The sequence below is a fragment of the Dendropsophus ebraccatus genome, chromosome 6, assembly GCF_027789765.1.
Source record: "Dendropsophus ebraccatus isolate aDenEbr1 chromosome 6, aDenEbr1.pat, whole genome shotgun sequence".
NCBI classification, from domain to species: Eukaryota; Metazoa; Chordata; class Amphibia; order Anura; family Hylidae; genus Dendropsophus; species Dendropsophus ebraccatus.
The window spans coordinates 96,976,468-98,124,669 of record NC_091459.1 but is presented as its reverse complement, the minus strand read 5'-3'; the positions used below and the strand labels follow the sequence as shown (position 1 = coordinate 98,124,669).

Genomic DNA, 1,148,202 nt, shown 5'->3' with positions numbered 1-1,148,202 from the left:
AAAAGAACAAATCAATACAGCTAATTCATAAAACACTGGTGTCCTGCTTTGGCACTGGCAGCAATAAAGCTAAAACAGCTGGCACCCACAATGCATCTGCTGTATGTCTGCCCTGGCCATAATGTCACTTTGTAAGGACAAAGGCTGCCATGGACAAGATGTCTCCAATAAATATAAGGCTTGAGTTATTCTTGTCCATCAAACGATGAACAATTCTGCTTACAACTACCATAGTGGTCGTCTCTTTCTCGAAATCCCAAGCAGCAAACTTGTTTAGTTATATAATGTGAATGGTGGATATATAACTGTGTACAGAGACACACTTGTGACTGGTGCTTCTTTGGAGCTGTAATGGCAGCCGTAGTGACTGTACAAAATACTGTTACCAGTCCATACATGCAACAGTCCCAGAACGGTAAGCTCATTCTTTGTCATAGTCAACATCAGAGTACACTATAAACTGTATATAGCAAATGTGAGTAATGTACCCATATGTGACTACACTTCATATTATTTATAAACCTGTGCATTGTAATCATTGATTGCTGGTGGCGGAAGAAGTTGGATGCACCAAGAAGTTGGATGCCAACCCATATGTGCTCGATGTTCCCTCAACTCTACTAATAAATACTGTATAAAATATCTTGCTGCATTTCCCACTCACATTTTCCCTTCTTTATAGTCTATCGGTCTCCTTAGCTCTAGCTATCAATACTTTCCTGTGTCTGTAACCACCAGTAGTTGGCTATTAGATGGTATCTGTTTGAGTCAGGAAATCTCCTCATACAGCATACAGCAAATGTATTTATAAATCCCAATCAGCCAATGGAAGCAAAAACATTGAAGTCTTTACATGGTGGTTGTTACTAAAGGAAATCTGTCACTAGGTTTATGTGTCCTTAACTGAGTGCAGCATAAACTAGTGACAGAAATGCTGAACAGATTGGTATAGTACTTACATCATTCTGTTCAGCCGTTCTTCTAATATGCAGGAGGATTGGATTGTTGTCACACCCCTAACCCTGCCCTCCAGCTGCTGATTGACAGGTGACTGCCTATACACAGCATGAATAGATAACTGCCAATCAGCAGCTGGTGGGTGGAGTGTTCTGGTTCTCATGAATATCCAGGACTACTGGGCTCACGCACATACTGGAGAGGACTACTTATTGTCCATGTTATTTAGGAGGGTATCTCTGGATCAGCTGTACAGAACAATGTAAGTGATACATCATTCTGTTTAGCTTCTCTGTCACTAGTTTATGCTACCCTCAGAAAGGACAGCATAAACCTACTGACAGAGTCTCTTTAAGTAGAATGCATCATAGCTATATGACTAAGGTATACATTTAAGAGTTCTAGGGTTGTGCCACAACATTTTGGAAGCAGCCCTGTCTTGTACAATCCTTTAAAGTAGTACTCCCATCACTTAAACTTTTTGGAAATGTAAAAGAATGCAATTTTGCAAATGCTTTGCATTAGCAAAATTGCTTTATTTTGAAGTTTGGTCCCTTTCTCTCCCTGTATTGTTGACAGCAGTTGCCTAGGTTCCCTGCCACCACTCTCATCCCTAAAAGTGGTGGCTGCTCTGTGATGCACTTAGGTGGTAAGTATGCTTTTACATTTCTATGTCTCCCTCTGACATACCACATGTCTCCGGGGTTTGGATTGTCCCTGGAGGCATGACTAATTTCAGATGTAGACACAGCAATGCTAAGCTCAATCAACTCAGCACCGCCACATCCAGTCCTCGCTCACCCCCCCCCCACACACACACACACACACACCTCGTTAATTCAGGAAGTGACAGCAAGACACGGTGGTGCTCAGTTGAAAAGAGGGAGAGAAGAAAACCCCTTAAAGTTATCATGGCAACTTTATTCTGCCTTTACGTAACTCTAAGTTTTAGCTGGTCATCCTAACCTGCTGAATATGTTAGGATTTGTTGATCATCTAATGTGTATGGGGGCCTACTGACACTCCCCAGCATGCCCAACATTTCTGTTCTTGAGGAGATAAACTGCCATAAGAGGTGTCTGGCAGCAGTAATATTCTCCCCTCATACCATTTAGAATACATGCACACTCAGCTGAGCTGAATGAGTATGTGGTGATTGGAAGAGACACTTGAAATGTAAAGTATGGCCGGCTCAAGTGTGGATAGGCCAACTTTATGTACATTTTATCTATATCTACACCATAACATTATATTCACAGCCCATTCCAAGAACTGAAATATCCCAAGTTACTTTGTTTGGCAGCAAAAAGACAAAAGGAGTCCAATGACTGCTTTATAACAGGTGGTAATGCAGAGAAAAGGATGACGGTTTACATGAATACTGCACTTTGCACTGAACTTTGATTTTATCGCTTATTTAATGGTTGGTTAGTTTTTGCAGTGATGATCCACGTTCTGGGGTTAACCTGAGATGACACGTCATTGGAGGATTACATGAATGTCTGATACTTGTGTTTATTTTTGATACTGGTAACAGATGGTCGTTGAATGATTCATTAGGATCTCTAATGTGCATAACTAATACATTTTACATTTCCTTCTTTCAAATGAAATAAAGGGGACGGGAGCTGCTTGACCTTTGAGAGAAGCGTGAGAGAGCCATGTGCCCCCTGCAGTATATTCCAGCGAATCTGAAACACAAAAACTGCCTTCTCAGTGGCTGCGGCAGAATAAAAGCATCTGACCTGGCTGTGTGCTGCATTGTCATTTACTGCCAGCTCCACTCCATTAAAGAAGAATGACTGTGTTTCATTATTTCTCTTTATCATTTTTTTCAGTTTAGCTTAACCTACAAATTGTGTGTGTGTTTGGGGAGGGGGGGGGGGGGCGGACGATAGATTTTCCATTCAGGCATCTTTATTCTTAAGGGTGCGTTCACACCTACAGGATCCGCAGCAGATCTGCAGCAGATCCGCAGCAGATTTGATGGTGCAGATTTGATGCTGTGTTCAGTTATTTAAATGAAATCTGCTGCGGATCCGCTGCAGATCCGCAGCAGAAAATCAGCTGCGGATCCAGTAAGTGTGAACGTACCCTAAGGATAATAACTATTATAATCCATTGCTTATTGAATAACCAGTACTCAATGATAATTATAGAGAGGAAATTTGATGCACATAGACCATGAAGGCTAGTCTATTCGGCTAACCCATGCCACTTGTACACCTCCCAAAGTGCCTACAGTGAGCATTAGAACTGGATCATGGGGCAATGGGCAATAAGGTGACTTCTTTTACATAATCAAGATTGCTAGGGAAGAGATGGTGCAATGTCCCAAAGAGAAACCTGTTGGTTCCGTATTTTTTTTAATTAATGCCTTGTTTTGCACTTTTATACTGTTCTTATGTTGGGTTCTCATTATTTTATGCTGTAATTATGTTTGGTTATAAGCCAAGGATTAAAAGATGTACCTACATGCCCACAAACATGACCTAGAAAACTTTCTAGAGAGGGCGGAGGAGCGCGTTCAAGCCTGGTCTCTACAAAGAGGAATAAGAAATAGGCAATGAAGCTAGAGACGCGAGGATTTGGTAAATTCAGTGCAAGCTCTCCTTCAGGGACCTGTGGGCCCTCATAACCTCTGACAGTGCTACATAGAGAATGAGGAGATGAATAAAAACATACCTGGGTCTTTTGGACAGAGCTAGTAATTTATTGCAATTCTTTTATATATATGACAATATTCCGCCATGTCATTGAGAAATACTTCGCACATAACAAGGATAATTCCAAAATGTAGAACACATAACATTCCTTTTAAAGCCTATATAGCTATGTGTTGTTCAAAGTGTTAAAACTTTGAGATATATGCTGCTGATTGACTACGGTGGCAAATGACTGGTGGCAACAAACCAGCTACCAACATTTCTCTACTCTGCTGTCAGGATGTGCCATTTTAGAATGTTACGGCATATTGCTAACCCCTGGAATCCATGTTGTTTCCAAGAATAAAGGTTTAAATAATATATATGAGGAACAGTACTGTAGTTCGTGGTTTATAGGTCACGTTAATGTTCTCCTTTTTGGGGTAATTTACATCTAGGTCATTGCTCCATTTAGCTAACTAAACAAACAACAAGGTGAGTATTCTATTTGCCATGTGACGTACTACAGAGGTACAACTGACCTCCTCTTATAATGTTACATCTGTACTAGAATTACACACTGACACTGGCTTCAAAAAGAGATTCATATTGCTCCAAGGTAGAACAGCAAGCTCCAATGTCTAATGATTTATTTATTCAGATAAATTCTACTAATTAAAGATGATAGCTGCCTATAGAAAACACCAAACAGGGAGAGACTGGCAACTGGTAGATGCCCCAAGAGGCAATTCCTTCCCAATAGGTAGACACCAGCAATAGGTATTTCCTCTCAATTAGGTATGTAGACACCAGTAGGTAGGTAATTCATCCCATTAGGTAGATGCTGCCGACTGGTAGAACATTTCCCTTCATTAGGAGGGTGCTTCTGAAACATTCATTAATCCCTCTGCCCCAATTAGGTAGAAGCTTCCAAGCAGTAGCAGATCATAATAGGTCCTTTTTTGGGGGAAGCCTGGGGCCCTGAGCTCCTGAGGGGCCCATGACCACCCAAAAAGACTTATACTTTCCATAGTGTACTATCTCCTGGCTAGAGTTCTGCCATGATTTGCAAAAAAAAATGCTGCAATTCCCATTATGCCTGGACAGCCAAAGCTTTAACTTTGACTGTCCAGGCATGATGGAAATTGTAGTTTTGCAACAGCTGGAGTGCTGACGGTTCCCCACCCCTGATGTGCTACCTTACACAGCTCCATGCAAATGGCCTGGCAATGTGCATGAACTGCTGAAAGCCAATACTGCAATTAGGTATTAACCTTTGGAAGTAGCTGTGATAATATACTTAATAGACTTCAAGGCCTGTTTAATAATTTACAATTTCTGCAAGTATATATGTTCATTGTAATCCAATCTAGGTCAGTCTTACTGACTTTTGCTCTTTACTAGAGAAGGGAGTGGTCCATATGCCTTATGTATTGACTGCCGCCGTGTGCCAGGTCTCTTTGGACACACATAGGTCAAAGGTCACACAGATACAAGGTTTAAAGATTTAAGACATCTAATCTTCTCTTGCCTTCTGTTCATTTCCTAGTATTGACAAGCACCAAGATAATAGGGCATTTTATAGAAAAGGGATATTAGGGTGATACATTGTCAAGGTTCATTCAGGTCCACGGCATAATATTCCTCCACTGTGGTTGTAAAAAGAACAGATTTAATTATACACATACTGTGGAAAACATTTGTCACAAAAATATTGCTGATTGTTCAATATATTGGTCATGCATACATTTTTAATCATTGGAACTGTATATGTCAGTGGCAACACAGGTAGACTAGAGATAGCTAACCTAGAGCTGGGGTAAGCCTATGGCATGACACACATGGTCCAAGCTTCAGTGTAAGGGCCCGTTCACAATGAGGAAAAGTGGCGGAATTTCAAGCGCAGCCCGCGCTGCGGAAATTTTGCCTGTCCCGTTGATTTCATAGGATTTATCGCGTGGCTCTACTTTCCGTTAAAAGAATTGTCAATTCCATGTCAATTCTTTGGGCAGAGTGTGGAGGCGCACAAGAAATCACATTGAATCAATGGGACAAGAGGAATTTCCGCAGCACAGGCTCTGCTAGAAATTCTGCCACTTTTGCTCAGTGTGAACGGGCCCCTATGGCTGTAACTATAAGGGGTCGGATTTGTAACCATGCCTTGATATCTGACATGGCCTAATGATTGCTGTGCCACATATTAGGACACCATCACTGCAAACAATAGTTGGCTGAGATTTTGCATTAGGGCCAAATAGGTTTACCTTATACTTTTTGTAGTTCTCAAAGAATCCTGATCTCGATTGGACTAGACAGACCAGATATGGATTTACAAAACCATAATGTGGTGATGGATGCACAGGTCACATAGCATGGAAAATTTTAGATGAACAAGCAAAACTAAACAATACAACATGCAGTATAAATCAGACAGATATTGGTCAGCAATGAGTGAATACTAACAAAATAAGGGCAGTCTTGCCAAACCAGTAACAGGCCAAGCAGAACAAGAGAAGACAAAAACTAGGGGGGAAAAAATCCTCTTCCAGTTGAGTAGGCCATCTTCTTTGGGTGACCTCAAATATTGGTGAAGAAAACCAACGCCAGTGTATAGCAATACCATCTTCAGTCCTATTTAGTGAAACAAGATTAAAAATGGAAGCAGGATAACACAACACCACACTACAGCACGTTTTACAACACTCTGGTGTGCAGGGGATGGCTGAGGGGAGCTGCTTTCTATGTGGGATTGTGTCTCATTACAAATCTTTATGCAAACGACTTGTGAGCTTTTGCCGGAGCCGGTCTGACGCTATACAAATGAGTTGGCAGAGAATCCTCATACCCTTGATCATTTAATCATTTCATTTAGTCACATAATGGCCCATCTCATGAGTCAGCAACAGGCAAATAATAATTTTGTACATTGTATAGAAGACAAATCCTAAAATGCAAATGAATACTATTGTATTATTGACCTCTGAGTCACAGAAATCACAGTATTATGATCAAACAATATTGAAAACTCCAAGTGCACTTTGCATCATAAATGATTTTTTGACACGTGACAGAAACAAAGCAGTAAGTGTTCAATTTCTCAACAGTGCCACCACATGGGAAATTTATCAGTACACTGTGTCCATTCAAATCAATAGGACAGGTCCTCCAGAAGGAGAGAGAGACTGTCTTTGTAACCAATCTTTACTATGATGAGGATCCTGAACATGGGACCCCATATTAGTACCCTCTAATATGATGTATGAAATTTAGGAAATTTCTAACCAGACACCCCTTTTATGGGTATTTTTGGGCTAATGTCTTGTTGGGTGATAAAGTACACTGTGATTAGAAGGGGGGGGGGGGGCAAACCAAAGCATGTGCCCCAAATCATGAGTGCGTGGTGGTGCTGGGACATCTTAAAGGAGATTATAAAATCCTGCAGCCGGCAGGGGAGAAATTGATTACAAGTACTAACTTACCTCACCCCATGCCCATGGAGGTGGCAGGTCTGGCAGCTGGACCCCCACCAGGCTCCGTAAACTCTGAAGTTGACACATTATGACCTAGCTGATGGACTGGCCGCTCAGCCAGTCAGTGCTGATCCAGTCACTGACTAGCTGATCGGCCACTCCATCAGGCCTTTTTCCCAGAGTCATGGCGTCATCACAACTCGGGGGAAAAAAGCCTTCCGGCGGGAGTCCCGTTGGTGGTCCCGCCGCTTACCGCAGGCACGAGAGAGGTAAGTTAGTACTTGTAATTCATTTCCCCCTGCCGGCTGCAGGATTTTATAATCCACCGGACTTCTCCTTTAAGCAACTTTAAAACAGATATTGCATTGTTGCAGGTATACAAGACCTCCACCAACTATACATTACAGGTATACAGCACCAACTATATACTACAGGTATACAAGACCCCCGAACTATACAGTACAGGTGTACAGGACCTTCACCAACTATACACTGCAGGTATACAGGACTTCCCAAACTATGCAGTAAAGTATACAGCCCCCCCTTCAACTATACACTACTGGTATACAGGACCTCCCTCAACTATACACTACAGGTATACAGCCCCCCCCAACTACACACTACAGGTATACAGGACCCCCCCCCAACTATACACTATAGGTATACAGCCCCCCACCGCCCAACTATGCACTACAGATATGCAGGATCCCTGAAAACTATACACTGTAGGTATACAGAACCCCTCCAACTATGCACTACAGGTATACACTAATTCCACTGAATAATTCAGATGAAACAATACCTTTAGATTGGCCTCCTGGGCACCTTAGAACAAATCTAATTAACACACTGACACTTTATACCCGAGCAGCGCCGGGTACATTTTCTAGTTAAATATAATACATAACATAGTGGAGGAGTGGCGACCCTCACACACTAGAGATTCTGCACTATCCATCATTTTAGCAGGTAGTGAATTAATTGAATGGAGGTTTTTTCACCCAGGAGCGAGGGAATATACCCATTTCTCACACACGCACCATTCTTGGTTAAGGATTGATTGTATGTTATTATCACAGCACCTTTTATCTCATGTGTGAAATGTTGACATAGGAGACCTTGTGATCTCTGATCACTCCCTGGTTATCCTAGACCTTTGTGATTCTTGGGTACAGGGCTCTGATATCTTGTGGTGGTTCCCCTCACAGCTGGCAATGGAAGACTTTTTGAAAATTTTCTTCGAGGCTGATGGTTGGAGTATAAAGCTACTAAAACTGGTCATATGGATAATCAGCAGCAGTTTTGGAGTGCCCCAAAGGCTGTGATGCAGTGTCACACCATCTCTTATATGTCTGTTCTTCATCTATTTTATCCTTAGGAACATAGAGTACTCAAACTCATCAAGCTCTTTACCAAGTATTCTATGCATACTAACCAAATCAATAGTTAGCTTCGTATCTTCCTGTTTAAAGGACCTTTTATCTGTAACACGGCCCACAGAGATGAATTTTATTATTAACAACCTCATGCAAACTCCAGCCTGTCCTACCTATATGCTAAGCTGGGAGGTAGAAGAGCTGACAGTCTGAGTAAGAATATGTTTAACAGATGGGCGAATATCTTTGGTTTAAAGTACTGGACAAAAAATTCAGCCTTAAAGGGTAACTCTGGGGAATGTAAAAATCTATGGTGGGCAGGGAGTGGGGGAACAGGATAAAGGAGCTATACTTACCCGTCCCTGTGCCCTCGTAGTCGCATCGCTATCAGCTGACTGACAGCTGCCGGTCTCCTGTTACTCCTGACTTCCAGCATCTTCGCGTTCTGGCAGGAAGTACCTGGTCAGCCAGCCAATGACTACAGCAGTGTCCCACCTCATTCACTGACGGGCTTAGCAGGCATTTCTGAGCCTAGTTGTGACATTGCAGGAACAAGAGCTGCAGGAGAGCGTCAGGGGTCCGTGAGCAGGGACATGGTGCTGCAGGGCACTGGGACTGATAAGCATAGCTTCTTTATCATATTTCCTCAAATCCCTGCCCAACAAATCAAGGCTCTTTATATTCAGCCTTAGGCTAAGTTCACACAACGTACATTTTATGACAAGAACAACCGCTGTTTTCAAATAAAACAATGGCCATTCTTTTCATAGTGAAATATGATGCATTAAAGTCAATGCAAAAAATTGCCGTCGTTCACATAATGTAGTCAACAAAAATTGACATGTCAATTATTTCTGACCATTGTACGTTGATTTCAATGCAGTTTTCAATGCAACAACAGCCGAAGTTTGACACTCAATACAACGGAAGTGTGAACATAGCCATAGATTGCTTTATCATTTCTGTTTAGTAGGTAACATATTCCAGCTATGGAAACAAAAGGCATAGAAATCCAGACAATTACAAGTAAAGGTTACTAAGACAGCTTACACTTCTATGTACGTTAGGAGATTATTTCAAGAGCTCTTCTCCGCAGGTCATTGATAAGAGACTACTTAATTATTGAGATGGCCACCAGTTATTCATCCCATTTAGTGAATAATTTAACTGCTTCCTTTCACTATCAGGTGTTCTGCTCTTTTTCTTTCATGTGCGTTACTTTAAGATACAGCTCATATTGTGTAGAGATGGAAACCCTGTTTGTTAGTGCATTGATGGGTTTTTTTTTTGTTTTTTTTTTTACTTTTTTGCTTAGAAAATCTTTTCCTTTTTTTCCATTTTAAATTTTATTGTGGTACTCATTTTACTGTGATGTCTGACTTTATCTAGGTAAGTTATATCTGCAGTACTCCAACAGATCAACTTATCTGGGCCTAGGGATCCAGGGCTGATCTAAATCCTGTTCATTAGAATGGAAGCATGTCCCAGTCCTGCACAAATACAATTCACCTATATTACAACGGAAAAAGTCTGGCAATCTAATAGGCTGATAGGATGATGAGCCTTCCTGAAAGGGGTACTCCGGGCAAATGTTAAAAACAGGAAGGACAAGGGGTGAAGTAACATAATAATTAATTATACTTACCAGTCTTCGTGCCCCCGCAGCCCAGTGCTACCACTCATGTTCCTCTGGTGGTCTCCTGTATCTACTGTGATGTCACAGCCCTGCTCAGAAATGCCCGTTCAGCCAGTCAGTGAGGAGTGGTGCTGTGGCTGTGGGGGCACTAGGACAGGTAAGTGTAACTTCATATTATTATTACACCAACCCCCGCTCTCACAGTTTGTTTGTATTTGGTTTTTTTAACGTTTGCCTGGATTACCACTTTAACTCAGGATATTCTCAGGCCCAGTGTACATGGACAGTGTAATTTTAAAATGAGAGAAAATGGAATGCTGTATTTTAATTATATTGTATGCACAAGCCAAAAAGACAGAAATGGCTGCACATCGCACCCATGGCTGACACGAAAGCTTATTCAGCTACGTTTAAAACCAACATCAGAAGTTAGTATATAATTTGGCCAAACCATATTGCCTCATGTACCACGTGCAGGTCTTCAGATACATGAGTCCCTAACCAAAAAACATCACTGAGCCGGTCAGAGACCACAATCCCCCCAAAACGTGCGCAAGCAGAGAAGGGGGGCCACCGAATGGCCCCGAAACCCCATTGTCACAGGACCAGACCCTAAAGGGCCCCCCCGAACCCCGCAGGCGCCACCGGCGGAAAAAGTGGACGCCAAGCAACACAAGTGTGAACAAGCTCTTACCTCTCTCCATTCCTCTGCAGGTAGAATGGGAGAATACTAGGAGATCCTCCCCTTATGTACACAGGTGCTTCCTGCTAATTTGGATCACATGGGTCTTACAAAGCACGAGTGCTAGCCACAATTATATTGTTATTTGTGCATTAAAGGGGTACTCTGGAAAAGAAAAATGTTTTCAAATAAATTGGTGCCACAAAATTGTACAGATTTGCAAATGACTTCTATTTAAAATTGAAGCCTTTCAGCACTTATAAGTGGCTGTATTCCCTGAGAAAGTCATGTAGTCTTTCCAGCCACACATAGTGCTCCCTGCTTCCACGTCTGTCTGTTTTAGGAACTGCCCAGAGCAATAGCAAATTGCCATAGTAAACCTCTCTCATCCTGGAAAGTTTTTGTCATGGACAGAGGTATCTTGTAAGTGGCCCCATAATGGGCTTATGTATCAGGATTGTCTGGTCATTCAATTTCTTTTGTTTTCCACTGTACTTTTTACTCATTGAACAATTTCTGTGTCCCCTGATGATCCCACAGTTTGATGGGGGAAATTTGTTGGGAATGACTGACCATGCATCAGGAATAATTGTGGTATAGTAATGGGATTTCTTTTCTTGGATTTCTAGGGTGTTCATATTTGTATACCAAAGGAATCTGAGACATTTACTCCACTGATGGCAGCTGTCTTATAATATGTCTTAACATGACTAGGTGTTCCTTTAAAACCTCATACTGAATGACTATGAACATCATACCTTTGTTTGCTTGAGTGGAGTCCTGATTTGAGACCATGCCTTTATGAGTGAGAGCAGTGACAGCCCTCTCAGCCAATCATTCACAGTGGTGATGTCCCATCTTAATCCAGACCATGGCTGTATTACCGGCTGCTGCTGCCGTAGGCACTTCCCATCTTCACTCACCAATTAGCATCATGATTTTCTAGTTTCTGAACATCATATTGATATCAGTCTAAGGCAATGTTCCCAGTGCACAAAACACTGGCCATTCTGTGACCCGGCCGGGTCACAGAACGGTTGGTGTTACTCGAGATCATCCGGGCCGGTACTTACTGCAGTACTGGTCAGATGAGCTTCATTTCTGTTGAATTGGGATGCAGGTGCATCCATGTGCGCCCGCATCCCAATTCATCAATGCACAAAATGGAGTGTCCGTCCGGACCTGATGGAGTGGTCAGACCATACCTCCATATTGTGACTGGATAACACCGCCATACCAGACCTGACCAATACCGCCATAACCCCCCCTCCGCCCCTTCTCGAAAAGACACCAGATTTAGGGCACTATTACACAAAGCGATTTTTCGACCATTAACGATTAATTATAAAAGATTTCTAACAAACGCTATTGCGAACGACCTGAAATCGTTTATCCAATTACACGAAACGATGAACGTTACTTATGATCGTTCTTGCGGTCATCTTGTCGTCGCTATTGCGTTCCTCGCTACTGCAAAAGACTGAATGACGTCTTATTCCATGCGAACGATCCACAATAAAAATAGGCACAAACTAATGAAATGACTAACGACTTCTCGACTTCTGACTAACGACTTCTCTCTCTGGTGCTGCCCCCCTGTAAGGTGCTGCCCAATGCACCGGACCACGGGTGCCTAGTGGTAAATGCGGCCCTGGTCAGGACACTGGTGGAGTTTGGTGAGGTAAGAATAACATGTTTGCTATGTTTTATATATGGGCAGTTTTTAAGTGCCGGAGTAGACCTTTGAAGTGTTCAGTATGAAGTAAATAATTAATCAATTTAAGATCTAACCAGAGGAACACTTTTTAATAGAAGTAAATTACAAATCTCTGGCACTTTCTGTTACCAGTTTGATTTAAAAGAAAAAAAAATTGGTGAACTACCCCTATAAGGTCCCCATACATCTTAGACTTAAGTCAACCATACCTGCTGCTTGTGGCGGATTTGGACGCCAGTATTAGGTGTATGGGGATTTAGTCGACCATACCTGCTGCTTGTGGCAGATTTGGACGCCAGTATAAGGTGTATGGGGATCTTTCAATCGGCCACCGACAGATGATGTCATAGGGTCGGGTGTGATGGAAAACCACTGTCCAACCACTTTGTTCTTGGAGAGAAAAGCTGCTCTATGGCTGCGGCCTACCCCTCTTTTCCCCATAGTGGACACAGGGTCAATCAGCTGTGCCAAATATTCTTTTGTACGGGGAGGAAGAGGCCGGTCAGGGAGATAACTGGTGGCTGAACAATCAATTGGTCGTCACTTATTGAAGGTGTATGGGAACCTTTAGGATATCCCAGCCATCCCTGAGTGAACGTTCCTTTTATCCACAGTCTAAAGACTTTTGACATGCCAGTCCTGAGCACGTTTGGTTATTGTTCAGCGCCTTATTCATTGTGTCTTCATGTCTTTCTCTCCAATTCATCTGTAAAGAAGCACTTGGGTTTTGAAGGCTTAACTGAGACATAATAGCAACGCTTGACTTTTGTTGCATTTTGATTCAGTAAATTGAAAAGCTGAAACCCTTGTATTATATTTACTTAAGAAAGCTCCATATAGGTAAGACTCTGTAGCTTAGAAAAAAAATTCACATTTCTATCGCAGCTACAAAGTAATCTGTGCAGCTATAACCTTCTTTATACTGTAGCATCACCTTGATGGTGGCAGACTATTCATTACAGAAAGGAGAGGCCCGGAAAGCAACTAAAATCTAAGAAACTTGAGCTGGGCGAGCACAGGTTTATCTGGGGTATCTTATGGTGTGTAAGTGAATTGTGATATGCCTATATTTCTCCATTGCGTGAGTATAATTAAAAGGATTTTCTTGGATCTAGAGCTTGGGTAACACAGTATTCTAAACCTATACTCTTTATGGCTAGTGTTTTCATCTTTCATGTTTTCAGGTTGTCGAGCTATAGACTGTATCCATGTTTTTCAGGACTCCTTAGGGTTGCATCCAACTTCTTCAGCCACTGGGTTCAAGGTTCACTCATCTCTAGTTTCTATCAGTTCTTCACAAGAGTTTGCCAAGTTCATGTGACCTTGCTTGCCGCGACATTCCTGCTTGCGGAAGAACTGGATGGCTATTTTGTGTTTGTTACTTGGCTCACCATCGTGTACTGGAAATTTCTTTGTAACAAAGGAATTTGTAATCTGCAATTAGTTGTTTTCTAATTATACTGTAGAAGTGTAAAAATAAGCATGTACAGGATAATGTATACTAGGTACTGTATGTGGCCAGAGACATCTGCCCAGTAATGTAGGTCTTGTAATCACATAACAGTAATAGAACTTTATAGTGTATATTCGAATACAGTTTTTTTTTTAAAATTTTAGATGTAATAAATGTCTTTTGTAGCAAATATTGATTAGCTATTCGCTGACATTAAGACCTGCTATAGAGATTAGGTAATAGGAGCTGAGCTGGCCAGGGCAGGGGTCAACATCCGCTCAGCAGAGCATGCAGGTCTGCTTACCAAGAAAACACTGATGGGGCATACTAAAACCAACATGCGGAATCTCTCTACTCCTGATTTTTTTTTTTTTGTGGGTGGGTAGGAAGCTCCCATACACATGAGATTGACAGCTGGTGCCACAGGCTTGTCAGCTATGTGTTTGCCCAGTTTTACAGCCAACAAGTAGAAGCAAATGTATGAGATGAACAGCTCCAAGTGTGACGTTTTGACCCGCCCCCCCTCCCCCGATTACACTGCGCCATTGGATGGGCCTCCAATGCTTCAGGCTGGGCCGGTGCCAGGGAATAGAGCAGCGCTGTGTGCGGGAATCGGGCCACGGTTCAAAAAAAGGACCGCAGCACCTGCATCCCCGAGCCGTCGCTGGCCTATTGATGTAAAAATCTTAAAGCAATGTACCTGCTGGTACATTTGCTTTAAACCAACAAGTATGGTAGGAAACAGGTAGAGCAATAACATATGAACATTATGTAGATGGTAAGATTCAACACCAACAGCGCTAACCACCAAGCCACTGAACTTCCCAGAATGTAACAGTGTAATATTAATACATAGGGGTTCTATTGGGTTCCTCAAAGGTACGAGACCTGTCAACTCATTGTCTACATGCCACAATTGCTACTGATTGCAGCACGTATAGGATTAAACTGCCAGGATCAGAGTGAGGTCTGCTCCCAGTAGTTGCAGGCAGATGTTAGCTGTAAGATAAAGCCAGCACCTGCCATATATTGCATGGGGTCAGCTACTGATCCTGCCCTGTATGCAATGACCAAAGAGCCAATGGTAAAAAGGCAAATTGACAGTCACTAAGGGGTTAAATACATTTTTTTTTTAATACCAGAATACCCCTTTAAGTGTAATTATAAACCAGCAGTATGTAGGTAGGCATATATCTAACAATCTCACCAGCTACATGAAAATCCAATTTGCATTCTCAGCAAGGAATATTCAATACCGGCCATCTGAAATCATTCCGTTTATTATTGACATTGTATTCTTAATTGCTAAGGCAGACTGAATTGTAGACAGCAAAGCACAGGACCTTTGCTGAGACTGCATTGGACTGAGACTGATTTGTTGGCTTCATCTTTCCACTATCAATACATTAAATTTATTAGATTATTTATACTGTTGTCTGTCTGTTTAGTGATATCCAGATATAGGAGTTTACTGTAAAGCATTTGTATTAGACATGGGTCAAAGCTGCATCGTGCATTGGATACATTTGTATTCATGTCATATAATTCTGAAGCAAATATACAGTTAGAATATTTTGTATTTAATTCACTTGCATAATGTACAGACACCAATGCTGGGCTTAGATTTACATTTTGTGATCCCGTAGGCCAAAACCCACAGTCATAGAAAAATGTAAATATAAATGCATTATCACAGGAGACAGTGATATACATAAATAATTATTTTATATCAGGACTGGTAGCTACATGGAAGATATATTACAAAATATAACCACATATAGTACATTACAACCAACTATACCCATAAAAAAAAAAATAATAAAAATCTTTAGTAAAGGTCTTTGTCTAAGCATTTTTGGCACAGTGCTTAACACCATAGATGTATATAGAAGTAAAGGAATCCTAAAGTAACAAATAAAGAGTACCTGTCATTTTAAATAGCTTTTGACATGTTGTAACATCCACACCCATTCAGACTTCTGCGCCATCCTCTGGCAGTAGGATACGGTGCAGGAGGTGTGTCTGGCTGTCATTTTGTGCTTTTTAGGTGTCTTGTTGTACACTGTCTAAACACAGCTCTATTCTCTCTGCTCTTGTAATTGATTCTCTACTACACCCATCTCTTCTCCTTCTCTCTGATCCTCAAACAGATAACACTGGTTTTGTTTCTCTTATTGACATCCTTCCCTACCACTCTCTCTTCTCCCGTACCTTCTGTGACTGCTGGAGTGTCAGGGTCCGATCCAATCGTGCCTGGGGCAGATTCCTGACATTGCATAAATAGTTCACTATCCCAGACCTTATTGCTTAATATTAGTCTGTGGTGAGTGTGCAGGTTTTTCCTCTGTATCTCACGTCTTATTTATTCTGACCTCTGCTATTGCTACTTGACTATTCTTGCAGTTCTGATTTTGTACTTCATTACCCGAATGGTTCTGACCCTTGGTTTATTTACTACCCATACTTGTTTGTCTTTTCTGCGTTTTGTGTAGTCAGCTTTTACATAGGAAGGGGACGTTGCAAAGTTGTTTGCTACCACTTAGGGTAGCTGAGGCAAGTTGGTAGGGACATCTTTGGGGTCTAGCATTAGGGCTTACTGTTCTTGTGTCCCCTTAACCTCCCAGGTTTCCAACAGCACCTGTTGGCATAACACATGTAATCAGCCCTGTCAAAAGTTGTTGATCGCAGCAGGTAGCCAGAAAGAGAGCACGTAGGTTGTGCCATTCACTCCCTGGCTGTATCCTCTGATCGGCTAATTCTGCAGTGAGTTACCATCTTTCTCAACAGAGTCGTGCCAATTCCGTTTAGACAAATCCATGAATGAATCCCAGAATTTCTACAGACACAATATGTTATTTTCGGAAAGGTCACAAGAGGAAAATAGAAAGAGGAGTTAAATATAAATGACCCTAGATTACGCCTTACCAAGACTATAAATAGCAGACTTGAAGACCCTGGATTGGGACCAGAATGTACTGAATTCTTGGCCTATGTTCTAACCACTAATATATATTCGTGACTTGTCAACTGATATACTTAGAAGCACTTTGCTCCGTGACTGTGCTATAGTGGTTTACAATTGATTATAGTGGTTGTATTGTCAATGACAGTGTCAGTAGTGGATTATAATAGGTCTGTTTCGGGTGGTAGCCCAGGGCTTCAAGCTCCTGCAGGGCCCATGGTGGCCCAGACTTATACTTTTTGTGGTGTATTCATTGTCTACAGTTCTGCAATGATTTGCAAAAGAAATGCTGCTTTTCATAACTGCTGAAGCCAGGAGACAGTTCAGTAACATTAGAGAACATACTGAAGGACGTAAGCATGTGACTAAGATGTCTCCACAGGTTCTGTACAGTCTGCACTATGGAGGAGGAAGACCATAGCTACAGCTATGTTGAAAAGGGACAGGAAGGACAATCATTGAAGAGGGTGGGGAAAGAGGGATACAGGGTAACCAGTTTGCGGTGGAGGTAGGGGCATACAGGGTGACCAGTCTGGGGTGGGGGTAGGAGGATACAGGGTGACCAGTCTGGGGTGAAGACAGGGGCATACAGAGTGACCAGTCTGGGGTGAGGGCAGGGGGATATAAAGTGGCCAGTCTCTGGTGAGAGTAGGGATACAAGAGAGCATGGTCATGGGAGCAGTGTATGTGTGAGGAAAGGGGGTATTTTAGTGTAGTTTGAGGTCTGAATTAATTATGGGTTCCAGTGTCTGTATTTAGGCGTCTGGTAGAGGTCTGGAATAATGTTGTAAATTGAATTGATAGGGAGGTAAAGTTGGGAGGTATGGTAAAGTTAGTCCGCCCTTTGACAGTGTTATACAACATTGTTGTGACAAAGGTTATCCAAATGCAAAGTCAGAAAATTGTAGTTCACTTTTCCATATCCATTTCCAAGAGAATAAAACCACTATTTTAAGGGGACATTTATTAAAGTCTGCGTCTGGCAAAAAGTGGAGCACATCTTTTACACACATATTACCCCTACCATCAGTATTAGTTAGGTCCCCATAAACTTTATACTTATCAGCCAAACTAGCGACTCACCATGCCAAACTTTCATGTGTATGGAGATAACAGGAGAGATAAATGTAGGCAGAGTGTTAAGAATGTGACTTTGCGCTTCTCGCTCCATGCCGGGTGGCCGAGGAAGCGCTGAATTTCTGTCTGTGTTTGCACTGAATGAATTGTGTCTGAACTGTGTTTTACTTTTCAGCCACACCTGCCTTGCCTGTCAGACTTCTGGCAGTGCAAGGGTTACTGCACTGCTAGGTCTGTTCAGCTGAGCTTGGTGCTGGGATCAGGGCTGCTCCAATCAGCTGCTGGACCTAAGCTCTGATCCTGGATAAAAAGAAGCCAGTTGCTCAGTTCCCTGCTGGCTATTAGTTGTTACTAGTCCCAGCTCCCCTGCTCCTTTCCCAGCGTTCCCTGTCCTAATACCTTGCTATTGCTCTGCCCGTGTTCTGACCTCTTGCTTGACATTTGACTATCCGCTCTCTTTCTGATTTTGTACTGCATTGTCCGTTTGGTTTTGACCCTGTTAGCTGACTATCGTCCATTGTGTTTTGTTTGTCTGTCTACGTTTTGTGTCTTCACCTACTCAGTGTAGGGACCAACTCCGTGGTTGTCCGCAGTGGCGTTCTCTGGCACCAAGCACCCCAAGCGATCGCTTGGGGCCCCCAACATCCAGGGGGGGCCCCACGCCCCGCTCTTGTGCTCAAGACCGCTGAACAGGGCCGCTGCCCATCTTGCTGCTGCCATCTGAACTGTAACTATGAGCACTCGTAATGAGCGCTCATAGTTACATGCAGCAGCACTGACAGGGCGGGAGACATTGGCCCCCTTCCTGTCAGTCACTCTTGTGGCCGCAGGAAGGGTTTTCCCTGCGGTCACAAGTGGCCGCTCTGTCCTTGTGGTGCCGGTACTCCAGTGACATCACTGGAGCATCGGCGCCAGACAAGGGGAGTGCGGCCTCTTGTGATTGCAGGGAAAACCCTTCCTGCGGCCACAAGAGTGAAGAGAAGAGGAGACCCAGGTGAGTATAAGTGTTTGTTTTATTGTGTACTATATGGGAGGGGGAGCACACAGGGGTCTGTTTAACTGGGGAGCGCACATCGGGGGTCTATATAAATGGGGGGAACACAGAGGGGGGATATATAACAGGGGGAGCACACAGGGGGGGCTATAGACTACTGGGGCTTCACAGAGGGGTCTATATACTACTGGGGGAAGCACACAGGGGGTCTATATACTACTTGAGGCAGCAGAATGGGGTCTATATACAACTTGGAGAGCATACAGGAGGTCTATATCCAAGTGGGGGAGCACACAGGGGGGCTATATACTACTGGGGGAGAACACAGGGGTCTGTATACTACTGGTGGGGCACACAGGGGGTCTATATACTACTGGGAGAACATACAGGGGGTCTATATACTACTTGTGAGGCACACAGGTGGTCTATATATAACTGGGGAGCACACAGGGGTCTGTATACTACTGGGGCAGCACACAAGGGGTCTATATAATACTGGTGGGGCACACAAAGGGTCTATATACTACTGGGGGAACCACACAGGGGGTTTATTTACTACTGGAGGAGCACACAGGGGTCTATATCCAAGTGGGGGAGCACACAGGAGGTCTATATCCAAGTGGGGGAGCACACAGGGAGGCTAAATACCCCTGAGGGAGCACACAGGGGGCCTATATACTTGTGGGGGAGCACACAGGGGGTATATACAACTGGGGGAAGCACACAGGGGGTCTATATACAACTGGGGCAGCACACAGGAGGTCTATATACTTCTGGGGGAGCACACGGGGGGCTATATATAACTGGGGGAACACAAAGGGGTCTATATACTACTGGGGGCAGGACACAAGGGGTATATACTACTGGGGGCAGGACACAAGGGGTATATACTATTGGGGGCAGCACACAAGGAGTATATATTACTGGCGGTAGCGCACAAGGGGTATATACTACTGGGGGCAACACACAGCGGTCTATTGTTTTGGAACGCGTGTCGAGGGGGGGCCCCAGACATAATTTTGCTTGGGGCCCCAGAAATGCCAAGACCGCCCCTGGTTGTCCGCGACCGTTTAGGGTCGTCCGTGGCAAGTAGGCAGGGAACATAGGTTGGGGCAAGTTTCAGGGTGCACTGTCTTGTCCGTGTCTCCCCAGCCTGACACAGAGAAATAGTTTAGCCGACAGTTATTAAAGGTGTATGGCCACAGAGATTACAGCCGACCAGACATTTCTAAAGCTGGACGAACAGGGCTCAGTTGATCAGTAGAATGACTTCAATCTCCATTAAATTAAATTTTCTTGATCAGACAACTATTATAATTTGAGAGAAGAAAACTATGCGCATGAAGCAAACTTTTCTTTACGTAATCAATACAAGTATTAAAGCAATGATGTTCAACGTGCAACTTTGTCAATCGCAGTAATGGCGTCCTAGCATAAAAGTCTCTTTTCAAAGCTTTCTAGGAAAGCAATGGATAGATAATCCGTCTTCATTACTGGTAATTGGTAGTTTTTCATAAATTGTTCATCAGTTGAAGCATGAAGCTCCCTTTATTCTGCGTCTGTCTGGGGATCATCTACTGTCTGGTCTTATAAATAATTTAGCTAAATGTCTCTTAATGTATCCATGCATTGTTATCTATCTGCAACAAATGCTGATTCTTAAGTGGAGGGTTCCCTCACAGTTATACATAGAGACCTGCAAGTCATTATATATACTATAGCTATAGTATATGGTACATGATAGTATTGAGATACTGGGAGACAATTAGATCCTTCTAGAATGTCACAGTAAGATCCTGAGATGTGCATCACTAATGCCTTTGTATGTTATTGTGATGCAAAAAAAAAAAAAATTCATATACTAAGATAAGGAGTACAAATTTTTCATGATCTACAGTCATAATAGGCATAACAATCAATATCCATAATAAAAACAAAACAGCACTGAAAGGCTATTTTCATCTAATATGAAAAAAATAAATAAAATCAAATAAAAAATGAAAATAGTTCTTTTAAAAAAATATATTATTTTTATTCTACAACCCTTTGCAGACCTATGTTCCACCATAGTAACATATAAGAAACCCTATATAAGTCTGATCCTACAGTAATATGTTCTTTCATGCTGGAAATTTCTCGCTGGGAAATCCGCTGCGATAGTAATTACCATTAAAACCTATGACACTCCATTTTCGCTGTGAATTTTTATAGGCTTGTATATCTACGATATCTTGCTGCTGTGATGTTAAAAAAAACAATAAAGCACACGCCTGTGCACACTGCCCCCAATACTCACCTGGGTCCCCCGCTCAGTGACATCCCACTCAGTCAATCACCGCTGCTATACAGTACATGTGAAGGTGCCCTTAAAGGAAATGTATCCTTAGAAAATTATCTATTGTTTAAAACATTTTAAAGAATTTTTGGCAATTTTCATTTTTCACATTCACAAGTACCGGATCCGCAGCGGATTTCTCGATGCGAATTCGCAGCGAGACCCGCTGCGGATCCCCGCCCAGTAAGCTCTATGGGCAGACAAACTCTCAGCAGGATGCACATCCCGCTGCGAGTTTGTCAGCCGCCTGCCCCGTTAACCCCCCCCCCCCCCACAGCCGGAGCCTATACTTCACCTGGTCCCCGCACCGGCTTGCTTCAGGGGCTCCCGGTGTCTTCACGTCGGGGCAGTGCACTGATTGACCGAGCGGGACGTGCTGAGAACCCCCGAAGCAAGCCGGAGCGGGCACCAGGTGCATAGGCTCCTGCGGCGGGGGGGTTAAAGAAGTGGGCTGCGGAAAAACTCGCAGCAGGATGTGCATCCTGCTGCTAGTTTGTCTGCCCATAGAGTTTACTGGGCAGGGATATGCAGCGGATCTTGCTGCGAATTCGCAGCAAGAAGTCAGCTGCGGATCCGGTACATGTGAACATACCCTAACTGTCTATTTTCAGTGTTGCAATTTTCAGTTTTGCATAATATTCACATGAGACTTTCTCTTCTGTCTGTTATGATAAGGAGGAGGCTGCTGTAAAGTGACTTGTACAGCATTACAGAGAAAGGTAATACTGGTAGATAAAAAAGAATAAGGAAAGTTCAGCTTCTTCTCCCCTGTAGAATGACCTCTGCACAGATCAGAGCAGGGGCGTAACTACCACTATAGCAGCCATAGCGGCTGCTATGGGGCCCGCCGCATCAGGGGGCCCCATGGCCTGCTCCTGCAATACACTGGGCCCCCGGAGCCGTCATCATTTGCAGCATCGGGTGGCCCTGCTGGTCTACTGGGTTTGGCAAATGTCTCTTTAACTGCAAGCACTCCTGACCAGAGCTAGCAGTTATGTAGTTATGACTTCACTTGACCGTTTAGTGGTCAGTCGGGGGGGGGGGGGGGGCAATCAAAAGTTTGCTATGGGGTCCAGCCATTTCTAGTTACGCCCCTGGATCAGAGGTAATAGAGCATGCTTATAAATGTGTACTATACAAAGGGTGTAGAGCTGTTTCTTGTGTATCATTAATGTTGTTATAACCTGATCAGATGAGATGGATGCCCCCATGATTATGTATTAAAAATAAAATTGCAATTGGCCTGGTATTATAGCTCAGTTTAAGTGAATATCTAGTGAATTTGTTTCCTAAAATGATGCATAATGGATTGAGATGAATTAGCTGTGGAAAGCCAAGGGTTTGGGAAATCCCTCGTATGGCTGCTAATGTTATTGATCTATCTATAAATGGCTGCCTTTATTACTGGAAGATCCATTGCAGGTTGCAGTAGCAGAGACATTATATGTCTTCTCACATGTTAAGAATAGAAATGATTATATTCAGCCTTGGAAATAAAATGTGGAAAAAGCAGCAAGGCTTCGATTTGATAAAATATTTAACTTTCATAGTTTCAGAATTTAACTCATCCTATAGAAAATTAGTTATTAAATTTCACCTACAGAACTAAGAATTCTCTGTTATTTGCCATTCACTAGAGATAGGTACATATACTTTATGGGGGGAATTTATGACAGGGTGTAAATAATCACCTGGTGTAAACTGCCCACAGCAACCAATCACAGCTCCTCTTATATTTTACCAGAGCTGAAGGCTGAGCTGTGATTGGTTGCTGTGGTCAGGTTACACCAGGTGTATATTTACACCCTTTAATAAATCTCCCCCTATGTGCCCTAAACAGGTGTTTTTAAAGTGAAACTTACATTAAGGGTTCAAACCCACTTGCCGGATCTGCAGCGAGTCTCCTCACTGCGTTTTTGCAGCGAGACTCACTGCAGATCCCGGCTCTATACTTTCAATAGCAGAGAAACTCGCAGCAGGGATGTACATCCCAATTTTGTCTGCAGCCCGTCCCATTAACCCCCCGGCCGCTGGAGATTAAACATTACCGGGTCCCCGCTCCTGCTTGCTTCGTGGCAGGAGCGGGGACCCGGTAATGTATAGCCTGGCCGCACGATCGTATCCTCAGCAGCACTGATCACCCCCCGCAGCCCCCGGCCGCACGATCCCCCACAGCCCCCGGCCGCACGATCCCCTGCAGCCCCCGGCCACACGACGGGCCCCCCCCAGCACTGATCGCTCCCCTGCATCTCCGATCGTGCAGCCGGGGCTGGGGGATATCATGCGGCCGGGGGCTGCGGGGGGCGATTAGTGCTGCTGAGCATACGATCGGGGCAGTAGGGGGGCGGCCAGGCTATACATTACCGGGTCCCCGCTCCTGCCCCGAAGCAAGCAGGAGCGGGGACCTGGTAATGTATAATGTCCGGCGGCTGGGCGGTAAATGGGGCGGGCTGCAGACAAAATCGCAGCAGGGATGTACATCCCTGCTGCGAGTTTCTCTGCTATTGAAAGTATAGAGCCGGGATCTGCAGTGAGTTTCGCTGCAGAAACGCAGCGAGGAGACTCGCTGCAGATCCGGCAAGTGGGTTTGAACCCTTAAATGATTTTTTATACAGACACTCAAACACAAAAAATGTTGAGACCCTGACCGATCAAAAAAAATGGGCATTCCGCTCCCCTGTTCTGTGTCCGTGTGAAGGGACGTGCCCCTTACATTATGTGGCTATCCTCACACATGACACAGAGCCAGGAGTGGACTGTGCTGATTGCAACTGATATATTTTTCCACCAATTGGTAGCAGTTTGAATACTCGGACACCAACCAATAACAACCTTTGTCATGTCTCTCTGACAGTGTCTCTTTAACCCCTTAAGGACCGGGACAATTTCCATTTTTGCGCTTTCGATTTTTCCTCCTTGTGCTTAAAAGGCCATAGCAGTTGCATTTTTTTCACCTAGAGACCCACATGAGCCCTTATTTTTTGCGCCACCAATTGTACTTTGCAATGGCAGGCTTAATTTTTGCATAAAGTACACTGCGAAACCAGAAAAAAAAAAAAATATGTGGTGAAATTGAAAAAAAACAAATTTTTTTAATTGGTGAGGTTTTGTGTTTACGCCATTTGTCCTAGGGTAAAACTGACTTGTTAAACATGTTCCTCAAGTTGTTACGATTGCAACGATGTGTAACTTGTGTAACTTTTATTTTATTTGATGGCTTTTAAAAAATTAAAACCTTTTTTAAAAAATAAATGTTCCTTAAAATTGCTTTATTACCATGCTTATAGCGCTTTTATCCTTTGGTCTATTGGGTAATTTTTTGCGCCATGATGTGTACTTTCTATCGGTACTTTGATTGCACATATGCGACTTTTTGATCGATTTTTATTGGATGCGACTAAAAATGTACAATTTTGCACTTTGGAATTTTTTTGCACTTACGCCATTTACCGTGCGAGATCAGGAATGAAATAAATTAATAGTTTGGGCAATTACACATGCGGCGATACCAAATATGTTTATTTTATTTATTTTTTTGTAAAATGGGGAAAGGGGGGGTGATTAAAACTTTTATTAGGGGAGGGGATTTTTTATTAATAATTTTTTTTTACACACATACTAGAAGTCCCCTGGCAGACTTCTAGTATAACTACTCTGATCCCTCATTGAGATCTATGCAGTATAGATATACTGCATAGATCAATGAGATCAGTGTTCTATTACTCTCGGCTGTCTATTTGACTGTTCTCCTAATATGCAGGAGAATGAGATTCATGCCACACACCTCCCCCCACCTGCTGATTGACAGGTGACTGCCTATACATTGAATAGATAGATAATTGCCAATCAGCATCTGGTGGGCGGAGTTTTCTGCTTCTAATGAATGTCCAGGACTACTGGGCTCATGCACATAATGGAGAGGACTACTTATTGCCCATGTTATTTAGGAGGGTATCTCTGAATCAGCTGCACAGAACAACGTAAGTGATACTTTTTTCTGTTCAGCTTCTCTGTCACTATTTTATGCTACCTTAGATAGGACAGCATAAATTTAAGTGAGTAAACCCATGTCTAGAAGTACTGACAAGAATGTCCACTAAAATGTGAAATATGGGAGAAAGCAACATACTAACCCATTTTGAGATTCTGGTGGAGAGAGCCTTTAAATAACTAGTCAAAATCTGAAAAGATACCTAACATGGACACCCAGTTCAAGAACACATGTTGCCTTTGGCTGGGTTTACACTGTGTACATTGGAGGTATACATAGACAACCTGTCAAAAAGGTATTAGACCTTTAAAGCATAAAGCAATACGAAAAAAATACTTCGCATTGTCCAGACGCTGCATGTAACGTAAATGATATTGTGTAAAGGTGAGCCGATTTTCCTCCAGCCCTCTCAATCTTTATTCATTCAAAACCAGGACATCTGTTTTATTCTTGAAAGATGATGGGATGCAGGTTTGGTCTATTAGCATATAAGCCATTTCATGCCCCCTCTGCTTCCTATTGGGTGCACTGATATTTGTACAGCTTCTACACTTATTATACACAAAGATCAGAGCAGAGACCACTGGAAAAATCCATTGCAGATTTGTAAGAGAATCTGTGGTAGAAATCCAGGTCAGAGCTTTGGATTTCTTCCATGGATTTGCACTGGCCATGTCACATTTTTTTAATCACTACTAATGCCGAATCCCAGAAAGTGCTTGAATCAGGGGCGTAACTACCACTGTAGCAGCCATAGCAGCTGCTATGGGGCCCATCGCATCAGGGGGCCCTGTGGCCTACTCCTGCAATACACTGGGCCCCCCCCTGAGCTGTCATCATTTGCAGCACATGAAGTTAAAACTACACTTGACGGCTTAGTGGTCAGTCGGGAAGGGGGGGCAATCAAAAATTTGCTGTGGGACCCAGCCATTTCTAGTTAGGCCCCTGCACCTTAAGGTTTGCTACAATGTATCAGAGTAGGCGAGCCATCAATGTTTGAACAGTGTGGATGTGACTATGTATACTGTACATTCTGTCTAGGCTTAGGCTACGAGCACACGGAGCAAAAGTGTCGGAATTCTGCCAGCCTCCCTTTCATAATGACAGTCTATGGGAGGCCACTTTTGCTCCGTGTGCACATAACCTTAGACTAAGCATCTGACCGACCAGACAGATTCCCAAATCTTCTTGGGTTCATAGTGGGTGAGCACCAAAACCGATGCTCAAGGTACTCACATATGTTGAGTGATTTGCTCTTGGTGTCCCCTAATAAGAATCTTTGTTCCTTCTTCCTTTTTAACCAGTTGTGTCTGCCATCTTGGGCTGTTGTGTTCTGCATCCTGGCAATTTACCCATGAGAGCATATCCCCCTGACAGTACATTTACATAATACTAATCCTGTGCAATAGATAAGGGGGCTGATCGCAACACATTGTGGCTGCAAACCATGGGTATATGTCAGAACATCATCAAAAAGGGATCTCACCATATACCGTTTCGTGTTGACATACAATTTCTTTGTGATACACAATAGTGCAGTCTATTACACTTTGAGCGGCACCCATCACCAAGTAAGGAGAATTTCACATAAAACAGATTGGACCCAACATAAGTTTAAATTTTTTTTATTGCAACATTGTAATGAAACATTACCGGCCTTTATTGCACTAAACATGGTCACAGTGACTCTCAGGTCAGGTCTGGTGGGGACCACAAAACTCGCCGCAGTCATTCACAGCCATCCAACATTATCCTGAATTAAGAGCCACTGAACCTAAAGATCCAGAGGAAGGCGAAACAACCCCCCGGAGAGTTATACCTCAGGGGAGGAAAAAATTCCTTCCTGACCCCACAAGTGGCGATCGGATATCTCCCTGGATTCATTTGGCCTGCTGCATGTTCCTGTATAGAGAGAAAGGGGGAGGGAAGGAGAGAAATACATTAAATCAAAATACACAATACATACCCTGCTCCCAAGAGCTTACACTCTTAGGCTATGTTGTGCAGCGGAACACAGCCTATTAAGCTATGGGATCCCGTCCGGAGCGTACACACATCGTATATGCTCCGGCCAGGATCCCATACGGGGCCGCAAAAAACTGACATGTCAGGTTTCTGCAGCGGGAATTCAGTGAGTTCCGGCCGCAGAAAGCCCTGTCAGTTCACACAGTGAAGCGAGCGGCTCCGGCAGCTTGCTTCACTGTGGGCTATGGTAAGCTCTGATGCGGGCGCGCTCTGATGCGGGCGCGCGCTGATGCGGGCGCGCGCTGATGCGCTCGCATCAGAGCTCTGTGGCCGGAAAGATCAACCGGCCGGTACTTGGGTACCGGCCGAGATGATCCGGCCAGAGACCGGCCGTTCCGTGACCCGTCCGGGGTCACGGAACGGCCGGTCTCATACGTTGTGTGAACAAAGCCTTAATATACAATACATGCCCTGCTCCTAAGAGCTTACACTCTAATATACAGTACATGCCCTGCACACTATGATATACTGTACAATACATGTCCTTCTCCTCAGAGCTTATTCTCTATGTACATCAGGTGCACCGCTCGTGGACGCGTAGAGTCTAACCAACCAGACACACTGCCATTAACCAGGAGGCGTACGCTCTATGGACAGCCAGACGCGGGGCTCCTGCGGCCACATTCCCACCAGGGCCCACACACCGCCAACATTCTCACCACACGCACTAGCTGCACCACCCGCCTGAGCGCGTACACTCAATGTACATGAGAAGCTCCAAAGAGCTTACACTCTAATACCCAACATATGTCCTGCTCCTCACACAGCTTCATGTCCGGACTCATCCTCTTCAATCTGTGAAGTAATAAAACAAGGTTCAGGTTTAGAGATTTCTATACTCTATAACAATTGTGATGTCATATGGTGTCTATGATGTCATAAGTATTATGATGTAATGTAGTATACTCTATCTAGCAGTGTTATAATAGGAATGTCCCTTGTTGCCCATAGCAACCAAAGCTCATTATTATTATTGGGAAGCTGAGCTGGGACTGGTTGCTATGGGCAACAAGAAGTATCTTACTATAAGACGACATAAGAAATGTTGTCAGTCACCCCCAGATCTAACAGGACCAGAAAGAGCTGATAAGAGAGAATTATAGCCGTTTTGCTATTAGATTTATGTTATACAATGCTAACAAAGCATAATGGTACAAACCACCCAACAATGGAGCCTGATGGATGTCATAGAGAGAGCGCAGCTGTGATCCCTATATATGAGCCAGAGAGGGAAGGAGCTGCAAGCATCAGCCTGTGTGTATTACATAGCCAGTCATCCCTAAGAGGCCCTGTAATACCACATGTGTCCTGAGGAGGCAGCAGCGCCCCCACCCCTATAACAACTGACTGATAGAGAAACCTTACTCAGAGGAGGGATAACTCCTGTAAGGCCAGGTTCACACATGGTGTAATCCCTGCACATATTGCTCAGATCCAGAAAGTTTTATTAAAGTTTTAGGGGGAGATTTATCAAAACTGTCTCAGTTGCCCCTAGCAACCAATCAGATTCCATTTTTCATCCCTCACAGACACTTTGGAAAATGAAAGGTGGAATCTGATTGGTTGCTAGGGGCAACTGAGTCAGTTTCACTTTACACCATGTTTGATAAATCTCCTCCTTAGTTTACATTTTTTGGCATAAATTCTAGTATCCCCCCTCCTGGCTACATGATGTGTGATGAGGTCTCAGCAGGGAAGAGGGAAGAGCTATATACCTGGACTCTACAAGCTGTCAGGCTCCAGTGACTCCAGGCTCAGGATTGCAGCTGTTTACATTCAGTGTTAGTGGTGATGTCATCTGCTCTGTGATGTCATCATAACTGCTGCTCTGTGTATTATCTTAGTGAAATGCAGAACATAGGGAGTGGGAGGGGCTTAGCAGAAGGAGGCGTGGTCTGACATGTTTTCTGTAATTAATACCAACAATGAAAGTACAGTTGCAGTGGGAATAAACATTGGGGGGTGATTTATGAAAACTTGTGCAGAGGAGCAGGGAAACAGTTGCCCATAGCAACCAGTCAGACTTTACTTTATTCTCAAAGGCCTTTTTAAAAAATGAAAGAAGCGATCTGATTGGTTGCTTTGGGCAACTGTTCCCCTGCTCCTCTGCACAGGTTCTCATAAATCTCCCCGACGGGGTATAATTCAGTTTCAGCCACAGAGGCAGTAATGTTATGAAGAGGTTTGTGCCTTTTAATACACTTACAGCATCTTATTATACCTGTGGATTACACAGAGCATTGTTAAGGTTAGATACAATTGTCTCCACTTCTTAGCTAAGGGCTAGGGCTAGATATGTACAATGTATCAGTATAGAGTCCAGGCTGTTGAGCTCACAGAGCATTGCCTACAGCAGTGCTCCTCAAACTGTAAGGCAGGTCACACCTCCTAGTTGTTGGTGAGGCACAGCATTCACAAAAGTGACTATAAGATGCACAGTCCTTTCCCTGGCTGCAACAATCTCTGGTTTGAGAACAGTATTGACTCATGTTGTTCCTATGTTGATGTTATCCAGAGTTTAGGAAACGAATGGCAGACTGAGCAATAGTTAGTACTTTTTTTAAATGGACTTCCACCACAGATGGTGAGACCCCAGCATCCTCTCGGTCAGTCTGGTCAGGCCTAGGCATCACTTTGCTCTGTTAGGCCCCGTTCCCACTGAGGAAAGGTAGCGGAACATGTTCATTCTTCAGCGCGGACAGGGCAGGAGCGCGCGCCTCCCATAGACTCCCATTATGAGCGGGAGGCTAACGGCATTCCGCAGCGGACAATTCCGTCGCGGAATTCCGCTACCTTTCCTCAGTGGGAACGGGGCCTTAGGTGAGGCTCCAGGAGAAACACTGGCCTAGATACAATTGTATCCTCTTCTCAGCTTCCAGCAGGACTTGATGTATACAATGAATGAGACTGAACCTGAATCACTGGCGGGAGGATACTTGGGCAGATGCCTAATAGATGCTATATACTGGGAGTAGGGTTAACTTACAGGGGGACAGGGGGGATTCCTTACAGTGGGATGCCTATTGCTTTGGGGAATACTACATACTGGGAGGGCACTAACTACCAGGGGAGTTTACCTATGGGGGATGCCTACTGGAGGTGGGGAGTCCAAACTATCAGGGAGATGCTTAAATGGGGAGTACTATATACTGGTGTGTGTGTGGGGGGGGAAGTTACCTACAGCTATCTAGCAGAGAGCTAGCTGGGGGGGGGGGATCTGGGGGATTTCTATAAATGGGGCCTACCTGTACATAAGAAATAACTGTTCTATATATGCACAGAGAGGCTTTACTACTATATGGGGGCAGAAAGAGGCCTAACTAGTACATGGAGAGACAGAGTGGCCTAACTACTATATAGAGAACACAGAAGGGTCTAACAACTATATGGAGACAAAGGGACCTAACCACTATATGAGGGCACAGAGGAGGCAATACAAATGTAGAGGATGATGATGTTGCATAAATGAGGTGCCTAAAATGTTTGTCAGACAGATATGGAAATAAGTAATGACAGGGAGAAGACCTCATGATGTAAAAGAAAAGAAAATGTGAGCGACTCCAATCAGAGAAGAATCTCCCTGAGACTCACTCAGAGAAGACGCCCCCATGAGCCAGAGAAAACATCCCCTATAAGTTACTGGATGTAATTGCATTGTATGAGGTGTTATTGGTCTCTATATAGTGGATTTTATTCAGTAGTGGTCATTAGTTAGTATGTGATAGTATTAGTAATTATCTTGCGGTAATATTGGTCTTTTTGTCTCTCTGTTGGTATTATTGGTCTTAGTATGCTGGATTTGGTCAGTAACAGTATGGTGGTAATAGTAGTAGTCATTGTGTGGTCATATCTGCTCCTTGTATACTGGTGTTATTGGTCAGTAACAGTATGGCAGTAACATGTATGGTCACAAAATTTGCTCTTTATATACTAGTTATTTGGTAGCTGAATGACTAATGTATATAATTATATGTTATTATGCATGAAAAAATTGGCTTATTTACGTAGGTAAGGGGCCTGTTAAATGGCCTGCAATTTGGGGGCGGGGGGTGGGGGGTGGGGGGAGAGCAATCAAAAGTTTGCTATGGGGCCCAGCCATTTTTAGCCATTTTTTGTCAGCAGATCTGTGTGAGGGCTCATTGTTTGCATTATGATCTGTATTTTATTGGTAACACTTCCATGTAGATCAGACTTTTTAATCTTTTTTTATTTTTTTATTTACTCTGACAACCATGCAGAATTAGGAATGCTATGATTAATTGATGAAGATTAGTTTTTTGTTTACACTTTTTATTTGGAAAATGGAAAAAGGGAAATTTATAGGCAATCATACGATTGCGTATATTGATAAATTCAATGCATATCCATTGCATTGATCTATTAAATGTGCTCTGCCTGTACAGACTGCCATATGCAGACTGTATTAGCCAAGCAGTTACAGCAGGCACCAAGGACTAGCAGAACAGCAGAAACAGGTAAATGACCAGCATCAGATTGATCTCTGATGTCAGTGATTACCAGCAGACATCAGCTCCACGGAGCCAGCCAGTACCGGATTTATCAAAAGCAAGGAGAATATCATAAAGAAAAATTATAAAAAAAATACATAATGCTTCTCAAATCTACCCTTAAGTTTAGCTGCAAAGACTGCATCAAATACTGCATCAAAACGGTATTTGTGAATCCAGCTTAATGGTTTATAGAACAGCATCAATTCATGTCATGAGGATTATAAACCTTCTGCTCTATTACAAAGCTCGGAGAGTCATCTTTACTGTATATTTGCATCTATTTCTATGACAAGTTAAAATAGGAGACTGTCTATGAACTATGGGGTTCTATTTTACTCGCTCAGCTTTGTCCTAGAATGGAAAAGGTGACTGCAACTCTACTTATATCCAAGCAATCTGTTCATTTCAGGCAAAGATGGAAGCTACAGAAGATACCTGCTGTGTTGTCCTTTCCTCAGCTGCATGTACATACAAATTACACGACATAAGACAGGATTAAAGTAGCCTAGAAAGGCAGGATTTTTCAGTTTTTTTGTTATATAATAATGTTTTAATTTGTATAGCACCAACTGATTCCGCAGCACTTTACATAATTTTTTCAATTATGGTCCCTGTCCCTATTAGGGCTCACAATCTAAACTTGCCTATCTGTATGTTTTGGGGGTAGGGGGAAACCCACATAAACACAGAGAGAATATACACACTCTTTGCAGATATTGGTGGGATTTGAATCCAGGACCCTAGTGCTGCAAGACTACAGTGCTAACCACTCAGCCATGTTGCTCGCTAAACACACCATTTCTCGCTAAAACACAGTTGGGCTATAGTCACACACAGTAAACACTCAGAGTAAGGGCCCTATTCCACCGGACGATTATCGTTTGCATAATCGTTAACGATTAACAATCTCAAACGACCGCTATTGCGAAATTTCCATGGAACGATAATCGTTACTTATGGTTGTAATTGCGATCGTTTTTTTCTTCGCTATTTCTTCGCTATTGCGTTCGTATCTATTGTGAACGACCAAACGATGTCTCATTCAATGCGAACGATTTGCAAACGAGCAACGATAAAAATAGGTCCAGGTCTTATAAAGCGATCAACGACTTCTCGTTCGGTCGTTAAACGTTAACTGCATTTCAACCGAACTATTATCGTTTAGATTCTAAAGATTTAACAATAATCTGAACGATAATCGTCCGGTGGAATAAAGCCCTAAAACTATTTTGAGTGAGGCCATATTCAGACGTGGTAAAACAGCAGCCGTTCTGTGTCACAGAACGACCACTGTCTGAGATGTTCAACCTGGCCGGTAGTGCAGTACTGGCCAGGTTAACATCACTTCTTTTTAATTGGAATACAGGCACATTCAGTGCCTGCACTCCAATTAGCCATAGCAGGCAATGTAAAGGGCGGCTGGAGTCTATTTCGTGCGGCTGCTGTTCAATGAATAGCGGCCGCACAAAACTGACATGTCAGTTTTAGGTGCAGCTGTATGGAATCCCGGCCGGAGTGTATACAGTGTGTATACACTCCAGCTGTTATTGCATAGGGGTTAATGCTATCAGCCGATGTGATTAAGCAATGGCAGTTGTAGCAAACTTGCAACAACGGCAGTTGTTTAACCAAAAAGTACATTATGTGAACGCGGCCCAAAAATAAAACAATTTGAGAACAGCTAAAAATAAACGGCCGTATTTTTCAAAAGCAGGTGATGCGATATTTTACCCAATTATGGCTGTTAATCTATGCTTTGTGTGCGTTGCCGTCCAATTTCCCATTTACTATTCATTCAGCATAGGAAACAAAACAGACTTGCTGCAATACAATATGTCTGTGTAGTGGTCGGCATTTCATCAGAACATTGCTTTCACAAACATAACAATTTTTCTTTAGAACTCTGTGACATCAAAGACCTATGGAGGCATCACATGACCTCATCGACCTTCTACCCCCATAGCCTGCCAAAAAGGATTGCAAAAACATTGCATTAATAGGAGCTCCTTCAATTATTATGGCATAGCTCAGTCCCATACAGCTACCCTCAGTATAAAATATGTAGAGGAAGCCAGACCTAAGCCCTATTATACCAAACCATTATCGGCCTTACTTGGATGATTACCGGCTATTCAGGCCTACAATCGTTTAGTGTAATGGCGTATATTGAAAGGCAACAATAGGTCGACATACACGGCAGCTGATTGTGGTCTTTCAATATGCTGAAAGATCACGATTACGTCAATGACGGTCTGCAGAGCATCACTCCATGTAATAGGATCGCCGCTGACTTCAATGGGTTTCCAGAACCATCTAAGGATCATTCAACATAATCAATAAAAAAAGTCTCTATAGTTATTAGTACAGACCAAAAAATATCCGGACAGTGACAACATTTTGATATAACAATAGGATCCAAAAAAATCTTCTTGAAAACAAGATCCATAGAAATATGTAGACCTCATGTTTGTCCCTCACATTTTGAGGCTTAGTAAAAGATCATAATGCTAAGCACCTGTTTACTGCATTGCTGAGCCAAGACTTTGTACAATTTGGCTGCCTATTGTATTCACTTATTTATTGGCATAGAAACACTCAGTTCACCTAATACCTGTAGTCACGAGGGGCTTTATATCAAGGTGCTAAGGTTTAAAAGAGTTACAAAGCAGAAAGTTACACTATGCGTATACAGGAGCAATACACAGAAGTAAATGTGAAGTGTTATGGTATGAGTGCATTGTTTAATGCATATATATATTGTAAAATACTATCAGGTAGAGTAAACACAAAATAAGGCTATGTTCCCACACAGGATTTTTGCTCAGTATTTTGATCAGTATTTGGCAACCAAAACCAGGAGTGGATAGAAAACACATAAAGGCTATGTTCACACACCGTTGAAACTTAGTGGATGGCCGCCATTTAATGGCAAATAATTGCCATTGTTTTAAAACCATGGCTGTTGTTTTGAAATGATGCCCATTTTTTTCATTAAATGACGTCCATTTTGAACATTGTGCGAACATAGCCTTTTTCTTTTTAATCCATTCCTGGTTTTGGTTGCAAAATACTGACCAAAATACTGAGCAAAAATACTGTGTGCGAACATAGCCTTTTTCTTTTTAATCCATTCCTGGTTTTGGTTGCAAAATACTGACCAAAATACTGAGCAAAAATACTGTGTGCGAACATAGCCTTTTTCTTTTTAATCCACTCCTGGTTTTGGTTGCAAAATACTGACCAAAATACTAAGCAAAAATACTGTGTGGGAACATAGCCTTGGACTATATTTTCAAACCCAAAAAGCTGATTTTTCTTGTGTAAAAACACAGATGAGAATTTCAGCCATTTTTTGCCATTCTTTGCAAAAACTGGTGTAAAAAAAAGAAAGTGTCAAAAAAATATTAACCCCTTAAGGACCGGGCCTAAAATGGCCTTAAGGACCGGAGCAAATTTTATGAATATGACCTGTGTCACTTTATTCATTAATAACTTCGGGATGCTTTTACCTATCCGGCTGATTCTGAGATTGTTTTCTCGTGACATATTGTACTTCACATTTCTTGTAAATTGGAGTCGATACTTATAACGAATCTTTATGAAAAAAAACAAAATAACGTGAAAAATTGTAAAAAAATGCATTTTTCCAACTTTAAACCTTTTCTGCTTATACAGAAAATGGTTATGCCACATAAATTATATATTAAATAGCATTAGCAACATGTCTACTTTATGTTGGCAGCATTTATTAAACTATATTTCATTTTTTTTAGACAATAGAAAGCGTAAAACATTAGCAGCAAATTTCCAAATTTTCAGTAAAATTTCAAAATCAGATATTTTTAGGGACCTGTTCAGGTTTAAAGTGTATTTGAGGGGCCTGTATGTTAGAAAGCCCCAAAAAGCACCCCATTTCAGAAACTGCACCCCCCAAACTCTGCAAAAGCAGATCCAGAAAGTTTTTTAACCCTTTAGGGGAGTCACAGAAATAAAAGCTAAGTGTGTAAGAAATTTGAAAATTTTAATTTTCTGTGCAGAGATTTTATTGTAATCCAATATTTTTCATAATTATAAACTTATTACCAGAGAAATGCACCCCAATATTTTTTGCCCCGTTTCTGCAGTTTATAGAAATACCCCATATGTGACCCTATTGCGCTATTTGACGCAACCACAAGCCTCAGATATAAGGGAGCGCCTAGTGCATTTCAATGGCTCCGTTATATTTGGTCATTTCTGACTGTACCACTTCAGGTTGGCAGAGGCTCTAGGGTGCCAAAACCTAAAAAACACCACTAAAGGGACACCATTCAGAAAACTACACCCCTCAAGGAATGTAACAAGGGGTGCGGTGAGCATCTGGACCCCACAGGTGCTTCACAGATTTTCCCAACAATATGGCGTGAAAAAAGACAAAAGTATTTTTTACACTAAAACGTTGTTCTAGACTTCAATTTTTCATTTTCACAAAGGGATAAAAGGAAAAAAAAAAACACAAAACATGTAGCGCAGTTTCTCCCGAGTACGGAAATACCCCACATATGGACATAAAGTGTCAAGCGGGCGCAGGACGAGCCTCCAAAGGGAAGGAGCGCCAATTGGCTTTTGGAAGCTGGATTTTACTGGAACGGATTTCAAGGGCCACGTCGCATTTACAGAGCCCTCGTGCTGCCAAAACACTGGAAACCCCCCACAAGTGACCCCATTCTGGAAACTACACCCCTCAAGGAATCTAACAAGGGGTGCAGTGAGCATATGGACCCCACTGGTGACGGGCACAAATGTGGAACAATGTGACGTGAAAGTGAAAAATTTCATTTTTTCACTTTCACGGCAAAAATGTGCCCGTCATCAAGGGGTCCATATCCTCATTGCACCCCTTGTTAGATTCCTTGAGGGGTGCAGTTTCCAGAATGGGGTCACTTGTGGGGGGTTTCCACTGTCTTGGCAGCACAAGGGCTCTATAAATGCGACATGGCGTTCATCATCCATTCTAGCCCAATCCAACCTCCAAAATCCAAATGGCGCTGCTTCCCTTCGGAGGCTTGCCCTGCGCCCACATGGCGCTTTATGTCCACATGTGGGGTATTTACGGACTCGGGGGAAATTGCTCTAAACATTTTGTGTGTTTTTTTCTCTTTTTACCCCTTGTGAAAATAATAAATTCAAGGCTAGACCAACATTATAGTGTAAAAAATGTAATATTTCATTTTCACGCCACATTGTTCCATATTTGTGCCCGTCACCAGTGGGGTCCATATGCTCACTACACCCCTTGTTACATTCCCTGAGGGGTGTAGTTTCCATAATGGGGTCACTTGTGGGGGGTTTCAACTGTCTTGGCAACACAGGGGCCTTTTAAATGCAACATGGCCCCTCGAAATTCATTCCAGCCAAATCCAGCCTCAAAAAACCAAATGGCGCTCCTTCCCTTTGGAGGCTTACCCTGCACCCACATGGTGCTTTATGTCCACATGTGGGGTATTTCCGTACTCAGGGGAAATTGCTCTACAAATTTTGTGTTTTTTTTATTTTTTAGCCCCTTGTGAAAATGAAAAAATCAAGACAAGATTAATGATTTAGAGTAAAAATTTAAAACAAATTACACCAAATGTTGGTCTAGCCTTGATTTTTTTCCATTTCCACAAGGGGTTAAAAAAGAAAATAAACACAAAGCGTGATTACGAAAATACCCCACATGTGGACATAATGTGCCATATGGGCACAGGGCAAGCCACCAAAGGGACAGAGCGCCATTTAGAGGCTGGAATGGAGGATGGAGGCCATGTCGCAATTACAAAGCTCCTGTGCTGCCAGGGCAGTAGAAACCCCCCACAAGTGACCCCATGGAGGAACAAAGGACCCCCCCATTCATCCTCACTGGCTGTTTCGGTGTCGGAGGCAATAATAGCGTATGCGTCCGACACCGAAAACACCCTGGGGGTCATCTTTATACGGGGATTGGTATATGGGGTATGTAGTGGTGTAGTGTAAAACTTTATTCCGTGTAGTGTAATGGTGTTTTTTACATGTTTTTTTAACATTAAGTATAAAAAAAAAACTACGCCAAGAAAGGAGTTGCTGATAAATGCCGCACTTATGGGCGGCACTTATAAGCAGACCGTGGCTGTAGGATATAGGAAAAAAACACTCTACGCCAAAAAGGAGGAGTTGCTGATCAGCGGCGCACTTACGTGCGATGCTGATCAGCACTCAGCGGCGATAGGGTGCGGAAAATAGAAAAAAAAAAATTGGGAAAAAAAAAAAAAAAATTGGGAAAAAAAAAAAAAAATCTTTCTTCAACCCTATAGCTACTGATATGTGTATTATATACACTTATCAGCCGCTAGGGGGCAGTAGAACGCCAATTCCGGAAAAAGCCGAAGTTTGACGACGCTGGAGCCGATGATTACCGATGGGGACCGCCGGAAAAAGACGAAGACGAAGACGATGACGCGTTCGGAACCCGGAAGTCGCGTTCGGAACCCGGAAGACGCGATCGGGACGCTGGATCCGGTGAGTATGGGTCAATACCTGCTCTGGACACCTCAGCTACCTAGCTGAGGTGTCCACAGCAGGTATTTAACCCTTTCACGGGGTAGTTATATCGCCGTGATCGGCCGGCCGCTCCTGGCCGGCCGGTCCCGGCGATCGGGACGTGGCACCGGGGCCACCGTTACTTTTAACAGTAATGGCGGTCGGTGTCGTCCTCGGACAGCACCGACCGCCATTGCTTTCCGGGCCATCGGGTCACCGGTGACCCGGAAAGCTGCAGATCGCCGCCGTATGCTGATCTGAATTGATCAGCCAATAGCGGCGATCGTCAGCACGGGAGGGGTTAATCACCCCCCGTGCCGACAAGCAGGGATGGCCTGCTATACATTATAGCAGGCCATCTTCCCCGATCGCTGCGTGTGTACACGCAGCGATCAGGGAAACCGCGGGCGTAAATGTACGCCCGTTTGCGTTAAGGCACGGGTTTTGGGGGCGTACACTTACGCCCGCGGTCGTTAAGGGGTTAAAAACATTTATTTTATTTTTTTTTTTTAACCATAAACATTAGAAAACATTTTTTTTATTCATTTTAGGGCCCCAAATTATGGGCTAACCATTTACTGAATGCAAATTACCAGGCGATTTTTTTCCTCAACTCATATTCAAAAAACATTTTTTGAGCTATTGTGTGTAAACATAAATTTACTGGTAAAAAAGCACAGTCAAACACCAGTTACCAGAAAGGGCATAATGTTTTCAGAGAACAGCTTTAGGTTTAGTGTAGAACAAGACAATGGGGACCCTTTACACAGGTTCAGAGCTCACATATGTTGCAGAAACTATTAACCAATACAATATGTTTATATTTTTGGTGGTGGATAGTGATGCGCAAACTTGCCGAACGCTCTTCATTTGACTACTTGTGCCTGGGGAGGTTGGATGAAGATCTATGGCTGACAGGAAAACATGGATACGGTTTGTGGCCGTATCCATGTTTTCCAGGACTCCTTAGGTCTACATTCAACTTATCCAGGCAGCGGGTGTCAAGTGCTGAGCGATCAAGTGTGCATTTAGGACACTAAAAATTTACCCCCAGATGGACAATAGAAGTGAGTGTCTGCTCATCAGTATTTTGTACCTGGTCTCTATACTGCTAAAAAAAAAGGGGGTTTTCTATCCTCCACTTCTATCAGTAAGCCTAGCAATGAGCAGTCTCAGTCTCAGTTTCAAATGGGAAAAAAATTGTGCTACAGAATACACAGTTAATGGGAAATGGATGTAAAAGAAGGAAAACTTTTTGATATGAAACCTTCCATGAGAACCACTGTTGACAAGACCTCAGAGAAGACTGTATTAGGCTAGGTTCACACTGCGTTTTCAGCATCCGTTTAACGCATCCGTTTTTTGCAAAAAACGCATGAAAAACGGATTGCAAAAAACGGATTCATTTGTGTGCATCCGTTTTTCCATTGACTTCCATTATAAAAAAAAACGGATCCCTTTTTTTTGGCGGACCAAAACGGACCAAAAAATGTTGCTTACCCTATTTTTCTGGACGTTAAAAAAAACGGATCCGTTAAACGGATGCTGAAAACGCAGTGTGAACCTAGCCTTAGCAGTAAAGTGAATTATTTGAAATCATGGATTCCAATGTCAATCTCAAAAATATATTCCAGACCATAATCAATCATCTTAAATTAATATCTAAATGTATATGTATGTGGGTTCATATTGTACACCACCTGTCCCATTTATACACATGAAGTAGACATTATGGTGCATCTAAATCTGGATGGGTTTCATGGGTTAAATGCTTGTCGACTTACATAAGATTGAAGTGTATCTAATAAAGACATTACCTAACTGGCATCCAGTCCATGTCTGCTTCTAAGGAAGGCCGCGGCTGATTCCTAGACTGTGCAGCTGTGAAGATGAAACGGCCAGGGATTGTCATGTCGGCAGTGATGGCTTCAAATCTCAAAGATTGCCAGTTAAGCCAGCTTACTGTACAGCAAAGAGCATTTGTATATGCAATTTATGGCAAAGCTCCTGATGTAAAGTCTTCCATATTACCATTACATTAAAATGTATGGACCAGTCAGCTGTACTATGTTTTTTCCCCCTAATTAAGTAAGAGTGGAATGTATATCAGGAAGTGACGGGATGTTCAAATAATCCTATATAAGACACCATAATCATTTTGTTAACCCCTTACCAACCCACAAATTTAGATGTAATTTCTTTTTATAACCTTTTCACTCTTCCATGACACATGAGGAGTCACATTAGGGCTTATTTTTGTGAAACAAGTTGTATTTTTTGCTGCTACAAAGCCAGTAAGAAAAATACCCGTTGGGAAAAGTGTAAAAACATAGTGCCATTGTGCCATTTTGTGGGTAAAATTTCTGTGTCCATCATACAGTAAAAATGACAGTACCTGTATTCCATAGTTTACTACGATTACAAGGATACTTAGGGGGACATTTATTAAGTCCGGCGTTTTTTACTCCGGACTTAAAAATGTCCTCGCATCTCCGGCGCTACGGAGATTTATGTAGAGGCAAATAATATATTCGCAAATCGTCTCTTTCCGCCGAACAAAAAAAGATACGCCACATTATACATGTCCCCCTTAGTGTGTTTATCTGTTTTAATATTTTTTTAACCTCTTTTTTCATATACTGTCACTTTTTTGCATACAGAGCTGTGTGAAGGCTCGCTTATTTTGTGCCATGATCTGTGTTTTTCATTGATGCCATTTTGGGACTTTTGATCACTTTTTATTCCATTTATTTCAGTGAGGTGATGTCACCAAAAATCTGTAATTTGGAATTCTTTATTGCTTACGTGGCCTTGCAGGATCAATAATGTTACATTTTAAGGCCACATTCAAACTATGTGATACACCGTCCGTTCCGTGACCCGGCGGTGTCACTGAACGGCTGGTGTAAGTAAAGTTTATCCGTTAGAGATGAGCGAACCTTGAGCATGCTCGAGTCCATCCGAACCCGACCTTTGGGCATTTGATTAGCGGTGGCTGCTGAACTTGGATAAAGCCCTAAGGCTATGTGGAAAACATGGATATAGTCATTGGCTGTATCCATGTTTTCCAGACAACCTTAGAGCTTTATCCAAGTTCAGCAGCCCCCGCTAATCAAATGCCGATCGTTCGGATGGACTCGAACCCGAACCCGGTTTGCTCATCTCTATTATCCATACCGGTACTGCAGCACCTGCCAGGATAAACTTAATTTCTATTGAATTGGGATGCGCACGCATCCATGTGCGCCCGCATCCCAATTTACCATTGCACACAATGGAAAGTGTGGCTGGAGAACAATGTAAATTTTCTATTAATCACAGCTATTGTTGCAAATCGCCAACAATGGTCGTGATTGATATAAAATTTACGCTGTGTGAATGTAGCCTAATAGTTCAACAATTATGCCATCAAACTATTTGGTTCTCAACCAGTATTTTCAAGCAAATTTTGTTTTGTTACCCAACCACTTGCTTGGTTCTTACCCAATTGTTTGGAACCCAGTCTTGCATAAACTTGTTTGGCCACACATCACAGATCACACACAGGGACACTGACAGCGTAGGTGCTGTCAGCCTCACTGTGTGGCTGCTAAGCCATGCACCTGCACTATAAAGAATTGGGTATCAGGGTCCCTGTGTACTCTTTTTTTTGTTAATGTTTACGGTACTGTATTTGATTCTGGTAGATGCTGGAACCAAGTGCATATATTTACTTAACTTCTTCTAGGGAAAACTTGTCAGTTCTCAAACTGGTGGGTACTTAACCAACCTTCCAGCCTTCCTTTCTTTTTTACTGTTCACTTTTTTTTTTTTTTTTTTTTTTTATGAATAAAATTGGTGTAATTAAAGTTTTTGTTAGGGAGATTTTTACATTAAAAACTAAAATTAAAAACTTTTTTTATTTGTTTTTACTTTTTTTAGTCCTCTTAGGGAATTTTTATAAATAAAAATTAGATTGCTTATACATATATATTGCATTGATCTATGCAACCGGCAATCTACTGGCCTGCTTATGGTCACAACAGTCATGGAAGCCTAGAGATGGCTACCATGTCAACTAGTCATGACAACCAGATTACATCATGGGGGTACCAATCAGGTCACTGAGCTATCAATGACTCACCTCAACATTATAAAAAAAACCTTTAAATGCTGCAATTGCTATAGATTGCAGCATCTAAATAATCAAGTCACCTTCAGATGGTTCTCTGATGTCGTTTACTACGGGTGGTTGTCAGCTGCATATTGCAGATGGCACCTGCTGTTCACAGACAGGCTACTGAGCCTTCACGATACTCCCTTAACAGACATAACTGCACATAATACATCGGGAAAGGGTTAAATAGCTGGTATGGCTTATATTCTTTTTCATTAAGGTTAATATAGTAAAATTAAAATATAGTAATATTATAATAGAAAAGATGCCGATCATTGCTAGGAACACTTACAACCAAACCACGTCTCAAGCCATGTTTTTCTAATCCAGTAAACATAATATGGCACATACGGTATGGTACTACTTATTATAACATAGGTTTTACTAATCTGGGTAAGTAGACTATGTTCCCACTAGGTAAAAATAAGGGCAAATAACAGCCATTGTTGCATGATCGTGATCATTAATAACAGCCATTGTTTTGCAACAACGGCTATTATTTGCCTTTATTTTTACCTAGTGGAAACATAGCCGCATAGTGATATTTAATGGAGCAGCTTATATTGACTAATTCTATTGATTTCTTAATAGAGAAACCCAGCAGATGCAAAACATGAAGCTGTGTGCTCATACTGCTTAGGCCTACGTCTCATTAGACTAGAACCCCTGTAGTGAAAAATATGAGAAACTAAAATCCCTCAGTTGCTCCCTTTGAACACTATAAGGTTTTAAGTCCCCACCTGACATATCTGTATTGACAAAATGGAGAGAGGATAGAGAAGCAGCACTCAAAGAACAGATGCAGAATGGGAAAGTACTCCCTGCACCAAAGAAATCTGTTTCTGCATCACAGACCTCCATATGATGAAAGGTGGTTGTTACTCATATTAAATGCAATTATTTTAAGAACCCATAAGTGAGATGATTTCATTAAGACAAGCCATCTGCATATTACTTAGAGTGAACCCTTTAATTAATTGCAATATAGAGGATACAGACGCATTTGCATAAGTGCAGCAGAGACAGGCAGTGTAATAAAGGACAGTGCAAGGTTGTGATGGTGTTTCATGATAGTGTGTCTATTATTGAGGACTTTGCTCCCTCCAGCTCACATTGACATTGATAATATGCCAACCACCAGTCACATTTAAGAAAAAAAAACATTTCTGAGTGTAAAGTTCATTTAACTATTTTTTTTCTCAAAGGTCAGCTATAATGAATAGGAATAGTGGAAGGGGTCTATGGCTACCAACACATAGGGAATGAAAACACTGTACACTGTTTAGTTCTCTGTAGAAGAAGGAATCATAGTAAGGACTGCTTGTAAAATTATTAGGGCAGGGATGAAAAAAATCAAAGATAATTTCATCTGGTATGTGAAGATGTCCATAGAAGTTAACATTAAGTATGTTAATATGTTTTCCCTGAGTCCTGTTGGCATCACAATAGATGGGGTGTCTCCGCCCCTGTGAGACCCCAGGACGAGAGGAAATTTTAATAAATCTTTGCTCCGCCCCCTCCCGGCTATAAGATGGCCCCCTGCCCCCATACCTCCAGTTCTATTACAAGAAAAAAATAACTATTACTAGGGGGGGAATTTGTGATGCCAACAGGACTCAGGGAAAACATATTAACATACTTAATGTTAACTTCCCTTACGTCCTGTTGGCCTCACAATAGATGGGGAGTTAGCGAGCAGTACCCCCATAGGGAGGGCCCTCAAACGCCACAGCATTAAGGACTGAACTGGCGAAAGCCGTCCTGTCAGCCAGGAGGGAGTGTAAGCGATAATCCTTTATAAAGGTTAATGGCGTGGTCCATGTGGCTGATAAGCAGATATCCTCTATGGGAACTGCACATCTCTCTGCCCATGTAGTAGACACGGCTCTCGTGGAATGGGCTGTTAGAAAATCCGGAAGCTGTAGGTCTGCTGAGGTATAACATGTCCGTATACAATCACAGATCCATCTTGATATGGACGGTTTCGATGCTCTTTTCCCCCTAAAGCGACCCTGAAAGAGAACCAACAAATTCTCGTCCTTCCTGAACATTTGTGTTCTTGTGAGATATATCCTTAAACATCGAACAACGTCTAAGGACGCCGAATTCTCCGAGGCATCTTCAGCCGTGGGAACGAAGCTCGGAATGACAATGGGTCGATTAAGGTTACTGAAGGAAGAAAACTTGGGTCTGAATCCCGGAAGATATCTTAAAATAGCTTTATCTGGCAACAATGTTATATATGGTTCGTTCGAACCTAGTGCCTGGAGTTCCCCGACTCTTTTTGCTGTGACCACCGCTAGTAAAAAGACGACTTTGAGGGTTAAAAATTTTAACTCAGCTTCTTCTAGGGGTTCAAACATTTGTACACACAGCTGTCTAAGAACTGCCGACAGATCCCAAGGAGAAGTAGGTCTAATGATAGGAGGTCTAAGTCTATCTATGGCTCTGGAGAAATCCTTGATTTCTTGAACTTGTGTCAGTTTCTTCTTCAACAGGACGGATAGGGCCGCGATCTGGACCCTAAGAGAACTTGGTCTTAAGCCTTTGTCGAAGCCATCCTGCAGGAACTCCAGGATCTGTGCTGTCGAGGGTGACCGTGAATCCATGCTTCTGGCTGCTGCCCAGGCTGAGAAAACTTTATGAATTCTTGTGTAAGACCTGTTTGTGGCCTCGCTCCTTGAGTGGGACAAGGTTCGAAGTACTCTTTGTGAGAGCTCTTCTCCTGTCAGTATGGGCCCATTAACCTCCACGCTGTGAGGTTGAATGCTTTCAGATTCTGGCAAGGCTGTGATCTCTGAGTTATGAGGTCCGGCCACAGCGGTAGTCTCCAATAATTCCCTCTGCTCATTGCCATGAGCACCGGAAACCAAGCTCTTTTTGGCCAGAATGGAATGATGGCTATCACTGAAGCTTGGTCCAGCCTGATTTTCATCAATACTCGCGGTATCATGGAAACAGGCGGAAACACATAGGCCAGTCTGAAAGTCCATGGTATTGTCATGGCATCTATCACCTCTGGGCTGTCTGTGACATAAAGGGAGCAGAACCTGCTCAATTTGGCGTTGTCCCGAGTTGCCATCAGGTCTATCAGTGGTAGACCCCACTTCTCCACAAGCATTTTGAAGAGGGTCTCGTTCAGAGACCATTCCCCCGGAATGATGAGTCCTCGGCTGAGGCGATCTGCTAGGACGTTTAGGTCTCCTTTGATGTGGGTCGCGGATAACCTGGTTATCCTCCCCTCTGCCCAGTTGAAGATCCTTGCCACTTCTCTCAGAAGGGATTGGGATCTGGTGCCTCCCTGTTTGTTGATATACCACACACATGCTATGTTGTCCGTCCGGACACGTACTGCCTTCCCGAGAAGAAGAGGAGCAAAATGACAAAGGGCCTGAGATATGGCCCTCAGTTCCCTCGTGTTGGAGGGGAGCTGTATCTCTTCTGGTGTCCACCTGTCTGAAACCTGGAGATCCTCTAGGTGTGCTCCCCAGCCTGTCCCTGAGGCATCTGTGGTGAGAAAAATCCATTTTGGTTCTTCCAATTCCTTCCCATCCTTGAGGTCTTTCCACCAAAGTAACGATCTCCTGCTGTTGGTTGAGAGGGTCATCCAGGTGTCCAGCGATAATAGGGACCTGTCCCAGGCTTGAAGCATCTCTGTCTGTAATGTGCGCATGTGCCATAATGCCCAATGGACTGCGTCTACCGTGGAGGATAGGAGCCCCAGAAATCTCATGATTGTCCTTATGGGGACTTGTCTGGGCCTGGACAGAAACAGACATCCTTGGTGAATTCTGAGTCTTCTTTGTGGTGAAAGAAAAAGGCGCATCTGAATGGAATCTACTACAAAGCCGAGGAAGATCTTGGAGGTTGCTGGTGGTCCGATTTGTCCAAGTTGACAATCCATCCCAGCTGTTGAAGGAAGAGGAGGACAGTACGAACATGTGTGTGTAGGAGGTTGGTGTTTTCTGCCATGATCAACCAGTCGTCCAGGTAGGGAATGACCCGGATTCCCTGTAATCTGAGCTCTGCCACTATCGAAGAGACCACCTTGGTGAAGACATACGGAGCGGTGCTGATTCCGAAAGGTAACACTCTGAACTGGAGATGGCGTAGAGTCCCTTCTATGGTAACTGCGATCCTCAAGTACTTCCTGTGAGGCTGCCAAATGGGGACATGAAAATAAGCGTCCTGCAAATCTAGGGACGCAAGAAAATGGTTCTTTTGTAAAACAAATTGAACAGACCGAATGGTGTCCATTCGAAAACGTTTCTTTATTATAAACCGATTCAGAAACCTTAAATCTATGATAAGCCTCCACTTTGCGGACGGCTTTGGTACAAGGAACACAGGAGAATATACCCCTCTTCCCTGGTCCTTGAGCGGCACTTCCTCCAATGCCCCTTTCGAAATTAAAGTCTGGATCTCTACCTGAAGTATTTTGTCTCTGGGAGCCTTGGGAGGTTTGGAGATTAGAAATCTCTCCGGAGGTAGAGGATCCATGGAAAGGGAGTAACCCTCCCGAACCAAATTCTTGACCCAGGGATCCTTGACTTTGGAGTCCCATGCGTCTGCAAAAAAACTTAGGCGACCCCCCACTGGTAGGCTGACATAGTCAGAAATCGGGCTTTTTAGCTGGGGTTTTGGGGGGTTGTCTATTACCTCTTCTAGATGAGTATGCTCCTCTTCCTCTAGTGGAGTATCGGTACTGGCGCATTCTTTGGGGGGTTCTCTCTCTACGAAAAGGCCTCCGAAAGGATCTCTGTTGCTGGGGCAACGATTTCCCTTTCTTATCTGAGAGATCTAGCATTAGCTTATCGAGTTCAGATCCAAAGAGACGTCCAGGTATATATTCTATACTACTTAAAAAGTTTTTGGAATAATTATCCCCATTCCAGGCCCTAAGCCACAGCGCTCTGCGGCTCGCAGTGGCAAGAGACATAGATCGAGCAGATAGGCGTACCTGTTGGCGAGCAGCATCACACAGGTAATCAACCCCCATATTGATATACCTGAAAGAGGAAAGAATATTTTCTCGCCTCACTCCTGATTCGACATCTTCTTGAAGAGTCATCAACCACTTCCTAAGTGCCACGCTGACCTCTGCTGCCGCTATGGAAACCGCAGCCTGTGCCGAGGCAGAAGAATATGTTCTCTTGAGTGACGTTTCCATACGGCGATCCATAGGATCCTTTAGGCTGTTGCCATCATCCGACGGAACAAGTGTTCTCTTGGAGAGCTTGGCTACCGCCACGTCAACCTTTGGAGGTGCTTTCCATTCCTTCACTTTATCTTCAGAGAGTGTATAAAGAGTCTTAAATCTCCGACTAAGAACCGGGGCTTTTTCCGGTTTCAGCCATTCGGCCTTCATTGAGTTCAGTAACTCCTCACTGACCTCAAAGGCTTTTTTGGACGTAGACGGCCTCTCCCCATCATCCGGATGATTCTGAATCTTCACGGCTCTAACAAGCCAAGGAAACTTCTCTACCGGAAAGTAACATCTGCCCGGGTCTGGTTCCTCATCCTCGGAAAGTGAGGACTCCACCTCATCAATAACAGTATATTCTGTTGGAGAAAAAAGCTAATAAGCTATAGGTTAATTAGTTTATCAAACCTCATGAGTAGACCTCTCACCGCGATGTCCAGCAGGGGAATATTGCATTGGCGACGGGCTCCTTCTTGCACGTTTTCTACTACGAGAAACAGATAATCTCTTTAAGCACTGTCATACGCCTGTATCTAAAGGCATCAAAGTTAACTTACTCTTGCAGTATCGTCTCCTTCAGGTCAGTAATGGACCTATTAATCCCAGATACTGAGTGATGTACATAGTCCTTTACCCAAATGACCACGTCTTGAACCGTGGGCTCCTCGTTATCAGGGTTTGAGAGGGTAGGTGCGCTCGGCGGTGGCTGACGACATAGTTGGCACTTAAGGTATTCCCATCCATCAGGTAAGGGGTTCTCTGTAATATATAACCTGATTGCAACTGCAGCAGAAAAGCTAAATAGAACAGTGTGGGAAAACTCACCACACTGGATGCATGTAAGGTGTTTCCTCTTAGAGGGATGTTTACCACCAGATCCTTCCCTGGAAGACATCTATAACCAGGAAAAAAATTTCACCTAACAATAAACTTCAGGAAACAGAGAAAATCGAATACCTACAATATAGGTAGTTGCCGCTAGTAACTCCTCTCTGTAGGGGTAACACGCAGTCAATGGTCTTCACTCTCATAAGGGAAGCCAGACCGCTACTTAGGCTGCTTTAAATGGCGTCCCGGCGCCAAAAAATAAGCCCCTCCCCCTTACCGGCCGAATCATTAGCCACCTAGGGGGAGGACTTGCTTCCAGCATACCTGAAGGGTTGGTCCCGAGAAGGAACAGCGATGCGGGCGATGACTAATGTCCAGACCGCTGCCCCACGTGGTGGAGGACCTCACTCGACGTCACAACCAGAGGACGCCGGCCACAACAAAATGGCGGCGCCCATCCGGAGACCGGAAGCCGGACGCGCCGGACCGGAAGTGCTATACCGCTTGATTCCGGATACCGGCGCGCTCAGCCTCCGATGCAATGACCAGGAGCAGCAAGCCCCCGGCCATTCCTCTCATCAGGTCCACAAGGACGAAAGAAAAAAACTGGAGGTATGGGGGCAGGGGGCCATCTTATAGCCGGGAGGGGGCGGAGCAAAGATTTATTAAAATTTCCTCTCGTCCTGGGGTCTCACAGGGGCGGAGACACCCCATCTATTTTGAGGCCAACAGGACGTAAGGGAAATTAAGAGTGCATTTACACAGACAGATTTATCTAACAGATTTTTGAAGCCAAAGCCAGGAATGGATCTGAAAAGAGGAGAAATCTCAGTCTTTCCTTTATGACCTGTTCTCTGTTTAGAGTCTGTTCCTGGCTTTGGCTTCAAAGATCAGTCAGATAAATCTCTCTGTGTAAACACACCATACGGCCGTTCCGTGACCCAGACGGTGTCAGAAAAGATTATCCCGGCCGTTACTGCAGTACCGGTCGAATGATGATCTATACCGCTGCTGAATTCGGATGCGGGCGCACCCGTGCGTGCCCGCATCAGGATTCCTTACTGCACACAATGGACCGTGCGTCCAGAGCCGCACGCTCCATTGTGTGAACTGACAGGGTTTTCTGCGACCGCTATTTACTGAATAGCAGCTGCAGAAAACTGACATGTCAGTTTCTTGCGCCGCCGCTAGGGATCTCGGCCGGAGTGTATACTATGTGTGAACATAGCCTAAGGCCGTCTCATTGTAGGGAATTTCTTTGAGGATCACCATCACTTTAAATATCTTTTGAAATGTCACAGACACAAAAATGGTCAGCACTCCAATACCACGGTTCACCCTAAGCAGGTGCACGCTTCTGTGGCTAAAATACAGATTGTACAGAGTCAGTGTAGAACCATCTCTCTGGGGTTCACCTTAACATGGTGATATGGTACACTCTATCTGATTAAATAGTTTGCTAAAAACCTCATTTTAAAAAAAATTTAGAGCAGTTTTTCGATTTCTAATATCCATATTGTGTATAAGACGGGGGGAGCACATACACTAAGTCCAAGAACCTGCAGTTGGCTGTTTGTGTATTTGTTGTTTATGTTGGTATGTTTATGTATTTTTCTGCTTATGTCCAAGACACATGTCAAATGTTTGACCGAATGGGGTCTGGATGATCAGACCCACACTGATCACTAAAATGAGCTGGACAGAAGCTAGAGTCCATCATGGGCAGCTCTAGTCTCATTCTAGTGATCTGTCATGATCTGATCTCCCAGATGCTGAGGCCTGTACCCTGGAAATGTATCACATGGTAGTCATTCAACTGAAGGGCCATCCACCTAATCAGGCCCGCTTCTGCCATGAGGGGGAATGAGCATTCCGCCTCAGGCGGCAGATTCTGCGGTCCTGCAGGGGGCGGCAAAATGTTCCCCCTGCTGTCATTTTAGTTAAGTTTCACTTAACTAAAATGACAGCAGCCCCGCAGCCGCTCACATGTCCCGCAGCAGCCGTCCAGCCGCCCACACTCACGGATGTCCCCCATGTCCCGCCGGGCTCCAGTGACGTCACCCAGCAGCTCTCATCTTCCTCCAGGCTGTGGTGAGTGCCAGGGGTCGGCAGAGGTCGCGTTCAGGCGTTCAGGGCGGCGATCGGGACGGCGGGGGGTGAGTGTGGTCAGCAGGGGGGGTGGCGGATGCCGGTGTTGGCGGCGGTATTCGGGTCGTTACGGACGTGCGCGGGGGGGGGGGGGGGGGGGCCAGGGGGGGGGCGGCCACCTGAGGTTTGCCTCAGGCGGCGGGAAAGCCAGAATCGGCCCTGCACCTAATACATGCATGGCTGGCCTTAGCTGTGCGCAACCATGGGGTGGGGGGACAACATTGGGATGAATGAGTGATAGAGCTATTCACTGATCCCTTCTCTCAGTGCTTCAGCAATTTGTATACTGGCATACTGGATTTGCCAACAACTAACCTGCTGTAATCTCTACAGTAGTAGTGTAGTGCTGCAACCAGCCAATACCCACAGTGCAAGATGACATCCACTGCAGGTTTTACCCAGCATGCAGCTATTCTTGCAGGTGTCGCCCACTGCTTTTAGACGTGATGTAATTATAGATGGTGCCCAGCAATTACTTAGGTGTCTGTAGTTTCTCATCTATAATCTAATTTATCTCAAATCTATCTCTATCTACCCTCCATTCTTCCGCTATCTGATGTAAGGGCAGTGCTCTTCGTGAGTCAGGGGTCTACCTTTTTCAGTGTCATGGCATTTTAAATAAAATTGTGGCCAATTGAAGCTTGATTACAATGTGTTGTGTCTTTATTTTGTGTTCTTTGGTTTCGTTCATTCTGCTTGGGAGTTGGGGGTCCATCTGCCCACCAAACAACACCTCCTTTGTTCCATCTTCAGCAGGGGACCAGCTAATATCTCTCTATGAACTCAACGTGAAGACTGAAAGTTCAGGGCAAGGATCAAGGCTTAGAGCCCATTTACTTTGCACAGTGCCCCGTGCAGAAGGGCACCATTAGAAAGCTGCTTTTCACTATTCACTAATATATGGGGGTCTCAAGACACATATTTTGGACATCTATATTCCCTAATTGGGTGTATCGACAGTGAATGTCACAATTAAACAGTCTCTTTGAGGCAGTGTTCGCACATTGCAGGTGCATCGCAGTACCATTGTGTTTTACAGTGATTTCGCAAAATTGCTGTAAACCATGCAGTTCAGAAAATCTCTGAGACAGTACCGCAATACATCTGCACCATGTGAACACAGCCCAGGGCTATACTGTCATGTAAGGCTGTAATCAGTGTAACGTCTGATATTTTTGTTAGGAGCCAGAAAGACGTTGACACTGCAACCTGTGGGGTCAAGGGAATGTTGTTTATTAAACAAATGGGGAAAAAAACATGGTCAATACCGAACAGGTTATGCAGCCATTGCACATATAGAATTGCCCTTGCTTTCTAGTGATTAAATTAGTATTATAACCACACGCACACATCTTTAGCTTGTTCTTGTTTGTGTTCATTTGTATATGCCAGGTGGCTGACTGTTACATAAGGTTTTCCTCAGTGGGAGCAAAAAGCTATTCTGCTATCTTTGCTTGTCTGAGTCACAAAGAAACAAAGAACTGAAACAAAGAGAAAGGCTTTTATTGGGAAGATACCAGAGGAAAAAAAAGCTAAAAAGCATGTATGACTTCAAAGGCTAAAGTCAGATGAAAAGTACACAATAAACTATGCAGCTTTCAATCACTGAAGTGGTGTACTCACCTTGTATGTCCCTGGGCATCTTCTATAGAGTCACAGCTTTTAACCTTACAATGTAAGGTTTGTTTACAACCACCTGCCAAACATGCATTTCGAATGATCATGGGCATTAAACTCACACCATAGCCAATGCACAATAAAGATTTAAAGCATTCACAGATTATTATTATTATTATTATTATTATTATTATTATTATTTTATTTTTGCCCATATAATGCACACTCACCATCACTTTTTATGCAGTGTCATCTGTTTCATCCCAGGTCTGCCAAATCCATACATTTCAGTGTAGCATCAAGGATATAAGACCGCTTATCTGCCATCATTTTGCCATTGAGATTTCAAACTGCATTCTCTTCCTTTCAAGTCTGCTATTAATTCAATAAGGCATCAAATGGGTAGCTACAACCAGTGCCATCTTTGCCTTCTGGGAGGACACTGTGATAACTCTAATCTCTATATTCTCCTCTACACTAAGAGACTGTAATTATACACTCAGGAAGGCCAAACTGTCATGAAATTTATTATAATGGTGTGACATGAGCTGTATAATCATTATCAGTAACTGAAGAAAATTTTCCCTATGTGAAGTTCTGCTGGCTGAGATGGTCACCCCATTGAGGGTGCAAAAACACATGTAATTTCAACGGGTCACCATTAGATCAAATGACCCTGTTGAAGGAAAGGATTCAAGGTATTTTTAAATAGAGAGGAACAAGAAAACAACATAGTAGCAGAATTTTATATATTTTGGCCACATTGTGTACTGACAGGGTTTTCTGCTGCCGCTATTCAATGAATAGCGGCCGCAGAAAACTGACATGTCAGTTGTTTGCGGCGCCACGAGGGATACCGGCTGGAGCGTATACTATGTGTGTACGCTCCGGACGGAATCCCATGGACGGCAAGGTAACGTATATTTTCGTAATAATTTGGTTTTACGAAAATATATGTTGTGTGAACATAGCCATACTGTGCTGAATAAATAATATATTACAAATATTAAAACATCTAAAACTACTTAGATTGTTGTGGTCATCTTCTGCACTCAAACAGTGCTCTGGTTACACTGTATTGTCCTGACCACTAGGAGTTAACAAAAAGGCTCTAGCAGTCTATGTAATACATCTATTAAAATACTACATTACACTAGGTGTCATGTCCCATGACCTACTTTTTGTACTGCTATTGTTGCGTATTTGCCTTTTTAAGTTTGCCCTTCCTGTCTTCCTATACTACTCACCTCTTCCTTCTATTAGCAGCCATCTTGCATTACACGTGCCTGTCTGTAACCTGGGAGTCAAAATACTAGGTCTCCAAGCAATGACCTCTTGGACCACTGCTGCCTGAGATGATTTTGTACGCGTGTCCATGTGGGCTGCTGTAAGTAGGCAATAGGTATTCTGATCTCTATAGACCCATATTTTGTTAATATTTCTTCCTTCTGTGGTCTACAGATACACAATGCACTGAAATATCGATATTACTCTTGATACAGTGCTAAAAATCAATACAATACCTGGTTTCGATTTGTATGGAAATAGCATGGCTTAACATACAATAAGCTTCAGACAACACCCCAAGATCACCACTCACCATATTTTGTGTGCTGCCCACCTGCACCTTAATGTCACCTTTTGTCCCGCCCCACTGACCGCTCACAGCTTCAATGTATTCAAATAGCCAACACAGAGTGATCGCCTGCACCAACTATTCACCTGTGTAGATGCTGCTGTAAAACTGACAGTGGCATTTAACCCCTCCTGAGTCTGCTCCATACACAGTGGGAGTTGTCTACTATGCCATGATGTAAGGCAATCTCTGGTTGGGGAGATGGAGTGGACTAATGTCATCCCTCTATCTCCGTTTTGGCGGCCATATTAGTGACCTGTGGATGCTGCATAAGAGGAGACAGAGACAAATACTTAATGATTCAGCCCTAACAAAGACTATGAAACAACAAATTAACCATTTCATGGACAGGGAAGACGTTATACGCCTGGAGGATACACACTCTACAAGAAATGCTTAGTGAAAATTCTGAAAGGAAATGCCCAGCACGGAGGACTGAATGAGTATCCTTTGAGCATATAAGCTGTCATCTTCTTTTTATAAATAGGAGGAAGATGTGAGAATAATTTTATATGAAAGAAGATGGTATGCTAAATGACCTCAAAGTCAAATACTGCTTAGGTTGCTTTACACAGTAAAAAGTTGACATGCCTTTTCTGTAGAACTTGTTGTCTAAAAAAAAGTATGTATTCAGCTAAAATGTAACCGCAATAACGATCGATAGGTGTTGTCTTGTAGCTGCACGCAAATCAAAGTTCCTTATTTGAAATAACTGGGCGCAACTTTGTTCTGTTCCAAAGAACTTTTTGTAACTGTAGCAATAAAACAAAAGGAAGTATACATATATATTTTTACTGTACTTCAGTTCAGACAACTCCAAGCACCATCTGTGTGGCTTGTCCCTTGTGCAAGAAATAAACCTTGACTCCAATGATTCTACACCTCAAGCTAATTTTCTAACAATTAGACCTTATTGGTGATGTGTATTAATTAATGTACAGCTTCTTGATGCAGTTAGGAATGACGTTGTACATGTTATTTATACTGTAGATGGATGAGGCCCTCTACCACAGGCTCAAGGATATATGTGTAACAGTCCTTAGATGTAGTAATAGGAGGTATCTCCCATCTTATGGACCATTGCTTTATCAGAAGGCAAATCACCATAAGGCTACGTTCACACAGAGCAAAAGGGGCGGATTACGCGAGGAAATATTTCCGCCTGAAATCAACTGACGCTGAATTCCGAGCAGAATATAAGCAGAATGTAAGCAGAATCCCTGCGTATTCCGCTAGGAAAGTGTTCAGCTCGTAATCAGCTCTTGACAAATTCAGCGCGGAATACTCGAGGAATCCGCGCTGAATCCGCATGCATTCAGTGCTGAAATTCAGCGAGTATTTGGCGAGTAAACTAGACTATACCAGAATATATACTAGAATCCTCCTCCCCCCTTTTTTCCCCATTTCCGCGCTGATTCAGGGAGTAATTTCCGCTTGTATTACGCTTGTATTCCGCACTGAATACGCGCGTATTCCGCACTGAAACAGAAAATCAGAGCCCCATTGATTTGTATAGGCTTCCGCTAGCGCAAGAATGAACATGTTCATTCTTCTGGCGGAAAGCGGATTATTTCAGTGCGGAAATTCCACCGTGTGAACTGCAGAGCAGAATTTCCATTCAACACAATGGAAATTAGCTCTGCACCTATTTTAACGGCTGAAATTTCAGCGCTGATTCAGCGCTGATTCAGCGCAGAAATTCAGCTGCTTTTGCTCTGTGTGAACGAGCCCTAAAGAATTGATCACTACATTTGGGATACTGGGAGCTTTCGATAACTTCTGCTTTCATACAAAATAGTTGACGGGACATGAAGCCTCCTATGAGCCTGAAGACACTTGCACCATGTATAATTGCCTTCCTATAAATAGATGTCTACATATACTATACATGTGCCATTTGTCCTCTACCCACATGCCTACTATTACTATGCTAAGACCAGATCTAAAGCACTGGATCTTAACGCATGCTGCATTAGGATGTCAGTTAACCGAATGCGCTTGGTCATATGATATGAGCCAAGAACCCCTGTAATTCTGGGGTTCCAAGTAAGTGGCTATGGGAGTTCGAATAGATCTTATGCCATTACTAGAAATCTCTAATAAAAAAATGAATGGAAATGAGATCTGATTGGAATTATTCTGGAAGCTATTTATATGATGGTTAGGAAAGAATTCTCCCACGTCAGGGTAAAGTGCAGCTGCTTCATTAGTACGCCTGTTTTCCTTGCTCTGGATCTACAGATCACTGGGATGTCTTTAGCTGATAAGCTTAGTAGCCTATATAAAACTGAAATGAAGTGTCAGCTCCTTTAATAAAATTGCATCTGGTTATACTAAAAATAGTCTTATTTTTGGGATAATTACCTGTATCTAGCAGCGGACATTCTGAAGCGTGTCCTCAACATATTGCAATTAAAATGCTTGAGATAGCCTGAGGCGGCAGCTGACTGAGAGAATCTCTGAGCCTTCCATACAGATTCTACGCTCATGTGTATGCAGGTAGAGAGAAAAAAAATCTACATTTGCTACTTGTCAGAAAAAGAATGTGCATGTTTAGGATTGTTAGGTATGTAAGCTTACATGCTGTGAAAATATAGGAATACGAAAGCCAAGCAACAAATGAATGGTAAGGTATGTAAAAAAAAGAGCTAAATATTTCGTATGATATTGTATTTCTACAGGAAAAGCAAAATACAACTAAAAATAGCAGAAAACACGCAAAAACTCAGCGTATAACACTCCTGCACATCTATGATGGACACATAGCAGGTATGTAAGTAACTACTAGATCCCCAAAACATCAAACTACATTTTGAGCCATCTCATCTGAAACTAAACTTAAAAGGTAACATGGGACCCCTGATCATTGGCAGTTATAGAAGTCGGGCACCCTCATTTATTTATCCCATGGACGCAATAAAAATGAAAAATAATATTCCTATAAATGGCGTTTTTTTTTAAGGGAATATGTTACTAAGCACCATAAACTAGTGACAGAAATGCTGAACAGATCGGTGTATTACTTACATCATATTGTTCAGCCGTTCTCCTAATATGCAGGAGAATAGAATTCTTGCCACACCCCTTCCCCCGCCCTTCAGCTGCTGATTGACAGGTGACTACCTATACACAGCATGGATAGAAAACTGTCAATCAGCAGCTGGTAGGTGGAGTTTTCTGCTTCTTATGAATGTCTAGGTATGCTGGGCTCATGCACATAATTGAGAGTACTACTTATTTTCCATGCTATTCAGGAAGATATCTCTGAATCAACTGCATAAAACAATGTAAGTGATACATCATTCTTTTCAGCTTCTTTGTCACTAGTTTATGCTACCCTTAGATAGGACAGCATAAACCTGCTGACAGAGTCTCTTTGCCCCCTTGCTGCAAAATGACGTTCCAAGAATGTCATGTAAAGCCGGTAGTTCCTGCAACATGAAGTTCTTGGAACATCATGATGTCCCTGCCTCCCCCTGCTGTCCCTAGCGGTGATCGGGCAGCAGGAGGAGTCTGTAAGCTGCCCCTACCCGGAGCCGCACTCCTCCCCCAGGGCAGTTAACCTTATAGGCGCCCCGATCCCTCCGTGCTCCCTCCGACTCCCCCTTACCCCCCGGAGCTGTGTAAGTGATTGCACCGCTCCGGGGGGGTAACCTTAGCAACCCAGACACTGCCCAATGCATCTGGGCTTTTATGGTTATAACGATCAGGCCCCTGCACCTGCTCATCTGAATGAGCTGTCAGCTGTAATGCACAGATAATGTGTTGTAATGTATTATAGATGTACCTGGAAAGTAAGTAAAAAACACACACACAAATACATCAATCAATAAATCAAATAAATAAATAAATATACACATTCCCCATCCCCCTTTATACATGATCCCCTATAAATAAAATACATAATGACCCTGTCTATTTTCTGTTACATTAATTATCCCGCCCAATTAACGCCGTAAAAAAATGAATGAAAAACTAACCAAAATCACAATTTTTTTTAAATCCCGCCCCCTAAAAAATATAGAAAAGGTGTACCTCTAAAAACGTCAGCTTATGCCGCAAAAAAAAGCTCTCACATAACTCCATTGGTGAAAAAAATAAAAACATTACTGCTCTTACTACATGCAAGACACAAACAGTTTTTATAGCATAAATGCCATTAACTATAACAAAAGCTTTATAAAATGGATATCGCTGTAATCATACCGACCTGACAAATAATGATAACATGTCATATGTGATGCATAGTAATGGGCGTACAAAAAAAATGATGAAAAACAGCGGCTAAATTGTGTTTTTTTATTCGTACCACCAAATAATCATACCACCAATTAAATAAAAAATGTCCAGGGTGTCACATGTCCCCCAGAATGGTACCGATGGAAATGACCGATTATTATACCGATGACGCGGTATAATGGCTAAAAAAAAAAAAAAAATTAAATAAAAAAGCCCCACAATTCACCAGGCCTCTGTCATGTCTGTGGCCTGTGGTCATGTAACGCACAGCGGCCACATATGGGGGATTTCAAGAATCATTGGAATAAGGGGAATAAACAGTGAGTGGTATTTCTTAGAAAGTATTTGCTGTATAAGAGGAAAAAATTTATTTAAATAGAATATCTGCCCCCCAAAAAATGAAAACTTTAAATTTCTCCTCCAACTTGCTTAAATTTCTGTGAAACACTTAAAGGGTTAATAAACTTATGAAATGTTACTTTGAATACTTTGAGGGGGTGCTGTTTTTACAGTGGAGGGATTTATGGGGGTAACTAACATATAAGCCCCACAAATCCACTTCAGAACTGAACTGGTCCCTAATAAAATCAGAATTTGAAATTTTCCTGAAAATTTGAAATATCATTGTAACATTTCTAAGCCCTCTAACATCCTAACAGGTAAAAGGACGTTCACCAAATGATGTCACCATAAAGTAGACATGTTGTAGATGTTGCAGTAATAATTAGTTCATGTAGCATGACTATCTTTCTTAGGAAAAGAGAATTTTGAAAATAAATTTATGAAATTTTTGCGCAAATGTAGTGTTGTTTACACAAAACTACTGAATGTATCAACAAAAGTATACAACAAACATAAAGAGGAATAAATCACGAAAAAACTATCTCAGAATAACCATGATAGTTAAAAGCATCGCAGAGTTATCATAAAGAGAGACAGGTCAGATTTGAAAAATAGGCCCCGGTCATTAAGGCCAAAACAGGCTAAAGAGGCAAGGGGTTAAGCTCACTTTGAATGTATGCTGCAGTATTAGTATTATGGGCTGTATATGATACTATATCGTTATCATACTTAATATAATGCAAGATCTTATTTGGGCAAGCTGTGGCCTTAGGCAATGTACTGTGTTGTGTTTCCTTTGCTAGGACATGGGTATATAGGCTATGGGGGAGATTTATGAAACATGATGTAAAGTGAAACTGGCCCAGTTGCCCCTAGCAACCAATCAGATTCCACCTTTCATTCCTCACAGACTCTTTTGAAAATGAAAGGTGGAATCTGATTGGTTGCTAGGGGCAACTGAGCCAGTTTCACTCTACACCATGTTTGATAAATCTCCCCCTATATGTCCAGGATTCTTAAATACCTATACAACAACGGAGGTACACAATATCTCCAAATCACATATGGGTACTTGGCCTGAGACTCCTTGCATTTCATGAACCGCTAATATTAATGTTATTCTTAACATCTTGCCAATTATTTATACACTTTTTTTCTTAAATAAAAATGTTATCTACTACAGCGATGGAAAAACATATGAAGTCGCTGTATCTGCATTGTATCAGATCCCTGTGAAATGTATACAACTCCCATGGCGCACTCTTAAAAGTTACAATGTCTCCATTCTAATTTAAATAAAGCTGAATTATTGATAAACTACAGGCTGGATCTTACATGCCTCAGGATGGTGAACATTCCCAAATAGACATCAGACAGAACAACGTTTTGTGACTCTTTAAAAAAAAAATATATATATATATTAATAATGAAAAAAAAAAAAACTTTTCACCTATTATAGAGACATGTCAAAAGTCTGGATGTGGAAGCCCCACCTATCACTAGGTGCTGAGTGCTCCTCTCCCTGTCTCTCCCCTCACTACAGGAGACCGATTCTATAGTAAGTCTAATGGAGCCCCTCTTATGCAGCAAGGAGGCAGAGGGGAGAGTAGCAACTAGCTGAGCGTCCCCCACCACCACCACCGCCACCACCTCCACCTTGTTCTAGGGATCTTAGGGGGGTCTCAGCAGCCAGTCCATCACTGATAAAATTGATGTCTCTATCACTTTTCAAGTTTCACTATCAAGTTTCAAGTTCTTAAACCAGTGTTTTACCGTCTGAATGATATAGGTTCATGAACCACACCGAATTATGTAATCCTGTAGTTTACTGGAAGTCTGCTGACCCTGGACAGATTGTTTCCTGAAACACATAAAGCATTCCTCCCAAGTGTCCTCTTTTGAAGGGACTGTCCCTACTTTAAGCCCTAGTCCCTCTGTCCCTCTTTGCCCCTTACATGTCCCTCAGTAACTAAATACATCAATCTGCAGCAGATCCTGGATGTGTGAATGCATCATTGCATCAAAAAGTATAGACATTTCTGTAAAATTTTCCCAGTGTGAACCACAAGTGCCCCTCTTTGACCATCCAAAAAGTTGGGAGGTATGCATAAAGCCATGTAATTTTCTGGTGGTCTGACTGCTGATCACTTAACACAGCTACAGTAAATTAAATGCATTGATGGGGCTGAAATGGAATGAAAAATCTTGAAAGGTTACCCAGGATTATCAAGTACTTGACAAAGACTCATTGCGAGTCGAAACGTCGTATTTTACTTGTGAGCTTAATAAAGACTTAAAGATTTCTCTCTACCAGATGCTGTTGGATTCATCTTACTTCTGGTTATACACCCACATACTGGGACAGTGGGCTCCCGCGCGCATCCTCCAACGTGCTTATACAAGGGACTGTCGTGTGCTGTTGGACTCCATAGTATACTGAACCCCTTTAAAGTGTCACTATCGTTATAACTTTTAAAATCTAAATCAACAGTAGATTTGATATAAAGCAAGTTTGCAGTATACATTCATTATTTATTTTTTTGTTGTTATCATGCTGTAAAACAAAGCTGAACTTACCAGAAATCCAGGTCCAGTCTCCTGAAGGCAGATTTTCTGACTTGTGCTGGTTGAAAAAATCAGACTAATCACAGGAATTCCGGCCAGTACAGAGGTTGTACGGCTCAATATGTCCATCAATCACATGACTGCCTTCTCTCTGTGAGCGCTCAGATGACCTGGGATACACAGGACTTCCTGTTTTCTGACTGTTTCCTGTTTTTTGAGAGAAAAAAACGAGTCAGAAAACAGGAAGTGCCGTGTTTTCCATGATAACAAAAAAAAATAAAAATAATGAATGTATATTGCCAACTTGCTTTATATCACATCTGCTGTTGATTTAGATTTTGAAAGTTATAACGACAGTGACACTTTAAGTATTATATGGATGTGAAGAAACTTTGTGGCTAGGATGCTTTCTTATTTTGGAATTTCTCCCTCACAAGAATGGTGATTCCTTTCCTTAACCCCTTAGCGACCCATGACGTATCTGATACGTCATGGTGCCGCTCGGGGTGTTCAGAGCGGGGTCCCGCCGGGACCGCGCTCTGAACGGCGCTGATCCCGGCTGACACGTGCAGCCGGGCAGTGCCTCTATTAGCCGGCGCGGGTCCCGTTGCCGCGCCGGCTAATTAAGCCTCTAAGTGCAGCTGTCAAACCTGACAGCTGCACTTAGAGGCACTGCGCCGCACGTCCCTGGTGTCTAGTGGGACGGATCTCCCCCCCGCGATGCGATGACGCTGATCCCGGCTCGGCAATAGATTGCTATGGCCTGCAGCAGGCCATAGTAATCTATGACCGATCTAATCGATCTTTGCTGTGTATATACACAGCATTGATCTCTATGAGAGATCAGCGCTGTTTATATACAAGTCCCTCAGGGAGGCTTCTAGTTACAGTAAAAAAAAAAGTAAAAAAGTGTTTTTATTAATAAAAAATCCCCTCCCCTAATAAAAGTCCAAATCACCCCCCTTTTCCCATTTTATAAATATAAATAAATAAATAAATAAATGAATAAACATATTTAGTATTGCCGCGCGCGTAATCGCCCGAACTATTAATTAATCACATTCCTGATCTTGCATAGTAAACGGCGTCAGCGCAAAAAAATTCCAAAGTGCAAAATTGCGCATTTTTGATCGCATCAAATCCAGAAAAAATGTAATAAAAAACGATCAAAAAGTCGTATATGCGCAATCAAGGTACCGATAGAAAGATCACATCATGGCGCAAAAACTGACACCTCACACAGCCCCATAGACCAAAGGATAAAAGCGCTATAAGCCTGGGAATGGAGCGATTTTAAGGAACGTATATTTGTTAACAATGGTTTGAATTTTTTACAGGCCATCAGATACAATATAAGTTATACATGTTATATATCATAGTAATCGTAACGACTTGAGGAACATGCATAACAAGTCAGTTTTACCATAGGATGGACGGCGTAAATGCAAAACTCCCCGAAATCAAAACAAATTCGTTTTTTTTTCAATTTGACAGCGCAAATGATTTTTTTCCGGTTTCACAGCATATGTTATGGAAAAATAATGCCTGTCATTGCAAAGTACAATTGGTTTCGCAAAAAATAAGCGCTCATATACGTCTCTAGGTGAAAAAATGCAAGCGCTATGGACTTTTAAACTTAAAATGGAATAAGCAAAAGCGCAAAAACGAAAATAGGCTTTGACCTTAAGGGGTTAAAGGATACCTGTCACCCCCCGTGCCGCTTCCTGATGCGGTCGGGTCACGGAGATTTCAGCTCCCGAAGCCCGGCGTGCGCGGTCACAGGAGACAGGTCACATTCATTCTCTATGAGCGTCGGACTCTGCTGTGTGCGCGCGCGCCAGGCTTCGGGAGCTGAAATCTCTGTGACCTGACCGCATCAGGAAGCGGGACCCGGGGCGACTAGGTGAGTATAGGGGGATCTAGCAGGGGTCAGGAGCCTGTCACCCCGGCACGGGGGGTGACAGGTCCTCTTTAAAGTAAAAATATTTAAGGTGAGTTAATAGTTGTGAAATGTCTGGCGCATATGAATAAGCCAGTAGACCACAGGAAGCTTTCTTATTTCAAGCTTTGCTGGATAGAATTGAGCCTAGATGCCCGAAGCAGAATTCATAACCCAGTCTAAAGCTTTCAAAGAGAGGTCAGCGCCTGCTATGTGGGTCATTTAATCAATACTTTTTGTCTGAAAGGAACAGCGTCTGCTTAACAATTTTATGATATTTTATATTTGCCTTAACACACTGTAATGCTATATCCAATACATATATGTATACTGAACCCTATCAAGTAATATGTAACAAAGAAAAGTAAATTGTTGAAAGTTATTGAATAATGATGTATATGAAATAAAGAATTTGCCCCAGGCGTGTGGCATCAACCAAAAGTTACTCTTTAGATCAAAGCAACGACTAACTGGGTCCATTTTGCAGAATACTGACCCTTCACACCTGGCAGCAACTACAATAGCCATTGTAATCAATCACCTTAGAAGAAAACATGGCACGCCAGGTAAGTATAGTGTCAAGAGCCGGCGGCAGCTTTAGCGCTCCTCACTTTGCACTTGATTCCTGACTGACAGGTTGTTCCTGCCAGTCAGATATGGTTCTGCAGGAGGGGCTGAAGTCCCTGCTCCAATCTCATTCTGGGGACGGGACTAACTATTACCCCCACCATATTCTAGTTGCCTGTTATAACCTTAATTTGGAGTGACTAAGCTAGCTATCTCTTGCTATTTACTTTGTCTGATACCTTGTTAGTAGACCTTGGCTCTCATTCTTCTGACGACCCCTTCTGACCACTGACTTTGTACTTCATAACCGATAGTTATTGACCTAGCTTGCTTACCTCTTTATTAGGCTACTTCACACAACATAATTTTCCAGTTAAGAAAGCTCGCTGATTGCAATGCGTCCGTTCTTTACTTCAGGCGTGGCATTACATTGAAGTGAATGGCTAATTGATTTGTGGGCACACCCGAAGGTGTCCGCAAATCAATAGTATAGGAAGAACCTTCCTGCAGCCGATACAGAGGTATCAGCTGCAGGAACGTCCTGAATGCAGCCCGACGGACGGCAGTTTAACAGTGTCCGTATGCAACAGAAGCTGTTAAACCAAGCGTGAGCATAGCCTTATTGTGTATTTTGTTTGTCTTGTCTGTATCTTGTGTTTGCACTAATTTCATAACAGTTGCAATATTCAGGTTGGGGCTGGCCTGTTAAGGAGTCAAATTCCCCAAAAGGCAGGGGCAGTTAGTGCGAGCAGTGTCAGGGCTACACCTAGTCTGTGTATTCTGTGTCTCTGACCAGTTCCTCACATTATAGCTCATACATAAAGCAATGGTCATGTTCGCCACTAGATGCCGCTATATTATGTATATGTCGATGGAAGCTGAACAGCTAAAGGATTTCAAAGGGTTATTATTGTGTGTTACCAGAATCTGTAGACCAGTAGGATTTCTGTTTTCTTCTTCCCTTTCATCTCCCTCCTTTCCTCTTCTGTTGCACTCTTTCACCCACTCATAGCGCACCTTACATGCTAGAGAGGAAGTTAGTCACATGGGTGGAGGAGGAGCAAGGGCTTTTCATTCTGGACACTGTGGAGGATGGCTCTCCACAGTGACCCTATCTGGGCCCTGGCCCTCTGCCGGATCCCCGTACCCCAAGGCCAGTTTTAGTCAGTACCCCGCATGGGAAGGACGCAAGACAGCACTTCCCTAAAAAATTTCTTACGAGTAACACTCCAAAGCACTATGCACTGTTAAAGCCTCTTAGGAGAAAACTAGCCAGAGACAACCTCAACCCACGCCGAGGACAAGAAGTCACAGTGCAGGACAGTATCCATAACAGAGCCAAAGAGCCAGGAACTGATCAAGGTGGAGAAAAGTTGCTGTAGCCTATGAACTCCATCTCGCAGCGCGGGTGTCAGCATGGGAACCCTCAGCATTCGGCTCATCCCAGGTAACAAGGTCTGGGGTCTGTGTCACCCATTAGGAAGGTTCAGCCGAGTCTAGTGGGCATAAGGTGGTGTGAAGACTGAAGTCAAAGGTCAATACACGGGCACAGGTCTTCTTCTTCTTCTTCTTACAAGTATTCTACCTCATCCTCCAACATCCCGGCAGAGCATAGTAGTACATAGGTAGAGACTCTCATGGCATCCTCCTCTGCTACTCTGTCTCTTGTATCTCTCAGTACAACTCAACCAACACGACTATCTCCTACACTGCACTTATCCTACAGATCTGGTTGTTCTATTGTCAAGTGTTTATTGGAACTTTGTCAGGTGTGTCTCAAAGACCTTATCTAAAGAAACCTTATATTCTTGATCCTGTATTACATGCTGCACATTTACAAGTAGTAAACTGACTCAACTTTATTCGCCACCACCGACACAGCACACACACCGCAACCTTGGGACATACCAATCTGGCCATCCGTGACATAACCCCAAGGGACCCAGTAGCAACCCGGCAGGACACTGTCCACAGGGGAAAAAGGTACAACCGGCCTTGTAATATAAAAGCAGGCGTGCCATTACACCTGTGTGCCCACCAGGCACTGGCATCACTTGACAACATCCCAAGGACTGGCTCTATCTCGGTGTGGTGTCATACTACAACACCTAGCAAGTGACCGGCTGTTCCTCTGACCAACATCACTGGGGGTACACCACGCAATCATATGACGTCATCACGTTTGCTGGAGGGTCTATCACCATGGCTAACAGACAGGAGCCAGAAGATAGAGGAGAACTGCTTCCTCCCTGGAATAGGTAAGTGTAACATGTTTTTTTTTTATGCTGGAGCACAACTGGGGGTCATTATTACTATAGGTTGGGGCTGTATACAGCAAGGGGCATTATTACTGTGGGTGGGTGGGGGCTGTATACAGCAGTGGATATTATTACTATGGGTGGGGGGCATTGATATTATATGGGGGGACAGTAGTAGGCATTATTACTATATGGGGGTCATAGAAAGGGATGTTATCATTACTATATGGGGATTCTACATATAGGGACAACCTACTCACTTTACTGCGCATGACACCAACTGAACACATATTAAAGCCTCCTAGACACATATGTAAGCCCTCCTTCTGGACATATCTGGAATCCTCCTCCTATCAGTAAATCCTCCTACTTCTGGAGACATCTGTAAGCCCTCCTCTTCCTGAACACATCTGTAAACCATCCTTCTCCTGAACATATCTGATAGCCCTCCTCCTCCTGATCACATCCTCATCCTTCTGGACAAATCTGTAAGCCGCCTTCTTTCTGGCCTTCTCCTACACACATCTGTATACCCAACTCTTCTTGGACACATATATGTAAGCCCTTTTCCTCCAGACACATCTATATATTTTCCACCCCTTGGACCCAGCTGTAAGCCTACACGCCTCACTATAAATCTCTTAGTAGTTCCCTGTGCAACACCAATGCACCACAGAAAAACACAAATTAATTGAATATGCATGCAGGATGTTTTTTTTTTTTTTAATTATGGTTTTTACAAATTTATTTTATATTGGGTTGTTTGGCCCTTTTAAATAAATTTGTTCACGGAATAAGCTCTTTAATAATACATACTGTGTATACAATGATAATCAAAAAAGAAAATACCAATCACAATCCTTTCCTCTTTGGTTAATTTTTTTGGCTTCTATCAAAGATAATCGGTGGATACTTGTTTATGTATCTATTATATTCATTTACTATAACTAGGAAGGCTAAATACCATAAAAAAGCATAATCCAGGCACAGCGTTTTATCTTACAAAGGGAACTAGTGGGCAATGTTATGCATGTCCTGCAACAATGTTTTGCCTGTGACTTCTAGCATTTATACATGCCCCCTTCCTCTCACATAGAATGAGGGAGAAACATACTGGTCCATTGTAAGTGAACACAATAGTGGGCATTGTATAGGCTTCTATGCTGTGCAGCAGTAAATAGCTGTCACTACAGATACATGGTTACATGTCTTATTATAACACTGTAACCAAGATCCTCCTGTGTACAAAAAAAAAAAAAAAAGACTTTGTGGAAATAATTTTCCAGGCAGACCATACGTTAAACAGATAGCTGTAATATGTATTATACAATCTCATGAGCTGCCTGTTGTAGGTAATCACCACTTGGGTTGTTCTCTGGAGAGCCTCTTGTTCCATTGCATATTGCTAAGTCGATTTCAAGTTAGGCCCTAGGGGAAGACGTCTGTGTGTGGAGAAAAAATGGAATCCTAAATTCAGTTTGCACAGCTCTGCTTCCATGGTAGATGATAGAATAGGAGAATATGGCAGGTTGGCGAATGCTTTCAATGCTAATAAGAAATGACAATGGCATTTTCTGATTTTGTCTTGTCTAGACTGCAATTCATTGTGTTACATGTTGCTAAGAGACCCCCGTTCTGTAAGGTACTTACTGCAAGTGCCACTCCAGCTGTGTTAATTCTATATCTCCCATTATGCTTTGGCGGCATTCAGTTATTTAGTCTAGACTACAGTATATGAATACCATGTTGCACAAAATACAGATTAGATGACACTATGAAAACAGGGAGCACTCATTTTGAAACGTCTAGTCACGAGGTCAGTCTCCAAGAAGGAAATAAAGTAATGTACTGGCAGAATGGTTGGTCCAGGGCCTACTGAGCAGTGCCTGCTAACAGGTGACAAAAATAAATACCTGCAGGGACAGGCTCATCTATTCCAATAGAATCATAGTTATAAAAGCAGCTGGGGCCAAGGCTACAGATTATCGGAACAGTCCCTGACAGGTTGTCACCTCCCCACCAGCCTTGACTGACTGAACTCCCTGTTTGGGTATAGTGAGAGATCAATAGTGAGAGATCTATCAATGAAGGCTGACCACCTCAATGACTTGGTGTCTCATTCCTGGTGATTGCTCTGAAACTCCAAAGTATTTTAGTTATTCACAGACCATTGGAATAAGCCAGTCTGTCATTGTTTCATGCTGCTAGTAGTTTAGACAATTAGTCTTAGTAATTAGCACCCACCTTAACAGGCCATACACATTAGACTTGTGTCATCTATCCAGGTAGGGTGGTAGTTCTGGCTTGTGAAAGAAGAGGTACGACAAGTTCAACTTCAAGTGGAAGCTGCAACGTCCCTTCCCTTGTACCTTGGTACAAGTCAAAACGTGACCAATTAAAGGCTGCATTCACACACGACTAATGCCAAATGTGGATCCCACAGGAGGCGGAACAATAAGTCCTTCGTTTATATTTCCCAATCCTTTTCAATCTACTCAAAGTTTTGGCTAAAAAACTCCACTGGCACCCCCCGCCCTCAAAAAAAAAAAAATGGCTGTGGGTGACAGCAGCATAAAGGAGGTTTTCACACTTTAGAACACTGTTGTCCTTACCTTTAAGTGATGGTGCACCAAGAAGCATAAAGTTCTCCTTTCTCAGGTGGTTATGGATGCTGCAGTCTTTCAACATAAAACTAACTTTTCAGGATAGGGGACAAGTGAGAGATTGCAGGGGGTCCAACCTTCTTACCCCTGGCGATATTGAATAGACCTGACAGAGCCCAGTACAGCACTCAGCTCTTTCTGGCAGCTCCATAGAGAATGAATAGAGCCGCGGGTCACATGTTGTACCAATGGCTCTATTCAAAACAGAGGAACAGGAAGTCGATATCACCGGGAGGTACAAAGGTCAGACCCAACACAATCTCTTACTGTAGATAGAGGACAAGTTAGTTCTATTTTGGAATACCCCTTTAACCAACATTAGGAAAGGATCCCATCCTAATTTTTTTTTTGGTTATAGCATATCCTCACCTTGCTGACACTTATAACTGCTTACCAAATTGAAATATCGTATTAACAGCAATGTTCTCTTTAAAACAGTGATGTCTGCAAAACTGCACCACAAACCTTAATATTGTCATCATTAAATGCAATGTTTTTTTCTGTTAAAAAAAAAACTTACTGTATATAACAAAAAAGCACAGTAAAACATTATAGAATGAGTAAGAGTGATGCATTCATGTATTCATAGTGTGAGGTTAGTATTATTACACTTAACAGTTTACATTGTGCTATGCTTTTAAATGTTTAAGAGATAATGTTACTTCATTATTAGAAAGTCAACCAGTTCTCATGAACTCATAGTATCTATGGGAAAAATAGAGAAAAAAAAATACCTTAAACTTTTTAGACTCAAGGCCATACAGCATGATGTAGCACAAAGACAACAATATGCAACAAGAGAAATACGAGCAGGTATTTGATATTGAAGCAATTATTTAAGCAAGCCATCTTGTATTCGGGATCATTTTATGAGCTGTCCACTGGGAATGGCACAATGACACATGGGAAATGTAACAGACCTTACAGACTTCGGAAATGTCACTTTTGGATGATGTTCTATACCAGGGGTCCCCAAAGTTTTCACACAGGGGGCCAGTTCACTGTCCCTAAGACCATCGGAGGGCCGGACTATAAAAAAAAAAATATAATCAAATCCCAGTGCAAAATGCCACAACGCCCCCCCCCCCCCAAAAGTAAAAACATCCCTCTCTTTTCACCCCTCATCCAGCCCCCACTCAACCCCTCACTCCCCCCTCAACCAGCGTCCCCTAACTCCCCCTTCACACCCTCAACCAGCCCCCTCACCCCATATACTAATAATGTATCCCTCACACTGGTGCAACGGACCGCAGATCCCGGAGCAGTGTCAGATGTTATCCCTGCCGCCAGCCTCCTCTGCGACGCACGGACCACCAACCCCCCCCCCGCCTGGGATGTAACCTGGAAATAATCTCTGAGGGATCCTCCGGCAGGGGCAGTGATGACGTCGCTGTACCTGCTGGGGGATCCCTTCGGCGGGGATGTCGGCAGCAGTGTGGATGCGGGGCAGGGGCTGGCATGATCCAGAAGGGGGAACTCTTTTATTGGTGGTCAGTGAGACCAGTCTTCTCACTGACCACCAATGAAAGAGTTGTCCCTTCCGGAAGTGCGGCGGGGGCCGGATAAAACGCCTCGGGGGGGGCCGCATGCGGCCCGGGGCCGTAGTTTGGGGACCCCTGTTCTATACCTTGGGATAGAGGAAATGATCGAAGACTTACTGGCCACCTGTGACTCTGTGTCATTAATTCTCTGAAAGGCAGGACTGTAGAATCAGGTGTGCACATTCACAGATCATAGTAACATGTTCCTCAGGGATCAAGAACGGGAAACATTATTGTCAGGGCTTCCTAAAGACTCAGCCACACATCAGCTTTTTCTGTCCATGAATTGGAATTCACTAACAGGAAAAAGACCCATTGGTTCATTGTGTTCATCCACACATCTGTTTTAAAAATTGATCTGTTTTTGGACATTGACCAGTTCCGAAAAAAATTAGGGCCTGCACTTATACGGTACATTTTTGTGAAACGGAAGCTCCAATAAAAGTTAATGGGTTCGTTTTTAAAGTGATACTGTCACCTTCCCCCTTACTCTTGCATCATTTCATCAGTCAAAAGTGTCAACTAGGAGGGGCTTTACAGTAGTTGGGCACCTTCACCCGTCTGGGGAGAGGGCCCAACTGTCATAAAGATCCGCCTAGTCGACATTGTCCACCAACGAAAAGTGATTTTAGAACAGAAAGAAGACTCAGACATGTTTTATACAGGTATACATAGAATGTGCAGCATCTAAGCTTGTGGATGGTGTGGAGAACCGCACATAGAGTAAGCAGGGGGGTGACCGTATGGACGACATATGGATGAACCATATGTCCATTTTTCACTGGCTCCACCCTGTGACCTTTTATTAAACTTTTGCAAAACTGATGCCACACTGGCAAATCACTGATCCTTGAGAAAAACTGATGTGTGAATGAGGCCTAAAGGCTATATTACACACAGTGATTTTGAGGAGAAAGCGAACACTGAATTGTCAACTCAGCGATCACTTACTCGTTGTTTCCCATTCGTTGCCTGTGCTATTAAATGCACAGACTGGGGGAGCCATTGTCCAGGTTGCCCATTGAAGTCAGTTGCCCATTGAAGTCAGTGGAGGATCGATGAAAGACAACAAGCCATCATTGTGCATATCGGCTAAACATTGTCTTCTAACATGTCCTTGTCCTATAGGCCGGAACAGCTGGTGTAATAGGACGTAATTGGTGTAATCATTTGGTGTAATAGGGCCTTTACTCTGCAGCCCTTCCACCTGTCACCTTCAATGGAAGCCAACATTGTCTGTGTAATACCTGTATTGTGAGGCCACCAGCTTTTTTTGGGCAATTTATGCAGATAAGGTTAATACTACATTACCTGTTGTTGTGTTGAAAACAGGTAAAAAAAATTAGCTGCATAAAGCTGAGCATAGCACAAAGCAGCAATATTTTAGTTTCTTTACTACTGACACATATCACTTCTGTTTTCACACATTATGGTAACAATTCTAAAAATTAGTACAATGTTTTTTCAACGATTTTGTGGCAAAAAAACAATGTTACTGTGATGTTACTGTGGTGTGTGAACACACGCTTGTAGTCCTAAAACAGGGAAGGGGATCCTACAGTCTTCCAGCTGTTGCTAAACTACAATCCCCAACATATCTAGACAGCCAAAGCCAACATTTTAGTAGTCCAAGAAAGATGGGAATTGTAGTTTGTTATACTGTGTAAATGTTCAAAAACATTAGCCATCAAGGGGTAAAGTAAAGTACCTATGACACGAAGCAATTATCGCCATAGTCAGACAATATTAGCCGCTACGTTTGCATGATGACGGCTGATCGCTGTCTGCACTTACTACTGCATCAAGGCTTCACTTCCTGGATAAAATGGTGATGTCACGACCCGACTCCTAGAGCTCTGCAGGCTGTGGCAGGGGGACACTGAGGGACACAGGGCACTGGAGGGACACTGAGCATCCCCCTGCCATCATCTTCTCCAGCAGCCACAGCCCGCACAGCTCTGGGAGTTGGGTTTTGACATCACCATGTTATCCAGTAAGTGAAGCCTTGATGCAGTAGTGCAGGGAAAAAAAGCAATTTATAAGCATTTCTCATAATAGCTGTATATTGGTGATTTGTATAACTTTTTAGGGGCAATACAATACTTTAATAAAGATTTTTGCTGGACTTCTCCTTCATCATTAGCTTACATATTGGAACAACCAAAAGTTCCTGCAGTCTGTGTTGTATTGAGCCCTACTAACTTGTCTGCTTGTTGCAATGTCTTGCTCTCCCATCTGCCTCCATGCATGACGCCCTCCTTCCAGGCCGCTTTTTCCATCCACGAGGGCATACCTTCTGTGTCAGTCACTGAAAGGGCCACTATCACCAAAAGTCACTGCCACCCTCTAATTTTTAACTGTCTTGGGTTTTATAATCTATTCCACATGCTCTTGGCATAGGGTTTATTTACCAAGATTTGTCCTCTGCTGCCTGTCCTAACCTCTGCCTGTCTGCATAGAGATTGATATCATCCTCTCCTGGCCTCTGCCTAGGTTTGCTGCCTTGCTACTGCAAAGTGTTGACCTCTATTCATCAGTGAGCCAGCTCTTGCTAACACATCTTACTCTGGGGGTTGCAAACTAAAGATTTGTTGTGATAAAGTAAAAATTTTGTTGCAGAAGTCAAGGGTGAAGATCTATTTGCAATCTTGAAAGTGAACTCTGTCTCTGTTTGTCTGGTGACATCCGGACATTAGAGTCCCCAGGGGAGTCAGTCCCCAGTGAGTCAGTTTACTGGGCCTATTCCACGGCCCGATGATCGGTGAGCGAGGGCTGCAGGGACATCGTTACCGATGTCCTTGCAGCCCTTGCAGCAGCAGTAATACATTACCTGTCCAGGCTTCTCCGCGCTGTCTTCATCCCAGGGTCCCGCGCGCTCTATCTTCTGAATGGCCGGTGAGCTGACAGGCCACACTCAGCCAATCACAGGTCGCGGCGGTCCCGGCCTGTGATTGGCTGAGCGCTCCGTCAGCTGACCGGCCATTCAGAAGATAGAGCGCGCGGGACTCGGGGATGAAGATAGCGCAGAGAAGCCTGGACAGGTAATGTATGCAGTTGCTGCTGCTGTCAAATCGTCGGTCGCCCGCCGAGCACCGCTATTCAACCGTAGCGATGCGCGGTGGGGGAACGATGATTTTAGGTCTGGCCCTAAATGAACGATCATCGGCTGATCGTTCTCTCTATTTCACCAAACGATATTCGGCCGAATCGGGCCAAATGGGGCCGTTCCCGCCGATTATCTTTACTGTGGAATAGGGCCCTTATCCTTCTTTATAATGGTTGGCATAGGTATAGGTGTTAAATATGTGATCGCTTCGGGGCCCAAATGACAAAATAGTATGTACGGCCAGTTGCATACGTACAGAAAATCGCAGCGGATTTCAAGATGCGAGTTCCACAGCAAAATCTGCTGTGTCCTGTCTTTATGTATGGGTTTACATACCCTCCGTTGAATTTACATACTCGCAGCTGCGTCCCCTTAACCCACTGCTGCCCGGTGAATACTTTACCCGTCCATGCTCCGGCCTGCTTCTGTGGCTCCCTGATGTCCCGCTCAGCCAATAAGTGCGCTGTCTCCCTGAGTGGGATGTCAGAGAGCCAGTACAAAATAACAGTAGACAGGACCGCAGCAGATTTTGCTACAAAACTTGGAGCGGGAAATCCGCTGTGATCTTGTACTTGTGAAACTGGCCTACATAAGTAATAGGGTGGTAATTAAAGGGAAACTATCCACAGGTTAGATGAATCTAATCTGCTGACATGCCACCATTGTGTCTACTGAGGATGATGACTTGTAATTACCCCTCCTGTAGGTTACATATTGATATATTCCATAGAGAAGGCATCCACCACAAAGCTGACAATCCATCTTGTAATACTGCTGAGAGCATCAGCACCAAGCATGTTCTTACATGTCCAACAAGAGAAAGAAGAACAAAAAATGTAACTGATGGAAGAAAAAAATGCAGCTTGACACTTACATCTGGAATGCAGCACTAAAAGCCTTGGGAAAAGATACATTTACTTTTAAGAGATTTTCCCAGTTATCTCAGAAAGCGATGGCATTTTGCAAGGATTCACCATTGTGGTAAGATCAGTGGGGTCTTATGTCTGAGACTCCCAGATATTGTGAGACGGAAGGGAACACCGCATTGGTGGGGAACTGTGTTTCTGTGACACCCCCCCCCCCCCTCCCCCCCAGTTTTACAAGCTTCCCGACTGTACAGGGGAATCATAGTGAAGGAAGCTGAGCATTACATTGGGACTGCATCCCCTTTATTCCCACGTTAACCATATCCTTTCATTTCCATCTTCCTTCCAACTCCAAGATCTCTCAGCAGCAAGCTTGCTTTACTGCCTGTCAGTAGAAAAACATCTTTTCAGCATGGTTATTCAGTGTCATCAGTGGGAGGATCCCCAGTTAATAGTTGCCTTGTCAGTAGCCTTGTATACACTTGGATTAAATCCATACAATTGCATATAGTGGCTCCCTGAAATCTTTCTCCACAAGCAGAGACTCTTTTGGTGTACCCCCTTACTTATTTCTATAGGTTCCTGCAATTATACCATGCACTACATCCACATTTCCCCACCCTTTACAACCTAATTTCTTCCTTTCTTCTAATAGGTATCTCAAGGCTCTGGAGGCCTAGTGTCTGCCTTATACTCCAATCCCATTATAGCCATAATGGCCAAAAATCTCCTACCTGCAAAGGAATAATGAAAAACTCTTATTCCAGACTGATGAAAGTTGTGAGCTCCTCCTGGAATCCTATAGATTTGTTTCCCCATCTGTTAATAAGACTCATTCAAATGTACATTACTCACCAAGCATATCTGACGCCAGCACGCCTCCACCATATAGGCCGTATACCGACCCCATCCTGTCCCAAATGTCGTTGTGCTCCAGCAGAGTTTTGGCACATGATGTGGATTTGCCCCTCCAAATCTAATTTCTAAAAGGTTGTATACCTTCCAACCTTGGTTGTCTCTATCCCCATTGGACCCTCTGGTTTGTTTATTTGGTCAACAAGGAGGAGGAGTGGGTGAGAAATTTTAGTTGTGACAAGGAAAGTGACTGCAATGAGATGGATTGGCCTTCACCCACCCTCTCTTGCTATGTGGAAACATAAAATGGATATAAATGGAAATAAATGGACCATTTTCAAAAAGTTGTTTATTTGCACAAAAAAAACAACAAAGGTGGCCGAGACCGCAGAAACACATTGGAAGCTTGACCCTTACCAGCCACCATACCCACGAAAGGAGTGACGTCACTTGAACTTTGTGGACTACATGCATGCAAATATTAATGATGCCTTTACACACATTTATCTGAGAGATTTTTGAAGCTAAAGCCAGGAATGGATTTGAGAAGAGGATAGATCCCAGTCTTTATGACCTGTTCTCTGTTTATAGTATGTTCCTGACTTTGGCTTCAAATATCTGTCAGATAAATTTCTAAATGTAAACGCACCACAAGGTGTATGACCATAGGACACGCTATTGTGCTGGCACTCAAGGGATCAGTGCACCGCAACTCATTGTATTGCTGTATACTATTATATGAGGTTTCATATATATATATATATATATATATATATACACAGTATATATATATATATATATATACATCCCACATAGAAATACGGAAATACGGGACTCCTATGGCTATATTACAGCGAGCAATATATCTGCAGCACAGCGCCATGTTATGTGATCTCTTGTTCCGGGAGATACATCACTACTTTCAGTAATAAAAGTTAATCAATAAAATCTAATAATATCTGCAAAAAAATGCCTTGACGGTAGGTGATCAATGGCATGTGCAGGATTACACCATTAATATTCTTATAGAAGCAACCGTATATTAGCCCTTTAAAGGCAAGTCCATATAGGCAATAAATTGTGCAGATCTCGGCATCAAAAACATGTGTTTTATGTAAAAAACAACCTTGTGGTTTAATTGGAGGTGGTGAACCGCATAAAAAGAAGTGACATTCCCTTCCCGGTGGTTCTGCTCTGAAGCTCCTATTTAAATCAATGGGAGCTTCAAGACAACCCCCCCCCCCTCCTCTGCCCACTGACTGCACCTCAGAGAAAGCTGCAGTGCTGCACAGGGGGGAGGATTATGCTCTGAAGACCAAAATTCTTCAACTGTAACCTTGTCGGAGATTATACATACCATACCTGTAACCTGATTTCAAAGTGACAGACTCATTTCTAGAAAATATTCCACCTAGGCCTTGAGGGATGACTATTACAACACTCCCCAGATTGTCTAAGCTTGCCTGCACTTACTATGATGGGAAATATGTAAGAGATATACAGTAGATAAAGGGACTCTGACTATTTGTATAACCTCTTGGCGTTGGGTCACTATAACCAGCTGACCTTTCTGTGCTAGGGCATAGTGTAGCTTTGCACCAGTGAGTATTGATCTGCTTTCTGCAATTCGTACACATTTGGAGGTCAGCAGAAATGTAATAGTAGCTGCTGTTCCTTCAGAATAAGAGCATGCACAGAGTCTCTGTGTATTATACTGTACAGGCACTGCAGTGGGGAGACAACTCTATCATTTATCTGCAGTTCCAGCAGAGGAAGCTTACGCATGGTCAGTACCAGCCCCGCACCCACACTGCCAGCTTACAGACTGACGTTACAGGGCACTGCCAAAATCCCTGGTAATAACCCCGTGTCCTAAAATGCCTTTTAATCTATTGGTTTTCTATTTCATCCCGGCCTGACACTGTCACTATCAGTATGCTGCACGCAACCACTGACAGGCGCACTGTGCATGCAACGTTTGCTCTAATTCTGTTCCTAGAATAAGGAACACACTACACAGGAAAAAGACAACATAGACGATGACTGATACATCTGACTTAGTAAGGTGAAGCCCTGGTCTGTACCAACTGGTACTAAAAGCTATTAAAACATATTAGGGTATGTTCACATGCAATTTTTTGTAGCCTTTTTTGTCTGCTGCTATTGTTTGTTATAAGGGCCAGATGTCACATTGAGTGAAGGGGATTTTTAGTAATCCTATTTACACTATCCCACTAATAGCTATAGGATTTCGGAGCCATAGTGCCTTGTTTAACAACTGTATCATGCTCCCTCAGTAATTTGTCCTACTGACTTCATTAGGAGAAACCATTAAAATGCATCATAGCTTTCAGTGCTGGAACAGTCCCTAGAGCTACTACTTCAATTAAACAACCCCCAATGTGGGTAACTATATTTTATGGGGTGGTGATGCTTTCTCCCCCAGAACCAGATAGTCTCTTTTATGTTTTGCCTTGGTACCAGCACTCCACCCAATTGACCCAGTTATTAAAGGGGTTATCCATTCTTTAGTTATGTTATGCTTTTATTGGGTTAGGATACGTAAGTTGTATCTACATAAGCGTTATTCCAAGCCCCCTTTGGGAGATGACAAATCTTTAATGCTTACTGTAAAGTGGTTACATCATCTGTATAGCGCAGAATATACAGTCATTACAACGTTCATGTGATGCCGCTCCTGTTAAGGCGTTTACAGTCTTTCTTTACATGTATGTATGTTCATTGTTAATATGCTATCAATAAAAAGATTTTGCGAAAATAAGGGGTTATCCTGGATTAGTTATCAGCGGACTGGCAGAGTGTTTGGATTTATCTGAACCTAAACGCTTGCCATTTGTCTTTCGATGCCTGGAGCAGTTGGATGCAGCCCAGTCCTGGAAAACGTGGATACAGCCTAAGGCAGTTCGCTCATCAATATCCAGAATAAGAAAGAAGCACAGCTACTTTTTTTGCAAAAACAGCACCACTCATACCCAGCTTATGTGTGGCTTTAGGCCTTATTCAAACGTTCAGTGTTTTTCATGGTCCGCATAAAGGTCCACTATTTTTGCTCCGTGATCCGTGTAATTTGGTCCATAATTGCATCCTTGTGCATCTGTATCCACATCCACATAAAATGTTGAACTGGTATTAAAAAAAAATTTGACTAATTCGCTTTGATTTGATTTGCTTTTTTTATGAACGTCACAATGTGACATTCGCAACGTCCGAATGTAATAGACTATTTTATTGGCTAATCTGTGCCTTGATCACATCTGAGTTATGACATATCCTTTTTTTCCCAGCACAGATTGTTTGAATAGACTCATAGGATTCAATTGCCCCTAAATTTGTCTGTGGACGCAGATCCGTGATCACGGACAATTTTACGGAAAGTGTGAATGCAGCCTTAAAGCTCAGCTCCATTCACTTCAATTGAATTGAGCTGAAAAAAAACCCACCCAAACTAAAGACAGGAGAGGTGCTGTTTCTGGAAGAAAGTGGCTGTGTTTTCCTAAGCCTGGACTTTCTAAGTATTTAACTAACAGGAATACTTATTTTTCTCTGCTGTCTGGAAGCACATAAAAGCATGAGCTTATGCCATTCTTTTCTCTTGGTTGCAGTGCTGTGTGGCGGTCATGTTGTGGTGTTGCTGTGCTTGTGTGTGGTTTGCTCAGTTGGTGGGCTTTATTTCGCAGCGTTGTGAACTACTGGGTTTCTCCCGTTGAGGACGCTGGTGTTACCGTGGTGGTGTTCAACACACTGCACTACACCTTTTAGGACAGGGACCCACTTCAATCAAGTGGTTTTATACAATTTGAACAAAGTAATACCAGTATATACAAAGTATACCAACAACATCCAGCTACATTTTATACATTTTTCTTGGAAGCAGTAGATGGATCTATAACATGTGAGTATGTGGCCATGTGTTTGTTTTTTTCTCTCCATTGCTGGCAAATCTGAAAGCCCTCGAAGCTACAGTATTCTGATGTTACCTCTGAGGGGAGCCTTTGACCAAGCCGCAGAAAACCCTGTTAGTTCACACAATGGAGCGTGCGGCTCCGGCCGTACGCTCCATTGTGTGCAGTGGGGAGTTCTGATGCGGGTGCGCACGGATGCGCCCGCATCAGAGCTCAGCGGCGCTAAAGATCATCCGGCCGGTACTGTAGGATCATCTTTTCTGAGACCTGCCGTTCCGTGACCACGTGACCATAGCCCAAATCTGCACACTGAACTAGCAGCACCTTATGAAGCCACGCCTTTTTCCATTCACCACGCCTGCACCAGCGGAGAGACAGGAGCTGTAGTGTATCGGCACTGTCAATCTACCTGTGCAAACAAGGCAGGCAGCAGCATCAATAGCTCATCATATCTGTGCCGCTATCGGGAAGCACAGTACAGGTGTGAGCAGTGTCGGACTGGCCCACCAGAGGAAGGGAGGATCCTCCGATGGGCCCCCAGCTTTATAACCTGCACAAACACTAACTGACATGTCATTTCTCACTGGTTCTTCATTGATGGGCCTCCAGGATCATTTCCTCTGGTGGGCCCCAGATACCCCAGTCCGACACTGGGTGTGTGAATATAGCAGGGCTCCGCAATGTAAACCAAGTCTTGCTTGTCAATCTCAGAGGGATGCGCCTAATAAAAGAGGCCCTTGACATTCTCCCGGGCTGAATAAATGTATATTACAGAAGTAAGAACATGCACACAGCTATGGCAGGTATGACATGAAGTGTTTTATTACCATCATAAGGTGCTGCCGGTTCAGAGTGTAGATTTAGGGTGACAAAATCGCTTTATACACAGCCTGCTGGACAATGCTTAAAGCAGTTTGAAATTAACCTAAGACATAAGTCATGCCACAACCTTGAATGCATACAGCATCCTCTTTAAGTGTACAGATTGTGTACAAGTGTCTCTCAGAGTGTGAATGGGATTTTGCAAATACACACTTATTCTACAATGTGGTGACGCTGCCAAAGGACACCTTCACACATCTGAAAAACAAGCAGACTTTTATGGTCATATTACTGATATAATATACAGAAATCCGAATAGACAGAAATATAAGAAAAATCTGTTGCCTGATGTTCTCCTGCACATGGAGGCCTTCAGACTCTCCCCGATGGCAGTGTCAGGGTAACGAAAGATTGGGCATGTTGTATTACAGCATGCCTAGTTATTCATTTCCCTGGGAGATTTCCTATTCCCCACTGAAATAAATATAATAGGCTGAGTTTCCCCATATGCATCCAGAATGACATGAAAAGCACCCCCCCCCCCCCAGCACTCCCTTAACAATCCAGGACCCTGGGTGTCACTTTACTGCATGGTACCTCAATTTGCAGAATACAGAAGAGCAGTACATAGACATTCTCTCAGCACATGCAAGGTGTTACATAAGAAGGCATATATAATAGGAGTTGTAGTACACTTTACATTTCCATGACTGCTGTCCTTAAACTCATAAGTCAGGCATTTATTTGCCCTGCAGTAATAGTCTCCCACTATTCTGCAGCTGCATTTTTAGCACGTTTCTGAAGCTTTCTGAAATCACCCGCTGGCCTTGAATCTTCTTGCTGTAAAAGCTGGGCAGGCAGGTTTGAACAAAAACTGGTCCTTCTACTCTTATCACCTTCTGGGGCTCCACCAAAGGAGTAGTTACTGATGGATCTGGCTGAGGGCCCTCAGCTGTAGGCTCTTCTTGCTGAGTAGTAGCCAGTTGCCCTCTTTGGTCCCTTTGAGCTCAACATTCCCTAACAAAATTTCGAAGCTGGTCTCCATTGTTATTGCTGGCCCTTCCCTGCATACCTGTAGCAAACTCTAGGGGGGACATTTATGAAGTCCTGGGTTTTTTTACTCCAGGCTTACAAATATCCCTGCAGCTACGGAGCTCAGAGGATTTATGTAGAGGAGCACTGCCTCTACATAGATGCTAGTTTTACAGCGCTTAATACATTCCAATACAATGGTTGTGACTAGCAGAACACCATAAGGGCCCTATGGTTACATTTTACATTTTAAACTGTGTATTACTGATTTTATTTCTAATATCTCTAATATTTGTGTTTGTGTGTGTTTGTAGTTATATTTGTATCTCTGTTTTTACACTGATGCATTGATCCATGCTATGTGATTTTTATTCTTATTAAATTGCATTTTATTTGGAATATCGAGTAGACTTTAGGTATATTGCCTGGACATCCAGGCTCCTCTCTCTCTCTCTCTCTTTTTTTTTTTTTTTTGGTAACTTAGGGTTGTCATTGCCTGTGATTTTAGTGAGCTGCTTCTATTCTTGTCATTTCATTAATTTTCACTTATCCATTTTCATTTTACATACCAATTTTTATCCATCTGCATACCCATCCTAGCTTTGAGGTCCAGGCTTCTTTCTTCTAATCCAAAATGAAACTAGGTCTTATATTGGGGGTAGGTCTTATTGGAAAAAGACAGTACTCCTTGCTGCCATGCCATGATACAGTGCTGGTGAAAGCTGGTACTGTGTTGGGAGAGGATTTACAGTACATCACTATAGATAGTATTTGGGTGGAGAAGGGTTATTGATGCACTGGTTTTGCACTGTGCTATGGGTGTAAAAATGGAAGAAGCATCAGCAGTGTAGAAAGAAATGGGTTACATTAAACCTAAGTGAACTGCTGCTTCTTATATGAGTAGGAAGCTTAGATTTAAAGGCACAGTGTGGATCCTCTGAAGGGCAGAGGCATGCCCAGACTACAGCTTTTGCTCTCTATCCTGCACATAACACAAATTAAGCCCGATCGTTACTTCCTGTGTTCCATCTTGGTTTGTTACTAGAGCTGGACGAAAATAAGGTCAAACCTTTAGTGATATTTTTCTGGGGCAAGAAGTCATTTATGAAAAACTAAATAAATTGCAAACATGTCATGAATCACATATGTTATCATATGGGGAGGTGGTTTGAAACAGCAGTTTCCGTTTAAGGGGAAACTAACAGCATGTTAGAAGAATCTAACCTGCTGTTACATCCCCATAGGGCAGGAGCGCTGAAGAAGGTAGTTTTTCTACCTCCATCCCAACATTTTCCTGCAATCCTCCATTTTAATAATTTAAGCAGTTTGGTGCCCTAGGGGCGGGACTACAGCCCTTAATGCAAGGATCAGCCCCCTGCCTGTCCTTCTTCATGAATATTCATTTGGCACAGCTCTGCCTCAATATTCATCAGAAGACAGCTGGTGGGCAGGAAGATAGGTGCACCAAGGGCTGTTATCCCGCCCTCAGGGCACCAAACGGCCTAATTAACATATTAATGCAGACTGCAGGAAAACTGCACTGAGGATGAAGGTAGTAAAAATACCTGGTTCTTCAGTGTTTCCTGACCTATAGGAACGTAACAGGAGTTTTGACTTTTCTAACCTTTGCTTAGTTTCCCTTTATATTGTACATGGGGTCCCATGAAGCAATTTCCCAGAGAGGCACTTCTTCTTTTTATAGCTGGTTGTTTGTTTAATCTTAAATGTGGTTTCTGAGTGTATATGTTAAAGGGGTATCTGAGAATGTTATCCCTATCACCAGGATTGGTGTGGGTTTGACCATTTGTTTTCACCGATCCCAAGAATGAGCGGAAATTGCGCTTGAGAATGAAGGGAGTGGCCTCCTCCCATGCCTAAAGGCCCTATTCTACCAACAGATCTGACGACAGATTATCTGCCAAAGATTAGAAGCCAAACCCAGGAGTGGATTTGAAAAGAAGAGAAAACCAGTCTTTCCTTTATGACCTGATCTCTAATTATAGTCTGTTCCTGGGTTTGGCTTCAAATCTTTGGCAGATAATCTGTTGTCAGATCTGTTGGTGAAATAGGGCCTTAAGTTATCATGGTTTTCACTGTAAACAGGTCCAGCTTTACTAAGAGGTGTGCGCTTCTTAGTAAATCTGGTTGGGCAAATGAGGGTGGGCTATACTTAGGACTGGCATACGAGTACCCCAGTGTTAATAAATGTCCCCCAATGTGTACAGCTAGGTCAGTAATACACATGCATAATCAGGGGCGTAACTAGAAATGGCTGGGCCCCATAGCAAACTTTTGATTGGGCCCCCCCTCCCCCCCCCCCCCGGCTGACCACTAAACGGTCAAGTGAAGTCATAACTACATAACTGCTAGCTCTGGTCAGGACTGCTTGCAGTTAAAGGGACATTTGCAAAACCCAGGAGACCAGCAGGGCCACCCGGTGCTGCAAATGATGACGGCTCAGGGGGCCCAGTGTATTGCAGGAGCAGGCCATGGGGCCCCCTGATGCGGCGGGCCCCATAGCAGCCGCTATGGCTGCTATAGTGGTAGTTACGCCCCTGTGCATAATACTGATGTGTCCATATTACGAAAACAAATTCTGTCCCAAGCACTGGTGAATGGACCAGACTGCATTGACTGCACCATAAAACTTTGACTGATTTAGCAGCATATTTATCTGAAGTGGTGTGCAAATACCCTCATAGTCATGTCCCAGCCCTGTGCATCCCATTGTTTGGAAGACAAGTGACAATGTGAAATATTAAAAAAGAAACACGACAATAAAAATTAAATGACTTATTATTTCAGGTCAGGTGCTTGCAAATTAGTTACACTACATGGTATATTTTATCATTATGCTCATGCATTGGAAAAGATGGCTTATTTCACCCTCTATGTGCTCAGTAGATTTAAAGTATGATGTAAATCCACCTTAACAAAACACATTTCCCATTTTGTTGCGTTGCTGGAAATAATGTACATATGAAATAAATAACAAGTTCACACAAATACATGGCAGGCACAGCCAAGCAGGTGACATCATGAGATAAAAAGAATGAACGCTGACCCCTGCACTGCAAAGGAGGCGGCGTAAGCAATACACTGGATCATCAAGCCCAGTCCTTTGGTGCTGAAAGTGTTAAGTGCATGTAGACTTCTGTGCAGATCTGTGCATCCCCTAGTGATACACAGCATTTGTCCAGCGCTGTAGTGGTTAAAAAGTTGGTTCACATTGTGCGTTAGCAGCTGGGCTGGGGAAGGATCATCTATTTATGAATGAGAACAAGAGGCCAGGCAGAAATGAGGACGTCTCTTGTTCCAGCCCATGCTGCTTCTTGAATCTGGCATCTTGTGTATGTAATGCACAGTACAGAGGGAGCAGAAGCAGGCTGGTAATGCAGCTGCCAAAGGGTTAACAATGAAAAGCTAATCCTACAGCAGATGACCCAAAAAAGATAAAGCCCATCGCACACGCATCGGGAAAGAAAAGCAAATCAATAAATAAATAAGTTACTGGTTTGCGTCCCATTATTTCATTGCAATATCCTAATAAAACGAATAATGCCCCTTAAGGATTGCACATAACAATGAAAGATGCATCCACTCTTCTGGAAAGACAGGCCTTCAGGACAGCACTTATTCAAGTCATTGTGGCTGACCGCAAGAGTGAGCGCAGGACAGCCTCAGCACACCAGGGACTATAACATAAAGGGGATACTTAGAGGGTTCCGAGAGATCAGCCATTCATTTAAAGGGAATAAACCTGGTAGGGTATAGGGGTCCCTGATTCAGACGCTATCTTAGGTGGTAACTATCTTTTCTTGGTTAAATCTCTTTTATTAGGGAGGACATGCACTCTATAGTCTGCAATATTCATGAGTCACTTCAGACCACCCACTCAACGCTGACTGATAGCTTTCGCCTATGCGTACTATTGACTGAAAGCGGCCAATCAATGGCAGGTGGGCGGTCTGGAGGGGCAGCACAAAAACCCAGTGACAGATTCCAGATTTCGCTGCGGTTTTGGTGAAGATTTTGCCTCATTCAATGGAGCTAATCCACAGGCTGGCCTAAGGCTGTGTTCACACTACATTTTTGCAATCCGTTTTTTTTTAATCTGCATGAGTGTGCATCCATTTTAAACCATTTTTTTCCATTGACTTCCATTATCCGTTTTTTTTTAGCGGACACAAAAATGAGGTCCGTTTTTTTTTTTTTATACTGGAAGTCAATGGAAAAAAAACAGATCAAAACGGATGCACACAGTAACATCCATTTTTTATGTGTTTTTTTTGCAAAAAAACGGAATGCAAAAATGCAGTGTGAACCCAGCCTAACCATGGTTTCCATGTGGAAGTCATATAAGTGACATTTTTCTGCAAATGTTGGACAAATCTGCAAAAAGACTGCAGAACATGGATTCCGACATGGAATCCACAACAGGGTCCACATGGGACCCATATTAATGTACCCTTAGTCAACAGAAAAGGTGCTGCAATGGTGTCACCTTCTCACTAATATAACTGTATAACCTATCATGGCTGGACCCCAAGAACCCAATAACTCATTTTATATACTAGAGCAGCGCTTCTCAAACTTTTTCTACTGGAGCCTCACCCAACAGACCAAGGCAATGCTTGGGCCTCACCAGACTGACCAAGAGGATGCCTGGGCCTCACCATCTGTGGTGAAAGTCCATTTAAAAGCTGAATTCAATGCTAGGGCTAGCTTACACTCATCTACCAAGCTCTAGATACTAATAAAGTAAGTACAAAATAAATTAATAAAATGGAGATTTTTGCAAATAGCAAAAGGACAGTTGAGATTATAGTTACTTTTGTGAAAACTAGCTCCCCAGCTGGGCCTCACCAACAACTAGGGGGCGCCTCACAGTTTGAGAAGCACTGTACTAGAGAATAGTGTTTGGCCAGCGCTACTCCATGACTTTCTGTAGCAGTACAAAGACTGATTTTAAAGAGGTTATCCAGCGCTACAAAAACATGGCCACTTTTCCCCCTACTGTTGTCTCCAGTTCAGGTGCAGTTTGCAATTAAGCTCCATTTACTTCAATGGAACTAATGGTGTGTTTACACAGACAGATTTATCTGACAGATCTTTGAAGCCAAAACCAGGAGCAGACTATAAACAGGGATCAGGTCATAAAGGAAAGACTGGGATCTATCCACTTTTCAAATCCATTCCTGGCTTTGGCTTCCAAAATCTGTCAGATAAATCTGTCTGTGTAAAGGTACCCTAAGTTTCAAAACCCCACCCAATCTGGAGACAACAGTAGGGGGAAAGTGGCCATGCTTTTTTAGCGCTCGATAACCCCTTTTAGGGTATAAACACACACACTGTATACGCAGCCTATTTACTGCTGCGATACGCAGCAAATACGCAACAAATACGCAGCAGATTAGATCTAAATAACTGAACACAGCATCAAATCTGCATCATCAAATCTGCTGCAGATCTGCTGCATATTTGCTGCGTATACGGTGTGTGTGTTTGTACCCTTAGGGTACAAACACACACACCGTATACACAGCGTATTTACTGCTGCGATACGCAGCAAATATGCAGCAGATACGCAGCAGATTAGATCTAAATAACTGAACACAGCATCAAATCTGCACCATCAAATCTGCTGCAGATCTGCTGCGTATCTGCTGCATATACGGTGTGTGTGTTTGTACCCTAAGGGTATAAACCCACACACCGTATAAGCAGCGTATTTACTGCTGCGATACGCAGCAAATACGCAGCAAACACGCAGCAAAAACGCAGCAGATTATATCTAAATAACTGAACACAGCATCAAATCTGTACCAACAAATCTGCTGCGTATTTGCTGCGTATTTGTTGCGTATCTGCTGTGTATACGGTGTGTGGGTTTGTACCCTAAAGGGTTTATCCAGTGTTAGAAAAACATGGCCACTTTCTTCCAGAGACAGCACCACTCTTGTCTTCAGTTTGGTTGGGGTTTTGCAACTCAGTTCCATTGAAGTGAATGGAACTTAACTGCAAACAACACCTGAATTGGACACAAGAGTCGTGTTGTCTCTGATAGAAAGTGGCCATGTTTTGGAGCTGCACTAGTAAGCAATACATTGAACAGTACACAATCTTGTGGACTACAGCTGTCACTCTATAGCTAATATCAATCTTGTAATACTATAAAAGATGGCAGTGTAGCCCAGGCTTTACTCAACATACCTCCTAGTCAAGTTACATCACAATATCCCCAATATTAGGATTATATTCTGCGGTAACCATAAAAATCACAGCATGAACAGTGCAAGTACCCCAGGGGTACCACATGTTTAGGTCCTAGCGTAGGGATGGGGAACCTTCGGCCCTCCAGCTGTTGCAAAACTACAATTCCTATCATGCCTGGACAGCCAAAGCTTTGGCTGTCCAGGCATGATGGGAATTGTAGTTTTGCAACAGCTGGAGAGGCGAAGGTTCCCCATGCCTGTCTTAGGGGATAGACGCTTTCAGGTAGAGAGTTGGTGTTTCCTGGCTCACAAATAGTTGTAATGTTAGCAGCATCAGACCACAGGAAGAATAACACCATATACTCCTATAATGCACCATGGCACATTATAGTAATATGTACATATACAGGAATGTTAGCAGCTCTTTGTGCCCCCAGTCCAGTACTCTATCAGTCACAATGAGAACACCTTGCTCAATAAATACAATCTGTAGGTAACTAGCAGCACTAGTCAGGTGTACCCCATGTACTGTGTGCAGGGCAGAGAAGAGTGAATGCATCTTCATGTGGATCAGTTTGACCATCTCTGCCTGGTTGCAACCATGACCGGTGGGCTCTGGAAATAAGAAGAGGGGGAGGGAGGGATGTGGTATATCTAAGCACAGACATGAAGATAACTAAGCCGGTCGGGAAACCAGTGACCAGCGCTACAATGTGTCCATCTGTTAGATAATGCTACATAGATCCTTAGGGATTATTCTCCTGCCTTGTCACTACAGTCATACAGTCAAGAATAAATCAGTAAAATCAGAATATTTTTTCCCATATGAAACCATTTCAATTGTAGCCAGAGAATTCTACATGTAAGTGGTTTATGAATAAAGAGAGGTTAGTCTGAAGGTGGGCCGCCTGTACTTTATAGCTTATATGCCCTAATATCCAGGGGCCACCTAAAGCTTATATGCCCTGGTGTTTGAGGACCTATAGCGTATAGGCCCTGGTGTTTGAGGGTCACCAATAACGTATATGCCCTGGTGTCTGAGGTCACCTATAGCTTGTATGCCCTGGTGTTTGAGGGTCACCAAATACGTATATGCCCTGGTGTTTGAGGGTCACCAATAACGTATATGCCCTGGTGTCTGAGGTCACCTATAGCTTATATGCCCTGGTGTTCGAGGACCACCTATAGCGTATATGCCCTGGTGTTCAAGGGTCACCTATAGCTTATGTGCCCTGGTGTTTGAGGGTTACCTATAGTGTATATGCCCTGGTGTTCGAGGGTCACCTATAGTATATATGCCCTGGTGTTTGAGGGTCACCTATAGCTTATGTGCCCTAGTGTTTGAGGTCCACCTATAGCATATATGCCCTGGTGTAGGGTCACCTATAGTTTATAAGCCCTGGTGTCCTGGGGCCACCTACATTGTATAGCTTATATTGTGCATGTATGGTGCGTTCTATACGCACCATGACGCTCTTTTTGGTAGATTACAGTAGAATCAAGCAAGATGATATTAATAAAATCAATCCCAATAGATTATACTCAGTCGCCTCCTTTAATGGTTGGGTGAGGCCTCCAGCATGGTTGCACCCAGGCAGCAGCGTCTAGCTCTCCTTAGTCCTGCTTGGTGCTGGACAGTCCCTTGAGATAGGTCCTTACTACCAGGCCCAGGCAGATGGTGAGCAGCACCAGGTACCCCACTGTCCCCTGGAAGCTGGGGGAGGTGTGAGGAGCCTGGAGGAAGTGCTCCAAGCCCTGCTCCACATAGTGCATCTGGTCATAGATACTGAGGAAGGTGAAGATGTGGAAGAGCTGGTGGCTGTGCCCAATGATGTCGAAGAGCCCCGGCTGGATCCTCTCCGGGATCTTACTGACATTGAAGAAGGCGGCCACCAGCAGCCAGAAGTACCTCCTGTAGAAGTGCACGAAGAGAGTGGGGTTCTTCCTGCCCAGGTCAAAGAGCATGCTCTCTATCATCACCGGGCACGCCATGCTGAGGGGCATGGCGAAGACAAAGGTGCGGATGGCGAACGGGTAGCTGCAGTCCTCGGAGCGGCTCTTGCAGCATGCCACCGTGCAGGTGACAGCCAGCAGGAAGGCGACGGGCAGCACCAGCTCGCTGTACAGCCCCATCAGCATGCCATAGTCCACCCAGTGGCAGCCCAGGCTCTGCAGGTACGGGGTCATCACCGCCGGGTCCAGCAGGCTCAGCCTGGGCAGCAGGTAGTACGAGTAAGCCAGGGTGCTGGCGAAGCCATAGTAGCTGATGGAGGCATAGTCCAGGAAGAAGAAGGCGGCACGCAGGCGCAGGGAGCGGCAGCTGAACACATGGGCAGTGCAGCTCATGGCAAATGTCAGCAGCACCCCCGAGGCATAGCACCAGAGGGGCAGCAGGGCAGGGTGGTGCCAGGGCAGCTCCAGCGACAGGAAGATCACCTGGTAGAAGCGGCTGGCGAACAGCACCAGCGGGATGAAGTGCGTCCAGAAGTTCAGGGTCTCATTGGTGGGCTGGAAGATGGAGGCCAGGCACTCCTGCGCGGTCAGATGCAGCCGCCGGTACCCGGACAGGATGAAGCACTCCACGAAGTCATCGGGCACCTCGTCCCAGCGCAGCAGAGACGACGTGTCCCGGGGGAAGGGCGGCGGGGGCGGCATGGTGCCCGGCTCCGGGTGGCCGCGGGGGTCAGTGCCCGGTGTGTGCTGAGGATGCGGAGCCATGGGCTGCAGTCACCGACGAGCCGCCGCCGCCAGCGCTGGACTCCCTCAGCATGAATGCGGCAGCTGAGCTGTAGTCATGCACAGTAGCCTGCACCAGTCACTGCAGCCCCGAGCAGCCTCTGTGCATTCCCCCATAGGGAGGATGGTGAGGTGTGAGGAGAGCAGACCCCCACCCCCACCCCCGCCGCCTGCACACTGCCTCTTCCTGACCTTGAAGTTTCTGATGACAGATACACGGGTGACACTGGACAAGTATGGGCGCGGGGGGTGGGGGCTGCTGCTGCTGGGCAAGTTACTACTGCAGATAACAGTGATGTGTGCCAGCCAGGGAGGGTCACCTGGAGAGAGGGGGGAGGGCATGACCCTAGTAGATGCTGGAGGTAGTGATGCTTGGACATTGTGCCAGGATCTCTCCATATGTTTTATCAACAAACAATGGAGCATATCCTCTAATGTATCTTATTTAGACCCTGTATAGGAACACAGCGGTTTCTATCAGATCAGATCTGTGACAGGAGCCAAAGCCACTATTACATAATGGAGGCACCAGAGTAGTAAGGCCATTCATAATAAATATACAACCTGCAGACACTATTGTAGCTATAGGGGGATGCCGTCTGCTAGGGGACCTTGTGAAAGAAGCAGCTGTCCTATATATCATAGAGCAGGGGGGCTACAGAGGTCATAGTGCCCACGCTTCCCTGCCAGGAGGGGGGAGAAAACATTTCCATAATACCAACACGAGGGCCACATATCACCACGCTATATGCAGGCTAATATTCCGCCAACTGGGAGTGGTTCCCATTAGATATGTAAAATAACTTTTATTGGCTCTTGCTGATAAATAGTAAACGTGTATAGACGGCTAAATTAAAACGCACTCCACTATTGTCCAAACGAAGAATCATAATAATCCCCAATTGGTTTAGTGTAGTACAGGTAGCTGCAGACCCTGACTCACTAGACATGGTACTAACTGTCTAAGGACAAAATAGGGGGTCATACTTGAAACAATGATCTCATAGCCCCTTTCACCGAGTCATGGGCGTCATCAGGTGTTCAGCATTAAATAGAGTCATTTGGGGCAGTATCAGGAGGTCCATGGTTTACTATGTAAAGCCTTGTTTATTTCTCATTTTAATTTATGCTAATGATTTCAGACTAATTTACATAACGATTAATCCCATGGTGATCTACTGTTTATGTTGGTAAGTGACATAGGAGAAGGTTTGGTAAGTAAGGTTTGTTTGGCTGTGACACAAAAGTGTGCAATAGGGTTGTTGTTCTGCGAGGTGTCTGTAACATGGAAAATAATTTAGCATTACTACATAAGTGGTCACTTGGAAAGAAGGAATTCTGTATCCAAATATCATATCAGCAGTTCTGTCTTAGCAAAGACTTCAGAAGAGAAGGATTTAGGGGTAGTGATTTCTGACAGCCTAAAATGAGTCACCAGTGCAGCCAAGCAGCAGGGAAAGCTAATTGTATGCTGGGGTGTATAGCTAGAGGTATAACCAGTAGGAAGAGGGAGATTGTGATCCCGCAGTATAGAGCTCTAGTGAGACCACATCTGGGATACTGTGTCCAGTTCTGGAGAGCTCACCTACAAAAAGATATTGATAAAACAGAACAGGTCCAAATACAAGCTACAAAAATGGTGGAGGTGTAAAACATCAGCAACTAAATCTGTATAGTCTGAAGGATAGAGATGTTATGATCAAAACTATTGAAAAAGTAGTGGGTGCTCAGAACCAGCTTTCATCAGATGTGGTAGGTAAATCTACAATAACTGAATGTTAACCTGCCTGGGATACACATATATCCATCCTAAGATAATAAGAAGGGAAATACTAGAAGGGCGGACTAGATGGAGCAGGTGGGCTCTTGCTGCTGACAATCTATGTTCCTATGGCTATACACTGAGGCTGGTCCTGTGAATGGAGGCCGCTACCTCACCAATCTCAGTCATCTGAATGATTATAAAGACGAAATCTAGCAGCAAAATCACAAGTAGATTTTCCATAGAGTGCACACTTGTTATGTCCCTCCGCTGGACTTGATTTATCACTGTTCACATGGATGCAGTTTGTTATCAGTCATTTCCCATTTAGAAGAGGCAGAGCGCAATGTTCTTTAATAGGATTGCTGACAGGAAATCCAGAAAAACCTCTTCTCCCATAATCAGTGGTTTATCTCACATATCTGCAGCTTTCATATCCTCCAGAAACATGCGCACACATATGTGAGAATGATATCAGGCGCTCTTTATACAAGCTGCATCTTTATCATCTGTGAATTTAACGCCTGGCTGAAGCTGCAAAACCATCGAATAATAAAATAGTGTGCAGGGTGCTGGTGTGTGATTTCCACCCAGGTCCTTCCTTCTGCTTGTTCTCATGTGACTTTCTGTGGCAGGGACCGCACTCTGTCATGTCCTTAGATGACATTTACATTCTGCATGATACATGTGGCACACTTACTCTACCTACATGAGACATCTGACATACTAAACATACCTGCCTTCCCTGTAACACACTGTGGCACATGGATGCCAAGATTTTGTGCCAGGAAAGCGCGCTAGTATATAGTAAAGTCAATGGAATCAGTGTTAGTTGCAGATCATGATTAACAAAGGTGGCAGCAATAACATTGCAGCTTCCATTTTTCTGTAATTTATTAAAAAATAATAATAATGGAAAGCTGTGATGTGATTGGTTGCTATGGACAATAAACAGAATTTTTGAATGTGTGTGTTTTTATTACATAGAAGCAGTGGGGCACAGATTGATACAAATACAAGTCTTCATGTCTTGTGCCACATTTATAATGTTGTTTAGACACTTTTTACACACTTTAGATGCAAATTTGACAAGTAGGGTGTGGCTTCAAGGGAAAAGGGTTTCGGCTTTAAAGGGAAACTATCAGCAGGTTTGACGAATCTGACCAGCTGATATCTCCCTATAGCACACAGGGCGCCGAGAATGAAGGTATGTCTCTTACATTCATCCTTGGTGTTGTTTCTGTGCAGGTTGTAAATTAATACTGCATCTGTGTTGAGTACTGGGGGCGGGGCTACCACCCCCAGAGCACCAATCTGCCCCCGCCCCTTTTAATGATTATCAGTGGAGTGGGCCACACCCAGTGCTGGATGCAGGATTAAACTACAAACTGCATGAAAACAGAGCTGAGGATGAAGGTAAGAGACTCATCTTCATCCTCAGCTCCCCATGAGCAATAGTGACATATCATCAGGTTAGATTTGTCTAAACTGCTTATAGTTCCCTTTAATGTGACTTGCATCACAGATTGCAATGCAACATTTTGGGGTAAAACTATATACAGTCTGCCAGTTTATAATTGGTCAATTATCCTCCTTACTGTCGTATAATCACTCATGGTATATATTACTCTTATATGAAGAAAAACATTACATTGTCAATTTAAGAAATAGAGCAGGTAGAGATAAAAAAAAAAACTGCACAGTTCCATACACCGCGACTATTGTCTCGCATGGTGAGCAAACAGCATTACAAAATGCTCTTGTGCTTTTCCTATTGACGTTAGATATGGGTTATAGTGTCCCCTGGTGGTCATGTCATTTTAATCTTCTCTAAAGTTGTGCACGCCATAGACTTTATCAATGTTTTCCTAGGGCTTCATCCAACTTCTTCAGCCACAGGTAATGAAATGCAGAGCGATTTGAGCATGCTCATCTCTATTCTTCCTGATGAGAGGTGGACCTGTTCCAGTGTGTCCGTTCTGGCTGCACAATAGCAGGAACATCACTGCCTTCTTGTGTATGAGGATTCATGCAGTGAGACTGGACTACTGAGCATGTGTGACCCCCAGTCACTGGACGAACATTAGGTGGCCATGCTGAGAGAATCATAAGAACACCAGGGGGAACCATAGCAAGTGTCTACTAGAAACACCCAAGCACAGGAACATTTATTAAAATTATTCTAATAGAAAGCAGCTTTTACCTGATGTAACAGAGAAGCACGACTGACAATTGTGGGACACCCCTACATCCATTTTATTAGACAATTTGTCCTTTTCTGCAGATTGTTGGCTCAGTGTGATTGATAACCAGCAGTTGTAACAATAATAGAGATGTCTCTTATCATCTGGTGAGTGGACTGTGTCAGTGTATAGTGATATCTCTAGGGCTGGGGTTACACAGAGCAATTATAGCTCCTATCTGACACCTGGAAAATTCATTCTCAGGACACTGGTATAAGGTCAGACATTTTCCTAGCAGGGCTAAAGAAAAGATTATTTTTCTTCTAATTTTTACTCCACTGTAGTCTCCAACCTGTGGCTCCCTAGCTGCTACAGAACAACAACTCCCATCCTATATACACCTCCTATCATCTACATATATGAGGCAGAACTCTGACCGCTCCAGTAAACATCCTGTGTTCCCCCTAACATAAATGTCCTCTGATGAGTTTATTAACGCCATGCTTATTCAGCAGCTGCATAGAACATTCTATTCTGTGACTTTTCCCTTGATCTCTTCCCAGGGATCCCTCGCATGGTGCCCGTCATTCACTACATGCTTCTATTACTGCGCCACTCTTCATCTAAGCTCTTTGCATTGGATTATATTTAATCACTCAAGGTCACATTTAGGACAGACTGGCGGACATTTTGATTATATCAGAGGACTAGGCTGATACAATGTAACCTTGTATGCACAAGTACGTGCATTTATCATGGCAAATGTCAGGGGTTGCAGCAGATGCATGCTGTTAACCCTTCTGCAGCCAGCCTGTTATAGTTGTGGGATTAGAACTAGTGTGACCTAAATGTCGGCATAATCTCAGAGCTGTGTAGACGATTGGTGCAGTGAGACTCCTGTATAAGACGTGACAGCAATGGGAAGTATATAAATCATCAGATATCTGTACCATATACTTGAGACTAGTTTGTAACATTTTATGCTATTTTGGCACCGACGACAGGAAATGCCTTTTGCAAGTGGCCTCATATGACATGTTCTAAATTTAAAACTGGTATATGAATCCTACAATCTAGTCCTATGGCACGTCACTTAGAAAGCACATAAACATTCTGATATCATATAACAAGAGGGTTGTCTCATCAAGCTAAACCCAATGCGTATGGGCATCATAGTAGGGGTTCTTAAATTTCCCATACTATCAATAACCATAGAGAAAAGTAGAGATAAGGAGACATTTAAAAATTTATTTCTAGAAGATTTGCTGCAATGTGGCTGTTGGGACAGCTGATTCGGTGCTACGCTTGCTGGGTCCGGTGCACAGTGCTTGGCCAAGGCAGTTAACTGGCAAAACATTACCGCTTACCTGCTTTTACCCCCCCCCAAAAACAACATTGTAGCTTAATGTAGAAGAGCACGAGTCCCTGTGCGTAAACAATTTGGAATAGCAGAGGTATGGTATCATCTTACAAATGATTATCTATAAAATGGGCCTTAACTTGACCCTTCAAAATTACAACTTTTAACTAGAAAGAACTACAATAAGGAATAATGATTAAGAATCTACTTGGACCTACTTTTTTTCCTAAGCAAGACGTTCAAGACATAGGGAGACATTTATCATTTGCACCTTTTTTTGCGAATATTTTTAGCACTGTGCACTGGCTTATATGTTTGCAGCCTAGTAAGGTATTTATGAACATTCACATGTTGGTTCATAAATCACCTGCCATAGCTTCCCTGGTGCTGTGCATTTTACTGCAGGTATTCATGAATTGACCCTGGTTAAAAAAGTTCCGCTACCCTGGGACTGGAGTACAGATGCGAACGAAAATGCGAAAATTTCAAAATTCTCACATGATAAATCCCGGCTGAGAATATTCTTACGGATAACCACGCCCACAAATGTCAAGAAGGCAAAAAACTGGAGTAAGCTGTCATATTCACACATACACCGAGCTACACTGTTTAGTAAATCTGACGAAGGGCTGTGCACATCACACTTACGCCAAAAAATACTAAGGAGCACAAGGTACACTGCTTGATACATGTCCCCCATAGGTTTTATCTGATTAAATAAATTACATCTCACAAATGAATTAAGTAAGCAACAATAAAGTGGTTTTGTGTTTTTGAACAGCTCTTAAGGTAAAACTGTCCACAGTGCCTTGCAGATTAAAAGAAAAGTAAAATGTCTATAGATCAGTGAAATGGCACCACCTAGTGGACAAATGACAATAAGTGGCAACTACACTACTAAATGTATGTTTCTCACTAGGTATGCCATGACTTTATGATAAGGAAGGAGTCACTTGGGCTCTCACTAATCCTGAGGGTGAAGGGGTTGCAATGCTGATGTACGAACATGCCGACATGTAGCGGTCACCTCATTAAAGTCACAGGTGAGTGGCTGGGAGTAATGCCATGCAGAAGTGATGGGAGTCCCAGAAGTCAGACCCTATTCTAGAAATATGCCATAAGTTATTACAATTTTATTGGAATTCCCTATTAATTGATTGATGGATAAATAAATAAAATTGTAGATAATATTCTGGTATGTAAATTTTTACTGATTGTTATATAATTGACAATCAAAATAAGACTGTTTTAAGGCAGCTATGCAGTTAATTTAGATGCAATGTCAAGGGAAATTAAATGCACATTACAGTGTTATATTCCCGCAATTGTTTTCATACAGCTCTTAGTGGTAGCCTGTAGCTTTAGCCTAACCTTTTCTTTCATTGGTAATATGGAGTGTTTCCTAAAGCCTGCACTATGTAATGACTTGCAGGGGTTCCTTGTGCCGCCATATGGTGCTGTCAGGTGTCACACTTGGGGAATATTCTCTTTTTAAATCCGTTCTTCTAAGGAATAGATTTGTACATACTTATGCCACAGAGTATGCCACATTGGTTTTCTGTACAGAGAATCTGACAGAATAAGCCTTTATATGCCATGATGTAAAACCATAGCTATGTGCATAACGCTTTAGAGGACAGCCTAATCTAGTCAATACAGCATACCCTATTTTCAAGACCTACACTAATCAGCCACAGTCTTACCATTTAAACCACTGTTAAGAACATTTAGTCATGTCATTCTAACCAAGAGGAGTGTGACCTGTTTCCTTTAAAGTTGATGTGTTGGGAAAAGGGAAAATGGGCAAGTTTAAGGATATGTGGCTATGACAAGAGCCAAGTTGTGATGGCTAGAGCGCTTTTTTTCTAGCGCACAGCAAGCCAATCAGGAAGGCAGCGCGGGTGCCAGGTGACATCATGCTACGGTGCCATGCAGGAGATGGTAACGAAACAAACCAGAAAGCAGCCAGGGGCACTTCGGCAGACAGACCGCACACTTAACGTAGAAATGTCTATTTCTAAGATAGATGTGCTCTCTGTCTGCCTGAGCGCTCCCCCAGCTGTCCAGGAATGATGCGCCCTTTACAACCGCACAGGTCGCACACCCTAAAGGCTGGCCCTGGTTAGTACCCACCAAATTCAAAGATGACCAACTGGTGAACCAGCAATAGGATCGTGGGCATCCAGGGGTTATTGGTATACATGGAAAGTAAAGGCTAGCCTGTCTGGTGGGGTCTAAGAGAAGAGCTGCTGTAGCAAAAATTGATGAAAAAGTTAGAACACAAGGGGAAGGGGGGATTTATCACTATTCGCCCCTGGTGTAGGCCATGAAAAGGGGCATATTCACCCCTTTTCCGTGGTGTACGCCTGCCGTATCCCCCACTGACATGATTTGGGAATGGGGGGGGGGGGGGCGGGGGTAAGACAAGGCGTGGCCTCCATCTGCGCCTAATTTATGAAGGTTTACATCTGTAAACCAGGCAAAGGGGGCAGGGCTTTATTTAAGACTGGAGTACTCCTACACCAGTCTTGATAAATGTCCCCCAAGGTGTCAGAACTCACAGCTTGCTATACATACTGGGAGTGGAAAGCATTTACAATGGGCTTGTGAGTAAAAGATCCCTACTATAGCTAATTACCACCAACATACAATGCACAGATAATACCACTGCAATAGCCATACAGTGCTTAATATTAATACTATACAGTACCCTAATAGTAACATTCACTGTCTAAATAACAGTACTGTACATTGACCAGATAACAGGGACCTAAAGGTCCTTTTGCACTGATACATCTTTGGTAGAGATGAGCGAACCTCGAGCATGCTCGAGTTGATCCGAACCCGAACTTTCGGCATTTGATCAGCGGTGGCTGCTGAAGTTGGATAAAGCCCTAAGGCTATGTGGAAATCATGGATATAGTCATTGGCTGTATCCATGTTTTTCAGACAACCTTAGAGCTTTATCCAAGTTCAGCAGCCCCAGCTAATCAAATGCTGAACGTTCGGGTTCGGATCGACTCGAACCCGAACCTGGTTCGCTCATCTCTAATCTTTGGCCATCCGTGGTCACAAATAAGCTATCAGCTAGATCAAAGCTCACTTGCAGTGCCTTCACATGGCACAATTAATCGAGCGGCCGGGCCACACGAACAATCCATGTAAAATTTGTGCAACCATTTAAAGGAGAAGTACGACGGATTACAAAAACCGGCAGAGACAGGGGGTAAATTGTTTACAAGTACCAACTTACCTCTTCCCGTGACTGTGGTGAGCAGCGGGACCGGCCGCAGGACCCCCACCAGAAGGCATTTTACCTGACGTCGTGACTCCGGGAGGGGTGGGGGAGGCCTGTCCCGGCTGATGGACTGGCTGGTTCGTGACTGGAGCGGCGTCCCAAATTTCTTGGTATCGGCTGCACATCTCATGTTTACATAGAGGGGTGTATGGCCAGTAAATGATTATTTTTATGGCCGCTCAAAAGATGCAATCACGCAATGATTAGGCGTTTTCCCACTCCTCGGCTGATCGTTGACATTTTTACGCCTATTATCGGCCTATTGCTTCTGAACTTGGTAGTAGAGTCCCCATGAGCCAGACCTGCTCTGAACCTGCTCTAGATGTTCTTCCCATAAGGTTTATGTAATCCATAAATAGCTAGTTATTATTGTTAACCATGCTGCAAAGACATCTGTATGACTCAAAGTCACAGCATTGTCATACACAAATGACAGAGCCCGAGTACTGCAGTATTTGTCACATTATACTTCAGAATGATTTAATGTTTGTGCAGTGTATTCACTGTAGTAAATCACACATCATTATTCTATAACTCTGTCCAAACCTTCTGGGGCATAAATATTATAAATTAGTGCTGCATTCATGCACTGACAAGCAAACCACTGCTCTTACATTGGCAGACATCTGGCACTATGGGCTCCATTATAAGTGAAATGTTATGAATATCAACCTTAAATCTGTTTTGGGGAAGCTCCAGCTCATTGCATAGCACAAGAGTTGTCATTAGCGCTGGCCTTCTGGGCATGGAGCTGTGAAAGAATTGCTGTAATTGTTTTGTTTGATCGTCCGCCAATGTCTGCTGCATTCTGTGCAATTAGCAAATAATTACAATTAAAGTATGTGAGCACCTTTAGATAGAAAGGCATTTGTGGACATGTCCTGTTTGCTCATTGCCTTATATTGAGATGAGTTCTTATATTTTTAAATAGTCCACTGTACTGGTCACTGTGCATTAGCGGTTCCCAACCGGGGTGCCGCAGCATTTTGATGGGCATGTTCCCTTTAAAAGGGTTCTACAGGATAGGGGACAAGTATGAGATTACGGGGGGGTCTGACCACCGTGCCCCCGGGGATCTCTAGATCGACGCCCCAGCTCCTTGAATGGAGCCATGGGTTGGTGCATGACCCACAGCTCCATTCATTCTGTATGGAGCCGTCGGAGAGAGCAATCTCATGCAGGGGTGTGTTACTTGTGTGTTATATACCATATTTACATGTCATTGGAGCTGAACACCACCACCCCTTCACTACAATATGTCTGCAGAAGCTGAGAGCTTGACTACTGGGGTTTGGATCCTTGTGGGAGTAGTGTAAACATTTTTAGTAAATATTTTTGTGTGTTGGGAGGCATAATCCAGGCAACCACAAGTAGCAGGCTTCAATTGTATCCGGGCAACCATAGGTACTAGGCCTCTATGGTATCCGGGCACTCACAGGTACTAGGCTTCACTTGTATCCAGGCAACCACAGGTATGGGCATCACTGGTATCCAGGCAACTACAGGTACTAGGTTTCACTTGTATCCAGGTAACCACAGGTGCTAACCATCACTGGTATCCAGGCAATCACAGGTACTAAGCATCACTGGTATCCAGGCGACCACAAGTTCTAAGCTTCACTGGTATCCAGGCCTTACTGGTATCCGGGCAATCACAGGTACTAGGCTTCACTTGTATCCAGGCAACCACAGGTACTAGGCCTCACTAGTATCCAGGCAACCACAGGTATGGGCATCACTGTTATCCTGGCAACTACAGGTACTAGGTTTACTTGTATCCAGGCAACCACAGGTGCTAACCATCACTGGTATCCAGGCAACCACAGGTACTAAGCATCACTGGTATCCAGGCGACCACAAGTTCTAAGTTTCACTCGTATCCAGGCAACAACAGGTACCTAAATGGTATCTTGGCAACCACAGTTACTAGAAATCAATAGTATTCAGGAAACCACAGGTACTAGACCTCACTGGTATCCAGGCAACCAAAGGTACTAGATATCACTAGTATCCAAGCAACTACACATGTTCTAGGCCTCAGTGGTATCCAACCAACTACAAAGGTACTAGATATCACTGGTATCCAGGCAGCCACAGATGCTAGGCCTAAATGGTATCCAGGCAACTACACAGGTACTTGGCATCACTGGTATCCAGGCAATCACACGTACAAGGCATCACTGGTATTCAGGCAACCATGGGTAATAGATACCACTGGTATCCAGGAAATCGCAGGTACTAAATATCACTGGTATCTAGGTAGCCATAGATGCTAGGCCTCAGTGGTAACTACGCCAGTACTAAGCTTCACTGGTATCCAGGCAACCACAAGTGCTAGGCCTTAGTGTTATTCAGGGAACCACAGGCACTTGGCTTCAATAGTATCGAGGTAACCACAGGCATTAGACATCTTTGGTTTCCAGGCAACTACAGGTACTAAGCGTCACTGGTATCTAGGCAGCCACAGGAACTCTGGCTTTATTGGTGTCCAGGAAACTACAGGTACTGAGCCTCAATGGTATCCAGGCAACCATAGGTACTAGGATTCACTTGTATCTAGGCAACTACAGGTACTAGGCATCACTGGTAACCAGGCAACTACAAGTATTTGGCTTCTCTTGTATCCAGGTAACCACAGGTACTAAGCATCATTGGTATCTTGGCAACCACAGGATATAAGCTTTACCGGTATCCAGGCAACCACATGTACTAGGCCTCACTGAAATCAGGGCAACCACAGATACTATGCAGCACAGGTATCTAGGCAACTACAGATACTAGACATCACTGTATCCAGGCAACCACAGGTACTAGGCTACTCTGGTATCCAGGCAACAGGTACTAGGCTATAATGGTATCCAGGCAACCACAGGTACTAGGCATCACTGACATCCAGGCAACCACAGGTACTAGGCTTCTCTGGTATCCAGGCAACCATGGGTGATAGGCCTCAATGGTATCCAGGCAACTACAGAGGTACTAGGCATCATTAGTATCAAGGCAACCACAGGTACTACATAACACTAGTATCCAGGCCACTACAGGTACTAAGCTTCACTGACATCCAGGCAAACCCAGGTGCTAGGCCTTACTGGTATCCAGGGAACCACAAGTGCTAGGCATGACTGGTATCTGGGCAACTACAGATACTAGACCTCACTGGTATCTAGGCAACCACACATAATAGGCTTCTCTGGTATCGAGGCAACCACAGGTACTAGACCTTAATGGTATCCAGGCAACTACACAGGCACTAGGGATCATTGGTATTCATGCAACCACAAGTACCAGGTGTCACTGGTGTCCTTGCAACCACATGTACTAAGTTTCTCTGGTATCCAGGCAACTACTGATACTAAGCTTCACCAGTATCGAGGCAACCATAGATAATGGACCTCAATGGCATACTTCTAAGCTTTTGGAGGGACATGCCCTACTTTTGAGCCAAGTCCCTCTGTCCCTCTTACATGTCCCTCTTTTTGACCTAGGAATTAGATTTGCATTAATAAACTTTCTATGATGTTTTAGAAAGTGTCTGATTTCTTACTGTATAATAGACCCAAACTTGCATATTATTCAAAAAAATTGTTATATTCAGATGAATCATGTGACATTATGGCCCCTTTCCCATGTCATACATGCAGTACATATGGCCCCATACACACATCTGTAGGTGTTATTGGGTTTTGGGGCCATAATCCGTGCCACAAAAAAATGATTAGGCCATTGTGCATCTGTGTCACCCACTTGACAGTGGGGGCCTGCAAATGCGGACAGTTACTGAAGACAATTCCTAATCCTGTCCGTGGTTGTGGGGCCACAACTACAGACGGGGTTACTGATGTGTGAATGAGACCTAAGGATACAGGATCCACTGCAGATTTGCAGATATCAATGTAATCTGGCTATTCTTGTGTTTTGAGACTCGCAACTAAAGCTCCACTGATCCTGGCATGGTGACTACAAGTACACACAGTGATCTGACATATTAACTTTTTAATAACTGGTTATCTTTTATTCCATAAGCTATAAGCATGCTGTGGTGCACTGCTGTGAGGCTTGACCGGTCACTTACCAGATGTACTGTGTGATGCCAGTGCCAGGTGGGCACCTGCTTTTATTTTAGAGTGGCGAGCTATACCCTTTCCCCTGTGGTCGGTGACCTGCCGGGCTGTGAGGGGGTCCCTTGGGTACTTATCACAGTGGTCTGGAGTGGAGTAGTGACCCACCCGGACTATCGGAAGCGCCACCCACAGAGATGACCCAAGGATGTGTTATCTATTGTGTAGGTGCTTGGGTATTAATCACTGAGTGTCGTTAGCATAAACTAGATTTGCATTTCCAGGGAAATACATAGTGCTTGAAAAGAGCGCCCCTTTACCAGTGACTTCCAGAGCGACCCTTTACCAGTGACTTCCTTTTAAGAGAAACTTTAATCCTGGGTGCCGTCTCTTTAAGAGCGACTTGGATCGCATCCCTTTAAGAGCAACTTGGCTCCCGTCCCTTTAAGAGCGACCTGGGTCCCTTCGCTCTTAAAGGGACCCAGGTCGCTCTTAAAGGGACCCAGGTTGCTCTTAAAGGGACCCAGGTCGCTCTTAAAGGGACCCAGGTCGCTCTTAAAGGGACATATTTCACTCTTAAAGGGACATATTTCACTCTTAAAGGGACATATTTCACTCTTAAAGGGACCCAGGTCGCTTTTAAAGGGACCCAGGTAGCTCTTAAAGGGACCCAGGTCGCTCTTAAAGGGACCAATTTCACTCTTAAAGGGACCCATTTCGCTCTTAAAGGGACCCATTTTGCTCTTAAAGGGACCCATTTTGCTCTTAAAGGGACCAATTTCACGCTTAAAGGGACCCATTTCGCTCTTAAAGGGACCCAGGTCGCTCTTAAAAGGACCCATTTTGCTCTTAAAGGGACATATTTCACTCTTAAAGGGACATATTTCACTCTTAAAGGGACATATTTCACTCTTAAAGGGACCCAGGTCGCTCTTAAAGGAACCCAGGTCGCTCTTAAAGGGACCAATTTCACTCTTAAAGGGACCCATTTCGCTCTTAAAGGGACCCATTTTGCTCTTAAAGGGACCAATTCCACGCTTAAAGGGACCCATTTCGCTCTTAAAGGGACCCAGGTCGCTCTTAAAAAGACCCATTTTGCTCTTAAAGGGACATATTTCGCTCTTAAAGGGACCCAGGTCGCTCTTAAAGGGACTCATTTTTTATGCTCTTAAAGGGGCCAAGGTTGCTCTTAAAGGGACCCAGGTCGCTCTTAAAGGGACCCAGGTCGCTCTAAAAGAGACCAATTTTGCTCTTAAAGGGACCCATTTTGCTCTTAAAGGGACCCATTTCGCTCTTAAAGGGAGCAAGGTCGCTCTTAAAGGGACCCAGGTCGCTCTTAAAGGGACCCAGGTCGCTCTTAAAGGGACCAATTTCACTCAAAGGGACCCATTTTGTTCTTAAAGGGACATATTTCGCTCTTAAAGGGACCCAGGTTGCTCTTAAAAGGGACCCATTTCGCTCTTAAAGGGACCCAGGTCGCTCTTAAAGGGACTCATTTTTATGCTCTTAAAGAGACCCAGGTCACTCTTAAAGGGACCAATTTCACTCTTAAAGGGACCAATTTCACGCTTAAAGGGACCCATTTCGCTCTTAAAGGGACCCAGGTCGCTTTTAAAGGGACCCAGGTCGCTTTTAAAGGGACCCAGATCGCTTTTAAAGGGACCCAGATCGCTCTTAAATGGACCCAGGTCGCTCCTAAAAGGACCCAGGTCACTCCTAAAGGGACCCAGGTCGCTCTTAAAGGGACCAATTTCACACTTAAAGGGACCCATTTTGTTCTTAAAGGCACCCAGGTCGCTCTTAAAAGTACCCATTTTGCTCTTAAAGGGACATATTTCGCTCTTAAAGGGACCCAGGTCGCTCTTAAAGGGACCCAGGTCACTCTTAAAGGGACCCAGGTCACTCTTAAAGGGACCCAGGTCACTCTTAAAGGGACCCAGGTCACTCTTAAAGGGACCAATTTCCCTCTTAAAGGGACCCATTTTGCTCTTAAAGGGACATATTTAGCTCTTAAAGGGACCCAGATCACTCTTAAAGGGACCCATTTTGCTCTTAAAGGGACATTTCGCTCTTAAAGGGACCCATTTTGCTCTTAAAGGGACATATTTCGCTCTTAAAGGGACCCAGGTGGCTCTTAAAAGGACCCATTTCACTCTTAAAGGGACCATTTCACTCTTAAAGGGACCCATTTCACTCTTAAAGGGACCCAGTTCACTCTTAACCCCTAGACGACCCTGGACGTAGGGCTACGTCATGGAAGTCTGTCCCCAGACGACCCATGACGTAACCTTATGTCCTGGGTGTTTTTTCCGCTATAAAGCGCGCTCCGGAGCGGAGCGTGCTTCATAGCAGGTGGGGGCCGGCTGCAATCAGCAGCCGGGACCTCACCGGTAATGACACGCTGCAGCGATCGCGCTGCCGCGTGTCATTAACCCCTTAAGCGACCGCGGCGTTTAAGTGTAAGTGACAGGGGGAGGCCCCTGTCACTTACCGATCGGGACCCCCGCAGTGTGACTGCGGGGGTCCCGATCGTTGAAACGGACTGCCGGAGGTCTCTTACCTGCCTCCGTGCGGTCCGATCGGCGATCTGCTACACTAGGCCGGCACAGGCAGGCTCAATGAGCAGATCGCCGATAACACTGATCAATGCTATGCCTATGGCATAGCATTCATCAGTGTAGAAATCTAAGTATTGTGTGTACAAGTCCCCCAAAGGGACTTCAAAAGTGTAAAAAAAAAAAAGTTCAAAACACTAACACACTACCCCAAAACCCCTCCCCCAATAAAAGTCTAAATCACCCCCCTTTCCCATTATATAAATAAAACATATAAAAATGAATAAATAGATAAACATATAATATACCGTAGTGTGCGTAATTGTCCGATCTATTAAAATATAACAAGCGTCATTGTGACCGGTAAACGGCGTACACGAAAAGAGGGAAAAAAGTGCGCGGATTACCGATTTTATGTTACATTATATATTTAAAAAAATCAATAAAAAGTGATCAAAACGTCCGATCTTCACAAATATGGTATTAATAAAAACTAGAGATCATGGCGGAAAAAATGACACCCCATACAGCCCCGTAGGGGAAAAAATAAAACCGTTATAAGCGTCACAATAGGCCCATTTTATGAATATTTAATTGCCAAAAAAAAGGATTTCATAAAAAAAAAATATATATAACATTAGAGAATCTGTGTAACCTGCATATGGTTGTGTTTGGACTGACCTATAGAGTTATAGTATCATGTCGCTGTTACCATATAGTGCATTACGTAGACACAGGAACCCCCCAAACATTACCATATTGCATTCTTTCTTACGATTTCACCTATTTATATCTTCATAAATAATATATTTGGAATTCCATCATACATGTTATGGTAAAATGAATGACGCCATTACACAGTACAACTATTCCTGTAAAAAACAAGCACTTACATGGCTTGTAGATAGAAAACTGAGAGTGCTAGAGCTCTTAGAAGGGGAGGAGGGAAAAACAAAAGCACTAAGATCAAAATTTGCGCGGTCCACTGGGTCATTTTGGGCCTGGTCCTCAAAGGGTTAAAGGGACCCAGGTCGCTCTTAAATGGACCCATTTTGCTCTTAAAAGGAACATATTTCGCTTTTAAAGGGACCCAGGTCCCTCTTAAAGGGACCTAGGTCGCTCTTACAGGGACCAATTTCGCTCTTAAAGGGACCCAGGTCGCTCTTAAAGGGACCCAGGTTTCTCTTAAAGGGACCAATTTCGCTCTTAAAGGGACCCACTTTGCTCTTAAAGGGACATATTTTGCTCTTAAAGGGACATATTTTGCTCTTAAAGGGACCCAGGTCGCTCTTAAAGGGACCCATTTCGCTCTTAAAGGGATCCAGGTCGCTCTTAAAGGGACCCATTTCGCTCTTAAAGGGACCCAGGTCGCTCTTAAAAGGACCCATTTCGCTCTTAAAGGGACCCAGGTCGCTCTTAAAGGGACCCAGATCGCTCTTTAAAGGGACCCAGGTTGCTATTAAAGGGACCCAGGTCGCTCTTAAAGGGACCCAGTTCACTCTTAAAGGGACCCAGATAGCTCTTAAAGGGACCCAGGTCGCTATTAAAGGGACCCAGGTCACTCTTAAAGGCACATATTTCACTCTTGAAGGGACATATTTCGCTCTTAAAAGGACCCAGGTCTCTCTTAACCCCTTAAGGACCGGGCCTAAAATGGCCTTAAGGACCGGAGCAAATTTTATGAATATGACCTGTGTCACTTTATTCATTAATAACTTCGGGATGCTTTTACCTATCCGGCTGATTCTGAGATTGTTTTCTCGTGACATATTGTACTTCACATTTCTTGTAAATTGGAGTCGATACTTATAACGAATCTTTATGAAAAAAAAACAAAATAACGTGAAAAATTGTAAAAAAATGCATTTTTCCAACTTTAAACCTTTTCTGCTTATACAGAAAATGGTTATGGCACATAAATTATATATTAAATAGCATTAGCAACATGTCTTCTTTATGTTGGCGGCATTTATTAAACTATATTTCATTTTTTTTAGACAATAGTAAGCGTAAAACATTAGCAGCAAATTTCCAAATTTTCAGTAAAATTTCAAAATCAGATATTTTTAGGGACCTGTTCAGGTTTAAAGTGTATTTGAGGGGCCTGTATGTTAGAAAGCCCCAAAAAGCACCCCATTTCAGAAACTGCACCCCCCAAACTGCAAAAGCAGATCCAGAAAGTTTTTTAACCCTTTAGGGGAGTCACAGAAATAAAAGCCAAGTGTGTAAGAAATTTGAAAATTTCAATTTTCTGTGCAGAGATTTTATTGTAATCCAATATTTTTCATAATTATAAACTTATTACCAGAGAAATGCACCCCAATATTTATTGCCCCGTTTCTGCAGTTTATAGAAATACCCCATATGTGACCCTATTGCGCTATTTGACGCAACCACAAGCCTCAGATATAAGGGAGCGCCTAGTGCATTTCAATGGCTCCGTTATATTTGGTCATTTTTGACTGTACCACTTCAGGTTGGCAGAGGCTCTGGGGTGCCAAAACCTAAAAAACACCACTAAAGGGACACCATTCAGAAAACTACACCCCTCAAGGAATGTAACTAGGGGTGCGGTGAGCATCTGGACCCCACAGGTGCTTCACAGATTTTCCCAACAATATGGCGTGAAAAAAGACAAAAGTATTTTTTACACTAAAACGTTGTTCTAGACTTCAATTTTTCATTTTCACAAAGGGATAAAAGGAAAAAAAAAACACAAAACATGTAGCGCAGTTTCTCCCGAGTACGGAAATACCCCACATGTGGACATAAAGTGCCAAGCGGGCGCACGACGAGCCTCCAAAGGGAAGGAGCGCCAATGGGCTTTTGGAAGCTGGATTTCACTGGAATGGATTTCAAGGGCCACGTCGCATTTACAGAGCCCTCGTGCTGCCAAAACACTGGAAACCCCCCACAAGTGACCCCATTCTGGAAACTACACCCCTCAAGGAATCTAACAAGGGGTGCAGTGAGCATATGGACCCCACTGGTGACGGGCACAAATGTGGAACAATAAGACGTGAAAGTGAAAATTTTCATTTTTTCACTTTCACGGCACAAATGTGCCCGTCATCAAGGGGTCCATATCCTCATTGCACCCCTTGTTAGATTCCTTAAGGTGTGTAGTTTCCAGAATGGGGTCACTTGTGTTGGGTTTCCACTGTCCTGGCAGCACAATGGCTCTGTAAATGCGACATGGCGTTCATCATCCATTCTAGCCAAATCCAACCTCCAAAATCCAAATGGCGCTCCTTCCCTTGAGAGGCTTGCCCTGCACCCACATGGCGCTTTATGTCCACATGTGGGGTATTTACGGACTCGGGGGAAATTGCTCTAAACATTTTGTGTGTTTTTTTCTCTTTTAACCCCTTGTGAAAATGATAAATTCAAGGCTAGACCAACATTATAGTGTAAAAAATGTAATATTTCATTTTCACGCCACATTGTTCCACATTTGTGCCCGTCACCAGTGGGGTCCATATGCTCACGACACCCCTTGTTACATTCCTTGAGGGGTGTAGTTTCCATAATGGGGTCACTTGTGGGGGGGTTCAACTGTCTTGGCAACACAGGGGCCTTTTAAATGCAACATGGCCCCTCGAAATTCATTCCAGCCAAATCCAGCCTCAAAAAACCAAATGGCGCTCCTTCCCTTTGGAGGCTTACCCTGCACCCACATGGCGCTTTATGTCCACATGTGGGGTATTTAGCCCCTTGTGAAAATGAAAAAATCAAGACAAGATTAATGATTTAGAGTAAAAATTTAAAACAAATTACACCAAATGTTGGTCTAGCCTTGATTTTTTTCCATTTCCACAAGCGGTTAAAAAAGAAAATAAACGCAAAGCGTGTAGGGTAATTTTCCCTGAGTACGAAAATACCCCACATGTTGACATAATGTGCCATATGGGCCCAGGGCAAGCCACCAAAGGGACAGAGCGCCATTTAGAGGCTGGAATGGAGGATGGAGGCCATGTCGCAATTACAAAGCTCCTGTGCGGCCAGGACAGTAGAAACCCCCCACAAGTGACCCCATTCTGGAAACTACACCCCATAAGGAATCTAACAAGGGGTGCAGTGAGCATATGGACCCCACTGGTAACAGGCACATAAGTAGAACATGTGCCGTGAAAATAAAAAATACAATTTTTTTCATTTTCACGTCCCAAATGTGGCCGTCACCAGGGGGCCATATCCCCGCTGCCCCCCTTGTTAGATTCCTTATGGGGTGTAGTTTCCAGAATGGGATCACTTGTCAGGGGTTTCTACTGTCCTGGCCGCACAGAGGCTTTGTAATTGCATCATAGCATCCTCTAATGGGAATGGCGGCCATACCTACTTAGCTGGGGAAAAGGGACAATTCTAATTTATTTGGGGGTATTAGGCCAATTATTAGTTTATAAGGTTGAAAATGACAGGTGTCCATCAAATTCAACCTGTGTTGATCCAGAGGAAGGCAAAAAACCCTCGTAAGGCAGACGACAGTAGCCTCATCACAGGGGAAAAATTCCTTCCTGACTCCATAATGGCGATCAGAATAATCCCTGGATCAACATGACCCCTGAAATAGGAATAAGGGACAGAATTTAGATAATGTAGAACCCCAGTGACGTGTGGTGCGCCTTGAAGCGATCCAGTATGCAGTGGCCGGGGTGATCAGGACAGGCGTCAGACTGGAAAATGGTGTCCTTCCTGATCCCCCTGTTACGCCACACTCTGCACTTCTTCTGGGGTCTCCTGTTTTCCAGTGTGGGGGACGTCACCTGGAAAATGTTGTCCTGGTGCGATACGGGGTCCTTCATATCCAGAAGCGCTGGGTCCGCTCCATGGCTGCTAAATATTAGGGCGCTATTACTACTTCTGATATGTTCGGATCGTGCCGCAAGCTACAGGGCAGCGAGGGACCGGAAGAGGGGGTGCTGGTATAAAAGTTATCCCCGTACAGGTGGTAACCTTTATCCAGCAGTGGGAAGATCAGTTCCCGAATGATCTCCCCACTAACTCCGAGGATGGGGGGGGCATCTGGGGGCTGGATTCGGGTGTCCCTTCCTTCATACACTCTAAGTGCACGTGCACACTGCGGAATGGCGAAGGATAACCCTTTGTGCATTCCGCAGCTGGCACCCACCGGCAGACTGATGCGGGCGCGCGTCTCCGTCCGTGTCATAGACTCCATTCTATGCACGGGCGGATTCCGCTCTCCGTCAAATGTGTTCATTCTTTGGATGGACGATGGAATCCGCCCATGCATAGATTGGAGTCTATGACACGGGTGGAGACACGCGCCCGCATTAGTCTGCCGGCGGGTGCCAGCTGCGGAATGCACAAAGGGTTATCCTTCGCCATTCCGCAGTGTGCACGTACCCTTAATCTGTAAGTGTACCCTGAGGTACTCTCACAGAGTTTGTAGAATTTCACGCCATACCGTGATCTCTTATTGGGACGGTACTGGCGGAAAAGACGTGTCTGGGGGGCAGCGTACGCTACGCTACCCCCAGATACGTCATTGGATGATGAGGATGAGGATGAATGGAGGAACGAAGGACCCCCCATTCATCCTCACTGGCTGTTTCGGTGTCGGAGGCAATAATAGCGTATGCGTCCGACACCGAAAACACCCTGGGGGCCATCTTTATACGGGGATTGGTATATGGGGTATGTAGTGGTTTAGTGTAAAACTTTATTCCGTGTAGTGTAATGGTGTTTTTTACATGTTTTTTTAACATTAAGTATAAAAAAAAAAACTACGCCAAGAAAGGAGTTGCTGATAAATGCCGCACTTATGTGCGGCACTTAAAAGCAGACCGTGGCTGTAGGAACGGCTTGTGCGGTGTCAGACAAATATGGGTATGTGCAATATGCTCTAAATGCTATAGTGGCCACTTGGCTTTCTTTGTTTACATGAGGAATGATATTGAGGCAATACTAGAACAGTATATAACTTTATGCACCTTATAGCTATATTCCCATATTGGAAAATTGTTGTGGGTATAATACCGCATTGCTGACACCTATCTTATATGTGTTTTTACTGGGGTCATATTTTTTAAAAACTTCATTTTATATTGGTAAAAATTGTTTATGTATTGGTACCTATTATATACAATAAAAATTCTTTATATTTTTTATGAATTAAGCCCATTGTGTTTTTCTATTTGTATACAATTTTATTTGTGGGTAATTTCTAATTGATAGAGTGACATCTAGTGGTGTAGGCAGGTACTACATCCCTTATTTTAAGATCATCTCTCACATCTATCACAAACCAGTGTGTGTAACTGTAGGATATAGGAAAAAAACACTCTACGCCAAAAAGGAGGAGTTGCTGATCAGCGGCGCACTTACGTGCGATGCTGATCAGCACTCAGCGGCGATAGGGTGCGGAAAATAGAAAAAAAAAAAATTTGGAAAAAAAAATAAAAAATCTTTCTTCAACCCTATAGCTACTGATATGTGTATTATATACACTTATCAGCCGCTAGGGGGCAGTAGAATGCCAATTCCGGAAAAAGCCGAAGTTTGACGACGCTGGAGCCGATGATTACCGATGGGGACCGCCGGAAAAAGACGAAGACGCCGACGAAGACGAGGACGCGTTCGGAACCCGGAAGACGCGATCGGGACGCTGGATCCTGTGAGTATGGGTGAATACCTGCTCTGGACACCTCAGCTACCTAGCTGAGGTGTCCACAGCAGGTATTTTACCCTTTCATGGGGTACTTATATCGCCGTGCCGGTCCCGGCGATCGGGACGTGGCACCGTGGCCACCGTTACTTTTAACAGTAATGGCGGTCGGTGTCGTCCTCAGATAGCACCGACCGCCATTGCTTTCCGGGCCATCGGGTCACCGATGACCCGGAAAGCTGCAGATCGCCGCCATATGCTGATCTGAATTGATCAGCCAATAGCGGCGATCGTCAGCACGGGAGGGGTTAATCACCCCCCGTGCCGACAAGCAGGGATGGCCTGCTATACATTATAGCAGGCCATCTTCCCCGATCGCTGCGTGTGTACACGCAGCGATGGGGGAAACCGCGGGCGTAAATGTACGCCTGTTTGCGTTAAGGCACGGGTTTTGGGGGCGTACACTTACGCCCGCGGTCGTTAAGGGGTTAAAGGGACCCATTTCACTCTTAAAGGGACCCAGATAGCTCTTAAAGGTACCCAGGTCGCTCTTAAAGGGATCCAGGTCACTCTTAAAGGCACATATTTCACTCTTGAAGGGACATATTTCGCTCTTAAAAGGACCCAGGTCGCTCATAATGGGACCCAGGTCGCTCTTAAAGGGACCCGAATCGGTCTTAAAGGGACCCAGGTAGCTCTAGCGACATGGGTCTCTTTAAGAGCGACATGGGTCCCATACCTTTTGGAGTGACTTGGGTCCCTTTAAGAGCAACTTGGGTCCCGTCCCTTTAAGAGCGACTTGGGTCCCTTCCCTTTAAGAGCGACTTGGGTCCCGCCCCTTTAAGAGCGACTTGGGTCCCTTTAAGAACGACTTGGGTCCCTTTAAAAGTGTCATGGCTCCCGTCCCTTTAAGAGCGACTTGGGTCCCTTTAAGAGCGATCTGGGTACTTATAATGGTAAAGATCATTTCTCGGTTACCATGACAATCTTACTCATGTCATTGAGACAAAATCGTTAAGGACCTTCCATGTATTACATCTTCTATTGGACAATAGTGGACATGTGACTGTGGATGTTGTGATACATGCCTGACAAGACCTTAGAATTCCTATTGGCTGCTATATTTCAGCTATTTGCATATGTGCTGTGATTGGCTGATAGCGATTAGAGTGTGGCCATTATTTGCAATGGGCCATTATTTTCTATGGGAAATTTGGAGTCTTTAAACGTAAATTTCTTCAAAACGACAAATCCGATTTAAGCGAAAAATAGATAGCACACCACACACCGCCGAGGGTTTCGAAACGCAGTTTGAACGGAGTGTGTGCGCAAAGCGGTTCGGGCTGTATTACGCGCAGAAAAATAGCTAGAAGAAATGGAAGAAGAAGAAGAAGAAGAATACGGATTACAATATAGTGCTTTTCAAGCACTATAATAAAGCTTCTTTACTATAGAAATACTTTGTACAAAAGCTGATAACAGACTGTAGACTTGATAAGACAGGAGCTGTACTGAGGACCTTTAGTGTAAAGGAGCTGTGAGTAGTTGAGAGGAATTTGTGCTGAGAGTCCAGAACAGTGGAGAGAAGTTTAGACTGCAGGTGCAGAGGAGAGGAGTGTGTTGTGAGAGTCCCAAGCCAAGTAGTAATGCGCTCTGCCGGAACTTTAGAAGAAGTAGTAGTAGAATACTGAAGACTTGAAAATAGATGTTTACTTGTGCCTGTGTTTTAACCTTTGTCGCTATACACCCTCTTGCCCACAAGTGTCGGGTGACCCTACCTCGAGGGTGACACAAGCCCCAGACCCTGTTACCTGGGTTGAGCAGAGTGGCCAAGATTTCCTAGTTACACCCGCAAGATAGAGTACATAGGCTTCTAGCAACTTTGCCCTATCCGGATCAGTTCCTCATTTTAGCAGGATACTGTCCTGCACCTTTAGACTTATTCTTGGCGTGGGTTGGGGTTTCTTTGACTTGTCCTCTCCCTTGAGTAGCTTAACACTGCATAGTGTGTGGAAGTGCTGCTTTCAAGAAGAAGGTGTCTAAGTCTCTCATGTGCGTCTGCTCTGCTCTACAACCAGACTAAGACTGCTGACTAGTTCTGGAGTAGGGACCTGGCAAAGCCAGGGCCCAGCTGGACTACGACAGGGACCAACTTGTTCTGCGTCCTCTCTACTCAACGATCAAACTAAGACTACTGACTAAAGTGGGTGTATGCTTCCTCTCCCCATGTGACAACCTCCTATAGGCGGTGTAATATCCCCAGTGAGTGTTTTGCGAAGGGTGCAACAATAAGCAACACCCGTGGTGGGTCACCGCAAGGCAACGTTTCAACTCCATCTTTCTCAAGCTATTCAATATGAACAACACTTTAGCTTTATACACAGAACAGAATAATAATTAAATACAATCAAGTGTACCACAGTGTACAAAAATACAAATAGAGTAATATTGTGATTGTATACCAATGCAAGTTTCTGTAATCACAGGACAATCCAATATAGATAGAACTATTCAGTGCAGAAAAGACAATATATTGAATATATTATGTGTGTTAGAAATGGAATTAGTAGGTGGAGCCTGACACCACTCACCACTGTCGGGAATCAACCAATAATAGTTGTGTCCATGGCAGCTATAGCTTGTTCTCAATACAACAGTGCACATGCGAGTCTACATAAACGCTAAACATGATAGGCCATGAAAAGTCCATCATTCCTAAGTGAAAAAAATTGCCAGAAAATAGTGGAATCTGTGGTGTATTGTTGTTGTTCACCTCACACAGGGCCGTTTCTAGATAATTTGAACTACAGGGCGGGTGATTGTTACTAGGGAGAAGTAGTCTGTGTATTATGGCATAGAGCAGTGTTATTCAACCCTTTTTGACTTTGGGCAAAAAAAAGTAATTCAGTGACTCACAGGTGACGTCTTCTTTGATCTGAGGTGTCACTTTCCTTTTCCTCTTCTTCTGGCCAGGACCACCATGATGATTTCTTGCAGCAACAATTAGTCTCTTCTGAACCTGCCAGACAAAAATTTTAGGCTCTGCACTTACAACTTTCACTTTTTTGTGTTATGTGCAGTAAACTTAGTAGGTATGTGGGTTGCCCCCTGTACGTAGCATCCCCTGCTGTGCCCCCATAAAGTAATAATGCTACCTTCTTTGCCTCCATATAATAAAAATGTCTCCTGCTGTTCCCTCATATAGTAATAATCCCCCTGTGCAGTGCCCTAATAATAATAATGCCCCCTTGTGCAGTGCCTCAATAGTAATAATCCCCCGTGCAGTGCCCCAGTAGTAATAATCCTCCCCTGTGATGTGCCCATAGTAATAATCCCCCCTGTGCTGTCCCCATAGTAATAATCCCCCCTGTGCTGTCCCCACAGTAATAATCCCCCCTGTGCTGTCCCCACAGTAATAATCCCCCCTGTGCTGTCCCCACAGTAATAACCCCCCCGTGCTCTGTCCCCATAGTAATAATCCCCCTGTGCTCTGTCCCCATAGTAATATTCCCCACCTGTGCTGTCCCCATAGTAATAACCCCTCCTGTACTGTCCCCATAGTAATAATCCCACCTGTGCTGTCCCCATAGTAATAATCCCCCTGTGCTGTCCCCAGACTAATAATCCCCCTGTGCTGCATATGGCATAGTAATAGTCCCCCTGTGCTTTTCCCATAGTAACAATCCCCCCTGTGCTGTGTCCACATCGTAATAATCCATGTGTGCTGTGCCCATAGTAATAATCCCCCATGTGCTCTTCCCATAGTAATAACCCCCCTTTGTTCTGCCTCATAGTAATAATCCCCATGCGCTCTCCCCATAGTAATAATCCCCCTTTGTTCTGCCTCATAGTAATAATCCCCCTGTGCTGTGCCCATAGTAGTAATCCCCCCTGTGCTCTCCCCATGGAAATAATCCCCCTGTGCTCTCCCCACTGTTATAATCCCCCTGTGCTCTCCCCATAGTAAAAATCCCCCCTTTGCTCTGCCCCATAGAAATAACCCCTCCTGTGCTGTCCCTGTAGTAATAATCCCCCTGTGCTCTGCCCCATAGAAATAACCCCTCCTGTGCTGTCCCTGTAGTAATAATCCCCCTGTGCTCTGCCCCCATAGTAACAATCCCCCCTCTGCTGTCCCCATAGTAATAACCCCTCCTGTGCTGTCATCATAGTAATAATACCACCCTGTGCTGTCCCTATAGTAATAATCCCCCCTGTGCTGTCCCCATAGTAATAATCCCCCTGTGCTGCCCCATAGTAATAATCCCCCTGTGCTGTCCCCATAGTAATAATCCCCCTGTGCTGTCCCCATAGTAACAATCCCCCCTGTGCTCTTTCCGCATCGTAATAATCCCCCCGTGTGCTCTGCCCCTTAGTAATAATCCCTGTGTGCTGTGCCCATAGTAATAATCCCCTATGTGCTCTCCCAATAGTAATAATCCCCCCCTTTGTTCTGCCTCATAGTAATAATCCCCCTGTGTGCTGTCCCCATAGTAATAATCCCCCCTGTGCTTTCCCCATAGTAATAATCTCCCCTGTGCTGTGCCCATAGTAGTAATCCCCCTGTCCTCTCCCCATAGTAACATAGTAAATAAGGTTGAAAGAAGACTAGAGTCCATCAGGTTCAACCTAGGGAAGCCCTACTGTGTTGATCCAGGGAAGGCAAAAACCCCCGCGAAGCAGACGACAACCTCCCCACCACAGGGAGAAAACTCCCCCCCGACTCCAATGGCAACCAGAATAATCCCTGGATCAACGTATCACCGGAAATCTAATGCCCATAACTTGTAATATTATATTGTTCAAGAAAAGCATCCAGGCCTCCCTTGAACTTATTTAATGAATCGGCCATGACAACATCATGTGGCAGAGAGTTTCACAGTCTTACCGCTCGTACAGTAAAGAACCCGCGTCGATGCTGATGATAAAATCTTCTTTCCTCTAGACGTAGAGGATGCCCCCTTTTCATGGTTACAGTCCTAGGAGTAAAATGATCACTATGAAGATCTCTGTACTGTCCATTCATATATTTGTACATTGTGATCAGATCGCCCCTAAGACGTCTTTTTTCTAGCGTAAATAACCCCAAGCTTGATAACCTGTCCTGGTACTGTAGCCCACCCATTCCTTTAATGACCTTTGTTGCCCTCCTCTGCACCCGCTCCAGTTCAGCTGTGTCCTTCTTATATACCGGTGCCCAAAACTGTACACAGTATTCCATATGTGGTCTGACCAGTGATTTATAAAGAGGCAAAACTATGTTATTATCTCTAGCATCTATACCTCTTTTGATGCATCCTATTATTTTATTAGCCTTGGCAGCTGCTGCCTGGCACTGATCACTAAAGTTGAGTTTACTGTCCACCAATACCCCCAGGTCCTTTTCAGAAGTAGTTTTACCCAGTGTTTTATTATTTAGCACATAACTGTACTTATTATTTCTATGGCCCAAGTGCATAACCTTACATTTATCCACATTAAACTTCATTTGCCATTTCACTGCCCAAGCCTCTTGCTTCTCCAAATCCCTCTGTAATATGATATTATCATCCTCTGTGCTGATTACTTTACCCAGTTTAGTATCATTTGCAAAAATGGAGATTCTATTCTGTAGACCCAACACTGACCCCTGTGGTACCCCACTAGTAACTAAAACCCAATCTGAATATGTTCCATCAATGACCACCCTCTGTTTTCTATGACACAACCAGTTACTTACCCATTTGCATACGTTTTCCCCGAGTCCCAGCATCCTCATTTTGTAGACCAACCTTTCATGCGGCACAGTATCAAATGCCTTTGAAAAGTCCAGATACACAACATCCACAGCCTCCCCCAGGTCCAGTCTATAACTTACCTCTTCATAGAAGCCGATCAGATTAGTCTGACAGGATCGATCCCTCATAAATCCATGCTGGTGCTGCGTCATAAGATCATTTTCATTAAGATACACCAGTATAGCATCTCTTACAAACCCCTCAAATACTTTACCTACTATAGATGTTAGACTTACGGGACTGTAGTTTCCAGGATCACTCTTTGACCCCTTCTTGAATATTAGTACCACATTAGCTATGCGCCAGTCCTGTGGAACAATCCCTGTCGTAATAGAATCTTTAAATATTAGGAATAACGGTCTGTCTAACACAGTATTTAATTCTTGCAAAACTCTAGGATGGATACCTTCTGGGCCCGATGACTTATGGATTTTAATGTTTTTAAGGCGTCTCTCCACTTCTTGTTGTGTTAGTCAGGTGAGATTTATGGGAGGATTTATATTATCCCTAGTCATGTCCTCTGTTATGGGATTCTCCTCTGTGAATACAGTAGAGAAAAATGTATTTAATAATAAAAATGTAGTAATAATCCCCCGTGCTGTCCCTATAGTAATAACCCCCCCTGTGCTCTCCCCATAGTAATAATCTCCCCTGTGCTCTGCCCCATAGAAATAATCCACCCCTGTGCTGTCCCCATAGTAATAATCCCCCTGTGCTCTGCCACCATAGTAACAATCCCCCTGTACTTTCCCATAGTAATAATTCCCCCCGTGCTCTGCCCCATAGTAATATTCCCCCCTGTAATGTCCCTATAGTAATATTCCCTGCTGTGCTCTGCCCCCCTCTCCCGTATTGCCAAACACACACAAACACCCCCACCCCACCCCAAAAAAAAACAAAAAATTATTTTCTTTCTCAATGCTTTTATTAAAGAAGTGCAGTAGAAATGTACAAACAGTAAGAGCGGCATACCGCTCCGTGATGAAGCAAGTCACAGCGGTGTAGATAACCAACAGATAAAACAACAATAAGAAAACCGGTAACATGTGGCTCTGGTTGCATACACCTATCCAGCAACTAAACATTTCTTGCAGTATACAACAGGTAAAGGAAAATCAAAAGAGGCATAAGGGGGAATCAGCAAAATGGAGGAGAGAAGAAGACAATAAAAAAAAAAAAAAAATTAAGAGGGGGCAGGGGAGTTCAGAAAAGGAAGGAACAATAAACAAAAAACATAAAGAAAAGGAAAAAAAAACCCAAAAATTATATTCACCTTAATACATACAGCGGGTCCCTGTCTCCTCTTCTCCTTCAGCCTGCAAGGAGCAGGCCGCTGCCAGCCCCCCATGCATGTTCTACTTCCAGCAGGTGCAGTGATATGACGTCACTACGCCTGCTGGAGGGAAAAGATGTGTGAGGGAGCGGAGGCGGCCTGACAGGTGAAGTGCGGTCACCCGGTCCGTCCGCCTCTAGAAACGGCCATGACCTCACATATATTCACGGAATGACTCCATTATATCATCTTCTTCATAAGTGCTTCTGGACAAAATAAAACTTTTTCTACATTTATGTATGGATACAGTAGGATTATGAAATCATACATAGATGAATAGCTGTTTCCATCTCATTTCCATGGCTTTTCATACTGTGAATCTATTAAGCAACCACTCATGTACAGAACAAAGGTTTTCAAAGTAAATCCAGTTCAAAGGCGGATTAATAAAGGCACTGGCTCCCAGCTCTCGCTAGAAGTACTCGCAAAGGAATTGACTAAGATGCTAGACATTATCATGAATAATTGACACTAAAGACCATAGTCAGCAGCTTGGAACAGTATTGTGTAAAAAAAAGGAGAATTTACAAAGTAGTTGACACTATTACAGAAATTTCTAGCAATGGCTTACCCTCCAGTCCACAGTCCATTGTCAAAATGAATTAAAGACAATTTAACCCCTTAAGGACCGGGCCAATTTTGTTTTTTGCGTTTTCGCTTTTTCCTCCTTGTGCTTATAGCACTTGCAATCTGTCACCTAGAAACCCACATGAGCACTTATTTTTTGCGCCACCAATTGTACTTCGCAATGACAGGCTGAATTTTTTCATAAAGTACACTGCAAAAACAGGAAAAAAATAAATGTGTGGTGAAATTGAAAAAAACCCAAAACGCGTTTTGTTTATTTGGGGGGTATTTGTTTTTACGCCATTCGCCCTGGGGTAAAACTGACTTGTTATATATGTTCCTCAAGTCGTTACGATCACAATGATATTTAACATGCATAACATTTATTTTATTTGATGGCTTCTAAAAAATTCAAACCATTGTTAACAAAAATATGTTCCTTAAAATCGCTCCATTCCCAGGCTTATATCGCTTTTATCATCTGGTCTATGGGGCTGTGTGAGGTGTCATTTTTTGCGCCATGATATGTTCTTTCTATCGGTACTTTGATTGAACATATGCGACTTTTTGATCGCTTTTTATTACAATTTTTCTGGATTTGATGTGAAAATGGGCAATTTTACACTTACGCCGTTTACCGTGCAAGATCAGGAATGTGATAAATTAATAGTTCGTGTGATTATGCACGTGGCAACACCAAACATGTTTATCTATTTATTTTTATTTATAACATGGGAAAAGGGGGGGGGGGTGATTCAAACTTTTATTTTTATTATTAATGACACTTTTTTTTTTTACACTTATACTAGAAGCCCCCCTGGGGGACTTCAAGTATAAGCACACTGATCTCTCATTACGATCTATGCTGTATAGATATACAGCATAGATCAGATAGGCACTTGATTGCTTGCAGCTGCTGCAGCCGGAAGCAACCGAATGGCGAGCCGGGATCAGCGCCATTACAGCGCAGACCCCGGACGGTAAAGGATGTGTGGATCCATTAGACACCAGGGAACGGCTCCGGAAGGTAATCTGATGCAGCTGTCAACTTTGACAGCTGCATCTGATTACCTGATTAGCGGGCACGGCGATCGGACCCTGTCCCGGGCTACATGCAACATTAGCGACATACATTAGCGGGCACGGTCCGATCGCGCGGCCCCGCTCTGAACTCCCTTACTGACCGCAGGGCGTAAATATAGGCACGAGGTTGTTAAGGGGTTAAAGATTATATTTTAAAAGAACCAATCTGATTTTAAAGGGGTAAACACATCAAATATGTAACATGAGCAATTTCCTGGTAGTGACATCCCATTCCCCTAACTGATGGGCTAGGGAGCCAGTCACTAATGGGCTTTATTCCGATGCATATGCCTTTTAACGGCGTATCTGTCGGAATGAACTGCCATCCCCCTGCCTGGGAAGAGCGGGGGATCAGTGTGACAGCTGACCCCCCATGAAACTACCCGGAGAGGAGGATTCTCCGCTCTGGGTAGCTTAACCCGTTGCATCTAACTGGTTCCGGTCGGCGCCGTAGGTATACTCATGTAATCGGAGGCCCCGCGGCGCCTTTCGGTCCCCTGATGGTCTCCATGGTAATCCCGGGGGCTTGTTGAAGGCCCCTGGGCTTACCGTGGAGATGTCATCATGCAGTACCCAGGCCTGTATTTAGAGTTCATACTGCCCTAGGCACTTTCCACGCTGAGGCGCCCCCCCCCCCCCCCCCCCGTTACTGTACATGCATGGTATATACCCTGGCACTTGGGTGCCGCTCCACTTGATGCCCGCTATTCTCATCAAACAGATGTGATGGAGGAAAGAAGGAGGCCGGGGACGTCTTAGTTTGGGGACCGGTTCTGTCCAGTGTTGGACTGGGGCACCTGGGGCCCACCAATATAGAACCAGTGAGACATGACATGCTGACCCGCTCCTTTCCTGAATTCATCTGTATCTGTGACAAATCTCAGAACACCCTCCATTTATACAGCTCTCAGGGTATGCTGGGAGTTGTAGTCTCTGATAGGACAACCCTGTAATAAATCACTGTGTGCAGAGGCTCCTGGTGGCTGCAATCTGTGTGTGACAACCATCAGCCCTGAAGGTCCAGCATTACATCTGTCTACAGCGGCAGTTATCAGAGGATTATACTACTTTACTACAACTCCCAGCATATCCTTAGGGCTGCAGACTGAAGTAAATGCTGGGAGTTGTAGTGCCTGCAGCTGTTGTAGTTTGGTCCTATACACTGGATGCTTTGTGGCATATAAGAATACATAGATCTGTGGGGGCTCAGTGCAGGGAATAGGGGATAGGGGGAGATGTTTTTGTTCTATCCCTATTAGTGATGTTCTGGGGTCACTTCCCTACACCCCCACAGATCTTTGTATTCTTATATGCCACAAAGCATCCAGTGTATGATGCACCTAGGACCCAACTACAGCAGCTGCAGGCACTACAACTCCCAGCATATCCTAAGGGGCTGAAGACTGTTCTGGGAGTTGTAGTGCCTGCAGCTGTTGTAGTTGGGTCCTGGAGGCATTGTGGGAGATCAGAATACATAGATGTGTGGGGGCTCAGTGTAGGGAAGTGACCCCAGAACATCAGTAATAGGGGATAGAACAAAAACATCTCCCCCTATTTCCTATTAGTGCTGTTCTGGGGTCACTTCCCTACACTGAGCCCCCATAGATCTCTGTATTCTGATCTCCCACAAAGCCTCCAGTGTATAATGCACCTAGGACCCAACTACAAGAGCTGCAGGCACTACAACTCCCAGCATGTAATGACAGTCTGCAGCACTCAGGATATGCTGGGCGTTGTAGTGCCTGCAGCTCTTGTAGCTGGGTCCTAGTTTAAAAGTTTGCGCTAGTGTACTGTAGTGAACACAGGGCTGTGTCAGTACACTACCGCAAACAATACACTGACCCATTGAGACCCCAATGGTATACAGGCTCTGCACACTATAGAAGTGATTACAGTGCAGTTACTAATGACTCACAGTTGATGTCTTCTCGAATTGCCATCGTTAACTTTTTTCTTTCTTCTCCATCTGGCGCAGCATCATGAAGACTTCTCCGACTACAACTCGTCTGCAGTGTGGGCAGCTGGGGGTGACAGGGGGCAGGAGGAGCAGCTGGGGGTGACTGGGGAAGGGAGGCAGCTGGGGGTGACTGGGGAAGGGAGGCAGCTGGGGGTGACTGTGGAAGGGAGGCAGCTGGGGGTGACTGTGGAAGGGAGGCAGCTGGGGGTGACTGGGGAAGGGAGGCAGCTGGGGTGGCAGGGGGAGCAGCTGGGGGTGACAGGGGGAGCAGCTGGGGGAGTGAGGGAGAGCAGCTGGGGGTAAGGGAGAGCAGCTGGGGGGCAGAGGAGCAGCAGGGAGGGGCAGCTAGGGTGGCAGGGGAGAAGCTGGGGTTCAGGGGGGGCTGGGGGTCAGGGGAGAAGCTGGGGTTCAGGGGGAGAGGCTGGGGGTCAGGGGGAGCAGTAGGGGGGCAGGGGAGAAGCTGGGATTCAGGGGGAGAGGCTGGGGGTCAGAGGGAGAGGCTGGGGGTCAGGGGGAGAGGCTGGGGGTCAGGGGGAGGGGCTGGGGGCAGGGGAAGAGGCTGGGGGGCAGGGGGAGACGCTGGGGGGCAGGGGAGATGCTGGGGGGCCGGGGAGAAGCTAAGGGGCAGGGGGAGAGGCCGGTGCCTACGGAGGGGGTTTTAAAAAAAAATAATAATAAAAAAAAAAAGTGTTCCCTGCGAGTGCCGCCCTGGGCACCGGACCACGGATGCCTAGTGGCAAATATGGCCCTGGCAGTACCAGAATAGCTGTATTTTATCAATCCGCTTTAGAAAATACATCATAAAAGAGATCAAAGTCATATATATGTAAAACTTGATATCAATAGAAACCACAGAGCTTCCCCCCAAAAAATAAGCCCAAAAACCAGCTCTGTCACGCAAAAGATAAGAACGCTATGGATCTTGCAATGTGGCAACAGTTTTTGTGGATTTTTGCTAGATAGTTTCTATTGCGCCAAAGTGGTAATAGTTAAAAAAAACCTATACGAATTTGGTATCGCCATAACCCTAGTGACCCAGAGAATACATTTATTATGTTATTAGTGACCGCCGATACAGATTTTTACAGTGGTCACTAATGGGCTCTATTCTGCTGCTATCAGCTTTTTACAGCAATGGCACAGAATAGTGCAGCGGCGCCAGTAAGGCCCGCAGCCCCCTCCTCTCTGCTACCGGAGGTAGCTGAGGGGTTGGGGCAGAGTGTGGGGTCAGTCCTGGCCAGTCCCCTCACCGGTGATCGCCATTATTAACAGTATAACGGGTAACGGTCATTGCCGGCGCAGCGTTAATCCACGGTGAGAGGAGATGAATACATGTCCCCCCCTTTCCCCAGAATTAACCCTATTAACCCGGTCACTGACCCTCCCCTCTCTGGGCGGTCATCGGCGGATCCAAGATGGCCGCCGCCATCAGTATGAACAGACTCTGTTCACAGTGATGGATTCCTAAAAATCATCAAAGCCCCATTCTCTCCACCACCGGAGGTGGCAGAGAGCATGGGGCAATGTTTGGGGCACACTTGGTGTGGTCCCGGTACAAGCGATCAGCGGTATATACTATATTCCACTGATCGCTTGTTCCAAATGCTGCCGACACTTTTTATCCCCTGTCACCAAAGTCATGTGCCCCGGATTACATGTAACCACTGTGACAATCTGGGGGTTACTCACTTGCTGGGATCGCCATCTCCTGGGCCTGAGACCGTTGGCACATCACAAATTGCAGTCCAGTCAGTGCTGTATGCTTTATACTGACCTCAGTCAACTTTATTTATCCGTTCAAATAACACAAGACATAGGCAACACTGCCAATAAAATAAAACCTGGGCTGTCTAGCCACTGACTACACATTGCAGCTTCCCTAGCTGACTTTCTGAGCCTACTGCTCCACTTGACCAGGTACACTGGTCTCACCCAGACTTCTTGTCTGCAGCTCCCACAGGCCTAGCGCTGCCTGTGTTCTCCCACCCTGGGAGCCATCACCTGGGAAGCTCTGGAGTCTCTAATAGAGCTCCACCAGGTGGTTTCAGAGCCTCATTAGCTCTAGGGCTGGAGTGGAGTATCTGGACCAGGAGCTCCACCTGAACTCCAATTCCCACTCCAGAGGCATAGAACTGCCTCTTACAGCCCCACCATGCCACACCACCCTGGATTACCCGTAACCACCCCAGATTACCTGTTACCACCACGGATTACCTGTAACCGCTCCAGTTTACCTGTAACCGCTCAGATTATCCATCACCACCCCAGATAGCCAGTAAATACCCCTAGACTGCCCATAACCACCCCAGATAGCCAGTAAATACCCCAGATTGCCCGTAACCACCTCAGATTTGCACGTAACCACCCCAGATAGCCCGTACCACCCCAGATTGCCCGTAACTACCCCAGATTGCCACAGACTGTCAGTAACTACCCCAGATTGCCCGTCACCTCCCCAGATTGCCTGTCACCACCCCAGATTTGCACGTAACCACCCCAGATAGCCCGTACCACCCCAGATTGCCCGTAACTACCCCAGATTGCCACAGACTGTCAGTAACCACCCCAGATTGCCCGTCACCTCCCCAGATTGCCCGTCACCACCCCAGATTGCCTGTCACCACCCCAGATAGCCAGTGAACACCTCCAGATTGCCCATCACCACCCCAGATAGCCAGTGAACACCCCAGATTGCCCATAACCACCCCAGATAGCCAGTAAACACCCTCAGATTGCCCGTAACCACCCCATATAGCCAGTAAACACCACAGATTGCCGTAACCACCCCAGATTTCCCAAAACCACACCAAATTGCCCGTAACCACCCCTGATTGGCACAGATTGCCCATAACCACACCAGATTGCTTGTTGGATAGCCAGTAAACACCTCAAGGATTGTCCATTACCACCCCGGATGGCCAGTAAACACCCCCAGATTACCTGTAACCACCCCAGATAGCCAGTTAACACCCACAGATTGCCCGTAACCAAAATGACACTCCTTCCCTTCTGAGCCCGGCTGTGTGCACATACAGTGGTTTATGCCCACATATAAGGTATCGTTGTACTCAAAAGAACCTGTGTTACACATCATTTTGCAGTGCATTTTCTCTCCTGTTCCTCGTGAAATTGAGAAATTTTAAACTAAACAAAGTCAGGATTATGACTTACCGATAATATGGTTTTCATGAGTCCATCATGACAGCACACCTGGAGATTGAACCCCTGGTCCTAATAGGAACAGGAAACACAGAGAGGTTAAATAGCAGCCCCTCCCATCAGCCCCTCAGTGTTTACCAATTACTTAGAACATAGCAACACTACATATAAGGGGGGGTAATAACGGGTGCTGTCATAATGGACTCATGAAAACCGTATTATCGGTAAGTCATAATCCTGACTTTTAACTTCGTCCAATCATGACAGCACACCTGGAGACATACCAGATAATACAAGTTTAGGCTATGTTCACACTGCGTATGAATCCGTCCGTAGTGCGAACCGCGAATATACGCACGTAGTTTTGAGGTTGATGCGTTTGCTTGAAAGTATACGATATACGCCTGCACAGTGCACACTACGTATGAGCTTACGACCGGATCGTATACGGTGCCGTGAAAAATTAACAAGACCATTGTTTGAGGACGGAAATGTTGAAACTCACGGCCGTGGATTTCCATGCGGTCCCGTACGGAGTACTTATTTCATCCAAAATGAACTTGATTTTTCGATCCAATAGGTTCTGTGTGGTTTACGGGGCTGGGCGAAGATTTCCAAGTAAATGACCTGCCTCAGATCGCTTCGAAACAAGCTAGGGAAGCATAACTGTACTGCGGGCGTATGTTCGCGGTTCGTACGCAACCGGCCGCATGTCTATTTTTCCCACGCCCGTAGTTTCAGACGCACATGTACGGCGGCGTAAGAACTGCGTACGGATTCGTACGCAGTGTGAACATAGCCCCCAGGGACCACCGCCTGCAGCATCTTTCGCCCGGAAAATAGATCTCGGGAGGATGCTACATCAAGCTTGTAGTGCCAGAAGAAAGTATGCGGAGTAGCCAAGGTGGCCGCCTTAGGGTCCTATTAGACTGAGCGATTTTTAACGATTAACGACTAACGATAAACGATCGCAAACGAGATTGTTTATCGTTAACCTGAAATCGTTCATCATATTACACAGAACGATAATCGTTAGTTACGATCATTACTATGATCGTTATAGCGATCGTTACCATGATCGTTTATTCCTTCTGATCCCAGAAAAACAATGAACAATGTGCAATTACACTAAACGATTAGTGAAAAAACGCGAAACTTGAGCGAATGACCGTAGAATTACAGCGAACGATTAACGATAATTTTAGGTTCAAATCTAAATGAACGTTCAACGACATACGAACGATTTTTCGATTGTTGTCTGCAATTAGACAGAATGATTATCATTTGAATTTGAACGATTTAACGATTTTTCGCACGATAATCATCCCGTGTAATAGGGCCCTTACAGCAGGGCCGTCTTAACAGCATTATGGGCCCCTGGGCAGAGGTGCGAATTGGGCCCCCCCCCCCCCCCGCGGCAGTTGCCATCAAACCCCCCCCATCTTTGCAACCCCGCCCCTAGCCAGTACAATAACTTACAATAAAAAATACAAATTATTGTTAACATAAACTTTAATTCACAACACAGTCTCTAAGCAGCACAGAAACAAAAAATAACCGTGCGTGCATGCCGCACCAAACCAGACCAGGTTGGCATCAAAGTATCCAAAAAACGCAATGGAAGTGCTTTCCAACAGCAATCTGCAGGGTTTATTTTCACACCAGTGCAACATTTTGGCAGAGCAGCCTATTTATTTATAGTTTCATTTAACAAACTAAATTTGCGAGATTTTTTGTCAGAGAATTCCTTTATAATTGGCTTAAAGTCAATTGTCTTCAGGATGTCATTTTCCATACACATGAGCGAAAGCCAATTCAAACGTTGCTGCCCCATTGTACTGCGGAGCTGATTTTTTATAAGTTTCAGCCTGGAAAATGAACGTTCTCCTGCACAGTTGGTCACCATCATGCACATGAACACTCTGAGTGCAATTTCAACATTGGGAAACACAGATGTTAAGTTTTCTGAAATTATTTTTCTGTACAATGCAGGAAGAGTATCACAAGTTTCATCAAGAGCAATGTATTGCTTGAGATGTCTACATTCATTTAAAAGGTCTTCGCCATCAAGATCTTCATGATATTTATTAGCAAGATCCTGAAATTTTTTGTTTAAGTCATCCGAAGCTATCGTTTTTAATTCACTGAAGAAAGAAAACAGATTTCCAATCACTGAATAAGCTTCTGCACGTTTTGTCAGTTCAGGAATTAGAGAGTCCATAACAGGAAGGAATGTTTCCACCTTAAACTTCTCACTTTTACTGAGAAGTACTTCTTCTTCTGATCCATCATATCTAGTAAGACGAACACTTCGTTTTCGGTCCCGTTTTTTTACCTCTCTGAAATCAGAATCTGGGCACCTACTTCTGGCTTTATCTTCATATTCTGTAAACTTTTCTCTAATTTCCTGAAGATAGCTTTTCAAAGACCTGAAGAAGATTTGTGGCGACAAGTATGTTTACATCCTCTGACTGCAAAACTTTACTTGTTTTGTCCACTCTTTCAAGAATGTCATTCCAAAGAATTGTGAGGAAGATGGTTTCAAGGTCCTCCATTTTCCCACTCAATCCTTCTGCCTCTCGTCTTGCATTCATTTCTTGTTGAGTGTCAGCAGATACAGAATCCAGTGCATCTTTAATTTTCTCAAAACCACCATATAAAGCATGAACAGCATTATAATGTGATGACCACCTTGTGTCTGACAAACGCTTGACCACAACATCTTTTCCTAAAGATGTTGAAAGAACGTTCCATCGATATGTAGAGGCAGAGAAGAAGGAATACAGATGCTGAACAAAGTCAAAGAATTTAACAGTCTGCATACAACACTCTGCTGCTTTTACTCCCACCAAGTTTAGACTGTGTCCTGCACAAGGGACATAGATAGCAAACTCATTCAGTTGATTTATCCTCGCTTGCAATCCAGTATAACGTCCAGACATATTTGAAGCGTTGTCATATGACTGACCACGGCAGTTTGATAGTGGAATTTTGTTGTGATTAAGGAAATCCACAACAGTGTCTGCTAGAGTCTTTGCTCCATGAGAAAATATGGGGATGAACTTAAGAAAACGTTCTACCGGCCCACATCCTCGAACATAGCGGATTGTAAATGTCAACTGATCTGTGTGTGAGATGTCAGGAGTAGAATCCACACTTATTGAAAAATACTTAGATTATTTTATTTCTTGAAGAATAACACACAGAACTTGTTGTCCCATTATATCAATAAATTCCTCACAAACATTTGCCGACAAATATGATGGGTTTCCCTTTCCTCGATTCCCATGCAGTTTGAGATGTTCTTCTAAAAAAGGGTCAAATTCACTCAACAGCTCTAGAATACCTAAATAGTTTCCATTTTTTGCAGAGCCAATTGTTTGATTTTCTCCACGAAATGCCAAACCTCTGTAAGCAAGAAAGCGAATCACAGAAACAACACGTGTCAACACTTTTTGCCAATACTCTTGCTGTGAGTGAATACTTTGAAGTAATAAAGTATCTACATTTCCACTTTCTCTATGCCGACTCAGATATGCTGTCATGCACTTGTGATGTTCTTCACTATTTTCATGTTGTACAATAACATTGCTGTGTTTCCAATCATTAAATCCTACTGTAGCAAAGGGAGATTCTGTCTTGGAAAACAGGCGACATACAAAACAGTATACATGGCCTTGGGATGGTGAATACAGTAGCCATTCACGTTTTATACTCTCGCCATTCCGCAGATCACGTTTAAACATGTTTTTTGATAAATATCTAGTCTGAGAATTCTCTCTTCCCTCTCCTTTATATACTCTGCGTGAGTTTGAAAGATTTACATCATGATTCTGACATGATGTTGGCCCGCTTCGAATCCAGTAATCTACAGTTTTGGGATTGTTAAGGTCCCATAACCCTGGATCTGTGTCCTGGATTTCAAGTTGTTTTGACACTTCACATTCGGATATTTCCTCTTGTGGAATGTCCTCAACAATGGTATCATCACATGTCCCTGCAACTTTGTCTGCTGAAACTGGATGGCTGGATACAGGAGGGGTTGTGGATATGGATGGCATGCAGGGAGCAGTACTAGCGACTGGGACTATACTTGGATTGAACCAAGAAGTTAATTTTGGAAGTTTGCTTGTTTTTTCTTTCTCCTCTGCAGCTTTTTTCCTTTTCTGTGCACCACTTAAAACACTACGCTTCATTTCTGTTATCTCTAAATAAATCAGAACAAAAGAAAAGGTAAGAATACTGATCACTAATGACAATATGAAAAGACAAACACAGCCACATGTCTTTAAGACTAATATCTAGGTTAGGGCTAGTTATGGGTCTTAGAGATGTGATGGTTCATCTTTTCATATTGTCAACTGATCAGTATTCCTAGAGTACTATTGTGGATCTCTGTACATATAGCATTTATTGCACTTATGTAGGGTATTTACTGTAGTTGGTGTTTTTCCCACTAGATGTCACTACTGTGTTTGTTGTAACTTATTTCTCTGCACGGCTGAAGGAGCTCAGGGGTTACCTATTTTGTGTCACATGTTGTCTGGTTGTCCACTGGAAGGTGCAGCTGCTTTTCCTTGACTCTTTCTCTCTACACACACACACACACACCTCCCCCACTACCCCTCTCACCCAGTACAGGGAGCTCTTACACCAAAGCTATGCTCTTAAACCAAGTCAACATTTTGAAAAACTGTGAGTTCTTAAACCAAAACGCTCTTAAACCAAGTTACTCTTAAATCAAGGTACCACTGTATACTGTTACTGACTAAATCCAGTGCACCAAGGACAATATTGCGAACAATACCTGTGTATAGGAAAGAAATATCACCTCACCGTGACCAGGACCATTCCCACCACATAAAACAAATATTATCACAACCTCTTCACCACCACCATTACTAAGTAACAGCCACTGTACAAATACCAGTATCATCCCCATACACTGACCCATTTAGAGGATAGACACCAATGGTACACAGGTTCTGCACACCATATAAGTGATTGCAGTGCAGTTAATAATGACTCACAGGTGACGTCTTCTCTGATGGCAGTCGCTCACTTTTCGCTTTCTTCTCCACGTGGCGATCTTTTCCCAGACACAACTCGTCACCACAGAATCTGCGAGACAAACATCTTAGGGTTCTCGCTCATACAGTATAGACATCCTTTGTGCTCCCATATAGTAGTTAAACCCCCTATGTGCATCCATATAGTAGATGGGCCCCCTCTATGTTTCCCCCTGGAAACTGGTGGAAAGCTCCCACTGTTAATATTACCCCCCCCCCCCCAATAAATGTTATCCCCCTGCAAGGTCCCCATCATTCATAGTAACCCCCCCCCAATAAATCTTAGCCCCCACCATTCATAGTACCCCCCCCCCCCCCATAAATCCATAAGTCTTATCCCTCTAGAAGGTCCCCACCATTCATAGTAACCTATTCACCCCCATAAATGTTATCCCCCTGGAAGGTCCCCGCCATTCATAGTAACCCATTCACCCCCATAAATGTTATCCCCCTGAAAAGCCATTACCATTCATAGTAAACCCCCCCCCATAAAGCTTATCCCCCTGGACAGCCCCCACCATTCATAGTAACCCCCCCCCCCCCATAAATCCGTAAATCTTATCCCCCTGGAAGGTCCCCACCATTCATAGTAACCCCCCCCCCCCATAAATCTTATCCCCCTGAAAAGCCCCCACCATTCATAGTAACCCCCCCCCCCATAAATCTTATCCCCCTGGAAAGCCCCCACCATTCATAGTAACCCCCCCCCCCATAAATCCATTGATCTTATGCCCCTGGAAGGTCCCCACCATTCATAGCCCCCCCCATAAATCTTATCCCCCTGGAAAGCCCCCACCATTCATAGTAACCCCCCCCCCCCCATAAATCCATTGATCTTATGCCCCTGGAAGGTCCCCACCATTCATAGCCCCCCCCCATAAATCTTATCCCCCTGGAAAGCCCCCACCATTCATAGTAACCCCCCCCCCCCATATATCCATTGATTTTATGCCCCTGGAAGGTCCCCACCATTCATAGCCCCCCTCCCCCATAAATACATAAATGTTAGCCCCATGGAAGGTCCCCACCATTCATACCCCCCCCCCCAATAAAGTCCCCCTGGAAGGTCCCCACTGTTAATAGAGCCCCCACCAATAAATGTTATTTAACCTGGGCTGGACAACACCCCCACCCCCATATACTCACCTAGTACTCTGCCAGGCAGCGGCTTTCCAATCCACACAGCTTCTCCTCTTCTCCCCGCTGCGAGCTTGTGACGTCACCAGCGCGCGGGAAGCCGGAAACAGCGTGCCAGACGTTGACAAGGCAGACAGCCAATGGGCTGTCTGCTATCAGTGCGCCTGGGATTCCCATTTGTCGGCATCCCCCTCCTTCTCCTCCGGGCCTGAGTCAGGCCGCCTGACGCTGGGTGGTGCCGTGCGGCTGCAGGCGCTGGAGGGACGCTGCGCTGCGGGGCGGTGACAAAGGCAAACATCACCTCATCCTGTTGCTGGGCGGAACGGCCGGCTGCTGCGGGCCTGAAGCCTTTAACCTGCAGCTGGGGGAGGGAGAAGATGCAGCCGGAGACCGGACACAGGATAGGCGGCCGCTGCGGCCCTAAACCTGCGTCAGGACTGCGGCGGCGCGGCCCATTGAAACTTACGAATACCGGCAGGGCTGTCTTACCCAGGCAGGGGCCCCCTAGGACGCAAGGGCCCCCGGGCAGCCGCCTACCCTGCCCAATGGGTAAGACGGCCCTGCCTTACAGATCTGCTCGATGGAGGCCGATGATTTTTCCGCCCAGGAGACAGACATGGCTCTTGTAGAGTGGCCTTTTAATCCTTCCGGGATGTCCTTTCCTGAGGCTTTATAGCTCCCTCCTATGGAAAGTTTTACCCACCTGGCGATGGAAGCCTTGGAGGCTTTTTTGCCCTTGTTAGGGCCCTGAAACTGGAGTAGTAGATTTTGGTAGATTCCTAGGATTGTTGCAAAATGTAGGAAGTACAATATCCTGTGACCTGTGGAAATTAGTCACTACCTTGGGTAGGAAAGCTGGATTTAGTTTAAGAATTATTCTGTCTTCAAGCACTGTTAGATATGGTTCTTCAATAGATAGACCCTGAAGTTCACAAACCCTTCTCGCTGTGGTGATGGCTATGAGGTTGTTTTCAATGTAAGGAATTTTATTGATAGTTCAGTAAACGGCTCAAACGGAGGCTTTGTGAGAGCTGAGAGGACAAGGTTGAGATCCCAAGGAGGGGAGAGATGTGAGATTTTTGGTTTTATTCTAGCTACCGCTTTGAAGAATCTCTTCACCCACCTATGCTCTGCTATAGGGGAGTCAAAGAAACATCCCAAAGCTGCCGTCTGAACCTTTATAAGGGTGCTAAGGGCTAGACCCTTATCAAGTCCTTCTTGGAGAAAATCCATTATCTGTGGGATATTTGGATTAAGTGGATCTGGAGGAGAGTCCTTACACCAGCTAAAGAACCTTCTCCAATATTTTAGGTAGATGGATGAGGTAACATCTTTTTTACTCTTTAGCATGGTAGAGATGACTTTCGTGGGACAGACCTTTCTTCAGTAAGTATGACCTCTCAGAAGCCAGGCAGCGAGATGCAGGTGGCTTATATCTGGATGATTTAGAGGTCCCTGGCACAGCAGATTCTTCTCTTGAGGAAGTAGAATTAGTCCCTCTACACAAAGGTCTTTTAGGAGGGAGAACCAACCTCTTTTGGGCCACAGTGGAGCTATGAATATGACTTGAGCATGCTCCGCCCGGATCTTTTGTAGAGCTCTCGATATTAACGGAATCGGAGGAAACGCGTATAGTAGGCCTTGATCCCACGGTTGCTGAAGTGGATCTACTACGTCCGGTTTGTCTGCTGGATTTAGGAAGAAGAACGAGGCTACCTTCCTGTTGGCAAAAAGGTCTGTCTAAGGTGTTCCCCATTTTCTTTCTAAGCACTGGAATACCTCTTGGTCCAGACTCTATTCTCCGGGATGGACAGTTTGCCTGCTTAAGTAGTCCGCTATCACGTTGTCTGTGCCCTCTGAGATAGATTCCAGATGTATCTCCGCCCAGTGGAACAGCTTTTTGGCTAAACACTGCAGAAGGTTGTGTCGAGTTCCTTCCTGGTGGTTGATGAAGGCCACCGTGGTCGCATTGTCTGAGTAGACTCTTATATGCCTGTGGGAGAGGTAGGTTTCTGCCACTTTTAGAGCTTCCAATACTGCCTTTAGTTCTCGTACGTTTGTCGAGCAATGAGAAATCAGCTCTGACCACTAGCCCTGGAGGTATAGGTCAATGCAGTGGGCACCCAATCCCCTTAGGCTGGCATCTGTCGTTAGGGTGATTATTTCTGGAGGATACCAAAGAACGCCCTTGTTGAGTTTTTTTTCTCCTCCATCCACCATCTCAAGGACTCCTTCACCTGTTTGTGTAGTGCCATCCTTTTGTCCAGAGACTTCTGAGAGTGATCCCACACCTCTAGGATTCTGGACTGTAGGCAGCGGGAGTGGCTTTGTGCCCATGGGACAGCTGGAATGCAGAATGTCATGGATCCTAAAACAGACATCGCATCTCTTATTGTTGTGAATTCCTTCTGATGGAAGGTAAGTTACTGTGTCTAGCAGCATCCCCAGAAACTTTTTCCTGTGGGATGGAGACATGTCCGACTTCTGGAAGTTGACAATCCATCCTGCTTCTTGAAGAGAAGATATTGTTAGATTGAGATGTATTTCCTTTTGAGAGAGAGCGAACCTTAGATATTTCTGGTGTGGTTCATAGATGGGGATGTGAAATTACGCATCCTTTAGGTCGATGGTTGCCAGTCAAGCATCCTTCGGTATTAGAGGGATGGCCGTCTTTAGGGCCTGCAAATAATAAAATTGGTACTGGTGCTTAATACTATGTCCCAATCAAAAACCAAGCCGCTAACTCGGTATCCACATCATCAGGGGCGTAGCTAGGATTCACTGGGCCCCATAGCAAAAAATTTTAAGGGACCCCCCTCTTCTACACAAAGCACTGTGTGTGTGTGTGTGTGTGTATATCTATATAAATATCTCTCTCTATATATATGTATATATATATATATATATATATATATATATATATATAATGAAACAGAGATCTCTGCCTTCTGCTTGTTACACACTGCAGTACATAAGGGGTTAAGCAGAAGGACAGATGCTCTTACCCTCTCCCCTGGGCCCCCTTCCTGCAAGGGCCCCATAGCAACTGCCTACCCTGCCTCTATGGTAGCTACGCCACTGCACATCATAAATAGCCGCAGTAATGGAACTGTAATCCAACTTGAAGTTGCAAAATTATTTTTATATATATCTTGTACTTGAAATAATACAAATAAAGACTTTCACATAAAGAACATAAAGAAAGTCACCACAGTGTAACGGACGGACAGACGCCAGATGGTATTCGCACCATGCTCCGGTGCACAGCAAGTCTCAGTCCTTACGAGGCTCTCACCCTCTGGGAAATGATGACGCAGAGACGTACGCTACGTTTCGAGGGAGGAGCCCTCTTTCTCAAGCGCTGATAGTAAGTGATCCCACCACCATATTTATACTAAATATGTAATGAATAACATGTCACTATAAAAACAAAAAGTAACAGATATTTAGAAAACAAAGTGACAGATCATTACACTTACTAAAAACAGGGCTATAGCTATGTGCATATACTCTTGTTTTATAAACTTACATAATTTCAGTTCTAATTGCACTGATATAGCCTATTCTTACGTCATTTAGATAGATGAAATATACTCTCAACATTCTGAAATACATATACAGTACTCAGCTAGCCTTACTTTCATTTTCTACAAAAATACAGAGAAGTTACACATTTCGTTCAGTCCTTTGGGGGCCACGCAATCCAGTGTATATATCCAGTATGTTTCTTTTTGGAGTAACTTTTTTCTCATATCTGCTTTACCCCCCAATGTAATTTCCTCTAGAATAACCCATTTAAGGTCAAATACTTTGTGTCTATGTCCGTGGAAATGTCTCGCCACTGTTGTTTCTCCAAAACTTTTATTTGTGTCGCTTTCTATGGTCTGTTTCAATTTCTGTGTGTAGGTACGAATCGCTGACCTATGTTCATTGATTCTAATACGCACTTCTCGTGACGTCTGACCTACATAAACAAGCCCGCATGGGCATTTCAACATGTAAATCGCATTGCTGGTTCTGCATGTGAACATTCCCTTCGATATAATTTGATTACCATTCTGTGGATGGCATATAGAGCCACCTTTTATAATGCTGTTACAATTCTGGCAGGATAAACAAGGGAAGGTACCATTTTTACAAGATCTCATCTTCATCTGTCTTGTCCTTATTGTTTTTCCAATATCTGACCTAACAACATTATCAGCAACAGACTGTCCCTTTTTATAGACAAAGTGTGGGTTTTGTTTAAAGAGTCTACCATATTTATCATCAAACGCCAATAATGACCAGTACTTATTTATAGTTTTTCTGACCAGTGTAGCATGACTGTCATACTTCGAAATAAACATTATATTATCTTTATCCCTTCCTTTTTTATTGTTCTTTTTTTCTAGCAGGTCCTCTCTTGACATGGCATCCACCTCCATAACAACTTTGTTTATTTCGTTACGTCTATAGCCCCTATCACATAATTTTTCAGCCATCTGTTTACTCTGTCTTTTGTATGTCTCGTTGTCTGTACATATCCGTTTTACTCTCATTAACTGACTTTTGGGTATACCCTTAAAAGTTGTAGGGGCATGGTGGCTAGTACGTAACAAAAGGTTATTACGATCCATCTCTTTTTGGTATAATTTGGTATCTAGGTGTCCACCATTTACCATGATCTCGACATGTAGGTACCGTACCACATGTTCATTCACTTCTACGGTAAATTCTATCAGCTCATGAGCACAATTCAAATGTTCCACAAAACTAGTAAGCTCATCTTTACTACCACTCCATAGTAACAGCACGTCATCCACGTACCTATACCAGGAGTGGATATGATGACTGTGCTCATGAGCTGGGAGAAACCTGTCCTCAAACATAGACATAAAGATGTTGGCGATACTTGGGGCCACTGGGGACCCCATCGAAACGCCTTGTAATTGGAGAAAAAATTCATCACCAAACCTAAAATAATTCCTGGTCAAAATTAAATCTAATAATGACAACAAAAAACTGATGGTATTGTTATCTAGTGTAGCATCCAAACATAATTTTTCTCGGACCACCTCCATGGCCTCTGAGCATGGAATGTTGGTGTACAAGCTCTTAATGTCGAGAGTGCATAAATATGTAACACTCCCGACATCAAGAGCATCCAAACGTGTGAGGAGATCAGTAGTATCTCTCAGGCATCTTGGTAGTGTCTTGACAATTTTTTGCAGATATTGATCTACATATGTAGAAGATACATAGTATAGAGAACCCGTACCAGAAACGATTGGGCGGCCCGGAGGCCGCTCCAATCGTTTATGGATCTTGGGCAACAGATACAGGACTGGTACTCTAGGGTCTTCACTAACCAACATAGATACCAGATCTCTATCTATAACATTGTTTTCATAGGCATCATTCACTAGCGAACATAGTTCTTTCTGAAATTTATCAGTAGGATCAGTATCTAATTTTTTATATACCATTGGGTCAGACAGCTGTGATTGAGCCTCATGCACATAGTCAGACCTATCCAACACAACCGTGGCACCGCCTTTATCGGCCTTCTTGATTACAATATTTTTGTTGTTCTTCAAACTATATAGCGCTTTCCGTTCTTCCACAGTTATGTTGGATCTAGCCTGACCATGCGCATGATCCCACTTGGACATCACCTCTCTTGTGACTACTTTTTGAAACTCCTCTAAGGTAGCATTTTCTATTCTAGGATCAAAAGTAGACTTGGTCTTGCACTTAGCTGGCATTTCTACCACAGAATATTTTTTCTTCTTATCAACCCCCATAAAGTGCATTTTTAGTCGTATATTCCTGCACATCTTGTAAAAGTCTAGCATAAAGTCAAACTTAGTCATTTCTTGAGTAGGTACAAAACCAAGTCCTTTGTTAAGAACGCTTCTTTCAGCTTCCGTTAACACATAAGATGACAAATTAACCACTAAATCACCTTTTTCTTCCTTGCTCCTTGTGTTTTCGGTCGTACCACTTCGCTCTGGCTGATCTGTGGCGCCGGTCCTGTTTTTTTCTCTATTTCTCCTAAAAAAGGGGTAGAGGCTGTGGTATTATTTCTTTTTGTCTGTTCTTTTACTCTTTCTCTCCTGAATCTGTCACTGTCCGTAGATCCTGTGTCCGAACCTGAGTCTCTCTCACCACGCTTGTAGAATCTCAGTTTCTCCCTTCGTTCTTCAGCCCAGGTGTACACACGATTATGGATATAATCTTGGGTGTCTCTTTCAAACTTTGAGATTTTATTCTGGAACAGAGAAGCTTTTAGTGCATCAATATTACGTTTCAATTCCTCATGTGTTTTATCATAATCATTAGTTTGCACAGTCTCTTTATAAGCACCATCCAAACTCTGTATTTCAGTTTTCACTTCATTAATAGCCAACTGCAGGTGTTGTACCGTCAAATACATAAGGTCCATAGAGTAACGATTAGAAATTGCAAACCATTTTTGCTGGTAAATTAAGTCATTTTTCAACAACACAGGACGTATTTTACTTCTTAGGCCTCTTGGTATACGCTGGGCTTTAATATATTCAGTGAGCGTTGAGGCATGGAGCCGCAAATTCACCTCCCTTGTATTCAGCTGTTCTAGTTTCCTTGGGTAATTGATCTTAGTTTCATTCCTCATACATTCAAATCCCAGGCCTGCTAGTTCAGCTGATTGGAGTATACTGCTCCTTTCCCCATCTGTGAGGGTGAGAGTCTCGGCAATCTTATCGGTAGTATTAGCAATCTCTTCAAAAGACATCCCGTCTCTTAATATATTCAAAAAAAGTCCAACAACTACCGATATTGCACCAAAATAGTCGCGAAAAAGTACTGCAAATAATAAAATTGGTACTGGTGCTTAATACACTGTGTGACTATGTCCCAATCAAAAACCAAGCCGCTAACTCGGTATCCACATCATAAATAGCCGCAGTAATGGAACTGTAATCCAACTTGAAGTTGCAAAATTATTTTTATATATATCTTGTACTTGAAATAATACAAATAAAGACTTTCACATAAAGAACATAAAGAAAGTCACCACAGTGTAATGGACGGACAGACGCCAGATGGTATTCGCACCATGCTCCGGTGCACAGCAAGTCTCAGTCCTTACGAGGCTCTCACCCTCTGGGAAATGATGACGCAGAGACGTACGCTACGTTTCGAGGGAGGAGCCCTCTTTCTCAAGCGCTGATAGTAAGTGATCCCACCACCATATTTATACTAAATATGTAATGAATAACATGTCACTATAAAAACAAAAAGTAACAGATATTTAGAAAACAAAGTGACAGATCATTACACTTACTAAAAACAGGGCTATAGCTATGTGTCTTATTGTTGTGAATTCCTTCTGATGGAAGGTAAGTTACTGTGTCTAGCAGCATCCCCAGAAACTTTTTCCTGTGGGATGGAGACATGTCCGACTTCTGGAAGTTGACAATCCATCCTGCTTCTTGAAGAGAAGATATCGTTAGATTGAGATGTATTTCCTTTTGAGAGAGAGCGAACCTTAGATATTTCTGGTGTGGTTCATAGATGGGGATGTGAAATTACGCATCCTTTAGGTCGATGGTTGCCAGTCAAGCATCCTTCGGTATTAGAGGGATGGCCGTCTTTAGGGCCTCCATCTTGAACCTTTTGTATATTATTGTACGGTTCAGAGGCTTCAGGTTTATGATGGTACGGTATGAGTCGTTCGGCTTTTGTACCAGGAAAAGTGTTGAATAGTGTCCCAACCCCTGATGTTCTGGGGGAACCTGAACTATGGCCTCTAGGTAAAGGAGCTCCTGGATGCCTGACCATAATCGGGAATTGAGTAGTTCTGATCCGAGATTTGTGATGCAAAATTTTGGGGGAGGGGAACTGGAAAATTCTATTTTGTAACCCCTTTCTATGGTGTTTAGAATGAAGGGGTTGTACATGATAACTGTCCATTGCTGGAGAAAACAGGACAGCCTCCCTCCCACCAGAATGGCGTCACTGTTTTTTGTCGGAAGAATTGGGAACTCTCTCCCTTTTCCTCCTTTGGGGTAGCTCCATCTACCTGACTTGCCTTTCCCCTTATACTCCTTTTGTCTTTGGGTAAAGGGACGAAAAGTCTTTTTACCTGCAGCCTTTTCCTCTGCCAGGAAAACTTTTTTCTTATCCGCAGCATGTTCAAGGATGGTATCTAGGGTAACACAGTTTAATATCATACATCGCTTGTACTATACCCCCGTCTTGTTGGCCAGAATAAAAAGGAGGAAAGAGGATAACTGTCCTAGATGTGGGGTAGGGCAGGCGGGGTTTGGTCACATGATGTGGGGGTGTGCGGAATTGAGTATCTTTTGGGAACAAATTTTTGTCAGAATCTCGGGGAAGGTCGGGTTTGACTTACAGCAATCAATTGTGTTGGGGGTTTTGGGGGATACTTCTAATATCATGGCGAAGGAGAAGATTAAAGGGAAAATCATTAGGTATTTATTCTATGCCAGATTATTAGTTGCCAGAAGATGGCTTGCCCCTAAGGGACCGGTGATTGAAGAATGGGAGGGTTGTGTCAAGAAATTTGAGAGACTTCGGGGTAAAGTTATTAGAAGATAAGAGGGGTGTTTGGTTAGGGTGTTTATATTTATTTGATCAAAAGAATTCTTTTTTATTTTTTTCTCTCTCTCTCTTCTTCTCTCTTCCTTTCTCCTTTGAATATCCTCCTGGGTGGGGGTGAGGTATTAATGGATGTATTATTGATTTGGGATGATAAGGTGTTAAGATGTTTGTAACCCGAAAGGGGTGACCCCGGACGCTCGTCTAAGTATAAGATGGAGAAAATTATATTATTCTCCTAGAGTATAGGGATAAAGGGAGTGAAATATAAGGGTTTGTTGAAGGAGTATATCTGGAAGGACGGTTGTCGGGCGGGACACCCCTTGAAGGGGGGAGGTTAAATTTGTTTGTTAATTTGATTTAAAGGGGGTTGGTGGGATTTGGAGGGGGGAGGGGGGGGGAGAGCAAGGATGAATTAGCCTATGGTATCTAGTTTCCTACCTGATTGCTTGTTTTTAAATTCACATGGTGGTAATTGTTATATTGAAGTTTAATGTAAATAAATAAAAAAAAAAATAAAAAAAAAAAAAAAAGGATGGTATCTAGGAAGGAACCAAAAACCAGATTACCTTGACAGGGGATGGAGCACAGCTTGGCCTTGGAAAGCGTGTCACCTTGCCAGTTTTTCAGCCATAAGGCTCTTCTCACAGAATTGGAGATGGCTGCGGCTTTAGCTGAAGAACGAATAGGCTCAGCAGAAACAATAACAAGAAATGCAGTAGCGAGTTTCAACATAGGAATGGAGTTTAGGATGTCCTCTCTAGAGGTTTTCCCTTTCAGATGAGTCTCTAGCTGCTGAAGCCATATAAACATAGCTCTAGCCACACTTGTGGCAGCAATATTGGGATTGAGAGAGGCAATGGCTGCATCCCAGGTTTTCCTGAGTAAGCCCTCCATCTTACGATCCATCGAGTCTTTTAGTTGTGAGGCGTCTTCAAAGGGTAAAGCGTTTTTTTTTCACCACCTTGGACACCTGCACATCAATCTTTGGGGTCTCAGCCCAGAGTTTGGTGTCTTCCTCATCAAATGTTAATCTATCTCTAAATTCTTTTACATTTAGGAGCCTTTTCTCGGGATCACGCCACTCCTCCTGTACAAGACCCTTAATAGTTTTGTGTACAGGGAATACACGCCTTTTCTTAGGCCTTAGCAAACATTACATTTTGTATGCTAGCTGTCTCTTCCACATCTATAATGCCCATAGTGCTCCTAATGGCATTAAGGAGGGTATCTATGTCCTCAGAAGAAAAGTAATACCACTTTTTTTGGTTTCCTCTGCGCCGGACTCCTTAGCAGATGGTAGAACATTCTCATCTGAGTCAGAATCAGAGATAATTCTTCTTGCCCTTTTAGGAGGGGGTTCAGGAGAATGGGAACTCTCTTTAGAGAGGGCAGCAGAGACCGAGGCTTGAACCTGATTTGTAATTACATCCTTCAATTTATCAATTAAAGAAGGAGTCTCCTGTTGGACTACTTTTGTGGTACAGGCATCACACAATTTGCCATAATTCTCAGGTAAATTTTCGCAACAGATGGCACAAGTTTTCTTAGATTTGGACTTCTTCTTGGCTTTCTTGTCTCCCTGAGGAGAGAGGGAAAGCCAATTAGATGCCGGTATACATAAATAAGTGAACCCCTGATGGACAGCTTCTCACTGGGCTGGAGGAAGAGCTGAGCTCTGCAGAGTCTGGGCGGTATGCAGACCGTCCATCCATTGTAAGACAAAAGAGGGTAGCAGCAAAGCCTCCTCTTACCTTTATAGCAGACCCCAGACCAGCCGTTTGAATTTGGCACAAAGCACCGTGCCGGAGTCCCGCCCATCATGCAATCCCACTCGGCCGAGCACTCCGCCGCTGCCCGAAACCTGGAAGTGACCAGGGGAACGGCATCAGCACACCCATGGCCCGGCAGAGAGCACCACGGCCACAGAGATCTCCGGCCGCATAAACCCCCTTGGAGCGCTGCAGCCGGAGGAACCGGGAGGCACAGTACCGCGCGGCCCCAGGGAAAGGGGACACAGAGGAACTCATTCCCGGCCGCCTATCTAATATACCTGACCGGACGCCAGACCCCTGATCAGGAGAAGGTAATAACCCTCTGCGCACTGTTCCGAATGGGAACAGGAAAACACTGAGGGGCTGATGGGAGGGGCTGCTATTTAACCTCTTTGTTTTTCCTGTTCCCATTAGGACCAGGGGTCCAATCTCCAGGTGTGCTGTCATGATTGGACGAAGTGAAAACATATTATTGGAAAAATTTAATTTTTTCATTCTTAATGTCTAATTTTGAATACTTTCCTCTAATACCTGTGGTCACCACACCTCAAAATTAATTTTTTTAGGAGTGCACTTTCCAAAATGGGATGACTTTTGGGGGGCTTCTAATTTGTTGACACTACGGGGGCACTGCAAACGCACCTGGCGCTCAGAAACTTCTTCAGCAAAATCTGAACTGGAAATGCTAATTAGCGCTCCTTCCCTTCTGAGCCCTGCTGTGTGCCCATACAGTGGTTTATGCCCACATATGGGGTACCGTTGTACTCAGGAAAACCTGCGTTACAGATTTTAGGGTGCGTTTTCTCTCATGTTTATTGTGAAAATAAGATAAACAAATATATTATTGGAAAATGTCTATTTTCCATTTTATTATGGCCTAAGGCTATGTTCACACAGCGTGAGAGAGGTCTCTGAAAAGATCATCCCGGCTGGTTCTGCAGTACCGGCTGGATGATCTTTGCACCGCAGAGTTCTGATGCGGGCGCATCCGTGCGCGCCCACATCAGAACTATCCGCTGCACACTATGGAGCGTACAGCCTGAGCCGCCCGCTCGATAGTGTGCACTGATAGAGTTCTCTGCAGCCACTATTCAATGAATAGCGGCCGCAGAAAACTGACATGTCAGTTTTCTGAGGCCGGATGGAATCCCGTCCGGAGCGTATACTATGTGTATACACTCTGGCCGGGATTCCATAGGCAGCAACGGCGCGTATGTTTTTGTATAAAACACGGCCGTTGTTGCCGATTGGTAGTTATACGAAAATATACGTAGTGTGAACATAGCCTAATGGTGAATACTTTCCTCAAGCCCCTGTAGGGTCAAAATGCTCATTATACCCCTAGATTAATTCTTTAAGGTGTGCTGTAACACCCTAAAAAATAAAATATGTTTATGAAATGAAATCAGAATCAAGAAGATATACTGATAATGTGACTTAGTAACTAATTAATGTCATGTAACTTTCTTTTTTTTAGAAGCAAAGAATTTCAAAGTTAATAAAAAATTTTTTTTTACTTTTTCATGATATTTTGATCTTTTTCACAAAAAATGCACAAGACAGTGACAAAATTTTGCAACTAACATAAAGTACCATATGTTACGAAAAAACAATCTCAGAATCACTTGCATACGTTAAAGGGGTAGTCCACCCAAAAATTTTTTCTTTCAAATCAACTGGTGCCATAAAGTGCCAGAGATTTGTAATTCACTTCTATTAAAAAATATTAAGTCTTCCAGTACTTATTAGCTGCTGTATGTCCAGCAGGAAGTGGTGTTTTCTTTCCTGTCTGACCCAGTGCTCTCTGTTGCCTCCTCTGTCCATGTCAGGAACTGTCCAAAGCAGGAGCAAATCCCCATAGAAAACCCCTCCTGCTCTCCAGACTGGAAATAATACAACTTCCTGTTGGGCATACAGCAGCTAATAAGTACTGGAAGGCTTGAGATTTTTTAATAGAAGTAAATTACAAATCTCTGTCACTTCATGGCAGCAGTTGATTTGAAAGAAAAATTTTTTGGGTGGACTACCCCTTTAAAGCATCACTGAGCTATAAGCGCATAAAGTGAGACAGGTCAGATTTTGAAAAATGAGACTTGTCATTAAAGGAGAAGTCTGGTGAAAATTTTTATTAAAGTATTGTATTGCCCTCCAAAAACTATACAAATCATTAGTATACACTTATTATGGGGAAAGCTTATAAAGTGCTTTTTTCCCCTGCACTTACTGCTGCATCAAGGCTACTTTTGGGGGGGATACAATACTTTCATAAAAAATTTCGCTGGACTTCTCCTTTAAGGCCCAAATAGGTTTGGTCCCTAAGGGGTTAAAGTCTTTATAATTATTTATTTTAAGATTCTGTGTAAATTACTCTTTACACTATTCACATGTTTATTTAATTATCACATTTTCCTGTATAAAAAAAAGATAAAACATCATATGGACAGAAAGTAAAAGGATCATGGCTGGAGGGGTCTGTCCACTAAAGGCACTATCCATCACAAGTCTCCCCTACTTGTGTGCAACTATAACATTCAATATCTATCAGACTAAGGCCTTATTCACACGTTCAGTAATATTTTCTAGTCCTGAAACAGCCCACTAAAAATTACGGACATCCTTGGTACATCCGTATTGCATCCGTATTTCCGTGAATCCGTTTTTACTACTGACTGCTTTATACAAGTTATTAAAGTTGAGTTGGTTAAAGAAAAATAGCACCAGTTTGCCCAACCCCTAAAATAAGTCACATTATCGCTTGTCACCCTGTGGTTGCTTAACCCCTTCCCCCAATATGACGTCCAGGGACGTCATGAAAAGCAGTGCCAGAATGCATCATGACGTCCCTGGACGTCATGCCTTTTCTGCCTCCCCCCGCTCTCCCTATCTGAGATCGGGCAGCGGGAGGAGGCTGTGTAACACAGTCTCCTCCCGCTGCCACTGCCCGGAGGGGAGCCGTGCTCCCCCCCGGCAGTTAACCCCATAGACGCCGCGGTCGTTGCGACCGCTGCGTCTATGGGGAGATCTGATGCCTCCGGCTGATCAGGGCGGCATGAGGAGGCTACGGACATTGCCTCCTCCTGCCACCTCTGCTGATCTCCTCCCCCAGCCTCTATCCTTCCTGCTCTGACCCCGTGCTGCTCCCCCCGCCCCAGTCAAGCTCCCTCTCCAGCTTCCTCTCCATGCTGCAGCTCCCCCCGCCTCGATCCTGCTCCCTCCCCTTGCGATCCGCCCCCCCCCCCCCCTCCTCCCCATGCGATCCGGCCCCCCCCCTCCTCCCCATGCGATCCGCCCCCCCTCCTCCCCCTGCGATCCGGCCCCCTCCCCTCCTCCCCATGCGATCCGGCCCCCCCCCCCCTCCTCCCCATGCGATCCGGCCCCCCCCCCCCTCCTCCCCATGCGATCCGGCCCCCCCCCCCCTCCTCCCCATGCGATCCGGCCCCCCCCCCTCCTCCCCATGCGATCCGGCCCCCTCCCCTCCTCCCCATGCGATCCGGCCCCCTCCCCTCCTCCCCATGCGATCCGGCCCCCTCCCCTCTCCATCCATGAGATCAGCCCCCCCCCCGCCCCCACCTCCCCCGATCCGGCTTCCCATTCATCCACTTTTTCCTCCCCCCCCCCCCTGCTCCGGCTCCCCCGTTCCCCGTCCCCCCCAGCTCCCTCCCTCTCCCTCCCCTGGCTCACCCCTGCCCGGATCCGGCTCTGGCTCCCTCCCGGTACTCAGCTTTGAATGAGCTGTCAGCTGTAAAGCTGACAGCTCATTCACTATATCATGCATTACAGCACACATCATGTGCTGTAATGCATGATATATATATATCTGCAAAAGTAAACACACACAAATACATTAATTAATTAATCAATTAATTACAAATTAATTAAATAAATACATAAATAGTTAAAATAAATAAATAAATATACACATTCACCAACCCTACCTTTATAAACGACCCCCTATAAATAAGATACACATATTTGGTATCGCCGCGTCCGTAATGACCCCCTCTATTAACCTGTACATTAAATATACCACCCGATGAACACCATTAACCCCTTCACGTCAGCAATCTGTATATATATGTTCCTATTGCACATGCCCCGTGCAGTAGGAATGTATATATACGTTCCTGTTACTGACGGGGGTTTGTGATGAGAACGGGATCGCTGCAGGGACAGCGATCCCGCTCTCATCTGAGTGAAGCACCGGAGATAATGAGAATCAGCTGCGATCCCGCAGCTGACCCCCATTAACCCCTTAGTGACCGCAGAAACGGCGGTCACTAACGTGCCGATGCCGTCGCTGCATTTCATCTCCCCCCACCGTGAATCCACGGTGGGGGGAGATGAAATAAGTAAAATCAGACCCCAGATCAGCCCCCCTAGTGCCCCGATCACTAACCCCCCTCCCCGCGGCAGCCATCAGATCCAAGATGGCCGCCGCCATCACTGTGAACAGACTGTCTGTTCACAGTGATCTAAAGTAAAAATGAATGAAAGCCCCATGCTCTCCGCCACCGGAGGTAGCGGAGAGCATGGGGCAGTGATCGCTTGTACCATGTGCTCCAGGCACTTTTTATCCCCTGTCACCATGAATGATTGGTGACAGGGGATAAAAAGTGATAGCGTCCCCCCCCACAACCAGCCAAACTCTGAAAATTTAAAGTGACAGAGACCAATTTGGTCTCTGTCACTAAACTATGATTACTGTGATAGAAAATATCACAGTAATCATAGTAATACAGTGAAAATGAATGTATAAAGTACAAAAAGTGACAAACATACCAAAAATAAAACACACTTTTTATTATAGTAATAATTGCAGTTTACTCCCAAATTACCCCTAACCCCCCCAGATTACCCGTAACCACCGCACGTTGCCCGCAACCACCGCACGTTGCCAGTGACCCCCTCCAGATTGTCCGTAACCACCCCAGATTGTCTGTAACCACAGCAGGTTGTCCGTATCCACCCCACGTTGCCCGTAACCAACCCAGGTTGCCTCTAACCACCCCAGGTTGCCTCTAACCACCCCAGGTTGCCTTAACCACAGCAGGTTGGCCGTGACCACCCCATGTTGACCGTATCCACCCCAGATTACCCGTAACCACCCCAGAATACCCGTAACCACCCCAGATTAGCCGTAACCACCTCAGACTGTCCGTAACCACCTCCAGATTACCCGCAACCACCCCAGACTGTCCATAACCACCCCACATTATCTGTAATCTAATTTTTTTTATTGTATTTTAGTAACTGCGCTATTCTAATAACTATTACTAGCTGCAGTTTTGCTCCAGCAAATTGGCGCTTCTTCCCTTCTGAGCCCTGCTGTGTGCCCATACAGTGGTTTATGCCCACATATGGGGTACCGTTGTACTCAGGAGAACCTGCATTACAGATTTTGGGGTACATTTTTTCTCCTGTTCCTTGTGAAATTTAGAAATTTCAAACTAAACCAACATATTATTGGAAAAATTCAAGTTTTTCATTTTTACTGGCCAATTTTGAATACTTTACTCTAATACCTGTGGGGCCAAAATGCTCATCCTACCCCAAGACAAATTCTTTGAGGGGTGTACTTTCCGAAATGTGGTGACTTTTGGGGGGAATCTATTCTGCTGACACTACAGGGGCTCTGCAAACGCACCTGGTGCTCAGAAACTTCTTCAGAAAAATCTGCACGGAAAATGCTAATTTGCGCTCCTTCCCTTCTGAGCCCGGCTGGGTGCCCATACAGTGGTTTATGCCCACATATAGGGTAACGTTCTACTCAGGAGAACCTGCATTACAGATTTTGGTATGCAGCTTCTCTCCTGTTCCTAGTGAAATTGAGAAATTTCAAACTAAACGAACATATTGGAAAAATTCGAGTTTTTCAATTTTACTGTCTTATTTTGAATACTTTCCTCTAATACCTGTGGGGTCAAAATGGTCACCACACCCCAAGATGAATTCTTTGAGGGGTTTACTTTCCAAAATGGGGTGACTTTAGGGGGGGTTCTACTCTGCGGACACTACAGGGGCACAGCAAACGCACCTGGCGCTCAGAAACTACTTCAGCAAAATCTGAACTGAAAAAGCTAATTGGCGCTCCCTTCCTTCTGAGCCCGGCTGTGTGCCCATACAGTGGTTTATGCCCACATATGGGGTACCGTTGTACTCAGGAGAACCTGCTTTACAGATTTTGGGGTGCGGATTCTCTCATGTTTCTTGTGAAATTGAGAAATTTCAAACTAAACGAACATATTATTGGAAAAATTCGAGTTTTTCATTTTTACTGTCTAATTTTAAATACTTTCCTCTAATACCTGTGGGGTCAAAATGGTCACCACACCCCAAGATGAATTCTTTGAGGGGTGCACTTTCCAAAATGGGGTGACTTTTGGGGGGGTTGTCTTCTGCGGACACTACAGGGGCGCTGCAAATGCACCTGGCGCTCAGAAACTTCTTCAGCAAAATCTGCATTAAAAAAGCTAATTGGCGCTCCTTTCCTTCTGAGCTCGGCTGTGTGCCCATACAGTGGTTTATGCCTACATATGGGGTACTGTTGTATTTAGGAGAACCTGCTTTACAGATTTTGCGGTACTTTTTTTCTCTTGTTCCTCGTGAAATTGAGAAATTTCAAACTAAAAGAACATATTATTGGAAAAATTCGTGTTTTTCATTTTTACTGTCTAATTTTGAATACTTTCCTCTAATACCTGTGGGGCCAAAATGCTCATCCTACCAAAAGATGAATTCTTTGAGGGGTGTACTTTAGAAAATGGGGTGACTTTTGGGGTGATTCTATTCTGCGGACACTACAGGGGCACTGCAAACACACCTGGCGCTCAGAAATTTCTTCAGCAAAATCTGCATTAAAAAAGCTAATTGGCGCTCCTTCCCTTCTGAGTCCGGCTGTGTGCCCATACAGTGGTTTACCCCCACATATGGGGTACCATTGTATTCAGGAGAACCTGCGTTACAGATTTTGGCATGCTTTTTTTCTCATGTTCCTTTTGAAAATGAGAAACTTTAATCTAAATGTATGTATTATTTGAAAATTTTCATTTTCGATTTTTTACGGCCTAATTGTGAATACTTTCCTCCAGCCCCTGTAGGGTTAAAATGCTCATTATACCCCTAGATTAATTCTTTAAGGTGTCTATTTTCCTAAATGGGGTCACTTATGGGGGTTTTCAGGATACCAGACTTCTAAATCCATTTAAAAAAAGAACTGGTCCCTAAAAAAATCAGTTTTGGAAACTTTCACAAAATGTGATAATTTGCTAATAAATTTCTAAGCCTCATAACACCCTAAAAAAGTAAAATATGTGTTCCAAATTATGCCAGAATAAAGAGGACATATCGGTAATGTGATTTATTAACTAATGTATATGCTAGGACTTCCTTTTTTAGAAGCAGAGAATTTCAGTAGAAGTTCATAAAATGCAATATTTACTAATTTTTCATGATATTTTGATGTTTTTCACAAAAAACACACAAAGTAGTGACCAAATTTTGCCACTAATATAAAGTGTCATATGTGACGAAAAAACAATCTCAGAATCGCTAGCATATGTTAAAGCATCACTGAGCTATAAGCACATAAAGTGAGACAGGTCAGATTTCGAAAAATGAGCTTGGTCATTAAGGACAAAACAGGCTGCGGAGGCAAGGGGTTAAAGACAGACTCTTGTGACCTATGAGTCATCCGTATTTTTTTTTACGGGAATACGGAAATACGGATGCCAAACATGTTGCAATCCGTAAACAATTGATTCCAATGAGAGGATCCGTAAAAAAATCTGGGTCCGCACTTGGTCTGCACTAGGACATGTCCTTTTTTTTTTCGGCATTGATTTTCTGTTTCGTTAGTTTTTTAGTAATAAGATTATTATTATTTTTAATGTGAATAAGGCCTTATTGTTATTCATCAGGTCGGTACGATTACAGCGATATCCATATTATAAAGCTTTTGTTGTAGTTCATCGCATTTATGTTATTAACACTTTTTGTGTCTTGCATATTGTAAGAACAGTAATATTTTTATTTTTTCGTCAATGGAGTTATGTGAGGGCTTTTTTTTTGCGGCAGAAGCTGCCATTTTTAGTGGTACACCTTTTGGGTACATGTGACGTTTTGATATATTGACGCTTTTTTCCTATATTTTTTAGGGCAGGATTAACAAAAAAATGTCATTTTATCTATTTTTTTACGGTATTAATAATTAATGTAAAGGGCTAATAGAAGGGGGCATTACAGACGTGGCGATACCAAATATGTGGGGGGTTCATTTATGAAGGGGGGATGAGGAATGTGTATATTTATTTATATTTATTTATTTATTTAACCCCTTGCCTCCTGGGCATATTTTCGTTTTTGTGTTTTCATTTTTTCCTCATCGGGTTTAAAAAGCCATAGCCATAGCATAGCATTTTTTCACCTACGGACCCACATGAACCCTTATTTTTTGTGCAACTAATTGTACTTTACAATAGCAGACTTAATTTTTGCATAAAATATATTGCGAAACCAGAAAAAAATTATATGCACAGTGAAATTGAAAATAAAACGCATTCTTTTTTATTTGGGGTGGTTTCGTGTTTACGCCATGCGCCATATGGTAAAACTGACTTGTTATATATGTTCCTCAAGTTGTTACGATTACAATGATATGTAAAATAACTAAACGCATATTTCCGCGGCCGGACATATACGCGGTAAACTCTGGCTGGAGATTTGCGCTACTTGCGGCCGGCTACGTATGGACCGCGAACTTACGCCCGTAGTCTACTTACGCTTCCCGAGCGCCCTACGTAGCGATCTGACAGCGGTCTTTTACTTGGAAATCTTCGCCTAGCCCCGGACACCCCACAGAACCTTTTGGATCGGCACAAAAAGCAGCAAAAATGAAGAAATCACCACTACGTACGGGACCGCATGTAACGCTACGGGCGTAAGTTACGGCATTTTCGTCATGGTCTGGTTCATTTTTTATGGCGCCACGTACCATCCGGGCGTAAGTTCGTAAGTAGTGTGAACTGTGCAGCCGTACATCGTATACTTTACATTGTACGCAAACTAGGTAAGTCTCAGGCCGCTTATTCACGGAACGCGCTACGGCCGGAAACTTACGTAGTGTGAACATAGCGTAAAACCGCTCCATTCCCAGGATTATAGCGCTTTTATCCTTTGGTCTATGGGGCTGTGTGAGGTGTCATTTTTTGCACCATGACATGTACTTTCTGTTGGTACCTTGATTGCGCAATTTTTCTGAATCTGATGCGACCAAAAATGCGCAATATTGCACTTTGGGATTTTTTCACGAAACGCGAAACGTTTTGCGAAACGTTTACCATGCGAGATCAGGAATGTGATAATTTAATATTTCGGGCGATTACACACGCGGCAATGTCAAATATGTTTGTTTATTCATTAATTTATTTTTATTTATAAAATGGGAAAAGGAGGGTGATTTCGACGCTGAGCCCCGGCCGACTCAGTACAGCGGATCACTAGACACCAGGGACACGCAGGACTGTTAGAGGTAGCTGTCATGTTTGACAGCTGCATCTAACTGGCCTAACTAGCGGGCCCGGCCGATCGGCGGCACCCGCTAATAGCTGCGGTCCCATGCTGCAGTAAGCAGCCGGGACTGCAGCAGCTCAGAGCGGGGCCCTAGCGTGGCCCCTCTCTGAGCCTCCCCACCCCCCGCATTAAGTGCCGGTGCGTCCTGCGGAGGGAAGGGGTTAATTAACTCATTCATTTTATTTATTTATGTATTTGTGTGTGTGTTTGAACTTTTACTTTTGCAGGTGTATATATAATACATTACAGCACATGATCTCCCTCCGGATTCCCCATAGACGCTGTGGTCCCACAGACCGCGGCACCTATGAGGTTAACTGCCCGTGGGGGAGTGTGGCTCCCCTCCTGGCAGGAGCAGCAGAAGGAGGCGGTGTGAGACAGTGTTTCTCCGAAAATAAGCCCTAGTCCTGTCCTATTTTGGGAGGAACACAGCACATATGTCAGCATTAGAGATGAGCATTACTCAAGCATGCTTCAGTCGGATCGCTTGCATTTTAATACCATTGGCTGAAGAAGCCAGACGTTGTATCCATGTTTTCCAGGACTCCCTAAGGCTGCATCCAACTTTGTCAGCCACCAGTATTCAATTGCCAAACAATTCGACTCAAGGATGGTCGAGTCTCGCTCATCTCTAGTCCGCATCCTCTTTTGACAGATTACCAACATATACACTGAATAGACATAATGTGACCTTATACTCAGGGGTGATTCTAGCCTCTCTGCTGCCCGAGGCGAACTATAGAATGACGCCCCCCCCCCCCCCCCCCCGGTCAATCCGCCCACATTATAATCCACTACTGCCCCCCCCCCCCCACTGCTGTCCCCAATAAACATAATGTTTGGTCCCTTGCTGCACAGAGGATGTCAGGAGAGGAGGGGGCTGACTTTATAGGAGAGGTCCCAGCAGCACAGAGGATGTCAGGAGAGGAGGGGGCTAATCCTATAGGAGAGGTCCCAGCAGCACAGAGGATGTCAGGAGATGAGGGTGCTAATCCTATAGGAGAGGTCCCAGCAGCACAGAGGATGTCAGGAGAGGAGGGTGCTAATCCTATAGGAGAAGTCCCAGCAGCACAGAGGATGTCAGGAGAGGAGGGTGCTGATCTTTTAGGAGATGGTCCCCCTCTTCCCCCCTTATAGATGGTCCCCCTCTTCCCCCCCTTATAGATGGTCCCCTCTCCCTTATAGATGGTCCCCCTCTCCCCCCCTTATAGATGGTCCCCCTCTCCCCCCTCCCTTATAGATGGTCCCCCTCTCCCCCCTCCCTTATAGTTGGTCCCCCTCTTCCCTCTCCCCCCCCCTTATAGATGGTCCCCCTCTCCCCCCCCCTTATAGATGGTCCCCCTCTCCCCCCCCCCCCTTATAGATGGTCCCCCTCTTCCCTCTCCCCCCCTTATAGATGGTCCCCCTCTTTCCCCCCTCCCTTATAGATGGTCCCCTTCCCCCCCTATAGATGGTCCCCCTCTTCCCTCTCTTCCTCCCTTATAGATGGCCCCCCCCTTATAGATGGTCCCCCTCTTTCCCCCCTCCCTTATAGATGGTCCCCTCTTTCCCCCCTCCCTTATAGATGGTCCCCCTCTTTCCCCCCTCCCTTATAGATGGTCCCCCTCTTTCCCCCCTCCCTTATAGATGGTCCCCTTCCCCCCCTACCTTATAGATGGTCCCCCTCTTTCCCCCCTCCCTTATAGATGGTCCCCTTCCCCCCCTACCTTATAGATGGTCCCCCTCTTTCCCCCCTCCCTTATAGATGGTCCCCTTCCCCCCCCTATAGATAGTCCCCCTCTTCCCTCTCCCCCTCCCTTATAGATGGTCCCCCCCCTTATAGATGGTCCCCCCTTATAGATCGTCCCCCTCTTTCCCCCCTCCCTTATAGATCGTCCCCCTCTTTCCACCCTACCTTATAGATGGTCCCCCTCTCCCCCCCCCCCCCTGCACAGCAGATAAAACAAAAACAAAAAACAGCACACAACTCACCTACCCTCCATTCCCCCGTCGAGCCTCTCTGGTCTGGTCCCGGCTGATGTGCGGCTGCCCGGGGTGTCCCGTCCTGTCCCCGGCAGCGCGCGCATCACAGAGCTCCCCGTGCGCCTGTGACTTCCGGCGCACAGGGAGCTCTCTGATGCGTGCGCTGCCGGGGACAGGACGGGACACCCCCGGCAGCCGCACATCACCCGGGGGACTAAGGCTGCATTCCCACGTTCCGTGATCCGTCTGCATGTACTGGAGCCCCCCCCGCGCCCGGGCAGTATCTGTAATGAGATGCTGTGAGCGGGGGGGACTGTATTCATAAGCGCCGCGCTGTAGTATCAGCACGGCGCGGCTGATTTAGTACAGCGGGCCGCTTATGAATACAGTCTCCCCCGTTCACAGCATCTCATTACAGATACTGCCCGGGCGCGGGGGGACTCCGGTACATGGTACAATCAGTGGCGGATTATAATGTGGGCGGCCGCCCGAACCGCCCATATTATAATCTGCCACTGAATGCCGCCAGAGCCGTTTTAATACATTGGTGGGCCCAGTGCACAGCCCTCAAGAGTGGCCCCCCCCTTACCTTTCTGCACATTGTATAATGTACTGAATTTGCCCCCACACTGTATCAAGAGCCCCAATACATACAGTAGTTACCTTATAACACTATTTCCACCATACAGTGATTACATATTACATAAAAACTGCACTAAACAAAACAGAAAGATATTACCAATGATACCATTACATAATACCGCCACATCATGACCCCTAACACTACAATCCTATAACAGAGTGCAGTTACATCCAGTGACTCACCGGGGGTGTTTTCTCCAATCAGAGTCTGTCACCTTTTCTTTCTCTCTCCATCCAGCCTGGGCCACCTTGAAGTCTTCTCCTGGCTGTGAATCTTCTCTCCAGAATCTGCCAGACAAATATTTTAGGCTCCAACACATCCAGTAGTTAGGTCCCTTGTACCCCTATACAGTAGTTACACCCCTCTGTACTCCTACATAGTTACACCCCTCTGTGCCTCCATAGTTTTAAGGTGTCCCTGACCTGTAGTATATAGACCCTCATGTGCTCCTCCAGTTATATACAGCCCTCCTGTGCGCTCCCCTATTAGTATATAGCCCCCCTGTGCACTCTCCCCAGTAGTATATAGCCCCCCTGTGCTCTCCCACAATAGTATATAGCCCCCCTGTGCTCTCCCACAATAGTATATAGCCCCCCTGTGCTCTCCCCCAATAGTATATAGTCCCCCTGTGCTCTCCAATAGTATATAGACCCCTATGCTCTCCCACAATAGTATATAGCCCCCCTGTGCTCTCCCCCAATAGTATATAGCCCCCCTGTGCTCCCCCCAATAGTATATAGCCCCCTGTGCTCTCCCCAATAGTATATAGCCCCCCTGTGCTCTCCATAATATATAGCCCCCCTGTGCTCTCCCCCATAGTATATAGACCCCTGTGCTCCTCAATATGATATAGCTCCCTGTGCTCACCAATAGTATATACCTCCCCTGTGCTCCCCAATAGTATATAGTCCCCTGTGCTCCCCAATAGTATATAGCTCCCCAGTGCTCCCCCATAGTATATATTCCCTTGTGCTCCCCCATAGTATATAGCCCCTCTGTGCTCCCCAGTAGTATATAGCCCCCTGTGCTCCCCAGTAGTATATAGCCCCCTGTGCTCCCCAGTAGTATATAGCTCCCCTGTGCTCCCCAGTAGTATATAGCTCCCCTGTGCTCCCCAGTAGTATATAGCTCCCCTGTGCTCCCCCATAGTATATAGCTCCCCTGTGCTCCCCCATAGTATATAGCCCCCTGTGCTCCCCCATAGTATATAGCCCCCTGTGCTCCCCCATAGTATATAGCCCCCCTGTGCTCCCCCATAGTATATAGCCCCCTGTGCTCCCCCATAGTATATAGATTCCCTGTGCTCCCCATAGTATATAGACCCCTGTGCTCCCCAGTAGTATATAGTCCCCTGTGCTCTCCCATAGTATATAGGTCCCCTGTGCTCCCCCATAGTATATAGCTCCCCTGTGCTCCCCCATAGTATATAGCCCCCTGTGCTCCCCCATAGTATATAGCTCCCCTGTGCTCCCCCATAGTATATAGCTCCCCTGTGCTCCCCCATAGTATATAGCCCCCTAAGCTCCCCCATTGTATAAAGCTCCCTGTGCTCCCCAGTAGTATATAGCCCCCTGTGCTCCCCAGTAGTATATAGCTCCCTGTGCTCCCCCACAGTATATAGCTCCCCTGTGCTCCCCCATAGTATATAGCCCCCTGTGCTCCCCCATAGTAAATAGCCCCCTGTGCTCCCCAGTAGTATATAGCCCCCTGTGCTCCCCAGTAGTATATAGCTCCCCTGTGCTCCCCATAGTATATAGCTCCCCTGTGCTCCCCAGTAGTATATAGCTCCCCTGTGCTCCCCCATAGTATATATTCCCCTGTGCTCCCCCATAGTATATAGACCCCTGTGCTCCCCAGTAGTATATAGCCCCTTGTGCTCCCCCATAGTATATAGCTTCCCTGTGCTCCCCATAGTATATAGCTCCCCTGTGCTCCCCCATAGTATATAGCCTCCTGTGCTCCCCCATAGTATATAGCCCCCTGTGCTCCCCCATAGTATATAGCCCCCCTGTGCTCCCCCATAGTATATAGCTCCCCTGTGCTCCCCCATAGTATATAGCCCCCTGTGCTCCCCCATAGTGTATATAGCCCCCTGTGCTCCCCCATAGTATATAGCCCCCTGTGCTCCCCCATAGTATATAGCCCCCTGTCCTCCCCTATAGTATATAGCCCCGTCCTCCCCCATAGTATATAGCCCCGTCCTCCCCCATAGTATATAGCCCCCTGTGCCCCCCCATAGTATATAGCCCCCTGTGCCCCCCCTAAACCCCCCCCCCCCCCGTAGTATATAGCTCCCCCTCCCATATAACATTGAAAAAAACAAACACTGTTACTCACCTGGGTCCACGCGTTCCTCTTCTCTTCCCTCTTGTGGCCGCACTTCCTGCAGTCACAAGAGGCTGCACTCCCCTTACCCTCGCGCCGACGCTCCAGTGACGTCGGCCGCTAGAGGGAGAGTGCGGCCTCTTGTGACCGCAGGAAGTGCGGCCACAAGAGTGACTGACAGGGAGGGAGCCAATGGCTCTCTCTCTGTCAGTGTCGCTGCTGCTGCAGCGCTGAAGCGCCGCAGCAGCAGCGGACGGGGGCAGCGGCGGACGGGGGGGCCCTGCAGGGGGCGCCATGGAGGGGTAAGTAGATTACCCATCCATGGCGCTCCCCCCTGACAGGCTGGTGGCCGGAGCCCTGTGCGACCGCATTGGTCGCACATAGCAACGGCCGGCCTGCTCGGGGGGGGGCCCCTTTAACCAGTGGGCCCGGTGCACGTGCACCATGTGCCCTCTGGTTAAAGCGGCCCTGAATGCCGCCCCCATGAAGATAGCTGGTGGCGCCGCCTGAGGCAGACGACTCAGGTCGCCTCATCATTGCGGCGCCCCTGCTTATACTTACGAATATATGCAATGCCCAATGGGATTTTAAAGGGGTACTTCAGCAAAAAGCTCTTTCTTTCAAATCAAATGGTTTGAGAAAGTTACAGTGAGTCCAAGAAGTATTTGATCCCTTGCTGATTTTCTTTGTTTGCCCACTAATAAAGACATGATCATTCTATACTTTTAATGGTAGATGTATTCTTACATGGAGAGACAGAATATTAAAAAGAAAATCCAGAAAATAAATCTAAGGAATATATATTAATTGATTTGTATTTCATGGAGTGAAATAAGTATTTGATCCCTTAGTATTCATTAGCAGTTCTGGCTTTTACAGACCAGTTAGACACTCCCGATCAACTTGTTACCTGACCTGAAGCCACCTGTTCTCACTAATCACTTGTGTGAAAAACAACTGTCCACAGAATCAGACAGATCACACAGATTTCAAGTCTCCAACATGGGTAAAACCAAAGAGCTATCACAGGACCTCAGAGTCAGAATTGTTGACCTTCACAAAGCTGGAATGGGCTACAAAAAGATTAGTAAGGTGTTGGATGTGAAAGTAACAACTATTGGTGCAATTATCAGAAAGTTAAAGAGTATAACATGACAATCAACAGACCTCGGCCCTGTGCTCCAAAGAAGATTTCGCCTGGTGGGGTGGCAATGATGCTGAGAACAGTCAGAAATCGTCCTGCAACCACTCGGCAGGAGTTAGCAAATGACCTGAAGGCAGCTGGGACCGCAGTTTGCAAGGAAACAATTGGCAACACTTTGCGCAACAATGGATTCACATCCTGCAGTGCCCGAAAGGTACCCCTGCTGAAGAGAGCAATTGAACTTTTTGGCCTCAACTCCACCCGGCATGTGTGGAGGAAGAAAAATGCTGCCTATGATCCCAAGAACACTGTGCCCACCGTCAAGCATGGAGGTGGAAGCATAATGTTTTGGGGGTGTTTCTCTGCCAAGGGTACAGGGCTACTTCACCGCATCACTGGGAAGATGGATGGAGCCATGTACCGCACAATCCTGAGGGACAACCTCCTCCCCTCTGCCAGGGTTCTGAAAATGGGCCGTGGTTGGGTCTTCCAACATGATAACGACCCTAAACATACAGCAAAGGCAACAAAGGATTGGCTCAAGAAAAATCACATTAAGGTCATGGAGTGGCCCAGCCAGTCGCCAGACCTCAATCCGATCGAAAATCTATGGAGGGAGCTGAAGGTCAGTTGCCAAGCGACAGCCCACCAACCTTCATGATTTAGAGAGAATCTGCAAAGAAGAGTGGGCCAAAATTCCCCCTGGTGTGTGCGCTAAACTTGTGGTTAACTACAACAAACGTCTCACCGCTGTGCTTGCAGACAAAGGCTTTGCCACTAAGTTTTGAGTGTGTTTGGCAAGAGGGATCAAATACTTATTTTCCTCATTGAAATACAAATTAATTAAAATATATTCTTTAAAATTATATTCTGGATTTTTTTCTTGATATTCTGTCTCTCCATGTTAGAATACATCTACCATTAAAAGTGCTGAAGGATAGTGTCTTTATTAGTTAGCAAACAAAGAAAATCAGCAAGGGATCAAATACTTCTTGGACTCACTGTATATAGATTTGTAATGCTGCGTTTACACGGAGCGATAATTCGCCCGACCGTACGATTAACGATTTCGAAGTAACGTTTTTTTTTTTTATATAACGAACAGCGTTTAGACGGAATGATAAATCATACAGAAAAATCGTTTTGCGATTGCTTAAAGGAGAAGTCTGGTGAAAATTTTTGTTAAAGTATTGTATTGCCCCCCAAAAGTTAGACAAATCTCCAATATACACTTATTATGGGAAATGCTTATAAAGTGCTTTTTCCCTGCACTTACTACTGCATCAAGGCTTCACTTGTGAAGTGATGTCACTTACTGGATAAAATGGTGATGTCACTTCCTGGATAACATGGTGATGTCACGACCCGACTCCCAGAGCTGTGCGGGCTGTGGCTGCTGGAGAGGATGATGGCAGAGGGATGCTCAGTGTCCCTCCAGTGCCCTGTGTCCCTCAGTGTCCCCCCTGCCATCATCCTTTCCAGCAGCCACAGCCCGCACAGCTCTGGGAGTCGGGTCGTGACATCACCATGTTATCCAGGAAGTGGCATCACCATGTTATCCAGGAAGTGACATCACCATGTTATCCAGGAAGTGAAGCCTTGATGCAGTAGTAAGTGCAGGGAAAAACGCACTTTATGTGCATTTCCCGTAATAAGTGTATATTGATAATTTGTATAACTTTTGGGGGGGAAATACAATACTTTAATAAAAATTTTCACTTCTCCTTTAAGCCTATCTTGCACATAAGTAAAATAGGTGAACGACTGTTTACACGGAACGATCTGTGATTTTTTTGCGAACGACAAACGACGATTTAAGAACATGTTGTAAGATCAAAATGAACGATTTCTAGCTCGTCTGATCGTTCGCGGCATTTACACGTACGATTATCGTTCGAATTCGATCGTTATCGTGCAAATTCAAACGATAATCATTCCATGTAAATGCAGCATAAGGTAGTTCTATTTAAAAATCTCAAGTCTTCCCATACTTATCACCTGCTGTATATCATGCAGGATACATTGACACATTGCTCATTGCTGCCACCTCTGTCCAAGACAGGAACTGTCCAGAGCTGGAGCAAATCCCCATAGAAAACCTCTCCTGTTCTGGACAGTTTCTGAGAGCACTGTGTCAGATAGAAAAGAAAACTTTTCCTGCAGGACATACAGCAGCTGATACATACAGGAAGACATCTATATAACTTTCTCAAATCAGTTGATTTGAAAGAAAAATATTTTCTTCGCCCTTTAATGTGATCGGCCACACTGTGTACAGAAGGCCGCAGCGGTCCAGGTGGGACACGATGAGGACATGGATTTGTGTTTCAGCCAAAAGTTTTTTTTTAAAGTGCAGATTTGAAAAATGTTTTGGGGAGGAGATAGATGGAGATGCATGAGCTTAGGGACAGGGCAGAATGAAAGGAAAGGTTGAGAATATAGGCAGAACCCACTGTGGGAACAGGGCATAAAGTGTTACTGTCACTTTTCACACATACATGCCAGGGTCTCAGTGATGACAACCTCACTGATCTCTTGATGTAGCCGGGAGAAGAGCACAGCAGGATGCTTCACTTATGGCAGTCAGCCAGTCTCATAGATTTATAATGGAGCCCATCTCCTGCATTACTGGGGAATGAAGCCTACTGCCGTGCTCTTCTCCCTGTCAGCAGGGGTTGTAGACACTCTGAATGATCAAAGCTGTTTCCATGCACGCATGACGTGTGATAGGTTGTTACAAAGTACACCGCTGGACACGAGAAGCTGCAGTATATCTACAGTCAGAGATGACTGTGTCCTGCACACTGAGGGGGGCAGCCGTATAGCATACATGAGGTGACCCCCACCCTGTACACCGGCGCCGCCATGGCTGCACACAGCAGGATGACGTCACCACAGCGCCACACGACGCGCTCCTTTTCCGTATCGATAGCTCAGGTGTCGGCGTCAGGGCTGGCTCGCGCCTGCACACTCCTCTTTCCGCTCTCGATTGTGCGGCCTGTAGGGGCTGTAGAGACGCAAGATGGCGGAGAAGATGTCTGGAGGCTCGCAGAGAGCGGGCTCTAAGGTGAGGGCGTCCGCCGGCGAGGAGTGCGGGGCTGGGGTGTCGCTCGGTGTGCCCGCGGTTATGTGCCCGGCTGGTCCCTGGCGGTAGTGTAGGCCGCTGTGAGGACGTGTGTTGTGCGTAGGAGCAGAGGCCTCCGGTGTGTGCGGCCTGCAGTGTCCGACCACGGGGCAGGCTGAGCGGCTGCGGGTGAGCACCACGTACAGGGCAGCTTGATGGACGGGCTCGGTCATCCGCGGCTATGGAGGCCGCACATACACCGGGCAGGCTAGCTGCTGGGCACGGTGCCCCGGGCTATGGAGGCCGCACATACACCGGGCAGGCTAGCTGCTGGGCACGGTGCCCCGGGCTATGGAGGCCGCACATACACCGGGCAGGCTAGCTGCTGGGCACGGTGCCCCGGGCTATGGAGGCCGCACATACACCGGGCAGGCTAGCTGCTGGGCACGGTGCCCCGGTGTGTGCCAGTGCCCGGGGCTATGGAGACCGTACATGCGTGTGTGCCGGTGCCGGGGGGCAGCAGTTTGCGTTCTGATTGGAACTTGTCATAAGGGACGAGGAGGATACACAGCATACAGGTCAGGCAGTCGCTACGGTGTACAGGCCAGGCGGTTTCTTCTGGAAGGCTCCTGTGTACCATCATCCTGGGTGCCTCATATCATTGCTGTTATGGGTCTGGAATAGACTGGTGTGAATAAGGCCTAAGGTCACTGCCACAGGGTAATGTATATATAGTGCAGGTCACTGCCACTGGATACTGTATATATATATATATATATATATATATATATATATATATATATATATATATATATATAGTGCAGGTCACTGCCACTGGGTACTGTGTATATATATATAGTGCAGGTCACTGCCACAGGGTACTTTGTGTGTATGTATGTGTATATATATATATATATATATATATATATATATATAGAGTGTGGGGTACTGTATATATAATGCAGGTCTCTGCCACGGGGTACTGTATATAGTACAGGTCACTGCCATGGGGTATTGCATATATAGTGCAGGGCACTGCCATGGGGTACTGTACATAGTGCAAGTCACTGCCACGGGGGACTGTATATAGTGCAGATCACTGCCATGGTGTATTTTGTGTCGTGCAGGTCACTGTCATAGGTGATTGTATATAGGGCAGGTCACTGTCATAGGTGATTGTATATAGGGCAGGTCACTGTCATAGGTGATTGTATATAGGGCAGGTCACTGTCATAGGTGATTGTATATAGGGCAGGTCACTGTCATAGGTGATTGTATATAGGGCAGGTCACTGTCATAGGTGATTGTATATAAGGCAGGTCACTGTCATAGGTGATTGTATATAAGGCAGGTCACTGTCATAGGTGATTGTATATAAGGCAGGTCACTGTCATAGGTGATTGTATATAAGGCAGGTCACTGTCATAGGTGATTGTATATAAGGCAGGTCACTGTCATAGGCGATTGTATATAAGGCAGGTCACTGTCATAGGCGATTGTATATAAGGCAGGTCACTGTCACAGTGTATTTTATATAGTGCCAGACTGTAGAAATAAAACATAGATGAATAAAGTCCACCAGGTCCATCTAGGCTGCCCTGTTTCCTTTCTGCTTGTATCCAAGGGTAGATATCAAAATCTCAGGCATGCTCCATAGACAATACATATAGCAGCAGCGGTGTGAATGACCTGCTCCATTCTTAGGTCCCCATTCTCAAGATGGTGAAGGATCCCAGGGCACAGAGCCCATGTGATCTGGCATCTAGCTCCATGCTGCAGATAGGTGATGTGTTTTAACTCTGAATAACCCTTTATGTTTCTACCAGCCAACATCAGGAGTGGTAACTGCAGAGTAAACTGTGCCAACCAGTCACATTATTATAGCCACTTCCTACTTTTGATGTTGGCAGTGCGTGGCTTATGAAGAAAGTCATGTGGTATATTTGGTGGGTATATTTTATCCTCACTACTTTCATGGCTAAAAAGACTTATCAGGTGATTATTATTGGCTCTTCAGCCAAGGGTGGCAGTTCACGGCGAAAAAGAACCAGGATGCTACCAGATGGGTCTAACAGTTCAGTGATCCCTATTGTATGTAGGGCTCTGATGCTGATGGATGGTCCCTGCACCTCTGATAGCACAGCAGCAGAAAAGGATTCAGTTTTCACAATAGTATCAGGATCGGAGCTCTGCTGATAGCTAAAGAGTCGCCTTCTCCGATGAGTCACACTTTTTGCATCATCAAACGGATGGATGTTAGTCGGGTGAGAAACATCAGAGAACAAGCACCCTGCAACCATTGCTGGAAAAACACAAGCTGGTGGCGGCGGCAGTGTTATGGTCTGGGGTGAGTGTCGGATTCTCTGGACCACAGATCCATGTGGAAGGTGCTCTCAGCCGATTCGAGTAAGACTCCATCCTTACTGATCATACATCCACATATGCTGATTGTCTGCCCTGGGGTGGGTGGAATCTTCCTGCAAGACAATGTAACATGTCAAGAAATATCACACATTGGTTGGAAGAGCAAAACTCCGACTCCAGACTACCACCCTGGCCCCCTAATTCCCCCACATTTGTACCCAGTTGAGCATCTGTTGGACCCATATGTTGTCTCTGTGATACCTGTGACAACCTACCAGGACCTTATATAGTGACTCACAGCCTGTCTTGCTGCAGTATATGCTGCACATGATGGTTACTCTGGATATTAGCTGATGATAGTAATTATATAACTTAAATCAGAGAGTAAAATAGTGCAGCGCTGCTTTTCCTGCCAACGCAATTGACGTTATCAGTCAGTGGGGTCTATCAGGAACCATTGGTGTGTGGTGTTGTGTGACAAATCTGACTTCCCACTTCTTCTTTTTTTTTTTTTTTTCTTTTCTTTCCCTTATATATTATTGTGACAGAAACAGGAAAACAGAATTGACAAAAGATGTGAACACAGCCCGAGGCTACTCTCAGACTTGTGCGTTTACGTCCATATTTCCCAAGTATCTTGTGTACTGTAATATGTCGCTAATATGTATCTATATCCTATTATTGTTCTATCTATGTTTCATGTAGAAGAGTGCTCATCAGTATGTACAGCACAGAAGCATGGATACAAGTAAAACAGGCCTAACCACTGAGTGTTGTGTGTCGGCTACACTTCTACATTGTTTCGGCGTATAAGTCCCTTTGACTATAGTGTCTTTCATCAGTAGCCCAGCGCAGTGGCCTTTGGTGTCTGATGGGGTGAGCAGTCCGCCGCCCTCTGATCGCTGGGCTATTTCTGTCCTCCATGGAGCCGTTTCTGCTTACAGACTCATCGTAACCCTGGGACTTTTTTGTTTTTATTGGGCTGCAGTTGTGAATGTTATGTAACGTGCCATGTGATGGACGCTCTATCTTTAGACCACGTTCGAGGGACCAATAGATCGATTACACACCATAATCGTGTCAGCCTTTATCTAAAAGCATTCCTTCTATAGACTACATTTGGCTCAATAAAATCAATAGGCCTGCTGGGAACGCTTTGCAGTATACACTGACAAACCTTTTTGATGGGTTGCTGACCTGTACCTGCGGCATCTGCAGAAACCTTCATGTGAATGGAGCTGACGTCAGTCGGATTCTGCAGTAATTGTAACCGCTTATTAACATTTTACTGAAATGTGATCACTCAAAGTCCCATCTGCCTAGCACTACTAATGCTGATGACATTTTACCTTTTCCTTTCTGTTACATACAAGACTAATGCCATGTCAGGTACAGGCTGTACAGTGAAGATTGTACATAGTAAACACTGGTGCTAAAGTATGGCTTTTATGGTAGACCTTGTTACTTTCTCTTGTACAAGAGTATTGCCCACCAGGTATTAGAGACTTGCAGACCATCTGCAAAGGGGCAAAACATTTGTAAACATTTTGGAATTTCTTTATTAAAGGGGTACCCCAGCGGGGGGAAAGGCGCACTTTTTTGCTGGGATCGGCTAGGAGGTGGCTCAGGGAAAAGACGTCCACTCACCTCCCTGGTTCCAGCAGCGGGTCCCGCATTCCGGTACCCGGTTCCCGGCCGCTTCCTGGTGTCTGACGCGGGCCCGAGACGTGACATCTCAGGTCCGCTCAGCCAGTCAGTGAAGGAGGTGGAATCCGATTCAAGTCCGCTCAGATCCCGCCTCTGTCACTGACTGGCTGATCGTACCTGAGACGTATCGTCTCGGACCCGCGTCAGACACCAGGAAGCGGCCGGGGCCGGAGCGCTGTGAAGCGGGACCTGCCGCTGGTCACAGCAAAAAAGTGCCCCACCCCCCTGCTGGAGTACCCCTTTAAAGGCCACATGCGTATTTTTATCAGCAGTGGTTATAAATGGTATTGAACATATTCTTTTTCCAGAGCAGCTTCTATCAAGCAGGGTATGTAAACACTCATCACCCACTATTACTGTGCTAGAGATCAACGTGGATAGTCTATTGATGTGTGATCAGAAGGGGTCTGACCTCTGCAACTCCACAAATCAAAAAAGAGAACCCACAGTACCTGCTGGTGCACCTTGGTTTTTCTCGCCACTAATAGCACTGTCCATGTATGCCTGACTTAGGGTATGTTCACACTGAGCAAATCAGGCGAAATTCCATGGCGGAACTTTCCGCCCTGGAATTCCGCCTGTCTTAGTGTGTCACAGCCCATTTATGGGAGGGCATGCGCTCCTCCGCTGCCGCCGCTCTCCGCTCAGAGGAGTGACATGTCACTTCTCTGAGCGGAGAGCTGCCGCAGCGAGGAGTGTATGCTCTCCCATAGAGATGCTATGACACACTGAGACAGGCGGAATTCCGCTTGAATTACTCAGTGTGAGCATACCCTTAAGGGTATGTTCACACTGAGCAAATAAGGTGGAATTCCATGGCGGACCTCTCCTTCACAGAATCCCACCGTGCTCGGTGTCTCTCTGTGAGTGAATGAGAGGGTTTCCGCTCCTCCGCAGGCTGCGGAGGAGCGCGCACTCTCCCATTGAGATGATATGACACACTGAGGCAGGCGTAATTCTGCAGTGGAGAGTTCCACCAGGGAATTACGCCTATTTTACTCAGTGTGAACATACCCTTAGGGTGTGTTTTCACAGACAGATTATTGAAACTAAAGCCAGGTAAAGACTATAAACAGGTAATAAAGGAAAGACTGAGATTTTTACTCTTTTTGAATCCATTTCTGGCTTTGGCTTCAATAATGTCAGATAATCTGTGTAAACACCATTAGTCTGGTATAACAGCTCGGCTCCTTAGAATATGGCATCAAAGGAAAGCCTTTTTCTGAGTATTCATACATGGCAGATACATGGCTGCTTTCTTATAGAATTTCTTATAGAATTGAAGTGAATGGAGCTGAGTTGTAAAACCACTAACAGAGGTATGATTTTTTTTATATTTGCTTTTGGACAGCATATATCCTTTTCCTAATCTATGCACATCAGGTTTAAAGGGGTTGTCCGGCGATAAAAAATTATTCACAGAATAACACACATTACAAAGTTATACAACTTTGTAATGTATGTTATGTCTGTGAATGGCCCCCTTCCCCGTGTCCCACCACCCCCACCCGTGTACCCGGAAGTGTGGTGCGCTATACATTACCTGTCACGTGCCGACCACGGTCTCCGATCCTCAGCAGTGACGTCTTCTTCGGGAGGCCAACGTCACTGCTGACGATCGGAGACCGTGGACAACACGAGATGCGGTGAGTATAATGCACCACACTTCCGGGTCTAGCGTGGGTGGGGGGAAACACGGGGAAGGGGGCCATTCACAGACATAACATACATTACAAAGTTGTATAACTTTGTAATGTGTGTTATTCTGTGAATAATTTTTTATCGCCGGACAACCCTTTTAATATCCGCTGCTAAATGTTTAGGCTCTGGTAAAATGAAGGCTGCGCTGTGGGCAAATCAAACTGCTTTTTTTTTTTTTTTTATTATTTATTTACTTTTTAATATAAATATACACAGATTGATAAATCTGGGCCTCAGGCTGTGTTCACATACTGTGGTACTGTCACTGAACTCTGTTTTTCAGTGAAACTGCCGCTGCCCCACAACACTACTGCAATGAAACAGCTTTTACAGAATAAAATTTCCGATTACACATTACATGGAAGCTGTGTGGCCAATAAAGAATATATTTATGGTTTCTAAGTTAACTGCTGGACTTTTTCAGCTTATTGGACTATAGATATAGATTGTACAAATGGTTAATTTTTTACAGATGCACATCAGGAAAGAAATGTAATTCCGCTCGAGGTGTTTCTGTTTTTCTTTAGAGAAGCGCCTTTGCTTTTTACCACTTAGCTACAAAGTACAAAGACATTGAAAGACTTAAGACGTGCTGCTTGAGTACCATGTATACCAATCTCCTGCAGATCTTTGTTCACAATGTGCGCATTATGTTGTATGTTTAGTATTTGAGTGGGAAGTGAACCCAAGACCGTAGTAATTATATTTCCTCACTTCTAGCACAAATCATACTTTAAACAAATAGAAATCCCATTGTTAGGCACATGCAACGTTGGGGTGAAGAGGGGGGGGGGGGCATAGCTTTAGTCATTCCAAATATCTGCAAGAATTTTGTGTTTTAAAAAAAAAATGGATTCTGCTTTGGGTGAGGACTATTTTTATGCCATTCACTCTGTGGTTAACTAACATGTTTTTAACCTTTTAAGTGTGAAGGCAATCCATAGTTTCTCTTAATTTATTTTAATTTTATATTTTCATCAGCATGTTATAACCCCTATAGGTGGTATCTATATTTTCCAGGAGCTCCCTAGGGCTGTATTGAGTGGGTTGGGCTTATCAGCCCCCTGCACACATTTCCCCACCTGGTACACGATATACAGGTACATCATGTTTTGGGAAGAGGTTAATAGACTGTAAACACATGAAAGAGTAATTCTGACCAGAGTGCTCCTTAACCCCTTCACGTCAGTAATGCGTAGCTATACGTTCATATTACACATACCCCGTGTATAGGAATGTATATCTATGTTCCTGACTTCAGGGGCTGACTGTGTGCGGGACCACTGCATTGAGAGCGGTCCCGCACACATCAGTGCCCGGGGAGCTGAGGGTAATGAGAGGCATCTGCGATCTCGCAGCTGCCTGTCATTAACTCCTTAAACAGTGTGATCTCTGCATTTAAGGTACTCAGTCATAGGCAGCCATGCTGCGAAGGTCCCGATCGCTTGTTCCGACAGGTGGGGGTAATCCACTTACCTCCGTCCTGTCAGATGGGCGATCTATGTATAGAGTCTGCTCTCAGGCAGGCTCTATGCATGGATCGCGGATAACACTGATCTATGCTATGGCATAGCATAGATCAGTATATGCAACCTAATGATTGCATGTTTTACAGTTGAAAAAAAGTGTAATTTTTTTAAGTATTAAAAAACCTTTATAAATCCCCCTTCCAATAAAAATTTAAAGTACCCCTTTGCCCATAGTAAAAAAAAATAATATAAATATATTAAAAAAATTAAACATTGTATATCGTAGCGTGCGGAATTGTCCGATCTATTAAAATATCACATTATTGTTCCTGCGCGGTGAATGGCGCAAACGAAAAAAATAAAAACTACAAGATTGTTTATTTTTAAATTATACATGAGGAAAAAAATAATAAAAGGCAAAATTTTTCTGTTACACCAATATATTTAATGACGCAGAAAATGACACCCCTACTAGCCCTGTAGGTGGAAAAATAAAAGCGGTATGGCTCTTAGAAGGCGGATAGGAACATTGCATTAATTTGACCTGTGCATCCTGGCATCAATGGGCTCTGTCTTGAAGGGGTTAAAGGGGAACGCTAGTGATCCCATTAAAAAAATGCACAAAAAACGTATAGGTACACTCTTAATTGTTTGACACCTTTTCTTCTTGTCTACGCTGCTCCTAGCCCCAGATTGAAGCTTTTACAAATTATCCCAGTATTAAATCATGGCACCCACCTCGGAAACTACATCTCCCAGCATGCTTTGCACATTAGATCCAACTGCCAGGTACTGAACCCTGTCTTGTAGTATCTTCCCCTCACAAACAAGCTTAGGGTGAAGATTGACCAAGGATAAATCTTAACCGGAGTTCCCCTTTAATTACCAGCGGCCTATTTCTAGGTTTATTGGCTCTTAGCATCTTAGGATGTATGAGACAGCCTAGCTGACGTTAGCCAGTAGGAGACACAATGAATACGTGTGCTGGACTTGTTCCCCAGGTTTGACTGTAAAGGAATAGAAATGAGCGAATACTATTCGAGTAGTACGCTATTCGAGTTATTCGACCGCGGTCAAATATTCGTGCTAAAACGCAGTAAAAATTTGAGTCTCCCTCCCACATCCCCTGGCGCTTTTTTTCAACCAATAAACATGCAGGGGGTGGGGACAGGCACTAGGAGTAGGCAGGGCCCTATTACACAGTAACGATAATCGGCCGGATCGGCCCCATTTGGCCTGATTCGGCCGATTATCGTTTGGTGAAATGAGAGAACGATCAGCCGATGATCGTGTCATCGGCTGACCGTTCATTTAGGGCCAGACCTAAAATCATCGTTTCCCCACCGCGCATCGCTACGGTTGAATAGCGGTGCGCGGCAGACGACCGACGATTTGACAAGCAGCAACATACATTACCTGTCCAGGCTTCTTCTCTGCGCTGTCTTCTTCCCCGGGTCCCCGCGCGCTCTATCTTTAGAATGGCCGGTCAGCTGACGGCGCGCTCAGCCAATCACAGGCCGGGACCGCCGCGGCCTGTGATTGGCTGAGTGTGGCCTGTCAGCTGACCAGCCATTCTGAAGATTTCAAGCCCTTGTCATGATCTCAATACTCGCACCTTGAGATAATGTTGACAAAAAGGGGCCACCCTGTTGTTTCCCTATTTATGTTCCAATACTCGCAACTGAGTGGGACTTAAGGGGATATCTATCAGGGTGGGGTGGTGCTCTCCCCATCATGGAGGCACCCCGTGGCAACAGGCTAGAGATATCTGGCTATCCCGTGTTTTAAGACTCGCAACCGAGACTCCACGGACTCTTGTTTTGCACATTATACAAAGCGGTTATATTGTGTTTAGAGTCTATAGTTGATAATCTGTGATAGTGGCGTAATACTGAAAGTGGATATATATATGCAGTATATTCATGTGTCCAATTCATATCACTGGCTGTGCAACATATAACTCTGCAAACAATTGTATTTCACAAGTGTACTGAATAAACAAGAAACAAACATACGCTAATATTACGCACCACCTAATACGTAGGCAAGTACCGCTAGACCAAAAGGTACACTTCTACTTTACGTTCATGTACCCAGGCATGCTTCCCCTGCTGTCCCATATGCATTCCAGAGGTGTTGGCATCATTTTCTCAGGTTTCATTGGGCACTTGGTGACCTTCTAGGGGTCGAATCTTAATTTCCAAGTCCCAATGATTTTTCTCCCATAGACTTATGGGATTTGATATTCGATCAAATAGTCGAATATCGGGAGCTATTCGAATCGAATCAAATATTTCACTATTCGCTCATCTCTATAAAGGAAGTATTGCTGGATTTGCACTTTCCATAAGCAGCAAGAATTTGAATAGTTTTCTAAGCTACAACTTGTATGCAAGTTCATATACAGGTCTGTACATACCCCAAGATCTCTCCATAAATCCTCCGGGTAGTTTCACATGTAACGGTTCCGCAGTGGATTTCACGCTGCAAGTTTGCAGTGAAATCCGCTGCGGATCCTGGTAGTGTTAAATGGGTCACATACCCGCAGCAGAATTTTCATTCAGCTGCCAGTATGTGATCTGCCCCCTTTAACCCTCCGCAGTCCTTGGCCCGGAGCATACATTACCTGCTCTGCACCGCAGCTGTATGTGAGGCTCCTGGCTCCCCTTGCTCCCCATCAGCCAATTAGTGCTGCCGTGCACTGATTGGCTGATGGGGAGCCAGGAGCCTCACACACAAATGTGGCACCGAGCAAGTGATGTATGCTCTGGCCCGGGGGGTGCGGAGGGTTAAAGGGGGCGGATCACATACTGGCAGCGGAATGAAAATTCTGCTACGGGTATGTGACCCATTCAACTTCACACTACCAGGATCCGCAGCGGATTTCGCTGCAAACTCGCAGCTTGAAATCTGCTGTGGAACAGTTACATGTGAAACTTTCCTTAGAATATGTTAATAAGTACTGAGGACCCTCTACAAGGTTAGCACATGTATTTCTGTTGTGGATGCGCAGTTTGTATAAGTTAGTTCCATTTTAGTGGGACGCTAAACCCCACTTACACTGGAGGCAGAATCTTTTTGCAACCTGAAAGGAATGTTTGAAATGATTTCGCTTAACATGGCCCAGGCTGTGCAGAGCAGCTGACAAGTGTGCCACAGTTAAAGCTTATACTCTAAACCTGATTTTAATGCCATTTTCTGACCATACACATTTATTGCATTATGTGACCACCATGTTAGCTATTGGAATCACTTTTGCTTGTTTATTCAGCACAGTAGTGACTGTGTAGGAATGTATTCTTAGCATGTCAGATGGCATTGTTTAGTCAGTTAAAACAATTGCCACGCAACTTTCATCCATCCATTTTCATGCAACTTGTACTCAGGGCTGTGGAGTCGGAGTTGTAATTAGTTTTGACTGGAGATTGAGTCGGTACATTTTTTCTGACTCAAACTCCAGCCAAAACTAGTTACAACTCCGACTCCAGCTTTTAAAAAAAAAATCTTAGAACAATTTAAAATTGAGTTTTGATATGAATTTTAGAAGTTTTGGTCATTAATATATATTAGGAGCAACATTCTACTAGGACACTGGCCCTATTACATAATGGTGGTCATGGAAAAGTTGTCGGTCACTATTTGGCAGTTTGTTTCTGAGCTGGAAGAGTCCATTGTGTGTGTGTGTGTGTGTGTGTGTGTGTGTGTGTGTGTGTGCGGGGGGGGGGGGGGGGGGGTCGGGGGAGAGATCTGTGCTTTTCTCTTCCTGGATGCTGGATGACTGTATATGAGCAGCAGTGATATCCTGTGTAATATAGAGGAGTAGAAGACATAAGTAGTATAGCAGTAACCTCTGTTTTCAGTGTTCTATGGCTGCAGTTGTGTATGTGTACGCCATGGCTGCAGCAGGCTGTGTGTGTGTGCGCGCTATGGCGTGCCCCCACACCCACAGTGACCTCTCTATATCACTATGTGTGACCCCCCTCTATATCACTATGACTGACCTCTATATTACAGGTATCTGGCATTGTTAGCAGTGTTTCTTTAAGTTTGGAGAATATTTAGTTAGAAACATAGTAGTTTGTCAGCAGGAAAAGACCACCTGCTCCATCTAGTCTAGTTGTGAGTAGTTCAGGACATGGGGGCTGGAGACTGGCTGCATCCACTGCACACACAGGAGAATCTGCTTTATATCTTTCCTTATTCCTTCAGAAGTCGCCCCAGGATCATGTAGGACATTAGGGAGAAGCTGCTGAGCCAGTGTGATAAATAACTCCCCTGGTATCTGACTGGCCATTATAAAGGAGTCTGAGTCGGTCCTGATAAAATTCAGGAGTCGGCGTTTAAGTCGGAGCTGTGGCTTACCAACTCCACAGCCCTGTTTGTATTTTCATCCATCCATTCTTCCATCTTACTATCCAATGCTTTGTCACACAGATTCATACCTGACCTTCTGCAACACAGGGAGGTTAAATGCAGAAAGTTCCATAGGGTACTGTACTCTTATTTGGAGCAGAGAGATGGAAGTATATGAATAGGAGATGGGTTGGGAGGGGGCTGTAACTCCTATAAACTGTGATAGAGGTTGATGGCATTAAATGTAATCTGTGGCCATTTATCGAGGCAAGGCCTATTTACGAAAAATTGCTAAATATTAGTTACCTAATGGATCCCTTTTGTAGGCAGGTGCTATTTGGGTGATAGACAAGAATAAGGGGTGGGATTCCATGCTGTTGCAGTCCTCCCCATGGACCCATTGTCTTAAATTGGATCTGTAAAACCTTCTGCTTTTTTTTTATTTTATGGCACATTGTCTGCAATGGATGTGATTGTGTGGAGTATAAATGTTTGCATCTTAATGTGTTGACAAAGTTCTATTTTTGTACTTGCAGCAACCTCTTTTGGAGAGTAAGCTTAAAGCATTTAGCATTGGGAAAATGAGTGCTGCAAAGAGAACACTAAGCAAGAAAGAGCAAGAGGAGCTGAAAAAGAAGGTAAGACACCTCTAACAGGTCTTGGGGGTATTGTATTTTCTGCAAGGGAATGGTGTAACACTTCATAGTAAATAATAACAATAATAATATTGACATGCTGCTCACTGCTGAGGTACCCACCAGTTAGGAGAACCAGCCGGAAACACTGGATGAAGATACCTATGAACCAGGGAGTAAAATGTGCTGCTGCATACTTCTCCCAGCTTGTTCTTCTAATCGGTGGGGCCTCAGCAGTGAGACTGATCAAATCTGTGACAAAGTAGAAATCTCCTTGTCTTCTGCTCTTAAAGGGCTAGTGCGGCGGTAAAGAATTATTCAAAGAATAACACACGTTACAAAGTTCTACAACTTTGTAATGTATGTTATGTCTGTGAATGGCCCCCTTCCCCGTGTCCCACCACCCCCACCCATGTACCCAGAAGTGTGGTGCGCTATACATACCTGTCACGTGCCGACTCTTCTCCGATCTTCAGTCATTGAAGTCATCTTCGGACGGCCGGGCCGAATCCCTCCGCCCGTCCTGATTGCCGGCTGCCCTCTGCCGCGTCATCGGCTGCTCAGCCGCGATTGGCTGAGCACAGTTTGGCTCAGCCAATTACGGCTGAGCAGCTGATGACGTGGCAGAGGGGGGCCGGCACTCAGAACGGTCGGAGGTATTCGGCCTGGCCGTCCGAAGATGACTTCACTGACTGAAGATCGGAGACGAGTCGGCACGTGCCAGGTATGCATAGCGCACCACACTTCCGGGTGCAGGGGTGGGGGTGGTGGGACACGGGGAAGGGGGCCATTCACAGACATAACACACATTACAAAGTTGTATAACTTTGTAATGTGTGTTATTCTGTGAATAATTCTTTACCGCCGCACTACCCATTTAAACCTTTTTTTGTCACTTACACGCTGCAGTACATAAAGGTTTAAGTAGGAGGATACTGAGGCCAGCCCAATTTCGTTCCTGCATCTGTGTAAATAACCATAGGGGTTCCTAATGGGCCCTTACAGGTAAATACAGTGGACTGACAGAGCATGCAGCCATTGGCTCTCTGCCCTGCCAGTCACTCTTGTGCCTGCAGGCAGAATTCTGCCTCCGGCCACAGGAGGCTGTTGTCTCCTCCAGCTCTCAGGCACAGTGGCAGTGCTTAAAGTGACACTGTCACCCCCTTTGTGCATTCTGACATCTCTACACAGGTGGTGTAAATTTTGCGTTTTTCATACCTTATTTCATATGATACGTCATGGTGTTTGTTCAAGTAAAGTGTCCTTTTATCAACTGCAGGTTGTATTAAGTGGGCGTGGCCTCTCGGTATCAGCACCACTTAGCCCCGCCTCCTTGATGTCCATTGGTTGGCCGACGTGAAGGGGGTGGGGTCTAGACCTTTTGGACAGCCTGTTCCAATGGCCGGCGAGGGGACGGGGCCAACTGTGATGTTATGGGCGGGGCTAAGTGGTGTTAATGTCACGAGGCCCCGCCCACTTAACACAATCTGCAGTTGATAAAAGATGACTTTTTACTTGAACAAGCACCATGGCGTATGATATAAAATAAGGTATCAAAACCGCTAAATTGACCCTTTACACCTGTGTAGAGATGTCAGAATGCACAAAGGAGGTGACAGTGTCACTTTAAAGGAAGAGAAGTTGAGGGACTGTCCAGAAGCCAGGTGGGTATGTGTGTGTTTATTTTTTTTACAAAGGCGACAATTCTTACAGGTGGGAGGATGCTCACAGTGTGGGAATTACCTACAGGGGAGGATGTTTATTGCTGGGGGGATTAACCACAAAGAAAGCAAGGGGGTACCCTAAGGCTGCATTCCACATCCATGCTCCATGCAGAACACATGAACGTGTGAATGCGGCCTTAAAGAGGAGTACAATTTATTGGGTGGGGAAGGCTAACTACTAGGAGGACCACCAACCTGGAGGATATGTATATGGGGAATTCTACTGCCTAAAACACATTTAAAATAGTATCTGAGGTGCCTGCACGGAAAGAAATATTATATTCACTAAACAAAACAAAAAAAAAAGAAAAATCAAGATTTAAATCGTGAATTGCCCATAATGTTAAATTGAGATTATATTTTTTGTGTGGCCATACCGCCCAGCCCTTACTGGCATGTATTTGCCAAGAGGCCAAAATGACACACTTTTGCTTCTGTCAGATGAATAAATGTGCTTGAGGTAAGCATCTCCGCGTATACTGACACATGCAACAAATATGATTGAAGACAGATTAGGTTTCTGACCCATAATGCCAGTCAGTACACGTGATGATTCAGCAGGTTTTTTTGTGTTGTAATAAATCACTTCCTTACTCCCAGGAGCAAGGTGTGCTAAAACTGATCGTGAGGGTCTGACTGCTAGGACATCCACAAGGCTTTGATTAAAGAGGCTGCTGCACCTTCAGTTTTTTAGCTCTATATGTATTATAGCATTGCTAAGTGACCCCACACTGATCAGTTTTGTCATATCCTTTAGTTTTCCATGGGGTACAGGGGTATTCCCATCAGAAGTTATGTGGATAGGGTATAACTAAGAGATTTTGGGGGGGGGGGGGAATCTGACTGCTGGGGACCCCTTCATCTTCAGTGTGGGGGCATCAAAGTCCCTGATGAATGGAGCTGCAGGCTGCACATGTGTGCTGCTGCTTAATTTGTTTTCTACTAAGGCTGCATTCCCACGTTCCGTGATCCTGACTGATCACGGTCGTGGAATGCATGTACCGGAGTCCCCCCGCGCCCGGACAGCATCTGTAATTAGATGCTGGGAGCGGGGGAGACTGTATTCATAAGTGCCGTGCTGTAATGAATCAGCCGCGCGGTGCTGTTACTACAGCGCGGTGCTTATGAATACAGGTTCCGGTACATGCATTCCACGTCCGTGATCAGTCAGGATCACGGAACGTGGGAATGCAGCCTTAGACACCAAAGTGAGGAAAGCTGCATTTTATACACTTGTACTCAAGATGTCCCAATTCTCCTAGCTTTCTTTCGTGGCCCTCCAGACAAAGAGAAACCCTATTTCCCACTATAAAAAAAAATCAGTCCCTGCTGTCCCTATAATGATGTATCATTGTGTTTATAACCTATAGAAGGACAACCTATTACCACGTTATTTGATTTGAACATTAAGGTACAGTGGTTTCTCTTTATATTACACAGGAAGATGAAAAAGCTGCCGCAGAGATTTATGAGGAATTCCTTGCTGCATTTGAAGGAGGCGATGCCAGCAAAGTAAAAACATTTGTCAGGGGGGGCGTTGTCAATCCCACAAAAGGTATGTGCGTGTCATGAGACCAACACGCTATTGTATCCTCAACATACATAATTGCATATTGAAGTCTGATTAGACAGTACAGCAACATACACTGTACAGAATGGTTGCAGCCCTAAAACAACATGCTTTGTTTAGGCCCTTCCATGCCTTTGGGACCAGCTTTTGGACAGCCTGGGGTCTTTAAATGTTGGGTCAGTTAAGGTAGAACCCTGCAAGACATTTCTAAATGAGTGTAACTGTACAAAAACCATGCAGCAACAGGAGAACTTTCTGTAGCATTTTACCATGTCTACCTCATCACTATATGTGGTGTGTAGTTCAATAAGCAGGGTTACCAGGCAATGGGGTAGCTTCAGAGTCTTGAAGCCAGATATAGTCTTAAGCAGTGTTTCTTAACCTGCAGTATGCGTACTTCAGAGGTGTTTAAAAAAAAAAAAAAAAAGCTTTTGGCGCTGGGACGTTACTAGCATTCAGCAATGTTCTGACGCCAATCACCACCACTCCTGACTCCACTCACCTTCTTTTCACCAGCAGCAGGAAAACGAAAGGAGAGCAGGCGCATGGCTTCAGGAGTCTCACGGATTATTAAAAATGGCTACAGGGGGAATTATTACTAGGGAAGAGGGATTTATTATTGGTGAAGGGGGCATTATTATTTTACATTACTTATGCATTATTACTGGGTCCTACAGATCAGTCCCAATGTATAGTAAATACTCCTCTCTTATATTTCAGAAGAACATGATTTGGATGAAAAGAAGGGCAAGTTGTATAAGCCTTCCTCACGGTTTTCTGAGCCCAAACCTCAGCAAGCACCTATTGAAAGACCACCCCCTCAGATTATACCCATGGAACCTAAGAAACCAGTAAGAAATAAAAATGTCTTACCAATGGCTGTGTTTTTATGGGAAAGTAAATCTATTTCAAATGTTCTTGTTTAACCCATCCCTTTCACTGCCAAGACCATTTTTACATTTTACACAGTGGAGAAAAAAAGAAAACTCGCAATTGCGTTATAAAATCGTATACTTTGATCTACACTCACCGGCCACTTTATTAGGTACACCTGTCCAACTGCACGTTACCACTTAATTTCTAATCAGCCAATCACATGGCGGCAACTCAGTGCATTTAGGCATGTAGACATGGTCAAGACAATCTCCTGCAGTTCAAACCGAGCATCAGTATGGGGAAGAAAGGTGATTTGAGTGCCTTTGAACGTGGCATGGTTGTTGGTGCCAGAAGGGCTGGTCTGAGTATTTCAGAAACTGCTGATCTACTGGGATTTTCACGCACAACCATCTCTAGGGTTTACAGAGAATGGTCCGAAAAAGAATAAAAACATCCAGTGAGCGGCAGTTCTGTGGGCGGAAATGCCTTGTTGAGGTCAGAGGAGAATGGGCAGACTGGCTCGAGCTGATAGAAAGGCAACAGTGACTCAAATAGCCAACCGTTACAACCAAGGTAGGCAGAAGAGCATCTCTGAACGCACAGTACGTCCAACTTTGAGGCAGATGGGCTACAGCAGCAGAAGACCACACCGGGTGCCACTCCTTTCAGCTAAGAACAGGAAACTGAGGCTACAATTTGCACAAGCTCATCGAAATTGGACAGTAGAAGATTGGAAAAACGTTGCCTGGTCTGATGAGTCTCGATTTCTGCTGCGACATTCGGATGGTAGGGTCAGAATTTGGCGTCAACAACATGAAAGCATGGATCCATCCTGCCTTGTATCAACGGTTCAGGCTGGTGGTGGTGGTGTCATGGTGTGGGGAATATTTTCTTGGCACTCTTTGGGCCCCTTGGTACCAATTGAGCATCGTTGCAACGCCACAGCCTACCTGAGTATTGTTGCTGACCATGTCCATCCCTTTATGACCACAATGTACCCAACATCTGATGGCTACTTTCAGCAGGATAATGCGCCATCTCATAAAGCAAGAATCATCTCAGACTGGTTTCTTGAACATGACAATGAGTTCACTGTACTCCAATGGCCTCCACAGTCACCAGATCTCAATCCAATAGAGCATCTTTGGGATGTGGTGGAACGGGAGATGCGCATCATGGATGTGCAGCCGACAAATCTGCGGCAACTGTGTGATGCCATCATGTCAATATGGACCAAAATCTCTGAGGAAGCTTCCAGCACCTTGTTGTATCTATGCCACCAAGAATTGAGGCAGTTCTGAAGGCAAAAGGGGGTCCAACCCGTTACTAGCATGGTGTACCTAATAAAGTGGCCAGTGAGTGTATATCTAGACACTGGGACATTGTGGAAAGGTGAATCTAGTACCTTACAATCAGGAGTGTCTTCATGCAGTTTTCTAGCAGAGTACAATATATACATAAAACTTCTGTGGATACAGATCTGACCCAATCACATGTCACAAACAATAAAAGTATAAGTTCAGAGTTCCCGCATATTGATTATTTCCTTGTATATAATGTCACATACTAGAATAAAATAGAGAAAAAAAAAATCTATCAGCGAAATGCAAGTTTGAGCCTCATATTTTAAGTGTACCTGTCATTATAAAAAAAGTTAACACCTAAGTTACAGTGGTTGATGCACGCAGGAAAGTCCACAATCCCAGTCCAAGCTTTATTATAACATCTGGTACAAGAAATTCAACGTTTTGACTGTCAAAGGTCTTGAGAAAAATTGAATGTTATAATAAAGTTTGGACTTTGCTGATATCTTGGATGCTGTGAGAGTCTTCCATCTCTACATGTCATAGAACCAGACCAATCAAAACTTTTGACATGTCTCTGATTGTTCAGACCTGTAACGATTGGGAGAACAAGCAGAAGAGAACGTGCTCTAGTAGAGAAAGAGTCAAGCTCATAATGTAAGTTTTGTAATGTAAGACTACACGCTTTAGCACTGTTCTCTTCCCATCGGTTCTAGTCTGATCAATCAGACCTGGGACGGTCAAAACTTTTTACATGTCAATTTTTTTTTTTTATAATGACAGCTACATGTTAAAATAATTAGGAATGTGATAGCATGAAGAAAAGCTTCTGTATGCCCCCATACAGAGTCACAAAGAAATATTTACATTGCGCTCCAAGTACAAGTGATTGCTTTGTGCCAAATGTTACATACAGAATATTAAATGATTAGTGTAATTGAAAAACAAACAACGGTTGGCATCTCATTGCTGAGAACCCATGATCTTTAGATATAACTGAGAGAAGCACTCAGCTGTGTACTTCTCCATGGTATATATATCGATTGGTGGTACCTCAGCACTGAGGGCCTAGTTGATGGCAATTTTTGACTGCATCACTTGTCACGGATTCACTTATAGTGAATGTGTCATTCCCATATTTGCATAGGAACAAATCAGTGATTAGCACAATGCAACTTCAGGATAATTGTCATACCTTTCCAATAGCGGTGACTTAATAACTCAGAAAAATGTACTTTGATGCAAGCAAAAAACTAAAACATGGACTAGGATCTCTGCCCTAGAGCTGCTCTGCCTCTGTGCTCAAAACCTCCACCCTCCTGCACTTTTGTCAACATCTGCATATACAGTTCATTCACATTGCAGCACAGGCACATTGAGGTTAATGGCTACCCCAGCAGACATGCTCTGCATTCTATACAAGAAGAAACCCCTCTGCCAGCTTTCAGTCTACATGTGCCTATACAGTGAGTTTCTTAAGTCTCTGCCCTTCGCTAATATATACCTAGTACTTAGTTGCACCCTTTTTGAGAAATTGTGAAGAAAGCAATTGCTGGCCACCCTCTCCAATTGCTTAAAGTGTCATTGCCGTTTAAATTTTATTTGCAGAAATCGATAGTCCAGGCGATTTTAAGAAACTTTGTAATTGGGTTTATTAGCTGAAAAATGCATTTTTATCATGAAAAAGCAGTTTGAAGCTCTCCGCCCTGTCTTCATGGTTCTCTTATGAAAAGGGGAAGGGGAAGGGGTTGAGGGAGATGAGGCACCAAAACAGGACAACAAAGAGCTCATTTACAGCTACATCACCAGGGTATCTCCTCTGACGTCAGCACTAGGAATGAGCGGACCGTCAGGCTTTTGGTCCGACTGCATCGGCGCTCTATTATCATGCATTTGATCCCGGCCGCATAGTTGCGATCCCGCTAATATGCGGCCAGGATATTCCAGGACCAAAAGTCCGAGCAGTTCGCTCATCTCTAGTCAGCATTGACCTCTCTCACCTCTGAATACCGGCTTTCACACAGGTCCCGCTGTGTAATCCTTAGTTCTCTGCTGGCGACTAATCTCCCTCCTCCCCCTCCCCTCTCCATAGGTTACACAGGGCTCGACTGATGTAAGAGTCGAGATTTCCTGATAATGAGCAGCTAATGAGAGAGAGGGGGGGGGGGTCCCTGGGGAAAGTTAAAGATTTGGGCTCTAAATTTACCCTGTCTTATCAGTGAAAAGACGTTTGCAGGGTTTTATTTTTTGAGACTGCTCTTTCTCTATTCATGCACTGATGGTGTAAATGGATAATCTCCTAAATCTTAAATAACAGAAATATTAATTTTTAATAGCCTTTAAAGAAAGGAGAGAAGGAGAAGAAAAAAAGCAATTTGGAACTTTTCAAAGAAGAACTCAAGCAGTAAGTATATCTTTGTTTCTAGTGTACAGTGACATTCTCTTAATTCTGGCTTCTCATACACCAGCACAGAATTGCAATATCAGTGCTAAATTAAAAACAAAAACTGATCAGTTAGAAAATTCCTTTGATCAAAGATGTGAGCACATATTTTGTATTAACCCCTTAAAGGGAACCTGTCACTCCCCGTGCCGGGGTGACAGGCTCCCAACCCCCCGTTAGAGCCCCCTATACTCACCTAATCCCGCCGGGTCCCGCTTCTGGAGGTGGTCGGGTGATGAAGATCTCAGCCGCTGCAGCCCGGCACGTGCACTGAGAGATGAGTCCAACGCTCATAAAGAATGACGGAGCGCTGGACTCTCCTGTCATTCTCTATGGGTGTTGGACTCATCTCTCAGCGCGCGCGCCGGGCTGCAGCGGCTGAGATCTCCGTCACCCGACCACCTTCAGAAGCGGGACCCGGCGGGATTAGGTGAGTATAGGGGGCTCTAAATGGGGGTCGGGAGCCTGTCACTCCGGCACGGGGGGTGACAGGTTCCCTTTAGGGGTGTACTTTAACGTCATGGGAGCTTGTGACTTAAGGACCCATGACGTACATGTACCTCATTAATAAGCCCAGCGGCTTTATGAAGCAAGCTCGGGAGACAACAGTAATATACCACAACAGAAGTAACAGTGTAGCATACAACAGGAGGAAATGTACAGCTGTGTTTTTTTGCAAGGTTTTTTTTACACTTAACAAATGGTGCTTATGTTTAGTTTTATAATTCTAAATTTTGTTTTTACAATCTGAGTGACTGACTTGTGTTCTTACCTGATTTGTTCTTCCTTTTTAGAATTCAGGAAGAGAGGGATGAACGGCACAAAACAAAAGGCAGAATGAGCAGATTCGAACCTCCGCAAACAGACGGTGAAGGACAGAGGCGCCCAAGTAAGGAAAAAATTATTCTCTTGGTCCTAGTTCTCAAGTTTGGTCTCAAGTTCTTATAGGTCCCAGTTATTTTCCAAAAGTATACCTAAAATAGAATCTACTTTTTGTGTGAATATAATGAGCTAAATTGCATATAGTTGTGAGTTTAGCTGACAGATTCCAGCCTTGTAATTTCAAGCCCATAGTATATACTTTTATATTTTTATCACTTAAAGGGGTTTTCCCACATACAGTATTTAAGCAGGTTTGGGAGGGGACTGCGAAAACCATACTTGCTTTCCTCATCTCCACCTTGCCTCTCTAACAGAGCACTACTTACTGGTGTGCTTTACTTCTAGTTAGTTAGGCTAGATTCCCACTACGTTTTTGCAATCCATTTTTGAAAAAAAAAACCAAAAACAAATGAAAAACGAATTGCAAAAAACAGATGCAACTGTGTGCATCCGGTTTTCCATTGACTTTCTCTCTCTCTCTATATATATATATATATATATATATATATATATATATATATATATATATAAAAAATAACGGATCCGTTAAATGGATTGCAAAAACGTAGTGTGAACCCAGCTTATGTACTTAGCACAAGACCTGTCAACCAGTCAGCAGCTGAAGCAAGGCAAGGGGGGGGGTAGTAATTAGGGTAATTATGGTTTCCCTACCCTCTCCCTAGCTGCTCAAACACCGTTTTATAAAAATAAAAACAGCAACAATGGGAGCTTTCAATTGATAACTTTATTAGCTGATTGGGCATTGATATCATATTGATGGTCATATTCATATTGATCTTAAAGTGAATGTGTTGCCTAGGTTTTTTTTTACTGAAATGCAAAAACATCTTTGCTAACACTCTGAGACAGGTGATAAGGGAGGTCACATGCATATATCACATGACCTATTCCTTACCTCCCATAGACAAAGTGGCACAGGTCCACAATGCCTACAAGAGGTGCAAGCGTCCATTAACGTGGGGAGTTTCCAAGGGACAGAACACTCTATTTGTTGTGTGTGTTAAAGGAGAATTCCTGGCTGGAAGATTATTATTATTTTTTTTTTAATAAGTGCCGGGGAGGGGGAGGATAAAAAGAAACATGCACTTCCCCGGCTGCAATGCTGGTGTAGGCATACTGCAGCTCCGGACTTCTGCCTGGACTTCTCCTTTTAAATAAAAAAAACAAAAACATTACCTGCTATAAATCTAAATTTGGTCTTTTTTTGTATTTTAACAGTGGATCCTCAGTCAAGAAGAAACAGAGCTTCTGGTGGTAACCTTTTTAGTATATTAAATGTTTGCTTCTTTCCTCAAATTTCTTTTATATTAACATTTTTCTCTCTCTCTTTCTTACTCAGCTCTTGATGACTATGCCCCTGGATCTCATGATGTTGGGGATCCAAGCACAACTAATTTATATCTAGGAAACATTAATCCTCAGGTAATACTATTATGATCTATAACTTTTTTTTTACTGGATATGTTTCCTCTTTTGAAGTGTAGATGGGTTCATTGGTTTATTCCACAGATCACTTGGTGGTTTTCATATAATCAAATCCTAATGAAGTAAAAATAGGTCCTAGTAATATGCCAAAATGTTTGTGATGGCAAAACCCCTTTCCTGTCATAAGACCGACATGTTGATCGTGCGAGCACCCTGAAGGGTGGTTGGAAGTCAAGGCTATTTATTTCCAACCAGTCACATGCTCGATGGGAACTGTTACCAGAAAACCTTTGCTATATCAGTAATGTCAGAGTTTTTATCTGTCTTGCTATGAGTCATCAGACTGTGATCAGGGGAGTGAGTTGAAAAAGTCTGTGCCTGGCATGTTCTTTCCTGGCTCTGTCATGATCGAAAGACTTAATGTAAATTTATGGGACTGTCTTGCTCACCTAAACTAGTGGGGAGAGAGGGTTTCAAATCAAATGTGCACCTTTTCTCAGCCGTTCTAATCTGTAGCTGTCTGAATACTCAGACCCTGATTTTATATATATATATATATATATATATATATATAATGAAAAACCTTTTTGACTTCGTTGTCCAGGGGTTCTCTGCATAATTGTCCTGTTCCTGTTAGACTTCATAGTCTAGCAATTGCCTTTAGAGCTTTCAACGATGAATGCTTTATGTCCAAAAAGACATTGCTATGACTAGACATTAATATGTACAGGAAGTATTTTGGTGGCATGTACAAATATTACAGTATATTGCAGTTTAGAAAACCTGTTTATTATGTAAATCGATTAATTGTACAGATGAATGAAGAGATGCTGTGCCAGGAATTCGGGAGGTTTGGCCCGTTGGCTAGTGTAAAAATCATGTGGCCACGAACAGATGAGGAGAGAGCGCGAGAAAGGAACTGTGGTTTTGTTGCTTTCATGAACAGACGAGACGCAGAAAGAGCACTGAAAAACTTGAATGGTAATTTTTGTTGTATGTTGAAATAGATGTGTGTATTTCTGTCCCAAATTTAAAACGGCTGTTCTTTTGTAGTCTATATAGTAAACCTGAGAACAGTTTCTGAATACTTATACTGTGTTGCATGTCTCATTTATGAAATGGAGTTCTGTCATCTGGTGACTGGACAACTGCAGTGTCTCTATACCGACTATTCCGACTCTAGAAGCAGGCTGATTAGTTGATTATGGTAACTGCCTGTCTGTAGTTCACATTGGAACTCCTTGTCAGCCCACTGCATGGAAGTAGCAGTATCTATGTATATATGTATTAGCTAGGGGCGGATTAACTTTGCCATAGGCCCTGGGATGTTCCCTAAGCCTGGGGCCCCCCTACGCACTCTAACTATGGCAGCACTAACGTGGTGTTCATAGTACGGGATAAATAATGTCATGATGCCTTGATTTGTGCAAAATTGCGGTAAAAAAAAAAGCAGCACTTTTTTGCAAATTATGGCAGAACTGTAACCAGGAGACAATACTCTTAATGAAAGTAAAAGCCTTTTTGGGTGGCCATGGGCCCCCCAGGAGCTCAAGGCCCCGGGCTATGGACCTGTTGTAATCCGCTACTGGTGTTAGCATACAACTGTTAAAAGGGGTTGTGCAAAATGATCCAGTGAAGAGTTATTACATGTACTTACATGCTATGGTGCCACCTGGTGGTCCAAATAGAACAACTTGCACATCTACGTTTTGACCTGAGTTCTAGTGGAAACACGCTCGCTCTCCCCACAGCCAGGTCTCTGCATAGTAATCCTCTAGCCCAGCAAATTCTGTGTGTGACTCATATTATTAGAATAGGACCTGTGGGTGATGGCCAGCCACCCAGTATAAAGTGCGTCTGATGTTTGGACAGGAGATAACCTCTACAGTTATATACCCTCACTATTTGTTTTTTGGTCATTACAGGAAAAATGGTTATGTCCTTTGAAATGAAGCTAGGTTGGGGAAAAGCGGTGCCTATCCCTCCACACCCAGTCTATATTCCCCCATCTATGATGGAGCACACCCTTCCACCCCCACCATCTGGTCTGCCTTTTAATGCTCAGCCTAGAGAGCGCCTCAAGAATCCTAATGCTCCAATGTTACCACCACCGAAAAACAAGGAGGATTTTGAGAAGGTAATTGGCTTAGCAGAGTTTGCCTCACAATCAAAGGTTTTACTTTCATAGTTTACACATATACAGCAATATCATGTAGTCCTTCTGCTCAGCTGTTTCAAGTATATACACACGTGTTTGCAGGTTAGTACATCTTCCACCATAGTTGTTTCCCTTGCTTTTACAAAGCTAGTTCCCCTTATAATGTAAAAGTACATAAACTGGGTATTTTAAGCCTGGATAATGAACTGTCCCGTAGATTGTTTGAGAACATTGTTTAATGCTTTCTAGAAATGATGTAAACCCTGGGATATAATGGTTTGTTTATGGAATTAATTTTAGTATTCGGACACATACAGGGCTTGGTTAAAGTATTGTGTGTTTTTTTTTTATTGGCATTTTCCCTATGTTGTAATTTGTATTAGGATTTTGCATTTCTTATGCTATTTAACTTTAATATAAATTAGTAAGAAGAATATTATCTGAGACTATAATTGTAGCAGCATTCTCTTAGTATATAGCAGTGACTCTTTTTGGTTGGAGGGAGTGTGTTGAATCAATGCCACTCAATTGGCATCTCAATGTTTTTTGCCTGGCCAGTTCCGTTGAATTATTTAGTTTTTTGAACCAAATTTGTGCCACTTAACCAAGCTCTGTATGAAACCTCTTCCTGTATTATAATGTAGGACTCAATTTAGATATAAGCAGTTGAGTTTCTGTATTCTGTAATCCTTCAATAGTGTATAGGTTATTGCATAGTGTTTGTACCCCACGTTACCTTGCAATTTCCAGTGTAGTACCTATTTATTGCTTTAATGTGTTATGTCAGGACATTCCAACTATTACCCACTTCATAGGCACTTTCTTTGTATCTTGTTAGGCGTTTAGTGACGCTTTCACAAAGTGCCTACAGAAAGATTTACTAGATATTTAGTGTTTTTAAATGATTATGTATATTTTGCTTGTTTGTTAACAATACTCACATATTCTATGTTTATTATCTGATGTGACTTCATATACAGACTCTGTCGCAAGCCATAGTCAAAGTGGTTATCCCAACAGAAAGGTACATTTTTTTTCTTTATTATTACTGGTATGACTTAGAAAGTATCCCCTTCAGAACTACAAACAATTGGTTGGCTGTCTTGAGGGGCTGACTGGGGCTTCACTGAGCAACAGTTTAATTTCCTTAGCACTGACATATTCCACAGAACTGTACAAAGATTCTCATCACTCACTTTTGGCAGCAAGAATTATAGTCAGCAGCACCACTCTTGCTGTCAGAAATCCTGGAAACCCATATGAACACCATTAGCTCAAAATCACTTATTACATTTTTGTGGCAGTAGATCGTGGTGCAATTTTTTTAAGCCAAAGCCAGAAGTGGATTTAAATGAAGGGCTTATTTCTTTTTGTCTGCTGGGTTCACGTCTGGATTTGGGTTAAAAATCAAAGGCCGCTTTCACACATCTGTTTGTCCTGTCCACATTTGCAGATAGAGTAAGGACCCATTGTTTTTTATGACCACATATGCACATCTGTAGGTGTTACGGGTCTGTGTTTTGCCCCTGATCCACTTATTAAATGAATGGGTCAGCAGAAATGTGAACAATTACAGATGCACATCCATAGTCCTGTCCGTAGTTGCGGGCCCGATGCTACAAGCAGCACTATACACGTGTAAATCTGTCCTTAAAATCAGTAAGGCTTGTTTTGTGACAGGTTGTCATTGCTTCTGGTAAGGCCCTTTTACATCGGTTGATTATCGTTCATAAGTGTTCTTAGGAAACACTTTACCTAATAATCAGCCATGTAAAAGGGTCAGTGATCAGTTTGCTTGCACATCAGCCTATTAAATATTTTGTGTGGCCAGTAAAATAATTGTCAGCCGTGTAATCACAGTCTAAACAGGAATTGACTAGCGGCTAACCATACATTTATTGACCCCACAATTAATCATGCATTGTAAAGGCACTGCAAGCCAGTGCCAGTCACACTGATAGGCGCTCAATTGCAGTCGTACACAGCCACATATTGGGCCATCCTAAAAGGGCTCTTAGAAATGGCAGCCATGGTCGTCGGCAGACATCAGTATAAAGTGTAAGAAGACCTTAAAGTGGTTATCCAGCCCTACAAAAACATGGCCACTATCCCCACTACTGTTGTCTCCAGTTCAGGTGCGGTTTGCAATTAAGCTCCATTTACTTCAATGGAACTGAGTTTCAAAACCCCACCCAAACTGGAGACAACAGTAGGGGGAAAGTGGCCATGTTTTTGTAGCGCTGGATAACCCCCTTTAATTGGGCTCTGTTACATAGTTAAACCCCTGCAACACCATCCAGGCATTTGTTCTAAGAGAAAGACATCCCAAATCAGACTGAGCAAAGGGACAATCAGACCAGCACAGTTTGTTTAGAATGTGATAATTTAATTAACAAATAAAAAGTTAGTGATTCTGGAAAATCCATTTTATGCCTTATACCTATGGTACCATTGATTTCAGGTTAGAGGAACATACATTAAATCTCAATTTAAATATATTAAAAAAATAATGTCCCTGAAATCTTGTAGTTTTTCATCACAGGCAGGATTGCAATGATTGATAATACCTCTATTATAAAGGTAGATGCAGATTAGACAGGATCCACTGCTGACAATCTGATTGTGACAGGAATGCACATCTCAAACCACATGCCCACAACATTCTCCCATAAAAGTAAATAGGTTGCTTTCTGACTGACATTACATTATTACTACATATGTAGGAAAACCTGCTATAGGAAAATCTCAGGATGTGATGTTTACAACTTTAGAAAGATGGTTGACCCATTTTCATGACTTATAGAGAAATGCAAATCAGGGCTATATTAATACACCATGAAAATGATGGAAGTCTTTATTGGATTGCCATCATTTAACAACAAATATTGGCCGTTGTTTTATAACAACGGCTATTATATAAATAACGACCATTGTTATAAAACAGCAGCCTTTTTTTTTTTGCTAAATGACAGCCAGTAAAAACAGTGTATGAACATAGGCCAGTGGTATGTGAACATAGCCATGGTCAGAGGTAGATTAGTATAGGATGTACTCTTGCTCGGTGAAGTGCAGTCTTTTCTTCAAGATAAAAAAACAACCTTAATTACATTAAATGAATCAGACTTAAATTCACAAAGACTTTGACATTGGCCTTGGTGAGCAACACCACAGCTGAACTGTCTGCGGCAGCGGGGGACCAGGAAAGCATCAAGGGAAGGATTGGGAAAGTATTTTGACCAGACATTGGTACGATCAACTCCAATAAATGTGGTTGTTGTCATAATTAAAGCACCTACCTGTTGGCCAAAATGTAGTGTCTATTAATATTTACAGAACCACTCCTTTTTTCTTTTTTTTTTTTCTTTTTTTTTTTTTTTAATTAGTATCAACTTGTACTGCAATTTCCTCTTTTTAAAAGTGGTAGCCGCCTTAAAAGGCCTTTAGGTGTAGTTATTGATGTAGAGATCCAGGCTCCAGCATTAGACCCAACAGAAATTGCCACTTTTTTGTCACTGTATTGGTGCTCCATTGGAAATTTACCAGATTGAGTTGCACCAATGTGCTACATTGCCAGCGCCTTTTATACTTTAGTTATGTATTTGTTCTATTTTCCTTTTGATACACTTGTATAGTCTTAAATTTTTTAGTGGGTTTTTCTCACCCTGTTGTGGCTTTTTTATTTTGGATAAACTATTTGGGGAATTTTAGTTTAAATCCCTTATATAGTTTCAGGCATCTCAACCTTTAAAACAGTTTTAAAGAACAATATACATTTTAAATCACCATTCTTGTAAAGTAATGTGAATTTGTTCATTTTCATTAGCTACTAAGTATTCAGTTTCAAAGTGTCCATGTCATTAGCAAAAAATTTTTGACACATTGTCGAAACATGTCAAACATTTTAATGAGTCTGGGAGTGAGTAATCAGAAACCCTCCAATCTCTGAAATGAGCCAGTTGTGTAACGCCTGCTGTCATGGACCCTACATTGTGGAGCAGCCTACAACCGTGTAAAGGGGGCCTTAAAGGGGTATACCAGGATAAATTCACTTTTCCCTTATCTACAGTCTGGCCTCTGTTCCCTCCCGCGATCTTGGTATCGGACCCCGCCAGCTCTATTATAAATAGAGCCGTGGGTACCTGCGTAAATTTTCGTTCCTATGGAGCCGATGGAAAGAGCAGAGTACAGCGCTTGCTGTCTGACCCTTTTTGTTTTAGGATTGATAAGCTGCAGCCAGTGCTGATTATTATTATTATTACCCTCCCCATAGACAAAATAATCACTGATCTCAGGGAGACCAGCTAAAGACGACACTGTGGTTCACATTAAAGCCCTATTCCTGTGTTTCAAGACTCATTATTGAGGCTTCGCTGACTTTTCTTTTGCATAGAAAACATAGATATTCATGTTAATGTGTGTGGCCACCTTTAGTTTATTGAGCTCCTCTTGTGCAGTGAGCTGGGGAGTGAAATGCAAAAAGACATGCTTCACCCGACTCATTTTATGCATTGTTGGGGGTCTCAACATTCAGACCCAGACCAATCAAAAGGTTTGACATTTCAAAGTTTTTTTTCTTTTTTTGGCAAATGACAGAGACACTGTAAAGATAAAGTAGAGGCAGAAGCTAGTAAAGTAATGTTTAGGGTCAGATCATATTTTATGTCTGTATTCTCCTGTTTTGGTTTTATGTATTTTTTTTTTTTGTGCCAAAAATCGGTTTTACTGCAAATTGGAAGAAGTGGGAAAAGTTTCTTTCCTCTTTTCATTTGTAATCCACACTTATTGACGATAGCAAGTAAATTATGGCACATACAGGAGCTAATGTGGACCTGGAATATGCCTGTGTAAAGTAACCCTGATTGAAAGCATGGAGTATCTTGCTGGCTACCGAGGTGTATTTTTTATTTTTTTTTAATCTCCTTTATTATGGAAATTTTTGCGTAAAAAGTTAGGATCACCTTTATGACAGTGTTTTCTGATCAGCATGCAGTTTGAATATTAAAGTTCACCTAATGTCGCCTGAAAATAGAAATAAGAGGGTGCTTAGTATGGGAAATTGTGTGTATGTATATTAGTCTATCCAGCTATCTGGTGAAGAGGGTTTGTTTTTTTTATCCAGCTGGACAAGCCCTTTCAAGATATCCTGGTTTCAATTTAAACCACCCATATACATAACATGTTTTTGTGCTCTTTGTCCAGCTTCCAAAAACCCTGGACACTTGACCAGTTACCCAAAGAGGTGTTAAAGGAAATCTGTCACCACCCAGACACAACCCAAGGTGATGACAATGTACTGAAGGTGTCAGGCTCCTTGTAGGCATGGTACCTTTTGTGAATGCATCCGAGGAGTAGTTTCTGTGCAACAGAAAATATTCTAACAAAAAATATTCATGAAGAAGAGGGAGGAGTGGTGAGGCATGTCAGAGAGGGGAACAAACGTCAAACCACTACTCCTTGACACTTCATTACATTACGAGAGCCAGGAATCTACTCCTTGGACAAATTCGCAAAATGTACTATGCTCACAAGGAGCCTGACGCCTACAGTACACTGTTGGCACCTCAGGACATGTCCAGTTGCTGACAAATTCCCTTAAAGATGCTCTGATATCATGGAAAACACTAAAGAATTATATAGGCATATAAAGAAGAAATAAAATTGCACCAAAATATGCAGGGCTTGCCTTACCTGCTTATTCTTTTTGAAGAACACTGGGTGTTTGTTTATATTTTTTGTTCTTCTTTTTGCTTCCTAGCAGTAATGCTGTACAGTTGCTTACACAAGCTGGTGGTACTTACAGGGGTGGCATTATTAGACCATTCCCATCCCAGTGAAGGCACATGTGACTAGGCCTCTGACTCTCCGTTAGCTTCAGCACTACTCATTTGCTGTAAACCGGAAGTCACTGCCCCCTAGATGTGTGTCCCGAGATATAGATATATATATGAGTGTAGCTTTAAATAGACCATATATCATACGTATTTTCTCATAATAAACACCCTCTTTTTAATTTCATTTTTAAAGGAAATTGCAATCAAAACCTAAATTGCTATACATGAATAATTCAAAAAGTGGTGACGGACGAAGTTTAGTATTTTTTTTTTCTTTCCTCTGGAGATATGGGCATTATTCAGACAACAGACATGAAGTGCAGCCATATTCCTTTCTGACAATTATATGATTTGTTTCTGAAACTGAAGAGAAACGCTCACTCCTATGGCCCTTTTACATGGCCGTACGTGTGCTGTCTCACCGAGATCAGTGCTCATTTGCACAGCCTTTACAAGGCTCAGTCGTCTGTGAGCCCGGGCCTTTTACCTTCATATTCCCTTTAACATATGAAGATGAGCCACCAATGATGTTACCGCCCATTTAAATAATGCCATCAGCCAATGCATGAGAGATTTCTAGTTTGTCGGCTTCTTGCTGGTCCTTTTACACAGGCCAGTTATAGGCAGTGAGGATTCCTGCTTGTTGCTGATTGGTCTGTGTAAAAGAACACTTTCTGAGAAGTAGTTTCTACTGTGTTGACCAATATGTATGCACTTCCTGTTGTAACTTTGAAAATGCTAATCTCTCCGTAAAAGAAATCACTAAACTTTGACTGTGAAAATCTTTGTGTACATCTCTAGCTGCAGCCGTAGCATTTCTTGTTAGACAATCATGTAGGTTAAAGAGTTCAGAAATATCCCCCAGCTGCTATAGGGCCTCCCAAGTCTGATTTACCTTCACAGCCCATTTGTCAGGGACACCCTCACATCTGCACCCCATTTCCATACAGTATGTTAACACATTGCAGAGGCTTTAGTAACCAGTATAGGTGTTAGGTGGAGTGCAACTAGTAGGTAGGGTGTGAATACATTTTCGTTTAACTCTGCTGTCGTTGTAGGAATTTACTCGCTCTGATCCATCGCATGATCGAATTCGTGGTGCGTGAAGGTCCAATGTTTGAAGCTATGATCATGAATAGAGAGATCAACAATCCAATTTTCAGGTATGAACTGCAGGCTTCATTGTTCAATCGCCAAGCTCTTAGTGTCTCCAAAATGTGCTGTTTTATATGCAGCATTTAGGATAATTGTTGAGACTATTGGGAGGCATGTTCTTGTAGCAGTTGTGAAATATTGTAAAAATAGTTGTAAAATATCCAAATATATTTTTTAGGTTCCTGTTCGAAAACCAGAGACCAGCCCATGTATACTACAGGTGGAAGCTTTACTCAATATTACAGGCAAGTAGTAAAAAATGACACAATGAGGTTAGCTGGGGGGTAATATCAGGAGCAAGATGAGAACATATGGTTGTACTGAAAGAGTAGTAGATGTTTAGAATAAACTTGCACAGCCGCTCACTTGCACTGCCCTTACAAGACAGTCATGCAGCCGAGATGTTGTTTTGATAAAATGATCACATTTCATTGGTTATTATTTTTAATACAATCACTTATACAGCAAGCTCATAGTGTTGTATTGTTAAAGTTACTATTTTATGTACTGTTTAATATACAAGTGAGAAACCCACAATCCGAGCACTTTTTTTTTTTTTTTTTAAAACTTATTGCATTTTTGTCTGAAAACCCCCGCTGCCATAAATTAGCTGGGAGTCAATAGAGTAATACGAGATGTCCTAAAAACATGGCATTTTTCTTTTTGCCATGTTTTAAGCTCCGTATTAGTCATTCAGATTAATTCTCTGCTCTGGCTATGACATTTTCTTAAGACCCTCTATAGGGTGCAAAACACCAGAAAACATTGCTAAAATATTATAATAGGATTAGGATACCTGGTGGCGTGTACAGTATAGGTCCAGCATGGCTGCAGCTTACAGCTCTGCGTCTTGAGGAGGCGCAGAGGTGATGGATCATCATGTGATCTGTGAATTAACTGAACTTAATGAGCCAGGAGAATGAATCAGGGCAGTCTAGTTCAATCACATGACCAAACTCTGCTGTGACACCTATTGTAATTACAGGTACTGACTAGAGATGAGCGAATCTCCAGCACACTGGAGTCCGACCAAACCAGAGCATGAGGCATTTGATTACCCATGGCTGCAGAAGTTGGATGCAGCCCTAAGGCTGCCTGGAAAACATTAATACAGCCATAGGATGTATCCATGTTTTCCAGGACTCCCTAAGGCTTCTGCAACTTCTGCAGCCACTGGTAATCAAATGCCATACGCTCGAGCTCAGGATCACTGTATTCCCCTGGCTTTAGTTCATGATGAGCTCATCTTTGCCAGGAAAGCGAACTAGATCATATAGTTCATTTTGAAGATTAGTTCATTCCGACTTGATCATTCTCGAACTACCCATCATTAATTCGCTCGCTCTTATTACACAGGCCGATTATCAGGTAAATAGATGTTCCTAGGAACTGTTAACGCTAATCGTCCAATGCAAAACTATTACACTAGGATTGTGGCGCTTTTGCTGTAGTAGGTCTGCCAAGTTTTCCTTTAAGATCATTTCATAAATTTTTCCAGGTGTTCCTTTTTTAACTATCAGTAATGCTTGTTTCCATTAATTCAGGGAGATTCTCCTACAAAATGGAAGACAGAAGACTTCCGAATGTTCAAGAATGGCTCCTTCTGGAGGCCACCACCGTTAAATCCATATTTACATGGCATGACAGAGGAACAGGAGACAGAAACGTTCGTTGAGGAGCCCATCAAAAAAGGATCTCTCAAGGAGGAGTATGTATTCCTGCATAGCAGTTTTGTTAAAAATAGCTACAGTTGTCATACACTTTACATAGCAGACAACATGCAGTTTCACATAAGCATTTACAGTAAGTTTATTTCTTCCCTGCAAGCCCAAAAGTTCAGATATTGACTGTTGAAAATCTGAAGACTCTTTTACAGATTACTTTTATTTGTAGATTTTGTTTGTTTTTTTAATCACTCACAGAATATCTGTACAATAAAGGGATAACCTACATATAGATTTCCACATCTACTTAATTATGAAATTAAATATAATTTCTTCTCAGTATAGTTATTCCCCAAACCACTGGTTAATAAATGTAATCTCTAATAATTTTTTAGTTTAATTTTTAATATGTATTTGTTTTTATAGACAAAGGGACAAGTTAGAAGAAGTGTTACGTGGGTTAACGCCACGGAAGAATGACATCGGTGACGCTATGATTTTCTGTCTTAACCATGCAGAAGCAGCAGAAGAAATTGTAGATTGCATAGCAGAATCACTATCAATATTGAAAACCCCTCTCCCAAAAAAGGTTTAGTGTTTTTTTGTTTTTGTTTTTTTTTAAATAGCTTGTTAATAAGCTGCAGAATATGTTGGCACTGTATAAAAAAAATTATATGCAAATGAACTGTGTAGTTCTAATACTGGTAATATGCTTTAATGGAGTGGCATTAGTATCTACCAATGGTGAGGCTTGTACTTTTATTTTATTCTGCACTTATTATAGTGTTGGTACTCACTTTTTTACAGATCGCCAGGCTGTACTTGGTGTCAGATGTCTTGTATAATTCTTCTGCTAAAGTTGCCAATGCATCATATTATAGAAAATTGTAAGTATTTGCTTAATTTAAAATGAGCCAATATATGAAACACTAAGAAAGAGGGATGTTCTTTAAGATACTGTATATAAAATTGTATTTGAATTGCTGCTATTATAATATGTTGGGGAAAAAATAAGGGAAAACTGGCTGATGGTGGAGGGCTCCAACCACTGGAACTGGCACCAATAATGAAAATAGGAATGTAACAGCAGTGTGGGCACTCAGCCATCTATCCATTCCTTCTCTATGGGACGTAAAAAGAAATCCCATAGACAGTAAATGGAGCGGTGGCCTAACTCGTGTACTGCTGTTCCATTTACCCAGGTGGAAATTGACCTTTGTTAATGTGAGTGATAAGGCATAACTCCGAACCCCCCACATCTTAGAATTTTGACATGTTTGCTTATTTTGCACTCTTACACTAGAAACTTGGGCAAACAAAAAGGTCCTGTATTTGTAAAAAGCACAAAAAAATCACACTATGGATTTCATATTGTTAATTCTTTGTGGTACCAGCCTTTCCTAGTGCCCAACTACTGTGCGTTATTTAACGTGATAGCGTTAAAAATGTATGTATTTTCCTACATGTAAACTAATAGTAGTTTAAGGAAGTATTGTCATTTATTTTGGAAATAAACTAATAATGTAATTTTTTTTTTTCAGCTTTGAAACTAAGTTATGCCAAATTTATGCTGATTTGAATGCTGCCTATAGAGCCATACAGGGTCACCTACAGTCTGAGAATTTTAAGGTTAGTGGATTCTGTCTGCTTGTTAAGGGGTGAACTGCATACTAAGGGTCATAGTCTCTGCATGCACTGCATTTATGACAAGAATTTATTGTAGTGGAAATGTACACCACTTCCAAGCGAATGTAGATTTCATTGATTGCCAATCCATTGTGGCCTGGCTGGGGAATTATTTAAGACTGCCTTATGAGACACTAGTCTATAAATTCCATTGTAAAGTGTTTGTGGCGAAAACGGACCCTCAACACCAGCTAAAAAATATAAAACAAGGTATCTGATCGCGCTCCTCTTGATTGCTAAGTCCTCAGGGCGTTGGCTTGAAGTAGTGCCTATTTAATTCTCAGGCTGTGTGCACATTATGGTTAAACCCTCTCACTACAATGGAGTGTGGAAGATAAATATATAAAGAGACACAAATAGTATATATTGAATGATAGATATTTAGTTTGGTATAGATAGTAGCGTTCCCCTAATCACAGCAGTATATTCTCCAAGGTAAGTTTGTATACTTATGAAATGGAGCTAAGATAAACACACTCACCCTCTCACTGTGATTGCATAGCAGGGTCCTGATGTGCTCCGGTAGTACAGCAGTTTTTGTCTGTTGTTCCCATATACAAAACGATACTTGGTTTGCTGTTCTAATCCTCTGTGAATGGCTACCAGTCCTTGATCCTCAGTAGTTTGCGTCCGGAAGAGCACGTCCCGGCCGGTGACGGCTGCTGTTCTAATCCTCTGTGAATGGCTACCAGTCCTTGATCCTCAGTAGTTTGCGTCCGGAAGAGCACGTCCCAGCCGTGACGGCTGCTGTTCTAATCCTCTGTGATAGCTACCAGTCCTTGATCCTCAGTTCTTTGCGTCCGGAAGTTCTTTGCTCTTCCGGACGCAAAGAACTGAGGATCAAGGACTGGTAGCAATCACAGAGGATTAGAACAGCAAACCAAGTATCGTTTTGTATATGGGAACAACAGACAAAAACTGCTGTACTACCGGAGCACATCAAGACCCTGCTATGCAATCACAGTGAGAGGGTGAGTGTGTTTATCTTAGCTCCATTTCATAAGTATACAAACTTACCTTGAAGAATATACTGCTGTGATTAGGGGAACACTACTATCTATACCAAACTAAATATCTATCATTCAATATATACTATTTGTGTCTCTATATATATTTATCTTCCAAACTCCATTGTAGTGAGAGGGTTTAACCATAATGTGCACACAGCCTGAGAATTAAATAGGCACTACTTCAAGCCAACGCCCTGAGGACTTAGCAATCGAGGAGCGCGATCAGATACCTTGTTTTATATTGTTACCATTGCAAGCTACATGCAGGTAGTAGCTCTACACTGATACGCAGCCCCAAACAGAGTGGGCAGCGCTATATAGTGCATCATATTGTACCTCCTAAAAAATGTTTGTCTAGATCTTTGGGTTCCACATTTATTCCTTTTTTAAAGGGGCACTGTCATTACAATTAACATCTAAATCAAACCAGTATTTCAAATTTCAATATCCTCCAAAAACAACATTATAAAACTCACCACTAGGTGTCTAACTCTTAGTTGAGTTATAAGAAAAAAGCAGAAGTGTGGGTGGGCTCAGTTATGTGGGCATGTATGGGGTGTCAGTGTATGGGGGTGTTTCATACCAGCAAAGAGAACCCCCATTCCATTTTGAGACCTGCTGGAGAAGCTGACAGGTAAAGGAGGAGTTCACCAGGGAAAAGGAGGCTACTACTGGGATCCTAAGAGGGTCTGAAAATAACCCACCAGCAAGGATGCAGGTAGTAAGTGCTACAAGCCTGCATCTCCCCCCTCCCTATTAAAGTACATGTATACGGAGTAATTCTGTCAGAAAACTTCTGTCAGAAGTGTGGAATTATGTCAATTCTTTGGGTGGGTGACAGAATTGTCCTAAGCACATAATGGAGCCTATAGAGCCAGCGAAGAGTGAAGCGGCAGCTCGCCGGCAGTTTTCCCACAGAATTACTCCGTGTGCATATACCCTAACCTAGTGACAGGTACTCTTTAACACTTTATAAGCCATTATCTGAATTCAACTTCTGGGACTATGCAGCCAAATGTTTTAATAATTGTGTTTTGTTTTTTTTTTGTTTTTTTTTTTTTTAAATCCATGCAGCAACGTGTTATGGCATGCTTCCGTGCCTGGGAAGACTGGGCAATTTATCCTGAGCCTTTCCTGATCAAGCTACAAAACATTTTCCTTGGTCTTGTAAATATAGAAGAAAAGGAACCAGAGGTAGATGCCGCCTATTACAGTGAGAAAATGTTGCATTTCTTGCACCAAAATTGTTCTCAATTACCCATTATATTTTTTGTGCTAATAGGAGGTAGTTGATGACTTAGATGGTGCCCCAATTGAGGAGGAACTAGATGGAGCTCCATTGGAAGATGTTGATGGTATTCCCATTGATGGTGCCCCACTTGATGATTTGGATGGAGTACCATTAAAGGCTCTTGAGGATGACTTGGATGGCCTTCCATGTAAGAGAATTGTGTTTATATATTACATAGACAGGGAAGAGAAACCTGCTGCCCCCTCCAGCTGTTGCTAAACTAAAAAGGCTTTGGCTGTCCAGACATGATGGGAATTGTAGTTTTGCCTCAGCTAGAGGGCTAGAGGTTCTCCTTACCTGCTTAACGTGGCTAAGTTTCACATGACACAGTACTTGACACAGGATTTTTTATCATTACATTAAAGTGGATATCGGTGATGATAAAAAGAATGAGCCAATTTTCAAAGTTGCGCCATCCAAATGGGAAGCTGTTGATGAATCAGAACTAGAGAATCAAGGTGAGTAAATACTTTAGGAAATGTAAGAAAACAAGTAATGGTGCCAGTTCTGCTTTAGAGCTTAACCCATTATAATAAGTTACAACGCACAGGTATGTTATAGTTTTTCTACTTTAACCCCTTGCCTCTTCAGCCTGTTTTGGCCTAAATGACCAGGGCCTATTTTTCAAATCTGACCTGTCTCTCTTTATGTAGTAATAACTCTGCGATGCTTTTAACTATCGCGGTTATTCTGAGATTGTTTTTTCGTGACATATTCCTCTTTATGTTTGAGGTATACTTTGGTTGATACACTCGGTAGTTTTTTGTAAAAAAAAACACATTTGCGCAAAAATTTTAAAAATGTATGTTTCTTTATCTTCAAAACTCTCTTTTCCTAAGAAAGATAGTCATGCCACATGAACTAATTATTACTGCAACATCTATAACATTTCTGCTTTATGGTGACGTCATTTGGTGAATGTCCTTTTACTTTTTAGGTTGTTAGAGGGCTTCGAAATTTTGCTGCAATTTTTCAAATTTTCAGGAAAATTTCAAATTCTGATTTCATTAGGGACCAGTTCAGTTCTGTAGTAGATTTGTGGGGCCTGTATGTTAGTTACCCCCATAAATCTCTCCACTGTTAAAACTGCACCCCATAAAGTATTCAAAGTAACCTTTCATAAGTTTTTTTAACCCTTTAGGTGTTTTGCAGAAATTTAAGCAAGTTGGAGGGGAAATTTAACATTTTCATTTTTTTGGCAGATATTCCATTTGAATCCATTTTTTTCCTCTAACACAGCAAATACTAACTGAGAAATGGAACTAAATATTTATTCAGCTTATTCTAGTGTTTCTAGTAATCCCCCATATGTGGCCGCAGTGCGTCACCTGTCTCAACCACAGACCTCAGACATGACAGAGGCCTGGGGAATTTTGGGGCCTTTTTTTATTTCAGGTTTTTTTTTAGCCATTATACCTTGTCACAGAGGCTTTGTGGTGCCAAAATATTTGTGTAAGACAAGTTGACATTTCCATCTGTACCATTCGGGGGGACATGTGACACCCTGATAATTTTTTAATTTTTTATGAGGTGGTACGAATAAAAAACACAACTTAGCATCTGTTTTTCACCATTTTTTTGTACGCCGTTTACTATACGTTACATATGACATGTTATCATTATTCATCAGGTCGGTACAATTACAGTGATATCCATATTATATAACTTTTGTAATAGTTTATGGCATTTATACTTTCTAAACTGTTTGTGTCTTGCATATTGTAAGAGCAGTAATATTAAAATTTTTTCACCAATGTAGTTATGTGAGGGCTTTTTTTTTTTTTTTGCGGCATAAGCTGACGCTTTTAGTGGTTCACCTTTTCGGTACATGTGACTTTTTGATAGGTTTTTCCTTTATTTTTTAGGGGGCGGGATTAACAAAGAAAATTTTCATTTTTGTTATTTTTTTTATTTATTTTTTTAATGGCGTTAATCAGGTGGAATAATTACTGTAACGGGTTAATATACAGGGTCATTACGGACGCGGCGATACCAAATATGTGTATCTTATTTATAGGGGATCATTTATAAAGGGGGATAGGGAATGTGTATATTCATTTAATTTATAAATATTTATTTATTTTATTCCTTTATTTATTATGTATTTTATTAATTAATTTATTGTAATTAATTATTTCTTTAATTATGTATGTTTATATATATGTATGTATGTGTTTACTGTTTTTTTTTTTTTTTTTACTTTCACTTTTTCACATATAATGCATTACAGCACATGATCAGTGCTGTAATGCACTATATATTGAATGATCAGGTCCCTGCCTCAGTGCAGGGACCTGATCATTAGAAATCATAGCAACCCAGACCCACTAGGAAGCGTTTGGGTTGCTATGGATACCCTCCCTCGGCTCCGGGGGGAGAGAGTGCAGGGGGGGGGGGCTCGAAAGAGGAAGGGCCGCATGTGCCGCAGCTTCCTCCCAGGCACCCGATCGGCGGGGGGGGGGGGAGCACAGGGAGGGGGCGCCCATGTGAGGGGGCGGGGGAGCACGGGAGGTGGCGGCTGCATGGGGGGCTCAGCAGCAGAGAAGGGGAGCCTGGGGGGAGCGCAGCAGCATGTGCCACAGCCTCCTCCCAGGCACCCGATCGTCAGGCAGGAGCATATCTCCCCATAGACGCTGCGGTCGCACTGACCGCGGCGTCTATGGGGTTAACTGCCCGGGGGAGCACGGCTCCTCTCTGGGCAGTGGCAGCGGGAGGAGGCTGTGTGAGACAGCCTCCTCCCGCTGCCAGATCTCACCTAGGGACAGAGGGGGGAGGCAGGGAAACCATGACGTCCAGGGACGTCATGATGCGTTCTGACACTGCTTTTCATGACGTCCCTGGACGTCATATTGGGGGAAGGGGTTAAAGAAGATAAACCTTTTTTTTTTACTAGTCTTAGAATGAAGACAAGATGCTGAGTAGATACCAACCAATCAAAAGAATATGGTAGAGATTTAAAGCAACTGTACAGTATAGAAGTGTCAGGGGAATAAAAGAAAAAGCCATTTTACTCATATTGACACTCCTATTTTATAGATATCAGTGGGAATCTTAGTTGGCAAACCTCTACTGTAAAGAAATAATTCTAGCTAGGTTCCCACAATATTAGACTACACATCACATATTGCTGCATACTGGGCTAGTCGCCACAGACTAGTCACAGTGCTCAATCTGACAACGTGTCCACTGCTAAAGTCACCTACAGTGGTCATGTGGGCATCAGACTTGCACAGTGGAGCAGTAGAAGAAGGTGGCCAAGTCTAAAGAATCACATTTTATCTTATGTTGACAACCATGGGCATATGCAACACCTAGTGTTGGCTCCAGGATGCACTATGAGAAGACAAGCTGACAGATTCAGTGTAATACTATATATCTAGCATGAGCTGTCGGCAGCCATTAGCTTATCTCCAAACCAACTTAAATATAGATATTACACCTCTTCAGATAATACATTTTTATATTTTAGTATATTACTTGATGTTGGTGTTTAAGTTTCCAATTTTTTTTATTTACATTTTTACAATACACATGAAAAGTAAAAGAAAATTAGAATGCTCAGTTGGCTAAATAATTTGTCTTTTTTTTTATTTTTTATTTTTTTATAGCAGTTACAACATCGAAGTGGGAAATATTTGATCAGCATGATGCATCTGACGAAGAAGACAATCAAAAGTAAGGACACATGTAATTTCTGTGAAAATGAGACCCCACCAATAGTTATAACAAAGGGGCTGAGGACTGTGTCTTTTTACTTGTCATTTAGACCTCAGAGTTGAGCAAGCAGTGTGTGAATTTATATGTGAATTTATAGAAACTCTCGAGACTTTCATTTTATTGTCATCATTTTTATGCTGCCTGAACCTCAAATCGGTGAGGTCCGTGGCGACTCCCTACCCTGCTAGACCTTGGCCTTATCCTTTTTGTATATAGTGAGATATCTGTCAATCAAAGCCATCTTGGCAGGCTGGATTCACCAGCAACCACCCCAAGGACTTCTGGGTCAGGTAGCATGAAAGTGGTCAGGTGTTCACTTTTAGTAATGAAGCCAAAGAACTTGCTGTAGACTCCAAACGCAGCTTTTTCATTTTCTCACAATAGTTTTATTTACTTTCCTGAATTCCTCAAGCCATTAGGAAGAAATGACCCTATCATATTATACCGTTAGCTCACATACCTGATGTGCACTATTGAAAGGAGCTCTATAAATGGTGCTTATAGGAACAACTTGATGTTGCAAAGTGTCATCCTTATTACTTGCTTTTAACATGCTGTTTGTTTTTTATTTTAGTCAAGATGAGGAAAGTGAGGATGAAGATGACACACAAAGTTCTAAGTCAGAGGACCAACACTATTACTCCAATCCTATTCGCGATGACATGTCTGATTCCAAATCCATGAAGTACTCTGAAATGAGTGAAGAAAAGCGTGCCAAACTTCGAGAAATTGAGGTCCGTGACGACCACACTGTGCATTGGCTATATTCCTGTGATACTTTCTAGCTATTCAATGGCTTTTTAAATTTTTTTAATATTAATTTAATATTTTTTAAATTAAATTAATATTAATTTAATATTTTTTTATTTTTTTTTCTCTTTTAGGTTTCCTTTGCCTTCTTTAACAGTATTACTTGAAGCTAGTGAGCCTTACTTTTGTCTGCATTATCTCCCATAGTTTTATGGTCCAGTTCTGATGTTAACATGCCCAGTCTAGGTGCTTATGGCAAAGGAAAGGGTTCGGCGTGGGTACTACGATTAGGCTTCAGCTATGCAGACTATGCAGCAAGCTCATATATGTTGCATGTTCTCATTTTTTCACATAACCAGCATTAGCTTTTTTTAGTGGAGGTTTAACCACTAGAACCTCACTAGAATTCAAGGTGTTGATTCCTCATAAGTATGCAGAAGGCTAAACATACAAGAAATCTTGAATGTGATTATCTGGGGTGCAGTGATGGAAATTTGTAGTTCCACTAAAGTAGTTCTTTAACCCCTTAAGGTCAAAGCCAATTTTCGTTTTTGCGCTTTTGCTTTTTCCATTTTATGTTTAGAAGCCCATAGCGCTTGCATTTTTTCACCTAGAGACTTATATGAGCACTTTTGTGAAACAAATTGTACTTTGCAATGACCGGCATTATTTTTCCATAAAATTTTGTTTTGATTTCAGGGAGTTTTGCATTCACGCCGTTCGCCCTATGGTAAAACTGACTTGTTATGCATGTTCCTCAAGTTGTTACGATTACAATGATCTATAACCTGTATAACGTTTATATATATATAATTTTTTATTTTTTTTTTAAAGATGTTTTATTGATGGTATTTCAAGTTAAGAAGCATACAGGGTAGTATTCATTATTGATAAAGATGACAGAAAGAGTCGCATGCAGGCGCCATAGGACAGTATGTTTACAGCATTTGACATGTAAAAATAACCATTTTACAGAATATTACTAGAGAAGTATTACTAAAAAGCAACAGTGAAACAACAACAAAACATTGTCACCTCAAGTATGTTGTAATTTCAGCATTTATAAAAGTACTATCAGCAGAATATCAAAAGTAAATCTATAAAGTAGAGAAAAGTAAAGATTAAGACAGTTGGAGTGCTCCCAGGGTCCCTTTTTGGGCGGCCATGCAATACCACGTGCTATCTTTAAACTGTTTTATTATTGTTTCTCTTTCCATAACTTTTCTATTATCTGATGGCTTGTAAAAAATTCAAACCATTGTTAGGGCTCGTTCCCACTGAGGAAAGGTAGCGGAATTCCGCGACGGAATTGTCCGCCGCGGAATGCCGTTAGCCTCCCGCTCATAATGGGAGTCTATGGGAGGCGCGCGCGCCTCCCATAGACTCCCATTATGAGCGGGATGAGCGGGAGGCTAACGGCATTCCGCGGCGGACAATTCCGTCGCGGAATTCCGCTACCTTTCCTCAGTGGGAACGAGCCCTTAGCAAATATATGTTCCTTAAAATCGCTCCATTCCCATGCTTATAACGCTTTTATCCTTTGGTCTATGGGGCTGTGTTAGGTGTCATTTTTTGCGCCATGATGTGTTCTTTCTATCGGTACCTTGATACTTTTTGATCACTTTTTATTACATTTTTTCTGGATTTGATGCGACCAAAAATGTGCAATTTTGCACTTTGGATTTTTTTTGCGCTAACGACGTTTACCGTGCGAGATCAGGAATGTGATCAATTAATAGTTCGGGCGATTACGCGCGCGGTGATACTTAATATGTTTATTTGTTTATATTTATAAAATGGGAAAAGGGGGGTGATTTGGACATTTAATGGGGGAGGGGATTTTTTATTAATAAAAAAACATTTTTACTTTTATTTTTACTTTTAACTAGAAGTCCCCCTGGGGGACTTGTATATAAACAGCAATGATCTCTCATAGAGATCAATGCTGTGTATATACACAGCAAAGATCCATTAGATCAGTGATAGATTGCTATGGCCTGCTGCAGGCCATAGCAATCTATTGCCGAGCCGGGATCAGCGTCGTTCCGACGCTGAGGCCCGGCACGGGCAGAAGATGCGATCGCAGGGGGGAGATCCGTGCCACTAGACACCAGGGATGTTGTGCATAAAGCACTTCAGTGCAGCTGTCAGGTTTGACAGCTGCATTGAAGTGCTTAATTAGCCGGCGCGGCAACGGGACCCGTGCCGGCTAATAGAGGCACTGCCCGGCTGCACATTGCAGCCGGGAGCGGTGCCGTTCAGAGCGGGGTTCCGGTGGGACCCCGCTCTGAACACCCCCCGCGGCACCATGACGTACCAGGTACGTCATGGGTCGCTAAGGGGTTAAAAGGAATCTGGCAGCTGCAACAAAAGTTCCAAATTGCAGACACCTAACAAGCACATTGCATTAAAATTGTGCACAGATATAAGAAATGGAAATAGCAGAGATAAGGATGGAAGGAAGAGCGAGGTGGCATTACAGGGACTAGAAAACGCCTCTCCTACGGGTTTCTCCGTAAAAATGTTTTTTGTTTTTTTTGTTTGTTTTTTTACATTCTGGAAGCATATATGAAGGGTACCATGTGTCTCCTTGACCTAAGAGTCAAAAGTTTGGAACCTCAATTGTAGCTGAAGAAGTCATTTTACAGATTTACTACTATCTAATATACCGCCTTGAACTGTAAACCAGTACACTGCAGTGTTGCATTGCCAAAGTGGACATCAGGGTAAGGACACCTCTGTTACATAGATTTGGTCTCATTTCACTTTTTTTCCCTTTTTAAAGCTGAAGGTAATGAAATTTCAAGATGAAATTGAGTCTGGCAAAAGGCCCAAGAAGTCCGGGCAGAGTATTCAGGAACAGGTTGAACATTATAGAGACAAGCTGCTTCAGAGGGTATGTCTGGATTTTGGTTCTACTTTTAATTATGTATAAAGGAGGTGGTGGTATATACTGTATTATAGCTGTAACAAATTTAACACTTTACAGAATAAGTGACAATAAGAAATAAGCAAATTTACATTACAAACAAAGCAAATTGCTTTATTTGCTCGGCAGTCTGCTTTTACGTCTGCCCCTTGAAGTATGATGGGTAACCTTTAAATTCAAGTTTCTGTTATGACAGTATAGTGTATGCTCCGCTTCATGTTTCCAGCCATGTGTGTACTCTTTATCTGAAAACGTCTTTTTATTGTTCCCAGTAGTCATGACCCCTTGTTTTATATACTGCCACATATTTGGTTCCTTGGGGAGAATGTCCAAGTGAACCTGAGTAGAATGGAATAGTCCCAGAGTTCATCAGAGCATCAGACTCGCGATTAGTGATGGCAAAGACCTAGCGCTGGTGTAGTGTGTCTGTAACAATAGATCACCTGTAGTCTCCTGCTTATCGGGTAACCACCTGCTTTCAGGGTCTCTCATGTCTTTTAGCTCACAAAAGTTAGGATCTCACTGATCACCTTTGTGAAACTGGAACATTTTTGTTTGTTTTACCTTCTTGGTATGGCTAGTTGGTTCCGCCAGATAGGAAAGTATTATTATGTAAATGTGCACTGGTTATTGGTTTCTCAGGTTTAATTCACTAGAACAAATTGACTCGGGTACAATAGCCACATTAGTGATTGTAAAGCCTTTTAGATGGAGTCTTCCTGAATACGTGTTCCAGCACAAGTTTAGGCTTTTCACCAATACTAGCTCTTTGTAGTCTGATGCAACAATGAAACATGACAGAGATGAGCACATATCTTTACAATACCACAAGGTGGCAGTAGTTAAGTGTAAGTAACTTGGTTGTAATTTCTAACAGGAGAGAGAAAAAGAAATGGAGAGAGAAAGAGACCGAGATAAGAAAGATAAAGAAAAGTTTGATTACCGATCAAAAGACAAGAAGGAGAAAGATGACTCTACACCAACCAGGAAAGAAAGGTAAGTAAAGATAGGTGTATTGTGTTCCTCCTATTACAAACCTGTGTAATAAAACTCCAATATATGGAAGTAAATTGTCTAAATCTCTTGCCAGTACAGTGGTGCCTTGGATTAAGAGCATAATTCATTACGGGACTGTGTTTGTAATCCAAATCCACTCTTAAACCAGAGCAAATTTTCCTATAAAAAAAAAATCATTGAAACGCATACAATTGGTTCCCAGACCAAAAATAATGATTTTTTTATTCTGAATAACATGTGAAACAAATAAAACAAACATTTAGAAACTGCTAAATATGTCATAAGTTACTGATTAGTATACAGTTTAGCAATTAGCATGTGGAGTATAATGTATAGTAATTGCATAAACCTGGAAAAACAGCAGCAGTTTGTTGATACAGGATGGAACTTCAGATCCCCATAATGTAGTAGCATAGTACAGCAGGCTAGAATAGAGAAGCAGGGCTGCTGTCAGAGGTCTGTGTGGTCACATGACAGCAATGGGGAAGGGGAGTGTTCAGCATGGACCAATCAGGAAGTGAGAATCACAGAGCTGTGCAGGAAGACAGTAGGAGAAACAGCAGTGTGATTGGCTGAGTGTGAGTGCAGGCACAGTATAGCAGCAGTGTGTATAGCTGAGTGTGAGTGCAGACACATTATAGCAGGAATGGAGAGGGTAGGAAACAAGGGCTGATAGACTGCAAAGAGCATGAAGGAATGCGCAGGGCAGATGTGGGCACAGTATAGCAGCACTCACTGTCCGGGAAAAGAGGGGTTTCAGCTATGAAGAGATTAGCTCCACAGTCCTGATGCAAGCCCCAGCCTTAGCTCCCCTGATGCAAGCCCCAGCCTGAAGTGGATCTGCTATGGTTTGGAAGGTGAGGGAGACTTCCTGGGTCAGAGTACAGTGCTGTATGCAGACCATGCCTTTCCCTCGCTCACCCTCCCACCCAGTACAGGGAGCTCTTAAACCAAAGCAATGCTCTTAAACCAAGTCACAATTTTGAAAAATTGGAAGCTACTCTTGCAAAGCGCTCTCAATCCAAGTTACTCTTAAACCAAGGTATCACTGTGTATTGGTTCTAGTGGGTCTGTAACCTTAAATTGTTGAATGAACTTGACCCACTGCTGCATGGCTTATAATATATGTATTCTAGAGATGAGCGAACCCCGAGCATGCTCGAGTCGATCCAAACCCGATCGTTTGGCATTTGATTAGTGACGGCTGCTGAAGTTGGATAAAGCTCTAAGGTTGTCTGCAAAACATGGATATAGTCATTGACTATATCCATGTTTTCCACATAGCCTTAGGGCTTAATCCAACTTCAGCAGCCACCGCTAATCAAATGCCGAACGTTCGGGTTTGGATCGACTCGAGCATGCTCAGGGTTTGCTCATCTCTAATGTATTCCATTCACCCAACTATCACTTGTGATTCTGTGACTTTGTTTCGGTAAAATACACTTTTATCCATGCAATAGTAGTGTTGTTGAGGTGTGTCCTAGGGAACCCTGTACCTTAGGCCAGCCTCATCTCTATATGATTATCGTATATGATTATTAATTATAGTATTTAGTAGCAGTACAGGAAAAATGTCAGAATCCCGCCAAACTGAATCTGCTCCGTCATTCTTGTAGCAAGAGGCAAGATAACCACGGCCTTAATACGTCTTTGTGCCTGCGCCACCCAAATGTCAGGCCTGAGGCCTTACTGGATAATACTGCACTGGCACAAGATCTGAATTATTAGTTTATTTTCAAATAAATATGTATGTGATTATAAGGTTCTGTTACTTGCATACTGATTGTAGCATTGGTACAACTTATTGTTACGTTGTCTGGTTTCTTGAATGAGATAATCTTGCAGTAATTTGCATTGCTGTTAGAAATAGCATTGCATTTGCAAGCATAAACTGGCTACATTTTTAAAGCCCGGGTCATCTCTTTACTCCCAAAGCCTCACATCAGCCTTATAATCTAATTTTCCTTATCACTTATGCATTATTATGAACTGTCCCTGTGTCAGCATTGTTGGCCTGTTTGTGCATGATCACATAGCCAACACTAGTGTCTGTCAGAGGTATTTAGCTTTCTCAGGAAAGCCGACCAAAAGCATAAGGTCATACGCCTGTGGCTTTTGCTTTAGCAGTGGGTGGAGGTCTGACATATCAAGCTTTTTGTTTCCTAAAATTTGTTTGTGTCATCAGGGTATTGAAGGGTTATCCAGGTTTTTTTTTTGTTTTTTGTTTTGTTTTTTAAAAATGCTATTCTACAAGCTATTTTTCCACACATGGCGTTTCCATTCTGGCTTCATTGATGTTAAATAACGACATGGTGGAATCGGTTGTGTGGTGGTGTTTACCTGAGGTTGTTTTTACCTAATTTTAGGACCAGATATTTTTATGTCCTGATATGTAAAAGCATAGAATTCAAAAATGTGTGGTTTTTTTCTCATAACTGTATTAGTATGCTGTGGGCTGCCAGCCGTCCACCAAGATGAAAACAATTGCTTTCTGTGCACTGTAAATAGTAAAGGTCAGCAAACACTCTGTATTGCTGTTCTAAGAAATAATTGTTAACATTTCTTCCATCTAGGAAAAGACGTCACAGTGGATCTCCTAGTCCATCACGTAGCAGCAGCAGTAAGCGGGGAAAATCTCCTTCACCTAAATCTGAACGGTCTGAAAGGTCGCACAAGGATAACTCACGATCCAGATCCTCTCATAAGGACTCCCCCAGAGATGTCAGTAAAAAGGGCAAGAGGTAAGTTATACTGCTACCACTTCATTGTTGCATACGCATTAGGAAGTTAATTGTCCTCTGTTGCCTTCCTGTTTAAAAGGAGTTTCCCAGTACTTTCAATTGTTGTTCTATTGAGGAAAGATAATTACTGCATGATTGGTGTCTGTTCTTCTGTTATGTCCAAAATGTGGAACCATGACACTCCCTGGAGAATTGTACCCCCTTTTTATTTTTTGTCCTGGCACAGTGAAATGCCTAGAGATGTGACTCGTCATTGATAAAGGAAATCTGCTATTCTGCAGCTGAACATATACACATTAAGGTGCCTATACACGAGGGCTGGCCGATAAACCGTTAAAAAAACAAAACAGACTCTGGCCTTAGTTAACCGACCTGATCTTCGGCAGGTCAATTTTTTTCAATGGCTTGCTATAGTTCTTAGCACCATGTACTAGGCCCCAGCGCTGTAATATCGCAGCCTGACACTTGACAGTTCTACAGTATGTCACCCTACAGCCCACAGACAGGGGAGACCATTGTGTCCCCGCACTGCCTGGCAGGAGTATGATTAGGTCAGGAAAGAAGGAAGATGCATTACACCTCTGAGAGCAGCAGTGGTGGCAGTGCTGGAGGGAGCGCTGCATGGGAGGTGTGCACGGAATTTTGGCGCCGATTCCGTAGAGTGAACGGGCCCTATTGCTTTCTTTTAAACGAATCAAGAAATTACATCGATGTTTCCCAGCAAATTATGTTTATGATGTACCTGTGATATGCACCCCATAAGGGTATGTGCACACTGAGTAAAACATGCGGAGGACTTGTGGCGGATTCCGCCGCTCGTCCCCCCACACACTCCCGCTTTAATCTATGCCTTTGCCATAGACTCCATTCTATAGTCAGATAGATTCTGCCCTCCGCCCAAAGAGTGAACATGTCCATTCTTTGGGCGGGGGGCGGAATCTGCCTGACCATAGAATGAAGTCTATGACACAGGCGGATATTGAAGCGGGAGTGCGTGGGGACGAACGGCAGAATCCGCCGCAAGAATTCCGTGCGTTTTACTCAGTGTGCACATACCCTTATAGTGGGCCCAAAATCTTAACCGCACAGACTATATAACCTCTTCATTTAAACCTTAGTTGAGGAAGAGTACCACTATATTATGGTCATTGTACCCTTTAATATAATGCTGTATTGATGGTCTTTAAAGCTTCGATTAATGTTTTATATTTCAGGTCACCTTCAGGCTCTCGGACACCTAAAAGATCTAGAAGATCGCGGTCACGGTCCCCAAAAAAATCTGTGAAAAAAATGTCAAGGTCGCAGTCCAGATCCCCTCACAGATCTCACAAAAAGTCAAAGAAAAGCAAACACTGACAGACCATCACTCTTGCTTTTTGTTTTTCTTCTTTTTTTATGAAGATGTCATTTAATGAAAACGTTTTTCTCTGTGCCTGAGAAGTCATATTAAAAAAAGTGTGGGGGGGGGGGGAAATGAAAAAAAGGCGGAAAAATAACCTGTAAGGAAGCATTCCTACATTTTTGTGAATGCATGTGTATACTTATGAACAATTGCATCTGTAGAAATTGTCACTGTTTTATATTGTAAAAATCCTGTTGACTGTGGCTACGTATTTCCTCCATATGAAACCATTTTGTGCTAGGGTTCACACAGTTGTGTATATGATCTGCTGGCAGTAGTATTTTTTTTTTTTTTCTTTTTGTTTTGTTTTTCTTTTTGTTTTCTTTTTTTACCTTTTCTGTAATCTGTTTTAGTATGTTGTGACAAATATAAATTCATTGTCCCCATTCCCTCATGTTTTGTAGCTTTGAAAATTTGCGTTAGATTTCAAATAAATAAAATCTGAACTGATTATTAACTACTTGCTTCTAAAAATTGTTAAATGTCCAGTAATATAGCCGCTCCATAAGATGACAATGCCTAACCGCCGATCCCTAATGTCCTCTACCCTAGTATAATAAACAGCCAGTAACAATCTTTTACACAGCGCTTCCCTGTTTACATTGCACTGTGGTACTGGTATGTCCATGTTTTATGTACATTATATTTATGTATGGACTTTTATGGTCTGTGTTGTCTCCATATGTCTTTTGTTAAAGAAAAAAAATACATGAAAAATAACACTAACACACACACCCACACACCCATCCAACATGTTTCACCTGCTGTAGCTGTGCATACAGGTTGGCTTTTCAGTAATTGTTTATATGGCCAAAAGATGGTATGGCATGTGTGAAAGCATGCCAAGTTATACCTCCTCACATCTGCATGGTGTCCACTGATCCGGTGTACAACAGATGATATTGCTGTGTAGGTCTTTGTATGCTGTTCTATATGTGAGCAGTACTCAGTATCATGAAATTGAATGGCTGGCTTCCATTTACATGTCCGGGACTTTAAATTTGCCTTGATGTGTGTTTTATCTGCTCCACTCTTATTTCCTTTATTAAGCTCACAATGCTTATAAATATAAAACTCAGCTTTGAATTCTAAGCAAAATATTCATCTCTAGAGATTTATCCAAGGTTAAAATGAATTAAATTTGAGTTTAGGGAAAGAAAAAAAAAATCTATAAATTTTCACAGCGTGTACACTATAAAACAATGAAGGCAGCAGTTTATACTCTCAGAGCATGTCTCTCCATAGGGAGCCTACCCTGCATTACTGAGAGGAAACAATGGATTGTAGTGTGAATATAAACTACTTATAGTAAAAAAGATCTACAGTCGCTTTCAAGGACTCCACAATAGCAAGAGAAAGCTTGAATGCCAAAGTATCACAGGTTACAGGCCCTGATAACCTTACACTTCCATAGAACCTTATTGCTGACCATGCCATCTGCCATGTAACATGGATTTCAAGAGTAATAATGTGTATTAAAAACATATTAACACAACGATCCTATACAAAGGAATATTACAGGAACGAGCCTTGTGCATTTAGGAATCCATCTAGCCTCTGTAATGATGATCAGTCCCAGTGGATCGAAGGACCTCATGATTATTATTGTGACGCTTCCTAACATGATGTGTGTCAAAAATTACCAAAGTAATGTTCCCATCATGCTTTGGCTGCCCAGGCATGATGGGAGCTATAGTTTTGCAGCAGCTGGAGGGCAGCATGTTTAACACCCCTGCTGTAAGAACCTTCACCTGTTTTAGCACAACAGGTGCTTTCTTATATGAACACATATAGCCTGTATCGTTGTACAGTATAAGAACAGCCACAAAGACGTAAAGAAAGTTAAGGCATATACACAATTGGTTTACAGCTTAAAAAAATAAAAAGTTTTAACCTACCAGTCATCCCATTCAAAGTGGGTTCTTTGCCAGAAGTAGAGAAATGAGACCAATTACAGCTGCCGCATCTATAATTTCCGAATTGCATATTCCTCTAAAGTTAGGTTTGCATAGGTGGACTTTACTACATGCAGGTAAATCCCTAAGATTTTTACTACGTCTAAAAGTAATATACATGATGCCATTTCTGATGAAACTGGATTATTTTAGGTATCAGTAGACAGTGGATCATATTGTATCAAAGAGCAGAATTTAACAGAAAAGGCAAACCCCTCATATCCTTCTACTTTCAGTACATTGCCTAACTAATAAATAGGGCCTCATCAAGAAGGTCCTCTAAATAACCTCTTAATAGTAGTACTATTTATCCCACACAGCCATAGAACTACCCATAAGGAATGGCTTTCTTTAGCTTTGAATGATTACAATGCATCAAAGTATTTGTGTAAGTAAGCTTTACACCTGACAGTAGATAATGTTCCCCTTATTACACACTTGTATTGAAAATCTGAGTATTTTACCTTATTTCACATGGTGAATATAAATATATATATATATATATATATATATATATATATATATATATATATATATATATATATACACATTATACATACATACATACATACATAGAGAGAGAGCACATCTATGTATGTGTGTTTACTAAGACAACAGAGGATACAGGCATTCAACAGACTAGTAGCTCATACCCCAGTGGTTAGTACAAACTTTGCTTTATGTTAACAAGCCACTAAATTTATATCCTTTACTCCTACAAGCTCTAGTTACACCTGTGAATTCTTGTTCTGCATTTGCAGCAACATGTGTCTAACAGATGATTTTACAGTGAGGATGACTACAATAATGCAAAAAGAACAAACCTCATAAGAATTGTTCAATCTAGTACACAGAGCTAGTAACAACTGATGGTACTGCCCTAATTTCCTGTGTTCTGTCTTGGGGTCTTTGTTACTAGAGACAGACTGGGCATAACAACTGCCAGTGAAAAAAAAAAGTGTTTTTCTTTGTTTCTAACGGATCCGTCCATATTAATTAAACGGATAAGCATAAACTGATGAGCAGACTGATTCAAACTGATTGCAAAATGTTCATCTTTTTTTTTAATGGTACGTTTGTTTTTTGCCTTAAAAAAAATGACTTTTGTACATCCGTTTGCATCAGTCAGCATCCGTTTTTTTTATCTGTTTATTTTTCTTCTTTGGTTTCTGCTGCTTCTGCGCATGCTGAGTGCAAAAACAGATGAAAAAAAACATGTGAACGGAAATAACTTCCGTTTTAGATTCGTCCTCATTGACTACAAATTAAAAAAAAACGGAAGTGCACTTTCCTTTCGTGATCCGTTTTTTTAAGTGGAAAGAAAAATATGGCAAACACTATTTTTTCTTCTGTTCAAAAAAAACGGATCTTGAATGGATTGCATGCAAATGGAGCACACTAAAATATCTATGGGGATTTTAACGGATCCGACAGTTTCCGATTTGCTTACTCCAAAACGGAAAAGGTAGACGGAATGGTGTCGGATGGTCAAACGCTAATGTGAACGTAGCCTTAGTGAATCCAAGAAGTTCAAGTCACAATTATACAACAAAAATGCTTTGTATATCACACTGTAAAAAATGTATTCAAATTCCGTATCGCCACAAGGCCCTTGTGGTTGTATACATTTGTGACTAGAGATGAATGAATTTACAGTAATAGTGAAGCGCTTTGTTATCTCTGAAATCCGCTTAACAGCCTGCTACTTTTTAACTGACTGCTGCTCCCCCTGGACTGGATCCAGCTTTTCCCAGCATCCAGGGAGGAGTGGCAGTCAGTTAAGGCAGCAAGCTGATGAGCGGATTTCAAAGATTGACAAACATTGACAAAAATTATTCTAATTGATTGTATATATTTAACAATTAACAAAGTAAATGCTAATACAAAATACAATAATGAAAAAGAATATAAAATTGCAATATAGCAGAAAATGAAATATAAATAGTATGAGATATTGAGTGCAATGTACAATTTATCTTATGAAAAATAAAAAAAATGACATGGAAAAAGTGAAAAAAATATCTAATTTTTATTTTTCATAGTCTTATAAGTTGTACATTGCTAACAATATCTCGTACTGCATGGAGTGTATCAGGTGAGGCACCTGCGCTTCTGACAGCAGCTCTGCGCAGACACCTCTTGGTGTGAACATGAGTGCAGGGACTCTGTTATAAGAGCTACTCACCGCAACTAGGATTGAGGCCTTTCCAGACATCGGAAGCGGTGAGAGGTGTCTCTAATGCTCCTACTCTGAGGCAACAGAGTTAGGGCGGGTTCACACTACGGAATTCTCGCGGACAAGGTCCGCGGAATTCCGTCAGCTGTCCGCCCGCACGGGCACGCGCTTTTCCGCCGCCTCCATAGACACCATTCTATGGGCCGGCGTATTCCGCGATCTGCTAAAAGAAGTGACATGACACTTCTTTCAGCGTATAGCGAAATACGCCGGCCCATAGAATGGTGTCTGTGGGGCCGGCGGAAAGGCGCCCAGATGTGCGGGCGGACAGCTGACGGAATTCCGCGGACATTGTCCGCGAGAATTCCGTAGTGTGAACCCGCCTTTACATTGGAATACATGTAAGACATACTGCTCCACCACAAGAGTTGCAGTATTGGATTACATCCAGATACATTTCTCTGCACAGATAAAATAACTTTGTTTCCACTAGAGCTTATCACAGCTTAGTCACACAAGCAGTCTATATGGACTATCAGAGACTGTTACATTGAACTTCATTGAATTTTATCATATCTATTTGTTATAAACAATAAAAAATAAAATGAATACAAACTTTTTTTTTTTTTAATTTTGTAATATATTGATCATTTTGGTAGTAATATGTTTATTTGGACTTCTTGGGTTCACTAATATGTAACACTAGAACCTTAAGTATTGGTTATTTTTTCCTTTTCTATTTATTATTCTACCCCTAGAGATATAAGGATACAACCATTGACCTCGGCTATAGTTATTAGAAGGATGAGCCACACTACTATTTGTTGTATGGCCCTGTATATTTTCATATGTGAAAATACAGGCCTGTTCATGGTAAATGTGTATTGTGAATGAAGCCTCTTAGTCTTAATTTAGAATGATTTGACATAAAAAAGTGTATGTAAGAATTCCAGCTGACTTGTCTAGTCTGCCGAGCACAGTAAAAACGTCAGTAAATGTAACAAGCAAAATAATGTCTTGCCAGCTTCACATGGGCAGAAATCATCCCATTATACGTAAAAACAGTGTTTTGCTTTACAGGAACACAAGAAATTATGCGACCCATGGATTCTAAATCCCTTACAGCTACGTTCTTCTCAACAGCTCTGTATGATCACTGAGGTAAAGATGGACAAAGAGAAATAACCATGCATATAAGTAGTTTATAACTCAGGGGCACCAAATAGTATTATGGAGCACGAGCCAAACCTCCTCATCCATACGTTTCCCCAGGTAACCTTACAACCATTTACCGGGAGCCGCTATTACATGCTTGCATTGATGAAAGAGCAAGATTTATCATACACATAAAGCACATATCGCTAGTAGGAGCTCTACAGCATCTAACAGAAGATACATTTTTGGTAACAGATAAGAAAAACATCAATGGCGAGCTCTAACACAGCAGGAAAAGGATAAGTGGCTACCTATGTTAAGTCAGAATGGAAAGAATATACCACTTCCAGCAGGGCATACAGTAGCTGATAAATACTGGAAAACTTGCGATTTTTAAATGGAAAGAATTTACTATTCTATATAACTTTCTGACACCCGCTGATTTGATTTTACCCCTTTAATTGGAGGCATTCACTTTCCCTTCTTCATCCACCTTGACATTTTCTTTTCAGGCATAACTCATCTCTGTAGAACCTGCCAGAAGAACACCTGTTTTTTTAGCACCCACCTTCCCTTTTCCCCGTTTATAGAGTCCCAAACAGTAATTATTCTGCTATTGCAGGGGTGGATTGTTTGGGTAGGAGTATGAAGGGCCCCCAATTAGGTATATAGGTTTCTCCTTTAGGTACTTCTTCCCATTAGGTGGGTGTCTCCCAGTATGTTGGTGTCCCCTGTAGGTAGTTTCCCCAGTATGAAGTTTTTTCCCTTTAGGTAGGACGCCCTGTAGTTAGGATGCCCTGTAGATAATGTGACCTCCCTGAAGGTAGTTTACCCCCTGTATATAGGATGCCCTGTAGATAATGTGACCTCCCTGAAGGTAGTTTACCCCCTGTATATAGGATGCCCTGTTGGAAGTTTGCAACTATCCATAAGTGGGACATCCTCTAAAGGTTGTTTGCTCCTTTTAAATAGGCTTCTAGTGGCCACAAGCATGAAGCTGCCTGCAGCCGAGAGATTTCAAACCCTAGGATGGGCTGTGCATATTTTTCCTACAATTGCCATTCACGGTAAGGAGTCATTGGGGGAATAGATGTATACCAGTCAGCAGTGGTCAAATACATGCAGTCTAGTGGGGAGACTATTCTGTGCTACTTACAAAGGTGAGACCCCCCCATAATGCACCAGTTACCAATGACAAAAGAGGTCAACTGGAACAACTTGCATATCAGGATGAATTGTTATATTGTAAAAGAAAGTGAAACATATACCATTAGCTAACTTTGAAGTCATGTGTTAAAGAACTAGGATTAATAAGGATGACGTACACCTTTGGTGTGAGGAACAAAGCTTGGAGTTATATTTGTAATAAGATAGTCCCTAGAGAATTGAGGATCTCCTTGTTCTTTGGCACAAGGTTACACACACCAGCTTAAACAAAAATGGGAGAGCTGTCTATGCTTGATGAGTATACAGATTTAAAGGCTCTGACTGATAAAATCGAATTAACTATGAAGCTTAATGATGCCTCTGAGATCACTAAAAAACAAGAAAAACTTCACAATATGATATAACAGAAGAAAGAATGACATTAGTAATCTATACAATACCGCTAAAGACCACAATAAATATTAGTTGAAATAATTACAAACATAGTCAATAATACAGCCTATGGCCCAGGGGAGGCCAGAGGCTGTATCCATGTTTTCCCAGGCTCCCTAGGACTGCATCCAACTTCTCCAGCCAACAGTATTCAAATGCTGAACAATCAGACTGAAGCATGCTTCAGTCCGGCTCATCTCTAGTACTGACTTATTAGATCAACACTCAAACTGGGCATAAACTGTCCCATATAAAAGAACCCAAAATCCCTTGGTTTACTTCTTGGATCCCCTAAGGCTATCTCTGAAGCTTTTGGCTCCACCAGTAATTGCCTACAAGACTGGAATAAAAAGGCTACATCGCAGACACCAGGGAAGCCACTCTCCCACTAACTGCTGGTGGCTCACTCACTTTCAGGACTATAGTTCTAGTTTTAGGACTAAAGTTCTAATTTTCTCCTCAGAGCTGGAATCCTCACCCAGTCTCTCAGAAACAGCAACTCTCAGGGCTGAAGTCCCACACAGCCTAAACAACCAACAAGACAAATCTTGTGCCCAGCTCAATGGATTCCTCTCTGTGACATCACTCTTGTCTTGCTGTGCTATACCACAACTTCTGAAAATTTGACACTTAGGCACAGCGTCTCTCAGTTCCAGCTCAGTGATGAGTTGCTCGGCTGCGGCCTCACAAATTTAAGTTCAATAAGAGGTCACTTACATATATAATATAACGTTTCTGCACAATCTGCAAGTCTTCCTCCGATGGCCCCAGCTACCAGTCTTGGGGTTCACTGTTCCAACAGAACACAGGACTCACAATTACATCAGCACCAAGCTTCTTCTGGGCCTCCCTCATGCTTACAAGCCCTTTCTTCAAGATGGCATCCAGTAACTATTATTGCTGCCACCCGGCTACTCTGACAGGACATGTCAGGGCACTACAACATGGGAAGATAACACTATTTCAGCAGTGTGTTGTACTACAATGACCTTATTCATACTCAGTGGACAGTTTCCTTTCAGTATCCATCTCTATGAGAGTGTGCGCATCTATTCAGAGCCTCCATTGCAGATTCTATATAATAGCAATGTGCAAGAATAGCACAGCATGTAACCTTGTTCCTATAAATGGAAATGATACCATTATAAGGCCAAGGGGTCTGTTGGGCACCATTGTCGTACATTGTGCGACTGATCGGGCACTCCACCATTTTTGTTTTTATTGGTTCCATGACGAAACAGAAGACAGAGGCTTAAAGGTGTATTCTCTCTAAGCTAACATACTTATACTTGTAGGTCTTATCAAGTTATATATTTTTGCAAATACATTCATTAAGCAAATTTGCCTCATTCTCTTGATATGCCACTGTTGTTTTCTCATAAATGACAGCTTGTTGTCTAGGTTACAGACCACCACTCTACCCTGGCTGGTGTATGTATATAGCTATAATGTAGACATAAAGCAAGATAGCATATATACAGTAATATATATATATATATATATATATATATATATATATATATATATATATATATATATATATACACCATGCAGACCACTGTTTTACAGCAGAGTGGTGTTCTGTAACCTAGACATCAAGTTGTAAACAACAGGAGGGAAAAGGCAGCCTATCAGGAGAAGGAGACAAGTTTGCTGAATGAATGTGTTTTCAAAAATATTTAACTTGACAAGACCTACAAGTATAACTATATTAGTTTAAATGAGAATACCCCTTTAAGTATGGGGTTATCTGTAGAACAAAGAATTGTCCTACCTTAAATTAATGGTGCTAGGAAATAATTTGTCTCCTTCTTTCCCTCCTCTCCTCCCCTGTGGTCTGCTGGCTGCAGTCAGTAAATTATCATTAGTGCTATTTTAATACCATGATTATTAATAGTAATATAATTATCCATGAATTATAAGAACTAGGAAAGTGGAACATTCAGGCTAGTACGGATAGTACGAACCAGAGGACATTCAGCAAATGACACTTAGGGCAGAAAGATGAGGCCTTGGTATATAGAGGATTTTATATAATCTTGTATTAATTACTTGTCCACTTAAAGAATAAAATGTGTCCGGAATTAGAACAAAGGATCAGATTTTTTTCCACAAATAATGACATTCTTATTCATTGTCTCTATCTGTATGTCCATACAAATAATGAGGCTGAGCTGCAGTACTAGACACAGCCTATGGACGAGGATTTCCGGATAAAAGCCAAATACTTCTAGACATGTTGACCTTTAATCATGGTATTCACAGGTGAGTAACTTTGTGATCACAGTATATTGACTTGTACTGATGGTGAATACAGCTGGCCATAGACAAAGATTTTAAAAAAATATATTTTAATGATTATTAACAATAGATGGTGTTGAGACAAATAGGGAGTATGTCACACATCTTTTACTGAATAAAGCTAGGTACTAAAACATGTTTCTTTTTCTAATCTATTCATACATACTTTTTGTAAATGTTTTACTTTTATTATTTGCTCATGATTCTGGCTATTATTTGATCTATAGGCAACGGAAATGATAAATTGACCCATTGACTTCTATAGAAGAATATTCTAGGCATGCTCTGTGACTTGTGCATAGAGAGGTTGACCCCCGGCGAGCATCTATTGTGAATACCCGTATCCCATCCTATGTATATACTGGTGTCATCTTTACCTGAAATCATGTCTGTGATGATAAGGAGACAGATGAAAAGTTTTTTTTCTTGATATAAAATAGGAAAAGTGTCAAGACATTATTATTATTATTGTTATTATTATTAATTTTAGCATAAATAGTAATATGGTCAGTATTTTGCAACCAAAACCAGGAATGAATTGAAAACACAGAAAGGCTCTGTTCACACACTGTCAAAATTTAGTGGATGGCCGCCATATTACGTCAAATAATTATTTTAAAATAATGGCAATTATATGCCATTAAATAACGGCCATCCATTCAATTTCAACTGTGTGTGAACATAGCCTGTGTTTTCAATCCAATCCTGGTTTTGGCTTCAAAATACTAAGCAAAAATACTGTGTGGGAACATAGCCTAAGGCTAGGTTCACACTATGTATTGACAACGGCTGTTGCTTGACACAGCCATGTCAAACAATGGCTGCTGTCTTACATGTTCACCCAGCCATTACTGCAGTAGCGCCCAGATGAGCATGATTTTCTTTATTTGGATTGCGGGCACATTGTGAGAACAGACTGTGAACAATGTCAACAGTCTACCGTCTGGAAGTCAATTATTTCTACCGCTGTAGGGAAACAGCAGCCATTGTGCAATACATTGTGTGCACAGAGGCAACTCTTCCCCATAGAATTCCACACAGTGCATTTTTTTTTTTACTAAAAAACTCGTTGTTTAAATCGCTAACAACAGCCGTTCTTGTTAACAAAAAATAAAAATACATTGTGTGAACATAGCCTAAAGGAGTATTTCCTTCTGAGTGGAAGCACTGCGGCCAGGAAAACCAACTCCTCTACCCAGTTGTCCGTCTCTTTACCCTCTCTAATGACATTGCTACTTTGCTTGTAAATGTTAATGAATGGTGCAGATACATGCTTAGTGGAAACCCTTGAAGCCCATGTTAGGAAACACTGGCTTACTGTATTATATTGATACATAACGTAACATGGTGTAGTTATACAAGGCGCTGCTGATAAGTCTTTGGCTTTAACCAGAAAGAACCGAGATAGGAAAATGAAACTTTACTTTTATTCCACATACTCTCCACTGATATCAGCAAACATCTTAAGGCTGGGTTCACACTACGTATATTTCAGTCAGTATTGTGGTCCTCATATTGCAACCAAAACCAGGAGTGGATTAAAAACACAGAAAGGCTCTGATCACACAATGTTGAAATTGAGTGGATGGCCGCCATTTAATGGCAAATATTTGCTGTTATTTTAAAACAACGGCTTTTGTATTGAAATAATGGCAGTTATTTACTGTTATATGGCGGCCATCCACTCAATTTCAACATTGTATGAACAGATCCTTTCTGTGTTTTTAATCCACTCCTGGTTTTGGTTGCAATATGAAGACCACAATAATGACTGAAATATACGTAGTGTGAACCCAGCCTCAATCAGGATTCCAAGTTCTGTAGGCATTGCAAAAAGAAGGATTTCGGTTGTGCCCCAAACCAGTCATCTGTAGCAGCCATGGCATCAGAAATGGGGTGAAATTTGGTACCCTTGAGGTGTTTATTGAGGTTTGGAAACAGATGATAGTCGGAGGGAGATAGATCTGGTGAATAAAGTGGGTGGTTAACCAGCTGGAAGCCTAACTTCAGAGCTGCCTTCAGTTGGTCCTAAAGTTCAATGTTAAACCTTGCATTGATAGCGGAACCATTTTGAAGGTAGTCCACTAGCAGCACACCCTCCTTATCCCAGAACACAGATGCCATTACCTTAGTGGCTGATTTTTGCCCCCTGAACTTCTTTGGACCAGGAGAACCACTGTGCCTCCACTCTTTTGACTGCTCCTTGGTTTCAGGGTCATACAAATAAATCCAGGTCTCATCCATAGTGACCAGTGGATCCAGGAAGTTCTAATGAGTCCGGAAACGCTGAAAAATGGACCGAAGTTTTCACTCACATGCTTTTCTGATCTGTTGTCCCCAATTTGGGAACCCACTTTGCAGAGAGCTTTTTCATGTTCAAATATTCTTGGATAATGACACAATTACATTCACGAGAAATCTCCATGATGTCTGCTATTCCTTTAGCTGAAATTCGCTGATTCTCCAATATGAGGTTGTGCACAGCATCAACGATCTCTGGGACAACAACCACTCTCGGTTGTCCAGGGCGTTCCTCATCATTGGTGCTGAAGTGGCCCGTTTTAAACTTGGCAACCCAGCTCTTAACTGTAGAATATGAAGGGCATTGATCCCCAAATGTCTGCGACATATCACCATGAATATCCTTCGTGGGCTTTCCATGCAGAAACAAGAATTATATCACTTCTCTGCTCTCATTTGCTGTGAATATCGCCTTAGGGTGGTATTCCACGGGCCGATGGGGCCCGATAAACGGGCGCCGATCTGCTAGATCAGCGCTCATTTACTGGGCCTATTCCACAGCCCGATTATTGTTAAACAAGGGCTACAGGGACATTGTTACCGATGTCCTTGCAGCCCTAGCTTAAAGGGGTACTCCAGCGGGGGGCACTTTTTTGCTGAGACCGAGGAGGAGGTGGCCGAGGGAAAAGACGTCCACTCACCTCCCCGGTTCCAGCGGCGGGTCCCGCATTGCGGCGCTCCGGTGCCCGGACGCTTCCTGGTGTGTGAGGCGGGCCCGAGACGTGACTTGAAACGGATCCCGCCTCCTTCGCTGACTGGCTGAGCGGACCTGAGACGTCACGTCTCGGGCTCGCGTCAGACACCAGGAAGAGGCCGGGAACCGGGCACCAGAGCGCCGCGATGCGGGACCTGCCACTGGAACCGGGAAGGTGAGTGGATGTCTTTTCCCTCGGCCACCTCCTCCCCGGTCCCAGCAAAAAAGTGCCACCCCGCTGGAGTACCCCTTTAACTAGTATACATTACCTATGCATGGTGCAGGGCTCCTCTTCTCCTGCTTCGCCCGGGTCCCGCGTGCTGGAGAAGAGGAGCCCTGCACCATGCATAGGTAATGTATATCGTCAGTCGCCGCCCGCGCACCGCTACGTGGAATAGTGGTGCGCTGGCGGCGACTGACGATATACATTACGGTGCCTGACAAATATAGGTCCTAATCTATATCAATGATCAGCCGATGACAACGATAATCGCTTTGTGGAATAGGGCCCTTAGACTCCGCCATTGTGTTTTCCTGCATGCCTAGTTCACTGTTGCCATATGCAAAATTTGGAAAACATATATTAGACACATAAGACTTTCATGTGATGTAACATTCATTACCTTTAGAGATGAGCGAACCGGGTTCGGGTTCGAGTCGATCCGAACCCGAACGTTCGGCATTTGATTAGCTGGGGCTGCTGAACTTGGATAAAGCTCTAAGGTTGGCTGGAAAACATGTATACATGTATACATGTGACTATATCCATGATTTCCACATAGCCTTAGGGCTTTATCCAAATTCAGCAGCCACCTCTAATCAAATGCCGAAAGTTCGGGTTCGGATCAACTCGAGCATGCTCCAGGATCGCTCATCTCTAATTACCATAGAAACAAAAAAAGAACACAAAGCCAAAGACTTATCAGCAGGAATAGCATATAGTTATAGGACTAGGGCATGCAATTAAATGAAGTTTGTTTTTGTTTTTTACAGTGATTAATAGCTTTTTGCTTTTTATGAAAGTCTTCATTTTCTATTACAGAATGTCTACACAGATGTAGGATGTAAGGAATTTAATAGTATTTAGTATGCTTCCCACTCTGCTGCCACTGATAACAAAGCAGCCACTGTGATGTAGTGTCCGTGCACGGTCATATATATGTGGTCATGAGGTGTAATCACAGGACTGCATTATCCCGTGACTCTGGCTTGTACGCACATCATAGATGAACTCTGTGTGACAGAGAACGTTGCCCATTCTGTTCATATTCTATGTAGAGACTAACAACTCTGATTCATCATTATTAGAATTCAAGTAGATTAGCAACTAAGGGTATTATATCTAAGAAACAGGCCTGAAATAACATCTCCCAGCACTATAAAACCGCTCTCTAACATGAACTCTATGTAAAAATTAATCTTTGTACTTTATAAAGCCTTTCAAAGCTCTTTTCAATTTACTAAAATGCCCCCTGATGGGAGGAATTATTGTCAGCCGGTCGGAGAACAGTGAAGAGGGAGAAAATCTCCGCCTTTGGCTGACAGCACATCACGACAGCCCCTATTGACACAGCACTGATCTATCATCCATGCCTGCTCTCCCTGTCATTTCTATGTATTAGGGTGCTTTCACACTGGAAGGGTCCATTGCAGAAAAGCTGCGGATTGGCAAAATCTGCACCCAAGGATTTCTACATACATTGATTTTTTTCTACATCTTTATACAGAATTATATCCACAGCAGCAAATCTGCAGTTTTTCCACTATGGATTTAAATGTGGATATGCTGCACAGAAAATCTGCAGGGGACCCATCCTGTGTGAAAGCACACTTATGGTGCATTTACATAGACAGATTATCTGACTGATTTTTAAAGCCAGAGCTAGGAATGGATTTGAAGAGAGGAGAAATCTCAGTCTTTCTTTTGTGAACTGTTCTCTGTTTAAAGTCTGTTTCTGTCTTTGGCTTCAAAAATCTGTCAGATAAATCACACCATAAGGGTACTGCTTAAAGAAGCAGACTTTTTTTTACCTTAAGGCTATGTTCACACTACGTAAAAGTACGGCCGTTGTTGCCCTTGGCAACAACTGCCGTACTTTGTGAGGTATGGACATAGCCTTATCTTCTGTGGGATCCCGGCCGGAGCATATACAAATAGTATACGGTCCGGCCGGGATCCCATACGGGGCCGCAAATAACTGAAATGTCATTTTTCTGCGGCCGCAATTCAGTGAATTGCAGTCGCAGAAAGACCTGTCAGTTCACACAATGAAGCGAGCGGCTCCGGCCGCTTGCTTCATTGTGTGCTGTGGGAGGTTCTGATGTAGGAGCGCGCTGATGCGCCCCCATCAGAACCCTTCGGCCGGAAAGATCCTCCGTCCTGGAACGGCCGGTCTTTTACTGAATGTGAACATAGCCTTATAGTGCAGCATAGTTTATCATTAGGTAGAAGTTCTTATACCTTGTGCTTACATGTTTTAGTGTATGGCATGGGTTTTCCAGCTATTTTAATAGCAGTTCCTATTGGTTTGCAGAGAAATGATGTCACTACAGATCACCTGGGGAGATATCTATTACCTAATGAAACTCCAGCAGCTAGGAGCCTAAACAACTGAGATTCATGATTGGGTTGGGCTCACTTCACATTACATGCAGTTTTGTTGCTTTTTTTGACACCCTATTAGATATTAGCAGATCAGCGCTTGCTTACTCGCAGATCTCCTCACCCTCACCAATAAAGCTCTCCATAACTCTGCCCCTTCATACATCTTCTGCCACATCTCCACCTACCATCCTCCCCGTGCTCTACGCTCTGCTAACAATCTCACACTCAGAACCTCACACTCCCGCCTCCAAGACTTCTCTCATGCTGCACCAGTTCTCTGGAACTCCCTACCCAAAGAGCTCAGACTCATACCTAACACTCACAATTTCAACCATGCCCTGAAGACCCATCTCTTCAGGCTCGCTTATAACATTCCCTCAACTTGTTACCCTTTCTGTTGTCTCCTCACTTTCTAATATATCTTCAACGGTTCCATGCACTTTATAAGTTTTACCTGTAACAAGACATTGGCATGAGACTGGCTTACCCTGCTCCTTCTATTTACAATGGCTGGACCAGGGGCAAATAAAGCACTTGTGCCTCGTGCCACCCCCAGTTCGTAGTCTGTACGTTCTCACGAGCAGGTCTCGTATTTGTGATGTATTTTTTATTTATTCTAATTTAATTTTATCATATGTAATTGTAACCTCTTTACTGTGTTAAAAAAAGGAGCTGCAGAATCTGTTGGCACTATATAAATTTATTATATTATTATAATAAATATTATTATTATTATTATTATTATTATTATTATTATTATTGTTGTTAAGTTGTTCTGCTACCTAAACAACGAAGGGAATGGGAATGTAAAATGAGAGAGATGAGATAATGATTGGGTTATAATTGTAAAAACTTATTAAATTAAATGTACCATCAGGTCAATGTACTTTCCCCCCCAGTTTTTTAAGGACCGCACCACCAGCATCCTTTTGCCCGGTGCTGTTTTCTTGTTGTGCACTGACTCAGCTGTATGCACTGGAGGTGTGCCTTGAGTGTGGTGATATCCCTTCCCCTCAGTGATGCTGCCTTGTTGATTCTAAAGGAGGTATGTTACCGAGGGGAGGGGATATGGTCACACTGGTGGGGTCGGGCCTGCCTCCAGTGTATAGAGCTGGGCCGGTGCACAACAAGAAAACAGCAACGGACACAGAAAACCTAAAGGGCTTTTGGAAAAAAGGAATGTACCACCAGGATCTGATAAAGTACTAAAAAAAAAATTACACACACCTAATGGTACATTCACTTTAAACTGTTAAAAAATAAAGCTAAAAATGATATAGTACTAAGGTCAACAGACTATTCAAAATGTATACACTCCAGAAAACCTACACTATTCATTATGTAAGTAGTGCTGCCATATAGGATCTAACACACTTTGGCTATGTTCCAACAAAACCTTTTTTGGCACTTTGAGACCAAATAACGGCCATTATTTCATAATGATGTCCGTTATTTGGCCTCAAGCGGACAAAAAAAAAAGGTGTTGTGGGAACATAGCTTTAAAGGGGTTATCCAGCGCTACAAAAATATGGCCATTTTCCCCCTACTGTTGTCTCCAGATTGGGTGGGGTTTTGAAACTCAGTTCCATTGAAGTAAATGGAGCTTAATTGCAAGCCGCACCTGAACTGGAGACAACAGTAGGGGGAAAAGTGGCCATGTTTTTGTAACGCTGGATAACCCCTTTAAATTGTATCTATTACGCTATTTGCTGTGTGGAAGAGTGCAGAGGTGATCACTAGAGATGAGCGAACCGGGTTTGGGTTCAAGTCGATCCGAAGCTATAAGGTTTTCTGGAAAACATGGATACAGCCAATGACTATATCCATGTTTTCCACATAGCCTTAGAGCTTTATCCAAGTTCAGCAGCCACCGCTAATCAAATGGTGAAAGTTCGGGTTCGGATCGACTTGAGCATGTTGGAGGTTCGCTCATCTCTAATGATCACTATATACATTGTAAATATGTTGCATATACTATAGGTCTGTTTTCACTGCATATTACTTGAGTTTATATTCCCAAGAAGCTTAGTGTGAACTGATGTAAAAGAATCAGCAGATGGCATTATGTCTTCAATGTGAAATAACAGGACAACTGGCCATACATCATATCTATATAGTGCATGTTAAGATCTGCAAAGCTTGACTATTGATATTGCATAATACAAACCAGAGTACGATAGTATTCACATATGATGTCTATGCATACAATACATGTGTTTTCATAGTCCATGACTGGAGCTTATTGTTCCTACGCAACTAAGTGAGAAGTAATGCAAGACGGAATCAGCAGGTGGCATTCTGGGTCAGTAGATATGAAAGATTCTATTTAGTCCTTTGTTGTGAGTAGTCAGCAACGCATTGATCTGCTACACGATCCTTGTTACAGCAGGGATTCAGAAATTGTGTTTCAGGACACATGTCCCCTCTGGCATTTTTCCATTTCCAGGTGACAGCACATGCAATATTTTTTTGGCTACAATCATTTTCCATGTATGTTCCTGAGACTCTGAAGTACTTATGTGGTATCATCGAGACGAGGCAGAAACATTTGTCCTGATTCTTGATGCATTTCTTTAAGCAGCTATCTCTGATTATAGAAGAGGGAAGCTTGCCTACTTACTTCAACTTTCAAAAGAATAAAAAAAAACCCCCAGTTTACTTTGTTTTATAAATCTTTTAGAGTAGCATTGAGCGAACCAAGCCCTGCAAACCCAGATTCGGTCTGAACTTTGGTTCGGCATTAACTGGAACCTCAGGTGGATTATTTCAGCCTAACCTGCTTAGATATCGTATTGGCTTATTGCCAACTGCTGACGGCCACAGGGTTTCCTTGGCAGAAGCACAACATTTTTTAGGGCACCTTCTGTTACTGCCCAGAGAACCCTATGGCAGTTAGCATAGACAACACCAGAGAGCAGAGGTAAGTATGATTCTTATTTATTTATTTATTTTGACTGGAAAAGACCGGACTATTTCATATTAGTATATATATTTTTTTGTTTAACCCCTAGACGACCCTGGACGTACAGTTAAGTCATGGAAGTCTGTCACCAGACGACCCTGGACGTAACTGTACGTCCTGGATGTTTCCCCTGCTATGAAGCGTGCGCCGCCGGAGGGGAGCGCGCTTCATAGGAGGTGGGGGCTGGCTGCAGTAAGCAGCCGGCACCTCACCGCTAATGACAGGCTGCAGTGATCGCGCTGCAGCGTGTCATTAACTCCTTTAACGCCGCAGACGCGGCGTTTAAGTGTAAGAGACAGGGGGAGTCCCCTGTCACCGATCGGGACCCCCGGAGTATGACTGCAGGGGTCCCGATTGCTGTATCGGACCGCCGGGGGTCTCTTACCTTCCTCCGTGCGGTCCGATCGGCGATCTGCTCACTGAGCCTGTCAGGCAGGCTCAATTAGCAGATCCCCTATCACACTGATCAATGCTATGCCTATGCCATAGCAGTGATCAGTGTGAATAATCACACTAGTGTATGTAAAAGTCCCACAAAGGGACTTCTAATGTGTGTAAAAAAAAAAAAAAAAAAAGTTAAAAACACAAATACACTACCCCAAAGCCCTTCCCCCAATAAAAGTTGAAATCACCCCCGTTTCCCATTATATAAATAAAACATATAAAAATAAATAAATAAACATATAATATACCGTAGCGTGCGTACTTGTCCGATCTATTAAAATATAACGAGCGCCATTGCGAGCGGCGAGCGGCGTACACGAAAAGAGGGGGAAAAATGCGCGGATTACTGATTTGATGTTACATTATATATATAAAAAAAAATAATAAAAAGTGATCAAAACGTCCGATCTTCACACATATGGTATAAATAAAAACTAGAGATCATGGCGGAAAAAATTACACCCCATACAGACCTGTAGGTGAAAAAATAAAACCTTTATAAGCGTCACAATAGGCCCATTTTATTAATAATTAATTGCCAAAAAAAAAAGGATTTCATAAAAAAAAAATATATACATATATATAACATTAGAGAATCTGTGTAACCCTGCATATGGTTGTGTTCGGACTGACCTATAGAGTAATATTATCATGTCGCTTTAACCATATACGCATATGTGCATTACGTAGACACAGGAACCCCCCAAACGTTACCATATTGCATTCTTTTTTACGATTTCACCTATTTATATCTCCATAAATAATATATTTGGGATTCCGTCATACATGTTATGGTAGAATGAATGACGCCATTACACAGTATAACTATTCCTGTAACAAACAAGTACTTACATGGCCCTGTAGATAGAAAACTGAAAGTGCTAGAGCTCTTAGAAGGGGAGGAGGGAAAAACGAAAGCGCAAAGATCAAAATTATGGGGGAGCACAGTGGGGATTATTACTATTGGGGGCAGAGCAAAGGGGGGGAACATTACTATAGGGATAGAGCACAGGGGGGATTATTACTATGGGGAGAGCATAGGGGGATTATTACTATGGGTGGCAAAGCACAGGGGGGAAATATTACTATGGGGATAGAGCACAGGGGGGATTATTACTATGGGGATAGCACAGGGGGATTATTACTATGCCGGATGGAGCACAGGGGGGATTATTACTATTGGGGCACTGCACAGTGGGCAATCATAAATGCACACGGAACATGGTGATGGTGGACTCCCATGCTGGCTGACCCTGTCGCTTGGTTTTTTGTTTTAACTGCCACAGAGAACACAGAGACTCTTTTCCTGATAATGGTCTTTTATTGAGTTACACTCTTCCTACTTGCTGGACTTTCTACATAACAAGCAGGATATTACCAATACAGTATTTGTACTGTAAAAATTATTTTGATTAAAAAAAAGTCGGCCAACCCTTTGATTTCAGCATCACCAGCCAACTGTCTAATGTAGAGAGAGGTCTCCTCATTGTACACAACAAATGATGTCTAAAGGGCCCTTAAGGCTTATCCAGACTCTCCCTAGTCTTCTGAGCTGCTGGCTGAACAAGTTCACACTTCTGAAGCCTGTGTAGCTTATTAGTGGCCATAGACACAAAGAATGAACAAAGTCTTCATTCCAACTGATGTGGGAAATTCCTGGTTACTTATTATAGAGATAATTATTAGATTATTATAATTACTAGATTTTGCTATTCTCAGTATGCTGTGATTTCTATCTTTTTTTTCATTCCTGCCTTTAGGGAACCAAGATTTTTTTTCCATTGACATAAAAGTATGAATTATATTCCTCCAGGTTTTGGTTTTATGGTAAGCACCATATAGTATAAATACAACATTTGGATCATGTATTGTCCTCTTTTGGTAGAGGGGAAGAACCATAAGCAGCAATTCTGACAAGTTAAACTACATTATTATTTTATAGTTCAAGTTATTATGGACGTGATATTATTTTGGATTATTTTCTCTTAGTGATTAAAAAAATGTTTTAAATGAGGAAAATTGTTTTCTATATTTATATAATTTTATGTTTAGTCCCAATAGGGGGACTATGCAATCACTTGATCGCTCAATTCTTCAGTATTGCAGTTATGCCTATCAGTGTAGCACATTCGCTCATTTCTTCAGTATTGGAGTTATGCCTATCAGTGTAGCACTAATATTAATTTTGACAAGTTTTGTCTCTCATTACAGGGTTTTCTATATGAAAAAAGCCTTCTATATACAAACAGAAGATCACCAATGCTCCACACATTGCCACCACTTCAAAAGGAGGGAACATAGATAAACATCTCCTCAATGTCAGCTATCACAATGTTATCACAAATAGGGGCCACATTGGACCCCACTGCAGTCCTGCTGTCCCCCTCAATTGAATAGAAAATGAATTATCAAACATAAAATAAACTGCAAATTAACATAAAAGCATAGAGAACATTTCTTTACACACACACACACAAATATATATATATATATATATATATATATATATATATATATATATCCCCAAACATGTCAAACTGGAACACTTACCTCTGTAACTTTATGTAAAGTGTTTAAGGTATCATATATGTATGATTTAAGTGCAATTGAAAACTTTCTTAAGGGTACAAACCCACTTGACGTATTTGCTGCGTGAATCAGTCTTAAAAATAAGCAGGCAAAACGCAGGTTGGCTTTATACAATTGTTCTGTGTTAAAATACGCAGTTGCGTATTTTTGAAGCATGAAGCTACATGCGTTTTTCGCACAGGTTGTTAACAACTGATGCTTTGCTAACAACAAGCTTCACGCTTCAAAAATACGCAATTGCGTATTTTAGTGCAGAACAATTGTATAAAGCCAACCTGCGTTTTGCCTGCTTATTTTTAAGACTGATTCATGCAGCAAATACGTCAAGTGGGTTTGTACCCTAAAGGTAAAAACTACAGATGGACTTAAAAGCCAAATTCCTCTTCGGGTACGGGTCACCTCAAATGGCCTTTATGGTTTTTACGAACCTTGAGAAATCAATATATTGTTAGAGTCACTTAATGTTGTGGTAAGAGAAATGTAGGTAGATCCATATTAGTCAGAACTTTAGTAAAAACATTAACAATCTAAATTTTTAAATAAACGCTACATGGCATTTAGGTGGCCAAAAAAAAATGTTAAAAGCCAGAACAGGCAAAGCTTTCTCCTGCAGGAGGGGGAGGGAAAACATGATTAAAATAAGTATTACCTTATATACATATATACACACATATTGTTTTACCATAGTTGCAGTCACATGACCGACATCAATCTAGACACAAAACTATACGTGAATAATAAAGGTCCCCATGTATCTAAGAGAAGTATAGACGATGTGAACATCATTCAAAATACTTCTGCTACCTTCTTAGCAAGTCATTGAGAAACTCACTGGAACTACAAAAAAAACTGTTGGATACCTTATACCTGAAAGGTCTCAATCGTACAGATTCACTAAATGGTTTTATTTAATTTGTAGGAACAGATTTACCTGTATTCCCTACTGACTGTTTTGTTCATAGTAATGGGAGAATTGTGGTAATTCTGTAACCTACTTTTATTACACATTTATTACACTTTGTTAGTTTTCAGATGAGAATGTATATAGGAAGGCTGCACACTCACTGCCTGGAATACAGGGTGTATAAATTATTTATTGGCCTCATTCTTGTTTATTCTTTATTCTTTATAAATAATTTTTTGTAACCATGGGGACACCATGGTTACTAAATATTTATCCAAATGCTTAGTTTGTTATAAATATGGCATCCGTGTAAAATAGGCTTTTTTAATACCTGGCCGGGTAATCACATTAGTAAATAACTTATTAAGTTATTTCCTCTTCATTGTGATACAACAATAGTATTATTGTGAACAGTCCATGAGCTATAAGTGGAATATCGCAATGGGTTGTCCTGTCCCATTTCTGAATGTTTGAAGATCCAAAGGAAAATATCCAGCACCCAGGATGGGAATAATAGGTATCAAAAACATTTATTTTTATTTTTTTTAAGTATTACTGATACAAGAATGGGTAACTGTAGTCAACTACATTTACCCATTCCTTTATCTGTGATGGTCTTCCAATAAAGACAATTTTGATACCTATTATTCCTGTCCTGGGTGCTGGATATTTTCCTTAGGATCTTTGCGCATGGACTAGATTCCAGGTCTTCCTGAGCACCAGAGCAAGTGATCAAAGCCAACGAGCTGACTGGTGTTGGACTGTACTATATGATTTTTAAATGTTGATCCCATTTAGTGGTCTCACTAGTTGTCACCGATGGCCTCCTGGGCTGCCAGCTACAGTAAAAGTTTTGGGTAGGGACATAAGGCTGCCTATGTAAGATGCCCTTATGCTGATGGGGGCTTGGGAGGTGTTAAAAAGCCAAACATAGAATGAGAACACATCCTTGTGAGATACAATGAAAGTGTGATTGAGAATGATAGGTAAGACTAGCTGGGAGTAGTAGTCCTTCAGAAATGACACGTGCCAGGGTGGTGTAGCCACCCCGATCTTCCCCTATGAGACCAACTTCTCTTTGTCAGTGTAGTTGTTGCAACAATGGAAAGTGCAGAGTTGAGACTTCTGGACAGTGGGATTCTGTGTAATACCTTGTACATGCGGTGTCCCAGTACAGAAGGTCCTTCTCCATATATATATGTATATCTGTATTCCATTTGTTCTTGTACTGGAAAGGGTTAATGGCCACTGCAAAGGGTTGTGTTATATTGCCCCCCAGTGTTCAAGTCTGGTATTTCTCATATTTTCCTATGTATATTCATTTGTATGTGACCTTATGGTGTGATGATGCAACCAGCCTAGTGTCACGTGACTTCCCCGGCTGCCATAGTCACTTCCCTTTTACCTCAGTAGTCTTCTCTCTACCCTCAAGGGAGAAGGTCGTGTTGTTCCCCCTCTTCCTTCAAGAGGGAGGACGTGTGCTCTGCTGCTCCGCAAGCAAGGCCGCAACTCAGTGTGATCCTCTCAGTTACCACAGAAACAGAATCCAGTCCTGTCCTGACCAGTCTCGTCTTCAAGATTCTCTATTCTATTCAAAGATCTGGGTGCCGTTCTCAAGTCGCTATTTTCTCCTCATCAACAGCAAGTATTCTGTTCAGTATTATTCCACCCAGCATCATTCTCAGGGAACTACTACCCTCATTCTCCATTAAGATTCCTCTCACTCAAAGTAACGTTATCACACTATGGCCTATTGCAGCATCACCATCTGCTCAGTTGTACTCAAGTTTGTCTATTCCTGGTTGCATCCAGAGAGACTGTTGCTATTGACAACCCCCGTGTTAATAAACGCACAACAACCGTTGTTTCTGAACCCTGGCATTGGTCTAGTTATTGGTGCCTTGACTAAGGGCAACGAAGAATTGTTGGGGCCCCACATGGTCAGGTTCCCGTGGGTTAGTCACCTCCCCTCGTGCCATAACCGTGACGTAACATCTGGCAAGTGGCTACCCGTGTCCTACCTACCACTACTAACTACTACTACCCCCAGTGGGTCACCCCATACACTTCTCTATTGCACAGTGTAAAGTTACAATGGATGGACAGATCAGGCCTCAGGCCTGCAGATTTCCCACTGTAGGCCTCAGAGGAGATTAGTGGATTGCAGAGAGACACTTGATCAGCATTGTTCTCACTAAGATATAACTCATTCTTGGAGCAGACGACTGGTAGAACTTTATTCCCGATGTATGGACTGGACGTGCTTGTTGCAGGGGTAACCTGTAAGAAACAAGTGGTGTTAGTCTTAAACCCAGGAGAAGCTGTAGTTAGGTCCAATTTGGAGACTAAGGGGAAATCCCTAGTTATAATGGGCTGGCAAATAGCGGAAAAATTGTGGGTCGGGGTAACAAGCCTACTTGGTACAGCCTTGGAAATACTAAGCTGAGTCTTGTAAACAAAGAAAGCAGTGGAAAAGTGGTGTCCAACAGAGTGGAAAATATGCACAGCGATTGGGGAGGAACCACTTTGTGCTGTTGATTACCTATACCACAAGTCTGTACTGTATGATAGACTGTCCCAGCCTGCTGACTGCCGGATGATATCAATGAATTATGTATATTGTTCAACTGCACCTTTTATAACTTTTTATAACTACACTATATTTATTATTAATGTGAAGTGGTGTTTGAGTATATGAATTATTTATTCCTGAAGAAGTCACTTACAATACAATATATGTGAATGGCACTGTACGATTAGTCTATAATTTATTTAGCAAGTTCATTACATTGTTATAAGGGATGTTTATTTATATGTCATTTTGCTTAAAATGGCTCCAGGGAAGAGATGAAACATTGCCACAAAGCATCCATTTCACTTGACCACTTGGAGTGCCGCTTTGTCTTGCATAGTGGATTGATTGGAACTTGTGAATCGTGTGCACCCATCTATTGTGAAGTTGCTGGATGCTGCTGATTCTCTATATCTCTGAGTATGTCACAGTACAATCTGCTATGGCTTCTGTGGATACATGGAAGTACTGTAGCGTAAAAAATGTACAATTATTATAGAGTTAAAATCATTATAATTAATTAGAATTTCATTATATATTTTTACCTGGAAAATTTAAATGTGCACACTAGGCTGGTAGGGTAAAACGCAATGTCTAGGGCAAGAAAGGTGATTAACATTGAATTATCCGGTGCATCTCCTCGACAGGTACAGTGAGATTATTACATGGCAGTGATTTATACAATTTTTCAGACAAATAAGCTGAAGATTCACATCCATCCATTATTTGTATCCATCCATTATTTGCACTGAGATCTATCAATGCAAATAATTGTAGATGCCAAGTATAATTTTCCAAATATGAGAAAACTCATGGTAGGTTTGGTTGTCTTGTCCTCTCACACTGGCAACCTCAAAACTTTCAGTATGGATAAAAATGAAGAAGTAACTCAAAGCTGCTGGGCTCAGTGCAAAATGTGTAACAGGGCCTCTGAGCTGTAATACTTCATGTATAGTAGTGGTCCCCTCATATAGGGAAAGCTTTTGCCCGCCCCCAAGCTCCTGGGCCCGGTTGCACTCCCTATAACTACACCCCTGATAAAAATGTACTGTAAAATTTACCATCCAACCGAAAAACCAGATAATGAGCTGCTACTTGGTTCCCAGCGCTTGACATCAAGCAGTAGTGTGAGAATGACTAACACTGCTACAGAAATACACATGACACAGCCAACCATATTTACAAACATGTCTATAAAATATATGCTGACCCAACATGCTAAATACTGAAAGCTGTAAAAGTGAAATGGCAACAAATAAAAATCTCATTCTAAAAGGCCCTTTTATCACAACGTTTTCCATCTCCACTGCCACTCCTCTCTTTCCCATCCAATGTTGCAGACATACTCTTGTCCACCCGCTAGAATTTAGATGATGTCTATTTTTAGCGGATTCATGTGATATGTTCCAAGATACCTGCCAAACTGAAACCCTGTAGTTGATGCCCAAATTATAGGAGTTGTGGCAATAATAAATCCTACCTGGTACCCACAGTGGAAACTTTTGGTTCTTCACACTACCTAGTCACTCACCTAGCTCCCTGATTAATTATTTCTGACAGATGATAGAAGGAACATTTACAAAGACTGTACATGAAGGCCTAGCACTAGAGCTGCATTGAAGAGAAGTTTGTTACCACAGAGGAAAAGGAAAAGGCAACAAAGCTGGTGACAATGTGGTTTCTACAAAGTCAATAGGGAACATTTTTGAAATAAAGCAAGGGATAAGGCATTCCTGTAGCCTTGGAATCTACAATTAATAGACGAAAATATATTTACTTATAGGTCGCTTATGCCAAAACACACAAAACCTTGTTGGATGACACCGTCACTTTAAATAGGGTACAGACATACAAGAATGTACAATGCAAAATGGTATTCATATTGACATGACATCCAGATAAAGAGTTGTAATTCCAAAATGAAGCCAAAAATAACTGCAGAGAATAGAGGAATGTGTCTTTGATAGTAATAATGCGCCTCCAGGGGAATACAAGTATACAAGTATAGTGATGGAAACTCTGCTTACAATTTCATACACAGACGTTCGGTGACTAAAGAAGCAGCTCTTTGACAAATTCTTTACATCTAGCTGTAGAAATGAGGAATGTTTGGTGGGAGGTGAGGACATAATAGTAAGGAATTTCACATGTCCTTCCACCTTCAACATATAAACCAAGTAAATGTTGTATATTTATTTAGGAAGCTTAGGTTTCTATGTGTATGTGTTGTTGACTGCGTAAAGGGGTTGTGCCATGAAGCAAAATGGTTTAAATCAGATGTGTACCAGATGTGCTCTTTTTAATAAAGTAACTTACATCCCTTTACTCCCCTTCCCCCTTCAGATTTAAAGGGGTATTCTCATGACCTAAACTTTTGTTAGGTGATAGATAATGCAAAAGTAAGCAATTTTGTGAATGCTTTGCATTTGCAAAATTACTTACTGTAGGATTTTGGCCCTCTTTTCTCCCTGTATAGTTAAAAGCTCATTGCCTAGTTTACCAACCACGGCTGTTCACTCTTTGCTATGATCTGGACAGGCCGTCATGTCCCTTAGTGGCTGGGATCCTCAGGAACTGGTATGTTTTAAACCCTTTTATGTCTTCCTCTGAGATCACACATGTTTCCAGGACATCAATGCGTCCCATTCTCATTCCTCCCGCCTATCCTGCCCCACCCAACAAAACCAGGATGCGAAAGTGGGATGCAACAATGCCAGGCTGAATCTCAGACATGAGGATGCCCCTTTAATTACTTTCCATTTTCCTCTCTAAACTGTGACCCTGCTGTTGCCATACAACTGTTTCTCATGACCCCCTTGCTTGCAGACCAAGTGGAGACCAACTGCAAATACTTATAAATGTAGAAACATAGATGATTGCCAGCAAAAAAAAAAAAAAAAGACCACTTGGAACATTTAGTCTGCCCTTTTAGTAATTCCTTTCTTATTATCTTAGGATAGATCTATGGTTATCCCAGGCATGTTCACATTTAGTCTTTTTTTATGACTGTACCTGTTAGGACCTTGGCGTGGTCCTCAGTTTGTGGTAAACGGCTGAGACATGACTCTTTGTCATAAATGTTATTTGTATGTTTTACTTGCACTTGTCTGAACTCTGTCTGAACACTGCTCTACTCCTTCTGCTTTGGTGACTGATTTATCAACCACACCCATCTCTTCCCTGCTTCACAGTTAACCTGACTCTTGCTTGCTGATTGACATCCTGTCTTTTCTCTTATTCTTGCTGGGTTTTGGATCTCTGCACTGGACACCTGACATCTTATATATAGTTCCTTGGTCTGTTAACCCTTCGCCAGCTATTGATCTTTTCTAGTGTATTCCTAGTGTCTTGCTCTCTCTCTTGTTTATCCTGGTTACCTGACTTTGGCTTATTGTACCTTGACCTTGCTGCTTGGATTCTGATTTTGCACTGTGTTTGGTTTTGCCCTTGGCCTGTTTGACTGTCCCTTCCATGGTTGTTCGTCTTGTTTTTTGTTTAATATATCACATTGTCGCAGGTAAGGGACTGTATCTGTGGTTGTCTGCAGTCACTTAGGACTGTTCAAGGCAAGTAAGCAGGGACAGTGGGTGGGGACAATTTCAGGATTCACTGTCTGTGTCCACCCCATTTCCTCTCTGTGTCCACCCTGTGTCATCCCTGGCCAAACTCTACGAGCAGTTGTGACAGTCTTTCCTAATTTGTTTTATGCCTGACACCCTCCACCATTTTTAACCCCTAGACGACCTAGGACGTACCGGTACGTCCTGGAAGTCTGTGCCCAGACGACCCTGGACGTACCGGTACGTCCTGAGCTATGAAGCGTTCTCCGGAGCGGAGCGCGCTTCATAGCAGGTGGGGGCCGTCTGCGATCAGCAGCTGGCACCTCACCGTTAATTACACACTGCAGCGATCGTGCTGCAGCGTGCCATTAACTTCATAAGCGCCGCAATCGCGGTGCGGCCGCGGCATTTAAAGGGAATCCGTCAGCTCCCGAGCACTACCTAAGGTGTTGACAGTGTGCTGTAGCTGGCAGCCCCCAGTGAGCATGGTGCCTTTTTGGTAATTTTCCATGCAGCAGATTATGTACAATCTTATGTCTCCTACTGTCACAGAACTGTTGTTCGTGCCACACTTGTCATGCATCCTCCTCCCTCCTCATGAATAATCAATGCTGCCCGGCCTCCTGCTCGCTCAGCTGTTAGATTGCAGATCAGTCCTCTGTAGGAAGGTTATGTCTGAAAGAATCTCTCCTCCCTAATGTGTTGGAGCTGTGGTCTAGGGGTAACTCACCTGTCTAGAGACCTGCCAGCAGTTCATTTTCTGGTTTGAATCCCCTGATGGAAATTAAATAGATGTCTTTTGGTTTTGGTTGAAAATACTGACCAAAATACTGAGCTTAAATACTGTGTGTGAACATAGCCTTAAAAATGATATAATAATGAGAAGAAAAAAAAAAGACATCAATTTAATTTTCATCAGGGGATTCGAACCAGAGAATGAACTGCTGGCAGGTCTCTAGACAGGTGAGTTACCCCTAAACTACAGCTCCAACACATTAGGGAGGAGAGATTCTTTCAGACATAACCTTCCTACAGAGGACTGATCTGCAATCTAACAGCTGAGCGAGCAGGAGGCTGGGCAGCATTGATTATTCATGAAGGGAGGGAGGAGGATGCATGACAAGTGTGGCACAAACAACAGCTCTGTGACAGTAGGAGACAAAAGATTGTACATAATATTCTGCACGGAAAATTAGCAAAAAGGCACCATGCTTACTGGGGGCTGCCAGCTACAGCACACTGTCAACACCTTAGCTGATGGATTCCCTTTAAGTGTAAGTGACAGGGGGAGTCGCCTGTCACTTATCGATCGGGACCCCTGCAGTATGACTGCGGGGGTCCCGATCATTAAAATGGACCAACGGAGGTCTGTCACCTGCCTCCATGCGGTCCGATTGGCGATCTGTTCACTGAGCCTGCACAGGCAGGCTCAATGAGCAGAGCGCCGATAACACTGATCAATGCTATGCCTATGGCATAGCAATGATCAGTTTAGAAAATGAAACTAATGTATGTACAAGTCCCCCAAAGGGACTTAAAATGTATAAAAAAAAAAGTTAAAATCACTAACACACTGCCCCCAAAACCCCTCCCCCAATAAAAGTTGAAATCACCCCCCTTTCCCATTATATAAATAAAACATATAAAAATAAATAAATAAATAAACGTATAATATACTGTAGCGTGCGTAAGTGTCCGATCTATTAAAATATAACAAGCGTCATTGCAAACGGTGAACGGCGTACACGAAAAGAGGGAAAAAAGTGCGCGGATTACCGATTTTGTTACATTATATATATAAAAAAAATTATAAAAAGTGATCAAACCGTCCGATCTTCACAAATATGGTACTAATAAAAACTAGAATAATGGCGGAAAAAATTACACCCCATACAGCCCCATAGATTAAAAAAATAAAACTGTTATAAGCGTCACAATAGGCCCATTTTATTAATAATTAATTGCCAAAAGAAAGGATTTCATAAAAAAAATATATATAACATTAGAGAATCTGTGTAAACCTGCATATGGTTGTGTTCGGACTGACCTATAGAATAATGGTATCACCATATAGTGCATTACGTAGACACAGGAACCCCCCAAACGTGCATATTGCATTCTTTTTTACGATTTCACCTATTTATATCTTCATAAATAAATTATTTGGGATTACGTCATACATGTTATGGTAAAATGAAAGACGCCATTACAAAGTACAACTAATCCTGTAACAAACAAGCACTTACATGGCTTGTAGATAGAAAACTGAACGTGCTAGAGCTCTTAGAAGGGGAGGAGGGAAAAACGAAAGAGCAAAGATCAAAATTTGCCCGATCCACTGGGTCAATTTGGGCCTAGTCCTCAAAGGGTTAAAGCCAATCTTTAGACCCGTTTTATTTTATCAACGTGTTTTTTGTAGGTGAGGTCTCCAGAATTGGACACATTATTCTAGATGTGGTCTCACTAGAGCTCTATACGATGATGGCCGCCTTTCTAGATGGCTGTCATTTTACTGCCAAAAGAAGGCCTATTGTCTATTGATAATGATGACCAAAAATAACGTTCATGATTATTATTTACATTCGTCATTACCAAGAAGTTGGCCCCAAATAGAGCGTAGTGGCAATGTAGCCTTAGGGTTTGACGCAACAACTCAAATAGCAACTATTAGGTAACAACACAACCGAAAGAAGTAGGAAAAAGAACCAAGAAGGATCTTCCAAAAATGCACAATAACATCAGGTAAAAGTAGAGAGTATAAGAGGTGTTTTATTTATGAGCAAAATCTCTGTAACACATTTATATAGCAGAGAATATGTACAGGATGGAAGAACATCACTTTACATGACTCTTAGGCCCCATTCACACACCAAGTAATTGCAGACAGTATAATGCCCATTGATTTTTACGGATCCTCGTACAGATCTGTATTTTCTACCAATCCATAATTGGGCTGCGATCAATCAACAGGTCTGTTATTGATACACATCTATAATACTAACCATAGTTGAAATCCGCTATTATACACAGAATTAGGGATGTGTGAATGGGACCTTATTGTTTATTTTCTTCTGCATAAACTGTTTTTTTTACTGTGTAGTCTGGTGAAAGTTGCCTCAGGAAAATCCTCAGATGAAAACTTTGTGGGCTACACTGTGTACTTCATAATCAATAACATTTGCATGGCACATTGTCAAAATGCCACTTAGCACTTTATACAGCAGAGCCAGGCAATTTTGCATCAAATAGGAGTTAGAAAAATATGTAAATATTTGTGGTTAAAACTGTGACTTAAGCAAAACAAAAGATGTGCAACACTTCCTAAAAATAAATACCATACTAAAGTCAAGGTCTACAGGCACATATCTTCATAACAGTAACGGAAGAGATCTACAATCTGGTTTTACGTTTAAAATAAAAAAAATAATAAAACTTGCTTAAAAAGGAGTGTATACACAAATTCTATCTATTTCTTGTGTATCTGTAACAAAGTCTGGACTCTGAAACCATTTGCTGCCAGAAGTTCGGGTATCCATACCCATCCATGCACACGGCCCACATTCTGATCCAATTGGGGTTGTGCATGCTACAGACTTGTCACTGGGTTCAGACAGGGTTGTGACAGATACTCTTTAAGGGCCCTATGACACTGTGTGATAATCGGCCAATATCAGCTGATATTGCTCTGTGTAAAGATCATTGGCTGTCGGCTGATGATAGTTTATTTTTTATATAAAATAATAAAGTTATTACTTACCTGTCCAGGCTCCTCGGTTGTTCTGCCTGCTTTTTGTGACTCTCTCCTCAACGCAGCTGCCTGTAAAGTGACAGGCCGCTCAACCAATCAGGAGCCGTGGCGCTGTACCATCTTGGACAGTGATTGGCTGAGTGGCCTGTCACTTCAGAGACAGGACCAGATGTGTGCTGCTCCTGTGGTGGCCAGGGAATGCCATAGACAATGCTGGACGACATTAAGGAAACGGAGGCAATTAAAGCGAATGTACCATCAGGTACATTCGCTTTAAGTTTTGCCCATGGGTAGAACAGCACTGGCACGAGAATCAATGGAGCCGCTTCATAGAGGGGCGGGGGTTTCCTTCTACACAGGGCAGGCTGGCCCGCCTCCAGTGCTTTAACCCCGGCCCGGTGCCCGTGAATAGAACGGCGCTGTACATGGGAACAGGGCTGCTGTTCAAAAAAAGAACCACGGCACCGGCTTCCCCACATTGGTGCCATTCTATCTATGGGCAAAACTTAAAGTGAATGATGTACAGTACTTGATGGTACATTTGCTTTAGGTACATCTTTATTATTTTACACCAAAGCAAGGGCTGCACGGACATCACTACTGATGTCTGTGCAGCCACACGATTATTGAGCCATGTATTAGGTCTTAAGACAGCTAACCTTGATATGCTGTGGGCAGCCACACCCACTTTCATGTAACTTTGTGACAAATTGGACTTATTTCAAATAAATGCACATATAAGCCACATATAAGCAAAGGCTTAGGCACAAAAACAAAGAATTTATGCTGTGCAACATTTATACATACTACAAGTATCTATATCAACAAGAGCTTGTGCGGTTAGGAATATTGAATCAGTGGCTATTCAATATTTGACCATCATCTAAAAATGTGTTAAACATATATGAATGGCTATTTTATAAGGGGCATCTATCTAGTAACATGTTGGCTCTCTTTAAATATAGGATTAAAGATACACCGTCAATAACTGATGGCTAAACGGTCATTCGGCCGTCAGTTACAGTAGCTCTCCCATCCATCCGGCTGGTGGGGGGATCCCGATGCTGTGGTCTGGTTACTGCTCTGCTTACTGTGCCATTTTCTGCTTGAGCAGTGGCCTGGCTTGGAGAACTGGGGTCATGCCCGGTTCCCCCCAATGTGACGATAACACCACCCCTCGGTGACGCTTCTACACTCGAATCAAGCAGGGCCATGTCTACATTTGACAACAATAAGTTATCGCAAAGCTACCGTCTCTAACACTTTACTGCATCACAATAGTCATCACCCTAAACATACAAAAACTGCAGTACCATATGAGCAGTACTGAAGGTTGTGGCAGATCAACAGTTCGAAAGTCACATAAAATAAAAAAGCAGATCAGAGGTTTTATGAACATGTCACAATTTCAGATGTCTTCAATTTTTGGGGTTGGAGCAAGTGTATGGTAAAGCTGGAAGAGGGGTAGTCTCATACGGCGAGTATATCCCAAAAGTTGGGTGTCGCTTATACGCCTATTCGTGTCATAATAACTCATTGGAAAAGCTGTACTTAGTAAAGATTGGAGTATCTATTATCAATGATAGTAGATCAAATGATTGCTTCCATTGGGAATGATTTTGTTTGATATTGTAAAACTGGAGGAGACCAATGCTGCAATAAGGGAGGACTTGGCCTGCGCAGAGAAATGTTCTGAGGAGGCAAGGTTGTTAGCCTCAGCCTCTGTACATAATACTTTTTACAGGAGAAGCCGGATAAGTGATGAGATCAGAATAAATGACTTCAAGATGCAACTTTCAGAATAGGTTAAAGAGCTATGCACGGGATAAAATTAACTGGTGAGAAGTTACAGAGAGAGGATGCTATAAATACATGTCCAAAAGTAAAATTACTGCAGCTATCTCAACAATTGTAAAACTGCTAATATGATTAACATAGCGTAACATAGAAGTTGATTTTAGAGGGCTGGACTGACATCTAATGTGTTTAAAGGCTCCCTGAAAAGGATCAGGCATGTTGGATTTCAATTGCTTAAAGTAGTAATCCAGTCAGGTAAAATACATGTGGAATCATCCCCATTCCTGGGGACAAGACAACAATTTGTTCCATACTTGTTATTATCTTTTATTCTCCTTTCCCAAGTTTTGAGCCTGCTGCTTTCTGCTCAAGATGCAAAAAACTGTGTGTGATCTGTCCACTCTGTCTCTGCTCCTAGCAGAAGCAGTTCACGGATTAAACCAGGGAGGCTGTTGTTATGTATCCCCTTCCTTGCTGTGCTCCTACTGCCGTTTGTTTTGTTTTTTTGCTAAAAACCTTGAATAACCCCTTTCTCCCACATATCCCATCTATAGTGCTGTACTGTGAACCATACCCAAGCACAGTACCATCCTGTTCAGTTTAAACAGAGCACTTTCTCCAGCACTATGTCATGTGGTCGCAGAGAGGATGATTGCTTTTGAGTAGGTGCCTTCCTGTGACTGGGTAGTAAGGGAAAGGCAATCCAGGCGTGAGTACTGCTTGCAGACATCCCACCTCCAGAAATGGTAAGGATGAGTAATAGCTGTAAACCATAGATTAAAGTCACAGGGTCTCAAGAACAGCAGTAATAAAAAATTACCTTGTGTCCACTCTGAAGGGTTAACATAACAAAACCAGAGAGATTATTAAAATTGTTTTGAACTACAGGTACACCTTTATAAAAGTGCCCATACACATTAGATGATGAGCAGGAATGACGGGGATGCTTTACACTTTAGGTTAAATTCACACGGTGTGGTTCCTATGGCAATGACTTTAAATGAGGATACATACTAGCCGCTGCTAGTATGTATGTGACAGCACCATTAACCCCCGCCTGCCGGAGCATACTTCACCTCTCCCCCGCTCCGGCTTGCTTCGGGGGCTCCCGCATCTTCGCGTCCCGTTTAGGCAATCAGTGGCTGCGGCGGGGCAGTGCACTGATTGGCTGAACGGGTCGTGTGAATTTACCATTCAAGTGATACTGTCACCCCCTTACTCTCACTTCATTTCATCGGTTAACAGTGCCACCTAGGCGGGGCTTCATGGCAGTTGAGTCCCATCTCTCAGCTGAAAAGGGGACCCAACTGCCATGAAGCCCCGCCTAGCTGACACTGTCCACCAATGAAATTAAGCAATTTTTAGAGCACAAAGAAGAAACACAGACAAGGTTTATACAGGTATATATGGAATGTGCAGCATCTAAGCTTGCGGATGGTGCAGAGAACAGCACATAGAGTAATGGGGGGGGTTTGACAATATCACTCTCACAGAACCCTGGCCCGGTGACACTGGCATGCCAATGGCACCAAGGTATAAAGCTTGTTTTCTACAAACTGAAAACCTCAGACCTGCCTAAACGAGGTAAATCCGCAATGTGCTGTCGTGGCTGCTGCTGTAAACACCACCCATGTGATCAGGTGTGACAATTAGAGATGAGCGCATTTCAAGCTTAATTCATGTGATTTTGAGACGTCTTGTTACACCCACGTGTCAACATGAGCTGTGACGCTGGGAATTTCCCGTGACTTGTACAGAGGGTACCTGAGGCAGTCACATTGGTTACTCTTCAAGATATGTAAGCATACTGTATATCATTCACTATATGGTTGCATCCATTGGAGATAAATCCTCTTAGTGTATACATCCAACAAACACTGCAAAACACAATGTGAAAACATCCTACTAACTGTGACTACTCATCTCACTGCAGCAACCTAGCATCACAACACTCCAGTATACCAGGGCTAGAGCCGACGTAAGTGCTTGTGTTCTAATATGTTGTGACATGTTTCCAGCTGATACATAATAAGCAGTTTTGTATAATGAATATCCCATTTTGTCTCCTTCTTTCTGTGGTTAGTCACTATGGTGTTAGACAAAGACTATTATCAAAACATCCGCCGAGAAATAAAGCATTCTTCTCTTCTAAATGAGACATTTAAAAAAAAAATCTCTGAAACCTAATATATTCCTGCGATTAAATTCCAGTGCTGCTTATTCTACTGTAGGTAAAGAGCTTCTTTAAAAATAGTAACCAATGTGATTGCCTGAGGTGCCCTCTGTACATGGGAAATTCCCAGCGTCACCGCTCACGCTGACACACGGGTGTAACAAGACTTCTATGAATGACAGGAATTGACAGCCGCCTCCATGATATATGTTAGGACGTATGTGTATGTATAGTTAAGGTTTTTGTTGTTGTATGTGATTTTCTTGCCCTTACTGCTATTTCTATTGTTTAGAAGAAATTCTTGTCGTTTAGTATAACGCCCCAGGCTCTATACGAGATGGGTTAACTGTATACAGAATTATACCAGATATTATTACAAATATGTTATTCATAGTAACCTACATTCAGTAACGTATTCCTCATAGTAATGATGGGAAGTTTATTTTATGGGGTGTTTTTTTTCACTGACAAGCGATAAAACAAACTTTGAAAAAAAAAGCACCATATGGCAGAACACCAGAATTATATACTTGTGGTGCCAATAATTTCATGTTATAGTATTAATGATAGAAGTTATTTTAGGCTCACCTGCACATACAGTAATTCTTTTATATAACTAAGGGTCCTTTTACATGGCCTGATACATGTACAGATAGTAAGGGCCCTATTACACGGGACGATTATCGTGTGAAAAATCGTTATATCGTTCTAATTTGAACGATAATCGTTCTGTGTAATTGCAGGCAACGATTAAAAAATCGTTCGTATGTCGTTGATCATTGATTTAGATCTAAACCTAAAATTATCGTTAATTGTTCACTGATCGTTCACTATAATTCCACGTTAGTTCGCTCAAGTTCCGCATTTTTTCACTAATCGTTCACTGTAATAGCACATTGCCCATTGTTTTCCTGAGATCAGAAGGAATAAACGATCGCAATAACGATCGTATCTAACGACTATTAGAATATGTAATATGGTGAACGATTTCAGGTTAACGATAAACAATCATTTGCGATCGTTTATCGTTAATCGTTAAAAATCGCTCCGAATAAGAGGACCCTAACGAGGGCCGATTGGAGAGATCAGCTTTCGTTTGCAGAGACGGGCATGATACAGTGTGCGATCACTCTATGATTCATGTGGCCATTGACATTCATTGTTATCGGCCGTTTACATAGCAATAAAATGCCCGCTTGTTGGCTGTTCGCTGGCACTTTTGCACAGGCTGGATATTGCCCAAATAAGAGTCTCTAGGAAATCCTGTTTTGGGGAATACTTAACCTGGGATCATGGAGCCCCAGCAGTTGGACTATCACCGATCAGCCAGTCATTCCCTATCCTGTGGACAGGAGATTGTCACGGCCCCCGGCGGCTGCATGGGGCAGGAGGTCGGGCCGGCGGCCCGGAACACGGGAAGCCGCCGCGACCTCCTGCCCCATGCAGCCGCCGGGGTCCTTGTGCAGGGACCCGACGCTGCTGCTAGTTCGGCCCCTGGGGGCGCCTCACCTCTCCTCCGCTCCTGTCTCTCACTGTGCCGGCCGGCGCGTGCGTCCCCGCCTCCTAGGGCGCGCGCGCGCCGGCTGTCTCAGATTTAAAGGGGCAGTGCGCTCCTAATTGGTCTGGTTGTCAATCACTCCCCTATAAGTTCCAGCCCTGCCCCCTTCCAGGTGTTGGAGCCTCTATATGCTTCCCATAGCGTTTGGCCCAGCTCCCTGTTGTCCCTGACCTTAGTCCTTGTCCCTTGTTCCTGTCTTCAGTCCTAGTCCCTAGTCCTTGCCCGCCGCCTTCCCATTGTTCCTGAGTCCTGTCCGCCACCTGCAAGCACGTATACTATCCTCTGCCTGCACTATCTCCTGCCTACTGCTCCTGCCACGCCTCGCCTGCCGTCACTAGCAACCAAGCCAGGGGTAGCGACCTGGGGGTCGCCTGCCGCAGCAAGTCCATCCCGCCTTGCGGCGGGCTCTGGTGAAAACCAGCGTCCCCTTAGACTCCGCTCCCTGGTGAGGTTAGTGCCATCGCTGGTGACGGTCCAGTGGATCCACTACTCCAGGTGTTACAGTAGGCTCCAACCATGGATCCCGGCGAGGTGCCTGATATCCGCGAAGTAGCCCGAGTGGTCGCCCTACAGGCTCAACAGATCCAGCAACAGTCACAGCTGATCCAACAACTGACTGCAGCCGTACAGCAGCATACCACAGCTCAGCAGTCATCACCTCCTGCAGCCTCTTCAAAACTACGACTGGCTCTCCCAAGTAAATATGGAGGTGACCCCAAGTTGTGCAGAGGATTCCTGACCCAATGCACTATGTATATCGAACTTCTAAGCAGTCAGTTTGCCACCGAGGGCTCTAAAGTGGCTTTCATTATCAGCCTATTGGAGGGTAGAGCTCTGGCCTGAGCCACACCACTATGGGACCGTAATGATCCGGTTGCTGCCAATCTCCGAATCTTCCTGGACGAGTTCCGCTCTGTCTTTGAGGAACCTGCCCGTGCGTCTTCGGCTGAGACTGCTCTCCTCAATTTATCCCAAGGAACTTCCTCCGTTGGTGATTACGCCATCCAGTTCCGCACCCTGGCTGCGGAACTAGACTGGAATGAGGCCGCTCTGATTGCCACCTTTAAAAAGGGCCTGTCCAGTCAAGTGAAGGATGTGCTCGCTGCCCGAGACCTGCCTACCTCTTTGAACGAACTCATCCTACTGGCTACCAGAGTCTACACCAGGTTTTCCGAGAGAGAGGAGGAGGTTCGGCAAGAACGGCGTCTGAGTCTGCCCCGTCGCCATCCTCGGCTGGCACCGATGTTCCAGAATCCCGTTGCTCCTATGTCCCAGTCGTCTCCAGAGGTTCCTATGCAGGTGGAACGTGCTCGCCTGACGACTGATGAGAGGACCCGTCGACTGGACCTGAATCTCTGCCTCTATTGCGGTGGCGCTGATCACTATCGGCAGAGATGTCCCCAACGTCCTCAAGCGTCCGGGAAATGCTCGCACCTAGGTCCGGTGGGACAGGTGTCCCTAGGTGTGAATGTCACCTTTCCAAGTTTGTCTATGCCGGTTTCCATCCAGACACCCTCAGGACAAAATCACCAGACTACTGCCCTTCTCGATTCTGGGTCAGCAGGAAGTTTTATTGCGGCAACATTGGTCCAAAGATGGCGGCTACCCGTGACCCAACTAGCCAGGCCCCTGACTATCTCCTCGGTCACGGGCGAGATTCTTACCGACCATGTGTACTACCAGACCGCACCTCTAGTCCTCCAGGTGGGTCCTTTACATCAGGAAAAGATATCCTTCTACGTCCTGCCCAATTATTCTCCCGCCATCCTCCTGGGACTTCCTTGGCTGCAATTACATGCCCCTAAGCTGGACTGGAGAACCGGGGAGATTCTCAGTTGGGGTCAGGACTGTTCCAACCAGTGTCTCAAGTCACCTCAGACCAAGTACTTTATGTCGTCACCGGACCCCGCCAAGCCTCTATCCGGCCTACCGGCGGAAGACCAAGACTTGGCGGATGCCTTCTCTGCCGAGGAGGCGGACTCTCTACCATCTCACCGGGCGTACGATTGTCCCAAAGACCTCTTTCCTGGTACTCCTTCTCCTCGAGGTCGGGTGTACCCTCTCTCCGTACCCGAGACTGAGGCCATGTCCTCCTACATATGGAGAACTTACAGAAGGATCTCATCCACAAATCCACATCCCCTCGCCACATTATACCTCCCGATCGCCTAGTACCTCTACTCTTCAGAGAATACCCCCCGGAAAGACCCATGTTCACCCTGCGCTTCGAAGAAGGATTTTGAAGTGGGGACATTCCTCATTGGAGGCCGGGCACCCTGGAGTCCAAAAGACCGGGCAACGGATCTCCCGCCACTACTGGTGGCCCAGTCTGTTCCAAGATGTCAAGGACTTTGTGGCTTCCTGTACCATCTGTGCCAAAAACAAGTCCTCCCGACTAAGGCCTGCCGGCCTATTACAGCCCTTGCCAGGTCCAGACCTTCCCTGGCACCACATAGGGATGGACTTCATCACTGATTTGCCGCCATCTGCAGGCAAGAAAGAGGGGGAGGCCAAAGGGGGGGGTACTGTCACGGGCGCGGCGGCTTCCCGTGTTCCGGGCCGCCGCCGCGACCTCCTCCTGCCCCATGCAGCCGCCGGGGTCCTTGTGCAGGGACCCGGCGCTGCTGCTAGTTCGGCCCCTGGGGGCGCCTCACCTCTCCTCTGCTCCTGTCTCTCACTGTGCCGGCGCGCGCGTCCCCGCCTCCTAGGTCAATCACTCCCCTATAAGTTCCAGCCCTGCCCCCTTCCAGGTGTTGGAGCCTCTATATGCTTCCCATAGCGTTTGGCCCAGCTCCCTGTTGTCCCTGACCTTAGTCCTTGTCCCTTGTTCCTGTCTTCAGTCCTAGTCCCTAGTCCTTGCCCGCCGCCTTCCCATTGTTCCTGAGTCCTGTCCGCCACCTGCAAGCACGTATACTATCCTCTGCCTGCACTATCTCCTGCCTACTGCTCCTGCCACGCCTCGCCTGCCGTCACTAGCAACCAAGCCAGGGGTAGCGACCTGGGGGTCGCCTGCCGCAGCAAGTCCATCCCGCCTTGCGGCGGGCTCTGGTGAAAACCAGCGGCCCCTTAGACTCCGCTCCCTGGTGAGGTTAGTGCCATCGCTGGTGACGGTCCAGTGGATCCACTACTCCAGGTGTTACAGAGATACTTTCAATCTAGGGATAACTCATTTGATCATCTGAGTAGGGGCCCTGTTAAGCGGCTTGCCACCTCCATGACATAAGCAAGATAATTTGCAGAACCTTCTCTCTGCTGCTGCCACCTCTGTCCATGTCAGGAACTGCCCAGAGCAGAAGAGGTTTTCTATGGGGATTGGCTAGTGCTCCCTGACATGGACAGAGGTGGCAGCAGAGAGCACCATGTCAGATGAGAAGGAAAACAAAACACCACTTCCTGCTGTACATACAGCAACTGATAAGTACTGGAAGACTTGAGTTGTTTGTTGTTTTTTTAATAGAAGTGATTTACAAATATGCCTAACTTTTTGACAGTTGATTTTAGAGCAGAAAGAAGACACAGACAAGTGTTATACAGGTATCAAATGTGCACCATCTAAGCCTGTGGATGGTGCGGAGAACTGCCCATAGAGTACCGGGAGGTGTGACAATATCACTTTAACAGCAATTCCTCTCTGTCGATAATCAGTCCCCGTAAAAGGGCCATAAAAAAACAGCTGTAAATTAGCAAATAGGAGGAATGCAAAGGTATGGAATTTTGTTCAAAACAATATGTATGTTGGAAACTGTTACTGTATGCTGTCGCAGAGCTGACAATAGCTGACAACAAGGATCCGTCACAATCTCCTCCGTGTACCTCAGGGTTGCCAACTGTTCATAATTCCTGGACAGCCAACAAAAATTGGAGACTCTTTTGTTTTGTCCATCTGTAACTTATAGTTAATATAAGTATAGTATAAAAGAAAATTAGAGGCACTCACCACTTTGTAGTAGTTCCATTGTTTCTTTATTGAAAAAAGTAACAAGTCATAAATCACAGGTAAGACACCAGTGTTAGCCAAACTGTGTTGCCGGTTACAGCTGTTTCACGCCCCTTCCAGCCCTTCTACAGATCTCACCTGTAGAAGTGCCAGAGGGGGTGTGAAACAGCCAAACTGTATTGCCAGTTACAGCTAACACTGGCGTCTCACCTGCAATTTATGTCTTGTTACTTTTTTCAATAAAGAAACGATGGAACTACTACAAAGTGGTGAGTGCCGCTAATTTTCTTTTATACTACATTACAAATTTAGAGACTGTATATTATAGCTGAGCACCCCACGAAGCGTATACCTATTTCATCTGCCTGCAAAGTTTTGCTCCGCAGAGAGCATACTATATGGGATGGTTTTCCTGCTGTGCCTGTGCTGTGTCTAATTGCGATTGAAACTTTTTTAATGTTGCAGGAATTTATACAGGTTTTTGTATATGATCATCATTTAATGATCCCAGTAAATGTTTTAATGTGTGTATATCAGTATTCGGAATTACATAGATATATTAACTATATTCTTTATCATTCCGTAAGGTTTCCCAATGTCTCCATAAAAATGTTGCATCTGTGATTTTTGGATAAGTTGTCCTGACAGAAGAAAAAATCAGGTTGCCCCTAAGCTATAGAAAATGCAATGTTTTTGATGTTAGAGTTCCTGACAAGGCCTTTCTATTATACAGTCACAAGCATAGGCATAGATAACTAACCAGGTAATTATAGACTACTGTCACTACACGCCAGCTGCTCGGCACTATAGCATCACTGTAAGAATATCAGACCATCAATTACATAAGAAAACATCTGCAACACAAACTAGTCCCACGGCCAATACACAACATTGTGAAGGTGTCAACAGAAAATCACCTTCAAAAATACCTGGTACATGGTATGTTGGGATTGCAAGTGCTTTAATACAATCCAACATACCAGGTACATCAGGGGATAACACTGTTGTGGGACCCAGTTACCGCATATTGCTGGGCTGCATCTTTCATAAGTGATGATCTGATCCTGGTAGTTAACCCTTTAGTCAGTGTTACTGTAGCATTTGACAGGGTGACCCTCAACCTCTGGCTTCCATATCTTATGCAGCTAAAATCTTTTTTCAAATCAACTAGTTTCAGAAAGTTATATAAATTTGTAATTTACTTCTATTTAAAAATCTCAAGTCTTCCAGTACTTATCACCTGCTGTATGTCCTGCAGGAAATGTTTTCTTTTCAGTCTGACACAGTGCTCTCTGCTGCCACCTCTGTCTGAGACAACTGTCCAGAGTAGTAAAGGTTTTCTATGGGGATTTGCTGCTGCTCTGGGCTGTTCCTGTTTAGGACAGAGATGTCAGCAGAGAACACTGTGTCAGGGTGGGTTTAGACTACGGAATTCTCGCGGATAAATTCAGCGGAATTCCGTCGCCTGTACGCGCTCACGGCCGCGCGCCTTTACGCCAGCTCCATAGACACCATTCTATGGGCCGGCTGATTCCGCATTACGCCTGAAAGAATTGACACGGCATACACGTTAGACTGATACATCCCCTCCCATGGGGATCTCTATATCGACGACCCGGCTCCTTTGTTATGAATCGAGCTGTGGGTTGATGCGTGACCTGCGGCTCCATTCATTCTCTATGGAGCCGCTGGAAAGAGTCAAGTACAGCACTCAGCTCTTTCCAGCGGCTCCATAGAGAATGAATGAAGCTGCAGCTCACGCACCAGGTCGCCGATAGAGAGATCCCCATGGGGCACAAAGGGCAGACCCCCTGCAATATCTGTGCATAAGAGAGAAGAATTTTTAAATTGTTAAACCCCTTTAATGGGCAGACTCCTTTAAGAAATTTTGCCAAACTTAACTGGTGAAACTATAAGGACTCATTTACATGCTCTGTTATCCACGGACCCTACAGAGTGTGAAGATGCCCAGTGGACTGGCAGCCTTCCCAGCATCATGTATCTATATAGAAGTGTTTAAATCTTCACAGGACTGTCCTGATATATGATGTCGGGAGGTCTACAAGTCCACAGCGCAGCTTCACACTCCGTAGGGTCCGTGGATTGTGGAGCGCATAAATGACTTCTTAAGCTGTGTTTTTCCTAGTTTTTAACACAGTTTTGTTAACTGCAGTACTATGATATGTGAATACAGCCTCAAGTCTATAGCAATTTCCCTGAAACATATGTAACAAATTAGCTTGGTTTAACATACCTCCAACACCCAGCACAGACATCTGAGAAGATCTTGTGCGTAATTGGGTATCATATCATCTTTAATCTGTTGTTTGTCCGCCTCTGAAGAGTACATCCGGATAATACTAGTTTCTCTATTGCCTGAGGTAGAAAGTGAAATCGGATCCCCCTCGAATTGAGGCTATGTTCACACTGCGTATGAATCCGTCCGTAGTGCGAACCGCGAATATACGCCCGTAGTTTTGAGGTTGATGCGTTCGCTTGAAAGTATACGATATACGCTCGCACAGTGCACACTACGTATGAGCTTACGGCCGGATCGTATGCGGCGCCGTGAAAAATGAACACGACCATTGTTTGAGGACGGAAATGTTGAAACTCACGGCCGTGGATTTCCATGCGGTCCCGTACGAAGTACTTATTTCAGCCAAATTAAACTTGATTTATCGATCCAAAAGGTTCTGTGAGTTTTATTGGGCTGGGCGAAGATTTCCAAGTAAATGACCTGCCTCAGATCGCTTCGAAACAAGCTAGGGAAGCATAACTGTACTACGGGCGTATGTTCGCGGTTCGTACGCATCCGGCCGCATGTCGATTTTTCCCACGCCCGTAGTTTCAGCCGCACATGTACGGCGGCGTACGCTCTACGGACGGAATCATACGCAGTGTGAACATAGCCTAAAGATGTAAGTGTGTAGTGACAAGTGTTTTTCAGATGTGAGGCCTGATGTCACATGTAAGTACACAGTGACCACTCAAGTTACAATATTAATTGATTCCAAGATGGCCATTGTATGTTATAGCCCCCAATGTGTAATCCCAACACATGGAAAAATAGCTCTAGGGTACAGCACCCCCCCCCCCCCCTCCCCCCACACACACATATCTCTTATTAGTAGTATCATTTATATGATTTCATAAATGAAAGCTAAAACATTTAGATAACTTTTTCTTTGTTTTTTTTTTTTTTTTTGCCAAAATGCCACTGACAAATGGTAAATAGTCAATAGTGGAGATTTCTATCCCAGGGACATGTTGAAACTTTTTATTGGTCAGGGTCTGACACATCAGGGTGTGTACACATATATTCTGCAGACATTTATATAACAGGTTTCTTGAACAACAACCTGATGATTTGTATGAATACAACCCTCAGGTCTTCCTTACCTGGAGCAAGAGTTTTGTTGTCAGACTGCATACACTATTCCACTTCGCTGTGTGTGAATCCATCCAAACATATCTTGTCAATTTTTGGGGTTTGTTAAAACATTTTCAAAAACCAGAAAGCAACAAAAATCAAAAAGTGTTGACTCGATTTTCGGCCTATGAAAAAAGGCCAGTGATCGGCTGCCGAGCAAGAAAGCACATGCTTACTGGCTGATGTGATGTTTTGTGTAGCTGGTAAAGTCATTGTTATCAGCTGCACAACCCTCTATCTAAATAGGAGATGTGCGGCTGATAACAATGCATGTTAATGGTCATGTGAATGATGGTGATGGTTCATGCATCCAGGACCACTCAATTGTGTAATAGGACCCCTACATATAGGAAACCACTACTAATAGCAGTCCATAATTTCTAGGTAAGTTCAACATTTGTAATTGTGCAGCCGTACTTATGGTTGACAGTAGAGATGCCTGCTGCCTTTTAACCTACTGCCACTCTGTGCTGCTCCCCCCAGGTGCTTGGAAAAGCTGGATCCAGTGCTGGGAAACTTCCTCCAGTTACCCAGGACTGGATCCAGCTTTTTCGGGGAGGAGTGGCATTGAGCGGCAGTGAGTTATATGGCAGCCAGCAGATTGCAGCGGTAACAAAGCGATTTGCTTCATTATTACTGTAATTTCCCTCATCTCTAGTCAACAACAGTTGCTTGGCAAGGTATACATGAGTGAATGAATGCCACCACTTTATTGTCAAGTCCTGTAATACCTGCTAAGGTATTACAAATGCAGTTGTCACACAGTAGTATAATTCTGAATGATTTGCAAGAATGCTGTTTGTTCAGTTGGGCAGTCAAAGTCAAGTCTTTACATTGAAGGAACTCCAGTGCTCAAAGGCGGGGCTGTTTTAAAACACTGGTGGGCCCAGTGCAAAGACCTCAAGAGTGCCCCCCCACACACACACGGGACACACGGGGGCTGTACCGGGACAGCGGGACATGGTTCCAAAATCGGGACCGTCCTGCTGAAACCGGGACAGTTGGGAGGTATGCATGTGTCATGTGAGGGCTGTGCATGTGTCTTGCATCATTTAAGGGCTGTGTATGTGTCATGTAAAGGGCTGTGCATGTGTCATGTGAGGGCTGTGCATGTGTCTTGCATCATGTAAGGGCTGTGTATGTGTCATGTAAGGGCTGTGCATGTGTCATGTGAGGGCTGTGCATGTGTCTTGCATCATGTAAGGGCTGTGCATGTGTCATGTGAGGGCTGTGCATGTGTCATGTGAGGGCTGTGCATGTGTCTTGCATCATGTAAGGGCTGTGTATGTGTCATGTAAAGGGCTGTGCATGTGTCATGTGAGGGCTGTGCATGTGTCATGTAAAGGGCTGTGCATGTGTCATGTGAGGGCTGTGCATGTGTCATGTGAGGGCTGTGCATGTGTCATGTGAGGGCTGTGCATGTGTCATGTAAAGGGCTGTACCTCCCAACTTTTGCTGAGAGGAAAGAGGGACAGTCACGGCAATGCACCACGCCCCCTATAGCCACGCCCTCCCCATAACCACACCCCCATAGCCACACCCTCATATCCACGTCACCTATTACCATTATATAAAAAACAAATATCACCACATCATGACTTACCCCCCATATACCATTACTACGTAACATCCACTATACAAAGACCAGTATCTCCACTACACTGACCTATACAGAGGTAGATACAAATGCTGCTCAGGCTCTTTACACCACATACGTGATTATAGAACAGCTACAGTCAGTGACTCACAGGGGGCGTCTTCTCTGATTGGAATTGCTCACTTTTTCTCCATCTGGTACAGGCCATCATGAAAACCACTTCTGGCAATGCCTCATCCCTGAAGAATCTGCCAGACAAATATTTTAGGCTTTTTGCTTTTGCACGATCCTCACCATCTATACAAAGTCCCCATCTATATTGCTCTGCACTGTAAAAGTGCTCATTGTATGCTACCATGTAGTGTTTAGGCCTACTGTGGACCCTCAAATAGTACTTAGGCCCCTCTGTGCCCTCATATAGTAGATACACCACCTCAGTGCCCTCATATAGTAGATACACCCCCTCTGTGCCCTCATACAGTAGATACACCCCCCTCTGTGCCCTCATATAGTAGATAAGCCACCTCTGTGCCCCCCATATAGTAGATACGCCACCTCTGTGCCCCCCATATAGTAGATACCCCACCTCTGTGCTCTCATATAGTAGATACCCCACCTCTGTGCCCTCATATAGTAGATAACCCACTTCTGTGCCCTCATATAGTAGATAAACCACCTCTGTGCCTTCATATAGTAGATACACCACCAGAGCTGGAGGAGATAAGCACAGGAGGCACAGAGCTGGTGGAGATAAGCACAGGGGCACAGAGCTGGTGGAGATAAGCACGGGGGCACAGAGCTGGTGGAGATAAGCACAGGAGGCACAGAGCTGGTGGAGATAAGCACAGGGGCACAGAGCTGGTGGAGATAAGCACAGGAGGCACAGAGCTGGTGGAGATAAGCACAGGGGCACAGAGCTGGTGGAGATAAGCACAGGAGGCACAGAGCTGGTGGAGATAAGCACAGGGGGCACAGAGCTGGAGGAGATAAGCACAGGGGGCACAGAGCTGGTGGAGATAAGCACAGGGGCACAGAGCTGGTGGAGATAAGCACAGGAGGCACAGAGCTGGTGGAGATAAGCACAGGGGCACAGAGCTGGTGGAGATAAGCACAGGGGCACTGAGAGCTGGTGGAGATAAGCACAGGGGCACAGAGCTGGTGGAGATAAGCACAGGGGCACAGAGCTGGTGGAGATAAGCACAGGGGGCACAGAGCTGGTGGAGATAAGCACAGGGGCACTGAGAGCTGGTGGAGATAAGCACAGGGGCACAGAGCTGGTGGAGATAAGCACAGGGGGCACAGAGCTGGTGGAGATAAGCACAGGGGGCACTGAGAGCTGGTGGAGATAAGCACAGGGGGCACAGAGCAGGTGGAGATAAGCACAGGGGCACAGAGCTGGTGGAGATAAGCACAGGGGCACAGAGCTGGTGGAGATAAGCACAGGGGCACAGAGCTGGTGGAGATAAGCACAGGGGCACTGAGAGCTGGTGGAGATAAGCACAGGGGGCACAGAGCTGGTGGAGATAAGCACAGGGACACAGAGCTGGTGGAGATAAGCACAGGGGGCACAGAGCTGGTGGAGATAAGCACAGGGGGCACTGAGAGCTGGTGGAGATAAGCACAGGGGGCACAGAGCAGGTGGAGATAAGCACAGGGGCACAGAGCTGGTGGAGATAAGCACAGGGGCACAGAGCTGGTGGAGATAAGCACAGGGGCACAGAGCTGGTGGAGATAAGCACAGGGGGCACAGAGCTGGTGGAGATAAGCACAGGGGCACTGAGAGCTGGTGGAGATAAGTACAGGGGCACAGAGCTGGTGGAGATAAGTACAGGGGCACAGAGCTGGTGGAGATAAGCACAGGTGGCACAGAGCTGGTGGAGATAAGCACAGGGGTACAGAGCTGGTGGAGATAAGCACAGGGGCACAGACTTGGTGGAGATAAGCATAGGGGCACAGAGCTGGTGGAGATAAGCACAGGGGCACAGAGCTGGTGGAGATAAGCACAGGGGCACAGAGCTGGTGGAGATAAGCACAGGGGCACAGAGCTGGTGGAGATAAGCACAGGGGCACAGAGCTGGTGGAGATAAGCACAGGGGCACTGAGAGCTGGTGGAGATAAACACAGGGGCACTGAGAGCTGGTGGAGATAAGCACAGGGGCACAGAGCTGGTGGAGATAAGCACAGGGGCACAGAGCTGGTGGAGATAAGCACAGGGGGCACAGAGCTGGTGGAGATAAGCACAGGGGCACAGAGCTGGTGGAGATAAGCACAGGAGGCACAGAGCTGGTGGAGATAAGCACAGGGGCACAGAGCTGGTGGAGATAAGCACAGGAGGCACAGAGCTGGTGGAGATAAGCACAGGGGCACAGAGCTGGTGGAGATAAGCACAGGGGCACAGAGCTGGTGGAAATAAGCACAGGGGGCACAGAGCTGGTGGAGATAAGCACAGGGGCACTGAGAGCTGGTGGAGATAAGCACAGGGGGCACAGAGCTGGTGGAGATAAGCACAGGGGCACAGAGCTGGTGGAGATAAGCACAGGGGGCACAGAGCTGGTGGAGATAAGCACAGGGGCACTGAGAGCTGGTGGAGATAAGTACAGGGGCACAGAGCTGGTGGAGATAAGCACAGGGGCACAGAGCTGGTGGAGATAAGCACAGGTGGCACAGAGCTGGTGGAGATAAGCACAGGGGTACAGAGCTGGTGGAGATAAGCACAGGGGCACAGACTTGGTGGAGATAAGCACAGGGGCACAGAGAGCTGGTGGAGATAAGCACAGGGGCACTGAGAGCTGGTGGAGATAAGCATAGGGGCACAGAGCTGGTGGAGATAAGCACAGGGGCACAGAGCTGGTGGAGATAAGCACAGGGGCACAGAGCTGGTGGAGATAAGCACAGGAGGCACAGAGCTGGTGGAGATAAGCACAGGTGGCACAGAGCTGGTGGAGATAAGCACAGGGGTACAGAGCTGGTGGAGATAAGCACAGGGGCACAGACTTGGTGGAGATAAGCACAGGGGCACAGAGAGCTGGTGGAGATAAGCACAGGGGCACTGAGAGCTGGTGGAGATAAGCATAGGGGCACAGAGCTGGTGGAGATAAGCACAGGGGCACAGAGCTGGTGGAGATAAGCACAGGGGCACAGAGCTGGTGGAGATAAGCACAGGAGGCATGTGTCACGGGGGCTGTACCGGGACAGCGGGACATGGTTCCAAAATCGGGACCGTCCTGCTGAAACCGGGACAGTTGGGAGGTATGCATGTGTCATGTGAGGGCTGTGCATGTGTCTTGCATCATTTAAGGGCTGTGTATGTGTCATGTAAAGGGCTGTGCATGTGTCATGTGAGGGCTGTGCATGTGTCTTGCATCATGTAAGGGCTGTGTATGTGTCATGTAAAGGGCTGTGCATGTGTCATGTGAGGGCTGTGCATGTGTCATGTGAGGGCTGTGCATGTGTCTTGCATCATGTAAGGGCTGTGCATGGGTCATGTGAGGGCTGTGTATGTGTCATGTAAGGGCTGTGCATGGGTTATGTGAGGGCTGTGCATGTGTCTTGCATCATGTAAGGGCTGTGTATGTGTCATGTAAGGGCTGTGCATGGGTCATGTGAGGGCTGTGCATGTGTCATGTGAGGGCTGTGCATGTGTCTTGCATCATGTAAGGGCTGTGTATGTGTCATGTAAGGGCTGTGCATGGGTCATGTGAGGGCTGTGCATGTGTCTTGCATCATGTAAGGGCTGTGTATGTGTCATGTAAGGGCTGTGCATGGGTCATGTGAGGGCTGTGCATGGGTCATGTGAGGGCTGTGCATGTGTCTTGCATTATGTAAGGGCTGTGCATGTGTCATGTAAGGGCTGTCTATGTGTCATGTAAAGGGCTGTGCATGTGTCATGTAAAGGGCTGTGCATGTGTCATGTAAAAGGGCTGTGCATGTGTCTGGACTAATGTATAAACATATTGGAGAAAAGCTCCTTTTAGGCCCTTTCATACTTGTGGATTAATATACATATAATAATCATAGAATTGGATAAACTATGTAGAAAATAGAAGAAAAACTAAGTAAATTTTATGGTTGAAATCACAATAGTAATTCAGGGAACTAAGAAGAATCTATGTAAGCTGAAACTATGAGTGTATGACGGTTCTTGTTCATTGCTTGAGGAACTGTAGAGGAATCCTCTTAATTGAGTCAGAGTTCACAGGGGAATGAAGCAGATATATTCTGACCCCTTGTGCTCCATGCTCTAAGCTCCCATAGGAAACATCTTTTCTATCATTATTATGGAATGCACTTTTCTTCCTATTCCTATTGGTATTTATTAAAGCAAATGTACCACTGGTACATCACTGTTTTGTTTTTGACAAGAATAGACCGGTGTCTATGCGGGGATGCCAGTGCCACAGTCCTTTTTTCGAAGGGCCGTGAGTTTCTAACACATGGCGCCGGTCTATTACCGAGCACTGGCCGCGCATGAAGCACTTGAGACGGTCCCACCAGTGTGACGAACTCCCTTCTGTGACGCAGCTCCATTGATTCACCAAAAAAAAAGAGCTTTTTTTTTTTTTTTCTTTATCTGTAAGAGTGTGTGCACACTACGGAATGGCAATGGAATGGCGAATGGAGTCTATGACACAGACGGAGACACGCGCGTCTGCCACAGTCCGCGGGCAGGTGTAAGCTGTGGAATGCATGGCTGGTTTTCTGTCGCCATTCCGTAGTGTGCACGCACCCTAAGGCTTTGTTCACACCAAGTAAGTTCTGCAGAAAACTGACATGTAAGTTTTCTGCAGCCACTATTCAGTGAATAGCGGCCGCAGAAAATCCTGTCAGTTCAAACAATGGCGTGAGCGGCTCCGGCTGCACGCTCTATTGTGGGCTGTGGGGAGTTCTGATGCGGACGCGCATTGATGCGCCCGCATCAGAACTCAGTGGCGCTAAAGATCCTCCGGCCAGCAATGCAGTACCGACTGGGATGATCTATTCTGAGACCGGCCGTTCTGCGATCTACACCTTATTCTAAGTGTGACCATAGCCTAAGTCAGTAGAGTCAGCTGGGTGTTGGTGGAGTCTATTGTTTGACTGATCAAATAAATAGAAATCACAACTAGATACAAGCAGAGCCTTTCAATGAGTATTTAACCAATTATTATCCAGTAATTTTGAAATTGCATTCATTCTTATCTGTTACACACAGTTATCAACAAGAAAACCACAGCAAAAAGAGAGAGATAAAAAGCAGTGAAACTTAACACACAAATAAAAATAGATGAAAGAAAGAATGTGAATAATAGAAGCCAGGAGGGGCAGCGGACTCATTTGAAAACGACAGACCATACAAAAGTTGCAGCAGCCGGATCAGGTGGAATGGATAATAAAAAGCAGATTGCAGGAAGGAATATTGTGTGTGTGCACAAAGAATATGACTGATGAGCTGTTAGTTGAAAAAGAAGCATACAGTACAACATTTCTCTAAACCTACTAAACCCTAGAAAATAGAATCTTACAGACACAACAGATTTATATCTATTGAACGACTTACCAATAGTCCATAGATAAAATTACATTCTTTAGTGCTGTTACTTTATCCAAGAAGGATTTCTTGCGACTGTTGGGCTGTAGTTGTGGCCATTTGGGGACTGCAAAACAACCCCATTCACTAACCTAAGCTGTGATGCAGTGTGATCGCTGCAGTGCGGCATGGCAATCTTGGGTCATACAACCCCTGTTGTGGCCAAAATCACCAAGTAGCCTTAAGCCCCTTTCACATGTTTATTCTGCCCGCATTTGTGGACTCGGAACCTTAGACAGGACAAGTACCTATTAATTTCTATGACCCCATGCACATACCTGTAAGTTTTATGGGTCTGTGTTAGGGCCATGATCTGTGCAACAAGCCAAGCCATTGTGTAAGCCCATATTTGCAACACTGATCTCCTATTCCAATTAATAGGTCAATGCTAATGCAGATGGCTATGGATGTGTGAATCACCCCATAATCTTGTAACCTCTCACAATGCCATATATTGTTGAACCTGCTGGTGGGCTCTAGTGTTTTAGGGGCCACTTGTCACGGTGGCCAGGAGTGGTAACACCCACCCTCGGACATGCGACAACCGGACCTTGATTAGGAATAATGTGAGCTGCAGAGTGTAGGTGCAGGTGTGGCGACAGAGATGACAGATTCCCACTTTAAACAACATTCAACTTTACTAAAAGGTATCTTCAGTGCAATAAGGGTAACAAACAGTGCTCAGGCAAAAATAAATAATAGCAATAGGAACAAAAGATGAGTTGATAGAAAAATATAACAGTGCAGGGACCGGATAGGAGGGCCCCTTGCCTAATATAGTGAACACTCTTCCAGGATGTGGTGAAGTGTCTAAATAGTATTTTGAAGAAAGTCCTCGTACTCGTATGTATAGATGAGTCTCAGTTATCTCACCCGACCACCTTCTGCCCCTTATTGTTGGGTTTCCGTCCTGGTAGGCAACACGAGTCACAGTCCTCTGTCACTGGTTGGATCTAGCTAGTAGTATCCTTCCTACTCAACCGAGCATAAATCAGTAGAGAGCGGCTAACTTGCACTGTGCTCTACTGCAGTACAGCCTTAGTGTTCCTTTCCTTTCTTTAGATGGTTGACTATCCTGAGGTTAAATAAATCCACTGTATTGGCAAGGGGGTTGCTACTTTGTCTTTGAGTGTTTTTTCCTAAATACTAGAATCCTGGAATCACATGAAGAAAGAATCACACGGCTTGTAAAGAAAAAAAACACAGGGAACAAAGTTTCAAAAATAAAAAACACCTAAAGTATTTTACATAAAATTAGAAAGAAAAAAAGGGGGGTAAATAAATAAAAAAAATGCCATGTAAAATTTGTGTCTGATGGAACCCATGTAATTCATGTTAATTGCAGACAATGTTATGTAGCTGTTTAGACAATATAACAAACTGTACCTTTCATATATCCTGCTGTGCTAGCAGGAAGTAGAAAATTATTTTATTCTCTGGTACAAGGAGTCAAAGAGGCTTTTCCAAGCTGGAATGTCTCCTCTCTCCCTGATTGACACCTGGAAGAGTCCCAACCAGGGTCAGGGATGGGAAGGGGAGTAAGGAGGTGTTATAGTTTGCAGCACTTCAAGTTTACTCGTGAGATTGATAATGCACAAGGAATCTCCATATGGTAATGTTATTAGCATAATGAGCTATTGCCATTTGAGTGAAAGCTGTCAGGTACAGTGGTTCCTCTACAAAGCGGGAGCAAGGACAGCTTTATACAGTAATTGGTGGCTGCATTATATATAAGTCACAGTTGCAGGGCATCTTCCTGTGCAAAGTGGGATTGCGGCCAGTTTTACATCATTTAGTTTTTTTACCCCCCATTATTAAGAAATCTGATAGCCCCTATACAGCAAACATCTTCTGTACCGTCATACAGCAGGTAACAATGGCAAGCTTTCCTCTCTTGCTATACTGATGGTTTTATTAAGTTTGAAATGAAAATCCCCACATGAAATTACTAGAATACTACTGTAATGTTGTACTCTTGCAGGGGAAGAAGCATAGCTGTATATCAGCTGCAGATGTGTTTTACCAAGACAAACCCAAGGAAATTGACAGTACTTCCCATTGTTCCCTGGAGGCTACTATAAGATGGGTGTGACTCACAACTATTGGCTCTGTGAGAATGTAACATCTGGAGATCATTTTCCTCTATCCTTGCTCCAGCTCAGTGAGGTGCAGTACTAAGCAGGCCTTTAGTTTGTGTTTCTATTGCTTGTTGACATCACTGGGTGTGAACAACTAGACGAGAGGGTTCATTATTAAGGCGGCATTGTTGCCTGTGGACAGCTTTTTGGGCATAGCACTACACACACACACACACACACACACACACACATATATATATATACTGTATATATATATATATATATATATATATATATATATGTACGGTCATCCTTTAGAATTAAAGGGGTACACCACTAATTTTTAAACTTTTAATATGTTGCTGCCCTGGTGAAGAATATAACACACAGCCTATTCTTACCTCTTTGCTCTCCCCTGGTCTTCTCCTACATCATCTTCAATCTTAAGATTCATCTCAGCAGTGATAGCCCACTCAGCCAATCACTGACCGAGATGGGACAGCATCCGGGCCAATGATTGGCTGAGCGAACTGTCACTGGTGAGACAAGTCTGCTTCTGAGGTGGAGGCAGGATTGTTATGCAGAGAGGTAAGAATAGTCTGTTTGTTATGTTCTCCGCTAGGGGAGCAACATATTACAAATTTATAGTGAGCAAAATACCCCTTTAGGCCAGGTTCACACATCGTAAGACACCGGCTGTTCTGTGACACAGAACGGCCGGTGTCAGTGAAGTTTATCCCGGCCAGTACTGCAGTACCAGCCAGTTAAATGTCTTTTCTGGTGAATTGGGATGCAGGCACATCCGTGTGCTCCTGCATCCCAATTTGCCATAGTCGACAATGGAGAGTGCAGCCGAAGCCACACTCTCCATTGTGTGAGCTGTCAGTTGTTGTGTGGCCACTAGGGATCCCCGCCGGAGTGTATACTTTTCCCTCTACACATATAAGGCGGGCACCACATCCAATAATGCCGGAGTGCTAATCCTATCCAGACCCAAAGACTGCCATAGTATACGAAAAAGGAAAAAGATCCAGAAAAACAAGGTCTGCACCTCCACAATATAATAAATATTCTTTATTTAAATCAACTCCAAAAACAAAGACACAAGATTAAAAACCATAAAAATACACAAATGGTCCTAACACTGGCCCCAATAAGGCACAGTGAGAAACTGGTCCACCCCACATGATAATACAGAGACAGCAATAAAATATTATAAGCAATAATAGTTATGATATAGTGCAAAGAGAATAATATATATGTAAACTATCTGACCCTATAATTAAGTGCCACAAAGTGCAAGTGCATGTAAAAAGAATGCAACAAATCAATATCCTAAAAGAAGGAAGAAATAAATATGCCAAAAAGTCAAAAACACCAATAAAAAGTATAAATAAATAAATAATATATACAATAACAATTGCTGTCTCACGGGTGGATCAGGTAGATTAACCCCACGCGTTCCGTCACGTAGACTTCGTCAGGGGTCATATTTATTTCTTCCTTCTTTTAGGATATTGATTTGTTGCATTCTTTTCACATGCACTTGCACTTTGTGGCACTTAATTATAGGGTCAGATAGTTTACATATATATTATTCTCTTTGCACTATATCATAACTATTATTGCTCATTATATTTTATTGCTGTCTCTGTATTATCATGTGGGGTGGACCAGTTTCTCACTGTGCCTTATTGGGGCCAGTGTTAGGACCATTTCTGTGTTTTTATGGTTTTTAATCTTGTGTCTTTGTTTTTGGGGTTGATTTAAATAAAGAATATTTATTATATTGTGGAGGTGCAGACCTTGTTTTTCTGGATCTTTTTCCTTTTTCGTATAGTATACTTTTCCCTCTGACTGCAGTGCAACATAACTTTTGTATTAATCACGGCCATTGTTGCAAATTGGCCGTGATTAAAGCATACATGTCATGATGTTCCTTCACCCGAGTAGCATGCAGTCGTTCCTGCTGAAAGAAGTTTGGGCTTCTGTGCTCAAGCCCAACTGGGTCATAATGGGGTCTGTGAGCAATAAGAAGGGATCTGATTCTGTTGGCCCTATACAGATAAATATTATTATTATTATTATTATCATCTGATAGGTGATGATGTCATCCTATAGTTCACAGGAAGTCTGCTGACCCTTTACTTCCACATCACTACACAGATCACTTTTTTTCTGACACATCAAAGGGGATATCCATTGCCACCTTCTTCCAGAAACAGCACTTGTCCTTAGTTTGGGTTTTTAATACTTTTGTTATGTCTGCTTGGACCAACATTAATACATTACATGATGTTGTGTATAGGGTATTGTACATAAATACAAGGGATAGAGACTGCTGCCATATGAAAACCACATGGCATATCCTGCTAAATCCAGCTCTTCTGCAGTGTGTGAATGGAACTTTACAGCATATGAAATCTGTTACCTTGGTGCAAAAGCTGAATGTGAAACATAGAAACTGCACCTGATAAAAAAAATATCTCACTGCAAGATGAATGTGTTCCTATTCATGACTTCCTCCATGTGAGTATGATGTGCTGGTTTCCTATGCAGTACGTGAATATATTGTCAGATTATCTGCTTCCCAATTAACTATTGTATCATGACATTTACTGCAAATAAGATTAAAAAGAAAAAAAAAATCACCTGATAACATAAGGTTGTCTGAGGCTACTTGGAATTGGATATACAGTATATACAATGAAACATTTGTCTTCAATTATTTTCATCCAGCTCCCAGCATTCATTAGGAGGGGAGAAGCAGGAATTTACTATACATCTCATATATAGTGGGTTATACTGATCCTGATGTGAATGGAGATGTGACATGGGGATCTTTCAGAGCATGTTGCAGTATTACAATTTTGGCAATGGTCCAAAGAATCACAGTACAATATCTGTATCCTTTTTCACAAGCTGCTGCCTAAAGTATGCCGGATTGTGGACTGTGCTTCCTCCATGCTGTCAGCTGTATAAATCGCAGAACTGCTTAACCCATCACGGATGCAGCTATTTTGGGCCTTGAGGACACAGTGATTTGTTTTGTTTTCTTATGGCTATGTTAACACAACTTCAAAAAAAGAGAAAGAGTGTCCGCCTTTTCTATATAGAAAGATGTCCGTTTTTGCCGCTGTTTTATTGACTTAATGGAATTTGTTAAAGTCAATGGGATGCCGGACGTCCAGTGCACACAGTGTATAAAATGACTGATGTTATCTGCGCAGACGTCAAAATAATTATCATGACAGTTATTTTCGGACGACTTTTGCATATACTGGATAATATTTTTTAGTTGTTCACACACAGTTTTTCCTTTCTTCACCTTCCTTTCACCATTTTTTAGTATTATACGTATTTTACGGCGTAGAGGCGACAGGGCGTATAAGACAACCCCTGACTTTTGTCAGGGGTTCACCTGATACGCCGGAAAATGTTAACCCCTGACTGACCGCAGCCCTGATGCGGTCAGGCAGGGGCTAACTGCAGCTAAATTAAAAAAAACAAAAAAAACCCTTTAACTCACCTGGGGCCCGTTCCCGGCATCAGCGTGCCTCCCGTACCATTCCCAGTGGGCAATGTGACGTACACTGCGTGCGCCGGAGATCCCCGTACCTCACCTGGGCAGCTGAGCGTCTCATCGGAGAGGCTTGGAGACGCTCGGCTGCCAGGAGAGCTTCGGGAGAATGAGAGAAGCTTCGGGAACTTCTGTCGCCTCTCTCATTCTCCCGAAGCTCTCCTGGCAGCCGAGCAGCTCCGAGCCTCTCTGATGAGAAGCTCGGCTGCTAGGGAGAGGTTCGGGGATCTCCGTCTTGACTGCCTGATATTGGCTGACATTTAAAAAATGTTTAAATTTTCCAATTTTTGACACTAACAAAAACATGTTATACAGAACATTACCCTGTAATATTTACGCTGTTTTATTGCAATTCGTTAGCATTAAATTTGCAAATGCCACAAAACTTTTGGCTAATTTGCTCTAGTCTTAAAAGCTATATATACTGCACAAAAAGTAACACAGGTCCGTATAATAAAACCCTCCTCCATTAACATTAGTGCTATTAGTTCCTTATTGCACATCAGACTTACATGTAAAATGTTTTTGTCACATAGGGCTGGTGACAAGATTGCATCCTCTTCTCTCTGCTAACACTTATCTCTCTGTGTTAGTGTATTGTCTACAGGGACACTGCCCTCTGCTGGTCATCGCTGTTCCCACTGACATATTTAATTCACTTCACTATTTTCAAAGCCCCTCCAATCTTTTGGAATGCTTCTGGTGTATTTATTATAGATAGATAGAAGCAGGTTGATGTAATATATAATATATAAAGCAATAACATACAGAATAATAAGGCATAACACTGAGCACTATTGCTTGATATAAAATGCTGTCTTTTTTTCTACCAAAAGAGGTTTTGAAGGTATGCTTTATATCGTTTTACAGCAGCTGGGGCATAGTAGTGTAAAATGCTTGCTGCAGCTGCTGAAGAACCTCTTTTATTTAAAGAGAGGAAGAAGGGTAGCACTACATGTCAGTGAACCAGCTTTTGACTGGTTTACACAGCTCACATGGTTGACATTTCGATTTTGTCTAGATACCTTCACTTTAGACATGTTATGTAACATAATTTTTTTAAATTTTTTTGCCGAATACAGAATGTAATTTTTTCGTATTTCATTTCCGTACACACTGAATAAACTTACGTTAGAAGAGAAGTCCAGAAAAATAAAAAACTACAGTGTAGCTAGGGGGCGGGGGGAACATTAATAAACAATGTATCCCATCCCCATACCCCGGCAGCACCACATCACCAGTTATCTAACCCTTGCCAGTCATTTTCTCGCACATACCGTATCGTAGCAGATTTCATGCAACAAATGCTGCCTGATATCCACTGCAGATCTGTTATTCATCTAGTAAAGAATAGGTAGCAAAACTTTCAGTAAAGGAGTTTTACTCTCAATAGGTTGGGTGCAGGGTGCCCAGCCTACAGAGTGTGAGGAGTTGATCCTGAGCAGGGTGTAGCTATACAGCTGCTGCCCAGCTGAGGCCGAGCAGGAGACAAGCTGTGCATCCCTAAGTGCAGTGCTAGGGGATGGGGGACAGTAAACAACAATCTATACAGATTGCTGCTTAACTCCTTCCTGGCAGACTGGGTAGGAGGGAGACCCCATTTAGAGCAGGGACTAACAGCATTACGACAGGGGTGTGGATTCTTGTACAGTAAGCAGTGGTGTGCTATGCACCACTACCTACTACAGTATAGGGGTGGGCGATATTGGCCTAAATCAATATCGCGGTTTATCGTTGATGTAGACGCGGTAACGATAATTGAACGATAATTATGACACGCCCTGTTTGCAAGCCACACCCCTTTGACAAGCCACACCCACTTGGCCATGTCAAACTGGCGATTTTGTTTCAATAATATTTTTTAAAAAGAAATTCACTGAGCAGCAACACAAGGCTGGCCCATTTACTCTATAGTTGTTTTTGTTGTTTGTCATTATTAGGGGGTCTCAGAAGAGACCTGGACGTGTATAACCAGGTATACAGCCATTACAGGACGTGTACATACAGGTATACAGCTATGTACACACTACAGGACGTGTATACACAGGTATATAGCTATGTACACACTACAGGACATGTATATAGAGGTATACAGCTATGTACACACTATAGGATGTGTGTATACAGCTATGTAGTACATAGTTGTATACCTATATATACACATCCTGTAGTGTGTACATAGCTGTATACCTGTATATACACGTCCTGTAGTGTGTACATAGCTGTATACCTCTATATACACATCCTGTAGTGTGTACATAGCTGTATACCTGTATATACACGTCCTGTAGTGTGTACATAGCTGTATACCTCTATATACACATCCTGTAGTGTGTACATAGCTGTATACCTGTATATACACGTCCTGTAGTGTGTACATAGCTGTATACCTCTATATACACATCCTGTAGTGTGTACATAGTTGTATACCTGTATATACACGTCCTGTAGTGTGTACATAGCTGTATACCTCTATATACACATCCTGTAGTGTGTACATAGCTGTATACCTGTATATACACGTCCTGTAGTGTGTACATAGCTGTATACCTGTATATACACGTCCTGTAGTGTGTACATAGCTGTATACCTCTATATACACGTCCTGTAGTGTGTACATACCATAACTAACTACCATATAATTTGTAATAACTATATACAAATGTACTATACATATTACTATGACATAATACAATATATACACAACTGTACCATATAATACACTATATCCAAATGTGCCATATAATACACTATATACAACTGTAATATATATACACAGTATCTGTATGATATAATACTTTATATAAATATATATATATATAATATATATATAAACTGTACAATATATACAACTGTTCCATATAATACACTATATACAACTAATATATAGACTGAATGATATAATACCATATATATATATATATATATATATATATATATATATATATATAGAACTGTGCAATATATACAACTGTATGATATATGACTAAAATAGCCCCAGAGCAGCACCTATGACTAGTTATATCCTTCCTAACCTCACATTCTCCTCTCTTGTGGAGCCTGACCCCATCAGTAGTACCCAGCACCTATGTCCTACAGAAGGACCCGGCACCTACGCTCTATAGGACACTTACAGCTTCTATGGTGAGGTCACATTGGTAGATGATCTGCGTTAATAGGCCGCTTGCGGTCCCCGCTCAGTGACGTCACCCCGCTAGCAGTGTTTTGACTATTAGAAGTGGGGACCGGCCGGCTAAAGCGGCAAAGATACGGGCGGGGCGACAAAGCTGACCCGTTGTGACAGGATGGAGGCAAGGGAGAGCAGCCCGGGACCCTCAGCACTGCATGCTGTTATATAGAAGATGCTGAGAGACTGAGGAGCTCCGTGTGAGAGCGGCCGGGAGGGGAGCCTGACATGTCAGTGTCCTGGGGCGGGCGGGTGAAAATACCGCAGATACCGTCCTGGCGAAGTTGAGGTCGGTTAACCGACGGCAGGGACGGTATCGGTATTTTCACGGTATACTGCCCAGCCCTACTACAGTATACAGCCAAGGAGGTAAGTGGTAATGCTACTGTATGCCATCTGCACACGACCCATCAAATCTAAAACTTGCAGGTGATATGGTACATGTGAATGGATCCTAAAGGGGTATTCTGGGAGCAGTTCTTTTTATATGGTTGTGCTTGGGCAGATGGTAACAATAAACACATAAAAAAAAATCTAAGCTTCCTTCTTTGCTCCGCGTCCATATTCTTTTCTCAACGTGACCCATTCCTGCTGTGCAACACTTCCAGAATCTGGGAACTGCCTGATCAGCCAATCAGTGACTGAGGCTGGACACCGCTACGACCACTGAGGAAGCAAATCCTTATGCCAGCAGTCAGGGTCTTCTTAACAGCATTATGGGCCCCTGGGCAGAGGTGCGAATTGGGCCCCCCTTCTCCCGCGGCCGCCGCCATCAAAACCCCCCCATCTTTGCAACCCCGCCCCTAGCCAGTACAATTACTTACAATAAAAAATACAAATTATTGTTGACTTAAACTTTAATTCACAACACAGTCTCTCAGCAGCACAAAAACAAAAAATAACCGTGCGTACATGCCTCACCAAACCAGACCAGGTTGGCTGTATAATACAGAGAGTCTGTGTATACTGTATTATACAGTATGAGGCTGGGTTCACACTATGTATATTTCAGTCAGTATTGTGGTCCTCATATTGCAACCAAAACCAGGAGTGGATTAAAAACACAGAAAGGCTCTGTTCACACAATGTTGAAATTGAGTGGATGGCCGCCATTTAATGGCAAATATTTGCTGTTATATTGAAATAATGGCCGTTATTTACTGTTATATGGCGGCCATCCACTCAATTTCACCATTGTGTGAACAGATCCTTTCTGTGTTTTCAATCCACTCCTGGTTTTGGTTGCAATATGAGGACCACAATACTGACTGAAATATACGTAGTGTGAACGCAGCCTAAAGGGAAACAACACGGCTTATATATAGAGAAGGGCAAAACAACTTGTCTCATATATACAGAGGGGCAACAACATGACTATTATATATGAGAACCATGTTGTCTCCCTGTATGTATACTGTATAATACAATATACAGGGAAACAACATGGTTCATATATAGAGAAGGGCAAAACAACATGTCTCATATGGACAGAGGGGCAACAACATGACTATTATATATGAGAACCATGTTGTTTCCCTGTATGTATACTGTATAATACAATATACAGGGAAACAACATGGCATATATATAGAGAAGGGCAGCTGACGGCAGGACTCAGAGCACAGGCACTGCACAGCACCTACAAGGGGGAGCTTGCGCCGTGCACAGACCAGGGACAAGGAAGATGGCACGTCGGCCAGGAGGAGGAGGGAGGGGGGGAGCGGCCGACTGCAGCACAGGCACAATACCTACAAGGGAGCTTGCTTGGGGATCGGGGACAGGTCACAGCGGGCAGGGGCCCCCTAGGACGCAAGGGCCCCGGGCAGCCGCCTACCATGCCCAATGGGTAAGACGGCCAAAATGTCTTATCATCTGCCTAAACAAATGCTAGAAAAAAAAAAGAACTACTACTGGAATACCCCTTTAATTATTCATGTTAGTACAGTCATGCAAATACCTTATAAGTTTGATGCAGATTTAAAAAAAATTATGTGAAGTGTGTACAAGGAAATTCACTTTAAAAAAAAAAAAATCAACAATTTACTATGAATGGGGTGGAAGTGGGCATACCTGACAAGGTACCCGTGTTTTATAATTGTGGGGGTCCCACCTCTTGGCCCCTTACTGATCAGATACTTATCACCTATCCTGAGGATAAGTTTTAATCTTGGAATAGACACTTAATGCCTGTATTTTTGTATAAGGGTAGATGTATGCGCCTTTATGTACTGTACATACATATGCACCATAATTATTTCCCAAACATATATGATAAGTGTAGCCAGTGAATGTGACATGAACAGAGTCTAACCAGCTTTATTGTCAGGGTAAATCCTGTTGATACAAGCAGCTGCACTGATAAGAGACACAGTATAGAAATGCCGCCACACTTTCATATAATCTAACTGGACACATCTGAGCATAGCTACATTGCTACTAAGTAATCTAAAAGCTTTATGTTATTTACAGACTGACTGGCAATGTCTATTCTTACTTTCCAATAATTTACGTCTTCTATATCTTAATGAGATCTGTGGTAGACAGCACTGAGTAGAGTACTGCACATGTCACATTTTCTTAATGTATCATCTCTAGCTACTGTTTATAGCTGCTCCCTGTTTGGCTGCCTATAACAGCATGAGAGCCCTGAGAGGCACCTACAATACAGTACTACCCCATCACTATGTAACAGCATATGGTCTATAGGACCCCCAGGACAGATGGGACAGGCCCCAGCATTTTCATTAGGCCAATTACCTTGTGTTTCATGTGTGCTGTCTAATCCCAGCATAACAGAAGCACTTGGGAGCTGAGCCCTGGAAACCTCACATAGTCTGAATTCAGCACTTGTCATCTGCTGATCTTATACAAAAAAAATGAACCCAGTAATTTGCCGGCATGAATTCATTAAACTCTCAACAGTAAACAGATGTGGACTTTTTTGGGAACTATTTTTGAAAAAGAAAAGTTCCAAAACAACAATCTGTTTACTATTTTTCTTCTTCTTCACTTTCTGTTTGTCTTATAACAATATCCTCATGTCATAGATGGTTAAATGTTAAAGGGGTATTCCTATCATAAGAATTTACAGCACATCCATGGCTGGTACAATAACTCCAGGGCACATGAAGCCCTTTCTCCAATGAGCTGTAATGAGAATAGGAGTCACCAGCACCAGAATATACCACATAAATTTGGGAATAACATTTAAAACTTCAAATGGGGCGTACTAACTCCTATCCATTTCCCACCAGTTCTGACAAAGTCACTCTTTATTATAGAGCATGCTCTCCGCTCGCCAATGACTGACAGCCAGCTAGCCATGTGCAGTATTGACTTAAAGCTGTCAGTCCCTCCCTGGCAGGTGGGTGGTCTGGGCAGCAGTAATAAACAGTGGTTAGTGTCTAACCTAGGGTCCCAGTCACCAGTCAATGCTGCCCTGATGAGGGTTATTAGATTTTTAAAGGTGGGATCCTATTATGATTTCTATATTTGGAGTCGGGAAGCAATTTCCCCCTAGTATGGAGCAATTTCCATCTACTTCATAGGGGGTTGTGCTTTTTTCTGGATCAACACTGCACAAAAATTTGGGCTTTCCTGTACCTTATCAACCATGTTATATTGTACAGCTCCCTTCAGCAATTGTTGCTCTTCTCCCCATGACTTGCACCTTTTTTATCCTGGTTTCTCATTTTGCTGCCGCCAGTTCACACTGACATGGAGCCAGGCAAAGCGTTTTATTTGCTCACACAGTATTGCAGGTAAAGTGGACCTGTAGCCAACCCCAAAGAATGGAATGGTACTGCCATTAAATTGCTGAGGGTGCCCTGATTACATATGATGTGCCCTCCTGTTTTATAGTTTGACAAAGAAGTTTTTTGTCTGATGGACATGAACTTAATAATGGGAGTTAATATCAGGTGCTGGGTATGATTTTACAGTAAGGGCAGATATATGTTCTACATTGAGGGGTATGTATGCCTACTAGAGATAAGCGAACCTCAAGCATTGGATTACTGGTGGCTGAAGATCTTACATGCAGCCCTAGGGAGTCCTGGAAAACAAGGATACATGGCACACCAAGCTGATCCCACCACATAACCATAGCAGAGCACCACTATATACATGAAACATAGCCAGAAGCTCCATGTTAGTCCACCTTTTTGTTTCACTGTAAAGAGTACTGTAGAACACTAGGCTGTTTTATAGAAAGCTATTCTGTGAAATCCTTTACATGATTTTCTAAGCCTATGGGTGATGTATGCCGCTCTATGCCTATACTGTGCGTATGCCACTGTGTGCCTATACTGTGAGTATGCCACTCTATGCCTATACTGTGAGTATACCACTCTATCCCTATACTGTGAGTATACCACTCTATGCCTATACTGTGAGTATGCCACTCTATGCCTATACTGTGAGTATGCCACTCTATGCCTATACTGTGAGTATGCCACTCTATGCCTATACTGTGAGTATGCCACTCTATGCCTATACTGTGAGTATGCCACTCTATGCCTATACTGTGGGTATGCCTTTGTGTGCCTATACTGTGAGTATACCACTCTATGCCTATACTGTGAGTATACCACTCTATGCCTATACTGTGAGTATGCCACTCTATGTCTATACTGTGAGTATGCCACTCTATGCCTATAATGTGGGTATGCCACTCTATGCCTATACTTTGGGTATGCCACTCTATGCCTATATTGTGAGTATGCCACTGTGTGCCTATACTGTGAGTATACCACTCTAGGCCTATAATGCGGGTATGCCACTCTATGCCTATACTGTAAGTATACCACTCTATCCCTATACTGTGGGTATGCCACTCTATGCCTATACTGTGGGTATGCCACTCTATGCCTATACTGTGAGTATGCCACTCTATGCCTATACTGTGAGTATGCCACTCTATGCCTATACTGTGAGTATGCCACTCTATGCCTATACTGTGAGTATGCCACTCTATGCCTATACTGTGGGTATGCCTTTGTGTGCCTATACTGTGAGTATACCACTCTATGCCTATACTGTGAGTATGCCACTATGTGCCTATACTGTGAGTATACCACTCTATGCCTATACTGTGAGTATGCCACTCTATGTCTATACTGTGAGTATGCCATTCTATGCCTATACTGTGAGTATGCCACTCTATGTCTATACTGTGAGTATGCCACTGTGTGCCTATACTGTGAGTATACCACTCTATGCCTATACTGTGGGTATGTCACTCTATGCCTATACTTTGGGTATGCCACTCTATGCCTATATTGTGAGTATGCCACTGTGTGCCTATACTGTGAGTATGCCACTCTAGGCCTATACTGCGGGTATGCCACTCTATGCCTCTACTGTAAGTATACCACTCTATCCCTATACTGCGGGTATGCCACGCTATGCCTTTACTGTGAGTAAATTCTGACACAGAAAAGACTTATTGTGTGTTTACACAGAGAGATTTAGCTGACAGATTTTTTAAGCCAAAGCCAGGAATGGATTTGGAAAGAGGAGAAATCTCAGTCTTTCCATTATGACCTGTTCTCTGTTTATAGTCTTGTGAGGGATGAAAACAGTTAAAAAAGAATGTATGTAGGATGGTGGTTGTAGAAGTTGTTGATACACCTTGGAAGGGGATAACAATGGTTCATTGTTGAATGTGTGTATTATATTGTTTGTAAACCTCCATTGTTCAGACACCTTGAAGGGAACAATTGAGGCCATGAACTCTGATGATACTATTGTTATAGCATCTTACAGTCCTGGATAATGAGTTACAAATCCCTATAAGTTGTTTAATTAATCTTAGCCACTCACATGGTGGGTAATAGAATATAATTAACATTCATTCCAATTAGAACAAGAATGAATATATATGTAACATCAAACCAATAGGAGCTTGGTCACTGCCCATGTTGGATGCCAACTATGTATAAATATGTGGTTTGTCCAATAAATGAGGAGCTTGATTCACAGAATCCGATGTCTGTGTCATGTCTCCCAAGCTTGTAAAATACTCTTACAATAATTTGGAGTGGGTGTTTCCCCCACAGTTTGTTCCTGGCTTTGGCTTCAATAATCTGTCAGATAAATCTCTCATATCACCATAACATCTCTCAACACCTAACAAGCTATCACCTAGTGTCCTTGGCCAGGCAAGAATTGTGTGTGGACAGGTTCCCTTTACGACTCCTATGCAGCCACTGACACACTTGCAGGTTGTGGTGCAATTGTAAAGCAGAGCCAGACAGATCCGGAACCATGCGGTGTCACTCACAAATAACGCTGCTCCTGCAGATGGTGGACCATGTCACAATGAGGTGACCTATCAATGGAAGCTTAGAGAACCGCTGAAAAATAACAAAGCCACTAAATAATTGAAGCCTCTGAACAGACGTGCATAGGGGTAATGCTTTGGGACATCTGCCTTTGGCTCTAAAAACTGCATCACAACCTGTATGTGTGAATACAGCCTTATCTATGTGTGCTTACTGCCACTGTTCTCCTGGTTATTTCTGAAGACCTTCATACATAGTGACTGGAAGAAGGGGTTTCCCACTGCACAACTCAGCATCTGTACTTACTAGTCACCCAGCTTTCCCAGGATCAGAGTTAAAGGAAAGGCTTCTCTAGAGGGGCACAGCCTGTATACTGCATCCACTACAGGAGCCATTTATCCGTGTTCTCCTGCTGAATATATAGAGGACGCAATAGAACCAAGAACCGCAGAGTGCGCATTGCTCCTGAGCGGCCAGTCTGCACAGCCAGCAGCAGTAACATGGACTGGGCTGCAGAGAGGGGGCGTGGCCTGCACAGACTACGGGGGTGTGTCCGGGAGTGTGACAGCGCTCTGCTCCAATAGGCGGGCGGCCTGCGGCAGGAATGTAAGCATCAGTATCTCCATGTTCTGCTGAGAGCCGAGCAGTGTGCTGGCGCTGCTGGACGGATCCGTTGTGCGGAGGAGCAGCCGCAGCAGGAGTCGTTATATAAGGGCTGCCGGAGACCCCCCTCCCTGCACTGATAGTATCACCCACCGCCCTGTAGAGCGGTGCAGGCGCCAGTGCCCGGGCGATGCCATGTTCCAGTGTTGCGGGGGTCTGACGAGAAGTTTGTGCAGCTCCCGCATCATTCTGCCGGAAGGCGATTAGTGGGATTTCCTTCCAGAAGATCGTGCGTCATGGTCGCCGCATGCAGCCGGGACAGATCGTGATCGGCGACCCCGTGGGGAGGACGGGCCATGGAGCCGCTGCCCCTAACATGAGCCCCAAGCGCCCAAACTTTCCCGCTGGCCTGTGGTGCAGCAGCCGGGGGGGATTAGCGAGCAACAGTTCTGCTCCGTGCCGCTGCCTGCCCCCCTCGTGCTCCGGCTAGCCGGCTCCGGCCGCCCCCTCCCCGGTGCCCAGGATGAAAGTGTTCCGCAGGAAGGCGATCATCCTGTGCCTGGGCTACATCCTGCTGCTGGTCCTCACCATGCTCAACCTGATGGACAAGTGGCACAAGGAGCCGCAGCAGTGCAACGACCAGGTGCGCTACACCCCGTACCAGAGCCGCTCCGACATCCGCTACCTGTACCGGCCCTCCCCGCCCAGGAAGCGACAGCTCGTCTACGTCTTCACCACCTGGAGGTCCGGCTCGTCCTTCTTCGGGGAGCTCTTCAACCAGAACCCCGAGGTCTTCTTCCTGTATGAGCCGGTGTGGCACGTGTGGCAGAAGCTGTACCCCGGGGATGCCATGTCTCTGCAGGGGGCTGCCCGCGATCTCCTCAGCGCCCTCTACCGGTGTGACCTGTCTGCCCTCCAGCTCTACAACACCGCCGGGGCCAAGAACATCAGCACCCTGGGCATCTTTGGAGCCTCCACCAACAAGGTCATCTGCTCCTCCCCAATCTGTTCGGCCTATAAGAAGGAGGTGGTGGGCTTGGTGGATGATAAAGTGTGTAAGAAGTGCCCCCCGCAGAGCCTGAGCATGCTGGAGGAGGAGTGCCACAAGTACAACACCATAGTCATAAAGGGGGTAAGGATTTTTGACATCAACGTGCTGGCCCCATTAATGGTAGACCCTTCCCTGGACCTGAAGGTCATCCATCTAGTCAGGGATCCCCGGGCGGTCGCCAACTCCAGGATAAAGTCCAGACATGGATTGATCCGAGAGAGTCTTCAGGTGGTGCGCAGCAGAGACCCCAGGATCCGTAGGGTCCCCTTTATAGATCCTGGACATAAACTTAACAAGAAGGATGGTTCTGACTATCACGCCATAGGTGCCATGGAGGTAATATGTAGCAGCATGGGCAAGACCCTCAGGACTGCACTCAACCCCCCGAGCTGGCTCAAGGGTAACTACATGGTAGTGAGATATGAGGATCTGGTTATGGATCCCATTAAAACCGTCAGGCAGGTCTATGGATTTGTCAACCTGTCGGTAAGCCCAGAGATAGAGAAGTTCTCCCTAAACATGACTAGTGGCTCCGGCTACTCCTCCAAACCCTTTGTGGTATCTGCCCGCAATGCCACCCAGGCGGTCAGTGCTTGGAGGACATTACTTACTTTCCTGCAGATAAAGCAAGTGGAAGAGTATTGCCAGGTCCCCATGGACCTCTTGGGTTACCAGACAGTTAGCAGTCAAGAAGACGTCAAAGACTTTAGCAAGCCCTTGCTTAGGAAGCTCATGTTATGAAGACTATCTCCAGGATTGATTGACATGTTGCCTGCAAAAAACAAACATACCTGACAACTACTGTACCAAAAGTCTGCAGCTGTTACTGTACATTACTGTATTTGCTGATGGGTCCTCTTCCCTACTGTCATCTTCTGGGGTACTTGATGTTTTTGATGGTCTTTTGCTTGCATTCTATTTACCATGTCCTCAGGACCCCCTGTCATATCATGTTAAAGGTACCAGGAGGTCAGGTGAGGCCATCGCTGACTGTTCTCCTCTCTCTATCAGGTTAGGGGGTCCTGAGGACCATGCCTGGGGTCTCCTGCCATAAAATAATAATCCCTCTCAGATGATTATATTGTGGCAGCCAACATATCGCCCTCCCAAGAGAATTGCTTTACCTGTACTAGTTTCTTGATCCTGTTTGACTCACATGTTGGTTAGATAGTCTGCAAGTGGCTTTGCCTTTAGTAAACAACAACAACAACTACATTGATACATTGTATCCAAATATGACTAGAAACAAGGGAGCACCACACATTGCATGAGACGGCAATGGTCCATCAGAACACCCAGTGGGAGAACTGGTAAATGTTACAATTACTGTTAATAAAAATCAATAATTTATGATCATTTTTTTGGAAAGTATTGAGTTGGTTTTTTTTTTTTAATGTTTTTTTTTTACTGTGTATTTGGCTGAGCTGCGTCCATAGGTTGCAGTGAATGCTATTCAGTACTTTTCCTTCTAATGGATGTATTTTTTCCCTCTCCCTTGGAACAATACATGTGCTTCCTCGGAGGTTGCAGGCTGATGCAGTGAACTGTTAGAAGGAACCAGTCTGAACTTCTTTTTGTCCGTGTTATGACAGCTATGTCCTGTGTATTAGCCGAGGTTCACTGCCCAATCTTATACGCCGTGTCTACGTGCCGTAGTAAATGCTGGCATGACAGATTGAGAAAAGCAGACTACACAGACTGTTTGTTATTCTAGTTCCTGTGCTGTGTGTTCTCTTCACATGTGTCGCCCAAGATGTATCACACTTACACCATAGTGACCATTGTTAGTGGTAAACGCTACATGTAACAGAAGGAAGCCATACAACAATCCATAGACACTCAGGCTATAGGGAAGACTGATTCTGTCCTTGTTCTTCCCATGATGTGGATGTGGCAGCCTCAGGTTTATGTTCTCATACCAGTCTATTATTGATCAGCATTGGCTGCATTGCTTTGGCTGTTTTCTTTATTGGGAATCCAGAAAAGATCAGTCTGGTGGTAAATTGGTATAGGTTTCCTTATCCAATATTTTATCAAAAACTGATCTTTACTATGCTGCATGTAGTACAGTAATGGTTACTAAAGTAATGTGTTCTCATCCCCTTCTTATTAGGGGAAATGGACGGGGTAAGATGGGCAAGAATTCTTCCTCCAACCTGTGTGCAATGAATGAAACCTACTATAGCCTGATAGACACTTTGGGACAACATCTAGAAAAGAGGAAGAGTTAAATGCACACCAGATTTATTAAAGGGGTACTGCGGATAAAACAGTTTTCAAATCAGCTAGTGGCAACAAGTTATACAGATTTGTAAGTGACTTCTATTTAAATGAATCAAACCTTTCTGTACTTATCAGCCTGAAGGAAAAGGTGTCATCCTTCTGAATCCAGCACTGTATTCCCTGCTGCCACCTCTCTCTGTTTCACAAACTGTCCAGTGCAGGAGGGTTTGCAGCAGGTAGCACTGTGCGACTGGAAGGAATACACCACTTCCTGCAGGGCATACACCAGCTGATAAGTACTGGAATACTTAATTTTTTTTACAGAGTTAATTTACAAATCTGTCTAACTTTCTGACAAAGCTTATTGTGTTGGATTAATGTAGGGGTCCTGTTATGCGGGCTGATATTAGGTGTGTGAGGATGCAAGTGTGTGCCAGTCAGCGGGAACAGCCCTTGCTTGCAGTTCTTTTACACGGAAATATGTGCGACCAATGATTTTTTGTAGTGCACAAAAGATCGAATCAACCAGTGAGTGGGTATTTGCTTGCTCGTCGTCTGATCTCTAGCACTTAAACATGGGCTGATCCTTGGCTGGAGTTTCTAGGAACTGATGTTGGCCTGTGTAAAAGGGCCTTAAAGGGGTTATCCAGACATAGAAAAAACATGGCTGTATTCTTCCCAAGACAGCACCACTCTTGTCTCCAATGTGGATGTGGTTTTGCATCTCAGTTCCATTAAAGTGAATGGAGCTGAATTGTAATACCACACAGAACAGAGGTGTGGTGCTGCTTTGGTAAAATGTTGCTGTGTTTTTACTAATCTTTAAAAAACCCTTTAAGCCCATCAAGCAGTTTTGTAAGGGAAAGTGTCAAGCATATCTAGCAAGATGCGCCAAATCTATCACAAATTTATACCTTTGGCGTGTCTTCTGCCCGTCTCCTAATTTTATGCTGTCTTAATTTAAATCCCTTTCATATAATGCTGTGTCATGTCATTGATTTATTTCTTAGGTTGGGTTCACACTATGTTTGTGCAATCCGTCTTTTTTATCCTTTTTTTTTTTTTTTTGCAAAAAACTGATGCATTTGTGTGCTTCTGTTTTGATCGTTTTTTCCATTGATTTTTTTTTTTTTAACGTACACAAATATAGGGTCTTTATGTGTTTTTGTGTACATAAAAAAAAAGGATGCGTTTTGATCTGATTTTCTTGTTTTTTTTTTTTATAATAGAAAAACGGACAATTGCATCCGTTTTTCCATTCTTTTTTTTTTTTTGTTGCAAAAACAGATGAATAAAATGGATTGCAAAAACTTAGTGTGAACCCAGCCTCAAGCTTTTCATCATATTCTTAGATCACATTACTGTAAAACCAGCTGAAAGTATATGGCGATATACAGTATAAACATATGAGCACTGTAACTGTAAAGCTGGCTATAGAAGTATATAGTTGAGCCAAAAGCACATGTTACAGAAGGGGGGTAAGATAAGTGATTGACTCAGTTCTGTATCCACTTTACACCTCTATTAGGACCCTTGTAAAAATCCTTGTTTCCCTTCAGATTAGACTTGCAGCCTCCTTAGACAATTCTTATTGAGAGATCCTGCTGTCATTGATTGGGCCATGGGTAGAAAGCTGTCTTGGCACAGGCAGGCATTAACTGCTTCTGGCACATGGATGTCATTATAATAACAAGATTTTCTTTTACTCTAAGGCCCCTATTACATGGAGCGATAATCGGCCAATCATCACTCAGTGTAAGGGTCCATTTACACAGAAAGATTATCTGCCAAAGATTTAAAGCCAAAGTCAGGAATGGATTTTTTTTAAAGAAAAGGAGAAATCTCAGTCTTTCCTTTATGACCTGATCTCTGCTTCTGGCTTTGACTTCAAATCTTTGTCAGATTCAACAACAATCAGCCGATGAAACAATGAAAATCATCGGGTGTTATTGCGATGCGTAAGAGTGATGCACGGCCGATGGCTGATGAGTGAACAAATAATACATTACCTGTCCACGCTCCTGGTCTTCTCCTGCCCTTTGCTATCTCCCCGGCATCACGCGCGGCAGCTTCTCTGTGCTGACAGGCCACGTGGTGGTCCCGACCAGTGATTGGCTGAGGGGCCAGTAAGCTCAGATACGGCTCTGAAGCTGCAGTTGCAGGACCGGGAGTGCAGGAGAAGACCAGGAACGTGGACAGGTAATGCATTAAGTATTTGAGCAAGGGCTGCACCGACATATCTGTCCTTGCTAAACAATTATCAGGCTGTGTAATAGGGCCAGTAAACGAGCGCCGATCTAGCAGATCAGAGCTCATTTACAGTATTTATTGAACAGTCATCGGACCGTGTAATAGGACCCAAACCTTATTGCTCATTAAAGTTGTTCAAATTGACCATAAGATGAACCATCCCTCTGGGAACATTCATTCCTAGAATATTCTTTTGTTTCTTGAACCAATAATCTTTCGTCCAACTATTGTACAAAAATTTCCAACACAGCCGACTTCCTTTCAGACGATAATAGACTGCCATTGGTTGTCGAAAATCATTGTTTATTGATAAATATTTAGCCGATGACCAATCGTTTTGATTGAAAAAAAAGTTTGACTAACTTTGTGGTGTAGGGGCCCCTTTACATTTACCACATTGGTGCAGCTTCGGAGTTCCCCTACACAACAAGAAAGAATCCTGCAAGCTATTCCTGTCAGGGGAACAATGAGGTCGCACGGGAGTCACAACATTTTTACACTTTTCATCTTAACACAGTTTTAAGCTTTTAAGTTTTAACACACACACACACACACACACACACACACACAGTATTCCATATGTATTGTAGGTTCTGATGTCTTTTTCCTAGAAGGATTGCATCTAGTGAGGAATATATCCATACACACTGGCCCAGATTTACTGGTGCCATTTTTACTTTGAATTGTAGGCATTTTTCTGATGTTCCTGAAAAGGTGTGACCTACTTAAAAGGGGTGTGGCTATTGTTAAAAGAGGTGTGGCTTAAATGGGTACTGGGGGCAATGTTTTTATATTAGCTATTGTCAGAAGGTTTATTTAAAAATCTCGAGCCTTTCAGTACTTAGCTGCTGTTTGTCCTGCAGAAAGTGGTTTACTGGAAGACTTGAGATTATTAAATAGAAGTAATTTACAAATCTGTATACTTTTCTGTTACACCAGTTGATTTTAAAAACATTTTTTTTTCTCTAGAGTACCCCTTTAAAGGGGTTATCCAGCGCTACAAAAATGTGGCCACTTTTCCCCCTCTCTTGTCTCCAGATTGGGTGGGGTTTCAAACTCAGTTCCATTGAAGTAAATGGAGCTTAATTGCAAACCACACCTGAATTGGAGACGAGAGAGGGGGAAAAGTGGCCATGTTTTTGTAGCGCTGGATAACCCCTTTAAGGTGCAGCATTGTGTGCCCTAAACTACAACAGTTTCAGTTCTAGTTCCAGTATTTCTGGCATTATTGTAAAAGAAGTGCTAAGGCTGGCAAAAACTGATAGGCCACCATTGCCGTTCCAAAGGTGCTGCTGTTCACCAACCACTGGTCCCATCCCCCCACACAGGAAATGGCTGTTCAGCCAATCACTGGCTGAGATTGGTCACAGCAGTGGCTACTGATTGGCTGAGCAGGTGGGATCAGGAACCAGTGAGCAACAGGGACCTGGGCACCTTTGCTATGGCAATGCATCAGGCAGGCAAGTCCTTAACCTGACTTCTCTTGTATGAACTGGCACAAACCATTACAGCTAAAATTTGCAGCTCATCAAAAAAAACCAAAACACTAAAATATGTGTAAATTTTCCAGACACCGGAGGGTATATGTGTAACGACATAGTTATCTGTGGTGTAGGTTTTTTCTGGGCCTAATGTCACAAATTCCTTTGAAGAGCATTAGTCAGTCCCTCTCCAGCCTACAGAGACCAATACTTTGTATTGATGAGCACAGCAAATAAAGTGAACTTTAGGTTTTCTGTCCTTTTACAAACATTTAGTATGTCTTACAATCTTTTCCAATGAAGTATTGAATTAGTTGATACACGTTTACATACGTGTCTCATTTGCTTCCACTAACATTCGTTCTGTATATTGGTTGAATTATCAGGCGTTGATGTGAGAAAGATTCCTATAGTAATATGAGAGCTTGAAGCGCACAACCCCTTCATTGTTGTGGCTGAGCAGTTTCTATAGAGCTGACATTGTCATGACCATGTCAAAGTTGCTGCTATGTGTAGGAACACAACATAGACATGAATGCAAATGAGACATGGGCAGTTCTGCAGAGTATTATTACATGCATTATTTTGTGATATGGAAGCGTAATTTACCAGTAATCGGTGAGGGGTGTGCATTTTTTTTCTCTGAATCCTGAAACGAGTTGACAATCTTTTGGGGAGATAATCAAAACTGTACACTGGCCACTGCAAGAAGATATTAAACGGAAAAAACAAACAAACAAACAACATTTTACTGGACACAGGTCAGCGACTATATTCATTTAACAAATACATTTCTTTAAGGCTGGGTTCACACTATGCTTTTTTCATCCGTTTGTGCAAAAGACTGATGGAAAAACAAGTGCATTTCTGTGCATCCTTTTTTCCATTGACTTCTAATATAAAAAAGCGTACACAAAAATGTGGTTGATCATGTTTTTGTGTATGTTAAAAAAAACAAAAAACGGATGCATTTTGATTAGAGATAAGCGAACCTCAAGCATGCTCGAGTCTATTGAACCCGAACTTTCGGCATTTGATTAGCGGTGGCTGCTGAAGTTGGATAAAGCCCTAAGGCTATGTGGAAATCATGGATATAGTCATTGGCTGTATCCATGTTTTCCAGACAACCTTAGAGCTTTATCCAAGTTCTGCAGCCCCAGCTAATCAAATGCCGATCGTTCGGGTTCGGATCGACTCGAACCCGAACCCGGTTCGCTCATCTCTATTTTAATCCTTTTTTTTTTTTTTTTAAAGGAAGTCAATGGAAAAACGCATGCACACAAATGCATCCAGTTTTCCCATCCTTTTTTTTTTTTTTCCCCCTTGCAAAACAGATAAAAAAATGCATTGTGAACCCAGCCTAAGATTCTCAAAAAGACAAAATGGGGAGATTATTGAAATTATCTAATAGCGCTCATTTTTCAGAGGTTGCCTTGTTAATGAATAAAAGCTGAGACCTGACTATAGTTGCTATGGGCAACTAGGACATTTTTACTATATTTTTTTCTTTTTTAGAGAGTGTTATGTCATATGTATGTGGTCACACTATTACACTATGCTGGGTTCACACTACGTATATTTGAGGCTGTATTTGGTCCTCATGTCAGGTCCTCATAGCAACCAAAACCAGGAGTGGATTGAAAACACAGAAAGGATCTGCTCACACAATGTTGAAATTGAGTGGATGGCCGCCATATAACGGTAAATAACTTCCATTATTTCAATACAACAGCCGTTGTTTTAAAATAACAGCAAATATTTGCCATTAAATGACGGCCATCCACTCAATTACAACATTATGTAAACAGAGCCTTTCTGTGTTTTCAATCCACTCCTTGTTTTGGTTGCTATACAGCCTCAAAAATACAGCCTCAAATATACGTAGTGTGAACCCAGTATTAGGGTACAAACACACACACACCGTATACGCAGCAGATACGGTACAAACACACACACCGTATACGCAGCAGATACGCAGCAGATTTGATGGTGCAGATTTGATGCTGTGTTCAGTTATTTAGATCTAATCTGCTGCGTATCGCAGCATAAAATAAGGTGCGTATACGGTGTGTGTGTTTGTACCCTTAGAGACTATTTTTTTAAAGCATCTTATACCTTGGGGTGTCCTGGTTCCAATAGTGTTTTTATTTTCTTGCTATGCCTCCAGTTCACAAAATATAGTTGATTTTACTCTTTGACTATATTTTTTCTAAATGGTTTCAGTATTCATGCTGTTTTTGCAATAAAGTTTCTCCTCACCTGACAATTTAGTGGAAAGTGCAGATACTTAACCTAAGGCTATGTTCAGACGTAGTCATGGAGCGGCCAGTCTCAGAAAAGATTATCCCGGCCGGTACTGCAGTACCGGCCGCATGATCTTTAGTGCCGCAGAGTTCTGATGCGGGCGCACAGAGTTCTGATGCGGGCGAACTCCCCACTGCACACTATGGAGCGTGTGGCCGGAGCCGCTCTCTCCATAGTGTGCACTGACAGGGTATTCTGCGGCCGCTATTCACTGAATAGTGGCCGCAGAAAACTGACATGACGATAAATTATCAACATGTTCTAAAATTATCTCTGTTTGTCAGATCGGTTCATCTAGACAGTCGTTCAGAGCAAAAAAGATCAGGATGACGATCTCCTAACAAATAAAATAACAAGATTTTTACACAATTTATCCTGTTGGAATCAGGACACCCGCGACTACAAAATCACATGAAATATTAAATATTTTTGGGACTGAACACTTTTTCTCTTTATGTTGATTGCTCTGTTTGGTCTCTCTTTCTGTTAAAGTAACTTATTTTTACCTTTTTAAATTTAATTTGTGTGTATTTATACACCTTTAGGTCACATTCACGCTTTGTAAGACAGTGGCCGTTCTGTTACATGGCTGTGTCATAGAACGACCGCTGTCTGTGTGGTTCAGCCCAGCTGGAAATGAATCACTTCTTGTGATGTTATTAAATAACAGATTTTGTTGCAAACCTGCAACAATGGCCGTTGAAAATATACATTGTGTGGACGTGGCCTTAGGCTAGGTATTTTCGTCAGTCTTATGGTCAGTGGCCAAAATCGTGGCATTGACAGGGCAAAATTATAATGGAAAGATTTGACCAGTTTCAGTGTTTACAACCCACTTCTGGTTTTGGTTGATAAAAGACTGACGGAAATACTACTGTATGTGTAGACATAACCTTAGGGTCTTTTTTGGCTGTTTTTTTTTTGGATGGCCGCCATTTTGATGGCAAAAAACAGTGGTCTAATGCAAATTAAGGCAATGATTTCCATAAACTGTATACTGAAATGACCACCTTCTAAAAGGGTACATTCACATGTACAATGGTCACTGTGGATCTTATGCTGTGTATATCAAAATAAAGTGTGAATTTACCCTTATAGAGGCTGAAGCTCCATATTCTCATCATGGACATGTTATATGATTTTAAAGTAATATTGTAATGATAATATTTTCGCTTCCTTTAACCCCCTTAAAAAAAGAATTAAGGCTGGGTTCACACTGCATCAGAAGTTCCATTTGTAGCCTTCGTCACAGTTGCTGTTTGGCACTGAAAAATGGAGGCTCCTAGCCATGTATGAGAGGTGACTGCAACCCGTGAAGCTGCACCTCAGTGCGGAGTCAGATTAGGGCCATGGGTGCTCCAATAGCCCCTGAGTGACAGTAGCACCGGAGTATGGGCAGGCAGTTTATCCTAAAGGCCCAGTAAGACTAGATGGAGCGTGCCTCATCCTTATCACATAGTTCCCACCATTTAGCTAAGTGCATAGGTTGTGGTGACTTTGCTGGGACACTCTCTTCTCAGTGCTACATACCTATGTGTAGATGCTAAATTCTTCAGTACACAGAGAAGAGACACTGTCAGCTTCACCAATGTACAGTGCTGTGAAATTCTATTAGGGAGTACTAAGTTAAAGTAGGATTATAGCAATACAATCCACAGGGTAGGGGGGTAAGTGTCTGATCAAGGGGTATCCAACCTCTGCGGCCCCCAGTAATCACAAAAACCCGGTTCTTCCTGCTAAATGGAATGCTGGACCAGCACATGTTTCCTTCATTCTCTATGGAGCTGCCAGAGATAGCGGAGTACAGTTCCTAAGAGAGTGATGAACTACTGGGGGCATGCCGAGTGCCGACCTACTGCTCCACTCAGCGGGGAGAATTGGGCCATGCAGCACCCATATTGTAGCCAGCAGTGCAAACTAGTAGCACACTGCACACATAATAGTTCCTAGCAGCACTAAATACCACAATGCAGCAAATATACCTCCTATGTAACAAAAAATACCAATGTGCTGAACAAAATGCTTCCTGAGCATTCCCAAACAATTGCTACAATACATCAAATATCTCCCCCGGCATTACCTGGTACCACAATGCAGTGTAAAAAATCCACCCCACTGGCAAATAGCACAATGCAACATGCAAAAGCTATGACACCAAATGCAACAATGTAAATGTTTTCCAGAAACAGCTCCACATCTGTCCATGGAGCGTGTGTAGTATTGTAGATCAGTGCCAGTCATTCGCAGTATCTTACAGCCAATGAAAACCTCTGGTAAAAAGCTAATCCCTCTAATCCTGGATGACTCCTAGCAGCCACATGTTATACACAAAGCAGCAGAGAATATAAACGCCTATAGACACTGTGCTAAACTAAAAAAAAAATCCACATTTTCTAGAGATTTTATACTTTAAGGGAAAAGAAAAAAAAGGTTAGGCACCAAGAAAAGTGAATTTTACACAACCATTTTTACAAGCCATGCTGATCATAGTCCCCGGGTGAAGCCGGCCTTTACATTTCACTTCATATCATTGTTTCCAAACAGACTGACCTATTTTAGGATTTACAAATACTTTGGCCTCAGTATCCCCGCTGAGCCACTATAGTATGTGAAGGAAATCACTTCTGTGCTAACAAAGGAGATGGTTACAACATCATAGACTGTAATTTCTTCTTTACTGACAAATTCGGCACCTCTATAGACAAATTGTCACCATCTCTATTTTCCTGTTCTACGCTAAGACCAAATTTATGAAAAATGAATTCAGGTAACATATCAGTATGTATTTGGAGTGTTGGCGGGAAACCAGAAGACCCCGACTAACCCAGTGCGAACTCAAACTCCTTTAAGATGTTGCCTTTACAATCAAACCCAGGACGCCAGGATTATACTGCAAGTCTACAGTGTTAACAACTGAACAACTAGATCTAAAAACATCTCTCTCTCTCTATCTTCATTTATACGTAGGCTTCATTTAGACTTATGCTTGAGGTATAAAAAAAAAAAGTGTTAATTGGGATAATAACTAAGTCCCAATGCATTCTGCCTGGAGCCCGGACCACAAACATATCATTATTTGGTCCTTATTTGAAGTCTGTAAACTAATAGTTCTACTGCCTGCACAGTTCGCGTCTGCAGGGGGCTCACAGATGACACGGCATCAGTTGTTCGTGTCTCACAGTCAGAAAAACTGCAGTGGGGTTGCTTAATGCAAAAATAAAGGGGTTGCCCACATTCAGTTTTAATTTTATGTTTCGTTTGCAGGTTAGACAGTCAAAGACCTGTCATCACTTTCATGCTGCCTGGATGGTCCCCAGGGCTTCTCCCTGCTTCTTCCATCCTTGAATGATGGGTCTGTCGATGTTTGGGCATAGTTAGAGATCTATCAGTCATGGCTGGTAGGGTGGAGAGAAGTTAGGCTGGGTTCACACTATGTTTTCACAATCCGTTTTTTTTTTTCATCTGTTTTTTTATCCCATTTTCCATTGACTTCCATTATTAAAAAAAATTGGATCCGTTTTGATTCGTTTTTTTCTTATAATGAAAGTCAATGCAAAAACGGATCAAAATGGATGCACACAAATGCATCCGTTCTTTTTCCATCCATTTTTCATCCGGTTTTTGCATGAAACGGATGAAAAAAAAAACGGATTACAAAAATGTAGTGTGAACCCAGCCTTACTGGTGACAACCGTGTTGACTCATGGTTCAGGCAGCATGAAGGTTCCCTTCAAAGGGATTATTCAGGTCATAGCTGCTTTCTTTCAAAACAGCTCCACCCCTGTCCACAGGTTGTGTATGGTATTACAACTCAGATCTGTTCACTTCAACCTAGCTGAGCTTCAATAGTACACACAAACGGAAAGAAAGCAGCAATGTGTTAAATCCTGGATACCCCTTTAAAGCTGGTTGCTAAGGGCCACTCATCCACATTTTGTTTTGGATTCTCTACATTAGGCTCTTTATATTCCCTTTAGGCTTGTTCAGATTACTGAATTTGCTGCCTGGATGGTTAGCTGGTTCAGTTATGTCAGTGTTTGTGTTTTTTAAAGATTTACTAGTGTGTAAGTGTTTTATATAGATATTGATAGCGGGGCTCTGATACACAGTAAGGGCTTGTGTACATGACCGCATTACGGCTTTGCTATGGAAGGAGCTATATTACAATTCCAATAGAGACACGTAAGGTCAGTACCGTCTGCTTGCCTCTGATTCATTCAGAGATCTGTAGGCATAAAAGAAACTATAAAAGTTATGTTTTTCCAACCAATGAGGACTTGTTCCATCAGATGTCATAGGTGCGGAGATAGTTTTTAAAAGTAGTACTTCTTGGGGAGAATCTCTGTACATAACACACATGCACATGAATCTGCCTTATGCTGGGTTTACACAGAACAATAATTCGCCCAATCGAACGATTAACAATTTTGAAGCAAAGATTTTATTTTTATAACGATCAGCATTTAGACGGCGAAAAATCGTTAGAAATTTGTAAGAAAAATCGTTTAAGCCCATCTTTCACATAGGGTGAATCTTTGAAAGACTATTTACACAAAGCGATCAGCGAATATTTAGCAAACGACAGACGACAATTTGAGAACATGTTGAAAGATCAAAATGAACGATTTTTCGCTCATCACTTGATCGTTTGCTGTGTTTACACGGTACGATTATTGCTCAAATGCGATCGTTATTGCGAAAATTCGAGCGATAATCGTTTCGTGTAAACACAGCATAAGGGTCCATTTACACAGAAAGATTATCTGACAGATTATCTGCCAAAGATTTAAAGCCAAATCCAGAAACAGACTATGAACAGAGATCAGGTCATAAAGGAAAGACTGAGATTTTTCCTCTTTTCAAATCCATTCCTGGCTTTGGCTTCAAATCTTTGGCAGATAATCTGTCAGTCTTTCTGTGTAAACGGACCCTAATGCATAAAGCCCTCGATGGTGATGAGGTGCAGAGAAAATCTGACAACAGGGAAGTGAGGCAGTGAGGTACAACAGTGACTTTTACTTAGAGTGGAAGCTTAAGAAGTATATAACTTGAACAGTTTCTTTGTGCTTAACATCTCTATATGGCCGACTGTCAGAGATGGGTCACAATGTTGGTGTCACCCTTTTGTATGCTGGTAGGTAGTGAACCACAACCAGTGTCGGACTGGGGTACCTGGGGCCCACCGGAGAAAATGATCCTTGGGGCCCACCAATATAAGACCAGTGAGACACAACATGCTGACCCCGTCCTTTCCTGGATTCATCTGTATCTGTGACAAATGCTTTGTGAACAACATTTTCAGTCGAACTAAAACTCTTAGAACACCCTACATTTATAAAGCTCTCAGGGTATGCTGGGAGTTGTAGTCTCTGAGTAGACAACCCTTTAATAAATCATTGTGTGCAGAGTGTCCTGGTGGTTGCAATCTATGAGTGACAACCATCAGCCCTGAAGGTCCAGCAATACATCTGTCTACAGCAGCTGTTATCAGAGGATTGTATTACTGTACTACAACTCCCAGTATATCCTGAGGGTATACAAGGGAGAAACTTTACAAAAAGTCACCCAAACTTGTGCAGGCCTACGTCTGGTCAGTATCGGTAATTTGTTTGCGACTTTTTACTTAGACTCATTTACAAAGCCAGTGGGACTTCATTAAAAATAAGCAAAAAAGGGGTCCGTGGAGCCTCAGTTACAAGTCTCAAAACACGGGAATAGCCAGATATCCCTCTCTCCAGAGAAGGAAGCCCATTGCCAAGGGGTGCCTCCTAGTGGGGAGAGCACCAAACCACCCTGATACGTAGTCCCTCAGGTCCTCACTCTGTTGCGAGCTTTAGAACCTAAATAGGGAAACACCAGGGTGGCCCCTGTGAGTCAAAGTCTAACTCTGTGGCGAGTATAACGACATAAGACAAGGGTTACCAAGGCTAGGCATCCATCCACAGACTGCAGTTTCGGGGTATTTGCCCCTCGTCAGTGTGGAGCAGGATTCTGGCTACTGGGGCAATGATAAATAGACCAACAAAACAATTGCCCCAGTAGCCAGAATCCTGCTCCACACTGACGAGGGGCAAATACCCCAAAACTGCAGTCTGTGGATGGATGCCTAGCCTTGGTAACCCTTGTCTTATGTCGTTATACTCGCCACAGAGTTAGACTTTGACTCACAGGGGCCACCCTGGTGTTTCCCTATTTAGGTTCTAAAGCTCGCAACAGAGTGAGGACCTGAGGGACTACGTATCAGGGTGGTTTGGTGCTCTCCCCACTAGGAGGCACCCCTTGGCAATGGGCTTCCTTCTCTGGAGAGAGGGATATCTGGCTATTCCCGTGTTTTGAGACTTGTAACTGAGGCTCCACGGACCCCTTTTTTGCATATTTAAATTTTGTATGGGACAATCAATGGAGACTCGTAAATGGGTACTCCATTGGAATTTTTCACTGTTCTCCCTGAGTTCAGTGATTGTTGTGTTTTGTTGGTTCATTAAAAATAACACACAACATATTGCCATTAATTCAACACCAATTCCCATTAAAATAGTTGCACAAAGTAGACTCCTTAGTAAATGTCCCCCATAGTGTCTCCTCTGTTACTCTTAAAACCTAGAGTTTTCTCCATGGCCTGTTCCCTGTGGCCAGGTGCCAAAGCCTGACAAGAACTTTTTTTTAGATTGTCTTGACAATTTCCTTGTATCCTGCTTGCTAAACAGGTTTCAATTTCAAATTAAAATTAAATGTCAAATAAAAATTTAATATTACATTAATTTCAATGAAATTTCAAATTAAAATTAAATGTTTAATTAAAATGGAATTTCAAATTAAAATTCTAATTAAATTTTAAATTCAATTATTTTCAATTTAATTGAATTATTTTTTCAGAGGGTCACCACTAGGCTCTCAGTTACATAACTCTGCCAACACTTGAAATATTAGGCCACAGCACTGTGTGGGTAACTCTGGCAACAGTGAGCTTGCCCTGTTGTTAACCCCTATTTGCTCCAATTTACTGCCTTCTACTCCTTCCTACATTCATTTTACAGCCATTTTTGTGGCCCAAAATTCGGGTCCCCATTGACTTCAAAAGGGTTTGGGTCCAGACGTAAGTTCTGTCTTTATTCCTATAAGTTTAATAACTCCACCATGGATGGATTGTATGCAACGTTGTATGTTTTTTGGTGCAGTTGTTACAAGAGGAGAACTACAAACCCCAATGACTATGTATATATCTGGGTGAGAAAGTGTGTTTACTAGTGAATTCTAGCAAGCATCTTATAAATTCTTAGGTTTATTGTGTAATGCCAGTACTCTAGTGCAGTAATGGGTAACCTCCAGCCCTATCATGCCAAAGCTTTGTTTTGGCTGTCCAGGTATAATGGGAATTGTAGTTTTGCAACAGTCGAAGGTTCTCCATTCCTGCTCTAAAGACTCGACGTGAAGCCCTATGTGTATTTCTGCTTATATTTAAGGGTGCAGCTGCAAAATCTTGGTAAAAAGGTAGTTAGTACATAACAGGATCTGTCAAACAGTAAGAGAAACTCTATGTAGAAGATCCAAATGCAAATAGAATCAGACAGTGCCTACTGTGTGATCAAGTGCAGGAATAGGTTTTGGGCTATTTCCCGCTGCTCTGTAGAAACATTTGAAATTTGGTTATTAATCGTAGCATGAAAATAGTATGGGAAATTATCAAGACCAAACCATGCTGTAACTTCCCAGCTGCAAACATATACTCAAGCCTTCCACCAGGTCTTTCTAGCAAGGTGGGTGCCCACTGCTACATTGTTGGTGCAAGCTGCCTAAATGAAATATGACCCCATCAATCAGATATTTGGCATATAGCAATAGCATGGACTTTATTTTCTCTGTTTGGTTATGAAAATCATTGCGCTAGGGAAAGCAATCAAAATCTTCCTTCTTTTACACTGTCTGTTTGCATAATATTTCAGTCTCCACAAAAAAAAAAAAAAATTATATATATATATATATATATATATATATATATGCTCAAAAAATAAAGGGAACACTTATACAACACAATATAACTTCAAGTAAATCATACTTCTATGAAATCAAACTGTCCACATAGTAAGCAACACTAATTTCACATGCAATTAGTAAGACACACTCAATAAAGGAGTGGTTCTGCAGGTGGGGACCACACACCACTTTTCAGCAGCTATGCTTTCTGGCTGATGTTTTGATCACTTTTGAATGTTGGTGGTGCTTTCACACTCATGGTAGCATGAGACGGACTCTCAGGTAGTGCAGCTCTCCCAGGATGGCACATCAATGCGAGCTGTGGCAAGAAGGGGTGCTGTGACTGTCAGCGTAATGTCTAGAGGTTGGAAGTACAAAGAGCGATATGCTGGCTGCAACATCCTTCAGCATGACCAGTTTGGCAGTGGGTCAGTAGTGGTGTGGGATGGCATTTCTTTGGAGGGCCGCACAGCCCTCCTTGTGCTCGCTATAGGTAGCCTGACTGCCATTAGGTACCGAGATGAGATCCTCAGACCCCATGTGACACCATATGCTGGTGAAGTTGGCCCTGGGTTCCTCCTAATTCAGGACAATGCTAGACCTCATGTGGCTGGGGTGTGTCAGCAGTTCCTGCAAGATGAAGGCATTGAAGCTATGGACTGGGCCACCCACTCCGCAGACCTGATTGAGAAAATCAGTGACATCATGTCTCGCTCCGTGCACCAATGTCACGTTGCATCACACACTGTCCAGGAGTTGGCAGATACTTTAGTCCAGGTCTGGGAGGAGATCCCTCAGGAGACCATCCGCCACCTCATGAGGAGCATGCCCAGGCATTGTAGGGAGGTCATACAGGCACATGGAGGCCACACACAATACCCAGCCTCATTTTGACTTGTTTTAACGACATTACATCAAAGTTGGATCAGCCTGGAGTGTGTTTTTCCACTTTAATTTAGCAAAAAACGGATTGCAAAAAAACGGATGCATTTGTGTGCATCCGTTTTTGATCCGTTTTTCAATTAACTTCCATTATAAAAAAAAAAAAACGGATCAAAACGGATGCGGTTTTTTTACACACAATAAAGTACTGTTGACACTACTTTTTTGACCGTTAAACGGATGCTGAAAACGCAGTGTGAACCTAGCCTAAATAGATGTGATTTCCATTGTGTGGTTTTGTTGTCAGTTCATTCAACTCTGTACCGAACAAAGTATTTAATGAGAATATTTCATTTATTCAGATCTAGGATGTGTTATTTGAGTGTCGCCTTTATTTTTTTGAGCAGTGTATATCCATAGTACGTATTCTACAATATACAAATTTACAAATTGTTCATACGGAGAGGAGTGATATCAATCTTTCTCATTTAGAGTATACACCTGGCTCACATACAGTAATTACCCTATGCGCACCTTTTTTCTTTTAAGAAGGAAGACTTTTTATCTTGTAGAATCTCACAGGTTTGCTGGTTGTGGTTTCCTTTCACACTGTGTATAGACGTTACATAGTCATAAGCATATAAATTCCACTCACGTTTGGGAATAATTTCTATACTCAATACAAGAGTATTCACAAGTAAATGTCCTTGAATTAAAGGCTGAAATGAGTTCATAACAGTAACTGTTTCCTACACCTGTAAATCTGCTTATTTATAAGTGGACATCTGTTTTCAACATTTGACTTTTAAAATAGAATTTTCTCTCCTTTAATGTTTCAATCCTTTCCAATTACGAGAGGTTTAGGAATTTTTCTCCACTACTGTATGAATGATTTAACACCATCATTGCTTATAGGCAGCTGTCTGCTGGGGAATTTAAAGGTGTTTGTATTGCGCTACATTTGTCATTGCTTTGTAGTATACATCTTATAGTAATATGGTTAGTGGGGATAATAATTAAATTACATTGTATCCCACTGCTGGGACCCTCAGAAACTAGGTGTATTCTGTTGGGGAACCCAACAGGGAAAAGATTCTTTTTCACATATTACACATTAAAATCAATTGACTGACCTTTTAATGCATAGTGCCATGTCCTCTAAAGCATGCAATGTACATAGTACATACTTAGCCTCAAGGGTCCCCATTAACTTCATAATGAGGTACATCAAAATGGGGTTTCTACATAAAAAATATTTATTGTAAATTGGTTTTCTAGTCTTATGTTAAAGAGGTATTCTGCTTGAACATAACTTTTCAGATGTTGCTGCCCATGATGAGAATAACAATTTCTTCCATACTTTTTATTATCTATTCCGTCTCTTTCCCCCAGTTCTGAGCTGAAACTTTCTGCTGAAGACACAAAAATCTGCATGTGAGCCTTTTCTCTGTCTCCCCCTCCTCGCTCCTCCCTTCAGCTTTCTGCTGAAGACACAAAAATCTGTGTGTGAGCTTTTCTCTCTGTCTCCCCCTCCTTATGTTATGTTTGAGTGGAATACCCCTTTGATAAGATAGATGCACATTGCAATACACTGTATAATAAGCAATGATGATTTAACAAAAAGGTATTTATTCACAAAGAGAAATAAAAGTTATATTTATTACCAGTGGTGGGACTGAAGTTTTTACCAATTTCCTCACTTGTAGAAAGGGATGCCCGTGGTATAACATGAAACAGAAAATTCCTACACTAATAAATAACTGCCAGGGTTGAAGTATGCTACCCGTTTGTATGGTTTAAAACTGCAAATTTCAGTGTGATTTGAACAATGGTTTGGATATGAAGGAAGTCTGGGAAGAAGAACATGCAAAGCAGCTCTCTGGCACCACCTTTTGGAGGTGGTTTTCCCTTTAAGTCTGTGTCTGACTCCGAGAAGTCTTACAGCATGACTGAGAATGTAAGTTTCTTAATCATACCTTAGGGTGCGTTCACACGTACAGGATCTGCAGCAGATTTGATGGCACAGATTTGAAGCTGCAGATTTGCTTTGAATCTGCAACTTCAAATCCGCTGCAGATCCTGTATGCGTGAACACACACTTAAGGGTGCGTTCACACCTACAGGATCTGCAGCAGATCTGCAGCAGATTTGATGCTGTGTTCAGTTATTTAAATGAAATCTGCTGCAGAAAATCAGCTGCAGATCCTGTAGGTGTGAACGCACCATAAAGGGAATCTGTCAGCTGCATTTCACATTCCAAACTGCTGTTAGATCAGGAAGATATTTTATTTTTCAGATTTTAGGATGTGGAAAAAAGATCTTATTATATAGTAAGAAGAATCAAAGAGGTTTTCCTGAGCTCCTGACACCTTCTTATTCCTCTCTCCCGTACGGGACCCCTCCAGATGGTAATCAAGTTGGGGGGCGGGGGAGAGGAGACATGATCTGCCCTGTCACAGAGCAGGGAGAGGGACCATAAAGAACCACAGCAATGGCGCCGAATCAGGTGGGGTAAAAACGCTCTTTTTGCTATTTTACAGCTTTGTAATAAAATAGGAATACCCTTTTAATGTAATATTCCTATATTCCGTCATTTCTGGTTGTAGAACCTAAAACACTGAGGCTTCAGTTAGTGTGTATGAACTATATGGCCAATGATATGAAACATGGATGGGATTGATGCCATTTTGAAGGCATTCTGCAAGCCTTCTAGTCTATTACATGGCCATTATGTTGCCTATATACCTGTAACAGGCTCACAGCAGAGGAGATTGGTCAGGTAAGGATCTAGCAGGTGAAGCATCATGATACTCTCTGCTCCTCTTGAGAGTTTCATGATCAGCAAGAGAATCAAGAAGAATTCCCCAGATCTTAGCATTGCAGGATGCCAGGTAAGTGAGGGTAGATGGGGTGGGGGCAGTCAGTCATAATGCTTAGTTTTGTTTTGAGATTCACTATAAAATGCGCGCATGACATGCGACTTGAAACGTTTGCATTTACATGAGCTGTTTTGATTTAAATGCACCGTTACATTATACTGCTGAAATCTGTAATAATGAAATTCAAGACTAAGTTAATTCATTAGCACCACAAGATATTTGTGTTTGAGTTGGCAAGAAAAGCTGAACAACAGATGTGAGTTTTTTCTCCCCCCCCGTTCTGCATATTCAGAGATGCTAACACATGCACGAATAATGCCAGTAATGTTACCGCTGGTTATAACAATATTTATATTATGGCTAAAACTCTGCAAAACTACAGTATTAAAGGATTATCCCTGTAGACAGGCTGGCATGCAATATGGAGAATGCTTGTTTATCATGATTGTTTTCATTGTCTATTCCTGTATTGTATATTGCCAGCAAGATAACTAGAGGAATATGATTACATTGCGAAGCTGAAGCAGGATATTTTTGCTGGGGCATTGAGTCTCATCATTGATCAATATAGATTCCTTTTACTGCTTCATATTCACTTTCATGACATCCTACAAAAGGAGTGACTTCTATATTGTCTCTTGAGCTCCAGAGCAATGGCTTCCATATTTAATCAAAACAGCGTGTGCGGATGTCACACGTTCATGGACTATTCATAGCCTGCTCAGTGGCATGCAATACTGAGGCCAAGCCTTCAATCTAGCCAAGGTACCATATGTGTTGAGATTTGTTTTCATGTTTGTACAGGTTTCTTTCTTAATTTACTCCAACAATATGCTAAGATTATTTGGCTACCTAGCAAAATATTGGAGTGATTAAACTTTACTGCGTGGGTAGATTAAAGGGATTTTTTTATGTTTGTTTTTTTAACTACTGTTATTTGCACATAAAGTGGAAAAAACTTGATATGGATTCTAAAATTTTATTGCAATTGTATTGATGTGATTGCAAAGGCCTGATGAGATGACTTCATATATGTTTAAAGGGAATCTGTCAGCACCTGGGCCCTATGTGAGGTGCTAGCAGTATGGTTCCTTTTGGTAATCTGTCCGTTGAAGGGATTATTTACAATCTGGGGTTTCCTACTGTAACGAAGAGTCAAAGAGGAGTTGTGGCTTAGTGTTCGTGCCGCATCTCTAGAACGTCTTACCACTCCTTCCTGCTCCCTCTTCTTCATGAAAAATCAATGCCTTCCAGACTCCTGCTCGCTCAGTTGTTAGGCAGTATCTGCCAACAGAGGACCGATTTGCAATCAGATATAGTTTAATCTTTTAGCTTGTGTTGGAGCTGTTGTCTAGACCTCCTTTCTAGAGACTGATTAACAGTTCTTTCTTTGGTTCGAGTCCCCTGATAGAAATGAAAGATAGTTATTTATTTATTTTCTTTTTTTTTTCTCTCGTTATTGTATCATTTTTAAAAGTGCTAAGAATTCCCAATCAGGTCCAAATTAGTTTAGTTTTTTTAAATATAATTATAGATGAGCAAATTTACAGTACAAATGAAGCAAATAACTTAGGGTCCTATTCCACGGCCGAACAGGGCCCGAACAACTATGTAAACGAGCACTGATCTGCTAGATCGGCGCTTGTTTACTGGGCCTATTCCACTGCCTGACAATCGTTAGCGAGGGCTGCAGGGACACCGATGTCCTTGCAGCCCTTGTTTCATACATTACCTGTCCAGACGCAGGTCTTCTCCTTCTCCCGGTTCCACGCGGCAGCATCAGCTTCGGAGCGGCCTGACTGAGCTGACAGAACGCTCAGCCAATCACTGGCCGCGGCGGTCCTGGCCAGTGATTGGCTGAGCGCTCTGTTAGTTCAGACAGGCCGCTCCGATGCTGATGCTGCCGTGCGGGACCGGGAGAAGGAGAAGACCTGCTCCTGGACAGGTAAAGTATGATGTTTGTGTAATTGTCGGTCGCCCGCCGCGCCCGCTATTCCACGTAGTGATGCGCGGGGGGCAACCGATGATTTTAGGTATGAACCTAAATGAACGATCAGCCAATGACACCATCATCGGCTGATCATTCTCTCTATTCCACGGAGCGATAATTGCTCTGTGGAATAGGCCCCTTACTTAGCTCAGCAATCTACTTATCAGCCTGCTGCCTTTGAAGTCCATTCCCCATTGCCCCGGGTGCCTGAAAAAGCTGGGTCCAGCCCTGGGATCAGTTTCCCAGGACTAGATCAAGCTTTTCCAGGTACCCGGGGTGAAGCGGCACAGAGTGGCATGGACTTCAAAAGCAGCAGGCTGATAAGCAGATTGCCGAGCTAAGTAAGTTATTTGCTTCATTTGTACTGTAAATGTGGCTTTTACTGAGTCTACTACTCAGTCTGCTCCACTATAGCAGCAACTCATAATAAATGGGCAAAAACTTGATCCACCTCACGTACAGCATAAGCTTATTTATGTGGAGGTCCTAAACTGAGCAGAGCAGTGGGGAATATGACTTCACGGTAAATGTGTTGTATTGTATTGAATAAAAAAATCCTAAAGGTGTAGACATATTGGGAATGTTTACAGTTCATAACAAGCTCTGCTAATGTATTCATAGTATATAGATCCCTTTTCATAAGAGTTTGCATTAGGGTATATTCATATGGAGCAAATTTGTTTGCAGCTTTCCCACTGATTTGCATAGGGTTTGCAGAAATCCACACACATGCTGGACAACCCCATTAAGATGTGTGAAACTGATTTTTCACTTTCAGATCTTTCAGTAATGAACGCTGAGTTATATTTACATACTCTTTACAATATCCATTTTCTCTTCTGTCTTTATTTTCCAAGCCCAGAAAAAAAAAATACAGTTTTTTGTTCAATTAAAACTTTTGTTTCTATACAGAATATTCATGGAGTCACATGATGACCCCTAACAATTTATTAGAGCATTAAAAAAAATGCACAATACTTCCTGATGTACATGTTGTTTAATATCCAATGAAACGTAAGGAAATTTGCTTACATAGTTTTCACAATATATGGCAATGATCACATCCAGAGTGTATAGCGATGTAAATGTCCATCTACTGGGTTCTGGTGGACACACATGCTCAGTCACAAAAGAAATAGCCTTCTCCTGAGCCTGTGCAGTATAAACAGTATAGCTGAGAAGAGATCATGTGACGCAAATAGGAACTATATAACCCATCAAGAGCCCACCCCAGCAGCACTGATCCTGTAGCAATGCCAAGGGAAGCAAATAATGATTTTTTTGTTATGCTTGAAGCACTGCAAATGACTGTAAAACTATTACCAGCTATTACCAAGCATTCAGGTTCTATTGCACCTCTGCACTGTTTATATGACTTGTTCATCTGGGCATTACGTTTCTGAAGAACAATGGACGTGAGTTTTTGCTTCATTAGTTCTTGCTCTTACATTAACTTTTCTAGTAGAGTTACTACTTGTGTTTTATTTGTAGAACATGATTTATATGTATACCCAGTAATATCTTTATATGTGATATTAATTGATAAAGGACAAGTGGCACACAGTGGCGACACAATGGGAAAAATTACATCATGTTTACAAGAGGACATGATTGTTAGATGTTTCCAGTTACATAGCAGTTATGTATTCCTCTAATCACTTGCCAACTGCTTATAGACCATTAGGGGCATAGTTACCATACTTTTTGAGACGTTATTCTGGTATATTTTGTGTTTTTGCAAAGTGTAAACTCTTACGCGTCATTTATGAAACAGTTTGCACTATTTTTTAGCAGTTCACACCAGTTTTGAAAATTTTTTGCTTGGTGGGGGCAATGTTTAAACCCTGTCCAATTTTAAGCCAAAAATAAAACACTCAAAAAATTGTGCAAATACACAAAAATTGTGCAGATTGATCAGGGTAAATGCACATTCCAGATTTTGCTGCAGACTATACCTGTAGTACTTGCAATCAATGCAGTACCTGCAGTCAATGGAATCGGCATCAGAAATCTGACAACTTAAGAAGACACCAGCTGCAAAGAGCATGCTTTGTTCTAGAGCAGTGCTTCTCAAACTGTGAGACCTGAGACCACAGACCTGGGAGGAAGAAACAGAAGACCTGACAAGTGGGACTGTAACCCTCCTTCCCACCTCCAGCATCTCCTGGACAAAGGTGAGAGCCCTGACCCTCCTCCTCCAGCATCTCCTGGGCAGAGGTGACCAGTGAGCTATTGATAATGATGATGACTAAAGGGGTGGGGGTTTACATTCAGGAGGCAGTACTGTGTACAAAGTAAGAACGCAAGCATTTACACAAGAGAGAGTTGCCCAAAACATTATGAGAGAAACATAAATGGCAAGCCTTGATTGTGGCTTTCAAAGCATGAACCCTCTAGGAGGCTGACAAGCTCTGCTTGCATGTACACAGTCCACTGAATAACTAAGCCTTATGCTGCGTTTACACGAAACGATAATTGGCCCGATCGTACGATTAACGATGTTGGAGTAACGATTTTTTTTTTCATAACGGTCAGCGTGTAGATGGTACGATATATTGTACGGAAATTCGTTTTGCGATCATTTTGCGATCGCTTAAGCCTATCTCACACATTGGTTAAATTGGCGAACGACTGTTTCCACGCAAATTTTTTGTGAACAACGATTTTGGAACATGTTGTAAGATCAAAATGAACGATTTCTCGTTCGTCGTTTGATCGTTCGCAGCGTTTACACGTACGATTATCGTTCGAATTCGATCGTTATCGTGCGAGTTCGCACAATAATCGTTTCGTGTAAACGCAGCATTAGGCTCATCCCCACTTTCTGTGACCCGTCTTGGTCTCCCTGCTGCTACAGAGAACACCAGTTTACAGGGAGATGAGGCCAAGGATTTAGGGCTTTCCTCCAAGGTAAGGAGTTAGGGTGTGTTACACAGAGAGATTTATCTGACTGATTTTTGAAGCCAAAGCCAGGAACTGACTATAAACAGAGAACAGGTCATAAAGGGAAGGCTGAGATTTCTTCTCTTTTCAAATCCACTTCTGGCTTTGGCTTTAAAAATCTGTCAGATAAATCTCTCTGTGTAAATGCACCATACGAGTAAGGGTGCCTTCACATGTACCGTATCGCTGCATTTTTAATGCTGCGTATTCATCGCTGCGTTTTTGGTGCGATTTTTACATGCGCGTTTTGATTTTCAAATGATTTTCATGTGAAAATCAAAACTCGCATGTAAAAATCGCACCAAAAACGCAGCGATAAAAACGCAGCGATATGGTACGTGTGAAGCTACCCTAAGGGGCCACAATCTAAAGTTAATTGGGGAGGAGAAATCCTGATATTTTATAAATAATATGTAACTGAAAGAGTAGTTGATATTTGGAAGAAACTTCCAGCAGGTGTAGTTGGTAAATCCACAGTAACATGCCTGGGATAAACATATAGTTGTCCTTGAATTATTTTTGTGCATAAATGAAACCCCTTATCCACATGTATTGTACTGTGTAATTGCTATGTGCAGAATCTACACATCAAATCTCAGGCAATTCCACCATGTCTAAATGTAGCCTAGAAATCAGGGTGTACGCAGGGTGTGATGAAAGCAGAACACTGTTAGAGTATCATGTAGGGAAATTAGGCAGCCGGTCTGGAGTATTGTGTCAGGGGGTATATGATTCTCCTAAATTAGTCAGTGCAGCGTTATGCTGGTGTCATTTACAGCAGAGAGGGACCAGGTTAGCCATTCAGTGACATTGTGTCATTACAGACATCTCTTAGATAGTGGCTACCTTTCTTAGAAGAGTTGCTGAAGTGCTTCTTTCTGGGGAGATGTAGACAGCTGAGGAGTGGATCTGAGTAGGGCATGGATGGAAATGTTTTTTCAACTATCTTATATAACCTCTTCCAATTCCAAGTCTATTTATCTGTTGCTAAAAATCATTGGCATAAGGAAAAAAATAGCAGCATTCAGCGTATACCGTGGTGTAAACTCCCACAGCAACCAATCACAGCTCAGCTTTCCGCTCTGGTAAGGTACAGGAGCTGTGATTGGTTGCTGTGGGCAGTGTACACCAGTGGATATTGAACACCCTTTGATAAATCTCCCCCTTAATGTTCATGCAAATTTTTAGTTTTTTTTCTTCTTAATAAATATGCAAACATTTCAAAAACTCTTTCATATTACTTGCCCAAAAAATAAATAATAATAATAATTATTAGGCGCAATACAGCAAAATGTGAAAAAATAAGGGTCTGAAGACTGTCTGAATGCATTGACACAAAACTTTCCCATCTGCTTTCACTCTCACCGATCAGTTGTAATCTTTGGGGAATACTGGCAGCAAGTGTTATATTGTTTGCAGCCCTACTGCAGGGGAAATTAAAGGGGTATTCTCATCACAACTATATCTTAAAGTGAATGTACCATCGGTCCTGGGCTGAAGCACTGGAGGTGGGCCGACCCACCACAAGTAGAAAGAGACCCCTGCCCGTCTATGATACGGCTCCATTGATTCTAATTGAGCTGCATCATAAAGGGGCGGGGGTTCCCTCCCACTGTAGGTGGGTTGTCCCGCCTCCAGTGCTTCAGCCCAGGACTGATGGTACATTCACTTTAAACAGGAGGTCAGTAAAAGTTTGGAATCAATGCAATTGGTTCTATTTACCTTATTAGTTTTGTCTCCCTGCTAGGCACTCTGAAATATCGGTCATGTTTACAGCTGTCTAGGTTCCCGACCACAGCTCTGTCAGTAGTGGCTGGGCTAATGACTCACTCCTGGCTCCACTGCCCAGTCACCCAGCCCAGGTGGAGCTGTCAGCATGGGATGGGAGCTGGATACATAATAGAAGAGTGCAGAGCAGAGGATCACAGTGTAGGCAATGACTGTGGAGATACCCACCCAAAGCAAAAAGTGAAAGCAGGCCAGAAGCATGAAGAGGGGGCATTTTGGCAGCTTAGACTACCATTTTAAAGGAGAACTATGGGCAGGTTAATCTGATCGCTCCCAATTGCTCAAGGGGGCTGAGGATGATGGCAAGTCTCTTTCCTGTGCAGTTTGTAGTGTAATCCTATGTCCAGTAAGGCCACTTGGAGCACTGAGGGCGAGGCTACCCCACCCCAGTGCACTGATCCGGCCTGTCCAGGCCAGCTCGCTCCATTAATGATCATTAAAAGGGGCTGGCCAGCCGTGGTGGATTGGCGTTCTGGGGATGGTAGCTACGCCCCTGGTGTTCTAAATGGCCTTACTGGACACAGGATCACACCACAGACTGTACAGGAACAGTTCTGAGGATGAAAGTATGAGTCTTACTATCATCCTCAATGCCCCATGCACAGTAGGGAGCTATTAGCAGGTTAGATTTGTCTATCCTGCTGTTTCTTTTTAAGTATTACAGGGTTCCTATTGAAATCATAGGAGAGGTCTCTAGAGCAGTAAAGAAAGTACTTGTAAGTGCACAATCTCCACTCTTCTCAGAGAGGCCACTTATGGGTCTCTCTGCCTGTCAGTCATCGCTGCACTGTCCGCTGACTAGTCGCGGGGGGCTCTCTGCCCAGATGACTAGTTTCTGACATTCTCCAGGCCCCGCAAGTCCTAATAAAACATCTTTTTTTCCCAATGTAAAGCTACTGCTGCAGAGGCCCTACTGTACATCCCTGTCCACTTTTTTTTTATCATTTTTAAAAGAGAGACCTATAAATGTCAAAAAGAAACCAAGTATGGCACAACTGAGGCTTGTACAAGAATTTGTGACTTTTATATGGTGTACATGCCTTAAATAGGCACTGTCATCCCCCCAAAAAAACTTTTGATATGTCATGGAGACAAAGGTTATCATCGTGTTTAGACCACAACAGATCAGGGAAACAAACTAGGAGAAGTCTGCAACTTCTGTGACTAAGATCACACAATGTAAGTCTATGTGACTGTCTCACTTACATATACACAGACCATGGAGAGAGGTACCCAGGAACGTGAGTCTCTCCTTGCTCATTCTCCTGATCGGTCACAAGTGTGTTCATAAAAAAACTTTAAACATTTCTCTGTGACATGTCAAAACTTTTTTTCTTTTGGTGACAGGTATGCTTTAAAGGAGATTTATCAAACATGGTGTAAAGTTAAACTGGCTCAGTTGCCCCTAGCAACCAATCAGATTCCACCTTTCATTTTCTAAAGAGTCTGTCAGGAATGAAAATTGGAATCTGATTGGTTGCTAGGGGCAACTGAGCCAGTTCTACTTGTCACCATGATTGATAAATCTCCCCAATGTGTAGATTTTTTTTTTTACTTATAAGATACTCTTACACTTAGATACACTTTTAATTTTTTTGTTCATTATTATTTTGGCAGTCATGTTGTCTGAACTTCTGCTCTGTTCTGCTAACAGTGTTAAGGCCTGATTCACACATTCGTAGAGCTGTCAACAGCTGCAGACCCGCAGGTATAGACGGCATTATGGATGTGCATCCATTACCGTCCACATTTGCGTGGACCTATTCATTTAGACAGGTGGATCCCAGCACCAACATAGACCAGTAACATCTATGTGTGTGTAAATCGGGTTAATGAAGTGAATGGGTCCTTATTCTGTCTGTATTTTCAGGTCCGCAAATGCAGACAATAGACAGATGTGTGAAAGGGGTTTTAGAGATATGCATTACAGCTGAAACAATAGACTGGAGGGGACTCATTGACTTCTATGTAAAAGTTTTCTGTGCAGGGGCCAGGAGAGGAAGCTGTGACATGGGCTGATCCTATGTGCCACTCTAATTTCAATCTATTCCTGTCTGCAATAATAAGGAGGAGACTGCAATAAAGTTTTCTCTACAGAATAGGAGGTGTCAGCTTATTGTTAGGCTTAGCAGCCACAGTGAAAAGTGCAAGATGATATTGATCGTAAATTAAAAAACAAAATCATCAATATCCCCAACAAATATATGTAACATAACTATTGACTGAAATATTAGGTAACTTTCTGATGACACATTCCCTTTAAGAATACCCTTTCCTATAATTTTTGTTTAACAAGCTTGTTCTGAAATGTTTTTTTGGCTGTACATCGAAACCACTTCATAAAACATTCAGTCAACATAAATCATGTATAAAAGATAAGACTGGATATAAATAAGTCACTGCACATCTCTGACAAATAGCCTTGTTTTCCCAAGTCAAGCTGAAATTTAGGGGAAGATAACCGGACACCAAGGAAATCCTCACACCTAAATAATTTCTATCATCAGATAATAAATATTGTTCCCGATGAGAGTATAAATTATACCAGGAAATACCTTGTATGACTACTGTCTCTTTAGAGATTTCATACACCTCTTTGTTGGTATAATGAAAATAAAAACCTTAATAGGTTAATATATTAAAATTGCCTTTATATTGTACTGTACAACACAGAGCTGGCAATTGTCTATCCAGGGAACAAGTGGAAGAAAATGGCCTACATCATGGGTCTCCAAACTGCGGCCCTCCAGCTGTTGCAAAACTACATTTCCCATCATGCCTGGACAGCCAAATCCAAATCTTTAGCTGTCCAGGCATGATGGGAGTTGTGGTTTCGCAACAGCTGGAGGGCCGCAGTTTGGAGACCCATGGCCCACAGCATAGTAGGACTATCTGCATATTAATAGGGGGATCATTTTAGAGGTAAAAAAGGTATACAGAATTCATAACCTTTTAATGATAATTATAGTTGTGATGATTTGCCCAGCATGCAATGCCCTCTTGTCCATTTACAGCATTCAAGAAGCCATAGAACAATAATACAAATATAATGCACACAAGTCACAATAGAAAAAGCACTGGTATACCTACAGTCATGGCCAAAAGTTTTGAGAATGACACAAATATTATATTTTCACATTATCTGCTGCCCTCTGGTTTTTATGTGTGTTTGTCAGATGTTTTTATCACATACAGAAATATAATTGCAATCATATTATGAGTAACAAAAGCTTATATTGACAGAATGAGTTAGTGCAGCAAGTCAATATTTGCAGTGTTGACCCTTTTTCTTCAGGACCTCTGCAATTCTCCCTGGCATGCTCTCATTCAACTTCTGGACCAAATCCTGACTGATAGCAGTCCATTCTTGCACAATCAATGCTTGCATTTTGTCTGAGGGATCTGAGGAGTTTCCAGGCCATGGACCCAAAATCTCTATGTTTTGTTCCCTGAGCCATTTAGTTATCACCTTTGCTTTATGGCAAGGTGCTCCATCATGCTGGAAAAGGCATTGTTGATCACCAAACTGCTCTTGGGTGATGGGAGAAGTTGCTCTTGGAGGACATTCTGCTACCATTCTTTATTCATGGCTGTGTTTTTAGGCAAGACTGTGAGAGAGCCGATTCCCTCGGCTGAGAAGCAACCCCACACATGAATGGTTTTAGGATGCTTTACAGTTGGCATGAGACAAGACTGGTGGTAGAGCTCACCTCGTCTTCTCCGAATAAGCTGTTTTCCAGATTTCCCAAACAATTGGATTGATCTCCAGCCCTGTCCTCATCAACACCCACACCTGTGTTAATGGAACAATCACTGAAACGATGTTAGCTGGTCCTTTTAAGGCAGGGCTGCAATGATGTTGAAATGTGTTTTGGGGGATAAAGTTCATTTTCTAGGAAAATATTGACTTTGCAAGTAATTGCTGTTAAGCTGATCACTCTTTATAACATTCTAAAGTATATGCAAATTGCCATTTTAAAAACTGAAGCAGTAGGCTTTGTAAGAATTAATATTTGTATCATTCTCAAAACTTTTGGCCATGACTGTATATGTGGCAGAGTGACCATTGTGGCCCCAGACCTTGGTTTAGTGTTCCAGAACAGGTGTGCCACTATGTCTCTCAGTCACCTGTCCTCAGGTATTTGTGTTAAGTGCCGCACTCTGGGCTGAGGGCTGCAGTTTGGCAAAGTCACCACTTTGTGTCTCACTCTCCCCTGTTACTCTGCACAGCTGAATTTCTACTAAGGGTTAATTATGTGTTTCTGTGTTCAGTTTATTGTCCAATCGTTCTCTTGGGTGTCTCACATTGCATATTGTAACAGTCACCTAGGATACCTTGTCTACATCTGGGGTAACCACTTGAATGATCCAAACTAGTGATTTGTCTGCAGTGGAGCAAAGTGCAAGTCATCCGATGAACTCCGTTCATATCTGCTCAACCTTCAGAGATTAGCTCTACCCATTTGTTAAACTTCCTTCTGGCAGGAGGCGGTATATAGTCTAAGCCATGAGTATAAGATTCTTCAGGCAAGTTATCTTATTACAACCTTAGTTGCCCCAGCAGAGTTCTGCAATAATTAGACCAGGCCCCACGACAGACTCTCAGCCTTCCCACTAACTACTCTGTGTTGTCCACCTAGGGAAAGGACTGGTCTACTTGAAACCTGAATTTTTGCTTTGAAAATTTCTTTAAGTAAACCATTTCTGTTTGTGCTGGACTCTGGTTACTATACTCAGCACCTGCATCTACACTTGTTCTAACTTTACAAAGCCAGTGTTAGTATACCCGGGGGTGGGCATAGCACTCCTGCCCACCATGACAAGTGCTTAGTTTGTACACTCCAACACCTAGCCCACTGCTAACAACACCAGGTTACGGCATTAGAGCAGGGAGGGGGGAGCTTTGTCCCTCGAGCTGTTGGAAAACTACAATTCCCATCATGCCTGGACAAGCAAAGCTTTAGCTACAGCATATAAAAGTAAAATCTTGAAATAAAGCCTACAAAGGTCTTCAAGACAACTGCAGCTTCCAAGATTTATATGCACAGATGCAAACTTGATGTCGACCAATACATAAAGTAGCAATAGCCGCTTCCAGAGAAGACTCCACTAATTATTACTTAGACAGGTTGAATAATTTTACATTCAGTTATTTTGTGGTTAATAATTGTAATGCGTGTAGACATTTGTTTGACATTAAATAGTGTTTTTCCGTTCATTAGTGTCTACAAAAAGACAGATTAAATCCACAGTAATTCAATGCAGCCGCACAATAAATCATAGAACCATCCAATGGGGTATGAATACTTTTCATAGGAGCTGATCATTATATTGGGTCACTGTAATTCCAGTTAATTAATATAACCAGTCTAGCCCACTAATCTTATCCCTGAAGGACAGTGAATGGCAACGGATTTTCCACAATGTAGTAAAGTAGCATACACCTCTGATGGGTGTAATGCTCTGCTAATGCAGTATGCATGCCTGTGTATGCTGAATGATTTATAGTGTCTAAATTATGCTGTGCCCTCCATATACATCCAACAGGAAAATTAGAGGAAGCACATGACAAAAATGTAAGCAAGACAAGTACTGTAGCAATCAATAAATAGCTTTGTGCACATAAATTGTCTTGTAGAGGGATGGTTGGAATTATTCTACATTTGTGATAAATGTGCTTTGCAATAAACTTCTAGATCTGAAGCTGCTAGCGCCAGACACAAAGTCACCTTCAAATATCACAGCTAAATCAAATTATCCTATACAGACCCTTGCCTCGGAAAATCACCATCTACTGACCTCCGTAGTACTGGAATCATTCTTTTAGGGACCCGGCAGCATTGCAAATTACCTCTTATGCCGCTTCTATTCTAGCATGATGGGAAAATGACATAACAGAGAGACCTTATGCAAAATACCAAACAATTTTATAGATTAGCTGCCCTGTCTTACCTTATCATAAATTCCCTTTACAGTCTTTAATAGGAGTTACTGTTTTAGGGCTTTTTCTACAGGAACCGTAAATCCCAGTACCTTAGTACCTTATGCTAAATATATTTGGACAATTACTAATGCTGCCATTCATGCTGCCTCAACAACAACAACAACAAAAAAGTGAGGGTACTAAATGTCTATCCTTAAAGGGGTATTCCAGGAAAAATTCACTCCCCCCCCCCCCCTGAACCCCCCGGCAATCTCTGTATCAGACCCTGTTATGAATAGAGCCCCAGGTTGGCACGTGACCCGCGGCTCTATTTATTCCTATGAATCAACGGAAAGAGCAGAGTACGGCTTCTTCTGCATTCTGCTCTTTCCATCGCTCCATAGGAATGAATAGAGCTGCGGGTCACATGCTGACCCAGGGCTCTATTCATAACAGAGCCAGCGGGGTCCGATATAGAGATCACTGGGGGGTTCATGGATCGGACTCCCCCGAAATCTCCTACTTTTTCCCTATCCTATGGATAGGGGGAAAGTGCTTTTTTTCCCGGAATACCTTTACCATTTAAACAGTGCCCGTAGTTTCACACCTTCAATGCCAGCTTGCCTACTTCCACAGTGCATCCTGCTGACATCTATCCCCCAGGTAACCAGGTATGCTTATCCACAAAATGATTTAGATTTTTTTTAATCAGACCAGGCCATTTCTAACATTGCCCCATGGGCCACTTTTCATGCTTATTTGCCCAACGTCGATGCATTCGGCAGTGGATAGAGGTAGGCATGGCACTTTGGTCTGCACTATGGTGTATCGCATGTTCTGTCACTTTTCTACCATAGCCAATGTCAACATCTGACTGTTTACTTGCTGCCATATATATCTTATCCATTGACAGGTGGCTTTGGTGTGAATTAATCTATTTACCTGTATACAAGTTGTGCTCAAAAGTTTACATACCCGGGCAGAATTTTTGCTTTCTTGTCCTTCTTTCAGAGAATAGGAATGATAACACAAAAACTTTTCCCCACTCATGGTTTGCGGTCGGGTGAAGCCATTTATTGTCAAACTACTGTGTTTTCTGTTTTTCCATCATAATGACAACCGAAAACATCCAAATGTCCCTGATCAAAAGTTCACATATCCTGGTGATTTTGGCCTGATAACCTAAACAGAAGTTGACACAAATGCATTTGAATGGCTACTAAAGGTGACATCCTCACCTGTGACCTGGTTGCTTGTAATGTGTGTGTGTGTGTGTGTGTGTGTGTGTGTGTGTGTGTGTGCGCATAAAAGCTGAGTGTTTTTCTGGGATCCAGGCAGGCTCTTGCATCCTTCATCCAGCCACTGATGTTTCTGGATTGTTAGTCATGGGGAAAGCAAAAGAATTGTCAAGAGATCTACAGGAAAAGGTATAGAACTGTATAAAACATGAAAGGAGCACAAAAAGATATCAAAAGAATTGATAATACCAGTCAGCAGTGTTCAAACTGGGATTAACATATGGAAAATCAGGGGTTTTGTAAAAAAAAAAACAAAAAAAAACCATGCTCAGGTAGACCAACTAAAATTTCAGCCACAGTTGTCATTATAGGAAAACCCCTTAAAGCGCCAGGTATATCACTGCTATTTCTTTATATTAACCCCTTCAGGACAAGGCAAGTTTTTGTTTTTGTCCTTCCGTTTCTTTTTTACTCGCGTTTAAAAGGCCATAGCACTTCCTTTTTTTTACCTACAGACCCACACAAACCCTTATTTTTTGCACCACTAATTGTACTTTACAATGGCAGACTTAATTTTTCCATAAAATACTGCTAGATCGGGAAAAAAACGCAACAAAATTGAAAATAAAACAAATTTTGTTTTAATTTAGGGGAGTTTTGTGTTTCCACTATTTGCCCTATGGTAAAACTGACATGTTATCTATGTTCCTCAAGTCAGTGTGATTACAACAATATGTAACTTGTGTAAATTTTATTTTATTTGATGGCTTTTAAAAAATTTAAAGGGGTTGTCCGGCGCTAAAAAAGTATTCACAGTTATGCTCAGCCAATCGCGGCTGAGCTTTGGATGACGCTGCAGAGGGCGGCCGGCACTCGGGAAGATCCGCCGGCCTCCCGAAGAAGACGTCACTGCTGAGGATCGGAGACCGTGGTCGGCACGTGACAGGTATGTATAGCGCACCACACTTCCGGGTACACGGGTGGGGGTGGTGGGACACGGGGAAGGGGGCCATTCACAGACATAACATACATTACAAAGTTGTATAACTTTGTAATGTGTGTTATTCTGTGAATAATTTTTTAGCGCCGGACAACCCCTTTAAACCTTTTTAAAAATTTAAATGCTCCTTAAAATTGCTCCATTCCCAGGCTTATAGCGCTTTTATCCTTTGGTCTATGGGGCTGTGTGAGATGTCATTTTTTAAACCATGATGTGTACTTTCAATGAGTACCTTGTTTGCATATATATTCAACTTTTTGATCACTTTTTATAACAATCTTGCACTTTGGTGGGTTTTTGCGCTTACACCATTTACCATGCAAGATTAGGAATGGTATTATTTAATAGTTTGATTGATTACGCATACGGCAATACGAAATATGTTTATTTTTATTTAGAAAATTGGAAAAGGGGGGTGATTTAAAATTTTTATTAGGGAAGGGGATTTTTTATTAAGGAAAAATATTTTTTTTTGCACATTAATTAGAAGCCCCCAGGGGGACTTCTATATATACAGCACTGATCTCCCATTGAGTGCCGATTCATTAGATCGGTGCGCTATTGGTCTGGTCTGCTACAGACCAGATCAATAGAATACCGAGCTGCTATCAGCGTCATTCCGACGTTCAGAGCAGGGTCGCCGCGTGGACCCCCTCTGAACTACCCTACCTGACCCGGGTTGTACAGTTACGTCCTGGGTCTTGAAGGGGTTAATTGATTGGCAGCATTATGGGGATGCCAGTGGCATTTTTCTTTTTAATTCCCACCAGGATGCGCTCAGCGCTGCTCTTTTGCTGAGCACCAGCCTGCCCCAGAGCACTGGGGGAAGCCTACTAACCCCCAATGTGACGAACCCCCCTTCCCTCTGTGACACAGCTACATTAGAATCAATGAAGCCACGTCACAGAGGGGAGGGGATATCGCCACACTGGAGGGTCACGGTCCTGCCCCTGTGCTGCTTGGCGGGACAGTGCTCAGGAAAATATCGGCGCCGAGTGTGGGAACCGGGTGGCAATTACAAAAAAGGACCACAGCACTGGCATCCTTGCGCCAGCACAGATCGATTAATATAAATAAAATAGCAGTGATATACCTGATGGTACAGTCGCTGTAAATTCCAAAACTCCTTATGAACCCTGCTTTTAACTTAGGTTTAGTGAATACTGAAGATATACCTGTACTGAAGTTACTACTTTACTGTTGTTGCTCCCAGATATTTCCACTTTACTACAACATCACTTACAATTGACCTGAACAGCTCGAGCAGGGCAGCAATTTGATGAATTGGCTTGTTGGAAAAGTGGCATTATTTGACAATACCACTTTGAAAGTCACTCTGCTTTTCACCATGACCTATTTTATTACTTGTTTCTTTTGAAGATCGCGTAGTGCTATGCTCGAGTTTAGGTACCTGCATGTGACCAGAATGTCAATATCCATTAAATAGAAGGGGTGCCCATATTTATTCACTCTGTAGTGTAAAGACCTAATAGACTGACTTTAGATTCAGCAGGAAAAAATAAAATGATGACTAATCAAAGCAAACAAACACTGAAACAAGAGGAGAGAAGTCCCTGCTCATACATAGTTTGACTGGAACAGGTACAGGGTACTAATACTCATTATGGGGTAGCACCTTGGGTCAATAAGGGGCATATAAATATACTGTAGCTCACTTAAATTTGTAAATTTTATTGGTAGAATTTTTTATTGTATGACATCCACAACTATAAGAGGTAAATTCAGATGAACTTCATGTCACTGCACATGACCCATATTTTTCTAGCAAATTTGTATTAAATCGTACAACAAAAATCTTCCCCATGACCTTGAAACTAAAGGCCTGCAGAGGTACAGTAAAGGCTTAATGGACTACTATTCATGCCGTAGTATGGCTCTATACTGTACATCATCGGGCTAGGTTCACACAATGTATGAATTCATTAAACAATGGCCATAGCTGCAGGTTTACAACCACGCTGTTATTTAATGAATTGGCTAATCACATTGAAGTCTATGGAATCCAGGCTGGAAGGTATACACTACACTGCTGTCGCTATTTATTGGATATCGGTCGCACAACACTGACTCAGCAGACAATGTAAAGTCCAGCTCCTGCCTCACTTTACATTGTTGGCTATGGGTAATTGAAATGTGGGCACACCTGAATGTGCTCGCATCCCAATTCTAAAAAAAAAAAGTTCATCAGGTCAGTACTGCAGTACTGATGAACTTCACAGACATCGCCCGTGTCACAGAACAGCGGCTGTCATACACTGTGTGAACCCGGCCTCAAGCTGTAATAAATTTTGTTATCAGAATTAGGAATACAATTTTACTAAATAAAATATCTACTTTAGCCGACAAACAGGTTCTATACCTAATGCTACAACCTCCTTGTGTGTACTGTGAGTGTTCAGCTGTTGGTTCAGTAGTGGTATCTGCTACAATGCAACAATCTCCAGGAGACAAGCTTCACACTTTATCGTACAGGATTAAGTTAGCACCGAGTCTCAATAAATAGGGAGTCGTTGTGTTATACTCAGCCTGTCTGTACACAGCACTCTTCTAAGCAGGAAAGTGGATAAGAATACTAGCGTTCTTGGATACTCACCCACTGCAAGACATTCACCTAATATAGCAATATTTCTGTCTCTTTCATCTTTAATGAACCCAACCAAGGACAGCATTTTCTAGAATCATGAAGCATATGGACACTCTAAGAACTCAAAACACAAAGAAGGACATTATTAAGACTGGGCGTAGCAACAATTTGGGGAGTTTACCCTCTAAAATTAACTTACACAACTACACCAAATGTTTAAAATCCATCCCAACAACACCAAAGATGGACCATACACCACACAAATGTAAAAGCCCATAGTAGCAAAATGAAAATATGTACAAAAACAATAAGCTACATAAAGCTATACTAATATATAACCAAGCTTTTATCAGATACAATATAGTTAGAAAAATGAGGAGCAATAAAATAAATAGAGCAACAAATATATAAAGTCCCATAAATTAAAAACACACTCTGTCTCTCATAGTATATAAACTGTATAACCCAAATGCTAATAAACAACTGACAATGCCCGCCTATTTGGCAATGCCATAAATACATACAATAATTGCCCAGGGTGTAACCGCATGGTAAAATACAGACAATGACCAATAAATGACAACATGCAGACCATGGATGCTACACCCTAACACCACCAGCCAAATGGGTGTACATTAACATCTGGGTTATAAAGCTTACACACTGTGAGAGCCTGAGAGGCACAGGAGATACTTGTTGCTATATTTACCACTGCTGCTTTCCTCCACCATAATTTACTCCTCATTTTTTTAAGCATACAGTACCTGTTGTTTTGGTAGATTTGTATTTGTAAAGGCCTGCATGGTTCTGTTACATTAAGGGCCAGTTCACACAGAGTAAAACTGGTGGAATTCCACAGCAGAACTCTCCGTACGGAATCCCACCAGCCTCCGTTTCAATACCACGGAATTCCACCAGTTTTACTCCATGTGAACTGGCCCTAACACTGCAAATTGATAACTGGTGATTTTAGTGCTGTCACTGCTGTTACTCTGCACCCTAGAGCCCCCTCCATGGTGCTTTCTTTCCATTACTTCTGTGTCTAGTTGCAGCAAAACTCATAGTTCTCTCTGCTATCCCAAGTACTGGGGAATATGTACTGGACTGAACAGACTGTACTGTGCTGAGGGATGATTTACACAGTACGCTACTGTAGACAGCATGTGAGGTTGGGAGGAGTTTGATTATACACTGACTGTGCAAGGTGCTGCGTGAGCTGAAAGCTAAAAACATTAATACAAAGTAAAACAACCATGCTCCTGATATAAAGGTACAGTAATGATGATTAGTGTCCGTGTTGCTGCGTGCTAACAATTAGTGGTTACTGCTTCCACTTACTAAAGATAATTGTACATAAAAAGAAGTATTGTGCCGCGCTACACAGAAGGTATACACTAAAGGAGCAAGATAACTTGCTCCACTAGTGTATACCTTCTGTGTAGCGCGGCACAACACTACTTTTTATGTGAAATTAAAAACAGCTGCAGCACGGCAAGAAAGGAGTTAAACTAGGGACTGGACTGCTTCTTCCCTAAGGGAATGTGAGAGGGGATTACACTGCAGCACTGTTGATATTCAGCATTAAGTACACTGGGATATATTCAAGAGATAGCTGACCAGAACTTTATGTGTGTTCAGAGATGAAAGGGAAGCTTTGATTTACCTTTCAGGAACAGTGTGGATCATTGCAGGTACACATGTTGTCTTAGGCTTTTTCTCCCTCACTCCTACACAGAACATGCTAAGCCCTGCCCCCACTTCTTATGTTTTATCCTTCTTTGATACTAAAGATGGATTTCCCTTAAATACAGCCAGTGGGCAACAGGTTGCAGGGAAGGAGGACATCTAGTGACCAAGACTTTAGAGCTGTTTTTCTTCAGTAAGGAGTCTTTTTTAGTAAATGAAGTGATATCCAAATTAAGTTGAGAATCAACTTAAAGGGAATCTTTTTGAAGCAACAGTGCCCATTAAATGCTTGTATGTACTGTATCTGAATATAGACTCTTTGTATAGCTTTGTGTTGGTGAGGTTTTTATAGATACACACATTTTAAAGTGTGTTAAATATTCTTAAGAACCTTTTTTGCATTGCTTAACAAGGAGGCAAGGCTTCCTGGAAAACAGGCTTGGAATTAAGGGCTTATTCACATGTTCCGTAAAGTTGTCCCATTGCTTTCTATTGAGCTATTCACATGTTCTGTGTTTTTTTTCACAGATCCGCAATCCATTCCATGAAAAAATAGGACATGTCATAATTCAGATGAGAAGATGGCATGGATTCCCCCATAGAAGTATTTGGGATCCGTGTGTTTCATAGATTGCTTGGATCTGACATCCATGCAATCCGTAAAATACATGGAAGCGATGTAATCAGTGTAATTTAAAAAGCTTTAGACAGATGCGTGAAAAATGCAATCACTTATCAGGGAGGTAGATTGCGGACTTCATCTACGGACCTTGAAAATCACTGAACGAGGGAATAAGGCCTAAAGATGCATAAGATTTTCAAACATATTAATAAATCTGATGCATTTCTAGATTGTCTAGTCTAAGTCTGCACTCTCTAAAAATTAGTTTTAGTCTTTATCACCATATGGTCCTCTGACCCATAGTTTGTATATGACCAATGGGGCATTTATATACGACATTTTTATAATGTGGAATAATAATAATTACATATGCTTAATATAGCATACACTTACAATGTAATTATAGGCAGACAGTTCATGTCAAATTCCAGCATCCTGTCGCCTCCAACAATATCTGTGTCCACAGTCTAGTAATATAATTTGCCGCCCTAGGGTTTTTCAGTCAGATAATGATCATGTGGTGTCATCAGTTATTCTCCTGTAATAATGCCCCATTGTTTTATGTATGTCACTCTTAACTAATTTGGCAGTAGGAAAAAGGAGCAGCAAAAGACAATGAATGTCGTTATGTACTTTTCCTTAATACTTTTGTTGTGTGCTTTTCTTCTTATAGTCACGCTCCTGCAAACATAAAGTGTGTTATGTGATATTATCAGTGCACCGGGCACCATAGACCTGATTCCTGTTTGAAGCATTATCCAGGAACAGTTTACAGTTTATCCAGCGGAGTGGAGCAAAACTACAGTAGGATTCAGCGAGCCCAAATCTAATGAATTGGCGATCAATTCATTTGGTCTTATAAAATTTCTTCCACTTTTCAAGTGTTGTGATTCCCTGGAGAGGTCTGGACTGCTATAGTCCAAAGTCTCACTGTAGACTACTCTGGGGAATCGGAACACTTACAGTATATAATAGGCTGGGTTCACACTATGTATATTTGAGGCTGTATTTGGTCCTCATGTCAGGTCCTCATAGCAACCAAAACCAGGAGTAGATTGAAAACACAGAAAGGCTCTGTCCACACAATGTTGAAATTGAGTGGATGGCCGCCATATAACGGTAAATAACTTCCATTATTTCAATACAACAGCCATTAAAATAACAGCACATATTTGCCATTAAATGACGGCCATCCACTCAATTACAACATTATGTGAACAGAGCCTCTCTGTGTTTTCAATCCACTCCTGGTTTTGGTTGCTATACAGCCTCAAACATACAGCCTCAAATATACATGGTGTGAACATAGTATAAAGTAAAAGGACTGCTGCTGAGCATCTGTATCTCAGCCTATCATATACAAAATAAAGGAGAAAAGCTAAAGGTACTCACCAATATGTTGCAGTATCCTTTATTCAAAATGCAGTTAAAATTCAGCAAGGCATATCACTTGTAGCAGACACCAAAGCAAAATGGCTGTCATGTTCGTACTGCCAAGTGAATTTTAACTTTTAACTTAACATTTAGAATAAAGGATACTGCAACATATTGGTGAGTGCCCTGAGCTTTTCTCCTTTATTTTGTGTATGGATTCCATGGTCATGTTTATGAGAAGCACCTCCGTTGCAGTTTTAGCATTGTCTATACAAATAACATGTCCAGCAACATCTGCATAAGCCCACTTACTGAGTGGTGCCAGTGACTATCTTTAAGACTTACTCTTTTAGTCTATCATATCTTACAAATGTTGTCTTTGATATATCTAACAGAAGAAAGCAACACCATACAAGTTCTAATAGGGGTGCCTTTAATAAGTTATGATTGACTGCTCATTGCATGCTACAGCTGTTGGTAAAAACTAAGAGGACAAGCTGGGGAGGCTCTTCATGAAGAGAACTCTGTGCATCTAAAGAGAAGCCCATCTCAGGGGAATTTGCCTTAGATTCGGCTAGGCTATGCAAGTTGCATGTCCACAATACGATCCTGTCTGTGTTTTGTATTTACATAAACAGACTTTTTTTTTTTGCATACTACACCCACAAGTATTGTAACTGCGCTGCTCTGTCAATTACTTCCTCTTCAGACATCATAGCTCTGACACTATGTCTTTAGGTTTCATATCCCTGATGGCATCTTCATGAAATATGTGTTGAGCCAGGAAAGAAATACATCTTTAATTTCATCCAAGTTTGAAGTTTTTCGTTCCCATCTGTTACTCTGAAGAAAACAGAAGGTTATTGTTTACACTGACCTCACTTATTTACATCCCCATCACACCGTGTTAGCATGAAGAAGATGATGGATGCCCCAATGGGATTGGTTGTTCTGTGAAAGGTCAAGATCATTGAAAACTGGATCTTTAGTTTCAGACAGTTCGACCACTGCAAGTAATGATAAACAACAACGTTTGGTTGATTTATACAATAAAATTATCCCAGTGTTGCATTTTGGTTTAAAGCATTATATCCAAAAAAATATATTATGGATATTACCAAACTATCAAAAAGTACAAGAACATGTGCCTATAGGTGTCGTGTAAAGTCAAAATCAGATGCCTGCTACATTTTAGGCTCTAAAGCTTGAGAAAGGGTCATTCATGAACACAACATTGCTTGTTAGATTGTATATGATACTGATAACCTTAGCGTTTTGTAAAAGATGGTGATACTATTCCTATTGTTTTTTTTTTTTTTTTTTTTTACACATATATAGGTGCTACCACTATGCAGCATATAACAGAGCAGGGATGTCTGTAGGCTTTATCTTTGCACCAGAAAAATAGTTTAAATGGCTGGTGATGAAAATAGAAAAAAAATCATACTCACATACCTTGGTCCCCTGCAACTCCCAGTGGGAAGTCATCCAGTCCCCTGCTTGCCATCACTTCCTCTTCTGAAATGAAGTTATCTCAGCAAGAACTGCATGCTCAGCCATTCACTAACCTCAGCAGTCTCCTGGCTCGGCCAGTCATTGGATAAGCAGGTCTTTATTGCAGGGAGAAGTTCTTCTCAGAAGCAGAAAGAAACAGGACAGGTAGGAGACCAGATAATGGCACACAGGAGCTACATGGGATCAAGGTAGGTATTTTGTTGTTAATATAATTTTATTTTATTCATTTTATATTGCCACCAAGGCTACATTCACATCCATTTCAAAGCATATTTTCCAGTATACATGCCAGCCAAACAGTATTCTGATGTACTCACCTGGCCCCGCTCCAGCGGTGTCCATGGCAGGCCCACTGCCCCGGACATCAGGAGCACGCTCAGGAATATGCTCCAGACCTTCTATAGCTCGATCCCAACGAGGTTATGTCACCGATACCAATGGCGCCCCTAGCAATCTGGGCCACCGGAGGTTCAAGAATTTAAATCCCGGCAGCTAGTGTATTGTGCGACTGGCATTAGTTTGGTTGGGTATGAGTCCGGATGCTGAGATCCTTGCTGATCACTAGGACAAAGAAGAGGCAGCAGCACTTTTCTATAATTATATATAATTGTTAATAAGTGAAGGGGTTGACTATATTAGACTTTGCCTCCACAAAGCTGTGTTCGCCCTAAATGTTGCATCCATTTCTTTCTCAGTAGCAGTGCCATGTTGGAGGAAGCACAGCCTTAGGGAATAAGAGAGCAGTCAGTTCTTGATTTCATTCTGCTTTCCACCCCACTTTCTTGGACTCTTACCAAAATAAGGCCACGTTCACACAACGTATCTTTTGCATAAATCACGGCCGTTGTTGCAATTTGCAACAATGGCCCTGATTTATGCAAAGTATACTTTGTTTTGTGAATGAATGGAATCCCGGCCGAAGCGTATACACATAGTATACACTCCTGCTGGGATTCCATCCGGCCGCAGAAAACTGACATGTCAGTTTTCTGCGGCCGCTATTCAGTGAACAGTGGCTTCAGAAAACCCTGTTAGTGCACACTATGGAGCAGGCGGCTCCGGTTGCGCCCGCATCAGAACTTTGCAGTACCGGCTGGAATGATCTTTTCTGAGACTGGTCGTAACGGCCAGTCTCTTACGTAGTGTGAACATAGCCTATATATGTAAGTATAACAAAGTATACAGGTAAGTTTAGCAGCCAATAAATTGTAAGCTCTCAATAAATCATGTTTATTGCATTGCATGTCTCACATTATATACCTAAAAGAGAAGTCCCATAAAACAAAAAGAGGCAGGCAGGGGGTTGCAGGAACTTAATAAATGATGTATACTTACTCATTCCCGTGCCCTTGCAGTGATGCCTTCCCAATATCTGAAAGCCACCAGCCTCCAGCAGCTCCTGCTGCTGCGATGTCATGTGCCCAGTTGATGGATTGCACCCTCAGCCAATCATTGACCTTGACGGGACACCACTGCAGTCACTGATGACCTGAACGGGCAAGCCATCAGTGGGGCTGTGATGTTTCAGCACATACCTGGATGCCTGCCGAAAACAACAAAAAGTGGAGAGATCTTATAGTTGCACTACGAGGGCACAGGAACGGGTAAGTATACTTTCTTTATTATGTTCCAGCTTCCCTTTGCTTGCCTATCGTTTTTACGTTTCATGAGACTTCTTCTTTAAACGCTTTAGTATTTTATATATACAAAGACGTAGAAATAATGGAACTGTATACTTAGTGTATGGAGCTGGGCTCATTCTAGGGATCAGTGAGGGTCTGAACAACCAGTCCCCAGCCAATCATGTCTCCGTGACATGTTAAAAGTTTTTTCAAATGACAGGGACACTTTAAAACATCATGATGGCGGAGCAAGGATTCCGCATAATAAATCATTTTGACCTGTTTTATATTTTATATTCTTTACTTCTCAAAATAGTTGGTGCAATTTTATTGGACTAATTGATTATATTTCAAACAGAACTTCAAGAACAAACTCAAAGCCAAGGTCAAGGATGTGTTAGCACAAATTGCTGTGAAGTCTGCCGAGTTCTGTAGGTTTAATCCACACAGAGATAATATCACCATTTTATAGTGTTTCCTTATCAGCACAGTCCTGTTCAGATGTTGTATATACAGCGGCATGGCAACATTTGCAGCCGAAACAGCTCTGGAAACTACTTTCTCCTTCATTCATTTTAATATGGTTGTTTTTGTAGCTGTTTTAATCATCTGCATTTACAACCAACTTGTAAAATCATGTTATTGCAGATTATAGATGGGTGAACTACTGAAAATGGCATTGGGTTTGCTTAAAATTACAGAAAATGGGGCAAACTTACTGCCCTAGATCCTATTTTATATGTGATCCAATAATCTTGGGCCTCAGTTGTACAGTATATGGCAAAAGATCACTGAGGCCAATGAATGCTGGAAACAGTGGTGATCGCTGCAGACATCAAAGCAAACTTGTCAGGGGGGACCAGAACAGTGACACAGGATATGGTGAGGATTAAACTTTAGATGGAGCCAGGCTTGGCCTTAGGAGTGTGATTTACTTTTGGCAAAATTTTCAGTAGCACAAACAACCCTATTTATTTCTTGTTGCTTGTAAAGTGATAGATATTCCACAACACAAGAGATCAAAGCCTGCTTGTGGGCTGATCACTGGCCCTTTTACACAGGATGATTATAGGAACGCTCATTAACGATAATTGGCCCATGAAGAATGGTAACCTAGGAAATAATAACCAATATTGCTCTTGGTTGGATCCTTTTTAAGGCTAGGTTCACACTATGTATCTTTGCGGCTGTATTGCTGGTGGTAAATCATCGGCCGTATTTTTCCGGTTCATGCGTACGCGAGAAGGTATACGATATACGGCTGCACAGTGCACACTATGTATGAGCCTACGGCCCGATCGTAAACGGACCCGTAAAAAATTAACAAGACCATTGTTTGCGGCTGGAACTGTGCAAATTCATGCCCGTGGATTGACAGGCGGTCCATACGGAGTACTTCAAAAATAGCCGGCAATAATGCCGAATGCCGATGCCTCTAATAGTTAATATATTAAATTAATAAAACACATTTTCTTTGTAATAAAGTCCCTTTCGTTGTTCAATAATTTAATTCTAACGAATCCATCATTGTGCAATTAAATATACTGTTAAAATAAATATATATATATATATATATATATATTATATATATATATATATATATATATTTATTTTTTGACAGTATATTTAATTGCACAATGATGGATTCGTTAGAATTAAATTATTGAACAACGAAACTGATTTTATTACAACAAAAATGTGTTTTATTAATTAAATATTAATTAGTACAGGAAGCTCCATTAAGCCGTTAATTCATATTCCCGGTAATAGAGCATTCTGTACTAATCAACACTTTACTTTAATGAAAACATCAAATGTTTCTTCTAATTATGTTATCACAATAGCATTATTAGAAGAAACATTTTGAATTATATGTGGTTATAAAAATAGGGGGGACCCTATGCGTTTTTTAAAATTATTTATTTATTTAAAAAATAGGGTCCCCCCTATTTTCATAACCAGCCGGGTTAAAAACCAAGCAACAGCAGCCTGATAACACCAGGGTGGGAAGAGCCATTGGTTTAGGCCCTCCCCAGCCTAAATCTTACCAGCCTGCTGCCGCCCCAGTCCAGGAGCGCCAGTTTTGACGCTCCGGCACCACTGGCACCCGGCTCTTCCCAGTACCCCTGGTGGCATTGGGTACTGGGGTAATAATGGGGGGGTTAGTGTTAGCCATTTTATACCGGTTAACACCAGGCCCCGACTTAGTAATGGATTCCGTCTATTAGACGGCTTCCACTACTAAGTCTATAAAGTAAAGAAATAAAGACAACACACAAGTGAATTTTTTTTTTAATTCAAATAAAAACACCCCCACACCCCTCATTGACCATTTTATAAAAAAAACACCAAACAACCGATGGTCATCGACGTAGTCCACCGAATCCGACTTAATTCACTGGATACCGATATCTGAAAAACAAAAAGGGAGAAACACACAAAAAACACACAAACAGGAGCACAACACCCATCATTGTGAGCAGTGTTGTGCTCCTTACAGTATGCAGCTTCTTTACAGATCGCTGCTTACAGTCTGGCCCCCAAGGGGTTAAGGGAGGATGCATTGCATCCCCCTTAACCCCTTGGGGGCCAGACTGATGTCAGACTGCACCTATACCAGCAAGGAAGGGGTTAAGTGACCCCCCTTCCTTACTGGGAGGGGTGCAGTGCTGGGGAGGGGGTGGGGAGAGCTTTATACTCACCCCGATGTGTCCTCTTCGCTGGTCCGCAGCACAATGAAGTGACTGTACTGGGGACCGGCTCTTTATATGTGCACTCAGCCGATCAGCCAATCAGCTGAGCGCACATATAATTCTAAATGTTTCTTCTAATAATGCTATTGTGATAACATAATTAGAACAAACATTTGATGTTTTAATTAAAGTAAAGTGTTGATTAGTACAGAATGCTTTATTACCGGGAATATGAATTAACGGCTTAATGGAGCTTCCTGTACTAATTAATATTTAATTAATAAAACACATTTTTGTTGTAATAAAATCAGTTTCGTTGTTCAATAATTTAATTTAAACGAATCCATCATTGTGCAATTAAATAAACTTTCAAAAAATAAATATATATATAAATATACATTTATTTATATATATATATATATATATATTTATTTTAACAGTATATTTAATTGCAAAATGATGGATGCTTTAAATTTAATTATTGAACAACGAAAGGGACTTTATTTCAACGAAAATGTGTTTTTTTAATTAAATATATTAACAATGAGAGGCATCGGCATTACTGCAGAGGATCGCAAACCCCGGTAATAGCGATTCCTGTAAACTGTTTCCCTGCTTTCCCAGATGCATCCAGAGGTGTTTGCATCACTTACTAAAGATTTTATTTGTTATTTTTAGTTGAACCAGATTTCCAAGTAAATGACCGTATTTTTTCAACCGCATGTCTATTTTTTCCCACGGCCGTAGTTTCAGCCGCACATTTCCAGCCGCATAAAAAATACAGCCGCACAGATACATAGTGTGAACATAGCCTAATAGTTATCTGGGATGGTTTTGTATGATGAGCACCGTTGAATTTGTGGTCTCCTCAACATGTGTGTCACATTCTGGCTTGTCTTTATTAGGGGATTAAACAGAGGTCTCCACAACAGGTATAAGTAATAATAATTTTTCTCTGAAATTGACGACAAGAAACAGCTAAATATTACCATATCTTCCGGCATATAAGACGACTTTTTAACCCCAAAAAATCAACTCAGAAGTCGGGGGTCGCCGGGTATGGTCACCGCATACAGTGGGGGAGCTCAAAAATGGCCGCAACTCCACCGTATGTGGCGATCACTATAAAAAAAACAAAAGGTTAACTTACTTGAGTCCCGTTCCCGGCAGCCGCGTGTCTCCCGTCCGATTTCCGTGTGACACTGCCTGTGCCGGAGGTCCCCGAAGCTCTCCTGAGCAGCAGAGCATCTAATCAGAGAAGCTCGGAGACACTCAGAGTCCCCCATGCCTCTTTCATTCACCCGAAACTCTCCCGGCAGCTGAATGTCTCCGAGCTTCTCAGATGAGATGTCACACTGCCTGCACCGGAAACGGGATGGGAGACGTGTGGCTGCTGGGAAGTTAACAGGTGAGTTAATTGTTTTTTTTCCCTTTAATTGCATTTAACCCCTGCCTGACCGCAGCAGGGCTCCAGCTAGTAAACCCTGCTGCAGTCAGGCAGAGGTTAACATCTTCTGGCATATAAGGCGAACCCCTGACAATCTTCTTGAAAGTCAGGGGTCGTCTTATACGCCCAGTCGCCTTATACGCCGGAAAGTAGTTTACTTATTACACAACAAACAGTCAATCCAAGCTCACCTTGTGAGTGAACGACCAGAGGATAACCCAGTCCTAAAAATAGTATGAACAAAAAAAGTAAAAAGGAGGTCAGAGACACATAAGATGGTGCATTTGTTTGTGTCCTTGCGACTTTTTGTACTATGATATTTTAACGCATTGGAATAAACCACAGAATTTTTATCTCAGGATGTGCCGACCTTCTTTTTCCTTTAAGTATTACTTAACAATGAACACTTTGATCCCCTACAATAGATAAAAATTTCAAACAATCATTGGCTTCTAATAGCAAAGCTTTTAATGAAATGTATTCTTGTGCAAAAAATGATTTTGAGGAATTATTGATTGTTATAATGCTTCTTTGAAAGGAAACTTTTACTGTGATATATTCTTTTACATTGGCACAAATTACAGGCTTAATAACACTGAAATAGATGGCACAATAAGCAGCAATTCTTAAGGCTGTATACCTGGAGCTATTCCGGATGGAAACACCAAATGCAACAATCTCCATTTGGTTCCCAACTCGTGCCAGACCTTTGGACCATCCAGAATAGTTAACCTCTGTTGGTGTGGCACCAGATCATATTGTTACTAGACATGAGCCAACAATACTCGAGCGAGTAGCTATTCGATCGAGTATTGCACTACTTGAAAGATTAGTTTTTTATCAAGTATTCGATTAAATATTCGAATCTAAGAATCTAAATGAACTTATAATCTGTTGGAGGCTATAATGGAATAGATGGTATCCCCTTCCTGTCTATTACATTACAGCAGAAAATAAATTAACTGTATATTTAATTAAAACAGCAAAAGTTTTTTCAAATTTTGCTATTGTAAATGAAAAATATCAATATTAGCAAAAATTTGCTATTTTGAATATAAACTGTTACAGGGAGCTGTATTTAGCTGTATTAGCATTATCCCAACATTAATAGTCCATAATGACACCTTTAAAAAATGATGCAAACGCCTCTGGTATGCAACTGGTAAAGCAGGGAAGCAGTATTACACCACTAGCACAGGTAGCCGTATTAGCAGTCCCCAGCAGTAATACAGATCCCTGTAATAGTTAATATTTAATTAAAACAGCAAACTTTCATTTTAATATTGATATTTTTCATTTACAATAGCAAAACTAAAATGAAAGAATGCTATTTCAATTAAATATACTGTAAATACATATATATATTTATTTATTTACAGTATATTTAATTGAAACAGTATTTTTTTCATATCAGTTTTGCTATTATAAACAAAAAATAGCAAAATGAAAATGAAAATTTGCTGTTTTAACTAAATATTAACTTTTACAGGCATTACTGCTGGGGACCACTAATATGGCTACCTGTGCTTGTGGTGTAATACTGCTTCCCTGCTTTCCCAATTTCATTCCAGAGGTGTTTGCATCTTTTTCTAAAGGTGTCATTATGGACATGGTGACCTCCAAGTGGTCAAATTTAGGTTTCCAAGAAACAAGCATTTTTTTCTAGTCGAATTTCAAGCTTTCGAATATTTTGCTACTCGCTCATCTCTAATTGTTAGATGAAAAGTCTTCAGCACCTTGGTTTTATTACTGATTATGAGAAATATTTGAATACAATCTTACTAAGCATCAGAAAAAAGGGAAATAGCTTCACAATTGCTTCTTACCTTTGTTATCCCTTTAAACCCTTTCTAATAATAAAAAAGGATTTGTGAGTTAGAAGGCTGGGCTCAGTCTTTATCATATCAAACAGATATATTCATGATGGCCGATATGCTCCAACACAATTGGCAGATTTTCGGTTTTCATAATCAGATCCTAGTGGTCCATTTAATTTGCGTTTATTATGCAGTTTTGCCACAAATTGTGTAACTGTGGTATAATAGCACTATTATGCAATTTTAGCGGAATCACAGCAAAAATATTAATATTTTATCGAGATTGCACAATATGCGGTAAAATATATTGAAATTACTGCAAGGCTACGTTCACACACTTTAATATAATGGCCGTTCTTCGATACACAATCGTTGGCTGATCACAAACAATTTGATGATCGGAATGTTTATAACGATCATTTTCCAACATATTCAACTTGCGAATGTACACCACTGTGTAATTTAGGCTTTGCGCCTGATAATCTGTACGCATATCTGTATGAGAGTAACTCTACACTGAAAGATACACAATCTGTACGCAACTGCGTACACAAATGTGTATGCAACTGCGTAATTTACATGCGCATCTGATAATCTGTATGCATGTGCTTAGGCCGAAATGTACGCTTCTACTGTACGTTCCTCGAACACGAACCAATCACAATAATTTTTTTTTATGTTCGTGTTTGGGATCCAAACCGAATATTGGGATGTTCGCTCATCACTAATATTAACCCTGTTTGAAAGGACTTGCAGTGTTTTGGGATGGGAAAATAGTGCGGCATCCTGCTGCAAATGTGAACGGAGCCTAATTTACATTTCCTTCTGAACTATTCAGAGCATGTTAAGGGGAAATAAACAGTGACAAGGTCCAGTTACCTTTATTAATATAATACCTAATAACTGTTTTCTTTTGTGGCTCCCAAGTTTCTATTTGAGTTGAGAATTAATCCTCATTTATGCCTCCGGCAAGTGGAATTAGAATATTCCCCTTCAGCCAGTGATTTGAATGATATGCTGTCTGAACATAATGCCGCTACAAAATTAGCCATTAGATAAGATTTGTAATGAGTGCTGGCAAGACTGAGGCCATTGTATGAAGCACAAAGTATACGCTCACTCACAGATGATGAATTGAGAACAATTATTCTTAATGGTGCCATCATTGACATTATTTGTCTCTTTGATTCTCACAGATCCTCCCTTGAATTTCCATTAGATACTGCACTATAATAGGGATAGCTCTTTTTTCACTCTACATGAAAAGGCTGTGGGATCTATCTTAAGTGGTTTGTGGTCAAGTGGAAATTATTATTTTGTGGCTTATAAAAACAGTTGACGGGGTAAGTAAATGGTGCATTGTATGTTGGAAACCTTGTGTATTCAGGGTGGGCGTCTGGCTCTGTGCACATTAACCAAATGAAAAAAATCGGTTTGGATTCAGTAAACCTCTTGTGAAGCAACATGTGTAAACTGACAGGTCTGTGGGGAAGCTCTATCATTAGCTGTATTATGCTGCGTTTATACGGAGCGATTATCGTTCAAATTTTCGCATATGAGCGATAATCGTACTGTGTAAACACAGCAAACGATCAAACGACGAGTGAGAAATCGTTCATTTTGATCTTTCAACATGTTCTTAAATCGTTGTTCGTCGTTCGCTAAAAAATTGGAAGATCGCTTTGTGTAAACAGTCTTTCACTGATTTACCCTATGTAAAAGTTAGCGGCCGTAGAAAACTGACATGTCAGTTGTTTGCAGTGCTGCTAGGGATCCCAGCCAGAGCGTATACTATGTGTATACGCTCCGGCCAGGATCCCATAGACAACAATGCAATGTATATTCTCGTAATAATCACGGTCGTTGTACAACGGCCGCGATTTTAAGAAAATATACGTTCTGTGAACATAGCCTTATACTGTATTATTTTTGCAATGCATAGGACTAAAATAGATTATCAGACACTACCTGTGGTCAGGTGTTTTTCTACTTTTGCTGGAGTGCAGTATACAGCTATGGAGGAGATACAGTATGTGCATGTCACCTGCTCCTCCACAGGCAGCCATGTATGGATGGAGAAGCCATCTGGCTACATTCAGGGACCAGAACCGAGCAGGACGGAGCAACATTGTTAAACTGAGTGGGGCTGCAGAAAAAGCTCCCAATATGAGTAAGTTAGCAGTTATAATTTTTTACACTTTTGTTTAAAAAAAAACCCACACACACGCGCACACACACATAAAGGGTGACCAACCCCTTTAAGGCAAATAAAAGTGATGATGATGATTAATTTTTATTCCACAGCCTTTTTTTTTTTTTTACACACACAGTACAAGGATTACATTCTGTAATAGCCGAGGAGTCACCTGATCCTAACCTGATTGAACATGCTTTTCACTTGCTGAAGACATAACTGGAAGCAGAAACACCTACAAAGAAGCAGCAGCAAGGAAGGAGACCTATCATCTGGTGATGTCCATGTGTTACAGACATCAAGGTTTAAAAATAATTCTTAAAGGATACCTGTCACCATAAAAAGGTGTGATATGTCAAAAGTTTTTATTGGTGGGGGTCTGAGTGTTCAGACTACGACCATTCAGGAAAACAAGTGGGTAGAAAGTCATGCTGTGAGATGGCCCCATAGACTTACCGTTATGTCCAGTGATGTCAGTGATGTCAATCAGTAATGGAAGAGACAGAGGAAGACACAGACGGTGGACCCTAATGTGAGTCCCCACCTACTTGCCTCAATCAGCCCTAGGCGGCTGTGAACAACTAAGCGACCGTCAGAGCCGTATTAACACTTGCTGCTGCCCTAGGCACTAAACCTGAAGACGCCCCATCTTCACGTACCGATTGGCCATACCAGGCTTGACCAATACCACCATACCCCCCACCCCCCTGGAAAAGACACCAGATTTACTGGCAAGTCTGAACAGGAGATGAGAAACTAAAAAAATAAAAACAAACAAAAAATGTTTTTTCTTTCCCCTGCTCCCTGGTGCTGCCCCCCTGCAAGGTGCTGCCCTAGGCACCGGACCACGGGTGCCAAGTGGTAAATACGGCCCTGGCGACCGTGCCTGACTTACTGTTAGTGGCAAACAACATGCAGACAAGACAGACACACACAATAACAAAGAGTCAGAAAGCCGAGGTCACAACTAGAGGTCTGGTTATGAAATCCACCTTTTAGCAGCTAGGAGCGGCACTGAGTGAAAAGGCAGTTCGCTGATAACCCGAATACTGAGCTTATGAAGCAATTTGCTTTGTTATTACTGTATATTTACTCTACCGTCCAGAATGTGATTTACCCATCCCCCTGTTCTCCAAACTCACTGTCTTTATACCTGTAGACCCTGTATGATTATCAGCCCTATTCAGTTTGTTTATTATTTACATTCATTTTTATTACCTGTCACTTATATAACATCATTATATTCCAGAATTCTCTACTAGAGATGAGCGAACATGTTTGTAAATGCTTATATGTTCATTCATATGCTAATTGTTTGTGTTTGCCGATCACAAATAATTTGTTTGATGATTGGAATGGTTATAAAAATAATTTTCGAACATATTCGAACATACAAACTTTTATCTTGCGATGTACACAACTGCGCAATTCACACTTTGCACCTGATAATCTGTACACTTGTGTGTAGACCAAAACGTATGGTGGACCCTGCGTAATTTATGCTTTGCGCCTGATAATCTATACGCATATGCATAACTCTAGACCAAAACGTATGCAACAGAGTAATTTACGGTTTGACCCTGATTAGACCGAAATGTACGCTTCTACTATACGGTTGTTACTTGTTCAGGAACACAAACTGATCACTATTTTTTTTATGTTGGTGTTTGGGATCCAAACATTGCGAGGTTCGCTCATCACTACTCTACAGAGATTGTCACCATTCATCAGTTCCTGGGCCAAAAAGGGAATTTCAGGTTAATTCCCCTCTCTCACACACAGTCACCCCTGAGTCAATTTCATAAGACACCAGTGAATCTTATAGGTTGAGAGGTAAGGGTGTTTACTTTTCTGGGTGAGAGGTTTCAGTTTCCAATTTATTTTGAGGTTTTACACTTATTTATTGTAATTGTTATTTGCATTTCTCATTTTTACATTTTTAGTTCTTTTTGCTTTGGGATATGAGACATAGGTCACGGATAATGTATTAGTGATCATAAGACAGTAACTGACATGTCTGAGGACATAGCAAAAGATATGTACATTGCACAGGCAATTGGTAATTACCAGTGCCATGGTAATTTTCTTGAACTGTGGCCTGGTTCCTGCGTATGCCGCCATTCTATTCCAGGACACTGGCCAGGGGGTTAAGCTGGGGCCGGCCCGCCCAAAGTGGGAGGAAACCCCCTCCCATAGAATCAATCTATGTGAAGTGTGTGTTTTTCTGTTTTTCTGCACCGCATGACAAGACTAAAGCCAACAATAAGCCATGTCTACACTACAATTTATATTTAGATTGGAAGTAAGTGCAACACGTCCACAGTTCCACGCAGCGATACACTATAATGTATGGATGAGAACTCATTAGAGGGATATTGAGCGCTCAGTTTCTGAATGTCTATGTGCTGTCGGGGGGAGACCTGAAGAAGGTTGCTGTTCTGGGATCTAATACTTACGGTAGTTAAAGGGTCTCTTGAATATTTCAAGCATGTTTGTATGAAGATCAGATGTTCTCCCTATAATCATACAGTAAAAGACATGCATTATTCGGCCATTCATGTAGTACATAAGTTGTTTAGAAAGCTATGACACATTGAAGTACATGCAATGATATTATGAACAAGTATTCTCTAGATTTACAGATTCTTGCCAAGACTTTTTGCTTCCTAAATTCCAGAATCTGATTCTTCTGCAAATGCACGTTGCACAGGCAATTAGCAGTAATACGATAAATTCATGTGCAGTCTTGCTATAATGTTTATATTGAGACTACTCTCATATCTTGGACTCATGTCAACACTTCTTTTCTACCTAGGTGTCTCCTTACTAGACATAAGCTATTATTTCTTCTAGTTATGTCAGTCTTATCTTATTACAGATGACAGGTTAGCTGAGGAGAGCCCCCATGTCTAGCAGTGTTATCATTGACAGCATTAAGGGCCTTTTACATCGAATATCGTGCGAAAAATCGTTAAATCATTCAAATTTAAGTGATAATCTTCTGGTGTAAACATGACAATGATCAAACTATGAACGAAAAATCATTTGTATCTGAATGCATCTTGTATTGAATGCATCTTTTCGTTCCTCAAAATCATTGTCAATCATTCTCAAGTCTTTCAGTGTAAACACTCATTGCTCACAGTATATACTATAGAAACGAATGCAATTATGAATATTAACAGAATATAGAAAAATGCAATTACGATCTTATATACGATTGCATTAACAACTTTTCACAGTGATTTATCCCCTTGTCTAAATGCCTATCGTTTGAGACAAAACATTGTCACTTATCATTCGCTAAACAATTCATCTGTGCGTGTAAAAGGACCGTTAGGTATTAACACGGGATGATTATCGTTCAAAAAAAGTTAGATCATTCAGTTTTAAACGATTCCTCGACTGATTTCACGACCAGTGAGAACTTGTTGATCGTTTGATAGAATCTGGACTTATTTTGATCATTGATCGTTTACAAATTGTTCGAACACCATTCGGTGTAATAACCCGTTGTTCGGTAGTAACGACCGTAAGCAACGATCATCGTTCGGTTTAATAGAGTGAACGATTTAAGATTGTTTGTCATAGTGGTCGTTTGAGATTGTTTATTGTTAATTGCCGAATTAAGTGTAATACCACCCTAATGGTGCGTTTTCACAGGCAGATTTATCTGACAGATTTTGGAGGCCAAAGCCAGGACTGGATTTGAAAAGAGGAGAAATCTCAGTTTTTCCTTTATGACCCGGTCCCTGTTTATGGTCTGTTCCTGGCTTAGGCTTAAAAAATCTGTCAGATAAATCTGCCTGTGTAAGCGCACCATTAGACAATTAGATGGGGGTTGATAATATAGAGTTTTACCATTACTGCTGATCATTAGCTGTATATCGTCAAATGTAGGGATGAGGTAATATAATATATTCCATATACCTTTAGTAGGAGTCTTTTTATATACTTGAGTCAGATACAATTTGGAAAATGAAAGACCAATAGTCTAGGAATAGTATTTTATCTGTGTGGTAAGCCAGGAAGCCCATATGAATATCCTGCCTATTCACCTTTAGTATTTAGTGAGGTGCAGTATTATGGTACTAATATGGGCCGATAGCCCCAGGATAGACAGTCAAAGTACATGTGAAACAAACTCTGAGTGAAACCATCCACATTGTGTAATGGAGCATATCATCAAGCAGTGCAAAAATCAAGGCAACACAGCTTAAACTTACAGTATTACTACTGGCTATTACTAAATACAGTAATATCACCCTTTCAGTTCCAGAACGATTGTGTTATAACAGGTGGAAGGACTGAGCCCCGATCACATCCACAGCCTCTCTCCCTGCCTACTTGCCAATCTTGCACTAAGCCGCACGTGACAACTGGGCGACAAACTCTACACTGGATAAGTGAACAACAAAGATGGATGATGAAGACAAACAAGGCAGCAATTGATAGAACTAGCTGGGTCAAACCAAGAGGGCAGCGAGGTACAAAATTGTCAGGCAAAACAATAGTCAAAAGTAGATGCAAAAAGTCTAAGAAAAACAGAAGGAATGCTAGTGAGCAACAGTATGACAATCACAGACACAGCAGACAGATACAAACAGGTTTAAATGGGGTGCCTGATTGGTGCTGGCTCCTGGCACGTGTGACGCACCCCCTGCCCAGGGTGGCTGTTTGTCTGTCACTCCAAAAGCCTGTAGCAGAATGGTTTACTGAGTGTGGTCAGAAGCCAAAAGAATTTCCAGGTGGAGAGCATTGTCCCTTGCAGAGAATCCCAGGTACCTAGGCTCTCAGGACTGGAAGCTGACCAGGTGAGTTCTAACAGATAGGGCTTTCCGCAGCCAGCACCCTGCTCTGCACTGATGAGGGGCAACAACCCTTAAATAGCTGTCTACAGATGGGTTATTTCTCCTTTTGGGGAGGTTCTGACCTGGCTTATTAAATCCCTAGTCATGTTGTAAAGCTTCTTGATCTAATGTGAAAAAACACTGACTTGAACTTTAACCATACTGGGCTGTTTGCAATCAAGTGCTACTGCCTCCTCCTCCCCCTCCTCCACACTGGGTCCAAAAAAAGTCCCATAACTGTTTCTGGGACAGTGATGGGACTTTTTTTGGACTTTTGTTTTATTAACTTTTTGTTGTTGCAGCTAAACGGGGTTCTTCTATTTTTTTAACCTGATTTTAAAGATATGAACTGATTTTACCTTAATAAATTCGACAAGTTTGAACATTGAAGTTGCTTTCATGTGTCTTGGTTAATACTGACAGACAGCTGTCACATTACAGTTTTGATTAGGCAGCACCCAGGTATATATCTGAGGAGACTAATTTAAGGTCTCACCCTAAGAGGGGTGACGTCACACATCTTGATATTCACAGAAAACCAGGATACAAGGGATTATAGGAGTAATAATTTCCATGTATCCTGGTCTATTCTGTGAAAAAAGTACAATTTTGCATCGCCGTTGTTATTTTTAACAGATTCGTAACAAACTTTCTCAAAGTTCATAACGAATCTGGTTCGTAACAGTTCGGTTCGCTCATCCCTAGATGTCACCTTTGAAGGCGAGGGGAGCATGAAGTGTCAACTCTTTTATTGGTCCAAATAAAATTCCCTTAAATCAATACACAATGGTCTACATTTCTTAGGCCTGCTGCCACAGCCTGATGCTGACAGTGTCCCCCCCACACACATGAACATTCGGCACAGCTGAACATCTCTGTGTTCTCTATGAGGAGGTAAGCCACATTTCACTGCCTGACTCCTATATCCACTGATATCATCTGTCTGGTAGGACTCGGGGTCCCCTATACACTTTACACTGATGGGCAACCTGCTGCTGGTGGCCATCAACAGTATAAAGTGTATGGGGAACTTTAGACAGTCTGTTTAAAAAATAGCAAGTGCAAAGATCATTTTAGTAACTTCAGGAAGCCAATAAGCAAACATCTGTGAAAAATAATCCCATGCTGGATCAGTACATAAATGACATGATAGTTGATTGGGCTTCCCAGAATAATAATCTATATATCTTATCTATTAAAGTGCTGCCCTTATGCAGGATACATTAATAAACAGCCTGTCCTACGAGGCATCGTAGTAAAATCAGATGTGTACCACATATGTATAAGTAAAGGCATACAAATATGCTGTTTTTAAGTACATCTGTCAGGAATGTGCAGTAGCCTGGTGTGAACTGGGCCTGGTTTGTTGTGACACACACGATTGCTTTATCCAGCAATGCAGGAGTTAACCTGAGCTCTGCAGGATTTTAATGCTTTAGCTGAACCTGGTGCTGGGATCAGCTGCTGGACCAATCAGCTGCTGGACCTAGTCTCTGATGCTGGATAAATAACAGCTAGCTGCTCACTTCTATGCTGGCTATTTCGGTTCATACCTGGATCCCAGTTCCCCTGTGTCTACTCCTGTCATTCCCTTCCTAATTCCCTCTGACTGCTCGACTTGTTATCTGACCTACCGCCTGACCTTTGACTATCCGATTGTACGGCTGATTTTGTACTGCGTTGTCCGTGTGGTTTTGACATGGCTTGTTTACCCTTCTCTATTGTGTTTGTTTGTCTGTCCCATTTTGTGTGTCACTTATACAGCATAGGGAACACCTTCGTGGTTGTCCGCGGCCGCAAGTAGGTAGGGACAGTGGGTGGATTCAGACTCAGGGCCCACTGTCTTGTCGTGTCCGTACCGTCCTGCCCGGACAACATCCCTATAAGTTCTTCTCTCCCTATGGTTCTGATCATCACTTCCTGGTTTCCTTTCTATACTGTGGCCGTACAACTGCTATGCAACAGTAAACACGCTTTCTCACAACTCCCCTTGCTTGCATGTGCAGTGGAGTCTAACTTCCAGAAGACTGCAGTTGAACTGAGTATGTGTGACCCACCTTAATGGATGCCCTAAGTTGGTCGTAATCAAAGGCAACAGGTTATCAAGGGGATTAGTAAGCAGATATCTTTCAAACTGTACATTTTCAGAAATGCTTGTACATTTGAAATATGTTTCATTTCACATAATACATCAGTGTAGACCTATTTTGCTTTGTTGGAAACCCCCTATAAGTTCTACAATCCTCCTATGAGGCACAGAATTACTGGCATCATTAAATCATCCTAATTTGGAGCTTTTAAAGCACCATAAGGAGTCACTAGAAGTTAATGGAGGCCCCGATTGCAATTACATAGAAGATTAGGCTAAAACAAATGTGCGTATTTATGTAGTTGCCATATATCAACCATTACAGACCTTCTGTGGGGTATAGCAACATCTACACCATGGCACCATGAATTCTCATTGCAGACATTTATGCTCCAAATAGGCCTGTGGTAGTTAATATAGGTCCCTTACAGGGCTGCATCTGCCATGAGGCGAGATGAGTGTCTAGCCTCGGGTGGCAGGTTGTCTGGTCAGCCTGACTTAACTAAAATGACAGTGTCTTCCCAACTAGACTGTCCCCCAGCTACCCGTTTGTTAGTGTGTGGCGCCATAGAGTGTATGCAGCAGGACCTGCCCCAGCAGTCAATTCTTCTCTGTCTGTCCAAACAGCATGCTAGCTAGTATCTGCAACTTATGAACACACCAGCTCTTCCTCTCTCTCCTGGCTGATGCTGCTGGAGCCTTTGATCAGGTTCTGGACCAAAAACATCACACACACTAATCCCGAATCTGACCCTTGTGCCCCCCCCCCCCCCCATATCAGCTGTGCAGGTTTAGACTGGTGGAGGTTTGGGAGTTTGGGAAACACCAGTGCCCCGGTTGCCACAGCACAGTTCAGTTAGCTGGGCAGGCCCTGACTGTCCACAGATGCTGGAGATCTTCATGTCACCACATACAGCTGGTAAGTTACTAACCCTATTGGGGGGGGGGGGGGGCTGATACTGCCATTATTATGGGGTTGAAAGCTGGCACTAATAGGAGATCTCCACTATTAGGAGATTGCCACTGTTTGATCTCTGCCACCATCAATGCTTCCACTGTATATCACCACTACAGATGAGCAAATCGCTCATCTAAACAAAGTCAAGCACTTTATTTGATCAGCACTCTGCTCATCATGCCGCCGGCCTTTTGTCGCTGATCAGCTCCCTGCCACTCCTCTCAGGATGGCGGGAAAAGCTGGATCCAGTCCAGGGAAACTTCTCCCAGTTTCCCAGGATTGGATTCAGCTTTTCCCCAGCACCCACGATAAAGCGGCAGGGAGCAGAGCGGCGTTAAAAAAGGCCAGCGGCATGATGAGCAGAGTGCTGATCAAACAAAGTGCTTGACTTTGTTTAGATCAGTGATTCGTTCATCACCACCACTGAGGATGGCACTTCTAGCAGGTCTCTGTATGAGTCTAAGACTGCCACTATATGTGTCATATATTCACTGCTAGTTTATAATTATGTATGCAATAAATTAAGTGCTAGTATATAGTTATGTATATGTGTGTGTGATAGTCACTATTGGTATACAGTTACAGTATGTATGGGATATATTAACTGCTGGAATATATGTATGTGAGCAATATATTCACTGTTGGTATATACAATGGTGCCTTGGATTACGAGCATAATTTGTTCTGGGACCGCGCTTGTAATCCAAATCTACTCTTAAACCAAAGCAAATTTTCCCATAAGAAATCACTAATATGCAGACAATTGGTTTTACATCCCAAAAATAATGATTTTTTATGCTGAATAAAAGTTATTGCACAGTATAGCAATCAGCATGTGGAGTAAAATGTATAGTAAATGCATAAACCTGAAAAAACAGCAGCAGTTTGTAGATACAGAATGTTAATGCAGATCCTCATAATGCAGTTGTGTAGTACAACAGCCTAGAATAGAGAAGCAGGTCTGCTGTCAGAGGTCTGTGACAGCAATGAGGAAGGGAGGGGGGCTGTTCACCATGGACCAGGAAGTGAGAATAACAGAGTTGTGCAGGAGGACAGAGACAGAAACTTTATATACAGCAGTGTGTATAGCTGAGTGTGAGTGCAGGCACATTATATCCGCAGTGTGTATTGCTGAGTGGGAGTGCAGGTACATTATAGCAGGAATGGAGAGGATGGGAAACACAAGGGCTGACAGAGACTGCAGGGAGCATGAAGGAGTGAGCAGGGCAGATGTGGGTACATAGAGGGCTTACAGCTATGAAGAGATTACCTCCACAGTCCTGTACCCTGATGTAAGCCCCAGCCTGAAGTGGATCTGTTATGATTTGGAAGGTAAGGGAGACTTCCTGGGTCAGAGTACAGTGCTATAGATAACGCTGTGCAGACCATGCCCCTCCTCCACTCCCCCCTTTCACCCAGTACAGGGAGCTCTTAAAACAAAGCAGTGCTCTTAAACCAAGTTACAATTTTGAAAAACTGTGAGCTCTTCTTGCAAAATACTCTTAATCCAAGTTACTCTAAAACCAAGGTACCACTGTAGTTATTTGTGCAGAATATTTGCTGCTGGTATATAGGTATGTGAGGGACGCCATTACATTTTTGATTCAAGCAGCAGAAAAGCTGGAATCGGCCCAGATCCCTTACTTGGGTCTAAAAAGATTATTGGCTTACCTTTAAATGTCCTATTTTTTATCATTAGATCCCTCCCAGACAGCTGCGGATTGGTGCCTCCCAGGACTTTTACTGTAATAACAATTCTTTTACAGCTTTTTCTTCTATGGAACTTTTAATATATTCAGACACTTCATCAAAATTATAAACCGTTACAGAAAACTTTTGAAGACTGCAGTAACTATCTCCAAATCAGCATAAAACTATCATTACCATCTAAAAGATGTGACCTTTATTGTGTATTTCAGCATTTAATTGCTTCATGGCGTTATTTCAAGAAAACAGTAAATGCTAAATAACTGCTCTATTACTACGGGTGGACAAGATGCGTCACATCCTCAAGCTGCCATTAGAATTTAAGGTTTCATAAGAAAGAGGAACTTTAATTTACCAGGGATGTGGATCACTGAACTTTAAAACTTGTTAGAGGGAAATATTCAATTTTGAAATGTAATGTTATCTAAACTGAGTGTTAGTCGTGGACAAAACCACACATAAGTGACATAACAGTGACAGCTTGACAAGTGAATAAACACGGGTGATGTCACAGCGGAGATTAGACAGATGCCGCTATCTAAGTAATGGGCCTTTCATCTGACTGGAGATACCTGGCATTTTAAAGAGATAAGAACTTTAATTTCCTGGTAAAAAAAAAAAGATCAGGAACCCAGCGACAAAACATAACAGGCAATAATAAAATAAATGCAGTATATACTGGAGTAAAAACAGCAGTACTAATATGACTTTGTGACCACAGTAGAGTCATTTGGTAGGATTAATATTATAATGTTCACGCATCATTACTTATCACTTAAAGGATCACATAATAAAAATGTTGGGAATTTAGAGTCAGGCCAATTATAGAGAAATAACTTCATCTCGGTAATTACTGCCGCCTTTCCTGCTGGCGCCTTATACCGGGTCTACAACTGAACAAAACATTTCATGTGTCTGTTTTAATATACAGTATGTCTGTCTGTCTAGCTAGCTAACTACAGTGTCATACATAGAAGACAGACACCCCTTAGCATTCATAAAAAAGGGAATTGGATTATGCAGAAGATCCAGCACTATATAAACAAGGTCTTGCTGGTTTTAGTGAACCTATTACATGGCTCGATAATCGTGCAGCAAGGGCTGTATATATATATCGTAGTGATGTCCGTGCAGCCCTTGCCTTAAGTGTAAAATAATAAACTTACCTCACCACAATCCTAGCTTCTGTCCCCTCCCCGCAGCCGCTGTTGGAACTTCTGAGCTGGACTGTAAAGTGACAGGTCGCTCAGCCAATCACTGGTTGAGATGGGACAGTGCCGTGACCAGTGATTGGTTGAGCAGCCTGTCACTTCAGAGACTGGCTCTGAAGTTCAAGCAGTGGCGGCGGACAGCAGGCAGAGGGCAGAAGCTAGAAGAACACTGGGACCGGTGTGTATAAAGTTTTTTTTCTTAAGCCATCAGCCGTGCATTGCTATTACACGTAGTGATGCGCAGTTGGCAGCCAATGATTTTTCAACATATTGAAAGACAATGATCAGCCGATGATGGTTTCTTAAGCTAATCTTTGTCTTTATTACACAGATCTATAATCTGCCGAATCAGCCTGATTGTACACCTTAAGGGTCCTCACATAAGGGTGTACGTCATCTCCTCACCAGGTTCAAGATTATGCATGAACTCTAAGAGGTAGTCCCTATTTACAGAACCCCTTCCAACAAATAGGTTATGGGCATGCTGGAGGTCCCTTAGGAAGCCATACTCGTATCTGTTGAAATCCTGGACATGCTTCACCCAGGTCTGGAAGCTCAAAACTTCTTCTGATGTCCCACTCCTGCTCCTTCTTCTCTCCAAACCATCTCCGAAAGGCCAGGGGTGGCCACTAAGGTCTCTTGGAGGGGGCTTAGGAAAGCATGACAGCATCAGTAGGACAGCTGCATGCTCAGGAAACCTTGACTGCTGCACACTCATAGCAGGACGCCCTCAGTAGGACTGCTGTACCCTGGTTGTGTGGAGCATCACTTACATCAGTGTCTGTGTTCCACATTGCCTCCCAGTATGATGGTGGTGGATCATATGGAACTGGCTCCTCACCTCAGCCGGACACAATAGCCACCCTGTAGCTGGGTAGTGATAAGGGCGGTGCTTGCCATGACACTCTCTCCTCCTCATGCCCAGCCAAAGGCTGATGGCTGGACTCCAGGTAAGCAGCTTGCATAGGAGAACCTGTATCATGCTGCACACTGCTCACCATTCTTTCTTCAAATCTTCTTTCACACGGGCAGAGACGCAGCTTTCTAGGAGCAGAAACACACAGACAGAGATTCAGCTCTCTATTGGTGACACTTTGCTGACACCGGTGTAATGTCCTTTCTGGGGAGGGGGGGGGGGGTTATGTTGCAAAAACTCAAGCAGTATGTTACATTATATGACATTGAAAAGCACTTTTTTTGATGCATTTGATACGAAAACACATGCATTTTGTATGCAGTTGAAAAGCTCATCTCTGTGTCTTACCCATGCTATACACTGTTTATTTCTTCATTCTTCTGTAATTTTTCTACAGAAAAGAACATGGAAAATATCTATCTATAATCAAGATATTAATCTCATCACAAACTTAGTAGTTATCATAGGAAATTTGTGAATCAACACGCAAGGCTGCATTCACATCACGTTTTCAGCCAAACATCGGTGTATACATCAAAACACTGTCAAAAAGAGATGTTAACAAATAACCTGACATATTCTTAGTGGTCTCATTGGCTTTAATAGTGGCTAATAGTCATTATGCTCAGCCCATTAAAGTTAATGGGCCCTCTAGGAACACATCGGGCCATACGTCCCTTTTTCCAGGTTACTGATGTATACTCAGATGTGACAAAATAAAATTATTGTCAGCTCTTTTCCTGACGCTTAGGGCATCGTCTTGTACTTTGGTGGACCAGTCTGACCTTGAGCATGCATGACAGATATATAACTGTCCCCAAAGCTTTACCCTTTAGATTACCTTTTTTTCTTTTAATCTATTGCCATTGCTATTTTATTTCTAGAGCCGTATCATTTTTTCGCACATAGCTCCTTGCAATTTCTTCCCAGCTCCAGATTACTTACGTGAAGTGCCTAGATGTTTCTTCACCTTCTCTATTAGTTAACCGTAAGAGGCAAGTCTTATTGGTAATCGCGCCAGTTTCATTGTCATGTGCAAACAAAGGTTAGCTTCACGTAATGCTCTTGATTTAAGATGCAGACGGCGCAGACTGATGCAATGAGAGAAGATAAAACAATCAAGTTAAGGATGGCATCTGTTTTCTGGAGAATGTTTTCTTTATGAGAGCATGTTGAGCCAATGATGTTTAAACCAGATGGCAAGGTATAGAGGAGGAATATTTACTCTCGCTGTCAGGATTTTCCCTTTTATCCTTCATTCTTTCTCTCCAATCTAGGAAATTTTCTATTGAAAATTGCATTTTAGAAAACAGACAAATGCATTATACTTGTCATACGTATCCAAACATCACTCATGATAATTACTATACATAATGCTAATGCAATAATCACACAATAGATTTCTCAAATATGTGGTTGATGGATTGTGACTGTGATGTGCTGAGTGAGCCGCAAAGAAATGAATGTCCTGGAAATGCCACTGAGAATTTGACACAAAAAGTTGAAGACACCAAGATAGATAGTGGATATTATCAGTAGTAATGGCTGATAATGACAAGACACTAAGCTACCATCTGGTACCACAATTTAAGGGATTTTACTCACTTTCACCGTACTCTTCAGGGAACAAGCTGAGATTGTGTTTAGAGTGAATATGGCTTATCTATGTCTGTGTCCTATAAACTACAAGGTGAAAATATGAACTCAAGTTTCTGTGGGTTTCCTAGAAATAAAAACAATAAATACAGTGGTGCCTTGGTTTAAGAGTAACTTGGTTTAAGAGCGTTTTGGTTTAGGAGCTCACAGTTTTTCAAAATTGTGACTTGGTGTAAGAGCATTGCTTTGGTGCAAGAGCTCCCTGTACTGGGTGGGAGCGCGAGTGGGGGAGAGGCAGGGTCCGCATAGCGGGGTCTACAGCCCTGTACTCTGACCCAGGAAGTCTCCCTCACCTTCCAAATCATAGCAGATCCACTTTAGGCTGGGGCTTACATCAGGGGACAGGATTGTGGAGGTCATCTCTTCATAGCTGTAACCCCTCTCTCCCCAGACAGAGTGCTGCATGTATCTGCCCACATCTGCCCTTCTCATTCCTTCATACTCCCTGCAGTCTCTGTCCTCTCCATTACTGTACAGTAACTTATAATATCACATGTTCTGCTGTTTCTGAATGTTTGTTTCATCTGTTTTACATGTTATTCAGAATAATAAATCATTATTTTGGGGGTGTGGAACAAATTGTCTGCATTTCTATGACTTCTTATTTGAAAATTTGCTTTGGTATAAGAGTGGATTTGGATTACAAGCACGGTCCCGGAACTAATTATGCTCGTAATCCAAGGCACCACTGTATGTTTAAAAAACCAACAAACAAAAAAAAAAAAAAAAACCTGCAAAGAACAGCATATACAGTGGTGCTTGAAAGTTTGTGAACCCTTCCAAAGTTCCTATATTTTTGCATAAATTGGACCAAAAGCATTTTTTATGTTAAAATTTGGTGAAAATACACTGATGTGTATCGGGCAGGGAAAAGATTCATGCAAATATGGGGAGCTATGATACAACTATCGAAAAGCTTATACATGCGGTAAAGGAACTGTCAGAAGCACCGTAGACTGTATTGTAATACATTTATAATGCAGTCTGCAGAGCATCTGGGAGTTCCATCGAGAGCTCGCGTAAGAAGAGGACAGCGTACCCACTGGCGGAACTACCGCCGTAGCAGCCGTAGCGGCTGCTACGGGGCCCCGCCGCATCAGGGGCCCGTGACGCGGGCCCCTGGAGCTGACATATCCTGCAGCACCCGGCGGCTGAGCATGCCTCCCGGGTGCTGTAGCCGGGAGCCGGTCCCGTGCTCCTCCCGACCCGGAGACTCCTTTCCCCAACCATAGGGAAAAGGAGTCACTGGGCCAGGAGGAGCACGGGACTGGTCCACAGCGCTCCTGTCACCCACCGTCTGATGCGCGGCTGCCGTCTGATGCCGCGTCCTAGCCCCGGCAGCGCGTGTATCATAGAGTTCTGTGTGGGCTTGTGCTGCGGCCCCGACTTCCGGCACAGAGACGTGTGCCGGAAGTCGCTGCCACAGGCCCACACAGAACTCTATGATACGCGCGCTGCCGGGGCTAGGACGCGGCATCAGACGGCAGCCGCGTATCAGACGGTGGGTGACAGGAAGAAGGCTCGACGGGGGAGCGTGTTGTTAGGTGAGTTTTTTTCTTTTTTTTAAACTTGCTTTTCTCGGGGGGGGAGAAGGGGGCATCTATAAGGAAGGGGGGAGAAGAGAAGGGGGCATCTATAAGGAAGGGGGGGAAGAGGAGGGGGCATCTATAAGGAAGGGGGGAGGAGAGAAGGGGGCATCTATAAGGAAGGGGGGAGAAGAGAAGGGGGCATCTATAAGGAAGGGGGGGAAGAGGAGGGGGCATCTATAAGGAAGGGGGGAGGAGAGAAGGGGGCATCTATAAGGAAGGGGGGAGAAGAGAAGGGGGCATCTATAAGGAAGGGGGGGGGAGAGGAGAAGGGGGCATCTATAAGGAAGGGGGGAGAGGGGGGCATCTATAAGGAAGGGGGGGAGAGGGGGGCATCTATAAGGAAGGGGGGGAGAGGGGGACATCTATAAGGAAGGGGGGGAGAGGGGGGCATCTATAAGGGAGGGGGAGAGAGAGACCATCTATAAGGAAGGGGGGGAGGGGGACATCTGTAAGGAAGGGGGGGGGGGGAGGGGGGCATCTATAAGGAAGGGGGGGGGAGAGGGCCATCTATAAGGGGGGGACACCATAGGGGGAGAGCAGGCCATCTATAAGGGGAGAACATAGGGGGAGAGGGGGACAACATAGGGGGAGAGGGGGATATAAACGTACAACATTGGGGGAGAGGGGAACATCTATAAGAGGACAATAAAGGGGGAAAGGGGGCCATCTATAGGGGGGGCAACATAGGGGACCATCTATAAGGAGACAACATGGGGGGGCATCTATAAGGGGGACAGCGGAGGGGGGCAACATAAGGAAGCTATCTATAAGGAGGGGCGACAGAGAGGAGGGCCATATACTAAAATGGGATCACATAGAGTCAGGGCTACCCACTAAATGTGGGTGTAAAGGGGCCAATACAGATGTGCAGTTGGTAGAGATGAGGATGGTGCCAGAGTGTGGAGCCTAATATGTCTGTCTGGCAGATTCTGTGGATTCGTGGCCCGGAGAAGTTCTCATAACGGCCCAGGACAGATGGAAAAGAAAATGAAAAGGGAAGAACTCCGATCAGAGAAGACGTCTCCTGTAAGTCACCTGATGTAACTGTACTGTAATTTATATGGTGTACAGGACCTGTGTAGAGCTGAGTGTGTTGATGGCATAGTGGTCGATCGAGAGGGGGGGGGGGCGGGGGGGCCCCAATCAAAAGTTGGCTATGGGGCCCAGCCATTTCTAGTTACGCCCCTGAGCGTACCAGCAGGAGTTTTTCAATGTATCCTGCTGTGCTAGGGAAATGATAAGTATGCAAAACACAACAATCACTGAGCCCGGGAGATAAGTGAAAAAAATCCAATGAAGTACTCATTTAAGAGTCTCCACTGATTGCCCCCTATTTAAATATGCAAAAAAAGGGGGTCGATGGAGCCTCAGTTGCGAGTCTCAGAACACAGAAGTAGCCAGATATCCTTCCAGGGAAGGAAAACTCAGTTGCGACAATGTCTTGTTGCAAAACTCGCAACTGAGTTTGACTTTGACGCAAAAGGGACGACCCTGGTATTTCCCTTTTTATGTTCCAATACTCGCAACCGAGTGGGACTAAAGGGGCTACCTTTCACTGTGGTTTGGTGGTCTCCCCCCTTGGCAACAGGTTTTCCTTCCCTGGAGTGATATTTGGCTACTTCCGTGTTTTGAGACTCACAACTGAGGCCCCACGCACCATTTTTGCATAAATTCTAGGTATGTTTAAAGCAATTTTTGGTCAAATTTACACATAAGGGTATATTCACACGGACGGGCTCGCAGCGAGATTCTCGCTGCGAGCCCGGCAGGTCCTGGCAGTTCCCATACACTACATACTTGCTGCGGTCTAAACGACCGCAGCGAGTATGTAATTATACCGCCCTTAACCCCTTCTGCTCCCCCGCTGTAAGCATACTTTACCTGTCCTTGCTGCACGGGTCCGGCGTCCTGCTCTCCCGCCCGGCCAATCAGTGGATGCGGCTGGGCAACACACTGATTGGCCGGACAGGAGAGCAGGACGCCGGACCCGTGCAGCAAGGGCAGGTAAAGTATGCTTACAGCGGGGGAGCAGAAGGGGTTAAGGGTGGTATAATTACATACTCGCTGCGGTCGTTTAGACCGCAGCAAGTATGTAGTGTATGGGAACTGCCAGGACCTGCCGGGCTCGCAGCGAGAATCTCGCTGCGAGCCCGCCTGTGTGAATATACCCTAAATCTAGAAAAATTTTGATCCACTGTATCTTCAAGAATCCTGTCAACCTTCAACCTTTTCACCAGAAACCAAGCTTCAAACTTCTGTAACAGCATCTAACCAAACACTGGTTCAGTTTTTCTGGTCATGATCTGACAAAACAAGTGAGTGTCGACCTATTAGACAGCACTCGCTTCCCCTTGTTCCCCACTCACAGCAAGCGGCGAGCAGCGGGAGGGGCTGCCTAATCGATCTTTAGATCATTCAGGCTGCCCTTTGAAGTCAGCAGCAGCCTGCGGCCACCGGTCTGTGTTATAGGCCCTAAGGCTGAACCATGAAGGTCTAATCCTTTGTGCCACCCTGACACCTCCCAGTAAAGCCTGTCCCCTGTCAGCCTGCAGTACCATTTCCGTATCGGTAGGTCGGTCTATCAAAGCTCATAGTTCTACCGATGGGCATGTACATCACCTATAGCGTGTTTTTTTTTTTTTTTATAATGCAGAGTTGTAACATAAGACATTTTTATGTTGTAGACAGTAGGCCTGAGCCTAGCTGTGTTTCCTGACTGCTAACTTAGAAAGTCTGAATCCATTTTACATTAACATACCTGCATTAATGTGCTTAAAACTGCATAATAATGTTACTGCATCTAGTAATGTTTTATTAATGCAGAGGAGAAAAAAATGTTAAAAGGGAATAAAATGTGCAAATGTGTCTCCCCAGTATATAGACAGAGAGCGAGAAGAAGTGTAGCTAGCAGTAAGGTTGCTAATAGCACTGTCTGGGACCTTGTGTTTATGATCTGAAGTTATCTGGTCACCTTAACTTCACCTTTTTCAGTTCTAAATCCTCTGAAGTAAAGAGAGCTTGTTCCCTGCCATGCTTTATAGTAGAGATGATTGCTCTAACACTTAGAAGCACTGTAGGTTTTCATGTGTAAATTGCAGAGTGGAGAACTTTTTGCTGTCTGGGTCATGTATCAATGTGTTTAACCCTATAACTGTTTACGGCTGCAGTTCTGTTCAGCAATATATATGTCTTCTGTTTATGGTGACCTCAGGCATTCTAGCCAAGGTTTTATGTAGGTTTCTTGATATTAATGTAATTCTTTCTATTACATTACCAGTTTACACACAGATGCCTCATGTACTGGATTTTATTGCTACTTTACCTCTGCTATGAAAGAGACGGCCCTGAAGATGTTCTCAGATAATCAAACCCAAACCTCACAAGGTATCTATCATAGGTATAGGTATTACAAAAAATCTATCGTAGGTATCACCAGGTCTATATCATAGGTATAGGTATTACAAAAAATCTATCGTAGGTATCACCAGGTCTATATGATAGGTATAGGTATTACAAGTTATCGATTATAGGTATAGGTATAACAAAGTATCAAACATAGGTATAGGTATCACAAGGTATTTATCATAGTTACCACAAGTAGTGATAAGCCAACTAAGCCAACTGTTCGAATTTGTCTGAACCTAAACGCTCAACATTTAACTCCCGTTGTCCCAAGAAGTTGAATAAAGCTCCAAGGAGTCCTGAAAAACATGGATACAGCCATAGGCCATAGGTTGTGTCCATGTTTTCCAGGACTCCCTTGGGCTGCATCCAACTTCTTTAGCCACTGATAATCAAATGCTACACACTCAGGTAGGACAGACCCGAGGGTGCTCAAGATTCACTCATTTCTAGTATCACAAGGTATCTATCATAGGTATAGGTGTCACAAGGTATCTAGTTTTATCACTATATTTAAATCTGATAAATGAATGTAAAAGCAGGAGAATAATATTATTATTGTCCAGGATTTAAAGGGGTTGTTCAGCGGTGTCAAAAAGTTGTATAGATTTCTAATTTACTTCTATTTAAAAATGTCAAGTCTTCCCATACTTATCAGCTACTATATGTCATGCAGGAAATGTTGTTTTATTTACATTCAGACACAGTGCTCTCTGCTGACATCTCTGGCCGAGACAGGAACTGTCCTGAGCAGGAGAGGTTTTCTATGGGGATTTGCTGCTGCTCTGGGCAGTTCCTGACATGGATAGAGGTGTCAGCAGAGACCATTGTGTCTGAATGTAAAGAAAACAACACTTCCTGCTGGATATATAGTAGCTTATAATTATGGGAAGACTGGAGATTTTTAATAAAATGTCCACAAGAACTGCTCACCTGAAAGTAGATAGCCAGGTTTCTTGCACAAAATACAAATATTTTATTAAAACTTCATAAACTTTTCAGGGAACACTGTATAAAACAGATAGGCTCTGAAAACAATGCATTACAGATCGGAAAGTCATTCTTAGTTGTATTCAGGGTTCCTTGATGATTTTATGAAAGTTTAAATAACTGCATTTTATTCAAGAGTGCTGACTACCCAGTATAGAGAGGGGACATGAATGTATGGTGACCAAATGTTAAGCTGGAACCAGAAATGATGATGACATAAAAGGGATTCATACCAGTGTGTCCAGAATTAAACAGTTAATCCAGTAATCCAGACAATGAAAATGAGATGAAGGTGTATATGGAGCTCTCACCTTCGTAAATTGTATAATTCTTAAGCCCCTATTACACAGGGCGACTGAGAGGAGCAAACAAGCACTGTCAGCCTCGTTCCCCGCTTGCAGTCGTTACTACACGTGGCGGCAGCGAGCAGGTGAGTACGGGAGGGGCTGCGGGGAGCTGTGGGGGGGCTGCCCGGGTGGTCACTAGATCGTCCGGGCAGCCCATAGCAGATACCACGGAGCGACGGCAGCAGATCGTTGCTATACTAGTCGTTTGTCTTTCAACATCGTTCATGTCGGCTGATTGTTGCCTTCTATTACACAAGACGATTATCGCCTTGAACACGGCCGATAATTGTTTCGTGTAATAGGGCCATTACAAAGAGCATATAATAGAACCGAAGCCGCTCCCGTTTAATCCTCTCAGGGATTAAGAACAATAGACGAACTCCTCCACTCCAACAACAGGATATCGGGCACAGGTCCAGGTAGCCAAGGATCAATGGCATATGATAAAATAATTAATAAAAAAAACAAACATGTTATACAAGACACAACGCGTTTCGACACAGGTCTGTTCTCTATCAAATGTTAGACATTGGGCCGATGCACATTGGGCCGATGATACTGTATTTAGAGGGTGAAGAATCAGACTGTGCAGAATTATATGCCATTGTACCAGTGCTCTGACTTTAAATGGAGTTCAGATTATCTCTATTATTTTCTAGCTTTATGAGACAGTAGAAACATGGGGACTCACTTTTATCTGCTATAGCTGACCCCAGTCTCCGAAGTTCCATACTTAATCATTCGTCAGCCTTTGATAAGATGTTATGGTCACTTTGTACTCTTGTCTCTCAGATATCAAAGCATTAATGTTCCTCTGAATTAATGGGAAAAAAAGCTTCTAGTTGGGAAAATCATAACATTTTTTTAATTGTATATAAATATATATAAAAAGGTGGAGTCTGGTTCCTGAAAAAAAAAATCCCTCACTGGCCTCAGCATTTATATGTTGCAATGGCTCAGCATGCTGACACCAGTTATTGGTTGCAGTGATTATGTACTGTACTTAATGTTATGGCTCAGCACGAAGTGATGATGCCAGCCGTATGGCAGTACAACACAGATGCCACTTGTTGGTTGCAGTGGCCACGAGCTTCTATGGCACGTCATAGCTGGCAGATTGTAAGCACAGACTGGTGGGGGACAGCTGGAGCAGTGGGTTTTTGTGATATTTTATACTTGCAGTTCTTTGGTTTTGCAGTAGCTGCAAACCCCTTATAACGTTTTTCATCACCTATAAGCTACGTTATGTTATGTCAGCACTTTACAGAATGGGATAGAAAGTGATGACAGAACTGTTATTGCAATATCACTCTTCTTTACTATGGACAATTTAAATAGTTACTTTACAAAGCGGAGTTATTTTGCCTCCAGCTTACTATCCATGTAGCAAGAATTTCTCTTGCTACTGATAGAAATTGATTCCTACAATAAAAACTTCATAAATGATCAAAAAGAAAGAGGAAGTATTCATTGCATTGGATTCACAAAGCAATACATTCTTAAGAAAATCCAAATAACCAGAAGGCAAAGCACACCCATATAAATAAAAAGATACACCAATCTTCCTAAATGTGGTAGCTACCCAACACCGTAGCTGTTTACATAGCTGCTCAACTACTTCCTCCATGGGAAGAGGAACAGTGCACAGGTTACAGGAACTATGATGGGAAAACGCCATTGTTTATGTAGCATTTATAGATATGGTGCTATATGGAAAATACTCTAGTTCACCTCTCTGGCAATTCCAGGAATTTCCATATGGACCAGTGCAGTGAGGCGCAGGGAGGGTTTGTTTAGGTGATCTCCCGCCGGGTCAGCTGTTACGTTGGTGTGGTAGCTGAGTGGGCCTAGGGTCACTTGGGAACTTGTCATGGTAGCCTGAAGTGGTATAGGACCCACCCTGGACAATTTGGCACCTCTTCAGCACGAAAGAAATTAACCCAAGTGTAGAGCTGTGTATGCGGAAGAGATAAGCCAGAGTCTAGTACTTTAGCAGAGTAGAACAGTTTACTTAGAAAGAACATGGTGCAAGACTGAAATAATACTGGTGGCTACAGTCCAGTGCAATACAACCAGGTGCTTGTAGTAAGGAGGTGCTTTGCAGTAGAGAGAGGAGAGGTGTCGCCAGAGGGGCTCTGCCCAAGGTAGAGGTGTACTTAGTCAGAACAGTAGAGGTCTGTAAAAGAAGAGATAGAGAATGCTCGTATCCATATTTGACTTTCTAATCTTGACTGCCTTATGCCCCCATGTTGCGAGCTACCCGTCCTAGGTGGGTAATACGAGCCCCAGGCATTGTTATCTGGTTTGAGCAGACTTCCGGGCCTACCCAGTTGTCCTGCACTGCACAGTGGAATATGTAGACTTTCCATAGTACCTTTGTTCCACTGGGGTCAGTTCCTATGACTCTGAAGGTAATTGCTTGCACTTTTTAGAGAGGTTCACGGCATGGGCAAGCTTTTCTCTGTTTGGCTTCTCTCCCCTTGTAGGTGGCTTAGCACTGCAGAAGATAGGCTAGAGAAAGAAGGGGAAAGCACTTACACCTGTTATTGGTCAGAAAGGCAACATGTGACACATAACAGTTAATCTCTGGAATGCTTCAGCTGTGCATAGAGCAAGCTACACAGAAACACGGTAGTGACACCTAGTGGGAAAAATGCTAGCTACAGTGGAGACCTCATGACACTTGTGTGAACCTGAGAGAGTCACCTTACGCATGTGCAATAATGTTTTAGGGGCCCATACCTGGTTACTGCACAAGTGCCATCTTTGAGCGCTTTGAGGCTTCTGAAATTAGAGTAGCCTCTTATGTCCTGTTGATGTCCATCTTTTGTACTTACTACTACTTAAGAAGATGGAGCAGAGATTTCCTGGCATGGCTTGGCAGAGCTGTGTTTCATGATGAGGTCGCACTTCTATGACCGTGGCAAGTGTCTGCTGTCTGTATAAGGAAGGTTGGCAAGGGTAGTCATACATAGAGCTGCAGTGCACAGAAAGACTAGGGTGATGACATAAAAGTAAGACTAGGATCCTTCATATGCCCACCACTGTCTGTCTAAAAAAAAAAAAAACACATGTTCTAAACTGCTGTTATTGTTGGTACCAAGAAGCTGTAAAGTCCAGTATAGCTATATACACTCTGCATTAATTCTATACATTAGTGCTATGTGTTGGGAATGTTCCCTCACATACTCACTTGTACCTCCAATGTATTTCCCTACTGCCAATGGTCTTCAAGGGGTTTTCTGAGAAATTTACTAAAATGAAGAAATAACACACCTAAAAAAAATTCCTGTCACCCCAGCACTGTGCTGTGATGGTCCCTGCTAGTCTGTCTTTACTTGTCAGCAGCAATGACATGCTCGTATACTTAAATGACCACTGCAGCACTGACCTCAGAGGTCTGCTGACTGCTCTAACAAGGTGAACAAAGGTCAGTGGGGCCATCGTAGCAGCAAGGATGTATCAGGTGAATATAGGATCTTCTTATTTTCATTTAGTAAAATGAATCAGCTCTGCATCGCTGTGTCTCCCACTGAGGTTACACAGGTCTCCAGGGCTTGTGGATCATCACTGGAGACGTGTCAGAGACATAGAGGAAGTAAAAACATACTCACCACCTCCCAAGGGTCCTGGCCACCTTGTGACGTCACAGCCCGGCCATCACTCTCAGAGCAGAGATGGTGGCCTGGAACCTAGGCAAGGAGTTGCCAACTGTACAGGGAGAGTAAGGGGCCAAAATACAAAAGACAGCATTTGCAGGATTAAGATCCCATTCATACCACACTATAATTTACATCACAGGTATATGTCGGAATACAATCAAAACGGTATAAACAAATACCATGGTGTGCTTTGGGCAGTGCACGAACTGCCTATTCTGACACAAACCTGTGATGTTTATGGCAATGTACTTACACATAGAGTATGCTAAAAGATCTCAAAGTCAGAGGAAGATAGACACATTCATCATTTGTAAGTCTTTACATCTCAGTCCAAACAGTATTTGGCCTATTGCTCATCTGACTGGGTGGGAGACAATTCCTAACTATTGGGACTGAGGCCTAGATTTCTGAGTTATATATTCAGATGAGAATGAAATAAGCCCAAGGTCTTCTGACCCACAAATCTGTTTAGGCATGACAAATACAAAAAGACTCCTTGGCAAACACAATTGTGCACTGTCTATACTGACGTCAAAGGGCAAGACTAAACTTCTCGGTCTGAAACAACGTAACCTTAGAAAAAGTCGTAAAAACTTGTACATTGCGAATGTGAAAATGAAAGAATATTTATCAACTCCTTAAAGGATTTCTTTTATACAATGAATATATATTTTTCTTGGTTATTTATTTATTTTTTAGTAATTTATTTTTAAGCCACATTTTCATTGTGGATGTGCACGGTGAATGGAGAATATAAGGCTTGCTTTGTTTTCCAGGCTGTTGTATTCTAGCTATTGCATAGAATCTGAAAAGATAAAAAAGTAGAGTTAAAAATCTGCAGTTTAGCTCCAGTTCTGCTGGAATAACCATTGAAATGTATCTGCAGCTATACATTTCTTAGTAGATGTCAGAGGGAGCTGGGAAGCCATGTTTTAGCAAAATGAGACTACCCCTTTAAAACATTTGTCCACGCTTAGAAAGCATGTCTGCTTTCTTCAAGAAACTGCACCACTTTTGTCCTCGCTATGGGAATAGTTGCAGCTCAGTTCCATTAAGGTAAATAAGGCTACATTGTTATAGCACAATTGTAATACCACACTGTTTTTTGTAAGAAAATAGCTTTAAAGAAAAATTCTGGCTAACCCCTTAAAGGAATGCAATTCCTCAAATAATGGTATAATGTCTGGTCATTTAAAGCATCTTGTATATTGTCAGTGGTTTAGTAGTACTTGGGTAAAATCAACCAAAGTAAAAAAAAAGTTATATAGGTTTGTAAAAGACTTGTATATAAAAATCTTAAGTCTTCACATACTTATCAGCTGCTGCATGTCCTGCAAGAAGTGGTGTATTCTTTGCAGTCTGACATGCTGCTCTTTGCTGCTACCCTTGTCTCTGACAGAAACTGTCCAAAGCAGGAGAGGTTTTCTATGGGGATTTACTACTGCTCTGGTCTGTTCCTGTCAGGGACAGAGGTGGCAGCAGAGGGCACAGTATCAAACTGGAAAGAATACACAATTTCCTGCAGGGCATATGGCAGATGATAAGTACAGGAAGACTTGAGATTTTTAAATATAATTTACAATTTACAAATCTGTATAACTGTATAACAATAGTTGATTTAAAAACATTTTAAAACATTTTTTCCCTCTGGAGTAAACCTTTAATGACACAGGTCTTGGTACAGTCTTACTGGGTTTTACAGCTTGTGTCTGTAATATGTTAAAGGAGTACTCCAGCAAAAAGCTTTTCCCCAGTAATTGAAACACATTACAAAGTTATATAACTTTGTAATATGCTTCAATCACCTATCTGCCTCCCTTCCCTGTCTTTTCCCCCCTCCACCCCCCACCAGGAAGTGAAGTAAACTCATTCTCACCTAATGACTGTTGACCCCAGGCTTTTCTGTGACAGCCATTTTGTGACAATTACATCATCAAGAGGGAGGCGAGTCTAAGCCCTGTTAAGCCAGCCTCCCTTTGTCAGATGACTCTAAATGCTTACATCTTGCTCAGCCAATCAGTGCTAACAGTCAGTTAGACCAGCGCTTCTCAAACTTTTTCTACTGGAGCCTCACCCAACAGACCAAGGCAATGCTTGCGCCTCACCAGACTGACCAAGAGGATGCCTGGGCCTCACCATCTGTGGTGAAAGTCCATTTAAAAGCTGGAAATAATGCTAGGGCAACCTTTCACTCATCTCCCAAGCTCTCTATACTAATAAAGCAAGTAAAAAATAAGTTAATAATGTTGCTAAAATGGAGATTTTTGCAAACAGCAAAAGGACTGTGCAGATCATAGTCACTTTTGTGAAAACTGGCTCCTCAGCTGGGCCTGACAAACAACCAGGGGGCACCTCATTGGTGAGGCCCGCCTCACAGTTTGAGAAGCAGTTTGAGTTAGACATTACAGGAGACAAAGTGCATCATGGGAAATCCCAAACCAGGAAGCTGTGCCTATGCAGATGATATCATTGTCACAAAATGGCTGCCACAGAGCAGCCTGGGGTCAACAGTCATAAGGTAAAAATGAGTTTACTTCACTTCCTGGTGGGGGATTGAGAGGAAAAAAATAGGAAAGAGGGGCAGATAGGTGATTGATACATATTACAAAGTTCTATGGAATGCATTACCCAAGACTGTCAGACTCACCTCCAACACACAAAGCTTCGAACGTGCCCTCAAAACACATCTGTTCAAGCAGGCTTACCAGGTTCCCTAATCTGACTGCTACCCTCAACCCCCCCCCCCCCCCAACACACACACACACCTCCACCATGTGCACACAGACACATACATACGCCAAGAATTTAAGCACTTAGACCTGTGCATGCAGGCATTGGCTGGCGACAGGTTCACCCACCCTTACCTGCACTGCCTTATTTATAATGATGGCCGGACCATAAGAACAATGATGCACTTTGTCCCTCTGCCATCTTGTCTTGCACCCCCTCCTTATAGTCTGTAAGCTGATGCATGCGAGCAGGGATCTCACTCCTCTTGTATGGATAATTATATGTATATCTCTGTAATGTCTATTTTTTGTCTATGTATGTACCCCAGAATTGTAAAGTGCTGCGGAATCTGTTGGCACTATATAAATGAAAATGATTAAATTATTAGTAAATTATTATTATTATTATTATTATTATTATTATTATGTGTTTCAATTACTGGGAAAAAGCTTTTAGCTGGAGTACCCCTTTAAAGAGAACTCAGAGCTTCCTAAAACCTGCAACTTATAATTGGAATCATCTGGCTGCATTAAGAAGTAACCCCCATAATAACACCAGAAGTGCCTACCTGCTATAGTCTATTTAGGTTTCAGTAGTTTTGCGACATTTAGAAAACTGTCGGTGTGAAGGGCATATAGCTAAAAGTAAGGAATAAGCACCTACTATATTGTGATCGGTTTTTTTTAAAGATCTGGGATTTATATGAAGTAGCAGCAATGAGCTTCTGTGATACACAATTCCCTTAAATCATAATTAATAACAATGGTGAATGGCAGTTTTCCCAACAGAATCAACAATGCTTCTCAATGACAGACTTTCTTCTCTTTTTAGTGTCAGTCATATTATGCACTACAGCTGTACAGAAGTGCATGCCGAACCAACAAAGGTGACATCAAAGGTACAGACTCCTCTCGCTGTTCCTTTTATCATGTGAAACAATATGCTCTTCACTAGTTTAAATGTAGAAGACTTATAGAGGTTATCTTACCATTAAAAGGTTCTCTCAAGAGGACAGATACTTTGAAAATAACAAGCAACACATACTCCTTGTCCTCAATGCTCTTCACTGCTTCCTGTGTTGAGTTGACCCTGCACTCAGCCAATCACTGGCTTTAGCTATGACTCTCCTCAGCCAGTGATTGGCTGGGCAGGCAATTCTTGTAAGGGTGACACGTCCGAGGATGCAGGAAACAGTGGTGAGGAGCAGGGACTGGGAGTTTTTAGAATAGCAGCTGCAGGTGATTGCAGCAGGTGAGTATGGTTTGTTTGTTGTTTACAGCATCTCCACTACTTTATAAAAACAAAATGGAGAACAGAGTCAGAAGCAGACAGATTCATATATTTTGTAATGGCAGTGCTGGGTAAATGCAGTTCAGCTCCTATTCACATCAATGGGAGTCAAGTTGCAGTAACCCAGCATGGCCACTTGTAACAGCTGGTGGTAGTGGAATCCACTGGACCATCGCATGCAATGGTGGAAGCCGCACTAGAGAGTTGAGTCCAAGGGGCTGCTGGACTCTACCAGAGCCTGTCGCAAGGCATGATGGACTTGCTGTGGCAGGCAAGACCAAGGTTGCTACTCCTTGTGTGACTAGCATGTGGAGGCCGACGAGGTGTAGTGTAGTACAGAATTGTAGGACGAACTCGTAGTCAGGGATAGGTAGGTCATTGTAGGTGGCAGGCAAACAAGGTCAGGAACGACGCAAGAAGTCAGATACATGGAACAGAGAAGAACAGACTAGGAAATACTTGCCACTCATGGGGGGAGAAGTGGGAGAGCCAGGGGAGTTGCAGGTTGTGGCCGCAGTAGTTTCATCACTACTCTATGTTCAGAGCTCTCTGCTTCTGGCTCTGTTCTCTGTGTATGCAGATACTGTAACATTGGTGAACAGCTGATCTGTGTAGGTACCCCACTGATCTAATATTGATCACCTATCCTGAACATAGGTCATCAATAAAGTTGTCCTGATAAACTCCTTTAAAGCGACTCTGTACCGACAATCTGACCCCCCAAACCACTTGTACCTTTGGATAGCTGCTTTTAATCTAAGATCTGTCCTGGGGTCCGTTCGGCAGGTGATGCAGTTAAAAAAAAAACCACAACTACTTTTAAACTTGAAGCCCTGTGCCAAACGGGAGTATCTGTGCCCTAACTTTGCACAACTTCTCTGTCCCTCCTCCCCACCCTCCTCATCATTAGGAATGCTCCAGGCAGATTGCCTCCTATTCCTCACCTGTTTAGCCCGGCACATGGGCTGGATCATTAAGGCAGCTGGGCAATGTTCAGCATGGAGAAAATGTTCCAGTGGCATTCCTAATGATGAAAAGGGTTGGGAGGAGGGACGGAGGGGTGGTGCAAAGTTAGGGCACAGATACTCTAAGCCCCGGCCGTTGGGTACAGAGTCGCTTTGAGTAAAGGGATGATGACACATCCAGACCCTGACCGATCAGTAGAATAAGCAGGAAGATGACTGCATTGCCATACACTCCTCTTCCCCTCTGTGTCTAGGAGACCTAGATGGCCTTATAGACCTTTATCTGGATTTGGTCTAGGTCATGTGATACACAGCCAGGAATGAACATGCAAAGTGCCTACTTCTCCTGGCTCAGTTTCCTGATTGGTTGCAATTTAAACACTTACACCCCAACCGATGAAAGCTTTTGATATGTCTCTGTAACATATCAAGATATTTTTGAATGACAGGTACTTTTTAAATAAATAAGATCGGGCAGCTATCAGTAATGCTAGTAACAGGGGCTAGACAATCTGTCATTCACTCCTGGAAATAAGTAGGTGGTTCTCATACTGTTCATGTAATAGGGCTCTTCGGTTCATACTGGAATTATACTTAGTCCCCTCAGGTTTCCATTGCTTTCTGCTAGACAGAAACATCTAATCTGCTGAAGGACCTGTCAGGATCCATTACATAACAGGATCATCATGACCCCGTATTAAAGGAAGTCACAACACCAGTGTGAACATAACCTGGATAAAAATCATCTCATAAAAACCAAACTGAAATAAAAGATTAGTCAATAGTTGTTCTTAACATCCAAGTATCCAAGCCATTATCTCTGTCCTAGCTGCAGAGTTAGAATAAAATCTATGTCTGGTTGTCAGTGGAAGCTGTTATTCTCTGTCCTATGTGGTGTCACTGTGTATGACCCCACATTTGGTGTCAATTATATTTCCAAGTGTGTAATCAGAGTAGAATCTGGTAACTCAATGCACTGGCCATATTAGTTTCAGCACTCCAGTAATCTTAATACATGCCTCATGCTTTATTTCATTATAGGATTAAGCAGCACTTAGCAAAGAATTAAGGAGAGAGAATCTTAGGAAGGAAAAGAAGGGAGATACAAATACATGACGGCCGGAGCTTTAATAATAAAGAATACATTGTACACGTGGTTTCTTTAGATGAGTATATAACGTGTTTCCCCGAAAATAAGACAGTGTCCTATATCCCCTCCCCCAAACAGGCACTATGTCTTATTTTTAATTTTTTTTTTTTTTGGGTGGGGGGGGGGGGGAGAAATAAGACATTCTCCCCAAACCTCCCTAAAATGCTCACCGTCAGCGGCGGGTCAGGAGTGCAGTGTCCTCGGCATCGGGTCACGCGTGCATCGGCGTGACGTTCGGCAGCAGGACATGTGGAGGACATGGGGGCCATGGACTATGCCGGTTTGGAGATCCATGAGTGGATTAGGTGAATCCTGGGTGGCGGAGTGGGGGGGATGGGAGTGCCTTACTTTCGGGGGGTTCCCTAGTGTAGAGTAGGGGGTGTCTTACTTCAGGAGGAGGAGGAGTAGTGTAGTATATAGTATAGTGTTTTTTTCATCATTTATGAGATTATTGAGATACTGCAAGATGGATGGTAAATTGTGGTACTCAGCCAGTGATGTTAGTGTTGTGACTCCAGTGCTAGTCCAGCACACAGGTGGGATGTTGGTACCTGTTTTTTAGATGGCTTGTTTGTGTCCCCAAGAAGGTCGGTAACCTGCTGGGTTGTAGTGGGTCCCTTGGGCTCTTGTCACCGTAAACCTGAGTGGCAACTGACCCACCCGGACTATTGGTACCACCACCCACAGAAAGGGGAAAAATAACTCAAGGTGTGCAGTTTGTGTGTATGGGTGCTGGTGCGTAGAGAATATGAGTCCAGCTTCACTGTCAAGTTCTTCAGTAATACCATACACTTTTGCAGAATAGATAGATCTTTGATACAGACTTTAGTGCTTGAACATGTTGTGCTTAAGGAGGTGCTTGAGAATTAGAGTAGAAGAAAGGTAGTTGTAGTGGTGCTTGGAGAGGAGAGGAGTTTGTCAGAGGAGCCCCAACCCAATGCAGCAATGTACCTAGACAGAACCTGAACACACTTTATAGTAAAAAGTTTACTTGTAGTTGTGTTTAGACTTTGGTCTGACCACCCTCCAGGCCCAGATTGGTAATCTGGCAAACCGGGCAAATGCCTGCTTAGCTGCCTGGATTACCAATCTGGGGGCACCGGCCCTCAGCAATGGCTGCAAGATTAGCGCACCTGGCTAATACCTATGGGAAAGGAGGGGGTTAACTACAGGAATACCTATGGGAAAGGAGGGGGTACAGAGAGGTCTTTATTATATGGCGGCATATAGGTGGCTATACCATATGGAGGCACAGGGAGGGCTATATTATATGGGGCACAGAGGGCCTATATTATGTGGAGCCATACAAAGGGGCTATACCATATGGAGGCACAGAGGGGTTTGTACTATATAGGGTCAGAGAGGAGGCTTGTTTATCATATATGGACACAGAGCAGCCTGTATACTATTTGCAGGCACATACTGGGCATAACTGCTTATATGTGGGCGCAGAGGGGGCATTCTTATTGTGTGGAGTAATACATGGGGACTTTGTATAGAGATGATGATGATCCTTCAGCGTGGAGCCTAAAATGCTTGTCTGACAGATCCTGTGGAAACAAGTCATGGCCGGAGAAATCTTCATGAAGGGCAGAGCCAGAAACAGAAGAAAAGGACCAGAGAACAACTTTGACTATGAAAAACATCACAGAGAAGCCCCCCCCCCCCCCCCCCTTGTGAATTCCTACACTATAGTCAGTTATAAGTCTGTGGAACCTGCATACAGCTGTATATACCTCTATACCGTCACTGCTTAGGAAGAATATTGCTCTTTATATAGTAAATCTTATTCAGTGACAGTATAGTGGTATCATCCACTCACTGTATGCTGAGGGTAGTGGTTATGGTGTGATGGTATTATTTATTCTGTCTATATTGGTGTTATTGGGATTATAGATATTTTAAGGATGCCTTCACATGTATCATATTGCAGCGGATTTCACACTGCGAGTTCTGCAGCGAAATTCGCTGCAAAACTAGTACTGTAGTTTTCTATGGCTTTACATTCCCCCAGCGTATTTTTTATTTGCTGCAAGAATGCAGCCCCTTCCCACTCAACCCAGCAACTGTCGGACTAATAAGTTACCTGTCTGCACTCCTGCCTGCTTCTCTGGCTCCCTACTCCCTACACCACTATGTGCTGGAGTTTGAGTGCCAGGGCTGATTATAAGACCCAGTCCGGCCCTGCCACCTCTGCCCAACAGTGTCAAGCTACCCATTCTGTCAGGGTGCTACAAGCCCCAGCCATGGTCATCTGGGCGTAGCTAAGTGTCCAGGGCTGTCCCAGTTACCTGCTCTGCGAGATAGGATACATAGACCTTCTTTAAGGTAACTTTGTCCTATCCAGGCTAGTTCCTCTTGTGCTCAGGATACTGCCCTGCTCTTTGTAAACATGTTCTTGTTGTGGGCTAGGATGTTCCTTGATTCCTCTCCCTTTAAAGTGTTTAGCACTGCATAGTAGATATAATAGGAATAGACAAACAACTGGTTGTCTCTAGCTGCATCTATACACTTGACTGTCCACACTAGACTGAACTTGCTCACTTCCTCCCACACAGAGCTAAATAACTCCTCCTAAAGGGTGTCAGTGTGTAGAGAGCAGAGATCGGTTGAGAGAGAGATCACCTCCTATAGGTTAGCACCAAACACATGGTACAACAATAACGTTAATCCATTACTGACTTCAGCAGTGCAATTCATACAAATTTAAAATACTGACACCTAGTGGCGAAACTGTAAAATACCTCATCACCACCTTAACCTAGAGTGAGAACTTTGTAAGAGGTGCATAAGACACTCAATAGTGGGACACCACAAAATGAACCATTAGGAAAAAGTCAGCCCATAGCTCAGATTCTGATCCATGGCTTGTCCTTCAGCAGTAGTCACCAGAGCCTGTCTTTGGCTATTGATTCTGAGATTTTTTTTTTTTAAACAATGTATTTCTTTGTAATTTTCCAATATGTAAGAAAACTGTAAGGAATTAGGATAAAAAGGAAAAAGCAGCTATACAATACGGCATGCAGTCATATGTTATACATAAACATTCAGTTTATGGAAAGCGTATGAAAGAACATAAGCAGCACATGCTGTAAGTGGTGTATATAATAACAGAAATACAGATTTCCATGAATAGAATCTAGTTCCAGCTGGTGCTTGTGTTCACACCCTCAAGAGAATCTATAAGTTGTTATATGCTGCCCAAAGCACTGGCAGCAAAGGAGCAGGCATGGGCACCCTCACTTCAACACGCTGTCATTTCAGAGGGATTTTATAGAGGGTGTCTGTTATTTCAGATGTTATGCTTTTTACTTTGCCTGGATATTTTTTTTTACCTTGGTCTGAAGTGCGAGCGCTCTTTTCATGCGCTTCTGTTGTGGGCTGCCTACTTATCAATGATTGTCAATGTTATAGTATGTCTATGCAGAGTATTGTCAGAAATGGCAAATTATTGGCTGGGGGGAAGGGGGGGGGTACAGTCCTGAGTATCAGAGACTCATTGATTCAGTTTATTAGACTGTGGTGCACCCTATTGGATGCCATGGTATTAAAATTGTAGAATTCATTGACAGTGGGGGAGATTTATCAAACTGGTGTAAAGTAGAATTGTCTTAGTTGCCCCTAGCAACCAGATTCCACTTTTCATTCTTCGCAGATTCTTTGAAAAAGGAAAGGTGGAATCTGATTGGTTGCTGGGGCAACTAAGACAATTCTACTTTACACCAGTTTGATAAATCTCCCCCAGTGCTTTTTTTTTCTTTTTAGAATATTTGTGAACGTATGACTCAGTTGCAGTATATACAAATGCATACTAATGTATAATACTGTACAATATACTTACTTCACCGTCTCCTGTTAACCTCAAAAACAGTTATCACTCTCTCTCTGTAGTGTAGATGTGGCCAAACTCAGGGTAGACTATTTCTGTCCATGAAATTTACTACTTTTTCTGTCAGATTACTAAAATACCAGATTGTAGTAAATGTGGTGACTACAAAGTTTCAGTTCTCAGCGTGAAACATTTTTATAGGTTAACAAATTTATGAAAATGGAAACAGGAACCGCCAGCTGTTTTTTCATTTCCCTATGGCCCTCTATATCTGACCGTGCTGCAGAAACCATCTCATAGTTTGACTACAACAAAAAACACCTTAGACTGCGTTCACATGGGCAATGTGATGTTTTTTCTTGCATCTGTGCATTGCGTTGGGAGATTTTTGATGCCAGACTCTCCACATGTTATGTCACATGACAGCCCAGCCTTAACCCCTTCAAGACTATTCCCTTCAATATCATACACAAGCTGAGGACAGGGGTGGCACAGCTACTGGAAGAAAGCAGCTATGTTTTTCTAATCCTGGATAACCCCTTTACCTAGGAGCCACAGAGGCCTGTAGAAGGCTTCCGGCTGCCGCCTTATCCACGGATTGAAGGTCTGACTTATTTTAACAATCCCCATTCAAGGTAATAGGTAGTCATGTAAACCAGTGGATTTATGCATGCAGGTTAGGTGAATGTAGCCTAAAACTGGCCAGACACATGGGACTTTGATCGACAACAACATGGCTTATCAAAATCCTATAAGATCGTTCATGTTAATGATCGTGCCAGCAACATGCATGACTAAACCAGGTGATCACACAGTCATAAAAATGCAAACCACAGGAAGCCTGCACAAAATGGCTAATTATACGTCGAATTTAGCCAGTCATACAGCCAACCGTGGCTAAAAAAAAAAAAATCCAGCACGGTCAATTACATTTTTGGTAGACATAAATCTGTCGTCAGCCACTGGGAATTATCGTTCACTTGTAAATTACTGAAAAAGGCTCTTGGTAGTAGCAGAAATTGCAGCCAGCCATTATCTTGTGTGTGGCCAGTTATGGTGATTTTACTGCTGTGAGCCTAGATATTATCACTTGCATGAAATTGGTGTTGGCCACTTTTAAAGCGACTCTGTACCCACAATTTGACTCACCCAAACCACTTGTACCTTCGGATAGCTGCATTTAATCCAAGATCTGTCCTGCGGTCCATTCGGCAGGTGATGCAGTTATTGTCATATAAAAGTAATTTTAAAATTGCAGCCCCGTGCCCTACGGGCGTATCTGTGCCCTAACTTTGCACCACCCCCTCCATCCCTCCTCCCCACCCTTTTCATCATTAGGAATGCCACTGGAACATTTACTTCTGTTTGAACATTGCACATGTGCTGTGGTAACACAGGTGGGGAATAGGCAATCTGCCTGGAGCATTCCTAATGATGAGGAGGGCGGGGAGGAGGGACAGAGGGGTGGTGCAAAGTAAGGGCACAGATACGTCTGTAGGGCACGGAGCTGCAATTTTAAAATACATTTTTTCTGACAATAACTGCATCACCTGCCAAACGGACCGCAGGACAGATCTTGGATTAAAAGCAGCTAACCAAAGGTACAAGTGGTTTGGAAGGGGGGGTCAGATTGTGGGTACAGAGTCACTTTAAGGTATCATCTGAATGCCGAACGTGGCCTACAGAAATCCATGCAAAGAAATAGCTTGATGAATGTATGAAACAGATTTTTAGTCACAGAAATTCATATAAACATACCCTAAAATATACATCTTAAAAATAGCTTTAAAACATGGAGAATATATTATTTTATTACTGTATTACATTCTTGTCAATCTGGAAGAATATGTTTGTACAAATGTTCTGTGAAGATAAATCTCTGTTTCCTTCCACTGAATTCTCTTCCATTTAATTTGTCCTCCCAGGTCAACAATTTGTTTTTTATTATAAAATGGGGAATAGCGCTGATGAAATCCATCATTCTTCACTCTTCTTGCTCTTCCATGTAATAATATTTTATACTAAAAACATTTCTGTAATTACAATATCCTTGATAATGTAATGTGCACTAAAGGATACAAGTGCAGTGGAAGGTGACTGTCCTCTAACTATCCTATACATGTTGTTGATTAAAGAGCAACCGTTATACCTCATAAAGTGAAAATTTTGTTGGTGGTGTTGGTATAGATCCATAAACTGTTGTTATATTATGAATGATACTGTATTATATCTTCTCATATTATTGCCGATAATAAATACACAGAAGTTGGAATCATTTTGGAACTGAAAATCAGGGGAATTTTGATAGAAAATGCGCATAATGACTGGGTGAGAGTTCTTTTATGGTTTTACAATCTATATTATGTAATACATATGACTCATTTAATGGGCTTTATCACTAAAAAAAAACTTTTCACATGTCAATGGGAATTTTTCAACAACATTTGGTTGATCAGGATGGTAGGAGATATAGCATCTATAGGTGTAGAACTTCAACTATTCAACATTTCAACCACACTACGTCAAACGTGGTCAAAATGTTGCATGTATGCTCTGGGTGAGCAAGAATGCCTGCAAACAGTAATGTCCCCCTGTGCTTCCATCTAGTAATAATTCCCCATCCCAAGTGACATCCCTACATATCCCCTTTTTTATCAAGTGGCCTGTCCTGGTCCTCTTACACGCCACGATATGTGGACGTGCACCACCACAAACGAGCACTTATCAGCGAAATTGGAGATCACTTTCAGTGCCTTCACATGACCACAACACATGGCCATTTTTGCAGCCATTAACATGTTTTGTTTCGGCAGCACATCTCCTGTTTACACAAGCAATGTCCGGCCTATAACAATGATTTTTACAGCTGTAGAAAAAATCCAATCAGCTGACGAGCTGACGTTTGCTCACTTGTCAGAATATAACTGGCCCTTAAGGGTCCATTTACACAGAAAGATTATGAAAATGAAAATCATGTGAAAATCAAAACTTGCATGTAAAAATCGCACCAAACACTCAGCAATAAAAACGCAGCGATACGTTACGTGTGAAGGCACCCTAAAAATGTCAACATCAAAATTTCTCTAAAACCTCCCAAGGGGCTTGAGCCCATGATTTCAGCTAGGCTCATTGGTCATAGGCCAGACACTTACCACTAGACCATTCAGACATTCTGCCTCCTGCAGTTGATATTGGTAATGATCTATGTCCAGCACTAGAAAGCCATATGGGATAGAGATAGTGATCTTGTAAGTCTGGAAAACAGCAGAGAAGCATTTCCACTAAATGTAAAGAACGCTTTTTATGAGGATGTGTATTTTTATTTCACTTAATCTCCTGTATATACATGGATTGTAAGATATGTGTTTTTAGCCAAATGTTTGTTAGTATCAGTGTAATGTGGGATGATGATGTCAGAGGTCACCTGAGTGCAGGAAGCACTTTCGGGTCATCCATTACTGTTTTACTATAAAAGATTGTTGTTTGTTACCTCAAATTGCCCTCGAAACGCGTTGCATCAAATAAAAGCCTGAATTTGACATCACACCAGTGCCAGGAGTTCTCTTCATTCAGAGAAGTAACAGGGGAACGTGGCCGTTGTTCCAAAAGGAGTGTTTGCGCACCAACCAAAACCCACCAACCTCTTCCTTTTACCACTATTGTGATAAATTAGGTGTAGGAGGAGGGCACACCCCTTCTCTGCCTTGCGATGCCCCCTCTTCCCCCTCACCCACCAGGAAAGTGAGGCTTACACCTGGCATATACCATGGAGAAGGCAAAAATCTGCACCTTTTCTGTGGCGTACACCAGGGCGCACACTGATAAATGCGCCCTATTGTTTTATTTACATTCAAAATGACGTCCGTTTTTAGCTTTCATTTAACTGTGTGTGACTGATATATCATGAGGTAAAAAAGAGAAAAAGAAAAAGGTAGGAATATATAGAAATCCACAGGACGCTAACTTTTCCATGCAGAAAGATTCCTCTATATAACTTTTCCATGCAGATAGCTTCCTCTATATCCACATGTTCTGTACTGTAGTCTGTTACGGATTTGTGCTGTAGTGTATGGGCAGCCAGCATTTTCCTTTCCGCCATTTTCTTTGCTTTCATCCCGCACAGCATTGCTCAGGTTATGCCTAGCTGCAGTTATAATAAGTTTTATATTACTTTTTGCACTTGTCCACAAAGTAGAGCCATTGAAACGTGTGGGAGTATAATTAATCAGACTCTGATAGTGCCAGGCACATTAGCATTACATGGAAACTCCATGGGACCTTTATGAATAACGTCCTCCTTTGTTAGACTTACACAGCAGCAAATCATAATGAACAAAGGAAGCAGCTGTGGAAAAAATGACTGCAAATTATTGTTTCTTAGCTACTTTAAAGCCAAACATCTCATAGGGAAAAAAACCTGCTTCATCTTACTGAAGGTGCACTGCGGTGTTTGTTTGTCAGAAACACTGAAACAAAAGTAACAGTAAACTGGATAGTAATATGGCCTGGAAATAGTTCAGGTGAATTGTTCTTTTAAGATATATTTAGAAGGCTGCAAACAACACCTAAGATAGTGTGACATGCTGAACTTCACAAGCGGCACGGAAGGGGTGTGGGGAGAACATGGCTTGTGGGTCACATATTATTTTTGTGTGTAAGTGGCATGGCATAAGGCAATAAGGCACAAGGTTGATGCAATACAAAGTTAAGAGCTGTAAAACAATAGGAAAAAAATCTCAGTATTGGTTGTAGCCCTGGTTTCGGCTACAAATACAGACCAAAATATTAGGTGTAAAAGAGGCACAAAGTTAGGGGGAGATTTATCAAACATGGTGTAAAGTAAAACTGGCTCAGTTGCCCCTAGCAACCAATCAGATTCCACCTTTCATTTTCCGAAGCGTCTGTGAGGAATGAAAGGTGGAATCTGATTGGTTGCTAGGGGCAAATGAGCCAGTTTTACTTTACACCATGTTTGATAAATCTCCCCCTATGTCTCTATAGTGCTAGATTCAGTACCCTCACTATTTGTATTTTGTACTCTTTTTTTTTTTAGCAGAAGACTGCATTTGGCTGGGTTCACTCTTCAACATATACCTTTTAAGGTAAAAAATAAAATAAATTTTATGCAATTTTTTCATTGACTTCCATTATATAAAAAAGATCAAAACAAGAGGTTTCACATTTTTGTGTACGTTAAACGGACTGCAGAAACGCACTGTGAACCCAGCCTTAGGGTTAAAGGGGCACTTCAGAGAAATAAAATAATTTTTAAGTCAGCTAGTGTAAGAAAGTTAAACAGATTTGTAAATGACTTCTAATGAAAAAACAAACATCAAGCCTTCCAGTACTTATCTGCTGCTGCATGTCTTGCAGGAAGTGGTGTATTCTTTCCTGTCTGAAATATTGCCCTTTGCTGCCACCTCTGTCCATGTCAGGAACTATCCAAAGCAGGAGATGTTTTCTATGGGGATTTACTGCTTTGGACAGTTTCTGACAGGGACAGTAGTGGCAGCAGAGAGCACTGTGTCAAACTGGAAAGAATTTTCATTGAGCGGTGGCTATTCAACAACAAATAACGGCCATTATTTTATTACAACTGTTATTTGTATAATTTTGATGGTGTGTGACCATAGCCTTATACTGCAGGGCAGTATGAGAGTAGTATAAGAGACATTGGTCTACACTTATCAGGCAATATATGTATGTTTTTGACATAAATCATCATGTACAATGCATAAAAACTCTGACACTCATCAAAATGTTTGGAGAAGACTGGAAGTTGTCTCCAAGTTTATTAAGAGAGAAAGAAACTACACTTGTCACAAATCTATACCTGGTTATAGCAGACTAAAATGTGATTTTCTGACTTTTAAACAATCACACATGCACCATATGTATTAACAGGCACGTGTCTTTGAACTGGGTGCAAACCAATCCAACTATCACCTTTCTTAGGCTGAAGTAAAATATGTGGGCTTTTGATCATGAGACATTTAAAAGAATAAAAAAAAAGTCTATAAATAATCTATTCCGGTTCTTCTAATGATGCCAGCACAGGAGAAAACTCCATATATCTGCTTTATAGTGGAGTGCACTGTTCTGGACATACAGGACAAAGTTTACAGTGTTTAAATATTAAATATACTCACCATTAAAGGCAAAGTCCTGGTAAACAAAACAGTGTCAGGAAGGCAGGGAGGTGCGGAAACATAACAAACTAAGTACATTTAGGGTCAATTTACACAGAAAGATGAACCTAGAGACAACCACTTCTTTTACTACTACTACTACTACTACTACGTTTAGTATGCAGCGCTAAGCACTTTAAAGAGGAGTTCAGGAACAACCTAACCCACGCCTAGAACATGTCTGAAAAGAGCAGGGCAGTATCCACAACACAAGAGGAACTAGATAGGACTGGATAGGACAAAGCTACCATAAAGAAGGTCAACGTATCCTATCTTGCAGTGCAGGTAACTGGGACATCCCCAGATACTTAGCTACCCCCAGATAACCACGGCTTGGGCTTGTAGTAGCCTGACAGGACGGGTCAGTCGACACTGTAGGGCACAAGGTGGTCAGACATAGTCTAAACACAACTACAAGTACAGTGGTGCCTTGGATTATGAGCATAATTGGTTCCGGGACTGTGCTTGTAATCCAAATCCACTCTTAAACCAAAGCAAAATTTCCCATAAGAAGTCATAGAGATGCAGACAATTGGTTCCACACCCCAAAAATAATGATTTATTATTCTAAATAACATGTAAAACAGATAAAAAACAAACATTCAGAAACAGCAGAATATGTAATATTATAAGTTACTGTACAGTAATGGAGAGGATGGGAAACACAAAGGCGGACAGAGACTGCAGGGAGCATGAAAGAATGAGCAGGACAGATGTGGGCACATACATGCAGCTCTCTCTGTCCGGGGAGAGAGGGGTTACAGCTATGGAGAGATTACCTCCACAGTCCTGTCCCCTGATGCAAGCCCCAGCCTGAAGTGGATCTGCTATGATTTGGAAGGTGAGGGAGACTTCCTGGGTCAGAGTACAGTGCTATAGACCCCGCTATGCAGACCATGCCCCTCCTCCACTCCCCCTCCCACCCAGTACAGGGAGCTCTTAAACCAAAGCAATGCTCTTAAACCAAGTCACAATTTTGAAAAACTGTGAGCCCTTAAACCAAAACGCTCTTAAACCAAGTTACTCTTAAACCAAGGTACCACTGTACAAGTATTTCACTATAAAGTATATCTCTTCATGTTCCGGCAGAATACACAGCTACACTGGGTTGGGGCTCCTGCGACAAACTCCTCTACTCCACTCTTCTCACCTCTCTTCTACTCTACTCCTCCAGCACCTCCTTAAGCACAACGAGTTTCAGTATTAAGAGTCTGTGTCAAAGAGTTATGAATTCTACCAAAATGTATTGTACTGCTGAAAGACTTTACAGTAAAGCTGTTCTGTTTTTATATCACTGGGAGTCTGTCATACTTTGTATGCACCGGCACCCATACACACAGCACCATACACCTTGGGTTATTTTTCCCCTTTCTGTGGGTGGCGGTACCAATAGTCCGGGTGGGTCAGTTGCCACTCAGGCAACAGGCACTTTCGCTTGGCTGGGGGACAGAGAGCATAAAGCAATGGTAGAAGAGGTGTCAGACAGATCTCCGCAACAGCTTACAGGAGCAGGTGAGTGGATGCCCTGCAGCTGCTGCAATGAACTGTCAGCATCTGCTGCTTGAGCTGACACTTGTCTTGTCCCATATCTGTGCCATAGCAGCCACCTTCTCCTCTCGCTGACCTGATGTGCAGCTACTAATATATATATATATATATATATATATATATATATATATATATATATATATATTGTTATGGGGGCCATGCTTGTAATCAAATTCTACTCTTAAACCAGTATAGCAATCAGCGTGGGGAGTATAATGTATAGTAGGTGCATAATCCTATAATCAGGAAGTGAGAATCACAGAGATGTGCAGGAGGACAGTGACAGAAATCTTTCTATACAGCAGTGTGAATGGCTGAGTTTAAGCGCAGGCATATTATAGCAGCAGTGTGTATAGCTGAGTGTAAGTGCAGGCGCATTATAGCAGCAGTGCATATAGCTGAGTGTAAGTGCGGGCTCATTATAGCAAGAATGGAGAGAATGGGAAACACAAGGGCTGACAGAGACTGCAGGAAGGAATGAGCAGGGTATAGGGTGAGCACAGTATAGCTGCACTCTCTGTCCAGGGAGAGAGGGTTTGCAGCTATGAAGAGATTACCTCCAGTCCTGTCCCCTGATGCAAGCCCCAGCCTGAGGTGGATCTGCTATAATTTTCAAGGTGAGGGAGGCTTCCTGGGTCAGAGTACAGTGCTGTAGACCCCGCTATGCAGACCATGCCCTTCCCCCTCTCCCCCCCTACCCAGTACAGAGAGCTCTTAAACCAAAGCAATGAATCGGGAGAGATAGCTGTCAGACCTTGAACACTCTCCATTTAATTACCGAAGGTGGTTGCAGATCTAAGGTGTCCTGGAAAACAAAGATACAACCTATGTCTGTATCCACGTTTTTCAGGCAGCATTGGGGCTGCTAGGTTCAGGCAACACATGCTATAAGTACAATAAAAAGCTAAACGTTTCCCTTTAAGGTGTTACTGTCAATAAAAAAAAATCATCAGGATGTGTAACACAGATATGTCACACAAAGTGTCACAGCAAAATATTGGATAATATTGTGCCGAGACCACCACCCCAACCCCCCAACCCCCGCCCCCATCTCTAGACTCTACTCAGTGCTGTAGCTGTATCTAGAGATGATGGGGGACTGAGACTATCACTTTAAGCATAAGTCTAAGGCCCTAAGTTATAGTATTTTAAGCTCCATTGGAAACTGATTTCTCCGTCCTCATTCCTTATTCTGCTGTACAAGGTCCATTGCTGGAAGGCTTGATAGGAAACATCTATTTATGGAATTCTGCCAATTCTCTCCGTGAATGAAGCATTTTTCTTCACGTTACCATGATGCATTTGATGATATTTGATAATGTGTAAACGTATTAATATTAAGCTTTGGTTTTGCTCTTCAGGCACATTACATCTACACAAGATGCTTATTTTAGCTTCCTACATTAAAGTTAAGTGTTTCCAAAGTGAAAAATAATTTTATTGGAACATAGCAGGGAAGGAGTTTTATGGTCAATCACAGTCATCACCAGGCTTTCCTTCACCATAGCTTTGTATCTATGAGCCTTAGCCAGGGCAGAGTGCTTTCTTGGCACCCATTCCTGGTACCCGGCACCTAGGGCTAATACCTTTAATACCACAGAGACCAATCCGCCAGTTTTCATGCTTATGCATTTGCATGTAGCCTGCACAGAGAGGCGGACAGGTCTATACTATGGAAATGCTGTATGGCGCTTCGTACATCATTAGTTACATATACCCAGGAGACAAACCGTTCAGAATATAAGGCATTGTGATTAAGGTCTTGGTGTACAGACTTACATAAATCAATCGAATACATTATAGAAATTAGCAGTTTAATGAATTAATTGAGATAAATTGCAGTGTGTGATATTTTGAACACATATTCATATTATCTGGAATGGGAATCATAATTCTTCTCATGTAAAGTATGAAAAAACAGCATTATGCATGGAGAACATTTTATTATGTTTAATGAAATCTGTAGGATACGCTGTAAATATTCCGTAAGGCAAATGACAGGCTGAATAAGACACGTGAAGTGGTAGCGCTGGAAGGTGAATATGATCTGTAGAAACATTTGCCTTCCTGCGTCTGCTTTGCAGATTTTTTCAGACAAGTTGTTGGATTTTTAAGTTCCTGGTGTCAGCGAATCAGCAGTTTGAAGCATGACACTGTTCACAAGTTACATGTGCCGGTGCCAGTCTCCTCGTTCATGATGTGTTGACGTTTAATTAAACATGGCAAAGGTGCAATATTCTCTCATCAGCAGATCCATGTGTAATACGCAGTACAAGACAACCAGCAGAAACTTAAAGAAACTGCAAATCCACCATGAAGGACACGTACTCTATTTCTTATTTAGTTTTTATTACTTAAGGCTATGTTCACACTACGTAAAAGTATGGCCGTACTTTTGGCCCGGTGGAACAATGCCTTACTTTCAATGGGATCCCGGCCGGAGCGTATACACATCGTATATGCTCCGGCCGGGATCCCATACGGGGCCGCAAATAACTGACATGTCAGTTTTCTGCGGCCGGAATTCAGTGAATTCCAGCCGCAGAAAGCCCTGTCATTTCACACAGTGAAGCAAGTGGCTCCGGCCACCTGCTTCACTGTGTGCTATGGGAAGATCTGATGCGGGCGCGCACTGATGCGCCCGCATCAGAGCTCTGCGGCCGGAAAGATCATCCGGACGGTACTTAAGTACCGGCCAAGATGATCCGGCCAGAGACCGGCCGTTCCGTGACCCAGCCAGGGTCACGAAACAGCCGGTCTCTTTCGTAGTGTGAACATAGCCTAAAGGGGCATTCCTGCCCTAGGCAAAAAATGTATATTGTACCCCTTTCAAACTAGAAAAAAAACATACTTACCTAGGAATCCCTCCCCTTCCTCCAGAGCTTTCAAACTAGAAAAAAAAAACATACTTACCTAGCAATCCCTCCCCCTCCTCCAGAGCTTTCAAACTAGAAAAAAAAACACTTACCTAGCAATCCCTCCCCCTCCTCCAGAGCTTTCAAACTAGAAAAAAAAATACTTACCTAGGAATCCCTCCCCCTCCTCCAGAGCTTTCAAACTAGAAAAAAAACATACTTACCTAGCAATCCCTCCCCCTCCTCCAGAGCTTTCAAACTAGAAAAAAACATACTTACCTAGCAATCCCTCCCCCTCTTTCAGAGCTTCAAAGAAAGCAGGAACAAGAAAGATGACCAGGTGAACACACATAGCAGAATGGGCACTATGTGAGTATGTTCTTCTTTATTTATATTGGGCATCGGTAGAGCTGTACATTTTGCATGTATGCAGCCAAACTTATGAGTCACATCAATGAAAGGGACAAAACATAATCACTAGTAGACTACATCCAGTCCATTAAACTCAAGGGGCGCTCTGCAAGTATGCCATGGTATGTGGCGGTTTACACTTTGCTCGGGTTTAAATGTATACTGCTGAGCAACAGGAGGGGCTTACGACTCAGCTCCTTGGGTTGACTAAAAAAATATATCTTTGTGAGGGCCCACCCTCCATTTATAGAGGATATATATGAGGGTGTAAATACCCTCATGGCATCACTTTCATATCATATACGTGCACAAGTTCACTGTTTTTATCCATCAGTAAATGTCTGTTAGTCCTCTAACGTGAAGTTTTTGGACGCATTAATCTTATTAACGCAATTTTATACCGTAGCCCTCATCATATTTTTTATCATTTATGATCACTCAAGCATGGCGGCAGTATATTCCATTTCAATTATTTGCCATGTTAAATTTTTAATTTGATGAATGATTTGATGAATAGATGTTGTCTAATATTGCCAGCAATTTATCATAATTTTATGTATAATATTAACTTTTTGATGAAGCACTCCATTGAGATCTGCCTTATAGTTCATTAAAATAAGTATCTGATCTTTGCTATTCAAACCAAATATAACTAATGGCCACCAAAAACGCTGCAAACACATACTTTGTTAGATTTTAATTAATAGCCCATCAATGGGAAGCAGTAGTGTATGAACAAGGAGGAATTACTAACATTCAAGGCAGCTGCCCAAAGTCTTGAGGATATAATAGGACCTTTGTGTAGTGTAATGATCAGATTCCTAGGATGTCCGGAGAAGGAGCCACGCAGACGCCCTCATTTCATCTATAGCAACTCTTTTTCCCCATACCTTAGTTAGGATCAAGGTATGGACATAACTTAAAGGGGAACTCCTGTCAAAATAAAAAATTGGCTGGCATGTTATGAATAGAGAATGATAAGGCACTGCCAGACTTCTCTGTCTGCGGCTTATTTATCTAAGAACAAAAGAATCAGGCAGATAAAATCTAACATGCCTGACCCTTCCATCACATCATTAGACAGTTTGCTGGTCCTCCTGACCAGATAACATTAGCAAATAGAGAACCATCCTAAAAATGACAGGTATCAAGCAAACACAAATGTAGAATTGGTAGCGATCCAATTGGTGAACAGATAATTCCAGAAACCTCATTTTATGACAATAAAAGGTATAAAGTCCATTGACCAATCTGGGTTTGCAGCTTGATGCCATCTCTATAAGACGCAATGGTTATTTTCAGATACACTGGGAAATACACTGTACATATGCATGTAAACCTTTTATTCCTGACACATATAATAGGGGAATAAATGACCAAATGTTTTATTGCTGTAGTTATGAAAATATCACATTATACGATAATACGGTAATAATAATACCGGCTGTCAATGCAAATGTAGGAATTGCCATATACACAAATAAACATCATGTTATAAAACTGGGAGACGAGGATCTTTAATGTCTCTGCAGTCACACTTGTCATATTCAGTGTTGGACTGGGGTACCTGGGGCCCACCAGAGGAAATGATCCTTGGGGCCCACCAATATAGAACCAGTGAGACACGACATTCTGACCCGCTCCTTCCCTGGGTTCATCTGTATCTGTGACAAATCCCTTGTGAACAACATTTTCAGTCGAACTAAAACACCCTACATTTATAAAGCTGTCAGGGTATGCTGGGAGTTGTAGTTTCTGAGTGGACAACCCTTTAATAAATCACTGTGTGCAGAGGCTCCTGGTGGCTGCAATCTGTGGGTCACAACATCGGCCATGAAGGTCCAGCAATACATCTGTCTACGGCAGTCTAGCGGCAGTTATCAGAGGATCGTCTCCTTACTGTACTACAACTCCCAGCATATCCTGAGGGCTGCAGACTGTCAACTTGCCCTCGACCAAGCGATGCTATTGGGCAGGGGCGGATTAACTATACCATAGGCCCAGGGCTATTCACCGAGCCTGGGCCCCCCACTCCACTGTAACTATGGCAGTCACTAGTGTGGTGTTCATAGTACAGTATAGATAATGCCATAAGGACCTCATTTGTGCAAAATTGCAGTAAAAAGCAGTGATTTCTTGCAAATTATGGCAGAACTGTAACCAGGAGACAATACACTACTGAAAGTATGTCTGTTTGGGTGACCATGGGTCCCCCAGGAGCTCAGGGCCCTGGGCTACCACCCAAATTGGACCTATTATAATCCACTACTGCTATTGGGAGATATATATATACATATATATATATATATATATATATATATATATATATATGCCAAGACCGACATTACTGACCAAATCCTGTATACTGTACTTACCAATATAGTCAATAATACCAGTATGCAAGGGGGAAATATTACCGCCACACTACCATCACCACCATACTGTTACTGACCAAATCCAGTATACAAAGAATAAAACACAGTACCAGATAACAAGTAACAAATATTACCAACACATACTGACTAATACCACTGCATACTGACTAACACCACTGCTACTACTGAATACGATCCACTGTACACAGATCACTATCACCTCATCCAGTCATAAAGAGGTGGACCCAGCTCTACACAGGTTGTATACACCATGTAAATTAAAGTGAATCACATGGGGGCGTCTTCTCTGATCAGAGTTCTTCCCTTTTCATGCCCCCTCCCCCTGTATTATCCCCCATAGATGCCCCCTCCCCCTGTATTATCCCCCATAGATGCCCCCTCCCCCCTGTATTATCCCCCATAGATTACCCCTCCCCCTGTATTATCCCCCATAGATGCCCCCTCCCCCTGTTTATCCCCCATAGATGCCCCCCCTGTATATCCCCTATAGATGCCCCCTCCCCCTGTATTATCCCCCATAGATGCCCCCTCCCCCTGTATTATCCCCCATAGATGCCCCCCTGTATATCCCACATAGATGCCCCCTCCCCCCTGTATTATCCCCCATAGATGGCCCCTGTGCAAAGCAGATTAAAAAAATACAACTCACCAAATAACACGCTCCCCCATCGCAGCTGTCGCCTTGTCTTCTCCCCCAGCTGCTGCTCGGCTCCCTGGCTGATGTCCCCGGGCAGCACACGCACCAGCGAGCTCAGTGTGCGCCAGGGCAGGTACTTCCGGCACAGGGATCGTCACTAACACGCACTCCCTGTGCCGGAAGTCCCCTAGGGAGCTGCACAACAGCACTGTCACTGTCGGGGGGCCCTGCGTGGTACATGCGTGTCGGACCAGGGTCTACCAGAGGATCCACCGGTCCTCTGGTGGCCCAGTCTGACGCTGGTCATATTGCACTGGTAGTGTGCACCAAAGGCATTTACTGGTCGTGTTTACAGTTTTGCAGCACATCTTTTAGCTGCACAGGAATCACATGTGCAGTGTTTTGTTTTTTAAGCTAAAGCCAGTAGTGGATTCAAAGTGAATATATTAGAACTTTTTTATATTCCCCTTCATGCTTGATCAATTGGGTCAAAACTCTGCATCAAATCCAACTCATTATTTGCGGTAAATTTCTGGTAGACATTTTTGTGAATTCAATTTTTTTTTCATCTATGGAATAGTTTTTGCAGCATGTAAAAGGATTTCTGTAAGCCCCATTCAGATGAATTGGACAGTTTAAAAAAATGTACGTAATGGAAACATAACCTAACCCCCCACATGATTCATAGTAATATAAAGAGTACTTATTGCACATAGTGGCGATTAAAAGATGATCAGCCCTGGTCCACCACTTTTCTGTGATAGATGCTGGATCAGATTTCTAATTTCAGACCCAATATTGTGTGTCTCTTCAAGTGATTATGAACTAATTGATATCAGAACATTCCATTTAAACGTGGAACAGATTTATTTTTAGACTGTCATAAAAATTTGGCAAATTTTGGTAACTATTATTTTAGACACATTTCCTATTTTAGACATGTTTTTGGATGCTTTAATGTGGCTCCTGGTGTTGTTTAAAGGTACCAAAATTTGGGTGCACAATATTGGTGCAAGGTAATCCATTCAATAGGTCATGATGACCCACTTTTTTTAATTTAAAAATTCTTAGTTTAAGTTTACACTTAAAGGGGTTGTCCAGCTAAAATATTTTTCTTTCAAATCTACTGGCGTCAGAAAGTTATATAATATATAATATAATATAGTAATTTACTTCTATTAAAAAATCTCAAGTCTTCCCATAGTTCTAAACTACTTTATGTCTTGAAGGAAATGTTGTTTTTTCAGTTTGACACAGTGCTCTTTACTGACATCTCTGGCCGAGACAGGAACTGTCCAGAGCAAGAGAGGTTTTCTATGGGGATTCATAGAAAACCGATAAAGAGACAGAGAGCACTGTGTCAGACTGCAAATAAAACGACATTTACCGCAGGACATACAGCAGCTAATAAGTATGGGAAGACTTGAGATTTTTTAATAGAAGTAAATTACAAATCTATATAACTTTCTGATATCAGTCGATTTGAAAGAAAAAGATTTTTGCTGGATAACCCCTTTAAAACACAGAAAAGTAGGTACCTAACAGCAAACACGGTGGTCTTGATAGTATTACTGTTATAAAATTGGGACTACTGGTGTCATAATTTTACAAAGAAAAAGACAATTGTTTTTTAAGATGCTGCAAACCCAATTATGGTTGTCATATACATAAACCAGTATTCTGTTAGTCTGGTAACCAAAAGGATCTGACTATAGTATAGAACAGCAGCCTGCTATGGTTATAAATTAACACCATACTAACCTGTATTCTGCTTTCTGAGATCAGTGTCACCTCCACTGTCCACTCTGATGCCTCTGGTTACGTCCCCTCGAAGACGCTCTCTCCCTCGAACACACTGCAGCCAATCTCTGGCCTCTGCATAATCTGCAGTGTGGTCGGAGTCATCAGCAGAGAAAGAAGGTCGGACAGAAGTGGCAGGTGTGAATAATGTATTTGTTATTTTATAACCAGCAAGGGTTAATTTTTTATATCAGAAAATCCCTTTAAAGTGACTCTGTACCCACAATCTGACCCCCCCCCCCCAAACCACTTGTACCTTCGGATAGCTGCTTTTAATCCAAGATCTGTCCTGGGCTCCGTTCAGCAGGTGATGCAGTTATTGTCCTAAAAAAATACTTTTAAACTTGAAGTCCCATGCCAAACGAGAATATCTGTGCCCTAACTTTGCACCACCCCTCCATCCCTGCTCACCACTCTCCTTATCACTAGGAATGCTCCAGGCAGATTGCCTCCTATTCCCCACCTGTGGCAGCCCGGCACATGGGCTGGATAGTTAAGTACCTGTGCAATGTTCAACATGGAGAAAATGTTTCAGTGGCATTCCTAATGATGAAGAGGGTGGGGAGGAGGGACGGAGGGGTGGTGCAAAGTTAGGGCACAGATACTCCCGTTTGGCACAAGCTTCAAATTTTAAAGTATTTTTTAGGACAATAACTGCATCACCTGCCGAACGGACCCCAGGACAGATCTTGGATTAAAAGCAGCTATCCCAAGGTACAAGTGGTTTGGGGGGGTTAGATTGTGGGTACAGAATCGCTTTAAGTAAGAATAAACTTTTTAAAACACAACTTGATTATGCCAGCTTCAATAATTTTGGCACATACTCCTATAACTTTCCATTGGAATTGTATTTAGTCTGTATTGTCCAAGATCCTATACAACTACCGCTATAAAAATAATTCTAAAAATAACAACTGTCCCTATATTGTTGAAAACGAGACAACGGGAACTGTGGTTTTATGAGTTCAGTCCTTCTCATTAGAAGAGAAATGTGCCTGTAGGAAGACACAGCAGCCGGCGGCTCACACCACTTTAGCAAAGACACAAATTCCACATTCCTAATACACCAGGTTGTCAGTTTTCCATGCCTCACGACTTCTTAAAAGTAAAATAGGCAAAAAATAGAAGCTGTAGACCTCTCTAGAGAACAGGATGTTGGATAAGTGCAATAATGCCGAGTTTTACTGGGAAGAGAATGAAGCTTGGACAAGAGCAGACTGTGTGACCTGGACAATCCCTGCTGTATGGATAATTAAATATCCTTAAGTCACATGGTCACACACAGGGGGAGAGCGCTTTGTAGATGCACTGCTCCAAAAGTTTCCGCGTAGATAAAAACAGACTGTGTTCAAGGACAATAATCTGCTTTATAAAGTCTTTGAAGGTAGAAAGGAGGTAACCCAAGGCATGGGACTGTACAGGAGAGAGAGAAAGAAATATTCTTATTTGACTGTAGGGGTTAATTTTCAGCTTTAAAATCAATTTGCGCACCTGCCAACCTCTTAATACATTAAGCACATTGTTGGCTATTTGTGCACTGAAAGACTTTAGCTATAATTTACACAGATTTTTAGAGTAATTATATTAAATCTACCGGGCATACAAGCCTTTATAAATTACCCCTATAGTGAATTGCAGCTTATTGCACATGAGGCTGTGTAGAAGGAAGGCAGCTTTGTCAGATGAATTCTATTTCCTTTTACATCATGTGGAAGGCCAGGAGCATGTGTGCCACATAAAAGGGGAAGAGATGGCACCAGGGTGCACTATGGGAAGAATGCAACCTGGTGGAAGCAGCACAATGCTCTAGGCAATGTTCTGGCCGGACATCCTGGGTCCTGGCACTCATGTGGCTGTTATTTTGACATCTACCTAAAGATTGTTCCAGATCAAGTACACTCATTAGCACCAAAGGTATTCCGTAATGGCCGTACCCTCCTAGAGCTGTATAATCTCACTGTCCCACTGCAAAAATTCGGAAATCTTATATGTCTCATAAAGTTATATTAGGAAGGTTACTTCTAGTCCACACAGCAAGCATGTGGCAATTAGCTAGTCACTTTTTGAGCGGCATGGATCAGAACAAGAGTCATATCAGGGTAATAGAGATGCCTCTAAGAAGGGAAGCAGGGAAGCCATTTACCCATACCATGCTGTTGTCAGGAGGGGAGAAAACCTTTTCCTGGAGTGGAGGTGAACTGGGTAAGTGCAGTCTACTAACCACCACTGAACAGGGTACTGTAACCAGGTAAAGACTGTCTACTTGTAGTTTACACCACCTATTAGGCTAGGTTCACACTGCGTTTTTTGCAATTCGTTTTTTGCAAAAAAACGGATGGAAAAAACGGATGCATTACTGTGCATTCGTTTTGCTCCGTTTTTCCATTGACTTTCATTGTAAAAAAACGGATCAAAACGGATCTGTTTTTTTTTTAACGGACACAAAAGTAGTGTCAGCTACGTTTTTGTGTTCGTAAAAAAAAACGGATCCATTTTGATAGTTTTTTTTTTTTTTTTTACAATGGAAGCCAATGGAAAAACGGATCAAAACGGATGCACACAAATGCATCCATTTTTTTCATCCGTTTTTTGCAAAAAACGGATGAAAAAACGGATTGCAAAAACGCAGTGTGAACCCAGCCTTACATGGCTTGAAGTTTCAGATTGAGGTGTATTTTTTGTGCACAAGCCCCACCTCTTTTCCAAACTCAGCAAAAAAGTGTCTGGAAAAGTGGTTAAAAATGCAGAAGAAGTGCGGAGAAAGGTCCTTTGTGTCACTTTTCCAGTCAGAATTCTGCCAGGGACACATTAATATATTTGGACCAATGTGTTTAATTTACCTTAATTCATAAATCCAACCATCCGTAGCATAGACTGCAATTCTATCACTAGTTTAGCTATAGGTCATGTTTTGCCTAGTTTACTCGTATATCATTCCATACAGGCTATTTAACAGTTCAAACATAATTGGTAACATAAAAGCTAAAAATAGCTTCCCCTTTATACTTGAACCTTTCCACTCTTTTCCTCTAGTTTCAGTTCAAACAATGCTCTCCTGGTGTCTGTTTACTATTGTCTGAAGATTTTTCCGAGGACACAAGGTTGCTAAGGGAAAATGTTACAGGTTGGAACTGAGACGGAAGCGGCTTGCCCGGTAATTTTGAGGTTATAGCTTTATATTTGTCATTATTCGCTTGTCCTCCTGGAATACGTTTAGCTAAAGATCATTCAAAGAGTAAGTACAAAGAAAAAACCAAAAGGGTGCAGTCACTAATCCCGCAGTGGCCTGTAGGTTGCAGCCATGGAGCAGTATTGCATATTGTTAATAGTGATAATTCCTACAAATATTCTTCCTGCGGCAGTTCTTGCCTATCCACAGGATAGATGGTCAATAGTAGGTCAGTAGGCCATACTGCACAGTGCTTAGCTGTCTTTATGAGTGTCTAAGATTATGAATGGCAATGTACCTGCTCCATTAAAACTCCCCCTAGCCATAATCTTAAGGTTGTTGAAAGTCCATGTAGTCAGACGCCCAATAGCCTAATATTTTTTGATTGAAAAGGAATACTTTTATATTGTTATTATTTTGAAGATTTTATCTGTCATGCATCATTCCCCATACTGTTCTTTATGTGTTGTTTTATGCAACTGTCTGTTCACATATTCAGATATAGAATTCCAGAACTAAGGTGATCACTGGCACTGGCAATTTCCAATGACTGCCCAATGTTGCCGTGACAACAGTAACATTGGGCACCAGACCTTGCTCGGACGACCTCTGACTCTGGCAAAACCCACTGTATACACATTTATATGACTTGCCTGATTGCCAGTTTTGGTCGAAGCTAGGAGTTAAAGGACAACTCCCACAAAAATTTTTTTTTGCTCATTTAACACACATTACAAAGTTATATAACTTTGTAATGTGGTTAAATACCCGGCCTGGCCCCCTTCCCCCACTTTCGGACCCCCAACCCCCCGCCCGGAAGTTAAAGAATATATACATTACCTATTACGATCGTCACGGTCCTCTTCTCCCGGGCGGCATCTGGTGACGACGACGTCAGAGCCGGGGGGCGGTCCGGGTCTTCTTCCTCCTCGGCGTCTTCATGCAAAGTGAATGGGGATGAAAAGGCTGCTGGTGCACATGCGCACCAGCAGCCTTTTCATTGGCTGGAGCGCATCACATGGCTTCCAGCTTGCTCAGCCCTGATTGGCTGAGCTTGCTGGAAGCCATGTGATGCGCTCCAGCCAATGAAAAGGCTGCCGGTGCGCAAGCGCACTGGCAGCCTTTTCCATCCCCTGGAACCGGAAGTCGGAGACATCGCTGGATGGCGGACGGCGGCGACGGAGAGGCGGACGGCGGGCGAATCGAGTGGCGATCGTCACCGGAGAGATGGTGAGTATGGTGTCTGTGTGTGTCTGTGTTTTTTTTTTTTTGGGGGGTCCCGCGGGAGTTGTCCTTTAATACTTTAGCAGATGTTTTTGTAGATGATGCAGTGGTCTCCTTCGACTATCTGCGAGACAAGTATGAACTCCCACACTCTCAGTTCTATTGCTTTTTACAACTTAGACATGCATTAAATGCCCAGTTTATTTCCCCTAGAGCTCACATATCGTCCTATCCACTCATTGGAATTATTAGATCTCAGGGCCCAGGAGGCCTGATCTCCTCTCTGTATGACCACCTCATCCGCTCAAAAGCCCATAGCCACCCTCTCCCCTCTGTGGAGCTTTGGAAAACATATATTCCCTCTCTCACTGAGGAGGATTGTGAGGAATTACTAGAATCTCATTTGCACGTTTCCCCTGCAGTGAACAATAAAATGACCCAACTCTATTTCATACATCAATGCTATCTCACACCGGTCAGACTATGTAGAATGGGTAGAATACCTGAGCCTTCCTGCCCTAAATGTTCCCACTTACCTGCAGATTTCTGTCACATGGTCTGGGCTTGTCCCCGCCTACATGACTTCTGGAAGGAGGTGGTGGAGCAACTATCGGAAGTGATTCAAGTACCCATCCCGTTAGACCCTGCAATTTGTCTTCTTGGGCTTTTGGATGAGGAGACCTGGCCCCATCACATTTGTATCTGTGTAAGAGAATCACTTTTCATGGCTATTGAGTATTGCTCTAAGTTGCTCTAAGTTGGATAGACAAACGACCTCCCAGGCTTAGGACATGGATATCTTTAGTGAATAAGGTGGTGGAGTATGAGAGAGTGGTGTTTACTCACATAAAATGTCCTAAGAAATTTGGTAAGGTTTGGGGATTGTGGAGTAACTCTCGACTAACTGACTTCGGATCACGAAGTGAGGACCTAAATAGTTCCTATATGTTTTCGGTGACTGGATGTAGGTCCATGTTGGACCGTAAAGTTCGACTTTGTTTTTCTGATGACTTGCAAAACATGTTAACACACAGTTCCTGTATTATCCCATTTACTGTCTTTGTGAATGTACATGTGATTTTGGTGATTTATTCTAATAAACCGAGTTTAAAAAAAACATTAAGCACCAGAAATGGGCAGAGGAAGGAAGTGGAGCGACGGAGAGCAGAAGAGGTAGGGCCTTTTCTACTCTACAGATAATCCCTTTACAGAATTTTACTAAACTATCTTTGTTAGGAATGTAAAATATATATATTATTTCACAGTTTTTACAAATGGCTGTGATATTTTGTCAAAAAAAGAAAAACACTGCCCAAAATTGTTAAATTGAAGAATATTTATTAAAATTACTTTAGAAATTCATAAGAAGCTTTACAGTTTAAAAAAGAAGTAGTAAAAAAAGTAAAAGAACTTTGCATATAGCAGAACATTAGTACATACAATATACTAGTCTACGTCTTCAGGAAATTGCATTACCTTAACATATGAAGCAAAAGCATAGTAACAATAAGATGGAAGTATAATTTGGGGATAGTTACATTGCTGTTCATTGTTTTGCTACATTTAGCTCACAACATTATGCATAGTAATGTTTATACATCAGAACAAGATCTTCAAGCCATACTTTCACTCAAGTCAAACCTTAACTACATTCACATATATGATGTAATATAGTATAATACCATTTATCACATTATATTAGACTGAACCCATTGGTTTGAGGTCTATAGGGCTCCTATTCTACTTTGCCTATACTACTTCTATCCCTAAAAGTTTATCTCAGGGACTGTTGCACATAGAGAAGGGGGCAGTATTTAGCGATCCATATGGATGAGATACACTGGATTCATCCACAGAAATCTTTATAGTGCATGCTACACAAGTCAACAGTCAGTGCCATAAATAAACTGCTAGAACTCCAGGGCTCCAATTCCCGGCATACACATTCAGGAATAGAACTTTATCAAAGTTTGTGCAGAAACAATACTATTCGGTGCTAAGAATCATCATAAAAATAAACCAGACTAATTTAATCTCTTTGTTCAGCACCAGGAAGCCTGTATTAAATGTTAAGTCCTATGCGGCTGCGCAGAAGATTTCCTGTTCTCCTGCAAACTGGCCAATCCTCCTTCTCACCTCCCACCACACTATCTGCCAGTCTTAGGCTATGTTCACAGTACATTCTTTTTATGTTAAGAACAAACGCTGAGGAATCAGTGTCCGTTATTTACTGCAGGGGCAGTGCAATGCCGCCGGCTGAGGTCACAGATCGTTATTTTAACGCCCGTTCTTTAGAAATAATATTTCTTTAGAAATGAATAGTTTTTCACTCAATGGAAAGTGCAGCGGAGGCCGCACTTTGCATTGAATTGAATGGTTAATCGATTTGCAGGCACACCCGACTGTGCCCGCAAGTCAATACTAAAAAAGAACATCCTAAATGCAGCATGGCGGCCGGCAGTTTTATCAGTGGCCATTACTATGCAATGGATGCTGTTAAACGCTGTGTGAACATAGCCTTACAGGTATCAGGTATGCTCAAAGTGCACTTCGTTGGTTTTCCAAAGACTGTGTTCAAGAAACCTTTTTTTTCCATTTTTTGTGGATGTTCATTTTATGTGTATGGCTATAGCTGGCTTCCATTTTGATAGTCAACAGAGTCCTCTGTATCAATGCATCAAAGGCCCAAGTTGTACCAGCTCAGTATTTCCAGGGTGGGAGGAATGTGGCTATGAGAGTATACCATGAGTAAATGAAGGTAAGGGAGGAAAGAGGGGTCATGGAATAAACTGGTGACCAGGAAATCAACACTGTTGGCTTATACAATTCCACATTTTGCACGCACGTTTACTGGTGCTGAGACAATACAAGTCTCAGGGAAGACTTTCGGAGAAAAACATAGGAGTCCTGTAAGGTGCATATTTTTTGATGGACGTATACTTTAAAGAGTAATTTTGTGTAGGTTATAATTATATCCTCGGTTTGTTCTGTTTCTTTGAGACTATACAAATGATTACAGCCACAAGCATAAGGTAGCTATATAAAGATGATCACTATGTAATTAAAGTGATGAGTATAATAGTATGCCTTAAGTACAATAAGATACCATACATTTTCTACAATATATCACATTACGGGAACTTTATAAATTTATTGCAGAACAGGTGAAAAAAAGGAATGTTGATCTTTGAATTAAAAAATTGCATGAAAATGTATCCCATGTGGTGTGACAGTTTGGAAAAGGCTTAAAGTATCTATATATATAGTTCCATGTACTTTAATAAAGTGTGCTTTTGACATGTCACAGATGAAAAGTTTTGATGTAAATGACCACGACCAATCAGGATGGGTTGGGCAAAGTCCATGCTCAGTGCCTTTTCTCCTGACTCTGTGTCACATGATCAGTACAGCCACACCATGTACAGTAAGTCTATAGATACAGAGCATGGAGAGGAGTGCATGGCAGCATGGATGTCACCCGCTGGTTCTCCTGATCGGTTGTGGTATGAACACTCAGACCCTGACCGATCAAAACTTTTAACATGTAAAATGTACACTTTAATGGGAGTCTATTAGCAGGGTAATGCTGCGGGGACTAATGGCAACATACAAATTCTGACAGGCTCCCTCGCCATTGATAACTCAGTTTTACTCTGAAAGACCATGCTATTTTAAGTTAAAACTTAGTATTAAATCAAGCTGTGACCTGGGAAAGTGTCCAGGAGGCAGTCTCCCCTGTTTCTGTCCACCTGGCTCAGCTTGATTGACAGGTGTATCCCTATAAACAAAGCTGAGAGCTGTCAATCAAACCAAGTTGGGTGGAGAAAGGAGCTGGGGGACACCACCTCCCAGACACTTCCCCTGTGCCATGGTTTGGTTTCAAATAACTTTTTCTCTAATACACCATAATGTAGTAATGTAAAATTTAGTTGTCGGTTATATGAGAGCCTGTTAGACTCTGAAGCTGCATTTGGTTCAGCAACATAAATCTGCTGACAGACTCCCCTTAAAGCTTTTAGCATATTGTCATCTTAAGCAGATACTACTGACTCAATCAGATATCCTTTCTTTTTATCTCAACTTTAATGTTGACGGATGCTCAAAAACAGTCATGAGAGACAAGCAGAAATGCAATTGTACATTAATAGATAAAGTCTTGCTCCTTGCCTAAGATGCTCCCCTGTCCTGAGACTACCCTTCCATGATGATTGGAGAGCATGCTTTTCTAAACAGACATCATGGCTGCTATGAAATGGACTTTGCCAGTTGTTATATAAAAACAGGTAAGAGAAGTCCAATATCCAAAACCATAGATTAAAGAAATTCTCCTGTATGTCCTAAAGACTAAATACAGGCAATAAGGTAAGTGGCTGCATAGATTTCAGCTACATGTTAAGGCTATGTTCACACAACATATCTTTTGTATTAATCACGGCTGTTGTTGCAAATTGCTGTGATTAATACATAAGATAGATTGCCATAGAAGTCAGAGGGAATCCCGTCTGAAGTGTATTCCACCCGACAACACGGAAAACTGACATGTCAGTTTTGTGCAGCCGCTATTCATTGAATAGCAGCCGCACAGACATCTCAGTTCACACAATGGAGCATGCGGCTCCAGACGCACTCTCCATTGTGTGCCATGGTGAATTGGGATGCGGGTGCACACGGATGCGCCTGCATCCAAATTAAGCACAAAAGAAGTTCATCCAACAACTGCATTACCGGCTGGGATGAACTTCACTGACACTGATCATTCGGTGACACGGCCTGGTCACAGAACGGCCGGTGTCATATGCTGTGTGAACCCGGCCTAATAGTAGATATTGACTGATTTGGAAGACAGTGTAACAAAAACCTTTGTAAAGAGCACAATACTAAATACTACACTAGGTATGCCCTTCAAAGGGAACGCAATGCTGACTATGGCAGAACTTTCTAAGCAAAGTTTACAGATATCTATGTTTTTGTCCCTTACGTATTGTATAGCAGGGATGGGAAACCTTTGGGTCTCCGGCTGTTGCAAAACTACAATGCCCATCACACCTGGGCAGTCAAAGCTTTAGCTTTGGCTGTCCAGGCATGATGAAAATCGTAGTTTTGCAACAGCTGGAGGAACAACAGTTTCCCATCCCTGTTGTATAGTGAGATAAGTAATGTTACAGCTTAGTAAAAACCAAAGTTAAATATTAGGGTAAAGACTTAAAAAAAAATCTCCTCATTTTTTCCCCTTTTTGGTCATGGAAGCAAATCATATTGTCATATACTTATGGGCATTATAAAATACCTCATTTTGCGTATGTTTCTCTTCCACTTTTCAGACATGTTTATATGACTGTATATATTGTTATAATGTGTTAGAAGATTAATAGTTACCAAACTGTTGGCAAAACTGAGAAATATAACCTGATAGAGCAGAACCATCATTTACTGCCAACTCAACACCACTTGCTGCCAACAATGTTCTTATAAAAAGTTCCGGCAATCTGTTTGTTGCACAGCTCCTCCCACCTCGCCTCTCATACTTAGACACATATGACAAGTTAGTTGGCAAAAAAGAAATAGATAAAATATGGTCCTATCGGCTTTAAAAAAGCTGACTGGTAAATCAGAAAACAATCATATTACAAGGCACAGATGGCTCTGTCTACCCATTGTACGTGTAACAGCATAATACAATACCCTGCACATGAAGACCTAGGAATAACTACAACTCTGTTCAGGGGCTTCCTGTATATGGTCACTGTGCTATTCACATTAAAGGGTAAAAAAGAACATTTAGAACAGGGATAAGGAACCTTCGGCCCTCCTTCTGTTGCAAAACTACAATTTCCATCATGCCTCTTTGCTTTGGCTGTCCAGGGATGATGGAAATTGTAGTTTTGCAACAGCTGGAGGGCCGAAGGTTCCTTATTAGAGATAAGCGAACCTCAAGGATGCTCGAGTCCATCTGAACCCGATTGTTCGGCATTTGATTAGCGGTGGCTGCTGAAGTCGGATAAAGCCCTAAGGCTATGTGGAAAACATGGATATAGTCATTGGCTGTATCCATGTTTTCCAGACAACCTTAGAGCTTTATCCAACTTCAGCAGCCCCCGCTAATCAAATGCCAAACAATCGGGTTCAGATGGACTCGAGCATGCTCAAGGTTCGCTCATCTCTATTCCTTATTCCTGATTCAGAAGAACAGGGAGCTAATGCTTTGAAGGTTCATAAGATGCAATCCCAATGCAACTATGATCCAAGTAAGTGTAACTAAGCTGTGTAACTGATTGCTATGCCGTCCTTTTGTTTTATCTTGAAAGCTACATGTTGACATCTTATTGCTGAAGTACTAAGGTCATTTTGTTCAATGAAAAATATAACCCTTTATGGTCTGTTAAAATCCATTAAAATCTGTTATTTTCTTGCCCATTGATGTAAAATGAGCCAAGCAAGTTTCTGGGTGAGCTCCGGTAACAATTATGTTAGGTTATGTTCACCTTAAGTTCTTCCAATAGAGGTATACTGTAGGTCAGGAATACTCACATAGAACCCCCCTCCCAATACTGCAGTGTATATCCCACTGTAAATGCATAAATTGGGATAGGTTGCTGTCCCAGAAAGGGGGTTCTTATGTAACAGCGTATAACTGAACCATGTATGGACAACTATTTCATCAGCGCTTTTCCAAGACAGGAAGTACAGGTCTGTGGTGAGCCCTCCTACCGTCATGCAGAGTGCTGGCACTGCTGACAGCCACCTGACATACAGTACATTTTGCAATGAAATGTGTCAGATTGTTCCCTGTAGTACCACCACTCTGTAGGGGGCTTAGAAGAGGGGGAGGAAGGAGTTTACTGCTTCATGGTTATTCCTAACACAACTAAAGGCCCTATTTCACGGGCCAACTGAGAAGAGCAAACAAGCACTGTCTGGGGTCGCGGGGAGGTGCGGGGGGCTGCCCGGGTGATCGCTAGCCCATAGAGGAACGGCAGCAGATTGCTGCTATATCAGACGTTTGCTTTTCAACATGTTTGAAAGACAAACGACTGCAACGATCAGCCGTCATGAACAATGTCGGCTGATCGTTGGCTTCTATTTTACGGGACGACTATAAGTCGTAACGGCCAATATCGGCCAAATACGGACGATAATCCTTCCGTGGAATAGGACTTTAACACAGGGCTTGTCAAGTTTAATCTTCTTGCAAATACAATCATTTAGCAAACTTGCCTCCTTCCATTCTCAACAGCTTATTGTCCAGGTTATTGACCACCATTCTGCTCTAAAAGCAGTATATACTATATCTCTATTAATAACAAGTGAGACCACTGCTTTAAACCAAAGTGGTGGTCGGTTACCTAGAAATTGTGCTATCAACAATAAGAGGAGGAGCAGCATATCAGGAGAAGGAGGCAAGTATTTGCAAATATATTTGATGAAACCTACTAGTATAACTATGTTAGTTGGGAGGGGAATACCCCTTTAACACTATGACCATGTGAAGGGAAATATAGATTTGAGGCACTACGATATATATATATATATATATATATATATATATATATATATAATCTCAAACTCAAAATAAAAATGCTGGTGTCTATAGGCAGCCGGCTGCATAATGCTCCTAATTCTTTCCAAGCTTGAAAGAAGTCTACGTAGTTCACAGTTATTATAGGTAGCTGGGGGATAGTGAAAATAACAACAGTATGTAATGTATCACAATTTATAGTGGTGTGACTTTATAATTTAATAATCTATTAAATCCCTGGCTTTAATTCTGTGGTTTTATATATACAGTTTATCCTACTGAAGTAACTGATCATTTATAGACAGCATTTATGGATTTTCCTACACCCATTAACATATCCCCATTAATTCATTTTACAGTTTAATCTTGATAATACTAATTTTTTCGTCATTGTAAAAAAAAAAAGGAGGAATTTAAGGATGTAGTTATGGAGGATTTACTAATGGTACAAAAAATGGTGCACATCTTAAAGGCATATTCTCTTTTTTATAATGTTATGTTATATTGCTAGTATGCCCAGTTTATGTCCAACCTCTGGGACCCCGTTAAAGGGGTCAACCAGCGTTAGAAAAACATGGCCACTTTCTTCAGAGACACTACCACTCTTGTCTCCAGTTCAGGTGTGGTTTTAAATTAAACTCCATTCACTTCAATGGAACTAGGTTTGAAAACCCAAACCCAAACTGGAGACAAGAGTGGCTTAGGGAAAACATGGTCACCTTCTTCCATGAACAGCATGACTCTTGTCTCCAGTTTGGCTGGGGTTTTACAACTCAGTTCCATTGAAGTGAATGGAGTTCAAAACAAAACCACACCTGAACTTGAGACAAGAGAGGTGCAGATTCTTGGAGAAAGTGACAATGCTTTTCTAATCCTGAACAATCCCTTCAATATGGCAGCCATATAACATATCTGGGCCCTATACATTCAAATTTTAGGACTTCTAGATCTTCCTCCCACATATTCTTCTACCCCTATAAATAAATTGGAAAGCAACTAATAAAAAGTGTTTCGAGGGAGGATAACATGGTGAAAATAAAGCTCATGTTATCCCGCTTCCAATGGACTTTGGCAGTTTCCAAAGATTTAGTAATCTGTAAGCTCACTAGGGGTATAACCTGGAACTACCAAGGGTCTGTTCTAAGCTGCAAGCAACATTATATTCCCTTTCAAATGTAACAAAATCTGAGAAAGATGTTCTAAACTGAGTCTCTAACTCAGATGTGAACGGAGTCTTAGATTTTCATTTACTGTTTATATTCAGTTAACATTTATATATAAGGCTGACTAACATATAATAGTCAGGATTATTCCAGTTCATTCTAAATATATTCCAAGTTATACATTTTAATTTACTCGATAATATGTAAAAAAATGATTGCACAACACTGAGAATAAGATCTAAAACTTAGACTGGGGGCATTATATATTATATTTAAATCTGACACTAATGTGGACTGAAAGGAAATCACAAATATAAATTGTGCATAGCTATGGTATAAAAGTGCATTTTTCATATAGGAATTAAAAAAGAGGCCTTACTGGATGGGGCAATTGTATGCTGAAAATCAAGATGTAAGCCCCTATTACACGGAGCAAGTGCCAACCAGTCAGTTTGGCGCTCGCTTCCCCCTTACACAGAGCAACGTGCTTCAGACCATTATTGATTTTTCAACATGTTGAAAGACCACAATGAGCTGACATTGTGCATGTCAGCTGATCATTGCCTTTCAACACGTGCAATAAGGCTAAACAATTATCGGCCTGAATGGCTGGTAATCAGCCAAGTAAGCTATTTAGGGCCTTTACACGAAGCAATTATCGGCCAAAGAGGTTGATATCGCCCTATTGTTACAGGGCTAGCAATTATCATTGGGTCATTCTAACATGCTAAGGAACCATTGGCTGTTGGCTACACATCTGCTCATGTAGCAGAGGATGTGTGTTAGCAGTGTGGCCAACAGCTGATTGCAAGAAAGGGCCACAAGAACAATCCTGGATGCACAACTGATAGAGCCTTGTGAAGGTTCTGTTAGCGAGTGCCAATCAAGCACCATCTAATAGGACTTTTAAAGTGTCACTTCCATAAATAAAAAAATGAAGTTGGCGCTGAGACTCCACCAATCTCTACATAAAGCGAGGAGAAGCATCGGGGGTCAAAGAAATCTGATCACATTGATAAAAACTTTTGACATACGTTTATGATATGTCCAAAGTTTTAGGTTAAATGACAGTGACACTTTAATAGTTTATGCCCCTAGTAACAGCATTGCAGCCTGTTCTAGTGAACACTTCCCATCCTATAGAAACCTTGTTTAATCCTTTTAGCATACCGATAATCCCTGGTCTCTAGTAAATTTACAAGTTAAAACTATAAAACAGTTTCTGTGTCCATGTAACATGTTTAGCTAAATTTAAAAATAAAAAAAATCCCTTCTTTCATCTAGTATAATATATTCAGCAATATCTGCATTTAAAAACGGAACTACATGTGCACATGTCCCCCAGGCTGACTGAGATGAGGGGGGTAAGATCCTCTGTCAAGTGAAAAGTCATATCTCCCAAGTCCAAGATCTCCATCCTGAACATTGTCTGTACCCTCTGCCTGTACCGACTCTCCCTCATCTCTGCCCTGCTGTGCGGTACGGGGAAGGGCAGAAGCTGATACGGTGTCTTCATATGATGATGTCAGTTCATCATGACTAACAATGCAGTCCATATCTTCATCTTTCAGCTCCTCCTGCTTAAAAAAACATCAGACATGTTACAATATGATCACATTTTAAATATGAATATCCAGTTATCTGACATTAGAACATTGTTAAAAAAAAGTATGCTAGGATGCTAATAAATGCTGATCAGTGAGATCAGTACTCATTTTCAGTGCCTGAACAAGGCAAGATGAATCTCTTGCCCAGGCCACACAAACGATCACTGTATTATTCGTGTGACCCTCAACATTCAATGTTATTAGCCGCACATTATTAGCCCATTACTGATGAGTGGACATTTTCCCGCTCGTCAGCTGATCGCTGGCATTTTACATGGGTTTTACTGGTTACCTATGCCCTACTACTTCTCAACAGGACAATGTTGTAGATAACTCCATTAAACCCTAGTGTTAATAGATAGCACTATCAAAGCCCAATGTTAATAGATCACTTTATCAGACCCCAGTGTTAATAGATAGCACTATCAGACCCCAATGTTAGATGATAGTTTAATTATATATTCCCTGTCTGTGTAACGTAAGGGACACTTATACAAATATTCTACTCTGATTTTATGCCATACTGTCAGATGGTGACATGTTTACAGCAGTTCACTAGGTGCCAAAGGGAGTGTCTTCTCAGGTCATGCTTTGACTGTGGACTACCAGAATAATGGCAAAAGGGCATTCTGACATACATTATGGCATTCCTATAGCACAGACATTGGGTTTAATACACCAAACAGACATTTGGTCTATTATCTCTCAATATATGCTATATTGGAGGGGGGGGGGGGGGGCACAAAAGCGTGGAAGACTGTATTTGCATACCTAAATGGTATATACAATATAATATGGGATAAAAACATCCAACATCTAACATTCTGCTATGTTTACTTACTGCGTATGCCTTGGGGCTGGTCAGCACTCTGGCGATAGGATTACACCACTGCGGCAATGTGCTTGTGAGAGGAGGACCGCTGTGTGTTAGTATTGGCTTGAGGTATCTGTTTCTTGGTTAAGGATTGGAAACCAAAATGTAATTAAAAAAAAGACAAAACAGTTTTCTAGCAAGTGATGAAAAAGATTTCCATCCATCGTAACCTTCATCAGCTGTATTCTCTGGCAGCATTACAACTGCTGGGAATCCTGATTGTACTGTAGTGTAATGTATTATTGTAGCAGGTCTTCAAGAATGCAGCATAAGAACAGCGTAATAACCAGCTAAAAGAAACAAAGATGATTCTACTATTGTGCTGAGGTTGCCAGTTTTGTGACCACCTGGACCTCAAATTGCTGTTCTGATCATTTCCACATGTACATCCAAATTGCAGAATGCAGAGCAATGATGTGTGTCACTTAATTATGCAGATTAAGAAAAGAGTAAGAATGTAGGAAAAACACAAAAGATCATTTTTTAATGCTGTAATTTATCAACAGACTCAGAGAGCTGCATTACCAACACATCTGTCCTGTGTATATGTTATAAGTCATTGGTGGACCCCATATAGCCTTTCCACTGTGGCTGAGGAGATTCAAGGCTCAAAGTTTGTACGTACATTGTGTCAAGTGGTCATATCCTTTAGGAAAACCCAATCGCAATTACACTAAAGACTAATGCACATAAGTACATTAAAAAACAAGGTATAGGTAGGCCAAGGCCTACGGAAATATCTTGAGCACTGTTACAGTACCGGTACCTTAGTGGAGGCAAAGTTTTTTTTCTTTTTTTTACAAGTGTCAGAAAAATGTTTGGTTAAGGATTAACTTTTAGATTTTTTTTTAGTGAAATTGAAAAAATACCATTGAGTTTCAGGCAAATGGATTCATCCAACATTATAAGAATGGTTAGAAACACACGTTCCAATGGGTATTAGCAAATAATTGTCTAATATGGGTCTATTTCTTTATACCCATTCCTCTCTTAACCCAAACAAAAAATTCTATAAAAAGCCTATTGTATACAAAATTATAGTACACACACAGAGCAAAGAACAAAGGCTTCAGCTAAAAATCATGAATTTATTTTCAAATAAAAATTTTAAAGACAATATATGCACATAATACAAAAGATTACAAAATGGCGTCCTACAAACACACCGCCTATAATATTATAGTTATCGGCTAAAACAACCAATGTTCTGAGTCACATAGGTATTAGTGTATCTAAAAAATAACAGAGGGCCTCTCGAAATAGGAATAAAACACAATTCTGGCCACTTCTTATTAACACAAATCTATAAAATCATGTTGACCCATGGCAGTGTGGTGGTGCTTAACCCCTACGCACGTTTCGCGTGGCTACGCTTCCTCAGAATGGTCCAGCTCACCCAGCACTGTCTTCAAAGCAATTTCTTGCAAGAAAATAAATTCAAGAAGTCGGATATGTGAATGGTTTTCACATCACTTAGAGAAGACAAGTAACTGACATCATTGGGGTTCTAATTTTTGTTTTTCTAATGTACGAAACATGTTCTTTTAAATTATCTAGCCTGTAAGGAGTGTATTGGAAGGTGCCGTCTGTTCACACAGGTGCGTGTGTGACAACACATATATTACCCGATGCATCATGGGAAATGTAGCCACGAATAAAATTGTATAACCCCCGTTGAAATGTGTTGGTAAAAGATCGATGTTTTTAAAGAAGTTGCTCAATAAAAGTAAGAAGTTTTATATGATGTTCGCTGGATGATTACGAAAGAGTCGGGGCTTGCATCTGTGCTGGAGCACAGGTATGAAGATGGAAGGAGGAGAGCTGGATGACTTGTGACCATTTCTGTTGTAAGGGTATAAACCCACACACCGTATAAGCAGCGTATTTACTGCTGCGATACGCAGCAAATACGCAGCAAACACGCAGCAAAAACGCAGCAAAAACGCAGCAGATTATATCTAAATAACTGAACACAGCATCAAATCTGTACTAACAAATCTGCTGCGTATTTGTTGCGTATCTGCTGTGTATACGGTGTGTGGGTTTGTACCCTAAAAGTATACAAGCAAAAAAAGAGCACCACTTTTAATAGGAAACTTAGTTAAAAATGTTTTGGATGGAACAAGTATATGGGAGGCATGAGAACAAAACAGGTCTCTAAATAAAAAAAAAAAAAGAACTTTGAACACTTACAGTATCTTAAAAACATCCGTCCATATCAATATGGTGGAATTCAGGCACACCATGTTAGGTAAAGGAAGACGCATCCTATGAACTAAACTATTGTTGTATACTCTCTTCCTACAAGCGTTAACTTGGAGGTTCTAGAATTTTTACAACCCACAACAAAGTAGGTTTCTGAGCCGTTAAAGCGTACCTATCTGCCACCATAAGTTAGTATATCTATGGATACGACAATGCCAGTCTGGTTTCGTGTACCACCCCTATTGGATCAGAATGGGGGGCTTGGGCACAGCTTATAAGGCATTGGGGATAACATAAAGAACTAGTGCAGGGGAAAAGTTATTTTTTTGATGTTGACAACCAGTCAAATGGGTCTTTGCTTCTTTGATTCTCTAGGCAGTTTACAGTCTTACTAGTTCTCCGGAACATCACTGCTTTTACTATTTAGTTTTAATTCTGGCCTACATGTGTTTTTAAACATAATGGAGAAGATTTATCAAATGTATGTAAAGTAGAATTGTTTAAGTTGCCCCTTGCAACCAATCAAATTCTACGTTTCATTCCTCACAGATTCTTTGAAAAATAAAAGGTGGAATCTGATTGGTTGCTAGGGGCAACTAAAACAATTTTATCTTACACCAGTTTGATAAATCCCCCCCCCCCATGGGTATTACATGGTGCCACTACACTGCCATTCTTTTTGCTGTTTCCACTTTCCTGTCTGAATGAGGACGTGATTTACTGTACAGATATATAGTACAAAGTACTGTACTATTCTTTAGCAGTGTACAATGTTTCCACATAGGAAAATATGTTTCAACCAATACTGTTTAAAGGGAACCTGTAACATTAAAAATGCAGTCCAATCTGGAGAAGCTGAGTAGCTTAATATATTTGTGGGAAAGACTTAGTTTACGCATCAGTTTATTCAATTACATTTCTGCCTGTTCTGGGATAAGAAGTCCAGCCAATTTTTTTCTCTAAAACATGGTGACTGCAGATTGAACAGCATTTTTACTATGATGGGTTTCCGAAATATTACTTTCCTTCTAGAAAGTACCTTACAGTGGATGTGAATTATGGGTATGTTCAGCCTTATATGTTAGGTAAATTAGTTGTAAGGCAATCTTTACTGACCCACATTCTCGGACTAATTAATCACCATCTAATTAAATCGCCTTCATGTTAATAATTCGTTTTCAGACTCCAAAATTAATAATTAAATATAGCCAGATACAGAACAACAAATGATGGCTATAGCCTCAAGATTCTACAATATCCCTGCAAAATTATTCTAGTGTATAAATTATTATTGCAATTAAACATTGTTTACCTAGCTCCGTAATGAGAGATGTAATAACATCACACAAGCTTCTGGTGCCCATTCTATTTTAGGCCTCAGCATCACAGCTAGAGACGTCTTCATTTTCTTATTGTTCCAAGTTGAAACTAACAAATCAGTATTCTCCCTGGTTTATGCTGGTCTAGATTTGTTTCCAGCAATCTCGGCAGTGAGGTTCGTAGTGTGCCTCAGGTTTCTTGCCTAGTATACAGTTACATATCAGGTAATGTAGAAATAAGATATGAGGACCTGATAATGTATATGGAGGATATGATTACCTATAGTGTGCACCAGACATATATGACATAAAAGCCTTGAAAAAGTGGTTAACATTGTACTGTTAAGGTAGTTTTACAGTCAATCCAGCGACCAGGCTGCATGAACGATCGCTGTATTGCCCAGTAACATTCTTTGGCCAATAACCATAGATTTTACTGCTGCACAAAAGATGAGATCAACCAACCAGTGGGCATTCTACCTCTTGTAGATTTTACCTCTTCTAGATTGGTGAAACTTTTACACAAGCAAATTAGGGTTTCTAGGAGTGCTCATTGCTGGTAATCATCCAATGTAAAAGGACCCTAATTTACCCTAAAAGCCAGAATCCTGATCCACACTGAAGAGGAGCAACATCCCGAAACAGCTGTTTGTGGATGGATACCTGGCCTTGGTTTTTCCCTTGTCATTACATTGACTTATAGGGCCACTTAATATGGTGGTTTCCCTACAGGAGCCCCATGTTTCGAGACTCTCCTTTTTGCATATTTGTATTTCCCAAGGAGCAATGCACCTAGGATTTCACTGTTTTGAGCGCTTTTACCAGCAGCTGAGATCAGTGATCTGTTTCCTGTATGCCTCTACTAGGCATTGCTCCCACCTAGCCAGAATCCTGCTCCACACTGATGAGGGGCAACAGCTCAAAACAGCTGTCTGTGGATGGATACCTGGCCTTGGTTTTTCCATTGTCAGTACATTGACTTATAGGGCCACTTAATATGGTGGTTCTGGTAGTTTCCCTTCAGAAGACACCCGTTGGCTGGGATATCTGGCTAGTCCTGTGTTTGGAGACTCTTAAGTGAGGACACTCTTTTTTGCATAGTTGTTGTATGGCCAACTATGTGTTTTTAACAGGGTGGACACAATATCGAAAAAGAAAAAAGTACCACCGTGTACTTTGTTGCTAAGGAACTACTTCTTATCCGTAAAGCACTTTCAGTTGTCAGACTCAAATCCTTTGAAGTCAGTAAACAGATGTTCTGGATAAATATGCTAAATCTATATAACTTACAAGTTGTTGTTTTCCACATGACAAAATATCATAATGGTTGTTATCAGTTTTTCTGCTGCTAAAAATACAAGAACTACCTGCTACTTATAAAATACCTGCTACATAAAGTTACTGAAGTGAGGCTGGTTTCACACAGGCTGAGACGGAATCTGTCAGCACCTGGACCAGACCCAAGTGTAATGTAGATGGCTGGCCCCTTGTGAGCATGGTACCTGTAGTATATACGACCACACAGAAAGATTGTAGACAGTCTTGGGTCTCCCACTGTAATCAAGAGTCAAAGAAGAGTAGTGGTTTGGCGTTTTTGCCACTCTTTGGCACGCCTCACCACTACTTCTTCCTCCCTCTTTTTGATGCATATTTACTTCTGGCAGGCCTCCTGCTCTATGTTGTCTCCATTGCGGTGCGCCTCCTGCTCCTTACTGTCCTCACCACATGCACTGCTGATTTCTTGGGCCGTGCAATCCTGACTGCCAATATCACATGCATCATAGGAGTGTGCTGAAGAACTGAAGCCAATGCCTTCAGTTGGGACACCCATGCAGGATCGGTGAGGTCAGGAGGGCGTGGCCCGAGAGATCAGCGATGCATGTGGTAATGACAGCATGGAGGAGGCACAGCGTGATGATGACAGCATGGAATAGGAGGCTGGCCAGCATTAAATATGCACCAAAAAGAGAGAGGAGGAAGTAGTTATGAGGTGTGCCAAAGTGCGACACAAACACTGAGCCACTACTTATCTTTGACTCTTGATTACAGTGGAAGATCCAAGACTGTGTAAAACCTACTAATCTGGCGCATTTACTACAGGTACCGTGCTCACAGGGGCCAGCCACCTACACTACACTGTCAGCACCTTTGGTCCAGTCCGGGTGCTGACAGATTCCCTTTAAAATTTATTTTATTAAACACTATTTCAATTACTTTTATTTGAGCAAAAACGCCTGTGGCCAGATGTTAGCTGTAAGTCAATGGAATTTATTGAAATGCCATATTTACTTGGCATTTTTTGGCCCTGTGGGAAGTTTTTCTAAAACACAGTATGGGGAGGCTTTGGAATTTTTTTTCTGCAAATTGTTGTCTTTTCTCTCCCATAGAATTCAACTGAATTTCTTCTGTTCGTCTCAAAAAAGCCAAAGGCAAAAAAAAGCCAATCACACCTAAAGTCAAGGCAAGTCAAGTTTTTGTGCCATTTTTTTGTTGGCCAAAAAAAAAAAAAAAAGAATCACAAAAAGGCACCCTTAAAAAAAACAAAACTAACTCTACAGTTTAAAAAATTCAACAAGTTATTGTGATAGCCTTACTGCAGAGGTAGGAGGTAAACTGTAAACAGCATGGAGTAAAGACCCTATTACACAAAGCGACTATGAGGAGCAAACAAGCGCTGTAAGTGCTTGTTTGCTCCTTGTTTGCCACTCGCTGCCGACGCTATTACACTTGTACACTTGTCCCTGTTACCTGCTGGACACAGATCGGGCAGCATGAAACTAATACCAGGTTTCCTTTAACTTCTAATTGTTACTAAGTCATATAGCATTGAAGTGCGGCAAGAAGTTCTCTGCTAAACACTTTGACTATAAATAATAAAGACCAGCCTATCATCCTCTAGTTAGGGGAATGCATAGGAGACGTTGCTAAGCATAAAAAAGAAGCGCTAAAAATACGACAAAGGTCATGAGAAACAAATAGCATAAACAAACAGTTTAATACAAATGTCTTGCAAATATATTCAGTGAAGATTTTGGCACATGCTGGCTGGGAAGCTAAACAACTGGTGTTTTATTATGTAATCCCACATTAGCTTCCATAAGAGGTTAAAGCGTAAGAAACAGCCATGAAAGTAAATAAGTGAGTCTTTGTGTTCGTCTTGATAAGTGGAAATTTTTATATAAAAACATATTACTATTTATTAATAGTATTAGCAATGTGTAAAGCAACATGGGAAAGTGAGATAAGTGATAGATTTTGATTCTAATGGACCATGAAAAATATTGTCATTTTAAGGATTACTGGACAAAGGGGTGAAATGAAAGGATTAAAATCCTTAGCTTTACTAAATTTGGTTTAGAAGGTGGAGTGGGGTGGAGCGCCTTCAAGATTTATATGGGATTTAAAGTTCTGTTTGTCAGATATGGAAAATATGTAAAATATGGAGGGGCGGTGAAACATATAAAATATTGAAAGTCAATGCCATTTCAATACCAGTGTTCATTCTAGAGATTGTTTAGAAGAATAGCAATTTAGATTAAATAATGAATATTGACATGTGGTTTATGGCTTTGGTCATTAAAGGGGTACTCCAGCACCAGCAGCTGCTTACCTGTCTGACCCAGTTCTGACACCATCAAAAATGTTTTTGCTTTGGAGGTCTTAGTTCTGTATTTGGTGGTTGTGCTACCCGGTTGAGCAGCTGCTTAGTACTACAGTTCCCAGAATGCATTGCTTCTCTTCAACTCTTCACCACAGTCCTCCCAACCTGCCTACTCCCCTTCTCTCTGCACTCCTGCCAGTTTGCTGCACCTGGACCATTCAACTTCTACCTTCTTTTTCTTGTAGCCTCATTCAACATGTGAGCACTCTGCACACTCTCTCTATATATGAGATGGTGATGTACTGTAGGCTGGAAGGGCTGCTGGTGAGAGATGTGACATCACTCAGGGGGCGGGGCTAGAGCTCAGCTTCCTGTGACATCAGAGAATGATGCTTTGTAATATATAGCATTACATTGTCATAAACAGACATATATATAGAAACTTAGTTTGTAAGGCTAAAAAGACAAGTGCAAATAATAGATTTGTAAGCTAAATTTTAAATACATGTATATTAGAAATGTGTAAGATGGGTCACTCTATAAATAAATATATAAAAGCATAAATCTGGGAAAAAAAACCCTTTAAGTACAGTCTATTAGGAACAATGTCATTACCTACAAGCAGTTATGTGCATTGTCAAGTTTAAGCAGAATATATTTGTCACCTACGGAGCAGGCGGTGTTAGCAGGGACAGTGAAATCTGTGTGGTTTGACCCTATGGGGGTTTTATTGATAGCAAAAAAAGTTATATGGCCTACCTAGTGATGCGATTAGCTCCATAGTCATAGGGATATGGGTAATATATACGTAAGGTAGTGGTTAGCAACTGGAATGACCCACAACTGGAATGACCCCACAAGTCTTGTACAAACTCGTGTCACAGAGGGTGTAGCACTTACATTATTTTACTTAATAGTGGGGGGTCCCCAACAAAGATGGCAGTAGCTACCAAGAATGTGGCCAGGGTTGACCACTGTGTGGGAACGAGGCCTGATAACCAAGGCCTGTTTCTGAAGCATTCAGCAGATGACTTGGTGCAGTTTCCTGACACTTGACCCTTAGAGAATCTTTTCTTTTGAAGATGTAAACACAGTTACTGTAAGTTTCAACAAACAGAGCCCGGCTACTGTATATCATGTAGGATATCTTATTGCTCTGTTAGGTTTTCTTTGACGTGTGAGAATCAGATAAACATCATAGTATAAAAAAAACTCCAAATGTAGTTTACATAACCCCATGACACAAACACATTTATGCCTAATAAGAACTCAATGACAATGGTACACGACTGTCCTACCCAAACACAGCTGACTTATCCACACAACCATCCATTAGGGGGTCATGGGCATTTTCCCACAAAAATGTACATTCTTTGCTTCTAAGTTGTTTACTCCAGATATGTAGCATGACAGTGAGTTCTTGTAACGTAACGTGTACCTTGGTTATAAATGTTAGTTTGTCTATTATTGCCCATCTTCTCCAGGCAGCGGGAGTGAAATGCCAAATGTTCAGGTGAACCTGAACATTTAGCAAGATCGCTTATCACTACTAGCAACCTAAAAAAAAAAAAACTGTAATGATACTGAATGGAATAAAAAGGCATAATCAAAACCCTAAAGGAGCAAATTATCAATAGAGAAAAGATGAAGAGCAATGAGAAAAAAATAACCCATAAAAATATAGGGGGAGCTTTATCGAGCAGGTTTACATTTGGAATGTTCTTTGTTGTTCATAGCAACCAATCACAGCTCAGCTTTTATTTTAACAGAATTGAAGAATGTTTGAAAGCTGAGCTGTGATTGGTTGCTTTGGGCAACAAAGACCATTTTTACTGTAAGGCTGGGTTCACAAACAGTATATTTCAGGCAGTATTTGGTCCTCATGTCAGGTCCTCATTGCAACCAAAACCAGGAGTGGATTGAAAACACAGAAAGGCTCTGTTCACACAATGTTGAAATTGATTGGATGGCCGCCATATAACGGTAAATAACTGCCATTATTTCAATATAACAGCTGTTGTTCTAAAATAACAGCAAATATTTGCCATTAAATGACGGCCATCCACTCAATTACATCATGTGGATAAAGCCTTTGTGTTTTTTTAATCCACTCCTGGTTTTGGTTGCAATGAGGACCTGACATGAGGACCAAATACTGCCTGAAATATACTGTGTGTGAACCCAGCCTAAGGCTATGTTCACACTACGTATATTTCAGTCAGTATTGTGGTCCTCATATTGCAACCAAAACAAGGAGTGGATTAAAAACACAGAAAGGATCTGTCCACATAATGTTGTAATTGAGTGGATGGCTGTCATATAACAGCAAATATTTGCTGTTATTTTAGAACAACGGCCGTTGTATAAAAATAATGGCAGTTATTTACCGTTATATGACGGCCATCCACTCAATTACAACATTATGTGGACAGATCCTTTCTGTGTTTTTAATCCACTCCTGGTTTTGGTTGCAATATGAGGACCACAATACTGACTGAAATATACGTAGTGTGAACCCAGCTAAATGCTGCATTTATATTAGTTAAATGTGGAGATGAGCGAACTTGCCAAAAGTTTCAGTTCGAACTTTCGGTAAGTTCGTTAATCTCTAGTTATATGTTATCAAAACTGCAACTCCCATGCAATGTCAACTGGTCCCCCATTTAGCCTGTTACTTCTGAGAGACACTTGTTTCAGCAGTGATGGCCCGCACAGCCAGTCACTGACTACAGAGGTGTCTCGCCTCAGTAAGTAATTGGCTGACTGGTCTGTCACTACCAAGAAGAGTCTTGGAAGAAGAAAGCAGCAGGAAATACAGGGGACCAGAAGACAATATAAAATGGACCTATAGTTACTCCAGCATCCTATGACAATAGAGTCTGTATATCTTTCATCAAAAGGGGAACAAATCAAACAATGCAGGATTGTCTGAGCAGCCTGTGTGTTCTTCAGTAATACAGCCACCACGCCATGCTGACTGTGCAATTCTCCCGACACAAAGGGGGACATTTATCAAACATACGCCAGAGGCATACGCCAGGGAGAAGGTGCAGATTCGCCCCTTCTCCCTGGTGTACGCCTCCCGTATGCACTGCTCGCCTGATGGGTGGGCTGGGGGAGTTTAGGGGGGGCAGGATGATGCGGGAAGGAGGCTGGATTCACTGAGAGGTGTGCACCTCTTGGTGAATCCTGCAGGGGAAAAGTGTCCTATGTTCATGATTTTATGATGGTAAATTATATGATAAACATGCTGGCAGTATAATAGTATGGTCACACACAAATGGAAAATCCACAGGAAAAAGTAAATAAATTATAAATTTCCTGCCCCATACTGTATGTACTGGGGGCATAAAATGTGTAGAGGGAATAACCTGCAGTAGGGGGAATAACCTGCAGTGTGGCTTTTAGTCTGCAGTGTGTCAGTTTTAGTGTCAAAAAATTGATTTTCTCTACTTTTGACTTTGAAAAAAAACAAACAAAATCCACTATAAATCTGCGGTTTTGCAGATTTTGCTATAGTAGCACTGCAGATTTGCAACATACCCTAATGGAATATGAAGAGACTAGAGAATAAAGTGCAACATATACTCTGAAAGCAGTATTAGTAACCTTCATGTCATTCATGCCTCAGTGTACCAGCCACTCTCATCCATCCATTACGGTATAAATCCATGCTATACCAGGAATATATAACTAGAGTCAGCTCCTCTTTAATTTGGTCAAGATATTTATCTATGGAAAGTCTGCTGAAGTAGGTTTCTCATTTTAGACTTTTTTCTCTAGTTCTCAGCAAGCCTGGCAGTGGCTAATAAGGGGAATCAAAGAGCCAGTTTGAAGTATCAGTCAAGTTAATGAACTCACACTGACAGACATATGGAAACTTTTTTCATTACCAAAAGTCAGTGTACTTTTAAAGTCCCACAGGTTATGAGCGAGCTCGGGATATTAATTATAGAATGAGAAGAGTCACAAATGCCATGAGCTATTTCGTTTCTATCTTCTACATCCCATCTCGTATGTCCCATGGAAGCCATTAAAAGCAGTCTATCAACTTGGCTTTGAGTAAAGATATTACTACATTACAGGAGTTTTCCAGTTTTCTGTAAATAAATCATAATTATTTTGCCATCTTCGAATATAGTTTCAATTCCCATTTTCAAGACCACCTCTTGCAGTCATGTCAAGGTTATTGTTTTCATTCAAGGACACAAAGGGGCACAAACATGTGTCCCTGGTGTACTCTACAGAAAAGGACCAGATTTTGGGGTGGGCGGGGGTGTGGCAAGGCAAAGAGGAAGCCTAGCCTGCCACTTATCTAATTTATCATGGCATACACCATGGCAGAAATCTATAATTGCTCCGGAAAGGCAGCAGACGCAGGTCCCTCTGGATATATTAACAGGCAGGGGTCCTATCTCGTTCTGTGATTGGCTGAGGGGCTTGTCAATTTAGAGACATCTCAGAAGTGCCAGAAGCTGCTGCAGAAAATGCGGGGAGTAGCCGGAAGGAAGCTGGGGAGCGTGGAGAGGTAAATTATTGCTTTCTTATTTTCTATATATGCATCAAGGGCTGCACGGACATCGCTAATAATGTCCGTAAAGCCTTTGTTGCACAATTGTCAAGCCATGTAATAGGCTCTGTAAGGGAGTCCCGATCTAGTAGATCAGTGCTCGCTTGCTTAGTATATTGGGCCATGTAATAAGACCCAAAGCCCCGACGGGAGATCTGCTACACACAGTGTATTTTTGTAGTCTCTTTGGTGTCTCTCTCTTCACTCTCTCCTCCTTCTATCTTTGTCCACTTTCTATAGACTTGTAAGGGCATTTAACCTGATTAGTAAGACACTAATCTGTCTTGTAAACACTTAATTTTTTATGTGAATGAAAATTTTGCAAGTGAGGACAGGAAAGTAGCCTCATAAGAAGAGAAAGAGGCATTTTTCTCTGAGAAGATACATTACAAACTTTAAGGTTGTTTTACATGGCCTGATTATGGTCAGGCAGCAACGCTCATTGGCAATAATTGGCCAATGTGAGACAATGAACAAGAATCTCTCACTCATCAGCTGATCACATCTTTTACGCGGGTATTTAAGTCATTGCTAGTTGCCTGCAGATCTTCCATGTGTAGGCAACTTTGGAGAAGTGAACAGGCTGCACAAATGATCCAGTGATTATTCTATTGACCCTTGTAAAGGCTCTGCAAATGTGCGCCAATCTTGCTAAGCAGCACTAGCTTACACAGAAGCTGTGGCATGTACATCAGCAGCCTTTTCATTGGCTTAAGAGCATCACATGGCTTCAAGCTTGTTTAGCCAAGAAGGGCTGATCAAGCTGAAAGCCATGTGATGTGCTTCATCCAATGAAAAGGCTGCTGGCGCAAGTGAACTAGCAACCTTTTCTCTTCCATTCATTTCTGCAGGAAGACGCTGAGGAAGAAGACTTAACCCAGTACTTAAAGGGGTTGGCCACTTTATAGTAAAATAGTTTAGTGTACAGTATTAGTAACTATACTCACTGTATATACTAACAGCAGCTTCCTGTGTACCTCATAGAGCTAATATCAGACTCCCCTCCTCCAGGCTGGGCTGCCCTGCTTTGTGGTGTTTTGGTCCATAAGATGGCTAACATAGAGGAGCATGTGACCAGGCCGCGCCCCCCAGTGTCCACCACTGAGTCTGTATATGTCTATGGAGGACACAGTGGACAGGGCCTGGTCACATGCTCCTCCATGTCGGCCATTTTATGTGTTTAAACAGGACTAGGTCAGGACAATAGTATGGATGGGTTCAGACAAAACAGTAGGGTGCCACACAACAAATTACAATGCAGTAAAATCGTACATGTTTATAGCAAAATACCCAAATTTCTATGTGCTTTTAGGCCACGCGTTTTCCCCAGAGGAACATGTTAAAATTTGTGTTTCACGTTTAATACAAAAAAAATCCAATTACTGTCCAAATACCATACCACAAAACAGGATTTGATTTAGAGTTCTTAAACACTGTGAAGAAAGGAAACCCATGGATACATCAGATATAGACAATTCTCCAAGGAAATGTGCTTACATAATGGCATCCACTATAATTGCTGTATGAGATTTCAAGTCTTTATCTTTGAAATATAACCCCTCCCTAGGGTGGAAAGAGATTTCTGCTTTGTATGTACACACCATGAGAAGCCCAGGATCTACTATACACCTACGTTATGTACGACACCTAGACAATGAACACATTGCCCTGCACTCCCAATGAGACTAATATTTAAATTATTCCATCTGGGAGACAATGTGACATTACAAACAATGGTCCTTGCACGTTGGAAAATTACGAGATGTCACAACATTGTCTGAGTGTATCCCGCTCCCTAAATTCAGTGACCTTCTTTTCTGTACACTAAAACATCTCCAGCTTGTTCTGAATTCCGGAATCTCTTATTAGCTGTTTTTCCCTGCTACTTTAAGAAGCTTTAGATGTGCAGACTAATGCGGTGCTGTATAATTATCTGACAATAGAGGAAGAATAATAATCAGTGCACATAACAGCTCTTCTACCTTTCTCAAGTTTGGTTTATAATTTAACATCTGAATAGAATTCGTCAAACTGAGACCTAAGCCGTTCTGTGAAAAGCCTAACGTGAGTATGCAGCACAATGCACACTGCTCTCATTAAGATCTAATTATAGCAGATATTGTACTGAGCTGAAAAGGCCATTCAGCCACACTTTTCACTGACCTGAGTGATAATCACATCCCTGCACAAGTATGTTTCCCCAACATAAAACCAGGAAAGGAATAAGTGATGTGTAGAGACACAGCAAACATGAAATACTGAAGTAACAAGTTGGATGACTGAACGCTGTTCCCTATAGACCGTAGAGTTACGGATGTGAAGACTGTCACTGTACACTGGTTGGACAGCAGCCTCGTCATTGTCCTTTCATATAGTGTCCCTCTTGTCCCCTGTTTCATGTAATGAAGCTGGTGCCATTACATGCCACCCTACCAATCATTATCCCTGGCCTGGACTATCTTCATCCATACACTATTGGGTAACATACAAGTACTGTTTGCCGCAGGGCTGTTGTTGGGCCATGGTGCAGCATGTAACAAGTCAGGTTGGTGATGAAACTAACTGGACAATGACTGAGGCTTTACTTGGATGACACAAAGGATTATTAGAACAAACAAGCACATTTTAAAAGTTGATCTCGAAGGGAGTCTGTCATATTGAAAATACAATTCAAGCTGCATTCAGCTCATATCATTTTGTGGGAAAGGTTCCACATTTCTTTAGGTAAATCACTGCTTATTCGGGGCTAAGTAGTCAGGTGGGTGGTCCTACTCAGGGATAGGCTGCTTTCTCTACGCACATATATAGTTGCCAGTCATTTAGTAGGACTGCCCTCATGACTACTTAGGGCCGTTACACGGCCCGATATTTTAGAACAAGCGAGCGACGACCTGTTAGATTAGCACTCCCTTGCTTCTCGGTCTCCACTCGCTGCCTGTGCTATTACACACACAGACATTAAGGCTATGTTCACACTACGTATGAGTCCGGCCGTAGTTCGTACGCAGCCGTACATGTGCGGCTGAAAGTACGGCCGTGGGAAAAATAGACATGCGGCCGGATTGCTAACATGCGGGCGAACCGTGAACATACGCCCGTAGTAGAGTTATGCTTCCCTAGCTTGTTTCGAAGCGATCTGAAACAGGTCATTTACTTGGAAATCTTCGCCCAGCCCAATAAAACACACAGAACCTTTTGGATCTAAAAATCACGTTCAATTTGACTGAAAGTAGTACTTCGTACGGGACCGCATGGAAATCCACGGCTGTGAGTTGGAACATTTCCGTCCTCAAACAATGGTCTTGTTCATTTTTCACGGCGCCGTATACGATCCGGCCATAAGCTCATACGTAGGCATACGTAGCTCATACGTGTGCATTGTGCGGCCGTATATTGTATACTTTCAAGCGAACGCATCAACCTCAAAACTACGTGCGTATATTTGCGGTTCGCACTACGGCCGGAAAGATACGTAGTGTGAACATAGCCTAAGTGTGTGTGGGGGGGTCTTTAGATCATCCGGGTGGACCATAGAGGAGAACAGCTGCAGCTCCTATTACACGTTTTAAGACAATGATCAGCTGTCGGCTGATCGGCTGATTGGTGCCTTTTAACATGACCTATTACACTAAACGATTATCGGCCAGAACTGCCGGTAATCGGCCGAGTGTGGCTGATAATCGTTTAGTGTAATAGGGCCCTTAGCCTGCAATGATCAGGGATTAACATTAGTAGATGATAAGTTATCCTGGAACTTTTCCCACAAGAATATATATCAATCTTTTCCCACAAGAATATATATCAATCTGCTTAGCTCCTTGTAACAACCCCCTCTGGAGCGAGCGTATACTGTACCTGATCCCGGCTCCGGCTTGCTGAAGACTCCGGGAACCGCCGAAGCAAGCCGGAGCCGGGATCAGGTAATGTATATGCTCCGGCGGCCGGGGGGTTAACGGGGCGGGCTGGGGACAAACTCGCAGCAGGGATGTACATCCCTGCTGTGATTTTGTCTAACATTGAAACAATAGGGCTGGGATCCGCAGCGAGTCTTGCTGCAAATACGCAGCGAGAGGTCTCCCTGCGGATCCGGCAAGTGTGTTTGTCCCCTCAAAGTGACAGTTTACTTGTAACATTAAATATACTGTACTCAGCAGCCTTTAAAGGAGAAGTCCCACAAAATTGAAAAAAGGCAGGCAGGGGGGTGCAGGAAAATAATAAAGTAAACTTACCTATCCTTGTGCCTCGTAGTGCCGCTCCCAGGTCCCGTTGACAGCCACCAGTGTCCTGCAGCTCTTCCAGCTGTAATGTTCACGTACCCGGCTGAAAGATTGCCGCTCAGCCAGTTTGGACACCGCCCCAGTCACTGACTGGCCGAGCAAGCAATCACTCAGCTGTATCGTGCCATTGCAGCTGTAAAAGCCGGATACATAACATATCCAGATTCCAGCCGAAGATGACAGCCAGAAGCTGTCAATAGAACCTGAGAGCGGCACAACAGGGGCGCGGGGTTGGGCGAGTTTACTTTGTTTATTTCTTTTCCCACACACCCCTTCCTGCCTTTTTTTCAATTTTGTGGGACTTCCTCTTTAATGTCCATAAGAGATCATGTTTTCAGGATCTTCTTAGTGTTAAGCCATATCAGGTGGCTGCATGTAGCCTCAAACTATAATCAGTAGGGGCCTGAAGAACTGGAGTTAAGAGATACTGCTCTAAACTGTTGACTACGGTGTTAGTGGCATACATTTTGATCAGGGGCGGATTAACTTTACTATGGGCCCCGGGCTGTTCACCAAGCTTGGGCCCCCCTAACCCACTGTAACTATGGCGGCACTAACTTGAGTCTTTTTCCTCCATAATGTAGCCTGTAAAGGACCTGTGGTGACATCATTGTCACATGATAAGGTCCTTCAATATATTCTCAAATTTTACTACATTTTCTCCTGGCTGCAGCTTTGCCCTGATTTGTGCAAAATTGCAGTAAAAAGCAGTGATTTTTATGCAAATCATGACTGAACATAAATCTGTTTGGGGGGCCATGGGCCCCTCAGGAGCTCCAGGGCTGCTACTGATTTTGATAGTTGTGTTTCCTAGAAGTTTTTATCGAAATATACTGTATCGGAGTAGAGATAGGGACTGAGCAGGCAAGCGATGCTTTCTTTATTCATACAGTGACAACAAATTCTGCAGTACTGTACAAGGCATGTCATCACTTACATTAGTCCCTGTCTTTATTGGGACTCACAATCTAATTTCCAAATTATCTTATCAGTATGTTATTGGAGCGTGGGAGGAAGCTGGATTGCCCAGAAGAAAGTTGCAGAAACATTGAAAGAACATACTCTGTGTAGATGTTGCTCTTGGTCAGATTAGAGCCTATTACTGCAAGACAATAATTCTAACCACTAATCCACTGTGTTGCCTGGAGACAGTGATAAATGGTGATTGTCACCATGACCTGAGAAGGAAACCACCACACACCAGGCACCAGAAGTAGCAAACTAAGATTCTATTAAAAAAAAAACAAAAAAAAAACTAAAAACCAGAGTTCAGTAACCAAGCTATGAATACCAAGTAATAGACCAGCAAACATCTTGATATATGGAACTAAATAGGCTCGCCTTGGGCACCTACGCTTAGCCCACCACATAGGGAGTAGACGTAGAAAGAAGACGTAGTGACCAGGTAGTGAACTAATAACCGCAGAATATTTGTAGTATAGGAAAAAGGCTAAAGGTAAAGTTTTGTGTAGACAATTCCATATCGTACAAAGCTGTGCTCTCTCTGTTTCTAGTTAGTGACTTAAGGATTTAATAAGGAAAGAATATGAACCATGGAGTATATGTAGCTGTGTAGGCCTTTGAACTCCATTCTGAAGAACATAAAAGATTTAAAAGCAATTAATATCAAAGTGTTGTCAGGACGTCTGGGTGAAGCCTCCGCTGCGCGGACTGACATTAATGTCCCCATTCAGGGTAAAATTAATGTTAGCCGCATTATTATCTTAAAATTTAATCTCAGAGCTAATTGGGAGGTGAAATTACAAGAGTCTTCGGCATATTGCCATGGTAACAATGCTGTCATTGTACAACGAATTAATTTTTATTAATGCAATTGAGGACATTAGAAAAATGACCACTTTCTTCTTTTACCACCATGTATAGGTAGTAAGCATTCTGTATGCTGTGTAGATACTCAATATATGGTAACACCGCGATGATCCATATCATCCTGGAAATACATTTAGATTAGGTTTAGGTGAAGGAAACATATAAGTACAAATGCAGGACACTTTACTTCTTGTAGACATCATTCACCTGGACCAAGCAGGTAGAAAAGTCTGGGCCAAAACCATAAATGTCCCTAATGAGACTGGACATGCTGTTCTTATCACAATACATTAATCCTTTTTTTTTTAATCCATCATGCTCAGGATCCTGATTTAGAAACAGAAAAGCACCCATTGAATTTAATGGGGTCATCCACAAATCTGTTTTACAAAAGGAATCCGTTTTCCACTCTAAACAAAAGCTCCAATTTAAATCAATGGGTCTGTTTTTAACAGATGATACATGGATGCACCATCCACGTGCCCTCCATTTTTACTGAAGCATTGCCTAGCAAGCCCCAGGCAAGCTCCACCCTATGGCTCTGATGTGTGAAAAGAAGAACTACACTAAAGGCAAGGGATGGACGACCATCGCTAATGATGTCTGTGCAGCCCTTACTGCCCGATAGTCGGCCCATGTAACAGCTCAGTAAATGAGCGCTGATCTAGCAGATCAGCGCTCATTTACAGCTTATTATTGCGCCATGTAATAGGACCCTTAGTCCCTGTTCCCATCCTTTGGTGAGCTTATTTAGCACAGACGATACTCCCATCATATATGATGGACAGCTCTATAGGATTGCTTTTGTATCTGCTGGGCTTTTACTTTGTACAAGAGCATAGCTTGCAATCCTTACCTAGTGGTCATATACATTTTTCCGCATCAATGACATATGCAGTCATGGTATATGCCACTATATGGTATACAATGACCTATGTCGACCTATGCATACTGTGCATACACAAGAAGATTTTCCCAATAGTCCCTGAACACAATGGGAACAGAGCCTTAAGATAATATACTGAACCTGAATGTAAGTAGATTAAATGTGTTTTAATATAACCAATACAGTCAATGTGACTTACGTTGCCTATAACATGAGATGAAAGTACTACGAATAGGAGCGCTATAGCTATTCTTTACTGATACCATTTTATCATGATACTATCCACATAGCTGAGAATAAATATGGCTCAATTGAAGCTGAAATAAAAGTGAAACATCATTACGCTCTATGATATCATAGACAGTTTGGATCTAATTTAGATGTGGAGGCCGGGATCAATAATACATTTTCTTTTCAAAGTGTTCCAAAATGACATGGATCTTCTCTTTTATGAGCCTCTATTGCCATGCTTACGGTTCTATTTATTTTAATGGGTGGACAGGGAGCAGACCGATGTGATACCACATAAATACAATGACAGAACAGTCCTATTCACTAAGTCCAGTATAATTATGGCTTCTCCTTCACAGTAGACATTACTTATAAATTTACAACGTCTTGATGAGCTCATAACAATATGAACACAGGGCAGCGTTATTACCAAAACCCCTTAACAAGGCCATAGACAGATCCTTGGCTTAACACTGCTGGATGTGAACAGCTATGGGTGTGGAAGGTGTTGCTGGAAATGCTGCTGTGGAGCAGAAGAAAAGAAATGTGTGCCCCATTCATTACAGATGGTGGAAAAATGACATAAGGTACTATGCTAGAGTAGGGGACACTATGGCTCAGAATGACGTGCCAAACTCTGCCTTTCAAAGAAATGCTTAGCACATACAGTACACATAAAGAGAGGCTGATAGACTGAAAAGGAAAGTTGGATTGTGCAAGACAAAAACATTTTGCTTTGTTCGTGTCCCTATAACTGTATGCCACCTATAGGTGTAGTGGAATATATGCTCTACAATGAAGTGAAGCTCCTATTTGTTATACAATGTTAGACTATGTTCCCACTTTGTATGACACTAGCTGTTCCATGACCTGGCTGGATCACGCAACGGCCGGTGTCAGCAAAGGTCATCCTGGCCGGTACTGCAGTACCGGCCGGATGATCTTTACCGCCGCTGAAGTCGGATGCGAGAGCATCCGTGCGCGCCCGCATCCGAATTCCCCACTACTCACAATGGAGCGTGCGGCCTCCATTGTGTGCACTGACAGGGTTTTCTGCGCCTGCTATTCATTCAATAGCGGCTGCAGAAAACTGACGTGTTCGTTTATTGCAGCGCCGCTAGGGATCCTGGCTGGAATGTATACTATGTGTATACACTCTGGCCAAGATTCCTTAGAACTTACCACTACGTAAGTTCTGTAGTAATCACAGCCGCTATTACAATGGCCGTGATCATTACGAAACTTACGCAGTGGGAACATGGCCTAAGGGAGCTGAATTCATAACCGTTTCCTATCAGGAGTATATCGGTATACAAATAGGCCCTTACCCACATGGAAAATAAAGCTTAATATTCATCTTTCTAGAAACCATTAGGCTCCATTCACACTAGCATAAAAGGCTACATTCAGAGCCTGCATAGGTAGTACCATCAGATTTGATGGGATTTTGAAGGCTGCTCTATTCTTTCTGGTAAAACAACAGACATGATAATGGAACCTGATTATAAGTCAGTGGAGTCTCTTAGATGCCGTTGTTTTGTGCCATTTGATGGGTCAGACACATGAGAGCTGTAGCAATGGAAGTCATGATGGGATTGTGTACATAGGCTCACAGAAACATAGAAGATTGTCAGCACAAAAAGACCACTTGGTCCATCTAGTCTGCTTTTTAAATGTTTCCTTTTTTATTATCGTAGGGTAGGTTCACACTGCGTTTTTACAGTCCATTTAAAGGGGTAGTGCGGCGCTAAACAACTATTCACTAAATAACACACATTACAAAGTTATACAACTTTGTAATGTATGTTATGTTAGTGAATGGCCCCCTTCCCCATGTTTCCCCCCAACCACGATAGACCCGGAAGTTATGCTCAGCCAATCGCGGCTAAGCAGCTGATGACGCGGCGGAGGGCGGCCGGCACTAGAGACAGTTGGAGCGTTTCGGCCGGCCGCCCGCCCGCCTGAAGATGACATCATTGTCACAAGATGGCGGACGGGGGTGAACACAAATTAGGTGACTATAGAGCACTACACTTCTGGGTCTATCGTGGGTGGGGGGAAACATGGGGAAGGGGGCCATTCACTAACATAACATATATTACAAAGTTGTATAACTTTGTAATGTGTGTTATTTAGTGAATAATTGTTTAGCGCCGCACTACCCCTTTAATGAATCCATTTTTAAATGGTTACTTTTAACGTACGGAAAAACATGGTCAAGCACGTGTTTGTGTACGCTAAAAAAACGCTTCGATACCTTTTTTTAAATAATAGAAGTCAATGGAAAAACGGATGGCACCCAATTGCATAGTTTTTTTCCTCATTAAATGAATACATTTAACAGACTGCAAAAACATAGTTTCAACCTAGCCTTAGAATAGATAGATATTTATCCCAGATATGTTTACATTCTGTTATTGTAGATTTACCAACCACATCTGCTGGAAGTTTCTTCCAAGTATCTACTACTCTTTCAGTAAAGTAATATTTTCTCATGTTGCTTCTGATTTTTCCCCCAACTAAACTCTCACTGTATCCTCTTGTTTCTAAGTTCAGTTTGATTTTAAAAACTCTTCCCTCCTAAACCTTATTTAGTCCTTTAACATATTTAAAGATTTCGATCATGTCCCCCCTTTTCCTTCTTTCCTCCAGACTATACAGATCCTAAACCTTGAAGAGTCACTGTCGTGAAATTTTCTTTTGCAGAAATCAATAGTCCAGGCGATTTTAAGAAACTTTGTAATTGGGTTTATTAGCCGAAGAATGAATTTTTATCATGAAAAAGCAGTTTGAAGCCCCCCCCCCCCCGTCTTCATTGTTCTCCCATGGAGAGAGGGAAAAGAGACACCAAAACAGGACAACAAAGAGTTAATTAAAAGCTACATTACCCTCTGTCCTCTCTCCTCTGATGTCACCACTGACCTATCTGACCTCTGAATAGCCTCTGAATAGCTCCCCTGCTGAGTAATCCTTTGTTCTCTGTTTTCTGCTGCCACATTTCTCCTCTCTTTTCCCCCTCCCTTCTTCATAGAACAGACAGGATGCGACTGATGTAAAACAGTTGAGATTTCCTGATTCTGAGAAGTGGATGACAGAAAGGAGAGGAGGGGGGAACCTGGGAAAAGGCTTTTTAAATGCAGATAATCGCATATTTGCCTAATAAACCCAATAACAAAGTTTCTTAAAATCACCTGGACTATTAAACTCTGCAAAAAAAAAATTCACGACAGTGACTCTTTAAGTCTTTCCTGATATGGTTTATGCCTGACTCTCTCCACCATTTTTGCAGACCGTCTTTGGACCTGTTCGATTTTATCAATGTTCTTTTTAAGGTGAGGTCTCCAGAACTGGACACCGTATTCCAGATGTAGTCTCACTGGAGCTCTATACAGTGGTATCACAATCTCCCTCTTCCTACTGGTTATACCTCTAGCTATACAGCCCAGCATACGATTTGCTTTCCCTATTACCTGGACGCACTGGTGACTAATTTTAAAGTGACATTGCCACCCCCTTTTTGCATTATGACTTCTCTACACAGATGTAAAGGGTAACTTTCGCGGTTTTCATACCTTATTTTATATCATACGTCATTGTGCTTGTTCCAGTAAAAAGTGATCTTTTATCATCTGTGAATTGTGCTACCTGGGTGGGGCTTCACGGCCACATCACCACTTAGCCCCACCCACATCATCACCATAGGAGGTGACAGTATCACTTTAAGTCTTCAAAGAAACACCGTTCAGTGTCATATTACTGACACCTCCAGGAATATCAACCCTATTGCACACTTTTGTGTCATCAGCAAACAGATAAATGTTACCTACCAAACCTTCTCGGTTTAGTTATGGCTGGATTCATGTCATATTTTGGGCCTCCGAGCCAGGGATACATTGTCAGAATTAGAAAAATGGCTGCCGATGTCTCCAATGGCATTGTTACCATTCAATTTAATAATCTGAACATATTCTGCTAGTGACTACATTCAGATCATTTTCTGAATGGCCCAGACTGAAAAGTGTGGCCTGCTGTGCCATTTTGGTCCTCAGAACATATGAGTCAGAACTCATATGCCCAGAGAATGACCTGAATGTAGTCACTAGCTGAATATGTTTGCATCATTAGGTTGAATAGGGCCCGTGTTGACCTGGGCACAGATACGTTGGCAGTTGATTTTCAGATTCTGTTTATGTATCTGTGGTTTGGAGGCATGAATGTGATGTGAACCCTGCCTAACTGCATTGGGGTACAACAGGTTATACTTGCACAGATCTGATTTCAGCCACAGTACTGATTTCCATATAGAAGTCAACAGAGAAAAAATCCCAATAATCACCACTAAAAGCCGCACCTTTTTTACCGCTTGAATACCAGGCCAAGTTCAGCATTGAAATGCTACTTCTATGTTCACAGGCCAGTGCACCAAACCACCTACTGTATTTTACTGCGTAAGAAATCTTCAAGGGTCGTCCTATTTCCCTCTTGCAGATCTCACACGTACACGTTTAAAGAACCTTGACAAGGCTCACCAGTCTTCCAGTCAGGGATGCACAAACAATCACTGGATTGTGTGACCCTTCAATTTCATCATTGTTGCCCACATATTCTCGTTCACACAGGTCAATTTATGACCAACTAATAATGATTTCTTTAGCCTGCTAAAACAATGCTATCAGCTGACAAATGGGTCTCACCGGCTGATTACTGGGCAATTTCACAGGGCAATGACATAATAATTGACCTGTGTAGTAGTGCCCTTGCTCTGCCCCCAGTGCCCCTGTGGACAGTCTCAGAAGCAGTATTGTAATAATCAGCAATGAGAACGATGCACAGTACTTACCTTACGTAGTGTAAATTTATTTAGAAAACATGGTACGCGGACGATAGTACCGTATTCTAAATGAATTTACACTATGCAAGGTAAGTAGTCGTTGCCATGGCTGGTTACTTGTTTGGTCTTTGTTCACACTACACGCACCCCTGAGTTTTCTCCATGGTCCACCTGCACCCATCAGTTTAAGCTTTCCTATTAAATGCCAACTCATTTACCTGCTTTTGCTAGCATTTTATTATTAGTACTGCTGAAAGTTTTAGGCTCACTCACAAACCCTTTCGGGTGCTGAAAAACTTTGGAACCGAACTGGAGAATCTGCGGTCGCTGCATACAGTAAAGGGAGCTAAAAAACAGAAGTATCTCCACCATATGTGGCGACTGTATGAAAGGCAGAGCGAGCTGCAGGCGTCCGGGGTATGGAAAAAAGAGATACTGTACAGTAGAGTGGCACTGTGCCTAGAAAAACACACCTCTATCACCCATCTGCCCCGCCCTTGTACCCTACCAGTATTACTGTGCCTCCTTCTCTGCCTCTCAGATCTCGCTACTGTCTGATGTCTTTTATTAGTTTTTATTTGGTGTATGTTTAAAGAGGGGTAGTCTAATACAGAGAGTATAAATTGAAAAAAAAAACAACGCATTTCTTTTTTTTCTTCTTTTTTTTTGTTTTTACACCGTTCGCCCTGGGGTAAAACTGACTTGTTGTATATGTTCCTTAAGTCATTATGATTGCAACGATATGAAACATGTATAACTTTCATTGTATCTGATGGCCTGTAAAAAATTCAAACCATTGTTAACAAATATATGTTCCTGAAAATTGCTCTATTCCCATGCTTATAACACTTTTATCCTTTGGTCTATGGGGCTGGGTGAGGTGTCATTTTTTGCGCCATGATGTGTTCTTTCTATCGGTACCTTGATTGCGCATATGCAACTTTTTGATCGCTTTTTATTACAATTTTTCTGGATTTGATGCGACCAAAAATGTGCAATTTTGCACTTTGGGCGCTTACGCCGTTTACCGTGCGAGATCAGGAAGTGACATCACCATGTTATCCAGGAAGTGAAGCCTTAATGCAGTAGCAAGTGCAGGGAAAAAAGCACTTTATAAGCATTTCCCGTAATAGGTGTATATTGGTAATTTGTATAACTTTTGGGGGGCAATACAATACTTTTTCACCGGACTTCTCCTTTAAGGACTAACTAGGTGCCCACTTTACTCAAGTTTTTTAAGCACAGACCTAAACACCATGGGGGAGATTTATCAAACATGGAGCAAAGTGAAACTGGCCCAGTTGCCCCTAGCAAACAATCAGACGCCACTTTCATTCCTCCCAGACTCTTTGCAAAATGAAAGGTGGAATCTGATAGGTTGCTAGGGGCAACGGAGCCAAATCTGCTTTACACCATGTTTGATAAATCTCCCCCTCTGTTTTTCATTCTATTTACACTATAAATATATCAAAGGGGTTTAAAACTATGAATATTTACCTAGGAAAAAAAGCATAATAAAGCCGCTTAGTCCTTACCCTTACAGCCCTTACTCTACACCTATCTTAGTACAGCTATGCTCACATTCCATATGATAACACACAGGCCCATGATGATTAACTGACAAATGTAAAACTATTACAATATTCAATGACAAGTATAGGAATCATTATTTCCTATCTTAATTAGTACAAGCCAGTTCTAATTGGTCTGCCCATCATTGTGCCAGTTTTTTCAATCTCCGAGTTCCAAATACAACTGGCACATAATGTGTCTTTACTAATGAGCAGACAATGCTGCCAGTCTTCGCTCTGCTTACATTGTGTTGCCAGGGTTCTAGCTGAAATTTGGGTCCTTTAAAATCAGACACTTAACAAATGCTGCCTTGCTTGTTCCCTTACATCATCTGCTTGGTCTAATTGATCCTGCCGGATTCTCATCTATTTTCATCAGCTTTTATTATCAACCTTCTCCTGCGCTGCAGCTACCATCTTCTTTCTGGATTATAGAACAGAAATACAGTAAAGCCTGCTTCACATAGGCTTTGTCCAGCAGTTTTTTTTCTTCCTAGATTCTGCATTAGTCAAGGCCATGTTACACACCAGGTAGCTGTAAATAGGATTGTAGCTAGATTATATTATTGGCCACTACTGTTTTTGCTATTGGTTCTGGTGACACGTACGTAGTGTGAACTGTGCGGCCGTAGATCGTATACTTTACATTGTACGCAAACTACGTAAGTTTCCGTCCGCTTATTCACGGAACGCGCTACGGCCGGAAACTTACGTAGTGTGAACCCAGCCTTGGAATGCTATGTAAGGCTATGTTCACACTATGTATATTTTCATCCGGATGATTGCAACAACGGGTGTGATTAATACGAAAACATACGTCACATAGCCTTCTTTGGAATCCCGGACGGAGTGTATACATATAGTATACACTCCGGCCGGGATCCCTAGCGGCGCAGCGTGAAACTGACGTGTGAAACCCAGTCAGTGCACACTATGAAGCGAGCAGTGGGGATATGTGCTGGAATCAGAACTCTGCAGCGCTAAAGATCAACCGGTTGGTACTGCAGTACCAGCCGGGATGATCTTTTCTGAGACTGTCCGTTCCGTGACCCGACCAGGTCACGGAACGGCCGGTCTCATACAGTGTATGAACATGGCCTAAGGGACTAAACTAACTGATCAGCACAATTGTGCTGATTAAGCTTGCATCAGTGCTGTACAGATGTTGTAGGCAGGTCTCCTACCATATCTGGTGTTCGTTCCTTGGCAGAAATATATCCAGGTAAAACATTGTTTAATCTGGCGTGCGGTGTAGGGGGACAGCCAGGAACTAGTCATCTGGGCAGAGCTTGGGTTGTGACTAGTCGCAGCTTTCTACCTTTCAGCGCACTCCACACGGGTGATTGACAGGCAAAGAGGAAACTTTGATCTATGCACCATGCTGGGAGCTTAATTAGTACAACTGTGCTGATTGGTTCCCTTTAAAAAGACAAATACTTGTTTTATATTGCTGGCAAGAAAGAACAATTTCAGTCTGTAGAATCCATTATTGTACCCATAAAAAATGACTAGTCCTTTAAGATCTACGAAGGGTGGTGCAGATATTCCTGGATCTGCCATATACATTTTTTCTACATTAGGAGACTCGGACAATGTCTGCAGCCAAATTGAATAAGTCAATAGTAAAACATTGGCAGAAGTAACTCAATATGTTCCTGCAAACACGGGAGTTTAGACATAGCTCACTGAGGTCTAAAATTTTATTATGCAATTACGTAAACTGCATAGATCTGGCACAATTAAAAGGAAATTATAGCAAATCTTATTTTATTTATTTACACTCAATAAACAAGGCCATTATGCTGCATGTATCGCTGCATACACCGGGGAAAAACACTTGCTTCTTTTCCTTTTGTAATTAATAATGAATTCTCCATTAGTAATTCTGGTTTCATTATATTATGGGTTTTACTTGTATTAAAAAAAGAACATTTTCTTTTGAATCCAATTTTGAACAGTACTTTGCATTTCCCCTATGTTTCTGCAATGACTTTTTTTTTCTACCCATAAATTAAACAGCAGAGTGAATTGTTCCCAGAGTGTTTCAAATTAATAGGCATCACGGTTGGTTAGTAAAAGCAACACAGTGAGTGGCATAGACGTAGAGAGCAGCAGAAGAAATCTCACATTAATAGGCTAAAAAAAAATAAAAATCTGTGTGTGCCTTAGCAATATCGTATGTACAATGCACAGTATTATACACACATACCAAATGCCGCGCTCTGATATCTCCCAATCATTTTATATTATGCAGGGTTTTGTAAAAATTTAAAAATACAGGCGCACCTTATACATTACACAATGCAACAATTCCCTAAAGCTGGCCATCCACATAAGATAGGTATTGCCAAAATCCGTCAAATTATCTAGAGTGTATGGGGTCTCCCGGCTCTTCCTAGATGGCACATGTCATGAGAAGGAAAGATTGATCACGCTGGATACAATACACCCAATCCTTTGTTCACGCTTGAGATAAGCTGCTGGCAGAGGAGTCTGCCAGTGCTTTAATCCTCTCCTGAGCTTGTGTGTTTATGATGGAGACGGAAGGAATACATGTTGGCGACAGCTTTCTTGATTGTATAGTCACCTTAAGCTTTTAACAGCAGCGCAAGTAATCCAGATACAACCTCTATGTAACCATAATTCTCAGAGTTGTCCTGAGTTGCTTATTGTATTTTAATACAGTTTATATCCTGTAATTAAATATTATTGTAAAGAATATTCAGGTACTTGGAGGTTAGAAAGCACTTTCTTGTATCTCCTGAAGCTCCATCTCCTCAGTTCTTTGATATGTTTTATGCATTTATGCTTTTTCTTTCACTAATCTCTCAACTTAATTGTGTTAAGGCCCGGAACGATCTGAAGGAGCAAGCGGGCTAATAGACCATCTTTGTACTTTTTTTCAACATGTTGAAAGACAAGGATCAGCCGACATGCACAATCATTGCCTTTTAACACTAGCTATTGCACCAAGCGATTATCGGCCATATAGTAATCATCCACATACGGCCAATAATCGATTGGTGTAATAGGGCCTTTACTCACATCAGCCTGTCCCAGCACCTTATCCTGATGAGCAACCGCAGCTTCTGCTGATAGCCACATCCCTGTGGCTATGGCTCTTCAGCTGTACAGTGGTGTCAGATCACTAGGAAAAATATTAAAGAAGGAGACAGCACTTTGTAAAGATGAAAAAAATCTTGTGGTTTTATTCACACCCCTGCAACGGGTGTGAATAAAACCACAAGATTTTTTCAATTTTACAAAGTGCTGTCTCCTTCTATGATATTGTTCGATGGTCTGGGTGTTGAGTCCAGTCTGGTGAGGCGTGCATTGTTCTGAACTTTATTATTATTATTATTTTTTTTTTTGTCCGTTGGTGGTTAGTGCTGTTACTCCTTCCACAATAGATCAGTAGGAAAAACACCACCCGAAGAAGATCTAATGCATCTAGTTTTAGATGATTCAATTACTATATTATGTACATGCGGTTTGTATAGGAAGTACCCAGCAACTGTTAATATAACAAGAACTGTTTGCAAGCCAAGAAGACTAGACTGGAATTTAAGTGAGTTAACTATGAAGACTTCACTGCACACTGTACTTCACTGTGCCGTGGCCCGGTTCCCTTGAATGGCGCCGTTCTATTGATTGTAATGGAGCACGTCACAGATGGGTGGGGGTTTCCTCCCACTGAGGGGGGGGGGGGGAAGGTGCCGTTCTATCCATCGGCAAAACTTAAGGTAAATGTACCTGATGGTAGATTTGCTTTAAAGATGGCCGAGAATCTGGAAAACACCTAAGGCCCTTTTTACAAAGCCCCATCGTTCATGTCGGCTGATCGTTGCAGTCATTTATCTTTCAACCATGTTGAAAAACAAACGTCTGTGATAGCAGTGATCTGGTGCCGTCACTCCATGGAATAGAAGCAGCGGTAGCACACCGCCACTATCATCTATGGGCTGCTGGGACGATCAGCGATCACCCAGGCAGCCCCCCCGCAGCAACCCGCAGCTCCTCCCGCACTTACCCGCTCGCTGCCGCCACGTGTAATAGCGGTGGCAGTGAGCTGGGAACCAGGAGCAAACAAGCGCTGACAGCTCTCGTTTGCTCCTCACAGTCTATGGAATAGGGCCTTTAGCTGTGTTATATTAGTAGATATCTACTGTCCTATGATCACAAGTAATTGGTGAATAGTTTGCCAGTGTAAAAGGAATATCCATAGTGCAAGTTTCCTTTTGGTTAGGATAGAATGACACATTGATTTAGCATTTATTATATAAATGCTCTTTTCAACATTTCACTGTCAGTGGTTCCATCCATGAATGCAAAAATACTTCTTGTTTTGTTTCAGATGTTGTCAGGGGCTTACACTGTTATTCCCAACCTACCTCTATCCCTCTCCTGTTCTTTACATGGCAGCTCTTGTTCAGATTGGCTTTATAGACCAGTTGGACCCAACTATTCAAATAATAATGGTACACATACCAGCGTTTCTAAAAATGCTCATTTGTGTAAACAGGAGACATGGACCAATAACAATAGACATTTATCCCGTACTAACAATCATGTAAATGTTCATGTGGCCCAGCAGTGCCATGTAAAGGTATGATAAAATCTTGGATATGAGCATAATTTGTACCGGGAACATACTTGTAGTCTGAATCACTTATATAGCAAAAAAATTTTCCCATAAGAAACCCAAAAATAAGGTAGGTAAGGTGTTCTGTATTAATAAAGAACACTGTAACAGTAAAGAAGGGGTTAATCATTTAACTTTCCCTCCACATACAATTTCCCAAACCTGATGGTGCTGGTACCTACTGGTACTAGCGCCAGCTGCCTCGAGCAGCTATTAGTGAAGGGGTAATTCTAGGGTCAGAGGGAAGCAGCGGTGACACGGACAAGAACTGGAGAAGAGCCAGAAGACGTCCTATTGATTAGCTGCTGCGACCGGTCACCTGTCAAAATTTTCCAGGTGACGCCCCTTCTATGGTGGTTGGTCAGTGAAATATTGCTCAGCCGGTCACAGTTTTGTCGTGACACCAGTGCTGGTTCAGCACACAGGTGTGATGGCACACCTGCTTTAGTGTGTGGCTGGCTATATTGCTCTCCAATGGTTGGTGACCTGTGATGGGTTCCTTGGGCTCTTATCACGGTGGTCCAGAGTGGAGAGGTGACCCACCACTATTGGTGACTATTGGTACCACCACCCACAGGGGGAAAATGACCTTTGTTGCTAAACCACCTTCTACCCTGCAGTGTCGGGGTACCAGTCCTACGAGGGTGACACAAACCCCAGTCTTGGTTACCTGAGTTGAGCAAAGTGTCAGAGCATGTCCTAGGGTCACCTGCGCTGCGAGATAGAATACATAGGCTTTGACTGTGGCTATTTTGCTCTATCCAGGTCAGTTCCTCTGTCTAGGATACCCCCCTGCACTGTGTAGAGATGTTCATAGCGTGGGTTGAGGTGTTCTCTGACTTGTCCTCCTTAAGTGATTAGCACAGGGTGGGTTAAAATGAGAGGGTTACCTATCCAGTACAGCATCAGGATGGGGACACAGGGTGGGGGGCTTGTATTAGGAAATTTTTCTCGTTTACCAAGTTACAATTTATTAAACCAGTATACAGTAAACAGTATACAGTATAGCTGAGGAGGAAGTTAAGTTTGTTACCTTCTTCCTTGGCTCCTTGGTGCTGTTAGTCGGGGTAAACTTTGCTCCGCAGCACCCTTAGGAGCACTGCCACACCATACCGCCCACACCCTCCATTGATTATCATAAGAAGGAGCGGGCTGGATGACGTGGCAGTGCTCCTAACAGTGCTCCGGAGCGGAGTTTACTCCGACTAACAGCAAAGGGACTGACACCGAGGAGAAAGGTAAGAGATATACAGTACCTTTCTCCTCGGCATCACTGGCGCTATAGGGAACTTTGTCTAACCCCCTTTAATATAATATGATGCCATTATAGCTGAGACCTATGGTTCTTCTTAGAATATCAGAAATATTGGTTGTTTAGATTAACTTATTTTTTAAGCGCTACAAAGAATGGTTAACCAGTTCTTGTCACTAATGTCTCCTTTAGCTTCTTCCAAGGACAGAGCTCAATAATGCAGAGATTCCATGACAGTCGCATTAGTTAGGAGGAGATAATACTGCATTTACTGGTGCAGAGCATATATCCACATCGTAATGGTATTTATGTACACGTACAGGGAGAATTATATTGGATTACTTTAGCTGACATGCAATTGGATTAGAAAATAGTGTGCAATTGCATTTTTCAACATTTTCCATATTATTGACTCCTGTGTATTACTGCCACATTTGTCTGAATTAAAAGTGTTTCATGTGTTAAATCCCTCCACTGGATATGCCGCTATTGCTTCTCCCTCCCCCTTGCTTTAACTTCAGAAGGTAGTGCAGCTCGAGGACATGTAAAGATGAGAGATCAGAACTTTTTTCTTTACTCAGGAGTCAGAAATATCTTCAAAGAAATGAGCGATACTATCTATTAGGCACACTCAAATCGTTCTTACTCCAGATAGTCAATGAATTTTATTCTCTGGATAGAAGCCAAAATATCTTCTTTAGCTCCGTTTTTCTACCTCAAATAATGTTTCCATTACTGCACTGCTGGCTGCATCTATAATAACTACCGTGCTTTGTAATGCTGTTTTTTATATATATATCTTTTGACAACAAACTACAGACTTGTTATGATACTTGACGTTACAAATTATAATGACTTGTATGAGGTATATCACTGTAGCACCGACACTGACTATTGCTAAAGCATTTTTCTTTTCATGTTTGTTCCTTTTGTTTGTATATTTTGACAACTATCGGTAAATATTCTCTGTTCTTGCTTGATAGAAATCTCATTCAGTTGTTATGTCTGTGCAGTTGTCTATGTATTTTGTATTGGGTTATAAATGAGAAACTAGGACAAGTGGCTGATGGAGATGTGCTGTTTTATAAAAGTAACAGAACTAGATCAGCACTATAATAATAATCCATTCATTCTCCTTTACTTTCCTTCTATGCAGTATATAGAGAAGAGCTGTAAAGGGAACATAACTCCTAGATTTGTTACAGATTAGAGCCGCATGGTCTTTGTTTCTAATCTTTTATTTTCAGATTTTTTATTTTATTTTTAGTACATTGTTGGGGGGGGGGGGGCTGCCATTTTGCTTAAGCTATTTTTAATAGCATCTAGTGGCATGCTTTACAGCAAACCTCATAGACACAGATACACTGAGCATGTCCAGAACCCATTCTTTCTATTTGTGAGCATGCTCTGTGGCCTCATTTCACAGGCATAGGCTGTCACCTCTGACTGTATTTCTGTACGTCACCTTTCAGCAGCCCCCTACTTATCATCAAAGACAGAACAGGAAATCTCAGCTCAATTTTAAACCTATTGGACAAAATTAAAACTTACAGGGTTATAATATAAACAGTAAAATAGAAATTTTTAAATATGTTTAACATAAAAACTTGATTTAGAGGGTATCTTCCATTTGAAAAAACTTTTGAGATTTCAGAGACATGTCAAAAGTTTTATTGGTTGGGGTTCAGACAGCGACTGATCAGGAGAATCAGCGGAGAAATAGTGTCTCTGTGAGCGAGATGGCTCCATAGTCTTACATTATGCTGTTAGCCTGTTCTCCTGAATGTTCATGGTCTGAACACTCAGACCCTGACCCATCAAAACTTTTGACATGTCCCTGTGACATGTCAATTTTTTAATGACAGGTACACTGTAAACAATATGTCATTTTCTGATGACACATTCAATTCCATTGAATTCCCTCGTAATTCAATGGTGGCACCCATATTCTTTATGATCAGGGAAAATGTACATGATCCTTCTGACAACTCATTACACCAGGGCCTTCTGGTTCCCAACACCCAGGGTATATGTGCCAGCAGCCCCCTCTCAGCTATTGTCTCTGATAATCTGTAAGTATTTTCAATTGACTACTGTGAAACGCTACTGGGAAACCATCCCGACTATTAGACTTTAGGTTATGTAGAAGCTGCATCGTCAGTGTAAGTCTTTATAGAAAACTGTAGATAAAACAACTATAAATAAAAGTAACTATAACACTATCTGAAGCTTTAAAATATATAGTTTATATTATTATTATTATTATTATTTTTCATCATATGATGGCGAACGTTCATACAAACCTCTCAAATATCTGCAATGGAGATTACCAAAGTCAGTATTTTATTTACATCCCTAGAGCTGGTAGGCGCAATATGTCTTTCAGAATTGCTATGTAGGCAACTTCATAATTTATAATGTAAGATCACCAATGATATACTGAGTTATGGAGCTGGAGATCTTCCAACTCTTATGGCATAATAACTTAAAATTAAAAGCTACAGCATCTAGCTGGGCAGTATGTCAGAAATAATTTATGTGACATGTATGGGTTTAGAAAGGACAGTCATTGAAGAGAGGGGATCCCAAAGCAAAGATTAAAATAGTCCCCTGATGTTGGTGTCAGGATTTGCCATCTAGGAAAGAAGGGTCTAGTGTTTTGTTTTTCGTAGTCCCTAATTCCCAAACAATGTCGCTCCATTGGACAGAGAATTCATGCAAATATTCATGCAGCAAAGTGGTGGCCAAGCCCCTCTCTATGGTCTTTTTTACCTGATTGAGTTTGTATATGAAACAATAAGTCAACTGCTAATTAGTCAATGTATAATAAAAAGTGCATGTGAGCTGCCCGTACTCTGTCTGAAATCTACACCAGGCATACCCCCCATTTGCCCACCTGGAGAGCACTGCACGCCCAGCAAAAAGTCACAAAATATTGCACAATCACTTTGCTTGCATAATATTTTGCTACTTGTTTGTCCTATTTTCACTTGATGCTTGCTTGATAAATTTAATTTCTAATGTTTCTATATGGTAAATGAATGGTAAGCCCCATCAATGCTAACAGCAAGAACAGACTACCATAGACTACCACAAAGACCCTGCTAAGTCAAAACATCACTCTCTATAGATGCTGCTGAATTTTTGATACTTTGATGTAACTTGGCCTCCATTTGGGATTGTTGGCTTTCTAATGTGCTTCCGCCTTCTATCCTGGGCAATCAAAGACTATAATTTTGGTTCTATTGGACTTTTGCATTCAGAGTGATGTTACACAGATGTATCAAAAGGTAAGGTCAAAGTCTAGGTGTTTAGACCCCCCAATGGCCACCAGATAAAGCCATGAGAAGTGTGTAACTGAGTACTTCATTCTCTGCCTCGCTGCTCCTTGTGTGTATAGTTTCCATCCTTCTAATTCATAGGGCAACCAATTCTCACATGCCACTTATGTGTAATGGAAAACATGGACGTGGCCATAACAACAATGAATATACATAGTAAATATTTACTAGGGCATTGATGGCTCTTCCTGACAGCCAGGAGCCTGTCAAAGGACCCTGTTTCTTCCAGATATATTTGCCTATTAGGTTGGAATGTAGAGGTGGAAAAAAAACGGTTCCATCCTAAAGATCAAAATGTGGAGTAGCCCAAAAACATAAAAGAAAGCTATGTCCGACAAGATTCCTGGATGGCTGAGTAAGAATGATCTCATATCAGCTCTGGCCTGAAGCCCTTCTCTCCCGCCACCCACAGAGTATGACTTGCTCTGCAATAGACTTATAACTAAAAAAAATTACAAGGAGTGTTGAAGAGATGAGAATCCCTGTAGTTTACTTACATTAATGCAGTGCATGTATAGTAAATATTAATATAACCTTTCAGCAATGTAAGTTTATTAAGCTTGGCATTACTATCGAACAAGTCCCCTTGCCAGTAAACTGGCAGTGGGTACTTAATAAAAGCTATACAGAAGCACAAGCAAGCCCTCAACATGCTGGCAGTCAACTCAGAGAACGTGAACGATCCAGACAGAACACCAGGAAAGAGCCAGAGTCATGTGATGATGGATGATCAATGGGCTTTTGTCGTGGAGCAGACTTAAAAGATGCGAGTCCTTTTGGTTAACAGGCCCCATGTGCAGCTGTGTCACTGCAATCAGTTATTTATGGACTCTGTAACTTTAGGCATGGACTATATTTTTCTACAATAGTGCTTGGTAGAATATTCAGAAGGAAAAAAAAAACACCCTATATTTTCTACATAAGTAAAGCCACACTAGAAGTGCACTCGTCTTAGTTCTATTCACAGCGTATTCAACTATAAACCAATTAAATTGCAAAAACAAAATGTCATTCTCCTCTAGTTAAAAATGAATATATAGATAGTTCCATAAGAGACCTCATTAAACTCTAGTCCTTTACAGATGATTCAGCGTATGTAGTAGAAATAACATCTTTTATTTCTCATAGTAACAACTTACATGGTACCTATTAATAATAGAGCAGATAATATAAGAATATTTTATATTCTCTTTAGGTGGCAACTAAAGTTTTAATAAAATATAAATCAAATTTGAAGTTAGCATATTCATATACCTTAAGTATAAGACTATAAATGGCAAAAAGAGAACTTCAGGCATATTGGAAATATGTATTCTCATGGATGTATAATAAGTCGGACATGCTACATTCCACAACACATTAAACATTCACGGTATGTTGACAATGTTTTGTTTTTAGCTATATTTTTGGTAATTTTGAGATGAAAATATGGCTGTATTTTTGCCTCAAAATGACAACCATCCAAAATTACAGCTGGAAAACAAAAACCATTGTGTGAACGTACCCTGAATGTAATTTGGACTGGAAAGAAACAAGATATAGAGAATTAAAGGGAAATTTACTGTCATTCAGTGACTTTAAGTAATGTTTTAGCCAATATAGTCACAAATTAATCACTAAGTACTCTGGTTCATCACACTTGAGCCCTCCAACAAACTTAAAAACGTCATCTATTGATTATCACCTGTTTGCCTTTTGTACATTGCTCCTCAGAAATAAAGATTCCATGACACTTACCAAATTTTTACCACAATCTTTTTAATTGAACAGTGGTCATAGGGTGTAGAGATGTACAGTACATGTAAAGACCTTATTTTCTTTATAACTGTGACCTAACTTCGCTATGGTTGCTGGTCTAAATTACATCTCATAAAGTACCATTAACTAAAAATAAAAGAGGGCTATGAACAGTTAATAGAAAAAAGCAAAAGTCGGCAGCACTATGTCTCTGTTCACACTGTGCACGCTGCATGTGGCTGAGGTACAGACAAAAAAACAAGAAGTGCAACAGCAACCTATAGACTACAAGCCTACACACTGGCAGATAGGCAGATAGGATCCAACTAATCTCTTTTTATAGCACCCTTGGGACCTGGGTGGAGTGCAAGCAAACAGGAGGTAGCCACACCCCCACATACAGCAAAAAAAAACTAAAGTCACCTGCACTCTTATGTCTCTGTTCACTCTGTGGGTTGCATGCTGCATGTGGCTGAAGTACAGACAAATAAACAAGAAGTGCCACAGCAACCTACAGGTGCATGTATTTTCCGTACATACTCCCCCCGGTGTACACACCCTAAAAACCTGCTAGTGTGAACAGTCAATATCCAACCTTCCTATTGGTGGTCTTTAAAGCTGGACAGTATATAAACTTAGCAGGTCTTAGTATTTCTTACCAAATAACTTGATTCTGTAGTTAAATCGTTTACACAATACATGAAGGTCCATACATTGTCCATGGGGGGGTTGTCCATACATACATTTCTACTTCAAATAGTGCTTAGGTTGAGCAAACAATAGTTTTGTGATCCCCTGTTGCAGCCATTCTGATGGTGTCTGGTCCCACTACTGAGCCTTGCCTGATCCCCATCTTGACACAAGGGAGTTGCCATTTAGTTAATCACTGGCTGAGGCCAGTGGATGGCACACTGCCTACTACTTTGTGTCTGTCACCAGGCAGTGGTAAACAGCAGGACTAGGAACCAACCAGCCTGGCCACATAAAGATGTAAAATATTTCTCTGGTCAATAACTTTTCAGAAGAAGGTCATTAAGTAAAGCATTGATACACCTCCGATCACTACCTCTTCCCCAGTCGAGAGGTCTCTGTATACACTGGATCATTCCTCAATCCTTCTGAAATCTTCAGGGTTTATCATAAGTATATGGCCTGCTTTAAAGCCATGACTACATTTTTGCACAGTAAATTACATAGGAGATAAATATACAGATGTATCAGGGTTAAGCCTCATCTTCTACTAATTAGCAGCACCATCAATCTGATTTTCTGGCATTTATAAAATTTGTAAAAACATAAATTTGTTGTAATTATAGCAGCTATAAGCGGGAAGGAACATTTCATACACCTAGAAGTGTTAATGATATACCTAATGAGACTGTAAACACAGCATGAGGCATAGCAAATCTACATCAAAGGCTGAAATAGCTCCAGATTACATCTCCTACAGTGGCATGTGCTAGTCAATCTCTACAGATATTTACATCAATTGTACTGTATACACTTGGGTATGGCCAGTACATAGTTAGGGTGCTGTATATAGTAAGAAGCAGGGCTGTGGAGTCGGTAAGCCGCAGCTCCGACTCCAACTCCGACTCAGACTCCTGAATTTTATCAGGACCAACTCCGACTCCCGACTCTGACTCCTGCTTCTTCATAAGTGTCCAGTCATCTACCAGGGGAGTTATTTATCACACTGGCTCAGCAGCTTCTCCCTAATGTCCTACATGATCCTGAGGCGACTTCTGAGGGAATAAGGAAAGATATAAAGCAGATTCTCCTGTGTGTGCAGTGGATGCAGCCAGTCTCCAGCCTCTATGTCCTGAACTACTCACAACTAGACTAGATGGAGCAGGTGGTCTTTTCTTGCTGACAATCTTCTATGTTTCTAACAAAATATTCACCATACAAACAGAAACACTGCTAACACTGCCAGATAGCTGTAATATAGATGTCAGCCATAGTAATATAGAGGGGGTAACACATAGTAATATAGAGGGGGTAACACATAGTGATATAGAGGGGTCACACATAGTGATATAGAGGGGTCACTGTGGGTGTGGGGACATGCCATAGCACAAACACAGCCTGCTGCAGCCATAGAATACACACACAGCCTGCTGCAGCCATAGCACACACACACACACACACAGCCTGCTGCAGCCATAGAACACTAAAGAAAAACACCACATTGAGGACAGAGGTTACTGCTACACTACTTATGTCTTCTTCTCCTCCCCTATATTACACAGGATATCTTCATATTACACTGCTGCTCATATACAATCGTCCAGCATCCAGGAAGAGAACAGCACAGATTTCCCCCCCCACACAATGGACTCTTCCAGCTCACAAACTGCCAAATATTGACCGACAACTTTTCCCCAACCACCCTTATGTAATAGGGCCAAAGTCCTATTAGAATATTGCTCATAATATATATTGATGAGCAAAACTTATAAAATTCATATCAAAACTCAATTTTAAATTGTTCTAAGATTTTTTTTTAAAAGCTGGAGTCGGAGTCGGTACATTTTTTCCGACTCCAACTCAGACTCCAGCCAAAACCAGTTCCGACTCCACGACTCTCACTCCGACTCCACAGCCCTGGTAAGAAGCTGGGGGCCTGATATGGAGATCAACGGGGCATACAAAGGACTGACAGGGAATAAGGGACAAGTTAATTTTGCCTGGACAACTTCTTTAAGGAATCCCCCCCCCCCCCCCCACAATAGTAAGTCACTTGGCAACTTTTTGTTTTCTTCTGCATCAACACTTTAGAATAATAGGATTCTCTTGACCTGTGTCTTTTTTTTAACATAATCAGCTATGTAACTTTACATGGAGTTGTGCTTTGAAGGGAAACTGACAGCAGGTTAGAAGAACCTATATTTGTAATGCAGTGCTTTTCGGAAACCTTCCTTTTTTATAAATTGGAATATTGCATTATCGAGTGAACTAGAGGCAGGATTACAGCCTGCCCTCTGCAGTGATAAGTAGCCGGAGTGACGTCACTGCACTGCCTGAATATTCACAGAAAGGGAGCGGACAGGTGGGCTGTAGTACTAGGAAGATTTCAGAAAAATGTTGCCGTAGATGAAGGTAATAAAACTACCTTATTTCTCACCATCTCCTGCCTGATGGAAACATTCTAACATGCTATTTGTTCCCTTTTAGTGTGTCTCTTACATTTTCCAAAACTTTTGACACAGAGAGATAAGTCAGGGTCTGGGTGTTCAGACCACAAGCAGTTTCTAGAACTAGCTTGGAGAAGTGCATAGCTGAGTGCTGTACTCCATAGCTTGTATCTCCATCTTACTGCAGAAGATGGGCTCTATAGACTTAAAGAGGTTGTTCAGGCAAAATTAACAACAGGATAAGGGACAAGTATGAGATTGCGGGTGGTCTGAATCCATACTCCTGATGATCTCCGTATCAGGCCCCTGGCTTCTTTGTAATAAACACAGCCATGGGTCGGCACGTGAGCCACCACTGTATTCATTCCTAGAATCTTCTTAGATTTACTGGTATTGGTAATCAGTCTACACCAGAGACAGTTGAGCAAATGGTCTGATGTGAAACCTTTTACTTTATTGTCCATTAGTCCTATTGACTTAGGACCCTGTGAGTATTGCATTTATCGTGGGTCAAGAGTAGCCAACCTCTGGATCTATGATTGTGGTGAAAAAAGGGAGATACAAGTATTCTGTATATTAGAAAAGATTGCTAATGCATGTATAAGTATTCATGAGTATTTTATGCTTAGATGTATTTTTCATCAGCTCGAGTAAACATCTCAAATGCGCTGTCTAGAGAGATGAGCGATAGAAGGCAACAGCTGGAAGTGAAGCCTCCACCAACCAATTTGAAGCTGTTTTGCAGATGCCGCTGGAAGATAACATTGCACGCGTTCATATACAAGGCCTCAAGTAATTATATATGTATGGAATAATGGATCAGATTTATGGTTTTCTGGTGTCCCTTGTCACAAGCTTACATGAAGACAAGATTATACATAATTTAGAGAAGTCACAACCAGTTATGTAGAGCAGCATGTATTTAGTGAGCTCCATGCTATTTTCCTGATGCAATCACATATTGTGATACAAACAAAAATATATATTCAAACAGCATCAACAAAACACAAGATAATGTAATATTTTTTAGCCTTTCAATGATCTGTAATATAGTTTTCTTTAAAGAGTCACTGCCTTAAAAAATATTTTTTGACATGTCATCAGGCATATAAAAAGTTACTGATCACAGCTGGTTTTACTCGGAGAAAGTGTGGCGACCATGCCATCCTCTAACCGGCTGTATTTCCTGATCGGCTAATTCCGACAATGTAAATCTATAAGGCTCCAATGACGAAATTGGTGGCCAGTCGGGTAATGGATTGTGCTGTAGCTACTTCCTTTCATCGACTTTTTCTCCTGATCACAGTGGGTGTCAGTAGTGAGACCCGCTGCGGTCAATAACTTTTTATATGCCTGATGACATTTCAAAAGTGACTCTTGAAATACATTTCTCAAATAATTTTTAGACTATACATTTATTAGATATGTTCGTTTCTAAATAGCCTGTCAATGGAAAGGAGATCTTGGGGTGACTAAGGAAGTGCAATAGAGTGAGCAATCCGTAACCTGAAGGCCAAGGTATACAGCTATATTTGGCACACATAACCTATAGGACTCCTCTGTTTCTATTCAGTATTGGTGCCTGATGATTCACCTTTATGTCACAGATATATATTAAAGTTAGAGAAGACCTCATACATATGATGTAGAGATGTCAGAAATTATTCTAGCACTGGAAAGCGGTATTGAATCTCATTAACTTAACATATGAGTTAACCTTTCCGACAAATCCATTCTGTGTGCTGAGGTATATTTTATTGAAATGAATGAATGTACAGAATTGACAGTAGGCCGCATGTTATATATAGCTATGAAACTCATTGCCCGGCACTGGTTACATGAGACTTCACCTTCAGAATGTATTTCTGGTTCATCACTCAAAAAAAGCATCTGTAGTAAATGGAGCCCCATCTCTAAATGTGAGGACCTATAAGCTATGGATGGATACACTGGGGTTGGCTCCACGTTCAGACATACCTATATGGCGATCTTGTACATGCTTTTGATTGTAGGATACATTATTGATACATCTCTGAGAACTGTATATGTAAAGGTCATATCATATCTACCTGCCACTAGGATATGCTCTGTTTCTTGCTCCACATATATCCCTCTTTGGGCAATAAATTGAATGAAATAAAAAAGCATAACATACTATACCTGGAATATATGGCACATGTATGAACAAGTCAATGACTGCTAATTGCTATTACAAAAAAGCTCCTCGTACTGTATTTTGATGTGCATGGCTTTGATGTCTTTGAACATGTACCAATATGTCGGGGTTTGAGAAGGGCAAGGGGGGATGGGGAGGTTATGTTCTGTAATAAAAACTAACTCTGAAAATGTGATAAAACGTTACTTTAGAAAAAAGTGACATTTTTATATTGACAATCTTTTCTGGCCACATTGAACCAAATGGATATCATTATCTATCACATATACACACATGTAGTGCTGATGTTGGCAAGAAGGCAAAGGTAATAAGTGGCTGAAGATGCCCTTCAACATATCCAGTAGTGGGCAGCATTAGGGCTCATAAGAACCTTCAAAAATCAGTGTTAGGTTCTATTCACATCACCCACTCAAAGAACAGGATTTAGCTGTCCTCCTCATCTAGAATGCATAAAGTGCATAAAGCATAGGGGGATACTGCTAAATGAAAGGCCAGAAGGGATAGGGAAGGTCATTTAGGGAATGTTAAAAGCCTGCCTAAAAAGATGTGTTTGTATGGTTTTAGGACTGAGTCTGAGTATTTTGAGTGACACATTGCAGAGAACTGGTACAAATATTGACCATGCTTATATAAGAATAAAGAAACTTGGATTCTAATTTGTGAGAAATTTATTTTATTTGAGCAGATAAAGATCATGCATTCTGCCCTTCCTACTACCCATGCGGGTAGAGATGAGAGAAGCGGATTTGTTTAGCTTCCTATGAAGCTAAACGATCAGCATTTGAATCCCACAGTTGGACGCTTCATGATTGGATTGCAAGATTGGATTGCAAGAAAAACATGGATACAGGCTGTATCCATGTTTTCCAGGCATTTTCAAATGCTGATTATTTAGCTTCATACGAAGTTAAAAACTTCCGCTTCTCTCATCTCTAACTGTGGGTCTACAGATGTGACTGTGTGGGACCTGCAGTCAAGGTGTGTAGAGCCGGGTTCACACTACATATAACACAGGCTATTCTGTGACCCGGCCGTGTCACAGAACGGCCGATGTTACTGAAGATCATCAGTACTGGCCAGATGATCTTCACTTCTGGTGAATTCGGATGCGGGCGCACCAATCGACCACTGCACACAACGGAGCGTGCGCCTAGAATAGGATTCCATTCATTCCAATAGAAAGTGTGTTTTGTAAAAAATCACGGCCGTTGTTGCAAGTTGCAACAGCGTCCAGGTTTTATACAAAACATACGTTGTGTGAACATGGCTTAATAGTGCTAGTCCTGTCTTTGGGCTCTTTGTGTGACTGGTCTGTTCACATCTGCATTGTGGCTTCTGTCTATAATTAAAACCAATGTACAGTAATGGTGTCTAACAGACCCAGCTGACCTATAATGAGGTCCATCATTTGTCATTGCAGAATACATGCTTTTTCATGGACAAATATCATTGTGTGTAATGGTCAGTCATTGCTTAGAAGATAAGTGACTATCTCGCTTAAAATGACTAAATATTAAGTAGGCAAACTAAGCAGAACAATGTTAAGATCTTTACAGGTCTATGTAAAAAAAAAAAGATCATGATACATGTGACAATTACTTTTATGTTATTGAAGAATTACATTGCAAATACTATAAAACCAAATCCTCTACAATCCATTAAGATAAAAAGGGAAGTGATAAATATGACTCCGCTTGCTGCAGCACTCGATATTTACCAGCAAGATTTTGTTTTGATGTTAACTAATAGGAAAAAACTAAGTTGTCATCTTTAATTTTCCAGATTAATTATTACTAATGGGGATTTTTGTGGTTAGCATAAATGTTGGAGCCTGAAGCATAGTCACAAGACCTTTCCTGGAACGGCCTTTTAGTACTGCCATGAACAGCTTGTTTCATTTACTGATGATAGCTTAACATGGAGTGACATCACAGGCGCACGCTGTATCCCAGTGTAACATCTTCACTGAATGAAGGGAACGTCTTATTTTGTTCCATTTATGCATAAGAACTGCCACAGGTCACAATTATGGTGAAGAGACATAAATAACACTGAATAAAAAAGACATTTATTTACTGGAACATTGTTTGCATGCAGTATTGCTTAGCTAAGGTATTAAAAATTGATCTGTCAGTGTTTTCATACAGTGAACTAAAAGCGACATTACCAGGGCTCAGGGAAGGCCTCGAAATAATACAAGATGTGGGGGTATCAAACACGCATCAGGTACATAATCACAGCATTAGTCCAATAAAATACAAGGTACACATAATAAGAACATATAAGGGGAGATTTATCAAACATGGTGTAAAGTGAAACTGGCCCAGTTGCCCCTAGCAACCAATCAGATTCCACCTTTCATTTTCCAAAGAGTCTGTGAGGAATAAAAGGTGGAATCTGATTGGTTGCCAGGGGCAACTGAGCCAGTTTCACTTTACACCAGTTTAATAAATCTCCCCCATAGTGATCAAAAGATACAATAAACTGCACAAATAATATTGCCATATTGTTCCTATGCAATATATAGTGTCTTTAAAAAAATGCCATTTACTAGTGCCCAAATAAAAAAAAACATTCACTGTCAAGATTAGATGATGGAGGCTCTTGTCCCTTCAACAGAGTTGGAGAACAGGTTGACAGGTCAGCTACAGATGATTGTATGGCTATACTCACATACTGCAAAAAAATGGTAAAATACGGAGGTGAATGGAAAAATTGGCTGGCAGGGCACACGCCATATAGAATAACAACCGTTATTGACTACAATTGTCCAAATAATGAACATGCTCATTATTTACTACCTGCTTTTCCAAAATATGCCATCCCCCCCATTCAAACATTGTTTTATTGTCACTAAAAATGATGGTTGTGTTAAGCTTTTATTTTACTGTATGTGAATCTAGCGTAATTACTGAACAAAAGATACAATTAGCTCATGAACAAGAGATTTCTCGTTTCTTTGCTGACTCCTAGCCTTTTTACATAGACCGTTTATTATCATTAAGCGTTCCCGCCTGCCTGTCTGTAAGCAAACTGAAGTTTGAAAACAGTGAACATATATAAAATATACAGAAATATTGATTATTTCCTTACACACACAAAAAAAATTATCTACTGTATATCAAAACTAAAGCACCACAGTAAATGATACCTTTCAGGAGTGTTATGCTGCTCGAAATATGAAACAGAGACAATAGAGTGGTACCTTGGTTTAAGAGTAACCTGGTTTAAGAGCATTTTGGTTTAAAAGCTCACAGTTTTTCAAAATTGTGACTTGTTTTAAGAGCATTGCTTTGGTTTAAGAGCTCCCTGTACTGCATGGGTTTCCAAACTGCGGCCCTACAGCTGTTGCAAAACTACATTTCCCATCATGCCTGGACAGCCAAATCCAAAGCATTAGCTGTCCAGGCATAATGGGAGTTGTAGTTTCGTAACAGCTGGAGGGCCGCAGTTTGGAGACCCATGTTGTACTGGGTGGGAGGAGGAGAGGGGGAGGGGCATGGCTTGCATAGCGGGGTCTACAGCACTGTACTCTGACCCAGGAAGTCTCCCTCACCTTCCAAATCATAGCAGATACACTTCAGGCTGGGGCTTACATCAGAGGACAGGACTGTGGAGGTAATCTCTCCATAGCTGTAACCCCTCTCTCCCCGGACAGAGAGTGCTGCTATACTGTGCCCATTCCTCCATGCTCCCTGCAGTCTCTGTCAGCCCTTGTGTTTCCCATCCTCTCCATTACTGTACAGTAACTTATAATATCACATATTTTGCTGTTTATGAATGTTTGTTTCATCTGTTTTACATGTTATTCAGAATAATAAGTCATTATTTTTGGGGTGTGGAACCAATTGTCTGCATATCAGTGATTTCTCATGGGAAAATCTGCTTTGGTTTAAGAGCTGATTTAAATTACAAGCACGGTCCCGGAACGAATTATGCTCGTAATCCAAGGCACTACTGTACTCCTTTATTACAAAACACTAATTTACTCTAAAACTACAGTAATTTACTCTATTTCAAAGACTTCATGCTTTCAGGACCAGCTGCAAACAGGGCCCTGAGTCACCAGTCCCAGTTGGCTTCTCCCTGCCCTGCTGCAACTGACTGACAGATCTCTCCTTATACTCAAATAGAAAGAAACCTATCAACCATGCCCAGCAAAGTGGGAAGATGGCTGGGGCTCAGCTCCACGCCCACACGGTATTAAAACTATGATGTTCTAGCTAGATCTTAGTACATTGTAATAAGGAACCTATCTCTGTTTCATGCTGCCTGTAGTTTGGGCAGCATGAAACGCCAGACAGGTCCTCTTTAATATCTCTGTATACAGCAGGAAGCAAATTAGGAAGAGACAAATGAAAAGTGGAGTATAAAATAAGTACAGTGCTACGGGGTGATATGATGCAATGTTTGCTGGGAACTGGAAAGTTAAAGTCCAAATTAATCTGCAAATATAAATATTCAGCACTTTCTAACATCAAGGTCTCCTGTACCGCACACTTCAAAGAGTCAGATGAGCAAGAGAAAATCAATAAGTTGAATTAATTTTAAATTTCATCCTAGGATTTTATAATGTATGATGCTCTGGCATATCTGTAGTCAGCTTATGTATTGATCTGTAGTTCAGGGTCTGTGTTTACAGCAAACATTACCAATATGTTTATAAATGGCACTCCGACCAGGAAAGGCCTGGCAAATGTCAATCCCTGATGAATGGGTAAAATACATGCTGACGAATATGAAACATGGAAGGAAAAGGAATATCACTGGATTGTATAAAAAAAACATTTTGCTAGCGATAGAAAATAGAAAGCGGCTCCATGAAAAAAGATTTTAGTGTCGGAGTCAGAGAAAAATTGGGATATAAAATAGACAAATGGTTTGGGAAGAAACCACTAGGAGTTCTTTACTAAAGAACCTCGCTCAGAGATAACCAGCCACAATAAGGTTCTGAACCCTGCATTACGGGCCAAAATACACACACTTGTCTGTATGAAACCAAAGGGGCGTCTGGTTTTCTTAAGACGTCAAATTTGAATTGGTCTTGCCAGAAGTCCACGTTCAGTGTCACTTGAGCATGGACGCGCAGATGGAGGAAGTGGAGTGCCAGAAAACAGATGAGGTAGGAGTTTTTCTGCTCTCCTGATGTGGACATACCCTGATTAGAGATGAGCGAACCTAAAGCATGCTCGAGTTTGTCCGAACCAGAGCATTTGATATCCCCCTTAAAGTGAATGTACCGTCAGGTAAGTTTTGTCCATGAATAGAACGGTTTCGCATTACTTCATTTGAACTGCAGCCCATTTCCAGTGTACGGCGCTGTTCTATTCAAGGGCACCAGCCGGGGGTGGAGCACTGGAGGCGGGCCAGCCCTTTAGAGTGTGGTTTATTTAATAGTACAGATGGTGAAAGGACGGTGACCAAAAAATGTGTGTGAACAACTACAAAAAACATCCGTGAATAATCGTCATGAACATTAATTTGACCTTGCAAACAACGTCCGTTATTTAATACACAATGTGCATCGGACGACCGTCATTTCATTGAGTTCCAGACGTTAATGCATTGTTATTCCAGACGTTATTGTAAAAAGAAAAAGCAGACGCTTTGCAGTTTGAACATAGCCTCGGTCAGTCTACATTCAGGTTTTGTTTGTAGTCTGTAACAGTTGAGACATGTAAGTCTGTATGGAATCTATGGACATAAAACGGTGAGGTGTTTATACACCAGACCTGTAACAAATTTGCTTTGCAACAATTACAAGCATTACAACAATAAATCTGAATGGTCAGAATCATGCAAAGAGCCTTTAAGGACAACGAAATCACATGGAACGATTTTGTGATGTGCCAGTAAGCCTCATATTATTTCCAGTGAGATCACAGCACTGACTTTATGTACCGTACTGCAGTGTCACATGAGTTACTTTGTAAACATCATATTTTCCATCTGCTGGTCCTTTGTGTAGAGGGCGGAAATATCAGAGCCAAGTCCTATAGCCGCGACCAATAGGTTATGTACAGTCTGTTGTGTCTCCACATGCATACCTAATCCTCAGACATAGTCATATGCTATGTGCTGTTTCACTACCTCTTTCTTGCCAATTCAAAAGTAACTTCATCACAAGAAAAACTAGCAAACAACACATACAAGATATTATATGAAAATTGGATAGTAACCTTTTTATGGACTTATCAATGCCTAAAAATATATAAAAAATTAACGCAATAACATTCTTGTATTTGTTAGGGACAAAGTGATTTTCAGTTACAAGACATATGTGAAGCACATCTCAATGCTATCAAAAGATTTAATCAAATATCCAAATCCCCAAATCCCCTATTGGAGCCGTATTTTACCCTTCAATGTCAAACAGATAGAAGAAAACTGGAGGTCAATTTAGAAAAGAGACAGGGACCTTCACACTGGCTTATCTCAGCTTGTAACATATTATTTTGCTGCTATTGACATGTTATTAGTGCTAATATGTGTTCAGATGTAATTCCAGGAGCGCTCACTAGATTGTGGCTATCGACGTATCATTGATTATTATTCCTTCTCTAGAAGGAAAAGAACTGGCTTTCTATTGTAGGTAGTTTCCCTGTATGTCAATACTTAACCCCTTTACGAGCCTTGAAATACGACTAAGGCTATGTTCACGTTTTTTTTGTTTTTTTTTTAAGAACTGACGCTGATTGAAATTAGCATCTAATTTCAATCAGCGTCAGTTCTTAAAAAAAAAACAAAAAAAACTTCTCTGCAGGGGTGGCATTGCATTGAATTCAATGCAATGCTGCCCGCTGTGTGTAGACATCGTTCTATAAAATGGGCGGTAAAGTCATGAAAATGCCAATCATTTCCGGATGCTGTTGGCCAAACAGCGACCTGACACAATAGCCAGAAGCCGTACATTGCAGTGAATAGTTAATTGATTTGCAGGCACACCCAGCGGTGCCTGCAATTCAATTGTAAATAATTATGTTCGTGCAGCTGATACAGCAGTATGGGCTTCAGGAACATGCTGACCGCCACCTGCCAGACGATCTCATACGATGTGTGAACATAGCCTAAGGATGATCACCCTAACCCCAGGGTTTAGTGCAGAATAAGGTTTCTTATGTGGGTCTGAAGGGTAATGTTTCTCCTTGGGGACACTGCGATGGTGGCAAAAGAAGACTTATAGGTAATGCAATAGTACCTGAGAAAAAAGTATGAAAAGTATCAGGGACGAACCAGTTAAAGTGGTTTATATGGTCTTTTTATTAAATTGAATGTACAGGTACATTCGCTTTAAGTTTTACCCATGTATAGAACGGCGCTGGCGTGGGGAAGCACTGGAAACGGGCCGCATTTCTAAAAAAGAAACACGGCACCGGCTTCCCTGTGCCAGCGCCATTCTATACATGGGTAATACTTAAAGCGAATGTACCTCATGGTACATTCGCTTTAAATAAAAGTCCAGATGCTACAAAAATAAAGCACACTCACCTGTCCAGATCAAGATCTTCACCACTGCCATTCTAATGGTACCTAGTCCCTGATGTTCTGCATTTCCTCCTGCCCACTCACCTGTCAATCATTGGCCGAGGCGGGTCACCACTTCGCCCAGACAATTAAAGCATAGTGGAGCATTTTTCACACCCAAATTAAACCTAAGCTGTGTGGACATACCCTGATTAGAGATGAGCGAACCTAAAGCATGCTCGAGTTCGTCCGAACACGAGCATTCGGCATTTGATTAGCGGTGGCTGCTGAAGTTGGATAAAGCCCTTAGGGTATGTGGAAAACATGGATATAGTCATTGGCTGTATCCATGTTTTCCAGACAACCTTAGAGCTTTATCCAACTTTAGCAGCCACCGCTAATCAAATATCGAACGTTCAGGTTTGGATGAACCCAAGCATGCTCAAGGTTCGCTCATCTCTAACCCTGATATATTCACAGGCAGCCCACACAAGAGATAGTGGAGGGATGTGTAATAACACAGGCTTATGTGCCATATGAATATGGTGGTGGCTATCCTTATGGGTCCTGTAATAGCTCACAACAGTGCTTGTTATCTAACATTTATTATCCCTGTAGAAACCCACAATAAGGAAAACAAAGAAAAAAAAAAAGTAAAATACAAACTAGGAAATCAGGCAGTATAATTCTAGAACATCTTCAGTAAAGTTATTTAACTGGTCTTCCAGCTGTTAAAAAGCACACATAAGCACTGTAATGCAGAGAATCTTAGTCGCTTTATTAGTAAAGCTTAATAATCCTCTGTAGTGTAAAGCACAAGACACACATTACTTACATAACATGTAACATCAGCCAGTAGATGCTATGCGGATATAAGTTGCCAAGGTTTATAGAAATATAAACAGGCTAATGGGGAAATACTACTACAAATAACATGCTTTTATCTGTGGCGTCCTGTTGTGACCTATATAATAAAACTTGCTATAAACTTAAAAGGAGTTAGACAAAGATTTAAAGTTATGCCCTATAGTGAAAAAAATATTATTTTACTGGTAGGGTAGCAGATGTTTGGAATGAACGTCCGACAGATGTGGATGAGAACAAGAATGGATGTGAAATGAATTTCTACCAAGGGAATGGAGCAGTATCATGCATGCTCGGCCACCCCTTTATTCACTGTTTATGGGTCTTCAAAAAATAGTTAAAGTAAATTCTTTGGGGTAAAAAACGCGGAGGGGAGGTGTCAATGAGGTGGGGCCCTCCTGGTCCTCTGCAATGGCCCCTGGTGGTATTTCTCCTGTGAAGCACTGATTGCTATGATGCATGTGCGCAATTTAAGACAGTACCTTTGGTGGATATGGATTCACTTAAGCTTCAGCTATAGAGAGAGTGAATGGACCAGTGACTTTCATTTTCATGGTTAGTGGGGATCCTCGCAGTTAGACTCCCTACCAATCAGTTAGTTATCTCCCCCTCAGATAGGAGGATAACTTTTATTTCTTGGTATAACCATTAGAAAGTCATGATTTCAGAAGCTTAGTATTATTCTACAACATAGCAAAAAAGCAGTAATATGACTTTTCTAGCTTCTGTACTCAAAATATAACACGGGTGATTGTCTTGGTCCCAGGACACCCAAAAATGTTCTGGGAGGTCCCATCATTCTGCCTGGAAATACTAGTAGTGTACTTATTATGATAACTGTCTCTCCGTCTCCTTCAAAAGGAACTAGGTGGTAAGACTAGTCCCTAAGGTAGCTGAATCTCCCACTACTTTTGTCATTGATGACTCAGATAAAGGGTTCCTCTTAAACCATCACAAAAGTGGAGGCCTGGTTATACAGAGTGCTCTTGTACTCATAGAGATCAAAACCCCAGCAACAAAACCATCTAGTCGATCACTAAATAGACAGATCACATTGCTTCTGCATGCTCCTGTACCATTAACCTTGGTTCTTTAACTTTCTGAGTTTACTTGTACAAAAGTGTCCATAATAGGAATAGCAACATATTTTTGGAATCACTATAGTAAACAATTATATAAATATGATCCATTTCCTTTGTCACCCTCCTGTTGGCATATGTGAGTAGACACAACAGGACCCAACAGGATCCTTTTCGAGAAAAGTCTCCTATGTAGCCAACTTACTTTATGTACTTTTCATCATTCATATTTATTCTACTTATTCATGGTGCCGTTTTCAAGCTAAGGTCTGGAGAGCCCACAGACTGATATGTCCTCCCTCCTGGCTGATAGAAATGGTAAATCATAGATTGTCGTACATTACATCCACAAAATAGAAGACTATTGCATTATTTAGTCATGAAGCTCACATTCCAGCCAAGTGCATTTGTGAATGCATGTGAGAAAGCATCCCAGTCGGTTTACATTCCCAGGAGGAACCACAGATGAACAGAAGCCATCTGTCAAAAGAAGCAAAGCAAGGAAAGTCTGTCTGTACTGAAAGGATTAAAGAATAGTCGTGTAGACAGTGTCTGCTGTCACACCAAAGATAAGAGTTTGTAAAATCAGGCAGAATGACACGGACAATCTATGTGCATAATAACAAATCCTAATGCAGCCCGCTAACATTCCAGGGAATCATAGCTCTTAATTAGAAACCCATCAGTAAAAGCCTCGACTTATCAGGAGTTTGCCTGTCGAGGCGGCTGATCAATATCAGGAACTCTTTACTCTTATTCTCGCCTCTTACAGAAGAGCTCGGCTGAGAAAAAAAATTAGGAGATTCATCAGATTGTAAATGTTCATTCAATAATTTATTGTGTCAGGTCCCTTCCTCACCATTTTTTGTCATGTATGCGCAACTGAAGGCCAAACAAAACATATACATTATAAATAGATACAAATAGGTATAGGTTTTTATTTTAAGGGTCCACTTTTCGTGAACCTAAATGTATATGCCCATCTATAGATAATCTCCAAGCTTTTAGAGTTTTACAAAGCAGTAACAGAGCTTCCATAAAGGTGTATGGGGGCTCTACTGTATCCCCGAATGTCCCCTAAGTTTTCTACTTTTTTTTAAGATGTACTAATTTTTTGGTGATTTTTTAAGGAGCCATGGACTTACTTTTTACTTTGGATCCCCGTACGTCCCTAATTTAATGTGAGGTATACATGGTTACAGACTCCAGCAGAAAATAATAGTAACACTATTTCCTAACCCTATCCCGATGCATGACATCCATGTATGTCAAACTGTCAGGAAGAGAGGACACAGCTGGCACTGGAGTTGAGCTTCCCCCCATACACCCAAAGTAGAAGCTATCTTATATAGCTGATATCTGCCAATAACATACCAACAAGGCTGATTCTAGCTTCTCTGTTGCCTGAGACAAACGTTAAAATGGCATCTCCATTGGAAATCATAAGTTAAGGTTTGTGTGCAAAATATCTGCAGCATAAAACAGTACCAGAAAAGAGGACTATATACAGTACCTCCATATAATAGTCATTTAGTTACCAAACAATACCACTATATAAGTAACAAATATCAACATGCATATTACCATTGTACTGTTAACAAAAACCTACTGTACTGAGACCAAAGGCCAAATAATACTGCCACGCCATTAGCACACATTACTATCAGAATACTGGGGCCAATATTACCGATAACAACACTATACAAGGACCAAATAATACTGCCACACCATGACCCCATACTACCTCTGCCTAAAGATTGAATTATAAGACTATACTATTACTGAACAAAAACGACTATTCACTGTAACCACTATATATCATTACCCCCATACAGTTACTATAGTATGGGAGTAAGTGCAGTGCAGTTACATCAATTAACGTGACATCTTTCTGTTTCTTCTCTATTTTGCCAAGACCAATATGATGACTTCTTATGATTGCAAATTACTTCTCAAAAGTTTTATGCAAAAACGCCATTGGAACAATATTTTCCCAACCAAGTGACACTCTGTATGTGCAACCTATCGCCTTGAGTTATAAGGCTGGGTTCACACTGCATTAATGGGGTCTGTAGTAATTATATGTCGGCCGTCTTTTAGAAAAGGGGTGACATCATATACCACAGCTAGCTGCAGCTGACCCATTCACTGGGTATATGTTTTGACCATGTTTATTTAGTGGGGACTCAACAGACTTATCTACTGGGCTTCTGAACCCTCCTAAATTAATATATACCTCTATATATATATATATATATATATATATATATATATATATAGTCCTACCATGGTCACTAGTTGACTATGTTCAGGCCATTACAGTGAATGGATCTGCTGCAAGATGTTGATGTATATCCACCACAGACTCTGTTAGTACAGTGTAAACCCAGTCTTAGCTGGTAACAGGGGGACTGTCGATAAACTTCAAAGCCTCCATGCAGTAGATTTTTTTACATTCTTAATTAACAAACTCCAACCAAATGTACAACAGATGTAGTGGCTTGACGTCTGTGCCGCACCTTGGCACGCCTCACCATTACTTCCTCCTCCCTGTTTTCCTGCACATTTACCCATTGGCCTGCCTCCTCTTCCCATTGTTGTCATTTTGTGGCTGCCAACCTGCCAGTTCGCGCCTGGGTCAACAAGTCTCTCGGCAGCATGCTCCTCGTGGTGCCACAGGGCAGAAAAGCATTGCATGCATGCTGAGGGCCTTAGACCAATGCACTCAGTTGGAATGCTCAATGCACTTCCACTGCATGTGCGAATGGCATTACCAGAAGCACGTTGCCAAGGGAGTCGTCGGTGCGAACCTGAAGTCTGTGCGCGCGGCCACAACATGACAACAACGGGAAACAGGAGGCCGGCCAATGGGTAAATATTCAGGAAAATGGGGAGGAGGAAGTAGTGGTGAGGCGTGCTGAGATGCGGCAGAAACGCCAAGCCAATACTCCACACTTAGTTAGAGTCCGTTTATAAAAAGTGTTAAAAATCTACTGCATGGAAGCTTTGAAGACAGGGACCATGCATAAAAGAGGACATACACCTATACTACACTGTCAGCACTTGGGGTCCAGTCCGGGTGCTGACAGATTCCCTTTAAAGAGCAAGGGGGGAGCCTTAGTGTAAATCATAGGTGACAACTCCTACTTCCATTTCCCAGACAGGGAAAAGTGAAATGCCAAATGTGTGTGTGTGTGTGTAAGGGGGAGTTGTTTCTTATAACAACTCATCCAGCAAAGAACAAGCATTTATGTAGTTATGTGTATGTTGCAAAAATTTGGCTGGGGCAAGTAAAAACAGTAATGCCATTGCCAAAAATTACAGTGATGAAATGAAAAGAGAATGGGCAGACATCTCATAGCGAGAAAACTGACTTAAAATTAAACCTCCAAACCTTAAAAATTCTTCTTGTGTTGAGATTAAAGCAGATAAAGTATTATTAATTAATATACAGAATAAGCGGAACTTAATTAAAATGTTCTAAATGATCTGTCCTTTTATCCCCAAGATTATTAAAGATCTCTTTATATCTTGCTGAGAGATGTAATAATCTTAATGTACTGATTCTCTACCTCTGTGTTAATTCTTTCCTTTAATATAATCAGAAAGTATTTATTAAGCAAATGCAGTAATGGAGACCATTCAATATACCAGTGAAATGTGAATAAATAATAACTGTCTCCTATGAGATAAGCATGGCATAAGTCCTGTATTATGAGAAAACCTATGAAATCTTCAACGTATATAAATAATGTAGCATACATGGGGGAAAAATATTGCTGGAGCTGCCACAACAAGACAGCCTCATTATTTTTAAAGGGAATTTTTTTTTGCAGTTGGGGGGGCTGCTTTTAACTATTTTCATGTCTGTAGTGGGTCTGTATCTTGCCACTGCGGTAAGCTGTTGCATTTTTCTGTGTTTTTGTATTTCCATTAACCCCAAAATGACCCAACTATTGTGGACCTTAAGGAAGACTTTCTGATCCAGACAGGCGTGAACTTATTCTTAAAGGGGATCTCCAGATAAGGAAAACTTTTTTCTATTAAAACTACATTAAAAGTTATATAGATGTGTCTATATAATGTATTACCGTATCTGTGCGGATCTGTCACCATGGTAGTTGATTGACATCCAGGAAGTGATGAAAAATGGACTCTGTGCCAATCTACATTGTCTCCTGCTCCCTCTGCTCTCCCACCCTAAGAGACAGAGATTCCATGTCTCTGTATCACATTGTGTGTGTTTGCTGAGCACAGGCTGATGATGCAGACAGGGGGCAGGGCGTGATGTCACAGGAGGCTTGGCTGGATCCCCCAATCCTCTGCGTGATTCACCATCTCTGAATGGCCTCTTTAGCCTTTAGCCTACACCTGAGCAGGCAAAGAGTGACAGAAGCAGCTGTAAATTTGCTCATCTCTAGTCTTGGTGTCAGATACCACAGGAGCCCTTTGTGGTTGCTTGGAGTCCATGCCTCCAAATATCAAAGCTGTTTTGGCGGCAAGAAGTTGCCCTTCACAATGGCAGGTGGTTGTAAAGTTACAGATAACGGGTGCATGTGTCATGTGTACAAATACTGAGGATTAAAATTGAATTTGTACAAAGTTTGATAGTCAGTCTATTTGGGTGGCAATTAGCAGTAACATATGTGCTTGAGGATACATCCCCATGCACAAGTTATGGTAATTTCAGAGGACAGAAATAAGTGGGTTGCAGGTAGCCATCGGAGATGAGATGTTTCTGTATAAGGGATGCTTTATTGTCACTTTAAAGGCAGAACACGCACAGAGCTCTTCCCTGGTGACTGACAGGTGACCTCCAAATGAGATGCATTGCCCTTATTGTGTAGGAGTAAAAGCTATTTATGTCAAAACCACTGAAATTGGTATTTTAAAGTGTCTCTTGACAGAACTGTTAACTCAGATACGATCTCAGGGAAAGAGCTGTTAATGTATTGCCATAGAACAGTGACAAGTACATACACAGCCGTGCTATTTACTGACTTAGCGGCGTTATAACTAACATTATGCTGAAATGATATTTATTAAGACATTGCCAGAATACCCTTTGTTCCCTTGAGTTGTTTTTGTTTTGGCAAACATTATAGCCCTGAGATAATGGTGGCCATTGCTAACCAATTTCCAGTGTTACTAGTGTTTCTATTGCTGACTGGTAATCCATTTACCAGTTTATGTATTCACACTCTTTAACACATTTGTAGACTACAGACTACTTAAAGGTTTGACAAGAAAAGATGATAAGGTGCCCAAAAACCTTAAAGTGAATGTACCATTGGATACATTCGCTTTAAGGTCCTCATAGAGAAGTAAAAATAGACAGCACTCCTTGGTGCAGAATCTCAGGTAAATCAGCAAAAACAAGAGAAAATCTCAGCCAATTCCCTCACCTAATATTGTTGTGCAATTGTGAGACACAACTCTCAATATAGCATAGAGGGAATATGCTATGGGCTGCAGCCTTGCCGTGAACCCACAGAACGAAATCCTCCACTCCAAGAAGCACAGGTCACACGCAGTAGCACAGGGTAGCATAAAACTAATAAAATTTATTTTAAAACACATAAAGCACTTTATGTTTTAAAGCTGAACTGGCTTCGTCCTCAGGTGTATCAAGTGCATATACTGTACTCTGCCATGACTAAGGGGTTGCGTCCCGAAACACGTTGGCGTGTTTATTCCTGTATGTTCAGTTCTTAAACATATGAAATAAAGTTGCTGCATGGAGCTGTGGACTACCTTTATCATTGATCTGCATATACCTTATGTTGGCAGTACCCACTGCTTGTCCAACCGACAGATGATGCCAGAGGAGACAGGGGTTGGGCATGATGAAAAATCACTGTTCTCTAAAAGATAAGCCTTCTCATAGAAAACACAAGAATGCTTGGCTGTGCTGTATGTTCCTGTGTAAGGGGAGGACAGGAGATATAACCGATGGGTGAATATCTTTTTTTTTAGCTGTCAGCTATTGAAATTGTCTGGCCACTTTAAAACCAAATTGCACAAAAGCTGTGTGCTACAGGAATGCACTTTCACACAACGCTAGTAGTACAGAAAAATAACTATTGTTTAAAAACAAGTGAAAATCTCCAGACAAGGTCGAATAGACACACAGTACTGCAAAAACATACAGTTAAAAACAGAAAGAAATACAAGAGCTCAGCCCTGCGTCCAGGAACTGAGCACGCCTCCCCGAGTGAATAATCTGAAACCCCCTATGTGCCCCAATCTAAACTATAAGGAATACCAGTAATGTATTTGGTACTGGGGTAGTATAATTGCATGGGTTCCTATGGGTGGAAAAAACTCTACACATACTGCCCCACACCAAGACTTCGTCAGGAGTTGGACCCTACCGACCTGTGGATAGGGTATATCTTATTTAGATGGGAATGCCCCTTAAAGTTTAACTGCATAAATTAACTATGCAGAAATCAAAAGTACAAACCATTTTAAGAAACTCTGTAATAGGTTTTATTAGGCAAAGGAGCCCCCCCCTCATTCTTATCTGTTTATTATCAAGAAAAAGCTGTCTACATTAGGGAGAAGCAAAGTGTAAGGTTTGCTGGGTCCATTATAACCCATGAAGGGGGAAGGGGCCGAGGGGGATGAGTGAGCAGGGAGAAGAGAGAACCAAGCCTGCAGTTTGGAGACTGCCTGGCCACAGAAAATGCTGGATTTACAAGTCAGACTGGTCAGTGCTGGTCTAGGAACTTGGTCAGGTAAGATTGCAGGATGATGTGTTGTGTTTGCTCCTGTACTGCAATCTGCATGGGCTGGTTCTCTCTTCTCCCTGCTCAGTTATTCCCCTCGGCTCCTCCTATCTCCATAGGCTATAATAGACACAGCAAACCTTTCTTCACTTTTCTTCTCTGCAACAGGTAAAAAGTGCGTGTGAAGGTGGGGGAGCAGCCTTGTGAGTACAGAAGAAAGCTCTTTTACCTAATAAAACCTATTACAGAGTTTCTTATAATTTCTTATAATAATTGCTTGTACTATTGATTTCTGCAAAGTTGTTTGAAATGATAGTTGCTCTTTAAAGCACCTAAGATATATTCACAGGTTATACCTAATAACAGTCTCTTACCATATTAGGGACTCTTACTTTTTCAATGAAAAGATGTGTGGTGACTAGAGTTGAGCGAACCGGGTTCGAGTCGATCCGAACCCAAACGTTCGGTATTTGATTAGCGGGGGCTGCTGAACTTGGATAAAGCTGTAAGGTTGTCTGGAAAACATGGATACAGCCAATGACTATATCCATGTTTTCCACATAGCCTTAGGGCTTTATCCAACTTCAGCAGCCACCGCTAATCAAATGCCGAAAGTTCGGGTTCGGATCGACTCGAGCATGCTCCAGGTTCGCTCATCTCTAGTGGTGACCAGTTAACAGCCAACAAGTAGATATTTACAATCACTATAAGGCCACGTTCACCCTACGTATTTTTACATTAAACAACGACCATTGTGGCAGGTTGCAACAATGGCCGTTGTTTAACGACAGTGTACAATTACATTACACTGTACGGAAACATAGCCATAGCGTCTACACTCTGTATATCAGGGGCGTTGCTAGGGTCCTGCATGGGCCCCCTGAGTTGACTTCTGCAGTGACGTTACACACACACTATATATATATATATATATATATATATATATATATATATATATATATGTGTGTGTGTTTGTGTGTGTGTGTGTGTGTGTTTGTGTAAATATATAACTTTTTTTTTTTAAACAGATGGTCACATAGGCTAGTATTTGAAGTTGTGACTAACAGTTGATGCCTTCTCTGATCAGAGTCACTCACTTTTCTCTCTTTTCCATTCAGCCCAAGCCATAACCCTTCTCTCCAGAATCTGCCAGGAAAAACATTTTAGGCTCCTTGAACCAGCACACACAGTAATTAAGTCTCCTCTGTGCCCTATCTGTGCTCACATGGTATAGGCCTTCTCTCTACCCCCACATAGTTGTAGCCCCCTGTTCCCTCTGTGTCTGCATAAATTATAGGCCTCAACTGTGCCTCCAAATAGTATAGGTCCCCATGCAGCAGTCCTCATGTAGTATATGGTCCCCTGTGCAAAACACACTATAAAGTATATGCCCCCCCATGCATCAGACCCCATACAGTATATGCCTCCCTCTGCTGTGCAGCATCCCTATATGGAATATCCCCCCTGCTGTGCAACATCACCATATAGAATTTCCCTCCTGCTGTGCAGCATTACCATGTAGAATACCACCTGTTGTGCAGCATTACCATACAGAATACCCTCTGCTGTGCAGCATCCCCATATAGAATTGCCTTCCCTGCTATGCAGCACCCCTATTTAGAATAGCCCCCCATGTTGTGCAGCATCCCCATAATGAATAGCCCCCCCTGTTGTCCAGCATCCCCATATAGAATAGCCCCCCCTGCTCAGCACACACACACACACTACCTCCATCTGACCCCCCAACACACACACACTACCCCAATCTGACCCCCCCTACACACACTACCCCCATCTGACCCCCCCTACATACACACTACCCCATCTGACCCCCCTTACACACACTACCCCATCTGACCCCTCCTACACACACACTACCCCATCTGATCCCCCTACACACACACTACCCCCATCTGACCCCCCTACACACACACTACCCCATCTGACCCCCCCTACATACACACTACCCCCATCTGACCCCCTCCTACACACACTTCCCCCATCTGACCCCCTTTACACACACATACTACCCCATCTCACCCCCCCTACACACACACTACCCCCATCTGACCCCCCCCCTACACACACACTACCCCCATCTGACCCCTCCTACACACACAATACCCCATCTGACCCCCCTTACACACACACACAATACCCCCATCTGACCCCCCCTACACATACACTACACCCATCTGACCCCCCTCCCCCTACACACACTACCCCCACCTGACCCATACACACACGCAGAGTACTACCTGGTCACCATCCCCACACACTGCCAAGCCACCCACCCGCCAATACTATTCCCCACACACTCCCCCACCTGATATCACACACATTATCCCAGCACCATCCCCCTTCCCCAAACACACACAGTAACACCCTTGGGGGTTACAATACTCCCCCACATGCAGCAGCTTTAGGTGGAGGAGCGCGGCGGTGTAGAAGATTAGCGCCGCTAAAGCTACTTGTGGACTTGTAAAGTCCCTGGAACGCAGAAGAGAGGTCAGGCCGGAGCAAGCGACCGTCCAAGGAAAAGCACGGTGATGACGTCACAACAGCATCCGGACGTACGACGGCACTAAGTGGTGCCGGCTGATCACGCTCCCGCGGCCCGCCAGCGCTGAAATAACAGCAGCCTGGGGCCTCTGTTTGTGATCTATCACAGGCCCCAGGTGCTGTTACTTCGGCACTGGCGGGATCAAAAAGACTTCCGGGGGTAGGCTGAAATAATTTGGGGCTTGGGCCCCAAATGATTATGCCTAGCGACGCCACTGCTGTATATACTAGGCCGTGGTTCTCTGCGCCGCACAAAATAATGGACAGGTCTATTTTGTGCAGTCACTATTAAGTGAATAGCAGCCACACAAGATAGCCTGTACTCAAAATGTAAAGTACGGCTCCTTGTCGTACTTTACATTGTTCTCTATTGCTAATTGGAGTGCAAGCACACCTGGATGTGCCCGCATTCCAATTAAAATAAAGTGATGTTCATTTGGCTGATACTGCAGTATTGGACGGGTGAGCACCTGTGACATCGGCCTTTGTTTGACGCGTCAAACACCAGCCTGATCAAACAGCGGCCAATGTTTATTCAGAATGTAAACATGGCCTAAGCTGGTAATGTAGTAGTACATACATAAGGGCAATTTAATGCTTACTTACACAAGAACTTAATGACCCTTTTCAGTTTATATTTTAGCGTCTGTGATCATTTGCAGTGGATGTACTTTAGGTAAAGCTCCAGATTTGATTTACATGGCCATGTAGTTAGCAGATGCAATGGAAACAATCAATAAGGTGCTTTTAATGGAATCTCTACTCTTTGTGTGTGTGTTCAGTACTTTCTGTTCATGCTGGTGTCTTTATATGCACCACTCAGTCTTCAGTTCACTAACAGCTGCGAGCCTGCTGAAAACACATTGATCCCCGGTGAGGAGATTCATGCATTACTCAGATTATTTGGATGTTCATGTATTGAATAACATCAAGTACATAACATCATTCATGTAAATTCATAGAAATAACGTCAGGTACTCCTGTGTTAATCAGTCAAGCTGTCCTGACTACTGACACAATCCATAACTAGAATAAAATAAAAGCAAAATAAAAATAACAAGATCTGTCAACAGCAGACAAGTTACAGGTTGGCTTAGGAGAAACATAACAGAGTATAAACAAGCTAAAAGAAAGTTAGAAATAAGAGACAATCTATATATAGGAAATATGATAAAGATATTAGACTGACTACACAACCAATGTAAATTAAAAGTGGACTTTTACTTAACTCGGTTTTCAGACTGCAACACAGTAACTGAAATGGAATTCTGAAATATATGGCTGCGGTCATGAATGTGACTATGAGAATCCCGGCTCAGCACAACCTCTGATTGGATAGGACATTGCTTAGACGGTAAGAGATCAGATAACCATTTATCCCATAAGCGGCCTCACCCCCCACTATGATTTCACAATTTGTAATATGTTCGAACCTGCTATCAGTATCTTCTAGCCATGTATCATCGTGTCACTATTCAGATGTATAATAGCATTTCTGTCCGCAGTATAATAAGCCTTTTACTACCCAAGTGGTCAAGCAGCATGCAATTTCATGTAATGCACAGATAAATGGCGCAGGAATGTTTCATCTCCCGCTGGTTACATTGCTGGTTTGGGATAAATCTTAGATTTCACTTTGATAATGTGTGTGTTGAGGGATGAGTATACATTATACTTAGGCCATCTGTGGAAAGCTTCTGTGAAGAGCAGAACGCAAATTAGGACTGAAACCAAAGACCAAAGACGCACAAGCGTCTTCTACTTTTTTTTTTTTCATCATGAGACTTATTAGATCTTCAGTAGAAACTGTTCTTATTCAGAGCGGTTCAGTATGTGAAATGCACCTGCGTTGGCTTTCCCCATACGCTCTCATATATAAACTGGTATTAAGGTTGATTTACAGATAGAGATGCTTTAAAGAGCATTTCCTCCTAAATCAATGAACTGACATACAATATAAGTCTCTAAATCCTCTCTGGCCTCAAACACACAACCTCTAAGATATATGGAACTGTAATAAGGTACATATAGACAAGAAGGCTAAAGCTTTGGCTGTTGAGGCAAGTTTTGCCATGTCTGGAGGGGCACAGGTTCCCCATCCCTGGTACTGATGTTTGTGAGACTTATATGTAATATCTTTCCTATTACAGAATATACGCTGCATCAAGTCTTGTTTTATTTCACACACTTGACAATCCTTATCTATGTAAACTCAACACAAGAAGAAAAATAGAAATAGAACCAAGATACATTTAGTTGTTATACAGTATGTTAGGTCCACAGAAGCAGTCTGCAGAATTATCGCACTGTAGTCTGTACAAGAAAATACAGCACTGATTAGATGGAAAAGAAAAGAAGTTATACAAATCTGTATAACTGATACCATTTAATTTGAAAACATTTGTTCTCTCCAGAGTACCCCTTTAAATTAATTCACACCCTAGACCCCTAAAGAAAGACCTGGGACCCTAACAAGATAGTAGATAATCCTGATCTTACATGCCATATGTCATGGCGGAAAGGCATACTGTATAGACTGAATCTACAAGGTATTACTCCCAGGTGTCCTTGCCATGGTAGACACAGTGCAAAGCAGAGACAAGACATTGCTAAACTGGTGTGGATTGTTTCATTTGCTGTATGATACTAAACACTGATTATATGCAGAATATGAATAAAGAAGAATACATCAGCTCCGACAGATGCCATATCAATCCTGACCATATATCAGTCCTTCAGTACAGAAATCATGTCAAATCCAACATCAGCTAATCTTCTTATTCCCAATATGGTTGCAGCACCCAAAAGAACCCATCTGAAAAAGCAGCACACTTCAATGACTTCACTTTTTTAGGGGGCTCAGCCACTGATGGAGAGAAATGCCCAGACCTCTGCAGAGTGATCTGACACTAGTCAGCATCAGGACCCTGTAAGTGCATTGTGGCCAGCAAACGAAACCTCCTGACTCTAGACCTGGCTGAATTTTTTAGGAATCTGCTATAACATTTCCATTAGGGATCTGGTATGACAGTGATTCTGGGATCTCAAATTATTAAATGGTCTTGGTGTCTATATATTTGCAGGGTCTAGGGACTGAATTTATGTTGCTGCAGAGGCTGGGGATGGCCGTTAAAGCAAAATCTAAAATGTTCTGAAATCTAAACTAATCTGGGACCATGCCACAAGTGGTGAGTGTTGTGTGGCACCCAATGGACAAGCCACATGTCCAATACTGCTTAAGGATGAGTTCACACGTACCAGAATTGCAGCTGATTTCTGCAGAGAGATCTGCTGCGATTGAATAGGGTTACATACTCGCAGCGGAATTTTCATTCTGCTAAGAGTATGTAAAGCACCATCTCCCTAACCTGTCACGGCCCCCGTGAATACTTTACCTGTCCACACTCCAACCTGCTTCTGTGGCTCCCGGTTCCCTGACGTCCCGCTCAGCCAATCAATTGATTGGCTGTGGTGGGACAGTGCACTGATTGGCTGAGCGGGACATCAGGGAGCTGGGAGCCACAGAAGCAGGCCGGAGCATGGACAAAGTATTCACCGGGCAGCAGTGGGTTAAGACAGAATGCGCTTTACATACTCACAGTGGAATGAAAATTCCCCGGCGAGTATTAAAACTGACAGTGCTGGGAATTGCAGCGAATCTTGCTGCAGAACTCTGGTACATGCGGAAAAAAAAAAGAGAGAAATGTTCACAGATAGCAAGGTGGAGTGGACAGCATATGTGGACCTGCTGTGCAGCCCAACCAGTTTGACTTTGGGCCAGGAAGCGGAGTCTAAGTGCCCTCTAGGTCTTCATCTTTTATCTCTCTCCAGAATGCCGTGGCCCCAGTGTGGATAGCGACTGGTCCTAAGAACCAAGCTGTGCTAGTGTGAGGCACTGGAGAAAATGGCATAATGTGCATAGTCTGCAACCTTAGATGAAAACCAGAGAATCAACACAGTACCTGTGATGAGGCAGCAATTTGGTGAATCTGATACAGGATCGGGGAAGTCACTTTGATTTAGGTGACAGTCCAGGTCAAGAACAGCAAATGGTACAGGATGGCGAAGAGAGGCAAGAGTAATCTGAGAAACGGCCACAGGTCCAGATACACAGAATAACAGATGCAGGAACAACACTTTGCTCAGGAAAACAAGGAACAAACTATGCTCAGGCAAGATGGAACAGGAAAAGAAGCTTTGGATAGAAGCAAGAGAAACAGGATAGGTGGAAGAAGAAGAATTATTAGCACATTAGCCCTTTAAATCTAGGAGGGTGTATGCACTAACTCCATCAAGGCCAGGAAGAAGAGGCTGGATGTAGAAAGGGTGTTGGCACATACCAGCTGACATAGACTGAATGGGGAATGTGGCAGCGAAGCGGGCAGGACAATATGCATAGCAACAAAGCACATATGTGACATTCTAAAGAAAGATAGGTTTTTTGATTCTTTTTCAGGATGTTATTAAAAAAAAACATAAATGTCTCATTCTATCATTTTTTCTGCAATTGAGATCTTTAAATCTCAAGACGTTATTATCCACAATCTGTAGCATTGACAAGAGTAGGAGATTATGTTCAGCCTCTGAAAAGGCACAAAGCGGCAACTAGGTAGTGTCATCAGTGGAACAGTTTAAGGTGGAATAAAAATATAATTTAAGTTAATGGGCCAACATTGATGGTGCAGTTCAATAAAGTGCGAAAAATATCTGAACAATGTGATCTCATGGTGCTTATGTGGAATTATATGTTATTAGGGTCAGAGCCATAGGTGGAACAGAGCTGAAGAAACTACAGAAACTATGCTCCCGGATGTGTTAAACAGCAGGGAAAACATAGGCAGCATATAAGATGTGCTCAATGGATAAGTGGAGACAAGCAAAAAACAACATACATTATTTATCTAACTATTTCCATCAATATCGCTGTGCAAGAGCTTAATAATTTGTTGACAATTGTTGTACCATTTTTTATGCTGTGTTCCATTTGGTATAAATAGCATTAGTGTCATATATGCGTCGTACCTAATTATGATAAACAACTATACAAAATTGTCTTAATAGGCCAATACTTACAGTGGGGAAAAAAAGTATTTAGTCAGTCACCAATAGTGCAAGTTCCACCGCTTAAAAAGGTGAGAGGTGTAATTGACACCATATGTAGAACTCAACTATGGGAGACAAAGTAAGAAAACAAATCCAGAAAATCACATTGTCTGATTTTGTAAGAATTTATTTGCAAATTATGGTGGAATATAAGTATTTGGTCAGTAACAAAATTTCATGTCAATACTTTGTTATATATCCTTTGTTGGCAATGACAGAGGTCAAATGTTTTCTGTAAGTTTTCACAAGGTTGGCACACACTGTTGTTGGTATGTTCGCCCATTCCTCCTTGCAGATCTCCTCTAGAGCAGTGATGTTTTGGGGCTGTCGCTTGGCAACATGGACTTTCAACTCCCTCCAAAGGTTTTATATAGGGTTGAGATCTGGAGACTGGCTAGGCCACTCCAGGACCTTGAAATGCTTCTTACAAAGCCCCTCCTTCGTTGCCCTGGCGGTGTGCTTTGGATCATTGTCATGTTGAAAGACCCAGCCACGTTTCATCTTCAATGCCCTTGCTGATGGAAGGAGGTTTGCACTCAAAATCTCACAATACATGGCCCCATTCATTCTTTCATGTACCTGGATCAGTCGTCCTGGCCCCTTTGCAGAGAAACAGCCCCAAAGCATGATGTTTTCACCCCCATGCTTTACAGTAGGTATGGTGTTTGATGGATGAGTTGTGTTTCTACCAAACAGTTCCACTTTGGTTTCATCAGACCATAGGACATTCTCCCAATACTCTTCTGGATCATCCAAATGCTCTCTAGCAAACTTCAGACGGGCCCTGACATGTACTGGCTTAAGCAGTGGGACACGTCTGGCACTGCAGGATCTGAGTCCCTGGCGGCGTAGTGTGTTACTGATGGTAGGCTTTGTTACATTGGTGCCAGCTCTCTGCAGTTCATTCACTAGGTCCCCCGCATGGTTCTGGGATTTTTGCTCACCGTTCTTGTGATCATTTTGACCCCACGGGGTGAGATTTTGCGTGGAGCCCCAGATCGAGGGAGATTATCAGTGCTCTTGTATGTCTTCCATTTTCTAATTTTTGCTCCCACAGTTGATTTCTTCACTCCAAGCTGGTTGCCTATTGCAGATTCAGTCTACCCAGCCTGGTGCAGGGCTACAATTTTGTTTCTGGTGTCCTCTGACAGCTCTTTGGTCTTCACCATAGTGGAGTTTGGAGTCTGACAGTTTGAGGGTGTGCACAGGTGTCTTTTTATACTGATAACAAGTTTAAACAGGTGCCATTACTACAGGTAATGAGTGGAGGAAAGAGGAGACTCTTAAAGAAGAAGTTACAGGTCTGTGAGAGACAGAAATCTTGATTGTTTGTAGATGACCAAATACTTATTTTCCACCATAATTTGCAAATAAATTCTTACAAAATCAGACAATGTGATTTTCGGGATTTGTTTTCTCATTTTGTCTCTCATAGTTGAGGTCTACCTATGATGTAAATTACAGACGCCTCTCATCTTTTTAAGTGGGAGAACTTGCACTATTGGTGACTGACTAAATACTCTTTTTCCCCACTGTATATTACATGTAATTCATTGGCGTATCACGGTTAAATGGCCAGGATCAAAGGTTTCTCTGATCCTGCCTGTTACAGTGGGAGTCTGGGCAGAGCTACCCCAGGAGATGACCATTCTGATAGCTAATCCCTATGTACTAGTTTTATATATTAAGCTTTTATTACCATAAGTATAATCAATTTAGATAGACACAAATTCCTATAATAAAGGGGAGTATATGAATAGATTTTTACTGAGTTCTGGTATTAGCCATAGAAAAGCGCAAATAACCTGCAAAGGGCCCCATTGTTAGGCTGGGTTCACACTCTGTTTTTGCAGTCCATTTAACAAATCTATTTCATGGAAAAACTGACGCATAAGTGTGCATCTGGTGAGATCTGTTTTTCCATTGACTTACATTATAAGAAAAAAATAAACTTGATGCTTTTTTATTTTTATTTTTTTTCTAGCGTACACAAAAGCGGATCCTTTAACGGACTGCAAAAACATAGTGTGAGCTCGGCCGTACTGTAAAGTGTTGCTGTCATTTAAAAAGAAATTACTTAGAGGGGAATAAAAATTCATAGAGGCATATAAAATTTTTTTAGCAGTGTGCTCATGTACTGAGACCTCCACCATTTGGTAAAACAAATGGGGAGAAGCACCCAGCTGAGCGCTGTTTTGCCTGCTCTCTCTTTGCTGCAGGAGATGAGTTTTATAAGACGTCTATGAGCCCGTCTTCTGCAGAACGGAGGGAATAAGAAGGAACAACATTCAGCTGCACAATTCTCCCTGCTTGTTTCAGTGATCAGTTGGGGGGGGGGGGGGGGGGGTTTCAGCACATGGACCCTCACTGATTAAAAGTTTTTGACATATTAAAAGTTTTCTTTAAAAGAGTGTAACACTTTAAAATCAGCTTCCTACTTAGATTGTATAAAAGGAAAAAGGGAACCATATAATCTTTGCACAAAGGTCCTTTGCTTCTTCGAATTTCTCTTTGAAACTGCTATAAGAACTGCTACTTATACAGTAAATTATCCCCCCCCCCCCCCCCCCCGCTGTCTTTGGTGGGTCCTTGTTCCGCACTGTCTCCCTATGTCTTCATAGTTTACAGAAATTACATTTCTACTAGGTGATAGCTCATGTCATGCTGAACCCTTTCAAACTGTTTTATTCCCTGCTTGACCTACTTGAGCATCGGTGTAACACTAGTCAGCCATGTGTTATGATGTGACCTGCTGTCATATAATCAATCTAAGTCAATAACAAATAATGCCATTCCTCTATTTCCTCGCAATAGAAAATAGCATTGTAATTTGTACCTGCAGAAACACCTTTCTGTGCTGTGAACTAGGCGGCAGATAGACGCTGTGATGTGACTTGCCTCCATTAATAGCTTCCTTTCTGAGCTGCCATGTTCTGACACTACATGTCTTGTTACATTTTCCAATGCAGAGGACAACCGTGTGAAATGTCAGACTGATGCAGACAGATATGCACTAACCACTCAGAGGCCCTGTCACTTCAGGAAATTAGGGATGCAGATGAAAACGCTTTTTAAGCCGTCAGATCAAGTCAATGGCTTAGTTAGTGTTATGTATAATGTATACAGCTTATTTCTCAAGGATAATAATGTGCTTTCCTTTAAAATGGTAGAATGGTAGCTGCAACTCTTAGCAACAGGGATTTGCTGAAGTTTGGCCACAGTCTTTTTAATATTTTGCCCCATACTGGGTTAATAGAAAGTAGTGAGACCAAAAGCTAATTAGTATAATAATTATGTATGATCCATTAATCTAAAGAATAAGTGCAGCACCTAGCAATTCTTTACCTTTGCTTGATTTGCAAATTACAACACGTGCGGCTGTGTCAGTACACTAGCGCAAACTTTCAAAAAGTATGAGAGCTTCCAACACCATAATTAGTCATGATGCTGAGAGCTCCAAAGGTGGAAAACCATCCATGCACGGAATTCTAGGGACATGTGCATTAGTCCAAAATCCTGTCTGAGGCTGCCATCTTTATACTTGATCACCAGAGCCTATAAATGCCTTGCTGTGCTGTGGGAATGATAAATACCCCCGCCCCATTTTGTCTTTATTTTGGCATACTTTGCTCCACTTTTTTATATTTTAACATATCCGCTCTATTTTTGGATTCAATTGTGCCTCGCTTACCAGTTTTGCTTCCTGACATATGTTGGGAGCATGTCCTAACTGGAGTAAGGCTTTAAGACTTTATTATTATTATTATTATTATTTAATAATTAACAGTAACAACAAGTAGGTGACTTGAAAAATGCAGTCCATCATACACTGCACAACAATGCAGAATTTTTCATTCCCATAAGAAAAAAGTGCATGTTAAATGATGAATTTCCCATGTGTATCCCATGGATGCCTGGATCATCCTAGAAGCCAAGTAACGCAGTATATTTTTTTTGTCATTTTGGCTAATAGTAGAGTGGATCTGTCCTCATGCTATGCTGCACACGTAAAATCTTCAGGAGGCTTCAGGAAACTATCAATATTTAAAAACTGAAGAAAAAAATAGCCATACTCACCTGCTGCATGGCTGAAACGCTGCTCTTCTCTGGCTTCCCCCTTCCTGCTCTGTGTGTGCACCGCAGTGCTGGGAGGGGAGAGTGGCTTTTTGTGGCCAGAGGCATAATGCTGCCTCCGGCCACAAAAGTGATTGAAAGGGCAGAGAGCCAATGGCACATCAGCGCATTTAACTGTATGGGCTCCTGATTAGGAGTGCATACAGTTAAAGAGACAGACGCCGCACCTGGCAGTACTTGTTTGGGTGTTGTTGCTGGCACGGACTGGCTAACAGAGCATCCAGAATTCTGGAAAGTTTCTGAATATGCATCTGAAGTTGTTGAAAATTCTGGATTCTCTTACTTGTATGGGGGTCATCCATGCCGGAATTCAGGAAAAATACTGAAGGGTGCCTATGCCCAATAGAAGCCTATGAGTCCAAAATGATATCCAAATCTCCTGATAATAAATCCGGATAAATTTACCAGACATGTTTAGGGGCCTCATATAGGACAGAACTGTCAGGTAACAGAGTCACTTTAAATATACTGATATACTTACGGTAATGAAATTCAGCCAAGGTTAGGAGAAACATGAGCCGTGCATTGTATACAGCATGAAATGGGTCATTTTTTACCCAACTCCGTCCCGCTTTCATCTCACCATAAGTGAATTAATTAATGGCTGTAATATGCATTCTACTGCTGAAAGGAAATAAAAAGTAGGAACATCTGAGGTTCATATTGTCTTTTAACATCCATTGATGTCCGACCGAAGAATGTCCAAAGAGGGAAAGAAAGAAGCAGATGAGTCTGAATAGATGTTCTTGTTGGAGGCCTCTGGTTGCTAGTCAGGTGTCACCTCCTTCACATAAAGCAGAATCATGATGTGACAGCTGTTGAATAATGAGCACATTGTACCCAACCAACGTCATTAAGAAATGTGTCCGCTGACTTTGGGATGATAAGCTGGGTCGAATAGGGAAAACACTGAATAGGCAGAAACAAAGGACTGAGAAATACAAATGAAATAAGTTGCGGTCATGAAAAAGTCTTTAGGAATATTTAATGCATCAGAGTACTAAGACAAGTCCACAGTCTCCAGGGTACTGGTAACTATTCTCACACCAAGTAATTGTATTCTTCGGGAGCTTGGAGATGTCTCCTACTCAAGTGTTTCTAGGATCCGCAATGTCAACTAAGCGCTGCGGTGCCTTCAGGGCATGTATTAAGGCTTTCGAGACATTTACAGTCATAAGGAAAGAATCTGTGAAATTCATGGAAAGCACATGACAGAAAGCACTTAATAAATGGATCATGACATGTATGGGGGTCAAAAGTGTAAACAAGGGTTAGTAGCACAGTTCATAGGAAAATGCAGGAATTGCTGGTGTATATGTATAACACCATAAAACCTGGCCCAGAAAGCAGAAAAGAAAAGTTTTAAAACTCTTAGAATGAATACATGTAAGCTGTTCTATACATGAACAATCATGGGTTCATGGGTTTGTTTGGTATTAAAAAGAGGGGCGTCTTTTATTTCTAAAAAAAATTTCAATTTATGTTCATGAGCCGTAACTGGCATAATAGCTCATACCTAGTGACTAGTATAGTAGGGTAGAGTAGCTCATACTCTCTGGTATATATTTTCCTTAATGGGGAAAGGGGCAAAAGCTGCTTAGACACCTCTAGCAGTGGCTTTACTTTTCAAAAGGATCATATACAGTAGCTGAATTCTAACTGATCCTTCTGTGTATGATAAGCTTTGAAATTCTATGCCTGCGGTAACCCAGGGGAGCTAGGTGTTGTTAGCGGGGATCAGGGTCGGCAACAGCACCAGTGTCGGGGCCCACAGCACCTCTAGTGGCCCCGAGAGGAAGAGGGGCCTGGTGATCTGATATTTAGCCTGCTCACTGTAGTGCAGGGTGAGCGCTCAACATCTGAAGACAGACAAGGAGCAGGACCTGCACAGAGAGAGAATAGGGGTAAGGACCTGATCACAGGTCCTCAACCTTACAGTGTGGAGAGCAGCCCGACAGAGAGGAGGAGGGAGAAGACTGAGTTGTAAGTGCTGTATGTTAGCCAGTCGGAGTCAGTCTGTGTCAGTAAGTGTCAGAGCCAGTCAGTGTCAGTGTCTGTGTCAATAATGTGTGTTTGTGTATGTTAGTGGCGTCTCAAGTCATTGAGCATAATTTATGGATGAGGGGCCCACTGAGGCTCTGTTGTCAGCAAAAACCTGGAGCTGGCCCTGGTGGGGATCAAGCAAAATGAGAAATATACTGCATACACCATAATTATGCTGAAATATAATAGCAGCTTCAGAGACACTCTATACCTTGTCCATAGTCGTTGTGTTGGGACAAAAATGCAGAAGGAACTTTATGGGGAACAGCCTGCAACAGCAAATCCAAAAGTGAAAAAATGTTCCAGCCAAAAAGTCCTTAAAAAGACTTTATTGTAGAAAAAATTTCCATAAAAACGGCATGTGAACAGGTACAGTACGTATAAGCTAGATGCGATTCGGCTGTTACCAGCCTTTATCACAGCTAAAAAAGTAATGGACATATATATATATATATATATATATATATATATATATATATATATATAATAAAAAACAAAAGAAACACCCTTTCATCACATGGTATTTGGTCAAGTTCTCACATCAGATGACTGATTAAAGGACAAGTGCCATGAAAAACTTTTTCCCAGTAATTGAAGCAAATTACAAAGTTATATAACTCTGTAATGTACTTCAATCACCTATCTGCCTCCCCTCCCTGTCTTTTCCCCCCTCCACCCCCCACCAGGAAGTGTCCTAACTCACACAGACCTAATGACTGTCGTCACCGTCACCAGGCAGCTCCTTCTTGTGAGGTTGAGTCATCAGCAGGAGGGCTGGTCTAGGTCCTGTTACACCAGCCTCCCCCTCCTTGTCAGGTGACTCAGCTTGCTCAGCTCCGATTGTCACTTGCTTATCTTTTCTAGTGACATGACTCATTCACTCACTGAGTCCACGGCAGCAGGAGAGAGTATAAGGGGAGGGGGGAGGCTGCCTATGTGTCGGAGTCAGCCGGAGCGAAGATATGCAAGTGACATGTGACAAGTGATGGCTTGCAGTTGTTCAGCCAATGGGAGCTGAGCAAGCTGAGTCACCTGACAAGGCAGGGGAGGGGGGAGGCTAGTGTAACAGGAGAAGGAGCTGAGAGAAGAGCTTGGTGACGGTGACGACAGTAATTAGGTCTGTGTGAGTTAGGACACTTCCTGGTGGGGGGTGGAGGGGGGGATAAGACAGGGAAGGGAAGCAGATAGGTAATTGAAGCACATTACAGAGTTATAAAACTTTGTAATGTGCTTCAATTACTGGGGAAAAGTTTTTCATGACACTTGTCCTTTAATTGGCGAGGTATGAACCAGACTCAGAAGTGGGGGCAAAAATTAAAAATAAAATTACTACTACACCGAACATTTACAAGACACAACAAGCTGATACATTTTTATTGTACAGTATTGCCACTTGTTGTTTTATTTGCCCACCACATAAGCTCAGTGCTCTCACATGTTCTAAACTGCAGCGGTGTCCCATCTTGGCCACTGCTCAGGTCTTTGACATCAGGTCCTAGAACCCGGAAGTGCCACACATTAGGAAGTGGAGCTCCATACTACCTGAAGTGGTTGGGGTGCCTTTCCTTGCACAATCACTTCTGCACAGGTCACAAAGGATGCCAAGAAAACTCCCCCATACATGATAAAAAACTGAAAAAATGGGCCAAACACCGTACTCTGGTTCCAACAAGGCTCCCAAAATTCATCATATCTTTTGTGCATTCTTTATTACATTACATTTTTATTAGTTTTAACTTTTGGAATTTGCACCACCTGGCTGCTTTTTTCTCTCCATTACTTTCCCATACATGTGACTAGGGTCCCCTCCAGTCTATTGTGCCTATGTCTATGATGCTTACTCTAAAGCATCACTCTAAATGCTAGTAAAAGCACCACAGGCAAGATGGCCGACCTTCATAATTATCTGCTAAAAATATATATATATATATATATATATATATATATATATATATATATATATATATATATATATCCTAGGCTGGGTCCACACTGTGTTTTTCTTTAAATTTAACATATATGTAAAAAAAAAAAAAAAAGATGAATAAACGCTGTACTGCAGAATGTTTCCCATTGACTTGCAGAATAGAAAAAAAAAATGAGAGATCCATTTTGTTTGTTTTTTACGTACACATAAATGGAAACAGTGAAAAATGCAGTGTGAAACCGGTCTTATTCAGATGCTGACAAATACATACTCAGTAATCCTATTTTTCATGATTTTCCTTTTCACATTGTTGCTGTAATGTCCATGGGTCATATACAGAACAATCGATGGGTTGAACAGCCCTACAGTATTTAGTAGATTTTCCTTTCATCTGATTTCTTGGCATAAAATGTAATGAAGATCATTTTACATAATCTGAAGCGTCAGTAATTATATTATCAATAACTAGCTGACAGTTTTCTTGTAGGGATGATGTAGCATGCTGTGTTTCCCAAATGACTATTACTCCCACAGCAAATGCTGCGAAAAACACGAAACACCCAAGCAATACAATACAGATGACTGTAGCATGCGAGACTTGATGCTGTGACAGTAAAATGATGTAATGTTATGAAGTAGTCTTATTGTCTGATCTACCGTGTATTATTATGTATGTGCCATTAAACACATTTAAAGACTTTTTATAAAAATTCTTCAACTGGAAAACTGACAGCAAAAGTAATAACTGATAGAGAAAATGCCCTTCATTTATAAAGACAACATTTCTAGTGTTCAAATATACGTAATACCTCTCTTCTCTACCAGGCATGTAGAATATATAATACAAAGAAAATAGAAGCAAAGAACCAAATTAGCCTGTCTTGTCTAGAGGTCGGGCGTGATGGAGTTTTACTGCCCAACACTTTGTTCTTTGAAAGATAAACTACCACCAGAGCAGCCTGGCTGCAGCTTAGCCCTCCCCTCCAAGGCGCTTCTACACTGGCCAATTATCGGCAACGAGCGATGCTAGAAATGCTCCTTTAGCCGATAATCGGCCCATGTAAAAGTTTCACCGATCAGCTGAGAATTGGGAAAACACACGTGCGTCAGAACTTACATCTTTGGTGCGGGCTGTAAAATTTATTGCTATCAGCCACACATCTCCCTGTGTAAATAGGGGATATGCGGCCATTTAAATGGCCGATCAAACAATATGTGATTATTCGAGCTTTCTAGCACCTTTATTGTTGATTGGTGCTGGCTTACGGCCTTGCACTGCCCCATATCATGCCGTGTAAAAACACCCTAAGGCTATGTTCACACAACATCAAAAATATTAAAATCTTTCATTTAAAAAAAAAAAATGCATTGAAGTCAATGGGAAGACGGACGTCCAATGCACACAGTGTATTGAATACCGGCAGACATCAAAATAATAAACATGATCATTATTTTCAGACGTCTTTTGCAAACAGCGGAGGTTTTTTATTAGTAGCTCACACACAGTTTTTCTTTTGTCAACGTTCTTTCTCTGTTTTTACTATTAAATTCAATGGACTTTTCAATTAAGCCGCATCCAAAGGGCAATTAGTAACCCCAAACTAGAATAATGTTCAAACACCCGTCATTGCAGTAATGGGAGGCCAGACAGCTAAATGACATCCGTTATTTTAGACTCAAAATGATGTAATTTTAAACGGAGCTGAAAAAAGTTGTGTGAACATAGCCAATGTCTAATGACTCTCACTGTTGTTTTTTTTGGTAAAATATGGCTTTCTTTCACACTGACCATGGGACAATGTGCTGCTTTTTTATGTCATCCAGCCTCCTTCACATTGTTAGAGATGTTCTATGTCCTTCACATTGTTAGAGATGTTCTACGTTCTATGTTCTATTGTACAATTACCATCATGCCTGGACAGCCAAATCTTCGCTTTGGCTGTCCAGGCATGATGGAAATTTTAGTTTTGCAACAGCTGGAGGGCCGAAGGTTCCCCATCCCTGCTTTAGCTGATTCAAAACTACAGTTCCCATCATGCCTGGACAGCCAAAGCTAAAGCTAAAGCTGCCCAGGCATGATGGGAATTGTAGTTTTGCAACAGCTGGAGGGCCAAAGGTTCCCCATCCCTGTTCTGTTATAGTTAGATTCAACAGCACTGACCTGGATCTGTCTAGTGACAGTCTAAAGTTTTCTGGACTCCCTCCCAACAGATAATGACCCTCTTGTTCAAAAAGATTAGCCACCAGAGTTGTGAGCAGCAGCTTATCCCTCCTCTTTGCACTGAGAATGATTGGCCGTGCCTAAAATGTATGTGTATGAGGAGATCAGGGAAGTTGACAGATATGTAAAGCGTATGTGGGGCCAGCTTAACTGAGCCTGATTAATTCCATTTGGTTCATTGGTTAAAAAGAGGGAGAACTACTTTTCCACACAAAGCCAGTTGATTCTATATAAATATAATACAATACAGTGTATTTTTTGTATTTTACATTGTTCAGTAGAGATAAAGTAGTGCAAGAAATATACAAAAGATAAAAGAAACCATTGAGAAGGCAAATACATCCACCGCACTGTATGTGGCTCTGCACGAAAAAAATGAAAAGTAAAAGTCTCAGTGGGATTGTCAGGATGTGTTACTGTGTACATGAGATGCTGGTGAGTCTGTCCTATTTAGAGAACTGATAAAACTACAGCACAAAGTCAAAAGGTGATTTCTAGAATGACTTATATGAGGCATGACAGAAGGAAGCAAGATAAAATACACTCTGCTTATAATAGTGACAGCGGTATTTATTTGGCCAGAAGATACCAGTGTAATCTCTTTAAACTTTTGATCTAGACTATAAAGCTCAGCTTGTTAGCTTGCAACACCAAGGGAAACTCATTTAAAGAAGGTGAAGTTACATATTAGAGACTAAAAAAAAGTCTTATCCTTTGCTGTGAGTGGCATATCTCCCCAGAAATCAGACAGGCAGGACAAGACATGCTTCAAGATAAATTGTTTTTATGTCTTTGTTGGGAAGAACAGAATTTGATAGAAATTTCGTAAACTTAATCTTAACCCTCTGCAGTTATAAATGTCAGTCTGTGCTGCTCATTCCATATCCATCCTTCCAAGATAGATAATATTCCTGCAGGGGGGACCACTAGAGTTACAGCAACATATTGGCCTGTACACTGATTTCCCTGCATTGCACCAAGTGCATGTAATAACATTATTATGCATAAAACATATGAAAATGGGTTTATTATAAGTATTATGATGTCCTGTGAGTCATAATGGCCCTGTACTCAGAGCATACTGTCATCCAAGAGAGAAAGGAATTGTACAATATTACTAGACACCGGACAAATCTGCCAGCATGTGGTATTGCTATAGTGTAAGGAGGCATCACAAGATAATGGAAATGTTATATTATCATAATCATTAATCATGATTTTGTATAATAAGTAGCTTTGGCTTACTGCTAAGATTTGCAGTCACTATACTGTATGATTTGTGGCAGTTCCAGAGGCTGAACCCCAACCAATCATGAAGCAATTGTATGTGCAGATGCCTCATTTCCTGCAGATTATTCTTCCTGGTTTTCAGACCCACACCAATTGGTAGAACGAGCCTGGAGAAACGTGTACTATGCGCGTTGTTTCCCAGCTCTGTGCTACGTGACCGGGATGGACTTTTAGGGGGACATTTACTCGTATGTCAGTCTTAAAATAGACCCCGCCCCCTTTTCTCTGTCCGAATTAATTAAGAAGTGCACGTAATGTGTGTAAATAAGATGTGTGGCCCTGTTCCCCCCCTTTCTGTCCCCCCCACGGAAGTTAAATAAACCATACATACCCAATTACGGTCTACACTGTCCTCTTCTCCCATTTTGTGACAATGTCGTCACAGCAGGGGGGGGCAGGTCTTCTTTCTCCTCCACGTTTTCTGGTAAAGTGATTGGCTGAGCTTGCTGGAAACCATGTGATGCACTCCAGCCAATAAAAGGCTGCATGCGGACCGGCAGCCTTTTCTCTCCCATTCACTTCACTTGAACCCGGAAGTGAGGGAGTTCCGAAGACGCCGGCAGGACGTGACGGAGTCGCGGGCGGTGGGAGATACAAGTGGCGATCGGCACCGGAGGGATGGTGAGTATGAAGTGTGTGTGTCTGTGTTTTGTTTTTTTAGGTCCCGCCTTTAAGAATTCTATCAAATCAGCTAAATTGCTGTTTACGTCACTGTTATACTGACAGGCTATTCTCTTCATGAAGTCACTCTCTATACTTGCATATATTTGCAACTGACAATTTCAGATCTCAGCATTAAAACAATTCAGCCAAAAGCAAATGATATACCAACAGAACGAAATAATACTAAATAGTAGTAAAAGTATGCTGTTTTTCCTACAAAGGATTAGAAACCTAGCGTACTGCACGCAGAACCCTCTATTCCTTTAGGGTACGTTCACACCAGATCCGCAGCGGATTTGACGCTGCAAGTTAGCAGCAAAATCCAGTGCTGTGAATTTGAATGGGTCCCATACACGCAGCGGATCTGCTGCGTGTATGGTACTCGGCACCTTTAACCCCTACGCCACCAGCCGAAAGCCTGCCCACCCGCAGCCCCGACCCCCTGTCCAGCCGCCCCGAGCATACATTACCAGATCACACGATTGATAGACATGTTAATGATATAACAATGGAAACAAAATATTACAAACATCTCGATTTATCTATTTACCAAGCATGAGTACCACGCATAGAAATATACTGACTTACAGGCCTTGGCATTTTATCAATGAGGATACTATGTGTTGTCTAAGGAATATTCTACCATGCTGAATGCACATGCAAATCATCAAGATCTGCTGCTTGTCCCTTTGTCTGCAGTTGCTGACTAATAACGCCCAGACTTGCAGAATAGTAGACACCGCAGGCTATGGTAACCAGTACACCATATAGGCAATATGCAGCCTGGCATTGTTGTGCTGAAAAACGGTTCCAGGGGTGCTGGGAAAAACAGTCAAGGCTAGGCTAGATTCACACTTGACAGATCCGCAGATTACATCCCACTGCAAGTATATGACAGGCTTTTTAACCCCCGGCAGCTGCAGCATACTTTACCTGCTCCACACTCTGGCTTGCTTCTGGGGTTCTCAGTAGGACGTCCTGCTAAGCCAATCAGTGCGCTGCCCTGCCCTGATTGGCTGAGCGGGACGTCCTACTGAGAACCCCAGAAGCAAGCCAGAGTGTGGAGCAGGTAAAGTATGCTGCAGCTGCCGGGGGTTAAGGAGGCTGTCACTTACATACTTGCAGCAGGATGTCAATCCCACTGGGAGTATGTATTCTCATAGAAACTAAGAGGCAATGGATCCGCAGTGGATTTAGCTGGGATTGTTTGTCAACACCACAATGCCACATGTGGCTTGTGCTGATGTGAAAAGCCTGTGTGGCCTAAACACGCCACACTGGTCTGTAGCCTCCCGCATCAAGCCCATCTGGGATGTCCCCGGCTGTAAATTGCAAAATGAGCTGCCAGCACCAGAACTGATTATGTATTATATTCAGCAGAAATTCTGACAGTGCTCTCTGCTGCCACCTCTGTCCGAGACAGAACTGTCAAGAGCAGCAGCAAATTTTCATAGAAAACCTCTCCTGCTCTGGACAATTCCTGTCTCTTACAGTGGTGGCAGCAGAGAGCACTGTGTTAGACTGAAAAGATAACAACATTTCCTGCAGGACATACAGCAGCTGATTAATATGGGAAGACTTGAGATTTTTAAATAGAAGTAAATTACAAATCTATCTGAAACCAGTTGATTTGAAAGCAAAAAAAGATTTTCGCTGAACAACCCCTTTAATGTCATTGGATTTAAAGAACCAATATATGCAGTGGGGCCTATATTTAATGTTCAGTTGTCTAAATCTTGTAAAGTTATATGTATACATGTTGTTACATACTATTACATGTCATATACTTGTTGTTACATACCATTCTACTGTTCTATACAGTGATGGAAAGACCAGCGTACTTACAAGAACTGCTCACCCTGAAATCTTGTGTATTCATGTGACTTCATTATGATTGATGAGAAGAAAATAAGATTAAAAGCAAATAACATTTCCAGTGTTTAACAAATGATTTCCTGTCTGGATGTATTGCCTTCTTATATGGTGACAGGAGGTCACCTTCAATGATATCACTGGCTATAATCCTCAAAGCTCAATTTTATCCATCATATATGCAAAATCCTACAAATGTCATCTATCCTTGAATTAAATACTGTTCGACTAAATGAGTCATTTATCTATATGACAAAAATGTATATGGTCCACCCTTCACAAATTCTATATACAGTCGATGAGTGGGGCATCGCTTTATATGAGCGCACAAGAAACCTTCAGCTCCAAGATACTATTTATATCTATGCCCCAATGTCCTTCTGTGTAATATAGTGGATTCCACTTATCCGATAATGTACTAAAATGAAAATCACCTACAAAATAAAAAAAGAAAATGGTGACACCAAATGAAGAAGTAATCTCTACTAATAGTTATTGATCGCATATTAATAGGAAATACAGTCAAAGAGGGTCATTTATCAACTCATTTGTGCGAGTAGATTGGCGATATGGAAATAATAAACTTTATTAAATAATAAAAAAAAAGTTGTAAACTTGTGAGCTATAAAAGCTGGAGACGTGCAGCCAAAAATGGTGTTGTTCATAACTCTGCACCCCATCCCCCCCTCTTCTTGATAGATCACCGACCATGCCCTTATATCTTTATACATTCATCTGCATAGGACAGGTGCAGTATACTGTTGTCTTAGCCCCATGGGGTGCTGTAAAGCATATATCTCAATGCTGTTACAATAGCTGAGGAAAGATGGCAGCCCCTATAATAATGTACAAAATAAACAGAAGAAAAATTACAATAAAAAAATAAAAACAAAAGTTACAGACTAGAAAAAGGAACATGTTTCAGTATCTGTATCAAAGCAATACATTTATAATAAATCAATATAGTTACATAACTATGTAACACATTTGGCCCAGTTAGTCTGTCTGAGACAAATAGCAACCAATCACAGCTCAGCTAGAAGTGTGTATTTATAAACATACAAAATTGTCGACAGAAAAAGACCACCTGGTCCATCTAGTCTGCCCTTTTAGTATTTTCTCTTATTATGTTAGAATAGATATTGTATAAGACGATCCCCAAATTTTTCAGTCAAGACTACCTCTCTTCCAACGCACACCAAATAAAAATTAATAAAGAAACAGACAGCAGCGAGATCTGAGAGGCAGAGAAGGAGGAGGAGGGCCGTTTTTTTTCTGGGTACAGCCCCACTCTACCATATCTTTTTTTTCCCTACTCTGAACGCCTGCAGCTTGCTCTGTCCTACATACAGTCGCTGCATACAAAGTTGGAGCTGTTTTTTAGCTCCCCACAGCGTATTCAGTGACCGTAGATTCTCCAGTGAGGTTTCCAACATTTTTTAGCACCCGCACTATAAGACGGCACCCGTCATATAAGAAGACCCCTGACTTTTGAGAAGATTTTCCTGGGTTAAAAAGTAATTTTATACGCAGGAAAATACAGTAGATGTTTATCCCAGGTCTCCAGAACTGGACACAGTATTCCAGATGTGGTCTCACTAGAGCTCTATACAGAGGCATCACACTCTCGCTATTCCTACTGGTTATACCTCTAGCTATACACCCCAGCATACGATTAGCTTCCCCTACCACCTGGCTGCACTGGTGGTAAAGCTAAAGCTGTCAGAAAATACTACCCCTAAATCCTTCTCCTCTGAAGTCTGAATTTGAACAATTATGGACAATAATAAAAGATCAGAGTTATTTGGACACCATCTGGACCCATCACCTTATTCAACTTTAAACAGACCAAGTCCCTCTGAAATATCGGCCTCTGCAAATGCCGGAGCTAAACAGTACCGGAGACATACAGTGACTGTGAAAGCCTCCTTCTAAAAACACAGAGCAGAAGAAGCTATTCAAATGGTCAGCGACCACCTTATCTCCCTCAATAAATGTATTGTCCCCATCACTTATCTTAGTAATGATGCAGTTTTTCTTATTTTTTCTGTCAGTAACATATCTGAAGAAGGTTTTATTTCCCTCTTTAACAGATCCGGACATTTCTTACTCATTTCAAGGCTTTAGCAGCATTTATAATCTGCTTTAGCTCCTTCTAATTTTATACTCCTCTCTGTCAGCTACACCTCCAGTCTCTTTATATTCTATCTCATATAGGCTGACTATAAGAGGTGTAAAGAGGCTGGAATAACTCTATGGGGAAGATTTATTAAACTGGTGTAAAGTAGAATTATTTTAGTTGCCCCTAGCAACCAGTAAGATTCCACCTTTCATTTTCCAAGCAATCTGTGAGGAATGAAAGGTGGAATCTGGTTGGTTGCTAGGGGCAACTAAGACAATTCTACTTTACACCATGTTTGATACATATCCCATATATCTTTTTTTAATTTTTGCAAAAACTTTAAACAATTTTTTCAAAATCCCATTTAGAAAGACATGAATGAGTTTATGTTATTATGTCCTTTAGTATGTTAAACTCCAGGATCTTTCAGTATGGAACACCTCCCACAATCCAGTTTATCGCCCATTACTGTAGCTATCTGACTTGAGCGACCCATGTCAGTAAGATTACATGAGAAAATATTTGTGACCATCATGTCATCAGGATCTTGTCACTAAGCAAATCTTGTTCACAATGGATTACCTTCAGCAGTCAGGCTGTGAATAGGATTACACTACTAACTTAAAAAAAAAACTCCTTTTCTTTGGGTTAAAAATGAAGGGTTATCAGACAGATGAGGAATCTTCGGCCTCTCATGCTCATTACAGGATAGGATAAGCATCACTTTGGTGAGTTGCAGCTGTGATTGAAACCTTACAGGTCATGTTACTGCGGAGCCACAGGCCTTCCAGAGAATTCACCAAGAGGCAGAATTGCTCCTGATGTTATAAAAGACAGTGGAGATTCTTTTTCTATGATCAATGGGCAGATAGCAGTTCTTTTGCTTCAGGAAACAGGCATATCTTTGATAGAAAGCACGCGGACCAATTTCTGAATCTGCCGACAAACTTAAAAGTGTCTTCAGGTTTCTCTTTTCTCTTGTTTGAAAGTCTATAGTTCTGAGCTCTGAAAAGTGAACAAATGTGTATAGAAACTGAAAATACAGTATCCCCCTGCATGTCCACCTTCATGGAAGAGATATTTATATATTGCCATTGTCCTGCCACAGTACAAATCACAGAGTAATTGCATAGCACTGCGTTATTGTCCCTTGTGCCATTGGTGCCGCACCAGCTCTTCAAATACCTGTACTTACAATGAATCCTGTAGAAAGTCATACATTGTACAGAGATAGCAAAAAGTTTTACTTCCACACAGGTACGTACATTAACACGATATACAGGAAAACTATAGATAATGTTAGTTTTATTCAAGTTTGTTCATTTTTTTTAAGGCTGTAAAAATACAATGGCACCAAAAAGGTTTTCAGAGATAAAAATTGATGGAAGTACAACCTCAACCAAATGTGTTAAAACTGAGCCATAGTACCAGACTTGTCTGCATAAATGAAAGTCTCCAACATGTGTACAAACTGGGTAATACTAATATTTTATTTGGTTTTGCTCACAAGTGTGGTATCTGTAACCATGAGAAGGGTGGTATCCTCTACGTCTAGAGGAAAGAAGGTTTCATTATCATCACCCATGAATTAAAATCACACAAACACTGACGTTTCACCATATAGATTGTGGCTTTCTCAAGGGACAGTATATAGTATATACTGTCCCTTGAGAAAGCCACAATCTATGTGGTGAAACGTCGGGTTGGTGGAGGGTGTTTGTGTGATTTTAGTTCATGGGTGTGATGTATAGGACCGCTCGATAAAATAACCTAAGCGGCAATAAGACACTGATACAGGATACCGGGAGTGTCTAGACAAAGCCGGCTATATACCAAGCACTCCCAGGACGGCCATATTTTCTGAAGAGTAACACTGCTCTGCAGCTCGTCTATTAGTAGCTACGATTCTCAGACGCAATCTATGTCAGGACACAGTGAGGCACTGGTGCTGTTGATAAAGTCAGTTGACTAAACCGCCACCTGCTATCAGCGTACGGTGGTCCTGATAATGTAGATCCTAGCACATAGACCCATCTTTGCAGTGGCATCCTGATACCACATTGATTAAAGAAACAATTGACTGCTATCACTGCCGATAAGCCCTAACGTTGACACTGTAGGTCCGCCTCCATTGCATCCATAGTTTTAACTTCACCTTATCGCACATTTTATTGCAAATAATAATAAAAGTTATGTTTTAATTTTAGAGTCTTCACAGTAGTTGGTAAATATTTGTTTCTGAGCATAAATACATAGCGTGAAGACTGGGGCGAAAACAGTATAAGCGCATTGTTAAATGACTGACAGACTGATTGACATTTTTTTTTTTTTATAAATGGACATTTTCTAATTTTGACACTGTCACAGCAACAGCTGTTAAAAAATTGCTACTCTGTAATAATCTAACTAATGTAGCTACTATAGTTTGCCTGTTTAAAAAAAATGAAGTTGTATGTGATTTGCAAATATTTGTGAACTTCGCGAAACTAATTTTTGAGCGATTCGTTCAACTCTAATCATAAACACAGATGACGATTTCTACTGTAAGAGCAGTGACACTATGGAACTCTCGGCCACATGATGTTGTGGTGGCTGACTCATTAAGTTAAAAGGGGGGCCTGGGTGCTTTACTTGAAAAAACTAAAATTATACGTTCTGGGCACTAAATTTCTAATGATAGGACGTTGATCCAGGGATTCATTCTGATTGCCATAATGGAGTCGGAAAGGCATTTTTCGACCTTATTAACTATGTAAGCATGTAATATTATTATACAATTTGTGTGATAAAGCAGCATATAAAGATGTCTCATATTCTGACCTCCGTAAAAGAGAATGGGTTATCTGATGACTTACATATAAGAGGTCAATATAGGAATCTAATATAAGACAGAGATGTCTAAATCCCATAGTAAAAATGTATAAACTAAAATGCAGCAATCTGGGTCAGGCAGTGGCTGAAGCGTGCAATGCTTTACCCCCACCTAATCTTCTAATAGAGAAATATACTGGCAAATACATTATGCCTCTGGGTTATGCATCCTTTTAAAGCACCAATTCAGTGGTTTCTTTGATTTCACTCCAAAGGAAATGTATGTAGGTTCCATGGTCACATCAAAGAAATATATCTCTAGAAATATAGAAAGCATGCTTATCTATGAAAAAAAAAACTCCTGGAGGGGAATAGTAATAAACTAGTTTATAGCAGTAGCAAAAAATATTTAAAAAATACTTTGGGAAGTATAAAAAGACCATATAAAATATAATAAATATCAAGGTTCTCCTTTATTTATGGTTAAATGCTTGAAGTGACTGCACAGGGAGAAAAACACCACTATACAGATATAAAGGGGTCCTACTGTGCATGCCCGATCCGAAGAAGACGTAATTACTGGAGAACGTCTCCAGCAACTAGGCATGAACAGCTGCTTTATAAAATATTTTAGGGGGTAATAGCAGATAAATTAATTTGGTACACTTTAAGTAAGATGATGTTTGGCTTGTTTGTATGTTAATGTCTGACCTAACTATTCTGAGAGAAACATTCTGAGAATGTCGGCTGAAGGAACATTCAGTGGGCAGCCTTTTTTCATTTATTTCCCTCATTGTTTGTTTTACCAATGAGACGGAATGCACACTGTTTATGATTCTGGTAATACCCTTTAAATCCTTGATGACGGTATACCCGTCACGCCACAGTTAAAAGGGTACAGAAAGGGCCCTTGACGTATGCCAGGCCAAAGCAATGTGAACCGGTCCAAAACTGACAGCTGCATTTAAATGTCATTAAGAAGGTTTCCATGGCGGTCCAGTGGGGGCATCAGCTTCTCACGATGCAATTGTGAGAAGCTGATACCTCATACTTACCTGACAAGGCCGCAGCAAAGTAGTGACCCTGCGCTCAATAACTGGGGACTTCAGCAACCCTTAGGGTACTTTTACACAGAAAGATTATCTGACAGATTATCTGCCAAAGATTTGAAGCCAAAGTCAGGAATGGATTTGAAAGAGGAGAAATCTCAGGCTTTCCTTCATGACGTGCTCTCTGTTTATAGTCTGTTTCTGGCTTTGGCTTCAAATCTTTGGCAGATAATCTGTCAGACAATCTTTCTGTGTAAATGGACCCTAAGTAATCAAGCATAGATACTTTAACAACAATCAATGCAGAACAGATGTACTGCACTAATCCCTAAGAGCAATCATGGTATTGCTCATAGGAGTCCCTTAGGGGGACTACAAAATTGTGTTAAAAAAAAGTTGTTTTTTTTTTATAAATTAAAAAATCCTTTACCATATTAAAAGTTTACCCCCCCCCCTTTCCCATAATGTAAATAAAGAAATAAATTTAAAAAGAAAAAGCAATTTTAAACACATAGGGGGAGATTCACCCCTTCTCGCCTGATTTATCATGATGTACCCTTGCTTACAGGCATAAATCATGATACAAATCTACACCTGCTGGAAGACTTGTCCTGCAGAGTCACAGGGTCGGTCGGGTTTACTTATTAAATCCGTCTGAAAGAAAAAGGGCGGGGCGTAATCTAAAAGCAGCATACTTGTACCCTGGTCTTCATAAATATCCTCAATTTATTTTATTTTTTTAGGTTTTAATTTTCTAAAAGCAGTCAAATAAAATAAAAGTTATTTAAATTGCCTATCATTATAATTTTACTGACTTGAGGAACATAGATAACACGTCAGTTTTACCACAAGGAAAATGGCATAAAGACATTTCTCCCTAAAAGCTTTTTTTTCCTATTTCACAGTGCTAATAATTTCTTTTTTTGGTTTTACAGCATATTTTATGGGAAAATTAAGTCTGTCATTGCAAAGTACAATTGGCGTCGCAGAAAATAAGAGCTTATATGGGTCTGTAAGTAAACAAGCGCAAGCGCTATGGCCTTCTAAACATAGGAAGGGAAAAACAGAAGTGCAAAAATGAAAAATTGATTTGATCCTTAAAGGGTTGAACAATTTGATGGTTTTTCCTATAGCAAATCAGGGATAACCTACAAATAAGAGGTATCTTCAGGACATTAGATATAAAAAGCTCAAAGGAACCCTCTGTGAAAAGTTGATGCACTTAGTCATTCCTAGAGGGGTCAGTACATGACACAGATCTGTTCTTTCATAATCTAGAATGGTTGTGTTATGCGCTGTCCCTTCAGGTCTGCACCAGGCAGAGCGCAGTATTATAGGAACACTCAAGGCAAAACCTGATATCAAACCAGTACCATACATTACTCATGACACGTACTGCAGAGCTTTTGTTCATAAACAGGAAGTTTCCATTATGCAGAAATCTGCACTACTGCAAAGTAAACAATGAAATATGAAATTCTATTCTCTAAACAGTATACAGTATATAGATGACATCCACTGCCGAGATGAAGAAATGAACTATACAAATATCAAGTCATATAACTGCTGCAAAGAAAATTCGAGCACAATGACAGATTTCAAATCCTCAGATACTTCTTGGCACCGTTTAATCATGTGCATTGCACAGTGCACCCTACGAGCAATGAAACCATAGTCTTTAGCTGTAACCATGAGACTATGCCTGTACACCCAAATCCACATTAGCAGATAGTAGGCAGGAGCCTACTGCTCTCATATTATCCACTTTAAGGCGCTGTTCACACTGCGTATGAATCCGTCCGTAGATCGTACGCCGCCGTACATGTGCGGCTGAAACTACAGGCGTGGGAAAAATAGACATGCGGCCGGATGCGTACGAACCGCGAACATACGCTCGTAGTACAGTTATGCTTCCCTAGCTTGTTTCGAAGCGATCTGAAACAGGTCATTTACTTGGAAATCTTCGCCCAGCCCAATAAAACTCACAGAACCTTTTGGATCAAAAGATCAAGTTCAATTTGGCTGAAATAAGTACTTTGTACGGGACCGCATGGAAATCCACGGCCGTGAGTTTCAACATTTCCGTCCTCAAACAATGGTCGTGTTCATTTTTCACGGCGCTGTATACGATCCGGCCGTAAGCTCATACGTAGTGTGCATTGTTCGGGCGTATATCGTATACTTTCAAGCGAACGCCTCAACCTCATAACTACGGGCGTATATTCGCGGTTCGCACTACGGCCGGAAACATACGCAGTGTGAACATAGCCTAAAGCTTCACGAGTTTCCACACCAGTGGTAATTCCAGTAATGTGCAGGTCCAACAAATGTTGACTGAATATTTTCATATCATAATGTATATATGGTATATCACCAAGATATGGTGTTACCTAATGATTGGTGTGGGTCTTATCTCTAGGACCCCGCCCCCCCCGATCCTAAGAATAAAGAGGCTGCACTGCACGACAGTACACTGCAGCACACTCCCATTCACTGGTACGGGACCACACTGTAGTTTGCAGAGGCCAGAGTTCAGGTATGGATTGAAAAGCGTGAACTGGACCGAGTGCTGAGTTCAAGAGGTTTGACCCCTCCTTGATCATAAACTTATGGCACATTCTAGCATCACTTTATAGAATGGAGATAACCCTTTCATTTCAGACACATACACAATATTTGACATGAAGTAAAGGATACTTGTGATCAAAACCATACCACATTCTGAACAGCCGGGCGCTCTCTTCCTTTGTGGAACCTTCATTTGGGTTTTCTGTCCTCTGTTGAACAAAGCAAATACAGCTTGGTCATTAACTACAGTATTAAAAAAAAAATCTTATTGCTATATAACAAGCCCCCATTGTATATTCTAAGTACTAAGTAACATATATATATATATATATATATATATATATATATATATATATGTTCAGACATCTCATCCTGAATAACAAGGACAATAACCAGTCTTCTCCATTATGTGTGTTGGCTCAGTAGTCTTCGATATTCATGAGCATCAGCACACTCTGTCCAGCGGCTTCTGATTGATCTGGTTGATTAGCTATGTGTCTATAGGCAGACAGCTTACAATAGGAAGCAAGAGGGCAGAGAGATTGGTGTAGCACAAAGCCCAGTCTCTCTATATCAGGAAAATGGCTGAACAGAATGATATAAATAATACACCATTCACAAATCAGCATTTCTGTCACTAGTTTATGCTACTCTCATTAAAGGCAGCATAAATCTAGTGACAGATATTCCCTTTACATTTGACAGGTTAACTTAGAATTTAGCAAAGTGTAAGAATTATAATATCTGGTAATTATTTTTCTGTTCGCATCATTTTGATATTTTTGTAACATTCCTCTTTGCATTTTGTTTACATTTAATTTATTTTATTTTTTTATTTCTGATGGATGTCAGAGCAGGTATCTTTGTCATAAGTGACCTGCACAATGCTAATGTAGTGACTTAGGAGACCAGAGATTTTATACTCCCTTGGAACTCATATCATTTGGCCACCTCTATGTTGGGGCATATTTCTCAGTATATTTTCCATTTTAGATTTGCCTTGCAGATCTCATGGACTGTGGACAGTCTCAAAAACAGTATTGTAATAATCAGCAAGAGCACGATCCAGAGTACTTACCTTACGTAATGTAAATTTATTTAGAAAACATGGAACACGGACGATAGTAGCCCTAGTCCATGTGCCGTATTGTAAATGAATTTACACTACGTAAGTACTCATTCCCATTGTTGGTTACTTGTTTGGTCTTTGTTCACACTACACGCACCACTTAGTTTTCTCCATGGTCCACCTGCACCCATCAGTTTAAGCTTTCCTATCAAATGCCACATCCTTTACCTGCCATTGCTAGCATTTTATTAGTAGTACTGCTGAAAGTTTTAGGCTCTTAGCAACATGCTCACTCACATACGCTGTAATGAACTAATATTGTGTTTAAGGTTCCTCTAGAAACTGCACAGTTGGTTTTCCAATAGTCAGGTGATATAGTCATCTGACCATAATGTGACTGCTCCATGTGACATCCTTTACGATATGCAAAATAGCTCTCTCACACACCTTGAGAATGTGGCTTTTCCTTAAAGTCAGTGTTTAACTATCAGTCTTAGAATATTAACTAAGGGGAAGTAAAACAGTGAATCGAAGGGAACACCACCTTCTTAAGGTGGTATAAGAGAACTATTTTTCATGTTCTTTTTTCCCTGTATTCCTAAAGTAGTAGCAGGAATGGCCTTAAAGTCTAAATTGTTCTTTTATTCAAATTCTATTTTCTGACTGTAGTTTTTTTTAATTTCACATTTTGTACACTGTTATGGGGTGCCCATCTTGCCTGGGATGTTTTTAACAGCATTTAGTGACATACTTTGCAGCAAGACTCATGGACATAGACAACAATAGACAGAGTCTGTCCCATTGGGATGAATGTGAAGCATTAGTGAGCTCAAGGTCATTCCACAGGGAGCTGCTATTGTTGACTCTATCTACATGTTGCTGCAATGCTGACCAAATTTTCTTACAGCAGCTTCCTCTTATCACCAAAGACAGAACAGGAAGTCTCAACTTAGTTTTAGCCCCAGTAGTGAGAATGAAAACTGCAAGATCTCAGGATTATTTTGTAATATAGATAGTAAAATGGAAAATTAGAAAAAACATCACCAAATATTCTTAAAAAATATATATTTAGGGTACAAACCCACTTGACGTATTTGCTGCGTGAATCAGTCTTAAAAATAAGCAGGCAAAACGCAGGTTGGCTTTATACAATTGTTCTGTGTTAAAATACGCAATTGCGTATTTTTGAAGCATGAAGCTACATGCGTTTTTCGCACAGGTTGTTAACAACTGATGCTTTGCTAACAACAAGCTTCATGCTTCAAAAATACGCAATTGCGTATTTTAACGCAGAACAATCGTATAAAGCCAACCTGCGTTTTGCCTGCTTATTTTTAAGACTGATTCACGCAGCAAATACGTCAAGTGGGTTTGTACCCTTAACATAAAACCTAACATAACACATTCCCTTTAATATGCCTATGATCCCTTAGAGTGACATGTTACCCGTGGCTGTGTTATTCTTATAAAGCTATAGGTCTCATGGAGGTAAACATTAGTGGTGACAGCGTAATGTTTTTGACACACAAATATTGATACCTGAGTAAATCGTAACTCCAGGAAAAAAAAAGAAAATATATCTGTTACCTAAGGTGTATGCACCATATACCCCACCTCCACAGATTAAGTTCTTTAGTGGCCACCAGTCCTGAGATCTCCTGGCATCTTTTTGCAGGCCATAACTGAATGCTAAGCTCTTTATGTACTACTAGGGTATGCACATGAGGCTGGGTTTGACAGACACAAAACATGGTCGACCTCATTTTTGTTTCCGTAAAAAAAAACTGATCTGTTAAACGGATTGCAAAAATGTAGTGTGGACCCAGCCTAAGAAACAAAGCTGCATGGAACTTGTGCATGCTGCAGACAGCAAGATATCTCAGGATCAGCTGTGACCAAAGTTTTACTTGAGGGAACTTCAGGTACGCATATAGACTTTATTTTCAAGGAAAAGCCCCTTATAATGTAATGTAAGTCCATAGATATGTAATGTATATTACATATCTAATATATATATTATATATATATATATATATATATATACACAAATGCCTGGCCGCCCTTGTATCCTACTGGTATTACTGTATCTGCTTCTCTGCCTCTCAGATCTCGCTGCTGTGTGATGTTTTTTATTCATTTTTATTTGATGTGCGTTAGAACAGGGGTAGTCTTATACTACGGCGAGTATATCCCAAACCCTGCATTTTAACTAAAAAAGTTGGGGGCTGTCTAATATGCCCAGTCGTCTCATGCGCCGGAAAATACGGGTATATATATATATATATATATATATATATATATATATATATATATATAATTATTTTTTTACAGCATTTATTTGTATTCAAGCAAGACACCATTATGACCCATTCCAATACTGACTTCCAATGTGAGAGCACAGTGTGAGCCTCATTATTCTTATTTCGCATCTATATAATAATCTACACAAATTGCATGTCACTGCTCAAAAATAAAAAGCATTTACAAGCATTTTTTTGCATATGCTTATCAGTCTTTAAAATTTCCCTTACAACATAAAAATTTATGATGTACAAGGTTAATCGAGTCCATTTTTTTGACAATGTCTATAATTCAATAATAACAGGCTTGTCACATGATAGCTAAACATTTACTGGTATCTGATCTTGTCAGTTTGCAATATATGTAATGTATTCATTGTGATTGAAGAAGAGTCGTAATTTACTATGCACACAATTTAATATGGATTTAAATGAATATTCCTATTTAGTAATGGTATGGTATATTGCTAGGATATGTTAAAACATTATGATCAGTGGGCGTCCAAAGTCTAAGATCCCAGTGGATTTTTCTACAGGACACTTGCTGTGCGAGGGACTGTTCATTGAAGTGAATAGGGTTATACTGCAATTCCCTGCACAGCCCTTGTGGACGTGTATACAATGAGCTAAAGCATCATGATGAAGAATGGAAGGCTAGTAGGTTCTCAGAAACATTCCAACTTACAAAATATACAGAGCTCCTTTGCTATATGGTGGCGGCTTCTTAAACCTTTTTATACTGGAGCTTTACCCAACAGTGATGCCTGGGCCTCATCATCTGTGGTGAAGGTCTATGCAAAAATTTAAATAAGTACAAAATGAGTCAATAATGTTCCTAAACTAGAGATAAGGGAAAGGACCAGGGACAGGACGGTGCTGCTTACAGTCACTTTTGTGAAAACTTCCTTCCCAGCTGTGCCTCACCAGCAGCTAGGGGGCACCTCACTGGTTAAAAAAAAGAGGTTTCAGGTTGATGTTTTTTCAGGACTCCCTGCATTCAACTTCTTCAGCCACTGGTAATCCAATGCAGAGCATTGGGTTTGGTCAAATCCCAAGCATGCTCAAGGTTTGCACATGCCCATTGGCAACCACAAGTATTGCATCCAAGGGACTGTGACACCACAATGCCAATGTTTAGGAAAAACCTACAGGCAATCATCATCTGGTCACCTTGCTGGAAACCTTAAGGTGCCCATACATCCTACACTAAAGTTGACTGAGCCTGCCACCACCGGCAGTATCAGGTGTATGGTTGCTGCTTAAAGATAATTGGGGGGAATCTACACAACCAGATTACATGTGCATGTGGAGGAGGGTTGGGTGTGATGGCCATGTTGAATATTCATGAGGATGGGGAGGATGTGGGAGAGCACCATTACTAAAAATATGTAAGCACCTTCAGAGGAACATAGAGTGAAGTTAAATCTTTGCCTCAAACTTTCAAAAAATCTTTTGGTGAAGTATATTGTTTCACTGATTGTCCACAACTGCGTCTGTAATATGTTTATCAAGTTGCTTAACACGTTTTATCAGATCAGGAAATGTGAAAAAAAATTGTAGGAAGGTAAAGTTTTCTATTCTGAGCATATGTGTTCAGATGAAATGCGGAGAGAAGAAGGCAAAGTCAAGGAAACTGGCATGTTTGTCTCAAGAGGGAGAGCGCTGGCACTAGCAGAGCTCCCCTCTAGGAAAAGCCATTCACAGTTGTTCTAAAAAAGATTTTGTTGCCATGGGTACCGATGTAACAGAGAGAATTGAAAAGGAATAAAAGCTTTTAGGGAGCATGGATCAGGTTTGTTCAAACCATTTTACTTTACTTAAATTTGCAATTAACCCTCTGACTTTTTTATCTCTTCCTTATTCATACGTGCAACCTCATATGGAATATAAAATCTCAGTATATTTCTTTGGTGCGGAATGGCATTCAATGGAAATCATACCAGCACGCTGTAGGTTTTAGAAATACAGGTCAGATCTCCTTGGTGTGTTGCGTATGGAGTGTGCGTGAATTTCCTAGCACGCCAATTACTGCTTATTCTAATTGTAAGCTAAATACCGTCCCTACGTCCGATGAGTTCAATGCACTGAAACAATTAACAGGTCACAGATTGCTGGATCGTTTCCAGAAATCAACGTTGATATACTTCGAATTGGATTCGTAACTGGCCACAATTAATATTAGAGTCTTTGTCAGTTTCCCCTAAAGTTATTGCCGTGAATAGCAATAGGTTTCTCCAGGAGTACATAAACTGTAAACCTTGTGATACCTTGTGATATGCTGAATATGGAAAAAAAGGTTGTGGTCAACTATTGGCACCATGTACAATAAAATAAAATACTTGGAAAGAAAATTGAAAACATTGACACTGGGTTGGCATTGGATTATTGGTCCTTGTAATTAATTTGAAATTAGACTTATATGTTCCCGCCTTGTCTGTGCTAATGTTACCCTCAGTAGCCTATAAATGGTGGCTTTGATGTAAAAAAAAAAAAGCCTTTTCTATACCATGTTCCTTGTTCACAATGGGGAAAACAATAGTGCTGTCTAAGCAGGTTCTTGGTGATAATATCACTTTTTGCCTGAAGTCTAAAGGATACAAGACTTAGGCATCCTAAGTTTGAAATGTTATTAGGAGAATTGCTACTCATGGAACAGTCAACAACTTTCCAGGATGCCGTGAAAACAGATAAAGTGATGAGAGATGAAACTATGTCCAACATTTACTTCGGCTTCAACCTTTACCATTACACTGAACAAAACAGGGCTCTATGGATAAAGGCCAAGAAGAATGCCACTGCTGCTTAAAGCGGGGAGTAGAAGGAGCAAATGCTACAAGCTACATAGACAATCTCTACAATGAAAATGTTCTACTATGAACGATCTACCCTGGCTCTGAGCATAAATAATGGGTGCTGAAGGCCATACAGGACATTTATAGCTATTTCCACAACAGTGCAGTGCTAAACTGTGAGGATAGAATGGCTTCATAGAGGATGAATGGAGCATAGAATGGGGTAGCTACATAGGTAGGATGAGGGGCTCCATACATTGCAGTGGCTACTGAATTCCACTCCTCAGATGGGAACACCCCTTTAAGGCTGCTGTTTTTTTTTGTGTTTTTTTTTTTTTGCCAAAGGCGGAAATGGATCTAGCAGGAAACGGATATTATTTCTTGGAGTGGACGATTATGTGAATACATTTTTAACTCAACAAATTGTTACCATTTTTAGGAAGAAGGTTGTCTGGGCCTTGAGGACTAAAATATTCCTTGAAATTTTTAAATTTTTAACCCTTTATCTGTCCATCTCTAGGTAGGACAGTTTTTAGTTTAACCTCGGCCAAAGATTATTTGTTTATGAGCTGCACCTAACCCCCTTTTTCGGATATTATTTCTTACTCTCTATTTCCAATTCATTTTAATTCCGCTCCTAGTTTTGTCACCCCCCCCCCCCCCTTACTCGATGTGCAGTTCTTCACATCATCCACAAGCTTAGATGCTGTACATTAAATATATATCTGTATAAAACTTGGGGCCCAACTGCCTCAAAGTTTGAGGAGGAGTCCTAAGGGTGTGTTTACATGTATGTTTTGTTTTTTTGTTTTATTTTTTTGCAACACTTTGGACAAAATAGTGACCGACGTGCAGTTTTAGCCACAGATTTGCATATAACCATTAGGCGTCCACCCTTGAGAGCCAATCACAAACAGTAAAATTTGAACACCAAATCTCATTGAAACTGGCTGTGTGTATTCTGAAAATATTTTAGGCTTAACACACAATAAGTGTACTAAACATATGGAGCTGATTCATTCAAGACTGAAGGTCTTCATGGACTGTACATGATGTTTTATTTTGGCAGTGCTTATTGCTGGCTCCAGCTCTGATGATTCTGTCACTTTGTATAATGATCTTCTTACAAACTGTTACCTTTATAAATCTGTCATTCCTTAACCCTAAACCAATGTGGACATCAGTAATAAAGTGTCCACTTCCATTTATCTCTGTCAGAGAGTTTTGAGTCATGATTCCCTGGTGAGCTTTAGATTTTTCTTTTTTATTAAATATTCAAGATGATATTATTATCCTGTGTTAAAGACTTGGTGGTCACCGGGTTTCCTTCTCTGACATAAGGAAAAGTTATTTCCTCCAGACCAATCCTAAATATGTTCAGATGGGGCAGGGAATAATCGGCCCCTCTGGTCGCTGTGACGTCGTCCAAGAAACTGTGCTCCATTATAAGGAACAAAGAAATTCATATGTAGGAGGTAACAAAGCATGAGGGAGTGGGACATTATTGCAGAACGCATTCTCACATTTGTTTTTAAGTTTCAAAATCAGCTTTGAATATATTTCAACACATGATAATATTCCAAAAGCTTTACACTTTGCTGTTAGGATTGTGCAGTAACCTGGTGTGAACTGGGCCTGTTTTGCTTTTGTGTGACACACCCGCTTGCTTCTCAGCTTCCTGGCAATGCAGGAGTTAAGCTGAAAAGCTGTGGGACTTGATTTACACAGCTGGGTGATCTGTTTGATTGACTGGTTTCCTCTGCCTGTCTGCAGCCTGGAGGATCAGAGCGCCGGTCCAATTAGGATCCGGACCAGGCTCTTGGTCAGCATAAAACAAAGCTGAGGTAGTGTCTCAGAGCTGGATATTAGATTAATACCCTGATCCCAGCTTTCCCGTGTCTATTCCTGTGATTCCCTACCTAACTCCCTCTGATTGCTCGACTTGTTATCTTACCTTCCGCCTGACTTTAGACTATCCGATTTGGTTGCTGATTTTGTACTGTGTTGCCCGTTTGGTTTTGACTTAGCTTGTTTACTATCCCATATTGTGTTTGTCTGTCTGTCTTGTTCTGTGTTCCACATATACAGCATAGGGAACGCTTTTGTGGTTGTCCACGGCTACCTTGGGCCAACTAAGGCAAGTAGGTAGGGACAGTGGGTGGGTTGGGACCTGGGGCCCACTATCTTGTACTGTCTGTACTTCCCTGTCTTGACAGGCGCCTTTAAAGTCTTTACATCTAAATCCTCCATTTACACTATATTCAAAGCTAGGTTCACGCTACATGTTGGCACTGTATTTGGCCATGTGTCTTGAAACTGGCCAAATGTACCAGACATACAAAACTATATATGCTTATATAACTGGATATGTCTGCCATTGATTTCTAATTAAAAACATCTATACAATGAAATATACCTTTTTTACATAGAAGTAATAAGACCCATAACAAAACTTGGGAACCCCATTCCTCCTCAGAGCTTTGACTTGCTAATATTTAATTTCAAGTTAATGTTCACTGTAAATTTATAATAGATCTTTAGGAGAAGCACGTGATATGGCAGTGCCCATGTGGGGTGTAAGTTCTTTATGAGTATAGTACTAACACTGGATACTATAATATCCAATGTATTTATAGCAGACAACAGAAATACATATAGTGATGATTCTCTTCCGTAAAGCTTTCTTATCCCTGCTTTCCTTTACACAGCCAATCACTAGGTAACTCAATACATATGTGTAGGCATGCTGAGTAACTCAACAAGTTCGACTTCAGGCTAAACTCAGGAGTGGAGTTAAAGGGCCATGATCATTGTAAGCGAGCCTATTACATGACTCGAGAATCAGTCAGCAAGAGATATCTGTGCAGTTCTTGCTTTATATGGAAAATAACAAACATTATACTTACCTGTCCAGGCTTCCCCAGTGTCCTACTGCCTATTCCCTGCTCATCGCACTCATCGCTGGAGCTGTCTCTAAAGTAACAGGCTGCTCAACCAATCACTGACCGAGACAGGACAGCGCCTCAGCCATTGATTGGCTGAGTGGCATGTCACTTCAGAGATGGCTTCAGTGGCAGCTGTGGTAAGTGGGGAAAAGGCAGCAGAACACCGGGGGAGCCTGGACAGGTAAGTACTGTATAATGTTTATTATTTTCTTCACACTATCATTAGGCATTGGCCACACATTACTATTACACAATGTACACCCAGAGGCCAATGATTTTTAAACCTGCTGAAAGACAATGTTCAGCCAATGGCTGATCGCTGTCTTTATTTTATAGAGCGATATCTGTTTGAATTGGCCTGATTAGGCAGATAATCTGTGTAATAGGACCTAATGTACCCTCTAGCTTTTTCACCCTGTATCCTCCTTTATATTGTATAAGCTGGATTTCTGTTCCTAGACCTAAAGGCTATCAGGTCACTTTCCAAGAGTGGTCCCATGGAGGATAGCATCTGGCCAGGCAGACCATATAGTTCCTGTACCACCTGCAGAGAAAAAGGTAAATGTAGTATGGTGGTGCAGGTAAAAGTGCTAGGGTGGAAAGCACGCTGTCTGCCAAGTAGCAAAGTCAGGTTCAGACACAAGACTCATGGCAGGAAACACAGGTTCTAGGTCAGCGGTCCAGGTCATGCACAAGAGAGTTAGCATAGTACGCAGGGGTAAGGAATAGGCAATGCCAAGTAAGCAGGCACATGTCAGATACAGGATAGCGTATAAGGAACACAAATTGTACTATGGTAAAACCAAACTACTGCTCAGGCATAGGTGCATGGGTGGAGCGGCCTTAAGTAGGTAGCACCAATCAGGGATAGGTGGAAGACATTACAGGCATGTGCACAGTATTATGGCAACAAATCAGACCACTGAACCAAGTTAGACATATAGGAAGGAAAACAAAAGGGGTGGAGAGGGCACCTCGTGTAATCCTGGAAAATATAAATAGTGGTCAAGAGGTGTAGAGGTACTCTCGCCTGGGTGCCACTTGGGCTTTATGCATATAGCCGCTTATAGGGGTAAATGATGAATCCTGACGGATGTTTTGTGTGCACGAGATGCACCCGCAGAGGGGGCCTGAACTGGTAAAAGGTGAAGAAAAAAAACACAAAGATGAATCCTGGTGCTGCCACATAAAATCTTCCACAGGATAGTAGTAAAATGAAAGGTGGTTTATTGTATAAAACCAATAACTGCATAAAAACAGCAATAATACGGTTCCAACTCCCGAAATGTGTTATTGCTGTATTTATGTGTTTTATACAATAAAACACCTTTTATTTTACTACTATCCTGTGGAAGATTTTATGTGGCAGCGCCAGGATACATCGTTGTGGCTTTTATTTCTTTGCTATTGACCCCTGCTGATATCATTATAGTTATCTATAAATCTATAAATTAAGCTATATATTAATCTAGCCTAAGGCTATGTTCACATTCTCTAAAAACACCGGCCGTTGTCTTAGATGTTCACCTGGCCGATACTGCAGTATGGGCCGGATGAACATAATTTTATTTTAATTGCAAAACGGGCACCTTCGGGTGTGCCCACAATCCAATTGACCATTGACCACAGTGTAAAGTATGTCCGAGAGCAGGCTGGTGCAGTGTGTATTTTAGTCTGTCAGGTAGGAGCTGTAGCTGTACTTCTGTAATACTAGCGTCTGCTAACTGCAGTAGGGTGCATGTAACATCTAAGACTGATTTTGTCAGATACTATAGCATTGCACTGAACTACATTAGTATAGATACATTAGTATAGATATTCATCCATCAGCAACTCCATCAGTAATTTTAAAATTAGCGTGCACTTTTTATTACCCTGTGTTACTAAGCTTAAAGAGTCACTGTCGTATTTTTTTTTTTTTTTTTGCAGAAATCAATAGCCCAGGTGATTTTAAGAAACTTTTTCCCAGGTCCCCTCCCTCCTTCCTCTTTTCCATTCACTGCAAAAAATCTAAAAATTGTGACTTGTTGCATCAGACGTACCCAGTCTGTTCTAGGGAGAGGGGAGGGGAAGGAGGGAGTTAGCGGACAGAGGAAAGCAGATAACAGAGGATTACAGGCATAGATCTGGGTGACAGCCCTAATCAGAGCTCAGAGAGATCAGTGGTAACTGTCAAAGGAGATAGAGGGTGAGGTATTTGTAGATTAACTCTTTGTTGTCCTGTTTTGGTCTTTTATTTAGCTCTCTCCATAGGAGAACAAAGAAGACAGGGGGGAGAGCTTTTTCATGATAAAAATGCATTTTTCGCATAATAAACCCAATTACAAAGTTTCTTAAAATCGCTTGGACTATTGATTTCTGCAAAAAAAAATTCACGACACTTTAACCCCTTAGTGACCACCGCACGTATTTAACGGCGGCCACTAATGGGATTTATTCCAATGCGTAGGCCTTTTAACGGTGGACGGATCGGAATAAATTAACACCCGGCGGCGGCAGCAGAGCGGGGGATCAGCGGTTAGTGTGACAGCTGACCCCCCCCGAAACTGCCCGGAGCAGAGGATTCTCCGCTCTGAGCAGTTTAACCTGTTAAATGCCGCTGTCAAACCATGACAGTGGCATCTAACGGGTTCCGGTCGGCGCCGTGGGTCACTTACACGATCGCGATGTCCCGCGCTGCCGTACGGTGTCCTGGTGGTCTCCATGGTGATCCGGGGTCCTAATGAAGGTCCCCGGGGTCATCATGGAGATGCCTCATGCTGACAGGGGTGGCCGTGGCTATTGCCTGTCAGCAGGGGTGATTCTAGCCTCTCTGCTGCCCGAGGCGAACTATAGAATGACGCCCCCCCCCCCCCCGTCAATCCGCCCACATTATAATCCACTACTGCCCCCCCCCCCCCCCCACTGCTGTCCCCAATAAACATAATGTTTGGTCCCTTGCTGCACAGAGGATGTCAGGAGAGGAGGAGGCTGACTTTATAGGAGAGGTCCCAGCAGCACAGAGGATGTCACGAGAGGAGGGGGCTAATCCTATAGGAGAGGTCCCAGCAGCACAGAGGATGTCAGGAGATGAGGGTGCTAATCCTATAGGAGAGGTCCCAGCAGCACAGAGGATGTCAGGAGAGGAGGGTGCTGATCTTTTAGGAGATGGTCCCCCTCTTCCCCCCTTATAGATGGTCCCCCTCTTCCCCCCTTATAGATGGTCCCCCTCTTCCCCCCCTTATAGATGGTCCCCTCTCCCTTATAGATGGTCCCCCTCTCCCCCCCTTATAGATGGTCCCCCTCTCCCCCCTCCCTTATAGATGGTCCCCCTCTCCCCCCTCCCTTATAGATGGTCCCCCTCTTTCCCCTCCCTTATAGATGGTCCCCCTCTTCCCCCCTTATAGATGGTCCCCCTCTTCCCCCCCCCTTATAGTTGGTCCCCCTCTTCCCTCTCTCCCCCCCTTATAGATGGTCCCCCTCTCCCCCCCCTTATAGATGGTCCCCCTCTCCCCCCCCCTTATAGATGGTCCCCCTCTCCCCCCCCCCCCTTATAGATGGTCCCCCTCTTCCCTCTCTCCCCCTCCCTTATAGATGGTCCCCTTTCCCTTATAGATGGTCCCCCTCCCCCCCTTATACATGGTCCCCCTCTCCCCCCTCCCTTATAGATGCCCCCTTATAGATGGTCCCCCTCTTTCCCCCTCCCTTATAGATGGTCCCCCTCTCCCCCTTATACATGGTCCCCCTCTTCCCCCCCCTTATAGACGGTCCCCCTCCCGCCCCTCCCTTATAGATGGTCCCCCCCTTATAGATGGTCCCCCTCTTTCCCCCCTCCCTTATAGATGGCCCCCCCCCCTTATAGATGGTCCCCCTCTTTCCCCCCTCCCTTATAGATGGCCCCCCCCTATAGATGGTCCCCCTCTTCCCTCTCCCCCTCCGTTATAGATGGTCCCCCCCCCCTTATAGATCGTCCCCCTCTTTCCCCCCTCCCTTATAGATCGTCCCCCTCTTTCCCCCCTCCCTTATAGATGGCCCCCTTCCCCCCCCTACCTTATAGATGGTCCCCCTCTCCCCCCCCCCCTGCACAGCAGATAAAACAAAAACAAAAAACAGCACACAACTCACCTGCCCTCCGTTCCCCCGTCGAGCCTCTCTGGTCTGGTCCCGGCTGATGTGCGGCTGCCCGGGGTGTCCCGTCCTGTCCCCGGCAGCGCGCGCATCACAGAGCTCCCCGTGCGCCTGTGCCTGTGACTTCCGGCGCACGGGGAGCATATGTAATGAGATGCTGTGAGCGGGGGAGACTGTATTCATAAGCGCCGCGCTGTAGTATCAGCACCGCGCGGCTGATTTAGTACATAGTAACATAGTAAATAGGGTTGAAAGAAGACAAGAGTCCATCAGGTTCAACCTAGGAAAATCCTACTGTGTTGATCCAGGAAGGCGAAAAACCCCTATGGGGCAGAAGACAAACGCCCCACCACAGGGAGAAACTCCCCCCCCTCCCCCGACTGCAATGGCAACCAGAACAATCCCCGGATCAACGTATCACCAGAAATCTAATGCCCATAACTTGTAATATTATATTTTTCAAGAAAATCATCCAGGCCTCCCTTGAACTTATTTAATGAATCAGCCATGACAACATCATGTGGCAGAGAGTTCCACAGTCTTACCGCTCGTACAGTAAAGAACCCGCGTCGATGCTGATGATGAAATCTTCTTTCCTCTAGACGTAGAGGATGCCCCCTTGTCATTGTTACAGACCTAAGAGTAAAAAGACCACTACAAAGATCTCTGTACTGTCCATTCATATATTTGTACATTGTGATCAGATCGCCCCTAAGACGTCTTTTTTCTAGCGTAAATAACCCCAAGCGTGATAACCTGTCCTGGTACTGTAACCCACCCATTCCCTTAATGACCTTTGTTGCCCTCCTCTGCACCCGCTCTAGTTCAGCTGTATCCTTCTTATATACCGGTGCCCAAAACTGTACACAGTATTCCATGTGTGGTCTGACCAGTGATTTATAAAGAGGCAAAACTATGTTCTCATCTTTAGCATCTATACCTCTTTTGATGCACCCCATTATTTTATTAGCCTTGGCAGCTGCTGCCTGGCACTGATCACTAAAGTTGAGTTTACTGTCCACCAATACCCCCAGGTCCTTTTCGGAAGTAGTTTTACCCAGTGTTTTATTATTTAGCACATAACTGTACTTATTATTTCTATGGCCCAAATGCATAACCTTACATTTATCCACATTAAACTTCATTTGCCATTTCTCCGCCCAAGCCTCTAGCTTCTCCAAATCCCTCTGTAATATGATATTATCCTCCTCTGTACTGATTACTTTACCCAGTTTAGTATCATCTGCAAAAATGGAGATTCTACTCTGTAGCCCCTCTACAAGATCATTAATAAAAATATTAAAAAGAAGTGGACCCAACACTGACCCCTGTGGTACCCCACTAGTAACTAAAACCCAATCTGAATATGTTCCATCAATGACCACCCTCTGTTTTCTATCACACAACCAGTTACTTACCCATTTGCATACGTTTTCCCCGAGTCCCAGTATCCTCATTTTGTAGACCAACCTTTCATGCGGCACAGTATCAAATGCCTTTGAAAAGTCCAGATACACAACATCCACAGCCTCCCCCAGGTCCAGTCTATAACTTACCTCTTCATAGAAGCCGATCAGATTAGTCTGACAGGACCGATCCCTCATAAATCCATGCTGGTGCTGCGTCATAAGATTATTTTCATTAAGATACTCCAGTATAGCATCTCTTACAATCCCCTCAAATACTTTACCTACTATAGATGTTAGACTTACAGGCCTGTAGTTTCCAGGATCACTCCTTGACCCCTTCTTGAATATTGGTACCACATTAGCTATGCGCCAGTCCTGTGGAAGAATCCCTGTCGTAATAGAATCTTTAAATAATAGGAATAACGGTCTGTCCAACACAGTATTTAATTCTTGCAAAACCCTAGGATGGATACCTTCTGGGCCCGGTGACTTATGGATTTTAATGTTTTTAAGGCGTCTTCCCACTTCTTGTTGTGTTAGGCAGGTGAGATTTATGGGAGGATTAACATTATCCCTAGTCATGTCGTCTGTTATGGGATTCTCCTCTGTGAATACAGTAGAGAAGAATGTATTTAGTAGATTGGCCTTTTCCTCTTCCCCCTCCACCATTACACCCAGATTATTTTTGAGGGGACCAACATTTTCGGTTTTAAGTCTTTTGTTATTTATATAGGTGAAGAACATTTTGGGATTTGTTTTACTTTCTGTGGCTATCCTTCTTTCTGTTGCTATTTTTGCTTCTTTTATTTGCGTTTTACACATTCTATTCTTCTGTCTATAGTTGCTCAATGCTTCCCCACTACCTTCTTGTTTTAGTAGTCTGAATGCTTGTTTCTTATCATTTATTGCACCCCTTACAGCTGTAGTTAACCACATTGGATTTCTCTTATTTCTACTACGTTTATTCCCATATGGTATGTGTCGTTCACACGATTTACCCAGGATGCTCTTAAATATGTCCCATTTCTCTTGTGTACTTTTATTTCTGAAGGCATTGTCCCAGTCTATGTTCCCAAGGTCCTCTCTTAGTTTTTGGAAATTAGCCTTCCTGAAATTTAATGTTTTTGTAGCCCCTCTGCTAATCATTTTATTGAAGGATAATTGAAAACTTACTATGTTATGGTCACTATTACCTAGGTGACCCCCCACCTCTATTTTTGATATTCTGTCGGGCCTATTGGTTAAGATCAGGTCCAGAAGGGCCCCCCCTCTTGTTGGTTCCTCTACTAGTTGGGAAAGGTAATTATCTTTTACTATTTCCAAAAACACGCTTCCCTTCCTGGAGCTGCAGGTTTCTGCTTTCCAGTTGATATTTGGGTAGTTAAAGTCCCCCATAATAATGACTTCCCCCTGCTTCGCTGCCGCATCTATTTGTCTTATAAGAAGATTTTCTGATTCTTCCACTATACTTGGAGGTTTATAACTCACTCCTATAAGAATTTTATTATTCTTTGTCCCTCCCCTTATTTCTACCCAAAGAGACTCCACATTATCATCACATATATCCTCCCACAGAATAGGCTTAAGGCATGATTTAACATATAGACAGACCCCTCCCCCTTTCTTATTTTTACGGTCATTTCTGAATAGACTATAACCCTGGATATTAACGGCCCAGTCATAGGTCTCGTCCAGCCATGTCTCGCTTATCCCCACTATATCATATTTCTCTTCAACCATTATGAGTTCTAATTCCTCAGCTTTATTAGTGAGGCTTCGAGCATTAGTATACATACATTTAATATATTTGTCCATATTCCCTTTCCTTTTATCACTAGTGACTATTCTAACCCCTCCCCCCGCTCCACCCCCAGTTCCATAATCTAGGCCCAGCTCTCCATCTACTCTGTCTTCACTTACTATATTGTAGTTGCCCTCCCCCCCGGTCCCTAGTTTAAACACTCCTCCAACCTCTTAGCCATCTTCTCCCCCAGCACGGCTGCACCCTCCCCATTGAGATGCAGCCCGTCCCTACCGTAGAGCCTGTAACCGACCGAGAAGTCGGCCCAGTTCTCCATGAACCCAAACCCCTCTATCCTACACCAGCTCTTGAGCCACTTATTTACCTCCCTAATCTCCCGCTGTCTCTCAGGTGTGGCTCGTGGTACAGGTAATATTTCGGAAAAAATCACCTTGGAGGTCCTAGTTTTAAGCTTCCTGCCTAAGTCCCTGAAATCATTTTTAAGGACCCGCCACCTACCTCTAACTTTATCATTGGTGCCAATGTGCACCATGACTGCTGGGTCATCGCCAGCCCCTCCCAGTAATCTGTCAGCCCGATCCGCGATGTGACGAACTCGAGCGCCAGGAAGGCAACACACTGTTCGACGATCCCGGTCTTTGTGACAGATTGCCCTGTCTGTCCCCCTACAGCGCGGCGCTTATGAATACAGTCTCCCCCGCTCACAGCATCTCATTACAGATACTGCCCGGGGGCGGGGGGGCTCCAGTACATGGTACAGTCAGGGCCGTTTTAATACATTGGTGGGCCCAGTGCACAGCCCTCAAGAGTGGGCCCCCCCTTACCTTTCTGCACATTGTATAATGTACTGAATTTGCCCCCACACTGTATCAAGAGCCCCAGTACATACAGTAGTTACCTTATAACACTATTTCCACCATTCAGTGATTACATATTACATAAAAACTGCACTAAACAAAACAGAAAGATATCACCATTGATACCATTACATAATACCGCCACACCATGACCCCTATCAGTACAACCCTATAACAGAGTGCAGTTACATCCAGTGACTCACCGGGGGTGTCTTCTCCGATCAGAGTCTGTCACCTTTTCTTTTTCTCTCCATCCAGCCTGGGCCACCTTGAAGTCTTCTCCTGGCTGTGAATCTTCTCTCCAGAATCTGCCAGACAAATATTTTAGGCTCCAACACATACAGTAGTTAGGTCCCTTGTACCCCTATACAGTAGTTACACCCCTCTGTACTCCTACATAGTTACACCCCTCTGTGCCTCCATAGTTTTAAGGTGTCCCTGTAGTATATAGACCCTCATGTGCTCCTCCAGTTATATACAGCCCTCCTGTGCGCTCCCCCATTAGTATATAGCCCCCCTGTGCACTCTCCCCAGTAGTATATAGCCCCCTGTGCTCACCCACAATAGTATATAGCCCCCCTGTGCTCTCCCCCAATAGTATATAGCCCCCCTATGCTCTCCCACAATAGTATATAGCCCCCCTATGCTCTCCCACAATAGTATATAGCCCCCCTGTGCTCTCCCACAATAGTATATAGCCCCCTGTGCTCTCCCCCAATAGTATATAGCCCCCCTGTGCTCTCCCACAATAGTATATAGCCCCCCTGTGCTCTCCCCCAATAGTATATAGCCCCCCTGTGCTCCCCCTCAATAGTATATAGCCCCCCTGTGCTCTCCATAATATATAGCCCCCTGTGCTCTCCCCCATAGTATATAGACCCCTGTGCTCCCCAATAGTATATAGCTCCCCTGTGCTCCCTAATAGTATATAGCCCCTGTGCTCCCCAATAGTATATAGCTAACCTGTGCTCCCCAATAGTATATAACCCCCTGTGCTCCCCCATAGTATATAGCCCCCTGTGCTCCCCCATAGTATATAGCCCCCTGTGCTCCCCAGTAGTATATAGCCCCCTGTGCTCCCCATAGTATATAGCTCCCCTGTGCTCCCCCATAGTATATAGCTCCCCTGTGCTCCCCCATAGTATATAGCCCCCTGTGCTCCCCCAAAGTGTATAGCTCCCCTGTGCTCCCCCATAGTATATAGCTCCCCTGTGCTCCCCAATAGTATATAGCCCCCTGTGCTTCCCAATAGTATATAGCTCCCCTGTGCTCCCCAATAGTATATAGCTCCCCTGTGCTCCCCCATAGTGTATAGCCCCCTGTGCTCCCCCATAGTATATAGCTCCCCTGTGCTCCCCCATAGTATATAGCCCCCTGTGCTCCCCCATAGTATATAGCTCCCCTGTGCTCCCCCATAGTATATAGCCCCCTGTGCTCCCCCATAGTACATAGCCCCCTGTGCTCTTCCATAGTATATAGCCCCCTGTGCTCCCCCAAAGTATATAGCTCCCCTGTGCTCCCCCATAGTATATAGCTCCCCTGTGCTCCCCCATAGTATATAGCTCCCCTGTGCTTCCCCATAGTATATAGCTCCCCTGTGCTCCCCCATAGTGTATAGCTCCCCTGTGCTCCCCCATAGTGTATAGCTCCCCTGTGCTCCCCCATAGTATATAGCTCCCCTGTGCTCCCCAATAGTATATAGCCCCCTGTGCTTCCCAATAGTATATAGCTCCCCTGTGCTCCCCAATAGTATATAGCTCCCCTGTGCTCCCCCATAGTGTATAGCCCCCTGTGCTCCCCCATAGTATATAGCTCCCCTGTGCTCCCCCATAGTATATAGCCCCCTGTGCTCCCCCATAGTATATAGCCCCCTGTGCTCCCCAATAGTATATAGCCCCCGTTCTCCCCCATAGTATATAGCCCCCTGTGCTCCCCAATAGTATATAGCCCCCGTTCTCCCCCATAGTATATAGCCCCCCTGTGCTCCCTGATAGTATATAGCTCCCCCATAGTATATAGCTCCCCTGTGCTCCCCCATAGTATATAGCCCCCCTGTGCTCCCCAATAGTATATAGCCCCCGTTCTCCCCCATAGTATATAGCTCCCCTGTGCTCCCCCATAGTATATAGCCCCCCTGTGCTCCCCAATAGTATATAGCCCCCGTTCTCCCCCATAGTATATAGCCCCCCTGTGCTCCCCAATAGTATATAGCCCCCGTTCTCCCCCATAGTATATAGCCCCCTGTTCTCCCCCATAGTATATAGCCCCCTGTGCCCCCCCATAGTATATAGCTCCCCCTGCTATATAACATTGAAAAAAACAAACACTGTTACTCACCTAGGTCCACGCGTTCCTCTTCTCTTCCCTCTTGTGGCCGCACTTCCTGCGGTCACAAGAGGCTGCACTCCCCTTACCCTCGCGCCGACGCTCCAGTGACGTCGGGCGCTAGAGGGAGAGCGCGGCCTCTTGTGACCGCAGGAAGTGCGGCCACAAGAGTGAGTGACTGACAGGGAGGGAGCCAATGGCTCTCTCTCTGTCAGTGTCGCTGCTGCTGCAGCGCTGAAGCGCCGCAGCAGCAGCGGACGGGGGCAGCGGCGGACGGGGGGGCCCTGCAGGGGGCGCCATGGAGGGGTAAGTAGATTACCCATCCATGGCGCTCCCCCATGACAGGCTGGTGGCCGGAGCCCTGTGCGACCGCATTGGTCGCACATAGCAACGGCCGGCCTGCTCGGGGGGGGGGGGGGGCCCTTTAACCAGTGGGCCCGGTGCACGTGCACCATGTGCCCTCTGGTTAAAGCGGCCCTGGGTACAGTCAGTGGCGGATTATAATGTGGGCGGCCGCCCGAACCGCTCATATTATAATCTGCCACTGAATGCCACCCCCATGAAGATAGCTGGTGGCGCCGCCTGAGGCAGACGATTCAGGTCGCCTCATCATTGCGGCGCCCCTGCCTGTCAGCATGATGCATGATACAATACACTGCAGTACATTAGGTACTGCAATGTATTGTATCAGTGATCAAAGTATTTTACACTAGTATACAGAAATGTACACTAGTGTAAAAGTAAAAAAAACGTGAAAAAAATGTGCACCAAACACAACACAGCCCCCCCAGCCCCCCCCTCCAATAATAAAAATGCATTACAATCCCCCTACACAATAAGGCTATGTTCACACTACGTAAGTTTCCGGCCGTAGCTCGTTCCGTGAAATTGCAGAAATCGCAGAAACCATCGCAGACAGCCTGTAACCACCACAGATTGCCCGTATCCACCACAGATTGCCCCAGATTGCCCTTCGCCTCCCCAGATTGCCCATCGCCACCCCAGTTTGCCCATCGCCACTCCATTTTGCCCGTCACCACCCCAGATAGCCAGTTAACACCACCAGATTGCCCGTCACCACCACAGGTAGCCAGTGAACACCCCCATATAGCCAGTAAACACCCCCAGATTGCCCGTAACCACCCCATATAGCCAGTAAACACCCTCAGATTGCCCGTCACCACCCCAGATAGCCAGTGAACACCCCCAGATAGCCAGTAAACACCCCCAGATTGCCCGTAACCACCCCATATAGCCAGTTAACACCCCCAGATTGCCCGAAACCACCCCAGATTGCCCGTAACCAACCCAGATTGGCACAGACTGCTCGTAACCACCCCAGATTGCCATTAGCCACACCAGATTGCCTGTCGCAACCTCAGATAGCCAGTAAACACCCTGAGATTGTCCATTACCACCCCAGATAACCAGTAAACACCCACATATTGCCTGTAACTAAAATGACACTCTTTCTCTTCTGAGCCCTGCTGTGTGCCCATACAGTGGTTTATGCCCACATATGGGGTACCATTGTACTCAGGAGAAGCTCCGTTACAAATGTTGGGGTGCTTTTTCTCCCCTGTTCCTAGTGAAATTGAAAAATTTCAAACTAAACTAACATGTTATTGGAAAAATTCAATTTTTTTCTTTTTTACTGTCTAGTTTTGAATACTTTCCCCCAATACCTGTGGGGTCAAAATGCTCACCACACCCCAAGATGAATTCTTTGAGGAGTGCACTTTCCTAAATGGGGTGACTTTTGGGGGGGGTTCTATTCTGCAGACATTACAGGGGCACTGCAAACGCACCTGGCGCTCAGAAACTTCTTCAGAAAAATCTGCACTGAAAATGCTAATTGGCGCTCCTTCCCTTCTGAGCCCGGCTGTGTGCCCATACAGTGGTTTACGCCCACATATTGGGTACGGTTGTACTCAGGAGAACCTGCGTTACAAAACTTGTGGTGCATTTTCTCTCATGCTTATTATGAAAATGAGATACTTTAATCTTAACAAATATATTATTGGAAAATTTCTATTTTCCATTTTTTTCTGGCCTAATTGTGAATACTTTTCTCCAGCCCCTGTAGGGTTAAAATGCTCATTATACCCCTAGATTAATTCTTTAAGGTGTCTAGTTTCCAAAATGGGGTCACTTATAGGGGTGTCCAGTATACAAGCCTCCTAAATCAACTTAAAAAAAAGAACTGGTCCCTAAAAAAAATCAGTTTTGGAAATTTCATGAAAATTTGATAAATTGCTGATACATTTCTAAGCCCCATAACACCCTAAAAAAGTCAAATATGTTTACGAAATGAAGCCAGAATAAAGAGGACATATTGATAATGTGACTTACGAACTAATTTTGTCATGTGACTTTCTTTTTTTAGAAGCAAAGAATTTCAAAGTTCATAAAGTGCTAATTTTTCAAATTTTTCATGATATTTTGATGTTTTTCACAAAAAACACACAAGACAGTGACCAAATTGTGTTACTAACATAAAGTACCATATGTTACGAAAGAACAATCTCAGAATCGCATCACTGAGCTATAAGCGCATAAAGTGAGACAGGTCAGATTTTGAAAAATGAGCCTGGTCATTAAAGGGGTTGGCCACTTTATAGTAAAATTGCTCAGTGTGCAGTATTAGTAAGTGTACTCACTGTATATACTGACAGCAGCTCCCTGTGTACCTCATAGCGCTAATATCAGACTCCCCTCCTCCGGGCTGTGCTGCCCTGCTCTGTGGTGTTTTGGTCCATAAGATTGCTTACATGGAGGAGCATGTGACCATGCCCCGCCCCCCAGTGTCCACCACTGAACCTGTATATGTCTGTGAAGGACACAGTGGACAGGGCATGGTCACTTGCTCCACCATGTCGGCCATTTTATGGACTAAAACAAAACAGAGCAGGGCACCACAGCCTGGTGAAGGGGAGTCTGATTTTAGCTCTATGAGGTACACAGGGAGCTGCTGTCAGTATATACAGTGAGTACACTTACTAATACTTTGTACTGACCTATTTTACTATAAAGTGGCCAACCCCTTTAAGGTCCAAATAGGCTTGGTCCCTAAGGGGTTAACTTTTGGTAAATATAGAGCGTTCTATAGGGGCACCTTGAGTGTCCTTATGGTTATATATTGTGATTGCCCTCCAAACGTTATGCCCACTTTAGTTATTTTTAGTACTTTACACTGTGAGCACAGCCTATTTACTACCGCCGCTTTTCACCGAACTGCGGCTGTAGACAATAAGCATGTCAATTATTTTCTGAGGCCACAGTGAATAACGACTGTAGTGTATACACTATGGCCGTTGTCCCATTAACTTTAATTTAACTGAACACTGTTAGTAAACAATGGCCGTTGTTCCAACCTCCAACAACGACCATTGTTTAACGAAAAAATACAGTGTGTGAACTTGGCCTAAATGTCTTTTCAAGGTTTCAATATTAATGGAATGATTTTATCAACTGAGATGATTTATTATTTTCCTGTCAAATCTTCCAGATTATTTTTTGTAGACATCATATGTAAAATCTAAGAACATTTTTACTTTGTTACTAAGTGCAAATGTAGAGCAATAGCTAACAGAGTCTGCACATTAGGGTAAATTCACACGGGCGTCTCGCATAAGAAATCCGCCGCTAATCCGCAATATACATATTAATAATAATAAGAATAATATGTGTACTGCGGAATAGCTGCGGATTTCTTGTGCGAGACACCCGTGTGAATTTACCCTTTGGGTGCGTTCACACCTACAGGATCTGCAGCAGATCTGCAGCAGATTTGATGCTGTGTTCAGTTATTTAAATGAAATCTGCTGCAGAAAATCAGCTGCAGATCCTGTAGGTGTGAACGCACCATTAAACAGTATTTACCCCAGTGCATATCCAGGAATTGGCATATACTGTATTTAACCATGCAGGTTGTGATATTTTGGGGTCTGAATTCTACAAAGTACAGCAGAAAACAGGTCGGTTACAAATAGTAATGGGAAAAAAAACCTCCACAAAATCTGCAGCTATAAAAACATTTGTAACACCTACATGGACCATGTAAAGTATTACAAACTGTCTAAATAAAGGCCTTTTAGCTATTTTGATCCAGCTACACACTATTCTTTGCAGACTGATGTATTATGTGACTGTGTCAAATGCTTAAAAATGTCGCTATCCATTGAAAACGCCAATTCCAGATTCCAAATCACTTCTTCATAAGAGGCCAGTAGATTTGTTTGACATGATTGTTCCTTCATAAAGTCTTCTGGATGTTGGCGATTATATTATTTTCTTTCTAGCTAAATATGTTTTATATACTGATCTGTAGTTGCCAGACCGCGACTTAAGTCACTTAAACACAAAGCACATTCTATCTCAAGAACAAAGTGTTTTTTAATGTTTAAAAGTAAAAAGTCATAAAATGAATGGCGAGCAACAAACATGCTATAAACACAAAGGATACATGAAACATTCTAAAAACATATGGGTGGAATTTACTAATCAGATTTATTAAGATGCACACAAGGCTCCTAAAAGGCGGTAATCTGGTATATACTATGGAGGATTCTTGTCTATGATGGTAGCACATCTCTCTGTAATTAAACTTCCTAAATAAGTGGTAACAATGAGGACAGTTTTATTCAACATATTAAATTGTTTTACAATTTCATAGAATCTTTCAAGGTAAACCTTGTAAAATAAGAAAAAAAAATCTTGGAAAAAGAAAAATAATAACATTTGTGTTCTTTGTGCCAGGAAACTCATGACTGCATCACATGAATCTCGCACCACATAAAAGGGGTAGTAAAAAAATCAACTAAACTTAGATTAGCTCTGGTCCTATTTGATTTCATACATTTTTATTCAGCCTAGCTAATCTACAGTCCATTCTTTGAGGTGGTATCACCAAATATGCATCTTCAGAGTGACGGACAGCACAGGTCCGTGATCGGGCTTCCCCCATGGGCTCTTGCGGCCCATTATTAAAAATAGAGGATTATATCCTTAGGAATACAGCGGTTATTAATGTTGCTAATACCCCTATCCTTTGGGCCCTTTTAGTAAAAATCACCCCATGAAACTAAAGTTTTAACTATAAGCGATGGAACTTATTTTATTATTATATTTTATTTTTTTTTATTTTTATTTTTAGAAAAGGACAATAATGCATTAAAGCTTGAAACCTTACTTGCCTTTGCACTTTCCCTTTAAATAAATATTTATAGCTATATCAGTATTAACCCAGATGGGAGTAGCGTATACTTTTGTATCCCCAATATATATTGTGTATTCATTAAATGCAAAGCACTTTGTTCCTGGGTCTTCTCTCCACAATGAGAAAGTTGAATGCAGAACAGCTACTTCAGCTTTCTAAACACAATGATATGGTTCTGATTTCCGCAGCTAGAAAGACATCAAAGAATTTCCTGCATTCATTAGAAGGAGCAGCGCTGAACTGTTTGCTGGATTTTACCACAGCTTTGTGAAAAGGTGCTATAGCTAATAAGCATTTTTAATGCACTGGGGTGATAGAGGACAGAAGCGGAATGCAGCACGGTGCTCTTTATAGTCCGCCGAACAATTCAATGGTCTACAGCAACTAATAAAATAATGGATGTCAGAGAAAAGTTTATAAAAGAAATCTTGCCTCGTATACTCTGGTCCCCACGGCTCGGGGTTAGAAGCTTTCATCATTTCCATGATTAACTGTTTTGCTGAGCTTTATTACGGACCACCAAGCCCTAGAAATAGCCAAACTAAACTTCTGTCCAACAGAGTAAATCTGCTTTCAGCACCAAGAAATGTAAATGTAAGCATTACAGGCCATGGAAGCCGGTGTAATAAGGGGGACAGTTATCAAGACTGGCGTATGAGTGCACCAGTCTTAAATAAAGCCCATTTTCCCAGCAGGACATCTCCTCCCGGTCTTGTTACGGGGTTGCGGCGAGTGTATGCCAGGGAGAAGGTAAGAATCTATGCCTGCATACACCAGGGGCGCATCCCTAAAGCAACTCTACACAATCTGACCCCCCCAAAACCACTTTCAGATAGCTGCTTTTAATCCAAGATCTGTCCTGGGGTTCGTTTGGCAGGTGAAGCAGTTATTGTCATAAAAAACAACTTTTAAACTGGCAGCCCCGTGTCAAACGGCAGTGGCCTACATTGTGTATGCATTAGGCTGACACACCCTCTCTGTCCCTCCGCTGCTGCTGCTACATCTGGACGTAGATTAGACATCACATTGTTCCTGACTGCTGTCAGATCAGGGCTAATGTCATAAGCTTTCCCCTCTTTTACATTTTAGACATTTCAAAAGAATTAGGGAGGGAAGATCGCATAGACTGTGTTGTTAGATGGGGGGACCACGGCAGATTCTGAAGAGGAAAATATCCTACACAAGCTGCGCAGAGAGGGAAAAGATAGGCCAATGCAGAATCAGATCACAAAGAAAGTATTAGAGAGGAGAGAGATGTCGCAACATATCAACATGTTTGTTCAGGGGATAGAAGATTCCCGCAATGACTGTACAAGGGGGAAACCAGTATCGAAATTAAAGGGGTTATTCAGCTGGGAAAAACTTTTTATATAAAGTTACAAATATATAGAAAATAATAGCCTTTGCTTACCTCACTACACTCCTTCAGTGTCCTCCTATAGGTCTCTAGGTCCCTGCTAAATGCTGCTGACTCCACTTCCAAGACAGACTCATCTCTGCCCAGCCAATCACTAACTGAGATGGGACAGTGTTGGGGCCTAGGATTTGTGGAGAGGGCTGTCACCTCCCAGGCGAGTCCATCTTGGAAGTAGAGGTCGGAGCATTCAATGGGTGAACCCGTAGGGGGGACACTGGGGTAGCGCAGCAAGGTAAGCATAAGTTCTTTATTATTTTCTATATATTGCAATGATATATAACCGTATAACTCCTTTAACCAATGCAGATACATAAGAGCTAGTAACCCAGGGTGTTATTTGCCATTAGGTACTCGTGGTTCTGTGCTTGGGCACCAGTGTAGAGGAGGAAAGCACTTCAGCAAGTAAAAAAAAAGGGGGGGAAAAGATAAATACTATTGATTAGGGATAAATGAACTCTACATTTGATAACCAGTGGCTGAAGAAGCAACCCTAAGGCTGCCTGGAAAACATGGATACAGACATAGGCTGCATCCACAATGTTTTCCAGCACTCCCCAGGGCTGCATCCAACTTCTTCAGCTACTGCTAATAAATGAGTATTGAGGTTGATAACTGCATAACAGGAAATAAATGAGGATATGGAGACTGCATCTTGAAACGTGATCATTAAAGGGAAATTAACAGCAGGTTAGAAGATTCTGGGGGCAGCACTACCTCTGCAGGCCCGCTGCCTCCTTATGTAAATTCAGGCAGCGCTATGCAATGATGTCACTCTGGCCACTCCTCACTGAAGACAGCTGGATGAATATTGATGAAAAGGGGGAGGTGATGCGCATCGGTGCACTGAGGGCTGCAGCACCACCCTCCAGTGCACCAAACCCCCTAATTGGCATATTAATAAAACGGCAAATTTAACAATTTAACAACTGTGTTAAGGATAAAGGTAAGAAAACTACCTTCATTCTAAGCATTCTGTGCCCTATGGGAACACAACAGCAGGTTAGTCTTCTAACCTGCTGTTAATTTTTCTTTAAAATACGTAAAAGTAAGTAAAATGCAGATTTTAGGTTCAGGTAATAGATGGAGCAGAGGACCCCCTCCTATGACCATAACATGCTTTAATCATATATTTAACAAAGGGTTTACAGTAGATATATGTTTAATTTATTATTCATGAATATAACATATATTTCAATAGGAGTTGACTTTCCTGAAGCATATTTCACTGTATTTCTTAAATGATGGTATAAATTGTAAAAGGATCCAATGATGATGTAAAACATTTGCACAAGAAAAGCCTAGAAATCTGTGGGTCTAAGATGTACCAACTAGAGACAATCACCACAATGGAATCTCACCTGATTTGCAGGCCGATCCTTTATGTCTTGATCTGGATCTACACCGACTCTGCAGGAAAACAAAGAAATGAAATATATCAAATAGTTTTCCATCAACTCGCTGTTTGCAGGGCTCAGTCTTGAACAAAAAAAAAAAAACGCTTTCTATTAGAGATGAGTTAACCTCAAACATGCTTGGGTTTGCCCTATAGAGTCCCTGAAAATATGAATACAGCCTATTGCCTATGGCTGTATCCAAGTTTTCCAGGCAGCCAACTTCTTCAGCCACTGAAAGTTAAAGGGAACCTGTCACCCCCCGTGCCGGGGTGACAGGCTCCTGACCCCTACAGCCTACAGCCCCCTATACTCACCTGATCCCGCCGGGTCCCGCTTGTGGATACGGTAGGGTCACGGAGATATCAGCCGCTGCAGCCCGGCGCGCGCGCTGAGAGATGAGTCCAACGCTCATAAAGAATGACGGAGAGTCCAGCGCTCCGTCATTATCTATGAGCGTTGGACTCATCTGTCAGCGCGCGCCAGTCTGCAGCGACTGATATCTTCGTGACCCGACCGGATCCAGAAGCGGGACCCGGCGGGATCTGGTGAGTATTGGGGGCTGTAGCGGGGGTCGGGAGCCTGTCACCCCAGCACGGGGGGCGGGGGGGGCGGGGACAGGTTCCCTTTAAATGCTGCACGCTCGGGTTTGGAGGAACCCAACCTTACTTGATGGTCACTCATCTCTATTAAAAAGCCTAATTGTCACAAACTCGCCGGACGTAGGTGGGGAACAGAACAAGACAGTGAGCCCTAACCACCAGAACCCACCTTCTGACCCTACCTACTTGCCTCAACGGCCCTAAACGGCCGTGGACAACCACGGTGTCAGTCCCTGTCCTACACCAGGTGATACACAAAACAAGACAGACGAAACAAACACAATAATGCAAAGTCTACGGTCCGGGTCAGCAACGGCGGTCAGCAAGGTACAAAAACGTAAGGCAGAAGAAGAGTCAGAGACAGACAAGGAGGTCAGGGCAGGCAGAAGACAAAGCAGGTTGGAAGATCAAGCAATAGGTCAGGCAACAGAAGTAACAGAACCAGGAGAGCTGAAGCGCTTAGCTGAGTTACACTCAATAGCCAGCAGGGAAATGAAGAGCCTGCTGCTTTTTTATCTGGAATCAGGGACTGGGTCCAGCACTTGATTGGATCAGCCCTGATCCCAGCACCCAGCTCAGCTGGACAGGTCTATAAGGAGTAACCCCTGCACTGCCAGAGTGTAACAGGCAATGCGGGTGTGGCTGGGAAACTAAGACAGCATTCAGACAGAACTGCAAACAAAAAACAACCAGAGGCTCAGCGCTTCCTCGGTCGCCCAGTACGGACCGAGGAGCGCAAAGTCACATTCCTGACAGTACCCCTCCTCTTATGAGGGGCCTCAGGACCCTTATTTAAAGGACCCGGTTTAGAGGGGTTATGGTCATGAAACTTCCGGATGAGACATGGGGCATGTATATCCTTACTGGCAACCCACGTATTTTCTTTAGGACCATATCCCTTCCACTGGACAAGATATTAGATGGAATTTTGAATTTGACGAGAGTCCAATATCCTGTCCACTTCAAACTCCAGCTCCCCCTGGATGACCAGAGGAGCAGGGAGGACTGAAGGAAGCACAGGATTAACATATTTTTTGAGAAGAGACTTATGAAATACATTGTGAATTCTCATAGACCCAGGTAATCGTAATCTGAATGAAACAGGATTAATGATCTCTGTGATAACGTACGGACCAATGTACTTGGGTGCTAGTTTACCAGAGGGAACCTTCAATTTCAAGTTTTTAGTTGAGAGCCATACCTTTTCTCCTATACCGTAATCTGGGCCAGATATGCGTCTTTTGTTCGCCTGTTTCTTAGCTGTCTCTTGGGCTTTGACCAAGTTCTGAAGAGCTTGGGCCCAAACTGTGCACAGTTTAGAATAAATACCTTCTGCCGAAGGGTTTACGGACTCTGACGCATGTACAGAAGAATATCTGGGATTAAAGCCATAATTACAATAAAATGGCGACATCTTGAGTGACTGATTTTCACGATTATTAAGAGCAAATTCCGCTAAGGATAGAAACTCTCTCCATTTATCTTGGCTCCCTGCAACAAAACACCTCAAAAATTGTTCCAGAGATTGGTTCACCCTTTCTGTCTGGCCATTAGATTGTGGGTGAAAAGCCGACGAAAAGGATAATGAGATGCCCAGCCGACCACAAAATTCTCTCCAAAATCTGGAGACAAATTGTACCCCCCTGTCAGAAACTACATTTTCTGGAACACCATGCAAACGTAAGATATGGTTTATGAACAATGTAGCCAAGGTATGAGCATTAGGGAGCTTACGCAGGGGAATAAGGTGACACATCTTAGAAAATCTGTCAACAACCACCCAAATGACTGTTTTTCCCTTAGAGGGTGGCAAATCGGTAATAAAATCCATAGAAATATGAGTCCAAGGTCTGGTAGGCACCGGAAGGGGATGGAGGAGACCTTCAGGTAGTCTACGCAGAACCTTGGATCTGGCGCAAGTTTCACAGGCGTCGACAAATGATTTGACATCTCTTGCCCATGAAGGCCACCAATAATGCTGTGAGAGTAAGTACTTAGTACCTGCAATTCCCGGGTGACCAGCCAACACAGAATTATGAATCTCCTCCAAAACCTTAAGGCGAAGGTTTGGAGGAACAAACAGTTTAGACTCAGGAGTGTTCCGGGGAGCCAGAGACTGAGATTCCGCAATCCGAGCTGCCAGATCGGGTTGCAAAGTGGCCACCACCACCCCGGGTGACAGGATGGTCTCTGGTTGCTCCCTGGGAACCGTGTCGATGTCAAAGCTGCGCGATAAGGCGTCAGCTTTAACATTTTTAGACCCAGGTCGAAAAGAAATTTCAAAATTAAATCGTGTAAAGAACAAAGCCCATCTGGCCTGACGAGGAGTGAGACGTTTGGCTTTATCCAGATATATCAGATTCTTATGATCTGTTAACACCTTAATTCTATGTTTAGCCCCTTCCAGAAAATGTCTCCATTCATCAAAGGCTAATTTAATGGCCAGAAGTTCCCTGTTACCTATGTCATAGTTGCTTTCGGCTTTGGAGAACTTCCTAGAAAAGTAGGCTATGGGTCTGAGGTTGGTGAGGGTCTCTGAACCTTGTGAGAGAACTGCTCCTACCCCAACCTCAGATGCGTCAACTTCAATGACAAAGGGTTGTTCAAAGTCAGGCTGAGTTAACACAGGAGCTTCAGCAAAACACCTCTTAAGCTTGTCAAATGCCAGGATAGCCTCAGGACTCCAATTAACCAGGTCTGCCCCCTTTTTGGTTAGATCAGTTAATGGTTTAGCAATAACAGAAAAACCCTTGATGAACTTTCTATAGTAATTGGCGAATCCCAGGAACCTTTGTAGGGCCTTAAGGCTACTGGGTCGCTCCCAATTTTCAATGGCTGTCACTTTAAGGGGGTCCATACAAAATGAGTTGGAGGTGATCTTATACCCTAAGAATGAGACCTCCTGTATCCCAAACTGGCATTTTGACAGCTTGGCGCAGAGGTGATTTTGCCTTAGCAATTCTAACACAGTACGAACATGCTGAACATGAGAGCACCAATCAGGAGAAAATATCAAAATATCATCTAGATATACCACCAAAAAACGACCCAGATGTTCACAGAACACGTCATTAACAAAATGTTGGAAGACTGCCGGAGCATTACATAATCCAAAGGGCATAACGAGGTATTCGAAATGTCCCTCAGGAGTATTAAAGGCAGTCTTCCACTCGTCTCCCTCCTTTACTCTTATTAGGTTGTATGCTCCCCGCAAATCAATCTTAGAGAACCATTTGGCTCCCACAATTTGGTTAAACAAGTCTGGAATGAGAGGCAGAGGGTGTTGATTTTTCACAGTGATCTTATTCAATTCTCGATAATCAATACAGGGGCGTAGACCACCATCTTTTTTACCCACAAAAAAGAATCCCGCCCCCATGGGAGAAGAGGAGGGACGGATGTGACCTTTACGCAAGCTATCCTTGATATAATCTCGCATAGCCTCTCTTTCTGGACAGGACAAATTAAATATTCTACCCTTAGGGTACTTAGACCCTGGTATCAAGTCAATAGTGCAATCATAGGGACGATGGGGAGGTAATCCATCCACCGATCTCTCATCAAACACATCAGCATAATCAAGCAGAAACTCCGGAATCTCCCCATCATCAGAAAAACATTCAGCAAGCGACAAAGAAATACAATGAGGAGCACACTCTGGTCCCCATCGAACCAGTTCCCTGTTGGGCCAGTCAAACACGGGGTTATGCTCGTCCAACCAGGGTAACCCCAGAATAATATCAGCAGACAAATTTTCCATAAGCAAAAAGTCAAGCTTTTCAAAATGAACTGATCCCACCTTTACCTCAAGATGGGGGGTAATGTAGCGTATATTACCCTGAGCAAAAGGGGCAGAGTCCGCTCCAGTCACATTCAACGGACATTTAAGCTGAAGCGGACATGCCCCCAGACCAGACCAGAAAACAGTATTAATAAAGTTAGCAGAAGTCCCAGAGTCAACCTGGGCATATCCCGAGATAAATTTATCTCCCAAAGTCAAAGAAATAGGCAACAACAACTTCTTTTTCTTGTCGAAGGTTACCTGTGCACTTGAATGACCCCCTCGATAATCATTCAGGCGCTGAAGTTTTCCGGCGGTGAACCAGGTCTAGCGGTACATTGTCGTACTTGATGCCCCGCTTTGCCACAGTAGAGACACAGATGGTTCTGGAGGCGATATGCACGTCTGGCCTTGGCGTCAGTTGACCCGATCTGCATAGGTTCGTCTTGCGGAGGGGACACAGGAGAGGAAGAAGAAGGTTTAGGAGGTAAGGTCAAAGGACATGAACCAGAAGGGAATTTAGACGTTTCTCTCTCTTTGCGTCTGTCCCGCATACGCCTATCTACCCGTATGGCTAAGGTCATAGTTTCCTCCAGAGTCTCAGGATTAGGATAGGCTACTAACAAGTCCTTCAGTTGGTCAGACAAGCCCGCACGAAACTGGAAACGCAGAGCTGGGTCATTCCAAGTAGAGGGTACACACCACTGCCTAAAGTCAGCACAGTATTCTTCCACTGGTCTCTTACCCTGTCTGAGTGTCGTCAATTGGCGCTCTGCCTCTGCTGCTCGATCTGGGTCATCATACAGAAGGCCCAAGGCTGAAAAAAATTTGTCAACGGTCATTAAATCAGGGGAGTCAGAAGGTAGTGAGAATGCCCATTCTTGGGGTGGGCCCTGCAGGAGGGACATAATAATGACCACCCTCTGGGTCTCATCTCCGGAGGAGCGGGGACGTAGCCGAAAAAATAATCTGCACCCCTCCCGAAAGGTCCGGAAATTTTTCCTGTCCCCCTTAAATTTCTCAGGGAGCTGCACTGGGGGTTCAGGAGCCTGCGGGGGGGTCAGACACATCTGCCTGGGCAAGGACTCTTGTTCCTGCACACGCTCAGCAAGGGTCTGAACCAACGTATTCAGACCCTGCATCTGGGTCACCAGGGTGTTCATAGGGTCCATGATGCAGGTGACCCAAAAATCTTCTTTCTGGCTGGCTATTCTGTCACAAACTCGCCGGACGTAGGTGGGGAACAGAACAAGACAGTGAGCCCTAACCACTAGAACCCACCTTCTGACCCTACCTACTTGCCTCAACGGCCCTAAACGGCCGTGGACAACCACGGTGTCAGTCCCTGTCCTACACCAGGTGATACACAAAACAAGACAAACGAAACAAACACAATAATGCAAAGTCTACGGTCCGGGTCAGCAACGGCGGTCAGCGAGGTACAAAAACATAAAGCAGAAGAAGAGTCAGAGACAGACAAGGAGGTCAGGGCAGGCAGCAGACAAAGCAGGTTGGAAGATCAAGCAATAGGTCAGGCAACAGAAGTAACAGAACCAGGAGAGCCGAAGCGCTTAGCTGAGTAACACTCAATAGCCAGCAGGGAAATGAAGAGCCTGCTGCTTTTTTATCTGGAATCAGGGACTGGGTCCAGCACTTGATTGGATCAGCCCTGATCCCAGCACCCAGCTCAGCTGGACAGGTCTTTAAGGAGTAACCCCTGCACTGCCAGAGTGTAACAGGCAATGCGGGTGTGGCTGGGAAACTAAGACAGCATTCAGACAGGACTGCAAACAAAAAACAACCAGAGGCTCAGCGCTTCCTCGGTCGCCCAGTACGGACCGAGGAGCGCAAAGTCACATTCCTGACACTAATTATCTTTGTTTAAGACTGATCCCTAGTTTGCCTAATAAAAAGCACAATTCAACTGGATGCAAAAACACAGTGTGTGAATGTAGCCTTAGACTGAAAAAAATATAACCGATTTTTAAATTATTATTAGGAAAGAGTAAGGTGTATTAAGCACCAGAGTATTTTCCAGTGATGTTCTTGGAAGCTCTTGTCCTGGGCTATAATTATCTCTAGTAATTGGACATCTTAAGGACACCGACATTATGAAATTGTTAGTCTTGCAAAATGTCAACAAGTTCTCCACGGCAATGAAAAGTTTTACATGGCAGTACCGATTAGAAGAGAAGAAAGAGTGAGGAACCTGATCTCAGCGGCACAAGATAAAGACCAAATAAAGCTCAATTATCTTTTTTTCTTCATTTTTTATAAATGTGTGAACTAGTTAAGGTGTTATTACCAGTAAAAAGGTGCGGGATAAAAAACATTACAGGTTACAGATAGCCACTGTTATAATTAGTCAAAAACCTATATGGCCGCAGTGTAAAATTAAATAGGCAAAAAGTATTTGGGAAAGGAAAAGATCCAAAAGCATATGCTCCAACCCAATCCGACTGTTGGATTTTTCCGTACTTTTCTTCACATTTACTATGCATTTTGCTGTTTTTAACAAAGATTGCATTTCATAAAACCCATAGTAAGTTGCATGCGCGGTGACTTTTTCGTGGTTCTTTTTGATTGCCATTACAATGACTGGTCCATAGCTAATTTCCATAGTGGCCATTTTGCTACATAGTGGGGTTTTGTGCTACATCATTTATGTTGTCTGCATTACTTTTACAACACATGGAGCCAGATTTTATCAAGCTGCCTGAAACTCACAATGTCTGATATTTCCCACCGTAGGCAGAGTGATTAGTTGCTGTGGGAAATACCAGAAAGTGTGGTTCTCAGGCAGCTTGATAAACCTGGGCAACTGTCTAAGACGTGTAGCCATTTACCTTAGACAATGCTAAGGTACACTACTACATGGACAAAAGTGACGCTTAAAATGTTACACCTACAGGAGCTTTTGAGACGTCCTATGCTTAATAGATTGGCATTAATATGGATGTAGTCCACATTTCTACAAATGGAGTGTATCTGTGGGAATTTCTACTTTTTTTTAATCCAGAAAAGCAATTGTAAGGTCAGGGCTCAGATCAGATCAGTCAAGTCTTTCAACCCAAACTCCTCCAACCATGTCTTATGGACCTTGCTTTGCGTACTGGGGCACAGTCAACCTAGACTATAAGAGAGTCTTCCTCAAACTGTTCCCACAAAGGTGGAAGCATACAATCATCCCAAATGTCTTGGTATGTTGAAGCAATATGATTTCCTTCCACTAGAACTAAGTAATTAACTCAGACTCGTCCATCAGACCAACAGATAGAGAAGTCTGATTTGTCACTGTACAGAATTTCCAATGGTCCAGAGACCAGTAGCTTTACACCATGCCATCTGATGCTCAGCATTGTTCTTGGTAATGTAAGGCTTGCATGCAGCTGCTTGGCCATGGAAACCAATGACATAAAGCTCAAGAGCACAGGTTTTGTGCTGATTTTAATGCCAGATCAGGATTAGAACGCAGAGTCAGCAGAGCGTTGGCAACTCTTATACACTATGCACCTCAATAATCATCAACCCCATTCTGTAACTGGGCTGCCACTTCATGACTTAGTTGTTGTCGTTCCTAAAGGGGTACTCAGATGATTTTATTTTCCCCTTTAAATAAACTGGTGTCAGAAAGTTATACAGATGTAAATTACTTCTGTAGATGTAGTTTTATAGATATAAATTACTTCTATTTAAAAATCTCAAGCCTTCCAGTACTTATTAGCAGCTTTATGTCCTGCAGGAAGTGGTGTATTATTTCTGTCTGACACGGTGCTCACTGTTGCCACCTTTGTCCATGTCAAAAACGGTCTAAAGCAGAAAAAGTTTTTCTATGGGGATTTGCTACTGCTCTGGACAGTTCTTGTCAAGGAGAGAGGATGCAGCAGAGAGCACTGGAGAGTCAGACTGGAAAGAAAAGACCACTTCCTGCAGGACATACAGCAGCTGACAAATACTGGAAGACTTGATATATTTTTAAATAGAAGTAAATTACAAATCTGTATATCATTCTGAGATCAGTTGGTTTTAAAGAATTTTTCCACTTAATCATGGAATATCTGGGAGGAAAGAAATTTCATAAACTGACTTGTTGCAATGGTGGCATTTTTTCACAAATGTTTATAAAGGCAAGCTGCATTGGTAGAAGCTGGATTTTTTTTTATACCTGATGTGACTGATGAAACACTTGAACTCAATGATAAGGTGTCGGAGCTGAACACTTTTGTCTATATAGTGTATCTGAATTATATCCAGATTGTGTAATTTTTTGAATTAATGTGCTACTTACATATGAAGATTTTATGACACTGTATTTTATGACATGCACCTCAAATTAGTAACAGAAATCCGCCCAATAAAACAATGCAGAGTGACTGCTTGTCCTTGCCTAGAATATCATATGTACAGGTTTGCTTGCACTATTAGTTTATTATAAGACTGATATAAGTGTGTTTCTGCATTGCAGTGGGGGATTACAAAAAATTGCACAAAATCAGAAAAAACGGAAACCGAAATGTAAAAAATAGAGAAAACACATCTTAAACCCTGAACATAAATAAATCTGGAGTGTTAAAGATAAAACGCCTGAATGTTTAGTTTTGTATCACCCCCTCAACACCTCATTTATGATGAGCTCTCTCCGGCTGACCCAGAAAGATCGCTCTCCTTATGTAGAATTAATCTAGTTCCTCGGCAGTACTTTGCCAACAGGCTCCAGGTTGTGACTGATTATGTGTAAAAAGCTTGTGATGGGTTTATTATTGACATAGCTGAGAAAACACAACTCGTTTTGTGTGCTAATTTAAAAAACGGCAGTACTTGATGTGAAAAGCTATTGATTCTGACAAGTATGAGGAGTCCCAATTTCTTTTTGAGTTAAAATTTTACAATTCCAGGTGGGATGTAATAACGTGAAACTGGGTTATTTTTTTGGCTTATAGTTCCATTTTTTGGGATAATTGCTCATACAATTAAAGAAGAAGTCCAGTAAAAGTAAATGGTAACCTCTGGAAGCTGATTTATATTCAGTAAAAAAAAAAAAAAATGCAGGGATGTATAAGTGTCAGTGTCTCTATTATTTAAAGAAGTCCTGTGAAAGTAAAAAAAAAAAAAAACGCAGAATGAAAGGGGTTGTGGGAACTTAATAAACAAGGTTATACTCATCAGTCTTCAAGCCTCTGTAACGCCGCTCCTGTTTCCAGCTGATGGCCGTTGGCTGTCATGGTGGCTGTCAGCTGGACCGAGGAGAATTACCTCCTTACATTCTGCTTTTTTACTTATTTGTTTTTTACTTTCATGCCTCTTAGTGAATACGGCTTGCCGGCCACCCGGACCTGCGCCCAGCGCTCCAGCAGGTGTAGATTTGGATCATGATTTACACCTGCGAGCAGGAGTAAATAATGACAAATGAGGTGCGGGAGGAGGCACATGGTCTGTATTTACGGAACATGTAAATGCCCCCTTAGGTTACAAACCCACTTGGCGGGTCTGCAGCGAGTCTCCATGCTGCGTTTTTGCAGCGAGACTCGCTGCAGATCCCGGCCCTATGCTTTTAATGGCAGACAAACACGCAGCAGGGATGTACATCCCTGCTGCGAGTTTGTCTGCAGCCCACCCCATTAACCCCCGGCCGCCGGAGCTGATACTTCACCTGATCCCGACTCCGGCGGTTCCCGATGTCTTCAGCAAGCCGGGGCGGGGACCAGGTGAAGTATATGCTCGGGCCGGGGCTGCGGGCGGCTGGCTGGAGGATATACTTCACCTGGTCCCCGCTCCGGCTTGCTGAAGACATCGGGAACCGCCGGAGTCGGGATCAGGTGAAGTATCAGCTCCGGCGGCCGGGGGGTTAATGGGGTGGGCTGCAGACAAACTCGCAGCAGGGATGTACATCCCTGCTGCGTGTTTGTCTGCCATTAAAAGCATAGGGCCGGGATCTGCAGCGAGTCTCGCTGCAAAAACGCAGCATGGAGACTCGCTGCAGACCCGCCAAGTGGGTTTGTAACCTTAATGTGCATTTCACAGGAATTTCAGACCTCCTCTCCCTACAAAAAAAAAACAAAACTTGTCATGTACAGCAGAGGAAGATAGAAGAAACTATATTCTTACAAATAATTAGCTCAGATCCACATACCACAGTTCTAATAGGATTCACATAGATATCAAGTATGAACTCTATATAAAAGGTGCCCCTGTGTTAATACCTGTATTATCATCACAATTATTTATATTGTACTGTCCTACTCCTCAGCATTGTGCAATGTCAGCAGTGTCCCTTAGATCCCATCAAAGAAGGTTTAGTAACTTCCTCTCTAGGGCTGATTTCATAGCAATCTTCTAGAGATGAGCGTACAGTAACTCAAGCATGCTTGTTCAGTCTGGCACCATCAGATGTCTTCTTTCCTTATCAGACTCGGCACACTCAGCTTGATGTGCGTCGGCCTCTGACTCCTAAAATGTCCACAAATCAGAAGTTGAGGCGGGACACTGATGCAGCCGCTGACTGGCTGAGCTGAAACTGTAGGAGTCTATGTTCAGCCAATTGCCTTTGCCACTGATTGATTAAAGGCTGATGACCCCCCCTCCCCCCTTCCCTTGATTAAAGACTTTTATCACCCCCCCCCCCCCTTCCCAACAGAGCACAGTCTGGCCAGTCTGGCACCACTTGTCCCCACCTCAGAGTACAGTCTGGTCCATAGGGAGTTAAAGGACAAGTGCCATGAAAAACTTTTTCCCAGTAATTGAAGCACATTACAAAGTTATATAACTCTGTAATGTGCTTCAATCACCTATCTGCCTCCCTTCCCTGTCTTATCCCCCCTCCACCCCCCACCAGGAAGTGTTCTGACTCACACAGACCTAATTACTGTTGTCACCGTCACCAAGCTCTTCTCTCAGCTCCTTCTCCTGTTACACCAGCCTCCCCCCTCCCCTGCCTTGTCAGGTGACAGCCTTGCTCAGCTCCCATTGGCTGAACAACTGCAAGCCATCACTTGGACTGGGGAGGGGGAGGCTGCTGTAACAGGACCTAGAGCAGCCCTCCTGCTCATTCCTCCTCATTCTCACAAGAAGGAGCTGCCTGGTGACGGTGACGACAGTAATTAGGTCTGTGTGAGTTAGGACACTTCCTGGTGGGGGGTGGAGGGGGGAAAAGACAGGGAAGGGAGGCAGATAGGTGATTGAAGCATATTACAGAGTTATATAACTTTGTAATGTGCTTTAATTACTAGGAAAAAGTTTTTCATGGCACTTGTCCTTTAAGTAAACCCCCTAGGGGACAGACTGTCAGTTTTTGTTCCTCCCTTCAGAGAAAACTCAGTGTGCCGGGTCTGGCACCCACCCCAGCAAGGAAGGGGTAACTTAACCCCTCCCTTTCTGGCACAGGTGCATTCAGGGTTAAGCTTGTTGCAAGACTTCTCAACAGCCTTTTATCAACCTTTTTTTTTTTGTTACCAAACACTTGAGTATCGAGTACTTTCGATTAGCCCAATTCTTGAGCGAATACTATACTGCAGCCATGGTAGAGAAAGCAAAACATGGACAGCGGAAGAGAGAGCCCAGACCTGCTAGAGGGGAGGCAGACCAGCCACTGGAAATCACACAACGTGGATTTTCTTTTGCAAAATGATTTCTATATTGTTAATATAGGGTACATCATATTCACCCATATATGTGCAAAATGTCCAGATGCTGACACTAGAGAATTGTGCATATGCTCGCTATCGAGTTGCAGTCATCTCTGTAAAGGTGAATGACGTCATCAAGGTATGTAAACAGTAATAAATATTGGAGACACATAATATTTGATCCTTATTATTTAGAACATTCCTATTTCTATAGCAATTGGCAACCTGGTATTTACTCCCAAGCTGTGACCCCTTCATTTTGCTCCTCAGTAGGGGGCCCCTGGGTTTGGGCTCCCACCAGTTGAACATTGATGGTCCTAAAATGTTTTAATCCTCTAAAACGCTATAAATGCATAATATTAGAGAACAATTACTCAGGCATGTATACACTGAAGAGTCCTATGTCACAACGTTTCCTTAGTATCTCAAAGCAAGGCTGATGTAATGTTTTCTTTAGTTACTTGGCATCAGGGCTGAGATTTAGCGCACAGTCGTCAGTCTCATGGAAAACTTAATGGATCAAGACACAGAGTCTTACCAGCTTGTAACACAAGAAGACCCACTCCAAGTTGTCTTGAAGCCAATTATAATCCCGTAAACTTTATAAGAGGCAGCGATGCACGAAAACTAAATGACTTGCTAAACTTTAAGAAGGACTTAAGCCTTTGAAAGCATAAGAGGAACACGTTTCATATTCTAGACAAAGCCCCACTCTGCTGTACACCACAGAGATGAGATCCCACATTTAATTTCTTTCTTCTCCTTTTTTCAAAAGGTCAATGATTATATAAAGTCGCCATACACCATAAAATAATATTAGGATGCAGTTTCTCATGTCCCCTACAACGATTTCCATCCTCAGCACATCATGGATTTGGGAAGCAGCACAATAGGGTTAATACACAGTAACTAGCAGCTATGAGAGTGGCCTGGAGCAAAGATATTGTTTTTTCCATTCTATTAGATAGAAAAAATATTTTCAGATATTATATGGAATAGTACAATGCTATATGTCATATCTGTCACATTACATTGTTTTTCCTCTAATTTGTAAGAGCAATGAAAGAGAAAGAAGCGGAGATGTGCCATAGAACATATGGAGATTTAATACAACTGGTGCAAAGGAAATGATCAGCCCTGCAGTGTATACATTTTTGTCATCAGGCAATCAGAGAGTGAAGTCCCCTAGAGGGACAGTAAAATAAAATGTAAGTAAAAACACTACAAAAAAAACATAAAATAAAGTGAAATAAAAACATAATCCCCATGTCTCCCAATGTAAATAATCAATGTAGAAAAAAAAAATATATACAGTACATATTCAATAGACTGGCGCCTGTGCGGGGGTGCCAGTGCCACGGTATTTCTTTTTTAACTGCATTCCGGTTCCCACGCATAGCACCAGTCTATTCCCAGGCACCGACCCGGCTTTTAGCACTAGAGGGTGATATTCTGCCCTCCCCTCTGTGATGTGGCTCTATTAAAGTCAATAGAGCCGCATCACAGATGGGAGTGGGGGGCCGATGGGCCGCCTCCAGTGCTTCAGGCTTGCCCAATGTTCAGGAATAGACTGACGTCGAGCACGGGAACCGGGCAGCGGTTTAAAAAGGCACTGCGTCATCGGAATCCCTGATGGTTCATTTGCTTTAACAAGCCACTTCAGAGAGAAAGCAGTATTTTCCCAAACAGAAAAGTAAGGAAGACAATTCCAGTTCCAGTGGAGTGACTTGGTACACATAAGGCTTCAGTATTAATAACCCCCCACACCCCCACATCCCGCCATTTATTATAAACTTTGTTATTTTGCTGTTAGCAATTCCTAAAATGTGTAAGACTGACTACAGGTGTGTCTGGTGATCTGCAAAGTTACTGATCTTCAAGCATTTGGCAAATCCTCACTGAAGTTTATGCTGAAGATCAGGTACGGTATGCCACTTCTGGAGCAACAGATGGGATGTTAGATGCAAAAGACCCATTTAGATGCATCTGGCCTTCCCATCTGGGATAGCTCTGGATCGCTAAACATATGTGAACCTGGGCTCGTATGTTAGACCAGAGAGATAGGAAGCGTTGGTCTATTAATCAAGTCCACAGCATCTTTATCTGCTTTAGATGTCTAGAAGACTTGGATATATATCAGTGAGGCACAGTCAGCATACACAGTCAGCTTCCACTCTTATTTTAATAATGACTGAGACTGCTTGAAGCTTGCTTCAGTCTGTATTCAGTACTTCTATACATTAGTTTCTAAAGACCCCCCCAAAAAAACAAACAAAAAATAAACAGGTAATAAATGCACAAAGCAGGAACCTAATGATTAACAAGAGTAAAAAAGGCATTTATAGGGAAATTAGAACACTTTATCAATCACAAAAAATGAAAAAAGAATGGTTCTGTACAGCACCAAAATGCATTGAAACATGGACAAATCACATAAAGCACAGAACTATGGACCCACAAACAGCAAAGAAAGAGGCTCCAGACACAGACCCTGGAGCTGGCAATAATATAAACCTGCAGTATTGCCCCTGGAGGACAAAGAGTTAATTCCCTAGTAAACGCATAGGTAATTGCATGGAGAGTAAAATATAGGCATGTATAGACCCAGATTTTTTAAATAATTTTTTGTGCTCAATAAAGTGTCACATGCCATCATTGCATGTTGTGTAGAATCCATTTAGCATTAGGAATCAATATATTAAAATTTATTTATAGGAATACATCCTAAATTTGCACTGGCACTTGCGATTGCAACCTCAGCCCCTTCCATATGGCAAATCCTTTAGCAGAGCATGTCCAACTATTCGGTGGTTAAAATGCTAAAGTAATAATACCCTTTTAGTCATTTTATATTTTGTTTACTCATGTAGTGGAAATTTCTTTGGGAGATGATGAAATGTAATACTGATTATATAGCGTCGCCCAGGCCCGGATTGGTAATCTGGCGGCGCGGGCGAATGCCCGCTGGGCCGCCAGGATTACCAATCAGAGAGGCCGCTGGTCCCCGTGCACACTTCCATCGGCCCCTGCAGTGGTTGAGAGAACAGCGCTGCTGGCCGCTGCGCTATTCACTCAGCCTCTGCCAGATTAGGATGGGCCGGCATATTCCTCTGCCCCCCCTCCCCCCAGAACAAAGGGCCGCTCTGCTCCTTTAGTAGTACCCAGGTGTTGAGGAGGTGCCGCACAGGCATGTCTGTCTACTACAAACTTCTCTATGGCAGCTGACATCATTTCCTGGACGCGCTGCAAAGAAGGGGGACAGAGGAGAAGAAGCTGCAGCACAGGAGGGGGACTGAGGAGTCACTCAGAGGGGGCCTCTTGCTGCTAATAACAAACAGCACTGCTTGGTGAGAATTTTCTTCCCACCAAGCTACAGCCGGAGCCTGCTCTCTCCCCCCCCCCTACCCCCCCCCACACAGGGACTTCATCATCTCCTTCCTGCTGAGCTCTGCTGTCGGTGCAGGGAGGAAGAGGCAGGGGAGCACCAGCTGGCTGTGAGGGAGGACCTGTCACAACCTGACATGTAAGGAGCTTATTGATGGAGAGTAAGTGACTGTTTCTTTTCTTTGAGTGTGAGTACATATGTTATATATAGTGTATATCTATATGTATATCAAGTATGCAATGTGCACAGTATGTGTATTGTGTGTGTAGGGATTTCTGTATGTATAGTGTGTGTGTGTGTGTGTGTGTATATATGTATGTAATATATGTGTGTGTATATATGATATATGTATGTACTGCAAGTGTGTGTATATATAGTGTATGCATGCCTCTTTAGCAAGTTTATGATATATGCATGTATGTATGTACAGTATATATGTGTGTTTACATGATATATGTGTTATGTACAGTGTGTGTGTATATAGTGTATGCATGCCTCTGTATTATACTTATGATATATGCATATATGTGCAGTAGGCATGCAGTATAATGTATGTTTGTACAGAATGTGTTCATCTACTTCATGCAAAAACTGTGTCTTTTTATTCTGACATATTGCACATACAGTATTATATATATTTTGTATATGCAATGTGGTAGAATATGAAAACACATTTTTTGCATGAAGGAGATGCTGTCCTAGTGTATAGTGTACATTGTGTGACAGGGATGCCATGGGTTGGTTGTAGTGCAGCCAGCCCAGGGAATCTGCAGTATACAGCGCTACCAAAGTGTATTCTGCCTGTATTAGAAAAATCATGCTGCCATGTGACCATACACGAATTGTAGCGTCTGCACAATCTGTTTAATACCGGCTACATGTGCACGTATGTATGTATGTATGCACAGTGTGTGTGTATATATGATATATGTATGTATGCACAGTGTGTGTTGTGTGTTTATGATGTATGTATAGCATGCGTGATGTGTGGATACAGGTGAGCAGCACATCCTACAGCACTTACACCACTGCAATAATCTGTATTTAAAGGGAACCAATCAGCACAATCTGATATGGTTCCCTGAACTGCTGTATACAGCTCCTGCAGCAGCTGTGGCACATACCGGCCACGGCTGCAGCAGGAGCTGTATACCCGGAAAAAGCACTTTAATCCCCCGGGTACATGACAGGCACCGGCGGGGAGGTAGTCATCTGGGCTGCTCCCCGCCCGGATCTAGTCACCACTGCCTGTCAGCGCGCTCCAAGGAGATGAATGACAGGCAGAGAGGTCCCTTACTGGCCTCTCTGCCTGTCAATCATCCCTACGAGCGCACTGACAGACAGAGAGCGGTGCCTTGATACAGGCAGGGAGCAGCCCAGATGACTACCTGTCACGCGCCCGTGGATTAAAGTCCTTTTTTCGGTTATACAGCTCCTGCTGCAGCCAGTATGTGCTGCGGCTGCTGCAGGAGCTGTAGACAGCAGTTCAGGGAACCATATCAGCCCGATTGGGCTGATTGGTTCACTTTAAATGTGACTAAATGTATGTAGGATTCCAGATACAAAAGTGCGGCACTTTCTTTTTGTGTAATAATATTCACAACTCTATAGTAAATCCCTGATACAAGACGCCATTACTATCACATAGAGCATTTGTGTCGTGCATCATGGACCTGTTATAGGGTTGTGAATTTTAATACACCAGATTGAACTCTTGGACTTTTGTCTGTCAGGCTATGTTCACACACACTTTTTTGAGTCATACAGTAGCTGCTCAAAAAGTCCTTAATGATCCTTTATGGTGTATGGCGTTCAATTAATTAAATTTGATCTTAAAATGGCTGTTTGTGCACACATGTAGTAACTTTATGGTCATAATTAGAGATGAGTGAGCCTGGCCGAGGTTCGGGTTCATACAAACCTGAACCATTGGCATTTGAATTCCTGTTCCACAGAGGTGGAGATAGCACGAGTCACACCTGGAAAACAGCAATGCAATACAGCCTAGATCATAGGCTGTATCCCTGTTTTCCAAACGGGACTCGTGCTATTTCTACCTTCCCAAAGGAACAAGAAGACAGCGGGATTCAAATGCACCCGAACCCAAACCACGGCCAGGTTCACTCATCTCTAATTATAATCAATACTATAAAATTAAAAGGATTATCCAGGATTAGAAAAACATAGTTGTTTTCTTCAAAAAAGCGGGCTCAGGTTGTATGTGGTATTGCCGTGCTGTTTTTGGGAGAAAGCAGACATGTTTTATCTAATTCTGGATAACCCCTTTACAAGGAGTGTCATCAGGAGAAGGGCACATTACATCCTCCTGATGACGCTCTTTGCAAGTGAAACTAGTTGAGGGGCTATGCAGCTTTTAAGATATCACTTGGTCATCAGTATTCTGTTGATAGTAGTCTGCAGCTACTACAGTATAGGCAGAGGCTGTGTAAGCCGCCATATCCATACACTTCATATACTGGTGACCTTGAGTGTATTTTTAATAGTGTCACATTCATCTTCATGTTAAACTTATACTTTTATCAGGTATTAATTAACAGTATGTTTTAATAATAGGGTCATGTCCAAGGTGTGAGTGGGCCATTGGCCCTTTTGTTAAGGGGGCCACAAACACTTTGGCTGTATGGGGCTCCAAAATCCCTGTTGGCGGCCCTGCCTATACTATGTGGAGGCTCAGAGAGGACAATTATAAAAGTTTACACTGGACTTGTCGCTGTCACTTATATCTCCCCTGCACCTTTCTGCTGGGATCTACAGCTCTGTACCTGGTATGGACCTCATAGATTCCCTTTAAGTGCACTGACACTAGTAATCCATTGATGCTGCTGAAATACATAAATATGCAACAACAAATCCACAGCAGATTATGTTGTTTTTTTATGTGTTGATGGTAGGGTTCATATATTTAATGAAGTAGTGAGCAGAATTCGCTACAGCATGTTTAGAACACTGCTATCTATGATATATCGGGGGGGGGATATATGTTATGTGGGCTGCTGAGGTTTGAGTGCCAGGGCTGATTTTAAGTTCCAGTCCGGCCCTGGCGTCGCCTATAAACTGTGACTAGCACGCGTCTTCATGAAAATGAATGAGATGAGTGAAGCTTGATTACATGTCTAATATATGCTGATACCTACTGCTGTCAGCTTTCCTAGAAATTTATAAGAAAATGACATGTGGCGTGTACATCAGGCAAACCTATCTTCAGGGAAGTGGAGAGATGAAGAAAACATTTGTCACATTAAAAATAACAGTATATCAATACATCTTGGTGATCAATAGATGGAAATGGATAGTAAAACACTACTTTGGCCTCTGTATGCATTAACAGCTGATAGATGATGATGACAGAGGCGCGGGTCACTGTTTTACACTCCATAACATAGTATACGGAAATTCATTGTCTGAAGTAGGAAATCCAATCATAATTAATGTTTCACATTGAACTTGATTTTGTATGGAAGGGGCAAGTTATTTTTACTTGCCCCCTTTCGACAGGATAGGAGACAAGTAAGAGATTGTGGGCATGGAGGGGGGAAGTCGACCTCTGGGTCCCCTGGGTATTTTTAGAACGGCTCCCTGACTCCTTCATTCTCTAAGGAGCCGCTGGAAATAGTAGAGTGCTGTACTCTGGCGGCTCAATAGAAAAGGATTAGAGAAGAGGCTTACGTCCAACCCGCTGCTCCATTAAAAACAGAGTGGAAAGCACTGTTTAAGACATACCAGTGGGACCCAGCGGTTGCACCCTCCGCAATCTATTTCCTGTCCCCTATCCTGTAAGCAACAATAAGTCTCACAACCCCTTCAAGTGTACTCGGCCGGCTCAACACAGGAGGATTAGAGAAGAGGCTCACACTCAACCCGCTGTTCCATTAAAAACAAAAGAGTGGGGGACACCTTTCGAAACATCCCTGTGGTGCCCAGAGGTTGCACCCTCCCCAATCTTAAACCTGTCCCCTATCCTGTAAGTAAAAATAGGTCCGACAACCCCTTTAAGTGCTAGTAAGGATTGAACACCAGCTGTACCAGCTTAATAGGAGACCAGTCTAATAGAAAACTACAAATCTTCTGTGTAACCATAGAGAGAAAATATAAGAGTCTGGCTGGATGTTACCTCTACCATCAGTGGGAGTTTTCCTGTATAAAGATTGATATAAGTCGATTGCCCAACCCTTATCAAAGTAGCACACAAATTTGTGCCATAAAAGCAGAGGGTAATAAAAGGGTGCCCCCCTGTACAGTACTGAGCCTCTAGGTTTAGTTTACTACCCTCTAAAAAAATCCTGAAAGAAAACCATTACCAGAGGACAGGGACAGCCAGGCAGCAATTCTAAAGTTCCATTTTCTTAGCGTTCGTGGAATATTTATAGAATTCAGCCTTTAATGCAGGCATGTCAAACACAGTGCCCCAGAGCCACAGGTGGTTCTCCTTCTCCATCGCCTATCACATTTTCAATATAAAACACAACAGTTTCATATCAGGCTTGGAAAGGATACGGCCTTTAATATTTATGTGTTTCTGTCTACAGAAACTTGAGGCACTTTTATGTGCACACGTCCTGCCCACATATTCTAGAACTATACCCTTGGCTGTAGTTTAACTACTTTATCTGTGCAAGTATGTTCTCTGTGCTTATATGTTTTATTGTACAGGGGGATATCACTACAGTATGTTTATAATAGAGCCAATGAACATAGAATCATGGACAGCATCAGGAAACAATGTATCTTTTTTCTGGTGTAAAAATGCTTTTCATTGACGGCGCCCCCAGAATAACAGTGGGCGGGGCTTTTTGGCCATTGAGTCCTCTCTTACTCATTTGACCAATGTAAGGGCCAATTTACCCTCCTCGCTCTCCCCACGGAATCCCACCTGCCTTAGTGTCAAACAGTGTCTCAATTCTTTGAGTGGAGAGCGGAGGAAGAGGAGGCGCGCGAGCCCTCCCATTGAGACACTGCTTGACACTGAGGCAGGCGTAGAGCTCTGCCGCTGAATTTCACCAATTTTGCTCCATGTCTCGCATGTGATGTCAAAGGGGGAGGGTGCAGCGCTAATGAAACAAGCACTGGACCAAGGCAGGAAGAGGGGAACTCAATGGCAGGGAAGCCCCGCCTTGATGACACACTGTCCTCCCAGTGGCACTGCGGATTGAAAGCATTTTTACACCAGAAAAAAATATATAGGCAGCATTTACAAGGTACTTTTACAATATGAAAAAGTTAAAATTGTAGTTCACATGAATTTTTCCTAATACATTTATTTAGTAGCCAGTGTGCCTTCTTCTCCTGATATGCTGCTCTTTTTCTTCCAAATTCTTGACAGCTCGCTGTCTAGGTTACTGAAAATTAATCTGCTCTATATATATATATACCAGAGCAGAGTGGTGGTTGTAACCTAAAAACCAAGCTGTCAACAAAGGAATGGAAAGAGCAACATCTCAGAAAAAGGAAGCAAGTTTGAGAAATGACTTTGCTAAAATATTTACTTTGCTTAGTTGAGATGGGAATACTAGCAGCAGGTTTATACCTACAAATCTGCACTTATGTGCTTGTAGGCGATTAGATGCAAATTCTACTGATCTTCCTTACATGTCAATCTTCTTATCTATAACTCCACAACTGATTGACATAACGAAGATAAGTGTATTATATAATTGCATCCCCTACAGATACATTACTGCAGGTTCGTATGTACAGTTTCCCTTTGAGGAATTATCTGTATAGAATTTCATACCTACAAATATAATGATACATTCACATTTCAATACTCCGAGATGCAGATACAGTATGTAATTATCAGAAAAAACTAACAAAAGACTCTCTGGCATATACATTTCCTCTTCATAATAAACAGCCCAGAACCAAAAATAGCTGATATCTCAATGAATATTCTAAACACTCATTGTTCAGAAGATCACATCACATAAATATACCAGACTCCAAAAAAAGTAACAAAAAGTAGAGCAGAGCAAATTAAACCTTTAAGAACCGAGCATATTTTGAAAGAAGAAAGCAAGAAAAAACGTTCACTTAAAACTCTAATACAAGAAAGCTGTGTGCATACTGACTGTAGATAGAATACTAGGGAGTCCAGAAAGGCAACCGGCTAACATTTACCTTGGTTGGCCATGTAAAGTAAGACAACCACCCTGATAAGGACGGATCCTAAACTAGAACCAAACCTATACCCCCATGGAGTGCCCCGATCATGCTAATATACAAAGGAGGAACAGACTAGGGTGCAGTACATCACATTAACATTTAATAAGTCCATCTACAGCTAAACTACGTAACCAGCCATTTGTTGATCTAAAATATAGTGTATGGACTTGCATACTGCTCCAATAGTCAGGCCACTTCTCTACTATTCCTTCTCCCTCCTATCTTCTTCTTTCACTCTGAAGAGGGAGAGGTGGAGGTGAAGTCAGCTGTACAGAGAGACAGTAAGAGACATACAGAGAAGATCCAGTAAGTGTTATATGTCATCCCTGTCAATCACTGTGGTGTACATGTACATTAGTTTGCCTTAAGGCATGAACTACAGTATGCCATTTAGTGGGAAAGGTTGAATATATAATTCATAAAAATCACACTTATTCACACTACAAGAAGAGTAGGGGCCATTGTGATTTGTCAAGACCTTCTACTTTAGTGTAAGTCCCTAATATAGAACTTTATCAAGACAATGGGGAAGATTATATATACACTGACATTGCATATTTATTGAAGGGGTACTCCAGCGAAAAGCTTTTTCACAGTAATTGAAACACATTACAAAGTTATATAACTCTGTAATATGCTTCAATCACCTGTTTGCCCCCCTTCCCTATCTTTTCCCCCCTCAATCCCCCACCAGAAGGTGAGGTAAACTCATTCTTACCTAATGATTGTTAACCCCAGGCTGCTCTGTGGCAGACATTTTGTGACAATGACATCATCAAGAGGGAGGTGGGTCTAAGCCCTGTTAGGCCAGCCGCCCTTTGTCAGATGACTCAGATTGCTCAGCTCTGATTGGCTGAACAAGATGTAAGGGTCCTATTCCATGGACTGCTGGGGACCCGATCAACAATGTAAATGAGCGCCGATCTGCTATTCCTATTCCATGGCCCGATAATCGTTTAGCAAAGGGTTGCAGGGACATCGTTTAGCATACATTACCTACTATGCTGCAGGGCTTCTCCTCTGCTTCTTCTTACTGGGTCCCACGCACAGCAGTAGCCTCGGAGCGACCTGTCTGAGCTGACAGGCCAATCACTGGCCGGGACCAGTGATTGGCTGAGCGGCCTGTAAGCTCAGACAGGCTGCTCCGAAGCTACAGCTGTGCTCGGGACCTGGTGAGAAAAAGCAGAGGAGAAGCCCTGCAGCATAGTAGGTAATGTATGCTGTTTTATGAAATTGTCGGTTGCCGGCCGCGCCCCGCTATTCCACGTAGCGATGCGTGGTTGGTGACCGATGATTTTAGGTTTGAACTTAAATAAACGATCAGCCGATGACATGATCGGGACGATTATCGCTCCATGGAATAGGCCCCTAAAACATCTAACAGTTTCACAGAGTCAGTTAGACATCACAGGAGACAAAGTGCATCATGGGAAACCCCAAACCAGGAAGCAAAGAAAAAATGAAGCCACCAACTGGAGCTTCAGGGACCTTTTTTTTATCAGCGACGGAGTACCCCTTTAACATGGTTTATGCCAAGGCGATGAATGTAATGCAAGGGGAAAAATTTCCCTTCAACTTTTTCCAAAGTAAACATAACTACAATGTACTCACACAGACAATATCCCCTATTGTATTAAAGTCTTCTTTGTTGCACATCTCCTGACACAGAGAAAATTATATAGCGTAAATGCATTAGGTGTACCCACTTTTATGCTGATCTGAAGATGCATTAGCATTGGAACATAAGATGTATTTTGATGCTGGATGCTTTAAAAACACTTTACAGATTGAAGGCGAGATAGCACTGACTTTCCATTAGGACTGTATAGAAGAAACAAGGTCATCTAGGTGCATTTTAACAGTTTCTGGGGGAATAATGTTCTGTGGGGACACAACGTATTCACAGGAACCCAACTAAGCTATTCACTTAGCTCCTCTATTTAACTATTTTATATTGGTTTATGCAACATAAAATCTGCCACTTATAGAGTGCATGTGAACATACCCAGCAGAACAAAATATTCCTCCATTAGGTTAATAGAGCCGACACAGACAGATGGCAGCTATAAACTGTACATCTCATAACAGCCAAACCAAAGTTTCTTTCCGACATCTATAGACAACTGTTTCAGAGTTACTGTCCCTCGTCAGCACAGAGAAGGGTGCTGGCTGGCTAAAGAGGCCTAAGATGCAGGGTAGGGGTGGGAAGGGGTTTACTGATTCTCATTTAAGGGATACAAAGATCATGCAAATATATAGGCATGGACATATTACCATATAGGCAAGAACTGCCTATTGTCTCCTTAAAGTCAATGTAGATTTTCTTTTCATTTTTTACTGACTAGAGCCAGATACTGAAACAATTTTTTTTTGTAGTATGGTTTTGTATGGTATTGGGACAGTCATCTTGGTTGAGCTGCATTTAGAGATATGTTTTAAAGCAAGGGCATAGCTAGGATTCACGGGGCCCCATAGCAAACAATTTTAAGTGGCCTCCCTCCCCTACATCCAACACAAAGCACTGTGCATAAAATAAAATCTCTTGTGGCCAGAGGCAGAATCCTGGCTGCGACCATAAGAGTGACTGGCAGAGCAAAGAGACAATGGCTGCTTACTATAAAGGTCCACTGTTTTTACCTATAAGGGTCCATTAGGAGCCCTTATGGTTAAATACATAACTTCTGCTTAACCCCTTATGTACTGCAGTGTGTAAGTGACCTCTGCACAGAGCTCTGCACATTTTCCTACTTAATTGTGGCAGCAGGAGAACAGAGGTCAGAGGTTATCAGAGGAGATCTCATTGTCTTCTGCATGTTAACCCTTTTTTGTATTGCAGCATATAAGTAAACATTGGGTCACTTACACACTGCAGTACAGAAGGGATTAAGCAGAAGGACACAAGTTCTTACCTTCTCCCCTGGGCCCCCCTCCTGCACTAGCCCTATAGCAACTGCCTACCCTGCCTCTATGGTAGCTACGCCATTGTTTTAAAGCAATCCTCATGGACACAAATACAATAGACTGGGGCAAACTTTATTCACCATAATAGGAGAGTTTTCTAGGCATGCTCTGTACCTGTGCAGCGCTTATTCTACAGAGGGTAGGGATTTTGTTCTTCAGCTATTGTGAATGGTGTCTCATCTACATACTGGTGTCACCTTTTACTGTACGCCTGTCTGTGTTTATACAGAGGAGACTGATAATGCTCATCCTTATTTTTATTCACTTTTTTTCTAAATGATTAGTTTCTGTTCATAGTAGGTGCACTGTACCCTTTACTATTATATTCTCATATAGAAGGTTGTTCTTATGTTGTTTAGAATCAGAATACTAAAATCTGATACTGAATATGCCCATTGTATGATTATAATATGATATCATTGCCGAAATTACATAAATACAAACTGAATCCGAAAAGCAATAACATGGCTGCTTCCAAGTAACATTCCTATGTCTTTCACAGTCCAGAAACATCACAGATTGGGGGGAAACAGCCAATATCTGCAGTCCCTCTATTCCCCCAGTCTTGGATTGGAATCTGTAGAGTCCATGAGATGCCAGATGTTGATGTAACACAGTTATATCTAACACAGTCCTCTACATTTATTTAGGTTGGAACTACTCAAGCAGGCATGGAGAGTTTTTCCATACTAAAGGGCTGACAGCCATGGGAATGTGTGGTTCCATTACTTACTAGGGGTTTGTTCATACTGTATAATGAGGTGGAAAATCTTTTGCCTTGTACGGCAGAATTCTACTTCTTTATGTACTCACATTTGTAGTGAATGAGCACAATCCTGCAAATAAATATTTCCTTTGCATGGGTAACAAATGCCATGTGACAGTATTGGTGGCATCCATTGACACTCACTTCTCAGCAGACTCTGAATGTTATATATTCTGCTCTGTTATCTCCATAACACAGCACCACTCCATGTACCTCTGTAAACCTCCCTACATATGGCCCTCCATTATGGCTGTCAGCCTTCAGTGTAGTGTGCAGTGTTCTATTCATGGACCAGGATCATATGCTTGATAAGGGAATGATATAGTATGATGTAGAACATGGACCTTAAGGCTACAAACCCACTTGGCGGGTCTGCAGCGAGTCCCCTCGCTGCGTATTTGTAGCGAGACTCGCTGCAGATGCCAGCCCTATACTTTTAATGGCAGACAAACACGCAGCAGGGATGTACATCCCTGCTGCGAGTTTGTCTGCAGCCCACCCCATTAACCCCCCCGGACGCCGGAGCTGATACTTCACCTGATCCAGCATCGGCGGTTCCCGGTGTCTTCAGCAAGCCGGAGCGGGGACCAGGTGAAGTATATGCTCCAGCCAGCCGCCCGCTTACAGGGGGCGTGTGCGAGCGATCGGGGCTGCTAGGGGGGGCCCAATCGGGTGGCCGGGGCTGCAGGAGGTGTTAAAGGGGCTGCGGGCGGGCGGCTGGAGCATATACTTCACCTGGTCCCCGCTACGGCTTGCTGAAGACGCGGGGAACCGCCGAAGCAAGCCGGAGCCAGGATCAGGTGAAGTATCAGCTCCGCCGGTCAGGGGGTTAATAGGGTGGGCTGCAGACAAACTCGCAGCAGGGATGTACATCCCTGCTGCGTGTTTGTCTGCCATTAAAAGTATAGGGCTGGGATCTGCAGCGAGTCTCGCTGCAAACGCGCAGCGAGGGGACTCGCTGCAAATACGCAGCGAGGGTACTCGCTGCAGACCCGCCAAGTGGGTTTGTAGCCTTAAATGGACAAAGAAAGAAACTTTTATGCCTGTACATGTAAGAAGGCATCAGAAGATAATTCTGTAGCTGCAATCTATACAAGAATACATCTTTAATATGAGAGACTGCTTCATCTTAAAGAAAAAATAACAGCAGGTTGGAGTTTTCTAATGGTATATTTCCAAAGCGCACAGCATGCTAAGTATAAGGTAATTTTCTTACATCTTACATCTTCAGCAACGTTTTCGATAAAACTTAAAGGAGTACTTTGGCAAATATTTTTTTCTTTAAAATTAACTGGTGTCAGAAAGTTATATAGATTTGTTTACATATATTTGAAAATCTAAATTCCTTTCTGTAGATATCAGCTTCTGTATCTCCTATAGGAAGTGGAGTTTACTTTCTCTCTGCTGCCATGCCACCTCTGTCCATGCCAGGAACTGTCCAGAGCAGTAGCAAATCCCCATAGAAAACCTCTACTACTCTGGTCAGACTGGAAAGAATACACCACTTCCTGCAGGACATACAGCAGCTGATAAGTACTGAAAGATTGAGATTTTTTTTGAAAAAAAAACAACTTTATATATGTATATATATATATATATATATATATATATATATATATATATATATATATATACTTTCTGACACCTGTTGATTTAAAAGAAAAAAATGTCATCGGTGCACCCCTTTAAAAATTAGGTGGATTGGTGCACTTGGGGCGGGACTACAGCTCTCAATGTACTGATCTGCCACAGTGCTCTGCAGTGATGTCACTCAAGTGTTCATCACTGTAGATCACCACTACAATATCCACTAGGAAGGGCAGTGGGTGGGGAGAATCAGCGATGGTAGCTCCTCCCCCAGTGCACCAAGTCACCAAGTAATTTCCATACTGAGTCAAGTTAAGATTTAGCGAAAACTTTAAGGTAAGAATATGACATTAAGGTAAATATATGACGGTAAGTTAGGAAAATGACCTTCAACCTCAGTGTCCCCGGTGCTATGGAAGTATAAAAGCATGTTTTAGGTTACAGACTTTTAACCTAATAGTTTCCCTTTAATTCTACATGTGAGCATAAATGTATATACAGAACCATAAAATGAATATTCATACAAGTTAGAGTTGTTACATTACAAAACAATGAAAAAACTAATATTTCATGTATTTGTTACTTCACAGCAAGAAAGCAGAACCGTAACAACATCAATCATTTCTTTACAGAGCAGGTGGAATACAGACTGGAAGGAGGTGAAAAATCCAATTTAATTCATTGCATAAACCTCAGATAACTTGTTTCAAGAGATTGCTTTAGGATAATGTAGAAAAGGATTCCTGGCTTTTCCTGGATGTGTCCTTAGCACAAAAAAAAAAAAAAAACAAACCTTCTTCAGCAGAAAGCCGTCAGCCATGTCTATGACAGCCATATCTCCTGCTTCAAGCTATCTGCTTCTCAAGATAAATCCTGCTGCCCCACAGTTTTCATGGTCCAGCGGTCAGTCCTGCTGACTTTAGCAATGTCGCCTTTATTAAAAGAACAGGGCTTTTAAGCCAACTACATCACTATATGAGGTATAGGTTCACACACCTGATCACCAGGTTACCATAGCTTGTCACTGACCCATACACTGGATTGGACTGGTTGAGACCATCAAATCACTTTTTAATGAAGCTCAATAAAACAATTTCAGAGTGATGCGGTAAACGGTTATTCTTACTAAGACTTATATAAATGTAGAATAAAAAAAAAGGGCAATGTAAAAGATCTATTGGGCCATTTTTCCTAACCTGTGTTCTTCAGGTGTTACATGACTACCACTCCATTCATGGCCCTGGCAGCCTTCTGCTATGGGAATGATGGGCTTTGTAGTCTTGCAACAGCTGGACACAGGTTGGAAACACTGAATTATATTGTATGGATCATAGAGGGGGAACGGTCATTTTGACCTTAACAAGACCATGTATTATATGGTGGCCAATTCATCTGAATGGACACAATACAATCATATAGGTCCACACAGCAAGAAGACCAAAGAATTTGTAGAGGTGCACAAGCTTTTTCTATTCACTGTTACAATACGGTTTCTATACTGCCATTGCTTGTGGCCGCTCTCACTCACAGTTTATTACCTACAACAAGTATTAGCTATATGGTACTCACTAAGGTATCATTTGGTAAATGCATGTAGTCATTTAACAGCTTAGTTCCTATTAGGGTAGGATGTAAATCATAAATTGTACATCACTTGACCATATCTAAAATAAGGCGATGAAACGCTTCCATTCAATAATTATGAAATCTAACAAGTGCATGTGAAATTCCTAAAATTCCTAATAATAACTTTTCCCATTCATTTTACTAGGACATGCTCCAAAAAATGCTTCATTTAAAAAAATGCTGAAAAAACTGGTTAAAATGTAAAATTTTAGTTGCACTTGGAACCTCCCATTGAAATCAATGGAACTTTATAAAGTCACATAAAAAGTAAACATTAACTTGGCTTATAATTAATGCAGAAAACATGCTGGTGTCCTACCATTGACGTGAACAGAAGATGTAGTTCTGTTCTGAACCTTCGTCTAAGAGTTTTGGGACTGGCCTCCCTGCTGACAGCAGCTGAGAGAAAAATGGGGTGCAGCATTGCACATGGACGAGGTGTCTGCCTGTGTGCATTTACTGTACAAATCAACATCTTTCACTTTACTGGAGGCAATACCAGTCTTGAAATACCAGACATATCCTGTGTGTGTTACATGATGCTAAAGTGAGGCAAGGTGATGCTGAGGTGAGATATTGTTCCTTTATGGAACAACAACAAATGTAGCAGTGCTCAAGTTGTCATTAATTAGTTTTTGTGCATCATGATATCTCATTGAGTTAGTTCAGTAAGGCTAGGTTCACACTGCGTTTTCAGCATCCGTTTAACGGATCCGTTTTTTTTAACGTCCAGAAAAATAGGGTCAGCAACGTTTTTTGGTCCGTTTTGGTCCGCCAAAAAAAACGGATCCGTTTTTTTTTATAATGGAAGTCAATGGAAAAACGGATGCACACAAATGAATCCGTTTTTTGCAATCCGTTTTTCATGCGTTTTTTGAAAAAAACGGATGCGTTAAACGGATGCTGAAAACGCAGTGTGAACCTAGCCTAAGTTAACTAGATCCCCTCTACCACATCAAGCATGGCATTTTTATTTTGCAAAGCAATGTCGGTGTCATTCATGTAAATGGGGCTGAACTGCAATTTGCTGCAAGTTTGTGCTCTAGGCACTGGCTTGTAGGGGAATAACAGTGAATGGGACGAAGCACAATATGTTAGTGCTGTGTCCTCTTTATTCTCTTGATCAGTGAAGGCCCTAGAGTTTGAATCCCCCATTTACCATCCCCCATGTGACTATTCCAAAGTTTGTTTAATACTTGTTTTAAAGTGTCACTGTCGTTATAACATTCAAAATCTAAATCAACAGTAGATGTGATACGAAGCAAGTTTGCAATATACATTCATTATTTTTTTTGTTCTTATCATGCTGTAAAACAAAGCTGTACTTACCAGAAATCAAGGCCCGGTCTCCTGAAGGCAGATTTTCTGACTTGTGCTGGTTGAAAAAAACAGACTAAACACAGGAATTCTGGCCAGTGAAGAGCCAGTGAGAGTCACAGCCCAATGTGTCCATCAATCACATGACTGCCTTCTCTGTGAGCGCTCAGATGGCCTGAGATACACAGGACTTCCTGTGTTCTGACTGTTTCCTGTTCTTTGAGAAAAATAGCCAGAAAACAGGAAGTGCTGTGTTTTAAATGATAACTAAAAAAAAATAATTAATGTAAATTTCAAACTTGCTTTATATCACATCTACTGTTGATTTTTGAAAGTTATAACGACAGTGACACTTTAACCTCTGTAACACCCCTTTTTTATGCCTGTCACTATGCAAGGTTATTTTACTTGTGATGTGCATGAAAGGTGATGTCTGAAGAAGTGTGTGTGCGCTCAAAACAGCTGCTACCTTTGTTGGTGTTTCAGCCTCCACGGCTGCCATAGCATTGATGTTGGATTGTATGTTTCATACTAACCAGGCCCAGCAAAAACAGCACTCTAGTGTGAACATGGCCTTAGCATAATACCTGAGTGACATAAAAAAAAAATATTTAGAAACCATGCACTAATATAATAACCTATCATCTGTGTGATAGTTCAGTGACACAGCATGCAGAATTTAAACAATACTAATACACCTATAGACGCAGGACAGGAATTCTGACTTAGAATCTTGTACAGAAATATGCTGCCATCCAGGGGAGCACAAAAAGGGAATTGGTTAACTTGACAGAGCTGCTAATTCAGCGACGAGCAGAACCAATGGAGCAGAAAGTTGTCAGAGGACAAAGTCATTGAGAGGTAAGTGTGATGGAGCACATTCAGATTAAACATGGAGACTAGGAGGAAATCTGATTAACAATGTATCAGGTCTGACATCTGATCCAATGCAGACAAATAGAAAGCAAAGGTGGTTCAGAATATTCTGGTTAACACAAATAGATAAAGCCACAGCAAGTCATATGTAAAGCACAAGAATAGTAACTTTCACTGCTCTTATGCAGCTGATATGAATATTTATGTGTACGTAATAGATATAATGCTTCTCGGAGACAAACACAGCTCTGCTACATCTGCTGAAAGTTGTAGACCGCCAACACCCCAGAGGTAAACAACAGGCTGCGGCAGAACAAAAATAATAATGTCAGCTCTGTTTTTATATGACTCAGGACTGACTGTATCTTCAGTATGAACCAATTTAACCCAGAAAAATCATTAATCCAGCTGAGAGTTATGACAGTAGACTATGAAGCGATTCCACAAATTACACCAAGCGGTGGTTTCATCTGCCCACAGCGGCAGCAGCTGGAGGTATAAGTACCAGTATTTATCCTGGAAGACACTTCAAGTATTGCACAATTAATAAGCACCGGGGTGATAATCGTCATGTAGAGATGACACTAGCCTCCTCTATGGAAGAGAGGCTTTGTAGCAATCTGATATAGAGACGTATTTGCTAATACCAGCTGCACAAAGCAGAGTGGACATGAGAAAGAAACGCATTGCACACTCTAAAATACGTAGTATATGTTGCCATGGATCCCAAATGTCACACTAACTCATTATTATGTTCTGGCATATTCTAGTAATGTCGTAACACTATCAAACGGGAATCCTTTACAGGGTACAACCTATCCAAGATGTTTTATTGAGCATTTTGTGAACTGGAATATATAGCTTATGTGCAGCATCATATGGGTGAGACCTCAAAAGAATCTAAATGATTATGACGATGATTAGGTATAAGTGACCGCATGCAGGTAAATGTCAATGACTCCTACAAGAAATCCACAAAAAACAAGAAAAAGAGTCTGAGGATAAAGAGTCTCTGCACATCCAAAAGTATACACAAAAGATTTTATTATACAAAAATAGGAGAAAACACACAGAAAAAAGAAAGAAAGGCTGTATACAGCAATAAAACCTACAAGAAATCCAGACTGCTGTATACTGGGAGTGGGGACAGATGAATACTTTGGACTTGATAGGTATACTCCTTCTGCAACGTTTGATACACCAAATGGACACTGTTGCCAAATAAATTTTTGATATGTCATAAAGATAAATGAAAAGTTTTTATTGGTTGAGGCTTGAGTTTACAGGATTGATCAGACTGTGACTGATAAGGAGAACAAGTTGAGAACATGCTTAAAGCCCTATTACACACAGATTATCTGACAGATTTTTGACACCAAAGCCAGGAAATGGATTTGAAAAGAGGAGAAATCTCTGTCTTTCCTTTATGACCTGTTCTCTGTTTATAATCTGTTCCCGGCTTTGGCTTCAATGATCTGCCAGATAAATTTCTGTGTAATAGGCCCGTTAGTGTGTCTGTGTCTTTCCATGACAGGTACACGTTAAAGGGAATCTGTCAGCACCGGGGCCCTACCTGAGGTGCTGACAGTGTGCTGTAGCTGGCAGTCCCCTTGTGAGCATGTTACTTTTTGGTAATTTGTCTGTGGGGTGGATTATGAACAATCTCAGGTCTCCTACTGTAATGAAGAGTCAAAGAGGAGTTGTGATTCAGCATTTGTGCCACACTCTAGCACACCTCACTACTCCTTCCCCCACCCTCTTTTTTCATGAATAATCAATGCTGCCCGGCCTCACTCAGCTGTCAGTCAGTATCTGCTAACAGAGGACTGACCCGCAATCAGATATAGTTGAATCTCCAAACCTAACTGTGTTGGGTAAATGAAATATAGTTGAATCGTTTTTTTTTTCTCATCATTATGTATTAAATGTATTAAAAAAAAAATGAATTTTAAAACCAATTTGGATCTGATTGTGAATTCTTTGCACTTTAAGAAGAAGAAGAAAATCCCCATCAGGGGATCGAACCCAGGAAAAAAGGGTTGTTGATCTCTAGACAAGTGATTTAGCCCTAGACCACAGCTAGGTTGGAAGATTCAACTATATCTGATCGCAGATCATTCCTCTTCAGGCAGACACTGGCTGAAAGCATAAGTGAGCAGGAGACCAGGCAGCATTAATAATTCATGAAGAAGAGGGAGGACAAAGGAGTGGTGGTGCTTGCCATAGTGCAGCGCAAATGCTAAGCCACAACTCCTCTTTGACTCTTTATTACAGTAGGAGACCCGGGTGCTATAGTAACAAGTTCTCTTTAACTTCTTTATAACATCTGAAGAGATTGTGGGGCAGGCCCAGATGCTGAGCTTGCTCCATATGGAGCGGGTGCCGCCTGACGTCTCCCACCAGTGGTCGGATTGGAGATAACTTACAGTATGGTTGATTGTGGTTGTGAAACCCCTAGATTGCACTATATGATCTCTGTGAAAATGAAACACATAAAATTCCATATGGTACATTAAATTGTATCATTATAAATATAATTAATCCTCTACATAAGGTTTCATACATCTATATGAATGGAAAAAGTTAAGGATGTTGGAGGGTGGAAAAGAAAAAACACAGTTGCCAAAAATTATTGTCAAGGGGTTAAGGCCCAAGTTAAAACAGGGTGGGCAGTGTACCTATTGCTCAACAATTCTAAGGGGGACATTTATTAAGTCCAGCGTTTTCTGCGCCGGACTAAAAAATGTCCCTGCAGCTCCGACAGTACAGAGATTGGCGCACTGCCTCTACATAAATCCTGTGCGCATCAGTGCACGCGACGGGAAACCTACGCCAGCTTAGAGCTGAAATATAGGTTTCCTGACTATATTTTAGCCAAACAAATGATGAACAGAGTGGACTCTGAGTCCGCGGTTCCAGTTTTGCCCCCTCCACATCCCCTCCCCCTGGCGTACTGTGCGAAAAGTGGCCAGATGCAAATATTTTATTAGCAAAACGGCCATTTGCGAATAAATTTATTTACACATTATTTACACAAATTTAAATACACATTTTTTCCTTAATAAATGTGCCCCTAAGAGATGGTCAAAAGTTATATCTGCACTGCACAGACTTATAAACCTGCATTGCCAAATTCTAAAAATGTGGCTGCATTATATACTATTTGGTTTGGTTGCATTATATACTACTGTATAGGTGCAAACTAGAGTTTTTGGACAACATACCTATATGGTTGGCTGAGTAATACTTAGTGCATTATGCCAGGTGCATGCCGTTGCACATGATATGATGACTTACATCGCCAATGCTATAACGTACTTATAACAAGATAAGTGAATCTATCGAACTCTGGTTTTGATGCTGAAATGACCGGGCAGCATCTTTACCGAATGATTTTGTTATTCACTCATTCACTTCTGACTTTAATCTCATTCCACTCTGCAATCTGTTCAGTACAGTATGTGCCAATGTGAGGAATGCCATGATGTGGACGGGACAGATGGAGAAGGGTCCAGACTGCCTGCAAGCATTTGCGAGCGGTTTATGGAAGACTGATTTGAAAAGGTGGATCTGAGGCATAAACAAGCCAAGGTCTTTTGAATGTTATCCTTCAAACCACATACAAATAAATCTGGCCACACTGCAGCATACTAACTGTTTTTAAAGTCGTAACACAGTTTAACCTGTTCACAGCAAAACGATTTTACATCCAGCGCTATTACTGCCAGCTTCCAATGCTGAAGCCAAACCTCAGACTGCATTTTCCATGCGCTTTAAGCAAGACACCTTTGTCCCGATATATAATCCCTGACCAATTTAGCGCTTGATCAGAGGTTGCCAGTTGTATAAACGTGTCAGATGTTTCTAATATATGGCCATATGCCTTCTCCGCTGTATCTACCAAGCTGACTTAGAGTGGGACCAGGGCCAGACTTTAAACGTAATTTGCAAGAGTTACAGGAATTAACTATAACCCCTGAGTATTCCATAAATCCAAACAGACTTTTGACAAGGAAAGAAATCAGCTGATGGAACGCGACATTACGTGTTAATAAATAAATGGCAAAATATATTTATTCTAGAAAACCCTTGTGTCTGGAATCAGAAAAAAAAATTAAAACATGAGGCCTAATTGCTGAAGGAAAACTTGGAACCATCTGATTCACAGAGATTTACAGAGCACGCCTTACTCATACATATGAATTTTAAAGATTTTATTCTGAAGCCACAAGGATATGAATCATGGACACTTGACAGTGTACAAAGATAAAGGAACTCCTCTATGTATGACTCAGGGCTGACCGGTTGTGACCCTCAAACACAACTTCCAAATCCAGCGCTTCCAATTAACATACTTACAATGCTGACATAACTCAATATGAATTCACAGTACAGTACAGGACGTTGGATTTGCAGAATCCCAACGTCCTGAACTTGTTCAACTTAACATGCACATCTTAGGTTCACCAATGGTAAAGTTTGTGAAAAAGTTTTTGACACATTACAAAGAGATGTCAAAAGTTTTGATCAGTCAGGATTTGGGTGTTCAGACCTCACTGACCATTATATAGCACCAGGAGAGGCACTCAACTAAAGGCCTGTTAACAAGAAGCGATAATCGCTATTGAGCGTCCCTAATGGTGTGTTTACACAGAAAGATTATCTGACAGATTATCTGCTGAAGATCTGAAGTCAAAGCCAGAAATGGATTTAAAAAGAGGAGAAGTCTCAGGCTTTCCTTTATGACCTGATCTCTGTTTATAGTCTGTTCCTGGCTTTGGCTTCAAATCTTTGGCAGATAATCTGTCTGTGCTGTCACAGCCTGTCCAATTGCCCATAATATTATTATTGTTCATATATTGTCCATTCAGTTTATAAGCTATGTTTTCATATGTATGCAATGCTGCCACCTAGTGACCAAAGTTCATTGCTTTGTTTTATTTGCTTTCATATAGGACCTATATCTCATACTGCATTGCTTTCTTATTACTCTTCCCCTTTGGTTGCATCACTTCCTGCTTCTTCCTGCTTAGTCTGTAAGCTGATGCATGCGAGTAGGGCCCTCACTCCTCATGCATGGATAATTATATGTAGATATTTAACGTCTATTTTTGCTCTAATGAAGGCAGGAAGAGTTGTCTATGGAGATGATGTGTGTGTCACAGAGCTCCCTCCAGTGTGTGCTTCTGCTCTGGGCTAAAGTAGGTTGGTCTACTGTACTACTGTAATCTGAAGAGGGGGGCAGAGTAGTCTGGGGGCAGGCAGAGGAGTTTGAAGTGGAATACAGACAAGCCCGGACAGCAGAGGACCTAGGAGCCTGTGAGTGGGCAGAAGGGTCTAGAAGGAACAATGGGGTCTAGAGAAACAGTGTGTGGCAGTACTAGTGAGAACTACAGTGTATGAAAGAAGTGATGGTGGCAAGGACCAAATGGAGGCGAAAAAGGAACTAGGCCGCATCCATGTTTTCCAAGTGGGACGCATGTTGTCTCCACCTTCCCCATGGAGCAGACAGACAGCAGGATTCAAATGCTGATGGTTCGGGTTCATAAAGGCCCAACTCGCTCATCTCTACTTATGATGTAAAAACCATTGCATCAATACTATTAATGTATATGTGATATATGTTATATGTGACAGCCACTACCCTGATAAGACTTAGCAATACTCCTCAGGTTTCTTGGGTCAACTCTTTTACCTGTAGTTATGAAAATTACATTTTAGTTATCACCTTCAAATGAAGATATTTTTGTTGATTCGGTTTGTCATACACGTAATCCAGTACTGGACACTGCTAAATCTTACTGTGCTACAATACTGCTGGGAATTAATATAATATTTTATGTATATAATTAACATGCAACAATGGGAAATGAAAAGGTGTTATTATCTGAGAAATATTACAGACTAAGAAGGAAACGGGAGTGTAATGGAACAGATAAGCCTGTGCGATCACCATGCTAAAATATTCAACAGCCAAATAAAAAATGAAGAAAACAAAAATGAAGCCAGATGTTGATCAGATTTACTGACCCATTTTTTTTTTTAATTCTATTTATTTATATAGCGCCAACATATTCAGCAGCACTGTACAGAGCTTTTCATCATTTACATCAGTCCTGGGTCTGTTCACGCTCCCCATCAGTATGCTTGTTGAAACTGGACAGGGTGCCCTCCACAGCCAATTGTATATTGCATACTGGCAGACTGGTAGAGCTACAATATTAAATGCATAGGAAACAAACACACCCCAGTTGCTGGCTACACAAGGTAATAATATGGATAAGAAAGGCCCCACCTCATACCATGACACAGGTTTTGCTTCTGTAGCTTCCTCGGGGAATACTGAGGTGCGTACAAAAGGGGTGGGCCAGCTGAGAGACTGGAACTACCACCGTCAACAAATCAGCTAATTAGCATAAGGATTGAACTACAAAGTTCCTGAAAACAGCAGAGGAAGAAGTTAAGAAACCTCTCTTCACCCACAGCGCCTTATGGGCTATATGGACATTTGGCTAACCACTGAGCCACCATGATGTCTGTATATAAATTTAATTCAGATGTACTCTTAAAGGATATTTACTAAAACCGACTTATCTCATGCTGGTCTAAGTAAAGTCTCTGCCAACAAACATCATGGCAGATTTATTAAAAAGTCCTTACTAAGTCTGCTTCTGTGTGGAAATCTATATGTAACTCATACTAAATATAGTGGGCTGCACTTTTGTGCAACTGAGCGGTACTCTCATCATCAGTAGATAAAATCTGTCTACAGGGTAGGAGATAAATAACATATCAGTGGGGACCCCAAGGAACCAGAGAATGGAGAACAAATATCTTCCGAAAGAATGTGTAGTATACCAGAGTGCAATTCGTGCAGCTGGGCTTAGGATGGCATCTGTCCACTAGTGATTTATTATGTGCCTTATACAGGAACATGTGTTTATGCAAAACCATGCTATTTTTTTTCCGTACCAGTGTAACTGGCAGGCAGAGAATGGGTTACATTGCCTTACACACGCACACCACACAAACTGTTAGGCAACAGTGACCACTGCAGTCTTAAGTGGGTACTGCTTAGGTAGTGTAGAAGTTCCAGCACTTTCCAGTATATTCTAGAACTTGCTAGAAAGTGGGTGGAGTATGCTAATATTCTCCCAATAAAAGGCCTGGAGAAAGCATATGACTAAGACAAGTTGAGTAGCTGTCTGGGAGACAACTTGAGGCAAGAGTAAGGAGAGAAAAAACTGAGCAGCAAGGAGGAGGACAGCTGAAGGTGAGACTAAGAGAGAATTTGTCAGGTGCACTTTCCACAGTCAGGAAAGGGCCTACACTTCTACAGATCCTAAGATCAGGAACCCAAGTGGTCGGAGTTGAGTATTTTGGGTAGCAGTTAAATTAGGCCTCTGTACCGTCTCTTTCTGAATTCGAGGGGTAGGATGTACAAGGACCCCTGGGTACCTCTAGAAAGTAAAAGTAGTGGCTTATGGCCTGGCCTAGATACTTAAAGTAGAAAGCTACCTAACTGACAGGGAGGAAAAAGACACAAGCACAATTGGGATAAAGGATCACAGGATCACAGTGCACACCAGCGTCCCACACGTAGATACTAACCAAGGTCTGAGGCAGACCATCTCTCCACACACCAGCATTGTCCACAGAAAGAACAGCAACCCATTCAAGGCTGCCAGTATCAACATCTGTATGCAACTGGAATAAAGTGCCTTAAATTCCTTTAGAAAAAGAGTTATTGTTACACCGCCTCTCTTACATGTCGCTGCAAATGGAGCAGCAATATATAAGTTCTGAATATTACACAGCTCACCCCTCTATACAGAAAGCGAGCACAATCATTGAATTCACTTGTATTCATTGTAGTTCTCATGGTGCACATGAGTAGGACCTTGGTTGTTTGTAAATCCACCCTTGAGTAATAGACTCTAGTGGCAATTGAATGGATCCAAATAGGGCCATCTTCTGCTAGACTTTTAGAGCCTTTCATTTTATTAGGGCCACTATTGGGTCCTATGATACTTTAGTGGGCCAGTCTTGCCTTGCCAGATTGTCAGGTTGTTCTTATCTGTCCAAGAAATGATTTCTAAATTGACACAAGCTATATTATCCCCCATCTTGTTTATTCCACTGAGTTATATTACTGTAAAGCCTGAGCTATTCATAGACTTTGAAGGGTCAATGAAAAGAATTACTACTTTAAACTTTGTATGCAGGTCACCTTGTTTCCTTACGAGTTTACAACTATATTTCACGATCCGAAATAGCACGTAATGTAATTCCCTTTCACATTTTTATGGTGTCTTTTGCTCCACTTAGTTACAGTAGACTTTTTATAATAACAGGGTTATGGGAAATTTCCTACGCTTAAAAGCTTTCCTGACGGCCCATTAGCAGTCTGTACTGACCAGCTGCAGGGATTTTATTCTTTCCATACTCCCACAGCTGCCATAATGATTCTATAATAATAATAATACAAATAATAATCATTATGTGTGCCCTAAAACCGTCCAAAAGTCATTTTTACATTTTTGGGGGTACAGATGTACAGTATATGAGACATAAAACGACATCAGAATGAAGCTAGAATACTTTGATGGTGCTTTACTATATGCAATGAACTGTGCTCTAAAAGCTGGGGCAGCTCTGTCCGCATATCAGCACAGAGTGGATTGAATTTGTTGGTTAAGAATTGGTCTCATTAAAAAGAAGAAGCTGTTCTGTGCAGTTTTTGAAGTCAAGGCTTCTCTGCCCTTAAGGGACCTGATTCTGCAGCGATAGGATACGGCATAGGGGACAATAGTGATGTTGCTGCAAGGCATCTCTAAATACTACATATTACTCATTGTTAAGTCAATTGCTTATTATTACATTATTGCTTTAAACTTCAGCCTCAATAGACTTCAGCCTCATTTTTCTTATCCCTTGTACATGAGATGAGATTTATACATGAGTCATCTGCACTAGATTTTTTTTTCTGCTATTTCAGTTTGAAGGGAATTATGTGGCTATAAATAACATATTAATCCAATGCTAGTGAGAAAAGTTATTTTTCATTTCTAATGCTATAGGTGAAATACCAGCCATACAATCTAGATTATAATGACTTTTCACAATTATTTTCTGATCCCCTAATGCTTATAAAATTAAAAATGTAAAAGCATTGCACAAAGGCTAATACATCATCCTGCCTGACAGTATAGCTAGGTAACTATGCAGATTCATGTCTCACCATAGGTATTGACCTCAAACAAACCTTTTTGTAGTTGGTTGCTGATTTATTATATCTAGGGATGGGCCAAAACAGCCGAGGTTCGGGTTCGTATGAACCTGAACGCTCGGCATCAGATTTCCGCTGTCTGCCCGCTCTGTGCAGTGGGTGGATACAGTGGGAGGACCGCCTGGAAAACTGGGATACAGCCTATGGCTATGGCTGTATCCCAGTTTTCCAGGCGGTCCTCCCGCTGTATCCACCCTCTCCACAGAGTGGGCGGACAGCGGGAATCATTTCCGAGAGTTTGGGTTCGTACGAACCCGAACCGAACTTGGTTCGGACCATCCCTAATTATATCTATGAGGTATCATGACTGCAGGATGAAATGTTAATTTTATTATTTAATTGAAGTAGATTAAAAAAAGTAAAGTTTTCTAAATAAATTTATATAGACAAAGGGGGAGATTTATCAAAGGGTGTAAAATTTAGACTGGTGCAAACTGGCCACAGCAACCAATCACTGCTCAGCTTCCAGCTCTGGTGAAAGGAAAGAGGAGCTGTGATGTACATTAATTATAGGATATGCACATATACTGCTATTCCCCTTAATTTAGGAGCTCAGGGAGTCTTCAAATGCTGTCAAAAACCGTGACGTCACAAATCAATTGTAATTCCTATGGAGTGTCCAGCAGGGGGCGCAGTATATGTAGAGGTTAATGAGATTTCTGCATTTAATGGATGTCTATGTAAAAACGTAATGTAATGTACAGTATGTTTTATTGTTTGAATACATTTATGGAATACTTTGGGGAGCAAGTGTCCTTGCTCACCAAAGTATTTCATAAATGTATTCAATCAATACATTTGGGGAGCACCAAGCCGGGAGGAAGAGAGGTGCCGGCACATCTAACTACCTCCCCCCTCCCTCCCTGGTGCTGACCACATATACACTGTACTACTCTTCCCATCATCTGCTCATAGTATGAGCAGATGATGGGGTAGTAGTACCAGGGCTATCCCCATCACCTGCACATCCCTGCCGCCGCTGATGCTCTTCTGACACATGCCCTGCCGGGGACTGACTGCAGGTACTCATTGACTTCAATATATAGTGCGCCCCCTGCTGGACACTTCATAGGAATTACAACTGATTTGTGACGTCATGGTTTTTGACAGAAATTGAAGACTCCCTGATCTACTAAATTAAGGGAAATATCAGTATATGTGCATTTCCCATAATTAATGTACATTAGAAATTTGTCTAACTTTCCATAAGTAATAACTTATTAAAAAATACTTTTGGCCGGAGTTGTTCTTTAAAGTGTTCCTGTCCTGAATTTTTTTTTTTTTATATGTCAAAAACAAGCTGGAAGAAGTGTACATTTAGTGCGTTCTCTCCGGGATCTGTGTCAAGTGATTAGGATAGACTCATAATGTACAGTAAGTCTATGGGAACATTCTGGTCTCATAGACACAGAGGGGGAGAGAGGAGCACACATTTCTCCCACTTTGTTCTTGTGATTGGTTGGGGTCTAAACATTCAGAACAATTTTCAATCCTGAAAGGCTAATAGCTCTTTTAAAGTAATTTTTTTGTGATTCTAGCATGCTAGCAAGTCCCCAAACAAGCTGCAGTTTGCATCACCATCACTGGTGGGTTACAATCAGACACATGCAGCATATATATCTCCCAACAATATATAAAGAAGTCTAGGTTTTTTTTTTAATTAGTCAATTATTTTGTGACACTTATTTTGCACTGTGGGAATGGTAAGGAATGAGGAAAGGATACACTTAGGCCTTGTTTACACGTTCCTTAAAGTTGTCCGTCATTTGCAGATATGCAATCATGGATTGTCCATTGATTTCTATTGTGCTAGTCACACATTTTGCTTTTTCACAGATCTGCAATGTGTTCTGTGAGAAAAATAGGACATGTCCTAGTGCGGACTGTGATTGTAGTACAAATTAGACAATAAAAGTCTATGGAATCCGCGTTTTTCACAGATATCACAGATGTCACATCTGTGAAAAACTAAATCTAAGCAAACTATTATTTTTTCACCAGTTTAACATTTTTTGTGGATGCGAATGCACTAAACAGGGAGGGAAGGGGGTGGTGGGAACATAATAATAAAGTGATACTTACCTGCTCTGTTGCCTCCACAGCACCACTGCTGTTCTCCTGAATCTCCCAGTTTCCTGTGTCGTCACAACACAACAGGAAATACCTGTGATGTCACAGGATCGGGAGATCAGAGGCTGACAGGTGACTGTGAGCGGTGACACATCGCTGGAGGGGCAACGGGACAGGTAAGTATAACGTGGCTTATAATGTGGCTTCATAACATTTTATTTTTATGTTTACTGGGTAGGCTATATACTATATAATAACTAGTGTGAGAGACTATCTGTATACCAGCCCGACGGTTCATGTCATTTTTTCACACAAGGGTACAGTGCAGCACCACAACGTGCACATTTATCTCTGCAGTATCTATCACTGTAAATAAATTTCACTTGTTTAAGCAAGAAGTTTTCATTTTCCACATTTGTTTTTGTTACTATATAATAACTATCTTTTACCCTTTTGTAATCTTGAAATGCCCATTTAATATTTTTTTATTATGAACATGAAGTAGTTTTTAGATTCAGATTCCTTTCAGATTTCATTAGGATCTCTGAAAGAATAGAGCCAGTTACACAAAAAGAGACACAAAGAAATACAGCCTTTATTCCCTAGATATGAGTGCCTTCAGACCTTAAAGTGTCACACAAAAAGACTCAGACTTTCAGTCCCAGTTTTTACCAAGCAATCGAGAGTGACAGAAACTTTTCTGCATGAAGTTATAAAAAATAACAATATAAGATTTTGTATACTGCACTATGTGTTTAATCAGTCATCTAAGGCCTCAGTTGCTATATTCACCTAAGAAAAATCTGGGACCCCTGTCCACTCCACCTATTCTACCATGGGAACCACATGAATAGAACTGCTACTGTATTTTACTGTGGACAGAAAATCCCCAGCATTTCCATCATTCGTATGCTGTGGGGAAAAAGCATGTCAATTTAAGTTGTGGATTTTTTCCTATTGTTTTCAGCAGCATTTTAGGTCTGTCTGATCCTTTTATGATAGTCCAAAATTTGCTTATTACTGGAAATGGAAGATAGGATTAAGGTTCACACTACATTTTTGCATTCCGTTTTTGTAATCAGTTTTTTTGAAAAAAAAAAAAACACGGCTGAAAAACAGATGGGAAAAAACGGATGCGTGTGTGCATCCGTTTTAATCCGTTTTCCCATTGAATTCAATTATTAAAAAAACGGATTAAGTCGACGAGTACGTTAAAAAAATAGATCCATTTTGATCCATTTTTTATGGAATTCAAAAGTAAAAACAGATGCACACACATGCATCTGTTCTTTTCATCCATTTTTTGCAAAAAAAAAAAAATGGATGAAAAAATGGATTGCAAAATTGTAGTGTGAACCCAGCCTAAGACATGCAATGTGAAAACACAATTTTGGTGGTCTCCCCACAGGAGCCCTTCCCGGAGGGTTATCTGGCTAGTCCGGTGTTTTGGGATTCTTAAATGGGCTCTTTTTTGCATATTTGTATTTCCCAGGGAGCAATGTACCTAGGATTTCACTGAATTGAGCGAATTGAGATCAGTGATCTGTTTCCCAAGCAGAAAAACATTGTGATAGTAGCATATTTTTTGACAGATGGATTTAATTTACATTTCAATTAACATTGTCTATTGTAAAAAAAATATTTCTCCTGTTGTTTGTCATCTCTAAACACTGTTTAACACTGTAAACTATCCATTTCAATTACATTAATCAGAAATCTTGGAAACCCGGAAAGTTTACAAAATTCAAGGTATTTTAAGACATTTTTCAAAATATTTTAAAATATTTGGATACAACTATGGGAAAGTCTCTTTGAAAGTGGCACGCTCTCCCTCTCATTCAAAATGATGTTGCTAAGGAAAATCCATACATAGTAGCTAAGCACAGGCAGTAGCAGAACTGCACTGCACACCTGCTGTGACCAGCGCTCTCTCTTTCTAAATGTTTTACCCAATGCTAGACACAGAGAGCATCAGGCATAGCATCAGGTAAAGCTATTCAGAGAAAGAAACGAAGCACAGAGCACAGTCAAGCAAGCAGCGTAGGTGCGGTTATATCATCCCCTGCTACTGCCAGTACACAGCTGCTACTACCAGTACACAGCACTTGAAGGTGATTGGCAGTTTTAGTGTTCCTTTTCTTTTTTTTTTTTTTTTTTTAAAGCATCAGCAATGCCACTGGTTAGACCTATGTAGAGTAAGAGAGCACCAGGCACAGCAAGTGCACAGTACTGCCCTGTTGCTGCCTTTACATAGCTACTGTGTATGGATTTTTCCTAGCAGCACAACTAAAAATAACTGTATAGTGACACCTACACTTTAAGGTTATGTTCACATGGCGTAAGTGACCGGCCGTTCCGTGACCCGGCCGGTTCACGGAACGGCCAGTGTCAGAAAAGATTACCCTGACTCTGGGCCGAATGTAGTCAGCTAGTGATTACATTAAGGTAATTTTCTAAACATAGACATCTAATTTGTACCTCAAAGTCCAAGTAAACGCACATTTAAAAAATTATCTAAACATAATCACTGGCTAACTGCACTTGAGCCATACAGTGGCAGCTGAAGCCGGAATATTGGGTTACCGTTTATTTGTCCCATGCCGACTGGTTTCCATGCATGAGTCCTATCTTAATTAGTAGGGTTTGTACACAGAACCTGACTGGTGTGGGACATATTCATGGTAAACCGACCTTCTGGCCCCAGCCGCAACTGCACAGCCATTGGAATATTGGAAGCTAGCTGCATCGTAAAAGGTACTCTTTAAAGCCTGTGTCTGTCAGTGAACATTTACATCGACATTGCTCTTTGACATTTTTCTGATGTGTTTGTCACTTCAGCTATTTAAAACTGTAAAAAAAATATCAAGAGTTTACCATCCTAATTATAAAATTAGTATTTATGATGCTATTAAGAAATTGTCAACGTTTTGTCGTCTTTTTTTTTTTTTTTTTTTTTACTTGGTGTTTAATCCAGTACTAAATTACAGTAAAGTATTTGTGAATTTGGCATCTGGATCTATGTAGGTAGGATTATTGGAACCTGAATATATAAAATAATGTCATTCTCACAGCATAGAACTATAGCATAATATATATTCCATATATAATAAACTAAGAATATTCCCGAATTTTATAATATGGAAGGAATTAAGTAAAAATAAATATAATGCGGATAAAGTGGTTTCAAGGGGGTCACAGAGCTGCAAAGATCTTTTAAATATATCCCTTACTGAGACCTAAAGAGTTCAATGGCCATGGGATATAGCATATTAACAATCTTAAAATACTCATTTGAAAGATTTGCCATCGCTGCCACCAGATACATATAGGTTAATTTACACTTCCCTTAAAATATATTGTGTAGGAAGCATTTCGATTTCCTCGAAATGTGAAATAGCATGTGAGCGCTCCATGCCAGATGGTTGGGCTGAAAGTACTTATTAATTACATATTCTGAATTCTATTAGTGATAGTGACCAATTAAAACGTCCCCTTCAGCAGACCTTACAGACACTGTTATGTGGCGAGGCTGCTGACTCACGCTTACAGCTATTACATGGAAAGCACGTTTTTCTGTTCCCATGGTTACATAGACCGTCATTACCGTCTCTGGGAATGTCCTAAAGCAAATGCCAAGTAGAGTTTCAATAAAATGTTTACTGTGTAGACAAATATCGCATAGATCCCAGTAATCAGAGTTTGCCGTCTGTACTGGTTGTGCACGGTAGCTACAATTACTAAGGAGATTACCTAATGCTAATTAATGGATTACTGAAAGACATGTAGGATTTCCTGCACCGTGATAACTTCTTTTACAGTAGGCGGACAGCATAACAGTGTTTGTCTACAGAATACTGAAGCACAAGGAAGTCACAACAGCACAAACCAAATGAATAAAGTGGGTGCCCGTCTCACCACACCGGCCCGTCCAAGATGAAGTTCAGTAGTTCAATGACACACCAGTATGCAATGTTTCAGCTATAGGGAGCCTTTTTCAAGCAGTGAAAAGCGTCATACTTCTTACAGGCAAAAAAATGAACTTTATACTACTTGAGGCCACAGAAAATGGCAATATTGTGACACGCACAGAAAGGATATTTTTATAATCTGAGGTCTTCTTTTAATGAGGATGCAAATAAGGTGTCATTATAATATTATGGAGGCATAGAATTGATAGTACATGGCAAAAAGAGCAAAAAGGGGGATATTTACAGTGTGGAAGCACAGAACAGACTAATTACTGTGTGGGGTTTAAATGGGGACCTGTGGATAAGGAGTTTATACAGTGGTGAGGAGGCTAGGACCGGAGGCTAAGATGTTTGTTCAACAGAAGCTACAGGGACACGTCATGGCTAAAAGAATTCTTCATGATTGCCCGGAACAAATGGAGAAGGAAAGGGAAAGTAAACATCAAAATGCCCCCCCCCCTGTGAGTCACTGCATGTAACTGTACTGTAATCACAATATTGTCACTTCATGGGAGTAATGTTGGACTTTATATAGAGGTTTTTTTTTTTAATCTATTATTAGTATTGGAGGTATTTTTAATATATAGTCCCTATAGTGTTAATATTGTGTAATAATATTTTGTCACTATAGAGATGTGATATGTGTTCAAAATGCAGAAGTATTTTTTGAACTTTTAGGTAATGTTGGTGTCAGTACTGTGAGGTTTCTGTAATAACAGTACAACAGTAAAATATATGTTACTATTGGTATAGTATGGTCATACTATTTGTTCTTAATATAGTGGTATTGTTTGGTAACTGTATGGCTTTTATCTACAGGTATAAAGTCATCTTTGCTGATACTGCTATATACTGAATATTTTCTGCACCCAAACCTTTCTTACTTATGATTTTCAGAGGGCAACATTTCAGTTTAAAGGGGTTATCCAGTGCTACAAAACCATGGCTACTTTCCTTCAGAGACAACACGACTCTTGTCTCCAGTTCAGGTGCAGTTTGCAATTAAGCTCCATTCACTTCAAAGGAACTGAGTAGCAAAACCCCGCTCAAGCTGTCTCTGAAAGAAAGTGGCCATGTTTTTGTAGCGCTGGATAACCCATTTAAGCATCAGCAGACATATAAGGGAAAGACTGTGTCTTCTTCTCTTTTAAAATCCATTCCTGACTTTAAATGCAATAATTGCAAATATGCGAATGCACCTCTAGGCAAGGTAAACACAAATAACCATGGATTTGTTAATCAAGCCTAGATATATCAGAGGAAATGAACTTAATCCTAAAAGTCATGAGTGTAATTAAAGAACTAAGTGACTGGAGACTTCTACATCTTCTACATCTAGATCTATCATTTCACCCATAACATTCAATCACATACTCAATAAATAATTACAAATGATAGAACAAATCTCTGGAGTCTAAGAACCCTGATCTATCATGCATTGAGTTCAGAGAGTGGCACTTAATGTACAAAATTAGATCAATTTACATAGATTTTTCAATCAGTTACCATTGAACCTAATGGGGAAAAGATGATCGGGGATTATTCTAACTAATCACAAAAGATCTGTTACTCCACTCATTACTTTTAACCTTTTAATGTAAATTTTTGGGTTTAAATTTTTTCCTTCCCTCCTAAGAACCATAACTCTACCAAAATCTACATAGTCATAGACTTGTTTTTCCTATGACCAATTATATTTAGAATGAGATCCTTCACATTACTATAAAATATTTAGGTTGTTTACCATCTAGAAAAATCGGTAAGTTATCCCTATTTCTCAGATTGGTACGACTACAAGAATACCCAGTATATACGGTTTCCATCATGATATACTATGTAAAAAAAAATGTATTTACCCAACCAAATGTTGAACCATCAGTGTTGTAACTGCACTGTTTTAATGCCGCTGTCAGTTTTGACAGTGCTGTTACAATAGCTGGCAGCAGAGATTGTTTTGTGGCGGCTATTAGAGGTGGCCCTCGGCTGCTACAAACATCCAGTTGCTGCTGGGTATGAAGCGGGCATGTGTCTTGAACCCACTCCATCATGAGGCGTCATAAGGATTGCACCAAGTAAAGAGTTGAATTAAAACATTCTGATTTGCTATAGTAGTAGGTTATGATACAGCTACTTTTTTAGCAACCAATGTTTCTATAGAAATTTAATTTACAAAGCAAGCAGGTGCGGGTACATCTATCTGCTGTATTGTCTTCTGAAAAACAATGATAGAAACAATCTGTTTTTGTCTTACAGGAATGCTACAGAATCTGTTGGCTCCCACACATATTACGTAATGAAATAAGAGAGAGAAGTTGTAAGTAAGAATCCTAAGCTATTAGCTGTTACAGTAATAGCTATATAACTATTACGTCCATATGGGACCAGTGAGCCCTGTTCTGAGCCCAGGCCCATTGTCCCTGCCTACTTGGACAATCTACTATTGGCAGCAACCTCCTCATGGGTAGAACAGTCCACAGTCTGGGTAAGAACCAGCCGGGTACAAATCAGCCACAAAATGCAAAACCAGTCCAAGTAACAAGCCGGGGGGAAAACTAAGAAAGTAACAACAGGAATCAAATCAAAGCCAAAACCAGTAGATAAACCAATAGACAAGGGGTCACTGGCACTGTAAAAAGTCAAGATCCGGGGACATAGGTAAAATGGCAAAAGGTCCCACAGGAGAACACGAAAGGGTAAAACTAGTGATGCAGGAAGGAAGGAATCAAAGGCAGCTGAGGCATAGAGAAGATGTCCGTTTAAATCTCCTGATGTCACTCCGGACCACCGTTTGCCTGTAATTGGCCTGGTGCTCCAGTCTTACTAATAGGCTTACAGGCCACCGTATAACTCAGTCCGACCAGCCTAGCATGCCTCAGGTGTTAATTGGGCGCCCAGCTGCTGCTTGTGATAGCTGGGTATCCATGACAACAGGCTCCTTACTGCTAAAGACAGGCAGCAATGATTGCGCTCCCGCCTCTCATTAACCCCTTAAATGCTGCCAATCACAGAGCTGAGCTCCTGTCAATTTCCAATCTGGACCCCCAGAGTTTTTCCTGACTGCCAGAGGTCTAATACTTATCTCTGTGCAGTTCAATCGGCAGTCTGGTCATAGAGTCTACCTCAGGCAGACTCTATGCGCAGAGTGCCAATATGCATTGGCATAGCATTGAACAGTGTATGCAATCTAATGACAAAGCCCTTCCCCCCAATAAAACTCAAACCATTTTACTATTTTACAACTAGTGCTTTTAAAAGGCCTCTTTGCCTGTCAATCATCCCTGCAAAGCGCAGTGACAGGCAAAGAGCCGTGACTGCTTACGGCCCAGATGACTACCTCTGGCCTATCTCCATGCAGCGTCTGCTCGAATAAAACACACTTTCTCCTATATAAGCTGTAGCAAGATGGCAGACAAAGTATGGTAAGAGAACAATTTAGCAGCTCTATTAACGTTATAGCTGTGATTGGTTCTCTTTAAGGCCACAAACCAAAGTGTCCTTAAAGGGTTAATGCCAGCTTCCCTGGTCGTCTAGGATATTGATAGAGTTAATACAATAATTCCTAAGAGCTTTCTACACATTCTACACACGGAACGGAACGCTGAAGCCGTTTGAGGTCGCGCTGCCGGCCGGAGCGCACTCTCGGCATACTTTCAACAGACTAATTCATCATATCTCCAAAACGGTTACAGTGACAGTGACTACGGTTACAGTGACTACAGCTGCTACCTTGCCAAGACGGAACGGAGGAATAGACGACATTGTGCATTCTCATACAGGACAACTGAGTAAGTGCTATCCTATTGCATTAGTAACATATTACCAGGGGGAATATAGTGGCGCTGGATGCACACACACACATTGTTTAATTCCTAAGAGCTGTTCAAAAATGGAGGTCCTAATACTAGCTCATACTAGTTTCCCTTGCTGACTTGCTCGGATCAACTTTCATTGGCAATAAGCAAGCGTGACTACCACTCCATTCTGACAGACTCTGAACCTTTGTTCTTGAGATTGTAGCAGTCCAGCCAAACAGGCCGATACTGCTCTGTGTAATAGGCCCAGCAATCAGCCAACACACAAGCAAACTCATTCATTGAATGATCACATCCTTCAAGCAGGTATAAAAACCCATAATTCATCAGCTGCACACATCTCCTGCAATACAACCACCTTTAAATGTAACACATTACATGTTTACATCAAAATTTCCTACATAAAAAAGTGCTTTGCAAAATGATTTTTATTACAATCCTCTTACTTCCTTCCCATGGGGACCACTTAACTATGATTATCCATGTGGAAACACTGTAGTAGTACACAAGTCTGTACATGGACATCTCCCTCTCCGTATTTGGCTAATTATCGGCCATTACGGGCGATAATCGCTTTGTGTAGTAAAAGGCAACAATCAGCTGACAAGAACAATGTCAGCTGATCGTTGTCTTTCATGAAAGACAACAAACAATCTGCTGCCGTCAACCTGTGAAATAGGAGTGGCGCCAGCAGATCGCAGTCATCTCCTATGGGCTTCCCAGACGATCTAAAGATCTTTCAGGGAGTCCCCTTACAGCTCCCCACGTCCTAACCTCCGCACTTACCCGCTCGCTATTGGCGCATGTAATAGCGCCAGCAGCAAGCAAGGAATGAGGAGCAAACGCCCGCTGACCTCACAGGTCGGCGCTTGCATGCTCCCAGAGATCGCCCCATGTAATAGGGGCTTTATTCTTTATGAATGAGACATCTATGTAAAAAAGATAAATCATTGCCCAACCAATCTATTGTATACAACTAAACGGCCACACTGCTGATCAGTGCAGTCACTCCAAAAAAAGGATTGCATGGGAATAGTTCAGCAGTTTTAGCACATTGGGATACTTGGAGGACTATGTTTACACAGTATATACTGAAGCTCAAAAAACAGCTCATTTTCTGATTTTCTGATGGGATTTCCTACACTTGGGGGGGAAGGCGTTGTAATGTTTTTTAGGCATACAGTGGATATTTTATGGCTCAAAATGTGGTCTAAAAACTATATATGAACATGGCCTAAGATTCGTATACTTTATTTTTGCTTGTTAGAAACTGCACTCTATAGTAAAAATATGGTAAATATCTATGTTATCTATGTTATATCTATCTATATCTATCTTATTGTGATGAGATGGGTTACACAGATGGTTTACAATACATCTATTGTTAGGAACTTACCTGACCGCGCTCCAGCGTCGTCTGCTCCGGCTGGAGCGCAGCGCCGCCCTCCTCGGCCGGGCCGGGTGACGTCACGGAGACCCGACGGCGTCCCTAGTAACCAGGGTAGCCGCGGGTCTCGCGTTAGTGTACGTCGCCCGGCCGAGCAGCTGAGTGCTGTTGAGCTCAGGCTGAGTGACGGATCTCTCTGCCACTCAGCCTGCAGCGCATCAGCTGCTATGTGTCTGGATTCAGGAGACCAGACCAATCAGCCTTTGGTCCGGGCTCCTGATCCAGTATAAAGTGTTATCAGTGCCAGCCTCTAATCGCTGGCTATTAGTTGTTTCTGATCCCAGCTCCCCAGTCCCTTGTATCCTGCCCTTTCCTTTCCCATTGGTATTGCCTGGATTCTGACCTTTTTGCCTGTCCTCTGACTCTCCGCTCGGTTCTGATTTTGTACTGCGTTGCTCGTTTGGTTTCTGACTCGGCTAGTTTACTCTCCGCATTGTGTTTGTCTGTTTGTCTGCGTTTTATGTTCTGCACGTATACAGCATAGGGATTGTCTTCGTGGTTGTCCGCGACCGCCTAGGGTCGACCGAGGCAAGTAGGCAGGTGACAGTGGGTGGGGTCAGATTTAGGGCCCACTGTCGAGTGTCTTGTCTTCACCTGCCTATCGTGACAGATCTGACCACCTCCGCCGTTTAATATGGTTGGGAATATAGGTTCAGGTTGTTTGAGTTATTTAATTTAAATGTTTGTTTGTAATAAACTCGGCTGCTGTGGCCGATTAAAATCCACATGGTGTTGTGTCTTTATTTTGGGGAAGGTGGTGAGTAAGGACTCAATAATACCCAGTCATGAAGCTAAACCAACTAGCTAAATCTAATTACTTGGACTGCTATCATGTTACATACAGTCCATGGATTTCAGCTCGGAGCTGGATTGAAATTAAACAGTCAATTGTTCTGATTCTGCAGAAATACATGACTGATCATCTTAATGAAATCAGAATTGAAAATCCATTTGTCTCATCAGGCAGCACTATTAAGGTCACACTAATATTACATTGTGCAAGATTACTGTATCATTTACCAGCTCGAATGCCATCAGCTATGCTTTCCCTAACACTGTACAAGTCACAAAACGCACAGTGCATTTAGTCTGAAGATGGCGGCCCTATAAGCGTCACCCTAGGCGAGCCATTGACTTTTATAATGCAATTAGTTAATTAACCCAGACACCACCTGTCTAATCCGAGAAATCCTATTAATACATAATTGTGTCACAATCCACCCCTTCACTACTGTTTAGAAAAGCTAATGATTTTTTCATAGTATTGTGATACATTTAAATCAATGAAGACCTAAAAGAATTTCCGAGTAACGACAATGTTACCCAGTTGTTGAAATTAGATTAGGATTAGAAAAGACACAGTCTCTCATAATTATAGACCTAATTATTAGAAGATATAAGTGTGGCATGTTGTGTGCCAATTCTACTCCCGCTTATTGTATTCTTATTACATGCATATTGTTTGTCGTCTTATATTTTTGATATCTTGCTGGGCATTATTTGAAAAATACAAAACAAAATATGCTAACCTTCTGCATTCCCCCGCAGCTCTCATTTCATGGACCTCTAAAGAGCTTTAACCCCTTAAGGTCAAAGCCTATATTCGTTTTTGCGCTTTTGCGCTTTTGCTTATTCCATTTTAAGTTTAAAAGTCCATAGCGCTTGCATTTTTTCACCTAGAGACGTATATGAGCGCTTATTTTTTGCGAAACCAATTGTACTTTGCAATGACAGGCATTATTTTTCCATAACATATGCTGCGAAACCGGAAAAAAATCATTTGCGCTGTCAAATTGAAAAAAAAAAGAATTTGTTTTGATTTCGGGGAGTTTTGCATTTACGCCGTCCGTCCTATGGTAAAACTGACTTGTTATGCATGTTCCTCAAGTCGTTACGATTACTATGATATATAACATGTATAACTTATATTGTATCGGATGGCCTGTAAAAAATTCAAACCATTGTTAACAAATATACGTTCCTTAAAATCGCTCCATTCCCAGGCTTATAGCACTTTTATCCTTTGGTCTATGGGGCTGTGTGAGGTGTCAGTTTTTGCGCCATGATGTGTTCTTTCTATCGGTACCTTGATTGCGCATATACGACTTTTTGATCGTTTTTTATTACATTTTTTCTGGATTTGATGCGACCAAAAATGCGCAATTTTGCACTTTGGAATTTTTTTGCGCTGACGCTGTTTACCGTGCGAGATCAGGAATGTGATTAATTAATAGTTCGGGCGATTACGCGTGCGGCGATACTAAATATGTTTATTTATTTATTTATTTATTAATTTATATTTATAAAATGGGAAAAGGGGGGTGATTTGGACTTTTATTAGGGGAGGGGATTTTTTATTAATAAAAACACTTTTTTACTTTTTTTTTTTTACTGTAACTAGAAGCCCCCCTGGGGGGCTTGTATATACATAGCACTGATCTCTCATAGAGATCAATGCTGTGTATATACACAGCAAAGATCCATTAGATCGGTCATAGATTACTATGGCGTCATTCCGACGCTGAGGCCCGGCACGGGCAAAAGAACGGATCTCCCCCCCGCGATCGCATCGCGGGGGGGAGATCCGTCCCACTAGACACCAGGGCAGTGTGAACACAGCATCTAAGTGCAGCTGTCAGGTTTGACAGCTGCACTTAGAGGCTTAATTAGCCGGCGCGGCAACGGGACCCGCGACGGCTAATAGAGGCACTGCCCGGCTGCACGTGTCAGCCGGGATCAGCGCCGTTCAGAGCGGCGTCCCGGCGGGACCCCGCTCTGAACACCCCCCGCGGCGCCATGACGTATCAGATACGTCATGGGTCGCTAAGGGGTTAAAGGGGTTATCCGATGGCTGTGGAAAAAACACAAATGCTTCAAAAGCAGTCACTGGTGCACTCACCTACCCCTCCGTACGTGTCCGTGCCAGAAATGGACTCTTCCCGCTGTTCCTGTGGCCCCATAAAAACTTTTCCTTTAGTTGCCTATTTTCTTGTATTACCTGCCAACGAAAAACTCACAACTTTCCAGGCTTACTAGGTCGCATTGTGGGACCCACCCTCTCTACACAGCGTGCTCTCTCACTCGCATGACAGTGATGATGTCAATGCGGGGGCCTGACTTTTTTTTATAAGCTACAGCAAGCCAGGCCTATTTAGGAGACAGAGATCATACATTTCTCATTTCCCACGTGAGCGGGGACTAGAGAGGGTGAGATGGAGTAGTTCAGATGTGGCTGCATTTCCAAAGCTTCAGGAAGTGAGTGCCAAATGGCAGCATGGAAAGGGTGCAGATTAGTGTTTAGCCAACCTGTTAGTCAAACTGTTCAGGCTTGGCAACGTTATCTGAGCCCTGACATTGAGCATTTAAAGGAGTACTCCAGGCACCCCCTGTAAAATCTAAACTCCTAAACTCCTCACACACTGGGGGATGGTTACTGGCTTCCTCTCTGTCACATTTATTCTCACTCTGGCTGCTCTCGCTGCCCCCTGCACTGTTCTCTGTTGCTGCTGATTACATCTCCAGCTTCCTGTTTGGACCAGTGTCTGTGTGCTGCATAGTCCTACAGCCCCCACAATGCCTTGTTTCCCTGGCCTGCCTCTGTAAACCTCCCACCTCCTCCTCCCACCCACAAACATGCCCACAACCCCGCCCTCCATCCCTAGCTCCTCTATTCCCTGCCACCCTCCAGCTATTCCCCTCCCACTGCACAGCTTAGTCCCCTACACAAGCAGTAATGGTAAATACTGACACCCCAGACCCCTTATTTGGGTGTCCAGTGAATAAAAACTGCAGCCACCATTGTCTACTTTTAATATGTCATGATGCTGAGGGCTGTGGTTGTGCAACCTGAAGTTGCACAGCTTGAAAAATTACTACCAGCATCTTGTCCAAGAGACAATGATGGTGGTAGTAGTTCTGGAAGCTGTTCAACTCCAGCTTGCACACATACAACCCCCACCATCATGCCATGCTGACACTTGATGATGGTGATTGTGCTTATGAAGCAGAGCAACATCTTTCAGGAGCTTGAACTCGGCCAGGATCTTCCAGGGAGCATTGAAACAAACCCTTTCAGCTCCAGAAAGATGTTGCTGCTTGCTGTCAGCTGCTGGACTATGAGTTATAGCTGAATCTGGTGTCCGAGGTCTTCTCTGCTTCTCAGTCATTCTGGAGGAGAATCCTGTAGCATCAGACACCAGTGATCTCCTAGCAGGCATCTGGCATTGAAAGGGTGCCAAATGCCTCCTATTAGATCTGTGACATCTGATGCTGCAAGCAGCTGCTGATCTCCAGGATGACTGAATAGCAGAGGAGACTGAGATCGTACAGAGGAGGGAGCCCGACAGATAATATACAGGGCTCCAGACTAAAAAATTTACCTAGGAGCCATTGGCTCCTAACCTGAAAAATTTAGGCGCCAAATAGAATATTTGGTCGCCAACATTTTAAACCATGTAAAATTAATGTTATGTTAAATGGGACTTACTGTGTGCAGAGGCCACAGCATCCTCCTCCTTTAGATTCTCTCTTTTCTTAGTTTGAAAATGTTCAACATGGAAACTTGCAACCTGACAACCATATACAGTCTGACAACCATATACAGTCTGACAACCATATACAGTCTGACTCAGTACTTCAGCTTCACTTGGCTAGCCTTTTAATGAGGCTTACTCTTCTGAACTTGAACTTAAAGGGAACCTGTTGACCCCCGTGCCAGGGTGACAGGCTCCCAACCCCCCGTTAGAACCCCCTATACTCACCTCATCGCGCCGGGTCCCGCTTCTGAAGATGGTCGGGTCACGGAGATCTCAGCCGCTGCAGCCCGGCGTGCGCTGAGAGATGAGTCCAACGCTCAGAGAATGACAGGAGAGTCCAGCGCTCCGTCATTCTCTATGAGGGTTGGACTCATCTCTCAGTGTGCACGCCGGGCTGCAGCGGCTGAGATCTCCGTGACCCGACCATCTTCAGAAGCGGGACCCGGCGCGATGAGGTGAGTATAGGGGGCTCTACCGGCACCGGGGGTGACAGGTTCCCTTTAAAAGCTTGCAACAGTCTATACATACTGAGCTAGACTTATGACTGCAGCCATAGTGACCCCCCACAAGATGTGTATATAGATAGATATATCTCTCACCTAGTGACTAATGCAAGTGACCCCCTACAATACAGACACCTGAGGGGCCCTGATAATAATAATTGTGCATATATCTATCTCCCAGTGTCTGCAGCCAGTTTGCCCTACACTTATAGATGGCCCCCTCCCCATTATAGATGCCCCTCCTCCCCCCCATTATAGATGCCCCCTCTCCCCCCCCATTATAGATGCCCCCTCCCCCCCCCATTATAGATGCCCCCTCTCCCCCCCCATTATAGATGCCCCCTCTTCTCCCCCCTTATAGATACCCCCTCCCCTTATAGATGACCCCCTCTACCCCCATTATAGATGCCCCCTCCTCCCCCCCATTATAGATGCCCCCTCCTCCCCCCCATTATAGATGCCCCCTCCTCCCCCCCATTATAGATGCCCCCTCTTCTCCCCCCCTTATAGATACCCCCTCCCCTTATAGATGACCCCCTCTACCCCCATGATAGATGCCCCCTCCTCCTCCCCATTATAGATGCCCCCTCTTCTCCCCCCCTTATAGATACCCCCTCCCCTTATAGATAGCCCCCTCTCCCCCCCTTGAAGATGGCCCCTCTTCTCCCCCCATTATAGATGCCCCCCTTTCCTCTATGCTAAGCAATATTTAAAAAAAACAAACACACAAACTCACCTGACAACCCGCTCCCCCGGCGATCCTCTTCTTCTTCGGACGCTGTCCCCGGCTGATGTGCGGCTGCCGGGGGTGTCCCGTCCTATCCCCGGCAGCGCGGCGCATCAGTGAGCTCCCTGTACGCCGGGGCTGTGACTTCTGACACAGGAAGAGTCTCTGACGCGCGCTTCCTGTGCCGGAAGTCAGGGCCCCAGGCAACTCACTGATGCGCCGCGCTGCCGGGGATAGGACGGGACACCCCCGGCAGCCGCGCATCAGCCGGGGATAGGACGGGACACCCCCGGCAGCCGCGCATCAGCCGGGGGCCCGGACTTAAAGAGACAGCGCGCCGCCGCCGGGGCCAGTCGCAAATGGCGCCCAGATTAATAAATTTGGGCGCCATTTGCAAAATATTAGTCGCATTGGCGACCATTTTGGTCGCCATCTGGAGCCCTGATATAGTATGTATTGTAAAACTGGGCGGGCAGAGGAGGAGTGGGGCGGGCAGAGGAGGAGTGGGGCGGGCAGAGGATGTGTTGAGGGGCGGGTTTCCCTGTGACAGAGAGGAAATACATCACGTCTCAATATGGCACCTGTGGAACAGCGTTGAGACGTGATGTGTTTCCTTCTTCCTGAACTACAGAAGTTCCTGTGGGACTTTGATTCTTTGAAAAACGGGTAACATTACAGCTGTCCTAATGAGTGTAAATGGCAATGTTATATAACTTTCCTTTGTAAGTGCAGTGTTAAATTATGTAATTTGCCCGGAGTACCCCTTTAATTCCCTCTGGCTACAGAAGTTGGATGTGGTCCTTTGGAGCCCTGGAAAATGGAAACAGCTATAGGTCCTGTTCGCACACTGTGGCATTAAACAATGACCAATGTTGCAGGTTGCAACAACAGCCTTTATTTAATGACATTGATCAATTACATTACAGTGTATACAATCACGGTTTAGTGTATACACTATGGCCGTAGTTCTCTGCGACCACACAAATTATCTAACAGGTCTATTTTGTGCAGCCGCTATTCAGGGAACAACGGCCGTAGAAGATAGCCTGTACTCACAGTGTAAAGTACGGCTCCCGGCCATACTTTACATTGTGGGCTTTGGCAAATTGGAGTGTGTCCGCATTCCAATTGCAATCAAGTGATATTCATCTGGTCAATACTGCAGTTTCAGTTGGGTGACACCTGTAATACAATGGCCATTGTTTTACATGGCCATGTCAAATAACAGCTATTGTCTTACCCCCTGTATCCATGTTTTTATGGCAGTCCTAGGGCTGCATCTATCTTCTGCAGACGCGGGAAAATAAATGCTGAGCATAAGGGTTTAAAGAACAGTTTGACAGGTCCCCTCAACACTAGTGCAGATATCATTACTGCAACACATTACAATCCTGTATCATTTGGGATTCAGTGCCCCACAATTTAATTTATACAGTGTACCCCCTTTAATGGCACAGAAAGATACCAACAAAATATGCACGTATGAAAGCTTGTGAAATCCTTAAGGACTCAAGTACCATTTGTGAAAATTTTTACGCCAAACTGCCCCATCTGCGCCTAAAGGCTTTTTCGCCTTTTTATACATGTCCCCCAATGTGTATACGCTCCAAACTGGATTCCATCCGGCTGCTCGACAAATTGACATGTCAGTTTTCTGCGGCTGCTATTCATTGAATAGAGGCTGCACAAAACATGTCAGTTCACACAATGGAGCTTGCGGTTCTGACCACTGTGTGCAACATCCGAACTGCAGTACCGGCCGGGATGATCTTTAGTAAAACTGGCCATTATGTGATCCGGCCGGGTCACAGAAAGGACGTTGTTTTATTAAGTGTGAACATGGCCTAGAATTGGCAGTTCATGTTAAAATGAATAAGAAGAGCATTTAAGGCTTTTATGGAGAGTATATTTGCTGTTAACATTCAATCTACCAAAATACAAAGTGAAAATCAATCACTTTATGTGTTCATCTGAATAATGAGCAGCTTACAGTGGGTAACAGGCCCGGACTGATAATCTGGCAGGCCGGGCAAATGCCCGCTGGGCTGCTCAGATTATCAGTCGGAGGGCCGCCGACCAGCCCCCCTGCTAAGTAAACCACGAGCCACCACGCGCTCACGCCCCCCGCCCGCCGCGGCCGTAAGAACTTTGTGTGGCCGCCCTGCATTTGCTGCCGTCCTCTGCTGTTAGCTGCTTACATATTCTGTTACCAGCAGCCCGATGCAGCCCGGCCCCGGAGGCTCACAGCTCCAGCCCCGCGGCGCCTGCATCTCTCTCCCCTCCTGCTCGTCGGCAGACGTGTGACGTCATCAGTTGCTGCCCGCCCGAGCAGGAGAGGAGAGAGATGCAGGCGCCGCGGGGCTGGAGCTGTGAGCCTCCGGGGCCGGGCTGCATCGGGCTGCTGGTAACAGAATATGTAAGCAGCTAACAGCACCAGACCAGAGAGGAACAGAGAGGACCTACTGGATCCACCAGAGGTGAGTATACTTTTGTTTTTTTGTTTTTTACATGAATGCTCCTACACAGTGGGAGCTTTACTTGGGGCCTATAACATGGAGTTATAGACCCCTCTATACTATACTATGTGGGGGCTGTACAGGGGGAAAATGCCATGTGGGGGGCTACAGAGGGATGCTTTTACTGTGTGGGGGCTTCAGGGGGGGGATAATATGTTGTGATTATTCTATGTGGGGGCTGACTGCACAGGGACCTATACTATGTGGGGGGCTACACGGGGGGGGGGATAATATGTTATGGCTATACTATCGGGGGAGGGAAATATGTGGGGGCTGGCTACACAGTGAGTGACATCCCCGTATACTGTGCATATACTGAGTGACATCCCCGTATACTGTGCATATAGTGGGTGACATCCCTGTATACTGTGCATATAGTGGGTGACATCCCTGTATACTGTGCATATAGTGAGTGACATCCCTGTATACTGTGCATATACTGAGTGACATCCCCGTATACTGTGCATATAGTTAGTGACATCCCTGTATACTGTGCATATACTGAGTAACATCCCTGTATACTGTGTATATAGTGAGTGACATCCCTGTATACTGTGCATATAGTGAGTGACATCCCCGTATACTGTGCATATACTGAGTAACATCCCTGTATACTGTGTATATAGTGAGTGACATCCCTGTATACTGTGCATATAGTGAGTGACATCCCCGTATACTGTGCATATAGTGAGTGACATCCCTGTATACTGTGCATATAGTGAGTGACATCCCTGTATACTGTGCATATACTGAGTGACATCCCTGTATACTGTGCATATACTGAGTGACATCCCTGTATACTGTGTATATAGTGAGTGACATCCCTGTATACTGTGCATATACTGAGTAACATCCCTGTATACTGTGTATATAGTGAGTGACATCCCTGTATACTGTGCATATAGTGAGTGACATCCCTGTATACTGTGCATATAGTGAGTGACATCCCTGTATACTGTGCATATACTGAGTGACATCCCTGTATACTGTGCATATACTGAGTGACATCCCTGTATACTGTGTATATAGAGGGTGACATCCCTGTATACTGTGCATATACTGAGTGACATCCCTGTATACTGTGTATATAGTGAGTGACATCCCTGTATACTGTGCATATACTGAGTGACATCCCTGTATACTGTGCATATACTGAGTGACATCCCTGTATACTGTGCATATACTGAGTGACATCCCTGTATGTTGTGACTATACTATGTGGGGGCTGGCTACACAGAGACCTATACTATTTGGGGGATACAAGAAGGGGGGAATAATATGTTGTGGCTATACTATGTGGGGGCTACAAAGGGGGATATACTATGTGGGTGCTACACAGTGGGAAGGGCTATACTATGTGGGGGGGCCTATATTATGTGGGACTGCACAGGGCATCTATATTATGTGTGGGGGGCTATATGCCTGACTACTATTTGGAGGCACATATTAGGCCTGACTGCTTATGTAGGAGCACAGAGCGGGCACTGTTACTGTGTAAAGCAATGGGGAATATAAGGTTATGATGAGGTATAAGGTTAGGTTGGTGCTGGAGCGTGGAGCCTAAAGTGTTTGTCTCGCAGATTCTGGGGAGACGAGTCATGGCTGGAGAAATCTTCATGATGGGATGAGCCAGATGGAAAGAAAAGGAAAAAACAGACAGCTTTGACTATCAAAAAGTCACTTATGATTCATGTAGAGAAGACGCCTCCTGTAAGTCACTGGATGTAACTGCACAATCATGCTTAATCACTTCACACGTACAGGATCTGCAACAGATTTGATGCTGGGTTCTGTCATTGAGTAACAAAGCTATCTGCAGCATCAAATCCTGTGTGTGTGAACACACTCTTAAGGTCTGTAGATCCTTTGTATAGCTGCATCTCTACCTCTATTTGGTCACTGCTAGAGATGAGAGACCTTACAGTAAGTTTAGGTTCACATGAACCCAAATGCTCTGAACTTCATCTCTGGTCAATGCTGAGGTAGAATATTGCATTTTATATACTGTTGGTATAAAGGGGATATTATTAATAGACAGTACAGCAGTATTATCCAGTCACTGTATGATGGCAGTGGTCATGGTATTATTTGTCCTGTGTATACTCATTTTATTGGTAATACTTGTGTTCACGTAGTGGATTTATTCAGTGACAGCATAGTGGTATTAGTCATGTTGTAGTGATGATGGTAGTTGATGTATTATCTGTTACTTGCATACTGTAATAATGGTAGTATCAGTCTCTTTATAATAGATTGGCCAGTAACAGTAATGATGATATTCGCTTCCTGTATACTGGTGTTTTTTGGTAACTATAATAGCTATTTAGAGATATACAGTATTATCATGCATAGAAAATTGTCTTACCAGTGCTAACATTATACAGGAAATGTGTAATAATATTTTACATATCCTAACAATTTCCCTAGGACCCTACTTATATATATTATCACTGTTGTAGCCTGTTGTTGCATAATAGATAGATAGTTCGATAGATAGATAGATGATAGATAGATAGATAGTTCGATAGATAGGAGATAGATAGATAGATAGATAGATAGGAGATAGATAGATAGATAGATAGATAGATAGATAGATAATAGATAGATAGATAGATAGATAGATAGATAGATAGATAGATAATAGATAGATAGATAGATAGATAGATAGACTTGGCACCATTTCTGTCAATAAAAATGAGTTGCAATACAACACAACATGACCTAAGTGTGATATGGTATGTGGGCTGGAGGGGTGTGAGTGCCAGGGCTGATTTTCAGTCCCAGTCCGGCCCTGGTGGGTAAGGTAGTGTAACTATTCTATGCAGCTTGCACTGTATAGGCCATATGAATAGTTACTTTGCCTTATCCAAATATATTTAAAGATAGAAGGCAAGTGAGACATTAAAATACAACCAGCATGGAAGTGTTGGTGTCATCAGCAATCTCGTACGTATTGATTTGAGAAGAATAAAGATGAATGGAACATCTTGGCAAGTGCCCTCAGTTATTCTGACTTGCATTAAAATACAAACAGCAGCATGGAATTACCTATTTCACATGAAACATATTGTACCCATAGATGCCAACAGCCTAAGCTGTTGTTTTATACAAGATTTAGGTTCGGAAAAGGTGTGCACAAAATGAAATTGTGCCACTCAAGATGTCCCTCAATATAAAATCAGTAATCATTGTTCGTATGTGCAGAAGCAGCTAATACATACACATATACAGACAGGAAAAAAAAAAAAGAAAGAAGGAAGGGAGAAAGAAAATTCTACTAAAGCGCCGGATCGTATACAGCGCTGTGAAAAATGAACACGATCATTGTTTGAGGACAGAAATGTTCCAACTCACGGCCGTGGATTTCCATGCGGTCCTGTACGAAGTACTTATTTCAGCCAAATTGAACTTGATTTTTCTTTTTTTTTAAATTAAAATTTTTATTGGATTTTCATAACATTTCAAAACAAGGCCTACAGTTGGCCTGAACAATAAAACATTACAACAAAAGGACGAAATGAGTAAAACATAAGATATATGTGGGTACTTTAGCCAATATTAAATATTTATAAACTTAATATTTTTAAAGTTAACATAAAAATAAATGTAACAGTATATATATTAGTTCGTAAAGGGTGAAGTAGTCCAAAGTTTCCAGCGTTTTTTTATCTTCATATTATTTGTAGAAACAGGACATAGAAAAGTTTCATGGGAGCATTGTGAATTTACTCTGTTAATAACTTCTAGGATTGAAGGAGGATCGGGCGACTTCCATCCATGCGCCAATGATAATCTGGCTGCTATTAGAATGTGTTGTATAATTGTTCTGGATTGGGCCGGGAATGAAGATAGGTTAATATCTAGTATAGCAAGCGCTAAATCTTTTTTATAGGTATTGTGTGAGATTTTTGAGATTAGATCGAACACTTCATTCCAGAATTGAGTTATGGTGGGACATGTCCACCACATGTGTGTTTGGTTGGCAATTTGGTTACAACCTCTCCAACATAGATTGGAGTGATCGGGAATAATATGGGATAATCTTGCAGGTGTAAGATACCATCTTAGGTGTATTTTACGCATGAGTTCTAGATGATTTATGCATTTAGAGTTTTGATGGATTTGTCTAATGGCCGAGTACCATTGTTCACATGTATAGGAAGTGCCCATTTCCTCCTCCCATTTCTGCATGTAGGGTAGCTTTTTTTCGGATTCAGGTCCTGTGTTATCTGTTAGAAGATCGTATATATGTGTGTAACCCTTACGGAAGCCGTTCCAATTAAAGAAAAATTTATGTACGTTTGTCAGTTTTATGGGCTTTGGAGACCATTTGTGTTTTTTTATGAATTGTGTGATCTTTTTATATTGTGACAAGAAAAATGGAGTATGGGGTATAGAAGGTGGCAAATCAGATAAGGATGGGATATGAGTAATATCACGAAAGTCTGCCAATGTGCAAAAACCCGCTTTTAGCCATAAGTCTAATTGTAAGTCTGGTATGGTCAATTTTAATATATTTAATGGAATTTCTTCTTTTGTTAGGTGGATCCAGTGTTTTTTTAGTATGTATTTATTCCATAGGAGTATAGATTTTAGAGGGGTTACAGGAGAGGGTATTTTAAAAACAGAGGCTAACATGAAGTGTTTCATATTATAATTCTCTGTAATATTATCTTCTATGTCTGATCATCTATTTATGTTTGGGGAATTCCAACAAGTAGCCAGTTGTTCTAGTAGAGCTGCTATATTACAGGCTGATATGTTTGGAACTCCCATTCCTCCATTTTTCAGTTTTTTGAAGAGTATCTGTTTTGCTACTCTAGCTCTCTTTCCTCCCCATATAAATTTTAAAAGGATAGATTGTATTTTATTTGTTAATACTTGTGGAATTAAATATGGAATTGTTCTGCATAGGTATAGAAGTTTAGGGAGAAGAAGCATTTTCACTAAATTTATTGAACTTGATTTTTCGATCCAAAAGGTTCTGTGTGGTTTACGGAGCTGGGCGCTGGGGTTTATGGGGCTGGGCAGCGCAAGTAAATGACCTGTTTCAGATCGCTTCGAAACAAGCTAGGGAAGCATAACTGTACTGCGGGCGTATGTTCGCAGTTTGTACGCATCCGGCCGCATGTCTATTTTTCCCACACCCGTAGTTTCAGCCGCACATGTACGGCGGCGTACGAAATGCGGCCGGACTCGTACGCAGTGTGAACATAGCCTAAAGGTAGACATTAATGAACATCTTTCATTAATCATTAATTAACCATCTTTCTCTAAAGTAAGATGCTTTTACAGAACTGTCCATCCATTTGTTACAGTACCGAGATACAGCTTGCACAATTAGGATCCTATTAGACAAAGTGATTTTTAACAAATAACAACTGCATACAAGATTGTTTATCATTGACTTAAAATTGTTCATATTAGGGTGCCTTTACACAGAGAGATTTATCTGACAGATTTTTTAAGCCAAGGACAAAACTGATGAAAAGAAACGTGAGATTACAGACAGTCTAATTGTGTCCCACAACTTGTAAATGGTAAACATTATTATATTGTAGTCCTGACTACCATTGCCAATGATATAAAGGCCCTGTGCTATTGTATGATAAGCATTAAAATATTCAGCTGGCCATTACAATACTGAGATGAAAACAAGCAGTTTCTCGGTGATTGTGAAATTCTTAGTCCAGAAACATGGCCAGAAGATATGGAAAATGAAACAACAGATCAACAGCAGCACAACAGCTTTTCTTTTTCTTAGTAATTTGGCAACTTCAGACCTTCCCCATCCACGACACTGGCTGTATAAGGATAACACCCATTTGAACACCATTTACTGTATATTTTGTACTTTTATTATTATCATTTTTAAAGACAAGGGGGGAGCACAGATGAAGATCTTGTCAATATCAGAGATTATATGAGAGACAATTTCAGGAGATTAAGTCAGATATGTACAAAGATGAGGTTGTAAGTTAAAGGTTGAAGAGGAGGTTGTGGATGGGCTTGTATGCGTATGTCATGGTTAACAATTTCAACTGAATTTGTTATACAAAAGGTAGTCAGTGAAAAGACTGGCAGAAGGGAGAGGAAGAGGAGGAACAAAGGGAAAGGTGAAGTAGTCAGGTAGCAGAGATAAGGATGAACGGAAGGGGAGCAAGGTTTCTATATAGAAGGCCAGAGAAGAGGATGTTGCAGTAGTCCAAGTGGGAGATGATAAGGGTATGTACCGGCAGTTTTACTGAGTCAGATTCGAGGAAGGAGTGGATTCAGAAAATGCTTTTAAGGTGAAGGCTGCATGAGGAGGTAAGGGCCTTGATGTGCGGTTTGAATGAGCAGAATCAAAAGTGACCCCAAGGCAGCAGACTTGTGGGACAGAGGTAAGAGTGCAGCCATTGACTGTCATTGACAGATTAGATGACGTGAGATGGTGGAAATATGATTAATTCTGTTCATGTTAAGTTTTAGAAAGCAGGAAGATATAGATAATAAATTTGAATGTCATCAGTGTACAAGTAGTACTTAAAGCCATGGAATTCTATGATCTTCCTCAGGCCAAACATACAGCTGGAGAAGTGTAGAGGCCCTAGCATGGAGCCTTTTGGGAAGTCAGCAATGAGGGTTCGAGATGAGGAGTTAGTGTTTGAGTGGGAGACTCAGGATCTATATGGTAACATATGAGGTCCAGAAGAGTTCCAGGCCTATGACACCAAGGAGTGAAAGAATTTGAATGAGAAGGGCATTGTCAACTGTGTCCACAGCAGAGGATAAGTCAGAGAAGGAGCACAGGGTATTGGTATGAGGCTTTGGCTGTTAACAAATGACTGCCCACTTTGGTTAGGGCAGCCTACTTGGAGAGGTGGGGATGGATGCCTAATTCTAGATGGTCAAAAAGTGAGCTGGATGAAAAGGACAGTTCATGCTAGACATGTTGTGAACAAAGCTTTTACGCCGAATGCATCAATGTAGTATTTTAATGCTGTTTGTATAATTCCTGAAAGTGTTATAAGAGAGAAGTGACCACTGCTCTTTTTGGTCACATGTAGCATTCTGACAACTAATTTTAGCCAAAACTAGCGGGTCCAAAACACAGATAAAGGTGCTAATCTTTCCATTATATTGCTATGCTACACCAGGCTTTGGCTAAAAATAATGTAGCCTAAAAGCCTCTTTGTTAAAGTTTAACTTATTTCTTGCTGGCGACAGAATACGCTGTTAAAATCCTGCCACCGGCATGTCTGTTACGGTGTGCACCGAGGACGGAATTCATCCGGCAGCATCCTTGACTGCACTGTGAGTGAGTGTGAATTCCGTCCTCAGCTTGCATCTGAATAGACATGCCAGCAGCTGGCTTTTAACAGCATATCTATCCTGACGGCAGCAAAAAATTATAGTTACTCTTTAAATAAATGTATATAGCCAGTTTCTAAAGTCAGACCTGTGCCGATCAGCTAATCACCAAACAAGTTTTAATCTGAAAAAGGTTGGCATCATAAAAAATAATACTGCTGTGAAAACTTTACAACATTACAAACCAGAGGCCGTTTTATCAATTTAAAAGTAGTCAGGCTGGGCCAAAAAAAAAAAAATTAAATAAAACAAAGAAAAGTGTTCTCAACTGATGTGATCCCTTGGCACCACCATACTAAGGAAGTGCTCATTCACTAGCTGACAATCAGCGATTGAGTAACTGGGCATTTCTTTGCATTAAAAGGGAGCAGGAATTAGTGAGCAACGGGTTGGTTACCATTGAAACAGCAACAGCTCACAGTAGGTGAGCTTTTTTTTATTTTATTTTATTTTTTTTTTTATTCCAGCTTGGCCGTTTATAAAAATTAATTAACAAACGACCCCTTTAATCTGACTTTCTGGTGGTGTGTTGTATTACTTCATGAAAAATAATGACACATGCATTTGTGTATTGTGTTAGTCGATTACTATACTGGTTGTTGCTGCTGTGCTATCATTTCTATATTGTTACATTTAATGCCAATCTATAAAACACAAAGATCAATGTCCTGTATTTTCCTGCCATTAAAAAAGATACATAAAATAGACTTCTGAACAGAAATGTTCTGGTCACCCTGCTATTAATATCTTCGGTTATTACTGTGGTTAGTTTAATTTGGTTAAATCAATTTGACAATTTAATTAAATTGAGCAAAAAAAAAAACAGAGGCCCATCTTTAAAACTGTACAAATGTGGCTATACTTTTTATTTCAACTTAACTTCTAACAAAAAGTCATTTGCATTGGTATTTGTAAGTCTAAACTAGGAGTGTAACCTGCATAGTAAAGAAGTATAATGGAATGATTTACACTTCTTCCCTGTTTAGGTTCCACCCGTGGCATTAAGATAAAATACAGATGTAATCAGAAGCCTCCTGCCCTGATCCTGCATCGGATTGGTTACACTGCTGTCACATCCCTTATATAGAGCTGATTCGTTCAATGAGGATCTGACTTGCTGGCTACACTTATTCAGCTTGTTCTACAGTGCCTTGCTCTGGCGACATACCTACAACAGGACGATTCTTGTGAAGCGACATGGTGTCCTCTAGTCACAGAAGTCCAGCTTCTGCATCTTGGAGTGGGATAAAGGGTAAAGACCTAGAGGGCACTTAGACTTTACTCCCTGGGGTGGCCCAAAGCCAAATCGGGCTTGATATCACATAAGGTCCCTTTCTGCTGCCCTTTACAGTCACTCACCTCTTCAACCATCATTCAACTAAATGGGGTTGTTTCACTGGCAAGCACTTGGATTTCTGCAAAGAATTGCAATATTTATGTAAGAAATCTACTACTTGTGAATTTATGATGCTTATACACCAATGTTTATAAAATACAAGTCTAGGAAACTGTTCCTATTGTTTAGGAGACAGTGGTGCAGTATAAAGGCACATGTAAATCAGATGCATTCGTACGGAAATTATATTAAAACACGTCCCTATAGCATATTCTTCACCCTTACCCCTGAGTCTCAGTATGAGATGCAACGCATAGGGAACTTGTTGGTCGCAACATCGTCTTCCTCCCCCTACATGGTGATATCTGTTTTCATTTTTTATGTATTTTTGCATTTTATTCATGACTGCTTGTTTGTGGATACTGTTATTCTGTTTATTGCTCTTTAACCCCTTCATGACAACAGGTTATTGATGCACAGTTGTCCAGGTCACAATAAAGCAGTGCTCTGCTCCTCACTTTCTAAGAGCCATAACACTTTTCTACCTATAGGGGTGGTTGGGGGCTAAGTTTTTGCACCGTAAATAAATAACATCATCTTTGGTGTAAATGGGAATTTCTCATAGCTTTTTATTAGTTTTCTGATTTTTTTTCACTTATGCTGTTCACTGTGCAGGGACAATATGGATTAGGATTTTATTTGGAGAGCCATATATGATACACTATCTCTTTCCTTTCCTAATGAATTGTTTTTTATGGTATGTCAGTCAATGAGTACCCAATTTTTAGGTGGTGCATACCCTCCTTTTTTGTGTTATATATAGCAAATCAGATATTTACAACTGCTATCACCTACATAGCAAGATGTTAGTTTTATTACAAAGAACATATCTGTGGAACTGTTCAACATATTGTTCAGAAGACAGCACTGAGATGGTGCAGAATGAGGCTATCTCACACTACATAAGTTTCCGGCCGTAGCGCGTTCCGTGAATAAGCGGCCGGAGACTTACGTAGTTTGTGTACAATGGAAAGTATACGATGTACGGCTGCACAGTTCACACTACGTACAAACTTACGCCCGGATCGTACGCGGCGCCGTAAAAAATGAACCAGACCATTGTTTGAGGACGAAAATGCCATAACTTACGCCTGTAGCAATACATGCGGTCCAGTACGTAGTGGTGATTTCTTCTTTTTTGCAGCTTTTTGTGCCGATCGAAAAGGTTCTGTGGGGTGTCCAGGGCTAGGCGAAGATTTCCAAGTAAAAGACCGCTGTCAGATCGCTGCGTAGGGCGCTTGGGAAGCGTAAGTAGACTACGGGCGTAAGTTCGCGGTCCGTACGTAGCCGGCCGCAAGTAGCGTAAATCTCCGGCCGGAGTTTACCACTTATATGTCCGGCCGCGAAAATATGCGGCCGGACATATACGCAGTGTGAACATAGCCTGAAGGTGTGTATACATCAGATAATCAGCATTATATGAATGCTATCAATGATCTACTGTATATACAGAAAAAGGCTTGGGCTATCTCAGAGGGGAGTAGGTGAATCCCTTGGTGAGTGTCCAAAGCTAATCATCATCAACCAAACTTACCACAATAAACTAAATCCATAATATATTATATAGAAAAATCAAAGATGCTATTCAAATATACAACTGGTCCCACAAAAACAAAAAATAAAAAATTGGCTACAACGTAAAAATGAACGTGTTAGTGGCTTTTTAATGCCTATGGTAAAAGCTATCATGCACCACAGGGAAAATATTTTTTGCACAAAGCTATGTACAAAAGAAAAAGAACTGCACATGTTTAGTAAGAGTTAAGTACTAGGACTGTGTAATTGGCTGCCCACAGGTTAGATGAGCCATTTATTGTACTGTATTACTATATTTTTAATAGTTTTTATTTGTGGATATACTTGCCTTCTTTATGGAAGAACATGGCTTTATTTATAAAGTGTGCTTTTAATCAATAAACTCTCCTTGTACTGAACAGGAAACATGCCTAAATATTTAGAGTAGTTGCATCCACTATGGATACTGCATTTCTTTTTCAACTCCAGAATACTGTATACAGAATATGGATATTTATGGGATTGGTCATTTAAATTATTATGAACAGCATTACTTTAGAGATTCGTAAAGCTGGATTACATAGAAAACATAGGGATCATTATTAAAGGGGTTATGCAGCGCTACAAAAACATGGCCACTTTTGCCCCACTCTTGTCTCCAGTTCAGGTGGGGTTTGCAATTAAGCTCCATTTACTTCAATGGAACTGAGTTTCAAACCACACCCAATCTGGAGACAAGAGCAGGGGAAAAGTGGTCATGTTTTTGTAGCGCTGGATAACCCGTTTAAACATTATTTAAGTCGATTTCTTTTACATTTTAAACCTATTCTACTTCAGTGCATTTTGGTGATATGTTTATGCCTACTGACTTATGTGAGGAGTATGGAATTTTTATATATATATATATATATATATATATTTATTTATTTATTTTTTTATTATGATTTATTAACTGTGCTAGATCACAGCCACAGAGGGCCCAGCTGTCCCAAGCCCTCAAGGCCCCGAAGTGTCATAACTTCTACCTTTCATAGTCTTACAGGCACCAAGACTCTAATAGTAGGATCCCTACTGGGGACCAAGCTAAATGAAGCTAGATAAAAGAATACATATTCGACGTCCAGGAGCTATAATTCTATAACAAGTTAGTGAGTTAGGGCCCTATTCCACGGGCCGATCAATATTGTAAACGAACGCTCATCTGCTAGATCGGTGCTCGTTTATTGGGCCTATTCCACGGCCCGATGATCGTTTAGCGAGGGCTGCAGGGACATCGTTACCGATGTCCTTGCAGCCCTTGCAGCATACATTACCTAGCAGGGCTTCTCCTCTGTCTTCATCCCGGTCCCGCTCGCAGCATCAACTCCGGAGCGGCCTGACTGAGCTGTCAGTGATTGGCTCACTGGCTGCGGCGGTCCCAGCCTGTGGTTGGCTGAGCGGTCTGACAGCTCAGTCAGGCCACACCAAAGCTGCTGCTGCGTGTGGGACTGGGATGAAGAGAAGGAGGAGAAACCCGGAGAAGAAACCCTGCTAGGTAATGTATGCTGCTTGAATCGTCGGTCGCCCGCCGCGCATCGCTATTCCACGCAGCAATGTGCGGTGGGTGACCGATGATTTTAGGTTTGGGCCTAAATAAATGATCAGCCGATGACACGATCATCGGCTAATCGTTTTCTCTATTTCAACCGATTCGGTCGATTATCGCTGCGTGGAATAGGCCCCTTACGCTACATCCTTGCCACATAACAGTTACATTTTGCAGATCAGTGGATCAAGTTGACAGTGGATCAAGTTGGCAGTGAGCAGGGGTTCTTCTTCCAAGGGAGGCCATGCCCTACATGCCATGTTGGAAAGTTCCCGGAACTGCTTAGCAGCACATGACTCCCATGTGCTTGCTTCACAACCTAGACCCACATTGTAACTGTAAATGACTATTGCTAAACTGTTTGTATCACTACCTGTATTTGCTCCTAATCATTTTATGTATCTTTTATATATCCAGTCACCCGCTCTCATCTCCCTTGCTCCTGTCAATGCTCCTGTCTCTCCCCGCTCCTATGACCCACTCCCATCTCCCCTGCTCCCATCTCTCCCCACTCCTGTTACCCGCTCTCATATCCCTTGCACCTGTCAACGCTCTTGTCTCTTCCCACTTCTGTCACCTGCTCCCATCTCCTTTGCTTCTGTCAACACTCCTGTCTCTCCACGCTCCTATCGCCTACTCCCATCTCTCCCCTCTCCTGTCAGCCCCCCACAGCGCCCCCGGACAACACCAGTGCCTCCTGACCCCAACCCAGCACATCCAAATGGATGCAATTAACAGATGCCCTGTGTTTTTCATGGTGCGGACAAAATATCACTTTCCTTGTAAAACACTGGATATGTGAATGAGGCCTAAGGCTATTAAATATTTCATTTAATTTTGGGTTGCTCTTTTATCTTGATCCACAAATCCACATCCTAATGCTACACGCTACAGGGCTGGTTACTGGCCTGATATAACCCTGATGACAGACTGGGCTTATAGCTAACAAAGAATTGGTGGTAGTACTACTGACCTGTTTTACTGGTGCTAGTGATAGGGGTCTCTCAGCCTTCCTGTGCCTGTATGGACAGGGGGCTGTTGGCATAAATCTGTATCTAGCTGACCTTATGTACTCCTGGGGGAGTGCGGAACATCACAAAACACAGTATAAAAGAGCATAACTTACACACTACAGCATCATCATCTAATAGTTGAATGCATCCTTAGGCTATGTGCACACTATGTGCACACTTAGCATGAGACCGGCAGTACCATGACCCGGCCGGGTCACGGAACGGCCAGTCTCAGAAAAGATTATCCCAGCCAGTACTGCAGTACCGTCCGGATTATCTGTAGCGCCGCAGAGTCTGTGCGCGCCCGCATCAGAACTCCCCACTGCACACTATGGAGCGTGCGGCCGGAGCCGCTCACTCCATAGCGTGCACTGACAAGGAATAGCGGCTACAGAAAACTGACAGTTCAGTTTTCTATGGCAATGCTAGGGATCCCGGCCGAAGTGTATACCATGTGTATACACTCCAGACAGGTTTCCCTCAGCCTGCAGCACTACGTAAGTTCCGTACCAATCACGGCCAATGCAATAACGGCCGTGATTAGCATGGAACTTAAGTTGTGTGAACATGGTCTTAGTGTACAAAAACATGCTGTATAGATAGATAGATAGATAGATAGATAGATAGATAAATAGATTTTTTTTGCATGGCGTTCTTCATGATTGTTGAACTATGAAAAAAAAAAACCATACAAACACATAAGATAATGTAGTATACTGTGTACAAGGACTGTGGAATTCTGCTGCTTTGTGAACTGGAAAAGTATCTCCCATTTCAACTAACAGATAGCAGCAATATCTAAACAATTACCTCATTCTACGTGTCATCACATACAGGAATCTCAGGGTTATTGTCCTCAGCCTGTAACTTCGTCTGAAGTTTAAAGTTCATCACTCGGTTATGAGAATAACTAAGAAGGTTAAAGCTTTTAATGCTGTTCTATTTCAGGGGGAATTTCATTCTATAGCGAATTCTCTTAACTGTTGGCGAAAAAAAAAGATACTTGTCAGGAAAACCCATTGTAAATTAATGAGACGTACAATGCAGAATGCACATGTGAGCCTGATGGAATCCAATTAAAGAGCTTGTCTTTCTGTCCAAGCAACTAACTGCGCCAAAAAACACCCATAAAATCAGCAGTGCTATACAAAGCATTTCCAGGAAAATAAAGGTTAACAAAGGGGGCACAATCTAGCATCATCAAACAACTGAATTACTGCAATAATATTTCCTCTAGCCTTTATTCTGTGTTCTATCCTCCAATACCCTCCATCCCTTTCTTCCCTGAATTTTTATTATTCTCATTGTAACAAATAAATGTTACAGATTAAACATACCTTCTTTCAGTGAATGACAGCAAATATAAGCCAAGACTGCGATGTAACATGTAATATATTAACAAGGCGAATGGTAACAACAAAGCGCTTTGGTATCTGCAAAGCAAGATTTGTTACTGTAACAATACATGGGGAAAAAATGTGAGCGCAAGATATCTTATTATAAAAATAATAAGCTGACATTAGACACATAACAAACAGATCTCGTTGTGATCAAATGCTGACAAAGAATTCATGAATACCAGGTATCAATGGAAATAAACCCATTATTATACAAGGATGGATAATAAAATTGCTACATTCTCATTTAGCTACAGGTTCTGGCAGAAGAAGAGGCACAGTGCCACATACAATAACATAGTATTACATACCCCATTAACCTCTTCAAGAGTCATGGGTTTCATTTACAATGGAAACCATGACATATTGCTGGATTCGTGACTTACAGACAGGTTAAGCTGTTCTGTCATGGTTATGTTTTTTTGACATAAGTGCAACTAAGTGCAATATATAGCAACATTGTTCAACTGTTGGACATCTCATGCAGGTATGGGTTTGCCTGTCCCTTTTATGTCTTTGAAGGCTTAAAGGGGTATTTCGGTGAGCCGATTAAAAATTTATACACACACACACACACATATATATATATATAGTACCCGGCCAGGAAGCTATTATCTCCCATATACATTAACATGCACCGCACCTCAGCCTTGGCCAGGTGATCACTGATAGGTTAATAGGTGTTAGTTAGTTAAAGAAGACATGTTACAACTTAACTGGCCCACAGAAGAGATGGAGATCACATGACCTCTGCCTCAGAAGGGAGGGGGGAGGATAGAGAAGTGGAGACTAGAGTGGACTAGACAGTGAGGAGCTTCAGGGGGTAAGTCGTCATGTGATACAGACAAACACCCCATTTCATGAAAAAGAGGCCTATTACAAACAAGCTTAGAATATTGGTGGGAATTGAAGGGTTAACTCTTTCCTATTTGGAGTACCCCTTTAAATGAGTTAAGAGAAAAAGAAGACTTCAGCAGTTGTCGGCACAAAGCAGTTTGGAGAAGATTCAGTGAGAAAACTAAAATACACAGGCAACTACTGCATTTTTTCTTGTATCTAAAGACTGTCTAGTTTAAGTTTGCATGCATACATTTTTTATGCATCAAGGCCATGACCCTTTTATGACCCAGTGTAAAAGTGTTTAAAACTAAAACTTATATATATTTATTATAATATTTTGTGTGTGTGTGTGGGGGGGGGGGCACAAATTACAATAGTAAAACTGAACTGCTGTGTAAAACGACAGAAATTTCTCATTGCTGCTGATTACCTTTAAAGGGGTACTCCGGGCTAGGGGTCTTTTCTGTCTATGGGTGGGAAGGAGGTGGATGAGGCCAACAACGTCCACTTACACCTCCCCTGTCCGTGCCACTGACTGGTTGGCCGGGCTTGAAACTTCACGTCTCAAGGCCGTGTCAGAGATCAAGAAGTGGGTTGGAAGCGCCCGGTCAGCGCGGACCAGAGCAGCGCAATACAGGACTCGGTGCTGGAACTGGGGAGGTAAGTGGACATCGTTGGTCTCATCCACCTCCTTCCCGGCCATAGCCAGAAAAGACCCCTAGCCCAGAGTACCCCTTTAAATCCTATTTGCAGTGTTAATGTTAAAGAGTCATATGAATATTCAGTGGAATGCAGGAATTGAGAGTAGTTATGAATAACTACAAGAAACTGTTCAGAAGTATACATAGTTTTTTATGTAAGTTTTCACACTGAGGTTTATTGAATTGTAATGTGGTAAAGAGTAAGAAAGCCAATGCATCTAAAAATGAGCCACTTGTTTGTATTCTACACAGGTTCAGACCACTGAGCCAAACCTACCCGACAAATTTAATTTGATTACACAAATACTGAGGAAGCATGATAACATAGTAAATGTCATTAGCAGAATTTCAATTGTGGCAATATTTCCTTTCAAAGTTAAATCTTTAAAAGATAAGGCGTTTAGCTACCAGGGGATTTTTTTTTTTTTTTTTTTTTCGAAAGGGGAACGATGATGACTGTAGTTTTTCATGCAAATTTCTTTAATGTTGAACTACTTTGTTGTGTAAGGAGAAATATGAAATGAATATACAATCAGGAAAAACGATATATCCATTTCATTTGAAGAAATATATAGCGCAGGAAAGCTGCGGCACTTCCAATGCTAGTAATTTCCCATCTGTAATTTTCTTCCAGTGATATACTGCGTTATTTTAAAGATGATGTAGAAATGAATGGTTAGAAATTGTTATAATTATGTTCTGAAGCAACTCTATTGGCAATCATTTAACACATAAACTGTGCAGAAGTTTTAGAAAGCAATATTATTTACTTGTGCATCAACATATATTCCTCAAAGCAGTTGAAAACTCATTCTGTAGACTAGTAATTGCATTACGCCACATATTAAAGTCACTCGTGAATTACTGACTGGTTGTGCCAGCTAATAGATAAGGCAAATTGTTAACTTTCTATATGAGACAATCAGGTTAAAGCCTAATTCAAATGAAAAAATATTGGGTAGGAGAGTATTAGCCATTAATGAAAGTTAAAGATTCACGGTTAAAACTAAACCTTTTACTACCTGAGAAATAAAATAAAAAATTCAATTTACCAGGAAAAGCTACCACTACCTCCTGAATCTGGAAAGTAAAGTGGGTACTGCATTACCGGCCAGATGATCTTTACCGCCGCTGAATTCGGATGCGGGTCGGATCAGAATTCCCCACTGCATACAATGGAGCGTGCGGCTCCATTGTGTCAACTGACGGGGTTTTCTGCAGTTGCTATTCTATGAATAGTGGCCGCAGAAGACTGACATATCAAACTGACATATACTATGTGTATACGCTCCGGCCAGGATTCCCTAAGCGGCAGCAGTACGTAAGTACCGTAGTAATCACGGCCGTGATCACTACGGTACTTATGTAATGTGAACATAGCCTGAAGCTGCAGAAAATCCTCACTTCCTGGTCCACTTAGTCTCCTGTAAACCTGCCCACCACTGACATCACATCAATCAGTGAGCATCTGGCCAAGGGGCAGGGAAACAGAACAGTAACAGCATCCTGAGCAGTATAGTGGAAAAGAGACACTGTTGTTTTTTTTCTTTCTCTCATCTATCTATGTAGATAGATATTTTGTTTACAGCGTAAAGCAGAAGCAGATTGAGCCAGCGATGGGTAGATACTACAAGATGAACTGGATACTTGGCAGTTGGCTCTGATGTGTAATGCATGCTGGGAAATGAAAAGTTATGTTTGAGTGGAATATCGCTTTAAAGAGTCACTGTCGTATTTTTTTTTTTGCATAAATCAATAGTCCAGGCGATTTTAAGAAACTTTGTAATTGGGTTTATTAGCCAAATCTGCCATTATCTGCATGTAAAAAGCCTTTTCCCAGGTCCCCCCCTCCTTCCTCTTTTTCATCCACTCTGAAAAATCTGAAAATTGTGACTTGTTGCAGGAGTCGTACTCTGTCTGCTCTAGGGAGAGGGGAGGGGGGAGGAGGAAGGAGGGAGTTAGCCGGCAGCAGAAAGCAGATAACAGAGGATTACAGGCACGGAGCTGGGTGACAGCTGTAATCTGAGCTCAGACAGGTCACTGGTGACTGTCACAGGAGATATCCCGTGAGGGATTTGTAGATTAACTCTTTGTTGTCCTGTTTTGGTCTTTTCTTTAGCTCTCTCCATAGGAGAACAATGAAGACAGGGGGGAGAGCTTCAAACTGCTTTTTCATGATAAAAATGCATTTTTCGGATAATAAACCCAATTACAAAGTTTCTTAAAATCGCCTGGACTATTGATTTCTGCAAAAAAAAAATTCACGACAGTGACACTTTAAGCAAAAAACATGTCACAGAAAGGTTGCTTTTTGGTGTTAAGGACCCATATACAGAACCATGAAAACAGGGTTATAGCTACCTAAGGGCATTATTTTACTTTTGAAGACATTGAACTGCAGTTTCCATTGTTTTGATTACTTACTTAGTAAAGCCATATCAATTACCATATTACAGACAAGGAATATCAACTCTATTGGACATTTTTGTGTGATTGGTGAAACTTTATCTACCTAACCCTCTGTAATGTCACAAACATATTTAATAGGATACAATGCAGAACAGACCTCTCTAGTGACCACACACTATTAACAACTCTCTGATCTCTATCATTTAGGCAACTGCAAGTCCACTGTACTATCCAGGGAATAAAAGGATCAGAGAAAACATGACTGCTTTCTTCCAAAAACTATAGGACTCTTGCCCTTTTGTGTATTGTACTGCACTAATGTGAATTGAGTTGTAATACCACACATAACCTGAAGACAAGGGTTGTGCTATTTTTTTTTTTATTTTTTTTTGGAAGAAAGCTAGATTATCCATTTAAGCCCAGTTTTTACTAAGGCTGGATTAACATTTCCGTCAGGGCTCCGTTTACAGCCTCAATCTATTTGTAGCCATAGAACAAAGCCAGGCGGTCTATTCAGTAACTGACACTAACTGATTTAGATAGACATCCAGGACTGCTTGCAGTATTTTTTGTCCGCTTAGATTCTGCAGAATAAACTTCCAGCAGAGCTCCAGTGAAAATGTAACCCATACCCAACTTACCTATCTTCTCTGTATCGAGTCCAGATAGGAAATATGTATGGCACCAACTTTTTCCAGCACCTTTGTGACATAGTTAAAGAAATCTGTCCTCACTAAAGCCATGCTGGTTTGGGTTCAACATGTTGTCGGTTATTAGAGATTGGGCCAAACACAGTAAAATAGACAATAGTATACAATAACATGATCAGTTAACACCATGCACTATGCAAAGATTTTGGAAAACAAAAGCTGCAGATATTCTTTACTAAGGTAGGTGGTCTTCAAATAGTGGTCCTTCTGCCATACTTAAAAATGATCATTGATATATGTATATATATATATATATATATATATATATATATATATATATATATATATATTGCGTGCTTTGTTTTGTACATATCACAAATGTTTTCCTAGAATAAATGTCTCCATCTGGTGGATGTCTTCAATCAAAAGTCTCTACGGGCATCTAAAACACATCAACATCAATGAGCTATTAAACATGTAAGGATTTTATATGTGCCTGATTTTATATTAAGCTTTACTGAAACAGATGAAATGGAACATCACTTTAGGGTGCATAAAAGTGCTTGTATTACAGATACAGGTAATGCCCCGACTTCCTGTACTTCTACCACCATAGTTTTTGATAGATTTGTTCAACAAATGAGTACTTTCTGCCAAAATACATACAGATATTATTACATGTAGCTGCTTTAAGAAGGATTCATGGACAAAATAACATGTTTCAAGAATGAATGATTCGGATGAAGAAAACCATTCCCAGGACCATTTTAAAAATTTTCATGTAGTTAAACTGATGTTTAAGAGAACTTGGGCAAGTGCCTAATGCAGGGTGAACTACTCCCCCCCCCATGACTAAACCCCCCCAACCTTGCGACCCCTTCCCAGGTATCAGTAGTATAAGAATGTGGAGCGGGAAGCCTGCCTGATGCTGATGGGCCACAGATCATCCAGCTGTACAGTGCTGAGTACATTACTGGCTATTCACTGCAAATAAAACACATTGGACACTGCATCTGGCTCCTCCCTAAGACTGTCGGGGCTGTATTTAGCTGTATTTATTTCTTTTGAAAAAGCATTATTTTAAAATAAAATGTAGATCTGTTAGAACTGTGTATTAAAATTGATGTGTGGCAGTTAGAGATGAGCGAACCTTAAGCATGCTCGAGTCCATCTGAACCCGATCGTTCGCATTTGATTAGCGGGGGCTGCTGAACTTGGATAAAGCTCTAAGGTTGTCTGGAAAACATGGATACAGCCAATGACTAAATCCATGTTTTCCACATAGCCTTAGGGCTTTATCCAAGTTCAGCAGCCACAGCTAATCAAATGCTGAACGTGCGGGTTCAGATGGACTCGAGCATGCTGGAGGTTCGCTCATCTCTAATAGCAGTCTATCACACTACTCTCTTCCACGTATAACAAATAACAGCACATGAACACCATAGAGATTGGTTCCCCTTCTCACCAAAGATGCACAAGGATCAGCTCTCATTGTGGCAAACAAGGCCTGTTCATATAGACAATATGTATGACTAGGGGTTTCTGAGGCCAGACCTTTGAGAATCAGCTGATCAATGGGTCAGCTTCAATTTAAAATGGGCTTAATTTCATAACATAACAAATCTATTACTGTATGTTGCTCACATTAACCCCTTCATGACCAAAGGTCATTGATGCACAGATGTCCAGGTCACTTTGCAGCAATGTTTCTCCTTGCCTTCTAAGAGCCATGATGCTTTAATTTTTCCATCTATGGGGCTGGGTGGGGCGTCATTTTTTGTGGCAAGATTAGAGATGAGTGAACCTCGAGCATTTGATTAGCAGTGGCTGCTGAAGTTGGATAAAGCCCTAAGGCCATGTGGAAAACATGGATATAGTCATTGGCTGTATCCATGTTTTCCAGACAACCTTACAGCTTTATCCAAGTTCAGCAGCCACTGCTAATCAAATGCCGAATGATTGGGTTCAGATGGACTCGAGCATGCTCGAGGTTCGCTCATCTCTAGGCAAGATCTATAGTTTTTATTGGTATCATAATGGTATTAAAAACATTTTTTATTGCTTTTTATTAAATTTTTTTCTGATAGATGACTCAATCCCATCAATCTTGGTGGGGTTTTTCCCACTTTTTGTTTATGCTTTTCCCCGAGCAGAAAGAATATTGATATATTTTACTAGATCAGACAATTCTGCATGCTACAATACCAAATATGTTTATTTTTTTTAATGTTTTACATATTTTTATTTGAATTATTGCCCAAGGGGGTGATTTAAGCTTTTATTGGGCAAGGGTTTTAAAAAAACTATATAAAAAAACTTTAATTTTATTTTATTTTTTTTACATTTTTTAAGTCCCTCTAGGGGACTATTTCAAGCAATCATTAGATTGTACATACTGATTAATGGTATGCCTTTGCATACCATTGCTCAGTATTTTCGTCGCTCTGCACATAGGGTCTGTCTCAAGAAGACTCTATGAGACAGTCGCAGATCCAACAGGACAGAGGCAAGTATTCCTCCTTTGCTTGTAAGGGAAGGTGATCGGGTCCCGATCAGTCAGTGACAGGTACCTATCCAGTCACTGACTCCAGCTGTAAATGCTATAGATCGCAGTGTTTAAGGGGTTAATGACAGGCAGCTGTGTGACCACGGCAGCCCATCATTATGTACAGCTCCAAGCACACTAATGTGTGCAGGGCTGCTCACATTGAAGCAGCCCTGCACACATTAAAAACCCTTCACAGCATGAACATTTATATACATTCCTACTGCATGGGGCTTCAGCAGTAGGAACGTACAGTATATAAACCTATTGCTGACGTGAAGAGATAAAAATCCCTATTAACAAAAACTGCATATTACTTATCATAGTGGCATAATATGATAACCTTGAAACCCACTGCACATTTTTTAAATTGCTGTTGAATATTTATTTTGCTGTAAGAAAAAAAAGAAAAGATCTGGAAGCTAAACAAAGTCACTGAAATGAAAAAGAGGCTTTAAGTAGTATCTGGGTTTTTAAAATTGATGGCTTCTTCTCAGGATAAGGCTGTTCATGGGTCACAGTTGCAATACTTTTGCAGTTGCTATAAAAATGAATACATGTGCTTGTACAAACACATGTAAACTATAAAGAGGCTGCAATGCTCATTAGAGGGCCATGGCCACTTCGAACAGCTGATTGGCAACCTGCTGAGAGTGAACCACGCACTGATCTGATATTGATGGCCTATCCTGAGAATAGGCCATTAATTTTGAAAGCCTAGGATACCCTTTAAAGAGTGTAAATCTAGTAAAATATCATACACATGGGATAGACTATTCCACTTAGAAAAAACTATTCTTGTAAACCTACAATATATTGATGTCCTGTGTATTCCGTTTATAAAATGACCCCTGTAAAACCATGGAAATAGGATGCTTAGATCATAATATTTTATTGGAATTGCAAACCACAGAACATTCCATTTCATTCAGACAAGACCTATAATATTCAGTTACTAAATACTTGATGTTCTATAACTTCTTCTAGAGCAGATTTGTTGTCTTTTAATTAATTTCTCACCCGGTTGGCTACCCTGCAGGAGATATTGTTTAGCTGGGATTTTGTTTTCAATGCGGCAGCCTCCAGGCTGGTCATGGTCTAATAAGGTCACAAAAATAAGTAGATGTCAGTAATCCTATTCAGTTTTCAGCAGAAAGGGATTTAGGGATCATTGTAGGCTCTTAACTACGAAAACCTAAACTTGTAGATCAGAAGCTTATTTACCTGAACTGTATTGTTAAAAAATAGCCTAAAACAGTATGTAAAAATAAATAAATCTATCTATAACCTAGCTAAGTAATTAGTGCTTAACAGCAGGACTGTTGTCTACCTCATTGTATGTTAATATCACATGACCCATGTGTAGTTTCACTACAGTATGTCAATCCACTGTTGATGTTGCACTTTTAAGTAAAAAGTGTTCACATATAACAATACCCTGTAGACCACAGGCTTAATGGAAACTAACAGTAAGTTATGTCTCGACCGCACACTGGGTGCTGAGGAATGAAGAAAGTTTCCTTGCCTGGAACCTCAGTGTTGCTTTCGTTAAGTTTGTAGTTTAATCTATATGCTAATGAAGCGGTTTGGTGCACTGGGGGGGGGGGACTACCACCCTCGGTGCACTGTTCTGCCCCAGCCACGCCGCCCCCTTGTAATGAATATTGACACAATGTTTTTCAATGACATCACTTTAGGGTGCCAGAAGAATATTCTTTTGGAGGGGCAGGCTTGCAGTAGCGGATGGGTTCACTTAAGGTGGTGGTCCTCCCCACCCAGTGCACCAAACCACCTCATTTGCATATGGGTACAAACATAACAAAAAACGTGGTGAGGATCAAGGTAAGGAAACTATCTTCATCCCTCATTGCCCCTTGTGATGTTAATTTCCCTTTAATGAGGCCTTCAGGGTAAGAAATAGGGTGAGGAACCAGCGGTACTTTGCTGCTTTAATTGTCACCTGTAAGCACACTTGAAGATAAAAGCAACACTTACTAGCACCAGTGATCATGCTGATGAGACCCACATCAGAATTGTGTCTGTATGTCTCCTGGTCATGATATATGTGATATATCTAAAGCCAAGCTACACTTGATACTTAGGGCCATATTACACAGCATTATTAAAAGGAGCAGGTGAGCGCCGACCTGTCAGATCAGTGCTCGCTTCCTCCTCATTCCCTGTTCGATGCTTGAGCTATTACATGCACAAACAGCAAGCAGGGAGGAGTGGGTGTTAGGGCTTGGGCCGTGCGTTCAGCTCCTGGGGTCGCTGATGCATGTGTCCAAAGCGGACATAGCAACCGCTCAGGCCGGTTTCAAGGGGAGTGACAACAATGTGCATAGCAGCCAGAATGCTTCTCATGTTTTTGCTCTACTTTGCTCTGCTATTTCTTGTTGAGGCAGTGGCCAGTGTTTCTCTCCCTGGCTGATCAGCATAAGGTGTTGTGTGTTCACTGATTGTTGACTGACAGCTGACTCACCAGTCAGCTGTCGCTATCTGGGCAGGACTTGGAGCTGGCACTCTAGGCTCCATAAGTATTCTAACTTGTCTCATGTTTCTTGCCTGTGATAGTGCCTAGTTAATCCTAGAGTTACTTGACCTAATGTTTTGTTTGTATTTGATTCCTGGTTATCTGACTTCTGCTTTTGACCCTTTGACTACCCCTTTGGACATGATTTTGTACTTCGCTGCTCAATTGGTTTTTGACTTGGACTTCTGACTCTCCCTTCACTGTGTTGTGTATTGTCTTGTTATGTTCAGTGTTGCACTTTAATAAGATCAGGGACTGCCGTCCAGTTGTCCATTAGAGCATCTGAGGCAACTAGGTAGGTAGGGACAGCGGGTCGGGTGCCAGCTTCAGGGCTCACCTGTCCTTGTGTGGTGACCAATGGGAGTGATGTTATCAGTGGTATGATACAGCTCAGCCAGAGATGGTAATGTCGTAACACCAGTGCTAGTCCAGCACACAGGTGTGGTGTTGGTACCTGCTTTGTCGAGTGAATGACTGTATCCCCCTGAAATGGTGACCTGCTGGGTTGCGCTGGGTCGGTTGGGCTCTTGTCACGGTAGTCCTGAGTGGCAATTGACCCACCCAGACGGTACCGCCACCCACAGAAATGGGAAAAATAGACCCAAGGTGTGTGGCAAATGTGTATAGGTGCTGGTGCAGAGTCCCAGTGATAAAAATAGAACAGCTTAATGTTCAGTCTCTGTATAGTATAAACACCTTGACAGCAAATAGATAATCTTTATACAGACTCTAGTGCTTCAACTTGGTTTGTGCTGCAGAGATACTTGCAGAAAAAGAATACAGTAGAGGTAGTTGTAGCGGTGCTTGGAGAGTTTAGAGTAGAGTAGAGCAGCGTCTAGGAGAGGAGTTTGCCAAGGGAGTCCTAACCCAATGTAGTACTTGAGAGATACTAGAGAGTGATAGATACTTGTACCCGTGTTTAGACTCCTGTCTGACCACCTTCTGCCCTACAGTGTTGAGCTATTCGTCCTACTAGGGTGATAAAAGCCCCAGCTGTGGTTATCTGGTTGAAGCTAAGTTTCAGAGGGTGTCCTGGTTTACTTGCACTGCGAGATAGAATATGTAGACCTTCTGGTAGATTTGTTCTATCCAGGCTAGTTCCTCTTGTGTTGTAGGATACTGCCCTACACTTTGAAAAATAGTTCTCATCATGGGCTAGGATTGATCTCTGACTTTTCTCTCTCTTGTAATGTCTAGCACTGCATAGTAGATCTAATGGATAGACTGTAGGAACTGAGTGTCTGAGTGGTTGCTTCTGACTGGACTTTATGCCACATGCGGCTAACTAGTTACTTACCCAGGGGCTGTGTGTGGAGAGCAGGGATAGACAGAGAAAGAAAGTGTATCTCCTATAGGTCAGCACAAAACACATTGTATAATAACAACAGTAACCCTTTGCTTAGCTTCAGCAGTTCAACACATAACAAAGTTTAAAAGCAACACTGACACCTAGTGGCGAAAGCACAAAATACTACCTTCATCACCACTGAACTGAAGAGAGAACTTTACGACAGGTGCCTAGGGCACTTAACTGTGGGATACCACACTTGTGTCTTCCTGTCCCAATCCTAAAAGTGGGACATCACAATCTTTATTTAAAAATTTTAATTTGCAATGTTCACTCTTGCCCCTAAGCCTCAAAACAGACTCTTCATATTCAGCAGTCATCTCATTATCATTAGAAGAATCACAATGGAAGGTAACACCATTATTTTAAAGCTTTAGGAAGATAACACAGGATTTTGATTGCTAATAAGTGATAGTTTCATTTCCCCTCCTTTCTCTACTTGTACAATGACTTCTGCAAAGGTCACAGGACATGCCTAAAAACCCTCCTCTTATACTACACACCATATTATCCATGTAGCTGCTGCAAACGTTTCAGAACGCTCTAAAGAAAGACGGGCATGATGCTTGCCTCTATAGTAATGTACAGAAAACAGAATTTAAAAAAAAATTACACTCAAAGCATAAAACAGATTAGAAAAAAAACTACATTTCACTATTTTATTAAGTTTAATAAATTTTAAAAAATCTAGGATAGATATTTTCTTTAAGACTGCCGTTTAAAGAATTATTGAAAAATTAGCAAAATTCCCTTATAATGACCACATTTATTTGCTGTCTGACAGATTAGGAGAATATTAGACCAAGCATCACCAGTCAGGTATATAGATAAAATAGGTAACTGCGTGCTTACTGTATTGAGTATACACCCCTATAACCCCTTTTGCTGCTGGTTTAATAGTATACATTGAGCCTTTTAATGAGGACTACTTAGCATCAGTAAATACAGCTGGCAACAATTTACTTCTTCTTTTCACTATCTTTAGGCTAACTCTACAGTAATCCATCAGGTGAAATTCATCCGGCATTGTTTAGCTCTTGAGCACAGAATCATTCAGACATAATCAATCTCTAGGAGACAACAATAGACTGTCGGAGCCTGAGGCAGCAGAATGGTCTACTCCCAGATGGGCAGACACCAGTACTGGCTACAATCATTTCAATTAGGATTTCTGAGGATGAAATCTACTGTTGTGAAACCAAATACCTATATATCAACTATGGCCGTCTGTGAAACATGTTCAATAACACCAGAACTTCTTCATGTCACATCGCCTAAATAACAAATATGAAGTTATAGCAAGTAATCAAAACTTTTCACCAAATTACAAAACAAACTCATAAATAACAATAACACAATCCATGATCAAGGTAGATTAAAGATCAAATATGTAATGGTATGAGACACTTTGTAAGTGCGCGACCAAGAAGAAAAAAATGGCAACAAGGTCCATTGTGAGCGAATGACACTGCTGAAAATCTGCCATTGGTGTAATTTATTATAGTGTCCCAGCCACTACTGGTACTGGGAGGCTGGTGCCAGTATTCACTTTAATCTGATAATCCTAATTATTGGTACTTAAGGGAAAAAAAAAACAGATGAAATAATATTCCAGCCAATGCCGGGAAAAGTTTTTCTTACTGGCAGTGAAAATTGGCAGGTGGTAACTAGAACTGGGGGATCTGGGGCACTTGCCTCAGATCATGAGTAAGCACTTCTTTTAACTGTATGCGCTTCCTTAGGATACACATGCAGTTGAAAGCTATGATTCAGCAAGGAGCCCTTGGCATCTCACCCCATCACTTCCTCTTGTAGGCAAGGACTACAGAACTTCTTGGGAGAGGGACTATGCATAAAAGCGGGTAATGCGCTTTAATAAGCCTACACAAATACATTTGGGAGTTGTATATCTTTAAGCCGAGTTCACACTATGTAAGAAACCTTACGTTCTGTGACCCGGCCGTGTCACAAAATGGCCGGTATCAGTGACGTTCATCCCAACAGGAACTGCAGTACTAATCAAATAAACCTCATTTCTGTTGAATTGGGATGTGGGTGCATTCGGGTACGCCCGTATCCCAATTCACCACAGCACACAGTGGAAAGTGCGGCCGGAGCTGCACTTTCAATGGTGTGAACTGACAGTTCTATGCGGCTACTATTCAATGAATAGGGGCCGCAAAAAACGGACATGTCAGTTTTTCCTGAGGCCGCTAGGAATCTCGGCCGGAGTGTATACTATGGGCGACATGTATCAACACAAAAAGGTGTACTTTTTTTGCGGAAAGGGGCGATTTGCAAATATTTTATTTGCAAATGGCCGTTTTGCAAATAAAATATTTGCAAATCGCCACTTTCCGCCGGGTATGCCGGGGGGGGGGGGGGGGGGGGGGGCAGGAAGGGGGTGTGGAGGGGGCGGAACGGGGGGCCATTTGCCCTACACCTGAGGACGCCCCGTTTGGGGGTGAAACTAGTTGTGGTGGCGGTGTGTTAGGTTTTAATCAGCTACTCCCACAGTCCCTAGGTCGAGTAGTCTGCAGCTATTCAGTTACAATGCACAGTACCACTGTTAGGTGGACTGAAAATATGAAAATATCAGTGTACTGTGGGAGAGTGTTTTTAACAAGATCACGGTGTCTATATTTTAAACATATATTAGTACATTAAAAGTTACGTTTTACTTGGTTTACCAGGGGTGATTCAGGGCCCTTTGCGCTAGTGTGTATTTTGTTTAAATGTACCCTGGACCCCTAGGTTATTTTTGGCACTTTTTTTGTTTGTTTGCTATATCTATACAATACACTGTAATTTCTGTTGGTCGATGTTTAGTTCTTTACAAGAAAGAAAAAAAAATCACTACATGACAAATGTTTTAACAGGATTCTTAAGTATAGGTCATGGGAGAACGTTCTTACAAATTAATTGACTTGGAAACATTGATCTTTCTGGACTATATGTTTAAGTGAGAGTTTCTTAATAGTGCGAGCCAGAAAATACGCACATAGCTGTCAAAGTGTGAACCTGGCATCCAGTAGGAGGTTTGGCAATGCAGGTACTAATGTAACTAAAAATCTATCATGCGTAAGAATTAGTAGAATTTATTCCCCCTGTGAATATTTTCTATGCTTGGTATGATCTCTGTCAATAAAACAGGTCTCATTTCTAAAAGGAATAATGCAGACACAAATTAATAATTCAGCTGAAGTATTTAAAGTGTACCTGTTACTAAGGCTTTCTCTATCCAAACATTCTTCAATTATTTAAGGGCAGTTTCAGAGAATAAAAGAGAATGCTGAGTGACCAGAGCAGTCATTAGAACTTTATACCAGCCAGTGAGATGGGATTTCCTTGTTACTTTATGTGTCATAATGGAAAGTGACCCACCGTGCTTTAAGTGAGAGCCTGTCAGCCCATTTATTATGCTTTCTCTGAGGGCAGCACAGTGACAGACACGTTTTAGTGGTGTGTTACTTATGTGCATGTCGGTTACTTTTTGTAGATTTGACATTTTATGTGTTTACTTGTACAGTTATGAGAAATAGAATGTACACCATTTTAGATTTCTGTAGTTCTACATATCGATAAAAAAAAATCTGGTCCATAGGCGGTCTTAACATTAGGTAAATAAAAGCTTAAATTAACAAGAACACAAGACAAATCATACCGTGTCAGTATTTATATAATAAAAACTAGGCCATGATGCAGAAGCAGTGTGTGAAAAGTTAAGTACATCCTTCCGCCTCATTTACACTACATATAACAGAGGCCGTGTCACAGAATGGCAGCTGTCTGTGTACCGGCCGGATGAAATCACTTCCTTTGAATTGGAATTGGGGCACATTCAGGTGTACCCGCGTTCCTATTAACCATAGCAGACAATGTAAAGTGTGTCCGGAGCTGTACTTTACATAATCTGCATAGTCAATTTGGTGCGGGCGCTATTCAATGAATAACGGCCGCACAAAATTGACATTATCATTTTTTTTTTTTGCGTCCACATGGAATCCTTGCCGGAGTGTATACAGAGTGAAATTATACGTTGTGTGAAAGTGGCCTTTGGTTGTTTCTCCACATATGCCGGGCCACATATGCTCTCTGAGGACAGCATGAAGACGTGATAGACACTGATTTCCTCTAGAGATGCACGATGCACCGAAATATCGATACTACTATCGATATTCCGGGCAAAAAAACGGTTCGATACCAGGATTTCTTGGTATCGATACTTTATGTTAAGCTGCCTAATTGTGCCGCTAAACATAAAGTATAGTGCAGAGAACACGGCCGGCGGCTAGCTGAGCGCCGGCCGTGTTCTCTATGTGCCTCTCACTGCCCCCACCTGTCACTTCCTCTGCTCTCTCTCCCTCTGTTCCCGGCGGCGCCAATTTCAAATGTAACTGTGTTAATGCCGCTGTCACACTGACAGCGGCATTAACCCCTCCTGAGCCTGCTCCGTATGGAGCAGGGGTCGGCCACTATGTGTAGCAGACCCCTGCTGCCGGAGTCTCTCTGATAATAGGGTCTGGCTCAGCCAGACTCTGTTATCAGGGAAATGATTTATGTGGCATGTGGAGCTGCACAGAGGAGAGCGGGATGTCGGGGAGAGGAGGAGGACGGAGGAGAAGGCTGATGTGAGGAGGCTGAAGAGGGAGAGCGGGGGTCGGAGGACTGAGAAGGCTGGAGGTGAGGAGGCTGAAGAGGGAGAGCTGGAGCAGGCTGAAGAGGGAGACCGGGGGTCGGGGAGAGGAGGACGGAGAAGGCTGGAGGTGAGTAGGAGATGCGGCCACTCCATCTGGCTGCACTGTGAGGTGGGGGCCGCAGGACTGTGAGGAGGAGCGGCTGAAGCCCTCAGATAACTCCCGGGGAAGACATGTGAGGTCTCCCAAGCTCTGACGGGGGAGGGGGCTGTAACCTGCAGATAACCCTGCCGCCCAAATCCAGGTCACCATGCCCTGAAAAGGGAAAAGTGCAACTACAACCCTCATGATCCCAATAACTGAAGTGTGTGTTACATGACTACAGCCCCCACCATCCCCCTTGTAGCTGCAGTGTGTGTTACATGACTACAGCCCCCACCATGCCCCTGGTAGCTGAAGTGTGTTACATGACTACACCCCCCACCATCCCCCTTTTAGCTGAAGTGTGTTACATGACTACAGCCCCCACCATCCCCCTGGTAGCTGAAGTGTGTGCTACATGACTACAGCCCCCACCATCCCCCTGGTAGCTGAAGTGTGTGTGTTTCATGACTACAGCCCCCACCATCCCCCTGGTAGTTGAAGTGCGTGTTACATGACTACAGTCCCCACCATCCCCCTGGTAACCGAAGTGTGTGTGCTACATGACTACAGCCCCCACCACCCCCCTGGTTGCTGAAGTGCATGTTACACGACTACAGTCATTACCATCCCCCTGGTAGCTGAAGTGTGTGCTACATGACTACAGCCCTTACCATCCCCCCGGTAGCTGAAGTGTGTGTTACATTACTACAGCCCCCACGATCCCCCTGGTTGCTCAAATGTGTGTTACATGACTACAGCCCCCACCATCCTCCTGGTAGCTGAGGTGCGTGTTACATGACTACAGCCCCCATCACCCCCTCCGGTAGCTGAAGTGTGTGTTACATTACTACAGTCCCCACCATCCCCCTGGTAGCTGAAGTGTGTTACATGACTACAGCCCCCACCATTCCCCTGGTAGCTGAAGTGTGTGCTACATAACTACAGCCCCCACCATCCCCCTGGTAGCTGAAGTGTGTGTTACATGACTACAGCCCCCACCATCCCCCTGGTAGCTGAAGTGTGTGTTACATGACTACAGCCCCCACCACCCCCCTGGTAGCTGAAGTGTGTGCTACATGACTACAGCCCCCACCATCCCCCTGGTAGCTGAAGTGTGTGCTACATGACTACAACCCCCACCATCCCCCTGGTAGCTGAAGTGTGTGTTACATGACTACAACCTCCACATCCCCAAATAGCTGAAGTGTATTACATGACTTCAATCCCCATCATCCCCCTGATAGTTGAAGTGTGCGTTACATGACTACAACTCCCATTGTCCCCACATAGCTGGAGTGTTATTGTCCTTACTATAAAATTATCACCTTGCTGATCACGCACGGTAAACAGAGCAAGTGCAAAAACCCACCAAGTTCAGTATCACATAAAAACATGGCACTAAATAAAACTACAGATCGTGGCACAAAAAAATCATAGCCATACAGGCTAAAAGATGACAAAGTGTTAGGAGTGTGAGTAGGGCAATTTGTAAGCACATTTTAAATAATGAAAACTTTATTTTTAAAGTAATAAAATTAAAGGAACTTAAATTGGTTTGTACTGACCTGACAGTCAGGGTGGGGGGGGGGGGCATTTCTATTCTTGTGTTTTTTTTTATATAATTTATTCAGTATCGAATTGGTATCGAGCATTGAAAAAAAAAAAAGTTGGTATTGGTATCGAACTCAAAATTTTGATATCGTGACATCACTAATTTCCTCAGAGTGTCACTTATATGTGTAGTTAAGGGCTTACCTTGTGGCTATGTTACCACTACGTATAAACAATGACCGTTATTTGGCACTCAAAAGAATGGCCGTTGTTTTAAACGAAACATTATATTTGCTTTCTTTTCATAAAAAGTACAGTGTGTGAATGTGTTGAGGTGTGATGAAGGTGCTGCAATGTATTCATACAATAAAGGCAGGCCTGCAACCAATTTCTGGCTAGCATCTTTCACCCTATACACAGTCATAGAGAATATTGTAAAGGGGGAGCCTGCATCCCTTAAATACAGTACACTGTAAATCCGACATCAAAACATGATCACACCGAGATTAATCACTAAAATCACTGCAAACAAGTTTCCTTTAAGAGATAGGTTGAGCTTTTCATAGGGAGACCACTATCATTTTATGTAAGTTTAATAAAGTATACTAAATCAAAATTGTGGTTGTGGTCATGGACAAGCACTGGTAATAGGCAAGAGCGATGTTGGACATAGTTACATTAGGCTACATGAGAAATATGAATTATTATGCACAAGAAATGTCAGACAAGTTGGATTGGAAGCAGAGATCATGAAACAGAATCTCCAAACAGAACATCAGTACCATGATACCAGCAATGGGCAGAACATCAGGAACATACACGGTATGGGAAAGACAGGAGAATAGGAACCAGGATAGATAATAACTGACTAGCCAAAAAGCTTAAATAGCCTCCTATGCCATAGATCTGTGCTTCTTAAACTTTTTCTTTTGGCACCTCACCCAACATAGCAAAGTAAAGCCTGGGTGTCACCAAACTGACCAAGAGGATAACGGGGTCTCACCATCTGTGGTGGAAGTTCATGCAATTATAAAAACTATTGCTCAGTCTACCCTTCATTTGTATCCTCAACTCTGTATGACCTTAAAGCGACTCTGTACCCACAATCTGACCCCACCCCAAACCACTTGTAACTTTGGATAGCTGCTTTTAATCCAAGATCTGTCCTGGGGTCCGTTCTGCAGGTGATGCAGTTATTGTCCTAAAAAACATACTTTTAAACTTGAAGCCCGTGAAAAACGGGAGCACCACCCCTCCGTCCCTCATCCCCACTCTCTCCATCATTAGGAATGCTACTGAAACATTTTCTCCATGCTGAACATTGCAGGTCCTTAACAATCCAGCCCATGTGTCGGGCTGCCACAGGTGGGGAATAGGAGGCAATCTGCCTGGAGCATTCCTAATGATGAGGAGGGCGGGGGGGGGGAGAAGGGACAGAGAGGTTTTGCAAAGTTAGGGCACAGATACTCCCGTTTGGCACGGGCTTCAAGTTTAAAAGTATTTTTTTAGGACAATAACTGCATCACCTGCCGAACGGACCCCAGGACAGATCTTGGATTAAAAGCAGCTATCCGAAGGTACAAGTGGTTTTGGGGGGGGTCAGATTGTGGGTACAGAGTCGCTTTAAAGGGAGCACAAAATTATTCAATAATGTTGCTAAACCAGAGATGGTTGCAGCCAGGGAAAGGACTTTGCAGCTTATGGTCACTGTTGTGTAAAGTGCCTCCCCAGCTGTGCCTTGCCAGGAACTAGGGGCAGCTTCACCAGGTACTAGAGGGCGCCTCACAGTTTGAAGAGCACTGCCACGGATGACCCTTTAACAACTTAAGGAAACCGTTTTTTGCGTTTTTGTTTTTTCGTTTTCATCTTTCAAGAGCCATAGCACTTTTATTTTTGAACTAACAGAGATGATTGGGGTCTTAAAGGGGTACTCCGGCAGGGGGCTATTTTGGGATCTGGCCGGGGAGGAGGTGGCTGAGGGAACGAACGTCCACTCACCTCCCCGGTTCCAGCGGCGGGTCCCGTATCGCAGCGTTTCGATCCCTGGCGCCCGGCCACTTCCTGGTGTCTGATGCAGGCTCAAGATGTGTCGTCTCAAGTCCGTCAGTGACAGAGGTGGGATCTGAGCTGACTTTTTGCGCCACACTCTCTAGTTTTCATTGGTACCATATTCGTGTAGATGGGAGATTTGATCACCCTTTAATATTTTTTCTGATATATAATGTAACAAAAGCAATTTTGTTACTTTTTTCGTTAACGCCGTTCACCGTTCAGGAACACTGTAATATTTTATTAGATCAGACAATTGCGCGTGCTACGATATATAATGTGTTTATTTATTTATTTTTAGGCGTTTTTAAAATATAAAATAGGAAAAGGGGGATTTAAACTTTTATTTTGGAAGGGGCTATGCCGTGTTTTAGAAAACTTTTTTGTTTCGCACTTTTTAAGTTTCTCTAGGGGACTATCACTTTAATTTATTGCATTGCATACAAAATGCTAGCATAGCACTGATTAGTGTTATCTGCGATCCTCACATAGAGTCTGTAGTCTGTAGCAGACTCTATAAGAGTAATCCAGACATAGAAAAGATACATGGAGACACTCACTGTTAAAAAGACTTCTTCATTCTTATGAAACCATTAAAAATTGCAAAGTGTGCAGCAGTTAGCATGGACACCAGTCAGTTTCTGAAAGGTGTGACAGGCATTTCTCTCTTGCATGTGTTGCACCTTTCAGTAATTGACTGGCGTCCACGCCAACTGCTGCGCACTCTGCAAGTTTTTAATGGTTTCATAAGAATGAAGAAGACTTTTTAACGGTGAGTGCCTCCATGTATCTTTTCTATGTCTGGATTATTTGTATATGCAAACTACATTACTTTGGATGAGCACCCCGTCATTTTCTCCGCTATATATTTGTGATTGTTGGCACTATCAGATAGGAGGTTGCCAGTTTGCTTTCTCTTCCATTTTTTTTTGTTGAAAGACTCTATAAGAGGATCACAGAGCTAACTGCCCAGAGGAAGGTAAGAGACCTCAAGCAGTCAGTTAAATTCAGGCATTGAAAGGGTTAATAGCGTGTGGCCGTGCGATTGAGAGTCCGGCTTCTGATAGCAGCTGGTCCTTACTCTCTTTGAAGTGAGCTCAGGTCTTGAGCTTGTTTCATAGAGCCTCCAGACCTACTGGCGTACCAGTACATCATGGGCCCTTAAGTGACAGGCTCCCATGATGTACCGATACGTTGGAATAAGCAGGGGTTAATAGGTTTCTGGGAATGAAGGACAGAAGGGTTTAATCACACAAATAATATAATACATTAAAGAGTACCTGTCATTAGAAAAAAAATTTGACATGTCACATAGACAAAAATTTTCATTGGTCGGGATCTGTGTGGGAGATGTCCACGTTCTCTCCTGATTCTGTAGGACTGGATGGAGATTACCCCCTATTTAAGATGGCTACTATACATTACATGCATACAGAACTAGGGGAACCTACTCTTTTACCTCTCTTTAGTAAACCCTCAAAAGTGGCAGTAGCATGGAGGATATTATAGACCTTTACTTGAGCAGTCTAAGCTATGATTCCAGAACTGTGGTGAGTGACAGATTTTTGAAGCCAAAGCCAGGAACAGACCATAAACAGGGAACAGGTCATAAAGGAAAGACTGAGATTTCTGCTTTTTTTAAACCCATCCCTGGCTTTGGCTTCCAAAATCAGTCAGAAAAATCTGCCTGTGTAAACGCACCATAAGGCCACCCATTTCCATACATCTATATGGGCAGTGTAATCCATACACCTATTCATACCCATATACTCCATAGACTTATACGGCGCCATCACTCTGGTATAAGGATTCCCTTTGGGGATGACCGTACAGGAAGAGGAGAAGAAGAGGAGAAAGAGGCATTTTTCTTGGATAAGATGAATTATAAAGTTTATTACATTATTTCTAACTAGTTTTAAATTATAAGATACACACTGAGCAAAGACAAAGCTTTGAGAAAATACTGGCTGGTTCCTAGCAGTTACCAGATAGCTGAGAATGGCACTTCAGCTGGAACGCAGAGGTTGTGTGTTTAAAAGCGTGAAGGGAAATGTGACAGAAGGAGCACATGTTAAAGGTACGCTATATATACTGTATATATATATATATATATATATATATATCACTAGCACAGGTTAAACCTTTATATTGTAGCTGTGATGAAGCCTCAACGAAATGTGCTAATAATGCACAACAATATCACAGACTTAAATGCTGAAAATATCTCAAGACAAAAAAAAAAGACTATATTCATTACCTACACAGACACTTTGTATGTGTCATACTGACAAATCTGATTAATCTTTGAATCTATTTTCGTATAGGCAATTCCTCTGCAGTCCGCTAAGAAAAAACGATTCACTTTAATACAATATTATATGTAAAATTAAATTTTCATAAGCTTCTCTGAACCCACAATTGAATTCTTCAAAAATGAAATTACAGAGTACAGAATGTTCCTACATCACACAATGAGTGAACTGTAACAAACAATACACTTGCAGTTCAAGAACACTTGATGCAGAAAACAATGTTTCCAAAACGCTTTGCACAATAATTACACTTGTGACTGATCTGGATTTCTCCTAAACAAATAATATCATAATGCAATGAAATGGAATTAGACCGTTGATGTTCAGAAGGGACCTATGGAGTGTTAGTAATAGAAAGTATTGTTGTTCTGCACCGTACAGATAGATTTACATGTTCTATATTTAGGTTGCAGAACAAAAATATTAAGATCTTAAACTACTATTTCTGAACTAGAAAGTCCAATTACACCCCCCCCCCCCCCAAAAAAAAAAAAAATCCCTGATAGCCACAACTTTAAGGCTCCGTTCACATGGAGCAAAACTGGCAGAATTCTCCGTTGCGGAATCCCGCCAGCCTCCCAAAATGTCCATTCTTTAGAGCGGAAAGAGGAGGCGCGTGAGCCTCCCATAGACTGTCATTATGACAGGGAGGCTGGTGGGATTCCACGGCAAACAATTCTGCCAGTTTTTCTCAGTGTGAACGGAGCCTAAGGGTTTATTCCCACGTTCCATAAAACAAGGTCAGCAAGGATGGGTAAGCCCTGCAGTGAAGTCTTTGCCAGTGTGGCATCATGTATCAATATCATGCCTGGTGCAGGGAAAGTGCTTGAATATTTGCGGCACTGTAATAACTCAGCCGCACAACTGCTTTATTATAGTGCCAAGAATATTCAAATAATTAGGGTATGTTCACACTGAGCAAATCAGGCAGAATTCCAAAGCTGAACTTTCCGCCGCGGAATCTCGCCGTGCTCAGTGTGTCATTGCCCGTCTATGGGAAGGCGCGTGCTCCTCTGCTGCCGCGTCTCTCCATTTAGAAAAGTAACATGTCACTTCTTTGAGCGGAGAGGGGAGGAATCGGACGCGCGCACGCCCTCTCATTCACTCACTGTAGGATACTGAGCACAGCGGGATTCCACGTCGGAGAGCTCCGTTGCAGAATTTGGTCGTATTTGCTCAGTGTGAACATACCCTTTCCCAGCACCCGGCATGATATTGATTCATAATGCTGTGAGGGGAAAGACTCTGCGACAGCGCTTCCCCATCCGTGCTTTCCATGTTTCATGAAATATGGGAAAAAGATTATGGTATAGGTTAGGGATGAATAACAGCATGCATGCAGTCAACATGTGCCTGGTGTATGTGGCCCCCAAGAGAAGGCAAATTCATCTGGTGCAGGAACTGGCAATGACATTCTCTCCAGGCAAATGCTCCTGGCAGTAGCGGGGCTTCCAAATGTACCCTGCACAGTATTGTATTTACAGTGATGAGAAAGTGAGTTTAGTGCTCTCACTGCTGTTATAAATCCCCTCCGCTGTACACAACTACTTACCATTCTCTCCATTTTAGGGAATAGGACCAGAGTTGTACTGTTTGCCAGTAGTACACACACAGGAATTCTTTCCCCTTACTTTTCTGGCATGCTGGGGGGTGGACTGGCTTTTCAAAGTGTAATGTGAGCAGAAATGAAAGACACAGCTGCAGTATGGCAAGGGAGAAGCTACCCTAAGGACTGAACTGCCGTTGCTTCTGCTGCTGCAATACAAAAGGAGGGATGATCGCACTGCAGCACTGTTATCATTCAGCAAGCTGGTATTTACACAAAGGATTCATTATGAGTGGTAAGAGAAGAGAGAGAACCTTGATTTACCTTTCAGAGACAAGTGAATCCAAAGCAGGCATATCTCAGCTTGTTGATGTATAGACCAGGTTTTTTCAGGCTCTCTTTCCCTTTCTGTCTCTTACATAGATCAGCAGCTAAGAACCAGTCCTGCTTTCTAAAGTTCTGTCCTGTTCTAGCTGCCTAGCTGTAACTAAAGATGGAATTCCCTTAACAATAGACCGACTAATTCCTTTCTGTATAGAGAATGGCTATCTGGTGTCTGCTTTAATGTTTAGCATGTACTCAAAAGGGCCAAATTGATCAACCGCAAGGCTTTTGAGTACAAACTATGTGCTTTTGGGTTTGAGGTATAGGTATGGTAATGGCAGGGTCTTGAAAATTAGGCCGACTCAGCAGGCCACACTGTTGTATAGTGATAACGCAAATTTTTTTTTTTTAACAGATATATGTGAATACATGACTATCGCACAGCATAGTTTAGGTAACAGGACCCAATATATATGCCCTTTGGGACAAATGTTTTTTGTGTACTTTCACAATAATTACATTGAGGAACGTTATACGCTTGTCATATGGATTGAGGGAAGACATGAATACTGCAGTCACAAAACCCTGTGCAAATTATTTAATGACTAACCTGATTTGGAGCCATGTCAGCATTGGTGTCGTACCACCTCCAAACACCCAGACAGTGAAGAACACAACCATCAGCGTTGTGGTGAACATCATCTGTTTGGGCTGAGAGTCTGTATCTCGAATAGCTAGTGCAAAAGCTATAGCACCACGTAAACCTGGGGAAAGAAATTATGTAGGATAAATTAGAATGAAATCAAAATGAGACTGTACATGATGAAAATGGAAACAGATTTCAAACTAATAAATAAATTTAAAGGAAAACTAATAACACGGATTTGTCTATACAGTATCTATGCTGCTAACACAAGCATCGCACTTTTAGTGCTGTTCGGTGATCGGGTGTCTTTGCAAAAAATATCTTCATTTTGCAGTGACAGTGTCTAAGAGAGAGCAGGTCTGATGCAGACAGTGTCATCACAAAATAAAGTTTTATTTAAATATTCACAGCAACTGATCCTATTCCTATTCAGAACTTGTGAAACTCCAAGAAGGTGAATGGTGCTGCTTTGTTTGCTCTATGGACTTGTGTTTTTTACTGGCTAAGCACTTCATCTATTGTCTTTCTAGTCTGTTGTACAACCCAAAGACTCAGAATGTGTCCACCTGAGGGTCTGTCTCCTATTGCTGTTGTATCTTAAGGAATGCCACAATACTGACGATTACAAATTATGCATGTTTAAATTACTTCTGTTATTCTGTATTCAAGCCTTCCAGTACTTACCCGATGCTGTATGTCCCAGATGAAGTTATGTACAGTGGTACCTTGGTTTAAGAGTAACTTGGATTGAGAGCGTTTTGCAAGAAGAGCTCACAGTTTTTCAAAATTGTAACTTGGTTTAAGAGCTCTGCATTGGGTAAGGAGCTCCTTGTACTGAGTGCGACGGGGAGTGGGGAAGAGTATGGTCTGCATAGGTGGTCTACAGCACTGTACTCTGACCCAGGAAGTCCCTAGACAGAGAGTGCTGCTATACTGTGCCCACATATGCCCTGCTCATTCCTTCATACTCCCTGCAGTCTCTGTGAGTCATTGTGTTTCCCATACTCTCCATTTCTGCTATAATGTCCCTGCACTTACACTCAGCCTTCACACTGTTGTACAGAGAAGTTTCTGTCACTGTCCTCCTGCACAGCTCTGTGAATCTCACTTCCTGATTGGTCCATACACCATCTCCACCTGCTGATTGCTATATTGTACAGTAACTTATAATATGACATATTCAGCTTTTTAAATGTTTGCTTCATTTGTTTTACCTGTTGTTTAGAATTATTTTGGGGGTTTGGAACCAATTGTCTGCATTTCCATGATTTCTTCCATGGGAAAATTTGCTTTGGTTTAAGAGTGGTTTGGATTACAAGCACGGTCCCGGAACGAATTATGCTCGTAATCCAAGGCACCACTGTATTTCCATTCCATTACACGGTTCTTTGTTGCTACCTCTGTCCATGTCAGGAACTGTCCAGAACAGGAGAGGTTTGACCTGGGAATTTGCTCTTGCTCTAGACAGTTCTTTACATTGGTAGAGATGGAAGCAGGGTACAATGTGTAAGATTGGAACTACATGACTTCCTCCAGGGCATAAGGCAGCTGATAAGTACTGGAGTACTTTCTGCCACCAGTTGAATTTAATTTTTTTTTTTTTATCCCCCTAAGTATCCCTTTAAATGTCAAGCAAATCAGAGAAAACAAATCACAGAAAACTACCATTTATTCGGAAATATTCCAGGGATGGAGATAGGACCGAATTGTTATGTCTAGGCCTGTTGCATAATCTCTTCATTATGAGTAAATCATTTTATCCGAAGCCCATGTACAGCTGACATGATGCAGAACAATCTTACAGAGCACCGGCATCCGGTTACTATTATTATTTTAATTTCATACTAGGAAATAATGAGCGATGTCTCCAACACTGTATTTCCCTGATTCATTACCAGTTGCTTTGTCTCTTCTTTAGTAGGTGACACATTACAAGAAGGTAATGGAACAAACATTCACAATTCCTTCTCCCAAAGCCCAGCTAATGACCTATTCTTGACAGGCGGATGTGAATACTCGGCACACAATAGCCAGCCGCGGTACTGGCAGATAAATAGTCCCATAGGAGAAACAATCAGTAGGTAAATGCCATTACAGACAATGTACAGACTCTTATAATTACAAGCAGTACAACAAGCAGGTGGTTTATATATCAGTCAAGGCCCTAGTATATCATATAACCAAGTTATTTAACTAAATGCAAGATTTGTTGGTTTCCATATTTAACTTATTCACAGGCAGTAGGGACATGCTTTATCCATTTTCTTCCAGTTTATATATTGTCTTCCCGTACTACGATAATAATAATTCTTTTTTTTTAATAGGAACAACATATTTCAGAGTGCTCTAAATTCTAAATTTAAAAAAGAATCAGAATGTTTTTGGAATGTGGACATTCCCAAGGAACCCCTACTTCCACACCTGTTTTAAAGAAGCTTCTCAAACTTTTCCCGCAAGGGGTTTCCTTACTTTGAACGTGTTGCCTCATCAGCCATGGTCATAGGCCTAGCCAAAATTAAAAATATTGCTTGAAAGTTACTTTCATCTCGTAGATAGGCTATTTTTTTTTTGGGAGATCTGGAGAGATTTTCTGTGAGTATGAACATTCTCTCCTTATTCACAACCAGCCAAGCTGTGAAGATCCTCATATGTAGAGTTTAGTCTTAGTGGAGTGAAATCTCTTGAAGTAGATTTATAAGCCATATAAACCAAGCTACATATTCAGTTAATATGATAATTCTCACGAGTATTTGATCTGCAGAGTGCCAACAACTGATACCTGTACCGATTAGCTGTTCGGTGCCACACTACACAGTAATGTGTAACTGCAGTTCGGCTCCCGTTCAAGTGAATAGGAGCTGAGCTGAGCATTGCCACTGCTACACAATGAACAGACACAAACTTCATTCACTGTGTATTGCAGCACCAAACAGAGAATTACTTAGTAAAGCTTAAAATAGTTTCAAAGAATTCTAGTGTCAGAAGTCATTTGCCTGCACTTTGTTTCATTGAAAAAGAGTCTGGTGTGTTACACTAGGGATGCTAACATCACAACTAGCCATGTGACTTACACTATACACTACTGCCCCATACCATCTCTTGGAAACCCTCCTGGTCATCATAATAGGACTAAATTAGTTGTTGTCTTTGGGTACCAAGGAACCTCAGGGTTCTTAGGAAAAGTATTTGTGTCCTTTCCACGAGTGGAACAAACTACGAGGGCTAGATCTGTTTATCCCTTGCAGAAGAAATGGCCATTCTTTCCTTGATATAAAATCCAAGTGAATAAAGTAAAGAAACTCTGTATATAATAGATCTTCATTTTCCCTCTTATTAGTCTTCTTTCCTACCCCCCTTGGCCTCCACACTTTCCATTCCCTCTGAAAAACAACTTACTTCCATCTTCTGCTAACAAGACAGATTAGCAGCTAACTGAGGGACTAGGTTAAGTGCTGCTCATACAAGTCTAAAAAAAGTGGGCGAGAGGGAGATGAGAGGGGAAGTGAGTTGAGAAAGCCAGAAGCTGAAGATACTGCAAAGAGACTTTACAAGAGGTCACTGTTTGTATTAGCTCTCACCCCAGGGCTTGATTCACAGGTTAAACTGCTCATTACTGTTTTATGATGTCCTTCATGCTTTTGCCACTTCTTAGGGCATGTGTAAAGACTAAATAGTGCTGAATACCCTCATTTGTGTGTGGCTCCACCCACTAGCTCATGGAAATCTGAAAATCAGAAAAATAACCTGCAGAGCAGAAATCCTTTGAAAAATGGAATGTATAATAGGCTGAAATAGTGCTACTCCATCTGATCTCACACAGGGGTTATTATCGTAGGGTGCTCTCTGCTGCCCCCACTCTGTGTCAGGAACTACCCAGAGCAGGAGAGCTTTCTATAGGGATTTGACAGTATTCTGGACAGTTCCTGATATGAACAGTGGTGACAGCACTGTGTCAGACTGGGAATAATACACTACTTCCTGCAGGACATACATCAGCTGATAAGTACTGGAGGGTTTGAGTTTTATAAAGTAATTTACATTCCTGATTAGAATCTTTTTCTTCTTCAGAGTACCCCTTTAAAAGCTGGGTTCACACTATGTATATTTGAGGCTGTATTTGATCCTCATGTCAGGTCCTCATAGCAACCAAAACCAGGAGTGGATTGAAAACACAGAAAGGCCCTGTCCACACAATGTTGAAATTGAGTGGATGGCCGCCATATAACGGTAAATAACTTCCATTATTTCAACACAACAGCCGTTGTTTTAAAATAGCAGCACATATTTGCCATTAAATGACGGCCATCCACTCAATTACAACATTATGTGAACAGATCCTTTCTGTGTTTTCAATCCACTCCTTGTTTTGGTTGCTATACAGCCTCAAATATACGTAGTGTGAATATACGTAGTGTGAACATAGCCTAAAAAAGAATAATATGAAAATTTTCACTTTTCACTCCGCGGCTCTGCAGTTATATAACATCTCCTAATGCTGAACATTTCACAGACATTTCATTTCATAAGCAGTGGCTACCAGCTGTAAATGATATACTAGCATGTTTGCGAAGCAGAAAAAAATATCTCCTCTATTACTAGTCATCACCTGCATATCACCTAGAAGGTCAAGAAAAGTGCTGAAAGGTAAAATGGCTGCAAAATTGATTGTAAAACTGTAAAGTCATGTTAAATAGCCATCACTGTTGATGCACTCTGCGGTGTATGGCATTATTTAAAGAGCGAGAGAGAAGGTTGGGAAGGTTCTCCTGGCTGAGATTTGAATGTGACAAACAAAGAGCTTGAGAGGGAAACAAAGTGCAAGGCCAGACAGTGGAGAATGACAAGGGAATGCTAAGAGAAAATAATAGATGACTGCAGGTCTTTGATAAAGACAGATTTCAACCTTTTAAAGCCTTGAAAATAGCTGCCAGACACCAATGCAGATAAATGAAAAGGCAGATATCGGATGAGTTTGTGCAAAGTGCCTAAAAAGGCTTTAAAATGGTGGTGTACGCAACATTAAATATGAATAAGGATGATGAATAAAAGGGAGAAAAACAAGTCTGCGCATTTCATTAGCAATCTAACAGAGCAGCCAGTCATTTAGAGGAGGCTCTGTACGGACAGAAGGCAAAAGCAAGGGTCTCTGTACAGATTATTTCACGTATATTAAGAATTGTGTAATGGCTTTAGATTTTACGTCTCACATTACAACGAAATAGAATAACAAGTTAGATCTAATAGATAGATTTCAGGTTTTGTCAGATTTCATTGCATTTTATCACTCTGTCAATCATCAAAGGCCATTTTATGGGGAAGTGTTGATTTAGCTGGTAGTTCTATTTAATACAAGAAGACGACTTGCTAGAAATGACAAGACACTCTGAATAAGCAAGTCATTAAATCCTTATTATTGAGACAGTAAAGCCATAGAACTTCATGTGTTTATTTTAAAGGAATGTGAACTTTTTTCTCGTCTGTCAGTCTTCACTGTTTAATTTTACCAGTTCACATAAGGCTTTTACATGGGCTGATGGTCAGGTGACTGACTGTTCTGAGAAATATTACTCCTCGACGTACAGGTCGGGGGGGGGGGGACAAGATATTTTGGTGCCCTTGACAGATAAGGAAAATGGCGCCACTGCCCCTGAAAACACACACACACAAATCTCCTAGACAACAGACAAAATTTGGTGTTTTTAAATATTGTATACCCGTAAATAATAAAATAAATAATAAATAAAATTAGCTCAGAAATAATACCACTAATTTCATCACAATACATTTTAACATTATAAAGTTTCTGACATTCGGACATTGACTGAGAGAGAAGAACACGCCATTGTGTGCTGTTCTGTAGTCTATTATCTACAAGTACACCCAGATCCTTCTCCATCAGCGACTCTCCCAGAGTAACTCCCCCCAGGACATATGATGCATGCGGGTTTTTAGTACCCAGGTGCATAACTTTACATTTATCCACATTGAACCTCATTTGCCAAGTAGATACCCAAACACTCAATGGGGTAGATTTATCAAAGAGTGTAAAATATACACTGGTGTAAACTTCCCATAGCAATCAATCACAGCTCCGCTTTCATCTCTGGTTAATGAAAGCTGAGATGTGATTGGTTGCTGTGGATAGTTTTCACCAGTGTATATTTTACACCCTTTGATAAATGTCCCCCAATGTGTCTTAGTCAGCTCGTAACATCTTAACATCTTCCATAGACTGTATTGTACTACTAATGAACAAGTTAAACAGAAGAGGGCCCAGTACTGACCCTTGGGTTACACCACTTATAACCGGGGACCATTCAGAGTAGGAATCATTGGCCAACACTGCAGTTGCAAACTAAACTTTTTAAACCCATAGACCTTCATTTACACATGTGTCAAATGTTTTTTGCTAAATCCAGGTACACTATATCCACAGCTTTCCCCACTATCCAGGCTTCTACTCACCTCTTCATGAAAACATATTTGGTAGGTTTGACAACATCTGTCCTTAGTAAAACCATGCCGGTTATCACTATTATCCCCTATATATTCCTGTATACCCATATAAGCCCCTCAAATAGTTGCCCCACAATGGACGTTAAGCTTACTGGTCAATAGTTACCTGGGGAAGTCCTAGAGCCCTTTTTGAATATTGGCACTACATCTGCCCTATGCCATTTCTTCGGCACAATACCAGTCACCAAAGAATCACTAAATATTTCATACAGAGGTAGAGAAATTACAGAACTGAGTTCCCTAAGAACCATCAGGTCCTGGAGCTTTGCACTGACCCTGCCCACCTCACCTCCATCCTCTTCTTTTGTATATTCAGAGCTGAAGAACCCATTCTGACCTAGGATTTGTTTGCAACACTCTTATCCTCAGTTTGGTTTTACAGCTCAGTTCCATTAAAGTGAATGGAGCTGCATTGTAAAACAACACACAACACACAACCTGGGGACAGATTAACTTTCTGTCTGATTAACATTCTATAAAAGACTTTCTGTTCCTGTGTACTCTCTAGCCAGCAATTCAGCCAACTGTATCTCCCTCCCCCACTACACCTTTTAATTATTACCTTTTGCACATGGTGGGAAGAAAGATATAGTTTGCTGAATTCCAAGCTAGAGTGTACACAGTAACACAAGTCTGTTACAGGGTGTACACTAGACAGGAAGCTGGGAAAATGAAGACAATAAAGCAGCCAGTTGGCATCAGAAGCATCAGGAAAGCATGAAAGACTAAGGGAGTAAAAAACAAAACCCGAAAACCCTGCTGACAATGTTCTTCTTGTCTTCTTTTAAGTCAGACACCAAACAACCTCTTTACCATCTTATGACAGCTCATGACAAGTAGAGCAGGATTCCTCTGTGCCATCGGCGTACTTTGCATCGGCAGCAGAAAATCTTTTGTGACAGTGATTTTCCCTACAGAACAGTTCATGGAATCGAGAGGTGACCCCTGTTTTTTAAAGATGCGTGGTGAGATCTCTGGTCCTTTACTGTTATTCTATGGTACTCTACAGCTGAAATACAGATCTCTTAGAGTTTTGTATTACTGGGAATGGAATCACAACAAATATATCACTTACTTAATTGTCCGTCTTCATTACAGACATCTTGCAAATTGTAATTAGTTAGAACATTAAGATGCAGAAGTAATGTACTGGCTGGGCTTGAGCTTTCTGTAGGAACTTCTACATTTTTGACGTTATTATGCATATTTTACAAGTCTTTCAAGTTTAATTGAATAGAACATTAGGAGAAGCCAGTGACACGGCCATGGAATATAGAATGCTAGATCTGGCCGCTGACAGAAAGTCAAGAGACAGCATCTAGAAATTTCATGTCAAGAACAGGGACTCACTAAATATGAAATCTCTATTCATTATCATTATATATATATATATATATATATATATATATATATATATATATATATATATATAAAAAATCTTTTACCGCACTGGTGTTCATCAGTGAGTTTAAAAAGTATATGGACTTAACTCACTAACAAGTTTAATTGACTGTCTAGACAGTTGTATCATAGGTTGCTAGGACAATCTGTGTGGGTGGCATCAGAAATTACAAGATATTATAGTTATATAGTAAAGATTTATACAAAAAATCCTTTTTTTTAACAAAAATATCCAATGTCTCATCTAAACAACTCTTTCCATATGCTCTATTATAGAGTGAGGATGGCATAAAGGTGGACCCCTTGCTTTGAACCCCCTTGAGCAGGGATGGGCAATTAATTTTCAGCTGAGGCCACAAGACAAATTGAAATGGTTTTCAAGAGCCAGACTAATATACTGTACGTAACTCGGTTCTGGTGGGGACATCAGGTGGGAGTGTTTGCCAATTTTTCCCACCTTGTTATGTTCTACAAAATACTTTATTCAGTTACTCACAGGTGACCTCTTCTTTGATCAGAGGCATCATTTTACATTTTCCTCTCCATCTGGTCCAGGCATCCATGATCATTTTCACAATTCAAACTGTAGTAATTCTGTTGTTTCGTGTTATGCACAGTAAAATGAGTAGGTATGTGGGTTCCCCCAAAATAATAATAATAATAATATCCACTTCTATAACCCCCAAATAATAATAATGTCCCCTGCTGTGCCCCCCATATAGTAATAATGTCCTATGCTTTGCACCCCCACATAGTAATAATGCCTGCTGTGCTCCCATATAGTAATAATATCCCTTGCTGTTCCCCCATCAACAGTAATGCCTGCTGTTCACTCCCACATATTGAGAATGCTCCTGTTGTGCACCCCCACACAGTAATAATGCTCCCTGCTGTGACCCCATAGTTATAATGCCCCCTGCTATCTTGCACCCCACCACCCATAGTAATAATGATCCCCTCTTGTGAACAGACCCACAATCACCCATAGTAATAATGCTCTAGCTATTCAACCCCCACCCATAGCAATAATTCCCCAGCTTTATACAGCCCCCAACCAATAGTAATGATGACCCCCCATTGTGCTCCAGCATTAAAAAATAAATAAAAATAAACACATGATACTCACCTATTGCAGGAAAGCAGCAGCTCTTCTCTATCTTCTGTTTCCAGTATGTGAGCCGTGGGACAGAACCCTCCAGCTGGCATAATGACGTCATATCATTGCTCTGCTGGAGAGATCACGTCCCAGCTGCTCATAGGCTGCAGGCATGAAGTGTCAACAGCCTATGACAATAAATAGAGCAAAAGGATGCTGAAAGGTCTATTATGTTACTGATGTTAAGCCCACTTACACTGCAGTGTGCAGGCTGAACATTACAGTGGCGGCTTATCCGTAGAAGCTGTGCGGCCGCTTGGAGGAGGACCGGATGTGGTCTGCAGGCCTTATGATGCCCGAGTCTGCCCTAGAGAGTTGTTGCACCTTCTGCCTGGTGCACCTGACCTATCCATATGTTCCATATTCATTTAAATGCTCATTTATAATACTACTACATTGCAAAGGTCACGACAAAAGAAGCAGCTGACACATCTGTTATGGTCACTCTTCATAAAAGGGTTGTCCACTTTATTCCTAATATAATAGAATGTATGTCAATGATGCTACTCCCAAATTTTATGTGGCTGCAGATGGAGGGACATTTGATGAGATGTGGTTTGCATTTCTCAATAGTAACACACTGCACACAGAAAACTACAGTGGATGCAGTGGAGGAGGTTGAATGGCATATTTATTATGTGACCCTTTATATGCAGCCATTTTGTGGCTGTCCCATTGGCACTCTGCTGGTTTATAGACTTAAAGGGGTTATCCAGGATGCAGAAAAGGTTGCTCCCTGGCAAACCACCTACTCTTATTGGTCATCTTAGATGTATACCTTCCAAGAGGAGAGGGGGGTGGGTACATTTTGCAAGCATTACATGCAGATGAAGCCAGGACTGCATGCCGTGTTCAATAGATGTCCAATGTTACTGATGTTGCATCAAATTTGGATATTGCATGCAAAACTCACACTATCCACCCCCCCTTATGGTCATCTCAGAAGGCAAGAGGGGCGGATAGTGGAAGCTTTGCTTCAGGGGTTCCAGGGAGAAGAACAGGTAGAACCTTTTCATCTGGATGCTCTATTCACAAGTTATCGGGACAGTGAATATAATATCTAGGCAGAAAATTCTTTATTGAAATGGTTGGAATATTCACTATTTATCTAGAGGCTATATTCAATATTTGGCTGGACAGTGCATTCACTGTTTGTCTGGGTACTGCATGCACTAAGTTGTAAAATTACACTAAATTCAATAGTTTTCTGTGTGTAAAAGGAACTTCTACCACAAAACATTAATAACTTAGACATCAATATTAAAGAAGGTCTGTATCAGAGATGCAAAGATAGATGGCACTACCTAGGCTCCACTTGCACCGATCACACCTGGGGTAACTTGGACCATACGCCGGCGGTGCTCCTGCCAGAAGTCACACGTGAGTACTAAGTAGTAAAAGAAGAAAACGCAGGGCACTCACCGTCAGTTGCAATTCAGACCATCCGCTTTATTTTGAGATGCAGGAGTAGCGGGGGAGACAGGAATGGGTGACCGCAGTTTCACGGCGTGTGCCGCTTTGACGAACCCTTGTGTGACCCTGACGTCACTTCCTTTTATGTGCTCAAACAAAAACTTTATATACAAGTGAAGTGAACAATAAACATACCGTATACACCTATTTAAAAACACATACTATATACACTGTGTTCATATAAAGACAACAACATCCACCCGGTTACATGATATTTATGTCGCTGCGGGTGTTTAGTCCCAGGCTACCTAATGCTTCATATTTTATAATAAATTCAGTTTCTTTTTTCAAGAGCAATAACCTCCTATCGCCTCCACCCCTAGGGGCCGGTACTGTGCAAAGACCAGCAAACTGCAATTGTAACGGGTCCCCGTTATGTGTTTGTTGCATATGCTTGATCATCCGTGGGCTGCCCTTGCCCATACGTAATGATCTAACATGCTCGGAAAACCTCTTCCACATCGGGCGAATAGTCTTGCCTATGTAGTATCTACCACAACTACAGATCAGGGCATAGACCACAAATTGGCTCTTACACGTAACAAAATCAGTTACTATATGTGTATGACCTCCTAATTTGATGTGTTTACCATTCTGTAATGATCTGCAATAATTGCAGTGTCCACATTTAAAGTTACCATGGGCTGAACTAGAGGTAAGCCAAGATCCTTCTCTATATGTTTTTTCCTTCTCTAATCTTCCATGGACTAGTCCCTGATGTTTTGTGTCCTTCTGAATGTCACTATGGGGCGATCTGTAATATGTTCCCTGAGGACTTCATCTTGCTCCACTATGGGCCAGTTTTTATGGATGGAGTTCTTAATTACTAGTTCTAACGGGGAATAATCAAAGGTAAACACAATCCGTTTTTTGTTCTTTGCTGTAAGTTTTTTATTTGTCATACTCTCACTATGACGTGCTCTGGTTTTTGGTGGGGATGTGTCCATGTTCAGTTCAGACTCTCTTGTATCAACTGCTGGGGATATCCTCTCTTGCTCAATCGTACACTTAGTTCTTCTGCCTGTATATGAAATAAGGTGTCGTCATTGTTTATCCGTCTCAATCTTACGAATTGGCTATAGGGTAAGGCTTTTTTAGTATGGTATGGATGATATCTATTATAACTTAATAAGGAATTAACCGCTGTTTCTTATCGATGGCAAGAGGTGATAAGATGTCCATCCCTTATATTTAAGTGTACATCCAAAAAATCCAATTCATTGCCCCGCATATACTGATGTGTATTGCATGTTTAGATCATTATTGTTCATATACGATACAAATTTTGCAAATCTTTCTCTATCCCCCGACCACACCATGACGATGTCATCTATATATCTCAGATATATGTGTATGTAGCAAACAAATTCATTATTCATGGAAAACACTTTAACACTTTCCATGTATGCAAGAAAGATGTTAGCCAGGGTAGGTGCCAACTCCTGACTTTTGCACATACCACTGGTCATTGAACTCAAATGCAGTACATGACATCACTAGCTGTACTAGATCACATATGTACTGTACAAAATTAGTATTGTATCCACCTACTGTCTGCAGACACCACCTAACTGCCTGTACACATCGGTCCTGCGGGATCCGAGTGTACAGGCTTTCTACGCCAATACTCACTAACTCGTGATCCTCCTGCCAACAAAACGGTTTTAATGTTTCCAAGAGATCATCTGTATCCCTGACGTATGAGGGGATGTTTTTCAAAATCGGTCTCAATAGCCAATCAAGGTATTTGGAGATAGGTTCCATGACTGAACCCCTGCCCGCTACTATAGGGCGTCCAGGTGGACGTTCCAAGTTTTTATGTACTTTAGGCACCCAATACCAGTATGGCTTCTTGGGCATCTGGACATACAGTTTTTCTGCAAAACTATTGGAGAGGTGCTGTTCCTCTCTGCAAGATGTCCCTAACCTTATTTTGATAAGTGAGTGTGGGATCTGTGGATATTTTGCTGTAGGTGGTATGGTGGTAGGTGGTACACATGACTTCTAGATTGAGCACACCTACAATAGAGGCCCTTGACATGGACACGGGAAGTAACGCAGGTGTGAACATGTTCACACAACCTGCTACTGGACCAGAGACCAGTACTATGGGCAGAGAGGATGCGGGGGAGTTTTTTACACTGTGTGAACATAAAGACTGGCTACAAACACTCAGTACGAGAGCATTGGAATCCAGAGTACTCACCCTAGCAGAAAAGGAGACAAAACAGTTTTGGACAGTAAAATCATTACAATCTTACTGTGACCATGAACGAGCACCTAGAGGTTTGCGGACATTTAAGGAAGTGTCGCAGTTTATGGATGACTAACTGTTTGTTGAGAAATGGGAGCTATTACACAGGACACATGCTCTAAATCTCACAAGATTGGTTCTTCAACGTACCGAACAAGAATATTCAGATATCACCGTGGAACTCCTAAAAAGTAAAACTGAATTAAAGACCCGCTTCACAGAAGCGCAATATGGGGCTTTTAACAGCAAGCTGGAGAAAAAGATAGTGGTTATCCAGGCGGACACAAAAGAGAGAAAGAAGGACAAATTCGTAAGGGATAAACAAGATTATGAACAAAATAAAATCTTTTCCTGGAATGTGAACTATGCCAATAAGAGAAGGAACAGACGGGCACGAAATTATAGGAAAAAACAACCAGACTTCTGGACCACGGACACTGGGTCGGATTCTAGTGAAACCATGGACTGTAACCCATCAGGCCAGGTGGTCAGAGGTGGGGTTCCCCCTTTAGGCGGAGGACCCGCCGTGGCAGAGGGCGCTCAAAATCCAAAATATCCACAAGGAGGAGTGAAGCGCAAGCAGGTCACCTGGCGAAGGTAGGTGATCATGCTGCTACTCACTCCACAGGTGGGGAATGTATGGGAGAAACATCAGAACCAAATCACATACGCATAATTAATTTATCAGACATCAGTTTAAACAAAGTCTGTGTGGCAGTACTCTCAAAAGGGCTCAATTTCTGTATAAATAAGGACTTTGATCATGTAGCTTTCGAGGTGGATTTGAGGAAAGCTATCAGAAAACTTAATATACAGAAATTTTTCTTACAGAAACCTACCCATAGTGATGACACCATATTTATGGGACAGATACAAGCCCAAGTAGGACCCTTGGGATTTATGGTGGGAGGCAATCCATCCTCAGTAGATGTAGCAGTTATGTCCCTTCTGATGGGACTTGATGACTCCTCTTCAGATGTGTCTAGTGTTCCTTCTTCCTCTTTCTCCTCTCCCTCCACGATATTTACAGGCGGTGTACCATCTACTTTCAATCCACCCTTGGCGGCCGGCTCTTACATTTCTCTTTTTATGGATAAGGTCATACAAGATGTAAAGGCATTAATCTATCCTGCCTCCCGTTCAAATGTATCTGAAGGTGAGCGCAGGGCCCTAGTATGGTTAAAGTCCCAACATGAGATTGTGATACGTCCGGCCGACAAGGGTGGAAACATTGTAGTACTATCGAAGCAATACTATTTGGAAGAGGCACAGAGACAGCTGTCAGATAATACCACCTACAGCAAAATATCCACAGATCCCACACTCACTTATCAAAATAAGGTTAGGGACATCTTGCGGAGAGGAACAGCACCTCTCCAATAGTTTTGCGGAAAAACTGTATGTCCAGATGCCCAAGAAGCCATAATGGTATTGGGTGCCCAAAGTACATAAAAACTTGGAACGTCCACCTGGACGCCCTATAGTAGCGGGCAGGGGTTCAGTCATGGAACCTATCTCCAAATACCTTGATTGGCTATTGAGACCGATTTTGAAAAACATCCCCTCATACGTCAGGGATACAGGTGATCTCTTGGAAACATTAAAACCGTTTTGTTGGCAGGAGGATCACGAGTTAGTGAGTATTGACGTAGAAAGCCTGTACACTCGGATCCCGCAGGACCGATGTGTACAGGCAGTTAGGTGGTGTCTGCAGACAGTAGGTGGATACGATACTAATTTTGTACAGTACATATGTGATCTAGTACAGCTAGTGATGTCATGTAATGCATTTGAGTTCAATGACCAGTGGTATGTGCAAAAGTCAGGAGTTGGCATGGGGACTCCAGTGGCACCTACCCTGGCTAACATCTTTCTTGCATACATGGAAAGTGTTAAAGTGTTTTCCATGAATAATGAATTTGCTTGCTACATACACATATATCTGGGATATAAAGATGACATCGTCATGGTGTGGTCGGGGGGTAGAGAAAGATTTGCAAAATTTGTATCGTATATGAACAATAATGATCTAAACATGCAATACACATCAGTATATGGGGGCCATGAATTAGATTTTTTGGATGTACACTTAAATATAAGGGATGGACATCTTATCACCTCTTGCCATCGAAAAGAAACAGCGGTTAATTCCTTATTAAGTTATAATAGCTATCATCCATACCATACTAAAAAAGCCTTACCCTATAGCCAATTCGTAAGATTGAGACGGATAAACAATGACGACACCTTATTTCATATACAGGCAGAAGAACTAAGTGTACGATTGAGCAAGAGAGGATATCCCCAGCAGTTGATACAAGAGAGTCTGAACAGAGCACTGAACATGGACACATCCCCACCAAAAACCAGAGCACGTCACAGTGAGAGTATGACAAATAAAAAACTTACAGCAAAGAACAAAAAACGGATTGTGTTTACCTTTGATTATTCCCCGTTAGAACTAGTAATTAAGAACTCCATCCATAAAAACTGGCCCATAGTGGAGCAAGATGAAGTCCTCAGGGAACATATTACAGATCGCCCCATAGTGACATTCAGAAGGACACAAAACATCAGGGACTTACTAGTCCATGGAAGATTAGAGAAGGAAAAAACATATAGAGAAGGATCTTGGCTTACCTCTAGTTCAGCCCATGGTAACTTTATTGCAGATCATTACAGAATGGTAAACACATCAAATTAGGAGGTCATACACATATAGTAACTGATTTTGTTACGTGTAAGAGCCAATTTGTGGTCTATGCCCTGATCTGTAGTTGTGGTAGATACTACATAGGCAAGACTATTCGCCCGATGTGGAAGAGGTTTTCCGAGCATGTTAGATCGTTACGTACGGGCAAGGGCAGCCCACGGATGATCAAGCATATGCAACAAACACATAACGGGGACCCGTTACAATTGCAGTTTGCAGGTCTTTGCACAGTACCGGCCCCTAGGGGTGGAGGCGATAGGAGGTTATTGCTCTTGAAAAAAGAAACTGAATTTATTATAAAATATGAAGCATTAGGTAGCCTGGGACTAAACACCCGCAGCGACATAAATATCATGTAACCGGGTGGATGTTGTTGTCTTTATATGAACACAGTGTATATAGTATGTGTTTTTAAATAGGTGTATACGGTATGTTTATTGTTCACTTCACTTGTATATAAAGTTTTTGTTTAAGCGCATAAAAGGAAGTGACGTCAGGGTCACGCAAGGGTTCGTCAAAGCGGCACACGCCGCGAAACTGCGGTCACCCATTCCTGTCTCCCCCGCTACTCCTGCATCTCAAAATAAAGCGGATGGTCTGAATTGCAACTGACGGTGAGTGCCCTGCGTTTTCTTCTTTTACTACTTAATATTAAAGAAGGCACAGTAAGGTCACAAAAAGGCAGAGGTGTGCGGGAATATAATAAAGAAAGTATACTTACCTGTCCCCATGCCCTTGTAGAGCCACTCTTGGGTCTCTCTGATAGTTGCCAGGTGTAATTTTCCATTGGCATCTGGGTATGTCATGTACCTGGCTCCTCCAGATGCAACGTCATGGCTCGGCTGCCAGATTGCCTGCTCAGCCAGTCAGTGACTACATCAGTGTCCAGCCCCGGTCAGTGATTGGCTAAGAGGACAATCTGGCAGCTGAGCTGTGACGTTGTAGCTAGAGGAGCTGCAGGAGGCCGGCTGCCGTCGGATATCATTAGGGCAACACTACGGGGGCACGGGATGGGTGCCTTCTTGTTCTCACACCCCCCTGCCTGCCTGTGATTCTTTAGCTTCACAGAACTTCTCCTCAAAATATATTTCTAGACATTTATTATGTGTAAATGGTAAAAACGTGGATTTAAGAATTGACTTCTACTGTACATGTACTGTACTGTACTGACTTCTACTGTGAACATTCTGAAGCATGTTAATGAGATAATGAGATTTTTGTTGTCTAAACTAATGGTGCGTTTACACAGGCAGATTTATCTGACAGATTTTGGAAGCCAAAGCCAGGAATGGATTTGAAAAGAAGAGAAATCTCAGTCTTTTCTTTATGACCTGTTCCCGGTTTATAGTCTGTTCCTGGCTTTGGCTTAAAAAATCTGTCAGATAAATCTGTCTGTGTAAACGCACCATAAGTTATCTTGATCAAGAACAAATAGTAACAAGTCAATTGATGTGCAATTAAATGAATCTGGGAAAATTTTCATTCTGCCAATTAAGATCTCATCTGTACTCACCAGAGAACATCATCATGTGCTGAAAATTCCAGGGAATCCTCCTTTTACGACCCAAATTCAAGAAAAATGTAAGCGGATATATGTTACAAGCTCTTGCAACAAAGATTGATAACTGTGTATCTTGAATTAAGGAAAAATACATGGGTCACCAAGCATTTCATTTCCAACATTGCGAATAAAACAATCTATGAAATGACTGTCGCCTGTAAACAGGTACATAAAAAGAACAAGTCTCATGTTAGGTTTTACACAGTATAAAGCATGTTACTTCAGAGACCACACGAACAAATTCCCGGCACTCCAACCGCACTTCAAATGCAAAGTGATTTATTCATGATCAGAGGTGCACTAACATACACAGAGTCAGGACGCGTTTCGGCGTTACCGCCTTTCTCAACTGCCTGCCAGGAATTTGTTCGTGTGGAATTGTATTGGTATCCACGAGCACCAAGTCACAGAGTGCCGACTATTGGGTTGAGAAGTATGTTACTTCAGAGAGGCCTGTATAGGATTTCATTATTATTTATGAATATGATATTTTCTACATGTAATAAAATGGAAATCATAGAGCAATAAAACATTAGAGCTCACTTTTTGAGTGTGTTGTGAATGATGCATGAAGTTTATATTCTCACTTATATCTCACTGCAATTAATAAGAAAAATAGAAGAAAAGCCTGGCTTCTCTTAGTATTCCTCAACCTGCGGCTGTCCCGTTGCTGAAAAGCTGCAACTCCCGCCTTGTTCTAATGTAATATAAATTCAGTTACGTAGACTAACATCAGGGCAGTATATTAGGTCCATATCATGTAAAGTAAAACATAACACTAATCGTCCTTTTACACAGAGCAATAAATCACTCAACTGATCGTTTTAATGATTTTGAAGCAATTTGTTTTTTTATGCCCATCAGCGTTTAGATGAAGAGATGAATTGTTCAAAATAATAATTGTTACGATCGCTTATGGCCATCTCACACACTAGGATGAATCGTTGAAAGACTAAGCGATCTGCGAATTATCAGCAAGCGACCAGCGAGGGTTCAAAACCATGTTGAAAGACCACGGTGAACGATTTCTCGCTCGTCGCTTAATCATTAGCTGTATTTACACCAGCAGTTAGTCGCTCAAATGCCATCGGTATCACGCAGATTTGATGGACCATCAACCTAAAAAAGTTGACACACACAGATGCTAATGATCACAAATTAGCCCAACATATTCTGAAAAAAAAATAAAACATTAAATAAATATATATATCTGTCAAATAAAGTTATTTAGACTATTTACAATATATTTTTCCACCTAGGTAAAATACTTCTCTCCATCACAAAGCATAAAAGACATAATCTCCCTTTAATGCCATACACATGTGGTTGAGTTTTAATCAAAGAACAGGCACGTAATATCAAACCTGCAGCGGCCCTGGAAACATCTGAAAGGAAAACCAGACAGATTTAATTACATTTCAATAAAATGTGCTTTGGATTAACATCGAAACTTGGATTATGTTCTCTGATTTTAATCTCCATTCTTGACTTTCGGGAGAGCAAAATGTGACTGGCCAATTTGTTTGGATTTTGGATAAAAAGGATACAACCGCTCCACATATAAAGAGAGCATTAAAGATGTGGTTCTGGAAGGTAAATAAAGCCAGTCCCATGTAACAGAAGATGAAGTTCTCTGCCAGGAAGTTCATGAATTCAAATAGCTGGAAGTGAGGGAAATCAGAGGGAACACAATGAGAGCCATTACATTAGCAGCTTATGATAACATGGACATGGAGATGATAAAACATTGTCTGTTTGCACATGCATATATGATAAAATGGCTGGAAGCACAACTGTGGAGAGATAATCCTATAAAGACGGGGTTCTCCATTGTTATTACTCAGCAGAGGCAGCTTCGGCTTCCATTACTTTCTGCTTTCTGAGATTTATTCAGACTGGTAGTTCATATGTCAGTCATAAACCAAAGTATGTTGGAGTCAACTGCACCAATTTTATTAAACAGGCAATTGTATGTATTGTTATAGTGAGATGGGGTGATATGGAGACAAGCAAGACAATGTCACAAGAAATATGCATGAAGATTACTCCATGTATTATGTACATACCAAATAAAGAATAAGATATCCATGTTAATAGAAGTAGCTAAAGAAAAAACATCAGATTTTGTATTATAGCAATAAAGTACCTAAATGGGGTATTCCACTCACAAACATTTATGTCATATCCAAATGAAATTAGAAAAGTACTTGGCAGGTATGGTTTGGGTTCATCGGATCCCGAACTCTCTGCATTTTATTACCGGTGGCTGAAGAAGTTGGATGCAGCCCTAAGGTTGCCTATAAAACATGGATACAGCCTATGGCTTGGTCCACACTATGTAAAAACAACATCTGTCTAATTCTCAAATAACGGACGCTGTTTGCACAACAACGTCCGTTGTTATGAAGCACGGCTGTTGTTTTACACAGCCTAAGGCTATGTTCACACACTGTAAGAGACCAGCTGTTCCGTGACCCAGACGGGTCATGTAACGGGCGGTCTCTGAGAAGATCATCCCAGCCGGTACTGCAGTACTTGGCGGAAGATCTTTAGCGCCTCTTAGTTCTGATGCGGGCATGCACAGAACTCCCCACAGCACACTATGGAGTTTGCAGCCAGAGCCACTCACTCCATAGTGAATAGCGACCGCAGAAAACTGACATGTCAGTTTTCCACGGCGCCGCTAGGGATCCCAGCCGGAGCCTATACTGTGTGTATACACTCCGGCCGGGATTCCCTCAGAAGGCAGCCGTTGTAACAACGTCCATGATTAGTACGGAACTTACATTGTGTTAACATAGCCTAAAGGCTGTATCCATCTTTTCCATGACTCCCTAGGGCTGCATACAACTTCTTCAGCCACTCGTAATTAAATGCCAAGAATTTGGGTTCAGACAAACCTTAACGCAATCGAAGTTTGCTTATGTCTAACCAATTCAGGACAGCCTCTCTTTGAATGGGGCTTAATTGTAATACCATATACAACTTTGGGACAGGGGTGGTGCTGTTTTTGCAAGAATGTCGCTGTACTGTTTTTAATACTAAATAGCCACTTTAACAGCATTTAAGTCTGACATGTTAATATCAGGTATTAGTAACATAAACAAAAGTATTTAAACATATTCAGGCTGGGTTCACACACTGTATACTTCAGGCAGTATTTGGTCCTCAAGTCAGGTCCTCATAGCAACCAAAACCAGGAGTGGATTGAAAACACAGAAAGGATCTGTTCACACAATGTTGAAATTGAGTGGATGGCCGCCATATAACGGTAAATAACTGCCATTATTTCAATATAACAGCCGTTGTTTTAAAATAACAGCAAAAATTTGCCATTAAATGACGGCCATCCACTCAATTACAACATTATGTGAACATAGCCTTTCTGTGTTTTCAATCCACTCCTGGTTTTGGTTGCTATACAGCCTCACAAATACAGCCTCAAATATACATAGTGTGAACCCAGCCTAAAAGAGTTTTTTCCACAATTATCAAACCCATTGACTAGTATTGATTGACCATAGACTTCAGGATCCCCAGTGAGGTTTTTCCCACTAAATAAATTCAACAATCTACAGATTCAGTAAAAAAAGGCAGAAGAAGATTGTGACCGTGACCCCTACCAATCCCTACAATATGGCGCTTCTTCAACTGCCCCAATACAGGAGTAATAGCAACAGCTGAGAGCCTGTTTATAACAGAAAAGACATCAAAAAGAGGGAAACATGTCATATAAACCCAAAACATATGGCATGTCAGACTGAGTTAAACTATTACAATTAAATCAATTAACAAGCTAATTAATTTCACATTATTTTATAGGAGCATAACTGTCTATGAAACAATAAATAGATGCTTTACATTCTAGCCATAACTCAAGTTTATAAACCTACCTAAGGACATGAATAAGTTACCTATTGTGCTGTATAAGTTACCGTAACAATTGTTATCTATGCGGCTTTGTCACGTTTCATGAGCAATAAAAGCTTACTCCTTATCTCGCAGAAACATGCACTTCTTACCAATAACTCCTGCCGTTTAGTAAATGGCAATTGCTTAATTGTTTCACTTTTTTGCCATTCTAGGTTTTATTTCCAACTGAGATCATTACTTGCCTTTCATGATCAAAACATAGTCGTCTTTTCAATTTATTCGCGACAAATTATGTATATTTCACCCTACTCTTTGAACATGTGAAGGAAAAAGGTGGATCAGTGGCAGGAAGAGATTATAGCAACATTAAGTGCCTCTAGCAAAATGACGTAGAACACCAGGTTAAATTATGCAGTCATTGATATTGGTGTGTAATTCTTTCATCCTGACATTGTGTTCTCTGCTGCCACCTTTGTCTGTGTCAAGAACTTTTCAGAACAGAAGAAAAAAAGAAGTTTGCTAGAGGTTTTTTCACTAAAAAGAGAAAAAAGATATTCTTAAAGTGACACTGTCACCCCCTTCGTGCATTCTGACTTCTCTACACAGGAGTAAAGGGTAAATTTAGCGTTTTTCATACCTTATTTCATATGTCATGGTGTTTATTCAAGTAAAAAGTGTCCTTTTATCAACTGCAGATTGTATTAAGTGGGCGTGGCCTCGCGACATTAGCACCACTTAGCCCCGCCCACAGCACAGTTGGCCCTACCCCCTTGACTCCCATTGGTTGGCCGACATAAAGGGGGTGGGGTCTAGACCTTTCGGCCAGCCTGTTCCAATGGCCGGTGAGGGGGTGGGGCCATCTGTGGCGTTGTGGGTGGGGCTAAGTGGTGCTAATGCTGCGAGGCCCCGCCCACTTAACACAATCTGCAGTGGATAAAAGATGACTTTTTACTTGAACAAGCACCATGACGTATGATATAAAATAAGGTATAAAAACCGCTAAATTTACCCTTTACACCTGTGTAGAGATGTCAGAATGCAAAAAGGAGGTGACAGTGTCATTTTAAGATCTCATTGGGTTTCATTAGAGAGCATAAGGGGGAAGGAGAACCCACACAAAATGCTAACTAGATGGTACAGAATGGGGGTGTAACCAGCAATAGCTGGGCCCTATAGCAAATATTTAATTGCCCCCCCCCACACACACACACACACACACTTCCTGACTAACCACTAAGTGTAGTCATAATTGTATAACTCCAAGTGCTCAGCAGGAATGCTTACAGTTAAAGGGACATAAGCAGATGTTGGGAGGCCTGCTCGGCCACCTAGTGCCGCAAATGACGACAGCTCAAGGGGCCCAGTTTATTGCAGGAGCAGGCCGTGAGGCCGCCTGATTTGATGGACCCGATAACAGCCGCTATGGCTGCTACAGTGGTAGTTAAGCTTCTGGTACAGAATGCTGGCCTAGTTTTTCAAGATCAACCTAATAGATCCCAACCTTTGTTGGAGATGTAATGGCGCTCCAGGTACCTTAGCACACCTTTGGTTTTACTCCCCCAGAGTATGTTCCCACTACGGAATACAGGTGAAAATTTTAATCGGAGACCAGGCGGCGGACTCTGCTTGAAATTCCGTCTGTTCTATTGATTCAATGATATTCTCAAGTTCAATCCACTGTCCGCCGAAAGAATTGACATGTCTACTACTAGTAAACCGATAAGAACTGCCAAAAACCCCTGGACACTATTTCTATTTTACAGAAGAAGCTCAGAAATGTTGGAGCAGACTTAAAATATATTTTTGCTGTAAAAAAAAGCAATACTGTAGCAATACTTGGATAATAGCACCTAGCATCGCTCTTAGCTTACACCAGAACTATCAAACATATTACATGCCCACTCCGCCATCAAATATAATTTCAACTAATCAACACGCTTCATCGTGTCAAGTCTTAATGCTTATAGGGAGCATAAATGGCTGTCTGTTATATCAAAACATGCCTGAGAAAAGTATAAACTGCAAAAAGGATCAAGTGCCAACATTCTTATGTATTAGCTCAGCCATCTGCCACTGTTTTCACTATTATTACACTTAATAGACTTTTTGATCAAATCTTAATTTAGATTCCCATTCCCTACAAAGCTAACTGAAGCAAGCAGAGAGAAAAATCACCTAGGAGTCACTTCTACGTTAATATCTTGTGGCCCTTGATGTATATTTTACATTGTAAGACACCATTAGACTCCTTTTAGTAAGGGACACCTTAAGCATTTGTAGGTTTTAAGTCAAACTATATAATCCTTTATGTTTCTTTATGTTAATTTTATTGTCCGCTGAATAATCTTTAAAAAGTCATGTCTCACTAGGACATGATATTACTGTTACCATTTAGGTTCGATGGGAAGCAATGGTTTTATAATTGAGTGCAGTAACGCTTTATATTGTTTTTGTGTACGTTAGATGGTTGAATATATAATTGAACCTAAGATGTAAAAATTATAATACTTTAAATTGCACAGAAGGATCTTTATAAAAGGATGGAAACATTTATAAAATCTTTCCGCATAGAAAATTTGTATTGTTAACTATACCTGCCAGAATATAGCACAAAAGTTTTTCTCCATTGCTGCTTCTAACCCAAAAAAATAAATAAATAAAAAAAAGGAAAAGATGGTGCTGTTAAAACATGAATAAATCAAACTATGGATATGTTCCCACAGCATCTTTTTTGGCTAAAAAAAGGTGAAATGTTATGGCAGAATGAATGAATATGGCAGTAAAAAAATACATATTTGACATCACCTTGGCTAGATTCACACAACATAAAAGAAAAAAAAAAAAGAGAAAAGGCGGCCGCCTAAAAATGTCTGTTATTGCTGCAATGTAATTGACCTCAATGTAATGCATTGAAGTCAATGGAGTGACGGACATTGATGTGCAGCGTCAAAATATTGATCATGTCAATTATTTGTGCAAACACCGGATGTTGTTTTTTTAGTTGTTCAAGCAGTTTTTCTTTTTTCACCGTCCTTTCACTGTTTTAAATATTAAATTCAATGGACTTTTCAATTTAAGACACACCCAAAAGCCAATTAGTCCCTCTAAACTAGAATAACATACCAACAGCTGTCATTGCACTGACAACGACCAATTAGCAAAATTATGGAAATCATTTTTTTTTTCAAAAACGGAGAGGATAAACGTTGTGTGAATATAGCCCTTTGCTGTATCCATCCAAAGAATAAAGCTTACATATTATTTATGTCTCTTGGAGAATGTCCTAAAAAGGGGGGGGGGTATGGTGATATTGCAGTTTTTTCTATTATCCCAAGAAAGAGTTATTAAAAGTTGATCAAAAATTTACACAGTATTGTGCAAAAGTTGTGACTGCAGAGTAAGATTGTTTTGAAAAAAATGTGTTAATAACTTATTTTTATCAATTCATAAAATGAAAAAGCAATGGGAGCTACACACCACATCTAAGTATTGTCAATGTGGTTATGTTACAACATGTGACAAACTGTGAACGCGACACAACAATATCCAATTTAAATTCTAATGGATTTGGTCACATGTCACTTGCAGCTTTGCCAGCGTTGACCTCACTCCAAGCCAAATCAATGTGACTTTTGCCTATAAAAAGGTTTAACACAGCAAGTTGCAGACAAAGTACAGTAACAGACATAGCCTAAGTGACTCTTGTCACGCTGTAACCCCAGCCTTATGGCTCTAATAACGACAATGCACCATCTGACCAGCCCCAGGACCACCACCGGAAGTGATGACGTTCTGACTCGGGGGAAAATGCCTGTCCTGGCTAATGGACAGCCCGCTCAGCCAATCAGTGAGTCACTTACTGGCTAAGCGGCCGATCCATCAGCCGGGTCATGACGACGGCTCTGGCAGAGATCCCGGAGCGTCGATCCGTCACTAAAGAGGCATAAGGAAAGGTAAGTTAGTGCTGTTTGTTATTTTCCCCCTAAGCCTTGCCGTTTAAAAAAAAAATCCTGAGGCCGGACTCCTTTAGGAAACAAACAAGCAGATTTCTTTGCTTTGTTAAATGGGTCAGTGCAGATAGTCATGAAGAAAAAGAGCAAACATGAATGCTTTTTTCTTTTCTTTTTTCTGTAATGTTGACCAATGGGACACAATCGGGTAATGTCTTTTTTGAAGCGATGAAAGGAAAACTATTTTTTAATATCCTATGACTGGAAGTAAAACTAGAGTTTGTAGCAGCTTATGGATTGAAATAGAAAAGTTTCTCTTCCTTTCAATCAAACCAATTTGAGAACAAACAGAAAAGCATTGGCAGGAGGATTGAAGATAGGCTGGCACAGCCCGTAGCCATGCTTTAGTAGAAAGGCACTCAGGAGAGCACTGGGTAAAGTACACAGTTGCTGCCCATTGCCTTTCATCAGCTGTCACTACACAAACTGAGAGTGAATTAAAAGAACAGTTGTGTATTCTACAGCTCTACAGCCTTATATAAGCTGACATACGATGAAATGTAGAAATACGGTTCAAAGGGAGCTGCGTACCTGCTTCTCACCTTCCCCTTTATAGTTGTGGCGTAATGTGCCGCAAGAGCTACCTGTCTATCATTCGGCAGCTTTCTACTCGTACCACTTACATCTCACTTTTGGTTTCTGATTTTTTTTAACCTGCAAAGGCTTTTTAAAGTTTAAAACTCAGTTGCTCCCCTTTATACTCCTGGCTTTGTCTGTCCTAGTTCATTGCAAATCTTTCTTTATCTTTTTCTTCAACATTCTAATGTATTTCTTCTGTACGGCTTCAAAAGCTGACCCCCATTGTATCCGCATATACATTAGGTTTCAGATTAAAGGGGATCTCTCAGTAGGTCCTTTTATACAGTATATGCTTATTTTTAAATGCGATCCCTGCAGGATCTCCATCTCTCCAGAGACAGCAAGAGGTTTTTAACACATTATTGTCTTCCAGACAGCGTCTGTTGTATTTACATGAAGGGAGGCATTTGGCAAGGAACTAGTGAAACATAGGAACTGTTCCCATCAATTCTAGAATTATTCTTCCTGTGATAACATTGATGTTCAGGAGACACTTCCTTAAAGGGGTTATCCACCGAAAGTCTTTTTCTTTTATATTAACTAGATTCAGAAAGTACAGGCTTTTTTTAATATCTCCAAGAGCAGAGAAAGCCCTCCCTAGCTATGCCAACAGCTGAAGAAGGAATGAGACCATAAATTGTGATCATTTGATTGAAACAGGTCATTTGAGCTTTGTCATAAATTCTGCAAGCACCAAGAAACTAAGTATAAGATGCTAACAAGATGTCCCCTCTGATACATAAGCCTTACCCCAACATGTCTGCCCTATGCTGGCAACGCAGAAAGGATTGAAGCATGATGAAACCCTTGCATGATTTTTGGAAGAAGGTCACCAAATTTATCAAGTGATGTTAATGGCAAAACATTAATGCCTTGGGCCCTCTACTATTAACAGTGGTCTTAGGATCCTTAAAGGAGAACTCCGGGCTGGGGTGATTTTTCGTAGAGTGCTGAGGAGGAGGAAAAAAGTAACATGCTCTCACCCCGCCAACTCCAGTGCTGGCACCGGTATTTTACAGGCGGTCCTCCCGCTGTATCCACCCTCTCCACGGAGCTGACAGACAGCGGGAATCATTGCCGAGCATTCGGGTTCGTACGAACCCGAACCGAACTCGGTTCGGACCATCCCTATTGAAAATATTGTACGTTGAGACCAAAATTCTATGGAAAACTGGTAATTGGTTCTAAATCCCCCAAAATGTCATCCCAAAATGAGAAAAAATTAAGAGTTAAAGAAAAATAAGCAGCTAACTAATATGAATAAAGCAAATCCCTACATACAACAGTCATACTATCATAAGAGCTACTGGAAGCTGTAAATTACTTTCTAAGTAGAAGATGGGAGCATTTTCAGAGTCCTGTACAGATCACACTGGGTCCCAGAAATCACACTATACTCTAGAGAATCACTACTAGACAGCCAACCAGTACATGCATTTCAGTAATACTGGGGATTTACCTGTAAAATAGCCACTTTCATTGGTTGATCATCTAGTTATTCACATGTGCTGCAGATCCTGACTGTCTGTAGCATTGTATGATGAGTCTGGTCTCAAGTTACGATGGTTCAAAAGTATTGTATCTTGAGGCCATTGTAAGTTGAGGGATCACTGTATAGGCATTTTTATATTATATTGACTGTTCTATGGTAATGTAGACTAGGAGAACTGGAACCTTTCACATTTTTATTGTTCACAAAGACCTTTGTGCTCACACTTCGACGAAGCAGTAATAAATCAAGTCTATGGGGGGCATTTATTAAGTCTGGCGTTTTTTAAGCCGGACTTAAAAATGCCCCCGCAGCTCCGGCGCTACGGAGATTTATGTAGAGGCGGACTGCCTCTATATAAATCCCGTGCGCGCCGGTGCGCACCGCCGAAAACCTACGCCAGCTGAGGACTGGAGTAGGTTTTCGGCGTATATTTGGGCGGAACGGATGGTAAATCGTGCGGACTCTGAGTCCGCGCCCTTCGTTCCGCCCACTATACGCCCCCTTTCCGCCCCCCTGGCGTACTCGGCGGAAAGTGCCCATTTGCGTATAAAAAATATGCAAATCGGCACTTTCCGCCGAAAATCATCCGTTCGCAGGTTGATACATGTGGCCCTATGTCTTTTTAGCCAGAATCTATCTAGCACTGGTATGAATACTTAGCTTTGGATAATCTAGCTAGGAATTAGTGTTGAATGATCATAATTGTCAATTCTCTGCAGAAAGAGTTCTTTTTTTAATTATTTCAAGTTCTATTCCTATTCATCTATTTAATAAGTCTTGAATTTTTATTGCAAGCTAAGTAAACAAACATAGAAAATATAATTTCCAAGCATGTTTTATATTCTTGAACTATATGCGTTTCCCTTAGGAATCACAGTTCTTTCTGGCATGGATGATCTGATACTGATTACTTCAGTACATCAAATTATTTGATACCTAATTTGTGAACAGAGCTGTTTATTTTAACTATGTGCTTTAAATTGCCATTCAGCAATGCGACTGTAACCATAGTAACTTCAGGATAAATCTAACCAGAATAAATACAGTAATCAGATTAACATAAGGCTTGAAGATCTAAAAACTCTAATCATTGGTGACATAGTAGCTGAAGATATACGCAAGCCAATAGGACCTACTCCATGAATGTTTTCGACTACATGGAATTATACATCTGGCTATTTTAAAACCCTATAGCTGCTGGAAGGTCCTTAAGGTATGACACACAATATAGATATAGGTAAAAACAAAAGATAGAAGTCAACATTAAATTAAGTTTTACTATAACTCTTAAAGGAAAGATTCCTTGCTCCAGCAGAATATAATATAATATAGCCTGTGCAGTTTTGTAGTTTTGAGGAGAGATATAGATTAATGCGTTTTGGAACCTTACTTGGCTCCTTGGCACCTTGGCAGTGTAAGTATATTTATTTTATACCTTTTTTTTTTTATGTTCAAAGATTCAAAATATGGTATATTTCTACAACATATGATACTTTAAGAGTTATATTACTACTTATTTTATTTATTTCTCTCTTTTATTCTTTCCTATAACTATATTGTGTGTCATACCTTAAGGACCATCCAGCAGCTATATTCTTTAATTACTCTCTAGGGGTATAAGAGATCCTAAGGGTCCTTTTAAACGGCATGGCATGGGGCCGTTCAAGAATGTAAATGAGCACCAATCGGTGAGATCAGCTCTCGCTTGCAGTTCTTTTTTTTGAGCAGACAAGCCACACAAATGATGCTTGTATCATTCGTGCAGCCATTTAAAGAAGGGAAACCAACAGCATGAATATGTATATATCCATGCTGCCATTTAGCAGATGCCTTTACATTAGCAGTACATACTTACCACCAGTACTGCTGTGATACAGCATCTTCACCTTCTTTCTGACAGTGTCAAATGTGTCCTGCTTTCTGGCATTGTATCTCCAAACCCTAACTCTTACAGCTGCCAATCACTCTGGAGGAGCAGGGGCGAGAGATACAGTGGCTGGAAAGCGGATCGGAAGCAGGACGTATGTGACACTGTGGGGAAGAAGGTGAAGATGCCCGATCACAGCAACTATGACGGTAAATATACACCGCTGATGTGACGGCATCTGGAAACTGGCAGCATGAAAACGTGTATATCTGTGCTGTCAGTTTCCCTTTTTTTCTGATTCATCGGTTGATCACTGCCACTTTTATATGAGCTCATTATCAGCTGAATGAACGTTTATAGGAACGCTCGTTGCCGATAATTGGCCCATGTAAAAGTCACTTAAGGTTTACCTAGGTAGACACTTTGTCCAAAGCTGATGGTCAGCCTGAATTACTGGGAGAGACAGACCTACATCAAAAAAGACTGAAACTAGGAGCAGGTTATACACTGCATATTGGTGAGTTAGAAAATAAATGAAGGAATGGAGATTGCAGCCTAAAACTTTTTTGGAACTGAAGATAACCACTAACATGACATCATTACTCCATGCCAAAGGTGCCCAGAGCCTGAAATTGTGATAACTCCTTAAATAATGTCAGTAATTTGGTTTTTTTTTATCAAAATTTTCTCAGTCCCAGGACTCTATTACTGCTTATCAGTATAATACTTTAAGCAATATTTGTTGTGTAATACTTGCAAGCTTAATCTTTAAAGAGCATTTTAAAGTATCTGTATAGGTGTGCACAATTCAATGTGAAAAAATAAAATATACAGACTGTCTTGTTAATGTGTTTTCAAAGCAAAATTCCAAGGCGAAGAAAGCTTTCTTCTTCCTCACTAACGTGTAATTGACAACAGGTGGTGGAGAACAACAAAACAGGTTTCAACTGGTGTTTATTGACTGCAAGTTTTTTTGTACTAACTTTAATTATACCTATACATTTCATTCCTTAAGTTCATAAGTTAAAGGGGTTTTCCATTAAAACTTAACATTTGATATGTTGCTGCCCATGGTGAGACTAATAATTAATTCCACTACTGTTGCAATTTGCAACAATGGCCCTGATTTACACAAAACATATGTTGTATTGTGAATGAATGGAATTCCGGCCGGAGCATATACACATAGGGGGACATTTATTAAGTCCGGCGTTTTTTACGCCGGACTTATAAATGTCCCCGCATCTCCGGCGCTACGGAGATTTATGTAGAGGCGGACTGCCTCTACATAAATCCCGTGCGCATCGGTGCGCACAGCCGAAAACCTACGCCACCTGAAAGGTGGAGTAGGTTTTCGGCGTATCTTTGCACTGAAAAAAATGATAAATCGCGCGGACTCTGAGTCCGCGCCCCCCGTGTCTTACGCCATGTGTACATGGCCTTATATCTCCTTCCCCCAGTTCTCAGCTGCTATTTTCTGCTGAAAACACAAAAATCTGTGTGTGGGCTTTTTTTCTATGTCTCTAACACCCCACCACCACCACCTTCTGAGACGGCTGATGTAAACAAGTCCCTGACTGGGTTTATCTGCAACATTGTAGCTTCTTTGTAATGCTGGGAGGGTTATTCTGAGGTCAAGTTGCTAAACTCATTGTGATTAAGGGTCCATTTACACAGAAAGATTATCTGACAGATTATCTGCCAAAGATTTGAAGCCAAAACCAGAAACAGACTATAAACAGAGATCAGGTCATAAAGGAAAGCCTGAGATTTCTTCTCTTTTCAAATCCATTCCTGGCTTTGGCTTCAAATCTTTGGCAGATAATCTGTCAGATAATCTTTCTGTGTAAATGGACCCTTATGCTGTGTTTACACAGAACGATTATCGTTCGAATTTTCGCAATAATAATCGCAAACACAGCGAACGATCAAGCGACGAGTGAGAAATCGTTCATTTTGATCTTTCAACATGTTCTCAAATCGTCGTTCGTTAAAAATTTGCAGATCGCTTTGTGTAAACAGTCTTTCAAAGATTTACCCTATGTAAAAGATGGGCTTAACCCTTTGAGGACCAGGCCCAAAATGACCCAGTGGACCGCGCAAATTTTGATCATTGCGCTTTTGTTTTTCCCTCCTCCCCTTCTAAGAGCTCCAGCACTTTCAGTTTTCTATCTACAAGCCATGTAAGTGCTTGTTTTTTACAGGAATAGTTGTACTGTGTAATGGCGTCATTCATTTTACCATAACATGTATGATGGAATTCCAAATATATTATTTATGAAGATATAAATTGGTGAAATCGTAAAAAAGAATGCAATATGGTAACGTTTGGGGGGTTCCTGTGTCTACGTAATGCACTATATAGTAAAAGCGACATGATACCATTATTCTATAGGTCAGTCCGAACACAACCATATGCAGGTTACACAGATTCTCTAATGTTAAATATATATTTTTTTTTATGAAATCCTTTTTTTTTGGCAATTAGTTAATAATATAATGGCCCTATTGTGACGCTTATAACGGTTTTATTTTTTCACCTATGGGGCTGTATGGGGTGTCATTTTTTCCGGGAAAGGGGGGTGATTTCAACTTTTATTGGGGGAGGGGCTTTTGGGGTAGTGTATTGGTGTTTTTAACTTTTTTTTTTACACATTTGAAGTCCCTTTGGGGGACTTTTACATTCACTACTTGGATTTCTACACTGATCATTGCTATGCCATAGGCATAGCATTGATCAGTGTTATTGGCGCTCTGCTCATTGAGCCTGCCTGTGCAGGCTCAGTGACCAGTGCGCCGATGGGACCGCACGGAGGAAGGTGAGAGACCTCCGGCGGTCCGTTTTAACGATCGGGACCCCCGATCGGTAAGTGACAGGGGACTCCCCCTGTCACTTACACTTAAACGCCGCGGCGTTTAAGGGGTTAATGACACGCGGCAGCGCGATCGCTGCAGCGTGTCATTACCGGTGAGGTCCCGGCTGCTCACTGCAGCCGGCCCCCACCTGCTGTGAAGCGTGCTCCGCTCCGGAGCGCGCTTCATAGCCGGAGAAACACCCAGGAAGTAGAGTTACGTCCAGGGTCGTCTGGTAACCTTACGTCCTTGGTCGTCTAGGGGTTAAGCGATCTTAAAAATGATCGCAATAACGATTTTTCTTAGGAATTTTCTAACGATTTATTCGTCTAAACGTTGATCGTTATAAAAACCAAATCGTTGCTTCAAAATCGTTAAACCATCAATTGGGCGAATTATCGCTCCGTGTAAACATAGCATAATCCTCCAGCGTTACAAAGAAGCCACAATGTTGCAAGCCAGTCAAGGACTTGATTACATCAGCTGTCTCAGAAGGGAAGGGGGAGAAGGGGAAGACAGGCTCACACACAGATGACACCGGTGTACACTTTGTATAACACTGGCCATTCCGTGACCCGGCCTGGTCACGGAACGGCTGGTGTCAGAGAAGTTCATCCCAGCCGGTACTGCAGTGATCTTAACCACCGCTGAAATTCACTAAATAGTGGCCACAGAAAAAAAAAAAAAATTGCGGCGCCGCTAGGGATCCCGGCCGAGTGTATACTATGTGTATACACTCCGGCCGGGATTCTATGCTTTCACATACAACGTGTGTGCTGTAGAAATCACGACCGTTGTTGCAATGGCCATGATTTCTGCAACACATACGTTGTGTGAACATAGCCTAATTGTGAAATGTTCTAAAATTGCATACTATATGATTACTACTGTATGTATTCAGTATTAGTTAGCAGTATACATTGTGGCATGCTGTATTTTAGAGGTGATTAGTTCCACACTAGAGAGGAGGGTTGAACTGCATACTAATATATGGTAATATCAGGCATACCATACCTGAGTATAAAGGACATGGCTTATGGTGTGTTTACACAGAGAGATTTATCTGACAGACTTTTTAAGCCAAAGCCAGGAATGGATTTAAAAAGAGGAGAGATCTCAGTCTTTCCTTTATGACCTTTTCTCTGTTTATAGTCTGTTCCTGGCTTTGGCTTCAAAGATCTGTCAGATAAATCTCTCTGTGTAAATGCACCATTAGACCATGAGGAAGAGAACCAGTCCAGATGTACCACAGCTAGGGGAAACAATTGGAATAGATGCAAAGTTATAACATATGCTATCTATGTTTTCTAAAGTGTATATAAGGTAAGTATTGTAATTATGAGGTCAGTAACTAAAAGATTTTATGGTGTCCCAGGAAGTTAAAGGGGTTGTTAAAAAAATCTTTCAAATCACACTGGTGCCAGAAAGTGCAGATATTTGTAATTTACTTCTATTAAGAAATCTCAAGTCTTTCAAATCTTATCAGCTGGTGTATGTCCTGCAGGAAGTGTTTTAGTCTCCCTAGTCTGACACAGTGCTCTCTGCTGCCACCTGTGTCCATGAGAGGAACTCTCCAGAGCAGCAGCAAATCCCTATAGAAAACCTCTCCTGCTCTGGACAGTTCCTGACAAGGACAGAGGTGGCAACAGAGAGCAATGTGTCAGACTGGAAAGACTACACCACTTCCTGCAGAACACACAGCAGCTGATAAGTACTGGAAGGCTTTACATTTTTTAATAGAAGTAAATTAGAAATCTCTGGAACTTTCTGGTCCAAGTTGATTTAAAAGGGAAAAAAAAATTGAACAGTCCCTTTAATAGGCAAACTCCAATGTTCATTCAGGCAGTTCAAGCTGTTCAGAGGGCATTTACTATGTGGCTAAGGAAAGGAGGATGGTGGGGATGTAAGGTTGTCTTGTGATTTTACCAGGTTGATCACCAGACGAGTACCCCAAATAGAAGCATTAAAATGGGAGAACAAAGCAATTTTAGTACCGCAGATAAAACAATTATTACATTTTAAACAGATTAGGGGTTCAAAGGCTAGGACAAATGGGCAACCCTCTCAGTTAGAAATAAGAAATATGTCAGATACATAACTATTATTACATACAATAGCCTTGGGAGCACGATGAAGAAGTCATCTAGAGAATTCCGAGCAGGAGAGAAGTAAGGCTGGGATAGGAAGGGTCCGTTTCTCTTTAAACAAATTAAATATAAAACATTAAATATTAGAAAATCTCATCAATCTGAGCAGATGTTGGCGATATTAGATACATGCGTAAAGGAGTTTCCATCAATACCCTTTCATAATTAAACTTTACTTCCTGAGGTTAAAAAGATTTGTAAGATCAATAAAGCTGTAATGAATATTTTTCACAAATATCCTTCTAGATATAAAACTGGTACTTGCCTTCTGACAAAAGCTTTGTAATATTGCACAAACCTGCTAAATGCTTTTCTTTCTAATCCTTTTGTGCTGTTTCTGCTGAAAAGAAAGCAGCCTTTAAACGGTTTCTAGAAGTTCAATTAGCGGTTTTTGTATTAAAAGTTTTATTGTTAAAGGAACTCCGAATGAAGGTAACGTATCAGTCAAAGAGACTAGAAATCAAGCTGTATGACTGCTGTCAAGCTGCCCTGCCCCTTCAGCAAAACTACTAATTTTTTAAGGATTTTATTTTTATTCAGCACACACATATACTGTTTTTCTCTGAAAATAAGACCTACCCCAAAATTAGACCTGGCTTCATTTTGCAATCTTTTTGAACTAGTCTTGAAATATACAGTAAGCCCTACTCCAAAAAAAGCCCTCGTTACAGTCAGCTGACCAGATCCCTGACACTGGGTGCTGAACATCAGCCAATCAGTGCCAGACTTGTTGTTAATCTCCACCCCTACCTGCTCAACACAAGCTGCACGGGAACAAGGAGGGGTAAGTAGAGGCATACAATATGGGGTATGTATATGGTATGGGGGAAGAGCTATAGAGGGGGAGGCAGGTATACTGTATGGGGACTACCTGCAGAGGGGGGATGTATACCGTATGCCAGGCCTTACTGCAGAGGGGAGGGGGTGTATACAGTATGAGGAAAGAACTACAGAGGGGAGAGAAAGGTATACAGTATGGAGGCCTAACTGCAGAGAAACTTACAGTAAAGGAGCCTAACATAAGTAGTACATATAGTATGGCGGCTAACTACAATATAGAGTGGGGCTACAGTGTAGGGGCATACTAAGACAATAAGACCTACCCATAAATAAGTCATAGCCTTTTTCTGAAGAAAAGAATACTATAAGACCCTGTTTCTCCAAATATAAGACCTACCCCAAAAATTGGCCCTAGCTTGATTTTGTAGGTTTTTATAGTAGGCCTTATATATAAGCCCTACTCTAAAAAGGCTACTCTATGAGAATGTGTTTTTCCTGCACAAATTCAGTCTTTCACACTGAGCTGAGAATCCACTGTACAAAGAAGAATTAATGAAGTAACCTTCCAAGCCCCTGTCAGGACGTACAGTGATACTACCACTGCAGGCACTTCTATGAACAGTCAACACCTATGAGGTCCAGTTTTTTAGTCATACGCTATGTTCGAACACTGTCTTTTTTTGGCTGTTTGACGGATGTCATTTTGAGGCCAAATAGTGTCCATTATTCTGATGGGCGTGGTTAAAAATAACGGATGTTATGAAAGACGCACAAAAAGATGGCCGTCAATAGCCAAAAAGAGACGTGTGTAAACCTAGTCATAGAGCAGAAGAATAGTCCTGATCCACGTTTCTTACAGTTTCGGTGTGATCAGCTATCATACTATATGGCTATCTCTTGTTATACCCTCAAGGTGTGCAGATGATAATTATATCTTCGTTGACCCCATTATTTTAGCAGTACTCATATATGAAACGCTTCTTATTTAAATATTGTTTTCTCCGCACAATGAAGAATGTGACATAGAGAAGCAATATCCCACCTACAGTACTAGTGTCTGTTGTATATAGTTCAGAGGACAGAATAAGCAACATGTCAGATACCTACAAAGTGATCTGAAGAGACAGACAAATACGACTGCCATTGTAATTAACGGTGGCTCTTTCTAACATTCATCTGGGAATTAATTATCTAGTAAAGTTATAAAATCTAGAAAGGTTTTGTAGCTGATGATTGGGATTACAGGTTTCTATTTATGTGCATCATTATGTATCAGGTCTAATGAAACATTACTCCAGTATATCCTTACAAAGAATGCGCATGAGTTATGTGATGAAACATTTTAATACAATGTTAGAACAGGAGGAAAATAAAGGGAAGGTAATTTTATAAGAACGTTAACAGTCACCACTTCAGTATCTTAACTTTTTTTTTACTTTATACTATTTTAGTGTTCAGTGTAGAGTTCATTACAGGGGTTCAAAGACTATAATAGACATTTATGCTGGTAACAAAGACGAGGCATGCCTGCTGTTAGGATCACCGAGGGTCTCAGCTGTCGGACTCCCACTGATCTGACTTCTATGCCATATCCAGTTTACAGATGAAAAGTGCAATCACAAATCTGCTGGCTCCAACACTAACTGAAATGTGTGCCCGGTGCAGCTGCCAACAATGTGCCATTATAAGGGGTAGCAGGTGCAACTAAGAAGTATAACTGTAATACCAAAGCCACAGTTACACTAAGATTCTTCATGAATATCTATGACTCCACCATGGTTTTTGGCTAATGTGGCATTTTATGCAAATAGCTTAGGAGTGTGGAAGCTTCTATGTGCCTCTAAGCAGAGGGCCCCTGAGCAGATACCATATTGATGCATCATCTTCCTTATTTACCACTAGCCCCAAGCGTTATAACAGCATTAGCTCAGGGGATTGCTCTCTCATAGGGTACAGATTCTAAGTGCAGTAAGCACACCAGCCATTTTTAATATACAGTAGTACCTTAGTTTAAGAGTAACTTGGATTAAGAGCATTTTGCAAGAAGAGCTCACAGTTTTTTTAAATTGTGACTTGGTTTAAGATTTCCCTGTACTAGGTGGAAAGGGGGATTGGGGGACAGTGTCACACTGCTGCTATAATGTGCCTGCACTTACACTCAGCTATACACACTGCTGCTATAATGTGCCTGCACTTACACTCAGCTATACACACTGCTGCTATAATGTGCCTGCACTTACACTCAGCCATTCACACTGCTGTATAGAGAAGTTTCTGTCACTGTCCTCCTGCACAGATCTGTGATTTTCCTGCCACAGACAGAGGTGGCTTCAGAGACCACCCTTTAAGACTGGAATGAATTTGCCACTTCATGCAGGACATACAGCAGCAAAGTACTTGGAGGCTTGACATTTTTAAAGAAGAACCAATTAACTCCCTTGGCAAATGTGAACCAGCCCCAATATGTTATAGCTGCCTGACACAGCTCTCCGACTCAGAGCCAGGCAGTCTTATTTTTTAATGCTTGATCCCAACGCCCGGTAACTAGGAGCTGGGTTTTGTATTAAGCTCCCAGCAAGCACTCAGGCTGCTTATCAAGTATGAATGGCTGGGAAGAGGGTGGAGGCAACAAAACTACATCCTGCTGCGGCTCCATCCCCATTTTTTAAGTTGCCAACCCGCCGGAGACTGCCAAACACAACATCAGAGAGCTACGTCTGGCAGCTTTAAGGTACTGGGCCGGTTCTATCTCCACTAAGGAGGTGACTGTTTCCCTTTAAATGGAAGTAATTTAAAAATCTTAATAACTTTCTGACACCAGGTGATTTGAAAACCATTTTATTCAGTTGTATCCCTTATATTGCTCAGTTGTATCCCAAGATATTGCTAAGAATATTCTGTATCTTTATATGTCCTCCAAAAACATTTTGAAGTATCAAATGTAAAAAAAAACATTTTCTAATATTTAATTCTAACCAGTTGTGACATGCCTACCGTTTCATCGCACAGCCATGGCTCCTGTGAAATGCTCGATCTCATCAGTACTTCTGGATTGACTAAAATTGACTAAGGACAGATATTACATTTTTGTGTATAGTAATTACAATTGTATTCAAGGAATGGCCTCTAGTATTGGCCAGACCTTCTTGATCCATATACTGCACCATTACTGTCTGGATCACTCTGACACAGTTTTCTCACGGGCTACAATATTACTACTTCACCTTACTTTGTATATGTGCGACATGTTTTCAAGCAGCTATCTTCCAAGAGAAAATGTATCAAACAACTGACAAGAAAATCGTTTGCTGGATTTAGTGAATTGAACTGCAATTTTCCTGGCATTGAACATCAAACATTTTGCAAGTCGTAAGTTATGTTCTCTTCACTGCAGCCGGGATAAACAATGCTGATAAATTCAGCTTTCTTGAGAATGAATCGGAACAATATACTTAATTATCCATGTTTTTGCAATTATCTTAGTCGGCAGGAAGCAGATGGCCACTCAATATTTTAGTGAGAAATAGATTTATATGGAATATAAATTCTATTTTAAAAATTATTTCATATAAATTAGCTATTCTAGCAGTTCCATCAGCCAGAGCAGATTTCTCTGAATATTCTTTTATACACTGAGTAAAAACAATAAAATGGTTCATTTTCAATTTTTACAGCACTGAAATTCTATGCGCACCCTTTCTAACAACCTTAGCGGGGCCACAAGTCAAGCATAACTAATGGACACACAAGATGAAAATGTATTGTGTCGACGTATTCAAACTAATATTCACAAATGAGTCACCATATGCAAAACCATTGCCTTTGAATAGATTGTTCTGTGCTTTTTTTATGGGTTGCATAAAACATAGCAAACACCAAGAAAGCTTGGTGATCTTGCATGTAGATGAGGAGACAATAGTTATTGCCCCTGAGAACAATGTAGCAGCCGTCTGACCTGGGAAGGAATGTGGAATTCTTTTAGTTTGTAGGATTGTTTCCTATTCATTTCAGAGAATTTATTTCCATTGAGTTAAGGATCAGGACTGAATACCGAACTAAGACTGTATTAAGAAACATCTATCTGCTTTAGCATTATTGTTGTGTTAAAGAAGTATTCAATTATCAAGAAGTTATCTCCTATCTGCAGGACGGGGACAATAAGCTGATCGGTGGAAGTACAACTGCTGGGATCCCTGCAGATCCTGACAAGGGGGGGGGGGGGGGCGGAGTCTCCCTGGAAAGAACAGAATACAGGAAGTCTTGTAAATAACAATGTATGAATTTTCAAAGGGTTACTGTCATCTCACAAAGTGATGTCATATTGCTAGTATATGCCATCCCTGTATGATCAGTAGGCGTCTGACCTTTGGGGTCCTGAGAATGAAGGGGCCACAGACTTGATTTAGGAAAGTGACTACTTGTAAGTTTTTAATGCATAGCAGTACACGAACCTACATACAGTAGCTACATACTGTAGTAGGCAATGTCATCACTTTAAAGTGATACTGTCAACCAGCAGCATATTATAATAGCTCCATTTCAGGCGGTAGCCTGGGGCCCTGAGCTCCTGAGAGGCCCATGGCCCCCCAAACAAACTTATACTTTCAGTGGTGTATTATCTCCAGGCTACAGTTCAGCCATGATTTGCATAAAAATCCCTGCTTTTTACCGCAATTTTGCACAAATCAGGGCAAAACTGCAGCCAGGAGACAATGCAGTAACATTAGAGAATATATTGGAGGACCTTATCATGTAACAACAATATCACCACAGGTCCTTTACAGGCTGCACTATGGAGGAAAAAGACTTAAGTTAGTGCCGCTGTAGTTACAGTCGGTTGGGGGGGGGGGGGCAAGCTTGGTGAACAGCCCAGGGCCCAAAGTAAAGTTATTCCGCCCCTGCTGTCAACTCTGTTGGTAAAGGTGATGTTCACATTGTCAGCAGCCACAGTGGCTGCTGCACATCACATTATTACCTTTATAAGTTATATCTTTTCAGTTTTTAGTTAAAAAATGCATTAAAAGGGGTTATCCAGGTTTAGAAAAACATAGCCACTTCCTTCCAGAAACAGCGCCACTCTTGTCTCTAGTTTGGGTGTAATTTTGCAACTTAGTTGCATTGAAGTACAGTAAATGGAGTTTGATTGCAAACCACACCTGAACTGGAGACAAGAGTCATGCTGTTTCTGGATGAAAGCGGCTTTGTTTTTCTAAGCCTGGATAATCCCTTTAATTGTTGAGTGTCACTGTCTCGGTCAGGTTCTTGCTTCACTAGGATCACCCCCCCCCCCCAGTGCTGTCACAAGGGGGGGCCAAACTGAGAAAGAGAGAGGGGACTCAATGGCCTCACAGCAGCTGATGTGGCTGCTGTGAACATCACCTCTGCCAACGGTAGTGACAGTATTACTTTAATAAGGTTGTGCATTGAAAAGCTATGATGATTAAACATGGCTAATCCACATCCTTGTTGGGGTGTCCTGTCTGGCTATCCAGCGCTTCATCTAGTGTTATTATAGTTGGTCCCTGTTCAGATGTCTAAAAAAATGTACACTATTTACCAGGCATCTTGTAGAACTACTTCACTAAATACATCTTCAGTCTCCTATCTTCCTTAAAGTGTAACTGTCGTTAAAATTTTTATAGCAAAAATCAATAGTACAGGTGATTTTAAGAAACTTTGTAATTGGGTTTATTAGCCGAAAAATGAATTTTTATCATGAAAAAGCAGTTTGAAGCTCTCCCCCCTGTCTTCACGGTTTTCCTATGGAGAGAGGAAGTAAAAGCAGCAAAACAGGACAACAAAGAGTTAATTTACATTTACATTGCAGGCTCTCTCCTCTGACAGTCACCAGGGACCTCTCTGACCTCTGAATAGGGCTCTGAATAGCTCCCCTGCTGTGTTATCCTTTGTTCTCAGCTCTCTGCTGCCCGCTAATCTCCCTCCTTCCCCCTCCCCTCTCCATAGCACAGACAGTATCTGACTGATGAAAAAACAGTCAAGATTTCCTGATTCTGAGGAGTGGATGACAGAAAGGAGAGGAGGGGGGACCTGGGAAAAGGCTTTTTACATGCAGATAACGGCATATTTGGCTAATAAATCCAATTACAAAGTTTCTTAGAATCGCCTGGACTGGGGGCGTGGCTTAGCGATGGCGCGGTGAGGTTGCACTTCGGTGGAGCTCCGGGCCGCGCGGCACAGAACCAGCTGAATAGCTCCTTCCCTCACCCCATACCTGATGCCTGTCAGACGGGGAAAAGCTGCAGGAACCCCGAACCCCCCGGTGACGAGATCCGCATCGGGCACCCCACGCATTGAGCGGTTTTTACAGCCGTCCTCCTCCTCACGGCACGGCCCGTGGCCCAGCAACATGGCGGCGACCCGTCCGCAGCCACTTCCGCCTAGGGACCGACGCGAGGCCATAGACCCCACGCAGGGGACGACTTCCACCTCAGATCGGGGTGCTCCTATGGAGGAGCAGGAACCCACAGACTGGCCCTCCTCGCAGGGAGCCGCCTCTCCGGTGAGCTCGCAGGCGCAAGGTACTGTCCCACATTCTGAGTTCCAGCTTCTCAGGGAACTTATTCAAGCACTCCCGACTAAAAGGGACTTAGATGCTGTGGTGGCCAGGATTGAGGCCGCCCAACAACAAGCTTTGGAGGCGGTCAGGGCGGACGTGGAGGGGCTGGCGGCCCGCACGACAGCTACAGAGGATGCAGCCGCCATTTTGTCTGACAGGGTGGACACGCTAGAGCAAGAGATGGCGCGATCTCGCGCACACACGCAGAGGCTAACCCTCCTCCTAGATGACCAGGAGAACCGGGGACGCAGGAACAATGTTCGCATTAAAGGCCTGTCCGAGAACCACCCCCAGGATGACCTGCTCCGTCGGGTGACTGAAATCTTTAATAGAGCGACGAACAGACCGCTGGACTCGACCTACCACATAGAGTGCACAGGGTGGCGCGGCTCTCCTCCCGTGACAATCCGGCACCGAGAGATGTCCTCTGTCGCCTCCATAACTATGTGGACAAAGAATCCCTGATGCTCGCAGTGCGCAATTCAGAGACAGTTCCATACGAGGGAGAGACAATCCGCCTGTTCCCTGACGTCTCAATACGCACCTTACACATGAGACGCCTCCTCCGCCCACTCCTGCTCGCCATTAAAGATGCAGGAGCGTCATACAGGTGGGGACACCCGCTGCAGGTACTGGTCCGGCGGGGAACGGACACCTTCCCCCTGAGAAGACATGAGGACTTACCGCAACTCTTCAGCTTTCTAGGGATCTCCCCAGTAGAGGTGCCCGACTGGCTGTCGGTAGATCTGCCGGACCCGGTCGCACCACCTCGCCGTCGCGGATCGCGAGCGCACACCATCGCGGATCGGTCCACATCCTCCCCTCGGCCCATGGGTGAAGATCTGTCTGGGAGGTTCCCGATGGAAGCCTGATCCGAGCCACGCGTTGTCGGTACTCATCCCAGCACATCGTCGGAGGGGCTATGGTGGTCTACGTTTTCCCTCAGGACAGTATACTCACACAGGTCTACCTGAACTGCCGCATGTCACTGGGGGACTCTGGGGGGGGGGGGATGATGGAGTGACGCCTCCAGCTGCAAGTTACAGTTATCTGACTGACCCCTGTGTTTTGCGGCAGCGGCTGGGGGGCGTCTCGAGGGGACACTTAGCGGTGAGAGGGGAGATCTAAGGCACTTATTGTGGCACCCCATTGCACACGTCTCCCTGATGTGAACCTGCTGTTTCCAGTGGTGGTCGACTGCAGTGTTACCTTAGCAGTTGGTTTGTCTGGTGTCGCCCCTTCCTCCCTTCCAGCTCCCTCCCCTCCTTCCTGCTCCCCCTTCCTCTCCCTCCCCCCCTCCCCTCCCTCCCTCTCCCTTCCCCCTCCTCTCCCTAATCCCCCTCCTCCCCCTCCCCCCTCCCTCCTCCCCCTCCCCTCCTCCTCCCCATCCCCCCTCTCCTCTCCCTCCCCCCCCTCCCTTTCCCTCCCTCCCCCCCTCCCTTTCCCTCCCCCTCCTTTCCTCCCCCCCCCCTCCGCTTGCCCTACCCGCGTTGTGCCACGCTCACGCCACTCTTATTTTTGGGTTTAGGGGTTCCTGTGGCCCCCCCCGTTTTGCAGTTTCCTGTTTAATGTTCTGGAAGGAAAGTTAAAGTTTGTGCCCTGGGATCCTCACTCGCGCCGTGCCCTATTATGGGGTATGGGGCGGTGGGTTCTCAGTGAATCCATTAAGCTGTGTTGCCGGCCTGGGGGCCCCCCCGCCCCTGGTTTTCCACGTCTCCATTTTTCTTTGCCCCTCCTTTTGGAGCGGTATACCTGTCCTAAGCATCTGTGTGCTCTTTCTCTCACTCTATCTGCTTACTCCTCTTTCCCTGATCCCCCTTCTGGGTGCTCTGCCGTCTAGAGCCTCCTTCTCTATTAACTACTAACCCTCCTTTGCCCCCCCCCCCCCTTCCCGCTCTTCCCCCCTCCTCCACCTTTAGTCCCCCCCTGCCCCCTCCCTCCCCACTGTCCCTCCCTCGCCTAGGTGCCCAGATGGCGGCTCGCTCACAGACTTCCCTAAAGGTGGGCTCCCTGAACGTCAAAGGCCTACACGACTGCGGGAAGCGCTCTATCATGTTAAATCTATTTAAGAAACAAGGCCTACATGTTGCTTTTGTACAGGAGACTCACATGCTGACTTCTCACAAATTCACACTGTCTAACTCTTGGTTTCCTCATGTTTACCACAGCCTCTCTCCCACCCCCAAGGCTAAAGGAACGAGCATCTTAATCTCCAGGTCGCTGCCGTGGGAGCTGGTTGACTCACGCTGTGATGAGGAGGGGAGAATGATGTTAGTGAAAGGTAGGATCGCATCCCAGATGTTCACCTTTGCCTCTCTCTACCTCCCTAATGCGGGTCAGGCTTGGGCCCTCGCCTCCTACCTAGACAGGGTAGACGAATTTGCAGAAGGGGTCCTGGTTGTAGGTGGAGACATCAATCTAGCCCTCGATCCCGCGGTGGATACCTCCAGAGGCTCCTCCCATATTAATCGTGCAACACTACGGAGGGTAGGCTCACTACTACATGACCACCAACTTCTTGACACGTGGAGGCTGACCCACCCGCGAGACAGAGACTACTCTTTCTATTCCCCAGTCCATGACATGTTCTCCAGACTGGACTATCTGTTCCTGAAGCATCGTGACATGACCCTACTGACTGACGCGACTATAGATACCATTACGTTTTCCGACCACGCCCTGATTACGTTATCCATCTCCCTCCCCGAACCATACTCCACACAGTGGCAGTGGGTACTGAACTCCACTCTGATTCAGGACGTAGTGGTCCTTGCGGACCTCAAACAGTCCTTAGAGGAATACTTCCGCCTGAATCCCCCCGACGAGACTTCTCCCATGACGGTATGGGAGGCGCATAAATGCGTGGCCAGAGGTGTGCTAATAAAACACGGAACACGCCTAAAAAAAGACAAAGCCGCCAAAACTAAACGCCTCCTAGACCAACTTCGGGACATAGAGCTCGTGCACAAATCCTCCCCCTCTGACGTTACCAAAACCCAACTGTTACAGACCAGAGACGCCTTGCGTTCCCATCTCATAGACAAGGCCAAAGCGCAACTCACTAAATGCCGAAGACACTTTTATGAATTCGGGAATAAATGTGGCAGGACTCTGGCAAGGGCACTTCGTTCTCAGCGATCTAAGACATATGTCCCCCAAATTATGACACCCGATCAGACAAGGGAGCATCTCCCGGCGGGCATTGCGAGGACATTCAGGGACTTCTATGCCACCCTGTATAATGCGGACCTCTCCAATCCCTTCACCCAATCCCCCACCTTTCGTACTCGGGTCCGAAACTATATTGCGGATTCGGGCCTTCCCAGTCTCACGGAGGAAATCATAGCCTCCCTAGAAGCCCCGATCTCTGAACAAGAACTCAGAGCTGCCGTCAAGGACTCTAAGACGGGCAAAGCGCCGGGCCCTGATGGCCTCACTCTGCCATACTATAAACAGTTGGAACAGATCCTCACCCCTCACTTCCTCTCGGCCTACAACTCCTTGGCACAGGGATTGTCTCCCCCTAGAGATAGTACTCGGGCCACGGTAGTTGTCATTTCCAAGGAAGGTAAAGACCACTCCCAATGCGCCAGCTACCGCCCGATCTCGCTCCTGAATGTGGATCTGAAGCTCTTTGCGAAAATTCTGGCGACCCGGCTGGTGGTGCACTTAGACACTATCATTCACCCGGACCAATCAGGCTTCATGCCCGGCCGCGAGGCCCGCGATAACACCCTGCGCACAGTTGGCCTGGTCCATAGAGCTCTAGTCTCCCGCACTCCGTTAATGTTGTTATCCACCGACGCGGAAAAGGCTTTCGACCGGGTCAACTGGGCGTTCATGGAGGAATCATTGAGAGCTCTGGGCCTTGGCTCAAATTTCCTATCCTGGGTCTTCTCGCTGTACTCCAACCCTTCAGCCAGGGTCCGAGTGAATGATATCCTTTCCGAGAGCTTCACGATCCACAACGGGACCAGACAGGGCTGTCCCCTCTCCCCTTTAATTTTTATACTCACCCTTGAGCCCCTCATGCGTACCATCCGGGCCAATGGGGATATTGAGGGGATCCGCGTTGGGGGCACCACTCATAAGGTGGCCGCCTACGCGGACGACCTACTCTTTTTCATCTCCTCCCCGAGAATTACATTACCGGTCTTGATGAGAGAATTCCAAATCGGAGGCACTTATCATCTCCCTCCCAACGGAGGTGGTGTCCTCCATCCAACCCTCCTTTGGCTTTCGCTGGGCCACGAGGTCCATCAAATACCTGGGTATTGTACTATCTGCCTCTCTCCAGGACCTATACACTCTCAACTACCCGCCTCTCTTAGCCCAGATCCAATCCTGCTGCTCCAAATGGAGCAAAGGGACGTTCACATGGTTCGGTAGATGCGCCATCTTTAAGATGACGCTCCTGCCAAAGTTGCTGTATGTTTTCCAATGCCTGCCAATCGGGGTCCCTAAATCCTTCTTTAAAGCAGTAACGTCCATTCAGCTGAAATTCATCTGGGGAGCAAAACCTGCCCGCCTAAAAAGGACAATCTTGTGTAGGCGGAAGGAGTGTGGAGGAGTGTCCTTGCCAGACCTCTACATGTACTACTTGGCTTCTCTCCTGACCAGAGTGATTGACTGGACTAGGCACGCCAAGACAAAACCCTGGGTCGCCATAGAACAGGCCTCGACGGACATCCCCCTGAGTTGTGTACCATGGCTCCCTAGAGAGGCGTGTGGCGCTCTCTACACGGACCCCACGATTGGCCCGACGGTTAAGGCATGTGGACACCCCACGGTCCGAGACCGGTTCATACCACGGGGCTCCTTTATGACGCCAGTCCTTGGTAACCCGGATTTTGTGCCGAGCCTTTCAGACCCGGTCTTCCGGAGGTGGATATTCCTAAGGGTCTTTAGGGTGAAACATCTCTCCTCGGGTGCCTCTTGGCTCACCGCGGAGGCTCTGAGGTCCAACCCTGACGTCCCGCCCCTGGGGATGTGGAGGACTTTACAGCTTACCCACTATTTTAGGTCCCTCCCGTCGCCATCCCAATTCTCCACCACAATGACTTACTTCGAGACCCTCTGTGATGGCTCTGACACATTAAGACACTCTCTCTCCCTGATCTACTCCGATTTGGTGTCCCCACCTGACCAGGACCCCCCCCCATATCTTGTAAAATGGGAGGAGGATTTGAATCTGAACCTGACCTCGGCCCAAAAGGACCAATATCCTGACGCTCGCACATAAGAGCTCGGTGAGCTCGCGTCTCCAAGAGGCGGGGTACAAGATCCTGACACGCTGGTACCAGGTCCCGGTGAAATTACATGCGATCTGGCCTGAGTCTGACCCGCTCTGTTGGAGGTGCCGAGACTCTCAGGGTACATTCCTACACATCTTCTGGTCCTGCCCCTTACTCTCCAATTTTTGGAACCGGGTGACAGAGACCTCGAGACGTGTGGCGGGAGCCTCGGTGGAACTCACCCCTGCTCTCTTCCTCCTACATCACAGCGGGATAGCAATACAGACATACAGGCGGTCTTTGCTGCGCTTTCTGGTCATGGATGCCAGGGCGTGTGTGCCTCTGTTCTGGAAACGCTCGGTTTCTCCCCCTGTGTCGCTGTGGGTAACCAAAGTTTATGAATTAATGAGGATGGAGGATCTGACGTCCTCCCTGCACAACTCCAACTCCCGCTTCACGAAGACATGGTTCGCCTGGATGGAGTTTCAGACCACTCCCGAATATGCTACCCTCCTTGCTGGGGACACTGTCCCTCCGCCGGTGTAGAGGTAGCCATGGGTTGCTCTGGGAGCTGCCATCTGGGTCCTGACCCCTTTCCCCCCTCTCCTTCCTCTAATACCCCTCCCCCCTCTAGCCTAGCCCTCTTCTCTTTCCCTCTCGCATTCTCTCCTACCTCATCCCGTTCTCTGAACTCAGTATCCCGTGGGCACCCTATCCATGGGACTCCTTTTCTTCTGTCTCTGGAAAAGCAGCGGGGCCGGGTGTGGACCCACCCTTAAGATGGTCTCCCCACCTGCTTTCTCATGAATACCACCGACTATGGTCATAGTTTTGTTCAGCATCCTGATACTCTCCCCGCTGCATCACGACTACACGATGTACAGCGCTCACATTGGTGCGTACGCCCTGTCTGTGGGGCTATTCATACGCCATCCCTCGAGGGTGCGGCCCCAATTCTGGCTCCTATCTGCAAGAAAATTGTGTTTTGATTTCTTTATTGTAGTGTATTTTATTTTATTGTCTTTGTCTTTGTTTCTATGGTGTTTTTTTTTCCTTTGTATTAAATAAAGAATTTATTAAAAAAAAGAATCGCCTGGACTATTGATTTCTGCAAAAAAAAAAAATGTTAACGACAGGAACTCTTTCAGGATTTCATAACTATTCCTAAAAGAAATGCATATTGATGGTTCGGGTTCAATAGGAGACAGTAAAGACAGGTTCCAGCATGGCACCCAACCTTTTCAGAATGGTAAAACCCCTTGCCACGAAGGGTTTAACAGGGCTCTGAGCTAATGTAAGTTATTACTGTCTCCCTCCCCTATTTACGCAAAGCTTATTGTTTCGGCATACACAGTGGTACCTCGATTCTCAAAATTCCCCTGAACTCAAACAGTTCAGTTCTCAAACAACATTTTTAAGGAAAGTTTGCTTCAGTCTTCAAGTACAGTAATACCTTGGTGTTCGAAAGCATTTGAATTTGAACTGTTCGGTATTCAAACAAAAATTTACCCAGAAGTAACAGTTGGAATTCAACCTTGCTTTGTATCCGAACGTTTTTGCGAGCAAGGATGGTGGATTGTACCAAGTGAGTTTTGCACTGGTGAGGCTTCACATACAGTACAGCACTGTATAAGACTGCTAGAGTGCATATACAGTAAAGTAGTAGTAGAGTCAGTGCACCACCATTTCCCATCCTGTACAGTACTGTATAAGACTGCTGGACTATAACTTGATGTGACTATGATGTTACCAACACTAATATGAATGCTGAACACACTACCTACACTATTTACGTTATCTGGAATTTTATCTGCAGTTGGCATTTTATTTTATTGTTTCTATCGTGTATTGTCCGCATGTATGATTATTATCTGAATTAAATGTTTTATTCTATATGATTTGGAAATAAAATTTATTTTATTATTAATTTTTAGGACTAATTTATTCCTTATTTTTCACGCGCACATAACTCATGCCTAAGGGTGGGACTTTTTAGTTAACCTCAATCCCCCTTTTAGATAGACATGTGAGCTGCACCATTGTTTATAATTTTGTATATTCCCTTAGCATACACAAAAGGCTTCACTGTTGTCTGTATTTTAATAAGTGATGGTATAGATAGGTTCTTACTTTCAGAAAAAAAACTAGTAAAATTTAAATACTAAGGCAAGTCAAATAGTAATTAGTTATTATCTATTGGCCTGAAGTTTGAGATGTGTGGCAGTGGACACAAACTATCACCATTGTACTGAAAATTGTCAACTGTCTTTAATGTTTTTCAATGATAAATAATCTTTCTTCACTGTAAATTGTTTGCATAGCCTTATAACGCTAAATTGTTTGCTTCGCCTTATAACCCTTCCCAGATTGATGAGTAGAGACAATTGCTTCTCTAAGATCATTGCTAATGTCTTTCTTTCTTGGCAGTGTATTAAATGTTAGAAAGCTCCAGACCAGGAAACTGCCAAATGTTTTGCTATTGTAAAGACGGCCACTTTTGCTGATGATCAATTAATCTAGGGCATATGATTAGCAGCACCTGTCTGCTACTTACCCTCTTAAAGGAGTTATCCAGTGTTAGAAAAACATGGTCACTTTTTCAGAGACAACACCACTCTTGTGTCCAGTTTGGGTGTAGGTTTTGTTCCACTGAAGTGAATGGAGCTTAAAGCGACTCTGTACCCATAATCTGTCCACCCCAAACCACTTGTACCTTCGGATTGATTTTAATCCAAGATCTGTCCTGGGGTCCGTTCGTCAAGTCATGCAGTTATTGTACTTAAAAACAACTTATAAACTTGCAGCCCTGTGTCAAATGGCAGTGGCCTAGAGTGTCTGTGCATTCGGCTGGCACAACCTCTCCATCCCTCCTCCCCACCGTCTTCATCATTAGGAATGCCCAAGGCATATTTTCTCCTATTCCTCACCTGTGTAAGCACGGCACATGGGCTGGATCGTTAAGGCACCTGTGCAATGTTCACTGCAGAGGAATAGGAAAAATTCTGCCAGTGGCATTCCTAATGATGAGGAGGGTGGGGAGGAGGGACGGAGGGATGGTGCAAGGTTAGGGCACAAATACTCTAGGCCACGGCAGTTTGACACAGGACTGCAAGTTTAAAAGTTGTGTTTTAGGACAATAACTGCATCACCTGCCGAACGGACCCCAGGAGAGGTCTTGAATTAAAAGCAGCTACCTGACCGTACAAGTGGTTTGGGGGGGAACAGATTGTGAGTACAGAGTCGCTTTAATTGCAAATCACACCTGAACCGGAGACAAGAGTCGTGTTGTGGGAATATCCAGTGTTATGATATTCCCTCACCTCAACCTCTGCCACAGAGGTTTAAAGGGTTCAAATACAGCCCTAGTTATACCAGTCAGATTTCTCTTTTCATTCTAAAGTGATTCTAAGACACTTAAACAGGAATCTTGGTGGAACCATATAGTTCTTTGTGATAGGCCAATCATTTTTCAACCCCACTGGTCACCAAAATAAGTCACAGTTGGTTCACCTAAGACCATTTTAAAAAATTACATATTTAGTCCAACCTAAATCCTGACTTACACTAAAAAATATTCTAGCTACATAAGGTCAGATCTCAAGACCATATGTAAGATACTGAATTGGTCAGTGCTTTAAAAGCTAGTAAAATATGCTCATGTAGGCAAGATAAGAAAAAAGCTTAATGATAAAAAGAAAAAACTGCATTACCATGTATATTGTTTCACCTTACCGCTACAACTGAAGACAGCTGTAAGATAGAGTTTTGGTGGGGTATTCTGCCAATGTCAATGCGGTCTCATTGGTATGAAAATAAAGGATTCAACAGGCGCTGCATACCAAAAGAAGGGATTTAATTCCTAGGCATAGAGCACTGTTTTGGAATGGCGGCATTTCATCTATGAGCGTTAAGGCTTAATCTCACATTGCCGTTTACAGCTGAACTTAGAGATAGTAGAGCTGTGAATGAGGGTTAGCTATTATATTGCCATTCTGCAGATATCAATTCCATTTCAGAGGAGCAAACGTACAATCTATTGAACTACAATTTACTGAGATGCGCTGGAAAATGCCCCGAGTTTCTCTTTGAAACACATTCAAAAACAATTTCTCTTTCCAAGCTTAAAATTGTTATGTCTAAGCGATCAGTGGAGCTGTTTGTGAGAGATTCGGGCCTGGCACCGAGTGTTGAGGCTCTATCTTAAGAAAGTGTTCAATGTAGCCTTTGTTCTCTTGTGAAAGACATGCTTTTGGCAGACAATGAACCTAAATGGCAATAAGAGGACACTAAGAGATGAACTAAAGAAAGCTTTCCCACACATGCCATGGAATTAGGGCAACATTACACTGGCTTTCAGGCTATTCTTTACTTTGATTTAATGTGGACATATTTAGGGATAGTTTGCTACCTAATACATATTTTTAAATGCAAATACTTAAAAGGGTATTCCCATCTTCTCATCATAAGATGCTATTCCCTATCCACAGGGACTCATTCATTCCAGGGACAATTCTACCCTGCTCTCATCGCTGGGGGTCCCAGTGGGTGATCCTCATCGAACAGCTCTATCCTGTGGCTAGAAAATAACATCTACCCCTTTAAGTCCTTCAATAAAGGTGGCCATACCCATTAGATAAAAGAAGGTTGCTGCTTAAAAAAACAATCCTCTGATAAGCAATCTTTTCATAGAAAGAGCAATTTGTGTTCCAACTGGCCATACAGGAACAATGGCATTAGGAAAAGAAGGAACAATCTTTCTGGAAATGTCCTGAGAAGATTATTTCTGAAAGATCATTCTTGACTGAAAGACATTTCTTAACCCCCTCCCACCACTCCACTGTAAATTAACATCGCTGCAGTCTATGCCCGAAGGAGAATTCTCTGTCCGGTAACCATCAGGGCTCTGCGATGTGACTGCAGAGCCCTGATGTTAGCCATGGACACCGGAAGCCTCAGGCTTCCTGTTTCCTGGGTACAAATTGTGGCGGGGAAAGAAGGTAGTGGAGGCCAGTGCAGGGCCCCTCGCAGCATTGCAGCTGTGAACTCTGTCCCCTCTCCTCTCTCCCCTGCCACTGTTACAGGCTTCTAGCTGCGGCAGGGCAAATAGGAGAAGGGGCAGAAATATGGACTTCAGCTTATGGGATCTAAAGTCCTAAAATGACCAGAGCATTGAGGCATTAATGCCCATTGGTTGTGAAAGGGTTAATAAATGATCTTTCATTCAACTATTGTCTGAAAATTAGCAACACAGCTGACTTCTTTTCAAGTTAAAAAAAATGATGATGCACTCTTAATCATAGAAGTATCCAAAACGTTTATTTAGTACAAACACAGATCAGAAAAACACTTAAAGCCAATTAAAATACATAAAAAACCCCAAGGGAAGGGGGAAAATCCATACCCCAAGACCTCAACAGTTCACCAAGAAATAACAGCAAGTACTGCAGTACAATAAATAGATATAAATGTTTAATGCAGTACATAAAAAATAGTGCAGCTACTGTCTACAAAGTGCAAATCCAAGAGTATGATACAGATAACAATAACAAATGTAACTAAAATGAGAAAGCAGAAAAATATAAATGTTATCACCAAGCAGATGGAGTGTTAGAGGGAGGAGGTCACTGCATCCCTACACGTTTTGTCACATCTGTGACTTCATCAGGGGTAATCATTTCAGCCTTCCATAGTTTATTAAAATTGATGTTTTTGTTGAAAACTTCCACTTTTATCAACTTTAATCTAAGGTGTATGGGCATCTTTAGATTCATTAAAAATGAATACATGGGGGAATTTATTAATGTATTTACCAGAAAATTTGTGTTAAAAAAGGGTAATTTTTGCACATGAACTAATTTGCAATATTGTTTTGCCGAAACTACTCCGTACTGTATGTCCAGCTAAGATCCCCTAACACTGAAATCCTGAACACAAATAACTAAGCAAACAAATGAACAAAGTCATTCCAAGCTGTAGAAATGGTCAGGCTCACCTTATTATGGATTGTAATGTAAGAGGAACATGTGGATTGAAAACCTTGATAGAGCTGTTACCCACCACCAGGACTGGTTCATTAAATCTGTTATACTCTATCCTTCCATAGTGTTGTCCCATATGGTTTTGATTTGTCTTGTCAATATTTTGGCAATATATTATATGCAGTAGAATATGTAACCTTATGAAGAGCCATACCAGGATGTTAAGTTATGAGTATCACATTAGACAGGCCAAGAAAAACGGACTGGTTACTGAATAGGTGGCACCTTTTAGTCAAAATTAAAGTCATGTTGAGGGCTTTTGGAGAGATATACCTGGTCCATTGGTGACAGAACATCCAGGGTCTTTGCTTTTCATCTTCCTCTTAAAATTGTAATAGTTCCAATCTATGCACTTTGTACAAGAGGTTTATAAAGAGGTTTCTTAGCAGACTCTATGGTTTCTGTAGCATTTTCTTCTGATGTATTCTAAAGTTCAAAGGGGTCTTAATAGAATTTGTGCTTGGTCTTAGATGCACTAGGAAAATCTATAATTGTATCAGAAAAACGCTTATTGTATTTGATGAAAAGACTAAGTGATAGGAGATTGAGATAAACATTTTCTCATGCAATCAGATCCGGAGCACTAGCAGGTGGTGGACTGTAATTGCAGGAAGCTACTATTGAGGTTGGGTTTAACCAGATACCTGCTATATAGATACAGGAACTGTTAGTCTAAAGCTAAAAAGAGCCAACACAAAGTGTGAATGTAAGGAAAGTTACAAGAAGAATATTACAATACATCTACATCAAAAGGTAAATAGAACATTTACATGGAACGTTACAATACCATCACAACATAGAATAAGGGGGTTCTGATTCCACTGGGCAGGCATAAGGAACATCCCATATATTAATCTGCAGTCTCCATACCTGAAGACAGGAACTACGTCAGGGAGATCCGGCCCGTCATATAAAGGGTTACATTGCCTTTAACCCTTTGAGGACCAGGCCCAAAATGACCCAGTGGACCGCGCAAATTTTGATCTTTGCGCTTTCGTTTTTCCCTCCTCCCCTTCAAGAGCTCTAGCACAGCAATAGTTGTTCTTTGTAATGGCGTCTTTCATTTTACCATAACATGTATGATGGAATCCCAAATATATTATAATATATTTATGAAGATATAAATAGGTGAAATCGTAAAAAAGAATGCAAAATGGTAACGTTTGGGGGGTTCCTTTGTCTACGTAATGCACAATATGGTAAAAGCGACATGATACTATTACTCTATAGGTCAGTCTGAACACAACCATATGCAGGTTTACACAGATTCTCTAATGTTATATATATATATTTTTTTTAATGAAATTAAATTAATTATTAATAAAATGGGCCTATTGTGACGCTTATATTTTTTCACCTACGGGGCGGTATGGGGTGTAATTTTTTCCGCCATGATCTCTAGTTTTTATTATTACTATATTTGTGAAGATCGGAACTTTATGTGTAGTTCACATAGAGCGGTAATATCCCAAATATTGCGGCTGTACATTAGCTCCGTACCCGATCCATGTATAGTTCAGTGCCTCCTTTAGATTGTGGATATTTCTAGATCAATGGACTACATCGGCACCTATGCTAGCCCCGATGATCAACTCTAAGATTTATTGTTGAGTCTAAAGAGTATTATATAGGCAAATGAAGAGGTGAACCACCAGGGATATAGTAATCAATACAGCAGTGATGTATAGGGTGCCGCTAGGCACAGCTTCTAAAAACTCTATTTACATTCACTGTTGATTTACTGGTAGTTTAGCAGTGGCACTGTAGCTATTGACTAACTGTCTCCTGACAGTGATACCCAGGTGGTAGCAAGAGCAGTGGTATCACACTCGGTAGAGTCGGCAATGCCAAGCACTGCTGCGTAGGAGCACCGGGTTAGCAGTGCTCTGTGCCCATCAGCAAAACAGAATCCATATCCACTCCAGAAGACAAAGGGCATTGCGGCACTTGTTTATTTCACCATATAACTTTAATTTGCCATATTCACAGAAGACAATACGAATGGTACAAAGTAGGCAACGAACGTTTCACGCTTAGTCGCACTTCAAAACTTACACTGTACCAATTAGGAGAACGAGCCAGGAGAACATGTGCTACAGCGCAGCCCACTCTGTGTTCGCAGAAAAGAATCAGGCTCATAATGGAGCTCTATGGAGCCCGACTCTTTTTTTCTACAAGGGAGTGGGCGCACTGCATCAAGGTCCTCTCCCTGCTCGTTCACCTGATCGGTACGGGTCTGAACACTTTAACCCACTTTAAATCACCTCACTGATCCCACAGTCATCCAGCACAAAAGACATGGTTGAAATCCTAATCTCCATTTACTAGTGGCTGACACTTGACCACTGCCATTCTACTGGTTTTATGGCTTCCCCTGCAGAGCAGTCATGCTAGATTATGATGCATATATCTTTACAGAGCCTAGCCACTGGGGCCTGTGGTGGGGATTGGGGTGGGGGAAAGGTACATAATTTGTCCCAACACCCACAGCTCTTTAGTTATACCCTTGGAGGTAGCCCTTGGTGGTAGAAAGAAAAAAGTACAGAAAGAAAACTATGCAGACCATGATGGACAATGGAAAGGCATATTCCATAAAGTACAGCAAAAGATAAGACTATGATGCCATTGCCTTTCTTGTGAAAATAAAAAGCAATAGTTTTTATATCCCTATGCATCATTAAATATCAGTAGCTCAGTTATTGAGCATAATGAAATTTAATATAACTTTTAGTGCTGTAGTTATAGGCAGGTACTTATATGTTACTTATACATAAGTGATAAGTGTGGTATTTGAGCTCGGTAAAGACAGGAAACCGGTATTTAGGAATAGACAGTGACACAAATAAAAGCAGGACTTTCACTCTATGGCTGGGTTCACACTACGTATATTTCAGTCAGTATTGTGGTCCTCATATTGCAACCAAAACCAGGAGTGGATTAAAAACACAGAAAGGCTCTGTCCACACAATGTTGAAATTGAGTGGATGGCTGCCATATAACAGTAAATAACTGCCATTATTTCAATATAACAGCCGTTGTTTTAAAATAGATACAAATGTGAACAGCGCTCCATAGTGTGATTCCTACAAAACCAATTGGTAAGAGAGGAGAAAAAAGGAGACTCTCACCTGTGGAGGTTGTGCAAATGCAAGGCACAACACTCAGCAAAAGCATGTAGATAGATGGACCGCAGCCACTCCCAAGAACCAAACTGGTTCCTATAAGCATAAAATACCTCCACTCCAAACCTTGGGTAACTTCGGGCGCAGGTCCAAAATGAGCATAGGTAATATAAAAGGGTTGGATTTATTTAAAAACACAACGCGTTGCGAAGTCGTACTGACTTCTTTCTCAAGTGTCTCACTTGAGCAGTGGGACACATCTGGCACTGCAGAATCTGAGTCCCTGGTGGCGTAGTGTGTTACTGATGGTAGGCTTTGTTACATTGGTCCCAGCTCTCTGCAGTTCATTCACTAGGTCCCCCCGCATGGTTCTGGAATTTTTGCTCACCGTTCTTGTGATTATTTTGACCCCAGGGGGTGAGATTTTGCGTGGAGCCCCAGATCGAGGGAGATTATCAGTGCTCTTGTATGTCTTCCATTTTCTAATTATTGCTCCCACAGTTGATTTCTTCACTCCAGGCTGGTTGCCTATTGCAGATTCAGTCTTCCCAGCCTGGTGCAGGGCTACAATTTTGTTTCTGGTGTCCTCTGACAGCTCTTTGGTCTTCACCATAGTGGAGTTTGGAGTCTGACTGTTTGAGGGTGTGCACAGGTGTCTTTTTATACTGATTACAAGTTTAAACAGGTGCCATTACTACAGGTAATGAGTGGAGGAAAGAGGAGACTCTTAAAGAAGAAGTTACAGGTCTGTGAGAGACAGAAATCTTGATTGTTTGTAGATGACCAAATACTTATTTTCCACCATAATTTGCAAATAAATTCTTACAAAATCAGATAATGTGATTTTCGGGATTTGTTTTCTCATTTTGTCTCTCATAGTTGAGGTCTACCTATGATGTAAATTACAGACGCCTCTCATCTTTTTAAGTGGGAGAACTTGCACTATTGGTGACTGACTAAATACTCTTTTTCCCCCACTGTATTAAATAATAATATTTGGAAAATTGTGTTTGACCTAGATAGTAAACCTATTTAGGCCATGTTTACATGGCATAAGACACCGGCCGGTGTCAGAAAAGATCATCTCGGCAGGTACTGCAGTACCGGGCGGATGATCGTTGCTGCCATAAATTCAGATGCGCGGCCGGAGCCACTGTGTGAATTGACAGGATTTTCTGCGGCCGCTATTCAACTCTGGCAGCGATTCCTTAGAAGGCAGCACCACGTCACTTAAGTAGTAATCACCGCCGTTGTTACAACGGCTGTAATTACTACAGAACTTACCTAGTGGGAACATGGCCTTAAAGTGGAAGGGGCTAGTAAAAAAGATAATAACTAAACCATAAATCTTTTTTTTTTCTGTTTTTTAGTCTTCAATTTAAAATTGGGGATAAAGGGCAGTCTATACTGTGATACTAAATATATGAATAATGCAAACATTCTGAAAACTGAAATTCAGCAAAATATGCAAAACAAGACAATTTGCAAGAACTATTACATATCCATCTGGGAGCCATTTAAACATGCATAGTTAAGCATCTACTTTTTTCCCCTTAACTTCCGTTTTGTAGAAGAAAGAGACTTAGATTTAAATTACAACTGGAAATTAGGCCGTGATTACATCGATTGGTATGAGCCCGGAATGGAAATGACTTGCTTGGAGTGTCATATGCAGATTTCACACACAGAGTGACATACTGAACTTACCAGACCACTCTTAAATCAAGTTCCAATCTGATTGCAGTGATGATGCTTCGAGCAAAATCATTAGCAACTCAAGTATTTAGATTAATCTTCATTGTCTACATAATCATACAATTTACACTGTGGATGAGTAGCCAGAAACCATAGAAACATAGAAGACTGACAGTAATAAAAGACCACCAGGTTCAACGAGTCTGCCCTCAAATTATGTCCTTTTTTATTTTTTATCTCATATTTAAAGGGAACCATTCACATTGAAATTGCAGTATAATCTGGAAGCAGAACATTCTAGTACAGCAGATTGATGGATATGGTTATGGCCGTTAGAGCCGATAATCATCTTGTGTAATAGAAGGCAACGATCAGCCTACAGGAATGATGTTGGCTAATCGCTGCAGTTGTTTGTCTTTTAACATATTAAAAGACAAACGACTTAGGTAGCAACAACAGACAGACTTAGACAGCAATCTGCTGCCATCGACCCGTGGAATAGGAGCAGAGGCAGTAGACTGACGCTATCTGCTATGGGCTGCCCGGACGATCATGGGCTCGCCTGGGCAGCCTCCACACAGCTCCCTGCGGCCCCCTCTGCACTCACCCACTCGCTGCCGACACGTGTAGTAGCGCCGGCAGTGAGTTAGGAACGAGGAGAAAGCGAGCGCTGACAGCGCACGTGTGTTCCTCTACGTCCCCCCGTGTAATAGGGGCTTTAGACTGTGTGTCTGCCACCTGCAGTGGGTTCGGTCGTCAGTATAGGGTGTATGTGGCTCTCCTGAACGACCACCAACAGATGATGTTGGTGGACATAGGGGCTGGGCATGATGGAAAATCTTTGCTCAACCCCAAGACATAAGTTGCACTCAGAACTCTCTGGCTGAGGATTAACTCTCCCATAGAGAACACAGGAATCCTCAGCCGTGCTGAATGTTCCTGTGTATGAGGCGAATGGGAGATATGGCCACCGTTAGGGGTCCAGTGGCTGGTCATAGTCAGTGATTGACAATGGTATGCCCACTAATTCAGAGAAAGCTGTCAATCACTAAGTAGGACTACCAGTTAACTATAACAATCAGCAGGAGCAGACCTTAACAGCAGTGAGAGCACTTGAACCACCTTGTGACCACTCTGAAGGGTTAATATAAAAAAAAATCTGCCAAGTTAATAAAAATCTTTTAAAAGTGACCAGTACAGTTTAAAGTGTCACTGTCATGAAATTTTGTTTTGCAGAAATCAATAGTCCAGGTGATTTTAAGAAACTTTGTACTTGGGTTTATTTATCATGAAAAAGCAGTTTGAAGCTCTCCCCCCTGTCTTCATTGTTCTCCTATGGAGAGAGCTAAATAAAAGACCAAAACAGGACAACAAAGAGTTAATCTACAAATACCTCACTCTTTGTCTCCTCTGACAGTCAGCACTGACCTCTCTGAGCTCTGATTACAGCTGTCACCCAGCTCTGTGCCTGTAATCCTCTGTTATCTGCTTTCTGCTGTCGGCTAACTCCCTCCCCCCCTCCCCTCTTTCTAGAACAGACAGGGTTGTGTCTGATGCAACAAATCACAATTTCCTGATTTTTTGCAGTGGATAGAAAAGAGGAGGGAAGGGGGACCTGGGAAAAGGCTTTTTAAATGCAGATAATGGCATATTTGGCTAATAAACCCAATTACAAAGTTTCTTAAAATCGCCTGGACTATTGATTTCTGAAAAAAAAAAAATAATAATAATAATACGACAGCCCGCATTTTGATGGCAAAAGATAACTGTTTTTGATAATTACTTTTGCAAATATAAAAAAATGATTATTTGCAGCTGTAATTATCAAAGGACGGACATCTTTTGCCATCAAAATGTCCAAAAAGAGGGCCCCAAAACAAATATTGTGTGAATGTACAGTAGCCTTATATGTAGTGTAATATACTTAAATTTTTAATATGAAAGCCTTTGTGCAATCTAAGTGTACTCACCCTCCTCTGGAATCTGTGTTGTGCTGTCATTTCCTTCCCTGCGTTCAGCTTCTTTCTATGCTCTGCTAACTCCCCCTCCGTTCTGGGTTAACAGGTCACACATTTTGTCAGCTCAGCAGCTTTGGATTAGTGAATCCTTGCTAGTTAAGCGAAGCCTCTTGAGCTGAATATGTTATGTGTTGGCTTAAAAGTGCAAGAAAGGAATCAGAGACTGTAGAGCAGTGGGGTCAACACAGAGAAGGAAAGGTGTACTGATCTGGGGGGAGGATGAGTACACTCTGCTTGCTCTAGGACTTGATGCACATTGCTTATAGGATAATTGATTCTCTGATTGGCTTGACAGAAACTAAAGCATAAAAGAATATAGGAATTGTCTAGTTGTGCCAAACTTATCTAGACAGATGCGGTGCAAAAGTCTAAAGTAGTAAGGTGGTAAAAAAAGGAAGCAAAGGTCTGTATGATAGTCAAAAACGTATCACAAGAAGCCTAAACTATAGACAAAGTAATACTTGCCAAGCTCAGGAAACGGAGAAGGTCCGTTGTAGTGTAAAGCAAACAGCATAGCCAACCAGGTTATACCTAGAAACAGCTATGAGCAGGAACTACCAAATACTAGTAATAGAAAAGGAATTAACCACCATAACTGCCAACAGCAATAAGTCATAGGGTGTTTGATATATAATGTGATGTTCATCGATTTGATGTGTACATTATAGTGGTTGCTGGATTGCACCAACTTAGATATAATAGAGGTAAGGTCATGTGTCAAAAGGTTTTTTTTGTTTTGTTTTTTTAATGACAGTGACACTTTAAAGATTTTGGTTTGCTTTTCTATGGAAAAAAAACTATGACTACAAAGTAAAGGCCGACAACAAAGTCTGGAAAGTCATTATTCAACCTGGCTATGATAACCTGAATTCAAGTAAGTTGTTGAAAGCTTATAATGAAATCATGTCCTAGTACCGACTTCACTGACAATGAGAATTTATTTTATTCTTTTTGATTGTAATTTCTCTTTTCTAGGAAGACGTTCATAGAGCCCCAGTAAATGCTTGTTATTAATGTCAATATTCCTAGAGGCTGCTAGAAATCAGGATATTGGAAAATCATTTTATACTAATGTAATTTGCCTGTAGACAAACCAAACAACAGGGTAATAATCATGTCTAACTATTAGTTATGAAGCCAAAGAAGAGCCACATGATTATCTCATTCATTTTTAAAGTACACAATAGAAATAGGAGCTGCAAAACAGGAATTCTCAGAGCTGACACCTAAAATGGAAAATATCACTTTATAACGCTTGATATTTGCTTGATAAGTGGATGTTCCATGGCGGGAAAAAGGGATCTACAGTATATCTCCTTTGCAATGAACTACTGATGTAACAGGGTAAAGCAACAGTCTTTGGATGTAACTAATTCTTCTACAAGCATCCCCTTCCAACCAGTGTGCACGGTACGCCTCTGACAGAAGGACGTGACATATGTTGCTATATACAGTAAGCTACTTTATAGCAATACAGTGGCATATGTCTCCATGTATACATTTAACACTATATGTTATTTTGTGGGATGTCTGTATGGAGGGGCACAGTCAACTATTCTAGTTTAAATAGGTGAAAAAATATATATGCTGACGTACACCAGTCTATACTAATGACCTACGCCTAACATCCTCCTTAATCTGCCCCTCTCACTTCCATCTTCAGGACTTTACCCGAGCTGCACCAGTTCTATGGAATGCACTGCCTAAGAATGTCTGACTCACCACCAATACCCAAAGCTTCAAATGTGCCTGATAGGCCTGCCAGGTTCCTTAATTTGGCCATCCCTGTTTACTAGGTGGGACTCGGGCTGTCTCCATCTTCTCCACGGACTTGAACAAGAACCCTGGCCCAGCTCGCTCATCTCTAATTATTATTATGACCAGGACACCTTTTTTGCCATTCATCAGGTGAATTAAGCCCTATGGATATGTTCAGTATGTACACTGGAAGCTTCTTATAGCATTAAAAATGAATGTACTGTAGGGATCAAATGTAGTGTGAACACAAACTTGGTGAGATCCAGTAGCTTCATTGTCAGGACATTTTGCTCAATGTATTGCATGTACTTGTTCATCAATAAATTGCACAATAGTGAGACTATGGCACTCTCTGCCACATAATGTTGTCATTGCTGACTCACTAAACAAGTTCAAGGGAGGCCTGAATGTTTTTGTTGAACAAAATATAATATTACAAGTTATGGACACTGGATTTGATGTTATAGGTAGCTGATCCAGGTATTTATTCTATGGTCAAGTTGCTAATGAACTCACTGTGATTCTCCCTCCCAGCATCTCTTTCCCAAAAGAAGCTACAGTGTTGCAGATAAAGCCAGTCAAGGACTTGTTTACATCAGCTGTCTCAGAAGGGAGGGGTAAGGAGGGGGAGATGGAGAGAAAAGCTCACACACAGATTTTTGTGTTTTTGGCAGAAAGCAGCAGCTTTTTGGGACAAGGACACTGAATAGCTAATAGCAAGTATGAAATGAATTGTTCACCATGGGCAGCAACATATCAAAAGTGTTTATTTGGAGTATCCCTTTAACTATGTAACTATGTGTGAACGACGGGACTTGTGTTAAGACTGGCGAGCCAGGCGCAGACCCAGCAAATCAAAAATAGCAATTTTTTTGCAACATGTTTGCACAAAAAGTTGTAACTTTTTGCCAGGTGAATAAAATTCCGCTTGAGTTCATCTGGTGTGAAGCAAAGCATTACAAAGAAACATAATTTGCTTGATTTAAAAAAATCCACATATTTTATATTCAAGGTTTGTTATTGTGAACAGAGAAAGAAGCAATACAGTATGTAAAACTACAGTTCCTTCCCTATAATTTTAAACAATGTTTCTGGTTAATAGGACTTAATATGAGTGCCAGGCTCCCACCCCAAGAACACAGCTTCCACAACATCACTATGAAAGGCTACGCAGTCTGTTAAATATAATCCCCATATGGGCATTTTTCAAGGAGGTTATTTGAATAACAAAGAATTACTGATTGTACATTATTTATGGAATAATTTCATGAAAGAATAGGAATTATGTGTATTCAGCAGTGGGAGTTTTATAACATGTTCATTTGAGTTAATGATAGCATTTTGTGAATATTTGTGAATATTATAAAGCATTGCCATGCATAATATTTCAGTAAAGTTAGGAGCAAGCTGAAAATTGCCCAGTGCACAAAACTATTTGGTTTTTGTCAGCATGGCACACATTTTCTGAATCAATTTTCTACAAGCTATTCCTCTTAAAACGTATTTTAAAGTGATAATGTCTCAGTATGACAGTATCACTTTAATGGCTGTCTGCTTCAATTCATGTTTCAAACTGCTGACCCTGTTGGATAGCTGCTAGGTCAAGGAGACACATGGTACCTTTCATATATCCAGCTGTGCTTCCAGGATGTAGAAAATGCTCTTATTCCTCTGTGCAAAGTGTCAAAAAGATCCTGAACTGATGAGGGCTGTAATGCCTCCTCACTCCCCTTCCCATATCTTACAACTGGCTAATATTCAGGCAGAGACAGGTACACAAGGGGAAGTGAGGAGTTATTAAAGCTTGCAGCATTTCAGGGGTTCAAGAAAGCCTCCTAGACATTTTGAGCCAGAGAATAAAAGCATTTTTCTATCTTTTGGAAGCACAGATATATATAAGATACCATGTGCCTCCTTGTCCTTAAAGTGCAGCCGACAGATTCACTTTAAGAATGCACTGAACTGATAAGATTGTCTAAAGACATAGAAGTGTCACATAGTATACGATTGTGGGTCTAAGTGGGGACCTGGGACGTGGCACGACCCCTCCCAGGTCCCCACTCAGACCCAGAAGCGGCCGGGAGCGGAGAACAAGAGATTCAGGATACCGACACCAGGGATGGAGTGGGGGAGGGGAGAGCATGTTACTTCTCTCATCCTGCCCCTCCCCAGCACTCTGCCAAAAATCACCCCAGCCCGGAGTTCTCCTTTAAGCAAAGGCTCTATATCCTAACCCACCAATTCTTTGAAAACACAAGACAACCATCTCTGTTTAGGGGGCAATGAATCAAATAAATACAGGTCTATAAATAGACTTCTCCATCTGTATGTGGACTTTATATCTGTTCAGGAAAGATGAGAAAACTCATAAATGCATATAAAATAAACTAGTAAAAAGTATCATTAAATATCATGCAGTACTCAATATTAATTGGCCATATGGAGGATTTTCATAGATGACCTAAATTTTATGTTTACAAGAGAAAATTAATCTTTGTAAGGATTTACACAGTAACGTGCAATTTCAGAGCGCTCAGATCTGCCTTCGCATCTGTCGTGATTACTGGAGAAATGGCATAAATTTGCACAGAGATGTATATTTATAAGGATGCTAGACCCAAATAAAGTTCTCTTTTTTTCTGAACTGACTACAAGCCTTGACATTAGGATCATTAGTGTAAAACTTTTTCTGAATGCACGTTTGACTTTGCCACAGATCGTACACCAAACTGTTCAAAAGACCTAGTTCTAAGCATCCTAACAGCGTAATTTATAGATGGAAGGTCAGTAGGTGCAAAGCAGATGAACAGATTAAAGGGAACATGCAAACTGCCTTATTATGGCTTTATCGAAGGACAATGTCACTGGCATATTTTGTAGACACAAAGCAGGACTACAGATACAGAACACATGAAAACAGCCCTACTATGGCTTTGTATTGTACAAAGGTGCATAGGGCCACTCCTGTACCAATTTAATATGACGGCATACCGAGATTATTCTGTTGAATTCTCCATGAATATAATAATCCCTTATGTATGTAAAGTGGATATCCATGTCAAAAGGAAGAACTTATCAGTATATTGCTGATGCATGTGTAATTCAGAAACCCAGTACTGCACCACTTGTCATTGTTTGCAATATGTAACTACTATGCGAGCATGAAATATCACTGGCATTAGACATAAAAACATGAATGAAGATTAAATGTTCCAGACTGGAATTTGTGTTGTATTTTCACTATAATGTTCTTAGCAGAGAATATTTATGAAGTATCTTGAATACTAATGTATGCTTCCATTTCTGTTTCCTTGATGCTAGCTGACTATTGTAACGCGGACCCTTCTTTGTAATAGTTGGCTGGTAGAAGTCTTTGATTCGGACCCAGCTGATTAGTCTGTCTAGCAAAATCCAGAAAGTACCACTTTGTGACTTCATATAAACTTAGGAACAGACAAAACTAAAGTCTGGATCCATAAGATGCCATTGGTGCTATACTATAGGAGTCCATACAATTTCCTGCGAGCATGGGACCTTAGGCTACATTTAAAAAAAATTATTTTTTTTTCTTTATTGTTCCCTTGGCTGCAGACTGCCACATGTACTTACCAATGATGATTGGTGTCCTCCGGAGCGGCTTCGTTCTGGTCCTACGGCACCGATTGGATTCCACTGGCTCCCACGTGACATCTTCAACTTCAGCTCTACAGCTCAGTAGGCCGGAAGTCAGGGTCTTCAATGCATCTCTATGGGAGTGCTCTTATAGAGATGCATTGGAGACCATGACTTCCGGCTTTCAATAGACATCTAAAAAGAAGAGGGTTAGAAGAGCGGTGGCGTCACCACCAGCGGAAAGCGAGCAGCACTGTGGGACAGCAATGAAGCTGTGCCGCAGGACACCAATCATCATTGTTGAGTATATGTGGCAGCCTGCAGCCGGGGGAACAATAAAAATAAAAAACAGAATGCTTTTTTAAGTCCTATAGAACTCCATACTATGGAGTAGTATGCCATTCTGTGTGCTGCTGTAAAATGCTCCATTAAGTGCCATATGCATGAAATTACTCATCCCTAAAAGCATAGCTTGGAATTCAACATAAAAACCTGTATATGATTGGAGGCATATGGAGGTACAGCAAGGCCCCATTCATCTCTCTGACAGCCATATACTGCTCCATATTGTACTATAGTTGAGTGTACGGTGGTAGATTTGCTTTTTACCAGCTATACACCAGTTTTTGCACTATAATTATTAGAATAATTTTTCACATTTCTGGTGACACTGTGCAGAGTTCCGATAATAATCTGTCTCACAGTAATTTTCTTCAATATGCTTGGTGAAATAAAACCTATTTGTTCAATGTCTGAAAATAAATTATTTCCCTAAACCCTGTTAAAATAGATCTTACTGACTGAGCTTAAACTAGTAATTAAAAAGTTTATATTTCGGTAAAAAAAAAAAAAAAAAAAACAACTTTTTTTTTGAGCTTTAACAGTTTTATTGGATGGTAATAATAATTTTAAAAAAAGCTTTATTTTGATTAATTGTCGCCAGGGCTAATCTGTGTTTGTAGCTAAGAGAAATGTATTTTGGCAGATGTTATATGGGCAGATGGCTAATTACAAAGCCACAATAAATTGAGAATGACGTCAAGTCTTTAGCTTTTAAAAGCCTTCCTGAGTACAAGGAAAAGCTTGAAATTTGATATAAACATTTTAATTACTGCAAATTCATTATCAAATTAGCAAAGAGATGTTTTCCATGAGTTCTATTAGTAATGGTCTATCTCTATCACAAAATGGTAATGCACTGTTTCTTTCAGTTTTTGCACACACACACGTTTTTATTTAATTGGTTCCATTACTGTTATTTAGGTGGGAATATGTACTCTGTACCATTTATTTATGCAGATTATGTTGACAGTCCCAGTCTCTAGTAAGTCTCTCAACCAATGAGGTACCAGACACACACTGTAAATACTTACCTATCAGTGGGTCTTTGAAGAGTGGGAGGAAGGATTAATACAGGGTGAACATACAAACTCCTAGAACCCAAGTACTGTAAGGGACGTTCAAACTGAGCAAAACAGACGGAAATTCCGAACAGAACCGGCACCATGGATTCAGCTACCTTACTGTTTCAATGTCATGTCTCGCACACCTCCTCTCTCCGACGATCTTCGCTCAAAGAATTGACATGTCAATTCTTTAAGAGGAGGAGCGCAAGACATCAAATTGAGACAGTAAGGCAGGCAGGATTCCAAGCAGAGTCCATGGCGGCTGTTTTGCTCTGTGTGAACGGGCCCAAAGACAACAGTGCTAACCATGGAGAAATCATGCTATCCCTGTTCCACAGCACCAGTGCAATTTTATTTAGTGACCATTATTGATTCATCAGGTTAATTTGAAGTTGCAAAGACAACTAATATTTAAATTAGACTACTTTTCCTTTTAGGTGGAATCAAGGTAAGTTCAGTAAGACCAAATCAGAGTAACTGGAGATAAATGTGGACCTTTCTGCTACAAAACTGGTTTGGCTTTGGGCCATGCCCAAGAGCAGAGCTTACATGCCCTCTAGGTTTTCACCCTCTATCTCTCGAGGATGTGGAAGCAATACTAGAGGACACCAGGTCGCTTCATAAGCTTGGTCATGGTATGGTCAGCAGCTGGCCCAGTGCACCAGATGTTATCAATGCATGGCACCATAAAGTCTGGCAGGCAGTACAGTCAACTGCTCAAGTCATGCAATGGGAAGACAAAGACATATAGACAAGAGGCACAGCTTTAGGACAGCAATCCAGGTTAGCAACTGGAGAAATAGTATGGTACCAAAATTGTGAGGCAGAAAAGTGTAGTCCAAGAAACAAGCATTGGTCAAGAAACACAGAATAGCACACCTTAATGGGGAACTGTCAGCAGGTTCATGCAAATGAACCTGCTGATATCTCCCTGCAGCTATGTACCTGACGTTTCCTTGGCTATGCTTCTTTTTCCTGTACCCCATGCCATTTTCTGCTGTTTGAAGAATAGTAAAAATGCAAAAGTGCTCGTTAGGAGCACTGGGGGCATTAGGGGCACCCGGCCCGGCCAACTGCTTCATTCAGTGTCGCCGCCCCTATGCCCTGGACACACTAATGTGTGGGGGACCGCTCTCACTGCAGCGGTCCTGCACACATGAGAAAGCCCCTCAGTCAGGAACGAATATATACATTCCTACTGCACGGGGTATGTGCAGTAGGAACGTATGTATACAGATTACTGATGGGAAGGGATTAAGGTCATGATATATTGGATGTATGTTTATGGCAGTGAAAGGGTTGAAGGGAGACTGCTGAGTAAGTACTGGTGCTTTATCCTAGGGCTCTCCATAATTATGTATGCTGCAGAATAAAAGCGTCAACATCTTCCATAAAACTATAAGGTCCTACCATGCTGATAACTAATTTTTTCTTCTCCTCATTCTGAATTTATCAATCAATTATTCAGCATCAAAAACCTTAAAAGAAACTTCCAAATTGGGCTGAAAACAGTATGTTAATTTAATGTCTATTTGTGATTTTGATGCAAGGTTTCAGTTTCTTTCTACATAATTATGATAAAAAGATCCACTCAGTAGGTGACCTTGCCTTTGTATCTCTCTGTAATTGAGCGGTAATATTATTTCTTATCTTGTGCCGTCCAAGGCTACACTGCTGTGAGCCAACACAATAATGAGACACAAACTCTTGGCACCAACTTGGCACCTTCCTGTCTGTAAATCCAGTATTTACAAACTTTGGGTAAAGAGTTCTTAAAAGGGCCAAATAGTAAATAGGATATTCTACTTATCTGATTTATAGGATATGTTATGAAGATACGGTATTTGGAAATAGTTTGGATGCATTTTCAGACAGGTCAATAAAGAGAAGGTTTGGGCAGAAATTGATATGTCTAAAACTCCAATTACACGGGGCGATGTTGAGGAGCAAACGAGTGCTGTCAGTGCTCACTTTCTCCTCGTTTTCCGCTTGCTGCTGCCACTATTGCACGCGTCGGCAGCGAAAGTGCCAGCTTGCTGCTGGCACTGCGCCTCTACATAAATCTCTGTAGTGTCAGAGCTGCGTGGACATTCTTAAGTCCGGTGCAGAAAACGCCGGACATAATTAATGTCCCCCAATGTGTCCATAGGCTCTGGTGGGTATTTGTTCTCATTGAGGAGATCAAGCTGAATGTAAGGATTTTACCAGAAAATGCTTCATGGGGGGAAAAAAACCCCAATGCAAATAAGTTTTTTTTTCCCAAAAGTTAAAAAAAAAAAACATCCCTATGGTGCCATCTATAGGCAGCTACCCAATAACCAATGCCTAACCTCTAAAAGAGCTGTGAAACTTATACAGGGATATAAGCCAAACTATAATCTCATATGAAAGAAAAAGGACCCATCTGTAGACAAAAAACAAGACCACGGAGACTGAAGCATACATACAGTATGATACACAGTGCATCCAGTGTTATAATTTGTAGAAGAACGCAAAAAGAAATGTAGCTCTCCTCCAAAAGGAGCTTACTTTCTGGTGCCATCTAAGGGCAGCTTTGCATACTCTTCTCCCAATGGATCTTGCATCTTACAAGTTTGGACCTTGTGTACCATATGGGTGGAAAGGGGAAAATTTATCAAATTTTTCAGAAATAGGGCGAAAACTGAATAAAAATCTATGCACATCTGTGCAGCATCCTCTGCTGTGCTGGATATATCAAGAGGGGGGCACCGCCAGCAGCGGGAAACCAGCAAAATTTTAAATGAGGCGTGCGCAAAAAAAGCGCACATTGATAAATGTGTATATGTAATCACTGACTAATATTATTCTGAATGAACATCGTGACACAAAAAAGAAATGTGGCATTTGCTTGAGACTTCCTGATTAGTCATTGCACATTACCATGATATTATTTTGCATCAGAAAAATGCCAAGTGATGGCACCTAGTAAACAAGCCGCTCATTACTCCCAAATAACCTGAATGATGCATAGCACACAACAATATCATTATCACTGTAAGCTACTAATACTGAATCAAGCAACAGATGTAGATGAATGAGTGGGCCTACATGTTTTTGACGGGTTTTGTTCCATTAACTAAAAGATTATTAATTCAAGGGTCTAATCATAGCAGGAAAAATGACTCTACAGTCAGCATAGTAGACTGAGTATGGCACTGCCCTTTTAACAAACTTTCCATAAATCAATATACATTGACCATGACCGGCATGCAGCCCCACTGTATCTTTAACATGGCAGACAAGAATATCAATTTACAACTTTCTCTTGCAGGAAGAAGCGTTGTTAAAGGGAAACAATCACGCAGAAAATCAATGTAAAGCTAAGGATACGTGCTGTTAGATCACCCAGCACACTTCCCAAATATCCCCCTGTAACCTCTGAGCCCCCCTCAATTAGACAGTATTCTTACTTTGATCAGGTCACGCGCTGTATGTAAACTTTTGGTAAGTAGTCAAGGTGGGCGTATGTAGTCACGGTCCGGGGGCGTATGTAGTCACGGTCCAGGGCTGTAATCACGCCCAGAGGGGCGTGATTCGGAGGCTTGCGGTCCAGTGACGTCATCCGGGGGCTTGCGTTCCACGTCGCAGCCGCGCCGACGTCTTCGGAAAGCCGCGCATGCGCAGTACGTCAGCGTCGTCTCCCGCCGTACTGCGCATGACGGACATAGCCTAGAACTCACTTAGCGCCGGAGATCGTCGCTGGAGGCTGTGTTTCACCTGCTGGGCTCACCTCAATTCATTTTTCTGCTGAAATCTGGTATTCCTCATCAGTTCTTTCTTCACTGCCACCAATGATTTACTTTGCAAACTCCCCCTGCCGCCAATAAAGTCATTGGTGGCAGTGAAGACCTGCAAATAAAATCATTGGCGGCAGGGGGAGTTTGCAAAGTAAATCATTGGTGGCAGTGAAGAAAGAACTGATGAGGAATACCAGATTTCAGCAGAAAAATGAAATGAGGTGAGCCCAGCAGGTGAAACACAGCCTCCAGCGACGATCTCCGGCGCTAAGTGAGTTCTAGGCTATGTCCGTTATGCGCAGTACGGCGGGAGACGACGCTGACGTACTGCGCATGCACGGCTTTCCAAAGACGTCGGCGCGGCTGCGACGTGGAACGCAAGCCCCCGGATGACGTCACTGGACCGCAAGCCTCCGAATCACGCCCCTTGACTACATACGCCCCCAGACCGTGACTACATATGCCCACCTTGACTACTTACCAAAAGTTTACATACAGCGCGTGACCTGATCAAAGTAAGAATAGTGTCTAATTGAGGGGGGCTCAGAGGTTACAGGGGGATATTTGGGAAGTGTGCTGGGTGATCTAACAGCACGTATCCTTAGCTTTACATTGATTTTCTGCGTGATTGGTTCCATTTAAAGTGCTGGGTTTCTGGGTTCTAATCACTTCAAGGGCAAAAATTGTATGTTTGTGTGTATTTTTCTGTTTCCATCCTTATGAGCTCTGGATATCACAGCAGAATATATTGATGAACTTGTCTCAGGAGTGACAGCCCGCTCAGCCAATCGCTGACTTAGACAGGACAGCTCCACGGCCAGTGATTGGCTGAGCGGGCTGTCACTCCTGAGACGAGTGGAGGCTCTACAGTCAGTGGGGGACATAGCGAACAGGTAAGAATTACATGTTTATGGTTTTATATGCACCAGCAGCAATATATTAAAAATACTTAATGCTGGACAACTCCTTTAAAGGCTTGTTTAAACATTGACCATGAGCAGGATGCAGCCGCACTGTATCTGTAACATGGCAGACAGTGATAACAACTTCCTGTTAGTGTAGCAGCAAGAAGACTTAAAAGGGTTTTTTCAGGCCAAATGTACTGATGAGTTATCCTCTAGATCAGAAGTAAACAGATTTTGCCTCCATTCATTGTGGAGTGGTGGTGATGTGTAACTGTAGCTCAGGTCTCATTCAAGTGAATAGGAGCTGAGCTGCAGCAACACATCACTACCACTATACAATGAGTCGAGCAAAGAAAAACTCTGTTCACTGTACTGCGGCACTGGCCAGCTAATTAGTGTGGGTGCTAGGTTACAGCACCCCATTGATCAGTTACTGATGAGCTATCCTGTGGACAGCTCATCAGTATATTTTGCCTGGAGAACCCCTTATAGGACAACCGTGTTAACTTTGCAGGGAAAGGCTCCACATAGGTAATGAATGTCAGCAGCTATTAACACTATAACGTTAGAGTTCTTCACTGGAGGTGCAGTTAAAAATAACATTCTATTTCTATGGCTCTGTGTCTACTTAATACTGTACTCCTATGCAAAGCTATATGTGAACTACAGACATCTGAAGTCATCATTTAGCTGGTCTGTACAATGGACAACCAATGAGACTTACTTATCAATAGTGCAAAAGTTGGGAAATTCCCCATAGCATTAAAGGGGTAGTCCACCAAAAAAATTTTTCTTTCAAATCAACTGGTGCCATAAAGTGCCAGAGATTTGTAATTCACTTCTATTAAAAATTTTTAAGTCTTCCAGTACTTATCAGCTGCTGTGTGTCCAGCAGGAAGTGGTGTTTTCTTTCCTGTCTGACCCAGTGCTCTCTGTTGCCTCCTCTGTCTATGTCAGGAACTGTCCAAAGCAGGAGCAAATCCCCATAGAAAACCTCTCCTGCTCTCCAGACTGGAAATAATACAACTTCCTGTTGGGCATACAGCAGCTGATAAGTACTGGAAGGCTTGAGATTTTTTAATAGAAGTAAATTACAAATCTCTGGCACTTCATGGTAGCAGTTGATTTGAAAGAAAATTTTTTTTGGTGGACTACCCCTTTAAGTGGATTTCTTTGCGTCTAACATGCACAAATAGCAGGATTATATAGTCCCCGTCACCAATGCCCCCACTGTCTTAACTGCAATCTGAAGATCTTGTTTAGTAACATTTCAATAATGTTTCAGTAAATCTCCACTTTATGGTTTCCAGTATGCCACATGCAATGTTACATAAGAAAGCAAACCAAAAAAGAGTTCTAAATTGTAATTCCCTCCATCTGGACATCTATTTATCACTTGATTTACTAGTCATGTAGAAAGCAGATCACACGGGTATTTCTGTACAAGAATCTATTTGACTTGAGCTAAATATCCCTGCTGTATAAAAACCAATTGTAGACTCCTAGATATTGCATGCAGCTGTTCCAGAATTTTCCCTTTTAAGACGATAACACAAGCTTACAATTACCCAAAGTGCTTCGGTAAGACTATAATTCCAGTTGTCAATTGGTAGGTTGTGTGCACATACATACTAGTGAAGATTTACAGGGTTGTAAAAGAAAAATGCCCATAACTGTCTCAAATTCATTACGATGGCATATGTGGTATCATATATCTGGTGCAACTCACTATACACATAAAGCCATCTCAAGGCTGGTTCACAATATTCACAATCTGATGCACATAGCCATAGTAAGCCAACCACTATGTGCCTTACATGTACCGGCTGTTGGATTTGCCAAGCAGTTCTTAAGTTGTCCGTGCAGTTTAGAGAGTAGCAGGACCTGTTCAGTCTATTCCTCTTTCATCATGCGGGTTATACAATACCAGTCAGTGGTTGTGTTTTTCTAATTCACAGAAGAAGTAAAGGTGAATTCACATGACAGATGTGCTGAAGAAATTTCTAAGCACATCCATGTGCTTGTCAACATAAGGTGAAGTTTTGTGAGTCTACAGCATTGTGAATACACCTTTAGGCTATGTTCCCACACAGTATTTTTGCTCAGTATTTTGCAACCAAAACCAAGAGTGTATAAAAATCACAGAACGGCTATGTTAACACTTTTGAAATTTAGTAGATGGTCGTCATTTACTGACAAATATTATTATTTCAAAACTACTTTTTCCAAGAAAGAGAAGAGGCAGGAGAAGCTTCTCAATATGTAGAAGCACAAAGGGAAGAATTTGTTTTGCAAATGGGATTCATAATCGAATACTAACCCGAACCCCAAACCATAACCCCTTAACCCTAACCCCTAATTTATCAGGTATTTAATTTATTGGTATTGATTTGCCAACATTGTGGTCAGGGAAGTGTTGACTTTTCAAGGTAGAGAATTTTGGTCTGGCTCTTTATACAATATAATTTAGATCACACATTGCAGGTGAAGACTTGAAGCGATGGTTAATGGTCCTACCTGTTTAGTTCTGAGTTTGGACTCCTCCGATAAGTTGTTGTATGTGTAATGGGCTTGGGTCACTCCACAAAACAGGACGGCAACAATTCCTGCAAAAGTTGTAGAATCCAGTATGAAAGAAATATATGGGTGATACATAAAAGGCATTCAAAATCGAAATATATGTAAACTCATCTCTATTCAAGTTTATGTATTGGTCTCTCCTTTAAGATGTTGACTTGAAAGCGTTATCCACGTAAGCTATCAAATTTTAAAACAAAAAAATAGAAAATAATGCATACTTACCTGGCTAATTTCCAGTCGCTGCCATTTCAATGGTGCCTGGGTCTTTGCTGCTTATATGTAAAAATGAGGGATATGCTCAATTAGCCATGTACTGGCTGAGACACCACTGCAGACAGCTATTTGCTAAATTTTCTGCATGTCAGTGTGTCACTAAGAAGCATTAAAGGGGTACTCCAGCAAAAAGCATTTTCCCAGTAATTGAAACACATTACAAAGTTATCTAACTTTGTAATATGCTTCAATCACCTATCTGCACCCCTTCCCTGTCTTTCCCCCCTCAATCCCCCACCAGGAAGTGAAGTAAACTCATTCTCACCTAATGACTGTTGACCCCAGGCTGCTCTGTGGAAGCCAATTTGTGACAATTACATCATCAAGAGGGAGGCGGGTCTAAGCCCTGTTAAGCCAGCCTCCCTTTGTCTGATGACTCAGGTTTCTCAGCTGATTGGCTGAGCAAGATGTAAGCCATCTAACAGTCAGTCAGACAGCACAGGAGACAAAGTGCATCATGGGAAACCAGGAAGCGAAGAAAAACGAAAACACCAGCTGGAGTTTCAGGGACCTGCAAACAGCGGGGAAATCAAACAGAGACAGACTCTGGAGGGATGGTAGGTGGGAAAACTATGTTTATGATTGATTGATTGTTTTTTGTTTTTTTTTATCAGCGCCGGAGTACCACTTTAAGCAATGGGAGTTGGATACTACTCATACAATAACAATGGAGAATTGGGCAGATATTGAATATGTATCATGTTCTATATTTAAGGCAGAGGAAGAGGTGACCTCAGCCAGTTCTTGGCCAAGAGCGCATTTCCTGTGTCTTGACATTTCACCAGCAATCAGTGAGCAGCACAGGCCTGGGAAATAGCAGCAACAGGCAATCAGGCAGGGGAGTATGCATTATTTTCTTTTTTAAGACATCCTGGAACCTTAAGGCCTAATCCACACATCTGTTTTTTTTCCTCTCAGAAATCTGGACCAGTGCTGTCCTGGAGAAACTATCAGTCAGGCATCAGCTTTTTCAGCTCCAAAAAAGGGGGAGGATAATAAATGACTTCAGGGTGGAGCCTGCCTTCAGGAAGAAACAGACAGCACATGGAGGTGCATCTATGTGTCATCCATTACAAATGGAGCCACTGACTTCTCTTGGAGCTTCTGTTCTGAAAAAACTGACCGTACAAGTGCAGGTACAACTTTTTGCAAGATGGATCAGTGGTCAAAAACTGATGTTTTTTAAATGGACGTGTGGATGGCCACATTGAAATCAATGGGTCCTTTTTCTGTCCATAAATTAGGATCCTGATTTGCAGACAGTAAAAGGTGATGTGTGGATGAGGCCTTAATTTTTTTCTCCCAACCAAACCAAACCAATGTAGAATGTTGTTTGAATGTTAAATCGTTATTACCTATGAATCGTTAAGACTATAATTTGTTTAACAAACAAGATGTCCCCACTTATCCAGCTGTTAAATCTTTGTGTCACAAGAGTTTTACAAATATAAAGTTCACAAGCCCCATAGGTGACATGTTATCCACTTGAAGTCGTCCCCCAAAGTGTAGTTTTGTTTAGTGATCTGCAGGACTTTGCAGCTGTCAGGCGCGTGGGTAGGAGCGCGGCTCTTGCTGTATAACGTACTGTACCAATGAAGCAGAGCTCATCATCAGCCAAAAAACCACATCTAATTAAGTATTTTTAAACATCATTAACTTCAAACAGCTGTTGAAGAGCTATTGACAGCAGAGGGAATCACAACATCTGAATCCACGATCACACTGCTGGGATTCATTGCTCTGTAAGCCGCTTGATATGATAAAATTAAGCAAGCAGCACTTGGTGTTATTCTCAAAATGTATCATAACTATGTCTTTGTAATTCCTGAAAGACTAATACCACTGTACACTGCATTGTAATTACATGCAACCTTGGGCTATATGAAGAGATGGATCATAAAGGTCATATGTTGCTAAGAATGCCACGTTAACATCACAAATCAGGGAATAGGACAAGTGTAGAAGAAGAAGCAACACAACATGCCCTTGAATGAGTGCAGCCTCAGTTCTGAATGTCATTTTATGGTTATGTAAATATAATCTACCTAATAAGTTTGTTGTGTGATTCATTTGATCTCCTTCTATTGTACTGATACTGCCAGTATTATATTCAAGGCCAGATTTACTTATAGGCAGAGTAGGCTGGCGCCTTTGGGCTGGCCTTGGAAAAGACAACTGATGGTAGGGACATGTATCTTTAAAAAACACACCAAGGCATTATGTATTCATATATATATATATATATATATATATATATATATATATATATATATTATATCAACAGGACTAAAAGGAGGATACTGAGGTAAAGACAAAGGAAACCCTACAAGGGATGATGAAATCTTCTTCACCCACTATCCTGGCATACAAGTGACTAAAAAATTAACTTCTTAAAGTGCCTTTCTTTCTCCATTTAACAGGAGTCAAACAGACGCTGAGAGATGTGCTGAAAATCTAGTATGTCTTTGATCTTACCCCAGTGCTTAATTCCCAAACTAAACTATTCGATACTATACTAAAAAAAAATGGACATCTGAAACCATTCAATGGCCAGAACAAGAGCAGTTGTTTATTTAGACCCCTTCCCATGAAGTTGGCCACCCCCTATAGCCACCATATACTGCACTTAGCTAACTGCCTCTCTCGGACTATAAGTCTACAAAACTGGGCATACAGGATCTACTAACCTCTGTGTAAAACGACCACAGGAGCTGGCTATTCGTCAGCTTTTTGTATCAGATGTGTGTATGGGGGGGGGGGGGGTTCTACCTCCTTTTAGCCTTGCACTCCACTGAGCTCCTGTGGGTGTTTTACTCAGAGTTTAGTTCATCCTGTATGCCCAGTTGGCTAATAGTTGCTGTCGTTTGTCTTTCAACATGTTGAAAGACAAACGACCAGGATAGCAATGATCTGCTGCCGTCACTACATTGAATAGAAGCGGCGGCAGCAGCAGACCGCCGCTATCTTCTATGGGCTGCCCGGACAATCTAGGGATTATCCAGGCAGCCCCCCCGCAGCTCCCAACACCCCCCCCCCCAGCTCTCATCGGCTTGCTGCTGACGCGTATAATAGTGCAGCGCTCGTTTGCTCCTCTCAGTCGCCCCGTGTAATATTATTTAGAGCAGGTTTTAATTGTGTGTATGCTGGGGAAAGTATATACAGTGAGTCCTGACACTTGCAGTTTCCTGCAGAAATGTGCTATTTTTGTCTGTTTGTTAGCCACAGCAGCATGCAAACTGCATAGTGTGAACACATGTGAGTGGGTGCTAGCTATTCGTTTGCTCTTTGTCCTTAAGTAAACATACTGAACACTAGGGAACATCTATTTTTTTTAAGTGCAGGAAGAAATTTTAAAACCATACTTAAGGGGTGGCCAACCTGATGGGAGAGCTGTGAAGTACAAGACTCTCTGCCTTCTTACTATCGGTATGTACATCCAGTGGGGTTATGCTTTAGATTTGCATTCACAACTGATCTTGCTGCATTTTGGCAAAGGTTGAGAGTTTATTACCAGATACTTCCCTGACAATTTAGCTCACTCCACTGCAATGCACTCCTGGAGAGCTCTCCACAGACATTAAGCGAATTGGAAGAAGATGTTACTTTAAATAATGCAGATAATGCAAAATGTCTAACCATATCATCATGAATTAATATTATGTAAGTGACTGCTGACACTGCCACTAGGGACCTAAGCAGAAAAAAATGGGGGATCATTGCTTTGTGTCTGCATATGTGGAATTTGTTTTCATAGACATTAATGACATAGACTTTTCATGGAAAACACAAAATTGTTTGGGTGACCCCAAACTTTTGAACAGTAGTGTAGATGTTATTTTGCACATAATACTGTACATAGTACAAGTACACCCAATCATGGCAATGCTATTGCTAGATGGAAGGCAGGCCTTTTCAGAAGAATATTAGGATAGAGTTATCAAACTGGTGTAAGGCTACATTCATATGTAACGTATCCACATTGGATTTCACAATGCGACTTTGCAGCAAAATCCGCTGCGGATGTAAGTGCGGATGTAAGTGCCAGCCCCAATAACCCCCAGCCCATCCTTCAAATACTGTTCAGGAATGGCTGAAAGAGTTTAAAGTGTTGACTTGGCCTCCAAATTCCCCAGATTTCAATCTAAACAAAGCTCTGAGGGATGTACTGGGAAGAAGTCTAATTTATTAACAATAAACAGCCTATACTCACCTAACTACTAGAGATGAGCGAACTTTGCAAAAGTTTGTTCCGACCGGACTCCCGGATTTTTTTTGGAAAGTGCGGTTTGACGGAATTTTGGATTTCTTCGGATTTCATAGTTTAAAGCATCTATATGATACGGGGGTAGTGTATTTGGTTGAATTTAGGGCTCTACTTGTCAGTCACATCGTTATCGTTTCATTATCTCAAAGTCATTTTTTCTTTATTTTTTTTACTTCAGTATTCACCATTACAGGGTCTATGCGGGAAATTCACCACTACAGGGTCTATGCAGGAAATTCACCATTACAGGGTCTATGCATGAAATTCACCATTACAGGGTCTATGCATGAAATTCACCATTACAGGGTCTATGCAGAAAATTCACCATTACAGAGTCTATGCAGGAAAAAGGTCACAAATGCAGTGAAGGAGCAGCAGTAGTCATTGGAGGCCAGTGGAGGTCCAGCAATAGTCATTTGAGGCCAGTACAGGAGCAGCAGTAGTCAACATGGAGGCCAGGCAGGAGCAGCAGGAGCCAACATGGAAGCCAGGCAGGAGCAACAGTAGCCAACATGGAGGCCAGGCAGGAGCAGCAGTAGTCAACATGGAGGCCAGGCAGGAGCAGCAGTAGCCAACATGGAGGCCAGGCAGGAGCAGCAGTAGCCAACATGGAGGCCAGGCAGGAGCAGCAGTAGCCAACATGGAGGCCAGGCAGGAGTAACAGTAGTCAACATGGATACCAGTTAAGGCTCAGCAGTAGCCAACATGGAAGCAAGGGCAGGCACAGCAGTAGTCAACATGGAGCCAAGGGGCAGGCACAGCAGTAGTCAACATGGATGCCAGTTGAGGCCCAGCACTAGTAAACATGGATGCCAGTTAAGGCCCAGCAGTAGCCAACATGGAGGCAAGGGCAGGCACAGCAGTAGTCAACATGGATGCCAGTTAAGGCCCAGCAGTAGCCAACATGGAGGCAAGGGCAGGCACAGCAGTAGTTAACATGGATGTCAGTTAATTCCCAGCAGTAGCAAATATGGAGGCCAGTGAAGGCACAGCAGTAGTCAACATGGATGCAAGTTAGGGCCCAGCAGTGGCCAATATGGAGGCCAGTGAAGGCCCAGCAGTAGCCAATATGGAGGCCAGTGAAGGCCCAGCAGTAGCCAAGATGGAGGCCAGGGCAGGAGTAGCAGTTGTAATGGGGTGAAATGAGCAGCAGAAGCAGAATAATGAGGTCCATGGACAGGTGAGAGGTAGCAGGGAAGCAGGAATGGTGGAATGACCAGTAAGTTCTAGTTCACGTATAGGCCATAATAGATGCAGAAAAGGTCCTACATCTTGGTGACAATAGGACCAAATCCTACTCTGTGGAATCAGGAGCAGGTGTCCTTATCTATCCATGTGGCGTTCATTTTGATGAAAGTCACACGTTCCACACTATCACAGGACAATCTGGTTCTCCTGGGACTGACAATATGACCTGCTGCGCTGAAAACTCGCTCGGACGATACACTGCTGGCCGGACAGGAGAGTATGTCCAAAGCAAATTCAGTGAGTTGTGGCCAGACATCTAATTTCCCCACCCAGTAGTCCAGGGGTTCCGGCACGTTAGGTGGCAACATAGAGTCCAAAAACACCTGCTGTTGCTGTTTGAGGTGTGCCGATATGTCCTGCTGCTGTGCGGGTGCTCCTGTTACCCCGGCCTGTGGCTGCATGAAAGCGTGCATCAGGGACATCAGGCTCAGACTGGTGCCGCTGCTCATGCCACCCAAGCTGCTAGAGGAGGGTGTGAAGGAGACAGCGCTGCTGGTGTGGCCCTGGTGGGAATGGCGTGAATGAGAGCGTTGTGTTCCAAAGGCTGCCACTAACTGTGCACCCAGCTCCTCTCTATAATAATTCATTTATTCCTCACGTTGGGAAGGGTGAATGAATTCACACAGCTTGTTGCGATACCGTGGGTCCAGTAGTGTGGCCAGCAAGAACTCGTCCCGTTGACGAATCCTTTGCAAGAGTGGGTCAGCCCGAAAGCATATCAACATGTGCTTAGCCATTTCCACCAGGGAGTGGGAAGGAGTCCCCGCCTCCGTCTCCACAGCATACTGCCAATGGGCATTGCCTCCATCCTCCTTATAGCCCTGCATATCCTCCTCTGGCCCACCTCTGGTCTGGCAGGAAGGCTCATCTCCTTCTCCTCCACCCGTCTCCCCTAAGAGTTCCTGTGCGTTCAGATCCTCCTCCTCCTCAACTTCCTCTCCCTCCTCTTCCACCAAGCCTTCCTCCAACGACCCAGGCTGCGACAGTGGCAAGACCTCTTCCCCCTCGCCACTGAGTCGCATCAGCTCCAGTACATGAAGCATGGGTATGATGGCGCTCAGTCCTGTGTCTTGACCACTGACCAGAAAGGTGGCCTCCTCAAAGGGTCGTAGCAAGCGGCAGGTGTCACGCATGAGCTGCCACTGCTCGAGCTCCAGGTTACACAGAGGAGTCGCAGTGTTCGCCTGCATCAAGAGGAAATCAGTCAAGGCCTTCCTCTGCTCATAGAGCCGGTCAAACATGTGGAGGGCGGAGTCCCACCCCGTGGCTACATCACAAATGAGACGATGGTTGGGAAGACTATTTCTCTACTGCAGGTCGAGGAGGATGTGGTGAGAGAGACTTGAATGGCTGAAATGGTTACGCAGCTTTCGAGCCATTGACAGCACAGTCTGTAAATGGGATGAAGACTTTAGAAAGTGTGTAACTATTAGGTTTAAAACATGTGCCATACACGGGGCGTGCCTCATACCTCCTCGACACAGCGCGGAGAGAATGTTGCTCCCATTGTCACTCACCACCGTCCCAACTTCAAGATGGCGTACAGTTAGCCATAAGAGGATTTCCGTCTCGAGCAGGTGCTGCAGCTCTTCCCCTGTGTGTCTACTTTCACCCAGGCAGGCTAGATGCAGCACAGCGTGACACCTCCGTGCTACACCCAAGTGGTACAAGGGAGGAACACTGGCGGTTGAGGAGGTTTTGGACCTACTAGAGGAGGTGAATGAGGACCGCGACACAGGAACCCTGCTGTGACAACGGGGTGGTGTCATCGTCCTTCTCTGGACAAGTTGCTGGGGGTCTGCCGGCCATATTACATTTACCCACTGAGCAGTAATCTACATATACTGCCCTTGCCTGTAATTACAGCTCCAGATGTCTGTGGTTAAATGTACATGTCTGCTCACTGAATGGCTCAGCGAGTCAGCAACCTTTTCGCGAACATAGCTATACATGGCCGGGATAGCTGTGTTGGAAAAATAGTGTCGACTCGGCACCTTCCACCGTGGCTCCGCACATGACATCAGTTCACGGAAATGTGCCAAGTCGACAACTTTAAGCGGCAGAGCCTGGAGCACCATCAAACTGGCCAGGTGGGCGTTCAGCTTGACTGCTGTGGGATTGCTGGTGCATATGTCTGCCTCGGGTATAGGGACTTCATGATGCCAGGCTGCCTACTGCTAGCAACAGCCCCCCTGACTACTGCTGCTTCCTGCTGCTGTTGACCGCGGGTCTGCCTGGGCCTGCTGTGACCCACTATCACCCCGTTTCTTCCAGGCGGAAAGGTGGTGGTGCTTCATATGGGCAGCCATGGCGCTGGTGCCAGGATGGAAACTCTTGCCTCTTTTAATGCGTCTTTTTAAAAAACTGCCAAACAGGCGAGGTGTAGAGTATAGTACCGACAGGCTGCGAGGATGGGCGGGCGCTGTCGATACTAGGACCTGCAGTGGAGGAGGTTTCCCCAGTGGTCATCTGCTTGTCCCGGCTACGCTTCTGACTTGTTAGTTGACTACTGCTGCCTGTCTGCTTTTTAATTGTGGCGGGCCTGCTGGCGGACGGATTCCTGGTTGACGAATCCATTGAATAAGCCAAATCCTGCCGTGGATCCCATGTAACATCCGATGTAGCCAGGGCTGTATTAACAGTTGCTGCTGCCCTAGGCACTAAAACTAAAGACGCCCCATCTACACGCACCTATTGGCGATACCAGACCTGACCAATACCACCATACCCCCCACTCCCCTGGAAAAGACACCAGATTTACTGGCAAGTCTGAACGGGAGGAGGGAAACTAAAAAAAATAAAAACAAAAAAATTTGTTTTTTCTGTCCCCCTGCTCCCTGGTGCTGCCCCCTGCAAAGTGCTGCCCTAGGCACCGGACCACGGGTGCCTAGTGGTAAATACGGCCCTGGATGTAGCATCATCCTTTTCCAGAGTGATGCTATCATCCTTATCAGGCCCCTCTCTCGTCTACTGCCTACTGCTCTCCTGCCAGGCCTAACATGGGCCTGCTCTGATATCGCCTCCGACACAGCTATGCCCTGCACTTGAATGTCTCCTGTCTCTTCCCCCACGTGCTCATCATCATCAAAGAGCAGTTGGCTGCTCATAGACGCCAACAGTTCCCTTGCAGGCGGCGGGTCAAAAGTTAGCGGGATGTTGCTGAGGATGTCAGATGGAGGACGTGGGGGAATTGCTGCATGCCCATGCCAAGTCAGGGTCGTGTCCGAGGCACCCACGAATACCTGGCTGGCTGTCTCACTACTCATCCTTGTGGACGTCAAAGTGTGAGTCAGCCACTCCAGGACTGTGGAATTAGACGTGTGGACACGACCCTGGTGTGACAAAGGAAGCTCAGGTCTGCCACTGGACCCTCTTCCTGCGCTACTTTCTCTTCTGCCCCTTGAGCCAGACTCTCTGCCCTGCCCTCTGCCTGAAACGCTTTGTGAGGTTTCATGCTGCCGCTGTGCCATGACTTTATATTCAAATTCAGATTTCTACACTTGGTAGATGAAAACAGTATTTTCTGTAATATATAGGACTTGTATATATATGAGACTTGTAATATATGGGCCAAGTATAGAAATTGTCTATATATGTAGCACTTTTTAAGACTTTTGTGCTATACACCTGCACCAGGTATTTTTGTCTTTCAGGATAAGACGGATGTGATATACACACTATCAGAAGGGTCCAAGTATAGAAATTATATATATATATATATATATATATATATATATATAGAGCACTTTTTTTTAAAGATATTATGCTATACACCTGCACCAGGTATTTTTGTCTCTCAGGATAAGACAGATCAGAAGTATAGTACTTGTATATCTGTACAGCACGTTTTTGTTCCGTGCACCCTTTGCTGTCCTATGGCTAATCTATCTATCTTTCGCCCTCTCTATATTTCTCTCTCAATCAATAGATGTTTCTCCTCTCCACTTTCCTAATCTTTCCTTTCCTTTCCTACAATATATTCTTAGTAGTCTGTAGTACACAACAGCAGTAGCAGCACCAGCAGCGTTTTGTCAATGATGAGCTCTGTGCACCGCTAACAGCATGCTTCCTCTCTCTCTCTCTCTCTCTCTCTCTCTCTATACACTGCATGGTGCGGTCATGTGACCGCTCCTCTTAAAGCAATACCGACATCACACAGGGGGTGGGCTAGTGCAAGATCCCTGCTGATTGGATGTGTTCCGGGCATCATGGGAAAGCTCTTTTCCCGCCCGGAACACTTCCTGCTTTCTAGAATGGCGGCTGCCATTTCGCTCATCTCTACTAACTACCCTGAGGTCCTCCTGCCATGTCTTTTGGTCCACCACTGAACACTGTAGCTGCTACTTCCAGGGAAGATTCACGGCAGTGACAGCCCATTCAGCCAATCACTGACTGAGGGGGGACAGTGCCGAGGTCAGTAATTGGCTGAGTGGGTTGTCACTGCTGAGAAGAAGCAGTCAGAGCTTTCAGCGAAACCTGAAGACATGACAGGAAGACCCCAGGGGCAGCGTGGTAGTTAAAAATAGGCTGTTTTTTAATTAATATGCAACCCCAGCAATATCTAAAAAAATGTATAAATTCCCAGAGGACCCCTTTTAAGTGGAGTCTTGTGGAGTCCATGCCTCGACAGGTCAGATCTGTTTTCAGTGGCGTAAGGGATGGGGGGGGGGGGGGGCTATGCTATACAAGGCAGCTGGTTTTAATGGTATGTCTAAACAGTGCAAAGGCCTGAAGAACTGCTGTAGTACAGTATTTGTAATCACTTCATTGCAGCACAATTCACAAGATGCTCGTGACTCGTGCAGATTTGCAAAAGAGCAGATGTTAAATTGCTGCAAAAATGCCATAAACAAGTAAGGAGTTGACACATCAGCCGGACACGGTTTGTGGCTTATGAGGTATAAGAATTGTCTGAGGTCTTTTAAAATATGAATTTTAACAAGATCAGCGGCTCAACCTTACAGTTAAAGTTCATTTAGTTAGCTGTGGAGGTCTCTGTGGGGCTGGCAGTAATTGCAGCCGTTGATGACATCATATGCTGTAGTGCTGCTAGCAATCTTATAAATTGTTTGGCAGCTGGCTGACACACAATGCAATATGCCTACCGCATGCATAGACTCAGCTGACTTTGGGAAATAGCATCTTCAGGTGCACTAGGATTGTACATCACTTTATCTAATTACAAAGAGGCCTGACAAGGTATATTCTGTGCAGATGCTAAGCAGGTCAACATACACATGGTCTTGTGGTGAAATAAAGGACAGTAACCATTTCTGCATAGGGAAAATGATTTCCTATTAAAAAATACATTAAAAGTTATATAGAAGTGTCAGTATAATGTATTACCATGTTTGCGCAGTTCTGCCACACTGGTAGTTGACTGACATCCAAAGTGAAGAAAACTGTGTATAGATGTATTTTCCAATGGAGTGGGATCCTCAAATAACCCCTTAAGGGTACGTTCACACATACCAAGTTTTGCAGTGAGATCCGCTACGAGTTAAGGTCCTGGCAGACCACTGGGACTACATACTGAACATACATACATACTGAAATATCTGAAAGATTACTGCGAGTATGTAATGCAGCCGCCCCTTTAACCCCATCGGCTCCCGCTCCGCTGTGTGTCTACATTACCTGTCTCTTGCTACACGTGGTCCCAGCTTCCTGCTCTGCTGCCCAGCCAATCAGTGTGTTGCCCAGCCGCAGCCACTGATTGGCTGGGTGGGAAAGCAGGACGCCGGGAACCCTTGCAGCAAGGAGAGAGGTAATGTACATACAGACAGCGCAGGAGCGAGTATGTAGTCCCAGGGGCTCTGCCAGGACCTTAACTCGTAGTGGATCTCGCTGCAAAACTCGCAGCAAGATTTCCGCTGCGAGTCGGTGTGTGTGAACGTACCCTTAAACTAAGTAATTTTACCCGTGTGCACAAAAAGTTCAGTTCTAAAACAAAGGGGGGGAGGGGTGCACTTTGTCAGTTCTCGCCTCAGGCGGCAGAAAAGCTAGAATCGGCCCTGAGTATATCACATTAAAAAGCTTAAAAGCTGGATGTAAAACCCATTTTATAAGGAAAAAGAGTGCAGCAAATAGCTAAGACCTAAGGGCAACCACTGCCACAAATCACTTGAAGAACCACTGGAAGGAATTCTCAAGATCTTAAGGAACCTAGGAGATGAAGAGTGACAATCTCCAGAAAACAGACAAGGTCATGCTATAAATAAGGGATACACAAAAAGGACTGGAGGGGGCACTTACTTTACTGCTGCCTATAAAGTATCTATGCATTATGTACAAGTGACTCTTGATGGTGTACACATAACACTTGGAGCTCTTGCATTAGATCTCGGAAGAAATCAAAGAAGAGAAGAACTCAACCAGAACATTATTTTGAGAGGGCAGCAGAGAGCGGTGGACGAGGTAGAGGAGAGCATTAAAAGGATGCTAGAATGAGAGAGAAAAAAGCAACAAAGGTAATTTTCTATGTTTACCCTAATTACACAAGAAGAAATAGCACATTTTAATTATACAGTTGGAGTTGGTTAGTGGACTTGAAGTACTTGGAAATCATTATAACTTTGCAGCAGAAGCATGGCTAAGAGGGAGAATAGGCTAATCTGACTGAAGAACAGTAAACACAGAATTCGAGCATTAGATGAGATAGCTAAATAGTGTCTAAATGTTAGGTATACATTAATGCTTCAATGGAATAAACAGATTGTCCAAAAATGTATGTTTTGTAAATCATTAACAAGCATATTGTCTTAAAGGAAACCTGTCAGCTCTCCATTAGTCTATAAACTGCCCCCATTACCTGACAGCAGCAGCGCCAGCATTCTGACGCTTTTAGTAATATCAACTTTAATAGGCAGGCCTGGCATGTGGTCACACAGTAGCATCTAGTGGGTAGAGATGAGCGAATCTCAACCATAAGGACCATCAGCCACAGGTATTCAGCGCTCAGGTTCAGACGAACCCCAGCGTACTTAAGATTTACTCATGTCTACTAGTCACGCTGCCTATGCTCTCCTCCCCCTTACCTGTGTCGGCTAAGCCTGAGAGGGTGGGAGGAGGATGCCAACATTGTGATTCATGGCTTTGCATGCCCTCTGTGACCACTTACCAGATACCAGACCCGCTGATCACAGACCGGCTGAAACTGAAGTGAACATATGGACGCAGAATAAGAACAAGGTAAACTACAGATATCAGGTAATGGGGACAGGTTTCAAGACAATAGGTATCTGACAGGTTCCTTTAAGCAAACAAACAGGATTCACATTTTGTATAAAACTTAAGGGTTCTACACAAATAATGCTCCTACATGTTTAAATACCAACCTCAAAGATCAGCAAAAAGCATATTCAGCATGGTCAAAATGGAGGTATGTTGGTAGATCCCTTGACCAAGGGTACTATTCCACGAAGCAATTTTTCGACGATCAACGATTAACAATCTCAAACAACCGCTATGGCGAACGACCTGAAATTATTCCCCCTACAGCTAACGATTTTTTGAACGATAATTGTCCTGTATAATAGGGCCCTTAGGCATTGCATCTGTGTAGAAAGCTCTTTTAACTCTAATAGGTTGCATTATAAGCTAACAGTGCCCTTTGGATAGTGCTGGTGTCCATTTATAGGGTAAGTCATAAAGCAGATGTGAACCCAGTTTTGTACTGTAGACAGGGTGAGGTAAAGAGGAAGCAAGGTCAGACGACAAGGAAGTATAAGTCCCGGAAATTATCAAAGTAGTAATCCTACTAAAAAGAAAAATCTCGAAATAACGCAGTTAAAGTTTAATTTGGCGTTTTGATTGTAAGCCCTGTTGGAGACAGGAACCAATATGAGTGACCAAGAAGGTTTGTATATTGTCGATAAATATGTTGCCAATATATAAATAATTTAATATTATTATTATATTTATGTTCTTTTCTTAAATAGGTGGTTTGTGGAATAACTTAAATTAAATGTGGTCAAGTTGGAGTAAAAACAATAAAACTGACTGGCAGTGCAGGTGTTTCCATGAGTTGAGACCAAGACAAAAAAAAAGTCCTGTGCAGCTAGACTGGGCGCCATCATAATGGTTATCCAGGCAGGTACAGGTCTTTCATTGGTCTAACCTCATCCTGGTCACATTTAATTGTAAACGTTATTTAAATATGGTTTGTGTTTGGTGTATGAATGCTGATAGGTTTTTGGGTTTTTTTTTACAATAAAATGGTATTCTTTAGGACTATCATTTTATTCCAGTGATGTACTGTTAAAAATATTGTCTGATATTAACAATTCTCCCCCAGTGAAATGTGGGTATACAGTACAACTATCAGCCATTCATACAGTAAACTTTGATAAATATTACATTATAGGCTGTTAAACGTCTTTCTGACTATTGTGTGACAATTATATAAATATGTGGGTTTATAGTTTGAACATTCAGGGAATAGTTGCGTGCGTGAACCTAATTTTATTTAAGTGAGTAAGTATCATGTGATGGGTGGGATTACAAAGGCCCTCTCATTATTAAAATTAAGTTCACGTCCACATGACAATTTATCAGACAAGTTTTCAGATTCTAAACCCACCCATCTTGAGAAAAAGAAGGTGTATTCAGAAACTGTAGTTGTGTGTGTTCAGAGCACCCTAACCACCCCCAAACTGCTTGTACCTTCGGATAGCTGCTTTTCATCCAAGATCTGTCCTGGGGTCCAATCAGCAGGTGATGCAGTTAGTGTCCTAAAAAACTTGCAGCCCTGTTTAAAATTGGCGTGGCCTGGGGGGGGGGGGGGTGCCCAAGCCTTGCACCGCCTCTCCGTCCCTCCTCATCATTTAGAATGCCCTGGGCAGGATTTTTCCTATTCATCACCTGTCTGAACACTGCACATGTGTCTTAACGATCCAGCACATGTGCAGTGCTCACACAGGTGATGAATAGGAAAAATCCTGCCCAGGGCATTCTTAATAGTGAGGAGGGCGAGAAGGAGGGACGGAGAGGCAGTGCAAGGCTTGGGCACAAACAAAGCTAGGCCACACCAATTTGACACAGGGCTGCAAGTTTAAAAGTTGTTTTTTAGGACAATAACTGCATCACCTGCTGAGCGGACGTCAGGACAGATCTTGGATGAACAGCAGCTATCCAACTGTGCATGTGGTTTTGGGGGGGGGCAGATTGTGGGTACAGAGTTGCTTTAATGATAGTAACAGCTCATTTTTGGGGGTAGGCTAGAGGTCCTCTATAACTAAAAATACCTTGCTGTCTTACTGCATGAAAAAAGCAGCATGAGAACAGAGAAGCTTAAGAACACCTTATCTAAATTTATGATGTTGGGAAAGTAACAAAACAATAGGGGAATTATAGATTTTCTAAATGCCTGGGAGTAAAACAGTAATTCCAGTGACTCACACAATCATCTTCTATGCACGATTTAGTGGTCACAATTGACTTTACTTTTTTCATTAGCTGCTGTTTTTTTATGACTGATGCCACAGATTTTAGTTTTCATAAAGAAATTATTGTTTAAAAAATTCTAATGCAAACACAGAAAAACATTGCCCCCCTTCTTCCCTATACGCTGCCTAGATTCACTGTGGACTACAATTCCCATCATGCCTGAACAACCAAAGATATGGCTTTTGCTGCCCAGGCATGATAGGAGTTGTAGTTTTGCAACAGCTGGAGTGTCAAGGTTAGCCATCACTGGACTATAATGAAGCATCTTTCTTCTGAATATGTTTTATACGGTGAACACTATTCTTGAAACACATCAATGACTGATCTGATGGCTTTCACCTGACATTTTCTCTCATCGGAGCTGTAAAATTTTTTGACTGAGTCTGCTCACACCAGAGGTACAATGATAAATGTTTTTGTACAAAACGTTATTATAACATACCATTATGCAAACGGCATCAAATTCCCGCTGTCTGCCCGCTCCGTGCAGCGGGTGGATATAGCGGGAGGACCACCTGGAAAACTGGGATACAGCCTATGATTATAGCTGTATCCCAGTTTTCCAGGCGGTCCTCCCGCTGTATCACCCTCTCCACAGAGAGGGCAGACAGCGGGAATCATTTCCAAGGGTTCTGGTTCGTATGAACCCGAACCGAACCAGGTTCGGACCATCCCTAATTCTCAGCATACCATAGGTGACAACTTTCCTTTATTATTTTACAAAGGAGGTACCAAAAGGTAAACTTCACCAAAACTTTATAAGATGAATAAATCGAAATCAGACAAAAAAAATTTAAATTGTGAATAGCTTAATTGTATTATTAATAATAATCTGCATTTGTCTGGAAGCCAAATGATAATTCACCAGCCATTAGTGAATAAGGAGGTGAACAATCTGTAAGAAAGCTGCCCTACATACAAACATTAATTATAAAATGGAAAAAATCGTAGTTATAATGGAAGAAATATGGGAAAATAAAAGCTACTACTCAACCACTGTTGTTAAATGAATATCATGGTGCCAACTTTAGGAATGCCGATAAAAGCTTTTAAAGGTCAAATGCTCAACTCCCAATCGTTACTTTTCCGTTTGACATCTAGAAGTAAATCGTTCTGTTTGCTTCATAACTGCTGAGTAAGGAATAATGTAGAAGATACTGGGAGATACAAGAACATTCATTTTATAAAATTTATTTACAGATCCATTTATCTAAAGGTGTTTTATTTCTCTCTGAAATGTCTCTGTATAATATGCCAGTACGAGGAATAATCGCCACTCAAAGCAAGGTATTTGGATGAAACTGGAGAAGAGCACTAGAGCTATAAAAATACTTTGGTGTTCACCTACAATACAGTGATCCAGCATTTCTGTTTCAGGAACTTTAAAAAGTGAGCAAAAAGTTATAATAACCCAGTATGGCTGTGATCTGTGGCTTTGCTAGCACCCGGCATCTTAAGTACATGCCATGGATGTTTGGCCTGACGCCCTACATGTCTCAGTGAATATCACCTTCAACTGTGGCTATATCCTTAGCACAGGGATACATTTGAAAACTAAGAACACAAATCTAATTTTTACAAACTTCTTTGGCAAAGTTGATGCATCTATGGATTCAAGTTCCCAGCCTTATAATGCTAATCTCATCATAAGCTATAAAATTGTTCCATACTGTAGCTTTGCTAGGGGGTATTTAGGGAGAGAGGAAATGCATATGCATTTTTGAAGATCATAGCTATGCCCCCTGGCTGGGATTATACATTGTAATTTCAGGTTAAAGGACAAGTGCCATGAAAAACCTTTTCCCAGTAATTGAAGCACATTACAAAGTTATATAACTCTGTGAACTGTCCTAACTCACACAATAACTGTCGTCACCGTCACCAGGCAGCTCCTTCTTGTGAGGATGAGTCATCAGCAGGAGGGCTGCTCTAGGTCCTGTTACACCAGCCTCCCCCTCCTTGTCAGGTGACTCAGCTTGCTCATGACTCATTCACTCACTGAGTCTAGGGCAGCAGGAGAGAGGGTATGAGGTGTGGGGGGGGGGCTGCCTATGTGCCGGAGTCAGTCGGAGGGAAGATAAGCATGACATGTGACAAGTGATGGCTTGCAGTTGTTCAGCCAATGGGAGTTGAGCAAGCTGAGTCACTTGACAAGGCAGGGGAGGGGGGAGGCTAGTGTAACAAGAGAAGGAGCTGAGAGAAGAGCTTGGTGACTGTGACAACAGTAATCAGGTCTGTGTGAGTTAGGACAATTCCTGGTGAGGGGTGGAGGGGGGGAAAGACAGGGAAGGGAGGCAGATAGGTGATTGAAGCACATTACAGAGTTCTATAACTTTGTAATGTGCTTCAACTACTGGGAAAAAGTTTTTCATGGCACTTGTCCTTTAACCCTTTGAGGACCAGGCCCAAAATGACCAGGCCTGCCTGTGCAGGCTCAGTGTAGCAGATCGCCGATCGGACCGCGCGGAGGCAGGTGAGAGACCTCCGGCGGTCCGTTTCAACAATCAGGACCCCCGCAGTCACACTGTGGGGGTCCCGATCGGTAAGTGACAGGGGACTAAGGGGTTTAAGGGGTTAATGACACGCGGCAGCGCGATCGCTGCAGCGTGTCATTACCGGTAAGGTCCCGGCTGCTCACTGCAGCCGGCCCCCACCTCCTATGAAGCGCTTCATAGCGGGAGAAACACTCAGGACGTAGAGTTACGTCCAGGGTCGTCTGGTGACAGACTTCCATGACGTAACTTTACATCCTGGGTCATCTAGGGGTTAATAAAGGATACTAATAAATTTAAAAAAAATGTATCACACAACATTGCTTTCGAGTTCTCTTATCAATTGTACTAACAAAGGGTGAATAATGTAATATAATAATATTATATTTATTTATTTACCGCCAACAGATTCCACAGCACTTTTTTTATGCATACAGTACAGAAGTACATAATACACAGTTAAATAATTAGAATAAATAAAAATAAAATAAAAATACAAAGTATATACGAGACCTGCTCGTTGGAGCTTACAGACTACAATTTGGGCCAACACCAGGCACAAGTGCTTTATTTGTCCATGGTCCAGCCATTGTACAAAGTTGGAAATACAGGATAAGCCGGTAACAACACCAATATCTGATTGCAAGTAATACATATAATATAATATACATATATACATATAATATACAGAAGATAACCTGAAATCGCTTTATCTCTTCTCTGTCTTAGGGCCTGTTCACACTGCGGAAAACAGGTGGAAATTCCAAACAGAATGCTTGGAATTCAGCCTGCCTCACTGTCTCAATGTTGTTTCTTTTAGCGGAGAGACGCAGAGAGTGGAGGCGCCCTATACTTAGCAGTGAGGTTGGCGGTAGCGATTCGGCTCTGAATTTCCGCCTCTTGTCCACAGTGTGAACAGGCCCTTAGCATTAAATGTGTGATGATATAACTATAACTCTGCACATCCTTCTAATATCACAACTTACATGTTACTCCAATGGTAAAATTATTAAAGCATTACTATAATTTAAAAAACTTGACATGTCATACAGATACGGTAAAAAATGTTGTACATATAAGTTCCCACATAGTAAAATAAAAGCTAAATACGGCTGTCATTCTGAGTGGAAATAAAACGTGTAATGCTATGTTCCTACTTCAGGGACATATTGGGGGAACAAGGCTGACTTGTTATATAGACAAATAGCTAATAAAGATCATCAACGTTCCCAAAGTGGAAACACAGCCATAATGATCATGTTCATTGTTTGGACAGTCGTATTCAATTATTTATTTTATACAGTGTGCACGCTGACAGACAATTTTCCATTGACTTCAATGGAACACATTATTATACTGAAAATACATAAAAATTTCTCAAAATTGCAGCCATATTTCAATATTATTTTGCTGTGTGTGAACATGGCCTAAATATGTGAAAGGCAATCTAAGTACTGGGAAAGGAGCTTTGTAACCAATCTCAGCCCAATACTACATATCTACCTGAAAGATTTCCTTCTCCCACACTGTACACAATGTATTTTTAAACCCTGTAATGGGTGTCTGTTGATTTACTGATACATGTCACTGTAACTCAACCATTTGTTTGCTAATAATATCTAGAATTGTTGACCATCTTGCCAACCACATCCTTGTTGGATTTCAACCAATTACTTTTCCAAAGCTCATTGATATCTGAGGGTAAATGAGGGCATGCACATCACTTAACACTTGCAAAAGAATCCTGAGCAAAAAAAGGGGAGAGGTACAAAAACGTTATTTTACTGACCTTAAAAAATTGTAGTGATTCTCTCCCCTGTCTTGCACTTAGTGCTGTCTTGTAAAACATCAGAGACAACTGAATAATATATTCTACTTCACTATTCAATTAAGCAGGATTAGCACTAAAATCCAAGGTACTCATTTTCTCAGCAGTTTCATCACTTTCCAGCACTTCTCCATTCACTTGTACTAATATATAGTCTATGTTCATTTTCCTTATTGGTTTACATGTTGGTTTGAAAGAGGAGAAATCTCAGTCTTTCCTTTATGACCTGTTCTCTGTTTATAGTCTGATCCTGGCTTTGGCTTCAATAATCTGTCAGATAAATCTGTCTGTGTAAACCGTAATTTTCATGTGACTTTTATTGTGAATGAGGCTTTTTCTTGTATGTTTCTTAAATGGGGTGTTATAAGAGGCATGTGCCTTCACTGTTATCTCACACCTTTGTGGACATTGTTGGGGGTTTTAATTTCTTTTAATTGCCAAAATCTAAATCAGTCATTTAATAGCCATATGTTCTTCCCATTTTTATAATCGGCTAATCCACCTAAAAACTTGATCACTAGCAAAATCTTATTTATCCTATTGCAAACTTACAGATGTGACCCTAAGGGTACTATTACACGGGCCAACTACGGCACGATTATTTTAGTAAACAGGATCTATTAGACGGCCCAATAATCGTGCAGTAAGGGCTGCATGGACATCGATAACGATGTCCATGCAGCTCTTGCACAAACACCTGCAGCTGCCAGGAGCGGGAAGCTGCAGAGCACAGGAGAGAAGACCAGAGCGGGGAGAGGTAAGGTGTCAGGAGTTTGGGGGAATCATCAGCCATCGGCCGTGCATCGCTATTACACGTAGCGATGTGCGGTCGGCGCCCAACAATTTTTGGTCCAAACCTAAACCAACGATCAGTCAATGGTCATTGTTTCTAGAACACGGAGCGATAATCAGCTTGATCGACCCATTCAGCAAATTTTGTTAAGGACCTCACTTTTTTATATTATCACAATATGGCCACAAAACCTTCATGGGGCTGAAATTCCCATCCCAATTACTGTGTGGCCACATATAGATGCTTATGACATATACAGAACATCTCTCCTGTTTTATTGTTCTTTGAAACTAGTCATCTCAGGCCACACCTCTAAGGAAATGTCACGCCAAGAGGAAACATAAGGAAAGGCACGTCTGTATCTCATTTATATCCCTTCAGCTTTCTATGAGAATTAGTTTTTACTGCAATTTCTTTATGGAAAAAAATTAAAATTTAAATTCTGTTCTTTTACATTTTAACTGCTTTTGACATCATTAATTCTATTGTTATATCTTTATAGTCCTTTTCTCTTTTTCTAAGAACCACCCTCATGAGATCCATGAAGCGCTGAATGCGTGCTTGGTTCCAATCTTTAACAAACTCAATTGTAATACCTCGCAAACCCCTTGTTGTGTGTTCTGCTTCATTGTATGATTGCAACGAGTTTATTGTTCAGAATAGTTTCATCTCCTTTTCGGATAATTGTTCAATCCTATTTTCCAGTGTCTTTGTACTGAATTACTTCCAGTTCCTCTTCTAAATTAAACTGTGCAAAGAAAGCGCCTACATTTTCCCACCCAGCATTTATTGCAGTCAGTTGTATCGTAGGACATGCTGTGATCACCTGCCATCCACATTCATTATAGGTAAGTAGTATGCCCCTGGCTTGGAGCATCAAGGTGCTAAACTTAACATTTTGGGTTAAAGATACTAATAACCTTGGCTGAATGATGCTTATGCTAATGGTGCAATAAACCAACCAGCATAGTTGCCCCTTTTTTTTCTCAGGATCCGTAGGTGTACCACAGGTTAGATATGCTATAGAATAGCTCATAGAGCCTCATCCAAGAGTCTCTAAACACGGGACTAGCCAGATATCTCCCTGGGAAGGCTAGAATCCTGCTCCACACTGATGAGGGGCAACACCCCAAAACAGCTGTATGTGGATGGTTACCTAGCCTTGGTTTTTTCCTTGTGATTACATTGACTTATAGGGCCACTTAATATGGTGGTCTTGGTGGTTTTCTTACAGGAGCCACCCTTTGGCTGGGTCCTTCCCGGAGGGATATCTGGCTAGTCCTGTGTTTCGAGACTCTTCGATGAGGCTTCACGGGTTCTTCTTTTGCATATTCATGTTTCCCAAGGGGCAATGCACCTAGGATTTCACTGCATTGAGCACTTTCACTAGCAGCTGGCAGTGTTATCGTTTGGCTGGTCTCCCTGAGATCAGCGATCTGTTTCTCTTACAGGTTAGAAATGTCATAGCCTTGTAATATGCCATCACTTTAAGGCTGCGTTCACACTACGTATACTTCAGTCAGTATATTTCAGTCAGGATTGCAACCAAAACCAGGAGTGGATTAAAAACACAGAAAGGATCTGTCCACACAATGCTGAAATTGAGTGGATGGCCGCCATATAACACTAAATAACTGACATTATTTCAATATAACAGCCGTTGCTCTAAAACAACAGCAAATATTTGCCATTAAATGGCGGCCATCCACTCAATTTCAACATTGTGTGAACAGATCCTTTCTGTGTTTTTAATCCAATCCTGGTTTTGGTTGCAATACTGACTGAAATATACTGACTGAAATATACATATACTGACTGAAATATACGTAGTGCGAACGCTACGTAAAACAACGGCCGTAGTTCTTGCCGCAAAACTACGGCCGTTGTTTTGAGGATGATACGATATAGCAATTCGTACGAACTACGGTCGTACGATGCACACAGCGTATAAGACTACGGCCGTAGTTTGTACGGACCCGTGAAAAATGAACATGACATTTATTTGCGGCTGGTAATGTTACAACTACGGCCGTGGATTTCACACGGCCGTAGCCGCACACGTAAAATTTTATTTGGCCAAATTAAACTTGATTTTAATGTAAAAAATTTACTGAGTGGTTTACTGGGCTAGTTGCAGTATTTCAATTAAATGACATGTTTCAGCCCGATTAAAAACATGCTAGGAGGCAATATTAAACAACGGCCGTATGTTTTACATAATGTGAACATAGCCTAAAAAATTAAAAACTCCTTCAATGAGTCAGGAAATTGCCAGTTGTCAACAACTATGGGACAACTGATTAGATGAGAGATTTACTTGTATTTTTCGAGTCACAGGGGCACATCAATCAACTGCACCCCTGATGAATGAATTACATGTGATACTAAATCTTTTCCAGTGGTGGGATTCAGCTTGTTCTCCCCAGTCCATGTGACTGATGAAAAATACCGCAGTGTGAATGAGGCCTGAACCCTTATTGAAGAGTAGCAATGCCAGTGATTGCAGGGACTGGACCAGTAGGGGATAATGCCACTGCCCTACCTTTACACTTAGTGATCATGGAGCATTTGTATTTTGTGATCAAGAAGGCAAACTATGGCTGTTTAGTAAATTGGTATTACAGACATGTCTATGAAATCATTATTTAGATATAACAAAATGAGAAAAACCACCATCCACAAAAATCCTCTCTAAATTCCTAGATATTCACTGAAGCAAAACAGAACTTATGATATGTAGCAGTAGCTAAATACTTCCTGGTAATTCTGAAATTATAGTTTTATTATGTGTCTTTGTATGTGACCATAATAAACAAGTTCCTCACTTCAGGATATACAGTATCTATCCAGGTAGTAACATATCAATGTTATTAATAAGTGAGCCTATACTACAACAATGGTGGACGGTCTGAGGCATAAACATATCATGAAAAACTTAAAGGGGGTAGTTCAACAAACAAAAAATTCTTTCAAATTAACTGGCATCAGAAAGTGTTAGAGATTTGTAAATTACTCTTATTTAAAAATCTCAAGTTTTCCAGTACTTATCAGCTACTGCATGTCCTACAGGAAGTGGTGTTTCTTACACAGTGCTCTCTGCTGCCACCTCTGTCTGTGTCAGGAACTGTCCAGAGCAGTAGTAAATCCCCATAGGAAACCTTTCCAGTCTCCAGAATGGAAGGAATAGACCACTTACAGAAGTACATACAGCAGATGATAAGTACTGGAAGACGAGATTTCAAATATAAATAAAGTTCAAATCAACTGGTGTTAGATTTGGAAGATCTAAACCTGTATAGTCTGGAGGAAAGAAGGGAAAAGGGTAGGGGGCATGATCAAAACCTTTAAATATGTTAACAACTAAACAAGGCTCAGGGGGGAAATGTTTTTATTACGAAACTAAACACAAGAAGGAAACACAATCTGAGGTTAGTTGAGGGAAATATGAGAAGCAATATGAGAAATTATTATTTTACTGAAGGTAATAGATGCCTGGGACAAATTTCCAGCAAATGTGGTAGAGAAAATCTACAATCTTCTATATTTCCACTAACACAATATTTTATGTTATCTCTAGAGATGGGCAACAGTTAAAAGCATGATCCAGGCTGACATGTATACTCATCAATCACTGGTAGTGGGGAAGGGGATAAAAAAAAACAGAGGGGGAGATTTATCATACATGGAGTAAATTAAAAGTGTCTCAGTTGCCCCTAGCAACCAATCAGATTCCACTTTTCATTTCTCACAGACTCTTTGGAAAATGAAAGGTGGAATCTGATTGGTTGCTAGGGGCAACTGAGCCAGTTTCACTTTACACCATGTTTGATAAATCTCCCCCAGAGTGCCTCTTTAAAAGTGTACCTCTCAGCCCTATTTGACCATAGTAGTGGAGGTTGAATCAAGTGCATTTCTAGTGATTTAATCAAACTTTTCTTTAACTTTCTTGTTCCTCAGGCTCAGCATAAAACTCACATTATAGGTGGTGTTCACACACTGCATTTCGGTCAGTTTTTGGCCAGTATTTTTTTACGAAAAAACTTGAGTGGGACACCAGGGAGCCGGGAGCCTGAGCAGCAAGCAGGAGCGTGGCCAGGAAATGTATTAGCCGGGCAGCGCTGGGTTAGGTGGGACGGGGCTTTACATACTCGCTGCGGAATGAAAAGTTCGCTGTGAGGCTATGTTCACACATTGTATGACACCGGGTCACGGAAAGGCCGGTGTCAGATAAGATCCTCCCGGCCGGTGCTACATGATCTTTAGCGCCGCTGAGTTCTGATGTGGGCGCATTAGTGTGCGCCCGTATCAGAACTCCCCACTGCACACTATGAAGCGTGTGGCCGGAGAAGCGATTCGTGCACTGACTGGCTCTCTGCGGACGCGATTCAATGAATGATAATGAGCACTTCATCCACAGTCCCTCCAGGTCACTGTCTGCCGTCCAGGCTGGTCAGGCAGAGAAGCCTCATTCATCACACTTAACTCCTTCCCTCCTGGCAGTGCCTGGTAGCGTCAGCAGCTGGCTGACAGACATGATAGCAGACAGCTAACCTGCACAGCAGGGAAGGGGTTAAGTCACTTCCATCCTCCCCTCCCCCCTTCTCTGCTGAGTCCGTACAGTGCTCTGGGTGCTCAGCACGGAAGGTGGGGGATGTTCTGACTCCAAAGGTAACTTAACCCCTTCCTTGTAAACTGCCTCCTGCTCGGCCTCATTAACACCCCCCAATCCCCTTATACCGGGCCGTGCAGCAGCAGTGCTCCTCTCCCAGCAGCTGCTCCTCTTCTCCCTCCTTCACAGTCTTCTGGTGGGCGGGAGCAGGGAGTAGTTCCCCTGTCTCATTGGTGCAGCCGGCTGATACACTCCTGAGGCCGGGAACAGACTCATCAGAGGGAGTTCGTATCTCCCGCACTCTTGTGGCCGGAGGCAGAATGCAGCTTCCGGTCACAGGAGCCAGCCAATCACCGCTCCGCATCTGCCAGCGCTCACCAGGAGCACTAGTAGTTAAAGGGCCAGCTGTGTTTTGGGAAGCGGGACACTTGGGGCCCGTTCCGGGACGGCGGGACATGACCCCGAAATCGGGACTGTCCCGCCGAAAACGGGACGGTTGGGAGGTATGTGTATACACTCCGGCTGGGATTCCGTAGACGGCAATGTAACATATATTTTTGTATTAATCACGGCCATTGTTGCCGATTGCCGTACTTTTACGAAAATATACGTTGTGTGACCATGGTCTGAGTATGTCAACCCAAATCAAAGCTACTCTTAGGCTACACACTTCAGCTCTGTTACCTGTAGTTTGTATACTTTCTTTTCCCATACAAACTACAGGCAATGGATCTGCAGCGGATTTTGCAGCGAGAAATCTGCTGCGTATCCACCCTGTGTGTTTGTACCCCAAAGGAGGATTTTTTTTTCTTTAAACCCCTTAAAGCCTTTGGCTGCTGCTTGGGCATATCAGACAATGGATCAGCAGCTAGTGTGTTGGAGCATGTTATTGGATTCAGAGGTACAAAGAAAAATAGCAGCAAGTCACCACTTATTCAGAGTAATAAGGAGCCTGTGGAGCAGAAGCTTCATTTGTAAAGATTTAATTAAGAAATTGAACATTTTGTTTCTCCTTGAATTCTTAATGAAAATGTCACAGCTGGATAAATGGCGGAGTTTTGTTGCACAAGACATACCTTACATGGTAGATGGTAGAGGAATTGTCAGGTGTCCTCTGGATGCTTGGCTATTCCATAGCTCCCAGATAAGTAAAGATTTGCCTTTTTTATCTGTTAACAATCTTCCAGACAGTGAAAGATGCTGTAAGCAGAAACTAGACTGGTTCAGTTTATTCCAGGTCACTGCACAGATTTTTCAGGCCTGGACTATTTGGTTAGCAAAAGTTAAAACCCTTTGAAAAGCAAGGTGTTACAAGAGACTGGTCAGACCGCCATAAAGGGATGTGAAAGGCTATTAGGAAGGCTGTGCACAGCCAGAGGGAAATAACAAAGCCCCAGGTAAGTACACTGACTCCGCCAGCTGTGTCCTTGAAACAAAATATTATTCTCTCTGCACACACTCTGCATATTCTATCAATTTAAACAATGTGAAGTGAAGGATTTGAGAATTTATCCATCCACAATCTGTTGTAAAAGTTTATAAAGTTCATGAAAATTTCCACCTAATGTATAAACAGCAGGATGTGATGGCATTCCCTGCCGAAACACAGCAAGAACATTTTTCCCCAGATTCCCTTTAAGGCAAAGGTACCTTAATGGTGCGTTCACACCTACAGGATCTGCAGCTGATTTTCTGCAGCAGATTTCATTTAAAGAGTCACTGTCGTATTTTTTTTTTTTGCAGAAATCAATAGTCCAGGCGATTTTAAGAAACTTTGTAACTGGGTTTATTAGCCAAATCTGCCATTATCTGCATGTAAAAAGCCTTTTCCCAGGTCACCCCCTCCTTCCTCTTTTTCATCCACTCTGAAAAATCTGAAAATTGTGACTTGTTGCAGGAGACGTACCCTGTCTGCTCTAGGGAGAGGGGAGGGGGGAGGAGGAAGGAGGAAGGAGGGAGTTAGCCGGCAGCAGAAAGCAGATAACAGAGGATTACAGGCACGGAGCTGGGTGACAGCTGTAATCTGAGCTCAGACAGGTCACTGGTGACTGTCACAGGAGATATCCCGTGAGGGATTTGTAGATTAACTCTTTGTTGTCCTGTTTTGGTCTTTTCTTTAGCTCTCTCCATAGGAGAACAATGAAGACAGGGGGGAGAGCTTCAAACTGCTTTTTCATGATAAAAATGCATTTTTCGGATAATAAACCCAATTACAAAGTTTCTTAAAATCACCTGGACTATTGATTTCTGCAAAAAAAAAAATCACGACAGTGACACTTTAAATAACTGAACACAGCATCAAATCTGCTGCAGATCTGCTGCAGATCCTGTAGGTGTGAACGCACCCTAAAGGGGTTGGACACTTTATAGTGAAATTTCTCAGGGTACAGTATATACTCACTGTATATACTTACAGCAGCTCCCCGTGTACCCTTATAGAGCTAAAATCAGATTCCCCTCCTCCAGGTTGTGCTGCACTGCTCTGTGGTGATTCTGTCCATAAGATGGCAGACATAAAGAAACATGTAACCATGACCCGCCCACCAGTGTCCACCATAGGTATATACAGGCTCAGTGATGGACAATGGAGGCAGGGCATGGTCACATGCTCCTCCAGGTTGGCCATCTTATGGACAGACACACCACAGAGCAGGTCAGCTCTATGAGTTACACAGGGAGCTGCTGTCAGTATATACAGTGAGTATAGTTACTAATACTGTACACCGGCCAACCCTTTTAAAGGGGTATTCTGCTCAAACAAAACTTTTCATAAGTTGCTCACCATGGCGAGACTAACAATTAATTCCATACTCAATAACAAAAATGGATGAATTGTTGGTCTCACCATGGGCAGCAACATATGAAAAATTATGTTTGACCACAATACTTCTCTAATAGTAAACATTTTGCTAAGGGTGTATCCACATTGTAATTGTGCCTTCCTGTATAGGTAATTTTCCAAACGTATATATGTATTTACACAGCAAGAAAATGAGGTTTGTGCCAGTGTGTGCATAGATATGTTTGTTGGAAACTATTTGTCATCACCACATATTTCATCTGGCTATGCTGTCCACCAAAAAAAGGTTAAAAATTATTATTTATTATTTTTTAAATAGATTAATTTTCTTAATCAGAGCTTTAACCAAGGCCATATTAGGATCATAGCTCCTGGCCCTACACTTCTGCTACCCTGGCATGGAAAGGATTTAGTATTTTATTATAGTGGCACTGGCTGTAGCTGGGGGCCACATGGTTACATAAGTTTGCAGGGGATAATACTTAGCTCTAGAACCAATAATAGTAAATCTGTCCATGTAAGTTAAATTAGTTTGACAGGTTAACATTAATTTTACCTATATAGAAAAGCATAGGCTGTAAAACTTTTCAGAACATTTGGAAAATTACAAAAGAGAATACATGGCAATTACAAAAGAGAACAACAGAGATCAATGGCAGATGTAGCTATATGTATGGATATGTTTTTATACACTGTACATTTGCAAAGTGTGGGTTGTAATACCTTTCAAAACAACTATAAATCAGAATAAAATGTTACATTAGGTATTTTTTGCATAATAAAAGTCATTGGCAGACTTTCAAAGATACTGGTATATTTTTGTATACTTTTAAAAAGTATAAAATCGGTTGTCTGGAAAATAAAAAAGACAAAAGAAAACATGTTCTCTTTCCACGCTCCACATTCACCTACCATTACATTATTTACCTCTATGACAATTAAATTACAATACTTTGATTATGACTGTCAAAATATTAATCATGCTCATTATTTAGGACCAGCTTTGCAAAAAAAAAAATCTTTTTTTTTCCACCTGGTTATATATGGTTTTATTTTCACTTAAAATTATGCCCATATTATGGTATTATTGTACAAAAATGACAGCAGCAATTTTGAACTTGGTACCAACCCCCCATTCCCACCCCACCCCCTGTTTCCAAATAATGCTGACATTAATACTGCCCCTAAACAAAACACACTACATTCAGAAAGGTATTATCTATGATACTACTATGCAATGCTAAAACAATGCCACCATGCCCACGTCCACTAGCATCATTACTATAAACTATATACGTGGTTAAAGTGCAGTTACATCCAGTAACTCAGAGGCAGCACTGTGGATAGGTAGGCCCCTGCCTAAATGTTACATATTAAATATGTTACATATTAAATATATAACATAGTATATGCCATTGGCACATCATTAGCAGATTTCTTCTACTTTACTTAGATGGTATACCAAAGAGCTTCACATCTTCATGATGAATTATTTCTCTAACCCTAAGCAAACTAAAAGAATCTATAGCATCCTTTCCATGCAGGCCAAATTAATGAGCGGAGAGGTAAAGCCTAATGACCCTCTAATGAATCCCTTAATCACAACTGAATTCATTCTCACCCCTTGAATTCCTTTAAAAGTTCAGAAACATTGTTCCTGTAGAGAACATTCTGTGATAATACATGCCAGCCATACCTGTAAATTCCTAATGCACCAGGTATAGGATCACATAATGGTCTGCAGCTGGCTACAGTTTACACTGAAATCTATAAGCTATCTATATAGCTAGCTCACTGCCGAGTTCTTTAAAACAGGTGATGTGCTTTGTGCCCACTCTCTGCTTTGAGAATACAATAACTCCCTGAAAAACACCGAATCGGGTATCCGGGCGCAGGTCCAACTCAACAGTGACCCAAATGGTAAGTTTAAATCAATAAAAATGTATTAATAAGATCCAACGCGTTTCGGAACCCTACCGCTTTCTTTTTCAAGAGTCATACAACATTATGAAAACCAGCACAACTTATACTAAAAGAGAAATAGTGATGTCAGTAAATTGGGCAGAGACTCCATCACCAATCAACATTTACTCTTATCAGACTATTACAAAATACATAAAGGATACATAAAAATAAAACATAGTCTTACAAAAAAAAAAAAAAAAAAGAATTAGTGTATAACCATAAATAAATAAATAAATATATATATATAATGGACAAAATTAATAAATAAAATAAAAGGCACGAAGAATAAAAACACTAGATCAAACCTTAGTATTTTCTAGCACTTCGTTGAGTCCACCTGGGGATAAATTAAACCAGTCTAAAAATCCATTAGGATTCCCTATTTATAAGTTGTCTAATGGTCCTTTTACACGGAACGATTATCGTTAAAATTTGCACGATAACGATCAAATTCGAACGATAATCGATCCGTGTAAACACAGCGAACGATCAAACGAAGAGCGAGAAATCGTTCATTTTGCTCTTTCAACATGTTCTCAAATCATCGTAGGTCGTTCGCAAAAAATTCGCAGATCGTTCCGTGTAAACAATCTTTCACCGATTTCACCTATGTGTGAGATAGGCTTAAGCGATCGCAAAATGATTTTTCCGTACAATGTATCGTTCCGTCTAAACGCTGATCGTTATAAAAAAACACATTGTTCATTCAAAATCGTTAATCGTGCGAAACGCTAATGATTATTTTTTTGTGTTTCGTAGGACTATGTTTTATTTTTATGTATCCGTTATGTGTTTTGTAATAGTCTGATTAGGGTTAATATTGATTGGTGGTGGAGTCTCCGCCCAATTTACTGACATCACTATTTCCCTTTCAGTATAAGTTGTGCTGGTTTTCATAATGTTGTATGACTTAAAAAAGGAACCGGTATGGTTCCAAAACGGGTTGGGTCTTAATAATAAATTTTTATTGTTTTATACTTACCATTTGGGTCACTGTTGAGTCGGAACTGCGCCCGGATACCCAATTTGGTCTTTAGAGGTGGTTATTGTATTCTCATTATTCCCTTGGTGGAGTTCGGGAGTGGCTGCGGTCCGCAGTTCATGCTATCTCGTGCCTCCCAGTTAGCACAACTTGACCAGGTGAGGGTTGCCATATTGTATCCCCTTACCGTTTTGTCTAACTGATCCTCGCCATGGAGCGCTGTCCTATGTTCTTCTTTTACACTCTCTACTTTGGCTTAGTGCTAACAGATGTAGCGATCACAAGGAGCAGGGACTCCAATTTATCTCCCCTCACTCAACATCCACTGGCTGTCTTCTGGAGGACCCTGCCCTGTATATTTAACATAGAGAGTGACAATGTACCAGCCAGCCAGTAGAGAAGGTGCTATATACTGGAGCATTGTGCTAAAAAAAACATAGTATTACCATGTCTAAGATATTGAGCACTACATCTGCATATACACTGGCATGGAAGCTGCACAGCAGTGCAAAGAACCTGTATTGGGTTCCTTTAGTACAGTACAGCACAGCCTCCACTGGACTCCATATATTATATGTAGAAATAGTGTACCCTCCAAGCAATGTTTCTAGAATGCCATGGAGCCATATAACTGTTCAGAACAAAATGCAGCAATAATTTGACTATATGCATGAAGAACATAAAAGACTGTCGCCAGGTCAGAAAAAGACCACATGGTCCATCTTGTCGGCCCTTATGTTAGATTAGATGAGGCTCCTGAAACCCACTACTGTTAAAGAGGCCATTCCACAAAATTGGAGGGGAATTAGTAGTAATCAGCCACGATTCTAACTTCATCCATGTGAAAACAGCTGCTCTCTAGTGTCATTTTTATATTTGTAGCCTATTTCCTTGGCTTTCTGCAGTTCTAGTCTCCCTCTTTACTGTGGGTGGGCCATGTGACCAGGAAGCAGCTGTATTTCCTAGGAGTGTATTGCAGTCTGCCCTTAAAGTTGTTATCTGGAGAGCAGAAAAGGCCCTACCTCTTCTTTTCTTCGGCACACTTATGTCCACAGACGGGGGGGGGGGGGGGGAAGGATAGGGGGGGATAGGGGGGGGTTGTGGGCATTACCAATGCAGTAACATTGGGCAGTTATTGGACACTGCGTTAGGGCACACATGCAATGCCAGCAACGCCTGCAACCTGCACCCGCCCCCTCTCTCATCTGCGGAAGTTATCGGCACAGATGGAAGAGGGAGGAAATGTAGTGCTGTAGAGCAGGTAAGACCTTTTCTGCTCTCTACATAACCCTTTTAACACAGCTCTGTTATACTGTCTCCCTCTACTGACTAGTATAGAAAATGGTCCTTCACACACCTCTAGAAATGTCACTAATACATACTGCCATTTTTACTGAATATTGTGGTGGGACTCTGCAGTGATGTCACTCCGGAGCTCCTCACTGAGTGCACTGCATAAATACTCATTAGAAGCAACAGGCCTGGATGGGGCAGATCAGTGCACTGGGGGTGGTAGTCCCACCCCCAGTGCACAAAACCGCCTCATTAGCATATGCCATGAATTACTAATATAACTAAGCTGAATAAAAAAATAGAGTCATGTGAAAAATACAAATTTACACTATTAGGCTATGTTCACAAACCATACTTTTTTTTTTTAAATGGCCATTTGTCAATGCAGACAACGACCGTTGTTTCACACAATGTATTAAAAAAAAGGCTGTTGATTGGCTACGGCCGTCAAAATAATGTTCATGTCATTTATTTCTGGCCATTGTCCATAAACTTCAATGCTAATTTTCATTTAAAACAACAGCCGTTGTTTTAAGTGCCAAATATACGTAGTGGGAACATAGCCTTAAAATACAGTGCAATTTTATTTCCTAGACACCCTATAGTTATAAAAAACAAAGCACTATTTCTAGTAGTTGCCATCTTGCACTGTCAGAGTAATACTTGTCTTGTTATATAAACGCCAAGCTTATCAATTCTTCCATGAATCCAATTGAATTTCGTGGTGATTAACCCAGCATTCATTCTGATAAGAGCAATGTTGGTACAGAGTCAAAGCTATTAGGACTCACACACAAAGCGGACTGTAATTAACTACACACGCTATATCAGTCATTGCTGCTTTCTGCTTTTAGCGTCAAATCCAAAAAAAGAGATTCTGAACCGTTCCAAGGTTAATGGTAACTAGCGCTTATCAGCATTACTGGTGCATGAATACACAGGACAATAGGAACAGGCTTGCAAACTAAAATTGATGGCTCCCATTAACGTCTGCAGGACAAAAATACAGTACTCTGTCCATTAACTCACACAGCCATTGCCCATATCAAATCCCATGCAATGTACTGTGACATATTGACAATGGAAGACACATTCTCCAAATGGCTCTTTTAATATGAAAACAATCAATATGGGAGTTAAATGTATAGCCTGTGCTGTCACTTACAAACTGCAAGTGCGGAGCATAATTCCTAAGCCTATTTTATTGCTACTTGCTTTTAAATCACATTTGTCAGCAGAATGTAATGGAAATATTTCTCATCAAAAGCAAATCAAGTCTCTTCCCAACTTATTACAGTGCCTGAATATTTATAGTATGAACTAGTGATGATCAACCTACTATTTAGAGTCATAGTAGGGGGTCTCAGATGCAGTTGAATTTTTGCCACTTGGAACTGAAGGTCCAGCACCTAGGGCCCTGCCCTACAGGCAACAGTGTGAGAATGAGAATACTAATACACCTCCCTCCCTCTATAGTGTGCTCCATCTACAGTCCGCTAATCAGCACACAGCCCACCCTACCGTCCAGAACACAAGGGGGGAGATTTATCAAAGGGTGTAAAATTTAGACTGGTGGAAACCTGCCACAGCAACCAATCACAGCCCCTCTTTTCTTTCACCAGAGCTGGAAACTGAGCAGTGATTGGCTGCTGTGGGCAGTTTACACCAGTCTAAATTTTACACCCTTTGATAAATCTCTCCCAAGATGTCAGGGAGACAGCCACACTAACTCCTATTGCTCTTCTTAACGCACCCCTGCTATGAAGCAACACTCTGCAACATCCTGGGTACATACAAATCTGCACCTGTAGCAGATGATTCTGCTGCAGGTCTTCTTATTTTTTCTCTGTGGTTCTGTTTTTAAGTTGTTACATCCAAAGGCAATATATATATACATACATATTTACATACACACAGGGCAGATTCTAGGTTTTCTGCAGCCTGAGGTGGGAATTGAAATGCCCACCCCCCCCCCGGTGACAGATAGCATCGGGCAACTCTGGGAGCGGGCAACCCTGCCGTGCATGCAGACGGGATGCAACCTGAAAGTGAAAGTAAGGGATTGTGCCGCCCCCTAGTGGAGTAAAGAATCTGCCGCCTGAGGCAGAAAGCTCACTCTGCCTCATAGCAGAAACGGCTACGGATACTGTATATATTCCTCTGCCCCTCAATCCTGCACTGTGCTGCCTGCCGGCTCGTACATCCCCTCCAACTCTTTCTGAGGAGACAGATGTGGCTACTTTTGCATTGATAAATATCCAAAGGGAGAAGGGGTTGTACAAGCTGAGGGGTGGGATGGTGCACTGAGGGGGCCCAGGAAGACCCCCAGTGCACAAAACTATTTTACATATTAGCTTTGGATCTAACTACTCAAAAACGGCACCATGGAGGAAAAGAAGAAGACCTGTACTGGAATCACCAGCTCCGACGCTACAGATATTTACATTACAAATAATAATAATGGCCACTCATATACATAGGGAGGAGGCTGTATGATTTCAAGCTGTATTTTACTGGGACCTAGAGCTGACAGGTATACACATGCTGGCCAGGTTCACTTCTGGAATCACCATCTGGGCATCACTTCCAAAATTAGGGTGCGTTAACACCTACAGGATCTGCAGCATATTTGATGCTGTGTTCAGTTATTTAAATGAAATCTGCTGCGGAAAATCAGCTGCAGATCCTGTAGGTGTGAACGCACCATAATAGAACAAATAAGTAAGGATAAAAAGAGAATCTGAATATAACAAACATGGAAGGCAGCACCCTAATTATAGCATAGAAGGCAAATAAAATCCCATTTTCTGCAAGCTAAACATAAGCAGATGAATGGATAAAGTGATGAGCTTAAAAACAGCATTATAGAATAATAATAGTGATGATAATAATAATGCATCCTTTACTCACATAAAACATTAATAAATCTAGCTATTATGTCCTGCACACCAGGAACAATGTGACAAAACACAGAGTCCATCACAAAGTTAATAGCAGGATATCACGCCGAGTTCTTTTTGTGCAGCTTACAGCTCTTTAGCCTTTCAGCTTTCAGCAAATTAACGCTGGCCTCCTGTATGTCAGAGCAATCCTGCTGTATTCTGCTCTCATTACAGACAGCACACCACCCTGGAGCAAAGTCAGAGCTCCAAAAATCTTGCCCATAATCTATGATTTACAGCCAAAGTTTAACATTACACAGCAATATATTAAATTCTCCAAGATTTCTCAGCTCACAAAACTCAGCCGGGTATCCTGAATTATACTTCATTGCATTTTTATCACTGCAGTGCGGTCCCGTGAATCGAATCATACTGTAAATAGAATACATTGGTGACTAATCCACAATTCTAGTTACGTAGCTCAACTATACAAGCAGTTGTACATCTATTGCATTAACAAAGCAGCCCAACATACAAACCAAAGGTACACAATAATGCTTTGGTAATAAAAATGCATGGGAGAGCATAGCAAGCTTCATTTCTGTCAAATTATGAATGTCTTGCTTTCTAAACACTTATGGCTATGGGCATAAACAAACAGATGGAATAATCTAATGAGGGACAGCCTTTTTGTGTAAGTCGGCTTAATACTCTATATATGCCTTCAAATAAATGAATTAGGCCTCAGAACACAAGAATATTTGGGATTGAAAATATTTCAGTATTCCCCGAAATTGGGGCATATACACCACGGTATCAAATGATGTATCAACATATCAGTAGTTACCTTAGAAAGGGAGTACTGATGATCTGTATGCCCCAATATTTGCCCCTTCAATCTGTTTATTCTCTATTGGGACAATGCAATGTGTCGAATACAGTGTTCAGCTGTTTCCAGCTGCTTTTATAGAGAATGAATAGAGTGACAGCATGCAAGCAGGACCTATCACTCCAATCTAACTGGAGAAATACAGAAGCTTTCCCAGATAGTGGCCAAGCTGGGTTACTGCAGCTCATCCCCCACTCACTTCAACGGTGCACTGAACCACCTTAAAGGGGAACTATCAGCAGGTTGAACAAATCTAGGCTGCTAATAGCTCCCTAATGCGCATGAGGCACTGAGGAATAGGGTACATCTCTTACCTTCATCCTCTGCGCCGTTCACATGCTGTTAACTGTAAAATCCTGTGCCTGGTAAGGCCATTCGGAGCACTGGTGGTGCGGCTACTGCCCCCCCCCCCCGAGCACCGGTTCTGCTGTCCCCCCAATAATAGTCATTGGGTGGCAGGCCAACTGGGAGCAGATCACCGTGCGCGGGGGGTATGGCGGATCATCGTGAGCGGGGGGGGGGGATATGGCCTTTGCCAGCCTGCCCCTTCTATTGAATATCAATGGAGGGGGCCAGCGGGGGGGCGGGTGGGATCAGTGCTCAGGGCGGAAGCCCCATCCCCAGTGCTTCCAACAGCTTACCGGGCAGAGGATTTAAGAATAAACAGTAGGGAAACAATGCCGAGGATGAAGGTAACAGACATACCTTCATCCTCAGCGCCCCATGCCCACCAGGGAGCTAGTCCTGCATCTAACCTGCTGATAGTTGCTCTTTAACTAAAAAAATAATTAAACTGAAATTTTATAATAGACAGTGCTGAGGATAAGAGTAAAAAAAATCATCATCCTCAGCGTCCTTGTGCTATGGGTACATAGCAGAGTTTTCTAATCTGCTGTTAATTTTCCTTTCAAAATAACATAAAGCTTGATGGAAACTCACAACATGGATACCTCAGCATACAGTAGCACCAATGCCTGATCCAGGATGTGCAGAAGGCATGTGTGCCACATTCTGTAAATTTGCAATCAGCCATCACTGACTAAGAGGTAACAGTTTTCTGCTTCACCATTTCGTTGATTTTCAGTTCAACATGAAGAGTTTTCCTTATGTAACGTTTTTTGGTGCTGGGGTGGTGAATTATTAAATCACCAGGATCCAGCATCAGCTTTTCTATTTTGAGCACTAAGCTGTTAATTGGTTATAGCATATGTAATTTTATGTAGTCTTATGTTTTACCTTCAACTACATAATAAAATTTATCATTCAGCAACTTACCTGTCAGCCCTGCTGCTTCTGCAGATAGGAAGGCGCTCCATGACAAAAGGAAAAATAGTCCTGTCTCCAACATAGGGAATTCACACAACTTGGTGAATTTTGTCAAGTGACCAAGACACATTAAGGAAAACAAATGTTACCATAGGAATAATTCAAAAACGTCTACTTTAACAAGATCATAAGGGACTGGAAAAAGCAATAAAAAAAAACCATCACCATTTATCTAGCAGTGTCTTAAAAGCATAAAATGTTCTTCTTCTAAATTGCTCTACAATCTGAATTCTAACTCATACATTCCACCAAAGATGCACTTGTCCTTTTTTTTTTCAAGTGGACTGCACAATTTTTGTTACATTATTAATACCCAATATCATGCAGTCAAATACCTCAAAATACCTCAAATATGCAGTCAATTTATAAATTATATGAAGTCTCCATGGATACAGACTACGAACAAACTCTGTGTAGTCTGATCCTACTGTCATACTCCCAAGACAGTTCTCTCCAGGTGCTGATGATCTGGATGTTAAAAATTACAATCAGATTGCAGAACCGGGGAATAGAAAGATCCTAACCTACCAGGAACCTACCCTGCCCTGTTATCAATGGAAATTAGCAAACTTAATTAAAGAATGTATAAGGGCATTCATAGAGAATGACATGCAAGCATCACCAGATGAGTCTGGCACCAGGAACCCTGTATGTGAGCATCAGCTGATCACTTATTAAATGGCCTGCATTGTAGCCATGGCATGTACTGCAGTGTAAGGTGATGACAGAACATGTTTTGAATAGAAAAATAATTGACGTGTTGTACTGTATAAAGACGTATCATTACCACCTGTTGTTCCCATCCCATGGATGGAAGGGACTATGACTGCAGGATCAGACAACATACTTGGTTTGTTTGCAGTTTATAGCTATAAAGAAACATAGGCCTAATAGGAGCTAGAAACACAAAGCAGTAAGAGATTTCTAATGAAGCCTCTGAGCAAAGCGGCTTCTTCAGATGACAGCAATAAAAAATAAATTGGTAAAAAAAGATAGGGGAACTATCAGCAGGTTAGACAAATCTTACCTGCTGATAGCTCCCTATTACGCACAGGGCGCTGAGGATAAAGGTATATCTATTACCTTCATCCTCTGCGCCATTCCTGTATAGTTTTAATGTAGTAGTCTGTACGATAAGACTGTTTGCCCCCACCGCCAGGGTCACAATCTGGCTGGCCCGCTCCATTCATAATCATTAGTAGGGATGGTCCAGCCGGGGCAGATTGGTGCTCCAAAGGGCCTTACCCTATGGAGCACTACATTAAAACTGAATGGGAACAGTGCCTAGAATGAAGGTAAGAGGCATACCTTCATCCTCAGCACCTGTGCACTATGGGGAGCTATAAGCAAGTCTTTAAAGGGGTTATTCAGTGCTACAAAAACATGGCCACTTTCTTTCAGAGAAAACATGACTTTTGTCTCCAGTTCAGGTGCAGTTTGCAATTAAGCTCCATTCATTTCCATGGAACTGAGCAGCAAGTTGGAGACAAGAGTGGGGCTGTCTCTGGAAGAAAGAGGCCATGTTTTTATAGAGCAGGATAAACCCTTTAAGCAGGTCAGATTAATAGTTCCCCTTTAAGGCTGGGTTCACACAGTCAGTATTGTGGTCCTCATATTGCAACCAAAACCAGGAGCGGATTAAAAACACAAAAAGGATCTGTCCACACAATGTTGAAATTGAGTGGATGGCCGCCATATAACAGTAAGTAACGGCCATTATTTCAATATAACAGCCGTTGTTTTAAAATAACAGCAAATATTTGCCATTAAATGGCGGCCATCCACTCAATTTCAACATTGTGTGAACAGATCCTTTCTGTGTTTTCAATCCACTCCTGGTTTTGGTTGCAATATGAGGACCACAATACTGACTGAAATATACGTAGTGTGAACGCAGCCTAAGGTCAGGGTCACAGTACTGAGACCTCCTTTGATTATTAGTTATGGCCAGGGGGCATCATTATAGGTCTACCAAATCCATCTCCTGCATTCATTGGATCAGGCTGCCACGCATTTCTCCCAGCCATTTAAAGTATACCTTTCATGATGGCCCACTACTGGAACAGCAGAGATTTCCGATAATGATACCGTAATGTGTGCAACCCTCATTGGATTCGATTGGGGGTCATATGCACTACAGTCTCAATACGTGTCCATATCCATGGAGAGGAAATCCTCACTGATCCGGCAGCAGGCGTCATGACAGGTACACTTTCATAGGACCGGTGACTGGGAAGTTTGATACTAAACTATAAAGTATAACCTAGGATTAGCTATAAATTCCAGCACTGCTATGGAATATAAAGTTCCTTGTTATAAACTGCACAGATCTCTGACAAATATAAGGGTATATATAAAATCAATTAACATCACATTACATATTGAATTACAAGTGACCTTCTCGTTTTGCTGACAATGTGGTTTGGAAAATGATGACCTTATTCCTTTATTCTCCACCATGACAGCTATAAATGATAAAAGGAGAAATTCACAAAGTGAAATGGTAGAATCTGCAGCACAAGAAGGACTATGGTCCGCAGCTATTAAAGCACTTTACTGCTGCAGTAAACTGCACCAAAAAAGTCATAAGCCATGAAATAGAGACATTTGCACAAAAATTCTTCTCCCCACTACATCTCCTCATAGTAGGTATAGATTTTATTTTCTGATAGTTTTAAATATGTCAAATTTATTATGCTGCTGGAACCTTTTTCTAAATGTGTCACCTATCACTCTAATGTTCTCCCTTCTATTACGCTCCTTCCCTAGACTAGGGTGCATCGAACATCTTAGGGTCCTTTTACATTGGGTATTTATTTGTCAAACAGGTTAGTGATTGCAGCGAGTAATTGATTTTCGATCAATAGAAAAATGGGCACGTGCTTCTTTGCAGGATTATCGTAGGGTTTTGCCATGTTTAATATTTACGTAATAGTGGACACATGACCAACTAATGATAAAAGTTTAGAGCTACACAAAAGATCCACTGATTGTTCGTGCAGCCCTGTCCACACGATTACAGAGGCTCCTTAAATGATCTAGTTGATTTGATTTGTCTGAACCCAGGTGTGCGGCATTTGATTACTGGTGACTGTAGAAGTTGGATGCGACCCTAGGGAGTCCTAGAAAACATGGTGGATACAGCCTACAGTTATGTTTTCCAGGCAGCCTTAGGGCTGTGTTCTTAGTATGTATAACGTGCATTATGGGAAATTTGTAGCCATTTACAGCCACTTCTTCAGCTATTGGCAATCAAATGCTACACACTCTGGTTCGGACTGACCCCAAGCGTGCTCAAGGTTCACTCATCCTTATCATCCTATAGTACATCTACAATCTATTAGTACAGACTTACCCTTGTTTCACACGTAGTAATAGTGCGGCCGTATGTACGGATGTAATAGTGCGCCCGTATATTTGAGGGTTCGTGTGTATGCTGTGAAGTATAGGATATGCGGCTGCACAGTGCACACTATGTATGAATCTACGGCCCTATCGTAAACGGACCCGTAAAAAATGAACAAGACCATTATTTGCGGCTGAATATGCGGCCGAGGATTGACAGGCGGTCCGTACAAAGTACTTCAAAAATAGCCGGGAATGATGCCGAATGCCGATGCCTCTAATAGTTACTATATTAAATTAATCAAAGACATTTTATTTGTAATCAAGACACTTTCGTTGATCAATAATTTATTTCTAACGAATCCATCATTTTGCAATTAAATATACTGTTAAAAAAATAGATATATAAATAAATGTATATTTATCTATATATTTATTTTTTGACATTATATTTAATTGCACAATGATGGATTCGTTAGAATTAAATTATTGACAAACGAAACTGAATTTATTTCCAAGAAAATGTGTTTTATTCATTAAATATTAATTAGTACAGGAAGCACTATAAGCCGGTAATTCATATTCCCGGTAATAGAGCTTTCTGTACTAATCATCACTTTACTTTAATGAAAACATCAAATGTTTCTTCTAATTATGTTATGACAATAACATTATTAGAAGAAACATTTAGAATTATATGTGCGCTCAGCTGATTGGCTGTTCGGCTGAGCGCACATATAATGAGCCGGTCCGCAGTACAGTGACTTCATTGTGCTGCGGACCAGCGAAGAGGACACATCGGGGTGAGTATAGAGCTCTCCACACCCCCTCCCCGGCACTGCACCCCTCCCAGCAAGGAAGGGGGGGTCAGTTAACCCCTTCCTTGCTGGGATGGGTGCAGTCTGACATCAGTCTGGCCCCCCGGGGGTTAAGGGGGATGCAGTACATCCTCCCTTAACCCCTTGGGGGTCAGACTGTAAGCAGCGATCTGTAAAGATGCTGCATACTGTAAGGAGCACAACACCGCTCACAATGATGGGTGTTGTGCTCCTGTTTGTGTGTTTTGTGTGTTTCTCCCTTTTTGTTTTTCAGATATCGGTATCCTGGGGATTACGTCGGATTCCATGGACTACGTCGATGACCAGCGGTTGTTCTTTGAATTTTTTTTAATAAAATGGTCAATGAGGGGTGTGGGGGTGTTTTTATTTGAATAAAAAAATTTGTAAACTTGTGTCTTGTCTTTATTTCTTTACTTTATAGACTTAGTAGTGGAAGCCGTCTAATAGACGGAATCCATTACTAAGTCGGGGCCTAGTGTTAGCCGGTATAAAATGGCTAACACTAACCCCCCATTATTACCCCAGTACCCAATGCCACCAGGGGTACTGGGAAGAGCCGGGTGCCAGTGGTCCCGGAGCGTCAATATTGGCGCTCCTGGACCGGGCGGCAGCAGGCTGGTAAGATTTAGGCTGGGGAGGGCCTAAACCAATGGCTCTTCCCACCCTGGTGTTACCAGGCTGCTGTCGTTTGGTTTTTAACCCGGCTGGTTATAAAAATAGGGGGGACCCTATGCGTTTTTTTTAAATTATTTATTTATTTAAAAAAAAAACGCATAGGGTCCCCCCTATTTTTATAACCAGCCGGGTTAAAAACCAAACGACAGCAGCCTGGTAACACCAGGGTGGGAAGAGCCATTGGTTTAGGCCCTCCCCAGCCTAAATCTTACCAGCCTGCTGCCGCCCGGTCCAGGAGCGCCAATATTGACGCTCCGGGACCACTGGCACCCGGCTCTTCCCAGTACCCCTGGTGGCATTGGGTACTGGGGTAATAATGGGGGGTTAGTGTTAGCCATTTTATACCGGCTAACACTAGGCCCCGACTTAGTAATGGATTCCGTCTATTAGACGGCTTCCACTACTAAGTCTATAAAGTAAAGAAATAAAGACAAGACACAAGTTTACAAATTTTTTTATTCAAATAAAAACACCCCCACACCCCTCATTGACCATTTTATTAAAAAAAATTCAAAGAACAACCGCTGGTCATCGACGTAGTCCATGGAATCCGACGTAATCCCCAGGATACCGATATCTGAAAAACAAAAAGGGAGAAACACACAAAACACACAAACAGGAGCACAACACCCATCATTGTGAGCGGTGTTGTGCTCCTTACAGTATGCAGCATCTTTACAGATCGCTGCTTACAGTCTGACCCCCAAGGGGTTAAGGGAGGATGTACTGCATCCCCCTTAACCCCCGGGGGGCCAGACTGATGTCAGACTGCACCCATCCCAGCAAGGAAGGGGTTAAGTGACCCCCCTTCCTTGCTGGGAGGGGTGCAGTGCCGGGGAGGGGGTGGGGAGAGCTCTATACTCACCCCGATGTGTCCTCTTCGCTGGTCCGCAGCACAATGAAGTGACTGTACTGCGGACCGGCTCTTTATATGTGCGCTCAGCCGATCAGCCAATCAGCTGAGCGCACATATAATTCTAAATGTTTCTTCTAATAATGTTATTGTCATAACATAATTAGAAGAAACATTTGATGTTTTCATTAAAGTAAAGTGATGATTAGTACAGAATGCTCTATTGCCGGCATATGAATTACCGGCTTATAGAGCTTCCTGTACTAATTAATATTTAATGAATAAAACACATTTTCGTTTAAATAAATACAGTTTCTTTGTTCAATAATTTAATTCTAACGAATCCATCATTGTGCAATTAAATATACTGTCAAAAAATAAATATATATATAAATATACATTTATTTATATATATATTTATTTTAACAGTATATTTAATTGCAAAATGATGGAATCGTTTACATTTAATTATTGAACAATAAAAGGGACTTTATTAGACAGAAAATGTGTTTTATTAATTCAATATATTAACCATGAGAGACATCGGCTATAGTGCAGAGGATCGCAAACCCCGGTAATAGCGAGTCATGTAAACTGTGTTCCCTGCTTTCCCAGATGCATCCAGAGGTGTTTCCATCACTTTCTTAACATTTTATTTGTTATTTTTAGTTGAACCAGATTTCCAAGTAAATGACCGTATGTTTTGAGCCGCATGCCTATTTTTTCCCACGGCCGTAGTTTCACCCGCACATTTACAGCCGCATAAAAAATACAGCCGCACAGTTACAGCGTGTGAAACCAGCCTTAGACTGTAAGGAGCAAGTGAGCGCTATTACACGCGCCGGCAGTGAGTGGGTGAGAGCCAGGGGGGCGGAGCGGTGCGGGGGGACTACCCGGGTGATTGCTAGATCGTCCGGGCAGCCTATAGCTGCCACTCCTATTTCACGGAGCGCTGGCAGCAGATTGCTGCTATATGAGTCGTTTGTCTTTCAACATGTTGAAAGAAAAACAACTACAACGATCAGCTGACATCGTTCATGTCCGCTGATCGTTGTGTTCTATTACACAGGACGATTACCGGCCATAGCGGCCGATAATCGTTCCGTGTAATAGGGCCTTAAATATCTTTTAAAGATCCTTTACACCACATATACATAATCAGTCTAGAACTCACACATGGCAAAGCCAACCTGTGAGTACAACTAATCTCATTTATGTTTAGCAATTTGAGATCATATTTCCCCTGGATCAACTAGGGTGTCTACGTATCAAGCCAGTCTCAAATAATGTGGGGGTGCATTGCTGTGTCTGTATTATCCTAGCCCAACAGTGGGTCTAATGACTGACAGTACTGTAAAGATATATGACACTGTCTGTTTGGCTCATTAGAGTAATGTTGGGCCTGGTCTTGTGGACATAATATGGACACAAAAATGCAATTGTATTATACATTAGTTTGCAAGGTATTGGCGGCTTAAGTGGTGTCACTCTTGTTATTCTATTGTGATCAGCAGCTACCTATACCAGGGCTCTACAAGGTCACCCCTTACCCTCTGGGAGTGTTTTTTTATTATATTATTTTGCTTCTGCATGAAAAAGTTGAAGAAAGTTAGAACACTGAACTAAAAGGTAATATTTCTTTATCAAGCTAACTATACAATACATACTGTAGTGCCATGTGAGCAGGGGCGGTCTTGGCATTTTTGGGGCCCCAGGCGGAGTTATGTCTGGGCCGCCCCCCCTCGACACGCATTCCAAAACAATAGACAGCTGTGTGTTGCCCCCAGTAGTATATACCCCTTGTGCGCTACCGCCAGTAATATATACTCCTTGTGTGCTGCCCCAATAGTATATACCCCTTGTGTCCTGCCCCCAGTAGTATGTACCCCTTGTTTGCTTTCCCCAGTAGTATATAGACCCTATGTGTGTTCCCCAGTTATATATAGCCCCCCCGTGTGCTGCCCCAGAAGTATATAGACCTCCTGTGTGCTGCCCCAGTTGTATATAGACCCCCTGTGTGCTGCCCCCAGTTTTATATACCCCCTGTGTGCTCCCCCACTAGTATATAGGCCCCCTGTGTGCTCCCTCAGGGGTATTTAGCCCCCCTGTGTGCTCCCCCACTTTGATATAGACCTCCTGTGGGATCCCCCACTTGGACCTCCTGTGTGCTCCTCCAGTAGTATATAAACCCCCTGTGTGGTTCCCCCAGTAGTATATAGACCCCCTGTGTGCCCCACCAGTATTATATAGACCCCTTGTGTGCTGCCACAGTAGTATACAGACCCCTGTGTGCTCCCCCAGTTATATATAGACCACCTGTGTGCCTCACAAGTAGTATATAGACCCCCTGTATGTTCCCCCAGTAGTATATAGACCCCCTGTGTGCCGAACCAGTAGTATATAGACCCCTGTGTGCTCCCCCAGTAGTATATAGCCCCCCTGTGTGCTCCCCCACTTGGATATAGACCTCCTGTGTGCTCTCCAAGTTGGATATAGACCCCATTCTGCTGCCCCAAGTAGTATATAGACCCCCTGTGTGCTGCCCCAGTAGTATATAGACCCCTCTGTGAAGCCCCGTAGTCTATAGCCCCCCTGTGTGCTCCCCCTGTTATATAGCCCCCCTGTGTGCTCCCCCCATTTATATAGACCCCCAATGTGCCCCCCCCCCCAGTTAAACAGACCCCTGTGTGCTCCCCCTCCCATATAGTATATAACACAATAAAACAAACACTTATACTCACCTGGGTCCGGGCGTCTCCTTTTCTCTTCACTCTTGTGGCCGCAGGAAGGGGTTTCCCTGCGATCACAAGAACCGCTCCCCTTGTCCTGGCGCCGATGCTCCAGTGATGTCACTGGAGCACAGGCACCACAAGGACAAAGCTGCCACTTGTGACCGCAGGGAAAACCCTTCCTGCAGCCACAAGAGTGACTGGCAGGAAGGGAGCCAATGTCTCCCGCCCTGTCAGTGCTGCTGCATGTAACTATGAGTGCTCATTACGAGTGCTCATAGTTACAGTTCAGATGGCAGCAGCGGTCTTGAGCACAAGAGCGGGGCGTGGGGGCCCTCCTGGATGTTGGGGGCCCCAAGCGATCGCTTGGGGTGCTTGGTGCCAAAGACCGCCACTGCATGTGAGAGTGTATATAAGTAACAGAATAAGTATTCTAGTGACATCAATAGAATCTGTCGCTTGTAAGAAAAGCAGCAGCATATTAGAATAAAGACCATAAGAGGCTAAATATTAAAAAATAATAAAAAGGCTACGAATGCCCTATGATGCATCGTGCACCCTATACATACTAAGAACACATAATGGAAATTAAATACTATTATTAAAGGATATTAAAGCAGTGATGACGGCATATCCAGAGCCCATAGCAAACGATCCAGCGAATATCCCCAGGAAATTGCCAACACATTGGAAGAAAGCAGCAGCATCAAACGCATTTGGGTTCTCCTTTGGGCTATAAATTGATATAGAGCTAAAAAAAAAAAAAAAAAAAAAGAAGAAGAAGAAAAAAAGAACATCAAAATTAAGCTTGACATAAATGCATTGTCTCATTCAATACAAGTTCAATTAAAGATTCAACTTTGATTTCCAACAATGAAATCTCACTAGAAAAGACAATAAAGATCTTTATAACATGCCGGAAGAAGTCAATATAAACTTTTAAAATTGGATATATCATCCTATATTTACTATGACAGATTTTTCAATCATAGTAAACTCTACTTTAAATAAAACACATCAGGATATGGCTGTTTGCACTCGGCAATTTCCAAATCCATCTCCCATGACAGCAAAATGAAAAGTAGACGGTTAATGGCGCAAGGATCACAAACGTCTATGAAAGAAAGACAGACATTGAGATGTATATCAAAACAAGTCCCTAATCTGTAACCTGTCACTATAGGTAATGTGTTGTAAAGGCTGCTATTTCCTATGAGCTACTGTGGGAATTGAAGCCAGTTATGGAAGAAACAAATAGCCCACTATGGTGCATCAGCCATTGCAGCGTTTACTGAACACATCATGCTGCATGGAGAAAGTATTAAAGATAACTAGTTATGGACGGAATCAAAATGACCGAAATTCAGACAAATACAGGGTTTGGAATTAACAACAGATCTACATATGGATCCATCGCTGAACTTTTTTCTTATATTGCATATGTAAAATGCATGGACTTACAAATATGATATTTGCTGACAGTCGCACTGTCTTAATTTTGGAGCCACATATCTAAAGTAAACAGCATCATGCTTTTCTTTTATGCCCTTGGTTATCTTAACTTTATTACTGTATATAACTTAAAGAGGAACTCCTACTTTAGGTAAAAACACAAATAAACTGCAGAAGCATATTGCATTGCTTACCAGTCTGCTCCAGTTTTGAAACCGACAAAAATCAATTTTTGAGGGGTCTTAGTTCTGTACTTACTGGTTGAGCAGTTGCTCAGTACTACAATTCCCAGAATGCATAGCTTTCCCTCAGCTGTTCATCACAGTCCTCCCATCCTGCCTACTCCCCTCCCCCACTCAAAGCTCTTTTAACTGTAGAATGCTCAATTAGTAAGACTGCAGCACCTACTCTATTGAAGGGGTACTCTGAAAAAAATCAACTGGTACCAGAAACTTGTACAGATCTGTAAGTGAATTCTATTTAAAAACCTCAACACTTCAAGCACTTGTCAGCTACTGTATGTCCTGCAGGAACTGGTGTATTCTTTCCAGTCTGACACAGTGCTCTCTTCTGCCACCTCTGTCCATGTCAGGAACTGTCCAGAGCAGGAGCAAATCCCCATAGAAAACAAAAAACCCAATAAGGTTCCGCTCACCTATCAATCTCAAAACCGAGAAGAAACAGACAGAGATGCAATACCTCATGTGTCAGACAATTGCAAGAAATATAGATCAGGAATAGGCCACGTTCACACAAAGTCAAAAATAGAAAAAAGGTGTCCGCTTTTTCTATTTAAAAAGACGTCTGTTATTGCCGCGATTTAACTGACTGCAATGCAACGGATTAAAGTCAATGGGATGACTTACGTCTACTGCACTCAGTGTATAAAATGACGGATGTTACCTGCACAGAAATAAAAAAAATTATCATGTCCATTATTTTCGGGCGTCTTTTACAAACAGTGGATGTTAACTTTCAGTTGCTCGCACACAGTCTATCTTTTTTCACTCTGCTTTCTGTTTTTACTATTAAATTCAATGGACTTTTCAATTAAAGACACATTCAAAGGCCTATCAGTCCACCTGGCCTAGAATAATATACAAGCAGCTGTTATTGCACTGACGGACAGCCAATGCTCAAAATGATGGACGTCATTTTAAAAATTATAAACTGACAAAAAGAAACATTGTGGGAACTTAGCCATAGTCAGGCCTCTAGGTGTGAGATACTTATAAATTACAGTAAGTGTAAATAACAATGTACTTTTACTAATCAATAAAATAAAACATAAAAGAATTCAAATAAAATAAAACATAAAAGAATTCTATTGGCATTTTTTATGTTTTATTTTATTGATTAATAAAACTACATTGTTTTTTACTCTTACTGTAATTTATAATTAAAGGGAACCTGTCACCCCCTGTGTCGGGGTGACAGGCTCCCGACCCCCTGTTAGAGCCTCCTATACTCACCTAATCCCGCCGGCCCCGCTTCTGGAGGTGGTCGGGTGATGAAGATCTCAGCCGCTGCAGCCCGGCGCGCGCGCTGAGAGATGAGTCCAACACCCATAGAGAATGACAGGAGAGTCCAGAGTCCAGCGCTCCGTCATTCTCTATGAGCGTTGGGACTCATCTCTCAGCGCGCGCGCCGGGCTGCAGCGGCTGAGATCTTCATCACCCGACCTCCTCCAGAAGCGGGATCCGGCGGGATTAGGTGAGTATAGGGGGCTCTAATAGGGGGTCGGGAGCCTGTCACCCCGACACGGGGGGTGACAGGTTCCCTTTAAGTATCTCACACCTGGAGGGCAGACTATTCCTGATCTGTATATTCCCATAGAAAACCTCTCCTGCTTCAGACAGTTTCTGTCATGGACAGAGGTGGCAGCAGAGAGCACTGTGTCAGACTAAAAAGAATAAATCCCTTCCTGCAGGGCATACAGCAGTTGATAACGGAACAAATGGAGATTTTTTTTAAATAGAAGTAATTTACAAATCTGAATAAGTTTTTTTTTCCCTCTGGAGTACCCCTTTAACATAAAAAAAAGTTGTTTTTTTTCCATCTCTATTATTCTCTTGATCTCATAGACAATAAGGCAGGTATCAAACATTTATTTAATAGAAATGTCACAGAAAACGTGTTTCCAGCTTCCCCAGTACTGTAGGTGTGTAAGTAAAAGGCAGCACAAATAGACAGCTTTGCATTATTTATGGTCCATATGTCTTCTCGGCTGTTTGGAATTTATAAAGGCTCTTGTTATTATGTAGCTCTAGGTAATCAGAACAAATAATAACACAAACCATTGCAAGCATTTCATAAATAGAATCTTCCTTGTTATACTCCAAGCTGTTACATTCTTCTCGGGCAACTATTTCACCGGAGAATATATCTGCTGCCAGAGCGGCTCCGCACATTAGCACTTTATGTAATGACAGCAAGACTGTACTGGAATAAATAGCAGATGCATTCTGTCTGCCTCCGACTGCATGGAGTCAATGGCCGGAGCAATATGAGGCTTATAGCTAGATTTTACTTCAAAAGTAGTGTTCTTTAGGCAACATATAGAAACATTTTAATAAAATAAAAAAAAATTAAGGCTTTTAATACTGTTCTGTACAACTCTGTGGAAACCACTTTAGGATAGGGAATTAAAATAGAGTTGGATATTTAAAAACCATGGGGACCAATGCAAATAGTGACATAGCTGCTGGGGCTCGCAGATGGTGGCTACATTAAGGTCCTAGAGGCTTATGGATTCTAAAGGCTCCTGTCTGACATAAGAGCTTCCTCACAGTATGGTCACCTAGGGCAAATCCACAACTTTACTGTACCAAACTCTATAGCAGAAAATCTAGAAATTGTGTGTTTTTTAAAATCAATGTTTACATGTGAATCAAATTCTATGTGACTAGCACATCAATCACCTATAAAACAAAGCCATGGGCAGAAAAGACAGTAAAATACAAAGACCTTATGTTTAAAATTAGGGATGAGCGAACCAAACCATAATGAACCAGATTTGTCACCGAACCGAACTTTGAGAAAGTTCGTAACGAATCTCGTTAAAATAACAATAACAAATAAAATCACAGAATAGACCAGGATATAAGGGATTATTACTCCTATAATCCCTTGTATCCTGGTTTTCTGTGAATATCAAGATGTGTGCTGTCACCCCTGTTAGGGTGAGACCTTAACTTAGTCTCCTCAGATATACCTGGGTGCTGCCTAATCAAAAATGTAATGTGACAGCTGTCTGTAAGTATCAACCAAGACAAAAGCAGTGTTCAAGCTGATCTATTTTACTAAGTCAAAATCTCAGTTCATATCTTTACAATAAAGGTTCATTAAAATAGGAGAACTCCCATTTACCACCCCCCAACCAAAAAACAAAACAGTCCACAAAAAAGTCCCATCACTGTCCCAGAAAAAAAAAAGTCCCATCACTGCACAGTTGTGAAGAAAAATGTTGGCGACTCAATGGGATTCTTGGTGTCCAAGACCGTGCACCCAAGTGCTGATGTCCTTTGAGTATGGGCAAGGGCAGTACATGTCTGTTACTGTCCATTGGGTCAACATTCCTCCAGAAGACCACCAGAAAGTTAGCCCATTCTTGCCACTGTCACCTCCCCGGTGCTTTAGGGGGCCAGTTCTGCAAAAGTTCTGCCTCCACCAGCTTGCAACCACCCACCGCTTTGACTGCAGTCCAACCTGCCCCTGTGTCTTACCAACGATGTCAGGCACGGCGATCTCAGGCTGTCCTCCATTTTGTGAGCCTGGGTGAACTTAGCCACAGTGGGCAGGAGCTCCTCCGGACCATCAGGGAGGAGGTATATGAATGGCTGACCCCACGTCAACTAACAGTGGGAAGTGTTGTAGCCCACAAAGGGAGGAACCTTTTCTCTGCAGTGCAGCAGGGAGGATTGAGTTATACACCTTGTATGGCACATGTGATAAACCTCATAGTGCACAGGTTTCTGCGAACATTTCCTGCCAATTGAGGACGCAACTCTGTTTGTGAGCAGGCATGACTATGGGATCAACGACATCATCCCACTTATCCGTGTTCTGGAAAGTGCGCTGAACAACATCATCAGCAAGGATTCCCAGGCCACCACTCCAAGGCTGAACATCCTCCTCCTCTGTCAATTGTCTGTTCTCAACCATAGTGGGCTTGGTGCAATCAAGTGGTGCTGCCTCCTCCAATAGTCTCTTTTCAATCATACTGGCCTGGGTGCAATCAAGTGCTACTGCCTTCTCCTCTATCAATTGTCTGTTCTCAACCATACTGAGTCCAATACAGTACTATTACTGCTGCTGGTTCCACTGTCAAATGTCTGTTTTCCACCCTAATGGGTGGAGGAACTTTGTGTCCTGTATCCCGTGTAATCACTTACACTGTACTTTGATTTTTTCCACTTTTTATTGTAATAGCAACTGCAACTAAATGAAACTATACCCTATCAGACTCCCACTATTGTAGCTGCAATTATTCAGCCGTTATAGCAAGGTTCGTTTTAGGTTCGGTTTGTACGAACTACAAATCCGAACTTCACGAAAGTTTGCCGGATCGAACTGAACCGAACGTTTCAAAAGTTTGCTCATCCCTATTTAAAAGCTTAAGAAATAGCAAAGACAGGGTATGCTCTACCTAATAATCCTGGGTGCACAGTACAAACATATTAAAGGGGTTGGCCACTTTATAGTAAAATAGTTCAATGTACAGTAATAGTAAGTGTACTCACTGTATATACTGACAGCAGCTCCTTGTGTACCTCATAGAGCTAAAATCAGACTCCCCTCCTGCAGGCTGTGCTGCCGTGCTCTGTGGTGTTTTGGTCCATAAGATTGCTGACATGGAGGAGCATGTGACCAAGCCCCGCCCCCCAGTGTCCACCACTGAGCCTGTATATGTCTATGGAGGACACAGGGGACAGGGCATGGTCATGTCAGCCATTTTATGGACAGAAACAAAACAGAGCAGGGCAGCCCAGCCTGGTGAAGAGGAGTCTGATTGTAGCTCTATGAGGTACACAGAGAGCTTCTGTCAGTATATACATTGAGCACACTTACTAATACTTTGTACTGACCTATTTTACTATAAAGTGGCCAACCCCTTTAAGTAAACATAGTAACATAAAAAAAAAGAAAAATAGAACAAGAAGTACAGTGGTACCTTGGTTTAAAAGTAACTTTGTTTAAGAGCGTTTTGGTTTAAGAGCTCGCAGTTTTTCAAAACTGTGACTTAGTTTAAGAGCATTGCTTTGGTTTAAAAGCTCCCTGTACTGGGTGGGAGGGAAGTGGGGGACAGCATCATCTGCATAGCATGGTCTACAGCACTGTACTCTGACCCAGAAGGTCTGCCTCAGCTTCCAAATCATAGCAGATCCACTTCAGACTGGGGCTCACATCAAAGGACAGGACTGTGGAGGTAATCTCTCCATAGCTGTAACCCCTGTCTCCCCGGACAGAGAGTGCTGCATGTATGTGCCCACATATACCCTGCTCATTCCTTTATGCTCCCTGCAGTCTCTGTCAGACCTGATTGGTCCATGCTAAACAACCCCCCCCCCTTTCTCCATTGCTGTCATGTGACCACACAGACCTCTGACAGCAGCCCTGCTTCTCTATTCTAACCTGTTGTACTACACTACTGCATTATGGGAATCTGCAGTTCCATCCTTTATCTACAAACTGCTACTGTTTTTTTAGGTTTATGCACTTACTATACATTATACTCCACATGCTGATTGCTATACTGTACAGTAACTTATAATATCACATTCAGCTGCTTATAAATGTTTCTTTCATTTGTTTTACATGTTATTCAGAATATAAAATTATTTTTGGGGTGTGGAACCAATTGTCTGTATTTTAATAATTTCTTATGGGAAAATTTGCTTTGGTTTAAGAGTGGATTTGGATTACAATTGCGGTCCCAGAACGGATTATGCTCGTAGTCCAAGGCACCACTGTATGTTATAAAAAAAAGAGCTGGCACATCAACCATATATACAGAAAATGCTTTTTAATATAGCATCCCTATGCAGGAATTAAATACACTACAATCAAATAGAACCACCAGGGGCCAAATATGTGAACTCAGCCCAATATACAGAATTCACTCAATATGCAATAATGTGAAAAGCAGGTATACGTATATCCAAAAGGTATATATCAAGTAAACAGAAAAACATGATAACATGCAAAGCAGGGCCGGCTCCAGGTTTTGGTGGGCCCTTGGGCGACAGAGCCTCAGCGGGCCCCTTTGTATAGTAAATCATGTGGCATCACTTTTAGAGGGTCTCTATCTCTGCATTCTGTGTAGGTATACAACTGTGTATTATATACTTATTATCCTCCTGTATGTGTGTGTGTAAATATCTCTCCATTCTGTGTAGGTATACAGCAGTGTATTATATATTTATTATCCCCCTGTATGAGTGTGTATATACTGTATATCTCCATTCTGTGTAGGTATACAGCAGTGTATTATATACTTATTATCCTCCTGTATGAGTGTGTATATATCTCCCCATTCTGTGTAGGTATACAGCTGTGTATTATATACTTATTATCCCCCTGTATGAGTGTGTATATATATCTCCATTCTGTGTAGGTATACAGCAGTGTATTATATACACACTCATACAGGAAGAGGATAATAAGTATATAATACACTGCTGTATACCTACACAGAATGGAGATATATATACACACTCATACAGGGGGATAATAAGTATATAATACACAGCTGTATACCTACACAGAATTGAGAGATATATACACTCATACAGGAGGATAATAAGTATATAATACACTGCTGTATACCTACACAGAATGGAGAGATATATACACACTCATACAGGAGGGGGATAATAAGTATATGTCTCTCCATTCTGTGTAGGTATACAGCAGTGTATTATATACTTATTACCCCCCCCCCCCTGTATGAGTGTGTATGTATATATATATATATATATATATATATATATATATATATATATATATATATCCATTCTGTGTAGGTAGTCAGCAGTGTATTAAATACTTATTATCCCCCCCTGTATGAGTGTGTGTGTTTGTGTGTGTGTGTATAATATATATATATATATATATATATATATATATATATATATATATATCCATTCTGTGTAGGTGATCAGCAGTGTATTATATACTTATTATAATACACTGCTGATCACCTACACTAAATGGAGAGAAAAAAATAGCAATGCAACAGTGGATTTATTGCATATTGTGACTCCCCCATGGAAAGTAAAGGGGAAAATCTGCAATAAATCCACTGCAGCAGATATGCCACAGGTGACCCTACCTTCCTACTCCCAGCACACATAGACAGATACTCATACACAACACCTGCATAGACTTACACACACAACACTAGCATACAGACTTACACACACACACACAATACCTGCATACAGACTTGCACACATATGCATGTATACTCAGTCACACATACACTCACCTCTGTATCTGGCAGTCCTGTTACACTCACCTCTGTATCTGGCAGTCCTGTTACATCTTTTCCCTCTGCCGGGGCCGCTGTGGAGGGGTCAGGAAACCCAGGAATACAGGAGGGGGCAGGGAAGCACAGCAAAGGCAGCACTGTGAGGAGGCTTCTGGGCCCTGACCTGCTGTTTGGCCTCTACAGGCTGCCGTGCAGTGAGCCCCGCCCCCCTCTCCTCTGGTCCGACGCTGAGAGACTGAGGCCTGGAGGCAGGGCCGCCGATAGGGCAGTACAACTGGTACTGCCGTATGGGGCCCGGACCCTAAGAGACTTGGGGCGGGTCCGCCGGGCCCGCCGGCCGCCGCCCCCTGACCGCTACGCTAGGGGGGCCCGCACGGCCCCCCTTGCCACCTGTTTTTGAGCATCCCGAGAAGCTGCGGCCGCGCAGCTTCTCGGGATGCACTGATCGCTTTGATGTTCCGCCCGCACATTGAGCGGGCGGAACATTAAAGCGATCAGAATACAGGAAAAGGAACTGTCAGCGTCCTCCTCCTGTATTCTCTCCCATAGGCTGCCGGCACTTCATACCAGCAGCCTATGGGAGGCCGGGACGTGACCTCTCCGGCAGGCGTGATGATGTGACGTCATCACGTCTGCCGGAAGTCCCGTCCCTGCGGCTTGCAAGATGGAGCCCGAAGAGGAGGAGGAAGAGCTGCTGCCTGCACAGCGCGGATTAGGTGAGTAGGATGTTTGTTTTTTTAGGGGCACCTCTGGGGGCATTATTAGTGTATGGGGGCACCTCTGGGGGCATTATTAGTTCATGGGGGTACCTCTAGGGCATTATTAGTATATGGGGGCACCTCTGGGGGCATTATTAGTATATGGGGGCACCTCTGGGGGCATTATTAGTATATGGGGGCACCTCTGGGGGCATTATTAGTGTATGGGTGCACCTCTGGGGGCATTATTAGTATATGGGGGCACCTCTGGGGGCATTATTAGTTCATGGGGGCACCTCTGGGGGCATTATTAGTTCATGGGGGCACCTCCGGGGGCATTATTAGTATATGGAGGCACCTCTGGGGGCATTATTAGTTCATGGGGGCACCTCTGGGGGCATTATTGGTGTATGGGGGCACCTCTGGGGGCATTATTAGTGTATGGGGGCACCTCTGGGGGCATTATTAGTGTATGGGGGCACCTCTGGGGGCATTATTAGTATATGGGGGCACCTCTGGGGGCATTATTAGTATATGGGGGCACCTCTGGGGGCATTATTAGTATATGGGGGCACCTCTGGGGGCATTATTAGAGTATGGGGGCACCTCTGGGGGCATTATTAGTATATGGGGGCACCTCTGGGGGCATTATTAGTTCATGGGGGCACCTCTGGGGGCATTATTAGTTCATGGGGGCACCTCCGGGGGCATTATTAGTATATGGGGGCACCTCTGGGGGCATTATTAGTTCATGGGGGCACCTCTGGAGGCATTATTAGTTCATGGGGGCACCTCTGGGGGAATTATTAGTTCATGGGGGCACCTCTGGGGGCATTATTAGCTCATGGGGGAACCTCTGGAGGCATTATTAGTATATGGGGCACCTCTGGGGGCATTATTAGCTCATGGGGGCACCTCTGGGGGCATTATTAGTATATGGGGGCACCTCTGGGGGCATTATTAGCTCATGGGGGCACCTCTGGGGGCATTATTAGTATATGGGGGCACCTCTGGGGGCATTATTAGCTCATGGGGGGCCTCTGGGGGCATTATTAACATATGGGGCACCTCTGGGGGCATTATTAGTTCATGGGGGCACCTCTGGGGGCATTATTAACTCATGGGGGCATCTCTGGGGGCATTATTAGTGCATGGGGCACCTCTGGGGGCATTATTAGTTCATGGGGGCCACCTCTAGGGGCATTAGCTCATGGGGGCACAGCAGGGAATCCTACATACAGGGGGCACAGCAGGGGATCCTACATACAGGGGGCATCCCATACTATGGGAGCCTACAGGGGGGAGAAAGGAAAGGAAGTTGCTAGAAATGTGCGGAGCCTAAATTGTTTGTCTCGCAGGTTCTAAGGGGATGAAACGTATCTGGAAGGAATCATCATGGAGGTCTGGACGTACAATTTATAGCGCGTCTACAAGCCCAGCGGGGCTCATTATGATGGAGACTAAAACTTATACAAGAGTGGGGTAGGGGTTCCCCTGTATTCAGAATGCTGTTGAGTGCTAGGCAATGCCCCATCTGGGATTATTGAATTTCGAGGGTCTATGCAGAGCAGGATAAAGACACCTCTGCTGCACAAACAGGATCTCTTAGAAAGCGTTCTCACCGCCATGTATTCGCTATCACTGGCTTGGGTGAGCTAAACTAGTCTGCCTGGGGGGCTGTGTGTGATTTGTATATGCTCACTAAAATGGAACAGCCTCATTATATTAGCCTTATCAACATATTCTATGTTAGTGAGCATACCGGGGGGGGGGGGGGGGGGATATTGGTGAACATATACAAATCAAACAGCCCCCCAGACCCTCGAAATTCAATAACCCCAAACGGGGCATTGCCTAGTACTCAACAGCATTCTGAATACAGGGGAACCCCTACCCCACTCTTGTATAAGTTTTAGTCTCCCTCATAATGAGCCCCGCTGGGCTTGCAGACACGCTATAAATTGTACGTTGCAGGGGTGAATATAATGCACTGCATACAGAGCACAAGAGGCAGCTATACAAGTAAGTGTCTATTTGAATTGCACCTTGTTCACATTTAGTTTCTACAATTTTATAACTGTATAACAGAGGTTACATTTTAAGCCACTGGGGAAAATGGGGTATATGAGCCAGTTCTCTAGAATTGATCTGAACCAAATTATACCTCCCAGCAAGGCGTGGGTCGAACACACAATTTTTTTTTTAATTAATGTGGGGGGCCCAGACACTTTGGTTGTATGGAGCCCCGAAATTCCTGATGGCGGCCCTGCCTGGAGGAGCCACAAAATGACTTAAGTGGCTCACCAGCGCCCCCCCTCATCCCTGCGCCCGGCTCATTCCCCCCTCCCCCCACAGCCTCAGGTAATGATTGTGTGCGCTCACCACCTGCACACAGTGCGATGTGTGTCAGTGTGTGAGCGCAGTGAGAGGGGAAGAAATGGTGTGGGCAAGTGCAGCGGGGCCCCTTGAGGCACTGTGGGCCCCGGCACTTGCCCGAGTATGCCTGGTGCGGACGCCGGCCCTGATGCAAAGTCTTAGTGCAACGACAGAACCAACAGTACTATAAAGTGTAATACAATGATGGAGAGAGAGACTAGAATGCATCATTCTGTGCAGAGGGTTCCCCTCCCTGTATTACTAGGCTTGCAAGCTTGACATTGTGCATTTGATGTCCACACAATAAACAAATTGAAAGCACATTTTAAATGACAAAAAATAGTATGCAGTGCTTACAATTTTACTAACATGTTTATAATAAGATTATATAGTAAAGAAAATCCGGAGCACTCGTTAGTAGTATGCAAAAGTGTTCATGCGTTTATTTAACAGCATGCAATGGGGCATAGCCAGGTATTTACAACATTAAGCACCTAGCAGGTGCAATACATAACCAAAGGTTGTTTGAATATGCGACAAATGCACAAACACATTTGTCGCATATTCAAACAACCCTTGTTAATGTATTGCACCTGCTAGGTGCTTAATGTTGTAAATACCTGGCTATGTGCTATTGTACGCTGTTAAATAAATGCATGAACACTTTTGCATACTACTAAAGAGTGCTCCAGATTTTCTTTACTATATGACTTTGGGTTGCTACCCTTCTGTGTGAAGCACCTAAAAAACCAGAGACCTGTCGTGCACCCCTATCTTCTGTCATACATATAATAAGATAATATCTGCATTTTACTGCACATTTATGGTAGATTTCCTAAGAATTTGGTGCAGAGATAAATGTATATTTTGATAGAATCCAACACTGTGCTACTATTTTCTGCTGCTTCCCATACTGCTGAGTTCAGGCAGAAGTAGGGAATAGCAGAGTGACTCCTGCACTGCTCACCCAGGCCTTACCTGGTGCTATATAAAGTTACATAGCAACAATAACAGCTAGACAAGTACTGTAGTATGGTCAACAAAGAATAGCAAAACCATGCCGGCTCTGAGCACACGGCTTCTTCTGGTCCTGTACTCTGCCTTCCTCCTCTTCTAAAGCTGTAAATAGGGTTTTCTGGATGCCATACATCTAGTGCTCTATGTCTGACATCAAATATATATTTACAGCTATAAAAGAGCAGAGAGTCAGAGTAGGAGCACAGACAAAAATGCAGTCATTTGTAATGTGTTTGGGTTCTGCATAACAATGTGTATTCAGTGGGTGTAACTACCACCGAAGCAGCCAATCCAGGGCATGGTGCATTGGGGGCCTGGCAGAGCCGCCAACAGGTAGGTACTGGTAGTACTACCGTCAGAGGCCTCATGTTACAGTAAAATCACAACGGTCTGACCTGCATCGGCGGTGTCTGCAGCTCAGGCTCCCTGTTTAGAAGTTCCAGTTCTGTCCACTAACTGTACTCCTGCCTGTCATTCCACTCACAGCCTCCATACAGTAAGCTGGATAAGCACCTAGCTTAGTATATAGAGACAGTGATTATGGCAGGAGAGAAGAGAGAAGCAAGACCCACTCCCCCATTTTTTTTCTGCTCCCCTCTAATGTCAGAACAGAAGAGGAGGGGCCAGGAGAAGCTGCATAAACAGAGACATGGTACTTGTACTACCTCCCAGGGAAGTCTCCGAGGCTGTGTAGGCAGAAGACGATCAGATAACACAGATTTATCTAAACGTGAGTGAAAGAATTTCTTCAAGATATACTGTACACTTCACACACATTCCGGCAGAGTACTGCACTATTTAGGCAAAGGCTCCTATCCGGCCCCTATCTACTGCTACTTTCTTACTTAACTCCTACTCTTTCTTTACCTCAAGTTGCCTGTTGAGATATTGACTGTATTATTGCACTGAGTACCTAAAGCACTGTTATATTTTTTTAGAGCGCACTGAAGCTTTTTAGTAAAGTTCAAGCATTGTTTAAATAGGTCTCTGTCATTTCTGTCGCCGCACCTTGCAGCTTGCACCTCACAACAGTTGTACCAAAGGTCTGATGCCTGGGTGTCCGGGGGTGGGTATCACCACTCCTGGCCACCGTGACAAGTTGCCCCCAAAACACCACAGCTCACCGGCTGGTGCAACGCCTGTATCCAGCACACCAGGCCACGGCATGATTAAGCATTTATGCTGGACAACCCTTTTAATTATAGATTTATAATGCACAATGCCATTGCTGTAAAATACCAGAGTACCTAATAGCAGTAAGGTCTTGTATTATGAAAACTGTGAATTTTAAATGGGCACTGTCACTTTATAAAACTTGTATCATGTTGTAGAGATATTTCAAAAGTTTTGATTGATCAAGGAATACACTCAAACCCTGACTGATCACCAGAATAAGTAGGGAAATGTGCGCGCTAAATGTGTTCTCTCCTCTGTGCCATGTGCCCAAGACAGACTGCAATGTGAGTCTCAGCTGCGCTGTTTTTTCCATGCCCGCTCTAGTGATCCGTCCTTTTCTCAACTATTGAGGCTGTGTCAAACTGCCGTGGCCTAGAGTGACTATGCATTAGGCTGGCACAACCTCTCCATCCCTTCTCCCCGCCCTCCTCATCATTAGGAATGCCCCAGGCAGATTGTCTCCTATTCATCAGCTGTGTGAATACTGCACATGGGCTGGATCGTTTGGGCACCTGTGCAGTATTCACTGCAGAGGAATAGGAAAATTCTGCCAGTAGCATTCCTAATGATGAAGAGGGTGGGGAGGATGGACAGAGGGGTGATGCAAGGTTAGGGCACAGATACTCCCGTTTGGCAGGGGCTGCAAGTTTAAAAGTTGTTTTTAGGACAATAACTGCATCACCTGCCGAACAGACCGCAGGACAGATCTTGGGTAAAAAGCAGCTATCTGAAGGTACAATTGGTTTCGCGGGGACAGATTGTGGGTAAAGAGTCGCTTTAAAGTGATCATACAAGTGCACAGTATACTGCTCAAATGTCCAATACAGTACATCTGAGTAATGACTGCATTATGTCTGCAGTGATCAGCTGTCTACAATGACAAAACTCCAAGAGGTTTAGCGGTCTGAGAAGAGAACAGTCAGATAGTGCTGACATCCCACTGGCTAGATGACAGGTTGAGGTCTGGCCTATATACTGTACATTCACCTTTTTGCTGGATACATTTGTTGTGCCCAGCACACTACTACTCGCAGCCGTTATGAACACATAAGGCAGCAGCTGTTCCTTAGTGTGCACATAACAAGGTTTAGAAATTACTGCAGAGTTGTTTTTCTCTTGGAGCTGCACCTTGAATGCCAAGCATCAGTGCAGAACATCTGTAAAATGCCCATTTGTGAAATTACCAATTATATCTAAACAAGCTTTTAAGTCAATCTTTGCATGTGCATCAGATTCTATGTGACTAGCAGATCAATCACCTATAAACCAAAGCCCCAGGCAGGGGAGGCAATGCCTGGGAAAGACAGTACAATACAAAGACCTCATGTCAGGTTTACAAGCCTGGCATTCTACATTTGGTGCCCACACGGCAAACAATGCAAGTGAAGCACATTTTACATGACAAACATTTTATGTAATGCAATATCAAAAAGATTTGCAAATTACTTTATAAAACCTCACACATTCCACTACCTTTACTTTCACTTTTATTTTTCTTATTCATGTTTGGTCCAAATACATTAGCTGTGACATCACTTGGTTTAATCTCTGTTCAATGACCTCGCTGTGTGCAGTATTCCCATACTGTCATATTAACATGTACAATAACCATTTCCTGTTATTTAGCGTTTATTAGAGATTAAACCGAGCGTGCAGCATTTTATTATATCCATGTTTCCCAGGCAGCCTAAGGCCATGTTTACATTTGGTAAGAGACCGGCTGTTCCGTCACGGAACGGCCGTTCTCAGAAAAGATCATCTCGGCTGGCACTGCAATACCGGCCAGATGATCTTAAGCGCAGCTGAGTTCTGATGCGAGCGAACACGGATCAGAACTCTCCACTGCACACAATGCAGCGTACGGCCGTAGCCATACGGTCCATAGTGTGCACTGACAGGGTTTTCATTGAACAGTGGCCACAGAAAACTGACATGTCAGTTTCTCGCGGCACCGTTAGGGATCCCAGACGGAATTCCCTCAGCCTGAAGCACAATGTAAGTTCCGTACTAACCACGACCGTTGCAACAACGTCCGTGATTACCGCGGAACTTACGTTGTGTGAACATAGCCTAAGGGCTACATCCAACTTCTTCAGCCACGGCTAATAACGCTCGGGTTCAGACGGACCTAAGCATAGTCGAGTTGCACTCATTTGTAGTGTTTATAACTAGAAACACACATGCTCGGGTAAGGCATGTGATTACCACTGACTGGCGTAGCTGGATGCAGATCTAAGACTGCCTGACCAAGCATGGATACAGCTAATGGCTATGTTCCCCCACAGTATTGTTGCTCAGAATTTTGGTATTCTTCAACTAAAACCAAAACCAGAAATGGATTGAAAACACAGAAAGGCTATGTTCAAACATTGTTGAAGGGCAGCCTTTTTATGTCACTAAATTTCAACAGTGTTTGAACATAGACTTTCTGTGTTTTCAATTCTTCTATCTTCTATCTCTGTTTATTACACATGCTGCGGAATCTGTTGGAAGTGCTGCGAAATCTGTTGGCGTTATACAAATAAATATATTATTATTATTACATGTATTGTGACATCACTTCCTGCAATTGGATTTAAATAGGATTATTAGCTACAGTATGTATATCACAACGCTATGGCATCACTCATAATGCTACTCTGGTGTTTACCTATGTCCTTTGAAATCACTATCTTTTGATTTTTAAGATTTTTTTTTTATATGTCACTTTCTGCTGTGACATAACAGTATTTATTTTTGCTGTACTGTAATATCACTGTGTTCATTATCCAAGTAATGTAACTGTCTGTTTTCACTGTAATTTCACATCATTGTTTTATTATGACTTTTCAGTGACATCCCTGTGTTTATTATCCATGTAATGTGACATCCCTGTATTTATTATCCCTGCACTGAGATACTGTACCACTGTATTTACTGTATGTATACTATGAGATAACTGTATTTATTATCCCTGTACTGAGATACTGTACCACTGTATTTACTGTATGTATACTATGAGATAACTGTATTTATTATCCCTGTACTGTGACCTCACTGTGTTTATTATCCCTGAACCGTGACAACACTGTATATGTTATTCGTGAGATCACTCTATTTATTATGCCTGTACTGTGATATCACAGTATTTATTATTCCAGTATTGTGACATCCCTGTATCTATTATTCTGTGAGATCACTGTGTTGATTATCGCTGTGCTGTGACATCACTTTGTTCATATTATCAGTGGTGGAATATTCTTGTGTGCGCCATACAGGTTCAGAGACATCACTGAGAATATTTTCTTTGTGACCATACCATTTTCAGGATAAAAGCATTAAGGCTATGTTCACACTACGTAAAAGCTGTGTTACACACCGCACACATTGTATACGCTCCGGCCGGGATCATGTACGGGGCCGCAAATAACTGACATGTCAGTTTTCTGCGGCCGCAATTTAGTGAATTGCGGCCGCAGAAAGACCTGTCAGTTCACACGATGAAGCGAGCGGCTCCGGCCGCTTGCTTCATTGTGAGCTGTGGGAGGTTCTGATGCAGGTCGCCCGCTGATGCGCCCGCATCAGAACCCTGCGGCCGGAAAGGTCATCCGGCCGGTACTGCAGTACCGGCCGGCTGTTCTGTGACCCTCTTCACGTAGTGTGAACATAGCCTAAAGGTACAAAGGTTACATTTAAAACTTGACCTCTGGGGTTGCTGAAAGGTTCTTTTGCCACATAAGGGTATGTTCAAACTGAGCAAATATGGCGGAATTCTGTGGCAGAGTGGCGCTCAGTGTCCTACAGCGAGTGAATATGAGGGCACGTACTGCTCCCCTGCCGCGGCTCTCCGCTCAAAGAAGTGACATGTCACTTCTTTGAGCGGAGAGCAGCGGCAGCGGAGGAGCGTGCTCTGTCCCATAAATGAGCAATGACACACTGAGCACGGTGAACATACCCTAAGAGGACACTATAGCACTACACATGGCATGTAAAATTAGGGTCTCTCTTACAGATTTGGCATCAGGACAGAAATTTATATTTCAAATGAAATATATTACTTACAAGTAATTCTATGAGGAGAAAAACAGACATGGCCGCACATCTATAAACTTATGACTGATCCATCTGCTTCTCAGCACTATATATTACTAACATTGGGAGTTACAATCAAAGTGCATAAGCCCACACACCGCTTCAAGGTATATCTTTCTGAAAGGGAAGTAAACTTTATGACAAGGAAAAGTCAACTGATATTATAGTCTTTTCCAATTTAGAAACTTTGTTTCAGTAGTTTGGCTTGTCTAATTATCCCAGCATTAGTATTCAGCATACACCGCCCTATGACTGCAAAATATTGCAAACTCTGGCTGCATATAGAAAGATCACATTCAGACCACTTGCAAACAGCTTTATGGACAGATTTCACAGCTGCAAATGGAATATTCTGGATAAAAGAATAAAGTTCTAAACATTGTGCATTTCCCTAAAAGGCTTATTGGCAGTTTCAAACGTTATAGATTTTCTATTGCTTCATTCTCGGAAACGACCGAGTTTTTCTCCCAACGGAATTTCAAACAAATCCAACTGGGAAATATGCTTATAGCCATTTTCAAAAGAAGACAATTTTCTGAGCTGGCAGTGTCATTTTGGGCTGTAATGCGTCAAATCAAATTGCATTATTCATGTCACCAGGGGAACCACAGACATCTAGTGTTTCAGAAATTCAGAGGCTGACAAGTGATAACAGCAAAAATGGCTCAGTCTGCATGTCTCATATAAGCGGAAGCTAATGATTCTCGGCTGTTATTCTACGGGAGAAAATACTAATTCTAAAAATAATGTCTGCTAAATGCGAAATTGAAAATAAGAAGTCTTGTATTTAAATAAGCCAATAAAAAAGCAATCTTACAAGAAACATGTCGGGCTCAATTTGCATCACACAGATCGGAGAAACAACACAAAATAGCAAGTAGCAGGTGAAATAGAGAAACAGTGATGATGACAAATGCAAGGAGATTTACCAGCGCTGGGCCTGATCAGCCCAATCTGAAATTAAATGTAGTAGATAGTTAGATAGTGCCACTTAAAGTGAGAGTATCTGCACACTCCATACTGCACACTCACACTGTATGGACCCCAATCTGGAGATCTCTAATAGGGCTCTGTTCTTTAGCTACTCTCCTACTATAAAAATTACTCTTTAAGAACTTAGAACACCTTCAGATTTAAAAGGAACCTGTCACATTTAAAATGTAATCCAATCTGCAGTGACCATGTCATAGAGTCGGAGGAGCTGAGTAGATTGATATATAGCATTGTGGGAAAGTCAGAGGTTAACATGTCATGTATTCATGTAAACCTCTGCCCATTCTGGGCAACTAAGTCATGGCGGCACTTTTTTGTAGTGACTGGCAGCTATCTGTGAAGATGGAAGCACATACAGAGAGCTGCCAATCAATGACTAGGACCGCCCACATGACTACTTAGCCCACAATGAGCAGAGGTTTACATGAACAAACTTTACCCACAAAACTATGAAATTGCTTGGCTCTTCCTATTCTATAACATAATGCCTATAGATTGGACTGCATTTTACCATTCATCGAGTTCAACCTATAACCCTACTGCATGAATCTAGGGGAAGGCAAAAAAAAAAACATTCTTACCAGGTAGAAAAATTCCTTCTTGACATCAAATACTGCAATCAGAATAGGTCCCTAGATCAGTGTTTCTAGACTCCAGTCTAGACCCACTAAAAGGTCATGTATTGAGTATTTCCTTAATATGATATAATTATACTCCTCAGGTACTATCACAGGTGTTCTTTGTAAGGGATATCCTCAAAACACGACCTGTTGGTGGGTCATAATGAATGGAATTGAGAAACACTGCCCTATTGCCATACTATTTGTATGTTCATTTCTGAACCTAACTGTGCAGATTACCCGCCCAGTCATAGCTACTATCCAGCCATGTCTCACTTATCTCCACTATATCATATTGTTCTTTCAACGGTATTAGTTCTAACCGATCAATGTTTTAGTGAGGCTTCTGGCATTAGCAAACATACTGTACACCTATTATGTTTATCTATATCTCCTTTCCTTTTATCACTAGTAGCAGTTCTTTGTCCTCCCATCGCTCCACCCCCAGTTCTACGATACCCCCAGCTCTCCAGTTGCATTGCTGCCTCTCTGATGTGGCATGTGTGGTGACCAGGGGGTCTGCTAGCTGCTTCAGCACTTGTCACACGGCCTAAGTGGTAGCTAGCTTTTCCCAAAGTCCCAACAAACACGTCTGTTGTTGTTATAATAACCCTTTCTACCAGGTGGGTGCAGAACACAATCACAAGGAGTATAGGGATAACTACCGAACATTAACTTTTCTGGGAAAGTTCTTTGGAAATACAATACAGAATACAGTCATAGTCCACAAGATACACCTTTCTCGGTTTAGCTAACATTTAAGATAACTTAGACTTCTGTGTTAGCGGATATACTGAGATCTTTAGGTAGACTTTAGACTTGAGAATAGGCAGACTCTGAGTTAGGTGACTTAGAGAGAAGAAGTTTTAGCAGGGGTGACAGGGCAGAGTGGGTCCTGACAACTTCTTTAGATTGCGGTGACTTTAGGACATAGAAAGAAGACCAGTACAAAACCAGTGGCACATCCAGGAGTACTTGACACCAACTGATCTGAGCTACTGTAACCTTTCATGTTTGCCAGAAATGACTCGGCCAAAGCAGAAGGGCCCTGTAGTGCGATGAAGCTTTTTTAACCTTTGACTGGTCTTGAAACACTGTGGAAAGAGTTAACTGAAGACTAGGAATTAATAACTCTCTCAGTGTCGAAAGGCGTCAATCCCTCTGGTGGTTTAGCAATTCATGGTTAGATAGGACAGGAACACAGGAAACCGCAACAGCCAACAGCACGGGCACAGGCCGGTGGACGGGTCACTGGAAGAGGAAGCCCCGACTCTAGAGACAGCTGGGCTCACCTCCACAGAAACAATTAGTAGCATGACTAGAATCAGTGAACTTAGCTCCTTAGGTCTGCTCCAACCACCCTTTTATGTTACAGGGAGTCCTCTTCCATTGGTAACTGAGGTAACTTGAAAGATGATTGAACAGGAGAGATAGGGAGACTTTAGCTAAGGCCGTGATAGACCCAGAGAGAGGGGAGGGACAGAAAGATTGGCTTTACAAGCAGGTGGCAGACAAGATATGTCCAAAAATTCATGTTTATGTTTAACGCCTAGTAGTCCTTCAGCATATGCCTGCTGTCAGTGACTGTAATACACATTGAAAACACATGCAGTTTAGGTATACTTCCTTGCACACATTAACCCAAAACTCTAAAAAAAAACTGTGCCTCCCTACACATGTACACTTTCAGCCGCAGCTTACAGCAAGGTTTTGGGACACTGCACTATGTAGTAGAGGAATATATATTTTTTTTATTTTAAAAAATAAAGCAAGGAGGTCTGTGACTGCTAAGGGTACCAGCTAAGTCCCAGAAATATTTTTTTAGGGCTGTCCACCAACCTCTAACTTTGTCACTGGTGCCAATGTGCACCATTACTGCTGGGTCTTGGCCTGTCTGCCCCACCTATAATTGAGTTCCCCACTACCAGCACATGCCTGGCCTGCCCTGAAATCCTGTTCCTCTCCTTACTAGAGTAGACACCCCAGCAATCATCTTAGGAGATAAAGATGAGTACAAGAAATTAGTATACAGTTCTAACATAGTCTTTATAGCTGTGCCAGATTCATTTGCAAACAAATCTACCATTGAATCTGAATACCAATGACTCCCTATTGGATCTGTCAGTTTGTTTGTTTTTTTGGCATTAAACCTTTCCCCCGTACGAGACTTTTGCCAAATTTGTAACTCCTCATATTCAAAGAGTCATAACTCTTATATTTTTTCATATCTGATATATGAGGGCTTATTTATTTCTGGGACAAATAGAACATTTTAATGACACCCTTTATTTTATCCTAAAAACAAACCAAAAAAACATGAAAAAATTATTTCTTGGCCGAAATTGTAAAAAAAAACAACCCTGCAGTTCTGAACCTTTTGCTCCTACATTGTTCACTGTGTTATTAAAACTGATCTATTAATTTTATTCTATAGGTCAGTACTATTGCAGTGATAGACAGTTTATATGCTTTTTTACTAACGTTAAAAAATTTAACCATGGTTGAATTAAGTGTTTCTCAATTCCAGTCATCATGACCCACCAACAGGTCGTGTTTTGAGGATATCCCTTACAAAGAACACCTGTGATAGTACCTGAGGAGTATAATTATATGATATTAAGGAAATACTCAATACATGACCTTTTAGTGGGTCTAGACTGGAGTCTACAAACACTGATCTAGGGACCTATTCTGATTGCCGTATTTGATGTCAAGAAGGAATTTTTCTCCCTGGTAAGAATGTTTTTTTTTTGCCTTCCTCTGGAGTGGGACATTTTATTTGTTTTTTTATTCCATTTCATCTAATTAATGATGTCACCAAAAATTAGCAATATTGGCTTTTGGTGTTCCTTTTCGTGCTGGATCAATAATGGTTTATTTTAATAATAATAATAATAATAATAATAATAATAATAATAATAATAATAATAATTTTGACAATTCCACATGTAATGATATCAAACATTTTTTTTGTTTTAATTATGTTTTTTATTTGAAAAATAGCAACGGTGGTGAATTAAACCTTTTTTTTTGTACTATTAAAAACTTGATCCTACCACACTTTTTAAGTCCCCTAGGGGGCTATCCTATGCAATCATTAGATTGCACATACTGATAAATGCTATGCTTCTGAATAGCATTGATCAGTCAGATCAGTGCTCTGCTGATTGAGTCAGCAGAGCACCGATCTGACTGACCAATGCTATTCAGAAGACCGAGGCTGCCACAGAAGGTAAGTATTACCCTCCGCCCGCCCTAACAAGCGAGTGGCACCCCTGTGCTTTGTTGCGGGGTGCTAATCAGACTTCTGACAGGTAGAGTACCTGTCAGAGCTCTCTGTGCATGATGCGATCAATATTGAATGCGACATGCACAGGGTTAAATTCCCAGTATGGGACTGAAGTCCACTCCCGCTAATTGCTGACAAGTGTCTGCTATAACATACAGCTCACACCCACTGCCCATGTTATATGCAACAGTTAATGGGCTGCATCATAAATAACAGAAATGCTAACAAAAATGCCAATGTGGACAGAGCCTAAATTCCGATTGGTAGCACTAGCTATGTTACCTTTTGGAGCTGAAGCTAGCAGCTAAATGTAATGATTTAATAGTTCTATAGTTAATAAAGAACAGTAAGCCAAAGAAAACCATTTTTGTAAAGTAGTAAACCCTACACACAGAATTACACATCTGAGCTATTTCTGCATATTATTCTATTGCGATTACATAAGGACTCTCAACAGCTATCCGCAGGTTTTTCTTAGTTTCTCTCATTCAGTCTAAACCACTTTGGGCAACATCAAGATATTGACAATTTCTCATTCTAGTCATAGCGCCCACAGGTATAAAAGGCAGGACTGTGATGAATAGAAGGCGAGTGAGGCAGCCATAACCTCAATACAATGCACCTTTATTACAGAGTGTTGCTATATATCACAGAGGAGAAGGAAGCGCTTGTTAGACCACAGCCTCTCCTGCTTTCAGCGAATGTTGGTGTTTTGCTTTGGTTTCCAAAAAAGCCCCGATAATGGACCCCCAACTTGTCTACACCGCAGTCACGGACACTACAAATCACATATCCTCTGAACAATACAAAACCCAAATGAACCCCAAGAAGTCAAACTGCACGTTTATGAGACTGGATGAAGAAGAAGGGGTTAAGTATTACAGAAAATTCCACTTGATATCAATATTCACAGTAACATTTTATGATCACTTCAGCATCTTTTCTCATTATATAACCACAATGCAAGGTTACATTTAATCGCTTGGAGGCCCAAAAGCATTTGTGGAATGTCATGAATCTATTGTAATCTTCTACAAAGATGGTCTGCCAGGGAGCTATAAAATATCAGCAAAAATAAATTTATATTTGATCTTAAATCTCAAATTTTCTTCTTTTTTTTTATCCTTCACAAAGCCAGCTGAGCCTCCGGCCATAGCAAAAGTACATCAAGGAAGGGATGTTAATCAATTGCAAGCAATAACTCAGTACAAAGGATGCTTGACCTAAATGGAACAATATTACTTCAGTTTCTAGGTATAAAAGACAACAGACAGTGTTCTAAAGAATGGCCCCACAACACCTGAAGGGAAGTATAAGCTATGAATATTAAGTATTCCAGTCCTGCTATGCGGTACAATCATGGCTTTAGCACGCTCTACTGTAAATCAAGGATGGGGAACCACCAGCTGTTGCAGAACTACAATTCCCATCATGCCTGGACAGCCAAAGTTGTGCACCACCTGGTCCATCTGGTCTGCCCTTATACTGTTACCTTAGGATAGATATATGTTTATCCCAGACAAGTTCAAATTCAGTTACTGTTTATTTGGACAGCATACAGATCTGGAGAAGTCTGATTTTAGCTCTATACACAGGGAGCTGCTCTCGATAAGTACATTATGTACAGTTACTGATACTGTACACTGAGAAATTTTCCCATAAAGTGGCCAACCCTTTACATTTTATAAGACATGGAACTCGTAAGGAAAGCCTGTGAGTTCTGCTTGCACAGAACAGTGTCAATCATTGTGTACCAGCAAAGGATGTATCGCCTGTAGGGCTGCATTGCCTTCAATGCTTTGTCCTGCACAGTAGGGACTAGAGGTAAGCAAATTTACATAAACAACTAAGTGAATCGCTTCCTTAGCTCAGCAGTCAACTTATTAGGCGGCTGCCTTTGAAGTCCATACCACTCCACTCCGGGTGCTGGGAAAAGCTGGATCCAGTCCTGGGAAACTGGGAGAAGTTTCCCAGTACTGATCCAACTTTTCCAGGTGCCCGGGGGTAGTGACACGGAGTGATGCGGACTTCAAAGGCAACCAGCTGATAAGATGACTGCCGAGCTAAGGAAGTGATTTACTCATCTCTAGTGGTGGCCTAGACATAATCTTCTGCAAAGCCAGGCGACTGGAAACAGATGTTGACCAGGTTTGCACATGCAACAGCAAGGAGCTTGTCCCACTCCTCCATACAGATCCTCTCCAGATCTTTCAGGTTTTGGGCCCTCACTGGGAAACACTTTCCGCTCCCTCCAAATTTCTTCTATTGGGACTGGCTAGGCAACTCCAGGACCTTAAAAAAATGCCTCTTATGGAGCCATGGCTTAGTTGCCCTGGCTGTGTGTTTTGAGTCTTTGTCATGCAGGAAGACCCAGCCATGACCCATCTTTATAGGAGAAGTACGATGATTCACAAAATCTGGCAGCCGGCAGGGGGAAATTGATTACAAGCAGTGGAGCCGGCCTCGGGACACCCGCCAGGCTCCAGGATCTGCGGTGCTGACACGTCACGACACGGCTTATGGACTGGCCACTCAACCAGTCAGAGACTGGGGGATAATGAAGACACAGCAGGGGGAGACAGGAGGGGGGATTATGATGACACAGGTTGGGGATACAGTGGGACACAGGAGGGGGACTATGAGGACCGGAAGGGGGGGGGATTAGGACGGTACAGGAGGGGGGAATTATGTACATCAGCTCTGCTACATAAGCCCATCAACACTGCTACATCAGCCTTAGCTACATCGTCTTAGACAGCAGAAAAGATAGAATTGGCCCTGCCCAAAATTATAACATGGGTTTGGGATTATCCTCAATCACAGGGAAGAAAGCTGCAGAGTTTCATTGCCAGTCAGACCCAGGAGGCCAGTTTAACAATAGTTTTAAAAGAGAAAGCAAGATAGGATGTATGGCTATTTCGCTATCATTATATCCCTTTCCTTCCAACAAACAGTTCATTGTTAGGTAGACTATAGAAAAGAGAAGCAATATAGTAGAACTGTAATGATATAAGATGCCATGCACACAATACTTTATTCTTCCCCTGTAAATATATTTATTTTTATACTTTTGTACAAATGCGGATACAAAGTATTGATGCCTGGAAGATTTAACTTTGTGTTCAAGAAAAAAAATCTGAAAATACTGTAATACCAAAGACACTTATTTTGAGACATTTGTTCCCTGTATTTCGGGTACTGGTGTAGCTATACATTTTAACAATAGTATTCCATGAAACTGATACTTCTCCTTCTGTCTCACTGTTTGTACAAGTCTATAGGAATATGTAGTCTATAATGTTGGTCTCCTGCATTCTAAAAAAAAAAAAAACACATCAGGTTTCTCACTTTATGCTGTGAAAACTCTGATTTCTCGATGGCAGGGAAAGGCTATGAAACATGTCTGCACTATCTCTACCTTAAATGCTGTGTATTAATAAAGGACACAGCGCAGAGCTCTGCATGAAGCACTGGGAGCAGGCCGTCGACCCCCAGTGTGACAATCTTCCCTCTGTCACAGAGAAGAGGGGACTTTGTCACACTGGGGGCTGGTGGGCCAACCCCCAGTGCTTTATGCCCGGTCAGTACTCGGTAATAGACCGGCGCCATGCGGGAACTGGGTGGCAGTTCAAAAAAAAGGACCATGGCACCATATGCTATGCAAAACCGGTCTGTTCATGTAAAAAAAAAAAAAAAAGTGATGTACCTAGTGGTACATTCGCTTTAAGGGTGGGTTCACACGTACCGGAGTTAAAGCAGATTTCACGCTGTGGGTTCCAAAGCTAAATCCAATGCGATTCCCCGTACTGTCAATCTGTATGCGTTTACATACTCACAGTGGAGAATGTAAACTCTGTCCCCCTTAACTCACCGCTGACTGGTAAACACTTTACCTGTCTGTGCTCCGCCTGCTTCTGTGGTTCCTGGTTCCCTAATGACCCGCTCAGCCAATCAGTGCGCTGTCCCACTGCAGCCACTGATTGGCTGAGTGAGACATCAGGGAGCTGGGAGACCCAGAAGCAGGCCGGAGCACAGATAAAGGTAAGTATTCACCAGTCAGCGGTGAGTTAAGGCGGACAGGGTTCACCTACTCGCAGTGGAATGAAAAATCTGCTACTAATATGTAAACCCATACAAACTGACAGTACCGGGAATTGTATAAGATTTCGCTGTGATTCTGGTACGTGTGAAGCTGCCCTTAAGGAGTTTTTAGTGACATTCTATTATTGACTATTGAAGAAAATGGCTCCACACATTATGTAGTGGTCTCCAGCAGCCACAGCCCGCACAGCTCTGGGAGTCGGGTCGTGACATCACTATGTTATGCAGGAAGTGAAGCCTTGATGCCGTAGTAAGTGCAGGGAAAAAAGCACTTTAAAACATTTCCCGTAATAAGTGTATATTGGTGATTTGTATAACTTTGGGGGGCAATACTTTAATAAAAATTTTCACCGGACTTATCCTTTAAAAATACTTTATTAGGACAATAACTGCATCACCTGCCGAATGAACACCAGGACAGATCTTGGATTAAAAGCAGCTATCAGACGGTACAAGAGGTTAGGCGGGGGCAGATTGTGAGTCACTTTAGGCCAAAGCCAGGAATGGATTTGAAAATAGGCGAAATCTCAGTCTTTCCTTTTTGACCTGTTCCCAGTTTATAGGCTGTTCCTGGCTTTGGCCTCAAAAGTCTGTCAGATAAATCTGTATGTGTAAAGGCACCCTTAGACCTTGTTTCCACATTTGCATCACCACATGCAGCTGAAACACAACCCCCATGTGGTAACCAAGGGGAAGTTTCACCGATAATTCTGGTATCACCACATATCTATTCATTAAGGAATGCCAAACACATTCCTTTACATGTGGAAACGTGGTCTGGATCAGATTTTACATGATTTTTTACTTTTTAAAATATAAATAATTTTTAACATTAAATAAATCTGTATATTTTCTTAAGGAATTTTAACCACAGAATTGTAGGTAATAACTTCAGATGGCGCACATTTAACTGCAACACCAGAACTAAACAATACCACCATACTGTGACTGTGTACTGTTACTTGAATACAGCCCTGATTATCCTATAGCCATACACATTTCTCTATGGAAATTATGATGGTGGAGGTAGTGATGGTGGTGGTCAAGGGCGGTTAAGACACTATCAAACAGCTCTAAATTATCCCAGAACAGTGGGGTCAGACGGACCGGACAGGAAAACCTAAAACATCTGCAACTTTTCTTCTTTGACAGTCAGGAAGCCTCCATGCTTTCCAACCTTTTCCACCACAGAGCACTTCAATTTTTTTTTTTTTTTTTTTTTTACAAAATAATGTTCTACACAATATAAAAACTACCATTCAGTGACTCACAGGTGACGTCTTCTTTGATCTGTAAAGATATTTTCCCTTTTCCTCTCCATTCGGCCAAGACCACCATGACAATTTCTTCCAGCTACAATTCATCTCCTCAGAACCTGCCAGACAGATATCTTAGGCTCCGCAACTTTCTTCCCTTTCTCCCTCCTTTAGACTACCAAACTGTAGTAATTGCACAGTTTGATGTCATGGGCAGTAAAGCGAGTAGGTATGTGGGTTGTTCCCTGTATGTAGGATCCCCCATATAGTATTAATATCCCCTGCTGTGGCCCCATATAGTAATAATGTCCCCTGCTGTTCCCTCATATACTAATAATGCCCCCTGCTGTGCCCCACTCAATAATAATGCCTCCTTATGTTCCCCTTATATAAATAATGCCCCCTGATGTGCCCCCTTATACTAATAATGCCTCCTGCTGTGCTCCCACATAGTAATAATGCCCCATGCTACGTACCCCCATACAATAATAATGCCCCCTCATGTGCCGACATACAATAATAATGCTCCCTCCTGAGCTCCCATAGTAATAAGGCCCCATGCTGTGTACCCCATACAATAATAATGCCGCTTGATGTGCCCCCATACAATAATAATACCCCTGCTGTGCTCCAACATAGTAATAATGCCCCATGCTGTGTACCCCTATACAATAATAATGCCCCCTGATGTGCCCCCTTATACTAATAATGCCTCTTCTGTGCTTCCACATAGTAATAATGCCCTATGCTGTGTACCCTCATACAATAATAATGCCCCCTGCTGTGCTCCCACATACTAATAATGCCCCATAATATGCCCTCCCATATAGTAATAATGCCCTCACTGCTGATTCCTCGATAGTAATAACATCCCTGCTGTGCCCTCTATTTAGTAATAATGCCCATGCTGTGCCTCTCATAATAAAAATACCAACCCTCCCCTCCATAGTAATAAAACACCCCCTACTTTGCCGCAGCTTCTAGGGATATTAAAGTGACAGTGTCACAATTACCAATGGGATCCCACGGCACCCCTGGCGGGTTATCCTGGAACCCCAGTGTGCTGCGGCACACCAGTTAGGAACCACTGCCTTAAGCAGTTGGCCAAAACTGCCAACAGTGATGGGTTTGTCTAACTTGAGTCTAAAGGCCCGCTTACACGGGTCAATCTGGAAGAGCATGCAAGTGCTGACCTGTCAGATCAGTGCTCGCTTGCTCCTCGTACCCAGCTCGCTGCCAGTGCTATTACATGTGCCGACAGTGAGCAGGTAACAGTGGGTAAGGGGCGCAGGGAGCTGCCCGGACGATTTTAAGATAATCCGGGGAGCCCACAAGTGTGCTGCCACCACTGATATTACACCAAAGATTATCGACAATAACGGCTGATAATCGTTTAAATGGTCCTGCCTGATAAGGCTATTCCAGAGGCATGGTCTGACAGACAATAATGCTTTAGGAATCTGGTGACACAAAATTATGGGTTTTTTTCCCCATAAATTATCCCTTTATGTTGTATACAAACACATACAAAACCTATTTAAACTCTGAATGTATTAGAAACATAATAAAACAACAAAAAACTCTTTGAAGGCCCAAAATAGCATAGCCCTTAAGGGGCTGAATAAAGACACAGAATTTTAGTTTTGAACTGAATTGACTTTTGTTACGAAAACCTTGAAATCAAGACGGCAAACCATTGTGGTCCATGAACAATGCTGAGCGCAAGGTCTGAAAAAAACCAGATGTGATTTGTTTATGCCATGGAAGGCTGTGTGCACAACAAATGCGTAGATTCAATCTATTAGTATCGAATACGTTTGTATCATCACATTGACATTTAAAAACAAACAATAAAGTGAAAACTTCTATTGTCTGCTCTTATTACATGTAAATGTGACACACTTTATGGGTATGCTCACATTTTTTATGGCAGAAAACTCTAATTGTTCATTAGAACATCGGCAAGAGAGTTTTAAACTTGAGATGGAAAAGAAAAATTTGTTTCTATGCCAACAGACCTATTGTCAGGAGAAAATTGTTTCTGCCTCATAGCAACCATAAAATGTACTAGATTCACTGCTTTATATCACAGTAAAAACATCCAGTAAAAAAAGTCAATTTCTCTTCCAACAATAATAAAAAAAAAAAAAAAAGTCTACATCACAAAAGTAACTATAGATCACAAACATCAATGTACTTATTAGGGTTTCCGCAGGTCATTTTTAAATTAGTATAAAATATGTTGTTATCATCATTCATTTTCATATTAAACAAAAAGTAAAAGTTAATACTCAACAACACTTTACTTTTCTAAATGTTGAGTTAAACAGGTGCCAAACCCTTAACAAACTCTGCATAAATCAGTAGTGATAATATAAGAAACTTTGTAATATATCTTAGGAGGTATTCCTTACTTGCGGCTTAAGAACCCCCATGCTTTTCTGTGCATGCCACCAGATGTCACAGGACTTGGTTTTTGATAGCATATGTTCATGTATGTTCATGTATCCGTTTAAAAAAAAAAATGTTTAAAATCAAATGGTTTCAGAAAGTTATATAGATTTGTAATTTACTTCTATTTAAAAATCTCAAGTGTTTCCATACTTATTAGCTGCTGTATGTCCTGCAGGAAATGCTGTTTTCTTTTCAATCTAACACAGTGCTCTCTGCTGACATCTCTGGCCAGGACAGGAACTGTCCAGAGCAGCAACAAATCCCCATGGAAAACCTCTCCTGCTCTGGACAGTTCCTGTCTCGGACAGAGATGTCAGCAGAGAGCACTGTGTCAGATTGAAAAGAAAACACCACTTCCTGCGGACATACAGCAGCTGATAAGTATGGGAAGACTTGAGATTTCTACATAGAAGTAAATTACAAATCTATATACCTTTCTGAAACCAGTTATGAATAAAAAAGATTTTTGACAGAGCATCCCTTGGAGTTATAAAGAGTTTGTTTAAGGTGAATCAGCTGCAATTCAAGTTCCAAACTGCTGACACACTGTATCCTTCATATATTCGCCTGTACTTCCAGAATATAGAAAAAAGTGTAAAAAAAAGAGTCAAAAGAGGCTTTCCAGAGGTCCAGAAGTGCAACAAGCTGTGACACCTCCTTACCCCCTCTCCTATACCTGAGCCTGGTTGGGACTCCAGGTGTCAATCAAGAAGGGAGGGAGAGAGAAGAGGAGAAATTCCAGCTGGCAGCAGATCAGGAGCTTGAGAAAGCCTCTCTAACTGCTTGTACTATAGAATTAACACATTCGGAACACCTAGGGTGACGTATTATGTGCCATTTTGTGGCATAAAGGGGCCCAATGTGCATAAATTTTTTCGCAAATGCCTGTTTTGCAAATATTTTATTTGTACCCCTTTGCACATTTGCATGCACTGCGTTTAACATTTTTCTAGCGGGAAAAAAATGTCAGTGAAACCTAGTTTCACTACAAGCGAACAGAGGGGCTCCGGTGTGCATGGGATTAAAGGGTATAAAACGTCCAGGTACCCATTGATCCATGAGTATATGAGAATGACCACAGATTATATAGTAGAGGTAATTTCTGTCCTTTCAGACCTTTTTCAATAATATACATGGAGGTTTACAAAGAGAAGCTTATACTTCTTAAAGTGCACCTGTCGTTTCATGTTAAAAAAAAGAAAAAGTTCCCATACAGTTAGGGCTTCCTCTTTGGCTGCTGCCAGGCGATTTCTGCCACATTCCACAGCTCTGATGCCCAGATATTTCCCCCATCTCTTTGCTCACCTATTTGACATTCACACTCACATGTATTCATCAAATGACATAGTCTGTCAGTGGAAGCTGAACAGGCTACATCTCACTCACCCCTACACATGCCAAGGGCCAGTGAGCTGCACCCCAGGCTGTGCTGCCGTCCCCTCTATGTGTAGATGTTTTTTCAGTGCAGGACAACAATATAGCGTGGGATTCAATATTAATTGTAACCCCTGCTACCCCCTCTGGTAAGTACCGCCCCTGCCGATACAAGTCAACCTCCCCCCCACACACATACACTTCCCTCCAAAACGCAACCTTTTTCTTCTAGTCTGTGAAAGTGCTTCTGCTCTTGTACCTGCAGCTCACAGACTGGGAGACAAAGGGCCCTATTCCACAGTAATGATAATTGGCCGAATCGGTCCAATTCAGCCCGATTCGGCCAATTATCGCTCGGTGAAATAGAGAGAACGATCAGCCGATGATCGTGTCATCGGCTGATCGTTCATTTAGGGCCAGACCTAAAATCATTGTTCCCCCACCGCGCATCGTTATGGTTGAATAGCGGTGCACCGCGGGCGACCGACGATTTGAGAAGCAGCAGCAGCATACATTACCTGTCAGGTCTTCTGCTCCGCTCAGTCTTCCTCCCCAGGTCCCGCGCGCTCTAGCATGGCCTGTCAGCTGACGGTACGCTCAGCCAATCACAGGCCGGGACCCCCGCGGCCTGTGATTGGCTGGGTGGCCTGTCAGCTGCCAGGCCATTCTGAAGCTAGAGCGCGCGGGACCCGGGAAGAAGACGGAGCGGAGCAGAAGACCTGACAGGTAATGTATGCTGTAAGGGCTGCAAGGACATCGGTAACGATGTCCCTGCAATCCTGGCTCAACGATCATCGGGCTGTGGAATAGGCCCAGTAAACGAGCGGCGATCTAGCAGATCGGCACTCGTTTACATCATTGATCGGGCCCTCCTCGGCCCGTGAAATAGTACCCAAATGCGCACTGGGCAAGGCTGTCAATTAAATGACTGCCTTGCTCGGGCACACGCATGCTTTTGGCATTTTAATTATAACAACAGGTACTCTTTAAATTGCAAATCTGCTATAAGATCAGAATAAAGGAATTGGAACCCAAAAACTGTATAACTGTCTTCTAGTTATAAGGTATGAATACAATTATATGACTCTTTGTGATAGTTTTCTGTTAACATAATGAATTATAAAAATAAAATGTGATTCCAAAAAGTAGATTGTGCTGTATAACACAGCTTGTGGATTCTTTCTGCTCTGACAAAGGGCTGCATCGCAAAGCATTAATAACACAAATATTGTTGGATAGAGTATCCAAAACCAATTCCAGTTTGTTTTATTTCCCCAATTTATTTTAGCCCGGAGTGCCCGATGAATAGTGCATATCTTATATAAGCACGTCTTTAATTATTGCAGTAACATCAACATGGGCGGTGAAACTTGTCAACTAGTAATTGCAAGATTTCCCTATTCTACAAGGGCCAGAGTGTTGGATGTAAAGTTTATGTTTTCACTGGAAACGCTGGGAATTGAGAAGTCAATAAAACTGATGGCTAAAACATACAGTATATTCAGCTCCATGTTGTAACAAAACATATGTTGTTTTTAAAATGGAAAAAAGAGCTGTGTATATTATATTGTTAGAATACAGAATTTTTGCTTGCTTGAACCTTACAGGGGATATTCGCTAAGAAGGAAAGGTCCTACCTTTTCTGCTCTCCGGCACTGCACTTCCCCCGTCTGTCTGTCCGTGTAATAGTACGCTTACTGTTGTGTAGGAGAAATCTCAAGGGAAAAGGTTCTGATAAGTAAAAAGGGTTACTTGATGTGGAAAGACTTAGGGTACTATTACACGGAATGATAATCGGCCCGATTCGGCCGATTATCGCTCCATGTAATAAATACAACGATCAGCCGATGACAACGATCAAGAACGTTGGATAGGTATTGTATATAGTTAAGAAAGGGCTGCAAGGACATCGGTAAAGATGTCCCTGCAGCTCTTGTTTAACAATTATCGGGCCGTGTAATAGGTCCAGTAAACGAGCGACGATCTAGCAGATCGCTGCTCGATTACAGGTATTATCGGGCCCCCGTCGGCTTGTGTAATACCACCCTTAGGTTGAATTTTTAAAGGACAAGGGGGAACAGCATACTGTAAAAAAAAAAAAAAAAAAAAAATTTCTATCACAGCATCTATATAACGCTACAGTCCATTATGGGAATTTTTTACTTCTTTGGTATGTAGCAATACTTCTACATAAGAATACCTCCATACTGTCAGGAACTTACCTTCCCGGGCTCCAGCGACGTCTGTCTCCAGCTCGGCTCCGGCGGCAGTCTCAGGAGCGTACCGCCGCTCCGCCCGCCGGAGCCGAGTGACGTCACGAAGACCCGACTGCGTCCCTGACAACCAGGGATGCCGTGGTCACGTGACCACCGGCCGGCACTCAGCTGAGCAGCTTCAATGCAGGCTGAGTGACGGATCGCTCTGCCACTCAGCCTGCAGTGCTGCAGCTGAATTGTGTCTGGATTCAGGAGGCCGGACCAATCAGCCTGATCCAGTATAATAGTAAGTCAGAACCAGCCTCTAATCGCTGGCTATTAGTTCATTCTGATCCCAGCTCCCCTTATCCTATTCCTGCGAACCCCGTCCTAATTCCTTCTGCCTGACTTACTCGTGTTCTGACCTCTGCCTGACTTTTGACTATCCCTTGTGTTACTGATTGTATACTGCGTGCCCGTGTGGTTTGACCCGGACTGTTTTACTATTCTATATTGTGTTTGTCTGTCCTTCTTGTTCTGTGTTTCACTTACGCAGCATAGGGAACGTCTTTGTGGTTGTCCACGGCCACCTAGGGCCGCTTGAGGCAAGTAGGCAGGTGACAGTGGGGGGGTTCAGACCTAGGGCCCACTGTCTTGTCCTGTCTGTATCGCCCGATCCTGACAGAATAGCCAGCCCAAATACCGCCATTTGCTTCATGGACAACCGGACAGCTATGACTAATATTGGGGACAAAATGCAGCGACTCAACACGATGGTTCAGGAGCTCGCTGTAAGGGTCCAGGAACAAGAGACGACACCCCGACAGCTCACGGTGACCTCCCCCACACCTCCTGAGCTACCTGTTCAGCTTTCTGATAAGTTCGCAGGGGACAGGAGGAAATTTTGTGTCTTCAGGGAGGGATGCAAATTGTATTTTAGGTTGCGTTCTCGCTCCTCAGGGGATGAGGCTCAGAAGGTAGGCATCATCATGTCTCTCCTTCAAGGGCCACCAAAGGAGTGGGCATTTTCCCTATCACCTGACTCCCCTGACCTACAGAACCCCGACCAGTCCTTTTCAGCTTTAGGTCTACTGTACGATGACCCAGACTGTGCTGACCGGGTTGAGACAGGGCCGACGTCCAGTGGAGGAGTACTGCTCGGAGTTCCGGCAGTGGAGCGGTCTCTCCACGTGGAATGATTCGACCCTCCGAAGGATTGAAGGACATGTTGGTGGCATACCCTACTCCTGACTCGCTTGAGGACAATATGACTCTAGCTATCAGAGTTGACTGCCGACTCAGGGACCGACAGAGAGAGAAGGGTACCCCTGACCACCCTAGAACCTCCTTGTCACCACTCTCACACCCTAAGCCTTCCCTCCCTGTCCTACCATCATCCGAAGAGCCTACGCAGGTGGATGTCACCGATGCTAAAGCCCGACGTGCCCATCGCCTGCAAAATAACTTACGTTTTTCTACTGCGGAAGGACAGGACACCAAGTTCGGCAATGCCCTTCCAGACCGGGTCCATCACCGGAAAACTCCAGCGCCTGAGAGATTATCGAGGGGGTCTCTCAGGCGCACAGGTAACCTTCAAAAATAAGTTATTGTTGCCGATTTCCTTGACTGTGGGCGGTAAAAGTATTAATGGGTATGCTCAGGTTGATTCTGGTTCTTCAGCTAATTTTGTAAATCCCATGTTTTTCTCTGGTTTGGAGGTATGTCCTCTGCTGTTCCAGCGTCCTGTAAATGTCACTGGAGCAGATTCTGCCTCCTTTGCTCGAGGGGACGTGCGATATGTGACCCCCTGTCTGGAGGTCAAAGTGGGCTCTATCCATGTTGAAAGACTTGAGTTTCTGCTTATGCATCATTTGACGTCGGATGTGATACTGGGGTTGCCCTGGCTGGATACACACAATCCAGTCTTTGACTGGTCCTGCAGGGAACTGGTGCGGTGGGGGCCTGGTTGTGCTTCCCACTGTGTTGCTGTGTCTCTTGTGCAATGCTCCCTGGGGGAGGGGGAGATTCCTGAGTTTTTATCTGATTATGCTGATGTCTTCGATGAGAAGACGGTGGAAGGGTTGCCACCCCATAGACCATATGACTGCGCCATCGATTTAGTTCCCGGTGTCAAATACCCTCGAGGTGGCATATTTAACCTATCCTGCCCTGAGAGAGAAGCCATGCGGGAATACATTAAGGACAGTTTGCGTAAAGGCCACATACGCCCGTCCTCTTCTCCCATGGGGGCAGGATTCTTTTTTGTCGGTATAAAAGACGGGGGTCTCCGGCATTGTATTGATTATCGGGAGCTAAATAAAATTACTGTAAAGAATCAACACCCGCTGCCACTAATCCCCGATCTGTTCAACCAAATTGTGGGCGCCAATTGGTATTCCAAGGTGGACCTGCGGGGGGCATACAATTTAATCCGCATCAGGGAGGGTGACGAGTGGAAGACCGCATTCAATACCCCAAAGGGTCACTTCGAGTATCTAGTCATGCCCTTTGGGTTATGTAATGCTCCAGCGGTCTTCCAACATTTTGTTAATGACATTTTTCGTGAGCACCTGGGACGTTTTCTTATTGTGTATCTCGACGATATTTATATTTTTTCCTCAGTTTGGTCTTCTCATGTGACGCATGTTCGTACTGTGATGGAGCTTCTCAGAAAAAACAGTCTTTGTGCCAAATTATCGAAGTGCCAATTCGGTATACAAGAGGTTTCGTTTTTGGGCAATATTATTATCCCTAATTCATTTAGTATGGATCCTATCAAGGTGGCGGCCATTGAAAATTGGGAGCGACCTAACAACCTGAAAGCTCTACAAAGGTTCTTAGGCTTCTCAAATTATTATAGGAAGTTCATTAAGGGGTTTTTCATCATAGCCAAACCTCTTACGGATTTAACCAAAAAGGGGGCGGATCTGGTACACTGGTCCACAGAGGCTCTCCAGGCATTCGATACCCTCCGGCACTGTTTCTCAGAAGCTCCAGTATTGACTCAGCCAGATTTCGAGCGCCCGTTTATTGTTGAAGTAGACGCGTCTGAGGTGGGGGTGGGAGCAGTCTTGTCACAGGGATCGGACACCCTTACCCATCTTCGGCCAGTTGCGTACTTCTTGAGGAAGTTCTCTCAAGCAGAGCGCAACTATGATATTGGTAATCGAGAGCTGCTAGCCATCAAGATGGCATTTGATGAGTGGAGGCATTTTCTAGAAGGTGCCAAACATAAAATTACTGTGCTGACAGACCACAAAAATTTAGTTGATCTTGATATTGCCAAGCGTCTTTCTCCACGTCAGGCCCGGTGGGCCTTATTCTTCACTCGTTTCGACTTCAAGATCACCTATCGACCTGGTTCTCATAATATCCGGGCTGACGCCCTCTCCCGCAGCTTTGAGTTCGAAGACACCTCCAAGAACCCGGTCGATACGATCTTAAAACCCGGCATTGTAGTATCTGTCCTGCAACCCGACCTGGTGACTCTAGTCGCGCAGTCACAAGATCTGGCCCCCCCATAACACTCCTGAAGCTCTCCTATTTGTACTGCCGGATCTTCGCCTCCGAGTTCTGGAGGAGATCCATAGTTCCGTCTTGGCGGGACATCCTGGTATTGCAGGTACCAAATACTTGCTCTCGCGTCATTTCTGGTGGCCAACCTGGGCCCGAGATGTTAAGTCATTTGTTGAAGCCTGTGAAGTCCGTGCTAGGTCCAAGGTTCCCCGTAGGCCACTGGAGGGGCTGTTACACCCTCTGCCGGTCCCTACGAGACCTTGGACGCACTTATCTATGGATTTTATTACGGATTTGCCAGTATCTAAGGGTAAAACTGTGATTTGGGTGGTGGTAGATCGATTCTTAAAGATGTGTCACCTTATTCCACTGAGTAAACTCCCCAGTGCTCGTTTATTAGCCACACTTTTTGTCAACCATATTTCGCGCCTGCATGGGGTCCCGGAAAACATTGTTTCTGATAGGGGTGTCAAGTTTGTAGCCAGATTCTGGAGTGAGTTTTGTGCTAAATTAGGTACTTTATTGTCCTTCTCTTCTGCTTTTCACCCCCAAACGAATGGGCAGACTGAGAGGGTCAACCAGTCGTTGGAACAATTTCTTAGGTGTTTTGTGTCTGATACCCAGGACAAATGGCGCGATTTTATCTCTCTCGCTGAGTTTGCACTCAATAACCATGAGCAACGTTCTACTAAAATGTCGCCATTCTTTTGTAATTATGGATTTAATCCTAGATACTCCTCTGTTCACTCCACCGAATCCGTTAACCCTTCAGCCAAAGCTATATTGTCAAAACTGTGCACAGTTTGGGCCCAGGCTCATCAGAGCTTGGTTAAAGCCCAAGAGTCCTACCAAACATATGCTAACAAAAGACGCATATCTGACCATCAATATGTAGTTGGTGATAAAGTCTGGCTCTCTACTAGGTATCTTAAACTAAGGGTACAATCAGGGAAGTTGGCGCCCAAATACATTGGGCCATATACCATCACGGAAGTCATTAACCCTGTTACTTTCAGACTCAAACTACCAACCTCTCTTAGAATTCATTCCGTATTTCACAAAGCTTTGCTAAAAAAATATGTGCCACCTGTGTCCCCATCGCCTCCCCCTGCTCCGCTGGCCATTCAAGGTGAGTTGGAATACGAGGTGGAAAGAATTCTGAACTCTCGTTGGGTACAGGGCTCATTACAGTACCTGGTCCACTGGAGGGGTTTTGGACCAGAGGAACGTACTTGGGTGGCGGTTAGGGACATACATGCTCCCCAGTTGATCCGACAATATCATGCCCAGAATCCATCTAAGCCCGGTCCAGTGGATAAGGGTCCTGAGGCCCCTCATAAGAGGGGGGGGGGTAATGTCAGGAACTTACCTTTCCGGGCTCCAGCGACGTCTGTCTCCAGCTCAGGTCCGGCGGCCGGCTCAGGAGCGTACCGCCGCTCCGCCCGCCGGAGCCGAGTGACGTCACGAAGACCCGACTGCGTCCCTGACAACCAGGGATGCCGTGGTCACGTGACCACCGGCCGGCACTCAGCTGAGCAGCTTCAATGCAGGCTGAGTGACGGATCGCTCTGCCACTCAGCCTGCAGTGCTGCAGCTGAATTGTGTCTGGATTCAGGAGGCCGGACCAATCAGCCTGATCCAGTATAATAGTAAGTCAGAACCAGCCTCTAATCGCTGGCTATTAGTTCATTCTGATCCCAGCTCCCCTTATCCTATTCCTGCGAACCCCGTCCTAATTCCTTCTGCCTGACTTACTCGTGTTCTGACCTCTGCCTGACTTTTGACTATCCCTTGTGTTACTGATTGTATACTGCGTGCCCGTGTGGTTTGACCCGGACTGTTTTACTATTCTATATTGTGTTTGTCTGTCCTTCTTGTTCTGTGTTTCACTTACGCAGCATAGGGAACGTCTTTGTGGTTGTCCACGGCCACCTAGGGCCGCTTGAGGCAAGTAGGCAGGTGACAGTGGGGGGGGGGTTCAGACCTAGGGCCCACTGTCTTGTCCTGTCTGTATCGCCCGATCCTGACAGAATAGCCAGCCCAAATACCGCCATTTGCTTCATGGACAACCGGACAGCTATGACTAATATTGGGGACAAAATGCAGCGACTCAACACGATGGTTCAGGAGCTCGCTGTAAGGGTCCAGGAACAAGAGACGACACCCCGACAGCTCACGGTGACCTCCCCCACACCTCCTGAGCTACCTGTTCAGCTTTCTGATAAGTTCGCAGGGGACAGGAGGAAATTTTGTGTCTTCAGGGAGGGATGCAAATTGTATTTTAGGTTGCGTTCTCGCTCCTCAGGGGATGAGGCTCAGAAGGTAGGCATCATCATGTCTCTCCTTCAAGGGCCACCAAAGGAGTGGGCATTTTCCCTATCACCTGACTCCCCTGACCTACAGAACCCCGACCAGTCCTTTTCAGCTTTAGGTCTACTGTACGATGACCCAGACTGTGCTGACCGGGTTGAGACAGGGCCGACGTCCAGTGGAGGAGTACTGCTCGGAGTTCCGGCAGTGGAGCGGTCTCTCCACGTGGAATGATTCGACCCTCCGAAGGATTGAAGGACATGTTGGTGGCATACCCTACTCCTGACTCGCTTGAGGACAATATGACTCTAGCTATCAGAGTTGACTGCCGACTCAGGGACCGACAGAGAGAGAAGGGTACCCCTGACCACCCTAGAACCTCCTTGTCACCACTCTCACACCCTAAGCCTTCCCTCCCTGTCCTACCATCATCCGAAGAGCCTACGCAGGTGGATGTCACCGATGCTAAAGCCCGACGTGCCCATCGCCTGCAAAATAACTTACGTTTTTCTACTGCGGAAGGACAGGACACCAAGTTCGGCAATGCCCTTCCAGACCGGGTCCATCACCGGAAAACTCCAGCGCCTGAGAGATTATCGAGGGGGTCTCTCAGGCGCACAGGTAACCTTCAAAAATAAGTTATTGTTGCCGATTTCCTTGACTGTGGGCGGTAAAAGTATTAATGGGTATGCTCAGGTTGATTCTGGTTCTTCAGCTAATTTTGTAAATCCCATGTTTTTCTCTGGTTTGGAGGTATGTCCTCTGCTGTTCCAGCGTCCTGTAAATGTCACTGGAGCAGATTCTGCCTCCTTTGCTCGAGGGGACGTGCGATATGTGACCCCCTGTCTGGAGGTCAAAGTGGGCTCTATCCATGTTGAAAGACTTGAGTTTCTGCTTATGCATCATTTGACGTCGGATGTGATACTGGGGTTGCCCTGGCTGGATACACACAATCCAGTCTTTGACTGGTCCTGCAGGGAACTGGTGCGGTGGGGGCCTGGTTGTGCTTCCCACTGTGTTGCTGTGTCTCTTGTGCAATGCTCCCTGGGGGAGGGGGAGATTCCTGAGTTTTTATCTGATTATGCTGATGTCTTCGATGAGAAGACGGTGGAAGGGTTGCCACCCCATAGACCATATGACTGCGCCATCGATTTAGTTCCCGGTGTCAAATACCCTCGAGGTGGCATATTTAACCTATCCTGCCCTGAGAGAGAAGCCATGCGGGAATACATTAAGGACAGTTTGCGTAAAGGCCACATACGCCCGTCCTCTTCTCCCATGGGGGCAGGATTCTTTTTTGTCGGTATAAAAGACGGGGGTCTCCGGCATTGTATTGATTATCGGGAGCTAAATAAAATTACTGTAAAGAATCAACACCCGCTGCCACTAATCCCCGATCTGTTCAACCAAATTGTGGGCACCAATTGGTATTCCAAGGTGGACCTGCGGGGGGCATACAATTTAATCCGCATCAGGGAGGGTGACGAGTGGAAGACCGCATTCAATACCCCAAAGGGTCACTTCGAGTATCTAGTCATGCCCTTTGGGTTATGTAATGCTCCAGCGGTCTTCCAACATTTTGTTAATGACATTTTTCGTGAGCACCTGGGACGTTTTCTTATTGTGTATCTCGACGATATTTATATTTTTTCCTCAGTTTGGTCTTCTCATGTGACGCATGTTCGTACTGTGATGGAGCTTCTCAGAAAAAACAGTCTTTGTGCCAAATTATCGAAGTGCCAATTCGGTATACAAGAGGTTTCGTTTTTGGGCAATATTATTATCCCTAATTCATTTAGTATGGATCCTATCAAGGTGGCGGCCATTGAAAATTGGGAGCGACCTAACAACCTGAAAGCTCTACAAAGGTTCTTAGGCTTCTCAAATTATTATAGGAAGTTCATTAAGGGGTTTTTCATCATAGCCAAACCTCTTACGGATTTAACCAAAAAGGGGGCGGATCTGGTACACTGGTCCACAGAGGCTCTCCAGGCATTCGATACCCTCCGGCACTGTTTCTCAGAAGCTCCAGTATTGACTCAGACAGATTTCGAGCGCCCGTTTATTGTTGAAGTAGACGCGTCTGAGGTGGGGGTGGGAGCAGTCTTGTCACAGGGATCGGACACCCTTACCCATCTTCGGCCAGTTGCGTACTTCTTGAGGAAGTTCTCTCAAGCAGAGCGCAACTATGATATTGGTAATCGAGAGCTGCTAGCCATCAAGATGGCATTTGATGAGTGGAGGCATTTTCTAGAAGGTGCCAAACATAAAATTACTGTGCTGACAGACCACAAAAATTTAGTTGATCTTGATATTGCCAAGCGTCTTTCTCCACGTCAGGCCCGGTGGGCCTTATTCTTCACTCGTTTCGACTTCAAGATCACCTATCGACCTGGTTCTCGTAATATCCGGGCTGACGCCCTCTCCCGCAGCTTTGAGTTCGAAGACACCTCCGAGAACCCGGTCGATACGATCTTAAAACCCGGCATTGTAGTATCTGTCCTGCAACCCGACCTGGTGACTCTAGTCGCGCAGTCACAAGATCTGGCCCCCCCATAACACTCCTGAAGCTCTCCTATTTGTACTGCCGGATCTTCGCCTCCGAGTTCTGGAGGAGATCCATAGTTCCGTCTTGGCGGGACATCCTGGTATTGCAGGTACCAAATACTTGCTCTCGCGTCATTTCTGGTGGCCAACCTGGGCCCGAGATGTTAAGTCATTTGTTGAAGCCTGTGAAGTCCGTGCTAGGTCCAAGGTTCCCCGTAGGCCACTGGAGGGGCTGTTACACCCTCTGCCGGTCCCTACGAGACCTTGGACGCACTTATCTATGGATTTTATTACGGATTTGCCAGTATCTAAGGGTAAAACTGTGATTTGGGTGGTGGTAGATCGATTCTTAAAGATGTGTCACCTTATTCCACTGAGTAAACTCCCCAGTGCTCGTTTATTAGCCACACTTTTTGTCAACCATATTTCGCGCCTGCATGGGGTCCCGGAAAACATTGTTTCTGATAGGGGTGTCAAGTTTGTAGCCAGATTCTGGAGTGAGTTTTGTGCTAAATTAGGTACTTTATTGTCCTTCTCTTCTGCTTTTCACCCCCAAACGAATGGGCAGACTGAGAGGGTCAACCAGTCGTTGGAACAATTTCTTAGGTGTTTTGTGTCTGATACCCAGGACAAATGGCGCGATTTTATCTCTCTCGCTGAGTTTGCACTCAATAACCATGAGCAACTTTCTACTAAAATGTCGCCATTCTTTTGTAATTATGGATTTAATCCTAGATACTCCTCTGTTCACTCCACCGAATCCGTTAACCCTTCAGCCAAAGCTATATTGTCAAAACTGTGCACAGTTTGGGCCCAGGCTCATCAGAGCTTGGTTAAAGCCCAAGAGTCCTACCAAACATATGCTAACAAAAGACGCATATCTGACCATCAATATGTAGTTGGTGATAAAGTCTGGCTCTCTACTAGGTATCTTAAACTAAGGGTACAATCAGGGAAGTTGGCGCCCAAATACATTGGGCCATATACCATCACGGAAGTCATTAACCCTGTTACTTTCAGACTCAAACTACCAACCTCTCTTAGAATTCATTCCGTATTTCACAAAGCTTTGCTAAAAAAATATGTGCCACCTGTGTCCCCATCGCCTCCCCCTGCTCCGCTGGCCATTCAAGGTGAGTTGGAATACGAGGTGGAAAGAATTCTGAACTCTCGTTGGGTACAGGGCTCATTACAGTACCTGGTCCACTGGAGGGGTTTTGGACCAGAGGAACGTACTTGGGTGGCGGTTAGGGACATACATGCTCCCCAGTTGATCCGACAATATCATGCCCAGAATCCATCTAAGCCCGGTCCAGTGGATAAGGGTCCTGAGGCCCCTCATAAGAGGGGGGGGGGTAATGTCAGGAACTTACCTTTCCGGGCTCCAGCGACGTCTGTCTCCAGCTCAGGTCCGGCGGCCGGCTCAGGAGCGTACCGCCGCTCCGCCCGCCGGAGCCGAGTGACGTCACGAAGACCCGACTGCGTCCCTGACAACCAGGGATGCCGTGGTCACGTGACCACCGGCCGGCACTCAGCTGAGCAGCTTCAATGCAGGCTGAGTGACGGATCGCTCTGCCACTCAGCCTGCAGTGCTGCAGCTGAATTGTGTCTGGATTCAGGAGGCCGGACCAATCAGCCTGATCCAGTATAATAGTAAGTCAGAACCAGCCTCTAATCGCTGGCTATTAGTTCATTCTGATCCCAGCTCCCCTTATCCTATTCCTGCGAACCCCGTCCTAATTCCTTCTGCCTGACTTACTCGTGTTCTGACCTCTGCCTGACTTTTGACTATCCCTTGTGTTACTGATTGTATACTGCGTGCCCGTGTGGTTTGACCCGGACTGTTTTACTATTCTATATTGTGTTTGTCTGTCCTTCTTGTTCTGTGTTTCACTTACGCAGCATAGGGAACGTCTTCGTGGTTGTCCACGGCCGCCTAGTGCCGCTTGAGGCAAGTAGGCAGGTGACAGTGGGGGGGGGGTTCAGACCTAGGGCCCACTGTCTTGTCCTGTCTGTATCGCCCGATCCTGACACATACATTTGGAATTCGATAGAGCTTACTGCAATTTTTTTCTGTCAATTTGATTGGGTAGCTGACAGACAATAACTTTAAATGCTTTTATATGAAATCTGAGCCATATGCATGAGTGCTTGAACATTCATATGGAATTCTACAATACGTGCCCTATATTCCCCATGACTGTGTGACAAGCCTTACATCTGGACTCCGCTATTAGCCAGCCTATTAGACTGGTTTCTTATGTGCATTGTGAGCCTTCCTAGACAAATATCAGTTACACTCCCACCGGCAGATAATGGATCGCCATAGCAAGTTAATTCCTTAATGTCTATAAAGACATGAATTGCATCTGTAATACAGAGAAAATAGGTAAGTGGAGAAATGGGAAAGGAGGGCTCCAGATGTTATCTAGTGATTCCTGGCAGGGGAAGCATATATTGTTACAGCCACATTGATGAAGCTTTGCCAGGAAAGTGTTCTGTATACTTATCAGAAGACAGTTTTAGATTTCTTTAATCTTCTGGCCTACGAACCACAAAGGAGACAATATGTAAGGTGGAAACATAAGTCTGGGGCCGTATTAAGAGACCAGTCATATGACAGACTTTGACAGCTTGGCTACCCTCTGTCCCATGCTGACTTTCTTTCATACACTGTAATGCATGAACGGGCTCTAGTACTCCAGAGCTCAGCATGTCAGGAACAATGATCACCTGGGTATTTTGCAAGACGCCAGTACTATATCAGAACAACAATGAATTACAGGCCAAAAATGTCTTGAAGTGTTTCTCATTTAAAACACACTGTACTAAATACAGCATAAATAGATGGTTTTCGTAACATATTCTTTCATTAACACACATCTTTTTCCTAAGCTAGTCTAGTAAAAACTAGAGATGAGCGCAACTCAAGCATGCTTGAGTCCAATAGCTTGGCTTTTAAATACCGGTGGCTGAAGAAGTTGGATGCTGCCCTCAGGAGTCCAGGAGAACATGGATGCAGCCTATGGGGGCTTTCACACTTTCCGTGATCATGGTCTGTGCATGGAACATGTGCTATGGACTGGAATCATGGAATTAGTACATCCGTGCATCTGTAGTAGTGTGAACATTTAATTTTTGTAATGCTTTTTATCTCCTGCCAAGGATAGTAATCCTCCCAATCATGTGCGCACACTGTAGTCCTTCATTTCCATTGACTGCTGGTTCCACCTAGGCACAGCACAGAAAGAAAGATTCCAATCAGAAGCTGAAGCTAGGGGGGTCCAGCCATCTCTCCTGCCCCCCACCCGTCCTACCCATACACAGGAACATTTGGCGTGGCTGAGCACTGTGATGTTCTCTATGGGGAGAGGATGGGTAGAGTGATTCCACTGTGGTTTATCTCTCTCTGAACAAAGAGGTCAGCCATGATTTCCCATCATGTCCTACCATTATCACCACTGACATTGTCTGTCGTGATTGTTCAGAACGGCCCCATACACTTTAGATTGACTGGTGAATCCGCTGTAACTAGTGGGTTCAGTCGTCTAAAGTCTAAGGTGTATGGAGACCTTACCACAAGTGTGAACAGTGCCTTAGAAGGACAAAGGCCCAGATATATATCCGTATGGGAAATCTATTACTCTAGAATAATACTTCAAACACTATAGCCCAGATTTATCAAAGTGTGTGAAATTTGCCCATAGCAACCAATTACAGTTATAGATATAGATATCTCACTTCTACGGTCAAAGTTTTAGATTATTGTCCACGTTCGATATCTAAATATCCCGATCAAAGCAGAGTAGCTTGCTGTCATGTCTCTTGGCACACGCACCTAGTACGTATGCCCTTGGCAAACATGAGCAAACACGTTACCATATTATGAGTGATGAAATGTTTCAGAGGATAAGTTTATCGCTGGTCTCCACCAATTATGAGAACAAGGACAAAATTGTCCCCACTATGGTGCCACTGAACATTGAATAAATATACAGTATGTGAGGTAAACTGTGGTTACTCACTACTTGCTCTGTACTTGTTTTTTGTATCTTCATATAGTTCAGCTTCCCCTTAGAAGAATCAATACTCACGTTATCATCTTAAATACAAACGTTTCTTTATTTTTTGTAGTACAGGCACTATAAAACGCTCACAGCTGATGTGCAGTTCACGTTCTCAGGACGCCCAGACATGCCACAGCTCCCGTGGACGTTTCGGAGGATAGCTCCTCCTTCATCATGCGCATGACTGTGTATTTATTGGATTTTTGGATGAACGAAGTAGCGTCCTAATTCTGTGCACATAAGGCTGGATGCTGAGTGCGGTCTATTGGTTTATTATTGAAGCCACTGAACATTGACCCCCTACGATTTGCTTGTTATCCCCTATCCTGTGGTTAGGGTATAACTCCTTTAGATGAGAATACCCCTTTTAAAAGCAGAAAACTTCTAAAAAACATGTGTAGTAATCACTGCTGCCAAGGAGGGTCCTAATAGTGTATTGTTGGATTTGCATACGGCTATTTTCAAAGTAATTCTCATTTAATCATTAATAATAACGGATGCTGTTAGCTTAGCCTAGGTTTTATTATATCTCACGGCTCCAATAAAGAGTAGCACACAACAGAGACTGGACCATTAGCGCAGTTATAAAAGCACCACCATAGCACGCCTTATATCTGTGTTAATTAAAATAGAGCACAGTCAATTCTGCGCTTTCTGTGGGGGGCCAGTCCCAGTCCGGACTTGTACAGAAAGATTAAAATGAACAGATAATAGATATCCCCATATGTGTACTATGTTAGAAGTTTTAATAAGCTAAAGTTAATTCATTTGATTTCAATGAACTCTGAAGCACAATATCCAATATTTGCTAATTAAATTGGTTTCACATATAAAGGGGCACAGCACCACAATCCTTAAACAAGTTTTAAGAAGTAAGCAAATTCATTGAAGATATATTATATTGGATACTAATTATTGATAGTTTCTCTCAAAATCTAAAAATGTAAAACTGTAAAGTAAAAGTAAAGTTAAAAAGTAAATAAATAAATGCACAGCTGCTTCTGAAGTGACATAGTTTATTGTTGGCTGTAACACAGATTGCAGATTAAGTTAACCATGTACATTTGTGAGCCTCAAAACTTATATGTATGCTTCTGGATTTTTCACTTCTTTGCATTGCTTCTATGGTAGAATCAGTGGCGGTCTTTGGCACCAAGCACCCCAAGCGATCGCTTGGGGCCCCCAACATCCAGAGGGGCCCCCACGCCCTGCTCTTGTGCTCAATACCGCTGGACAGGACCGCTGCCCCGCTCGCTGCTGCCATCTGAACTGTAACTATGAGCACTCGTAATGAGCGCTCATAGTTACATGCTGCAGCACTGACAGGGCGGGAGACATTGGCCCCCTTCCTGTCAGACACTCTTGTGGCCGCAGGAAGGGTTTTCCCTGCCGTCACAAGTGGCAGCTTTGTCCTTGTGGTGCCGGTGCTCCAGTGACATCACTGGAGCATCGGCGCCAGGACAAGGGGAGTGCGGCCTCTTGTGATCACAGGGAAAACCCTTGCCGCCACAAGAGTGAAGAGAAGAGGAGACGCCCGGACCCAGGTGAGTATAAGTGTTTGTTTTATTGTGTTATATACTATATGGGAGGGGGAGCACACAGGGGTCTGTTTAACTGGGGGAGTGCACATTGGGGGTCTATATAAATGGGGGGAGCACACAGGGGGGGCTATATAACAGGGGGAGCACACAGGGGGGCTATAGACTACTGGGGCTTCACAGAGGGGTCTATATACTACTGGGGCAGCACACAGGGGGTCTATATACTACTTGGGGCAGCAGAATGGGGTCTATATACAACTTGGAGAGCACACAGGAGGTCTATATCCAAGTGGGGGAGCACACAGGGGGGCTATATACTACTGGGGGAGCACACAGGGGTCTATATACTACTGGTGGGGCACACAGGGGGTCTATATACTACTGGGGGAACATATAGGGGGTCTATATACTACTTGTGAGGCACACAGGTGGTCTATATATAACTGGGGGAGCACACAAGGGGTCTATATAATACTGGTGGGGCACACAGGAGGTCTATATACTATTGAGGGAACCACACAGGGGGTTTATATACTACTGGAGGAGCACACAGTGGTCTATGTCCAAGTGGGGGAGCACACAGGAGGTCTATATCCAAGTGGGGAAGCACACAGGGGGGCTAAATACCCCTGAGGGAGCATACAGGGGGGCTAAATACCCCTGAGGGAGCACACAGGGAGCCTTTATACTAGTGTAGGATCACACAGGGGGTATATACAACTGGGGGCAGCACACAGGGGGCATATATACAACTGGGGCAGCACACAGGAAGTCTATATACTTCTGGGGGAGCACACGGGGGGGCTATATATAACTGGGGGAACACACAGGGGTCTATATACTACTGGGGGAAGCAAACAAGGGGTACATACTACTGGGGGCAGGACACAAGGGGTATATACTATTGGGGGCAGCACACAAGGAGTATATATTACTGGCGGTAGCGCACAAGGGGTATATACTACTGGGGGCAACACACAGCGGTCTATTGTTTTGGAACGCGTGTCGAGGGGGGGGCCCAGACATAACTTCGCTTGGGGCCCCAGAAATGCCAAGACCGCCCCTGGGTAGAATACAGGGTCCAGCCAGGAACCTTAGACCAAGTCATCAAATTTCATCATATCTCCCACAATTGTTAAAGAAGGGACATAGAAAAATAATGTCCCCCAGTTTTAGAGTTTGTCTGGCACTAAACAAAACAAGGCATTGGGCATAGGGTCAGGTTGGTGTAAAAATCCCCCACTGACCAGCACTTTCTGTTCCTATTTGGCATGCAGGAAATGACTGCTCAGCCAATCACTGGCTGGAGTAGAGACCCATCTTGGCCAGTGATAGGTTGAGCAAGTGTGTCAATAAAAAGCAGAGGGCATTGCTTTGCTTGGACTAAGGATCAGTAGGACAGACAAAGCTGGAGATCAGGGCAGGTGAGTATGATTTAACTTTTTAATTTTTTTGCCATAGCCACAATACATCACAATTTTGTGATGCAGAATAATCCTTTTAAAGTTGGTCTGTGAACATACTGTTTACAATATTGTGGTATAAAAGGTACACATAGCAGAATACACTACCTATACAGTAGGGGGAACATTTATGATCGGGTTTATCTGCAATTTTCCGTCACAGAGGGGCCAAATGCAAATAAATTTATTCACACATACTTTTTGTGCAAATACATTTTTTGCATTAGTCCCCTCTGCGTTGATTATTTGACTTCAATAAGAAGCCTTGAAACATGACTGGTGTTTTAGCCAAGCCAGAAAACTCTCAACCCGTCTGTAGACAGTTGTTTTGAGATTATTGCCCCTTGACAGTTCACAGCAGAGTGTTGGCTGTAGAGAGGCCTATTGTAATTTATCTGTACAAAATGGCATCCAGACTAGATCAAGTGCCTCACTATGGTTAGTTCTGTATCCTATCCACTGAGGTGACTGGTGAGAATAATACCATGTTAAATTAGTAATTTTTTCTTAAATTCTTTATTTAAGTAAAGAGAGAACACCATGTTAGTCAGTTATATATTGCTGTACACTGTGATTTACAGTAATCAATGAAAACCAACCTATTTCTAGTATGTTACATATGCTGCTCATAGTTGAATTACTTACATAAAAATAGCATTTTGAATAGGCCTTCTTAAAAAAAAAAAAGTCTCTTTCTCACACTTAATGTTCCTCTTCACTTCTGGCGCTACATTTCTGGAGCACTCTCTGATCGACAGTCTAATTTATTTACATGACCTTTTACAATCCCAGGGCGGCCACTTATAATAACGGCATGTGAATACTTATGCTCAATATAAAAAGATTCATCAGTCATTGAAGGCAGAGTCAGATTATTTATCCCCTGCTTCAGCAAATAACATATTGGCTGCCTGTGTATCGATCTAGCTTCATCCCATAGATATTTATTTGCAAGTATGCATCAGTCCAAGATCAAAGGCATCTACCATGACTGTAATAAAAATAGCCAAAATTACACAATCAAGAACTTTTACTAATTTGATGAAAGCTGTAAATCAGCCATAAATCTCCTGGGTTCTTCATTCCACATTCTTTTTACAGTCAGCTCCTCCAAACAGCTGTGAATAAAAAGCTGCTTTAGGCTCTGTATAAAAACAGTGTTTGGGCCTTATGGGTAGCTTTTGAGTTTGAGGATACCCTCTGCATAGAAATGCACAGGCTGCTATGTTTTCGAATACAGTTAAAAAGGATATGGTAAAGTTTACTGGCCTGACAAAACCTAAAATGATACATGCATCCCTATGAAGATGTTAATATATGCCAGACATGTCAAACTCTGTGCCAGGGTGCCATTGTTTTTGGCCCGCCATGTAATTCACAGTTTGAATTATATCTGGCCCGATGACATTGCATTATATTATAACATGCGTGGTCCAGACAGCTGCTCGGACGGCACATATTATAATGTTGTAGGCCACAGGCAGTTACTAGCCTATGGCCTAGGGGTATTTGAGCGGTGCCCCGACGTCGGCAGTGCAGAGAAGTCAGAGCACATTTCCTGTGCCGTCTTCAATAATTATCAAGGTTGGCCCGCGACTTTGTCCAATTTTTTTATTTTTGCCCACTATGTATTTGAGTTTGACACCCCTGATATATGTACACCAGGATTTTTTCCGCAGAATAAACAGACATATGTCTATTTACATTAGCAGCTAGATCTTACAAGCCTTCACCAGTGTTCCACTGATACTTTTCCTGGATCCTGTTTGACTCTTTTCATAGTTTAAGCTCTGTGCACTTAGTAAGTATCGGGACCGTCACCCAAATGAGGGCCACCAGTTACAGCGGATCATGTAGGGACAGTGACTGGAGTGAAAGCAGGGCCGCACTGTTCCCTACCTATGATGACAGCTTCACCCCCTACAAAAAACAGCCACCAGTTCTTTGTCCTTTGACTAACCATGGCATGCCAGGAATGACCCACAAGATATACAGTTTTGGAGATGCTCTGATCCAGTTGTCTAGGCCAATATTAATGTTGCTCAGGTTCTTATACCAGTTTCCAACACACTGTCCCAGATTTACTATTGCAAATGTGACAAGTTTTTCACCCAAAAACTTTGTGATTTAGACACAAATGTTTGCCTTGTTTATCTGTAAAAAATTTATAAAATATAAGTTATAAAAAAAAAAGCTTTCAAAGTTTAGTGCATAGTTTTAGTTTTAAGTAAGCAAACTAACATGTAGTCTAAATTTAACCTAGACGGCCACCAGATCTATCAATCAGCATGGTATTGATAGATCTGGTACGTTTAAAGGCTGGCTCTTATTACAGTATCTAAGACCTAGACAACTTTGTACCAATGACTTCAAGAACATAACAGTTTCCTACCACCCTGTGCAGGTGCCATTGTAATGAAATAATCAATGGTACTTTAATTACATTACCTGTTTAATGTTATGATGGATTGATTGTTGATCAATATATGTTCACAAACCCTATAATTTTAAACCATTATAGTGCATTTACACAGAAAGATTATCGTTCAAATTTTCGCTATAACGATCGCATTTAAGCGATAATCGGCTCGTGTAAACACTGTGTACGATCAAGCAACGGGTGAGAAATCGTTCATCTTGGTCTTTCAACAAGTTACCAAATCGTCATTGGTCGTTCGCTGAAAATTCGCAGATTGCTTCGTCTAAACAGTCTTTCACCAATTCACCCTATGTGTGATATGGGCTTAGGGTACAAACCCACTTGCCGGATCTGCAGCGAGTCTCCTTGCTGCGTTTTTGCAGCGAGACTCGCTGCAGATCCCGGCCCTATACTTTCAATAGCAGAGAAACTCGCAGCAGGGATGTACATCCCTGCTGCGATTTTGTCTGCAGCCCGCCCCATTAACCCCCCGGCCGCCGGACATTATACATTACCGGGTCCCCGTTCCTGCTTGCTTCGGGGCTCCCGGTGTCTTCACGGCCCGCCCGGCCAATCAGTGCGCTGCGGCAGGGCAGCGCACTGATTGGCCGGGCAGAACGTGCCGGGAGCCGCCGAAGCAAGCAGGAGCGGGGACCTGGTAATGTATATCCTGCCCGCAGCCCCGGCCGCCCGATCGCCCCCCCGCAGACCCGGCCGCCCCCCCGCAGCCACGGCCACCCGATCGCAGCCCCGCAGCCCCGGCCGCCCGATCGTCCCCCCGCAGCCCCGGCCGCCCGATCGTCCCCCCGCAGCCCCGGCCGCCCGATCGTCCCCCCGCAGCCCCGGCCGCCCGATCGTCCCCCCGCAGCCCCGGCCGCCCGATCGTCCCCCCGCAGCCCCGGCCGCCCGATCGTCCCCCCGCAGCCCCGGCCGCCCGATCGTCCCCCCGCAGCCCCGGCCGCCCGATCGTCCCCCGGCAGCCCCGGCCGCCCAATCGCCCGTCCCCCCGCAGCACTGATCGCTTACACGCCCCCCTGCAGCCCCGGCGATCGGGCGGCCGGGGCTGCGGGGGGACGATCGGGCGGCCGGGGCTGCGGGGGGACGATCGGGCGGCCGGGGCTGCGGGGGGACGATCGGGCGGCCGGGGCTGCGGGGCTGCGATCGGGTGGCCGTGGCTGCGGGGGGGCGGCCGGGTCTGCGGGGGGGCGATCGGGCGGCCGGGGCTGCGATCGGGTGGCCGTGGCTGCGGGGGGGCGGCCGGGTCTGCGGGGGGGCGATCGGGCGGCCGGGGCTGCGATCGGGTGGCCGTGGCTGCGGGGGGGCGGCCGGGTCTGCGGGGGGGCGATCGGGCGGCCGGGGCTGCGGGCAGGATATACATTACCAGGTCCCCGCTCCTGCTTGCTTCGGCGGCTCCCGGCACGTTCTGCCCGGCCAATCAGTGCGCTGCCCTGCCGCAGCGCACTGATTGGCCGGGCGGGCCGTGAAGACACCGGGAGCCCCGAAGCAAGCAGGAACGGGGACCCGGTAATGTATAATGTCCGGCGGCCGGGGGGTTAATGGGGCGGGCTGCAGACAAAATCGCAGCAGGGATGTACATCCCTGCTGCGAGTTTCTCTGCTATTGCAAGTATAGGGCCAGGATCTGCAGCGAGTCTCGCTGCAAAAACGCAGCAAGGAGACTCGCTGCAGATCCGGCAAGTGGGTTTGTACCCTTAAGCAATTTCAAAACGAGCGCTATAACGATTTTTTCAAATGATATATCGTTCAATCTGAACGCTGATCGTTATAGAAAAACACAGTGTTACTTCAAAAACGTTAATTGTTCGATTGGGCGAATTATCGTTCCGTGTAAATGCACCATAAGATAGCTCATGAACATCAAAACAAGTGAAAACTTACCATATTAGTTTACCGCACCGTATCAGTGGACTGTGTTATTATTCTATGGCTGCTCTTCCGAATATCTTGTAACAAAACTTTGCTTCTATCAGATTAATGGTCCTTTTAAGTTTAATGTCCCTGAGCACAAACTGAAATTAGGAATGCAAACAAGAGCAGGCACCTACGACAACCTAATTAAAGTCAATAGCATGCAGGCCGCTGAACCGCTGTCTGAACTGAGAGAAGGAGAAAACAACTCAGAAATTCAATGACTTGTACTAGTGGACAATTTTGGTTCTTAATAAATAAAATAAGTAGCTGGAGTTTTGGGCATGTAGATGACATTAAAAGGGATGGACTTACATTGAACACACTGCGCTACTGTAATGGTATTCAAGGTAAAATATTGTGTTGGCAGCTGACACACACTCACATATGCTTTTTAAAAGCTATGCTTGTGACTAGTGTTTTACATAATCTGATTTTTATTTACCAATTTTATCTGTGGGTAGTATCACAAATAAAATGCATACACCTAAAAGAATATTTCCAAACAGTTATAGTCAAAAGCTAGCCTCTACCTAAATCAGCTATGTCACCATCTCCAGCAATCCAGATAACCTTGCAACAATGGTGGATTCATCAGATGGAGGCATTAGATGCCTGATGAAGAGGGTGGTTAACCCTTGAAATGTGTAGCACTACAATAAAGAGCAATAAATCTGGTTGGTAATAATACTGGCAATCTCTGCCTCTTGATTGAAGTGAAGTGACTGCTATGGCCTTTTAAGCACAATGAGGAAAAAAACGAAAATTAGCCCGGTCCATAAAGGGTTAATGTGGTTGCTTCTGGTTGTTTTTATTCTTTGGCTACTGCAAATAAAGAAAACGTTTTATATTGCAACTGGTTGAGTCCTGGTGTACTGGCTTTGTACTGCACAAATACCATGATGGACTTCCAATTCACCTTCAGTCAGGACATTGCTAACACGGAATTGTCCCAGGGGAATAAACTATTTAAAGGGAATGTATCGTCTTGATTTTCTTTTACAGGTTAGTGGAAAATATTAAATGATGTTTTTTTTTTTCTAATTTCTTTCTATTTCCTGATTGTAATTCTTTTTATTTCATTGTTATGGGGGCTGCAATCATGCCTTAGCTGGACAGAGACAACAATAGACAGGACCTGTCCCATTGCTAGAAATGCTCCTGCGGCCGATATAATCGGCCTGTGTAAAAGTTGCAGCGATCAGCTGAGGAGCGGGAAAACGTTTGATCCTTGGCCTTCTGCAGCCCCTGCAGCCAATAAATCTAAAAGGACCCTTAGTTTTAGACCTATTGGTGAGGATGAAAACTGCAAGATTTCAGTTATTTTATAAGAAAAATTAGAATTAATACAATTCTTAAAAATGATTTTTAACATAAAAACTTGATTTAAACAGTATGTCATTTTCTAACGACACATTCCCTTTACCTTTAACATTTACCTTGGGGCGCCTTTATTTTACAATCCCTAGTGGTAACTCTGGGGATTACACTGATCCATCTGTCCATTCTAAGCCACCCGTGAAGTTTCTGCCACAGAGTGAGTGGGCCTACATGTTCCTAGTAGATCCTTTCTTACCACCATAGACTTCTCAGGGAACTGCCCTACCTATCTGCAAGTTTGATCAAAGATAAAAATGACCCAGAATTTGAGTTTCTTTACCTATTCAGCGATTACAGTATTTTCAGAGGGGTTATTCCCTTTAATGAAGTAAACCATCTGATAAAACTTACATAGTTACATAGTTAATACGGTTGAAGAAAAACACATGTCCATCAAGTTCAACCAAGGAGGTGATGATGCAGGCAAGGGGGGTATACAAGGAGGGGATGGACACAGGGAAGGGGACAGATGATGATAGGTTCTATACATATGCATTTATGTTATTTTGGTCTAAGAACTTGTCTAAGCCTGTTTTGAAGCCCTCTACTGTTTTTGCTGTGACCAGATCATGTGGTAGACTGTTCCACAGATTCACAGTTCTCATGGTAAAGAAGGCTTGTCACCTCCAGAGATTGAGCATGACAATATCCTGCCCGCCTTAGAAGCAGCTGACTGACATTGTGTGCTGTTCTGTAGTCTATTATCTACAAGTACACCCAGATCCTTCTCTATCAGTGACTATATTGTGGTCACTATTACCCAACCAGCTCAGTATTGTTAGAAATAACCAGATCCAACAGTGCATCACTTCTTGTTGGCTCAAAACTGGCCCAGAAAATTATCATGCAGGAGGTTAAGAAATTCTCTCCCCTTTGTGGTTTTAGTTGAACCGTGACCCCAATCACCCATTCCCACTACTGTCCCCTCCCGGGCAGCCCGCTCTATTTGTCTATGCAACTGACCTTCTATACCCCCAGTAATGTTGGGGGTCTATAGATTAAGCCAAGAAAAACATTTTCACCATTTACTTCCCTCTGTAGTTCTACCCACTTATTCCCCTTCTGAACTATGTAAATCCCTGAATATTGACAGCCCAGTCATTTGAGGAGTCCAGCCATGTCTCAGTCACACCGACCACATCAATGGACTCCCCAATCTTGCTGGCTAGACTTCTGCCATTAGTAACCATACACTTTACTGTATATTACCATCTAATTTAACTCCTTCATTATAAGAAATTGGTTTTATTGAAGTGCTGTGGCTACAACCATCCTCACTGCTCATCCGCAACAAATGGATCTCCCTATCTACTGCTCTTATCCTCCCCACACAGTACCCTTCTCCTCCCACCTCAATTTTCATTGTCCTTCCTCCACATCCCTAGTTTAAAAACCCCTCCACCCCTTTTAGGTTTCTCTCCCCTAGAACAGCGGATCCCCTTCCATTCAGGTGCAAATCATCTGTGGAAAACAGTTTGTACCCCAATGAAAAGTCAGCCCAGTGCTCTAAAAACCCAAACCCTTCTCCTCTACACCATGGCTTGAGCCATGCATTTAACTCCATAAGCTCCCGCTGTCTTACCTGTGGTGCGCATGGCACAGGCAGTATTTCAGAGAATACAACCTTGGAGGTCCATCCCTTCAACTTGGCACCTAGTTCTCTGACATTATTTTTAATAGACCTACCGTGTATCCTGTCATTGGTTTCCACATGGACCACGACAGCTGGGTCATCCCCAGCCCCCAAGTAATTTATCCACCATTTCCACCACATGCCGAACCCTGGCACCAGAGAGACAGCAAACCATTCGGTTAAGGCGGTTTTGGCGACAAATTATTCTATCCATCTTCCTGATTATAGAATCCCCTACAACCACTAGCTGTCTAGGCCTACCTACAATACCATCCCACCCACTACTAGTTGGACTGTTCCCCCGGCTTTTAGCGAGAGCAGAATCCACTAGAGCTGCCATTTCTGACACTGATGCCCTTGCATCATCACCTAACCTGGCAATTTTGCTTGGGTATACAGTAGGAGAAGTGGCCTTCCTTTTCTTGGATCCCTTACTGGTCCCTCTAGCTGCATTAACCCAGCTCCTTACTTGGGCCTCCCAATCTTTATCACCACCCTCCATCTCTACCCCACTAACTTCCTGCTCAGTGAGCAGAAGTTCCCTCTGAAGGTGGTCAATTTCCCTCAGTGTTGCAATATGCTTCTCCAGATCTCTAACTCGAGCTTCTAGATGGGCAACATGCTCACATCTGCCACAGCGGTATTCACCCTGGAACTCCTGCTCCATTTGTGCATACATGTGGCAGACTGCGCACTGAATGAAACCTCCCATTATCCTTAGTGCAAAAAACTGTGAAAAAGAAATTTAGCACCAGAAATTTAACTCCTTCTTTTAACTCCTCTTTAACTCCACTTACACAAACCACTTGTCAACAAACCCAGCAGTGAGCAAGCCTGGCATATGAGGGACAACACACTGTGATAGTGATTCAAGCATAAATTTAAAATGTAAGAAGGCTTTTATGCCAAACCTGACGCAATATTAAAATTATGGCAGCCTGGCTACTTGGAAACGTGATGCCCGCAGTATGGGTGGGCATGATCTACTATTCCCTGCCTGCTTTTAATCTTTTCAATCTCACTTGTAGCTAAATGATCAGTGTATCTGCCTTATATCTGATACAGTTTACTGTGATAAATATACATATCCCCATTTGAATGTAACTATCCCACATCTGTCTCTATCTAGGAGGACAAAAATAGTTTGAGCTTCTATCGTTTTCCACGGTTTTCCATTATCATACAGAGATGTACTGCTACAGAAATAACTTAATTGCTTAGGACAACATCAGTCATAAAAGAAAGAAGCTACAATATAAAAATGTGTACATGAAGGGCTTAAAATTCTAATTCCATAGATCAGAAAGCAATTTGGCTGAGGCATTGTGTACGCTCAGGGCTACTTACATTTACATAAGCTAATAAACAAAAACCTCACAAAAATATTTAATTATCCTGACTCCTAGCTCTCATACACATTCATGATAACATGTATTTCTGCCTGTCACTCATGCTTACTGTTCATATGTTATAATTTCTACCCACAACATTTTAAGCCCACTGTGTACCAGTTAGTGATACAAAAAATATGGTTTTCATACGCTAAAATCTTAAAGGGAACCCATGAAAATGCTACCTACGCTATCGGCATCATATTATAGAGCAGAAGTAGCTGAGCAGATTCAGTATAACTTGTAATTTATTGATTGAAATATTTGACCTTTTTGTGCTAAAGAGTCCAGTCCATTGAGTGACACCTCCCACTGGACTCCTTACCACCGGATGATCGGGGATTTCAATCAACAAGTTACAAGTTACAGTGAATCTTTTCCCACAAAGATATATATCAATCTCCTCAGTTCTCCCTGCTCTATAACATTATGGTGGTAGCTGTATAATCTACAGCATTGTCTTGGTGACATATTCCTAGAGTCTATGCCAGCTTCTCCCCTCTCGCTGGCCTTGATTGGTAGATCTCTATCTGTACCCAAGCAGTGAGATATCTGTCAATCAAGACTGGCAGGGTGGGAAGAAGCTGTCAGTGACCAACCGAATGACTTATGGTTCAGGCAGCATGAAAGTGAAGACAGGTTCCCTTTAGGGTCTGTCCACACGTACAGACCGGCAGCGTAAATCTCGCTGCGAGTCTGTCAGGTCCTGGCAGTTCCCTGTCACTACATACTCGCAGCTGTCTGAACGACCGCTGCGTGGATGTAATTCTGCAGGCACCTTAACCCCTTCAGCTCCTGCCTGGCTCCTGCTCTGCTGTGTCTATATACATTACCTCTCCTTGCTGCATGGGGTCCCGGTGTCCTGCTCTCCCACCCGGCCAATCAGTGTGTTGCCCAGCCGCAGCTACTGATTGGCTGGGTGGGAGAACAGGACAGCGGGACCCCGTAGTAACAATGTAATGTTCAATAAGAGCGGAAAGCGCTTGGCACTGTCTCTATTCGCTCGGTGCTGGGGGTTGCTGGCGTGCAATCTTTGCATGTGTGATGTGTGGTGCACTATTCAGGTGGTGCTCTGCATACATATAGTCCCACCAAACAAGTGCGGTTTATTCAAAACAGAAACCGGTCATCGGTACACAGGCATGGCAATCGCTTAGTGTGTCCCACTGAGGCTACGGCCGTTTCACGCTTCCGCGCTTCAACTGGTCTCGTAATACGTAATGACGTGGATCTACGTGGGCTAAATACCCACCCCTTGTCCACCGAGAACCGTGACAGCAAGTTACAAGTGTATTTAAAGTGACAGTACACCTAAATCATATTATACACAAATAAAGCTTAACACATAGTATCTAACATATTATATAACATATTATACAAATACAGATAGATCATTACAATCGTTCAATCCAAGGGGACCCAAGGCTCCAGTCTTTGCGATCCACACTGCTTCCCTCTGCAGCAATATTCGCTGGCGGTCTCCACCTCTCTTAGGAGTGTGAACCACTTCTAAGCCTGCGAATCGCAAAACACTGGGATCACCATCTTGGCTTTCTCTTATATGTTCAATTAGTTTAGGTGAGCCTATGCCTGACTTCACAGACTTAAAATGCTCTCTAAATCTGACATATAAATATCTGATGGTTTTTCCAATGTAGAAATACCCGCACGGGCATATAACCGTGTAAACAACGAATTTGCTTTTACATGTTATTAGTTGATTGACACAGTGCTCATATCCACCCATATGTATATTTCTTGAACTCACATTAATATATAACTGCAAAATCGGCACTGTCTGCATTTAAAATTACCTTTAGGTAGTGATTCTCTTAGCCAATTCGGTTTGGGTTCAGGAAGTACACTACTGGTTAATGTGTCCCCTATGGTTTTTCCTTTACGGTAGGCTACTACGGGTTTATTTTTAGTGACGGTTTTTAGATCATCATCCGCCTCCAATATGTGCCAGTGTTTTAAAATTGCAGCACGGATTTGGCTGTCCATGCTCGTGTGTTTAAATGAAAAACAGAACTTATCTTCCTCCCCGCTGAATATATTCCTAGGCTCTCTGTTTTCTACTTTCTGATAGGCCTCGTCCACTGTCCTTTCCGGATAACCTCTGTCTATTAGTCTCTTTTTCAAGTCTACTGCTTGAGTTACGTAGGTCTCTCGATGACTATTAATTCTTTTAAGCCTAGTAAACTGTCCAATGGGGACGGCACATTTAACATGCTCGGGGTGGTAGCTTTTATAATGCAATAGGGAGTTAGGCTCCTAGGCTCTTATGCCCCCTACTTAGAACAGCTCCGTCTTACGTGAAAGACACTGGTGAATTCCTTGACATTGTTAAAGATGTAATGTGGATGGAGGGAGACGCACTAGTGTCAATAGATGTAAAGAGTCTGTACACTCGTATACCCCATGAGGATGGGATACGAGCGGTCAGGGACGCCCTAACCAGTGCCAGTAAGTCTGTGAGGTACATCGATTTCGTTTGCGAATCTTTACTACTAATCCTCCGCAATAATGCATTTATGTTTAACAATGAGTGGTACCTCAAGACTACCGGTACCGCGATGGGCACCCCTGTATCGTGTACGTACACGAATCTGTTTCTCATTGCATTTGAAAAAGAGTATCTATACACCCCTAAAAACATGTATGCCAAGTTCATCAGGACCTACCACAGGTATGTGGATGACGTCTTCATGGTGTGGACGGGTACCCCAGAAGACTTCTCCAATTTTATACACTATCTCAACACCACCAATAGCTCTAATATGCTATTTACAGCTAAGTTTGGGGGAGACAGATTAGAGTTCCTAGACACAGTAGTGACAGCAAAAGAAGGGACCCCAGCCACAGAAGGATTTAGAAAAGAGACGGCCACAAACTCCCTATTGCATTATAAAAGCTACCACCCCGAGCACGTTAAACGTGCCGTCCCTATTGGACAGTTTACTAGGCTTTAAAGAATTAATAGTCTTTGAGAGACCTACGTAACTCAAGCAGTAGACTTGAAAAAGAGACTAATAGACAGAGGTTATCCGGAAAGGACAGTGGACGAGGCCTATCAGAAAGTAGAAAATAGAGAGCCTAGGAATAGATTCAGCGGGGAGGAAGATAAGTTCTGTTTTTCATTTAAACACACGAGCATGGACAGCCGAATCCGTGCTGCAATTTTAAGACACTGGCACATATTGGAGGCGGATGATGATCTAAAAACCGTCACTAAAAATAAACCCGTAGTAGCCTACCGTAAAGGAAAAACCATAGGGAACACATTAACCAGTAGTGTACTTCCTGAACCCAAACCGAATTGGCTAAGAGAATCACTACCTAAAGGTAATTTTAAATGCAGACAGTGCCGATTTTGCAGTTATAATGTGAGTTCAAGAAATATACATATGGGTGGATATGAGCACTGTGTCAATCAACTAATAACATGTAAAAGCAAATTCGTTGCTTACACGGTTATATGCCTGTGCGGGTATTTCTACATTGGAAAAACCATCAGATATTTATATGTCAGATTTAGAGAGCATTTTAAGTCTGTGAAGTCAGGCATAGGCTCACCTAAACTAATTGAACATATAAGAGAAAGCCATGATGGTGATCCCAGTGTTTTGCGATTCGCAGGCTTAGAAGTGGTTCACACTCCTAAGAGAGGTGGAGACCGCCAGCGAATATTGCTGCAGAGGAAAGCAGTGTGGATCGCAAAGACTGGAGTCTTGGGTCCCCTTGGATTTGTGATCTAATGATCTATCTGTATTTGTATAATATGTTATATAATATGTTAGATACTATGTGTTAAGCTTTATTTGTGTATAATATGATTTAGGTGTACTGTCACTTTAAATACACTTGTAACTTGCCGTCACGGTTCTCCGTGGACAAGGGGTGGGTATTTAGCCCACGTAGATCCACGTCATTACGTATTACGAGGCCAGTTGAAGCGCGGAAGCTTGAAACGTAGCCTCAGTGGGACACACTAAGCGATTGCCATGCCTGTGTACCGATGACCGGTTTCTGTTTTGAATAAACCGCACTTGTTTGGTGAGTTGCCGCTTCTTGAATTTGCCTTTACTACGTAACAATGTAATGTAGTAACAGTGAACTGCCACAACCTGACAGACTCGCAGCGAGTCTTACGCTGCGAGTCTGTACGTGTGGACAGACCATTAAGATGATTGTATTCCTCCTATACAGAAAACAGCCAAAAAGTTAGACTTCATACTAAAGAGGTTTTTAGCTATTAATCAGGGAACCTATAATAATTCCTCCCTAAAAGGTTCTGTCCCACAATGTAAGGAGTATTTCTACAATGGCAATGTATCAATTATTCATAGGATAGGTCCCAAGTGGCCCTGTTTCAATGCAGCATCAGTTTACACATATGCATACACTGCAGCTCTATTCAACCTTCAAACTCTATGGAATTGCTAAAAATTAGAGATGTTTAAACAGGGCCGAAGTTCAGGTTCGAACGAACCCGAACCTTCGGGCATTTGACTCCTGTTGCCTTCCCGTTCCGTGGGGAAGGTGGAAAAACCCTTTTAAGTACCCTGGAAAAAACTCAAGAGGATCTAAAAGGAGACAAATTGGTACCATGCTTTCTAGTTGATTAATCAAAAGGCTGGCAGTCACATCAGTTAGACCCAAGATACTAAGGCCCCATTCACACTAAAAATCGGCTTCAAGATTCTGTGCAGAAACCCCCCAAGCGGACTCAGCACCGAATCCTGTCTACAATTTGTTTGAATAGGAGGGCTTGCGCCCCTCCGCTCTACGCTCAAAGAAATGACATGTTCCCGCCACCTTGTGCACTTTTTAAAGACAACAGACCACTGACTAATCAATATTGCACTTGACTTCTACTCTCTACTAAGCATTAAGCGAGAGTATTGTCAGTACATTTCTTTTTAAGCAAGTGATTTCAATAGATTTTCCAATCCATTCTTACCTCTAAAGAGAAAGAATTGAGAATCTAAACTAAAGTTATTTGAAGCGTTGGAGAGAAAGCGGAAGACAGAGTTTAACATGATATCAGCTTTGCGGAGGGAGAAAAGATTAAATCCTGCTGCAGAATATCTAGACCCAACAGGCTGTTCTCACTACAGTAATTCAATAAACAACATACATCGGGATAACAAATGATCTGAGTCAGAGTCATAAAGTGGAACAGGTACAGCAGCGTGTCATGTCCTCTGCTGCTCAGACAACTGCTGAAAATGAATATATCCTATAGTGAGCTGAGCATGAGGCACAGGTAATGCCGAAAATACATGTCACTTGTAATGGATAATCAAATGCATAGACGGAGCCAAACAGCCGAAGACTTCAATTCTTCCATTCATTTTAAAAAGGAAACAAAGAAGAACAACCTTTTCGTAAGAGGATATGAATACTTTGTAAAGCCAAGTAAACTGCATTCAGATATCGAAAAAAAAGGATGTTTGTTCTTAAGAATAATCAGTTTATCCTTGTGGTATTTGTCTGGGGAAGGAATGCAATAAGAAAGGATTACTCATGGTGTCTTCTCTGTCATACTAATGAGAATTTGGAACTTCTACATTTGCATCTTTTTGGGCACACCGTTTCCTTTCCTCTATGCTTTTTATACATATATAAATTATATATATATATATATATATATATATATATATATATATATATATATATATTCAAAGCAGTTTTAAAGAGAATGTATCACCTAGATTTGTTTTTACTGATTGGAGTCTTATACTGTTCTTTTTTTTTCTGTTTCTAATTATTTGTAAGAAATTATTATGAGGGTGGCCATCTAGGTTGAATCTGTTGAATTTTTGCCTTCTTTCAACCTTATTAATTATGTATGTAACTATCTCACCTGAGCAGTTTTTACCAGCATTTAGTGACATGCTTTACAGTCAGGGCCGGCGTCAGTACAGGGCCTCCGGGGGCCCAGAGAGGGAGAGGGGCCTGGTGTTCTGATGTTCAGCCTGCTCACTGTAGTGCAGAAGACAGAGAAAGAGCAGGGCCTGTGAGGGTCCTGCAGAGAGAAAGGGATAAAGGACCTGATCACATGATTGGAAGGTCCTCAACTTAATTACAGTGTGGCGATCAGCCGTAATGTGTGTCAGTCAGTAAGTGTGTGTGTCAGTCAGAATTGTGCGTCAGTTAGAGTGTGTGTCAGTCAGTATTGTGTATGTCAGTCAGTGTCTGTGGATGGCTGGACGGATGGATGAGGGGCCCACTGAGGCTCTGTTACCAAAGGGAGCATACAAAATCCTGGAGCCAGCATGGTCTGTTTAGATTTATTGTGTGTATATGTTGTGGGGAGTGTTTTTAAATTGAGATAAAATAAAAGTTATGGAAGACATTTACTAAGGAGTCTTATTTGTGTTCTAATTATTCTAATGGGCATTGGTGTATGTTTTGTTTCAATATCCTGTGACTGATTTGTTAAAATGTAGAGCTGCTATGTGAATGTATCTACGTAAAAAAAAAAAAAATGCAGAAAAAGTAGCAGAATTTGCACAAGCATATCCACCTGGCACTGACCAGACGTAGGCCTGCACCTGTTTATGCGACTTTTTAAAAAGTCGCAAATGAGAAATTGGGCGCTAATCCCGAATTATGTACAATTTTGGTTGAATACTCAAAACAGGCAGGTTAAAAAAAATTTTAATCTAAAAAATATTTGCCCATCAAATACTGATTCATAACTTCATAATTAAATATTAATACTGAATACCCTATTCTCTGATTAATATAAGGTATGTCAAAAGTTACATTATTACATGTACCACTAAGCATGTATGGATTTTGGCAAAGAATTGGATGACATCAGACCTTCACTGCAACGTCAATCATGTCCCAGTAGGTGTGGTTGGAGCTGGAGACACTGTGACCGTTGCATAGTGTTTACCACCTACATGACTAGTTGAAGCTGTGGTTTACATACAATGGGGGCATGTAACAAACCAAGACCATTTTCTTCACTTTCATAATTGGGCTGATTTAGGAGGCACCCTGTAGGAAACATGATACTATAACTGATTTTGCAGGTGGTTATATGGCAAAAATGTAACAGCTTGATAAGAGTCAATAACTGAAATATGTTCTTTTATGTATTTCCATATTGTTATATATAGTATGTGTTTTTAACATTATAAGGTCAACCATCATGCTAAGATATTCTTTACAGCAGCTACATGGCCATAGATAACAACAGACAGTAGTTGCCCCATTGACCTGAGTGGGAAAGGTTATTGGATGTGCTCTGTGACCTGTCCAGAGGTCAAACCAAATGGAGAAGTGCGAGCTGTGAGTTTTACCTACTGTCTTGTCTATGTACTAGCTTTCACTCTAATGCTGTAGACATCACTTTCCAGCAGCCTCCTCCTTATAATCATTGTTTAGTTTTAGGCTAGGACAATTTTAAAATGTATATAGTAAAACAGAAAATTAAAAAAAAGAAAATCACCAAAAATATGTTAAACAAAAGCCATGATTTTAAACAATAGGCCATTTTCTGATGTTACATTCACTACAGGGACCAATTCCCTCTAAACACAGAATCAAAGATGCTGCATATATGAATTAAACAGAGTTTTTCTTTTGATCACTGTAAAAAAAAAGCCTAATTCCACTCCCAGTCCCAGGAATCCTTGTAACACCCCTGGATAATTTTTACCCATCATTACTCTCAGTGGTTGCCATCGCTTTACCAGTGGAATGTGATTAATGGTATCACAAGACAAAAGAATAAAGGAGTTTGGAGGATTAGAGCCTCCGCTGCTCCACCAGTAAGAACTGCTCTCATCCAATGGAGATTACATTTGTTTTATTAAAATCTTTTGCGGCTTATTATGTAAAATGATGTAGTTAGATTTTAAAGCTTTAGGTGCATTAACCACCTACACACAAGTAGCATTCTGTGTTCTCAGTTTATGAAGTCACTAGATATTAGCTTCACCAATTATTCCTCGAGCTGTAATTTCTATTGCATGCGACTTTATTGCTTTATGCCTGATGCTACACAGATTTTGTAAAGAAGGAGAAACATTTCTGTTATTTTATGAAGAAATTTTATGACGAGTCACTATCATGAAAAATAACTCAGTAATTGATCACCATGGATCTCACTGCTGAGACCTGCTGTGATCAAGAGCTAAGGAGAGTGCATCAGCACAACCAACTTCCCGACCAGCCACTTATTCTGACAAGGTAATCTCATAGATTTACATTGGTGGAATTGGTTGTTATGGAGATACAGCTATGTACTGGATTGCATGGCACTGTGTGTTGCCTGATCACAGTGGGTCTCAGCAATAATCAATACCTTTTGACATGCCTGATCACATTCTTGACAAAGACCACCATTGGTCAAAATGTTGCAAATCTTTTTATTTGGATATGGAATAAAGCCTTGATTACTTAATCTACCTTGGATGCTGCTAAACTGTCCTACTTTTGCATATCATTGGCGGGTAGTGGGAGTTATCTGCAACCCAGCGTGCATCCTACCCAGCTACAGTAAGGTCCCTTTTGTGCTGCTGAACTCTTTACTCTTGTTATGCCTCATGACATGGCAAGTACTCTTTAACAAGTAGATATTTTGCTTACTTATTGAAAATGCACATGGTGACTACTACCCTTCTTGGGAAAAGGCTTAAGGCCATAGACTTTTGTGAACTCACCAGCTGTATGGGTAATTTTTTTAATTTATTTATTTTGATTTTAGATTACTTTTGTTCCTATCAGTGTATTTTTTTATCTCTTCAACTGTAAATGAAATGCTTCCCCAAAATGTCAACTTCAACACTTAAGTTCACATAAACAAAGACTTACAATAAGCACTTGTGATTTATTGACTCTGATAAAATTACATTATTAAGGGAACTACATCCATATTTAATGAAAAGAAACAACACAGCATTAGAAACATCATTAAATCAATTTAAACATCCTAGTCCAAGAGGAAATATTCTAGTCCTCAAGACTCCAATGGAAGAACACTGAGGTGCTCATAAATCTCTGCAAACTAACATAACAACATGACTTAAAAAACAACAGGGATACACTGCTCAAAGCTTTCCGTTCTAAATGAATAAATTAGGAGCTAAATTCATCATGTCCTAGGCGTAGTGTACCCTTACTAACACGAGGCACCTGCTCTAGGAGGTCTTGATATAAAAATGTTTTTGTGGGGGGCGTGTCTAGCCATGCTGCTGTGAGGACGTGTTCTGCAGAGCTCCTCCAGGCCCATTCACCATCCAAAGGCATCCTGCACCTCAATCATGGGGAAAACCTCCAGAAAGCTCAGGGGAGGCTCCTCCACCCGTGCCTGCTCACCCCAGGGGGAAATTGGCCATTATTTCCTCCGGCCAGAGGCATCATCCTCACACCAGATGACGGAGCTGCAGGGGAAGGAAGATGGCCGCCGCCATGAGGACCCTGTGCCCGTCACCCCCTCAGCGGCCCGCTTACAGTCAGCCACCCCATCCACTGCTGCCCGCGCTCCGGAGGATCCGGCAGCCTCCTCCCGGCCACAACATTGCCACGGGGATCCGGCACAGGCCTCCCGCCCTTCCCCCTCACCATCCCCTCCAGGCTCCGGTGGCCATCTTGCCCGGACGCACGGCGCAGGAGACGCGACACAGGAGCCGTGGGAGAGCTGCGCCTGGGGCCCCATCAGGTACCTCTAGACTGTGCCCACTGTCTGGCGCCCCTCTCCTCCTGCCCCTCTCCTCATAACAGCCCCCGGCAGGTTGAGGCCCAAATCCAAGATGGCGCCCCCCTCACTGCCCCAGAAGCGGCCGTCACTGCACCCCCTGCTGCAGCACTGAACCCAGCGGCGCCCGTATGGGTGCAATCTGCCCAGGACTTGGCATGGTTCTCCCCCCCCACTTCTTCCCCCCTCAGCCAGGGAGCCCCCGCACCCCCACTTGCCCTAGCTCCGGTGGGCACACAGGGTGGCCTATCCCCTGCATGGTCCTCAGGATCCTCGTGGGGGGGCTCCCCTAGACGTAATCAGGCCGCACTTGGTCACACAGTGGCCTTAGTACATGCCCCTGCAGGCTCCTCTCCACCCAAGGGACTGTTGCTGGACATTCACCCCTCAATTCCTCCTTCCCTGGTTGGCACCCCACCGATACGATATTCAGACAAGCTACACAGCACCCTCCTCTCTGTACCCAGGAGCTACCATTGCATTTGTCCTCCTCCTGCACTTCTGGCCTTGATGATAGTAGACCTGCATCTCTGGCGGATCTCAAGATCCTTACTCAATCCTTACCCACTAGGAGTGACATCTCAATTCTAGCTAAACAACTGGTGGACGAGTGCAAGCAAGAGTTTGCGCAGTTTCGTACTGAATTAACAGCGGTCTCCACCAGAGTGGATAACCTGGAGGTCGCTCAGGAGACCACATCCACCTCTCTGTCTGCCTTACAGTCCACTGTGAACTTACATACTGACCAACTGTTTGTCCTCCAGCAACACATGGACGATATAGAGAACGGCAACCGGAGGAACAACTTGCGGATCCGGGGGCTTCCTGAGTCGATTGCTTCATCGGACCTGTTTGCTGTTCTCTCCGGTATTTTTAACGATCTCCTGGAGCAGCCGCCTAACACACACATTGAACTAGATAGGGCGCATAGGGCGCTACGCCCACCCAGTCGAGATGACCAAAACCCCAGGGATGTTATCTGTCGGGTTCATTTTTACTCCACTAAGGAAGAAATTCTCCTGAGGGCCCGCAAACGACGTGCTGTGGTGTATAGGGGGGCTCATCTCCTCATTCTGCCTGACCTTTCCCGACACACGCTGGTCAGAGAGCGGCCCTGCGCCCCCTGTTGGACATTCTCAGAGACCGCAATATACCCTTTTGCTGGGGCTATCCTTTTGCGCTGACTGTCCGCCGGAATGGCCGCACCCTCACTCTACGAGCCCCCGCTGATGTTCCGGATTTCCTCAGGGACCTTGACATCACTGGCCTCACTCTCCCGGAATGGCCTTCCCTCCTCTCTTCGACCCGGGGTGCCAAGAGACCTCTCTCACCTAGAGACCCAGCATCTATCACTCAAGGACTCCCTCCGAGATCGCCACGGGCCCCGTAGATCCTCGCCCCCTGCGCCTCGGCCCTCAGAGTCATCGCGCAAATGAGATGGAGCCATCTGAAATGGAACACCGCAGATGCTTCCCGTGGAGGGACCTTCGATGCTCTCTTTTCTAACACAGTGATTGTTGCTGTTTGACACCTTGTTCATATTGCCCCCTACATCTGTCTATATTGCATCCTTTTTCTGTTCTGCCTCCCCTGGGCAGGTTCTGTTCTATATCTGGTACAACCCTCATAGTTCTATCCATGTTTAACCGTTAGTCATAAGTTTTGCTTGTTTGCCTTAACATACTTTCCTCAAGGTCTGTGAGGAGCCCCCTGCACTGCGCATACGGTACTTGTCTGCCTCTCTCCCCCCATAGGTGGGACACCGGACCCGAGTTTTCTCTGGTTTGGTAGCCCTTCAGCTGTGCTTTTGTTGAGAATACGCTGCAGTTTTATTCCTTACTGCTTGTATATTTGTACTCGTGTTGTGTTCTCCCACCTTCCTACCCCACCCCCCTGTTTGTCCTTCACTAATTGTTTTTCCTTTTTTCCAGAGTCGGTTGACCCTGACGGCCCTTCTTTAGGGTCTCCACGGCCCTCTCCGTAACGCCCCTTGCCCGCACCCCATGGCGAACCTTCATGTTGCCTCTTTTAATGTGCAGGGACTGAACACACCCGGGAAGCGATCACAGATCCTACATCACTTCCACCGTAGAAAGGTACATGTCCTCTGTCTACAGGAAACACATTTCAAGGTCAACCACACCCCCGCTATCCGTCATAGACATTACACTCAGTGGTTTTTCTCTAACAACCCCGAGGCTAGAACCAAGGGAGTGGCTATTGCCATACATAAGAATTTGCCCTGCCAGATCCTTCACTGCATTACAGACCCGGCGGCTAGGTACCTTATCCTCTCCTTATCTGTTAATGGTCACGTTTTCACTATTATCAATGCCTATGCCCCGAATCATGACCAGGTTTCCTTTCTCACCCATCTGATTGAGCTGTCACTACCTGTGGTCAAGGGGACTGTAATCCTGTGCGGTGACCTTATCTTAACTTTGGACCCGTCTATGGATAACTCCTCGGGTCGATCGTCTATCTCCTACGCGGCCATAAAGAGGGTCAAGTGAGCCTTTCTGTCGCTGCAACTTTATGATGCCTGGCGGCTGTCGCACTCAGCTGATCGGGACTATAGTTTCTATTCCAACCCCCATGGGACTTATAGTCGCATTGACCACATTCTCATACAGCATAGTGCCCTGCCATGGCTCTCCTACACCTCTATTGGCAACATTTTATGGTCAGACCATGCCCCTGTCTTCTGCTCCCTCACACTCCCTTTCCTGTCCAAACCTCAATGGACCTGGCGTTTGAATGAGTCCCTCCTCTTGGACACCGTTTGTGTTGCTGACCTTAAACAATCGGTCACGCACTTTTGTTCCGATCATGCTGTGGATACTACTTCACCTATTATTCAATGGGAAGCTCTCAAGTGTGTCCTCCGAGGAGTCCTCATTAAACACGGTTCCAGACTTAAGAGGGAGAAGGCGGCTTCCCTGACAAAAGCGCTTGCTAAGGTTTCCTCCCTTGAGCTCGCCCACAAACATGCTCTGTCTCTCCCGATTCTGAGGGACTTACAAGCTGCACGCTCTGAGGTTAAACGCCTCTTAGAGGCATCGTGGGGCCGTCTATTGCAGTCCTGTCGTAGTAAATTTTATGAAAATGGCAATAAGTGTGGACGCATGTTGGCGAGGGCTGTAAGGGACAAACTGGCGCAATCGCATATCCCCTGTATCCGGACCACTGCGAATGTAACTACCCATATCACCCCGGAAATAGCATCCACATTCCATTCCTACTACACTACCCTTTATAATCTTCCTAAACCCTCGGCCTCAGTGCCTGAGCCCTTCTCTCCCCCTCCTATTGCTACTTAGATCTCCAGCGATACGGCAGTAACCCTGGAGGAGCCGTTCGCGTTGCACGAACTCAATTGTGCTATTGCACAACTCCCGGGAGGGAAGAGCCCGGGCCCAGACGGCCTGACAGCCCAATTCTACAAAGTGCTTCAGGAATCCCTAGGCCCCACCATGCTCTCGGCCTTCAACTCCATATCCGACTCCGTCCCCTTTCCGCAACACACTACTATGGCCCATGTCGCCCTTATTCCTAAACCCGGGAAGGACCCGCAGACCTGTGGGAGCTACAGGCCCATCTCCCTCCTCAATGTGGACCTGAAACTTTATGCCAAACTAATTGCCAACAGGCTGAACCCACACCTGCCGGATCTCATCCATGCGGACCAAGTGGGTTTTGTACCAGGGAGGGAGGCCCGCGATAATACTCTCAAGACATTAGACATAATTCATTACGCTCAATCTAACAATGTACCCCTGATGGTTCTCTCTTTAGACGCCGAGAAGGCTTTTGATAGAGTCTCGTGGTCCTCCCTGGTACAAACCCTACAACGTGTGGGCATAGGCCCGTCCTTCCTCTCGAAAATTCTAGCCCTTTATAACACTCCCTCCGCTCAGTTGAAAATCAATGGCACGTTGTCGGCACCCTTTTCTATTTCCAATGGAACGAGACAGGGGTGCCCCCTGTCCCCCCTCCTTTATGTCCTGATCATGGAAAATCTAATGTCCACCATCCGCTCTGACCCAGAGATACGGGGGATCACCATTGGATCCCACGAGTATAAATGCTCCGCTTTCGCGGACGACCTCTTGCTTTATATCACAAACCCACGCTTGTCCCTCCCTTCCCTTATGTCTCGACTAGACCGGTTTGGTGTATGGTCAAATTTTAAAATTAACCTTGCTAAATCTGAAGCCCTCAATGTCTCCTTGGACAGCGCCACGGTGCGCTCTCTTCAGGAAAATTTTCCATGGCCCCCCGCAGGCATATCATACCTGGGCATACGCATCCCCCCCACATTGTCCCAACTCTTTGATGCTAATTTCCTGCCTCTGTTAGGCCGTTTCCGAACGGACCTGACAGCCTGGACCAAGAAAGATTTCTCTTGGTTCGGGAGAATTAATATCCTGAAAATGACCCTTCTCCCTCGACTGCTCTATCTCTTGCAGACCATCCCAGTCCGCATCCCCGTTTCCTTTTGGAAACAAGTGCAGCATTGCTTTTCTTCCTTCGTCTGGTCCCCTGGCCATCCCAGAATCAGACGCGAGGTTCTTTCTCGTCCTAAGGATGCGGGGGGGGGGGGTTGGTCTGCCAGATTGCCGCCTTTATTATCTATCTTGTGTCCACGTGAGGATCTTGGACATGTTTCATCATTCTACTTCTAAGCTGTGGGTACGGTTGGCACAGGCCCAGTGCCCTCGGCCTTTGTCCACGCTCCCATGGACATGGTCCCCTACCTTGGCAGACCGCACACCTCTGTCCTACACAACTCGCCATACTCTTGCATCTTTACCGGCCACCGGGTCTCCTTGTGCTCTGTTGGATAGTCGCGGTCCTATGACCCCCGTCACAGATAACCCTGACTTTCAACCAGGTATATCCCGGACCTTCTTAGGCACGCCCAGGGACACCCCTCTCCGCTTCTATCACGTAGTCAAACGGGGAGCACTGTTACCCTTATCCGACATTCTCCCCTCCGCACCCCCCTTGTCCAGACACCTGTTTGAGTATATTCAACTGCAGCATTTCTACACGACCACCTCACGTACTCACGCTCTCCATAATACGTTGTCGGACTTTGAAAAGTTGTGTGTGGCGCCTTCCTGTCCCCCGCATGCCATCTCTCTCTCTTATCAACTGTTGCTCTCCTCTAGACTGGACCATCTGCCCTCCTTCTGCTCGGCATGGGAGACAGAATTGGGAAAAACTTTTACGCCTCAACAATGGTCAAAGGCTTTTTATCTATCTCACAAAGCTACTATGGCATGTAAGACACAGGAGACCAGTTATAAGATTTTGTCCCGTTGGTACCGGGTTCCAGCTGCCCTTCATCGCTGGTACCCCTTGGTCCCTGACATTTGTTGGCGTTGTGGGGGCGTGGGAGGCACCATGACACACATTTGGTGGGGATGCCCCAAATTGCGGTCATTTTGGCCCACGGTCTTGCGCCTCATTAAGGAAATTACCGGCATCACTATCCCTAATACCCCTGAAGCAACGCTGTTTTTCATGTTCCCCACAGCCCAGTCGCGCTTCAAAAAATCTCTGGCACGCCATCTGCTCCAAGCTGCCAAGTCAGTCCTCCCTCGGAAATGGAAATCCGTCGACCCTCCGACTATTGACGAATGGTTTGCGGAAATAGCCCAGACACATCACATGGAGGACCTCATTGCTGTTACCCCGGCAGCAGTGAAGAGGTACACGGCCACTTGGGGCCAATGGCTCCTATTCCTGGATTCTGATTCTTATAGAACCGCCACGGCCTGAAACCGTCCTTCTGTCCCTAGTTGCCCGAAGGGTGCCCCCCCCCTCTTTTGCCGCCAGGGACAGCCTCTCTTTTATGATCCTCTTGTTGTCTTGTCCTCTCCTGTCCGGTGTGTTTTGTTTGTCGTCTTCTTGCTTCTGTCTCTCCTACCTCTGCAGTACAGCCTGCATATGATAGTACATTGTTTTTGTAATGACTTATGCTGAGATCAACCGGAATACTGATCTCGTTTTTTTCTAGTCATGTTACGGATGCTGACATTCCTACTGTTCTTTGTTACAGTTCACGATTACGATTGCATTCTGTGCATTTACATCATTCCTTGTATTTACCCCTACCCCCCAGAGGGAGTTGCCGTCCCGAGTTCCCATTTGTATTGTATACTTTCTTTTCTTGTCTTTGAAAATAAAAAAACTTTAAATTAAAAAAAAAAAAAAAAAAATGTTTTTGCAGTTTGTAGCCAACATTGTTAACATTGTTGTCATCTAAATTTCTAACATCATCAATAGAAAATTCACTTATCTGGCACTTACAAAAACTTGTATATGTTGCTGCCCTATTATAAAGCATTACAAACAACGTCTGCTTCCCTCTCCATGGTCTCCTGGCATACTCCTGCAGCGTCTCTAGTGTCCCTCGCAGACCACAGCCTCTGCCACCTCTGAGACGGACATGTCTTGGCAATGACAGGTTGTTCAGCTAATCACTGACCAAGACAGGACAGTGCCGCGGTCAGAGATTGGCTGTTCGGACTGTCGCTGCCAAGATTGTCGAAAGTGGCGGCAGGTACAGGACACCAGGGACACCTGAGGGGCACACTGGAAATTGCAGACAGGTAAGTAAAAGATTATATATATATATATATATATATATATATATATATATATATATATATATATATATTGTAGGGATCTTCCCGGGGAATGGTGTGTTTGGACACAGTTCACAACAGACTTGGTTTTATAAAACAGGAGCTTGGCGTTTATTTGCAGCATAAACAGTCCAGCAAACAGAAATTTAGCAACACCGTGCTTTTATAAACAAAACAAAACAAATAGGTCTTGCCCGTCTAGGCACTTACTAACAAGCAGGTCACCTGTCTGACACTTCAATAGGCTGTATCGCAGGGTATGAATAGGCCCCAGCGGCGGCAGTATTCCTTGCTCCCAGGAGAACCAGCATGCAGGCTGTTCCCTCCTGGCTGAGAGCGACTTCCCCTGTAGCTCTGTGGAGCTTTTAACTTGTTGCAGGCTCATCAGGGCACACCTGACTGCAACACCCGAACTGGATCGGGGGGAAGGGAATGGCAGGTCCCACTACCAACCTACCCACCATTCCAGTAAATCCAGGCCCGGAAGATGGAAAGAACAACTCAGCAGCATAATACTACTGAGTGACAGATCTCACCTGGATTCACGATCTCACCACATGCAGTAGCCTGGGTGAGATGTACCTCCCCTCGAACACTTTTCCAGTGACACTTCTACAATATATATATATATATATATATTTATTTAAAAATAGTGCAGCAACATGCTGGATAAATACATAAACTAATAATTCTAAACTTTACATAGTGATTGTAAAAAAAACGTTGTATCATATCTTAAGGGAAAAGTGCACTTTTCTTCTGTTATTAGGCTATTTTCTTCCTTTGTAAAAAGTGCTTAAATCTTGGATCAGTACACTTATGAATTAGATTACAGCGGCCCATCGAAGTTTACAGAGGACGGAGAGGAAAGAAGGCAGTCTAAAAGAAGACCGAGAAGATCTTCAGCTGCTTAATTTTTAACCCCAGGACTAGGTTCATAGCTGAGACTCCTTGGTACTACTCTATAAAGTCTTCCATGCTGCTGGTGCTTGTGGTGGTGTGTTACAGAGATATATGGAAGCAAGTTTGCCTCTTCTATGTATATGCTGTAAACTTAACAGCAGGCTCACCCCACTAATGCAGAGACAACGTAAAATAGCAAATAACAGTGTAGAGCAGAAAAGCTGAAGGTGATGACAATTGAGTGTTTAAACACAATTTATTCTGTATACATTTAAAGAAGTACTCCGGGCAAGGGCATTTTTTGATATATGCTCGGGGATAAGGAAGGATACCTAACTCCCTGATTTCTGTGACGCCGCTGTATCTTACTGCTACGTCCCACTATTCATCCACTTCCAGGACCTGTTGTTGAGATGCTGCAGTTTCACCCAGCCAATTAGTGTCTGCAGTGATGTCCTGCCTCTGTCGCTGATTGGCTGAGCTGGCCTACAACCTTACAAGAACAGGTCCCGGAAGCAGCCAAATAGCAGAAAGGAGCAGTAAAATACTGGTGGCGCTGCGGCAGCCAGGTAGTTAAGTGTCCTTTATTATTTATTAACAACCCATACTTGAGCATATATTAAAAAAGGCCCTTGCTCGGAGTACCCCTTTAGGGTACAATTTCACAGGATGAAAATGCTAGATTTTCTGCAATGCTGTGCATTTTTTGCTTACTACTTTTATTGCAACATTCTCAGCAACTGCAAGTTCATAGCAAAAGGTGACTCCCGCATAGAAGTTAGGTAGAAAATTCTGCAATATATCCACAGTGTGTCAATCAATGTAACTGCTTCCACATGGACAAAACAACAGCTAGTATACACAAGGAAACACATAATGCACATTACACCCCATTCACCCAGATATGCTGCTTAACTGTTCCAGTGCAAGTCCCCATCGACGTACGTTTTGGCGCCGACGTCACCTGCCGCATGCATCTCCCCGTAAATAGCGGGAGCAGACGGCCGTTTAGTTATGCCTTCCTGATGAAGTGGTGATTGCGAAACGTACGTCAAGGGGGACTTGCAGTGGCACAGTTGAGAAGCATATGTGGGTGAGTGTGGTGTAATGCGCATTATGTGTTTCCTTGTGTAAACTAGCTGTTGTTTTGTCCAAGTGGAAGCAGTTACATTGATAGATTGACACTTGGAAGCATATAAAGAGAGTCATAACCCCATTTTTCCCCATTAAAATGAGTTCTATAGACATTATTTATATATGATGCTGCAAACGTGTTCACTGGGTCTGGTTTCTGTCTTTGGTGTATTTTTTTTTTCTTTTTTTTGCATTATAATAAATAAAATATGTTGTTTTAAATGATACCTAGTCTCAATTTTTGTGGTATAAAAATTTTTGGAATGTTATCTTACAACATAAAATAACTTTATTAAAGTGACATGTGAAAAAAGGATCATTACTTTACAGAGTAAGTGAATGAAAATTAGAGAAAAATTAACTACGAAGAGTACACAGTACTTACTATGTGAGGACAATAGCAACAGCATCGTTGAGGACACTCTCTCCAAACAGCAGGGTATACAGATCAGTATCCACATGTAGTTCATGGAAAATAGCCAACACTGTCACTAAAACAAACAAACAAAGCAATTACTTTTATAATTACACCATCAATGACAAGGAGATGTAGAGCAATGGACATCTATCATAGCTGGATCCTGCCAGTAGCCTTCCCATGGTATCAAGCGAAGACCTTGATGTATTCACATTCATGTACTAATATTCCATAAATCAGTCAAACCAACATTAAAACAGCTTGTAACAAATGTGGGTATGTGCACAGATCCTAACATCACCTGCTCACTCGTCCTTCCTCTTTCAGCAATTTTACAATCTGAAATAAATTCCCTTTAGGTTAAGGTTCACTAAGCCGTGTTCCTTCCATTTTATGGCGCCAACTTCAACAGTCGTTAATCACAGCGCCGTCCTGATATAAAGCGAGCGGGCTGAATTATCCTGGATGTCTGTTTCCATAATGGCACCATCATGTGCAATGGCCCATGGTGCTAACGAGATGTTAATGAGCCAAGAAAAGGACACTTGACTGTGCATTTTGCTATGCTCTATAAATGTTAATGCCAGGAATTATGCATAGGTTACACATTACATCCAAAATTTTTAGCCTTTCTTAAGTTAATTTAAATGACAAATAAAAATGTAGATAAATAAAGCATATGTGTTTCTAGGTAAAAATAGCTACTTCAATAGGTCACAGTGAGATGACCTAAAAGCCTGTTAAGAAATTACTTATGGAGCTAAACAAAGCCCAGAACTATTAGAACATGAGCTGCAGTTTTAACATTAACTTGTTTGGTGAATTTATTAGATATACTTATAACTTCTTTCTCCATGCACCGTGTTACAATTGCAAGAGAAAATAAGCAAACTTTTTGGAATTACCAATATTCCTGTATTGATCACAAACTTACCTGTACTCACTCCTGTGCTGCAACGGTTCCTGCCTCACCTGCCATCTTTTTCTGCCAAAACACATTCCTCTATTGTCATGAGAACAAGTGTTGCGGTGCTGCATCACACAGGGACTATTCAGCTTTGGGGTCGGTGTTCCAGGCTTTCTTATTTGTGAGGTATATGAGTGAGCAGCTTCTGGCCACAGGTGATGGTGATTGGTCTTTCTGAATCTTCACTAGTGTTCCTGTTAGTGGCATAGCTAGAGCAGTCACAAGGGGCTCAGAGGTCTCTCACCACGTTAAGGTTGACTGTTTTTACCTGACCTGCCAAAACTCAGCAGTATATGGAGCTCTGTGCAGCAGTACTGACAGGAACAAAAGTGTTAGGCGGGTTAAAAGTCATAAAACAAGAGGCTGCACTGACAGGTACAGAGAAGAACTGTGAGAGTGTTAATCCTCTCCTACCCCTTTGTAAAGAAGCTTTCTGTACATACAGTCTGCAGGGACGCGTACTTAGGGCCCTATTCCACCGGACGATTATCGTTCAGATTATCGTTAAATCATTCGAATTTAATCGATAATCGTTTGGTTGAAATGCAGTTAACGATTAATGAACGAGAAATCGTTAATCGCTTTATAAGACCTGGACCTATTTTTATCGTTGCTCGTTCACAAAACGTTCGCATCGAATAAGACATCTTTCGGTCATTCGCAATAGATACGAACGCAATAGCAAAACCGATCGTAATTACGATCATAAGTAACGATTATCGTTCCATGGAAACGAGTGAACGTTTTCAGGTCTTTCGCAATAGTGGTCGTTTGAGATTGTTAATCGTTAACGATTATACAAACGATAATCGTCCGGTGGAATAGGGCCCTTAGCCTCCCCACACCCATGATTTATCATGGTGAAAATGTACACCAGCAACAGAGCCAGTGTAAATATCTGTGACTGTCACACTGCCTCGGATCCACCGGATTTACTGAGAATCCGATGTGGGGCATGGGGGCTGGGATTTAGGGTTATGCTGGTCTTGATAAATTCCCTGACCTGATTATATAGAGATGAGTGCCACTACATAATGTGCACAGTACTCATGCCTTCCTGCAGAAGTTTGTGTGTCATAGATTGCTTTAGTTACACTTCCTTTTATTGTTGCATCAACCACTGATATGTATATGTTGGTCAATCAGATTATTTCTAGTCCTTTTTTTTTTACAGAAATAAATGGAATAGTTCTCTTACACTCTTCAACAAAAGAAGGTAAGAAAGTAAAGGAATATATCTGTTGGAGTCTGATCAATGGTGAAATGGAAGCTTTTCTTACTCTATAGAAAGAGGTTCTAAAGCAGCTGAGGTGTGTACTGTAAGGAATAATGTGCACCCTACTATGAGTTTTTAAAAAATATTAAAGGTCCCCTCAAAATTTCATCTACTTTATTCACACAGGCACTTTTTGTGACAATTCTGTGAGCCAAAACTACCAGTGGATTTAAAAGGCAAATGGCAGTAGTATCACACTTATATCTGTATATTCCACATGGAAGAGCAACGGATTAGCGAGTCGTCAGCCTTGGAAATACACAGAGATTTTTCATTGGTGTGTGAGCATACCCTTTGACAGTCTGAAATCCACGTTCCTGTTTTATAACAAGCTCATGCTGCTGGTCTACTACTTTACACTGCATATTAAATTCTGTGTACAAGCTCAGGCCTACCATGCCAACTCACAAAGTAATGTTTTACAAGGTTGTATCAGCTTTAATGCAGTTGCCTATTTGGTATTGCAGCTAACCACCATTCACTTGAATGGGTAAGGCAGAATGGCTCGATCCAGACCTATCGTGCCACTTGATCCTCTATGAAATCCCAAGCGCAGGTGAGCGGTTACCTCAGTCTGTGTTAAACGCAGTTGAGATGGGCCATCAATTCAGGAGCAAAAAAAAGTGCAACTTGTTTTGGCACTCAAATATAACTGAGCCTTTCTCAAGCATGTCATAACAAAGTACAACCTCAGCATATGTAAGTGTGTAGATCAGTGCTTCTCAAACTGTGAGACGGTCCTCACCAGTGAGGCGCCCCCTAGTTGTTGGTGAGGCCCAGCTGGGGAGACAGTTGTCAAAAAAGTAACAATGATCTGCACAGTCCTTATTACATTATTCATTTACTTCATACTTACTTTATTAGTATATAGAGCTTGGTAGATGAGTGTAAGCTAGCCCAAGCATTATTTTCAGCTTTTAAATGAACTTTTACCACAGATAGTGAGGCCCAGGCACCCTCTTGGTTAGTCTGGTGAGGCCCAATCATTGCCTTGGTCTGTTGGGTGAAGCATCAGTAGAAAAAGTTTGAGAAGCGCTGGTCTAGATGACCCTATTGTTTCACTTCCGGGTCATCTCAGGGAGAACCAGCACAAATAGTACTAAAAAAACTACTAAAAAAAACATATAAAACATGTAAGACAAACAATAATATTACAGTGAATAACATTAAAAAGTGGACACATGTTAATAATAGTCATTCTAAAAAGGAGGATATATTAATAAATGCAAATTAACTTACACTCCTTGATTTTTTTATTTTTTTTTTACAGTTTTTTTTAGTAGGTCTTTAGTAGTTCATTTGTGCTGGCTCTCCCTGAGATGACCCGGAAGTAGAGATGAGCGAACCTGGAGCATGCTCGAGTCGATCCGAACCCGATTGTTCGGCATTTGATTAGCGGAGGCTGCTGAACTTGGATAAAGCCCTAAGGCTATGTGGGAATCATGGATATAGTCATTGGCTGTATCCATGTTTTCCAGACAACCTTAGAGCTTTATCCAAGTTCAGCAGCCGCCACTAATCAAATGTCGAATGTTCGGGGCTCGAGGTTCGCTCATCTCTACCCGGAAGTGAAACAATAGGGTCATCTAGATACTTACATATGCTCAGGTTGTACTTTCTTATCACATGCTGGAGAAAGGCTCCATTATATGTGTGTGCCAAAACACGTTGTGCTCATTAACCCCTTAAGGACAGGGACAATTTTCAATTTAGCGTTTTCGTTTTTAAATAAAAGAGCCTTAACTCTTTTATTTTTCCAGCTACTGGGCCCTGTAAGGGCTTGTTTTTTTCAGGAACAGGTGTACTTTGTAAAGGCGCCTTTTGATCTACCATATCTTGTATGACGAAACCCCCAAAATATCATTTATTTTAGCAAACTGTGGGGGGGGGGGGTTCTGTGTTTATGTAATGCACTTTACAGTAAAACTGACGTTTTATCTTTATTCTCTAGGTCAGTCTGAATACAGCAATATGCATTTTACATAGCTTTTATAATGTTTTACTATTTTTATTAACAGTAAAACTTTTTTTTTGCAAATAGGTGTGATTACAATGGCCCTTTTTTTTTTTTTTTACTCTTATAGCGTTTCCATTTTTTCACGTATGGGGCTGTATGGGGTGTCATTTTGTGCTATAAACCCTAGTTTTTATTAATGCCATATTTGTGTAAATGAGATGTATTGATCAATTTTTATAAATTTTATTTGAAATAAAATGTAATTAAAATAATCAATCCTGGTGTTTTTTACCGCTTTTTGTTTACGCCGTTCACCGTGCCGGAACAATATTGATTAATTTCATTAGGTCGGATGATTACGTATGCTACGGTATATTATGTTTATTTTTATGTGTTTTATTTATAAAATGGGAAAGGGGGGTGATTTTAACTTTTATTGGGGAGGAGCTATGGTGTGTTTTTCAAAACTTTATTTATTTTTTTACACTTTTTATGCCCCCTCAGGGGACTTTAACATTTTTACATTGGATTTCTTACACTGATCATTGCTATGCCATAGCATAGCATTGATCAGTGTAATCTGCGATCATTGCATAGAGCCTGCCTGTGCAGACTCTATACAGTGATCGCCGATCTGACTGCCGGGTGGACCTCCAGCAGTCAGATACAATGATCAGAACCCCTGCAGTCACGCTGCGGGGGTCCCGATCGGTCAGAGACAGGGGCACAGCTCCCGCCACTGATGTAAGTGCCACGATCACTGCAGGGGTTAATGGCGGGCGGGCGCTCGCGCAATCGCGACGGCCCGTCATTAACTGTGAGGACCTGGCTGCATATAGAAGCCGATCCCCACATGCTTTGAAGTGAGATCAGCTCTTGAGCTCACTTCAAAGCACCAGCGGACCTAATGACCTACGGGTATGGCATGGGTCCCTAAGTGACAGGATTCCATGACGTACTTGTACAGCATTGGTCCTTAAGAGGTTAATAAATTATTTGTGCTCCTAAATTGATGGTCCATCTCTACTGCGTCTACCACGGACTGTGGCACCAGTTGACACGGGTGATGATACCTCTTCCTTTGAGCTGCGGTGACTTATGTATACTAGGGATGTCACGATACCAGAATTTTGAGTTCAATACCAATACCAGCTTTCTTATTTCGATACTCGATACTAATTCGATACTAAATAAAGTTTGAAAAAAATATGTAAAAATACAAATATAATATTTTTTTTTTAAAAAAGGGAACAGGGATTATTAGAACCTTTATGATGATTTTTTTTTAAATTTAAACTTTTTTTTAACTTTTTAACTCCCCTCTACCACGCAGCATACCTTCCTGTGCACAACAACTCCCAGTATACCTTCTTATGCACTACAACTCCCAGCATACCTACTTGTGGCGATTTGTAGTGCACAAGCGGGTATGCTGGGAGTTGTGGTGCATAAGAAGGTATGCTGGGAGTTGTAGTACACAAGGAGGTATGCTGGGAGTTGTAGTACACAAAGAGGTATGCTGGGATGTTGTGTCGGGAGGCTGTTGCTGCACAACTGCAACTTTTAGCATACCTCCTTGTGCACTACAACCCTTAGCATACCTCCTTGTGCACTACAACCCTCAGCATACCTCCTTGTGCACTACAAATCTCCAGCATACCTCCTTGTGTACAACTCCCCACAAGTAGGTGTGCTGGGAGTTGTAGTGCACAAGAAGGTATGCTGGGAGTTGTAGTGCACAAGAAGGTGTGCTGGGAGTTGTAGTGCACAAGAAGGTATGCTGGGAGTTGTAGTGCATAAGGAGGTATGTTGAGGGTTGTAATGCACAAGGAGGTATGCTGGGAGTGGCAGTTGTACAGCAGCAACCTCCTGACACAACTTCCAGCAGCACAACTTCTTGTGCACTACAACCCCCAGCATACCTCATTGTGCACAAAGAGATATGCTGGGGGTTGTAGTGCACAAGGAGGTATGCTTCTGGGAGTTGTAGTGCATTAGCAGCCTCCTGACACAACAACTCCCAGCAGCATACTTCCTTGTGCACAACAACTCCCAGCATACCTGCTTGTGCACTGCAACTCCCCACAAGAAGGTATGCTGGGAGTTGTAGTGGACAGAGGTATGCTGGGAGTTGTTGTGTCAGGAGGCTGCTAATGCACTACAACTCCCAGCAGCATACCTCCTTGTGCACTACAACCCCCAGCATACCTCTTTGTGCCCAAGGAGGTATGCTGGGAGTTGTAGTGCACAAGAAGGTGTGTTTCTGGAAGTTGTAGTGCATTAGCAGCCTCTTGACACAACAACTCCCAGCATACCTCCTTGTGTTAAACAACTCCCCACAAGAAGGTATGCTGGGAGTTGCTGTGCCACTGTACCAGACGGCCCAAAGGAAAGGGGGTGGGGCGCAGTATTGTGGACACTGGAGGGTGTGACACTGCGAGGGACCGCAACAGTGGGAACTGGCGTGTACGGGGGACCCGGCTGCAGCAGCGGGTCCTGAGTGTGGGGGGGGGGGGGGAATAGTTAAATGACTGCCGCCCGCGAGGTCGCGGGCCGCAGTCATTAGCATTGGCGGCCGCTCCATATGCAGAAGACTCCTGCTGCATATGGAGCGGCTCAGGAGGGGTTAAATGCCGCCGTCAGGTGTGACAGCGGCATCTACCCTGTAAAATAGCCGGCACTAGCAATCGCTATGTGCCGGCTATTTAAATTTGGCGCCGCCGGGAGCGGAGAGCACGTGGGCGGAGGAGGGGACACCAGGGGGCAGAAGGCGGCACACAGAGAACATGGCCGGCGCTCAGATAGCCGCCGGCCGTGTTCTCTGCGCTATACCTTATGTTAAGCTGCGTTATTAGGCAGTTTAACATAAAGTATCGATACCAGAAAATCCTGGTACCGAACGGTTTTTCTGCCCGAAATATCGATAGTAGTATCGATATTTCGGTGCATCGTGCATCACTAATGTATACCACAACACGCTTCTATGGAGTTATGCCTATTTCTGCACAGCTTGACTAGGTGAGTTCATTTCAATATAATTTTGTGTGTGCTCACCGTTGCTGATTGTATTGCACTAGAAAGCGCCATCTTGTTTGTTTCTATATATTCACTTGAATGGAGCAGATGCACATTTTTAGCTAGTGTTATAACTCTGTACCTTAGTAGTCCAGAGTGACTCATACACCACTACTTTGGCTGTCCAGGCATTAGATTAGTATTTGTTCTAGTGATGTTAACAAAGAGTTTGTACATAGAATAAAAATTACATGTTTTGTAAATGTCAGGGAATAATGTTACATGTAGAAGAAACAGTGCAAAGTAACATTAAAGGACAAAGAAAGAAAGAGAACCTAAAATAATATCGGACAGGAAACGTAACAAAGTATGGGCATGAAGAGAATTTACAGCTGAGACAGCAGGCAACCATATCCAGTTGGGAAGACTAGTACTTACAATTTTACAATTTTGTACTGGAAGGGGTAAGAACAACATAAGCCATCACATAAAAACAACCAAGCCTAATGCGGAGCTGAAAAAGAGTTTCAGGCCATCCAAACATTTAATGGATATGTGGGACAAACCTCAAAAACCAATTTATGATGCAGCAATAAAAGCTGAACATCTGTTTCGAGGAATTTTTTCCAACAACATTTGCCATTTGCAATTAATGACGGTTTCACTATATTAGTGCATGGAGTGTTTCCAGGCTGTGAGAAAGACAACAAATGGCACAAAAGCCTTGGTTACATTACATAGAGCTGGTGAAGTTTACAATGGTAAAGGCTGATGGACAATCTATTTCAATCTTTAAAATGGTTTTCAGAGGATAAGTAAGTCTCAGATTTTCCACAAATACTCCAGTCCCTCTACTATGATCACTTGTCATTCACTTTAACTGGGCATGGCATAATTATATATCATATTATGGATCATTTCTGCATAATTCACACACCAGTCTAGCCAGACCTGATTTAAGAAAGTTTATATTTGGGGTCTAGAGAAAAAACAAAGAAGGAGAATTTCCGAAGGAAAAGGTGCAAATTTTTAGCGGTTTTCAAAAAACTGCCCCTTATTCCTGAAGCTTGCCCTGCTCACCTGATGGGCAGACAAGGGGTGCAGCAAGATGGGGAGGGGACATGTCCTCCTCACATGCCTATGATTTACTCCTGCTAGCAGTCATAAATCATAGCAAAAGTCTACATAAGCTCTAGAGCTGGTGTACATTTCTATGAATGCCATACAACAGCCTCAGAATCGCCAGATTTACTGAGAACCTTGCGCCTCTTAGTTTTGTTTTTATAACGAGCTAGTGAGTGCCACTGTTTTTCCTTTGAATTTTGTATTGTTGGACTGAATGGGCCACCATTATAGCTCAGTTATTGTCCCATCTCTGTTTTCCAGTGGGTGTTTAGTGTTGGTTGCCTTTTTTTATGGATGGAATGCCCCATTGGAAGATTTGCTCTCAAATGTGTAACTATTTTAAGCATGTCTACCAACCATGCTAGTCATTTAGTATTCTCCAATGAAGTTGGTATGTCTCAGGTCTAAGAGTCTTGCATTAATATGTATAATAAAACTAGGATTATTGTTACAATTAATATTACAACAAGAACTTTTGTGCTTACTTTTTTTACAGATGCGAATCTCTCTCTTTCTTATTATTAAACACCTAAAATAATTAATCAAGCAGGTATCTGCAGATGTCTATTAGCATTTCTCAGGGAATAACACTGATCAACAGTGGAGATAGATTAATGAATACTCTCGGTCTAGATAAGGATCTTCTGTTATTAATGCTCTTGTACAAAGAAAAGAACTAGGTATAATGTTTTTTAAAATTGAGAAAACCTTCGCAATTTTTCTGCCACCCTTTTTAATGTATCAGACAGTAAGGACTGCGAGCCGCTTTGACGTTGGGCCACACCAGGGAGTGAAGTCTAAGTGCCATCTTGGTCTTCACCCTTTATCCCACTTCAGGATGCAGAAGCTATGGCTAGAGGACATTAGGTTGCTCCACAAGTGGGTCCTGGTGTGAGCAGCAGCTGGTTCCCAAGAACCTGTAACAGATGGTCAAGGCAGAAGAGGTGGATCCCCTGGAATGCTGACGTACCCTCTTAAAGAAGAGCCCGTTTTTTCAACAGAGCTCACTGCAATACAGTATGGGCTTCTCTGCAGGAAACTCCCAGGTCACCACCCTCAAAGAAAGTGGTGACTGCTGAGAATGAAGGTGTACTGGAGCCCAGGATTAGATGAACCACTACTGTCAACAAACTTCAATGTACTGACTTTGAAAAGACCAAAGCTGAGCAAAGAATCAGGCATGGAAGAAGATCCAAAGGGTAGGAAGCCAAGAAGCACAGATGTAGTTGCTGACTGGAGCAACACCAACAACTGAGCACAGAGGTCAGGAGGTGATGGCAATAAATATCCTTATGTGATCAGCCTAGAATTTACTAGAGCTTGAGTGCTGAGCCTTTTAATACAGGTGAACAGGTGTGCGCCTGCCACTAGAAGTGGCCCAATACAGGTGGGAAGATGCCAGAAAACAAGCTCTGTTTCTTGGTTATGGTCACCAGAGCGTGCATACCCTTATTTTGGCAAAAGTCAGTGCTTTCCCAGTGTTGCTATGCGTTTCCATGGTGAATGACTTAAACTAATGGAGGAAAACACATCCTCTTTGTTGGACTCCAACAAGAAATGTACCAACCTGGTTCACATGGATGGAATTTCGGGAGTTGTCTGAGTATGCTCCCCCATACACGAGATAGTTGGCTAATCCCAACAAAATCTGGAGGTTCTGCCAACAATAATCTAATGTGACATGTACCTGATAATTTAATCACAGTTCCCTTGTTAACTGTGAAGGTATACAATATGCAGGACAACAGAAGCAAATGCTAGGACATTTCATGTAAATGTACAGCTGTGAAACTGAGGCATTCATTAGGACCTATCCATCATTTGCAACACTGAATGATAACTGCTACCACACCTCATTAAACTGATGCTTAAGAATGATATGTGGGCAATCTAAGAGCCTAATCGAGGCTAAAAATGGAAATCATAAAACGTTATTGTGCTATCATTCACTGCGCATGATATACAGGCTCCTCCCTGGAAAATTGGTCGACTTCTGCCTGTTACAGAAGTTATTTATGTTGTAAGAGTTTGTAACATTTTTGTAACTGGACTATGCATTTCCTTCTAAAACTCTTTGTATATATATATATATATATATATATATATATATCCCCGAGTAAAACCACCCACTGAATCCCAAGACTAGAATGAACAGACATTTAGGAGTTTTGCCACCACAGATGCCTTTTCCCTAACCAGGGAATAAGTGTCTGTTGTCTGTGTGTGGGGATCGACCACTGAAAACATAGCTAAAGCATATACAGTAAACTTATATTTTTGTTTGGTACATATGTGCCAAACTATGCCTGTGTTTCAGCATGTATATGGCCAGAATTAAAAAAACAAATTCAAGTTCAATTGAATTAAAATGGTAAAAACAAGTTTGTTTTTTGGGCAGATTTATGGGGGCATAAAATATATTTGTGGGCTGTTCTATGTCCTAAAATATTGTGTGTGCACATACTCTGAAGTGGTGTGAAATTCACAATAATGTAATTCACAGAGATAATCATAGCTAATTTTCTTTTCTCACATACAGTATAACATACAATTCATTGCGCTTAACCAGGTTCCAGTGCATTACTACAGATGATAGCTCAGCCAAGCTCTGGTTGACCCATTATCTGCGGCAATGCATTGGAACCTGTTTGAGCGTGACAAGCTGTATGAAATATTTCAGACTTTTCAATGAATACTGTTCCTGGCAGATGCTGATGTTGGTGGGGTGGCAGATGCATTTTCTTGGCTGCTGCACATGGTGTAAGACAATCTAAGACCACATTCACATCATGATTTCCCAACATGTTGTACGTTAACGTTGCCATACATAGCAACATAGAAGATTGTACATGTAGTCTGCCCTTTAAGTCAATACTTTGCTATTATCTTAAGATATATATATATATATATATATATATATATATATATATATATATATATATATATATATATATTGTAGGGATCTTCCCGGGGGATGGTGTGTTTGGACACAGTTCAGGCAGCAAACTTGGGCTCATAAAACAGCTTTGGTGTTTATTTGTAGCATAAACAGTCCAGCAACATAAATACAGCAACACCGTGCAGTGAGAATAAACAAAACAAAAAGTCCTGCCCGTCTGGGCGCTTACTAATACAGCAGGTTACCTCTCTGGCACTTCACTTGGCAGGTAATATTGCAGGGTGTGCATAAGCCCCAGCTCCCAGCGAACACACCATGCAGGCTGTTCACTCCTGTCTGAGAGCCAACCAAGGATCCTCTGCAGGGCTTTTCTCTGTCAGGCTTGATTAGGGCCAGAGACACCTGACCCCAAAACCTGACCTGGATCGGGGGGAGGGAATGGCAAATCCCACTACCAAAACCTATCTGCCATTCCATGTAAGTCCAGGCCCGGCAATAATAAATAATAGCTCAGCAGCATAACACTGCTGAGCACAGATGCCTCCTGGACTTACCATCTCACACTCCGTATTAACCTGGGTGAGATGTACACCCCCTCGAGCACTTTTCCCGTGACATGTCCACAATATATATATATTTATCATAGGCAGGTTTAAATTCAGTTATTGTAGATTTACCAACCACATCTGCTGGAAGTCAAAATGGGATGCTGCATGCAAATATATGTGCACAGACAGGCACAAGCTCCACTGACTTCAATGGCCCAAACATAGTCAGCTAGTAAAACTCCTGGTTTGCTGTTCTTTAGTATCTGAGCCTAAGGGTCCTATTACACTGGTCGATGGGGGTCCGATGAATAGTGTATATGAGCACCGATCTGCTAGATTGGCACTCGTTTTCTGGGCCTATTACACGGACAATAATCGTTTAGCAAGGGCTGCATGGACACTATAACAAGGGAGCACTATTAGGCTACGTTCACACAGAGCAAAAGGGGCAGATTACGCGAGGAAATATTTCCGCCTGAAATCAACTGACGCTGAATTCCGAGCAGAATGTAAGCAGAATCCCTGTGTATTCCACTAGGAAAGTGTTCAGCTCGTAATCAGCTCTTGACAAATTCAGCGCGGAATACTCAAGGAATCCGCGCTGAATCCGCATGCATTCAGCGCTGAAATTCAGCGAGTATTTGGCGAGTAAACTAGACTATACCAGAATATATACTAGAATCCTCCTCCCCCCCTTTTTTCTCCATTTCCGTGCTGATTCAGCGAGTAATTTCCGCTTGTATTCCGCACTGAAACAGAAAATCAGAGCCCCATTGGTTTGTATAGGCTTCCGCTAGCGGAAGAATGAACATGTTCATTCTTCTGGCGGAAAGCGGATTAGTTCAGTGCGGAAATTCCACCGTGTGAACTGCAGAGCAGAATTTCCATTCAACACAATGGAAATTAGCTCTGCACCTATTTTAACGGCTGAAATTTCAGCACAGAAATTCAGCTGCTTTTGCTCTGTGTGAACGAGCCCTAATACCCAAGAAGATTATCCCAATTAGGGTTGTAGAAAAAGAAACAGCTAAGGGGTGACCTGGTAAAAAATATAATATGGAGCAGTACAAAGATCTCTCCCAGGATCTATTCATAACCAGGACTTTGTCTATAGCAAGCGATCATCCTCTATGTCTAGAGGGGAAAATGTCTCTATATATCACTATAGAAGCAGTGAGACTATAGAACTCTGTGCCACAGGAAGGGGGCATGGTATACTCAATAAAAGAGTTCAAAAGGGACCTGGATGTATTTCTGGGGAACAATACTATTAAAGGTTATTGTTACCAGATTCTGGAGAAGGTCTGGTAATTCATCGATTTATTATGGCTCCAGATTTGGAGTTTTGGAAGAAACTTTTCTCACTAACAAGAAGAAAATTGGCTTGTACCTCATTGGGTTTTTTGTCTTCTTCTGGATCAACACTACAGTGTTATAGACTGAACTGAAAGGACAATTGTATTCTTTGATCCTCACAAAATATGTAAGATGTAATAAATGAATAATAAGTGCACACAAATGACTAAATTTTAATTGAAAATAAAGAAGTGTTTAGATAGTAATTGAAATAAATAAAAGACAGGCTGCTGCTGCTGCTTTAAGAGTAAGAGTGTTATTGTATATGTAATCTTAGGAAATTGCTGTGCAGCAGACTATTACAGTACACTGTTATGGATCACTGAGAACAAAATTGCATTGGACACTTTGTCTTGTACCATTGGTTATGTTTACAGCAGTTTACAAATTATCCTTCAATGCTGAGCTCTTTAACAAAAAGGCTTTACTTTTCCTAACAGTTGAAAGTTTCCAGAACCATATCATTATTTTCATAACACGGAGAAAAAAAAGCTCTATTGCAGAGAGATATTGACCATGCACTTGGCTTATTAAGGAGGGGATCACACCTCCCCGAGACGATAATTACCTGGATCTGTCGCAGACATCAACGAGCCAAAAAACAAACAGTCAGTGAAATGAAAGTCACCGGTCTGGATTTGTCCCAGCTGAATCATGGCCTTAACAAAGCCATACATTATCAACCTGATGAAGAGAAAAATCACAAGTTTAGCAATGTTTATAGCCTAAAAAATGCCCATAGAATCTTACAATAAAGTTATAGCTTACAGACTCCAATATTCCACAGCGAAGGAGGATTTTGTTGATCAAACAAATATTTGAAGTGATATTGTTACACATATCACATAGACACGTCAAAAGTTTGTGTGCCGAGACCACTATTGGTCTCTAGATACAGCCTGTGTGCGTCACTCACCAACTCACTAATTTGGTCACAAACTTGAGTAGCGGAGTTCCCAATCTCATAAAGTGATATATTGATAGGCTAGCAATCACTTTATAATTTGGGGGTCCAAAATCTGGGACAGAGAGAGATCATGAGAATGAAGGGGATGCAAAGCTAGTAAGAACTCTTCTTGAGTTTTCCATACATACTGCTGCCCTCAGACCTCTACCTGTGCAGGGAACTTGGATAGGGCCATACTGTAGTTTCCTTCATAGTCGGATGTCTGTAGGACACTGTGTATGGAAAAACTGTGAATGGAGAAAGCACTAACCCAGTGTTGTGTCCCCTTTATTCTTATGGATGGTGTGGGACCCTTAGGTATAGTATATCTAACAAATAAGGCCTTATTTTATGAGCTTAGAATACCTATTCCTACCTAGGTTGCCCCAGTTCATAGGCCATAGGCTACCTTACCCTCAGAACCCTTTGTATTATCCATGACAGGCAGCTGCTAACATGTAATGAATCTTGCTCTGTATGGCTAACTTAATAATGAAGCTATACTTACCTGCCCTGGTGCCCCTGCAGCGCAGCACAATGCTTACCGAACCAACAGCCTGTGTAGTTCCCAGTCCTACGACATAACGACATGGTTCAGAAACACCTGCTCAGTCAGTCTAGAGAAATGACTGTTGTGGTAGACCCAAGTGATAATGCAAAAAGTATTTTATTTTTTGCTTACAAAGTGGTAGACACAATTAAATACAAATCTGTGCAAAAGAGGTGCACATATGATCTTGTGCTCGGGTGCTGTCAGGGTGGTAACCCTATTGAGCCCTTCCTAGCCTGGATCAGGCGTCCCCTAGCCAGACGGTATCTGACCCTACACTGGAGCAGTCATAAAGTCATGATGTGGGTTGTCTAGAGGTAAGTGTAAGTGTATGGGGCAGGACACGGATAGGGTAAGTACAGTATGGTGATAATGATGGAGATTCTTCAACGATTTTCCACTTCCAACGCGTTTCCCCTGCGTGGTGTACACAGGTTTGTCAGGGAAGATGTTGAGATACTGTATAAATATTTTCCTTAGAGAGGGGATCTGTATGGATAAACGGCAGAGGAGGGGAAAGTTATAATGAGAACAGTGACTAACCCCTTAAATAGGCTGTGTTGCAAGTATGTAAATGAAGAGAGTACCTCAAGATTGACGTAATCGTCCTGGGTAGAGAATGGTGACACTAGTCCCAGGTGTTGTTGTGATCCTATATGATAATGTACATACACTTTAGTAAATACAACCTGGTGGCACATGATTCCTGTAAATATCTGCTCTGTAGTTACTAGGACTAGGAAGGGCTCAATAGGGTTGCCACCCTGTTTCCACCCTAGCACAAGATCATACCTGCACCTCTTTTGCACAGATTTGTATTTAATTGTGTCTACCACTTTGTAAGCAAAAAATAAAATACTTTTTGCATTATCACTTGGGTCTACCACAACAGTCATTTCTCTAGAAATTTTTTCCTGTTTATACATCTGACTTGTGGGGACCACCTCTTTATCTATGTAGTCAGGTGCTTTTTTCTTTATTTTCACGGGGACACCTGTGCAGTCACTGACTGGCTGAGCATGAAGTTCTTGTCATGTCATGACGAGACAGGAACTGGGAGAAAACTGGAGGTGGACAGTGAGCTGCACTGCCAGGCCAAGGGGACAGGTAAGTATCACTTCCTTATTATGTAACAACCCCCCTCCTGCCCTGAATGTTTACATTCCACCGGAGTTCTCCTTCAAATATTTTATCGGGTTGGCTTTTCACCCCTCCTTTCTTTCTGTGATGTTTCTGTGTACGCTGCCAAGAGAAGTGTTTAGTGTTCTAATGGGATAGATATGGAGACGCAATTAAACTGCTGTCTATCCTAGCAATCATGCAGCTACTGTACAGTATTTATATAGTATATGTTTAAGGAAAACATGTTAGAAAAAACATGGCATCCTCCCCTTCAAAAGGTTATCAGCGTAAACTGGTTTCAGTAAAGTTATCCGGAAGGCATTTAGCAATAATTTATTCATAGCTTGAGCTGTAAACGACTTTCATTGTAACAATTGATTATTGGAATTTAGCAATAACACCGCAATTGCCCTGTAATATCATTCAGTTTGTTATTCTATGAAATTCATCACATTGATTTTGTTAGTGCAGTCAGCTCTTTGCATTTTTAATAATCTCAGTCCTGATCCAACAGGCCAACCAGCAAAACCTTGAGAATTTCATCTTTAACGAATATTATGGTTTCAGGGTATATAGATTATTCTTTGAATATTTAAAAACTTCAAACACTAAATTTATGTGTACCTGTTGTCTAAAAGGGTTAAAAACCTGCCAGTTTTTGTTACTATAACTATAGTGGTGACAAGGTGGGGGTCCCCTCCATGGTGCACAGCTACTTTCTCCATTTTAGGTGTAGGACTAGAGCTGGGCTCTTTGCTGGCAGTACCCACACAGGATTTCTCCTTTTAGTTGTCAGAGGACAGCAGCTACTAAAGGAAGGTGCAGAAGGGAATTTTATTTAGATGGTAACACTGTTTACATACAGTAGTAGGCAAAGTGGGAACAGTTGGGGGAGCTGTCCAAAACTTTAGGGGATGATAAGAGAGGGAAGCCTTGATTTACCTTTCAGAGAAAGCAAGAAATCTCTTAAACAAGCACGAAGGCTCAGCTTGTATTCACATAGTGCAGGCTCGATCAATTTTTCTCTATTCTGCAGAGAGCAGTCCGACACATTCACTGTGTGTGGTAGCCTCTCACTATGCTTGAAGCAGAAAGAGAGGGAGAGAGGTGACAGAAATCACCGCTTACTATGCAGAGGCTGCCAGACATAGCTATTGTTTTGGGCAGCCGGGTACTGCATATAAGAATATGCCATACATAGGAGGAAGAGAGCTCTGGAGCACCCCTTTATGTTCAGTAGACATAGATTTGGATTTATAATAAAGTTAACTTTTCATTCATTTACAAGTCACGATTTGCCCCAGACTTTACTATCCATGTCCCTAAATTTATGGGGAGAAAGGATACTACATCAGTAAAAGTTTGGGAACCATTGCACAGATCCAATCTCATCTATAACTATCTGAACAGTTTTATGTTTGCCTTCCATATGTTTCATGAGCAAACGGCTTGCCTCTAAAACCAATGACCAACACAAAACACGCTGCGTGCATCAATATATGTTTTTTTTTATTGTAACAAGTCATTCTTATGTTGTTTTACCAATTTGCAGAAGAACAGATTGAAATAGGCCATTGATTTCCTATTAAGGTTAATTAGTAAAACAACTTTAAGCAAAGATGAGGCCTCACACCACTCATTTCAATGTGCGGCATAGTCACGCGGAGCGCCATAAAGCTTTACAAGGGTATTTGAAGTTCAGAGTTGTACAAGAAGTCAACAGCACATTAGCCTAATAATCCATCCAAAAGATCCTTGCTGCTGAATTTCCTGCGCAATAAACCCTTAAGAGAGGAGGATTCTTGTTTAAGAGCTAAATCTGCTGATTAACTTCGGTCTCCGCTCTGCAAACACAAATCAGGAAAATTGCTGACAGCCCATTTCCTGCATTAGAACTTCCGAAAGCTCATTAAATATTTTACTCATTCGTATACTTTTAAAGTCTTTATTTATATGCTATTAATTAAGTGGAAAGGGAAATGGAGTTTAGTAAAAACAGTTCACTTTTAGTAGCCCGCATATATTATTCTTACCATGCAGAAGCTTTAACGCTTTTTATAATTATTTCCTCTTATCGGGAGAACATTTTTTTTCCTGCTACCTCAATTACGAGACATAAACCCAAAACTGTACAAATGCACTAAAAAGCTAAAGTTTAATTACTCCGTTTAATGCTTATTTAGCGCACCTTCACGAGCTCACTTAAAGATTTTAGGAATCGTATAACGAAGTGGTCTACTTATCTGCAGAAAGCACAGCACTGTATTTGCACATTCAATATTGCTCAGGCAATGGAATTATTGAAGACATGTAGTACAGGCTCTGCAATGGCCTCTAATAAATTTAACCATTTTACAGTTATAGGTTAGTGATCTCATTGCCTGAGTTAATAAAATATACTTTCCTTGTTTTTGCAAGCGCGATGGTGTCAGTGTGTGGGTGCAAGTGCCTCTAGGTGCAATTTTCCTTTTTTTAGGCATAATGGTTTCAACTTATGGTAGAGTCTGTAGAGTATTATAAAGAGACTGTGTGACTCCATAGTTCAGAGATGCACAGTTTTTGTGTGCCACTATAGAAAGTCTATAGAGCTATATCTATGAAAAATGTCTCCATTCCAAGCAATGGTTCATACTAAATCTGAAAGAACACAACTCTGAATAATCCAGGGCAATAGGAAGTAAAACAGAAGTCCGGCACACTTATAAGGGCTTCCATAGCCATACGCATCAGGCACAAGCACTTATACACACTGACACATATGGATTCACATTCCCCATTATGGGCACCATGTTTCTCTGATTTTATATAGAGACACAAATCATGACATGTGGTGTAACAATGTTGTTCTCCCCTAGAGCCGTGGCATCCAGGGAAAACTATGGTGGCTCACAGTAAACGGGATACCTATGGGTTTACTGTGTACATGAGCCGTACAGTAAGTAGTGGTATGTAGGGGCAGACAAGGCAGGAGGATAGGGGGCATGTGGTAATTTGGCCAGTTCCTTAGTAGAGGTCTATGGCAGCATTGGTGACCAAAGACATCACCCGAGTATCTGCCCCATATTATAAGTGTATTGCCCCATACAGCCGGCCAGCATCTTCAGCTTTGTTTCTATTGCCAGATAGAGTGCTTCCTCTTTCTGAGTTGGACTACTTAGAAGGTTGTTAATATAGGTTAATATAACCCACTGACCCCTTCCCAGGCACAGGACAGAATAAAATAATATAAAGTCAATTGATATTCCCATCCTAGCTAATATAGTTATACTTGTACAGTATGACTCATCAAGTTATATATTTTTACAAATACATTCATTTAGAAAACTTGTCTCCTTCTCCTGATATGCTGCCATTTCCTTCCCCTTGTCAGAGCATTGTCTAGATTACCGACCACCGCTGTGCTCTAAAAGCAGTGGTCTGACTGATATATACTGCTGGGAACCGTACTTTACATTGTGTGCACAGTCTATTCCGTGCAGCTGCTGAATAGACATGGCAGTTTTCTGTACAGCCACATGGAATCCCGGCTGTAGTGTGAACAGTGTGATTCCATAGGGATTGATGTGATCGGCCGCTGCGATTAAACAACGACTGTTGTTTAATAAAAATAAAAAAAAGATTGTGTGAACTTGGCCTAAGACTGTGAAAACGCATACAGACTTTATTCAGTTTATGGGAACTGCTCAAAAATAGAAAAAAAGATGGTGGAAATTGGTAAGTTAGTTTGACACTGATTATGTACATTAGAATATTGTATTATTTTTATATAAAGTAACGTTTTAACAAGTTATTTACAATCTCAGTAATTATACTTCAGCGGACCCCAATGAAACCCCCAAAAAATTATTGTTTTCTGTAAATATATATATTTACATAATATATACTATAATATGATGCAGCATCATACTATATTCAGGAGGGGCTTAGCAGGTTGATATATAGTTTGTGGGAAAAGTTTGAGGATAACCTATCAATTATGTTTGTATGCTATTTCAAGGCAAAGTAGTCATTTTGGCTGATTTCATGTGCATTGATTCAGGACCAGGGAAGTGGTGAACATCAGAACAGAAGTTGCGAGGGTTTAGTAATATATATATATATATATATATATATATATTTTTTTTTTTATAAATTTTTTTTTTTAACTAACCTGACTCTTCTAAAAATGCAGAAAACCCCCCTGTGAAATGATACCTGCTCTTCAGGAATTTTACAGACTGCAGGCGGCATATTCAGAATATCTAATGTGAATGTCTTCATTAACTAGTTTATCAGAGGATTCTGTAAACCAGTTATAATCTGATCATTTCAAAGCCGCACAGAAATTGTGATCCGCAATACCATCCCGTCGAGCAGCAGGAAGTTTATGATCATGCAGCAAGTTATTGTACAAATTGAATAGTGTGCGATCATGACAGTCTGGTATTTACTCCCTCTGAGGCAATATCTTTCCGAAGCAAACTGTTCCCAATCTCCTAGCCTGGTAATTGACTGCCCTGTTTTACTGCAATTTGTGTCACCGCTGGTGGCCTGTGTAACAGAGCCGAGACCTTGAAGATACCACCCATGTACTTGTACAGTAGACCTAAATATATTCCATCTGCCAGCTTGATATGCCCTCTACTCCGATAAATGAAATCCTGCCGTATAATATGAGACGCATTCTGATAGAAATACATCATTCTGTTTCCTAGCTCTGGAAAGGATTCCTCAGTACAGAGATCATCCGTAATCTCTCTATATAACCAGCCCTTCTTTCTGTAATACAGGTAGCTGATATGAGATGAAGTTACATTACCTGTAAAGAATCTGATAAAATACTATTTAATAAATGATGGTTTTTCATTAGGATATCAGCCAAGCAAACCCCAGCTTTGGCCGGTTTCCCATGTATATTACAGGCCTGTGTCCTGGCCTGGCTGCAGGTTTAATCCTCTGATCTCACGGCATTTTAGGGATCTATGAGGTCAGCAAATCCGCAGCTAAGCTGGGACACCACTACATGAGTGCACAGCTGTGCCCATAATACACTAAAACTGGCATTTGAAGGAGGATGTGGACATGTGCAACTTTTTCATCCACATACAAATGTACCCTGTTACCCATGTAATTGTTAATCATGCAGCCATTTGGGGCAGTCTGTGCATTCATACATCACATAACACTAGTCATTTACCCCCTGCAAGGAGCCATACAACCTTGTGACAACAGGAGGATGTACTGCCCCCCCCCACCCAAAAAAAAAAACAAAAAAAAAACATCAGAAGCAGTGATGTTGGGTATCACATCCCTATAAGAATAAAAAATGTGTTTATGTAGATATAATGCACCTATAGAAATCCTTCAGAAATGAGATACAGGTACAGCTCCTCTCCACTATATACAGTACACACTTTCCTTTCCTTTCCCCCTGATAACAAAGCAAGCCACAGTAAGGCTGGGTGCACAAAGTGGTAATGCAGTCTGCCCTAGATATGCATGGTACCCTGCGATGCCCACTTATACTGCCACGCACTGTGGTGTGCCCATTCGCTTTAAAGAGTTTATCCAGGATTAGAAAAAAAATTGCAAAAAACAGCACCACCCCTGTTTCTGGATTGTTTGTAGTATTGCAATTCAATTTCATTCACTTCAATGAACAGAGCTGCAAAACCCACACCCAAACTGAGAACAAGTGAAATGCTGTCTCTAGAAGTAAGCAGCCATTTTGTTTCAAAGCCTGGACAAGCCCTTAAATGACCCGAATGTAGTCACACTTCTACTACGTTCAGGCCACTTCTCACATGTAACATTTATTTAGTGGGACAGTACCATGGTCTGCTTCCATTAGATGTATATGTACAGGAAGTAGCCCAATCATAGCCACTAGCTGTCTACGACTGTGCCATATAAATGATTGTGATTGCTGCAGCGCACCATGATATATACTGGTATCACTTTTTTGCCAGGGCGCCGGCATATACCTACGATGGGCTACATTAATGCAGTGTAAACTTTATGTTACTACATATAGATAACCACAGTGCCCCCTAGAAGTGGTTTCAGGACGATCTTGTATGTTGACACCATAACTCTATGGCAAACTGGTAATTAGTTCTGAAGCCTCTAATATGTCATCACAAATTGGGAAAAAATGATGATTTACAGAAAAATAAGCAGATAAATAATATGCATAAAGCAAGTCCTCACATATAACAGTCAGAAATAGCTATTGGAGACTGTAAGTTACTTTCTATTTAGTTCGGATCGTTTTCAGGGCCCTGTACAGATTACATGGTCACAAAAAAACAAAATGAAGCTGCCCTCACCTGGTGCCCAAAGAAACAACTTATCTTGGCACAGGTAAAGAGCAGTACAGGGCATGTAGTATCACACTATACTACAGAGAGGACATACTAGACACACACAGCAGTACAGGACATGTGGTATCACACTATACTATAGAGAGGACATACTAGACACACACAGCAGTACAAGACATGTGGTATCACACTATACTATAGAGAGGACATACTAGACACACACAGCAGTACAGGACATGTAGTATCACACTGTACTGTAGAGAGGAGATACTAGACACACACAGCAGTACAGGACATGTGGTATCACACTATACTATAGAGAGGACATACTAGACACACACAGCAGTACAGGACATGTGGTATCACACTATACTACAGAGAGGACATACTAGACACACACAGCAGTACAGGACATGTGGTATCACACTGTACTATAGAGAGGACATACTAGACACACACAGCAGTACAGGACATGTAGTATCACACTGTACTATAAAGAGGAGATACTAGACACACACAGCAGTACAGGACATGTAGTATCACACTGTACTATTAAGGGGAGATACTAGACACAAACAGCAGTACAGGACATGTAGTATCACACTGTACTGTAGAGAGGAGATACTAGACACAAACAGCAGTACAGGGCATGTAGTATCACACTGTACTGTAGAGAGGAGATGCTAGACACACACAGCAGTACAGGACATGTAGTATCACACTGTAATATAGAGAGGAGATACTAGACACACACAGCAGTACAGGACATGTAGTATCACACTGTACTGTGAAAGAGATACTAGACACACACAGCAGTACAGGATATGTAGTATCACACTGTACTATTAAGGGGAGATACTAGACACAAACAGCAGTACAGGACATGTAGTATCACACTGTACTGTAGAGAGGAGATACTAGACACACACAGCAGTACAGGACATGTAGTATCACACTGTACTGTAGAGAGGAGATACTAGACACACACAGCAGTACAGGACATGTAGTATCACACTGTACTATAAAGAGGAGATACCAGACACACACAGCAGTACAGGACATGTAGTATCAAACTGTACTGTAGAGAGGAGATACTAGATACACACAGCAGGAAAGGACATGTAGTATCACACTGTACTATTAAGGGGAGATACTACACACAAACAGCAGTACAGGACATGTAGTATCACACTGTACTGTAGAGGAGATACTAGACACACACAGCAGTACAGGACATGTAGTATCACACTGTACTATAAAGAGGAGATACCAGACACACACAGCAGTACAGGACATGTAGTATCACACTGTACTGTAGAGAGGAGATACTAGACACACACAGCAGTACAGGACATGTAGTATCACACTGTACTGTAGAGAGGAGATACCAGACACACACAGCAGTACAGGACATGTAGTATCACACTGTAATGTAGAGAGGAAATACCAGACACACACAGCAGTACAGGACTTGTAGTATCACACTGTAATGTAGAGAGGAGATACCAGACACACACAGCAGTACAGGACATGTAGTATCACACTGTAATGTAGAGAGGAAATACCAGACACACACAGCAGTACAGGACTTGTAGTATCACACTGTAATGTAGAGAGGAAATATCAGACACACACACAGCAGTACAGAAAATGTATTATAACACTGTACTGTAGAGAGGAGATGCTAGACAACCAATCACTGCTAGCACTTCAGTAATACCGGGGTTTTACCAGTAAAATGGCCACTTTTATTGATCGATCAATCATTGATCGATTCACATGTGCCACAGTTCCTGGCTGTTTGTAGCATTGTATTTAGAGTCTGGTTTCAAGCTACGATGGTCCAGAAGGACCATTGTATGTTGAAAATATTGTAAGCTGAGGCCTTTGTAAGTTGAGGGATCATTGTATTGCAGTGGTCCCTTAATGCCACTTCTGGCATCAGGGCTTCTTCTGCACCCAATAACTATACCCCTGTTCCCCAGAGACATCAGTGCCAAAATGTGCCAAGCACAGTCCCTCATAGATGTCTGCAGAAGCGTTATAAATGCCAGCCTGATCCATAATATGTTTAAACTACTGACTGATTTGTGCAAATCCAATCTTCTGAGCTGCCTTCCACAGTCCCTCTAAAATTGTCACCATGATTTTAAGTGCTGGCTATAGACATTACCTATAAGTATCAGCATCAAGTGATGACTGAACTGTACAAAGCTGTAAAGGTGTCCGCACTTGAGTCAATGAAAAAGTCCGGATAAAATCGGCACTGTCCCCCCCATAGACCATTTGGACTGTCTGCACAGTCTGCAAAAAGTGATCAAACGTGCACTTTAAGCAAAATGAAAAAGCCTTAGACAGTACAATATAAAACTGTGTGAAAGTTACAGAAGGTGAAGAAGGCCTACAGAAATGAATGATGACAAAAATCCTATAATTACTCAGGCAAATGAGCCAGAAATAGTGTCAAATGTGCGGTGTCCAAAATCTGCTAGCAGCGAATATGTTATCGTCCCAGCAATCTGCTGCATGAATCCTAAGCCTTAAATCAAGGACTAGAAAATCAAGGGAAGGCTACAAGTCTGCTGGCGGTAATGACACATCCTTTACAATTAGTAGAATAAAAGCAAAGTACAAATGTAAATGTCATAAGATAAGATCACAGTATAAAATAACAATGACAGCAATAATAGTCATAACACTTAATAACAAAAATGATACTGTTAGGTTTACAGCAACAGACCCTGGAAACAAATGCCGTAGTACATGCTCTAGTAACTGCAAAGGAAATGGTTAATGGCGTGATTTTCACTTCTGTCATTTGTAGAATAATGATAATATGAAGACAGCATACGGCACATAGACTGCATACGGCACATAGGCAGCATACGGCACATAGGCAGCATATAGTCTGCTATAGTACGTCATTCTGCCTAATGGCACAAAAATATGATGAGATTTTCTTATAATAGAAGAACACGTGCACTGTACATAGCAAGGCAGCCATCGTTTGGTACTAGAGGAGTTAGGTATGTTGAAGTGACAGGGCTCTAATGCAACAAGGTCTATGTAACCAAGCAGTGGACCTCAAACTCTTTAACTTTTAGTACTGGTGACCATCCCGTTCACAGTCTATTGGCTTATTACTGACTTCTCCATGGGGGGGTGTGACCTAAGGGGCAGTAAGTGCCCAGTTGACACTCAAAAGCATATCAGGCTCCAATGGCAACAATAACTTGGTTTCTGTAATTAATGTAAAATACAGCAGGTGAATCAGTATAGTGGTTGCTGCCTGTTGGATTATTACAGAATGTTACAGGTCCTCCAGGGGTACTCTGGAGAACAAAAAAGTAGTTAAATCAACTGGTGTCAGAAAGTACACCACTTCCTGTAGGGCATACAGCAGCTGATAAGTACTGGAAGGCTTGATTTTTCTTTTTTTATAGACGTCAGTTACAAATCAGTATAACTTTCTGACACCAGTTGTTTTAAAATAAATAAATCAATTCTGTGGTGTACCCCTTTAAGGAGGAAGTTGTCTGTCACTTTCCGTGCTGGGGGTACCTCTACAGTTCAGTTTAAGTGCCTGGCTGACATTAAAAGGGTATATTGCTGTACAAAAAAAAAGATTCAATTGTGGCATGATGTGGCTGTAAGAGGCAGTACTGTGCCTCTGGAGTGGGAATTGGGGTTCAGGTGGAGCTCCTGGTCCTGGTCCCTACCTGGTTCATCTGAATCCGATCATTCGGCATTTGATTAGCGGTGGCTGCTGAATTTGGATAAAGCCCTAAGGCTATGTGAAAAACATGGATATAGTCATTGGCTGTATCCATGTTTTTTTAGATTTATCCAACTTCAGCAGCCCCTGCTAATCAAATCCCGAATGCTCGGGTTCGGAGGAACTCGAGCATGCTCAAGGTTCGCTCATCTCTAATAATAAACACAATATTCTTACCTCTCCATGCTCCTTCAGTGTTCTGCTGCAGGATCTCCGTGTCTCCTGCTGACCACTGTCACCACCATGAACTTGTCTCGGCAGTGACAGCATGCTCAGCCAATCACTGACTGAGAAGGGACAGCCTGGCAGCCAGTGATTTGCTTAGAATGCTGTCACTGCCGAGATGACTGGCAATGGCTGCAGTCAGTGAAGGACACCACAGACTCCAAAGAAGGATAGCGGGGGCAGCATAGTAAAAAAAGGTTTTAGGTGCTGGAGTACCCCTTTAAAAGTTCCTTGTCAATAATGTAATCCTCACTCTGTTTTGGAACACAAATTATTTTCACCAATAAACATACAAAACAGACTAAACAGAGTAAGGCCATGTTCCTACTGCGTAAGTTTCTTAATAATCACAGCCGTTGTAACAACGTCCGTGATTACTACGGGACTTACGTAGTGGTACCTTCTAAGGAATCCCAGCCGGAGTGTATACACATAGTATACACTCCGGCCGGGATCCCTTGCGGCGCCACAAGAAACTGACATGTCAGTTTTCTGCAGCCGCTATTCAATGAATAGCGGCCACAGAAAACCTGTTAGTTCACACAATGGAGTGTGTGCTTCCGGCCGTACCCTCCATTGTGTGCAGTGGGGAATTAAGATGCGGGCGCGCACGGATGTGCCCGCATCCGAATTCAGCGGCAGTAAAGATCATTTGGCCGGTACTGCAGTACCGGCCGGGATCATCTTCTCAGACACCAGCCGGGTCACGGAATCACGGAATGGCCGGTGTCTTACAATGTGGGAACATAGCCTAGTACTGTAAGGCTAGGTTCACACTGTGTTTTTGCAATCCTTTTTTTTTCATCAGTTTTTTTTTGCAAAAAACTGATGAAAAATTGATGAAAAAAACGGATGCATTTGCGTGCATCCGTTATGATCCGTTTTTCCATTGACTTCCATTGAAAAAAAAAAAAATGGATCAAAACGGATCTGTTTTTTTAACGGACACAAAAATAGTGTCAGCTACGTTTTTGTGTCCGTGCAAAAAACGGATCCGTTTTGATCCGTTTTTTTTTTTACAATGGAAGTCAATGGAAAAACGGATAAAAACAAATGCACACAAATGCATCATTTTTTTTCATCTGTTTTTTTGCAAAAAACGGATGAAAAAAAACGGATTGCAAATACGCAGTGTGAACCTAGCCTAAGAGAAGATTTTTTTTTCCCCAGGATATTTTATTGTAGTCATAAGCAGTTATATGCTGCATGTATATTATTTTGTAGGTAGCATTATGCATCCTTGAAGAAGTGGTTGAGCATACCCTGTATCTATAAAAGCACTTTCTCCAATATCTCATGATGCGTCTAATAAGGAAAAAAAATGTAAAAACATTGCCACCAGAAAGAACCAAAAACTGCATGACATATACATGACTACCATACTCCATACAGGCTGTGTTAGTCTGCAGGTAGATACAATGATCAGTTAAATATCAATGCTGTCTAGACTGTGTCGCCCTTCAGAACGAGCTAATGCCAGGAGGGTTCAATACCGTAAACACATTGATGCCATAATGCAGAGTTTGGTCTATGATTCAACTCTTATGGGAATAGCAAAGCAAAGCTGAACCTGGCATCTGTTGAGAAAGCTGTTCCTGCGTCTCTTTCTCTATTCCCCGGAGAAAACAGAGATTACTGAGATCACTAAGAACTTTTTGCATTTCGTCTGCTATGAAAAGTTGCTCATTCTCAAACTTTTGGATTCTGACAAAAAGTAAAGTGAAATCAAAGGTGACACCATGAAGTCATTAGAAATGTAAATTCAGGCTGAGACTGTTGATTCATCTTTCCCACCCCCATATTATTCCTCCGTCTGCCGCATCATGCCTCATTTTCCTATTCTGTAAAATATAACAATACTCCTACTGTTTGATGGCTGATGTCGGTGGATGAAGATTAGCATGTGCGGAGACCAAGAAAAAAAGTAAAAGCAGGAGGCATCGGAGCATAAAATGAATCTTAATTAAATGTAACACCTACGGCTGTGAGTCAAATCTAAAGCACTTTGTTTTCTCAGTGGTATGGCGAAGGGAAAACTCAAGGCATAGTGCAAATTCTGGCAATAAACATATTCGAGGATTTCAAAATTTGGCACCATCATTTGGAAAATCACATTGAAATACATGTGCGTATATCTAACTTATTAGAACAATACAGAATTGTAACCTATGACTCTACTGTACCATGGGTGATTTAGGCAGAGATTAGCTGGATACTGCATGACCAGTGTGTAGGCTTAAAGGGCACCTTTCACCATGAAAATGCTACCCAAGCTATCAACACCATGTTATACAGCAGGAAGAACAGAGCATATTGATATATTACTTTGTGGGAAAATATTCTGTATAACTGGTAACTTATTGTTTAAAATCCCTGATCATGGAAACATCAGAAATTTTGATCATTAATTTAAATCGAAATTACCATCAGGTACATTCGCTTTAAGTGTAGCATATCAATAGCCAGTGTGGGGAAGCCGGTGCCTCGTCCTTTTTTTGAACCGTGGCCCGGTTCCGCGCACGGCACTGGTCTTTTACTGTGCACCACCAGGGGGGAAGCACTGGAGGCGGCTGGCCCACCCTACAGTGGGAGGAAAACCCTGCTCCTCTGTGACACAGCTCAATTAAAAGAATTGGTTCATCCCCAGGTCAGGGCCGGTAATAGGCCGACGCTGTGTGCAGGGACGGGCCGTGGTTACAAAAAAACGCTCCGTCGCCGCTCTATTGATAAGCTACACTTAAAGCGAATGTAGCTAATGGTACATTTGCTTTCAAGGTTATATAATATCATTTTCCCATTAAGATATATATCAATCTGCTCCATTCTTCCCGCTCTATAACATTATGTTGATAGCTTAGGTAGAATTTTCATGGTTACAAGTTCCCTTTAATATTAGCCCAGGAGAGGCCAGTGTACAGTGTAGTTCCACCCCTCTGAGGTTGCCTCAACTTAGTGGGATGGTACATACTATCTGATGAAATGGTAAGCCAAGAACTTTATTTTTTCTATTTTATTCTATAGCAGTTTTGCAGTTCTAAATATTTCTAGTAACCATATGTCTTGGAATTAGCAGTGTGCTGTTGCACTTTTGTTTTTGTTTTTGTCTATAATTCATCCATGGCAGTGTGCACCTGCATAGTGTGAATAGTGATATTGAATGTTATGCCAAAGCTTCCCAAAGCACATAGATGCCTCTAACTTGCTGATAGTTTTCTGTTAAAGGGGTTATCCAGTGCTACAAAAACATGGCCACCCTCTTCTAGAGGATGCACCACTCTTGTCTTCAGTTTGGGCACGGTTTTGTAACTCAGTTCCCTTGAAGTAAATGAAGCTCAATTGCAAACCGCTCATGAACTGGACACAAGAGTGGTGCTGTCTCTGGAAGAAATTGGCCATGTTTTTGAAACGCTGGATAACCTTTTTAAAATTTCTCAAGAAATTACATGATACATCACATGGTGCAATTACACATACAACTTGTGCCACAAAAAACAAGCCCTCCTACAGCTATAGTGAAAGAAAAATCAAAAAGTTATATTTCTTGATACGAGTGGAAAAACAAAAAAGGGCCTACCAAAATTAGTGCCACCAAGGGGTTAATGGGTGGGAAGCAGTGACACTTCGACTGTCATAACTATAACTGCTGTTATTCATTGACGCTGAATTAGAAGCCAGTTTCCAAGTTTTACACCGATAATAAAGGGAAGATAAATCACAAATACATCAAAGTAAGGACTGGTACATTTGACACGAAAAATACACAATTCCCATAAGAGAGCTGGAAAACTGTAAATTAAGCTTGGAAAGTTCCACCAGTGCTTGCTTGAGATGATAAAAATGTTAGAAGATGAAGTGAAAAATGGAAATATGCTATGTTAATACACTCAGACAAACTATACCTAGCACATCAATCACGTTAACGCTACACTGATGGCAGCTATTTTAAATTGGTCGGTCCACGCTTGTATAAGAAAATAATCTATCAGCTGAGTGGGTACTTGTGATGTTGTCAGACAGCCTGCGAATGTATTATGTGACATTTGTAGAAAAACTTCTAACAAAAAGTTCCAGACAAGTCCTGAAGTTTCCTGCGGGCAGCGTGATATTATAAAAAGACACATGGGTATGGGACTTTGATCTTGGGAAGAAATGATTTTAATTTCAATGAAAATGCTATGGATAGTTTTCTCCTACAAGGAAATGTCTAAGATGAAACAAGAACAGTTATCACAGTCTTACAATATCCAGCTGTTACTATGCAAAGCCGATCCTATACTTCTCATAACATAACGATTTTAAAACCATTTAAAAGGCAAGTTTACTAATTATATAAGAGGGACACAAGTACAATGGATGTTCTAGAGACTGATAATGGTAAGGCTTAGGCTGGGTGCACACAGAGGATATTGGCCGGTATTTCAGCCAAAACCAGAAGTAGATCCAAGTCACAAAAAATGGGGCAAATCTTTCTATTATGGTTTTTCCCTGTGGTTTTGTATAAAAAATACTGACCAAAATACAATGGAGGGACTTATCAAGACCAGCGAATACACATGGCAATAAATACAGCTGTGCCTTTGGCCACTTACATTGTAGACACCAGGCAGCCATGGAAGTCCATCGGCACCCAGAAATTGTGTTTCCAGGCTGCCAATAAGATGTTAGATCTGTGAAGATCCGTTACATATCACAGTCATGAAATACCCAGATCGGAGGTTCTCTCTTAGTAGCTAGTGCTGGAGCCCAGCTAACCCGCAATCTCTGCATTGGAGACCTGCGCCAAGCTGCTACGGTGATCTGGTAAAAAGCTGGCCTAGCATAAAGCTCCTTATTGACTGTTGTAAAAACCTGTAGACAGTCACAAAGGGGTTTAACAATTGCAAGCAAAGTCCTAATGTGCATTTAATTTACCAAAAAGCCATAAAAGGGCTAAAAAAAAAAACCAACAAAATCTGTAAATTTTTAACCTCAAATATATAGTGTGAACAAAGCCTTCAAGGCGTTTTCTGTCCAGTACCTCTGTGTGCGGCCTGCTATACCATGTCTCAGAACTTGGAAGCAGCTGCACTTAAGGGACAGGAGCAGTGGACTACAGGTGGCAGTGCAGGAGCCAGAGAGGAAAGTGTAGGTTATTTTTTCACTCCCCCTTCCCTAAGCATTCCGCAGAGAAGAGTTTGGCTAAACAATCCTCCATCCTCACTTCTTTCATATATATTACCACCCATCCCTTTAATAACCTACTTCCTATAAGGAAATTACCAGTAGATAACTTCGGGTACTTGCCCCCTATTTTTAAGACGCTACCCCATTATCTCCCACATTACCAGCAGCTTGGATACAGTGAGAGAAATAAATGCAAACTGTGACAACAACTGTCTATTTTGCCCAAGCTGACCTCTGATGGGTAGGCACATGCAACAGTTTGTATTTATTTGCCCCAGAGTCCAGCTGGTCACAAGAAGCCATAGCTGGCTTACCCACAGTCCCAACCCTACTAAAAACAGTTAACAGCAGTCAGCAGAATTGACTCAGAAAAAAATCTCTGTTCTAAAACCGATTGCATTTGGACCATAAGAAACATGGAGCAGATGCAAAGATAAATTAAATGTGAGTTGTACCATTAAAAAAAAGACAATATGTCACGTTCCAAAAGAAGTGATGACTTCCAAGCAGATGGCATTTGTAGCGGTCCATCTAAAGGAGTCAGACAACTGCCAACCATGCACAATATCAAAGCAATAGAAAACTACCTTAGTGTGAGGAATAAAAGGCAGAAAAAGTATTTAAAGCACACAATAAAAAGTGGAGATGTTATTACTGGAAGTGAATAACGGCCTGCGTGGATGTAATTAAATCTTTTTATAGAAACTAGACACCAAATAAAACATAGCTGTGAAGCAATGCAGAGAAGAAGGCCATGCGGTTATTACATGTCACCAAATTATATGTTTGCAGAATACACTCAAAAAGTTAAAAATATCTCTAAGAAGTGCACAGAGCTAAAATACTACTTTTGAAAACTTGTTTGCAACACATAATATAATACGCTACCAGAGTACATGAGGACCCACAGACGAAATGACATCCCCCGGCAATTACTCTAAGGGATGACTCCTACTATTCTGTAAACTAACCCTGGATGTACTACACCCACAAGATCAACAAATGGAATTTCCATAGATATATTTTCACCAGTATTCCAGAGAGACCGGTCTAGAAATTGTATACCACATTATGCCACAAACTGCACCTCAAGTATTGATGGAACAAAATTACACAGCCAAGTCTAAACCAAATAACCGGTCACAAGATGAAACAGCTTCTTACAAATGACACTAAACACAATAGAAATGTCAATGAATCAATGTGTCACTAATTCAGGATACTAGCAACAGGACTGGAAGGCTTCTTGAGAAACCAATATCCTTTTCTTAAGCGGAATACAATTCCTTCTGTTATCTGGGGAACTCTTTAGAATAAAGGTCATTATCGTCTGTTCATGGGGTTTTATAATCTGAGCAATGCTAAATCTTTAAATACTGTAACTAGTGGTTTGGATATGTGTCGCAGGTCTATAATAAAATTGATAGTTGTTCTTTTTTTAAAATTAAGTCATCTTTAAAGTGCGGCGCAGCAAGAACCTAGGTGCGCTTCACTCAATCTCAGTGTTTCGGGGGATACAAAACAATATGTTTCGATCTTTTTCGATATTTTTATCTAGTATTTATTCATTTTCTTTTACTCTGTAACATGTCTGAAGTATAAGTGTCTTACTGGCAAACTACCCAAAATTAACCCCCTGAAATTAACCCCTTTCCGTCCCATCATGTACTGGTAAGTTGTGTGGTAAGTGGGAGAGATGAGAGAGGGGTCACACCGTGACCCTGCTCGGAACCGCATGATTCCCTGCTGCTATCAGCAGCCGGTGCGGCCAATCCTGGCAACTGGCTAATCAACATTTAAATGCCGCTGTCAAAACTGACAGCAGTATTTAAATGACTATGGAAAAGCCCCTGGTGTCTAGTGGCAGAGTGGCAGTTATTTCATCAATAAAAAAATCCCCATCCCATAATAAAAGTTTAAACCCCCCTTCCCATTTTATAAATAAAAATAAATAAATAAATAGATAAATAAACCTATTTGGTATTGCAACATGTGGAATCTCCTGAACTATTAAATTATCACATTCTTATCTCCCACGGTAAATGACATAAGCGTAAAAACCCACCACAGTGAACAATTGCCAATTTTTGGTAACATCAAATCTAGAAAAAATGTAATAAAAAGTGATAAAATGATGCATATAAGCAAACAAGCTACAGATAGAAAGTACAGATCATGGCACAAAAAATGACACCTCACATAGCCCCCTAGACCAAAAATAAAAGCGTTATGAGGATGGTAATAGAGCACTTTTTTAAAAGCAGTCAAATAAAATAAAAGTTATATAAGTTGCCTATTGTTATAATTGTGCTGATGTGGGGAACATAGATAACATGTCAGTTTTACCATAGGTTGAATGGTGTAAACAAAAACCTTACCAAAATAAGAAACATAGCTTTTTTTACCTAACAATTTTTAGGTCAAGGGCGCATCGTGGTCTGTAGGTGAAAAAATGCAAGAGCTATGGCCTTTTAAACACGAGAAGGAAAAAACAAAAGTGCAGAAATAAAAATTAGCCCGGTCTTGAAGGGGTTAAGAGAAAAAAACAAAGCATTGCACTATGAAGGGCACTCTCAAGGGCTCAAGAACAGCAATGAGAGCCTAAAAATCACCTTGTCACCACTCTGAAGGGTTAATGTAATGTAAAATATGCAGGTTTTTAAAAAATCTTTTGAAACTACAGGTACGCTTTATGTAAAGGAATATAGTTTGGATCCAGTTAACCCAGTATAATTTATTCTGCTGACTGACTCTACTGTCTGCATCTCTCTCTATTTTTCCCTTTGAAAAGTAAAGCAAACAGAATCCTAAAAAAGTAAATTTAATATCTCAAAGAGTAATCGATATTAAGACACATGGAGGTTTTAGTCCTCCATTGTTTAGTCATTGCATGTTTAATGATTTCACACCTAAAGCTGTCTGCACAGGGATGCACATAGTGATTTATGGTCCTCTATCTCTTCATTGCTGCTGGAATTGTAGAACGAAGAAAACCATTTGCCGAACCACATAGATTCTGGCACGTATCTCTGTTTGTATGATTCATCATTAGAGGCCATCGCCCATATATGACACTAACCTAAAGCAAAATATTCACTTTGTTAATTGTCGTCATTAAATCAAAAGAGGGAAAGGATATAAATAGTTATGTAAAATATTTTTTAAAAATCCCCGTCATGTATCCATCTCTCAGCAGTGTCAATCTGCACAGCCATCTTATGTATTATTTATCTGGAATGCTCCTCAGTTTCCAGTTTAAAGGGAACAAAAGGTACAATATGAGTTTAATATTTCAAACCTCACATAAAATAGAGCACAATAAATTATAAATCTTCTCTCCCATCTGAATTTTTACCAGTTTCAAGTCGAGGTCAGCCTCCGTAGCTCCTCTACCCAATAAATGCCAGTCCCACTGTGTGTACACGTTAGCACAAGTCTCTTTGTCTGACAGACCTTACTTACGCAATGACAGCTTACAGGTCAAAACACAGCTAAGAATACCGTGATCATCAGATCTGCCAGACACAATGCTGAAAGTTCAGGCATCAGTCAAATGATCCGGTGCTTCGGAGGAGACAGCCATCAGCCTACTGTATCTGTATGTAGGTTCCTGGATCACAGCCTCTATTTCCCCATGTGCCTGATAAATAATATTGTATATACTAAGTCATTTAATGTGAATGTCCATGTTGTAGTGATAACAAGGCAGGTTTAATGAAGCAATTCAGAATACTGCTTCGATCAGCAAGAACAAGAAGGTTCAGAGAAAGAACTAATAGAGCAAAGGCAGATGTGAACACAGCTTTACCATGGGTGTAAGTAACAAAACGAATTCCCAACTTTTTGTTAAGGAAATTTGCAAAGAAACAAAAACAAAAATGGCGGCCACACATGCGGTCTGGAGCATCACTGGGCAGGAGAAAGGGATTAACCATAATCCCTGGCACCCGTCCAATCAGATGCAGGCCCCTCTGTGATGTTAGCACCTCCCCCTCCCCCTCTATATAAGGCAGTTCTGTAACGGAGGTGGCCAGTTGGCTGCATGTGGAGGACAGAGCAGGATCACAGCAGGCAGTTAGAGCCGAGCAGGGAGAGACTAACAGAGTGATTTAGGGACAGAGAGGAAAGGATAGGATAGGAGTGTGGCTGATTGTGGGTGATTTTTTGTTGTAGCTGCAAATCAAGTGTCCAGTTTACCAAGTAACTGGGTGCCTATAGGAATTCACTGGGACCAGTGAAGACACCGTCCATATTATTCACTCACTGGGCACTGTAACTTTCTGTACCAATTTACTGGGATCAGTGAATAGAGCATGTGCCTTACATTTGGTTTCATTCCTAAACAGAGTGTGCGCTCTACATAATCAGTGCTCGCACTTCCCTCCTATTGTGTTATACAAGTTGGGTTTCATTAGATTGGATGATAGACTAGCTGATTGACGTTCTTTTTTTTTTTTAATTGTGATTTTCCAATTTTTTACACTTTTACAGGAACATGCGTTAACAAATTTGTCCTTCTGTAATAGTCCCAGTACTGTAGCTACTATAGTTTGGCTGTTTTATTGAAATTCCTCAAGATTTGATTTGCGAATATTAACAAATTTGATCCAAAATTTGTGAAGCAGATGTCAGGACGGGAGGTATAAGACAAGAATAGACAGTTTGGAGCTGAACCCACCCACTGTCCCTACCTACTTTCCTCAGTCGCCCCTAGGCGGCCACGGACAACCACGAAGACGTGCCCTACACTAAAAAAGTGTAACACTGAACAAGACAGACAAACACAATATGTGAGAGTCGACAAGCCAGGTCAAAACAAAGCGGACTATGCAGTACAAAATCAGAAAGCAAACGGATAGTCAAAAGATCAAGCAGGAGGTCAGGTAACAAGCCAAGCAACAGAGGAATTAGAAATGGGGAACGCAGGAGTAGACGGGGGAGCTGGGATCAAGGTATGAACCTTATTGCCAGTAGGCAAGTAACTGGCTCTGCTTTTATTTATGATGATCAAGAGCCCTGTCCGGATACCCATTGGACTGGCACTCTCATCCTCAAGGTTCCAGACAGGCAGAGGCATGTGTCAATTTAAAAAACACTGCTCAGCTGCAGCAATCAAGGCTAGCAGTGAACAGTGTAACTTCTGCACTGCCAGGAGGCTGAAAGGCAAGTGGGTGTGTCAGCCAAAAAGTAAAAACAGGCCCAGTTCACACCAGGCTCACTGCACATTCCTGACAGCAAATTGTGGCTGCTTCCCTCAACTCTAGTTGTGAGTAACCAACTTGTCTACACAGATATACTGCACTCTCACGCTGTTCTAAATACTGTTTTAAACCAGTTCCATTGCTCAGTAATAGGCTATAATAATCATGTGGTTATGACACCTGTCAGGGGATGATATAGTACAGTGTTCCTGTATTCATTGATTTTATGTCCAGCCTAGTGCATTAGAATCTGAAAAAAGCAGCTAAAATAGGGGAATTTTTAGAACTGCCTAAAGCAATTTGACTTTCTTCTTTATTTTATTTCTATCCAGGGTGTTTTTCCTTGATCAGTGGAAATGCTGTTTAATTGCTGCTTGAATATACTGATATTGGAATAAAATATGTGTATACGCAAGCAAGATAACACCTGCGAAGGACGGAAAAAAAAAAAACGTTCTGAACCATGACTTTGTGTGTCCTAAACAAACACTAAATTCACAGACGCAATGTAATGGATGAAAAGAAGAGTAAATGGAACACTTTACATGAGGAATGATCCACAAGAGCTCAAATACTCTGGAGAACAGTTGTTTTTATAGATGTTTTTTACCGGAGCATTTTTTACTCCTTGAGGTTTATTCCCAAGCCAGCCATGTGTCTTAGTGTCACAGATCTTTTACAGGTTACAACCTCATGTGCTAATACAGGCAAGTGAAAAAGCTTTAAATGAGCATTGTCTTTGTGTCACTTGAAAATGTCATTTCACAATTGTTATCGAAGAGATTCTATGATGAAGCTGAATTTAACGAGAAATTCGGACCTGACAATAAAAAAAATGTCCTAATCGTAAAAAATTTCTACCTTTATTGTAAGGCTGTTAGATCTTTTCCTAAATTCAAGGACATCTTGGGCAGACTTAATTATTTACAGCAGGGTCTAGGAACAAAGTAAGAAACTTAAAGGGCTTATCCAGGATTAGAAAAAGAGCAGCTACTTTCTGGCAAAAAAAAAAAAACAGCACCACCCCTGTCCTCGGGTTGTGTGTGGTATTACACTTAAGCTTCATTTACTTTAATAAAACTGAGCAGCAAACCCACACTAAGGACAGGAGAAGTGCTGTTTCAGGTATAAAGTGGCCACGGTTTTCTAAGCCAAGACAACATCTTTAACCCCTTAAGGACTAGCCAAATATTTGTTTTTGCACTTTTATCTTTTGTTCCTCGTATTTAAAAGGCCATACCGCTTGCATTTTTTTTAGCTACAGACCCATATGGGCCCCTATTTTTTGTGACACTACTTTGCAATTTTTCCCTAAAATCTGCTGCAAAAATTTATTTTTGTTGGTGGGTGGGGATTCTGGTTAGTCTTTATACCATTTACCCTGTTGTAAAACTGACACATTATCTATGGTCCTCAAGTCAGTGCTATTACGATAGGCAATTTATATAACTTTAATTTTATTTTACTGCTTTTAAAAAATTAAAAGCTATATAATTTTTTTAAAATAATAAATGTGTTTAAAATTGCTCAATTTTGATTCTTATATCACTTTTATGTTTTGGTCTATGGGCTATTTGAGGTGTCAATTTTTGTGCCGTGATCTGTACTTTTTATTGTATTATGGTTGCTTGCAATTTGCTGATAATTTTTTATTCAATTTTTTTGTGGATGTGAGAAAAAAATCAGCAATTTTGCACTTTGATCAGGAATATGATTTAATTGTTTCCGGTGATTCTGCAAGAAATAGGAAAAGCGAGCCAATTTAAACTATTAGGGATTGTGATCTTTTATATACAGAAAAGTTTTTTTCTTTACACAAACTTGTATTCTCCCTCAAGGACTCATGGTTGCTCATAGGGATTAATACAGTATATATGTACTGCATTGATCAATGTTATCAGTGCTTGTTTCAGACTGCTGCAGACAGCCCAAAACAATCAAGTCAGGGTCACTGCCAGGAACCAGAAGAGGACCCAGGCAGTAAGTATGAGGGATTGGCTTGCTGTGACATGATGGCTGCAATGCGATCCCACCACTTTGAGATGGCTTTAACAAGCCATTAAAAAGCAGCTGTAAAAGCATAAAAATCTGTTCGTGCTGGCTACAGATTGCAGTCCCCGGCTGCTGACAGCAGTCGGGAGAGGCATGGTGAAAAGAGTGCTCACGTTGTGAGGCCTCTTTGTACCCTCTTAAAGGCAACATGATGGGTTTACCCATGATCTGACATTAAGCAGTTAAGGCCACATTTGTCAACATTTAGAAAAGAAAAATCTGCTAAAAAAACACTTATATCCAGGTTGCCACAAGAAGATAAATAAAAGGTTGTCTGTTGCATATGTGCTATTAGGCCATACACACATCCGCTTAGAATGGATATTAATTTCCAGAATGTAAAAGCAACTATGTCAGAGTATATTCATGTTTGTTACAGACAATATGTCACTTGTATAGGTCAGAATACCAGCTAAAACGTATTATGACACATACCATGCCAGACCACATACTGTACTATGTATGATCTATTTAAGCTTTCTGTTAGTATTCCAAAATATACCAGGGATTTAGTGCAGATATAGAAGTAATCTAAGAATGGCTATTGCTTTGTTGGTTTCTGTGTATCCAGGAATTACATGACAGCAACTCATTTCAAGGGCCTCCTTGCACAGCTACTGTACATTACTCCTTCAGCTGCAATGATGAAATGTATGCTTAGACAGACTTCTTCCAGTAAGAGATTTAAAGTGTACCTGTCGTTTTAAAAGAACAAGCTGCCTTGCCCCCATGCCATTACTCTGCCAGTAGAAACATTGACTGTGCCAGAAGCAGGGCAGTTTATACTTTTACCCCGATGAAGATGATCAGATGTAGTTGTTCTGTAGAAATCCGAAGGGTCCAAAAAAAATTGCCCACAGGAAAAGTACTAGTTAATGAAAATACTTGAGGCAGCTAAAAGCAATGCAAGAACCAGGTTTTCAAACTACTACCAGGCTAACCTTACAGAACCTGTCCTGTCAAATGCCCATGAGGGGCATATTGGACTAAGCAATTGTTTTAAAGAAATCAATAAAGGATCTGTTTTAATTGTCTTAATCTAGGCAGAATTGAGTTAAATTAACCTGTCAGAGTGGTCATCATGAGGTGATTTCAGTGCTTTTACTGCTGTTACTTCATGGTGCACAACAATTGTTCATTTTTCCTCTTATTTGGGGCATGAGGGCAAAGCTGGACTGTTTGCCAGAAATATCCCACACTTGTCCCACAAAAAACAAGCCCTAATATGGCTGTGTCAAGAAAAAAATAAAAAATGCTAGGGCTGTTGGAAGGGGAAAGTAAAAAAAGCTAATAAAAGCCACAGATGTGTGGTAAGGGAGACACGTTTATTTAATTCAACTGACATTTAAAAAAAGAGTACACATATGAACCTATTATAATTTGATTATAATAACCATTATTAACCGCTTTGTGGCATCTACTGTACATGTAAAATGGATATGCACTGAAGAAATATAGAGAAATCTGAGCTCACACTACTGTATATGTAAAGCCAGCTATGAATAACAGCTAACAACGAGCAGCAGAATTCTGAGGTGACTCAGATCATGGCCAGTTAACCCCCACATGAGGTGGACAATAAGAACTACAGTAGCAAGGTGGTTAGACTGGCTGGGAGGGCTCTATCACCTAATCAGCCTCCAGGCTTTCCATGATACTACTGCTATTACATCCAAAATACACAATACATGATTATTGTTTTTGGTCCCCTGACATTCAAAAACATTAATTAAAAAGCAAACAATAAGTTCATATGTTCCCTGAAATAAGACCAATAAAACTGCAGCTAACTCCACAAAAAAGGTTTACATTGAAAAATAAAGGGTGTCCTTAACCACTTAGTAGTCTATTTTAAGCCTTAGTAACCAAGCCATTTTATTAGCTTTTTTCATTTTCCCCTTCCAACAGCCCTAGCATTTTTTTTTCATGACACAGCCATATGAAGGCTTGTTTTTTGTGGGACAAATTTGACTTTTTAATGGTGAAATTTTGGGATTCATGTAAATTATTGTAACTTTTATATATTAATTCTTTTAGATGGAGATTAAAAAAATACAATTGTATTCCCCTTTTTAGCATGTGATAAAAATAACATTTTGGCACAATAGATTTGTAGTAGGTTTGATGTAGAGTATCATCTGTTTATCAGATTTAGCTTTCCGATCAGTATTTTTTCAGCTTTTTCAGAAGCAGGATGACAAAATACAGCAATCTGGCACAGTTATTAATTTTTTACAACATTCACCATGCTGTAATTGCGAATATACCAAATATGCATGCATTTTTATGCAACACTTCATATGTAATTATATTATTTGGGGGAAGTGGGGTGTGAGATTTTACTCTGTTTTATTTAACACTTTTCCTTTTGCACTTGTGGAACAGTCTACCACAGGATCTGGTCACAGCAAAAACAGTAGAGGGCTTCAAAACAGGGCTAGACAAGTTCTTAGACCAAAATAATATAGATGCATATGTATAGAACATATCACCCCTCCCCCTTCCCTGTATCCATCCCCTCCTTGGTTGAACTTGATGGACATGTGTCTTTTTTCAACCGTATTAACTATGTAACTATGTAACTATGTAACCAGGCCCGCTTCTGCCATGAGGCGGAATGAGTATTCCGCCTCAGGCGGCAGATTCTGCGCTCCTGCAGGGGGCGGCAGACAGCAGCCTTGCAGCCACTTGCCTTTCCTGTCCCCAGCGCTCACCACTGTACCCCGCCGGGCTCCCGCGCCGTCAACCAGCATCTCCTTTCCCCTCCAGCCTGTGGTGAGTGTCGGCGGGGGCTGCGGTCAGATCGGAGCGCGCGGGAGCGCCGGGGGGGTATTCCTATTAGGGCTGCATTCCCATGTTGAGGAATGCCTGTAACTGGAGTCTCCCCTGCCCGGACAGCATCTGATAAGATGCTGAGAGCGGGGCAGAATTGTACTGATATGTGCGATGCTGTAATGAATCAGCAGCGCGTGGTGCTGTCATTACAGCGCAGCCCATATCAATAGAGTTCTCCCCCGCTCTCAGCATCTTATCAGATGCTGTCCGGGCCGGGGAGACTCCGTTACATGTGGGAATGCAGCTCTGGCTTGGGGGGGGGGGTGGGGTTGCTAGTGCGGGGCGGCCGTCTGAGGTTTGCCTCAGGCGGCAGATGCCACAGAAACGGCCCTGTATGTAACTATGTAACTATGTAACTTGTTCCACTAGTGCACCTTTACCAATGATCTCCTACACTACTGTGCTATGTTAATGCAGTGTATTGTGCCTGTCAGCTTAATGCTGACAGGCAATCTATACAACCATGCCTTCAGCACAGCTGCATAATTGCATATAAAAGGGCCCTGGGCTGCCATGAAGAACCAAAGGCAGCTGGTAATCATGTCGCTGGACTGCCAATGGGTATCGCTCCACGTGGGTAACATGCTAAAGTCAAATCATATAACATATTAGCCGATGTCTCTTACAGGTAATGGTTAAACTGTCAGGATCTGAAATTTCTCCACTCTTGGCAGTTAGTGCGGGAGCCCGGCTGTCATAATGCCAGCTGAGCCCCTTCGATCCCAGTGCTGTAAAATGGTCAGCATGAGGCCCATTAGTGACCACCGGAAAAAAGCCATATCGGGAGTCCCAATACAACTATGTTGATGGAACAATTATGAGCTATGGTTCCTAGAAGGAGGGGAGGTAAAAATGACAAATTAAAAATTGTCTGTGTCCCTACAGGGTTAAAACATCCAACCTTCTCAGTTCATAAATTCGAACAAACATAAACGTCTTCTTTGTCAAACGTCGTTCTTATCCTTTTGAAAAGACTTGGAATGAACATACCTCCATATAGTATACTAAGTAACAAATACAGGAAGCAGCATGTCCTTTCTCCATTAATGTTTATAGACCTTTCATTAGACAATTCAACGTAATGCAGCAAAGAATGAGCGAGGTCGTAGTCAAGATTTATGTATACAGCTAAGCGTGCAACAACCTTCACCTTTATTTGTCTTTGGCCATGCCGTCTTTTACGCTGTCACTCATCGGCTTTCACCTCAAGTATTATAAGATGCGACATGAGGATAAATGTACCCGCAGAGCCAAAGGCAACATTATTTCATTTCAGAGTTGTTCACACAGAGAAATACAAGAACCTAAACCCAGCTTTTAGCTGCTGATAACTGGCATACATAACACAAGGCTTTAAAGTGATTATTGCTTGTAGGGTTCTTAACAAGTACTAATGTGAAAGGTACATACTGTATGCTTTCAGGTCAACACTATTCACAGTGCTGGATGTTACAAAAATATATTCCATTAAGGGGAAGCTTATCAAATACCGATATAATGTTTAATACAAACAGATAAAATGAGAGAGAGAAGAGGGCACAGATGTACTCTAAACACTAAACACTTAAAGCAGGGGTGGGGAACCTCCGGCCCGCGGGCCGCATCCGGCCCCTGAGACCTCCCGATGCGGCCCGCGGCCCGCAGCTCCCCTGTGATGCTCGCCGCTCTGCTGGGGAAGAAGCCGGCATACACTGCATCCTCCGGTGTCTGTGACAGCTGGCGGACACCGGAGGATGCTGTCTGTGCCGGCTCCTTCCCCAGCAGAGCGGCGCGTGTCTTTAGTCTCCTGCGCCTGCAGGAGAAGACCGGCACAGAGGACCTGGGAGAGAAGAGGACCTGGACTGCGTGGGAGCGGAGGTAAGGTGAGTGGGATGTTTATTTTTTTATTTGGGGGTTAACTAGGATCCCAGGGACATGACTGATGGGGGGGGGGGACAACTAGGCTACCAGGGACATGACTGATGGGGGGGGAATAACTTTACTAGGCTACCAGAGACATGACTGATGGGGGGGGGGGGGGGAATAACTAGGCTACCAGGGACATGACTGATGGGGGGGGGGGAATAACTAGGCTACCAGAGACATGACTGATGGGGGGGGACAACTAGGCTACCAGGGACATGACTGATGGGGGGGGGGGGAATAACTAGGCTACCAGGGACATGACTGATGGGGGGGGGAATAACTAGGCTACCAGAGACATGACTGATGGGGGGGGGAATAACTAGGCTACCAGAGACATGACTGATGGGGGGGGGGGAATAACTAGGCTACCAGGGACATGACTGATGGGGGGGGGGAGAATAACTAGGCTACCAGGGACATGACTGATGGGGGGGGGGAATAACTAGGCTACCAGAGACATGACTGATGGGGGGGGGGAATAACTAGGCTACCAGAGACATGACTGATGGGGGGGGGAATAACTAGGCTACCAGGGACATGCCTGATGGGGGGGGGAATAACTAGGCTACCAGAGACATGACTGATGGGGGGGGAATAACTAGGCTACCAGAGACATGACTGATGGGGGGGGGAATAACTAGGCTACCAGGGACATGCCTGATGGGGGGGGGAATAACTAGGCTACCAGAGACATGACTGATGGGGGGGGAATAACTAGGCTACCAGAGACATGACTGATGGGGGGGGGGAATAACTAGGCTACCAGGGACATGCCTGATGGGGGGGGGGGGAATAACTAGGCTACCAGAGACATGACTGATGGGGGGGGGGAATAACTAGGCTACCAGGGACATGCCTGATGGGGGGGATAACTAGGCTACCAGGGACATGCCTGATGGGGGGGGGAATAATTAGGCTACCAGAGACATGACTGATGGGGGGGGGGAATAACTAGGCTACCAGGGACATGCCTGATGGGGGGGGGAATAACTAGGCTACCAGAGACATGACTGATGGGGGGGGGGGGGAATAACTAGGCTACCAGGGACATGCCTGATGGGGGGGATAACTAGGCTACCAGGGACATGCCTGATGGGGGGGGGGAATAATTAGGCTACCAGAGACATGACTGATGGGGGGGGGAATAACTAGGCTACCAGAGACATGATTGATGGGGGGGGGGGGAATAACTAGGCTACCAGGGACATAACTGATGGGGGGGGACAACTAGGCCACCAGGGACATGACTGATGGGGGGGACAACTAGGCTACCAGGGACATGACTGATGGGGGGGACAACTAGGCTACCAGAGACATGACTGATGAGGGGGGGGGACAACTAGGCTACCAGAGACATGACTGATGGGGGGGGGGGACAACTAGGCTACCAGGGACATGACTGATGGGGGGGACAACTAGGCTACCAGGGACATGACTGATGGGGGGGACAACTAGGCTACCAGAGACATGACTGATGGGGGGGGGACAACTAGGCTACCAGGGACATGACTGATGGGGGGGACAACTAGGCTACCAGGGACATGACTGATGGGGGGATAACTAGGCCACCAGGGACATGACTGATGGGGGAGACAACTAGGCTACCAGAGACATGACTGATGGGGGGGGAATAACTAGGCTACCAGGGACATGACTGATGGGCGGGGGGACAACTAGGCTACCAGGGACATGACTGATGGGGGGACAACTAGGCTACCAGGGACATGCCTGATGGGGGTTAACTAGGCTACCAGGGACATGACTTGGGGGTTAACTAGACTACAAGGGGCATCACTGGGGGGGTTAACTACAATAGCAGGGGCACTAGGGGAACAATACTATGCCTTGTCCTGGGTGCTGCAAACCCCCGCTACTAACTGCCGCGCACAGTATGCGGCCCTCGAATGATTTTATTAATGCCCGACCGGCCCTCGACATGGAAAAGGTTCCCCACCCCTGACTTAAAGTGTCAGTGTGTTTTTTTGGTTGTTTTTTTGCAGAAATCAATAGTACAGGTGATTTTAACCCCTTGCCTCTGCAGCCTGTTTTGACCTTAAAACCCAGGGCCTATTTTTCAAATCTGACCTGTCTCTATATAGTGATAACTCCGCAATACTTTTAATCATCACTGGTATTCTGAGATTGTTTTTTCGTGACATATTCCTCTTTATGTTTGTGGTATACTTTGGTTGATACATTCAGTAGTTTGTTTGTTTTTTTTTTTATCTTTTTATTCAAAATTTCTGCAATATAACAGCAAATAAACGCATGTGGAGACGGTACTCCACGTTGGATAAACAAGAGAATACATACATTACTTGGGATTCAAACACGGAAGAAGAGTGTAACAGCCATAGTACAGTTTAATGTCCAGGAGAGCCACAGTTCCAAGCTTCTTGGTGGTCGGCCTAACACAAGTAAAATACAATGTCGAATCCCATCTCCCCCCATCCCCTTGAACCCTCTCCGCTTGCGGTTCTACCAGAAACTCGAAGAAGCTCGAACTATAACTGCAAAGTGCAACGCAATAGTTCCAGAAAAGTTTGGCCTATGACACCTTTAGCCGCCCCAGTGTACCTGCTACATCTTTAGCCAGATACCACTTGGTGTCTTTAAAGGGCAAGACTCGTCTTGAGTGAGGAAAGTTCATATAAACGTCTTCCACTTTTTAAAGAACCCTAGACTTCTAACTGGTCATAAAGGAGATACTTCTTGACCTGGCCCACCACTTCGTCCGTAGTTGGCGCATGAGGTTCTAACCAGTGTGCCAGCAAGCAACGTTTGGCGACCAAGACAAAAACATGGGTAAGTAATGTCAGCGGGATCTCGGTATGAGGGATGTGGAGTAGGAGAAAGTCAGGCTCCAATGGGATATTAACCCGTAATTTGGAGAACAGGAAGTCCTTCAATTTTACCCAAAAATAACAACTCAAAGGGCATGTGACCAAGCCGTGCATAAGGTCCGTCCCCCCCCAGATTAGGGTTAGGACATCTATCTATCTTGTCAGGCCTGTCCGGTGTCTTAGGCAGTGTGAAGCTGTAGGTGGCGTGGTGAATAATACGATACTCACTAACCACCGCCCTTCGGACCGCCGCCCATCTATCCAGTATAGATTTTGCAGCTCACTTTTGTCCAGGTTATTTTCCCAGTACTAAAAGATGCTCTGATCAAAAGGGTGGGAGGCTTGCTTACGTAATGCCCAATAAATACTGTATATGACAAGGAATGGTTAGGGTTTTCCAGTTGTACCAGATCATGAACCAGGTTAGACCGGTAAAAGTAGGAAAGATCGCTCAGTCGGGGTTTGACAAAAGCCATGATCTGCCTGTACAACAGGAAATTTCCTGCTGCCAAACCATATTTTCCCTGCATTTCTGGAAAAGTCAAAGACCTATGTTCCGAGTCGTGTGAAAGGTGCGACACCTGGTGGATACCCTTCTCACGCCACCTCAGATAAGCCTTGTCTAATTGCCTCTTTTTCAATTCCGGGTCCGACCACAATGACAGATACATTCAGTAGTTTTTTTGTAAAAAATAAAGTTTCTCTATATTTTTTTACGTTTCTCTATATTCAAAATTCTCTTGTTCTAAGAAAAATAGTCATGCCACATGAACTAATTATTACTGCAACATCTACAACATGTCTGCTTTATGGTGACGTCATTTGGTGACCGTCCTTTTACTTGTTAGGATCTTAGAGGGCTTCAGAATTTTGCAGCGATTTTTCAAATTTTTTATTCTGATTTTATTAGGGACCAGTTCAGTTCTGAAGTGGATTTGTGGGGCCTATATGTTAGTTACCCCCATAAATCCCTCCACTGTAAAAACCGCACCCCTCAAAGTATTCAAGGTAACATTTCATAAGTTTATTAACCCTTTCGGTGTTTCATAGAAATTTAAGAAGGTTAGAGGAGAAATTAAACATTTTCATTTTTTTGGGGCAGATATTCCATTTTTAATCCTCTAAAACAGCAAATATTAACTTAGAAATGCAACTCAATAGTTATTCCGCTTATTCCAATGTTTCTAGAAATCCTCATATGTAGCCGCAGAGTGTCACCTGACTCAACAACAGACCTCCGATATAACAGACCCTTGGGAATTTTGGGGTCTTTTTTTTATTTCAGGTTTTTTTTATCCATTATACCATGTCAAAGAGGCCTTATTTTTTCGCCAATGGAGTTATGTGAGGGCATAAGCTGTTTTTAGTGGTACACCTTTTGGGTACAAGTGTATATATATATATATATATATATATATATATATATATATATATATATATGTATCACCACAAAAACGTGAAAAAATTCTCTGTTACAAACAAGTCAAAGGGGCTCAAATATTACACCCTTCACTAAGCACCTGGGGGAAAATTTATCAAGAGCTTTGCGCCTTTTTTTACATGAATAATTGGCTTTGTCTCTCATTTCTGATCTATTTTCTATTTATGAATTAGTATTTGACGAGTGAATATTTTTTAGATGCAACTTTTAATCTGCCTGTTTTGAGCATTCACCCATAATTTTGCATAATCTGGGATTAGTGCCCAATACTACTATGGCACTGCTACATTTTAATTAATCAATATTGGAACAAAATATACACCAATCCTCATTAGAAAAGTCACACAAATTAGACTCCTTAATAAATGTCCCCACTTTTGTTGTTCAATTTACTTAACCCCTAGACGACCCTTTGCGTATCTGTATGTCCTGGGCCACCTAGGGGAGTTCGAAGCGGGGCCGCGCGGTCCCAGGTGCTGCATGTAGCCTCGGACTGTGGCTATTAGTGGGCACGATCCGATCGCCGTTCCCGCTATTTAAGTAATCAGATGCAGCTGTCAAAGTTGGCTTGCACTCCACCCATGTCCCAAGGGTTCTATAAAAAGAGATAATTTGGCTCCTATCTGCCCAGTTGTAGGCTTATTCAGCCCAGGAGAGGCCATTGCTAGTGTGAAAATGCTAGAGTAGGGGGCATGGTACACTCTGTTTGATCAAATAGTTTGCTAAGATCCTCACTTTTTAATATCTACAGAGCAGGTGTTTGCCGTGTGTATACTGGGAGGAGTATATACGGTAAGCCCCTGCACCTGTGGGTTGCTGTTGCACCTTTTGTTTTTTTGTCTAAATAAATAAATAAAAATGTTTGGTATCGCCACGTGCGTAATCGCCCAAAATATAAATTAATCACATTCCTGATCTCGCATGGTAAATGGCGTAAGCGCCAAAAAATCCCAAAGTGCAAAATTGCGCATTTTTTAGCGCATCAAATCAAGAAAAATTGTAATGAAAAGCGACTAAAAAGTTGCATATGCTCAATCAATGACACCTCAAACAGCACCATAGACCAAAGGATAAAAGCGCTATAAGCCTGGGAATAAAGCGATTTTAAGGAACATATATTTGTTAACAATGGTTTGAATTTTTTAAAAGCCATCAAATAAAATAAAAGTTATACATGTTTCATATCGTTGTAATCATAACGACTTGAGGAACATATATAACAAGTCAGTTTTACCCCAGGGCGAACAGCGTAAAAAAACAAGAACCCTCCAAATAAAAAAATGTGTTTTTTTTTTTTTTTCAATTTCACCAATCATTTAATTTTTTTTTGCGTTTGCAGTGTACTTTATGAAAAAAATCAGCCTGTTATTGCAAAGTACAATTAGTGGCGCAAAAAATAAGGGCTCATGTGGGTTTCTAGGTGAAAAAAATGCAACTACTGTAGACTTTTAAGCACAAGGAGGAAAAAACGAAAACGCCAAAAATTTAAATTGGCCCGCTCCTCTAAGGGTTAAACAAAGTTGCTATGCTTATAGGATATATTTTTTCTTCAAAAAATGTAGGCAATAGTAATAGTTTTAGGATTATTTGTTACTGATGTTGTTTGCCCCTCTCCACCTGCCAGTGGTTTGTAAATGGGTCAGGATAAATAATTCCATCCCTGGGGTAAATGTATTATATATTTAGCACAGGTTGCATATTATTATCTATATATATCATACTGCAGTACAGAAAACAGGATATCACAACACGCTATTTGGTGACTAGTGGAAAAATTACCTATTTTATCGCTTTAGAGTGTAACCATTAACGGAAACTGTCAGCCTTTCGTTTAATCTTTCACCTTTTCAGATTAGTCTTTATGTCTCTATTAACCTCTATATAGCAGAAGCCTGAAAGTGTATGATTTAATATGACCTTTAATAAGTGACATTCCTTGCAATACCTTTTTCCCACACATGCTCAACAAATAACACTTTAGAAACTGTTCAGTGCAAGATCCTAAGGATGGAGTAACCACTTGAAGGGTAAAGTATACAGGATCACTAGTATGATCCTACAATAAACAGTGCTAAGCTATGTTTGCACAAAGATCAATATTTTCAATATTTCCATATAGTATTCCATAATCTCCTTATGTAAATAGCGAGGAATAGACAGGAATATATATCCCAGCAACAATGAACCAACGGACAGTAATACTTCTGTCCTTGAATACAATCGGTTTTGGAAAGCTGTTCCAGAACCGGGCAATTCAAGAACCGAGTTGTGTGTTCCCATAGGGAATGATGTAAATGTGTTTAAAGGGGAACTCAGATAGAGGTTAAAAAAAAAATGAAACTTCTGCAGAAGCATATAACAATACTTTCCTATCTATCCCAGGTTTGAAACTACCAAAAATCCATTTGTTTTAGGGGGGGGGGGGGGGGGGGTTGTTCTGTTTTGTGTTTCTGTATTTCCTGGTTGAGCAGATGTACTCAGTACTACAGGTTCCAGAATGCAATGCTTTCAATTTTTTTCAATTAACTTTTTAAATTAAATTGTTTTTTCTTTTTCTTTCCACACACATATTATGATCAAGCATCTTTTATCTTTGAAGTTGATTCCAACAAAAAGGACTTTATCCGATATTATCTTACATGGGATATACTGGTTATGCCTTGTTTTTTGTGCAGGTGGGATTGGCAGTGTTGGCTCTTATCCTCTCTGTTGTTTAGCATTATCTATTTGTGTTACTGCATCATTTTTGTGCAGATACTGCAGTACTGCAATGACACTCCAACATGTGTGAACGCAGCTCTAATTTCTCTGTAGGCTTTTGCACAATCAGCGAAGTTGAAATACCTGCTTCTGGCCGGTCATAGATGGTGAATCACGCCCTGCCCCCTCTCTGCATCATCAGCCTGTGTCTAGCAAACACACACAATGTGATACAGAGGCATGGAATATTTGTCTCCTGAGGTGGGAGAGCAGTGGGAGCAGGAGACAATGTGGATTGGCACAGGGGCCATTTTTTTCACTTCCTGGATTTCTATCAGCTACCAGTGTGGCAGAACCGTACAGATACGGTAATACATTGTATAGACACATCTATATAACTTTTAATGTACTTTTTAAAGAAAACAAGTTTTCTTTATCCGGAGTTTCTTTAGTTGTTTGTTACACTCCATGGTCCAGGTGCAGAACGAAGCGGGTGGCAGTTTGAACTTGCCGTGCGCTGGCCGTTGTTAGAACTCGTGCCAAATTCAATCCGCCCGGCACTGAGCTCTAACAGGACAGAACGGTAGTAGCTGCACCATCTGCGGGGACTCCTGTCCAGGCTGCCGGCACCCGTGCTTCAGCATGAACACAGGTGCCGGCAGCCTGTAGAGGAGTCCCCGCAGCCATCCACTGGCCCCCCTCTGGCGCGTCACCAGCTGCTCAGCTGCGATTGGACAACTATGCTCAGCCAATCATGGCTGAGCAGCTGATGACGCGCCACAGAGGGGCTGGCATGGCAAACTGCTGAAACGGTCCGGCCGGCCTCCTGAAGATTACGTCATTGTCCCAAGATGGCAGCCAGGGTCAACAGTAATGCGGTGAGTATAATGCACCACACTTCCGGGGGTGGGGGGAACACGGGGAAGGGGGCCTAAATAACACACATTACGAAGTTGTATACCTTTGTAATGTGTGTTATTTAGTGAATAAATGTGTAGCACCGCACTACTCCTTTAAGGCAATTTGATCTCTAGTAACAGCAAAAAAAAAAAAAAAAATAGACCAAATGCAGGAGGTGATGTCAGCTGGCTGATGTAAACTAACTATGCAGCACAATGGGGCACTAAACTGGCTGCTGGAACATCAAAATTAAGATAAAAATAGACAGCATACAAAGGCAAGCATTAATGATGAGCTCGAGCGGCCTTGTAAAAAAAAAACAAAAAAAACTTCCCAACAATGCATCTATGTTCCCTAGACACTTTAAGGCTACGTTCACACTGCGTATGAGTCCGGACGCATTTGGTACGCCGCCGTACATGTGCGGCTAAAACTACGGGCGTGGGAAAAATAGACATGAGGCCGGATGCGTACGAACCGCGAACATACGCCCGCAGTACAGTTATGCTTCCCTAGCTTGTTTCGAAGCGATCTGAAACAGGTCATTTATTTGGAAATCTTCGCCCAGTCCCGTAAACCACACAGAACCTTTTGGATCGAAAAATCAAGTTCAATTTGGCTGAAATAAGTACTTTGTACAGGACCGCATGGAAATCCACGGCCGTGAGTTTCAACATTTCCGTCCTTAAACAATGGTGTTGTTCATTTTTCACGGCGCCGTATACGATCCGGCCATAAGCTCATACGTAGTGTGCATTGTGCGGGCGTATATCGTATACTTTCAAGCGAACGCATCAACCTCAAAACTATGTGCATATATTCGCGGTTCACACTACGGCCGGAAACATACGCAGTGTGAACATAGCCTAAATGTGGTATTACAGTAGTCCCGCTGCTCTGATGCATGTTTTGCCTGCTTTGTTCCTCTTCCCCGCAGTACTATCAGTTTACATTTCCCAGTAGTTTTTGCGGTGCACGCTCAAATGTCCTGTTTCTACCACCCCATAACCCTGCTCCTCCTGCCCATTACTGCCTCCCATGCCCCTCCTGCTCATGTCCTGCACCCACCCCTTCCACCCCCTTGTCAGGGGAGGGGGCAAAAAAGGAAGCAGGAGGCACTTTCCCTTTAACTATATATTTGCTGTTTTTGTTTTTTTTTATGTCATGGCAGGTACTCTTTAAGCATCAGGGAGGCCACAAAAATAATCACTCCATAATTTGTCCGACCCTTTATGCAATCAGCTGTCAGCAGTACTTACCATATTATACAGAGGGGATGTGCAGTTGATGGCTGAACATTTTTATTTAGAACCCAAAGAGAATAATTTGGTGCAACAAAATAACTCTAACAAGATATGACAAAACAGTTAAATAAGCCAAGGAAAGGGGGAGCCCTGTATCGAGGGTGACCCTAGACCCCCAGTGCCCATTTTTTTTTTTACGCCCAAAACTGGAGCCAGAAGTGACATAGAAATGAAACACAAAAACACTGATAGATATACACAAAGGCTTAAAGAGGACCTGTCACCTCGGCTGACATGCCTGTTCTAGCAAGTACTTGCATTATCTATAAAATAGCTGGATAATAATCTGGAACATCTTTTATTAGGACTGTGCATTGTGCTGTTACTGTTATTCTTCCTTAAGATATATGAATAATCCGAATCACATAACATTTTCATTGTCTGCTTCAGGTATATGTCAAAATACCAACAAAAAGTATAGCAAGCCATCAGTCTTGCAATGTATAGCCAGATTCTAATCACTGGGGATTGGTTTTCATGAGGCAATGCCTCAAACCAATTCTCTCATATATAATTGTGTGCTTTAAAGGGATACTGCAAGGATATATTTTTTTAATAGTTAGGCCCTGGCTGGTGAAAAAAACAAACAAAAACAATATGCTCACCTTGTTCACTTTCCAGCTCCGCAGCAATACTTAAAGGGATTGTGTCACCTAAATTTTCTTTTACTGATTAGTTTCAGATACTAAAACTCATTCTTTTATAATAATCTGTTTCTATTTCCTAACTTTAAATTATATCTATTTCACTATTTGTACATTGTTATGGGGGCTGCCATATTGCCTGGGCTGTTTTTAAAAGAATTTATTGACATGCTTTACAGTAAGACTCATAGACATAAATGACAATAGACAGACTCTGTCCCCTTGAGATTAATGTAAAACATCATTAAAGGGAACCTGTCACCCCCCGTGTCGGGGTGACAGGCTCCCGACCCCCTGCTACAGCCCCCTATACTCACCTGATCCCGCCGGATCCCGCTTCTGGATCCGGTCTGGTCACGGAGATCTCAGCCGCTGCAGCCCGGCGCGCGCACGATGAGAGATGAGTCCAAGGCTCATAGAGAATGACGGAGCGCTGGACTCTCCTTCATTCTCTATGAGCGTTGGACTCATCTCTCAGCGCGCGCGCCGGGCTGCAGCGGCTGAGATCTCCGTGACCCGACCGGATCCAGAAGCGGGACCCGGCGGGATCAGGTGAGTATAGGGGGCTGTAGCGGGGGGTCGGGAGCCTGTTACACCGGCACGGGGGGTGACAGGTTCCTTTTAAGTGTGCTCTGTGACCTTTTAAAATGTCATTCCACAGCCAGCTGCTATTGTCTTGTATTGATGCTATCTACCCACTGGTGTCACATGACGCTGCAATGCTGTACAGATCCCTTTACAACAGCCTCCTCTTATCACTACAGACTAGGGATGGTCCGAACAGAGTTCGGTTCGGGTTCGTAAGAACCCGAACCCTCGGTAATGATTCCCGCTGTCTGCCCGCTCCGTGCAGCGGGCGGATCCAGCGGGAGGACCGCCTGGAAAACTGGGATACAGCCATAGCCATAGGCTGTATCCCAGTTTTCCAGGCGTTCCTCCCGCTGTATCCGCCCGCTCCACGGAGTAGGCAGACAGCGGGAATCCGCTGCCGAGCGTTCGGGTTCATACGAATCCGAACCTCGGCAGGTTCGGACCATCCCTACTACAGACACAGCAGGAAGTCTCAGCTTAGTTTTAGCCCCAGTGGTGAATGAAACCTGCAAGATGTCTGGATTATTTTATAATATAGATAAAATAATGGAAATTTAAAAAAAAATGTCACCAACAATTCTTAAAAAATCTGTTTAACATAAAAACATTTTTTTTAAACATGAAGTCATTATCTGATGACACATTCCCTTTAAGGTTGCTGCAAGGAATTGCCTGCTCAGACAATAACTGGTCACAGGAGTGTCCTATCTCTGATTAAGTAAGCAGGCAATTCCTTGCTCTAACTACACCCCAGGAAGTGCTGTGCAGCTGAACCAGGCTGTGTCACAGCAGATGAAAGGGAGCGAGAAAGGCAAGTATAGTTTTTCTATGTTGTACCAGCCTGATATATATATATATATATATATATATATATATATATATATATATATATATATTTAGGTTTCTGTTTTTTATCCTGATAGGAAGGTGTTTCTTATATTAAACATATTAGTTTGGTCATCAGAACTCAATAGATTATAAGCTGCACAGTGATATAACTTGAGGCTCCTGGGCTCATATGCAGGAGATATTTTATAGTGCCTCATGTGGCAAAGGGGCCTTGTAATCCTTAGGCACCAGGACCCATATGCAGCTGCTAACTTTCTGAATCTATGCAGGTTAGCGCTTCCTTTAACATATAATCAGAATGTTGGGTATGTATAGTAAGGAAATTACCCTCCACTTGGAATTAGAGTAGAAGGAAATTTAGAAACCCAGTCACAAGCTATGGACATTGTCCTGAATGATAATTTCAAGTCTTGCAGCATCTTACTTCTTCCCTGAAAAGCTGACGCAGGAAAAGTAGTTTCACCCAGACAACAGTGATGGATGCTATCAATGACCTAAAGGTGACATACTCTGTATCATCATTGCCTGCAGGGTAACATGTTTCTAAAACTCTCCACAGACGTTGCTATTGCCATTTCTCGGACGTAACCAGATAGAAAAATAAATGAGGTCCAAGATCTCATGCAGAAATAAGAGAAGGGGCAAACAAAAAGATCGTCGAATCAATCATAAGTGTCATTGGAGTAATAATCTGGAGTATATGAGGTTAATAAATTGCAAGGTGTGACTGATGCAGTAAAATATTGTGACGTTAAGCAGTACTCTAGCGCCACTTGCTGGATAAAGGTTCACACAACAACTTTTTGCAGCCAGCCATTGACATTACAGAGTATGTCCTTTGCTTCAAACAAACTAAGACTTTTGTAACTGTACAGTCATGGCCAAAAGTTTTAAGAATGACACAAATATTATATTTTCACCTGATCTGCTTCCCTTTGGTTTTTATGTGTGTTTGTCAGATGTTTTATCACATACAGAAATATAACAATCATATGCAATCATATTATGAGTAACAAAAGCCTAAGGGTACAAACACACACACCGTATACGCAGCGTATTTACTGCTGCGATATGCAGCAAATACGCAGCAGATACGCAGCAGATTAGATCTAAATAACTGAACACAGCATCAAATCTGCACCATCAAATCTGCTGCAGATCTGCTGCGTATCTGCTGCGTATACGGTGTGTGTGTGTTTGTAGCCTTATTGAAAGTTAGGGTACAAACAAACACACTGTATACGCAGCAGATACGCAGCAAATACGCAGCAGATCTACAGCAGATTTGATGCTGTGTTCAGTTATTTAGATCTAATCTGCTGCGTATTTGCTGCGTATCGCAGCAGTAAATACGCTGCGTATACGGTGTGTGTGTTTGTACCCTTAGGCTATGTTCACACTACGTATATTTCAGTCAGTATTGTGGTCCTCATAGCAACCAAAACCAGGAGTGGATTAAAAACACACAATGTTGAAATTGAGTGGATGGCCATAGAACAGTAAATAACTGCCATTATTTCAATACAACAGCCATTGTTTTAAAATAAAAGCAAATATTTGCCATTAAATGGCGGACATCCACTCAATTACAACATTGTGTGAACAGAGCTTTTCTGTGCTTTCAATCCACTCCTGGTTTTGGTTGCTATGAGGACCTGACATGAGGACCAAATACTGCCTGAAATATACGTAGTGTGAACATAGCCTTAGGGTGCGTTCACACCTACAGGATCCGCAGCAGATCTGCAGCAGATTTGATGGTGTGTTAAGTTATTTAAATGAAATCTGCTGCGGATCTGCTGCGGAACCGCAGCAGAAAATACGCTGCGGGTCCGGTAAGTGTGAACGTACCCTTAGAATGAGTTAATGCAGCAAGTCAATATTTGCAGTATTGACCCTACTTCTTCAGGACCTCTGCAATTCTCCCTGGCATGCTCTCAATCAACTTCTGGACCAGATCCTGACTGATAGCAGTCCATTCTTGCACAATCAATGCTTGCATTTTGTCAGAATTTGTTAGTTTTTGTTTTTCCACCCGTCTCTTGATGATTGACCTCAAGTTCTCAATGGGATTAAGATCTGAGGAGTTTCCAGGCCATGGACCCAAAATCTCTATGTTTTGTTCCCTGAGCCATTTAGTTATCACCTTTTGCTTTATGGCAAGGTGCTCCATCATGCTGGAAAAGGCATTGTTGATCGCCAAACTGCTCTTGGATGGTTGGGAGAAGTTGCTCTTGGAGGACATTCTGGTATTATTCTTTATTCATGGCTTTGTTTTTATGAAAGACTATGAGAGAGCCGATTCCCTTGGCTGAGAAGCAACCCCACACATGAATGGTTTCAGGATGCTTTACAGTTGGCATGAGACAAGACTGGTGGTAGCGCTCACCTCGTCTTCTCCGAATAAGCTGTTTTCCAGATATCCCAAACAATCGGAAAGGGGATTCATCAGAGAAAATGACTTTACACGAGTCCTCAGCAGTCCACTCCCTGTACCTTTTGCAGAATATTAGTCTGTCCCTGATGTTTTTTTCTGGAGAGAAGTGGCTTCTTTGCTGCCCTCCTTGAGACCAGGCCTTGCTCCAAGAGTCTCCGCCTCACAGTGCGTGCAGATGCACTTACACCTGCCTGCTGCCATTCCTGAGCAAGCTTTGCACTGCTGGTAGTGATCCTGCAGCTGAAACACTTTTAAGAGACGGTCCTGGCGCTTGCTGGTCTTTTTTAGGCACCCTGGAGCCTTTTTGGCAACAATGGAACCTCTCTCCTTGAAGTTCTTAATGATGTGATAGATTGTTGACTGAGGTGCAATCTTTCTAGCTGCGATACTCTTCCCTGTTAGGCCATTTTTGTGTAGTGCAATGATGACTGCATGTGTTTCTTTAGAGATAACCATGGTTAACAAAAGAGAAACAATGATGCCAAGCACCAGCCTCCTTTTAAAATGTCCAGTGGTGTCATTCTTACTTAATCATGACAGATTGATCTCCAGCCCTGTGCTCATCAACACCCACACCTGTGTTAATGGAGCAATCACTGAAACAATGTTAGCTGGTCCTTTTAAGGCAGGGCTGTAATGATGCTGAAATGTGTTTTGGGGGATAAAGTTAATTTCTAGGCAAATATTGACTTTGCAAATAATTGCTGTTAAAGCGACTCTGTACCCACAATCTGACCCCCCCAAACCACTTGTACCTTCAGATAGCTGCTTTTAATCCAAGATCTGTCCTGGGGTCCGTTCGTCAGGGGATACAGTTTTTGTCATAAAAACAACTTTTAATCCTGCAGCGTTGTGTCTAACGGCCGGGGCTTACATTTGTATATGCATTAGGCTGGCACACCCTCTCTGTCCTTCCCCCCCCCTCATCATTAGGAATGCTCCAGGCAGATTGCTTCCTATTCCCCACCTCTGTGTATAATGAACATGGGCTGGATCGTTAATACATCTGTGCAATGCTCAAACAGCAGTAAATATTCCTGGATCATTCCTAATGATGAGGAGGGTAGGGAGGAAGGACGGAAAGGTGGTGCCTGCCTAATACATATAAAATTATAAGCCCTGGCCGTTAGACACAGCGCTGAATGATTAAAGGACCCCAGGACAGATCTTCGATTAAAAGCAGCTATCCGAAGGTACAAGTGGTTTGGGTTGGGGGGGGACAGATTGTGGGTACAGAGTCGCTTTAAGCTGATCACTCTTTATAACATTCTGGAGTATATGCAAATTGCCATTTTAAAAACTGAAGCAGTAGACTTCGTAAAAATAAATATTCGTATCATTCTCAAAACTTTTGGCCATGACTGTATAAAAATTGTATATCTGAAATACATATTTGGCTCTCCTTTCTCCTTCTCTTGGTTCACTTTCAGCATTTAGAAAAATTGTCGGCAGAACAAGACCCACCTGGTCCATCTAGTCTTCTTATTATCTTAGGATAGATATATATTTATCCCAGGCAGTTTTACATTCACTTATTGTAGATTTACCACCATCTTCTGTAAGTTTGTTCAAAGCATCTACTACTCACTCAGTAAAATAATATTTTCTCACTTTGCTTCGGATCTTTCCCCCAACTAACCTCTCACTTTGTCCTCTTGTTCTTGAGTTCAGTTTTTTTCTAAAAACTCTTCCCTCCTGAACCTTATTTAGTCTTTTTACATACTTAAATGGGTATTCCCCCCAAGAGTGAAAAAAATGTAATGCTCTCAAACCTAGCTGGCCTTACTCACCAAGTCCCCCATCTTTCTAGCTGCTGCCATTCCTGAGATACAAGTTTTTTAAAAGATGGTCTATTATCAAGATAGGAAACTACATTTCCCAACATGCACTTCTTATGTCTGATGATGGTGATGATGATGGTGATGTAGCAAAGCTGAGATGGTGATGATGGTGTAGCAAAGATGAGATGGTGATGATGCTGTAGCAGAGATTAGATGGTGATGATGGTGTAGCAGAGCTGAGATGGTGAGATGGTGTAGCAAAGCTGAGATGGTGTAGCAGAGCTGAGATGGTGTAGCAGAGCTGAGATGTGAGATGGTGTAGCAGAGCTGAGATGGTGTAGCAGAGCTGAGATGGTGTAGTAGAGCTGTGCTGATAAGATGGTGTAGCAGAGCTGAGATGGAGAGATGGTGTAGCAGAGCTGAGATGGTGTAGCAGAGCTGAGATGGTGGGATGGTGTAGCAGAGCTGAGATGGTAAGATGGTGTAGCAGAGCTGAGATGGCGAGATGGTGTAGCAGAGCTGAGATGGTGGGATGATGTAACAGAGCTGAGATGGTGTAGCAGAGCTGGCTGCACACAATGAAGCCTGAGGCCGGAGTCACTTACTCCATTAGGTGAACTGACAGGTTCTCTGCGGCTGCTATTCAAAGTTTTTTTGCGGCACCGCTAGGGACCCCGGCCGGAGCGAATGCTATGTGTATAGATTCCGTCCGGGATTCACTCAGCTGCAGCACTATATAGGTAAAGTATTAATCACGGCCGTGTTGCAAATCTGCAGTGATTAATACTTTACTTACGTTGTGTGAACATAGCCTAAAGGTTTTGATTATGTTCCCCTTTCCCTTTTTTCCTCAAGACTATACAGATTCAAATCCTTAAGGGTTATCCAGCGCTACAAAGACATGGCCACTTTTCTTCCAGAGACAGCACCACTCTTGTCTCCAGTTCAGGTGTGGATTGTAATTAAGCTCCATTCACTTCAGAAATGTGATAACTTAATAGCTCGGGCAGCGATACCCAAGAGGGTAAATTATTTATTTATAAAATGGGAAAAGGGGCTTGATTCAATTTTTAATTAGGGGAGGGGATTTTTATTTATAAAATCACTTTTTCCACATACACATCTCATATAAAGATCAGTGTAGTGTACTTTATTCAGCACTGATTGACTAGATCAGTGCTGTATTGTTCTTGGCTGCTGCAGTAGCCCAGATCTTTGGATTGCCAAGCCAGGATCAGTGTCATTCCGATGCTGAGGCCTGGCACAGCCAGAACAAAGGATCCCCCCTCTGCGATCACATTAATGCATCCACTAAACCACCAGGTGATTGCTTTACATGGATTTTAAATGCAGCTGGCATTTGTCTTAATTAGTGGGCTCATAACAGCTGGAAATGTGGCGGCGGTTAAGGTTGTCAGAAATCACTACCCCTAAATCCTTCTCCTCTGAAGTCTCTGGCAACACAGAACTGCCCATATGATACAGTATGCCTTCTTTGCAAGTGCATTATTTTACATTTGAAAACACTTAAATGCAGTTTCCATTGTTTGGACCACTTATCTAGCAAAGCTAAACCATTTTCCACATTACTGACACCTCCAGGAATATTAACCTTACTGCACACTTCTGTGCCATCAGCAAACAGACAAACAAACTGTACCTACTAAACCTTCTCCTATGTCACTTACAAACATGTTAAAAAGAATAGGACCCAGAACAGAACCCTGTGGCACACCACTTGTAACCAGTCTCTGCTCGGAATATACACCAGTAATAACAACCCTCTGATATCTATCCTTCAGCCAACCACAAATTCACTGAACTGTCCAGGGATTAAGTCCAATTTAATCTATCAGCTCTTTATGGGGAACTATATTCTATCTCAACTGATACAGTTATACTTTAAGGACTGGTCAAGTTAAACATTTTTGCAAATACTGTACATTCATTCAGCAAACTTTCCCTTCCCCTGATATGAAGGCTCTTTTCTCCCATTGTTGACAGTTCTCTGTCTAGGTTACTGATCACTATTCTACTCTTAAAGCAGTGCTCTGGCTGGTGTATACAGTATGGGAGGCATTTATTAAGTCCGGCGTTTTTTACGCCGGACGTAAAAATGCCCCCGCAGCTCCGGCGCTACAGAGATTTATGTAGAGGCGGACTGCCTCTACATAAATCCCGTGCGCGCCGTTGCGCACCGCCGAAAACCTACGCCAGCTGAGGACTGGAGTAGGTTTTCGGCGTACATTTTGGCGGAACGGATGATAAATCGCGCGGACTCTGAGTCCGCGCCCTCCGTTCCGCCCACTCTCCGCCCCTTTTCCGCCCCCTTTCCGCCCCCTGGCGTACTCGGCGGAAAGTGCCGATTTGCGAATATTTTATTCGCAAATCCGCCATTTTTGCTTAAAAAAAGACGCAAATCGGCACTTTCCGCCGAAAATCAGCCATTCGCCGGATGATACATGTGGCCCTATATGCCTAAAGTAGACATCTTTATACATATTATAGTATGTATATATTATATAACTCTCTATACATCTACATAACAGATATGTATACACCAGCCAGACCAATGCTTTTAGAGCAGAGTGGTGGTTGGTAAATTAGACGAGCTATCATCAATGGGAGAAAAAGAGTAGCATATCAGGAGGAGGCAAATGTGCTAAATAAATGTATTTGCAAAAATATTTTATTTTATGAGCTAGGGCTGGGCGATAATGGCCTAAATGAATATCGCGATTTATCGTACATGTAGCCGCGGTAACGATAAATTGAACGATAATTATGACACGCCCCTTTTAAAAGCCACACCCCTTTTGAAAACCCCATTTTCCGATGGTAATACAAACGTGGATTTATTCCATATAACTTAGCAAACTTCACAAGTAGTACACAACGTTTTGGCGTCTCCTACACCATTTTCAAGTGCCACTTGAAAATGGCGTAGGAGACGGCGAAACATCGTATATTACTTGTAAAGTTTGCTGCACATTGTTATATGTAATAAATTCACGTTTGTATTACCATCAGAGTGTATCTATATCATCTATCTCCTATCTATCTATCTATCTCCTATCTACGTATATCATCTATCTATCTATCTATCTCCTATCTATCTGTCTATACATACACACACACACATATATGTGTGTGTGGTGGGTGGTGGGTGGTGGGTGTGTGTGTGTGTGTGTGTGCGTGTATGTATAGACAGATAGATAGGAGATAGATAGATAGATAGATAGATGATATAGATAGGAGATAGATAGATAGATAGATGATATAGATAGGAGATAGATAGATAGGAGATAGATAGGATATAGATAGATAGGAGATAGATAGATAGATGATATAGATAGGAGATAGATAGATAGATAGATAGATGATATAGATAGGAGATAGATAGATAGATGATATAGATAGGAGATAGATAGATAGATAGATAGATAGATAGATGATATAGATAGGAGATAGATAGATAGATGATATAGATAGGAGATAGATAGATAGATAGATAGATAGGAGATAGATAGGAGATAGATGATATAGATAGATAGGAGATAGATAGATAGGAGATAGATAGATAGATGATATAGATACATAGATAGGAGATAGATAGATAGATAGATAGATAGATAGATAGATAGGAGATAGATAGATAGATAGGAGATAGATAGATAGGAGATAGATAGATAATTGATTGACAGATAGATAGATAGATAGATAGATAGATAGATAGATAGATAGATAGATAGATAGATAGATAGATATAGGAGATAGATAGATAGACAGATAATAGATAGATATTGAAGAGGAGATGTTAACCCATTCTCTGTTGCTGGCACTCCCATTATCATTACTGTGAATGCACTAAATTGTGATAGATAGATAGATAGATAGATAGATAGATAGATAGATAGATAGATAGGAGATAGATAGATAGATAGATAGATAGATAGGAGATAGATAGATAGATAGATAGGAGATAGATCGATAGATAATAGTAGATAGATAGATAGATAGATAGATGATTGATTGACAGATAGATAGATAGATAGATAGATAGATAGATAGATAGATAGGAGATAGATAGGAGATAGATGATATAGATAGATAGGAGATAGATAGATAGGAGATAGATAGATAGATGATATAGATACATAGATAGGAGATAGATAGGAGATAGATAGATAGATAGATAGATAGATAGATAGATAGATAGGAGATAGATAGATAGATAGGAGATAGATAGATAGGAGATAGATAGATAATTGATTGACAGATAGATAGATAGATAGATAGATAGATAGATAGATAGATAGATAGATAGATATAGGAGATAGATAGATAGACAGATAATAGATAGATATTGAAGAGGAGATGTTAACCCATTCTCTGTTGCTGGCACTCCCATTATCATTACTGTGAATGCACTAAATTGTGATAGATAGATAGATAGATAGATAGATAGATAGATAGATAGATAGGAGATAGATAGATAGATAGATAGATAGATAGATAGATAGGAGATAGATAGATAGATAGATAGATAGGAGATAGATCGATAGATAATAGTAGATAGATAGATAGATAGATAGATGATTGATTGACAGATAGATAGATAGATAGATAGATAGATAGGAGATAGATAGGAGATAGATAGATAGGAGATAGATCGTGAGAGATAGATAGGAGATAGATAGATAGGAGATAGATACATGATAGATAGATAGATAGATAGATAGATAGATAGATAGATACATGATAGATACATGATAGATAGATAGATAGATAGATAGATAGATAGATAGATAGGAGATAGATACATGATAGATAGATAGATAGATAGATAGATAGATAGATAGATAGATAGATAGAGAGATAGATAGATAGATAGAGAGATAGATAGATAGAGAGATAGATAGATAGGAGATAGATGATATCTATCTATATCATCTATCTATATCATATCATCTATCTATCTTCTATCTATCCATCCATCCATCCCCAGTCACTCAGTGGCTGCAGGGGGTCAGGTATAGGTCGGCACCTCCATGTTCCCCCGGGCACCGCTCTCTCTCTCCCGCACAGGAATCCTCGGCCCCTGTCACGCAGTGATGTAGCACATGTATCTGTGTTCCGGACTGAGCGTCGCACACGGCCGCTTCCAGCACTGACAAAACATAACGGGGCTCCGAGAATTCCTGTGCGGGACAGAGTGCGGTGGCCAGTGGAGCATGGAGGTGCCGACCGATACCTGACCCCAACTGTATGTGCGGGGGAGGGGGGGCAGGGCTCACCGTGCAGCTTCCAGAGAAGCTAGAAGTGAGCCCCCGGCAGCAGCAGCACAAAGCACTCACTGGAGGGGACCCTGCCGTCTGTGTGCAGCCTGTCACATCTCCAGTCTTCCTCTTCAGCCCCCCGCAGCAGGATCTTCCATCCCTTCCCCTGCAGCAGTATATGTGCGTCCTGGCTCGGGAGGTAAATCGGATCATCAGCTGTCCAGCCTTCACCTCTTCACGCGGGACCCCTCTCTCTCCCTGCACCAGAGCACGCGGCCGCCGGGTGGGGGGGGAAATACCGCAGATACCGTCCTGGCAGAGTTGAGGTCGGTTAACCGACGCCAGTGACGGTATCGGTATTTTTGCGGTATACCGCCCAGCCCTATTATGAGCCCTACAAATTTAACTTTGTTAGTTCAGATGAGAATAGTTATTTAACTATTTAACCACTCTCTCTATCTTCTCGTATCTGATCCTTCTTTTCTCTAACCTCCAGAATGCTTAGTTGCCTAACAAGCAATTTTTCTAGTTCGGACTCAAAGCAGAGGCTTGGATAATAAAGAATTAAAAGGTCTGGAAAAAATAAAAATAAATAATCGGGCACCGATTTCTCCGCGGCGGGACTGGCAGGAGGGGGTAAGTAAATGATCCTTTATCCAGGGATTGAGCGGGTTCTGCCCCGGGTGCCAGGGTGACAGACAACTAAAGTTTTGAGGTCAGTGGGCAGAAAACATTAGGTGTGGCATCCTGAAGTGGCAAAGCCACTGTGGTGCATGCTGATATAAATGTACCCTCGTCTAGTTGGCTCCTGACACAGGATGCAGTGGCTTATACTCTATGACCATTCAAAGACAGAAGAAAGCATATGCACACAAGAGCTGCACATCCAAACAGTATTTTATTTAGTCAAAGTATACAAAATCAGTATGAGAAGCAGACAGGAGGCAAGCCTCCTCACAAGGCCATGACAGGGTTAAAAATACTTCAAATGCAAAAATTAATACCCTGCTTGCCTCCAAGATGGGATACACTAATGCTACGTTTAAACGGAACGATAATTCGCCCGATCGTTCGATTAACAATGTCGGTGTAACATTTTTTTCATAACGATCAGCGTTTAGACGGAACGATATATCGTACGGAAAATTCGTTTTGCGATCGCTTAAGCCTATCTCACACATTTGTTAAATAGGCGAACGACTGTTCACACGGAACGATCTGAGAATTTTTTGCTAACGATCAACGATGATTTGAGAACATGTTGAAAGATCAAAATGAACGATTTCTCGCTCGTCGTTTGATCGTTTGCTGCATTTACACGTACGATAATCGTTCGGTGTAAACGCAGCATAAAAACTGACCCCTAAACACAAAATGGATAAAGACTAATGAAGAGAATAAGTACAATGGTGAAAAATAATGCAGTAATAATATCAACCCCCCTCCCCACCCCCCAAAAAATGAAAAAATGTCACCATGTGTGAAGGATAAGGGGAGGGGGTGTCAGGTAGGAGAAGCCCCTTGGGTGCTTATATAGTGTGGGGCCCACTTTCCTGCTTCTTTGGTATACTCTAGTGCCCTGTGTCCCTCTGCCATCATCCTCTCCAGCAGCCACAGCCCGCACAGCTCTGGGAGTCGGGTCGTGACATCACTATTCTATCCAGGAAGTGAAGCCTTGAGGCAGTAGTAAGTGCAGGGGAAAAAGAACTTTATAAGCATTTGCCATAATAAGTGTATATTGGTGATTTGTATACCTTTTGGGGGGCAGTACAATACTTTAATAAAAAATTTCGCTGGACTTCTTTTTTAAGGTTAGCAAAAGAACAGGCCATAAATGTCTGACAAGTGCAGGTTCCACATTTAGCACAGCATGTGTCTAGAGAAATGGTGTCCCTTGACCACCAGTACCCATGTAGTGTATAAATTATTCTGCGCCATGTATGTACATTTACAATGTCTTCTGCACATCTGTACAGTGCCTATGTAATAGTACTGTACACCGCACATACAACACTGTCCTTCTCGAGCATTGTGCATAGAACCCTTAAACCCGTAACTTACATGAATCTGAACAGAATTTGTTCTATTTTTGCACTGTACCACTAACATCTAGCTCAAAGTTGCTAGGGTCACTCATTCACAATTACATCAAATATCTGAACAGGCACAAAATTCTTATAAATTAGATTTTGCATGATTTTGCATGACGTCTAATTTGTAGAAAAGGAGTGACATCTAGTGGTAGCTTCAGCAAACTGTCACAAACCATTCTGCAGATGTGCTGCGGTCTAATGTGAAAAAGTTTCAGGTCAATGTGACAAAACTATATTTGTGTATTAAAAAAACTGAAGGAGAACCTAAATGATCCCACTAGTGTTAACAAATTTTACTTTTCTGTTCAAACATTTTTTTTTCTTTTTATCAAAATAAGGTCCATTTTTGACTACCAAAAATAGGGATTATCAATGTTCTTTAACCCCTTCAGTACAGGACAAATTTTCATTTTTGCATAGATTATAGATCAGATTATATAAACAAATTATTCTGCCATTCACTGTGAATTAAAATTGACATGTTATCAGTAGAATTGAGTGGTACTCGAGCATGCCCAAGACCGATCATTGAGAGGGGGGAGTTTACTACAGTGAGAATATGGGATTACTAAATTACTGCTACATTGGGATCTATATTATATGAAGGCCAAGAGAGAATGTATATTATATGGAGGCACAGAGGGATCTATATTGAAACAGGACACAGAGGGGTCTGTACTGTATGGAGGCACATACACAACATCAAATCCACAGCCAATTATGTTGTATCTTTACTTGACATGACCAATTGAAGCAGAATTTGCTACAGCATGTATATACTCTGCTATCCATGATAAATGGGGAGGATATGTTATGTGGGCTACTGGGGTTTCGGTGCCAGGGCTGATTTTAAGTCCCAGTCCGGCCCTGGCTGGAACGAAGCTGAAACGTTGATGTGGGTGAAATAAAGTAGCCATAGATTGCTTTCACTAAAGTGCTGTCTCAAACTTTTTACTATAGCATGCCTGTGACAATCACATACACATATTGGGGAAGTGTCCATGCACACCTTCCCTTGCCGATCCCATAAGTTCGGGCAGTCAGGAAGGGGTTTAGAGAAAATATTTATCTGTCACAGCTGTGTTGGTCACTTTTACACTGATAAGCTGCTCATAGTGGGTTCAATGTGCTTAGTTGACAGTGGGGAACGTATGTTTGTTAAGGACCTGTTTAGAGCAATAGCAAATTCCTTTAGCAACCATCTTCTGCTCTGGACAGTTCCTGACGTGGACAGAGGTGGCAGCAGGGGCACCATGTCTGACTACAAAGAATACACCACTTTCTGCAGGACATACAGCAGCTGATAAGTAGTGGAAGACTTGAGTTAGTGACTAGAGGTAAATTAAAAATCTGTTTAAATTTCTGACACCAATCGATTTAAAAAAATATTATTTTTTTTTTTCATTTGGAGTACCCCTTTAAGGGACGGTTAATACTATGAATATTGGAATTAATCTCTTTTCAATAAAAATCAACACTAAAAATGTTGGTTATGTCATCAGACATGTCAAAAGTTATTGATTGCAGCGGGTCTATAGCAGCTGCTGTATCTCCTGATTGGCTGATTGGCTACATTATCAGAATTAGTGAGCAGCAGTATCACAACCAGCTAGTTTGTTATGAATATAGCCGGCGGCTCTATTTATTCCTATGAAGCCAACCGAAAGAGCTAAGTACAGCACTCGGCTCTCTCCAGCGGCTCCATAGGAATGAATAAAGCTGCAGGTCTCATGTCGTACCCGCGGCTGTAGCCACAACAAAGGTGCTGGGGGTCGGTCAGACCCCATGTGATCTTTAACTTGTCTCCTATCCTGACTGAGGCAAGTTAGTTTTGACCAACCTCTTTAAGTTTTGACATGTCACAAGTTATTTTTAAAGAGAATGTACCATCAGGTACATCGGTTTAAGTTTTTTTAGATAAAAACACCCCCCTTGAGGTAGCTCTATGACAATCAATGGAGCCACGTCACGGGGGAGGAGGGGTTTGTCACACTGGGGGCCAGCGTGCCCACCTTCAGTGCTTCAGGCCAGGTCGGTGCCCGGAAAGAGACTGGTGCTGTGTGCGGGAACCGGGCTGCGGTTCCAGAAAAGGACTGCGCCACTGGCATCCCCATGCTGGCATTGTCTATTCATATAAGAAAACTATGAGTAATGTAGCTGATGGCACATTTGCTTTAATGACTGAAACGTTGTAAAATGGAGAGTAAAACATCAGTTGAATATTTTACTAAAGTGAGTAATGACAGATGAGGAGAGCCGGGACAAGGTATGGAGGTTCTCCACACGGTGAATGCAGGAAATCTGCTGACATATTTTTCCCACAGAGCTGTGGCCCGCCCGGTGCATCACTGCCATTTGAGGTATGTGGCACAGTGACCTCTACCTGTGTAGGAAGGTCGCTGCTTCATTCAGAGAGTTTAGTTGTAATGTTTAGCAGCCAGATCAGGACAGGAGGAAGAAGAGATTGTGGATAAGGAGGACTGTGTAGTATTTATGAGCCTGTATCTTGTGGTTTCTGTAACAGTGTAAAGCCCAGCACTGGGCTGAAATACAACCCCTGGCGTATACTCACATGGTTAATGAAACTCAACAAGTATAACCCTTCCGGAAAACCAACCTCCATGACAGATTGCATGTCAGCATGGTTTTTATCCATGGTCCTTTAAAGTATAGGTATTTTTGAATGCTTTTTCTCAGGTGTTTTTTCAAGTTCACATTGCTTTCAAGTCTCCAGGTAGAAACACTCTGAAAAAGTAATATACTTCCTTTTCTCAGCACATACTGTTTTAAACATTCCCAATTAAAATCAATGGGAGCTGGAAACTACACATATTTGACATGTTTATTAGAGCATTTTTGAAGATACCCTAACTAAAACTTTACGTAACCTCTCTAAGTCACTCTACACTTTTACTGAACACTACCCTACACTTTTAGTGAATAAAAATAATTATTGCCGCTTAAAGAGGTTCTCTGGCAACTTGGTACTCAGGCCAATCAGTGACTGAAGCAGGACAGCTCTGGGCCAGCAACAGGCTGAGCAAAATAAAATGCAAGTCTAACAACACCGTATATATATAGAGTCCAGTAAGTAGATAGGAGGATGCATATTAGAACACCAGCAATCCCAAATTCCAATAGAAAAACAAAATAAACAGCATACAGAAGTGTAAAATAATTCTTCAGATTTTTTGCATAACCAGCCAGGGACAGGGCTGAGCCGGCTGTTACTGCTGAGAATAATGCATCTCTAAAGTGGTGGTGGGAGCATTTAGTGGGGGACATGAGACATTGCAGGAGGACCCTGGGGGTGCATGGTTAGGTAGAAATAGGATGGCTAATATTTTCTGTGCAGCCCCAGCCATATGCAGAGCATAAATCTGTTTTCACTTTCATATCTCTTTTTTTTCACCATCTGTAGCTTCTGTGTGAGGGGGAGGTTTATATGGGCAGTATGCCATGTAGAGTGCAGGGGTGAACTCCCCATACTCTAAACTGCAGCTGGTACTAAGGGAAAACAGATTAAAGCTTGTATCAAGATACCCAAATCTACAGCTTATGTATACAGTACTATGGTACACAAGACGTTTACTACTGTGACAGGAGGAAAGGTGTCTACTGCTGCTGTACAAAACTTCTCTCACAGACAATTTTCTGAATGACTGCCTACAATGATGTAAAAAATTTATTTTTGTATGCAAAAAAAAAACAAACATCAAAATGAAGCAAAGCATACCAACACTGGGAAGATACTAGCAGTGATGTTAAAATAAAAATTATTTTTGTGCAAAGCAAATTTGTGCCTTGTGAATGTGGCCAAAAGGGCCTTTTACAAAGGCCGATTATCGGCCAGGAGGGTCGCTAGAAACGCTGTTGCAGCCGATAATGGGACGTGTAAAATTGACAGCAATCGGCAGAAGATTTATCGGCTGATCATCTGTTTTCCACCTGCTTTAAAATGTATCTTTATTGGACACATGTCTCTGTGTAAACAGTGGTTTGTGCAGCTGATAGAGGAAAACTGAAAGCACAGATATATATCCAGTGTCAGCCCAAAGAATCCTCTGGTGTGCCCCCAACTTTAGAACCTGCGCTAATACTGACTGACATGTTGTTTCTCAGTGGTTCTTCATTGGTGGGCCTCCAGGATCACTTCCTCTGGTGGGCCCCAGATACCCCAACTCCGACACTGTATATATCTGTGCTGTCAGTTGATTGTGACCCCACATCTGGCTTCACGAGTCCTCCAGCCGCCACCGGGAGCGGGAAAACTTGAGAAGCCATGACCTCCTCCTGAATGATTAACAGCTGAAGGAGCTAAGGCTTGAAGTTACAGCCGGTGGTGGAAACTGCAAGCACAGACATATACATATACACCCAGGGCGGCATCTCTGGTTGTTGAGATGTAGGACTTCAGCCTGCGGCTAATTTCTATATATACAGTTGCAAATTTGAAAAAATGAAAAACTTTTATGAAGACATGAATCTGAGCACAGCCCCACGACTATAGAGGTTTTGGAAAAGTGAAAACAAGCTACACAACGATTGAATTATTGTTCTCAAACTATTTTTTAATAAGTGTCAGTTTCCTGGGCTGCACGAACGAAACAAGGATCATTTATGCAGCCCAGGCCCCTCAATTTGTCGGGCCATGTAAAGGCACTGCAAACGAGCGCCAATCTCGCTGATTGTCATTCGTTTACGACTGACAAATCTGTAGGTCTAAAAGGACCCCAAGACTAAAATATTTCTTAGGGACCAACAACAAAAAAGTAAAAAAAAAAAGAGGGGGGGGGGGGCAGAGTGGAGACCAAAATTAACAACAGCCTGCATTCTTTTCTTTTTTTTTTTTTAATTTAAATTTTTTATTAATTTTCAAATTTTACAGAAATTTACATTAATAAGGTATATACCTTATACTCATGATACAAAGCAAACTCATAAACAATTATAAGCAATACACTAAGTCCCTCCCCCCCCCCTCCCCGACATCTGATTCTCTATATTAGCCTATTATTTTATATATCACTAATTCTCAGTATATTTTACCTTAATTTTTATGTCTCTTATCCTAACTTCTATTGGGGTAAAGCTGCAAATAGTACATGCACCATTTTTGCCACTGTTTATGGGATCTTATAATCCCATCCATTCCTTCAGCTATTGCAGTTTCCATCTTATAATTGTGTTGTACCTTAGCTATAACCTCTAGTGTAGATGGGATTTCACTAGATTTCCATCTTCTAGCTATGCTGCTTCGTGCTGACATTAATACATGCAGCAATATTACCCTGTCTTGGGGTGGAATGTTCTCAGTTTCCATTGAAATCAATGCCAGACCTGGACCCCAATTTGGTGGGTAGCCAAGTATACTTCGTATGAGGTCCTCTATTTGGGACCAGAACATCTTAATTAAATGGCATTCCCACCATATATGAAGCAGAGTGCCATTACTCTCATGGCACCTCCAACATACCGGGGACATATTTGGAAACATTTTTGCTAACTTATATGGTGTCCTATACCATCGGTATAATAATTTACGGGATGCTTCTAGGTGTCCAATACAGTGTGATACTCTAGATGGAATACTATATACCGTGTCCCATTCATCCTGTGTAAATATATGACCTAGGTCCTCTTCCCATTTCTTTGTAAATGTAAATGATTTTCTTTGAGATGATAAAATTCTATATATTAGGGCGAGGCCCTTTTGACTTTCTTTTAAGTTGTATAGCTTGCATTCAAACATCTGTGATATATGGACCATAAGCTGACTGTATATCACAGACTGAACACTTTAACGCTTACAGAACGATTCCGTAACAGGACTCAAAACAAATAGCCTATCCTAAAAAATCATACAATGCAACTAACAAAGGTGCCCCTTTGTGTCACAATAAGACCAGAAATGTCAAAAACAAAACCCATGGAAGAACATCAAATATAACAAATAATCAAGTTTATGATTGTAATTTTAAATTCACAAAATTATAGTAAAAATCACATAAAATAGACAGAGCCACACATACCAATATTGAAAAGCATGAACACAGGTCTCTAACGGTGGGGTAACAAACCATTCCTCTCCTTGAGTGATTTACAGTTTACCTACTATATACATTCAGATACGTTTGTACATGCTTGTAGCCTAGATTACTAGGATTATATATCCCCTTTTACTGTGACACTTACTTATATTTATTTACTTATTTATTAACCCTTTATGCATTGTTTCTGACCTATTTTTCTGTATTGGTATGTGTGCCCCTGTCTTTTTTTATCAGATTTGGTATTGGTATGTGTGCCTCTGTCTTTTTTTATCAGATTTTTATTATAAATATGAGAATTTAAAATAAGAATAATAAACTTAATTATTTGTTATATTTGATGTTCTTCCATGTGTTTTGTTTTTGATATTTATGAGCTCCGTAACAGCTTAAGTTCTTTGCTGCTGAACTGACATGGCTGTGTCAATACGGTAGCACAGAACTTTAAGGGTGCCCTCACATGTAGCAGAATTTCTTCTGTGATTCCCCCACTGTCAGTTTAAATAGGATTACATACTGGCAGCAGAAATTTCATACATTACCTGGTCCACGCTCCGGCCTCCTTCTGTGGCTCCCGGCATCCTGACCTTCCGCTCAGCCAATCAGTGACTATGGTGGGACAGTGCACAGATTGGCTGAGCAGGACGTCAGGATGATGGGAGCCACAGAAAGAGGCTGGAGCACAGACTGATTGGCTGAGCGGGCCGGCAGTGAGCTGGAACCCAGAGACTGAAGCAGGAGCGCTACGAGGGAGTGTGGGCAGGTAAGTATGGGCTGTTAATTATTTTAACCAGCAGATAATTAGTTAAATATGCCTGTCACTACAATGCAGGGCTATAGACTATAATGACACAGAGTATTGCAGCGTGAAGTCCGCTGCAAACTTGTTACACATGATCGCACCCTATTATTTTACAATTTTTTTTTATTTCTTTGAACATTTAAAGGGATAGTCCGGCACTTAAAAACTTTTGATATAAGGCTGCCCTCTACACAAAACATAATAAACATCTTATCCTTACTAGAGTTGAGCAAACTTCAAGCTTGCTAAGGTTCATATGTTCCCAAATGTATGGCATTTGATTAGCAGTAGCATGCTCAAAGGTTGCTCAACTCTAATCCGTACCGTTTTACGCTCCTCCGGTGTCCTTCTGTGTCGTATCTGTGATCATCGCCACTAAGACTTCCGACACAAGCTCGTCTCGGCAGTGGCAGCATACTCAGGCACTCACTGACTGAGACGGGACAGGGCCATGTCCAGTAATTGGCTGAGCAGGCTGTCACCACTGAGACAAGCTTGTCTCAGAAGGAGTGGTGGCAATGACCAGCAGAGGACCTGGAGACACTGCAGGGGACGCTGGAGAGCAAGGTGATGTCAGGGTAAGACGTTTACCCTGTTTTATATAGGCAGCACAATATCAAAACATTTAATTTAGATTTTACTTAAGGCAACAGTACACACGTTAAAGGAGTTCTTTTTAAAATCATATTTAAGTGTGCGGACTACCCAGCCAAAAGTAATTTGAGATGTGATCCCTGAGCTAGGTGCCGTCTATCACTTAAACACCAATCTAAACATTACATTTCACCGGTTTATTGTCATCACCTGTTATTTTTTCCTGCACAACAAAGGTGCCCTCCCAGAGTAGACTTTGTAAGATGAAAATTCATTGATAAACTAGCTGTACAGACTGCAATCTGTTCTTTTTGGCACTGTTGCATCTATACAACATTTTACCATTTAATCAAAATGATGTCCCTTGTCACAGCCGATGAAGACAGATGCTTCTGTAGACAATTATGTTATACACAGAATCCAGGTGATATCAATGGGATCTTTTTACACATCTGTTTCCTAATACCTTTTGGTTACAAAGGGAGAAAGAAACTGGCCTAAAAATAAACAGGTACGAACAGAACTTTACAACTTTGATATTAATGATTGACAATATTCAGATGAATGAAAGGGCCACAGTGTTCCCAAGAGCCTTATGTTATCCTTCATTGCATTTTTTCATCTACAGACCCACATGAGCACTTATTTTTTGCGCCAATTTTACTTTGCAATTACAGACTGAATTTTTCCATAAAATATGCTGCGAAACTGGGAAAAAATTATTTATGCAGTGAAATTGATAAAAAAAATGCTATTTTTTTTTTTATTTGGGAGGGGGTTTGTGTTCAAGCTGTTCGTGCTATGGTAAAACTGATATGTTCTCTATGTTCCTCACATCAGTTCGATTACAACAATACGCAACTTGTAAAACTTTTATTTTAGTTGACTGCTTTTAAAAAATGAAAAACTTAAAAAAAAACTAAATGTTTCTTAAAATTGCTCTATGACCATCCTTATAACGCTTTTATTTTTTGGTCTATGGGGCTGTGTAGGTGTCATATTTTGCGCCATGATCTGTACTTTCTATCGGTACCTTACTTGCATATATGCAACTTTTTGATCACTTTTTATTCAATTTTTTCTGGATTTTATGCGACCAAAAATGTTGCACTTTGACATTTTTTTTGCACTTACGCTGTTTGCCATGCATAGTCAAGAATGTGATAATTTAATAGTTTGGGTGAATATGCACACGAAGATACCACATTTTTTAATATTTTTTTATTTATAAAATGGGAAAAGGGGGTTGATTTTTTTTACATTTTTACATTTACATTAATTAGAAGTCAACCTGGGTGACTTCTAATACAACAGCACTTATCTCTCATTGAGATCAGTGAAGTATACCTAATACAGCACTCATTATTTAGATCAGTGCTATATTATTCTGGGCAGCGACATTCCAATGCTGAGGCCAGGCTAGGTATGATGAATTTCGATTCCGTCACTAGACCGCGGAGGGGCGATAAGAGGCATTTAAATGCAGCTGTCAGTTATGACAGCTCCATTTAACTGTCTTCATTAGCGGGCATGGTGATTGGACTATGCTCGCTAATAGCCGCAGTCCCCGGCTGTACATAGCAACGCGGCGCGACCCCTCGTTGAATCCTCATAGCGGACACATGACGTAGGGGTATGCCATGTATCCTTTAGGGATTAATACACAAACATGAACAGAACACAGATTGTGAATGAATTAGAAAATCTAACAATAAGGATGCTTTCACACAGAACTGAACCACAACATACCCACATGTACACCCATAGGTGTGGATTTTCTGAAGAAAAGTTGCAGGCTGGCATCAAAATTCAAATCAATGGATTGTAAAATACTTTATATTTTTTTATTTCTAATATCATTTCTCTCTACATCTCCTCGATTATATTTGCAGTGGCAAATCTGCATGATTCAGAATGGATTTTTCACTGCATAAAATCCACAATGGAGCTGTTTAGTGTAGAAAATGCTCATAGTGCTATGGACCACTGTATACGCAAGCAGTAACATACTGCACTAAACTAAAATTGAGGGCAAAGAAGAATAATAAGAATAAGTAATAAGAAATTCAACATACTTATGAATCAAATTGCAAAAGCTGCTCAATAATGCAGATAGCACAGTCCGCCACAAGATGGCAGTGCCTTGTCAGACATTTTATTTTGCTCCATCATTCATTAACATTATGGTAATGATATCAGAATATTAACAATTAGATATATTTTTAGGATTATGCAACTTCTCTCCTGATTGATCAAACATTTATTATTTATTTTCTATTGCTGCAGCGACAATATAATTATCAACAAAGTAAAAACTGTGATCATCCTGACCAGCCCTTGCCTTCAATTGATGAAAGAACCCAATCTAATTGCCTTTTCTCAATCTTACACATTCCCTGAAACATTAATTGTTCTTTCTTTTCATATTCTCTTGATTTCCTTAACTTTATTCCCCCTGCATATATTGCACATATGTGCAATCCTCAAGTATTTTTGTTTTGTTTGCAGCTAAGAGCTGGAGTAACTGTCAGATAGCTGTTAGGGTATAAAAGCATAATGCACATTTCCTAGAACAGGTAAGTGTTTGCCAAACAAACAAAATCAACTTTTAATTTCTGAACCAAGTGTCAAGAAGGTGGGGAACAGCTGCTCAAGTGCCACAGTCTGGTAGGACTTCTGGCTTGCCCTCATGTCCCACCCCCTCTTTGACTTACTGTACGTGCAGGACTCTGTATGCTGGTCAAGGAGGACTGGGAGGTGAGAATGTGTGAAGAATCACCAGCTTAACATTAGCCTTAGTGATCTGAATGAAAACTGCAATATTTCAGGATTACTTGATACAAACAGTAAAATAGAAAACATTGCCAAAAATTGTAAAAAAAAAAAAAAAAAGGTTAAGCTTTACAACTAGATTTAAAGAAACTCTGCCAAAACATCCACTAAACCAAGATTATCAGTAAATAGATCAAGCTACACGGTTTCTGCTGGACTCCTATCTCCACCAACATCATCTGTCGGTGGACAGTAGGGGGGGGGCGGAGGGGGAGACAGAGAGAAAAGCTCACACACAGATTTTTGTGTCTTCCGCAGAAAGCAGCAGCTCACAACTGGGGGAAGGAGGCTGAATAGATAATAACAAGTCTGAAATGAATTGTTAGTCTCACCATGGGCAGCAACATATCAAAAATTCTGTTTGAGTGGAAAACGTCTTTAAGAAAAAACATTTCATTGGGGAAACCGTTTGGAAGAAATAGGGGTCAATAGTCTTTTGGGGTTTTTATTATTAAACTGATTGGTTGGAAAACTACTTTAAAAGAATATTATAAGCCCTGAGCTTTAACACCCAATGGCATGAAAAATATTGAGCAGCCTGGTTAAGAGTTGCTAAGAAAAAATACTGTGGACTTACACAAGACCCGCATGAGTGAGTCTGCAGCTCTCCTTGCTCTCTTACCAATCATTGACAGCACCTGATGTATTTGCCTGTATACTCAGCGGCTGTCAGTCATCGGTGGGGAAGAGCTGTCTTCATGAATATGGAGCCATAACTAAAAGATTCTCTGTATTTTTCCTTAGTGGCTATCCTCCAAATTTCCTCATTTTTTGTGCCATTTAGTATATTAGCCTAGCAGACCTGCCACTATAATAAGCTGCCCATAATAAGACACTCCATTGTCATTATACATCTAATGTAATTCACTGTTAAAACAAGAAAAACAATAGTGATGAGAACACTCGGTAATGTGAGCGGTAAGAAAAACAGTGTCAGGGGAGCGTGTGACCTGATTTACATATCTAAACAGTATTCCCATAAATTGTATTCTCCGAGCAGCGAGTGTGAAATGTGCTATAGAGCAGACTTCATACCGATGGAGAGAAAAGCGCGCTTCTGTTGTTCATCTTCATTTGACTTTGCATTAAAATAACTGTGTTTAATTTCCACATTTGGATAAATGGATTTGTTTTCTGCAGTTTCCATATTTTAATAGACTCCTGAGGATTCACAGAATTCAGCGAGGCCAATAAAACTGCTAGCCTGTAACTTATATAGCTCTGTTACATTCTCGCTGATTTTTAAATATGTTAATCCTTTTATATAATCAAAAAGAATATATATTCCTCGTATCAGAAAAACTGTGCCTTAGCAAAACTCACAGTAGAGCAAGCACGGACAGCTGCGTCTTCACAGGCTGAGGTCGGTTTGTGTGAACTAAGCATTTCAACTTGCAAACATAATTCCTTAAATAGATAAATGCTTATCAAGTATACATGAAATGGAAAAAACTGAGGGTAACAGAGCAGGAGGAAGACGGCGATATACTGGTTACCAGAAAGCTGAGCAGTATGGCTCAATGCCAAAAGATAATAAGGTGCATAAAAAAGAGGAACCAAACAGCAATTCATATCAAATGCTATCCCTCTATATGTCACTTGTAAGGCCACATAGCCACGTCAGGTGACATAGTGTGCCTACTGTGCAGTATTAGAGGGCACGTGATACATAGTCATAAGTTGACAGCTTACACACACTATATTTTATTATAACATTAAATATAATTTTCCAAGGGGGGCGTGCCCGGAAGCTGATGGGTGAGGACGCTTAAGCCAGAGCTCCCGCTCCACATTGCCTGTAAAGCGGTATATCTACTGCCCACCTGGACCAAAGTGACCCATGAAGGGGAAAAAGACCTCCCAAAAGCCTGTCACCCGTGCCACCCTGAAGCTGAGCTCCAAATCCGGCACCCTGGACGCTTACCTGAATCCGTCCGGACCAGCTACAGATCCCAAGATGGCGCCGGCGCCTACCCGTGGCGCGCGGCGCGCCTCAGATCCAGGCACCCTGCTCCTGAACGCCTCGCTGAATCCCCCGGTGGTGATCCCCACAACTGTGAATACCACAGGTCAGCCTGTCCGGTCCCCTGAACGGTCGGAAAACCCGCCGGGACCACAACCGGAAGTAGACCGAGACCAGACCTGGCCGCCATTACGGCAACAAGTGAGTCCCTCCTCCCCCCACGCCGCAGAACGGGTTGCTTCCCTCTGGACCGGGTGGAGAACTGCCCCCTAAACCTCAACGTCTCCCGCCACAGCCACATACTTCGGCCGTTACCGGAGAGACGGTGAGCCGTATGGAACAGGGGGAGAGGATAGGGGACCCTAGCCATATAGCCACAGCCAGAAATGAATGGTGGTCCTCCCAATCTACCACCTCTGACCGGGACGAGTTCCCCACTCTGGCAGATAGCAACTGGTCACGTTTTCTGCAAAATATGCCTACTAAGGAGGACTTTCGTTCTCTGATCACTGAAGTGAGGGAGACCTGCAAAGCAGAAATAGCCACAGTGAGACAGGACCTGCAGGCTATGACCCAGAGAATTGAATCCCTGGAGGATGACCATGATAATATACGTTCTTACATTGTTGACCTGCAAGCTACGGTTGCTTCCCACCATGGGGCTCTATGTGACTACCAACGCCATTTGGAGGACCTAGACAACAGGGGCCACAGACATAATATCAGAGTGAGAGGCCTCCCTGAAACGGTTTGTGATACTGACCTTAGACGCACACTGGTAATGATATTTAACAAGATCCTTGGAGCTCCACCAGATCACCAGATACAGTTGGATAGGGCGCATAGGGCCCTGAGATCCAAAGATGCCTCCCCCTTGCCTAGAGATGTGATTTGCTGTGTTACGGACTACCTGACAAAGGATGCCATTATGACTAAAGTCCGTGATGTACAGGACATTGAATATGATGGAGCCCCTCTACAATTGTTACCTGATCTCTCTTGGATCACCCTTCAGAAGAGGCGGCTACGCCCATTGCTCCAAGTGCTCCGAGATGCCCATATTTTATACCGCTGGGGGTTCCCATTTAGCCTGACAGCCCGGAAGAATGGCCGCTCGGCCACACTGAGAGCGGCGGAAGACTTGGAAAGTTTCTGCGAGGCACTTGATATTGTACCTCCCCGCCTTCAAAACTGGGAACTTTTACCCCCGCCTCCCCCACCACCACCGGTCTGGACTCCGGTGCGATCACGGAAGAAGCGTCCCTCTCCTGGCACCCAGCCCCGACGCATGAACGCAAGTGGACTGCCTCACCCCCCGTGAACTGCCCTCCCGTTGGAGCTGGGAGGCTCCTGACCCCCTTTTTTCTTTTTTCACAGGCCGCTAAGGCCCTGATTTCTCTATTTTGGTTACTGATTGTTGGTCCCTACTTAGTCATACCGCTATCCATTCTATTGTTTTGTCCTTCACTTGCAGTGGAAGGGTCTCTGTGTTTTGTTTTTTTTTCCCTCCCTTTACTGTTCAAATGACCATGCAGGGCATTGGCCTTGCTCTTTCCTTTCTTACTCACCTTCTCCTCTTCCTGACTCGATTCCCCTCTTACCTGCTGGGATTGGTGCCTTCTCCCCTGGGTTATGGGTGGGGCAGCCGTAGGGAACGTGTGGTTTACGCCTTCCCCTACGCCTGGCGGTCATCTGGGGAGCTTGGGTTGCTCCTCTGGTGCATAATGCTGTCTTGTTGTTTTTTTCTTGTTACTTGGTGTTTGTCAGTCCGTGTTTTGTCTTGTCAGTCCCCCGAGTCTATATGTTGTGTACCCTCCCTTTTGTTTCAGGTTTCTCTGTTCCATAATTTTCTTTGTGATGTCGGCTGGAATGGTGTCACCATGAGATCTCCTCTCCTCCTGAAGGGCTCGCTGGGACCTGGAGGGATTCTTTCACAGGCCCTGATGCGTAGGGCGCAGGTACATGACTGGATCACTTTTATGTTGTTTTCATCATGGTGCGTCTAGTGACTATTAATGTGAAGGGCCTTAATTCTGACCTGAAACGGCGATTATTGCTGCGAGAACTGACTCATCTTGGAGCGGACATTGCGTTTGTTCAGGAGACCCACCATGATGAGACCTGTTCCTTTAAATTCGCCCTTCATAAATTCCCCCGGGTATACTCTGCTCCCAAAGATAAAAAGAGAGCGGGTGTGGCCATCCTGATTGGCAGGCACTGCCCGCTGCAGGTAGATACTTCGATCATTGACTCCCAGGGTCGCTATATTCTCCTCCAGGGCTCCTTATATGGGACACCAGTCACATTATGTAACCTCTATGCTCCTAATTCAGGTCAAGTCGGGTTTGTGGAGAGCGTCCTGACCAGGGTGGCTTGCCTCCCGCCTGCCCTGTTATTGGTTGGTGGTGACTTTAATATACCGCCCTCGGAGGTCTGGGATAGGCAATCAGTCGCATCGATTCCCCCCTCTAAACATGTGAAGCAGCTCTCAGCGGCCTTCCGCAAAACGCTTAGACGGCACTTTCTCTATGACCTGTGGCGGGTTGGACAGCCCACAGCTAAAGCATACACCTTTTATTCACATCCTCACCACACCCACTCCAGAATTGACCTTTTCTTAGGAAATATACTGGGGCTTAGATCCATGGTACAGGCAGATATACACCCCATCACATGGTCAGATCACGCCCCTGTCTCCTTGGATGTTGAACTATCGTCACGCCCCCGTAGGGTTTGCCATTGGCGGCTCAATGAGGCGTTATTGAAACACCCACCGCATAGAGAGTCCTTGGGGACAGGGCTGCGAGATTATTTCCAACTTAATGAGGGTAGTGTATCCGACCCGTCCATATTGTGGGAGGCCCACAAAGCTGTTTTTAGGGGGAACTGTATATCCCTGTCTTCCCGCCTTAAAAAAGACCGGGAACAGCAGGTCTCTTTACTTACACAATCGTTAAAATCTAAAGAAACCCTTCTGTCCTGTCGCCCCTCCCTGCCACTCCTCCGAGAAGTGGTAGCCATACGTAACCAATTGAAAGATTTGGCCGCAGCCAGGGCCAACCGTATGCTCTATTTTACCAAGCATAAATATTACAGTAGAGCCAACAAAATTCACACACTACTAGCCTCACAATTAAGGGAAAATGCTCTCCTGACCTCCCCTTATGCCATGAAAGATAAACAAGGTCACCTGCATCATGACCCCAATAAAGTAGCCGCAATCCTAGCGGAGTTTTACACCTCCTTATACTCCCTCCCTGACTCCCTCCCATCGGACCCAGCACAACGTACACACCTCCTTGACCAATACCTAGCCTCCTGCCAATTGCCGCGACTTACACCCTCTGACCTAGCCTCTCTAAATGAATCCATCACCCTAGAGGAATTATGCGAGGTGATTAAAAATCTCCCTAATGGGAAGTCTCCTGGACCGGATGGTCTGCCCTATACTTATTATAAGACGTTCGCTACTATGCTGACCCCGTATCTCCTGGAGATGTATAATTCCTTTCTGCAAGGTAATCCTATCCCTCCAAGGATGCTGGATTCATTTATTACTGTGGTCCCCAAGTCGGGAAAGGACCCCTCTGACCCGGCGAGCTACCGCCCCATTTCCCTTCTGAACTCAGACTTGAAAATCTTTACTAAAATTCTAGCGGTTAGGCTGGGACAGTATTTACCGACACTTGTGCATGCGGACCAGGTGGGGTTCGTTGTGAATAGGCAGGCAGGGGATAACACCAGGCGTACCATTGACCTCATTGAGATCCTGAACAAGACTGAGACCCAGGGCCTTCTCTTGAGTCTCGACGCCGAGAAAGCCTTCGATAGGCTGGGTTGGCCTTTTTTGTTCTCGGCCTTGGAGGCTTTTGGTATTTCTGGTGCATTCCTGGAGGCAACGCGAGCGCTCTATGCAACCCCCTTAGCTAGAGTAAAGTTGGCGCATGCTATGTCGCCACCGTTACCCATTAAAAATGGGACTCGTCAGGGCTGTCCCCTGTCCCCACTACTGTTTGTCCTCAGTATGGAACCCCTTGCGGCTAAAATACGTCTATCTCCAGACATACAGGGAGTGCAGGTTAGGGATCGGGAATTCAAATTGTCCCTCTTTGCGGATGACGTCTTGCTAACTTTAAGGAACCCCCTGGTTACCCTCCCTAACTTGCACTCTCTCTTGGATGAATTTGGCACCTTAGCAGGCTATAAGATAAATCCTCATAAAACTGAGGCACTGGCGATTAACCTTCCTGATTCGGTGGTCTCCCTTTTACGGGCCTCCTATCCCTATAGATGGGGTCAACAATCCCTCAGATACCTGGGCACAAATATAACCCCGACCTACTCTGCACTATATAAGCAAAATTTTCCCCCACTATTTCAAGATATCTCAGTACAGCTGACTAAATGGGCCAAACTCCCTCTATCTCTTATAGGTAGGATAAATTCCGTGAAAATGAACGTCCTTCCTAGGTTTTTATAACTGTTAGAAACGCTGCCGGTACCTATACCTAAATTAGCCATCCGGAAGTTACAGGGGGCGTTGTTAAAGTTTGTTTGGAAGGGGGGAAGACATAGAGTGGCTCAGTCAGTGATCTGTGCGGGGCGTAGTAATGGGGGACTTGCCATGCCAGACTTCTATAAATATTATCTAGCGACCCATCTCCGGAATATACCCTTCTGGACTAATCTCCTGGCCTACACTAAATGGGCGGAGATCGAAAAATTGTGGATAGCCCCACTGCACCCTAGTAACCTAATCTGGTCCCCTACCCCTCCTTCTGACACCCTCTCCCTGCTGAGTCCGATGAAACATACCTGGGACGTATGGAGACAGACCAATGCCCAATTTCATTTACATTCACAACCATCTCTGTTGACACCTTTCTTATATACAGATCGGATACCTGAGGCCTATAGTTATGACGCAATCTCGCCCTGGCAAAGGGCTAGACTGTTCCATTTTGCTGATGTGGTGTGCCCCTTTACTCGACAGGTCTTGCCATTCCAGACACTCCGAGAGCGATTTGACTTACCCTTATGGGCAGCAGCCTATCACGAAACGATATCCTATTATGCAGCCCAGATCACGGATTATAAACCTTTCCAGAGACCTACCTTATTTGAACAGCTGTGTAAAGGTGTCCCGTGTACTAAGGGGTTAATATCAACCATCTATACCCTTATTAATTCTCCCTCTAGTGGCGATACCTTGCAACATAAATATATGGAGAAATGGGAGGACTACCTGCAGCGGCCATTGTCGTGGGGCCTGTGGCAACTTATTTGGGCCCAGGCGACCAAATCCTCCTCTTGTATTTCTTATAAAGAGAATCAATATAAGATCCTTTATTTCTGGTACCACACTCCGGATTTGCTAAATCGTTTGTATCCTGCTACTCCGCCAGAATGCTGGAGATGCCTTGCTCACAGGGGGACCCTCCCACATATCTTCTGGGATTGCCCTCAGTTGAAACCATTTTGGACTGGGGTCCAGGGGTTGACTGCGGCGGTACTGGGTCAAGTGGTACCTCTGACTCCGCTCTCCTACATCTTGAATATCCCCCCAAAAACTATGAGGAAACACCAAGCTCGGTTGTTTCTGTATATACTGACAGCATCTAAATGCCTTTTGGCTAAGTATTGGAAAAAACGTCTTATCCCTTCTGCTGTTGAACTTGTCAATCGTATACAGGATGTCAGGAGACTGGAGTACACCACAGCGTCCCAGGACGGCAGGGTGGACAAATTCCTGAAGGTTTGGGCACCTTGGGATACTTATTATGAGCTCTCTCATACACCAGCTGGCACTTTACATGAACAACTTATTGCCCCTTTTGTTTCTGTCCTGTCCTGGTCTTTCCCCCTCTATGTTTGATGTTGTATTAAGTGTTTACTGTTCTTTTGATATAGAGGCCCAGTTGGCCCTATGGGTTAGTTCCTCAGGTTCGGGACCCTGGTTTCCTGTGAATGAAGTCCACAGCATTTGTTCTTCGCTGGCATTCCTATAATCTTTGTGTCTAGAACATACCTAGTACCTGGTGGGATGTACTATGCTGACTGTATAGCTTCTCTGTTGTGAAACCCAGTGAACCCTATTACCTGGACATGTTGTTATCTGCTTTTGATTATTTTGTATGTCTTTTTGAAATATCCAAAAATAAACAATTTATAAAAACAAATATATAATTTTCCATATACTGTACAATGTACTAGAGGACATGTTATACCATTATTAGGGAGGAGGTTCTTGAGTTCTTAAAGGAGAGGTCCGGACAATTTTAAAATCTGGCAGCCAGCAGGGGCAGAGGGAAATTTGATCAGGAGTACAAACTTACCTCCTCCTGTGGCCGTGGTGAGTGGCCGCACCAGCCTTGGGACCCCTGCCGGGCTCCAGGACAAACGCCACTCCAGTCACTGATTGGCTGAGCGGCCAGTCCATCAGCCGGGACAGGCATTTTGCCCGAGTCATGACATCAAGGAAGAAAAGATGTTTCAAAATTATTTTTTATAATTTCTTATTTATTTTTACTAAGATCAGGTTGACATATATCCGTCAACCTGAAGCCGCTCGGGAAAGGAACGCCAAATGCACCAATCTGGGTATTTTTTAAGGGCCAGTAATGTATTGTCTATAATGACCTGTAATTGGCACTGACAGGCAGAGAGATGAGCATGCCCTAGTGTCCAGGATGCTGGAGGTGATGTCCAGTCCAGTACTGTGCTCACTTTCTGATATGATAGATAATCCCTGTTCAGAGCTGTCAGTCTGGGAAGTTTCCTATTGAGCTAAGCTGCATCCCCCCTGGAAGGAGACAAGTGGCACAGTTTCTTTGATAAGGAAAGGTGTCTGAATCATTGTCCAATGGATTAAAGCCTTAGAATATAAGTACATGGAAACTGTGTGTGTAATCCTCAGGTGGGTAAACCATGGGAATAGTTTATAAATAATCTGCTCTACTTGTAACAGACCATTTGTTACACAACAGTATACGCACAAGCAGTACTCCAATACCTCAAGCTTTGTCTTGGAAAGAAAAAGTTGCTCACAAAAAGGGATATTTGCATAAAACAAGGCATATCTGAAGTAAACAACATGTCATACACAAACATAAAATGCCTAATACACATCACAAAATAAAAGGTTCTGGCTCAAGCTATTATGTATAAAAAGATGGTCATGTCCGTTCTCTGATTACACGGAAATAGCAGCTGTGATAGAATAGGTCATGTAAATGGTACTCACCCAATAACCATGCAAGATATGGCAGTACCCAGAAATGCGTATGTTAATATGGTTCCCAGATTGCGGAAGAAATGTCTCTGCGGCACAAAAAGTGAGATTACTTGGTTGATTGCAGACAGTCAACAAAATGGCAGCATTTGCTATTATGCATACAGTAAATGGTGCATTTAACAGTTCCATAGGGCTGATCTGTGAAATTGCACACTGTGGGCATATAACAGCAGGCAGTATGTAGGTCTTTGGGCCCATTCACATTACATTTTTGCATTACCTCTGAGGTATGCATCTGACTATAGCATAAACAGAAGAACACTGTCAGGTCATCCAATTAGCCGTAAACTTCTTCAAGTATATATGGACCTCCTGAGTTTGAAGCACAATGAAATCATATTGCGGGCCACAACCCGATAAATCCACCATAAACGAGTTTCCATCCACGGCTTCTTTAAAAATGTATAACTTTAACAGACTGAATGATATTGATGTCAGCAGTGTTTAGCTCATGTAGGAAGAAAGTATGTAGCGACCTCCTGATTGTCTACTGATTTTTTTCGGATACCAAACAAAACTTCAGGGGGAAATTTTTTTTAAGCACATAAGTGTTCGAACACTCAGGTGTTCGGGAACCGAGGTATTGCTGTAGTGTCCCAGTACGGGTGGTTCACTAAGTCTTATTCCACCTGGGTAAAGTGCCTCTGTCAGGTATCACACTAGAAGGGGATGAAGGTGCTTATTTCTATTTTCCCACTAGGTGTCACTCTCTGTCTTGTGTAAAGGTCTTTTGTATGAGCACAGCTGAAGGTAATGGGTAAACAGTTGTTTGTTACATCATGGTATGTTGTCCAATCACGGGTGCAGGTGTCTTTCTCCACTTTCCACCCTATTACACCACTTCTCTCCTGTCCAGTACATCCCCACCTATCACAGTAGGCCTCGGTTACTCCTATAAAATGAAAGTTAGTTCCTGTAGGGAGGTCTTTTGTCAGTAGAGGTGTGGAGGGACTAAGCCACAAAGAGATTCTGGTACAGAGAGATCTGCTCCAGTATGCAGTGCTAAACCCTCAGGAGGGGTAGCCGGAAAACCTTGTCCACACGTGGGACCTAAACATGAGTATGAGTATTCTTCAACCTATCCTCTTACTGTACACAGATTATCAGTAAACTGTCACTTTTGTGAAGTGCTGGACTCCTATTTTTGTGTGGCCGCACCTTACACTTGGGCTACCCTCTTTTTTCAAGCGCAGTGCCCGTGTGTCCAGGGGTGGGTACTAACACCACTCTTGCACACCGTGACAAGTGTCCAAGAGAACCCCAGCCCCACCACCTCACAGCTACCCCGGGCCACAGCATTACTGTACTAAGGAAGTCAAACTCACTGCCATGCACTTCTGGCTGTACCTAGAAATTGGTTGGGGTCTCTGCACTGAAACCCCAAGCAATCAAAAACTTTGTTACCTACAGGACATGACGAAAGTTTATAAAGTAATGCTTTAAGGGCCACTGGTACTCTCTAAGATGTCCCTTTAGGCTTGTTCTCTATGTGCATCTGTCTGGCACTGCACTTCAATCATATTCACTTAAATAGGGGTTTGCACTCCATAGGCCATTAGTGTGTACCATATAAAATATTGTGTCTTTATTTAATGAAAAATAATGACATTGTTACCTTCTTTAGACTGTATCCTGCATGGAAAATTATTGGAGGTAGAAGAACATTAAAGAAAACCTCTGGGTCAAACGTCATCTGCAAGAAAATAAAATGTGATATTATAGGTCAAAAGAAGCGATATGTTATGAAATAAAGCAAAACACCATATGCAAGATGGCATAAGAAACTATGGGGGACATTTATCAAAATGCGCCCCAGGCGTGTGCAACGGTAAAGGGGAAGATTTACCCCTTTTCTGTGTTGTACTACCGCCGTATCCCACACTTGCCTGATGGGTGGCGCAGCAAGGCAGGAGAGGGCGTGGCCTTTCCCACACCTTATTTATCAAGGAGGCGCAAACTAGGCAAAAATTTACAACTGCTCTGGAGCAGGTAAGTTTTCCCGCCGGATTGACTAATGGTGCCTTTACATAGACAGATTTATCTGACAGAAGCCAAAGCCAGAAACAGACTGTAAAAAGGGAACAGGTCATAAAGGAAAGACAAAGCTCTTGGCTTCAAAAATCTGTCAGATAAATCTCTCTGTGTAAAGGCACCCTAAGAGGTGTGCGCCCCTGAGTGAATCTGGTGGGGTAAATGGGGGTGGGGCCTAATTTAAGACCGATGCATGAGTATGCTAGTCTTAATAAAGTGTCTTCACTTTCTCACTTTGGCTTTCCCTCTTATCAGTTAGGCCATACATGTGTGATTGATGACGCTCTGTACTGAATCCCCACAGTTTTCTGTTCTGATCTGTGGGTTCATTTAGCATTACGGTAAACGGAAGTCAACAGCTTGCTGCATTCACTTAGTTGTTTTTGTATCTACCATAAACCTGAATTAAGGGTGAACATGCATATTACATAGTGGACGTCCTAGAGGTTACTCTAGAGGATGAGTGTCTACCCTAAAAGTTACTCATGCTAAATAAACATGATCTAGTTTCAAACACTCTTGTGCTTTTTCTCTTTATTCAGTTTTTCCTGTCGATTTAGCGAGTTAAAGGACTTCTGTAGCTAAGCTGCGGAGAGAGTGTGTAGATAAACAGGAAGTGCTATTTCAGCAGCCGTGTAAGCTGTATACCATGCGGTGCACAAGTCTCATCACCATTTCCTAACACTAACATATCTGACATATTGCACACACAGCAACTTCTGCTGTTCTATCAGGTTCCAGTAGATAAGTTATCACAAAGCTTTCCAGCACGTCAGCTCTGCGCCTACAACATTCAGGAAGACAAGATGAATCCTGTTGTCAGGCCTCATGTGGTCATGGACATTAAAAAGGATGGTGTAGGCGTTCTGTGAGAAAGATTTTATTACCATAAACTAACAAATAAAATAACAATATAATGGAAAAAAAACTATAGCATAGAAAGAAAGTTGACGACAAGAACATGTACAGGCACAGATTTACTTAGGTTTTTATTGTTGCATTTACTACTGTGTAGTGTTGAGCAGACGTGTCAAACTTTCTCTGAACCCGAACACTCTACATTTGTCTCCCGGAGGCTGGAGAAGCTAGATCCTAGGGCTGCCAGGAAAACATGGATACAGCCTATGATCTATATCATAGTACTCCCTAGGACAGCATCCAAAATCTACAGCCGCCAGGAGTCAAATGCTGAGAGTTCAGGCTTAGAGAAAGTTGCCTAACTCGAACAGTTCGGCAAGTCCATTCAACACAACTATTGTGTCACATGGACCATAGTTTGTGTTTTTATGAGGGACCAAAATGTGTTCAAAGACACATTAGTGAGATACATATAAACACATTCATATAAAAAAAATTGATTAGTTAAAAATAACATTAAAATATTTTTAATGAAATATTGTTGACTTAAATTAACTAAGGTCAGAATTGTGAGATCCCCTGAGATCTCCAGAAAAGGGGTCTTGATTAGAGATCAGCGAACCAAGTTCGGGTTCTAGTCGATCCGAACCCGAACGTTCGGCATTTGATTAGCTGGAGCTGCTGAACTTGGATAAAGCTCTAAGGTTGTCTGGAAAACATGGATACAGCCAATAACTATATCCATGATTTCCACATAGCCTTAGGGCTTTATCCAAGTTCAGCAGCCACCGCTAATCAAATGCCGAAAGTTCGGGTTCGGATCAACTCGAGCATGCTGGAGGTTCGCTCATCTCTAGTCTTGATGCATTTGTTTTGAATAAAGCCAAGGGTTGCCACTGTGACGCCACTACATTCATTCTCTAAAGGAGCTGCCGAAGAAGGCTAAGTGATGCACTTGGTCATCTTGCAGTTCCATGGATAGGGCAGAGTGTTCAGAGCCCCCTTGCATTTCATACTTATCCCTATCCTGTGAATAGGGGATATGCTATAGAGGTCTCCTGCATTATATGGTTAAAGGGGACCCCTCACATTGAAAATGCAAACTCTACATTTATCTCTGTATATACATTCATATAGGGAAGGCTGCCAGCCATTGACTAGGACCGCCCGTTAGACTCCTTAGTCTAGGAAGAGCAAAGATTTAGATGAATTACTAATTCTGCTAAACCTTTTCCCACAAATCTGTATATAAATCTGCTCTTCTAGGTCTACCACATGCTCTCCACAGCTTGGACTGCATTTTTAATATGACAGGTTCCCTTTAAAACCGTGTTGGTTCCTGTAAATAAGCTTTGCAGGAGAAGCTGCAGCTGGAATATGATTGCCAAGGAAATTGGGCTGTCTGCTCTGCCGTCTGTGTCTGGCGGAAGACATGGCCGTGGAGGTATACTTTTATCTTTTTATGTTTTTATTTTATTTTATTAAAAAGTGAGGGGTAAGGAAGGATACAGCTTTTTCCTGCACAGATTCACTGCTACTTTTTCTTGATAATACAAAAACTACAACAAAAAAAGCGATTAATGTGATGCATATGAATCCAACTCAGAGTACAAAAAAAGAAACCCTATTAAAGGGGTTGTTCCACATTTCAGTCCTAAATTTTCTTGTTAAATCAACCAAAACATAATTTTTTTAAATCACAGTCATTTGAATATTGCTCATGTGTGCAGCTATTTCTGCTACATAGCTTGTTAGGGTGCCCCCGGAGTTCTTTAGATTCCCTCTCAGAAAATCCACCTAATCTGGTTAGTGCTGGTAAAGGCTCTACTACATGGGATGATAATCTGAAAGATCTTGCCCCATATAATGGGGCCAGCATACAGCCAATAAACCAAAAAAAAGCCTTGCTCAATACTTGGCTGTTGGTTAGACATCTCACCGTTTATTAGGGGATGTGCAGCCAACTGCTGAATAAAGCAAAGGGCCATACTAACAATCAATTTTCATGCAGCCCTGGCCGCACGATCACTGAGCCACGTAATAGGCTCTGTAAACGAGTGCCAATCTAGGAGATTGACTCTTGTCTACAGCTTAGCTTGAGCCATGTTGTTTGGCCTTAAGACATACAGTGTGGTTAGAGAACCTAGACTCCTTCCATAAGATGGGTATCTCCACAGTTATATTAAGCAAGCAAAAATTACTCAAAAATCAAGAAACTGGTAGATCACTAAGGATATAAAACTTAGCTTTATTATAAAAATTTAAGATAGACAATCATCACCAAAATGGTGGTACACGTTATACGCTATGAGGCTGGGTTCACACTATGTATATTTCAGTCAGTATTGTGGTCCTCATATTGCAACCAAAACCTGGAGTGGATTGAAAACACAGAAAGGCTCTGTTCACACAATGGTGAAATTGAGTGGATGGCCGCCATTTAATGGCAAATATTTGCTGTTATTTTAAAACAACGGCTGTTATATTGAAATAATGGCCGTTATTTACTGTTATATGACGGCCATCCACTCAATTTCAACATTGTGTGGACAGATCCTTTCTGTGTTTTTAATCCACTCCTGGTTTTGGTTGCAATATGAGGACCACAATACTGACTGAAATATACATAGTGTGAACCCAGCAAGGTAATGCAGCATCACTTCCCTGATAAACCCTACATTTTACTGTTGGGGAACCCTTTGGTTCAGCCATCCCCAATATCAAGAGGGGCTGTCTCCACTATTACAAAAGAATAGACAGGGTATCCTAGCCCAAATTTTTTTGAAAAAGGACAAAATCGCTACAGTTTAGGTATTCTGATGTGGATGATGTACAATTCACATTTAAGTGACACTGTCACCCCATTTTGTCATTTTTACATAATTAAAAACGTTTAAAATGACTAATTTAGCTGTGGGGCGGGGCCTAAGCGGTGATTACGTCACAGATGGGGCGGGGCTAAGTGGTGCTTAGCCAGCGAAGCCCCGCCCACATATACCAATCCACAGATAATAAAAACCACTTTTTACCAGAACAAGCACCATGAGGTATAATATAAAATAAGTAATGAAAGCTGTAACATTTACCCTTTACACCTGTGGAAAGCAGTCAGAATGCAAATAGGGGGTGACAGTGTCATTTTAAGGGAGCCTTCCTACACACTGGATCCGCAGCTAAATCTGCTGCGGATCCTTTGTCAGTGCATCCCTATGAGAATACATACTCGCAACAGGACTGACACCCCGCTGCGAGTATATACGTTAATCCCCCCCGGCAGCCATAAAATACATCACCTCCTCCCCACTCCGGCTTGCTTCGGGGGTTCCCGGCGTCTGCTCATCCCGCTCAGCCAATCAGTACACTGCCCCGCTGCAGCCATTGATTGGCTGAGTGGGACGTCCTGCTGAGAACCCCCGAAGCAAGCCGGAGCGGGAAGGAGGTGATGTATGCTCTGGCTGGCGGGGAGTTAAAAACATTCTCACAGCGGGATGTCAATCCCACTGCAAGTATATATTCTCATAGGGATGCACTGACACTGGATCCGCAGCGGATCCGATGTGTGTGAAGGCACCCTATAGAAGTTATCCAGCACTACAAACACATGGCCACTCTTGTCTCCTGTTCAGGTGTGGTTTGCAATTAAGCTCCATTCACTTCAAAGGAACTGAGTTACAGAATCCCACCCAAACCGGAGATAAGAATGGTGCTGCCTCTGGAAGAAAGTGGCCATGTTGTTGTAATTCTGGATAACCTCTTTAAAGGCAGGAAAGGTCAATCCCCAGTCCCAACTGCAAAGTATAATGTTAAGTCATAATGTAAACAGTATTGAGTATGGCATGCTATAATCCTATCTTCTGGTGTACTCTACAAAATTGGGTTCCTCTGGGAATAGGAAGTGTAATCTTGAGATAATACCGCAACCAGCGTTAATTAATGGCCTCTTAATCAGTTTGTAGATGATTACTTGACTGGTAATTTGTTGGTCTTGATACTTGTATCAAAGAGGGGAGTCAGATCACTGGGTCGTTAATGACGCTAACAAGACCCCTGGCCGCCGAACAACTCAGTCTGACACCAGTGTGCCTGAGAATCCAGGCATCGGGACACAGCTACTGGGCATGTGTGTCCACTGACTTTTGACACGTCAGGTGGACCTTTCATAAGGTCGCCATAAGGCCATGTTCACACACTGTAAGAGGTCGGCCGTTCTGTGACCCGGCCGGGTCACGGAACGGCCAGTCCCTGCCAAGATCATCCCAGCCAGTACTGCAGTACTGGCCAGATGATCTTTCCGGCCCCAGTGTTCTGAGGTGGGCGCTTCACCGCGTGCCCGCATCAGAACTCTCATAGCACACAATTAGGCAAGCGGCCGGAGCAGCTCGCTCCATTGTGTGAACTGACATGATGTGTATACGCTCCGGACGGAATCCCATAGAAGGAGAGGCAGTGTTCCACACCATACAAAGTACTTTTATGTAGTGTGAACATAGCCAAAAAGTATGTAACAGTAATATTTAAACCCTGGAGCATTTTTTGTTATATTCCAATTAAAAATTGGTTTGTTTTGGAAGATCTTAAAGCGAAAACCCTCATTTCAGCCCCTATATCTTTCTGAGTTCTCAGTTATTATTGATGGCTCCTAGATTTTACTTTATTTTGCCGACGCTTAGCATAAATAGTACAAAAGTTTACATGACAAAAAATTCTCATTATTTCACAATCTTCTATTCCTATTTTTATATTGTCTATTCAGCAAACTATATGCTCACAAATAAGACATTGTCTTACAACTCAGTGCAGGCACTAGAAAATAAAAGACCCTTTGTGCGCCTCCTCCTGTTTTCTTCCCAATGTTTATATTTTTCTATCTTAATATTATCTTCAGCTGTTTTATGTGTGGTGTAAGGAGATTCCCTGTCCTCAGGAAACCCAGAACTCCAATAATCCATAAATGACCATTAAATGCCCCAATACACATGTTTCAGATATAGTCCTTCATCATACAAGTGCATTTCAATAAATAAGAATACCATAAAAAAATTTTTTTTTTCCAGTAATTCCATTCTAAAAGTAAAACACCTATATTATAGTCATTACAAACAGACTTTTTCTAGAGTTTATTTCTGTTAATTTTGGTTACTATGGTTATTATTATTATTATTATTATTTACAGCCAAGGAAAACCCAAACTTTATTATTTTAGAAAATTAGAATATTATATAAGACCAACTGTAAAAATCTTTTTGACACAGAAATGTTAGTCAAATGAAAAGTTTGTACAGTAAATTCATTCAATACGTGGTCAGGGCTCCTTTTGCATGGCTGACTGATGGCGTGGCATGGAGGCGATCAACCTGTGGCACGCCCATAACATAGCAGCCTTCAGCTCATCTGCATTGTTGGGTCTGGTATCTTTCATCTTCCTCTTGATAAAACCACATAGATTCTCTATTGGGTTAAGGTCAGGCAAGTTTTCTGGCCAATCAAGCACAGTGATACTGTGGTTATTAAAACAGGTATTGGTAATTTTTGCAGTGTGGACAGGAGAATGCTGGAGAATGAAAATTCTATCTCCAAAAATCTTGTTGGCAGAGGGAAGCATGAAGTGCGCTAAAATTTCCTGGTAGACGGCAGCCATGACTTTGGTGTTGATGAAACACAGTGAACCTACACCAGCAGATGACATGGCTCCCCAAACCATCACTGATTGTAGAAGCTTCACACTAGACCTCAAGCAGCTTGGATTGTGTACAGCCTCTCCACTGTTCCTCCAGACTTTGGGACCTTGATTTCCAAATGAAATGCAAAATTTACTTTCATCTGAAAACACCTTTGACCCCTGAGCAACAGTCCAGTTTTTTTTCTCCTTGGTTCAGGTAGGACACTTCTGGCGTTGTCTTTTGGTCATGAGTGGCTTGACACATGGAATGCGACACTTTTAGCCCTTGTCCTGGATACATCTGTGAGTGGTGGCTCTTGAAGCATTTACTTCAGCAGCAGGCCATTATGAATCTCATGAATCTATGAACAAAATTTATGAATGGGCTTTTCTTAAAAATCCAATCAAGGCTGTGGTTATCCCGGTTGCTTGAGCATCTTTTTCTATCACACTTTTTCCTTCCACTCAACTTTCCATTATTATGCTTTGATACAGCACTCTGAGAACAGCCAGCTTCTTTAGCAATGACCGTTTGGAGCTTACCTTCCTTGTGGAGTGTGACAATGACATCTGTCAAGTTAGCAGTCTTCCCCATGATTGTGTTGCCTACTGAACCAGGCTAAAGGACCTTTTTAAATACCTAGGAAGCCTTTGCAGGTATTTTGGGTTAATTATTCTAATTTTCTGAGATAATGAATCTTTATGGCTTACAGCCAAGGCAAACCCAATCGTCAACATTAAAGGACAAGTGCCATGAAAAACTTTTACCCAGTAATTGAAGCACATTACAAAGTTATATAACTCTGTAATATACTTCAATCACCTATCTGCCTCCCTTCCCTGTCTTTTCCCCCCTCCACCCCCCACCAGGAAGTGCACTAAACTCACACAGACCTGATTACTGTCATCACCGTTACCAGGCAGCTCCTTCTTGTGAGGATGAGTCATCAGCAGGAGGGCTGCTCTAGGTCCTGTTTCAGCAGCCTCCCCCTCCCCAGTCCAAGTGATGGCTTGCAGTTGTTCAGCCAATGGGAGCCGAGAAAGTCTGTCACCTGACAAGGCAGGGGAAGGGGGAGGCTAGTGTAACAGGAGAAGGAGCTGAGAGAAGAGCTTGGTGACGGTGGCGACAGTAATCAGGTCTGTGTGAGTTAGGACACTTCCTGGTGGGGGGTGGAGGGGGGAAAAGACAGGGAAGGGAGGCAGATAGATGATTGAAGCATATTACACAGTTATATAACTTCGTAATGTGCTTCAATTACTGGGAAAAAGTTTTTCATGGCACTTGTCCTTTAACAAGAATAAACAATAGAAAAAGGTCACTCTCTTTGTCATGTCTATATATAATATATGCAAAAGGACGCTGGTTGACCTCAGGGAGATCAACCAAAACACCGCAGAGACACCATCACGTGTCTCAACGTCAGTGTATTCTAGAACATTGCCCCCTGGGAAATCGAATATGCAAAAGAACACTGCAGAGACACCATCACATGTCTCGACGTCAGTGAACTAGCCAGACCTTCCCTCCGGGAAGGAACAACCAAGCCAAAGCGTTCTCCAGTCAAGGAAACCACCTCAGCAAGGTATCCATCCACAGACAGCTGTTTCGGGGTTTTTGCCCCTCATCAGTGTGGAGTAGGTTTCTGGCTAGTGGGAGCAATGACTAGTATGTGCATGCAAAAGGACGCTGGTTGACCTCAGGGAGATCAACCAAAACACCGCAGAGACACCATCACGTGTCTCAACGTCAGTGTATTCTAGAACATTGCCCCCTGGGAAATCAAATATGCAAAAGAACACTGCAGAGACACCATCACATGTCTCGACGTCAGTGAACTAGCCAGACCTTCCCTCCGGGAAGGAACAACCAAGCCAAAGCGTTCTTCAGTCAAGGAAACCACCTCAGCAAGGTATCCATCCACAGACAGCTGTTTCGGGGTTTTTGCCCCTCATCAGTGTGGAGTAGGTTTCTGGCTAGTGGGAGCAATGACTAGTATGTGCATGCAAAAGGACGCTGGTTGACCTCAGGGAGATCAACCAAAACACCGCAGAGACACCATCACGTGTCTCAACGTCAGTGTATTCTAGAACATTGCCCCCTGGGAAATCGAATATGCAAAAGAACACTGCAGAGACACCATCACATGTCTCGACGTCAGTGAACTAGCCAGACCTTCCCTCCGGGAAGGAACAACCAAGCCAAAGCGTTCTCCAGTCAAGGAAACCACCTCAGCAAGGTATCCATCCACAGACAGCTGTTTCGGGGTTTTTGCCCCTCATCAGTGTGGAGTAGGTTTCTGGCTAGTGGGAGCAATGACTAGTATGTGCATGCAAAAGGACGCTGGTTGACCTCAGGGAGATCAACCAAAACACCGCAGAGACACCATCACGTGTCTCAACGTCAGTGTATTCTAGAACATTGCCCCCTGGGAAATCGAATATGCAAAAGAACACTGCAGAGACACCATCACATGTCTCGACGTCAGTGAACTAGCCATGACGTTGAGACATGTGATGGTGTCTCTGCAGTGTTCTTTTGCATATTCGATTTCCCAGGGGGCAATGTTCTAGAATACACTGACGTTGAGACACGTGATGGTGTCTCTGCGGTGTTTTGGTTGATCTCCCTGAGGTCAACCAGCGTCCTTTTGCATGCACATACTAGTCATTGCTCCCACTAGCCAGAAACCTACTCCACACTGATGAGGGGCAAAAACCCAGAAACAGCTGTCTGTGGATGGATACCTTGCTGAGGTGGTTTCCTTGACTGGAGAACGCTTTGGCTTGGTTGTTCCTTCCCGGAGGGAAGGTCTGGCTAGTTCACTGACGTCGAGACATGTGATGGTGTCTCTGCAGTGTTCTTTTGCATATATATAATATATGGGTTTCACTTTCTGAATTAATTACAAAGAAAAACTTTTTGATGATATTCTAATTTATTGAGCTATGAGCTATGTAGCTATCACTGTGTGTGGCCAACTTTATTCCATTCAGAACAGGTACAGTTATCTCTCCCATCCTTCCTATACACATGAATGTTTGGCACTGCCAAACGTTCCTGTGTTCTTCATTGGGAGGGGTAATCCAAAGGAGTCGGGCAGTAAAAAGTCCATCACACCTGACCCCTATCTTATTTGTTGTGGAGTCTCAGACTGTCACACACTTTATACCTGCGATAATGGGAACCTTGAATTGTCACTTCCATAACTTTCTAAATGTAAATCAACAGTAGATGTGAAATAAAGCAAATTTGTAATTTACATTCATTATTTTTTTTTTCAGTTATCATGGAAAACACGGGACTTCCTGTGTTTAGACACTTCAAAAAAAAAAAAAGACTAAACACAGGAAGTCTCCGTCATCTGCGCACAGAAGGCATCAATCATTTGATTGATGGGCACATTGAGCCGTGACACTCTGTATTGCTGTGACTTCCTGCTTTTAGGAGACTAGACGTGATTTCTGGTAAGTATAGCTTTGTTTTACAACATGATAACCAGGGCCGCCGATAGGGCAGTACAAGTGGTACTGCCGTATGGGGCCCGGACCCTAAGAGACATGGGGGGGGGGCCCGCCGGCCGCCGCCCCCCGTCCGCTACGCTAGGGGGGCCCGCACGGCCCCCCTTGCCCCTTGTTTTTGAGCATCCCGTGAAGCTGCGGCCATGCAGCTTCTCGCGATGCACTGATCGCACAGTGAGCGGGCGGAACATTAAAGCGATCAGAATACAGGAGCAGGACCTGTCAGCGTCCTCCTCCTGTATTCCCTCCCATAGGCTGCCGGCACTTCATACCAGCAGCCTATGGGAGGCCGGGACGTGACCTCTCCGGCAGGCGTGATCATGTTACGTCATCACGCCTGCCGGAAGTCCCGTCCCTGCGGCTCGCAAGATGGAGCCCGAAGAGGAGGAAGAGCTGCTGCCTGCACAGCGCTGATTAGGTGAGTATGATGTTTGTTTTTTTAGGGGCACCTCTGGGGGCATTATTAGTGTATGGGGGCCACCTCTGGGGGCATTATTAGCTCATGGGGGGCACCTCTGAGGGCATTATTAGCTCATGGGGGGCACCTCTGGGGGCATTATTAGTACAGCACAGCAGGGAATCTTACATACAGGGGGCACAGCAGGGGATCCTACATACAGGGGGCACAGCAGGGGATCCTACATACAGGGGGCATCCCACACAGCGCAGTTACTTTGGGAGCCTACAGGGGGGAGAAAGGAAAGGAAGCTGCTAGAAATGTGCGGAGCCTAAATTGTTTGTCTCGCAGGTTCTGAAAAGATGAAACATATCTGGAAGGAATCATCATGGAGGACTGGACTGGATGGAGAGGAAAAGGGAAAGTGACGCCTCAGATCAAAGAAGACGTCACCTGTGAGTCCCTGTATGACACTTTCCTTATTTTGTAGAACATCATTTAGTAGGGGCGCCCCGAGGTGACAGCTACTTCATTATCTGTACTCAGAGATATCACTGTGTTATCTGTGGTGTTACATAGGACTGCAGGTGACATGTACATTATCTGTACTCAAAGATATCACTGTGTTATCTGTGCTGTTACATAGGACTTCAGGTGACATCTACATTATCTGTACTCAGAGATATCACTCTGTTATCTGTGGTGTTACATAGGACTGCAGGTGACATCTACATTATCTGTATTCAGAGATATCACTGTGTTATCTGTGCTGTTACATAGGACTGCAGGTGACTGCTACATTATCTGTACTCAGAGATATCACTGTGTTATATGTGGTGTTACATAGACTGCAGGTGACATTTACATTATCTGTACTCAAAGATATCACTGTGTTATCTGTGCTGTTACATAGGACTGCAGGTGACATCTACATTATCTGTACTCAAAGATATCACTGTGTTATCTGTGCTGTTACATAGGACTGCAGGTGACATCTACATTATCTGTACTCAGAGATATCACTGTGTTATCTGTTGTGTTACATAGGACTGCAGGTGACTACTACATTATCTGTACTCAGAGATATCGCTGTGTTATCTGTGGTGTTACTTAGGACTGCAGGTGACAGCTACTACATTATCTGTACTCAGAGATATCACTGTGTTATCTGTGGTGTTACATAGGAAGGCAGGTGACATCTACATTATCTGTACTCAGAGATATCACTGTGTTATCTGTGCTGTTACATAGAACTGCAGGTGACTACTACATTATCTGTACTCAGAGGGATATCACTGTGTTATCTGTGCTGTTACATAGGACTGCAGGTGACATCTACTACATGATCTATACTGAGATATCGCTGTGTTATCTGTGGTGTTACTTAGGACTGCAGGTGACAGCTACTACATTATCTGTACTCAGAGATATCACTGTGTTATCTGTGGTGTTACATAGAACTGCAGGTGACTACTACATTATCTGTACTCAGAGGGATATCACTGTGTTATCTGTGCTGTTACATAGGACTGCAGGTGACATCTACTACATGATCTATACTGAAATATCACTGTGTTATCTGTGCTGTTACATAGGACTGCAGGTGAAATCTACTAAATTATCTGTACTCAGAGATACCACTGTGTTATGTGGTGTTACACAGGACTGCAGGTGATATCAGGTGATTTCTCCAGGTTGCAGAAGTTCAAACTTCATCGTGCCCTGCTGACAGTTTATTATGGGAGTTGTAGTTTTGCGGCATGTGGCTCTTCAGGTTGCAGCACTACAACCCCCATCGTTTCCAACTGGCAGTTTATGATGAGAGTTGTAGTTTTTCAGCTGGAGAGTCAAAGATTGGAATACAATGATTAGACAATGACACAGTACAGTCCATGAATTATAGGGGGCAGTAGTGCAGTACATGAGGTGGAGGCAGTGACAGTGCATTAGAACATGGTGGCACATTAGAGTAATTGGATATAACGTTAGATATGACTTTGCCTGATCGGGTGAGATGGGGGGGCCCCAAGCTAACATTTTGCACCAGGGCCCATCAGCCTTTAGCTACACCCCTGGGTACAGCTGTCAGGGGCCCGAGCTCAAACAAGGATCCAGGGGGGCCCGGCCATCCAGCCTCCCTGCATACAGGCTCCTGACAGCTGTACCGCACAGGCAGGAAGCAGTAGAGACACAGGGCCCCCTCCCCCGCCCCTCACTATCTCCTCTTCCTGCTTTCACTTGTCCTGGGATGTCGGAGAAGGAGGGGGAGGGGCGGGGAGCCGCTGTGTGAGGAGAGGGACTGCAGCACCTGGGACCTGGAGCTTCCCTGGTCAGAGTAAGTGTGTGTCTGTGTGTTTATATATACATGTGTGCTGGTGTCTGTGTGTTTATATATACATGTATACTGGTGTCTGTATACATGTGTGCTGGTGTCTGTATGTGTGTATATATGTGTGCTGGTGTCTGTATGTGTGTATACATGTGTGCTGGTGTCTGTATATGTGTATACATGTGTGCTGGTGTCTGTATACATGTGTGCTGGTGTCTGTATTCATGTGTGCTGGTGTCTGTATACATGTGTGCTGGTGTCTGTATACATGTGTGCTGGTGTCTGTATACATGTGTGCTGGTGTCTGTATGTCTGTATACATGTGTGCTGGTGTCTGTATGTCTGTATACATGTGTGCTGGTGTCTGTATACATGTGTGCTGGTGTCTGTATGTGTGTATACATGTGTGCTGGTGTCTGTATACATGTGTGCTGGTGTCTGTATACATGTGTGCTGGTGTCTGTATACATGTGTGCTGGTGTCTGTATACATGTGTGCTGGTGTCTGTGTGTGAGATCAATTCTAGAGAACTGGCTCATATAACCCATTTTCCCCAGTGGCTTAAAATGTAACCTCTGTTATACAGTTATAATATTGTAGAACCTAAATGTGAACAAGGTGCAATTCAAATAGACACTTACTTGTATAGCTGTCTCTTGTGCTCTGTATGCAGTGCATTATATGTACCCTTGCAACGTACAATTTATAGCGTGTCTACAAGCCCAGCGGGGCTCATTATAATGGAGACTAAAACTTATACAAGAGTGGGGTAGGGGTTCTACTGTATTCAGAATGCTGTTGAGTGCTAGGCAATGCCCCGTCTGGGATTATTGAATTTCGAGGGTCTATGCAGAGCAGGATAAAGACACCTCTGCTGCACAAACAGGATCTCCTAGAAAGCGTTCTTACCGCCATGTATTCGCTATCACTGGCTTGGGTGAGCTAAACTAGTCTGCCTGGGGGGGGGGGGGTGATTTGTATATGCTCACTAACATGGAACAGCCTCATTATATTAGCCTTATCAACATATTCTATGTTAGTGAGCATACACAAACATATACAAATCACCCCCCCCAGACCCTCGAAATTCAATAACCCCAAATGGGGCATTGCCTAGTACTCAACAGCATTCTGAATACAGGGGAACCCCTACCCCACTCTTGTATAAGTTTTAGTCTCCATCATAATGAGCCCCGCTGGGCTTGTAGACACGCTATAAATTGTACTTTGCAGGGGTGAATATAATGCACTGCATACAGAGCACAAGAGACAGCTATACAAGTAAGTGTCTGTATGGTGATATTTAAATTGCACCTTGTTCACATTTAGTTTCTACAATTTTATAACTGTATAACATAGGTTACATTTTAAGCCACTGGGGAAAATGGGGTATATGAGCCAGTTCTCTAGAATTGATCTGAACCAAATTATACCTCCCAGCAAGGCGTGGGGCGAACACACACAATTTTTTTTTTTTTATTAATGTGGGGGGCCCAGACACTTTGGTTGTATGGGGCCCCGAAATTCCTGATGGCGGCCCTGATGATAACTAAAAGAAAAAGAAAATGAATGTAAATTGCAAACCTGCTTTAGATCACATCTACGGTTGATTTAGATTTTGAAAGGTATAACGACAGCAACACTTTAATGTGTATGATAAACCTGTTTCAGACAATTACATTTCCTTTAGAAACTGATTAATAACATTTAAAAAACAAAACAATAGATGAATGATTTTTTTTTTACTGTCTGACTCCACAGCAGTGGACAGGGCTCCTTCATGTATTTTCTGTAAACATCAGCTTATTGCTTGGGATTAGAAACAGGACCCATGGTAATAAACTGGGATTTCTCATACCCATGTGCAAAACATCTAAGCTTAGGTACCTTTTGTAGCATGGCATTCCCTTGGTCATTTTTGACGTTGTGCTTGTTGATTTCTCCCCGGTACTCATACTGATAAATATGGTTAGTGACATTAATAAGCAGTGTTGTAGGGTTGTCCTTCAAGCTCTCACAGTCATACATGGCCCCATCCTCCTGTTCATATGATCTCACAGCATAACGTATTATCAATCCCATTACCAGACCTGCAAGTAAAACAAAGAATGGTATTGTTTATAGTCCTTTATTAGAACATAAAAGCTATCACAGTGCCCAAGCCTCTCAAATACTCCTGCTTACATCAAAGGTACGAGGGAAATATAAGAAAAACACGTGCCAGTGGTGAATATGGTGGCTTATGGGCTAAGTTTTGTATTTTTGGAAAAATATAAGATGGATTAAGCTTTAGCATGCTAGTAATATACCTTGAGGCCTTAATAAAAATCATATCATTCTGCTTCCTCTAGTGGAGAACAAGGAGCACCAGAATGCTGACATTAGTGGTTACTACTGTTTCAACAAGCATTGCATAAATTAATAGTTCTAGTGATTATAAGAAATTCTGTAGTGTATATTATGAGAAAAAAAATACCCATGCCTTTCCTTATGCTATTTTTCCATCCCTGGCCTCCTCCCACCAAACTCAGCTCACTGAGGGACCCAGTTATATGCTAAGATAAACAGGAGGGGAGTGGATGGAAAGCCAGAAGCAGACTGGGAAGTTGCAAATAGATTACAGGAGCTTGGTGTATATAATCTCATCTCAGTCTAAATTGTATTCACAACTGACCCACCCGTACTATCAGTACTGCCACCCACAGAAAGGGGGGAAAAAAACCAAGGTGTGCGGTTAGTGTGTATGGGTGCTGGTGCGTATAAAGGATTAAGCAGTCCCAGTAATATCAAAAATTGAGAAGCTTTACTGTGCAGTCTTTCTATAGTACCATACACTTTCGTAGAATAGATAAATCTGTCACGCAGACTTTAGTGCCTAACTCGTTTGTGCTTGAGGAGGTGCCTGGAAACGTAGAGAAGAAGAGAGGCAGTTATAGCAGTGTTACCGCTCCCAGAAAGGTTTTTTTTGTTTTGTTTTTTTAGATATTACAGTGGCTACTCTCCACCCTTTAGCTCAGGGCGAACTGAAATGGAGATGGAACTTGCAGATGGTAAAAATAGTGGTATTCCCACCATGGTGGCACTGGGGTATCCATGTATTTGCATGGCTTGCTATTCATTTGAATGGATGGCATGTACTGCTACATTTCCCTAGCAGCGGCTACTGTGGGTGAATTGTACGGCCAAAAAGGGGAGTGAAGGTTCACTATTCCAATAATAAAACTATAATATAAAGCCAAACACTTAAATAGTAAAAAAAATAATAATAATAATAATAATAAACAACTATCTGGCAGCACAAGTATAAAGCATTCTGCCTTCACACGTCCATTTCTGGCTGCTCTGTGGGAGAGAAATCTCACTATTTCCAGTTCTAGTAATGACTTTATGCTTGCAGTGATGTTCTAGGTGATGTATTTTATCGTAGTACCCCTGACGCCATTTGCATAGGCCTCAAATAGTGTCATTACGCTGATTACAATGGCTTTTATAGCCTATAGAGTACCACCAGGCCCTGATAGGTTCTGCTCTGTGCTTGCTTTGTCTACCTTCCTTCAACCATGTTCCCTTATATTGACACACTGTATAAAAATAAATGTGCTAATAATGTGCTCCTTGTTTTGTAATCCGCCGGTGGTGAGGGACACTTCTGCTCCGTGCTGTGTTTCATTTCAAATCAGTCACAAATGAGATATGACACTGTGAGCTGATAATTGTGGAGAAAAGAGCAGTCCTGCTGCCACAATCACTTAGCCCGGCTAAAGACGCCTCCTGCTGCTCCCTGGTACACTTCTCACAGTCAGCTGGCGCTGATCCATACCCTTCAAGATAACAATTTAAAGAGGAGATGTTGGCTGCTTTAGAGATTTAGAGCTCAGAGAGGTGGCAGGGCTTAATGTTTCCCTTCCTAGGTGCATGCAGGAAAGAGTTTGGATAGAAGGACATCAGACAAATTGCTTTTAGTGCACAGTTTATAAATAACTGGTCAGGTGGAAAAGCTTCAGCCCCCAGCATGGTGGGAGAAATGCTAATGTGTGCTATGACAGGCGGGGGACATGCACGGCAAGGAAGAGAAAACTGCAGAGTACTGATGGCACTGAGTCACACAAGTGGCATTGTCCATCATGGCAAGATGTAGGGCAAATGCACTTGGCGCAGATTCACATGGAAATTTGCACAGCAAGTCTGCAGCAGATTACATCACCGGCAGAGTAGATGTGGTTTATGAAATCTCCCCTTTGCCTCTCGCCTGATGTCAAATGAAGTCTCATGTATCGCATCCGACTAGAAAAAAGATGCGTGAGGTGCCCCCTAGTTGTTGGCGAGAGAAATATCATAAACGTGACTGCACAGTCCTTTCCCTGGCTGCAACAATCTCTTGTTTAGCAACTTACAATTTACTGACTACATTTTGTGTTTATTTTAATGTTATACGGAGTTTATAAAACAAGTGAAAGTAGACTAAGAAATAGTTTTAGTTTTGCATGGACTTCTACCTGTCTGGTGGGGCTCTAAAGCCCTGCTATAGAGACTGCTACTTGTGCACACCATACAGAGACTGCTACTTCTGCTCATTTGATAGAGACTGCTACTTCTGCACAACGAACAGAGACTGCTATTTCTGCACACCGTATAGAGACTGCTACTTCTGCTCATTTGATAGACTGCTACTTCTGCACACCGTATAGAGACTGCTACTTCTGCACACCGTATAGAGACTGCTACTTCTGCTCATTCGATAGAGACTGCTACTTCTGCTCATTCAATAGAGACTGCTACTTCTGCACACCATATAGAGACTGCTACTTCTGCACACCGTAGAAACTGCTACTTCTGCACACCGTATAGAGACTGCTACTTCTGCTCATTCGATAGAGACTGCTACTTCTGCACACCGTAGAGACTTCTACTTCTGCACACAGTATAGAGACTGCTACTTCTGCACACCGTATAGAGGCTGCTACTTTTGCATGCCGTATAGAGACTGCTACTTCTGCATGCCGTATAGAGACTATTTCTGCATGCAGTATAGAGACTGCTACTTCTGCAAACCATATAGAGACTGCTACTTCTGCTAATTCGATAGAGACTGCTACTTCTGCACACCGTAGAGACTGCTACTCCTGCACAGTATAGAGACTGCTACTTCTGCATGCTGTATAGAGACTGCTACTTCTGCATGCTGTATAGAGACTGCTACTTCTGCATGCTGTATAGAGACTGCTACTTCTGCATGCCGTATAGACTGCTACTTCTGCATGCCGTATAGAGACTGATATTTCTGCATGACGTATAGAGACTGCTACTTCTGCATGCCGTATAGAGACTGCTACTTCTGCACACCGTAGAGGCTGCTACTTCTGCATGCCGTATAGAGACTGCTACTTCTGCATGCCGTATAGAGACTTCTATTTCTGCATGCCGTATAGAGACTGCTACTTCTGCATGCCGTATAGAGACTGCTACTTCTGCACACCATATAGAGACTGCTAATTCTGCACACCGTGTAGAGACTGCTACTTCTGCACACAGTATAGAGACTGCTACTTCTGCACACCGTAGAGGCTGCTACTTCTGCACACAGTATAGAGACTGCTACTTCTGCACACCATATAGAGACTGCTACTTCTGCACACCATATAGAGACTGCTACATCTGCACACCATATAGAGACTTCTACTTCTGCACACAGTATAGAGACTGCTACTTCTGCACACCGTATAGAGGCTGCTACTTTTGCATGCCGTATAGAGACTGCTACTTCTGCATGCCGTATAGAGACTATTTCTGCATGCAGTATAGAGACTGCTACTTCTGCAAACCATATAGAGACTGCTACTTCTGCTAATTCGATAGAGACTGCTACTTCTGCACACCGTAGAGACTGCTACTCCTGCACAGTATAGAGACTGCTACTTCTGCATGCTGTATAGAGACTGCTACTTCTGCATGCTGTATAGAGACTGCTACTTCTGCATGCTGTATAGAGACTGCTACTTCTGCATGCCGTATAGACTGCTACTTCTGCATGCCGTATAGAGACTGATATTTCTGCATGACGTATAGAGACTGCTACTTCTGCATGCCGTATAGAGACTGCTACTTCTGCACACCGTAGAGGCTGCTACTTCTGCATGCCGTATAGAGACTGCTACTTCTGCATGCCGTATAGAGACTTCTATTTCTGCATGCCGTATAGAGACTGCTAATTCTGCACACCGTGTAGAGACTGCTACTTCTGCACACCATATAGAGACTGCTAATTCTGCACACCGTGTAGAGACTGCTACTTCTGCACACAGTATAGAGACTGCTACTTCTGCACACCGTAGAGGCTGCTACTTCTGCACACAGTATAGAGACTGCTACTTCTGCACACCATATAGAGACTGCTACTTCTGCACACCATATAGAGACTGCTACATCTGCACACCATATAGAGACTGCTACTTCTGCACACCATATAGAGACTGCTACTTCTACATGCCGTATAGAGACTGCTACTTCTGCACACTGTATAGAGACTGCTACTTCTGCTCATTCTATAAAGCAGGAATGGGGAACCTTCAGCCCTCCAGTTGTTGCAAAACTACAATTCCCATCATGCCTTTGACTGTCCAGGCATGATGGGTATTGTAGTTTTGCAACAGCTAGAGGGTCGAAGGTTCCCCATCCCTGCTATAGAGCTGATGAGTAAATGATCCATCATAAAAACCCAGTTTTTGTTTATGATGGATCATTTACTCATCAGTTATATGTTTACCTTTTGTATTTTCTGTATCTTCTGTATCTTTAATGTCTAACTCCGGTATTTACTCTATTTACGTTACTATACTATTCTGAATATGTTCTACGCAGTTTCCGTAGGCCACGTCTTCGGAACCCCGGAATCACATGACGCCGGGGCGCACGATCGCAATGACGTAATGACGCCCGGCCGCTCACGTAACTTTGCCGGACCCAGACGCTGACCTCCAGAATCCCCAGGAAATGTAAGTTATGCATTTATCTACTTATATACGTTGTCTATATTATGATTTATACTTGTTCCCTATATTAGTTTACTTATATACACTTGAGGCACCACTTATATTCATGTTGTTGCCCCGGAAGTGATGAGCCATTATGTCATATCATACACTATTTAAACCCATGCTTTTCAGTATGTTGTGTAAACTTGAGAAAGGCCACCTTATATTTGGCGGCCGAAACGCGTCGTTGTGATTTTAATAAATATCCCTTCTATGAAATAACCACTCCAATCTGTGGTTTACTGGACACCTGCGCCCTACACAAGCCGGGACTTCACATGGTCCTAAAGCCTGCTGTGGCCGGCTTACTTCATCATTTATCGTACGACTCCCTTGGACGTACCCCGGCAGGAGCTGCGGTGTTCTATTTACTATGCCTGATATAGAGTTGTGCCTATAATCCAGCACAACTCCTCTAGGTGAGTGCAACACTTTTTCTCGTGTTTGATACTCTTGCCATCTTTTATCGCACCAGGAGGCGCCCCCGCTTTCTTCCCTTTTTTCTCCTCTCCTCATTATTAAAGATGACCTCAAGCATGCTCTGGTTTGTCTGTACCCAAACCCTCTGCATTTGATTACAGGTGGCTGAAGAATTTTGATGCAGCCAGGGGAGTAGCTAGGATTCATGGGGCCCCATAGCAAAAAACTATATGGGCCCCCCCCTCCCCTACACACTAATATATATTAATTACTCGGTGATGTAGCCCAAAAAAAATTTCTCTTGTGGTCAGAGGCAGAATCCTATGGTTATATACATAGGTGCAGGAGCAGACTACCTTTTGCTTAACCCTTTATTTACTGCAGTGTGTAAGTGACTCAGTGTTCTCTTACATGCTGTAACACAAAAAAGGGTTAATACAGAAGACAATTAGTTCTGATAACCCCTGACCTCTGCAGGAACTGTAGTCAGGCAGAGAGGTAATTGTCTTCTGTATTAACCCTTTCTTTGTTTTGCAGCATGTTAGAGAACACTGGGTCACTTACACACTGCAGTACATAAGGGGTTAAGCAAAAGGACACAGGAGGCTCTTATCTTCCCTGGGCCCTCTCCCTCCACAGGCCCCATAGCAACCGCCTTCCCTGCCTCTATGGTAGCTACACCACTGGATGCAGCCCATCTCTAGTCACCATATATGTCCATATATATTAGTTAGACGCCTTTCAAACCACATTTCTATCAATCCAGTACAAAATAGGAAACTATTTTAAAACCTGAAAAGCCAAGGAGTAAACAGCATCTTCTGATGTGTGCCAGTCACCTGAGGGTTTTGTCTGGATTCGGATCCCTTTATGCTTGGGGAAGGCTGTGTTATATATGGGGAATAATCACTTTTCGAATAAACCCACAAAAACGTAATTTCTGGCTGGAGTCTGTCTACCGTCACCACACCATTGGACTTTTGTTGTACTATTTTAAAACATATCCAACATGATCATGGTGGGGACAGTGGGGGCGTTTTGGGGTTGAAAAATCTCTTTATAATAAAAAAAGTTTGTTAAATGGGCAGAATGGATGGTATTTGATGTTTTCCAACACAATCCACCATCCTATACAGTATGTTGAATACATTTTTTGTTGGATTTAGACAGGTGGAGAGGTCTATGCTTTACCATCCAGCAAAAAAAAAAATTAAAGGGCATCTGTCAGCTCCCGGGCCCTACCTTAGGTGCTGACAGTGTGCTGTAGCTAGCAGTCCCTTAGAGAGCATGGTGACTTTTGGTAATTTGTCCGTGCAATGAATTATGCACAATCCTACTGTAATGAAGAGTCAAAGAGGAGTTGTTTGTGCCACACTCTGGCACACCTCACCACTCCTTCCTCCTCCCTCTTCTTCATGAATAATCAATGCTGCCTGGCCTCCTGCCCGCTCAGCTGTCAGCCAGTGTTTGCAACCAAAATTAGGAGTGGATTTGAAACACAGAAAGGCTATGTTCACACAGTGTTGAAATCGAGTGGATGTTTTGAAATAATGGCCAGTATTTCAAAACAATGGCCGTTGTTTTAAAATAACAGCAATTACTTGACATTAAATGGCGACAATCCACTCAATTTCAACAGGGATTTGAACCAACAAATGAACTGCAGGCAGGTCTGTAGACAGGGAAGTTACCCCTAGACCACAGCTCTAACACAGTGTTTCTTTCAGACATAAACTGCCTACAGAGGACTGATCTGCGATCAGAGACACTGACTGACAGCTGAGCGAGCAGGAGGCCGGGCAGCATTGATTATGAAGAAGGAGGAGAAAGGAGTGGTGAGGCGTGCTAGAGTGTGTCAAAAACAACTCCTCTTTGACACTTCATTACAGTAGGAGATGTGAGATTGTGCATAATCCATTCCACGAATAATTACAAAAAGCTACCATGCTCACAAGGGGACTGCCAGCTACAGCACACTGCCAGCACCTTAGGTAAGGCCCGAGAGCTGACAAATTCCTTTAAAAATAAAAAAAAGAATACCAAACAACTAAAAACTAATGAAGATGAGACATCTTGAATACATGTTATAACAGGAACCTATTTATCTGCTATACAGATCCGTCACAAGGTTCTTATGGCTTAAGATATATGACTTTAACGAAAACAGAAAAATTTGATTTTTTTGTTGTTAATTTATTGCAAACCTTGCAACATAAAGTATAATAGATGGCCAACAGGCATGTAAAGTAAGTGGCCCATGTAAATGATGACATGTAAGAGAAAGAAGACAAAATCATTATGTACTGGAAAAGGTCACAACACTTCAGACATTGCCAAGCACGACTTCAGCATAGCACTCTACTTGTAAAAGAGGAAAGCATTAGCCTCCTCTCTCCAGGAAGCATGACCTTGTCAAACCATACAATGCTATCAGATATAGAGGAGCTCTCACAACGTCATTCGCTCCAACAAACACACTGAAGTATATATACAGATGTAGAGGAGCGGAGTTCTTTGCTTAACAAAACTCAGCATAATGACAGGAAGCTCTATCACATTATCATCAGCTATTATGAATGCCATAGAAAAAAAACTTCAATTAGTGTAGGTTATATGACCGGAATAAGACTTCCAAAGATTCATGCATTGTGCCATCAAACTGATCAGTATTTCTAATTATTTTTTCCATCTGTTGTCCTACAGATTTCACTGTAAAAAAAACTAAAACTTATGCTTTCCCATTAATTTCAAAGCTGATAAGGATTTCTCAATCTGTGCAAAAAAAATGCAGATGATGACAGTCCCATCAGTACCATCCGCTTGCTCCGTTATTTTTTATCTCTTATATGATGGACTGATGCAAGAGAGGTTGCATCAAATGACAAACTGCACTTTGGGGCAAAGCAACCTCTCTTGCATCTGACGCCACCTTTTGAAGGTAACTTTCCTTTCAAGTGAAAAGCCTTAAAATATGACTCGGGATTTAAACTAAGAGTGCCAAAGCCATGAAAGGATTTGAAAAGAGGCAAAATCTCAGTCTTTACTTTATGACCTGTACTCGGTTTATAGTCTGTTCCTGGCTTTGGCTTCAATAAACTGTCAGATAAATCTCTATGTGTAAAGGCACCCCAAGACGGAATGAGAGATAAAGATCTACAGATGGGTAATAGATGGGTAATCCTCCTTCTGGAGAGATTTCTGGCTTGGCTTAAAGGATGACTCCAGGCTGAGGTGATTTTTATGCAGTGTCGGGGAGGATGAAAGAAGTAACATGCTTTAATCCAAATGAAATGTATAAATGATCTTATTTGCAGTGTAGTGTCCCAGTACAGGTGTGCCACTAACTTGCTATTCCACCGGAAAAACTCGGTTCAGGTTCTCACAGTGGGATACGGTCAGAGGTGTTCTGTGTTTTCCCACTAGGTGTCACTACTGTGGTTTTCTGTATGCTTTGAACACTGAGTTAAAGGGGTGCTCCAGTGTGGGGGCACTTTTTTGGGGGGACCGAGGAGGAGGTGGCTGAAATAAAAGACGTCCACTTACCTCCCCGGTTCCAGCGGCGGGTCCCGCATCACGGCGCTCCGGTCCCCGATTCCCGGCCGCTTCCGGGTGTCTGACGCCGCCCGAGACGCTACGTCTCAGGGCCGCTCAGCCACTCAGTGAAGGAGGCGGGATCCGAGCGGACTTCAAACGGATCACGCCTCCTTCACTGAGTGGCTGAGAGGACCTGAGACGTCACGTCTCGGGCCCGCGTCAGACACCAGGAAGCGGCCGGGAGCCGGGCACCGGAGCGCCGTGATGCGGGACCCGCCGCTGGAACCAGGGAGGTAAGTGGACGTCTTTTATTTCAACCACCTCCTCCCCGGTCCCCCCAAAAAAGTGCCCCCCCGCCGAAGCACCCCTTTAAACTGTTTATGTCTCTTTTCCTCCTGTTACAGGTGCAGGTCTGTTTTCCCTCTTTTTCTATCCTATCTTCACGCTCCTTTCTTTTGAACATGCCACCCCACCAATCACAGAGAGGCTTATTTTGCCCCTATAAAAGGAGGTTAGTTCCTGGTGGGAGGGTTGTTCTCTAGTCAGTTCACTAGGGGGAGCCACAAAAGAGACACAGTTTCTGCTGCAGTGAAGCCAGGGCCTGGCTTAGGCCAGGACCCTTGTCAGGAACCAAGAGATTGAACTTTATTTCTGATGTCAGCAACCACTAGCATGCACTGCTAAACCCCTCAGGAGGAAAGGACATCCTGAGGATTACCTTGGCCATGCCAGGGATATTTTCAACACAGAACAGGGCAGTGACCCGTATCCAGTTAGGCACTGACCCTAGAAGAACGAAGCTGCAACTAGCCTACGTATTCTACTGTGTAACAGACATGTGTCTTTTTTCAACTGTATTAACTATGTAACTATGTAACACGACTATCCTGGAAAGTTTTGGGAAATCTGCTTCACCCAGCGCAGGGACCTGGGGCCTTGTACTACCCTTATAGGGTATTTGGCGGTCAAGTACATGAGTGCGAGTTTTCTTCTTTCAATTACACTATCCCGGCAGAGTACAAAGCTAATTTTGACAGGTCCCTCAAGATGCTCCTCTACTCTAACTTCTGTTGTTTCTGCTACTTCTACCTCTCACCTGCACCTACAGTTACAAAAAGCCTCCCTTTATAGTTGCACTGAAAAATCTCAGTTAAAGGACGCTATTTTGGTCACTGGACTCTGCCAGTCATTTTTGCACCTACACACCATAATACACTTGGGTCATTCAAACCCACTCCAGGCTACCATGACAAGTGCCCAAGTGACCCATACCCACCCAGCAGCCACAATACCCCGATTAGAAGGTCCGGCATAACACCATCTGCTGAAGGATTCGCCACAGCAGCACTGGGGGCCTTTTGGAAGTCGTATTCTTCTGCCTACCAAAGCACCGTTCGGCCCACCTGCCGCCTTCTTCGGTTATGTCTATCTATGCATATTCAGTTATGCATAAACAGGCCAGTCTTTAGGACGACATGACCGAAGGAGGTGGCAGGCAAGCCACATGGTGCACTGGATGGCTGGTGGCTGAGGAGCTAATTTAAATTTTTATTTGGATTAAAGTTCTGTAAAACGTGTGGGGGGGGGGGGGGCTACAAAGAAAACATGACGGGTGCCTGGAAGATGATGTAGGTGTCTGCAAGGAGATATCAGCAGGTTTGTTAGCACACTCATCTGTTCATTTTCCCTTTAAAAGGGGTGTCAAGAGGTTATATAGATTTGTGATTTACTTGTACTCAAAAGTCTCAAGTCTTCCAGTAGTTATCCTCTGCTGTATGCCCTGCAAAAGAGGTCAATTCTTTTCAGCCAGACACAGTGCTCTCTGCTGCCACCTTTGTCTGTGACAGGAATTATCCGAAGCAGGAAAGGTTTTCTATTGGGATTTAGTATTGCAGCTGATAAGTACTGAAAGATTTAAGATTTTTAAATAGAAGCAGTTAACTAATCTGTATAACTATCTGACACCAGTTGATTTAAACTTAAAAAAAAAAAAAAACTTAAAACCCTCAGCCATGTTCTATGGCTTCAAATGAAACATTTACTTGAAAAAAAGAGAAACCTCCAAAAGGTGGCATCATTCGTTCTGCATATTTTTCTTCCAAGAATTTCCAGTATTGCAGGGGAAGCAAGAAGAAATATTACCCTTTTGTTCAAGTCTGAATAATCACACATACGGAGATCATATCATAACCTACACAAGCATGCGTGACATATGCACAAAATGTAACACAGACATGTTTGCTATTCAAACACTGCTGACATATACTGTACATGCAACAAACATGCTACAAATGGCTGGCGTCTCCTGTGCACATATTCCCATATATATATATATATATATATATATTTATTTATTTTTTTTCAGGCATGTGTCATACAGCAAGGCCATTTGTTATATTTGACCTCTCAAGTTGTCCAGACTTCGTAGCAGGCGGTTAGTATGATGCACTTGTAGTATTCACAAGAGATGACGGTAATCGATATACCCTGAGTTATACAAGTTTTGCAGCCTCTTTATGCCGTCTCTTGAGAGGTTCATAATGTATCAACTCATATCTATTAGAGGTAAAACACTCATACAATTTGTTATTACAGGTTATTCAGAATTGTAGAACGACCCCCACAGGTTCCTACCCTAAGTTGCGTAGCTGAGACGTCAACAATTTATTTCACTATATATTTTAACCCATTCAGTGCATTATAAATAAGCTGAAAAAACAGTCCAAGTCAGAAGCAAAGCATACACCCAAATAGGATTGTACACCTCCTAAACCAGCCAATACACATACAATCAGATGTAGCACATAAGCATAAGAGCAATATAAACATGATCCAGTGCACTACAGTCCCTGACAGAAGTTCTGTCGCTTCTCCATGTTGTGGAAACCAAAGCTTATAACCTGACTTAAAATTCATCCATTGGTTTTAGAAATCACTCATATGAAAGCTGAAACCCTCCCAAATGAATTTTTTTTAACGAAAATAAATTTGCGTCACTGCTGGAATATTGATCACTTAATGAACACAGAAAGGTCCGATTTTGGTAAAACAAAAGTTTTGTCACCCACAGAAAGTAATGCGAAAATCGAACAAATAATTCACTTCAAAGCTATGTTTCCTAACATTGGTGAATGAAGTTGTGCTGCTATTAGAGCCATATCTAATATTTTGTGTGACTTCCATGAGCTTGAAGGACGGCATCCATGCATTTCCACAAATATTCATACAATTTATTGATGAGGTCATCAGGAATAGCAGAGAATGCCGTCTTCCATGCCTCCCAGAGGTCATCAAGATTCTTTTTTTTCTTCTAAGCTTCCTCTTTCATCCTACCCCAAACCTACTCAATGACGTACATGTCTGGTGACTGAGCTGGCCAGTCCTGGAGCATCTTGATCTTCTTTGCCTTGAGGAACTATGATGTAGAGATGGATGTATGAGATGGAGCACCATCCCAATGCAAAATTTTACTCCTGTTATGATTGGAAATGTAAGAGGTAGCTAATACTTCTTGATATTTTAGGCTATTGGTATTACCTTCAACCTTGCAAATGTTTTGCACACCCCATACTGAATGTAACCCCAGACCATGATCTTTCCACTACCAAACGTAACTGTTTTCTGGACGTATCTTGGCCCCATATGGGCTCCAGTAGGTCTCCTGCAGTATATGAGGCGGCTGTGGTATAATTCAACGAAAGATTCCGAGAAATCCAACTTCTGCCACTTATCAAGCGTCCATCCATTTAGCAGGCTGTGAGCCTTGACCAATGCCACACCGTTTTTTATTTGCCTTTTGTTTAGTGCTGGCATCTGGGCACTGATTCCACCATGGAGGCCATTTCCAGACATAATCCTACAAACTGTTCGAGCTGACACAGGGACTTGAGGTGACCAGGGCCGTTTCTAGCGGCGGGCGGGCCGGGCGATCGCACGGGGCGCCGACAGATAGGGGGCGCTGGTGCACCCTCCGGACCTCACTCAGCGCCGTGCGTGCCGCCCGCACGCCCGCCCCATCATCTACCCCTGCGCTCGGCCCATCACCTGCCACATTATTGCCCGCAGCTCCGCATTATTGACCCCTGCCTGCAGCTCCCCCGGACCGCGCTCAGCCGCCACCGCCAGGCCGCCGCCACCGCACGCATCTTCTCTGCTGGGGCATCCTGTTCCGCGCAGGCTTGGGGAGAAGATGAGAAGAGAGAAGGACCCCGCCGTATGCCAGGATAAGGTGAGTATAATGTGTTTTTATTTTCTTTTGTGTGTGTGTATTTAGCGGGGGGGACGGGGGGGGGGTCTGGGGGTGGGGGGCAGTGTTGCTATAGGGGAAAATCACAAAGGGGGGTATTACTATTACTATGGGGAGAGTACAGGGGGATTATTACTATTAGTGGGAGCACCGGGGGATTATTACTGTAAGCGGGAGCACTGGGGGGATTATTTATTACTGTAAGGGGGAGCACTGGGGGGATTATTACTATTAAGGGGGAGCACTGGGCTGGGGGGATTATCACTATAAGGGGGAGCACTGGGGGGTTTATTACTATTAGGGGGGAGCACTGGGCTGGGGGGATTATCACTATAAGGGGGAGCACTGGGGGGATTATTACTATTAGGGGGGAGCACTGGGGCAATTATTACTATAAGGGGGAGCACTGGGGGGATTATTACTATAAGGGGGAGCACTAGGGGGATTATCACTATAAGGGGAGCACTGGGGGGATTATTACTATTAGGGGGGAGCACTGGGCTGGGGGGATTATCACTATAAGGGGGAGCACTGGGGGGATTATTACTATTAGGGGGGAGCACTGGGCTGGGGGGATTATCACTATAAGGGGGAGCACTGGGGGGATTATTACTATTAGGGGGGAGCACTGGGCTGGGGGGATTATCACTATAAGGGGGAGCACTGGGGGGATTATTACTATTAGGGGGAGCACTGTGGGGATTATTACTATTAGGGGGAGCACTGGGGGGATTATTACTGTAAGGGGGAGCACTGGGGGGATTATTACTGTAAGGAGGAGCACTGGGGGATTATTACTACAAGGGGGAGCACTGAGGGGATTATTACTATTAGAGGGGAGCACTGGGGGGATTATTACTATAAGGGGGAGCACTGGGGGGATTATTACTATAAGGGGAGCACTGGGGGGATTATTACTGTAAGGGGGAGCACTGGGGGGATTATTACTACAAGGGGGAGCACTGGGGGGATTATTACTATTAGGGGGGAGCACTGGGGGGGATTATTACTACAAGAGGGGGGCACTGGGGGGATTATTACTATAAGGGGAAGCACTGGGGGGATTATTACTATAAGGGGGAGCGCTGGGGGGATTATTACTATTAGGGGGGAGCACTGGGGGGATTATTACTATAAGGGGGAGCACTGGGGGGATTATTACTATAAGGGGAGCACTGGGGGGATTATTACTGTAAGGGGGAGCACTGGGGGGATTATTACTACAAGGGGGAGCACTGGGGGATTATTACTATAAGGGGGAGCACTGGGGGGATTATTACTACAAGAGGGGGGCACTGGGGGGATTATTACTATAAGGGGGAGCGCTGGGGGGATTATTACTGTAAGGGGGAGCGCTGGGGGGATTATTACTGTAAGGGGGGGCACTGGGGGGATTATTACTATAAGGGGGAGCACTAGGGGGATTATTACTATAAGGGGAGCACTGGTGGATTATTACTATAAGGAGGAGCACAGAAGGTATTGTTACTATGGGGACAGCACAGGGGGGATTACTATTTGGGTACTGCACAGTGGGCATTATTACTATATAGAGGCAAAGCAGGGGGCATTGTTACTATATGGAGGACACAGCAGGGGATCCTTCCTACAGGGGGCAACCCACATACCTACTGACTTTACTGCATATGACACAAAGAAGTGGAAGTTGTAAAAGTGCGGAGCCTAAGATGTTTGTCTGGCAGGTTCAGAAGAGATGAATTGTGGCTGCAAGAAATCATCATGGAGGTCTGGGCCAGATGGAGGGGAAAAGTGACGCCTCAGATCAAAGAAGACGTCACCTGTGAGTCACTGAATTACTTTTTTTTGCCTCAAGTTAAAAAAAAAAGGTTGAATAACACAGCTCATAATACACACACCGCTTCTCCATAGCAACAATCGCCCCCCCCCCCCCTCCCCTTGACATCACTTGCAGGGGGGGGGGGGGGGGGGCGATTCTAGCAAGATTCGCCCTGTAGTCAAAATTACCTAGAAACGGCCCTGGAGGTGACCAGCCTTGTTGGAGCTGTGCTGCAGTGGAAGAGGGGCTGGCGTTTGGTTTTTGAACCAACAAATGTTCCTCCTGAGCAGTTGTCTTTCGGGGTGTGCCGGACCTGGGCTTGTCAAAAACATCTCCAGTCTCTTCAAATCTTTTTTAATTTTTTGTACTTGATGCTGAGACACATTAAAGGTGGCAGCCACCTCCGCAGTGGATCTGGTCTTTAGCCTCTTGATAATCAAGGCTTTGGTCGCAGGGTGGATGTTTGGCATGTTGTCAGAGCTAAAGTTGCAGTTCAAGTGAAGGTCTGGAGTGCTGGAGTTCTTTTTATACCGTATCTTTGTATTTGAAGTGAATTATTTGTTTCATTTTCACATTACTTTCTGTAGGGCGACAAAACTTTTGTCTTGCCAAAATCTGACCTTTCTGTGTCCATTAACTGATCAATATTTCAGCAGTGAAGCAAAATTATTTTCGGTACAAGAAACTCGTTTGGGAGGGTTTCAGCTTTTATATGAGTGATTTCTAAAACCAATGGATGAATTTTAGGTCAGGTTATAACCTTTGGTTTCCACAACATGGATAAGCGAAGGAACTTCTGTCAGGGACTGTACAGGGACTTTTGATGTAAGTATGGCACAACGTGAGGCTCAGGATTGGACACTACAATGGATACTGAGATAGTGTCATGGCTGCAGATGTTTTTAGTACAGTAACATCATTGGTCTAGTATCCCACATCAGGGCCGTAGCTAGGGGGGGGCAAGGGGGGCAGCTGCCCTGGGCGCCGAGACCAGGGGGGGCCCCATCACAGGGAGCAGAGAGAGAAGGATCACAGTGGATGAGGCAGCCTGGAAGCCTCCTGCTCTGTCAGGCAGGGGAGATTTTTACTTCATCAAAAGAGGTATTTCCCATAATGTCCTGTCTCCTGGCTGCTGTTTAGCTATAAATTGCGCAAAATTGCTGCGTTTTTACCGCGATTTTGCTCAAATTAGGGCGAAACAGTACAGGAAAGAGATGGTGAAGGACCTTGACATGTGACTATGATGTCACTGCAGGTCCTGTATGTACACTGCACTATGGAGGAGGAGGAAGAAAGAAAATACAGGTGTGTGGGAGGGGGAGGACAATCAGGAGTGCACAGTCTGGGAAGGGGGGCAGGGGGGGACAGGGTGATGCTTGTCTGGGATGGGGGGGGACATAAGAGAGTTGGGGTCCAATGTCTATTTAGGGGTCTGATCTGGCTGTACATTATTCTATACTTAAACCCTTAATAACTGCCCTCTCCAAATATATATCACATTTATATAAACCTCACCTACTATCTGCAGGGGAAGGGAACCTTGGCTCTCCAGCTGTTGCAGAACTACAACTCCCGTCATGTCTGGACTGCCAAAGTTTTAGCTTTGACTGTCTATGTATGATGGGAATTGTAGTTTTGCAACAGCTGGAGAGCCAAGGTTCTCTACGCCGATCTATAAAGCACCTGTACCTGTCATTTTTCTAAATTATTTCTATTTTGAATTTGGTGATGGAAAATCTTACTGGAGGTATTACTGCTGTTGTCTCCGCTGCTGAGGGGAGGTGATCGAATCTCGGGAAATCCTAGGTTCTAAAGAACTCGAACATTCATGAACCTGCCGCATTAGATTGCTGATGCCTTCCCGGTCCGTGGGGAAGGAGGAGACAGCCAGGGTACCGACTGAAATTCTAGGATTCAGCCTAGGTAATAGCTGGGTACTCTCCTCCTTCCCCACGGACCGGGAAGGCATCAGCAGTCTAACGCGGAAGGTTTGTGAATGTTCGAGTTCAATTGAACCTAGGATTTCCCGAAGTTTGATCGGCTCTACTGCTGAGCGTACCTGTGCATTTGGAGACGGCACCATAGAATCACATTACACTGGGTGTCACGCTGGAGATAGATCAGGAAGCTTCGCCTCCTAATTCACAGGTACGGACAGCAGGTAGCGGAGACAACTGCACCTCCACAGATACAGACAGCAGGGAGCGGAGACAACGGCGCCTCCTCAGGTACAGACAGCAGGGAGCGGAGACAACGGCGCCTCCTCAGGTACAGACAGCAGGGAGCGGAGACAACGGCGCCTCCTTAGGTACAGACAGCAGGGAGCGGAGACAACAGCGCCTCCTCAGGTACAGACAGCAGGGAGCGGAGACAACGGCGCCTCCTCAGGTACAGACAGCAGGGAGCAGAGACAACGGCGCCTCCTCAGGTACAGACAGCAGGGTGGGGAGACAACGCCGACTCCTAATTCACAGGTACAGACAGCAGGAAGCGGAGACAACGGCGCCTCCTCAGGTACAGACAGCAGGGAGCAGAGACAACGGCGCCTCTGTTAAGGTACTTAGGGACCAAATTTTAAATGTGAACATTGCAGGTACACAGTAAATATGACATTATGTATCCCATATTGTGACCACCACACTAGTGCTGCCAGTAGAGATTACCGAATCGCTCATCTAAACTATCGCTCACCTAAATTTCATAAATTTTTTTTTATATATATATATATATATATATATAAATATATATGTACATGGGCTCCCCTGTGCTTACTGCACATACGGGGGGGGGGGGGCAAATTGAATCTTTGCCCCGGGTGCAGGAGAGCCTAGCTACACCTCTGTCCCACATTCCCCTTCAGCTGCCATGTCAGAATGCCATGTCAGTCAGTGACGCAATGAAACCAAAATGTTTGCAACAAGAACTCTTCTGTTCTGATACCTCTAATGATCAACTGTTAGCCAGAGCTGTAACACCTGCAATACACAATATGCCAAGTTACTGTTTACTGAAAGTTGCTGATAGTATGAACTGTGAAAAAAATAAATATATATACACATAATTTTATTATTATAATACTTTTTTTTTTAAATATCTTGTCTTTGATGAATAGGACAGTCACACAAGGTCTATCAGTCATGCACACAGCGGTAAAGAATTACCAAACAGGAAGGGAATCCTTTCATGCATACGGCCTATAGTCACACTAATGTAACATCTGCAGTAGCTGTTTGCACACTTTCTTCTTATTTTGAGTCATAATAATTCTCACTGGACTATTTCTCAGTGACAGCTATACACTCCCCACGTCCATCAGGTCTCCCCGTCAGTACCCTAGAGAGATACCTGCCCCCCCATCTCCTGCAGTGTGTAGAGGTATGAATGACTGAATCAAGACCAAATATATTGAAATGTATGTATATTTATCAGGGATGTGTAAAATATACCAGAGTTGTTTGTTTGTTTATTTGTTTTGCTGTATATATATATATATATATATATATATATATATATATTTATCTCATGTTTCAAATTTGTAGCTCCACTTAAAACCCATAATGTACAGGCTGACTGCTGTTATCTCAAGGGGTCTAGTTTCCCCTGAGGTCTCATACAGGCCATAATACTGCGCCAATAAGCTGCCATGGGCCTTTTTGGGAGCATTAAGGTATTCTGGTGCTACCAAAAAGACCGGTACCATGCGCGGAAAAGGGTATCGGCTCATAAAAAGGAGTGCGCCGACGGCATCCCTGCGCTAGCGCCAATCCATTAAGGCAAAATAACCTTAATGGATTGTACCTGAGGGTACATTCGCTTTAGGACGAGAGATGAGTGAACTTGGAGCATGTTTGGGTTAGTCCATGTTCTCCAGGCAGCCTTAGAGCTGCATCTGACTTCTACAGCCACCGGTAATCAAATTCAGAGAGTTTGAAGTTCACTCATCTCTACTTAAGAAAACTCCGTAAGTTAAATCCTGCTAAACTTGAACCCCAAGTCACACGCTGGCAGCCTGGCACATAACTGCATGACAGGAAAAGAAGATACAAATGAAGCCTTGAAGGGGTTTTATCATGGAGCACAAGGTTGGTAGTAAAGTTGCTAAATGTAAAGGAAGTGTATATAAAGGAGCTGTCAGAGATGTGGTAAAACATTAAACAAATCACGGTACTGTTCCTCTCCCACATGGATCTAATCAATTCCTGGTTTCCTCTCTGAACTTTGACCCAGAAACTGCCATGCAACAGAGCACACGCTTTTCCACAACCCCCCTTGCTTGCTTACACATTACAGTCTAAGAGCCCCTTTACACGGCCTGATACCAAGGAGCAAGCGAGTGCCAACCTGTCATGTCACTTGCTCTTCACGTGACTTGCTCCTCTCATCACTTGCTCACTTGCTCCTCGTTCTCCGCCCACTGCCGGCGATATTACATGCCCAGACAACAAGCAGAGAGGGGCAAACTAATTTCCACATAAAATCAATTAGAGCAGCATATTGCCTGAAGGAATTCTCACCACAGGATTGGTAGATTGGTAGGTAATAGCTCCAGGCGTCACATTTAACACCGCCATACCAGACCTTACCAATACTTCCATACTGCGACTGGCTAACACCACCAGACCAGACCTGAACAACACCGCCACACTGTGACTGGATAACACTGCCACACCAGACCTGACCAATACCGCCATACTTTGACTGGATAACACCGCCAGACCTGACCAATACCACCATACTGGGACTGGATAACACTGCCATACCAGACCTGACCAATACCGCCATACTGTGACTGGATAACACCCCCCCCCCAGATGTAAACAATACTGCTATACTGTGACTGGATAACACTGTCATACCAGACCTGACCAATACCACCGTAACCCCCAAAAAGCCTGAACGGGAGGTGGGAGACTTAGGGTAGCTTCACACGTACCGGATCCGCAGCGGATTTCATCATGTGAGTTTGCAGCGAAAACCACTGCGGATCCTGTAGTGTGAAGCTGAATGGGTCCTATACACGCAGCAGATCCACTGAATGTATGGGACCCGGTCCCTTTAACCCCCCTGCAGCCCCGGCCCCGAGAATACATTACCTGCTCTGCACCACGGCTGTGTGAGGCTCCCCTCACTCCCCATCAGCCAATCACTGCATGGCAGCACTGATTGGCTGATGAGCGAGGGGAGCCGGGAGCGTCACACAGCCGTGGTGTCAAGCAGGCTGTGGGGGGTTTAAAGGGGCTGGGTCCCACACAGGCAGCGGATCCACTGCGTGTATAGGACCCATTCAGCTTCACACTACAGGATCCGCAGTGGATTTTGCTGCAAACTCGCTTAGTGAAATTCGCTGCGGATCCGGTACGTGTGAAGCTACCCTTAAAAATGAATTTTTAAAAAAAGGTGCTTCCCCTCTGCAAAGTGCTGCTGTAGGCACCGGACCACGGGTGCCTAGTGGTAAATACAGCCCTGCTTTTCGGACAATCCTTAGATTATGTTTTAAGGTTATGTTTTAAGACAACAATCAATTGACATTGTGCATGTCAGCTGATCGTTGCCTTTCAACATGACCTATTACACCAAACGATTATTGACCGGAAAGGCCGGTAATCTGATACCGGCTGATATCGATAGGATTATAATCATTTGGTGAAATAGGGCTCTAACAATCAATACGCAGTTGAATTGAGTATGTGTGACTAAAGTGGTCATACCTGAACAGTCTTGCAGGGTATACTGCTGAGGTACCAATGTTTGTCTACAGCAGTGACATATGTATGTGTACCCTTCTGACCCTCTTCTTTCCACAGTAATTTTGAAGACCGGAAGTCATGGTCTCCAATGCATCTCAGTAAGAGCGCTCTTATAAAGGTACATTGAAGAGCCTGACTTCCAGCCTCCTTACCTGCGAGCCAGCCGGGCCTGAACGGCACCATACCAATGGACTGATGCCACACTGCAGGAAACAGATCATCGATGGTAAGTATACATGCCAGCCTACAACGGGGTTGGGGTTGGGGGGAGGGTTGGCATGGTGGAATAAAAAAAATGGGACTACTTTAAAAGATACCTAACATTTTGTTTGCGTGGCAGGATACCCTTTGAAAACTCCAGCAGCCCTGCACTCAGTTCTAAAGTGAGCGTAGTACAGACCTGCCAGAAGCGCCATAGGCTGCATTGTAGGAGTACTTATATATAGCTCATGGCTCACACTGCCACCTCTTCACCTGCACCAGACCTGGTACATAACTCTTGCTGTGTTTGGAGTCAGCACTTTAAAAAATAGGACAAACAACAAGAATATTTCCATCTACAGTAATTTATTAAGAATACACCAGGAACTTTAATTTTTTTGGTATTATATATTAGAAAGGTATCGATTGTCTACTTGATTTCCAATCCCTATTACACATCTCCGGTTACATATTATATTCCGGCAATACCTGGGAACCTTATTACTGGAAGAATAATGGAGAAGAGTACAGTAGACAGTGGGAATAATCCAGAAATACGGACTGCAGCAAGATTGTTAACAACCAAGCTTTAGACAGGTGTGTTTCACTTTGCAGTGACAAACGGCCATAAGTGAGTTGGTTTTATCAGTGCCCGCCAGCAGTGTCTGTGGCTTCCTCATGAGGTTGGGCTTCAGCACTTGGTTCATTCAAGGAAATATATGTAGGGCAGCAGTCTACTAAGTTGGAGACTGTGTATACATCGGTGCTCTTACAATCAACATGTTCGGGTATAAAATATTTATCTAGGTTTTTATTCAAGTGCCTGACATTTTGGGCAGAAAATAAGCAGGGCCAATCAAAAGGGAGGGGGTCCATTAAAAAAAACTAACTAACTGCCTGTACTATATGATATGTGACCTCTTCACACACAGACTAATATGCAGTTTCTGGTTAGAAACTTTTAATAGAACGGTTTTACAATCTATAGTTGAGGTTACATAGTAACTTCCAAACTACTATATATAATAATATACGAGCTGTCCTAGAGCACCGTACAATGCCGAAATGAAGAGATACCACTCCCCCTGTTATGTACCATGTCAGCCATAGAGACATCATGGACTTGCCAACAACTGCACCTAATATTTGAGCATTACACCTTACACTGTAGTTATACAACCTCAAGTGGTGTTAGGATACGTCTACAGTATTGTCTATTGTCGGTGCAAATGATTTGAACTCATGGCTCTTCTGGTAGGCCATACAGATGGGGAATCACCAGCCACATGTGGCTCCCAGGCAGTAAATGGTTAGTGCTGTAATGTAAGTGGAATAACCCTCATGCAAGTGACCCCGATTCAACATATACATTCTATATATCACAATGCACGTAGAGTGAATGTACTACCAGGTACATTGTTTTAAGATTTGTACATCAATAGACTGGTGCTGGGGCGGGGATGCCGGTGCCACAGTCCTTTATTTGAACCGCAGCCCGGTTCCCGAATTTGTCAATTCCTGGGCACCGGCCGGCCTGGAGCTCTGTAGGCGGCCCACCCACCCCCAGTGTGACCTTCTGCTCTTTCCTCTTTAATGGAGCTCCATTAAATCAATGGAGCTGCGCCACAGTGAGGAGGGGTTTCCCCACACTGGGGGCGGGGCTTCAGGCCGGGTCAGTGCCTAGGAATAGAACTGTGCACAGGAACCGGGCTGCAGTGGAAAAAAAGGACCACGGCACCAGCCTCCCCGCATTGGTGCCAGTCTATTGATGTAAAAATCTTAAAATGATGTACCTGATGGTATATTCGCTTTAAGGGTATAAACCCACACACCGTATATGCAGCGTATTTACTGCTGCGATACGCAGCAAACTCGCAGCAAACTCGCAACAAACTCGCAGCAGATTAGATCTAAATAACTGAACACAGCATCAAATCTGTACCAACAAATCTGCTGCGTATTTGTTGCATATCTGCTGCGTATACGGTGTGTGGGTTTATTCCCTAAAGGTTATTCTCATCTGGGACGTTTATTTTATGGATCCCGGTGTACCTGTCATTATGTTGCATTTTCACAATCGGTGTCAGAAGATCAGGTTACCATGGATACGTCCACACTGGGTGAGTTCTGTGCACAGGCCCTATTAAATCTGAATAGGACTTGTGCCCATAACTTACCCTGCTTGGACATATCCATGGTAACCATATATTTTGGCAGGGGCGACTACCCGCCAACTGGAGGAAAACAGCATAATAAGTAACATGTACCCTGTGTGAACATGGTCATGAAAATCTCACTGAAATCTCTGGAAATCAGATGACAGGTTGACCACCATTACATTACTGGACCTGCTGGGAATCACAATGCACTTTATATTGTAACAGACCGTCATAAAGCCCAATGGAGACCTAAACTCATAGTGTGAATGCAGCCTTACTGTATACACTGTATAGAGCCGCCTGCACTATATCACACAGCATACTGTGACATATACCAGAGCGGAGGCCTGAATGACCCTCTTTTTCCAGCCATCGAGTAATAGGGGTCCATAGGTTTACTGCATACGTAGCAAGCTTTTGCGGCACATATTTAAGATGGGCAATGCTTAATGCATTAAGAAAGGAGCTTAACACCAATCATGCACTGATAGCATGTCTTGCTGGGAGTTGTAGTTTCCCAACAGCTGCACAGCGCATACAGTCTGCACCCACATAGGAAATGAGCTGTGTCTGCATTTATAACAAGGCACTGCAGGATGGGCAGCCCGAGTCTGCCTTCCTGTCTCTCTGCCCTGAACATGCCCCAAATACCTTTAGGTATTAACCTATTCACTGCTGGTCTAGACAGCCTGAGTGCCAGCCCTACAGAACAGTGACATTGATCACATGCTTGATGCCAGCCTGAGTGCCAGCCCTACAGAACAGTGACACTGATCACGTACAAAATGCCAGGAGGAGAGCTGCCACTTATACACCAGCCAGCCTGAGTGCCAGCCCTACAGAACAGTGACACTGATCACGTACAAAATGCCAGGAGGAGAGCTGCCACTTATACACCAGCCAGACTGAGTGCCAGCCCTACAGTGCAGTATCACTGATCACACACAGGATGCCAGCCTTAGTGCCAGCCCCACAGGGCAGTATCACTGATGACACATAGGATGCCAGGCAGACTGCTGCCACTCACCATGCACCAGCCAGCCTGAGTGCCAGCCTTACAGGGCACTATCACTGATCACACATAGGATGCCAGCCTGAGTGCCAGCCTTACAGGGCAGTATCACTGATCACACACAGGATGCCAGCAGACTGCTGCCACTTATACACCAGCCAGCCTTAGTGCCAGCCTTACAGGGCAGTGACCCTGATGACACATAAGATGCCAGGCAGACTGCTGCCACTCATACTCTAGCCAGCCTTAGTGCCAGCCTTACAGGGCAGTGACACTGATGACACATAGGATGCCAGCCTTACAGGGCAGTATCCCTGATGACACATAGGATGCCAGGCAGGCTGCTGCCACTCACCATACACTAGCCAGCCTGAGTGCCAGCCTTACAGGGCAGTATCCCTGATGACACATAGAATGCCAGGCAGACTGCTGCCACTCATACTCTAGCCAGCCTTAGTGCCAGCCTTACAGGGCAGTGACACTGATGACACATAGGATGCCAGGCAGACTGCTGCCACTCATACTCTAGCCAGCCTTACAGGGCAGTATCCCTGATGACACACAGGATGCCAGGCAGACTGCTGCCACTTATACACCAGCCAGCCTGAGTGCCAGCCTTACAGGGCAGTGACCCTGATGACACATAAGATGCCAGGCAGACTGCTGCCACTCATACTCTAGCCAGCCTTAGTGCCAGCCTTACAGGGCAGTGACACTGATGACACATAGGATGCCAGCCTTACAGGGCAGTATCCCTGATGACACATAGGATGCCAGGCAGACTGCTGCCACTCATACTCTAGCCAGCCTTAGTGCCAGCCTTACAGGGCAGTGACACTGATGACACATAGGATGCCAGGCAGACTGCTGCCACTCATACTCTAGCCAGCCTTAGTGCCAGCCTTACAGGGCAGTATCCCTGATGACACACAGGATGCCAGGCAGACTGATGCCACTCATACTCTAGCCAGCCTTAGTGCCAGCCTTACAGGGCAGTGACACTGATGACACATAGGATGCCAGCCTTACAGGGCAGTATCCCTGATGACACATAGGATGCCAGGCAGACTGCTGCCACTCATACTCTAGCCAGCCTGAGTGCCAGCCTTACAGGGCAGTGACCCTGATGACACATAGGATGCCAGCCTTACAGGGCAGTGACACTGATGACACATAGGATGCCAGGCAGACTGCTGCCACTTATACACCAGCCAGCCTTAGTGCCAGCCTTAGAGGGCAGTATCCCTGATGACAAACAGGATGCCAGCCTTACAGGGCAGTGACCCTAATGACACACAGGATGCCAGGCAGACTGCTGCCACTCACCATACACCATAGCTCCTCCTGTCTCATGCAGAAACCTGAAGCGACGGTTCTTAAAGAGCCAGATGGTCAGGATAGTCAGGATGAGCAGAAAGTTGAAGACGAGCAGCTCCAGAGCGCCCTGATGCTGGAAGAACTCCAGAGCCCTGGAAGAGCCCGCGGTCCTGCTGCCCCCCATCGCACACCTCGCTGCCCCCCAGCTAGCAGCACTTTAGGACATGTAAGTGTCACATAGCAGCAGCATCCTAGGAGGGGCTACACGGGCTGCTTGCTCAATTCATGGGAAGCTCCTTCGCGGAGCAGTGCAGGCTGGGAGTTGTAGTTTCCAGGCAGCTGTCACTTGACGCTTGTCATAGGAGGCTTGGCAGGCTGCGGACTACAACGCCCACATGTGCCGCTGCTGCTCGCTCATCAGACACCAGGTACACGGCGCTATGGTGACGGTTACCTGGCATCACCCTTATGTAACGGGCACCGGCAGCCAGCGTCACTACCGGGAATACTACTCGTGTATTGTGATAGATGGGGAGACACGTCATCGGGCTGATACGGGGATAGTGTCAGTGAGGGCGCCCCGCTGTGGCAGTGCAGGGAGCTTAGCAACAGGTCCGGTACGTTATGTGGGCTGTTACACTGGTAACCAGGAGGGGAGAGCACCCCGCGCCCAGCAGGGTGACTGCAGCCTGTGCGGCTATGGACTCCCCATCACCCGCACAGTAATAATACACTGCTCTCCAGCGGGTCACCGGGACCATACGGGAGACAACACAGCCCGAACCTACTGAACTTCCATCCAATCATGTCACTAGGACAGGGAGCTGCGTCATCAAGGGGCGGAGCTTACTGAGCTCAGCTGTGTATAGCGTGCTGGAGACCGGATCTTATGTGACCGGATCTTATGTGACCCTTGTCAGTGGTTAAAGGGGTTGTGCAGCAAAAATCTTTTTCTTTCAGATCAACTGGTTTCAAAAAGTTATATAGATTTGTAATTTACTTCTATTTAAAAATCTCAAGTCTTCCAATACTTATTAGCTGCTGTATGTCCTGCAGGAAATGTTTTATTTTCAGTCTGAGACAGTGCTCTCTGCTGACATCTCTGGCTGAGACAGGAACTCTGTCTCTGTTTTCTATAAATCCCCATAGAAAACCTCTCCTGCTCTGTACAGTTTCTGTCTGGGCCTGAGATGTCAGCAGAGAGCACTGTGTCAGACTGAAAATAAAACATTTCCTGCAGGACATACAGCAGCTAATACGTATGGGAAGACTGGAGATTTTTTAATAGAAGTAAATTACAAATCTATATAACTTTCTGATATCGGTTGATTTGAAAGAAAAAGATTTTCGCTGGATAACCCCTTTAATACATTCTCATGATGAAGCAGACAATACAGACACACAGGAAAGCAGTTATACAGCCCGTGTACACGTACTGTATTTGAGGATTCTTATTTTCTGCAGATGGAGAGTTTAGGAGCTGGACAAATACAAAAGGTGTCTGTGCAGTACATAGATGCCTCACTGATCCCAATAAGAATGGGGCATTTCTGCATATACAGGTGTCTTAATTCTTTGCCAATATACCTTCGTTATATATAAATGTCTGCCATGTCCCATCATTCTGTTGGGCTTAAGGGGGTACCAGCTGCACAGGCATATAGCATTGCTAACCTGTCTGCCCTGGGACTAGAAAGAATACACCACTTCCTGCAGAACATACAGCAGCTGATAAGTACTGAAAGACTGGACATTTTTAAATAGAAGTAAATTACAAATCTATATAAGTTTCTGATACCCGTTGATTTGAAGGAAAAAGATTTTCACAGGAGTACCCTTTTAATTCAGTGTTTCATGGTTGTACTTCCTGTTTGAGCAGTTGTTTAGTACTACAATACCCAGGATGCATTTCTTTCTATCAGCTGTTCGTCCTCCCATCCTGCCCATCAGTGAGGTTGTAGCACTTGCTGTTTTAGGCCATGATCACACAACGTATGTTTAGTATTAATCATGGCAGTTGTTGCTGATTTGCAACAATAGCCGTGATTAATACTGCTAGGGAATATCCCGGCAGGAGCGTATACACATAGTATACACTCCGGTCGGGATCGCCATCGGCCACACAAAAACTGACATGTCAGTTTTGTGCGGCCGCTATTCATTGAATAGCGGCCATACAAGCCTGACAAGTAGAGATGAGCAAACCTTGAGCATGCTCGAGTCGATCCGAACCCGACCTTTGGGCATTTGATTAGCGGTGGCTGCTGAAGTTGGATAAAGCCCTAAGGCTATGTGGAAAACATGGATATAGTCATTGGCTGTATCCATGTTTTCCAGACAACCTTAGAGCTTTATCCAACTTTAGCAGCCGCCGCTAATGAAATGCCGAACGTTCGGGTTCAGATGGACTCGAAAGCGAACCCGGTTTGCTCATCTCTACTGACAAGTCACATAATGGAGCGTGTGGCTCTGTGTTTTGTCTGTGAAACACGGATGACATGGATGTTGAATGCCTGACCTGGACTGTTTCCCCGCCCGGCATGATGTATTAATATCATGAGGTGTGATTACAGAATGCTGCCCTGTTGTGTTGAATTAAAGGGGTTATCCAGCATTAGAAATACATGCCCACTTTTTTTCCAGAGAAAACGCCTATCTTTTCTCCAGTTAATATTTAGTTTGCAATAAAAGGGGTACTCCAGCAAAAAAAAAAAAAAAAAAGGATTTGTAATTTACTTCTATTAAAAAATCTCAAGTCTTCCAGTACTTTTTAGCTTCTGTATGTCCTGCAGGAAGTGGTATATTCTTTCCAGTCTGGAAAGCAGAAGAGGTTTTCTGTGGGGATTTGCTGCAGCTCTGCACAGTCCCTGACATGGACAGAGGTGGCAGCAGAGAGCACTGTGTCATACTGGAAAGAATACACCACTTCCTGCAGGGAATACAGCAGCTAATAAGTACTGGAAAAATAAATCACAAATCTCTGACACTTTCAGGCACCAGTTGATTTGAAAGAAAAAAATCACTGGAGAGAATGCACATTTTATAGTTTTGCTGTTTTCCAATTCCTTTTAGTTGTGAATTAGGCAAAAGCTGCTGAGGCCAGTACTATTAGTGATGACACTATATTAGTAGGTTATATATTAGTAATACATCTCAAGGTGATTATTTCAATATCATTTTTTTTATATTGGAGTATTACTTTAAATAGCTTTTCTTCTTTTCTCTTACTTAAAGGCAACCAATCTTTGTTATACTGAATATAAAACTCTATTAGGAGCTGCTAAAGCGTTCTCTTACCCTACTTGGTGTGCCTCCTCCTATGGTGTATATAGGAGAAAAAGTTGTTTCATTCCACCGCACGCTGCAGGGAGGTAGGCCAGAACTAGTCACAGCTGTCTGGTTGTCAGCGCACTCTGCAGGGATGACTGACAAGCAGAGGGCCGTGACTAGTTACTGGTCAGCTCCACCCAAATGACTGTTTACCACCTCTCTCCCTGCAGCGATGGCGGAATAAAACAACATTTTCTCCTATATAGCCTAACGGAGGATGGCACACAAAGTATGGTTAGAGAACGCTATAGTGGCTCTATTAGGAACTTATATGCCTTTTGCTACTAATTTATTCCCTTTAATTGCCCAACCCGACTAGTGAGCAGCATTACCAGCATGCATTTGTTATTAGAAATGCAGTTTTAGCAAATTGTGCATTTTACTGTGGAACGCAATGTCCCCCTTTAATAGAATAGATAGCGCATTATTGCACAGTCACCTGCACCGCAATCCTCGCCAGAATACAACGTCAGCAATGGTTTTTTGTATGTTTTTATAGGCATGATTAAAGGGGTACTCCATAGAAACATAGAAGATTGTCGGCAGAAAAAGACCACTGGGTCCATCTAGTCTGCCCTTTTAGTATTTTCTTTCTTATTATCTTAGGATAGATGTATGTTTATCCCAGGCAGGTTTACATTCTGTTTTTGTAGATTTATCAACCACCTCTTTCCCCCAACTAACCTCTCACTGTGTCCTCTTGTTCTTGAGCGAAAAGCTTTTTCCTAGGAAATGATCCTTGGGGCCCACCAATATAAGACCAGTGAGACACGACATGCTGACCCCGTCCTTTCCTTGATTCATCTGTATCTGTGACAAATCTCAGAACACCCTACATTTATAAAGCTCTCAAGGTATGCTGGGAGTTGTAGTCTCTGAGAGGACAACCCTTTAATAAATCAATCCATAATGTAGTAGAAAGTAGCGGCCACTCACCGACAGGATCAAAGACACTTTATTCCAAACGGCAGATCACAGACATAAAATAGTGCTTTCCAATAGAGGAGCTACGATCATTTCACGGCACTGCACTTCAAGGGGCTCATGTACGAGCCCGTTGAAGCGCAGTGTCGTGAAACGATCTTAGCTCCACTATTGGAAAGCACTATTTTATGTCTGTGATCTGTCGTTTGGAATAAAGTGTCTTTGATTCTGTCGGTGAGTGGCCGCTACTTTCTTCTACATTGTGGATTGCATGTCTACTAATATAGCTGAGCACCACCTGGGATCTGATGAGCTGTCGGCTCTGAGTGCTGGATACGCACTGTGTGCATAAGAAGGACCGGAGTGCCCGTCTTTCTACTACTGGTTTGGCTGTGCAGAGTCTCCTGGTGGCTGTAATCTGTGGGTGACAACTATCAGCCCTGAAGGTCCATCAATACATCTGTCTACAGCGGCAGTTATCAGAGGATTGTACTACTGTACTACAACTCCCAGCATATTCTGGGGGCTGCAGACTGTCAGTACATGCTGAGACTTGTAGTGCCTGCAGCTGTTGTAGTTGGGTCCTAGGCAGGGCTGTATTAACAGCTGCTGCTGCCCTAGGCACTAAATCTGAAGACGCCCCATCTTCACGCACCTATTGGCGATACCAGACCTGACCAATACCACCATACCTCCCACCCCCTGTAAAGACACCAGATTTACTGGCAAGTCTGAACGGGAGGAGGGAAACTAAAAAAATAAAAACAAAAAAATTTGTTTTTTCTGTCCCCCTGCACCCTGGTGCTGCCCCCCTGCAAGGTGCTGCCCTAGGCACCGGACCACGGGTGCCTAGTGGTAAATACGGCCCTGGCCCTAGGTGCATTATACACTGGATGCTTTGTGGCATATAAGAATACATAGATCTGTGGGGGCTCAGTGTAGGGAAGTGACCCCAGAACCGTACTAATAGGGGATAGAACAAAAACATGTACCCCTACCAGCTCTACACAGGCTCTATACACCATATACAGTACATTACAGTGCAGTTATATCAGGTGACTCACAGGGAACGTCTTCTCTGATCAGAGTTTTTCCCTTTAAATTTTCTTCTCCATCTGCCCTGGGCCATTAGAACTTCTCTGAGCCACGAATCCTCAGAATCTGCCAGACAAACATATAAGGCTCCTAACTCTGGCACCATCCTCATCTCTCTACAAACTGCACATCTGTTTTGGCCCCTTTACACCCTCATTTAGTGGGTGCCCCCCTTATAGTATATGCCCCCTCTTTATAGACGACCCCTCTGTGTATTCCCTCTTATAGATGGCCCCTGTTAACCCCCCTTATAGATGCCCCCCTGTTATCCCCCTTATAGATGCCCCCCTGTTAGCCCCTTATAGATGCCCCCCCGTTAGCTCCCTCATAGATGGCCCCCTGTTACCCCCCTTATAGATGCCCCCTGTTAGCCCCCTTATAGATGCCCCCCGGTTATCTCCCTTATAGATACCCCCTGTTAGCCCCCTCATAGATGGCCCCCTGTTACCCCCCCCTTTTAGATGCCTCCCTGTTAGCCCCCTTATAGATGCCCCGTTAGCCCCCTTATAGATGGCCCCTGTTAGCCCCCTTATAGATGGCCCCCTGTTAGCCCCCTTATAAATTCCCCCCTGTTAGCCCCCTTATAGATGCCCCCCTGTTAGCCCCCTTATAGATGCCCCCCATGTAATCCAACCTATAGATGCCCCCTGTTATCCCCCTTATAGATGCCCCCTATGTAGTCCCCCCTTATAGATGCCCCCTGTTATCTCCCTTATAGATGTCCCCCCTGTTTTCCCCCTTCTAGATGTCCCCCCTGTTATCCCCCTTATAGATGCCCCCTGTTATCCCCCTTATAGATGCCCCCTGTTATTCCTCTTTATAGTTGGCCCCCTGTTAGCCCCCTTACACATGCCCCCCTGTTAGCCCCCATTATAGATGCCCCCCATGAAATCCACCCTATAGATGCCCCGTTAGCCTCCTTATAGATGCCCCCTGTGTAGTCCCCCTTATACATGCCCCCTGTTAGCCCCCTTATAGATGCCCCCCTGTTAGCCCCCTTATAGATGCCCCCCTGTGTAGTCCCCCCTTATAGATGCCCCCCTGTTATCCCCCCTTATAGATGCCCCCTGTTAACCCCCTTATAGATGCCCTCCTGTGCAGATTAAAAAAAAACAACTCACCTAACCACTCGCTCCCCCGCCAGCTGTCTTCTCTTCCTCCCTGACTGACACTCTGCTCACTGGGTTCCCGGCCGGTGCAGGCATCAGGAAACTCAGTGTGCGCCAGGGCCGGTACTTCCGGTACAGGGAGTGTCTCTAACACGGGCTCCCTGTACCGGAATTCCCATCCCCCCGGCGCACACTGAGCTTTCTGATGCGGGTGCCAGCAGGGTGCGGGACACCCTCCCAGGGAGCGCAGCATCAGCTGGGGACCGGATTACCTATTGTGACCGCAAGCAAGACACTGCTTGCGGTCACAAAAGTGATTGGGGAGGGGGGGGGGCAGTGTGGCAAGGTGGGGTCCGCGGCAGCACTGTGACCGTCGGGGGGCCCTGCCGCCCGACAGTCAATGCGCCGCATCAGAGTGTGGACCAGGGCGTACCGACGGATCCTCCTGTTTGTTTGTTTGTTTTTTTTACCAGCGCCTGAGTACCCCTTTAAGAGCCTGTAATAACTAGAAACAAGTCGATGTTGACATCTTCAATGCAGAAGAAATGAAGACTTAAAATTTTACCCCAAAGAAAATATGTGGACCATTTTCTTTATTATTCTTATGCACCTTCCTCTGTGGTCCTCCATATTGATTCATATTTTCAGACTAAAATTATTTCCCAAAGTTTTTACTGCATTTTAGATGTGTTTTTTAGTGATTTTTCACAATTTATGTAACTATTAGCAATTTTTACAAAATGTTATGCAACTTTGGTTAAAATAGTCTAACTTTTGCAGTTGTTTCATGAAAATCACTGCAAAAACTCTGTGTAAACACAGCCTTGGGGGTATAATATTTATGTATCCTGGTCCCATAGAGATAGCAGAAGCATACCAATAAACCTAGAAGAGGAAGGGTCATAAGGTCCCCATACACTTTGGACTATTGACGGACGTACCCGATGGTCAGTGTGTCGTGTCTGGGGCTCTCCTGACAAACCGTTAGACAACTTCAAGACATACTCCTCCTCCCTTCCTGCTCCCCCTGTCCCTCCGAAACCTTAACTATTGTTCACAGGAAGTCAGCTTGATAAATCACCTCCAAATATACATAAAGCTATGTCATTTTCTGGTGGTCAGAGTGTTGGTCGCACAACCTTGCTGCAGCAATAAAAATGGCCAAATTATATACTAACTTCTGATGTTGGTTTTAAATGTAGCTGAACAAGCTTTCGTGTCAGCCATGGGTGCGATGTGCAGCCATTTCTGTCTTTTTGGCTTGTGCATAAATATACATAAAGCTATGTCATTTTCTGGTGGTCAGAGTGTTGGTCACACAACCTTGCTGCAGCAATAAAAATGTATGGATGCAGCAGAGCTGGGATGAAACTGATGGCACTGTAGCGGTGCTGAGTGTGAATTATAGTGTGATTAAAAAAAACAAAAATGGAAGCTTCTTTCTGAAAATGAATAAACATAAGAATAGAGAGCAAAAAAGCTAACATACAACCATGCATCAGCAAGCAATGGCTGTAATGTGTGGGTGAATTATTGCTGTCAGATGAATCAGTGAGTTTCCATTTTTTTTCGTTTTAAAAAATCGTTCCTTGCTTTAGGAATGAATTACTGACAAGAGCTCATGCCGGGCCTTTGGGCAATGCTGTGGGAGAAGGCTGTAGCTAGGAAACTTCAAAGCCTATTGTCAACATTTAGTCTCATCTCAGCCTGTCTTATTCTTCTTCATTTCTTCATAAGATTCTTACTTCTAAGATCTTCTACTGTGGTAGCAGAAATGTTATAGCTTTGCCATTTCAACACTCTGGAGATACGGAGAACTCTAGGGGGAGATCATTTACTGAAGATAACAATATTCTTATAAAGCCTTTGCCCCCCCCCCCCCCCCCCCCCCCCCCCCCCCCTCTACTAAAAACCCAGCAGTCAGTTGCAATTTGCAAATCTTTACACACTCCTCTTGATATTCCGGAAAAGGCTAAATTGTAGAGGGCCATAAAACTCAATAGTTTCACAGCAATTGTTTGTCCCCTTAAATAACTTTTCGTTAAAGGGGTTATCCAGCGAAAATCCTTTTCTTTTAAATCAGCTGGTTTTCAGAAAGTTGTACAGATTTGTAAATAACTATTTTAAAATATCAAGTCTTCCAGTACTTATCAGCTGCTGCATCTCTTGCAGGAAATGTTTTCTTTCCAGTCTTACACAGTGCTCTCTGCTGACAACTCTGTCCGAGACAGGAACTGTCCTCAGCAGCAGCTAATCCCAACAGAATAGCTTTCCTGCTCTGGACAGTTCTTGTTTTGGGACAGAGGTGGCAGCAGAGAGTACTGAAAAGAACACACCATTCCTGAAGCTGATAACTATTGGAAATGACTTGGGACGTTTTATGGGCCGTCCCAAAGACTTCGGGTACACTGATTGCCTACAAAATGCAGCACAATTACATAGGCACTGTCATGGAAAAAAAAACACTTTGGACATGTCTGGCACAGGAGAAAAAGCCAGAAGTGTGTGGTAGTACATTTACTCTCTGGCTCACAGCGATCTCCATCTAGGCAGCTCTATTATAAGTCTATGGAGCTGCGGGAATGGAGATGATTGACAGCAGAGAAGTGCACTCACTTTTCTCACTGCTGAGACCCCCACTGATCAGGAGAATGAGCTTACTGGATGGCCTGTGGATGTGGAAATGCCTAGAAGACCACTTAAAAAAGTGAAAACTTAATAAAAACCTTTGTCACTGGTGAATTTCTGAGAAATGATCAGCAATCTAAATATTGATTTAGTTCTGGTAATTCTTTTTAATGGATGAATATCTATAGAAGGATGAAATCACTTTTGACATCTGCCGTACATCTTTAAATTAGATCTTGCCATCAGCTAATGCAGCAAATTAATGGTACAATGATTATACATTAAGAAGGGAGAATATTACTGCTTGGAGAATAATACCAGGAAGAAAACAGTTTCTGCAATGCAGCGAGCTCTATGTTCCCAAAATGCCTGAAGAAGCCAGAAGGAAATGACCTTTCTTACTGCTTCTCCTCACGGGGATGCTGATGCTGAGTCAGATATAATAGACTCTGAATCTTTAGTCTGTCCTGCAGGTGTTAGTACCTGGGAGACCAGATCATAGCAGAATACATTACTTAACTCATCACATAATTAGACATTATTTCCTTTTATAAGATATTTTCAACTTCCAAAAAATCATCCGGTTCCGGAATGTTCTTATATGATATGTAGTATAAAGTTACAGACGGTTTGATGTATGTCTCCACTTTTTTTTTTTTTTTATGGAGCCATTTTGCTCCCTCTGCTGCTTAAACTGGAAAATACTGCTGAGCAAGTCAAATCATTCTTGTATTCAATGTTATAATGTTGAGGCAACCAATAAATCCTTACAAACAAATGAACGTTTCTGAAGCTTCATTATCCAGGCAAAAGTTACACCAGACAAGCGTTCCTTTCTGTTAGACCTGCATTCCTGGCCAGTTCTCTGCTGATTAGTAAAATAGTGTAAGGGATTTAGTAATGTGTTACTGTATAGATGGGATCATTAACTAAGTGTTTTGTACCATATAGACAACTATTTTGTTAAAATATAACCAGACGCGGACGCTATGTCTAGTATTTGAAACAAATATACAACTGCAGCTAAGATGTGATCCTTAAAGGATGGCCATCCACTCAATTTCAACAGTGTGTAAACATAGCCTTTCTGTGGTTTCTGAGTTAAAGGGGTTGGCCACTTTATAGTAAAATCGCTCAGTGTACAGTATTAGTAAGTGTTCTCACTGTATATACTTGAAAACCTCCTCTGCGGGCACCACCAATGCAATCTAGCTGAGTGCTAGCCACTAAACTCCAAAAAACATGATACAAAAAACACAGCAGTGAGTGAAGAAAAACAAGCTGCACCTCAATGTATAATACACAAGAATATGAATAAAGTTTATTTTACACAACCAAACAATACAGACATTTAAAAACACCTAAAATCATAGACTGAAACAAGCACAGAGCCCAATAAGGCTCAATGTGCAACCTTACAAACCCCCCAAAACAAAGAAGATGGCATAACCAAGAGCTGTCTTATAAGAAAGATAAATAACCCACAAACAAGTGGAACAAAAAATGTGTGTATATCAACCTATAATATTGAATCAAACAATGTACTACTAGAAATGAGTAGACTGAATAAGGAGATAAATGCAGGCAATATGCCAGTCACACCCAAAAATGAATCAACAAAAAATATGGTATTGATATAAATAAATCCAATATCACAGAGCAGCTCAGGGGGGGTGTCAGGAACAGAGTCTCCACGCGTTCCGTCTTAAGACTTCATCAGGGGTTAATGGCCACCGGTACATGTGCACTTTTAATAGGCCTTACACAGGTTGTGTAATTTGTGTCCGGTCGTCACCAAACACCAAAATGGATTGCTGACATAGAGGAGCATGTGACTAGAGATGAGCGAACTTTTAAAAGTTCGTTCCGACCGGACTTCCGGATTTTTTCGGAAGGTTCGGTTCGACCAAATTTCGGATTTCTTTGGATTTCATAGTTTAAAGCATCTATATGATACGGGGGTAGTGTATTTGGTTGAATTTAGGGCTCTATATGTCAGTAAAATATTATCTTTTCAATATCTCAAAGTCATTTTTTTTTTAGACTTCAATATTCACCATTACAGGGTCTATGCAGGGAATTCACCACTACAGGGTCTATGCAGGAAATTCACCATTACAGGGTCTATGCAGGAAATTCACCATTACAGGGTCTATGCAGGAAACTCACCATTACAGGGTCTATGCAGGAAAAAGGTCACAAATGCAGTGAAGGAGCAGCAGTAGTCATTGGAGGCCAGTGGAGGTCCAGCAATAGTCATTTGAGGCCAGTACAGGAGCAGCAGTAGCCAACATGGAGGCCAGGCAGGATCAGCAGTAGCCAACATGGAGGCCAGGCAGGATCAGCAGTAGCCAACATGGAGGGCAGGCAGGATCAGCAGTAGCCAACATGGAGGGCAGGCAGGATCAGCAGTAGCCAACATGAAGGCCAGGCAGGATCAGCAGTAGCCAACATGGAGGCCAGGCAGGATCAGCAGTAGCCAAGATGGAGGCCAGGGCAGGAGTAGCAGTTGTAATGGGGTGACATGAGCAGCAGAAGCAGAACAATGAGGTCAACATGGATGCCAGTTAAGGCCCAGCAGTAGCCAATATGGAGGCCAGTGAAAGCCCAGCAGTAGCCAATATGGAGGCCAGTGAAGGCCCAGCAGTAGCCAAGATGGAGGCCAGTGAAGGCCCAGCAGTAGCCAATATGGAGGCCAGTGAAGGCCCAGCAGTAGCCAAGATGGAGGCCAGGGCAGGAGTAGCCGTTGTAATGGGGTGACATGAGCAGCAGAAGCAAAACAATGAAGTCCATGGACAGGCGAGAGGTAGCAGGGCAGCAGGAATGGTGGAATGACCAGTAAGGTCTAGTTCACATATCGGTCCTACATCTTGGTCACAACAGGACTAAATCCTACTCTGTGGTATCAGGAGCAGGTGTCACAAAGTCTTTATCTATCCATGTGGCGTTCATTTTGATGAAAGTCAGACGTTCCACACTATCACAGGACTCCTGGTTCTCCTGGGACTTACAATATGACCTGCTGTGCTGAAAAGAGAGTATGTCCAAAGCAAATTTAGCGAGTTGTGGCCAGACATCTAATTTTCCCACCCAGTAGTCCAGGGGTTCCGGCACGTTAGGAGTCCAAAAACACCTGCTGTTGCTGTTTGAGGTGTGCCGCCATGTCCTGCTGCTGTGCGGGTGCTCCTGTTACCCCGGCCTGTGGCTGCATAAAAGCGTGCATCATGGACATCAGGCTCAGACTGGTGCCGCTGCTCATGCCACCCAAGCTGCTAGAGGAGGATGTGGAGGAGGCAGCGCTGCTGGTGTGGCCCTGGTGGGAATGGCGTGAATGAGAGCGTCGTGTTCCAAAGGCTGCCACTAACCCGGCACCCAGCTCCTCTCTATAATAATTCATTTTTTCCTCCCGTTGGGAAGGGTGAATGAATTCACACAGCTTGTTTCGATTCCGTGGGTCCAGTAGTGTGGCCAGCCAGAACTCGTCCCGTTTCTGAAAGCCCGAAAGCATATCAACATGCGCTTAGCCATTTCCACCCGGGAGTGGGAAGGAGTCCCCGCCTCAGTCTCCGCAGCATACTGCCAATGGGTACTGCCTCCATCCTCCTCATCCTCCTCATGGCCCTGCATATCCTCCTCTGGCTCCCCTCTGGTCTGGCAGGAAGGCTCATCTCCTTCTCCTCCACCCGTCTCCCCTAAGAGTTCCTGTGCGTTCAGGTCCTCCTCCTCAACTTCCTCTCCCTTCCCTTCCGCCAAGCCTTCCTCCAGCGACCCAGGCTGCGACAGTGGCAAGACCTCTTCCCCCTCGCCACTGAGTCGCATCAGCATCAGCTCCAGTACATGAAACATGGGTATGATGGTGCTCCGTCTTGTGTCTTGCCCACTGACCAGAAAGGTGGCCTCCTCAAAGGGTCGTAACAAGCGGCAGGTGCCACTGCCCGAGCTCCAGGTTACACAGGGTAGTCGCCGTGTCCGCCTGCATCAAGAGGAAATCAGTCAAGGCCTTCCTCTGCTCATAGAGCCGGTCCAACATGTGGAGGGTGGAGTTCCACCGCGTGGCTATATCGCAAATGAGACGATGGTTGTGAAGACCATTTCTCCGCTGCAGGTCGAGGAGGATGTGGTGAGAGCGACTTGAATGGCTGAAATGGTTACACAGCTTTTGAGCCATCGACAGCACAGTCTGTAAATGGGATGAAGACTTTAGAAAGTGTGTAACTATTAGGTTTAAAACATGTGCCATACACGGGGCGTGCCTCATACCTCCTCGACGCAGCGCGGAGAGAATGTTGCTCCCATTGTCACTCACCACCGTCCCAACTTTAAGATGGCGTGGAGTCAGCCACAAGAGGATTTCCGTCTCGAGCAGGAGGTGGAGGAGGACCGCGACACAGGAACCCTGCTGTGACAACGGGGTGGTGTCATCGCCCTTCCCTGGCCAAGTTGCTGGGGGTCCGCCAGCCATATTACATTTACCCACTGAGCAGTAATGGACATATACTGCCCTTGCCCGTAATTACAGCTCCAGATGTCTGTGGTTAAATGTACATGTCTGCTCACTGAATGGCTCAGCGAGTCAGCAACCTTTTCACGAACATAGCTATACATGGCCGGGATAGCTGTGTTGGAGAAGTAGTGTCGACTCGGCACCTCCCACCGTGGCTCCGCACACGACATCAGTTCACGGAAAGGTGCCGAGTCAACAACTTTAAACGGCAGAGCCTGGAGCACCAGCAGCTTGGCCAGGTGGGCGTTCAGCTTGACTGCTGCGGGATTGCTGTGTGCATATGTCTGCCTCCGGTATAGGGAGTCAGTATCCTCCTCCACTCCAAGGCGGGTAAAACAGGCGCAGGTCCAAGAGGTAATAGTGATATAAAATATCATAAAATTTATTAAAAGAATTATGCCAGCGACACAACGCGTTTTGAGACCGGTCCGGTCTCTTTATCAAGTGTCTAATACCATAATGATACAAAGGCACATATATATAGAGAGTATAGGGACTCCATGATGCCAGGCTGCCTACTGCTAGCAACACAGGGGCCACCAGCTAAAGAAAGGAGTGAAGCCACACTCCCTTCCACAGAGGTGGTCTGACTCTGTGAAAGGCCCCCCTGACTACTGCTGCTTCCTGCTGCTGTTGACCGCGGGTCTGCCTGGGCCTGCTGTGACCCACCATCACCCCGTTTCTCCCAGGCGGACAGGTGGTGGTGCTTCATATGGGCAGCCATGGCGCTGGTGCCAGGATGGCAACTCTTGCCTCTTTTAATGCGCCTGTCGCACAGGCGACAGATGACCACATAGGTATCCTCTGGGCACTTTTTAAAAAAATGCCACACAGGCGAGGTGTAGAGTCTAGTACCAACAGGCTGCGAGGATGGGCGGGCGCTGTCGATACTAGGACCTGCAGTGGAGGAGGTTTCCCCAGTGGTCATCTGCTTGTCCCGGCTACGCTTCCGATTTGTTAGTTGACTACTGCTGCCTGTCTGCTTTTTAGTTGTGGCGGGCCTGCTGGCGGACGGGTTCCCGGTTGACGAATCCATCGAATAAGCCAAATCCTGCCGTGGATCCCATGTAACATCCAATGTAGCAACATCCTGTTCCAAAATGATGCTATCATCCTCATCAGGCTCCTGCTCAGCCCTCTCTCGTCTACTGCCTACTGCTCTCCTGCCAGGCCTAACATGGGCCTGCTCTGATATCGCCTCCGACACAGCTATGCCCTGCACTTGAATGTCTCCTGTCTCTTTCCCCACGTGCTCATCATCATCAAAGAGCAGTTCGCTGCTCATAGACACCAACAGCTCCCTTCCAGGCGACGGGTCAAAAGTTAGCGGGATGTCAGATGGAGGAAGTGGGGGAATTGCTGCATGCCCGTGCCAAGTCAGGATCGTGTCCGAGGTACCCACAGACACCTTGCTGGCTGTCTCACTACTCATCCTTGTGGACGTCGAAGTGTGAGCCAGCCACTCCAGGACTGTGGAATTAGACGTGTGGACATGACCCTGGTGTGACAAAGGAAGCTCAGGTCTGCCACTGGACCCTCTTCCTGCGCTACTTCCTCTTCTGCCCCTTGAGCCACACTCTCTGCCCTCTGCCTGAAACGCTTTGTGAGGTTTCCTGCTGCCGCTGTGCCATGACTTTATATTCAAATTCTGATTTCTACACTTGGTAGATGAGAACAGTATTTTCTGTAATATATAGGACTTATATATATATATATATATATATATATATATATATATATATATATATATATATAGGACTTGTAATATATAGGACAAGTATAGAAATTGTCTATATATATATATAGCACTTTTTTTTTTAAAGACTTTCATACTATACACCTGCAACAGGTATTTTTGTCTCTCAGGATAAGACGGATGTGATATACACACTATCAGAAGTATAGGACTTGTATATCTGTACAGCACGTTTTTGTTCCGTGCACCCTTTGCTGTCCTATGCCTAATCTATCTATCTTTTGCCCTCTCTATATTTCTCTTTCAAACACTAGATATTTCTCCTCTCCGCTTTCCTAATCTTTCCTTTGCTACAATATCTTCTCAGTAGTCTGTAGTACAGAACAGCAGCACCAGCAGCGTTTTGATAATCACAGGCTGTGTGCACTGCAGACAGTAACAATCTCCTTTCTCTCTCTGTGCAGACTGCGTGGTGCGGTCATGTGACCGCTCCTCCTAAAGCAATACCGACGTCACACAGGGGGTGGGCTAGTGCAAGATCCCTGCTGATTGGATGTGTTCTGGGCATCATGGGAAAGCGCTTTTTCCACCCGGAACACTTCCTGCTTTCTAGAATGGCGGCTGCCATTTTAGAAAGCAAGAAAAAAAAAATCGGAGCAGATTTCCAAAAATCCGAATCCGATGGGAAAAATCCGAACCGGATCCCATACCGGCCGAACCGATTCGCTTATCTCTACATTTGACCATGCCCTGCCCCCCAGTGTCCACCACTGAGCCTGTATATGTCTCTGGAGGACACAGGGGACAGGGAAATGTCACATGCTCCTCCATGTCGGCCATTTTATGGACTGAAACAAAACAGAGCAGGGTAGCCCAGCCTGGTGAAGGGGAGTCTGATTTTAGCTCTATGAGGTATACAAGGAGCTGCTGTCAGTATATACATTAAGCACACTTACAAATACTTTGTACTGACCTATTTTACTATAAAATGGCCAACCCCTTTAACTCTGATGCAGTTTAGCTGGTCTGACAAACTGTTCTCCCTGCCAGTCAGGTTTCTCTTGCCCCAGGTGTTCTGAAGGCTTTAGGGGACCAGTCCAATCAGCCTCTGGACTGGATCTCTGGTCTCCTATATAGTGTGTGCCAGCCTGCCTCTCACTGCCGGTTATTGAACTTGTCTCTGCTTGCTTCTGCTATTCTCTCTGTGTTTATTCTGACCCTTTTGCCCGTTTTTCTGACCTTCCATGCTTGCTGCCTGCCCCTGACCATATTGCCTGTTTTTGACCTTGTTTATTGAATTTGTACTGCGCTGCCCAATTGTTGTGACCTGGACTGTCGACTCTTCTTTATTGTGTTTGTCTTGTTTTGTGTTCCACCTAGCCAGTGCAGGGGTTGCCGCCCAGTTGCTCGCTGGCACCTAGAGCAGATTGAGGCAAGTAGGCAGGGACAGTGGGCGGGGTTCAGCTTAGGGTCACTGTCTGTGTCCGCAATCTTGTCTGTCTGAGCAACCAGTCCTTACACTCATTCAAGATATAAAAGCTCTTTTCTTGTTACTAGAGATGAGTGAATCAGTTTGACACAAATAAGATTTCTTAACAAAAACTTCTGATTTGTTAGAATTCAAACTTTTTGTTTCAGATTTGTTTCATGCCTGGTCCTGTACAATAAGCATCCAAAAGATGAGTAAGGATACTGTATTTGAGCATAAGCATTTGAGTTTTCAATCACTGCATTCATTGACAGGGCCAAGACAAGGGGTAGGCAGGGTAAGTGCCCACCATGGCATCAGCACCTACACGGCCCAGGGGGGCACTATTAATGCAATCGCAAGCACCGTGAATCCGGGGCACTGGGCAAGCGCTGCTTGTATGAAAGCAGAGTGAGAAACCACTGACTCCTTGCTCTATGTCCTGCCATGTCTCATCATGCGTGCGTCTATGATCAGCAGTGGGGAACAAGCAGGCCCTGTGTCTTTTCTGACTGTAGACGTTCTCTTTTCTTCTCCATTCCACCCAGACCACCATGATGACTTCTACCATCCATCAATCCTATCTGCAGAATCTTTTAGACAAACATCTTTGTTACTGCACATTTTCCAACAAAATTTTCACCTTATCCCCTGCCTAAAATGGTAGTAATTCCCCTCTTCGTAGGTAAATAGGTAGGTACCTCTCTTATGTATGTGCCCCCCCTCCCCGTAGGTAGATAGTTGCTGCTTGTATTCTAGGTAGCTAGGTGTCCACCATTACAGATATTCCCTCAGTAGGTGTTTCCCCCAGTACTTAGATATGTGCACATACATAGGTTAGTAGATAGGTAGCTATACTCTAGTAGGTATATGCCCCCAGTAAGTATTTTTCCCTTTGTAGTAATAGTAAACACCTCATTGGGAGCCAAGCTTGGAAATAATTTCTCTGACTCTTCATACTATTGCATAGTTCCAGCTATTTGATTGCTCACCCAGTAGTCTATATTATAGCACGGAGGATCAACACTAATTTCCTCCTTTTTTTCTTCATCTCTTGCTTCACTGATGTATTATCGTGTATGAATTATTAATCTGCATATTATCAAGAACGACATCTCACATGTATCGATCCTCCTGGCCTTCATAAAACATTTTCTCACTCATAAAGCAACATTTTCCCTTCATCACACACAGAATACATTATTTTGTTTTGCAGAGAAAATGATCCTGTAGATGGAATGTTTTTGTCTACAACTAATCTGAAAGAAGGAGAAGAAGAGAGCAATCATGCTGCATTTTCCTTCTTGAATACCAAATATCCATATGCATGTTATCCGTATTGTCAGCCAGGTGCACATCTAATCCATTCCAATCACATCTCACACAACATATCCCTAGAAAGCATAGACTTGTCCGTGCTCATTTTCGTGCTTACATTCTGCACTGTTTATAGGATTTGTTTCTCAGACTTTTTGCTTTATTTTGTTCATGTTAAAAAGCTGTAATTTTGTGCAAAAATGTCATATTTTCCTAAAGTAACTGGGATCTTAAAGAGGTATTCCCATCTCCCCTAACATAGTTATACTTGTAGGACTCGTCAAGTTTAATAATTTTAGAATTTACATAGTGGTGCCCGTGCTACACAGTGAATGGGGCCGGAAGCAGTTTGTCTCTGTTTATCAGTCTATTTTGGCAAAAAACCTTCAACCCCTTCAAGACCAAAATTCATTGATGCATGTATGTCCAGGTGACACTGAGGCTGGGTTCACACTACGTATATTTCAGGCAGTATTTGGTCCTCTTGTCAGGTCCTCATAGCCACCAAAACCAGGAGTGGATTGAAAACACAGAAAGGATCTGTTCACACAATGTTGAAACTAAGTGGATGGCCGCCATATAACGGTAAATAACGGCCATTATTTCAATATAACAGCCGTTGTTTTAAAATAACAGCAAAAATTTGCCATTAAATGGCGGCCATCCACTCAATTACACCATTGTGGGAACAGATCCTTTCTGTGTTTTCAATCCACTCCTTGTTTTGGTTGCTATACAGCCTCACAAATACAGCCTCAAATATACATAGTGTGAACCCAGCCTAAAGCAGTAAATATGTGTATAATATATATATATATATATATATATATATATATATATATATATATATATATATATTTATTTATTTTAAATAAATATTTTTATTTCTAAATTCGGAAAGGGGTGATTTAAACTTATACTATGAGGAGACTTTTTAATATTTTTTTAAACAGTCAATAGGACTGATCAATGGGATCAGCGATCTGCTAATAGAGTCTGCCTGACCTCTGGCTGTCAAGGAAACCAATCGGAACCCCCTCAGTGTATGCTGTTAGTCAGGAGCCTCAGTGTTCATCTGCCATATTACTGCCATCATGGCTTCCATCACTGAACAATGATGCCAAAAGTGACCATGTGACCCCTGATGTATACGTTACATGTCAAAAACAATATGACACCACCACCTCAGATGAGTGCCCCCTTTTCTATCCTGCCTTTGTATACACCTGATTAAAGGGGTAGCGCAGTCTAAAACATTTTCCCCTAAATAACAGAATCACTGTCGACCCCGGCCTCCATCTTGGGACAATCACGTCATCTTCAGGAAGCCAGTCTGACTGCTCCAGCCCTCCCTCGTGCCGACCCCCCTGTAATGTGTGTTATTTAGTAAAAAAAAAATGTTTTAGGCCGCACTACTCCTGGGTCTAACTACACATTCACACACCTCTGCTCTTTTTTTTTCTTGATATATATATGCGCACACTGAGGCATTACCAGATGATCCTGTCAGTGTTACCATTGAGGAGGGTTTTTAACAGGCCTTTAAACCGAAACACCAGTAATCCAGTAATAAAAGAAATCTGTCCGTCGGAAAACTGGATTAAACCGCAAATGGCTGATATAATGTGAAGGAAAACAAGCTATATTTTGCTCAGTATGCCTGACATTTTCAAAGAGTTCTTCAACAAACTCATTTATTGATAGAATGACAAATAGGAGACATATTCATCAAAGAATTGAAGAACATGGGAAAAAAAGTGTAATGTGCAGATTTTGTGCTGAAGCATATTTTTTCAAGACCAACAGTGCAAATATCAATAATTTTACTGCTCTGCAATCAAATGTCTGAGCACAGAGAACAAGTCAGAAAAAGACGTCAGATATCAGAACGTGTAAAAGACATTGTAAATTTAATAGGGAAATGTGACATTTCTGTTGATCATAGCAACTTTTTAGAGTTTGTTCTGCCTCTTAGGAAATATGATGTTTGCCTACAAGTACATGTCAGTTACTGTCAAACAAAACGTAAGACCATGCATTCAAGAATTAAGGGCAGTGGCTCTTTAATAGGTGTCATGCCTTCAACAGTTTTTGCCATGTAAAATGGATGTATGTTGTTGTATCATGTTTTACACTTACTGTTCCTTGTATTAATGCTATAACAAATCCGTATTCAAGTCTTCAATGCTCCATCTAGTGTCCATTTGCATACATTATACTCTGTATGTAAAAGCTTGTTTGGTCCATCTCAGCCACCTTATCTGTAGCCTCTGACCCTGGTGACATCATCATCTTCATCATCTTCATCATTTCAGCCATTAATCTTAGATTAACTGCAGAGCCAGCTGCATCCTTAGCCATCCTCTTCATCCAAGCTTATAGTAGCATCGCTGGTACGTTTATACAGTCATCCAGCATTGTATATTTGCATCTTGTTGTATACTGAGGTGTTTGATACATTTTCTAATGTTATTTGACTACCCATAGTTACCACATACAGACAGTGCTTGTCACATTGCTAGTATAGCATGTTTTCACATGTTTACATCTGTATTGCTTGCACAATTATGTATGAGGCTATGTTCACATTTGGTATGAGACCGGCCGTGTAACGGAAAGGCCGGTCTCAGAAAATATCATCCCGGCCGGTACTGTAGTGATCTTTTTCGCTGCATCAGTGTGCGCCCGCATCAGAACTCCCCACTGCACACTATGGAGTGTGCGGCTGGAGCCGCTCGCTCTATAGTGTGGACTGACAGGGTTTTCTGCGGCCGCAGAAAACTAACATGTCAGTTTTCTTCGGTGCCGCTAAGGATCCCGGCCGGAGTGTATACACTCCAGCCGGGATTCCCTCAGCCTGCAGCACTTCATAAATACTGCAGGAGTCACGGCCGTGATTTCTGCGGAACTTATGTAGTGTGAACATAGCCTTATAATGTACTGCCACATGTCTTTACATCTTAGTAAGTGCATTATTTTTCTGTTTCTCAGTTTCACCCATGCTATTAAAGTTAAGGTTGGACATCAAGCCTTTGTTAATGAATGACCCCTCTCACATAAGGAGGACCAGGCCCGGACTGGCAATCTGGCAGATCGGGCAAATGCCCGCTGGGCTGCCCAGATTGTCAGTCTGTGGGCCGCGGGGCTGTGACAGTGTGTGACAGTTTGGTGTCCGACAGCGGCCCAAAGCAGCTGATTAAGCCGCCGCAATGGTGCTGCTTAAGTAGCTTCTTCGGGCTGTTGCCGGAGTCAGGGCCGCTGCCGGACACCAAACTGTCACACACTTATCACTGCACTTCTGTGGGTGGCGCTGTCTGTGGGGCCCAGCCTCGATCTGGGAATACATACAGGGCCCCCTGTGCTGAGAGAAAAGTAGCATCCCGGGCCGGCACAGGCAAGTGACGTCATGCATCGGGCGCATATTTAAGCCAGAGGAGAGCGACAGCCTGGGAGCCATGTCCCCGACCCCTCTCCATAGTTGCCAATAGTACCGACTCCCGGGTATGTCCGGTAAGCCCCGCCCCCTCCGCGGTAAGCTCCGCCCCCGATGCCCACCAGCAGAGTACACAGAGCCAGAGGAGGAAAGATGCCATGGACAACTGGAAGGGTGGTAAGTATAATGGGGTCACTCAGCCTCCCTAGTATGATGTATAATGGGGTCACCAGCCTCCCTAGTATGATGTATAATGAGGTCACCAGCCTCCCTAGTATGATGTATAATGGGGTCACCAGCCTCCCTAGTATGATGTATAATGGGGTCACCAGCTTCCCTAGTATGATGTATAATGGGGTCACTCAGCCTCCCTAGTATGATGTATAATGAGGTCACCAGCCTCCCTAGTATGATGTATAATGGGGTCACCAGCCTCCCTAGTATGATGTATAATGAGGTCACCAGCCTCCCTAGTATGATGTATAATGGGGTCACCAGCCTCCCTAGTATGATGTATAATGAGGTCACCAGCCTCCCTAGTATGATGTATAATGGGGTCACCAGCCTCCCTAGTATGATGTATAATGAGGTCACCAGCCTCCCTAGTATGATGTATAATGGGGGTCACTCAGCCTCCCTGCATCCTGTATAATGGGGTCACTCAGCTTTCCCAGCAATCCTGTATAATGGGGTCACTCAGCTTTCCCAGCATCCTGTATAATGGGGTCACTCAGCTTTCCCAGCATCCTGTATAATGGGGTCACTCAGCTTTCCCAGCATCCTGTATAATGGGGGTCACTCAGCTTCCCTGGTATCCTGTATAATGGGGTCACTCAGCTTTCCTAGCATCCTGTATAATGGGGTCACCAGCTTCCCTGGCATCCTGTATAATGGGGTCACTCAGCTTTCCCAGTATCCTGTATAATGATGTCACCCAGCTTTCCTTTCATCCTCTATAATGGGGTCACTCAGCTTTCCCAGTATCCTGTATAATGGGGTCACCCAGCTTTCCTTTCATCCTGTATAATGGGGTCACTCAGCTTCCCTGGCATCCTGTATAATGGGGTCACTCAGCTTCCCTGGCATCCTGTATAAGGGGTCACTCAGCTTTCCTTTCATCCTGTATAATGGGGTCACTCAGCTTCCCCGACATCCTGTATAATGGGGTCACTCAGCTTTCCTTTCATCCTGTATAATGGGGTCACTCAGCTTCCCCGATATCCTGTATAATGGGGTCAGTCAGCTTTCCTTTCATCCTATATAATGGGGTCACTCAGCTTCCCTGGCATCCTGTATAATGTGGTCTCTCAGCTTCCCTGGCATCCTGTATAATGGGGTCACTCAGCTTCCCTGGCATCCTGTATAATGGGGTCACTCAGCTTCCCCGGCATCCTGTATAATGGGGGTCACTCAGCTTCCCAGCATCCTGTATAATGGGGTCACTCAGCTTCCCTGGCATCCTGTATAATGGGGTCACTCAGCTTTCCTAGCATCCTGTATAATGGGGTCACTTAGCCTCCCTGCATCCTGTATAAGGAGGTCACTCAGCCTCCCTGCATCCTGTATAATGGGGTCACTCAGCTTCCCTAGCATCCTGTATAATGGGGTCACTCAGCTTCCCTGGCATCCTGTATGATGGGGTCACTTAGCTTTCCCAGCATCCTGTATAATGGGGTCACTCAGCTTTCCCAGCATCCTGTATAATGGGGTCACTCAGCTTCCCTGACATCCTGTATAATGGGGTCACTCAGCTTTCCTAGCATCCTGTATAATGGGGTCACTCAGCTTTCCTAGCATCCTGTATAATGAGGTCACTCAGCCTCCCTAGCATCCTGTATAATGGGGTCACTCAGCCTCCCTAGCATCCTGTATAATGGGGTCACTCAGCTTCCCTAGCATCCTGTATAATGGGGTCACTCAGCTTTCCCAGCATCCTGTATAATGGGGTCACTCAGCTTTCCCAGCATCCTGTATAATGGGGTCACTCAGCTTCCCTGACATCCTGTATAATGGGGTCACCAGCTTCCCTGGCATCCTGTATAATGGGGGTCACTCAGCTTCCCAGCATCCTGTATAATGGGGTCACGCTGCTTCCCTGGCATCCTGTATAATGGGGTCTCTCAGCCTCCCTGGCATCCTGTATAAGGGGTCACTCAGCCTCCCTGGCATCCTGTATAAGGGGTCACTCAGCTTCCCTGGCATCCTGTATAGTGGGGTCACTCAGCTTCCCAGGCATTCTGTATAATGTGGTCACTCAGCTTCCCTAGCATCCTGTATAATGGGGTCACTCAGCTTCCCTGGCATCCTGTATAATGGGGGTCACCAGCTTCCCTGGCATCCTGTATAATGGGGTCACTCAGCTTCTCTAGCATCCTGTATAATGAGGTCACTCAGCTTCCCTGGCATCCTGTATAATGGGGGTCACCAGCTTCCCTTGCATCCTGTATAATGGGGTCACTCAGCTCCCCTGGCATCCTATATAATGGGGTCACCCAGCTTTCCCAGCATCCTGTATAATGGGGTCTCTCAGCCTCCCTGGCATCCTGTATAATGGGGTCACTCAGCTTCCCTGGCATCCTGTATAATGGGGTCTCTCAGCTTCCCTGGCATCCTGTATAATGGGGTCACTCAGCTTCCCTGGCATCCTGTATAATGGGGTCTCTCAGTTTTCCTAGCATCCTGTATAGTAGTTGGTATAATGAGCGGCCCCCAGTGTCAAACACCCCCCACCCCCGCCGGACTCAAAGTGGTCCCCACACCTGCAGGGACTCACCCTAACCTGCTACTCCTCACCCAGCCCCATCCTAGGGGACAGCGTCTCAGAGCTGCCGAAGAGGGACAGCACCATATTGCCGGGACTGGTGAGCATGTTGGGGGGGCCCCCATATATTTTTTTTTGCTATGGGGCCCCATGAATCCTAGTTACGCCCCTGTCAGAGAGGATGGGAGGAAGTTACCTACTATAGGGGCACTATTGGGGGGAGTAAATAGTATATCTGGCAGTACAAGGAGGAGTTACCTACTATTGGGGAAACTATTATAAGAGGCCCAGTTGAAATTAAAGGAAAACTGCTTTAATTGAAGCTGCTGATGGCTCCTGGTAGCCCCTTACCTCCTCTTCCCAGCTTCGCTCCTCCGATGCTTGGATAAATCACAATGTTTTTTTGAACTTTAATCCTAATCTGTAAATTAGTCTTACGTATGAGTGTAGGAGGCAACATGCAGGGGCAAATGGTGCAGTGGGGCCCAGGAACGCCCACAGGGCTCCTAACATACTAATGTACAGATTTCTTTAGCAATGTGATGTACAAGCATCAGGTAAGAGGCTTTAACTAGTATATGGGGGGATTACCTACTATAGGGGGCACTATTGGGGGATATACTATTTGGGACACTATTATAGTAGCACTCTGGAATTAAGGTTGATTTAATACTGCATGGGCAACAGAAGGGGGCGTTATAACCATTTGGGGCACTATGGATGGGCAGCTTGTATAGAGGTAGGTAGGTGGTGTCATGAACAGAGCCTAATGTGTCTGACAGATTCTGTGGAGATGAGTGGTGACCAGAAGATGTCATCATGACAGCCGGGGCCAAGTGGGGAAAACAACCAAAGAGGAAGACGCCAATCAGAGAAGACTTCACATGTGAGTCACTGAGTGTACTGTAACTGTGCTGTAATATGCTGACTGTATGGAGGTATACATGGTCTGCATATAGTGTATGACTGTTAGTCATTAGGTGGTGGTAATATGAGGTCATGGTATGGCGGTGTTATTTGCTCCCCCCCATCCTTTATAGTGCATTTCAACCTCAGGTAGGGAGTTGGTGCACTATAAAGAATAGGGTTAAGAGGTGTTAAACTGTGTAGTTATTGGGGAAGATTTATGAAAGGGTGTAAATATACAACTGGTGTAAACTGCCCATAACAGCCAATCACAGCTCAGCTTTCAACTCTGGTACAATGTAAGAGGAGCTGTGATTGGTTGCTGTGGGCAGTTTACACCAGCCAATATTCATTTTTTTAGGGGTCTGGGGTCATTCCTTAATGATCTGGGATAGCAGAGTGACTCGGATGAGAGAAGGCGTCACCTGTGAGTCTCCGGCCTTCACTATCCGCTCTCCTGACCTCTGTTATAGGGAATATCTTTGCTGCCCGTGAGATAACAATTCTGGAGAGTCCTACATTAGAGCTTTGTGTTGTTCTCTCAGGCCTGGTCTACATGGAGAGTGACACAAGAATAGAACATTCTATAACACTCTGTGTATCCCAGGCCTGACTGACATCCTCTGCTTAATAAAATGTGTCCCCACAGTCTGATACTGTCAGTGATGATTGGATGGGTCAGTGTATTGGGGACCAGGGAACAATTTCCAGGAAGAAAAACAGGGGAACTGCACAATACAAAGGTAGGGAGGAAAGATGCCCCTGAATTATTTCAGTAGTGTAACTTTAGGCCATGTTCACACATGGTATAACACCTGCCATTCTGTGACCTGGGCGGGTCACAGAACGGCCGGTGTTACTGCTGATCTTCATTTCTGGTGAATTCAGATGCGGGGGCACCCATGTGCCCCACATCCCAATTCACCGCTGCACACAATGAAGCATGCAGCCAGAGCCGCACGCTCCATTGTGTGAACTGGCATGTGGCCGCTATTCAATGTGTGTATATGCTCCGGCCAGCATTCTATTCATTCCAACACAAAGTATGTTTTCGCATAAATCACGGCCGTTGTTGCAATTTGTGATTTATGCTAAACATACGTTGCGTGAACATGGCCATAAGATGAAGCTCTCCTGGGGCTCTGCTTTTCCTGAAGAATAGTTTACAGGGCAGAATACTGTGGCTTTTATTAGTATGAATCATAAGACAGATGACAGGAGAGCAAACAGATAATCTATAATTGTTCAGTATTTTGTTTCTGATCACATCTGTATACTCTTATATAGTCTGCAGGGTGATAATACTGCGCACACCTGGTATCTGATTATATCTGAAAAATTTTCTACGTGGCACAGTTGGTGCAATGGGTGCAGGGAGACTTGTATGTGGGCTGGTGGGGTGTGTGTGCCAGGGCTGCTTTTCAGTCCCAGTCCGGCCCTGAGGAGGACAGAACAATAACATTGCTCTCCAAAAAGACTGTTAATAAAGTCATTGAAGTAATTAGATAGCTTATTCAAAAACCAGCTGCTGGTGAGGTAAGGTAAGCTGGAATGTTCTCCACGCATTTATACAACACAGGATATCAATAGACCAATTCTCAATAATTCTTCGATATGTAACAGACTGCATTCATGAGAAGCTACTTGCTGTAGTAGATTGTCAATCAACTTGGTAGGGCTTGCTACACCTGCTGATGCAAGTTCTGCAGTCATGATTTGCTGCATGGCTGTTGTCAAAGTCACCAGGCCAAATCCATGTGTGCTGCTATGCTCGAGTATTGAATTTAGTGTTAGCAGATGCCACGAAGGTTGTAATTTCACATATATCACTATTTAACTTAAATAATAAGGCTGTGTATATTCGGGAGTCATATCTACACATAAATACATGGCTAAATGTCAGTCAGGATTCCCACCATTAAAGACTCTCTTCAGTTTCTAAGCATTTAGCGCTGAGAAAAATATTTGGATCATTTGAAAAAACAGATTCTGCATTGTACATTCATCTTATCTTGACATTACAAAGGATTCGCAAGAACCCAAGGTCGCAACCTGAAGTGCGTGTGTTAAAGCACTAAGTAATATATAGAATCGGTGCTTGAATATATGCTTGCGTATATTTGAATTGACATCACCATTGTCAAAGTGTCTACAAACAAGTGGACTAGATATCTGGACAGACTTTCATATGGCGTCTGGAACACAGGAACATTTAAAAAAATGGTCTCAAGAAATTTTCACATAGTGAAGAACACTGCAGATGACTTTGTTAAGTGGGCAACTGAAAAACTGCAAGAAAGAAAAAAGAAGGAAGAAAGCCATGGGCGGTGAGTGTTCTTAAGATGAAGGGATATCAGATGCTGTTACAGCCTATGGCTATGTTCCCACTATGGCTTTTTTTGGCCTCTCCTGGTTCAAGAAAAGTAGAGAGGAACAAAAGAAAGAGAGAATAGAAAAATGCAAATGAATGAACTCCTGGCTGGTAAAATGGAGAGAAAAACAAAAAAGGAGAGGAAGCCAGAAAAAAAAAAAAAACTAGAAAAGAGCACCCATACCTGGAAGGCTTGGTGACACTATGTAACACGCAGGCCAACCACTGAGGTGGTAGAGAGAACATCTGACTACCTAGAACCCTGCCAGCCGCCCAGGACTGTGCTCTTATTCTAAGGAAACATCATACATAAATACGTAAATAATGATGACTTATGGCCATTGTTCTTTTTACAATCACACTTTTGGATGAGATTGCTGTGACACCTGCACTTATTACTGTTGTTCTATTCACTTAAGTGATTAATACGTGTCCATTGATACAGTATTAAATAGCTTGCCAATGGTTGACAAAGGGGAACTCCCCGAAACGTAGCGTCTGACATCATTCACCAGCTTCTCCCGGAGAGTGAGAGTCTCTGATGACGTATGGAACTGAGGAGCGCCGCGGCAGCGTGAAAGCCGGAGCCGGATGTCCGATTTGTACTGTGGTGACATTGTATTGTATATCATTGTATTGTATATAATTGGAATTATCTTATGTGAACTTTATATTTATCATAAAGAAGAAGAATTTTGCTACTTTAAGTGTTGTCTGTCCTGCTTTTCTATTTATATTGGATTTAATACCCAGAATAGCGACTTGGTTTAGGACAATGTCACACTGTATACATAGGCACCAGTATAAATTTGTATGTTGATGAGCTTGCCAATGGCGCCATTTCTCTGTTATGTGTTACTTTACAGCAAGGCAAAGTATTTTTCATTTCTCCTCCTGCATTCTAGCAATTAGTAGAGGTCTGAGGACGTAGACCGCAACCTGTCATAATTTTCACAAGTCTCTTTTGACGTGATCTTCTCTTTTGAAGATCTGTATTTTTAAGCACATCCTTTTAAGCTTTGTTCACACAGTATTTTTGCTCAGTATTTTGCAACCAAAACCAGCTGTGTATTGAAAACACAGAAAGGCTATGTTCACACATTGTTGAAATTGAGTGGATAGCCTTCATTTAATAGCAAATAACGACCGTTGTTTTAAAATAACATCAATTGGTAATGTAGCCTTAAAGGGGTTGTTCACCCAAAAAATCTTTTCTTTCAATTCTATTGGTGCCAGAGATTTGCAATTTACTTCTATTAAAAACTTTTTTATCAGCTGATGTATGTTCTGCAGGGAGTAGTGTATTCTTTCTAGTCTGGAGAGCAGGAGAGGTTTCCTTTGGGAATCTGCTACTGCTCTGGACAGTTTCTGACATGGACAGAGGTGCCAGCAGGGAGCACTGGCTCAGACTGGAGAGAATACACTACTTCCTGCAGGACAAACAGCAACTGATAAGTACTGGAAGACTTGAGATTTTTTAATAGAAGTAAATTACAAAACCAGCATGCACATTAGGAAAAATCAGCAGAACCAACTGTCAAATGTGTCCGGGGACCTGCCAATCCTTCCTGGACAGATGATGTCATAAGAGGGAAGCATCGGACATGTTAGATTTTGATTGACTGATCCCTTTGGATTCAGGGAGATCATCTGCGGGTAGCAGATTACCTCCCTCTTCCCATTCAGGACGTATGATTGTATGGGCTGAACCAGAGCGATAGCTGTAGGCCAATGAATTATTGTTGGCAGCTTTAATGAGCTACCACAGTACAAGGACATGATAGGGATGTATTAGTCTTTGTTCAACCCATTCTCAGTCAATATGCATGTTAGGAGTAGTAGTTTTGAATTATTTTAGATCCTTGCATCATTTTAGATCCTTCTCCAGTAGGTAGATAGTTACCGCTGTTAGATAGAAATCCCCAGAAGGTAGATACATTAGATAGCTGTCCCAAGTAGAAAGAATCGTCCATTAGGTAGAAGCTTTTAATAGGTAGAATACCTCACCCCATTAAAGGGAATCTGTCAGCACCTATGGAGGGGGAGTGGTGATGGCTTCGTGACGCACTTTGGCCCGCCTCACCACTACCTCCTCCCAGCTTGTATTGAATATTCATTGCGCTCACCCGGCCTCCTGGCGACGGCATCTGTAGCTTCCTGGGTCAGTGTAGTGCGCGCACGCTCCCGCGGCAATTCGCGCATGCGCCGTAGGGCGTCTGAGCGGTGCAGGCGCACTGAGGGCCAAAGCCTATGCCCTCAATGGCTTCGCTCAGTGCCGCTCCGACGCACTACGGCGCATGTGCGAATCGCAGCGGGAGCGTGCGCGCACTACACTGACCCAGGAAGCTACAGATGCCGTCGCCAGGAGGCTGGGTGAGCGCAATGAATATTCAATACAAGCTGGGAGGGGGAGTGGTGAGGTGGGCCAAAGTGCGGCACAAAGCCATCACCTCTCCCCCTCCATAGGAGCTGACAGATTCCCTTTAAGGAGATTCTCCCAGTACTTTATGACCACATGGTTTTTGACATAAAGAAAGCGGCAGTTTCAGACTCAAAAAACATGTGGGGTCACAGGTTTTCAAGGGGTATTTCACAAAAAAAAATCCCTTCAAATCAACTAATGCAAGACAGTGCCAGAGATTTGTAATTTACTTCTATTGAAAATCTTAAAGGGGAACTCCAGGTAGAGATTAAAAAAAATTAACTTCTGCAGAAGCATAACGCATTATTTACCTGTCTATCCCAGTTTTCAAACTACCAAAAATCCATTTGTTTAAGGGGGGGGGGGTTGCTCTGTTTTGTGTTTCTGTCCTTCCTGGTTTAGCATTTCCCAGAATGCAATGCTTTCCCTCATGTGATCATCACAGCCCCCACCCATCGCAATCAGTAAAATTAGTACTGCACCTGCTTTTGGCCAGACAGAGATGGTGAATCACTTAGGGGATTAGCGGATCCAGCCAAGCCTCCTGTGACATCACACCCTGCCCCCTGTATGCATTTTTAATGTACTTTTAATAGAAAACAAGTTTTTCTTATCCGGAGTTCCCCTTTAAGTCTTCCAGTACTTATCATCTGCTGTATGACCTGCAGGAACGGCTGTACTATTTCTAGTCTGACACAGTGCTATCTGCTGCCACCTCTAGAAGTTAAAGGGGTACTCCAGCTGGGGGGCATTTTTTTCCTGGGACCGGGGAGGAGGTGACTGAGGGAAACTACGTCCACTTACCTCCCTGGTTCCAGCGGCGGGTCCCAGATTGCGGCGCTCCGGTCCCCGGACGCTTCCTGGTGTCTGACGCGGACCCGAGACACTGACTGGCTGAGCTGACCTAAGACGTCACGTCTCGGGCCCGCGTCAGACACCAGGAAGCGGCCGCGATGCGGGACCCACCGCTGGTATCGGGGAGGTGAGTGGACGTCGTTTCACTCAGCCACCTCCTCCCTGCTCCAAGGAAAAAATGGCCCCCTGTGGAGTACGCCTTTAATTACACATCTCTACCACTTTCTAGCACCAGTTGATCTGAATTGTTATTTTTTTTAAGACTAGACCACTGGAAAATCCTATTAGCACACAGAACAAAGTTCTCATCCAAACATCACAAACTGCACAGACTGCCAGGACTACAAGTATATATTATAAAGCTTTTTTTTTTTTCTTTTTTAAGAACTCATTTATATAAATACAGTAATAAGAAATTAATGGTTAGGAGTGCCTGACATTGGAAAAATATGTGTGAATCCCTCTGTTCTAGAGAAGACTACCCATCCAAAGTACACAAACCTGTTTTTTAACTGATTGTCCACTAGAGGTCTCTGTTTGTCTGTTAAAATTACACAGCAACATAAAATGACAAAAACATTTCTCTAAGTAATCAGTGAAGTTATAAAGGAAAAGGTTTCAAGATATTTTTCCTTTTCCAGAACTGATGAGAAGTTACACTATTAGGGATCACAATCGAAATAATTTGTCAATTTATATTTTTCTCCATAGAACGGCATAGCAAAGTCTCCCCCACTCATAATGATAATCTTTCTGCATAATGCGCCTTTTATGTCTAAATAGTTCTGCTGTTCCTGGTGACGGTATGAATACTGCATTAGATATTATTTTTTAAAATTAACATGTATCAAGCAGTGATACAAAAGGTATGATATTGGAGATATAAGACAGGGCATGGTAAGGGATAGTAACCAAACCTCCATGGATGTCCATGCACTATTGAGTGTGAAGTCAGCTGCAGCAGATTTAGCACATGGTGACTGACCTCTGTATTATGACGAGTCATTCCATGTGGATTAGTGTATATGACACTTCTCAAATTTGTATTAAATGGCTGGAGCATGTTAAGTAATTAACCCCTATGTTATACTTACAATGGGATAGACACCCCAGTGGTGTAGTGGGGGGCACATGTAAATCCCTGCACCTGTATGTACACTTCATAGTGTACTACATAATGTACATACAGAAGCAGGGACTCCCTACTCCTATACATTAGAGCAGTGTACATCTTCTTCTGTGGGCTGTGCAATGATGCCATTTCATTGTGTGCCGCCTAAAGGAGATGAACTGTGCCACCCGGCACAGACTGCAAGAGTAGGAACAGGACCTGGGCCAGCACTGAAGTGAGGGAAAGATGAGTGAGATGTTTATTTTTATTTATTTTTTTATCAATTTGGTAAGGACGGGGGATTTTTAGGGGGGTGGGGGGTGAGAGATGGTTTAACTCCAAGAGGTCCCCTGGGGGAGGGGGATCTACAATGCAAGGAGCATACTGGAGGGAGGGGGGTTGGATAAACGACAATACTAGGGACATCCTGGGGCGTGGGATTGCAATACCTTGCTTGCCCTGGGTGCTGCCTATCGTCTTCATGATAACGGTCTTTCATAAAACCATGGATATACTCCCTTTGTATATGTATCCGTAGAGTCTGATGACCTGAACTGAGAGACATCAAACCCATGGTCAAGCCGGGATGTGTTCATAATATGGATACATATACACAGGCTAAATATGCTGGTGTGCAGCAAATCTCAGTAGAACTTTTACACTTGTATGCACTTTCTAAAGCTGAGCATACAAATTTTTGGGTGGAATCATGCAGAGTTGTCTTTCCCATTGGGCAGGGTAGACAGCTACCCAGGGGCCCATGACTCATAAGGGGCCCCTCTGCATGGCTGCGCTTCTGAAATCCCTGAGATGAGAGGATGATGGACCCACGCTCTGCATGATTACATCTTCATAATCATTGTGTTTGTGTGTGCTGGGCTAGGTCTCAAAAGTAGTGGGAGAGAGAGACAAATCATGTCATGGGGGGTAAAAATGGTTGAAGTTTGTGCTCAGGGAGATAAGCTGACACACGGCCGTTGTTTTAAAATGACATTAATTATTTGCCAGTGTGTGAACATAGCCTCTCTGTGTTTTCAAACCATTCCTAGTATTGGCAAGGTACTGAGCAAACATATGTTTTGGGAGAAAGTAAAAAAACTGTAAAAAAACAAAAAACAAAACATAGAGGGATTTATCAAACATGGTGTAAAGTGAAACCGGCCCAGTTTCCCCTAGCAACCAATCAGATTACACTTTTCATTCCACTCCTTGGAAAATGAAAGGTGGAATCTGATTGGTTGCTAGGGGCAACTGAGCCAGCTTCACTTTACACAATAGTCTTCTATATGGCTGGAAACACCACAATTGCCACAAAAAACACTGTAGCCAGATGTTATGTGGGAGTCAGTAGGGGAATTTAAAGTGCCATATGTAGTGCTCGGCCAGTAGTGTGGATGTTGTTTGTTGTGACACCAGTGGTAGTTCAGCACACAGGTGTGATGTTCGTACCTGTTTGTATATGCCGGTTTATGTCCCCAAATGGTCGGTAACTTAGGGGTTTGTTGCGGGTCCCTAGGGCTCTTGTAACGGCAACCTGGAGTGGTAACTGACCCACGCAGGATGTCGCCACCGCTACCCACAGAGAAGGGCAAAGATAACCCAAGGTGTGCGGTGGTGTGTGTATAGGTGCAGGTGCAGTGCACACAGAGGAAGCAGAGTCCTGTGCGTATTATTTAAAAGTATAACAGTTTACTGTAGAACAGTATAAATCTTGACAGATTCAAGTGCTTTGAAGTAGGTGCTTGGAAAAAGTAGAAACTTGAGTAGAAGCAGTAGTAGTAGTGCTTTGTAGGGGTAGAGAGGAGGGAAGAGGAGTTTGCCAGAGGAGCCCTTGCCCAGTGTAGATTCTGTACTCTGCCGGAACTATAGTGTAGATAGATAAGTAGTGAAGTAATCCTCATACTCACGTTTAGACCTGTGTCTGACCACCTTCTGCCCTGCAGTTGCAAGCTACTTGGGCTAAATCTAAACCCTCCTGTGAGTGGAGCACCTCTTAATGGTCAGCACATAACACATGACATAGAAAACTTAACCCATTACCTTCTTCAGCTGTGCATGAGAGACACCTATAGGAAAGACTTATATCTAGTGGGGAAACTATATACAGTGGTGCCTTGGATTACGAGTCTAATTCGTTTCAGGACTGTGCTTGTAATCCAAATCCACTCTTAACCCCTTGCCGCAAAATGACGTTTGGGGAACGTCATGTAAAACAAGTAGTTCCCGCAACATGACGTTCCCCAAACGTCATGCTTTACCTGCCTCCCCCCGCTGTCCCTGACGGTGATCGGGCAGCGGGAGGAGGCTATGTCACATAGCATCCTCCCGCTGCCTCTGCCCGGAGGGGAGCCGCGCTCCCCACGGCCGGCAGTTAACTCCATAAACGCCACGGTCAATGCGACAGTAGAAACTATGGGGGAGATTTGTGTTCTCCCGCCGATCGGGCGGGAGGAGGCTGCAGAATGTTGCCTCCTCCCGCCGCCACTTCTAAAGTGTCCCCCGCCCCCCCCTCGTCCCCCGAAACCGGCGGATCGCCGCTATTACCGTTATAGCGGCGATCCGCCGGTAACGGGTATTTCCGGCGCCGCCGATCACTTTCATCTCCCCCCACCGTGAATCCACGGTGGGGGGAGATGAAAATGTATAAATCAGACCCCAGATCAGCCCCCCTAGTGGGCGATCACTAACCCTCCCCTCCCCGGGCGGCCATCACATCCAAGATAGAAAATATCACAGTAATCATAGTAATACAGTGAAAATGAATGTATAAAGTACAAAATGTGAAAAACATACAATAAAATAAAACACACACTTTTTATTATAGTAATAATTGCAGTTTACTCCCAAATTACCCCTTACCCCCCCCGATTACCCGTAACCACCGCACGTTGCCTCTAACCACCGCACGTTGCCCTTAACCACTGCACGTTGCCCCTAACCACTGCACAATGCCCCTAACCACTGCACGTTGCCTCTAACCACCGCACGTTGCCTCTAACCACCGCACGTTGCCTCTAACCACCGCACGTTGCCCATAACCACCGCACGTTGCCTGTAACCACCACATGTTGACCGTAACCACCCCGAATTGCCAGTGACCCCCTCCAGATGGTGCGTAATCAGAGTTTTTCATTTTTACTGTCTTATTTTGAATACTTTCCTCTAATACCTGGGGGGTCAAACCGCTCACTGCACCCCAAGATTAATTCTTTCAGGGGTGTACTTTCCTAAATGGGGTGACTTTTGGTGGGGTTCTATTCTGCTGACACTACAGGGGCGCTGCAAACGCACCTGGCGCTCAGAAACTTCTTCGGAAAAATCTGCACTAAAAAATGCTAATTGGCGCTCCTTCCCTTCTGAGCCCGGCTGGGTGCCCATACAGTGGTTTATGCCCACATATGGGGTACCGTTGTACTCAGGAGAACCTGCGTTACAGATTTGGGCATGCAGCTTCTCCCCTGTTCCTAGTGAAATTGAGAAATTTCAAACTAAACGAACATATTGGAAAAATTCTAGTTTTTCATTTTTACTGTCTAATTTTAAATACTTTCCTCGAATACCTGTGGGGTCAAAATGGTCACCACACCCCAAGATGAATTTTTTGAGGGGTGTACTTTCCAAAATGGGGTGACTTTTGGGGAGTTTCTCTTCTGCGGACACTACAGGGGCGCTGCAAACGCACCTGGCGCTCAGAAACTTCTTCAGCAAAATCTGCATTGAAAAAGCTAATTGGCACTCCTTTTCTTCTGAGCCCGGCTGTGTGCCCATACAGTGGTTTATGCCCACATATGGGGTACCGTTGTATTCAGGAGAACCTTCTTTACAAATTTTGGGGTACTTTTTTCTCTTGTTCCTCGTGAAATTGAGAAATTTCAAACTAAACAAACATATTATTGGAAAAATTTGTGTTTTTCATTTTTACTGTCTAATTTTGAATACTTTCCTCTAATGCATGTGGGGTCAAAATGCTCATCCTACCCAAAGATGAATTCTTTGAGGGGTGTACTTTCGAAAATGGGGTGACTTTTGGGGGGATTCTATTCTGCGGACACTACAGGGGCTCTGCAAATGCACCTGGCGCTCAGAAACTTCTTCAGCAAAATCTGCATTAAAAAAGCTAATTGGCGCTCCTTTCCTTCTGAGCCCTGCTGTGTGCCCATACAGTGGTTTACGCCCACACCTTGGGTACCGTTGTATTCAGGAGAACCTGTGTTATAAATTTTGGCATGCTTTTTTTTTCATGTTCCTTTTGAAAATGAGAAACTTTGTTACCCAATTTCCACTGATCTGCAGCGGGTACTGATTAAACAGTTTACTTTAATGGTTTGATTGTTACTAACACAAGGTCAAAAAAAAAAAAAAAAAAAGAAAAGAAAATGAGAAACTTTAATCTAAACGTATATATTATTTGAAAATTTTAATTATCGATTTTTTTACGGCCTAATTGTGAATACTTTCCTCCAGCCCCTGTAGGGTTAAAATGCTCATTATACCCCTAGATTAATTCTTTAAGGTGTCTAGTTTCCAAAATGGGGTCACTTATGGGGGTTTCCAGTATACAAGCCTTCTAAATCCATTTAAAAAAAGAACTGGTCCCGAAAAAAAATCAGTTTTGGAAATTTTCACAAAATGTGATAATTTGCTAATAAATTTCTAAGCCCCGTAACACCCTAAAAAAGTAAAATATGTTTCCCAAATTATGCCAGAATAAAGAGGACATATTGGTAATGTGATTTAGTAACTAATTTATGTGCTATGACTTCCTTTTTTAGAAGCAGAGAATTTCAGAAGTTCATAAAATGCTAAATTTTCAAATTTTTCATGATATTTTGATGTTTTTCACAAAAAATACACAAAGTAGTGACCAAATTTTGCTACTAATATAAAGTGTCATATGTGACGAAAAAACTATCTCAGAATCGCTAGCATACGTTAAAGCATCACTGAGCTATAAGCGCATAAAGTTAGACAGGTCAGATTTTGAAAAATGAGCCTGGTCATTAAGGCCAAAACAGGCTTTAGAGGCAAGCGGTTAAACCAAAGCAAATTTTCCCATAAGAAATCACTGATATGCAGAGAATTGGTTCCACACCCCAAAAATAATGATTTTTTTTTTAAATTCTAAATAACATGTAGAACAGATGAAACAAACAATGAGAAATAGCTAAATATGTGATATTATCTGATACTGTACAGTATAGCAATTAGCATGTGGAGTAAAATGTAAAGTAAGTGCATAAACCTGAAAAAACAGTAGCAGTCCGTAAATACAAGATTGAGATGTAGATGTCCATAATGCAGTAGCGAAGTACAGCAGGCTAGAATAGAGAAGCAGGGCTGCTGTCAGAGGTCTGTGTGGTCACATGACAGCAATAGGGAAGGGGTGTGTGTTTAGCATGGACCAATCAGGGAGTGAGAATCACAGAGCTGTGCAGGAGGATAAGAAATTTTCAGGAGATAGAAATTTTCTATACAGCAGTGTGAATGGCTGAGTGTAAGTGCAGGCACATTATAGCAGCAGTGTGTATATTTGAGTGGAAGAGTCGGCACATTATAGCAGGAATGGAGAGGATGGGAAACACAAGGACTGACAGAGACTGCAGGGAGCATGAAGGAATGAGCAGGGCAGAAGTGGGCACATAAATGCAGCGCTTTCTGTCTGGGGAGCCCCAACCTAAAGTGGATCTGCTATGATTTAGAAGGTGGAGGAGACTTCCAGGGTCAGAGTACAGTGCTGTAGACCACCCTGTGCAGGCCATACGCAGCTCTTAAACCAATTTTGAAAAACTAAACTGTGAGCTCTTCTTGCAAAACGCTCTTAATCCAAGTTACTCTTAAACCAAGGTACCACTGTACTCCATCCACCACTTAACCTGAGCACAAACATTAGGACAGGTGCACAAGAGAAACACTAGTAGTGGGACACCACACCATACACAAAGTTTTTCTCGTTTTTTTTTCAGCTTTCAGTGACTTAAATATAAATAAATATAGATAAATATTCTATATTTGTTATTCTACAATGACATCCATTGAATAATGTTCATGAACATTATTTACGTCCGTTATTATCAAAAACAGCTGTTATAAAAAAAAACGTTGCGTGAACATGGCCGAAAAATGGCAAATAAAAACCCCTTATACAGATATATATAAAAAAAATATTATAGAGGATAAAAAAGAGAAGGCATTTTTTAAAACTCGTGTTCATAGCCTATATGTAGTAGGACATACATAGTGCAAGTGATGTTTAGGAGACAGGTTCAATGTCACATTGCCAATAACAATGAGTATGCAGGCACCTGTACAAACCATTGATTTGTGATATTAAGCGTGATCTCTATTGATGAGCCATGAACTTGAGAATTTTACAAGTATTCTATGATAGGCCATTAGAGACAGGTCATAGAATTAATTTATTCGCTTTCTCCTCTACTATGTCCTTTTCCTCCTCATCTGCTTTGCATTCTCTTTTTTTTATCCTTTTTTTTCTGGGTTTCAGTTCTTTTGGCATTTGCAACTTGTATTAACGTTACAGCTCTAACATCTGTGCCTTTAATATGGTGACGCTTGCCAGTGCGGCCGATCCTGCGACTCGGCCTGTGAGCCAAGTTATATCGTAATTGGCAATTTGTGACTAAGTTTGTTGCAGCCAGTTATTGAAGCCACAAGATGATTATACACACAGGTACTTGTGCAGAATGCATAGAAGAACATGATCTTTATTTGGAGAGCCTCATTATTGGGGATAAGGATTGTTTTAACACGCAAACATAGCATGCCAGTTGTCCAGTGTTTCTGCAATTACCACATTATAACTGTGACTAACATTAGAGTTGATTTTGTTTGACCTCTTAGAGGAAGGTTTGCAGGACTGGGAATAGTAAGACTCCACTTATAAACAACGTTTCCCATTTTAGATGAACAGAAAACTTGAATTACTTTAGAAAAGTTTCCTAACTCCCTTACTTAGGCTATGTTCCCACACTGTATTGTTGCTTAGTATTTTGGTCAGTATTTTTAAGTCGAAACCAGGAGTTGGAAACACAGAAAGGCTATGCTCACATACTGTTGAATTATAGTGGATGGCTGTCATTTAATGGTAAATAACGGATGTTATTTCAAAACATGGCCTTTGTTTTAAGATAACGGCCGCTATTTGCCATTAAATGGCTGCCATCCACTACATTTCAACAGTGTGTGAATATAGCCTTTCTGTCTTTTCAATATGCTCACACACTGTTAACATTTACTGGATGGCCGTAATTTAATAGCAAATAACGGCCATTATTTTAATACAAAGGCCATGTTTTGAAATAACGGCCGTTATTTACCATTAATTGGCGGCCATCCACTAAATCTTAACAGTGTGGGAACATAGCCTTATCTTGTATAGATTTTGGGATGTATGTGTTTTTTTTTTTTCTTGAAGTGGTTGTCCAGCAAAAATCTTTTTCTTTCACATCAACTGATATCAGAAAGTTATATAGATTTGTAATTTACTTCTATTAAAAAAAATCACAAGTCTTCCCATACTTATTAGCTTCTGTGTGTCCTGCAGGAAATGTTCTTTTATTTTCAGTTTGACACAGTGCTCTCTGCTGACATCTCTGGCCGAGACAGGAACTCTCTAGAGTAGGAGAGGCTTTATATCGGAATCCCCATAGAAAACCCTTCTTTATTCCTGTTCCTGTCTCAGCCAGAGATGTCAGCAGAGAGCACTGTGTCTAACTAAAAATAAAAGGACATTTTCTGCAGGACATACAGCAGCTGATAAGTTTGGGAAGACTAGATTTTTTAATAGAAGTAAATTACGAATCTACATAACTTTCTGACACCAGTTGATTTGAAAGAAAAAGATTTTTTGCTGAACAACCCCTTTAATTTTCACCCAAAGTGAAAATACTTCGGGGGACCATTATCAAAATGTGTACACCACAGAGAAGGCATAATGTATACCAGCTGTATTCCCTGTTGGGCAGGCAGGGGGGCAGCGGCAAGGTGGGTAGGAGGTGTGGACTGATTTGCCTGTAGGCATAAATTATGGGACAACTATATGACTGCTCCTAAGCAGGTGTAGATTTGGTGTGCAATGGTTGTGCTACTAAGAGGTGTGCCAGTGTAGATCAGCACAGGTTTTCAACGTCTGGATATAAAGAAGAATTCTTTCATTCACTGACAGCAAGCAAAGATCTTGTACCTGCAAGGAGCTGAAATACAAAGATTTCATTATACGGTGATTAAGAGTCATTTACATAACCCTAGAAAACACCTTGAACAGATAGGAGAATAAATGAGTTTGTTCTCCCGAGGATACCCCTTTTAGAGGATTCAGGGTTACCTATGTGACTATATAACACGGACTATGAGGAGTCACAGTAATTTTGCATTGTTTTATAAACATGGGGAATGTTGATATAAGTCGCTCCTTTTATGTTAACATTGTTTGCAAAGTGTTTTATAAACAGATATATCAGTTCCATCAACTATTTCATGAAGTGTCACTGTTGCCATGAGAACTGGGACCCATACTGAGAAACTCCTAGAGGAGTTCAGCACCCACTGCTGCGTTAAGTGACAGGAGGAAAGCATTTCCACTAATGGAGGTGAAAGCTGTGGGACAAATGAAGAGATCTCGTACCCCAGCTCAAGGTCATCGCCTGCCAGACACTGTAATATTTACATAGGATTAGTTCTCCCTAACGCTGTCATTGTTACTCCATATCTACATTTATATAGTCTAAGGTTTCTACAAAATGATGAATTCAATTCCTTGGTTAAAGGATCATTCACAGTTCATTTTATCAGATACTACAAGGTGAATAGGATTCGGACCGCTGTTCATCTAGACTAGAGCAACAGAAATATTACATGTCCAATATTTGCATGTATAGCTACTATTAAAATAGGTTTTATTTCAAGTGTTTTCATTGCAAATAGTAGTCTATAATATGCTGAGTAAGGGTACAGAAGATACAGACAGCATTTACAGAGGTACCTTCACAACATGCGGCAGCTGCTGTCCATGATGCTGCTGAGATCCTCAACCCTTTAATAGAGTATTTCACAGAATTTTTTAAAGGGGTATTCCAGAGATTTTTTCTTCTTAAAAGAGGTTGGCCACTTTATAGTAAAATTGTTCAGTGTACAGTATTAGTAAGTGTACTCACTGCTCTCACAGCAGCTCCCTGTGTACCTCATAGAGCTCAAGTCAGTCTCCCCTCCTCCCGGCTGTGCTGCCCTGCTCTGTGGCAAGTCTGTCCATAAGATGGCCGACATGGAGGAGCTTGTGACCATGCCCCTCCCCCCAGTGTCCACCACTGAGCCTATTTATGTCTATGGGGGGGCAGGGCATGGTCACATGCTCCTCCATGTCAGCCATCTTATGGACAAACTCACCACAGAGCAGGGCAGCACAGACCGGAGAAGGGGAGTCTATGAGGTACACAGGGAGCTGCTGTCAGTATATACAGTGAGTACACTTACTAATACTGTACACTGAGCAATTTTACTATAAAGTGGCCAACCCCTTTAACTGTGATCAAGGCACAGTTAAATAGAAAAAGAAACTCGACCTACTCCCCCACCACACCTGCTGTCTCTGTGTTGGTCAACTAACATGGCGTACTTACTTGTGTCTGTATTATCTAGCCAATAGAGCAGTAGCAGGACAGCACTACCGCCGCTGAATGGCAGGAGCTTGTATGACACAGACATGAGGAGGTGACAGAAGATTATTCTCTGGAATGTCCCTTTTAACTTTGAGATTCTTACTTCTTAGCTTATGTTTTAATCAGATTGTCAGGGCAACTCCGGGGTCCCTATGCTACAGAATGTACAGAATTAGCACTTGCCCGCATACTCAGGACAGCACTACATCACATGCATACTGGCAGCTGTGTTCTTGCACCTGGCTGCTGTACAGTGAGCATACAGTACTAAATCACTGAATTCTCTGTGGGCTGGCAGCATGAGCCATGGATTGCTCTACACAGTGGCATTCTCTCAGACAATGTCAGACAATGCAATCATACTCACCACATTGTCAGGTGAGCTTTCTGACAGGCAGCTAAATGATCAAGCAACTCACTTTCTAGACCAACAAGAAAGCAGTCACAGGGGTCTGGTGCTGCCCGTCCCTTTCTGACTTTAGAGTATGAAATGCATTGGATTTGTTTGATTGTCTGAAAAACACTGGATACTATATTTTTTTACTTCTGGATGACACAAGAATAAACTGAATTGCTGCTATGCCAAACTGTACAATGCAATTCATGGATATCTTAAAGGTAAGACATCTGTACAATATACATATATAGTGAGAAAGTTAATTTGTGTAAATTGCTTTAAAATGTCGCACATTAAAAATATACAGTATAAATTATGTGTATATATATATATATATATATATATATATATATATATATATATATATACAACACACACATATACATACCGTGTTTCCCCCCAAAAATAAGACATCCTCCGAAAATAAGACCCAGTTGAAAGTTTGCAGAATTCCTAAATATAAGTAAGACCAGGCAGATGTCAATTGTCATCTTGGAATCTCTCTGACAATGTCTGTATTCACTTGCCCCAGTTATAGTGGGGCACTAACATATATTGTCTTTAGTTATTGAATGCCGGCCTCTGAGCTCAAAAAGCCCCTGATGGGGAGCTGCTTCCAGTCATTTATTTACATGTAACAGCCTTTCATACATGCCCATTATGTAGATGAAGAAGAGACTGGCTTTGTTTAGTAACCAGTCCATATAATATAATTATAATGTGTTAATAATTATCTCTGCAGCCACACTGCCATTAATGAACCCCCAAAAGTAAGACCACCTGCCTGGCCTGCTACCCCTTTGCCCCCCCACAAATCACACAGGCCCCTCATGTCACACAAAGTGTGTTCCCTTGTCGCCACAGGCATAGCGTTGGTCCATGGCCCCCATGTTAATTTTTTGTTGCTCAACAATAAATGTGAATCCTTCTTCATGGAAATATAAAACATCCGAAAATAAGACCTAGCGCATCTTTGGAACAACAGGTTGTGTATATATAACATATTTTCTGGCGTATAAAACGACTTTTTAACCCCGAAAAATCTTGTCAGAAGTCGGGGGTCGTCTTATACGCCGGGTATGGTCGCCCCATACGGTGGGGCGGCTCAAAAATGGCCCGCATCCCCACCGTATGGGGCGACCACTTAAAAAAAATGCGGGCGCAGCCAGTGTGACGTACATTGACTGCGCCGGGGATGCCCGAAACTCTCCCCAGAAGCGGAGCGTCAAATCGGAGACGCTCGGCTGGTCGGAAGAGCTTCAGAAGAATGACCGAGGCTTCCGGAGGCTCCGGAAGTACCCGAAGCCTCTGTCATTCTTCCAAAGCTCTCCCGAGCAGCCGAACATCTCTTATTGGACTGCCCAGCGCAGTCAGTGTAAGTCACATTGGCTGCGCCCACAACGGGAGCAGAGGAGAAGACGCGCGAAGGCCCGGAACGGGCCCGGGTGAGTAAACTGTTAGTTTTTTTCATTAGTTTAGCTGCAGCTAACCCCTGCCTGACCGCAGCAGGGCTGCAGTCAGGCAGGGGTTAACATTTTCCGGCGTATAAGGCGAATTCCTGACAATCATAATAAAAGTCAGGGGTCGTCTTATACGCCCAGTCGCCTTATACACCGGAAAATAAGGTATATATATTCATATTACTCTGCTTCAGTATATTAGGTCTACTGAAATCAAAGACTGAAATCCAATAGTTCACAATACTTGAGGCAATGTACAAAGCCATTGGGCAGTATCCAAGGCTAATTGTTAAAGGGGTATTCCGCTCAAAGGAAACTTTTAATATGTGGCTGCCCTTGGGTAGAACAAACAGCCTTTTTCAAAATCCTAGCTACAAGACTGTCACCCCTGATGGAGAGGACCATTCATGCCTGACCAGGTGGGCTTCAAGCCCGGGAGGGCAGCCAGGGACAACACATTGAGGGCCATTGACCTTATCCATAAAGCAAAAACCATGGGTTTACCATTGATGCTCCTATCAACTGCTCTTTATAGAACACCAAGAGCCAGGGTTAGGTTGAATGGTTTTCTCTCGGAGGACTTTGCCATAAAAAACGGCAAGAGACAGGGCTGCCCCCTGTCCCCATATATCCCTCCCGTCTTTGATTGGCGAATTGGAAGAGTTTTCACGCCTCTCCAATTGAAAAATCTTTACCAAGTCAGAGCCTCTTAGTTCCGGCTTCCGGGTGGTCTGGTGTCATCGCTCCGGGACTCCTTCCGCTTCAGGTGCGTCCGCTCACACCCTACTATTGGCCCCACGATACTTGCCTGTGCCAGCTCAAACAGCCACTCCTACATATTGCCTTATAGATCCCAATGCTGTCCGATACTGGGGAATCCTAATTTCTCTTCCAGCTTAGATGACCCTGCTTTCCTTTCCTGGATTAAAGAGGACAAATTCCGAGTGTTTTTTTCAAGTGAGTGAAATTTTGAAGCATTATGCTTAGATTCTGGCAGATTGAGACACTCTCTCTCTCTTATGTACGCTGCCTTAATGTCACCCCCGGATTACATGCTTAAGTGGGACACAGACCTGAATCTTACTTTGTCTCCACGTCAAAAGGAGAAAGTGTTCTCTCTTGCTCATAAATCGTCCATTTGCTCTGGCATTCAAGAAACTGGATATAAGATTCTGACCCGGTGGTATAGGCTTCCTACCAAACTGCATGCAATATGGCCCGACGTGGACCCAGTGTGCTGGCGGTGCGGTGCTGAAGAGGGGACACAACACGGGAGCCAAGTACACAAAAACCTGGTACGACTGGCTAGCCTTTAAGGACACGCCTGAGTATGCGTCTCTGCTGGGCGTCATGCCGTAGGGTCGAGGGCTCCGAGCCGTGCCTAGTCCGGCTGGTGTATCGATCCCCTCAGCCTGATGGTCTGTGGCGCCATTGTGTTATGGATACCTTCCCCTCGCTTCCCCTACATACTCTTATGTGGTGACTAACACCTCTCCCTCCTTCCCCCTCAGCTCCCATTCCTTCCTCCCCTCCCTTGTTCTCCTTCTCTCCCTTCCTCCCTCCCTCTCTTTCCTCTCTTTGTTCCCACTCTTCTACTAACTCCTTTTTTTCTTCTTTTTTCCTTTCTCTCACTTCTCTCGGTCCCCCTTTGGACCACCTGACCTTATTTTGTTTCTTTTCCTTGGTTACACCCTTGCCGGGTGCTAATCTTTGTTTAAAAATTAACTGGGCGGCGGGAGAGGGTGCAACATCATCCTTGTATGGCTCGTTTGCTATGGGTTTCTTTGATCACCACTCTCCTGTTTGTGTTCGGAAAGCTGCCTTATTGATGTCTATGTTATGATTATTCTTGTCTATTATGAGAGGAATGACGGGCGTGTTGCCGCGTCACCTCCGGCTGTCCACAAAATAAAGACTTAAAAAAAGCAAACAAACAGCCTATTCCTACCTTTCTGCACTCCCTCTGTGTCCTCCTATGTCGTCTTTGGTTCCCGGGTGAATAATCCCGCTTCCACTTCCAAGACGGACTCGTCTTGGAAGTGACAGTCCATCCAGCCAATCACTGGCTGCAGCACTGTCCTGTCTCAGTCAATGATTGGCCGAGTAGGCTGTCACTGCCAAGACAAGACAGTCTCAGAAGTGGAGGCAGGATCATTCAGCTGGGAGTCAAAGATGATGTAGAAGAACACTGGGGGGTGAAGAAGGGTAAGAATAGGCTGTTTTTTATGTTCTTCTTAAAGGGGTGCTCCAGCGTGGGGGCACTTTTTTGGGGGGACCGGGGAGGAGGTGGCTGAAATAAAAGACGTCTACTTACCTCCCCGGTTCCAGCGGCGGGTCCCGCATCACGGCGCTCCGGTGTCCGGTTCCCGGCCGCTTCCGGGTGTTTGACGCCGCCCGAGATGCTACGTCTCAGGGCCGCTCAGCCACTGAGTAAAGGAGGCGGGATCCGTTTGAAGTCTGCTCGGATCCCGCCTCCTTCAATGAGTGGCTGAGCGGCCCTGAGACGTAGCGTCTCGGGCGACGTCAGACACACGGAAGCGGCCGAGAACCGGAGTGCCGTGATGCGGGAACTGCCGCTGGAATCGGGGAGGTAAGTGGACGTCTTTTATTTCAGCCACCTCCTCCCCGTTCCCCCAAAAAAGTGCCCCCACACTGGATAACCCGTTTAAGGGCAGCAAAATATTAAAAGTTCTGTTTGCGTGGAATACACATATCAAAGATAGGGGTAAATCAACTTCCTTTTTTTCAATTTGTTCTTCTTTTATTATAGTAAAAATACAGCAATTTCTGAGTAGGCTTCTACTGAGATTGGGTACCCTAATCATGTACACTTGAAGTCTCCTCTCCCTGATGCTCTATGCTTCTGCAGCATGTTTATTTTTATTCTTTTTACCTGATATCGGAGTACCCCTTTAAGTCCTGACATGACTGGTGACCCAAATTGATGCCATTATATATCTCTATGATGTTTTCAGTTGGGTTCATCAGACTTTTGATAAGACTTGTGGTGGGGCCTCTTTGTTTATCAATGAGGGTTTTGGTGATGCCACTGGTGCCAGTATAGGCCCCGGTTCACTTTCATTCTACCTCTGCACCAACTCACAACTGCTACCGTATAATGTGCCACTACAGTACTTGTCACCCGTATGTGGATTGTGCCCATAGCACCTGTTCACTGCTGAACAAAATATTTGCAACTCTACTGTAAGTCACTGCTGTTCATCATTTGCTAAAAAAAAAAAAATCTCTGGCCCTGAATGATAAGTTGGTATGAGCAATTTCCCAACTGCCCCTTTGGCAGTCTCTTCTGCTATGAACAATGATATTACTATTTAGAAAAATGAAGAAGCTTGCATGTGGCAGATTGCAATAATAATGGCAAACATTATCAGTCTTTTTTCCCAGAAACCTATTATTCTGCGAAACTATATTTTCCTCAGTGTGAGAAAACCTTGTCTATATTTTATGAGAAAGTACATTGTACCAAGTCCATACAGTTAATTCCTTTTAGACTCTATAGAAATAGCGTGCTTTCTTTGTGTACCTTGTTACTATAGTGATATCATATGGCTTAGAAGTCAGTCACTTTGATTGTTATTCTTTCAGTCTCCATGGAAATTTCATTTGGGAATGTGTTCTGTAAACCTCACCGAAGACCTGGTCTAGACCCCTCTATACAGAGATTCACCTGTAAAGAGATTGTTAGCATACAGGCCAGTAAAGATGAAGGTCTTCCATAGAAAACATATAAATGATTCAGCAGCTTAGGAGAAACACACTGTACATACTGGAGCATGCAGCTGGCTAACTAAATCAGAAGATATTCCTACCAGTAAAGAATGTTTCAGGCCACTTGTAGGTGAAAGCTACATTACATAGCTGATATTGGGACAATAGGGTATAACCCATTGTTTTATTAGAATTACCATTAGCTACATCTAAACAAAGAGGGATTAAAATTAATAATTTTAAACTAAACCCATTTTTTAACATACAAAATAATCTCCTTTACACTGTCCACATACAAATCAATGAATATGCTGCTTCCTTATACACCATGGACTAGTATGAAGCAAACACAGGACAAACCTACAGCTGTGGTGCTTAAAGGGGTACTCTGACATCAAGTGTAAATAAAATAAACATGGTGCTGACGCATATATCATTACTTGCCTGTCTGCTCCTGTGCTACTCCCCTCCCACAGCACTCCTTTGTGTATATGACAGGGAGTTGATGTAGGGTAGGCCGTAGGGGCCAGTCAGAGGTGGTGATATCACTCGGGGTAGTATTGAAGTTTAGAGACAAGATCCAGCCAAGACAGCAGAGGATGGTGTGTTATCTCTGGGCGGAGGAGCCATGGACCTGGAGACAATACCACACTGTGTTGTTCTTTCATTTTTAACTTCCTTTCGGGAGTAAATTATGTAAAAGCTTGTTGAAGCCAGTACTATTAGTGATAACACTATACATGTATGTCTGAATATGTTTGAATACAATTTTCTGATACTGAATACCGCTTTAAGATCAGGAATTACTCTATGGTCCATACAAGTGATGTTTTAAGATAAACAGCTATGTAAATGGTGGGCCTCATACACAAAACATGTAACTATTTGTTATCTTCAAAACCAGTCTGATTGCTTCTTTTATTCTCATCTCTGCCTTGTAAGAAAGTGGTCTGAAATAGTTTTTCCTTAGTTCATTAACCCTTTAAGGACGGGGCCAATGTTCGTTTTTGCGTTTTCGTTTTTTCTTCCTTGTGTTTAAAAGGCCATAGCACTTGCATTTTTCCACCTAGAAGCCCACATGAGCCCTTATTTTTTGCGTCACTAATTGTACTTTGCAATGCCAGGCTGAATTTTTGCATAAAGTACACTGCGAAACCAAAAGAAAATTTAAAGTGTGGTGAAATCGAAAAAAAAAAACGCATTTCTTTTATTTTAGGGGTAATTGTTATTACACCATTCGCCCTGGGGTAAAACTGACTTGTTGTGCATATTCCTCAAGTCGTTACGATTAAAACGATATATAACATGTATAACTTTTCTTTTATCTGAAAACCATTGTTAACAAATATACGTTCCTTAAAATCGCTCTATTCCCATGCTTATAACGCTTTTATCCTTTGACTATGGGGCTGTATGAGGTGTCATTTTTGCGCCATGATGTTTACTTTCTATCGGTACCTTGATTGTGCATATACGACTTTTTGATCGCTTTTTATTACATTGTTTGTGGATTTGATGCGACCAAAATGCGCAATTGTGCACCCCTGGGGGATTTCTAGTATATACACTTTGATCTCTCATTGAGATCTTTGCTGTATACTTATACAGCAAAGATCAATGAGATCGGCAATCGTTTGCTTTCAGCTGCTGCAGCCGAAAACAAATGAGTGCCGAGCCGGGGTCGGCACCATCTTGGAGCGGACCCCGGCCAGCACCACACACGGAGACAACGTCCCGGAGGAGCGATCTCCCCCACTAGACACCAGGGAACAGCTGCATCCGGTAATTGGAGGCAGCTGTCAACTTTGACAGCTGCCTCCGATTACCTGATTAGCGGGCAAAGTGATCAGACGGCGCCGCTAATAGCCGCGGCCCCGGGCTCCACGTGGCACCCGGGATCGCGGCAGTTCAGAGCAGGCTTGCCGCGCTGCCCTGCTCTGAACACCTCCTGGGGAAATATGACGTACGGGTACGTCATATGTCCCTAAGATGTTAAAGGGGTTATCCAGCACTACAAAAACATGGCCACTTTCTTTCAGAGACAACATGACTTTTGTCTCCAGTTCTGGTGCAGTTTGCAATTAAGCTCCATTCACTTTAATTGAACTGAGCAGCAAAACCCTGCTCAAGATGGAGACAATAGTGGTGCTGTCTCTGGAAGAAAGTGGCCATGTTTTTGTAGCGCTGGATAACCCCTTTAAGCCAATGTAGACTACTAGATTAATGGATGTGTGTTAAAAATTCCCTCAGGCAACTAGCATAGACCCTACTAGCCCGGACCTTAAAGTGTAGCCATCTACGACCAATGTGAAATAATTTGTAGGATAGACTAATTGGCAAGGACTTATGGTAGGTGTTTCTTGAACGCTGTAGGCTTCTATGTTTGAATAAAATGTTTTATGTACAAACTGTGTTTGTATCCAGCCATATAATCCGATTTACATTGAATCTTTTTCAGCTAATGTGCCCCGAGGTGATCTTGAGTTACAGTTTAGTGGTTGTATTTTTGCAGCTGCTGGGGAACCACAGGTTGAGGAACCTTGGTTTATACCACAATATACACCTTGTATGAGTGATATACCTTAGAAGGTCATTACAATGTATACATCCAAAGTAGATATTGTGGGGAAAAAAATTAAGAAATCAACCGGGGTTGTGATCGCAAGCAGTTTAGCTATATACTTCTTAAGTCTTTTCTCTTTTCAAAACAGAGACCAATCACAGGAAGTCCCTGTCCCTTGCGTACTCACGCAATGAAAGACACCTGTTCTTTATGCAGGTTGTATATCAACTGAGGGCAATTAACTTATAAACTAATTATATTATACACTTTTGCTAATTATATTATAAAGTCAGCATGCTTACTAGGAGACAATACTCTTTCTTATGCAACAATTCAGTCAGTTTAATGTCACTGTGTGGTTACAGAGGTTTTGGTGCTGTGTAACAGGAGAGCCGACCATACAATGCGATCACCCCCTGGATTCTCTGCCACTGAATGTGGACATGCGGCAGCTGTACACATGCGCAGTGATGACTTGTCCCGCTATGGTGTGCTCAGGAATGGCTGTTAATAAGTGATGAGGGGCATTTGACTCCCAGTGGCTGGAGAAGTTGGATGCAGCCCTAGAGAGTCATGGAAAACATGGATACAGCTTTTTAAAGCAAAATGTGAATAAAGCCTTACATGTCTGTTACAGAATACTTTACAGACACTGAAATCACTAAAATCACTAGTACTGTCCTGGAACCTGAACCCGTATAAGTTGATGAAGGTTTCACATTGTGTTCTCGACAAATAAGCTACTGTATGGGATATATATAATTCCAGGATTATGGTAATATATCCACTATGGCAATCTATGATATTTATAGCGATTTATTAATTACGGGGAATATTTCCTTGATTCTCTGTAGCTGACATTTACTTTTGACCTCAGCTGTGAGATCTGTATTGCACATCATTTAAATTGAAATATCTTAAAGATATGAATGTCTGTCAAATGTAACTGAATGGGATCTTCACATATAGTCCAATGTAATTATCTTTACACCGTCACAGAAAGGCATTTTCACGACAAATATGGCAGGTATGAGTCAGGAGGTAAAATTGTGCCGTTTGGGTTTCTTGGAATATGCTTTTTACTCTTTAGTTTGCTGATAATTTGATGAGTGTATCTAAGCCTGTACAATGCCTGTGGCCAGATCCAGACCTATGGGTTATTATTGTATGTTTATATTTAGTCAATAGTCTTGTCATAGGTCTCTTTTACAGATGTACATTGTGAATATTTTGCAGCACCAGAACCAGTGCAAAAAAAGGAAAATGCCTCAGGACCTCCACCCCTCATGGCAGTAGAGGTGCATCTTTTACTAGTACAAAGGGTTGTGGGCCATGCACTGTGCTTCTGGCTGCTGCCACTCTCCTACTCCTGCTTCCTCCTGCAGTTCTTAGCCTTGCCACTAGGGTGCCTGACTGTCTCCCAGTTCCTGTGTCCTGATCTCTCCTGCACTGCACTTTCCTGGATTGCTTACCAGAATGATTTAGCCTGAGCCTTTGCCAGCTGCCTAAACCTTCAATCTTTAATCTGTATAATGGCCTGGGCTATTATACACATGTCCCCTATTTTATAATTATACTCTTCACAATACAGTATCATAAATGAGCGCTCACTTAAGTTCATGGTTTGTGCAGGAAATGTAAGCCTTCTGTACCTAAATACATTAGCATCATGAAATGTTGTCCATTAGGGAGATGTGAACCAGAAAGCAGAAACTTAAAGGGGTTGGCCACTTTATAGTAAAATTGTTCAGTGTACAGTATTAGTAATTGTACTCACTGTATATACTGACGGCAGCTCCCTGTGTACCTTATAGAGCTAAAATCAGGCTGGGCTGCTCCGCTCTGTGGTGAGTCTGTCAATATGATGGCAGACATGGAGGAGCTAGTGACCATGCCCCATCCCTAGTGTCCTCCATAGGCATATACAGGCTCAGTGGTGGACATTGGGGGGGGGGGGGGAGGGGGAGCAGGGCACAGTCACATGCTCCTTCATGGCTGACATCATATGGACAGACTCACCACAGAGCAGGACAGCACAGCACGGAGGAGGGGAGTCTGGTTTTACACTGCTGTAACTATATACAATGAGTACACTTGCCGGGACAACTTTGGGAGAATGGCAGAGGCTTCGGGGACTTCTGGCACCTTTGCTATTCTCCCAAAGCTCTCCCGGCAGCCGAGCGTATCTGAGCTTCTTTGATGAGACGCTGGGCTGTCCAGAAAAACTTAGGGGACCTCTGGCACAGGCAGTGTCTCTGCATCATGCTGCCTGCGCCGGGACATGAGGGGAGACGCACGGCTGCCGGGAGGAGCTGCCGGGAATTAGTGACAGGTGAGTTGAACTGTTTGTTTTTTTCAACTGGGGCCCTGCAGCCAGAGGGAGTCGGGGGGGCGGGGGGGGGGGGGGGGGGCGGTTGCTGCCTGACTGCAGCAGGGCTCCAGCTGGTAAACCCTGCTGCAGTCAGGCACAGGTTGAAATTTTCCAGCGTATAAGACGATGTCATCTTATATGCCAGAAAATACGGTATTTATGTCATCTTATTTTACCTTTATTTTTGTAAGCACTATACCTTTTGTCTATTAAAGCTTAAAACTTTAATAAGTTTGATCTTTGTATGCTCTGAAAATTCATAGCCTTTAGTTGTAGTGTTTTAACCCTGTGAGTGCTGGTGAGCAGTGTTTTGGGGTGACAGTGTCCTTTCACTTAATTTGAAAGGTGTTTTGAGGTGCATGGACTGTGATTTGTTCAAGATTGAGTGGATGGAATTAGATTAACCCCTTGCAGTGGCATTCACGTCACGTACTGGTAAGTGTGTACTTGACAATCTTGCATGTAGAATATTGCATACAGTTTTGGGCACAAGCAAACTGGAGGTGGTACAGAGCAAGGCGGCCAAAGTAATTAAAGGAATGAGTGGATTGCAGAACCAATGCAGATTATCACACTTAGTTAGACTGAGAAGTCTTTTTGCATATCATTTGGTACTTACCTTGCTTTGGGCCTTGGATACAATAGGAGCCTGTAGGTTATTCGCCCTGAGAGTGGGGTTCTTACCATGCACCAGGATAGAGCCAATGCTTTAGTTTGGTTTTCAATGCTTTTAAATGTTTGTTTTCTCAGTGTGCAAACTGTGACCATTGGTATTTTCTGGAGTTTTTTATGTGTGATTTATTTCAATAAGGTTATTTATTTTTATCTTTTTTTATTGTTTGAAAGTGCATCCTTTTCGCACACAGCTTTTCTTTCCTTTTTGGTAGTGGTTTATGAACATTATGATGCATCAAGGGATATAGTAACACGTATGTCCCTATGGAGTACCAATAAGGATCCCAAAGCATTTACAGCTGTTTTGCTTACTGGTGCAAAAATTAATATATTAGTCCAATAAAACATGTATTTTTGTAAGCATACAAGTATTTTTCTAGGTTACTTATAGACTGATTTATACATTACTTATTGTTCTTGTCTTATGAATGCTTTCCATCTAGGGGTATTCCCATCTCTAAAATTCTTATCCACAGCCCAGCTCTCAGCAATGTTTAGAAGCCCAATAGTAAATAGAGTGCTGACAACATGCGCAGTACACTCCATATATTTGTGGGTAATATTTCCCACTGTTTCTTGAGTTTGATGTAGTTCCCAGAGATTGGACCATCCAGCCTGTAGATAGAGGATAATGATTGGAGACGGAAATGCTCTTTTAATTGTCATGGATTCTTCTCTATGAAGGTCCATTGTCTTTTTAAAAACAAAAGTCCATTTTGCTGATATGTAAGTATAATATAAGATCAATATTTGTTCTCAGGGATTCAAAGGGAGAAAATATTTGTATCTAGCCCCTCCTCCTTAGGTGTAACCTTCTGCCAGGAGTGTCCCTTTAACTGTGTCTCCCATAGTAGTTTTGCTGAAATTCTCTGCTAAATAAAGTAATTCTCGTATTATATTCCTGTTTTATGAACCTTTTGATCCCAAGACCTGGATTTTATTCCCGGGAGGAAAGAAAAATGTATTTTCTGGTCACAGAATTAAAACCATGGCTTCTAGGTTGTTTGAGGATACGTGTAAGAAGAGTGTTTATCTCCTATTGAGTCCCGAAATTAGATTTCACAGTTCTCTATACAACATTGATCAAATCTTGGGCAGGAGGTCTATAATATCATTGTGCCAGCCCCTGGTAAAAAGCTGCATACAAAGGCTTAGGCTTTGACACATGAAATATATTTTAGGATTTAGCTGAAATTAAGAATAGGTTAAGTCCTCTTTGAATTGGGCCTTATATAGGTCAGAGCTGCGTATTAATTAAAGGAAAATTTGGGCTTCGTGGTTACAAACCGTGAATCTAAAGGCAGAGCTGAGACGCAACTGTGTACAAACACTACTGGATCTTTAGCGTTGCTTCATTTACATTGAGACTGCACTGTGTTTCTTCAAGCAGCATGAAGAAAACATTATCAGCACTTGAAGATCTTGTATCTTAGCATTGACAATGTTTTGCAGAATGATTAATCCCTGCAGTGCTGTAGGGACCAGCAACTCAATGCAGAATTTGCATTTATTTGCTCTGTTTTTTTTTGGATGGTTTATGCATAACAATTCCCGGAGAGGCTTATGTGTATTTTATCTACTTCATGGATACGATTAATAATGACAGCCATTCTGTATGTGTCCTTTCATCTACTTTTTGTGCTTTTGAAATATCTGAACCATTGTAAGTAGAGAACTACACAGTGGACTTATTTTTTAAAGTGTAAGCAAATAGCCCCTCTCTATTAATCATCCTAGTACACATACGGGTAGTGAGGAAGATCAGTTCTTAAAGTGCCCCTATGTTATATTGCAAAGCATATTAGTTTTATAACAGGTGGAAGAAGATAGTGTAATACATCTTATTATTGAGACCGATTTCTGAAAATCTGCTGATTTCTTCTGATGTGGCAAAAAGTCCGTCAGCCAGCAATAACTATAGTTGTATATTGCAATAAACTATGCCAGCTATTTACTGTACGATTCATGGCATATTGCCAATGTATCTTACTCCATCAGGAAGCCCATCCTTCCTGTCCTTACTTTCATGGGCCAAACTTTATTTTCTTGGTTGCTTCTAGGTATAAATAATATTTGCCCCATTGAGCACCTAGCAGATGATGTGCCTATGGACTCTGTAATATTGAAGAACTAGTTACTGTGTATCCCTGTAAAGGGCTTTGATGTGTACACAGACCCTGATATTCCATTTTGCTGTTTAAATATGCTCCATCTCTCATATATGATTAGCGCAAAAGACTGTCATGTCTGGAAAGGAGTGGTTGGCCCGTAGGTCCATGAAACACAATAGCTCATGGAGGTATATCAGACAACAATGAGTGTCACACTTCATGGTGAAGAGTTCCACCACCTCAGGGTGTTTATGTATGGGACTGGGCATCCTGTAGTACACGGATGGGGAATGTGGGAAGGGTAGTGCAATCATACTGTGTGGATCTTAGCCTCTTAGATCTTTTAAGTCTCAGCCTCTTCCACAAGTGTCAAAGAGGTGGGCTCTCTTCTTCAGTGCATGTAGCTGTTTGCATTGTGAGCTTTCCTGCACCCTAGCAGTCTTCTCATTGAGCGCTAAAACTGTCAATCATATGTCAAATATATAAACAGGGGGAAAATGCATTTATGGTGCAAGCAGTGATTTGACTTGACAATAATAGATGCATATAAATAGCATCTCCAGCTGTTGCAAAACTGTAATTGCCATCATGCCCAGACAACCAAAGCTTTGGCTGTCTGGGCATGATGGGAATTATAGTTTTTAACAGCTGGAGGGCCAAAGGTTTCCTATCTCTGCTGTAGTATATATACAGTATGAAGAAACCATGGCTTTTCCAAGTGTAATTGCATCTGAGGAAAGGGTTCTACTTTTCAAAATGTCATGCTATTTTTATGCATCTATTATTATCAAGTCAAATCACTGCTTGCACCATAAATGCATTTCCCCCTGTTTATATATTTGATGTATGATTGACAGTTTTAGCGTTCAATGAGAAGACTGCTAGAGAGTAGGGTGCAGGAAAGCTCACAATGCAAAGAGCTACATGCACTGAAGAAGAGATCCCACCACTTTGACACTTGTGGAAGGCTGAGACTTAAAACATCTAAGAGGCCAAGATCTACAGTATGATTGCACTAAACTCCCAGATGTCTTCATGGGGCTATCAGCAGTTTTGGTAACAGATTTCATTGTAAGTTTTTTTGACCTCAAGAAAAAATGTTCCAAATTCCCACAACCAGGAATGCTGCAAACTATTAAAAATGTTGAGTCTGAACATCTGTATTAGCCTTCCTAGAACAACACTTTTACTTTTACGTTTTTTTGAGGAAAGGAAGAGACAGTATGTATATATGTATGTATTTTTATATTTTTATTTTTTTATTTATTTAAACAGAAACGATGGTCCAGCTACTGTACTTCCTTACACGGAGAAATAATCATTTAAAAATTCGCTATATAGCGAAAATGAGCGATTATCTGTCCGTGTAATAACTCCCAACGATCAAACGATGAATAAAAATTCGTACATTTTTGTTTTTCAACATGTTGAAAAATCATCGTTGGCAGTTCACAGATTGTTCGCACAACTGTTCGTGTAATAAGTTGTTCACTGATAAAACATGTTGCGTGGGTTGAGCTGAGGAACAATTGGAGACCATATAACGACGTAAAAATGATCGTTCATAATAGTAATCGGTGAAGATGATAACTTAAGAATTGTTCGCTACAAAAAAATCGCTAGTTTTCACTAGTGATCGATTGTTATAGCGAATCTTTAAATGATAATCGCTACTTATAATACGGCCTTTAGTGGTATTCAGCCTGAACAGTCAAGTATTTCTAACAAATATTAATGTAAAACATTGGTTGGGCTTTCTTCTATGTGGAAAAAACACCCGGCATTGCAGCAGTCACATCTGAATGCAGAACAGAGCGGCACAGAGATTTAGGTGAGTGGGTTCACAGTATTTCATAGATATACTACTTATTAAACTTGGGTTAAAGCATTCCATTCTTACAGTGACAATACTGCCCACCTTCTGACATGTGGCTGAGGAATGTACATGATAATCCTGCTGTATGATTATCGGGAAGGAACATTTCCCTGCACGCTTACAGAGAGCTATAATTTCTGTTTTACTGTGGCAATAACCTTATTGCTTGTAAAGAGTATTCCTAACTTGTGCCCTGTGCTATGCCGGTAGACAAACAGAGTTAATCACATTATCCCTGGTGGTTGTCATATGAAATGGAGCTTTTTCTTTTCTCATATACTCAGATATGTAAACTGATAAATATCTCCCCCCTGTCTGAAAGACAATAGATATGCTTTATAAAGTGTAGTGCAAGGGCAGGTGTGACATGTGGAATAAAACGGCTATAAAATTCATATTCAATGGACATTTCCTCTAGTCCTAAATGAATACAACTTAGTTCTCTTTGCTTTCCAGCACTTTATCATGTCTTTCTATATTTATATCACAAACTGCTGTACAGGCAAATAACTATAGTGGATTTAGGGGATTATTTTGCAAAATTGCTTCTCCCTGACCTTCCCATACACATGAACATTCAGTAGGGCCGATCGTTTGCTCAATGGGGAGGGCTAAGTTGTAGCCAGATGGTTCTGGCGGCAGCATATCTCACCCAGACAGTCGGATGAACTAACAGAAAGTGTATGGGCAAATTTATGGGCAACTTTAGTTCTATTCAACTTTATACTTTTTACATATTAATTTAAACCATGGGTAAAACTGTACTGTTATTACTCTAATGATATGTTATTTTGCTGACAGCAAAAAAACTGCCTGTGTTCTGAATCCCCCTCCCCATATACTACTCAGGTGTTCAGACACAAGAACCCTGTTGCGTGCTGCATGGTGTCACCAACCTCTAGTATTTGGGGGAGCACATAGGGTGCACTATGGGGAGGAGCAGAGGAGGCTTATTACTTTGGGGGCACAACGGGAGAATCATGCTGTAAGGAAGCACAAAGTGTGACAAAAGAAGGGTACTGTTACCTTGTGGGCACACGTGAAGGGTACCATTACTTTGTGTCGGCTCAAAAAAGGAAGTCTCACTTTGGCAAAGGGACAGAATCCCTTTTTTGGGAGCAAAAAGTGTAGCATCATATAGTGGGGGACACAAAGAGGGCAGCATCACTTTGTGGATGCACCAAGAGAAAGCTATCACTTTGTGGTGGGCAGAAAAAATAATATTATGCTTTCTAGTGGCAAAATTGTTATTGTGTGGTGGAACTATTACTATGTACAAATCCTGAAAAGGGGAATTCAGGATGGAAAAAGTATAGTAGGTACATATGCAGGAATGAGCTGTGAATCAAAGAAGCCTTTATGGTCTGCACACAGTTGAAGTAAGCCTTTTGTACTCTTAAACATTAGACCCCATTACTCTCCTACTTCCTAGTCACCTTCATATTATCTACGAAAAAAGGCTCCAGGAGACCCAACTTTATACTACACTGGGAAGGAGAACTGAAAGTAATGATTTCCCATGACTTCCTCGAGTTCAAATTTATTCAAACTACTTATACAATGGAAAAAAGGAGTCCGTGGAGCCTCGGTTGCGAGTCTCAAAGCACGGGAATAGCCAGATATTCCTAGCCTGTTGCCAAGGGGTGCCTCCAGAATGGGAGAACATCAAACCACCCTGATACGTAGCCCCTTAAAGGGGTAGTGCGGCGGTAAAGAATTATTCACAGAATAACACACATTACAAAGTTATACAACTTTGTAATGTATGTTATGTCTGTGAATGGCCCCCTTCCCCGTGTGCCACCACCCCCACCTGTGTACCCGGAAGTGTGGTGCGCTATACATACCTGTCACGTGCCGACTCGTCTCCGATCTTCAGTCAGTGATGTCATCTTCGGCCGGCCGGGCTGAATCCCTCCGACCGTCCTGAGTGCCGGCCGCCCTCTGCCGCGTCATCGCGAGCATAACTGTGCTCAGCCAATCACGGCTGAGCATCTGATGACGCTGAAGAGGGCGGCCGGCACTCGGGACAGTCGGAGATGTTCGGCTGGCTGCCCGAAGATGACGTCGTGGCACAAGAAGGCGGACGGGCGCGACACGGATCAGGTATGTATAGCGCACCACACTTCCGGGTACACAGGTGGGGATGGAGGGACACGGGGAAGGGGGCCATTCACAGACAAAACAAACATTACAAAGTTGTATAACTTTGTAATGTGTGTTATTCTGTGAATAATTCTTTACCGCCACACTACCCCTTTAAGTCCCACTCTGTTGTGAGTATTGGAACATAAATAGGGAAACACCAGGGTGGCCCATTTTGTGTCAAAGTCTAACTCTGTTGGAAGTATTGTGGCATGACAATAGTTTACCAAAGCAGGATAAACAGTTCGTAGAAATGAAATTGTGGCACTCACCATCCGCTTAAAAAACTTCTTTATTTATTCCAGTATGGTCGTGGTGTGGAGGAATACAGGCTACGGACGTTTCACGCAAATACAGGCCGTAGCCTGTATTCCTCCACACCACGACCATACTGGAATAAATAAAGAAGTTTTTAAGCGGATGGTGAGTGCCACAATTTCATTTCTACGAACTGTTTATCCAAGTACACTGAACAATGTTGAGCACCACCTAGAAGGCTTGTTTGTAAAGCTGGAGTATATTGGCCTGAGCTCCAAGTGAGATTAAGTGAGGACAGCTGCTACTGCCCTCTAGTCTGCTGAGGATAGTGCCTAGAGAAACTTCCTTGTTGCTTATTTACCAAAGCAGGCATCCATCCACAGACAGCTGTTTCAGGGTATTTGCCCCTCATCAGTGTGAAGCAGGATTCTGGCTAGCGTGGGCATTGAAAAATAGACCAAGGATGCCTGCCTTGGTAAACCCTTGTCATGTCACAATACTTACAACATAGTGGGACTTAAGGGGCTACCTATCAGGGTGGTTTGGTGATCTCCACATCTGGAGGCATCCCTTGGCAACATGCTAGGGATATCTGGCTATTCCTGTGTTTTGAGACTCCCAACCGAGGCTCCAAGGACTCCTTTTTTGCATATTTAAAGTTTTAGAGGCCATCAATGGAGACTCTTGATTGAGTAATTCATTGGAATTTTTTCACTGATCTCCCTGAGCTCAGTGGTTGCTGTGATTTGTTGCTTACACGATGGTAAAGGACACCAAACTTTCTGTTTAAACTAAAGCTCAACCCAAATAATCAATGTTGGTAACGTGAAAAAGCACTAAGATCCTTCTAACAAGTATTGGGTACTGTTCTTAAAGTAAAGGTTTTCTGGGTAGGAAGGTTTTTTTTTTTTATATCTACCTGCAGGAAAATAACAAAGAAGCATACTCGCCCTCTGCCTGTTTCCTGAGCATCCAGTCTCCTCTGCAGTCCTTCCTGGTTTCTGTTACCTTTGTGAAGGCAGGAACTGCCCACTCAGCCAATGGCCATGTTGAGCAGGCAATTCCTATCCCCTGTCACAAGAGTCAGGAAGAAGAATACAGTAGTAATGACTGCACACTGTACTGATCCAATCCCTGCCCATATGAATGTGGATGTACAAATTTAACAGTCAATGCAAAATGGAGGAAGCCACAACTTGGGAAGATAGATAACATGCAAAATTTACCAGGGTATGGGGCCTATGGTACACCTCTAGAACAAATAAGCTAATACACATGTATACAGTGGCGGTCTTTGGCACCAAGCACCCCAAGCGATCGCTTGGGGCCCCCAACATCCAAGGGGGCCCCCACGCCCCGCTCTTGTGCTCAAGACCGCTGGACAGGGCCGCTGCCCCGCTCGCTGCTGCCATTTGAACTGTAATTATGAGCACTCGTAATGAGCGCTCATAGTTATATGCAGCAGCACTGACAGGGCGGGAGACATTGGCCCCCTTCCTGTCAGTCACTCTTGTGGCCGCAGGAAGGGTTTTCCCTGCGGTCACAAGTGGCAGCTTTGACCTTGTGGTGCCGGCGCTCCAGTGACATCACTGGAGCATCAGCGCCAGGACAAGGGGAGTGCGGCCTCTTGTGATCGCAGGGAAAACCCTTCCTGCGGCCACAAGAGTGAAGAGAAGAGGAGACGCCCGGACCCAGGTGAGTATAAGTGTTTGTTTTATTGTGTTATATACTATATGGGAGGGGGAGCACACAGGGGTCTGTTTAACTGGGGGAGTGCACATTGGGGGTCTATATAAATGGGGGGAGCACACAGGGGGGCTATATAACAGGGGGAGCACACAGGGGGGCTATAGACTACTGGGGCTTCACAGAGGGGTCTATATACTACTGGGGCAGCACACAGGGGGTCTATATACTACTTGGGGCAGCAGAATGGGGTCTATATACAACTTGGAGAGCACACAGGAGGTCTATATCCAAGTGGGGGAGCAAACAGGGGGGCTATATACTACTGGGGGAGCACAAAGAGGTCTATATACTACTGGTGGGGCACACAGGGGTCTATATACTACTGGGGGAACATACAGGGGGTCTATATACTACTTGTGAGGCACACAGGTGGTCTATATATAACTGGGGGAGCACACGGGTCTGTATACTACTGGGGCAGCACACAAGGGGTCTATATAATACTGGTGGGGCACACAGGGGGTCTATATACTACTGGGGGAACCACACAGGGGGTTTATATACTACTGGAGGAGCACACAGGGGTCTATATCCAAGTGGGGGGAGCACACAGGAGGTCTATATCTAAGTGGGTGAGCACACAGGGGGCCTATTTACTAGTGGGGGAGAACACAGGGGGTATATACAACTGGGGGCAGCACACAGGAGGTCTATATACTTCTGGGGGAGCACACGGGGGGGGCTATATATAACTGGGGGAACACACAGGGGTCTATATACTACTGGGGGAAGCAAACAAGGGGTATATACTACTGGGGGCAGGACACAAGGGGTATATACTATTGGGGGCAGCACACAAGGAGTATATATTACTGGCAGTAGCGCACAAGGGGTATATACTACTGGGGGCAACACACAGCGGTCTATTGTTTTGGAACGCGTGTCGAGGGGGGCCCAGACATAACTTCGCTTGGGGCCCCAGAAATGCCAAGACCGCCCCTGCATGTATATATCTTCTTTAGTACCTTTCCCCCCCATTCAATCACACAGTGCTTTCTTCAACAAAATGCCAAGAAAAGCATCCCAGCTTTATATAAGCTTCTTCATATGTATACTTCCTTATTATCTTCATGTTCCATATGCTGCTAGTCTTATAGCATATTGTCTGGGATGCAGATTTGTCCTGGACATGATAGATTAAAAAAAAGTTTGAATAAAGTTTATCAAAAAGACTGTAAAACATGGTTAGATTATCTGACAACCCAGCAGACACATCTGAATGCAGAACAGCCCGGCACAGAGATTTAGGTGAGTGGGAGCACAGTATTTCATAGATATACTACTTATTAAACTTGGGTTAAAGCATTCCATTCTTACAGTGACAATACTGCCCACCTTCTGACATGTGGCTGAGGAATGTACATGATAATCCTGCTATATGATTATCGGGAAAGTACATTACCCTGCACGATTATGGAGGGCTATAATTTCTGTTTTACTGTGGTAATAACCTTAAAGCTTGTAAAGAGTATTCCTAAGTTGTGCCCTGTGCTATGCCCATGGACAGATTGATACAATCATATTATCCCTGGCGGCTGTCATCTGAAATAGACCTTTTTCCTTTTCTCATATACTCAGACTTATAAATTCTTTTCTCTGAAAAAAAATCTGCTCTCATTTGAAATACAATAGATATGTATCGTAAAAAGCAATGTGATGGCAAGTGTGACATCTGGAATAGGAATAAAAAACTATTTTACACCTGGCTTAAATTTAATGGACCCCATTTCCCGTAATCATGAATGAAGTTAGTTCTCCTCAGCTTCCTACACTTTATTATATCACAGGGCAAGGCTGTATTTCCCACTAGGCTCTGGTGGTCCAGTGCCTAGCATGGCACCGGTGGGTAATACTTTTTTATTTTTCTATTTCATACTTTATTTTCCAAAAACAATTCGCCATACTGCAGATAGTCATCTTATTCCCCACCCCTCCCCCCTTCCTTACCATCCGTCCACCCACTCACGGAGAGGGACACAACAGAAAAAAAAAAAACTTTACATTATTCAATTATTACTGTAACCATGAGGCCCAGATATTCTGGTAGGTCCTGACACCAGATCTTTTTTTACGATAATACACCTTCTCGTATGTCTGTACTCTTTCTACCATATTTAACCATTGACCCCTGCTCGGGGTTCATGTTTGATCCAATCTCGAAGGATCGCCAGTCTAGCCAAAAAGAGCAGCTTTGCTATTAATTTAACATTAGTCTCCACCTGTACTGTACAGCCTAAGATCAGCGTCAATGCATTATAGGGGGGGGGGGGGGGGATACTTACTGATAAAATTAAATGGGTATTCCCATCTCAATTATTATAATTAAACTTGTATAGCTAGTCAAGTATTTTTGCAAATACATTTTTTACGCAATTGCCTAAAATGTTGGCCTCCTTCTCCTGATATGCTGCTCTTTCATTCTCAATGTTGACAGTTCTTTGTGTAGGTTACCAACCACCACTCTGCTCTAAAAGCCATTGTCTGGCTTATGTACATATAGACATAGGGAGACATTTATCATGTGCGCCATATTTCTGCCAATGTTTTAATGTTTGTGCATTCGGATATGTGTTCATGGTCTTGTCAATGATTTATGAATAGTCTTATATGATAGTTCTTAAATCACCTGATGTACCTTTCGTGTCGCGACCCAAGCAGGATGCGAAAATTATTTGCACATTAGCTACACAGCAAATAATTTTAAGCAATGCAGCAAAGTAACCAAAATGGTATCCCATTGTTAGAGGAAATTTTACATAATAAATTTCCAACACAACCTTTTCCAAATACCCAGAGTTATAAATCGGGTACAGCATAACGCATGCTGCGACAGGAGCTGCTGGGAAGCGGAGGACAGGTTTCTTTTTTTTTGTTTTCCGCCTAAAAGCATTGGTGACGGCCGGGCTGTTAATTAGACAGACAACCCCAACAAAAATCCTGCCAACCAATTATATCCTAAAGTGCAACAATATCCAAAACAACCAAATAAATTGCACAAATAGATGTCATTATTTCAGTTATTAATTCATAAAAGCACATAAAAGTAAAATATGGAATAGAACACACAGGTCAAAAACCGGGTGGGGGGGGGGGGAAGATATCAGTGTGGTACTGGTAATACAGTTAATATAGAGTAGTATACTGTGGTGGGTGTGGACATAACACCACCATCTAGTGGTCACTAATTGTATGGCAGCCTATATCACCCAGAACCGAAGTGTAATTAAACAGTACTGGAATGAATAGTAAATGAAATAAGATAGGCTAATCTATCCCATATTTTACTTTTAAGTGCTTCTAACTTGTAATTAGGTCGCTTTTCATTATGTTGTCCGGGCAACCCACGGAATGGTTATCTGCCCAGCCATGCATGCATTTGCCTGGTTTGCAAGATTATTGGTTGGCCTATTAGGAGACCCAGTCATTTATGGGCCATGGAGACGCTAAGCTAATTTAAGGCGAATGTACCACTAGTACATCGCTTTAGTGATATTTGAATGAAAAGATAGGTGCGTGGGGATGCCAGCCCCTAATGGGAGGAACTTCCCGCCCCTCTATGATGCAGCTCCATTGATTATGATAGGTCGTTATCAAAAATACATTTCTTTCTATGATTTCCAATATGCAGCAGTAATTTCTGATCATATGTAGTATCGGACTGGATATATAATAATAATATCATGTACTTTAACATTTCTTACCTTCATCATCAGCGTTGTTTTTGTGTACTTTGTAGTTTAACTTATATGCTAATGAGATTGTTTGATGTACTGGAGGCGGCACTACCACCCTGGCCAGATATGGATTAAACTACAAAGTACACAAAAATGGCACAGAGCTCCCTGTGTGTTATAGGGACATATCAGCAGGTTAGATGCTTTTCCTTTAATAAAAGTAAAAAAAAAGAAAACACTAATATTAACAGTTCAACCGCTCTCTTAACCTTTTATCCTTTCCCCTCATTCCACTGCACTTAAAAATGTTTTCCATACAAAGATGTATAATACATTGTATGGACACAAAAACAAAGCCTTTATACAGCTATGTAGATGGGGGAAAAGAAAATCTGACTCTTGGAAGGAGGGGAAAAAAATAAACCAAAACTCCATTGCCAAAAACCCCAGCATTGGCAACTGGTTGAACAGCCAGACTACTGTGTCCTCCATAGATTGAAAGGAATTATATGTCCAATTTAGATGTTGTACAGTGTGATGATTATGATCACCCTATAGACATATAATACATAGAGTCCCAGCATAGTGTTTCTATGTAATTGGCAGGGTGATAATGTAATTAGAGGTGCTTGGTTTCCTCCAGCAGAAGGGTATGTTGAAAGGCTGCCTCACCGAGAGAAATGTAACCCTCCCTGCGGTTGCCTGTGAATACTTCTCTATTCTTTGGCTTTTTGTTATGAATCATGCTGTAGCAGATGCAAAGTCACAGCTATTTTCCCTGTTAGGAATTCATTTATGGAGCTGCGAGGGCACTGCGCTTTCTTACTCATACGCCAGAGTATATTTTCAATGAAAAAAAAAATTCTGAATTGTGTATATGCATATTTCTCGCTTTCAGAAGAAAGAGTGAATAAACTCACTAGTTCTGAATAGTAAGTATGTAAATGAGATGGACACAATGAGACATAAAAAGAATGAGAATCAGATTCTTGGATGTGAAGTGGTTCTAACTAAAGAAATTAATCTTAATGCAAAGTGATCCACTTTCTGTGCTCCATCTAATAGCAGATCCTGTCTTTTTTTGGGGGGGGGGAATATAATAATGTGAATTCATGGCAAAGATTGACTTATCCCATAAGGAGTAAATCTAGATGACGGTAGAGCAACCTGACATGGGGGATTTTTTAATGTTTATTTTAACACCTTTATGGTAAGACTGCTTAATATTTAGACACCAAATGAATGTGTTAATGTACTTGTTAGCAGGTGAAGTGTAATTCCAAGTGTGATATATTATACCAGAAATAAAAGTGTCCATATTTTAGGGAAATAAAATATCAGCACCACTATCACTTGTGACAGTATGTTACATAGCAGAGTGGCCAATACTCCAGTTATCTTCCATACCCCAAAACATCCAGATTGGTGAATTTGAAATTTAGATTGTGGGACTGAGACCTATTTAAGTGATGATGTATAAAGCTGCAGAAGGTGGCACTTATAATAATAATTCCTTCATTTATAGTATATAACTTGATAGTGGTGCTAATAGTTTACATTTTGGTGAATTAAAATTTATCATAAAAACTATGCTGAAATGGTGCTGAGCAGACACCAACGGAAGCGGTTTAACTACAAAACACATCAATCACTGCCCTTAGGGAGATCAGTGAAAAAAATCCAATGGAGTACTCATTCAGGAGTCTCCATTGATACATTGCCCCCTTGAAAATTTGAATATGCAAAAAAAAGGGTGCTTGGGTCCTCAGTTGCGAGTCTCAAAACATAGGAAAAGCCAGACATCCCTCCAGGGAAGGAAAACCTGTTGCCAAGGGGATGCCTCCCAGTGGGAAGATCACTAAACCACCCACTCAGTTGTGAGTATTGGGACACAAATATTGTGACATGACAAGAAGGAGTGGTTCACCTGCTTTTCTTTTCTTTTTTTATTAGCAATCAGTGGTTGCCTTGGCACCCAGAGGCTGACTAATCAAAACTTTTGACATGTTACTATGACATTCTATATAATGAGGGTCCAACATCACCAAAAACAAAAGTTCAGATTGGGTCTTTCTCAGAAGTAGGAGTGGGACACACGCCAGAGAGTCCCCAATTCCTAAAGGAGACTGTGTGTCATCAGAAGCGAAGTGATCCGGCAGCATTCAATACCTTAAAGCGACTCTGTACCCACAATTTGTCCCCCCCCCCTAAACTGCATGTACCTTCGGAAAGCTTGTCCTAGGGTCCGTTCGGCAGGTGATGCAGTTATTGTCCTAAAAAACAACTTTTAAACTTGCAGCCCTGTGTCAAATTGGCGTGGCCTAGAGTGTATATGCCCTAACCTTGCACCGCCTTTCCGTCCCTCCTCCCCACCCTCTTCATCATTGGGAATGCCCCTAGAACAATTTCTGCTATTCATCACCTGTGTGAACACTGCACAGGAGCTGGATCGTTAAGGCACCTGTGCAGTGTTCAGCCAGGTGAAGAATAGGAAAAATCCTGCCATGGGGCGTTCCTAGTGATGAGGAGGGAGGGATGTTACAATCCTTGGGCAAACACACTCTAGGTCATGGCAATTTGACACAGGGCTGCAAGTTTAAAAGTTGTTTTTTAGGACAATAACTGAATCACCTGCCAAATGGACCCCAGGACAGATCTTGGATTAAAAGCAGCTATCTGACGGTACAAGCAGTTTGGGGAGGCAGATTGTGGTTATAGAGTCGCTTTAAGGTTCAGTTTATTCGAGCAAAGTGAAAGGTACCTTTTAAAAGGACCATAAAGGGGTTTTCCAGGGGAAATGGATTGATTACCTATGCATAGGTCATGATATAACAATGTTGGAGCAGCTTTAGGTAAGGATACACTGACAACTGGGTGTTAGCAATGCCTTCATTAATTGGCCATGTATCGGATGCTGTCTAGTCAGTGATGACAGTGTCATACAGTATCAGACCATACCCTATTGACTAGGGGAACGGTTAGATTTAACTGTATTCAGATTGTATTACTGAAAATTAAACTCCTACTTGGCAATTGCTTCATTACCCACTATGAAAACTATTTCACTGTTGCTAAAAATCTATGACTATACTCTGTTTCAAGACATCCCAAAATAATTATTGGCCCACAATGTATTCAAGTAAGCCGTTCCAAATACTACACAACTGAGCCAGTGTAGAAACATAAGCTAAATAGTTAAACCAACAGTTCATCATAGCAACATAAGTATAAGGTTTTAACAAAAAAGTATCATAGTAACAAGATATAATAATGAATATATTTATCTGCAGCAAGGAAGCTTGTGGAAATAAGTGCTGTCATTATTAACCCCTTAACCACTTCCACGCTGCTGTTCTGGTGGCCTTTTGAGGGACTTCTCCTATGCAACATTGGGCATTAGGACACTAATCGGAGACTAATAGGTTTGGTCTCTAATATTTTAAACCTTTAGATGCCGTAGTTCATGATAAGCACAGCATCTAAGATGTTTTATAGTGGGGGAGGGCTTCCTATGTCAGCCTTGCAGCAGGTGATAAATGCTTCTCTACATGAGCTGAGGGCCTGAAAAAGACCATTTTAAAGGGAATCTGTAAGTACCTGGGCCCTACCACTGATGCTGACAGTGTGCTGTAGTTGTCAGCCCCCTACCTTTTTGGTAATTTGTCTGTGGAATGGATTATGCACAATATAGGGTCTCCTACTGTAATAAAAAGTCAAAAAGGAGTTATAGCTCAGTGTTTGAGCTGCATTCTAGCATGCCTCACCACTGCTTTCTCCCCCACTCTTCTTCATGAATAATGAATGCTGCCCGGCCTCTTGCTCACTCAGCTGTCAGCCAGTGCCTCTGTTTGCAGATCAGTCCTCTGTAGGCAGGTTATGTCTGAAAGAAACACTCAGATATAGTTGAATCTCTGTGCCCAAATGTGTAGAAGCTGTGGTCTAGGGGTAAATCACCTGTCTAGAGACCACCAGCAGGTCTTTCTTTGGTTCGGATCCTCTGATGGAAATGAAATATAGGTCTTTATTTTTTCTTCATTATTGTATCTTTTTTAAAAGTGCAAAGAATTCACAATCAGGTCCAAATGCGTTTAAAAAATAGTTTTTTTTAATACAATGATTAGAAAAATAAAAAAATAGTTATTTATTTTTTTAAATTTTCATATCATTGTTTTAAAAAAAACTAAACTAATTTGGACCGAACTGGCAATTATTTGCATAATGATGCAGTAATGAAAAAAATTCAATAATATTTAATTTCCATCAGGGGATTTGAGCCAAAGAAAGACCTGCAGGTGACTCACCCCTAGACCACAGCTTCAACACAGCTGTCAGTCAGTATCTGAAAATGGAGGACTGATCTGCAATCAAATATAGTTGAACTATATCAGCAGAGTGAGCAGGAGGCCGGGCAGTATTGATTATTAATGAAGAAAAGGGAGTAGGAAGGAGTGGTGAGGCGTGCCAGAATATGTCACAAACACTGAGCCACAACTCCTCTTTGACTCTTTATTACAGTAAGAGACCTTAGATTACACATAATCCACTATATGGACAAATAACCAAAAGGCAACATGCTCACAAGAGGACTGCCAACTACAGCACACTGTCAGCACCAAAGATTCCCTTTAACCCCTTAAGGACAGAGCCTGAAATGGCCTTAATGACAGAGACAAATTTTATGAATATGACCAGTGTCACTTTATTCATTAATAACTTCGGGATGCTTTTACCTATCCGGCTGATTCTGAGATTGTTTTCTCGTGACATATTGTACTTTACATTTCTGGTAAATTGGAGTCGATAATCATAACAAATCTTTATGAAAAAAACCCAAATAATGTGAAAAAATGTGAAAAACTGCATTTTTCCAACTTTGAAACTTTTTTGCGTATACAGAAAGTGGTTATACCACATAAATTATATATTAAATAGCATTAGCAACATGTCTACTTTATGTTGGCGGCATTTATTAAACGATCTTTAATTTTTTTTAGACAATAGGAAGCTTAAAACATTAGCAGCAAATTTCCAAATTTTCAGTAAAATTTCAAAATCAGATATTTTTAGGGACCTGTTCAGGTTCAAAGTGTATTTGAGGGGCCTGTATGTTAGAAAGCCCCACAAAGCACCCCATTTCAGAAACTGCACCCCCCACACTCTGCAAAAGCATATCCAGAAAGTGTTTTAACCCTTTAGGGGAGTCACAGAAATAAAAGCTAAGTGTGTAAGAAATTTGAAAATTTTAATTTTCTGTGCAGAGATTTTATTGTAATCCAATATTTTTCATAATTATAAACCTATTACCAGAGAAATGCACCCTAATAATTATTGCCCCGTTTCTGCAGTTTACAGAAATACCCCATATGTGGCCCTATTGCGCTATTTGACGCAACCACAAGCCTCAGATACAAAGGAGCGCCTAGTGAATTTCAACGCCTCCGTTATATTTGGTCATTTCTGACTGTACCACTTCAGGTTGGCAGAGGCTCTGGGGTGCCAAAACCTAAAAAACACCCCTAAAGGGACACCATTTAGAAAACTAGACCCCTCAAGGAATGTAACAAGGGGTGCGGTGAGCATTTGGACCCCACAGGTGCTTCACAGATTTTCCGAACAATATGGCGTGAAAAAAGAAAAATGTATTTTTTACACTAAACCGTTGTTCTAGCCTTCAATTTTTCATTTTCTTAAAGGGATAAGAGGAAAAAAAAGACACAAAATGTGTAGCGCAGTTTCTCCTGAGTACGGAAATACCCCACATGTGGCGATAGAGTGCCAAGGGGGCGCAGGACGAGCCTCCAAAGGGAAGGAGCACCAATTGGCTTTTGGAAGCTGAATTTCACTGGAAAGGATTTCAAGGGCCATGTCGCATTTACAGAGCCCTCGTGCTGCCAAGACACTGGAAACCCCCCACAAGTGATTCCATTCTGGAAACTACACCCCTCAAGGAATCTAACAAGGGGTTCAGTGAGCATATGGACCCCACTGGTGACGGGCACAAATGTGGAACAATGTGACGTGAAAGGGAAAAATTTCATTTTTTCACTTTCATGGCACAAATGTGCCCGTCATCAAGGGGTTCATATCCTCACTGCACCCCTTGTTAGATTCCCTGAGGGGTGTAGTTTCCAGAATGGGGTCACTTGTGGGGGGTTTCCAGTGTTTTGGCAGCACGAGGGCTCTGTAAATGCGACATGGCGTTCATCATCCATTCTAGCCAAATCCAACCTCCAAAATCCAAATGGCGCTCCTTCCCTTCGGAGGCTTGCCCTGCGCCCACATGGCGCTTTATGTCCACATGTGGGGTATTTACGGACTCGGGGGAAATTGCTCTACACATATTGTGTGTTTTTTTCTCTTTTAACCCCTTGTGAAAATGATAAATTCAAGGCTAAACCAACATTATAGTGTAAAAAATGTAATATTTCATTTTCACGCCACATTGTTCCACATTTGTGCCCGTCACCAGTGGGGTCCATATGCTCACTACACCCCTTGTTACATTCCTTGAGGGGTGTAGTTTCCATAATGGGGTCACTTGTGGGGGGGTTCAACTGTCTTGGCAACACAGAGGCCTTTTGAATGCAACATGGCCCCTTAAAATCCATTCCATCCAAATCCAGCCTTCAAAAACCAAATGGCGCTCCTTCCCTTCGGAGGCTTACCCTGCAACCGCATGGCGCTTTATGTCCACATGTGGGGTATTTCCGTACTCAGGGGAAATTGCTCTACACATTTAGTGTTTTTTTTTTATCTTTTAGCCCCTTGTGAAAATGAAAAAATCATGACAAGATTAATGATTTAGAGTAAAAATTTTACAAAAATTACACTAAATGTTGGTCTAGCCTTGATTTTTTCCATTTCCACAAGGGGTTAAAAAAGAAAATGAACACAAAACGTGTAGGGTAGTGTCCCCTGAGTACGAAAATACCCCACATGTGGACATAATGTGCCATATGGGCACAGGGCAAGCCGCCAAAGGGACAGAGCGCCATTTAGAGGCTGGAATGGAGGATGGAGGCCATGTCGCAATTACAAAGCTCCTGTGCTGCCAGGTCAGTAGAAACCCCCGACAAGTGACCCCATTCTGGAAACTACACCCCATAAGGAACCTAACAAGGGGTGCAGTGAGCATATGGACCCCACTGGTGACAGGCACTTACGTAAAACATGTGCCGAGAAAATAAAAAATACCATTTTTTTCATTTTCACGTCCCAAATGTGGCCGTCACCAGGGGGCCATATCCCCGCTGCCCCCCTTGTTAGATTCCTTATGGGGTGTAGTTTCCAGAATGGGGTCACTTGTGGGGGGTTTCTACTGTCCTGGCAGCACAGAGGCTTTGTAATTGCATCATGGCATCCTCTAATGGGAATGGCGGCCATACCTACTTAGCTGGGGAAAAGGGACAATTCTAATTTATTTGGGGGTATTAGGCCAATTATTAGTTTATAAGGTTGAAAATGACAGGTGTCCATCAAATTCAACCTGTGTTGATCCAGAGGAAGGCAAAAAAAAACCCTCATAAGGCAGACGACAGTAGCCTCATCACAGGGGAAAAATTCCTCCCCGACTCCATAATGGCGATCAGAATAATCCCTGGACCAACGTGACCCCTGAAATAGGAATAAGGGACAGAATTTAGATAATGTAGAACTCCGATGACGTGTGGTGCGCCTTGGAGCGATCCGGTATGCAGAGGCCGGGGGATCAGGACAGGTGGCACACTGGTAAATGTTGTCCTTCCTGATCCCCCTGTTACCCCACACTCTGCACTTCTTCTGGGGTCTCCCTTTCTCCAGTGTGGGGGACGTCACCTGGAAAATGTTGTCCTGGTGCGATACGGGGTCCCACATATCCAGAAGCGCTGGGTCCGCTCCATGGCTGCTAAATATTAGGGCGCTATTACTACTTCTGATATGTTCGGATCGTGCCGCAAGCTACAGGGCAGCGAGGGACCGGAAGAGGGGGCGCTGGTATAAAAGTTATCCCCGTACAGGTGGTGACCTTTATCCAGCAGTGGGAAGATCAGTTCCCGGACGACCTTCCCACTAACTCCGAGGATGGGGGGGGGGGAGGGGGGCATCTGGGGCTGGATTCGGGTGTCCCTTCATACACTCTAAGGGTATGTGCACACTGCGGAATCGCGACAGATAACCCTTCGTGCATTCCACAGTTGGCACCTGCCGGCGGAGTGATGCAGGCGCGCGTCTCCGTCCGTGTCATAGACTCCATTCTATGCACGGGCGGATTCCGCTCTCCGTCCAACGTGTTCATTCTTTGGACGGACGACGGAATCCGCCCATGCATAACATGGAGTCTTTGACACGGGTGGAGACGCGCGCCCGCATCAGTCCGCCGGCGGGTGCCAGCTGCGGAATGCACAAAGGGTTATCCTTCGCCATTCCGCAGTGTGCACGTACCCCAAATCTGTAAGTGTACCCTGAGGTACTCTCACAGAGTTAGTAGAATTTCACTCCATACCGCCATCTCTTATTGGGACGGTACTGGCGGAAAAGACGTGTCTGGGGGGCAGCGTACGCTACGCTACCCCCAGACACGTCACTGGATGATGAGGATGAATGGAGGAAAGAAGGATCCCCCCATTCATCCTCACTGGCTGTTTCGGTGTCGGAGGCAACAATAGCGTATGCGTCCGATACCGAAAACACCCTGGGGGCCATCTTTATATGGGGACTAGTATATGGGGTATGTAGTGGTGTAGTGTCAAACTTTATTCAATGTAATGTAGTGTTTTTTACGTGTTTTTTTTACAGTAAGTATAAAAAAAAACCTACGCCAACAAAGGCGTTGCTGATAAATGCCGCACTTATACGCGACACTTATAAGCAGACCGTGGCAGTAGATTACAGAAAAAAAACACCCTACGCCAAAAAGGAGGAGTTGCTGATTAGCAGCGCACTTTCGTGCGATGCTGATCAACACTCAGCGGCGATAGGGTGCGGAAAATAGAAAAAAAATAATTTGGAAAAAAAAAAAAAAAATTTTTCTATATTCTGAATATCCCTGTAGCTGCTGATAAGTGTATTACACATATCAGCCGCTAGGGGGCAGCAGAGCGCAAAATCCGGAAATTGACGAGGCTGGAGCCGAAAATAGCCGAGAGAAGACGACGGGGACCGCCGGAAAGACCCGAAGACCGAACGTAATGACGGAGGACGCCGCGAACCCGGAAGACGCCGATCAGGAGCCCGGGACAGGTGAGTAATGTACAAATACCTGCTCAGGACCCCTCCGCTACCTAGCTGAGGGGTCCAGGGCAGGTATTTATTATTTTGTGGGACTCTGATCGCCGTGCCACCGGCCCGATCGCCGTGAACGGCCGGCCGGCCGTTCACGGCGATCGGGCCGGTGGCACGGCGATCAACATTACTTTTTACAGTAATGGCGGTCGGCGCCGTCCTCGGACAGCACCGACCGCCATTTTTTTCCGGGTCATCGGGTCACCGATGACCCGGAAAGGTTCCGATCGCCACTATTGGCTGATCTGAATTGATTAGCCAATAGCGGCGATCGTAAGCACGGGGGGTGTTAACCACCCCCCGTGCCGTGAAGCTATGATGGCCTGCTATGATTTATAGCAGGCCATCTTCCCCGACCGCTGTGTGTGAACACGCAGCGATCGGGGAAACATCGGGCGTAAATTTACGCCCTGATGCGCTAAGTACCAGGGCGCGAGGGCGTAAGTTTACGCCCGATGTCGTTAAGGGGTTAAGTCCACCATAATCATTTTTTTCCCCTTCATAAATAATTGAAAACTACTTAACTTTTATTGCACTGCTGTGTTCATACTGATACAAAGAACAACATTAATGTTTACTGCACGGTAAGCAACCAAATGCGGCTAGAGGCTATGTTCACACAACGTATGTTTTGTATAAATCACGGCCGTTGTTGCAATTTGCAACAGCCGCCATTTATACAAACTATATGTTGTACTGGAATTAATGGAATCACAGCCAGAGTGTATACACATAGTAGAGAACCTGTTAGTTTACACAATGGAGCATGCAGCACACTCTATTGTGTGCAGCTGTGAATTTGGATGTGGGCCCACACGAGTGTGCCCGCATCCGAATTCAGCAGACATAAAGCTCATCCGGCCGGTACTGCAGTACCGGCCAGGAAGATCTTCTCTGACACTGGCTGTTCTGTGACCCAGCCAGGTCAGAGAACGGTCGGTGTCTTACGCCATGTGAACACGGCCATAGGCTGCATTCACGTTTTCCTGGCAGCCCACGGGCAGCATCCAACTTCTCCAGATGGCGAGAGTCAAATGCTGAGTGCTCGGGTTCGGAGAAAATTGCCAAACCCTAAACAATTCGGCAAGTCTGCTCAACACTATAGACTATGTTATGCATTTGAGGTGGATACTTTTCCAAAGGAAGTATGTAGCCTGATCAGTAGATTTGTGATATGCAGATATCTGTATTAATCTGTTTTGAATTTTATTATGGTGATATCCGAAAAAGTTCATTTCCATATGTGAATAGTTCAATGTCAGGTTCATGGTGGTATGAAATTCACACAATCTGTCATATTTCATTTTTCCAATTTTACCATGAAAAGCTGATGTATCCTGCTGCCATGTTACAGGTAATTGCACATTAAAATATATATTTTTTGCCAAAACCTGTGTAGAAGAATAAAAGTTGAGTGAGTAATAGCACAGACTCAAAAGCAAACCTATTATCCAGCGCTACAAAAACAGGGCCATGCAAACCACACTAGAACTGGAGACCAGAGTGGTGTTGTTTGTGGAAGAAAAGTGGCCATGTTTTTGTAGTGCTGGATAACCCCTTTAAGATACACCTGGCAGGTAGTATGTGTTTCTTTGTGTGGGATGTTGGAACACAGAGATTCTTCATCCATGACGTAGAGCTTGCTACTTGTATACTCTTCTCTAAAAGTGGTTAAAGACTATAAGCCAAGTCTTCTGGCAGACATGCTCGTACTCTGGTGAGTGATTGAAATTGTGTGATAATTATGGTAAGTGATAAAAGATAGAAAATTCAATAAACAGTCTCCAGATTTACCAGATATTGGCGTAGACATTTAAGAGTGAAATGAAGTGGAAAAGCAAGATGATCAAGCTGAGGAATGTTTTCTATAATCTACATATTATAGTAGATAGTATATAAATTAAATTAAGAACCCAAATGTTACAAAAAGTAAAAACATCGAGCTCATCTTCTTGCTTTTGATACACTACCAGTAGGCTGTCAACGGATCTAATTTCGCGCCTGTATAAGAACACATGGAGTCTGGTCTGGAACAGGCTGTAGATACAGAATTGTCAGATTCTCTGCATCTGTTCACAATTTACGTCAACAGAAATCTGAACAGAATATATCTAGTATGACATTTCCAACATGATCTTCATGGTTCTCTGAAATCCAAGAGTGGCAACTGATAGAAATGATGGAGCCAGATTGTTAGATTTATAATAGAAAATCCAGACTTTCAGACAGATAACCTATTATTCTTAAAATAATGCCGGAATGATTGATTACACCAAGTTAAAGTGAGTTCAATAGATCTAAAATTTATTTATTAACAAGAGCAAATATTAAGTTGCAGGTAGATAAGAATAAATTGTTAAAAAGACACAATCACCTGCTTACATGTCAAGTAGATATTTTCATTGGTGTCAAAATTACCATGGCCACATTCATGGTGAACTGGTTCAGAAAGGGATCCTTTAACCCCTTGCCTCTAAAGCCTGTTTTGGCCTTAATGACCAGGCTCATTTTTCAAAATCTGACCTGTCTCACTTTATGCGCTTATAGCTCAGTGATGCTTTAACGTATGCTAGCGATTCTAGCGAGATTGTTTTTTCGTCACATATGACACTTTATATTAGTAGCAAAATTTGGTCACTACTTTGTGTATTTTTTGTGAAAAACATCAAAATATCATGAAAAATTAGAAAATTTTGCATTTTATGAACTTCTGAAATTCTCTGCTTCTAAAAAAGGAAGTCATAGCACATAAATTAGTTGCTAAATCACATTACCAATATGTCCTCTTTATTCTGGCATAATTTGGGAAACATATTTTACTTTTTTAGGGTGTTATGGGGCTTAGAAATTTATTAGCAAATTATCACATTTTTAGGGACCAGTTCTTTTTTAAATGGATTTAGAAGGCTTGTATACTGGAAACCCCCATAAGTGACCCCATTTTGGAAACTAGACACCTTAAAGAATTAATCTAGGGGTATAATGACCCTACAGGGGGCTGGAGGAAAGTATTCACAATTAGGTCGTAAAAAAAAATCGAAAATTTAAATTTTCAAATAATATATACATTTAGATTAAAGTTTCTCATTTTCAAAAGGAACATGAGAAAAAAAGCATGCCAAAATTTGTAACGCAGGTTCTCCTGAATAAAACGGTACCCCATATGTGGGTGTAAACCACTGTATGGGCACACAGCCGGTCTCAGAAGGGAAGGAGCGCCAATTAGCTTTTTTAATGCAGATTTTGCTGAAGAAGTTTATGAGCGCCAGGTGCGTTTGCAGAGCCCCTGTAGTGTCCGCAGAAGAGAACCCCCCCAAAAGTCACCCCATTTTGGAAAGTACACCCCTCAAAGAATTCATCTTGGGGTGTGGTGACCATTTTGACCCCACAGGTATTAGAGGAAAGTATTTAAAATTAGACAGTAAAAATGAAAAACTTGAATTTTTCCAATAATATGTTTGTTTAGTTTTAAATTTCTCAATTTCACAAGGAACATGAGAAAAACCGCACCTCAAAATTTGTAACACAGGTTCTTCTGAGTACAACGGTACCCCATATGTGGGCATAAACCACTGTATGGGCACACAGCCGGGCTCAGAAGGAAAGGAGCGCCAATTAGCATTTTCAGTTCAGATTTTGCTGAAGTAGTTTCTGAGCGCCAGGTATGTTTGTAGTGCCCCTGTAGTGTCCTCAGAAGAGAACCCCCCCAAAAGTCACCCCATTTTGGAAAGTACACCCCTTGAAGAATTTATCTTGGGGTGTGGTGACCATTTTGACCCCACAGGTATTAGAGGAAAGTATTCAAAATAAGACAGTAAAATTGAAAAACTCGAATTTTTCCAATAATATGTTCGTTTAGTTTGAAATTTCTCAATTTCACTAGGAACAGGGGAGAAGCTGCATGCCCAAATCTGTAACGCAGGTTCTCCTGAGTAGAACGGTACCCCATATGTGGGCATAAACCACTGTATGGCCACACAGCGGGGCTCAGAAGGGAAGGAGCGCCAATTAGCATTTTCAGTGCAGATTTTTCCGAAGAAGTTTCTGAGCGCCAGGTGCGTTTGCAGCGCCCCTGTAGTGTCAGCAGAATAGAACCCCCCCAAAAGTCACCCCATTTAGGAAAGTACACCCCTCAAAGAATTCATCTTGGGGTGTGGTTACCATTTTGACCCAACAGGTATTAGAGGAAAGTATTTAAAACTAGAGAGTAAAAAAGAAAAACTCGAATTTTTCCAATAATAAGTTCCTTTAGTTGGAAATTTCTAAATTTCACGAGGAACAGGAGAGAAAATGTACGCCAAAATCTGTAACGCAGGTTCTCCTGAGTAGAACGGTACCCCATATGTGGGCATAAACCCCTGTATGGGCACACAGAGGGGCTCAGAAGGGAAGGAGCGCCAATTAGCTGGAGCAAAACCGCAGCTAGAAACAGTTATTAGAATAGCGCAGTTACTAAAATACAATAAAAAATTAGATTACAGGTAATGTGGGGTGGTCACGGGTAATCTGCGGTGGTTGCAGACAATCTGGGGTTGTTACAGGTAACCTGCTGTGGTTACGGCCAACGTGGGGTGGTTACGGACAATCTGGGTTGGTTACGGATAAACTGAAGTGCTTATATGTAATTTGGGTTGGTTACGGCAATCTGGAGGGGGTCTTTGGCAATTTGGGTGGTTAGAGGCAGTGTTCGGTGGTTAGAGGTAACGTGCGGTGGTCAGTGGCAATGTGTGGCGGTCAGTGGCAATGTGCGGAGGTCAGTGGCAACGTGCGGCGGTTAGTGGCAACGTGCGGCGGTCAGTGGCAACGTGCGGTGGTTACGTGTAATCTGGCGTGATTACGGGCAACCTGAGGCGGTTAGGGGCAACGTGCGGTGGTTACGGGTCATCTGGTGTGATTACGGGCAACCTGGGGCGGTTAGGGGCAATGTGCGCTAGTCACGGGTAATCTGGTGTGATTACAGGCAACCTGGGGCGGTTAAGGGCAACGTGCGGTGGTTACGGGCAACGTGCGGTGGTTACGGGCAACGTGCGGTGGTTACGGACAATCTGGGTTGGTTACGGATAAACTGAAGTGCTTATATGTAATTTGGGTTGGTTACGGCAATCTGGAGGGGGTCTTTGGCAATTTGGGGTGGTTAGAGGCAGTGTGCGGTGGTTAGAGGCAACGTGCGGTGGTCAGTGCCAATGTGTGGCGGTCAGTGGCAATGTGCGGAGGTCAGTGGCAACGTGCGGCGGTCAGTGGCAACGTGCGGTGGTTACGTGTAATCTGGCGTGATTACGGGCAACCTGGGGTGGTTAGGGGCAACGTGCGGTGGTTACGGGTAATCTGGTGTGATTACGGGCAACCTGGGGCGGTTAGGGGCAACGTGCGGTGGTTACGGGTAATCTGGTGTGATTACGGGCAACCTGGGGCGGTTAGGGGAACCTGCTGTGGTTACGTGCAATCTGGCGTGCTTACGGGTAATCTGGTGTGATTACAGGCAACCTGGTGTGATTACAGGCAACGTGCGGTGGTTACGGGCAACATGCGGTGGTTACGGGCAATGTGCGGTGGTTACGGGCAATGTTCGGTTGTTACGGGCAACGTGCGGTGGTTAAGTGCAATGTGCGGTTGTTACGGGCAACGTGCGGTGGTTACGTGCAATCTGGCTTGATTACGGACAACCTGGGGCGGTTATGGGCAACGTATGGTGGTTACGGGTAATCTGGGGGGGGGGTTAGGGGTAATTTGGGAGTAAACTGCAATTATTACTATAATAAAAAGTGTGTGTTTTATTTTTTTGTATGTTTGTCACTTTTTGTACTTTATACATTAATTTTCACTGTATTACTATGATTACTGTGATATTTTCTATCACAGTAATCATAGTTCAGTGACAGAGACCAAATTGGTCTCTGTCACTTTAAATTTTCAGAGCTGGCTGGTTGTGGAGCGCATGCGCACTTCATAACCAGCCAGGACACCGAAGAGGAAGGAGCTCCGTGGATCCGGTGAGTATATGGGGAAGGGCGGGTGACTGGGGGACGGGGGTGACTGGGGGGGTGGGGGGCGACTTGGGGGGCGACACTGTAACACTTTTGATCCCCTGTCACCAATGATTTATGGTGACAGGGGATAAAAAGTGCTGGCAGCACTGGGAACAGGCGATCAGCGGTATATAGTATATACCGCCGATCGCCTGTTCCGGGACCCCACAGGGGGGTCCCCGATCACTGACCCATGCTCTCCGCTACCTCCGGTGGCGGAGAGCATGGGGCTTTGATCATTTTTTCATTTCCATCCCTGCAAACGAACATCGTTTGTTCGCAGGGATGGGGGCGGCCATCGTGGATCTGATGGCCGCCCGGGGAGGGAGCGGGTTAGTGATTGGGGCACTAGGGGGGCTGATCTGGGGTCTGATTATTACATTTTCATCTCCCCCCACCGTGGATTCACGGTGGGGGGAGATGAAAGCTGTCGGCGGCGCCGTTACCGGAGATTGCCGTTATAACGTTGATAGCGGCGATCTCCGGTACCGGCGGCAGGGGAAGGGGGGCCGGGGGACACAGTGACAGTGGCCGCGGGAGGAGGCAACGTGCTGCAGCCTCCTCCCGCCGCCAGATCGGCGGCAAACATCACAACTCCCCCATAGACGCTGCGGTCGCATCGACCGCGGCGTTTATGGGGTTAACTGCCCGGGGGGAGCGCGGCTCCCCTCCGGGCAGAGGCAGCGGGAGGATGTGGTGTGATACTGCCTCTTCCCGCTGCCCGATCTCACTTACAGACAGCGGGGGGAGGCAGGAACCATGGACGTTTGGGGAACGTCATGTTGCATTAACTACCTACTTTACATGACGTTCCCCAAACGTCATTTTGCGGCAAGGGGTTAAAGGGGTTCTCTGGAGGAAAAAAAAATCTTAAATGAATTGGTTTCATTGGTTTTTATAAAAAAAAAAACAAACAAAAAAACTCAAGCCTTTAAGTACTCATCAGCTGCTGTATGTCCTGCAGGAAGTGGTGTACTCTTTCCAGTCTGATACAGTGCTCTCTGCTGCCACCTCTGTCCATGTCAGGAACTGTCCAGAGCAGGAGAGGTTTATATGGAGATTTGCTACTGCTCTGAACAGTTCCTTACACAGACAGGTGGCAGTAGAGAGCAGAGTGTCAGATTCGAAAGAATATACCACTTCCTGCAGGGCACGCAGAAGCTAAAGTACTGGAAGGCCTGTTGTTTTTTTTTTTTAGAATTCATTGACCAGTCTGTATAACTTTCTGATACCAGATGATTTGAATTTTTTTTTTTCCACCAAAGTACCATTTAATCACAATGGAGCTTATGAATTTTGAAAGAAGTGAATGCTTTATAAAGATCACTTGCTAGGATAGTCTTGTTGGACAGAACTATGCAGTTTGACAGTGAACATCAGCTATTGTTGCTGAAGGGTTTGGCACTGATGGCCTGGTATCTCAAGCATGTGTCTACAATGGAATCTTAATATTAAATATATATCACTTTTATTAGATTATATTCAGAGCTTGTATCCAGAGATTATATCTGCATAGTATTTGAACGCTGTATAGTAGTATGTATTTATTTGGCAATGTGCAGTATATTTTGTATTAACCTTTAGTAGAAACACTTTAAAGCAATGTTATTTCGCCGGGTAAATGAAAGATTACTTAGCCAAAGTATAGGACTGTAATTTGTGAACAATCTTTTACAAGACAGTACTTAATACTAATAGAGGTTCCAACAGATCTTTTAAAGGAGAAGTCTGGTGCAGGGCAAAAAATCCCTACAGGCAGGGGGTGGGGGGAAAATAAAAAAAGCCAATATGCTTACCGCTCCCGGAGCCCATTCTGCGCCACATCACAGAGCTCCCGGACCCCTCTGGCTGTCATCTTCTCCCGGGTAAATCACGACACGTGTTCAATGTCACAGACTGGTGGGATTTAGCCTGCTCAGCCAATCAGTGACTGCAGAAGTGTCCCACCCCAATTACTGACTGGCTGAGCGAGGCATCCATGTTGTGATGTAGCCATCGGGAAGCTAAGAAGACAGCCAGTGGGGTCCAAGAGCAGGACGCGGTGCTGTGCGGGCAGGTGAAAATATAGCAAGGAAAAAATATTTTTAAATTAACTGATGACAGAAAGCTGTTGTATGCCCTGCAGGAAGTAAAGTTTACTTTCAAGTCTCACATGGTGCTCTCTGCCACCACTTCTGTCTGTGTTAGTAACTGTGCAGAGCAGTACCAAATTAGTATCATTCTGGAGGAAGCAGCGGTCTGAAGAGACAGTGGTCACAGAACAGGATGTCGGATCACAGTAGTAGTACGCTAGGTAAGTATGTACTGTTGTATGATCTGGAAACTGACAGCACAGATATAGGCATATTCATGCTGTCAGTTTGCCTTTGTCATTATAGGACCCACATCCCTTGTTTACATAGATGTATGGCTGATAATAAAGCTGCTCTAAAGACCTGATCAATTGAGGATCTGGCATATTACCCATCCTCAGCTGTTTGCTGTCACTTTTCGACAGGCCGATTATGGGCCGCAGAAGCATAGCCTGGTCAATAAACCATTCCATACTTGTTATTATCTATTCACTCTCCTTCCCCCATTTGTGAGCTGCTGCTTTCTGCTGTGTGAGCTTTTCTCACCATCTCCCCCTCCTCCTCGCTCCCTTCAGAGATGGCTAATGTAAACAAGTCCTGGCAGCCTTTATCTGTAACTTTATAGCTTTGTAATGCAGGGAGGGTTAATTTGAGGTCAAGTTGCTGATGAATTCCCTGTGATTAACCCTCCCGACATTACAAAGTTGCTACAAAGTTACAGATAGGGATTTTTTTACATGAGCCATCTCAGGAGGAAGGAGGGGAGGGAGAGGAAAGCTCACACATAGTTTTTGTGCCTTTGCAGAAAGCAGCAGCTGAGAACTAAGGAGAAGGAGACTGAATTGATAATAACAAGTATAGAATAAACTGTTAGTACAACACATAAAAAGTGTGGATTACTCCTTTAAAGCCGGCTAGAGGACAAAAGGACACTTTTTAGCCCTCTTTTAGGTGAATGTGGCCCTAATGGTTAACATTTTCATATATATAGTGTATTGAGAAAACATGAAGTGAACACAGACTTCTTGCTGTTTCTAATGTTATACTAAGCGTTGGCACTAAGAGAGAAAGGCAAATAGACTGAACTGCAAAAAAAAATGTGGAGAGAAGTGAAGATTTGATCCATTCAATCTGATAAGGATTTTTTTTTTACAGACGCTATTCACAGAAATTCATAATTAAATCCTTCACTTAACAAAATAAGATCTCACAGAGTCAGACATTACAGAGGGACTGGATATTCCGTATACCTTTCAAGTGTAAGTATGCTGCGCAGCTAATTCATTCCTTATCATTTGCAATGCAAATCTTCACAATCAATGGATCTTACAGTTTCTCTAAAAAAACCACATGTAATATAGATGTTTCTAAGTAAGTTGGATATTTTTGTATCCTGAAGATGGACTGTCAAGAATAAGCTTATTTGCATATTACTGCATATGATAATTAGGGATATTACTGCCATTTATACTCATTCATTTACAGCCAGCCCTGACAGACATTGATGCAGTGAGAGCTGTCACTTAAGGAGATACATTCTGAGTTTAATGTAAATTAATGAAAACAATTAAGAACTTCACATTACAAGGCAAAATATATTTGAAACTAAATATCAGCTTAAAACACATGTTTAAAGATATAGCAGAAGAAGAATGTTAATAAGACAGGTCTAATGCTTCCTTAATTATCCATATTTTTAACTTGATGAAGCAAGTTTACCTTGGACATGGAGTAGATGGCGTATGAGGTGGTGCATATCGGTAAGGATGCCCATGCACTTTGTGGAGTAGCCGCATGTGGTGACCATATCTGTACTTGCCTTGAATGTAGTTATCGCAGCTTATCAACAACATGTACAAGCAATCTAATTATTGCTTCTCTATCCACTTACCCTGAGTTTTTTATGACTAAAGATGTGGCTTACCCAGACGGGTGGTGGAAGCCAACACAGGTCTAACATTAGGAGGCAGTCATAAAGTTATGTAGATAACCATATTTGAGAAAAATCAGATAGCATCTGTGCAGTTCTATAAAATATTAAATTAGGGGAATTTATAAATAGGTTGGAAAATCCTAACCTGCTGATAGATTCTAATAAGGCAGTGCAATTTAAATGGTCACTGGTGTTTCAAACTATTTTCATCAATTTTATAGTCTATGTGATTCCTAACATTTTTATAAATTACTTAATGTACAAAAAATGACTCCTTACCCCAGAAAATAGCTCTAAAATCTTGGCCACTTGTTATCACTCTTCCCTGTAACTTGCTTTCCACTGCCTGTTGTTAGAGAAAATCCATCTATAGTAACAGTTAGAACAGGACAAAATACAGAAAGTAAGGGTAAGGCATACTAAGTGCTCTATGCAAGAGAGGGGGAGTAAGAGAGAAAGCCTGGGGTTTATTGTAGCATCTTTCTTGCTTTGCTGCTGCTGTTAATTTAATTTCTGCTCAGGCAGCCCTACAGTTAGGGCCGTATTGCCAGCTGCTGCCGCCCTAGGCACTAAACATGAGGGCTCCTCATCTTCACTCACCAATTAGCATCAGGATTTTCTGAACATCATATTGATATCTGATCAATCTTAGGCCGCGTTCCCACATTTACTGTAGGTCACCACATGCAGCCAAAACCAGACCCTCATGCGGTAACCAATAGGGGTATAACCAATAATCCTGCTAACAGCACATGAATACTGAGGAAGAAATGGGAGCCTGGTTTTGGTCACATGCATTTCTCTACATGGAGAAACATTATCTGAATCACATTTTTTATGGTTTTGAACTGCTTAAAACCTAAACAAATTTCCACATTGAATCAATAATAAGAGACATCTGCATTTTGTCTTATAGAATTCTCACCACAGGATTGGTAGATAGGTAGGTAATAGCTTCAGCCATCACATTTGACACACCAGACCTGAACAATACCTCTATACTGTGACTGGATAACACCACCATACCAGACCTGACCAGTACCGCTATACTAGGATTGGATAACGCCGCCATACCAGACCAGACCAATACCACCATACTGTGACTGGATAACACCGCCATACCAGACCTGACCAATACCTCTATACTGTGACTGGATAACACCACCATACCAGACCTGACCAGTACCGCTATACTAGGATTGGATAACGCCGCCATACCAGACCAATACCACCATACTGTGACTGGATAACACCGCCATACCAGACCTGACCAATACCGCCATACTGTGACTGGATAACACCGCCATACCAGACCTGACCAATACCATCATACTGTGACTGGATAACACCACCACACCAGACCTGACCAATACCACCATACTGTGAATGGATAACACCGCCATACCAGACCTGACCAATACCCCCATATTGTGACTGGATAACACCACCACACCAGACCTGACCAATACCACCATACTGTGACTGGATAACACTGCCATACCAGACCTGACCAATACCACCATAAAAAGTTGTTTTCTTCCCCCTGCTCCCTGGTGCTCCCCCCCCTGCAAGGTGCTGCCCTAGGCACCGGTCCACGGGTACCTATTGGTAAATAACGTCCCTGTATACAGTATCTATATAGTACTGTATAAATTATCTCCAAGCACAATGCAGCCTGTTCAGTGCTTATGGTTTTAAGCTTGGTGTGATGCTGCAACTATTTAGTTCATTCCTGCTCACATAGCACCTTGCAGTCAGTGCATCAGAAACCCCCTTTTCACCCACATCCCATTCATAATAGTGTACTGCGAAAATCATCAGACTAGCACAGTACAGCAAGTGCCTGCTAAGTGCATTTTCCCCAGCACTATGTTGTGGTATAGCAGAGAGGGGTATGTTGTGTTGTGCTGTCATTGGCTAGAAAAGTAAGGGGAAAAAGTCCTGTGTGTACTACTGGTAAATAGCTCACCCCCTGAGATGCAGTGAATAAGAAATAGTTGTTCACCATGGAAGAGACTCTTGGGGCTCAATGACAGCAATGATAGGACTAAAATCACCATCTCATCCCTTTGAAAGGTTAATCTGATAAAACCATACAGTTTTTTTACTTTTTATAAACTTATATGTCTTATGTTTGCCTATATGTGCTTTTTCCTCTTTTTCCGGTTACCTGTATATTTACATTATGCATTGCTGAGGCAACCCTTTAATTAGATGATTGAGGAGTCTAACAGAGACTTACTCCCTTGTGCCCATGTTTGCCTTCCCCCAGCACTGACTGGTCTTTGCACGGCTGCATGTAAACATTACAGAAGCACTTCGATCAGTACATGCCTATCTGTTTCTCTCACAGCCTTACTATATGATGCACCAGTATACTGCACAGAAAGGGTGTTCTTTCTGCACTGGGAACACACTCTCTGTGCAATGTACAGATGTCCAATACACTGCATAGAGAGTTAATCCCTTCTGTTCAGTAACATGTATATATACATTCCTACTGCACATACCCCGTGCAGTAGGAATGTATATATATATATATATACGTTCCTGTACTGACGGGGTTACTGATGTGTGCGGGACTGCTGCAGTGAGAGCGATCCCGCACACATCAGTGTCCAGGGCCAAAGGTCATAAGAGGCAGCTGCGTCTCATTAACCCCTTAAACACCATGATCTACAGCGATCACAGCGTTTAAGGTACTCAGTGACAGATCAAGCATCTATCACTGAGTGATCGGGACCCCTGCAGCCGTGCTGCAAGGGTCCCGATCACAAGTGCCGACAGTCGGGGGTAAGCTTCTTACCTCCGTCCTGTCGGATCAGCGATCCATGTATAGAGTCTGCTCTCAGGCAGGCTCTACAGTCATGGCCAAAAGAATGACACAAATATTATATTTTCACATGATCTGCTGCCCTCTGGTTTTTATGTGTGTTTATCAGATGTTTTTATCACATACAGAAATATAATTGCAATCATATTATGAGTAACAAAAGCTTATATTGACAGTTAGAATGAGTTAATGCAGCAAGTCAATATTTGCAGTGTTGACACTACTTCTTCAGGACCTTTGCAATTCTCCCTGGCATGCTCTCAATCAACTTCTGGACCAGATCCTGACTGATAGCAGTCCATTCTTGCACAATCAATGCTTGCATTTTGTCAGAATTTGTTGGTTTTTGTTTGTCCACCCGTCTCTTGATGATTGACCACAAGTTCTTAATGGGATTAAGATCTGGGGAGTTTCCAGGCCATGGACCCAAAATCTCTATGTTTTGTTCCCTAAACCATTTAGTTATTACCTTTGCTTTATGGCAAGGTGGTCCATCATGCTGGAAAAGGCATTGTTGATCGCCAAACTGCTCTTGGGTGATGGGAGAAGTTGCTCTTGGAGGACATTCTGGTACTATTCTTTATTCATGGCTGTGTTTTTAGGCAAGACTGTGAGAGAGCCGATTCCCTTGGCTGAGAAGCAACCCCACACATGAATGGTTTCAGGATGCTTTACAGTTGGCATTAACAAGACTGGTGGTAGCACTCACCTTGTCTTCTCCGAATAAGCTGTTTTCCAGATGTCCCAAACAATCGGAAAGGGGATTAATCAGAGAAAATGACTTTACCTCAGTCCTCAGCAGTCCACTCAATGTACCTTTTGCATAATATCAGTCTGTCCCTGATGTTTTTTCTGGAGAAAAGTGGCTTCTTTGCTGCCCGCCTTGCTCACACACCTGCCTGCGGCCATTCCTGTGCAAGCTCTGCACTGCTGGTAGCCCGATCCCGCAGCTGAAACACTTTTAAGAGACGGTCCTGGCGCTTGCTGGTCTTTTTTGGGCGCCCTGGAGCCTTTTTGGCAACAATGGAACCTCTCTCCTTGAAGTTCTTGATGATGCAATAGATTGCTGACTGAGGTGCAATCTTTCTAGCTGCGATACTCTTCCCTGTTAGGCCATTTTTGTGCAGTGCAATAATGACTGCACGTGTTTCTTTAAAGATAACCATGGTTAACAGAAGAGAAACAATGATGCCAAGCACCAGCCTCCTTTTAAAGTGTCCAGTGGTGTCATTCTTACTTAAAGGGGTTGGCCACTTTATAGTAAAATAGGTCAGTACAAAGTATTAGTAAGTGTGCTCACTGTATATACTGACGGCAGCACCCTGTGTACCTCATAGAGCTAAAATCAGACTCCTTCCCCCCAGGCTGAACTGCCCTGCTCTGTTTTGTTTCTGTCCATAAAATGGCCGACATGGAGGAGCATGTGATCATGCCCTGTCTCCTGTGTCCTCCATAGACATATACAGGCTCAGTAGTGGACACTGAGGGGCGGGGCATGGTCACATGCTCCTCCATGTCAGCCATCTTATGAACCAAAACACCACAGAGCACGGCAGCACAGCCTGGAGGAGGAGGGTCTGATATTATCTCTGTGAGGTACACAGGGAGCTGCCGTCAGTAAGAGCAGTGAGTACACCTACTAATACTGTACACTGAGCAATTTTACTATAAAGTGGCCAACCCCTTTAATCATGACAGATTGATCTCCAGCCCTGTCCTCATCAATACCCACACCTGTGTTAATGGAGCAATCACTGAAACGATGTTAGGTGGTCCTTTTAAGGCAGGGCTGCAATGATGTTAAAATGTGTTTTGGGGGATAAAGTTCATTTTCTAGGCAAATATTGACTTTGCAAGTAATTGCTGTTAAGCTGATCACTCTTTATAACATTCTAGAGTATATGCAAATTGCCATTTTAAAAACTGAAGCAGTAGACTTTGTAAAATTTGATATTTATATCATTTTCAAAACTTTTGGCCATGACTGTATACATAGATCGCCGATAACACTGATCTATGCTATGCTATGGCATAGCATAGATCAGTATATGCAATCTAATGATTGCATGTTTTACAGTAAATAAAAGTGTAAAAAAAAAAGTGTAATAAAAAAGTTTTACAAAAGTACTAAAAAACCCTTATAACCCCCCCCCCCAGTAAAAGTTTAAAAGACCCCCTTGCCCATTATTAAAAAAATATATAAATAAATAAACATATTACATATCGTAGCGCACAGAATTGTCCGATCTATTAAAATATTACTTTATTGTTCCAGTACGGTTAACGGTGCAAACGGGGGGAAAAAATGCACCAGGATTGCTGATTTTATTAAATTATATATCACAATAAAATTTATAAAAAGCAATCAAAATTTTTCTGTTACAGCAATGTGATATAATTAAAATCTAGAGATCATGGTGCAAAAAATGGCATCCCAACCAGCCCGGTAGGTGGAAAAATAAAAGCGCTATGGCTCTTAGAAGGCAGCGAGGAACATTGCATTAATTTGACCCGGACTTTTATGAATCCAAGGGCTCTGTCTTTAAGGGGTTAAAGGGGGGCATGATTAGAACTGAACACCACTGCAATGTGTACATGCCTCAATGCTTAGGTCCAGTAGAACCAAAGGGTGGTAGAAAATATTGTTTAAGACATGTAATGGAAAGCCTTTATATTCCTTACTGTTTGAATAAGTTCAATCTGGTAGGAAAAATTAATAGAAGCCAAAACACATTACAGAATATGTTAACATCAATCTAATATGTCAGGAAGGGAAAGCCTGATTTTCCAATGTATAGTGGACAATGGACAACATTTATAAAATAATAAATTCACTTTATTCTCCTAATTGTACAAGAGCTCTGTAATGAATACTAATCCAATGATGTGCTGGAACATCTGATCACGTTTGTTACTGCTGCTGCCAGTCACAATGACACAAGGCTTGGTGCTGGATGTTTATTAGAAGACATTTCCAAACTATCTTGAATTCACAACAAGTCTTCATTGAATGGAATACTAACTTATTAATGTGCCAGATCATTTCAACTTGTATTTGATGCCACTTGTTACCATAGAAACGTTTGGCCACAGTATAGATCAAAAGAAAAAGTGTCGCATTGATCAATTGTGTACAGCTTCACAAACTTCATGATAAATACGTGCCTATAATTTACATAGACAGTCCAAATAAGAGATCTATTAGATCATTTTAAATTACAGATCAATGAGATGATACCAGTACAAAGATCAATGAGATCAGTTCAGATCAGAAGTCAATGAGATCTTTCCATTGAAGGGATTTTTCCAGAGCTGATTGCTCATTGGCTCAGGAAGAAATCGCTACATTACAGTGGTTGCTGATTGGCTGGTAGAGAACTACAACACTATATGTAGACAAAATTACAACTCTAACAACTCATAAACATCTATGAATTGTTAAAATGCATTTTCGTTTGAAATGCATAATTAATCAGCACAATATAGGCTCAAACTTTGAAATATTAAATATGTTTTAGGTTAACTATTGAGACTGTTACTATAGAACACCATGATGAAACCTGGACCTGTGCTTTGTGGGAGGATCACACCGAGCTCTAGATTTAGCTCAGAGAAGCATGTAGCAGTGTGCTTCACTCCATGGCTTGTCCCTCATTACAGAAGACTGGATCCATTATAAGTCTATGGAGCAATCACACTCCAAACCGGGAAGTGAAGCTAAAGATCGGCAGAACCAATAAAAGCTTTTGACATGTCTGCATGTAAATGGCAGTAACGCTTTAAATAAGTTTGCACCTAACTTGACCTTTAGATAATCTGATCCAGCAGTTGAGTGTTAATCCCTTCCATCAACTCTTCTACTGCCTGTAGTTTAGCAAAAAGAATGGGGCACATGGTGTGATCCACATTTGTGTAATAGTTTACATCATCCAATAATGTACTCTATTACCATTGAGATGCATAGGCCTAAAAAAGGAGCTGTATAGAGACTAGACAAGTATATTCTTAATCAAAGCTGTTTGCAAAGTTTCTCCATGTTTTATATTCGTTGTAATAAATCAATAAAAATGGTGGCAAAATTGCACATAGCCTTTAGGTAATCTTTATGTGCCTCGTTCTAGAACCCTTTAAGTCAGGAAATGAATGAGAGGGTGAGATTGAGATAGACAACGAGTGTATAATATAAAGTGCAGAGAGCATAGCCTTTCTTAACTGTCTGGAAATAGCAGGTTAGATAAACATAATTAACCATGCCTTGCACTGCTAACAATGTCAAGCAGAAACATCTGGTTATATAAAGGGTAATACATCATCGGCTTTTATGTTTATCTACAAATCAATTCAAGTCACTTAATTTCTCCGGGATAAAAACAATAGCCGCTAAATGCCAGTCCACATCATTTGGACATGTAAAACACATTACATCACTATCCATCACTTTGTTGTGTTATAAGTGGCAGTGATGTCAGTGGCTATATATCTGCAGATTTCCCCTGCTGGGCTTCGGCACTGCTTTATGCGCTATTAAAATATTATTGTTGAATGTGGTATGGGCAAACATGTTCATTTATCACTCTCTTATCTTTATGAACCATTACTCTGTTAGTTAGAAGTCTGGCTATATCATGTTGGGACGCACTCGGAATATAAAAATTCTCCCTATTCCTATATATACAGATTGGGTAGTGTAAATGAGAGGTGTTATTTACTTAATGATGCCTCAGTCTGGGCAGCATTAAACTTTTTGGCAGCTGAGGAGCGCTGGAGACGTTGTACGTGTAATTTATGGCTTTAGTAAATGCTGAGTTGTGCACCGCAACATTGTTGATGTGACACTGAAATGAAAAAAGTTTGAAGAAAAATGGAAAAGCTTGGAACACTTTGTTTTCCGTGATCTGGCTGTGTCTTCTGTATTTCTTTTTACCTGCTTTTAATTTTAGTTTTTCTAAATAGTTTTATTCCTATAAAAAGGTAACATTTTATGCTAAATTACTCAAGAAAATTACATTTATGTGTGAGAACGATATGTTTATCCTGCATCACATATCAGTTAAGAGTGACAGATATATGATTAGGCCAGGTTCCCCAACCTTTGGTTCTTTAGCTGTTAAGACACTTTAACGTGGTAACATGGTCTACTCTGTTTGATCAAATATTTTGGCAAGATCCTCATTTTTCAATATCTACAGAGCAGGCTTTTATCGTGTGTACACCGGGGGAGTATATACGGTAAGATCTTGCAACTGTGGGTTGCTGTTTTTGTATTTTTGTCTTTGGCTGTTATGCAACTACAATACCATGCTCTGATAGCTGCAGGCTGTTGGCCATGATGGAAGTTTTGGTTTGCTGTATGTCCTGCAAGAAGCTCTGTATTCTTTCCAGGCTGACACAGTGCACAGTCTCTGCTGCCACCTCTGTCCATGACAGGAACTGTCCAGAGCAGTAGCAAATCCCCATAGAAAACCTCTCCTGCTCCGGACAGTCCATGTCATGAACAGAGGTGGCAGCAGAGAGCACTGTGTCAGACTGGAGAGAATACACCACTTCCTGCAGGACATACAGCAGCTGAGAAGTACTGTTTTTTTTATTTTTTTAATAAAAGTGAAATCTTCATAACTTTCAAGCACCAGTTGATTTGAAAGAAAAAAAATTGCTGCAGTACCCATTTAATTCTACTGAATTTACTACAAATCCGAAAGAAGATTAAGACTGTTGCACATTTTCCTGCTTTTTTTTTTTTGGCACTTTTTCTGCCATGTTCTCATTTTAGTGTTTAGTGTTTTCATATTAAAGGTTTTTTTTTCAGTACAAGTCATGTGATTCTTTATCATGTGATTCCAGGTTTGCTGTTAAAGAACTGGGGAAAACCCACAAATTTCCATATACAGTGCTGGCCAAAAGTGTTGGCACCCCTGCAATTCTGTCAGATAATACTCAATTTCTTCCAGAAAATGATTGCAATCACAAATGCTTTGGTATTAATTTCTTCATTTAATTGGTCTTCAATGGAAAACCACAAAAAGAATTGTCAAAAAGCCAAATTGGATATAATTCCACACCAAAAATAAAAAGGGGGTGGACAAAAGTATTGGCACCCTTAAAAAAATCATGTGATGCTTCTCTAATTTGTGTAATTAACAGCATCTAACAGGTGGTGGCAATAACTAAATCACGCTTGCAGCCAGTTGAAATGGAATAAAGTTGACTCAACCTCTGTCCTGTGTCCTTGTGTGTACCACATTGAGCATGGAGAAAAGAAAGAAGACAAAAGAACTGTCTGAGGACTTGAGAAGCCAAATTGTGAGGAAGCATGAGCAATCTCAAGGCTACAAGTCCATCTCCAAAGACCTGAATGTTCCTGTGTCTACCATGCGCACTGTGTTCAAGAAGTTTAAAGCCCATGGCAATGTGGCTAACCTCCCTAGATGTGGACTGAAAGGAAAAGAACACGATCCCTACAGTCAAACATAGCGGAGGATCCCAGATGTTTTGGGGTTGCTTTGCTGCCTCTGGCACTGGACTGCTTGACAGTGTGCATGGTCTTAAGACTACCAACAAATTTTGCAGCATCATGTAGGGCACAGTGTGAGAAAGCTGGGTCTCCCTTAGAGGTCATGGGTCTTCCAGCAGGACAATGACCCGAAACACACTTCAAAAAGCACTAGAAAATGGTTTGAGAGGAAGCACTGGAGACTTCTAAAGTGGCCATCTTTGATGGTTACTGGAAGCGGTTGTTCAGTTATTTTCTTTAAAGGTTACCAAGTATTAGGCTAAGGGGGTGCCAATACTTTTGTTCGGCCCATTTTTGGATTTTTATGTAAAATGATCAATGATTTGACTTTTTTTCATTCTCTTTTGTGTTTTTTCATTGCAAGCAAAATAAATGAAGATATTACTACCAAAACATTTGTGATTGCAATCATTTTCTGGAAGAAATTGAGTATTATCTGACAGAATTGCAGGGGTGCCAATACTTTTGGCCAGCACTCTAGACATGACAATATCCCCCCTATAGACATCTGTGGCAAAACACCTAACACATAGTCTGCTATGATTTTACACAAAAACACCATAGCAGAAAAATGCCCTATGGGTATTGTGTTTCGCTTTTCCCCAGCTAATATCTAGTCTCTAGTATCAAGTTGACCCCAAAAACGCCATATGCCTAATTCGGAAAAATGCCTAGTCCTGCCATATAGTACATGAAAACATACCCCTCTCCCAAAGTTATTTACATGATAAGGGATAACATGACCTATAGAGAATAAATGGAGCACTGTCCCCACTGTTTATTTGAGGGGGATATGTTTCCCACATTCTCCTGACCACTGGGAACCCTACCAATCAGCTTGGTATCCCCTATCCTGTGGATTTTGCAGGGGGAGGGGCAGCTACCTAGGCCACACCTGCATGTATTGATGTGGGGGTGCAATACTTTGTCTTTCCCCTCATGCTGCCCACACACGCAAGAGCCACTGGGTTGTGTATATATGATGTATATTTATGGTGGTGTCCATGCTGCTATAATATGCTATTATTGTTGTGACCCTGTCACTTGAAAAAACCTCTTGACAAGCCTTGTAGATGTTGGTATAAACCTTGCGATGCATGTTTTATTTTCAATATTTGAGTGTTTCTTTATTCCACGGATACACACATACATGCAGGAGTTCTACTATCCACTGCTCCATCCTACTTGCGCTCATTGTGCAAGTGATGGATCCATGTAGTAGGCAGATGTCCAGCTTTATGACTCTGCAATATGTGATGGATCCCCAACTCCCAAGCATAATTAGTTAAACCAAAGAACGCAGAATAAAGACACAACACATTATAATCAAATGCCAAATGGTCCCAATTTTATTTAAAATTACCTGACACTAAAAATGGCAGACCCCCGACTCATGAAGAGTCACTCTCCAGCACGCAGGCGAGGAAAAACCCCCTTTGGGGGAAACCTCGAGGAAGCCATGGCTGGAGAGCTGCCCCTCCCCTGGGCTTAGAGGGTAATACCATACTATAAATATAATAAACTGGATGTGAGAGAGATCAGGCTGCAATATCTGTCACCTTATTGATGGCTAGGCGGCTGTATCTCTTCTCCTTCACAGATCCGGGTCTACTTCTCAAGAAGGTGGAGACTTGATGAAGGGGTAGTCTAAAGCAGACCATGCCTTTTCCCCTGCTAGAACCTCTAAATTTCATTAAGGGTAGGGGGCAGTAAATGAGTCAAACTTAAGGTCCTCTGGCGCATCCAAGATGGCACTGATCAGGGTGCGGTGCATTGCTTTATAGAAGCTTCTTTATGACATAAGCTCTGGTCATCACAGTGCACGGTTGCCATGGTTACTGCAGGTAAACACATCTGAAGCATTCACCCATTAATGACTGGTGATGCTCTTTACTGCAGAGGTCACTAAACACACTTGTCACCAAGCAAACAGCCTATAGTTAGGCCACACTAAGAACACTAAATAAGATGGTTTGATGCCCATAGCAACCAATCACAGCTCAGCTTTTGTTTCTCAAATTACTCTGGTAAAATAAAAACTGAACTGTGATTGGTTGCCATGCATACCATAGATAGTCTGACATGCCCATAGCAACCTATCACAGCTTGGCTTTAATTTTATAAGAGCTTGTTACGATATGAAAGGTGATCTGTGATTGGTTGCTATGGACAAATGAGACTGTGTTTTGTCTCTGGAAGATTGATAAAGCTGCTCCATTACTCCGTTTTTATAGTGTTGATTCATTTGTTTTGTATTTTGATAATATCTGGATAAAATTATTGCTACATTACTCAATTAGTTTTTTTTGGTTTAGTTTGGCTATATTGAGGTAGCATTTGGGCTCAGGCATTTACCCACTCACATCAATTCAGTGATTCTACGTGTAACAGTGATTGCCTATTGTTTATGCGGTTTTGGCTAATGTGTTTTGTCTCTTGCAGATTGATAAAGCTGATGATGATGATGATGATGACTGAAAACACATGACATCAAGCTTGCCCATAATGCTTTGCAGTCAGCCCTTCCTCCATACCTCCCAACTTTTTGGAGGGACATTTGTGCTTCACAGACATTTCTATACACTACAATTCCCAGCATTTCTTGCCACTCAGTTTAGAAACCACTGGTATACAGGTATATACGGCGGATTTGTTAACATGAAGAAGACTGCTGACAATCTAATTTAATTGTATGTTGAAAGGGCTGCCACAGAGTATTATAAATAAAGCTGTTGAAAAGAATAGAGAAGGAGGGGCTCCCTACCTGGAAATCCTCCAGAGTAAAGACAGTATGGAGAAACAATAGATGGGTACAGCTCACAATTGCAGTACTGAAATGGGTCGAGGTTTAACTAAGGGAGAAAGCCCCTACCTAGAAGGGCCAATATAAAAAGTATTGTAAAGAGAATTTTAGTTCCTCTAGACCCCAACAGTCCTTTCCAATAAAATAATTTAATAAATATATCCACATATAACAAAATATATATATAGCAAAAAAGTCAAATATCTATGTAATAAAGAGTCAAATATCTATGTGATAAGTGATAATTCGATTCTAAGTAAACAATACAATATTACCGGGTCCCGGACGAGGAATAATAAAAAAATAAATGATAAATAAATAAGCACTCGTTCACGTCCTTATGGCAAACAGTCTGTGGTAACTCAATCTAAAATGTTCCGATTTGTAGCAAATTGATAGTATAAAGTTGATTAAAAATAGCCCTTTTCTTATAAGGATCAAAAACAATTCATGTTAGACTTGTAGTCCTCCTGCAATGTTCAGCATGAATTCAATCCTTGCCCACAGGAAAGATTTGTATTACATAGTTCACATAGAGCTTCCGATATTTCAAACAGTGGGTATTAAGATTGCGGTAGTTGTTTGTAAACAAATACAATGTTTATATCGATTGGCGTGTACAACGACTCTCACCCGTCCTGTAGCGGCCGCTGATTCTCAAGGTATCTCCCGTGTTCTTTCTGCGCTGGTCCCGGTCTGTGCTCTAGGCAGCCGAGCTACAGGGGTCCAGCAGCGCATCCTCGTGTCTCAGAGTGAGTGCGCACCATCATAGCCTCACTTTCATCCCAGCCTCTCTCTCATCTCCGATATCTCCGTTTGTGGTGGGATGATAGAGGTAGTAGTGGGTGGTAGTTGCGAGTTTAGATTGGCGGGTAAACTGGTGACTGTTGTCCGGGGGCCCCCAATGTTATCCAATATAGGGAAGAATAAAATATTAAAATGTGAATATGATCACAAGCAATAGGACTTAAGTGCAACTTCAGGGTAGCTAGTCCTGTATGTCACTTGTCCATAGATTATATAATTCCAAACGCGTTTCAAGGTTCTCAGAATTAACCCCTTCGTCAGTGGCGATAGTATTAGTCGCCACTAATACTATCGCCACTGACAAAGTGGCAGCTCCCCTTACAGTTGCCAACCAATGAGTTTTCAGATGAGCTCAATAAAAGACTAGTCTGGAAATGGTAGCGAGTGTAGACCATGCAGACTGCTAACAGTAGAACAAGAAACATGGCTCCTGGGACAATTCAAGAAGGATAATCTGTGAAATTATGTTGGAAAGCAAGATAAAGATAAAGCCTCAAACAGCAGCAGTGCCGGTAACTGCATACTCTATTGTGAAAGCAAGATAAAGCCTATCTGCTTCACTGATGATTCCGCCTTTTGTCACACATAGGCAACACCAAGAAAACAAGAATTTCACAAAGGGAACATCGCACTGGTCCCACTTCCGGAATTACAATGTGAAGTGACATAATGTATAGTAGATCCCTCTAGTCTTCATACCAGGTACACTTATAGCTCAGGTTATCATGTCTTCCAAGTGTCCCAGGAGCTGTTTGTAGATGCCAAGCTGCATGTGCTACTGTAAGCTTAATCATGGCACCATGGCCTGCAACGTCCCTGGACTTCATCAAGCACATCTGGAACCTCATTGGTTGGCAATTGCAAAGGAAGCAGACCTTGATGATTTGTCTGCCCAAGTGCACTCAACATGGCAAAGCATTTCTTGGGCATTATTAACCTCATTGACGGCTTGATAAGGTTTTTAAGTGTGTGTATTTCTATTCAATTTTTTTACTTTTTTTTATCATTTCAATATTATTAACATAACATTATTTCCTTTTTGGTAGTGCAATTTCAAAGCTGTATTCAAATTTTGTCTTTTAAGTCATATAAGTCACAGAATCCACTTACTACCTTAAAGGGGTTGTCCAGGAAAAATTGATACTTAAGCATGTTACCGAGGCTGCGGAGGACATGACAGTAATGTATACTTACCTGTCCGCTCCCCCTCCACTGCTGGATCCTGAGCAGACCGCTCTGCATCATCGTCTCTGCTGAGTGGCTATTTCTTGTGAGAGTGGGAAGTCATCGTATGTTATGAAAACACAAACAGCTGTGCAGAGTGGGCAACCTAGGATCTGGCAGCGGTGGGGGAACAGGACAGGTAAGTATACATTACTGACATAACCCCGGCAACATGCTTCAAGTATTTTTTCCTGGACAACTGCTTTAAAAACCAAAGTGCATTTTGCCTTTAATGGGTGAAATGAACTAAAATGAACATAAAACATGAAAATAACTATAATGAAGAATAAAACCACATGTAGAACACAAAGAATGTGCCAGTATGGTAACCGTAGCTGTGGCTCTGTCATTGACTAATGGTACCAATGTAAAAGACGATTGTTTATACAGAAAGCTGGTCTATTCAAGTCGCAATGTCCGCACATTTTATCTTGTTAAAGCACATTCATCTCCTAGTGTATAGAATATGTCAGGAATAAGTCAGGCGAGACAAATTACCCCAGATGTCAAGACATGTTGATCAAGTGTTACATTCTTTCCAGAAATATTGTATGCTTAATGCCACTTAATTTTTCCAGATAGGCCTTTGAATGACCATTAGCAGATGTTAGATTGTAGATGGCATCAAACTACATTATACAGATGTCTTAAAGTGTACTTGTCATTTTAAGATATTTTTAAAAACCTGCATAGATGAACCCTTCAGAGGGATGTCAAGGTGATTTTAGCACTCCCACTGCTGTTATTGAGCCCCTGCGAGCACCCACTATGACACTGACTATGTAATATGAGCTGAAAGGAACAAAAAAAAAAGGGTTACACTAAACAGTGACCTGCTGGCTGGGTTGAGAAGGAAGCCTTGACCTACCTTTCATGGACAGCACAGAGGCCTTACAACAAGGGAGGGGTTACACTAAACACTGAACTATTGCTGCTAAGATGATAAGCAAACGCTCACCCCCACTTCCCATTTCTGTTACCAGAGGTGGATTTCCCGGTAACAACAGGAAGTGAACAGTAGATTGCAGGAAAGACACCTAATATTTCAAATAAGCAATCATTTTTGATAAATTAAGTAATTTACAAACATGTTTTAAATCACACATGCTATAACATGGAACATTATTTTAAATGAAAGGGAACGTAAAAAGAGAAACTATCAGCAGGTTAGAAGCTTCTAACCTGTTGGTTTGTCCTTGCTGATAGGTCCCTTGATCCTCGGCACTGGTTTCGTGGACTTTACAGTTTAATCTATATGCTAATGAGGTTTAGTGCACTGAGGACGGGACTACCACCCCCAGTGCACTGATGAGCCCCGCCGCCAAGCAGTTGATCTTGACTGCACAGTTCAAGGTTTAACTTCTGATTATTTAGCTTCTCTAGATATCTCTGTTTTTTGAAGCTCACTGCAAATTATAACACGTGGCCTGTGTATTGGTCTGTGCTCTGTTCATGTATAGTTTTTGCCCTAGTTACTCCAGTTAATTCTTTCTAATATAATCCTGGCTTTTGTATTTCTGAAGAGAAGGTCCTAAATTCGTGTACAGATTAAAACAAACAATAACCCTTTAGTTACCTGCAGCTGTGCAAAACACAAGTACAGTTACATACAATAGTGACATCTTGTGGCAAAACTTCATTACCACAGTTACTTGAAGTACAGACTTTTGCAAATGGTGTAACATACTAGTAATACCCGTGGTGGGACACCACAAGGTCATCTTAGAAATGCCCCATTTACTATCTCTAGGTAAAAATTATTTTTTCCATCTTATTCTGGGACAGTAGATGTAATGGCAAGAGTAATGTAAGGAGAAGGGTCTCTAATTCTTTTTCTGTATAAAAGTCTTTATCTGTGTTCTTGCCTATGCAAATAAACTATACTGTAATGTGTATAGTGGTCTCCCAACTCTTCATAATTGGCAGATTTCAGGGAAGAGAAGACTTGGGCATATTGGATTGTATGGATTTCAGTAAGCCTGATTCTTTTGTTTTTATGGAGAAAAGCCATTGCTAGAGGAGTCTGTCAGCTGCTTTTTTTCACTCTCTGAATTCAAAATACATGCAAGCTTGGCCAAGTGTGCATGTGTATATGGGTGTGAAGAGATAGCTGTTGGCCAATTGGCCAGTAGCTATCTGAAATGTATGGCCATCTTTAGTGGTTAATTGTGCAGAGGGGAAATAGATCTTTATTTAGCATGTACACTGTAGTAAAGCAGACTAACAAAGATGATAAATATAGAAACTATAAAATATGCAGCTCTTTATTATTATGATTTTTTTTACAGTGGCCTTGATTCCACTGAGCTATACATAGGATAAGGGGTAAACGTACAAATTGTGAATAAAGTCAATTATAAAAGATATAAAGTCAATGACAGAGTGCTACATAGGGAAAGAGGACCGTGCCTGCAAGGACTTACAATCTACAGGAAAAGAGTCAGAGGGTGAGAGGAGATGCTGGTCACAGTGTGGTGCAGAGGCAGAAGAGTTATTTTAGGTTGTAGCCTAATTTGAAGAAATAGGATTTCAACTTGGTTTTGATGATAGTAGTGTGGGGTATTGAGTTCCAGAGTAGGTGTGGGAAGAGGAAATGGAGAGGTCGGTGAGTGAGAGATTAAGGGAGGGGGAGCTCAGGTCAGACATAAATGGTGGGGACAGGTTGTGGATGGCCTTGTATTTCTTTCTTAGCAGTTTAAACTAAATTTGCTGAGCAAAAGGTAGCTAGTGAAGGGAATGAGAGAAGAAGAGCAAGAGAAGAAGTGGATTAGTCGATGAGCAGAGATAAAGAAAAACTAAGGGCCCTATTCCACCGGACGATTATCGTTTGCATAATCGTTAACGATTAACGATCTCAAACGACCGATATTGCGAAAGACCTGAAAACTTTCACTCATTTCCATGGAACGATAATCGTTACTTATGATCGTAATTGCGACCGAACGATGTCTTATTCAATGCAAACGATTTGCAAACGTTTTGTGAACGAGCAACGATAAAAATAGGTCTAGGTCTTATAAAGCGATCAACGATTTCTCGTCTGGTCGTTAATCGTTAACTGCATTTCAACCGAACGATTATCGTTTAGATTCGAATGGTTTAACGATAATCTGAACGATAATCGTCCAGTGGAATAGGGCCCTAACAACAGGTAATTTTCTTACCTTCATCCGCAGTGTTGTTTGCATTGAATCTTTAGTTTAATATGTAAAATAGGTGGTTTTGTGCAATGGGGGTGGAACTACAGCCCATGAATACTCATCTAGCGCTGTGCTGATTTAATGGAAGGTTAAAGGTAAGAAAACTAATTTAATTTTTAGCATCCCTGGCACTATGGAAACATAACAGAAGGCTTCTACCTGCTGTTGGTCTCCCTTAAGGGGGAACAAACCCACAGGGCAGATCCGCAGCGGACTTCTCGCTGCAAATTCGCAGTGAAATCCACTGCAGATCCCAGGCCTGTATCTTCTATGAGAAGACATACTCGCAGCGGGATTTATATCCCGCTGTAAGTATGTAAGGAGACTGCCCCGTAAACCCCCCACCTGCTGAAGCATACTGTGTCTGCTCCATGCTCCGGCTTGCTTCTGGGGCTCCCGGGGTCTGGACGTCCCGCTCAGCCAAATAGTGGGAATATGGGAGGAGGATATAGAAATATATAAGAAGATATAGTTGATAAACACTCTGGTATCCTGCATCGCAGAAAGGTGACCAGAGAGATAGATTGAAATGTCATCGACGTAGCATGATACTTAAAACTGTGAAACATACATAGAGAAGAGCAGCCCCAGGATGGATCCTTGGAGGACACAGACCATGAGGAGGTGAGATAAAGAGGGGGTTCGGAAGATGCTAAAGGTGAAATACAATTGGTGAAATAGGAGGAGCTCCAGGAGAGGACCAAGCCTGTGATGCTGAGAGATGAGACAGTTTAGTTATGGTTGACTGTGTCACAGGCAGAAGGTAGGTAAAGGAGAAGAAGCATAGTTATTGGCACAAAGCTTTGGCAGTTAACAGATCATTGGCCACTTTGGTGGCAGCAGTTTCTGTGGAGTTGTGGGGCCTTAAAGTGATACTGTCAGCCCTTTCCTTTATGAGGACTTCTCTATAGATTTCTAAAGCCTAAATTCTGCGGTTTTCATACCTTACTTTTATAATTGATTTCTTGGTGTTTGGTCCAGTGAAAAATTCTTATCGTTGGTGGATGGTGCCTTCTGGGCGGGCTTCACAGCTGCAGCGCCATGTCGCCCTGACCACATCGCCACAGTAGGCCCTGCCCCTCCGCGATGTCCTCAGCGTCTAGGCCCCCGCCCCCTCGTCAGCCATTGGGAGGGGCACCATCAATCAATGATAGAAAGGATTTTTCACTGGACCAAGCCCCAAGAAATCTATTATAAAGTAAGGTATGAAAACTGCAGAATTTAGGCTTTACAGAATTCTACATACAAAAAGGGGGTGACAGTGTCACGTTAACTTCCTAGCCTCCCCCCTACATCCTCAGTATATAACAGCATGCCCAAAATGCAAGGTGTCTAACATTGACTTATGGCATGGTATATGGACCTGTCCACAAACATCCTCTTTCTGGACGGTACAGGACTAGATGAGGGGACACTGGTCCTTGGCTCTCCTACTACAACCTCACGGACGAGAGTGTTGAGACACCAGTGCCGGCCACGTTCCTAAGGAAAGAAACATCAATTGTTCTTAAGGGGAATACTTTTGGCATTCTGAGATATTGGATAGAACCCTCCCCTCCCTCAATAAATAAATGGTCAAACTTAATCTGAAAAGTACAGGGATTTGAAAAAAAATGTATTATTCAATTATGGTCTCTTGTATACATTGTATGTATTTTGTATATAAACTGTTTTGTATAACGTAAAACAAAAAAAAAGAATAATAAGAAAAACTAGATGTGCATTTCCAGGAGAAATTACACAGTGCTTGATAAGAGCCGGCTACTTTCAGATCAAATTTAGTACCGGCCCTTTAAGAGTAAGTTTGGTATCGGTATTTCCATGGTAACTGTGGCTTTGTCTCACATTATGCTGCACAGCTTACCTGACAGAAAAAAATCAAATGTAATAACATGATTAGGGTGATGTGGGTATCATCGTTGCTAACAAGACTCTGAGCACTTTGCTTAGCATAGTTATTTCTAGTGTATTGTGCAGCACTATATTAAAGGGGTACTCCAGCAGAAAAAAATCAAATCAACTGGTACTAGAAAGTTATGTAGATTTATAAATTATTTCTATTTCAAAATCTCCAGTCTTCCAGTACTGATCAGCTGTTGTATGTTTTACTGGAAGTGATTTACACTTTCCAGTCTGACACAATGTTTTCTGCTGCCACCTCTGTCCATGATGGGAACTGTTCAGAGCAATAGCAAATCCCCACAGAAAACCTCTCCTGCTCCTCTATTACACGAGCCGATGGGGGCTCGATTATAACGGTAAACTAGCGACGATCTGCTAGATCGGCGCTTGTTTACTGGGCCTATTCCGCGGCCCGATGATTGTTTAACAAGGGCTGCATCGACATTGTTACCGATGTCCTTGCAGCCCTTGCTTACTCTTTACATTACCTGTCCACGCTCCAGGGCTCCCCTTGCAGTCTTCTTATCCCCGGGTCCCGCACGCTCCAGAGGAGCCCTGGAGCCTGGAGAGGTAATGTAAATCATTAGCCGCCGGACGTGCACCACTATTACATGTAGCGATGCGTGGTCGGCGATGGCAATTATAGGTTCAAACCTATATCAACAATGAGCCGATGATCGTTGTCATCGGCTGATCGTTGTATTTATTCCACGGAGCGATAATCGGCCGAATCGGGACGATTCGGACGATTAAAACTTTGTGGAATAGGCCCCTATGTTCTGAGACTCCTAGAAAGAGTGAGACACTGACTTGAAGGGACACCTCTTTGCCTAGGAAGTGTGAGAGCTATTTTGCATATCATTAACCCCTTAAGGACCGGGCCTGAAATGGCCTTAAGGACCGGAGCAAATTTTATGAATATGACCTGTGTCACTTTATTCATTAATAACTTCGGGATGCTTTTACCTATCCGGCTGATTCTGAGATTGTTTTCTCGTGACATATTGTACTTCACATTTCTTGTTAATTGGAGTCGATACTTATAACAAATCTTTATGAAAAAACCCAAAATAACGTGAAAAATTTTAAAAAAAATGCATTTTTCCAACTTTAAAACTTTTCTGCTTATACAGAAAATGGTTATGCCACATAAATTATATATTAAATAGCATTAGCAACATGTCTACTTTATGTTGGCGGCATTTATTAAACTATATTTCATTTTTTTTAGACAATAGAAAGCGTAAAACATTAGCAGCAAATTTCCAAATATTCAGTAAAATTTCAAAATCTGATATTTTTAGGGACCTGTTCAGGTTTAATCTGTAAGTGTACCCTGAGGTACGCTCACAGAGTTTGGAGAATTTCACGCCATACCATCATCTCTTATTGTGACTGTACTGGCGGTAAAGACGTGTCTGGTGGGCATCGTACGCTACGCTACCCCCAGACACGTCACTGGATGATGAGGATGATGAGGATGAATGGAGGAAAGAAGGATCCCCCCATTCATCCTCACTGGCTGTTTCGGTGTCGGAGGCAATAATAGCGTATGCGTCCGACACCGAAAACACCCTGGGGGCCATCTTTATACGGGGAATGGTATATGGGGTATGTAAATGTGTAGTGGTATATCAGCAGACCGTGGCTGTAGGATATAGGAAAAAAACACCCCACGCCAAAAAGGAGGAGTTGCTGATCAGCTGCGCACTTACGTGCGATGCTGATCAGCACTCAGCGGCAATAGGGTGCGGAAAAAAAAAAAAAAACTTTCTTCAACCCTATAGCTACTGATATGTGTATTATATACACTTATCAGCCGCTAGGGGGCAGTAGAATGCAAATTCCGGAAAAAAACGAAGTTTGACAACGCTGAAACCGATGATTACCGAAGGGGACCGCCGGAAAAAGCCGAAGACGAGGACGCGATCGGAACCCGGAAGACGCGATTGGGACGCTGGATCAGGTGAGTATGGGGCATGGGTTTTTGGGGCATACACTTACGCCCGCGGTCGTTAAGGGGTTAAAAAAAAGAAAACTTTTGACATGTCACACAGATCTAGTATAAGTGTATGGAGTATGGGAGAACTGCATGCTCAGAAGTAAATGATCCTGATATACATATAACCTAGGTCAGTGATGGGAACACTTTGGCACCCCAGATGATGCAAAACTACAATTCCCATTATATCTGGACTGCCACATCATACCTAGACTGGGCATTGTAGCTTTGCAACCTTAGTGAGTGCCAAATCCCATCACTGATCTAGGTCTTTAACTAGCAAACACGTGTAGCCAACAGCACTTAGATCTCTGGAGCTAAGGGCCCTATTACAGGGATCAATAATCGTCCGAATCAGGTATCGCTCCATGTAATAGAGTTAACAATCATCAACTGATTGTATCTTTTGGTCCTTACCTAAAATCGTTGGCGGCCGACCACACATTCCTACATGTAATAGTGATACGTGGCTGACGGCTGTTGATTGTGTAAAAAAAAATAAATACATAAATTGGCATACATTATTTCTTCACACTCCCAGTGTTCTTCTGCCGTCTTCTTGCTTCCTGGAGTCACCGTTGCAGCTTTCAAGCGGGTCTCTGAACTGACAGGCTGCTCAGCTCATCGCAGGCTGAGCGGCCTCTTAGTTCAGAGATCTGTCCTTAAGCTGCAGCGGTGACTCCAGGAAATGAGCTGAGTGCAGAAGAACACTGGGACTGTGGAGAGGTAATGTATGCCAGTTTAGTGTAAGGGCTGCACGGACATCGCTAACTAAATCCGTGCAGCCCTTGCTAAACGATTATTGTGCTTTGTAATAGGCTCAGTAAACAAGTACCAATCTAGCAGATTGGCGCCTTTTACATTATTGATTGGTCCGTCTAATAGGACCCTAAGACAGCTGCCATAAGGACCCAGATTTCATCCGGATCCCTGTCAGATCCAAAGCAGCATGCATGCATGGAAATGGTGGCGTTGTCGCATTGTTTTATACCGAGGAATAAAGAATGACAGCATTGGATGGATGCTGTCATTCACCATTACCTTGTATGATCTAGGCCTTCAATTTATGAACTTATGATCACTTTATAAATCCCATTACGCCATTATTATAATTACATATAAGTCACAGTTACCAATGAAGAGGAAGCTGTAATAACTCACATGAGAAGTTGTAGTTTATAATATTTATTTCTAATATAGGTATAAGACCTGAGGCAGATGGCAGGCGTTATCCTAGGTCTTACGGATTTTAAAACATATTTGAAAGTTTATCCTTAGGAATCTTGTCAGAATGTCTGTTCCACATATCACATAGAAATCGGATACAGACACACGCACAGATGAGCAGTATTCCTAGTACCATCAGCAACCACATGGTCCAAGATATGCCACCTTCTTTCTTTCTTTTTCTGTGGTCTTGAGATCTCACCATGACATCTTCTCTGTGGATCTTATTCAGAGGATTGTGGGGAGCTTGATCTTTTTCTGGTTTTGATGTTATATCCAGGGGTGAGGTCCATCCTTCCACCACTCTTCTCAGGGCTTCATATGGAATGGGCTCTCTGACACTTCCCCTGTGGCCGCTCCTCATAGGAGTTATGTAGACTCTGACCCACTTTCTTGGCACAGGCTTTGTCTCGGGGATTTGGGCAGCTTCATGTTGTTGTTATATCCCGGGAGGAGGTCTTTCCTTCTTCCATCACTCTTCTCAGAGCTTCAAATAGAAAGGTCTCTTCTGCATTTTCTGTAGCTACTCCTTATAGGATTTCTATAGCCCTTGCTTTGTTGGTAGAGGCTTTGGGCTGGGTGTAACATCTTTCGTGTTCCTCTTTGGACATGGCCTCGGCTGCAGAGAAGCACATAGGAGTAGTAGGCAGAGGAAGAGAAAGTAGCAGCCACTATACAAGGTTACTAGGACTAGTTGGAGACCACAAGCCCCTGGTCCTGGTCTTTCGGCTGTCAGGTGTAGATAGTTGTTCAGTAATAGACAGTATGAAAAACTTGACTATAGTCAAATAGGAAAAGGTGCTGGACACTGTAATAGAAGAGTTAGCGAACAACTGAAAGGATTCCAGTGTACATTTACTTACTTAGAGATTACTCTCTGTGACATCACCTGTGACACGATAACATGACCAGTGACATCACCTGTTTGTGACATCACCACATTAGAATATATCACAATGGCCCTATGGATGTTGTAGATGGAAATAGAAGCTCACATAGCACTGATATTAAAAGGACAATGGGGAGATTTATCAAGCTGTCTTACAGTAAGATTGTCCTTTGTGTCCCATAGCAACCAATCATATCTCCGCTTTCAAATATTCATGAGCCCTGGTAAAATGAAAGCTGAGATCTGATTGGTTGCTATGGGCAACAAAGGACATGCCTAATGCAAATGTCTATTCACACATACAGGATCTGCAGCTGATTTGATCCTGTGTTCAGTCAGCAGATCCTGTACACGTGAGGATTTTCTGACCTTCGAAGGAATCCTGTTCTTGCTGCATATCATTAGTGGTAGTGGAGATGTCAGGATGTACAGTACATAAACAACATCATCTGTGCATGTTGCCGCCCAGTTATTCTCTATGGGAGCTGCCAGGGATAGCTATGTACAGGGCAGCTCGGTGCCTCTCATAGAGGATAAATGGAGCTGCAATGTGTATGTGCGATCTGCCACTCCAGCAATGCACCCAAGTACGCCCCAGCCATACACCCAAGTACGCCCCAGCCATACACACAACTTCCCCCTCAGCCCCCAGCCATACAAACAAGTACCTTCCCAGCCATACAAACAATTACCCCCCCCGAGCCATACAAACAACTGCCCCCTCAGCCCCCATCCATACAAACAAGTACCCCCAGCCATACATACAACTACCCCCCCAGCCATACACACAACTACCCCCCCAGCCATTCACACAACTACCACCCCCAGCCATACAAACAACTACAGCCCCCCACTCACCTACAGCCCCCCACACAACAACAGCCCCCGGCCCTTGCCGAGTTCTTACCAGAGCGCTGGCCGTGGCATGATGTCCCGCACTGCTGGTTGGCTGGATTTGCGCCGTCATGCTACGGCACCAGGTTGGAGAGTGGAGGAGAGGAACTAACCACTGCAGGAGGAGGGTGGTCAGGGGCAATCTGGCAGACAGCTGCACACCTAACTTACAAATAGAAGTTAGATGTGCTGTCTGTCTACCAAAGCGCCCTGAAAGAACCACCATGGGAGAAGGTAGGGTGGGCAGCCAGTGAGAAGCCAGACAGCCCATCTAACTTCTATTTTTAATTTAGAAATGCAGCTGTCTACCAGAGCGCCCCCCCCCCCCTGGCCGGGAGTGAGGCGCCCTGTGCAAGTGGTCGCACACCCCAAAGGCCAGCCCTGTATGGTGCCTCTATTACTTCGGCCTGCAGCCTCTCCACATTCTGTTGTGTGATGCCAGTGAAAACAAATGATCTGATCCCGCATGGGGCTGAAATGCAGCAGCCAATCACAGCACAGTTTACAGTTTGACATATTTCATCCACATGCGGCAGGGGATCGTCTGTTTTTACCTTTTGGGACCACACAACAGAATATGGAGTGGCTGCAGGCAAATATTTTGTGCCACCAGGTAGGTCCATGCACACGGATTACCTATATTCTTTATTATCACAGAATTTGTCAGCGTTATGTTTAATGGAGCAAATGTTCTGGGGTGAGGAATTGCTGTGAGTTAAAAAAGCAATTAACCTGGGAAACCAAATAACCGATAGACCTAGTATTCCAGTAAAATTTTATGGCAGCAATTTAGTTTGTCTCTGAAATGAGCCGATTCGGTAGCGATTCTGCAAGCTGTAAACACTAATATCAAACTTATGTGCTTTAACATCCTGTCGTTTATGTCAGACATGCTAATAGCATTTCTGATTGAAATCTGTAAAGCACGTGGGAGATTTCTACAGTTATTCTATAATGAATAATTCATAGGGAAAGTTATCTCTCCGACCATCCTTGAAGTTAGGTATGAAGGATGATTTATAGTTATGCTAACAGAAAAGACTGGTTCTCAGTCTTGGAGAATTGTTTAAAGTGCATCTTAATGAGGCAATTATAAAATCACATGAATATGGGGGCCTCACTCTCACAGCTTTACAGTGAACATATGGGATATTGCAATGGTTTGGGTAAGTTTAGAGATGGTTAACATAAACAGAATTATTTCCAATTTGTTGCATAAAAAGTCAATTAAGTCAGCAAATATGCTGATAGTACACAAAGCAAGGGGATCGCTTGGGTCAGCTGATTATACAATAGTAGAGAGAGCTGGCACAAACCTTGCTAAGCTTTGCAAATTCAACTATTATATGGTGAGAGGGTGCACCTCAACAGAGAAAAATGTATAAACTATTGCAATGGGTTTGATTCGATGATAAATTCTTTCAATATGATGAGAATCTCATTTGTGGTTTTCCTAAATTCACACTAAATTAAACTTATGTGAGACATAGAATAAATTTTATGACAATGATTCACACTGTTAATGCTAGTTAAGAACTACAGGTCAAGATTTAATATAAATTGTTTCTTAAGAGAAGAAAAAGCAGAGAAAGGTAAAAAAAAATAAAAAATGGCCAGATAACACTGTGTAAAGGCTGAGCTGTCTTCTAGGGTTCTACAGGTTGATAGGTGCTACAGGTCTTTGGGTGGTCTCTAAGGGTTCTATTAGACAAAGCAGTTTTTAACGATTAACGATAAACAATCACAAACAAGATTTTTTTCCGATAATTGAAAATCTCTAACCGTATTATACAGAACAATAGTTGATAGTTATGATCGTTTACTTTGATTGTTTATTCCATCTGATCCCAGCAAATGAAGGAACGATGTGGAATTACACTCAACGATTAGTGATTGATTAGTAAACGAATGCAGAATTACAGCGAACGATTAACAATGATTTTGGTGTCGGCACCAAATAAACAGTGAACGATTTCTCACATATTTAGTGCATTTAGCACATTTCAATAGTAACCTCCCATCCACCATGAGGTGGCCCCAGATTAGCAGTTTTCTCTCCCATCCTCCCCATACACAATAATGTTGTGGACATCCCTGTGTTTTAGGCCGACAAGGGGTAACCCGCTACCAGCCTGCTCTAGTGCTGCCTTGAACAAAAGGGTCTGGGCATGAAAATCCATCATGTCTGACACCTATCTCCAACATTTTCTGTCGTTGGGAAGTTGGGAGGCTGCCCTAATCCTTATACTGTTGGCTGACTATATAAAGGGTAGTGGGTCTTTATACTCTACTAACCTCTCCTCACCTCTCCTCTGTAGTAAAGCCTACAGCTCTCGGTGTGTTTCACTTTCTGGGGCCTACAACTTGATCCTGCACATACCCCGCATGAAACACCTATATAATCTAGGATCAAAACAATATTTATCTTCCTCATATATGTTCCCTAATCCCCCATATGATCAAACTACACCAAAACCGAAAAGGGAAACTCACAAAAATAGTAAAAACTACATGGAGCATTTAAAAACAAGACCTGGGGAGGTGGTAGATCAAGTTGCTGGGACAAGATATTTAAAGTGCCAGTGCATCCATATCAATAAAATTGTAAACCATATGTAGACGTTCGAACAGCATAGGGTGCAAGGAAATAGTGCAAGTGCCTGCTGCTACAGTACGCTGATTGGAACAATGCATATACCAACAAATATGTACGGATGCAAGATACTATTACCGGTATGTAATACAGGTCCCAGTCCACTGGCCACCCACCTCACACTCCAACGCCGTTTCGCACTGCTTTGTCAGGGAGTAATGAGGTTGGGGTCCAGGGGTCTTAAAGGAGAAGTCCGGTCAAAAGTATTTTTTTTAATATGTTATTACTTGTTACTTATTACTTATTGTGGAAAGTTAGACAAATTTCTAATGTACATTAATTATGGGAAAGGCACAAATACTGCTATTTCCCTTAATTTATTAGATCATGGAGTGTCACATCGCCGCCGCCGCCGCCCGCGCCGCTCCTCACACAAGGGGTCGCTACATCATCCCGGCTTCAAACGTGTAACTATCCCGCCGCTGCTCCTCACACTATCCCGCCGCTGACTCCTCGCCATCGGCCGCCGCTCTCGGCTCCTACATATAAGGTTCCCGGACTGCACTGCATGCCGGCCGCGTCAACCCTCCCCCACCCGCAGGGAGGCCGGGGACACCAGGAAGCACTGGAAGCGCTGTGCTCCCTGTGGGGTGGGGGAGGGCTGACGTGGCCGGCATGCAGTGTGGACTGGGAGCCGGTATGTAGGAGCAGAGAGCGGCGGCCGTAGGTGGGATAGTGTGAGGAGTGTCAGGATAGTGTGAGGACCGACAGCCGGCGGCGGGATAGTTACACGTTTGAAGCCGGGAGGGGGAGGGGGCATGATGAAGCGACCCCTTGTGTGAGGAGCGGCAAGGGCAGCGGCGATGTGATGGGGAAAGCACAGGTACTTATTCCCCATTATCTGCTCATACTATGAGCAGATGATAGGAGGAGTAGTACTATGTATATGTGCCCAGCACCGAGCAGGGAGGGAGGGGGGAGGTAGATGCACAGGCACCACTCTCCCTCCCTGCTCGGTACCCTCCAAATGTGCTGATTGAATACATTTATAGGATACTTTGGGGAGCAAGGACACTTGCTCCCCAAAGTATTCCATAAATGTATTTAATCAAACGCACTGTACATAACATTTTTACATACACATCCATTGATTCAATAGAGTGGCCAGCAGGAGCGCTCTATATATAGAAGTCAAAGGTACGCATTGACTTCTATATATAGTGCGCCCCCTGCTGGACACTCCATAGGAATTACACCCTTCGTCGTGACGTCACAGTTTCTGAGAGAATTCTAACACCCCATGATCTAATAAAATAAGGGAAATAACGGTATTTGTGCATTTCCCATAATTAATGTAATTTAATTAATGTAATGTAATTTGTCTAACTTTCCATAAGTAATAACATATTAAAAAATACTTTTGGCCGGACTTCTCCTTCAAATATGTATCCAGAAGGGATGATTGGCTGAGAGACTGAATAATACCCGGACTGTATATTACCTGGCGGTCCGGAAGTGCAAGCCGCCGTGTGTGGCAAGCCGCGGTGACGGACTCGGCACCGTCATCACGACTCACCACCATGCGCATGCGCCCAGGATCGCTAAGAAAAAGCAATCTTAAAGGGGTTATCCAGAGCTACAAAAACATGGCCACTTTTTCCCCTACTGTTGTCTCCAGTTCAGGTGCGGTTTGCAATTAAGCTCCATTTACTTCAATGGCACCAAGTTTCAAAACGCCGCCCAACCTGGAGACAACAGTAGGGGGAAAGCGGCCACGTTTTTGTAGTGCTGGATAACCCCTTTAAGACAAGTGAGCTGTGCTAAATTGTGCAATAAAACATGCAAGGTGACAAAAGCTAAAAGCGCAGCAGTGTGAAAGTGCTGAAAATATAATAGTATTGAAAAATGTAGAAAAATTTAGAGTATTTAAGGCCCCTGGGTGGCCTGTGGACTGGGACCTGTATTACATACCGGTAATAGTATCTTGCATCCGTACATATTTGTTGGTATATGCATTGTTCCGATTAGAGTACTGTAGCAGCAGGCACTTGCACTTTCCTTCCTTGCACCCTATGATGTACGAACGTCTACATATGGTTTACAATATTATTGATATGGATGCACTGGCACTTTAAATATCTTGTCCCAGCAACTTGGTCTCCCACCTCCCCAGGTCTTGTTTTTAAATGTTGTCTTTTCTGTGATTGATATAATAAACTTGATACATACCCCGCATGATAGGCACTAGATGCTGTGGCTGGACTTAACGGCTCAGCCAATCACTTGCTGAGACACTGGGCCCAAAGTTTCAGTTGGGTCCCCGTGAAAGCACCCCTCCCCCCAGCTACACACACAAAACATACAGATATGTGAAGTGCTGCGGAATCTGTGTGTGCTATACAAATAAACAATTATTGTACATACACAAACAAATAGGCACACTACATACATGCACACATACATACACACAAGTACACTCACTTGTTGTGTAGGGAAGCTTCAGGGGTTGTTCAGGTTGGTTAAAGTCACTCCTCTTCCTGTGCAGCAGCAGCCGAGTGTACAGCTTCTCCCGCATCCTCTGTTCCTACATCAGAGGGGAGCAGAAGGAAGCTTGAGCTTATAGTGAGGAGTTGGGGGAGGGGCACGGGGATGCAGGGTAAGGGGCCCTGCGTCTCTACACTTTCCTTCCTGTCATAATCACTGTCGCTATATAGTAATCTGGTGGCTATCCAGCTTACGGTGTACAAGCTATGATTGGGCTGACAGGCAGTAATTCTAAGGGGCTGGGCTCAGGGAACTTCTAAAACTAGGAGTCTGGCCTGCCGGCCCCCCTGACGCCATGGGCCCCCTAGTAGCCACTATGGCTGCTATGGTGGTATTTACGAGCCTGATCCACACCCAATTATCCAGAAACATATTGACAGAATATAACAACAGAAATACTAAATAAACATTTCCAGTGAATAATGATCAGCCTGATCAGCATGCAGTGTTTGTAAGTTTATATAGGACTCTGATATGTTCGGCTTGGGGCTGACATGTTTTATTGATTTGTTATGACGAGATTAAATATTTAGTCAATAATAAGGGAGCCCCATTGCCTAAGCCTATACAGTGTGAGAGGGCCATGCCGCATGAAATTGCTTTCTTTGTCATGGACTGCAGCCTCTCATATATGGATGGGATTAAAACGACAAAATCAGTATTAGTGAGATTAGGATGATACTTGTAGGTGATATTTTAGGCATTTACTCTTACTATGAATATTATCCTGCTATGGTCTAAAAATAATCTCATGTGGAGCAAATATGCATTAGGTTCTAAATGACATTTTAACCTTTCACGGTTGATAGCATTCTGAGTATATTATTCTCAGCTATGAAATTTGATAACATACCTCAGAATGAGAAATCCTGAACAAAATTGCATATTATTCTTGCAGCGCTCATCCTTTAGGATAGCCATTAAGTTTAGCTAGCTTCTTGCAGAATGTTATATATATAATGCAACATTGTATGCGGATTAAATTGCTTACAATTATTCAGGTTGCACCAGCTTCATATGAAACGTTCTTCAAATGTCCAATTATATTTGTTACGTGATATCTACAAAAGGGAACTCATTTGAAGATGATGCTTTCCTTTTAGGAAAATTGGTAATACAATCGCCTACACATGAAAATTAGCACATCAAAGTTTCTTCAATATTGTATTATTTCACATAGCAACAAGTCTACATTACTTTTTGCTATTTCTCTTGCACCCACACACACACACACACACACACAATTTATAGTTTAGCTTTAGATTAGCTTTGTACTGCAAATCTTTATAGCAAAGGCAAAATTGTTTGCTGGTTTGATGGCCTATCCATATACTATATATGCAAAAAAGGAGTCTGTGGAGCCTCGGTTGTGAGTTTCAAAACACGGGAATAGACAGATATCTCTAGCCTGTTGCCAAGGGTGCCTCCAGATGGGGAGAGCACCACACCCCCCTAATAGATAACCCACTCGGTTGTAAGTATTGGAACATAAATAGGGAAACACCAGGGTGGCCCCTTTTGTGTTAAACTCTGTCGCGAGTATTGCGACATTACAAGGGTTTACCAAGGCAGGCATCAATCCACAGACAGCTGTTTCGGGGCATTTGCCCCTCGTCAGTGAAATAAAAATGGGCAATGAAAAATAGACCAACAAATTACAGCAATCACTGAGCTCAGGGAGATCAGTAAAAAAAATTCCAATGAAGTAATCAATCAAGAGTCTCCATTAGTGCCCCCTAAAAAGGGGGAAACATAGAAAACAATATTAACTCACCTCTCCCTGTGCCGCTCCAGCGATGATTGCGGCTCTGGGACCCCCAACAACGTCACAACCCAGTTGATTGACTGCCCGCTCAGCCAATCAGTGACTGTTGCGGGACACTGCTTCAGTCACTGATTGGCTGAGCATGCAATCCATCAGCCGGGACTGCATTTTCTCCCACGTCGTGACATCATCAGGTCTCAGGGGAAAATGCCTTCCAGCTGGGTTCCCAGAGCCAGTGTAACGGCGCGGGCATGTGGAGAGGTAAGTTAGGCGTCTGTGTTAAGTTTCCCTCTGCCCCTGCTGGCTGTCAAAAATGAAAAAAATATGTCTTGACTTCTCAACTAAGTGGTTGTTTGCATACAACATTCTAGTTCATGTGCATAGTAATTTAATGGCAAGTAATAGACGTTATCTGCCGTTAAATGATAGACGTTCAATAAAAACGGCCATCATTTTAAAGATGTGAACTTAAAAAGGCCCCCTGTCTCTCACAGACTGCTCCAAATGCCCATTTTTCCTTGCACACAATGCTTCATATGGCCCTCCAAACCTGCTCCCTTATTCTTGTACACACTTCTTCTTATCAACCCTTCTCTCATAGACTTTCCTCCAGTCTACATTTTTGAAATATTGGATTCCAGTAATTTTGCTGTGATTTGATTTACAGGGGCCAGTTTGAGCCTGAATCCACCCCAATATATATGCCATTTCTTCTTTTGCTCACATAGGACAAATGCTTGGGCTAAATGCATTTAAGAATGGGCATTTCCCAATGATAGAAAGTGGACAAGCAACTACTTATTGTTGGTGTATCTACAAATACACTGGAGGGTGCACTTATATGCTTCTGCTATATGTACATTATTTTGCTTCATTTTGACAATTTATGTCTGTTTCTACTGAATTGAATGGTGGGTAAAGGTTTCTTTATATAAACCATATTTTGTTAAACGACAGCAGGAAATTGTCAGGAAGAAATCAACTTAAATATGTTCAGCAGTTTGGGCATCCATTCATAAAACAAGCATTATAAAACCAGAAAGAGTTCAGCCAGCAAAACTAATAGAAGTAATGGAAGGTTTTAGTTACAGCAACCACTAGCCAAATTGAGCTTACATTCATCTGTAAAAAGTCACCTGTTCAAGGTCAATGCAAAAACTTCTCAGTAGAACTTTTGATCTCACAAAATGGGTAAATGAATCCCATCTATGATCAGAAATTAAACATGAGCTTAGGGAAATTTCCCTAGAATTCCACAGAATTACACGTTCAAACATTTTGTAATTTTTTTTTTATTACAGTTGATTGTAAACTCATTAGAGAAAAAAAAAACACATACAAATGAATCTGTTTGAATCAGTTAATGCTGCACCATAAGAAACCAGGACGGACAAGATTTATCAAGACCACTATATGGGCTGGTTTGCGCATGGGATACATGTACTGTATCTGGCTACACACATAGGATAAATAAAATGTATGTGGCTGCTTAGGGGGGATCCATGTACTGTATGTGGCTGCACAGGTGGGATTCATGTACTGTATGTGGCTGCACAGGTGGAAGATATGTACTGTATGTGGCTGCTTAGGGGGGAGATGAAAAAAGAAAAAAACAGCCATGCTGCAGGGGCAGGGGGCACAGTTATTGGCAAAAAAAGGCATTAACTTACAATCAAACATCAGCATCAGAGGGTGGGGGGCTCTGTGCTTTCTCTTCCACAGACCACCCTCTATCCTACAACTTCCAGCAACCTGACAGACACACTGACAATTATCACTTACTGTCAGAGCTGCTGCTGCTGTTGCTCCTCTTCACAGCCCCGTTCCTGGCATCTATAACCCTGCAGGATCCCTCCAGCCTCTGTCAATACACGCTCTCTCTCCTACTCACACAAGGTATGCTGGACAGTGGAGTACAGGCGGGGGTGTCAGCAGCAGCGTGCAGGAGGAGAAGAGAACCAGCCCCGGCCAAGCACAGCATTCAGTCACTAAGTGGGCCCCCCAGGAGCAGGGGGCCCGCACTTCCCGGTGCTGATACCGGCTGGGGGGGCTCCCTACAGACATGTGCCATGCTGAGCTGACACTTTAGAGTCTGAGCCTGGCAGGCCCCTCTATTGGCCTGGGCCCCTGTGCAACTGAACAGGTTGCACAAGTGATAAGTCCGCCTCTGGGTATGATGAATCCCCACATCCAAAGTGTCTCCCATGTATTTTACTATCCAGTATATATGCCCCTTTCTTTAATATGTCTTTTTTGTCTTTTTATATATCCATATAATCCAGAAGAGGATCAAAATCATTTTAAAAGGAACCAGTTAGCTCTGAACCGCCGGGGTCCCGGGTGCCACATGTAGCCCGAGATCGCGGCAATTAGCGGGCATGGTTCGATCGCCGTGCCCGCTAATTAAGGATTCAGATGCAGCTGTCAAAGTTGACAGCTCCATCTGAATCCTTTATGCAGCCTCATCCCTGGTGTCTGGTGGGGTGGATCGTTGTCCCGGAGGAGCGATCTACACAGCCCTCACCAGCCGGTGTCAGTGCCGTAATGACGCTGATCCCGGCTTGGCACTCGGTTGCTTTTGGCTGCTAAAGGAGAGATCAGTGTGCCCCAGGGGGGCTTCTAGTATATGTGTAAAATAAATAAATAAAGTGTTGTTATTAATAAAAAGCCCCCTCCCCTAATAAAAGTTTGAATCACCCCCCTTTTCCCAGGTTATAAATAAAAATAAATAATTAAACATGTTTGGTATCGCCGCATGCGTAATCGCCCGAATTATTAATTTATTAATTAACGGTAAACGGCGTAAGCATAAAAAAATCCAAAAGTGGAAAATTGCGCATTTTTGGTTGCATCAAATCCAGGAAAATTGTAATACAAATTGATCAAAAAGTTGTATATGCGCAATCAAGGTACTGATAGAAAGAACACATCATGGCACAAAAATTGACACCTCACACAGCACCATAGACCAAAGGATAAAAGCGCTATAAGCCTGGGAATGGAGCGGTTTTAAGGGACATATATTTGTTAACAATGGTTTGAATTTTTTACAAGCCATTACATAATATAAAAGTTATACATGTTACATATTGTTGTAATCGTAACAACTTGAGGAACATATATAACAAGTCAGTTTTACCCCAGGGCAAACGGCGTAAAAACAAATACCCCCCCCCCCCCCCCCCCCCAAATAAACAGAACACTTTTTTTTTTTTCAATTTCACCACACATTTTTTTTTTTCTGGTTTCGCAGTGTACTTTATGAAAAAATTCAGCCTGTTATTGCAAAGTACAATTAGTGGCGCAAAAAACATGGGCTCATGTGGGTTTCTAGGTGAAAAAATTTCTTTAAATGTCTTTAAGGGGTTTAAGGGCTTATCCATTTTGAATTATTCCTACATGATAGAAAGGTGCCTTGTCAATAAGCTGATAACAAAGTGCCCCCAAGCGTCCTCACTTCTCTGGACCTCTGCTGCTTTCTTCCTGCCACCACTGCAATGCTATTTCTCTCCACTAGGATGTGCACACAGCCTCTTGCTGAAAATTTAAAGGGCCAGTTCCATCTGCACCTATTTAAAGCTGTGCTGTGTTTAAAGCTGTGTTTAAAGGTACTTTCCTGCAATTGCTTTTAACTGCTATCTCATTTATCCAGACCTGTGTCTGTTCCTCAGGTTTTGCCCACCTCTCCCTCTCTCGTTGCAGACTTAGGGTGGTATTCCTTGGGCCGATGGGGCCCGATAAATGATCGCCGATCTGCTAGATCAGTGCTCGTGACTGGGCCTATTCCACGGCCCGATTATTGTTAAACAAGGGCTGCAGGGACATCGTTACCGATGTCCTTGCAGCCCTAGCTTAACTAGTATACATTACCTATGCATGGTGCAGGGCTCCTCTTCTCCTGCTTCTCCCGCCGGTGATTGGCTGAGCGGCCTGAGTGATTGGCTGAGTGGCCTGAGCTGAGAAGGTCCGCCCTGACGCTGGAGGAGCGCGCGGGACCCGGGAGAAGCAGAAGAGGAGCCCTGCACCCTGCATAGGTAATGTATATCGTCAGTCGCTGGCCGCGCACCGCTATTCTACGTAGCGGTGCGCGGTCGGTGCTCGACAAATATAGGTCCTAACCTATATCAACGATCAGGCGATGACAACGATCATCGGCTGATCGTTGTCTCTATTCCACGGAGCGATAATCGGCCGAATCAGGCAGATGCCCAGATGCCGCTGCCTCTCTGGTCCCCTCAATCGCTACACTTCTGGTCTTGAGAATTGGTAATGGAATACAAACTAATCTGTCTGTCTATTTATCGTCTAGCATGACAACTTATCTTTGCTGATTGATTGTATAAATTAGTAAATTCTGTTCTTTATATATCGCTGTCATTTTAACATCTACATTATAAAACTAAGATAATGAAAACATTTAACGCAAACTTGAAAAGGTTTACTGACATGATATATTCAGATGGTGAAAATGAATCAAAGAAAAATTAATAAGTCAAGACAGCTGTGCATCTATGCATAAGAAGCTTCTGTGTCTCCACCACAATATTTCCCTCCTCTCACTTCTGTGTAATCACATGGGCGCTGGGCTTTATAGCAAGCAACCACTACTCTTATTTTATGTTAGCTGAACTGTATAACCAGTATGCAAGTCTGATTGTGATTAGTTTTTTTGTAGTCCAGTGTATTTTCCAGGAAAAAAAACTATTTATGGATAGGATAGGCTAATAATAATTGATTGGGAGAGGGGTGCCGAGACCCAGCATCTCCAATGATGAGCTGTTCACACTCCACTAAAAACGGGTCTGGAGGAAGTTGGCTTGCGTTTAGTGTAGTGGGGGCGCCAGGATACTGCAGCCTCAGCTTCACTTCACTTCAATAGGCGCTGAGGCTGCAGTAATGTGATGCCGCCACCACAATACTTAATACAGTACCGAATGAACAGCTGATCACCTTTGTAAGTAAGGAGCATAAGGAGCACAGGGGCAGGAACTTACTATGGGGACAAAAACATAAAGGAACTTCTCACAGAAGGCCTGTAGTTCAACCTCCAAAAGTTTAACATAGGGTATTTTAACCCGTTCAGGACCGGGCTAATTTTCGTTTTTGCGTTTTCATTTTTTCCTACAGACCTTGATTTTTACACCTACAGACCCACATGAGCCCTTATTTTTTGCGTCACTAATTGTACTTTGCAATGACAGGCTGAATTTTTGCATAAAATATGCTGCGAAACCAGAAACAAATTATATGTGCAGTAAAATTGAAAAAACACACAATTCTTTTTCTTTGGGGGGGGGGGGGGGCTTAATTTTTACATTGTGTGTTCTATAGAAAAACTGACATGTTATATATGTTCCTCAAGTCGTTATGATTACAACTAGGGATGGTCCGAATCTTCCGAGGTTCAGGTTCGTATGAACCCGAACGCTCAGCATCAGATTCCCGCTGTCTGCCCGCTCCGTGCAGCGGGTGGATACAGCGGGAGGACCGCCTGGAAAACTGGGATACAGCCTATGGCTATGGCTGTATTCCAGTTTTCCAGGCGGTCCTCCCACTGTATCTACCCTCTCCATGGAGCAGGCAGACAGCAGGAATCATTTCCGAGAGTTCTGGTTCGTACGAACCCGAACCGAAGCAGGTTCGGACCATCCCTAATTACAACAATATGTAACATGTATAACTTTTATATTATCTGATGGCCTGTAAAAAATTCAAACCATTGTTAACAAACATATGTTCCTTAAAATCGCTCCATTCCCAGGCTTATAGCGCTTTTATTCTTTGGTCTATGGGGCAGTTTGAGGTGTCATTTTTTACGCGATGATGTGTACTTTCTATCGGTACCTTGATTGCGCATATGCAACTTTTTGATTGCTTTTTATTACAATTTTTCTGGATTTGATGCGACTAAAAATGAGCAATTTTGTACTTTGTTTTTTTTTTGTGTTTATGCCGTTTACCGTGCGAGATCTGGAATGTGATAAATTAATATTTTGGGCAATTAGGCGATACCAAACATGTTTATTTATTTTTATTTATAACATGGGAAAAGGGGGGGGGGGTGATTCAAACTTTTATTAGGGGAGGGGGCTTTTTATTAATGACACTTTTTCTTTTACAGTTATACTAGAAGCCCCCCTGGGATTAGAGTTATTCCCCCTGAGGGTTAGGGTTATTCCCCCTGGGGGACTTCTAGTATAAACACTCTGATCTCTCATTAACATCTATGCTGTATAGATATACAGCATAGATCGATGAAATCAGTGTTCTATTGCTTTTGGCTGCTGCAGCCAAAAGCAGTAGAGTGCCAAGCCAGGATCGGCGCAGACCCTGGCTGGCACCAGAAATGGAGATCGCTCCTCCGTGACAACCTCACGGGGGGGGGGGGGGGGGGGCAATCTCCCCACTAGACACCAGGGAAAAGCTGCAATGAAGTTTTCAGATGCAGCTGTCAACTTTGACAGCAGCATCTGAAGACTTAATTAGCGGGCACGGGGATCGGACCGTGCCCGCTAATAGCTGCGGCACCAGGCTACATGAGGCACCCGGGACCGCGGCGGTTTAGAGTGGGGTCGCCGCGCGGCCCCGCTCTGAACGCCCCCACCCGCGCGAGGACATACAGTTACGTCCTCGTGCGGGAAGGGATTAATATATTATTTTAATCATTCTCAAAACATACTGGAGAAGCTTTCCTTAAAAAAAAAAACTGTCATACTGAAAATGTAGTCCAATCTGCATCATATTAGGGCTATATGCACACAATGTATGTTTTGTATAAATCACGGCCGTTGTTGCAATTTGCAACAACAGCTGTGATTTATACAAAACATACATACACGTGAATGAATGCAATCCCAGACGGAACGTATACACATAGCATACGTTCCGGCCGTGATTCCATCGGGCTGCATAAAAAACTGATATGTCAGTTTTCTGCAGCCGCTATTCAATGAATAGCGGCCGCAGTTTACACAATGTGTGCAGCAGTGAATTGGGATGCGGGCGTACACGGATGTGCCCGTGTCCGAATTCACCAAAAATGAAGATCATCTGGCCGGTGTTATACATAGTGTGAACCCGGCCCTGAGTAGGAAGGGCTAACTAACGTATAGTTTTGTGGGAAAATTTCCAGGATAATTCATTATTTATTCTCATAAGTAGTAGTCATGTGAGTGGTCCTGCTTTATGTGCACACTTTTGGACAGCTGTCAGTCTCTGAATAGAACCACCCATTTGGCTACTTACATGAATTTATATGAATAAATAAGTTTTTCTGGCAAAATTAAACTAAACACTAATCTGCTGAGCTTCTCACTAAAACAAGATTTCTGCAGATTGGACTGTATTTTTATGTAACAGGTTTCCCTTTAAGTACATGTTCCACAGAAAAATAAAAAAAATCTTCCTTCCACAGTCAGCTTGCTGGGGTTCACTGTGCAGAGAAAAACAGTGCAGCACTACACCAGCGTTGTGTCTTTCATTCTTACAAATGATAAGGCTCGGTTTATGAGATGGAAATACCCTTTAAATTCATCATGAGGTCCACCATTTCTCTTCTCCTACAGGGATATAATTCACAAATATGAATTTACTCTTTATCTGTTAGCTTTATAAAGATAATATTTTAGCTGGATAAGTCTGGTTTTTATGGTCACAAATTTAATGATCTACCTGACGTTTTCTGTACACAGTGAAATCATTTTTACTTTAATTTGGGCAGTGATCCATTGCTGGTAGCAGCACATGAAATTCAATCCGACGGCTGTGTGCCTATTAAGAGGCAGGCTATGTGGGTAAAATGAAGCAAATGAAGCATAAATAAAAAGCCAGAAAATAATATATTTAGCAATGACAAAAAATTAAGGGCATGAAATTGATTTTTTTCATAAATGTCATCTAGTCTAAATCTTGCTGTTTGATTTGAATAAAACAAGCATCCCTTACATTTACACTTTCTGTTGGCTTCTGACTGATTAAATACTATTATGTTTCATTAATATGATATTGTTCCTTTGCTATTTACTTGGACATAATATGAGGGCAGCCATTTAGATGGCCAGGAACAAGGTGGTTTTCCATAAAAAAAAAAGTTACAATATCATATTTTCTGCTAAATACGACACCGGTTCTCTTAGCTTTATAGTCATAATGTTTTCCCTTTTCATATTTTCAAGGGAAGGTCCACATTTGTAACGAGTCATTTTCTTTTTTAAATTTTTACAGTGTAAAAGAAAAACAAATCTGCCAAAAATACTCAAAAAAAAGAAAAGAAAAATCCTGTGTCTATCGCTCAGATGGAGACATGTTGCCATGGTAACAGACCACAAACAAATCCTTGTTGTCTGATCTTTCCTGCAGTAATACTGATTCCATCTGTCTCCTACTTCTTGCCCGCCTAATAAAAAGCATAATTCTGTTGATAATATTTGCAACCCATCTTTCATCATATATACAGTATATATATATATATATATATATATATATATATATATATATATATTCAGTGTAAAAGTTGAGGGGTTATATAACAGAAGGTTTTATTCAAAGGAAAGAAGCAGCCATTGAAAACTTCTAACTATGGAATCTTTAAGTATGATAGCTATGCTATTCATTGAAGGACAGGTAAGGACAAGAAACAAAAGATCCTGGTGACGGCCTCTTCTAGTGATCTGTGTTTATTGTGCCCAGCAAAGAATACAGCTGCAGTGTTTTGACCCTAACAATAGATGGGACTTTTTCAAGTTCAAACAAGTTATCAAAGACCTGTTTTTATGTCCGTACAAACCAATCAAATTCCTATGAGTCATGTGACAATCACTTTGTATACTGCTTTATTTGACAGTAATTCGCAATATGCCATGGTATGTCTTGAATTGAACTTTACTATTGTGCTGTGCCTGACACTCAGATTAGTTTAAGGGTAGCTTTACACGTACCGACTGGCAGCATTAATAACGCTGTGAGTCGGCTAGGTCCTGGCAGATCACTTTCACTACATACACACAGCGGTCTGAATGACCGCTGGGTGTATGTAATTCTGCCGGTTGCTTAACCCCTTCAGCTGCCGCCCGGCTCCCGCTCTGTATACATTACCTGTCCTCGCTGCACGGGATCCCGGCGTACTGCTCTCCCGCCCGGCCAATCAGTGGATGCGGCAGGGCAACACACTGATTGGCCGGGCGGGAGAGCAGTACGCCGGGACCCTGTGCAGCGAGGAGAGGTAATGTATACAGAGCAGGAGCAGAGCGAGAGCCGGGCGGCAGCTGAAGGGGTTAAGCGGCCGGCAGAATTACATACACGCAGTGGTCGTACAGACCGCTGTGTGTATGTAGTGAAAGTGATCTGCCAGGACCTAGCCGACTCGCAGCGTTATTAACGCTGCGAGTCGGTACGTGTCAAGCTACCCTAACAAGGATCTCAGGCATTGAATGAAATTAGATTATTGGATAAACATATTCCATTAGTGGGTTACCACTTTGATTCGGTCTATTATCTATTCAATTTTTGTGGGAATAGTGTTAAAGTGTACTGTATTCAAGAGGCGTACCTGGCCACAGATACATTTGAATACCATGGTGGAGCAGAGAGTCATATACTCGCATAGGAGCCGCTCATAGGAGTGATGCAGTGACACCATTATGTGTCATACTGCTGACAGCACAGGTCATAGTCTTAAGGTAAGTTTCTTCATCAATTGTGGTAGCAGGGTTACAGGGTTAGAAAAGTATTCCATGGTGGAGATTTATCAAGGATGTGCCCCTGGCGTACGCCAGGGAGAAGGCACTGGTTCTTGCCTTCTCCCTGGTCTAAGCCAGCCCTAGCCCCTGCACACCTGAAGGAGGGGCGATTTGGCTACCAGTGTCCACGAAGAGAGGATCCCAGTCTCATCTCCAGGAGACTAGAGTTCCTTCCCAATAACTGGCTGCCATGAATTGCCTATGACTATGAATTGAAGTGCATTGTGTACAACATTCAAAACTATATTAAAGGGGTATTTCATCTCAACTAACATAAAATAAACTTGTAGGTCTCGTCAAGCTGAATATTTTTGTGAAAACATTCATTTAGCTTGTCTCCTGATTCTCCTGATATGCTGCTCTTTCCCATTCCATGATATGCTGATCTGCCCCATTGGTGACAGCTTATTGTCTAGGTAAAAGGCCACCACTGCTTAAAAAACAGTGGTCTGGCTGGTGTATAAATAGCTATAATGTGTGTGTGTGTGTATATATATATATATATATATATATATACACTCACCGGCCACTTTATTAGGTATACCATGCTAGTAACGGGTGGTCTTCTGCTGCTGTAGCCCATCTGCCTCAAAGTGTGCGTTCAGAGATGCTCTTCTGCCTACCTTGGTTGTAACCGTTGGCTATTTGAGTCACTGTTGCCTTTCTATCAGCTCGAACCAGTCTGCCCATTCTCCTCTGACCTCTGGCATCAACAAGGCATATCCGCCCACAGAACTGCCGCTCACTGGATGTTTTTTCTTTTTCGGACCATTCTCTATAAACCCTAGAGATAGTTGTGCGTGAAAATCCCAGTAGAAATACTCAGACCAGCCCTTCTGGCACCAACAACCATGCCATGTTCAAAGGCACTCAAATCACCTTTCTTCCCCATACTGATGCTCGGTTTGAACTGCAGGAGATTGTCTTGACCATGTCTACATGCCTAAATGCACTGAGTTGCTGCCATGTGATTGGCTGATTAGAAATTAAGTGGTAACGTGCAGTTGGACAGGTGTACCTAATAAAGTGGCCGGTGAGTGTATATATATATATATATATATATATATATATATATATATATATATATATATATCTAGAGTAGAACAGTGACCAGTAACCAGACAAGTTGTCGACAATGAAAAGAGAAGAAAAGGGGAAAGAATACCCCTTTAATCTTTTAACCACCTTAAGAAAATCCTGTATATGCCTCTAACTCAATTGGTAACATTTTGTTTTCTAGAAATGTTTATTTTTTATTTTTTTTTAAAATAGAAACTCCAACTTTACCGGTGAACTAGGGAATTGATTTTTAGACAGAGCTCATGAAATCGCTGCTTGCAACATGCAATGTATTCTTATCCACTCTATATTCTCAGTCCTGTTACAGTACAGCAGTCATGAATAGCTTCCTGGTGACTCCATGAAAGTAGTGCAGCACTTCTCCAATGTGCGTAAGGGGTCAGTAATTGCAATAATGAAGAAACAGACGTTCCTTACTGTGTAATTGATTTTTTAGCCTGAAGCCTTTAATTCATCAAACTGCGGTAACACAGTAGGACCACACACTGCAAGCTTCCAGATCAGCTTTAATCAAGGCACAATTATAACAAGAACACTGATTCAGCAGTAGGCATGTCAAGGTTTCATAATCTGTACTGGTGGCTTCCTTAGGAGCTCTTTACAATGTGTCAGGCCCCTTGCATAAAAAATCTTTACCTCTGTGTTTCAGTTCTGACAGCAGTACAGCGTCAGAACTAAGGTGTTGTGTTAATATGAACCATAGCTGTCAGATGAGATCACCCCGCACAATGAATTATTTGCCCTTGTAGACAAACCACCCAACAATAACGTTTTCTTGTGTAAATTGTAATATACTTCGGCCCGCAAGATAAAAACCTTATGATTTACTAAACTCTAAATATCTCTCAAAATCTGATTCCACGCTTAATGGCTTAAACTATACGTCTATATTGGTTTTAAAGTGAAGCCTTAATAGATAACAATATGTTTGTAGTGCAGGTAACTTGTTGTCCAGGTAACTTGCAAATCATTGCTCCCATTCCTAAGGAGAAATACACGGTTATCTCGTTTCTGTTGCCGATACAGTGACAGATTTTGCAGCATTAAACACAGTTTGCAGTTACTCACATAGGTAAATAACCTAATAGGAGTGGATTTATTGTGGGGGTAATAAACCAGAATACTGGGAGGAATCCCCATATAACCATTGGAAAGACATGAAAACTCCATTTAAATGTGGCCTCTGAATTAAAATCTAGGACAGCAGAGCTCTCGTAGTACTAAGAGGATAAGTACGACAGAAATAGTTTAAAGGGGTTGTCTGGGAAGCAGAAGACAGTTAAAGCCCGCTTTATGGCGCTGAAAGTTACTTACTCCGCCCCTTCCCTTCAGAGACATGAAAGTCTAAATCCTGCAACACGGCCGTATTGGACATCATGTGGGAATGTGGTTTGGCCTGCGTGCAATGATCTGGACTGAGACCCCCCCACTTCCACATCTCGGAAGGGACATGGAATAAGGAGAGGTAAGTACGGGGTGCAGAAGGCTTCAGCCTGTACAAGTACTCAATTTAAAGTTATTTAGTTTTCTCTTGACTACATACATTACTTTGCTTAAAGGGCGAGAAAGAAGACAGCTGGCAACAAGATGGATATATAATACGAATAGAAATAATATGGGAAGTTCACTTTTCTTTCAGATATCAATCCACTCAGGAAGATTGCTCAGGTTCCTTCCCCTGAAGACAATGGATAAGTGCTGACCACCACCTTGGCAGTCCACAGACTTATTGCCTTCACGGTGGAAATTACTACTGTTCAACTCTTAAGGGGTCATGTATGTGTCTCCTTGATAGATGGCCATACACTTTTAAATGCTTTCATTTAGATGAACCCTATCTCTTCTAATCTCCCCATATACATGCAGGTTTAGCATGGCTGAATGTTCACATTTTCTCCACATCAGGGAGAGTTGAGAGACTGAAATTTACATCTGGCAGCTGGAACCCACAGTAGTTGGTGAGTTTGGCCAACCTGAGTCTAAGTTGTATTGCACACTTTTATCGCCTTATTGTAAGGGGTGATCACTGTTGCTTAGCTCATAAGGGAATGTGAATGTGGCCCATGACCACCAAAAAAGACTTATACTTTAAGTGGTATATTGTCTCCTGGCTACATTTCTGCACTGACAAATCAGGGTATCGTGATATTATCTATCCTCTACTATGAACACCACGCTAGTGCTACTATAGTAACAATGGGGTGGGGGGGCCCAGGCTTGGTGAACAGCCCGGGGCCTATGGTAAAGTTAATCAATCCCTGCTCATAACATATTATATTTTTCAAAAAAAGAATCTAGTCCTCACTTGAAATTGTCCAATGAATCAACCATTGCAACATCCTATAGCAGAGGTGCCCACATTCTCATTGCTCTTACAGAAAAGAATATAGGTATAAAATGATAGCTAGGAATATCTATGCATTTTAGACACTTTTAGACACGTCTTTGCCTGGTAAAAAAAGGGACATGATCAGTCTCGGACTGGCCCATGGGGGAACAGGGGAATCCCCCCGGGGGCCTACCCCCTGGAGGGCCCATGGCAGGAGGTGGGCCTCCCTATCTGACTCTTTCTACTAGAGAATAAAAACAATTTCTATGCTATAGAAGCACAGACAAATATATTTAAGGTACCATGTGTCTTCTTGACCTAGCAGCATCTAACAGTGTCAGCAGTTTGGAACACAAATTACAGCTGACTGAAGTCTCGTAACAAATGATAGGCAGGCAGTGGAGTGTGGGAAGATAATAAAGAAACTATACTCACCAGTGCCCGTGCCCCTGCACCGCTCTCTCTCATACAGCAGCTGGAAGTCATTATCAGTCATTTTCGACCAGGTTCTGTGTATGTCACGGCCCCAGCTCAATGTCACATACTCAGCTGATGGATTGTCTGCTCAGCCAGTCACTGACTACAGCGGTGTCCATCCCCAGTCAGTGATTGGCTGAGCGGGCGATCCATCAGCCGGGTATGTGATGTTGCAGCTGGAGGAGCTCCAGGAGGCCAGTGGCTAGTGGATATAATTAAGGAAGAACTTCGGGGGCACAGGGACGGGTAACTATATTTTCTTTATTATGTTCCTGCACCCCCCTGCCTACCTGAGGTTTGTTAGTTTAATGGGACTTCTTCTTTCAAGAAACTTAAGTGGCACTTTATGCTGTTTGCATAGAGTGACTGACAAGTTACTAGCAGTGAGCCAGCATCGCTGGTCACATACACAGCGCTGTGCAAAGTTGCTATAGTAATGTGAAAGGTTTGGTGCTTGTTATATCTGGTGTAAGTAGGGTGGGCCCCAAGAATCAAATTCCCAGGTGGGCCCACGGTACCCCAGTCTGACACTGGCCAGCTGGTACTCCCCCTAAAATCTATAGGATAGGGGATATCAAGCTAAAAAAAATTCTTTCAAATCAACTGGTGTCAGAAAGTTATATAGATTTTTTATTTACTTCTATTAAAAACCCTGAAGTACTTATCAGCTGCTGTAAGTCCTGCAGGAAGTGGTGTGTTATTTCCAGTCTGACACATTCCTCTCTGCTGCCACATTGGTTCATGTCAGAAACTTACTTTGGACAGTTCCTGACATGGATAGACGTTGGCAGCAGATATCACTGTGTCAGACTGGAAAGAATACACCACTACCTGCTGAACATACCCATACTGTCTTTACTCTAGAGGATTTTAGGTAGGGATCCCCTCCTTCTCTATTCTTTTCAGCAGCTTTATTTATAATACTCTGTGGCAGCCCTTTCAACATACAATTATATCAGATTGTCAGCAGTCTCCTTCATGTTAACAAATCCGCCGTATATATACCTGTATACCAGTGGTTTCTAAACTGAGTGACAGGAAATGCTGGGAATTGTAGTGTAAAGAAATGTCTGTGAACCACAAGTCTCCCTCCAAAAAGTTGGGAGGTATGAAGGAAGGGCTGACTGCAAAGCATTATGGGGAAGCTTGATGTCATGTATTTTCAGTCATCATCATCATTATCATCATCAACTTTACAGCAATGGAGCAGCTTTATCAATCTGCCAGAGACAAAACACAGTCTGATGTGTCCATAGCAACCAATCACAGCTCAGGTCTCATATCTTACCAGGTTCCTAAAAAATTAAAGCTGAGCTTTGATTGGTTGCTATGGGCAAGTCAGACTACTAATGGCAACTAATCACAGTTCAGCTTTTATTTTACCAGAGTAATTTGAGAAACGAAAGCTGAGCTGTGATTGGTTGCTATGGGCCACATCAAACCATATTATTTAGTGTTCTTAGTGTGGCCTAACCATAGGCTGTTTGCTCGGTCACAATCTGTTTAGTGACCTTTGCAATAAAGCGCATTGCCAGTCATTAATGGGTTAATGTGTTTACCTGCAGTAACCATGGCAACCGTGCACTGTGATGACAAGCGCTTATGTCATAAAGGAGGTTCCATAAAGCAATAAACCGCACCCTGATCAGTGCCATCTTGGATGTGCCAGAGGACCTTGAGCTTGTATACTTTACTGCCCCCTAGCCGTGATGTAATTTGGAGGTTCTAGCAGGGGAAAAGGGGTGGTCTGCTTTAGACTACCCCTTCATCAAGTCTCCACCTTCTTGATAAGTAGACCTGGATCTGTGAAGGAGAAGAGATACAGACGCCTAGCCATCAATAAGGTGACATTGCAGCCAGATTTATCTCACATACAGTTTATTATATTTATAGTATGGTATTACCCTCTAAGCCCAGGGGAGGGGCAACTCTCCAGCCATGGCTCCCTCGAGGTTTCCCCCACAGGGGGTTTTTCCTCGCCTGAGTGCTGGAGGGTGATTCTTTGTGAGTCGGGGGTCTGCCATTTTCAGTGTCATGTAATTTTAAATAAAATTGGGACCCTTTGACACCTGATTACAATGTGTTGTGTCTTTATTTTGCATTCTTTGGTTTAACTTATTATGCCTGGGAGTTGGGGATCCGTCACATATTGCAGAGTCATCAAGCTGGACATCTGCCTGCTACACAGATCTATCACCTGCACAATGAGCGCAAGTAGGATGGAGCAGTGGATAGTAGAACCCCTGCATGTATGTGCATTTCCCTGGAATAAAGGAACACTCAAATCTGAAAGAAAAAACATGCATTGCAAGGTTTATACCTACAGTACATCTACAAGGCTTGTCAAAAGGTTTTTTCAAGTGACAGGTCACACCAATCATAGCATTTCATAGCAACATGGACACCAATATAAATATACATCATATATACACAACCCAGTGGCTCTTGTGTGTGTGGGCAGCATGAGGGGCAAGACAAAGTATTGCACCCACACCCATACATGCAGGTTTGGCCTAGGTAGCTGCCCCTCCCCCTGCAAAATCCACAGGATAGGGGATATCAAGCTGATTGGTAGTGGGCCCATACATAAAAACAGTGGGGACAGTGCTCCATTAATTCTCTATAGGTCTTGTATTTCTTATCGTGTGAAAAACTTTGGGAGAGGGGTATGTTCTCATGTACTATATAGCAGGACTAGGCGTTTTTCAGAAATATGGGATATGGCATTTTTGGGGTCAAAAACGCTGAGACCAGATGTTAGCTGATGGTCAGTGGGGAAAAGCGAAATGCAATACCCATAGGGCATTTTTCTGCTATGGTGTTTTTTTTTGTGTGAAATCATAGCAGGCTTTGTGTTTGGTATTTTGCCACAGACTTCTATAGAAGGAATATTGTCACGTCTATATGGAAATTACTGTTTTTTCCCCAGTTCTTCAACAGCAAACCTGGAATCATATGATAAAGAATCACATGACTTGTACTGAAAAAAACCCCACAGGGGATAAAACTCTAATATGAGAACACTAAACACTAAAATGAGAACATGGCAGAAAAAGTGCCAGAAAAAAAACACCAAAAACCAGGAAAATGTGCAACAGTCTTAATGTTGGTTCAGATTTGTAGAAAATTCAGTAAAATTAAATGGGTATTTTTTTCTTTCAAATCAACTGGTGTCCGAAAGTTATGAAGATTTGTATTTAACTTTCATTTAAAAAAAACCAAAAAAAACTAAAAAAAAAACAGTACTTATCAGCTGCTGTTTGTCCTGCAGGAAGTGGTGTATTCTCTCCAGTCTGACACAGTGCTCTCTGCTGCCACCTCTGTTCATGACATGGACTGTCCAGAGTAGGAGAGGTTTTCAACTGGGATTTGCTGCTGCTCTGGACAGTTGACGTCATGGACAGAGGTGGCAGTAGAGACTGTGCACTGTGTCAGCATGGAAAGAATACAGCACTTCCTGCAGGACATACAGCAGCTGAAAAGTATTGAAAGACTTTTAAATGGAAGTAATTTACAAATCTATATAACTTTGAGACACCAGTTGGTTTGAGAAGAAAAAAGTTTTTGCCACAGTACCTCTTTAAATTAAAGTTCGACAGTGGAAACTTACACTAGACTGTGTAAAAATGCACCATATTAAGATCTCGTTCACACCACGTCTTTACTCTTTTCACAGATACCTTCCCATATAGTTATGATGGACGCCACTTTATACCATCTGTTCTACATAGACTCCCAAAATTCATACCGTAATACCTCCCATTCGTGATTTTTTGTCTCCCAGGGGGACTTCAAAGTAATGTATGTGTAAAAGTAAAAAAAAAAAGATTTTTGTATTTTTTTTTATAAACAAAATCCTCCTCTAATAAAAGTTTAAATCACCCCCCTTTTCATATTTTCTGAATAAAAATAAATAAACATATTTGGTATCGCCTTCTGCATATTCTCCCAAATTATTAAATAATGATATTGGTGATCATGCGCGGTAAACAGTGTAAGTGCAAAAAAATGCCAAAGTGCAAAATTAAATTGGTCACATGAAACCCAGAAAAATTGTAATAGAAAGCTGTCAAAAAGCTGTATATACCCAAGCAAGCTACCGGTAGTAAGTATCGATCATGGCAATCAGGGTGAATGGAGTAAACACAATCCCCTCCCTCCCCCAACAAAAAAAATTAGCATTTTATTTTTTTATTTCACCATGCAAATAATTGTTTCTTGTTTCACAGCATATTTTATGTAAAAAATAGGTGAAAAAATGTAGGTGACAAAATGCAAGCGCTATGGCCTTTTAAACATGAGGAGGAAAAAACGAAAGCACTAAAGTTAAAATTGGCTTCGTCCTTAAGGGGTTAAGGAAGCACTACAAGGACACTGGAAGGGGTAAGTATACTTTTGTTATTATGTTCCCGCCTGCCTGAGATTTGTCAGTTTAATGGGACGTCTACTTTCAGGACACTTATGTGGCACCCTATACTGTTCGCATAGGGTGACTGACAAGTTACCAGCAGTGAGCCAGCATTGCCGGTCACATACACAGCGCTGTGCAAAGTCACTATAGTAATGTGAAAGGTTTGGCACTGGTTATATTTGGTATTTGAAGGGTGGGCCCCTAGAATTAAACTCCCTGCTGGGCCCAAGGTACTCCAGTCCGACACTGGATGTGATTTATGCAAAAGGCGTGTGGCCTACTTTGCACCAAAAAATGCACTTGAATCTGGCAGAAAATTCTGGCAGACTTCAAGCAAAGTAATTGATGATGTAAAAAACTAGACAGTCTGTGGCTATGTTCACACATAGTATTTCTTTCGGTCAGTCTTTTTTCAGCCAAAATTGGGAGTGGAACTGGCAGGGATAAATTATAAATGCGCAATGTCAACTGCTTGTAATTTTTCAACATGTTAAAAGATCACGATTTGTGCAGCAAGGGTCTGCAGTGCGTAACTCTGTATACTTCAATGGGTTGCCTGAACGAAGGAAGGGTCGTTCAGACGCCCCTTCGCGTTGCTTCCTGCTCAATGTCTTTGTGTGTAATAGTACTGGCAGCGTACGGGGAAAGAGTGATTGATTCCCCTGGAACATCGGGCTACGTAATACAGCCTCTAGATTGCAGTTACAGTCAGGGCCGGTTTTAGACTAGATGTGGCCCTGGGCAAAGTTAAAGGTGGGGCCCCAAATGCTGAAATATTTTAGCAACAATTTAAGGTCCCCATACATTTTACTCTTTTGTTGGTGGTACCTGTTGCTCCTGGTGGGTTCGGCCATCAGTGTAAGGTGTATGGGGCTCTCTGGACAGTCCTCTGACAGATGATATCAGTGGACGCTGTCTGTGCTCTCCTCTCCACAGGAACTGCGGTAGGGGGCCCCTGGGGGATGGGGGCCCTGGGCATTTGCCCTGCTTGCCCCCCCCTAACGCCGGCCATGGTTACAGTTTGAAAGTTTTGGTAAATGTGGGCCATTGTTTTAGATCACCCCAAGACATCTTTTTTCACAACTTAATAACCCCAAGTTTCATATTCTGTCTTGTACTACCCATTCAGAATCAATAACTAGCCCATTACCACAAAGCTACTGATTCCTTAAACAACTATTATAGTGACCTCTCTGCGAGTCCTCACTACTACTAGACTGCAGCATGTTTGAGACTAAAAAAATATTTTCTTACAACATGAGGTAACTCTATGGTAAGTGTTATCGTATCCATCCTCACTGTGACCATATGATTGATTGTTTGTAGGATTTATCTCCAATCTTCTTAGATAGCAGTGCAAAGGGCAGTCCCAGAAGGAACAGGAGCGTGTCTCAATACTGATCTCTACCTCGTGGGAATCTCCGCATGGACCATTCTGCAGATAAAACAACACCTTGGCCAGCACACTGGACTATGATCCATGGGTATCAGGTGATTATATATGTAAATATGCATTGGAAAAGAAATATTTACATTGCATTGCTATCATAGAAGGACTGCAGATAAAGGTCATCAAAAGTCAATCACATTGTTACAATCTGGTATATACTATTGAGTGTGGATATTGTAAGAAGCAAGCAGAGACTAGATAATACGCTGTACATGATTACATTACTGTGCATTGGGTCTTATGATTACACTACTATGCAAAACACTTTCCTGGTAATATCTCTAGTGGTGAGCCCTCCAGTAACATCGATCCCGCATATTACTGCCATTGCCACATAAAGCACGGACAAAGGAAAACAGGGAAGTGTAATATAAAAACAGCAGGGTATGTGTGAATAGCTAACAACACGGCAGTGCAAACAGAAAGACAAAGAAACAAGATAAGGAATTTGGACTCTTTACCATCAACCATCATCGTTTTCTGCTGACAGAAACTAATCTGCATTGCCTTGTGTGCTCCTTCCTACAGTGTTTGAGATTGTAGAATTAAGTTATTCAAGAGGTTTTAGAGGCAATGTATTGAAAGTGGATTGCTATATTGACCACATAACACAGATATGATTGATCACGGCAGGCTGCGAGGTCAGCATTGCTCAACAGGGGGCCCCAGAGCTCAGGATTCAGGTTACTAAGTGAATAAACCACCTTGTAACTTTGTGTACAGTACTGGGAAATAAGAAACTAGAAACAGATGTCTCCCTGCTGAATAAAACAAGGATTACTAACAGGGTGAAGATGCTCGATGGTAACATTAAAAAGGGGCTGTTAGGACGGGACTCAAGACACAACACAAAGTCCTTTCACTTGAACCCGTCAAACTGTCCTTGCCTCTTGGAGTTATCAGTTCCTTAACAGGCCGCCCCAACCAGAAAACGGAACGTTACACTAAATATGGTGTAACACCAAAGACAGAGACAATACAAACACAATAAAGAAGGGTCCCCTAGCCGGGCCAGTAACTAATGGTCATTGCGGTACAGGATCAGGAAGTCATCGGAATTCCAGGGATTCAGCCATCACCACAGTAACTTCAGCAGAGACGCCCAGTTGGGGGGGGGTGTACGGTCTGGACGCAACGTCAGTATCTAGGGACGCTGTCGGTGCACTCTAGCAACTGGTTGGGCCTACCGGGGTGCTCTCTACCATTATTGTCAGGAGCCAGCCGGCACGCTCGGCTCCCGACAATAATGGCAGAGCCCCGGACAGGGGCATATTGAGCACCAGTATGCAAAGTTTCGACATTACCAAGCCTTTCTCAAGCAGTGAACACTTTTCTTGTACAGTTGTTAATGGTCAACTTGGCATTCATCCCAACTACGAAATATGGAGATTATAATATCAGTGAAGACCTAACTATTGGGCTGCATTCACATGGTCTGTGATTTTCCTGGTCCGTGATTGTGGTCTGCTAGCTACCTCCGTGATCTGTGGAAAAGAGTCAGTTTTTATCCGTTTTGCATCCGTGTCATGAACATGGATGTCACATCCGTGTACATCCGTAAAAAAACAAACAAAAAAAAGGACCTCATTGATTTCTATGAGGAATCTATTCTGTGCTTCCGTCCTATTTTTAAACGGAACGGATTACGGATCCGTGAAATCACAGAACGTCTGAATAGCCCAATAGAAAGCAGTGGGCTGTAAAATTGTCTGCGCACGGATCCATGAGCACGGACAACTTCCCGGAAGGTATGAATGCAGCCTTACACTTAATACCCACCATGTCCATTCACACTGACAGGCTGATTTTCGACTCCTTTTCCCTATTGCCTAGTGGTAGATATGGCCCTGTAGGCGGTACTGACATGTGCACTGCCTATACAAAAGTCTATATTTAATAGCCATATTAAGGTTGAAGAATGACACAATCCCTTCTGTAGCAACCCACATTCCAGTAAGAACCATGACACCAGCCTTATGTACTTACTATGCAATGGGTCAATACCAACGTCCATGTAAGACTGAATTTCCAGACAGAAAGATGAGTAACAGAAGGCAGATTTTGAAATAAACAACACAAATCAACCAAAACACAGCAAAACCTCATGAAAATCTCTTTTGGATTTACTTCAGCCTTACGGCCCCAGATTCAATTACTGCTCTAAACCTGTTGCCCGCAGGTTTGCATGTAATCTAATAACTAATAGATGAAAGGTTCTCTTCGGAATCTACAAGTTCATTTTTTTCCCCTCAAATGTAAAATAATAATGTTGGCTTATACACAACACACAGAAACTTGAGAACAGGCAGAAACTAAGTAAAGCATGACTTGACAGTGGGGTCAGCATGAGGCATCATCTGAAGCAGGAGCTATATAATGAGGTCTACCTAGAACAGTACCCCTAACAACGTTAGTGATGCATAGCTACAGGTCCTGATAAACATTAGTGCGCCACATAATGCATGAATCATGACTAACATAGTCTCTGAGACATTTACACAGCAGTGCGGTAATCATTGGAACATAAGGAGAATGACACAACCTATCAGTGTTTTAAACTTATCTACCGATACATAAACGACATGGATAAAGTTTCATTTGGCATTTTATGATTTCACAAATACTTAAAGTATAAAGGCAATTTATTCTATTTAAAGAACATCAGTCACTTCACACAGCTACATTACTTTAGACAATCTGAAAGATGCTCTGCTAAGAGAGAGGAGTGATTCCCTTTTACTTAAAGGGGTACCCCAGAGAAAAAAAAGTTTTCAAATCAAATAGTGTCAGAAAGTTAAACAGATTTGTATATTACTTCTGTGTTGCAATCCTAAGCCTTCCAGCACTTATCAGCTACTGTATGTCCTACAGAATGTGTAGCTTTCTTTTCATTCTGACATGGTGCTCTCTGCTGCCACCTCTGTCAGTCCAGAACAGTAACAAATCCCCATAGAAAACCTCTCCTGGTCGGGACACTTCCTGACACAGACATGTGTGGCAGCAGAGTGGAAATAATACACCACTTTCTGCAGGACATACAGCAGCTGATTAGTACTGAAAGACTTGCAATTTACACATCTGTATAACTTTCTGCCACCATTTTATTTATTTATTTTTTCTTCCGTTGTACCTCTTTAAGCTTAAAGCGAATGTACCATCAGGTACATTCGCTTTAAGTGTTGCACATGAATAGAACGGCACCGGCACATGGAAGACAGCGCTGCGGTCCTTTTTTTTGAACAGCGACCTAGTTCCCATGCACGGCGCCAGTCTATTACCAAGCATTGGCCCAGGCTAAAGCACTAGAGGTGGGCTAGCCCACCCCCATTGATTCTAATAGAGCCGCGTCACAGAGGTGCTCCAGCCTGGGCTGGTGCTCGATAATAGACCGGCGCTATGCACGGGAACCTGGCCACTGTTCAAAAAAAGGGCAGGGGCACTAACTTCCCTGCATTCTATTCACGTGCAACACTGATGGTACATTCACTTTTAAGACTCTTATATACATAAAACATGTCTATCTAGCCCCTAAATTTCATTGTAACCAGCTGACAATATAAAGTATATGGGGGAGGACATAATACAATCTATTAAAAAGTTTTTACATTTTTATATACATTACCTCCATATGGAAACTGAAAAGGCGATCAAGAGCAACCGCAGCATTAAAGAAGTTTGCAACAAGAGCAGAGTGTGCTGATGGGTTACCGAGACTTTTCATTGTTATACAACCTTTAGGGTATGCCAGAAGTATGAAATAATAGATTGTCTGTCAGGCAATAATCCTTTGGGATACTAAGTACCTAAGCATTACACATTTGATCAAGAAATTCCAGTTTCAAATCTCTCAGTGGGAATCTCAAATGACACGTACAATAAAGCTACCAGTGAAATAAAACACACACACACTATAAGCTAAAAACTAAATTATAAAATGCAATTAATGGGGGATATAACCACAAACTGGTTGCTAGTTAGAGATTGTTTGTTCCCCATAGCAGCCACACACAGCTAAGCTTTAATATTTTTTCATAGCTCATTAAGATATGAAGGCTGAACTCTCATACGGCTACATTGATGGAAAAATGAAAAAGTAATAGCTCTTAGAATTAAGCGACATGAAAATTTTTTTTAAAAAAAAATCTTTACAACATGCTGTTATTCTGGCTTCATGAACCATCCCTTAAATAAATGAAAGTTAAAAAAATGTACATAATGGCAAGCAAAAAAAAAAATGGAATCACTCTAGGTTAAGGAAAAAAATACTAGAATAATAAACAACAAAAATCCCAATTATGTACTACTAGTCCTTTGACTTTTATGATGTCTGAATTCTTTGATACCTGTATGTCACTAATGATAAATATTCCGCATCAGGCTGGTTCCAACTTTGTCAAAGTGCAGTTGACAAGGATGGACTTAATCCTTCATTTTTTCTCACATGTATTGAAAAATTGGGCTTTTCGTGTTATAATGAAAGCTTTCACGATCTAATGAATTACATCAACTCTTGTAAATGTAGCTTTTCCGTTTGCCGATATGAAATAATGCCTTAAAGCCACAGAACACGTATGAATGATTACAATGTATATATGTATTATTTCTTCCTGAGAAATTTGTATCCCATTTCACAGAATTCTTTAGAGCCTATCACAGTTTGGTTATAACCCTGGGTCAACCTCATTTCCTGGGTATCTTAAGGCATAATCACTCAAATAGACTGGAGTGACAGCATTCATAGCTTGGTTCACTGCCTGTGTGGTCACAATGGCTGCAAATCATAGCATTCATTGTAATCCTGCCTTATACATTCAAAGTATGCCCTTTAATGTACTTCAATCATGTACAACAGGTGCCAGGGGACGCCAAGCACCCCTTCCGTGCCCAATAATATACCAGATTAACCATCACTGTTCTAGTCAACCAATCTTAGGACTGTTGCTTAATGCTATTTTTTTTCTAACAGGTGTGTGCTGCATAGTAGGAAAAGAGTTTTCTGGGACTTAAATATCCTTAGGATAGCCATCAATATTAAAAGGAAAGGGTTGCAACTCCCAAAAACCCCATCCATCACAGTTGATTTAAGGGGGAGGTGGTTCTCCTGTGAGACTGTAGCCCCTTTATTTCTCACCAGAAGTGTTGAGCAAATCTGTCAAAACGTTCTGGTTCGGCAACAAAAGCTGAAACTGAACGCTCTGAAATTGATTCCCCATGGCTGCATAAGTTGGCTGCCACCCTAGGGAGTCCTGGAAAATATGGATATGGTCTGAGTCTTTATCTATGTTTTCCAGGACTTCCTAGGGCGGCATTCAACATTTCCTGTTTTGCTGAAAATAAGACATCCCCTGAAAATAACTAGAACAGGTTTTGCCGAATTGCTAAATATAAGGCCTCTCCTGAAAGTAGGACTTTGTCTTACAAAGTCTTTGTTTGGAAGCATGCCCACTGAACAGAACCCCAGGGCATGTAGCTGCCATTGTCCCCTACCTTCACTGTCTTTTGCAGAGTAGCTGTATGCAGGACATGAACACTATGACCTGACACCAACCCCAATGTTCCCATTCTGCGGCTGTCACTTGTAAATGTGCGGGCAAGGCATCAAGAGTCCCATCATTTTCCGTCATCACCTTTGTCCCCTACCGCCAGATGTAGAGGTGTACACAGTCTGCCGCTATCCTGTATGCTGTCCCTGCTGTGCTGTACAAGTGTGCTGTGGTGAGCTCCCCTTTGTGGCCGGAATACACCATACCATACGCTCTGTACCTGTTGTGCATGTGACATGTGAATTCTTCTTTATAGAAAAATAAGACATCCCCTGAAAATAAGACCTGGCGCATCACAAAAATGATATAAGATACTGTCTCATTTTTGGGGAAACATGATATGCAGTCACAGGGAATCAAACATGCTTAATTTTCTAAATCCTAAACTGTGAATTAAGGTACTGCCAGGTCCTTAGCACTGCTCTGGAAGCCTTCTCCAGCTTAGTTAGACTTTTGGTTATTATTAAATTAGAAGGAAGCTCCACTTGCACCAATGCTTCATTTCCCTGAATGGGACCACAGCTGCGTTGGTCATGAAAATAGAAAATTGTTGTCATTGTCTTTTACATGGTACTTGTCAATAGTGGAAACACAAGTATCCATTTATAAACACCAGTATCAAGAAAGCACAGCAAAATAAACATAATTGTTCAGTGGAAGTTGTCAATGTAGGTTGTAATGGTTATGGGGAATGGTTAATGTGTAATGAGACATAGCAAAGTGTATCCCCTCCAAAATGGAGAACCTCTTTGGGTAATATGATCACCTCAGAGATAGAAGGGGGTAGTGGGTTTTATACAAAGGGAAAATATACAACTTAAGTCAGAGAGGCAGCTGACGTGGACTTTGAGAGAGAGAATCAGGATTGGGGGTGGGGGTATAATTAAATATGAAGTTTTGTAACGCCCGGAGTAGTGGATCCACTGGACCGGCACCAGCGATGGCACAAACCTCACCAGGGAGCGGAGTCTAAGGGGCCGCTGGTTTTCACCAGAGCCCGCCGCAAGGCGGGATGGACTTGCTGCGGCAGGCGACCCCCAGGTCGCTACCCCTGGCTTGGTTGCTGGTGACGGCAGGCGAGGCGTGACAGGAGCAGGTACTGACAGTGGCGTGTAAGCGTACCGCAGGTGACAGGCTGAACACAGGAACAGCAGAGAGACGGGAAGCAGGAACCAGGGACTAGGAGTAGGGACTGGGTAGCGGACAGGAATCAGGAACAAGGACTAGGGACCAGGTAGCGGACAGGTATCAGGAACAACAGGGAGCTGGGCCAAACGCTATGGGAAGCATGTAGAGGCTCCAACACAGGGGACAGGGCATGCTGGGATTTATAGGGAGTGATTGGGTGCAACTACCAATTAGGGGCGGACTGGCCCTTTAAATCTAGACAGCCGGCGCGCGCGCGCCCTAGGAGGCGGGGACGTGCGCGCCGGCCGGCACAGACGGAAGGAGGAGCGGGACGAGGTGAGGCGCCCCCCGGGGCCGAACAGACAGCAGCGCCGGGTCCCTGCACCAGGACCCCGGCGGCTGCCTGAGCTGGATGGCGGTTGCGGCGGCGTCCCGGAGCACGGGACGCCGCCGCGGCCATGACAGTACCCCCCCCCCTTTGGCCTCCCCCTCTTTCTTGCCTGCAGGAACCCCTTGATGAGATCTTTATCCAGGATGTTAGCCTCGGGTTCCCAGGACCTCTCCTCCGGACCAAATCCTCTCCAGTCCACCAGGAAGAAACGTCTCCCTCTGACAGTTTTCATGGCCAGAATATCTTTAACAACGTAGACGTCGTCTGAGACGGCTTGTGGAACAGAGAACGGAGACTGATCGGAGAACCGGTTGAGGACCACAGGCTTCAAGAGGGAGACATGGAAGGCGTTCGGAATCCGCATAGTAGGGGGCAGGCGGAGTTTGTAGGTGACAGGGTTTATGCGTTTCAGCACCGAAAAAGGACCAAGGAATCGGGGACCCAACTTGTAGCTGGGAATCTTGAGTCGAACATATTTGGCCGAGAGCCAGACTTTGTCACCTGGGCGAAAATTTGTGGCAGGTCTCCTCTTCTTATCAGCCTGGTCCTTCATGCGTTCTGAGGCTTTGAGTAAGGACTGTCGAGTTTGTTCCCAGATCGACTGCAGGTCAGATAACAGCTCCTCCACGGCTGGGACCCCAGAGGATGGAGAGAGAGGCAGAGGAGGACGAGGATGATGCCCGTAGACCACATAGAAAGGAGACTTGCCTGTGGAACTCGAGTCCAGATGGTTATAGGAGAATTTCGCCCATGGAAGGAGGTCGGACCAGTTGTCTTGGCGGCTGGACACAAAATGCCGTAGGTAGTTACCCAGGATCTGATTGACCCTCTCCACTTGCCCGTTAGACTGGGGATGGTAGGCTGATGAGAAGTCCAGCTTTACTTGGAGCTGCGAGCAGAGGGCACGCCAAAACTTAGAGACAAATTGAGAGCCTCGGTCGGACACAATGTGAAGAGGAAGTCCATGCAGGCGGAAGATGTGTCGGAAGAACAACTGAGCCAGACGAGGAGCAGAGGGTAGGCCAGGAAGAGCCACGAAGTGAGCCATTTTAGAGAAGCGGTCCGTCACCACCTAAATAACAGTATTGCCCGCAGATGGTGGTAGGTCGGTGATGAAATCCATCCCAATGTGGTGCCAGGGATGGTCCGGGACTGGCAAGGGCAAAAGTAGGCCGGCAGGTCTTTGACGGGGAGACTTATTCCTGGCACAGACTGCACAGGAAGCCACAAAATCCTTGACATCCTGGAGGAGATTGGGCCACCAGTAGTGACGGGAGATCAATTGCCCAGTCTTTTGAGTTCCTGGATGCCCGGCCACCAAAGAGGAATGCCCCCACTTCAAGATGCGTCTACGGAGCGCGGGGCGCACATAAGTCTTCCCGGGGGGCAGTCTCTGCAGAGCAGAAGTAGCAACTGGTACTAGGCGGTCGGGAGGTATTATGTGACGAGGAGATTCCTCTTGCCCCATGACATCGGATGCTCGGGATAATGCATCGGCCTTTAGGTTCCTCTCGGCTGGACGAAAATGGATGGTAAAGTTGAACCGAGAGAAGAAGAGAGACCACCTGGCCTGCCGGGGATTGAGGCGTTGAGCCGACTGGAGGTAGAGGAGGTTCTTGTGGTCCGTGTAGATGTTAACGGGGTGTTTAGCCCCCTCTAGTAGATGACGCCACTCCTCCAGTGCCAACTTAATGGCCAGGAGTTCACGGTCCCCAATAGTATAGTTCCTCTCGGCAGGGGAGAAAGTCCTAGAAAAGAACCCGCAGGTTCTGGTCTTGCCTGCTGTGTCCCTTTGCGAGAGAACGGCTCCTGCGCCCACAGAAGAAGCATCGACCTCGAGAGAAAACGGCCTGGAGACATCCGGGCGGACTAGGGCAGGAGCAGAGGCAAAGGCAGACTTGAGGCTATTGAAGGCTTGTTCGGCCTCTGGAGGCCAACGTCTGGGGTCCGCCTTCTTTTTAGTGAGAGCCACGATGGGTGCGACCAGGGTAGAAAAGTGAGGGATGAATTGCCGATAATAGTTGGCGAATCCAAGGAAACGCTGGATTGCTCTAAGTCCCACAGGGCGTGGCCATTGGAGGACAGCTGAGAGCTTGGCCGGGTCCATTTGTAGACCCTGGTCGGAGACGATATAGCCAAGAAATGGAAGACTGCGCTGATGGAAAACACACTTTTCAAGCTTGGCGTATAAATGGTTGGCCCGTAGTCTTCGGAGGACCTGACGCACTTGTGCCACATGAGTCTGCTGATCCGGGGAGAAGACCAAAATGTCGTCCAAATAGACAATGACGCAGACATAGAGGAGGTCTCGGAAGATGTCGTTCACGAATTCCTGGAAGACCGCTGGAGCATTACATAGGCCGAATGGCATGACCAGGTATTCGTAGTGCCCATCTCTGGTGTTGAAAGTGGTCTTCCATTCGTCTCCTTTACGAATACGGATCAAGTTATACGCTCCCCTGAGATCCAGCTTGGAGAAGATCTTAGCTCCACGAAGACGGTCGAATAGTTCAGGAATAAGTGGAAGAGGATAGCGGTTCTTAACAGTCACCTTATTCAAGCCCCGGTAGTCTATGCATGGGCGAAGGGAACCGTCCTTCTTCTGGACAAAGAAGAATCCTGCGCCAGCGGGAGACGTGGATTTACGAATAAAGCCCTTTTGTAAGTGCTCCCGGATGTAGGAGGACATGGCTTCAGTCTCGGGCACAGAGAGAGGGTATACCCGACCACGTGGAGAAGATGCCCCGGGAAGAAGGTCTATAGGGCAATCATAGACCCGATGGGGTGGTAGAGAGTCCGCCTCCTTGGCCGAGAAAACATCACCGAAATCTTGGTAGTCCTCTGGTAGACTGGCTAGAGGCTTGTCATTAGCAGGAGACCTCGTAGAGCACTTGGGTTGAGGAGATCTCAGACACCGGTTATGACAGTCCTGGCCCCAGCTGAGAACCTCCCCAGTTCTCCAGTCCAGCTTAGGGGCATGAAATTGCAGCCAAGGAAGGCCCAGCAGGATGTTAGAGGAGGAATGGCTCAACACATAGAAGGAGATCCTCTCCTGATGTAAGGCGCCCACCCGGAGGGCTAGGGGTGCCGTCTGGCAGTGCACAGTTTCGGTAAGAATCTCCCCCGTAACCGAAGAGATAGACCGGGGTTGGGCTAGCTGGATCACGGGTAGCCGCCATCTTTGGACCAAAGAAGCAGAGATGAAACTGCCAGCAGAGCCAGAGTCGATGAGGGCAGAAGTCTGGAAAACTTGCCCTGTAGGTGTCTGGATGGAGACGGGTATAGTCAACCTTGGAGAGGTGGCATTCACACCTAGGGAGGCCTCTCCCACCGGACCTAGGTGCGAGCGTTTCCCGGACGCTGAGGACGTTGGGGACATCTCTGCCGGTAGTGATCTGCACCACCGCAATAGAGACAGAGATTCAGCTCCATGCGGCGGGCTCTCTCATCAGTCGTCAGGCGAGCTCGTTCCACCTGCATAGGGACTTCTGGAGGCGACTGGAGTATGGGAGCAACGGGACTCTGGAACACCGGTGCCAGCCGAGGAAGGCGACGGGGCAGGCTCAGTCGTCGTTCCTGCCGGACCTCCTCCTCTCTCTCGGAAAACCGGTTGTCTACTCTGGTAGCCAGTAGGATAAGATCGTTTAGAGAAGGAGGAAGATCGCGGGCGGAGAGTACGTCTTTCACTCGGCTGGATAGACCCTTCTTGAAGGTGGCTATTAGGGCGGCCTCATTCCAGTCCAATTCAGCTGCCAGGGTGCGGAACTGGATGGCGTAGTCACCGACAGAGGAGCTCCCTTGTGAGAGGTTGAGAAGAGCAGTCTCGGCTGAGGTGGTACGGGCAGGTTCCTCAAAGACGGAGCGAAACTCGGCCAGGAAGGCCCGGAGATTGGCAGCAACAGGATCATCACGGTCCCACAGTGGCGTGGCCCAGGCCAGAGCTCTACCCTCCAATAGGCTGATGATAAAGGCCACTTTAGAGCGCTCGGTGGGAAACTGACTACTTAACAGTTCAATATGCATTGTGCATTGAGTCAGGAATCCCCTGCACAACTTGGGATCACCTCCATATTTATTCGGGAGGGCCAATCGGAGTCCCGAAGTGGTTGCAGGTGGTGGTGGGCGCTGGCCTGTAGTATGCTGCTGTAGGGCGGCAGTCAATTGCTGGATTTGCTGCGACTGCTGCTGGATCTGTTGAGCCTGTTGAGCGACCACTCTGGCGACGTCACGGAGATCAGGCACCTCGCCGGGATCAATGGTTGGAGCCTACTGTAACGCCCGGAGTAGTGGATCCACTGGACCGGCACCAGCGATGGCACAAACCTCACCAGGGAGCGGAGTCTAAGGGGCCGCTGGTTTTCACCAGAGCCCGCCGCAAGGCGGGATGGACTTGCTGCGGCAGGCGACCCCCAGGTCGCTACCCCTGGCTTGGTTGCTGGTGACGGCAGGCGAGGCGTGACAGGAGCAGGTACTGACAGTGGCGTGTAAGCGTACCGCAGGTGACAGGCTGAACACAGGAACAGCAGAGAGACGGGAAGCAGGAACCAGGGACTAGGAGTAGGGACTGGGTAGCGGACAGGAATCAGGAACAAGGACTAGGGACCAGGTAGCGGACAGGTATCAGGAACAACAGGGAGCTGGGCCAAACGCTATGGGAAGCATGTAGAGGCTCCAACACAGGGGACAGGGCATGCTGGGATTTATAGGGAGTGATTGGGTGCAACTACCAATTAGGGGCGGACTGGCCCTTTAAATCTGAGACAGCCGGCGCGCGCGCGCCCTAGGAGGCGGGGACGCGCGCGCCGGCCGGCACAGACGGAAGGAGGAGCGGGACGAGGTGAGGCGCCCCCCGGGGCCGAACAGACAGCAGCGCCGGGTCCCTGCACCAGGACCCCGGCGGCTGCCTGAGCTGGATGGCGGTTGCGGCGGCGTCCCAGAGCACGGGACGCCGCCGCGGCCATGACAAGTTTCAATGAAGTAAGGCCTATATCAAAATGCCCTGTTTTTTGTAATATGTCAACAGAGACTGACGTGATTAGACTTTTATTACCCCTTTTTATATGTCCTTATATTTTAACTTTAAAGATTTCTCTTGGGTTTCATCTATATTTACATATATACATATAATACAATATATATATATATATAATATGTTCAATATAAATGCATATATATATGTATTTCTGCTGCCGGTGACGCACTGCGTGTCACTGACATTGCCAGTGGATTGCAAGCTGCCTGTCAAGAGATCGTCATGATTTCTTTTAGAATGTGGTAAACAATTTATGGCTAGACACACATAGTAAACATAGCTATGGGATACAAATAGGGTTATAAGGATGGTGCATGCTCTCAATAGAGGTGCAATATGTGTTAGATCATGGATTGGATTTAATGAATTGGTATTTTTATGAATTTTATGTAAATCATGTTGTAGATATTATAGATGTTTGAACATCCCATTGAATAATATAATGCACATAAGGTTAATTACCCTAGAGTAGTAAGTGGACTTCCTCTTGTCTAATGATTGCTATCTACCCTTGTATTTAAGTATGGTCTATGTTATGAGTAAACCATGTTTGTCCTGAATCTGATGAAAGGGTGCTATAGCCCTGAAACACGTTATTATTGGACTTAAAGGGGTAGTCCAGCGTGGGGGCTATTTTTTGATCTGGCCGGTGAGCAGGTGGCTGAGAGTAAAGACGTCCACCCACCTCCCCGGTTCCAGTGGCGGGTCCCGTATCGCGGCGCTCCAGTCCCCGATTCCCGGCCGCTTCCTGGTGTCTGAGGCCGGAGAAGTGACGTCTCAGGTCCGCTCAGCCAGTCAGTGACAGAGGGGGGATCTTAGCGGACTTGAAACGGATCCCACTTCTGTTACTGACAGGCTGAGCGTCAGACACCAGGAAGCGGCCGGGAACCGGGGACCGATGCGCAGCGATACCGGACCTGCCGCTGGAACCGGGGAGGTGAGTGGACGTCTTTTCTCTCAGCCACCTCCTCCCCGGCCAGATTAAAAAAAAAAAAACACACTGGAGTACCCCTTTAATAAACCGTCTTTTAGCTTGAACGTTGATATCCTGAATGTCCTTTGGTGGTAAGTGCAGTCTCCAGGTCATCTTTTGCTTTGACGGAATTTCTTCATCCTGATTACCATGGATCCTGGTCTGGACCTCTTTTGAAGACTGCTGCTTTCTTGGACACCTGGGAGGTGTGTGATACACATTCTATATTGTGCTTGTGGGTGTTTTGGCTCTTATTTCCACAACCCCAAAAGGTGAGCAATGTTTTTACACTCACCAATGAATACTTGCTCTATCAAGAGATACTACTCTATGAGGCGCTCTGCCTTTGTTTTGTTTCTTGTTTCTACAGTTTTTTTGTAATGAGCTTCTTTGTGTCCAGCTAATACTACTGTAAACAAGGGCACGACCATAGACCAGTGAAGTAAGCCTGCCTTTTGTAGAAAACAAAGGTCGTGGTGAAGGTCATGTCTGGGAGCATTGGCAGAAGAGCAGTTAAAAGCATATATAGCTTTATGAAGTTTATGGAAATGCATTTCTCTCCAGTCTTCATTAGCAGTGGATTAGCAAACCAGGTGAAACCCCATCGGCATTTTAGATGATGTATGTAGAATAGCTTAAATTGTTTAGGAGATAACCTTAATGTATACTTGTCATTTAGTTGCAGAGGCTGGGTAGAAAACTCATGGCAACACTATAGTCTGCTACTAACAATTGTAGTATATGGGATTACCGGAAGTCCAATAGACTTGCATTGCAATACACCTGCAATGAAAGTCTATAGAACTTCAAGCAAATCCATATACCACCTGCTTTTCTGGTGGGCTGCAGAGCTTTTTGGAGTTTTGAATTGTTTCTTTCTGCAGCTATAAAAGGAGAGGTATTCTTAAAGTGCCACTTCTAGAGTACAGTATAGTCACTGATCTGTTACAAGTGTACTGAGTGTGTACAATACACAGAGATCAAACAAGGAAGCATTCAAGGGAGGGGGATTTAAGGGGTAAATAGAAGTCGGCAGGGGGGCAAGTTCATTTATTATTGTTATATCATAAAAAAAAATTGGAAAGCAAAAGTTGGCTTAAAGGAGAAGTCCAGCGAAAATTTGTATTAAAGTATTGTATTGCCCCCGAAAAGTTATACAAATGACCAATATATACTAATTACGGGAAATGCTTATGAAGTGCTTTTTTCCCTGCACTTACTACTGCATCAAGGCTTCACTTACTGGATAACATGGTGATGTCAGGACCCGACTCCCAGAGCTGTGCGGGCTGTGGCTGCTGGAAAGGATGATGGCAGGGGGATGCTCAGTGTCCCTCCAGTGCCCTGTGTCCCTCAGTGTCCCCCTGCCATCATCCTCCCCAGCAGCCACAGCCCGCACAGCTCTGGGAGTCGGGTCGTGACATCACCATGTTATCCAGGAAGTAAAGCCTTGATGCAGTAGTAAGTGCAGGGAAAAGAGCACTTTATAAGCATTTCCCATAATAATTTTGGGGGGCAATACAATACTTAAATAAATTTTTTTGCCAGACTTCTCCTTTAAAGCGACTCTGTACCCACAAACTGACCCCCCCCCCCAAACCACTTGCACCTTCGGATTAAAACAACTGGCAGCCCGTGCCCTACGGGAGTGACCTAGATTGCGTATGCATTAGGCTGGCACAACCTCTCTGTCCTCCTCCCCGCCCTCCTCATCATTAGGAATACTCCAGGCAGATTGCCTACTATTCGTCAGCTGTGTCAGCCCGGCACATGGGCTGGATCGTTAAGACACCTGTGCAAATGGTCAGCATGGAGAAAATGTTCCAGCGGCATTCCTAATGATGGAGAGGGTGGGGAGGAGGGACGGAGGGGTGGTGCAAAGTTAGGGCACAGATATTATAAGCCACGCCCGTAGGGCACGGGGCTGTAGGTTTAAAAGTTGTTTTTTATAACAATAACTGCATCACCTGCCAAACGGACCGCAGGACAGATCTTGTATTAAAAGCAGCTATCCGAAGGTACAAGCGGTTTGGGGGGGTCAGATTGTGGGTACAGAGTCACTTTAAACAGTGATGACTTTTTCCATTGGGAAATGTATAAATCATTGTGGTTATTGCTACTAATACACAATGCTTTAGGAAACCATTTAGGAACCATAATCCCAAGTAGGTTTCTCATATGTCTTACTATTTTAAGACAGCCGCATGTCACTCTGAACTGTACTTGGCAGAAGCATAAAGCGCCGTTCTCTGCAATTGTGTTAATGCTACAATTACGTAATTATGCAGGTCGCAGAACCTGGAAGAGTCACCTGATCCGGTCATTTTATTATACTGTATGCTAATATTCAGTAGAAAGCCTTCTCTTTAGGCAGTTGCCTTTCTGCTAGTCAGGCCGTTCTAACCCTTTGTAATTGGCCCATCTCTAGCAGTTCAGTGCTTGCTAAGAGCTTGTCAATGATATTTAAGAATCATGCTCTCGCTATACGTATGTGTACTGCATGTCTAATGACAGAAAATTGTTTTTCAGCTCTACTGACTAAACCAAGAGACTTGGTTAACCTCTACAAAACAAAGCGGAGCGCGGTGCGGAGGTTACATCTAATGAACTTAGCAAACACTGTGAGCGCACGCAGGCAGTTTGGAGGCCACGTATTTATCTAATACCAGGGATATAGAAAGTGACTATTTCTTTTTAGCAGAAAAAAAAATACATCGGCTGCAGATAATGTTTTTTTGTCATGCAGAATTGAGTGCTATAATGTAAAGTGTTTTAATTGTACAAGTATTTCAATGCATCTGTCTTGCCTTACAAAGAGTTAAATGAGTCATTTTAATGAAGTTGCATCACTGAAATCCATATAAAATCCTTGTTTATAAGACATCACTGAATCTGCTACTTGCTGTTTTCTCTTTATTAAAAATGCCATTGGTATAACATGATACTTGTTGCTAACTTGCTATGCCTGACATAGTGGGACTAGGACTGGGTCTGAGTGGTGTTTGGAAGAATTGGAGACCATTCATTTTAGTACAGGGAGAAAAGGAATTTTACCTGGCTCCAATAGAAATAATAAACGTGTAATATAATGTTCTTTTATGTGGCTGCAAGGTAAAACAAAGATATTAAACAGAACTACATTGTGACACTTGGCTACTAGGAACGATACACCACTGGTTGGAGGAGACATATTAAGCTAAGTACACCAGAATTTTGGCTCAATATATGCAAAAAAAAAACTAGCATACGTTCCCTGCCCTGGTTTATTATGTGTTTTAGACTGGTTTTGTACCTCACTAGACAGACTAGAAAATGGCCTAGCTAAGAGAAAAGCAATGGAGTTAAAATTTTGCCAAAACTTTGGCATATCTTTTGGCTGCATGGTTCAAAGGATACTATAATTTTACAAATTTCTTACATGTCTCAGTAAAAATAATACCAAAATATGGACATATTTTCTATGTAATAATGTGCGCCATTGAAGTCAATGGGAAATTGGCTGGCAGTGTACACACAGAGTATAGAATAAGAATAATTTGCATGTTCCTTATTTACAACCTGTTTATGCCAAAAGCAGATATTTTAACCCGTTTGTATATATTTTTAGTATTTAGTATTTTTTTGTATTTCGTATTTTATTTTCACTCAAAATTACAGCTGCAGTTAGTTTTACTGTGAGTGTGAACCTAACCTAGCCATACATTTACGTTTTATTGTAAAATATAACTCATTTTTTTCCCCCTGAAACACATATTTTTCCAAATCTGCATCAAAATCCAATTTTGGGGTAATCTGCAGCATGTTTTAACTACATGTTTTATGAGCTCCGTGTGAGGGAGGTTTTAAAACTTCCATCTCTATTGTAATGTGCAAATTTACTGTCTGAGTTTTGCAGTTTTGTTGTTATCACTTAATTAGTAAAAACTGTGTCAAAGACAACATCAACCCCGAGAAAATCTCTGCCTGGGTTCACACTAGGAGCTGTTGCTGCAATTTCTGTTGTTGTGGATCTTCCTGGAAATGAATAAATTGACACATGTGCACAGAGTGCATCCCTGTGTGTACAGTGTACATCCCTGTGTGTATAGTGTGCATCCCTGTGTGTATAGTGTACATCCCTGTGTGTACAGTGTACATCCATGTGTGTATAGTTTGCATCCCTGTGTGTATAGTGTGCACCCCTGTGTGTATAGTATGCAACCTTGTGTGTAAAGTGTGCATCCCTGTGTATAGTGTCTAGTGTGCATCCCTGTGTGTATAGTGTACATCCCTGTGTGTACAGTGTACATCCATGTGTGTATAGTTTGCATCCCTGTGTGTATAGTGTGCATCCCTGTGTGTATAGTATGCAACCTTGTGTGTAAAGTGTACATCCCTGTGTATAGTGTCTAGTGTGCATCCCTGTGTGTATAGTGTACATCCCTGTGTATAGTGTGCTTCCCTGTGTGTATAGTGTACATCCCTGTGTGTATAGTGTACATCTCTGTGTGTATAGTGTGCATCTCTGTGTGTATATTGTACATCCCTGTGTGTATAGTGTACATCTCTGTGTGTATAGTGTGCATCCCTGTATGTATAGTACACATCCCTGTGTATATAGGGTGCATCACTGTGTGTATAGTTTACATCCCTGTGTGTATATAGTGTACATCCCTGTGTGTATAGTGTACATCCCTGTGTGTATAGTATGCAACCTTGTGTGTAAACAAGTGTGCATCCCTGTGTGTATAGTCTACAATCTTGTGTGTATAGTGTACATCCCTGTGTATAGTGTGCTTCCCTGTGTGTATAGTGTACATCCCTGTGTATAGTGTGCATCCCTGTGTGTATATTGTACATCCCTGTGTGTATATTGTACATCCCTGTGTGTATAGTGTACATCCCTGTGTGTATAGTGTACATCCCTGTGTATATAGTGTACATCCCTGTGTGTATAGTGTCTCCCTGTGTATATAGTGTACATCCCTGTGTGTATAGTGTGCCTCCCTGTGTGTATAGTGTACATCTCTGTGTGTACAGTGTGCATCCCTGTATGTATAGTACACATCCCTGTGTATATAGTGTGCATCACTGTGTGTATAGTTTACATCCCTGTGTGTATATAGTGTACATCCCTGTGTGTATAGTGTGCATCCCTGTATTTATAGTATACATCTCTGTATGTATAGTGTGCCCCGTGTGTATAGTGTACATCCCTGTGTGTATAGTGTACATCCCTGTGTGTATAGTGTGCATCCCTGTGTGTATAGTCTACATTCCTGTGTGTATAGTGTACATCCCTGTGTGTAAAGTGTGCATCCCTGTGTGTATAGTATGCAACCTTGTGTGTATAGTGTGCATCCCTGTGTGTATAGTATGCAACCTTGTGTGTAAAGTGTACATCCCTGTGTATAGTGTGCATCCCTGTGTGTATAGTGTACATCCCTGTGTATAGTGTGCTTCCCTGTGTGTATAGTGTACATCCCTGTATGTATAGTATACATCCCTGTGTGTATAGTGTACATCCCTGTGTGTATAGTGTACATCCCTGTGTGTATAGTGTACATCTCTGTGTGTATAGTGTACATCTGTGTGTATAGTGTGCATCCCTGTATGTATAGTGTACATCTCTGTGTGTATATTGTACATCCCTGTGTGTATAGTGTACATCCCTGTGTGTATATTGTACATCCCTGTGTATATAGTGTACATCCCTGTGTGTATAGTGTACATCTCTGTGTGTATAGTGTGCATCCCTGTATGTATAGTACACATCCCTGTGTATATAGGGTGCATCACTGTGTGTATAGTTTACATCCCTGTGTGTATATAGTGTACATCCCTGTGTGTATATAGTGTACATCCCTGTGTGTATAGTGTACATCCCTGTGTGTATAGTATGCAACCTTGTGTGTAAACAAGTGTGCATCCCTGTGTGTATAGTCTACAATCTTGTGTGTATAGTGTACATCCCTGTGTATAGTGTGCTTCCCTGTGTGTATAGTGTACATCCCTGTGTATAGTGTGCATCCCTGTGTGTATATTGTACATCCCTGTGTGTATATTGTACATCCCTGTGTGTATAGTGTACATCCCTGTGTGTATAGTGTACATCTCTGTGTGTATAGTGTGCATCCCTGTATGTATAGTACACATCCCTGTGTATATAGTGTGCATCACTGTGTGTATAGTTTACATCCCTGTGTGTATATAGTGTACATCCCTGTGTGTATAGTGTGCATCCCTGTATTTATAGTATACATCTCTGTATGTATAGTGTGCCCCCTGTGTATAGTGTACATCCCTGTGTGTATAGTGTGCATCCCTGTGTATAGTATACATCTCTGTATGTATAGTGCACATATCTGTATGTGTAGTGTACATCCCTGTGTGTATAGTGTACATCTCTGTGTGTATAATGTGCATCCCTGTGTGTATAGTCTACATCCCTGTATGTATAGTCTGTATCTCTGTGTGTATAGTGTGCATTGCTGTGTGTATAGTGTAAATCCCTGTGTGTATAGTGTACATCCCTGTGTGTATACTGTGCCTCCCTGTGTGTATAGTGTGCATCTCTCTGTGTATAGTTTACATCCCTCTGTGTATAGTATACATTCCTGTATGTATAGTATACATCTCTGTATGTAGTGTGCCTCCCTGTGTATATAGTGTACTGTACATCCCTCTGTGTATAGTGTACATCCCTCTGTGTATAGTGTGCCTCCCTGTGTATATAGTGTACATCCCTGTGTGTATAGTGTACATCCCTGTGTGTATAGTGTGCATCCCTGTGTTTATAGTATACATCTCTGTATGTATAGTGTGCCTCCCTGTGTGTATAGTGTACATCCCTGTGTGTACAGTGTACATCCGTGTGTGTATAGTCTACATTCCTGTGTGTATAGTGTACATCCCTGTGTATAGTATACATCTCTGTATGTATAGTGCACATATCTGTATGTATAGTGTGCCTCCCTGTATGTATAGTGTGCATCCCTGTGTGTATAGTGTGCCTCCCTGTGTGTACAGTGTGCATCCCTGTGTGTATAGTGTGCATCCCTGTGTGTACAGTGTACATCCCTGTGTGTATAGTGTGCATCCCTGTGTGTAGTATACATCTCTGTAGGTATAGTGCTTATCTCTGCATGTATAGTGTGCCTCCCTGTGTGTATAGTGTGCATCCCTGTGTGCATAGTCTGCATCTCTGTGTGTATAGTCTGCATCTCTGTGTGTATAGTGTACATCCCTGTGTGTATAGTGTGCATCGCTGTGTGTATAGTGTGCATCCCTGTGTGTATAGTTTACATCCCTGTGTATATAGTGTACATCCCTGTGTGTATAGTATGCATCCCTGTATTTATAGTATACATCCCTGTGTGTATAATGTGCATCCCTGTGTGTATAGTCTACATCCCTGTATGTATAGTCTGTATCTCTGTGTGTATAGTGTGCATCGCTGTGTGTATAGTGTACATCCCTGTGTGTATAGTGCACATATCTGTATGTATAGTGTGCCTCCCTGTGTGTATAGTGTGCATCTCTCTGTGTATAGTTTACATCCCTGTGTGTATAGTGTACATCCCTCTGTGTATAGTATACATCCCTGTATGTATAGTATACATCTCTGTATGTATAGTGTGCCTCCCTGAGTATATAGTGTACATCCCTCTGTGCATAGTGTACATCCCTCTGTGTATAGTGTGCCTCCCTGTGTGTATAGTGTACGTCCCTGTGTGTATAGTGTACGTCCCTGTGTGTATAGTTTACATCCCTGTGTATATAGTGTACATCCCTGTGTGTATAGTATGCATCCCTGTATTTATAGTATACATCCCTGTGTGTATAATGTGCATCCCTGTGTGTATAGTCTACATCCCTGTATGTATAGTCTGTATCTCTGTGTGTATAGTGTGCATCGCTGTGTGTATAGTGTACATCCCTGTGTGTATAGTGCACATATCTGTATGTATAGTGTGCCTCCCTGTGTGTATAGTGTGCATCTCTCTGTGTATAGTTTACATCCCTGTGTGTATAGTGTACATCCCTCTGTGTATAGTATACATCCCTGTATGTATAGTATACATCTCTGTATGTATAGTGTGCCTCCCTGAGTATATAGTGTACATCCCTCTGTGCATAGTGTACATCCCTCTGTGTATAGTGTGCCTCCCTGTGTGTATAGTGTACGTCCCTGTGTGTATAGTGTACGTCCCTGTGTGTATAGTGTACATCCGGGTGTATAGTGTACATCCCTGTGTGTATAGTGTTCGTCCCTATGTGTATAGTGTACACCCCTCTGTGTATAGTATACATCTCTCTGTGTATAGTGTGCCTCCCTGTGTGTATAGTGTACATCCCTGTGTGTATAGTGTACATCCCTGTGTGTATAGTGTACGTCCCTATGTGTATAGTGTACACCCCTCTGTGTATAGTATACATCTCTCTGTGTATAGTGTACATCCCTGTGTGTATAGTGTACACCCCTCTGTGTATAGTGTACATCCCTCTGTGTATAGTGTACATCCCTGTGTGTATAGTGTACATCCCTGTGTGTATAGTGCACATATCTGTATGTATAGTGTGCCTCCCTGTGTGTAAAGTGTACATCCCTCTGTGTATAGTGTACATCCCTGTGTGTATAGTGTACATCCCTCTGTGTATAGTGTGCCTCCCTGTGTGTATAGTGTACATCCCTCTGTGTATCGTGTGCCGCCTCCCTGTGTGTATAGTGTACACCCCTCTGTGTATAGTGTACATCCCTGTGTGTATAGTGTACATCCCTCTGTGTATAGTGTGCCTCCCTGTGTGTATAGTGTACGTCCCTATGTGTATAGTGTACGTCCCTATGTATATAGTGTACACCCCTCTGTGTATAGTATACATCTCTCTGTGTATAGTTTACATCCCTCTGTGTATAGTGTACATCCCTCTGTGTATAGTATACATCCCTGTATGTATAGTATACATCCTTGTGTGTATAGTGTGCCTCCCTTTGTGTATAGTGTACATCCCTGTGTGCATAGTGTACATCCCTGTGTGTAGTGTACATCCCTGTATGTATAGTATACATCCCTGTGTGTATAGTGTGCCTCCCTGTGTGTATAGTGTACATCCCTCTGTGTATAGTGTGCCTCCCTGTGTGTATAGTGTACGTCCCTATGTGTATAGTGTACGTCCCTATGTATATAGTGTACACCCCTCTGTGTATAGTATACATCTCTCTGTGTATAGTTTACATCCCTCTGTGTATAGTGTACATCCCTCTGTGTATAGTATACATCCCTGTATGTATAGTATACATCCTTGTGTGTATAGTGTGCCTCCCTTTGTGTATAGTGTACATCCCTGTGTGCATAGTGTACATCCCTGTGTGTAGTGTACATCCCTGTATGTATAGTATACATCCCTGTGTGTATAGTGTGCCTCCCTGTGTGTATAGTGTGCCTCCCTGTGTGTATAGTGTACATCCCTTTGTGTATAGTATACATCCCTGTGTGTATAGTATACATCCCTGTATGTATAGTATACACCCCTGTGTGTATAGTGTGCCTCCCTGTGTGTATAGTGTACATCCCTGTGTATATAGTGTACATCCCTGTGTGTATAGTGTCTCCCTGTGTATATAGTGTACATCCCTGTGTGTATAGTGTGCCTCCCTGTGTGTATAGTGTACATCCCTGTGTGTATAGTGTGCCTCCCTGTGTGTATAGTGTACATCCCTCTGTGTATAGTGTACATCCCTGTATGTATAGTGTGCCTCCCTGTGTGTATAGTTTGCCTCCCTGTGTGTATAGTGTGCCTCCCTGTGTGTATAGTGTACATCCCTGTGTGTATAGTGTGCCTCCCTGTGTGTATAGTGTGCACAGGCTGATACTGTCCAGTCACTCCTGACACTCCTGTCGCTCTGAAGCTCCACATCTTTCTGATAAGGGAATGGTAACACCTAGTTATCGCTTTAGTAATACATTTCCAGAGGTAATAACAGAGGACATAGTAGACAGGTTGCTCCAGCATTGTTATTTCCTGAAGAATACATATAGACACAGCTGAAGAGCCAACAGGTCCTCTACAAGTCTATAAAAAATGTAAAGAAATCTTGTAGCCAATGAGGCATACCTCTGTGTGTCCACTATTTTCCTTGAATGTCACGCTAGGAATATCTCCCGTTATGGACTATGTCAATGTCTCATTATTCTGGTGTTAGAATGCTGTTGGTGAACCTGTTGTTGCTCTAATTTACCATGAAAATTATTAAATCTAGCCGAGCAGCAAAGTAATTTAACACAATTTCTAGCGACTTTGATAAATGGAGTACAAGACTTAAACAAGTGCAATTCACCTTTTATGTGTTCCTCATAACTGACGTAAATAATGATTACAACTCTGCCCGTCGGTAATGAACACCAGACGCATTACACACGATTGCTGTTTGAATTCTTAAATGTGATTTAGGTTGGTGTCAGATTTTATGTCGTCGTGTCACTTTCGTATCTCAGATTTCCGTTTTATGATGGTGTCAAGGAAAAGACAATGTGAAATAATGAGGTAAGTTTCAGATTAAAATGGACATTAATTTTATGTATTTATTACTGCTGCGTTGCCTTTCTTCCATTATCTATGTTTCAACCTTTTATGTTGCTGCTTTACCTTGAAGGGACAATCCAGACTGATATACTGTGTTATACCTGGTGAAGCCTGTAGAGAGGCGCATCCATGCACCGTGTCCCTGGGTCCGGCAGTACGTGTCACATCAGTGTATCCTTTAAAGGGGAATTTCTCAACTCAACTGACACAGTTATACTTGTAGGGGTCGTCAAGTTGAACATTTTTGCACATACATTCATTTAACAAACTAATCTCCTTCTCCTGATATGCTGCTCTCTCCCTCCTATTGTTGACAGCTTCTCTTCTAGGTTACCAACCACCACTCTGCTCTAAAAGCAGTGGCCTGGTTAGTACATATAGGTATAGTGTTGATGTATAGAGATGTAATGTGTTAATATACTGTATAATATATAAATATGTATATGTATACTATAGCTATATACACCAGCCAGACCACTGCTTTTGGAGCAGAGTGGTGGTTGGTAACCTAGACAATGAGCTGTCAACAATGAACGGAAAAGAGTGGACATATTAGGAGAAGGAGGAAAGTTTGGTAAATGCGGGGCACGCCCGATCCCAGCCCCGGTGCCGAGCATACATCACCTGCTCGGGCCGTGGCTGTGTGATGCTGTATGATGACGCAGCCACTGTATGCTCGGGGCCAGGGCTGCGATCGGGCGTGCACGGGGTGAGGGGGGGTTTGGGTGGTGGCGATCGGGCGTGCGGGGGGGGGGGGGTCTGGGTGGCGATCGGGCTTGCGAGGGGGCTGGGTGGCGATCGGGCGTGCGGGGGGCCGGGGCGGCATTCGGGCGTGCGGGTGGTGCGGGGGTTTAAGGGGGCCGGGGCTGTGAGCTGCGGGCGGCCGGCGGCGGCGCAGGGATTAAAGGGGCCGTGTCCCATGCAGGCAGCGGATCCACTGCGTGTATGGGCCCCGTTGAGCTTCACAGTACAGGATCCGTAGCTGATTTCGCTGCAAACTCGCAGCATGAACATCCGCTGCGGATCCGGTAGGTGTGAAGGCACCCTAATGGATTTTATCAAAACCATTGATCTTTTTTTGCGCATTTAGATCAGGCAGCAATTGTTATGATCACTCAGATACAAATGAAATAGACTTTTCTAAATAGAAGCCAGCCCAGCGATCAGCTGTAGTCAGCTTCTCTGTCTTTTTGTTATCACTTATTATCACTGATGGAAGCCACGTCTAGCCATGCATCTTACCTGCAGTGTGGATACTGATCAGTCATTACTTTAAGGGTGCCTTCACACGTACCGTATCGCTGCGTATTTATCGCTGCGTATTTATCGCTGTGTGTTTGGTGCGATTTTTACATGTGAAAATCAAAACTCACATGTAAAAATCGCACGAAACACGCTGCGATAAAAACGCAGCATTAAAAACGCAGCGAAAAATATACGAGTGATACGAGCGATACGGTACATGTGAAGCTACCCTAAGGGTGCGAATCTGCTGCGGATCTTTAACTGTCATTTTTAATGAGATTCCAGTGCACTGATTGGCTGAACGCTGGGAAATGTTAGGCGCCCCCGAAGCAAGCCGACACACGGACCTGGTTATGTATGGACCAGGTGTGTGGGGGGGGGGGATTAAGGATGCTGAGTTTTTCATACTCACAGTGGGATGACAAGCTTTTTCTCTTGTTCTATCCAAATATTGCTGTGTAGTCCCAGTATTATACAAGGTGGTACAATCTATTAATAACAATCTCAAAGAGTGTCAACAAGTTAAATTAATCTTATAGGCAACCTGGAGAATCTCTCTTTCCATAATTTCTTATGGATTATTCAGTATAAACTGCAAATGATAGCAACTATTCTCAAAAAGGTAACAATCCTAACCTGGGCCATGATGCCCAGGTAAAGCGATATACAGTGGTACCTCTGTTTAACAGTAACTTGGTTTAAGAGCGTTTTGGTTTAAGAGCTCACAGTTCTTCAAAATTGTGACTTGGTTTAAGAACATTGATTTGGTTTAAGAGCTCCCTGTACTGGGTGGGAGCGCGAGTGGGGGAGGGGCATGATCTTCATAGTGTGGTCTACAGCCCTGTACTCTGACCCAGGAAGTCTCCCTCACCTTCCAAATTATAGCAGATCAACTTCAGGCTGGGGCTTGCATCAGGGGACAGGACTGTGGAGGTCATCTCTTCATAGCTATAACCCCTCTCTCCCCGGACAGAGAGTGCTGCATGTATGTGCCCACATATGCCCTGCTCGTTCCTTCATGCTCCCTGCAGTCGCTGTCAGTCCTTGTGTTTCCCATTCTCTCCATTACTGTACAGTAACTTTTGTCTGCAATTGTCTGCATTTTTATGATTTCTTATGGGAAAATTTGCTTTGGTATAAGAGTGGATTTGGATTACAAGTGCGGCCCCGGAACGAATTATGCTCGTAATCCAAGGCACCACTGTACATGATATTTCATCAAATCCTTAAAGACCCTGATAGAAAACATTTTTTTTTACATGAGCCCAGGGCCGTATTAACAGCTGCTGCTGCCCCAGGCAGTTTTGGCCACATGCATTTCTTTACTTGTAAAACACTGAATCACATTTTCATGGTTTTTAACTGCTTATAACACAAATTTCCACATTGAATCAATGATTAGAGCCGTCTGCATGTTGTCTGATAGAATTCTCACCACAGGATTGGTAGATTGGTAGGTAATAGCTCCAGGCTTCACAGCCATAGCAGACCTGAACATACCTCCCCCACCCTCCTCAAAAAGTCACCAGATTTACTGGCAAGTCTGACCAGGAGGTGGGAGACTAAAAAAATTAAAACAAATAAAAAAAGTAGTTTTTTCCCACTGCTCCCTGGTGCTGCCCCCCTGCAAGGTGCTGCCCTAAGCACCGGACCACGGGTGCCTAGTGGTAAATATGGCCCTGCATGAGCCGTTAACAGCTTAAGCCATCTTTACTGCTTATAATAATGAAAAGTGATAGAAGTGGTCGAAAAAAATCTTATGATAAAGTGTTCCTAGGATCACTAGTTAAAAAAGCAATGGTTGTGTGAGTAAAATATGATTCATTGAAGTCTCTGCCAGCATGCGTTCAGTGGCGAGAATGAGCGCTGTTTGTCTCTCTCCTCTATTTCATCAGTACCAAGCAGCCTGGTGTGTGTTAGGATTATGTGGACTTTTACATCACACGCATATATACATCACACAATGCAGCAGCCATAGTAATACACTCAGAGATGTCTGCTAATTAAAACCGTCAGGGCTCCTTCATAGTATTCTCTTCTGTTGTCTTATACAGCATGAAAAAACACATTTCACTATGCCAGTTATTTATGCCCTATAGAGAAGTCCATGGGGAAGATGCCTACAGTACAGTATTGTTTAAAGGGGTATTCCACTCAAACATAACTTTTGATATGTTGCTGCCCACGGTGAGACTAATAATTAATTCTATACTTGTTATTATCTGTTCAGTCTCCTTCCCCCAGCTATGAGCTGCTGCTTTCTGCTAAAGACACAAAAACCTGTGTGTAAGCCTTTCTCACTGTCTTATGGTACTTTTACACGGTGCGATAATTCGCCCGATTAACGATTTTGAATGAACAATGTTTTTTTATAACGATCAGCGTTTAGACGGAACGATACATCGTACGGAAAATTCGCTATGCGATCATTTAAGCCTATCTCACACATAGGTGAAATCGCTGAAAGAATGTTTACACGGAACGATCTGCGAATTTTTTGCGAACGATCAACGATGATTTGAGAACATGTTGAAAGATCAAAATGAACGATTTTTTGCTCGTCGTTTGATCGTTCGCTGCGTTTACACGTACGATTATCGTTCGAATTTGACCGTTAGCGTGTAAAAACGAACGATCAATCGTCCCGTGTAAAAGGACCATTACTCTCCTTCCCCTCCCTTCTGAGACAGCTGATTAATCAAGTCCCTGACTGGCTTTATCTGCAACATTGTAGCTTTTTTGTAATGCTGGGAGGGTTAATCTGAGGTCAAGTGGCTAATGATCATCCCTCCCAGCATTACAAAGAAGCTACAATGTAGGAGATAAAGCCAATCAGGGACTTGTTTACATCAGCTGTCTCAGAAGAGAGGGGGAGACAGAGATTAAAGGACAACTCCGGCGGGACCCCCCCCCCAAAAAAAAAAAACAAAACACAGACACACACAGACACCATACTCACCATCCCTCCGGTGACGATCGTCACCTGCGTCTGCCGTCCAGCGATGTCTCTTGCTTCCGGGTCCATGAGAGAGAAAAGGCTGCCAGTGCGCTTGCGCACCGGCAGCCTTTTCATTGGCTGGGGCGCATCACATGGCTTCCAGCAAGCTCAGCCAATCAGGGCTGAGCAAGCTGGAAGCCATGTGATGCGCTCCAGCCAATGAAAAGGCTGCTGGTGTGCATGTGCACCAGCAGCCTTTTCTCTCCCATTCACTCTCAATGGAGACGCCGAAGAGGAAGAAGACCCAAACCGCCCCCCCAGCTCTGACGTCACCCGTCACCAGATGCCGCCAGGGAGAAGAGGACCGTGACGACCGTAATAGGTAATGTATACATTCTTTAACTTCCGGGGTGGGGGGTCGGAAAGTGGGGGAAGGGGGCCAGACCGGGTATTTAACCACATTACAAAGTTATATAACTTTGTAATGTGTGTCCTTTAAGGCTCACACACAGATTTTTGTGTTTCCAGCAGAAGGCAGCAGCTCACAACGGGGAGGAGGAGACTGAACATGTAATAACAAGTGTGGAATCAATTGTTAGTCTCACCATGGGCAGCAACATATCAAAAGTTATGTCTGAGTGGAAAACCCCTTTAAAAAAAAAAAAACACTACTTACTCCTAACACTTCAAACCAAGGCACTTTGTGGGTACTGTATTTCACTAGAGACTGTAAAGAAAAAAGCTGTGTGTGACACACAAAACAGATGTGAACACATCTTTACACACTACATACCATATACCTTTAAAACAAGTGTTGTGGTGCATGGCTTTGGAGAGAGATTTCAGAGCATCTATAAATTTGGAATACAAAACAAAATTTTATTTTATTTGACACTTCCTATATATATATCTAATTTCATATTCCGTATGAATTCAACTGAAAAAAATCAAGCTATGATTCATCCGAAGTTATTGCTTCCAGGGGAAAATATCTCTATAGTATGGCTCCCTACAGACACAGCATACAGAGGCACCGAGAGTGCCTACAGTCCCTCTACCTCCATACAGTTTCCATACAAACCTAACTGTTCTAATATACACCAGTACATGCAATAAATTATATTTTAAATATTGGTCTGCTTGTTGTGTATTCTGACAATTTTGTACCATTGTAAAAGCTGTGAAACATAGCTGCAGATAGGAACTGAGCTCATATTAATAGATGCTACTGCATAGACACATACAGATCAATAGCAATAATCCCTCTAGATCGTAAACTCTTATGAACAGGGTCCTCACTCCTTGTGTCTCCCTATTTCCTTATAGATTGTAAGCTCTTGTGGCCAGGACTTTAACTCCTCTTGTATCACCCTTATTTCCTTATACAGTGGTGTCTTGGATTACGAGCATAATTCGTTCCGGGACTGTGCTTGTAATCCAAATCATTCTTAGGGTAGCTTTACACATACCGGATCTGTATGGGACCCGGCCCCTTTAACCCCCCCCCATGCCGGCCGCCCGCAGCCCCGGGCATACATTACCTGCTTGGCGCCGTGGCTGTGTGAAGCTCCCAGCTCCCCTTGCTCCTCTTTAGCCAATCAGTGCTGCCGTGCACTCATTGGCTGAAGAGGAGTGAGGGGAGCCAAGAACCTCAAGCAGCAGCAGCGCCAAGCAGGTAATGTATGCTCGGGGCTGCGGGTGGCCGGCAGTGGGGGGGGGGGGGGGGGTTAAAAGGGGCCGGGTCCCATACAGGCAGTGGATCTGCTGCGTGTATGGGACCCATTCAGCTTCACAGTACAGGATCTGCAGCGGATTTCGCTGCAAATTGCAGCGTGAAATCCGCTGCGGATCTGGTACGTGTGAAGCTACCCTTAAACCGAATCAGATTTTCCTATTAGAAATCATTTAAGGGTATAAACCCACTTGCCGGATCTGCAGCGAGTCTCCTTGCTGCGTTTTTGCAGCGAGACTCGCTGCAGATCCTGGCCCTATACTTTCAATAGCAGAGAAACTCGCAGCAGGGATGTACATCCCTGCTGCGATTTTGTCTGCAGCCCTCCCCATTAACCCCCCGGCCGCCGGAGCTGATACTTCACCTGATCCCGGCTCCGGCGGTTCCCGATGTCTTCAGCAAGCCGGAGCGGGGACCAGGTGAAGTATATGCTCCAGCCAGCCGCCCGCAGCCCCAGCCGCCCGATCGCCCCCCCGCAGCCCCGATCGCCCCCCCCCGCAGCCCCGGCCGCCCCCCCCCGCAGCCCCGGCCGCCCGATCGCAGCCCTGGCCGTCCGATCGTCCCCGCGCAGCCCCGGCCGCCCGATCGCCCCCCCGCAGCCCCGGCCGCCCGATCGCCCCCCCCGCAGCCCCGGCCGCCCGATCGTCCCCCCGCAGCCCCAGCCGCCCGATCGGTGCTGCGGGGGGGGGGGCGATCGGGCGGCCGGGGCTGCGGGGGGGGCGATCGGGCGGCCGGGGCTGCGGGGGGGGGCGATCGGGCGGCCGGGGCTGCGGGGGAGCGGCCGGGGCTGCGGGGGGGGCGGCCGGGGCTGCGGGGGGGCTGCGGGGGGACGATCGGGCGGCCGGGGCTGCGGGGGGGGGGGGGGGGGCGGCCGGGGCTGCGGGGCGATCGGGCAGGATATACATTACCTGATCCCGGCTCCTGCTTGCTTCGGCGGCTCCCGGCACGTTCTGCCCGGCCAATCAGTGCGCTGCCCTGCCGCAGCGCACTGATTGGCCGGGCGGGCCGTGAAGACACCGGGAGCCCCGAAGCAAGCAGGAACGGGGACCCGGTAATGTATAATGTCCGGCGGCCGGGGGGTTAATGGGGCGGGCTGCAGACAAAATCGCAGCAGGGATGTACATCCCTGCTGCGAGTTTCTCTGCTATTGAAAGTATAGGGCCAGGATCTGCAGCGAGTCTCGCTGCAAAAACGCAGCAAGGAGACTCGCTGCAGATCCGGCAAGTGGGTTTATACCCTTAATGTAGACAATTGGTTCCACACCGCAAAAATAATGATTTTTTATTCTGAATAACATGTAGAACGGATAAAACAAACACTTAGGAAAAAGCTGAATTTATTATATTATAAGTTACTGTACAGTATAGCAATCAGCATGTGAAGTTTAATGTATAGTAAGTGCATAAACCTGAAAAAACAGCAGCAGTTTGTAGATGCAGGATGGAACTGCAGATCCCCATAATGCAGAATTGTAGTACAACAGGCTAGAATAGAGAAGCAGGACAGCTGTCAGAGGACTGTGTGGTCACATGACAGCAATGGGAAAGGGGTGTGTGTTCAGCATGGACCAATCAGGAAGTGAGAATCACAGAGCTGTGCAGGAGGACAGTGACAGAAGCAGTATGAATGGCTGAGTGTAAGTGCAGGCACTTTATAGCAGCAGTGTTAATGGCTGGGTGTAAGTGCAGGCACATTATAGCAGCAGAGTATATAGTTGAGTGTAAGTGCGGGCACATTATAGCAGCAGTGTATATAGCAGAGTGTGAGTGCAGGCGCAATATAGCAGGAATGGAGAGGGTGGGAAACACAAGGGCTGACAGAGACTTCAGGGAGCATTAAGGAATGAGCAGGGCACCCTCCTTCCACCCAGTACAGGGAGCTCTTAAACCAAGTTACAATTTTGAAAAACTGTGAGCTCTTCGTGTAAAGTGCTCTCAATCCAAGTTACTTTAAAACTGAGGTACCACTATATATTGTAAGGTCACCCATATTTCCTTTTAATTAGAGATGTGCGCAACTCAAGCGTGTGGCATTCAAATACCAGTGGCTGCAGAAGTTGGGCATAACCCTAAGGCTGTCTGGAAAACATCCATGTTTTTCAGAACTCCCTAGGGCTACATACAGCTTCTGCAGCCACCACAGGTTTGGACAGACCCGAGCATGCTTGAGTTGCCCTCATCTCTAATTGTAAGCTTTTGTGAGCAGGACCCTCACTCCTCTTGTATCACCCCTAGTTCCTCATAGATTGTAAGCTCTTGTGCACAGGACCCTCACAACTCTTGTATCACCCCTAGTTCCTCATACATTGTAAGCTCTTGTGCACAGGACCCTCACAACTCTTGTATCACCCCTAGTTCCTCATAGATTGTTAGCTCTTGTGCACAGGACCCTCACAACTCTTGTATCACCCCTAGTTCCTCATAGATTGTAAGCTCTTGTGCACAGGACCCTCACAACTCTTGTATCACCCCTAGTTCCTCATAGATTGTAAGCTCTTGTGCACAGGACCCTCACTCCTCTTGTATGTTCCCTATTTCCTTATAGATTGTAAGCTCTTGTGCACAGGACCCTCACTCCTCTTGTATGTTCCCTAGTTCCTCATACATTGTAAGCTCTTGTGAGCAGGACCCTCACTCCTTTTGTATGTTCCCTATTTCCTTATAGATTGTAAGCTCTTGTGATCAGGACCCTCACTCCTCTTGTCTGAATTCAAAATTAGTTTATGACTATGCATCTGCTGCAGAAAATGTTGGCGCTATTTATATATATTTTTTTATTTTCTATCTAGGAATCATTTCTATAAATAAATCATCTGTTTCGCAGATCTGCAGGGCAGTATAATGCAGTTGCAATGAATTTTTAGAATCAGTTGTGGATTGTGAAAGCAGGAGAAGCCAGGGTTTTTCTCTTGCATCACATGATGCGCCTTTGCTGTGATTTGAGCAAGAACTGTGACATATGAGTATTTCCGGACTGTCTGTATGCACTTATCTCGGGGGCTAGAAGAGCTGCTGCCTTTCTCTTCCTGGAACGCATCCATGATGAATTGTACATAGATCCCTATTAAAAAAAATACACATACCATACTACAAGTCTTGGCGTGTCCTGTGCTCATCATCCCTGTACGCTATACATCAATAAAATCCAGATCTCTAAATGTCTCAATAACATCTTTGTTATCGCAGTAGATCTTACGCTGATCTTAATGTAAACTTTGTTGACTGCTTTTATATTTTATTAAAAAGGATGCGGCGGTTTATAGACGCCAGGTGCAAAATCCCACACAAGAACGCTGCTTAATAAAATATGAAGACGTTTCTCATCTTGTGCAGCGTAAAGGCCTCTAATCTCCAGCTCGCAGCAGCCAATGGGCGAGCAGAAGGCTGTGCCGCTCCCTTTTGTGTGATTGTGAGCTACTTGGGAAGATTTTCCACGTGTTTGCATTGTGTCTGCTCAGTGAAGCCTGGATCTGTCATGTTGAACAAGGTTCCTGAACAGAACAGCATCAAAGAACAAAAGGCTCCAGAATGGATTTTTAGCAAGGCAGTAAATAGACCAGTTCTCTGGGCAAACAACAGAAGCCATCCGGTGTGTCATCCTATAGAAATCATATTTCACTGGGGAAAAACAAAAACCAAAAAGAAAAACCACTGGCATTGCTCTAAAGATTATTAGGCGAAAGATGTAAAGCTTTATTGGCTGCAACTCCTGGTAATTACACTTTGTTGTTAATGGGCGAGCGAAGCTGTGCGGGTGTTACTACAAGCGAGCTGTCAATTCATTAGCCCTGTTAGTGAGATTAAACCGGGACAACAATTACTCTCCTCCATACAGGCACTAAATTAATATAATGTATTATACTCTGCAAAGTAATTGTTTCCTGCGAAACAAAGAAAATAGCAGCTAGTTCAAGGTGGCTAATGAAGTGCTGAGCTGACACATACACATCTATAAAGAGAGAGTTCAAGGGGATACGTGCGATTACAAATAAAAGACTTGTTTTATCAAGAACCTTGTCCACTGGCTGGCTCTGGTATTGCAGCACAGCCCCATTCAAGTACATAGGGCTGGGTTCTAACAACCCACCCATACAACCCAGAGACATAACTTATATTTTTGATAAAAATGAGACCTTTCTTTATATGCTATTTAAAGGGGTTGTCCGGCGAAAAAAAATTATTCACAGAATAACACACATTACAAAGTTATACAACTTTGTAATGTATGTTATGTCTGTGAATGGCCCCCTTCCCCGTGTTTCCCCCCACCCACGCTAGACCCGGAAGTGTGGTGCATTATACTCACCGCATGTCGTGTCGTCCACGGTCTCCGATCGTCAGCAGTGACGTCTTCTTCGGGAGCTTGGCGGATCTTCCCGAGTGCCGGCCACCCTCTGCAGCGTCATCCGAAGCTCAGCCGCGATTGGCTGAGCATAACTGTGCTCAGCCAATCGCGGCTGAGCGGCTGATGACGCGGCCACGTCATCAGCTGCTCAGCCGCGATTGGCTGAGCACAGTTATGCTCAGCCAATCGCGGCTGAGCTTCGGATGACGCTGCAGAGGGCGGCCGGCACTCGGGAAGATCCGCCAAGCTCCCGAAGAAGACGTCACTGCTGACGATCGGAGACCGTGGTCGGCACGCGACAGGTAATGTATAGCGCACCACACTTCCGGGTACACGGGTGGGGGTGGTGGGACACGGGGAAGGGGGCCATTCACAGACATAACATACATTACAAAGTTGTATAACTTTGGAATGTGTGTTATTCTGTGAATAATTTTTTTTCGCTGGACAACCCCTTTAATTAACATTTTTCATAGAAACATAGATTGGTGGCAGAAAAAGACCACTGGGACCATTTTAGTATTTGCCTTCTTATTATCTTAGGATAGATATAGGTTTATCCCAGGCAGGTTTACATTCAGTTATTGTAGATTTACCAACCACATCTGCTGGAAGTTTGTTCCAAGCATCTACTACTCTTTCAGTAAAGTAATATTTTCTTACGTTGCTTCTGATCTTTCCTCCAGATAACCTTTTACTGTGTCTTCTTGTTCTTGAGTTCAGTTTTTTACTAAAAACACTTCCCTCCCAAACCTTATTTATTCCTTTAACATACATAAAGGTTTTGATCATATTTTCTACTAGGTTTTCCTGCATTTTGAATAACAGGAGTAGTCTGCTTCACTATACAGGCAAAAGTACTTGAATCCTGGTAGATCCTAATAAAGATCAATGGAATCACTCAGGGGTTGGATAAATCCATGTGAATCTTTTTTGTGTAATTGACCCTTTTATCACACTATAATGGAAATATTTGCTGATTCCCACTAAAAATACTGACCAAAATACTATGTGTGAACCTGGCCTTAGTGTCAATAGAGATCAAAAGTAAAGAAACTCTAATGGTGGTCATACACCTTTAATAACTAACGGCCGAATGATCATTTAGTTGTCACTCATCTCTCCTGATCAGCTCCCCATATGCTTTGTTTCCACGAAGCGATAATTCGCCCAATCGATCGTTTAACCATTTTGAAGCAACGATTTGGTTTTTATAACAATCAGCGTTTAAACGAATAAATCTTTAGAAAAATCGTTAGAAAATTCGTAAGAAAAATCGTTATTGTGATTGCGTTTTTAAGATCGCTTAACCCCATCTTTCACATAGGGTGAATCTTTGAAAGACTGTTTACACGAAGAGATCTGCGAATTTTTAGCGAACGTCGATTTGAGAACTTGTTGAAAGATCAAAATGAACGATTTCTCGCTCGTCACTTGATCGTTCGCTGTGTTTACACAGAACAATTGTCGCTCAAATGCGATCGTTATTGCGAAAATTCAAACGATAATCGTTCCATGTAAACGCAGCAATAAACAGGACCGTTTGGTGCGGCCAAGGGCTCTCGCTGTGGCTTATCTCTCCCGAAATAAAGGGGTTGGGCGTTGATTTTCTATCATGCCCGACCCTCATCTGCACTGACATTATCTATTCGCGGATGGTCAGACAAGCTCCATACACCTTAGATTCATGGCTGAACTCACCATGGGGACCCTAATAATCCAGAATTTATTTGTAAAACCATATGGCAAGGTGACTTTGCAGAGATAACCAGCTCTGTATTGTGATCCCACACATAAGTTGGCCATTCTCATAAGAACGTTTGTTCGACCGATGGCTGTATCTCTATATTCCCCCTATACGCATACATGCCGGACTTGGCTAAGCATGTTTTCTCAATAAGGGGAAAGCTGCTACAACACTCCTCTGCCGGCGGCTAATTGATTGGGCTAATGAAATCCAACATGCTCTATCCTCCTCTCTCTGACATCTGCTGTCAGGAAGCTACTGACACTTCCCTAATGTGACCGGTCAGCTATAGGCTCTCATTCGCCTAGGCGTTTTCTCTATTGGATTTTGTATGAGTCAGTGAGTAACAAAATTGTGGCTTGCAGCATCACATTATGTTATGTGGGGGTTTGCCTTTACATTGCCTATATGTCAATATTAGTAAGGACCAATAGGAAAACCCATTTACTTAGGTACTGGGTCCCTGACATTGTACGGTATTGTGCATCCTCACACCAATAACAGCACACAAATCTTTAGTTATTTCTCTGACATGGTAAAAATAGCATTTACTTCAGCCGAAACCAAGTTAATTGATGTTATGGAGATGGAACAAGGATGCAGTAATGGAGGCCCCTGCTGGGTTCTTCTGGGCTCCTTTCCTGAATCATGACCACACATAACACTGGAGGTGAAGGAGGAATAAAAGTCACTTCCTAGATTTAATAAGTAATTCCAGCTTTTGAGGTGTTTTACAAAATACATTAGGGAATATATAGCTATTAATGGCCTCACTTCCATTAGCAGCAGCCATGTGATAAAGAAGAAAAGTCATCTTCTGTGAAGCTTTCCCGCTGCCCATCAGCAGTCTACTGGCTGTGTTAACACAATTAAAGTACAGTGGTAACTTGGTTTAAGAGTAACTTGGTTTAAGAACGTTTTGGTTTAAGAGCTCACAGTTTTTCAAAATTGTGACTTGGTTTAAGAGCATTGCTTTGGTGTAAGACCTCCCTGTACTGGGTGGGAGCGTGAGTGGGGGAGGGGCAGGGTCTGTATAGTGTGGCCTACAGCTCTGTACTCTGACCCAGAAAGTCTCCCTCACCTTCCAAATCATAGCAGATTCACTTCAGGCTGGGGCTTACATCAGAGGACAGGACTGTGGAGGTAATTTCTCCATAGCTGTAACCCTTTTCTCCCCAGGACAGAGAGTGCTGCTATACTGTACCCACATATTCCCTGCTCATTCCTTCATACTCCCTGCAGTCTCTGTCAGCTCTTGTGGTTCCCATCCTCTCCATTACTGTACAGTAACTTATAATATGACAGATTCTGCAGTTTCTGAATGTTTGTTTCATCTGTTTTACATGTTATTCAGAAAAATAAATCATTATTTTGGGGTGTGGAACCAATTGTCTGCAATTATATGATTTCTTAAGGGAAAATTTGCTTTGGTATAAGAGTGGATTTGGATTACAAGCACAGTCCCAGAACTAATTATGTTCGTAATCCAAGCTGTATATGGATCTGTATATGGTCCCCAATCTGGATACAAACATCCATTAAATCTGATAATCCAGCACCTGTTTGCATTGCAGAAGTGCAATATACAGTATAACCAAGCATAAGAGTAGCAGCTACTATGCTAATTATTTTTTTTCTTTTTTTATTATAAGTTACTAGTTATATCCTATAAATAGGATTGTATTATAATCTTTATTACTGTCCAGTAATCCAGAAAAATTTAAATCTGCCACCTGGCAATTTCCATTAAAGGACAAGTTATTAACTTACTGCTAGAGCGTGGGCAATAACATAGTGCATGCACGCCCAACCAAACTCTGCATGCTGCAAACAACACCCATACAGAATTATGTTTTTTTATTTCTCCAAGTAAAACTATTAAAGGACACTCCGGCGGGACCCCCCCCCCCCAAAAAAAAAAAAAAACACAGACACACACAGACACCATACTCACCATCCCTCCGGTGACGATCGCCACTCCATTCGCCCGCTGTCCGCCTCACCGTCACCTGCGTCCGCCGTCCAGCGATGTCTCTTGCTTCTGGGTCCATGAGAGAGAAAAGGCTGCCAGTGCGCTTGCGCACCGGCAGCCTTTTCATTGGCTGGAGCGCATCACATGGCTTCCAGCAAGCTCAGCCAATCAGGGCTGAGCAAGCTGGAAGCCATGTGATGCGCTCCAGCCAATGAAAAGGCTGCTGGTGCGCATGTGCACCAGCAGCCTTTTCTCTCCCATTCACTCTCAATGAAGACGCCGAAGAGGAAGAAGACCCGGACCGCCCCCAAGTTCTGACGTCACTCGACACCAGAGAAGAGGACCGTGACGACCGTAATAGGTAATGTATACATTCTTTAACTTCCGGGGTGGGGGGTTGGAAAGTGGGGGAAGGGGGCCAGACCGGGTATTTAACCACATTACAAAGTTATATAACTTTGTAATGTGTGTTAAATAAGCCAAAAAAATTTTTCGTCAGAGTTGTCCTTTAAAGTGTCACTGTCGTTTCATTTTTTTTTTTGCAGAAATCAATAGTCCAGGCAATTTTAAGAAACTTTGTAATTGGGTTTATTAGGCAAATATGCCATTATCTGCATTCAAAAAGCCTTTCACTGCTCATTATCAGGAAATCTTGACTCTTTTACACAGGCGGGCCCTGTCTGTTCTATGGAGAGGGGAGGGGGAGGAGGGAGATTAGTCTGCAGCAGAGAACAAAGGATTACACAATGGGACCTGTGTGAAAGCCAGTATTCAGAGGTCAGAGAGGTCAGTGCCGACCTCAGAGGAGATAGCCTGGTGATGAAGCTGTAAATTAACTCTTTGTTGTCCTGTTTTGGTGCCTCATCTCCCTCCACCCCTCTCCTCTCCATACAGAACCATGAAGACAGGGCGGAGAGCTTCAAACTGCGTTTACATGATAAAAATTTTTTTGCTAATAAACCCAATTACAAACTTTCTTAAAATTGCCTGTACTATTGATTTCTGCAAAAAAAAAAAAAATTAAACAACAGTGACACAAGCAATGCATGTAGGCAAGAATATCTCAGTGGAGCTTGCTACAATTACCAGTGCACTCAATTTTTATTACTGATTAGTTTCCTGAATGCAAACGGAAGTGACTTCATTAAAAAATATAACTACCATTTAGTTGGTTCTCATAGAAAGATATGTCTGTCAAACAGAAATAGCAGCAGGGAGGTGAGGTGAGTTAGACACCAGCTCAGAGAATGGAAGGGGGGAGAGAAACCCTAGATGACAGCTCACACAGGCTGGAGAAGGAGAGGAAATCACACGTATGGAATCCTATAGGAATCATTCACGCGTAGTGAGAAAATGGCGGTCACACAGCAGCCGGGGCTACGAGAAACTACGCCAAATTTGTAATACAGACACAGAGAAATACACCAGAATAAAAAAATACTTGGAGCATTGGTGTATAATATCCATTGATATTTATTATATAGATATATTGTGCTATAAAACCTTAGTATTGTCAGGTATGGCCAATTATATAAAGGGAACTGAAAAAAGTCTACTCCTAATAGTGGCTGAAAGACTATGCAGCAAAGAGCTGGCCCTGGAACGCCCCCAGGGCCGTCTTTCCCATTGGGCAGAGTAGGCGGCTGCCCGGGGGCCCATGACTCATAGGGGGGCCCCAGTGGCAGTCGCGTACTCTGCAGACATGTCATGTTCAGGGAAGCTGATGAGCCACGCTGTGCCCCCCTCTCCCCATGAACACTTATCAGGGCCGTTTCCAGGCCCAGCTCCTGCCCTGACCAAGTAATTGGCGCCCCCTCCACCTCCCCTCCAGACCTCACAGATCTTCTTCAAGCTGCCGGCGCCTCCTCCCCCTCCCCTACAGACCTCACTGATGATCTCCTGTAAGCTGCCGACGCCAGCCTCCTCTCCCCCTGCGCGGATCTCACTGCATCTCTCTCAGACAGATCCTGCAGCAGGTCAGTGATGACGTCATCGGGCCTGCTGGAGGATCCGTGCGGCAGCTGACAGGCGGGAGAGAAGAGAGGAGAGAAGAGAAGAGAGGAAGACCGGGGCCAGGATTAGGTGAGTATATTGGTTTGTTTTGTTTTCTTGTGTTAAGGCAGTGCAGGAGGTCTCTTACTATGGGGGTCGTGCAGGGTGTCCCCCATACTGTGCTCCTGTCCCCATTTTCTATACTATACCCAGAGAGAGATCACTGTGTTATCTGTGGTGTTACATAGGACTGCAGGTGACAGCTACTACATTATCTGTACTCAGATTTATCACTGTGTTATCTGTGGTGTTACATAGGACTGCAGGTGACATCTACATTATCTGTACTCAGAGGGATATCACTGTGTTATCTGTGCTGTTACATAGGACTGCAGGTGACAGCTACTACATTATCTGTACTCAGATTTATCACTGTGTTATCTGTGGTGTTACATAGGACTGCAGGTGACATATACCATATTATCTGTATTGAGAGATATCACTGTGGTGTTACATAGGACTGCAGGACACATCTATTACATTAACTGTACTCAGATATCACTGTGTTATCTGTGGTGTTACGTAGGACTGCAGGTGACTACTACATTATCTGTACTCAGAGATATCACTGTGTTATCTGTGCTGTTAAATAGGACTGCAGGTGACTACTACATTATCTGTACTCAGAGAGATATCACTGTGTTATCTGTGGCGTTACATAGGACTGCAGGTGACTACTACATTATCTGTACTCAGATTTATCACTGTGTTATCTGTGGTGTTACATAGGACTGCAGGTGACATCTACCATATTATCTGTACTCAGAGATATCACTGTGTTATTTGTGCTGCTACATAGGACTGCAGGTGACTACTACATTATCTGTACTCAAAGAGATATCAATGTGTTATCTGTGGCGTTACATAGGAATGCAGGTGACTACTACATTATCTGTACTCATAGATATCACTGTGTTATCTGTGCTGTTACATAGGACTGCAGGTGACTACTACATTATCTGTACTCAGAGAGATCACTGTGTTATCTGTGGTGTTACATAGGACTGCAGGTGACATCTACTACATTATCTGTACTCAGAGATATCACTGTGTTATCTGTGCTGTTACATAGGACTGCAGGTGACATCTACTACATTATCTGTACTCAGAGATATCACTGTGTTATCTGTGGTGTTACATAGGACTAAAGGGGACATCTACTACATTATCTGTACTCAGAGTTATTACTGTGTTATCTGTGGTGTTCCATGGGACTGCAGGTCTTACTATGGTGGGTACAGCAGGCGCATTATTACTATACAGGCATAGGGCGCAGCAGTGGAGGCATTTTACTGTTTTACTATGGGGAAACACATAGCAGGAGACATTATTACTATATGGAGGGGGGGGGGGGGGGGGGGGGGTCGGGGGGGGCGCTTTTATCAATATTCGCCCTGTTGTCAAAATGACCTAGAAACTGCCCTGACACTTATGGACCACTGACTTTTAAATTCCTAGCAGGCGTGCCACGCGCAGGGACGTCCGCTTCCCTGACGTCCCTTTCGGCGACTGACGTCACTTCCTGGACGTGCCCCTGAGGATCCAGGAGCCATCGCAGCTGCTGGGCACCGGAGCTCCTGAAGGAAGAAGACTTAGCTGGGGAGCAATGTTTGAGGTGATGGTTAGGGGGTCGGGGGATGCGGGGACTTGATCTTGGGTCAGGGGGCCCAGTTCACAGCTGTGCCCAGGGGCCCATAGTTTTGTTAAGACGGCCCTGAACGCCCCACGTGATCATTAGTGAACTACACATCCCAGCACACCTAGCAGCTACGCTGTACTGATATACTATGCAGTGCGATCCCAGTATATTCCCAGGAGTGGTCTCTAACTTATGGCTACACAGCTGTTGTTGGACTATAAGTCCCAGCATGCCACATGGGCACACCGGAGCTGTACTCCGATTGGCCGCCCTGGTTAGTACGCGGAGCGCACCCGCCTCCTCTCCACTCAGGCAGAAGGAAGTTACGCGCTAACATCGTAAAAAAAACTTTGCCCATCCCAAGATGGCGGCCGGGAGCGTCACGTCACGTCGTTATACACACTCACCGCCCACCTTGTCACGTGACCAAACAAAACGTCACCCCTCCCTCTCATCCCCACCTCCCTCAGTTACAAAAGCTTGGCCACGCCCCCCGCGCGCGTCTGTTGGCTCCAGAGCCGCCTCTGTCAGTAAGTTCAGAGCTGCCTGTTCGCGGGGAGCGAGGAGGACGCGGCTCCGGGGGGTGACCGGGGGTACTCCACCGACCCGAGCATCCACGCTAGCGGCCTCGGCTACGAGCTGGCCCCGCCGGTGCTCCCTCAGCGGCCGCGGGAGGGCGAAGCCGCCTCTCCCCTCCTTCCCCGGGAGGGAGGCTGAAGTGAGAGCGGGACCATGTTGCGCCTTGTTTCGCTGAAGTTCGGCCGCCTGTACCGCTACGTGAAGCTGCTGTTCGCCGCCAGCCTGCTGGTGGTCATGCTGCTCAACACGCACTCCCTGCTCGCCTCCTTCCAGCGCAACGAGCTGACCGAGCGCCGCTTCCTGAGCCTGAACAAGTGCCCGGCGTGCTTCGGGACCAGCTGGTGCCGCAAGTTCATGAACGGGCAGATGAGCTTCGAGGGCTGGGGCAGGCTGCGCCTCCTCGACTTCTTCAACGTCAAGAACGTGCACTTCGCGCAGTACGGGGAGCCCCGGGAGGGCAGCCGCCGCGTCGTGCTCAAGCGCCTGGGCTCCAACCAAGAGCTGGCCGAGCTGGACGGCAAGATCTGCAAGAGGGCGACCGGCCGGCCCCGCTGCGACCTCATCCAGGCCATGTACAAGACCGACTTCGCCCGGCTCAACGGAGACGTGCGGCTGCTCACCCCGGACGTGGTGGAGGGCTGGTCCGACCTGGTGCACTGCCCCTCACAGCGGCTGCTGGACAGGCTGGTCCGCCGCTACGCCGAGACCAAGGACTCCGGCAGCTTCCTGCTCAAGAACCTCAAGGACACCGAGCGCATGCAGCTGCTGCTCACCCTGGCCTTCAACCCCGAGCCGCTGGTGCTGCAGGTGAGGACCGGAGCCCGGAGAAGTTTACTAAGTGCCCGGGGGTGGGGGGAAGGGATGGCGCCTCCTGCCTGTATGTATATATATCACTACAAGCCTCAGCCCATACATGTATATATCAGGGCACTACAAGCCCCAGCATATGCCTGTGTCCTAGCACTACAAGCCCCAGCATATGCCTGTGTCCTAGCACTACAAGCCCCAGCATATGCCTGTGTCCTAGCACTACAAGCCCCAGCTTATTCCCGTGTCCTAGCACTACAAGCCCCAGCCTATTCCCGTGTCCTAGCACTACAAGCCCCAGCCTATTCCCGTGTCATAGCACTACAAGCCCCAGCATATGCCCGTGTCATAGCACTACAAGCCCCAGCATACGCCCGTGTCCTAGCACTACAAGCCCCAGCATACGCCCGTGTCCTAGCACTACAAGCCCCAGCATACGCCCGTGTCCTAGCACTACAAGCCTCAGCATATGCCCGTGTCCTAGCACTACAAGCCCCAGCATATGCCCGTGTCCTAGCACTACAAGCCCCAGCATATATGCATGTGTCCTAGCACTACAAGCCCCAGCATGCACAGTTTGTAGCACTACAAGTTCAAGCACATTTACTTGTCATAACTCAGCATGTCAGCGTCTAAAGGACTACAAGCCCCAGCATGCTCATCTGTCACTGCACTACAAGCCCCGGCATGCACCCATTGTGTAAATGTAATAGCACTACAAGCCCCAGCATGTGCACCTGTCTATGGCACTGTTGCAGAGCTGTTAGCCCCACCATGCAATGTACTGACCAGTCTTAGATCTAACACATTTCTGCCTGTACAATGGTCATAGAACTACAAGGCTCAGCATGTGTCCTGTCTAGTGGGTTGTTGTAGAACTGTTGTACACTCCATATATATATATATATATATATATATATATATATATATATCCTGCGCTGTAATTACAGGTCTTAAGATAACTTGCTTTCTAGTCAGAAACTGCAGAACCACAGGTCCCAGCCGGCATTCACCTCTGTTTCCAGCGACTGTGGATCTGTTTGCCCAAACACGTCTAGTGACTTTCCTTATTGTAGTTTACCTGACCCAGCATGCTTACTATATAGTCAGCTGTTGTGGCACTACACGTCCCAGCATGCTGTTTCCAGCATATAATACATAACTTTATGTAACTGGGGTGGAAGCCATGAAATCTGAAACTTCACAGTTGTGTGACACATCCCAGCATGACACAGCAAAGCTAATGGACTACATGTCCCAGCACATCAAGGATATTAGTAGCTAGAAATGTACATGTCCTAGTTTGGAAGCGCTGCCTATTTAGCAGCTGTGGAACTACAAGTCCCAGCTGTCTGAGTCCTGATATCAATCTATCAGCTGTATTGGAATGCTGGCCGACCCTAGATGTGATGACAGTCCTATGTGATCCAGTGAGTTGTTAGAAAGTTGTCAGCCATGGATGTGAGGGGAGGCGCGGGTAGTGATGGCTGCTTAGTGTGTTAGACATGGCTCTGGTGTCGGGCACTGGTCGGATTATACGTTGGTTACATGGCACCAGTAGGTGATAACGTTGGTGGCTCCTGTCATTCACCCGTCATCTGTGTGCAGAGCTGCCAGTCAGGGGTTACTCAGATGCCAGCTGTCCTCAGTCTCGGGCACCTCTATTGTGTGTAGATGTCTTTGTGGATTAGAGCCTGGCAATAAACTATAGTTGGCATGCGGTGCTCTCTTGGGCTCTAGTCACAGTTGCGTTTTTCAGGTTTCTGTGTGACAGAACAATCTATCATTGTGCTATTTTGTCTGGTCAGGAGGAAGTATTCCTGACCAACACAACATACTGAATAAAGAAAAAACATACTAAGGGGCCATAAGCTATGCCAGTGTGAACAGCGTCTTCTGTGCCCAGGCTGAGATTGGCGGCTTCCGTGCCTGCTCAGGTCAGGAAATGAATCAGGCTTTGGTTCCTCCCCAGTATAATTCTGAGTATAATGCCCTTGTGTTTACTCTCTACCAACTTGTACTTTTTCCAACAAGTGCCAGTAGCTTCCTGCCAGCCATTAGGTCATGCCTAGAGGTGGGCTCCTGCCAGTCTTACACCCAGGGCTGTGCCAGCTTCCTGACATACTCTGCCTCCAACCACTGGTTATTCTAGGAGATTGACATTGTTCCTGGCACTGCTATACTAAGATGAAATGTCAGTGTTTATCAGCCTGTCTGGGCATGCTGGGAGTTGTAGTTTTGCAACAGGTTAGAACCTGCTTATCTACACTGTTAGATTCGGTATTTGTGTGACGGCAACATGCACTTAAAGGGACAGATAATTCTTTGTTGCTCATCTGCTCCTGACCTGTGCTCCCAATAACAGTGTCTATAGGTGCTCATTCTAGTTTTAGGGATTGTTTTCTGCCTGGGGTCCTCTGTATCTTTAGTGACTCTGGTCTATAGGAGTGACAGGAACGTGACCCAAGTGACAACCATGCAATAACCTGATGTGTCATTGCTCTGTATATTTAGTGTTTACCAGTGCCTCACTCAATATTTGAGTTTTGCTCATAGTGTGCTGCGTATTGCATGCATTAGTGTAGTGCGCCCCCGCTGGTGGGTGTGCGCTTGCACCCACAATCTGCATTCTCCGCAGTCTGCATGCCGGGCTGCGTGTGACACAGATGGGTTTTCTTTAGTGGCAGTGAATGGTGGTGTTGTATACTGAAGATCAGAGGCGTCTTCCTGTGTGTGTCTGACCCCCAGGCCTGTTAATGGTCCCCAGTGTTCCAGCATGGGCAATGTGATGACAGGGTTACTGTGACATGCCTTGCACACTACTCCCACTGTCTGTGAATGAAGGATCTTGTTTCACAGTGTAAAATGTACTGCTCTGTCAGTTCCTCAGTGCACTGCTGTAACTACAGCGTTCCGGCATAGACAGGGGATCAATACCGGAGTAACAATTACACTGCTAGCCACACTTACCGCTGGCCAGCTGAGCTCATTGTGGCTGATGTAAGTGACACTGCAGCCAGCTGCTGGAGAGGGGGCACTAGTATCCAGCGTACACAATGTATTGCAGGCTGACACGCAGGAGTGTCTCCGATCCTCTATATATCAGCATTGTCCTCTCTGGTGGTTCAGATATGGAAATATTTCCTCTGCGCTCGGACGGAGTATAGTAAATGTTATGATACGCCTGTGATTTAGAAGACTATCCTGTTTCCCAGCTCTCCTATTGATGTATGGTTTTGGCAGTAAACCTCCCATGACTGCTCCTAGCTGTATTCTGTGCCCTGTGAGCTGGCAGGGACTGAGGAAACTTATTGGGCTGGTACCAGTGCAGTAGATGGCAGTGCTGGGTCGTTCAGCGTACTGTTCAGTGTCCACTTCTCGTCATCTCTGGTGATCGTGGACTCTAAGCAACTGTATTTTAGGTTATACTTATATGCTGTAAGCCTGTGTTCACATGGGGTAGAAGTAATATTTCTGCACCACGTATTGTTTGCAGTAGAAGTAGTAGTACATTTGCTGAGGTTTTGGTTTTAAACTTTGTGTCAATAGATATAAAGTGTCTATTTCTGTGTGTTGTTTGGGGGCGGGGGGGTCTCTACAGTTTCCTAAAATCTGCATAGGGTGATCTTGAGTGTGTGAATAGGGTTATACGTTAAGGCGCAGTTTCTCAGTTTTTCCAAGTTTGGAGCATAAGCGTTTGAGGCTATTATCTATATACTCTCAGAGCGCTGGCACAAGGTCCAGGTTTCGTCAGAGCTTTTGTGTTCCTTCTCCAATGTGACATTTATGTATATGAGACAGATTTCTTATAGCATCATAATTTCTTTATACATGTCCCCAGGGTGTGTGATTGCTCCATTTACTAGAGGAAATGTTACATGTGACTTAAGCAAACAGCATATTGTGTATTGTATATCAGCTTGTATTCATTTCTCTAACATTAGGAGTCTGTCAATGGTGCAGGGATTGGCTGCTAAGAGATACATAAAGATGCTAATAGGAGAAGATGGCTTGGTAGCTTTTCTCTATTTCCGCAGTAAATAAATCTGCAGCGTCTGTGAATTCCCTGCAGGTTGTATCCCAGACAGGGATCCCGGGCTCAGGAAGGATGTGGAGCGCAGTGCACGGCCCTCCGCCTGACTAAGACCTGCCACATATTCCCAGTAGTGCCGTCTCCTACTGATCTGTCTCCATTTGTGTGGATGGCTGCTTAGAGCTTTTAGCTTGATGGATACTTCATAGGACAAGATCCATAGACTCCCATCAGCTGCTGCTCTTGTGTATCCATGCCATTGTGCTTAGTATTCAGTTCTTAAAAAAGTAGCCAATAAAATATCTATTGTGTATATATGTCCAGACTTCTGCTGAACAGTCACATTTTGCTGCTTAGAATAATTTTTTTGCTGCTCACGTTTCAATAGGTTGTGTATGTATAGAATGGTCTTTTCTGACGGCATAGTCTGGTGGCGATTAGTGGAATACTTATCCTTCATACCCAACTCTATCCTCATCCCTGATATAGTGCTCTGTTCCCTTCTAAGTATTTCCCTGCAGAGCAGCGCTCTCACCCTCACAGCTGTGCAGGGGGGAAACAGAAGGATGCAGCGGAAATCACCCTCTTACAATCCTCAAGTAATGGCAATGCCATCACTTTATGATACTTTGGAATAGCGATGGTCTTATGGGAGCATATTCAGAGTATGCTATGTTCTCCCCTCAAAGATGACCTCCACATTAGAGCAGTTGTTACAATAACAAAAAGCATCTAAAGTTTTGAGTGATGATTGAATTTCAAGGCTCTGTCCCCTGTGTAGCAGCCCTACCTGCGTCCTTGTTAATATCAAGAAGCCCTGCAAGAGGTCCTCAATACAGCCAAGTCAGCTGGAGAACAGATCAGTCACAGCATCATGGCGTGTGTTCTAAAGAGAACCTGTGGTGCTAGTGTGAACAGGGCTTAAATATTACAGGTTTAGGGTTGTATAGTTTGTTTTTCTGCTCTATTCACATCTAAAGCTCTTTACACAATACCCACTTACCAAGTGCTATGCATTTTTAAATATTTTGAGCCATAACATTCTCCTCTGCATGAGGCCTAGTGCTATAACCAACAGCCCACCATGTTTCTCTGAATAAAGGACTAGGGCTTATTTTTAGAGAAACATACATGCCCCTACACTGCAGCCCTTCTCTATGGTAGTTAGTTGCCATACTGTGTCCCACTCTTGGGGTCCTATACTGTATACCTCCCTCCCCCTTTGTATTTCTTATTGCATACTGTATACATCCCCACTCTACAGGTAGTCTGTGTACTGTATACCTCCCCCACCCCCTATGTAGTTCCCTCATGCTGTATACATCCCCACTCTATAGGTAGTTCCCATACTTTATACTTGCCTCTCGTTTATAGTTTGCTGTAGTACTGTGTATCTTCCTACCTCTCCTGCCTCCCCTGCAGCTTTTGTTGAGCAGGTGGGGGTGGAGCATATAAAGTCTGGCACTGATTGGCTGATGTGCAGCCACCCAGTGTCAGGGATCTGGTCAGCTAACTACAACTAAGGGTACTATTACACCAACAGATCTGACGAAAGATTATCTGCCAAAGATTTGAAGCCAAACCCAGGAACAGACTATAAACAGAGAACAGGTCATAAAGGAAAGACTGGATTTCTCCTCTTTTCAAATCCACTCCTGGATTTGGCTTCATCTTTGGCAGATAATCTGTCGTCAGATCTGTTGGTGTAATAGTACCCTAAGGCTTGTTTTTGGAGTAGGGCTTACCGTATATTTTAAGCCTACTCCAAAAAGCCTGCAAAATGAAGCTATGTCCTATTTTTAAAGCGACTCTGTACCCACAATCTGACCCCCCAAACCACTTTTACCTTCGGATAGCTGCTTTTAATCCAAGATATTTCATGGGGTCCGTTGGGCTGGTGCTGCAGTTATTGTCCTAAAAAAATACTTTTAAACTTGCAGTCCATGCCAAACAGGAGTATCTGTGCCCTAACTTTGCACCGTCCCTCCTTCCCACCCTTTTCATCATTAGGAATGCCACTGAAACATTTTCTCCATGCTGAACATTGCCCAGGTCCTTAACAATCCAGCCCATGTGCCGGGCTGCCACAGGTGGGGAATAGGAAGCAATCTGCCTGGAGCATTCTTAGTGAGGAAGAGGGTGGGGAGGAGGGACAGAGAGGTTGTGCAAAGTTAGGGCACAGATACTCCCGTTTGGCACGGGGCTTCAAGTATAAAAGTATTTTTTTTTAGGACAATATCTGCATCACCTGTTGAATGGACCCCAGGACAGATCTTGGATTAAAAGCAGCTATCTGAAGGTACAAGTGGTTTGGGGTGGGCAGATTGTGGGTACAGAGTCGCTTTAAGGCAGGTCTACAGAGAAATAAGGTAGTAGCAAGTTTTTGTAGTTTATTATTATAAGCATTCCTTGGTGTACATCTATATAATACTGCCATGACATTTTAATGATTAATATAGAAGTTTGCATTTGATTCAGTGGTTGCCTTTGTCCGGAGGGTTTTACCTGCATGGTATTACGTTAACCCTTCAGAGTGATCACCAAGTCATCTGCTGTTATCGAGACGCTTACAATCCCCGTTATGCTGCACAGTGATTTTTCATAATTCTTATTCTCTACATTTTAGGGGGCAGGACCAGAGCTTAGGTGTTGGACAGAAGTATGCAGACCTCCTATCTTACGTTTCTAGCACAGCACATACTGCTCTTTGATGTGCTAAGCCAAAATGTTGGTGAAAAGGCACTTAACAGGCTGGCATTGTGCTGAACTGGTGAATTACACAGTACACTACTATAGACAGAATGTGGTAGAATTACACAGTACACTACTATAGACAGAATGTGGTAGAAGGAGCTATTCTCCTTCTACCCTCCCTCATACTCTCTTCCCTCTTCCACTTATGGTATGTCCTACTTCCTGCAATCTTTTTTGCTGGGGCTGGTGCTAGAGACAGTTTTCCCTAACAACTAGCAGTGGACAGCAAATTGCAGGGAAGGAAGAAACCTAGTGGTCAAGACTGTATGGTTGTTATTTTTGGTAAATTAAGTGATATATAAATGTATTAGGAATAACTGAGGCTATTACTTGGAGGGAAGTTGTTTAAGACCATTTCCATTGTGCCCATACAGCCTTAGCCTTGGCAGTCCAGTCATGATGGGAATTGTAGTTTTGCAACAGCTGGAACACCGAAGTTTCCCATCCCTGATTTAAAGTGTACTTGTCATTAAATGGAAACGTCTCTCCATGTTCAGTCTTTGACCTAGACGGACCCCATAGACTTGCATTGAAAGTCTGTCTAGGTCACGTAATATGGAGCTGGGAGTGAATGTGCTGCCAGGGGATTTCTCGCGCCTCGCTCTCCTTATCCGTTATAGTTTGAATACTCAGACCCCAACCGGTCAAAACTTTGGATATGTCTCTCTAACATATCTAAAGTGTCTTTTACTCGGCCATTTCTTTGTGGCTTCTGGAATCTGTTTAGCTATATAATGTATAGATGTAGGTATTTGAGGTGTAGTTCCAGCACAGCTATTATGTATTTAGGGGGCGTTCACACATACAGGATTCGCAGCAGATTTGAAGTTGCAGATTCAAAGCAAATCAAATCTCGGCCATTAAATCTGCTGCAGATCCTTTACGTGTGAACGCAGATTTGCTTTGAATCTGGTCCATCAAATGTGCTGCATATCTGCTGCAGATTCAAATCTGCTGCAGATCTGCGTATCCTGTACGCGTTAAACAACCATAAGGGTGCGTTCACACGCACAGGATCCGCAGCAGATTTAATGGCCGAGATTTGATTTGCTTTGAATCTGCAACTTCAAATCTGCTGCGAATCCTGTATGTGTGAACGCCCCCTAAATACATAATAGCTGTGCTGGAACTACACCTCAAATACCTACATCTATACATTATATAGCTAAACAGATTCCAGAAGCCACAAAGAAATGGCCGAGTAAAAGACACTTTAGATATGTTAGAGAGACATATCCAAAGTTTTGACCGGTTGGGGTCTGAGTATTCAAACTATAACGGATAAGGAGAGCGAGGCCCAGATTTGATTTGAATCTGCGCCATCAAATCTGCTGCAGATCTGCTGCGGATCCTGTACGTGTGAAGCTACCCTGAAGGCACGTTCACAAGTAAAGGATCCACAGCAGGTTTGATGCTGTGTTCAGTTATTTAGATCAAATCTGCTGTGGATCCTTACCATCAAATCCGCTGCGATATGGTACGTGTGATGCTACCCTAAAGGAGAATTCCCAGGAACATACAAAATCACAGGAAGGCAGGGAGGTGCAGAAACATATGAAAGTGAATTGTGTACCCTCATGCCCTCTATACTCCCTTACCAATATCTGACAGCCATTTACGGATGGTACAGGCAGAAAGCATGGTAGTGGAGTGTTTCTCCACCCGGCATAATGTATCAATATCATCCCAGGAGTGGGGGAACTGTTTTAAACTCTGCAGCCACGTACCCTTAACTCTGATTATATATTGCACTGATGGCAAACTTGCGGCCCATCAGCTGTTGCAAAACTGCAATTCCCATCTTGCCTGGACAGCTAAAGCCAAAGCTTTGGTTGTCCAAGCATAATAGGAATTGTAGGTTTGCAACAGCTGGAGAGCTGAACTTTAACACCCCTGATATATATTGTACAGAGCTGTATTCATAGTACAATCTGCAGCATTCAGAGGATACCAGTCTTCAGGTAGACTTTGCATTATTACAGGTCTTCTGGACTATAGTATTGCAGTAACAGGTCTTGTGCAGAGCAGTATACATTTACTGACATAGTGGAGAGAAACCCTCTATAGTCCTTCTTTTCTGGAATCCTGCTGATCAGCTCCTTGTTGCTGTTCTTGTCAGGAGTGTATGTTAGCAGTAAATGGTTGCAGGCTTGCCTTCTGGTCTGGCATCACAGCTGCATTGAGTTGTTGACTTGCTTTGCCTTTCAGAACAGGATCTATATCATAATTCTATAACATCAGTTCACAAGCCCGCTCTGTATAGATTCTGTTAATGTACAGGATTGTCAGAGCTTAGAAGAAAGTGATCAGAACAATCTAGCAAGTCTGTGCAGTGCGGGATTACTGTACGTACTGAGGCGATTTTGGAGCTTATCTTGTCAGCTATTTGTAGTAGGGATTATTGTAAAGTAGCAGTGCTTACAAAATTGTACCAATCACTGATGTTTGTAATTTGATTTAATCTGTCCCATGTCTTGGGTCCCCTGAGTTTACAGACGAGGGACAAAGAATATTTAGTTAATACTTCCCTTATATCTTTAAAGTTTGTCTGGTTTTCTGACTTTCCAGTTTCCTGTTTTTCCCTAATGTAGCTGCATTTATTTATTAGATCGCTTGCTCTAACTTATTATAGGTGTACTCTGAAGAGGTAGAAAGTTTTTAAATAAACCAGTACAAGAATGTTGTACAGATTTTGTAAATTATTTCTATAAAAAAAAAAAAAAAAAAAAAAAAAAATCTTCTTTCTTCCAGTACTTTTAAGCTGCTGTATGTTCTGCAGGAAGTGGTGTATTCTTTCCAGTCTGACACAGTGCTCTCTGCACTGCAGTGCTCTCTCATTTAGCAAACATGCCTCCTGATATTTCCATTCTTTCTGTCCCATTGTTCACGGCTCATTGTCTAGGTTACTGACCACCGCTCGGCTCTAAAAGCAGTGCACTTGCTAGTATATACATAGCTATAGTGTGGATATATAGCTATAGTGTAGATATATTCGGGGTGGGGGGATATTAAGACCAAATCCCTGTCTCCTTGCTGCACACTTCATAGTAAATGCGGCAAATCTGAGGCTGTAGTGTGGCAGTCTAGAATATCTACGCCAGCTCTTTTTGCTATAGTTTATGCCTGCTTGTTTGTTGCTAAAATCTGCACCTACTTGTTGACTTAAACTGGCTACAGGGACTATAAATATATAAATATGTATATTATGGCTATATACCAGCCAGGCCACTGCAAAAGCAGCTGAATTTCTGTGCTGAATCAGCGCTGAAATTTCAGCCGTTAAAATAGGTGCAGAGCTCATTTCCATTGTGTTGAATGGAAATTCTGCTCTGCAGTTCACACTGTGGAATTTCCTCGCTGAACGTTCCGCGGCTAATCCGCTCTCCGCCAGAAGAATAACCATGTTCATTCTTCTGCTAGCGAAAGCCTATACAAATCAATGGGGCTCTGATTTTCTGTTTCAGCGTGGAATACGCGCGTATTCAGCGCGTAATACAAGCGGAAATTACGCACTGAATCAACACGGAAATGGGGGGGGGAAAGGGTGGGGAAATCCCAAGACAACCCAAAGGAGGTCATACCAGGGGCCCACAAGAAAGAAATGACAATGTCAGCATGCACACAGCATATGACCACAGCAAAAGTTTCCCAAAAAAAAAGCATGCATACATACATACCTCTGAAATTAGTGCATTTCCATCAATTGCAAAGCGGTGATGTTTTGCCATTTCTAGTCAGCTTCTCTCTGCTCAGCTCAGCTCCTTCTCCTCTGCCAGCTCTGAGGTGATCTGTTCTAGAAAATTCAGGTACCATATACTCTAGTCTCCAAAGTCTGCAAAATTGTTGTTGGCACCTCCCTCTATTATTACTCACGAATGCTCTCTGAATGCATGCGGAACAGCGCGGATTCCTCGAGTATTCCGCGCTGAAATACGCAGGGATTCCGCTTACATTCTGCTTACATTCTGCTCGGAATTCAGGCGGAAATATTTCCTCGCGTAATCCGCAAAATTGCAGACAGATCGGTAGGAGGAAAGTTTACTAGACGAATGTGTTTGCAAAAATATATAACTTGAGAATAGAATTCCTCTTTAACCTTAACCCCTTAGTGACCACCGATACGGCTTTTTATGGCGGTCACTAAGGGTCCTTATTCTGCTCCCATGAGCTTTTTAAGGCGATGGCAGAGAATAAGATTGCGGCTCCGGTAAGGCCCCCACCCCATCCCCCCAGCTCCCGGAGACAGCTGAGGGGTTGGTGCAGTGTGTGGGGTCCCTCCCGGCCGGCCCCCATACCGGCCGCCGGTAACGGGCATTGCCAGAGCCGCCGCCTTTCATCTCCTCCTGCCGTGAATCCACGGTGGGGGGAGATGAAATAAGTGTCCATCAGACCCCCCTAGTGCCCCGATAACTAACCCCCCTCCCCGCGGCGGCCATCTGACCACCGCACGTCGCCTCTGACCACCCCAAATTACCTATAAGCACTTCAGTTTATCCGTAACCACCCCACGTTGCCCGTGACCACCTCCAAATTACCCGTGACCACCCCAGGTTGCCCGTAACCACCCCACACAACCTGTAATCTCATTTTTTTAAATTTTATTTTAGTAACTGCGCTATTCTAATAACTATTACTAGCTGCGGTTTTGCTGCAGCAAATTGGCGCTCCCTTCCTTCTGAGCCCTGCTGTGTTCCCATACAGTGGTTAATGCCCACATATGGGGTACCGTTCTAATCAGGAGAACCTGCGTTAACAGATTTTGGGGTACATTTTTTTCTCCTGTTCCTTGTGAAATTTAGAAATTTCAAACTAAACCAACATATTATTGGAAAAATTTGAGTTTTTCATTTTTACTGGCCAATTTTGAATACTTTCCTCTAATACCTGTGGGGTCAAAATGTTTACCACACCCCAAGATGAATTCTTTGAGGGGTGTACTTTCTAAAATGGGGTGACTTATGGGGGGGGGGTCACTCCACTGGCACTACAGGGGCGCTGCAAATGCACCTGGCGCTCAGAAACTTCTTTAGCAAAATCTGCACTGAAAATGCTAGTTGGCACTCCTTCCCTTCTGAGCCCGGCTGTGTGCCCATACAGTGGTTTATGCCCACATATGGGGTACCGTTCTACTCAGGAGAACCTGCGTTACAGATTCTCGGGGAAAATTTTCTCTCTTGTTCCTCGTGAAATTGAGAAATTTCAAACTAAACGAACATATTATTGGAAAAAAATTTTCATTTAAAAAGTTTTTCATTTTTACGGTCTAGTTTTGAATACTTTCCTCTAATACCTGTGGGGTCAAAATGCTCACCACACCCCAAAATGAATTCTTTGAGGGATGCACTTTCCAAAATGGGGTGACTTATGGCGAGATTTTACTCTGCACTACAAGGGCACTGCAAACGCACCTGGCGCTCAGAAACTTCTTCAGCAAAATCTGCATTGGAAAAGCTAATTGGCGCTCCCTTCCTTCTGAGCTTTGCTGTGTGCCCATACAGTGGTTTATGCCCACATATGGGGGTACCTTTTTACTCAGGAGAACCTGCGTTACAAATTTTGGAGTGCTTTTTCTCTCATGTTCCTTTTGAAAATGAGAAACTTTAATCTAAACGTATATATTATTGGAAAATTTTAATTTTCCATTTTTTTACGGCCTAATGGTGAATACTTTCCTCCAGCCCCTGTAGGGTTAAAATGCTCCTTATACCCAAACATGAATTCTTTAAGGTGTCTAGTTTCCAAAATTTACTTATGGGGGTCACTTATGGGGGTTTTCAGGATACAAGCCTTCTAAATCCATTTAAAAAAAGAACTGGTCCCTAAAAAAAATCAGTTTTGAAAACTTTCACGAAAATGTGATAATTTGCTGATAAATTTCTAAGCCCCATAACACCCTAAAAAAGTAAAATATGTTTACCAAATGATGCCAGAATAAAGAGGACATATTGGTAATGTGACTTGGTAACTAATTTTCGTGCTATGCCTTTTTTCTTTTTTTAGAAGCAGAGAATTTCAAAGTTCATAAAATGCTATTTTTTAAAATTTTTCATATTTTGATGTTTTTCACAAAAAAAAACACAAAGTAGTGACCTAATTTTGCCACTAACATAAAGTGCCATATGTGACGAAAAAACAATCCCAGAATCGCTAGCATACGTGAAAGCATCACTGAGCTTTAAGCGCTTAAAGTGAGACAGGTCAGATTTTGAAAAATTAGCCCGGTCATTAAAGGGAACCAATCAGGCCGAAATTGCCCCCATTGATAAGGATGGTACATCAGCCAGCACGCTTCCCAAACATCCCCCTGTCCCCTCCGTCCCCTCTTTTGTTAGCCCGTAATCTTACTTTTGTGATGTCCCGCGCCGTATGCTAATCAGCCCCAAGTAGTCAAGGTGGGCTGAACTAGTCAAGGTGGGCTGTACTAGTCACGGTCCTGGGCGCTGTAATCACGCCCAGAGGGGCGTGATTCAAAGACCTTCGCTCCGCCGACGTCATCTCTGGCCCACGTCGTCGGCGCGCCGCGTCTTCCGCGTGCGGAAAACGTCGGCGGCGCTTGCGTTCCAACGCCGACGTCAGCGTCTTCTCCCGCCGTACTGCGCATGCGCGGCAAGCGAAAGACGCGGCACGCCGCCGACGTGAACGCGGGCCAGAGATGACGTCGGCGGAGCGAAGGTCTTTGAATCACGCCCCTCTGGGCGTGATTACAGCGCCCAGGACCGTGACTAGTACAGCCCACCTTGACTAGTTCAGCCCACCTTGACTACTTGGGGCTGATTAGCATACGGCGCGGGACATCACAAAAGTAACATTACGGGCTAACAAAAGAGGGGACGGAGGGGACAGGGGGATGTTTGGGAAGCGTGCTGGCTGATGTACCAGCACGCTTCCTTATCAATGGGGGCAATTTCGGCGTGATTGGTTCCCTTTAAGGCCCAAACTAGCTGCAGCATGAAGGGGTTAAAAGGCTATAGCAGTTGCATTTTTGCACCTAGAACCCCACATGAGCCCTTATTTTTTGCGCCACTAATTATACTTTGTAATGACAGGCTGAATTTTTTCATAAACACTGCAAAGCCAGAAAAAATAAATGTGTGGTGAAATTGAAAAAAAAAAAACAACAAAAAACCATTTTGTTTATTTGGGGGGTATCTGTTTTTACACCGTTCGCCCTGGCGTAAAACTGACTTGTTATATATGTTCCTCAAGACGTTACGATTACAACGATATGTAACATGTATAACTTTTTTTCTTTTATGTGATGGCTTGTAAAAAAAATTCAAACCATTGTTAACATAAATATGTCCCTTAAAATCGCTCCATTCCCAGGCTTATAGCGCATATACGACTTTTTGATCGCTTTTTATTACAATTTTTCTGGATTTGATGCGACCAAAAATGCCCAATTTTCCACTTTGGGATTTTTTTACGCTTGCGCCGTTTACCGTGCGAGATCAGGAATGTGATTAATAGTTTGCGCGATTACGCATGTGCAGATACAAAACATGTTTGTTTATTTTTATTTATAACATGGGAAAAGGGGGGGGGTGTGATTCAAACTTTTATTAGGGGGGGGTATCAATAATAACACTTTATTTTTTTTTATTTTTTTTACACATATACTAGAAGCCCCCCTTGGGGGACTACTAGTATATGCACACTGATCTCTCATTGAGATCTATGCTGTATAGTTATACAGCATAGATCAATTAAATAGGCATTGGATTGCTTTCGGCTGCTGCTGGAAGCAATCGAGTGCCGAGTCGGGATCAGCGTCATTACGCGGCTGACCCCGGCCGGTAAAGGATGTGTGGATCGCTCCTCCGGGACAATGTCCCGGGGGACGATCCACCCCACTAGACCACCAGGTATGAGGGATAGCAAGCAATCAGATTCAGCTGTCAACTTTGACAGCTGCATCTGGTTACTTGATTAGTGGGCAAGGCAATCGGACCATGCCCGCTAATAGCCGCGGTCCCGGGCTACATGCCGCACCCCAGACTGCGGCGGCTCAGAGTAGGGTCGCCGCGCGGCCCCCCTCTGAAGTCCCCAATGCGACTACAGGGCGTAAAAATACGCCCTGTGTCGTTAAGGGGTTAATGACTTGGATGGAAGGCTGTCCAGCAGTATGTTGGTTACCCATTGCCTCCATTGCACAGCTGTATGTTAAGGCCCTATTCCATGGGCCGACGGAGAGGAGCAAACGAGCGCGGTCAGCGCTAGTTTACTCCTTGTTCCCCACTCGCTGCTGCCATGTGGAATAGCGGCAGCGCAAGGAGCAAACGAGCTTGTGAATCCGGGGGAGGGGGCTTCCCAGGTGATCACCAGATTGTCCGGGTAGCCTATAGCATACGGCAGCGGTCTGCTGCCGCGGTTCCTATTCCACGCAGCGACAGCAGCAGATCGTTGCTGTATGAGTCGTTTGTTTTTGAACATGTTGAAAAACAAACGACTGCAACAATCAGTCGACATGAATGATGTCGGTTGATCGCTGCCTTCTATTCCACAGGACGATTATTGGCCGTAAAGGCCTATATCTGCCGAATACGGCCGATAATCGTTCCGTGGAATAGGACCTTTAGATTTTCTCTAACAGGATAGGATTGTTTAATAGAACACAACTGCTGGGACCTCATGAAATCTCTAGGACTTCTAAATCTTCTATTGAACTAGAGCAGTGGGTGGGTATCTTCACTGGTAGATAGTGAAGCGCTGTACTTCAGCAATACATGACGCATGAACTGTCAGAGCTCATACTTGTTTACTGCTTCATTTACACAAGAGTTTTGGGTGAGATGGTACAGTGTAAGACCAGCTTTAGAATACTACATAAATGATAGTTACAATATGTCTTTGACTTAACAGTGTCATCAATTTAGAACATAAATAACAGCTTGAAGATTCACTTTAAATGTGTGCCAAAGTGGCCCAATTTTTAGTGCATCTAAAGCTATGCCGATCTAATAAGACCATGTCTGAATTTTTTGCTCGGTGGAAAAGTGTTAACAAAAGTAATAGTCATAAGATGTGTTTTAGAACACAGGATTCTGATGCATTTGCAGTAGTAGATCTGGGCAATTGTCATTATGTTTGAGTGGTCTTAAGTAGTTTTCTGCCCAGAAAAGTGCAGTTTTTTTTCCTCCCTTAACATTATTGGGAATCTTTTTTAGGTTTTCCAAAAATAAATAAATAAATATCAGATAAAATGATTGTCTTGTATACGAAGCTTTTTGAATATCTGCAATCTGCATAATTTACCGGAGTTTATTGCCTATAATTGCTCGCACTTGACAATTCTGCAGCATCGGGAAATGATTGATTCAGCTTTTATGGCTAATGTACAAATCTTTGACATCTGCTGTCTGAGATCTTCCCGTTCTGAGAAGAGATTATCCTCTGTATATTTGACAGACTGGAATAATTAAAGCATGGTGTCCTGCCTTTGGTTTACCAGCTAACTTCTGTAATACGCCGTACAGCTGTCACTTAATCCATAACTTATTTCTGGAACCCCATTTATAATGAAGGCCGAGGTGTTGCAGCTGAAGACGTCATTGCCTTTTAGATTTACCGGTTTGTGGTTACCTTGCATTTGTGTTCATTACATTTGTTGTCTTACTCTTTTCTCTCCTAATTGTAATGGTTATTAAGCTGGAAAACAAAGTATTGGTAAATTGGTGTGTGATATTCTGCTTTTCAACTAAAGCTTATACATAAGTTATCCAACTTTCTAATTGTATGTACTTAGGATACTGGGCCAAAGTATAGAGGTTTTGCATTGTAAGGCCTCAGTGTCAGTTCTTACTGATCAGGAAGGAAACCAGTGTTTTTTTTACTGTAAAAACTGAAAATAAATGAGCTTACATGACTGTTCTCCTCCAACTTCTCTTCTCCAGTCCTGCTGTGTTGTGCACTGGGGGAGAGAAAGGCCTCATGATTCTGCCTCCTGTCACATGAGTGAGTGACAGGACGGGGAGCCAATGGCTCCTCGGCATGTCAGTCACAGTGCTCTATTAAACTCCCTGACCAGGAGCACATACAGTTAAAGGACAAGGTGCAGCACCCAGCGGTACTTGCCCAGGTGCTGATGCCAGTCTGGGGTGTCTAGCAACACATCCGGAATTCCAGGAAGTTTCTGGATGCTCCCATATTCTATAGGGTCATCTGTGCTGGAATTTTGCATAATTAGGACAGGATCTATGATTTTCCGATAAGAAATCATGACTATTGTGTGCATGAGGGTTCAAAAGTTGTTTTTTTTTTTTTTTTACACTTCACTTTTTTTTTTCTTCACTAGTACTGTTAAGTGTTCTGTATTTGTGTAGTAAAATGTGTGGTGGTAGTTAGTGACCAGTTTTATAAGTGGGCAGTTCAGGAAATACATTGTCTCGGAGGTGAGAGGTCTGCGCTCTTTGCAATGGATTCATTCATTTGGTTTCACTATCCTGGCAATGAGAGCGATGCAGATTGCATTTACGTTACATGCTCTTTGGAGAGCTTTTGTTTCATGTAAGCTGTAACTAAACACAGCTGTCAGAGGTATTTTTCTTCCGTGTTTATGTGAAGTTCTGGATCCCTCATGTGGAGAGGTAGAAGCACATAGACAAAGATGTGGTGGAGCACCGCGGTGAAGCTGCCCCTGTGTCTGCTGTACATTACATACTTCTCTTATTATAGTTTCGCAATGATTCAGAGGTGAGTAAGCAGCAAGACTGAATACTGTGACTATAGCAAAGCCTCAGACTGCAATAGACAAGATTGTACCAAGTAGGTTCCTCCATATTACAGCACTCTGACTGTGCCCCCTCCTACTATCCCTAAATGTGCCGTGCAATATGTTGTGAAACAGTCCTCTGAGCAAAATAATGTATATTACAGGGTAATACATTTCCATTGTTGATGGCAAACAGAATTTGGTAATAATCATTTCTGGATGTTAAAATTAAACTGATGCAAAAAATACGGTGTTTACCTAGCCTAACTGCATGGAAAACTAAATTCTACTAGGTAAAATACGTGTTCTTCACAGATTCCAGTGAAGCATTCTTTTCTTCAATACCATAAGGGTATACACACATTTTTTTCCCCACAAGGTATTTGTGTAAAAACCTGAAAATCCACATCCCCTTGCTTGTTTTTCTCATGGTCTCACAGAATAGAAAGTTTCCACAGAAAGAAATCTACCATGGGAATAAGTGGCATGTTTTTTCTTATGAAACTTTAGGAATAAATTGTAAAGATCCACAGCACTCTAATGTAGCAGGATTTTCTTCCCCATTGGGCAGTGAAATTTGTAGCCACTTACATAGTGGATTATACATGAAACATTGTAGCCTGCTGCAGAAAGCGTGGCATTTTTTAACCTTTTGCCCTAACACAGAGCATTGACATAGAGCCCTGTTACAACAAACTGTTTTCGTCGGTACTTGGCCGATTACCAGCTGTTCCGGACTATAATCGCTTGATGTAAAGGGTCATGTTAAAAGGCAACGATCAGCCAACATGCGTGATAACTGATCATTGCCTTTCAACATGTTCCAAAAATAAGGATAGTGACGGGCTGCTGCACGTCGCTCCATGTAATAGGAGTGGTGGCAGCAGAAGGCCACTGTCTTCGATGGGCTCGGGGAGCTGTGGGAGGGGCTGCCCGGGTGATCAATCTGTCTGTTATAGACACAGGCAGCGAGCTGGGAACGAGGAGGAAGTGTGCGCTGAGCCGACGGGTTGGCGCTTGCTTCCTCCTCAATATTGGACCTTGTAATACAGCCCTTATACTTTGCTTTTGACTTGTTAATGTTACTTTACGGCATATAAAATGATAGAGGCACAATACTTTTACATTAGAGTGCTGTGAAATTAATTTACACGTTGATAGGATTAAAGGGATTCTCCGTAGAAGAAAAAGTTTTTAAAATCGATTGGTAGAATTGTAGATATTTTTTTTTTTTTTAAGAAGTTGTCTTTCAGTACTTATAAGCTGCTGTATGTCCTGCAGGGAGAGGTGTTTTCTTTCCAGTCTAACACTGTGCTCTCTGCTGCCACCTTTCTGTGTCATTAATTGTCTAGAGCAGCGGTGGGGAACCTCCGCCCCGCGGGCCGCATCTAGCCCCTGAGACCTCCCGATGCGGCCCGCGGCTCCCCTGTGATGTGCGCGCCGCTTTGGTGGGGCAGGAGCTGGCATACACAGCATCTTACTGTGTCTGTGACACAGGAGGATGCTGTGAGTGCCGGCCCCTTCCCCACCAGAGCGGCGCACGACTTCCTTCCCCTGTGGGCCGCACACGATGACTTTATTTTATCGCACGCTGCCTGCAGGAGAAGACTGGCATGGGCTAGAGGGGAGAGAAGAGGACCTGGGCAGGGTAGGAGCGAAGGAAAGGTGAGTGGGATGTTTATTTTCTCTATTTGGGACAGGCACTGGGGGTTAACTAGGCTACCAGGGACATGACTGGTGGGGGGGGAGGTTACTAGTCTACCAGGGACATGAATGGGGGGGGAGGTTACTAGGCTACCAGGGACATGACCGGAGTGGGGGTAACTAGGCTACTAAGGACATAACTGGGGGGGGGGGGGGGGCGGGACACATCATGCTCTGCCATCTCTGAGGCTGGGAGGTGGGGGTGAGGGGTCTGTACCGGGCGGCGGTGGGGGCTCCAGCTAGGGGATCGATGCCACGATCTGGATGAGGATAGTGTGAATGAGCCCTAACCCTTTAAGGAATCCTTCCATCAGTACCGCAGATAAAGGTTTGGTTTCATTACCAATGGAAGTGCAGATTTGATTATTAATCCATTGTGTAAACATAACCTTCCGCTGGTTTTGTCAGGTTAGCAGAGTTATTGTTTTTTCTTAGTTTTTTGGTGTAGGTGGCAGGTAAACTCTGGGTTCTGACAGCCGGAATGCAACGGGATTCTTAGGATGCTCTTGCATAGTGATCATTGTATAGGTGGCTTCTAAAATACACAGTAATCTGTTGATTTTGGAGGTCGGGCAGTTGTGATGTGACAGTATGGTGCGTCTAGTGCTGTTCACATTACAGGGGGCCGTACATACAATTGAAGGCTTCTCTTTAGTAGAGCTTTGAGGTGTGAGGCTGCTCAAGAGAAATCTGTCAACGTGTCTGAGAAGAAACACCTTATAATTTAAGTGAATTGCCTGCGCTGAGAATAGGGAGTCTTCTTGGAGACAGCTTTATTGGGTCACATCTGCTTTGTTGACAGAGTAGTCTGCAATGTTTCATAGCTACTATATATCAGTATACCGCTCCTAGTTGTATTAAAGGGGATGCCAAAACTTTAGAAAAATAATTAAGTAGACCACCGTCCTTGTAGAAACATTGACACAACAAAAATCTGTTTATTGCTGCCATAGAGATGTAACCAGCTTGATCGGTATTACATTGTTGCTGCTCTTCTGATATTGACTGGAAGATGTTGGAGCCTCCATGTAATCATCTAGTCTAGTGCTCCGCTTGTGTGATAGATGGTAATTTGCCGCCCATGCCCTAACTTCCCATAAGCCTTGCTTTCCTACCTATTACTAGATTCGTTTGGAGCAAATGTTACTGGTAATGGATCCGGAGGATTGCGGATTACTCCTGCATGTCACACACTCGGCCCTGATGGATCGGTCGCTTCTCCACGTCCTGCAGTTTGGCAACTCTTGAACGGTTTCCATTTTTACACTGAAATAATCTCGCTAAAAGTCTACTTGATAGTTGGGAAATTCCATTCTGTCTTTTGGCAGTCTCCACGCTGCACTTTGTTATCTTATTAATGGCCGGCTGTGTAAACTCTCAGCTATTTAATACTTGCAGTCCCAGAGTTTTTTTTTTGTCTATTTAATATCTGATCTGCAAACTGCACCATATAATCTACTGTAATTGAGTCTGCAGAATCAGTGACCAGGTTTTTTTTAATTGAAAATATCCAGAACAAAAATGTGATGGGATAGCAGTGTATACTGTACATGTTAGGAGCTATTTCCAGGACGTATCCTATAATGCTGCTCTGGCACAAACCTGCCAAAAGACTGTTAAACAGGTTTACATCAGGATAGGTTGTTTTTTTTTTCTCCTATAATTTGGATGAGCTCCAAACAGAGAAGCCATTTATTTATTTCCCGGTAGCTTTCTAAGCAGTCACGTATTCCTCAGCACTGTCTGCAGGTTACAGTCACCCACATTAGTCCTTGTCGCAATCTAATATACCTATTATACTGACGCCAAAGATAACTGTGTTTTTTTGGAATTTGGAAACCCCAGAGCAAAACATACACATTTTTATGTGGATTCTGTTATAAGTTTAGGCTTCACTCTTGATTTTACTCGGTAAAGAATGTAGAATTGCATTGTGAAGATCTGTGTGTGTCTATATAATCTCTTGAGTATTCTAGAGAAAATACCAGAGTTCCTATGATGTACACATGCTGCCTCCTGAATACAATATACTCCCCCCTCCTCCCTGGCTATATAGGTTCACCTGCACAAAACCCAGGCTAGTCACCATCAGTAGTGCTTTGTGTACCTCTTCCTTTCTGTGCTAGAACTGATTCCCCCCTTTTGCTCACAGTTTGCAAACCCACAGCATCAAAAAATACACTTCTCCCCCACATGCCCTTTCTAAACCCCTATTACACGAGGCGACTGAGCGGAGCAAATGAGCGCTGTCAGTCTGAGTGCAGGGGGGGCGCCCGAGTGATCACTAGATCATCCAGGCAGCCCATAGCAGATAGCAGCGGTGTGCTGCCGCCGCTCCGATTCCGTGGCGCGACGGCAGCAGATCGTTGCTATCACAGTCTTTGTCTTTCAACATGTTGAAATACAAACGAATACAATGATCAGCCAACATTGTTCATGTCGGCTGATCATTGCCTTGTATTACACAAGACGATTATCGCCCGATAATCGTTTAGTGGTGTGTACTGTAAATCCTCCCTCAGCATAGTTGTATAGTACCAGCCTGTTAAGTTCAGTACACTTTTCCTCAGCCAAATGTTGCAGCATAGCAGAGGAGAAGGTACTGCCCTGCGATCGGCCAGACAAGTTCGGGAGAGGAAGTCCAGGTGTGTGTACAGCTAATTTCATCTCTAGTCCCACCCCCTGAAGTGGTGTGTTGGGTTCACCATTGCCCAGGGCAACATCTGCATGAAGTTTGTATGTCCAGTTATAGAGCTGGAGCAGATATATCATTCTGTGGCCTTCGGTGTCCAGTCTGCTGTGTTATTCAGTATCTCTCCGCAATGTCAGTATGCTGCAAACTCATTCATTGAAGGTTACACCCTGAAATCCTTGCTGGATTTAGGAGTCCAAACTTTTACAAGGTACTGTATGCAGAAAAGTGATACTGATAGCTTGGCTCCCATTCACTTCCGGGTCCCTTTACACACACAGATTCTGTCAGAAGCCAAAGCCAGGGACAGACTATAAACAGAGAACAGGTCATAAATTAAAGACCGGAGATTTCTCTCCTTTTCAAATCTATTCCTGGTTTTGGCTGCAAAAATCTGCCATATAATTTGTATGTAGAGGGACCCTAACAAAGCACAGCCAGCACACAATGTACGGAGGAGATCTGCTTCCAGCTCTACTCACAATGTGGGCAATGCAGGGCTGCCATACAGCTTATTGGTGGGATTTTGGACCCATACCATTCTAATATTTATGGCCTATCTTGATGATAAATTATCAATGTAAAAGGCCTTTAAGAACCGGAACATTTAGCTGTCTGTGCCCTACTTGCTTGTACAGTATTAAACCCTGTGGAGTCTAAGGACATTCTAATAGTTCTTGCACAGAGTACTGAATACAGTATAGAAGGTCAGAGTTGCTTTGGCGACAGGTATGGATGCCTTCCCATCTCTGTTCGCTCACCCATTTTTTTCTCTTTGTACATTTTACAGTTTTAACATTGTTCTGTGTTGAAGATCTTTTTTTTCTTGTATTGACCAAAGAGAGACAATTCTTAGGCCTGGTCTGGTTTCCTGTAAATAAAGCTAAACTAACTGTGTTCCTCTGGAGGAGAGAGCAATCTGTCCAGAGCATATTGCTTTCCATTTGGCAGGCAGCTGCTTCCCTGGATATACTGTAGATACAGGAAAGATGCGGTGTGCTTATAATTTATACTATAAACAGCCCTTCTTTTTCTGATAAAGTTACACCTTAAGGCCACATACAGCCTTTTGTTTTCTGGCCACAAATCCACAAGAGACCTGCTTGTAACTTCTCGGCGTTTTGGTTACTTACCACCCAAATAGCCTTTGTAATAGTCACGTGACAACAAGTTGCACAACTTTGATGCAGTATGCTGTTGCCTGATGGTTTCATCTGCTGCCGTCTCTTTGTGACAGCGGCATAAATCTGCTTCGGTCGATCTGCTGTGCCAGGTTACCCCCCTAGTCCTTGGTGGGTGCTGTGGTTGGAAAATCATTCATGCCAAACAAGTCTGCAGCGGGTCAATAAAATTCCAGACCAGAAATCGATCAGTGATTTGTTATTGTAACTTCTGGCTTTGTCCAAAACGACAACCTTAACAGACCAACCATGAGCAAATCTTTCAGAAACCCATGGTTGTAAATCTGCCCTATGCAGCCAGCTATAATCCCAGGCGGCCGGCTCTGTACTCGGCCCAATCTGATAAGGCAGCGGCCGGCTGACCTTTCCCGTCTCATGCACTTAGCCAGTGTTTATTACTGTTAATAGTTCAGCTGGCGTTTTATGTCTTCACGTTTGCGCCTCTGTTTAGATACCACAATGAATAGTATTAGCAATTCCCACAAATACTTTGTTTTTAATAAGTGGATTAATGCATCTTTTTTATGTTGCTTTAAGTAAAGACTTAAGTAGTTATTTGGAGATTGTTGTGATCAAGGCTGAATCAGACCCTTGGAAGGAAAAAAAATCCAATTTCTTTTGAAGTTTTATTAGGGCTCTTTTTCCCTCCTTACATCAATATTACTGAGGATGGTAGGCATACAGGATTGTGCACTGAGGAACGAGATCAAGATGAAAAGTAAGAGTAAAGACTGTTTGACTGCATGTTTTAACAAGTCTGCTTTCCAAGTGGAGCACCAGCAAAAGAATCTATGAAACCCAGCGAAGTGCGAGGATGAAATATTAATACATTGTCTGGAGACAGGCACTTGAAAGGGAGCTGTGTATGAAAGTTGCCTTTCATAGGAGGAGTGACGTCCTCTGCATCTCTGGAGTGCGGCTGCATTAAAATCTCATGTGACTAATACCACACTTGTAAATACAACCTCACGAAACCGAACATGGCTGCTGTGGAGAAGAGCAGAGCCTTTTATATCTTTAGGTCTTAATTCAAAGCTAGTTTTCATCATTGGTTTATGTGATTTCCCCATTGAGAAAGGGCAGACAAGAGTCCATACAATAGGGGGCTAGCAGACATTGTCCTGCTGCATGTGAAATGGTTTGCTTTGTACTGTCCTTTGTGTTGTGATATATATATATATATATATATATATATATATATATATGTGTATGTATGTGTGTGTATATATATATAAAAATATAAATCTCAGCCACATGTGAATATGACCCTTATTAGGGCTCCTGCACCAGTACCAGATTTTTCACTTTATGTATTTCAGTATATCCTCTTCTGTGGGATAATAAAAAGGGAAACAGATCATAGTCCTAGTGTACTGCAGCCCTAAACGTTTTCACTAGCTGTGTGTCTCACAACCTTGTCTTGTTTTTTCTTTTATTGCTTCCTTTTGCTCTTTTCAGTTGCTTCCTGCTCATATTGCTGCTATGTGCTGCCTTCTGTGCCTGCTCTCCCCCGTCCCTCTTTTATGGTGTGTTGCCTGCAATCACTGTCTATAGATCTCCGCTCCTCTCTCCTTCCTTTTCCCAGTGCTTCTGGTTAACTAATCTGCATGAATACAATTTCTGTAAACTGTTAGAAGTCAATACAATAAATATGTTGTATTCGCAGGACTGGAAACACTTTTTATTTGGACATAGATGGCATATTGATTGAATATGCTATATATGTCAGTGAGGGGTCTCCAGGGTACGACGTGGCCGTGCACGGCTTTTCGGAAAGGTGTGAACTCCCATTTTCAGGATAAGTGACGTTTCCAACAGCCAGACCCCCAATGAATAGTTGTTAAGTCTGCTGTACTATAGATGTCTCTGAAGGGAAAACCTTTCACTTTAATATTCTGCTCAGCTTGACACCATTTTTATTCCTTATTACCAAAATAGTGATTCCGACACCTTATTTCCTTGCAAAATTGCTATGTTATTGAACATGAAAAGCGAGATCACTTGTGGTCGTCAGCTCTCCATGGTGCGGACTGCAATTCTTCTAATCTGACCTATGAGAGTACATCACAGTGAATCCATATCACGTAAGCCCTCTGCGGTAGTACGGAATTGTCTATATTGCTGCTGTTTCTTTAACTGAAATGCAAAGCAGCCCTGTGAAGCCAACATTTGGTGGCAGCTTTTTCTTCCAGTCAGTTTTTAACTTCAATTATAGAAGCCTTAGAACACGACTGGGGGTGCAGGCCAAGCCAGAAATCTCTTCAGAAGGAAATATTTCCTGTCTATAGACGTTGGGTAATCAGTAGAGCAGGATGATGTATGGCTTCTAATCGGAGTCAGACACTGACTTGAAGGGAAAGCTACTTCCAAAAAGTGCATTGCATATCCCTCTTCCCAGAATTACCAATGGAGCACGGATGACATATGTCTGCATGTCTTTGAGACACCCCCCCCCCCCCCCCCCCAATCAAAGAGGAAACATTAACTCTTTGGTCTCTTTTAACATAAAGATGCTGTTATAGTTTAGTCTGCCTCTACTAGAAATGGCCAGATGTTTACCCCAAGCCTGAGTGATGTTACTGTGTTTTCCATCATGGCGCTGTCTGATAAAACACTGTTCTTGTTGTGTTAATTGCTGATGGATAAAAACACTAAATCTGTTTTTAAATATTTTTTTTTTTTTAGTCCTCATAGAAATAAAATATGGTGTATTATTTCAGGCTATTTAAATAGGTTACCAAAGCTAAAACCGTTCAAGCGATTCTCACACGTTCAGAAGCTCTATGGGGAATGCTGAGTGATTGCTCTGCGCACGTGAATGGCTAATGTGATGAACTGATTGTGTGTGTTTTCTGAAATTGGGTCAAATCACACTCGTGTGTACGGCTGTGTTCACTTCACGCTTTGCGTCTAACATATAGTCTACACACAGAATAGTCCACATGCTCTTGTGGTTAAAGGAACCTGTCACACTAAACATGCAGCGACCTCCACCGTCTCCTCTGCCCTGAGGGCTGGCTGCAGATTCCTGCTGGTGGGGTGTAATGGAAACCTATACCACATCCCTGTTGCCTGTGAGGCAGCATTTATGACAGTATATCATCTCTAGCAAATATGACTCATGAGATGTTTATTGGTATTCATCCCACAGTCCCAAAAAGGGAGAAACATGCTAAACACCAGATACAATACATATTTGTAGCTTCATTGAAAACTAGTTAGGCTACGTTCACATTAGCGTTTGACCATCCGGCACCATTCTGTCTACCTTTTCCGTTTTAGAGTAAGCAAAACGGAAACTGTCGGATCTGTCAAAATCCCCATAGATTCCCATGCTATTTTAGTGTGCTCTATTTGTCCTAATTGTGCTCCGTTTGCATGCAATCCGTTCAAGATCCGTTTTTTTGAACGGAAGAAAAAATAGTGTTTGCAGTATTTTTCTTTCCACTTAAAAAAACGGATCACGAACAGAAAGTGCACTTCCGTTTTTTTTTTTTACATTGTAGTCAATGAGGACGGATCTAAAACTGAAGGTATTTCCGTTAACATCCGTTTTTTTCATCCGTTTTTGCACTGAGCATGCGCAGAAGCAGCAAGAAACCAAAGAAGAAAAATAAACGGATAGAAAAACGGATGCTGACTGATGCAAACGGATGCAAACTGATGTGCAAAAGTCCGTTTTTTTTAAGCCAAAATACAAACGGACCATTAAAAAAAGATGAACATTTTGCAATCAGTTTGCATCAGTCTGCTCATAAGTTTGTGCTCATCCGTTTAGTTAATATAGACGGATCCGTTAGAAACAAAGAAAAAGTCTAGTGTGGCCGAGCCCTTAAAAGAATCAGAACATTTATGTATACAAAATGAGATGAAAACCAGACACCTATATAAGAGGAAAGCTACTGGGCATCCTGACATAAATGCAGGCTTTATAGAGTACATGCCATAATCACTACTCTGGGATCTGTAAAGTACTAATAAAATAGCAAATTAGAGGCCTAAAATAGGCAGTAAAAGTCCTTTATACCCCCACACCTAAAATATGTTGTTCTCCCCGTTATAACTTATAAAGTTTGGATGACCATTCTCTTAATAGTGATAATTGTTCACTTGCCTTTATTTTGTGATGTATGCCATTTGTAAAGCCCTTATATGTATATATGTTTCTCGTACTGCTACACGCGCACACACACACACACACACAGACACACACACACACACACGTGTTTTATTAAATGTCTTACCGCAGGTAGCTGTATGTCTAACCCAATCACTCTGTCTTCCCCAGAGTTTCCCATCAGATGAAGGCTGGCCTTTTGCTAAGTACCTGGGAGCATGCGGCAGAATGGTGGCTGTGAATTACGTAGGAGAAGAACTCTGGAGTTTCTTTAATGCTCCATGGGAAAAGCGAGTGGACCTTGCGTGGCAGCTAATGGAGATTGCTGAACAGCTCACAAACAATGACTTTGAATTTGCACTTTACCTCTTAGATGTCAGCTTTGACAACTTTGCTGTTGGACCTCGAGATGGGAAAGTAATCATTGTGGATGCAGAAAATGTCCTGGTAGCCGATAAAAAGTTAATCAAACAAAGTAAGTTTCTCATTTTTGTTTTCTCTCCAATACACAAATACATGGGACTTTAATTTTGGGCTAGGTTTTGACTTCCGCAGGGATCTGTTCAGTTTCAGTCTGGTATCCTTTTATTTTTACAGGGTTCTGCAATTTTGTGCAGTATTTTTTTGTCCACTTAGTTCCTGCAACATTTAATGAACATGTGATAGAGCCTCAGCAAAAGCAGAACCCAGCCTTGTATACCTTTTTAATATACATACCCTATGTTTTAGACAAAAAACAGAAGGTGCAGCAGCAACCCACAGGCGCAGGAGCTTACCGTATATACTCCTCCCAGTGTACACACAGTAAACACCTGCTCTGTAGATATAAAAAATGAGGATCTTAACCAACTATTTGATCAAACAGAGTGTACCATGTCGCCAACGTTAAGGCGTCCTTGAGACATGGTCCCTACTCTAGTATTTTAACACTAGCAATGGCCTCTCCTGGGCTGAATAAGCCTACAACTGGACAGATAGGAGCCAAATGATCTCTTTTATAGCACCCTTGGGACATGGGTGGAGTGCAGGCCAACAGGAGGTAGCCACACCCCCACATTCAACAGAAAAAAAGGAAAAATTGTCCGCACATCTATGACTCTATTCACACTGCAGGTTGCTCGTGGCTTAAGTACAGACAAAAAAACAGAAGGTGCAGCAGCAACCCACAGGTGCAAGGGCTTACCGTATATACTGCTCCCAGCGTACACACGGTAAACACCTGCTCTGTAGATAGCCCTTGCACCTGTGGGTTGCTGCTGCACCTTCTGTTTTTTGTCTGTACTTAAGCCACGAGCAGCGTGCAACCTGCAGTGTGAATAGAGTCATAGATCTGCGGCCATTTTTTTTCCTTTTTTTCTGTTGAATGTGGGGGGTGTGGCTACCTCCTGTTGGCCTGCACTCCACCCATGTCCCAAGGGTGCTATAAAAGAGATCATTTGGCTCCTATGTGCCCAGTTGTAGGCTTATTCAGCCCAGGAGAGGCCATTGCTAGTGTGAAAATACTAAAGTAGGGACCATGTCTCGAGGACACCTTAACGTTGGCGACATGGTATACTCTGATCAAATAGTTTGCGAAGATCCTCATTTTTTAATATCTACAGAGCAGGTGTTTACCGTGTGTACGCTGGGAGGAGTATATACGGTAAGCCCTTGCACCTGTGGGTTGCTGCTGCACCTTCTGTTTTTTGTCTGTACTTAAGCGACCCTATGTTTTAGTTACCCAAGGAATTGGGGAAATGAGATGTCTAAGATGAGGTCTGCTACTTCTACATCATTGTCTCCTCTCCAGTACTGGTGACATATGATGCATAATAGAACTTTATAATCCTTGTTTGAATGTGTAGCATTCCTTAATTTAACTTGCATGTATGTTACTCAAGTTCTTAATGGGAATCTCTCAGCATATTAGGACACCCTACACTACTGATCCTTATAGTGGACATTATGCAGAGACACACAGGCATAGATTTATCAGTCTGTTTTAGACCTCTCCAGAGAGTTATATATTTTTATACATTGCTTTAATAACATTATATTACTTTGCAGTATAACTTCATTATAATGTATAATAATCATTCTACTGTTATACAGCATTCATGACAGGAACTGCAGAACTCTTCAAGCCCACGTTTCCTCTCTGATCAACCTACACAGCACCACTAGCAGGGTGAGCGGTGGTGGTGATCACTCTGTGCAGGGGCTGCCAGGCACACACTGCTTCTGACAGCCAACCTCCCCCTGTACTGTATATTCTAATACGATTAAACCACAATCCATATTTCCTCTGCCGATCGATCAGAGGTGACTAATCCTGTCATTGGGTTGTTATTTTAGGACATGTAGCAGGGAAGCACTGACATGTAGAAATAAACAGGCAAATGGGCACAAAACCAAGCTGTTTCCGCTGACTATCAGGAAAGCTGCCAGATAATATCTTGTCAGTTTGCTTCTGCATCATGCCCATATTTATCTTGTTCTGGAAGTTCAGCACCTGTTCCTCTGTACCACAAACATGATTGATGGGTGAAGTCTTTCCAATGAATCTTAGATTTTCTTCCACATTTTCTAGGGATGATCTAGTGCCTACTTTACTATGTTGTGTGATGTAGACTGCTGCATTTTACTTTGTTTTTTTTTTCTGTGTTTAGATATCTAAGAAAAGCGAGTTAGCTAGAGCAATATATTTACTGCTGATATTGAATAGAAGTCTGGGGAATATTCCAAAATGCTCAAATTAAATTTAATTTCTGATCTAGTTAATCAGTGGGACATGTGCGGCTTTTATATTGGGGTAATTACATTTCTGAGATGTATAGCTCAAATGAAATAATGCCTTGTATTCCATTTATGCTGTACAACTCCAGACCCTTGGATGGGGCTTCTGGTTATCTCCAGCTAGGTATACCGATGTAAAAATAGGACATAAAGGCTTAAAATAAGTAATGCTTTTATTTTTGCTCTTCCACTTACCCCTGAAGAGCAAAGATCACCCACATTAAGAAATTGAGAGGGACCTTGGGTGTGTGCGGCTTTAGGAGGTGGCTTAATGCTGCAGAACCGCACTACCGCACTCAAGCCAAACACTAAGCAAACCAAATGACTGCAAGACAAGCATGTCAAAGGTTGGATTAGATGACAAGGTATTGAGGGGAAAAGTGTCTTGGAGTATATTTACTTGAATGACTTTTTTTAACCAATAAAGAAAGCCTGAGGCCTCACTAAACACTTACATTCCATATTCTTATAACTTTGTTGTTTTCCGTTGTTATGGGAATGTCTGAATAAATTAACTGGGTTGTGGTCAAAGGGGGTGTATCCTTAACCCTTTAAGGACATGGCCCATTTTCGTTTTTACGTTTTCGGTTTTTCCTCCTTGTGTTTAAAAGGTCATAGCACTTGCATTTTTCCACCTAGAAACCCACATGACCCCTTATTTTTTGCGTCACTAATTGTACTTTGCAATTATAGGCTGAATTTTTGCATAAAGTACACTGCGAAACCAGAAAAAAATTCAAAGTGTGGTGAAATTGAAAAAAAAAAACGCATTTCTTTTATTTGGGGGAAATGTGTTTTTACGCCATTCGCCCTGGGGTAAAACTGACTTGTTATGCATGTTCCTCAAGTTGTTATGATTAAAACGATATATAACATGTATAACTTATATTGTATCTGATGGCCTGTAAAAAATTCAAACCGTTGTTAACCAATATACGTTCCTTAAAATCGCTCCATTCCCAGGCTTATAGCGCTTTTATCCTTTGGTCTATGGGGCTGTGCGAGGTGTAATTTTTTGCGCCATGATGTGATCTTTCTATCGGTACCTTGATTGCCCATATACGTCTTTTTGATCGCTTTTTATTACATTTTTTCTGGATTTGATGCGACCAAAAATGCGCAATTTTGCACTTTGGGATTTTTTTGCGCTGACGCCGTTTACCGTACGAGATCAGGAATGTGATTAATTAATAGTTCGGGCGATTACGCACGCGGCGATAGCAAACATGTTTATTTATTTATTTGTTTACTTTTATTTAAAACCTGGGAAAAGGGGGGTGATTCAGACTTTTATTAGGGGAGGGGGCTTTTTACTATTAACAACACTTTATTTTATTTTTTTACACATATACTAGAAGCCCCCCTGGGGGACTTCTAGTATATACACTGTGATCTCTCATTGAGATCTCTGCAGCATAGATATGCTGCAGAGATCCATGAGATCGGCACTCGTTTGCTTTCGGCTGCTGCAGCCGAAACCGAACGAGTGCCGAGCCGAGGACGGCGCCATCTTGGACGCGTCCCCGGCCGGCATCAGTAACGGAGATCGCTCCTCCGGGACAAGGTCCCGGAGGAGCGATCTCCCCCACTAGACACCAGGGAAACGTTGCCTCCGGTAATCGGAGGCAGCTGTCAACTTTGACAGCTGCCTCCGATTAGCTAATTAGCGGGCACGACGATCAGACCGTGCCCGCTAATAGCAGCGGTCCCGGGCTACTCGCGGCACCCGGGATCGCGGCAGTGCAAGTGCGGACATATGACGTACCGGTACGTCATATGTCCTTAAGAGGTTAAAGGAGAAGTCCGGTAAAAATTTTTATTTAAGTATTGTATTGCCCCCAAAAAGTTATACAAATCACCAATATACACTTATTACGGGAAATGCTTATAAAGTGCTTTTTTCCCTGCACTTACTACTGCATCAAGGTTTCACTTCCTGGATAACATGGTGATGTCACGAGTCGACCCGACTCCCAGAGCTGTGCGGGCTGTGACTGCTGGAGAGGATGATGGCAGAGGGATGCTCAGTGTCCCTCCAGTGCCCTGTGTCCCTCAGTGTCCCCCTGCCATCATCCTCTCCAGCAGCCACAGCCTGCAGAGCTCTAGGAGTCGGGTCGTGACATCACCATGTTATCCAGGAAGTGAAGCCTTGATGCAGTAGAAAGTGCAGGGAAAAAACACTTAATAAGCATTTCCCGTAATAAGTGTATATTGGTGATTTGTATAACTTTTTGGAGGCAATACAATACTTTAATAACATTTTTCACCGGATTTCTCCTTTAAGGCCCTATTATACGAAACAATTATCGTCTGTATCCGGCCAATAATTGTCTTGTGTAATAGAAGGCAACAATCAGCCGACATGAACGATGCCGGCTGATCGTTGCAATCGTTTGCTCCTCTCAGTCTAAGGGTTCTATTACACTAAGCGATCTTTTAATGATTAATGATCGCAAACGAGATTGTTTATCATTAACCTGAAATCGTTCACCATATTACACAGAACTATAGTCGTTACGATCGTTACTATGATTGTTTACTCCTTCTGATCCCAGCAAAACAATGGGCAATGTGCAATTACACTGAACGATTAGTGAAAAAAAAACGGAACTTGAGTAAATGAACATGGAATTACAGCGACCGATTAGCGAACATTTAACAATAATTTTTAGGATCAGATCTAAATCAACTACATACAAATGACTTTTTGATTGTTGCTTGCAATTACACAGAACAATCATTGTTTTAATTCGAATGATTTAACTATTTTATTTGCACAATAATCGCCCCGTGTAATAGGGCCCTAACAGCACTAGGTTGTCGGGGTATACGGAAACTTCACCAGCTGGTAACATCAGATGTCAGTTTGTTCAAACATTTCCAAAAGGAACAACGGGTGGCATGGCACCATGCAGGGTTTTAAAGGGGAAGTTCACAAAAAAATCAACTGGTGCCAAACATTTGTAATTTACTTCTATTACTTGTATATTACTACTTATGATCTAGTGTATGTCCAACAGGGAGTTGTATTCTTTCCAGTCTGGAGAGAAAGAGGTTTTCTATGGGGATTTGCTACTGCTCTGGACAGTTCCTGACATGCACTTTTAGCAGAGAGCACTATGTCAGACTGGAGAGGATACCACTTCCTGCAGGGCATATAGCAGCTAAGAAGTACTGGAAGACTTGACATTTTAATAGAAATTTCACATTTCTGACTCTGGCACCAGTTGATACCAGAAAGCTCAGAGTTATTTCACACAATTGGTTACTAGAACTGACCTACAGGGCTAAATTCCTCCATTTGATAGCCAGAGTGATTCCTAATATAAATCACTTCATTAACCAAAAATGACTCCTCACCCCAGAAAACATGTCTGGCTTCTCTGCAGTCTGCTGTCCGCTGTCTGTTAGGGGAATCTGTCATTCATGTTTTTGCGGCATTTCTTTGTTTAAATAATTAGAAGCTAAATGAGTGTGTGGGCACGGCAATGTGATCAGCATCGCCAGGCTTAATTATATTGTTTATGACAAAGAAAGACTGTTGCTAAATCACGTTTTGCCAGTTGCTGCTCATAAAGCACAATCTAATAAGTGCATGCGGTTTTTTTTTTGGTTTTTTTTTTTGCTATGAACCTTTTTGATGCATTTCCTCTACAGTTGCCCAACACAAATGTGGGAACATGGCCTAATAGCTAGATCTGGACAGATTACAGGAAGCGGGGGTGGGTACCTACAAGCCCATACACTTTATTCCTGAAAGGTAAATCAATGCTTCCTCTCATTTCCCCTAAAGCAAATGCAGCTTGGTACTTAGTGTAGTCTTTTCTTTCTGCTCACATAGCACCTTGGAAACCCAGTGCATCAGGAGCACTCTCTATATCATTAGCCCAGTCCAGTGCACACTTTCTCTACTATAACATGACATAGCACCGGTTTAGGTTAGCCAGAGCAGTAGGAAAAGGAAGTCCTGTGGGTAAAACTGGTAAACATCTAAGCTTCGGTCCTAAAATAGAAAAAGTAATAGCTATGTATCATGGAGGGAGGTCTATTAGATGTTCAAAAGCAGCAGTGAAAGCATAAAACACCTTGTCCCCACTGATATGTAAAGAAACCAAGCAGCTATTTAAAGCGACTCTGTACCCACAAAGCGACTCCCCAAACTGCTTGTACCTTGGATAGCTGCTTTTAATCTGTCCTGGGGTCCGTTCAGCAGGTGATGCAGTTAATGTCCTTAAAAACAACTTTTAAACTTGCAGCCCTGTGCCCTACGGCCGTGGCCTAGATTGTGTGTGCATTAGACTGGCACGACCTCTGTCCCTCCTCCCCGCCCTCCTCATCATTAGGAATGCTCCAGGCAGGTTGTCTCCTATTCCCCACCTGTGTCAGCCTGGCACACGGGCTGGGTCGTTAAGGACCTGTGCAATGTTCAGACAGGAGAATGTTCCAGTGTCATTCTTAATGATGGGGAGGAGGGCCGGGGGCTGTGTGTGTGCAAAGTTAGGGCACAAATATTGTAGGACACGGCCTTTGACCCAGGGCTGCTGTTTTTTTAGGACAATAACTGCATCACCTGCCGAACGGACCCCAGGACAGATTAAAAGCAGCTATCCAAAGGTACAAGTGTTTTTTTTTTTTTGGGGGGGGGGGGGGGGGAGGGTTGTCAGATTGTGGCTACAGAGTCGCTTTAAAGAGGATGTACCACCAGGTACATCCTCTTTAAGCTGAACCCACGGATCGAACGGTGTCCGCACGGGGAAGCCAGTGCTGCGGTCTCTTTTTCGGACCGCGGACCGATACCCGTGCCTGGCTTCCCCGTGATGGCACTGTTCGATCCGTGGGTTCAGCTTAAAGAGGATGTGCCTGGTGGTACATTTGCTTTAAACTTGCAGTTTCTGTGCCTTGCTCTGCCATTGCTTTCTGAATGCCCTCTTCCATCTCCAACTTTACTTTTCCTCTCTCCATAGACTTGTATTGGCAGCCAGGCAGTATGTAAACTAATCTCTCAATGACCTGATAGTTTGTCCTCTCACAAGACAGTTTTTCAGAGTGAATGAAGGTTTAATGGATAAAACCTTATATTTTCTCCCCTTCTGGGATATACTACATAGTTTCTTACGGTCACTTGTACTATTGATGTATGCAGTTTGTTGACCTTTAGATGATGATTTAAAATATTTCCATGGGGGAAGCAGTGAATTGTATTAAGAACAGTAAGAATAGTCTGTCTGTTAATTTTGACTATTTTTAGCCACTTTGTTAACTACTTACAATTTTGCAATGTGAAGTAAATGAATATGATTCTATATAGTGGGGTTTGCTCATAGGGGCTCTTAATTTGTATGCTTTTCCATTTCTCAGAAATTCCATTGTACTAAATCTTCAAATCTCGTCTGCATTTTCAGATAAACCCGAAAACTGGGACGTGTGGTATGAAAGCAAGTTTGATGACTGCGACAAAGAAGCATGCCTTTCTTTCTCAAAAGAAATTCTTTGCTCTCGTACTACTGTGGACCATAACTATTATGCCATTTGCCAGAACCTACTATCTAGACATGCCACATGGCGTGGAACTTCTGGCGGCCTGCTTCACGACCCTCCAGCAGAAGTTGCCAAAGATGGCCGCCTTGGGACACTGTTGGACGAATGTGCAAACCCAAAGAAAAGATACGGCAGATTTAAAGCTGCCAAGGAATTACGAGAATACCTTGCACAACTAAGTAATAATGTGAGGTAGCCCATACTGTTTTTTGTATTTTTTTTTTTTCCTCTTTAGTCAGTGGAAGGTTTAATTAGTTAGAGCACGTACAGGTTTCAATTACTATTGTATATTCAGAGGAGCTAACTTCTAAATAGAGGCGCTGTGAATGCCATGGGAATGAACGGAGGTGGCACAGTGCGCCATCCAATCCCTTACTATCATGCCAGTACATGTTCTCATCTAATTAAAACTTCTGGAACTGCTATTGATTTCTCTCTGGTTACCTGAGAGGAAGATCACATGCCAATCTCCAGGTCACTGGGGATAATAGACTTTTGGTAGCTTAATTGATTATTCATGTGTCAAAAAGTAGTTGACATGACATATTACATTGGTATCACAATTTTTGTGAAGCTGATGCCTTTACTTGGAAAGTTCAAGTTAAGACCGCTGGCCTGTTTTAAAGGCTTTTTTCATATTTGTATGTTAAAAACACCAGTTTTTGACTTTTGCGTTCTATTTGGGATCTTGTCTTTGTTGCGTCCTGTTTCCAGTCGAAAAGGATCATGGAAAGAGTACTGTATTTTTTTTAATTTAAAGGGCAGGACTCCCAAACTTTCTTTTTTTTCCATTTTTTAATTATTTTGTAATGGCTTTGATTTATGCTGTAAATGTTACCCCGGTTCTACATTAAAATTTAGTCATTCTTTGGTATCTCTTAAACTGTTTTTTTTTTTTTACCTCTTCCCTTCTGTGTTAATGTTTTCCTACTGCTTTTACGTAGGGTACATTGTTGTCCCTCCCTGCTTGCAATACAGATGAATGTTTTTAAAACCTTTACTTAATGGTCATTACAGGTGTAGCAGAGCTGAACGTGTCTTATAATCATAATGTGCTGTTTTTCTATGGTACTTAAGAAATGTCCTCCCTGGTTCTTCATTATATACCAGTGGGTATAACATTTCAAGGCATACTACTGGTAAAATTGGCACCATACCTTTTTTTTAAGGGGTTACACATTAATATGTACCCTTTTAAATGTTTCCTTCTGTTATTGATGTTTCCATTTTATATCCTCTTTATATTGAGGTCTTACAATTACAAAAGTT

The 1,148,202-nt window shown here is 42.9% G+C and overlaps 5 protein-coding genes across 8 annotated transcripts; 3 read left to right on the top strand and 2 right to left on the bottom strand.

Annotated features, from left to right (window-relative positions):
- Positions 1–87,123: 87,123 nt before the first annotated feature.
- Positions 87,124–89,808, bottom strand: PAQR9 (progestin and adipoQ receptor family member 9). The gene has a single exon (XM_069973884.1). It carries the CDS (start codon positions 89,605–89,607, stop codon positions 88,504–88,506), a length of 1,104 nt encoding a protein of 367 aa, XP_069829985.1. The 5' UTR covers positions 89,608–89,808; the 3' UTR covers positions 87,124–88,503.
- Positions 89,809–160,405: 70,597 nt separating this feature from the next.
- Positions 160,406–211,107, top strand: U2SURP (U2 snRNP associated SURP domain containing). 4 transcript variants are annotated; one of them, XM_069975402.1, is made up of 26 exons: positions 160,406–160,617; positions 172,745–172,846; positions 176,008–176,122; positions 176,858–176,988; positions 180,654–180,721; positions 181,555–181,649; positions 182,882–182,917; positions 183,003–183,085; positions 183,904–184,069; positions 185,014–185,225; positions 186,227–186,270; positions 192,136–192,240; positions 192,411–192,477; positions 193,777–193,940; positions 194,323–194,485; positions 194,704–194,783; positions 195,438–195,525; positions 197,667–197,786; positions 197,875–198,031; positions 198,249–198,341; positions 201,495–201,558; positions 202,175–202,334; positions 205,136–205,246; positions 206,157–206,275; positions 208,870–209,037; positions 210,252–211,107. In XM_069975402.1, exons 1-26 carry the CDS (start codon positions 160,573–160,575, stop codon positions 210,391–210,393), a joined length of 2,898 nt encoding a protein of 965 aa, XP_069831503.1. In that variant the 5' UTR covers positions 160,406–160,572; the 3' UTR covers positions 210,394–211,107. The 4 variants fall into 4 exon arrangements, with proteins under 4 accessions (XP_069831503.1, XP_069831501.1, XP_069831502.1 ...); XM_069975400.1 differs by having other exon boundaries at positions 160,409–160,617; positions 201,492–201,558; XM_069975401.1 differs by having other exon boundaries at positions 160,410–160,617; positions 182,882–182,914; positions 201,492–201,558.
- A 66,739-nt stretch (positions 211,108–277,846) lies between these two features.
- Positions 277,847–280,204, top strand: CHST2 (carbohydrate sulfotransferase 2). The gene has a single exon (XM_069973883.1). It carries the CDS (start codon positions 278,321–278,323, stop codon positions 279,587–279,589), a length of 1,269 nt encoding a protein of 422 aa, XP_069829984.1. The 5' UTR covers positions 277,847–278,320; the 3' UTR covers positions 279,590–280,204.
- Positions 280,205–393,769: 113,565 nt separating this feature from the next.
- On the bottom strand, positions 393,770–934,531 carry SLC9A9 (solute carrier family 9 member A9). Its single transcript, XM_069975404.1, has 16 exons — positions 934,174–934,531; positions 908,587–908,789; positions 893,522–893,599; positions 891,856–891,932; positions 820,002–820,117; positions 806,258–806,363; positions 729,315–729,453; positions 720,211–720,316; positions 683,108–683,196; positions 628,414–628,527; positions 626,819–626,930; positions 609,757–609,910; positions 511,696–511,744; positions 484,266–484,345; positions 395,995–396,100; positions 393,770–395,123 (listed from the first exon to the last, which is right to left on the bottom strand). Exons 1-16 carry the CDS (start codon positions 934,346–934,348, stop codon positions 394,869–394,871), a joined length of 1,959 nt encoding a protein of 652 aa, XP_069831505.1. The 5' UTR covers positions 934,349–934,531; the 3' UTR covers positions 393,770–394,868.
- A 176,011-nt stretch (positions 934,532–1,110,542) lies between these two features.
- DIPK2A (divergent protein kinase domain 2A) lies at positions 1,110,543–1,147,807 on the top strand. The gene is made up of 3 exons (XM_069975399.1): positions 1,110,543–1,111,428; positions 1,138,792–1,139,095; positions 1,146,798–1,147,807. The coding sequence occupies exons 1-3, from the start codon at positions 1,110,775–1,110,777 to the stop codon at positions 1,147,127–1,147,129; spliced, it is 1,290 nt and encodes a 429-aa protein (XP_069831500.1). The 5' UTR covers positions 1,110,543–1,110,774; the 3' UTR covers positions 1,147,130–1,147,807.
- Positions 1,147,808–1,148,202: the final 395 nt, after the last annotated feature.

Coding starts and splice junctions, on each gene's coding strand:
- DIPK2A (XM_069975399.1), top strand. CDS start 1,110,775: ATGTTGCGCCTTGTTTCGCTGAAGTTCGGCCGCCTGTACCGCTACGTG. Junction 1,111,429..1,138,791: donor CCGAGCCGCTGGTGCTGCAG/GTGAGGACCGGA, acceptor TGTCTTCCCCAG/AGTTTCCCATCAGATGAAGG. Junction 1,139,096..1,146,797: donor TAAAAAGTTAATCAAACAAA/GTAAGTTTCTCA, acceptor CTGCATTTTCAG/ATAAACCCGAAAACTGGGAC.
- CHST2 (XM_069973883.1), top strand. CDS start 278,321: ATGAAAGTGTTCCGCAGGAAGGCGATCATCCTGTGCCTGGGCTACATC.
- U2SURP (XM_069975400.1), top strand. CDS start 160,573: ATGGCGGAGAAGATGTCTGGAGGCTCGCAGAGAGCGGGCTCTAAG. Junction 176,123..176,857: donor CGTTGTCAATCCCACAAAAG/GTATGTGCGTGT, acceptor CTTATATTTCAG/AAGAACATGATTTGGATGAA. Junction 180,722..181,554: donor TTCAAAGAAGAACTCAAGCA/GTAAGTATATCT, acceptor CTTCCTTTTTAG/AATTCAGGAAGAGAGGGATG.
- PAQR9 (XM_069973884.1), bottom strand. CDS start 89,607: ATGGCTCCGCATCCTCAGCACACACCGGGCACTGACCCCCGCGGCCAC.
- SLC9A9 (XM_069975404.1), bottom strand. CDS start 934,348: ATGGGGGGCAGCAGGACCGCGGGCTCTTCCAGGGCTCTGGAGTTCTTC. Junction 893,600..908,586: donor GGAATGCCATGCTACAAAAG/GTACCTAAGCTT, acceptor ATTTTCTTGCAG/ATGACGTTTGACCCAGAGGT. Junction 891,933..893,521: donor CAGGATACAGTCTAAAGAAG/GTAACAATGTCA, acceptor TTTGTGCCGCAG/AGACATTTCTTCCGCAATCT.